Raw genomic sequence first — 976,981 nt, forward strand, 5'->3', positions numbered from 1 at the left:
AAAACATCAGAGCTATTTCATTGATCTACTTTGTAGACTTAACCTTGAGCAATGTGCAAAGTCACTATGTTGTATTTTGGTGTTAGCCATCTACAGATTACATGATCTGAATCAGGATTTGCACTGCTACTTTTCCCCTGTAGCAATGTTTTATTACCTTGAGATGTTTAACAGAATTCTGAAATCATTTGCTTTTTGGCATCCTACTTATATAAACCATTATAATAATTATTTACCAACACTAAATTTAAGACGATTAAAGCAATGATGATGTACTGCTATCCTTGTACTGTTATCCTTGTGATTGTCTCTGTTCCCAAAACTCTACAAACACTTTTAAAGTGGTGTGAAGGTGTGCACTGTTTCCTAAAACCTCTAGCTGGCAGGCAGCCAAAATGGGGTTGGAGAAGATTCCAGGCACAAAAGCAAATATCTTATAATACTGCTTTCTTTATTAGAAAAAAAAAATTCTTGTTCAGTGTTAGGTGTAAATGACAAGGCTTTGGCCACACCCCAAGCTGACTTGTCATGTCCTCTTGGAACTTTAGAGTGCTTAAGGCCCACTCCTGGCCGGCCAATGCTCAAGGAGGCAGTTTTCTGCCTATATGCTGCACTGGTGTCACACAAGTGGTGTGTAAGCAGGAAGGAAGAGACTCCCAGCACCCCAACTCCTCAAACACACTCATTGTGGGAAAAGCAGAATTTAAGTCCCAATTTAGGAAAAAGGGTGTACGTAGTTTTAAGCCGGTGAGTTGCCCCATTGAGTTCAGTGTGACTACTCAAGCATGCTTGAAGTTCAGGTACTTTACTGAATTAGAACCTTAGCCTCGAGAGCCTGCTCCTGCAAACACTTGTGTTGAGAGGAGTGTTTCTGCTGGGAGTAGTCCCACTGAAGTTGTGTACGTAAATATTTGCCAAACTCAGGACTTTAGTTAGCAACATTATCATTAATTAAAGTAACTAAAACTAACGCCTCATTCTTTACTAATGCAGCATGCTGGTCATGCCAGGCAAATGAACCATGACCAGAAGACAATAGAGATAGCTGAAAGAGAACTTATTTTTCCTGTGTATCATTCACATATTGAACAACAATACTGCTGCTGTTCCCATCATGCCCTTCATTTATCTCATCTCACCACAAAGTGCAATTAGAATATTCAGCCACTAGATAGCAGTATGGTAAATATAAACGCACTGCATTCCATGCACTATAAAGTTTAAATCACAGTAAAACTTCTTTTTCCTTGTTACCATATCTCTGGTAATGTGATCACTACCACACAACGCTGAGATGCGGAGGAGGAAGAATCCTATCTTCTAGGTACTATTAGCTTTAATTGTTTATTTTTAAATAGTAAATATAAGAATAATTGCTTTTGTACAGAGAACAAAATGTGAACACTTAATACATAGAAAGCTAACTTTAATGCCCTTTCATGCAGTTATTAAACAAGCCATGTCTTTAAATCACAGCAGGAATTACTGTAGAGTCATTTAGAATTGTTATAGACCTGGCTCTCTAAAGCAAAACTTATTAGCCTTTTTTATGTGATATTGAGAAATGTTCATGTGTTGATCAAAAGATTATAAACATTAGAGAAGTAAAATATAATGATGCCATTTAACAAGCCCTCTATCAATGCAGGATTGTTACCTGCAGGACCGTCTGCAGTGCTTTGTCCTACTCATGTAGTTTATATTAGCAAACTTACTTTTAACTGAGCATTGGTAGAGAAGTGTCCATTATAATAGTTCACCAGTAAAAGAACTAATGAAGAGATTAGTGTTCTGATTGTGTCTAGGAATTTTTTTGCTCTAAAGCCACGTAAAAGCCACATAAAATCCACAGAGCTGCAGAATATGATGTAATTATGATGTAATTCAGACTCTGAAAATATATAGGGGAGTAACCAATGGAGCTGGTTGGAACATTTTCTCCAAAATTTCACTTAGTCGAAGTATGCTGTTTCAGTGAAGCAGACATGTTTCATAGACATATCAGTTTTGACAAAGTTTTCATCAGAGGGGGAGAAAAGGGTGAGAGCTTCACAGTCCTTAGGCTGGTGTTTTGGGCAGTGGCCTGGCATATGGGAAACCCGGGTTCAAACCCCGGCTCTGTCTGAGTGATCTAGGATGAAAAACTCTGCTCTGAATCTGGCAGAGTAGCATCCTAAACCCACATCCCAGGCCAGTACCCTAACCTCTCACACATGTACATTTTGAGCTGAAACAGAAATTGAATTGTTCAAAAGCTTTTGGGTTAATTACAATGTAGAATAGAACCAAATTTTGAAACCTCAAAAGTTGCCACAAAAGGGAATTGTCGCACTCTGATCAATTCTAGAAACAAACCATTTTGTTTCTTTCTGCTTGAGATAAATGGTAGTGCTGAGGGAATTGACCTTGTTACAACAAAAGGAAAATGACGATGTCCTGTAGTTTTCCACAGAAACAGGAATAAAATGGAGAGTGATGGTGTAAGATGGGCCCACACTATCCTGCCAATATGCCTCAATCCTGAACTGGAGGGACTACATCTCGGAGTTCTTAACCTCCCCTGACATTGTCAACAGAGAGTCAATTTAAATTTGAAAGTTAACTACAGACACAGGAGCCTCTTAGAGGAACTGTGCAATTGTACTGGAACGTCTCAATTTTGGTTCTACAAATCTGTTTTCAGTTTTTCTTAGTCTAAACCACAGTCAGCATTACTCCTAAGGCTTTGTAATATTTCAGACCTGAACAAACATTTCTGAATGCACATGAAGTGTATGTATCACTCCATTTTTAAAGTTCAGCTCTGTTCTCACTTCCTGCCAATATCATGGCAGCCAGCCTGCTGGTTGAGTGGTTTTGTAATTCTCTCCAAGGATCAGCCATGGATTAGTGAGTTGCAGCTGGTATGTTCCACATGCCAAGAGGTTTTGGCACATTTTATTTAATTTTAATGCCCTTTTCTGAATAAATCCTTTATTCCCTCCCCCCTTTTTTTTCCCCTGGGAGGGGGTTGTGTACTATATTTTATCTTTCACTAATTGTGTGTTATGAGACTGTGTGTGTGTGGCCAGCAGTCAAGTGACTCTTGTATCAAAAGGAAAATTCAAGAACTAAAATGGTTCTGATTTAACAACAGGTTTAAACCTCTTCAGAACAGAGGTGTAAAATAGTTCATTAAAAAGTTTTTTTTAAAGATATCCATCATAAATGTAACTGTTCCTTACATGGAGATCATATACACCACTGGTCTCTTTTAATATATTTTGTATTTCAAGAAACCAAGAGCGTACATATTTAGCACTCCTCTATTCTCCTCTGGAAGGAAGATAAAAATTGTGTACTAGAAAGAATACATTTTGTCTCTGTTTTTTTTATAAAATGTAAGTACTTTTAGACCGATTCAAGTCATATTGTTCTATGTCCATCCACCATTAAATACATTTTTCAGATTAGAAAGCTCTCATGCTTTATGCAGGTGTCACTGTTACCACCTCTCTGAGGTGGATCGATCTGGTCCTATCACTCTTGGCTGCAGCAACCCCCACTTCCCATTTCTCAACTGTGTAATTGCACAAGCCCTTTTCCTCTGGAGATCTGTGACCAGTGAGCTGATTAAAGTGACTCAAAAACAGCTTCTTCAAAGCAATATTTGTTCTTTCCCCCTATGGTACAAAGCACACAGAGCTGAGGTATAAAACAAAAAGGGCCTGTGTGCATATTTCCCCTTACTTACACTTTAATCTTTCCTTGCAAGCTTTTGTAAGCTCCATTCGGCCCAGATACCTCCAACTCTGGGATCGGCAAAGCAGACAGTGCTGTTGCAGCATGTGTGCACATGCACCTTGCTCTCTCTGACAGAGAGACCTCTCCAGCTGCTGTTGTCATCCCACTTATACCCCCTCCCTCTTCCCACTGCTCCCCTAAGCTAGCCTCTTTACAGTATACCTGTTGATACTAGGTTTGACCTGGGAAGAGGATAGCACCTTATTTTTGCCGTTGTTACGTTTCCTGTTAGTTTTGCTCCCCTTACGATTTAACAGGACATAGTCAGGCAGGATAATCTCACACAGGTAAACTGAGGTGCACATGATGTGTATAAAAGTAACACATATACTTCCTTTAATTTTCACACCAGCTAATTATAATACTGAGCATATACATAATATTCTATCAGTAGTAGGCATCCTTCAGTCTCGAGAGACTAGGGGTATCTGCCCCTGAGAGGTAAAGAATTTACTCAGTTGGTTTTATGGCAGTCATGGCTGTGGCTGAAGAGACCCACTCAAGAGAGACAATCTCTGCCGCATCTGTCACATTTAAAGGTAATGTTTTGACCCTTTGGGCTCTGCCTTCTGTGAGCTCTTTTCTCCTTTGCTAAGCTGGAAAGCTTCCTCTCATAAGTCTGGAGACCTTAGTTAAGGTCTTGTTTCCAAAGGCTGAGGTCTTGAGTGTGATCTTCCCAGTTGTCCACATCCATGTCCATTCTTTGAAGTCTGACTTCCACAGATTCTTCAAATGCAATTTTGGGCATCCTTCGGGTCTTTGTCCAGATGCCAGTTTGCTGTAGAGGATGTCCTTTGAGCCCATCATTCATTCAGCACACATGCCTAGACCAGCGGAGGAGTGGTTTACATGCTGGGTATACTGGCCTGCTTGAGCACCTCAGTATTGTTGACTCTGTCCCTCTAGGAGATGCCAAAGATTCACCGAAGGCAACGCATATGAAAGCTATTGAGCCTCTTTTCCTGATGAGAGTATAAGGTCCATGTCTCACTCCCATATAAAAGTGTGCTGATAACACATGCACGCTACACACAGATCTTTGTGTGTTCTGTCAGTTTGTTGTTCTGCCATACCCTCTTGCTCAGTCTAGACGTTGTTGTGGCAGCTTTTCCAATGTGGATGTTGAGTTCCGTTTCAAGTGAAAGGTTGACTGCAATATTGGACCCCAGGTACATGAACTCATTCTCCATTCAAGTTCATAGTTGTTGATTGTGATGGAGGGTGCTTCCTCAACTCCTTGGCACATTATGTTAGTCTTTTTTAGGCTTATGGTAAGCCTGAAGTCTTGGCAGGCTTTGGAAAAACTGTCCATAAGGTTTTGGAGATGAGTTTCTGTGTGGGTTGTCATTGCTGTGTCATCAGCAAAAAGGAGGTGTTGGATAAGGGCCTCCCGAGTCTTAGTTTTATATCTGAGTCTTGCAAGATTGAATAGCTTTGCATCAGATCTTGTGTGCAAGTAGATTCCCTCAGTTGAGGAAACAAAAGTTTGTTTCAGTAGCAGGGAGAAGAAAAATCCCAGAGTTGGGGCAAGTACTCAGCCTTGGTTAACTCTGCTACGAATCTGAAAGCCTCAGAGACTGAGCCGTTGTATTGGACCGTGCTGTACATGTTTTCGTGGAAGGATTGAATCATGCTTAAGACCTTGGGGGGACATCCAGTCTTTTCTAGAAGCACAAATAATACGCTTCTACTGACAAGGTCAAAAGCCTGTGTGAGATCGACAAAGACTATGTAGAGGGGCTTTTTTTGTTCTCCACATTTCTCTTGTAGTTGCCTCAGCGAGAAGATAATGTCAATAGTAGGCTTTTCAGCTCTGAAGCCACATTGTGATTCAGAATAGATTCTGTCTGCAAGGGTCTGAAATCTGTTCTACTAGAATTCTTTAAAGGGGTCAACAAGGATGCAGACAAAGGAGATCCAGTGGATATAGTGGATTTAGATGTTCAGAAAGCCTTTGACAAGGTCCCTCACCAAAGGCTCTTAAGCAAAATAAGAAGTCATGGGATAAGAGGGAAGGTTCTCTCATGGATTGGTAACTGGTTAAAAGATAGGAAACAAAGGGTAGGAATAAATGGTCAGTTTCCAGAATGGAGAGAGGTAAATAGTGGTGTCCCCCAGGGATCTGTACTGGGCCCAGTCCTATTTAACATATTCATAAGCGATCTGGAAAAAGGAGTAAACAGTGAGGTGGCAAAATTTGCAGATGATACAAAACTACTCAAGATAGTTAAGTCCCAGGCAGACTGCGAAGAGTTACAAAAGGTTCTCACAAAGCTGGGTGACAGGGCAACAAAATGGCAGATGAAATTTAATGTTGATAAATGCAAAGTAATGCACATTGGAAAACATAACCCTAACTGTACATATACAATGATGGGGTCTAAATTAGCTGTTACCACTCAAGAAAGAGACCTTGGAGTCATTGTGGATAGTTCTCTGAAATCATCCACTCAATGTGCAGTGGCAGTCAAAAAAGTGAACAAAAAGTTGGGAATCATCAAGAAAGGGATAGATAATAAGACAGAAAATATCATATTGCCTCTATATAAATCCATGGTACTCCCACACCTTGAATACTGCATGCAGATATGGTTGCCCCATCTCAAAAAAGATATATTGGAATTGGAAAAGGTTCAGAAAAGGGCAACAAAAATTATCAGGGGTATGGAACGGCTTCCGTATGAGGAGAGATTAATAAGACTAGGACTTTTCAGCTTGGAAAAGAGGCGATGAAGGGGGGATATGATAGAGGTCTATAAAATCAGGAGTGGTATAGAGAAAGTAAATAAGGAAGTGTTATTTACTCCTTCTCATAATACAAGAACAAGGGGCCACCAAATTAAATTAATAGGTAGCAGGTTCAAAACAAACACAAGAAAGTATTTTTTCATGCAACACACGGTCAACCTCTGGAACTCCTTGCCAGGGGATGTTGTGAAGGCCAATACTATAACGGGGTTCAAAAGGGAGCTAGATAGATTCATGGAAGATAGGTCCATCAATGGCTATTAGCCAGGATGGGCGGGAATGGTGTCCCTAACCTCTGCTTGCGAGAAGCTGGGATTGGGTGACAAGGCATGGATCACCTGATGATAACCTGTCTGTTCATTCCCTTTGGGGCACCTGCCATTGGCCACTGTCTGAGGACAGGATACTGGGCTTGGTGGACCTTTGGTCTAACCCAGTATGGCTGTTCTTATGTTCTGTTCAGGACAACTCGCACAAAAGCTTTTCCCATAATGCTAAGAAGGGAAATGCCACAATAGTTGTTACTCGCTCCTGTCACCCTTGGTTTTGCTTACAGGATTGTTAACCTGACTGGCTTCAGTGGTGTTGCTTGTAAGCATGTAACTGGTCCTGTCAGGATAGGTTCCAGTCCTCTTCATCTTCACTGTGAGAAATAGGTGTGACGTTCTGTACCTCGAGGGAACACCCTGCACCCCCATGTTCATCCTTATAATATGATTGTGTGGTATCCAATGCAAAGTTTGTCATGTCAGGTGTCTTCAGAAGGCTCATGATGTACTGAGCATTGTTGTCATAGTGATGTTATAGTAATCATTGTTATAATAATGTTGTAGGTTGGAATTTCATATATATAGTTATGGGGTGAAAATGTGTCCTCATGGCTTAAAGCAAGCCCGGGCAAAAACTCCCCAAGAGCAAAGGGGCAGTTCACACCCCATCAGGGCATGGATGAGACCAACCCAGCCCAGCCTCAAGGGAACAAAGGACACCGGCCTAGGCAACAACAAAGGATCTGTTGGACTCTCGAGTGAGTCACTCCCCTTCCTTGTCAGTTTGGGACTGAAATGAGGTAATGCTCACATGACTCTGAAGGGGTGGTCAAAGCCAGGAGGGAACAAAGAACATGATGAAAAGGAGAGACATTTGCCATGCTCTTTCTCTCTCTTCTACCTCCATGTACCGACATCACCATCAAGCAACTGAAGCACTGATCAAAGGGGAGAGCCTGGCTGAAGGGCAACCACCCAGCCTGTGGTGAGAAGCATCTAAGTTTGTAAGGGCATTGAAAGTGTTAAGATCAGCTTCGAATGATCTTATATTTCATTTGACCAAATCTGATTTGTAATGTTTTGACTTATAATCACTCAACATCTATCTTTGTAGTTAATAAATCTGTTTGTTTGTTCTACCTGAAGCAGTCCATTTGGTTTGAAATGTGTCAGACACTCCCCTTGGGATACAAGGCCTGGTACATATCAATTTCTTTGTTACACTGACAAACTCATATAAGCTTGCAGTGTCCAGTGGGCATAACTGGACACTGCAAGATGGAGGTTCCTAAGGTTGTATCTGAGACCGGAGATATTGGCTAGTGTCATTTGGTTGCACAATCCAAGGAGCAGCTTACATGCCAGAGGCTGTGCATGAACAGCCCAGAAGTGAGGGTTCTCACAGCAAAGCAGGGTAAGGCTGGCTCCCAGAGTCAAGGATTGGAGTCACCTTGCAGATCACCGATCCGGGTAACACCAGGGGAATGTCACAATAGGTCCTTCATCTCTAAATATTTACATTCTGCCCTGGCAGCAGTTCCACTTCTGGAGTCCTAAAAAAAAAAAAAGTGCCCAAACACAGGGCAGTGGGAAGCCCCGGGAGGGAGCAGAGAGAACTGCAGGGAGTGTGGAGAGTGGAGGAGCTGAGAGAGGCCCAGGGGAACAGAAGGTGACTCCCCTCAGCACCTATCCCATCCTCTCTTCTCCCCTTACCTGTGCCCAACTTCTGGTCCCTGCAGCAGGCTCTGATGTCCAGGCAGCTCCTCTGCTCAGCTCCCAACACTGTCTGGCTCTGGCTCAGCCCTGGGATCCCAGTGGCTCCTGCCCAGTCTTGGCTGCAGTGTCCCCAGCTCCCTCAATGCTGACCCGCCACCTGCCTGGAACCAGTGTATTTAGAGCAAGCTTTGATTTCTCAGTACATCTTACCCGCAGTGTCTCACTCTCACTTCAGTCTTCTCTGTTAATTCCCCCTCCCCCAGTACTGCCACCTTATATCCAGACCGTCACAACTACAGACAATGATGCAAGCTTCTTCTTAAATGAGGATTATCCAGTTTATTCTGCAGAGAATACAGTTCATCTTTTAAAGCTACGTCCATGCCCCTAGGCAAGGGGCAGAGGGGACTCAGCTGAGGGAGGTGCATAATCAATCCAGTAATTTACTCTGCTGGCTTGCAGAGCGTAGCACAAAGAATCCATGTTTGTCTCCTTCCCATTTATTTTTAGGCATTACAACCACAATAATCTTATTAAGGGAAACATCAGAAACGGAAGGGAATAATTTACATCTCTAAGTAAACAAATAATTTTAAATTTCCTTGGCCAAAGGCTCCATTCAACCAGTGCTGGGGATATAAGAGTGCCTGACTCAGCTGCTAGGCTCCTTCGCCACTTCTGATGTCGGTTATTGACACTAATGGACCCTGACGTCATTTTTAATATAGCATCCTTATAATTGAAAATGGGACATCTTCTTTTTCACTTATCAAGATAACCGATGTCTTGATTTAAGCCTTGTCAAACCAACCGCTGCCACAGTAGTGAGCACGTTAGCAATGCTTGTAGTAATAATCATCACCAGCATTGTTCACTGTTACTCTGGAAGAAGAAAATAAGTGGCCATAGTGTATTCAGTGTTTATTTTTCCACTTAAAAATTGCTCAAGCAAAAAGTAGACTAGAAGAGTAATCAAAAGCTCCTTTTTTGTGCAATTACTAAAACCTGTCAGTTATGGAAAGTATACCTGGTTTTGCATTAGGGAAGATACGCTCTATATTAAATGTTAAGTGACTTTGTGTGATACATTTAGGAACATGATGCTTAAGTGCTTTGAATTGGGACCTCAGTATTCTTCATATATAATGTAAACAATATCAATTTTACTTCTAAAAAGTTCAGTTTTCCAAGAGTGATTTTTACTATTTCCAGTGCTATCTGGCTCTTTGTTGTTGGTCAGTCTCATCATCTTTGTCTCTGGATGCCATCTGATAGATAACAATGAGCTGTCTCTCTCTGTACCATCCTTGTCATTTGGACTTGCTTGAGTAAGGGCTTGTAGGCTCCTTTGTAGTTCATTAGTCAGAGTTTTTGACACATGTTGCTGCCAGTTTGATGGTTGCCTCTTGGGGGGCTGTCAAATGGTTCTTGAGGAACATGGAAATCTGGCAACCCACTTCTTTACATATATATTTAGATTATGCTAGACCTTGAGAACCTATTTTTCCTTTCAAACAACATAGACTGATAAAAATTACCAAATCCATGAGATTATTTCACCAGCGATAGGTATTTATCTTTTATTATTTATTATTATTTTATTTATTATATGCACTTGATAATAAATAGACTTATACATTGGACCAATAAGATCTTAACTTGAAATCCTAATCTGTTTCTGGCATCATTTTCTTTTCCAACTATGTCACAAATGGAGGGTTATAATTGAAGTCTCAGCCAGTGGATTTATGATTCTGATATCCTATAGATGCTCCTCGTGCTAAAAAGTGATCCATGATAAATAAATAAAATATATCAGGTTTTTCTGTTTAAATTCTAATGAGTCGTACGTTGTATTTCACAAGAGTATTTTAGATTGATTGGCTTCCTGATGTGCATACTCTCTGTTGTATTTACTTTTATTTCTGTCTGTATTTATATTTATTCCCTGTCACCAGAGTATAAATTGCATTTTATATGGTTTAGATTACAAGTGACATGTTCTTAGTGTGGGGAGCAAAACTCCTATGTCTGCTTCCTCCCCATTATACCACATTCTTACAGAACAATAGCAAGAAACCCTTGCTGGTAGGCTAGGTGCTAGTTAGTGATGTCAGCTGTTAATGAAAAGCCTGGATAAAGAGATGTTTCTTACAGCACTTCCCGAATGTGATCAAGTTCACATCTCTGATGATAGAGAATTGTAGAGGTGAGCTCGTCCTCCTAAGCTTGTTGTGCCCGGGTCCCTCAGATCTCATACTTGGGGCAGTAAATTGAGCCTTCTGCAAGAACACAGCTAAGATTATGGGTCAGAAAGGGCTAGGTGAACTCTGATGTATCTAGGTCCTATGCCATTCAGGGCTTTGTGAATGATATTAAACCACTTTCATTTTTACCTAGAAGGTGGCTGGCAGCTGTTGTAAAGCTTGAGGAGAGTGTAATACGCTCACACCCACCAGCCCACCTTTTCAGAAGCTGAGCTGCTGTTCAGCCTTCACTAAAGTTTCCTGGCAGCCTCCACTATTAACCTCAGGTAGAGCACATTTCAGTGGTCTAGTCTAGAGGTAACAAAGCCATGGATACTATTTCCTGGTTTAGAGTCCAACTGGTTAATGTCCAAAGAATTGAGCATCAGCTAACTCATTGATTTTTCCCAGGCAAAGCCAGTGGCAGATTGGTGAGGATATTAGTGTAAAGAGATGGCTGTTTTGAGGAAGAGGTGGACCATTATATGTTTAAAGGCTGTTGGCAACTTGAGCTACTGACAATCCCATCAATAATAGACTCAAGTATTCCCTACTGGCTTTTTCCAGCCATGAATAGTCTGGATCCAGTAATCAAGCAATTGAAGTGATCTCCTGCCGTGCATCTAGAACTTATGATAAGGATAATAGATAAAACTCAGCCAGAGGCTATGGCACATTAATTCTCGCCTGCATATTTAATTTGTCATCATCTACCGCATAGGGACTCAATCATGTAGCAGCAGATGGCTTTACTTACGGCTTGTGCTACTCAGTGATATCATGAAAGCCAATACAAATGTCAGTCTGTATTTCTAAAATTTTGAAGCGGGATCTGAGTGCTGATATCAGTGCTCCAAAGGGGAGAAATGCAGTCTAATATTTCTTTTTTCAGAATCCAGTAGTCCAGCAGCTTGCTCATTTCTATTTAAAAAATAAATCACTGCAGCATGGACTGCTTTTCTTAATTTAAAAATTAAAAGCCTTTGAATAGAATTTTGCCATCGACTAGTAGCAGGAATCTAGATAAACTCCACAATATTTTCTGTTAACTTACTTTTACAAAGCAGTATTTACCATCCTTTTTGAATGGATTTTCTTTTTTTTAAAGAAACATGAACAAAATGAGTTTGAATTATTAGTCTTTTTTTTTTTAAACTTTCTGATTTAACCCACAATTTTATACCTGAATACCTGATTATTTTTCTTTTATGAAAGGTTGTCTGTTCCTGTTTCAAAAAGCCACGTCATGTAAACCTGATATTTGGAGCCAGACGTGTATTTATCACCAGAGATCTTGGCGAACACATTTTCCCCTTTGTAAACGACTATCATTTTAATTGCATAGGGGACACTGAACACGTCGGACATGTGACAACAAAGTTCCAAATGGCAGCACAGCCATCCCCACCAGTAACACCAGGAAATAATCATGTGCAGACTAAGATGTGGGTAATTTTTAAAATTTTGGTCTTCCTGTTTGTACATGGGGAAAAAATGGTGCTTCCAGTGGCACAGGTATTCAGTTTTGTAGCAGGAAGTCTTAAATGAAGTATGGGAAACTACAGTGCAAATCCTCATCCTTCTATTCACTCAAAGGCAGTGTTGTGCCATTGGTGTATGCAAAGCATGCATTGCATGCCCCAGGACCAGCTGTGCCCGTGAGATGATTCCATTTGGCCTCTGAACAAAATAGCATCCTCTGTACAGTGTGACCTTGCATGTTCCGTACATGCAAGGTCATGCTGCATGCAGGCTGTCATTTTGTAGAACAAAATGGTGTCCTATGCACAGTGTGACCTCAAACACACTGTACATGCAAAGTTTCAGAGTAACAGCCGTGTTAGTCTGTATTCGCAAAAAGAAAAGGAGGACTTGTGGCACCTTAGAGACTAACCAATTTATTAGAGCAAAAGTCACACTACCTGGAGGATCCATTGTGCATGCAAATATACAGTTGCATGTCTGTCTAAAAATGTCATGGCACACCACTGCTTAAAGGTCAAGTCCTGCTTTTCTGTTCCTGTTTGACATTTTGGAAGAGCTGTCTTATAAAGGTATTATAAAGGTACACATGCAAAGTCACACTACCTGGAGGATCCATTGTGCATGCAAGTATACAGTTGCATGTCTGACTAAAAATGTCATGGCACACCACTGCTTAAAGGTCAAGTCCTGCTTTTCTGTTCCTGTTTGACATTTTGGAAGAGCTGTCTTATAAAGGTCCCACCTTTCTAGTAAATTGTGATGTGGAGGTAAGTTTGGCATAACTTCAAATTACCTGGTCAAGTCCCTTGTTTTTAACACTGGTATGCAATTGTCTAGTCTAGTCTAGGTTTTGAAATTCACAAGGAAGTGTGACTCTGAGTTTAAGCCATAGTTGTAGGTCTCATGGGCCTTGCTGGGTTGGCTTAGTAAGATTTCAATATACAATCAGTATGTCAACCAAGAGGCAGATCATTTAATTGCAATCTGTTACTCCTTTCAATTCTTTGGTTTTGTTCTGTCCTTTTCCCCTTAAAAAATGTACAATCCGCTGTGATTCTTTCACAGCATTGAGTTAATTCTCCTCTCTTTGATTAACTTGTACTTTTCTTGACATCCACACTGGGGAAAAACTACAGCTTTGATAGCCTTTTTAAAAAACAAACAAAAAAATGAAGTTGAAGGAAAAAATCTCATAGAAACACATTCAAAGGCATCAGAAATAAGATGATCTGCATAGAAATGTTACAAATCTCGCTTTTCCTTGTCAGAGTAGATAAGACTTATATAGTCTATGTAATTTAGCCATGCAGTAGAGCATGTTGAATTCAAGTATCCTTTTATCTGCCCCTTATAGTCACTCCGCATTCCATAGCTGTTGTCTCAGTTCAACATTCCAGCTCTTGAAGACTTTGATTTTTTTCTGAAGGGCTCACTCCCCCTGCAGCCTGTGACATGGAAATCAAATGTATTCTTTTTTGTTATTCTTCAAAAATAATGCAGAGCCCTGAATACTTTCCTTATTTTTCCTTGTTAAAACAAACATGATGTTGTGTTCACACATAGGGAGGAGGTGGTGCTTTGCTAAAATCAAATGTTGGTAATCAATAGCACTAAGGTTTTACATATACTATGTACCATATTTCCCACATCCATCTTGTTTTAAGGTACCTGCTTTCCCCTCACACTTTTCACAGCTAATTGCCAGAAAAAAAGGTTTACACTCTCTTGTTAGTGCTGTGTGCCAGAGTTGTAATACTGTAGTAATCAGAGGTTCATAGAACTATATGTTCAGCAAAATCAAACATTGTCAAGAACGTGTCCTGAGCATGTCCAGCTTAGCTTGGGTTTTTCAACTAAAAGGCAAATCAGGCTTATCTAATCTTTCCTGGGAAATTCAAAAGCAAAAACCCCACTTGCCAGTAAAATAAATACATTGTTCCTTTCTACCATTCTCTTAACAGGCATTTTTTGTCTTCCAGAAAGATTTGAATATTCTTCAGATGCTGCTGCAGTAAATATGAATACAATGCTACATTTGAATAATACACCTGCATTAGCAACCAGGGAAGCATATACAGTGTAAGTGGGAGAAGGTATATTCATCTGTATGAGAAAAGATGCTAGAATAGCCATGTTGCCAGCACCTGCAGGGCTGAAAGCAATATGCAAGGGCAGAGTGTGTACAATTCAGGTGAGAAGTGATTGGGGAGGAAAAGTAAACCCATAGTGCGGTGTATGACATTGTATTGTATTCTTTAAAATAATTAACAGCATCAGTTATATGGGAACAGGTGCCAGTTCAGGAAATGGGAGGATGTCATTACCCATGTCCTCACGTGGCACACCGCTCTCAAAATGTGCACAGCCACATTTAGGGATTGTTCAGTCTACAGAAGAGAAGAATGAGGGGGGATTTGATAGCTGCTTTCAACTACCTGAAAGGGGTTCCAAAGAGGATGTATCTAGACTATTCTCAGTGGTAGTGGATGACAGGACAAGGAGTAATGGTCTCAAGTTGCAGTGGGGGAGATTTAGGTTGGCTATTAGGAAAAGCTTTTTCACTAGGAGGGTGGTGAAACACTGGAATGCGTTACCTAGGGAGGTGGTGGAACCTCCTTCCTTAGAAGTTTTTAAGGTCAGGCTTGACAAAGCCCTGGCTGGGATGATTTAGTCTGGGATCGGTCCTGCTTTGAGCAGGGGGTTGGACTAGATGACCTCCTGAGGTCCCTTCCAACCCTGATATTCTATGATTCTATGATTCTGGGGAAGAAAGGGGCATTTCCCCCCATATGCAAGCAGTTTCTTTCAGTGCTAGAAGCAGCAGCAAAGTTGGGTAGGGGGATGTTGTCAAGCGATGGTAAGGAAAATGAATGTGGGGGGGATGATAATAGCACTGCGAGCTACTGTCCTAGTCCTATCATCAAAAGGGGTCTTCATTCTAGTCTGTTAGAAAATATGGAGAATAGTAAAAAGTTGATGTACAGTAATTTAATTTGGATATTGAGCAAATGAGCGAGGAAAAAAGAACCTGTGCTGCACCAGGGAAGAACGTGAGTGGTGGAGCATACTGAGAAGGCAGAGGAAGCAAAAGATGCTGCAAATGCAACAGAGAAACATTAAGGGATTTTAAAGTAGATGAAAGAACAACTAACAAGCAAGAAGTCACTGGGGCCACCACGACATCTGAGGCTCATTAGAACTACAGTACTAAGAACTGACAGGCACTAGGGCCAGACAAATTGCAACCAAGAGCTGTAAAAGAAAGCCAAGAGTAAACAGGAAAGCCTTTGACTGAGGTTTTCACCAGTTCCTGAAAAAGAGATGAGGTATCAGAAGAGAGAAGGCAGGTAGTCCAAATAATTTATTTAGGGGAGGATCCAAAGTGTAATCAGTATTATAGATCTGTGAATATAATTGTGGGTTAGGGACTGATTTGAGCATTCTGTGTGTAGTGTATAGATTTGGTAAAATATGAGAAGTAATCATTCGAAAACAACAGACTGGGATGCCTGATATACCGACTGGAACGTGCAGTATGTATTGCAGAGCAGGCCTTCTAAAGAAAGGAGGTAATTCAATAGAACTCAATAAACCCCATGAAAGCAGCATAGAGTTGGTTGTTGCAGGGGGATAATTGGAAGGATTGCTTTGTGTGTGTGTGCGTGTGCACGTGCTTTAATTTGTGTGTCTGTGTGTATACACATGATCTAAAGTGTCTTCAGAGCTTTAGAAACAAAAATACAAGGTGTCTGCCCCAAGGAGCTTACAGTCTCATCAGTAGCCAACAGGCAGATGAGCAATGGAGTATGAGAGGCTGGGATCAACAGCTTGCAATGGTGTTCAGCAGGTATCTTGGTGTTCCAGGTTTTTGTGTTTTCCATTCTCTTACCGTGACGTCAGGAAGCTAATAGGCCTTGGCGCTGAGGAATTTGAAGGAAGAGAGGGCAGAGGATCAACCATGTCAGGGAGGTTGTAAGGGCCTACATGGAAAAAGGCACAGAGATGATGGTTACATTTTATTGTGTGCATGTAATGTATGCTATGGAGCCATCAGTAGCAACTCCATGGTTAAGGTAGAGTCTAGACTTACATTCTAAGCCTTATTTTCAATTCCTTCTACTTTTTTAATTGAAGTACCTGATTTAATAATGGGACGGATACTCTGCTGTGCTCAGATTCTGCTTATGGTTTTCTGATCTCAGCCCCAGCTTTGGCCAGTACACACTGGGTCAGACCGGAGACTGCAGTAACTGGCAATGGTCCCGAAGGGAACACCTTCAGCTGAGTATCACCAGCGTGCCATTACACTCTGCACACCTCTGCTCTGGCCTTTCTCTGCTTAGGGTTGCCAACTTCCTAATCGCAGAAAACTGAACATACTTGTCCTGCCCTCTGCCCCATCCCTTCTCCGAGGCCCCACCCCCATTCACTCCATCTCGCCTCCCTGTGTTGCTTGCTCTCCTTACCTCACTCGCTCATTTTCACTGGGCTGGGCAGGGGGTTGGGGTGCGGGGTGCAGGTTCTGGGAGGGAGTTTGGGTGCAAGAGAGGGCTCAGGGCTCCGGCAGGGGGTTGGAATGTGAGAGGGGATGCAGGATCCAGGAGGGAGTTTGGATGCGAGAGGGGGTTCAGGGCTGGAGCGGGGGGGTTGGGGTACAGGAGAGGTTGTGGGGTGTGGGCTCCAGGAGGGAGTTTGGGTGTGGGAAGGGGTTCCAAACTGGAGCAAGGGGTTGAGGTGTGAGAGGGGGTGTAGGCTCCAGGAGGGAGTTGGGGTGCAGGAGGGGGCTCAGGGCTGGGGTAGGGGGTTGGGGTGTGGGAGGGGCTTGGAGGAGCAGATTCTGGGCAGCACTTACTTCAGAGGACTCCCCAGAAGCGGCAACATGTCTCTCGGCTCCTAGGCGTAGGGGCAGCCAGGTGGGTCTGCATGGTGCGTGCTGCCTCCACCCACAGGCACCGCCCCCACAGCTCTGATTGGCTATGGTTCCTGGCCAATGCGGAGCCATCACACAGGGCAGGGGCAGCACATGGAGCCCCCTGGCCCACCTCTACCTATGACCCAAGGGACGTGTCTCCGTTTTTGGGAGCCACGCAGAGCCAGGTAGGGAGCCTGCCAGCCTTGCCAACCAAACTTTTAATGGCCTGGTCAGCGGTGCTGATGGAGCCGTCACGGTCCCTTTTTGACTGGACGTTCTAGTCAAAAACCAGACACCTGGCAACCCTATTTCTGCTCCCAATATGTCCCTGATACATCCTTTGCACAAATGTCTGCAGGAAGGGAGGCAATAGGAGTCAGCTATACTGGTTCTGCGCATGCTGAGGACTCCTTCCCAGCAAGGGAGTTCGGGCCAGGTTCCTTTCCCTTTGAATCACAGAACTGTCACACAGGATGATGGTGCATGCCGGAGAATACTTCAGTATATTCATTTTTCTTCTTGTGGGCCATGTTTTCAAAGAACCCTTTAACCAAGCCTCTAAATCTGTACCTGCAGTGATTTCTGGCCAGGTTTTGTGCACTCAGTATTCGTTGCATTCCTAAAAATCATCATTTGCATATGCAGTTGCCAGATTTGTATGTGCAAATGTAGTTGATCTGAGGAAATCCCAGTATTTGTTTGTACAAAACTTGGCCATGAAAAATTATAAGAACAATTTTGACAGGCTGCCTTTGAAAAGATAGCTCTTTATTTGCATGACTTTTTGACCTCTACTGTTTTGGTGCAAATCTGTCTGTACATTTGGGTTAGGAAGTTCTGTTTCCAGATTGCCTGATCAGTGATTACCTCCTTGTGACTTGAGATTCCATGTACACTTCAGTACTGAGATAGTCATGTGAATACAGACTGTGCCCAGAAAATTGCTACCGAGCCACATCAATGGGTGAGGGAAATTGATGGGGCCAGCAGTAAAAGGGAAACACTCCCAACAGCAAGGGAGGGAGATGCTCACCAAAGAACAACAGATAACGCCTCCTCTGGGAGTCTCTGGCACCCATTGGCTATCTGGGGGAGAGGAGTGCTAGTGGCCAGCAATCCCCAGCTCCCAGGATTTAGCCCAGCACAGAGGCCTCGTTGAGCTGCTTTCAGCTCCATTCCAGCAGTTAACTTAAGGCTCAGAATCCAGAGGGAAGTTAGCTTAATCAGGCAATCATGGGATGAGATGAGACTAGTTTGGTCGGAAATGCTCACAAGGCAGGTCTGGGGGGGAGTTGCAGACCTAGCACGTGTTGACAAGGCTAGGAAGAAAGTGAATGGAGAGGTCACCCAGATATTCCTGGACACGGGGATACAGCAGAGGGTCATCCGTTACAATCAGCTGGACGTTTTTGGAGATGATGACATATGTTCCTCAGATGGAGGCGCTGCCACATGGCTGCAGGATGTCATGGAATGGATTGGGCAGGAATTGTGATACCAGACACTGTGGTTGGGAGGAGGTAGCAACCAAGCTAGTCACTGGCGCCCACTGTGGCCAGTTTCCAGTGCAGTTAAGAGAATAAAAATTAACAGTTCACAGAGGTAAAAGACCTGGGGTTTGGTGATGGGCCTTGGGCTCACGGGCCGAGGTCGGGCCTTGTGGCCTTCACGGGCTGAGGTCCCCATTCTGCTGCACTCTGTCCCCCTTGTAATGGGAAGGATGCTAGGGCTCCAAGAGAGCTGCATTCTGGGGCATGGGTGTAGGCTGAGGAGACCTTACCTCATGTTATGGGTTATATGGCAAGGAGCCCTGTAACCCCCTCACTGGAACCATTAAATGCCTGGTATAGGAGAGTATGGGTGATGGGTGAGTAGTGCCCCTACTTTGTGTTAAAGTTTAATAAAAGTTGAGGCCTGCTGCTTAATTTCATGCATGTGTCTGTTCTAATTTTGCCACTGTGTCCACATCAATAACTACACTGAATGCAAAACATACTGCAGTTCCAAGCCCACAATCTCTTTTATGGTTAGTAGATGGGAGTGTGGTTATTTCTAATTAATATATTGGCATTGCTAATGTTTCCCTATGATCTGCAATTAGCTGTTGTTAGATTTGACTGGCAAACAATCCTGATAGCTCAGCCTGTATTACTCAAATAAATGAATTTGCCATTACATTGTTTTTAAAGTTCTAATCCCAAATGATCCAGATAAAGTTCAAATTAATTTATTTTCTTTCAAATTAATATTAAACTTTAAAACTTTCTCTAAAACTCTGTAAGTGCTGTTTGAGGTTTTGGCTTAATTTGCTTATATTAGATATTTCTTTACGGTATTCCTCCTAAAAGACTTGGTCATCTAATAAGTGCATCAACATCACCACTCTCAGAATATACTAGAAAGTCTGTTCTTTGAAATCTTTTTAAATAGAAACATCTAAATTAATCATTTAGAAAGAGGTCTCCGCTGAAAATAATTAAATTTATTGCAAGCTATCCATTTGCCAATATGCACTGCAAACAGAAGTCTCTCATCCTTACAAAATAAGAATTATATTAGTACACTAATCTGTTTCATGCTGAATATCTGTTGTCTCTGAATACTTATGTGGCCCCGAAGTACTTAAACATAGAAATGAGAATATCTCTTTCTAGCTATTTAGCAGCCTTAGGAGAAACATCTTGATTGGTTTCTAGGGGGTTTTTGTGTATATTTATGTGTGAGAATGAACAGGTATGCTTTGTGTCTACCTAAAAAACTTATTGAAGGGAAGCTGAGGCCTGGTTTACACAAAAGTCATACTGATTTGATATAGACTTTGGTGTAATGAATGTGCAACCCTCTTATGTGAACACTCTTAAATTGGTTTGGGTCGTGTATATCAATTTAGCTTAATCCAGTAAGGAATCAGCTTAAGTTAAATCTGTAAAAGGCACTCTTCATTTGATTTTAAGAGTGCCTATGTAAGTTGCACCAATTTAACTAAATCTGTTTCTACAGCTTCTGTGTGTAGACAAGACCTAGGTCAAAGAAATAAATTTTGCATTTGGTTCTACAAATGGTGAAATCCATGGTCATTCTTATCTCATCAAGGGGTGAACTCCATAACCTAGATTCATGTCCTGTGAAAGTTCTGTATCCTATACTGACAAGTCTTCTCCCATTGGTCAATAGTTTTACTGGTCCTGTGGTCAGAAAGAGAGGCTAAGACCAATTCTATGGATGGCTGTGAAAATCAGGACAGAGGCCTTGAGCTAGAGTCTGTATTCAATGGGGAGACAGAGCACTGAATGGAGCAGTGATGAGATATATCCACCAGCTAAGCAAATGGGCTGGTACATTTTGTAGCATTTGGTGTTTATTCAAGGTGTTATATCTAGGAAGAAAACCACAAAATTTGCAGTAATCAAGCCTAGAAATGACACATGCTTGGATCAAGTGTGTTCTGGCTAGTGGTGGAAGGAATTGGGCATTGTTTGCCACCGTGGCTGTTTGGGCAGCCAGTAGAACTGAGGAGTCCAAAAGGGACCCCAAGACAGAGGACCAACTTAAACTGATGTCAGATGCCCTAAATTGTGTGGGATGTTGCAGAAGAGGCAAATTCTCCTCAGTGCTTCCTCTTACTGTCAGAATCACCTCAGTCTCACCTGGGTTCTACATTAGCCAGCTGCTCCTCATCCAGGCGTTAATTTTGGTTTGACATGGAGAGAACTAGGGGTGGGTGGTCTTTACAGTTGACACAAAGGAGATATAGAGCTTCTGGCTCTTTAGCCCACATTGTTTCGCCAGCCCTCCCAATGCCTTTACAAAGTTGTCTCATAATATGAGGGGAAAGGATTGAGCCTTGGTGGGGGATGATGGCTTTGAAGTATAGGAAGGATTGAGTCATTTAAGTTTTTCTCTTCATATCATGGTTCCTTGGAGGCAGGACAGGAGTAATTGATGATCAAATGCACCAAATACAGAAGAGACATCCAAAAAAGATAAGTACAGATGAATGTGAGGTGTCATCCATAATATTACTTTACAGTGAGTGCTACAAGAAAATAACTGCATTTGGTGTACTGCCATAGACACACAGAGCTGTGCAAATAACCAATTTTTCGGTTCAGTGGACACTTTACAAGCAGAGAACAGTGGTTTTCTCTTTTTGTGAGTGAATAAAGGTTGCTTTTTACTGTCTTTCCAGGGCAATCCTCCCTTTCATATGCTTGTTCTTTATTATATGAAATGCCACTTCTGAGGGATAAAATATTCTATAGTTTTTGCCATTTGAAGACATTGTGTGGCTCCTTGTCACCATTTCTCCTAGCCTCAGAACTCTGCATTGTGAGTCAGCCTGTGAAAATCTGTCAGAAATCTGCAAATTGCTGTTTTTGCAACCAGGAGGTTTTATTTTATTTTTTTATCCTAGCTATTTCAACTCTGGTATTAAAAGATCATCTCTGACAAACATAGAGATGCTTTACAAGATAATGTCCATTCCCTGTGTGGAAAGTAGCTCGGTTTCTATATTATTCTCAGCAATAGCTAAGCGCCAGTCTCAATTTTCAGATTTGTAACAGGTAAGGGAATTACCACTGTGCTGTGCCTTGCCAGACTGTAAATCTAGTTGTGAGTGTTCCAATGTCACGCAGCTATCAAATCAGAAATGTGAAAGTAATTGTACAGTTTCTACTTTGGAACACTACTGTGGCTTAGGATGTGTCTTCAAATAAACCTTTCAGTCAGCAGGACTTGATGCTCTATAAATGTACTGAATTTAGAGCTTTGTACTGTATTTCCTAAAGACCGAGAGGGGTCACATACAAGACCTTGCAGTTGTTCTCAAATGCTATTTAAAAAATAAAATAAGGTAAAACTCAGCAGGTACTAGGAATCTTCACCAAAAAAGAAGTGTTCAGAATCACAACCCCCTCATCCTATACGTGAGCTGGGAGAGGTGAGATGGTCAGCGTATTGCTGTCTGCTATCTGCCTGTTTCAGTTCTGCTGCAGTAACTGCTTTGTGTCAACTGCCTGTGTGGAGCCCCCTGTGTTTTGTTGCGTGTTATGCCATAATAGACATATTATGATAGTATTTCAATACAAAACCTGTTAGGGATGTTTTCTCACTGTGCTGATGTCATAATATTAGATAAACAGAAAGGGCCCCAAAGGCTTGTGCCTATCCAGTGGCTCAGTTAGCAGAACATTCCATGTCCTCTTGTGCAATGGGACTCCAGAGAGGGAAGGTTTTTATTGTATATATTTATACTTTATTTTTATATATTTAAATTTAAAACAACCTCTGTGCAAACTGACACATTCCTCTTTGCCATGCTCTGGGTTGGGGTCCCAAAGTGTGGGCTTCTCTTCTGTGCCTGCCTGTTCCTCTTCAGGGTGCTCTGGGTTGGGATCTTGGAGCACAGGCTCCTGCTCTATATCTGTTGGCAAGCCAGCCTGCTCCTCTTCACAGAGCTCTACATTGTGGCCTTAGAGGAGATCTTTTCTCACATGACCACTTAGTAGGCTGCCATCATCTTATTCATCAGAATCCTGGTTAGTGAAACAGAGCCCGGGTTCTTGTTCTGTGCCTATCTACGGGCAGTACACTCCTGGGTGCTGTCTGCTGTGCACATAGATCACTGGCTTCACTTCAATGCAAGCTGGCAAGCATACTCAAAGACCTTTCCACCTTCAAACTCGCCATGACTGAAATATAGACAACTTTTTGTGTGTGTGTTGTGCTTTCATTATAAAGGTTTTTTTAATTGTAAAACCTGTTAAGGATATTTTTTTCACTGTGTAAATTAAATAAACTTAAATTTAAAAAAAAAAAAACTCTGGAAAAACAAATTCCCTTATGTGACACTACAAGTGCTCTCCTGGGTCGTCAGCAACATTTGAACTCTAGACCTTCAGGTCCCCAGCCCAGACCTCTTGTACTCAATATAAAGGAATAACTGTTAGACTATATGTGGACCAGGAAAGTGTGAAAAACATTTTGCAAGAGGGTTACACAACTGTTTGCTGGACAGCAGCAGAATTTTGGCGATCTTGTGTCTGTTTCTGGATCTGGGAAGGAAGTATGGTGTAGTAGTTAGATCAGTTGTTATGTACTGGATAGAGAAACCCCTGAATTTAACACTTTCATTCTGAGAGGAAGTATGATTGAGTGGATAAGACATAGGTCTGCAATATTTGAGATATTGGTGGGTTCTATTCACAAGTCTGCCAGAGGAAACTTTATAATAATACCAGAAAGAGACAGGCAGGAGAACCCTTATGCATATGTATAAATTACTGTTATTTAATGATATTCAGATAGCTGTAGAGATTAGAGGATTTTTTTCAATATGAAATGTTAGTTGGAGTCATAACCACCATTCCTTCTATAAAACGTTAAGCTAAGCTGAACATAGGAAATTTAAAATATCTTCAGTGTATAGTGTTTTGCCATATGCCAAAACTGAGTTTGGTATGTTGTTCATAAACACTACTACACTGATTTGTGAGGGGAAAACATATTTGTATTAAAGTTAAAAACTTAAGTACAGTGGGAAGAAAATTCCTAGCTTGCAACTATGCAGACAAAGCTTTCTGAAACCAAATACGATTTAGAGATTTTTCCATTAATAATGATCAAATCTTTCTAACAAGAGTATTTACTGCTTGCTTGCATTTCTGTATTACTTGGGGGGGGGAGAATAATGAGTTTAACAAAGCTGAAAACAGCAGTACCTCATACTGTTTTATCAATTTGTGCTGGTTCTAATTATTTCTTCTAACAACTCACAAGTGTGTTATCCCATCAGCAGACCTGCATTTGTGGTAGCAAGTTTCTATTCAAGTTTTTTCCACCAGTTAGAGGCTGGTGTTGAGAGCTCTTTGGTTCTCGTCCTGACTCCGCTGTTTGGCCCTGGGATGAGGTTAACCTCACATAGTTAATTTGTCCATTTGTAAAATGGGTATAAGAATTATTTACTTTAGAGGCACTATGAAACTTAATTCATATTTGGAAAATACATCCATACAATACATAAAAGTCCCAACAGAAGTATGAAGTATTTTTGTTACTTAGGTTTACATGTAGAAGATACATTTTAAGGGAGATGAAGTACTCATTAAGGCCCTGATCCTGCAAACACTTATGCACATGTTTAGTTTTACTCTCATTCATTGTCCCATTGACTCCATTGGAACAACTTTATGTCCATGCATAAGCTCATGGAAGTCAATGGGACTATTCACGGGTGTAAAGTTAAGCATCTGAATAAGTGTTCACAGGACCAGGGACTAGGTAAATATTCATTTGTATTAAAGAGAGGCTGAACTAACTGCTTGCAATCCAGGTTTGATTAGGATTCATATACTTGCATTCTAATGGGAGGTACAATTTTCTAATTTGCTGCCCGTGATGGCTAGTGCTTTTTTCCAATTATTACATCTCATCTTGAATTTCTGTTTGTTACCATTAGTCTAAAGGTTTGTTTTCATGCAATTGCCTTCAGTAAAAAACTGAAAAAAAATAGGGAAGAGAGGGAAAAGGTGGGAGGGAGAGAGATACAGAACGTATGATACATAATCCTCATTGTTGCTCGTCAAGGTTTCAAAAAAAAAAAAAAAGAATTCCATGAGGGAGCAGTAACTCTGTAAGGCATCTGACTGAACTGCAAAATCATTTACCTGTGGAAGAAATCTCTCTGAAAACAAGTTATTTCATTCACCTTGCTGCTCTCATTGGACGGGACAGCCTTTCTTATGGTAGAGCCAAGTAGACCAAGGAGCAGTGTCACATTCTTCGTTCTGCATTAGAAATATTCATCAAAAGTTTAAACAGCTGATGGTTTCATGTGTCATCCCAAAGAAGACTGTAAATTAGTTCAGGGTAATAATCCTACCCAGAGGTAGGTGTGGACTATAAACAGAGCCATTACTCTAGTTTCAGACAAGCATTGCAGTTACAATGTTCTAATGGCAAAAGTAACCATCAAATCTATTTTACAGACCTGTCCACTCAAAAGCTCTCTTTCCTTGCAGGAAGGAGGAGTGTTATTTTTTTACAGGAACTCAGTGTTGTTCAATAGAACACACCCTGCAGGGCAGAAAATCCTATGCAGCAAAGAATGTTAAAACGACAGGATGTGGTTTATTGCTAATGCATTGTACAGTTGTCATCAGGTGCTGTTGAAGGTCATAATAAATGTGCTGTGGATAAGAGCCTTGTCCTTAGAGCTAGGTGGATTCCATTGTGGATGCAAACCCAGTTTTATATAGAGATTGTTTATTTTTATTCAGAAACTGCAGTTTGCTTTATATGAATCAAAATAGGAACTAAACCATTCTCCAACCCCCATGTTCTTGGTTATACTGTTACTTGGTCATTCTTTAAGGCTTGAGTTTGTTCTAATGTTAGCTAGCCATTCAGAAAGGAGGACCCTTCAGTAGCTTTTATTTAGTATTAATGGAATTTCTGTTTACTTTGCTTTCAAACATTTTTTCTTTTTTCTTTCTATGAGAGTTCAGGATTTGTGAAGTGTGCTAGATTGACAGCCATGGAGACTGCAGGTCTGCAGTCCTGAACCTTTCCACACAACATACTAGGCTACATAGTGGTTCCACCTTTCCTAAACCAAATTTTCCAATATACCTCAGCCCTGCAGTATGAGGAGCTCCTCTGCGGTGAATCCAGCTCCATGGCTAGTCCTTGGCCTTTCTGCTTAGGACCACACAATTAGGGCCACTTTCTATAGTATATTTTTATGAGGTTTACTAAGGGTAAAAGCGTGGCCCCACTGAAGTCAATTGGAGTTTTGCCATTGACTTCAATGGGGCCAAGATGTCACCCTAGGTTCTGAACTACGACTACCAACTCATTGCACATAGATAACTCAGTAGCTCTCAGATAATAACAAGTTACTTGGTACAAGAACAAACCACTGACTCTGTAGAGAAATGGAATTTACCCATCCCCTGAGAGAGTTTGGATTTAAATCACCCATTCACTGGCATTCATACTGGTTAGTAGTTTACAGTTCCAAAGTACTGTGAAATGGATCCTCTCTCAGCTTCTTCCATCCATCGCGATATTTTTAACAATCTTTCCTGTCTTTCTAGCCAGTCCATGTTGTGGATTTCTGGATGATGTCATGGTGATTTCCACGCTACACCTGAATTTGCTGGGATGTGCACATTTTTAGAATTCCATTTTATAAAACTGTAGCCCAGAGCTTAGTTTTATCTTTTCAGATATACTGTTGCTTCCTATGATGGATTCTGTGTGGCCTATCAAAGCATTGCTGTGGGTGTTCAGGAATTCTACTGTTGCAAAATATAACTGATTAATAGGATAGCCTGAATAAATACTCCATTCCTATTTCATGTCAACAAGTCTGCCATAAGCAATTTAGCTTTCATCTCCATCCATATCTGAGCTAGTTTGTTTTCCCTCACAGGCAGATTGCTAACTATCATGTGTCATTTGTCATCTGTTCTGATGTCCCTCTACATGATATCTGCATGAATGCTCATCACAAGTTTCACTACTTTAATATTATTACGTTCTGTGAAATTCTAGTTCTTGGTTCAGAATTTAGTTTGGCTATCAAAAACTACAGAACTCCCTTGGTTTACAGTTTGTCCAAAATAACATGTCCTCACTTTTAACTAATACCTGGTTCCATCCGTACACAAAAGCTCAGGCTCCTGGTTTGTGTGGCTTTTATCTGTACTATTTTAAAATTTTTCTTCTTAATTAACTAGGTCACAATCCCTACAGAGTTCTTAATTTCTGCTCACTGTTTCTTTAATATTAATATCACACTTCTGCAAAGCTCTCTCTTTTTTTTTTTTTTTTTTTTAAAACAACAGGTATTTGATCTGCTAATGTATGGTCTCTTTTTAAGAGAGGTTACTGTCTATTCCCTAGCCAGCTTACATTTTTGTCTTGTTCAGTTCCTTCTGCTGTGCAGTTGTACATATGCTTTTTCAGAGTAAATTTGTTCTCACATAATATTAATTGTGGTTCCTTATAATTTTTTCTGTTGTCTAATATCACCTCTTATAATAACTAGTTCTTCTATAAAGTTGCATTCTATAATGTCCATCCCCTCTGCCTCAGTGCAGGAGGCTGGATTAGATGACCTCTTGAGGTCCAGCCCTACATTTCTATGATTCTGTTATTCCATCTTCATTAACATGTGCATACTTGCGTAATTTTTGGTTCTGGGTTCATATTTCAAATGCTGCAAAGTTCTGGGGTTTTCTGTTCAGCCCTTTGAAGACAAGAGAGGCACCAGGGGCTCTGGCATGCTGATGGATACCATATAGAACCTACAGAGAAAAATAGTTGCAAAATTCAGATCCAGATCTAGATCTCAGCCTCCTCTTGCCCCCTAATTTGCATGGGAAGGAGTTCAGATCTATATATAATAGAGAATTTCCCACATTTACTCATGCATTTTATTTTTGAGGTATGTCTAAGCAAGCCACCATTAAGATGTGAAGTAGCCCCATAATGTCTGGGTCCATTATATAATACTGAAAGGATCTGCTGTTCCACTTTCTAGGTCAAGGGAATACCAGAGGAGTAAACAGAGAAAAGTTTGTTCTCTTCATAGATACATCAAACTACTTCTGCTGGGAAAGTATTTCCCTGAGTCTCTGGAAGGAATGTAATTGATTGTGCATAGTCTGCTGAATATTCACATCAGTATATTTCTTTCAATTATATGGGCACATTGGGTGGTGTAACACTATATATGTCAGATCCTTAGAAGTATATAATATATTTTATCCTTAATGGTAACTTCTTAACCAAGCTCTGTGCAGGATTCAGGCCTCCTCAAGCATGCCAGTCAAAAAATGGAAACTATTCTGCCATTGGCCTTAGGTAAAATTGGTTGATTGAATTATTGGGTTTTATATTCGCAAAAAGAAAAGGAGTACTTGTGGCACCTTAGAGACTAACCAATTTATTTGAGCATGAGCTTTCGTGAGCTACAGCTCACTTCATCGGATGCATACTGTGGAAAGTGTAGATCTTTTTATACACACAAAGCATGAAAAAATACCTCCCCCCACCCCACTCTCCTGCTGGTAATAGCTTATCACACTTGATCTTCTACACTTTCCACAGTATGCATCTGATGAAGTGAGCTGTAGCTCACGAAAGCTTATGCTCAAATAAATTGGTTAGTCTCTAAGGTGCCACAAGTACTCCTTTTCTTTTTGCGAATACAGACTAACACGGCTGTTACTCTGAAACCTGGGTTTTATATTGTTCTTTTATAAATACACAATGTCCTATTAGTATACATTTGTAAGTCTTTTTTTTAAAGTTTCAGATTCTGTAATTCAAAATTGATATAAAATTTTCACAACCATTTAAACCAGAGCATGGATTAGTTGTAATACAAATAGCAGATCAGGTATGTCCTTATCTTCTAAGATAACAGATTCTAAAGGGAGAGGTTATGTTATCAGTGAAGTCCGGAATAAATAACATGTTGGCAGTGAAGGGTGTTAGTAGTATAACTGTCTTTGGTGAGGGCTGTTGCTTCCCTCTTTGCACGAGAACATTTTGTTTAAATGGGAAAACAAATTAATTGATTTCCACAATCTCTCGTTCCTGTTCCCTACAAGCACCTCCATCCCTGGTACACAAGAAGTATCACAGACTAAGGGAGAGAATTTGGGGAGCCCCTCTGTGATAGTGGAGAGATGCATATCTTTATCCTTTTAGTACACAATGCATTTATAGCAAGCTATTTCACAAAACAAACTCCAAGATCCACAAGTCTTTACATAGTATGAGTGCAGGCATCCATAAACATTGTCTTTTATGACAGGTTTCAGAGTAGCAGCCGTGTTAGTCTGTATTCGCAAAAAGAAAAGGAGTACTAGTGGCACCTTAGAGACTAACCAATTTATTAGCGCATAAGCTTTCGTGGGCTACAGCTCACTTCATATAGCTGCATTTTCTCTGAGAATGACATTTTTTTCATGCATGTGTGTTATCCATTTGACGTCTGAATGTGCACTTTGAATGAAGTTGACAGAATCATACATTAGAAAGTCAACGCCAGTGGCTTCTTCCTGTTTCCATGTAGTACCTTATGGGACAGGTAAATCAAACAATAAGGTGTTTAGGCTTTACTATGGAAGCACATATTTTTTGTCAATTTGTTCTAACTATTATAGTAACATGCATGGTACATTCCATGGTTTATTTTGTTTTTTCATACATACATAATTGTTTCTTCCCTTACCTAAAGTTGCCAAGTTGCTTCAGAGCAGAGGGACCACCATCTTATCCACCAAAATATTCCCAAGGCATCTCCTGTAATTTTACATGGGGAATTGTGAAGTCCCAACATTAGAGGGACCAGGTAGGTGAGGTAATATCTTTTATTGGACCAACTTCTGTGAGAGAAACTTGTTTTTCTAATATTTGGGACTAACATGGCTGCAACAACAATGCATGTGACAACACTGGTGTTTAGAACTACTCATTTATCAACCATCAGGTATCTGCCACTGAGTTACAATACTGTGCATTGCCATTTTATCCACAGACCGTGAGTAATTGGAGATTGGATTTTTTGTTTTGTTTTGTTTTAAATTGAATAGCTAGTCATGTATGACTTAAGATAAATCAATTAACTTTTAACAGTTGTTATGACAAGGATGTAGAAAATGATTTTCCCCCTTTGGTGAAATAGTCTTCATTGATAATTCAGCCTAGACAATTTTATATTTGATTTCTGATGTCACTTATTCCATTCTAATTTGCATAATCTAGACTAATGGGTTTCTGTTATCACCTTAGATTGGGTCAATAGATTAATAGCTAGAGTGACTGTTTCCATCAGGAGGCCCAGTAGATGTTTATTTCTAGTCTCTGTTATGTCTACAGTGATTCTAGATATCTAAATCAAATATGTCTTCCCTTTACTCTGCATGTGTATGTGTACATCTAGTATATCTCATGCTTCAGAGTGTAAACAGATAACATGCAGGGGCCAGGCAGGGTTTTTGCCACCAAATACAATTCTACACTGCACAATCTGTTTAATGCATTATGGGTTTTTTTCATTCCTGTGAAGTATCAAGTACACAAGACTCTAGAGTAGATGGACCAGTAGCTTGGTCCAGTATGGCATATCCTATGAATTAACCTCTCCCTCCCCCATTTTAGTAAAATTCTACTTGAGAGATATAATCCGATACTGTATTTTCTGAACCCCCATAGGAAGGTGCTCATGAGAGGGTGGTGGTGTTTATCTGAAACCTTAAAGGCTTTCTCATAATTCATAATACCCAAATTATGATTCTTCTAGATATTGATAACATTTATGTTTCTTTTAAAATCCATGGACATTTTTCATAAGATTAGCTTTTATTCTAGATAATCTGAGGCAGCAAATGGTAGAGACATTCTCATTACTGTGTGCAGAAGCTGTCTGAAATCAGCACTGCATTTAACTAAATATGATAAACAGGGACAGTTTTCCTTGTGCTTGTCCTTTCATTGAAGATTGAAACTGCTTGTTTGCCTTTCATCAGTCTAGTTACTTAAAATGGAGCGTAAGTGCTCTTATGCTGTCTAGGGCAAGGTCCCCTGGCAGGGCTGTCAACTCTGTCGATTAAAAAAGTCACTGTAAAATTCACATTAAAAAAAGTAACAGTAAAAATCACAACTTAATTTAGGAAAATATTTTCTTTCCTCTGAGCCTGGTTTTGCTTCTACTCTGTGCACAGAACTTCCAGTGGCTTCACATGGGGCAGCTGTAAGTCCAGGTTTCTCTTGTTGTTCGTTGATTTAGGAAATGTGCCATGGGAAGGAGGGATACATGGACATAACTGGTAAAGCCACCAATAAAATAGACAAGTGTCAGCTAAATAGAATTCAACAAACCCCCAGAAAAGGAACATAATCCCACTTACCCTACTCTGTCAGTCAAAAACCTGGCTAAATAACTAGCCAGTTTTGAAAATTTACCCATAGTTGGCCCAAAAGGTCAACTTCTCTGAAAAAAAATGAGTTCCAGAGCTAAGCACTCTGCATCAAGGGCACCATGGGTGAAATTGTGTCCTCACTGAAGTCAATGGCAAAACTCCCACTGACTTCAATGGGACCAGGATTTCACCATATAGCTCCAACTTCCAGACGCATACCTTTTAAGAGCCATCATCAAGAGCTCTTCAGCAATTTGTCTTTCTTGTTTGGATACAAGGAGCAAGGTGGTTTCTAATACAACCAGGACTTAAACAATATGTGACTTCAAAACTCAGAACCAGTGACTTGAACTGCACCCAGAAACAAAGTAGAAGCTGATACTGCTTTTGAGTACAGTTGCAATATATGCTCTAAGAATCTGATCCAATGTCTACTGAATTTCAATCTATGAAAAGTCTTCCATTAACTTTAATGAACTTGGGATCAGGCCCTTAATGAGAAATGCCCCTGAGTAAGTGGGCAAAGGGAGGGTTCTCTCTGAACCTACATGGGTATTTATAACATGTGCTCTCAGTTTGTAACTGTTTTGAAATGGGGGTAGATTTAGTAGAAAGTGACAGACAAAAATTGAGTCCAAAATTGCTTTGGCATCATCGTTTCTCAGATGGTGGTCTAATCCTTCCTTCTCATTCAGCTAAAACTGACATTGAAGTCTATCACTGTGAAATCAGTGGAAGTTTTGCCTGAGTAAGAAGTGCATGGTCTAGCCCTAAGTGGATTTACTGGCCTTCAGGGAAGGGGATGCATTGAAAGTTTGTCTGTGAAAACGTTTCTTTGCCAATCCAAAACTGATGTGGTCTTAGAATGTTGAGGATGGGATTGAGTGCCTGGATAAAGGAACCTTGAAATAAAGCTAGAGTCTAACAGGCTGCCTGTTTTTACGATACAGTGCAAGAAAGGAGGTGAATTAGATCATATTTAAGTGTGTCAGAGATATGGCCTGTATTTATTGTCATTCACTATGTTGGTAGCTTAAAGAACAAGTAAGATCTATCATTTCACAGGAAGTTAGAGCAGCAAAAAGAAATGCTAACCACAGATTGTGTCATCTGCCATTAATAATGTACAAGTAATGGAAGATACAGAAGAAACTTTCATTGTAAATGAATTAATTCAAGTGGCAGCAGCAACGGGGGATGAAAATGTGTGTGATATGTAAAGTATAAAGTTCCATAATGGATGGCTTATTTACTACTTTGGCTATTTCAATACAGACATCTTGCCTAACTTCAAATTGTTCTAAAAAGGATTAGATATAATTAATGCTGTATGACCTCTTTTTCCCCCCATTTTCAAAGAATGTAGAGCTGTACGTCTAATGAGGACCCCTGAAAGGGCTATTATGTCCAATTGTCTCAATTATGCAAATAAAGTTGAAATTTTAGCAGAAGGGAGGGGACACTTCAAATTAAAAGTTTCAGCTCTGCATTTAGCCTTTCTGCAGTGCCGGCATTCTTATAGTGAGTAAAGCCACTGTTTGAGAGAGAAAAGAAGGTTTAACAAATTGGAGATTTGGGCACTATCAAAGTAGATTTGTTGTGCCTTGTTCCACCAAGAGATGAAAATACCCTGTGGGCAGAGAGATGGGTCATGAGACTTCTAAAGGATTACCTTCAAAGGAGTCGTGAGATTGGTTTGAACAAAGAAGTTGCTCACATGGTTATCATATGAGATTCTCTTCTTAAAGTGGTGGAAACCCATCTCATTGGGGATACTAAGGGACTTCAGAGAGGCTGGAAGTCCTAGCAGAAAGATGAGAGAAATCTAACAATAAAAGGAAAGGTGGAACAGAAACTCAGTTAAATTTAACTTATTTCTATTACACGTAAATCATATTTCCAAAATCGGAAACAAAACTTTCCAGCAACAAGCAGGTAGGACGTTTGACTTGTTTTAAAACTACTTTTCTGTGTATTTTTGACCATCTTCTATTTTGCGTTCTTTTTTAATGTGATCAAATATAATTGTGATTAAGGTTAAAAAGATCCATAAATAATTATGCTAAGTTGGATGCTACAATTAAGGTGCAATTACAGTGATACAATTAGGCTACTTCCTAAGCTTTTCATTGTTTATTGTGAAGGAAGTGTAACTTGAAATAGGAATTGCAAGAAGGAAAAGGGAGAACAGGGCAACTTCCAAAATTAATTTTGTAAATAGTTGGAAATCTGTCTTTAAACTATGTTTCAGAATAAGCAAGTAATGTCTGTCGGACAATAATAAGGAGAAATTCTGTAGCTGATAGACAAGTATATAAAACAAATTTTTCCCCACCTAAGTGTGTGAATGCTAAGCTGGCATTATATTTGCGACAAATACAAAAGGAATGCTAGTTTGGCTGGTGGTTTTCTTTTTTTCCCAAACTGAGTGAAAATCAATTAGTAGTCTTTCAGTTTTGGAACTCAGTGTTTGTTTCAATACTCACCCTCTGATAACCAGACTTTCTTCTCTTTAACTGGGATTTATCAGATTCTGATGATACTTGAGTATTATGGAAGTCTGATAAGAGTACAAAACATGATTCTGATTCAGGCCTGCATTGCTATCTGTTCTCCCTGACAAACAGATGAAGAACATTTACGTCACCAGTATCCTTTCTAGTTATGGTGTTTCTGTATCTCATGGAGCAGGTGGTGCCTTCTCATGATAAAATACATAGGAGGAGGCTCTGAGGGTCAGAAGTCTCAATGAGGATCAACTCACTGAGATCCTCCCTCACAACATCCCAGAAATGGCCATGGAGCTCAACCGCAAAACTTGCAAAACTGGTGGATCCATGGTAGGCCAGGTTCAGCTTTTGTTATCTGTCAGCTCTCTGGCAGCATGACTCCAATGCAGCCATGCTACTGAAACCTACCATGGTGGGTCCCAGGTGCCCAAGGAGGAGCTCCACAGAAAAGGTAATATCAACCATCAGTGCAATTATCTTTTTCTTGTATTCTCCCACGGGGCCATAGGCAGAGCCATACGTATCAGCACACCTGACTTTATCAAAGGGGCTTTCCTGAGAGGACAGTGAAGATTAATGTACCCCACTGTGTATCAAGTTTGCCTGGTAATTATTTTAATTTACACGTGTCTTCAATTAATTTTTTAGTGCAGAATATGTTGGTAAGTTGTCATTTTTAGACAGATGCAGTAGTAAATGCTTACAACATGTCAGCATCATTAGTAGTAAAGTATTTCATTTATTTATAACCCGTTTGTATTATCTTTTGTTGAAGTTAAGGGCTATATTTTTTCCTGCCTTCAGAAAATATCCATCTCATTGGACGCTATACAAAAGTGTGCCTTAACATACCAGAACATGCTATATTCTAGTCACAATGGGCCCAGCCTGCTGTGCGTAGTCATTCCTTACTCAAGCAAAACTCCTATTGACATCAACCTCCATTGACTGCTGTGGAATTTTTACTTCTGTAAGGACTGATAGAGGGTCGAGCGCATATGCTGAAAATTGCCTTTATTCAAACATTTTTTAAAAACCAATTTTGAAATTGTCTATTGCTTTCACTTTCTGGGACGATTTCGATCCTGGAATATTCAAATTTTTAGAAAGTTCTCAAATAGTGTTGGTATTTCCAAAAAATTCTTTCTTATATAATAGTGTTTTTATTTTAGTTATTTATTTTTAGTCTCTCCAGAATGGAGTTTTAACCATTGAGTTCCAGTCTTTTCAATATGGCCGCTAAAATAATGCGGGGAGTGTTGCTGTGCTACCACAGCAGCCTAAGGGTTAAACTATTTGGAAATTCTTTGTGTTTTCAAAATAACAGAAGGCAGCAGGGCACAAAGTGCGGCCAACTCTGCCATGACATATTCAATTATAGCTTACGTACCAACCAGTGTGTGTAAAGTAATTGCTTTACTGAGTGTAAAATTAGCCACAGCAAGTAGCAAATTCTTTACTGCCAGAACTATTTAGCAGACTTTTGCCTGCAGATTCTTGCTCCCAGGAAAAAAGTACAGCATGGGCTGCAAATTAAAGTTAATTTCTTAAGGGACCAAATTGGGTAAATAGTATATAGCCTGAATGTAAACATACTAGGGGGTGCGGGTTGAAATGTATGTTTGTGCAACTTGTTTCCAGAAGAAACATCAATTTGTGTGTCATACAGTCACTTGAGATTAAAGGTTATTGTATTTTAAGAGTCCTCCTTCCCAAAAAGTGTTTTTTTTTAAACATTTTATACATTTTAATTATAAATAGGAATTTTACTATGCAGTTATTAAATGGGTTCGTATTTTACAGCCTGCCTAGCATTAATTCATATACCAGTATTCCTTCCCCTTCCAGCCCACCCCATTTTAACATGTAATTATAAATCCTTTAAAAGAATGAATAATTCAAATATTGAATTTCGCCACTCATCATCATCCATGTATTGTTGGTGTTTGTGCATCCTGCGATCATAGCAAAGTGAGGATAGCTTAGGAGGAATGCATGTTCAAGGCACTATGCAACTCCCACTAGTACTAATTAGATCTGTGATTTAGGGCCCAGTCTTGCAAACACTTATATGAATAATCCTTACTCTCACAAATAGTCAATTGAAGTTAATGAGGCTACTTCCATGTGCATAAGGGTGTGTAGGATTGGGCCTGTTGTTCCCTGTTGAATAAAGCATCCTATTCTAATCACAGAGGTACAGCAACATGTATCATGAAATCTTGCACCAGTGTTTTAGTGTTAAAGTATGAAAATTAAAAGGTAATTAAAATAGAATGAGTATCTTCTAGTTCTGAAGTACATGCACGAGTATGTCCTGCATTTACCTCTTGCCATTTTTTTTAGTTATTACAAGCTAAGATAATACTTCAGATTTAGGATATAGCAGCACCTTTTCCAATTTATCAAACCCTTGCTGTGGTAGATTTACTTTCTAACACACCGTTGTTCATAGTGTCCTCTTTTAAAATACCTTTTCACATAAATGAAAGAATGTGATTAATTCATTCACTTCAACAAGGCTATCGTAGGAGCATATATTATTCCTATCAGAATAATTTCAGTTTGTTGATACCAGCGGTGTATCTTTTGTATGAATTCTTGACCAACTGTAAAAAAATTATATATATATATATAAAAAAAGATATAGGGCCAAATCCTCACTGGTATAAACTGGCGTAGCTCCATAAGCGTCAGTGGAAAATTGAGTAGCTTCATTGTTGTCAGTGGAGCTATGCCAGTTTACACAAGCTGAAGACCTGACTTATAAAGTTGCATGTTTAAAGTAATTTATAATGTAGTGGGTCAGCATAAAATAATAAACTGCCAGAAAGGCCATCCTTTCAGGAAATGTAGCCACTTCTTTGTAGCACAGAAAGACAGATTAAAATGCCCTTTAAAAAAGGAAATCTGAAATAATAAAAAGAACAGGAGTACTTGTGGCGCCTTAGAGACTAACAAATTTATTTGAGCATAAGCTTTCGTGGGCTACAGCCCACTTCATTGGATACATAGAATGGAACATATAGTAAGAAGATAGATAGATAGATAGATAGATAGATAGATAGATATACATACAGAGAACATGAAAAGGTGGAAGTAGCTATACCAGCTATCTTCTTAATAATTAATAATAATAAGGTCTTAAAGAATATTAACTATCAGATCCCGAATGCAAATCTGTATTTCCTGATTGTCTCATCAGAAGTCAAGTAGCTGTTCTTTCTGGGACCTGTAACTTCATCTCCTTTTTAGAATGTGACTTTTAATGGAGATTATTCCAAATATTTCTGATGTTGATTTTGCAGGGCCCAATTCTGCCTTGATACTGGAGGTAAAACTCCACTGCAAATCAGTTTTGTGTCTGTGTAGTTGAGGTCACTTTGGTTTTTATGACTGTGTGTGTAAATAACTGCCATTGATTTAGTTTTCAGGCCCCAATTCAGCAAGAAATGTAAGCATATGCAAAATGTTAAGTATATGAAATCCTATTAAAGTTACACACATACTTAAATATCTTGCTGAGTTGAGACCTCATACATATCAATAATTTATTATCATTTAAGGCACAATATTTTGGGGAGGGGCATAAGATAGATTTTTCCATTTAATACCTGCTATCCAGCTAATCTAGCCTCTAAATATTCCATTCAATATGAGCCTGTATTAAACACACATTTTTGAAAATAATCGTATATACATTTGGGACAGTTTTACCTCCTGTTACAGAATGTGTGTGTAGCAAAGACACTGTATGTTACTAGAGGAAAGGCTGCTAATTAATATGATATAGAACCCTTTGCTAAGCCTCTCCAGCTTCAGCTAATGTGGTCATCTTCTAGTCCCAATTGAGACTTAATGATTTTACAGCAGAATATAAATTACTGCTGTACCCTATGGAGTCGCATCCTGCAAGGGCCACACTCCCTATATTCCCATTGATTCCACCTTGCAGAACTGGACACTTTGTGACAACACTATTATAAGTGGGGCTGGTTGCTCTGCCTGTTATGAAGGTCGCTCAACACTTCCCATTATAAGACTCTGTTTTTAGGTTATTTAATTTTGCCAAACTTGAACCAGTCAGGCTAAATTTTTCCATGCTGTCTGCCTCGGGCTGATATTTTTTATTATTATTTTATTTTTTATTTCAGCCAATCCAGTTCAGTCTTTCTGAGAACAAGGCTAAGGGAAAATATTGTTTACCCCATTTCAAAAAAATTCTGGCAACCTTGTCTTTGAAACACACTAGTGCCCCCATGCTTTGCAATGGGGACTTAAATTTGATAGAGGGTGGTCTGTGTGTCAGGGATGTGCCTTTTGCTGTCCCCATGAAAATCTGCCACACCACAATTTCCACATACTTAGCTGAGACTTAGATTATAGCAGCTAAAATCTCTGAAGATTCCATCCTCACTTGTCATAGCTCCTTTATGGAGCTGTAACAGTTTACATTAGCTGAGGATCTGCACTGAAACCAAGAGAGGCATGGCCCAAGGAAACTCACACTATCTATAATGACCATTCAACTATGATTAATACAGCTGGTCACTAAATGTCACCATTGCTCAATGCAAATATACAGTAACTGAAAATTCACAGCACCTGACGACGAAATAGAGAGTAGGGGGGAAAAGGTGCAGTATGAAATTTCCAGATGGGTAGCTTGATTCTTACATCTCTTTCTCTGCAGGTTCAGCTAATGCATACACAACTCTGGTACCACAGCTGCTTGCTGTCTTTACACCAAACTTCAGTGAAAGCTTTGCCCAAGTAAGGACTGAGGATCAAGCCCTGTAATTGTTTAATCAGACTTTCCAAAACAGTCCAAATAATTTTTATTTCATTTTACCAGCCAGCTGGAGTGAAATGGGATTTCCCCCTCAGACCACGTATCAAACATGAAAAATACTTGTTTACTCATTCAGTAGTGCTGCACATCTCTGGTCCTGTACATGCCTTTCTCTGAGTATGAGCAACAGGCTGCTTTGTGGGCTCTCAGTGCACAGCAAAAAGGACAGTTGTCTTTTCTAACATTAATTATTGCTCAGATTTTTAACTATGGAGCATATTTTGAAAGCCTAGGTCTTATAACCTGCATGGTCAACATACTAAGCAACAGTGGTCTCCATTCTCACTGCAGGATACAAGCACCTCTCATTGGTGGCACTGGGAACTACTCAAGACCCTGTGGTAGGAGAGTAAAGCCGAATATTAATTAAAGTTCTTTCCAGACAGAGCAGTAGATTCAAGGCTGGAAGCCAAGAATTAGCAAAGGTTTTGTTTTGTTTTGTTTTACCTTAATTGAAGAGACCTTTGTCAGTTTTCACAAAGGAGAATAAATATGCCACTGAGCATTTGAAATGCGTCTTTCCAAGATTCGGTTTTGATTAGAGCATTTTGTGTTTGTAATAATAAGCAGTTTTGAACTTCAGTACACTCAATGAGTTTAGGTCTAGCACTTTTGTGTTTCGTACAGATCAATAGAAAACCTGCAGAGAGCTTTAGTGGCATGATCTTGCTGGCAATACCTATTTGTCTCTCAGCATAAATACACCTACTGGCACTTGGCCTGAAAACTGTAGTTAATCTGTCATAATCCTTTCAAAATTCTTCTGTTCAGAGGCTGTTAAAAAGTACTTAGTTTTTCCAAACTCACTAGGGACAGTATGCATGCTTATATTTTTCTCAAGAAACCAAATAAATTCCCATCCAGAGTGATCGTAGCAGCTTTTCAGAATTGTGCAAAATCCATATCAAGTAAGTGGATAAGGTGCCTATTTTCTGACAGTGGATGTGTCTGCTTAAGTATTTGCACTGGATAATCAAGCTCTGAGTAAGAAGATTAAACAGACAAGGGCAGTGAAACTTCAAAGGCTGACTGAACGTGCTTTGTGAGTTTTTATTCCACTGATCTATAATGCCTGCTTTCCCGTTCCTCTCATTAGCACTGAAAAATAAGTGTGTCATGTATTAGTTGTATGTGGTGCATTTGGGGTGTGGGTGTGCAATGCTTTTTTAAGTGCAGTGGCAGATAACAGACTTTATTAAAAATAACGATAATACAATGCATCTGATGAAGTGGGTTTTAGCCCATAAAAGCTTATGCCGAAATAAATTTGTTAGTCTCAAAGGTGTCACAAGGACTCCTCATTGTTTTTGCTGATACAGACTAACACGGCTACCACTCTGAAACCTATAATACAATGAATGCACAGCTGGGAATTCAGATATACTCTAGAGCTCACTTGAGAAACTTAACTGCAAAAGCTTTCCTTCCAAACATAAATGCAGAACAGAGAGCCTTAGACTTCAGGTTGTTGCTCCAAATTGTAACTAACTTTAATACTTCTCCATGAAGAAGATCAAGTAGCAATGAAAAATTGGCTGTCTTTGCAGAGTAAAAAGAATAGGGTGAAATAACAACCTGCATTGGCGGTGTACAATCCAGTTATTTTGATGATTGTCAGGTTGTCTTTTCAGTATTCTGTGTGGAGAAGTCACATGCACAGCATCGCTTATCAACCACATCCTGAACTTATCTCCCCTGAAATGCTTACAGTAGGGTTTCCAAAACTGGGGGTTACAGATCCCTTGAGGGGTTCCTGGAGAGGATGTATCTATCTATCCGGGCACTTACAGGGTCCCCATTTCTATAGTAGCTGAGCACTCGGAGAGGGGAGTTATGAAAGGCCACACACACAAAATTCAGTATATTTAAAATGGCAAAAAAATTGGATAAACACAAGCCTGGAATGCCATACCCCTTTAAAACCACTACATTGATATAAGTACCCCAATTAGGGGTTTGGTGTAGACTAGCACAGCATGCTGCTAGAGACTCGACGAGTGAAACATGATTAATCTCTTATGGGAGGATGGTGTTGTAGGTGTGCCTGGATTTACCTTATGCAAAATGGTACAAGTCCAATTTATTTAATGTGTACCACAAAGCACAACTACCCATGCACATGGACAATGGCAAAATGTGCTCCCGAACTGGAAAACTGGATGACAGCACTGCTGAGCCTTACACAACCACATTGCATCTATCTGTCTGTGGAGCTCACTTCTGGCCAAGGGTTGATTCTGAAAGATGGACGGTTTCAAAATGAAGGAAGCAGCAACAGGTTTCAGTGATAGCTCAGAAAAGTAAAAGTAAATGCAGCATACAATGACACATGGGTTTTACGTCAGTTGATTCGAAACCACCGGTTATAACGTGCTCTAAAATGCTGGCTGCTGCCAAGAGCACGATGTCTTCAAAGTTACCGCAATATTTAAAAAGGGAACACTGAATTGGATTGTGGATTTGGGGAAAAGAAAGCCTGAAGCCTGGAAAATGTAACAAGACTGGATTACTCAGACTGGCATTGTCAGTAGGTATCATCTTATTTGATATCTGTACGATCATGCAACTGCAAAAGCCATCTAACATTACAGGAAATCTTAGGCTTTCCTTCACGATATACATGGTTTCAAAAGTTACAGAGGCTGAAGCAGCTGTATTTTCTCAGATAGCACTGTTCTATGCCGTATTAGCCATGTGGCTCAAGAAATCAGGGAGTGAACGGATTTCAAAACTCAGGAAAAGTGATTATTCAGCAATTCAGCTTCATGAATATCCAATGTCTTTGATGCTACAAACCTTCCAGCATATTTGAGCTATATTTCTGCTGGTACTACTGCAAAAGACTTGCTATCTTCTAAAGCTGTGTCAAACACATACAAGGAGAATGTTCATTTATAATGTTCCATTTTCAGTGCGAGCAGCGAAAAGCAATTTACACGGATGGTGCCAAAGCAATGTCTGGAAAGAAATAAGTCCAGGCCATACTGATCCACAGCACTGCATCTAATCCCTGAAGGCCGCACTGTTTCAGATGTCATCAAATTCCTGATGCTAAGAAAATGCCTGAAAACCTGTTCTGTGTGGTTCATGAAGCCGTAGTGAATTTCATTAAGTGCTGTCTAATGAATTCTTGACTTTTGCAATGCTCTGTGATGGCATGGGTTCCATTCACCAGCAACTCCTATCAAAATGAAGGGAGGTAACTCTTACCTGGTACACTGATAACCTGACTGTTTGAAATAAGAGCAAGAGTGCAGGCTTTCCTAAATGACCAACTCTCTCTCCTTGCTGGTTATTTAAGTAATTATTCTTTGGTGGCATGCTTTTGCTTCTTTGGGGACTCTAGTGACGTGAACTCTTCTCTCCAGGGACAGAATATGAATTTCATCCAGAAGACAGGCTTATCCATATCCTTGAATTGTGACTGTGGTTAACATTTTGTACCTCTTTAAAATCAAAGTATCCTTTTCAAATCTTCATACTTAGTTGTTCGTTTTGGTGTTACAATGGTGACAAATTTTTGCCTGCTCAGGGTCAAGATTACAGGTTTTGAGAATGGGGATTGCAAGCCCAGAGTTTGGGAAACCTTGGTTTCTGAGCTGTATTCTCCATTCATTGTTTTCAAATCTAATTGAACTATGTTGTTGCAATGGACTTTCTAATTGTACTGCACAGACCTGTGGCATTGTTTTAGCTCATCTACAATTCCAGTTTCAAAAACATTGTGAGCTTGGTATGATAAATTTCTGGTTTGCATTTGCAGGGGAAATGGTCCCACACAATTCCCATTTATCTTCATAATTAGTGTCTTCCTTCCCTGCTCTCACTATGCCTTGGTGGAGGAGTTCATGCTTTCCTCAGTAGATGAGAGTACCATGCTAGAATTTAAGGAGTCTATCCTCCTGAAATGTGCATTGTAAATATCTCATTTGACAATCAAAGTTATATTTCAGGAAGGAAACTAAGAGGTAGACATTTTACTGTATTGGCCACTCAGCAAATATATCAATATTTGATTTCCCTTTTCCTATTTCAGGGTCAAAAGGCTTGGATAGAGAAGACCTTTTCAAAAAGAGAATGCATCTGCATAATTGCCAACAACAAAGATGTTAACAGGTGACCATTTTTAAGCATTTACATTAGTAAATAAAACAATTCTTATCACTGAAGTCAATGGAATTGTTCTGAATTTACATGATGTAGCTGGGAGCTGATTTTTATTCATTGTGCTTGAGGGAAAGAAGCCAAGGGAGCAAAAGTGAAAGTGGGGCAAAGGGCTTCTCTTCACAGAGCAGCAGTGTACGCTGGGCTGGGGGAGGAGGGATTTCTAAAACAAACTAATGCGTTGCTCATTAGTTAGTCCATGTAGAAACTGCTGGAGTGCACTAAAAGTACCATAATGTGCTTTAATATAGTACTGTTTGAGACCAGCAGGGTCTGCACAGTGCAACACATCAATGCGCTTTAGAAATCACACATCCTAAGCATTACTCCACTGTGTTGACAAGCTCATACACTTGCACATTCTGCATAGAACAGAAGAAAAGGAGCAGAGAGGAGACCCAGACTGGAGGAGTGGAATGAGTGTTAGGGGAAGAAGATGGCAATAAGGCCAGAGAAGCAGAATGTAGCAAATCCTTGGAGATTTCATAAAATCAAAACCCAACTTTACATTGGATTCTGAGATAGATGAGAAGCCAAGGGAATGGTATAATCCTGGTTCACGAAGCAAGATAGTAGCATGGCCTCATTGTTCTGGATGTAGTTGTACTGTAATACTTAGTATTACTGCTACTGTATTATCAATTGGCTAAATTGTGCCCTGCTTGAGTGGCCGCCCAGAGGTGGAAGGGGGTTCAAGGTGCCCCCTTCTGCTGTTGCACAGATTACCCACATAGTGGATAGCAGCAGAAAAAGGGAGACAGGCTCCACACAGCTGCTATTTTCCCCTGGCACAGGAACCAGACCCTCAGGGTCCAATCCTCTTACAGAAGTGAACTATTTAGTCCTTAAGCACTAAGCAACACATGTGAGCTGGCACCTCTGAAAAGTGGGTTTGGTATGGCTCATAGGAGGTGTTTCAGTGACTCTCAGAAAGTCCTATATGCCAGGTATAAAATAGGTAGGTCAGCCAGAATCTTTTGTGTCTGAAATCTAATTTTTTGTTTCTGGGGGAGTTTGTTTTATTTTTTAAAGGTGACACTATCAGATATTGGAGACAATATGTTCATCGTTGGTGCAAAATCTGACTTTGGTTTCAGGTGCTGCTGTGGCCAGCTTATTAGTCAACATATTCCAATTCCACCAAGTACAGCAGCTAACAAAAATGGAGAGGAAACAAAGCAATTGGAACCTCAGCCAGAAAAATGGTCCATCAGTAAACACACCCAAACATGTCCAACAGATGCCTATGGAAATCTTGAGTTCCAGGGAGGTGGACATTCAAATAAGGCCATGGTAAGGAACAGAACACATGCTATACAAACATCAGTCATCTAGATCCCCAGCTCACTGAGGGCCTGATCCAAGCTTGACAATGTTGGAAAGTAGAGTCCTGTGTCTTTCAGCAGAGCAGGTATAGTATACATAGCCGCAATCCAAGCTTCTCCACTCAAGCATTCCTCTGTGCCTGATCGCTGTTCTAGAAGGAGCCACTCCTGGAATTTGTCCCCTGGCCTCCCTGTAAGACTCCCAAATGAAATACGCTGGGGTGCAAAAGGGAACAACATACTGCAAAACCAATAAAAGTTACAGAAAACAAACACATATGGTTGTCCCATTCCCATTTAATAGAATGTCAGTAGTTTAAAAAGAAAATTGCCATAAAGTCATGATTTTAGAAGTAAATATAATATAAAAAGCCAATGCTCAAGAGGTAGAAAAACTAACAAAATAATGAAATAGGATAAAATGTTGCATAAGCCAACTTCTGCTATGTAGATAAGGACTCTAATTTGGTAGTCAAAACAGGATTCAATGAACCAAAGAAAACATCTTGATCTTTTTCAAGGAGGTAATTTCCCCTAGTTCAAATTCCTAATGAAAACTTAGTACTTCCCCTTTCCAACCCAAGCTGTTTTTTTTTAAATGGCAACCTCTTTTACTCATAGATTTCATGGAGTCCTAGACTCCAAGGCCAGAAGGGACCACTGTGATCATGTAGTGTGACCTCCCATATAATATTGGCCAAAGAAACCCCGCATCTCCCCCCCAAAAAAAATTCCAAGAGCATATCTTTTAGCAAAGCATCCAATCATGATTTAAAGATTGCCAGTGATGGAGAAACCAGCACAATCCTTCGTAAATTGTTCCAGTGGTTAATTACTCTCACTGTTAAAAATGTATGCCTTATTTCCAGTCTGAATTTTTCTAGCTTCAGCTTCCAGCCATTGGATCATGCATTAGATCTTTCTCTGCTAGATTGACTACTATCAAATATTTGTTCCCTGTGTAATGAATAGCACATTCTCCGCTCCTCAACAGTGGAGCAATGCGACTCAGGCTTACTAATTTTTCTCATTACAAGCAATATAGAAACTTTGTGGTACAATATTTAAAAAGCATTAAAATCCTTCCTTGCTCATGTTAGACTTGTTGGTTCCTCAATTCTCAGTCAATGGAAGGTATAACAAAGAAAATAGCACCATAATATTAAGGCACTGTTACAAACTATTTTGCAGTATATACGTGTGTCGTATGACACCAAACCAGATTCTCTGCTTCATCTCATGGTGAAAGACTGGCAACTGGAACTTCCCAAGCTTTTAATCTCTGTCCATGGGGGCCTCCAGAATTTTGAATTGCAACCTAAATTGAAACAAGTATTTGGGAAAGGCCTGATCAAGGCTGCCATGACAACAGGAGCCTGGATTTTCACTGGAGGAGTTAGTACTGGTAAGAAATTACCATCTTCTGAATTTGACTTATGGAGTAAATGTTTCTACATATGGTCTTTCTCAGTGGTAGATGATATGAAAGTGCGTAAGAGATTCATAGGTCATAAGGCCAGAAGGGATTGCTGCAACCATCTCATCTGACCTCTTGCATAACACAAGCCATAGGTCTTCCCTGAACTAATTTCTGTTTGAACTAGAGCATATCTTTTAGAAAAACATCTAATCTTGATTTAAATTTTTCCACTGATGGCGAATCCACAATGTTTAGTAATTTTGTCCTACAGATTTATTACCCTCCCTGTTAAAAATGTGCACCTTATTTCGAGTCTGAATTTATCTAGCTTCAATTCCTAGCCATTGGATCTAGTTATGTCTTTATCTGCTAGGTTGTAGAGCCCTCTATTATCAACTTTCTGTTCCCCATGTTGGTACTTACAGACTATGATCAAATCACCCTTTAACATTCTCTTTGTCAAAGTAAACAGATTGAGGTTTTTGAGTCTTTCACTATAAGGCATGATTTTCAATTCTTGAATCATTCTCCTGGCTCTTCTCTGAACCCTCTCCAATTTTTCAACATCCTTCTTGAATTGTGAACACTAGAACTAGTAGTAGTCGTGCAAGTGCCAAAACCAGAGATCATCTAACCTGTCCTATTTCTTCTTAAGATTCCCCTATTTATATATCCAAAGATCACATGAACATTTTTTGGCCATAGCGCTGGATTGGGAGCTCATGTTCAGCTGATTATCCACCATGATCCCCAGGTCTTTTTCAAAGTCATTGCTTCCCCATCCTGTAAACATGGCCTGTACTCTTTGTTCCTGGATGTTATGAGCTTATATTTGGCTGTATTGAAACACAAATGACTTGCACTCCGTTTACCAAGTGATCCAGTTTGCTCTGTATCGGTCACCTGTCCTCTTAAGGACATAAGAATGGCCATAGTGGGTCAGGCCCATGGTCCATCTAGCCCAGTATTCTGTCTTCTGACAGGAACTGGTGCCAGATGCTTCAGAGGGAGTGAACAGAACAGGGCAATTTATTGAATGACCGAAAATATCATAATGCCTGCATATAAATTCCTGGTATGCCCGCCCCCCAATTTGAATCTGCGTACATCTGCGTACAGCTCTGGTCGCCCCCTCTCAAAAAAGATATATTGGAGTTGGAAAAGGTACAGAGAAGGGCAACAAAAATGATTAACATTTTTAATTAACAGCTTCTGTATGAGGAGAGATTTAAAAGATTGGGAGTTTCCAGCTTGGAAAAGAGATGACGAAGGAGGATATGATAGAGGTCTATGAAATCTTGACTGGTGTGGAGAAAATGAATAAGGAAATGTTCTTTACTCCTTCAGATAACACACGAAGTAGGGGTCACCCAATGAAATTAATAGGCAACAGGTTTAAAATAAACAAAAGGAAGTACTTCTTCACACAACCTATGGAACTCTTTGCCAGGGGATGTTGTGAAGGCCAAAACTATAACAGGATTCAAAAAAGAACTAGATTAGTTCATTGAGGATAGGTACATCAATGGCTATTAGCCAGGATGAGCAGGGATGCAACACCATGCTCCGAGTGTCCCTCGCCTCTGTTTGCCAGAAACTGGGAGTGGACGATAGGGAATGGATCACTTGATGATTGCCTTGTTCTGTTCATTCCCTCTAAAGCACCTGGCATTGGCCACGGTCGGAAGACAGGATAGTGGGCTAGATGGACCATTGCTCTGACCCAGTATGGTCGTTCTTATGTTCGTCCATTGAACCCACTGATTTTTTGCCCCACTCTTCATTACTTCCCCAATCTGTGTGTCAGCTGCAAGATTTTGGTTTCTTCTGGGTCACTGATAAAAATGTTAGATAGCAGAGGGCCAAGAACCAGTCGCATACACTCAGATTGTAAAATGTAATGGTAAATGGGGAATCATCACTGTCAGTCAGTTTTTAATCTATTTGATGTGTGCTGTGTTGATACTGACTGAGCTTCAACATATTCAGATGTAATTTCTTTTGACCATATTTCTAGTATATGGTGGGGTTTTTTAATTACACTATCTCTTTGTAATTGGTTATTTCATAGAAAATGTATGCAAACAAAGGGCCTGATCCTGCATTATGAAGCATGCAGGCAGATCTCTGTGCCTGCATGGGATCCTCTTTGACAGATGTTTCATAGGTATATATTACATGTCCTCTTAAGACCCTCACAAATATAAGATGGTGATTGCTCTTGATGAGAACCATTTTTAAATAAAGAAATGTTTGATTTATTAGATATCTATCATTTAGCTTGCTGCTGTATCTCACACACAATAAGACCCCAGTCTTGCCAAGACTTATGCATGTGCTTAAGCTGACACACTATGAATAGTCTCACTGAAGCCAATGGTACTAAACACAGTGTGTCAGTTTAAGCTCCAAATGTGAGTCTCTGCAGGACTGGGGTTGAAGTGACTTCAGTGGGGCTTCATGAGGATGCAGGGTTCACCCACACACATTACAATATAAGATCAGTGCCTAAGAAGGCAACTGGAATGAGGATGGTTTCTCTCTTTGGGCTCTACGACTTCAAAGTGTAATCTAAGTGCAGATACTCATAGGAGCAGTTACCTGCCTCAGCTTCAGTTTTGACTGTTTCACTCCATTTCTAGTTTCCTGGACTTCCGAGCAATATCTGAATTATTGCATTTCCTCAAGCTAAAGTAAAGTTGACTGAGTTTTCTTGGTGTATAATAAATCATAGCTATTAGAAATGGTAAAGACTTATTTGGTCATTTAGACGCATCTCCTTTTCAGTGCAGGATTATTTTCCATTGTATATTATTCAGTACTTTGTCCACCTCAGTTATAAATTATTCAATGAATGGTTCTTTCATCAATACCCTTGGAAGGCTATTCTATTGTAAGTGTGGCAAAGAGTCCTCTGGCACCTTATAGACTAACAGACATGTTGGAGCATAAGCTTTCATGGGTGAATACCTACTTCATCGGATGCATGTAGTGGAAATTTCCAGAGGCAGGTATAAATACGCAAGCAAGAATCAGCCTAGGGATAACGAGGTTAGTTCAATCAGGGAGGATGAGGCCCTCTTCTAGTAGTTGAGGTATGAACACCAAGGGAGGAGAAATGTAAGTGTGTCAACAAAATGAAGAGACAATATAGAATGAGGGGCAGTGTTATAACAACATTTTTCACTCATACCTTATATTTTTTATACTTAAATGGACCCTATCAACTTGAAACTCACATTTCTCTGCAACAAAAATTCTCTCTCTTTTAGTTACAAGTAGCATTTAAGATTGCTAGAACTGCAAAAATTTACCAAAAACTACTTTTTGCTATTTTTGTTTGTTTCCTTTGAGTATTTTATAGTGCTTCCTCCCCATTGATGTGAAGACACTTGTACACAGAGCAAGGGAGCAGAAAACTGTTTAATATAAAAAAATTAAGGATTTTTTTTAAATTCCAAAGCATATTATTTAAAGGATGCTTTATCAGAAACTAGAGTTTTCTGAAAACAGTTTTAAAAAATGTGTGTGCCTTTCAAGTATATTACGCTGTAAAGTTTGAAAATAGTAGCTAAGTATGTATCAGCACTTCAGCATAAGCCTCTGAAGCGTCAAGAATAAATTTAAATGAATTGTACCTATAGGAGTAATTCGCCACGTGGGAGATGCCTTGAAAGATCATTCTTCCAAGTCCAGAGGACGAATCTGTGCCATAGGAATTGCACCATGGGGCATTGTGGAAAATAAGGAGGATCTGATTGGGAAAGATGTAAGTCTCTTCTATAAGAAAACTCTCATGTAGTGGGATATCAACTGTGTAACAAAATGCATGTTTCGTCTGTTTGCAGTTCTTGTGTATTTGTGTTTTTCCCTCTTTCCAAAATATTTCTAGAGCTAAAATTAGTGTACATTATTGTAACAAATTCTCCATCTGATTATGCTCAAAATGTTTTGCTGAGGAAAGGAGGAAGAAGGTAACAGTAGCTGGGCAGGTATGTTGCATCTGCTCCATGTACAAAGAGGAAAGGAAGAAGCTGAAGGTGATAACTTTCCTTTAGTCTCTCAATGGAAACATGAGAGAGGGTATATTTGTCATCAGTGTCCTACGGGTTAATAGATGTTGATTGATTTTAGTCTTGAATTCCAGCATATTGCATGTGGCTCTCTGATCTCCAGCAGCTACTGTTGATGACACAAAGGACAATTCATGCAAGCTATGAAGCGTGTTCTGTTTTCAGCCCAGCTACAGATATAATAGATGTATCATAGATAGACAATGCCTGTGTCCTTCTAGGAAGCTGATTACTCTTGAGAACGCTTTTTCAATAAAGATATACTTACGATGTATACATTTCACTTGCTGCCATATCAATACAAAATAAGTAGAGTGTGTGTTGCTAAAAAAGTACTACTTTAGTGCAAGTAGCAGGGGCCTGTTTTTTGCGTACTGGAAAGTGTTGGGTTCTAACCCAATGCCATATGCTGAGAGTTTTGTAGACAGCCAGGGTGCTCATACAGGTGCAACACATGGGATTCATTATAGATTGGCACTCAGTTGTTGAATATGAATTACTCGGGGCTCCAGGTTATTCAGAAGAAAATGTTGTAAAATTGGGTGAGGGAATTACACAATACAATTGTTATGGAGAAGGTTTTTAGCCTTTGTAAAGAAGCAAGGGAGAGACCCTTTAGTTACTGGCTGGACATCTAAAGACAGGCTCGTCTTTATTTCAGATTATAAAGGCCTCTATTACTAGATTCTCTTCCTGGTGCTGCATGTCGTTATGTTGAAAATTGTGGCTGTGGGTTTGTTACATGTGTATATAGTAGCAAGTAAAGCCTTTTTTTAATCTTTATGCACGTATCCTTTTGACAGGTGTCAAGAGTTTACCAAACAATGTCAAACCCTTTAAGTAAGCTCTGTGTGCTCAACAGTTCTCATACACACTTCATCTTAGCGGACAACGGCACACTTGGTAAATACGGAGCTGAAGTTAAGTTGCGACGTCAACTGGAAAAACACATCTCCCTTCAGAAAATTAACACACGTAAGTGCAGTGGGAGATTTTAGACAAACTGCGAACATTAATATCTTGAATAAGTGGATTTTTAAAAAAAAATATTTTTGTTGGACTGAACTTTAGGTTTTTTTGTGCCAGCTGTTGACCAGAGACTGAAATTTGATCAGATCAGTGTAACTGGGACAAAAACATGTGCTGCCTGATTACTAACACAGAAGGCTTGAATCTAACAGGAGGGAAACATAGAAGAGTAAGGGTCAGAAAAGGAGGAAGGGGAAGGTGAGGAACAGTAGGGAGAAGGGAATTCAATGACACAAGACTTTAAGTGAAAGAGAGTCATGAAGGAAAAGAAAGATAGATATTTGTGTACTTCTAGCCAATGTTCGGAGGCCTCACTGAATACACACCAGAGAATAATGCTTCATCTAATTCCTTTTAATCAGCATTCTGTGAATCTCTGTGGTTCCTGTCTCCAAGAGTGTGTGCTAACATTTTTTATTTCTCTCTATTTGGGTTTGTATCCCTTGAGTTTCGTTTTGAATTTCACAATCAAAATTCTGCAACTCTTCTAATGAATGTAACCAGAGATTTGGATTTTTAATGAATCTCTAACCTAGGCAATCTCACCTAGTTTAAGGGTTTCATATGTAAAGTTTCATACAGATCTGCTGCTTGCTTACTTCCCCATTATCCATTTCTAAATCATTTATCAGATGCATTTTATGTGATTTCTCTCAAGGCTTGATTGGTGATTTCTTTCTCCACTGAACCTTCTGTAACATCCTGATCTCGAAAAAATGTATAAAAAAGTAGATAGGTAAATGAGAGAGATGGCTGGGCTGATTTTCTTGTGGTTGCCCAGCAGTAATTATTTTTATTCTAAATAATGCATAGTTATTGAATAATGTCTCAAAACAGGAGGCCAATTTGGGAATCTGCAACTGAGACAAGGGCAAAACGAAAACTGCATTCATCGACATGTCAGCTTTAAAAATTTTCTGCTGCCTCTTCAGACGTATCATTGAAGTTTGAGTCTCTTGAGCTTATTATCAGAGAACTGGAAATGGGCACACTTTTAAAATAACAATTAAAAACGTTAATTAGATCTCCTGAGTTTGAGAATTTGGCATTCACCAGGTATGGATTCCTAAACTCTGGCAGGAATAACGAGACTTGGAAATACTCCATGTTATCTAATAAATATTAATAGTCAATGATTTTTTTTTCCCTCACCCAAAAATCAATGGGAGGAAAAACACTATCATTAATAATTGACTCTACTTTTTAAAGTCTGTGATCTTGCTTGGTGTGTGGGGTGGGGATATGAGGGAGGTGAGAGAAAGAAGTTAATATGAAATAATATTATTTTTTAGAACAATGCACGGATACAAAATTTTTATCTGCATCCAATCCATGGGTATAAAGCGGATATTCACAGATTTGCAGGACTCTAATTATTTTCTCTTTCTGACACCCCCAATTTCATGAAGGTCTTATGAAATATTTGAAATCTTTGTAAAACCAGGGTTTTGTAAAAATAAACTTTGGCTTTGATGTGAATTTCAGAGAACATGGAGATTTGGGGTCAGAAAATCTGGTTTTACATAAGTAATGTGATTTTTATTTTTGAACCTGTTAGGAATCTCAACTTCAGCCAGGTTTCAGAGTAACAGTCATGTTAGTCTGTATTCGCAAAAAGAAAAGGAGTACTTGTGGCACCTTAGAGACTAACCAATTTATTTGAGCATAAGCTTTCGTGAGCTACAGCTCACTTCATCAGATGCGTCAGCCAGTGGGCCAATCTGTTCTCTCAGTTCCAATGCAGTGCTTTTACAGTGGTGTAACTGAGAAGAGAATTTGGCCCATTACTTTTCAAATCAACAATAAGTAGTATATGTAAAGGGGGCTTTTTAATTTCAAGATTGAAAAAAAAGTGATGGTTTAAAAAAAAATCATTAAAAATAAAATCTTTCCAATAGTTGAAATAAATCTGAATACTTTAGTGCCTCAGGTAATGCTGATTATCCTAGGGAGCTTTCAGTGGCTGTTATTTATTAAATAAGAGGAAATCAATTCAAAATAGCAGTGGCATAGGGACTGATAGCAGCTACTAATTGGGGTTTTTAAACGGTCTTTAAAAAGCCAAAGAACATAATAGAGTGTCAGGTAAAGGCTAAAGCACATGTGTTGTGTGCACTTCTGGAGTTTGGTTTGCTTCCTTTCTTGTTTAATTGGTGTTTGGTCATTTCACCATCTATAAAACTGAAGTTGGGAATCTGACAAAGTACAGGAGATAAAAACATGCTCTGTGGGAAACCTCAGTCCAGTTACTAGTGGCCACATAATTTAAAAAATAAGGCACCCCAAGTGGCACTATTTGGCACCCTTGTTGGATGTCTGAGCAGAGATGTGAAAGGATTTAATGGGCATAAAGACTGAACCCAATCTCTGGGATCCCTCCAGATCAGATATAGGACGCATTGGTGGGACAGTGTCCTACCGCTGTCCATGCTGTGCCTGTTCTGCAGAGAGAGGAATTAAATCTACAGGGTTGCTGTTGTGGTACCTTCCACAGTCTCTCAGTTAACTTTTTAAAAAAAACAGACAACCTCTTTATGAAAAGTTGATCATTTTACAGAATTAAGCACTTGATCCAAATGCTCATGGGCAGTGAAATCAGTCAGCTTGCACCTAATGCTTTTTGCCTTGCATTTTCCTGAGGTGTAAGTGACCATGTGACCAAGATTCCAGTGATCATGTGACCTGTGGGCTTCCCTTTGTCATCCTATGCCTGGAGATCATAGTGAGGCAGGGACAGCAAAGGGATGCTCAGCTGTCATCTCTTACATCGGCCAGCCATTTCAACCTAATGATAAAAAGAGCAAATTAATGCTTTTATCTGAAGAGAAAGCATAGGTGGATATCATGTTGAGGATGACCAAACGAGTCAAAAGTAGCAAGGAGACAATAGCCTGGAGCCATCAGAATATTAATTGGGGTAATACGGTATTAGAGTTAGTATAGCTAATCTAGCTGCAGATGGATTCTAACAAGATTCCCACACGACTGAGACTGCAAAACGGATCACCTACTGCATGTGTGAATAAATAGACAGTAAGTAGCAGTACCGAAGAAAGTCAGCTGGGAGACATTTTGCTTGCTTTCTTTTGGGGCTGTGGAGAAATGTAGGCAATATCTTTCACACCATCACCCAATCATGCACACCCTCCATTTCTTTTCCTGACGCTTTCTCGTTGCTCTGGTTCACTGGGAAGCCATAACATAGAATTCATACACATTCACAGCGTTCCACCTCTTTGAAACAAACCCAGCACTGTTACTGGTGTTTAATGACACACCTGTTTCTTTTACAGGACTGGGACAAGGTGTTCCTGTGGTTGGGCTCATAGTTGAAGGGGGTCCCAATGTGATCTCTATAGTCCTAGAATGTCTGCGAGAAGAGCCACCTCTCCCTGTTGTGATCTGTGATGGCAGTGGACGAGCATCTGACATTCTGTCTTTTGCACACAAATATTCTGAAGAAGGGGGGTAAGATTTTTGGGACCATTACAAAGGCTGTGGACGGCGCAGAGCGTTGGTGGGGTGATACTACCCAGTTTGCCTCTATGTTGCCAGTAGAGGTGGTTGAAAATTTTGAAATTTTGACACAAGCTTTCATTCAAGTTAAAAAATTAAATTTTAAAAACAAAAGGATAAAATGCTCACAAAAATGTCCTGTTTTTCAACCAGCTCTCGGTGCCAGTTTGATCCCAGCCCAGGTGGCAATGACTAAAAGTTGTTACCACCTGATGGCTGTTTTGGGACCTACTGACCTAAGTTTGGCTGTCTCATCCCTATCGTAAATGTCACTGTCACACAATCCCTCACCACAAATGACACTATAATTTACAATTTATTGGGTGCCTTGGCAGTGAGGCTATGAACTAAGCATTGGTCTACATGACAGAATTACTTCAGTGTCAATAATCCACATTCCTGAGTGACGGAGTTATACCAACCTAAGTGCCAGTGTAGACAACACTATGTCGGGAGGATAGGTTCTCCTGCTGACATTGCTACTGCCTCTCATGGAGGTGGATTAACTCAGCTGATGGGAGAAGCTCTCTTCCGTCAGCTTAGAGCATCTTCATTAAAACACTACAGTAGCACAGCTGCATCAATGCAGCTGTGCCAATGCAGCATTTAAAGTGTAGACCTGCCATAAATGGGGCCAAAGAATGACCCTCCATATCAGGACTGAGGTAAATTGGCAGAGGGCCTTTATAAGAAGCTTGTGCTATTGTAGAATGTCACGCCTGTTCGATGGATAAACAGAGAATTTCATTCTCCAGGGGTGTCAAACAACACAAACGCCTTCACTGAAGAAAAATCTATCTGAGATAGCTATCTTGAAATTAAATCCGGGTGGAGACAAGTCACTGTTATTTTTACCTTGATGCAACTTCTTGAGGTAAAACCTGTACACCCTGCTCAACCTGAGGTTGAGCCTGACTTGTTAAACTGAGATAAAAACTAGCCTCATTTCTTCACTAAGATTTTACATCAAGATAGCGATCTCAATGTAAAAGATGCATTTTTTAAAATTATTTTGCAGTGAAGATTCAACTAGATACTTAATGCTTATGCATGTGCTTAACTTTAAGCACATGAGTAGTCCTGCTGAGGTCCCTTAAAGTTAAGGATTTGCATAAATATGTTGCTGGGCACCTAAGTTCACACACTTAAGTTGGGGTGTTTTTTACATGGTTAATAATAATAATAATAATTAATAATATTTTTAATTTACCAACACATTTCTCGGTTTTCCCTCCTTCAGCATCTTTCTAGTCTCCTCGAGTGTATTCAAATTTAATTGAAAGAACTTATCAGAAATCAGTCTGTTTGATCGCTCTCTGCTGCATGGCTGTCTCTTGCAGTATGCATGATGCTATGTCCAATTTTCCTATCAGATGATGATGAGATAACTGCATTCAGGCTATAGAAGTTGCTTGATAAGAAGAATCTTTGGAGTCCCTGCTTTCATATTAGAGAGAATAATTTTCTGATGAGCTCTGAATTTATCTACATTTTGTAGCTTCAGCAGTTTTGCCGCTCTGAATGCCTGCTGGTAATATTTGCCATCTTCTTGAAATAAATGTTTTATGAAGAAACCAGTTAAGATTGGAGGGCTTACATCTCATGTTACTTTCACAGACCAAATCAAATCATTTAAACATTGCTGAAACATTTTCAACTTTTTTATATATATTTTTCTTTAGACTTCATATTTTTAAATAGTCTGTATGAGCTTCCAGGCTCCCCTTGACAAGAACTCACTTACAAATACAGTACCACTCAGTAACATAACACAATACACCCATCCCACTCTCCCCAAAATCCCATTCCTTCAGCTTTACAGAAAAACATTTGCAGCATTTTAATGTAAAATGTCCTCTGGAGATTTCTGGATACTGAACTCCTTGGCTGATCCCCACATGGAGGTACAGAACGTGTAGCATCATTGGCTATCACCTCTGTGGATGAAAAGATGGTTCAGGCTCCTTGCCATTCAGTTTTTGGTTCCTGTGTTAAGATTTTTAGACATACGGGAACCAATTTTGGTATGGATCTCATGAGACTATTGCTAACTCTTTTCATTAGTCCCATAATCTTATATCATAAAATAGGAAGATCCTGGATAAATTATATGTTATCAAAACAAAGAAACTGGACTGATGTAAAAAGTTTTGTTGTTTGTTTTAATGATGGAGTATAATTTATATTATTTTTAGGTATTTTCTTTTATTTTTCTATTAGGATTATAAGTGAATCCCTCAGGGACCAGCTTCTAGTAACCATTCAAAAAACCTTCAACTACAACCGGAACCAAGCCCATCAGCTGTTTGTCATTCTCATGGAGTGTATGAAAAAGAAGGAACTTGTAAGTGCCATAACATTCATTCATGAATGCCTTAACCTCAGTACAACCCTACCCTTCCTTTCAAATGCCATTTACATATTATTACTATTTATCTTTCATTCACAGAGTGCCAGAAATGTATACAGTGATTCACAAATATAAACTAAGGCAAGATCATGCCCAAATTCCCATGTCAAACAAGTTACAGCTTAATGGCAGATTTGGGCCCTAAAATAGACATGATGGGAGGATCAGATGCAGAAGATAGTGAAAAGATAATTGGAGGAAGGATTCCCAGAAGAAGTGATTTTAATCTTTTTGTCTTGCAGTCTTTTACAATAGACTTGTCTTTTTTAAGTCCTGGGGGAAAAAATTGTTTTAAGTGTTCTTAAGCATCAATGTAATTCCTGATCCATGCTTGCCATGACAGTATTATCCACATCATTGAGTCACACTCCTTTAAGTCCCACCAGGGGAGAAACTCACTAGTAAGGAAAAGAAAATTGTCTTGGATTCATTATTGTATTTATCCATCATCCGTCAATAGTGCTTGTACTCATGGGGTTAGAGCCTGTTGTTTTTAGCATGCAAAATGAACCAATGAATGTTTCCACTTGGTTAATTGCAGCTGTGGAATTTTTTTCATATTTTCATCGTATGAATATATCCTCCCTTGTGTCAAGGGGTAGATTTCCAGTTAATTCTTTTTGGTTGCAAAGCTGAAGCAGCAACTTTCAAACAATGACATTTTAACAGCTTTGTTTTTAATAGCAGTTTCAACTGGCTAAGTCTAGCTTTTTCCATTTTCAGTGTTGTTTTTTCTTTTCTAAATGCTGGTTATTTTTAGAGGTGGGAGTGGGGCTGAAATACCAAACCCCTCTCTCCTAACTACCTGCAGTAACCAGGTGTGCCACGCTTTTAGTATGAAATTTAGGACAATTGCCTTATCTCTGCTATACCTGATTTTGTCCCTAGTGAAGCAATGCCACATCTCCATGAAGTAGACTGAGAGGAGGTAACTAGGCAGAGCATTAGTTGGAAAGAGGTGCAGCTCTACTCTTGAGGGAAGAGAACATCTCCTATCCCTTTATGACAGGTTTCAGAGTAGCAGCCGTGTTAGTCTGTATTCGCAAAAAGAAAAGGAGTACTTGTGGCACCTTAGAGACTAACCAATTTATTTGAGCATAAGCTTTCGTGAGCTTCAGCTCACTTCATCGGATGCATCTGATGAAGTGAGCTGTAGCTCACGAAAGCTTATGCTCAAATAAATTGGTTAGTCTCTAAGGTGCCACAAGTACTCCTTATCCCTTTATGATTAGAGTGTCTATATTTCTCTCCTCTATTTCTTCTTCCAAAATGCTTCCTGCTTCTTAGGACTAAGTCTGCCAATCCCTGTCTGCCAAGGGAATGTTGGACCTGATTCCCTATTACAGGATCCTCTGAACCCGGAGTAGGGAATATGGGGGAACAGAGGATGGTCTGAAGAGAGGCCCCAAAGAGCAGAAGATCCCTTTTTATTTGTTGGGACTTTTTAGTCAGGATTTCTTGGCTGTGATTCAGCCGGAGGGTTAAGAAACACCTCTGCAACTGACTAGAGTGTGAGCTGAGACCCACCTCGGAGAGGGAAAATGGGGCAACGAGCAGCTAGAAGTGGAATACTAGGCCAGCACAAGGCACTATAGGGATGCCATACACCACAACAGTCTGATCTTTGTGAACAAGTTGACCCAGATCCTCCAAGATATTTAGATGCCTAACTCCCATCGAAATAATTTAAATCCATGGGAATTAGGCACTTAAATACCTTTGAGAAGTGGGACCATAGTTCCCCCTCATAACATGGCACTGTCCACTGAGAAGTGTCAGGGGGGGAAACGGATATTCATGTTTGTTTTTTTTCCCCAGGTAGTTATGTGATATCTGCAGCAGTTTGCATTTCCAGAATGGGATCTGATTCTTGCAGATTAAATGAACAAATGTTTAACCCAAGTCTAAATACTAAAGCTTACACTTAAGGCTGAGTTCAGCCACATTTACACTGCAATAAAGGGAGTACTCATGGAGTGAGGTGCTACTCCTTGTGTGTAAGAGCAGCAGATTCCAGCTCCTGCTCCTTACTCATGCATACTCCACTGACTCTCAATGACAGTTTTGACTGAATAAGATCTAAGTTAAGGACTTCTGAATTTGGTCCAATGAATGTGTGAAGCCAGTAAAAGATTCCATTGGGTCAGTTCTTCCCTCAATTCTGCTAATGCTGGCCTCATTGTAATCAACAGGAGCCGCACCTGTGTAAATAAGCCATGTATTTCTGTCCATCTCAAACTGAAGTCTGTACTATGTTATATGGTTAGCATGATAAGGCCACAATTTCAGGCCTGATTGCAGGTAAAATGTACGGAACCCCACCCAACACCATTAATATGAACCAGCATCCGAAGACTCCATCAGGAAATGTTCTCAAAATCCTCAAGTCACATATTATGCTAGTCTGGAAGGCATCATCTTTTATTATAAAATCTGACTCCGGCAGTCAAAGCATCAATCAAAGGATGACTTTTCACAGCCTTTTGCTGCCAAAACAAAATTTAGTAAGTAACAGAATAAGTATTCAGCAATTAGGGTAAATAATGGGAGTTATGAGACCAATTTTATCAGCTTAAATATTAATCCTGATGTCCCACTTTGAGGATAAAGAGCAGCAAACAGAACATTCAGAAATCCAGTTAATCAAATTTTCTCCATCAAATCAACTCTGAGTCTCAGCAGCCCCCAACTCTTTCCCCTTCTTCTGTCATAGTCTTCTCTGTAAATGTATAAAAAAGAAGCTGATAAAGAGCTAGGAATCATAAAATAGAGATAGAATGAATTTTAGAGACTTTAGCTATTTTTCTAGTCCTGTGATGAGCTGGGTATTAGTATTTAAATATCTGATATTTTTCTCCAGATCCAAACTTTAGGTAAAAATCTTGGCTAATGTATGATGTTCACAACACCATTGAATATTGTATACACTCAGTAACAGTAGTGTTAATGTGAACCCATCTTCTGGCATCCCAGAGCACAAACAATCTCTTCAATGGGCTGAATTGATGGGGTCCTGGCTGGGTCAAAAAGCCAAGGTGTGCACAAAAAAACAACCAGTCCACACCCCTGATCTCCAAAGCCACTATTAGCTCCAGCTGAGACAGGGCAGGCTGGCTGTGGGTTTGGAGGGGAGACAGTATTAGGATGGACACCTCTGACCCACACTCACCATGTTGTGTGTGGGGGGCGCTTTTGGAGAGGTGCTTATCTGCTGACCTCTTGTGGAATTTGGCCATTTGTTATTAAACATCCATGGTTTTGGCACAAGGTGCAGGCTCTTCATTCTAATAGTTACCTCTGTTGGCCAGGAGGCACTAACATCAATTCCCACAAATTTCAAAATAAGAATTAAGTCCTTCAATGCCAGTCTGTAATTCCCTGCCTGTTTAGTGTCATAGTAGCCTCCTGTTTTTCCTGAATGTTCTTTTCCTTGACTTCCAATAATTTCCTTTTGGAGGTACATCATAAGGTGACATCATTCCTAGTGCTGAACTCCCATTGGTACTCTGGGGAGTTCAGCATTTGCACCAAGGAAAAATTATGCCATTTCAAATTTACCTCCATTCCTTAGATTTTTATGTTTCTTAGTTCTCAGACCGTAGTTTCCTAAATAAAGGCCCAGTCCTGTGATTCTTATGCAATTTTTACTCAATCTTACTCAAAGGACTGAACAGAAACTGAAGTAAGGTTCCAAGGATTGTGACATAATGGCCAATGTTGGTATGGTGGATCCCACACTTTTCTTGGTAGGGAGGCTAGGATGCCACCCCTTACCCCTGCTCTTGGGGCACCAAGGGACCCGCTAGTGGCCCAGGAAGGTGGTAGAGGAGGGACGCAGAGAAGGGGTCGGGGTTTGCTCCTCACTCTGAGCCCCAGCCCCACTCAACCCCTGCAGATTTCTTACCCTCTTCTTCCTTGGGTAGGGTTACCCTCAATCCTTGACACTGGGGGAGGGAGTCTCCCTGCTCTGCTGGGGCAGGATCTCCATTCCTCCGGTTCTCTGGTCTTTCAATTCTCAGCAACACACCTCCAAATTCCAGTCCTCTCTCCTTCCTCACTCCACCTTGTCTGCCTGGAGCAGGGGTTTTTTATTAGGCTCCTGGCAGGGCCTTAATTGGCTACAGGTGCTCCAATTAACCTGTAGTAACCATCCCTAGTCTACAGGACCAGGACCCTATTGTGCTTTGTACATACACATAAGAAGAAAGATGGCCCCTGCCCCAGGGAGCTTACAGTCTAGTAGATGCTCTGTTTGAGTTGGGCGAATTGCTTACTTTCTCTGTGCTTCAATCCCCATCTGTAAAATGGGAACAATAGTATTTCCTTTCCTCCCACCCTGCTGTCTGCCTTGTCTATTTAGATGCAATCTCCTTGGGACAGGGACTTTTTCTTATTACATTTGTGTACAGCACCTAGAACAATGGGACCCCGATCTTGTTTGAGTCCTCTAGGTGCTATTCTAATACTTATTCTAATAATTATTCTAATACTAATTCTAATAATGCATAACAATCACTAATGCCCAAAGTTATTTACCAGATTATTCTTCTAATCTAGTTATTTTTATTGGGCAATCATAAAGAAACATAAATAGCCTATCCTCCTCACAGCATATAGAAGTACTTTTCAGAAGGCCAATATGCATATATTAAAACTCACTCAAGTACTCAAAAGCGAAACATCTTTAGATATTCTGGGTTAACGTAAAAATGATAGAGTAAAGGACATTTACAGGTGTAAGATACTCTAGTCTCAGAATCAGTGACATACTGTAGGATACCTTCATTGAAAGCTAGATATTTAAGTCCATTTTACTCTCCAGTTCTCTGCCACAGAAGTTGTATTTTCTAACTGAGCAGGACATTTATTAATACTTGAAGCACTGACCATACAGGAAGTCAGTGTTCCTATGTTCCTTTGTCACACTTTTTTTTTTCAAATCCAGATCAAGTTTGCATAGAATGTAAGTATCCGATCTTTTTTATTTTTTTTTTTACTGTAACTGTGTTTAATAAAATATATTGTAAATCCCATTGTGCTTTCTAGGTTCAGCCCTGCAAGATGCTGTGCACTCTGGCCCTGATCCAGCAGAGCACTTAAGCACATGTTTAACTTCAAGCATCTAAATAGTCCCACTGACTTTAGTGGACTGCTCTTGGACTTAAGTGCCTGGCTGGATCAAGGCCAGAATGCTCAGTATCTGGCAGGTTTGAGCCCTCTGTTTCTAATGACACTAAGCTGATGGAGTCAAAAGAAATCTTACCTTTTTTATAGTGCTTTGGCACTTCTTTTCTAATGCCAATCAGAACTCAGAAGGACAGTCGCAAATATGAAAAATAATGCGGCAAAAAATTAAATAGGCTTTTTTCCCCAAACGTTTTCAATGAGGTTCTGGTTTAAGGTTCAGATTGGTTCTTGTTTTAGCCACCTGTCCCTTTGAAAAAGGGCTGTGAACAACTGCCTTGGCAGTGCTTGTGGGAACACGGCACGTGTTCTCTTTGTGAGCGTGCAAGGGCACAGTGCACACCAAAGAAGGTGAGGAGGGCCCGGGGAGCAGAGTGTGCTTGGTGTGTGAAGTGGGGTAGCAAACGGTACCATCCAAAGGGTGTACTCTCCACTCGTACGCTTTGGGCAGGAATTGTGCTGCCAGAGGCAAATGCTTCCTGCAGCTTTCCACCACCGCCAACATAGGTCACTGACTGTATGTGCAAGTCACACCCATACCTACCAGCTTGGTGAAAGAGGGGGGGCGAGGCACAGGAAAAGCAGGTTTGCAGAAAAATGTCTGAAGGAACTTGCTTTGTTAAGGCATTTGTCAAGGTTCCTCCCCCACTCTGAACTCTAGGGTACAGATGTGGGGACCTGCATGAAAAACCTCCTAAGCTTATCTTTACCAGCTTAGGTCAAAACTTCCCCAAGGTACAAAATATTACCCCCGTTATCCTTGGACTGGCCGCTACCACCACCAAACTAATACTGGTTACTGGGGAAGAGCTGTTTGGACGCATCCTTCCCCCCAAAATACTTCCCAAAACCTTGCACCCCACTTCCTGGACAAGGTTTGGTAAAAAGCCTCACCAATTTGCCTACGTGACTACAGACCCAGACCCTTGGATCTTAAGAACAATGAACAATCCTCCCAACACTTGCACTCCCCCTTTCCTGGGAAATGTTGGATAAAAAGCCTCACCAATTTGCATAGGTGACCACAGACCCAAACCCTTGGATCTGAAAACAATGAAAAAGCATTCAGTGTTTTACAAGAAGACTTTTAATAAAAAATAGAAGTAAATAGAAATAAAGAAATCCCCCCTGTAAAATCAGGATGGTAGATATCTTACAGGGTAATTAGATTCAAAAACATAGAGAACCCCTCTAGGCAAAACCTTAAGTTACAAAAAAGATACACAGACAGAAATAGTTATTCTATTCAGCACAATTCTTTTCTCAGCCATTTAAAGAAATCATAATCTAACACATACCTAGCTAGATTACTTACTAAAAGTTCTAAGACTCCATTCCTGTTCTGTCCCTGGCCAAGACGACTACAGACAGACACAGACCCTTTGTTTCTCTCCCTCCTCCCAGCTTTTGAAAGTATCTTGTCTCCTCATTGGTCATTTTGGTCAGGTGCCAGCGAGGTTACCTTTAGCTTCTTAACCCTTTACAGGTGAGAGGAGCTTTCCCCTGGCCAGGAGGAATTTCAAAGGGGTTTACCCTTCCCTTTATATTTATGACAGCATTATTTTTCAACTCAGTAGATTTGATTCAGTAGAGAGAGTTTAACAGGGCCTTGCCTTAATCAAGTTTTTGGAATTAAAAAATGCCAAATCACAGGAGGCTTTACCTGCTGAGTAAAAACTCAGACAGTAAACTCATTAAGCAGAGTGTGTCTCAAGGCTTCAGATAAGACTGTCCAGAGCAGCGTGGTGATTTGCTTGACTGAGCAAGGCTTCTACCTCGAATGATTCTTTGGTGACTTTGCTTATTTTCCTGTAATGGATGTAACTTTTCCTATGCCTCTTCCCCCTGCTAAATCAATGTCACTGTACCAAACACATTTTTTCATAGGTACAAAATTGATACAAGTTATTGAAAGTTGAAAAAAATTGCCATGCCAAAAGGTAGACACAAGTTTATACAGTAAAAGGATGCTTTTGGGTGGAGATGTGCTTGGCAACTCTTGGTCTGTTATATTTGGAATTACCATAATTTAAACATGTCGGATGCCGTTAGATTATCAGATTATCCTGTGTTTGAATCCCATATTACATTATTTTTCTTCCTGCCTTTTTTTTTAATGAAGAACTTTACTTCAATTATCGTTTATTAAAAGCAGACTATTTTTGTAGTTTTCTAGGCACTAATAAGCAACTGAACCAAATATCAATATAAATATTCAGTTTTGTGCACAAGAGAGTTGCCTCCAAGGTTTATCTAGGATTGTACTTTTTGCCAATGCATTACTTAACTTTCATCTCAAACTGCGTGAATGTTAAATTCAGTCAAAGAAATTCCATAATGGTTATTTCAGGTATTAGTGAGCAATTCATAATACTGTAAAATACTAGAGATGGTTGGAAAACTATATAAAATTGGCACAGCAATTTTGTCCCGTGTTTTATGTCAAAATCTGTTAGCGAAAAAATTTCATCAACATTTAAAATTTTGATTTTTGTTTTTACTAGTTGTATAGTCAGTCAAAGAACAGGACAAAGATATGAAAGTTTTCACCCCTTTTTATTTGTCAAAATTAGAAATTTCAATGAAGAATGTAATTGAAATAGCAAATTTTGAAAAAATTCAAACAATATAGAAACATATGCAATTTATCTCTCTTCTTTTCTCTCTCTCTTTCACTTAAGCTATGTCTACACTGGCAATTGAACGACAAAACTTTTGTCTTTCAGAGGTGTTAAACAACCCTTCCACCCCTGAAAGACAAAAGTTTTGCCACGACAAGTGCCAGTGTGAACAGTGCATTGTCAGCAGGAGTGCTGTCCTGCCAACAATGCAAACACTGCTCCTTGGGGGTGGAAGCTTTTTCTCTGCAGGAGAGCTGACAAACAGTGGCTATACTGCCCGACATTGAGCAGCACTGCTGTACCGACACAGCCTTGTCACTAAAAGCTGTGTAGTGCAGACATAGCCTTATTCTCTTTCTTTTGTTCTAAGTAACGTTCCTGAGTTAATTGTGTGTTTGGTTTTACTCTCTCCTATAGATAACTGTGTTCCGTATGGGTTCTGAGGGGCAACAGGACATTGAGATGTCCATTTTAACTGCTCTACTTAAAGGTGAGTTTTTACACAGGCAACAAATAAGGATGAACAAACCCACTTGAAGAAAAAAAACCCCAAAATAAACAATTGCTCTGTGTGGGTCATTCTAAATACCAAAACTTTTGACTGTTCTGTTCCTATCAGTTCAGATCAGTAATCTCAAAGCGTTTGGTGTTTTGGGTTCAGGTCTGATAAGATATGAGCCCAATATATAAGGTCTAGGTCTGAACTTTTCCATAGCATTACCCTGAAGTTTCCACAGTTTCCTTCTTCCACTTGGGCAGGAAATACCAGAAGAACAACCTTTCTCGTTTTTGTTTGCAGTGTTGTTGTAGCCGTGATGGTCCCAGTATATTAGAAAGACAAGGTGGGTGAGGTAATATCTTTTATTGAACCAACTTTTGCTGGTGAAAAAGACAAGCTTTCAAGCTACACAGAGCTCTTCTTCAAGTCTTGCAAAGGTACTCTGAGCGTCACAGCTAAATAAAAGGTGGAACAGATTGTTAAGTAGTTAACACATATTCTAAGGGACCATTCAAGGTGAAGTGGCCCATTAACACCACTGCAATCAGAGGACAAAAAAGGGGGTTAGTGGGTTACAGATTGTTGTAATAAACCATAAATCTGGTGTCTTTATTAAGACCACGATGTTTAGTGTCTAGCAAAGTTATGAATTTAAGCTCCCAGGCTCGTCTTTTGAAAGTGTTGTGCAGGTTTCCTTTGCGGATGAGGACTGAGAGGCCAGATACAGTGATCACTTTGTGAAAAGTGTTCATCCAAGCCTGCAGGTGGTATGGTGTTATCATTTCTTTGTGTGAGTTCATTCAAGAGCATAGCGATTGTCCTGTTTAATCCACATAGTTGTTATTGGGGGCATTTAGTGCACTGAATAAGGTACATCACCTGTTGCGACAGACATGTGTAGGACTTATGGATCTCGAAAGGTGTGTTGTGGGGTATGTTGATCATTGTAGCTGTGGAGATATGTCTGCAGGTTTTGCATCTGTTGTTGGGTATGTCTTCACTACCAAGGTTAAAGCGCTGCCGTGGCACCAGCACTGGGAAAGAGCTCCCCAGCGCTGTAAAAAAACCCCACCCCCATGAGGGGAGTAGCTACCAGTGCTGGGGGTGTGAAAAAACACCCCCCTGAGTAATGCAAGTTTCAAAAGCGCTGTAAAGTGGCAGTGTACACAGTGCACCAGCACTGGTAGCTACCCTTCTCATGGGGGTGAGTTTTTTACAGCGCTGGGAGAGCTTTAGGGGAGCCAGGGCAGCGCTTTAACGTTGGTAGTGAAGACGCACCCTCAGGCAGGGCTGGCTCCAGGCCCCAGCGTTCCAAGCAGGTGCTTGGGGCAGCAGTTAGAAAGGGGCGGCAGTTCCTCCGCCCGCGGCGGCAAATCGGCGGCAGCGTCTCCCTTTTGCCATCCAGGGCGGCAGTTTTTTGTCACTGCTTGGGGCGGCAGAACCTGTAGAGCCAGCCCTGCCCGTAGGCTATATCTACACTATGCGGCTTTTAGCGACACGGCTGTGCCGCTTGAAGGCACACAGTGTAGCTGCTGTTTGCTGGCAGGAGAGAGCTCTCCTGCTGACAGAAAACTTCCACCCCCAACGAGCTGGTGCTGCTCACACCAGCGCTTGTCGCTGACAAAACTTTTGTCTCTTGGGGGTGTGTGTGTGTGTTTTTAACACTTCTGAATGACAAAAGCTTTGTCTTTCACTTGTCTTTTTTGTCTTTCACCTGACCCGGCGGGGCCCGCTGGCAGCCTTAGTCTTTGTCTACACTGGCATTTTCATCATTAAAACTTTTGTCGCTCACGGGTGTGAAAAAACACACCCGTCCCCCAAACGACAAAAGTTTTAATGACGAAAAGCGCCAGTGTGCAGAGTGATTGGTTGGCGGGAGCTGCCCTCCCATTGACGAAGTTACCACTCCTCTTGGAGGCAGTTTTATTTTGTTGCTGGGAGAGAGCTGGGCGACAAAGAGCAGCTACACTGCTGACCTTACAACGGCACAGCCGCAGCGGCGCAGTGCAGACCTAGCCTCAAAAGCTTGTCTCTTTCACCAACAGACGTTGATCCAATAAAAGATATTACCTCTCCAACCTGTATCTCTGAGCTGTCTCACGGTGTTTCAATACATCCGGTTCCAGTCCTGGCCAGTGTATGCAAAATGATAAATACCATGGGGAGAGGGAAGAAGTTAACCAGATTTTTTAAACCTCAAAAAAAAATTTAGTTCAAGGATTGGGGTAAGGCTTTGTAGTCACTTCTAAATGCAATTGGTTTGTCTGTCCAATAAGCTCTCTACCCCCCACCCCCCAATCTAAACCCCCTTACCTTTGTGGCTGAGTCTGTCTTTGTTGGAACAACTGTTATTATCAAATTTTATGCACTTTGGAAGTTGATACCAGTTGATTACAAAAGAGACTTTAGGTGAAAGATATAGGGAAAAGAGAAGCATGGGGTTAAGGAATCACCAGACCTGTGTTTAGAGGATCTGCCAAACTGCTGATTATACTCTATGGAAGGGAGGGGAGCAGTATTAGGGATAAAGTCAGCAGGGTTTAGAGAAGGAAGAAGCCTTTCAGAGGAGCTGCTTAAGCTCTGATAAACGTCTAAACTGTTAACAAGGAGTGGGGATTTGTTATGGAGTGGCAGTAGCCCCTGAAACTTAGCTTAGCCACCCACACTTAGTTTAGCCCCCGAAACTTAGCTTAGCCACCCACACTTAGTTTAGCCCCACAAAACTTGTAAAAATATACCCAAAGTTCAACATAGCAAATGAATAAAATCCCATTTCCTATTCAAGCGATCCATTTCCCATCATCTCCCAGTAAATTATCTGTACCTTTACATAAATCCTAACAAAAGTGTTTGGTTTAGGGTGTGGGGTGTAAATCAGATGGGTGATAATGAGGACGGAGGATGATATGGCAATGCGGAATGAGCTGGATCACTCAACTGGCTGGATTAAGGGATCCAGCCAATTCCCCTCTGCTGAGTCATTTCCAGACATTCTAACACTTGAGTTTGGTTTTGTTTGTGGTTTTTAAAATAAATCTTTGTAAAGAAAGTAATGTTGGTTTGGACTGTTAGCTGGATTCCAAAGCACACTCTCAGCCATAATGCTCTTATCATGAAGATTTTTGTTTGTGAGCTAATCTGAAACTTTTGAGATTATTCTATCATTCTGACAATTATTCTTTAACATTCAAATTACATAAGGTTGTTTAAACAACATTTACAGAGAATGATATTGTGTCACTAATGTGGATAAATGAGACAAGACCAATACCCTTGCTAAAATAATTAAGGGACTAAAGTCCATTTCTGTGAACTGCAAGGAACAAGAGAGAACGTTACTACTCCCAATTTTGAAAAGATTATTGGGCTGAATCCTCAACTGGTGTAAAAAAATCATAGCGCCATTCATTTCAACATAACTGCTCACCTTTACACCAGCTGAAGATCTGATCTAATCCCCAGAGAATTAAATTACAGGGGTGTCCACTCATTTACATGAAGTGTGAAATGCCAAATACTTTTGTTTGCTTAGGAACCAACGCATCTGCACCAGATCAGCTGAGTTTGGCATTGGCCTGGAACCGTGTGGACATTGCACGCAGCCAAATCTTTGTCTTTGGACATCACTGGCCGGTAAAGCTGCTTTTCCTAGACCGATTATTTGGCAAATAATTTTAAATTAAGTGGCAAATATCCCTTCCCTGCCTTTGATTTTCTTGGCAATGACAAGTAATGTTGAATTCTTTTGGTATGCATGATGGCCTGATCTGGGATATTCCATATGGACAATTAATTATAAAATATCACTAGTCTACCTTTTCCAAAAAGCTAATAACGACAAAACTCGTGTGCTTTGGAAATGAAAAGTGGCAGCATAAAATTAGCAAATGAATGTATTCATGTTTCCTCTTGAGGCAAGAAATTCAAATAATGGGGCCTGATTTATGCTGAGTGCATATCTACACTAGAAATTTAAATCGACCTATGTTAGGGCATCACTCTAACTACACTGATATAAGTCCTAAACCTCTCGTGGTTCATGTACACACTGCCATCCTTCTGTTGGTGCTGTGTGTCCACACTAGGAGTGCTTCCATCAACTTAAGAGGGGCACTGTGGGGGTCTGAGAACGTGGGCACTCAGCTCCATGTGCAGCTCCCTGCAGGGGAGCCCGGCTGCCCCTCCCCCACTGCCCCCCCCCGCCCCAGCTCTTGGCTCCCTGCTCCCCACCACCAGGAGCCCAGTGCCCCAGCTCCCAGCAGGGAGCTCTGCATCTGAGGCCGGGTGGCTCCTGGCCTCTCAGCAGGAGCCAGGAACCTTAGTGCAACTGGGCTCCGCACAGGCAGCCAGGAGCCTCCAGATGGCAACTGGGCTCCCCATTGGGAGCTGGGAGCCTCCAGGCAGCAGCCAGGCTCCAAGCGGGGTGAGCGCAGCCTAGCTCGGAGCAAAGAGCCCAGAGGGGAAGCCAGAGACTCTAGCTGGAGCCCTCACCCACCCAGCGGTGACAGCTCAGCTTTCGGCATGGAGTTGTGAAATTGACAAGATGACAGCCAGCAGCCAATGGAAGTAACTCAGGGTCTACACAGATACTACATCATTACACCAGTGTAAGCCCTATGCCTCTCATGGAGGTGGAGTTATTACATCAGGGCTTGTCTACATTACCCGCTGGATCGACGGGCAGCGATCGATCCAGTGGGGGTCGATTTATCGCGTCTAGTCTAGATAAATCGACCACCGAGCACTCTCCCATCGACTCCGGTACTCCACCCGAGCGAGAAGTGGAAGCGGAGTCGATGGGGGAGCGTCAGCCATCGATTCACTACAGTGAAGACACCGCGTTAAGTAGATCTAAGTACGTCGACTTCAGGTACGTTATTCACGTAGCTGAAGTTGTGTAACTTAGAGCGTTTTCCTTCCCCCTTCCCCCTCCCCCATCAGCGGGAGCAAGGCTGTATTGTGTACACTGACATAATTAGATCGACGTAAGCTGCCTTCGATCAACCTAATGCTGTAGTGTACACCAAGCACCAGGCCTCGGCAGAATCAGTCATCACACCCATAGTGAATGTTCTAGTTATACTACTTAGACCTCAGGCTGCCTAATTGGTGAGTGTAAGCAGGTGGTTAGATGTCTAGCTCTACTAAATTACACAGTAGGGCTGGAAATTACAAAGGCACCCAGGAGACTCCTTTGAAAATCCCAGTTTGAATTAATGGGACAAAATCATTACCACAAAGAGACCAATGCCGAATATCAGGACCTTAGTGTGTGAGATGATGCCAAATGAATCTAGGGGTGAGATTTTCAGAAGTGCCTAAGGCATTGGAATGAGTCTTGTGCTCCTAAATCATTTTTAAAGTGTGATACTGGGCCCACTGAAGTTAATGGTAAAGCTCCCATTGATTTCAATGGGGAAGATCAGACACTTCAGTGCTTTTGAAAATTTCACCCTTAGAGTCATTCATATAACTAAATAAACCTTGTTTTAAGCCAGTTTGGTGACTCAATATGCTGGTGCATTTTGCTTTACTACATGAACCATCTGGTATCAAATTATTACAAAGTGTTCTGAGGAACCAGAATAAAATAGGCCATAAGAATTAAGTAAGGTTCTTTTTTTTTTTTAATTAGATGTCATCCTTGAAATGGCGTACAATAAAATGGTCAGTAAAATACTTTACATCCACACTATGTATTTCATTGAGGTTTATTTAATTTAGAAACCTCAGTCATTAAAAATTTAACCAACAATCCTCCCTGTACACGGTATTTTATTCCTTCCCTGAGAGCAATGTGATGTTTCCAATATTCACGGTCCATTAAAAACATTTTTATAAAGAGGATGTAGGGATCCTAAACAATATAAGTATTACTAGAAATCAGTTTATTTGGAGGAAATGTTCCAATCTCCACATTATTGTGTTTAGATTAAAAAATACCAACTGGCAAACAAAACCTACCTCTGTTTTGTTCAGTTTCATCTTTGTACTCTTCAACTCTTTATGGAAATTACATGAGCCAATTACAATTCATTGTCATTTCAAATTCATGAAGATTGCCCTTGATGTAGTGTTTGCTGTGAGTTTACAGATCCATTTCTGTCCTGACTTGTAAATGCTTTCATAGCAGGATAGTGTGAGAGGACTTTGTGCAAAAAAGAAAGCTTTGTTAAGCAAACGTTTATGGCCTTGATCCTGCAGTTCTCTGCACAATGAACCAATTTGTTGTGGTCTAGCATAAATGTTGTGTAACTTATGTATGAGGACAAGTTAAGTGCTAGGTGCAGCAGTCCAAACTGAGGGGAAGTAGTCTCAAAAACTGTCAGCCAAAACTTTTTTTTAATTGAAAAATGCACATTTGGTGACATTGAAGCATTTTGTGATTTCAAGTTGGTTTCACCAAATTGTTGGTTTAAGAAAAAAAAACGAACAATTTGAAAAAATGTATTTTTTGAGTTTGAAATTATCTTTGTTTCAAAATTTTCTTTAATATTTTTAAAAATTTAAAAACATTAATTGGTCGAAGCCTAAATGACATGTTTTGCTCCATCTGGTATGAATTTTTTTCAATGTTTTGAAATTGCTGATTCACTGAAAATTCGCTATTTGCCCAATTCTAGCCTCAAGCGTGCCTTCCTCCCTTCTCCCAAGAGCACAGGTTAAGATGGAGAAGGGTGTAGTGGAGAATAGGTACATTTGAGGAGACATGAACATAAGCACGATCTTAGCATGTGAATGCACCACTTAGGTGCAATCTTCCCTCTCTGGCCTTAGTCCATACGACTATATAGAGGTCAGCTGATAGCCATGTGGCATTCTTATTAACACTGGTTCCTTCTGTACCTTATCTGCTTGTTGCTTTTCCTTTGACATTCCACTATTTCCCTACATATGTTTAAAAGGTGAAAAGAAGGTAAAGTGCAAGGCGCATACTCAGCATCTTACCATACCTCTCAGTCTTACCTTACTTTGAGACATCCACTTGAGTCCCAGACTTAACTACTTACTACAAATATATGGTGTTGTCCCACTTTGAAATGTTGTTGCTCATATCAGGAATAAAGAATCATTCAAATGCTTATGGAATAGGTTATTTGCACTCAGGGAATGAATCCCTGCATGAATTTGTTGAGTGTGGTGTCCTTCATTTTGGATCTTTCTCACACATTATGTACCAATTTGGGCCTTGGTGTTTTGAGAGATTTGCCACTACAGATAAAGATTGTGTAATAGGCGTTGCCTTTTCAACTGGGAATTCTCTGCCTATTCTGTTTTCTTCTTTATATGTTACTTTCTGCTCCTGAGTAAGTCATAATCAGCTGGGATCAAATCTGGGATGTTTAGATCTTAAAGCATGAGCCTTTACGCTGCCTAAGGTGAAAGACCCAGCTCTGTTAGCTAAGGCTGTATGAGGCTTATCAATCTCTATATGTGGCCCAGCCACTGCTAGAGGGGGACAGCATGCCACACTGAGTGAGGGTAGGTTACACACAGCACCACTGTAAAAGAGAGTGGTAATATTAAGAAAAGGAGTACTTATGGCACCTTAGAGACTAACAAATTCTTTGAGCATAAATTTTCGTGAGCTTGCATCCGATGAAGTGAGCTGTAGCTCACAAAAGTTTATGCTCAAATAAATTGGTTAGTCTCTAAGGTGACACAAGTCCTCCTTTCCTTTTTGCAGATACAGACTAACACGGCTGCTACTCTGAAACCTGGTAGTATTAAGATTCAATAGAACATTCTATTGATGTACAATCCTCCAATTGCCAAAACAATTGACTGTATTATCTTAATATTTGTGCATTATTAAATGTAGCCTTTAGGAAGCCTTACAGTGACTGATGGCACAGCACCTGAGAAGGAAAAGAAATCCCCAGCAGCTCAAACTAAAGCAGCCAGAGGGAAAGGAAAAGGGAAAAAAAAGGGAGGGAAAATGAAAGAAGAGCCAGAAGAAGAAACAGATCCACGGAAGCTTGAACTACTAAACTGGGTAAGATGAAAGTGGCATCTTTCTTCCAGTTGCTGCTATGTTCTTTATCTCATTTGACTCCTCCCTCTAATCTGTTCTTCTCAGTTTACATGTGCACACACCCAGCCTACCCCAAAGATAAATCAAAGAATGAGTTACCTTCTACAAGGCCCTAGAAGTGATGCAAATAGACACATTAACCCAACATGAAATGAAAGGAATACACTTCTTGTGAGGGACATATTGATGCCTGGAATATTTTGAGGCATGGGAGACCTTTTATATAGGGCTGTCAAGCGATTAAAAAAATTAATCGTGATTAATCGCACGATTAAAGAAATTTACTGTGATTAATTGTGCAATTAATCGCGCTGTTAAACAAGAATAGAATACCATTTATTTAAATATTTTTGGATGTTTTCCACATTTTCAAATATATTGATTTAAATTACGACACAGAATACAAAGTGTTCAGTGCTCACTTTATATTTATTTTTTATTACAAATATTTGCACTATAAAAAAAAAAGGAAAAAGTATTTTTCAATTCACCTAATACAAGTACTGTAGTGCAATCTCTTTATCATGAAAGATGAACTTACAAATGTAAAATTATGTACAAAAAAACCCCTGCATTCAAAAATAAAACAATGTAAAACTTTAGAGCCTACAAGTCCACTTGGTCCTACTTCAGCCAGTTGCTCAGACAAACAAGTTTGTTTACAATTTGCAGGAGATAATGCTGCTCGCTTCTTGTTTACAATGTCATCTGAAATGAGAACAGGCATTTGCATGGCGCTGTTGTAGCCGGCATCACAAGACATTTACATGCCAGATGCGCTAAAGCTTCATATGTCCCTTTATGCTTCAATCACCATTCCAGAGGACATGCTTCCATGCTGATGACCGGTTCTGCTCAATAACGATCCAAAGCAAAGCGGACTGACTCATGTTAATTTTCATCATCTGAATCAGATGCCACCAGCAGAAGGTTGATTTTCTTTTTTGGTGGTTCGGGTTCTGTTGTTTCCACATCTGAGTGGTGCTTTATTAAGACTTCTGAAAGCATGGTCCACACTTCGTCTCTCTCAGATTTTGAATGGCACTTCAGATTCTTAAACCTTGGATCAAGTGCTGTAGCTATCTTTAAAAAAGAAAAGGAGTACTTGTGGCACCTTAGAGACTAACCAATTTATTTGAGCATAAGCTTTCGTGAGCTACAGCTCACTTCATCGGATGCATACTGTGGAAAGTGTAGAAGATCAAGTGTGATAAGCTATTACCAGCAGGAGAGTGGGGTGGGGGCAGGTATTTTTTCATGCTTTGTGTGTATAAAAAGATCTTCTACACTTTCCACAGTATGCATCCAATGAAATGAGCTGTAGCTCACGAAAGCTTATGCTCAAATAAATTGGTTAGTCTCTAAGGTGCCACAAGTACTCCTTTTCTTTTTGCAAATACAGACTAACATGGCTGTTACTCTGAAACCTGTAGCTATCTTTAGAAATCTCACAGTGGTACCTTCTTTGTGTTTTGTCAAATCTGCCGTGAAAGTGTTCTTAAATTGAACATGAGCTTGGGTCATCATCTGAGACTGCTAGAACATGAACTATATGGCTGAATGTGGGTAAAACAAAGCCGGAGGATGTTAGGAAAAAAAATGGAGCAGTTGACTCAGAGGCAGATACGAGTATAGGCTTCTTTTTTGCGATACTTGTTCCCCTTGACCCAATTGTCAAGTAAGCACTGGATTAATTACATCACACTCTTTTTATTTAAGTTAATATGTCAACGCCTGCATCCATTACAACACCCCAAGAACCCTTATTAGGTAAAGGAAACACCCATTCTGTTAGTATGCCCACCCCTCTCCATTGTGTGCAGCATTACATATGTCATACAAGCATTTTTACCTTGAAAATACATTTCTTTGCAACAATCTGTTGCCATAAATCTCCCTCAATTTGCAGTTTTCAGGGGAAGGAGGAAGGGGCCATGACCCAGGGCTCGCTTATGGAGCTGGGAAAGGAGGGGAGGAGGAGATAACACTTCTTTACCCAAAAGGTATCCTTTAGATCCCCACATTTTTTATGCAGCTGCAATACTTATCAATTCTTAACAAGGAGAATGGAGGGGAAAGGGCAGGACTTTATTTATTAAGGAAAGGAATAGTGCATGCCTGTGCCTACTGCCTGATACCATGCCAGCACACCAGCGGTTTTCAATGTCTTTATTTAACCCTTACATATCCCAACAGAGACATACAATTCTCCCCCAAGGAGTTCAGTCACAAATTGAATTAACACATTATTTTTTAGCAAGCATCATCAGCATGGAAGCATGTCCTCTGGAATGGTGGCCGAAGCATGAAGGGGCATACGAATGTTTAGCATATCTGGCACATAAATACCTTTCAATGCTGGCTATAAAAGTACCATGCAAACATCTGTTCTCACTTTCAGTTGACATTGTAAATAAGAATCAGGCAGCAGTATTTCCCGTAAATGTAAACAAACTTTTGTGTCTTAGCAATTGGCTGATCAAGAAGTAGGACTGAGTGGACTTGTAGGCTCTAAAGTTTTACATTGTTTTGTTTTTGAGCGCAGTTATGTAACAAAAAATTTACATTTGTAAGTTATGCTTTCACAATAAAGAGAGTGCACTACAATACTTGTATGAGGTGAATTGAAAAATACTATTTATTTTGTTTATCATTTTTATAGTGCAAATGTTTGTAATCAAAAATAATATAAAGTGAGCACTGTACACTTTGTATTCTGTGTTGTAATTGAAATAAAAATATTTGAAAAACATAGAAAAAATCCAAAAATATTTAATAAATTTCAATTGGTATTCTATTGTTTAACAGTGCAATTAATCATGATTAATTTTTTAAATCATGATTAACTCAAAAAAATTAATCACGTGAGTTAACTTTGATTAATCGACAGCCCTACTTTTATGTATTTTATAAGTGTCTTCATAATTATAGGTAGATTGCATAGAAATATGTATAATTAAGGTCACACAAGCATTTCCATTTTAAGTGGTAATTTTCTGTTGCTATTAATACTTCCACGTTTTCCAATCTTTTTCCTTCCTGACTGAAATTTGGCTGGCTTGTTTTCAGTTCAGGAGTGAATTGTTTTGGAAGGTTTCAACCAAAGTGAATAAACCATATTTGGGAACAGAAAGAGTGCAAAAATATATACTTTTTCCATTACAAAAAAGTATTCCTCTGAATGTTTCTAGCTCATCAGTGATTGGTGGGGGAGACTTTACATTTTATAGGAAGACAGTTCTTGTGTTTTGAATTTCCTATCAGTTTATTTTAATTTTTTTTAAGTTGAATAGTCTGTTGGGTTGTTCCCATGTTTGGCCATATTAAGAGAAGCTGACCAATATTTCCAGCAACAACTTGGGGATTTCTTTTCAGAAGATCGGAGAGAGTGCATATTGCCACTTCACTCTATTTGAGGCAACAGCTTGTCAATTGAATGGAAGCAGCCTATGTGGGTTGTTATGGTACAAAACACTCTTTATGTTTGTGCAGTTCATTCTTTTTAAATTTAACCTGCTCCCATCACACATAGCAAGCAAGCCCACCTCTTCGTATAATGTGTCATTTCACTTGGTTTAGCTGTAAGATACCAAACAAAAAGTACTGAAAGTTACAATCATTCTCCTAAAGGTTTCATTTACTGCTCTCATTACTTCAACATTAAGGACACATCCAAAAAACCCCCCAAAAAACAAAACCACAACATCTAAACTATACATGGAACACCTATCAGGGACATTTTCATTTTTCAAAATTACGTTTGATGTGTAGATGACTGAACATGGCTTGAAATTCACATGTGAATTCTTTTATTAAACAACCAAAAAACTTCAGTTTGCAGTTGCTAGCACAACATCTCTGACTTACTTGCCCAGGGTTTGCATTGTGTTCTCTCTCCTCAACTCTCAGGTGAATTCCCTGGAGCAGGCTATGCTGGACGCCCTGGTACTGGATCGAGTTGATTTTGTGAAACTCTTGATTGAAAATGGAGTGAACATGCAACGCTTCCTCACTATTCCTCGACTAGAAGAGCTTTATAATACTGTGAGTGAGCTGTGATGCTGATATAAACTGCAGTATCTCTCATGGTTGACACCTTTTCCTTTCTCTCTTTTCCCCCCCAATAACTGGCACAGAAACTGTCCAACTGGTGGTTTCATTTTATACTTCAACAATTGCAGGGGGAAAAAACTCGGTGCACTGACAGTCTACGAAAGGTGCATATCACTAGAGGGAGTCACTGTAATAACTCCTGGCTTCATAATACTTTTAAGATACACAGAGTATCTTGACTAAGCCTAGAGCAGCTTTTAGATGGTCTTATGGTTTATCATGTAAATATAGTGAAGTATTTTTAAAATGCATATTAAGAAATTTTCAATAACTAGTATTGCCATTAAAACAATAATATCAGCCAATAACTGTGGCTTTTTACTGGCATATTCTTAACTTCCTCACTGATGTGTGACACAATCTTGTTGACCCTCAGTTAGTTGTCATTTCTTTATTCTTTATTGTTGTAATAATAAAATGTTATATAGAAACTCTCATCCATAAATCCCAAAGCACTTTACACCTGGCACTGAGTATCATTATTCCCATTTACAGATGGGGAAACCAAGGCACAGGGGCAAAGTGACTTGCCCAAGGTCACCCAGCAGGGCAGTGGCAGAACCAGGAATAAAACCCAGTTCTCCTGAATCCCAGTCCAGTGCATTATCCACTAGGTCATGCTGCCTCTTTTATAACACATAGGCTGCTTGGGACTAGAGTCTCCTTTGCACAAACCCAGACAGAACACCCTAGTAGGTCCTTACTCCTGGGGGAATTCTGCACCGCTGTGCATGTGCAGAATTCATGTGCTGCACAGAATTTTCTTCCACAAAAAATACATTCTGCTGGAAAGGTGCTGCAGTTTCTCCTTTCACCCACGAGGAGCCACTGTGGCACCAGAACTCAGAGGAGGGGCTCCTGGGCAGGACCAGCCCCAGCTCCAGTTAGGAAAGAGAAAGAAGTTGCCTTCCTCATAGCACCCTGCTCATGGGGGCAGATCAGAAGGCACGGAATATGGGGACACAGACAGCATGGGGCACCTGGGGGGTCAGAGTGGGGTTCAGAAGGGCTAGTGGGGGTGACAGACTGGGGCAGGGGCTGAATGGGAGTGGGGGTGCAGAGACACATGGGGATAGGAGGTAGCTAAGTGGGGGTGCAGGGACACATGGCGATGGGGAAGGGGCTGAGGTGGGGTTCAGGGACACATGGGGACAGGGCAGATGTGCCTGACTAAATGAGAGAGACTATGGGTCAGCCAGGGTCTGCATGGTGGTGGCTCCCTAACAAACCCTTCCCCCTCCCAAAAACCTGTTACATTGTTCTCCCACCCACACCCAACAACCCTCCGAGTTCACACCCAGGCTCCTTCTCAGCAGTTATTTCCCTCTCCCTCAGCTCCTCCACTATCCCTGTCTTCCCCAAGCCATTGCACTGCTTCTGAGGGGTGCAGGAAATACGTTTCCATATTGTAGTTTAAATGAATTATTACTCAGAGTTCTCACTTGTCAAAAAACATTTCTTGACTCTTTTTTGTTGTCTGTATTATTGTAGACATAGTTGCTGATAGGTATTTGAAATAAATTACAAAATAATTGAAACTAGCATGATTATATTGTGTTATTTTTACAAATAAAATGTGCAGAATTTTGCAGAATCGTAAAATATTGGGTACAGAATATGTCATTTTTGATGCGGCATTCCCCCGGAGTAGATCCTGCAGAGGCACAGAGCTGCCATCAACTACTCCTACATCAACTCTCCCTGATGTTAGTGTGGGAGGTGTGGCCAAAGGTAAAGGGTCAGTGCCAAGGCATCCTGGCACATTGCGATTCCCAGGTGGGGATTACAGCCCCTTGTAGCTGTTGGCAGCCTGTGCAAGTTAAGGCAACCCGAAGGCTCCTATGATCTATATCTGAGGACTGGACCATTGCACAGGGTTCCTAGCAGCACAAAGTGGCTGTAAACTCTGTTAGTGACTTGTTACTTTTGGCCAGTTATGCCGCCAATCTTTTTATCCATGAAGAAAACAGTACATACTGATGTTCTGTTCTAATAATGAACAAATAATAGTGCAGGGAATTCACATCCAAATTTCTAATGCTTTGCAGAAACTATGCTTTTTTTTTTAATTAAAGGGAAGAATTAAAGACCTAACAAAATATGAATGGTCTCTCTTTCAGAGATTGGGTCCACCAAATACACTGCATTTGCTAGTCAGGGATGTGAAAAAGGTAAGTTTTTATATTATTTCCAGATATTGGGATTTATTTTCATGATTATTTTAATTGTACAAATCAATGGGGGAAGTGAACATAATGTAGATGGAAAATAAAACTTTGAAATGAAATTATAGTTTTTAAGGAGAGGGAAGTTAAATCACTAGTAGTGTAAGATATTCAGACCAGATTTAAATATGCTTAATTTCTTTTTATATCCAAAGAAGCTTACATACAACATTACAGTGGAAAAATATTTCCCTGCAAAATTACAGAATCAGAAGTTAGAGAGAGAAAATATCTACTCCATTATCCAGTCCATCCACCTGCCAATGCAGGATTGTTCCTTTTTGTGTATTTACTAGTGTGTTTTTCAGACTCCCAAGCAATGTTACTTCCATCACTTCCATTGGGAGAAAGTCACTTCCACTCTTCAGAGTTAGAAGTCATAAATCTGTTATTCATTACCATCCACTGCATATAAATGTACTGTAAGGCTTAGTCTTAAATTCACTATATTTGATGGGTTTTGCTTCTGTTTTGCTACACAGGGTATATCCTGCATTTCTGTTGCAGGGAACACCTCAACTGATTTCAGTGAGAGTTCCTCATGAAAGTTTTGCAGGATTGGGTCAATGTATAATCCATAATGATCCACCTCAGGGTTTAATTCTCATCTAATTTTTCATTATTCACATTTTCCAATGGTACTAATTCTCTTCTGTGTATTTTTTTTCTATCTGTCCATCTTTCTCCTTCTGGTCATCACATTTCCATGGCTCACTCTCATTCAGCGACAAGCTCGGGGATTTGGTTGGGTTAACCTTGAGGTGATTTGTTTCCCTAGAATGTAGCGCTTTCATCGTAGTTTATTGCTAAGTGGTGTTCTAGACTAAACCTTGCTGTGGTGTGCAAAAAAGGATACAGTTAGAACAGTGAAAGATAGTGTTCTGTCACAGTTCTGGGAGATTTAATGTAACTGTCCAATCTTTAACAATATGACAATACAGGTTATACAACCTGCTTGTTTACCTAGTTTAGACGGCAGATTAACCCAAATTTCCCTGTACATGATGGGCTGGGAATTGTAGATAATAATGAAGTGGGGAAAAATGTTATTCATACAGTAAAAGCTACAGTGTATACTGACACATTTCAGAAGCAGGAGGAAACTCTTGTATCAGCATACTACAGGTAATTGCTATCTTTTTTAAAAGCAAGGTATATAAACAAATCTGACTTATCCTGAAATAAATAGAATAATTAAAACAAATAATAATCCAAAAGTCTTGATCCAAAGACTTGATCCAAAGTCTACTGAAGTCAATAGGAGTCTTTCCATTGACTTCGTTTGGGGACTTATCTAAAGTCCATTGAACTATTATATTTATCTTAAGGACACATTATACTGTCCAATATGGATAATTTTCTCTTTGATTTCCGTGACGAATCTCACAATTTGCAATCCCCTTTTAATTTATAATTGTCACTTTTTATTTTAAAACACAAGAGACTCACATTTTGAGGATGAGTAAATTAAATATAGACGTTTTCTGTTTATATTCAGGTTTTTATACCATGCTCATCACTATGGTATCTGAGCATCTAGTATACTGTAGAGTTTGCAAGTACTATAATGTTCTCCATAACTGAATATACTTAGTAGCATAGTATATTTATAGTTTATCAAATGTATTAATATTGTTTATAATCTTGTACTGTATAAAATTATTCGTGATAATATGTATACATTTGGAGTATGAGCACTATAATGATATCTCATTAAATTATTGCACAGATCATAAGTATTCAAGTAGCGTATTAGTAGAAATGTTATAGTAATAAAATGCTTGTTTTGATTTTTATTAAGGGGTACAGGAAAAAAACCCACCCACTCCATTATACAAAAAGCCATCTTTAAACCATCTCAAAAGCAAAATTAATTCTTGCATGAATAAAACCTTAAAATAGACAAAGCTGTTCAGATTAGTTTGCAGAGCGAAATCCCATTCAAATATGGAATGGAATGTTATTAATTCAGTTCAAAGAACTCAAAGCCACTGGGGGCCATCCTGCAAGCCCTGTCTCCCATGAGCAGTCCCATTGACTTCAGAGCAACTACTCGTGCATGTGAAGAGTACTTTCATCAGTCAGGTTCTGCAGAACCAAGCCTCATGGCTATTAAACACTTCATTTTTATTTTTGAATTAAAAATGGTTTCAAATTAAATTCTCAGCACTGTGTACCTCTAGTAAGATTGGTCATCACTTTAATCTTTCAGCCATGAGATAGCCACACTAAAATTAAGCAAGTTATCTATAAAATGAAAACGTATGAAATTACATCAAATGTCCATGGAGCACATAACCAACAGAATGTTTATAAATCTTCAGCTGCATTTATTTATTAAAAATAATGTGATTGTATCCATTTTAACAGAAATATATTAAAAACTATAAAGCTCTTGTCTTCTTCCCTTGCCTCATACATTTATTGTTCCATTACATATTATATTTAACTGCTGCAAATAACTCTGTACTGATATATATGTTACCAACAACCACTGCTGAAATTCTACCCTTAGATAGACAGACATGGGAGAATTTGGCCCCAAGTAAAAAAATTTTCCTGAATGGATATGTTAATAATGAATAAAATATTAAAGTCTACCAAGTATGAACATAAATGTGTCATGTTGTATATAGCCAAGGCAACTCTCTGTATATGCTTTATTGTTGTTTTATATCCTAAAAATACACTTTGTATTTTGTAGGGAAATCTTCCACCTGATTATCATATCAGCCTGATAGATATTGGTCTTGTACTTGAATACCTCATGGGTGGAGCTTATCGCTGCAACTATACTCGAAAAAGTTTTCGGACCCTTTACAATAATTTATTTGGACCAAAGAGGGTAAGAATGTGTTAATGTTATATTTCCCCATAGTGCTGATAATCAAAATAACTAATTCTCCACTTCTTCAATCTTATGTGAACCACTGTGTGTCCATTTGATCTTCATTTAACAGCCTGTGGAGTTAATATGAGGATAATACAAAATATCTGAGCTGAAGAACAAAGACTCAGGGTCCCAATAGGTGCTAAATAAGATGTGCAAGTATGCACTTTCCACGCTTCTTGGTAATTAACAAATATTTCTAACTGTGGTGTTATGCATGTTTAGCCATTCCTAGTTTTAATTTGTGAGCATGACCTTCTAAAGTTATTGTAACTGCATAAAATAGTGATATAAAATAAACACAGGGATAAACTACAACTCAGTGAGCAAGTAATTGTAATAATCCATGGGCCCAATCCAAGTAAGCCAAAGGAACTGCCTCAGAAGAGGAACAATTTTGCAAATATCTTGTAAAAGATTGCTTCCAAGAGTAAGGGCTTATTACCCAAAATAAACTGTTCTCTTGCCAGAATATAGTATTGACCGTGAAGCTAATGGAATATAAAGAGGAGTCATTTTAAGAAAATGTAATAGAACAAAGATTCTAGTTTCTAAGGGGAAAAAAATAGGCAAACAGGTTTCACCACGGGCTTGTTTCTCATAGATGCCTCTGATTAAATGGGTTTGTTTTTTTGTTTTTAATTCGGAAGTGGTCTTTTTGTATCAGAGTCAAAGGATGATTTTGGGGGGGGGGGCAAGATAAGAAGCTTGTGGGGGGGTTTCCCTTCCAAAATAGAGTTACAGCTACTAGCCAGATAATGTTCCTATCTATGCAAATGAAAAAATTACTTTCTTTGGCACTCTTACACCTTTGCATTTTCCCCTCCATCTAACTAGATTTCTTTTCTTTTTCTTTTTTCTTTTAAATATGCAGCCAAAAGCTCTTAAACTTTTAGGAATGGAGGTAAGTTGGATTTTTTTTTTCATATAACTAGGAAAAACACCTTTCTGCATCATTCTGGGCTTTCTCAGTTTTATGCTGATTTAATATAAATTGTTTCTGGCTGGGATCTTCTATTTTACAGATTACTTTTGAAATACCAGCAACCTGCTTTATATTTAAGGTCTTGAGTTCTGCGTAGAGCTTTGCTCACATAATCCTCAAGCAGTTTTTTTAGTAGTATTACGTAATAACAGACTCCCATGTTGGAAAATATTGTAGATAAAACAATTTTAGATGTGAACACAGAGAACATAGTGATGAGAGAGAATACAGCAGCTGAGTAATTTATGGTCAAATCCTCTTTATATTTAAAGTGCAGTTTATGCATGGAAGATTTAGGCTGTCTATAGCAGCACGTAGAGTACAGGCACTACGTTTGTGTTACACACCGCTGTGAAAGGCAGGCTGTGTCCATACTTGTCACTTTGGTGTGTAGCTACGCACGGCAGCGAAAGGCTCTGGCAGTGGGAAGGAAAGGCTCTCACAGGGGAGAGGTAGCGAAACGCTACAGTGTTAAAGATAGCAGCATAGATGTGCGAGGGCATGGTTTGGGCATGTAGAGAGCCATGTAGGGATGTACCCTGGGGGTTAAGGCATGTAGGGCACTCTGCTTGTCTCACCTAAGCTATGTCTCCCATCTACACTACTATTTATAACTGTGCTAGCTGGACTGGCTGCATCTGTACTTACATCCTTACATGTAGATGTAGCGTAGACATAGCCTTCGATAGGTCAGAGAGGGAAATTGCTTTTTCAGTCAAGTTAACTAAGTGTTATGTTCGTTATTTTCTTCCGTTGTAAAACATAGCTAATTATTTCAGAGCATATCAGCACCGCTCTGATGTAAACAGCCCAAAGATGAGGGGGACCCGAACCTGCATCCCAGCCACAGGTCTGAGCCCTGCCCCAACCACCCCAGAACTTCAGGGAAGTTTAGATTTCGATCCAAATGTTGTACCTGGGGCCTGTCTCTCCCATGGGCCCAAACCAGAACCCTGGTTCAGATTCCAACAAACTTTGGGAAAGCTCAGTATCTGATCTGAAGGCAGAGCTAAACATTTCTAATAGATACCTTAGAACATAGCAGTTAGATACTTGGTATCTGAAAAGATTAGGGACTTTTGTATATGAAGCATATAAGTAAGCTTGTATTATCACTGTGTGAATAGTAAGGTTGCCAACCCTCCAGGATTTCCCTGGAGTCTCCAGGATTTAAAGATTAATCTTTTATTAAAGATTATGTCATGTGATGAAATCTCCAGGAATACATCCAACCAAAATTCGTAACCCTAGTGAATAGAGTTTTATGTTGAAGCTAAAGTCAGTTGTAAAATATATATGCACAAAGGCCTATGTTTTCCAAAGCAGATAAGCAGCGTTTCCTTGTATGAAGAAAGTGTAAATAAACTTAATTTTCCTCTCAGATCGACTTCATATTTTCTAACAGCTTTAGGGCAAAGTGCTCAGGTTACAGACAGCAGGAAACAAGACCTGAAGAGATGTGGTCTCATTTATATACCACAGAGTCGAGCTCTGAGATATGTGGCCTTATTCACATGCAGGTTACTCAGTATTTTCCAAGAACATATTTTGATGTTTTTATGCTTTTCTTCAGTGGCAAATGCTTTACACAGAACAAATTGAAGTGTTTTGAAGTTTAATTCTGTTTTCTTCATTGTGCAGTGGGTGCAGTTCTGTCTATCTAAAAGAAAAGAAATGGTGAAAAATAAAATTAACTTTTAAAAAATATTCCAAAGAAATCTTTTGTGATCATGTGGAAAGAAGAGGGAATATTAACTTTCTTCATTTCCAGTTTTTTATTTTCTTTACTATTAACTATAAATTATTTGGTATTTTGCAATCATCGCTTCTTCTGTTATACCAAAAAAATGCAGTTCTCGTCTTCGGATTTGAAATGGCACTTGGCTGTGTGTGCACAGCCTTTTCCTTGAAAGACAGATAACATTTTTTCTAAATGCATGTGAATAATGACCATTGCAATTTCTCTAAGGACCACTTCTCCCTTCCTGAAATTGTTGGAAAGTAGGAAGAAGTGAGATGAATTTAAGGAAAAAGTGAAGACTTCTGCTTGGAATCTCAGGCTCTAAAAGAGTGGTTCTCCAACTTTTGTACTGGTGACCCCTTTCACGTACCAAGCCTCTGAGTACGACCCCCCTTATCAATTAAAAACACTTTTAAATATATTTAATACCATTATAAATGCTGGAGGCAAAGCGGGATTTGGGATGGAGGATGACAGCTCACGACCCCCCATGTAATAACCTCATGACCCCCTGAGGGGTCCCGACCCCCCAGTTTGAGAACCCCTGCTCTAAAATTTAATTCTGAACTTGGATATATAGCTCATGCTGCTGCATACTTCCTTAAAAGAATCTAGTGCACTTTGTATGCACAAGGATTGATGTTATAAAGTGTTTATCACCACTACTTGCACTTCATCTCTGATAGTGGAATCGAGCCCTAAAAATTATCAATAGCTCTATCTATAGTGATATATGTAGTATTCTTCCTACATTGTTTAAACCTTAATTTTCCCAACATGGCTTTTCTCCCTTTAGGATCCTGCTCCATTGTCTGTATCTCCCTTCAGTTACTTCCATGTTGGTTCCTGTAGTAATGGCCTATCCTCCTTATCCTTTTAGGAAATGGGATAGTTATACCTTCAGTTTGTACTGCATACATACGAGGAGATTCCTTATTCAAAGGTGAACATTCCCTTTAGTATCTTAACTCTGTTCCTAAGGATTCTGTCTATCTGCCTTTTCCCTTTGCCTGTTTTCCCTTCTCTTCATCTGCATGTTGGTTTAAAAATTGCTTTGATGCCTGATATGAAGCATTATTCTGCAGGAATAGAGAGAGACCATATCAAATCAGAGACTACAGCGTAATCTACTTATAGTGAAGCTCCATTGACAATTCAATAGAATAAAAGTCCTAAGTTGTTTCAGTTTACCGCAAAGCAACCAGGGCAATTACACATGCAGTACAATTCCACTTATACTCTAGCTGGCTTGTGTAAAGTGATAACTTTAATATAATAGGGTTCTACTATATTCATAGAATGTTAGTGACTCATAATGAAGCATGCAAGTAATGGTTCTGTGGCCAAAATGTTAACCCAGGAGTGCTAGCCCAATTCATGATCTGTTGATAAGGTATTATTTCATTATTTTGTTTTTGGCATTCTTTATAGAAACAAATCAGAAATTAAATTACAGAACATGATGTAATTCAAGGAACATAGGCTTCTTGTTAATGGGAAGTTCACATTTTCTTTTGGAAATGCCAGTAGTCATCTCAACATGTTCTTTATGCATGGAATAGGGGTCAAAATAGCTTTCAGAATTCAGTGGCAAGAATTTTGTTTTGCTTTCCTTTAGGATGATGAGCCTCCAACCAAAGGGAAGAAGAAGAAGAAAAAGAAAAAGGAGGAAGAGATAGATATTGATGTGGATGACCCAGAAGTCAGCCGCTTTCAGTACCCATTTCATGAACTCATGGTATGGGCAGTGCTGATGAAACGGCAGAAGATGGCACTCTTTCTTTGGCAGCGAGGGGAGGAGACCATGGCCAAAGCACTTGTGGCATGTAAACTGTACAAATCCATGGCCCATGAGTCTTCAGAGAGTGAACTGGTGGATGACATCTCTCAGGATTTGGACAACAACTCAAAGTTAGTTAATTGGCACATAGTGCATAATTCATTTGTATATATGGGGCCATATGGACTGCTCAAAGTTATTTTTGAGCAATTGTAATTAATTTTTAAGATGGTGGGTCACGAGGGATGATTGTTTGGCCCATTTTTCTGACCAACCTTTTTCATCTATGAAGTTTGAGGATATAAGTACAAGACTGGGATGCAAGAACTTTTGAGTTATCATATCTTGGAGTCCCTCTGTGGCCTTAGGAAAATTGCTTAACCTCTCTGCCTGTTTCCTCCTTTATAAAATAAAATTAGTTTACCTCACTAGGTCAGGATTAACTGATGTATATGAATTCTCTGAAGCGGTAAATTTCGTCTACTAAGTTTTATCACAAACAGTCTCACAAGAGCTGTGACAGAAGTTGTCATGTTTGAAGGTGATTAAAAATAAAAATAAGTTTAAAGGGAATGAAAATTATGTGTTACTCTATGCACTCTACTTGGTTTTGTTAGTCTCTGTGCCTTATTGCTTTTTTAGTTTTAAACAAATTTCTTCAAAACTTTCAAATGTAATTGGCTTTATTATAATTGTCCTTAGAATGTTAGAAGTTTACAATATGACAATTACAACTTCTATAGTGCCTGTAATCAAAGGATCAAAAATATTTCACAAGCAATAATGACATTTCTAGTCAATAGCTTCTTAAGCACCAAAGTTAATTATCATTTATATTTTTTTGTGTGGAGCTTTTGCATGCTAGCACAAATCATGATTGAGGCCCAGTTGTGCTTGATGCTGTACAAACACATGGGAAAACACTGTACCAGCCCAAAAGAGTTTACAATCAAATTTAAGGGAACACTAAAATTTTTAAGCAAAGTTCATCAGATTCTTTTTGCATGTCTCCTTTTCTTCAGAGATTTTGGCCAGCTGGCTGTTGAGTTGTTAGATCAATCCTATAAACATGATGAACAGGTTGCCATGAAATTGCTGACCTATGAACTGAAAAACTGGAGTAACTCCACCTGCCTAAAACTTGCTGTGGCAGCTAAACACAGGGACTTCATAGCTCACACTTGCAGCCAGATGTTATTAACAGACATGTGGATGGGGCGGCTACGCATGCGGAAAAACCCAGGCCTTAAGGTATTTCTTCTACACAATTGCAGTAATTTCCTTGGCACTGATGTTGAAGATACAGCTATGGCATATAGTATTGTATCATATTTAGTATATTTATTCATATAACCATTCAGCCCCCTAATTATAGGGGTGCTTTAAAAGTATTTCTTTTGTGAAGCTAATTTTTCTGGCTCCTTACCTCAGAATATTTAAGTGACAACATCCCCATGGCAGAGGGGGGTAGTAGGCAATAAAAGGCTTAGTATGCTTTAAATCTGGAAGCAAAGCCAGATATATGACAAAAGCTGTTCATTTAAGTTTATACCCCAGCCATGAAAATTAGTTATATTACATGAGAAGCCAAAAGACATTCATCATGCTCAGCTACTACTGTGGTGAAGGCCACATAATAAAGCATGTGAGACAGAGAACAAACCACATGTGACAAATGCTAGTCACATCTCTTAATGCAATACTGGAAGGAGCTCAGATAGTACAGTGAAAAGGGTGGTATAAGAACCAATGTAGAATAGCAAAGAGTAGAACGATGGGAAAAAAACACATTTTTTAGGAAGAATCTTTTCTTATTTTGTGGGCTTGAACACTTGTTCTGCTGATTTCTCTGTCTTTCCATTGATGAGACTCAGGTGATTGTTCAAGAGTGGGTTCAAAGAATGAATAACTGCTAAACATGAATAATGTTAAGTTTGGCAAAGGGGAGACACATGATACACACAGTGTGAAGAATGTTTTGGTGTTGCTTGTGAGGAGGATAATATATGATTTTCTGGGCTATAATCAGGTGAAATCCTTCTCTTATCCTATATTGTTAAAACTGCCTTCCACATGTAGGCCTGTCACCTTGATGTCATCTCCAACCCATCTCTCATTTTCTCACTTCCAGGTCATCACCAGATCCAGCTGATTTTTCACACCATAACATCTACAATATCCATCTTTATGTTTCTTCTTCTCCTGCCAACATCCTGATCCATTCTCTGCTTTTCTCTCTTCTTGACCTGTCTCATCTTCAAGTCTCTCACTTTCCACTTCTCTCCAACTCTTGAGTCAAATCTCACGATCCTCTCCCTTCTTTCAGATCACATCTCTCCCTTGTTAAATCTATTCACTGACTCCCTTCCTCTTCCATGCAAAATTCAGCCTTCCCTAACCTTCCAGTTCTATCCTCCTCACCTGTATTTCCCCCAAACCTTCTATTCTCATTCCCTCCCCTAACTACTCCTTTTATCTCGTCCTCCAACTCTTTTTAAGTGCCTTCTTGTATGCTATCTCTCATGCTTAGAAAGCTTTCCCAGTTGTTGTTTGCTAAGCTTCCCCCTTTTATTCTTTCAAAACTCTTCTGAGAACCCCCTGTTTCACATCAGACTAATTTATAAGCTTTGGTAAGAACCTGCTCCCTTCACCATCCTGCTGTGTTTTGTTCCTCTGAATTTAGCTGATGAACTCTGTCCTGCAACACTTTTACCTTCTGATGTGTTTCATTGCAATGTATCTACAGATATAAGTCTTCCAGAGCAAGCTCCATGTTCTATCTTAAAACTCATTACAGTGCTATGTGTAATACTTGTGCTTTGTAAATACTAATTATTTCAGTAGCTTCCTGTATGTTGAATGTGATTCAGAGAAATGATGGCGACAAAAGAAATAATGTTGTTTTTAAAAAAAATCTAATGATGCATTGAAGTGATACCTCTTTTCTTGCCCAGGTTATAATGGGGATTCTCTTCCCGCCAACCATCCTGTTCCTAGAGTTTCGCACTTCTGATGATTTTTCCTATCAGACATCAAGAGAAAATGAAGATGGCAAAGAAAAAGAGGAGGAAAATGTGGTTGGTACTAAACCTTATCAGAATGTTCTTAACTTAGCCAGCATACTTAATATTCAGAATTGCCTACAGTTATGCCATTGGCCACTTCAGATTGAAATCTGCAAATTTTCCATGTCACCTGTCTGTGTAGAAACAAAAATCCTTGTATATTAGAGTATTGAGACTATATAGGCCACATTATCAGCCAGTGTGAATTTGATGTAGCTGTATTGAGATCAGTGGAGGTATGCCAATTTACAACAGCTAAGAACCTCGCCTTGTATTTTTCAAAGTGCAATGGAAATGGATGATTAGAGAATAGAGTCCTATTGTTCAGAAGGAAGCTTTCTGTAGCTGACAGATGATTGAGCATCATGACTGAAAGAACTTCTCATAGGTGATATTGTATTGGTGACAAGCTGCCAGTTTCTGTCTTCCAGGATGCAAATGCTGATACAGGCTCCCGAAAAGGAGATGAAGAGAATGGAAACAAAAAGCAACGGAGCCTTCCTATTGGAAAAAAAATCTATGAATTCTATAATGCACCTATTGTAAAGTTCTGGTTTTATACGGTGAGTAATTCATCTTGACTTTTGATTATTAACAATTTGTTACTTTATATTAATTTAAAACAAAATAATGGGAAAACATCTTGATATATAGTTTAAAGAACAGGTACAAACAAAATGCACTTTGGCCTTGGCATCTGTTTCTCTTATGAATTTATACCGCTTCTAGCATCGTCGTACATGAACACATAACAAAATTCACATCGCACATGGTCTAACTCCCATTAAAACGTAAGAAGACACAGTTAAAATCTTTTAAATTGTTTTTCCATCTTCTGTGTTGCTTTATTGTATCTAATTTTTTTAAATACCAAAAAGTTCAAAAGTCTCCACTCATTCTGGATTTCCAGCTTGTGACAACTGTGGCCATTATTTCCCCATTTGACTTTTATTAAGTTTGTAAGCATTCGGTATAGTTTGAAAATCAGCCCCTAGCATCAAGAAAAAGCCAAGGGATGATTTGATTGCAGTCTATAAGTACCTACATGGGGAACAAATATTTAATAATGGTCTCTTCAGTCTAGCAGACAAAGGTATAACATGATCCAATGACTGGAAGTTGAAGCTAGACAAATTTGGACTGGAAATAAGGTAATTTTTTAACAGTGAGTAATTAATCATTGGAACAATTTACCAAGGATTGTGGTGGACTCTCCATCACTGGCCGTTTTTAAATCAAGATTGGATGCTTTTCTAAAAGATCTGTTCTAGGAATTATTTTGGGAAGTTCTATGGCCCGTGTTATACAGGAGGTCAGTCTAGATGCTCCCAATGGTTCCTTCTGGCCTTGGTATCTATGAAACTTGAACATCCAAAATTAGTGGACAATTATGAATATGTTCCTGAATATTAGGTATGTTTCTGCTGATTTACACTTATGTTCTGTACTTTATACACTTAAACTTGCTGCAAATGACTCTGTGTACAAATTTTAGAAGGATCTCAAGTAACTAAATGCTGTCTATGCAGCCATGGACAAAGCAGTTACTGTGTAACAGCCCTGCACACTAATGCCTAGAGTCCATGGACATAAAGGATTCTTTTTTCCAGATATCATACCTGGGTTACTTAATGCTGTTCAATTATATAATCTTGGTGCGGATGGACCGCTGGCCCTCACTCCAGGAATGGATTGTCATATCCTATATTGTGACTCTGGCTTTAGAGAAAGTAAGAGAGGTAATGTGAATCACACCAATAACTGCTATTTTACATAATAATGGGGAAGAACTTGCCATTTATAAATAAATGGTGAATGGTGGCTGGAGGAGTAGTGTAGACAGGCAAGCCTTGCATGAGGCAGGAGATTCCCTTCCCTGCACCTCCTCCAAATCTATACCAGTGGCAGGGGACTTCAACTACTACCCACTCCAGGGCTCTCAGAACTGTCCTGCCTGAGCAAAAGATCAGTCAAAAATTCCATTAGGTAATTTTTGCAGTTTCCTGAATTCACTGCCCCTTTCTTACGTATATTTCCCTGGGGGGGGCCTGAGGATATAATCTCTAAATAGCCTCCTGTTATGCACAATTAATGTATGTTGCATTGATCAGTTATGGTGTATGATGAAGAGGTTGGGAGGGAGGAAAGTGTTTTGTATGTAAATTCGTAGTAGTATTTAATTCATTATAATCTCGGATCTTACAGATTGGTAGCACAGCACAAAAACCCACTGCCAAATCAATTCACCCCACTGTAGTTCCCTCCCAGTCTGTATCCCCTTTGACCCACCGTGTTCCTAAAATAAACATCTCATATAATTTTGATTTGGATATAAATATGGACAAAAAGTTAATGGACCACAGCCTGTGAATTAAGCGACTGTGATGAAATCCTACGGTTAAATGAAAGTTGGGTCAAAATAGAAAAATTAAATGGAGTCTGTAAGCAGTGATGTGCTCTGCTGCAGAGACAAATCCTGCTCACCACGTAAGTAGTCCTGATGAAACCCATTACACCCAGTCAGACTGCCCTCTGTCTCACCACCATTATTTTAAAAATGCACTCCACAGATTTTCTTCAGGATTTTTTCCCTTTGCTTTTAGATTCTGATGTCGGAGCCAGGCAAGCTGAGCCAGAAAGTAAAAGTCTGGCTGCAGGAATACTGGAATATCACTGATATGGTGGCTATTTCAGTATTTATAATTGGAGCAATTCTTCGCCTACAGAACCAGCCTTACATGGGTTATGGAAGAGTAATCTACTGTGTGGATATCATTTTCTGGTACATTCGAGTACTGGATATCTTTGGTGTGAACAAGTATTTGGGACCCTATGTCATGATGATTGGAAAAATGGTTAGTACCTCTGTAGCTAGAGGCTTGCTTTTAAGGATGCATCTTAAACTATGTAAGAAAGCAGATTTGGGAAAGTAAGATAATTTCCTCTTCTAGATACCAATCCTGCAACTGTTGCTCACCTATTTGATCTGTGAATAAGGGCTGCAGAATAGGGCTCTTAATCTTGACTCATGAATTGCATACTCCCACAGAGATTTTGGGTACACCAATAATAACCTTAATTCAAGAGATAATTTTTCTCAAATTGTTTCAATACCTTTTATCCTTAACACCCTGCTTTTCTGTCCTATTGCAGTCTCTTCAGAATAGTCTAGTTAATCTCAGTATAAGTCTCAGTGAACCATTTTAGGGTATTTCCCTTCATAAAAGTAGGATTTAAAATGTATAAGTTTAGAGTCGGATTCTCAGAGGCCCTTTTAGGATCTTCGACTCCCATTGACTTCAGTTAGAGTTGTGGTTGCCCAGAGCTTGTGGTTCTTAATATCTAAGCCAAACTGGCTTTCCTCCAAAGCATAGTATTAAACCGCTTCCAGTTAATGGAACTAATATATTTGGAGCTTTGTGCTGCCAATATTGTAAAAATAGGCTCCCATAAAATTATCCTCCTTAGCGTATAATAAACCCAGTATACCAAGGATACACATACTCATAAGGAGGAGGGGAGCAGCTCTAGGGAGTCCGCTTGATTTTCCATTTAATTGAATATAACTGTAACTAAGAAAGGAGGTGAAACAACACAGACTTCTGTTAAGATGAACTTTTCTGGAACATATGTATTTGGGGTTTCAGGCTCCTAGATCACTTTGGTGACTTTGAAAATTTTGCCCTCTGTTCCTAAAATATATATTGAGTATATATTTATGATACGAGGGAGTATTCAACTTGAGAGAGATGAAGAGATGAAGTTCTTTTAGCACTTAGAGATGAAAATACCTTTCACTTGGTGCATTCCAAAGTCAAAACGTTGCACAACAGCAGTGTTCGTATGTAAGCCTCTCGCGCAGGGGTAACTTAGCAGCAAACAGAGAGGGAAAGCACCACCAGCAGCAGAGAAGTCATTGTATACTTCCCTTCAAGTCAGTGGCAGAATTTTAACAAGAGCCACTGTCCAACATGTTGCTGCCTCTGTGTGTTCAGGGAAAGTATGGCTAGAAAGAGTTCAAATATATACTCTTGTCACTGGCCCAAGCACTTATATGAAGATGCTCACTCTGCTTTCTCTTTCCGAAAATAAGTACGTTATTTATTTGTTGCTATTGTCATTGCTGCTGTTATACAGTTTCATGGCACCATAAATGTACACCATACCATGCCAGGCATAGGAAAGTTCATAGGTCCAGAACCTCCACTGCAACTGAGGAGCACACGATCTTACTCAGGAGAGGTGCTGCAAAGGTGACTTTAAGCCACCTTTGTGCAACCCAGATCCTGGGACCCTGAAGGCTGCTCTGATTTGAACTGACTGACTTCAGCCCAAGGGCCATTACAGCAGCAAGAGATTGCCAGGACACAAGTATGCCTTCTAATCTAGCAGTTAACACTGTGGCAAATCATGCTGATTTGAGAGGTCTCTTGGCTTGGTAGGACAGGGTAAAGTGTCCCTAATGCAGGGGGAATCTGGTCTGTAAAGCCATATAGTCTGATAGTCCTTTTAGTTGAAAAGCATATTACCTGTTTAAATGGATCTTGGCAATTTTTTTACACTTTATATGTTTTCGGCTCATGAGCAGTATTTGTAAAAGCATAATAATATCTGGGAAACAACTAGTTTGGGGAAATTTTTTTTATTCTCGTGAATCTTTCTTGGTGGTTTTCCTGCACACACTCTCCTACACACGTTCTTTCGTGTACGTAACTTCTGATTATGACAAAAATATTTGTGTGGTCCCTCTGTCCAGATGATTGACATGCTGTACTTTGTGGTCATCATGCTTGTGGTTCTGATGAGTTTCGGAGTAGCCCGCCAAGCTATCCTGCACCCAGATGAGGAGCCCTCTTGGAGACTAGCCCGCAACATCTTCTATATGCCCTACTGGATGATCTATGGAGAGGTGTTTGCAGACCAGATAGACCGTAAGAGTAGAATTCATAGTAAGATTCTGTTTCCTGTTTCTGAGGCAGATGATCAGATCCAAATTAATGAAAATGACTGTTTTTAATTTGGAATTGGTGTTTGTCTTTGTTTGCTTTCGTGGCAGATTCCAGACTTCCAAACACCACTTTCTCCTCCCCACCACAGTACCATTGGGAATCCTCTGCCTTTCAGCATATGTTCTAATTCAATTACTTTTGACAGTGGTGCAGTCTGAAACACTTGCCAATCTTGGATGTTAAGAATATTACCTCTGAGGTGCTCCACTTCCTCAAGAAGTGGGTCAAGAGGGTCAAGAAGAGAGAATCCTTGAGTTACTGTTGAACCTGGACTCTGATTCATCACCGGACTCTGATTCAGGAAAGCACTTAAGTACAAGCTTAACTTCTAAATTCATGCTTAAACCCTATTGACTTCAGTGGGACTTAAACATGTGCTTTCCTGAAATGAGGCCTATAAGAATTAATTGTGGAGCCATAGGTCTCCACACATGCTTTAGAGCAAGGGTTCTCAGCCTTTTCAGTACAGAGCCCCCTCCCTTAGCAATATGTGAAGGTCAGGGTGGTCACAACCCCCTGACTTCTGGTTTAGAACATATGTTCCTAGGGTATTTTAGGTGATCAGTAACTTTTGATATGATCCTTTTGCCAGACAGTCTGGATATATATCACAAAGGTCCTGGCTCCCTTCATTTCTGGGGGGAAGGCCAGTATCTATCAAAACATGAGCCTTGCCAGCTGGAGGACAAGCTGTGATATCCTCAGCTGGGAATGTAGATGCTTGTTGTTAACAAAGAAATGAAATGGAGGGGCAAGAAACAGGGCTAATAATAAAAATTGGTAATGCTTTAAAATCCTATTTGGACTGTTTACAAAATGTAATATTACCAAAGTGGCCCTTTGCTCTGATTTTGTGACTCAGCAACACACTGAAGTTAAGAATGGTGCAATCTAGAGCAGTAATTCCAGTTAGTTTTGATCATGATGAAGAGTGTTAAGTAGGAGTGGGGAATAAAATCAAGGAGAAAAGAGAAAATTATTCCCAAATATATCATAGCTCCATCCTCAACCTTTATAGAACCATAGCCTTGCTTTGGCCACCTTGAACTCACTGGGAGCCCCTAGCACCTCTATCTGAGGACAAAACATGGCCTTTAGTAACATCAGCCACTCTTTGGAGGTATTAGCTAACCCTCAACATAACAACAGAGTTAACTTAATTTGCAATAGAGTTTCTGCCTTAACTCCAGATTCCTTTGATTATGTGTTTTAATCAGATCCTTACATTTTACAGTATTTTGTAATTGTTTAACTTCCATTTTCCCCCCTTATACTAAGGGTTATATGGTCTAATCATTAGTGGTCAGAACTCCCTTCCGCATAGGAGGGAGGAAATGGCTATATGGGCTGTGCCATTAATCTGGTCCTGCAGTTACACTGTTGTAGTGATGTTTTGTTTAGATAGGACACCGAAACACTCTTTTCTTCTTCCTTTCTCTCATAAATATTACTGTAACTTACAATATATAAAATTATTCTTGGAAATAATTGGATCAACCCAGTTACGTAATACATGCTGCCCCAGCTTCTAAGTGGTCTGGATAAGTCTCTGATGGGTTGATTCCATGCTGGGAGAAATGACTAAGGCAGAGATTGAGGCTATTGCTGCAGTCCACGTGGTTCACAGTATGTACACAAATTCCTGTTCACCTTGAACACAGATGGTAAAAGCAACAGCAAAGTCTCATGTAGACAGGTCTGTTTTTCTCATAAGTCAGCTAAAACATACACTGTTCTCAGCACCTATAGCTCTCCCTGTCTCTGTATCTTGCTTTACATGCACTGTCCCAGCTCTGATCTTTGTTTCAATCGTACCCCGACTATACACCATAAAGTCCGATTGTGGGAAAATGTGATTAGCCAAGGACTCAGAAAATCCTACCTCAGCAAGGTGAAAGACCACTTGGGGTCTAACAAAAGGTAGATTACACAGGGCTTATCTACACAAGAGATTTTTCCAGTTATACTAATATAGTTATATTGGTATAGTTAAACCAATGTAGTTATTCTTATATAACTCTCTATGTGAACACTCTTATTTCAGAATAAGAGTGGTTTTATTCAGCTTAGCTTAAACTGCTTCCAGAGTGACACAATCAAAACTGGAAAAAGGTACTCTTACACTGAAATAAGAATGTCCATATGGGAAGTTATATCTGTTAAATTATATTGGTTTAAAGTTCACAGTTACCTTAAACAGTTATAACTTTCCCGTGTAGACAGGCCCATAAGCACCTACTTTCTAAAGACCATTCTGCTTTCAAAGACAATAGGTTTCAATCTAATCTTTCTATGAGTGTAAGTTAGCTCCCCTTAACAATTTACCTGGATGTGACTACAGTAGGCAATCCAACCAATATGTCAGATATGGTGAGGTCTTTTTGCCACACATAAATGATTTATGGGAAAGTACCATATCATGTTCTCCTCTCAGTAGTTCAGTAAAATGCATTGCTTTGTTACTTTCCTTTGTCACAACTGTACACCAAAGATAAAACCCTGGCACCATTGCAGTCAAAGGGAGTTTTGCCATTGACTTCAGTGAAGCCAGGATTTTGCCCTAAGGATGAAATTTACTCCAGTGCGACAATGTAAAAGAGCCGCATGAGCATGAAATCCGAAGCATTTAGTACTTAGCAGGATCAAATTCATAAGCAGAAGTGGTGCTCCTGCTTAAGACTTTCTAAGGACGGGCACACCAGTACCCATAATGATAATCAAATTAGATTTTAATGATATTAGACATTATAACAATATATTTGTATCATAGCTATTGATCATTTTAATATAGAATGATAATAGGAAAGGAAGCAGCCAGCAAAGTCAATGCCAGGACTCTGCTTCCTGGAAACAGGAGGAAGTTTGTTTCTGTAATAGCTGAAAGATTAAGTTTGTGTGGTAACTTTGTGTTGTTTTATGTTTGTGGTGACTGTCAATTGTGTTTTACTGATAATATCTTTTATATTTAAATGATCATCTGCCAGCACCATTTGTGATTTATTTTTACAGTTATGAATTTGCTGCCATATGTAGCATTTGGGGAAGACAAAGTGAAAAGGAAATTGCAGAATTTACAGTAACTCTAACAAAGCCTTTGTTTCTAAGCATATGTCTCTACTGTACTAATATTAAGTTGCTTATCTTTTCTTGGCAGCAAAACAACTACTGTATTGTCAGTCATTTGTTTTCTTTTTCCCTCTATTATTCTGTTGTTTTCTTTCCTTTTTTTGCTTTCAAATTGCTGTGTAGTCTATGCCATGGAAATCAATCGTAAGTCTATGTGGGGAGCTGATTATCTCATTTAGTTAAATGCGTTCATTAGTCTTTTTCTTCCCTGGATACTGGTATTTTAATTATAGTGTTCTGACAAAATTCAGATGTCAGATTTTTGTTTTTCTACTGTATTGATTTCAAAGAAGCAGGGAATTTTTTTAATTATAAAAAGAACTGATTGGGTACTACTTTATTGATTTGCAATTAAGTGCCAACATTTTTGTTCATTCTATTGAGTTACCACCACAATTATCCTTTTTTAATTATATTATGTGAGCTGTTGCACACAGAGAATTTAATTTCTTTTGATTATCCAAAGTCTACATTAATATTTTAAAAAGCTAGTTGGGCAATCGTGTTTTTGAGATGTACTTGACTTTCTATGCCCAGTTTCCACATGATAACCAGAACGATAGGATTAGTGTATAACTTGGTGCCATGTTTGGAAACCAACTTTGAACTTTCCTTAAATATAGTTCTGGCTAAATCAGACGTAAATATGTGTTTTCAGGCGAGTGTAGACAGGATCAAGCTGATTTCAAATCACTTAAAAAGAGGTTGTGAATGTTAGTTTTTCACCTAATGTTAAGTGTTTGTAGATCCAGCCCCCAGGGTTTGAAACCAAATGAACTGGAACTATATTTAAAGTAAGAACAAACTTAAGGCTTGTCTAAATGGTGGGTGTAATGCACTCTACCGGGGTGTGATTTCGAAAGCACACTAACTTATTGCACTTTGGTGCATGTAGATCCTGCTGGCATACACTAGTGCTCTTTAATCTAGTACTGTTTCAAGCACTTAAAAGTGCACTAGGGGAAATCTTTAATGCACACTAGCTGGGTCTATACAGACCAATTAATGCACAGCATGTTACTGTGCTTTAGAAATCACACCCCTGTGTAGCACTTTCCCTACCATATACACAAGCCCTTACTTTTCAAACATGATTCATAGGCCAATATCTTCAAAAGTATCTAGTGACTTTGGGTGCCTGACCGGAGACATCTTAAACAGCCCTGGTTTTCAGAACTTAGTGCCCATCTACTGGCCCCTTTTAGGTGTCTTACCACTTGTTTGCCTCTCATATTAGGTTTTTCGTCTCTGTCCAGTTTTAAATCTCACTGATGAATGCTTCTGATCCTGTACCATTGAACGCAGTAGGAGTTTTGCCATTGACAAAGAACTTACAGTCTCACTGGGAGTTTTGGGAGGGAGGAAGCTCAACAATCTAGGCTGTGGCTACACTACGGAGCTTGCACCAACACAGTTGCACCACGGTAGCGCTGCTAGTGTAGATGCTCTAAGCCGACAGAAGAGAGCTCTCCCCATCGACTTAATTTCTCCAGCCCCTGTGGACGGCAGGTTGGTTGGAGAAGCTCTCCTGCTGACCTAGCACTGTCTGCACCACTGTAACTTACGTCGCTCAGGGGAATGATTTTTTTCACACCCCTGAGTGGCGTAACTTCTACCAACTTAAGTTGTAGTATGTAGATAGCCCTAGTTTCCCTACCTTGCAGCAACTTCAGATTTCCCCAGATGGGCTTCATTCTCCACTTTTAAATGGTTCTTTTTTTATCCTGGTATTAAAAGGTTTACATGTGCTTAGACTGATGAGATCTCTTCCTAGATCCAGTTTTGCTACTGGGGGGAAAAAATCCAAATGTCCTGTGGACTAAATTCTAATCTCGGTTACATCACCACAAATCTGGAATAACTATTCACTATGAGGGGAGGTTATTTTGCATTTACATGGTGTAACTGGCAGCTGAATGTGGCCCAAAAACTCCATTTGGTTCTATTGGAAATAAACTCTTAACATGGATATTTGTGCAAGCAAATTTTTTGCAGATCTAATCTTTACATAAATATGACCAGTGTTTTCAATATCAGGCAAGCACTGAAAAGTAAACCTTCAATTGTCTCTTCAGCTCCTTGTGGGGATAATCTTTATGATGAGGATGGTAAACGTCTCCCTCCATGCATACCTGGGGCCTGGCTCACTCCTGCTATCATGGCTTGTTACCTTCTGGTAGCAAACATTCTACTGGTAAATCTGCTGATTGCTGTCTTCAAGTAAGTGCTTAACTGTATGACTGTTAACTTATCTTTCTTATTTTCTTAATACTAAGATGAAATGCCGGTGAGAGTCTATCAGCAGGATCAAATTATACTATGGTTTTTCAAATAGATAGCAGTTTGTGAATTTGCACTACACCTAAAGTCCAATTGTTCTGTTAATGGGATTGACAAATATTTGAATTTTAATTGAAAAATCAGTTAACGAGTCAGGGATGTTGTGATAATTGGGCCGACAAATTTACCTAATTGTGAGCTCAAATGTAAAAGGGAGTGAAAGTTCATAAAATGTCACAGTAGCCTACAACAAATGGTAATAGGAAAAGGTATAAAAAAAGAGAGGCAGACTGTTCTTGTTTACCAGGCACAATCTTAACACAGTCCTTAAGTTACAGCAAGATCTTTTTGTTTGGACTAATTCAGTCTGCCTCTCTTTTTTTATACCTTTTCCTATTACCATTTGTTGTAGGCTATTGTGACATTTTATGAACTTTCACTCCCTTTTACCTTTGAGCTCACAATTAGGTAAATTTGTCAGCCCAATTATCACAACATCACAAGGATCAGAAGGTCGGGAGTATGGTGTACATCCACTATTCCCAGATACACGGGCCTGATCCTCTGCACTCGGGCTCTGTAGCTCCATGTTTTGTCTCTGAGTTAAGGAGGAGAGTTCGGGTCAAAACCGTGCATAATGTCCTTGTGCACCACCCATTTAATTGGGCTTGTGTAGGAACCAGACTTTGGCTCTCTGAAGCCGGGGAATACATCATGTCATACAATACAATGAATACAGCTTAATACAAAGCAAGAGGTGGAACTTGTTTCCAAAATGTGGGAAGCTCCAAATATTGGAATACATTTAGCTACCCGCTCCTCTGCCAAATATTGGGATGGCCGAAGCCCCACAAGTTCAGTCTGAGTCTAGCTACTCCTCTATCTACCAGACTAGAATGAAGAACATTAACTGAGCCACAGAGAAAGAAGAAAATATGAAAATAAAATCTTGTCTGGGGATTTGGGGACTTATGGTCTCACCTCCTCTGCCAACTTCTATGTAGACCTAAAGGACCTTCACTCTCTGGTGAGCTAATGGTGTTTTGAAGCAACTGAAGTGACTGCTAGGAATCACGGTGCCATGATGCCTAATACTGAGTGACACTAGTTCCTAGCCGCCACTTCAGCCTCTACCAACTATGTTTCAACAAGTGAATTGCACTGAGGTTGCAGTGGTTATTGTCACTCAGATGTAAAACAGAGGTTATTCAGAAGTAAGACAGCTCTATCCCAGGTATATCAATTGCTCTACTGACTTTGCAAAATATACTAGTAGTCCCCTGGATGGAATTCAGGGATCACTAGAAGAAAAAGGTGAGACCTGGTACAAGCAGAATGTATCCCAGAAAAGGGCTCTTCCCTGTTGAAACCAGATAAAAGATGCTTACAAACTACCTAAGCCTTGTGTAGTTTTACGGCTAGTCTGAGAGGTGTCCGGAGTGCAAAACTGATAATCACAATGATCAAACTGATCATTTATATTCCTGTCATTGATTTGCATTGACAAAGCAAAACCAGGGAATTTTTATCCACTTCTACCACTTTCTCTTTATGTTGGGTACTGTAACAGAGTGGCTCACCCTGGAAGGGTGGGGCTAGACAACCTTGATTACAGAGTGAGCCACACTGGAGAGCTCAGCAGCAAAAATGCTGAAAGGAAGGTGGGGAATGCCTAGGGATTAGAGACTGCTGGGAGTGAGCAGGCTCTAGTAGTGAGTCCTGGGAGTAAGGACTGAGATTCCAGCCAGGTAGCGTCTGGGAGTGGGCTGCCAAAGCAGGGAGGAGAAAGAGAAGCCTTTGTTTTGGGTAGACTTTGGATGGACTTGAAAACTTTTATTTTGAATGTTTGTTAATTTAATAGGACACAACCTAAGAAGGGATGAGAATGGGCAAAAGTGTTTTATTAGTTTCTTGAACAGTCCAAGAAGGGAAACTGAGGCAGGCTGCTTGTAGTGTGACCCTAGGCCATGGGCAGGGGATGCATGGGAGATGGCTGGCCCAGTCACAGGTACCCTGGATGTTTTCCCCATCATGACATATGGGAGGGAACACTAGAAATGACTGTTGCTAATAAGTCACGCTCAAAAGCGCCACCTAAGTGGAGATGCAAATGAAGTAGTGTTCCCCATGTATATACAGCTTTGCAGTGCTTGCAGGCATAGATTGATAGCATTTTGCTGGCCCTGATACCTAGTTTACATGTCATGCCCAGAAATTTACTTCACAAAGTGTATGTAGTTAGGAGGTTGGGTAGCTTAAAAGGTCATGAAATTTAAAGAACTAAAATGCCAGTCACGTAGCTGGAAAAAACCCCTTACATACAATGGCACTTATTATTGACTGAAAAGACCAAAGAATCAGCAGTTTAGGAAGTAGGTCATGCTGTTAACTCCTGTCAGCAGCATAATGGAAGATGATAATATTCAGCTCGAGAACTCTTGCAATGGAGAAGACAGTAGAATAAAGCCAAATTGGCCAGTATCACTGGTAATATAAATGGACCTATTCTGAGCCATAAGAAACAAAGACATTCATGTTTTATTGCAGTCATGTTTTAATTATTTTCATGAAACAGTATGTAAGAATTTTAAGACACAGCAAGTCAGAAAAGAAATAGAATATTTTTTTTTAAAAGGAGGAGTTTAGATAACCTTTGATGGTTTAGTATTTGGGGACACTAAACTAGCTTGAAAAGTTTCACATCACATTCAGAACTGCATGACTTGCTTTCAGTTGATAAAAGAGAGTCTGTTAGTCTTTGGGTCTAGCACTGTCCCTTTTCTACCCCCTCCAAATCTACTGAACTCCAAAATAAATTCTTTTACCAACACAGCTGGCTTTGATGGCAAAAATGAAAATCTTTGGCTTCTAAGAACAGCTCTTTGCAAGTATCTGTGTTGTGTTCTGAAGTGGAGAAGTTTGTATGAATTGAAGTTTGAACTGAGGACATTTTGTGATTGCTTTAGGAAAAAGTCTGCTATTTAGGTCAAGCTGATCAGGATAGGCCATGTGAAGCTTCTGAGTTTTATTATACAAAATATCTTTCATGTGTTTAATACTCTGTGTAACATCAAACACTGGGATGTGTTATTAACAGCACTTTGTTTATAACTATGCTCCGAAATAGGAGTTCGGTGATGCATATATTTTTTCAGAGCTTATTTTTCTCCATGACTGCTGAGAGGTTTTATATACTGGGGAAAATACTCTAAAATAGCAGTTCTCAAACTATGGGGTGGACTTCCCAATGGAAGTGCAGGAATGTGTCCTGGAAGGTGCGAGCTCTGTGCTTTTTTAAAGAGCTCTGGCTGTCAGTCCCGGGTAGCTGGGTCTTGTGTGGAAGGACAATGCACACGCGAGAGACGGGGATAAAGGGGACAGTTCTTCTCCCCGTCCCTCTTCCCCCTCCCCCAGGCACCCCAGGCTCAGGCTCTCCTTGCCTTCCTCCCCGCCCCAATCCCTCACCAGGAGGTGGGTCTCCAGCCCTCAGCCCCAGGGGCGCAGCAGCAGGACAGAAGTAAGAGTGGCAATGGGGCACTAAGTCTGCTGTAAAAAGTGATATTGACGAATATCAACTTTCATATTGCCATCCTTACTTCTGAGCTGCTGCTGGCATGGCACTGCATTCAGAGCTGAGTGTCCACCCAGCAGCCGCTGCTTTCTGCTCTGCCTTCAGAGCTGGGTGGTGGTATATGTATTTGTGTCGGGACGGGGAGCACATAAATGACTACAGACACAAAGAAGGGGGGCCCAGTCAAATACGTTTTTGAGAATCACTGTTCTAAAAGGATACCCTTCTGGGGAGGAGTGTGCTGCTGTTCTACCACAGTCAAAAGGATAGCTAAATTATCCGTTCAACTTAATCAGCAGTCTTAACAGTCTCTTCCAGCTAGAGTCTCTAGGCTTTATAATAACTGCTGAAATAATTGGCTACACAACTCAGCAATTCATGTCAAATTATTGTATCTGAACTCAGACTGCTATTTAATATCCTTTGTATTTTTAATTTTATGCTTGTTTATGGTAAAGGCTCATCGGAACCTAATGGAAAACAATACAATAACCTCTCTTGCAGCAATACCTTCTTTGAAGTGAAGTCCATATCCAACCAAGTTTGGAAATTCCAGCGATATCAGCTGATCATGACATTCCACGACAGACCTGTCCTACCTCCACCTATGATCATCTTCAGCCACCTCTACATAATCATCATCCGCCTCTGCTGTCGCTGTAGGAAGAAACAAGAAGGGGACCAGGATGAGCGTGACCGGGGACTGAGTATGTAAAGGATTCTGTGTTTTAAATAGAGCTCTTTATACCATTTCAAACACAAAGCAGCCATTTATCCAGTGCTAATTGCCATTCGTTTTCTTCACCTTGGCCATTGGCAGTATTAGTAAAAGTCAGTATGTGACAACACTTGCACCAAACTAATAAATTCATAGAGGTCTCCAGGGTCCTGGGCCCACAGAATATGATGTTGCACTGCTGCTGCCGATCTTCCTTAGCATTTTTTTTTAAATTGGCTGACCCTGTAGTCTTAGCATCTGTTTAGTCCAGATTTACCAAATTATAACGAAGGCCACGCAGTGGGAGGGAAAGAATAGGTAATGGAGGTCATTCACAAAGAAATTGAGGGAATACAGCGATTATGGGTTTTAGGCTCATCTGTCACATTGACTTCTCTCTTGCATTTAATAGTTCATGTAGAACAAAATTGTGCCTCAGTTTCCCCTCATGTAACAATACCTACCTATCTCACAGGAGCACTGTGAGGATTAATTATTATCTGTATAATGCTTTGAAGATGGAAGTGCCCTGAAATTGTTACTTTTAACATGATAATAATGATTAAGAAAAAAAACTGATTTAATCAAATAGATGTTAGCATTCGTGTAGTATTTTTACCTATCCTTGTTTCTGTTTTTCATGAGAAACATATTTTGTAGGTAATTATATTTTCATTACAGATGCCCAGCTACAAAAGAGTTGCATATATGGCACCTCTGAAAATAATATGGAGCATTCCCAAGGGGTTTTTTCCTCTCATTTGTTTTTCCTTTTTTTAAAAAATAGGAATTTTTTGAAAAGTCCTTACCCAAAGTCTGTCAGTGGAACAAACTGACCCATTAGATGTAATCTACTGAATGTGATAACATCCTTTTTAGAGATAGGGTAAAAAAGAAGACTCATCTAAACTAGTTTCAGAGTAACAGCCGTGTTAGTCTGTATTCGCAAAAAGAAAAGGAGTACTTGTGGCACCTTAGAGACTAACCAATTTATTTGAGCATGAACTTTCGTGAGCTACAGCTCACTTCATCGGATGCATACCGTGGAAACTGCAGCAGACTTTATATACATACAGAGATCATAAAACAATACCTCCTCCCACCCCACTATCCTGCTGGTAATAGCTTATCTAAATGATCTAAAGTGATCATCAAGTTGGGCCATTTCCAGCACAAATCCAGGTTTTCTCACCCTCCACCCCCCCACACACAAACTCACTATCCTGCTGGTAATAGCTCATCCAAAGTGACCGCTCTCCAAGTTTCACCAGAACGTCTGGGGGCGGGGGTGGGGGGGTAGGAAAAAACAAGGGGAAATAGGCTACCTTGCATAATGACTTAGCCACTCCCAGTCTCTATTTAAGCCTAAATTAATAGTATCCAATTTGCAAATGAATTCCAATTCAGCAGTTTCTCGCTGGAGTCTGGATTTGAAGTTTTTTTGTTTTAAGATAGCGACCTTCATGTCTGTGATTGCGTGACCAGAGAGATTGAAGTGTTCTCCGACTGGTTTATGAATGTTATAATTCTTGACATCTGATTTGTGTCCATTTATTCTTTTACGTAGAGACTGTCCAGTTTGACCAATGTAAATGGCAGAGGGGCATTGCTGGCACATGATGGCATATATCACATTGGTGGATGTGCAGGTGAACGAGCCTCCAATAGTGTGGCTGATGTTATTAGGCCCTGTGATGGTGTCCCCTGAATAGATATGTGGGCACAGTTGGCAATGGGCTTTGTTGCAAGGATAAGTTCCTGGGTTAGTGGTTCTGTTGTGTGGTATGTGGTTGTTGGTGAGTATTTGCTTCAGGTTGCGGGGCTGTCTGTAGGCAAGGACTGGCCTGTCTCCCAAGATTTGTGAGAGTGTTGGGGTCATCTTTTAGGATAGGTTGTAGATCCTTAATAATGCGTTGGAGGGGTTTTAGTTGGGGGCTGAAGGTGACGGCTAGTGGCGTTCTGTTATTTTCTTTGTTAGGCCTGTCCTGTAGTAGGTGACTTCTGGGAACTCTTCTGGCTCTATCAATCTGTTTCTTCACTTCCGCAGGTGGGTATTGTAGTTGTAAGAAAGCTTGACAGAGATCTTGTAGGTGTTTGTCTCTGTCTGAGGGTTTGGAGCAAATGCAGTTGTATCGCAAAGCTTGGCTGTAGACGATGGATCATGTGGTGTGGTCAGGGTGAAAGCTGGAGGCATGTAGGTAGGAATAGCGGTCAGTAGGTTTCCGGTATAGGGTGGTGTTTATGTGACCATTGTTTATTAGCACTGTAGTGTCCAGGAAGTGGATCTCTTGTGTGGACTGGACCAGGCTGAGGTTGATGGTGGGATGGAAGTTGTTGAAATCATGGTGGAATTCCTCAAGGGCTTCTTTTCCATGGGTCCAGATGATGAAGATTACTTGCGCTATATTGATGACATCTTCATCATCTGGACCCATGGAAAAGAAGCCCTTGAGGAATTCCACCATGATTTCAACAACTTCCATCCCACCATCAACCTCAGAACCACACAACAGAACCTCAGAACCACACAACAGAACCACTAACCCAGGAACCTATCCTTGCAACAAAGCCCATTGCCAACTGTGCCCACATATCTATTCAGGGGATACCATCACAGGGCCTAATAACATCAGTCACACTATCAGAGGCTCGTTCACCTGCACATCCACCAATGTGATATATGCCATCATGTGCCAGCAATGCCCCTCTGCCATTTACATTGGTCAAACTGGACAGTCTCTACATAAAAGCATACATGGACACAAATCAGATGTCAAGAATTATAACATTCATAAACCAGTCGGAGAACACTTCAATCTCTCTGGTCACACAATCACAGACATGAAGGTCGCTATCTTAAAACAAAAAAACTTCAAATCCAGACTCCAGCGAGAAACTGCTGAATTGGAATTCATTTGCAAATTGGATACTATTAATTTAGGCTTAAATAGAGACTGGGAGTGGCTAAGTCATTATGCAAGCAAGGTAGCCTATTTCCCCTTGTTTTTTCCTACCCCCCCCGCCCCCAGACGTTCTGGTTAAACTTGGATTTAAACTTGGAGAGTGGTCACTTTGGATGAGCTATTACCAGCAGGATAGTGAGTTTGTGTGTGTGTGTTTTTTGGAGGGGGGTGAGGGGGTGAGAGAACCTGGATTTGTGCAGGAAATGGCCCACCTTGATTATCATGCACATTGTGTAGAGAGTTGTCACTTTGGATGGGCTATTACCAGCAGGAGAGTGAGTTTGTGTGGGGGGGGGGGTGGAGGGTGAGAAAACCTGGATTTGTGCTGGAAATGGCCCAACTTGATGATCACTTTAGATAAGCTATTACCAGCAGGACAGTGGGGTGGGAGGAGGTATTGTTTTATGATCTCTGTATGTATATAAAGTCTGCTGCAATTTCCACGGTATGCATCCGATGAAGTGAGCTGTAGCTCACGAAAGCTCATGCTCAAATAAATTGGTTAGTCTCTAAGGTGCCACAAGTACTCCTTTTCTTTCATCTAAACTAGCAATCAGATTGACTGACTGAGTAAGAGAACATTGCACTCAGGACTTTGGCTAAGTGGTGGTTGCCTGTTTACAGACTAGCCTGTTTATTAAGTGCCCAAGCAAGGATTGCAGGAACAAAACCTTCAATCCCTTCCCCTGCCTCCTCCACTCCCGCCTCCCCAAAATCCAAAAAGCCCTACAAAAGAAAAACCCACCTGTTATATTGGATTTAAAATTATCTGAATCTTGGGCAATTCAACTAATACATTTTACAATTTTATGCAGAATTGTTTCTGAATGATGAAGAGCTGAAGAAATTGTATGAATTTGAAGAGCAATGTGTTGAGGAATATTTTCAGGAAAAGGAGGATGAACAACAATCATCTAATGATGAACGTATCAGAGTCACATCTGAAAGGTGACTAGTGAAAACAGAAACCACCCTAATTTTACTAGTCATGAGAACTTTTTTTTTCTGTTCATTAACACCTAGTATTGGTCAAGCTAAGTGATGTTTGTAGCCTCAAAAACATGCACCAAAAGTTTGTATTCTTATCTTAACCATACCTAACAATCTGTCTCAAACTGAATCTCTCACAAGAGCAGGTTTTCTCATGAGATCTCTAGCACTGTTTGCTTCTGTGTGGTCTGGGTATACTGCAAGAGCCTTGCCCACATTTTACTTCTACACTTCCTCTTCCCCCCCACTCAGCTGTGTAAAGTTCAGAGACATTTTCTCTACCTAGTTTAACAAATGATGACTTGCTTGATTTCCAACAGATTGTCCTATTGTATTAGAGCGGAATCAAATGACAAGAGCAGTGAGATAGGAAGGGAGAAGTATATTCTAGAGGTCTGCACGTCGGGTCTGGACACCCAGAACTCTTGAATTCTAATCTCAGGTTTGATGAGGATTCCCTCTGAGGTCTTGGGCAAATCATTTAACCTCTCTATCCCCATTTGTAAATAGCAATCATACCTATGTGTACCTCACTGGGGTGTTGTGAGGCTTAGGTAATATTTGTAAATATGAAGACCTCACCAGTGGTAGTATATGTCCCTATTACTAGGTCGTCTAATCAACAACCCTGCTCTGGCAGGGTTTTTCCCTACAGAATATTTTCACATACTCTACCTATTCCAGTGGCAGTTTTAAAATAACTCAAATGATGGGCCTTCTATCATTCCCTTGGGATGACTATTCCACAAAATAAGAAATCTCGCTATTAAGAAAATGATACCTGATATTCAGTCTATATATTTCCTTACCCTGTTGCATACTCACTAATCCCTAGTTATAGCCCCATGCTAAGGACCATCCTTGGTTTATTCCTGCTGTTTTTTACACCTTTAGAATAATAATAGCCAAATATAATAATCCTCTCAGTCATCATTTAGCCAAGTCATAACATTTACCATGTGCAAATAGTCAGTGTGACTGTGATAGTAAAGGGAATACCTGCTATGTCACAGTAATGCTAATTAACTCAGAACAGTAGATGTCAACACCTTAATGGTGACCACTCTATCCATATGTTTCTTTTAAGAAATCCTCACAAATCAGTGCCCTTGTTACCCAGAGTTTTCAGAACCCAAAACTGTGGTAACTTAACCTGTTTTCTGCAGGCGGTGTCAGGAATAACTCAATGGGGACACAACTCCTCTGTCTGATGAATGATTGGTACAAACAAGATGTTTTCACCCAAAGCTCCTTCTTTATTGAGTCTCAAGCAGATGCGCGCATGCCATGGCAATAGTTTTAGAGCACCCCAAACATAGTTACCCGAAGTCTGAGATGGTTTCAAATGATCAACAGCCAGGCTTCCGGGGGTCCTTCTTCCGTCCAGCTGCGGAGGAAAAGATGTCAGTCTCTGCTCGAAGAAAAGCTCCTTGTACTGCTCCAAAGTGTATTCTTTTACTTAATCTTTTATAGGTAACTTAAATAAAGCACATAACACTTAGTAACTCTTAGTGGGTCACCAATTCTCCTAGCTTCAGCAAATTGCTCATTATCCCTTATCAGCAAAGCATTTCTAGTCATAACAACAATAAAACTTCTATGTCAGGGGCACTCAAAACCAAGGTCAGCCATCCAAACGCTCTCTTCCATTCTTATGGTTCATTAACTCTGTCCCATCCTCTTATTCTGATTAGCAAAACTGCGATCATGCATCTATTTGGCCTTACCTTTCAGGCCTGGTCTACACTGGGGGTGGCGGGATATCAAACTAAGTTACGCAACTTCAGCTACATGAATAACATAGCTGAAGTTGACATACTTAGATTCGTTTACTGCGGTGTCTTCACTGTGGTATGTCGACAGCAGACACTCCTCCGTCAACTCCGCCTGCGCCTCTCGCTCCAGTGGAGTATCGGTGTCGACGGGAGAGCGCTTGGCGGTCGATTTATCGCATCTAGACTAGATGCGATAAATTGACCCCCACTGGATCGATCGCTGCCTGTTGATCCAGTGGGTAATGTAGACAAGCCCTCAACTCCAACAATTATTCTTAACTATGTGGTATTTGGTTTTTCAGCTAATAGTGGCTGGACACACATAATGGCTGCAGTTATGCCAAGTTTAATTCTCCCATAACACCACCACCACTTAAACGTCTTTCTCTGACTATTTAACATCTTTCTGATTGGGAGGTGTCTTGAACGTCAAATAGTGTCTATGTGCAGTCTGGGAGTCAGAAAGTAAATGAAATGTGCATGTGTGTGTAATTTCTACAGCATTGTTTATGCCATGGCAATTTGTCAAAATCAGGGCTATTGTGACAGCGAATAGAGTAGAAACAACATGCTTCTCTGATTCATTATGGTACATGGTCACAAAGTAGATCTGCATATTTCTCATGGCTTCTTGCTCCAGATGCTCCATCAGCTTTTGTATGTGGGAGCAAAAGAATGTTAATTTACTTCCACAGTTGATTTTCTAGTATGTGATCTCTAATCACATCCCAGGGTGTAGGTTTTATATCCAGTCTTCCTGCACTGTTACTTCCATTATGATATAAATTATACAAGAAAATGGAAAGAATTTTTAATAGATTTTTTAAATGATTCTATTGTTTGCAAATCTTGTACATAATTGGAAGGTAGAAATAAAAGGCTAAAGTAGTGCACAACTCCATAAACTCCAGAGTACATTCTTTCATGCAGCAACTGAATGTGTTTCTCACCATTATCTTGATCTTATATCAAGTCAACATTTGAATCTGTCATTAGAAAATACTTCCCATATAATTAATGGAGTTCCTTACAGAGAAGAATGACTATTATACATGAAGAGGTTGGCATGTGTGGAAAGAAATGTAAAAACATGCTTACCTCAAGGCTGACATGACTTGTACTTGCCTGGACACTTAATAACTAAGAGGAGAGAGAGCTTAAATTTCCATTTTATATAATGTAATGAGCATATCTCAATAGAAAGTGCAAAATCTTTCAATAACGTTTACAAGAATCAGATCAATGAACTGTTTTAGTGTACAAATGGAGCTGATAAAATTATTTTGGAAAGTTCTTTGTTCATATTGTTTTGGGAACTAGATCCGATTTCTGCAAATGTATTCATAAGTATTCACTGAATAACATATGCAAATAGACTTCAACCTATGGATAGTTTTGTATACTATTCACTTTCGCTGTTAATTGTGGTGTGTGATTGGTCAACTAGGTCACAGTGGGTACGGTTTCTGCTTCATGACTGGCTGTCTGAGAGTTTTTAAACAGAAGACTAAAGAATGGCAATAGTATATAATATGTTTCCATTATGAATTTTTGGATGAACAACAATTGGTGTTAGAATCTGTGAAACTTCTAGGGTTCTCAGATATTTTCATGAATGTCCCATGGCCATCCAAATACTCATGAACAGTAAATTATTGGAGTGGGATGGATCTGAGGTAAGGCAATAAGAAATGAAACGGGTTCACAGAAAAGGAATCTGATGTTAAACTCCTTTCTCAAATTAAGAGACGATCCAAAACTCTCTTCAGGATTTTGGCATTCATTTATGGCAGGATTCTGCATTCTTTGCACCCCAGAAAACCCTACTGACTTTGGTGCGAATAAAGATGCCAAAAAGTAAATGATTATGATTAGATTTATCAAGAGCTTCAGCATCTTGCATTGTTGATTTTTTTTTTTTTGAAGGTTTGGGGACCAAATAATTTGGTACAATGTAATTTTAGAAGAAAGGTGTTAATGTTCCACACTTGCAATATTAAATGCTGTGTAATTTCATATAATTTCCCTTTTTAAAATAAAAGATATCAACCTCCAGCTGTAAACTGAGAAATTTTCAGCTTTCTTTTCAAGAAGTTCTGAAAGTCTTTCCACAATAATTAAATGGCAGAATAGTTTAACAAGATGATTCATACTAAAAATCAAATATGGCACATCTTTTCTTAAACAAAAAGGGTATGAGGTAGAAAACAGAAGTGACTAGACAGTAAGATACCAAATATTGTGACACTGTAGTGTAGCTATAAGCAAGGTTTTTAACAGTTTACATTTATATTCAATACTTCCACTGTTGGAAAATCACAATATACACACAATATAGTAGTGTGTGTTACACAAACTTTTGTACAAAATGGGGAGCAGTTTGTGCGTTAGAAGAGTGAACTGTTCCTTAAAATAAATGGATAGTGTATATATTGTAAAATTCTCCATTATTCAGAGGGCCAACACAAGACTTATGCACGATTAAGTTCTGTTTTGAAAGGTTAAGTAGGACTTAGGGGCTGCAGAAATCTTGTTTCGGATCTCTGCTTAGGAGCAAGTTTCACCCCGTATGTGAAAACTGCACATTCAGCACTTATGACCTTTGACATAGTTATTAGTAAGGAACATGTATGGTGCAAAATTCAACTCTAACAACTCAGCAGAAATTAGTGGCATATTGTGTGTTACTTGAAAACATTCTATGGTATATTTAATGAATCTTATTTTTATACTCCACAGAGTAGAAAACATGTCTATGAGGTTAGAAGAAGTGAATGAAAGAGAACATTTTATGAAAGCTTCTCTTCAGACAGTTGACCTTCGACTTTCTCAACTGGAAGAGCTATCTGGTCGGATGGTGAATGCGCTCGAAAAGCTGGTGGGTATTGACAAATCTGAGTTGACGCATACACGCTCACGAGCTTCTTCTGAATGTGATGCCGCTTACCTCCTGAGGCAAAGCAGTGTCAACAGCTCTGATGGCTACAGCATGTACAGATATCACGTCAGTGGCGATGAGTTAACATTTGATGATAGCATCACCCCGACGTCACCAGCCATGGGATTGCGCAAAAAAGCCTATTATTTTGGAATGAAAGAAGAGAAAGATTGTGCAGACTCAAAGATGCAGCTGGTTCCAGAACGTCAGGGTAGTCTCCGCTATATCTCCAGTGCGGATACAGTTGCCACTACAGATTACAAGAAATCTACATTAGAAATTGCACAGAATGTCACTAGACCCCGATCTGATTCAGATATTTGTGTTTCATCTGATGACAAGCAAGGGATTTCCAAGAGTGATGAAACAATTCCCCAAAGCATAAACCAAACAGATATTGTTATGAATGGACAGTCAGTCACAAGACCAGATTTTCAGAACACTCATTTAACAGTAGAAAGGACCAAGTTAGAAGCTACCATCTCTTATCCCTTGGACAAGTCTAAGGCAATGCGCTATTACCCTGCTGAAGCATTCAATGCTTGTCAAACAACCATGCTAAAGTCAAGGAGCTTTATATTTGCACATGGAGGGAAGCTGGTTGGAGGGGTCAACAACTGGACCACAGACTATAACACCATAATGGATCAAGTGTGCCCTTCCACAGTTAAACAGTGGACTAGTGAGTGGAAATACCAGGTTGAACAGAAACTTTCTAATGAACCTAGTCCAGAATATCCTGGTGGGTCTGAAGCAGAAAGGCAAGCAGAGCAGAAACAGTTACTGACAGATACAGAAGATGACGGCGATGTTGGCGAAGCAGGTGTCAGTGCCTCTCATATTTCTACACCTGTCACTGACAGGACTGAGATAGAAAACTTACTGTCAGTGAAGCCAGACAGGACTGGTAGATTCCCATCTGTACGATCAAAGAGTTTACACAGCCATTCTCGGAAAGCCAAGTCTATTAAGGACAAATTAAATAGACCAGGACACGCCAGCAGTGTAACTAATCTAGTGGTGGCCTGTGGCAGTGCAACAGAAGAGAAAAAAGCTAAGCAAGAAATCACTTCCACAGAAACTGAGTGCTAAAATGGCTCACACTCCATGTGGCAGTGATGGTCAAAAATTTGTTTGGATTAGTTTAACAAATATACCACACTGAACAGAAATGTTTGAAAATTTAATTCCTAAAAAATCTTGCATTTACTGATTTTCTGTATTTTTTATTCTGTAGAAATGTTAGTCCCCTGTTCTCAAACAAACACTTTGGGATTTGGGTGAAAGGAAGACATGCGCTTTAGGGGTGGATGTAAGGCTAGGCATGATAAGAAAATGCCAAGTGGGCCAGATCTTTCTGGGGTCCGTTGGTTTCCACATTCATTTATTGACTGAGTCTTTATTAGAGCTGGTTGAAAACTGGAAAATATTTTCATAAAAAATTGAGAAAATTATCTCCCTTTTTCATTGGAAAACTGCTAAATTCAAACTTTTTGGACTAGCTTTATCTTCAGATGTGCACCTGATTTCCTTATGGATGTAGTCTTTAAAGAAAAAAGTACTGAATGCAAAGGAAAGTTTTGCAATCTCCTTGATTTCACGAATAGCTCTTCATTAAATTACCAAGGAATGCACATCAGAAGTGACTTTCAGTTAATAAAATAGACACAAACTGAGTTAAAACACACACAAAATGCAGGTTTCTCCGATAACAGGACTTGGAAGCCATCAGTTTGGTCTGGTACCAAAATATTTCACCTGTCTTTGAACATGGGTGATGGCATCTTGTTTTCTGTTACTCTGAGGAGTATCCTCCTTAGCATGCCAACTCTCTGCATGCACTCATGCAAACACCCCCCTCCCCTCCATTAGTCTGTCAAAACTAATTGCCTTAAGCTGAGCATCATACTGGAAATACTGCTTTCTGGAGGCTCGGTTTTGGGAACTACATATATTTTTAACTGGCAGTGATCATTGTTTCAAAACACTTAGTGGGGATTGAAGTGGGAAAATAAGAGTCCAAGACCTGCATCAGTGGCTTGCATCACCAGAGGTTACAGTGGAGCCTCATAGTAATTGGAATTTGTTTTATTTAAATAAATAAGTACAACTGTAAAATGAGTGACAGGTACTGATAAAGTACATACACACCTTTATTCCAGACAAATCGAATGCAACAAACCTTTCTTCCTTCAGGAATTTCATTTTGATGGACAATAGGGGCACAAGTGGCAGGCAATAAAACACTTGAAGCTTGTTTTTAGGTGCTTCAAAACCATGATCAATTTTTTGTTGGTCATATTTTCTATGTTTTCCTTCTCTTGTGAAAATACAGCCTGAACAGCCACTTCGGTTTTATTACTGTGAATCCCACCCGTGTCTTTATGTGAAGATTTATTGTATAGGAAGATCAGGTTGTTTTCCCTCAAAATCTATATAAATTTCTCTCTCCCCAAATGAGAGTAGAAATTGAATAGTTTTCTTTGAATTTACAAAACAATGTACATAGGGAAAACAAAATAAACTCCATAAAATAAGCTCTGCTCCTCCCTTTCATCTTCCATGAAGGGGGCCTAAATTTCACAATTTCTAGTCACTATTTTCCCAACTCACATCTTTCAAATGTGAGTCATCATTCAAAGGTATTGTGAAGTGCAGTACTAAAATGTACTTGTTTCTGGCAATTTTGTTGATGTTATATTTTAATTACATAGTTCTTATTTGTTACTTTCCAGAACTACTCTTCTAAAATATTCACGGCAGCCCCCATATTGTAGGGTAAATGCACCATTTAACAAGATAAGAAAGAAAACAAGCTAACTGACTTTCAAAGTTATTTTCCTTACAGACTGCTGTTCAAAGGTTTACATTCAAGTCCTGCTGTTAGTAATCAGGATTTTTGCATGCACTATTTTGAAATGGTAGAATTTAATATGTATTTTCTTCTATCATCAGATCCACTGTAGCATGGGGCCTGGTGTTTACAATTAAACTTCTACTACAATATTGGCAAAAGAAAGGAAGGTGGGGTGTGTGTGTCAAGATTCTAGTAAGATGTCAGCTGACTCATGTTTTTGTCATTAGGCTCAAATATCTCCATATAAAATGTGTTCCTATACTATACAGTGCCGCCAAACTTAAACGAAACGGACAGTTATAGAAGTTCATTCTTCACTAGGTACGGCCCTTCTCCCTGCTGTTGTTCTGCACATGGTTGTCACGGTTATGGGTACCTGAACACAGGATTTTTTTTTCATAAGGGCTTTTTTATTCAGTTTCTCAGAATTTGAGATTTGCTGTTGTAAAATGGAATGGCATTTGATATCGTTGCACCTCTACACTGCTGTATGACAGTTTGATGCAATTTCATGGTCATTTTATATATTAGATAAAATATTTGTTCTGATTTGCAGATGCCTTTTATTGTTTGCCTGTAAACTCTTGCCAGAAACTGATTCATCAGCAAACTCAAGTGACACAAAGGTTTTCAGCATTTTTGCTAAATGAGCAGTATCCATTTCAGTGTGTTGCATGCATCTTGTTGGAACATCTTTATAAATTGTGTTAAACCATGCTTTATTTGCCCAGAGTCACTTTCTAATGTTAAATCATTAATTTATCTCAAATTAACCATTAAATTAGACTAACATGGAACTCTTAAATGACTTTTTAAACTTTGTACTTATTGATTTTCTTTGTGTACAAATAACCAGTTATATTAGCTTCTCTAGGAACAATCCAAAAAGATATGAAATAATAAATACAATGTAACAAATTTGTCACTGTAAGGATACTGAAAACACTGCAGCCTGTCTGTTCTTTTTTACAGAATACATGAAGTAAATCTTTTCTAAAGCAAAAATTCAGTTAGTGGTTGCCAGTAATTTTGATTTAGATGGGATTCTGTGGAGTGATACCTTTATAAGGCCTTGATCCTGCAATTCTAGTGAATATATAAATAAATGTTGGCTTCTTTTTATTTGCCTTCTGGTTCATGTTTTCGAGCTTTTTTCCTCCACAACCATGAGGGCTAGAAACTTTTTAAAAAATGTGACTGAAAATTTCAGGTTTTGTGACTCCAGGAGCTTTAAGAGAAACACCAAATATCATGAGATTCATAATTAAATCAAGATAGTTGGCAATGCTGGTTCAGTCAGGCTGTATCTTGAGATGGTGAACAGGCACTAAGGAATCTAGCTTGACTGGCACTTAAGATCTAAATAGATCAAATCTGATCATGAATCAGTGAAACTCAAGAGCTACAGCTGGTTGGAAAATGGGAATTCCTTTTCACTAAATGTGGAAATTTTGGTTTTCATTTGAATCCAAAACAATGTTTCCACCAAAAGGAAATCTAAAAAAACCCTCCTGTTTCAGAACAATTAAAATGGATTATTTTTGAAAAATGCAGGGGGGCTGGCAAGGCCAGCAGGCAGCTTGAAAGTTGGGGAGCTTGCCAGCCAACCTGCTGTGGAGCAGAGGATCCAGAAGCAAATGGAGAGATAGGCGGGCTGTCTGGAAACTGGCCTGGTTTTGTCAAAAATATTGATGGAATTGACACAGTGAACATGTTGATTCCATCAAATCAGCATTTTCCAGTGGAGAACTTCTCCAGTGCAAACATTTTCCATTGCCTTTAAACCTCATGATCCTCAGCTGAACAGGTCATTTTTTAAAGAGTAGAACTGCACTATAAAATTGGTTTCAATCTATTCCTTAATGGATGTTTGTTCACATCATAGAACCATTATACATAAGAAATGAGATTGCACATTTGTAATTTTGTCTGTAGAGGGCTAATGCTGAAACAAAATGCTGTTGCAGATCTGGTGTGCTATAAATCAGGTGTAATTTTTAAAGATATGGAGGTACTGGTAAAGTTGATAAATGCAATTTCAGGCTTGGTTTCTGAGTGTGTGTTCTTTTGTTGTTTTGTTTTTTTGGCAAAGTCTGCAATGCTGTTGGAAGAAGGGGCTTTATGCTAAAGTTTTGTATTTTTCCCCTCGTTTTATACTTTTAAAAGATGCTAGTAGCCTAGCTCACCTAATGGACTCATGCAGTAACACATTATGTACAGTTTACATGCAATGGAGAAAAAAAAATCTTTATAAAGAAACCAAATTCAAGTGCAAGCTTCCAAGGGCTAGAACATGATACATTTACTTAGGCAGAGTTATACCTTAACTTCTCAAATAATCCAATTGATTTCAATGAGTCTGCTCAGTGTAGATAATCAAAGAAATATTCTCCCTGTACTCTTAAGGAAAAATACTTTAATGGTGTCTGTTAGAAAGAGAAGGCTATGACAATGTATCTTTCCTTAAGAGACAGCTTCAAATTAAACAAGACAAACAATAGTCATTGCAGACACACCATGATATAGATACACAGTGACAGGACACAAACAGGACTCGCATATATAAGGGCAAAACTGTCATGTTAGATTACAAAAGCATATTTTATCACCTGTAGAAGACAAACATTTGTAATTATGTACTCTGTCAAGTTCTGTTCATGTTATGTGACTTCATCATAACCAGTACCCTAATCGAACTGGGAATCAAGCCAAGAGTTTGTGTTGGGGATCTCTTGCTTTAAATAAATAAAAAATGAAAACAAATTGTGAACATCTTGAAGGATGAAGAAAAGATGGTAGCAACAAATTGTTGAAGTATTTTGTCCTTTTGGGTCAACTCATTCATGAGAGCAACTCTCAAAAATCTGTCTCGTCTTTGACTTTACCTTCAGTGACCTTTTTGAATGTTAAGGGTGCTTTCAGCGCAGAATACAGAAGATGAGACAAGCTGCACCATTTCTCACGTAACAAACCCACACGGGATTTTAGCTTATAAAACAGGACCTGTCTCCAATAGAAAAGCAGAAGAAGATTTGTAGAGGTGTTATCTGGAACTGCCATGAAAAGAGTATCACAACAGCAAGAGTTTTTGCAGAGAACTGTACTCTTAGAATAGAAAGTGGTTGATTCCAGAAAAGATGCAGGGTAGAAATACTGCAAGAGATGACTTAGCATTGTCTTTAAAATGTCAAATAAAAAAAAAAACTTAAATGAGCAAGTACAGAATGAAATGTGGGGAATTGCATGCCAAGATTTAATCTGCAGTGCCCTTTACAAGCCGCACCATATGATTTTAAAAATACAGGATTTTTTCTTTTTCCAACTCCACCACCAGAACATGATGATCAAGTAAAGTTCTCCATTGATGTCAGTTGGGTGTTTTGTCTGGATCAGGCAAGCCCTGAAATCTCAACCCTTTATTTAATACTCACAAAAACTTCTAGGACCATATTTTACACCCAGATATTCCCATGCAGCCCTATTAAGTTTAACAAGAACATAATTTGCTCATGGTACTAATGCTGGATGCTATGTGCATCATGTGTCTTAATCTGGGCTTTTCCCAACAAGTCAACAAAATACTTATGTAATTGTGATGACACAAGACTACCATGATTTTTTAAGAGCTTTTCCTGTTACTGATTCAAACGTGAGCTCTGACACAGAACAATGGCAGTATACAGGCCAAAATTGTTAACCTACTTTACATAAAGTAAGTAAACAGTTGCCAAATATTAGTGATTAGCTTGGCAGCTAATTACCTGTGGATCTGAATACTTTTAGGCACCCAATTTAGGTTTTCTTAGAAGTAAAACTAAAATTAGAACTATGATAATAAATTAAATGAATTTTTGTAATTGAATGTGTAGTTTGCAACCCAAACATTACACTATAATGCATAAGAATGAAAACATGAAAGCGACTGGTATGTTATCTCTGTTCCAGCTTGATTGGGGCGGGGGTTGGGGGGGAAGGGTGAGTAAACAAACAGCACAAACAATTAAAAATAAATGTAATAGTGTGATGAAATTAGTTTTATTTTAAATAGTTAATAATGACCCTTTACTAATACATCCAAATCCATAAAAACCAGTCAATCAGAATGACTGAATACACACCATTTATCATTGGCTGAGTTATGCAGATAAGTCATAGGTCTGCATCCTGAATACCTGGAAGTTTCATCTCTATCTGCTGTGTCTTTTCTGATGGTTGACTGGCTCTTACTATCATCAGAAACCCCAAACTGAGACACAGCCTTTCCAGTTTTTAAAGGATGACTTTCCACTGCAGATGCCAAGTTCATATACTGGATGATCACATGATTATTTCCATAACATCCACATGTTTGCCAGCTAAACAATCTGAATATTCAGCTTCTGGCTTTCCTGATAACCACCACAGGCACTATCAGAAGTGGGTTTTTTGTTTGTGTAAAAAACAAAAACAAAAAAACCACACTTCCAAAATCGAGTGTGACAAACCGTGAAACCTTTAAATACTTTGCATTTTCACTTAAAGGATGAAAGACAAAACATGAGTAGAAACTGTTTCTCATTTTTTCCCATTGCTCCTTATTTGTCCATTTGGCTAAGTCTGCTCTAACATCTGGCTGACAACTTATCAGTAGAGTTCTTCATCTGGTGGTTAGACTCAAGCTATTTGCATTATGTAGGTTACTGCAGCCTAACCTAGAACAAGGATCTTCATGACAGCTTGTACTGGGTGAGACAAAATGTAGTCCTCATGGCCAAACTCACTGAAGTTGTGCTGCCTTGGAAGTTATTCTTTGCATATCTTACAATTTGCACCATCCCCAGATATGAATCTCAGCAAAAGGTTCAAAGCAAAAAAGGAGGAGACAGACTTCACCAAAAGGGGAGTCTGCCAGTGCTTGCTAAAAAGCAGGAAAAGATGCATTTTCCCAAAAGACTCATGCATAATAGGAGCTGTATGAGAACAAATTAAATCAAACTCCAAACCAGAAACAGACACAAAACCATGATCTGCAGTTTGTAGCTTTTTACAATGTACAGAAATATACAATTGTCCATTAAATAGAAATATTTTCCAGAGCTGTAATTTTAGGTTTCTTCTTCGTAAGATTTTATTACTACATTCAGCACCCAAGTTCTGAAGGCACATATATTTTTATGCTGAGAGGTAGTGGTGAGTGCATGGATCATTAAGCCTCTTTAGCATCATTTAACATGACTATCAGGACAAGTTAATCAAAAACCCACCACCTAAGACAAAAGGGGTTGTGAACCTACCCAGGAGTTTTGCATTGAGAGGGCAGCAGGGTTTTGCTGAGTATTGTACTGTCTGGGTTGGGGGTCTTTGGGGGAAAAGGGGAAGGCAGAGCAGACAAAAATGAGACTCAGAGGAAGGAAGAGAGCCAAGCACAGTGTGACCGTGGCAAAGCCTTGAGGAAGGTTCTGGGTCTGGTGCTACCCAAGAGTCTTGAGACTGTAAGCAAATAAGCTAGCCCTCTGTTCGTTTTTCTTTGTCCTGTATTTCTTGTAAATAAACAAGACTGCATCAAAGAAAATAACAGACGCTGTCATCAATTTCTGCTTCCAACTGAAACATTTTCAGGGCCCAAAACTTTGACTAGGCAGTTGGGTCAAAAAAAAGGCAATACTATATTCTTATTGTATAGGTATACAGAGATTACGAGACAATTTAAAAATAAAAAGTTAACCTCGCTTTTCCACGTCACTTGACCTTTTGGATTTGTGGGTACACAAAGTACAAAGACGGCTCAGTAACGTAAATTGTTCCCACAGATAACTGCAAGCACAAAAAGTAAAGCCAGGTTGAGGCTGGGGTCAAAGATCCTGATTCTAACCCCATTAAGATCAATTCAGTTGACTTCAATGGACTTTGGATAAGGGCCAAGTCCAGTCAGGAGCAGGAACTCCTAGTCCTTAGCTTTAAGCACTAAGGAAGGTAAATTCCTCCATGAAAACAAAGAGCAACGGGTTAACTGTACAGTAAAGAAGGCAGGATCTCACTCCCCTCCTCCCCCCACAATGTGGGCTTTGTGTTTCCCCTTTGTGACTGTGGGGACTACGGCCAAATGACAACCAGTTACATTTTACTGCGTAACACCCAATTGCCATTCCAACCCAGTCCACAATCATTTTTACGGTTTGTCTACATGGAAAGTTACTGGCATAATTATACAAGTGTATTTATACTATACCAGTATAAATCCCCATGTAGACACACTGACTCTGGAATAAGAATGTCTTTCTGCTTTAGTGTGTTGCTTTGGCAGTAGCATAAGCTAAACTGGAAAAAGCGTGTCCATATGGGAAGTTATACCAATAGAATTATATCAGTAAATTTCCCTGTATAGACAAGTCCTTCATGTACTTGAGCCTGTAAGTTTCTCAGCACTCTAACCCTGAGCCTACAAAGCACATGCTTAGCTTTAAGCCTGTGAACAGGCCCATAATTTTAATGTTTAAGCACATGCTTGCTGGATCAGGGCCAGCATGTGCAGTACATTGCAGTACAGAGCTGTTTGAGCAAAATATATTTTGTGCTCCCACATGTTAATACATGAGTTCTATATTCATCTCCCTCTGTGCCCAAATTCTATATGTTATACAGTACTACTGCAAAACTATTTAAATACTCCACAGCATTGTGGAGGAAGGTCCTGTATATTAGAAATACAGCTCAACTATTCCATAAAATCTACCTCAGAAAATCACAGGCAGCCCATTTTTTTTCCTTTTGGCCTATGATTTTAGCTAAAGACAGAATGCTGCTTGCGGATTTAGTGATCTCAATCCCCTTTGGATTACAACTAACTAAAAAATTACCCATGACAACTAAATCCTATCACACTTCACAGGCCAATTTCAATGAAATTTCTCACAGGAGTAAAGTGGTGTTTTTTGTTTTTTTTTTAAAATGTGCATAAGTGTTTGCTTAATTTTCCATCATCAAACCTCTTGTGGAAAGTATAAGCTGTCAGGGTTCATTGAGGGATAACACTACCATTCAGTGGTTCACTTAAGTGTATGCGTATCTTTTTAAAATTAAGTACATGCCTAAAACCCATGTACTTTGCTTCACTTTTTTAAGCACCCTTCCTGCCTAAGTATATTTCTTGAATCAGGGCTACGGAATCTATGGATTTAATTCAACATGCCTAATGGGAATAGAATTAGAATATGGCCATAGAGTCTGATTCTTCTCCCACTAAGGGATAGACTAGCTAGCTATTACATTCTTGTTTCAGATTTCTCTTTGATCCTGGTAAGTAAGATTGCATGAGAAGGGGATGGGGGAGGGGAGGGGCATTAAAGTTTTTCCAAAAGTGATGTAAGTACACCCATAGCTGCCTATGACAGGGAATGGAAAAGCCTGAGGTTTTCTTCTGGAACGAACGCACGTACCACACACACGTTTTACCCAGTCAAACAAATATTACATATGGTGTTACATATATATTTTATTGTTTGTTTGAAATCTTGAACGTAAGCTATTCCTGACAAAGTAACTTTTGACAACAGTGGGATTCCAGGTGCCAAAAGCTGCCTTTGCTGTAGCCTATTGGATGCCACTATCACAGCTGCGGTGCTGCTGCCATGAGGTCCATAGCCACACCCAATGGCCTGAGATTTTGAAACCAGGCCTGAAACCCTCCAGAAGGCTGTCGTCTCAGGCCAGAAGCCAGCTCTGGGGACTCATGGGCCGGATATCTCAAAAGCAGCTTGTCTAGTTAACCTCAAAACGTGCGTGCATGAACAAAACCCCCACTCTAGGTGGTTGCTGAAGCAGAAAGGACCTTGTCCAGGGAGGTGGGGCAAAATCAGGCTTGTAAGTTGAAAGCCACAGCAGCAGCCACAGCCGTAGGGGCCCGCCGAGGGAGGGAGGCTGCTCCCCCCTCCCTGGGGCTGGCAAGGCTGAGGCTGTGCAGAGCCAAGCCCCGGGGAAAGCGGGGAGATCACCGAGATCCCGCTCGGGGCTGCTGCTTGGCACATGGCCCCGGAACGGCCCCGCCTGTCCTGCGGAGTGGGGGTGGGGACACACACGTAGCAGGGGAAGGGGCTTGGGAAAGCGGCTGGGGGAGGGGAACGCCTCTGGGGGCGGCCGCTTGGCCCCTCCGCGCTGCCGTACAGACTCAGCCTCGCCTCCAACATGGCCGCCCAGGCCCCAGCCTCCGGGGCCCAGCAAGGCCGCAGCAGCCGCCGCCTCCTGCTGCCGGGGGCAGGGAGCTGCTAGGGCTGGGAGGCTACCCTCACACGCCCCCGCCCCCACGCCGGCCCGCAGGGGCGGGAGCAGCGGGGTTGACGCGGGCTCCATGAGGGGCCGGGGCCGCCGCAGGCCGGACCTGCCCAGCCGGCTGACTCCTCCCTTGGGAACGGGGGCGCAGTGGTGCTGCCTTCTGCCGCCTCGTAACTCCAGAGCGCCGGGAACCTGCAGCTCTGGGCCGGGGGGGGCTCGAGGGCTCGGACCCCGCCTGGCTCGGGCAGGACTGGGGGCTCACCCCGCTGTTTGCCTCACCCGGGGAGCAGCCTCCTGCGGGGGCTGCCGGGGGCAGGCGCAATGTTTTCGCTCAAGCCAGCCAAACCCACCTTCAAGTCCTACCTTCTGCCGCAGGTAACTGGCCTTTCTGTCCATTTCCCCCCACGGCGTAGGGCGCTAGAGCTGCGGGCAGAGGACGGGTCTCCTCGGGGTGCCTTCCCCCGAGCTTCGCACAGGGCTTCCCTCCTTCTCCTCAGCAACACTGATCAGCCCGGTAATGGCTCTCGGCGGTGTTTAAAAAGCACCTGCGCGTGAGCCGGACCCCTCTTCGGCTGTGCGGGGAAAACTTTCCTTGGGTAGCGCCCCGCGAGCGAAGGTAGCAGCAACCCTGGACTTGGCCGGTTTTTGTCTAGGTCTGTCTTCCCAATCAGGCACAAACTCTATGTAGATTCATTTATGTTGCGACTACAGGCAAGCAACAACTTTTTAACGAAAACACAATCATGATCTAATTAAAGTTTGTCAACCTAAGAAAAGTTTGGATGGTTTGTACTAACTTTAGCTGTATGTGAACGACTTTCCTTTCCTTTCTACAGTGATTAGGTGCTAGAACCTTGTTTTGGCACTAGTCAAATGTTGGAACATAAGTGCTTGTTCCTTATATGCAAATATTTAAGCTGCTGCAGTACTCATTAAACTTATTGTCACTAACTTGAAATCAAAAACTGACAATAAAACAAGAAAATGCTATGTTTCAGTAAAACTAGTATGAAAAGGTTCTAAACTTCAGTGTGAGTTTCTGGAGTGCATTAAACAAGGAGTGACTTTTAAATCTAGATTTATGGGGTGTGGCTTACTAGTTAAAAAGTTGGATGCGCTGTCATATTAATACGCATGGCCAAATATAGAAAACTGGATATTTTTTCACATTTTTTCATAAAGTAGAAATGACAATGAAAAATGTTTTTTTTGTTTTGTTTTGTTTTTTTCTGGGAAGGGCATCCTTATCTCTATGGCAAATGTAAACAGTTACATTGTGTCAACTGAGGTTTTCTGTACCTGCTTAAACTAATGATAAGGGTTGGGTATTTTTTTTTTTAAGGTCTAGAATTTAAACATAAAATTGTTTATAAGATGCCTTTTAAAAATAATCAAATTTAGGCTTTGATCTTATAGATAGATGCTTACACTTGCGTAGAACCTCATTTAAATCACTGGGAGTCTGTGCAGGCACATGCATAGATCTTTTTGCAGGACCAGCAATTTAGGGCCTCTCCAGACAGGCTCTTACTGGAACCCCAAAGACTAGATTTAGTCATGTGCTCAAGTTTACACACGATGAGTAGTTCCATTAAAGTCTATGGAGTGTGTAGCATAAACATGTGTGTAAATCTCTGCAGAATTGGGACCTGAACCTTAGGACTCAAAAACTTTTAAACTAAAAAAGTGGTTCCAAGAAGATCAGAAAATCTATGTACATCTTTAATTTTATAAGTATTTTACTTTTTTGTGGTGTTGCTATTGTGTTTCAGGTTGAAGACAAAATAACCCCAGAGCCCAAGATTAAAAAACTGGAACCAGTACTTTTGCCAGGTAAATATTAATCAAGGATTTGTCAGAGGTCTACATCGGGCTGTTTTTTTAAGTGCCTTCTATTCACTCTGGTAGTATTTGTAGGATTAATAGCGTGCACGTAACTCTATTTTTCTCTACTGTTTGACCGGTAATTAATAACTTTTAATTTACCCTTGAAGTAGTAATTAAGGGAGTGCAGCTTGTAACTCAGTAAGAAAATCTACTGACTCTTGTCTGTGCGAGATTTTCTAATTTTGTTTCGATAACTCTTGAAACTAAACATAGGTAGGTGTTCATTTTGTTACAGTTTTGTAAATTTCATGCCTTGTTATTGCTTATCTGCAACAGGTAAGCACTGTAATTTGATAGCCTTTGTGACACAGTGTTTAGGGGTTTTTCTCTTTGGATCACCAGATTTAGGCTCTGATTTTGCAGTTGGATCCACATGGGCAGACCTTTGTGCCTCTGGTTAGCCCTGCCTGTGTGACCTGGGTTGGAGCTCTGTGTTAAAGCCTTCATTCTTTTTCTCTTACTGAATATCCAGTATCTGGTTCTAAGCTTTTTGAACCTGTAAAATAGTTGGAAATACTAATGCATAATACTGTTTCAAGAGAGTGTGATGGAAGGAAGGAGTAGCTTTTTATCATTCTTTATAATCAGTAGTTCATATCAGAATCCAAGATGTCCCACTGTTTGTACCACCTCTTTATTAAGAAAATAAAACCTCTGATTTAGCTATATTATCTCAGAGAAACATGAAAGTATAAAATCTTGCTCTGACATTAAAAATTCCATATACTAGAGATGTTATTTGAATCACAAACTGTTCCTTACTAATTAGAGCAATAAGTATGGTGGTCGATTGAAAACGTTGCTTGGATTTTGTGGAAGTATTTTTGCTAGAACAGATCTAAGCATATATATTTAAATACAGATAAGAAAAATAGATGACCTAAAGTATCACTTATTTTAGTGGGACATTGTTATCATGGTTAAAGAATAATTAGATAAATTAGATGTATTCAAGTCAGCAGGGCCTGATGAAATTCATCCTAGAGTACTTAAGGAACTAGCTGAAGCAATCTTGGAGCCATTAGTAATTATCTTTGAACTCCTGGAGGACAGTAGAGTTCCCTAAAGATGGCAGAAGGGCAAACATAGTACCTATCTTTAAAAAGGGGAGGGAGAAGGACCCAGAGAATTATAGACCTATCAGCCTGACTTCAATACCTGAAAGATACTGGAGCAAATTATTAAACAGTCAGTTTGTAAGGACTTGGAGGATAATGGGATTATAAGGAATAGTTAACATGGATTTGTAAAGAAAAAATCATGCCACACCAATTTAATTTCTTTCTTTGATAGGATTACCAACCTAGTGGATAGTGCGGAAGCAGTAGTCATGATATATCTTGATTTTAATAAGGCTTTTGATACAGTTCTGCATGACAGTCTCATAAGTAAACTAGGGAAATGTGGCCTAGATGAAATTATTATAAGGTGGGTGCACAACTGGTTGAAAGACCATACTCGGAGTAGTTAGGCATGGTTTGCTGGGAGGGCATATCTAGTGGGGTCCCGCAGAGGTCAGTGCTGGGATCAGTATTAGTCAATATTTCCATTAGTGAGTTGGATAATGGAGTAGAGAGTATTCTTATAAAATCTTCAGATGGGCTGGGAGGGTTTGCAAGCATTTTGGCAGCCAGTTTTAAAATTTAAAATAACTTTGACAAATTGGAGAATTGGTCTGAATTTAACAAGATGAAATTCAAAACAGAGAAGTGCAAAGTACTTCACTTAAGAAGGAAAAATCAAATGCACAACTACAAAATGAGGGATAATTGTCTAGGTGATAGTACTTCTGAAAAGGATGACTGAAGATGAGTCATCAGCATGATGCAGCTGCAAAGACAGCTGGGGTGTATTAACAGGAGTGTTGTATGTAAGACACAGGCAGTAATTGTCCCACCCAACTCGGGACTGATCAGGCCTCAGCTGGAGGACTGTGTCCAATTCTGGGCACCACATTTTAGGAAGGATGTGGATAAATTGGAAGGAATACAGAGGAGAGCAACAAAAATTATAAAAGGTTTAGAAAACCTGACCTATGAGGAAAAGTTACAAAAAGTTGCCATATTTAGTCTTGAGAAAAGAAGATTGAGGGGCGACCTGATAAGTCTTCCAATATGTTAAGGGCTGTTATAAAGAGGATGGTGGTCAATTGTTCTCTGTGTCCAGGGAAGGTAGGACAAGAAATGATGGGCTTAAGATGCAGTGAGGGAGATTTAGGTTAGATTATTACAAAAAACTTTCTAACTATAAGACTAGTTAAACTCTGGAATAGGCTTCCAAGATAGGTCGTGGAGTCCTCATCATTGGAAGCTTTTAAAAACAAGTTGGAGAAACACCTGTCAGGGATGTTCTAGATTTACTTGGTCCTGCCATAGCACAGGGGGTTGGATTAGATGACTTCTCAAGGTTTCATCCAGCCCTTCATTTCTGTGGTTCTATGTAATCAGCTGTTTAAGTTGACTTACACATTACAACCCTCAAAGTGAACAAGAGAATTAATAAGTAACTGTGTTTACGTTAATTATTTCAACTACTTACTACCTGGCATTTGACTGTTGTTAATCATCAAGCAGTATTAAATACAGCAATCCTGTTACGTATTGAGATAAAGTTTAGTGCGCAGAAAGTGTGAGGGGGGGGGAATCTTTTTGGTTAGAGTTCAGTATTTTATTTTCACCTGAATGAGTAATTATTGATTGACTGCATCATCTTATTAAAAAAAAAAAAAAGGATGGGATATTGTTCTGTGGCTTATAAAACTTAGGTACTTTGCAAACAGCGAAGACTGTTGTTTATCTGTAGAAAACAGTTAAACAGTCTTTATGCTGTTCAATATTTTACATGCTACATTACAGCAGCAAAGTGTAGGGTTAGTTTGTTTTTTAAGGACAAATTCAGGTTGTTCTTTTTCCCCAAGAGGGGATAGGTCTTTGCGTACTCTGAATTGTTGAGTATTTTGCCTGCTCATTCCCATTACCGCCATTCGTTCCTGAGGTCTCCATTCTTCTGCATTAGGAGCATTTGTTCAGGAAATCACTTATACCAGTTAGAGCTGTTCTGTAATTGGTCTGAGAGGTGAGTTAATTCAAATTAGTGCTCCAGCATGATGAGGGCAGAAGTGCAGTGTTGTGGTTAAGACACTAAGCTGGAACTTGGGAGATCTGAGTTCCATTCTTCCACAATTTTCCTGTGTAACCTTGGGCAAACTGCTTCATTTTGTATGCCTGGTTCCAGTCCATAAAGTGGGGTGGATAGTAATTCAGAATTTCACAGGATAAATTAAATGACTTCTATGGGACTACCTCCGTTAAGGCTAAGCATGTGCTTAAGTGCATGTCTGAAGATAGTTCATGCCATAGAAAAGTCTATAAACATACACACTGTGGTGCCATAGGTGTTGACTTCTCAATGAGACATAAAGCCAAGTTTCTGTCCAAATTCCAATTTATTTAATTACATTCTGCTTTACATGTCTTCCCCTTGCAATTAACTGAATATGGTATTCTTGATTCCCTGACAATAATTGTTGTATAATGTTGCCTATGCTGTTAAAAAAGCCACCATATATTACCCCAGTGGAGCTAAACTTTAGGGGCTGATATATAGTTACTAAATAGTTTTATAATCCTTTGAGATGAAACTCTGTAAATTAGGGTAATTATTAATTTTAGTAATTCTGACAACTGCAAATAGCTGGTGTCTCAAACTGTTAATTCCTAAAATATAGTACTTTTGAGAAAGCAATTGAGTTCGTAGAAACTAGAATCCAAAGCTAGAAGTTTGGTGAAATACTCATCATGCTGTCTTCTAAGTTTTGTTTTGTGTTTGAAAGGGGGTGGAGGCTGTAGGTGGAGTGCTGAGACTGGACTACAGTATTGCCAACCCCAAGCATTCAAAAATCCCGGGATGTTATTAAGAATAAATTGAGTCTTTAGGGTTCATGTTTTCAATCTTTTTCTCTGCCACCAGGAGGCTTACCTTTTTTGTTAAATGAAAACTCAGAATCTAGTGTAATCGCATGACTCCAGGGAGGTGGGGAGCTAAGAAAAGAAGAGCAAATATCACAAGTCTTGCATTTAAAATCAGAATTGCTGTCAGTACTGGGACTGTAATAGTAGACCGTGAAAAACTAATCATTTTATGGCCTCAGAGTATTTTCATTCTCAAATTAAGTTTGAAAGTTTCTTTATATGTAATTATATTCAGAATTAAAATCTGTTTTCTTTTACCTTCTTCTATGTTCTTCCAGTCCTGTTTCCTGATCAAGAATGCTTGCCACAGTTGTTTGGAACACTGGCCTCAGCAATAGTTTCTCCTCTGTTTTATTATAGTAGTTTAATGATCTGAACAGGTTACATTTTAAACATATTTCTAATAAGCAAAGTAGTCTGGCCTACACCCCCACCCCACCCCAGTGTGACATACCTAGTTAATAGAATACTAGCTGGCTTACTTTTGTGGAGTTGTAGTTATGATTAAAGATTCTACAAATTGTATATTAGAGTAAATCTTGTGTGTAAGTTTTCTGCTTACAAACAGTCTTCAGGGAATTGATTACACTAGTCGCTGTTCCACTAAAAAGTTCTATAGCATTTGAGACATTGTCCTAAGCATTTTCAAAATTGTATAGTATACAGAATGTGTCCTTAATTATATTCCAGCTGTCTTGTGTTTAGATGAATTGCTAACCACGCTGTGCAACAGAACATGCAACTTGACAATAGACCTCAGTGGAGTTTTTAAAAACAGTTTTGTTTCATGTTGTTCATACCCAGGACCTTTTGTTCTGCTCGCACGTACTCTGTTCTGAATTTTGTTTAAAGTCTAAATCGCGGTATAGTGTTTAGCCAGGATGTAGGAAAACTGATATATATCACTGTGCTATTTGTTCACCTTCCATTTGTGACTCCACTTCCTAGCAATAAAATTAAAAATACTGTATAGATGAAGATTTAAAATCCAGCTTTTGTAGACCGTATCATTCCCAATAACTTTTGAAATTATAGTATCCAATTTGTGCTTCCTGGAGGAGTACTTAATGAAAACCAAGGTCCTTTTTTGTTTTTACAAGTGGTAAAGTGACATCTTAAACCCAACACTATGGTCTATCCAAATGGTGAACATATGTACTTACCGCTTACATAGCTCTGTTATCTGCACATCTCATAATGCTTTATAAAAAGGGGGTAAGATTAGTTTTCCCAACTTTTCAGATGAGAAAATTGAAGTCTGGATAAGAAGTAGTGACTTGCACAAAGACGCACACCGCGTCAATGGGAGAAACAGGAATCTGAGAGTTCACAAAACATGTGTGGCTTTTTTCATGCCTCTGTCCAGTGGAAGTCTTAAATCTCCCATTTCAAGGGAATGACTTGTCTTTGTAGTTTCAATAAATTAAGGAACATTTATGAAGCCCAATCCTACTCCTTGGCGTGGAACCCTGAATACCTTCCTGATTCAGCCAAGCTCTCTTGCTGTGAAAAGGAGAGCAGATTACAAGTGTTCTGCCCAGCAGTTGCTATTTGTGTCTATACAGCTTCTGATCTCTATTCCTCTACTGGATGCTGAATCAAGGATCATGGCAGTGCTGGAACACTGGGGAGTCATGTGAACCAAAGCCTTCTGACTTCAGAGCTAGGGTGGGATTCCACCATCTAAGTAAAAACTGATGAAATTGAAGAAGTCCACAGCTCCCAGAACTAGCTGACATTTTGAAATTAAATTGCTGTATGGGGGAAGGCAGGCCGCTCAGGGCTAAAGATCTCCACCACCCAGGACAGTGCAGGTGTAGGGGTTGTGAGCAAACGTACAGTCCTCCAAGGATTACTCTAAGATTCCCATCCACAACAAACCATTTTCTGACTTGTGTTTTCCTGTCCCCACCCACATCTGCTTTGCAGAGCTTAGAAAAGTCTCAGAAGCATAGTAACTTCAATGGGAGTGAGCATAAGGCAGGACAAGTAAGGGACTGCATAGGGCAGCAGGAAGTTAATTCACATTAGCTTGGCACCACTTTCAGTAGCTCCACTGGTCAGGCTGGTCAGAGTACCTCCAGGAGAGCTTCATGGACATGTCACTGGAGGATTCCCACTCCACCCCCAGACACCTTAACAGACTTTTCCAGTAGCTGTACTGGCCGCGAATGCACCCCGATTCTTCAGGGCAAATCAAACGTTAAACACAATTGCTTTTAAACCCTGTAGTGTAGTTACAAATGTGCACTCATCAGAGGTGCCTTCTCTGGCTTCAGAGTCTGGGAATCTGCCTTGGGAGGGTATTGGCTCCAGGATGAAAAGGTCCTGGCTGCCAGGGAGAATGGATTCTTCGCTTGCCTGCTGCGCATTCTTCTTCTCGTCGTCCTCCTCCTCTTCCTCATCCACAAAATCCTCCTCCCTGTTGCGTGAGACTCCCCCCTTGCAGGTGTCCATGGACAGTGGTGGGGTAGTGGTAGGGTCCCCCCCAGAATGCCATGCAGCTGATCATAGAAGCAGCATGTCTGGGGCTCTGACCTGGAGTGACCGTTTGCCTCCTTTATCTTTTGGTAGGCTTGCCTGAGCTCCTTAACTTTTACACGGCACTGCTGTTTGTCCCTGTTGTAGCCTCTCTCCACCATGCCCTGTGAGATTTTGGCATATAAGCATTTCTTCTTTTTGATCAGAGTTCAACCTGCACAGATTCTTCTCCCCATACAGCAATCAGATCCAGTGTCTCCCGTTCAGTCTATGCTGGAGCTCATTTGTGGTTCTGGGACTGCATGGGCACCTGTGCTGCTGAGCTCGCTACGCTAACCAAACAGGAAATGAAATTCAACATTTCCCCAAGGCTTTTCCTGTGTACCTGGCTAGTGCATCGGAGTTGAAAGTGGTGTCCAGAGTGGTCAGATTGGAGCACTCTTAGAGAACTCCTGGAGGCCAATATCGTCGAATTGCATCTGCACTACCCCAAATTCAACCCAGCAAGGTTGATTTTAGCACTACTCCCCTTGCCGGGTAGGAGTACAGCAGTCGATTTTAAGAGCCCTTTAGGTTGACGGAACGGGGTTGGTGTGTAGACGCATCGCTTATAAAATCAACCTAACGCAGCTAAATTCGACCTAACCTCATAGTGTAGACCAGGGCTTAGATCTACTTACCACAGGGTCCACACTAGGCGATTTTGACGGGAGACACTCTCCCATCAACTCCCCCTCAGATTCACAGATATTAAGGTCCGAAGGGACCATTATGATCATCTAGTCTGATCTCCTGCACAACGCAGGCCACAGAATCTCTCACCCACCCACTCCTGCGAGAAACCTCTCACCTATGTCTGAGCTGTTAAAGTCCTCAAATAGTGGTTTAAAGACTTCAAGGAGCAGAGAATCCTCCAGCAAGTGACCCGTGCCCCATGCTACAGAGGAAGGCGAAAAACCTCCAGGGCCTCTTCCAATCTGCCCTGGAGGAAAATTCCTTCCCGACCCCAAATATGGCGATCAGCTGAACCCTGAGCATATGGGCAAGATTCACCAGCCAGATACCCAGGAAAGAATTCTCTGTAGTAACTCAGATCCCACCCCATTTAACATCCCATCACAGGCCATCGGGCCTATTTACCATAAATATTTAAAGATCAATTAATTGTCAAAATCATATTATCCCATGATACCATCTCCTCCATAAACTTATCGAGTTTAATCTTAAAGCCAGATAGGTCTTTTACCCCCACTACTTCCCTTGGAAGGCTATTCCAAATCCTCACTCCTCTGATGGTTAGAAACTTTTGTCTAATTTCAAGTCTAAACTTCCCAATGACCAGTTTATATCCATTTGTTCTTGTGTCCACATTGGTACTGAGCTTAAATAATTCCTCTCCCTCTCTGGTATTTATCCCTCTGATATATTTATCAGGGTGGATTTGATTCAGGAAGACTTGATTTAATCATGGGTTTCTACATAAAAGTGCATTCTTGTTGGTTGTTATAACCTTAATACATATTCTTCACAACTCAAGATATAGATGTAGGTTTCATTTTTAGAAGGTACACACTATACATTTTTAAAGTGATTTATTTTGCAAATTTTTCAGATTAGTTTTACAGCTATATCAGAAAATGAATGATTGTTTGGTTATTTCATTTACCAAAGGTAATTGAAATAGATATTCATGAAGTCATTTGGAGGTGAACTATCTCCAATTCAACAGGTTAATCATAAACATTTGGAGGATTTTCTTGCCATGCTATATTAGGAGGAGAACATTACCAGACAGACATTTAAATTGTTTTATTTAACTAAAACAACAACGTTATGTATTCTGGATTTTTTTCTTCAACAGCAAACATAGAATATTTTAACAAAACAAGCATATGAATTTTTGAATTTAGTTAAACAGTCAAGTTTTTTAAAATCAGGTTTGTTTTTGTTAAAATTGTTTAACTAAAATAGTTAAATGTTTTTTTTTAAAAATTAAATAGACGGTCAGCATGAGAAACTTAAAATATTGGCTTCTGCAGCCAGCTGAATCATCTTCACCTTCATTTTCCTGTTTTGTTCATAATTTGGAAAAGAAAAACAAGCTTTCCTGCTTTTTCTGGTCCCAAACGATTTCTCAATTTGGAATGGATTAGTCCAAAGGAAGAAAATATTCTTTCTACACCGGCAGAAGACGCTACTGCTGTTAAAAGAGAGATTATCACTTCAACAGTCTCTGAATCCAAGTACTTAAGTGATTTCCACCAGTTCACTGGTCTGACTTTCTTTAAAACATCATCAGCAAACATATATTTCTTGAATGGTTCACTGTTAGCTCTGAAGTTTATTCTAATTGTTATTATGGAGGGATGATTGCTGCATGTCCATGTTATAGCCAGCTCCTCTTCTTCAGCAGTTAAGGTTTGACCCTGGTACCGAGTATTGAGAATATCTGCAAGAAAATGAGATGGAGATAGTGCTTGTCGTTTTTTTTTAATGCTTGTAATTTAACACTGTCATTGCATATTTCTCTTTTTAAGATCTCACTCAGTTCCTTCCAAATTTCAACAGCGTCCACAATAAAATAGCTATTTCTCTGCATTTTGTTTAAGGCTACAGAAATAGGCGTCAGTGTACTCAGCATGTGTTCAACATTTCTCTTAAGACCAAACTTATCTATGGTTGTTTCTAGATGGAGATTTTTTTTTCTTTTTGCTACAGGTGATATACTGTGGCTATTTGACATACATGATATGACTGAAACACTATCATTGGCAGATAACTCTGAAACTATAGGAAAATGATTGATCTTGAAGGTGGATAGTCTTCAGAATCCTGTATGTTGAGGATGGATTCTTCTAAACAAAATAAGTCAGTGCAGTTATTTATTACTATTACTCTACTGCTCATTTAGTATTACTCATTGCATTCACTGACACTCAGCACTACTTTAAAGGTGAAATTGTAAAAGGAAGATCTGTCTCTTTCAAGTATTTATTTTTTTATCACTATTGTATCTAAAATGATAGTACCATAGACTAACAACTATATTTTTTTGCTGAAACATGAGAATTCAAGAGTAGACCAGAAGGAAAACAGGCAGTCCTTAAGAAAGAAGCATGAAATAAAAATGTTTACCAACCTGAAGATCCTACATGTTCAGACATGTTCCTTTCATCATCTTCAACGCAACTTCCTCCTGAGAAGGAACACTTCTCATGATGTTGTTTCATTCGGGAAACCAGGCCTTGCATTTCTTTGTTGCATTGTTTGCATTTTGCATGCATGCCTGTCTTACCCACAGGTAAGGGAACTTCATTAAAATATTCCCAAACTGGGTCTCTCTTACAGCCTGCTGCCATTTATAGGTTTTCCCTTCTAGTGAGAGAATGGTATGGTAGATCTCAAATCAATGAAGGCTACACTCAGAAAGACCTCAAGACTTCTGGAATATGCCGCTCAAACAGTTTCACTTTTCTTTCTGCTCCCTGTCCCTCCCTTCTCACATCTGTCTCCAGATTTCTTCTCCTTCTCCAGATCTACTCTGCCCCAGCAATCTTGTATTCATTGAACTTTTTGAAACTTTGCACTTTTAGAGAGAGGTAAGGGATTGACTCTGTGTACACAAATTTGCAGAGGGACAATAGGGTTGAGGTCTGTTATTTCTTACCTCTATATATTTATTTATTTAAAAACATTTTTGCTGTTAACAAGCATATTATCTTTGGAGACACAAATCCACAGTCCGAGAACTACAAAACTAAGCATCTCTGATGGTATCTTCCAGACTGAGCACTGAGTCTCATTGGGTAGATAGAAAGATTAACCTAAATAATCTATACAGAAGCCCCTAGATCCCTATAAGATTGGGTCCATAATCCATGAACTATTGAAACTCATTTAGAAAACTTTTCTTAAACTTTACATGAATATATTGTCTCATACTATAGACCAGGGGTGGCCAACCTGTGGCTTTAGAGCCCCATGCAACTCTTCAGAAGTTAATATGCGGCTCCTCGTACAGGCACCGACTCTGGGGCTGGAGCTACAGGTGTCAACTTTCCAATGTGCCGCAGGGTGCTCACTGCTCAATCCCCTAGCTCTGCCACAGGTCCTGTCTCCACTCCACCCCTTCACACCGCCTCTTCTGAGCCTGCCGTGCCCTCGCTCCTTCACCTTCCCTCCCAGAGCCTCCTGTACGCCACGAAACCATTGATTGAGAGGTGCGGGGAGGGAGGGAGAGGTGCTGATCGGTGGGGCTACCGGTAGGTGGGAGGCTTTGGGAGGTGGCAGGGGGAAGCTGATGGGGCTGCTGATGTATTACTGTGTCTCTTTGGCAATGTACATTTGTAAATTCTAGCTCCTTCTCAGGCTCAGGTTGGCTACCCCTGCTATAGATTTAGAATTTATAATCCCTATTCCATGATGAGATATCTTGGAGCTATAATGTATCTTAATTAAAACTGTCTTTAGATAGGCTTTTTCCTCAAAAAGCATTTTATAAAAAAAACCTGATTAAATAAAAAATCCTATTTATTTATTTATTAAATCATTGATTTTTATCCATCCTGCTCCCCCTACTCCACTCTCCCATCGACTCCTGTACTCCACCGGATCGAGAAATCTGCGGTCGATTTTAGCAGGTCTTCACTAGACCCACTAAATTGACTGCTGATGCATCAATGGCCGCTCGTTGATCCCCCAGTAAGTGTAGAGCAGCCCTAAGTGAGCTAACCAGTCCTACTTCCTATATCACTTATATGGGAGGATATCCTAAAGTTTAGTAACATGTGAAAGACACACAGAGTTATTTGTCCATATTTTCTTGAATGCACTTGTGAGTACACTGCACACATACAGAGAGTAGTACAAGGTAATGGTTCTGAATCATGTTTCCCACAATTTTGGGAAATGTGCTATTTTGTGGATGAGCTTAAACTATGCTGGCTGTATAACCATGTCAGCTGAGCATGCCAGAGCATTGTTACACATAATATAGTTTTATTCTTTGTCTAGAGAGAACCTTGTATGCTGTAGATCCTTCAGATATGGCCTTATGTGGTTTTCTTATTGTAAATGAAGAGCAAATAAAAATTTTGTAAGACTGAGGGCCTGCTTCTGCACTCACTTCATTGTTCAGGTAGTGTAAAGCTGGTGACAGCAGAAGCAGCTCCTAAGACTACAGATAACTCTTCTTAGCAAAGTAGAGAAGTTTTAGTGTAAGCTTAACTTTGTACCTAGATATGTTATCACTCAACTATTTGATAGCTTTTCTCAGTTCTCAATTGGAAAGCACTCTGTGGAAAAGTAGATATACACATGCACACTCAAACCTTTCAGCTAGTGCCTTTTATACCCCACCCTTTTGTTCATACAGTCTTTCCATACTCCCTCTTTTGTACATTATGATTGCACTGGTTGAAATGTACAGTACATCTTCAACTAGGGGCTGCCCTTTTGTCACTTGAAAGAGAGCAGATTTACATAGTATGGCTTATGCAGTGTGTGATAGGTGACTTCTTTAAATGTAGTACTCATTTGACAGCTGTGGAGATTTAATGACAACATCGAAAAGAAGACATGCAACATGAATATTTAAAAGTATGTGTGGATGGCCTTTTGCTTTGAGTTAGTATATTTAAATTCTCTTCAAACAATTTTTATTATAAAGGTGAAGGACACCCATAAATTCAAAATAATGGATTATTACTTGAAAATGTATGAAAAGGGGCAGCTTCTTATACCCAGATTCTCAGTAGTATCAGGCTGTGACAAGTTGGCCCCTCCTGGGGCAGTCTTCAGCATCAAGTCACAGCATGACAGGTGCACCTGCATCAGTTTCCCCTTCAGTGATTCTCAGAAGTAGTCCAACAAAGGCTTTCCAAACGTGTGAATATAGCCCTTGCTGAGCTAACTTGTTACAAAAGAAACTTGTTACATGCACATAAACAGTAACAGAAGTCCCACAGCCATAACCCAGAGTTCACCAGCATAGTCTAAACCAGTGATAGTCAGACCTCAGTGGTTCAGGAACCGAATTACTGATCAGCAGTACCCAAAAGAGCCACAGTTGTGTGAATTCATTGTCTCATTTACGATAATACTATATATTCATATTTAAAACAGTCTGATGGGAAATATTACACACACAAACCTAAATATTTCCCCTATCAGAATGTTTAAATATGAATATATAGTATTATCATAAATGAAACAATGAATTCACATATATTCACACATTCATATATATTCTCTCTGTCTCTCTCCTCTCTGTCACAGCAAAATGACTGAAAAAGTATTACTATTTTATCAACTACAATTGGTTAATAACAGTCAATGTCCTGATTTGTGAATAGCTTAGACTGGTTAATAATTAAATCAGTGTTTTAATGTATGCTGCTGTCAAGGTTCCTCCCCCACTCTGAACGCTAGGGTACAGATGTGGGGACCTGCATGAAAAACCTCCTAAGCTTCTCTTTACCAGCTTAGGTCAAAACTTCCCCAAGGTACAAAATATTCCACCCTTTGTCCTTGGATTGGCTGCTACCACCACCAAACAAATACTGGTTACTGGGGAAGAGCTGTTTGGACACGTCTTTCCCCCCAAAATACTTCCCAAAATCTTGCACCCCACTTTCTGGGCAAGGTTTGGTAAAAAGCCTCACCAATTTGCCTAGGTGACTACAGACCCAGACCCTTGGATCTTCAAGAACAATGAACAATCCTCCCAACACTTGCACCCCCCCCTTTCCTGGGAAATGGTGGATAAAAAGCCTCACCAATTTGCATAGGTGACCACAGACCCAAACCCTTGGATCTGAGAACAATGAAAAAGCATTCAGTTTTCTTACAAGAAGACTTTTAATAGAAATAGAAGTAAATAGAAATAAAGAAATCCCCCCTGTAAAATCAGGATGGTAGATACCTTACAGGATAATTAGATTCAAAACATAGAGAACCCCTCTAGGCAAAACCTTAAGTTACAAAAAAGATACACAGACAGAAATAGTTATTCTATTCAGCACAATTCTTTTCTCAGTCATTTAAAGAAATCATAATCTAACACATACCTAGCTAGATTACTTACTAAAAGTTCTAAGACTCCATTCCTGGTCCATCCCCGGCAGAAACCCGCATATAGCCAGACACACAGACCCTTTGTTTCTCCCCCTCCTCCCAGCATTTGAAAGTAACTTGTCTCCTCATTGTTCATTTTGGTCAGGTGCCAGCGAGGTTACCTTTAGCTTCTTAACCCTTTACAGGTGAGAGGAGCTTTCCCCTGGCCAGGAGGGGTTTCAAAGGGGTTTACCCTTCCCTTTATATTTATGACAGCTGCAAAGAGCATAAGGAGATATATTAAAGAGTCACTTGCAGCTCTCGAGCCTCAATCTGAGTATCACTGGTCTAAACTGTACATTCAGTCTTCAAGACCCAGCAGTTTATTACACATGAAGTACAGCCATGGCACCTCTCATCTTGTGCAAGGTCTCTGGTGTGACTCCCATGAGTTTTACCATTCTCAACTCTGGTGCAGCTCTGTTGTCTCTCACCATGCCTCGCCTTCTCTGGCCCTACAGCTTCAGTTCAGAGAGCCTCTGCAGCTCTCAGCCTCCAGCCTTCTCTAGCCAGGGCTCTGAGCCTCAGGAAGGTCCGCAGGCTAGCCTTTCAACTAGCTTCCTGATAATTCTTCCCCCTTTCCAGGGAGGGCCTGTGGAGAGCTTTCTGTGCTCAGCAGCTTTCCCCGAAGACCTCCAGTCTCCCGATCTCTGGCAGCAGTCATCTTCCAACGATCTGTGACTGATTGACTGAGTGTTCTTCATCTTATGCTTTATGGCAAAGCAGACTCAATCTATAACCACCACCTACTATATTCCTCTTACATTCATGCCACTGCACTCCTACCCTGCTCTATATCCTTAAAAAAGGTAATAGAACTTTAGTATCACCTCACTTTCCTGATACTCTCACTAAATCCCTCATAGTATATTCTGTCACCCTAAAGCATCTGAATTCTTCATAAGGAGCCTTTCTTTTCTGGGAACACTCATTGCTTTCCCATATCAAGTGATCAGCTGTTTGTTAAATCTTTCACATGTTACATGTCCTTGTGTCTATTCAATAAATATAAATTATTCTTTAAACCACAATGACCAGTTAACAGTCTAAATGAGAGTCCTTCACTAATCCTTTGATAACTTTGGAGTAGTGCATTATCCTCTATTTTGGGTCATACTTCATAGAATCTTATTCATCTTTTCTCCTTGGTCCACAATTCTTGACTTTTTAAACTAAACTTTTAAACTCCTGCTTACTCAGGATTTTTTTATATCAATTTCTCCATTTTTTTAAAAGCATTTTTCAGTTCCTTATCAACTATTTCATTGCCATGTGTCCCAGCATGTGCTGCAATCCAGCCTGGTACTGTGGTCATGCCTGAGCATATTAACTCAGTCAAACACAATATTTCATTTATTAGATCACTCCTGCTTTGTGAGGTACCCTTTTTAATTCCCAGAATACCTGATAATGAATCTGAAAATGTAACAGATCTGCAGTGAGCCTTATCAGTTTAATGCTAACATTATTCCTACCAATTCAGCTGTCATAGTGGCTACAAAATGAAGTATTCTTTTGATTTCTCAACTCCAGTCTCAGGGATGCAAAAGGCTGCTCCCATCTTCCTGTTTTTTCATCTTTAGATCCGTCAGTATATATTCAGCGGTAATGACTCTATTTATCATATATAAACTCCTAAACTTTTATCTGTCATATGGGACAACTTTCTCTTTTCTAGTCCTCTTTCACTTAACTCTTACGTGCATTTAAACCCTATGAGCACGAGGAAGTATATTGAGTCAGGCTGCATTTTGTCCATCTAATTCCCAACATTCCTTGTATATTTTTCCAGTATTCTTATCTTCGCTATTTCCCTTGACTTCAGACCAGACTGTCAGATCTAACACTTTCATTCTTAAATTGACAGACATTTCTCCAGTAACTACCTGGATTATTACACACAGTAGTGTCATTAGAAATGCACCACATGCAATTCATAGTTCTTACTCAGTCTGTTGGGCTCTCCCATTTGTATGGACAGGGTCTCCTCTCTTAAAACTCAGGAGTCAGCGAGGAGTCACAGGTGCACTAGATCCCATTCCTCTTAAAAGGGCCAGTTACAATTTTCCCCCCTAATTTTATTCTGACTGTGTTAGCAGCCTGAATTCAAACAAGTAAAAGAGGTAGTTCGATGTTGAACTTTGGTTGTGGGTACTGTGGTAGAGGCTGAATTTTGCCATGATACAGCCTTAAAAATAGCCACCCCAAAACTAAAACTCCTTTCTCTGTGTTAAATGTCCTCCCTCTCCTTCAATTTCTCCTGTAAAACCCATGACTCTTGTTTAATAAAATAGTATGATCTCCTTAGTTCTCTTCTACCACATCGCAACCACTTCTTTCATATGTTGTATTGTATTTTTGTCTGTTAGATTTCAGCACTTCAGAATAGGGGCTATTTGATCTTAAAAGTAACACTGTCTGAATATATTTGTCATGTTTAAGTAACAGCTAACATTACTATAACTGAAAGAAAAATGGCTTTAGATTTGCTTTGTGTATAGTCAATTTCACTGTTTCACAGACATAGTCTATTAAATAGGTTTATGTTTCACAATGCAGTTGACTAGCACAAAGCCCTGTGGCCAACTGGCATCTCATTAACTTTTTAGTTAGATATTAGATCACACTGCAGGATTAGAATCTTAGTCCTTCCACTCACCCCCCTTTTTTTTTTATTTAAAAAAAAGGGAAAATAACTTGAGATTGTAAAACTACCAAAGCTAGCAGGAGGCATTAGGCATTGATGTAGCACCTGAAACTGTTTTAACTTCATTTTTGAAGTCAGTGCCATCATGTGTGTGGTGCTCTGTTCACCATTGCAGAAATTACTGGAATTTTATTTGGAAAAAATGTGTGTGAAATAGTTCTCTGAAGTTTTTCTTTTTGCACTATATTTTGAGCTTCTGCAAATATTACCAATCTTTAGTTCCATAAATTGGAGACTTCTTTTTGATTAATTTCCAGATTTTTTTGGTGTATTACTTCTGCAAACTGATCTTTCATACCACAAAAAAGTTTAAAAATGAACCAAACATAAGCAGAGCAACAGTTTATAAACACTAGCTGCTATTATAGATCTGCATACACATCGTATCTTAAGATCCAGTGTAAACTTTGTGGTATGTTTCTGTGCATTGACTTATTTATTTGTTTTGGGAATTATAAAGGACTGATTTATGAGTTCTGTCCACTTCTATGAATTATCTGGAATTTAGATTTTGGATGCAAACTTACATTTGTGGACCATTTCATATTGATGTTCTTAATTTACAGTCAAGAATACTGAGATCTGTTTTTATCTTAAGTTTCTGACTTGTACAGATATGTTAAGTATTTTATGAACATCTGTCTGAATTATTTTTCTAGCTAGGAACGGTTTCATGTAGTTTAGTTATGGCTGTATAGAAACCAGACATAAAAATGGTTTTGCTTGAGTCTATTTTAAAATTAAATCTGTTAGTTTTTCCTTGTATATTCTGCAAAAAACGTGGGCACTATGCTGCCAGTTAATTTTTCCCTCCCACTGACTTCTGACCAGTGGCAAATGTTGTTCATACCATAAGTCACTAGAGAGCCTAGAAAGAGAACAAAATGTCATATGAGTTTTAACTGCCTACTAAACAAACTACTATACCACTTCTTTTGTTCCCCCCTCCTGGCAACTAAACAGCCTTACAGAGAAGTCCTTTAAAATATGCTTAGTTCTTGAGAACATCTAGTTTTGTGTTTGATGTAAAAGTTGACAAAACTTGCACTACTATAATTCAATATGTCCATTGCTGCTGTTATCAAACATGTCTGTTTTGTATCCATGACTTAAATTACAAAAGATTAAATTATTTTATAATTTAAAATAACTGGCTGAAAAACATAACCATCTTCTCCAATAGTTACTGATGATTATTCAGTTTATGCAGAATCATACTTTGGGAATCTTCATTGTGTAATATAAGTAAGCAGATTGATGTACTGTGCAACACCTCCAATATAATCAGTCAAATGTAATGAGATGTTTAATTTGGTTTTGGAAGTTAAGGTTGGGTCAGACCATCCACACCAGTACTTTGTTTGTTTGTTTTGTTCGTTCTCACTCAGCATATTTCTAAAATTTACCTGTAAACTCTTTCATCTCTTCTGTTTTAAAAACTGAGCACTCTTCAGGCACTATACTTTTATATAAAATTATTAAAACTGATATACAGACTACCATATGAAAATGAGAGAGTCTGTTTTATCTTTTTAAATGACATCCTATACTAACACATAAATCAACTCATTTTCCAATTACTAGTAGCCACAGTATCAGGCTATCCTATTGGAAAATATGGGTACTGGTCTAATTTTCACGTTTTAAAATCAACTCTTAAATGTAATACGCATATAATAGAGTATTAGTATTTTCAAACTGATCACTGTAATATGCTGAACATAGAATACGTATAAACTGAAATTCATTGGGAAATGATACTATATAAAATCTTAAGAACAGATGGTATCATCTAACAAGCATACCATTATTTCTTGAGCTTTTGTGGTGCTGCTAATACATTGTAAGAGCTCACAAAAATTCCCTAAAAAGAGCTTTAAAAAGTATTTCATGAGCTTATAAGTAGAATCTCATCAGAATTTTTTTCCTTTTGAACTTCAAAGTCTCAACTGAGCATGCTGAACAGAAGATTCATTTAGAAGTGGATGAGAGAAAATTTACATTTAAATGCTTAGCGCATGCTAATAAACCCACACTATTTTAGTATTCTACTCTCCAACAAGGACAACTAGCAAAAGCCAGTTAAATGATTGAAGATGCCTGAAGACTTCAATTTAACTTCACTTTTTTTAGTTAAGAAATTATTCAAGTTAATTGTTTGTGTTCAGATCCATGTATATTTTGCCCATTATGTTTGGAACAAATATAAACTGTTATGCTAGTTAAAAATCTTGTTAAACATGCCTCTCTAAATATGCTATTGAACTACCAGCATACAGATGCGTATATACTTTAATTGCTAAATAGTAACGCCAATTAGTCTTTGATTTATTTTGCAATATGAATTTTTCAAGTCCTTTCCTTGCTTCCATAGAAGTTATTTTGGCATTTTAATAGAAATGTAGGGCTTGAGAGGTCATCTAATCTAGCCTCCTGCATTTTGGCAGGACCAAGTATACCCAGACCACTGGTGGGCAGTCTGCGGCCCATCAGGGTAATCTGCGGCAGGCCACCAGACAGTTTGTTTACATTTTCACGGCCGCCTGCAGCTCCCAGTGGCTGCGGAACAGTAAACCTGCGGGCGGCCATGCAAATGTAAACAAACTGTCTTGCGGCCCACCAGCGGATTACCGTGATGGGCCGCAGGTTGCCCACCACTGACCTAGACTATCCTTGACAGGTGTTCGTCTAATCTGTTCTTAAAATGTCTAGTGACAAGGATTCCACAGCCTCCATTGGAAGCTTATTTCAGTGTTTAACTATCCTTAGCATCAGGGTTAGATTAATGCAGGGGCTAAAGGGGGCCTTGCAGGCTTGTGGGCCAGATGCGGCCTGCGGCTTCTTTTCATGCAGCCCGCTGCAGGCCGGAGACCGGTCCCCAAGCCTTGTCGCATGACACCCCTCCCTGGACCTGCAGCTGCAAGGGCTGGCTCGCTGATGTGCCCTTGCGGCCCCTAGGTTAGGGGCATTCAGGGAATCTCTGCGTGCTGTCCCCATTGGCCAGGTACCGCAGCCATTCGGAGCTGCGGTGGTGGTGCCTGCGGGCATGCACAGCGGACGGCATGCAGACATGCCAGCCACCTCGGGGAGCAGAGCAGCACAGCGCAGAGCCGTGGCAGGCAGAAATCCTGCCTTAGCCCTGCTGCACCGCCGCCCGAAGTAAGTGCCGCCTGGCTGGAGCCTGCACCCCACATCCCCCTCCCGCACTCCAATCCCCAGCCCTGAGCCCACTCTCCCAGTGCAAACCGCCAGGTGCCCCACAAAATCTAATAGCCCTGGGCCCACAGGAGAGTTAATCCTGCCCTGCTTAGCATTTCAAAGATTTTCATAATATCTACCCTAAACCTCCCTCTGTGCAGATTAAGCTGATTACATCTTGTTCTATCTTCAGTAGACATGGAGAACAATTGATCACTGTCTTCTTTATAACAGCCCTTAACCTATTGGAAGACTGTTATCAAATCCTCCCTTAGGCTTCTTTTTTCAAGTCTAAACATGCCCCATAGGTTCCTCATAGGCCAGGTTTTCTTGACATTTTATCATTTTTGTTGCTCTCCTCTAGACTTTCTCTAATTTAACTACCTCTTTCTTAAAGCATGGCACCCAGAACTGGAGACAGTACTCACGCTGAGGCCTCACCACTACCAAGTAAAGTTGGACTTGTTAAACTCTGGAGTTATATTAGCCATTTTCACAACTGTATCACATTATTGGCTCGTATTCAGTTTGTGATTTACTATAACCCTCAGATCCTTTTCTGCAGTACTACTGCCTAGCCAGTAATTCTCTGTTTTGTGCATTTGATTTTTCCAAATACTTTGCACTTGTCTCAATTGAATTTCATCTTGTTAACTTCAGATCCATTCTCCTATTTATCAAAAGTTACAAGATTACTCTCCCCTCCGTTATCCAAGTCATTAATGAGAATATTGAAAAGTACCAGACCCAGCACAGACCCCTGTGTGATCCCACTGGATATGGTCTCCCCCCCCCCCCAACCCTTTGACAGCAAACCAGTGATAACTATTCTTTGAATATATTCTTTCAAAGAGTTGTGTATACGCCCCTTATAGTAATTTCATCTAAGCCAGCCTTCTCAACTGGGAGTTCACGGCCTCCTGGGGGGTCCATGAGATGGTTTCAGGGGGTCCACGAGCCCTGGAGCCCTACAGAGCTGAAGTCCTGAGCCCATGGGCAGAGTTGGAAGGAGCACGGAGGATGTGCCCCCCCCCCCAACTGCACTGCCTTAACCAGAGTGGGACAGTCCCAGGGGCAGTTCCACCACCCCACTTCTGCCTCTTCCCTGCCCCCCCTGAACAGGTCGCATCCCCAGGCTAGAAGCCAGTGTGGGGCAGCTGGTGCCAGGGAGTGGTCTTGTCTGCTGCTGGTGCTTGGGACTGCAGCCAGCTCCCAGCCCCGTTTCACTGTTTGTGCCGCTGGTAAGAGCTGCCTGGGTGGGGGACCTAGATCTGGCTGGTAGAACCCTTGGGGAGCAGCAACTCCCTGCGCCCTGAGCTATGCCCCCTGATCTCACACACCCTCTAGCTCATGTAGACAGCCCCTACTACCCCTCTCCCTGCACCCTGAGTTATATCCCGGCTTGCACACCATCCCTAGCTACTTCCTGCCTGAACCCTGAGCGGTTTTTGAACTTTATGAGCTGAGCCACCTCTCCCTCCCCCTGCAACACACTGGGTGGTCTGCTGAGGTGAGTCGGGGGTGAGGTGACCGACCCTCCCTCCCTACCGTGCATAGCTGACTCCATGAAATAGAAGTCAAACTATGCCTATGGAGGCCCTGCCCAGTGCCCCACAGGGCAGAAGCCCTGAGCCCCAGCAACCTGCAAGTATAAAACCCTGAGGGACACCCCCCCCAACCTGGTGTCTGAAGCTCGGAGCCCCGAGGCTGCCCTCCACTTGACCCTGGAGTTTTTCTAGTGGGGGGGGGGGAGACTCAGAAAGAAAAAGGTCAAGAATCCCTGCTCTAGACCACATTTGACTATTTTGCTTATGAGAATGTCATGAGGGATTGTGTCAAAAGCCTTACTAGAATAAAGATCGATTCTGTCTACTACTTCCCCCCTTCTCCCCTCTCCACTAGGCCAGTAACACTTTCAAAGAAGGAAATTAGGTTGGTTTGACATGACCTGAACATTTTCAGGCCCTGTCAACTTGAATTAATCTAACTTATCTAAATAGTCTTTAAACCTGTCCTTTCCCTGTTCTGGCTTGTGTTTCTTTCCCCCCTCGTTGTTAAGCCTCTGGCCACAGTTAACCTTTTTATTGAAGATTGAAGGAAAACGGGCATTAAACACCTCAGTTTTCTTGATGTCCTCCATTATTAGTTCTCCTTCTCAGCTAGGTAGTAGACCAGGGGTCGGCAACCTATGGCACGTGTGCCAAAGACGGCACGCGAGCCGATTTTTTAATGGCATGCTGCTCTCTGCCGGGTCCCAGCCGCTGGCCCCGCTCAGCCCGCTGTTGAACCCAGGCCGGGACCCCGGTAGGCAGCAGTGTGCCATTAAAAATCCTGCCTGCCCCGACCCGCTCTTCTCCGCCTCCCCCCGCGGGGGCAGGGTGAAGAAGCTTGGTCCTGCCGGCTGCTGCTGCAGGGCAGGTGAGCTCCCCCCTCCGCCGCCTCTTCCCCTAGCGTGCGGGGTTCCTGACCTGCCTCCTTTCCCTCCCTGCCTCCCGTCAGCTGATGGCCCTGGCGGGGGAGGGGGAGAAGTGGAACTGCAGCGCACTTGCTGCTCTGGGGAGGAGGCGGAGAAGAGGTGGGGATGGGGTCTTGGGGAAGGGGGGTGGAATTGGCATATCCCCTCCAGCCCCCTGCCGTGAGCTGCTCTGTGCAGGGGCCTGGGAGCACCCCATGACCCTAGCTCCCTGCCCTGACCCCTGCAGCCCCCCACACACACCCCAGCCCCCTGACCCCTGCACCCCCCTCACACACTCCTAGCCCTCTGCCCTGACCCCTGCACCCCCCTCACACACTCCTAGCCCTCTGCCCTGACCCCTGCACTCCCCATGACCCCAGCCCTCTGCCCTGACCCCTGGAGCCCCCTCACACACTCTCAGACCTCTGCCCTGACCCATGCACCCTCACACACCCCAGCCTCTTGCCCTGACCCCTGCACTCCCCCATGACCCCAGCCCTGGCTCCAGAACCCCCCCCACATACCCAGCCCCCCCCACCCCATGCCCTGACTCTTGCACCCCACACATTTCCACCACCACCCTGAGCACCAAACAGGAGCTCCTGCACCCCACCCCTCCACATTCCCACCTGCACCCCTCGCACCAAATGGGAGCTGCCCTGGTAAGCACTCCACACCCAAACCTCCTGCCTCAATCCTGAGCCCCCTCCCTCATTCTAGCTCCTGGCCAGACCCTACACCCCAACCCCCAGCCTGATCCTTCACCCTGTGCTCAGTGCAGAGAGAGAGGAAGAGAATGGACTAGAACCAGTGAGAAGGTAGGTACCCACTCTATGTGGGCAGGACCAGGATCCCAGACTGGCAGCAGGCTGAGCCGCTCAGCCCACTGCTGGTCTGGGGTCCCAGCCGCCAGCCCCGCTCAGCCCGCTGCCGGTCTTGGGTTCTGGCTGCCGGCCACTTGCAGGCCCCACTCAGCCTGCTGCCGGCCTCGGTGAACCTTAACCATGGCGAACACGCCATTAAAAATCTTTGTAACCTTTTAATAAAGATACAGACAAGGAAAAATAGTTCAGGCATTTGAAATATAAAGTATTAAGTAAGGCTTTCATTTTAACGTCCCTTGTTCCCTTTTCCTTTTGCTGGAGAGTTTCTAGAAGGAAAAATCCCTGTGTGACAGTTGCTTAGATGGTAATAATTGTCCTTTTCGGGGGTGGGGAGTAGTTGAAATTTGAGCGGTTATTGCTATTGTTTTAAAGTCCAGTTCTGTTTCCTAAAAAACAAAATAAGACAAAAAAAAAAGGCGAGGGAAAACAAGATATAAAATGTGGCTTCTGTCTGGTGTTAACTCTCACGTGCCATCTTAAACTGCCGGAAAAATTCAGACATGACACAGTTTTATTAGCCACACTGAGACCAGGCAAACTTGTACCAACATTGGGCTTTTCAGGGCATTGCTATAATCTGTCTCTTTGGTCACAGGCTCACAGCAGTGTTGCAAAATATGCATTTTTGGCCAGCCTGACCAGACGCTCCTTTGGTAAAAGGCAAAAGGAGAGAGATAGAAAAGAAGAAATAATGTGAGGAAGGAGAACACATGAAGAGGGTGGGACAGGGTCACTGACAGTCTAATATCCCAGGTGGTATTTGGGATTTAGCTAGAGCCTGTGGCAGTATTATCTGGGTCCATCTCTCTGGCCTCTGGTCAAGATATTTCGCATGATCAGGACGGTGAAGGCCGAGTAGCGTCATGGTGGATTCTAGGTTCCCAGGAGATGGCTGGGATGGCAGCTATTATGAATAACTGCAATCTTCCTCTGTTTTCCATGTCAGAGATCATCTCCCCATCCAACCACTACGCTTAGGAGGCTCATCGATTTCCCCTTGAGAGGCAAAGCTGATTTCAGCATTACCGATAAGTGAGGATGTGATTAGGTCACGGATTCTGTGATTTTAACAGCCCTCCCTGACTTCTTCGGCTTCAGCCATGCAGCTGTCATCTCCAGTGGCGGCAGTCAGCCCCTCTCGCACCCCCACGCCTCCTCCCCAGACTGGATGCAGGCTTCCATGAATTTTTGTTTAGTGCCCGCAACATGTCCATAACTTTTACTAAAAATAACTGTGACAAAATCTTACCCTTACCTATAATCAACTATGGTCTCGCCGATAAGTGATCACCTTACAAGAAAAAATATGAAGGCAAGGTACATGCCATAAATCCTATCTCTGCACTGCTTAATATTTTTTTTTTGTATGAGGAGGGAAAAATGGAATAGAATATTTGTGACTTGTTGAGTACAGTATTGCTTTTTCATTTATCTAACAAGCTACATTTTGTTTATGTAGCTCTAATCAAGATATCTAACAGTTTTATGATAGGAAGACATAGCATGTCCATGTCTGCCAGCTATACAGTTAAGAGAACAATCTTTGGCTTTACCTAAAAAATTAAATATTATCGGCATGAAATGTATCGCTTGAATAAGATTTTATTTGTTGATTATTAGTCTCTGATTTTGACTGTTATGGGATGTAGGAGATGGTGATGTAATAACACAATGGGTCACTTAAATAAGTTCTCATGGGTCCCCTTAAGCAGTAGCTTTATGTTGCATCCAAGATGCTGTGAAGTCAAGTTCAATAACATATGCGCTTCTTTTTGAATGTTTACCAGAATCTTAGAAATCTGTAATTCTGTAAAATTGTATGTGTTCAAATGTAGAGATTAATAACTAATAAGCTTTGGGCTCTTGTAGTATCTTTGTGAATCATGAATTTGGGTAGATTTTTATTACTTGAATACACTTCATATATAATGGGTGGTAACCCTGTAATTTGTTCTAGTTTCCTGTCAGGGTTTATACAGACTGCTCTCTTGTTTCCTGGGATAACTTTTTGACTGTTCAAGTCACATGAAAGTGTTGACTGCTTTTCCGTGTCTGGAACAGCTTGTGACTGTTTACTGGAAAAAGAAGCAGCTACATTGTAAAAATGTGCAGCATAATAGCTCTGAATAGCTTAATCGTATACACTGACATAGAAAAAGCATCTCTTAAGATGTGGATTTGGCTAAAGCAAAATGTTTCCTGGTATTAGACAGATAAATTTTTTCCCTTTATTTAGCTAGTTTCCTCTATTTTATGGAGTTTTCGATGCTTTGCATCCTTCTTCATATTATTTAATATAGCCACTGAATAACAAGTGTTAAAGGTTAAGTGTCTTAATATGAAACTCCAGGGTAAAGGTTTAGGATCCCACTATTAAAAAATATAGACTTGCACTAAGGCCCTTGAAAACTCCATCTGTTAAAGGTTAACTGCACTGCAAGCTTTCACATTGATTTTAAAAAAAAAACGCACAACTTAAAAATACTTTTTAAAAAATGGTTGACAGCATACTGAGCCCTGAGCCTTTGCATACTGAGTATTTTGAATAGCTAGATAACCAAACTCCTAGGTCAAAACTCATTTGACTCGAAGTGGGTTTTAAATTGCGGGAGGGGGTATTTGAGGGTTTGGGGAGCTTTCACTGCTGTCAAAAGGTCTGACATGTACTTCCATCATAAAAAGTAAGGCAGAAGAAAGAATTTTCTGAAATAGATGAATATTAAAATGTCTCTGCACAAATGTGAGGAGGGAGGAAGCAACGAGGACTAGATATGATGAAGATTACCTAGTGGGCATATCCCAAATGTTGGTTGGTTCTCATTAGTAAAATGAGAGGTGTTTTACAAATGCATAGGGGCACTAATGACGATAAAAAGGTCCATTAATAAAAGAGCGAAACAATAAGCTGACTCTCAGCTTATTGAACTGCTTCATAAAAAGACACATTTACAAAGTCGTATAACAAGAAAATTATAAAACTGAAGCCTGAACAACTGTAAGGAATGAACACTGTTTAAAAAAATAAAATCCAGTTGACAGAACAGTAAAGGAATACCATACATGAAAATTTTTAGCATGTATTAATCAGCCATTCTGAATATGTTTCTTTGAGTATTAAGGGAAATAGTGTATTTGGTTCTGGGCACCACATTGTTCGGGAAATACTGGTACATTGGATAGCTTCAGAGAAGAGCAACTAAATTATAAAGGCCCTGGAAGGTTTCACTTATGAGGAAAGACCCAAAAATGTTTGGTTAAGAGACTAATACAGGCAGGGGGTTTGGCAGGGAACATCGCGTAAAGTATACGAAGGTTGTTAGCACTAACGGTGGAAAGGAATTTTAATGTGGTATTTGGTGGTACTTTACAAGAAAATATAAAGTATACAATTTGGGGATTATGTTGATGGTATATCAGGAAAAACATCTTGACAGTAAGATGTAGTAGCTTGTGGAATAGTTTATTGGAAGCACTGAAATGTTATAATGTTCCCAAGTGATAAGTACATTGGGAAGAATATTGGAAAATGTGCTGACCAGGGAGCTGGACTGTGGGTGACCCAATAAGGTTTCTTGGCATGTCTGAATCTGTAAATGATTTCTGCTGCCATTTAACTGTAATCTATTAAGTATATTATGGTAAAGTCTTTTGGGCACCCAGAGCCCAAGGTGCTGAGCACCATCAGGTCCCCGTCAGGTCTGGCAATTGGAGATAACCTTGCAGAATTAAGCCCTAGATGAGCAAGTTAGTCTTCATCACTAGTCAATCAGTCGTATGTACTATTTAATATTTTAATAACTGAAAATATTTAAACTGTTATAAACTTAAATTTCCATATGCATGCTCTTGTTACCTGTGGCAGCCGACAACAGAAGTGTTATAACAATACAAGTGGCTCCTTTGATATGGAAGAGAACTTTGTTTATATGTGGAGATTCAGAAAATAACAGATTGCACATCCTGAAGGAAAATGGGGGAAGCTGTACGTAGGCTAAAAGAAAAGGAGTACTTGTGGCACCTTAGAGACTAACAAATTTATTTGAGCATAAGCTTTCGTGAGCTACAGCTCACTTCATCGGATGTGTGTAGCCTGTAATTTAGCTTCCAGGAACTTCAATTCCAGATACTAATAGGTAGAATTCATAGAATCATAGAATATCAGGGTTGGAAGGGACCCCAGAAGGTCATCTAGTCCAACCCCCTGCTCAAAGCAGGACCAATTCCCAGTTAAATCATCCCAGCCAGGGCTTTGTCAAGCCTGACCTTAAAAACCTCTAAGGAAGGAGATTCTACCACCTCCCTAGGTAACGCATTCCAGTGTTTCACCACCCTCTTAGTGAAAAAGTTTTTCCTAATATCCATTCTAAACCTCCCCCCCTGCAACTTGCTATCTCCGAGCTCTCCCAAAGGTGCGCACTCCCCCAGCTACAGCTGAGCTAGTGACGTGTAAAGAACAACCATTCATTCTGCAAATTTCATCTGTGCAAATTTTCCAAGAGCAGATAAAAAAAATTCTTGCATGTATTTGTCATTTGGGGATTATTCACCCATGTCTTCAGCGAGCACTTTTTGCCTGCAAATTGTTGGGAGCCAGGGCATTGCCACCTTCGCAATCCAGGCCGGGCTGGCTAGACGGCCCTGCCTGGGGAGAGCTGGTTGCAAACATTTTTAGTTACTTTTAATCCAACTTTTTTTATCCAGGAGGCATTACGGAAAATGCCCAGCTGGAAGGATCCCACGGGAGGGTGGGGGCAGCATGGCCCCTGCCCAGGCTATGGGGCTGGGATGGGGGTATCTTGAGCTGAAGACTGGCCCTGAGCTTGTTCCCCGGCCGTGGGTCTCTGTGGGCCCCAGCACCGCAGGGTCTCGGCTTCGCAGACACCGACAGAGGCGCCCTCGCAGCCCCTGCGAGCTGGAGCAGGGCGAGGAAACTGAGGCACGGCAGCGACTGCCCCCGGTCCCGCGGGCCGGCCGTAGAACTCAGGCGCCCTGAGCGCCCCGGCTCGGGGGGTCCCGCGGGCAAGTGTCGCCCCGCTCCCGGCCCCGGCCCCCAGCGCCCCGCCCGGCGGAGCTTACCTGGCTGCGGGGAGGATGCGGGCGGCGCGGCTCTCGCGGCTGATGCGGCTTCGGAGGGGAGCTATGAAGGCTTTTTGAATATAGCTTTCAATATGATTGGCATCTGTGTGTTCCTCTTGTTTAAAGCATAGTTTCTCCTAGACTATTCTTTGTACTTGAGAGACTTCTATCTGGGAAGAATCCTGAATGAATTTAAATATATGCATTTTAAGTAGCCTCTTTTACCAAAGGAACATTTTAGTCTCATGAATCAGCCGGTCAGTAGAAGCTCTGAAAAGGAGAGTGATATTTTTGAGCGTATTTTTTACAACTTGTGTGTCATCTTTCATGGATTTACTCTGAATATTAGTCTAAATATCCAAGTACTAATCAGAGATAATTAGATGTGCAAATGAGGATTTGGTTGATAATCAAGTTGGCTTTCTGATGATTGATTCTGAAATTTGGGATCCTGCAGGTTCACAAAAGAACTGTAATATAATTTAAACAGTACAGGTTTTAGAAACATACTGACATATAATACATACCATACATTTTAGCTGAGGCTTTTTAAACAAATTATTCTTAATCATTTTCCATTTTAAGCTGTCATTGCTTTAAAACAAAAACACTTCAGTGGTGGCATATCACAATTTTCATGGACCTGTAGACTCATGACTCAGGAGTGTGGTTTTGTTTTGTTTTTTTAATTATTTCCTAATTCTCTTTCTTTCTGTACTATTATAAGTGGTGGTTCAATGAAAAGGTCACAGTTCTGGTTTCCACTGATCAGCTTTCATGTTAAAATCCAAGTTAGTATGCTTTCTGACCTACCATTTGAAAATAAAGGTTAAGGGGAACACCTTACTTGAAATCACCAACTTGCAATGTTTCTATCTTTAAAGAGATTTAAATAGCTTACTCTTTTTTTTTTTTTTGGTTTTGTTTTAGGTGAAATTGTGGTAAATGAAGTCAATTTTGTGAGAAAATGTATTGCAACAGATACAAGTCAGTATGATCTCTGGGGGAAATTGGTTTGCAGTAACTTCAAGATTTCATTTATTACGGATGATCCCATGCCACTTCAGGTTTGTTTCTCTCAATTGATACATCATGATTCATGATGAATAGGATTAATAAAATAGATTCGGTTAAACCACAATAAATTCCTCAAGTAATTGAGAGGTCTAGCCTCATTTTATAAAACAAAGGAAGTTCAAATATCCATCCTGAATTATTGGTATGCCAATCCTTAATTTGTCCTATTGTATCTACAGATCGTAAGTTTTTGACATCAGAGTATTATTTTCCATGTCATTTGAACTTATGGTATCAAAGCAGTTGATGGAAGTACAGCGAGCTACTGTTTGCAGGAGGGTGTTTTGGGAAGTGCTGTTAAAAAGCCAAACACTTTACTATTCGTTGGAAAATATAATGGAACACCTTACTGAATTCTGAGAATTCCAAGATTCCTTTATGTAGATATAAGCACCAATTCAGCAAAGTCTTTAATATGTGCCCAACTCCTATTGAAGTCAGTAAGGGAGAGGACAAGATACTAGTGAAATGATCATATTTAGTACAGAGGCAGCAATATATAACAATTAAGGCTGGTTGTTCATAACAACAGAAAAGGGAAAGGGCATGGCAAAACATGCAAAAGTCATAACCTTAGTTTAATTTGTAAATATCTTGGCAAAGAATATTTTTAATACAATAAAGGTTGTTGAAACTGAGTTATTTATACTTTTTTTTCAATAAAAATTTCGTAATCATTTACAACTTTTTTTAAAGTACTCAGTTGCCTGACTGGACGTGTATTTAACTACATTAGTGAAAATACATGAAGGAGTCTTGCTCAGTAGTGACTAGTGGGGTGACAAAGGCCATGGCTTTTATGACAAAGCAAATTTATTGTATTCATATTTTGTGGCATGGAAATCATAGCTGTAACAGCCTTAAAGTTTAATATAATTCTATTCCATGATATTCAGTGTCTTAGTTTTGGAGACGAGTAATATATAAGGCTCCAAAGGCATATTACTTTTAAATTAATTTGTTAAATTAGCATTATGTTTCCTTATCAAATGCATTTTTTGCCTCTCTCTTCTTCTGCGGTCATTTTTCTCATTCTTTCCTACAAAAACGCACAATACAGTATTTTAGATTGAAGTGATCTGATAATATTTCTCTGCTCTCTTCAAGTGGTCTGAGTTTAAACTAAATTTGTAAACTATAAAAATTACACTCCTTTGCATGCTTATACTCTTTGTAGCTCCTACCATTGTAAAATAGTATGTGACAATAGTAGCAGATGGCTAATTGCAGCATATATAATTATGTTTTGGGCTCAGTGTACTGTTTCTGAAGTTTTCAACCTGGGGTCTGTAGCTGCTCTGAGGAGCAATCCTCCACACTTAATCTATTTTGTTACATCTGGTGTTATAAAAAGGAAGCTTTGACTTTGCTCATGGAAGGTGACATGCATTTTTCTTTTCATAGTTGCAGTAATGGTTTTTCATCTTAAATTGCAGTCAGTTTGATGCTGAAATGATTCATGACTAGGCTAGAAAACTCCAAGTAAATATTGTCTGTTTAACTTTTTTTATATAGAATCCACATTGTTTTTATTTGAGAAATATCTGTCAGTGTTTTCTCTAAATTGTGTTGTAAAAACAATACTGCTGTAAAGCTCCTGTTATTTATCATGAGTTTGTCTCTGTTCCAGAAATTCCATTATAAAAACCTCCTCCTTGGTGAACATGATGTGCCACTAACATGCATTGAACAAGTTGTCACAGGTATGGAAAAGTCATTTAAGTATGGTGAAAAGCTTAAAAGATGAGTTGTATGTTACAGTTAAAATTATTAGCTGCTTTCTGTATTAAGGCACAATCGTGCACAGGTAAGGTTGAATTTCATTAGTCTTTCTATGAAGTTACAAATTAATTTAAATTTAGGTACAAGTCAGAAAAGCAATCTAAAGACTGGATAAAATTCAAATGAGAAATTTTGCAAGACTTGCATTAAATTTGGTTTCCATGTGCTTTTTAAAGTATGTGAGATTACAATTCTGAATTCATAATTGTTCAAGAAACAGTGCCTTTTTAATAACTGTTGGTTTTCCATTTAATTTATAACTGTTTTGCATATAATTGAACATCTCTTCTACCTTAAGATTTTAAATTGAAAAAAGATAACCAATGATTTTCAGAATTACAATTATTTATAGATGGTACTCCCACCACCAAGCCAATTGGGCCATACACAACAAAATACATTATATTGCAGTTCTGATTTTAAGGTGATCTTGTTTCTCTAACTTTATAGTGGCTTTTAAACAGGACATTAATCAGCATCCTGCAGGTGAATTTCTGTCTTCTGCCAGAAACTATGGCCCAAGTGTGTTTTATTCCTTATTTTGAAGATATAAATTTTTAAAGCAGATTAAGTGGAATCTATTAGTTAAGTTTAAAATTAGAGAGAAACTTTTATCCAGTTTTGGAGAACCAGCTTTTGGACCTGCATAAGCTCCCATAATAGTTATTAAGATTGTCAAAATTACAGGATGAGCAGCATTATACTGATACTCCTATCTCATTGGACCTTGCCTGATGTCTCTTTCTGTAATGGTCCCCTCTCTCCACTGGGTAAGATAGAATTTTGATAAACCAACACCTCCATAACAAAGCTCCTGATGAGGATATTCTCTCTGCAGATGTTTATAAAGACTGTATCGTTTGGTGGGCCTTGGTATTAGCAATTAATATAAATATTATATTTATAATATTAATTGGTATTATTCATATAAATAATAGAGGATATTTTCTTGCAGGTTGGTTCACTGGTGTTATTTTTTCACTATATAGAAAAGGTGACAAATTATCCTGGGAATTACTGAGCAATTAATCTCTCCGATGGTTTTAAAAATCTATCCCAGATATTGGAGATTAGTGGATTGCATGGAGAGTTTGCATGGGAGCAAGCCACTTTCAGGAATGGCTGCTCCATGATTGATTGTTTTGCCGTTACTCATTTGTCCCAAGGAAGTAAAATAATAGGTGGTCTCTGTCAATTTGAAATTGGCTTTTGATTCCATTAACAGAGGTCATCTCTGGGAGAAATTTGCAATGGTTGGCATAGATTCCTAATCCTCCGTAGCCTAACAGTGGATAGTATTAGGATGGAGTGAAGAGGTGAGCTACTTGACCCTATTTCTATCCCAAGGGGCATCCGCAGAGTTGTGTTGTCCACTTTCCTTTTTAACTGAATTAAGTTGTGGTGGGTTTAGAAGGGGTACAGTATTTCCCTTCCAAAATTTTGGACAGATTAGTATCAGTGTGTTTACACTGAAGTCAGGATTTTATTAGTGAAATGCCTTAAAAAGTGACATACTGAGCAAGCAGGTTTTAATAGGCAGAGATCAAATTGTATATCATCCTAGTAATGATGCTTCATTAGTCAATCATTAAGAAATGACCTTGTCAGGAGAGGACTCATGCTGAACAACATGGGAGGCAAGATGGGTTGCTAAGAGGTGCTGTATGTGAAATCCCTTGTTCGTGGAATATAATTATCCATCACCAATGGTCATTTGGTGATAGGGAAAATGAGGACAACAGCTATAAGTCAGTTTTGTTTGGAGAGCTAGACATTTGATCATAATTTGACTCACAAGGAGCTGCATCTGTTCTACTCAAACAATATTAGTTTTTACAGTCTTACTGGTGTCATCTGAATGTAACTAACAGTATTTTTCTTTAAGTGTATACTCTATTCTTGATCTTTAACAATGTTTGTTTTTTTGTTTTAGTTAATGACACAAAGAGGAAACAGAAGGTCCTTGGTCCCAACCAGAAACTTAAATTTAATCCAACAGAATTAATTATTTATTGCAAAGATTTCCGTATTGTCAGATTTCGCTTTGATGAAGCGGGTCCTGAAAGTGCAAAAAAGGTATTAAAAACATGCAGTTTTTCCTTAAAATTCCTTATTGTGTTGGAGTTCCTGCAGTGCCATCTCTGGTATTATGCAATTTCTCATGGTTTTTTAAGCTCTTGATAGAGATTAAAGAAGACTAATTCAGTCTCACCAATTAAAAACTACCTTTTAGTCTTTATAAAATGCAGGTTTATATCTATAATAGTGTTTTAAGATAATTTGGTTACAGAAAATCATCTCAGGATGAAATGTGAATCTTTTCTAGTACAGATGAGGTAAATATGCCTAAACATAGATGTAACAGAAGATGTTATATAGTGTATTTTCACTAATACATCAAGAAAATACATATGTAGATATTTGAATGGTTCTAGATTAAAGGAGCTAGTGTTTTGTGACAAAGCTCTGTCCTTGCCTCCATGAGTCCCACGTTTCCTGGTGGATTTCGCTAGCCTCAGAGGCTCACTGTGACCCTCCACATAACCCTTCTCTCTCTAGAGAGAAGGGCCACAGTCTGAGCCATTTTCATCATAAGCCAGCGAGGGAGGTGAGAAGTTATCCTTCCTTACACCGTCTCTATTGTCTTCCAGTCTCCGTGATTAATCAGGGGGCAAAGGGCGGGGGGAGCCCAGGCCCACCCTCTACTCCAGGCTCCAGCCCAGGGACCCTAATAGTATCAGCTATGTTAGCTGATCTTTTAGAAATATGACATGTGCAATTCCCTGGGCTACTTCCCCCACAGTAGCCCTCACTTCCTCAAGCTCCACTTCACCCTTACCTCAGGGCCTCCTTCCTTGTGCCTGATATGGTGTGTACTACTCAGTCTCTCCAACAGCGCAACTTCCTCCCACAGCTCCTGACATGCACCCCCACCTGACTAACTGGGAGGCTTTTAACTAGTTTCAGCCAGCCCCTGATTGGCTTCAGGTGTCCCAATCAACCTAGCCTTCTCCCTGCCTTCTGGAAAGTTCTTAATTGGCCCCAGGTGTCTTAATTGACCTGGTGCAGCTGCCATTTCACTTACCCTGATACCAGGGATTTGTTTAGCCTGGAGCTAATATATCTATCTCCCACTACTTTTGCATAGCCATCTGGCCTTGCCCCGTCACACGTCTGAAGTATGTTCACTTGAGGTGCAGTACAGGAAGTGTTTATTTTCCCAGTATACACCAACTTTGTTCTGGAAAACCCTCAGTGGAGGGTGAGTAGTTTAGTCTCCATTCCCATTCATTCTTTCTACTGAGGCTGTCATCAAGTGTGCTAATTATAATAGTGATGTGCTTTGATGTGGATACCTGTTCCCTAGAAAATGGAACTCCTTTAAATATGCAAACAACTTTTGGATATTAATTGTTTTTGCCATTGTGAGAGGTCAAATTCAGACCCGTGACCCAAAGGTGAAAGGCCAATTACCAGTCTCCTGCATCATCAAAACTTAAAGCCTAGTTTTTAGGCCTCACCTAGATGTGTATTTATACATCTGCTTTATATGTTCCTTTCCAGATGTGAACTCAAAAATCTCCTATTGTGCGTGCACATAGCTAAATGTGTATGTTGTTAGTCATGTGCATGCGCAAACTGGAAATTTGTGCAAATGTTTTCCAGTGTGCACTTGCATTGTGTGCTTACTGTTGTGTAATTTCTACCCCCCTTGTAATACTCTTTCAGTGCATTAGTGAAATCAAATCTGTTCTACTTTAAAAACTGACTGCAGACTTAGGGAGCCAGTATTTTAAAGGTTGGTTTAAAACTTCCAAGGCTGCAGTCAAATGATATATTTGAGCTACATATCCCGCTGTAGAGATTGTTTTACAGCTGAAAATGGAAAATGTTAGGTACTTCCAAGTATGTACTGGAAATTTGAAACCTAAAGTTACCGAAAGGTTAGAATGCTGAAATTTAAATATACCTCCTGGAATCTGGACAAGTATTTTCTGGCAAATGCTTGGTGTTCCAAATTTGTCAAAAATTCCAAGTGAATGTTTGGAGTTCAATAAAGCCTGAACAACAAGACCATTCATTGGCACTTCCTGATATATTGGTGCTGGGCTTTTTAAATTCTGGGAAGACTGATGTAGAAAAGGAGTCTGATTCCTTCAGGGGGGAATGTAAAAACTATAAAATCCTAGATCCAAAACAGATTAGATAGTTTATTAGCTGCATTCCTATTTTCAGTGTTTAAATAAAAGGGAATTTCCTGACCTGCAAACTGGTTTGTACTCATCAAACAAGCAACCTAGACTGTTGACATTTCCTTCCAATACTGATGATGTAGACTTTCCTTCCTTTCCCATTGAATTCTTTTCTGGCTCTCTGCACCTTTCTTTTTTAACCAGGAAAATAAATGTAACTTGTACAAGCAGGATATTCTATCTGGCATCACCACTTTTATATGCCTAGTTAGTTGGCACTAACAAAATAAACAGTTACTGAAAATCTTAACTTTTTAATTATGTGAATGCTGAGCTCCTACATAATTTTGAAGACCAAAATACATTTAGAAGCACCTTTGCCTCACTGGAGGGCAAAATGACAAAAAAATCAACTTTCTGGCTAATGCAGAATGATGAGAACACTTTACATATGTAACTGAAGTTTTGGTCCAGTCAGGATTTTGTTTAATTAGATTATTTTAGGATGTAGCATAATCAGAGAAGAAGGAACCTATGATATCTTGGATCAAATGCTTCTGTCTCCAGGTGTTCAGCTTACATCTTTCAGATCTGTGTTGTGGCATGCTTTTTTTCTGGCCTCTGCTTCTTTTTTTCAGCAGTGAGTAAGACATTATTTTGTCTATTGGTGAATCTTTGTGAGGGTGGCCTAGCCAGCCTTTTTACACCTACGATTTTGAGTACTCCTTTAATATTACTTGTGCACTGTCCATGCAACGTTAATTGTGGATACAAAATTCTGCCTACAATTTGTGGGTGCAAAGAGGGCCACATCTTTAAAAATCAGGGCCTTGTTGAATTCTATTGGGAAAAAGAATAGAATTTTCTTTGGCTCAAAGGTGGCATAGTGTATTTTACACTACATAAAGTTCTAGAGAAATCCCAACTTTTCCCCTGGGAAAAATCAAAATATGTATGTGTCTGCTATATCATTTTTTGCCTAATTAATTTGTGTGCCGCTTCTTGTGCTAGGTTATGAACTATTCATGAAAACTATGAGCTGCATGGAATTGTATATTTATAAATTCTTCCAAGGGCTTGTTGATTGGACAGCTTAATTTAAAGGATGCCTGTTTCCAATATTGGGTAATGAGACCGTAAAGTTCAGCAGTTGTGTCATGAACTGTGAATTGGCCAGACTAATTCAACTGAAGACAAATGTGAGAGATTTATAACAGAAAAAGGTCGTCCCAGATAACATTTTTTCCCCCCTCTTGACAGTTTAAAATAATTGGGAAAAAAAGTCAAATAGTAGAACTGACCCTGACCCATTGTTACAGATTCTGTTTCATTGTCTGAGGCAGCCTCCATTTAAAATCAGAAGCCTACCAATGAAGCAGTTGTAATGACTGAACTTTAATGATTTATAAATCAGATCCCCAACATGACATTTAATTTGGAAAATTTGCATAACTGAACTTGGCTGTGCAAGTCAGAGCAGAGGAATTCCCCTTGGGCTCCCAGAGTGAGCATGATCTGAGCATGATCCCCTTAGGACAGTGTTCCTCTGTGTTATGAATGAAGTCACTGTTGAAGCAAAACAAAGACACTTACCTTTTCACTGTGTCTGTAGAAGACTTTGAGATATCTAAACACAGTAAACATCAAAGAACGTATTCACTGCTGGAAACTAGGCCAACTTAAGTGTTGTACTCTGCAAACTGAGACTGTGACTTACTTTTAAAAGCAGGTATTTAGAAAAACTTGAATAAAATTATTTTAAAAACTAGCTTTGAATTCCTCTTAACCTTTTCACATATTTGGTGTCTGGAGGCCTGATACTGTAAAAACCTGTAAAAAAGAGTAATTTGAGTCATGTGAGTGGTCCCTTGAAATGAATTGGACTGTTTCTCTGAGTCAGGTTGTGTGTGTCAGTGTTTGAAGGCTTGGGCCCAAAGAATGTGGTCTGTCCCTAAGGAGAGTGAGCTTAGGGGATATTTGCGGGGGAGGAGGAGGAAGAATAGGCTCTAGTAGCAAAGCGATTTGTTAATATTCCAGCAGGTATGAGACATTCAGGAACTAATAGTACTGATCTGTGTCTACAATGGAAAAATAATAAGTTTGTAGCCAATATAGGGAACATATAGTTGATTATTTGACTGTGTCCATAAACAAATATGCTGTGTTAATGATAATGATACAACTTTAAAAGCTCATTTTTTCTGATTTTCGCCACAAACACCCCATACCTAAACTGCTCAGAAAACTTTTACCTGAGGATGCCAGAATGTTTGAAATTTCAGGAGGATTAATTTATTTTGGAGGACATTATTAGGAAGGGGTTTGAAAATCAGGATTATAATAAGAAGCTAGCTTCAGTCTTAACTATGAAACAGCAGCCAATGTATTTCTTAAATGCTCCCTTGCACTCTTAAGTTACATGTCCATTTGAAGGGGCATGATATCCAGAAGAATATAGATACAAGGTTGGGCTAGTGAATCCTGGGGGAAATCTCCAGACCCATCATTATTTTACAATTTGATTCAGCTGTTTTGCCCTCAAATTAAAGCTGAGAAGCCTCCAAAAGAAGAGAAACCAGATGGGTGTGGGAGGAAGGGGAAGTAGGAGTAAGAGGGTTGGGGGAAGGCTTAAGCCAGGAAACTTGAAAAGAGAAGTAATGGCTAGTTTCACAGTTTAATGAAAAGCAAGAATTTTAATTTAATTTCAGTTACGATTAAATGTGGTAATAATTAAAAAGGACTGCTATCTCGCCATTATAGCAGCTGGCTATATAAACTACAATTTAAAATGTTTGCTATTGTACCGATTGCACAGGTTTAACTATAATATATCACTTAATTTTAATTCGTAAGTATTTGGTGCAACAATATTGAACGGTTATTAAATGATACTATGGACCAATTTCAGAACTGTCAAATGAGACTGACCAGGGATGCGTCATTCTGGGATATTATCACTTTGGTGGCTGCAAGATTTTGCCTTTGGTATGTTGCCTGACAGTGCAACAGTGGGACTTGGCAGTACAAAAGAGTGGCACATGCCCTGTAGTGTCCTACTGCCTAAATATATCTGCAATTTCTTGGTCTTTCCAGTCTCCAACACCCACATCTCCATTCCTCTGAGAAGCTTTTTTAAAATGTGTGAGGTATATGAGATCTATACTATATACACAGGTTTCAGAGTAGCAACCGTGTTAGTCTGTATTCGCAGAAAGAAAAGGAGTACTAGTGGCACCTTAGAGACTAACCAGTTTATTTGAGCATAAGCTTTCGTGAGCTACGTACTCCTTTTCTTTCATTATATACACAGACACATAATTATACAGGGAAAAGGAGAAAAAGTAATCCAGGCCAAATCCTTATTCCTGTCCAATCAAAACCAGCTCTTCCCCCACAAGTCATAAATATTTTTAGGGGTAACAGGGGAGGGGAGATGAGACACTTCTTTTTTGTTTTTAGTTGTCACCTTTTGTACACAGTGACAGTATTGCAGAGACCCAACATTTCTTAACCTCTCAGGCCCCAGCATTATCCTGTCTTTCAGTTCTTTATTTTTCATTTGAAATGCCTTTAAACAGCTTTTTTATTTTACTGCCTCAGTTTTATCCTCTGCTGCTTGTTGTAGCTTCTCCTGATTATTCCTGGGAGCATTCTGTGCCAAAAAATAAAAATTCTGTGACAAAATAAAAATTCTACACATAATATACTAAAATACTGCAAATTTTATTTGTCAAAATAACACTAAATAATCACGCCAGTTTCAATTATTTTGGTAGTTTATTTCAAAATACCTATCAGCAAGTATGTCTGTAACAATATAGACACTCTCAAAAATTCCCCCAGGAGTAGAGTTAAAGAAACCCCTATGACAACCAACTTCCTGTTTCTCTGCCCCCTTCCCCTACCGGACCGCAGCTGGAAGCCAGGCACTCACAACCCCTCCCACCCAAAGCCCAGCTCTAGGCCTGCCTGGCCCAGATTCCCACACCCCCTCCCCTGCCAGAGCCCAGCCATGGGGCCCCTGCCCGCCCAGACACTCACGCCCTACAGCCCCAGGGATCCAGAAGGAGAAACAGCCTGATGCTCAGTCCCAGGCTTGCACAGAGTTTCCTGTGCACCGCCCTGTCCTTCCGTCAGGGCATGCTGGGAACGGCAGCTGTCAGAAACTATCTAGCTCCCTCCCACTCCCCCCAGCAGTGTCTTCTATGCGTGAGTTGGGCTCCGCCGGGTCCAGCAACCACTAGTGGTGGTCAGCAGCACCGCAGGCCATTTCTGTGGGGGAAAGGAAATTCTGCGTGCACAGCATTCATTTCTGCAAAATTTTGCATTGCGTGGTGGTGCAGAATTCCCCTAGGAGTACCTGATGTACATCAGACAATCCTAGTCAGTGGGCCTGTATCACTGGCTCACACAAAAGGTGACTGAGCACACTCTAATTGTTTGTTGCACAAATCACAAAATTAGTTATCTGTCAGGTTCAGGAATACAAAAGGTATGATCTTTGTTGGGATCTCCAAGGCATGTATGTCTTTAGAGTCTTTGGAGACATGGGCTCCTGGAGTGATTTCTCAAAATGAAACTCAGTTAAGTAAATTAAAAAAAAATAAAATCTCTATTTTAGTGTTTCTCTTAGGGCCTAGTAGAAAATACTGTGCAATTCAATAATGTAACATGCTTGCATAAACAAAGATTCTGAAATGAGAAAAAATCGCAACTTAATCTTCAGTGTGTAGAAATAGTTATACTCTTACCTATTATCTACACTATCTGTATTGTTACACACAAATCAAATAGCTGCTGCATTTAATTGGCTTTTATGGGTATATCTACACTGCAATAAAACAGATGTAACTGTGTCTGCTGACTGGGGCTCAAGCTGCAGGGCTATAAAATTGCGGTGTAGACATCTCCTCGTAGGGTCCAAGAGCCCACGTTCCAGCCCAAGCCCACTATTTGCACTGCAATTTTATAGCCCTGAGCCCCAGGAACCCATGTGGGTGTCTTATTGCAGTGTAGACATATCCTATGAATTACTACAAAGTGGTAGAAAACTTTCTTAGCATTTGAAATTGTACTGAGCATGGCATAAGAGCTGTGGACAGTTGCCTGAGGCTACAACACTAAGAGCTAGGGGTGTGATTCCCAGTCACGTAGACACACGTGTGTTAGCTCTCATCTGAACTAGCACACTAAAAATAGTAGCACAGCTGCAGTAGCATGGGCAGTGACAACACTGTGCTAGCCATCCTGAGTTCAAATCCGTCCCAACCCCTGGATGAGCTCATTGCTTCTAGAACTTGCTGTCATTGTCAGTGCTACCTCGGCTACCTTGTTATTGTTACCGTGCTAGCTCACATGAGAGCTAACACGAGTACATCTACGTGAGCTGGAATCACACCCCTAGCTGTTAGTGTAGATGTAGCCTGTGTGTTGGGTGGGGGTCAAGAGGGTTATTTTTTCATTGTGCCAAAAGAGGATTTGCAAATATGGAGTATGAATAAACTATATTATGGAACTTGATTCAGTCCTTGTTACATGTGGTGAGGAGGGTTGCAGTCAGGGGTGAAAGTAACTTAAAGGACTTACCATACTCCGGAGTCCTGAGCAGGGGGCGTGGCCTCAACTGGAAGAGGCGGGGCCAGGCCCTTTAAATCAAGATTTAAAGGCCCCAGGGCTGCGGCTGGGAGCCCTGGGGCCTTTTAAGCACCAGCCTGGGGAAGCCGGTCTGGTCCAGCACGGTGTACTGGCTCTTGCCAGTACGCCGGACTGGACCGGACCGGCTTACTTTCACCTGTGATTGCAGTGCAAACATCACCTGTGTTTCCAAGACGTGGAATTGCTCTTGGGGCACTGCTGGTACAGGGAGATGTAATTTGCAACAGTGAGCACTGATAGGGGTAATTAAGTCCATTATTTTTACTTTTTAATTAACAATATCTCCTGTAAGTGAAAACTGTTCTCCTGTTTTTTAAATGATGGTTCTGAATATCTTTGGTTTTGCACAATTGCAGTTGGGAAAAATGCTGAACGTTTATCAGTTTGGTACAAGAACACTTCCTGTAAAACATGTTTGTCTTCAGTTTGAGCTTTCAGCTTCTGACTGCATTCTGCTGAGGACTATGGAATTTGCTTGTCTTTAAAGTCCCAGGCAATAAAGCTACTATATGGATAGAACACAAATAGGGCTTTAGTTCTTGTTAGCAAATAAATTGTTGTTTGATAGGCTGTGTTAATTTCACTGGTCTAAAATTCCAAGTGAAGATTGTAGCAGAACAAAATGTTAGCATTCATCTGGAAGAAAGAGAGGCCATGACTCTATACTATGATCAGCACAGGTGGACTACTGCGTCTGGGAGATACTTTATTCACTTCATTGGAGGGACTCTATTGATGCAACAGTCGGCCTGTTCAGATCACAATGCAGAATCAGGGCCTGAATTGGCAGTTACTATTTTATGTGTTCCAGTTGTTTGCTTCATGGTATATGAAAACCTAATTAAATCTTATCCAATTTTAATAAATATTTCAGTTTTCTTAGGTTTTGTGTGTGTTCCAGAGGGAAATTAAAGGTGATTTTTAAAGATTGTTTACATATGTGTTCATAGTGATTTGGGATCTTAAATAATTGCTTTTGTTTTCAACTAAAAAATTACAAGAACATTTGTTCATATGTTAAAACCGAACTAGACAAAGCACTAGAAAAAATGCAGTACATAGCCTTACAGAGAGCTGCACCATGTATGTGACCTAAATCATTTCCTACTCTTTCTGTGATTCTATGTTGAAATGAAGATTTTGAAAAGGTGCCCCTCTTCCACTTATTTCTCAGGTTCAAAGTCTAGTATTTCCCTGTCGCAGTGAAGGTCACTGCCACCTAAAATAATGCTGGAAGGTGCTGTTTCAGGTAGTTGTGATATCACAAAATCCTGAACTCAAGACTTGTCAGGCAAATGGAGAAGGAGCCAGGTTTCAAATATTTGATTTTAAAATTAGCTCTTTTCAATTTTCTGATTTGAAATTATATCCTTTTCTTTGCTTGCAATTCAACTCTCCAATCTTGATCAAACTACTACACCTAGCGGGCTTTGACTCTCCTCCCAGAAATGTGTATTAGGAGTAACTCCACTGAGTTCAGTGGAGTTACACAAGTGTAAAACTGATTAATAAATTAGAGAATTAAGCCCAGCATCTGTACATTTGCAGACCTCTGTTCTTGTTTTAGTGCAATAGATTGATTAAAGTGATCCTTTTAATAGACAAAAGAAGGTGCTCATTATGTTACAGAAATTACATAGCTGGAAATAGCAACAGTATAAGAAGCTTTTTCTGAAGTATAGAAGTCTGATAGTAAAATGAATACTTACTTTGCCAGTCATGTTGATTTTCAGCTAAGATTTGTATGATAAAACATAAAGTATATCGAGATTTCACATGCATGACTTCTAGCAATTCAAATGGAGTTATCCATTTTTTGTGATGGCTAATGGCCCTTTCCTACCCTGGGAACCCTGTGAAATAGCTGAAATAGTTTTCTAAATGGAGTATACAATCAGTATTGTAATGAACCCAGTGTTTCACCTAGAGTTTAAGCACTTTTAAAGAAATGGACCAACCCTCCTCCTCCACCTGTAAAAAAACAAAGAAACAAACAAAAAACCCAAACAAGAATCTGCTTAATTAAGTAAACAGTTTCAAAGCCCCATGCTAAGTAATTTTCCAGTGACTACTTAAACTGGAATGACATCAGACCCAACCTGTTTTGTGCTGTAGTTTCATTGTTGAACTGAAAACAGTAGTATAGGAGAAGAGGTATAGGGAACTGTTCCTTTAAGACTGTATTTGGATTTTTGTGACATTTATAGTATGCAAAAAATAGTTTGCAGTTAGTATGCAGCCATTAAAAGTTGGTTCTACAAATAGAGAATGTTCTCATCAAAAGTCAAATCAAAATGAAAATATAGCCACTCTTAAGTTCCTTTTATACTTAGGACTAGAAATACTGTAGTAATCCCCATACGGAGTTAAGCCTGAATGTACTCTCTGACTTTTCTGAGGCATCGTGCCATCAGTTGTATTAATCCCTTAATGGCCTGTCCCGGCAATCTTGTTTTCATGTGTATAACTATAAGAAAATTCTCCCCATAACAAGTGAAACAAAACATGAGAGAACTTTCTCAATGCCTTGGAAGCAAAGAATGTTTGTTTGTTTGTTTGTTTTTAAATAGTGCCCTAAATGTACCTATCTATGCTGTATGGGGGTTAAAATGTAGCAAAATAAAGAGGAATAGGCAACAGTTAATGAAGTACAAAAGAGTACCCAATAGGGTGGGGTATGATTTTTCTAGTGTGATCCCTGCAGTTGTAATTCTGTGTATTTGGGTCACCATCCTGTAATGTAACCCAAACTGAGCAACATGAACTAATAGTCAGACTTATGATCTTCACCCTTAAAATTACATTAACTTGTTGATGTCTCTTTGCTACTGAATAGGACTGCTTAGTGTAAGTCTTAATATAGGTTTAAGACTTTACTCATTATAAAGCCTTTAACAAAATAATTTTTGACAAGTCCAAGTGGCGATACTGTATTTTATGGCATGTTTGGCATATAAAGAGGCACACTGTATATAGCTAGGTTCCATTTCTCATACGTGAGCTTTTGCTTACAATCTTCAAGGCTGAAAATCAGAAATGGTGAGCACCTATAACTTCAGTGTAGTAATATCAGTACAATATTCAGTAATATGAGTGCACCCAGTACCTGTGAAAATCTGGCCCATTGTATTACTTTTCATATGTAATTTGATACAACTTTGAATACACAAATAATTAAAAAGGTATCTCTTTATAAAAAGTACTTTTGCCTCTCAAAATCTAGCTCCCTATCTTAATGTTTAGATCAGGGATGGGGAACCTTTTTTCTATCAGGAACCATTAACCCACAGGAAAAATCAGTCTCACGCCACACAGAGCCGGGGGAGGGGGGGCGGTGCAGAGACTCGGGGTTTCCCCTAGGCTCTGGGGTGGGGCCAGAAATGAGGGGTTCATGGTGCGGGAGGGGGATTTAGGCTGGGGCAGGGGTTGGGGTGTGGGAGCGGGTGAGGGCTCCAGCTGGGGGTGCGGGCTCTGGGGTGGGACAGGGGATGAGGGGTTTGAGGTGAAGGAGGGGGCTCTGGGATGGGGCCAAGGGGTTTGGAGCACGGGAGGGGGCTCAGGGCAGGGGGCTGGGGTGCAGGCTCTGGGAGGGGGTGTGGGAAGGGGCTCAGGGCTGGGGCAGGTGGTTGGGGTGAGGGTGGAGGTGTGGGGTCTGGGAGGAAGTTGGGGTGTGGGAGGTGGTTCCGACCTGGGGCAGAAGGTTCGGAGTGTGGGCTCTAGCCGGGCAGCGCTTACGTCACGCGGCTTCTGGTCGGCAGCACAGTGGGGCTAAGGCAGGCTCCCTGCCTGTTGTGCCTCTGCGCTGCTCCCAGAAGTGGCTGCATGTCCAGCCCTAGGCGAAAGGGCCAGGCAGCTCTGTGCAGTGCATGCCGCCCATGCTTGCGGGGTGCTGCCCATGCCTGCCGGTGCTGCCCCCACAGCTCCCATTGGCCGTGGTTCCCAGCCAATGGGAGCTGCGGAGCTGGCGCCAGGGGAGGCAGTGGCCATGCATGGAGATTTTCTGATTGCACCTAGGGGCTGCAGGTACAGGCTCGGGGCTTCCAGCCCGTGGCATGGAGACTTCCCACGGGCTGGATGAAATGAAGCAGCAGGCCGGATGTGGCCCGGGGGCCATAGGTTCCCCACTTCTGGTTTAGTTAGTCCCATTGCATTTGGATGCAGTGCTATTTACTTATTAATAAATGTGCTTAAGAAAAGACAAATAAGATAAAATTTCTCAGTGTACATTCAGTACAAGTGCTGGGCATCCTGCATACACATGCAAAATCAAAGGCATCTTTAAGATGTTCAGTCCATTATCCTGTGGCCAGCAGTAGCAGAGATCCCAGGCAGGAAGATTCTTCAATGCTTTGAATGTCAAGAAGCTCTCTGTAACAGGTCTCAACAGCTCCTTGCACAGCAAAGTAGTTTTTAATAAATAAATCTCTAGTAAGATTTTTAATAACTCTGACAAGTGGAATTTCCTGTACCTAGACTTTTGGAGTAGATTTAATATAGTAAAATGACCTTCACTTTCCTCAGATACTTCCTTTGGAGGTGAAGGAGGCATATTTTAGTAAAACAGCACATTTTGAGCATTTATTTGGAGGGGAGGAAGAAGGCAAACATAAAGCCTTTAAAATGAGCCCCGCTTGGAGCATTGGGGTATGAAAAGAGCCTTGCTTGGAATTTTATGGGGGCTTTGCTCCATTTCTGAGATTTGGCCCTTACTGTTTCCTTCTGTCCATTCTGGTCAGAAGGGAAACAATTTGTTTTTCTATGGTGAGTACCCAATTTTGCAGATAAAGAATGACAGAGCTTAATTATAATTGAAATTTAGGGCCTGCTCCTGGAATACTTAGGACACTGTTAACTTCACTCATGTGAGAATTCCTCTTGGGTTCATTGGTGCTATTCATGTGCAAACACAAATAGTTGTGTTTGCAGGATCAAGCCCTAATTCTGACCTTGTCTTTTGCATAGTGTGCAGCTTTACTGAGTGAGCTTCTGTCTTCTATTGCATTAATTTCTGATCCTGTAGAAACAACTTTTTATGCTGCAGTGATGGGGACATAATTGTTCTATGGTTTTGATGCTCTGAAGCAGTGCCCGTCTTAGGATAGGGCAAGTGACGCAGCCTGGTATACTCTGATCACGGAATCATTCTTAGCAGAGATGTTGGGACTTGCTGAGTTCACAGGCATTCTTATATGGTAAGCAGGTGTTTCCTTGTCTGACTAAATACCAGTCAGATGCGGCATTTCTAAGGGCAAGACCCAAAGTTATCAGGCTGATGTCTGGCTCACATTGCATTTTCAAGACCATTCAGGGAATGGAGAAGACACGACTTACTGATATATCTAACTAATTGTAAATCCTCATGCCTGGTCAAAACAACACAATATTTTGTTTTTTCAGAGGGGTTGAAATTGTAAATTGATGGGAAGCTAGGGGTGCTAGACCCTTTGAAAAATAAGGCAGAAGTAACTATAGAGGGAGGAGAGCACCCGTATTATAATGGAAATTTGGCCATTCCTTATTCCTAGATAATCCCTTTACTTCTACTCCAAAAGTCTTGAAGCCATCTGTCGTCCCCTGCATCAGTGAATGGGATGTATTTTGCTGCAGGATTGACATAACTCCTGCAGGCCTTAGAGGTAAAAATGGGAGGCAGCTGTTTCAAGAAATAATGTGAGGGTTGGGCTCTAAAATGCAAGACTTCTTGATTTGATTTGATTGTTATAGTAGTGCCTAAGGACCAACCAAGAATGGAGCCCCATTGTGCTCTTTCCTCTGTCTACTCCCCTCCTGTTTGTACATAGACACCTACACGTCAGCTTAGTAGTTCACATCCCCTGCCTGTATGTTGCTGTCTATATACTGAGAATTTTGGCGGGGACTCCTGTAGCTGGCTGACCTTTCTGCTAAAAACGAAGTCCTATTAAAGCACTAAGAAATTATATTAGTAAAATCAGTCTATAACTTCAAGTCACTCTTTATGTAAGGTCAAAAGTTCACCTATCTTGACGGCTATGACTCTTCTCCAGCAAATATTAGCCAATTTAACCAAATATCAAAATATATCATAAGTCCTTCTCTCAAGTCAAATCTGGCAATATTACATCAGACCATTTTTTAATACAGTCTTTTGTTATACTCTTACAGTGCCATAATTCCTGGTAATAACTCCTTTTTTTATATACAGTTTTGATTCTTACACTAAAGTACTTTTATATTCAATAACGCTGAACACTAAAAACCAAATGATTTCCTAGGTGTGCCTTGCAGTAGCGCATTATTCCCAGCCGACAGATCTCCAGCTCCTCTTTGCATTTGAATATGTTGGGAAAAAATATCATAATCCAGGTAACCATTTAAATATTTTTTTCTATTCTGTAATATGTGCACGTGTTCTAATATTAGAAGGTCTGGCTACTTTTAGCCAAAAGCAATGGCAAGAGTGTTTTGAAGTTTGCTCTGGAATGTCACTTAAATTAGTTAACATTGCACCAGAGCCCCCTACTTTCTGTGTTTAAATTAATCAGTGTGATGGTAATGCATTATCAAAAACAAAACAATCTTATCTTTATCCAAAACAAAACTATCCATACCAGCATGAGTACCATTATTGCTCATTCCATCCTTAAATCCTTCTAGTGTGTGTCTGTATTGATACTCTGGACACCTAGATAATCCCCCTTCAGGCAGGTTTGTTTACCTGCCCTTCTCTTGGGAATAAGTGTCTCTTCTGGTGGTATTGCAGGAGGATTTGTGCAACTTGGGACTTCATACCTCCTTTCCTAGAGGCTTACTAGGTATAACCTCCCACTCAAATCTTCCACCACCCCTGCTGAGTTGGAGCACACCCTCTCTGCTCAAGGCCAGTCTCCAACTGAACCTTGTCAGTTAGGTAAGCTTGGAAAAGATGCCTTTGGAACTTGATTTTTTAGTGTAACACTGCAAGGTCACTGCTTAGTGTTCCCCAGCCAATACACAGCTAAAAGCTACAAATTCCATCACAGTAAGCCTGCAAATATGGAAAGTGCTGTAGATGTGGTTCAGTAGCACTGAACATTTTATTTACTCTGCCATTTGCATTAGAAATAAATGATCTACCTACTACAGAAACTGAATGAATGTCATGAAATTACGGATCCAAATTTTCAAACATGCTTAAAAGAAGAGTTTGCTCATTTCTGTATGTGCCTGCATAAGCCCAGTGTGCGTACACCAGGAGAGTTTCATATGTTACGGGTGCAAGTTGGAGATACTTGAAAATGGGCAGTTATATAAAAAGGGACTTAATTAAGGTCCACATCGTTCCTCCAGCTGCATAGTGCCGTAATTAGCAAATTTTTAGAGAAAATCACAGCTGGGAACTGGAGAGGGGGAGGCAGATAAACAAAATGCTGAGTCCACCACAATCTCCTTAGAGCCACCTTTACCTCCTCCAGGAAATATCCTTGTGCCACATGGGAAAGGAAAAGGCCAGTGGAAGAGCTGCACAAAGTGGGTGAAATAAGCAGTGTGCTAATGTTGCCCCTGTAGCATTACAGTGAACCAGTGACAGCAAAGATAGTGGTTTTGCTGCGTGGCAGTGGCTTGGAGTAGGGGGACTGAAGAGTACTTCAGAGGGGGAAATCCCACTATATAGTGAGGCGTGCTCTGTGGTGGTCATGCCTGGGATTCCCTAGTCCTCTTGTCCCTTTCCAGCACTGCACTCTACCCACTCTGCACCCCTACCAGTCCCCAGGGACAATGGAAGCTGCAGTCTTTGTCCATTATTTCTTCCCCTTCTCTTTGCTTTTGCACAGAAGAACATATGGGTCATATTGCATTATGTTTTCTCCTCAGTGCATTTTTACCACATGTATTAAAAATATTAGTATTTCCTACTGTGAAAAGACAGTACGAAAATCACACAGTTGAGTGTTTTTTCTTGCCTTCCCCGAAACTACTGGAGTTTTAATCATGAAAGGGGCGGGTGGGTGGGAATTATTGCATGTATATATATTTCCCTGTTCCGAATTCAAGTAAAAGTTGAAGTGCCCCCAATTCCCTCCCAATCCTTTTACACCCCTCCCAAAAAAAAATACTGGGAGCAAAGGGCCAGATTCCTAAATGTATTGGGAGTTGGGTACCTAACCTGCTCAGACGCTTTTGAAAATCCCACTAACTGCCTGTCTGCATCTCTAGGCACCTAATTATCTTTGAAAATCTGGTTCCAAATCTTTTGCAGGATTCTTAATGTTTTATGTTTTGTCTTTAGTGTGTGGGTGAATATGGAGCTTTTTAAAAAATGGGACTAATAGAACTGGCCTGACATTTTGGTAAGCTTCCTTGCAGGGTTTTGTCAGTGCACATCAGTGCCCAGCCTATAGCATCTCCTGCTGTTCCACTTTTGGGCCTACTCGATAGAGACTGTCACTACTGGTATCAAGCTGTGTGATGATTTTTGTGATAGATGATGATAGGATGAGGTTATCAAATAATCTTAATTTATGACCTAATCTCAAACTTTGACCAGATCTACAAGAACTTGTTCATGTCCTATTTATTTTATAAAACATTTAGGAAATAAAAAGAGAAAGCATAAACAAATTATCTGGGCATCAGCATTATTTTTATGGCAATGAGAGAAATTTAAAAGGACTGCTTTAGTATGAATTCTTGAACATAACTTTTTTCATGTTAAATTCTAATTTAAATATCTTTAAGCCATCTGGAAACCAACAAAAAAGAAACCATCAGATTAGCTTTTGAGGTGCCATTTGTTCAGGGGTTAAATCCCAATTTCCTCCTCCGCCAACCTATTTACTTTACATAAAAGATACCATGGTGACTGCCATACTAGAAATTTGTGTATACGTAGATAATAAGAGAATTGGTAGAGGATTAAAGCTTTGGCCTGTTTAAATAACTGTATACTGGGTGCTAATTGAATACCCGTTAGGAGCATTAATACCACTTCTATCTTGATTTTTGGCGTAGGCTTCTTCTGGAAAGCGTAAAAGGAGAGAGTGCTTCAGTACCACTAAAAAGATTAAATTGTTGGTGTATAAACAGCAGGCAAAGACTTACAGGGGCAATGATATGGCCATAATCCTGCAGTCTGATCTGCTTGGACAGATCCTTATGCCCTTGCAGACTCCCATTATAGGCAAAAGAGGCTGCACATATAGATCAGATTATATAACTGGGGCTAAATTTGTGTCATTCATTTACAACTAAAATCAAATTAACTCTCAGTTTCAAGAAACAAAATGTAATTCCACTGAGCATGGTTGACCACCTTCTTGTCATATAAGGAGAGAACAGCTGAGTTTGACTAAGTATCATGCCAAAACATTCTAGCCGTAGAACTAAGGCTGTTCTACATAATATCCCATCAGGATGAGTAATTTATTGTGATAGGTTAGTAAGACTTAAACAGTTTTTACTGTAGTCTTTGTGTTAACACCAAAAAATAATTAACAGCCTCTTCCACATCTTTCCTGTCTGAACGAAATAGCTGGCCTAGAAAGCAACCCCTAAAGAAAAACTGTTGAAACTGTGGAAAGGACAATAAGGCAGCCCTGACTTGGAAGGGTTAGGACTCAATAATAGCCAATCTGTGTTCAGAATCTTTACTTTTAGTGGCGGATGGTAACTGAGCTACAAGAATAACTAACTTCTAACTTTTAACATAGAATTCCCTCTTTTAAAAAAAGAGTAGTATATTGTAGCAGTTAAATATTGTAATATGGGTGTAGTTTTAACATATTTAAGGGGAGACCCCAGGAGTTAATGTGACACTTTTGTTTCCAATTTCCATTATCCCTTAGCCTCTGTTTTGCAGAAACTGACACAGTACAGGTTTTCACTGCTTGCTCTGTTGAAACAGGAGTAAAGATATACTTGTCACTCTTGCATATTACCAAACAGCACCACTGCTGGTTAATCTTGCAAGTGGCAACATCCCTTCTAATAGAGAGACTCACCTACTTTTGTGTGGGAAGAGATAGCACTATAGCAATTTGCATGACGAAGAGTTGAAAGGGATGTTTTTTAAAATCTTGCATTGATTATTTTCCTTTTCCTAGCAACAGTAAATGGAATAGACCCAGGAGGCAGGGGCAGGGGCAGCAGTCAACAGACTCCTTTATTTGAAACTTACTCTGATTGGGATAGAGAAATCAAAAGAACAGGCGCATCAGAATGGAGAGTTTGTTCAGTCAATGAAGGTTACATGATATCTACTTGGTAAGTTTGAACAAAGAATGAGAAAAACAAGCTAATTTGACTCTGGCATCACTTTGGTGTTCTGGTAGCCCTCGGAGAGATCAGATACTTTTAGGAAAAAAACAGCTGTATTCTGATGAGAGATGAGTGTTCATAAAGGTTCAAAATTTTCTGTAAAGGTGTCTGTAAGACAATCTCCTGGAAGAGATGCCACCAGAGTTAAAGCAACTTGACTATCTTGTGGATCCCAAGGCTAACTAATGTATTGATATCAAATTAAGTGACATGGAAAAAAAATCCAAGGTTTGTTTTTATTGTATTTATAGTTTTTATCCTTCTGGTACAAACTATTCTTATTGTTTAAATTAACACAAATGTGCATGCCTGTAGAAGAAATATTAGCAAGATTTGAAGTTTTATAACAGGAAACAAGTAAAATAATGAGATCAGTCTGACTAGCACTGACTGTTGCTGCTGAAGTGCTTCTGTACACCCATTTATCTCAGTGGCCTGCTTTTGGTCTCCATCCGGGGCTGGTGCACTGCAGCACTAAGACTGGTAAACCACCTGTGCAGCAAGTTGTACTGTGGATTTGACTTCCTGTTCAGGCCATATTTTTTTGGCATGCTTTTAGATGTTTTGGCTAGAGGTGGGGAGATTTATGTCCCTCTTTGCCCTTTCCCCCAGCACATACACTGCTGCAGCCAAGGACAGAGTGCAAAGGTTGTAGGTTTTATTTTTCCTCCTAGTATCCAAGCAGTTGCAGTGGTGGGACCTAAGAGTGAGTGGCCCATCCACGATAATACCAGAAGTGCTAGTATCATGAGTGACTTGCTAGGCACATGCAGTCAGCATTGTTATCGCTAAACTGTGATAAAATGTATCCTGTATAACTTGGATTGTCATTCTGTGACATGGGTTATTAGGCACTGACACTCCTTGTTATAGCTTCTAGATTGTATCCTTTTTATTTCCAGAAAAGTAGATAAAACACCTGAAAGAAAAATGACTTATCTGTGTTGTATTTTTCTCCCCCAGCCTTCCAGAATACTTTGTAGTCCCATCTTCCTTAGCAGATCAAGATCTAAAGCTCTATTCTTACTCGTTTATTGGAAGACGAATGCCCGTAAGTGTCAACTTTATTCTGTTGCTGATCACTGTCAATCTTCATGACAGTAATATGTGTATGAATGAATATGGTTTGTGTACTCTATGTAGAAATTCTCATGCTGTCAGGCAATACTAACAAATTATCTCTTTCTGTTAGCTTTGGTGCTGGAATCACCCTAATGGGAGTGCTCTTGTGAGAATGGCCAACATTAAAGATGTATTGCAACAAAGAAAAATAGATCAAAGGTAAACAATACCCTAGCATAATTTCTTAACCAGACATGTATAATATGAGGCAAAAAGTGCCTGTATGGGATACTATACTTCATACTTGCAATGAGGGAGCCCCAAATCAGAATATCCTGTAGCCCACTCACATAAGAGTTGCAGATTCCAGTCCTCCCTCTCAGGTATAGGGGGTACTTGAACCGAAGGTCTCCCACATCCCATGTGAGTACCCCAACCATTGAGCTAAAAGTTGAGGGAGCTCCTCCTCCTCTCCCCCACACCATTTTGAGTAAGCTCATCTATAGGCACCCAGTGTGGTAGGTTTGCTGTGAGCACCCTTGCCAGATCAGGCCACAGAGAGGAGTTAGGTGGAGGAATGCCTGTATTTCCCTAGTTTTTGCATCATGCTGGGCCTTAGATGTCCAGATATCAGGCATGGGGCTACAGTGCCACACTCGGAAGCAGAAACATAAGTGCTAAGATAGCTTTGACTGTAAAAATTTAGTGGCCAAGCGAGTGTAGTCAGCTGAGCAGGGTTTTTTGAATCCTAGTGGGACCTGACTCTGGGATTTAGGTGCCTGAAGTGATAGTCAGGCACCTAAGTCTTTCTGTGTACCTTAGTACCTTGGAGAAATTCACACCAGCTTGCAAGGTCATTTGTTTGGTATCTTTTTTATTCTGTGTTTTAATTTGTTGGAAGACTTTGTAGACCTTCTGTTGCAACTGTTAGCATATTTTTATTTCACTTGATTATAAAATTGTTCTCAATATATATATGAAAAAACAAAGCCATACATTTAAATAAAAAGCAGGTTGGGCTTCTAGTCAGCATCTCTATTGGCATACACTTTTATATGCTGCTTTTGTATCATAGCTATTTTGAGAGCTATAGAACGCTGAAAATTGAATATAGATCATCAGTTATTTAGCTTTTGTAACTGAGATACAATGTCCCTCAAACTTTTACTTCAACTGTTTGGGTTTTGGTGGTCAAGTGATAGTCATAATACTTGAATCATAGCTTTTCATCTGCAACATTACCTAATGTTTATGTTATTTGCTTCAGTTTCCCTGACTGTAAAATGAGGGTTATATATTATGTACCTTTCTCAAGGCTATAGAGCAGGGGTGGGCAAACTACAGCCCGCGGGCCGGATCTGGCCCATCAGGGCTTTGGATTCGGCCCGCGGGATTGCCACCCCTGAGGCGCTGCGGGCCCTATGCCGCTCCCGGAAGCGGCCGGCACCATGTCCCTGCGGCCCTTGGGGGAGGGGTGGGCAGAAGGCTCCACGCACTGCCCTCGCCCTGCGGGTACCTCCCTCCAAGCTCCCACTGGGGGTGGTTCCCTGTTCCTGGCCAATGGGAGCTGTGGGGGGTGGTGCCTGAAGGCAAGGGCAGCGCGCAAAGCCCCCTGACCCTGGTGCGCGCTGCTGCCACCCAGGAGCCACTCTAGATAAGCTGCACCGGGCCGGAGCCTGCACCCCAAACCCGTCCTGCACCCCACACACCAACTCCTTGCCCTGAGCCCCCTGCCTGCACCCTGCCCCCCTGCTGCACCCTGCACCCCTTCTACACCCCAACCCCCTGCCCAGAGCCCCCTGTCACACCCTGCACCCCTCCTCCGCTCAACCCCTTGCCCTGAGCCCTTTCCTGCACACCGCACCCCCTCCCACACCCCAAACTCCCCCCTGCACCCCAATCCCCTGCCCCAGACCTACATTCATGGCCCTGCATGCAATTTCCCCACCCAGGTGTGGCTCTCGGGCCAAAAAGTTTGCCTACCCCTGCTATAGAGAAAGCTGGTGTCAGAACCAGGATTAAACTGAGGAGTTTAGGCTTCCAGTCCTATTCGCATATCACTAGGCCAGGTCTCACCTCACATACACTGGACTATATTACAAGAAATTACCACCTAGTTGAATACCACCTAAAGCAGGGATCTCAAACTCAAATTACCATGAGGGCTGCATGAGGACTGGTACATTAGCCCGAGCTGCATCACTGACACCTTTTCATACAAAGATACAAAAGCCACGCCCTCTGCCCCCGGCCCTGTCCCCACTTCACCCCTTCCATGAGGCCCCGCTCCTGCCCCACCTCTTCCCACCCCTTCCCTGCCCCATTCCAACCCCTTCCCCAAAGTCTCCACCCCAACTCCACCCCCTCCCTGCCCCAATTCCAACACCTTCCCCAAATCCCCACCACAGCCCTGCTTCGTCTCCGCCTCCTCCCCTGAGCGCACCATGTCCCTGCTCCTCCCCCCTCCCTCCTGGAAAGTCCTAAGCGCCACCAAACAGCTGTTTGGCAGCGGGAAGCGCTGGGAACTAGGCGGAGGAGCGGGGATGCAATGCGCTTGTGGGGGGTGGAGGCACGGGGGTGAAGGGAGCTATGGCGGGCTGCAGGAAATAACTCCACAGGCCACGTGTTTGAGACCCCTGGCCTAAAGGCTTTGTTGCTTACCACTTCTGTACTGCTGTCTATGATAGCTGTTTCTTATAGATCTTTAACAAGATATTGTTTTCAATTTTTCAAATTAATTTAGCTCATGTCTCAACAATAATGGGAACTGAATGTTTCTGAAATGTGTGTTAACAATTCTGCCTCCACATAGCATTCCAAATGACCAAAAATGCATGATGTGCATTATAGCTGAATGCTAATCAGATGTTTGTGCTCTTCCATTTTGCTGTTTGAGCAAATAGCTTTGCTATGTAAGCTAGTTGCCTTTGTAACTACAAGGAAAACCTTTTTTTTAAAAAGAAGAAACTGTGCACCTATTTTTAAGTGCTTTCAGTTGCTTACGCTTATCTATATTCTAAAGAACTTAATTTGAAAAGCTTTCTGCCATGTCCAATAATACAGTTTGGGGGTTTTTTTTGTTAGGATTTGTAATGCAATAACTCGAAGTCATCCACAGAGAAGTGATGTTCACAAATCAGATTTGGACAAGTGCCTGCCCAATATCCAGGAAATCCAGGCTGCGTTTATCAAACTTAAACAGTTATGCGTTAATGGTAAGTCACAATATCATCATTCTTCTGGTGGTGTGGTTTTTTTGAGGCACTGGCGGATATGGTTTCAAGAAAGCAGTGTGTCAAACTTTGTTAGGAAGCAACTAACTTACCTGGAATTGAAAATCTATACAAAGTGTGTTCATGTGTGTATATTATAATATAGCTTCTTTAGATCTACATTCTCTTACTCCTCTTTGAGACGTGGGTATAATCAAGCATGAGGTAAGCACATCAAATTGTGTGCTTTTCTGAGGGATGGAGTACCAAGTGCCTTCAACTGCAGATTTAATGGAAAATTATGTGGAAAATTATGGGCAGCATAGCCTATTGATTTAACTTGCTAACAAAACTAGCTAAAGTAAATGGCTATTTAAAAATGTACCCAGACATTCCTACTCTTCTTGCTGCAGAACCTTTTGAAGAAACGGAAGAGAAATGGTTATCCTCGCTGGAAAATACTCGTTGGCTAGAGTATGTCAGGTACGTACAAATATTATGACTAGACAGTAATCATTAATAATGTGTCTTTAATTTTTCACCAGTGTAAATATGCAATAAAACAAATACAGATGGAATTTGTATATGGTACAATTAATGAGATAAATATACAGGGATTCTAAAGATTTACACACTTAAACATTCTGTGTCTGTGTGTGCAGCTGAATCCTGCAAAGACATAAGTGAATGCTTAACTTTAAATACTTCAGTGGAACTTGTATCCTAAAAACTAAGCACACACACAAATCTTCGCAGGATTAGGACGATAATGGGCACCATGACAAATGTACAATTCAGAGTGGTATTTCTGTGGTACTGCAATCTTATCGGAAACAGTTGAGGTTTTTATATTACTTGAGTATATATTAGACTTGGGTTGAGATTTTCAAAAGTGCCAACGTGACTTAGGAGCATAAATCTCAATGAAAGTCAATGACATCTGTGCTCCTAAATCCCTTAAGTATTTTTGAAACGCCTGTCCTAATTTCTTAGAAAATGTGCAATATCTGTAGTCTTAATTGTTAAATTAAACTACTTTTTCTTTTTGCCTAGATCATTCCTTAAGCATTCCGCTGAACTTGTATATATGATGGACAGTAAGCATGTCTCAGTAGTTCTGCAAGGTAATATAATTGTATAGCATGTTGTAATTGTCATAATTGGTAGGTTGGAATGTTAAAGCATGGTTTGGTAAACTACATTTGTGATCTGTATACTTTACTGATATGTTGAAAGGCACAGATTTAAAATATTTTAATTTAATAAAATTAAATTGACTGATCGTAGTTGACTGTACCTCGACTGGAACATAGCCAATAGTACCTGGTAATATTCCCCCCCCCCCTCTTTTTTCTCTGATAAAGCGCCTCTGATGTGATCAAATCAAAATTGTAGACCAGTGAGTTTGTAGATCAGAATGTTTATCAACTCTAGCTACATTATCTTGGCATGTGATGTTGTCTTGGTCATTCCTCAGATCATATGCTACTTCTAAGAATTATTTCAGTGTTGGGCAGTGTTGATTCGTTGACTCTGACTCTGATTCGTTGACCTCCTCCTGGAGGTAGTAATGCCAGAAATGGTATTTAAAATAGTACTCCATACCAGTTCAGAGTACCTCTAGGTCTAAAAGAGAGTTTGGAAGCTCTCCATTAATTTGGGCTCCCGCCATTTCAGCCCATCTCAAATGGTAGGCATCTGGTTTTTTGGACAAACACTTAGCAGGTTATTCACATATCAGTGGTGTATATAGTTGGGAATCTTAACTATAGTGTGAGGCTCACTGAGATAAAGTTTGACTATACTGAAACACAACAGTCTCGAGATAGTGTATTTTGAAATTCACTAGAAGTAGAACACTAAACTGAATTACCAGTTTCTGCACTCTGATCTCTTTAATTATACATACATATATATTCAAATGCTCTTAATGTTTTCCACAGAGGACGAAGGGCGGGACCTGAGCTGTTTCGTAGCCTCCCTCATTCAAGTAATGCTGGATCCCTATTTTCGGACAATTGTTGGATTTCAGAGCCTGATACAGAAGGAATGGGTCATGGCAGGGTATCAGTTTCTAGATAGGTGTAACCACTTAAAAAGAGCTGATAAAGAGGTAACTATGTTGTATTGATAGCAAGATCACATGCATGCAATGAAATGACTTGACCCCATAAGCTAATGTCCAAAATCTTAATGTGAATTTTTTCAGTACTTTCTAAAGACAGGAAACTAATGTATAAAAAAAGAATAATCATTAATCAGATGAATGTCCTTTTTATCCTCAACTGTTGTGTAAAAATCATTAACACACTGGGTGAAATCAAATGCCACTGTTGATATTGATGTTATAATCATGTTAGAGTAAGCCTTTTCAAGTCTATTTTATCTCATGCTTTACAATAATTAAACCATTGGGTTCCAAGACTTTGACCCAGCAAGGATCTCAGGAGCCTCTTTTCAAGAGCACCTGTTAATTTCCTCACGCCCTTTTTTACATACAAAGCCAGACCAGTGTGTGGTTATTGCTGCAATTATCACAATACCCTTCTGATAAAGAGGAATGTGAAGCAAAGTACATAGTCTGTTCCGCAATTTTCAAATTGCAATCTATGGCTCACTGGGTGGTGGTTCAAGAATTGGTGGATGGCGACATGGTACCTGGCTTTGGTGGTTTTCAGACACTTCGACAGTATTCCAGGCTCTACACTGCAAGGAAGAGACTGGAGGCCTGTAAAAGCAGCTGGAAACAAAGAGTAGCCAATCTAACAGAGTCTCTTGGGGTGGCACTTAAGGAGAATAAAAATAAAACACCCTCAGGGATTGGAGCCACCAGCAGGACTAGAGCTGCCATGCAGCAGCAGCAAAGAACATGTCTAGGAGCAAAGGAAATAATGCAGCTAGGCAAAAGAATAGAAAAAAGACAACCCAGCCTCAAGAAAATGTGGGAAATGGGAGAGAAGAGCAGATGAGATTGCGAAAGGTTGAAAAAACAAAGAGCAGAAAGAGACAGCCCAGTTAACTTCTTTCCAGACACTCATTGCACTATAGACAGAAAACATTCATTACTTTCCTAATACTTTGTCATGCATAGGATTGCTGTATTTGGAGCAAGCGTGTTTTGTAATTATGATCCACTGAGATGTTCTTTTGAGATGATTCTTGGTTCACTCTGCAAAAAAAAGTTAGGAAATATCTGAAAGGAAAAAGTTAATAAAAATATTGCTAGAGCTGAAAAAATATATATAAATGCCTATTGGAATTTCCTCTCCGCCTGTGAGTTTTTTTCTTTCTGTAGTATATTTTGACCTCATTAAAGTTTTTAATGGAAACTAACATTTTTTATGACTCACAGAATCAATGGTTTTAATGCCAGAAGGGGCCATTTATGATCATTTAATTCACTTCCTGAATAGCACAGGCCATGCAATTTTACCAGATGGTTCCTGCATTGAGCCCATAACCAAGGTAGAGTAGCAAAAAACCCAAATATTCAGTTAGATTTTTAGATAGTTTAAGCTACTCCAGATATCATTAAGCTCATCTTAATTTATCTGCAACCCCACAACCCATACAATTATTACAAAGATTTGGAGTGGCTGCTCTGAGTGTTAATTTATGGCTACAGAGCACATTCTAAAATTAAAAAGAAACCAACCATCTTTTCTTCCTTCATAGTTCAGCAAAGAAGGGTCATTTGTTTTGTAAGCTACATTTCAACTGAAATATGAAAATAGACACGATTCTAAATGTGGCTGGAAAGAGGCCTCCCCTTTCCAAGTACTATAATTTACAGGTCACAGTCTTCCTGTGGTTTTGTTACAGAGAGAGTTTCTGATTGTACAAGTAACAGTTTAAATCTGCGTCTAAATGAGAACACAGACAGAGAAAATGTAATCTTCAAAATATTTCCTCCCCCCCCCCACTCACAAAATTTGGTATTTATTTAAGTCTGGAGATGATGTTGACACTATAATTCCTTTGTACCACCTACACTCGTTGGGCAGCACATGAAATCAACCTGTCATTTCATTTTACATTACTACAGTTTTCTGAGTTATTTGATTTATGTAATCATCTATTCTCTTATTATGTGGGTGAAAATGCTAAACGTGGGTATTGGGTATTTGTATTATAGATTCTGTGATTTTTTTTTAGATACAAACGTCTCTTCCCTATGAGGAGCATACTAAATTAGCTACTCTGATGAGGATGTTGGGGGTAACAAGTTGGTAAGGTTTTGGCAAAGATTATGTTACTTCTAATTACTGTCCATTTCTTCTTAAGTCTCCCTTGTTCTTGATGTTTTTGGACTCGATTTGGCAACTGCTAGAACAATATCCATCAGCCTTTGAGTTTTCTGAAACATATTTGACCATATTGTATGATAGTACACGGATCTCATTGTTTGGCACCTTCCTTTTCAACTGTCCTCACCAGCGAGTAAAGCAGAGCACTGTGAGTATGCAGAAGTGTTACCCTTACGTTTAAAATAATTGATCTTAGGCCTGAGTCTGTCTTGGGGGAGGGGGAACCACAATCTAAACTAAATGGCATTCATTCATTTTTGCAAAATGATGTGACAATTGCAACATGAGCTTTTAAGAAAAACATTGAGCAAAAATATTTAACGCAAGATGAGTGCTCATCAGATTGTCCCTGCAATGCTCTTTGCGTATACTGAAAATGGAAATGGTCTATGGGGGAGGAAACCCACCTTATTTCTGTAAGAGCATTGTTATTAAGTGCTCCATCATTTCCTTCATTCATACTCCCATAAGAGTGCTGCATACTTGCAATGGGATTTGTGTGCAGCTTCCTTTCATCTGTATGATAGACAGTGACTTGGATGGTATTTAAAGCTACAGACAAACTTTAAAATCTCTTGTGACAGGGCCACATAATTATTTAAAAATACCCAATGACAGCTTTACAAAAAGAATGCTAAAAGTCTGAGTAATAGTGATCAAGTACTATTCATTCAGAAAGAGAGAACAGCGGTGCTTCAACCTAAAAAGGGCCTATGATGGATATCTAAAAAAATTCCAACCTTCAGAGGAAGCACACACAAAAATGGGTGACTTGTATACACTGCATGCAGGGTAAAGAACAGTTTGTCACATGCCTCTCCAAGGGTAGGACAAAAACCAGGAGACCTAAATGTTTCTCAGGCTTGGTCTACATTTGCGGGGGGATCGATCTAAGTTACGCAACTTCAGCTACATGAGTAACGTAGCTGAAGTCGACATACTTAGCTCTACTCACTGCGGTGTCTTCACTGCAGTGAGTTGACTGCTGATGCTCCCCTGTCGACTCTGCCTGCGCCTCTCGTGGTGGTGGAGTACCGGAGTCGACGGGAGACCTCTCGGGGGTAAATATATCACGTCTAGACTAGATGCGATAAATTGATCCCCCCCTGGATTGATCGCTGCCTGCCGATCCGGGTAGTATAGACATATCCTCGGACAACTCTTCTACAATTTCAGAGTAGCAGCTGTGTTAGTCTGTATTCGCAAAAAGAAAAGGAGTACTTGTGGCACCTTAGAGACTAACCAATTTATTTGAGCATAAGCTTTCGTGAGCTACAGCTCACACCCATTGTTTCATGTTCTCTATGTATATAAATCTCCACACTGTGTTTTCCACTGAATGCATCCAATGAAGTGAGCTTTAGCTCACGAAAGCTTATGCTCAAATAAATTGGTTAGTCTCTAAGGTGCCACAAGTACTCCTTTTCTTCTACAATTATGACTCTGCTTAAAAGAATCAAAGACTCTTAGAACAGTGCAAGTAAATTCTAATATACACCAACACAAAACCGAAATTCTTTTAACCTAGAATTAAGACTGTAAATACTTACCAGTGTTCTCTCGGTGCTTTCCCCCACCTCTCCTGTTGTTTTCTCAAACACATACATTCATAGAAATAAAGATTAGAAGTTTCATTTTTTAAAAGCAAGTAAACGTTAAAAATTATGGAAATGTGGTTATCATCAACTAAACATTAGCTCTGCCCGAGCATTGCCAGCCACTTAAAAACCAGGATTTGTTTCTGTCCTCCACAGTGGTCACCTTGGTTGCCCTATATACTTTGACATTTGGTCTACAGCCATGCACACTGTAAGCCATGCCCCCTGCTCTCTGAGCTGCATTCAATAATTAGATTTGTAAGTAATTAAATTAGTTTGTTTTTAACATGTCTGAATATTCCTTCTTGCAGGAATTCGCTATAAGCAAAAACATCCAGTTGGGTGATGAAAAAGGCCTAAAATTTCCTTCTGTTTGGGACTGGTCTCTTCAGTTTACAACAAGAGATTGCATGCTCTTTCACAACCCCTGGTATATTGGAAAGAGTGCACCATGTGTACAAAATGGGTCTGTGAAAAGTTTTAAACGAACAAAGGTAATAACAGAAATACATTGAAATCAAACGTCTGCCAGTGGACTTCTCCTTTTAGCAGCTTAGTTACAACGCCATTATTGCTTGATGTCCCAGCCTATAGATAAGGCATTAAAAATGAATTTCTCTCGAGTGTTGGGCCATATGGCTTCCAATGCAGTCTCTGGTATGCTTGGGCTTACTGCCGACACAAGGGAGACTTATGGCATGACTGCAGCTATTGTGTGATATAAAGGTGCTTTGGATTAACACCGTTATCCATATTGTTTCATAGATCCTCAGAGTTTTTTCATAGACTACTGATTTTTTTCCATTGTTTAATATTGTAGAATTCAGTCGAAATTTATTTACAACTATTTTATTAGGTCACGAACTGTCGAATTATATGCCATACAAGCCACCCCAGTGATTAGACTCGCAACTTTACTATGGTTGTGAAAGGATGCTTCACTTAGTCTCTTCTTAGTCCCCCAGTGGAGAATTGTAGGCATCCATGAACACTGCCAGCTGTAGCAGATTAAATCTGAGGAAAATTAACCATGTTTATTTCATATCTTTTTCTGCAGAAAAACTACAGCTCAACGCTGAGAGGAATCCCCCCATCGTTAAAGAATGGGATCATCAACGAGCAAGAGTTTCTTCCAAGAAGAAATTCACTGATACTAAAGCTGAAACCAGACTTTCTTCAGCAGATGGATAGCCAGACCAATAGCATGGAGCAGTATTTCAGAGAATGGTTCTCAAAGCCTGTTGATTTACATGGTGTAATTCTACCCCATCTCTCTGGAACACACATAAAACTGTGGAAACTTTGCTACTTCCGCTGGGTTCCTGAGGCCCAAATTAATAATGGTGGCTTTATTACTGCCTTCCATAAAATCTCTGTGCTGACAGACCAGGTAAACATGCTAAACCAGAGTCTTCGGCAGTACAAAAGCAGCTCTTCTTTGCAAGTGAACTGTTCAGAACTGGATCAAAGCAGGATGTACTTCAGAGCAAATGGTTTAAATGACACTGCTGGGACCCCAGATTTTCTCTCCTCCTCATTCCCATTTTCTCCAGTAGGGAACCTATGCAGACGGAGCATTCTGGGAACACCATTAAGTAAATTTTTAAGTGGTGCCAAAATCTGGCTGTCCACTGAGACACTTGCAAATGAGGACTAAGATATTGTGATGCTTAAACATTTGGGCGGAAATCGCAGACCACTGTGTCTTCTTTTAAGTTAACACTGCTAACTGCGGTATCTGAAGCTGTAATAATTTTATTTACAAATATTACATAAGTTTTGCACAAATATTTAAGAGCAAAGCAAATCATGCTTCAAATCGCACAATTTTATTTTCAGTAGGTGTCATGTAAACTTCTTGTCTGGTTTCTGACAATTTCTTCTGTGTTTTCTAGGTCTGGCTCATTATGTAAGATGCAGCGATTTCACTCACTAATGCAAAGGTTCCGTGTGGTCACTAATCAGGTTTTCTTTTTGTTTGCTATGTCTGTTTTCCCAACGGTTGACTGAAGCTAATCTTATGTCAACACAGATTAGCAAATCAGATTGGTGAAAACAAACATCAAAGACATTTAGCATTAATGTAGACATATTGACTGGCCGTTGTAGAAGTCTGGGAACAAACTACTTTGTCACAGTACAGGTTTAGTAAGGACACATTTATATGCTTCCATACTATCTTGCTGTGACTTGGTTTACTGAGTGAATGTTGCACTGGTGCAGTGTGTACTGGTTTGTGTTTTCAGTTACCTATTAGAGAGATTATTCAAATTGTTGTTTAATGTCATGAGCTTGCCTTTAGTTCACAGGAACTGACTTCAGGACAATATGCACTGTTAACCTTAACATGTTCACTGTAGAGAATGTTATTGTAGCCTTAGAAGTGCCTTTAATTGGAATGAAATATTAGTAAGATGTGTCTAATGCACCATGAAACATTTTTTTTCAATATGTTAATGACCTGCCCACTAATGTAAACATAATTTCCATATTCTGATTCATAAAACAAACTCTGGAAATCACCAAAAAGCCATTTTCATTTAGCCTTCTGAACAGTGGAAACCTTAAATGGCAATATGCAAATTAGCAGGGAAGTTCTCTCTAGCCTAAAACAAGACTGATTTCCTGTCAGTCCCAGAAAATAAAGAATCTTATTCTACCACTCCTAGAACTACTTTGTTTCTTATGTGTCCATTTACAGGAGTGGAAGTTGTGCTGGGAAAGTCCAGTTTTTTTCCCTTGACACAACTGACCTAACTACCGAAGAGTTAGGGGATGGATTCTTTTGGCTTCCTCACACAACCTCCCCCCCCCCCTTTTTTTTTTTTTAAGTATTGCTGTGAAGGTTTTTTCAGTTTTAAAGATAATGAGAAATCAAAGAGATTTTTCAAAATACCCTTGTTTTGCAGCAGGAAAGGGCTGGTTAGGAATTTTCCCATTTCTTTGGTTGAAGAAACATTACTTGAAGCTGAGCAGATCAATCAATGTGCCACAGTATTATAGTAGCCAATTTTTTTTTCCCCCCAAGAAGATCTGGTTCCTGCAAAGTCTTCCTCAAAATAGCTGAGAGGTACTAGAATAAGGAAAAATTACTCAGAAGTCTGTTGGAACAACAGGTTAGCTTTTCTGTTATCTTGGGCAAAGCTTTCCTGGGCCTGATACTTGGTATACAAGACCTCAACCTGTGTGCTGATTTTTGGTACCAAAAAGGAAAATAAATAAACCACTTGGACAGTTTTTATGGTATGAGCAGTAAAATAGATTTCCTAAAACAGTTAATGCTCATAAGAGTCCATTTTAGCATTACCAAAGTTTGGGGAGTAAATTACTTTAATAAGTACAAAGTGTTTGTTAATACATAGGATGTTAATCTTTGAAAAAAGAGTACAAGAACTACCTGTGTAAGGATTTCTAGCTTGTATTTTCAGTTCATACAATAATCTGTATTTTACATGCTACAGATATTCTTTTTGGTAAATATTATGCCTTTAAAAAAACTGCCTAAATATCTATTTACCAAACAGAACAGTTTTCAGAATTTGGGGGCTAAGCAAGCACAAGTGGTGTGTTACTGGTATCCAGGTTACTCTAAAAATCTGTTTTGTTGCATCCTTAGGGCCTGATTCTGAGTACTTAATCATTCCTATGTATTTGTTTTACCCTGTATATTTAATAGTTTAATGTACTGTTGAAAGGCAGTTCCTAATAATGTATAGTTCAGGACCTGCCCAGCTATGTAAACTGATTCATTTCCCGTGGTAAAAAGCTGCCTTACTGACAATACCGACTGCTCTGAACTTACCTAAGGGCCCTTACGTCTTGCAAGTAGCTCTGCGGACTGAGTACATATCTACAGCTATCTTCCCTACACACAAGCTCACATCTCTTTAAAGTCTTGTTGGCAATTTTAAAATTAGGTACTATTAATACCATTAGTGTTTCGTAAGAGTAGAAAAACTATAAACGAGCTTATTTTTATATCATTTGTTTTCTAACCACATGCAGTGCTTTGGTTGATAGTAGGCTGTTGTATCATGATTGTTTTGCTAGATTGTAAACAATATTAAGAACATAACCTAGTGAGATATGATATGCTGGTTGATGTGGTCAAAGAACAACTCTAATGCCTTTCGCTATTGCAGGTCATGGTGAGGTCAGAAGTCTCGGTAGTGCAATGTCATTAAGTGAATTACTGCCATCTACCAAAGAAATGCCTACAAATTTATTAACCTACTGAAGTGAGTGTGTGTATTTTTTTAAACATGCAGGTAAAATACCACTCGACTATTAAACCACCTTTGTGCTTTTAATGATGTGTGTGTAGTAGGATCAAAGGTTTTGGCTGTTAATCTCAGAGGGATAAATTAAAACCAAAACATTTCTAATCTTTTTATTTAAGAAAAAGGCTAAAACGTCAATCTGCATCTAACAAGAGACTGAACAACTGGTTTCCTAAATCCCATTGAGTGATAGATTGCTAATGGTGTTGCTGCAGCAGGTTACAGAGTTGACATTTTAATTGAAACTAAAACCTATGTGCCTAATGATGACTTACTGAATAAAAGTGTAGTTGCCAGGAGGAATACAAAACCCTGGCACTGAGGTTGTGAATGTGAAGTAAATTAGACTGTTAATAAAAGGTCATACCTTTCCACTGTCTTTCTCAGTTTATTTTACTGGTTTAATAAAAATGGTGCAGGAGTAGACGAGGAAGAGTCTGCAGAAAGATTACAAAGCAGCATTTGTTCTGTGTGGCCCATTTGATATTTTCTCAGTGACTGCGTCTTACTTTTTTTTTTGCTTGTCAAACACACCCATGTTGCCACTTGGTGTTTTTTTCCTTCATTTGAGACTGTTGTGTCATTATTTGAGTTTGAAAAGGTCACACAAATAACCTACTTTGGTTAGATGAAGAGACAGTGTCTGAAGTAACTTTGTTTTGTTGCCATCAATATTGAGGCGTTAGATCTTTCTTTGGTGTTACCATTTTGCCCCTATAATCTCTGGAGTTGTGGATTCCCTGTGATATCAGTACATACAGTAGGTATCTAACGAGCTGCAAATTTGGTTCAATATTGGGTATGCAGGCACCACAGCATTTGTCTCTTTAAGGGAATAATAATATAGCATAAGTAGAAATACTATCCTTAATCATAAAATAGCGAACACTCATTACATCTCCATTTTTTTACTCCTACACTTAATATAGAAAGTTTATACAGGGGGCTGTATATCTTCTGTTAAAAGCTTAATATTATTCTCTTATTGTATGTCTGTTCTGAGCCTCCACTTAACCTATCCCTTATTTACAGCATTAGGTACTTTAGGGGGAAATAATCACCTTTCAGGGAGTTAATTCTTAGTAAACTGAACATTTGCACTCCCTTGCCCTTCTCCCCATTAGCTAGTGACTCTCAAACTGTTCCATGCATGGAAGTAGGACAGTTGGTGTTGGTCTCATGGGCAAGAATACTTCATGGCACTTAACTCCAAAAGAGCAGACTTTGGTACTTAAAATGGTTCAATTGGCTGAGCAAAGTGAGACCCTACAGTCAATTTAATCTGTCTGTAAGGTGATAAGCAGTGAACAGTGCCTCTAATCACTTCCAAAAATATCAGGGATTGTTCTAGATCTCAGATAGGGGCTCACTGTATGCTCCTATCACCTGGTGACCAGGCTCATCAGCTTTAAGCAAGTCTGTAATTGTCTATAAATCAAAACTGGTTAATGCGAGCCATTACTACCTTGAAGCATCATCATCGTAACCCTAACTCAGCTCTGCTCATTGTCCCACTAATCTACTACTCAAAGATTTATCTCACATGGTACATCATCTAGTGGTGTGTAATTACTAGCTAGCTTTGATTTAGTAAACTAAAAATATCAGTACAGCCATGGAGGTGTAAGGTGGCTGTCTGAGTAATGGAGGTGTGACCTTGAGCTGATTTGCTCATGCACATCTGCCCAAGATGGAAATTGCACATCCATGTAGCATTGTAGATGTACCTCGAGCCAGACAGAAATAAGAAGGGGGGCGGCACAGGTTGGATTGCCGGGAGGTGAAGGATGGAAGGCTTCTCCTCCTGTTTTTCCTATAAAACATGCTTTTGAGTTATAGCAGTTTAGGGCACATTTGATGAAACTCAGACAGCTGAAATATAGGCACAGCTGCCAGATTACCTTTGTTAGTTAAGATCCCCTAAGTCACCTCTGTTCTACTTAGAAGAAAACCATGAATTCTTCTTCCACTTTGGAGACCTGATTTACAGTAAATAAAATCTGTTTGTTCTTTACCAAAACAAGCACATCTTAAGAACTCCATTATTTCCATTGGTCAGGACCTAATTAAAAACACTTATCTAATGTCCTTAGTGGCAGGTGCTTAAAATAGGAGGCAACCATTAGCACATATTCATACTATTTATTTATTTTTTTAAAATAACCACCCCTCCTCTTCCAACATGTTCTAGACAGTTTTATTCAACTGAGGCGTTTACTTTTAGCTCCAACTGCAGCCACGTGACAAACTTCTACAGCAGCTCCCAGCTTCTTCAGTTCACCCAGCCAAATCATCTGTTTGTAGGAGAGGCGATCATTGGGACCCTTAACTTCCACCAGCTGAAATGTTAATGTTAAAAAAAAGCATTAATCTTATGCTTAGGTTTAGTAACTGAAAGCATCAACTAGGCACATAGTACCAGCTGTTTGGATAAGAGCATTTGTACCTTTTACTGTAAGAATGGCTGTTAAGAGGAAGCTGTTGCAGTTTTTAAACAAAATTTGAATGTGTGTTAAAGGAAGGCCATTAATTACAAAAATTAACTTCCAGTGTTTAATCATCAACCTCTGTACATAAGTTGTCTGTTAAAGGACAGTTAGTAACTGGATAGCTAAAGGTAAAAGTGTTACACTAGAAAATCCTATTGGTCAAAGAAACAGACTCTGGGACCTGTGTGTCCTGAACAACCAAGTTAAAGTATTTTATATAATCCACAATTCCTAGGGAACCGCTTCCAGCAGAACAAACAAGGCCTGTCTAGCTGAAGACCAACTTAAAATAGACATATGTTCCTGCAAAGTCCCAGACAGCTGGTTTTTGGAGTGATTCCACACTTAAAAAAGACTCCCACAGCCAGGTTCTGGCCCGTGTCCACTTTTAGTACCTCTTCTCTTGCCCTTTACAAGAAAAGAAATCTTCCTGGTGAATCTGCGTGTTTAAAGTTACCATGCAACTTATCCCCTAGCAGCCCAACACATCATTTTCTGCTACAGCTATGCTACTCCAACCTCTGCCCACCCTACCTCAGGGGTGCTTCTCCTAGTTGCATTTTTAGGTTTATCTTCTATAGCAATGCTCTACTACTGGTGGGTAAATGCTATCCTCAGTAAACTGAATAGAACCTAAAACTATACCAAGTAACTTCTAGTTCAAGTAAAGCTTTCCTTACCACTTCTGGGAAGACCAGTTTGGTACAAAAGGAAAGTTTACAATCCACTCCAGTAAGCTCTCCCTCCCTCTCAATTTACTTTTCACAACTGTTAGCCAGCCACCAGGTTCCTTACAAGACAAAATTACATTTACCTTGCCTCTCTCTCTCTCTCTAGTCAAAATGGCTCTTATGTTATATCTGGACAAAACTAAGGCTTTTCAGTACACAGTTCTGGTGGAGGATCCCAGCAGGAAGAGTAAAGGCTTCTGCCACTCTGGCAATAAAGCTTATGGTCAGAAGTTCTTGTTAGGCAGAGGGGCCCTGTACTCATCTGCACAGAAAGATTCATTGGAAGTATTTCAAGACAGCTACTACCAGGCTAATGTGCTTCAGAGGACACAGGGTACTAAGAAGTGTTCACTTCCCTGCTGGTCACCTTTACTCAATCCAGGTGGTGTAGCAGAGCTACAGCACTTACATATAAATAATTGTTCATATGCCACCAGTCTGGAGCGCTGATGGAGTGGTTTTCCTTTAGTATATATACACCTGCAGTGCAGATTATTTGGGGGGAGAGTTTATTACCCACAGTACCTTTTCAGCTATCGTTAAAATTAACTCATAAATCCATACTAATCCATCTGTCTTTATAGCTTTTTTTTTTTTTTAAGCTCAGGGCTACAGAAATTCAATACAAAGGTGACCCAATAATTCCAGACTGGTGTATGCAGATATCTTTACAAGTAAAAATTCTAGATTAGCAGTGTTGGCAGAAAACAATTAGGTACCCACAGCATGGAGCAGTATGCTTGATAATGAGGTAGTATGAATTTCCACACAACAGGACTAATGCCTACTTCTCCTGCATGTGCACAAACCAGAGCAACAGCACCACGGTCCTGCACTGTAAAGTACGTTCCTTTAATACATGCCCTGCCAAACAGGGCAAGTTCAGCTACCCAGTGTCCCTGGGAAGAACTCTAGCAATGAACATTCTACCCACTCTCAGGTTTTTATTCCTCTGTCCGCCTGGGTGTTCACTGAAGACCTGCGTGTGGGATGGGAGTAAAGTAGCGTTTGATTACATACCACAGTCTGAGTAGAAGCTGCAGAACACGCAGAGCTATAGTCAGCAGTATGTGTAGCACGACCTGACCTCTCAACATTACTACATTGAAATTACTGCAAAGCAATCATGTGTGGCCTCTGAACCATTTGGCATTCATCCACAGAGACCTACTTGGTCATTTAGTGCTGGCTCTCTTCCAACTAATAAACTTCATTAAAAGGCACGCTAAGATGACATCAATATTTTCCATATAAGCAATTGCTACAGTGTTATGCCAAGCTAGTGCACAGGTCTATGAATAGCCTGTGGGCCACAATACACAAAAGGTTTGAAGACTCCTGCTATGACAGATGGAAGCTTTTCTTTTACTTCCATGCCATTTAGGATCAACTGAGTATTTCAGTTTAAGTTCAGGGGAATATCCCTAGTATGCTGCTTTCATGCCAAAGACAGGAACATACCTTGAAGCAGTGCTCTTGTGTACTCCACACGACTAGGTCAGGAAGACCCCCTCTGCAATGGCGCAGATCTTTGGAGAGCCTCCTACATACACCACTTAGAAAAGGTCCCCCAAAGCAAGACACTAGACTCTGCAAGTACATTAATAAAGAAGTGTCTTTATCTTGCCATTTCCAGTCTTGCAAAAGTAAGCCAACTTTATGCCATTTCTCTGATTTCTTCTTTGCCATTTGCTTAACACACCTCACATACTCCCTGCAACTAGCCTCCTCCGACATTCCCAGCTTTGGTACAGGAAAACTGGCAACAGGGTCAAAGAGTACTTCTATGGGCAGGGTTACACTACTGCGGTAAATCAATCTAAGTTACTCAACTGAAGTCGACATAGTTAGATCCACTTACTGCAGTGGCTACATTGCACTGTGTCGACAGGAGAGCACCTCCCATCGATGGAGTACACAAATCAATGGGAAAGTACTCTCCCATTGATTTAGTGTGTCTTCACCAGACTCGCTAAATCAACATTCGCTACATCAATTTCAACAGAGCCGATCTCATACATGTAGACATGCCCTAAGGACCAAAACAGAACACTGGTCTAAGCACTAGCTTAAGACTTGGGGGACCTAGATTGCCACAGAATTCCAGTGTGATTTTGAGCAAGTTGCTTAGTGCCTCGGATCCCCATTTGTCAGATGGAAATAACAGCACTTCCCTAACTTACTGGGGTGAACACTAAGTATTGAGGTGCTCAGATACTATTGCAATGGGAGCCATCCAAGTCCCTAGATGGCTAGACACAATTGTGACTTAACACTAAGGGCTGGATTCACAAATGGAATCTCTCTCTGGCCCAGTGTTGAAGCTGTTTCACTGTGGATAAATAATGAAAGAATCATTGGACCAGATTGAGAGAGAGCAAGCATGAGGATGACACTACAGGCTGATGGTTAGCACACTCAGCTGGGAGGTGGGAGACCCAGGATCCAGTGCCCTTCTCCAAGGACTTTTTAAAATTATTATTGCAAAGGGGAACAGCTTCAACAGGAGAGACTGAGGGGGCCCCTCATCAGAATATCCCATAGTTCAGTGGTTAGAGCACTCACTTGGAGGGTTTCTGAGTAGCAGCCGTGTTAGTCTATATTCGCAAAAAGAAAAGGAGTACTTGTGGCACCTTGGAGACTAACAAATTTATTTGAGCATAAGCTTTCATGAGCTACAGCTCACTTCATCGGATGCATGGAGGGGTGACATCACTTGGAGGGGTGACAGATACTTACTGAAATCCCTTCTTGTCCTCAGGTGGGAGGGAGACTTGACCCAGGTGAGTACCCTAACCAAAGTTATGGGGGAGGTGGATCTCCCCACTGCCCCGCTTTTTGCCAAAACAGCACAGGGTCTAAACGCCCTGAGAAGGTTCCACCGTGAGAATCCCAAGCTGAGGAAGGTGCCTCCCTGCAGCTCAAATTTAGGCACCTATCTCCAAGAGGAGTGGGGCTTAGCACACTTCTCTCCCCTTGACATCCCTCATTGGCTGGCTTATGCGAGAAGCCACCCAGTATGCTGACTTTTGCGAATCCTATTCTGAGATGCCTTCCTCCGCCCCCACTCATTGTATAAGAGCCTAGGCACTGAACTCAGGCTTTGTGAATCCCAGTGATGGTGTTTTCCACAGTATGCATCTGATGAAGTGAGCTGTAGCTCACGAAAGCTTATGCTCAAATAAATTGGTTAGTCTCTAAGGTGCCACAAGTACTCCTTTTCTTTTTGCAAATACAGACTAACACGGCTGTTACTCTGAAACCTAGGTATCTAAAAGTTAGGCATGGGCATACTCGGGGTCACCAGGCTTGGTTCCTTAATGAATCTAGGCCTAAGTGTGATAAGATGTTTGCTATTTTACCTGAGCCTGCTGGAGGGAAGTAAACCGGTCCCAACTAACTAGTGCTGCTGCTTTTCCCTCTTGAGCATTCCAGACATTGGCAATCATCTCTTTCAGGGTCTCTGAGGAAGCTGCGTACAGTAGCTGGAGTCTAGATTCAATGGCATCCCTCCTCTTCTCATAGAAGCTGTCAGTATACAAATCCAGGGGGAAGGCCTGTATGAAAATGGAAACACACTCCTCAGTAGCTGGAGTCTGACAATTCAAGGGCACTTGGAGAAATGGAGATTCTGAAATTGTAAATGCCCTGTTTTGAATATTGGGCTACAATTTAACTTGCAGGTTTAAGAGAAGTAATTTAAAAACACAGCAGTCATCGAAATCTTGATTTAATGGAATAGGTTACACTTGCACTTACACATTTAAGATTACTGCACCAAACACTAGCCACATTCAAGAGCCTACCTAACATACTGGCCTAATGAACCACAGCCTTTAATTAATAAAGAAGAGTTATTTCTAGGATCTTGCTAATTTAGCAATGTTTAACCTAAGAGGCTCCCCTTTTACCCATACATACCTCAAGGTCCCCAAGAGTAGCGAAGAACCTGGGGCCCCTATTGGTACTACTAAACCGTTCAGGGTAATAGTCTGCACCAAGAATGTAGACACAGAAGAAAATATTCCCCCTTGAAATGAGTGACAAAGAAAATGACAGTCTGGGGAACATGCATTTCCAGAAAGTGTATTGAAATGTCAAACATCACTACAGTCTGCATGGCACCGTGCCAGTCCATAAGATGGGGAGAGAGCAATGGTTCTATTTTTCTGTCTGCAGAGAGAACAAAGGCTCTACAGAATAGATGGTTTTTCAAGCAGAAAACTCCCAGCTCCCATATTCTCAGAGTTCCCTCCCCCTATCAGTTGCCCATCTAGTCTCTCATCCATGTGCTCGCTGCATAGTGATGATGACTGAAGTTTGGATTTCTGATTCACACTTTCAGAGCACTTCAGAGATCTGGATTTCAATCTTACTTCCTTTGCCGCTGCATGTGAGCTCAGAGCACAGTGTAGGAACCAGAAGCAGGGAAGGAAGAATAAAAGACGGGGGGAGAGGTGAGCGTTCAACCTCTTCTCTGCTGAGGCATGAGTCTCCTGCCACCTTTAAGCTGCATTAACAAATGAAACTTGCTACACAAAGGGCCAGGTACAAAAACGCTAAACAGACAGCGCTGTGTTTGGTTAAATCCTGAGACATCCTGGTTATAAGCAGGTTCTGAGAGTTTGTTTTTTTTTAATTGGGAATGATGTGTGTATAATAAGATTAATTTTATAAAAGGGAATGGATTTATGAAGGGATGAGCTTCAGTAGAGTCTAAGTATTGAGGAAAGGAACACTGGCAGAAATCATCGAAACTCACACAGACCACTCACTCACTCTATGTATGTTTGCACTAAGTTAGAATCGTGAAATTTGGAATATTCACATATCTGCCTCTGAACTCAAAGAAAAGCTGACTTCCCGTCAGAGGTCACCAAAAGATTAATTTCTAAGGTTTCAAGCATTCTATGGCCTTACATATGTATTAGAGGGCATGAGGCCTCCACTCTGGACAAATGATGAACATCAAAGGTCTTCAGTTCTAGTCAGATTTTAGTCAAGAACAATCACCAACGGTAAGTGAATGCTGCACACTAACTGTGCCTGCCAGGGCAAACTACTATCAACTAGCAATGAAGAACATTTCAGTAACAGGATACAACCTGCCATCAGATAAAACACTGTGAATCTAGAACAGACTTTAATAGATGTTTATCATAATTATCTCTTTTTAAACAAACCTTTGGATAGAGAAAAATACCCTTCACAAATACCTGATAAGAATTTCTGAAAACATCTGGTATGCCATCCATGAAAATAATGTCCCACATTAGAAGGCTATAGAGTGTACTAAACGTGGACCCTTCTCCATGAATCCCTGAAGGACAAAAATCACATTCAGATTTTCAGTCATGGAAACAAAGATATGCACATTTCAATCTCTGAGTAGTTAAAGCAACCTCACCTGAAATACAGAATAAAATGTTCAGCAAGAGCAAAGTATCATGTTCAGGATTACACATACACGCTATCAACAGACACTAACACTAAACAAAATGTAGTAAAATGCATTTTAATGGCATTGATATCACTTTCACAATTTCCTAAGGGTCTTTGTTTAATGCCAATATAATTGACTAAAAAAATTTAATCAAGGCAAGACCCTTTTGAAGGTTACCAAATAACTACATTTTGGACATTTCAAAGCCTTAAGAATCTTGTCTATTACCCAAAACAAGCTACACCGAAGGTTGGCTGCTCCACTCCATTTTAAAGGGGATTTCAAGGAAGTTTAGTTTCATGGCTGTCAGCACACACTATCTTCGTGTAGACAAGAGTAGGGAATCTGGCAACACCCACTAATACACCATGTAGCATGCATGATGTCACTTGCTGCTCCACCATTCTCTATAACTTCCTCACTGATTCACTGGTCCAACAAATGCTTCACTTGGTTCCCCACTCCATTGTTTGGATCTCTGGCTATGATGAGAGTTTTTACAAAGCCTGACTTCTTGGTTCTCCACTAAGACACAATATTTTTAATGGCTGCCTACTCTGTTATACTACACTCAGATTTTTAGTGCCAAGATACAGATAAAACAACAAAAAGATTACTAGTCCCCTAATCCTTCTGAAACTGTGGGGATTATGGTAAATTTCACAAAGTTATGAGCAACTGAAAACAGAATAAAGGAATCTGTTATGTGACATTAACTAAAGCAGTTGCTGATGCTCTTGCTATAACAGAAGTATGTATGTCTACTGTTAATTGCAGTGACCCTGAAATGCCAGAAGACTAGGAAGAGATGATCATCTAGTCTAGATAATCATAATGGGATGTCTATAAAATCCTTTTCTATACAATTTCCTCAGTGGCACTCTTGCTCCTGCTGGCACTCAGTCACTTACAGTTACAGCTTTTGGAATCCCAAACTCCTACACATGCGTGAATTACACTATTTTAAGTAAAAGCCTATTGATCTGAAAGACAAGATGAGAAACTTCCAATGCACTGGGAGATCTAGAAAGATAAAGGAATATTTTTTTTCCATTTCAAAACGGCAACTGGGATGTGGAGGAGAAAAGGAATCAAAGTCCAGGAGAAAGGCTCTAAAGTCCAATTTCCAGCTACTTTTAGGAAGGAAAAAAAATCAGCACCGTTTCACTGACTTTCAAACAATGGGAGCATTAACTGCTAAAACTGGGTTAAAAGACTCTTTGTTGCTGATACTCCATTCCTTAACATTATTGCATTGGCATAAGAGAATTGTTACTATTACCCTGATCAAAGCCATTCTGTCTGTAATGCGTTAATGCCAGCTCCTCAACTGAACACATGATTGTGGACAGAGTGAAGTCTTCTCCTTCCTCTTGATCATCATCGTCCTCTACTAGAAACACAGATTTTCCCACCCCTGTCTGGGGACACATTTTTCCTTTGATTGTAACCTGAATACATCAAAACAGCTAGTTAATATCCAATATTAAAGGTGAACAGCCTTATTTAAGTATCTTTACCTCTACTAAGGGATACACAGCTCCCTAGCACTGCTTTTACAAAGAGACACAAACTTCCAAAAAACAAGTGAAATATTGGTCAGCTAAAAATAAAGAATTCATAGTTTAAGCTGCCATTTTCTGGACAGCCATTTGCTAATGGAGTCAATTTTTGGATGACAAAATCAGACTGAAATGGCAAATGTTCATAAAGGAACCACACTAGCACAGCTTGTGAGTTGAAGGGAATGTCAGAAGTCAGGATACAGGGTAGACTCCTGTCCCAAGTGAAGTCAATGACAAACCTTCCACTAATTTCACCAGGGACAGGATTTCACCCATAATATCTAGCAGGTTGCACACACAAAAAGCATTTAACTATGAAGTTAATCAAGAAGTAAATTCCTGCTCATCTTCTTGGCAAAATTTCCCAAAATCAAATATTAACACACCATGGGACTGATCCTTGCCCACTGAATACTGACGTACACCTGTGTACAATAGGTGTGATGTCCTACCACTATGGTTTGGTGTGCTTTACACGCACTGTGAACAGGTGTAAATGACTACACAGGGCAGGGGAGAATGAAGCATAATAATATCCATTCTAATGTAGAAGTTCCTGCCTCCAGTGGATCACAAACCTGATTCTACCAGTCCTGCATTCTCACAAGCCCTTCAAAGAGGGCGAATAAACCCCCAATGAAGTTGGTAATATCTACCCGCATGTTACATATGGAAAACTGAGGCCCAGTGAGATTAAAAGTCATTCAGTAAGTCAGAAGCACAGTCTGGAAGGGAGCCCAGGAAACTTCTGGACACAGACAGCAACGTTTTATAGCTTTACTGGTAAGCTGGGTCAGATCTACAGTTAGTATAAATCAGCACAGCTTCACTGAAATCAGTGGAGCTCTGCTGATTTATACCAGTTGAGGGCTGGGCCCATTGTGTTACAGAGTATGTAATACAAATGCAGTGAAGTACACACACACACAGTTTCCAGCATTACCATCCCAGTCAGAAGGAAAAGACTGCTGGAATTGGTAGGTTCTCAGGAACCAGTTTAACTCACATGTGTAACATCTTCCACAGTTATGACAGGCAGCTCCTGAAAGAGGCTCCTGAACTTCTTGCAGCTTGGTGAGTCTCTCAATCGCAGTGCACGTTGGTAGAGAGAGAGTCGATGGCCTGTGCGCACAAATGGATCTGACAGCCCTTTTCTAATGCACTCAATAGCCTAGGAACGAAGAAGATTTCAGGTAATGACCTGGGAAGAATATATGAGTCTATTTCTACTGAGCCTTAGGGAACATCTTATTTAAAGAGCACAAAGAAGGAAAGCAACAGAGAATAAAGAATGGTGTTAAAGGGGAATCTATTTCCTTTCTTACTCTTATTATACTGAAGAAACTCCTTTTAAGTGATATTTTGCACCAGCAAAATAGCAGAAGACAGTTTTAGAGTTACTAGAGTTACTCCCCATTTACACAAGTGAAACACGAAACTAAAATCTTCCCAAAAGAGTACTTGGAAATGATAACTTCTATTCTGTAAATGGATGCAATTAGAATGAAATATTTTAAGTGTCTAATACTTAATTCAAAAACTAAACTAAAAATGCTCATGCCATATACTTTTGACCAAGAAAAAATGTGGCCAGGCTTTTCCCCCACCACCCTAAACCACTGCAACGCACTTAAATGTACCAGCTAAGCAAACAACGACCTGGAGAGGATCAAAGTAATCCATTCAGAGTAAGTGGCGGGCAGGAACGAAGAGGTGGGTGCCACTGAACATGCAGGATTTAATGCATATAAGTCTTGATTCCCAGCATTGCTATCTGGTAGTAGCAGCCAGTTAATCTGGGCCAATTTTTCAACAAGGTGACCCAGCTATTTTAACAGCAGTTTAATTCAAGAACAGGTATGCTAGCTCATGGTGCAAATATATGGAGGGTAAAACTGAGCCCAGCATAGGCCCTCTGCACTACTTCAGTCTTACGAATGGAAAGATGGTCTGAAGGTTGAGGCACTAAATTGAGACTTAGGAGAACAACTGATGCATCCGATGAAGTGAGCTGTAGCTCACGAAAGCTCATGCTCAAATAAATTGGTTAGTCTCTAAGGTGCTACAAGTACTCCTTTTCTTTTTAGCAGAACTTGGCTCTGCCACAGACTTTCTGTGTGACTGTGGGCAAGGTACTTCATACTTCTAAGGGCATGGCTACACTTGCAGATGTAGAGCGCTTTGAGTTAAACCAGCCTTCGCAGAGTGCAGTAAGGAAAGCGCTGCAATCTGTCCACAATGACAGCTACAAGCACACTGGCATGACCACATTAGCAGCTCTTGCAACAGCCACAGAGAGCAGTGCATTGTGATGGATATCCCAGCATGCAAGTGGCTGCAACATGCTTTTCAAATGATGGGGTGGGGGTGGAGTGTGACAGGGAGTGTGTTGTGTGTAGGGGGGGGAGAGAGAGTGGGTTTTTGGGGGGCTGAGAGAATGTCAGCATGCTGTCTTGTAAGTTCACATAGCAGCAGACCCCGCTCACTGCCTCCTTCCCTCACACACAGCATTCCACACTAATGATTGCTTTGTCTCGGAGCAGATAAGCAGCCGGCTGTCAGAAACAGAGCTTTCAAAGAGCACATCCGCATTCCTGCAGCGATTCCAAAACAACGACAAGAGTGGCCACTTGACTTAAGGGGATTATGGGATGTTTCCAGAAGCTGATCAGAGTGCAGTAATGCAACACCTCGTTCACACTGATGCCCAGGTGTTTCAGCCAAGGCGTACCAAGTGTTAATCTTCTTGCCGAGGTGGAGCACCAGGAGCGTGCTAGCCGTGGAGTCAGAGCACTTTACGTGCCTTGCCAGTGTGGACGGGTAGCGAACTAGGGTGCCCAGGGCTGCTTTAATGCGCTCTAACTTGCAAGCGTAGGCAAGCCCGCAAGCCTCACTCAGTTCTCATGTAAAATGGGAACACTAATGTTTCCTTTCTCACACCTTCTATTTGTCTTATATTATTTAAACTGTAAACTATTCAGGGCAGAGACTCTCTCTTACTATGTGTATATATAGTGCCTAGCAAAATTGGACACTGATGAAAGTCAGGATTTGTAGGAGCAACTATAACACAAACAACAACAGATCAGCTGCCAGGCAGCTACAGCCAGTCTCAGCTCCATCTGCAAACCAGGGAGAGAGATTTTGCACCAGCTCTGAGTGGGCTGATGCAGATGGGGTAGGAGAAGGGCAACTGGGTCACACTCAGACTTTGTCTACACTGTGGCAGCACGGAGGATATGTGTAGCTCCAAGCTGCAGTGAACAGCAGGCTGCATCCACGCTGCAATGTGTAGCTATACACATCAGCAAAAATCTCGGGGGGGGGGGGGGGGGGAAGGAGGGCAGCAGGGAAAGGCTCTCACAGCAGGGAGCTGCAAATCCTTTCTCCACTGCCTCCCCTTGTCAGAGCCTTTCCCACGCCTATCAGCGGGGAGGCAGCAGGACACTAAACTGCTAAAAACAGTGTAGGCGAGGCGGTGCTGCTGCTGCACACAGAGAGCCATGTAGTGTATATACCTCAAGGTTATGGTGTGTCTTCACTCACCAAAGCAGTGCCTCACCAGCTACACTGCTATGTATATCATTGCTGGGGGTGGGAGGGTGCCGTGCATGTATTCTTCACCCCACCGTAAATGTAGACGTAGCCTTAGGGTGCTGAGCCACAAAATTTGGAGCACACAGACTTCTGCTGCTGGCTGCTTTACCACAGTGATGTCTCATGCACCAATAGCAGCACCTGCTTACTGAAAGTAGGTGGAAGTCAAAGGAAGACCCAGACCTGCAAATTGGTGCCACTGGTTCCACCACAGTCTGCTGCAAATGTCTGCCGAAAAGTGCTGGAGAGTTCTGTAAGGTCTTATATAATCATTACATCCAAACATGCTATGCCATTCCCAAGCTGTTACATTTCTCTCCCTTGGCCACCTGCCAACTAATCACTTAGAAACCCAAGCACTAGTCTCCATGGACACGGTGTCTCTGAAAGCCTGAATTGTATCAGGCAGCTAGAAACTGGCAAGTTTACCCACTGCACAATTAATTTGCTTTTAGAAACTCACCCCATGGAGGGGCAAGGATGTCAGGCAAAAGCGGACCAAATCCCTCCCCAATGTACTTCCAATACAGGCTCCAGAGTTCCACACAGTAGGGATAAATATGGCCCACCACATGTCCTTTACAATGCCTTATTCCGGATCCTAACTTCTCACTCAATCTGAGACTGATGGGCTGTTTTTTCTCTGCGTGGATTTTGGGCGTAGTTCAGAGTTGTGGCATGGGAACTCTAGGGCTAAGGCACGGGCAATGTTGCCCCTGGAAGAGCTGTTTGTGGGGAGTGATTCTGGGACCCCTAGATCTAAAAGCAGGAATCTCTACTACTTGAGCTAATGGACCAGGTGACTTATGAGGAGAGGCTGAGGGAGCTGGGATTGTTTAGCCTGCAGAAGAGAAGAATGAGGGGGGATTTGATAGCTGCTTTCAACTACCTGAAAGGGGGTTCCAAAGAGGATGGCTCTAGACTGTTCTCAATGGTAGCAGACGACAGAACGAGGAGTAATGGTCTCAAGTTGCAGTGGGGGAGGTTTAGATTGGATATTAGGAAAAACTTTTTCACTAAGAGGGTGGTGAAACACTGGAATGCGTTACCTAGGGAGGTGGTAGAATCTCCTTCCTTAGAGGTTTTTAAGGTCAGGCTTGACAAAGCCCTGGCTGGGATGATTTAACTGGAAATTGGTCCTGCTTCGAGCAAGGGGGTTGGACTAGATGACCTTCTGGGGTCCCTTCCAACCCTGATATTCTATGATGATGATGATGATGATGAAAGTGGTAGCAAAGTCAAACCTCTGTTCGTAGTCTAGCCACTAAGAGGGCACAGAGTGTATGTCTACCCTGCAGCTGGGAGTGTGCCTTCCACCCTTGGGTAGACAGACTGGCACAAGCTCAGCTTTAGTAAGTACACTAAAAATAGCTGTGTGGAGGTTGTGGCATCAGCAGAGGCTCGTAGGCCAACCGTGCTCAGGCCCAAGGGATCAGGTCGGTCCAAGCTCAGGGAGCTAGCCTGAACCTCAGTCAGTGCCACAACAGCTACACTGATATTTTTAGTGCTCTAGCTCAAGCCAAGCTAGCAGGAGTCTGTCTCCCTGGGTTGGGAGACACATACCCAGCTGCTGTATAGTGTAGATATAGCTAAAGAGCCACACTGGCTTCCACTTGCCAAAAGTTCTGCCCCTCACGGAGCAGCAAGTAACAAGGCCAGTTCTCTCTGGGCTTTACTAAATTTAACCCTTTGGTGTGCCATTTTTCAGGTAATAGTAAGTTTACTATCTATTGGTAACACTCTTCTTATACCATTTCTACTAGACGTTCAGAGCACTGAGCCCACTATTCTCTGGGTTGTCTAGTGCAGGCCCTATTGTGGTGCAGCAGACTAGGCAACATACCAGGCCAAACAGTGTTAATTCAGTTTGTGAGATTGCTTCTTTTGGCACCTCAGGACTCTGCCATGCTTCTTCACAGCCCAGGCTCCGTCTACACGTCACTCTGGTATGACGGCACTTATCTCCCACAACCTCTCCAAAAAACCAGAAATCCTCTAGCGAGTGAAAGCACATGGATAAGCGGCCTGGCAGACTTACAGGGAAAGAAAATAAGGCATCCAAGCCTGCCCTGAGGTAAAAGTTACCCCTGCTCCCCATCAGGAACAGTCTATCTAACAGCTCCCACTATATATGCTAAAATAGCTCCTTGCCTGAGGAGGAGCTAAAGAGGCCTCCTTTCCAGCTGCCTCTCCTCAACATGGGGGCAGAGATTTTAACAGGAATACCCCCCTCCTCTGCAAAGGCTCTCCCTGCCTCTCTGTGGAGCAGCCTACCAACCTAGTGCTCCTCCACCCCCCAATGTCGCCAATATAGCCCAGTGATCAGAAGAGAATGGGTTAACACTGACCTGAGCTGCTATAGTTTGCCAAGGGGAGAGAGGGGTGCTTCCTTTTTCAATTGAGTGGATTGCGGATTGTTGTGATAGCGAGGATTAAGAAAGCTGTCCCCTGAAATTGTGGGATACTTCTGGCTGACTCCCAGGACCGGAGTCAAGCGGGGCTGCATCTACAGTGCAAAGCAACAGGATTCGGGCCCTGGGTCACAGCTTAACTCAAGCTCAGACCCACCAACCCTGCAAGGTTCTGAAACCATGGGTTAGCACAATTGCAGTGTAGATGCCAGGGGGATTAAACTTGAGCCCGGGCTTATGCTGTAGTGTAAACATACCCAAAAACAAGTCCTACTGCACAAGAGAAGCCTATCAACTACCCTTGGGAACAGATCCATACAAAGCACTGATGGCAGGTGTAGACTACAAATTTTACATCAGCTCAGCTCCACCAATGCAGCTGTGCCACTGTAATGAATCTGGTGAAGACATCTAAACCGATGGGAGAAAGCTCTCCCAACACCTTAATAACTTCACCTCTGCTCTCCTGCCGACGTGGCATGGTCTACATGGGAGGTTAAGGTATAACTACGCTGCTCAGGGATTTAGATTTTTCACACTGAGGAATGTAGTTATACAGAAGTATGCAGTGTAGACCAAGCCTTAGCCTCTTACAGTGCCTTCCCAGCACTCCTGCTCATATGAAATACAAGCACAGTGTTTTTTAACACCTAGCTAGTACTGTTCTCCAGTGGTAGAGCATGCAGTTAAGGGATACCTGCTCAGTGCGTTTCAAGTGCTGGTGTAAATTCAGAGCCAGTCGATCCCACCATCGTCCTCTGCTGTCTATACAATACACTTCCTGAGACAAAAGATTCTGCAGCTCTTCCACGGCCTCCTACAGCAATGCAAAACTCTTCTATTAGATGACACAGCAAAGCAAGCTGAAGCATCATTATACAATTAAGCCAGTTACATTGCCCATAGCGCTGTAGTAACACAGTACTATTATCCTTCCACGTGTTTTGCCTCCTCCTCACTGGCTAATTTAACTCTCAGCAATTCTCAGCTCGAGTCCTTTTTACCCTTAACATCCCTTTCTATAACAGCTCCTATGAACATAGAGAGAGTCATTTAGACTTACAGGTCAACTGCAAAGAGGAAAATGCTTTTTCCCTATTTTACTTCTTTACGATATACAAAGAAGGTCTGAAAATTGCTTGCTTGTTTTTTGGTTAAAGAGGTTTTCCTGGTGTTTTTCTTTCTATTATAAATTTATGTTCCATGGTAGGGAACTCTTAAGCTGGAGATTCTTAGTCCTCAACTGAAGAGGCAGAGCATTTCAGAGTCAGCTTTCCCTCTCACCCTCAAGAGTATGTCTTTACAAGGGGTTAACAAAATCCAGTGAAAAGGAGGTATCTTTAAACAGTCTAAATAACAACCCCTCAGTGTTAGACTCTTGCCATGTAATAATCCCCAATTGGATCGGCAGCCTTCCACAGAGTCTTCCAGCTATAACAGCGAAGTCAAAACCTAATGCTATGCAAGAAAAAAAAAAGTGGAAAAAAAATGTTGAAAAACCTCTTACAGGCCTTATAGCTCCTAATGCAGGAAGAAAAATGGTACACTGTTTTTTTCTTCATAGGTTACCTTTAGGCAAAGCTGCACAAGATCCTATCATCTCTAAAGCTACACAACAGATAAAAACATCATTGACTATTCAATGTCAAATCCTTCTACAATATTCCTGTGAACTGTATCATTAATGAGGTCTGACACTGTGCAGTTCTAATGTATTAAGACTGCCACCCACGGAAAATGTAGGGATTTTATATCTGAGAGCCAGCTATAGTAATTTCATTACAGAAAGATTAGCAATTAAAAATGAACCACAGTCTTGCACCACTGCTTTACCTCATACATATGAAGTCTCTGCAGTATTTCAACCCCTCGAGAGAGGATCCTTGTATACATCCACCCAACCGTAAAATGTCGCAGATACTCAGGTAAGTCTCTATGGCATCTTAAAAAAAAGAACACATCAGAGATCATTAAAATAGGAATGACTATCCAAATCATTCAGACTCTTTCTTACAAAGCACACAAATAGTCAAGTGCTTATAAAAACAAAACACATGAAATATATTTAAAAATGCAGTAAAAAGAATATTAAGGTTGCAAAGTCTACCACTCCAAAGTTAGCACGTGACAGAATTAAGGTGGCTGGTGCAATGGTTTAATATTAATATTTTGGCAGCCACGTCCTTTGGTTCAACCACCAGTGAAACTAAAGATTCACAGATCATAGGGTCAGTTAAAAGAAAATTTAGTTCCATCATCTTTTTTGTTTGTTTTCTTTTTTTGTTTTTTACTTACAGGTGTTCTCTACCAAGACAGAAGGTCAGCTAGCAGACAAACAGCTGGACAAAAGGTCACTGTCTGAAATAGCTTTTCCTGTCCTAACAAATGTATTTAACTTACAGATATTAGCCATCTTTTTTTGATGGCATATACTATTCAAGGGCATGATCTCACTGAAGGGAAATTTTGCCACTGTCTTCAACAGGAGAAAGATCAAGCCCCCAAATGACCCTCCATGAATATGAGGTTAAGTCAGTTGCCATGAGAGTGAATATGATGGCAACCACAGGGCTATGATTTTCAACGTATCATCAAGCTACCAGACAAATAATTAAAATGGAAACTAATGAAGGACACTTGAACAACAATACATGTATGTTCAGTTCTCAGATCTTTAGTAATGCTTCCTGAATAACACCCATTTGGAAGTTTCAGCAGATGAATACCGAGTATGTTTTCCCATAACCTCTGGAACATTACTTTGTTCTTTGTGAATTTTAAAAATCTACTGATTGCTGTTTGCCTAGCAGCCATAAAGAGAAACTAAGACAAGTGAAAAATAGATTCTTATTCTCCTTCATTTTGGCATGTAGAATATGGAGCTGTTTCAGTGCTTTATCTTTGTCTACCAATTCACTCTGCACTTTTACAAAAAAGTATCTCCAATTTAAACCATTTAAAAGCTAAACAAATAAACCAGGAAGTTCAAAGCTTTTAAGAATAGTGAAACTGCTGAATTCTACAGGCTTGGGTTAGAAGAATCCAAGCCTACTTCAGTAGGAGCTGCATCAAAAATGAGATCATGTATCTGCTAATTGCATGTGAATTTCAGCGTGCATTTCTGCTTTAGTACCTCAAAGAAGGATGATTTTTCAATTCATGCCAGGTTTCTTTTGCACACATATAGAGATATTTAGCTTCTGTCCAGTTCCCATTAGCCATTGCAATGGCTACATCATTTGACAAATGAGCAGCTGTAGCATATCTAACAAACAAAAAAACCCAAACCACAAATACAAAAATAAATATCAGGTACAGAGACAGTTTATAGTTAAAAATAACTCATTTCCTTTATACAATGTTATCTGATTTCCCTCCCACCCTCATCTCCCAAGGCATTAAAAAAAAAAACAACAACAACAAAACCAACCCCCAAGGCCAACTTTATTCCTGGAGTAATCTTCTGAAGTGAATGGACTATACATCAGGGTGCATTAAGTTTAAAATGTTTCTCCAGTATAAAACATTTATATACTGTTCTTCTCATTGTTCTATGAATTTATTCTAACAGCAGGCATTGCAATTTAATGAACAGCTTTCATCAGCAGATGACCATGAAGCAATGAGGTAAGCTACTTTGATTCAGAATGTAAGGCCACCAAAATTACAAATTTTGGGAGGCTTCTTAGCAGACTCTATATTAACCAACCACAAATATACTGTTGTGTGTTTTCCTCTGGTCTTCTATATGCCCTATAATTTATGGCAATAGCACCGATAAGTTGACAAGGTATAGCCAATAATAGTGCTTATCTAGAAATAAACACACGGGTGTCATTGCCGCATTTCACATGCTGTCTCCATGAATCAGTTTCCAGATAGCCAAAGTTCCTCCTACCTGATGAGATCTTCTCTGTCCTGGAAGATTGCTGTTTTCCTATTTACTGTGTAACTGGGAAACACCGTACGACCCATGTTTACCATAAGCACGGTGGAAAGCTGGCCTTGGCCACCACTAGCTGCTTCCTCATCCTCCATTGAATCAGTCAGTGAGAACAGCAGTAAAACTCGAGAAAATACTGCTCGGGGGCCTTTACAGACTCTGACAGACTTCCCAGAAAGGTCCTTAGCCCTAGAAGCCAAGCAAAATGTTTATCCAGATGTAATTTACTTCCAAACCAATTGTTATACAGCTTGATTTTCCCTACAGTATGAAGGAGCTTGAGAAACTACATAGCATACATGGTCTCTCATGAAAAGCCAGATATATGGACTTAATACATAGGAAATATAACATTTCAGTAAGTGAAGTGGAATAACCTGACAATATATATGCTCTACAAAAAGTAAGATTCTCTATCTGATAATGACTTGCTGTGTAACTTTGGACAAGTCAATAAAAATCTGGTCCTAAAGTGGAACACTCAAAATTGAAGGCACTGAAAATCAGAGGCCATTTTTGAAAATACATCCTTTCATTTCTCTGAGAATTTGCAAGACTTAATGTTAACCAAATGCTTTGAGATTTTCATATGGAAGATTCAGCAGAAGTGCAAAGCATTATTAATTATCATTATTGAACCTACATTCAAATTTATATTTAAACCCTTATTACAGGTTTTCAGTGAAGCTGACAGAAATCTGGACATTCAGCCTCAAATTTAAAATGCAGTCCCCACAATAATGTGCAATTTTTGCTGAAATACTGTAGTGGGGAACTTATGGCCCGCCGACCAAATCCAGCCTGCTGCTTCATTTCATCCGGCCGAAAGCGACCAGCATGTCCCTGCGGCTCCTAGGACCAGGGGCGATCAGGGAAGCTCCATGTGCTGCCCCTGCCCCAGCACCAGCTCTGCAGCTCCCATTGGCCAGGAACAGTGACTAATGGGAGCTGCAGGGGCAGCACCTGCGGGCAGTGCACAGAACCCCCCGGACCCTCCGCCTAGGGGTCAGACACACCAGCTGCTTCCGGGAGCAGTGTGGAGCCAGGGCAGGCAAGGAGTCTGTCTTAGCCCTGCTGCGCCACCAACCAGGAGCAACCTGAGGGTAAGCGCCGCCCAGCCGGAGCCCGCACCCCAAACCTCTTCTCCCAGGTTGGAACCCCCTCCCGCACCCAAACTCCCTCCCAGAGCCCGCACCCAAACCTCCTCCCACACTCCAACCCCCAACCCTTAGCCCCTTCCTGCACTCCAGGCCCCTTGGCCCCAGCCCAGAGCCCCCTCTCACACCCCAAACTCCTCATCTTCAGCCCCACCCCAGAGCCCTCACCCCTCCTGCATCCCAACCTCCCTCCCCAGCCCTGTGGGTCAATGGTCCCTGATAGAAAAAAGGTTCCCTATCCCTGCTGTAGTGGATAATTCTTCTATCATAGGACCTTGAACAGTATACAATCTTGTATATTCCACATATACAAAGGGCAGTCAAGGATAGAAGTCTGGCCATTATTGTGAATTTCACTGATATTTCTTTTCAGTAGAATGGTACTTCAAGAGTGTCTACAGCTACATTTCTTTTAATACAGTTTACAGATGAAAAATCCAAATAAAAAGAATTTAAACAATTGTCTAAATATATATCTATCTGCTAGACCATCACAGACTTCCCTGTATGTGAGAATGTAAACAATTATGGAAATGGTAATTACTCCATAATCCTAAAGATGCTATTATTTTAAATCCACATCCTGGTCCTGTGGAGAAGTAAAAATCTCATACTGAATAAATGGGTGGTGACAGTCCAATGTTGGGTGAGTAAATTTGTACAGAAATGTACATGCAAGAAAAAGTGCTTTAAGACAGATCAGTGGAACTTTAAGGTAGCAGTTTCATGTACAACTAAAGTAACGTTAGGAGTCTTTTGTAGTAAGCAACATTCTAGTACACATCTGTGCCACAGGCAAAATCCTGAAGCCTTTACATGAGACATGTGAATTTAACAGGACTACTCACCTCCAGGATCAAACCTATCTCATAAACCACCACTTACTTCAATAGTTTTATATCCAGCACCCAAAAAATATTTAGACAAGAAAAGCATACAAAGGACAAAGACACATTATATCACTTAACATGTTAAAGGGGGCATAGGGAGAGAGAGAGAGATGGGAAGAGAAGGAGGGAATTACAAGGGCTATTTTAGAAGTAAGGAAACTCAATGGGAACAACCATCCCCCAGCAATATAGAAGCTTTAGCCTTCTCTCTTAATAATATGAAAATCAAGAAAAAGGAAGGCAAAGACACATGTAAATAATAGTGGAACCTATAATGGAAACAGCAAGAAGATGACAAAAATCTAGGGCATTTCCTGTATTTATTTAAAGGTGTCTGTCTCTCAGGATTTAAGACTTCCAGAAAAAGATTCTACAGATTTTCCCAGTAATGAGAGCAAGTCCAGAAGGCACAAATAAACTCGTTGAAAATAAATGTATACACTGATTCTTTTAAAACAGATGCTAACAGATCCTACCCAGCTCACAAGTGTTACTGTAATTGAATTTCTTTTGCTATCAGCCACAATTACACAGTTACACGGGTTTCCACAATTCCTTACTCCTGAGGGTTTCCAAAAATGTAATGCAGTGCAACTCTCAAAAGAGTCTTTCAAGTTCTTATTTTAGTAATTTTATTGTTATATTTTTACTCTCCCCCGCCTTATTCGTAATTACTCTTGCAAGCTTCAAAATAACATTTCTGAACACAGGCTCAGTCCTGCCAATCACAGAAGCAGTTCTATGAAGTTCAATGGCACTGCTCACATACATAAACGTTTGCACTATCAGGGCCTATCTTTGCCCTTTTTTGTTTGGACAGTGTAGATTCCTCCCACCCCACCTCATGTTTTTTGAGACCAAGCTAACACTGAATCTTGTGATATAGTGGTAATACCCACTACAAAGTAGTAACCCCTTCCCAGGGTGCCTTCCTCGTCACTAAGGGCATGGCTATACTGGAAACTTCAGAGCGCTCCCGCGAGAACGCTCCCGCAGCAGAGTTTTGAAGTGCAAGTGTAGTCACATGCGAGCGCTGGGAGAGAGTTCTCCCAGTGCTCCTGGTAATCCACCTTCACGAGGGGATTGGCTCCCAGCACTTGGAGCCTGTCTACACTAGCGCTTGAAAGTGCTCAGACTTGCTGCGCTCAGGGGGGTGATTTTTCACACCCCTGAGCTAGCAAGTTAGAGCACTATAAAATGTAAGTGTAGACAAGCCCTAAGTAATTCTACCTTAGGCAAGGTTGCCTTACAGGATTTTTTTTCTTCCCCAGGTTAGCCCATTACATTTGGCAAAGTCAAGTTTACCAACCTGGCATTGCTAGCTTCATCTTTGTGTCTTCTAACTACATTGCCGAGGATTCACATTCTTACAGTTCTGCTTCATTGATTTTCTTAGGAACCATCAACCATATGTCTTGTCAGATGAGAAATCAGGGCTCTGAAGTAAAACAATTTTCCTCATCTCTGATATTAATTTAATGGCAGAGCTGAGAACAGATTCAAGGTCTCCCAATCACTAGTCCCCTGCTTTTAATCACTAGACCTCGTTAGAGTAAATTAATACATTTGTTAATAACTGTTGCTTAATTTGTGCTTCTCAATTCATTCTGTTCTGTTTCTGATATCATCCACTATTATAACCAAACCGCCTGCAGTAATGCATTAAGCAACATGACTAGCATCTATTACATGATATTCTGTCCTTCCCTCTCTCTTCCTCCTCTCCTAGGGGAAGACTGCATGTTCTAATACACTTTTAATAAAGCTGTGTGTTTTTATTAGTGAAGGTAGTCCAAAAAAGTGGAATGTGAAGACATTTGAGGTGGTTCTCACATCCTGCAGGTGTTCACTCCACAGTTTTGGACCAGGCCCCAAGAAAACTGTGCCTCCTCCAGAGACAAACGATGCCCTTGAGGCAGATAATTTCACTGTACCAGAATAGTGGGGTCGTTGACCCAAGTCCTTATACCAGAGCTTGAGGCAATCTTTGTGGTATCCTGAGCCCACATAATTAAGCACTTTGAAGAGAAGGACTAGGATCTTGAACTCAATGCAACATCACTTGGCCAGTCAATCAGTGTTCAGTGTAGAGAGCAGAAGACAGGTTGATGTACTCTGTTTGTTAGCTCTGGAGAATCACAGTAAAATTACTGGGATAGAACAAAGTACTGTCTATTTTGAGTGGTGTTTTTTTAAGTTCTCATCAACAGTGGTTAATTTAAAAAGATGAAAATGACAGGTAATCGGGATATAGTGAAAAATTCAAATAATATTTGGCAAATTTTAAGACAAAGTGTTGATCTTAAATTACTGTAAAGCTTTAAAAAATATTATTCTATAACTGATATCCACATTAGTTAGGTTAGAAACATTGCAAGATACAGCCTAACCAGACACAGCAGGAGAATGGCAAACTGTGTATTGAGGGCAATGTAATTCTTTATTACATTCCATTATATTGGAACTTAATATAAGGTGTAAAGACATTTCTTTAAAATAAAATAGGACCAGCATACCCAAACCACTGAGAAAAGTTCATTTGATAAAACAAATAATTTTTTTAGCCTCTCTTCGTATTTATTGGATTTCATATTCCTAAATCAAGTAAGCATGCAAATGTCAACCAAGATAAAAGTTCTCTCCTCAAAATGATAATGTAGTTCAAGTATCTAATATCAAAGACTGAAACTGAAATCTCATGGGAGGGAAATATTTTCAAACGGCAGTATTTTAAAACTGGGTTACACTTGACAAACAACTACATCTCCTGAAGACAAAGCTATTTTATTAGCAAAATCAGTCGCAGTTGCCAATGTTTTAACTGACATGAAATGCCATACCTCGGGTTGTAGCACTTTCATCTATTCTCCAGGCTAAATGAAGTGGAATGTTGCCTGAGTCAAAAGCTAGCTATTGTTTGCTACCATTAAAATATATTTAACAGGAGTGGGGACAGAAAATGTCATATTGTAAAGTGCTAACTATGATTGAATCTGCTTCTAAATAGCTAACACGTGCGCACCTGCTCCTCCCCCCCCCCCCCAAGTACCACAACACCACCACAAAACCTTCCTGGTTGTGAAACTTTGTATGATATTAGCTAACTTGAGTCAGCTTTGTGTTTCTTCTCCTCCCCACTCCAAAGAGGGGGCAAGAAAACATTTTGCTTCAGATAATAATCCTCTTTCCATAACTAGGCAATTCCAAATCTCCTCTTCAGCACTGTGACTGACTCTCAGTGCCAACTGGTAAGGGAATTACAAGAATATTCTTATCCCTCCATGTACCTTCTGGTTCACCAAAGATTATAATGTGAGGTCTTAAATGAAAGTCAGGGTCACGCTGGTCATTAATATTGCTGTGAAATATTTGTACAGATACTATGTAAGGACTTATATACATAAACACTGAAAACATGTTCCAAAGTCTGTATCAAGGCACAGTTGACAAACAGGTTTCTGTCAGACAAGAGATGTTGATTCACCCATCTCTCAGTTGGCATGTAAATTAAGGATTGTAAACCAGCACAATGGAAGCTTCATTTACATACAAAGTCAACAGGGAGCTGTGAAATTCTCAGGGAAGAAGCGGGACTCAGGAAAAAACAACTGACAGGGGGTAGGGTGGGGGTTACTGTGCCTGAAGACAGACAGTGAATTTGGGGGATATAAGTAGAAGGCAATGAGACACCTCAAAATCCTGCACTTAGGAAGTAAATGAACAGCATGTTTACATTCATGAAAACGGGATCTCAACTAGGCTTGGCTGAAACACTACAAAAGATAAGTAAGATAACTTCTTTAGACAGAAGATTATCCTGTTTAGTCTCTAGAAATTGTGCTATGATTTTCTTTTATATGTAACCAACCCTTTTGTTTCCATTATCTGTACTCACTTTCTTTTGAATCTCAAATCTTTGAGAAGCTTATCATTATTTTCACTATAAATATATTCCAGTGCTCTGGTATTAATCAAGCTGATCCTGAGTTGAATCATTCAACCTGGTGTGTATATTGTTTCTCTGGGGACAGCAGACTTTGCATTTCTGTGAATGTTCCGTGGTTAAGGGCAGGATACTACAGGAGAACTCTTCAAAGAGGTTTGGGGACTTGGATGCACCTATTGTTAACCTGCAAGGAAAAGTAAGGCCTGGCATAGCCCAGAGGAGATTAACAGGCTGATGGCATCAGGGAGCTGAAACCTAGTTAAACAGCATGAAGTCACCCTCTCACTGAAGGCAGGGCGTACCAAGGTGACTCACAGTCCTGGGCACCCCAAGAACCATCACAAATACCATGGGCTGTTTAGGTAACGTGAAAGGAACTTTATTGGTGGGATGGACAAAATTGCTCTATTTTGATGTGAACATCTGTCCAAAGCACAAAACTACACAAAATTTGAAACAGACTTCTGCCTCTGCCAGAAGAGCAAGGATTTCTGGGAACAGGACTGAAGAATGTCATTAGCATGGGAAATCTTACACAGTGACATTCCACAGTATACTCTCCTCCATGTCTCTACTGACCATCTGCACCTTGTGTAGTAGAAAAGGTAGAAATAGGACCAGACCAAAACCTTAAAACTGAACCTAACCCCTGAAAGGTTGGATAAAGGGAGCCAAATCAGAGCTGCTACTCCTATCCCAAAGATATTACTCCCAAAAATGATCCAAACTCAGGGAAAGGAGAGACCTGGAGGTGGGGACAAGGGGGAAGACAACAAAAGAAAGGGACACGATGATGGATGACTAGTGACAGAGGAGAACAGAGTTTCAGAGTAGGTGGACTGAGTAACAATCGGCGGGAGTACGCAGACGGTCTTCCGTCATCTTCTTTCTTAAGACTGCGAAAAAAGGTACTACTGCCCCAAGCCACAAGGCCCGTCATCTTAAGGAACGTGGTTACTACTCGCCACCCACCCACCCCCACTCTAGCCAGGCCAGCAAACGAAAACAGGTGACTCTGGTCTGATCATTTATAGGCAGGGACCAGGAAAAGATGCTCCCGCAGACTCAGGACTTGTTGATTTTGTGCATCTACCTGTATTCTGCAATATGTTTTGCTTCATGAGTCTAACCATATTTTAGACAACTTGAGGGGCTCTTTTGCTGCTTGCTCCAATACATATTTGGGGCAATGCTAGCAGATGGCTAACAACATACTCTTATAACCGACCAAACTGTATTTGCCTTACACAAGGAATCTCACAGATGCAGTTCCAGCAGTAAGAGGAGAAGGATTAGGCCCAGTAAACACATTCAGATTTGTAAAAAGAAAAGGAGTACTTGTGGCACCTTAGAGACTAACCAATTTATTTGAGCATGAGCTTTCGTGAGCTACAGCTCACTTCATCGGATGCATACTGTGGAAACTGCAGAAGACATTATATACACAGAGACCATGAAACAATACCTCCTCCCACCCCACTCTCCTGCTGGTAATAGCTTATCTAAAGTGATCATCAAGTTGGGCCATTTCCAGCACAAATCCAGGTTTTCTCACCCTCCGCCCCCCCGCGTCCCCCAAACTCACTCTCCTGCTGGTAATAGCCCATCCAAAGTAACCACTCTCTTTAAAATGTGTATGATAATCAAGGTGGGCCATTTCCAGCTAAAATCCAGGTTTTCTCACCCCCCCCCCTCCAAAAACCACACACACAAACTCACTCTCCTACTGGTAATAGCTCATCCAAAGCGACCACTCTCTCTACAATGCGCATGATAATCAAGGTGGGCCTTCTCACCCCCCCCCCCCGCCACACACAAACTCACTCTCCTGCTGGCAATAGCTCAGATTTATGCTGCTGAACCGTAGTTTGCAGAAGCTTTATTTTATTACTCTCAAGTAGTCCCACAACATAGCAAGAATTATTTACAAAGGGAAAACAAATTCAGCTAAAATAATGTCATAAGTGACCTGGGGAAACTTGGAAATACTCCATACTACTATAGACTATGGTTTTGTCCTTTGAAATGCAAAAATCAAGCGACTGAGGTTTTGCCAAAACTAAAGCACAGCCATCCAAGCCCAAGTCTAAAGAGAAGAAAAAGGTTGACGCACTAAAGACCCTTCTCTGTTTGCCCTTTTAATTTTGTATTTGACCCATGTTATAGCACTGTTACTAAAATTATGACTAAAACCTTAATGCTTTTCAGATGTTACCTACTACACTTCTTTATGCTTTAATTCACAATGCATATACAATGTTTTTCATTTCCAAAATGCATCTAAAACTCATGGTCTTCTCAATAATAATTTATATTCATCTGCAGAATTAACTATTGGATTTTACATAAAAAGCCCAAATGGTACCTTTTCAAAATCACTGCCCCAATACCAGCCTGATTCTTGCTGAAGATCGAACGTTGTTTTGCCAGTCTGAGAAAGTCCTCCACCAGTTGCTGTTTCTGACCATTTGGGTTTTTCAGGTGAAACGTCTTTGCTAATGTTTTTAGCTCAGGAGCAGAAAGCAAGTCCAGCCCCTCAGAAAGGTCTTGTAATTCAGATTCTGCAGATACACAGAAAAATACTTATTTAATATTTTGAATGCATATGATACTTTAAAGTACAGAGAGTTTCTGGATAGTAGAAAGTCCTACCTACATATGAAATAGCTATGGACTAGTAATTTAAACTGACTTTCCAAATATAGTTTGAAATTTCTTTAATTTATTATGAAGATTAATAATTAATAATTAACAAAAGTGTAATGATCAGGAAAATTCCATGGCAATTTCAAAACAAAACATGAGTGTACAGAAATCTGGTTCAGTTAAATCTGAATCAAACTGACGGTACAGGCAAATAAATTACTTTTTATCTTCTTGTCCTAACAACTGAAATCTAGCCTGCTCCGTCCAAAAAAACCCTCACCCTCTTCAACTGATTTGCACTACTAACTTCTATTATTAACTTAATGGAGCAGGCTGCCAATCTGCCTGAATTGCTCAACCAATAGTCCTCAACCTGACTCCCTTAATTGGCCACCCCAAGACACAGCCCTGGTCTACACTACAGGGCTAGGTCGAATTTAGCCGCGTTAGGTCGATTTTAAAATGAATATGTCTACACAATCAACCCCATTCCGTCGACCTAAAGGGCTCTTAAAATCTATTTCTGTACTCCTCCCCGACAAGGGGAGTAGCGCTAAAATCAACCTTGCTGGATCGAATTTGGAGTAGCGCAGATGTAATTTGACGGTATTCGCCTCCAGGAGCTATCTCAGAGTGCTCCAATGTGCTCTGGGCAGCACTTTGAACTCTGATGCACTAGGTACACAGGAAAAGCCCTGGGAAATTATGAATTTCATTTCCTGTTTGGTCAGTGTGGCGAGCTCAGCAGCATAGGTTACCAGGCAGTCCCCCCAGAATCGCAAACGAGCTCGGGCATGGACAGAAAGGGAGACACTGGATCTGACTGTTGTATGGGGAGAAGAATCTGTGCAGGCCAAACTCCAATCAAAAAGAAGAAATGCTAATATATTATGCCAAAAATCGCACAGGGCATGGTCGAGAGACGCTACAACAGAGCCAAACAGCAGTGCCGCATGAAAGTTAAGGAGCTCTGGCAAGCCTGCCAAAAGACAAAGGAGGCAAAAGGTCACTCCAGGTCAGAGCCCCTTACATGCCGCTTCTATGATCAGCTGCATGGCATTCTGGGGGGACCCTACCACTACCCCACCACTGTCCGTGGACACCTGAAAGTGGGGAGTCTCACGCAACAGGGAGAAAGATTTTGTGGAGGAGGAGGAGAATGTGCAGCAGGCAAGCAGTGAATCCATTCCCCCCGGCAGCCAGGACCTTTTCATCACCCTGGAGCCAATACCCTCCCAAGGTGGTATCCCTGACCCTGAAGCCGCAGAAGGCAGCTCTGGTAAGTGCACATTTTTAACTACAGTACAGAGTTTAAAAGCCATAGTGTTTAATGTTTGATTTGCTCTGAAGAATTGGGATGCATTCACGGCCAGTACAGCTACTGGAATAGTCTGTTAACATGTCTGGGGATGGAGCGGGAATCCTCCACAGACATCTCCATGAAGCTCTCCTGGAGGTACTCTGAAAGCCTTTGCAGAAGGTTTCTGGGGAGGGTTGTCTTATTTTGTCCTCCACGGTAGGACACTTTACCATACCAAGCCAATAGCAAGTAGTCTGGAATCATTGCAGCACAAAGCATGGCAGCGAATGGTCCTGGGTTTTGGTCGCATTCAAGCAACATTTGGTCTTTATCTTTCTGTGTTAGCCTCAGGAGAGTGATATCATTCATGGCCACCTGGTTGAAATAGGGGAATTTTTGTAAGGGAACAGTAAACGGACTCCGTTCATGTTGGGTCGTTTGCGCTTGGCTAAAAAGGATCATCCCAGAGAACAGCCAAGCAGTGGGGGGAGGGTTGAAGGGATCATCCCAGAGAATAGCCACGCGATGGGGTGGGGGGAGGTGTATCCTGCACATCCACCCGAAAACCGCAGCCCCTCCTTTTAAATGTGAAACCCATCCGGCATTGCTTGCTATGGGAAAGGATGGCGCTGCAGTTTGAAACCATTCCCACATTATGAAGGCGTAAGAAGCCAACCCCGTGTACCAAAAGGCTTACCATGGCTGCCTAGAAACCGAGTTCTGTTGCCCAGCCAATATAAAAGGCAAAATGTGACCCCGTACCTAAAGCACATGAGCTGTCTGCTGTGAATTGCTTGATTCACTGTGAAAGAGTCTTCCTTTTGTTCTTAGAAACGTATCTTAATTTTACTCTCCCTTTTTATCTCCCCCCAGGTGCAAATGTTTCTATGCTCCCCATATCATCTTCGTCCCTGAGGTTATCGCAGATTAGAAGGCCAAAAAGACTGCACTTGCAATGACATGTTTTCCAAGCTCATGCAGTCCTCCCACACTGATAGGGCACAGCTTAATGCATGGAGGCATTCAGTGGCAGAGGCCAGGAAAGCATCAAGTTAGCGCAAAGAGCAGGGGCAGAAGGCGATGCTGAGGCTAATGGGGGAGCAAACGGACATGATGAAGCGTCTGTTGGAGCTGCAGGAAAGCCAACAAAAGCACAGACCCCTGCTGCATCCATTGTATAACGACCTGCCCTCCTCCCCAAGTTCCATATCCTCCTCACCCAGACGCCCAAGAACATGGGGGGGTGGGGGGGGAAGGCTCCGGTAACCCAGCCTCTCCACTCCAGCAGATGGCCCAAGCAACAGAAGGCTGCCAAACAGTTTTGATTTGTAGTGTGGCTACAATAAGCAATGTGGCCTTGTCCTTCCCTCCTCCCACACCCTACCCCACCCAGGCTACCTTGTCAGTTATCTCACTTTTTTTTTTAATAAAGAAAGAATGCATGGTTTCAAAACAATAGTTACTTTATTTTCTTTGCCAGCTGTGATTGAAGGGGGGAGGGTGGCTGGCTTACAAGGAATTAAAATCAACAAAGGGGGTGGGTTTGGAGCAAGGAGAAACACACACAACTGTAGCACTGTAGCCTGGCCAGTCATGAAACTGGTTTTCAAAGCCTCTCTGATGCACACCGTGCCTACCTGTGCTCTTCTAATCGCCCTGCTGCCTGGCTGCTCAAAATTGGACGCCAGGCGATTTGCCTCAACCTCCCACCCCGCCATAAACGTCTCCCCCTTACTCTCTCAGATATTATGGAGCACACAGCAAGCAGCAATAACAATGGGAATGTTGGTTGAGCTGCGGTCTAACCTAGTCAGCAAACAGCACCAGCGAGCTTTTAAATGTCCAAAGGCACATTCTACCACCATTCTGCACTTGCTCAGCCTATAGTTGAACTGCTTCTTACTACTGTCCAGGCTGCTCGTGTATGGCTTCATGAGCCATGAGAGCAAGGGGTAGGTTGAGTCCCCAAGGATAACTACTGGCATTTCAACATCCCCAACGGTAATTTTCTGGTCTGGGAAGTAAGTCCCTTCTTGCAACTGCTCGAACAGCCCGGAGTTCCTAAAGATGCGAGCGTCATGAACCTTTCCCGGCCATCCCATGTTGATGTCTGTGAAATGTCCCTTGTGATCCACCAGTGCTTGCAGCACCATTGAGAAGTACTCCTTGCGGTTTACGTACTGGTTGGTAAGGTGGTCCGGTGCCAAGATATGGATATGTGTTCCGTCTATCGCTCCACTACAGTTAGGGAACCCCACTACGGCAAAACCATCCAGTATAACCTGCACATTTCCCAGAGTCACTACCCTTGATAGCAGAAAGTCAATGATTGCATCAGATACTTGGATCACAGCAGTCCCCACAGTAGACTTGCCCACTCCAAATTCATTCCCAACTGACCGGTCTGTCTGGCGTTGCAAGCTTCCACAGGGCTATCGCCACTAGCTTCTCAACTGGCAGGACAGCTCTCATCTTGGTGCGAAACGATTGTCTGCTGTTGCTTTCGGGGGGGGGGGGGGCAGGGGGGACACACGACTGACAACATGTACTCAAAACCACCCTCGACAATGTTTTTGCCCCATCAGGCATTGCGAGCTTAACCCAGAATTCCAATGGGCAGTGGAAACTGCAGGAACTGTGGGATAGCTACCCACAGTACACTGCTCCTTAAGTCGATGCTGGCCACGGTATTGAGGACACACTCCGCCAACTTAATGCACTTAGTGGGGACATACACAATCGACTGTATAAAATCAATTTCTAAAAATCAACTTCTATAAAATCAACCTAATTTCTTAGTGTAGACAAACCCACAGACTGGCGACAGCAGCAACAGAAGAGAATTTAATTCTAATAATATGCAGTCATTTCCCATACCTGTTTGCAGAAAGCCTGCTTCAACCAATTCTCCAATTACTGGCAACAAATCTGCACTAATCTCCGCATATTCTATTTTGTTAATTTTTATCCAATTCAGCTTGCGTTGAAAAAGTCTCACATATAACTTCTGTCCACGAGCTGTAGTTTGTATTTAAATGGGGAAAGAGAAAAAAAAATCATTAAAGCATAAAAAATTGCATTATATACATATACCTACGAAACTAACACTCTGATGCATCTTGTCTATTAAAAGAAGACAGGCAGCTTTAAGATATTTTACAAGTCGATTCAGTAAAGAACAGTATCAGATTTTAGCCTTTGAAATAACATGCCAAGCAGAGAGCTTTGTGTATGCTCTGATGATATGCATCCGATGAAGTGAGCTGTAGCTCACGAAAGCTTATGCTCAAATAAATTGGTTAGTCTCTAAGGTGCCACAAGTACTCCTTTTCTGTTAGCAACTCAATGACTCTAGGTCAAAGCTAATCTGATCTGATCAGGAAAAAGATATTTTTAACTGCTAACTCTGCTAAATTCTACCTGGAATCAGAAAGTCCAACTTGTTTCTTTCCTTCTCATGTATCAACACTAGCATTTTAGAGGCCAAATTATGCCAATTACACCTGTGCAGCTCTTCTGACAGCGAATTATGCCCTCAGTTAGACTCATGAAATCCCGTGGTTTCAACAGGATTATACAGATGAGACTCTCTTTGACTGTGTGGCACAAGGATAAACAGAATTACATTGATGCTGGAAATTAACCAAACCTTGCACATACTCAGATCCTGGGGCAACTAGCAAGAATAGAGTATTGTTTTAGAGCCAAGTTTTCCCCTCAGAGTTAATTCAGGGCATCATCTGCACCACCGCCACTAATTTAAACAGAGATGACTCCAAATATACCCAGGGACTAGGTCTTTTGAGTAAGAATGTGCCATTTTTACAGACACTTCAGAGTAGAACCACACTTCTGGCTACATTGTGCCTCATTCTGGCTGTCCAAGCCTGATCTAGTTTTCTAATCACTTTCTTAACCAAGATGAGGCTAGTGTATAGGATTAGTACTGTAGCCTTATCCAAAACCCACGGAAGTTAATGGAAACATCCCTATTGACTTCAATAGGTTTTTTGGATCAGACTTTACAGAAGGAATATCCTATTTTTGGCTTAATGTGCAAGTTCCATTCACACGTGAAAAATTTTGTAATGTATCTTCAAGTAGGTTTTACATTTATTCCTACTGAGAAATAATTCTTATGTTTCAAATTTTCAGATGGCTGGTCAAATAAAATAGGGTTTGCTTTTCTTTCAGCATGAAAAATATCAGAGCCAGATCTGTCACCAGTAAAAATACATCTTATTTGAATCCATTTACTCTAGCACAGAACAAAAGCCTTCCAAGAAGTGTCAAAAATCCATCTGACATCTTTAACTATGACATTTTGCATTTGGATCTTTGGTTTTCCTGAAAAATAGGAAAAAATCACATATTTATCCAAACAGCTCCTGACTCTACAGATATTGAAAAATGCAAGTTAAACCACATAATGCTGGCATTAACCTGCCCTTGAAAGATATAGTCAATTTGAAATCTACACATTAAAAAAAAACAGAAGTCGCTTCAGGTATAGCACCTGCTGCCTGAAAATTTTATTGTAAAGCCAGAAAAAATGTCACAGCATTTCAAATTTTCCTATTTAACAAAAGTTCTTTCCTCTGTTGCTGTGTGAAAGACCCAAACAAACAAAAGGAAATACAATCAGTGACTATCCATTTATATGCCATAGGTGTACAAGGTGTTTTGCAAATATAAGACCAGGTCCCTGCTGCAAGGATCTTATATTTTAACAACTTGATGCTAACACACACTTACTAAAAGGGTAAGTAACTCTACATACAAGCAGTCCCACTTTCGAACTACTCACACATGTAAAGTATCAGAGAGGTAGCTGTGTTAATCTGGATCTGTAAAAGCATCAGACGAAGTGGGTATTCACCCACAAAAGCTTATGCTCCAATACGTCTGCTAGTCTATAAGGTGCCACAGGACTCTCTGCCACTTTCACACTGTAAAGTTACTCATATGTGTTGGCAGAATCTAACAGTGCAGCAGTGTGATTATATAGGCACACCAAAACAGGAAATTAATTTATTTTTCACTAAGATGAAAGATATGCAAAAATTAAACAAAAACATTGCCCATAATTTAATGTGGATATTAAAAAAAACTCATTAATAGAAGGTTGTCTGGTTGGTGGATTTAAAATGTGTTTACTTTCAGCATCTTTCTGCATGCACATAGTGCTCTGACTCCTGATGAGCTTCTAACTTGTTTACCACTGGCTGTTCCTGCTCAACTATAACCGATCAATAATAAAAGCAGACATATTAATTTAAACACCATCAGTTCTGATGTAATTAGAAAATGGCAGCTGACTTATTCATGCTTATTAAACTTTTCTTTTGGCTGTAAACTTACTTCTCTCCTCCAGACTTTTTTTTGTCTGATGTGTCTTTCAATAAATTAGATGGATCATTCCACTGGGAGAATTATATTCAAAGGCCCAAGTTGTAACTTCCCCAGTGGTATTACAGTTTCTTTGAAGTGTCTTTGATTCTTTGCAAATCAGAGACAGAGAGAGAGAATGAGGACTCACACACCAATATCCTACCCACTCTTACCCCCCATAGAAAATGAAAAAACTAAACCTGAAATTCAGTAACTGTAATGGAAATATGGCTTTATCTCAAAGGTCCTGTGCTAATACTTCTACTCAAGCCTCATATTCTGTAGCACGTAACCTTGGGGGTAGGTTTTTTCTGTTGTTATTGATATCGTTAATACAATGGCTTCACTCACATGAAAAGCAGTTTCAGATTTCAGCTGAAACTAACAACCTTGCTTTAAGTGAAAATATGATTGGGAAAAGATGCAAAAAGCCTGAGGAAAGTGATTACATGGTGATTATTTCCACTGCATTTTTAATGAAGCAAAAATGGCAATCATATTTGCTTTGTTTAGTTCTCTGACTGTGCATTAGTACCCAGTGACGTCTGTAGGAACAAGTGTTACTCCAGGACTGGCACATGTCATTTGGCTGCAGACTAGAATGAGGAGCTCATATAGTGCATTAAGGAGTGTTACCAAAATGGTATTTAATTTTTCCAATAGAGATACAGATTTTTTAAAAATGTTATGTAAAATATAGAAAACATTCCTTGCCAAGATTCTCCAAACAAAGTAAGACATGTTTTAAGCCTACAGAGTTTAACAACGCACCTTTACATTAACTGCTACTACATTATTTTAGAACTCAAGAACAACTCACAGCTGCTCAACATTTAGCAAAGCTAACAACGCTACAGAAAACTGCTTAATGATGAGCATTTAGAACCAGGAAGTACCTAACCAATATATGAGCTTTTCTTTAGAACATTTGAGTTTCTGCATCCTTTGCATAAACAAATGGATAGTTAACAACCTATTTCCAACATAAAACACTTCTTTTTTGTAAAGGCTGGGACAGAAGAGGGGGGAATGAAAAGTTGCTTTAAAAGGAATTTTACCTTTAAAAACATATTAATTCTCCTGCATAATAATCACTGCAGCTAAAAAAGCTCACTGCAGAACAGATAGCAACCATACCCTGTAAAAATAAATTATTACTGAGATGGAGCAATACTGTCCTAACTCGTTCTATCAACTTGTACTAATAAACTTCCATATATCAAAAACCATCAACTGAAGAAATCAGATATGCATTTTAGCAAAAACTAATGAATTAGTGAAGTATACATACTATGCAAATAGCTTAACTAATGCATTACATGTGTATATATCAACAAAAAAACTGTCTTTTCCGATATAAAGTTCTACTGAAGCAGCATGATTTTACACCAGAGTGGACTGATTTAAATGAAAGCAATGTAAATTACCAATTGTAATTATCATTTAAAATCAGCAAGCAGGAAACTTTCATCTAAATAATAAATTCAGTCTTGTTTTCCATTTGTACTTTTAAGTTATTTTCCTAAAAACCATGGTGATTTGCTACAAAATATAGTCTTTACACTAAATTTAGTAGTACTTTTTGCTAAGAGGATATGTATATCTATACACCTTTATTTATTATATAAATAATATAAGCAATTATATAATATTAACATACATTTATTCAGATTCCTAATTTTTAAATTTTTATTACATCAGAAAATGGTGAATGAGGCATTTCTTATTTACTAGATTATTATTTTTTTAAATTGTGATTTGTGGCAAAATGCAATTAAAAAGGCACAAAACCAGCTTTTAAAAAATTATTATTATTTAAATAAAAATACCTTAAATGTGCTGGATATACCAGAAAAAAAAAGTTATAAAAACATGTTTTGAATTTAAAACTAACTGATTTAATACACAAAAGTAGTATTATCCCTAGTTAGCGAATTGAATGTATTGTTTCTGGCTGCCATGTCCTTCAAGGTTTAGAACTAGTAAGTCTTATCCTCTCATACCTAGTTGGATTGGAAGAGAAAAGCAAGCTTTCCTGTATTTTCAACTCACAATCAGTTTCTCAATTTTGCATTAACATTGAACAGAACTAATTGGATAAACTGAAATGAAGAAAATATTCTCTCTGCACCTACAAAAAGATTACTGCTGGTTTAGCACTTCAACAAACTGGTTTTGGATGCATAACCAGTGACTTCCAGCAGTTCAGTGGTTTAACTTTCTTTAAAACTTCACCAGTAAAGGATACTACTTATTTTTTTTTATTTAATTTAAATTATTTTAATAGATTATAGTAAGGCTGAAACATAGGTTTATTTTTTAAGAAAAATATATTTAATATAAAGTAAAAAAATCCAATTAAAAAAAAAAGCATTGATTTTTATCCACCCTGTATTTGTTTGAATGATAACACAGGCTTTTGCAGCAAGATCTAATAACAGGGAACAGGCAATGAGTTTGTCTGAACTTTTAACAAATATGGGACAAAATATATTAAACTGAAGACTCGCTAATTTTATAGTAGCTTCTGTACAATCTGTTGCTTTAATGCTATCCAGTCACTTCCTCACAGCAACACTTCTCAGTGAGTCATCATACTCCATCTCCTAGAGAAAAGGAGATCACATTTTACTATGATGCTGAGGCACAACAGATAATTTATCAGCATTGCTTTGCGGTAACACTTATTCTATGTTCCCTGAGCTATTGGGGAAAAACTGTTTAGATCACACACTGCAAAAGACAAGAAGGTTACCTCTACATAAAAGATCAAGTGGAACTGCTATGACCTATTCTGGGGGTTGATTCCAGAGTTTCTACAGTAACTAATTTGATTTTCACCCTACAACTTTATTTATACAACTTGTAACATCAGATAGGAACATCAATCCCATTTTTTGTGTGTGTGTTTATATTGTACTTATTTACCATATCTTCAAGCTGTCACCACATACACATGTTTAAATGAGACAGGAGAGAGTTCTCAAACAGCAAATTGTCTAAAGCAGGGATCAGCAACCTTTGGCACGCAGCCCGCCAGGGAAAGCCCCTGGAAGGCTAGGCCTGTTTGTTTACCTGCCGCGTCTATAGGTTCGGCTGATCACGGTTCCCAGTGACCACGGTTCGCCATCCCAGGCCAATGGGGACTGCGAGAAGCGGTGCGGGCCAAGGGATGTGCCAGTGGGAGCTGCGATCAGCCAAAATTGTGGATGCGGCAGGTAAACAAACCAGCCCGGCCCGCCAGGGGCTTTCCCTGGTGACCACGTACCAAAGGTTGCCGATCCGTGGTCTAAAGTATCTCCATATCTGTTGTTCACTTCTTACATTCCCATTATGTGTCTTCTCCATTCATTTATCGATTCTTTAAAATTTTACATATTAATTATAAAAATGTTGCCCTCTTCCTCTCATGGCAAAAAGAACTGTACTGAATTACTGCATTGTCTATAGCAGTATGTATAGATTCAGATCTTTAAGTAACAAACAAACCTTATAAACTAGGTATGTATATGAACTGCAGCCACAAGACTACTCATCCTAACAAGCACGAACCAACATTGTCATATTCTGTCATCCAACTCCAGTTTGGTATTAAGCACTTCGTGATGTCAAACAAGTGAAACAAAAACTGTGTAATATTAACCTTCAGTCCAAGATATGAGCATTAATAAATTATTCAATGAAAGCTTCCTACTTTCTGTGATGACACGTCAGAGGATACCTATCCAAAAATTCTGGATCTGCATAGATTTCTTTTTATTACTATTGTGTCATGCACCAGAGTTTAAAATCATTTGGGACTTTTAGAAAAATATTAAAATGGACAAGGAAGTCACAGCTTTGGAGTCATGATCCATTAACAACATTTATTCAGCCAGCTTTCTTCCATTTTAATTTGAAAAGTGAAACAAAAAAAATCACGAGAGATTTTTAAACTAGCACAAAAAGAAAATGAATGTGAATAATTAACTGTAGATCTCAATGCAAAAGAACTGAACATACAAAGGTTCCATTAGGGGAAATATTCCCCTTCTGAATTATAATGAAGCATTTTGCCCATTAGTTAATCCAAAATGAGTTAACAAAATTAATTAATTAGTGCAGCCAGTTCAATGCTTTCAGGCCCAGATTTTCAACAAAGTCTATATGTAACTAAGTGCCTGGCACTTGTGTGCACTCAGCTCAAGCACACACTATGTTGCATGAGCACATACCTATTATGCACACAAACCTAATGTGCATGGTGAGGGAGCCAAACATTACACTGGGATCTCGCAAAAATACAACAAAACTTAAGCACTTTGAAAATTTGGTATTCCTCAATAGCTATCCGTAGACATGACCAGGTGCCAGCTTCACTTTCAGCAGTGTCCTCAGAAGAGAACTGCAACAGTAAAAAACAGATGGGAAGCAATGGGAACTCCCATAAATTCCAGTCTGAAGTTTCTGGAGGAAAAGGGGTGCTACTGATGTCAATAATCACCACTACTCACATCTTTGTTACTGTTAGTTGTTACTCTCATCTAAACAGGCACCAGAATGCTAATTACCTCTACTTGCAAGGAGGTTAAGAGTTGCTAGGATGTCTTCCTCCAGTCTGTAAGCCAGTAGTTTACGAATTATATGGAACCGTTGCAGATTGCCCTCACTGCAGACTGCCACCATTCTGATAGATTTCTTGGACCTAAACACAAGTGCAACTAAGAGTGGGAGGACACTGAGATTATGACCACTGCAGGTGGACAGAAAATGGAGCATCCCATAAGACCAGAGAATTCCATGTAGACCTCAGCTGCCCTCATACTGTCCAGCCACTCAGACTAAAGAAAGTTCTATATTATATATACAGTATAATTCAGGAGTGCAGGATTGAAGGTTGATAGCCTTGATCTGGGTGATGCTCTCCTTTTATCCCAGTGCTTGTGATATTCACCAACCCCATATGCTGATTAGAGAGGAGACTATGCTGCAGTATGGGTCATATCCAAACTTCCAAAATGTGGAGGGTTTTACACTCCAGAATTCAAAATATTTCTACAGGGTTTACAAAATATCATAACAACATGTTCTTATCAGTTACTAGCAAAACTTTTATATATTTTACAGAAACCAGAGTAAGATTGCTTTTCACTTCAAAACAATGTTTTAAACACGATGCTACGGAATTCTGAAAGAATACATTATTAAATCTATCTTTATTTCATACAAATTTCACTGGGTCAAAATGAAAATTACTTTCCCATATAAATTGTTTGTAATGTTGTTATAGCCATGCTGGTCCTATGATATGAAAAAGGCAAAGTGGGTGAGGTAATATCTTTTATTGGACCAACTTCTGTTGTTGGAAGAGACAAGCTTTTGAGCTTCACACAGTTCTTCCTCATGTCTGGGAAAGGTAACCAGAGTGTTACAACTAAATAAAAGGTCATACAGATGGTTAAGCATAAGAAGTTAACAGAAGTTGCAAGAAACCACTTAAAATGAAGTGGGCAATTAACATCTCTGCAGTCATAGGACAAAGGAGAGTTAGTAGGTTAAAATTGTTGTAATGAGCCACAAAATCAGCATCTCATGATTTTTAGTATCTAGCAGAGTTATGAATTTAAGTTCCCAGGCTCATCTTTTGAAGGTGTTGTACAGGTTTCCCTTGGGGACAAAGGCTGATAGGTCAGATATGCAGTAATTGCTTTATGAGAAGTATCTGCCCACAGATGATGTGGTGTTTTTGTCTTTTATCATTTTTCTGCGAGAGCTCATTTGAGAGCATACTGACTGTCCAGTTTCACCCATACAGAAACCACAAAGAAGTTGGTTCAATAAGACCTTTTACCTCACCCACCTTGTCTCTTCCATATAAGGATTATTAATCAAGGTTTAATCACTGTTATTGCTATTTCTCTTTTTTATTTGGATTTTTGGGAGGGGGGGAAGGAGAGGATTCCCCCTCACACTATCTACCTTAGGGTTTTATACTGTTGCCTATCACCATGGCAACGGAGCGTCTTCCATGTAAAATCAGTAGCAATAGCAAAGTCCCTCGTGGACACTCAACACAACAATAAATCAACGAAAGTAAAATATACCTGACAATTGGTAGAACTTTGCAATAGTGCTGGTGTCTTGCTCATCAAAGAGTCTCCGATCATCATGATTCTCCAAGACCATTTGCAGGACCATCAGGAAATTCTGAAGATAATATGGGTGACCAAAAGAGTCAGTCGCAGAACCAAGTGCACCACTTATTTTGTCTAAAATATCACTGGCAGGACTCTGAAAATCCACCTCTTGCATAGGTTCTGAGAAAGTATGATAAATCATCTCATTCCTTAAGTCTTCATGAACTTCCACAGGAAGTGTTCCTGTATTATCTGTCACTAGACAGTTTTCTGTATGGCTCTCACACATCACTTGTGTCCTTGAAGGAGGAATATCCTTAACACAGAACTGAGTTTTGGCTTCTGAACCATCGGATCTCTCTACTTTATTATAACTTGCTGGATGTGTTGTATGTTTGCCAAGATTAGGCACCATGCCTTCAGAACAACTGTGTTTCTCAGTGTTCCCTGCAGCAGACACTAGATCCCTGGCAACAATGCTAACGGAGGATACAAATCCATGAGCAGAACCCACAAGAGTCTCTTTATCACTTTCTCGTGTTTCTCCCTGACTTTCAAGTTCTTTTGTTAAACTGTCTTTTGGGACATGTTGCTTTTGTAATCCTACCAGAACAAAGTGATTCTCTTTCTGAGAGCCATCCACAGCACAAGTCTCTCCATCACCCCATTCTGCAGCATTGTCACATACACTGTGAACAGCTGGAGATGAAGAATTCCTCTTGTTTTCTTCTATTAGTTGTCTACTCTGGATACGGTGCCTTCTGGACAGTTTAGATGACAAGTTTCCCAAAGAGATACTTTTAATCATTTGCACCCTTGGCTCATTCTGAACATTGTACACAGGAGCATTATTCTTCTTAAAGTAAGGACTAGTCTGCTGTCCTGCACCTCCTCTCATTTTCAACAAGTTGCTTTCAAAGATACTCTCATTTTTCTCTGGAGTCGAAGCTTCCTTTGCAAAGTATGGGCTGGAACTAATGTTCAAAGGTATACCTGATGGGCCCCGATTCAAAAAACAGTCAAGTCCTCTATCAGCCAGAATCATTTCACCATCCCCATGGTTCTTCTGACACATTTCATCTATGTGCTTGTTGATCCCATACCTTGGCACCATCTGCCCGCACATAGGGCAGGTGACTTTGGCTGGGGGAGTGTTGTTAAAAAATGAAAGGATAGAGGAAGAAGTTGAAGGTATGGGTGGTGCTCCTTTAACTTCTGCTTCATTCTTTTTTTTGTTTTCATTCTTTTCCTTGTTTTTACTGAGGGACAGGCTTCTCCGGGGTCTTTTATTTTCTGGAGATGTGGCTTCTGACATCATGGGATTAAAAAGCACATCCACTGCACGGGCTGCTTCATTTCAGTGATATTTTCTTATTCTGAAATCATTAAAAAGAGGAGTTTTCTTGGCTTCGTGTTATTTACCTGTCCCTTCTGCCCTACCTGCAAGAAAATATATGAAGCTTAAGAACAATTCTGAATCTACTGAACAGAAAATCTATTAACCGCCAAACATCACCAATGTGAATAGTGCAGATAAGAAAAAGACTGTACAGGTCTGGAACAATTTACTCCTCAGCCTGCTGTGCTATTACTGAAACCTGTCCCATTAATGTTTCACTGTGCACCATCAGTGGACATAACCTAGCATGTTGAGCAATGCAGTTCTGTCTAACTAAACATTTTTATAATACTCAGGAGCAGTCAAGTAGTTAGACAGAACTCTTCCCTCAATTAACATTTCAAGATCTGCTTTGAACAGGAGTGTTTGAACTCTGACCCAGACACATCAAGAGCTTTAGGCTGCACCTATGCCCAAATCATGAGGCAATAAGCACCTGATGAGCATCTTTAACTCCCACTCACTTCAGCTGCAAATGCTCAGCAACTCTGAGGATTTGGCCCTTAATTTACATATATATTTGGGGATTAGTGCTCACCAATATCCTAAAAAACTGTCAGAGGATGAGTATAGCTGCACCCTACGGACTCCACCAACAGCTATATTTTGCTCTTGGAGTGCACCTTGTCAACCTGGCTTCCAAGCACAACTACACCAAACTTTTCCATTTTGGGAAGCCACAAAGTTGCAACAATGTGTTTGAGAAATCTTCACACAGCTGAGAAGAGACAAACAACAGGGGAGTGAAAAATAAGGCTGACATAGAGAAGCTGGCTCCCTCCCATCCTCTCATGCAGAACCAGCCTGGCTCTAAATTCTGAAGACGTGCACTCAAATCTGAACATTTCAGTTCCTTCACCCCTAAGCTGTGTGCAGTTGTGACCGACATTCTAAATATAACTTTAGCATCAGTAAGGCATTACAAAATGCTTTTGTAAGATGGGTGTCATCTCTGCTCGACAAATGAAGAAAATGAGGCATAAAGCAGTGGAAGGGCCACTGTCAACATTAAAAAAATCCTATGTTGTAAGCAAACAAGATTCTTTACCTGTTATTAACAGCACTACAGGTTATTACAAATGAAAGAACTTTAAAAACCCATTATTCAGGCTTAGGCACCAATCCTGAAAAGACTTATCCACACGCTTAACTTTATTACCCTGTGTAGCTCCACTGATTTCAATGCATGTGTGTTTGCAGAATCAGGACCTTGATTCTTGTGTGCACATCAGCTTGTGCAACAAATATCAATACGATCAGTTTCACTTTATTTATAGTCACACATTGTAGGGGAGTGCTTGTTAAAAAACGTTTGCATTTGACTGTTTTAATTATGGAAGCAGTGTTAATGATGTAGCCTATTAGCTGTACATCAGCTTCTTTATACAAAGAAAATATGGGACATTTAATTTCAGCATTCATTTAAATAACATGCCTACTCACACAGAGTCAGGGGCAAAGGGTTCAACCCAGGCCTCCTGATTCCTTCTGTTGTGTCTTTTGCTCTTTACGCAAACATACTACGAAGGAATTACAGTGGGGCCCAAATAAGGTTTCCTAAATCTACACAACATGCAAGCCCTAGCTACACATATACACACGGCTGCTCCGGCAGAGTCTCAAATACAGCCTGCAGTGAGCACCACAAGGCTCCGCTGTCCTACACGCTACCCCCTTCCTGAGCCTGCTCTCAGCCCCAAGCACGCCTCTTCCTTTCGTGCAAGAACGTGCAACTGATCTTTTCTGGTGGTTCTTGCTCGCTTTTTGGTACAATCATCACCTAAAGGCAGCGCCTTCCATTTAAAAACCAAACCCCTTTTTTAAAAACGGGTTAAAACAGATTCCGAGGCTACCCCGGGCCGTTTTCCGTCCCGCTCCCCGGCCCTTGCTGGTTCCGCAAAGCCCACAACAACGGGGGCAAAGGGCTGACGGGGGGGTGGGGATTAAACGGTGCCCAAAGCGCTAACCACGCTCTCACAGCGAGAGGGCGGGACAGACTCGAGCCCCGGGCCTTACTAGACCAGCAGGGCGGCGAGACCCTCCAGGCCTCAGCGCCTCCGTCCCATTCCCGGGGCCAGGCCACGGCGGGTTTCCAGAAAATCTTTGCTCCCTCCTGGCCCCTGCGCCCGGGCAGGGCCGCGGAGGCGACTCGCCGGTGCCCCCTAGGGGCGAGCGCAGAAGGGGCAGTGAAACCCCCGGGCAGCGAACGGGGCAGCGAGGGCGCATCAGCCCCTGCGAAAGCCCGCCCCGCCCCCAGGAACGGCGTCTGCCCCGCCCCCAGGAACGGCGTCTGCCCGCGAGTGACACAAGGCCCTCGTGCCGTGACGTCACCGCGCAGGGCTCTGGGTGCGGCGTTGGCAGGCCGGAGACCCTGTGCCAACCCCGCTGCCCAGCGCAGCTGGGCGGGCACAAGCACAACGCTGGCAGGAACCGACCCGGGGAGCCGGAGCCGGAGCGGCGCCCCGTTGCGGCCCCCCGCTCCCTCACTCACCTCCGCTCAGGGCCAGGCACTCTCCATCCCTCACCGCTCTCCAGCCAGCCAGCCAGCCAGCCCGCCCTCCGCCACAGGCACGATGAGCCGAGCGCGGAGTGATCGATTCGCCCGGCTCTGCTGGCCGCGGGCGCCGAGGGCGGTGAGGGCTGCCGGGGCCAGCCGGAGCGCGCTAGCGAGCGGAGCACGCGGGAGATGGACCGTGCATGAGAGCGGCTGCCCAGAGCAACGCACCTGGCTGTCCCCGCTGCCTGAGCTCCAGCCCCGAGGAGGGAAACAGCAGCGAAAATGAGCCCCCCGTTCGGGCAGGCCACGTCCCACTAACAACACCCTCCCACGTACCCGGCCGGGAGCGGACATGCCGCAGGCCGAGCATCGAGAAACGGGATTATTGTTGCCGCACCAACGTGGACCCAGTGCTGTACATTGTGCCTTGTACATGCAAGGGCGGGTGACGGCCTGGGGGGGCCGCCGTCGCCTGTCAGCTCCTTGATAAAGCAATGGGGGAAAGCTGCTTTTTCCAAAGATGGTACCACTGCCATTTTGTAGATCGTTCCGCACATAATCTGCAATGCATGATGCAGCCTAGCAGCTGTAGAGGAGCGCTCCTGGCCAGGCTGAAATCTGGTTTAAAACACTGCAATTTTTGAAAAGTGGTTTAAGGGCAAATGTTAGTGTTCTGGCCAAATTACATTCTGCTTACCTTAAAGTCTCCCGTGTGACTTCAAATTACTAAAGCATTCTTCTACTCCTGTCTTAAGCAGTTGTGTGTTAGGTAGGCATGTAGGTGTTGGATTAACTATTTTTATACAAAAAGAAAAGGAGTACTTGTGCTCATGCTCAAATAAACTGGTTAGTCTCTAAGGTGCCACAAGTACTCCTTTTCTTTTTGCGAATACAGACTAACACGGCTGTCACTCTGAAACCTATTTTTATACAGAGGCCAGCCTTATTGTTAATTGTCTGAGAAGTATATTAGAGATTTAAAATGTCACATGAAAGAATGTTTTTTTACTTAATGGGAGCAGTCTAAAGTTAAAGATAGGCAATACATACGGATATAATAATGGATACCATATTCTCTTGCCTATGCAGAGACTATGCAAAGTCAGTGAGGTTCTGCCCATTAATATCCAGTTGCATTCTCTGGGCCTGTATTGAGTACCTCTGTCCATGCACTCATTGCAGGATCAGGGCCTAAATCAGTTTGTAAAATATCTTGATATCTTTAGGGATTAAAGAGAATACATTTTTAAAAGCTACAAAATGCTTAATCATATGCAGGTGTAATTCTCTAATCATTACATATTTGGATTTCAGAAAATCTTATTTACCTCTTGTAACAAACAAATATAGCACATGATTAGCATTGAGAAATTCAGTAAAGATATTCAACATTAAACCAGAGTCATAATACAAAGGCCAAGCTGAGATCACAAACTATTCTAATAGATATTAGGTATGGGATGGAATATGGATAAAAGGAAGAAAAGTAATAGAAAAGAAAAAAATAAAACCTAAAGCTACATCCCTTAGAAAATGCTTTTGTGAGTTGAAAGGATAAAAAATGCTTACAACAGTATCTCCAAAGAGACTGAAAAAAGGCTCCAAATGCTAAAAGATGAACAGCTGGTCTTGAAGCTCCAGGGGGAGGCTGAATCTGGCAAGTGTAAGATAAATACCAAGTTGGATGCTTTATCATTCAACCAAAAAGAGAAGCCGAGAGATCTCCAGAACTCCCAATTTTAAAATCTCTCTATTGAGAAAGTCTTTGAAGCCAGAAAAATGTTTATCCTTAATAACTAGAAGCTTATAAGTACCTTCACTTCAGCTGTTTCACAATACTGGGTTCCTAAATCACATACATTATAAGGGAAAGGAAGAGCTGTTCATTAATTTGAAAGGGATTTCAAGTGCACTATGACTTCATAAAAGGCATTGTTATAACAAGAAAGGTAATTTTTTTTTTAAAAATAGACCACATGTGAACTAATTGGCTTGTAGCACAGGCACCCTCTCTCTAAAGAGATGTTTAAGAGGAGCGTGACCCTTGCAGTACTGACCAATTTAAAGTAAAGCAAATCAACAAAACTGATGAGGAAAAATATCTTGACCAGAAAACCTTTCCAACTTCAAAGCAGTGGAAGATTCATGGCTATGGAGTGAAGAATCTGCAGAAATGTCTTAATGTAAGAAGCCACATAGATTTACATTAGGAGATACAGAACTATTCCTGAAGCTGCTGAAAGATACGCAGGGTACAATTGTAAATAAACCAGAAATTAAAAACTCTTCAACAAATGAAGAAAGTTCTGAAAGGGAATGTGAATGCTAGCTACAATTTTAATTTTGATTCTCTCAGGAGACTTCTTCACACTGTCCCAGTAACAATTTCCTACTGAGTTTACTGCATTATGAACTATTATCTTTAGAGCATGTTCCATTTACAGGTCTAATATCTAATATGCAACAAATACTCGACTTGATCAAGTGCCAATACTGAAATAGTGGGATGTTTCAGGGTAAACCATATAAGCACTAATGATGGCTTTTACCCAGAACTACCTATCACTCTGTTATATAGTGTGTCCTTTTAATTTTTTTTTTAAGATGCAGACATAAGTCCTTTATCTAGCCTATTAACAATAATAGCACTATCTTGGTTTTGCCTGACTTGGAATTAATGCAATGCTAGCTTCTATGACTTGAACTGTGACAAATTTTCCAAACGTCCCTTTGCAGATACACATGATTTATCTGAAGTCTGTTAAGGAAAAGTTAGCACATGTGACTCCATTTTGGTCTGGGGCCCACCATTGTTTAAATGCCAGCACATCATACACCAGGAGGAGTGATCCTTAGATACTGAATCCCTGTGAAAATCCTCCTCGTCTCCAGCCTGCCTTGACTCCCAGTATCTGGTTTTTGTCAGTCTCTAACTCCCTGTCTCTTGGCCTTGATGTGAGGCCTCCCATTCTGATAATAAAAGTTACTGATGCATGGCTTTAGGACCATGCTGTGTAATTAACATACTGGTATAGCACAAGAATGCACCAAGCAGGGATAGGTGGTAGATAAGGGTTTGTTTATTGGCTAAGGTTTCCGATGCACGAGAGCAACATGCTTTGCTAAAAAGTATATAACCTTTGTATAATCTGTATTCAGGGTCCCCCCCGGCTAGCAGGGGGGCACCACGCTTGAGTGTAATAAACTTAGTGTCTTTTGGGAACTCTGCAGTTGTGGACTTTGTTTCTGTGCCTCAGCCTAGATTCGAACTGTGTGTGACCTATCAGGTATAATTGGCAGCATTGGTGTGCGTGTCCTACAAGGTATAATTCGCAGCAGTTGTATGCGTGTCCTACCAGGTGTAATTCGTAACAAGTCACTGAAAAAAATATTTAATCCCCAACAACCAATTAATCTTTTTACTTCAGGTACTTAAAAATGGTATATTGTGATTGGTAAAATCAATTTGTTAACATGTGTCTCAAGCTGATGAAATGTATTCAGGCTAAGTCAGAATTTCTTTAGGAAGTCAAAGGATAATTAGGGCATTATGCAACAGGAGAATGAAAGTTCAGGATTGTCATTGCCTATCATTTAACCTGCTTTAGGGCTTGTATATACTTGAAAATTGCACGTTTAAATTTAAGTCAGTTTAGAAATCAACATTGATGAACTCAAACTGGTTTAACCCTGGCTTATCAATTTTACAAGCTAAATCAATTAAGCAAGGGTTAAACCAGTTTCAGTGCATTTATATTAGGGGTTTACACCAGTTTAACCAGATTGATTTCTAAATCAATTTAAACTGGTGAACCTTCTAGTGTTGAAAAGCCACTCAATTTAGCAAACATCAAAAAGAAGACATTAAAATGGGACAGGCAGGCACTGAATCTGATGCAGGGTTGGAGGTCCTTTGTATGCTTTCAAGATATTTCCCCAAAAGGATGTAGTTAGTCCATTTGCTAGCAGTCAGATGATATGGAAGTGTATGCTCATTGCCATACAAGACAAAAATTGAAAGCCTCTGCCCCAACGTTCCCGGTCATCAGAACACTTTCATTTGTTTTGTTCAGATTCTATTACCTGGGTAATCTTGCTCTGAGTATCAACAAGATTATTTAAACTGTTGAACTGTCAGAAATCCTAACAATGGGCAGAGGTTGTTAAGGAGCACAATCTTAGAACCATCTTTTTTTCCCCCAACAGTAGGAGTCTATATTAAGCTACCTTTAGATTTCTGCTGATCAGCAGAACAGGACAATACTGTTCAATTCTAAAAGAGATAGTCTGGCTACCTACTAGACTCTAAAGAACAAAAATGAAAATTTCATATTCATGGAGTAAAGAAGACTTAGGTTAGATGTATTAGGAAAAGATTTCTGAGGATAGTTAAGCACTGGAATAGGCTTCCAAGAGTGTGGAATCCCCCGCATTGGAGGTTGTTAAGAGCAAGTTAGACAAACATCTGTCAAGGATAGTCTAGGTCAGTGGTTCTCAAACTTATTTTTTCACAGACCACTTGAAAATTGATGAGGGTCTCGTGGACCACTTAATGATCTTTCCAAATGTTGTTTGTACCGTTAGCTAACTATTGTAAAGCAATTTGGATAAAAGCGCTATATATAAAAAAAAGTAACAATGTTTTTTTGGTTCTACAAATAAAAGCACGCAAGTCATATTTTAATATCAGCAATATTTTCTAATGCGATGGATTGCCCTCTCTCCCCCACCACAGCAGCCCCCGAGCTGGGGCTGGGAAGGAAGGGGGTCTCTCCCCCACCACAGCAGCCACAGAGCTGAGGCTGGGAAGGAAGGGGGTCTCTCCCTGGCAGCCACAGCCTTGGTGCTGGGGAAAGTTGCCTCATTCTCTGGCCACTGCAGCCCCGCACATCCCAAATTTGCCCCACCCCCTCTTCTCACCCCACTGCCTCCTCCCACCTACCCCCTCATTCCCCCAAAGCCACCTCAGCTTACATGTGCGTCTTCTCCAGGGTCCAGGAACCTAATTAGTGGAGCCATGCCTGTGCAGCTCCACTAATTAGGTGGGTGGCCCTTCATTCTCTCATGCACCCACCCAGGCGCGCACCTTTGAAGGAACTATCTGCAGACCACCTGAATGGAGCTCTGGTTCACGGACCACAGTTTGAGAACCTCTGGTCTAGGTTTACTTGGGCCTCCCTCAGCACAGGGAGGCCCCTCTCAAGGTCCCTTCCAGCCCTACATCTGATTTTATGTAATAAGTACAAGGCAGCAAGAGGTACTTTTGGGCCTTTCCTTTGAGAGTGCCTCATGAATTCATGCTTTAAGATCAAGTGATATGATTTTGAGTCACACATACACTGATCTAGAACTAAGTTTTGATCATCTTTCCTCTGAATACCAGCAAATTAAATACTGTAACACTTCAGAAGCTAAGGTTATAAGAACTGTGACTGCAGCTAAAAGGTTAAATTTGATGGGGCAGAAATAACCTAAGACATCAAGTATAGGGACACTTAAATGGTTCATTTTTCAGAGTAGCACTCGTGTTAGTCTGTATCCACACAAAGAAAAGGAGGCCTTGTGGCACCTTCGAGACTAACCAATTTATTTGAGCATAAGCTTTCGTGAGCTACAGCTCACTTCATCGCATGATCCGATGAAGTGAGCTGTAGCTCACGAAAGCTTATGCTCAAATAAATTGGTTAGTCTCGAAGGTGCCACAAGGCCTCCTTTTTTAAATGGTTCAGTAAGTTACTATTCATCCTTTATTTCCTGAAGAGCATCTTTAGACAGGGCTACAACAGACAAGTGCTGAATAGTAAAATCCATCCACTACTAAGGTTCTCAGATATACTAAAACATTGGATTTAGGCAATTATTAAATCTCCCTTTCCCCACTCTTTTCTGCGTACATGGGGAGAGGTAAGAAGGGAATAATTTTGAGACAAATACACTAGAACCTCAGAGTAACGAACACCAGAGTTACAAACTGGCCAGTCAACCCCACACCTCATTTGGAACCATAAGTATGCAATTAGGTAGCAGCACAGATCCTCCCGCCCGCCCAAAAAAAGTAAACACAGTATAGTACTGTGTTAATGTAAACTACTAAAAAAAGGAAAGTTAAAAAAAAATATTTGACAAGGTAAAGAAACTGTTTCTGTGCTTGTTTCATTTAAGGCGATTAAAAGCAGCAATTTTCTTCTGCATAGTAAAGTTTCAAAGCTGTATTAAGTCAATATTCAGTTGTAAACTTTTGAAAGAACCATAACCTTTTGTTCATAGTTACAAACAACCTCCATTCCTGAAGTGTTCGTAACTCTGAGGTTCTACTGTATATAAAAATACTGATTTTTCACAGATACGTTGTGATTAATTAACTGCCTATTATTTGAGGCTTTTCTTTTAGAGGAAGACGAAGGAGACTGAATTCCCAGCAGAAAAAAGTAAGTAGAAGGCTGAAAGAAAGAGCATGAAAGGTCTAGCACATTTTCATCACTTGCAGCAGGACACTCAACTGAACTTCAACTTACAGAAGATTTTCTAGCATTATATAAAATAAAAATCTATTATTCGAAGTGCGATGTTAACAAATTAGAAACATTTACTTTAATATATACAAGGTATAGCATGTATAAAATGTATTATAATTTAAGTTTTTGAGCAGAAATTTCTTGCTGTGTCTTCTGTATTTTCTTTGCACCTTTGATTTGCATTTTTACTTGATCTTGTAATTGAGAAAAGAATGCACGAGATGATTTCAAAGCCCTGTCTTTACCTTCATCCTGTCAATAGACAAAGTGTTTATTATAATAAAGAACAAGCTAGCAAATGTTCCAACAGACTGGACTGATGTAACTACACAATTACAAGTTAAACAACCTTTTTTATTTTAAATATACCATACTTATAATCTAATTGATAACTGATTTGCAGACAGCTGTTATGCCATCCTGGGTTTTTGTCATACCGTAATTTCAAAAGTTAAGGGATGTGTTCCCTCTTCATGCACATGCTTAACACCTATTAATGTTGAGAGGTATATATGCAAATCCAGGAGTGAATCCTTGGATATTATCAGTCCCCTCTAGAGAAATACAGATATATTGCTTTTACAAAAATAAAGTGCAAAAGTACAAATGTTTTAGATGTATTAAGGATAACTACTTTCCATATTCTTTTCACTGTTTTAAAAACCTCTAATATTAGGAATTAATGGTCTCTTTTACATGGTAAACCCCTCAGGAACTATATAGATTTAATATTTTGCTCCATTCAAGTTACAAGATCAATATTTGGTATTACAGAAGTCCCATACAAGTATTTGTTCTTGTAACATTTAAATTCAAACAAAAAACAACATAAAAGTAGTATTCTGAATTATCTCTCTAAAGCTCAGGAGGAACTAGCTAGGGTCCTGATCATCCAAATACTTAAGCATGCAAGTAATTCCATTGAGTTTGATGGGACTACTCATATGCATAAAAATAAGCACTTGTGCAATTTTTTTCCAAGACTGCAGCTCAGGTTGTGAACTTTGAAATAAAGCAGCACAGAATATAAAGAGTGCGGGTCACGTATACTTTAAAGATTAATTCCAAAATAACTGTTTTACGGTTCATATTTTCTTTGCTGGATCCACAGATTAAGTTATTTGCACATACTAAAGGAATGGGCAAGATGCCTTTAATTATTATGATATCCTCATGTGAATATAGTAATTGCAGAAGAAAGGAATATTTACACAGATGCTATCATTTAAAAATCACCATATTCAAGGTAAAAAAACAAATCTATAGAACAGATAACACAAATATAACATAAACACTGCAAATATCAACAAACATAACTGGTCAGACTTCTCTTGGTTTTGAAATTAAATATTGATACGTTGGGCCACATTCTCTGTCAAAGAAGTGCTCAGCCCAGGTATGAATAAAAAGGCATCCATTGCCTTCTACCAATACCAGTAGTTGATTTGGACAGGGCTAGTCCCTGGCACAGGTTAAAATAGCCTTAACATCCTAAGGAATAAGCTGGAGCTGGAAGTTTACCAGGGTGCAGGAATGCCCCCAACCACAACCCAGGAGCTGGTTGCAGAGGAAAGATGATGGCATAGGAGCTCCTCTGACAGTGCATGCTATTTGGGTGCAGGGTTGCTTTACACCAGAGGTGGGGGCAGGGAACAGGATGGGACAAAGCAGCTGGTGTGCAGCCCAGCACTGAGAGTTACATTTCCAAAAAAAATAAAAAAAACACATCTAAAACATTTGTCAATTGCACTTTCCAATTAAATTACTACATAGACATTTGAAATTTACTACTAGACTATGTAAGACAGTCTTACCTTGAGCAAAGTTGTTTTGCCTTCTTTGGTGAGCTTTTTTAATTTTGCCGCCAGAGCTTGTTTGCTGAGTTGTGCACCTTGTTCTGGTTTTGTTTTTTCCAGGAGTTTTTGGCGCTGCTTCTTCTCCCTTAGCTTCATACGTCTGTGAAGCTTCTTCTTTCTTCGTTCTCGTTTTTTGTCTGTGGCAGTCTTTTCTGCATCTGTTTTCACATCTCCAGCTTTACTCTTTTCCTAGAGAGACATAACAGCACTTTTGGATCCAAAATTATGCCACCTAGGCTAGTGACGAGTACAAACAGAATGGCTACCATTGCTATACATCTCATTGACTAGCCAGCAGAAGTAGCACTATTCATCTCCCACGCAAAGCAGTCTGTGTGTTTATTTCCTCTCTCCTGTACCCAGCTTCCTGCGGCTGAGAATGTGCCTGAGTTTTATATATACATACATTAATATATATATATATATATATATATATATATATATATATATATATATACATACACACACACCCATATACATATGGGAAAACAAAGACAGATGAGTAACTGTCTAAAGCTAAAGACAGGGTAATACAGATTAAACAATACATTTCTTAACTATAAAAAGAGTATTAGGCAGTCAAACAGTCTACATAGTAGGATAGTTTTCAAAAACAGAATAACCTGTGCAGAAAAGGAAGCTCAGCAGGTGGTGAGGAAAGCAGTCAAATCTAGTTAAGCCAAGCTAGCTCCTTTGACTTCACTGTGCTGGAAATCCTTAAATCTCTATGAAGGGGGTTCCAAGAGAAGAATGTCACAGAAAATGAGTTCTCTGTTCTGAGGGTGCAGGATACCCTCAGTGTGCAGACACAAAAGGAACCCTGTCTGTAGCTCTTGATTAAATTTCTTACCTTAACCTCCTCTGGAGCCAGGAGAGCTGCATCACTAACACTAACTGGTGCTACTTCCTCCATAATTATAGCTGGAAGATTTGAGATGATTTTAACCTCTGGCACAGGCTAGAAAGAAGAAAATGTCATTTATGTACATGAATATCATGTCACAGCAATATATTACTAACTGAATTAAGTCACATTAAATACATTTCCATTTATATTAAGGCTGATTATAATATGTTTCTGAAATACTCAACAAGCAATTGCATTGAAAGTATCCCTCACTTTACTGCCTATTTCCCAAACATATTTTATTGTATGAAGTGTGAAAACTAATGGACTCACTGGTTTAGGTGTGAAGTTGAAGTTGGAAAGAGCATCCAATTTTAGGAAGAGCGAGTCCATCATTTTCTGAATTTCTACGTGTTCAGGATTTTCTTCCTCTTCAGTTTTTTGCTGTTAATAAAAATAATATGTTAATAGCAAAATCAGTTATAGAGAAACTTGCATATAAAGATATTGGAGCACTTTACATTAAAGCTGCAATACACAGTTTATATCCATTTTACAGATGGGTAAAGCCCTGCACGGATACAAAATTTGTATCTGCATCTGATCCCCAAACATGGGCCATGGATATAAAGCGGATATCCACAGATTTGTACTATAGATGGGTACACTGAGCCACAGAGGCTTCAAATGATCTTCAATATGTGAACAGCTGAGGGGAAGATTTCCAAAGAGAAGTGAGAGTCAGGCACCCAACTTCCACCGAAAATCAAGGGGAGGTAGGTACCTAACTCTTACTTGTGCGTTTGGAAAAAAAACCTCTGAGGGGCGTTCTGAGTCTCTGAGGAGCCCACAGTTTCAGACTCAATGGATTAAATTCTGGGATGATGTTTTACATTGGTAAGTGGTTGTGCAGCTCAAATATCATGTGAAGTTGGCTACAGAAGGGGACACTAGGGAAGCTTAGGCTCCTATTCATTCAATTTAAACCAAATTCACATGTGAATTTCTGTGTTGCTTCACACTCCCATTAGATGTAGTAAAGAAGATTAAAACAAAGGCCTTATAAGATCAAGTCTAAGATTTAACGAACTCTTAATATTTTTGATTTAAAGGATTTGCATTATCTGTGAACTCAAAGGGTTCAGCAAAATAATTATTCTGATGGTACAAACTGGAGTGGCTTAAGCAAAATAGGAGAACAATTGTATCAAATATGATTTACGCAAAAGATGGTCCAATATTAATCTCCCGATGGACATTTTTTAAAGCAATCACTGTTCCAGAATGTTACTTCTTTCTATAATTTTTATGCCACATTTTAAGACAATGAGTCAGTCTCGTCAATATTTGTGCAAATTTAACAGTATATGTTGAATTTTTGGTATCAGTTCAGCTGCCCTGATTGTACTGATTGAACATATCAGGATTTCCCAATACTCATGGCAGTTCAGTGTTTAAAAATAAAAAATATAACTTTCAAGCAGTCACTATTGGATTTTTCCAACCAACAGCAATGGCAATGTGTGTGTGTCTCCATTATCATAACTTACTTGGTAGAGTGTCAAATACTCCTGCTCATAGATTCAGAGAGAGAGAGAGAGAGAGAGACACACAGACAGACAGACACTGTGTCTGTGTCCATTATCATAACTTACTTGGTTGAGTGTCAAATACTCCTGCTCATAGATTTCAGCAAGACTCAATTTGCTCTTTTCATGATCCAGAGTTATACGCTTCTTGTATTCAAAGGCATCTTCTTTTGGTTTTTCTTTACGTATTACATCATCCCAAGCCTAAGACAAAACCATAAAATAGTTAAGATGCAATTGCATCAAATAAGCTTTAATAGATCATTTTTATACATCATGTTCTATCAGACATCTCATTTGTTGTTTCAGCTAGCACATTAACTTGATTTTCCAACATCGCATTGAACCTAACAGCAAAGGGCAATTTTTCTTATACAATGGAAGCTACCTTTTATTTTGCCACAACTTTGGCAATTACTAAATGTGTTAACACCACACTATAATTAAGATAGTATCTTTTAAAGGAATTGTATTTAGTCCAAAAAAGCTCACACCCTGTCAAACAAGATTGAAGCATAGACACCGTCACCTACTTGCCAGTCTTGTTTTGTATTGATACAACTGAAGATGGTACACTAATTAACAACCAAGGATAAAATTTTGAAAGTACTTTTATATGAATTATAAATAGCAATATGATTTCTGTGCAATTAAAATTAAAAAATTCTATTATACTATACTTATTTACCTACAGGATATGTTTAATATATTCTGAAAAATATTATTCTTGGTCAATATTCCGAGTAGAGATTATTAAATAGAGAATTGCATATCCATTATATAAATTCCGTGTACACAACTCCAAAGTAGTCCTTTTATAGTTGAATCTGTAAACTGTGAGGGTAATTTTAATTATCTATCTAATTGACATACGTTATAGCTATGACTATGTTTTAGTCACGGGTATTTTTTAGTAAAAAAAAGTCATGGACAAGTCACAGGTAGTAAACAAAAATTCATAGCCCATGAGCTGTCCATGACTTTTACTATATAATTAATTAAATTAAAACTTGAGCTGGGGGTGTTCTGCGAGTGGTGGCCCCGGGGCGCCGCTGGTGCTGGGGTGTGTGTGTGTGTGGGGGGGGTGCTAGGAGGTGCAGGAACGTGCTGGCCGCTTCCGGGGAGTCCCCCCCCCAAGATAAGCACCGCCCTGCACCCCAACCCCCTGCCCTGAGCCCCCATCCAAACTGCTGCAGGGTGGGGGTGGGGTGCTGCACACACGCACGGTGGCCCGAGACTGCTCCAGCAGCAGCCAGTGCAGCTGTCTCCAGAGCTGCCTGATCTGCTCTGGCCGCTCCAGAAGTCACGGAATCCATGACAGACATGCAGCCTTAGTTATAGCACCCAAAAGGATACAGAATGGAATCATTAAGAATACACTATCAGCATTAAGCAAAAGCAATATTCAGATATTTCGTTTCTTCTGGAAATGCTCAGGAGACAAACTGATATCTAAAAAACTAAGGACCTTAAACTCATGCTTGGAATTCATTCCTGTGCCCCCCAAAACTCCAAGTCAATACAAGTACATTTGAATGTATTAGACAGTGTTTAGGGTTTGTTTTTGTTGAAATATTTAAGTTTCCAAATAAAATAAAAAGGAAGTCAAATCTTATTAACCTGATCTTTTATCCTCTGTTTGATAATATCCTCAAGCTGAAAGGTGGTTTCCTCTGTGATCACAGGAGCTAAGAGGGCAAAAAAACCAGCAAGTTTAAAGTATTTAGAAACTAAATCATTCATTAAATGAAAAGGAGATTAACAGTCTGGAGATGATATTTTTGCATTGATTTTAACTGGTACCTCTTGTTCTATAAATAAAAACAAAAAAGACTGACAAAAATGCTAGAAAATATATACAGTACTTTAGAGAGGCATGTTGGCCTGGAATGAACATTGACTAGGTAAGCTAGTAGGTTTATTTCCTCAGGAAAAATTGCATAGCATGAAAGTTTGAGAAGGATAACCAAGTTGTGTTTGCCCTATAAATAAGTGGACACAAACAATGGGTCACTCTCATATGATAAAGTTTAGTTTACATCTGAAAGTTCAACAAACAGGTGAGGCAATAACATTTCTATGGGGGAAAATATGGCCTTATAAATATTCAAGTTTAGTCATTGTTTGGCAAGTTTAAAAGGATGGTGGAGGGAGGATGCGGGGGGGGGGAACAGACAGCAGTTGTGCACCACTCTAACCAGTAAAACAAACAAATAACCTAGCATAATGTCTGAAATTTAGCATAACTGTATTTACCCATTCTGACCGCATGGTCAAAGAGCAAAGATTCCTCCAAAAGGCTGTTTTCAGGTCGTTTTTGTCCAGTCACTTCTCCTGTAAGCTGCCAAGGTTTTTCCTCCAACAACTGCTTTTCGAGAGATTTAATTTTTTCATGCATCTGAAAGATAAAATTTCCTGAAAGTTAAAAATTTTTTTAAAAAGTTAAATGCACGTGTTTAGCAACAACCAAAGGGAAATCAAGTTAGAGTAAAGAATATGAATAATTACTCCAGTATTTCTAGATTCTTTACACACCTTTTGCCTTATCTTTCTGTAAATACGCCACTATTTGATCATTTCATCTAAAAATTTTCTGAGGCTTTCAGACAACTTAACGATATTTACAAATACAATCAACTTATTAACATATATGGCTTTGGCTCAAGTTTTAGTGGAAAACTTCAAATCAATTGCTCATGAAGGGGTACTAGAACATCTTAATTACCTTTTCCTGCCTTTTCTCAAAAGAAGATTTTATTCCAATGGGATCAGTTCTCTTCTCATCTGGTATATCTGTATCATCTTCTTTTTCACTGTCTTCTGGTAAGTTAAAAGTAACTTTTTTAGAGACTTCTTTAGTTTTCACATTCTGTTCCATTACATCCATTTCATTATTTTCCTCAATCCTATAAACATTAAAATGCCATTATATAAATGGAAATAGTACATGCTTGTGACATTTATTGTTTAATATATTATAGAAGCCACAGGTAAAAAAACTCCCCCTTTTTAATAATGATGTTTCCCACCTACTATTGCAACTAATATAATACATTTTCAGAGATTCCCAAAAACTTTTACTGCACTTTCCTTAAGACCTAACATAACCCTAAAAGTAGGCTTTTGCGTGACCTGCTACATATCTAGTGGAGATATGCCTCCCCAGTTGAAGCAATACATAATTCATTTAAAGTCATTTACTCAAATCCCACAGTGCAACAATAGAACAGTCTAATGACTCTTCTTTTCTCAGTCAAAAAGTAGTTAATTAGTGAACACGTTACACTGACATTACAGAAAGACAAAAACAAGTACATTAACAGATAATGAAATACTTGCTACAACTTTTAAAAGGCTACTCCTTCCTTAATATAATAGTATTATCTCTGCCAAATAAATTCCTAAATTTCCATTTTATTTTCTGTTTAAGAGATGGTGTCACATCGTCAGTGACAATTCAAATAACTGGCAGATCCCATAGAACAGTTACAAATCGTTCAAGTGTACATACTCATCAAAAATGCCTTCTTCATCCTCCTCCTCTTCAGTGTCACCTTCATCATTCTGATCATTTGCACTATCATTAGCTAGGTCACCATTGTCATCAATAGGGTCAAAGAAATCTTTATATTTCAAATTTCTAGAACTTTTAATGGGCTGGGGAGAACAGAAAATAAGAGGTTACCCAGTGAAAGTGACAAGTCTAAGTGAATAAGAATCTTCCGTTACCATGAGGACCATGTTATATATACCTACAGTGTAAGATCTACAATGGGAATTCAATGGATTTCAGCATTAACCATTGGTCTGGTAGACAGGGGCCTTAGTCCAAGTGAGACATTTTAAATGTCATCAACTAATAGTCAATTCTATTTTAATTTGCTCAGAGACCAAGGAGTGGAAAAGCAGTGGATTTTAACAACTGACATATTTGTTGAGCTGTGTGGGATAACTCGTAAGTCCCTGACAGCATAACACATGGCTCCAACATGCATTGGTTTATCAATTCCAGAAGCACCTTGTTTTTCTCTCTTATTACATCACAAATAAGATACCGAAAGAACAGAATTGTCACAAGCAACGTTAGTTAAGAAAGTCTGAAAGTAATTTTCAAGCCAGAATACAGCAGCTCAAGTTTATTCACAGCCTTACCCTTATGACATGCATACTACTCACCCAAGTGACCATGGGACCCTGTCCTTTCCTCTCTCTACCTATCAGAGTTTATCAGCTTCACCTGTTTTGTCTTAAGTTGGGCCCTACTTCTGCTATTTGATCCACATGGGCAGACTCCTATGCTCATGAAGAGTCCCAGTGACTTCAGAAAGATGCTGCACAGGCATGAAGAGCCATCCAAATGTAGGTTGTAAACACTTCAGGGTAGGGACTTGTTTATTTGATCCCAGATATTTATGATAATATATGTTAATAGATCCACAGATTTTTAAGTCCAGAAGGGACCATTCTGGTCATCTAGTCCAATCTCCTGCATAATAGAGGCTATAGAAATTCATCTAGTAATTCCTGCTTTCAGCCCATTAATTTGTGGTTGAACTACAGTATCTCTTTTGGCATCTGATCTTGATCTTAAGATTTCAAGTAATGAGAACCCACCAAAACCTTGTTAAATTGTTCCAATGGTTAATTACACTTTTTTTTAAAAGTCTGCATTTTGTTTCCAATTTGAACTACAATTTCCATTTCCTGTCAGTTTTTTAAGCTAATTTAAATTCTAATGGCTTGTGACAAAAGTGTTTCTAATTCTGGATGCATATATCCTTACCTTAATTTTATCTTTTTCAGATTCTTCTTCATCCTCATCAGAAACAATATCTTCAAAATAATCAATCTCCTCCTCATCCTCATCCTTCTTCATGCTTTCTTCTTTCTCTACATCTTCCAAAAAGGCTTCCATCTCAGCCAAGCTGAAAAATTTATCATCCACCACGGACTTTTCTCTTGATTTTTTCCAGGTACTCTTCTTCAACTTTTGAACCTGTTGCTCTAGCTCGTCAACATCTGAATCCTCATCACTACATATCTGCCTTTTCCTTACTTTGGATTTACTTTGCTTTTCTTTACCCACACTTTCATCTTCAATACGGGCAGGTTCTGCTTCCGTGCTATCTTCTTGTTCCATTTGCTTATCACTGCTAGTGTCTGCCTCAAAGTCATCCTCTTCTTGGGCTGGGAAAAGGTAGAGATCTTTGTCTTTAACATCTCTAACAACAGCTTTCTTGAAGTAGTCTAGAACTGCATTATTCTGTAGCTCTATTTGTTGCCAGATCTGTTCTTCATCAAAGTTTTCTATTACCAGTTCTTTTAAAGGACTCCCACGCACTAGTTTTGTCCCTAGTGCTTTATGCAAATCATAAAGAGTCTTTGTCAATGAACTGAAGTCTGCAGCCAGTCCATCTTGTACACTGATAAAAACAAAATTAAAAACATCATTGCACATAACGATAGCAAACTGAAAAAATGTTAAAATTCAAAAGTCAATTAGAAAGCGATCTGAGTTATGACAAATGCATTTTTACAAAGGAAACCTTGTATAGTCTTAAGATTGTTTCTTTTTTAGATACTTGTGGAGTTTAGTTATTGGGTTTACCAAATGGTTCCTCTGATGCTCCCTTTACATCTGTTCAGTGTTTTTGCAGCAAACGCCTGGTTGCCCTTCAACAATTGCAGGTTTTACTTTGTTTATTACAGGGCATTTGCAGTCCTATTAGTAAAATTCCTTGAAATTAAAGTATATAGTTAAGGTCAAGCTTTAAAACATGTAACACATACTTAGAGATACTGAAATAAAATGGACCATAGTTAAGGCTGCAGGTTTGTCATGGATTCGGTGACTTTCCATGACTTCTGCATTGACTAGTGCACCTGGCTCAGAGGCAGCTAAAGCAGCCACTGCGCCAGTTGCACCGGCCGCTGCTGGGGCAATCTTGGGCCACCGCCCCTCGCCCTCAGCAGTATCGGTTTGAGTGTGGGAGGGGTTTAGGGCATGGGATGGGCGAGGCAGGCACTGGGCAACACTTATCTGGGGGGCTCCCCAGAAGTGGCAACATCCCCGTCGCTCAGCTGCTAGGCCAGAGGTGGGCAAACTAAGGCTCGTGGGACCACCCTGCTCCTGAGCTCCCAGCCAGGGAGGCTAGCCCCCGGCTCCTCCCCTGCTGTCCCCCTTCCCCCACAGCCTCAGCTTGCCGCACCGCCAGCACTCTTGGCAACATGGATGGCTCCTGCCATGCAGCACAGCGTCGCATCTACTAGTCCTGCTGCTCTGAGCAGCATGGTAAGGGGGTGGGGAGGAGGGGGTTGGATAAGGAGCAGGGGGTCCCAGGGGGTGATCAGGGGACAGGGAGTGGTTGGATGGGGCGGAGGTTCGGGGGGTGGTCAGGGACAGGGGGGTTGGATAGGCTTGGCAGTCCTGGGAGGGGGTGGGGGGGAGGAGGAGGCCTGTCAGGGGACAGGGAGTGTGGACAGGGGTTGGGGCCGTCAGGGGACAGGGAGCACTGGATAGAGAGTGGGGTCCTAAGGGGTGAGGGGGGGGGTCCCGGGAGGGGGCGGTTAGGGAACAAGTAGGTGGAGGGTTGGGTGGGTCGGTGGTTCTGAAGGGGGCAGTCAGGGGGCGGATAAAGGGCGGGGGCCAGACTGTTTGGGGAGGCACAGCCTTCCCTACCCAGCCCTCCATACAGTTTCGCAACCCCGATGTGGCCCTTGAGCCAAAAAGTTTCCCCCTCTGTGCTAGGCAGAGGCATGGCCAGGCAGTTCTTCACACTGCCTCCACTCAGCGCACTGGCTTTGCAACTCCCATTGGTCAGGAACTGTGGCCAATGGGAGCTGCGCGGGCGGTGCCTTCACACCTCCACCTAGCATCTGAGCAAGGGGGATATCGCCTTAACTATACTATAGTTTCCCCTACCAAAAATTTGCTTAGGGATTAACTAGTTTTTCATCTTTTTCTCCAAATATATTTGTTTGTAAATTTTCTTCAAATTCTAAATATATTCTTGGTAATCTATTCAAAATAGCACATAAAAAACCCAAAGGGATCATAATGGAAATTCTCACAGGATAAAACCTAAGGTCCCCAATCCTGCAACCAGATCCATGCAGAGTGCCATCCAATTGTGGAATCAGGGCCTAAGTTGCAGTTGCTGTGTAGAATTCAGACATGCCCCAAGTCTTACTCACATGTAAATGAGGAAATCCTTGTATAAGTAGTTTTTAAAATATCTCCCTGTTGCTAAAAAGGATTTTTCTCTGTGTTTCAATGAGATTTAAAGTCCCTTTTTTAAGCTTAATTCAATCATCACATCAACAGAAGACCATAGAATTGTCTGAGCTTTAACATATACCTAAATTAAATCTTTCCTTAACTGACAAAAAACAGATTTAGGCCCATTTAAAGTTTGTTTAATTATAGAAATAAAACTGTTCGTTTTAATCATGCAAGTGAAACTTATAGACACGTTCTCTCTAACACAGAAAACAAGGTTGGGTGGGCTAATTAACAAAGAACTGCCAGTCCTGAGTCTTGAAAAATTACAAATCAAGTCCTCAAAATCATGAAATTGTCTTAATAATGAGATTTTAAAAAGTCTTTCTTGTTTCCAAACTTTTACATTATATTTAGACCACATTTGCAAGATTTCCCTTTCAACCATGAGTGCTAGAGACTTGCTTTTATTTTTTTAATGAAGGTATTTGTACAGCACCGAGCACAATAGGGTCCTGATCTATGACTGTGGCCCCAAAGTGCTTTAGAAATACAATAAAATTATAATCATCAAGAAAATAACTGGGTCACTCCAAATAGCAGAACAGGAGGCCTGGTGCTCGCCTGGCAAAAACCCCAGGGAGCTAGGACCACCCCCCTCCCTCCCCACGAGTAGGGCTGGCAATGGGGCTGCAGTACGTCGTTACCCAGGGAAGGCACAGAGGGGGCAAAGCAGGGGGTGTGCCCGGGGTCTGAAGCTCTCCGCTGGGATGAGGGGAGGGAGCAGGACGGGTTATCAGAAGGAGCGCCCACAGCGCAGGCCAGGCCAGGCCAGGGGATGAGCGGGCCAGGGGAGCCGCGGCGGCGGCCTGCCCCCGAGCTGGGGCTTCCTGAAGGGGGGGGGGGGGGCGCCGTAGGGAGCTTCACCTGAGGAAGCGCTCCGGCTGCGCCGCGGCAGCACCTAGCAGCTTCAGACACGTCTCCAGCCGCTGCCTGGGCGCCGCCATCTTCAGCCTCTACTCGGAGTCTCAGACCCACATGGGAAGAGGTCGGGAGGCGGGGCCTCAGGCACACCGGAGCTCCGGCGAACAAGTCCGCCGACCCGCTCCGGACCCCAACGCGGGCACTGGCAGAAAGGTTCCGCCTCGCAAGGGTTCCGCCTCGGGATCCTCCTTCGTCCCCGGCCGGGCGGCCGCGTGTGCCGCAGGGTGGGACACCCTCCCGGAAGGGGAAGGGATTGCAAGGCCGGGGACTCGTTCACGCCAGCAAATTCCTGCCCCCACGGGAGTAGCTTCCAAAACAGCTTTCAAATGTATCACAGAGGAGAGGCTCTGGGTGCCACGGAAACCGCACTGCCCCCTGCACCACATGGGTTACGCGGCCGGGCCCAGCTCCTGCCCACACGCCCTTCTCCACCCCAGGAGGCTGCTCTGCCCCCCGCGCTGTCTAGGCCCTTCACTGCGCTGCCAGTGTCACACCTGCCCAGCTCCCGCCCCCAGGGGCTACCTCCAAGCTCCCGGCATGCGTGATGCTGTCGCAGCGGTAGAGGCCATGTTATGGAAGGGGAGAGTTCGAGAAAGGCCCCCAAAGGAGCCTGTTCAGACTTCGAGACATGGTGTTATTGGGCAGTCTCTATTGGTTTTATTAAAAACCTAGCATGGAGGCTACAAGGTTTTTCTCATTTAATTTTGAAAATGGTAGTGGGTTCTTCTTCTCTATAGGCAAAGATAGCTTGTGCGCCCAAATAAGTCCTGTGTCTGTAGGTGAGTAAGACCCACCATTTTGTGCCACCTCCTTTCCTCTCTGGTCTACTCTCTCTCCCTTCATAGTTATCCCTTTGAGGAAGGATAGCTTGGTGGTTTGAGCATTGACCTGCTAAACCCAGCGTTGAGAGTTCAATCCTTGAGGGGCCCATTTAGGGATCTGGCCCAAAAATTGGGGATCCCTCCTGCTTTGAGCAGGGGGTTGGACTTGATGACCTCCTGTGGTCCCTACCAACTCTGATATTCTATGACTTGCTTTTGAGAGTGAAACTGGACACCCAGCAGAGAGAGTTAGAGTGGGAGGATTTGATGAAAGATTGGCAGTGTTTTGACAGCTCTCTCAATCACATCCTCTATCTCTCATGCATTAACTCAGTCTCTTATACATCCACTATATCCCTTAATCCTTCAAGCTCCCTTCCCCTATGTCTTGCACTGTCACTCATCTCTGATCTTCCTCCTTTCGATAGATACCCATTAGATACCCATTCCCATTATTGCAACCCCCTGCTTACAATTACCCCCAGACACTCCCTTTTGGTATTTTCAATTACCCCCTCTTTAAATTCCCCAACTCCCTCCCCAAACTCTTCTCCCCAGGAATCCTACTCCTCCACTTCCACATACAAGTATGCTTATCCAGAATTCTTCACCCAAAACCCACCTTTGCATGGAATTCTCTCCCCATTCCTCCACAAGCCCCTGACCCCCCACTCACTATATACAGATTCAGAAATCCTTTTTGCTTCACTTGGAGGTAGAAAATAATTGTTCTTCCTAAGACTACAATGATCTCTTTTCCTCCCACACCCTAGGAACCTGCAAGACAATCTCAGATATTCCCAAAGGACAAATCACAAGGTCTGTTAGCAATTAACAAATTCTCAGTAAGCAATATGCCAGCTATAGTTACTTTTGGAAGAGGCATTATCACTTGCTTGCAGTCTAGAAAACCATATGGTTTTATCCAATTATTTTGACAATTTTATTAATTCTATTCAGACAGACCTTTTATTTTTTACTAGTTTCATTTAATAAGCTGAGTGTACATGGTGGGGACAGAAATCTTGAGTGTGGATTTTAGAGTAATGGCACTAATGTACTTGTATATATTTATGTAATATATAGTAAATAAAGTATGGGACATTGTTACTATTATAACAATTTTAATACTATACCTTGTTTATTTCCTTGCCTGCTCCCTGCACTAAAGTAAAACTCGCCTCCTCTCTGTCCTTTCCCATAGTCTCACCACTAGTTGTGTAAGAGCCTTCTCCTCTGCAGCTCCTACCTTCTGGAGCAGTTGTCCAAGTATACCTCTCTGTCATTGAATCTTTACCTCTTTTTAAACCTTCTTTTAAACAAAATATTTCCCCCCTCTCAGTCTACACTTCTTGAATGGAATATTTTTATTTACCATATAATATCTTTCTACCAACATTCCCTGGATTTTACACTGTATACTGCCTGCACATGGGTAGATCCAGTGAGCATTTGCACAGACCCAAGGGTTTGCCATAAAAAGGGAATTGCAGGATTGAGACAAATTGCAGGATTTTGCAAAGTGCTTTAGGGATACACCTTGTTTGGAAGACACTATATAAAAATATATTCTGATCCTCAATTGTTTGCTCGAATGAATAATCCCATTAATTTAAGTGGGAGTACTTGTGAGAATAAAGATTTACAACAGCAGACCCTAAAATGGTATGTTGTATAATTGTTGTTTTCTCCCCTTGGGTGACTTTAATACTACCCTAGATTTGGATGGTTATTAGCACTGAACACATTTGCTAAATATAGTAACTGTACAGTTATTTTACTATGCAGTTTTGTCTCTGTGACCTAGATTCAACTATTTTTTTAACATACATTTTCAGCAGACATTGAGAACAAAATGTCTGATGGTATTTTGCATCACTAAACTCAAAATTCACCCAGGCACATATTCACAGAACTGGTGTATTAGCATGGATTAATGTTTTTCTTTCTAACACATTACATGATAATTTCCTTCAAGATTATTACTGAAGGTCAAACTATGCACTAGGCCAGGAGCTTCTGCAGCAGTTGGGGAAGTGTTGTGGGAAGGGAGGAATCCACCTACCTCCCAGGCTGCAATTTGCAAAGCCACTCTCCAACTGTTATTCTCTGGGGTTACAGTAACCTTGTCTCCTGTGTGGTTCTTCCCATTCTGCAGAGTTTTGATAGATCCACATAGTAATGGATCTTATTGGTCTCATCCCAGCTATTGTCACAGTCCACCTCTTAAAACCTCCCCTGGGCGTTGGGATGAAGGGAGCTCCCCCCCAATCGTGAGGCTGAGCTTTACAGTGCACTGAATGTTCGTATATGGTGTGTACTTTCCACATACACTCCTTCAACTCCACTCAGAGCCTTCCACACTCTCATAGAGGGAGAGGGGAGACAGATCCCTATTTGATTAAAGCAGTTACCCAGTTTTGGGAGTCTTGAAGGTTGTTTCAGCGAGGAGAAGAAATGGGTGGTGGAGTCAGGTATGGTATCTTTTTGATACAATCTTGTTTATCTAAAATAAATTATAAAATCCGGTTTCCATGAACACAATAGGACTCAAACAACAGAAGGTTATTTGGTCACAGTTCCCAGGCTCTTTCTGACAGCACTTTACCCAAAAGCTCTCTCTCATTTTTTTCTGAGGGTCATACTACTGGGGCTTCTCTTGCTGTGCCTGGGCTTCTTTAATCTTTCTTTGTCTCAGCTGCTTCTCTCACATAGAGACACATAATTCCTGACTCTAGGGGCTGGGCCTTTAAGGAAAAACCATTAATGCAAAACTCACAATAAAATCACAAGAGTTGGTAACACTAATTTTCATTAGCGCCAACGCTGTTGCCAGGAGAAAGTTTCTGCACAAAATGAAAAATCAGCATGTTTCAAGCTATTAAACATTTTATTTTGGAGCAAATAACGGAATCGCTTCTTCACCCAGTCGCTGGTGGTGCTGCTCACAGCCAGAGGCTGATGATTTCCTTTTGCAGAACTGGGCTTTGCCGCAGCTCTGTGCCCCCGCCTTGGAGGGCAGCTCCCTGCAGTGGCCAAAGCAGGGGCTGCCCCGCTGAGAGCACAGCCTGGCTCTGCGCCGGCCGGCCAGCCCGGCCCCTCCTGCCTTTGCCGCTGTGCTCGCGGGAAGAGGCTCTCGATAAAGTTAGATTTGAAGAGCCAGGAGACAAGATGGCAGCCTGCATGGGGAAAGTAGCAGCAGGTAGATACTGAGCGGTGCAGCGGGAGCCTGAACGCGCTGAATAAGGGGGGCAGGTGGGGAAGCGAGGACGGCCAGAGACACGTGTTAAATAGGTCGTGGGGTGGGGGAGTTCATGGCAGGGGAATTGCACATGCTAAGTATAGGGGTAAAAACAGGATATACAAAGTACCCCTGTTAGAGGAACAGTGTGTACAGACAACGGTGGAGGCCATGGAAGGAGAATTGCACCTGGTAAAGATATTTAGGGGGAAGGTGCAGATCACCCATGCTGAGTAGGTGAGTGCAAATGGGTGGTTGTTCACGCTGAGGAGTGGCTCCTGGGTAGTGACTCAGTGAATGGGACATGGGACTTAGTCAAGAATCTTGGCTTGTATTTTTTTGACTCTGCCATAGACTTGTCTGACCTTTGGTAAGTCACTTAGCTTCTGTGACTCAGTTTCCCTTTCTGTAAAATAGTTTTTGCCTTGTGAAAGCTATTGATATCGACAGATGAGAATTTATTATTTTAATTAATTGTGAGAAGTCATGAAATTGTGCGTGATGAGTATTTCTGTACAGTTTAAATGCTCTATTTTGTATTTATTTATTTATTTGTGATCCTAATAATTCAGACTGCTGGGTTGTGGAGTATTGCAGTTTTAGATTCTGATCCTTAAGTTGCTCTGTATGGTCAGATCTCTGCATAGAGGTCTCTTGTCTTTAATAGGTGCAGGATGCTATCCACATGGAGCTTCTTGAAGGATTACTTCAGGACGTCATTTTTTTAGATATGTAGAATTAATGCATCTTATAAGCAAACTTCCCGATTTCCCACAGACGAAATGTGCTACATACCCACATTTTTTCTTATTTTCATACATAGTTTCAACATTGCTAAACGTTTGCAGTGTTTTTTGTTAGATATATTGTTAAATGTAGATGACTTTCTGTTTGTAAATAAAATAAAGAACTCACCCAAGTTTTCAGTGCAAGAGTGTTAGACCAGTTTGGTTGTTTTTAATACTAAGCACAATAAGAAAAAAAATGTGGATGTATTTACTCTATGAATAGAATTTTTTGGAATGTACAGATGATTGTTAGAATAACTCTTAAAATTGGATTTTGTCTTGGTTAGAATCTTCTGTTTTCTTGTGAAAAATAAAGGGTGTTAAGCCTTGTGGGGCAAACCTGAAGCATAATGCCTACTTTTTTAATATTTATCTTGGATGTTACATGCAAACTTCTCTTCCTTCCCTTATGTGGAGACATGATTCTTTTCTCTCTAAAGAGTTAAAGATTGTTTGATCTCAGTTACAGTACCAAAACTAAATTATTGTGCAATTTAGCCATGGACTCGATCTCAAACGGGGACTATCAAAGAAGAAGCAGAGTGCTGTCTAGTCATTAGTATGAGACAGGCAGCTAAAATACCTAAGAACACTCAGTCCATTTTATGGGATAGTACAAACTTTCTGATTCCCTGGATTCTGGGGTCATCTGGAGCAATCCCCAATATAAATTACAGAAGCCCAAAGGCTGTGTAAATTGTGCTGGCTTGTTAATGGCACTTGGAGATTGCTGGTGTTTAGGAATAACTAACCCATGCCCTATGCTCATTGTGCTCAGGGACTGGGAGGTGGTGTTGGATATACTAGTGGCTCTATGCCACATGAGGACCCTTCCTGCTCTGGAATTTTAGGGTAGCTTTCCTTCAGCATACTTGAGAATTGTTCCGAAGGGCATTATCCTGTAATGGTGACTCTCATGTATAACCTCTCTCACATGTATTATTATTGAGTTCAGTGGGACTCCGCATGTGTTTGATGTAACCATTACATTGGTTGTGCAGCTCCCATTGATTAAAAAATAAAATATCTGATCCTGCACCATTGAAATGTGTTGTAATTAAGTATGTGCTGACTTAATTTTATAATGGATGCTGCATCAGCCCCCCAGCTTTTAAAATTGTTTTGTCTGTATTAGAGTGCAAGCTCCTTGGGACGGGAGCTATTTTGTGTGTGTCTGAATTCTGCTGAACACTCTGCTGGTGATCAGTGAACACCAATATAATGAATTGAATAGGTAGTCCAAATAGATACTGCTTAGAATCATTAAGAATGATTTTTTTAAAAGTACTATAGTTGAAGAAAGTGACATAACATGCATTCTATAATCTCAGTGAAATGGGGAAGATGACTAAGAAATTTATGTGGATCCTGTTTTCATATATTTCTTTAAAGGGCAATGTCTCTGAACCATCCCTAGAAACATGAGATGTGTACATTTAAAAAGTAGGTCTTCAAAATACCCCGTGGACATTGATGTTGACTGCATTAGAAGAAGAAAGAAAAAAGAAATTGCACGTAAGAATTTATCTACACATGGTCAGCATCTGCAAATTTCAACCAGGAAAAATGCTTCAGTCAAAGTAGTCTGGGCTACACAATGAGCAGAGAGCCTGGTTCTTCTCTTGTATACAGTGGAGTAAATCATGAATAATTCAGTTAAAGTCAATGGAGAGACATTTGTCTGACTAAAAAATCTATCCCAGAGACAACAAAACCAGTCACCAGAAGAAAGCAAACTTACTTGCTTTACACTACAGAGGCCATGTTTACGCGGTGGGTGTTGCAGCAGCATAGCTATTGCACCATAGCTATGCCACTGTAACCCAGTAGTGTAGACGCAGGCTACAGCAATGGAAGAGGTTTTTCTGTTGCTGTGGGAACTTCACCTCCCTGTGAGACAGTAGCTAGGTTGGCAGAAGCATTCTTCCATCATAGCTGTATCAAAACCGGGGTTTAGGTTGGCCAAGCTATGGTGGTCAGGGCATGAATTTTTCACGCCCTTGAGCATCGTAAGTATGTCAACCTGAGTTGTTTAAGTGTAGACCAAGCCAAAGAATACAGAAACTGGAAAATACGTAAACCAACCTATTCTGTATGTTCTACAAAACATCCAAAGCCTCAATGCATCCTTGGCACAATTTCATAGCAGAATTGTGCATTTGAGGTTGTAAAGAAGTTGAGAATACATAAAAGGCTTCTGATACTCAAGCTTGGCCTTGAGGCATTGGGAGCTTTGACATGGTCTAAAGCAAAAACTGGCATAAAATGTAACCACTGGTTTCATGTATACATACTTGTATCTCATTCTGGCAGCAGTAGTCTAGTGATGGGAGATCTGCCCTGTCCTGCCCTCCTTCCCCTGTCTTCACCGTACCTTCCTCCCCCTCCCCACCCCCAGAAAATTCCAGCACCCACTGTCAACAGATTAACTTTTTAGCAAGCCATTTTATATATCAGAATATGCAATTTCCTGCAATACCATGGACCAAATTTACTGAATTAAGTTTAAGTATTTTAGGAGTTAATTGTAATTAAAAGGCAAATGTTTATACATTATTGTGGGATTGTATGGGACTTCTTTAGGAAACATGACTATGGAAACCCTGGGAAGTGTTGTGAACTTTAGAAGATTCTTCTAAACAATGGGGCAGATAGGAATGAACTTTTAGGGCAGGTCTACATTACTGCTTAAGTTGATCTAACTTATGTTGCTCAGGGTTGTGGAAAAGATGCCCCCCACCCCCCTCTGAGTGACACAAGTTACAGTGACCTAAGCACTGTTCATACTGGCGCTATGTTGATGGGAGACTATCTCCCGCTGACATAACTTTTGCCTCTTGCAGAGGTGGAGTAATTATGCCAACGAGAGAGCGCTCTCCCTTCGGCACAGAGCGTCTTCACCAGACATGCTACAGCAGTGCAGCTGTGCCAATGTAGTGCTTCTAGAGTAGACTTGCCTTGAAAGTTAAGTGTGTTTCTCAGGAAATCTCTAGGGGGTTATGTATGCAAATGTAAGAAGGAGAGGACCTTTTGTCTGTTGAGTGCTTGTTATATGAGGACAGATCAGAAAGACCCAAACTGGATAAAAGAGCGACTCACCGATTAATGGGGGTGGCTGTTTTGAGTCAAGGCAGTTACGAACTTGTGACCACAGAAAAACCCTTGGAGGGGTTTGAAGGAGTGTTCACCTGCCAGAGCTTTTGTTGGAGTTGGGGTGATCTCTGGTAAGCTTATTAGCATATGTGTATGTTTTTACTGTTTTTAATGTCTTATTTGTAAGAATAAATACCATACTGCTCTTTCTGAGCAAGCATAACCGTGGGCAATTGCCCTGTTGTTAGCCTCTGAGGATAAAATCAAAGCAGGCCTGCCTAGGCACTCTGCCTTGCTGGGGACGTCATAGTTTAGTCAGGGAACTGTGCAGCCTGGAAAACCCATCAGAAGGGAAAGAGACACAGGGCTCTGCCCAAGAGTGGTAAAGGCTGATGAGCCGGAAGCCTGAAGGTGGGTGCCCTTGCTGGAGTTTGTAATCCTAATTTAAACCCTCTTTCTCATGCTGTAGTTTCCTCTGATTATCTCTGCAGTCAGCTGAGGAGGCCCTAGACATTCACATAGACAGACCATATGTTTGTGTTGTTTCCTGTTCATAAGTCTTATGGCCTGTTTCTGTTTTAATTAAAATATTTATTTTATAATGAAAACTGTTCAAAATTATTTAAGTAATGGCTTCAACCATTTACAACCCCTCTCCCAGGGCCTGCCAGTTCAATTCTACTGCAATATTCTTAAAAATCAAGCATTTTTAGCAAGCTAAGCAGAAATGGGAATGGCCAGTATTTGGAAGAGAAAACTAACCTAATTGTTATAGGTGACTCAGTAGGTGGTATTCGTCCTCAGAGATCTGAATTTGTATCTACTGAAGTCAATGTCAAAGCTCCTATAGACTTCAATAGTGTAGAATCGAGACCTAGATCAGTACTGAATCACTTCCTCTGCACAGTTCTTCAGTGTTCTTCTCTAACCTGGAGCCTTAGTATGGATTGGAGATTAATCAATTTCAATCAATAAATAATCATTCAATCTCTTAGACTGCAGTGGTCAATAAATATTCTGTCTCCTGAGCGCTACAGTATCAGGAATATTGATCAGGATCATTGAATTAGAGACCTTAGAAGCACATGAGAAAGAATTGCAATTTATCACAAGTCCCTTTATTGATAAATCCACTAAGCAGATAAACAATCCCACCAATGCTGAAATACAAGAGCAGATAGAGAGACAGTGTTAAGCCCTAGGACTGGCATCACTCACATCTCCTGCTAGGGGACCTTGGAGTGTCAGTCATTATCTTCATTGTCCTCATCAACCATTTGTCATCCTGGTGTCTTCCCCCTGTGTTTTCCCACACCCACCCCAGCACTCAGGCTGGACAACAACTTTTTATTCTGAGGTATGCTTATGCCTACTGCTGCTCATAAATATGCATAAGGGTTCCAATCTCTTTTTCCTTATCCATATGCCATTAATTTAGGGATGCCCCATCTCTTACTGGGTGTCTCCTTACTACCCCTTATTCTCATTAATATCTATGTACTATAGCAACTTGAGGTTATTATAGAATTCCCCAAAATGTTGTTATCGGGCATCTTGTGGCATTAACTGGTACATTGTGCCATAGTTTCCAGTCTATTAAATGCTGATGTTCTGGAAACTATGCAGTAACATGTATTTTACTGCAATTTTACACTTCACTGGTACAGGATTATCTTTCAGTCAACTAGTCATGCACATCAGTTTCAGGCCTAAGGCCTTGTGTGGCTAAGCTGAATATCTCACAGATCTGAGGACCTATGTTACAACATTAATTAATACTTATAGTTCACCTCTATATTCTAAATATACTTAATATCTCTTATTCTTTGCTACAGACTTCATCCTCTGCAAAGGCAGCAGGAGCAGCATTGCTGTACAGATGCCTCTTAAACAAGCTGTGCAAACTCATGGCACTTCTCTATCCCCACTCCCAAAAAAAACCCACAACCAAGAGAAATGGCAAAATCCATGAACCACTATAGCAAACCACTATTCCTAATTATGAGATCCTTCCTTCTCTAAGCCTGTCGTGCATCCCAGGTTTTAACTCCAAGCTCTCAAATTTCTCAGTTTGGTTCATAGCCAGTCACAAGAAAAAATCATAATGCTAAGTATTGGACTGACGTATGTGTGTGTGTATATAAAATGAAAATCACTTATTCTACTGACAAATATACAGCCCTGACAATAGTCCAATATGAGTAGACAGGAGTCCACAGAAGCAGGTTAAAGTTCAACAAGGGCCTCCTCAGAGACATCCACAAAGAGCTCAGCTGCCATAATTGTTGGTCCATGTTGTTTCTCATGCCAGTGAGCCTTTCCATGACTAAATTGTCTCAGATCTTATTCACCCATTTCTGCCTGGATGTAGACCCCTGCCTTTATGCCATCAGGTGACCATATTGTTAATGACCTTATGCGTACATTCTGAACCAAACTCTGCTCCGTTTCTCATGCAAGTAGTCACATTGAAGTCAGAGAAACTGTTTGCATTAATAGAGCAAACAACATTTGGCCCTAGCAAATGCTTTGAGATGGAATACCCTTAAAATGGCTAAGAAGGGGATAGGGTGGCCAGGTGTCAGGTTTTCGACCAGAACATCCAGTCAGAGCTACTGACCAGACACCCAAAGTCTGGTTACTGTGGGTGAGGGAGGCACCAGGTCATCACCCACACCAGCTTGTACTCAGTCACGGCCGCCTCCTACCTGCATCGGGCGGCTGCAGCTCCAAGCCCTGGCCTCCGCAGGCAAGACCCTACTGACCCAGGCAGAGGGGAGTAGAGGCGGGAGAGGGGAAAAGCAATGAGCAACAGGGGAGAGAGAAGGAAGAGGAGCAAATGGAGGGGTGAGGCCTTCGGGAAAGAGGCAGGGCATGATGGGGCCTCGGGGAGAGCTGGGGCAGGGGAGGTTCCGGCAATTCTGCTGGAGTATCTGGTATGTAAATATTACAAAGTTGGTAACTGTAGAAGGATGCTGTATGTTAAACAGAATAATCCTTAGAATTCTTTCCAGCTGTAGAGCATTTCACTAACTTTTTATCCTCAAACAGTCCTGTGATATAGGAAGTATTAGTCCATTATACAAATGTGAAAACTAAGAAAGGAAGAGAGGCAAAATGATCTACCCAACATCACAGAGGGATGGAATGGCAGAGATGGAATAAAACTTGGGAGTTATTGGCTACCACTCTTGTGACTTAACATTTGATCACATCTCCCTCCACTGGGAAGCAACTAAGATTGTTCACCTTTCTATAGGTATTTGGGCTTTAGGAATAAATATATTAGTTCTTCATTATGTTTAGACAGGTTTTTTTTACATCCTTATTTCTATTTTATTAAATGTGAAGCTCTGAATAATACAAAAACAATGTACAGGTTAGTGGTGTGTAACTGGCCCTTAAATTCTATAAACTTGTGCATATAATTATGAAAATCTTTATTTTCATACCAAGCTCAACTGAAGCTTAAAATTAACTTTTTAAAAAAATCCCTATTGTTGTTTGTAATGGACACATCTGAGCATTCATGCTATAAATTCTTCATTTACCTCCTCTGAATTAATTTGTTTCAGAACAAAAAAAGCCATTGAACTGATAGCAGAAGAAGAGAAAATGCTTCCCTGCTATCTTCCTATCTCTGTCTTTAGCATACCATAAATGTAAGGACATAGGAGTTATTTGGGCTTCATTAAAAGGGGAAAGGACGTGCATTAATTTTTTTTCAAAAGGATTATGACGATGTCATTCAATTTTACAGGGCTTCTTACCAGATTGCAAACTACAGCACACACGGTACGGACTTTATCAGTGTCACGCTCCTTAACTCAAAAAGTTCCATGCTCTTTGTGGAAATTGGGGCGACTCAATCATGTAGCAATTGCGGTACCTGATTTGGAAAAGGCCCAGTCTTTTTACAAGAGTGTTTTAGGAGCCCAGGTGAGTGAGACAGTTCCTCTTCCTGAACATGGCGTCTACACTGTTTTTGTGGAGCTGGGAAACACAAAGCTGGAACTGCTGAACCCTCTGGGAGAAAAAAGTCCAATTTCAGGCTTTCTGCAAAAAAACAAGGCTGGAGGAATGCATCATATCTGCATTGAGGTATTATACATGCATACTTTCTATTATATTAAAAAAAATCTTTATCTTGTTAAACAGCTTCATACTTTCTAATAGATTCAACCTGAATAAAAACCCACATTGGTTATGCCGAGTCATTATCATTTGGGTAATTCTACTGAAGACCAGCAAATAAAAAGTGAAGTTGCAGTGATGAAATTCAGGCCAATTTCATATTGTCATTATACAAGCAGTTTTATTTTCTTTTTAATCTGCCCAAACTGAATTCAATAATTGTAATGTCCTGCCTGAAAGAAATGGGGACAAACTCATAGAATGTAGCAATGTCCAGCAAAGGTGGCAATTTCGGGATGTTCAAAATATATGCACTGGAAAAACCTGTGTGTGTCAGTTTTTATATATCACTTATAATGGGGTGCACAAGTGTAAATTAGAGCATAATTTGAAGACAGTGGGGTTTTACCAGAGTTCCTGTGTTTTATATTTTGTTGAAAATTCAATATGCAAGTCAGAAAAGAATCCTGGGAAAACGCTCACTGCTGTGTTGGTTCTCAGAGATGAGAGTAGTAAAATTAGGTAATCAGAGATGAATCTGCATATTCACAGGGAGTAGAACTACTGAGCAAGGTCGTGTGTGTTTGTTTTTTTACAATCACTTTTCAGAATAGAATCAAAATTTAAAGGTTATCACAATATACACTTAATTGTGTTGCATATTGTATATGGTCCTCATATACAATATAGGGACCCGTCTCAAACACACATGCGTATCTTTAATCATGTGAGTAGTCCTGTTGAACTTAGTAGGACTACTCACATGAATAAAGTTAAATTGATTGCCAGATTGTGTCCATAAACTATAAGTATCGTAAATTACATACTTACAAGAAAAATAGAAAATTCTTCACATGTATAACATATCCAGGTTTTCCCCCTAAATTATTAAGCCTCCATATTTTCAAAGTAGAGCCTGTCAGTATAGACCGGCCAATCACCGTATAACACTGCTCAGATGACATGCAGAGCAGTTGATATCATAAACCGAGCTGCTCGCATTATTCTTAAAGAAAATGTATAAAAATTCAAACGTGTAATACAAAATTATAAAAATTGGATAGGACAACTCTCAAGCTGTTTGATTTATGCTTTACGCTTTTCGAACCTTTTGTCTGTGTTAGTCTGTAAATTGATACTTTGTGTATTAATTTTCTATTTTCTTTATCGCAACTGAAATATTATAACTGCCCTGAATATTTATTATTTAATATTAAAACTTTAGGATATATTCTCCACTGAACAAGAAAATAATCTTTAAGGTAGTGGATTGGTATTAACAAGTTACATTCAAAAATAGTATTGAGTGCTTAGATGGAAACTCCCCAATTTCAGTTGCTATGGAAATTTGTCATTGACTGTGGAACAGATGTAAGTGAAGATTAAAACAAAAAGCCTTAATTCAGATATTCTTACAGATGAATTAGAAGCTTGTCATATATAGAAAAAAGGCTACAATTGGCTGTTTATGAGACAGGGAAAACAAACTCCCACATTTGACTCTCTGTTGGAATAGTAGAAGGACTGTAGGTCAGCATTGAGTTGACAGGCTAGAGGAAAATCTTGCTCATTAATAGTTGCACTTCTATCTGTCTTTCACAGAGGGAACTCAAAACATTTCACAAACATAAAAAATCCTGAGGTATTCCCATTTATAAAGAGATTAAATGAACCATAGTGAATTAGTTGTTCTAGGCTAGATAGTAAGTCAGTGGTAAAGGAGGGAATGGAACACAAGAGTCTTGGCTACCAGTCCCCTGCTTTAACTTCTTCCGAGGCTGGATGTTTTATATTGGCAATTATAGATTCTGTTTTGTGATTCATGCTAGCACAGAGTTCCTGGACTGCATTTGTTCTATTTGCATGGCTCAATAGTTTAGAGCTTGGTAAAGTATTAAATCATATTAGTCTACTTCTGCAGTAATAAATTACTTTAAATAAATCTTTTTAATTAATGACTTCCACAGGGAAAAAAATAGAACCAACAAGACAAAAAGTGGAGGTGGGGGGAGGAGGGTGATTTGCCCATGTATGGCAGTGTATGATTATGCAGAATGCTGTTTAAGCATATTGAATTTTAATACAAGCGATGATATAGTGTATCATTCATGGGGGGGGAGGAATGGGACAAAAAGCATGCTTTTATTAGTTCTCTTTTCCAGTTCTTTCTTTGAGCGTCCTTTTGAATAAGATGTATTTTTCAGGAAATGGTAGATCATAATTTAATGCAGCAAAAATGGAATTCCTTTTCAAGAAGTGTAGACTTCCCCCCACAGGAGTAAATTTCTGCCTATGGCTGTATGTCAGGGAGGGATGACTATTCCCTGCTTCCATTTCCCAAACAATGAGGAGGAGGGAGGGGAACAGTTAAGCCCTTATCCTGTAAACCCTAAGGCTTGACTTACACTAGAAAATTTGGTCAGTATAACTACATCACTCAAGGGTGTGAATTCTCCTGTCGAACTGGCTACTGCCTCTCAGGGAGGTGGAGTACCTATGCTGACAGGAGAAGTCTCCCATGGACATGAGTAGTGTCTTCACAGTAGCGCTACAGTGGCACAACTGTGTTGCTGCAATGTTTTACATGTAGGCAAGCCCTTAAGTGTGCCTAAGTTTACTACCGTGACTAGTCCCCTTGAAATTAAATTTAAGTACACCTATATAGTGGATAATAAATCGGAGATGGCTACTGTTCACTTTATAAATTCTGTTTTAGTGACTCAGCAATTGCATTCAAATTCAGTAGATCAGAATGTTTTATATTTCTTGTAAGTATAGTATCTATTTGCAGTTGTTCAAGAAATTAAAATAAAATACTAATTCAATCTGCTCAAATTGCTGTTAAGCAGAATTGTTTTGCAGTGCTGTTAGGAGAATGTAAAAGACTACAGCAGAACTCAAGAAGTGGAGATGGGGAAGACAGGAATAATAAGTGGTAAGGGCTGTTTTTAAAAAAAACTCCAAACTGCTAAGTAGTAGAAATAGCAACACTACTTAATTACAGCTACAAAGAGAGGAACACACTAGGAATATTTAAAATGACTATATCTACTTAAATCTTTTAGGAGCTGGAGTGTGTGTTTGTTTGTTTCAAAGATACTTCAAGAAGCATAAAGAAAAGGAGTACTTTATGAGCTACTTCGTGAGCTACAGCTCACTTCATCGGATGCATACTGTGGAAAGTGTAGAAGATCTTTTTATACACACAAAGCATGAAAAAATACCTCCCCCCACCCCACTCTCCTGATGGTAATAGCTTATCTAAAATGACCACTCTCCTTACAATGTGTATGATAATCAAGGTGGGCCATTTCCAGCACAAATCCAGGGTTTAACAAGAACGTCGGGGGGGGGGGGGGGGTAGGAAAAAACAAGGGGAAATAGGTTACCTTGCATAATGACTTAGCCACTCCCAGTCTCTATTCAAGCCTAAGTTAATTGTATCCAATTTCCAAATGAATTACAATTCAGCAGTCTCTCGCTGGAGTCTGGATTTGAAGGTTTTTTTGTTGTAATATCGCAACTTTCATGTCTGTAATCGCGTGACCAGAGAGATTGAAGTGTCCTCCGACTGGTTTATGAATGTTATAATTCTTGACATCTGATTTGTGTCCATTTATTCTTTTACGTAGAGACTCGCCAATGTACATGGCAGAAGGGCATTGCTGGCACATGATGGCATATATCACATTGGTGGATGTGCAGGTGAACGAGCCTCTAATAACATCAGCCACACTATCAGGCCCTGTGATGGTGTCCCCTGAATAGATATGTGGGCACAGTTGGCAACGGGCTTTGTTGCAAGGATAGGTTCCTGGGTTAGTGGTTCTGTTGTGTGGTATGTGGTTGTTGATGAGTATTTGCTTCAGGTTGGGGGGGCTGTCTGTAGGCAAGGACTGGCCTGTCTCCCAAGATTTGTGAGAGTGTTGGGTCATCCTTCAGGATAGGTTGTAGATCCTTAATAATGTGTTGGAGGGGTTTTAGTTGGGGGCTGAAGGTGAAGGCTAGTGGCGTTCTGTTATTTTCTTTGTTAGGCCTGTCCTGTAGTAGGTGACTTCTGGGAACTCTTCTGGCTCTATCAATCTGTTTCTTCACTTCCGCAGGTGGGTATTGTAGTTGTAAGAATGCTTGATAGAGATCTTGTCAGTGTTTGTCTCTGTCTGAGGAGTTGGAGCAAATGCAGTTATATCGCAGAACTTGGCTGTAGACAATGGATCGTGTGGTGTGGTCAGGGTGAAAGCTGGAGGCATGTACGTAGGAATAGCGGTCAGTAGGTTTCCGGTATAGGGTGGTGTTTATGTGACCATCGTTTATTAGCACCGTAGTGTCCAGGAAGTGGATCTCTTGCGTGGACTGGACCAGGCTGAGGTTGATGGGGGGATGGAAATTGTTGAAATCATGGTGGAATTCCTCAAGGGCTTCTTTTCCATGGGTCCAGATGATGAAGATGTCATCAATATAGCGCAAGTAGAGTAGGGGCGTTAAGGGACGAGAGCTGAGGAAGCGTTGTTCTAATTCAGCCATAAAAATGTTGGCATACTGTGGGGCCATGCGGGTACCCATAGCAGTGCCGCTGATTTGAAGGTATACATTGTCCCCAAATGTAAAATAGTTATGGGTAAGGACAAAGTCACAAAGTTCAGCCACCAGATTAGCCGTGACATTACCGGGGGCTAGTGTTCTTGACGGCTTGTAGTCCATCTTTGTGTGGAATGCTGGTGTAGAGGGCTTCTACATCCATAGTGGCCAGGATGGTGTTATCAGGACGATCACGATGGATTGTAGTTTCCTCAGGAAGTCAGTGGTGTCTCAAAGGTAGCTGGGAGTGCTGGTAGCGTAGGGCCTGAGGAGGGAGTCTACATAGCCAGACAATCCTGCTGTCAGGGTGCCAATGCCTGAGATGATGGGGCGCCCAGGATTTCCAGTTTTATGGATCTTGGGTAGTAGATAGAATATCCCAGGTCAGGGTTCCAGGGGTGTGTCTGTGCGGATTTGTTCTTGTGCTTTTTCAGGGAGTTTCTTGAGCAAATGCTGTAGTTTCTTTTGGTAACCCTCAGTGGGATCAGAGGGCAATGGCTTGTAGAAAGTGGTGTTGGAGAGCTGCCGAGCAGCCTCTTCTTCATATTCCGTCCTATTCATGATGACAACAGCACCTCCTTTGTCAGCCTTTTTGATTGATGTCAGATTTGTTTCTGAGGCTGTGGATGGCATTGTGTTCCGCATGGCTGAGGTTATGGGGCAAGCGATGCTGCTTTTCCACAATTTCAGCCCGTGAACATCGGCGGAAGCACTCTATGTAGAAGTCCGTCTGCTGTTTCGACCTTCAGGAGGAGTCCACCTAGAATCCTTCTTTTTGTAGTGTTGATAGGGAGGTCTCTGTGGCCCAACTTGATTATCATACCCATTGTAAGGAGAGTGATCACTTTAGATAAGCTATTACCAGCAGGAGAGTGGGGTGGGGGGAGGTATTTTTTCATGCTTTGTGTGTATAAAAAGATCTTCTACACTTTCCACAGTATGCATCCGATGAAGTGAGCTGTAGCTCATGAAAGCTTATGCTCAAATAAATTGGTTAGTCTCTAAGGTGCCACAAGTATTCCTTTTCTTTTTGCGAATACAGACTAACACGGCTGTTACTCTGAAACCTTTCAAGAAGCATGATGTTGTTCCATGTAGAGCTCTGTTCAGCAAGAGATCTGTGACCTTTCATGGTGCAGAAGTTACCAAAGATGACTGTCAAAGGATGGCATACTGTTAAGTCTGAAAAATTATAAGAAATGTGGCACTCAGTCATTCCTTGCTGTGAAATGTAAAAATACTATGTTGAAAAGATATATATTTTCAGATGTAACAGGTCAAGTGAGCCAAGATCCACAAAATCCAACAGTCAGAGTTTAAATTAAATGGATGAGTGTGGGCTTGTGGCAGCTAGAATTTTGCAAGAGATTTAGTGCTAAAATTTCTCTAAACAAATTCAAAAGAGTTCAGATAAAAGCATCAATAAAGGCTTCCTGTAGCTCTAGGGCTTCCATTAGGATGGCCTGATATTCCTATGTAAGGCCAAATTACAATGAGGAGCCCTAGTCTATCCTAGAAAAATGACCCATTGTAGTGTGGTTGAAAATAATTTGCTACTGGCAAAGAATAGTTGGAACACTTTAACACCTGTTACAGAAAGCATATTGGACACCTGGTGGAAGGGGAGAGGAACCGGTTCTTGATACACACAGTCACCAAGCAGATATTTTCCTAATGGAGATGCACCCAGAGACTCTCACAGCTCACTCTCATTATTGTCCCTTGGGATGCAGTAATTCACTCCAGCTGAGCCCAGCCATGTTTCTCCTTCCGGCTGGTTTTGCTAGCTATCTCTGCAGGAAGTGCAGGCAGCTGTGCTGATTTCTCTACTCAGGGGATGAACCTCAAGGGGTTACTACCCATCACAGAATGTATTACACTTGTAATTAAGGGTTCTCTAATATTAGCATTTTCTAAAAAGCAAACTGGTAACAGTATGGGGGTATGACTGCAGCAACTTCAGGATTTTTAAAAAATCTCAGTTGAAAAGGATTAGGACTTAATTGAATTCTACTTCCTCTGCATTTGCATTATGTAAAGTTTATGTTTTCACAATTACATCTTTTAAGCTTATCCATTTAGCTATGTCCAGGCACCTGTCTTGAAAAACAGCACTCCTGTTGTTCTAGTGCCGGGACTTTATTAACTGGTAGTTGTGCTAAACTGAATGTTAATTTTGTTCTTCCAACAAGCTTGCATTCGAGATCTGGGTGAATCAAAGTCTCACTTTATATCAGCACATCCAAAGTAACAACCATTTGGCACAACTTAAGGACAAGTCCATGTTAAATACTCTTTTTAGGTTGCCCTGAAATTATATATGTGATGATACTTTTACTATGAAGTACAGTTGCCCAAGAGGAAAATGGATCACAGTCCGGTGTGTATTATCCTCTAGTATTCTTGGTAGTTCGAGGTGTCTCTGAGGAGATCCATTTATACCAAACCTAACTGGTAAGATCAAGATGAACCTAAGTGAATGGTACATAACCCCAGCATTTAATGAGTCAGGATTCTGTCTTCAGTTAGATGGGAAAGCATTCCTTGGTTAATGATCTTGTAAAGCTATACAATCTACTATTTAGGAACAATGTGGAGCTTACAGCTATTGATTTTGATTATTTATTAATTTTGCATTATAAAGTAACTAAAAGGTTGATGTATTACAGAATCTCTTAACAAACAGAACTATTAAATATAGTACAATCTTCTTGACATTTCTTGATTAAAATCTCCAGGTAACTGCATGTTTCTGTAGCATTTTTGGTTTTTAGAATTATGTAGTGCTTTATTTTTATTATGGCACTACACTATTGTTCCTAATGTAAAATCTGTGAATCATACACTTTAATGTTCCACATTGTATACATGTTTGTTTTTATAAGGTTGATGATATAAAAGCGGCTATGGCAGAACTGAAGGAAAAGAAGATCCGAATATTGAGCGAAGAGCCCAAAATAGGGGCGCACGGCAAACCAGTGATTTTTCTCCACCCTAAAGATTGTGATGGAGTCCTTGTAGAACTTGAGCAAGCCTGAGCTGTAATCCTAAAAAATGAAATTATGAACTAATTGCAAACCCAATGAGACGGTGTTGGAATTTGTATTATGCCTTGCACTGTGTAAAAGTCATTGTACTTAATTCTTTCTTGTTGATTAAACGCATTACAGCTCTTAAGTTGTGAAATGTGGAGAAATAACAATACATACAGGAGGAAGCTAAAGCACTGTTAACCCTCCTAGTCATCTGGGGCTATGACTTTTGTTTTGTTCAGACCTTCAAAAATAATACATTTAAATGTATTTGGATTCCATTAGACTTTGAATTTAAATAGTAACATGAGCTGAGGTACATATACAATATAAAGTCTTTTTTTTTTTTTTGTTATATCAGTTTGTGGCATAATTTTAATATATAGATTTCTAGGTTACCCTATATCATTTTGCTCTGTATTACCCACTTCTAGATAACAAGAAGATGGCTCAGATATTGCTGTAAGAAAGAAGTCTACAAGAGAACATTGTATTTTCTGTCTCCATCATTATAAGCATTATCTGAGCTCCATATTGATTGGTTCATTCAGTTATAGGATCCTTGTGTTATTGTTTGGTTGTCTGCAATTGCTAAGCAACTGTTCTCTACCATAACAATTGCTGCCAAGAAAACTGTTGTCTAAATCACCATTTTGTAGCTTTATGTATTACATATATATGAAAAAAAATCAAGATTTATAGGGGCATAATTGGTTTATTTTAAATATACTGTGATTACCAAATACTTATTTTGTTTTAGTTTTGTCAGCAGATATATCTTTGATTTTTAAATTTTAGCTCATACTGATTTATTCTGTTTTCTTCCTGATTGATCTTGAGTGCCTGAACTGAAACCTGACTATTAGGAAAATATCTGGGACATACCAAAAAAAGGCTAATGACTAATATTTTAATTTATATTTTGTTTTCCTTTACAAAAACATTTTCAGGTGATATCTTATTAAAATGTGTATGAATTTTTATTTTACCAAGAGATAAATAAAGCCATCTAGGTCCTGGTGCTGCAAATACTAACTTTACATCTCGGAGTAGTTCTGCTGAAGTCAGTGAGACTACTCATGTTTGAGTGTTTGCTAGATTGGGACCATAGTTTATAAGGGGCCAAATCCTGTTCACTTTATTCATGAGAAGTCTCTTCATCACTTTAATAAAGCTAATCACATGAGTAACGTGAACACCATTTGGCCCAATCTCTTTTTTTACATTGTGGGGGGGGGCATCTACAGCAGAAATAGAAATTGCATATTTTGAAGGCCACATCCTTAAATGTTAAATAAATAATAAGCTCTTTAAAGGATTTATAAATAATTAGATTATTCTATATTTTATATGATAAAGCATATTTCTGAATTTCACTCTTAGAGTTTTGGATGCAATTAGAGGAAGTGTTTCCTCCTTTTAGGAACAGGTTACTTTTTTTATCCAGTTTTAATCCATAATAATTGGGCACTAGTGTAGAAGTTAAATAATTTGTGCTTTATTTCCTGTTTGCTACAATAAAAACAGATATATGATGGTCACCTAAGTCAGATTTAATCACGACTTTGAAGATCCTGAAAGCTTGTGTGGTGGTCTTCTGACGCAAGAACCTTAATAATGCAAGAAATCTTGTTATACATTAAAGATGTTAACTTTGGACTCACCGTTCTATTCCTACCTGAAGTAAAAATTGGTTCTCAAGGAAAATGCACTGAGCCTTGTGCAGGGCTATTACATCTGTTCAGTGAACTGTTTATAGAATAGTGAGATTCTGCAAGTTTAAATTTTGTAGATAATTAAGCCAGCGAAAGGTAGGTAAGTACTTAATTTCCCCCCTTAATTTTATTCTGCTACTCTAGAAATCCTGGTTATTATTTTACATATTATTTTATTTTCAGATCATTTGAGGAACAAGAGGCTTTTTTTTTCCCCTTTCAGAATGGATCAAGAATTAAAATGTCAAGATTACAGGGGGGTTTTTGTTGGCTAAAATTATTGGTTACTTGTCTTTGAACCTGAGACTGTTGGGTTGGGCTACTATCACAATAACTGGAGTAGAAGGACTACCAGGTTAAAATTCCTTTCTTTCCCCTTTGTCCTATCTAAAGTTATATGCCCTATGTTGATTGAGGACTAGCTTGACTTGGTCCAGGAACTCCCCACTTAACGTCCTCTCGCTTAACGTTGTTTCGATCTTACATCCCTGCTCAATTACAGAACATGCTCCATTTAAAGTTGTGCAATACTTCGCTGTAATGTCATTTGGCTCCCTATCAGCTCCCCTATGCTCCCCGCCCAGCACCTCTTGCCTGCAGATCAGCGCCTTCCCCCTCCTCCTCCTGCACGTGGCAATCAGCTGGCTTGAGGCGTTCAGGAAGGAGCGGGAGGGGTGAGGACTTGGCACGCAGGCTCCCCTCTCTCCCCTGAACGCTGCAAACCAGCTGATTGCCATGGGCAGGAGAGGGAGGGGGGGAAAGAAGAGGTGGGTTAAGGGTGGGGCTTGGAGAAAGGGGTGGAGTGGGCAGGCTGAGGGTTAAGCCCCCACCCCTCGTGCTTGCAGAGTAGGGGAAGCTGCTGCTGCTGCACAATGTGCTTCTCCTAGCCTACAGCACCTTCAGCCTCCTTGCTGCCTCATTGTCTCCAGTGCCGGTGGGCTGTGCCTGTGTGGGATAGGGCGCGGGTACCTCCCAACTACAGTACTGTACTGTACGGCAAAAAAAAAATTCCCTAGAACCTAACCCTCCCGCCCCCCATTTACCTTCATTCTTTTTGGCAAACTGAATTCGCTTAACATCGTTTCACTTAAAGTCGCATTTTTCAGGAACATAACTACACCATTAAGTGAGGAATTACTGTAATAGGTAAGGCTGACCAAGAGTGGATGAGGGTCTTGAGTGAACAGGACTTTTTTTTTTTTTATATCTGAGATGTTTTTCTTCAGACAGTGTCTCCTACAGCACCCATACGGCTCTTTATCAGTTTCCTAGGTACTCACTAGAAAATTCTGTCACACAGTATTTGCAGCAACAATTACCAGCGAGTTCTCAACTAATTGACTTCAGAGAGGGTTCCATGGGGTGTAGGCAACTGCTGCCTTTGCTCACTGTAACAATCTCATTTTGGGTTGGGAGTAAAAACTTAAATCACTAAACACTTGGTAGAAAATAGGGCTCTCACCTTACTCTGAAGAGAGCACACACTATATACATCAAAACTTATTCTCTCTTTAGAGTAACCAGACATTCAAAAATAAGCTTAAACTCCCTCCCCAACTTTAGACACTCTCATGACCTTCAGGAGAGACGCTCCAAGCCCTCTTTTGCTACTAGATTGGAGCTAATTGGACAGGCCTGCTCTCACTTTCAGCACTTCTCAAGGGCTGCTCAGCACCTTACAGTATCAGCTTGTTTGTGCTCTTGCCTAGTCATGCCCCACAGTAACTTTTTCTTTCTTTCAGTGAGACTTTCAAAGGTCCCCACAGCCAAAAGCCAAACTAGAAATATTGTTCTTTAAATCTGACCTTTGGTCTTTACGGCAATATATAACTTCTTAAATAGCCAGACCTTAACTAAAGAAGGGGCCTGAAGTACAAATCCAAAGTTTGCGGATATTCAGATGCGACATTTGGCTCACACCTATCTCTACCTATAAATACCAAAAGAAAACCAGATCCTTCATTTCTCCCCAAAGGGATACTACTCCCAAATACAACAGGATATGCTAGCTCCTTAAATCAGGTTTTGGATCAACTTCTAACCTGTTCCTGGTGCCAGTTCAGAGGAATACTGGGATTTGTAGTTCCAAAGGCTGATAAGAGTTGCAGGCTCTGAGGCAAAGCATGCTGGGAAGGGGGCGGATTGTGTTTAGGGAGTTCCCTTTCTTCAGATTAGTGATAGGCTGGGAGTAATAAAGCTGGGGATAACCATACAAATTGGATTACCTTGGAAAGAAACTCAATGAGAACTGGATGGCTGGAGAAACTATCCTAGGGAGGGGAAAGTTTGTTTATTTTGGGGTGGGAGTATAATCTTGGAAAGGATGAAGAGTCCTAGGAAGTAGAACAGGAAGTGGCCTAGGGCAGTGAAGCATAGAGGGCATGAGGTCTGGCTAAATGCTTCTTTTTGGGGTGGCCTTAAGGCTGAAGTTCCTGGTGCTGGTAGATAGTCACTCCTCACTGCACTTCATCAAAGGACACCCGCTTGTGCAGACTCTTGGTGAAGAGCCTGTGGCACAGAAACAGAGCAGGAGGGGGGAACAGGGTGAAGAATTCAATTTGGGCTTTTGTTAGCCTGAGGAGAAGCTAGCTGTAGCAATAAATGTAACACAAATATAAAGACTATCTCTTCCTCTGGATGAAGAAAGAACTGAGGAGGAAAGTTGCCTGCTGTCTTACTCAATGACAAGGTAAGAGATTGTGGTGCATACAAAAGTAGAATATATTAAAGACCACCCAACCTATTGCAATTTATTAAGTAACTGGTGAAAGAATCCTCTTTGTGATGAATTTCAAATGCTTTCTAATGGCAAATATTTTTCTACAGCAGCCCTCACCTGGAGGAGTTTGAAGCATGCTCTATTGACCAAAGCTTCCCTGTCTCTAAACTTTACCATGGGTGACAGAATAAATTTCTATATAATCTTAAAACACTCGTCTTTCTAAATTCCTCTTTCAAAGTCAGTGGGAGTCACAGGTGGCTTCCACCTTGCAGGACTGACTTTCCATCATGTGTACACACAAAATACTGTTGCGCTCGCCTCTAAGCACTTGGGTCACCTAATGGAAAATCTGTTCTGTCCTGATGTTTGATTTCCCCCCACCCTCTAATATTTGAAGCAGGATGTAACAGATGTACACAAATGCCTGTAAGCTTTTTTAAATATAAAAATCACCTTGTGTTTGAAGAATTGCAATCACCCAGTGTACTTCTGGTAGACTCAGAATTGACTAGCTTTCCTTGTGATGCTTTTTGGCTGGATGTGATGTTTTGATAACTGGTCAAACCTACTTTAGTGCTGTTACCTGACTTGGCTGAGTGCACTGTCAGGCTGTGGTAACTTTTGATTTCAGTTATAAAATTAGCTTTAGTCAAAATGGAATAATTTATCATACATCTAATATAATGTGTGTGAAACATGGGAATATTACATGCTGTAGGATGCATAATTTAAGTCTGATTTTCTGAACTGCTAACTTGCAGTAGCAGTTCTACTTTGAAGTACAATATCTTTTTTATATTTATGAAATAAAAAAAGCTTCATAACAAAGGTAAAACATTGCGAGATTTAGTACTGTATCAGAGTTAATAAAAAAAAATTCTAGAAACACCTTTGGTATTTTACAATTTGTATTAAAATTTGAACAAAGGTGGCAAATATTCCAATGTGCAAATGACGTTTAGAATATTGACTTTGTTTTTGAGGTGAAAGGCTATAGCTGCACTGTGACTCTTTCAAAGGTCCCTTTTCTTTCATTAGAAAGCACAGCAGAGCATAATTTGATAGTACTCTGATATCTACAAAACAATGGAAAGTGACAATTATTATAAAACAAATAAGAAAAAATAGTGATGCTGTGTATTATTGTAAGAGATGAAGATTTTAATCTTCTGTTGCTTTGTTCATTCATTTTCAAGCAGAATACAGAGCGTGAACCTGTTCCCGTGACAAAACTCTTGTGGACTTCATTGGGAGCAGGAGCAGAGCTCTAGTCTTATGGTAACCGTTCTAGTCCCCTTAAATTAAATGGCTGTCACAAAGGTCATAGGACCTTCTAATTGTATCTGGGACCTTTTTTTTGTTCTTATTGGGCCTGATTCTGTTCTCACTTACCATAATGTAAATGAGGAGTAATGTTAATGGAATAAATGGAATGACAGTGGTGTAAAATAGGTGAGAGAGAGAAGAATCAGGTCATCCACTTCTCATTTGCAGCCTTCAGTGTTTTGCTTTTGGTACTCTTTTCTGATGCTCCCCCATGTGTCTAGATGATCTCATAATTGTGGGATGTTGTTCATACCAGAGGAGTATGAGACTTCTGCTATCAATGATGGCATTCTGGAATGTTGCATTATGGTTTATTTGTAGTTAACATGGAAGTGCATTTTATACATGCATAATACTGCGTGTGTGTGTATCCTTTTCAAACGGGTACATTAAAACTTTTCTCTCTGCTGATGTTCCCTCCCCTGCAACAGTCCGGTTAGCTGAGGCATTCAGCAACTTTGTGATCTTAGCTTAATTTTTATTTCACCTTTGCAGATCATCTTTGAAAAAGAAAATGCAGCCAAAGCACTGTATGCACATAAGTATAAAATTTAGTTATATTTGTTCCAACATTCGTAAATAGTTTCTGGAACAAGAGATTTTGGGTGTGTTGGGTTATTTGGCAAGTAAAATCAAGTTCTCTTCTTCCCCCACTTCCAGTTTTCCAGGATGTTTTTTCCCTTCTCAGAGCCTAGGGATGTTCCCATTTTACGCTGGCTAAGGAAGCTGACACAAATTCCTTCGCATCCCATCAATGTTACTCTATCAACCAAAGGGTTCAATGTCAATTGATGCAAAAGATCTTCTCCCTGTTTTCTTCTGCACAACTCCAGTCCCTGTCCACCTGGAGAATCATCAGATAGAAGGCCACATAACTGAATCCAGTTCCATAGGTGGTTATTTAATCAAAAATAATTTCTTGCTGCACTTATTTTTAAAGAGAGAGAGTTGTAAAGCTCTGGAATCACTGCACCTCTTCAGCAGACAGCACAGAAATTGTAGGATTAGACTCATGCTATTGGGGGCAGGGAATAAGATGTTATAAAATTTGCTATTGAAAACTTTATCTTTCTCTAATTATACCTAGTCCTAAACTAAAGGAAAACATTAAAACTTCTTATACATTTGCTGTTAAAACTCAACCTTACAGTTTTGCAGATATGCTAAAACACTGTATAGGGAATGTCCTTCCGTGTTTGTACTCCCAAGTTCAGATGAAGTCATTCCAGTCCTGAGGAGAAGCGCTTCCTGCTCAAGCTTTCACTCTCTGAATTCAATTGCTTTTATTAGTGAATTATATATAATGCTTCATCATATGTGTTGGTAGGTTATTTAAGTAGAAATTATTCTGTAATGCTACCTTCAGATCCAGTGCTAACTATATATTTCCTAGTAGTGCAAGAGCAGGCTTGGAAAACTACAAACTAGGGTATAGTTACAGTGCTTTGGAGGAATTCCTCTTGCTTGTTCGGCACCCATTCTTGGGCGGATACACAGAGAAGCATTAGTGCTGAATGAGGCCTGGAGTGTCCTCTCCTGATCTGTGTACAGAAGGTTCATTCTCTGGAACATAGAGGGTGTTCCATATGTGTGGATTCCATGGAAGAAGGTGAATGAGTGGCCTGGGGCCCTTGTAGGTGGGCCAGGGAACACATCCCATACTTCCTCTGCCCCCCTGAAGCAGAGAATATGGCTTTGGAGCTATGCATTGTCTTCAACAAAACCCCCTTGACAGGGAGTCTGGGGAAGCTACAAGGCCTAAAGCTGGTGCAGAGGGACTGGGCCACTCTGACATACCAGGGTACAATCCAAACCAATGAGTAGCTGTGTCACTCCTGCCCTGCAACCTAGGATGCCCTTTACAATGCCTTGCTGCGGTAGTCTCCAACATGGACTGTTCTCAAACAACCTCCAGCATGTGGGACACTCCCAACTACGTAGAGAGGTGCTGTAGCCAGACAGCCACGCCTTGGCTCTTACCAGCCTTAACATTTACCACAGGTGACTCCAACATACCCCCAGTCTCAGATTTTTCCCCAGCAACGTATGTCCTGTACTGCCCAGCGCTCTCCTGGACAGTACAAGTGTACTGAGTCTTATTGTTTTAAGGGAATAATATGCACACCTTTTGTTGCCCTAAATGGAGTTACCCAGACACTTCAACTTGAACACACTGGATTAAATAAAACAGTAAAACAAATACAGAGAGATTTTAAGTGACTACCAGTAATGAGGCATAAAAGTCAGAAATGGTTACAAGGAAAAGAAAGATAAAACACTTACTGGTGCCTAACTTAACAAACTATATTAGATTCAAAGCAAAGTTTTCTCACCACATGTTTTCAGCAGTCTTACTGACCAAACTCTTTAGGTCAGGGCCCCTCCCCCAGAGTCCAACAGCTGCTTTTGACTCTTCAGATGCAGTGAATGTGATGGGCAGGAAGAAAGAGGGGGGTGTCTTTCCCTTCTTTTTATGGTCCTGTCTCTCATTTCCAGCTGGGAGCCAGGTGACAGGCAGTGTGTGTGGAAGGGAACTCCATGCTGTTTCTCTGCTGGGGTGTAGATTTTAGCCCCTTCCCCCTTTCTTGCCAAAGAATGTCCACTTAGCAGGCAATGGTCCATCAGCTTTGTTTATACCTGGCTGAGGCATGAGCTTGCCTTTTGTTGCTCAGGAACTGGTTTGGCAGCTCCCAAGACTTATCTGGAAAACATACTTCTAGTTGTGATTTCAGCTTATAACTTCACATATAATGCTGCTATGTGCCTTTTGCCATGATATTGATCAGTCAATTGAGTTTGTAAAATGCTACCTCACAAGACACGCCTTGTACAAAAATTATTACAATGGCGTGTAGGGTGTGAACTCGGGTATATTGTCAGAGCCACTACACAGATGGCCCTGTCCTCACAGGGTTTCTGTAGGTTTGGGAGTAGACTCTCAGGGCATGGCTACACTTGCAGATGTAGAGGGCTTTGAGTTAAACCTGCCTTCAGAGAGCACAGTAGGGAAAGCGCTGCAGTCTGTCCACACTGACAGGAACAAGCGCACTGGCGTAGCCATATTTGCGGCACTTGCAGTGGCATTGGGAGTAGTGCATTATGGGCAGCTATCCCACAGAGCACCTCTTCCCATTCTGGTACTGTGGCTTGTGGGAAGGGGGCAGGGGGTGTGGGGCATTCTGGGTCCTGTCCCAAAGCCCTGTGATGCGTTGGTTCACATCCCAGCAATCACTGTACTTCCATCCACATTTGGTGCCATCTTTCAACGTTTTTTGTACTGCACGCTCTGTCTTCCCTTTTGGTCTGCGGGAATGGAGCCTGAACTGCTGAGGCGTATGCTGACGAGTCTAGCCAGCACGTCACGTTTGGCAGTCAAGTTATTCCTTATGATCCAAAGTGACAGTGATATCGACTCGAGTAACGCATATGACATGATTTTGCTTGTGACATTCACGGACATGCTTACTACCAGGGGCATGCTTTTGGGCTCGGGAAACAAGCACTGAGTGGTGGGATCACATCGTCATGCAAGTCTGGGATGACGAGCAATGGCTGCAAAACTTTCAGATGAGAAAAGCCACATTCATGGAACTGTGTGAGGAGCTCACCCCCACCCTGCAGCACAAGGACACGAGATTGAGAGCTGCCCTGACAGTGGAGAAGTGGGTGGCTATTGCAATCTGGAAGCTGGCAACTCCAGACAGCTACCGATCAGTCACTAACCAGTTTGAAGTGGGGAAGTCGACCGCTGGAATCGTGTTGATGCAAGTTTGCAGGGCCATTAATCTCATCCTGGTCAGAAGAACCATGACTCCAGGTGACGTGGATGACTTTTGCATAAATGGGTTTCCCTAACTGCGGAGAGGCGATAGATGGCACACATATTCCAATTCTGGCACCAGCCCACCTAGCCTCTGAGTACATTAATTGGAAGGGGTATTTCTCTATGGTTCTCCAGGCGCTTGTGGATCACCATGGGCGTTTCATTGACATTAACACAGGTGGCCTGGAGATGTGCATGACGCACGTATCTTTCGGAACACTGGCCTGTTCAGGAAGCTGCAATCAGGACTTTTTTTCCCAGACCGGAAGATCTCCATAGTGGAGGTCAAAATGCCCATTGTGATCCTTGGAGACCCCACTTACCCTTTAATGCCATGGCTCATGAAACCCTGAACAGGGCAGGGCAGTAGGCTGACAGCAGCAAGGAGCGGTTCAACAACAGGCTGAGCCAGTGCAGAATGATTGTGGAGCGTGCTTTTGGCTGTTTAAAGGGCCTCTGGCGCTCTCTGTATGGGAAGCTGGACCTGGCCGATGACCGCATCCCCGTGGTTATATCCGCATGCTGTACCCCCCCCTAACATTTGTGAAGGGAAGGGTGAACAATTCACTCAGGCATAAAACTTGGAGGTTCAAGACCTGGAGGCTGAATTTGAACAGCGAGAGAGCAGGGCTATTAGAGGGGCCCAGCATGGGGCTGCAAGGATTAGGGATGCCTTGAGGGAGCAATTTGAGGCTGAAAGCCACCAGTAATGTCTGGTGCCCTGCACGGGAGTGAAGTGCAGTGGTACCAATGGTAGTAGGAATCTCTGTTTGCTACACTGACTTGCAGAGCCTGTTTCTTTCCTGGGCTAAGGTATCTTTTTCTTTATGCAATAATAAAGAATGTTTTCAAAGCCAAAAAATCCATTTATTGAAAAGAAACCCAACTGCTTGGGAAACAGGGCAAAGGGGTGGGGTGGGGAACGGTACAATCATAGATTTGCATATGTCCTGTTATCATACTCAGCCTTCCTGTCTGGAGTGCTGTGCAATGAGTGCTGCACTTCAGGATGGCTATACTGCATGGTGATGGGGGTTGAGTGCAGTGGGTAAGGGTCGTAGTTTTTAGGGCTGGGTGGTGAAGCTACAGGTGTTGGAGGCAGCCGGTAGCGGTAAGAACCCGGATGTTGGGGAGAGTGGGTTGGAGGTGACATGGGGGCACAAGGGTAAGAGTTTTGGGACAAGGGCGGCAGGGGGAGGTTGGGCTCCGCCTGCATGGCTATGAGCTCCTGGATCAAGTCCGCCTGGCACTCCATTATGCTTATCAGCTGATCCATGCTTTGCTGCTGGAGCAACGCGCTTTTGTGTCGGCGCTCCCCATTCTGCTGGCGGATCCTCCTTTCACTGTCCTGCTACTTCTGCACTTTTCCATTTTCAGTATTTGAATGCTGCATTACTTCATGCAACATGTCTTCCTTGCTTCTACATGGCCCCTTTCTGATTCTTTGGAGTCTTTCGGCCAGTGATAACACGGACGGCTGAGATCTCAAAGTTGCATCTGTAAAGGCAAAACGCAACACTTAACAGAGGCAGCATTGTTCACACCAGACAGAGCAATGATTCCCCCATACTCAAGGGCAAGCACAGCCTACATAATAGCATAATTTGCCCATCCCAAAGTGAGCGTGCACAACCCATGGGAGCCCCAAAATGGTGAGTAAGCACAGGGTCAAGCGTGACTGATTTTCATGGCTGTACTGTCCTCCGGGTTTCTGTGCCTGGGGGAGAGCCAACAGCGGCAGGGGGCCCCTATACTGAACACTGTCCCCACATTTTCCGCAGGAGTTCATCCTGGAAGATATCTCACTGCTGGGAAGCAAGGGAGGGTCTTCTACTGCAATGTGGCTTCTGCCCTGGCCCATATGCAGCTTGTCTGTGTGCAGCAATGGTCCCCCCACCCTTCACGGCAGTGGTGCGGACAAGTTATCCTTACTGGGACAAGGAACATAGTGGCTTTCCCAAGAAACCTGTGCAAGTGCATTGCCCAAGTTCTGGATGAGACCTTTGAAGAGATCACAGAGGCCAATTACCATGATGTGAGAGAGCGCATCAACGCCCTATTCTGCATCTAGGCAGGCATTCAGCCCTAACCCTCCTCACCCCAAGAGCCTGCACCGAATAACTTCCTTCCCAAAATAAAACCGCTTACCGGGAACCTCCTCTGGTGTTTGTCCTTCCCCAAGCACCGCCTGCCGTGACTGGCTACCTTCCTCCTGGCTTGAGAACAGCTGCTGGCTGCATGCATCTAGGGATTCCAGGGTGTCTTCCTCCGCCTCAGCACCCTCACTCCTGCTTTGCTCCTCCTCCTCCTCCCATCTTGTTGAAAGGGGCTCTGAAATGTCCATGGTGGTACTCGGAGTGGAGGTGGGGTTGGCCCCAAGTATCACGTCCAGCTCTTTGTAGAAACGGCAGGTCTCAGGGGCAGCAGCGGAGTGGCTGTTTGCCTCACAGGCTTTGTGATAGGCATTCCGCAGCTCCTTTACTTTAATCCTGCACTGCAATGCGTCCTGGTCATGGCCCCTTTCCATCATGTCCCTTGATATCTGCTCGAAGGTATCGTAATTCCTACATCTGGAGTGCAGCTGGGATTGGACAGCTTCCTCCCCGCAAACACTGATGAGGTCCAGCGCCTCGCCATTGTTCCATAGTGGATCGCCTGGCGGGTGGAGGCATGGTCACCTGGAAAGATTCACTGAGAGCACTCCATGCGTGGCTGAGCAAACAGGAGGGGATTTTCAAAATTCCCAGAGAATTTGAGCGCGGTTCTGACGGTTGGTCACCTGAGGGCAGGGCAGTAGAGTTCAAAGTGATAATCAGAGTGGCTACAACAGGCATCGTGGGACACTTCTGGAGGCCAATCAGAGCACACTGACAGACCAGGGCGTCCACACTGGTGCTACGGCACTCCAGCGGGGGCGCACAAAACATTATTCCACTTGCTGAGATGGAGTAGCAGGAGTGGACCAGCTGCGGAGTCTGTGCACTGTACGTGCCTTGCCATTGTGGATGGGTACTGAGCTAGTGTGCCCAGGGCTCTTTTAATGCACTATAACTTGCAAGTGTAGCCAAGCCCTCAGTTATTCTTTAGGGGGGAAGGGAGTTGAATTTTGCCCCACAAAGAACAATGGTGAGGAACTCTGAGGGGATCCTTGCTGAGACTTCCTCCTGTAGTGGTCTGGCCCTTGATTTGCCAGAGAGAAGAACATCACTCATTCAATGAACAGTAAAATAGAAAGAATTAATTTAAAATTAACCAACACTCACTCTGCACACATTTGATAGTTTTGCTAATATGATATTCATGTTAACCAAGTGATAAAAATTGTTTACTGCACAGATGAAATATCCTAAAATGGTAATGTAGACACTGCTTAGCATGATATATAGTAGGCTCTAACTAACCTTTGTTTAAGGTTTCAAACAGAGTCATGTGGGTGATAAGATTCTGTTAGTTCCCGTTCATTTTCATATAAAGATGACATATATCTATATGAATTGACCTAACATTCATATTTTATTTTAAACCAAAGGTCTTCAGCCTTCTAGGATTTGAAAATACCTTTAAGAGGTGATTTGCAACAGGCTTAAATATTTATGAGACTAGAATTTATCCTACTCTGGAGGGGAAAGATATTGCCTCCTGGGATGAAATGCTCCTGTAATAGCTGCAGAATGATACTGGTACCTGTAGTCTAGAATTATTAATATGCAAAGCATTGCAGACACTTTAACACAAATATTGGAAAGAATGTAGGGCAGTTTGTGCGTGGTTGAGTGGGAGTAATTTCGTATGCATTAGAATGTACACACTTGTTTATGTATATTTTTAGGGGATAAAATTACTTATTGGATTTCTAGCGGTAACACTACTTTTTAAAGTAACCTTTTAACTGTTATGCTTTGTAAATAATATTTAAGGAATAGCTAAACTCCATTTGCACAGAATGGGTTAAGAACATAAGAACCACCCTACTGGGTCAGATCAAAGGTCCATCTAGCCCAGTATCCTGTCTTCCAACAGTGGCCAATGCAGTCATGAACAGGCAATCATCAGGTGATCCATCCCCTCTCGCCCATTCTCAGCTTCTGGCAAACAGAGGCTAGGGACACCATCCCTGCCCATCCAGGCTAATAGCCATGGATGGACCTATCCTCCATGAATTTACCTAGTTCTTTTTTGAACCCTATTATAGTCTTGGCTTTCACAACATCTTCTGGCAAGGAGTTCCACAGGTTAACTGTGCGTTGTGTGAAAAAAATGCTTTCTTTTGTTTGTTTTAAACCTGCTGCATATTAATTTCATTTGGTGACCCCTAGTTCTTGTGTTATGAGAAGGAGTAAATAACACTTTTTCTTATTTATTCTCCACACCAGTTATGATTTTATAGAACTCTATCATATCCCCTCTTAGTCATCTTTTTACCAAGCCGAAAAATCCCAGTCTTATTAATCTCTCCTCATTATGGCAGACGCTCCAGACCTCTAATCATTTTTGTTGCTCTTTTCTGAACCTTTTCCAATTCCCATATGTCTTTTTTGAGATGGGGGCGACCACATCTGCACGCACTATTCAAGATGTGGGCATACCATGGATTTATATAGAGGCAATATGATATCTTATGTCTTTCATAATGAGTTGTGCGTTTTGATTTGTATCTACTTCAGATTTGCAATAAATTACAAAAATGCATAAACAGCCTTAATTGTTTGCTTACCATAAAATAATTTTTCAGTAACCAGGATCCAGATTGTCTGATGGGATCCATAAGTGGGGAGAGGAGAGCTGTTTTTGTGTGAGAGGAGAGCTGTTTTTGTGTGTATCTTTCCTCACCTGCACCAAAGGGGGAATGCTGCTTTTGTCTCCACAGGGGACTTACGTGGAAAGGGTTCTGCAGAGTTTGCAGAAGAGCATGGAACTAGCTTATTAGGATATGAATATACAAGTTAATATGCACCCTTTTTTCCTTTCACTTTTGTATGTAATTTTAATGAGAAACTATAATAAGTATCTGGATAAGTCACTAATTGCAATATGAGGCTGAGGAAGAACACTTAATGGGAACTTCAATAGGGCACCACTTTTGGAGCAACACAGTCCTAAAGGGAGAAGTCACTTGAAGGAGAGACCACTCGTGCTCCCTCCCCATCAAGCCCTGATTTCTACTTTTGGTGAACTGCTTTAGCGAAGTTTGCCCTTTCCATGTAAATGGGGTTATTTCTATAGAATTAATCAGTTTTCAAGACTCGGTTCATTCAGTTTATGACACACAACACGTTATTCCCCCATAAACCACAGAGCTGCAAATAAATTTTAAGTTATGTATGTGTACACCAGTGTGGACAATTTTATACATAAAATGTTATATATGAAAGAGAGAACCAAAATATAATGAAGTAACAGCATAAAGATGTTTGGCAGATCAGATACAAGTAGACCACAATGCACAAGTATAAACCACATGCCTAACTGGGTTGGATACATAATGACTACACTGCATAACATCTAGCTGATGGGAATGCAAGTCAACTAAATTAAAATTCCTTTTCACTTTTGGTGTCATGAGATATTTGTGCTCACCCTTACACTCAAATCTGAGGAGTTGCTAGAAATCTGCAATTTGTATGTACACTAGCTTACCTTCTGTCACAATTGCCTCCCAGATGTGCCTTTATATTCAAAATACTTCCAAAGGCACCCACTGTGTTTAATGATTATCTAATCGTTTCTAAGAAAAGGCCTGAGCGATCAAGTATGTTTATCATTCACCATAAAAAAAAATTATGTTCCCAGGGCACTGTACACCATGATGAGCCTTCAAATATTAAATGAATCATCTTATGATTCCTATATCTTGTATGGGGGTCTATATCCATTCCTCCCAGGGAGATGTTTCTTCCATCTTGTACTAATACTATCAGTCTATGACCCTACTGTAGATTATGCTTAGCTGTGTCCATGTCTCCAGCTCTAATGTTCAATCTCTTTTACTCCCTTTTTCTTAGGGCTAGTCTTAGGGCATGTCTACACTGGCAGAGTTACAGCGCCGGGAGTTACAGCACCGCTCAGAGAAGGGAAATCGCTGTTGTGTGTTCACACTGTCAGCTGCCTGCGCAATAGCATGTTCACACTTGCGGTGGTATTCGGAGTGGTGCATTCTGGGCAGCTATCCCACAAAGCACCTCTTTCTCTTCTGCCGCTAAGAGCTGTGGGAAGGCGGAGGGGGTCATGGGGCATTCTGGGTCCTGTCCCAGTGCCCCGTGATGCATTGCTTCACATCCCAGCAATCCATGTACTTCCGTCTACATTTGGTGCCATCCTTCAATGGTTTGTGTATTGCACTCCCTGCCTCTTTGGGCTGCAGGAGTGGGTCCCAAACTGTTGACCAGTATGCTGCATGCTCTGACCACGAGTGGCAGTGGAGTTATTCCTTAAACTACAAAGGCAAGAGGAGTACGACATTGATCTCGCCATGCATAGTAGCTATGACATGAGCTTGCTTGTGGCATCACGGAGGTGCTGACCACAGTGTAATGCCACTTTTGGGCTCGGGAAACAAGCACTGAGTGGTGGGATCACATCATGATGCACATCTGGGATGACAAGCAGTGGCTGCAGAACTTTCGGATGAGGAAAGCCAAATTCATGGGACTGTGTGATGAGCTCACCCCAGCCCTGCGGCACAAGGACACGAGAATGAGAGCTGCCCTGCCATTGGAGAAGTGTGTGGCGATTGCACTGTGGAAGCTGGCTACTCCAGACTGCTACCGATCGGTCGCTAACCAGTTCAGAGTGGGAAAGTCGACCGTTGGACTCGTGTTGATGGAAGTGTGCAGGGCCATTAATTGCGTCCTGCTCCAAAAGACCATGACTCTGGGCAGTGTGTGTGACATTGTGGATGGCTTTGCACAAATGGGCTTCCCTAACTGCAGAGAGACGATAGATGGCATGCATATTCCAATTCTGGCACCAGACCACTTAGCCACTGAGTATATTAATTGCAAGGGGTATTTCTCAGTGGTTCTCCAGGCACTTGTGGATCACCATGGGCGTTTCACAGCATTAATGCAGGCTGGTCTGAAAAGGTGCATGATGCACACATCTTTCGGAACACTGGCCTGTTCAGGAAACTGCAAGCAGGGACTTTCTTCCCAGACCAGATCACTGTAGGGGAAGTAGTAATGTCCATTGTGATCCTGGGAGACCCCACCTACCCCATTTTACAGAATTGTTTGCAACACACAGAACACTGATTCAGTGATTTAAAACACAGCGAGTACTCCCACGCCTGTCACTAACTAGCTGACCCCAGGCAAGCACATATGAGCCACAAGACCCCCAAAATGGCGAGTAGCCACAGGGGCAGGGTAAATTGCTTTTCCTGGGCCCTGCTATACACTGGGCACATGGCTCTTGGGGAGAGCCAGCGCTGTGGGAGGAGCTTGATAATCATTCCCGTCCCCACATTTTCCACAGAATGTGATCATTATGGAAGATATCTTGCTGCTGAGGGTCAGTAGAGAATCAAGGGAGGGTCTTCTCCAAGACTGCAGCTTCTGCCCTGGCCCTTATGTGGCTTGCCTGTGTGCAGCAGTTGTGGATTTAGAGTTAGTGGGGCCCTGTGCTCAGCTTCATTTTTGTAACGTTAGCTAACTATTGTGAAGTGCTTGGGATAAGAACGCTTTATAAAAAAAATGTAAAAAAGCATTTGGGTGTGGGGTCTGGCCAGGACTTATGGTGCAGGAGGGGGCTCAGGGCTGGGGGTGCAGGGTCTGGGAGGGAGTTAAGGTGCAGGAGCAGGTGGGGGGTTGGGGTGCAGGGTCTGGCCAAGAGTTAGGGTGCGGGAGGGGGCTCAGGGCTGGGACAGGGGGTTGGGGTGTGGAGCACTTACCTGGGGCAGCTCCCATTTGGTGTGAGGGGTCCAGGTGGGGATGTGGTGGGGTGGTGCAGGAGTCAGGGTAGGCAGGGGACTGGGGCGGGGGGGCAGGAGTCAGGAAGGGCAGGGTGTGTGTGAGAGGGGTGCAGGAGTCAGGGCTGGGGGTGCAGGGTCTGGGAGGGAGTTAGGGTGCAGGAGTGGGTTGGAGTGCAGGGTCTAGCCAGGAGTTAGGATGCAGGAGGGGGCTCAGGGTTGGGGCAGGAGGTTGGGGTGTGAGGTGCTTACCTTGGGCAGCTTCCATTTGGTGCGAGGGGTGCAGGTGGGAATGTGGGGTGTATGTGTGCAGGAGTTCCCATTTGGTGCGAGGGGTGGGGGGAGGATGTGGGGGGGGGTGCAGGGGGCAGGGACTGTGTGAGGGAGGTGCAGGAGTCAGGACTGGGGTCTGGGGGTGTGGGCTGGGGTTGTGGGGGTGCTCCTAGCCCCCTGCCCTGAGCGGCTCACTGCAGGGGCTGTGGGGGGTGGGGTATGTGTAGGGGGAGTGTGGGGGCCCCGCCTTTGCTCCGCCCTACCCCGATTCCACCTCCTTCCCAAAGGCCCAACCCTTACCTTTTCTCTGCCTCATTCCCTGAGCATGCTGCGGCCCCTCTCCTTCCCCTCCTGGAGCGACCTGAGCGCCCCTCCTGGAGGGACCTGAGCGCCGGCAAACAGCTGTTTGGCGGCGGGGGAAGCACTGGGAGGGACTGGGAAGGGTGGGAACACAGCACACTCAGGGGAGGAGGCAGCAAAGAGTCAGAGGAGGGGGAGTTTGGTTGCTGGTGGGTGCAGAGCCTGCAGCAGGAGCCGGCAAGACCAAGCTTCTGCCCCCACAGCTGCCTGGCCCTGGAGCCCGCATGCCAGGGCACCCTGTGTTTTACTGTAAATCCACCTTTGTGCGGAGCTATGTCCCGCCCGCCTGGTGCTCCTGCCAGGGAGCAGGGTTAGGCACAGGGGCTTCCCCTGCTCCCTGGCTGGAGCGCTGGGTGGACAGAGTGGGTCAGGGCGTGGGGGTACCCCATTTGTCCAGAGCCCCTGGGCATGGGCCACATTGGCCCAGGGGTGAATCTGCCACTGGAACCCAGGAGTCCTGACTCCCAGTCCCCCCTGCTCTAACCAGAAAACACCATTCTCCTCTCTGAGCTAGGGATAGAGCTCAGGAGCCATGAGTCCCAGCCCCCCTTGCTCAAAGCACTAGTCTCCACTCCCCTCCCAGAGCTGGGGAGAGAACCTAGGAGTCCTGACTCCAGCTCCCCTGGGCCTCCAACACTGAGGCAAGGGATGGTCCCAAACATACCCAGGCATTCCCTGCCCATCCAGGTCTGTGGAACTGGGGGCAGGGACTGAAAACTGGACCATCTGGGGAACTTGCCCCATTGTTTGTAGCCGCCCTTCCTCGGCAGCCACAACCTGCTTACCCTGGCTGGCTCCAGAAAACTTACATGGAAATATTATTTCTGGGGTCTCCCTACTTCTTCTGAGGGGTTTAATGAGCCTCCACTCCTCGTTCCTCTGCACATGACAGTGAGAGGCTCTGGGGGCCCTGGATCCTGGCTACCTTGGCTACAGCTGGGGTGGGCTGTTTGCAAAGCACCAGAGCCTGCCAGCTTCTGCTACCCGGAGTGAGCAGACGCCCGAGTTGCCAGGGAGGACTGCCAGGGGAGTGGCCGGGCTCCTACCTGGATGGTGATCATGTCATGCATGGAGCTGGGACTGGCAGCCCAGGCTGGCCCTTCAGGGGAAGTGGGCATGTGCGGTGCGCCAAGCCCAGGCCCCTCTGCTACCCGGACGGGGTGAGCAGAGCAGGGCCAGGGGCTGCTTTCCAAATGGGTCCTCTCCCGACATCTGCACCCCACAGATAGTGGGCTGCCTCCTTCCTTCCCGTGGCCTCTCCAGCATGCTCAGGAAGCTTGCCCTCCCCTCGCCTGTCACTGTGAACCTGCAGGCATTCCCTTCCCCAACCCTGGGCTAACCCCCTCCTCAACCAGAGCCATCTCCTCGGGCTATGAAAGGCCCCCTGTAGATGCTGCTGAGGCTCTCTGTTATCTTCCTGCCGTCTCGGCGGGGAGGCTGATGGCGGTTACTCTGGTAACCGAACTTTTAGTGTCCAGTCAGCAGTGCCGACCAGATACTGCCAGGTCCCCTTTTTGACCGGACTTGATCGTTGAAAACCAGACACCTTGCAACCCCAAAGTCGTACCATTGTAAAGGAGCTACAGCAGAAACTAGAACTGGACTCAAAAAGCCAAACATGGCCCAAAGGACAGCACTTGACTCCCAGCCTTAGAGTACCCCTTCTGTTGCCAGTTGGTGGTCTTCTGAATTTTTTTAATATAAAAATGTATTGTATGTCTGATTTGTTTTGAAACAGTGCAGAGAAAACTTATTGGCAGCTGAGGTGAAGCTCTCAGACTTTACCATTTGTAGGCAGGTATGAACCTCCTAATCTGAGGAGGGGAGTGTGTGATTAGAGCTATTCCAAAATTCGTTGAATAATGTATCTGACTAACTTCCCAATATTTTAAAGCAAATTATCCAATTGATTCTTTTCACCCATTTTCTAGCTATTTGTCCACCATACAGAGCAAATACTTCATCACCATATCCATTGGCAATGGAGCGTACCTGTACATAATATTAAATATTAATATGAATAGGAGCCATCCTATTTAATTTATTCATAAATGATCTGGAGAAAGGGGTAAACAGTGAGATGGCAAAGTTTGCAGATGATACTAAATTGCTCAAGATAGTTAAGACCAAAGCAGACTGTGAAGAACTTCAAAAAGATCTGACAAAACTAAGTGATTGGGCAACAAAATGGCAAATAAAATTTAATGTGGATAAATGTAAAGTAATGCACACTGGAAAAAATAACCCCAACTATACATACAATATGATGGGGGCTAATGTAGCTACAACTAATTGGGAGAAAGATCTTGGAGTCATCGTGGATAGTTCTCTGAAGACGTCCACGCAGTGTGCAGCGGCAGTCAAAAAAGCAAACAGGATGTTAGGAATCATTAAAAAAGGGATAGAGAATAAGACAAAGAATATCTTATTGCCCTTATATAAATCCATGGTACACCCACATCTTGAATACTGCGGACAGATGTGGTCCCCTCATCTCAAAAAAGATATACTGGCATTAGAAAAAGTTCAGAAAAGGACAACTAAAATGATTAGGGGTTTAGAATGGATCCCATATGAGGAGAGATTAAAGAGGCTAAGACTTCTCAGCTTGGAAAAGAGGAGACTGAGGGGGGATATGATAGAGGTATATAAAATCATGAGTGGTGTGGAGAAAGTGAATAAGGAAAATTTATTTATTTGTTCCCATAATATAAGAACTAGGGGTCACCAATGGAAATTAATGGATAGCAGGTTTAAAACAAATAAAACGAAGTTCTTCACACAGCGCACAGTCAACCTGTGGAACTCCTTGCTCGAGCAGGTTGTGAAGGCTAAGACTATAACAGGGTTTAAAAGAGAACTGGATAAATTCATGGAGGTTAAGTCCATTAATGGCTATTAGTCAGGATGGGTAAGGAATGGTGTCCCTAGCCTCTGTTTGTCAGAAGGTGGAGATGGATGGCAGGAGAGAGATCACTTGATCATTACCTGTTAGGTTCACTCCCTCTGGGGCACCTGCCGTTGGCCACTGTCTGTAGACAGGATACTGGGCTGGATGGACTTTTGGTCTGACCCAGTATGGCCATTCTTATGTTCTTATTAAAAAAAAGGTAGTTTGTTTTTCCCAGCTAGATATGGGATATCTTTATAGTAGAGGTGCATCTGTACCAAAACCGCAGGATCAAACGCTCCCAAACTTTATGAGGAAAGGGGACAGAAAGGTAATAATCTGAACTCTGATTTTTGGGGCTTGGGGCCATCTCCAGTTAATATCATAGAGAACCTGGGGAAGATTATATTAGGAAAGTCCTGTTTGCCCTGATTCTTTCTCTGCTGCTGACTGTGGGAGGGCCAGGGAATAGGGTAAAATGTTAATGAGTGGGGACCCGGGGGGCAGCTTGCTGAGGCCTCTCAGACCCCAAAGGCGGACTGGGCTTCCCTTCCTCAAAGCTTCCAGGCCTTTGGTTATGCGTCATGCAGAGCCCGGGGCTGCTGGGGAGGAGGCTGTATCTGCTGCTACTCAGCTTCCCGGGTTCATTAGTAGTCTCCGTGTGTGGCTCTGCTCTGAAGCAGTCACACAATAGAGCTGGTGCGGCTGGTCCCGCTCGGTCTGTGAGGAGCAGGAGTGGAGGCGAGGGGGCGGCAGAGTCCCAGCCCAGGTAAGGGGGGAGGAGGTAAAGCCCCGGCAGCCAGCCCGGCACTGGCGCTTGCTAGGGCTTTGCTCCCAGAGCGGGGTCAGCAGAGGAAGGGGCCGAGTCGGAGCCTTTGTGCCCCCGGCAGGGGGGGAGGAGGGAACCGCTGTAGACACCACCGCCGCTGAGAGCTCCCTCCGGAGCGGGGAGTTGGATGCTGCAGTGCTGGCGGGGGAATAGTGTGTGGAAGCCCCTTGAGTGCCTTGCAGTGTGTTTGTGTGGGGGGAGGGGGTTAGATGCTGCATTCAAGTCCCGCTCCCCGACCCCAAGCTCCGTGCAGTGTGCATGTTTGTGTGGGGGGAGGGGACCAGACGCTGCATGCAAGTCCCATTCTGTTTGTGTGGCAGATACTGCATTCAAGTCCCCCCTCCTCTACCCTGACTGAGCTCCTTGCAGAGTGTATGTGGGAAGGGGCCAGATGCTGGATGGAACTCACACTCCCCTACCCTAAGCTCCTTGCGGGGGGAGGGGGGGCAGATATGTCATTGAAGTCCCATTCCCCTACCCTGAGCTCCTTGTAGGGGTGTGTGTCGGGGGAGGGGGCAGATGCTGCTCCTGGCAGTGTGTTGGGAGGGGGGGGGGGAGATGCCGCATGCAAGTCTTCTACCCCAAGCTCCTTGTCCTGGTGGGATGCTCCTAACAGGATATTGCATGTATTCTCTCCTTCCCCCCTAAACCAATCGACCAACCACATTTTAGCTCTAGCTAGTGGGGGGAAATTAAGCTCCTTGAAAGGGGTCTGTGGGGTGGAGAACTGTCTGCAGTGCAACCCTTGCAGAGCGAGAATTTTGCTGCCACCAAATCTCATCCCCATTCTCTCGCTATTGCGGGGGAGGAAACCAACCCTGCCAGCAGTGCAAAGGGAAGCCAGATTGGAAAGAGACTCCAGCAGGAAGAGTGTAATTTTACTAATATGATAGTTTATTTAATGTGTAGCAGCTGATGAGAGAGGGCATTGCTTGGTCGATCTGTTGCTGTGGTCTGGAAAGGTGATGGTAATGATGGTATTTATATATTAGTGTCTGGTGCAGGGATGGATTCAGAAGATGTTCTCTGCCTGGTACAGAAGAGCTTTTCTTTCTTTCTATTGTGGTAACATAGTGGTGGCAGGGAAGCTTTAATGCAGCTGCCTCATTTCAATCAGATGAGAACTGGAAATGGGAAGTATTTCTGTCCAGAAAGTTGCTGCTGGGATCACCTTTTTCTCTGACTGCAGTCTATGCTGTATTCTGTTCTTTTATTTTGTGCTTCTGTCCCTCTCCTGATAATTTATATATGCAATATTTTAGAGTGTAACTTTTACAGATTTTGATAGTACCTCATTATCTAATATCTTGTCTGGAATGTGTGTATTTGTATGTGTGGATGTTTATATAGTGTGTGTATGTATATTTCATTGTCAGTACCAGCTCTGAAGTGTGTGTGTGTGTATGTATCTCCACACACTACAGTGCTGGAGAATTCAGAGTTAATTTGTTTTAAGATTGAAAAACACAGAAGAGAAGGCTTCATGTCATGCACACATCTTAGCATTTATATTTGTTTCTGGTTTATCCTGCCTCCAGTGTAGCAACTGAATTAGAGCTTTTGATCGACTTTCCTCCCTTCCCCCCCCCCCACCTTCATAATGAGGTCTGGAGGGAAAAGCTACTCATTTAAAAATTCTCCACTTCATTTTTCTTAGAGTAAACAGTGTGACAAATTATAACATGATTTCTCCGCCCTCCCCCTTTTGCCAGCTTTACGATGACCAGATGATGGGGGTTTTGGTATTGCCGGAGGGGTATACCAGAGGGGGTCCAGTGTGTATGAGGCTGAATGTTCAGCAGGGAAGAATTGACATGCTTTGCCTTAACAACTGGCAGTCTGTACTTTTTGATTTACAAAGTTAGTTTTCTCAGTACCCTTGTGCTGGTGGTTATATATGAGCAAGGATATAAAAGGAGACTAAGAAAAAGGAAACCTTACTGAATTCTATGTAATATATTCTTTATATAGGTATTCTTTATAGTTGCTTTTTACTCTGCCTTGAGATGGTTTAAAAAGACCAACCATCTTAGCTTTGCAAACAGGCCGTAGTAATTTAAGTAATTAGATGATTTTCAATCATCCTAGCCTGTCAAGAGAGCCACAGCATATCACAGGAAATGGTGGTGTTTTTGCAGGAGGGGTATTTTAGGCATTTACTGACTCTGTTGCTGAACAAATCTTATTAGTTCTGCAAGCCAGTGGAACTATAGATAAAAAAAGATAACAGCTAAAAAGCATCTTAATTTAACTTGGATAGCTGTAGTGTGCAGTATATTATGGCATATAGTGATAAAGTAGTAAAGGATTTTTGCAAATATTTTGGTATTCTTGTAGTTTCCCATGCGAGACTGTAAGCCATCCAGGAGTTATGGCTATGATATGTGCAGATACTCCTCAACATCTTGATTTTTCTGATATTACTCAACTGTACTGAGAAACTATATTTTGGAAATGAGTTGTCTTATTTGCTGGGGTTAACGTGGAAAACTGACACGTCTCAATATGTCTGAGTTGCACAGACCTTTCTTAGGAAGGTGCAGAGAATTACATATGTTCTCCTATTCCTTCTTCTATGTTTAACTTCATCTTATTACTATGGATAAGTGGGGAAAAACAGCTGTCTTGACACGCTTTGTGTTAGTACATCTGCTGGTCTCTATGGATATCTTTCTCTTTTGCAGACCTGCTCTTCATAGTCTCTGGCTCCTGAGACTTCTTTAACTTGCATTTTCTAGTATATCAACCCCTCTTCTTTCTGCTTTTAAACTAATGTTGCTGACTAGAAGCAACCTCATTCATGTCAAAAAGAGGCAAACCAAATTAATCATAACTTTTTCCCCTTCCCCACTTGTTTCCCCATACCTTTTAAAGTCGTTTAAAAATGTTTAGAAAACACCAGTGCCACCTGAGTCTTCTGGTCATATGTCCATTGACATTTCAAATTGGTCCCTCCAGAAGCAGCACTGGTGTAGGATCGGTGCTCTAGATGAGAGGAGTTAAATGAGATCTGTGATGGGAACTCTTCAAAATTGAGCTCAATTTTGAGGCAACAAACTTTTTTGAGCTGGAAAACAGAATAAAAATATGCCAGGATTTGTCTTCCTGTGTCATTCTGCCTCTGAGGTGGAGCTCAGATATCATAGACTTTCACCCCCTATGCTGGATGAGGGGCCGGGCCTTTAACTTTTCATTGCAGGGAATAGAGCTTTGGTTAAACCTCCCCGAATAGCATATCCTAGAATGTTTCTCACTGCCGCTGATTTCCCCACCCATCTTCCCATCAGCAAAGGCAACTTCGCCAACCTAATGAAAGGATAGATTGGTCCTGCATGATATGTATTTGCTTATGTGGAGAAACATGCAACATTAAGCTTTGCTTCTCTCCCTAAAGAAACCTAGTGGGAAGGTCTCAAAGTTCATGCCCAAGCTGTGGTTGATCAAAAGTTAGTTCTAATACGCTTCACGCACCTAACTTTCAACTAGCAGTTTATGCTACTATGCAAGAGACACCAACATCACAAAGTTTCTTAATTTTTGCAACACTTATTTTTCCCCATAATCCTTTCATATATATGGGGACTTGCTTAAGATACATTAAAAATTATTCTGGGATCAAGAGAGACAAATGACATAGTAGACAGATAAATTGCCTGACTTTTGGAGGCATTTATAGCTCAAAGTAGGAAAGTTTTCCTTCTTCCTCTTCCATCTTTAGCTGAAGACAACTGAAATATATAATTAACATATAAATGCATTAACTGGGGGGACACTCTGGTCCTCATCATGATATCTGATCTATGTTGGACTTCACCTTCACCAGATTGTAGGATTGAGACTTTTGTTTGAAATGTGTAGCTCTTGCATTAATAATATTCTTGTGCTTCTCAGTGATACTTCAGCAAAAATCTTATTGTAGATACAATTGGACTTATATTTCAGGTACAGTGTTCAAATCCTGTTTAGGTTATGTTTTCATTTAAAAAAATCATATTACTCTACTCTCTCTGTCAAGTTGCAACAATTATCTTTATTATTCAAAAATATTTGTTGACCAAAAATACTTTTCTTTTGGTTGAAGAACCAAAATAGAACGTATGCGGCAATCTTACAAATTCTTCATGCCTTGGGGACAGCGTACCCTCTAGTATTCAGCTTCTTCTCACAGCCCCTGAGGACTTTTCCCTAAGGACAAATGTGAAGATGGAGAGGGGAGTTTGAAAATAGGGTTCAGGTAGCCTTGTCTGTGTGTCTCAGTATATCCAGATAAACTTCTTCTGAATGTTTATCTAGTTAAATTTCTGGATGGTTAGCCAAACACCAACACTTCTGAAAATACTCTGACATCCACCAGAATGCACCCCAGCCTGTCATTTTATCTGGAGAATTGTCCCTCAGGTACTCATCTTCGAGCTGTTGGCAACTATTTGAGGGTAATTTGTGTCTAGAAGGTTATTACTAAAAACTTGGATAGTTAAGTGATTGTGAGCCATACAGGTACCTAGATAAGGTTTTATCACCTGTACATTTAACAGCTTGTCTCAAATCTAGCAAAAGTCATTGCTCATTGGTGTGTTTTTTCCCCATTGTATTTATTTAACTTAATGGGCTCTCTCTGGTGTCTGATATTGTACTGTGGGACATGCTCAAAGGCACAGGGCATTCATTGTGCATCTGCCACTGACTTTCAGTGAGAGTTAGGTGCCTAACTGCACATCATGCCTTTGAAAATCTCCCCCTTATCTTTACAGTTTCCCATAATCGATTTTGGATGTTGTGTATTAAAGTTTTGATTGAGACTTTTTCTACCTGAGCAATTGTGTCTAATAAAATGCTACTTTGTTCTTTTAAAACGCCTTTTTGCCCAAGGATCTTGCAGTCACTACAGACTAGGAGTCTGACCCTGTAAACCTTTCTCTCATGGAATACCACACACAGGAAGATGGGCCTTGCCAGATCCAGTCCTATGGTATTTTTTCAGTAATGAGGCAAGAGTCTTGCCTCATTATAGAGCAGAGGTTCCCCAAACCGTGGGGTGCACCCCTTGGGGGGGGCACAGAGGAACATTCGGGGAGGGGTGCAGCTCGGGTTGCCAATTTTGGTTGGACGGATTCCTGGAGGTTTCATCACATGACATAATATTTAATTAAAGATTAATCTTTTTAATTCCTGGAGACTCCAGGACAATCCTAGAGGGTTAGGTACAGCTAGGGCCTGGGCCATCCCCCACAGGGGGTGGGGAGGGAATGCCCCCTAGCTCCGCTCCTGACTCCACACCCCCAGCTTTAGCCCTCTTACTCCTGTCCACATCTCCCCTGGTCCCAGCTCCGGTTTGGGGTGGGGAGGCATGGACATGGGTAAGGAGAGGGCATGAGGTAAAAAGTTTGGGGATGACTGTTACAGAGGTTGGGTTGGCCCCACTAAGTGTGTCCCGCAGCACACTTGTAAGGTGGCCAAAGGAAATGTAGTGCTCACTGACTAACACTGAAATGCAGTCACCTCTGCTGTGAAACAAAGCAGCTGCTGCTCACAGCAGCCTTCTAGAACAGGTTTTAGGGCATGAAGTGAGGAAGAATAATAACACTGTGTCCAGTTGAAATGGCAAACGGGTATTTAGGGAAGCAGAGAGTTATTGGCTAAAATGGAATTGGTTCAGGCAGGGAGGGAGAGAAATGCTGATCCCTTGCTCAGTGGCGTTTAAGACTTCAAATTAGGTTGTCTGAAAAGAAAACACATTTTTTTAGGGTGGGTGGCAGAGGTGGTTTGGTCCCATTCTCTCAAGTAAATTAAAATGAGATATTATTGCTGCTGTGATTGTATAAAAAGCATTTCTGTGCTCTCTGCTGCTTCTGCTTTGGTTTGTTGTAGGTGACAGCTAAGTAATGATCTTGATCACTGACTTTGGAGCACTGGCCTGACTTGCCTTTCAGTGTACACGGTAGATACCCTGCAAATAAACCTCTTGCCTCAAAGGTGTCATCAAGAACTCAAAGTTGCCTTTGGGGGACCTGAATAGTAACATTCAGAAATGTCTTTCAAAATACATTTTGTTTAATCCTTTCTTATTTGAAATCCAAACTCCAGCTCAAGGTTGTGCCTAACACAGTGCCCAACAATGTGGAGTGTCGTGTGTGTGTGTGTGTAAATATATATATAAACATAAAAAATATAGTTGAACATAATTCATATATATATAAAGTTCCTCCTCTACCTTGGTGGGTCTTGCGCTTATTGGTGGATATGCTTGCCTTGGAGCTTCATGGCAGCCCTCAGCTTGGCTGTTTTTCTGAATTCACAGTCCAGGTTGACTCCTCCTGTGTCTGACCAGGAGTTGGGAGGATTTGGGGGGAACCTGGGCCCGCCCTCTACCCCGGGTTACAGCCCAGGGCCCTGTGGAGTTGTCTAGAGTGTTTCCTGGAACAGCTGTGCAACAGCTACAACTCCCTGGGCTACTTCCCCATGGCTTCCTCCCAAAACACCTTCTTTATCCTCACCATAGGACCTTCCTCTTGGTGTCCAACAATGCTTGTACACCTCAGTCCTCCAACAGTCCACGTTCTCACTCTTGGCTCCTAGTGCCTCTTGTTCCCAGCTCCTCACATGCACACCACAAACTGAAGTGAGCTCCTTTTTAAAACCCAGGTGCCCAGATTAGCCTTCCTTAATTGATTCTAGCAGCTTCTTGATTGGCTGCAGGTGTTCTAATCAGCCTGTCTTAATTGTCTCCAGAAGGTTCCTGATTGTTCTACAACCTTTCCTGTTACCTTACCCCAGGAAAAGGGACCTACTTAGCCTGGGGCTAATATATCTGCCTTCTGTTACTCTCCTATAGCCATCTGGCCTGACCCTGTCACAATATATATAGTTGAACATAATTTGACAACCTGTATAATGTCTTTTTGCCCAAGGATCTTACAATCAGGCCAAATTCCTGCCATTCAGTTCTAATCTGACTCTTCAGCCTTGGTCTCAAAAACTCCTAAAACTGTTTTTCATCCCTGCATAATGCTAACAGTTGTCCCAGATTCTAAGACTGCTATGTCCGTAAAGAGTACAAGGTTTCTTGTCCTGCATAAATGTGCTGTACATTGATTGGTACTCAGCTACAGACGTGTCAGTGCATATACCATAATAAACTTAGCCTTTGGAGAGAAGCAAGGTGTGTGAGGTAATACCTTATATTGGACCAACTTCTTTGAGAGAGAGAGAAGCTTTCGAGCCACACAGACCTGATCTCTTTCTCTCCAACAGAAGTTGGTCCAATACAAGATATTACCTCACCCACCTTGTCTCTCTAATATCCTAGGACCAACATGGCTACCCGTACACTGCAGTAGCCTTCTGTATGCATTTCTGAGATACTGCACTAGCCCCTCTAAAGTCCGTCTTTCATCCTAATGTAATATGTCAAGATTAAAGCTATTTTTAGCCTGCAAGTTTAAGTGTGTATGATTTTTAAAAAAATACAACCCTCTAAATCTAGACGCAAATGCTTAGGAACTGTAAGCAGTATATAATGAGGTAGCAAACTTTGGATCTCCTTGTTACATTTTAAGGAGCAGTTGTAATAGCAACATCTTGTGGACATATGATACCATAGGGAAATTCTGCAGATCCATTACAATGGTTCTTATTCCTTGCAGCTCTTTAACAGGTCTGGTATCTGCCGCCAGTCAAGGCAGGCTGGGAGTGATCACATCCCTGAAATCCAGCTAGTGTAGATTGACCCCAGTTACTGCAGGAAGGCTTTACCAGATGCTGTTCTCAGAGCAATAAGAGAACAAAACAACCAGAATGGATCCTCTTTAGTTTGTTTGTTAAATTCTAAGCATTACTGGGTTGCTACTTAGCCTTTGGGCTCTGCAGCAAACACCTCCTTCTTGAGACAGCAGGTTCCAGCACAACATGTTTGGGCCGGCCTCTCTGGCAGGAGCACTTCATGGACAACCGGAGGGATAGAAAATTTGGCAGAAATGCCTGGGCTAATTGGATTCTTTTAAACATCACGGGTTGGCTGTTGCCACACCTGCTGGACTAAAGGGACCCTGCTTATGCTGCAGGTTGGCCATTGTCACGCTATTTTCTCTACCCCTTCCATACAGCTAGCTCTGGAGGGATGAGAGGAAAATGTCCCAGACATGGAGGAATGAGCAGATGATAAGGAGCCTCTTGGCTCACCGTTTATTTCTGACTATTTCCCCAGACCCTTTAAAAAGGTGTGCATCAACCTTTGTGTAACTCTGCTTGACTCATGGTGGGATTCAGTGAGTCGAAATAGCTGCCACATGTGAAGACTTCCCTGCACCCCTCCCTCAAACACACTTAGGGATCACCTATAAAGCTTAAGGAGCCCACCTAGAGATCATCTCAAGGGTGAACATTTCTAGTGTTCCACTTATTTCAGACCTGGGGTTAGAACTCACCAAGAAGAATCTCAGAATCAGTGTTCTGAGGAAGAATAATTTGAAAGTATTCTCAGGAGTTTTATGTGGACTCTGTATTCCTTCATCTAGGCCTTCTGTAAAAGGAAGCATCAGAGAGAAGGGGAATTAATCCATTTGCAAGAAACCTGTTCTGATTGGCATCAACTGTGGGAGTATCAATCTAATGTCTGGTTAAAGACATGGTAAGTCGTTAGTCAAAAGAATAATGTAGTAATAGAAACAAGGTCACTTCAGCAGCGCTTCCTACCTCTGCTGTCTCCATGTTTTGTGCTAGAGCCAGGCCTGCATGGTCCGATTTCTGTTGTGAAATTGCGTCCCCACCTCCTGTACTCCTACCTGAGATTTACAGTAAGAGCAAAGAGCTGTAACGATCTCTCAACAACAATACCAGCTCTGCCTGATGCCATGGAAAGCCAAACCCCAGGCAGCTGGTAACTTAAGTGTCCCAGTGGGTAGGTGTTGTGGTGACTATAAATAGATGTGTCATGGGAACCTCATTTAAAAAAAATAAAAATCTGAGGCCTTGCAGCTCAAAAAGAAATTTTAGAGTTTATGGGTATTGACAATCCTTTGATCCAGCCTAAAATTAGCGGAGGTATGTCCAGCTTCCTGATTAAATACACCAAGTAGCATGAGAGGCATCTGGGTATTTCCTTCTTTCAAAGAAGCATGACTACAGCCTAACTCTGTGTGAGGTGATCCCCCAAACAGAGGGCAATTAGCAGGAAATTTCAAAGTGTTGTTTCTTTGAAAGTACGTAGTACTACAGCAAGAGAGTGACTCTTAGGCAGAGACATATAGCCTGGCTTACACCTTAGAAGTAAATGCAATTCCAAAACCAATTTTATTGACCTCTTCCTCTTCATCCAACTGATTTGAAATATCAGAATATGAAGACTGCAGAATGCCAATCAATCTCCCAGGGAACAAGAAGGCTTAGCTCTCTACTCCATCCTAGTGCCGAAGCGTTCCAAAGACAGAAGTGCACTCAACCACAAGCTCTTGAACAGATTCCTTCTGAAGCCATAGTTCAGGGATGGAGACCCTAAATTCCTCCATAGCAGTAATTTACAAAGGACTTTTTTTCTATCAGTAGATGTAAAGAACACTTGTCTACATATTATTAAATGCACCTCCCAGAGGATAGATCTCTGCTTCACATGCAGCAGACAATGTTACTGGTATGCTCCTTCACCTTTTGGCCTACCTGCCTTTCTAAGGGTGTTTTTCCAAACTGCTAGTTAATATTGTAATTTCCTTGGGAAGAAAACAATTAATGTTTACCATGCTATGATGATGGTCAGAGGTGCCCTCTTCTTGGAAAAGGCTCACTTGAATCAGATGAAGTACACATTTAAAGTGTGGGCTACTCTAGCACTTTCCTTGAAGTATTTCCCATGCACAGAAAAGAAAATCCATGATTATGATCATAGTCAAATATGATTATTTGTAAAGAATTCTGTCTACACTGGAACACTTTATTGTTCTATAGTAGTTACAATCATATTAGCTGAAACTGGGGTTGCTATTACCCTCTAACAGGTGTCAAGCACAGTTTCTAATTGCTGCCTTGAGTGGGGATGCAAAACCGTCTTCCATCTATTTCGGTGCAAACTGTTTCAAATGCTGTTACAAGTACTGATGTATGGTAGGTTCTAAAGGACAGTTCAGCCAAGGGTACAATTATTTCCATTATAAACTGATCCAGGATGGGGAAGAACTAAAAGCATTATTTGTTTCCAGACTTTTACTATGCAGCATGATGTGTTTGTTGCTATTCCACCAGAAGTGCTTGCCTACATATTTAAATTTACCCTTAAGATATTTGCAGGCTTTCTAAAATGTAATTGTTATAAGAATACCTGACAAACTATAAATTTTGCCATTATTCTATTCATGTGGTGTTGTCCTCTGTGATTCAGCAGATTCATTTGTTTGTTCTTTTAAATATGGAGTGAATAAAACAAGGGAAATATGGAAACCTAGCTTCTATTTGCCCATGTAGTTAAAAATGTGTATTAAAAGGACCATAGGAGAGGAATACAAATTACAGCTTCTATCGTTGATGGAAAATGCATAGCTTTCTTACTATGTACCTGGTCCTCTCCTTATCCTTCAGAGTCAGTGAACACATTTTGATACAGCATTACAAAGGAGATTCAGAGCACAACAGTGTTTTTCTTCTTGTAAAACCTAGGTTGTGGAAGGGAGGAGAAGCTCTGGTGGTTCTGCCTTTTAAAAAGAAAATGTATTCTCTTGGTTCAAAACACTGTTAACTGTACTGTAGATAACTCTGGATTACAGATAAAATTATTTTTAAACCTGCCTTATCTCTGTGATACTCTGTGACAGTTAGTCTATCAGTGTAGATTTAATTATGCACAACTACTTGTCGTATTATGGCCTGAGAGATCAGAGTTTTGGCATACTGGATGATAAATAGGGAAAGAATTCTGTTGATGACTGGAGATTTTACAGCCCATTCTACTGCAGTGGCCCAAACAATAGAGATGGGGGACGTTTTTTAGTACATATTGTAAAGAAGAACATGAGAATGGCCATATTGGGTCAGACCAATGGTCCATCTAGTTCAGCGTCCTGTCTTCTGACAATGGCCATGTGCTTCAGAGGGAATGAACAGACTAGAGCAATTATCTAGTGATCCATCGCCTGTCATCCACTCCCAGCTTCTGGCAGTCAGAGGCTAGGGACACCCAGAGCATGGGGTTCCACCCTTGACCATCTTGGCTAGTAGCCATTGATGGACCTATCCTCCATGAACTTACCTAATTCTTTATTGAACCCAGTTGTAGTTGTGACCTCACAAAAGTGCATTTGGTCTCTTGTCTGACTCAAATGCCATGAGGGTTGTCAGGAATCTTTCAGTTCCTTGATACTATTGATTACTTGGTTCCTTCACAGAAAACTTGCCCTGAACATACAGGAAAATATGTCACCTATCTGCAATATACATCTAAATCAATTGTTTTATAATGAAGAGGTATTCTTTTGTACTTGAGGTGATAGGAGAAAATCTTACTCTAATCTCCTCTGAGATAGCAAGAACAATGTGTGGGTGTTGTGATGTTCTCTTCCCATTATCTGTGTAAAGAGGCGCACCTTAGGGTGTGTGTTTTGTTTATAGGTTGTGTGGGGTTTTTTTTGGCTCTTTTTTTTTTTAAACCAATTCTGTTCCTGTAAATAGATATGATCTCTAAAGCATGTATTTTGATTGATTTGTTCCCCGTTTTATTATGCTGCACATCATAATTGGAGCCATCAACTAACAGCTGATCTAATTAGAAATAATGATTTGAACCAAAAAAGCTATTAAGATTATTTTACTCTGACGAAGAATAGCATAGCATCAGTTTTACTTCAGCATGAAATATATATGTTGGTGCATTAACTCTTTTTTACTGATGTGCCAGAGCAGGGATCTCAAACACGTGGGCTGCATGCAACCCACAGGGTTATTTTCTGTGGCCCACGAGCTCCCTGCACCCCCCGCCCCCTGGGAGTTATTTCCTGCAGTCGCCAAGCTCCACTCCCCCCAGCACGCTGCGTTCCTGCTCCTCTGCCTACCTTGAGGCGCTTCCCGCAGCCAAACAGCTGTTTGGTGGCACTTAGCGCTTTCCAGGTGGGAGGGGGGAGGAGCGGGGAGCCACGCTCTCAGAAGAGGAGGCGGAGAAGAGGCAGGGCAGGGGCGGGGATTTGGGGAAGGGGTTGGAATAGGGGCAGGGACGGGGTGGAGTTGGGGTGGGGACTTTGGGAAAGGGGTTGGAATGGGGGTGGGGAAAGGGTGGGAAGAGGCGGGGTAGGGTGGGGCCTCATGGAAGGGGCGGAGTGGGTAGGGGCGGTGGGGGGGGGCGGGCTTTTGTACCTTTTATGTGAGAAGGTGTCAGTGATGCAGCCCTTGGGTCAATGTACTAGTCCTCATGTGGCCCTCGTGGTGATGCGAGTTTGAGATCCATGTGCTAGATAATTTAAAAAGGTACGCTCACCAGAGATCCCTTCTCTGCCTGGCAGGTCCGGGAGGCAGCCTTGGGTGGGTTTGGGGGGTACTGGCTCCAGGTCAAGGGTGAGAAACAGTTCCTGGCTGTCGGGAAAACCTGTTTCTCTATTTGCTTGCTGTGAGCTATCTTCAACCTCCTTCTCATCATCTTCCTCGTCCCCAAAACCTGCTTCCATGTTGCCTCCCACTCCATTGACGGAGTCAAAGCACAGGGCTGGGGTAGTGGTGATTGAACCCCCTAAAATGGCATGCAGCTCATCACAGAAGCGGCATGTTTGGGGCTCTGACCCGGAGCGGCCATTTGCCTCTCTGGTTTTCTGGTAGGCTTGCCTTAGCTCCTTAAGTTTCACGCGGCACTGCTTCGGGTCCTTGTTATGGCCTCTGTCCTTCATGCCCTGAGAGATTTTTACAAATGTTTTGGCAGTTTGAAAACTGGAACGGAGTTCTGATAGCATGGATTCCTCTCCCCATACAGCGATCAGATCCCGTACCTCCCATTCGGTCCATGCTGGAGTTCTTTTGCGATTCTGGGACTCCATTGCTTGGTGCAGCCGTTCACCACCACCCTCCCCCCCCCCCCCCACTGTTCCTCAGACGTTCGCTGGAAATGGCCCACCTTGATTATCACTACAAAAGGTTCCCTCCCCACCCCCCGCTCTCCTGCTGGTAATAGCTCACCTTAAGTGATCACTCTCCTTACAGTGTGTAACACGCATTGTTTCATGTTCTCTATGTATATAAATCTCCCCACTGTATTTTCCACTGAATGCATCCGATGAAGTGACCTGTAGCTCATGAAAGCTTATGCTCAAATAAATCTGTTAGTCTCTAAGGTGCCACAAGTACTCCTTTTCTTTTTGCGAATACAGACTAACACGGCTGCTACTCTGAAACCTACCATTTATTTAAATATTTTTTGATGTAATTGAAATCAATATTTGAAAATTTAGAAAACAACACAGAACACAAAAGTGTACAGTGTTAACTTTATATTTATTTTTGATTACAAATATTTGCATTGTAAAAAACAAAGAAATAGTATTTTTCAATTCACCTAATAAAAGTACTGAATCTCTTTATCATGAAAGTTGAACTTACAAATGTAGAATTATGTACAAAAAACTGCATTCAAAAATAAAACAATGTAAAACTTTAGAGCCCAGAAAGTCCACGTAGTCCTATTTCTTGTACAGCCAATCGCTCAGAGAAAGAAGTTTGTTTACATTTTCAGGAGACAATGCTGTCCGCTTCTTGTTTATAATGTCATCTGAAAGTGAGAACAGGCATTCACATATCACTGTTCTAGCTGGTGTCGGAAGATATTTACCTCCCAGATATTCTAAAGATTCATATGTCCCTTCATGCTTCAACCAACATTCCAGAGGATGTGTCCATGCTGATGGTGGGTTTTGCTAGATAACAGTCCAAAGCAGTGTGGACCGACACATGTTCATTTTCATCATCTGACTCAGATGCCACCAGCAGAATGTTAATTTTCCTTTTTTGGTTGTTCGGGTTCTGTAGTTTCTACATCAGAGTTGTGCTTTTAAGACTTATGAAAGCTTTCTCCCTCTCAGATTTTGGAAGGCACTTCAGATTCTTAAACCTTGGGTCGAGTGCTGTAGCTATCTTTAGAAATTTCACATTGGTACCTTCTTTGCATTTTGTCAGATCTTCACTGAAAGTGTTCTTAAAATGAACAAGATGTGCTGGATCATCATCTGAGACTGCTATAACATGAAATATATGGCAGAATGCAGGTAAAACAGCAGGAAACATACAATTCTCCCCAAAGGAGTTCAGTCATAAATTTAATTAATGCATTATTTTTTTAACAAGCATCAGCATGGAAGCATGTCCTCTGGAATGATGATGGAAGCATGAAGAGGCATACAAATGTATAGCATATCTGGCATGTGAATACCTTGCAACGCCAGCTACAAAAGTGCCATGCGAATACCTGTTCTCGCTTTCAGGTGACATTGTAAATAAAAAGTGGACAGCATTACCTCCTGTAAATGTAAACAAACTTATTTCTCTTAGCGATTGGCTGAACAAGAAGTAGGACTGAGTGGACTTGTAGGCTCTGAAGTTTTAAGTTGTTTTGTTTTTGAGTACAGTTATGTAACAAAAAAATCCACATTTGTAATTTGCACTTTCACGATAAAGAGATTGCACTAGAGTACTTGTATGAGGTGAACTGAAAAATACTCTTTCTTTGTCATTTTTACAGTGCAAATATTTGTAATAAAATTATAATATAAAGTGAGCACTGTTCACTTTGTGTTCTGCATTGTAATTGAAATAAATATATTTGAAAATGTAAAAAAAAATCCAAAAATATTTAATACATTTCAATTGTAGTCTATTATTTAGCAGTGCAATTAAAAGTGCAATTAATTGTGATTAATTTTTTTAATCACAATTAATTTTTTTGAGTTAACTGCGATTAATCGAGAGCCCTACTTACAATCTAAGTATGCCTCTTTCCCCGAGCATTTGTCTGTCTTGTCTATCGTAATCTGTTTGTCTGTAAATGATTGTCACAGATTGTCCAATTTTAATATAATCTACCATTGTCATAGCAGATGTGGCATTACAATTTGCCCCTAATTTTTTTCTGAGAGACACAATATCCACTATTTCTTTTAATTTTGCTTTTTGATCTACACAGAACTGTGGTTTTTAACCTGTGGTCTGCAGACCCCTAGGATGGAAACCTATTGGCCACCCTGTTCCGCACCCTTTGTTGTTTTATTTTTTTTTAGTTAAATGATTTTGTATTGAACATGAGGGATGGATAAATTTGTAAATTCACTGTTCGGCTTCACTGGTACAGGTTTAAGGGGATTATGTATGCAGTAGGATTTAATATCTGTCAACATGCTGCTCATTTGCTTGATATAACTAGGGACGGGTTCTTTTATTTGCAATTTATAAATCCTCATCTTCAGACACTCAGCTTTTCACAGAGAGCTGAATGTTTGAAACATCCTGCAATTATCATATTCTTAATGCCATGAATTTTATCTCAGATGGACTGTGACAGTGTTTGTATAACCAACATTATATGCATTTTATATATTATAGGCCCAATTTTTTTTCAATTTTCTATTTAAATAGAATAGCTAAAGTTACCCCAGTGGCTTGGCAAGGAGTGACCTTGGGCCTCTCCCTGAGTTTGGATGTAGTTATTGAAGAGTGCTGTCTTCTTTCATTCCCCTTGTTGACCAGTTTGTGGATTTGGATTTTCAGTGTGCCTGGAGTTTAGGTACTGTAATAGTGAGTGTAGAATTAAGGGTGAATGAGAGACAAATGCTTGGTCTTCATAGAATTCTAACAGTTAAAAATGAAAAAAGTACTGTTTATATTTTCTAGTTAGTCTTTTTGTATAATGAGCCCTCAAACCCTAACATGTTGTCAGCAAGGATAGGACTAGGACCTTCATCATAAAAGCCCTCAGCTACTTTGAAATATGCAGTTAGAAGCAGTAATGGGGTCTTATTCTCTGTACAAACAAGCTGCTAGAGGAGGATGCAACATACTTAGCTAGTATGTTTGTAGGTGTAACGCCGTATAGGGTACTCTGATATATTGGTGGTTTATTCATTGTAGTCTAGTTTTAACTGTCAAATGATGAGACTTCTTTCACTTCTCTTAGGAGAATATTTCTCAGTGTCATAGATGCAAGAGCTGGCGTTTACACCTTTTTTCTTTGCCAGGGGTCTCGTCTGCTCAGCTGCTTCCTATCAGATTATACTGGAGCTGGAATTGCTGGTTCCAGAGAGGAGCTCTCCAAGACTTCCCATGCGGTAAGTGAGAACCTTGTAATACAGGATGCTTAAATCGTTAATGCAAGAGTAGAAGGTGAAATCAAAACTTGAGTCTCTTGTGTGAAATGTAAATCTTTATGCTGTTTTTAAAAGGACACCACCAATTCCTTTGTAGTTAAAGCTTTACATTTATTTTATTTACACTCCATTGCAGTGCTCAGATTCCAGGGTGATGGGAAATATAGAAATGCCTAAGACAGAGATCTTGTTAATAGTGATATCTTCTTAGAAATTTGAAAATATCATTTTTTTCCCTTGTGTTTTTGTCCTATTCTGTTTGGCAAGTACTGTAGTATGCTGTGTTTCAAGTGCTGCATGAGCTACTCTAGATTGTTGTGAGGCTCAGAATTCAGTTAGTTTGTAATCAAATGACCAAATGTCTTCGGTTGCTCACTCTGTGCTCAGATGCTGTGGTCTACCAAAAAGCAACCCAGGAATGTCACACAATTCTGATTTTTATAAGACCGCAGTGCCCTGTGGTTTTAGTCAGGGCACATGCTGTGCTTAGTTTTCTTCAGGTTGGGAAGAGCTAATGAAAGCTGCAGTTTCCCTTTTCAAGCTTAATGTCACTTCCTTTGCTATTAAACCAGGACTGTAGAGTATGTTATAACTTGCAACATATTGCAGTTTCAAAGCATGTAGACATTATATATTTGCAATGCCCCTAGAATATAAATATTTTATGGTACTGCCCCCTATGTCCCATTGCCACGCTGTCTCTATCTTGCATGATCTGGAAGGCCATGAACATAGAGGAACCAGAAGAGTGCCACAACGCATGGGCGTTCCAGGAAGAGGAGAGCAGGTGTGCAGGTGATCTTCACTCCTGGAATGTTAAGGAGCTGTCCTTTTGCTCTCCACAAGTTCCCAGTATGAAAGGAGGCAGGGAGGTCTGGAGGCAGGGCCAGCAAATTACATGGTTCCGGTCACTAATCTCTGTTTGTTTGTGTCTGGGTGTAGAGCAGTCTGGGGTAAAGATTACGTACATCTTAATGGTGTCTACCAAATGTGGTATCTGGAAATATGTTCAGATTTAGTGTAGGGTGTCTCACTGAATTCACCCTTTCTGGAATTGCTCAGTTTTGGTTCACAATCTCAAAGCTTGGAACTAGAACTTTTTCATAAGGTGTCATGTACTACATAGAGGGGTATCCTCAGGGCATTGTATACATTAATATTCCATCCATGGTTGTAGCTGGTAGTTAATTTATCTCATTTTGCAGTGAGAAGCAAGAGGCTAGATGACTGATTTGATTATAATCAAGCTTACATCATGTTCATAGATATAATGAAGTGGCGGCATTAATGCACTGCTGACCGCATTTTGCTGTTTCACCTAGAAGGTGTTTTGGTGCTGGTAAAATTCACTCATGTATGGGCAAAAAAATTAACACCACTGAACAGTAGCAATACTTTAATTTAGTTAATTAAACTTTTATGGGTGCCACAGATAATATTTACTTTATGTACCTTTCAAAGTTTGGCAAAGGGAAATAAAAACTCTCAAGGGTTGGTTTTGCTGCAATCTGTCATATTTTAGAATACCGTATTTCCAATTCCTACTGATTTAAAACAACACAAGCCAAACTTTCCTTTGTTTTTCTAAATAAAGGACAGGAAAGAGTGTACAGTAACCACAGCCAATGAGTAAATACTATAATTGAACTAAACTCTGTTCTCTGGGTTATGTAGAAACTGTATCAAATAAGTATCTCTACCAATAATTAGTTCCTGCCTCTTGGGAAAAGCCTTCAGGACAATACTGGGGGAAATGCTCAGAAATTTTAATAACCATCCTGATATCAGATGAAATAGAAATAAACACAAGAGTGTGGCTTCCTAAGGCCGGGCCATGCACTAGTCAAAAATATAGGAGGGGGTGTGTGTGCGTGCATGCATGTGCGTGTGCAAGGCAAAGAGCTCACCTAAGCAAATGGCTACTCTGCTCCTCATGCTGCTCACCACCAGCTGCTTCAGGTACGTCTCTCCAGGTACTCCTATAATTGGACTGGAATTAAATACTTTCCAACAGAATAGCTGCTGTGCACCAAAGGACGGGCTTCAGTGTTGCCGATCTAAAACATTAAAAAATGATGAGATTTCTAAAAATAATTTTGGGTTCCCTCCATTTGTTTTCTAGTTTATGACCCGTTAGGGTTCCTCTGTTTTAAAGCTTTTCTCTGCACCGTGAGAGCTAACAAGTTCCCTTTTTAATGAAAGGTGAGATTCTCATGTAATCATGTCACTCCAGGAGCTGTAGATTTTTAAAACCAACCCACCAACTAGACTTTTTGATAATATCATAAGACTTGCCAAAACTGCTTAGGGAAGCCTGCTGTTGGCTACACCCAGTTTCTACCCACATTGCCTGTTTGCCCTCTTTTTGCCTGATGCTATCTTATTGGCTCAAATTTAATTCTCAGGGACAGTGGTGTAATTCTTGAGGGAGACAGTTCCTGTGGTTCTCTTGGATCACAGGTCAGAGCAGCTGTTGCTACAAGCTTTGACATTGTGCAGCATGAGGCAAGGAACATGGTTCTTCCCTGACCCACTTACTCATCTGATACCACTTTCAGCCCCACCCTCAAGCCATCCTTGTATTCCCTGAAGAAAAGGGCTGAGAGTGTTCCTCTTAGCTGTCAGACTCCTTGTTCTCTCCAATGTACTCCTACAGACCAGCACAAGGCCAGGTGCAGCCTGACTCAAAACATGTCATAATTCTCTGGCACAGGATAGAGAGGAGTCCCTTTCGTAAAATAAGTGCTACCATTGTTGCAAAACAGTTGTGTTAAGGACATGGCTGGATGAGGCTGGCTTTGAGCTTGGTGGAGAGGTGTGTGGTGATGTGGGGGAAACTAATTAATAAACAATACCTACCTGTCAGACATGGCTGCTGTAATAGAGACTGCTATGGAAAAATCTGACTGCTTCTCACCGAGTCCTGTGCTCCATAGTTCCCCCACCAGCTTCCTTATTCAAAACTAGTCCTCAAAGGCCTGGATGCACAAAGGAGTGAGGTGCTTGTGTGCCAGTTCCAGAACTACTGCAAGGCACAAAATCCTTCTGAACCCTGCATGTGCCTAAACTCACTCAGTTCCTGAGTTTTTGCAGGTATCTCTCCTAGTACTTGTTTCTGTCTCTGGGCATGTGCAGTACTGCCTCCTTCCAGGTATCTGGACACCTATCTCCTGCCCAAGCTCCAGAGAGAATAGTGATTCACAAACCAGGGCAAGATAGGCATTCGGCCACCTCCGTCACATGTGGGTCTGATCTTGTAGACACCCTCAGAGCACACCTGCTCCCGCGGATCCTTCAAGCAAGTTCACACAAAACAGCCTTGCGGGGGCAGGGGGGGAGGAGGAGGACCTCCCTCATAACTCTTAGCCTAATGGTTAGGGACTCATCTGGAGTTGTCCAAGATCTTGGCTCAAGTACCTGCTCTGCCTGAGTGTGAGAAGGGATTTGAACTGGGATCTGCCACCTCTCAGGTGAGTGCTCCAACCATTGGGCTTTGCTGAATTTGGGCTCCCTCAGTCTCTCCTGTTGAAGCTGATGCACTCTGCATAAATAATTTTAAAAAAAATCATTGGAGCAGGGGGCCTGGATCCTGGGGGGGGTCTCATATCCTAATCACTGGACCACAGAGTCATTCTCATGTTTGCGTGTGCTCTCTTTCTCCCCCCTCCTGTACAAATGACTCTTCAAGTATGTAATCCAAGAGAGACTGAGGGACCCCCACATCAGCATATCCCATAGCCCAGTGGTTAAGGTACTCACCTGAGAGGTGGCAGATGCTAGTTCAAATCCTCCTTCTGTGGCGTGGACTTGACTACGGATCTCCCCAAGGTGAATACTTTAAGCATGTGCTAAAAGTTATGAGGGTGGTGGTCCTCCTTCTATCCCTCTTGCCAAAATGGTGTAGGGCCTGACTCCAAAGAGTTCCCAGCTGTGAATCACTAGCAGATTGAGGCACCTCCTTGCAGCTTGGATTTAGGAGCCTGTTTCTGAGCAAGGGGCAGTGCTTAGCGCACAACATCAGCTTTTCCTGCTGGCTAGCTTAGGAAGCTCCCAGTCTATCATGCTGAACAAAGGGTACGTCTATGCAGCAAAAATCAACAATGCAGCAGTGAATGAGACTGGATCAACTGATTGGCATTCACAGGGGGCTATGGGGCTAAAAACAGCAGTGTAGACGCTTGGCCTGGAGTCTGGGTTCTCTGATCCAGCATGGGGGGAAAGTGATTTTTCTAGGTGTGTGATGCTAAGTGTCAAAATGTCTAACTACTTTTATGCATCTAGGCTAACGTGCCCCCTCATCCAGTGGAGACATGCTATCAAACACATTAGTAGTCTCTTGCCTGCATCATTTGTTTGCAGGATATCCACCCCAGATGCTGCATGGGTGTATAGGGAAGGGCAGAGGCTCCCTGGCAGCCATCAGCATACCCTCCGAAAGGACAAGATTTAGCCCCGAGTACTGATTTGAAGAGCAGATTACTTGATAATGCTGTATGATTCTTCTCTCTCTTACCTATGTAAATTGGGATTCATAATCACTGAAGTCAATTGCGCTTCACCAGTGTAAGAGTGAAATCTGAATTGGGACCAATATTGTTAATACCGAGTCATCTCCTCACTTCTAAATGGAACAAGCCATGCAAAATAAAAGCAGGTTTACGGAAACCTGCCATGTTAGTCTCCCCCCCCCCCTTCTCGCTTTTATCCTAAGAACATGAGACTTGTTTTTATTGCCTCTGAATAGAAACATCTTAAATATCTTTCATGTGGAAAATGGATAGAGCTACAGGCTTTTTAAAATCTGTTGCCTTCTGTTCTTCTGAGTGGTTTGTGTAAAGAGGACTTGGTTAAGGAAAGACTTCCTTTTTTTACTGAACTGCCTTTCATAGAATCATAGCTTCTAAGACAAGAAGGGACCATTATGATAATCTAGTCTCAATAAAGTACTGAAAATATTATTACTTTTTTGCCTTGATGTGTGTCCATATTCTCTGTTAGTGTAGGAGTTATTTAGGTGCCTACACCACTTGTACACCACTACGTAAAAGAATAAATGGACACAAATCCGATGTCAAGAATTATAACATTCATAAACCAGTCGGAGAACACTTCAATCTCTCTGGTCACGCGATTACAGACATGAAAGTTGTGGTATTACAACAGAAAAACTTCAAAACCAGACTCCAGCGAGAGACTGCTGAATTGCAATTCATTTGCAAATTGGATACAATTAACTTAGGCTTGAATAGAGACTGGGAGTGGCAAAGTCATTATGCAAGGTAACCTATTTCCCCTTGTTTTTTCCTACCTCTCCCCCCCCCCCCACTGTTTCTCAGACGTTCTTGTTAAACCCTGGATTTGTGCTAGAAATGGCTCACCTTGATTATCATACACATTGTAAGGAGAGTGATCACTTTAGAAAAGCTATTACCAGCTTGAGAGTGGGGTGGGGGAGAGAAAACCTTTTGAAGTGATAAACACCCATTTTTTCATGGTCTGTGTGTATAAAACATCCTCACTGTATTTTCCACTTTATGCATCCGATGAAGTGAGCTGTAGCTCACTAAAGCTTATGCTCAAATAAATTGGTTAGTCGCTAAGGTACCACAAGTACTCCTTTTCTTTTTGTGAATACAGACTAACATGGCTGCTACTCTGAAACTTGTTGGTGTTTGTGTTTCTTCTCTTTTGACTGTTTATTTTACAGAACACTAATTCTATAGATTGATACTTTGGATTACCTTTCTGCTTTTAAAAATATTACTTACAAGTTTAGTTTTGCTTACATTTCCCCCCCATGTATTCACATGAGACTGTTAAGATTTTTGCATATCCTTTGTCATACCCTTGTTGCTTTTGCTAAAACACTCATTATTTTGTTCTAATACCTGAAATTGCCTTTCTTGGGTTGATGTGTTGCAGATATCTTCACTGTCATAGCTAACGCTGATTCTCTGTTTCTGTGGGTAGACTTTCAATTTATTTAATTCCTGCCACTTTTTAATGGTTGCCTTATGCTTATTGTCTTAGTTTCTGGCTTGTGTTGCATTTCTCAGAATTGTAAAATTATTGGTGCTGGATAGTATCTTTTTGGGTCATTTAACCCATTGCCCTGGATGATGGCAGGATTTCCAGGACACTGAATTTCGAGAAAAGACCTAAGTTTAGCTAAATTTGAATGAAAGAAGAAAAATAACTTTTGTGTTTTACTATGTTTGTCCTGAACAAACCAGATAACTTCTAGGAAATTACAGTTTTGGAAGGATACAGGTACAGGTTATGCTGTATGCACATTGCTATATTCTTTCAGGCTGCCGGGCAGCCTGAGATAGCTTTCTCATTTGTCATGCAATACAATCAAATCTGATGCAGATTTGCAGACCTGCACAATAGTGATAAGACAGCCAAGCCTATTTCAGCACTGCACAGGATTTACTAGGGGGTATAATTTAGTAAATTGTTGCCAGAGTTTTATTTGCAGGTCTGTTGCTATTGATAGTCAGTCATTCTGTGGGCAAAGCAGTAGCTGTTCTATTTTCTTGTAAAAACCTGTAAAACCTGTGTCTGGATGGAGGGGAAATCTTTCTCAAGATGTGAACAAACGTTTTAGGATTAAAAATCTTTGGGCCTGATACTGGCTCAGTGGCTAATCCATATTCCTTTGAGCAGTTCTGTTGCCTTCAAATGGATTGTTCATATGGGTAAAGTGGAACTACCGATGAGAGTAAGGAAGGATTTTTAGGATTAGGCCCTTCATTAATGAAGTAAGAACATTTTATTTTTATAGGCTACTCATGCTTTAACCTTCCTGTGCTGATCTGTAAAATGTTTGGTCCCTAGACTGGAAATGGAGTTCCTTCTCCAGAGGTTAGTGATGCTTTTAGGCTGTGGTTGGAAGAGAATAGAGAGGGGAGAAAAAAACAAGAATAGATAGCTTCTGTCGTTATGGTTCCAAGTCGAAATGATGAAACTGAAACATCTGTGGTTAGCTGCTTAAAATCTGCAGTGACCTAAAGTAATTTGGATTAGAAACAAATTGGAATATTTTTTGAAGGGATTTCAATTGTTAGCTATAAAACAATTGATTATGCATTCAGATCTACTTAAAACTGATAGAGAATTACATGCATTTGAATTTTTACAATTTAATTTCTCACACACAACATGCAGAGTCTGGATATGTTTACTTACTGTTTGGTAATATGTGTGTGGGTGTTTCTTGTTTAGTTTTTATTTTTTTAGCTCACTTGACAGCTATTATCTGTCATTTCTCACCCACTCTTTCACCCCCAATTATTATATCCAATTTGAGTTCTATAGCATCATCCATACAGTAGCTGGGTGCTGAGAAGTGCTAAGCAGTCTTTGTCAGTTTTTTAAAATTACATTTTCAGTTCAACTACGTATTCGTATGAAGGGCCATTTTTAGTACATTACTGTTTGTATTTCAGAGGCCACTGGGGAGCTGTACCCTGAATATTCAGCCTACCATGCAGCTGGTGTGGCAGGGGAGAGAGGGTGACACAAATTTCCCCAAAAGAGGCAGGGAAGAGGTAGGCCAACCTTTTTCTCTACCAGCCTGGTGGGTGCACCAGGGAGTAAGCTGCTTCGTCTCAAGGGCCCTGTGTACTAAGGAGCTTGGGGGAGTGATGGTTTTTTGAGGGCCAGCATTGGGGCAGCTCTTGCTGTAAACTTTAGCTGAAGGCCACACTCTACACCAAAGTAAGTGTAATGTGAATGCCTAAGAGTTTAAAAAAACCCTTAACTTTTATAAATTAACAGTAGAATTGGGCTGCTTTGAATTTCTGTCTATTTCCAGAAAGCTGAGACCACATGCAAGTGGGGAAAATTGGATTATTGCAATATCTTAGGTGCATATTGCTGCTCTTATGTCACCAGTATCTTTAGAACCTTCATGTATTTTGTAAGGGGAAAAAAACCCGAAAAAACATAATTTTTGTGGTTGGGAGAAAGTAAAGGTGTAAAGTGCTATGATGAAGTCATGACAGTCTGATAACTCACAGGACATTATCAAAATAGCTTGTTTTTCAGGGAGTGAGGGGGCTGGAAGGGAGCTGAGCATTCTGATTAGCATGCCCACCTGTATTGTAATTTTAAATAGCCAAGTGTCATAATCTGAATTTAACTTAAGCATTTGATCAGCGTTTCACTACTGTTAAAGTTACGCTAATTTACAATTCGGAATGAGTGTCAAGTCAAATGGTATAGTAGGTATCTTAACTGTGGATTACATATAACTTACCACATTGCCAGCATGCAACGTAATGGACAAAATAAGTATCAGAATATTTTAAATTGCCTTTTGTTTCTCCTGTTCATTATTATTGCGTATCACTATATTGAAAACTCGACTTTCCTATGCACTGCATGCCTTTCTTAGATTATTACATATAGTATATATTACCATAACTGTGTTTAAAATGCCCCTTATAGAAATATAAAGGGATAAAGGAAACAACTATGTTGAGACCTTAATGAAATCATGCACCTTTTTGACTACTGGTGAGCCTGTTTCTGATTTCACATTAGTGTAAATCTAAAGTAACTATTAATTTCACTAGTTACTCTGGACTTACTTTGGTGTAACTAAAATAAGAGTCTGGCTTTATTCCTTTAAGAGCAAAGGAATGAAGCAGATTATTTGTCTGAATTTGCTTATATTTATAAATATAATTTGGCAGTTAAAATTAATTACAATCATGTCACTTTGCATCTCTTTAGATCAGAATGATTGTTTTCCTGAGGAAGAGCTCTAGTGGCTCAATAGCTTGTCTTTTTCACCAACTGAAGTTGGTCCAATACAAGATATTACCTCACCCACCTTGTCTCTCTCTCTGTTTTCCAAACCACACACTACACTTTAGGACCGTATGCTGCTTTGCCAGGGATAACCACATGTGAAGCAAGTGCTTATGTGGTAAAAGTGCGTACTAGGAGAAGCTCAGAAGCTGAGTTGCCCCATTCTGTGTTGTCATTGGGCTAGGCCAGTTGCTGCCAAATGATGGATATGGTCTGAAAAAATGATGGGTATGGTCTGAAAAATCACAGAAGGGCTCCTTTGTTGAAGACCTAAAGTGATAGGGAATTCCATGTATAATAGGCCTAATGTGCTTCTGCTCAGGAGCACATACCAACCCTTCCTCCCCCTCAGTATCTGTATTACCAACTTGTCATTGGCTTTCCACCATCAGCTGTGTGAACAGAACTCCTCAAAGAGGTTTGCATGCAGTAACTCACTGTTGCCTTTTGCAACAGAAGTAGTGATTAATTCTCTCCTTTACTTATTGCTGTCAGTTTTTTGTGAGGGACGGACGAGGGGGAGAGCAGAGATCATAACTTTTGGGGGTTTACTCTTCCCATGGTGCTTCTGGGTAAGTGCGTCTATTTTTGATAAGTTGCAAATGTTTTGTGTAAATATACTGTGCCATTGAGCATTTACTTACTATAGGTTTCTTCCCCCTTTGCTGCATTATGGATGGAAGCATCTGACCCTTGATAAGTGATGATGATAAAGTAGTAATAGAGGTTCTTAATAACACTATACAGACATTAGTGAATTAATCATTCCAGCACAGTTGCGAAATGGGAAACCAATGCCCTTCTTTTCACATATCTAACATGTTTGCAGTTAACTGACGTGTTTTTGTTGTTTTGAAGAAAATGAAGAATACATGCTAATTTTGAACAATGAAAGTTTTGATGCTTTGTTTTATTTAGCACCTGGGATCTCTAGGCACAGTACTTTAAATGAAATCATCATATATTAGCATACAAATTAAGCAACTCTGTTATCCTGAGTTCCTCCAAACCCTTCTTTCAGAAAGCAAAGGAATGAATTGATGTTGAATTGCTTGCACAAGCAGGAAGAAAGCTGTTCATGTCCTGAATACAAGTAACTGAACAAGAGGTTTTACGTACAGGGACTGAATAGCACAAAGTTTTAAGATCGTAATTACAAATCTTGAGCTCTTTCCTTAAGAAAAAATTGCTTTGGATTTAAGCTGCCATAAAATATTTCCCCCTTTGTCCGGTAAAACTCATACAAGTTGGTGCTATTAAACTAATTGTCATCCTCTTTATAGCTGTAGTTTTAATGAAGATTTAATGCAGGTCTTTTCACATACATGCCAGTTATTACACAGAGGATGAAGTAACATATCTTAATGGTTCATGCAAAATTTCTAGAGTAGGAGGAAGTGAGTGCCAAAAATGTTGTGTATTCCACATGGAAAACATTTTTGGTGTACAGCTGAAATCCAGTTTTGGAATGAAGATAGGCTGACCAGATAGCAAGTGTGAAAAATCGGGATGGGAGTAATAGGCACCTATACAAGACAAAGCCCCAAATATTGGAACTGTCCCTATAAAGTCGGGACATCTGGTCACCCACAGTGAAGATGAAGCATCTCATGATGTTGAATAACTGGGGGGAAAAAAAGGGGTGCCTGCACACGGCACTTCATCACGCTTACCTTACGCTTCTGTTTACAAAATTTAATGCATGTTGTTATGCATAAAAGCGAATTTATTTGGCAAGGTGCTGAGCATCTTCCCCTCAGGATAATGAGAGATGAGGGTACTGAAGGCACTTAGCATTGCATGGCCAGTGGAACTTGTGTGTCACCAAGCAGAGCTACTTTGAGAAATGTTGTTAATTCTCAGCTGGTAATTCTTTTGAATAAAATTCATATGCTGCCTTAGAATGGCCAAAATCTCATGAGAAATGTTGCTGCTGTTGGTTTTTGTGAGATTTAAGCTGAATCTAGAAAGGAGTCTTTTCCTGACCTGGAAGAAAATTGGAGGGGTGGGGAAAAAATTGGTCTGCCCCAGAAATGTCTCCAAACTCAGAGCCTCCTGGAATTCAGAGGAGTTTAGAACAAGGTTTTGGTTCCGACTCCTCTAGCTTTAACAAAGCAGTTGGTAGATTTTCCCTTCCCCTGCCCCTCCCCACCGAATCTCTTCCATTCTGTAACTCATTAGTCAGTCCTAAAAACAGAAAGAAGAGCTGTAAAAAAATCAGTATTCACAGTAGAGTCTAGCTATTTATCTACGTATTGTCTGGCTCTAGAACCATGATTGAGAGAGTGGTTTATGATCAAACATTTCTTAACATTGCCATTTTGCAGAATATACTCTAGGCTTTGTGTTTCTGAGTTTCTTTGTAGAGTTATACCCCTCTGGTCCAGTTTTTGACATAGTTGCTTTCTTTTCTTTCTATGTAACCATACCTTTAGTCCATTATTTAGGTTCTTCCCTCCTACTCCACCCCTGTGTCACTGATTCAGAGCGATTTGGCTTGCTTTATAAACTGGGCGCAAGCAAACAACGTGCGTTTTAATATGCCTAAATGTATCCATCTAGGAACAAAGAATATAGGCCATACTTACAGGATGGGAGACTCTAGCCCAGGAAGCAATGACTCTGACAAAGATTTGGCGGTCAAGGTGGATAATCGGCTGAACATGAGCTCAGTGTAATGCTGTGGCCAAAAGAACTAATGTGATCCTAGGTTGCATAAACAGGAGTATCTTGAGTAGGAGTAGAGAGGTTATTTTACCTCTGTATTTGACATTGGTGTGAAAGTTGCTGGAATAGGACATCCACAGTTCAAGAAGGATGTTGATAAATTGGAGAAGGTTCAGAGAAGAGCCCCAAGAATGTTTATTTTGGGGATGTTCTAAGGCCTGTGCTGTACAGGAGGTCAGACTAGGTGATCGTATTGGTCCCTTCTGCCTAAGAATCTATAAGATGAGCAGCTTTCTTTGGAGAGAAAGCACACTTTAGCATCATTGGAGATTTTTAAGAGCAGGTTAGATAAACACCTGTCAAGAATGGTCTAGATAATACTTAGTCCTGCCATGAGTGCAGGGGACTGGACTAGATGACCTCTCGAGGTTCCTTCCAGTCCTATGATTCTATCAACCCTTTTAATTTTGTGCCCAAAAAGTTAAGGGAGTATTGCTTCCTCCTTGACCTTAACAACCACACTTTCTTGAGGTTGGTTTGGCTGGGATCTGTAAAGTTATCCATCAGGTCAGTTTTGCCAGGGAACCTGCCAGCACTTGAGCATATGCTTACCTAGGAGTGCTGTTTATTCATTCAGAGTGCATACATAGTTCTGTGACTTAGACTTCAGAAATTGCTGCAGTATGGTGCAGTGGTACATCAGCTAACTGTGCCCCCTTTGACACTGAGCCCCAGGATTGTTTCTCACCGCAACTAGGTTTGTTAGTACTCCTCAGTCCCACTGTGTAAAGGACCTGTGATGTCAGTATAATTAAAGATGAGTTAATTTCTTCAAGCAGATTGCAATAAAATAATGTAATGTTGTTATACAATATAGTATAGTATGAATCACCTAGTTTGGAATCTTATTGTACAACAAATGCATCTTGATAAGTGAAGAGAATGTGTTTTAGTATTCCGTGGAACCAGATTATCAAAGCAAGCTCAATTAAGTCTGACCTTAGGGATCTGTCAAATCACTTCAATAGAAAGCATCAGTATGCAGGGTATTGTCCATCAGAGCTGTACCATATTCATTCCATGTCTTTTCACAGCCTTTTCAATAAGTGGGCAAATAATTCTGGTACATTTATTATGAAAAGATGGACATCTTAAAAGAAAACAGTGAATTAGAATGTTAACCTAAAAAAATTCTAGTTTTGGACAGGGCACTCTTTAGAATGTCCTGAATCTAAAAAAGAAATGGACAAAACCCCTTCTGTTATCCGGCTTGTTTATTAAAGTCCCATCTGTGAGAAAGAAATGGACTGTAAAAAGTGTTGGCAAATGCACAAATTAAACAAATTGAAACATGATGGAAAATGTCTTTTTGCTGACTTCTTGGATTTATGGTAACCGTAGATGATGTAACTATAGATGGTAAAGAATTTTCAGACAGGTATAACTTTATTTTCCCAAATTGGTAGTATTCTTAATACAAGGTGAAGCTGTTGAACATCTTTTTGTGTATATAGACGCTCTGGATTTACCATTAACTACATGCTTCTCCAGTCCTATTCATTTAGTTTATAGAATGGTGGTTCTTCTGTCCATTTGGAGGTTGAGCTAAAATATTGCTACTTTGAATACAGAATTGAAGTCAAGAAGAGCAACAAAATTGCTGTAGAGCTCATTGCCCTTGGTAAGAATTTTCATCACAGCCAAATTATCTTGGGACTCTTGCTTTGCAGGTCAAGTCTTATAGATCAGATGGTACTAACTGCAGCTGGTTCACCTCAGTGCTTAATCCTGTTCTACCTAACAACTAACACACAGCTGTGATCTAAGACTGATTCAGCAAACCACTTAATATGCTTAGCCTTAAGCATGTGAATAGTCCCATCCTTAACTAAGCGCATAAGCATCTGTTTGAATCCCATTGACGTCAGTAGGGTGTGCTTAAGTATCTTGCAAAATTTGTGCACCTATGGGCCAATCCTGTCAACGTTTACTACTAGGTGTAGTGCTTAATACTGTGAGTAGTCCTGTTGACTTCATTGGAACTAGTTAAAGTATTAAGCAGTGCACCCAGTAGTGTTTTGCGTGATTGTGCCCTATACCACTTCTGATGTGCCTTCAATGTGAGACCCATCATAATTTGGAAAAACTTTGGCTCTTAATGATACTAGTTATAGGGGTGATGCCCCTTACTTAAAAAGAAAAGGAGTACTTGTGGCACCTTAGAGACTAACCAATTTATTTGTTAACAGCTACAGCTCACGAAAGCTTATGCTCAAATAAATTGGTTAGTCTCTAAGGTGCCACAAGTACTCCTTTTCTTTTTGCGGATACAAACTAACACGGTTGCTACTCTGAAGCCCCTTACTTAATATTCTTGTTTAACTTCTTCTGCAGAAATTCCAGATACCATCTCAGCGGTTTTGTCTTCTGTTTTTCTACAGAAATTGAATGCCAAAGTGTTGTGTGCTGGCTGGCTGTTAATGTAGAAAATGCTGTTCAAACAAAATTTATTAAAAATGGAATTTAACCTAAAATTGGAGTTAAGAGTTAAAATCTCTCTCTACTCCAGGAAAACAAAGTTCATCCAAACCCTAGCACTTAATCCAAGTCTAAAAATGAAACAAATAAACATTAACTGAATATGGAGTTGTGCATGGAGAGTTCAAAGGCACAAACTTTATTTTAGTGCCAAGTAAGAGAACCTAATTTCATCCCTGAATTCTCCTTATTGGCTAACTTATTTTTAGTAGCCTGAGTGCATTACTCCTGGGGGCACTCTGCGTCAAAATATTAAAAATTCTGCACACAATATTTTAAAATTCTGCAAATTTTATTTGTCAAAATAACACTACATAATCACGCCAGTTTCCATTATTTTGGTAATTTATTTCAAAATACCTGTCAGCAAGTATGTCTGTAACAATACAGACACCCACAAAAATTCCCACAGGAGTGCCTACCTATCTAATACACCCAAACCCCCTTCCTCCCAGAGCCCAGTCATGGTCCCCCCACTCCTCCAGTCCAAATACCTGCACCCCCTTGCCCAGATACCTGCACTCCCTCCCTTCAGAGCCCAGATACCCCCCCATCTTCCCTCCAGAGTCCAAATGTGACCTCTCCCTCACCCCGAGCCCAGGGATCTAGAAGGAGAAACAGCCTGATGTTGGGTACTGGGCTTGCGTGGAGTTTTCTGTGCACCACTGTTTCCTTCCCTCAGGGTGTGTGGGGAAGTGATGCTGCTGGGAACCCTCTAGCTTCCTCCCCTTCCCCCTGGCAGGGTCTTTTATATATGAGCTGGGCTCTGCCAGGTCCAGTGGCCCCTAGTGGTGACCAGCAGCACTGCAGCCCATTTCTGTAGGGGAAAGAAAATTCTGTGCTCACAACATTAATTTCTGCAAAATTCTGCATTGCGCAGTGGTGCAGAATTCCCCCAGGAGTAGTATATTCCAGCTAGTGTGAAGAAGCCTCCACTGGTATGTGTAGTATATCCTACTTTTACTTTTGACAGTTTATTAGAAGGATGGAAATGAACTCTCTAGAAAAGTCAAGTCGTGAGAGAATCCACAATGCTCGGTGTGAGAGGCATGTTGCATATTCCCCATCTTAACATCAGTCCTTCAAGAGTACAGATGAGATACTTAGAGGTGCCTAGAGTAAGGTTCTTCCCTTCCACATTGTTTTTCATTCACATTGTGGGATCATAGAATCATAGAATATCAGGGTTGGAAGGGACCTCAGGAGGTCATCTAGTCCAACCCCCTGCTCAAAGCAGGACCAATCCCCAATTAAATCATCCCAGCCAGGGCTTTATCAAGCCTGACCTTAAAAACTTCTAAGGAAGGAGATTCTACCACCTCCCTAGGTAACACATTCCAGTGTTTCACCACCCTCCTAGTGAAAAAGTTTTTCCTAATATCCAACCTAAACCTCCCCCACTGCAACTTGAGACCATTACTCCTTGTCCTGTCCTCTTCTACCACTGAGAATAGTCTAGAACCATCCTCTGTGGAACCACCTCTCAGGTAGTTGAAAGCAGCTATCAAATTTCCCCTCATTCTTCTCTTCTGCAGATTAAACAATCCCAGTTCCCTCAGCCTCTCCTCATAAGTCATGTGTTCCAGACCCCTAATCATTTTTGTTGTCCTTCGCTGGACTCTCTCCAATTTATCCACATCCTTCTTGTAGTGTAGGGCCCAAAACTGGACACAGTACTCCAGATGAGGCCTCACCAATGTCGAATAGAGGGGAACGATCACGTCCCTCGATCTGCTCGCTATGCCCCTACTTATACATCCCAAAATGCCATTGGCCTTCTTGGCAACAAGGACACACTGCTGACTCATATCCAGCTTCTCGTCCACTGTCACCCCTAGGTTCTTTTTCGCAGAACTGCTGCCTAGCCATTCGGTCCCTAGTCTGTAGCTGTGCATTGGGTTCTTCCGTCCTGAGTGCAGGACCCTGCACTTATCCTTATTGAACCTCATCAGATTTCTTTTGGCCTAATCCTCCAATTTGTCTAGGTCCCTCTGTATCCTATCCCTGCCCTCCAGCGTATCTACCAGTCCTCCTAGTTTAGTATCATCCACAAATTTGCTGAGAGTGCAATCCACACCATCCTCCAGATCATTTATGAAGATATTGAACAAAACCGGCTCCAGGACCGACCCCTGGGGCACTCCACTTGACGCCGGCTGCCAACTAGACATGGAGCCATTGATCACTACCCGTTGAGCCCGACAATCTAGCCAATGTTCTACCCACCTTATAGAGCATGCATCCAGCCCATACTTCTTTAACTTGCTGACAAGAATACTGTGGGAGACCGTGTCAAAAGCTTTGCTAAAGTCAAGAAACAATACATCCACTGCTTTCCCTTCATCCACAGAACCAGTAATCTCATCATAGAAGGCGATTAGATTAGTCAGGCATGACCTTCCCTTGGTGAATCCATGCTGACTGTTCCTGATCACTTTCCTCTCATGTAAGTGCTTCAGGATTGATTCTTTGAGGACCTGCTCCATGATTTTTCCGGGGACTGAGGTGAGGCGAGGCTGACTGGCCTGTAGTTCCCAGGATCCTCCTTCTTCCCTTTTTTAAAGATTGGCACTACATTAGCCTTTTTCCAGTCATCTGGGACTTCCCCCGTTCGCCACGAGTTTTCAAAGATAATGGCCAATGGCTCTGCAATCACAGCCGCCAGTTCCTTTAGCACTCTCGGATGCAACTCGTCCGGCCCCATGGACTTGTGCACGTCCAGCTTTTCTAAATAGTCCCTAACCACCTCTTTCTCCACAGGGGGCTGGCCATCTACTCCCCATGTTGTGATGCCCAGTGCAGCAGTCTGGGAGCTGACCTTGTTAGTGAAGACAGAGGCGAAAAAAGCATTGAGTACATTAGCTTTTTCCACATCCTCTGTCACTAGGTTGCCTCCCTCATTCATTAAGGGGCCCACACTTTCCTTGGCTTTCTTCTTGCTGCCAATATAGCTGAAGAAACCCTTCTTGTTACTCTTGACATCTTTTGCTAGCTGCAGCTCCAGGTGCAACTTGGCCCTCCTGATTTCATTCCTACATGCCCGAGCAATATTTTAATACTCTTCCCTGGTCATATGTCCAACCTTCCACTTCTTGTAAGCTTCTTTTTTATGTTTTAGATCTGCTAGGATTTCACCATTAAGCCAAGCTGGTCGCCTGCCATATTTACTATTCTTTCGACTCATCGGGATGGTTTGTCCCTGTAACCTCAACAGGGATTCCTTGAAATACAGCCAGCTCTCCAGGACTCCTTTCCCCTTCATGTTAGTCCCCCAGGGGATCCTACCCATCCATTCCCTGAGGGAGTCGAAGTCTGCTTTCCTGAAGTCCAGGGTCCGTATCCTGCTGCTTACCTTTCTTCCCTGTGTCAGGATCCTGAACTCAACCAACTCATGGTCACTGCCTCCCAGATTCTCATCCACTTTTGCTTCCCCCACTAATTCTTCCCGGTTTGTGAGCAGCAGGTCAAGAAAAGCTCCCCCCCCCCCCCCCAGTTGGCTCCTCTAGCACTTGCACCAGGAAATTGTCCCCTACGCTTTCCAAAAACTTCCTGGATTGTCTATGCACCGCTGTATTGCTATCCCAGCGGATATCAGGAAAATTAAAGTCACCCATGAGAACCAGGGCATGCGATCTAGTAGCTTCTGCGAGTTGCCGGAAGAAAGCCTCATCCACCTCATCCTCCTGCTCCGGTGGTCTATAGCAGACTCCCACCACTACATCACTCATGTTGCTCACACTTCTAAACTTAATCCAGAGACACTCAGGTTTTTCTGCAGTTTCGTACCGGAGCTCTGAGCAGTCATACTGCTCCCTTACATACAGTGCTACTCCCCCACCTTTTCTGCCCTGCCTGTCCTTCCTGAACAGTTTATAACCATCCATGACAGTACTCCAGTCATGTGAGTTATCCCACCAAGTCTCTGTTATTCCAATCACGTCATAATTCCTTGACATCACCAGGACCTCCAGTTCTCCCTGCTTGTTTCCAAGGCTTTGTGCATTCGTATATAAGCACTTGAGATAAACTGCTGATCGCCCCTCATTCTCAGTATGAGGCAGGAGCCCTTCCCTCACAGACGTTCCTGCCTGTGCTTCCTCCCGGTATCCTGCTTTCCCACTTACCTCAGGGCTTTGGTCTCCTTCCCCCAGTGAACCTAGTTTAAAGCCCTCCTCACTAGGTTAGCCAGCCTGCTCGCAGATGCTCTTCTCTCTCTTCATAAGATGCAGCCTGTCTCTGCCCAGCACTCCTTCCTCATGGAACACCATCCCATGGTCAAAGAATCCAAAGCCTTCTCTCCGACACCACCTGTGTAGCCATTCGTTGACTTCTACGATTCGACGGTCCCTACTCAGGCCTTTTCCTTCCACGGGGAGGATGGACGAGAACACCACTTGCGCCTCAAACTCCTTTATCCTTCTTCCCAGAGCCACATAGTCCGCAGTGATCCGCTCAAGGTCATTTTTGGCAGTGGTGCCCACATGGAGAAGCAGGAAGGGGTAGTGATCCGAGGGCTTGATGAGTCTCGGCAGTCTCTCCGTCACATTGCGAATCTTAGCCCCTGGCAAGCAGCAGACTTCTCGGTTTTCCCGGTCAGGGCGGCAGATAGATGACTCAGTCCCCCGGAGGAGAGAGTCCCCGACCACCACCACCCGCCTCCTTCTCTTGGGTGTGGTGGTCGTGGAACGCACAATCTCAGGACAGTGCATCTCATACCTTCCAACCAGCAGAGTCTCCTTCTGCTTTCTCCCCCCAGACATATCATCTGGTCCACTCTCCGCAATGGTACCTGTGGAGAGAACATGAAAGCGGTTAGTTACCTGTGTCTGTGTTGCTGGAACCCGGACATTCCCCCTTCTTCTTCTGGAGGTCACATGTTGCCAAGCTTCTTCACTGGCCTCTTGGCTCCGCTGTGCAACCTGCTCTAAATCTTTAGAGCTTCGTGCCCTTAGAAGCATATCCTGACTTTTGTCCAGAAAACCCTCAGTTTCTCGTATGCAACGCAGCATACAGAGCAACGCAGGGTCGTTATCTGTTGCTCCAGACCTTCAATTTTTTCTTCCAATATGGAGACCAGCTTGTACTTTGTACAGACAAAGTCGCTTCTGTCCTGTGGAAGAAAGACAAACATGGCACATCCAGTGCAGGTCACAACAGCTGACCTCCCCCCCCTTCCATATCACCCTCCTACTATGAGCTTCCTCAGAGAAGTTGGCAAGATGTAAGCCTCACTGGGCTCACTCCAGGCGAACTCCCAGGCAAACTCCTGCTGTGTGCTGCTCTGCTGTTCCCCACCGCTCAGCTGGTTCGTGAAGCTCTGGCTATTTTTAAACAGCCAGGCTTCCCTGAAACAAACAAACAGACAGCCCCAATGCTCGCCCCCTGCAGGCTACCAGCCAATCAGGCACTCGCTCAGGCTCTCACACTGCCCTCCCAGCAAACACACACTCGGATACTTACTCAGCAAACACGCACTCGGATACTCACCAATCCCAGGCAAACTCCTGCTGTGTGCTGCTCTGCTGTTCCCCGCTGCTCAGCTGGTTCCCGCCACTCTCCCCCCCGGGATCACATTGAAGACTGGAACATGTTACATCTTTTGAGGGCCTGACAGCAGCCTCCTCACTTAAAACATGGCGTATGCTTCACTTGCTGCTCTTCAGAAGGGGTAGACCTCCAGATCCACATGGTTTGAGTATCTGTAATGGTAGGTCCCCAAGAAAGAACGTGGCTTGCTCCAAAGTAGCTAGATGCTTTAACACCAAATCCTCAGACTCTTGTATCCTATCTTATCACACCAACTGTTCAAGATCTCATTTTATGAGACTAAATTACTACCAACCTTAGCTACGCTTCTGAGCAAAGCATAAATTATTCTAATATCTTACTATAGCTACCTGAGCTTTTAATATTGTTCAGCTCAACCAGTGATCCAAAAGCTTGCTCTTGGGAACACCCTGTTCCTGATGCTACTGGGAGGACTTTGGGCCCCTAAACAAATGAAGTTATATGCAGTTCTTTCATCTGTGACAGTAATTCTATGGGGGATCAATCTAATGTAATAAAAAAATCCAAGCACGATTCAGTAAACATTACTAGCATATATTAAAATGAAAACATGTTTGAGAGGAAACAATGCAATGGAAATTGCTTGTACAAAAATTCCTTGCATGTTGCTTCAAGTAAATTATATTTGATTTATTTTTCTGTGATTGTAACATTTATGAAAAAGATAGGAGACTTTTGGATAAAATTGTATGTTGTTTCTTTTTGTGCATATGTATTGTGCCCAGCTATTTGGACCTTCAGTTTCAACCAAAGATGGATTGTTTTTCACTTCTTTATGAGAGATCAATATTAAAGAATGATCATGGTAGATTAAAAAATCTTTATAGATCACATATGAGCATAGATATAGATTTAGTACAAACGATGTTTGACAAGCATGGATTGGCAGACCAGCCCTCAGTCAAATCTACAAACACAGATCCACAAAATCATAGTGCACGCATTCCACAAACCTTGTAGCCAAAAGAAATTCGGTAAGCTTTCCACTTGTTTCTTTTAATGAACAGAATTTCATCCTTAGTTTGGCAGTGTATATGAGTGCCATTTCCACTATTTTTGCCTCTTTAGGAGACCATCTCTTGTTCCTTAGCGTCACAGTCATCATGTATTTTAAATGGCACTGGTTGAGTTGAAGAATTTTTTTTCCCACCTCATCCACAGCATCTCCAAATCTTTACTGATGGAACTCTCCTGAGTTGTGGGTAATCTTGCCTTGGCTCCATAACCATTGCATGTTGGCTCCATAGCAGATTTGCATTGCCCTTGGCACCATAGGAGTAATGTATGTTTATTGCTTGTGAGGAGCCGTTGCCTTATTTCGGGGATAGGATCAATCAGATCAGAAGTGGTCTGTTTGAGACTGTGAAAACAGTAGAACCCTGAGAGATGAAAAATGTACCCTTGATCCTTCAACTAGCTACTTGGGAGAGGGACCCTTGTCCTTTGTGGTTGATGTAAGGCCAGTGGGAGACTCTGGGCGCTCTGTTGATTATTATTTCTATCTGTTAACACTTTTCTTGTAGAGAGCAAAATGCCAGATGGTCTTTATTAATCATTAATTAGCTCTGCTATCTTTCAACATTCATGTAGTATATATTTTTATTGACAGCTTGAAATTTTAGTCCCAGTTGCCATTCTCTCTTTAACAGAACATTACCAAGAAAGTGATGCTGCAAACAGACTTTTTTGGAACTCTCTTCTTTTCAGATCTTTTCAGTGTGTAAGTGAAATTCTGGGATCTCGATGGAGATTCTGTTACTGGCAGCAGACAAAAATAAAGAGGGTCATGCTGATTTCTTTAGTCTTTGATACTAGGAAACTGTTGACCATGGAGTACTGCTTACTTGCTTGCAGCAGTGTGCAGCCTGGCATTTCTCTGAAAATTCAGGCCCACTGAATAGTCAAATTGGGCAGTTTCTAGTCCTCTTGGGAAGGTCTTTTCAACTGGATCTCATGGATGTATTAGTGTTAGTGCTATGGTAGGGGTGATATGTTTTGAGCTACAGTAACATAGATGTGCTGCTGATACAGAAACTGAAAAGAAAACTTATCTGCTACTGTAAGTTTCCTTTTAATCAAATCCAGAGCTTCAAAAAGTTTTACAACTTCACCTGTTTCTAGATGAAGTACAAACCTGTATGTAAGTGATCTGTCTGCCTCAACCATGGCAAAAAAGGAAGAGATGTTTGGCAGGAGGAAGCATTTGGAGGATTGGGCTGGCGTGACATTTGCACAATTTAGGAAAAGTTTATACTTTTTTGTTTCTAACCCAAATGATTCAGTCATCCAGGAAAAGTTGAGGCCTGATCAGTATTATGAGTTGTTTTGATGGCTTATAGAATTCTGATATGTGATTAGTATGGTACATGATCACTGATGTTCCCTTGACAAGTTGGTAGTGCTGTTAGTGTGGGTGGATATCCATTTTATATTTTTTATTATTGGTTCTTACTTCAAGACCTATGTAGTTTAATCAGCTTAGATGGGCTCAGGTTCTTAAACATATCACATATCATTACAGGTTTCAGTGATTTAGGTTTACTTTTGATGGAAAAGGTGGACTCTTTCAGATTTGGGGGGGGATTTTTGAAAATGACAGTAAATAAATGTTTGATCTTTCTAGGTGTTTCTCATTCATTTTTTATTGTGTTTTTAAAATGTTTTAAAATAGACTATATGTTTTTAGCGTAGTCTGTAGGGGTGAGTGTAGGGCTAGTACCCACTAATAATAGATGCCTCAATTTTTGAGTGTCCAGTCTGACATACCTTGGGGCTGAATAGCCACAATTTTGATTGAAAGCAGTAGTGGAGATGTAGGTACTCAACATCTCTGAAAATCAGGCTGAAGTTGAGAAGCAAAAAAACAGGCATCCAAAATCACTGACAGCTTCTGAAGATATAGGCTTCTCTGACTCAGTTTCTCCAAATGCAAAATAAAAATTATACATCCCTACTTTTCCTGTTACGAAGATTAACAAATTAACATACTTTGATGTAGTGAACAATGGGACTTGTGTCTTTGCATCAAGGGGAGAGCAGTCTCTCTTTCAGTGAGTCATCAGTGTACAGTTTCTTCAGGACTAGTGTGGAATAGGGAACCCACGACCATCTTTGGTCCAGTCTTGGTGTCAAATCCTGCAGATCTGCCTTAATCAGAACGCCTATGAACTGGGAGTTTTACTTGAGTTTGGACTGCAGGATTTGGCTATCAAAACAAAATTAAGCACAAATTTCCACCTTTCTTGACTGTTCCCAAGTAATACGCAGATATAGAGTGGCAGCCACTGGCTATGTCTACACTGCAGTAAAGCATCCTTGGATGTCCTGTGTCAGCTGACTTGGGCTCATGGAGCTATAAAATTGCAGTGTAGACTTTAAGACTTGGACTGGAGCCCAGGCTCCAGGACCCCATGGGAAGGAGGGTCCCAGAACCCAAGCTCCAGCTTGGCTCTGAAAGTCTGCATTGCAGTTTTATAGTCCCACAGCCCAAGCCCTGCAAGTCCAAGTCAGTTGACTGGGGACAGCTATAGGTGTTTTATTGCAGTGTAGACATACCCTGAATCTCCCTCATACAGCAGGAACAATGGCCACACCTGGAACGATACTGTCAAGCTGCTTTGAATGTGGATGTGAAAGAGAGCTTTGTAATTCTCCCAGCTTAATAGAAAACAGTTTTTTAATCAAGCTGGGGCAGATAGCAAAGTAACCTACTGTGAGTGAAAACAAGGCTTATGTAGTGAGTGAGCAGTAGACGGAGAGCTCTCTTTTATTATGCTTAATGGTAATAGATTCCAGAAGAGCTTATAATGCAAATTAGTAATATTGCAGTCTTAAGTTGTGTGGGATAAAAATACTCTGTGCCGGAATCCTAATTTTTCTTATGTCATTAGACGTGTTTGTTCATGAGACTTGTGTAATCTTCCTGTTTGCACACTGTGCTTTGCTGCCAATTAATCTGGGAGATATCCGTTAAGAATCACTGATCCAGAGATGAGAAAACATGCCCCTTCTACACAGTATTGCCATCAAATCAATGCAGTACATCCTCAATACTGGAGTGTGGTGTCATCATAAAGCATGAACTCAGCTGCTGGTATTAGACCCCAAAGCTTCTGAGTCAGAGATGGGAGCATGGAATATTCTAGCTTATATCTAGGGGTCAATGTCATTTGTGCATGGTGGACTGGACTGAATGTCATTCATTCCAGTTCTATGTTGCTTTAATTTATGTCTGAGGGTCTTTTGCCGTAATTTTGCATATCAGAGTAGTAGCGGACAGGGATTTGGAGCAATCAGATTTTTGAATTGCTCTGCTCCAGCTCCGCTCTGGCACCAATAGTGACTGCTCCAGTTCCGCTCCGATTCCGCTTCGCTTTTCGACTCAAATTAATTTTTAACTAAATAAAAAAGTGCATACTGTAATTTTGAAAAAAAAACATTATTTTTATTCAGACCTTTAAAACAATTTAAATGTCATCAAAATGATACAAACTAGAATCATTCATAATTCATTCTGTAAAAAATTATTGCAGCAATCAAGGCGTCTTTCATAGCCTGCAGCAAATCATTTACAATTAACTTCAAAGCCGAAAACAGTCACTCTACACTAGCTTGAGTTGTTGGCATGCTCGAAACAATGCGGTGTGGGTAGCTGTGAATAGCCTCAAAAATAGACTTAACTTTTAGCCTACCAATAGACTCCATCGCCTCACAATCTTCCAGAAAGTTTCTCTTGAATAATATACTTCATTACAATTATGAATCGCAGAAACTTGCCGGTGTCTTTCTTGTTTATCCAGTTCCCTTTCAAAGGTGTCAACTTCTGAAGAATTGATGCTTGAATTATCTCCATTTCCCTGTGATGGTTGAAGACGTCTCAGGGATGGACGCTTGAACAAGTTCAGAGTGGAGACAGAAGTTTGAGAACAGCCTGCTATTTCTGAAGGATGTGAACTTTCCGCAATGGCAAATTCGATTGTTGATGACTCCTTTTGTTGTGTTTCGTTTTCTTCAGCCTCTTTGGCTGAGTTCAAATGTAGCAATAGATTTTGTTTTTCGAGTCTTTGAGCAATATCAAGGAGCCTTTCCTTTGGTATTTCCCTTGAGGTAAGAAGAATCCGATACCGTGGGTCAACATAAACTCCAGCAAGGAAATGAATATTGTCAAAAAGCTTCCCTTCGCGTTTCTGCAAGTAGGACAGAATTTCTTCTGCAATTTGTCCACCATTTTCTTGCCAAAATTTTGATAGTTTTCGCCATTCCTTCATTAAAACTCCCGGGGATACATCGACAGCTTGAAGATTCACGGTTGTTTGGTTTGGCTTTGCCAAGAGGTCTCGCAGGTTCTTCACTTCGTCCCATTCAGCTTTTGTTAACTTGAGTTCTCTTGTTCCAGCAGCAGCCACTTGTTCACAGTAAGATTGAAAACTGAGAAACTGATCAATCATCGCAACTGTTGAACCCCAGCAAGTCACAGTATCCAATGATTGTTAACCCATGTAGATCAAGCAGAACACTTTTTGAATACTTGGGGTTCGTAGTTTGACAACGACTCGTTGAATTTTTGCCAGAAATTTCTTCGCATGTTCTTTGTTCAGTCCATCCCAGATTGCCAGCTGGAGAGTGTGAATACCACACCTCATCAGTTGGACTTTTGAGTCATCCTCATGAAGCCATGTTGGAAGTATGAGGCTAGGGTCATTAACCCATTGCGCAGCAGCCTCCATGTTGAGTTCGATTTCATCCATTCCTTTAGTTCCTTCATCAGGCAAAATAGCTTCAGTTCTGTCCACATCCCTGTTCTCAGAGGTAGAAATGGTTTCATTGTCCTTGCTCACATTTTTGACGGCACCCGTCATGTTTGCTGCATTGTCAACGCAGATGCTCAGCACTTGCATTTCACGGATCCCAAATTTTTCTAAAATAGCTTTTACTTGACTTTTCACATATGAAGAATTGTGACGCCCTTCAGCGTCAATTATGTCCAAGGTTTCACAGAAAATATTGGCATCCATGGTGACTGTAACCTTTGAGGACTTAAATATCAGTCAAGTTTTGTTTGCTGAATTTTGGGTTTCTTTTCAGATGAAGCTTCACAAAAAATCTTTTCTCCAGGAGTTTTCAAAGAGCAAGATTAACGTCGTTTAGCCGCGTCAGCTTTCTGTTTTGCCTTATCTTCTTGGTCCTTTTTTGTAACCAGAGCCGCATAGTTTTCAGGATGGTTACATTTTACATGCCGTCAAAGGTTGAAACTTTTCATGGCACTTGCTTCACTTGTCTTGAAGCTACATGGTTTGAGCTCGCCATTCACTTCCTTTTCCACCTTGCACGTTGCCAATTTCTCTGCTTTTTCCAAAAGCCCAAATTTGGGCTTTTCAAATTCAAAAGTAAAGACGTCGTTGAGATCCTTTTCCGTAAATCGGCTATCAATCATGGGGGGCAGATTTGATTTTTTTTTGTTGAAGCCATGGCCAAATCTTCTTGTGCTGCTACTACATCCAAATGTTTCTTGTTATGATCTTTGAAAAGCAATGAACAAAAGGATTACATTTTTTTTATAATGTACCTGCTTGTGATATCTTAACTAGTTAAGGTACTTCGAATTTATTTTGGATTTTCTGGACAAAAATGATCACATTTTCTTTTTACACAAAATTATTATTAAAGCATATTTTACTATTTTAACATGTTTCTTGCAGTTTTAATGAAGTAAGAAGTATTTTAATATACATAATTTCATATAAATTTGTATTTATAAATTTCAAGTTAGTTTTTCTAATGAAATTTTGTGGTAAAAATATTTGAAATATTTTCCAAGTTTTTAATTAATATCTCAAAACCACTTCAATATAGATATATCAGTGAAATGTGGTATGTGCCATAGCGTTCGTATGTGCTATCACTGTTCTACAACAAAAAGAAAAGGAGTACTTGTGGCACCTTAGAGACTAACCAATTTATTTGAGCATAAGCTTTCGTGAGCTACAGCTCACTTCATCGGATGCATACTGTGGAAACTGCAGAAGACATTATATACACAGAGACCATGAAACAATACCTCCTCCCACCCCACTCTCCTGCTGGTAATAGCTTATCTAAAGTGATCACTCTCCTTACAATGTGTATGATAATTAAGTTGGGCCATTTCCAGCACAAATCCAGGTTTTCTCACCCTCCGCCTCCCCACACACAAACTCACTCTCCTGCTGGTAATAGCCCATCCAAAGTGACCACTCTCTTTACAATGTGTATGATAATCAAGGTGGGCCATTTCCAGCACAAATCCAGGTTTTCTCACCCCCCCCCTTTTTTCCAAAAACCACACACACACAAACTCACTCTCCTGCTGGTAATAGCTTATCCAAAGTGACCACTCTCCTTACAATGTGTATGATAATCAAGGTGGGCCATTTCCAGCATAAATCCAAGTTTAACCAGAACGTCTGGGGGGGGGTGTAGGAAAAAACAAGGGGAAATAGGCTACCTTGCATAATGACTTAGCCACTCCCAGTCTCTATTTAAGCCTAAATTAATAGTATCCAATTTGCAAATGAACCAACACTACAAAAAGAAGGATTCTAGGTGGACTCCTCCTGAAGGTCGAAACAGCAGACTGGACTTCTACATAGAGTGCTTCCGCCGACGTGCACGGGCTGAAATTGTGGAAAAGCAGCATCACTTGCCCCATAACCTCAGCCGTGCAGAACACAATGCCATCCACAGCCTCAGAAACAACTCTGATATCATAATCAAAAAGTCTGGCAAAGGAGGTGCTGTTGTCATCATGAATAGGTCGGAATATGAACAAGAGGCTGCTCAGCAGCTCTCCAACACCACTTTCTACAAGCCATTACCCTATGATCCCACTGAGAGTTACCAAAAGCAACTACAGCATTTGCTCAAGAAACTTCCTGAAAAAGCACAAGATCAAATCCGCACAGACACACCCCTGGAACTCTGACCTGGGATATTCTATCTACTACCTAAGATCCATAAACCTGGAAATCCTGGGCACCCCATCATCTCAGGCATTGGCACCCTGACAGCAGGATTGTCTGGCTATGTAGACTCCCTCCTCAGGCCCTACGCTACCAGCACTCCCAGCTACCTTTGAGACACCACTGACTTCCTGAGGAAACTACAATCCATTGGTGATCTTCCTGATAACACCATCCTGGCCACTATGGATGTAGAAGCCCTCTACACCAGCATTCCACACAAAGATGGACTACAAGCCTAAAAGCCGACTACTATCCCCGATAATGTCACGGCTAACCTGGTGGCTGAACTTTGTGACTTTGTCCTTACCCATAACTATTTTACATTTGGGGACAATGTATACCTTCAAATCAGCGGCACTGCTATGGGTACCCGCATGGCCCCACAGTATGCCAACATTTTTATGGCTGAATTAGAACAACGCTTCCTCAGCTCTCGTCCCCTAACGCCCCTACTCTACTTGCGCTATATTGATGACATCTTCATCATCTGGACCCATGGAAAAGAAGCCCTTGAGGAATTCCACCATGATTTCAACAATTTCCATCCCCCCATCAACCTCAGCCTGGTCCAGTCCACACAAGAGATCCACTTCCTGGACACTACAGTGCTAATAAACAATGGTCACATAAACACCACCCTATACCGGAAACCTTCTGACTGCTATTCCTACCTACATGCCTCCAGCTTTCACCCTGACCACACTACACGATCCATCGTCTACAGCCAAGCTCTGCGATACAACTGCATTTGCTCCAACTCCTCAGACAGAGACAAACACTGACAAGATCTCTATCAAGCATTCTTACAACTACAATACCCACCTGCGGAAGTGAAGAAACAGATTGATAGAGCCAGAAGAGTTCCCAGAAGTCACCTACTACAGGACAGGCCTAACAAAGAAAATAACAGAACGCCACTAGCCTTCACCTTCAGCCCCCAACTAAAACCCCTCCAACGCATTATTAAGGATCTACAACCTATCCTGAAGGATGACCCAACACTCTCACAAATCTTGGGAGACAGGCCAGTCCTTGCCTACAGACAGCCCCCCAACCTGAAGCAAATACTTACCAACAACCACATACCACACAACAGAACCACTAACCCAGGAACCTATCCTTGCAACAAAGCCCATTGCCAACTGTGCCCACATATCTATTCAGGGGACACCATCACAGGGCCTAATAACATCAGCCACACTATCAGAGGCTCGTTCACCTGCACATCCACCAATGTGATATATGCCATCATGTGCTAGCAATGCCCCTCTGCCATGTACATTGGTCAAACTGGACAGTCTCTATGTAAAAGAATAAATGGACACAAATCAGATGTCAAGAATTATAACATTCATAAACCAGTCGGAGAACACTTCAATCTCTCTGGTCACGCAATTACAGACATGAAGGTTGCTATCTTAAAACAAAAAAACTTCAAATCCAGACTCCAGCGAGAAACTGCTGAATTGGAATTCATTTGCAAATTGGATACTATTAATTTAGGCTTAAATAGAGACTGGGAGTGGCTAAGTCATTATGCAAGGTAGCCTATTTCCCCTTGTTCCCCCCCCCCCGCGATGTTCTGGTTAAACTTGGATTTATGCTCGAAATGGCCCACTTTGATTATCATGCACATTGTAGGGAGAGTTGTCACTTTGGATAAGCTATTACCAGCAGGAGAGTGAGTTTGTGTGTGTGTGTTTTTGGAAAAAAAGGGGGGGGGTGAGAAAACCTGGATTTGTGCTGGAAATGGCCCACCTTGATTATCATACACATTGTAAGGAGAGTGATCACTTTAGATAAGCTATTACCAGCAGGAGAGTGGGGTGGGAGGAGGTATTTTTTCATGGTCTCTGTGTATATAATGTCTTCTGCAGTTTCCACAGTATGCATCCGATGAAGTGAGCTGTAGCTCACGAAAGCTTATGCTCAAATAAATTGGTTAGTCTCTAAGGTGCCACAAGTACTCCTTTTCTTTTTGCGAATACAGACTAACATGGCTGTTACTCTGAAACCTGTTCTACAACATTAATTGTTGGGAAGTAATAAGGCTACACGTTACAAGGTTGAAAATAAACTTTAACAGGAAAGCGGATTCAAATTGCAAGCACAGTCCTTTTAGTAAAGAGAGCAAATTTTCAGAACTATGTTTTTCCTTTATCAGGCTGGAAACATTATACAAGATAGAGCAAACAACAGGTACTATCTTGTATAATGTTTCCAGCCTGATGAAGGAAAAACATATTTCTGAAAATTTGCTCTTTACTAAAAGGATTGTGCTTGCCATTTGAATCCGCTTTCCCGTTTAAGTTTATTTCCAATGTTCTATCATTCAAATACAATTATTTAAACTACAGGTGTCGTGAACTGGGGGGACTGAGCCAATTTTATTTAATATTTTTTAAATCTTTGACTATTTAACAGATACGACCCTGGAATATGATTTAATGCTAAAACATGCATTAAAATGGTACTCTTAATTTATTTTGTATAATTAACCGTTTCTGAAAAAACTGTTTAAAAATTTTAATCTGCTTAGATGCTTAGAATGATACAAACAATTTTACTTATTATTTATTTTTCAACTTTAGAACCATAAATTTTAAACGTAATAATAAATAACCAAACTTATTAACTTATTATGAAACATAATATTACCACTCGTAGCCAGGGGCAGTTGACGACAAGCCTTTCTTGAAATATGAAATAAAAATGACCAACCGCTAGTTTGGGATGCCTGTGGTTTAAACAATTCTGGATAATGTAATATGGTAGCGCATACTAACGCTAAGACACAGACATAATTTCATTACTTTATTTTAAAGTGTTTTTGAGATATTAATCAGAAATTAACTTTTCATCACCTCCTTCAAGGGACTATAGCTCCCTTAGGAAGAATTTTAGGACACGTGTTCACAGAAACATTTTTTCTTAAAATGACCTAAGGATTCACCCCCAAAGTTGTGTTGAACAGTTTCCAATCACTCTGGATATATCACAAAAATCACTCCTAATTTATGCAAAAATGTTTACTGTATATTTATATGCCTGCTGCATGCAACTTTTTCAGTAAATTTAAAATTACAAACAACTCTACCAAAAGACCGTTGAACAGATGACATATAAAATAAGTCCGCCAGAGTGATACGGGAGCGTGTACAAATGAACAAATGTACCGGTAACGGAAGCCTGTGTGAGAAATGAGTTTAAGTGGTTAATATCTCTTGTGATATCTTAATATATCAATAAACAAAAACAGTATTTTTTTGCAATATACTTGTTTATGATATCTTAAATGTTGCGTCTTGCGTCACACTTTTCCGTAATCGCAGCACTCGGCACGTCTTGTTTTGATCAACCCTTACAAAAGAAGTATCAACACATACTAATCTAACTAATCTACGCGAGTATGTACTCGCCTAACCTTGGCAGAAGGGTGGGAGCAGTCTGTAGTGTTGCCGGACGTCTGATAATTATCTGATTCTTTAATGAAACATATCTCCAAAAAACTTTGTAATTTTGTATTTGTATATTAAATCTTGATTTTCAGCCAAAGTGAGAATAACTGTGACATATTACGTAAAGTGGTAAAGTAGATGTTAATATCAATTGTTATACAATCTGAAACTTTTTGGCACCTTTAGGACTTTCTTGCTAAATATAATTCATATTGGATTGGATTGAAAATGGAAAAAAAAAACCTGGAGCAGTCAAGATTTTCTGTGCTCCGGCTGTGCTCCGGCTCTGCTCCTGCTCCAGCTCCAGGCAAAAACCTGCAGCTCCACTGCTCCGCGCTCCAGCGCTGGGCTCCGCTCCAAAGCCTTGGTAGCAGATACTGTACATTTGTGGCTCTTAAAATTATAACACCTTGGGCCTGCCAGCCACAAAACATGGCGCTGGCATCCAAGAGTGAGATTAGTCAAGAACTGGGTACCTGTATGTATTTTAAGCCTTGGAAATCTTCAGTATGTCACTGCTTGAATTTAATGAGCAGCCAACAGGTTTTGTAAAGATATAAAAAGAATACAATAATAACTGCAATTTAGAATATTTTACATGTGGGGGCCGAAATGCTGGCCATGGTGAGTTTTGCTGGTATGAGTGTTAGTAAGAGAATGCAGGGAGTAGGGGGGTGTTGCTACTAAAACTTTCTGAAATGTTGGACTGACATTTTCATGGAAGTGTACAAGGATCAATGTTCCTGGCTCCCCATGCACAGCATCGACAGCTTATCCCTAGATGGTGAAATTCATGTCTCATGTTCTGCACTGGGTGGGTCGTCTTTCTTTCTCACTTTACCTCTTTTCTCCTCATATATTAGAGGATTTGCCTTTCCTCTCCTCCCCCCCCCCCCCACTTGGTTTGTCTTTTTATATCTCCCTCCCTGTTTGTCATTATTCCATTGTTTTGCTCCGTACTCTCCTTTGCTTCCTCTGTTTTCTCCTCCCTTTCCCATCGACCTTCTTTTCTCATCTGCTCAGTGCCTCTTTGGGGAGTTCCTCTGCTACATGATAACATTAATGAAACCAGGTGAGACTTTCAAAGGATTCTATGCTCTGCAGGGAGAAGAATTCCTGGAAGCCGGTTAAACTGGCTTTATGGTCCTTTCTGTTGTTGAAGCACCACAAAGGAGTCAAGGATTTCGCATGATTTAGTTGCGGATTGGTCCTGCTTTGAGCAGGGGGTTGGACTAGATGACCTCCTGAGGTCTCTTCCAACCCTAATATTCTATGATTCTCTGTTCTGACACGTGTAAGTTGGTAATTGAAGACTTACATTATGTTGTTCTATCTAGCTAAATCGGAGTGAACTCTGATGTAAATATTTTGCACCAATAATAAGGGAGGCTTTCACTGTGTGACTTGACGTTTGTCTATATGGGGACACTCAGAAAATGAAATTCATAACGTTAATTAGATTTAAAGTGATGTAGTTAAACCACATTAAATCCCTCTGTTGACACTAATTCTGACTGAGAATGTCCACACAGGGATTTAATATGGTTTAACTAAACCCACTTAAAAAAGTACTTTGGATTAACTTTTCTGAATGTCCCTATGTAGACAAGCCCTTGTTCCTCGTAAGTAAGGGCATGTCTGTACCATGGGTGCCACAGCAGCATAGCTGCAGTGCAGTAGTTATGCTGCTGTACCAGAAATGCTTCCTACATCTAAGGAAGGGTGTTTTCTGTCAATTGTAGGTAGTCTACCTCCTTGAGCTGCAGTAGCTAGATTGCCGGAAGAATTCTTTTAAGTTTAGACCGTGCCTGAGTTGTGCTGCTGTAAGCTGTGCTTTATATCCGTGTAGTATGTCTACACTAGGGGTTTGCGCTAGTGCAGCTACAACAATGTAGTCGGACTGGGCTAATGTAGACCGGGCCATTGTCTGACTTCCCTTTGAGGAAAAGCTGCTGATCTGACTTTCACTTAAAAATACTAAGTGCAGTGACTGACCCACATGCCCAACCTGAAACTGAAAATTGGTTATTTGTCTAAGTGGCCTAGTAAACTTAATTAAATGTCAGTTTTGCCCAGTTTAGTACTTCATGTTAGGAACTGCACCTGAACAGATATGTGCTATCTCTAGCTGATTAGGGCTAAGCAAAGTAGCAGAACATAAGGGCACATTATTCATTGCTCTGCCTCTTTCATGGTCATAAAAGGGAGGGGAGGGGAGGGGACAGTTCTTGTTCATGGATTCAGGTTGGAGATGCCAGGATTCCCAAGTGCAGGTTAGCAACTTATGTAGAGAGCGGCAAGTAATGAAATTTCATTTGTCCAGTTATAGTTCTGGCTATTCCAGGCTGCTAGGCAATAGACTTTTCCGAGCCTGAATTGATTGGAATTGAATGGTTAATTTTCAGTGTGACATATAGGTATGTATATAGATGTAATATAGGCTAATGTACATCACGAGGATAGAGCCATACTAGATGGCTGCAAATATAAAACCTAGAATCATGCAATCAGTTGGTTTTCTGCAGGGGGATTTTTTTGTTTTGTTTTTGGACCATGCCTTTTTCAATATGCAGCTGATCCCTTTTTAGTATGTGAAATACTGCAGTGTCAAATAAGTGGTTTGTTGCAAATAATTTACTATTTGTATTGTGGTTATTCCTGGCAAAATGCCATTCACAATGCAGTCTTACTTTGGGGAGGCACTACAAGATTTTTCAGTCATCAGGCATTTAGAAGTAGGTCCTACTAGACATATCTGAGTAACTTCAGGTTTTTATTCTAGTGTCTCGAGCAATTCACTATGCAATACCTCTAAAAATCTACTCTTTGCACTACTGGCAGAAGAAAACTAGGTTTAAAAAAAACATAACACTTATTAAATTGCCCAATGTTTTCCTCTACAAGTGTCAAAATATTTGAAAAATATTACATTACATTATTTCAGAAGTTGAATCAGTCCAGAATATTCTCTGATGCTAACCTGCTATGTGACTTTATGTTAAGAAATGGTGGAAAGGAATAAATACCTCCTGAAAATATTTGGAGGCTAATTACAAAAAATCTATTAAACTTCATGGTTTCCAGAATTCTTTCAGTGGTTGTGGTTTTAAAACTGCATTCTCTTGAAGTGATTAAATCCATTTTGAATGGTTATGCTAATCATTAATACACAGTGTGCCTTTAGCTAACTCCTTCTACTTAATCTAAGATTAGTCATTCCAAATAATGTTGTAATTATAATATATTTTTAAATTAACATTTTTACATTCTCAGATCACTTTATTTTTAGCACTCTTTTGTTCTGTATTTTTATCATATATCTCGAATATATAAACATTAATCAACAGCCCTAATCACCGTTAACTCACGCGATTAATTCAAAAAAATTAATCACGATTAATCGCAGTTTTAATTGCATTGTTTAATAGAATACCAATTGAAACTTATTAAATATTTTTGGATGTTTTTCTACATTTTAAAATATATTTCTATTACAACATGGAATACAAAGTGTACACTGCTCACTTTATATTATCTTTGATTACTGATATTTGCACAGTAAAAATGACAAACGAAAGAAGCAGTATTTTTCAATTCACCTCATACAAGTATTGCAGTACAATCTCTTTTTCATGAGAGTGAAACTTACAAATGTAGATTTTTGTTTGTTACATAACTGCACTCAAAAACAAAAGAATGCAAAACTTTAGAGCAGGGACCGTCCTGCCCGGCCCTTGGGCTCCTGGCCGGGAAGGCTAGCTCCCGGCCCTCCCCCTGCTGTGCCTCCGCCCCCACAGCCTCAGCTCTCCGTGCTGCCAGCGCTCTGGGCAGTGGGGCTGTGAGCTCCTGCCAGGCAGTGCGGCGGTGTGGCTGGCTCTGGCTAGGCGGTGCGGCTGCCAGACATGCTGCTCTGAGTAGCACGGTAAGGGGGGAAAGGAGTGTGTGGGGGGTTGTTGGATAAGGGGCAGGAGGTCAGGCGGCAGGGGGTGGTTGGATGGGGCGGAGGTTCTGGGGGAGGAGGGATCAGGGGATGGGGAACGGGGAGGGTTGGATAGGCGTGGGAGTCCCAGGGGTCAGGGCAGTCAGGGGACAGGGAGCAGGGAGGGTTGGATAGGGGGTGGGGTCCCGGGGGGCCGATTGGGGCAGAGAGTCCCAGGAGGGGGCAGTGAGGGGACAAGGAGCGGGGGGGGTTGGATAGTTTGGGGGTTCTGAGGGGGGCAGTCAGGGGATGGGAAGTGAGAGGGGGCGGATAGAGGGCAGGGGCCAGGCTGTTTGAGATCATGCTGCCCACTTCTTATTTACAATGTCACCAGAAAGTGAGAACAGGGGTTCACATGGGACTTTTGTAGTCAGCATTGCAAGGTATTTACGTGCCAGATATGCTAAACATTCGTATGCCCCTTCATGCTTCGGCCACCATTCCAGAGGACATGCTTCTATGCTGATGATGCTTGTTTTTTTTTTTTTTAAAAAAGCGTTAATTAAATTTGTGACTGAACTCCTTCGGGGAGAACTGTGTGTCTCCAGCTCTATTTTACCTGCATTCTGCCATATATTTCATGTTATAGTTGTCTCAGATGTTGACTCAGCACATGTTTATTTTAAGAACATTTTCGCTATAGATTTGACAAAATGCAAAGAAGATAGAAATCTCACATTGGTAAAGATAGCTACAGCACTTGATCCAAGGTTTAAGAATCTGAAATGCCTTCCAAAATCTGAGAGGGATGAGGTGTGGAGCATGCTTTCGGAAGTCTTCAAAGAGCAACACTCTGATGCACAAACTACAGAACCCGAACAACCAAAAAAGAAAATCAACCTTCTGCTGGTGGCATCTGATTCAGATGATGAAAATGAACATGCATCGGTCCGCATTGCTTTGGATTGTTATTGAGTAGAACCTGTCATCAGCATGGATGCATGTCCTCTGGGATGGTGGTTGAAGCATTAAGGAAAGGACATATGAATCTTTAGTGCATCTGGTAAGCAAGGAGAGCAGTAGTTCTCAGGGCAGTGGGAGAAGGGGGTACAGAATATGAATCAAGGAAGATTTTCGAAGGAAAAATGACAGCTAGGTCCATTTACTCCCATTTATGTCTTTTTGAAAAGGTACCCCTCAATTTCAGACACTCCTTATACAAGAAGCGGATTAAAAAAGTTAATTTAAAACAAAACTAAAATTCTGAATTTTTTTTAAAGTTACATAGTACAAATCTAAGTAGAAGCAGTGGCCTCGCTTCTCTGATTTGACTGCTATGCTTTGCTTGGGCCTGTGAGTAGGGGTTGAAGAGTCAAAGATGGTTTTACACCCCCTTTGTGCTCTCTCAATTCCAGGGCCTGCCAGGGAACTCGTCCTACAGGCTGCCCTAATTATGCCTGGCTGCGCGTGGTCTCACCCCAAGGGGTTCTTATGGTAGCCAGCGATGGGCCCCACACAGTGGTTCTTCTGCCACAGTTCTTTCCCCTAGCTATGCCTCCTACATGGATGACTGGAGGGAAGAGCCACTACAGCGCTCTAGCCACCTGAAGATTCCACTGCACAGGAGAATCCTGGGATATAGGCATTTAAGATGGCTTCCTAGCTGCTTGGAGTCAGGCAACAAACTGTATCAGTCTTCACTGCTGTGTTTATTACCTATTAATTTCTCTCTGTCCTAAGATGGGTGGGAGAGTGCTGTTTGGGGTACAGGGCTGGGATTGGTAGGTGTGGGGTGCAGAATGGGATGGGACAGGGGAAGGATGCAGGGATGGGGGTGCAGAGGGTTTGGGATGGGGAGGGATATGCAGCCCCATTCCCAGCACTCGGAGATGGAGATACACGTACCTTCAACTCCTGGATGCCGGTGATGGGGCGACAGACCACGGTTTGCAGCAGGTTGAGCCGCAGCTTGAGCCCAGCCACACGAGGAGTGCAAGGAAAAGAGGGCCTGGCAGCAGTGGGAGTAGCACGTGCCACGCAACCCTTCAACAGCTGCCTGCTGAGTGCTCACAAGTGGCACTAGTTCCTGCCCTGAGCTGACCCACCCAATGGGAGCTGCGCTTGTGGGTGAGGCAGCACGCGAACCCCCCCCCACCCCCCCAGCAGCCCCTAAGGCTAGGAACCAGACATGCCGATTGCTTCCGAACACGAGAGCCTGCCAGAGACGCTGCAAACCGGATGTTCAGCGTCCCGATCAGTGGTGCTGATCAGAGCTGTCAGGATTCCTTTTTGACTGGGTGTTCCAGTCCCAAACTGGACACCTGGTCACCCTACTGGGCAGCAGACTTGTGGTTGCAAGACTCTCAACAATGTGGCTTAGTTGTGACGATTAGCTGAACATATGGAATACTTTGGAAGTTAAGACTATTGTGGGGAGAGGAAGCTATTGTGAAGCTTTGAGTGGATTCCCATGTCATAACTGGTTTCAGAGCAGGACTGTGGGGTGGGAGGAGGTATTGTTTCATATTCTCTGTGTGTATATAAAGTCTGCTGCAGTTTCCACGGTATGCATCCGATGAAGTGAGCTGTAGCTCACGAAAGCTCATGCTCAAATAAATTGGTTAGTCTCTAAGGTGCCACAAGTACTCCTTTTCTTTTTGCATGTCATAACTGGTCTTTCACAAACTGTTACTTTGGCATAGCATAGTCTCTTCTAGAAAACTAGTTCTCTCGGTGGGAAAAGTAATGGTTAAGTGGTAGCAATTCTGGCCATCATATCCTATAAACAGTCAGTGTTTCTAGCACAACCTTATACTCCAGTCAGCGTGTATTGAGCACAGGTTTTAGATTACTTCTTCATCATCACTACTCTTAGATCATATTCATAGCAGTGTAATCTCTGTCCTAGATTGGACATGAAGTTTCTCCTGAGTTGACTGTTAATACTGCATTACCCTTTGAGATAATTGCCACTACTAAGAGAAATGCTACTATCCTCATACAGATGGGGAACAAAGGCATGGAGAGATTAAGTGATTTCTTCAAGGTCACACAAGAAGTCTGTGGTGGAGCAGAGAATTAAATCTAGCACTCTACCCACTTGACCATCCTTTGCATATTTATCCCAAGAAAATGTTTGATCTCTGAATGTGTCCTGAGATGAAACTTAAATCTCAGTGTTCTACATAAGATGATATGATACTGCCATCTATTCAGCCAGCTAAGTGTTTGTGATTTATAGGAGTATTTGGTTATGGTGGGCACAATATAATTAAATGTCCTTATTGTCAACTGTTTTCTTGTGATAAAATGAACTATAAAACAGCCATTTCTATAAAACAAATTTTAGTAATGCGTGCATGCACACAAACCCCCACGTGCTACATTTCCGAGATGTTTGTTGGCACATATGTAAGAGACGTATTTTTTCCAGTGTGAATCATTTAAAGAAGGAAACAGGAACAAACACCCACTTTCATACATTCATGTATGTGAAGCTTTTGAAGGAACTATTGAAAGTTAATTTAAAAATCAGATATACTACGGATCTTTCAGTGGTCTGGCTGAGCGTATTGAAGGGCAGGGTTTAAGAAAAAATAAGACAATTTAACAAAAAACAATAGAATTTTTTTCTTAAAACATTTTTTGTTTTCAACAGAATGTTGCCTTCGCACTGTGGCTAACCTTCACATTCTTTATTATTATTAATTTTTTTGCTGCAGTTGCAATAAACAATGCCTTCCAGCATGTGTACAGGAACAACTACTTAAAAGCAGAGCCTAATAATAATACCCCTCCCCACTGAAATAATCAACCCAATTTTTATAGACTAACGAAATTGTCAGTGGAATTTATTTTAATTAACATATTATTAAGCTTTTACCCATCTGTTCTGCCCCTAATTACAAATGCCAACAGAACATATTTCACAGTTACATCAGTAAAAATATATTATTAAAGTACTTTCATGTTTCTTCTACATTGAAGCTTCTGCAATGTTCTCATGCTGCCTACGCAATTCAGAGAGCAAGCTGCTCACAACTGAAATTGAAGTTCTTGATATAATGCATGTTTTCAATAATAAACAGCTTTTCAGTGGAAGAGGATTGCATTTTATCATAATACATGTTTTTAAAGAAAAATAAAATGCAGATTTTAAAGCCTTTTCTTTTAGTTATATTTCTGTAACTTGGAAGGAAATTATTTTTATTTTGTTCATCTTTAATAGATTTGTTGTAGTTAAACTGTATTTTAAAACAGGTTACTCTTTTTGGACAAACTATGAATATTCCATTTGAATAATTTTACATACTTTTAGGTAAAATATCAGATTTTTGTTTACTACTGATGTGTATGGGGGAAAAGCTTCAATATTTATTTAAAATTGAATACAGTTTTATATAAATTTATATAAATTTATATAAAATTGAAAACAGTTTTAGGCCCTGATCCTGCAAACACTTGTATGTGTATTGGGGTCTCACTGATAAATTTAGAGTAGAAATTTGGATATTTATATTAAATTTCAAGATCTTAGGGAAAAAATTTAAAAATAAATGGAGAAAGTCTTGGGAGTGTGTGTGTGTGTGTGTGTGTGTGTGTGTAAGAGACTCTTAAGTGTACTCCTGAACCAAGGCCCTAATAATGGAAGTACTCCTTTAAGTACGTTGGTAGCTTGAGATAGTGTGGTCAAACTGGGTAGGACACTGGACTGAGATAGAGAGCTGGGTTCTATTCTTGGCTTTAACATTGAGGCAAGAGAGGAGAAATAGAGGTACAAAAAGGTGTGAAGTGACGTGCCCAAACTCACACAAACTTTGGGCACTTCTGAATCCCCTCTCTCTTGTCTGTTTAGATCATAAATCTCTTACTATGTGTTTATACAGCGTCATGCACAACAGAGCCTCAAGGCCCTACCATAATACCAACAATAAATAATGGTGTCTAAGTACGTATAATAGGAGTTGTTACATCAGATCAGTCGTATAGGCCACCTGGTCCTGTAACTGATCTCTGGCAATGGCCAATATCTCATGCTTCAGAAGGGGGTACTCAAACTCTACTTAAATGAAGGCTACCTCATGACAACCTCCTAGGAGTATCAGAGGGTGTGCTTAGTTTGCCCACAAAGAGAGTGCTTTGTAATAGCTCTTATGTTTAATATCAAGATGAATGGGGCCAAATTCATCTAGGTAAAGTGAGTGGACTTCCACTGAAATCAGTGAAGTTATGCTAGTTTGGAATTTTATCCTTTAAGTCTATAGAATACTTGCTCCAAATAAGAACATTGTATGCTGGGAGTGTACTCTATTAGGCTACTCTGTTTCTAGATACTATGCTCATAAGCACTTAGTAAATACCTTAGATAAAGACAAGAGTTGGATGTGTACCATATTGTATGACACCACAAATCACATTTGGCCACTCATCTTTCAGAGAAGAAATTGAAGAATGAGAATAGAAAGAAACAATTCAGGGCACTGAATTCTCAGGAAAAAGAATTTGAACTTTTTTTTTTTCTTCTAATACAAAATTTATCTTTGAGATCATAGAATCGTAGGACTGGAAGGGACCTTGAGAGATCATCTAGTATAGTTCCCTGTACTGATGGCAGGACTAAATATTATATAGACCATCCTTAACAGGTATTTGTCTAACTTGCTCTTAAAAATCTCCAATGACAGAGATTCCAAAATCACCAGATGCAATTTCTTCCAGTGCTTAACTACCCTGACAGGAAGTTTTTTCTAATGTCCAACCTAAACTGCCTTTGTTGCAATTTAAGCCCATTGCTTTATTTTTGTTTAAAAACAAATAAAACTCAATACCCCACAACTGTGAAAGTAGTAGAACCTGGCTTTATAGACAATGGCATGTCAGCCTCTTAGTATTGTGGAACCAACACTGTAGTTAGGGTTGAGAATGAGCTTTTATTCTAAGCCTTTATTTTTCAGGCACGTAACACTTTTTGTGTGTGGAAAATTAGCCTTCTGGCTAAAAGTTTTTGTGCTTATTCTTAGCCAAAAGGCCAATTTCTTTGGCAAGGTAGAAGAAAATCCTTTCAGCTATTTTTAATTTTTGTTTTTTGGTTATCTGAGCATGAAAATAAGTTTTTTGAAGTCCTTTTTAAAAAAAACTGCTCAGTCCAATTGTTGCTCTTATAACTCAATCATGAATATGTTTTAAAAGTTGAAACTTGACATATATGCAGCTCTTAATAATGAATATATACTCTCCAATGGTTGAACAAAGTTTGTTAAAGTATTATACATTAATTTCCTCACTGATTTAAGCATACATTGAATATAGTCACACACACACACACACACAGGTGATTATACCTCTATCTGAATTATTAACACATTGGAATATTTATCTGAAGTGATCTTTCATACACTTAAGAACATCTAAATGTGTTAAATGCCCACTGAAGTCAATGGAAGGATTTTTATCAACTTCATTGTGCATTGGTTTAGGCGCTAAGTGAATTTATTAGACTGTCATCAATGTTTCTCCCCCTATTTTCTAAATAAAAACCCAGGAAAACTAAAATGAAATGAACGCAGTGTCAGGCCTATGTTTTCAATAAACAGCCTTCAGTAGTGCCCACTTGGCTGCCAGATTGAAAGCATGATTGTTTTGTGTTTGCATTGCAGCCATTAGCTGCCTAATGACTTGAAGGTACTTGCAAATGAAGCAGTTTAAAGAGTAGGCATTTAAGAGCAGAGAATTAAACCGGGTGAGTAGCTACATACTTTATACGAAATTAAAAGGTGAATATGCATTGGGGAGTGATAGCAGTGGGTGACTGATTTTAAAGCAGTGGTTTTCAAACTGCGGAATATAAGGCAGTGGATTGCGGCAGCTCTGGTCAGCACCATTGACCGGGCCATTAAAAGTCCCTTCGACGGTGCTGCCCGGATAAGGCAGGCTAGTGCCTATGTGTTCTGACACTGTGGTGCGCCCTGGAAGTAGTCAGCAGCAGGTCCAGCTCCAAGGCGGGGCGGGGCACTGGGCTCCTTGCACTGCCCCCATCTCAGCACTAGCTCCGCCTTCCCATTGGCTGATTCCTGGCCAATGGGACTTAGGGGGTGGTGCCCGCGGGTGAGAGCCATGCAAAAACGCTTGCGCACGCCTCTGCCTAGGTGCCGGACCTACCGCTGGCTGCTTCTGGGGTGCCAGGACCGGCAGGAAGCCTGCCTTAGCACCCCTGCTGCACTGCTGACCGGGAGCCGCCTGCAGTAAGCCAGTGCCCCAACCCTGTGCCCCAATCCCCTGCCCAAACCCAGAGCCCCTTCCTGCACCCCAAATCCCTCATCTCCGGCCTAACCCTAGAGCCTGCACCCCCAGCACAGAGCCCTGACCCCCTCCTGCACCCCAAGTCCCTGCCCAAACCCAGAGCCCCCTCTTACACCCTGAACCCCTCATTCCCGGCCCCACCCCACAGCCCTCACGCCCGCACCCCAACCCTCTTTCCCAGTTCTGAGCCCCTCCCAAACCCCTCATCCCCAGCTCCATTGGGTCGCAGGCATAAACAGTTTTCTTTAACTGGGTCGCCAGAAAAAATGTTTGAAAACCATTGTTTTCAAGTCTACTCAGAAAGTCTCATATAGCTTCCCATGGCTCATTTCCTGCTGCTAACTAGTGTATGGTATGAAGATGTCTGCATTATTGAAACATGAGGAGTAGTATGATTTCTTACCAGCAAGTCTTGTTTCTTTCTGAGAGTTTGTGTCCACTAATCTGAAGGCTCACCATCTTTATCTTGTTACAGAAATTTAGGCACAGGCAGAGGTTTTAAACACAAGCTTCAAAATGTTGAGATAAACTGAGTGAAAAAAATATCAAAGCTGTCATACAAATTGGAGAAGGACAAGGCCTGTTGTTAAAGCTGTGCTTGTATTTGCAACAAAATTCCAAGCTGTACAAAAACTCACATAGTTTCAGGTTTTGTTTGATTCAAAATTCAACCCCTGTTCAGAAAATAAAAGGAGTACTTGTGGCACTTTAGAGACTAACAAATTTATCTGAGCATAAGCTTTCGTGAGCTACAGCTCACTTCATTGGATGCATGGAGTGGAAAATACAGTGGGGAGATTTATATACACAGAGAACATGAAACAATGGGTGTTACCACACACACTGTAAGGAGAGTGATCAGGTAAGGGATCAGAGTGGGGGGAGGGATAGCTCAGTGGTTTGAGCATTGGCTTGCTAACCCCAGGGTTGTGAGTTCAGTCCTTGAGGGGGCCATTTAGGGATCTGAGGAAAAAAATTAGGGATTGGTCCTGCTTTGAGTGGTGGGTTGGACTAGATGACCTCCTGAGGGCCCTTCCAAACCTGATATTCTATGATTCTAAGGTGAGCTATTACCAAGCTGGGGGAGAAAACCTTTTGTAGCCATAAATATGGTATATATCACATTGGTAACTGGCTTTTTGCAAGGATAGGACCTATCCTGAAGGATGACCCATCACTCTCACAGATCTTGGGAGACAGGCCAGGCCTTGCTTACAGACAGCCCCCCCACCTTAAGCAAATACTCACCAGCAACCACACACCACACAACAAAACCACTAACCCAGGAACCTATTCTTGCAACAAAGCCTGTTGCCAACTGTGTCCACATATCTATTCAGGGGACACCATCATAAGGCCTAATCACATCAGCCACGCTATCAGAGGCTCGTTCATGTGCACATCTACCAATGTGATATATGCCATCATGTGCCAGTAATGCCCCTCTGCCATGTACATTGGGCAAACCGGACAGTCTCTACATAAAAGAATAAATGGATACAAATCAGACGTCAAGAATTATAACATTCAAAAACCAGTCGGAGAACACTTCAATCTCTTTGGTCACTCGATTACAGACCTAAAAGTGGCAATTCTTCAACAACAAAAACTTCAAAAACAGACTCCAAAGAGAGACTGCTGAATTGGAATTAATTTGCAAACTGGATACAATTAACTTAGGCTTGAATAAAGACAGGCAAATATGTTTAATATATGACCTTATGAATGAGAGAAAACCCCATCTGTCCTGGATTTTAGGGGCAGGATTTTGAAAGGTAGTGATCGCTCTGTTGCTAAACCAGCAAAGCGTCTAAGCTTGTCATAACTTAGATCCGTTAAGTTGAGGTGTACTCACATGTTTAATGTTAAGCATGTGCTTAAATGCTTTGCTGGATTGGGGCCAGAGTTCTCAGCCACTTGCAGGATTGAGGCCTAGTTGGTCCGATTGACCCTCCATCCAGTGTAGCCCAAGGTGGACATAATCCTGCAATTCTTCCTCATGTGAGCAGCTACTTGTAATTGAAATCAAGGAAGGCCTATTCTCACAAATAGGGGTTGCGGGTGTTGGTTCTGTATCTGCAGACTTTTGATCCATGCAAGGCCAAGAATCTAGTGTCAGTGGGCTAGCATCCAGGAGGTACATTATAACCAAATAAGGTCCAAATAATTCTATCAGTATATACTTTTGAGTAAAGAATCTACCGTACTAAATGTCAGAGAGTGTTCTGTCTCTTGCCTGATTTTATAGCAACAAGACTCAATTAAATTCCTTACCAGTTATCAGTAATGAAGCTTTTTAAATAGTTTATTATGCATATGTTCTGCATAAACTTGAAGAAATGGCTAATGCGTCTACTCTTGATATCTGTGAAATAATTAGATGAAAAAGTTATGAAAGCTTTTTTTTTTTAATCTATTAGGGCTGAGGGAAAATTCAATTTCATTTATTTGTAGATAGCATTCAAATTAAAAGCACTTCTATTTGCATGTTCACATCAGTAAATTGAATTATTAAGGACATTAAAACTGAACTAATGCAGAGATGTAGTACATCACTCAAGATATTGGATTCCTGGGGGTACTCGGAGGTCTTCCAGGGGTGTCAGAAATATAAAGGGAAGGGTAACCACCTTTCTGTATACTGTGCTATAAAATCCCTCCTGGCCAGAGGCAACATCCTGTTACCTGTGAAGGGTTAAGAAGTTCAGCTAACCTGGCTGGCACCTGACCCAAAGGACCAATAAGGGGACAAGATACTTTCAAATCTGGGGGAAGGAAGGCTTTTGTTTTGTGCTCTCTCTTGGAACTGAGAGAGGCCAGACAGAAATCCATCTTCTATAACCCATCCTAATCCAAGTCTCCAATATTGCAACAAGTATAGGTAAGCCAGGCAAGGTGGATTTAGTTTATCTTTTGTTTTATGTGAATTTTGTTAAGAGAGAGGTTTATTCCTGTTTTCTGTAACTTTAAGGTTTTGCCCAGAGGAGGATCCTCTGTGTTTTGAACCTGAATTCCCTGTAAAGTATTTTCCGTCCTGATTTTACACCGATGATTTTTACCTTTCTTTTTTTAAAATAAAATCCTTCTTTTAAGAACCTGACTGATTTTTCCATTGTTCCAAGATCCAGGGGTTTGGGTCTTCGATTTTGTAACCAATTGATTAGGATATTATTCTCAAGCCTCCCCAGGAAAGGGGGTGTGTAGGGCTTGGGGGATATTTTGGGGGAAGACGTCTCGAAGTGGTCTCTTTCCCTGTTCTTTGTTTAAAACGCTTGGTGGTGGCAGCATACTGTTCAAAGACAAGGCAAAGTTTGTACCTTGGGGAAGTTTTTAACCTAAGCTGGTCAGAATAAGCTTAGGGGGTCTTTCATGCAGGTCCCCACATTTGTACTCTAGAGTTCAGAGTAGGGAAGGAACCCTGACAAGGGGGTACATCAACTCATCTAGATATTTGCCTAGTTTTACAACAGGCTACATAAAAAGCACTAGCAAAGTCAGTACAAACTAAAATTTCATGTGACTTATTTATACTGCTCTATATACTACACGCCGAAATGTACAATATTTATATTAATTTGATTTATTTTATGATTATATGGTAAAAATGAGGAAGTAAGCAATTGGTCAGTAATAGTATGCTGTGACACTTTTGTATTTTTATGTCTGATTTTGTAAGCATGTAGTTTTAAGTGAGGTGAAACTTGGGGGTTCACAAGACAAATCAGACTCCTGAAAAAGGTGCAGAAGTCTGGAAAGGTTGAGAGCCCCTGTTGTGATGGATCCACCAGCTCTTCTCCATACCTCCACCTATGAGCTTCTCCTCCTACCTTTTTTCACCTGCCACACACGTATCCTCCACAGAGCTGGGGGGCCACAGAAGTTAGGTGTACCTGCTGAATAGTCAGTTGAACAACTGGATGGGACCATAGTTAGCAAAATGGAACAAATGGGTTTTCCTACGTACAAACCGAAGATAGCAAATGAAGTTGGTAATGTATTTCTAGCACAAGTCCTTTTTTAAGGACAACCCAGAGAGGGGTGCGGTTGCGGGACAGAGGAGGAGGATGGAGACTTGGCTTCTATGTCTTTCTGAGATATTAGTTTTGTTGGGGACACTGGGCATGGCCACTAGGTAACTCGAGGGGATGAAAGACCAGGAGTGTCGATGAAGCCCCCTTGCACTAGGCCCAGGTGTCCTTGCCCCCCCCCCACCTGGAGGCACTCGCAGCAGCTATGCGTACTAGGCCCGAGTGTCCTTGGCCCACCCGCCTGGAGGCACTCACAGCAGTTATGCTGAGGATCTGCAACAATATGTTGCAGAGTCAGACTGCCTAAAACTAAACAAGGCCAAACAGGGCAAATATGAAAGAACAATGCTAAATAAAGCAGCTTTATATATAGTTTAATAAATAATATAAAAAACAAGGGAACTAGCTGGTAACTGGATTGGCTGGCTATATGGATACTTAAGGCAGCTTGCTATTAAATAGGTATACTAAAAATATATATATATAAAAGCCTGTGTAACTTCCTGCTCTGTGTGCAGGATTTGAGATTCTATTCTCCCTGTACCTTTTTGCAGCTGCAAATAAACTTTTCTGCTTCTCCACCCCGTTATAATTATTAGGTAATGCATACCGGGTAACGGACTCCTCCCCTCTGCTGTTGTTTTGCCTCTCGGCACTGGGTGCCGGCAACAGCTTGGAAACTAAGCGTGGGGTGAATAAATATTTGTTTTTCCACATGCAGAGGTGCACTCTTCTATTTTTATTCATTTTTAATTTTTTTATCCATACTAATGACATACCAGTCTGAGACAATACTATGCCTGGAGTTGCTACTAAAACCATTCAGTACTTAGACACGTGACTTGGGAGGACACAACCTTTTCTATGGCTGATAGGGAGACTTGGGTGGTTGTCCTACATCTAGCATAGATACGGAAAACTCATTTGAGACAGATACCAGCTACTTTTTAATCTCCCCTCCGTTTCTTCAGCGGTCGTTGATGTTGGGCACTGCCTAACTATTGTAAAGGGACACTAAAATACTTCACATATGTAGCAGCAAAGATTTATTTTCCAAGCATGTGAATTTCATCTTCCTCCTTGTTTTTCCAAGTGCCGGCTCTTCTCTGCTTGATGCCTATATTGAACAGGATGTAGAGATCAGCCATACTAAAAACACTGAAATGTTCCTGAATTCTGAGGCACCAAGATGACTTCAGAGGCTTGGAGCAACTTTTCAGTGCAGAAAAGGAAGCTGAAGCAAGTGCAGTAAGAATAGAGAGAGCTGGTATTTGGTGGAGTAAGATACCAAAGTCTGGCATCTAAAGGGAAACATAGCAGACAAGGATCCATAACTCAGGTTAGCAGTTTAGGATTTTCAAGGAAGAAAAATTGTTGTCTAGTTTCTCTATAGCTCACATACCTACATATTGATTTTCTGTTGAATGAGGTTATTAATCAGGGGTGAAAGTAAGTCTAGGGACTTACTGTTACGGGGCTGGGCTGAGGTCAGCTCTGGCCCCCGGAAGGGGTGGGGCCTCAGATGGAAGGGGCGGGGCTGGGTGAGGTCAAAGACAGAGCCGGCCCACCCTGTACCGGCAAATGCCTCCTTCTCCTTCCCCGGGGTAACAGCGGCAGCCAGGGCCTCTGGCAGCGGTTTAAAGGGCCCTGGGCAGTAGCGGCGGCTGGAGCCCTGGGTCTTTTAAGTCGTCCCTGGAGCCCCGCCGACGCTTCCCCAGGGCTCCGCCAGCAGGGCTCCGGGGATGGGGCTCCGGCCGCCACTACCACGCCGGGCCCTTTAAATCATCCCTAGAGCCTGCCGGAGTCCTGGGGAAGTGGTGGCGGGGCTTCGGGGAGGATTTAAAGGGCTCAGGGCTTGGCCGCCGCTATCGCCCCGAGCCCTTTAAATCACTGCCCCAGCCCCGGGGCCGCTACCCCAGGGCTCCAGCAGTGGGGCTCAGGCAGCAATTTAAAGGGCCAGGGGCTCCAGCTGCTGCTGGGAGCCACAGGCCCTTTAAATTGCGCCTGGAGAAGCCGATCCACCCTGGTATGGAGCACCGGCTCTTGCCGGTACACTGTACCGGGGCATGCCGGCTTACTTTCACCACTGTTATTAATATACATGCACTGTGAATCTGTTCACAGCCTTTTGATGGCTTGAAAGCTAAGGTAAATGAAAGGGGAGGTGGACATTTAAAAAGATGGGAATTGAAAGAATAAAATAGATGTAACAAAACATTCTACGCTGTTATTTTATCTTCCCATTTTGGGAAAGAACATGTGCTCCCTCCTCCTCTCTCAAAATCAAAGGCGTTTAAAAAAGGAAACTGGTATGTGAGAGAACTAGTGCTGGGATAACACAACAATAGACATGTTAGATTAACCTAAAACAGAATTACAGTATTTAGTGATTGTGAATGGTGCTGGATTGGCTCCCCTGAATACTGAGGTCCTCTAACTATTCACAAAATAGTTATAGTGCAGGCACCTGAAATCCAAGCTTTTCCTTGCCAGTGTACCTTAAAATTGATTCTAAGAATTCACCTTTAGGTGGCTATGGACATTCAGTCTTTGGCATTTCTGCACAGACTGACAAAGATCAGTTGACTAGAATAGCCGGATTTAGGGGCAGGTTGACCCAGGTGACTGCCTGGGGTGCCAGGCTTGGGAGTGACAAAAAGGAAAATAGTGTTTTGAAGAAACATGTTTCAGGTATTCCATATGTGGATTCATTTTTCACTAACCTCTTAGAATGTTCTGGAATGTTGTAGAATTTCGTAAGGTATTCAAAAGTTTAAATAACGGAGGGGGTTGCCGAAGACACTCCTCCCTTGTGGCGCCATTTGGTCTAGGGCTGGCCCTGGTTACTAGTGCCATCTGTCGTGATGGCTTCTGTGATGCTGGATATTTCCATGCTGGGGAGATTGACAGACACCACAAAGTTGACTTCAGATAGGCCACCAAATAGTCCTCAGATGATAAATCTTGAGAAGGATCTTTTAAAAAATATATTAAGCCAGCCTACATAACTTCTTAGTAGTATGCAGTCAATCAGAAACGGGAATTTGCTTTTCTTAAGAAAAACGTAGTCAAGAAAGAGATGACAATGTGCCCCGAACTATGGAAGTACAGCTAAAGGAGTGTCATTTTACTGTGATTGAATTAAATGCTTCTTGCAGCGAAGGCATGCTAAAGGAACACTCTTTTTACTAAGGGAGTCTTACATAATCCTAAACTGTGAGGCCAGCCATATTTTTTCTTGTCTTCAGCTCTGCTGAACAATACTGGAGAACAGCTATAGCTGTCAACTAATACTTGGTGACCAACTTCATACCTTCCACACTGTTCTTCCACTGAAGTATAATGATGCATAAAATAACTGTTTGTTGTTAGGTGTCACTGTAATAGGAGAAATGACAGTCCACAGTTGCTCTGAAAGTAAGGAAATTTGAATGTCAGCGCATTTCCTTTCAGAAGGTTGAATCTGGAAGCAAATATTGCTCACCTCTTTTAGAAAAATCATTTTGCAGAATGCATGCATGCTCTTCATTTCAGAAGAGCTTTGGGTTACTAGTTCTCTCTCTAATTTCCAATTTCTTCCCAAACAATTTGACCTCCTGGATTATCAGGTGCCAGAGGTAGAATGACTTTGTCTGATGTACTAATGATTATAGAGATGGTGTTCATATTTGGCGTTTCATTTATTGAATGTTAATGAATATTTCTAGTGATAATTATTAAAGCTCTGTGGGCAAAATCCTCTCTAATCTAAGTTATGCATCTCTACAGATAAAAGATCAGATTCTGTGCAGTGCAGATGAGGGGAGAGATTTGGACCTAAATATTAAAAAACTGACACGTGTCTACATAAGAACTTTAATTTGATCTTCAGCATAATTCAAATCTATATGACTAACATATCTTTATTAACAGTTCTAGTAGAGGTTGCTGAATTTGTGTAAAAAGAAATGAATACATAGACTAAATTATGTGCTCAGATACATCCACACAACTCTCGTGAAAGTCAGTGGGACTTATCCAAGGACAGAATTCGACTCAGAGAATTTAATCATTGTTCTTTGTACAGCATCTCAGCATCTTTTATACCCCACTATTTCTCTGCCTGTTATGTTTCCAGAAAAGGGTTTCTGCTTTCTTCTGCCAATCGCTAAATGGTGTTGCATCCTCTTTGTATAATCTCTTCATGCTGTCTATTTATTGTATTTCATCTTTTCAAAAGGTTTTAAATCTAGGTTTCCTCTTGCCATTTCTAGTCTATTAGCAGTGGACTAAGGTATGGAACTGCTGAAAATTAAAAAGAAAGGGATCATCTTGGAGAGGTAGGCCAAAGGCTGCTTGGGTCTAGCTATTTAAACTAGCTCACTGAAGTCCAGGAAATTCCAGAAGTTATGATTGCACTTGCAGTGTGTTGTGGGCCATGATGACATCTCAACTTCTTAAATAGTATACATAGCTAATTTAACAAGAATACATTAAAGCTCACGCTTAATGAGGAAAAGAGGAATAGAATGTGCTGCATACCACATGTACAACATGGGTGAGTTAATTTTGGGCACCACTTAGTTACATTTTATTCATATTTTGAGGAAGCATATAATTTTTTAAAAAAGAAACCATGGGAAGAAAAGTATTTTAAAAATAAAATCAGAAGGTAATTAGTTTGGGGGTAGTTTCTGGTTTCTTAATCCAGATAGTAGTGGAGCCTACAGGTACTTTGAGACTTGTGGAGGGAGCAGTCCTTGGGTCAGTAACACCCCTTTCCAGGTTTGCCTATGGTTTATCCCATGGTCTGGGGATGCTTTCACTGAGGCTGAAGAAATAGTCTTGAGGAAGCATTCTTGGGTTTATAAACAAATTTAATTCTGCTGACTCTAGCTTTGGGGCATGGAGCAAGAATTCAAAGAGTGGTGATGGTAGTGGGGGCTAGAATTTCCCTCTTTCCCTTTATGGTTAGGGATCAGGGAGACCTTGCTGACTCTAGCCAGTCTCTCAAGGAGAATAAGGAAAACAAAGCAAGTTATGATCCCCTGCATGTCAGCCATATTTGTAGTCCAAACTTCTGGTAAGACCTGATGAGAAATGTGTATCAAGTTAGGATCGGTTTTCCGTGAATCCATGTTGATTGGCATTAATGTAAGGCCCCCAGACCCTCCTCACTCCAGTGATTTACCTCTCCCCCAGCTGCCTGAACAGACACATCTGAGCCACCAGGGAGGGTGAGTGAGCACTGGTGCAGCTTCTCTTTGCTTCCCCACAGAAACCATTTTCTGTGGAAAGTGAAGGGAATCTGCCGGGCGGCAATTTTTCTGCTGTGCTGCAGTGGTGCAGAATTCCCCCAGGAGTAGTGGGCAAGAGACCCCACTCTTAAATTTTGTTTTGTAATGACCTTCGTGCAGTTTCCTTTTGAATGGTGTCTGGAACAATACCTGAACTTACACAGTTTTGTTCCCTTCTGCAGCTGTGCAAAATAAAATTACCTTGACACAGGGAATCAGCTATCAACATGTTCCAAGGACTGATATTGAACTATGTCAAATATTACTTCTAAAAACTCCCACCCACATTAAAAGAACATTTTCCATTGCCTGACATCACAACCTTAACAGTTAGGAAATGCCAGAATTGATTTCTTATGCAACCTCAATTGAGTCCCCTTGTGTCTATGCATTATGATACAGTCTTTAGTTGTATGACTACGTACTACTTTTTCAAAAACAAATTGCCTGGGTTTTTAAAAAGGCAAATTGACAAAATAGATATCTATCACATAGAACCATGTAGTTTCTGACTAAGACTGCACGACAGGGGATGGATCACTGCTAATTGCTCTGTTCTGTTCATTGCATTTGAAGCATCTGGCATTGGCCACTATCGGAAGACAGAGTGCTGGGCTAGGTGGAACATTGCTCTGACCCAGTATGGCCATTCTTATGTTCTAACCATATTGATTTCCACATAGTGGTGCAGCAGGGCTTGTTTAGATCAGTGGTCCCTAAACATTTTTGTCAGTGCCCCTCCACCTGTTCCATGCCCGTCCCCTGCCTTGGGAGCCTTGGTCGGGGGTTGGGAGCAGGGCTGTCGTTGGGAGTGGGGCCAGGGCTGTGGTTGGGACAATGGCCCAGACCTGCAGCTGGGGATGGGGCGGGGCCAGAGTGGGGCTGCATGGTGCTCCCTCCCAACAGTTTGGGGACCACTCGTTTAGATACACAGCACAGACATCTGTCATTTGAGTTAATTAATGATAGCACTCGTAAATTGTCATTCTTTTTGTGGGCCAGCCAGGAGAGTGAGATGAGGCACACATCTTGCCTGTGGATTTCACAGCTATTTGCTGACAAGGGAGAATTGAGACTCAGGAATCCAGGGGTGTAGGGAGGCGTTCTCAGTGGTTAAATACTTCTGCCTCTGTCAGGTCATTGTTGTCTGCCCTACTTCCATCCTGACTTCTTCTGCCCTTAGCCCTTCCAGCCTGTCATTGTCCAAGTCTACCGCCTCCAGGACCTTTCACCCCTCTGCATTGCAATAACGCTGTTTCTTTGTTCTCCTCACTCTCTGGGAACCAGCAGCCAATGAGAGAGTCAATCTCTTTGCTCAGAGTTCTGGGACCTGGCACCACAGTGGTCCAAGCCTGCCAAGAGAAACTACTGCAGGGAAAGTCCTGCTCAGGCATCCCCTGCAAACCTGGCATGGAGCATGCCTAGTACAAATGAAATCTTGGGAGAATTTACCTGCCAAACTGTGTGAACTGAGATTATTAGAGGCTCAGAATTTGGCCAGATTTGGTCAGATTTTTACATAGACAGCAAAAGGCACATCTTGACCCCAGGGGGACCTCTCCTGCCAAATTTCAAGTGTCTGCTCCAAAACATAGAGGCTCTAGAGCATTTTAATGAAAAGTTTATGAATTTTTTAACAGCCGCCAAACAAATATCCTTCTAACCTCTTTCTGAGATTATATTTTGCTGAAATTATTTAAAACACACACACACACAACACCACACAGAGTTGTGAGACAGACACACCTCATGAAAAAATTCAGCTCAAACAGTTAGTTTGGCAAAGTTATAATCGATTGAAAACACAAGGTCTTTATAATGGAAATTGTTAGGCAACCTTAACTATAGGCATCACTACTTGCACCCCCTCCCATAATGCTCCTTCCCAGGGGTTCTCAAACTTTTGTGCTGGTGACCCCTTTCACACAGAAAGCCTCTGAGTGCGACCCCCCCCTTATAAATTTAAAAACACGTTTTTATATATTTAACACCATTATAAATGCTGGAGGTGAAGTGGGGTTTGGGGTGGAGGCTGACAGCTTGTGACCCCCCATGTAATAACCTTGCAACCCCCTGAGGGGTCACGACCCCCAGTTTGAGAACCCCTGCTCTATGCAATACATTTTGTGTTGTTTCTCCTTTAATTAAGTCTTCCTTGTAAATTCCTTGCTTTGGAACTTTTGAACCTCTGAAGTTTATAGGCTTTTCTGGCTTAACCAGTAGTATATGTAAATTCCTGGAGGAGGTGGTAATCAAAGTTTGATAAGGTTGTCTCACTAATATCTATAAAACAAACCAGATTTGAAGTTCCTAGCCTCAGCTGTTTGAGTTATCTGAGTATATAATTGTGGAAGTATGTGTGAAAACAGCAGAATAACTCAAATGGGTGAAATTATTTCATGCTCTCTATAAAAAACATTCCCCTTTTGAATGACACACCAAGCAAGGGAAGCTCTGCCCCCAAAGCAATGTATCTGTGTTATAAACAACTGAAAAGTGGAGAACTGTTAGAATGGAAGTTGCATTTCAGATTTGACTACATTCGGTGGTTGTGGTAATGGGGCTGCTTTTGCAAATAGGAAAAAAAATGTGTAGAGATTGAGACCTGCTAATTGCTTCTGTCATCACAATAAGCCTTCAGATATGACTTGACATTTTTCAGGAAATGAATCCAAAAGTAACGCACAAACTCAGAAATCTATAGGTAGAAACAATTGCTTCCTCCATTACCTGCTATTCTGAATGGAATTAAATTGAGCAACACTTTACAAATAGAACCTTACATTGTTTGCTGACTTCTGAATACCTTCAGCCTCTTCAAAGGTGCCCATTGTCTCCATTAATTTTTGATTTGGCTCTTGAGCCCTTGGCAGTAGCTATGTGGGCTCATACAGATATCTGAGGCACACAATTCAGTTTCATGGAGTATAAATTGATGTTACATGCACAGGATGCATGTTTGTATATATCCAAGCCTGAAACCACAGTTCCAGCCCTCTTATAATTAATTAAAAAATTTGGATTAATATATAGTTACAAAATAAATGGGGAAAAATCAGAGCTATTGGAAATCTCCCTGTTGTCATGTAGTGGAATTTTCTCCGTGGAATTTCCATAGGCAAACGAGTACATTTTAAGTACCTACATATAAAAGTACCAAGAAATATTAAACCAGTAAGATGCATTTAGATCCTGTACTCTTGCAAATAGTGATACAGACATGACATCCTCCCTCCCTGAGCCTGTGGGAAAGAGTTAACACAATAAAAATGAGTGTTCTACCAAGGCTCCTCTATGTTCTAAATGGCCTGCCTGTGTATATGCCTCTTTCCTACCTGTATATGTCCCTGCATCTTATTTTAGAAAAATTAACAGCATTATTAGAGCCTTCCTGTGGGACCCTGATCAGTGTCCACTATCATTTAAAATGGTTTCTCAACTGGGTGGGATGCAGCGAGCCTTCCCACTTACTCACAGGGTCTCAATGCCACTCACTCAAATTTGGCCCGGCTGCTGCTACGTCATGCCGAAGATGTAGCTGGGCCAAATTTGAGTGAGTGGCATTGCAAGCTGGCATGGGAGGTTGCAACTCTACTAGTACTCTTCCATGCTGGAACTGAGAAATACTGCACTGAAAACTTTGTGGATATAAAGGTAAATGGTTATGAAAGGTTTCCTAGACCATATGCAGTTAGTAGAATCAAGGGGGACTGATTTATTTAAAGTAGGATCCCCTTTATTGGAATCAGTGTATTAATGCCACCAGTTCCATGTAGAATAGATTACATTGGAAAGCCCCATTTTGTTTGTTTAGGAAGTTTTAACAAGTTTCCATATTTACATGGCAAGGAATTATAAAGTCCCATTTTGTAACAGTTTTTTTCCAAATATTTAAAAAAAAAAAATTGAGAACCCCTGATTTAAAAAAATTCCAACTCCCTCTAAGCAGGGGAGGTATTTGGGCTCCCAGAACCACAAAATTACTATTATGCTTTTATCATATTACAGATTTCAAAGTGGCCCCAGCGTGCTTGTATACCCTTATACTCATGTGGGTGGAAATTGAACGTATATTAATGCATCCAGTTCCCCCTGCTGCAGGTCTTCTCAATTCCTCTTTTTGTCTCATGCCTGCAGTGGTGGCTATATGAAGGGTCCAGGCGAGCCTAGCTAAGAGATGATAATTATATCCTCACCATTGTGCAAATTGGGAACAAATCTATAATCTGGAATAACTGGCTAAGCAGGGGCACTATATGGATTTCCCAGTTAGTCTACGATGAGGGCTTTGTCCTTTAACACTAAATCAATGTTATGATCTGCCACTTTTCAGCGGTACGGCAGTACTTGCACGAAGACACTTGTTAACTTATCCGTTTGGTCCAGATGCCCTGGAACTCCCAGAAGCCACAGAACTACTAGAAGTCTTAGAAGTGCTTCATAAATGCCCCAGGTCCATTATGTATACTCTGTTAATGAAGAGGAACTCCATTAGTGGGGAGTTCTGTGTGAAAGCGTGGGAAGGGGATTTATTACTGGTCTGGAAAAAAAAAACAGGGGGCAGAGCATATTGTTAAACATAATGTTAAAAATGCCACTGTGGATCTCAGGCTATGCTTGATACAACAAAAGATTTTATTTAAAATATATTGGACACCACAGCAGTTGCACAAGATCAAGTCCTTATTCTCTGGTGTTTGTTGGAGCTGTAACAAAGGAAAAGGAACTCTGACATCTATGCTGTGGGACTGCCCTTGAGTCAAGACAGCTGTGGAAAGAGGTGGACACAAGAATTTAAATACTCAGCTTCAGCCTAACATCTGCTGAAAATTATATCCTATGTTATTTACCTGCTAAAATGGGCTTAACTCTACCACCAATATGTTGGTGTTTGAGGGCTACAATGATCACCATGTACATGTGGCATAAATATAAAGGGAAGGGTAACAACCTTTATGTATGCAGTAATATAAAATCCCTCTTGGCCAGAGGTACAGAATCCCCTTACCTGTAAGGGGTTAATCAGTTCAATTAACCTAATTGGCACCTGACCAGAAGGACCAATGGGGAAAGAAGATAGTTTCAAATCGGGGCGGGGGGGGGAGAAGGCTTTTTTATGTGTGCTGCTTGTGTGTTCTCTCCGAGACAAAGAGACCAAGCAAGTAATCCAGCTCCTACTGAATGATACATCTAAAATTACAGGAATAGTAAGTAATAGCAAGGAAATGCGTTAGAGTATCTTTTGTTTTAGCTTAGGAATTTTCCCTATTCTTAGAGGAAGGTTTATGCCTGTTTTTTGTAACTTTAAAGTTTTGCCTAGAGGGGAATCCTCTGTTTTGAATCTGATTACCCTGTATAATTTCCTTCCACCCTGATTTTACAGAGATGATGCTTTTAGTTTTTTTCTTTATAATAAAGTTCTGGTTTTTTTAAAGAATCTGATTGGTTTTAGAGTAGCAGCCGTATTAGTCTGTATTCGCAAAAAGAAAAGGAGTACTTGTGGCACCTTAGAGACTAACCAATTTATTTGAGCATAAGCTTTCATGAGCTACAGCTCACTTCATCAGATGAATTCAGAGGGTGAGCTGTAGCTCACGAAAGCTTATGCTCAAATAAATTTGTTTGTCTCTAAGGTGCCACAAGTACTCCTTTTCTGATTGGTTTTAGTGTCCTAAAAACCCAGGGATTTGGTCTGTGCTCACCTGTACCAATTGGTGAGGATATTATTCTCAAGCCTCCCCAGAAAAGGGGGTGAAGGGGCTTGGGGGGAATATTTTGGGGAACAGGAACTCCACATGGTTCTTGTCCTTGAATCTCTGTCTAACTCACTTGGTGGTGGCAGCAAATACCGTCCAAAGACAAGGAGGGATTTGTGCCTTGGGAAAGTTTTAACCTAAGCTGGTAGAAATAAGCTTAGAGGGTCTTTCATGCGGGTCCCCACATCTGTGTCCCAGAGTTCAGAGTGGGGAGGGAACCCTGACAGCATGATTTTACAAAAATGGAAGAGTAGGCATGTGTCCAGAATAGAGCAGTGGTATTTGGACCTGTTTGAGTTAGCAGCCAAAGAAAGAATAGTTTATTGCCATAGAGAGCAATTACATGAATTTGAAGAAAGTTGGACCCTGTTCCTAGATGCATTTGGATACAGAAGTGTGGAGAAGGCTCAAAGAATGCTAGACCTCCATTCCGCCTAACCCCTCCGCCCCCCACAGTCCCCTCCTTCCTTCCGTTCCCTATTCATGTATGTCCTTATCCTATTTTATTACTGTAACCCCCATCCTGACAGGGCCAGCCCACAATATTTTGGCACCTGAGGTGGAGAGCTCAAATGACGCCCCCATGCCCCCTCACTTGGGCCAAAACTTTGAAAAGTCTCAATTCTGCCTTCTTCCTGTTCTCCTCCTCTCATGGTACTGCTCTGCTACCTACCCCAATAAAGGAGAACAAACAACTTAAAATGCCTTATTCAAAAATTTTAAGTAACATTTAACTTTCAAACGCCTGAACAGCAAATGTAAATTCTCTTCTCTGCATAGTAAACACTGGCATTTTTCTCTGTTTGAATAATCAAAGTGGTGCTTTCTGTGCCTTCTTGGTTGCAAAGATTTGAACTGCTTCCTGAAGGTCCACAGTCTGGGCCAGCTCATGCTCTACTGAGACGGTTGCAAGGCCGACCAGCCGCTCCTGTGTCATTGTGGAGTATAACTGTGTTTTTATTAAGTTCAGCTTGGAGAAGCTGCATTCTCTATTGGCAACTGTTACAGGAAGTGTCAGAAGTATGCGCAGAGCAACAAAAGCATTTGTAAAGAGGGTGGTCATATATTCCAGAACAACTTTTGGAGTTGATCCTGCTGAAATGTATCTTGAAAAGGCTTTCAATTAATCACCTAAATTACTCGCATCAATATCGCGCATGTCATCATGTGTCAACATTGTCTCTAGTGCCCTGCATTGCTGGTGTAGGTCTTCTTCAGGTATAGTGAGGAGTTTTGGAATATCATACAACATCCCAAATATACTGCTGTGTTCCTTGAGCTGCATGAAACGTTCTTCAACTGACTGTATTGCACAATCTAGCACCTGGTTAAAGAATTCAACTTTGAATTGTTGTTTGGGGTCTCTTATGGGATTATCCCGTGCCTCGTAATCAAAATGTCTTCTTCGGTGACTCTTGTATTCTTGAATGGGTGGGAATATAGCTTCAGTGTGAAGTTCCTCTGCCAACTTCTGTGCACTCTTCAGAACGTTTTGAAATCCCTCATCTGACCGGTAAGACTGTAGGTATGACTTTGTTTTGTCCAGTTGTTCCATTGCTCCAGATATATCAAGATCAACATCTTGGAGTCTCTTGCTTACAACATTTATTTCAAACGGTATGTCATGCCACAACACTAAGCCACACAGAAATTTGAAGTTATGTATATTCCTGGTGGTTCCATTGCCCTCTGCCACTGTTCTCCCACGAACAGTTCCTGTCCTAGCATTATCCTCCATAATGGCAATTATGGCATCATCTATCTTCCCAATTTGGTGTTTGATAGGCTTTATCGCCTCCACTCGACTTTTCCATTGTGTGGCACTCAGTGGTTTCAGTGTCAGAGAGGATGTTCCCAGATGTTGCTTCAAAATTTGCCATCGATGAGCTGATGCAGAGAAAAATACATAGATGCTTTGAATTACATTTAAAAATTCAGAAGCCTCACTAGAAGTGGATGCTGTGTCACTGACTACCAAGTTCAATGAATTAGAACTGCATGGGACAAAAAAAGCTCGAGGGTTTAACTCTCAGATCCGTGTCTGCACTCCTCTGTTCTTTCCTCTCATGTTGGCACCATTATCGTAGCCCTGACCTCTCATGTCAGCTATCTCAATTCCCGTATCTTCCAGCTTTTTAGGAAGCACATTTGTCATACCAGCTCCTGTAGTATCATCAATGTCAATAAATTCTAGAAAATGCTCTCTGACAGTCACCATTGCAGGGACATTTTCACTAGGTTCTGTTGTTGTTACAAAACACACCATTAAAGTCATTTGTCCCATATGGCTGATGTCAGGTGTGCAGTCCAGAATAACAGAGTAATATCTTGCTGACTTCAGATCTGCCACAATCTTCTGTTTGACTTTTGTTGCCAGTAACTGTATCATCTTATTTTGAATTGTTTTTCCAAGGTAGTGGTGTGTGGACATTTCTTGGGTGGTGACTCTTCTTAGATGCTCCTGGAGTACAGCATCAAACTCAGCCATCAGCTCCACAATTTTAAGGTGTTTCCATTCCATACAGCTGATCTGAAGTGCCACGCAGTGCTAGGTTTTGGGTAGCAAGCATTCTCACAATGACAATGAGCCTTTTCAGAACATTTTGCCAGTAAAGAGACTCTGACGCAATCTTCTCTTGATGCTGATCATCCATGGTGGCCTGTAACCTTAGTCTCATCTCAAGCTCTTTCCACCTATGGAATGCTCTCTGGTGATTTGCTGCCTTCTCATGGGATGCCAGATTTCTAGCCAGATTTTTCCAGTCCTTTGTTCCTGTAGAACACAATGTGACTGGAAGAGTTTGCAACAAAAACAGTGTGCAATATTCTGGGTTTTCGAGTACATAAGCCATGGCTTCTCCACTTTGTCACCATTGCAGATTTCAGGCCAGTAATGTGTTGGATGGAAACTTCTATTTTAATTTTCTTTGGGGAACATGAAGTTTTTCACTTGCTGTGGCCCATGCAGTACAAGGAAGTCCCTCAGGCTACTGCTCAAGTGGGTCCACAGTCTTGGACCATCTAGACTTAAGAAACTAAACTCAGCAGCAGCTTTTTCTTGCGCCTCCACCACACTCTTGTCTGATCTACACTTTTCTTCAGGAATGTGCATGGTTATATCCATTTGAGATGGTGATATGGATGCTGCAGTAGCTGCCAGGTCACCTGCACTCTGACTAACTGGAAGATCAGGCATCTCCTCACCATTCACATCCTCACTGGGGCTGGAAGGCCCACCGTGAACATTTGTGTCTATGTATCTCAGGAGAGCTCCTTCCTGCTTAGATAGAAAAGCTTCCTTTGCTTGCTTTCTTTTTCTGAATGCTGCCCCAGAAGAGCATTTTCTTCTTTCACTCATGACTGCTGTTCTGTGCCAGCTATAGTGGCTCTCAAGACTTAATTGAAGGGACAAATAAACAGACTGGTAGCAGGGCCTGAGTGAGGGAAGATATCAGCGTCTTAAGGGCCTAACTGGCTCCTACTACTTCAGTTGACTGCCTGTTCTCCTCAAGTGGGTTCAGGGAAGCAGCAGGAAACAGGAAGCTCCCTGAGAAGCTGGTGTTAATCAGGCTCCCGGGGATGCTAGAGAGGTACATAAGAGGCTCCTCCTCCTCTCTCTCCCTGCAGCTCCTGCTGCTTTCTGTTATTCCCTCTCACCTTTTCTCCTGCCCGCCTATTTATGTCTCTTGTGCCCTCCGTCCTCCAGTACAGCACTCCACCATCTCTGTGTATCTAGAGCAGAGAGAATACAGCAGCAGACACAATTTTCTACACTCTTGGTCCTAGTGGCGCCCCCCACCCCAGTCTGACACCTGAGGTGGCCACCTCAGTTCGCCTCATGGTAAGGCCAGCCCTGCATCCTGACATGTTATGTCTATGTGGTATTGTCTGTTTTTTGTATTATCTGGTCTTGCAGCTTTGTCCAGTTGCGAAATTGTATAATTGCATAATTCTATTGGAGATGCTGTGAAGCGTGCAATATTTGGAGACACATACATGCTGTAAGTCATTTGCCTTTTTGTACTTTTCATTGTCTGTCTTTATAAAAATAACTAAAATATTAATTTAAACTCCCAACCCCAACTTTACATGGGGAAGGTAAGGGTTAAACCAGACCCTTTAGTCCTGATCCTGATCTTACATATACTGATGTAAATCAGCAGTTACTCCACTGGGCTCAATGGAGTTAAACCAGTGCAAGACTGATGCAAGTGAAGCCAGAATCAGCCACATTGACTACGGTTGGAGTTGAGAGTACTCTGCACCTTGAGACAGATGAGCAGCAATTTTTCAACCTTTCTATCTTTTTCTCTGTGCATATTTGCTTTTGAAATGGAAGTGCCAATCACAGTGGGATTTTTAAAGTTGGAAGCCATCAGTAGGAAATGAAAAGAAACCCACTGTCTGCCTGAATTACTGGCAGCCATTTTTTTTTGTTTTTATACATAAATTCTTCTCTAGTTTCTGAGCTCCATTAGCCGTCAATATGCTTATAGCTGTAGCCTGTACTTAAAATATAGGGAGCTGTCACAGTGTGAAAGTCATGAATAATGCAGAGGTCTCTTTTGTGACTGGCCCTGGCTGTCAAGAAGTGAAAGTGTGTGGTATGTATTAAATACATTCTGCAATATCTAGCACCTCTCATGCAACAATTATAACTTCTTGAATCTATATGGAAGCTATTCTGAAGTGTCAGGGTGGATAAAAATAAATGATTTTTTTTAAATCGTTTATTTAAATCGGATTTTTTTAATAAAATGCTTTTTGAGGAAAAAACTGATCTTAATCTTTCTGTCTACCCAATGGGACTCAGTGCACAGTCTAGAAGATACCATCAGAGATACTTAGTTTTCTAGTTCTCAAATTGTGGATTTGTGTCTCCAGAGATAACATGCTTGTTAACAGCGAAAATGTTTTTAAATAAATAATATATAGAGGTAGGAAATAACAGACCTCAACCCTATTGTCCCTCTGCAAATTTGTGTACACAGAGTCAATCCCTTACCTCTCTCTAAAAGTGCAAAGTTTCAAAAAGTTCAATGAATACAAGATTGTTGGGGGTGGAATAGATCTGGACAAGGAGAAGAAGTCAGGTGATAAATGTGAGACGGGAGGGACAGGCCGTAGAAAGAAAAGTGAAACTGTTTGAGCAGCATATTCCAGATGTCTTGAGGTCTTTCTGAGTGTAGCCTTCATTGATTTGAAATCTACCATACCATTCTCTCACTAGAAGGGAAAACCTATAATAGCAGCAGGCTGTAAAAGAGACTCAGTTTGGGAATATTTTAATGAAGTTCCCCTACCTGTGGGTAAGACAGGCATGCGTGCAAAATGCAAACAATGCAACAAAGAAATGCAAGGCCTGGTTTCCTGAATGAAACAACATCATGAGAAGTGTTCCTTCTCAGGAGGAAGCTGCGTTGAAGATGATGAAAGGAACGTGTCTGAACATGCAGGATCTTCAGGCTGGTAAACTTTTTTATTTCATACTTCTTTCTTAAGGACTGCCTGTCTTCCTTCTGGACTATTCTTGAATTCTCATGTTTCAGCAAAAAAATATAGTTGTTAGTCTATGGTACTATCATTTTAGATGTTGTAATAAAAAATAAAGAGCTGAAATAGGCAGATCTTCCTTTTACAATTTTACCTTTAAAGTAGTGCTGAGTGTCAAGGAATGCAATGAGTAATACTAAATGAGCAGTAGAACAATAATAATTAAATAACTGCATTGACTTATTTTGTTTAGGGGAATCCATCCTCAACATACAGGATTCTGAAGACCATCCACCTTCAAGATCACCATCATTTTCTATAGTTTCAGAGTTATTTGCCAAGAGTTTTAGTCACATCATGTATGTAACATAGCCACAGTATTTTGCCTGTAGCAAAAAGAAAAAAAAATCTATATCATCCAGAAACAACCATAGATATCTTTGTGATAAGAACCAGCAGATTACAAAAAGAGGTAATTGATGAGAAAGATTGCCCAGATTGTTTATGCAACAAACTCTCCTTTCCGAACAATTGAGACCCCACACTTCATTAACATGGTTCAGTCATTAAGACCAGGAAACAGTCCCAACAGAACAGATGTCATAGGCAAAATACTGGATAAAGCGTATGAAAGAGAAATTGAGCAGTGTGCAAAAGGTCTAGAGGGTGAAATGGTTAACTTGACTCTTGATGGGTGAAGCAATGTCCACAATGATCCTGTTGTATGTGCTTGTGTGACAACAGAAGAAGGGAATGTCTTCCTTACAGGAACAATTGATACATGAGGCACACACAGCCAAATGCTTACAAGAAATAGCAGTAAAAGCTATAACAAACTGTGAAAAAAGTTTCAAATGTCTAGTACGCAGCTTGGTCACAGACAATGCTGCAAATGTATCCTTGATGAGAAGAAATTATTTAGAAGATAGTGAAGAGAGTCCTAAGCTAATAACATACAGTTGCAGTGCTATAGAACCTCCTAGCCAAAGACTTCAGTGTTCCAGAAATAAAGGCTAATGTTGTTGAAATTGCAAAATAGTTCTGTAACAACCACTTTGCAGCAACTGCTCTGAAAAAAGCGGGAGAAACCAAGCTAACTCTCCCACAAGACGTGTGACGGAACTCAGGAGTGGACTGTTTTGAGCACTGTATCAAGAACTGACCTAATCTGATGACAGTTTGTGAACAAAATCATGAAAAAATAGATGGCACTGTCACAGCCAAAGGTCTCAACACTGAGTGTAAGAGACATGTCAAACACATGCTGAGTACCCTGATGCCTATTTCTGTAGCCTTGAACAAAATGCAGGGAAACAGCTGTTTTATTGATGACGCTGTTGAAATTTGTAAGGAACTGAGTGAGACCTTAAAAAGAGAAATATGCAATGACAGAGTTAAATTACAAGCGTTAAAGAAACGAATGGGACAAGCACCATCTCCAGCTCATTTTATTGCAGATATTCTCAATACTTGGTACCAGGGTCAAACCTTAACTGCTGAAGAAGAGGAGTTGGCTATGACATGGACATCCAAGAATGCCAACTATGATAAACTTCAGAGCTAAGGGTGAACCAATTCAAGAAATACATGTTTGCTGATGATGTTTTAAAGAAAGTCACACCAGTGAACTGGTGGAAGTCTTCCTGACTAGTGATTTAAATCATTATTTAAATCAAATCCACCCTGTGAAGTGTAAAACAAAAGAAAAACCTCCATTGTTTTCTGTCTTCTATGCTTAGAATGCATGAATAGGTTGCACTACTTTAATGCTAATATGATGGTCTAGAAATTGATCATTGTAATCTGTCTATATTGCACTGCTCAAGCTATCTAGGCACAGAAACTTTTACCTTTAGCACAGTACAAGTTAATTCTGAAGCTTTAAAAAAAAATACTGGTGGAGCAGTACTTGGTAGCAGTATTCTCTCTTTCTGGGGTTCGCTGTCCACTGTGTTCTGCCTCTGTTGAGGGAAGTCTAGGACAAACAAATGAGCCCTGTATTGTGCTCTAAAGGAGACAAGGCATGAGTATATCCTGATGTGCTGCAGATATTTCTACATCCAGGGCCCCTTCAGTGGAGAGTGTCTTGTCTCCAGGAAGTTTTATTCTGACTACATCATACTTGTTCCGAGATGATAGACAGGAAGAGGCAGTTCTTCAGATCAGTGGTTCTCTGGCAGGGGTATGTATATCCCTGCGGGTATTCGTAGGTCTTCCAGGGGGTACATCAACTCATCTAGATATTTGCCTAGTTTTACAACAAGCTACATAAAAAGCACTAGTGAAGTCAAGTACAAACTAAAATTTCATACAGACAATAACTTTTTTATACCATTTTATATACTATACAGTGAAGTGTAAGTACACTATTTATTTATTTATTTATTATTCCAATTGATTTATAATTATATGGTAAATAAGCAATTTATCAGTAATAGTGTGCTGTGATACTTCTGTATTTTTATGTCTGATTTTTGTGAGCAAGTAGATTTTAAGTGAGGTGAAACTTGGGGGTACAAAAGACAAATCAGACTCTTGAAAGGGATACAGTAGTATGGAAAGGTTTAGAGCCTTAGATCTTTGCTCATTGAGGACTTTGGTGCTCACCTGATACCGAATGGGGAGCCAGTGCAATGATGTGGTGTGGCAGTGTGATGTGTTCTTGTCTACTTTCTCTGCTTAGCAGGTGGACTTTGTATTTTGAGCTAGCTGTGTTTGTGTGGTTTCCATTGACAGCTCCAGGTGGTCACTGCTATGATAAGCCAAAAGATTACAAGGGAATGGATCACTGAGGCCATGTCTTAAATTGTGAGGAGCAATTGCAGCCCTCTTAGAGATCAGAAGAGAAGCTTCGAGCCACTACTGCAACCAGGACAGTCACATATTGGATAGAGTTGAGTTTCACTCTAGGCCAATGGTTTTCAAACTTTTTTTCTGGGGACCCAGTGGAAGAAAATTGTTGATGCCCACGACCTAAGGGAGCTGGGGATGAGGGGTTTGAGGTGTGGGAGGGGAGTCAGGACTCTGGGGTGGGGTGCAGGCTCTGAGGTGGGGCTGGGGATGAGGGGTTTGGGGTGCAGGAAGGAGTTCTGGATTGGGGGGGTGGGGGGATTGTGGCGCGGACTTACCTCTGGCGGCTCCTGGTCAGCGGTGCAACTGGCATGCAGAGGAGGGCTTCCTGCGTGTCCTGGCACCACAGACTGCGCTGTGCCCCAGAAGCAGCCAGCAGCGCGGTCTGGCTCCTAGGCGGAGGCGTGCAAGCACTGCCTCCTCCCTCCCAGCTCTCATTGGCCGGGAACTGGGCAATGGGAGTGCGGAGCTGGTGCTCGGGGCGGGCACAGCACATGGAGTCCTGTGGCCCCCTGCCTAGAAGCTGGGCCCGCTGCTGGCTGTTTCGGGGCGCAGCGCGGTGTTGGAACAGGTAGGCACTAGCCTGCCTTGGCAGGGTAGCACCGTTGATGGGACTTTAACATCCTGGGAGCAGTGCTGACCAGAGCCGCTAGGGTCCTTGGGTGCTGAGCAAGGCGACCCAGTGCCTTACATGCCGTGACCCAGTACCAGGTCATGACCTGAACTTTGAAAAACACTGCTCTAGGCTGTGTACCTCCCTGACAATCAATGGGCAGTATCTTTAACGGAGGAAATGGTCAGGAATTCTGTTCTGTTCTTCCCTCTACTCCTGCCACCAACATGACCTAGTCTTACTTAAGTTAAGTAGAGCAAAGCTCTGTTTATCTAGTTTAGGGATTCCCAAACTGGGGGTTGGGATCCCTTAGGCGGTAGTGAAGTTATTACATGGGGGGTCGGGAGCTGTCAGCCTACACCCCAAACCCTGCTTTGCTTCCACCATTTATAATAGTGTTAAATATATAAAAAAGTGTTTTTAATTTATAAGGATGGTCACACTCAAAGGCTTGCTATGTGAAAGGGGTCACCAGTGCAAAAGTTGGAGAACCACTGATCTAGTTGCTCACTCTCCCACCCCACCCCACCTCACCCCACAGAAGGTGTTGGCTGGTGTTTTTTAGTTAAGGTAGGAATTAAATGCATTAAACATTACTGATTCACTGTCAGCAAGTGGCAAGGTTAAAGTGTTAATCCTTACATAAAGTGCAGATTTATTAAGAATGGTAAATAATAACTGGAGTGTATGTATCGGCACATTGTTGATGTGCCTCATTTGCACATGGAAATATCCCATTTAGGTGTGCAATCATAGCAGTGCTATGCAAATGGCCATTTAGATAGCTTATTGTTCATTTGCACTTGCGGAGGTGAATCGATCATATTGTTAGTGGAATCAGTTTATTTTAACTGGCAATTATGTGACTATGTCCAATAACACTGGAGTACTTGGAGAAAGCAGTAAATTGACTTTAGATGCAATACTGTGCCTTTCTTTATCCCATAAGTTTTACACAACCTGTGTTGCCTTATATTTCATGTACTCTTTGCATCATTCTCTCCATGTAATTAATGTTTTATTGGCTGAAGCATATCTATTTTTAATTAAATGCTTTTTAAAAAAACATCTAGAACCAAAAGGACCAAATCCTGCTTACCTTACCTATGCCATTTAGCAAACATTATTTGACCTATGTTGGTGTTGCTATGTTTCTTAAATAATAAAATCTGCATGAGCCATGTTGAGGCATATAAAGCTCAGCATGCAGCGGAGCAGCTGTACAATGTGGTACTGTTGTGTCTGTGTTTAGTCATCTGCAGAGAAATTGCTTTTTGCCTTTTCACACCTGCAACTGAGAGTGCTAAGAAATTAGGTAGCAGGTAAAAACGGTCTGGCTTGTTTGAGTCCTTACTCAGATGCTCAGGAGGTTTAGAGGTAGCGAGGCTCTACTGCTGTTTCCTCTTTTCCCCTATTGAGTGCAGGTGGGCAGGGAGGAGGGGACACGGAGCAGTGGAGAGAGAGAGAAACCTTGGCTCCACCTCTTCTCTCTAGCTGAGTGGCTTTACTCTGAGTCCTCCTCCTAGATTAAGGGGAGAGGCAAGAAAACATAAATGGGGATTCTCAGTCTGTTTCCCAGAGCTACTTCTGGGGTTCAGTTTGCATACCACCCTCTGCTCAAGACCGTGCCTAATGGCACAAGTTAGCTCAGTGTGGTCATATTGAACCGAGACAGATCCATTTTTGACTCTTGTTTTTTAAAATTTTTTCGAAACTAGAAGAATTCTGGCGAAGTGGCTTTTTAGTTTTATTTAGTTGTATATTTTCATTCTGGTTGACTAAAAGAAGGAAGGGATGGGATTGAGAAACAGAAGACGTTGGATCAGTTTCATATACACCTTTACCCTGATATAATGCGGTCCTCGGGAGCCAAAAAAATCGTACTGAGTTTTATAGGTGAAGCGCGTGATATCGAACTTGCTTTGGCCTCAAGAATTTCTGTTATTGACAGTCACTTCCTGCCCCCTGACTGACCCCTCAGAACCCCTGACCCATCCAAGCCCCCCAGCTCCTTGTCCCCTGACTACCCCCTCCCGAGACCCCACCTCCTATCTAAGCCCTCCTGCTCCTTGTCCCCTGACTGCCCCCTCCAGAGACACTGCCCCCTGGTCCCTAATCACTGCCAGGACCCCACCCTCTACCCAACCCCCTTGTCTCCTGACTGCCCTGACCCCTATCCACACCCCCAGCCCCTGATAAGCCCCCTGGGACTCCCACACTCTATCCAACGCCCCCGTCCCCTGACTGCCCCACCCCCAGAACCTCTGAACCTTCCAACCCCCCCTGCTCCCTGTCCCCTGACTGCCCCCCTGAGACCCTCTTCCCCTTATCCAACCCCTCAGCCCCGGCCCAGGACCCTTAACACGCCGCTCAGAGCGGTGTGTCGGAGCCAGACACGCTGATGTGCTGACCCTCCGGAGTGCGCAGCCCCACCCCCCCAAGCGCTGTTTTACCGCGTTATATCCAAATTCGTGTTATATCGGGTCGTGTTATGTTGGGGTAGAGGTGTACTTGTTACATGACCCATAATCACTTCACATCCTTAAAGTTAGAGGTATGCTTAAATACACTGCTGAATTGAGGCCTAAATTGCTCTGCCCAGATTCCTTCGTCTGCAGAATAAGTGGGGATAAAAATACTTAATCTGCCTGTAATATCTATTTAGATTGTGAACTCTTTAGGGTAGGGACTGTTTCTTATGTGTTTATATAAACACCAGCAAAATGGGGGACCCCAATCTTGCATCAGGCCCTCTTTTTTGTACATTTGTAATACAAAAAAACAGCTAATAGTTTAGAGTACATCATTGTAATGAACGCTTTGGTGGTTCCTCCTAATTTCAGGTATTTGTAAATCTACTGTGTTTTAACAGTGTTAGATAAAATGTAGACTGATCAATTAATGTTTCATTGTTGTATTATTGAAAACTCATATTTAGGAGGAGGGGGGTCTTATTTCTATAGCATTTGTATAAAAATTGGCTGCTGACATTTGATGGGAACATTGAGGTGGAGGTGTTCAAGCCATCTTGAATATCTGCTAAAATGACAGTAACATTTATCTTCTAACCAGCTATAAATTAGAGAGAATTCTGTTGGTGCGTAATACGGGTTTTACAGAGAGACAGTGGGAAAAATCTGTTTAGGTTTGTTTTTTTGTGTGGAAAAAATTACGCACCAAGGAATGATGCACCAAATAGACAACCAACTGAACGCAACAAATTTTTTTACTGAAGCTCCTAAATTCAAAATAGCAAGATAAAACTCATTGCTAACTAAACCTCTGATTATCTTCGTTATTTACTAGTCTTAGTCAATCTGTACTTTATGAAATATCTAATACGTAATTTTGCCATTTGCTGATCCTGCTTAACAAAGCAAATAAAAAAAACACAAGGAAAACTATGGCTCAAAAAGAATTAATATATTTTTCTAGCCTAGTTTTAACTGAACCTTTTATTTAAGACTGATGTATAATAATCCACCAGCAGCTTAAGAGTTTTTGTTTGTTTAGGGAAGACAATGTGCTAACAGCAGAAAAATATTTTATAATCCTTTTATGCTAATCAGATGGATTTTTGATGGGCTCCAGTATTTTCTGTAAGATTTTGGAAGGTCTGGCACTTAAAAGAACTTCATGTAAGTTCCAGGCCTGTTGATCACTCTTCTAAATTTACATTGCAAATGATAGTAGAAGTGTATATATTCTCAATTGTATTTTAGTCAGGGTTTTAAAACAGGAAAATGTTGTGAGGGAACTGATACTTGCTTGAGTAAAATCACTTTTTAAAATAATTCCAGTACCTCCGTTTCATTTTCCAGATAGGACAGCATGTTCTTAGGGTTTGCCTACGTGGGGAAGCTATTGCAAAATATGCTAGGATGTGAATTTAAAGTGTAATGGGTATTCCACAATAACTCTCCATGTGGACACTTTTATTCTGCATTAAATGAATGTGGCTTAGCTTAATGCACTTCGGAAGTGGAAGGGAGTAACTGTTCTGGGCTATTTCCCCATGCATACTAACCCCTGTACGCCATATGTACTGAATAATTAGTTTTCATATTAAACATTTTACTCTCTTAAGATCAAGGCAACAATAAAGTTTTGACTACAACAAATTCTTTTGGTAGCAGAAAATGGTGTAACTATTCCAACTAATTTTTTATATAATTTTTAAAGTTACTTGTGGTACCTTACTGTAGATTGAGCAATACATAATTGTTACTGTTTGGTATACACTGCTTGTAGGGAATTTATTTTGATCATAAATTCTTAGCAATCTAATTTCTTCAGCGTAAAGCATTTGACTGGTGTAATCAATCCTTTTGCCTTAACTATGGTAGGCAAAAGTTTGCTTTCTCTATAATAAGGTTAAGTGAATGCCCATGCAACTGTGCAGGGTTTCAAGGTCAATGCTGATTAAAATACAGTATTTGTGATGTTATCTCATAACTTTGGAATTCTGTGTGTGCAATTTTGTGTGTGAATGGTCAGATGCAAACTCCATTCTGGTTAAACTGCAGATTACAAAAAAGGTAACTTCCTCTTGATTTGTGCTAATAATAATTATGAAATGACCTATGACCATAGCTATGATAAATTTGTCACTTTTAATACTATATACATGTTCCTTAAATGCGTACTGGTGCTGTGAGATGCAGAATGCTCTTGTATAGCATTGCTGGTAAATAAGCACAGTCTGAGATGTTTTGGCAGCCCTCTATTCTTCAGAAACATTTAAATGCTTTTCTTTTTTTGTTTTCTCATATCATCCTGTCCCATTATACATTATGATTCAAATCTATTTTATTTATACAACATTTCAAAGATGCCTTTTACCAACCTTGGGATATGAACTGAAGATTTTTGAAGAAACATTCCTTTTTTTTGTACATGAAGTTGGGGAAAACCTGGATTCTAAATTTTATTAAAATGATTAATTGATTGTTTTTGTAACCATTTCAGTGTTTTATCTAGCCTTGATTCTGATAAATGTGAAATAGATGCATCATACAGACAAAATTCAAGGACTCTTCTTTTAGTGAACTGTAAGCTGCTGCACAAAATACTAAGCAAGTATGTGAGGGAAAATGAACTGTGATACTATACCAGGTTCCTGATAATTACCTTACTTTAGGAATTCAGTTTCCTTTTTTCTTTGCAAAATACACACTGATATCAAATTATATAACATGTTAATAATGCCCTGGGCTAATTTGTCTTCCTATCCTCATTTATTATATTTAGCTATAATAAGCTACTGTACCTTTCTATATAGACTGAGGTATGATTTGCACTAAAACATGGAAACTGGTAACCACTTTTGTGACACAAGGAAGAAAATTGATAGAGGAAAACAAAGGTCATTACTTGAAAAATAATTTTATAACAGTCAAATAGGAACTGATGAGCCTCCCTGAAAATAAAATCTAGCCAGGAAGAGAATTAGAAGTAATTGTCTAATGAAACCACAGCCATTTTCCCAAAGATTAGGAGGAATGAAACTGTGATTGTATTTGAAAGTGTGCTATATTTTATTAATTTGAAAATGTCAGACCTTCGGTTATATGCGTGAAATCTTTGATGTCGCATTCTGTCTACACAAAAATAAATGTCTGGTTGCTAATGGCTTTTAAAAGCCAAGTGTTTATTGTAAATATACTGTAGCAGTATTTTATATTTACAAGCTTTCCATTGTCTCTGAAAAAGTAATTTTAAAAATGTATATATTTTTCTGAAAGTGGTTAGAAAAGCAGCTGTTTTAATATTCTCGTTAGAGAGACCTCAGAAATAAACATGGTCTTTGTGTTTCATTTGGAACTGGATGCATATTAAAGTGCTGCAGATACAGAAATTTATATGTTCCATATTTCTTTAAAGAAATTAGGTTTATTAGCTAATGTTCTATTGTTATGATCTGTCATTTATCTGTCATTTTGGAAAGAAAACAGATTGTGTAGTGTAAGGGGTTTGCAGCCTTTGGGACTTAATAGTTAAAAAGAAATATTTTTTCAAAGAAAAACGTACTGAGCAAAAAATATAAAAGCATGAGAATTTACATCATGTTGTAATCTTCCCAACATCCTGTGAAGTTAGACCTTCTAATACAACCTCTTTCTATAGACCTACAGTATGTGTCTTAACATGAGGAGGGGAAGGTGAGATGATGATGCAAAGATATGAAAATATCTATTAGACACATTTTAGTTTAGGTAGATGGCAAATTTTTTATGAGCCACTGTGATGTACACTAGATACCCACTGAATATACGGGTAGACTTAAAGGGGTGGGCTTCTCAGGTGCAGAGCAGCCACCTGAAGTCATTGGGAACCATGGGGTAGCACTCAGCATGTTGGAAAATCAGGTCCCAACATAACCAATAATTTTAAGTCACGATGGGCCAAATTCTGCTGTTTGCATCAAAATAAATCTGGTGTTACTCACTGAAACCAGTGGAGTTCCTCTAGATTTACACTGGAACAACAAAGTTTCGAGTTTTGTCTGATAGCTTTAAAATACCGACTTTCTTTCCTTGCTTCCTAGTGGAACCTGTTTCCACTGCAATTGCTGATAATATCACAAACACCAAAAATTGTTGTGTCATGGAATGCCTCTATGTGGATGTGGAATCTACCACAGCAGCAACGGAAGCTCTCGAAGAATGGGGGGGCCACTGGTGCCTGAACTATGTCCCTGTCCCCCACGCCTGCCCTTCCCCTGAGGCCCAGCTCTCGCACCGCCTCTTCCCCCCAAGACCCCACTTGTTCCTCTCTGCCCTCTTCCCCCCTCACCTGCCCTTATGGCAGGTAAAAAGTGATGGGCCCCTGATCCAGCATTTTCTGGCAAGTCTTTCCCAGATTAAATGGTGGATTGTTATATCTCTTATTCAGGTGGAAATGCCTTGAGACAATGGGTTGGTTGAAGCCTAAGGAACCCAGTTCAACCAAGTTTCTCTGCAGTGAAAAAGGGGAGAGTGGAAAATTCCCAGCAGCAGAACAAAGGAACCAGGTGTTGTTGATGGGGACATGTAAACTTGAGGGGCTTACTGAGGTAGGGATAAAAAGAAAAGGAGTACTTGTGGCACCTTAGAGACTTAGGCATCCGATGAAGTGAGCTGTAGCTCATGAAAGCTTATGCTCAAATTGGTTTGTCTCTAAGGTGCCACAAGTACTCCTTTGCTTTTTGCGGATACAGACTAACACGACTGCTACTCTGAAACCTGAGGTAGGGATATGAAGCTTTGGTTAGGAGAGAAGAAGAGAGACGAGCATGCTTTCACTAGGGATGGCAGTCCAGTTTAACTGCAGGACATGCCACAGTCAGAGGAAGTTAGCTGACCTAGAAAGGCTCCATAATTCTGAAGAAAAAACATGAGTGGTAGGGGAAGGAAGAGACGCTGCAGAAGGCTGTGTCATAGCCCAAAGAACTCTCCAGAGTGGTGAGGGACTGAGTGAGGCAGGGAAACGTGTATAGGTGTTATTTCTCAGGCCACTAAGTAAAGAGTTATAGCGTTTTAGAATTGTGTGTGTGTGCGTACAAGTGTGCGCTTTCACGGTCATGTGCCTTTGAAGTGTTAAACTGTATAAACCGGAAATCTTTCCTCTTTGGTGGGATTTTGGGGAAAGTACAAGAGTAGCTGGGGAGGGTTGGGTGAACTGGCACATGTTTTAGGGCCTAGGCAATTGGATCAAGGGTGGGGAGGTTCCCACTGCCAGGAGAGCTGTCAGACATGAGCGGTACATGTGGAGTGTGTGCTCAGAAGCCCAAAACCAGGACCAGGGCCTAAATTCTGTTCACCCCAGAAAGCCAGGGGTGCTTGGGAGTCCGTGTTTGGATCCTCCTCAGAGCAGTCTGGCGAGTGACCAGCAGAGGGAGCTTGTTCAGATCTGGAAAATGTGAATTTTTTTTTGTAACATATGGCATCAGCTCTTGAATGCCACTTGGACTATGTGTTATCCGGAAAGATCCTTACATTAGTGCTTCTTAACCTTTTCTCAGCCAAGTATCCCCAAAAGCAAAATCTCTCTTGGCTTGAAGCGTCACCATAATTGTGGGTGTTATATATATGATGTGTACGCACACACTAACTCTTCAGTAGCCTTTTCCCCTTTCTTCATTTTACCTGTACTTGCTTCATTCATTTCCTTTATCTTTATAGCTCTTGACTTTTTTCCATGCCACCACTTATTCTTTTCTGACTTTCACCAGAGGCTAGCATCCCTAGTTAGATGTGTGTATAATTTATATGCACATGTCTGACTCAGTTGAGAGTGATCAGCTACTGTGACCACACTGAATCGATTAATGTATCATAGGTTCCCTCTGTTACTCAGTCTTCTGAGTTTTTGTTGTTCCTAGGATTTTCTCTAGTCTAGAAACAAAAGGAATGGGGAACAAAGTTCCTCTTACCTGTAGGGCACAGAGTGGTGCAAATACAGGTAAAAATAGATGGAAGGCTGAGTGGAGCATATGCTACATGTTGCCTCCTACTTGGGAATTCAGAGGCCCCTCAGAGCCAGTTCCATGTGGTCAGGGCTCCTGGACTCATTGTGGGAGATCCATGTCAGGCTGGCCAGGTTTTGGAGAGTAGTTAGTTATGCTACATGGCATGCATTCTTTCTAAACCAAAGGAATTTCTACTGAAAATTAGTGATGCTAGGAGCAGCCTTACTGTCTGTTCTGTTGTGACAGATTTATGTTACCAATCTACCTGGGGCATCAGGTGATAAAGCTGAGGCCGCAGGATCTTTAGGGAGGAGATGACGGAGCACACCACGTAACTGAGTTTTAAAGCTTTCTTGATAAAATAATAAACAGCGGAGAGTGATACGTGCTCTCCACATCACTCAGAGGAAGGAAGAAAGCGTTAGTGCCCCAAGCCCTAACCCACTTTCATACTCACACACTCACTACCTGAGGCTGGCCAGGCCTGGGTGTAATGTAAGAAGAAGAGTGGGAGTGGTGGACAGGAGTTCTGTCCTGTGCACACAGGTCGTCCAGGGTCCGCTGTCAATCTCCGAATTGCCCCAGGTCTCAGGAGGGTTTTATGTCCTGGGCTTCTTTGGGGGTTTTCCATTCCACGACCTCTGTTCCTGGTGCTCTTTGTGCCAGTCCAAACTGGCTTTCTGTGGTCTTCTCTGCTTTCCCAAAACACAACGGCTCCAGGGATGCGAAACTCTGCTCCCCCGCATCATCATCTCATCGGTGTTTTCCATCTCTGCAGCCCTGGTTCAGTGTCCGTTTTCTTTTCTCATGGCTGGCTGTGGCTGGATGAGATAATTTTTCGTCTAGCATTGTGACCTTGGACTGGTGCCAGCGTCTTATCGTCAGACTGAGCTTGCTAGTTGCAGTGTTGAGTTAACCCATTCTCTACTCTCTTTCTCCTTCCCCCTTTGGCCTTTTGCAGCCTGCAAAAGAATCTTCCATGCACACCTTTGACCATTCCCAAATTGCCCTGCAATGCTTGCAACGGCGTTCGCAATATACAATGCATATACAATGCTGATCTGCCTCCCCCCAGGGGACCCCCTGGGGGGGGCCCTGGGGTGTGACACTGTGCTATCCTCTACCAGCAGAAAGAGAATAGAGTGCAAGCTCCTTGTGTCTTTCACATGAGACCCTGTTTTGTGTGCCCCAAATGCTTCATTTTTCCTGTTAATTAGTTCCCATCAGTGCTGGGGGTCCTGCAACTTGGTTTATAGTCAAGGCCATAAGTCCTTCAATCTTGAAGCGTTTCCTGAGTCATGTTTCACCTTCCTGTATGTCTTCAGGTCAATAGTGTCTGTTTAGCTCTGATGGCATTTGGTCAGAATAACAATTGTCTTTTATATTCTAGCCAGAATAAGCTTCATCTCATTGTTGTGTACTTTTGGCTCTACACCTCCCACCCCCCGATGTGTAAATAATACACATGAAACCCCATAAACAATCAGTTTAGAGCAGAGGTGGGCAAACTACGGCCCACGGGCTGCTTCCGGCTGGTCAGACGTTTTTATCCTGCCCCCGAGCTCCCGCCAGGGAGGAGGGTCTGGGCTTGGCCTACTCCACCCGCCTGGCATTCCCAATGGGGAGTGGGGTCGGGGGGCTTGCCCAGCTTCAGGCGGCGCTCCCCAGCCCCTGACTCACAATTCCCTTAATGAGCACCATCTTCCAGCATGCAGAGCCACATTGCACAAGTGTGACTTCACCATGCTGTTTCCGGGATTGGAACCCCATCCCTATGCGGCAGCACCCCCCCACATGTCAGTGCACCCAATTCCCTCCCGGTCTCCTACGTCCCCACCCTTAAGAGCCTCGAAACTGCCCAGGGGCTGCACCCATCCCAGTTAGGGTGCCTCCGCCCATGGCAGTGCCTCGAATGGCCGCCTTGGTGTCACTGCTGGCAAGGCCCCGAGGATCCCCAGTACCGCACTTGAAGAGCCCCACCTCTGTGCCACACCCCTGAGTTCCCCCTCTCCCCACCTTGGTAACATCCCTTATAGAGCCCCCCCATGCTACACCCCATAGAGTCCCCCTCCCCCACCAGGCATTCGTGGCCCGCCATACAATTTCCATACCCAGATGTGGCCCTCAGGCCAAAAAAATTGCCCACCCCTGGTTTAGCGGAAGAAAAAGTAAATATTATTTTGTTTCTAAAATAAAAAGCTAAGAATCTGAATATATATGGGACCAAATCCAGAGATCCTTACTTAAGTTTTAATTCAGTCTTTACTCAAGACCCATATATGCCATTTGGGGATTTTCCCGAGTAAGGAATAAAAAGGTATTTCAGGATAAGCCAAAGGGAGATAGATCTTTTGTGTAAGAAGGTACCATTTTCACAAAGCTGGTTCTTGTTTCATTCATTGCTTCCTTTATGGGGGCAAGACTAATGAAGAGGATACCTCCTGTATTATCAAACTGCTGCCATTCAATCTTTGATTTGTGTTACCAGGGAATAATAAAATATAAAAATTCATCAGAAAGTGAAGTTTTAAACCATTGGGAGAAGGAAATTTCATGCTTTTGAGTGTGTATTTGGTTCTTATTTCCCATTTTAAAGAATTGGCAAATACTATCAGAATATTTTAAAATAAAGAGAATATTCTCAATGGATATGCAATCTTTTGTCTTGTCTTGATGGCATAAGGCTAATTCCTGTTGACACTGTACACACGTTCCCACTAACCTCAGTATGTCTCCTTGGGCAACTATGTCAGTCAGGATTTGGATAATATCTTTCCCAATTAAATTCTACAGTAATCGTGTCTTGCTTAAATTTCAACCATTTTTCAACCAGTGTGGCTTTCTATAGCTCTAAATGTTATCACTGGATTGTTGGGTGTGGAGGTATACGCCTCTGGTGGGAGCTTCAGAGACATTGTGCCTAAATCAGACATAATGCCTCAAGATGCACCGGGTTGCTTGGCAGCCTCTCTGCCAATTTAATGGGTGCAGTTTACACCCATGGGGCTAGCTCTTCTGGTTAGTGTGGATGGGGACAGTGCCAAGGTTGTGACCTGGCTTTTCCTGCTTTCTCTCAGAAGACTAGTGTTGATATTGGCAGCACTGAATTTAGGTAATCTTGAGAACCCTCAAGCAAAATATTGAGTGAGGCTCCTATTCTTCCCCCCAACCTCCCATCTCTCGTTATGAACTCACTTAAGACAGACAGTCTGTCCCTTAAGATTCAGTGCTCCGTCATAAAAGTTTCTAATTTAAAAAGAACAACTCCCTGTGGTGTACATAACAGAAAATTAATTTTGAGGAGGTATGTGCACAGTTGAGAAACACAAGGATAATTTTGTGCTGAGTCAGTGCAGAAGGTGACCTTGCTATTGAGATAAAATATTGCTCAGGAAATTGGAAAAGATAAACATGGAAAGCATGATAATTAGCAGGAGGTGGAGGGTAACCCAGAAAAGTCTGGGAAATCTCTATAACCGATAGGGAGAGGCACTGTGAAGTATTGGACACAATTGTACAATCAGTTCTAAAAAGTCTTAAAATTCTATCAGAGATTTGAATGATTGCAACATGCAATTTTGTAGTGCATTGGCTATCTTAAATGATTTTGGTTTAGGTTGGAACTTGGAACATGTGTTTTACTATCATCGAGTAACAATGTAAAAGGGAGAGTACACCGTTTTCCCTAATAGCCAGTGAACCAAAGGTATTTCTGAAAGTCTCCCTTTGAGTGACTTAAAAGAAACAAAATCTTTAATATGAAATAAATTAAAATAGTTAAATCTCCTTTGTGCAATTCTTCTTATCATTATGTTTTTTAAAAAAATGAGGGTACTTTTGGGTGAGGGTGAGGGCAGAATGTGAGGAATTCTGCTGGACTATTTGGAAGTGAATTCTCTTAGGTTAGATCTAACTATCTCAGCTCCGAAGCCAGTCCATAGGATCTCTTTGCCTTAATTTTGGGGATGTATTCCCTTGTGCTGTTCTCCAACATGTGTTCAGACAGAGGGTTGTCTTTCTATTGGTGGGGAGGCGCTCAAAGATGCAAGCTGACTGACCCTGCTCAGTTGTTTTCCTGTACTTGCAGGTAGTGGCAGCTTTTCTGGCTGTCTAGGATGATTTTATTTGTTTCCAGTTGGTGAATTTCTTCCCCTCCATTCTTTCCTTAACTGCAAGATTGAAGTTACTGTTTTAGGCATCAGTCCTGCAATTAGAACAGTGCATGGTAGCCCGTCATTGGTGCAGAGCCCCACTAAAGTCAGTAGACTTCCATATAGGTGAAAGAGCCCCCTGCACAGTCCAAGTTGCAGAATTGGGACCTTAGTGGCAAAACCTTCTTCTGTTTCCTCCTCATCTGGCTCTGGAAAGGTGGCTGACCTGTTCCAGTGTATTGTTTTGGGGTTCTTCCAAGCAGTTAGACTCTTCCCTTTGGCCTGTCCATGGTGCTGTGAAACAGGCATACGTTTTGTCCACTACTGTACCCAAACATTTTAGTCTGGGTCCCACAATGTTTACTTGAGCAATTGTAGGATTGGGCCCTGTAGATTTATTATTCCTCTTTGGGGAATTGCAGGATTAGACCCTAAAGAATTTATGATATCTAGCTTTAGTTTTGTGCCTGTTCTATTTTTTTTTTTTTATTTCTGTTGGCAGATTCCAATTACAGGGCATTTTTAGAACATTATTTAAAAGGTAATTATCTAATTTTAAATGCTCATTAGATTAAACCAAAGATGACAAATATTGATTGTCGTTCAACCAAAAACATGCGGTTCAGAATGCACCTGCATCTTGTAATATGAAAAAGAAACTTACATTTCTTGGGTTTTATTGTGGGAGGACTTTAAGTCTTTGTAGGCTATCACTTATACCTTTGAGTAAATGGTAAAAAAGAACAAATCTCTGTTTTGCTGGAGTGTCTTCTAGGGTTGCCAACTTTCTAACCACACAAAACCGAATGCCCTAGTCCCGCCCCTTCCCTGAGGCTCCACCCCCCACTCACTACATTTCCCCTCCCTCGGTGGCTCGCTGTCCCCCACCCTCACTCACTTTCACTGGGCTGGGGGAGGAGGTTGGGGTGCGGGAGGGGGTGAGGGCTCTAACTGGGGGTGCGGGCTCCGGGATTGGGGCCAGAAATGAGGGGTTCAGGGTGTGGGAGGGGGCTCTGGGCTGGGGCAGGGGGTTGGAGTGCAGGGGGGTGAGGGCTCTGGGCTGGGGGTACAGGCTCGGGGGGGCTGGGGATGAGGGGTTTGGGGATGCAGGAGGGGGCTGGGGCAGGAGGTTGGGACTCGGGATTGGGGTGCGGGCTTACCTTGGGCGGCTCCCGGTGAGTGGCGCAACGGGGGGGCTAAGGCAGGCTCCCTGCCTGTCCAGGCACTGTGCTGTGCCCTGAAAGCAGGTCCAGCTCATAGGCTGGGGAGTCAGGAAGCTCTGCGTGCTGTTCTTACTTGCAGACACCACCTCCCCCAGCTCCCATTGGCTTGTTCTCGGCCAGTGGGAGTATAGAACTGGTGCTCGCGGCGGGAACAGTGCTTGGTGCCCCATGCTTCCCCCGGTCCCCAGGAGCCAGACCTGCTGGCCGTTTCCGGGCCGCAGCACGGAGCCAGAACAGGTAGGGACTAGCCTGCCTTAGCCTGGCAGCACCGCCGACCGGATTTTTAAGGGCCTGGTCAATTGTGCTGACCAGCGTTGCTAGGGTCCCTTTTCAACCCGGTGTTCTGGTTGCAAACCTGATCACCCTAGTGCAGGGGTTCCCAGCTTGGTTCACGGCTTGTTCAGGGTAAGCCCCTGACGAGACGCTTTGTTTACCTGAGAATCCGCAGGTATGGCTGCTCGCAGCTCTCAGTGGCTGTGGATTCGCCGTTCCGGAACCCCTGCCCTAGTGTCTCCCTCAAGCAAATGTGGTTTTATAATGCTAAAGATGAGGTATTTTCTGCTGGGGTCATGCAAAACATTCATTATATTTCTTTTTAAATGTGGCTTAATAGGAACGTGAGGAATTCCCCTGCAAATTACCTATTACTTTCTTTTGTGTATTTGGGGACCTGTATTAGGTATGTGACTAGTCAATATGAGTTAGTCATTTTTTTAATTTGCTGCGTAGGCCCTCCCCTGTCACAAGGTTGGAAAACAGGCCACCAAGGTCTGGCATCAAAATTGTGTCTCCTTTATGATAGTGTAAAGTACTCACGCTAGTCAAGTGGGCTTCCCCTTTCCTGGTAGTTTTATTTTTAATCATATTTAGCTTAAAAGGAATATCCTTTACTTTAATCAACCTTTTCTTTAATTAAACTTCCTTCTTTGTTAGAGGACTGTTAGGCAGTGCTGTCTACTGATTGCAGCAAGACACTAGGAGTCAGGTTTCCTGTTTCTGTTACTTAGCCAGGGCACGTCTTTGGGCAGGTTATTTAAACTCTCTGTGCCTCATGTAGCTGGTCTGTAAAATGGATAATTATAATGCAGTCGCTCATGTAGCTCTCAGAGGTGGTGTTAGGCTTATTTAATAGTTGGAAGCACTTCCAGACCCTAGATAAAAGGTGCTGTTCATAGCCAACATAGAAGTACAAGATGAGAGAGACATTTTTTGGAAAATGTTGTTGCTGTTGTATGTGCAGTCAGGATCAGGATCTTGTGCAGACACAGAGGTGAATACACTCTTTCCTGAAGAGCTTCATTTTGTTATAGCCAAAAGTTCAGTGAACAAAGTATATGCATTGTGAGCAGTGCTTTTAACCTTCAGGCAAATAAAAAGCATACCACATGGGTAGAGTGGCTGGTGCTTTAGAAATCTCAAACAACTTGTGGTGGTAGTTCTATAGCTCTGGCCAGAATCTATTCAGTGCCTAGCACAATGTGTTCCTAGCATATACAAAAACACAAGCCCTGCCTCAAAGACCTTTTAATGAAACAGACAAAAATAGAGTAGGAGAATGAATATAACAAATAAGTACAGTGGTGGGTGATGACAGCACGTGTCATTTTAGGAGTTTTTTTCTGTATAACTTCATATGATCACTTCCTGACTCCATTGTTTTCCTAAACTATATTTTTGTGCATAGTTCTTTTAATCTTGCCTGTTTACTTTGCTGGTCACTTTAGCTCTTGTTCATTTTCTCCCCTTCTATTGTTTTATTTTAATTTAATTTGCTCCTCTTCCCTCTGCAAATATTGACCTTTGGTACTTTATTGTTCTAGTAATTGTCAGAGGCTAGCCTGCCCTTTCGGTTGATCCTGATGTGGGTTCAATTACAATTTGTGATCCCAGCTGTGGAAGGGTCTGGAAGAAGGACATAGAGAGGGAAGAGAACTCAGTGAAGGGGGAGACCCCCCTTTCTGTGTAGGCAGGCTGGAGAGAACCATGGGGAGCAGATTACGCTACCGTGGAAGGGTCTGAGATAGGGCTGTAAGAAGCCAGGAGTTCCTGGGAGAGGCTTCCAGAGTCCCTGGGGCGAGGAGCTTGTGGGGAAGTCTTCTAGGAAGAAGGGCCTCCAGTGAAAAAGTCCTGGGAGTCTATGCTGAGTGTCAGGCACTAAGAAGAGCTCTGCAATGCTCAGGAATAGGAATAAAGAGCTTCAGCACTGCCTGAGAGGGGCAGAAGGCTCTTCTGTTTAGATGTTGATGTGGTGGATTCTTTGGTTGCACTTATCATAGAATCTCAGGGTTGGAAGGGACCTCAGGAGGTCATCTAGTCCAACCCCCTGCTCAAAGCAGGACCAATCCCCCATAGTTGCCCCAGATCCCTAAATGGCCCCCTCAAGGATTGAACTCACAAGCCTGGGTTTAGCAGGCTAATGCTTAAACCACTGAACTATCCCTCCCACTTGCATGATAACTGTGGGAATGAAATTATGTTCCACATAAATTCAGAGAGTTGGTGCAGTTTTCTTTCTCTGGCTGATTTTTTGTATGATTTTTTTACTGATGCTGTGCCCATATCTTCCCTTATATACTACACTCTTGAGGGTGAGCCAGTGTTGCCAACCCAAAATCTGCAAAAATCACGTGAGTGGTTTTTTTCTTTGCCTTTTGGTATTTTGAAGCTTTAGGGTACACTCAAGGCATATTTTCTGCCACCACTGGGACTAGAAACAGCTTTCCTTAATTTTTTTTTAAAGTAAGATTCTTGCCAAATACAGGATTCCAGAAGATATTGCTTTAAGAAAAGGACACCAAATATTGTGAGACTTGTCATAACCATGAATTAGCAATATTCAAGCTATAGTATGTTCAGTAGAAAGTGGTTTGCCTTCTACTGTAGGTGGGAATAAGTGTTGATCACCCTCCTTCTCCCAGGCTCTCCTTTGGCATCTGATCCAATTCCAGGCCTGTTTCTAGTTCTTTTCTTATAAACAAAGTGATTTAGAACCATGCTGTTTTTGAGATTGTATCTCATTGTTCATTGCAAGTTACACAATTGATAGGCACAAGACATTTGATCTAGTCTGTTTTTATCTCAAAACAACAGGAAAGAACTTCTGTCAATTTTTAGAGGTTTTTTCCCTACCCATGTATTTTTCAGCTGAAAAAATCAGCTTTGAATATTGGACCTGCAACTAATGTTAGACTCTGTGCGGAACACTAAGCAGTTACTGACAATCTAGTTATGTCCATTATCTGTTAAATGTTAATGCTACTTCTGCAGTTTATAATGCATAGCATGCCCACTTTCTTGGAAAATTTTCTTACACTTTGATTTAACACAGTTATAAGGAATGCAGAAAACCTGCAATTGTTCCCACTAACTCAGCTTTGTGAAATAGCTTGCCAGCTATATTCTTTGTAGTATCCAGTATCCGCTGGGTGCAATGGAGTGGGACAGGGGAACAGCTTGTGGCTTTCTGGTTCTGGGGCTGGTGGAACACTAGCCCTAGCATGCTTTAGAGCAGCCTAAGGGCTGCTTGCCAGCAGAATATATCTGCAGTGCAGTAGTACTCCTGCCTGCTGCTCTGCTGGGGCTGCCCGGGATGGTGGTATATGAGCTGGTTGTATCAGCTGGGGCTTTCCCCAGGGGAGCTGGGGAGAAACGGCAGCCCTGTGCCATTAGAGCAGTGCAAAGGGGCCAGATTGAACAAGAGAATTTGGCTCTATATTTGACAGAGGGTACCTACCCCTAAACCTTGAACATTAGAATGAAACATAGTTGAAAGTGAAACTTTTTTAGCCTTGTCTATATTTTGTTTTAAATTCTTCTCCAAATTTAGATCAAAATCTGGTAATAATGAATACAAAGTAAAGTTTATTCTGACTGGGTGAAGTTGAAAAACTCTACTTCCAACACTGATAAGAAAACATAAATTCCAAAGTAAGAAAAACTACTCATCTGATATACAGTGCCATCACACTGTTTAAGAATACAGAAATAATGTGAGAAAATGCTTTGAATTGAATACTATGAGACTTTTATGTCAAAATTGACTCTAATCCCTTTGAGTTTTAGAGATCTCTGAGTGCCCTAATAAATTGCATGCTTGGAATCTAGACTTGGTGGAGATTCAACACTTCATAGAAACAAAAATCACTATGGAAACATGAAATGTTTCTTAACAAGTTCACTCTCTTTGGAAGCAGGAGGAGAGATAAGTGCCTTGTTTCATCAGCCCCTTTTGACCAATTAAAAACAGCGTTTGTGGGTTTTTTGATGAAAACCTCATACACTTCATGACCAGATGGATTATACCCTTGATGTGGGAAAAACATTGGAGGAGGAAACAGAGGAATCCTCAGATTGCCAGCAAAATATAGAAGGACCCTATAGTAATAAAAGGAGGACAAAAATTACATGTGTCAGCTGAGAAAAGATAATTTAAAAGAGCTTTAGGGGGGCATTATCTATGATAGTGACTAGCAGCATAATTTTAATTCGAGTATTACCCATTAGAAGCAGTTACCATCTTTTCCATTTTAATCATGTTTATTGTAATAAATCAATATTACAGCATAAACTGATGCTGTAGTTACTTAATTTAATTGTAATGTTCAGTAATAATTTAAGTATTACCAAGATTGGTGTCTGATTGCTTTTCTGATCAATAGTGTTTTGAAGCTGTTGTTACCTTCTATGTTCTTTTTACCAAGATGAGCAAGTTCACTTCTTGTGCTAGTAGCATCTGTATTTCAGTCTTTCATTCATTCATAGGATTTCATTCTTTCATTTTAGTAATTAACATTACATTTATAAAGATGTTTCCACTTACATCTTCTAGTAAAGACACGCATAGTGTAGGCAGCATGGGGAGGCAGTTAGTGGACAGGAAACTAAGCTGGAAGTCAAACATCAGTTCTCTTCCCAGGTCTGCTGCGACTGACCTTGCCTTGCTGTGTTTCCCCTCTCTCCATTTGTCTGTCTAGACCTGTAAACTCTTTCAGGCTGGGACTATATTTCAGTTTGCCACTTTCATTTCACAGGAGAGTTGGTAACTTTGTGTATGTTACAATTCATATGAATTTTCACCACCCAAGTTTTGGGAGGGCATAATGAACCCCAAAACTAAGTGACTCATAGTGACTTTAACCGAAATCCAGACAAAAGCTGGTGAATTGACCTGGGTGATGAAGTATTTCAAATGAAAATAACTCTACCTAAAACTATCTGTCAAGGAAAGGGTTCCCTCAAAATTAATCCCAAATTCACTATAAGCTTGGTTTAAGTTGGCTTTCAAAGGGTTATGAGCCAAGCAAATGAGGGTTTCACTAAAAAGTTTTTCTTGACAACAGAACTTCTAGAGAATACAGCTACAGAACAAGATGGAATTTATTGGAAGTCCATCCCCCTGATTTAAAAAAGTCTGTGTTTTTAGAGCCCTGCGTGAATACAAAATTTGTATCCACGGATATAAAGCAGATATCCGTGGAGCTGCAGGGCTTTACAAGGAACCGCAGCGGTGAAAGCAGCAGCATGTTGGTCTGCCACTTGCGCAGACAGCTCTTCAGGCATGGCTGTGCCGCCCCTATCCCTGCCCACTGTGGCAGGCACTAGGCTTACCAGCAGCTGTCCCTGGTTGTACTAGTGTGTGCAAGTGGCTCGCACGCTCCCAGACAGGAGTCCCTTCCATGCAGCGGTCTGCGTCTCCTTTTGCCGCTGCGGTTCCTGGTAGAGCCTTGCTGCTCTGTGGATATCCACTTTATATCCATGGACATCTGCATCCATGGATATAAATTTTGTATGTATGCAGGGCTCTACACATGAGATCATTTTTTGGCTTTAAGATATATATATATTTAGCTTCTAGCATTTGTTAAACAATAAAAACTCGATGGGGAAAAATTATCAGAAAACTGAATAAAAGCTAAAGGAAGCCTAGTAAATATGTATATTGCAATTGGATTTGCTGTTCAAAAAATTTGAACTTCATTTGATACAGGTAAAAACCAAAATATCCTCTCAAATAGTTGAAATCTTACAAATATAATGGTAGTCATGAAAATATTTACAAGAAATTAATGTAGTTTATTATTTATATTTCTTTATTGCCTAGAGCAGGGGTTGTCAATTGTGTGTTTTGTCAAGGTCCAGATTTTTTGCTCAAGGTATAGTCAAGGTTCAGTCTCTAGAGAAAATAATAATAATATTATTATTATTTATTACTATTTTATTAAGTAAATAAAAAGATTTTGGGGTCCATTCAAAAGCGTCTGGCAGTCCGATTTGGCCCACCGTCTGCCTGTTGACTACCCTGATCTAGAGGCTCTAACAAAGATCTGGGCCCAATTGTGCTAGGCACTGTACTGTACAAGCACATCATAGGACTGTCTTTCTTGCATACTTAGATAGAAGAGCTCTTTAGGGCAGAGAGAAAGGATGGAAGGGCAAACTGAGTCACAAAGATGTGGAGTGACTTGGCCAACAGCTCAGTGTAATAGAACCTAGGTCATCTGCCTCCCAGGCCAGTATCCATCTGCATTTTGCAATATTTGTGGAGTTTCTTTGCTGCAGAGATCTGCTGTCCAGCAGAACTGATGTAGTTTCACTGTGTGAGGGGAAGGCTGGACATCAGTAGTTGTGCAGGGTGTGAGCACCTTCTGCATGGTTCAGAACCTCTTGCATATAGGAAGCAGGGCATCCACTGCTCTGAATTCTCTCATTCTCCCTCATCCTGCAGAGAGCCACTTAAATGCATTGGCTACTTCAGCCAGTGAACAAAAGTGACCTCAATGGATTACTCCTCATATGTGGCATGTCCAGTTGGGCCTAGCACTCAGCCTGTTACTTCCAATGGGCTCTAGGATCTGGATATTGGCTTGTATGAACTGTGGGGGCAGAAAATGTAAAGATTTCAATAGAAGCCCCTGTATGTGAGTGCAGTCATCACTGTTCTTTACTGCAAGGGGGAAAGGCACAATTTTCCCATTAAAATTAAAGCAATGAAGATGATGGATATTGTAATACTCAGATTTTAAACTATGGGGCAAGAATGGCAGACCAGAAACACTGTTCTGATATTCCTGTATAAAACAAGGCACAGATTAAATGAGGTTGTATTTACAGAATAGAATATCACTATAAGGCAGATTGTTCTACTCTTACTCAAGTTTAGTACATTACTTCTCAAATAGTCCCATGGGTTTCAATATGACGGAGTAGGGTACCACTCAAAATGAAGAGTTGCACAGTCTGACCCTAATGTAACAATTTAAATCTTGGGGATTCCCTTTAATTTCCAGGTCACTTTTTAAAAAAAAAATTTTAATATGCTGCTTGCTTGGAGGATTAGAGTTAAACAGACATACTACATCTGTTTGGGACAGGTAGCTATCTTGTCAGTTACTATATTTTCCCTCTATTCCTCTATCTGCTGACTGTATCCCCTTTTTAGGCCAGTGTCAACACACTTATTCTTTTGTAAACTTGGCATGTGGTTGAGAGGGTTCTTGTGGGAAAAATGAGCCCATTACCTTCTGATCCTAGCAGACTAAGCAGAATAACCTCTGTGCTCAATTCTCAGTTAATCCTAGTTCTGTAGGTACTCTGCATGAAGATCTCTCATGACCTGTAGAATCAGGCCCACTGGATAATGTGCACGAAGGTAATGCTGCTTGGTGTTTGGGGAATCAAATGACTGCAGAATCCAGCAGTGGAAGGTTTGGCGAACTGGTTATTACATTATGCTACTGTTAGCATCCCAGCAGGGACTAGCCCCTTGCTGTGTGATTTAATGAAAGCAGGTAATGAGACTATAATGTAGAAAAACCTGGGAGAAAATAGGCTCAGAGATTTTAGATTTCTACATTGATGCCTACTGTTAGACCTAAATGCATCTATGAGAAACCTTCAAGATATTTTGAAGGAATAATGGGAGGAAACCAGACTATTTTTTATGTTCTAATCACAGGGCTGCAATAGTACAGGTGTGCCATTAGCTTAAATAGGTGTAATTATTCTAATAGGAGTTCACATATAGTCTTGTACACATTCACACTTACTCATATACATATACTCTTTCTTGAAAATCATACATCGGTGTGTCTCTTGAACCCAAATATCTCTGTTGCTGAGCACAGTAGTGGTTTGATATGGCAAAGGACTAGTCTAACTTTTTTTGGAAGTGGATACTTTCAAATAATTGTAGAAATGACATTGTGAGGTTTTGTATTTATTCTCTCTCAGACATGCAGATCAAAGTGAGCTAATGTGATTTTTTTTTTTTCCTAACTGCTGCCACTCCAAATTCAGCCTGGAACTCTAAAGTCAAGTTGTGTATATTCTGCTGCTACATCATCACCTGTACTTAAGATCCTGCATACAGTGCTTAGCTGAAAACTTGGCTTATGTGTAGCAGATTAGACTCTAGACCTCTCTGCTTGAGCTGTTTTGGTTCTGCAGTTCTAACAGCAATAAAACTTGTTTGTCAGTGAAGGCAATGTATGAATCTTATACATGCAGGGAACAATTCTAGACAGATACGATACTTTTACCTACTGTACCTACACTTACCAAAGATTCAAATAGTAGAATTGAACTGTAACTTGATTTGTCTCTGTCTCCAGTGTAAGACCTCTTGTATTTCCCTTTTCTACCACCCTAATCACTCTCTTTCCATTGAAGCAGTAGAAGGAACATGGTTGGGATACCTAACTTTATCTGCCCTGTGGTTTCCTAAAATAAAGGACATACTGATATTACCTTCAGTATGTATGATGATCTTGCTGTTCACTGCTGTTGCCCCTCCTCTATCCTACCTGACCTACTATTTCAGAAATGACTAGATTGATTAAGTCAATTAATCAATTGAGTGGCATCTTTTCCTCTGAAGCATTTGCTCCCAAAGAAACCAAAGAAATTTTGCCACTAATTTGAGTGGTTCAGGATTTGAACCTTTAGTAAAAGCCAGAGACCACTACTGAAAGCAAGACAGTCTGTGGATCAGAAATCTGACCTACTTATGGCAGTTCCTGTCTCTTTTTAGTCTCTCTCAATTTAAAAAAAATCACCTCCCTGAAAAATAAAATACATGGGTCAGACTGTTTTTAAATCTTAAGAAAATAGAACAGAAGTAGTAAATTGAATGGATTTTCAAGGACTTGTTTTTATAATATGTAATTGCTTAAATAACTCTTTGTGTGTCCCTTGCTGTAATATAAAGTTCAGCGTTTTTAAAAAAATCATTGAGGTGAAAGTCTAATGGGAAAGAGGTGGCTGTGTGGCTATTAATCGTCTCAGAACTGTTTTTTTTCTCAAGTTTGGAGTTGGCTTGGGATTATTAATTGTTCTATACAATTTAAAAAACTCTTAAAATCAGAGTTCAGGAAACTGAAGCTGATTTTAATTGCACTTCATGCATTTTTAATTTAGCTTGGCGTAAGCTAAAAGGTGGCATAAGATGGCTGTTGTACTAACACTACGTGTGCCACTAATTCTAGCTAGAAGAATATAGTATAGCCATTGAGACGTATATCCTGCACTGAAATATATGCAGTAGGACGAGCCACACTGGTATCATTTGTAATTGGAATCTGCTTGTTTGAGTGGTATTAACTTCCAATCCTTTCAAAAATAATTACAAAAATACACACAAGATGGGTAGAAAGATATCTGACAATCTAGAAATCAAATAATTAGTTGCCAGCTGCATTGCTTCCTTAAGTCCATTCAAAATGCTGCTACCAGGTTTATCTTCCTGGCTCATTGCTCTGACTGGTTCACTCCCTGTCCATTCCACATCAGACACAACGGTATTTATTTGCCAAAAGCTACAGCTAAGTATCTGGTGCAATTTTTGAAAGGGCCTAAGCAGGTTAGATGCCTAGCCCAGTTGAAGTCAATGGAAGTTAGGTGCTTAACCTGCTTAGGTACTTTTGAAAACCCCACTAGGCTCCTTTCTGTGTCTTTACGTCCCTAAATGCCTTTGAAAAAATGGCCTCTTGCCTTTGAGACCCTTCGCCATTTAGCCTTGCCTTATCTATCAGATTTACCAGCTCACTGAGATGTTGACTCATTCCTTTGCTCTGCCAATGATGGTGCCCTTGATTGTGGTCTCGTTGCCTTCTCTGTGGAGCACCTGTGTGCTTTTTCCCCTGCCATCTTCTGTGTTTGGGGATCCATAAAGCTGTCGCTTATCCTCCTTAAAGTCCCTCCTCAAAACTCATAATTTATACAGTAAACCTCAATTTGGTAATGGCTAGGCAGTTGGAGAGCTGCAATCACTGCTACTGATCGGCTAAGACTTTTGCACATCCTGTTTTTTGTTATGCTGTTTCCAAAACCCCAACCTGCTTTTTTGTGTTATCTCTCTGTTACAGCTTCCCTTTAACATGGTAAGTTCTTTAGGGCAGTGTATGCTGTTTTTCTATACTTTTATACAGTGCGTAGCACAACGGGGCTGTTTGGCGTTACCACAATAAGTGCTACTTACTATTTTCTAGGTCAGTGACTTAGGATTTAGTCAAAAATGGGGAGTGGGAACGCAGGTTCTTGTCCCCAGGCCACTGACTCTCTGTGGCTTTTGCTGCAGCCTTAGAGATACTTCATCCATTCTAGTGGCAGGTGGGTTTGGCCTGAAGATCTGTTTGTTAATGGGCTTTCCACATGTGTCCCATCTCTAAAATATACTGCACGTTAGGATGCAAGGAATATTCTGCCATGCAGAGGGTGAACCTTTTGCATAGGCTCCCCTAATTCTGTCCCTTCCTGCCTGGTCCATGTACCAGTTCAGCTGCATTCATGGTATTCCATGGCACTTGTTTGATCTGCAGGATTTGCTTTGAAACGAGATGAGCCACATCCAGTTGATCTAGCTGTCCATCCCAAACAAAATAACTTAATGCTCCCAGACTGAGAAGGAAATAGACAAGAAAATCCGAGCTAAAATGTGGGCATGATCAGCTGTAATCTAAAAGGTAATGGAAAAACCATTGTTGGCCATAGAACTTGCCACAATTGATAATAGTAACTTGTACCCAGGGCATCTTAGAGTCTCTGCTATCTCCTAATGAGTGAAATAATATTAAATCAAGGCTCCTTGTTTTAGCTCTAAAAATTCATTTGATCCCACTGAACTGAGAAGGTTGTAAACAGAAATGAGCCACAGCATGGAAGTTATATCTCCTTCCCTAAACAAGCGATACAAATCACAAGCAGCATAATATTAAAAAAATTCTGAGGAAATCTGTACATTAATACAAGGATTTGATGGCAACGCCTAGTTAATAATAGCATGGAGTACAAATAAACAGTGGGAGGCATGATGTGAATGGCTAGACAGAAGTAGTGGCAGATTGACTAGAGAAAGTCTTCCTCAGAAGCATTTGAGTCATTCCTTGTAGAGGACTAGATAGAATTATGATGCCAATTAAATCAGATGATAATGAGATTAAACTAGCTAGAGACATAAAGGGTAACAAGAAAACATTCTACAAATACATTAGAAGAGGAAGATCAAGGACAGGGTAGGCCCATTACTCGATGATGGAGGAGAAAAACAATAATAGAAAATGTGGGAATGGCATGAGTGCAAAATGACTTTTTTGTTTCAGTTTTCATCAAAAAGTTTAGCAGCGATTGGATGTCTAATATAGCGAATACCAGTGAAAATGAGGTAGGATTTGAGGCTTAATGGGGCAGAACAAGTTAAAAATTACTTAGATAAGTAAGATGTCTTCAAGTCAGCAGGGACTGATGAAGTACATCCTAGAATATTCAAGGAACTAACTAAGGAGATATCTGAGTCATTAGTGATTATCTTCAAAAACTCAAGGAAGACGGGAGAGATTCCAGAGGACAGAAAAGGGACAAATATCGTGCCCATCTATTAAAAGGGAAATAAGGACAACCTGGGGAATTAAAGACCAGTCAGCTTAACTTGAGTACCTGGAAAGATAATAGGGCAAATAATTAAGCAATTAATTTGCAAACACCTAGAAGATAATAAGGTGATAAGTAACACCGTGGATTTGTCAAGAATAAATTGTGTCAAACCAACCTAATAGCTTTCTTTGACACGTTAACAAGCCTTGTGAGTTGGGGGTGGAGGAGCAGTAGATGTGTTTTATCTTCAGTTTAGAAAGGGCGCGTCTACACTGGCAAAGTTACAGCACCGGCAGTTACAGCACCACTCAGAAAGCGCTGAAGGGAAACCGTTATTGTGTGTTCACACTGACAGCTGCCTGCGCAATAGAGTGTTCACACTTGCAGCGCTATTTGGAGTGGTGCACTCTGAGCAGCTATCCCACAAAATATCTTTCTCTTTTGCCGCTAAGACTTGTGGGAAGGCGGAGGGGGTCATGGGGCATCTTGGGTCTAGTCCCAATACCCCATGATGCATTGCTTTGCATTCACCAATCCCTGTGCTTCTGTCTGCATTTGGCTCCATCTTTCAACAGTTTGTATACTGCGCACCCTGCCTCTTTCAGACTGCAGGAACGGATCCCGAACTGCTGACCAGTATGCTTCTTGCTCTGACCAACACATCACGAGTGGCAGTGGAGTTATTCCTTTAACTACAAAGGCAACAGGATTGCAGCATTGATCTTACCATGCAAAGTAGCTACGACACGAGATCGCTTGTGGCATTCATGGAGGTGCTGACCACAGTGGAACGCTGCTTTTGGGCACAGGAAACAAGCACTGATTGGTGGGATCACATCACAATGCACGTCTGGGATGACAAGTAGTGGCTGCAGAACTTTTGTATAAGGAAAGCCACATTCATGGGACTGTGTGATGAGCTCGCTCCAGCCCTGAGGCACAAGGACACGAGAATGAGAGCTGCCCCGTCACTGGAGAAGTGCGTGGCAATTGCACTGTGGAAGCTGGCTACTCCAGACTGCTACCGATCGGTCGCTAACCAGTTTGAAGTGGGAAAGTTAACTGTTGGAGTTGTGTTGATGGAAGTGTGCAGGGCCATTAATCGCATCCTGCTCTGAAAGACCATGACTCTGGGCAACATGCATGACATTGTGGATGGCTTTGCACAAATGGGCTTCCTTAACTGCAGACGGGTGATAGATGGCACGCACATTCCAATTCTGGCACCAGACCACCTAGCCACTGAGTATATTAATCTCAAGGGGTATTTCTCAATGGTTCTCCAGGCGCTTGTGGACCGTGGGCGTTTCACGGACATTAACACAGGCTGGTCTGGAAAGGTGCATGATACACGCATCTTTCGGAACACTGGCCTGTTAAAGAAGCTGCAAGCAGGGACTTTCTTCCTGGAGCAGAAGATCACTGTAGGAGAAGTCGAAATGCCCATTGTGATCCTGGGAGACCCTGCCTACCCCTTCATGCCATGGCTTATGAAGCCATACATGGGGCAACTTGACAGCAGCAAGGAGCAGTTCAACAACAGGCTGAGCAAGTGCAGAATGCCTGTTGAGTGTGCATTTGGCTGTTTAAAAGCCTGCTAGCAATGCCTGTATGGGAAGCTGGACATAGCCGATTACAATACTCCTATGCTTATAGCCGCGTGCTGTACACTCCATAATATTTGCGAAAGGAAGGGTGAAAGCTTCACTCAGGGCTGGACCGCAGAGGCTCAGCACCTGGAGCCTGAGTTTGAACAGCCAGAGACCAGGGCTATTAGGAGGGCATAGCGCAGGGCCATAAGGATCAGGGATGCCTTGAGGCAGCAATTTGAACCCGAAAGCCACTAATGTTTGCTGCTATGCTCGGGATTGCAGTGCTTGTAATGCTAGGAGGTTACTGGTGCATATGATGCAATAAGGGGGTTTAACATAATTACATGTTGCTTTGCAGTGCTCTTTTTGCTTTCACTTAATATAATAAAGATTGCTTTCTAACCAACACAATTATTTTATTAAAAGCTAACAACTGGAGGAGAGAGTCAAACAACAAAAATACATCAGCAGGGATGGGGATGGGGAAAGGGAAGGAGGAGGAGGGGTCTGGGGACGGCTACAGAATTGTGTATGTCCAGGGATCATACCCAACCTTCTCCTCTGGCGTACAATTCAGTGGGTGCTGTACTTCAGCAGGGCCAAACTGCAGAGGGATGGGTGTTGAGTGCAGTGGGTAGTGGGAGGCCATGCTGCTGGACCGTGAAGAGGGAGGAGTGGAATGCTGTGGGTAGAGAGTTGAGCCAGGAGGTTGAGAACAGTGTGTGGGCGGTGTGTGTGTGTGTGGGGGGGGCACATGGGATAAAGTTTTGTGACAGCGGCTGCAGGGGCGGGTGGGCAAGGAGCTGCTCGGTTTGAAGAGCTAGTATCTCCTAGGGTGTGTCCACTTGACGCTCCATAATGTTTAAGAGCCGCTTTGTGGCTTCTTTCTGGTGTGCCACATTCTCTCTATCCCGCCACTCCTTCAGTTCCTGTTTCTCAGCAGCAGGGTGCATCATAACCTCATGGAGAAAGTCCTCCTTAAATCTTCGTTGCCGCTTTCTAATTCTGTGCAGCCATTCTGCCACCGATAAGGGAGGCTGGGCTCCCAAGGTCATCTCTGTGAAGTTTAAAAACAACATTTTACGGAAGCAGTATTGTTTGCGACACAGACAGCACTGATTCAGTGCTTTGCTGGCTGTGTTTTACTCACGTACCTGTCACTAACTGGCTGACCCCAGGCAAGCACACATGAGCCACAAGACCCTCAAAATGGTGAGTAGCCACAGGGGCAGGGTAAATCAGTCTTCCCGAACCCTGATGTACACTGGGCATGTGGCTCTTGGGGAGAGCCAGCACTTTAGGGGGGCTTGATAATCTTTCCTGTCCCCACACTTTCCACAGGATGTGATCATTATGGAATATATCTCGCTGCTGAGGGAGAAGAAGGAATCAAGGGAGGGTCTTCTCCAAGCCTGCGGCTTCCTCTCTGGCTCCTATGCAGCTCGCTTGTGTGCAGGAATGGTGTGTTGTGTCTCCCCCTGCCCATGACGGCACAATGGTATGGGAATGTTACCATTAATGGGGCAAGAAACAAAGCAGCTCTGCCAAGGAACCTGCAGCAGCGGATTGCCCAGTATCTCCATGAGAGTTTCCTGGAGATCTCTGAGGGAGATTCCTGTGAAGTGAGGGAGTCAATCAACAGCCTGTTCCGCTGCTCAGAATAGGCATGCAGTGGGAGACAAGCCTGCTTTCTGCACCCCTCCTGCCCCCAACAAATTGCTTCATCAATTCCCAAAATCAGATCCACTTACCAGGGGCCTCCTCTCCTGTTTGCGCTTTACCAAGATACGACCGTTGTGACTGGCTAGGCTCCTCTGGGGTAGAAAAGAGCTCCTGTTTGCCTGCATCTCTGATCTCTGAGCCATTCTCTGCCTCTGGGTCCCTCCCCCGCCCCGTCTTTGTCTAAGATTTCCTCCTCCAGGCTCGGTCCATTCTTGGCTGGCACGTGAGCCAATGAAGTATCCACAGGGGCCTTTGCAGTGGAAGTGGGGTCGCCGCCAACTATCGCGTTCAGCTCTTTGTAGAACCGGCAGCGCATGGGCACAGCACCGGAGCAGCGGTTTGCCTCCTGCGCCTTGTAGGCATTCCGCAGTTCCTTCACTTTTACCCTACACTGCAATGTCTTCTGGTCATGTCCCCTTTCTATCATGTGTCGTGAAATCTATCCATAGGTATCATAATTCCTATGGCTGGAGCGCAGCTGGGACTGCACAGCCTCCTCTTCCCAAATGCTGATGAGGTCCAGCAGCTTGGCAGTGCTCCAAGCTGGGGATCACCTGGTGCGTGGAGCAGGCCTGGCCACCTGGAAAGATGCGCTGAGACCACTGCACGCATCACTGCGCAAACAGGAAGGGGACTTTCAAATTTGCAAAGGAATGTATGGGGTGGGGCTGACGGTTGGTCACCTGAGGGCAGGGCAGTAGAGTTCAAACCGATGACCAGAGAGGTGAGAACAGGCATTGTGGGACACCTCCCGGAGGCCAATTGCAGCCCTGTCATCGCCACGGTGTCTACTGGCACCACAGCCCTGTAGCCCCGGCACAGAAAGCTGTACACCTCTCGTTGGGGTGGTTTGTTTGGAGCACTACAACTGTGCAGTTTCTGTGCACTAAGGGGCTTGACAGCGTGCACACCTCGGGAATTACAGCATAGAAAGCTGCTTTACTGCGCAAAAACTTGCCAGTGTAGATGGGGCCTTTTTTGATACTGTCTCAAATAGCCTTCTCATGAACAAACTAGGGAAATACGACCTAGATGGAGCTACTATAATGTGGATCACAAGCTAAATATGAGTCAACAGAGTAACACTGTTACCAAAAAAAAAAAAGCAAACATCATTCTGGGATGCATTAGCACAGGGGTCCTGTGCAAAGTCCTGGCCTGCGGGCTATCATCAGCCTGAGAACCTCCCCACTGCGGCCCACGGAGGAGAGATATATGCAGCCACGCTGTAGGCTCTGTCTGCTGCAGGTGCTGCCCCGCCCGCAGTTCCCATTGGCTGGGGGAGAGGGACAGAGATACCATCACTTGTCGCCGGGCAGAGTCAGCCATGGAGGCAGCATCACTTTTTCCACAATGAATATAAACAAGTCAGAATACCGAACACAACTATCTGATGCCCACCTTGCTGCAATCCTGAAGGTTTCAACTGCTCAGTCACTGAGGCCAGCATAAACAAACTGACAGAACTGAAGCGTTGCCAGGTGTCTGGCAAACACTAAAAACTCTCTGGCAAGTGAAGAATTGTATAAAGTTGTATGACAGTTTTATTATTTCTAAGAAATTAGAAATAAAATATACAGTATAAACATTTTCTTTTCTGAACACCATTTTCAGTAACATTATTGGCCTGCTGGGAGGATTTGAGGACTGGCACTGGCCCTAAGGTAATTTGTGTTTGAGACCCCTGCATTAGCAGGAGTGTTGTAAGCAAGACACAAGAATTCTTCCACTATACCCAGGCCTCAACTGGAGTATTGTATCCTGTTCTGGGAAAAACATTTCAGGAAAGATGTGGACAAATTGGAGAAAGTCCAGAGAAGAGCAACAAAAATGATTAAAGGTGATTAAACATGATCTCTGAGGGAAGATTTAAAAATTGGGTTTGTTTAGTTTGGAGAAGAGAAGACTGAGGGGGGACATGATAGCAGTTTTCAAGTACATAAAAGGTTGTTACAAGGAGGAAGGAGAAAAGTTGTTCTCCTTAATCTCTGAGATTAGGACAAGAAGCGTTGGGCTTAAATTGCAACAAGGGCAGTTTAGGTTGGACATTAGGAAAAACTATCAGGATAGTTAAGCACTGGAATAAATTGCGTAAGGATGTTCACTCCTGATTCTCAGCTGTCTTTTAAAACTATCAGTGATGATATTGCCGTTTGGGCTAATATTGTTTATTTAATCTCCTTGGGTGTTAGGCAGCAAGCACTTTGGGAAATACGGCACATGTCTGGGGCTTCTTAAAATCTTTTCCCATCACTGGTGTCTCTAATCTTCCCCAGTCCTAGAGCTGGACCATCCTTGCCCCAAGGAGAATTTGGCTGGCTATATAGTACCACTGGCCTCCAACCTGTGGATGTGCCAGGGCTCTGGATTTGGTACCTATAATATAAAATATGCTATGATTTGGGAATTTTTATGACCCGTTTGATAACTCAGTTGAGGAATAGCCGGGAATGAGTTATCCTGCCTGCTCGCTTGCAGATGTAAATGCTATACATGACCTAAACAATCAGTTTTTAGATATATAGTGCCAGCTGGCTTCAGTATTTTTTTTCTCTGACACTTCTTATGTTTTGTAAGAATTTTCCATTTATGCAGCTGCTGTTTCTGTGCAGTTGTCTTGTTGCTATGTGCATGCACATAGGTGATTATATGATTACTTAACTAGACATGATCATGATCATGTTGGTGGCTGAAATATCTCTGTGGTAAAAGGCATAATTTCAGAAGTAGGTGTGATGATCTAAATTAAATTAACTCTAAACAGGTGAAGATCAGCAAGGTTCACTTCACCTGTTTTAATCAACTGCATCAGCTTGAGACAACAATGACGTGTGTAGTGGGAGTGAGGTAGGCAACAACAGAGAAATGCTTATGCTGAAAGAAGTCAGAGATGAGAATGATGTAACGTAGCCAGAAACTTCAAGTCTAATAGTTTAACACTGGTGCCACACACCTCTAGTGTTATCCACTTTCCTCTTGCCCTTACCAGATATATCAAAATGATATGCAGCTTATATAAACAAATTCTATAGTATGTTGTTGAAATCAGTATTTAGACAAGTAAAATATTCAGTTAAATGTGAATAGGCACTAGTGGAAGTAATTAATGTGTCTGTGATTTTTTCCCATGTGTATAGGTTTAATTGTTTGAAAACAAATTGTCTTTCAACACTACTTGGATCCTGTTTGATACAAATTCAGGTGGTGGGTCTCAGAAAACACCAAATTATTGATATTGCTCTGGTTTTATGAAGATGCTTTAGTTTTTTCTGTGGAAAAAAAGAAGCAGTGAGTAATGTTTAATTAATGCCTAATCCCACTCCCAAATTAATGGAGTCTTCCCACCCAGCTTCAATGGGAGCTCGGTCTGATCTTAAGTAAATACGGAATGCATTGAAGGAATGCCTGATTTGTCTGTTGAGAAGGTAATGTTAATTGCTTTATTGCTGAGGGTCATTCTATGACTCATTGCTGGGAAAAGGATTTGAGGGGGGAACCCCCATGTTTGAAGCTTGGGATTAATTTCTAAGATTGATTTAAACATTCCTGTAGCATATTCATCAGTATTGAAATATATTTAACACATAATTGTAGGGCTTTCTGTTTGTCTCTTCCTTTCAGTATCCAAGAGATTATTTTTAAAATGTTGGTTGCCTAATATTAACAATATTTTAAAAATACAAATGTGTATATGAATATAGCTTAAAAACCCTATAAACCTGTGTGTTCCTCTTGCAAATACAATAGAATTCAATAAATATACAAGTCAGTTTTCTATATTACTCCTGCGGGAATTCCTCGCCAAAAAATTAAAAATTCTGTGCACAATATTTTAAAATTCTGCAAAACTCTGCATATTTTATTTATCAAAATAACACAATATAATCATGCTAGTTTGAATTATTTTGGTAATTTATTTCAAAATACCTGTCAGCATGTAACAATACAGACAACAAAAGATTCAGGAAATGTTTTTTGACAAATAGATTCCTTAGTAGGCATATTAATACAGACCTTGGAGTAATCATTTAAACTACAATACAGAAACTTATTTCCTGTATCCCTCAGAAGCAGTGCAAAGGCTTGTGGCAGTTAGGGGTAAAGGAGGAGCTGAGGGAGAGGGAAGGAGCCTGGGAGTGAACCTGGAGGATTGTTGGATGTGGGTGGGAGTTTTTTGCAGGAGGAGGGATTGTTAGAGAGTTGGGGAGCCTCCCCCATGCAGACCCTGACTGGCCCCCTAGCCTCTCTCACTTAGTCAGGCACATCTGTCCCTATGTTTCCCTGCAGCCCTCTTCCTCCTGTCCCCATGTGGCCTGGCAGCCCCACTCTCATTCAGCCCTTGGCTCAATGTCAACCCACTAGCTCCTGTGTCCATGCCCCACTCTGTTCCTCCCACTAACCCTTCTGAAACCCAGTTTGTGTAACCGCCCCAGCAGCCCTGTATCCCCCCCCCCATATTCTGTGCCTCCACACCTAGCCCTTTGAGGAAGGCAGCCTCTGACCCCTCCCTGCTCCTGCTTGTGAGCCAACTGCTCTCTCTTCTGGTGCCACAGCAGTCCCCAGTTGACGAAAGGTATAATTGCAGCATCTCTCCAGCAGAATGTACGTTCTGCGGGAGACATGAATTCTGTACGTGTGCAGTGCTACAGAATTCCCCCAAGAGTACCACATATAAATACTCTCACAGAACTCTCCCCCACCCAGAAAAAAAATGGTGTTGAAATTACTCATTATCTTCCACATAGAAAAGATTCTGTACAGGAAAAGTCTAATAGAGAGTTGCAGAATTACCTGTCTAGGTGAAGGTGTTACCTCCTTTTGAGTTTTGTGACTTCTATAACTATTTTCATCACTGGTTTTCTCTTATTTTATGTTGTTACTGTTTATGCATATACTAATGGGCCAGATTCTGATCACTGTTACACCTGGGTTCATCCAGCACAACTCCATTAACTTTCCTTTTGACTACATTGAGTGTAGTTTTGATGGTATAGTTTATGAGAGTGTTTTTGTAAGTAGTTGTTTTATACCAAATTAAATGTACCAGTTTCATTGTTTCCCATTAGCATCACTCTGATCCCTGCTGATGACCTTTTTCTGAATGTGTTTTTTTCCCTCTTCCTTACAGTAATTGCTCAGAAATGATTGTCACCTAAGAAGTCGGCTATGGCAAACAGGAAACGTCAAAGCACTACAACCAACATGCTGGATCACAGGGTGATACCTTGCCCTACTTTATCTCACCATAGGGAGCCTGAAAGTGAGGAAAATGACCTGCCTAGTGAAGATTACATAGCAAAGGAGGCAGAGCTAACAGCTATCAGAGAAGGTAGCCCTACCCCTGTGGAACACGAGTGCAATGATAATAGTGGAGATGGCGATTCCAGCTCTGATTATGTGAATAATACCTCTGAAGAGGAGGACTATGATGAAGGCCTGCCAGAGGAAGAGGAAGGGATCACATACTATATTAGGTACTGTCCAGAGGATGACAGTTATCTGGAAGGAATGGACTGCAATGGGGAAGAGTATGTACCTCATGAAGAACACCAAATTGAAACTGATGAATGTCAAGAAGCTGTGGAAGAAGAATGGACAGAAGCTAACATCCAACACCATGATGAAAGTGAAGTGACAGAAGGGCAAGACTACCAAGATAACTGTGTTCAGATTTTGGAGGATGAAGTATCTTCTCTGGAAATTCAAGACCAAGAAGAAAACATACAATACTGTCAAAATGAAGAAAGCTATCAGGATTATTATCCACCAGAAGCTAATGGAAACACTCATGGGATGTCGCCCTACCATTCAAGGAAAGAAGATGCTGAGTTGGAGGAGCAGGAAGAAGACATTGACCAGATTGTAGCTGAGATTAAAATGAGCATGAGTATGAGCAGCATTAACAGTACAACAGAAATGAGCCCTGATCATGGCGGGACTGAAAATGTGCAAAATGACTATAAAGAGACTTGTCCAAAAGGTGATGCTGGTCATAGTACCAACAGACATGAAGGGAGGCCAAAATCATTGAATATTCCACCTTCTTCAAAGCATGTTGGAGATATGCCTAGAGGTTTTAAAACAAAGTCAAGAACTCCAGAAGACAGACAGAAATGGCCACAAGAACAGGTATGAGGCTCTATTTTTTAATAAGAAAACTATTAATCATGTAGATCAGAGGTTCTCAAACTGTGGTCCTCAGACAGATCCATTCAGGTGGTCTGCAGCTAGTTCCCTCTAAGTTTTTTGTCTGCAGGAGATCCAACAAACAGCAGCTACACTGCACGATTTTTAGCGGCACGGCCGTGGTGACACAGTCCTGTCGCTAAAAGCTGAGTAGTGTAGACATAGCCTAATACTTGAACGGAAAGGTACAGCATCAATTAAATACTGTGAGTGTTAGTGCCCTGTGCCTGTCTGAAATCATTCTCTTGATGCGACTTTGGTCTGAGAAGTGACTTGGAAAAGCACTCCACAATGTATTACTGCTACATGACACATGGCATCAATAACTGCAGTGCAATCTCCATTACTACACGGGAAGGTTTCAGTGCATAGATCCCAATTGTGAATAGAAATAGCACTAAATTAAAGCTCAGACAGGCAGCCCGTCTCTATGTATTTTCACAGCAGAAGCAGTTATCATATCAATTTTTTGGCATTCCAAAGCTCCCACTTGTTAATAATCTGACATGATTAATGGGTGTACAATGGGGCTCACAATCTCATATTCAAACCAGGAATTCAGTACAGTTTTCTTATTCATGAGCTCTTCTTGACAACATGCTTTGAAACACTATAGGGCCCAATCATGCAGTCCTTACTCAGGCAAAATTCTCAATACCAGCAATGGAAGAATTGCCTAAGTAAGAAGTGGGCCCTGTGAAATGAATTTTGTGTCATTTGATTGCAAAATAATCTAATCAGACATTTTTAATCTTGTCCAGTAATTATTCTCCCCCTCATAAATGGCCAGATTGTGCAACTCTTAGTCATATTGGTTAGCAGCACTTATGTGCAGCCATATTCTGAACATGAATATGGCTGCACAATTGGACCCTGCTATCTTTTTGAAAAAATATCAGCCATAAAGAAGGGTTTTAAAACTGTTGTAGACATCTCAAACCATTATACATCTCCCCTTTTAAAAGCTCCTTTTGCTCATGAGAAAACAATGTGTTTTTTATTAAAAGCCGTTCTGCTTCATTGGCATATATTTAAACCTAAAGATTCTCTCTTTTTTTCCCCAGAAGAACCACAGGTTCACAGTGTTTAATGGAATCATTTATGTTAGTTTATTTTCAGTTAAATAATTAACCATAAAACACTTACAAATTACAAATGCTTGCAAAGATAGGTTGTAGGTTAGGGGAAGTGTACAAAAAAGGCATCTTACCTTTGTACCATTGGGTGAATGAATAATGTTTTATTTTGAAGAAGCTGTTTTTGTGTCACTTTAATCAGCCAATGTCACAGGTTCTCGGAGGAAAAGGGTGCCAAACACAGCTGTTGTGTTAACACAATTGGGAAATGGGATCTGTTGCCTAGAGATCCAGTCCCAGAGTGGTTGAACTGCATCATTCACCTCTGTGGGAAAGACCTAGCTCCCTGCACCTATCACAACAGCTCAATCCCCTCAGACTTTTTAAAGCTGTTTAGGGTAAAATCCTGTTTTTCCACACTTGTCCACTAACTGCTTTTTAGGGAGCTGTTTGTGACTCATTTTCCTTACCTGTACTTTTCTTCTCCCCAAAAAAGTTATAAACCACTTTCCCTCTTGCTTTATCTTTAGTAATATTTTTTATTCCTCTTCTTTGTTAATTGGACATCTTGTACCTTAATTTCTTAATGTCCCATTAAGCAGGAAAGGAACATGGAATGCCAATTCCACAAGGGGCATAGATGCTAAATTGTTGCCCTGATTTCAAGAGAGAGGGGCTATAGTGATCCTGATCTCACTTCCTTTGAGAAGGCTTGTGATTTGAGCCAGTTCTGCTCCTTAAATTGGACCTGAGGCCAATAGGAAAGGTTTTTTTTGGGGTGCCAAAGCACAAAGGTGTAACTTATATGGAGGCAGCAAACCAGATGAAGGACTGATTACCTCTGCAAATAGGGCAGTGTGCATGGCAGTCACTGCCACAGATGCAATGTATGACCTTGTCAGGTTAGAACAGATGGAGAGACATGAGGGTGCTCACCGGGGTGAGAAGTGAGCAAAATCAAGCCATGGGGAGTTAGAGCTCCAAGCTGACCCTCAAGGAAAGGTCTCAAGCAACTGAGATGTTATACCTGTCAGGGGATGGGGCACAAGTGGATAAGCTGTCAAGTGACCATAAATCAAGGACCTGGCACTTCACCATGGCAGATTAACTTTCTGGAAGCTCAGCCAGAAGGAGGCTATGACACTATCCCGTCAGTGCATCAGGCTAACCGTGAGTGCAGATACAGAGGGAATGTACAGTACATGTGTCTTGTACCCTGGAGAGCACCATACAGTCAGATCCCGAATAGAATTGGGAGGTGAGAATAAATGGGGAGACATTGAGCTGACAGGACATTAGCACATTTAACAGTTTATTCAAACTCCATTCAGACTCAGCAAGTGCTGACAAATGTGTGGGTGAAAGGTGGGATTCCCTGTGGTGAACCCTACTGGCATGCTAGTGGCCTGAGTTCTGATGCACACCAAAGAAGGTCCTGGCATCTTGACAGTGGGGTTTTTGGAGGATATTCCTTTTGATGTGGTGTTGGCAAATAATATAATGGGTTTGAGCCAAACAAGCTCAGAAGCAAACCCATTCAATCCAGATCCCATGACCAAGGGGGCTAACTGCCTGCCTCTCTAGGGAAGAGGCAGAGCTGAGCATGGTTGTGGCCACAATTCTGTCTGGAAGTGGGGAAATTGAGGCACAGCTGAAAAGCTCTGTAAGCCAAAACCTCCCTGGGAGAAGGGGCATCAAGTAAAGAATACTGCCAAATTATGGTACCTGCTCAAAGGTTGGAAAAGCTCCAGATAAGTGTAAAGCAACTGTTTGTAGGGAAAGCAGTGTCTGAGAGGGTAGGGGAACTCTCAGACTACTGTCAAAATGTACATGACTCTGAGAGGGCTAAGGGAGGAAATGCTACTTGCCTACTCGCAGCAGGTAGGAAGAAGGGAACTTGGCTTTGGGGAAGATGGGGAGATTCTCTTATCCCAAGGTATAGGATCCCTCATCTATCCACTCTGAAACCTGTTATCTATCAGAGGCACTGTGGAGCTAAGGCCCACTCTACAGCCCGGAGATCCAACTGAAGAGTTGTGGGATCACTTGGTTCCACCCAGAGTAAGGTGCAGGAAGTCAGGCCTGTCACCTGAGGGGTGCACTTGGGAGGGACTGAAAGGGGTCAGAAGTGCATCTGGTAAGTTACAGATCTTGGACTTCTCATCCCCACTGTTGTGCCTGGAAAGCCGAGGGCCTGAAGGTAACAGTTGGAGTGCCAGACAGGGCTGTATGTTCTGTAATTCTCTCTGCCGCACCTCTTTCCATTGTTATTTGTAAACTGCAGATTAAATTTACTCTCTCTCCCGATATCTAGAAATGAAAATATAACTGCTCTATTCACTCCAGTCATTGGTTCAGTAGCCCTCATGATTAAAAGGCAAAACTTCTTCTAGTGTACTATATCCCCATCCCTCGCCCCATGTTCTTTTGTAAAAACAATGCTATGCCCAGGCTTCCGTTGTCAAAACCAACCCTCAGTGGGGTGAAATTCCTTCTCATTTCCATCTCAGCAAATCTTCTCACAGCTTTGTGCTTATACCAGGAGTACGCTGCTGTGCTGCACATATTATTGGAAGTCTTTATTAGTCTGTATAAAATATTTGCTGTTGCTTATTCACTTTGCTTGGCTTTAGTAAATTCCACACTGCTTCACTACAGCAGACAATATGGCCAGTGGTGTCACCCAGAATTGGAAGTCTGAAAGTTTCTTTTTCAATTGTGAACTCTCTCCAGCCTTCCTGGGTGTGCAAGTCATTATTTTTCACCTCTGCTTACCTCCCATCAGATGTTAGTTGGATATTTTAGAAGCCAACCATGCCAATAATCTGATTTGCCATCAATTCAGAGTCTCAACACAGAACCATTAGATGAGAACACAATCAAAAACACACTGGGGCAAGAGTAAACGGAGGATATTTTAAAAAATGAACCAAAATGCTTGTCCAGGTTCTGATTTCTGTCCGGATTGGGTAAGTTCTACAATTTACTTTGGCCAGACATGTAGGATAAAATTAAAAAAAAAAAAAAAAAAAAGGGAGCATTCTTTCAATTCTTGTGAAGATCATGAATGACTGGGTATTCCCATTTCCAAGGTAATAGTTTACTTCTATGAAATAATACCTATTCTTTGACATTTCCATCATTTTCATCCTACTCTAGCCTATAAACAGCACTTCTGGGTATGTTGCCTGAGTCATGGCTTTTCAGTAAGAGTTGCCTGACAACAGCAAATAGAAAAATCAATGTCTTATCCAGCTTAATAAAATACCTATGAAAACTGAGGTCATAAATAGCTGTTGACACAACATCAAAACCTGCCTATTTAATCCACACTATTAATGGTGGTAGTTAGTTTTCTTTTTTAAGTAAGATGACATTTGCTTAGAGAAGGACTATTTGACAGAGGTGTGGAACTACTCAAAATTAATGAGGAAGCAAAAAGAGAGAGAAAGGAAAGAGCTATTTCAGTGAAATCAGTACTCTTAAAGATGGGTTTTTGCAATCACGTTCATCACTAGATTAACAGAAATGTAAACAAATTATACTTCAGGGAGTGTGTACGTACCTGTCTCTAACTGAGGGCTAATAAGAATGGTAGCTACTCAAATTGTACAAAAATTTCCATGGTCCACATGGGTGGAATGACGGGAGAGGTTTGTACTGCTGCTACCTGTGTCATATTTCTCTTGCAAATAAAGAGGACTTTACCAATCCCAGTAACTTTCATAAATATTAGAAATAGTGTTTCTAACATCTAAATTTTAAAATAGAGACTATTTGCATACACATAACAGTTGCTCAATTAACCATTAGTCAGTGGAGTAGAAAAGTCCATATTTTTTCCTAAAACCCAGAAGCCTTTTGTTACTTTAATTCTAGTTTCCCTTAACTTTATATTCTCAGATTTTTCCCATTTGGTAACTCTCTTCTGCTTGAGAGCTTGAAAATTATACTTGACAGGTGTCTGAGTGATGATACAGTAAGTCCTGAGCATGACCCTGTTATCACCGACCCTTCTCTTTCAAATGTGAAAGGTAGGGTTGCCAACCCTCCAGGGTTGTCCTGGAGTCTATGGGAATTAAAGTCTTTAATTAAAAGTTATGTCATGTGATGAAACCTCCAGGAATACATCCAACAAAAATTGGCAACACTAAGGTGAGATTCTATGCTGTGTAATACAGAACTCATAGTCAGGAGTAGTGGGGGCTAAGGTGGGATCTTTGCACCATCCCAATCTTGGGCTGCTCTGGAGGCAGGAGAATCCCCTGGTGGAACTTAGATGGCCATGAGGGCTGCCTGAAATCTCCACAGCACTGTGTACTGTGGTGCGGTCTCTGACAGAGCAGGGCATAGATGATGCGGGGGATGGGTGGTCTGTGGGGTCATGCCGTTTGGGGAGGGGAGGGGCTTCTTTCTTCTGCTGTGCTTACCCCTGGCATGTTCAGCCTCTGTCCCTGGCATCCAGGCCCAGGGAGGGAGTGGAAGGGGTGGGACCAGCCACTTTTCATGCCAGCTGTTTTGGTCACTGTTCTGTGCAGCGCAGTAGCTGCCTGAGAGAGAGCCTGGCTGGGGCGGCAGGCCACCCTGTCCCCTCTGCTCCCTGCCCAGGCCTGTCTGCTGGGGGTCAGGGGCTGAGCAAGCCAGAAATGTGCCAGAGGGGAGGCGCAGCAGGAGAAGGACAGGGCCCCTCCCCCCACGTAACTCTGGTGGGGCAGGGAGAGTGCGGCAGCCCCTGGCTGAGCGCAGGGCAGGGAGATTGCTGGGCAGAGGAGGAATGTAGGGTGGTCACATGTTCTCTAGTTTAGATTGTGCCCCCCGCCCACCCCCCATGAAGAGGCACGAGTCGTCTATGGAGCAGGGATTATAATAGCTGTCTTCCACCGTTTATGCATGGGGGGAATCATTATCTTTACAGATACAGAGCTTCTAAGGCCATTTATGTCACTCCAGCCCTTCTGGGTGGCATTAAGGGCCCAGAATGGGGAGGTGAGGATCTCAGCTGGCAGGTCTCGTCTGTCAAAGTCAAAATGGAGTAACAAATCATAAAACATTAGGAAACTTAGTGTGACCCTTTAATACTCTACTAAAGAAGAAATGTTCAGTGCTCAAAATTCATCCATCCCACTGTTTTTATTGTGGAAGTGCCTTTTGATGAGTCATCCAGAGTTGAACACATAAAGAGATAAACAGTACCTTCTACAAGAGGCTACAGTACCCCATATTAACACTTTGATTTCCTCATCGGTGTAGTAGTGGTTACCGTAGCTTGATGAATCCTTCCTCCCCACCCCCATCTAGATCGTAACTCTGTCTCCTGGATTTTAGCTCATACCAGTTAAAACAAAAATAAAAATGTACAGTGAGGGCTAGACAAAGTTTAGAAGGCGTAAATATATCGTTTTGATTAGGTATTGATCTTATAATGTAATCTTAGATGCTAAATCAGCCCTATGGCTTTGTTTGATATTTATTATGCCATTTATGACTGCCAGACATATTGTCAGGATAATCTTTAGTGTCTCTCAGAAGTTTATTTAGATTATTTCCTGGGATGATGCTATTGTTTTCAAATTCTCCTTAGTCAAAGTATTCTTTCTTTCCATCCAGGTTTATATTTTGGCATAACTCTAGGGTGATAACTTTTAAAGGTAGATTTGACCTTCTCATTTAAAAATCATTCTGACAAGTGAAATCCCTATCAGCTTTAGCCCTTTGGACTTTAAAGACAGTCAGCAATTTTTAATTTCTTCTAAAACAAACCAAACACATTAGGTCTTAGAGGAAGATCTACCTGCCATGTAAAATATTTAGTCATCCCATTGTACTTTTTGTCTCTGTGAGCTTTGATTTCTCATTTACCTTTCCTCCTGAATGAGTGGATTTTTAAAAGGGTCCTTTTCAAGAGTGGATTTTCCCTCTCCTCCTTTACATACACTGTGCCCCACTGGAGATGGATGTAACCTATGCCGGCTTGCTGTGGCACTCTGTCCCCCTCTAGTGGCAGCTAGACCAGCTAAAGCAGTGGTCTCCAACCCTTTTACACCCAAGATCACTTTTTGAATTTAAGGGCAATCCAGGATCTACCACTTCCCTTCCCTGAGGCCCTGCCCCTTCCCCAAAGCCCCACCCCACTCTCTCCGTCACTCACTCTCCCCCACCCTCTCTTTCACTGGGCTGGGAAAGTGGTTTGGGAGGGGGTGCAGGCTCTGGGCTGGGGCTGAGGGGTTTGCAGTGTGGGAGGGGAATCTGGGCTAAGCCTGGGACAGGGGTTTGGGGTGCAGGAGGGAGTGAGGGGTACAAGCTCTGGGAGGGAGTTTGGGTTCAGGAGGGAGCTCTGGACTGGGGAAGGGGGTTATGGTGCAGGAGGGGGTATGGGGTGCTGGCTCTGGAAGTGGGGTCAGGGCTGGGGCTTGGGGTGTAGGAGGGGGTTTGGGGTGCAGGAGGGGGTATGGGGTGCTGGCTCCAGGAGGGGGCTCAGAGCTAGTTTGGGGTGCTGGCTCTGGGAGGGGGTTGGGGTGCGGCCTCCCGCTGGGCAGCACTAACCTTCAGGAGCTCCCAGTCGGCAGTGCAGCGTGGCTGCCACTAAGGCAGGCTCCCTGCCTACCTCAACCTCACGCCACTCCTGGAAACCGCCAATGCGCCCCTGGGGGATAGGCGGCACATGGCTCCACACGCTGCCCCTCTCTGCAAGCAGTGCCCCCGCAGCTCCCCATTCCCAGCTAATGGGAGCTGCGGGGGTGGTGCTTACAGGCAGGAGCAGCATGCGGAGGGAGACCCCTACCCCCCCGCCCATGGGGCTGCACTGGCCGCTTCCGGGAGCGGTGTGGGGCCGGGGCAGGCAGGGAGCCTGCCTTAGCGGCAGCCCCGCACCACAACAAGAGATTGTGATCAACTGGGAGATCCTCCAGGATCAACAAGATGATCGTGATCAACCAGTTGGTGACCACTGAGTAGAGATTGATGAGTCTGTAATAACCATAGATTAATTGCAGGTTTAAAATCCAATTTCTTCAGAGACTCTTCTGTACTTCACTGAAGAACTAGAAGAGCCACCCCATACCCGTGCAGGTTTTGAGAAGCTTGTCCCCCACAGTGATTTTTCATGTTTCCTTAAAAGAAAAGTTCAACAGGGAGACCATCCTCAAATTTTTCAGTCTTTCATAGGGTAGGGCATAATTTAGATCTGAAAAGCATGCAGGTTTTTTGTCTCTTGGTGTGCTTAATCATAGATATCTGAACATAGTCTCACTTGGTAACCATTTTTGTACCCAGGGATCTCAGGAGAAATAATTCTATTTTACCCTTGTAATCTAACAGAAATCCTTGAGATTTTTTTTCACTTTCAGTATGGGCTCTTATTTGGCCTATCTTTGGTATATTGAAAATTTATAAAGCTGGTACTTTGTTGTAATTAACCTAAAATGTTTATAAACACATAGCACATTCTCACTAATTTTAGGATTTGAAGGTATACTCCAAACTGCACCTTGTGCCTCAACAAGTTTGAAACACACATGGAAGAAAGCAATACAATATACAAATGTCTTGCATTCACATCCTTAATTAGGAAATGGGAATAAGTTTGAAGAGAGAGGATTAAATCTTTACGGCCAAATTCCAAAAGACGCCAGTAAGGAATAAATATAAAGACAGCTGGATCTGGCTTGCAATGTTTCTTCTTTCCATAAAGTGTGGAGCAAAGATGTGCTTGATTATCTCACTCTAACCATATAGTTACCCTACTGTGAAACTTCTTGGATCATCTGTGGAATGGGGCTTGATTTAACCAACGTTAAAATTGGTTAAATTATTTTTAAACAACTGCCCGGTCCAGATGTTGGAACCACAGAGTTATCAGAAGGCCACAAGCTTTCTGCCTTCCAAGAGAGGAGCCAGATATACAGTCTTCAGTGAAGCACATTGGAGTGCTAATGAGCCTTGTTTGACTGACAATCCTTTTCTTCTCAGAAAAAAGGAGGCTCTTTAATCTGTGAAGATTCCCTGACTTGCAGAGATGGAGGCTTCAAACCAAGTGTGCTTTGGGAATGGAGTTTTTTCTTTAAACAGTCAGCAGCAATATACTGTAGAAGATTATTTGGTGTGGGCAGATTTTTCAAGGTTTTAGTTTTCAGATCCAATCTAAAACAGCTGCTTAGATGCATTGCTGGGGGAGAAAATCTTTCAGTTTTACTAGATATCAGGAGGGAATTGTGTGTGTTTTTAACAGAGATTTACCACATTTTAAAATCCTGACTTGACCTAAATGAGAACAGTCCCTGACATCTTTTGTGAAACTACATGAATTCTCGGTTAACAAGCTTTGTTATGCATGGGTTTCAAGACCACCTGAGGTAAAATTTCCGTACATGCCACCCCCCAGGCCACAGAACCTGTATTGTGGAGTGGAGGGGTGGCAGATGTAGCACTGACCAGCAGAGCTGGAGGATCCCCTTCTCCTGGGACTTGTGGTGGGAGATGCTGGCAAGGGGCTGTGGGAAGGGGGCTCTGGTTCAGGAGTCGGGGCAGTGGGGGACTTGGGGTCCTCCTGCAGAGGGGGGATGGAGTTGAGGAAGAGGAGATTGTAGGGTGAGGTGGGTTTCACGCTGTCTGGAGTGGTTCATGACCGTGAGTGCCAGTTGGTTGTATGTTCTGTAATTAGATTTCACCAACCCAGTAACAAATGGGAACTCCTGAAGCACTATAATAGTCTTACCATGGAGTTACAGACAGTCCCCTTGTGCACTCCAGTCTATTTTGCCACCCAGGCAACCTGGACTGAGTTGTAGCTGGTTGCCACATATACCAAAGATCACAGAAGCTTCCAGTCCCAAGAGACCAGACACTTATATCAGGCGAGTTTCTACCTCAGATTTCACACTAAAGACAATGCTTGTAGCCAATTCTATAGTAAATTAAGGACTTATTAACTAGGAAAAAGAAACGAGCTATTTACAGGTTAAAGCAGGCAATATATACACACAAATGACTTAGTCTGTTATTCCAAAAGGTGACAGAGTTGTAGTAATCGGTCAGCATTAAATGTCTTTTAGGGCTAACCCAGGTTGACCCTGTGGATCTCTGCTTCTCTTTCCTAGCTCCAGCCCTGAGATAGCCCAAAGAAATGAATAATTTTCATGTCAGCTACCTGTATTTCCTTCTTCCAGAATTCATGCTGATGGGATGAGCTTCCTTGCATGTAGCACCTTCACGGATATGAGGGGGCTATTTAACCCAGTCTTTGCATCATGATGTTTCACAATGGCCCACTTAGTTTTGATAATCCTTTGTGATGGGCTGGGGAACACTCCTGCCTGGGGTCACAAGTTCAGAGCGGGCATTTTTACAGTTATGAAGCAGAACTTACACATTATGTTATAGCATGGGATACAGACATTACAAATAAGACTAATGCATGCAGCAACTTACAAGCATGTTATAGAGTCTAAATTCATATTTACAATTTTAACACCTATTGTGAACAATACTAACATACGGGTGAGCTGGTTTGGTTTCCAGCTATGAATTTGTCAGTGCTTTGCTGAAGCCATAGCCTTGGCAAGAGCTGGCATCTGGTCTACCGTGTCACAGTGGAGCTGCTGTCTGTTTTGTGGCAGAGGTTGCCACTGGGCTTGTGGGGGCTCCCCTGAGCCACTGAGGTCCAGAGACTGTGAAAGGGAGGGGACCTCTCGGTCTCTCTCAAACATACTCGTGCACGCACAGTCCATACACACGCCCACCCCCAACATAGGAGAGGGATCATAGAATATCAGGATTGGAAGGGACCTCAGGAGGTCATGTAGTCCAACCCCCTGCTCAAAATAGGACCAATCCCCAATTTTTGCCCCATACCCCTAAATGGCCCCCTCAAGGATTGAACTCACAACCCTGGGTTTAGCAGGCCAAAGCTCAAACCACTGAGCTATCCCTCCCCCCTTTAGCCCAGCTAGCTAAATTTAGAGATGTTGGGGAGAGCAATGGCAGTGGGTAGCTGGGAGGGTGCAGGAGGTTTGGGGACAGTGAGTGTCTGCAAGGGGTTTGTGTGAGAGGTGTGGGGGGATGCTTGGTACTTGTAGGGGGCAGGGGCACCCCAGTTCTCTTCCCCCCATCCCCACACTTCTCTCACCCTGCCCAGCCCCCCTACCTCTTGCTGGCCAAGTCCAATGAAATGGGAGACCCCACTGTACTGAAGAGGAAGAATTGAGAAGGAATATATCAAGACAGGCCAACATTTTCCAATTAGGGCGTCTAGATAAAAATGGTTTGATTTTTAGAGATGTCGGTCCCTATCTTGCAATGGGAGGCACAGATGAAAATTGGACCGCTCTTGGGGTTGTCTACACATGCAGTAGCGCAGCTGAACCAATGTAGCTGTGCTGCTGTAGCGCTTAGTGAAGACACTACCTAAGTTGACCGGAGAGCTTCTCTTGGGCTAGGGTGATTTAGGGAGTTGAGACAAGGTATTCTGGAGGGAAAAGCTAGGATCAGCCCAGTTCTGTCAGAAAGTGAAGGCTGAAGTTTACATTGTGGTGGTGTTTCTATAGCCAAAGCCCAGAAATGGAGGAGATTTGGACTGACTAGTCCGTGTGTTATGTTGAGGACAAGGTAGAGACTCCATTCATGGGATATTCAGTTTAGGCACCTGTCAAGGTTCCTCCCCCACTCTGAACTCTAGGGTACAGATGTGGGGACCTGCTTGAAAACCACCTAAGCTTACTTTTACCAGCTTAGGTTAAAACTTCCCCAAGGTACAAATTAATTTTATCTTTTGTCCTTGGAATAACCACTGCCACCACCAAACTCTAACTGGGTTTACTGGGAAACGTAGTTTGGACACGTATTTCCCCCCAAAATCCTCCCAACCCTTGCACCCCACTTCCTAGGAAAGGTTTGGTAAAAATCCTCACCAATTTGCATAGGTGACCACAGACCCAAACCCTTGGATCTGAGAACAATGAAAAAGCATTCAGTTTTCTTACAAGAAGACTTTTAATAGAAATAGAAGTAAATAGGAGTAAAGGAATCACCCCTGTAAAATCAGGATGGTAGGTACCTTACAGGGTAATTAGATTCAAAACATAGAGAATCCCTCTAGGCAAAACCTTAAGTTACAAAAAAGACACACAGACCGAAATAGTCATTCTATTCAGCACAATTCTTTTCTCAGCCATTTAAAGAAATCATAATCTAACGCATACCTAGCTAGATTACTTACTAAAAGTTCTAAAACTCCATTCCTGTTCTGTCCCCAGCAAAGCAGCATACCAACAGACACAGACCCTTTGTTTCTCTCCCTCCTCCCAGCTTTTGAAAGTATCTTGTCTCCTCATTGGTCATTTTGGTCAGGTGCCAGCGAGGTTATCCTAGCTTCTTAACCCTTTACAGGTGAGAGGATTTTTCCTCTGGCCAGGAGGGATTTTAAAGGGGTTTACCTTTCCCTTTACATTTATGACAGCACCGGAGTTAGACTGTTGTGGGCACTGTCTTCAAATTAAAATTTTTAAATGAATGGCCGGCATTTTCAAAAGGCAGTTACTAGAATGAGGTATAGCGTATAAACAGTCGTGCCACTTCCCCACAGTGTTCTGCCAGTATATTACAGATCCACACTGTGTCACACTCCTGCTTTCATGTCCTGGATCTCTGCTGCCCAAAACCATCTAGTTTTGTGGAGGCTTTGTGGTATCAACAAATATGCACAAGGGAAGATGAAAAGACTACAGACTTGCTTCCACATCTGACCATATCAAAATTTGAACCTATGTTTCCAGAATGCAGGGAAACAACTCTGTCATTTGCCTCATGAATAAATTTAATTTTGTGGTTTGCTGAAGAGTGCACATTCAGTACTGGCATCAAACAGAATAAGCTGCTTTTGTATAATCATTTGTGTTTGTTTCCCCTCTGTTGTAGACATGCTCAGTATAATTAGAATTGATTAATACTATCATTGCACTCCCATAGCATTTCAGAAACTAAATCAGCTCTGGGTATTTGTATTTCATAAAGGAAACCATCAGTGAGTATACTTTGGAATAGTCTCAAGCTTTGTTCTGGTAGCTCGTTTATTCAAGCAAGTTCTAATAAAAACATGCACGACTGACTGAAGTGAGCTATGCCTGATCATTCATTCAAAGGATCTCTTCCAAGAAGTCTAAAGTAGGAGGCAGTAAATGCACTGCAGTGTGTCTGCATTTGACATGGTTTTTTTTAGCACAGAGTTGCTACCCATAATGCCTATTTGTATCCAGCCTGACAGTTACTTTGACAGCTCCAAAGAAGCTCATTTAACTTCTACCAGGACCAGTCGTTTCAGATTTGAGTACAGGAGGACAAAAATTCAGTCTTTAGGATAATTGGATTTCTCAGGTGGTTACTGCTTTCCTATTAAGCAGAGCTGGGTGAAGAATGGTAAATCTGTTTTCTGCAGAGGATTTCAAGATTTTTGAAATTTGCTTTCATTCTGATTCAGAATGAAAACAAAACATTTTGAAATTCTCTGTGAAACAACTGCACAAAGCCAAGCAGGGCACCAGTCGGAGAGCTCGAGAACCTGAGTTCCGGCATACTGCCAAGGAACTGCAAGCCTGGGAGCTTTAACTTCCTGGCTCCCGGTTGGCCCAGCAATCAGGCTACTGAGAAGCTGGAAGCCCTGGGTCCCTGGGAGTCCAGCAAGCTCACAGGAAATCAGGAGAACCTTGCCTAGTGTTTTGGCAGCATTGTGTTGAAATTGACATGGTCCTTTGGAATGTTTCTATTTTGGTATATCTGGTGGAAAAAATGCTAAATGTAAATTTTTTTGACCAGCTCCACTCTTAAGTGCATGTAACATCAGGTAATACCATTACTCCAAACCATAATTCCTCCTTTTAGTTGCTGCTCTTTGGAACTACAGAAATATTTCTTTCCACTCCTTTCTGTCACTTCTGAAGTGTGCTGTTACTTGTTAGAAATTGCTATATCACTAATGGAAACAGTGACAGCAGTTGAAGTTGCTTGATGGCTGGCCATTATTGCATGATAAAAAAAACTTCAGCAGTCAGAAACAGTCTTCTTCAAAAGTCTGTGTTTAAATGCATCTTGGTAGATCAGATTACATTTGTCTGATTGACTGAGTTGCATAACATGGCTGAAATGGTCACTTAGTGTAGTCTAAATGCAGCATCTCACTAATGGTGTATTGAGCAGTTCTCATTCAACATCACCAGCATCCATTAGAGGAAATGATTTCATTTACATCAGTCACTTGGTTTAATAGAAATAATATCGCTGGCATGAAATGTTACACTATCAATGTCGCTCGCAGTGGCAATAAAATATTTTAGTTGCACCTTGACATTTCTTTGTCTATAAATGCATTAACATTTAAATGGTGGCAGCAGCAAGAGGCCATAGTCCTAGGATAACATTGTTTTCTTAAGTCATTTTTAGGGCTTATGGAAGGTGCCAGATTGACAGAACTGCAAGCTGAAATCCTATGTCTGTGAGGCAGATGCCATAGTGCCTACACTTTCCTTGCCTATCAGTTTCACACCTGTCCTGGAAAGACCACACATGTGGGTGAAAGGTTAATTAGATCCATGAGCTCACTCATGTCTTACTGTGTTTGCTGGGGCTTCCAGCAAGGGTGCTAGCTGGAACCAACTAGAGCCTATTTCTGTCCTATTGTGTCATTTAGATAAGAGGCTGGGTATTTTCTAAACTTAGGTTTCAAAATTTTAAGTATATAATTTTTTAAAAATTCTTTGATCTAATATTTAAACAGCACTGCATGAAGAGATTGTCAGGTGTGTATTATAAACCAAATTGTTTAGATGTGTGTCTTAAAACCTGACTATGGCTTTTGAACCTGGTGTGTATGATCTGTATGTTTGTGCACAATCCGTGTCAGGCCGTTACCACAATTAGTGATAATGGAAGGCTAATCATATTTTACTTGCCTATCAAAACAAATTCCTCTCCCAAATAAATTCTGAAAGGCAGCCAGACCTGCTGGTTTCACTAGAACTAATTCTTCAATAGGAGGAGCATCGCAGAGTTCAGCAGGGCAAGGATGGTATTCAGGATAGTGAAGTTGCAACTGAGATCCTGTGGGAGGGTTGTATGGTAAAGTTGAGCTTTGTGAATGGTCCATGCTAACAACTTTATACTGTGTTAGGTAACCATAGGGAAAGCTGTATGAACAAAGTTCTATATGGGCTAAGATAACGCTCTCTTGCAAGAAGTGCCATGGGAACGTTAGTGACCACAAGTGGGTAGGACTTTCATTTTACTTCTTATCCCCAAAACAGCACTTCAGCTGTCTAGCGTGTGTTCTAACACGGTGCTGGACACTGGTTTGTTACTAGCTCAGAGGCGTAACCATGAACACCACCTCCTTTGGTACTCTGGAAATTCCTCAGATGCCTCCTGTGAAGTTAGGCACAATCCTGCATAGACCGGGAGAGCTGGAAAAGAGTAAGGCCTACTCGGGTATGGCTGCAGGCCATCATGAACAAGATTAGCCAGATCTCACTTAACTGGCAAGTATCATGGCATATTTTGAATGTTTAGGATAAAGATAACTATAGGCATTTCCACATGCAGAGGAACTAGAGGCAGGGAGAGGAGAGAAAAATTGCAGGTAGGAATTGGAATACTTAAGACAAAATTTTCAGAGCCCTTCAACCTGGCCAATGACATTTCCCACAGAGGTTTTTTGCACTATTTGCCCTGCTATGCAATTGTGCATGCAAAATATTCATTTATATACACAAATGCAGGTGGCAGTGCTTGCAATTCTGGCGTCCATGACTAAAAAGATGACCTGAAAACAGGCCCAGCTTTCAGCAGAAATTGCATACCTCATGTGCACGTGTTGGTGCACAAATCTGGGGTTCTTATGCAAACTATCTAGGTGGTAAAATGAGAGGGCCACGTGGTCAATCTCAGAGAAGATGCTTGGAAACAAATCTTCTACTGGAGAAGGCCCTACTGTCCAGCTTGTAAATTGTGTGCATTTTTACAATACAGTATTTTCCCTTTCCACATAATATGTTAATGGAGAGGAAGTGGAGAGCATGAAATTGCCCAGCCCTTCATCACAAAAGTATTTGGATCACAAGAAATGATGATTGGTTACTTAAAAATCCTCCCAAATTAACGTGACAGTATGGTTAATAGGAAATTCTCTAAAAATAATGCTCTGCCTATGTCAGCTGCTGAATAAGAAAGAGTTGATTAAGGGGTAAAAAAGCTTTTTTTAGCCTGTGTGTACAAACAGCATCAGTTTGTAGCAAAAGACATTGATTAAATATTAAGGACTCTATCCAGTGGAAAATATCTGTCACTTTCCAGGCTACATCAGGCTGCAAATGTTCCAAATGTTGGCTTCACAGCATGATTGGTAGTGCTGGAGACTGGTCAGCTGCTCTGTAAAGTTTGCAGGTTTGTTGTGAAGAAGGGGTATTGCTGAACTGCTAGGGTTGGAAGATAGTTAATGTGATAAATTCCCTATTCTCAGTAGGTCTACCACACCTTTCATGAATTATTACCCTAAAGATGGACACAGCTCTGTCGCCTCATCATGGGGGGAGGAAGAAGAATATTTAAGCTATCAGAACTGCCTTCCTTGAAGTTGGGAGTTTCTTCAGTTCTGCAAACCCTAACCGACTGCTGGTTTTGTTTTGTTTTTTGTTTGGCGTGAGGAATCTTAATTCTAATGAACTCCCTTCTGCTCTTTGGTTGACAGTGCAGCCTGCAGGGGATCTAGCTATGTGGCCCCTTTGGTATTATCCCATTTACCTACAGATAAAACCCTGCTTCCATCATTTAACTACTTGCAGTTAGTGTTTTGATATTTGGTCTGCCTGAGGTTCATTAAAGAGTGGGAGAAACTCAGTTTACCTGATAGAGGAGACTTGCTCATCATAACTATACAAACCCTGTATTTTATACCTTTTATTTAATCACACCAATCATGTTGCACAGCATAGCACTACGCTATTATGATGCTGTCATTTTAAAAATGTTTTGAATAGACTTTCAGATGTAGCAAGTTCAGCAGAGGAGGGCTAAAAATAGTCAGTCTGGTGGTAAGAGAGTATATTGGTGTCTTCTGTTTTGAGGAGGAGAAAAAGGGTATTCTTGCTGTCTTTCTGGTAAGTGCTTTTCAGGTATGCCTTTGAGGTTGGGGAACAGGAAGGGGGGAAAAAAGCTTAAGACAGGTCTATATAAACAAGCTCATAATTCATTTATACTTTAAATCACTTTTAAATATAAATATTTATAGTCATATTCTTATAGTCACCTTCTTCTGGATTGTTGTATGTTGACCAATTCTTAAATGAGGATATCTGAACTGGCTATCCAAATCCTGCTTTTGCCTGTACATATTGCCACTTTGGTACAAGAATGGGCATCTTACATGCCTAAATCCTGATTTGAGTGTCTGGATGGGGGATTGAGATATCTTAAGACACCTATGCAAGAAGAGTAAGTCCCCAATCTTTACTTGGTAGAACTTGTTCTCTTTACATCAGACTATCTCTGACAAGTCTGTAGCATTGTAATCCAGTTATTAAATGAGTTATGATCATTGTAGATCCCAGATTTCCAGTTTGGCTGTTGGTCCTGTCATGTTGCATTAATGGTGGATAATGCTTTATAATAATCTTCAGTTGTAGATAGTTTCCTCAAATTTCATTTTCTAAGTATTATAGCTTTAGCTGTCTGTCACTTACTTCCAGTATCAATGCAAACTGGAAATTCTGTAAATTAACAATAAGAAAACAGGTGTATCCAGTAATGTCTGTGTTAGTAGTGGAATTGAAGGCCTTTTAGACTCTTCTATGGAGTCCTCCTGGAAAATCTAAATTCTAATATTATTTTAACATCTGGCTTGCGTTGGCTCAAAGTCTCAACCTGCTTTGCATTGGTCAACTGCCTTATCTTCTTCCATATAAATAAGACTACTTGCTTCCTAGCTCTAGCTGTGTATGAAATATGTGGGCAACTGAGCCTAGTTTGCACTTTCTACACAGTCTTGTCCTGTGACATCTAAATCAAAGGCTAAGTGTTTTTCCTCTTTGAGGAGGAGGTGGTCCTGGAGTTGTGGCAGCTCTTCTTCCCCACTCCTCCTGGAGAGGAGTACCTTTAGAATAGAGATCACCCCTTAGTGTTAATACTCTAGTTGCTGCCTCTCACCCTACTTGCAGGAAGAGCGTGAGGCCTAGAAACTCCTCAAACTCCTCCTCCTCTTTTCACTTCAGATTCCTCTGCCTGGTGAGTCCTCATTTCATCAATGAAGAGGCATGGGAGAGCACTGCTCCCCTAGGCCAAGAGGTAAGGAGAGGATAGAGTGGTCTCCTGTTTTTTAGCTGGATTGCTTCCCCCTGTTCTCACTGTCCCCCTTGCACCTGTATGTAAGACCAAACTCTGAAGATTGATCAGATATGGAACACAGCAGTTAATCAAACTGATAAACAAACAATGCAGGTAGAAGAATCATTTGCACCCAACATCCTGTGTAAATAAAACTGTGGAGTGGGACTCATAATTATTTAAAGGAGTCACTGGATAAACTGTAGTCTTCATGCATTGAGGCTAAGTAAAGTAATGGGATCCGAACCCCTGAATCTTAAGAGAAACAATTATTAGAGCTGGCCTAATAGTTTTAGTAATTTTAAAATAAAATTACTTGGCACCCCTTTTTACCCACACGAGGGTCCGTGATTTGCAGTGAAATCTTTGAGGACTGGGACCACTAAGGGACGTGCGAATGGGCAAAGGTAACACAGTGGGCTTGCATCCAAATGAGCATGGGGGAAAAATAATAGGCAAGCAGAGTTCAGTGGCGGTGCAGGAGGAAAAGCAGAGAAAACGTTAATGGGAGAGCAGAATGGGAGATATGGGCCATGGGGTCGTGGCGAAAGTGTTAATGGGGAAGGAAAGTATAGCGAATGCAGGAGAGGACAGGTAGAGAAAGGATTAATGGGTGAAGACAACAAAACAGGTGTTGGGGAGAACTGGCAGAGAAGGAGTTAACATTGCCTCTTTTGCAACAATTTGGCAAGTTTCCTCCTTTCGCTGTGTCAAGGGCTTTGGGCTTTGCTTCCCTGTTTGTGTCAATGACTCACAATGAAATCACCTCTGAGAACCTCAGGTTTCCTCTCTGGGATGCTGTTGCTCTTCTCTCACCTTCCTGAACGGATCCACTCAGGTGTGTTCCCCATCTCCTGAGTGAATCACACAGCCAGTGCTGGGGGGCAAGACATGTTAGAGCTGTGCTGTTCAACCCTCTCGCCTGGGGCCAAACATGTTATTTGAGAAAGGTCAAGGGTCCAGACAGTCTGCCCTGTTACCCTTCCTTTTTGCTGAGCAGGCAGTGCAAAGGGAGCAGAAACCATTAATCCCATTACTCAGTCATGCCCAAGTCCCCATCCTTGCTGCCAAGGCTCTGTGGGCCTAGAGTCACCATAGAGAGTTCCTACACCTCGTGAGGCTAACTAAAGTAAAGTAAGAAGTAAATAAAGACACATTTATGAGTGCAGGTAATATATTGAATAGAGAGGTGGTTAAAGGATCTCTACAGGTTATGGATTCTGCATAATGGGATTCTGATCTCAGTCATAGCTTCTACAAACTAACATATAACATACATAGTAAATATGTGACCGCAAACATTAAAGGAATGAAGTGAACCCAAGGTCCTTTCTGAAAACAGCAATTTCAGGAAATGTCTACTATAAATAATTTAAAAATTAAAGAGTCTCATCTAAATGATGAAATAGTTAGATCTAACATTAGGATAGTATGGAATTGCATATGAAATTGAGCATAACTACCATCAAAGGGGATTTTTGTATCAGAACTGCATCTGACTGACTAATGTCCAGCTGTATCTTTTTATATTAGGCTTTATTTCTTGGAGTATATAGCCATCTCAAATCTAATTTACTACACTGAGTATATGCTCACCAAACCAATTCAGTGTTGTTCTAACCCAGTTCATTTGTTACATGCTGATGCATTTTTCAGTTCAGCCAGGTATGCAGTAATCAGAACTGACAGTCTTTTTAAAATAAATAAATTAAAAATTTTAAATGCTCTTACACATATTTGAGCCAACATATTTACTGTCATTTTTTTTTTTTTTTTACAAATTGATCTATTTTTAGTACGGTCATATCATTACCCCTGCTTAAAGCATTTCTGATCTAATCCCAGTATTTTAAAAATGATTTGGCTATGATAATTGTGGTGTTCTGAGACTGTGGATATTTGTTCACCCATATTAACGTATTTCACTGCACATCAGCACCTATTGTACCGTATTTGTTTAACCATCCAACATCATAAGATTTGTCTCAAACAGAAGAGCTGTTGTAGACATTAAGAGAATGTAGTCAGCTTCTTGACTATCATAGTTATGTACAGTATCTAGTTCAAAGTTGCTATAGAGCTTTATAAAGCTCCCCCCAGAACTCTTGATAGTGTGGGCAGTAGACATTTGTTTCCTGAGACTATCGTGTTTTCTTGGAAGGAGCCTTGGACTATGCCCTACCAAGTTGCCATATCTGAAAATCAAGCTAATGAGAGTGAGTTTAGAGGAATTTATGTCCCCTACAGTAGTACTACAGAGTCAAGTTTTTGCCCTGCTGACTGACTGTTATCCCTTTAGGGAAAAATTTGTCTCTGATTCAAATATACAAATTCCTTCTAGCCTACAGCTACATTTTGGCATGGAGGCGGTCAGAAAGCGAGAGGGGCTAAGCAGTTCAGAAATCACCTTTCACACTGCCACCTGGAAATAATAACAAACTGGCAATATTTTACATTAACATATAGCACTCTAAATCCAAAGATCTCAAAAAAGTTTACAAACCTTAATATAAAGCCGCACAACACCACTCTGAGGCATGCAAGTATACGTAGGGAAAATCGAGACACCGAAGTTAAGTGACTTGCCAAAAATTATACAGAGGATCTGTGGCAAAGTTAGAAATACTCAGTTTTCTAGGTTTCTAAGAATTGAACTTGAATCTGAGTTGTGTTGCGTAGCCCTACAACAATCCTTTCCTGGCAACTGAGGAAGAGGGTTGTCCCTTGTACCAGCAGACTGTCAGGGCTCCACAGCCTCTATCAGAAGTGGGGAAAGGGTTCTGCTCCTGAGAAAAATAGGATTACCAAGGGAATGATCTGAAATGCTTTGCACTTCCCTGGTGTGGAGCTTGAAGATTTTCTTTTTGAGTTGCCATGGCAGGCTGGAAGCCCTGCTGCCACTATGCCAGCATTCTCCTTAGGACTTGTGTGGCCTAAAAGGTTGTAGATATGATGAGGGGTGGGAATCTGTCAGAGTTATGGTTCCCTTTCTCAGATCTGAAACATCCATTTCGGTGAGGCCCCTCACCTCTCTCTTGATTTTTGCATGCCATTGAGTGCCCCCCACTCCCACTGTGGTCAAAGGGTGTTGAGGCCACTCAGCAACTTGTAGGAGACAATCTTCATGTTCAAGGGTCAGGCTGATGAGGGCCCTACAAAATCAGAATAAGGTGATAGGAAAAATAGAATCAAGCCCTCTTTCTTATTACTATAACACTCAAATTAAACTGCTTTTGTGACCTGGCGCTGGGATTTTAGCTTTCGTTTATGCATATTGTGTGAAATTCACCACTGTGCATAGGGCCATCATGAGTAGAGCCCTGCAAATCTGCAGGTATCCGCTTCATAGCTGATGCGGCTATCGACCGACCATTTTTGTGGATAGTGGATTGGATGCAGATACAATCACGCAGGGCTCTACTCACCCGCTCGCTGCCCCGCTTCCTGTCCAGCAGCTTGGGCCCCTCGGGCAGCACCAGCGTCCCCACCCTTGCCTGGCTCAGCAGCACTAGCTGCACTCCTAGTCCCGGCCCCGGGCCGCTGGTTCCTGGGCAGCAGGGCCCACTCCTGGCCATGGGTATTGGGGAGGGCGGGGCCCCGGCGCCCCACCCCTCCACCCCACTGTGATGCAACATGCACTGCTGCTTCCATGTGGCGTCGCTCACGAGCCCCCAGGAACAGCACATGATGCGATGCCCTTTCCCCCCAGTCCTCCCGCTCCGCACTGCTCCTTCTCCTCAAGACCCCACCCCTGTGCTGCCCCTTACCTCCAGTCTCCACCCTCGCGCTGCCTCTTCCCTGCAAGACCCCACCCTCCGCTTTCTTCCCCTCCCTCCCCTGTCGTTAGCGCTTGTGAGACGCCTTGCTTCTGCAGGTGCGGATGTGGATACAGGTAAAAGACGGCTAGCGGATCACTGGTTGGTTCACGGATTGATCCTGGCGGATGCGGATCAGATGTGGATCCACATTTTTGTATCCGCGCAGGGCTCTAATAATGAGGCCTATGCATCCCTTAAGTCCCCTTAAGACCTATTTTGAAGACTTGAGAAGAACGATATAGACTTGGTTTATCTGAACAACTTTTGTTTCAAACACATGGTGGCGGCACTACGGATTGGGTGTCTTCCTTGAATGCAGATGACATTTTGGGGCACTTTTTTGCTGTCATTCTCTTACCATATCTTCAATCAATAACATTCAAGGAAACATCTAGCGTGATGATTATTTTCTTTGTGATTTATTTTGGAGTGGGTTGAAAAAGGAATGAAAGTGTTTCTCTGATTCCTTACAGGTGTGCAATGGTTTAGAACAGCCAAGGAAACAACAACGTTCTGACCTAAATGGACCAATTGACAACAATAATGCACCAGAGGTAAGCACCTTAGGCTCCTATTCTCCTTTCTCCCCCAAAATTTCTCCCCATCATGAGCAGCAAATATTTCATTAAATGGGGAGGATGACCTAATCTCTCGCTCGCTCGCAAGAGCAGCTTCCATGACTGCATGTTTCTTGCAGCTCACAAAGCTTCCATGAACCAGTAGCAGCAGCAGTCACTTTTTATAACTGCCCATTTTATAAACACAGCCCTAAAATGTTCAGGTGATATAAGTATCAGCGGGTAGCCGTGTTAGTCTGTATCCACAAAAACAACAAGGAGTCCAGTGGCACCTTAAAGACTAACCGATTTATTTGGGCATAAGCTTTCATGGGTAAAAAAACCCCCGTCTTCAGATTACTTGTTGTTCAGGTGATATAAGGAGACTTCAGAAATTCTTGTTTCTGAGGCCACTGGAAAGTAAGGCAACATCAGAATGTGCCTGGTTTCCTCTCCACCTCTTTCTTATGTGAAATTGTTGCATTTGGAGTCAAAGGATTGCTAAAATTCCTGAATAATATCTCTGTGAATAATCCCTACCAACTGATCCACACATCACATCGTTCACAGCTGAAGGCCCAACTGATTCACAGCCTTACAAGTGGCCTCTGTGGTGAGCTGTGCACCTGCTCAGTCAGATGTGAAAAAGATGCTGTGATAGACACCAGAGATGGGCTAGTGGCACTGAATAATGGAGCAAAGAAGGAGTCTAAGAATGCAGAGTGAGGATGTGCTTGGGGCCAGACATGATGCTTAAAATCTGAGGGGTCTGTTATCTAAAAAGCGCACAAGGGAGTTATGGTAGTAGTAGCCTGTAATGTATATGAAGACTTGCACACACAAAAAGCCCTCTTCCATTATTGGGGAAATTAACCCCTGTATTGGAGACATTAATGCTCAAACTGGCATAACATTGTTAGTAAGGGAGTCTATGAACTGACCTTCCATTGATTAGTATTAAAGTAGCACCTAGGGCCCCCAACTAAGATAAGGGATTATGCTAGGCACTGTACCAACACAGAGGGGGTTCCAATATAGACCAAGACTCTAGTTTTGCAGGGTATTTTTAGTATTTTATTTTTTTAATTACAGACCCATAAAATTAATGGTATTTAAAAACATTATACTGTTTAAATAGCCGCCATGTAAAACTATAAGAGAAAATTAAATAATTTTAAAGAATTCAGTGTAAAAATGGATCTTTCATTATATTAAATATAATAGAAGTTATCCTTTGTAATCTGAACTTGATTTTGCTGTTTTGATAGTTATACAGTGCATTATTTTTACTTCCCAACAGACAAAGAAAGTGTCTTCATTTCCAAGTTTTGTTGATGGTAAGTAAATTTGACTGTATTCTAAGGTTACAGAAGTATAAAACAATATACTAAAAAACCCCACCAAAAATCCAAGATTTTGCAATTGTAAAGTTTGAGTAAGAAACAGGCATAATATATTTATGCACAACATATACCTTATGTATAAGCTGGAAAGCTTCTCACCCTGCTCTCAACAGAGCATATATACAGTGAATAATGTTCAAACCTATCCCTTCTTTAGGTTCAGCTTAACCGAGTTATCAGTAAAAAAACATAATGTAAATTTCAGCCTAAACTTTGTTCCCAAACTTGGCTGGTCCTTGAATTTTCTCTGCAGAACAAGTCAGTCCCAGACTGTAATTCACTCTGCTCCTAACAAAGAGTCTATCCGCTGTCATAGCTTGGTTGGAGCTAATTGAATCCATGTGAGAGTTTGAATTGGAAGTAATGACACTGCTTCCATGCACGTTCAGACAGCTGATAGAGGAAGGCTCAACAGAGGAGCCCTGCATCCCTGTGCAGGCTCTTAGGCGGCCATCTTTAAATATGCTGGTCAATTTAGCTTCGTTATTCACATTGTTCCTATTAAATTAGAGAAAATGTCTAGCCTGATTCAGTAAAATATTTGTATATATGCCTAACTTTAAGCACATAACTTCAGTGTGACTACTCAAAGTTAGGCCTAAAGTTAGGCATATTAGGCTTAACCACTTTGCTGAATGAAGGCTTTTGGGTATCACTTTAATAACTAGCTTAAACACTGGCAAATTACATTAATAGACTTTAAAATCAAAAGGGACCTAGTGATGGTCTAGTCTGACCTCATGTGTAACACAGAAGGTCAGATGATTCCTGCATCCAACCCATGACGTCTGGTTGAGCTAGAACATCTCCCTTAGAATGAATGTCATCTACACAATCACTTTCTTGCATAACAATCATATTTTGATCACAGTGGATACAAGGTTCACTTAGTTGCATCCTTTCTGTTTATCCTGATCTTTTCCAGACCAACAACCTTGATTTCTTTATTAAAAGATTATCTTTTACTGGAAAGAAAAAAAACAACAACTAACACTCATCCTCTCGTGAGTTTTGAGTTACAGAAGTAATAAATATATGATACTCACCTTTGCAGAAGACAAAAGGGAATTACAGTTTTCAACTGAAAAAACACCCACTTGTCAGAACAAACATGCATATTAAGGCCTGATCCTAAAAGGTTGGGTATCCAGTTTAAATGCTGAAAGATGAGCTCTTCAGGTTTGTATGTTGGTTTGATGAATTTCCCTGCAGATAGCTGAAATATCGTCTCAAACATGATTTGTGAGGATTTTACTTGTTAATTCTATTATGCTGACACATACAGTTCTCTCCCCCATAGATCTTAAAGAATTCAATTTTTAAGACCAGTCCTTCCTCAAGATCAATGTATTTTCATTTAGAAATATATACTTCTTGGGCAGACTTTTCCCAGATTCCTGATCTCACTGGCTTGAGCAGCAGCTTCTGTTTTCAGGAGCTTCCTTGAGAGACAGTGCAAATGGTAAGTTTAAAGGCTACCTGTGATGGTTCCCAGGATTATCCAGGGCTGTGAGGCACCTCTCTAGCACCTGCTGTTCCTATGAGGAAGCCTTGTCTGTGCCTGCTAGAGGTCAGCTCCCTGACACCCCCAGCAATAGGCAGCACAAGTGATCCCTTCAGCCCATGCAAGCTCTGCTGTTCCTCTGCAAGTCAGTGATAGGCACACTGTAACTCCTGAGCGTCCTTCTGTAATGTCCAGCCCCTGATCCTCTGGACACTCACAGAAGTATTAGACCCACTGTTGCAAAGGAACAGTATGTTGCAGCTTACCAGTTACACCTTGGACCACTGTGCCACTTAAGACGCAGCACTTAGATTTGTTGATAGAGAATGCACCTATGCATTTATTTAACAAAGAACAAATTCAAAAATGATAGCAAGCAGAAATATTGGAAACAAAGTGTTACCTGTAAAATAAAATCCTACTAGAGCCGAAGCTTCCATTGTGAAGTAAACAATACTAAATTTGCATATAACCCAACAGACATATCACCTTCTCTTGCCAATATGAAAGGAACATGTTTGTCACCTTCTGGTGACCTGCTTCAACTTACAGACCTTAAAAACATAATTTCCAGTAAAGGTACATAACTCCTTTAAATATGAGCCTTACATGCATTTCATAATGGTTTTGATGACCGATGTGTTACTGGCTCTCAGGAGACCCCCTCACATGCCACCCGTTAGTGAATTATTGTGCATATAACATATTGTGCATATTATTGTGATATAGGGGTTCTCAGTAAAACTCTGTGCATCCCTTGTGCCCTCTGCCAGTTGGCATCAAGAGGTTCCTGAGTCATGCTAATGCCTCTTTACACAGATTGACTGCTGAAGGAACTTACATTTAAACTCTTGGCATTTACTGGCTAACAAGCCCTAAATTGAAGTAAATTAAACGCATTCCCTGCAGGCTGAAGAATCAAGAAGGAATGCTGGCACTTGGAAATAAACACTAACAGAATTCAGAGTAGCAGCCGTGTTAGTCTGTATCCGCAAAAAGAAAAGGAATACTTGTGGCACCTTAGAGACTAACAAATTTATTTGAGCATAAGCTTTCGTGAGCTACAGCTCACTTCATTGGATGCATGAAAGCTCACGAAAGCTTATGCTCAAATAAATTTCTTAGCCTCTAAGGTGCCACAAGTACTCCTTTTCTTTTTACGAACAGAATTGTGCAGTGGACCAGGGTAAAGGAGGGGAGGGCAGAGAGACTGTAGAAATTAGATGCTAGAAAACTAAACACTTTACAGTACTTCCATAAGTAATTAAAAACAATTTTTTTTTTTGGTATTGTGAATGTTTTGTTTTTTCTTTCTGTTTTAAAAGTTCACTGCTCTCATGTTGAAAATAGGATCCATATAGCTTTTAGGATAGCATGAAACACATATTTTAAGTTTTAGTAAAATTTGTTTCCTCTGATTCTTTTCTTTAATAGCATAGCAAGAGAGGATGAACTGTCTATTGGCTTTTCATTGTCATGTAGGTATGGTACAATCACAAAAGTACATGGTACAGAAGGAGTTCATGTTGGCTAATCAGATTTCTCCCTGAATCCAAAGCCAAAATGCCCTGTGTTTTATTACTGCTATTCATTTGTATTGCACTGGGGCCCCCAGACATCGCACAGGACCCCATTGTGCTGGGCATAGTACCCACACATAATGAAAAGACAGTCCCTGCCATTAACCACTGAACATTTTCCTATTTCTGCAGTGAACTCTGACAGAGGTACCACATTAGTGCACTAGCCTGCATCCAATTAACTATTTAGGGACACATTTTCAGCAGCACTCCTTAACCAGGGTAGCAGTATTTGTAGTTGTATGCATTTGCATATGCAAAGTGTCTGCACATGCAGTTACCTGTCCTGCGGGTGCAAACAGACTTTTTTGCAAGCACAATTAAGGGACCCTGTTGAATATTTGGCCTGCTGTTATTAGATTTGCATTGGTAACAGATTCCTTCTCTTGAATTCAGTTGATTTTTCTTGGAATATCTCATGCCCCCAAGTGCAGTATTGTTGTGTTTTGAGGTTTGTTTTTTTTATATGTTTATGCTTACTGCTAGAAGAGCCTCATTCTATAGGACACTTACATCCTACAGCAAAGAAATGGTATTGCTAAATGTTATACTACCAAAATAAAAACCCAGGACATCAAATGCCTTTTTAAAGAGATACTGTCTAAACTTAAAATCATATATATTTTTAAAGAAATAATTGTTTTATCAGTAACATCAAGAGGCAGCATAAAATTCAAACCTATTTTCAAACTAAATTTGTCTTTCTCCAGCTTTGCAGTGTATTTTTTTCCCATTCCTTGCCTTCGCTGTCAGTAGGGGTATGTCTATGTCTGGCAAGTTTCTGCGCAACAAGTTATACCACTTTTATTAAAGCGCTGGAATTAAACCGCTGTTGCATGTCCACACTGTGCTCCTTGTGATGCTGGAGCACATCCACATTAGCAGCTCTTGCAACAGCAAAGAGAGCAGTGCATTGTGGTAGCTATCCCAGTGTGCAACTCGCCACAGGATGCTTTGGGAAGGGTTTGCAATGCCTTATGGGGAAGGCACAGCATCACATGATGCAGGTTTCCCAATCCCATTGTTCCATGGGCATCCTACTACATTGCCAGCTGCTTTTCAGCTGAAGGGAGGGCGGGGGCAGAGTGTGTGACAGGGAGTATGTGTGTGTATGGATTGGGGGAGGAGAGACAATGTGTTTTGCGGGACAGTGCGTGTGTCAGCACGCTGTCTTGTAAGTTCAGACAGCAGCAGGAAGCAACCAGTCCTGGGGGAGGGGGAAACCCTGACATCAGCCCCTGCCTACACACACACACACACACACACACACCAGCCTCTGTCTTCAACAGCACGAGCATTCCACATTAATGGTTTGCTTTGTGTCCCGGAGCAGATCAGCACAGCATGCAAGGGCTGTAAGAAATGGAGCTTTGAAAGGGGAGGGGCATGTCTCCAGGACAGCCGAGCTCAAAACAATGAGCAGAGCAACCACTTAAGGGCTAATGGGACACTTCCGGAGGCCAATCAATTGTTTTCTGCTCTGTAATGTGTTTACACTGCCAATACAGCGCTGGACCCTCTGTGCTGTAAGGCTTACAACCCTCATCAAGGTGGTTGTTTTGCAACACTGCAACTGAAGAATTTCTATGTACTAAGTGGCTTGGCAGTGTGTACACCTTGGGAGTTACTTCACAGTCTATCGGTGTAGAGAAGGCCTAAGGCTTACATACTTGCTTAGTGTCAAGGACACGCTTAAGTGCCTTGCTGAACTGGGACCGTAGCCAAGTATGTATGTGAACTGTTACATTTTCCAAAGCTATAATTGATCTAGAAAGGACCACTCAGGTTAACCAGTTTGACCCCTTGCAATTTGCAGTAATGCCCTCTACATCACTTGCACAGATGTGTTCTCTCATCTGAAGGATATCTCCATTTCCTTCTTGATGGAAAACTGTTGGAAGATTTATCCACATAGCATGCTTCCCCTTACCCACTGCCTCTTTGTATAAGCTCTTGGTATATAAGATGTAAAAAATGTTGCTGAGGTTGTGATAACAATATAGTCAACTGCCATCTGTTGATAGCATAATGATCTTGCCAATATCATCCACTAAAGTTTCTCTTTGAAAAGATGAAGGAGATACATTAAGGTGAATCAAAATCCTTGAAATAAAACCTTATAAATAAAGCTATTTTAAGACATGCTTTGCTGCCCCTACTGAAGCATTAATAAAATTATTTGAGACTTTTTTAGGTAATAATTTACTTCTACAGTAAATCTGTTTTTAAAACAAACAAGCTGAAAGTCATGTTCACTGTCCCTAAACTGTTGGGAACACTTGACATGAATTCATGGCCCTTTTTTCTTTTGCAACAGTCAGTAATACATAGACACCTAAAGTAGGGCAGGGATTATAGCTCCATGCTCCACTCGAGGTGTTAGTGATGTCGTTAAATATAGCAGAGGAAACACAGAACTGAATGCTGATGTCTGTGAAGATAAAGTGCCTTTCAAGTAGTCTCCCAGTACTTTGGAACAGAAATGGAGACAAAAATCTATTTCTATAGAGACTTACAAAAGATGGGATATTGCCAAGGATAAACCAAACCCTGCATTTCATGAGCACCTTATACACCTTTGAATTCAGTAGATGGCGTGTGTGAAGAAAACAGGGTAGGGGGCCTATATTTGTAGATAAGTGTCACTTTTCTGAAGTATTTTGTTGCAAATCCTGCAGTGTTATGGATCAGACTTCTGGTCATTGCTTGACTTGCCAATGATTGTATAGGAAAGGATTTGTAAGTATTATGCCCATATGTTTAGTTGTGTGCTGTAGAAGAGAAAAAGATACATGAGATGAAAAGCTAGGCCTGAAAAGGCATTATATGCATTTCAGCAAATAGATGCATCAGTTCTTTGTAAAGTATATATCCTTTTTGGTGAAGCATGGTAGAGGGGAGCAGAATACCTTAAAGAGAAACTGTGCTGAAATTAGCTCATTAGATGGGATCACAAATCTAAAATCTGGTGTCTTTGTGGAATTTTTGCTCTGATTGTTCTTACTCATTCAGTAGTTTAGAACTGCACCCACTGTAATTGATTCTTGAGATACTAGGCAAATGACTTGACCCACTGTGGAACTGGTCATGCAGTTTCTTTGATGAGTAGACTCCTACAGAGTTGGTTGAGGTTCCTTCTAATTTTTTAGAGGGTACTGTGAAAGTATGTTCAATTGTTTAAAACAAAAATTCTCTCCCCAGCACACTGGGCTAAATTCTGCTTTGAGTCACATTGATCAAGATCCAGAGTAACTCAATTGAGGTTAGTGGATTAGCAATAGATTTACACTAGTTTAGATTATAGTAAAATCTGGCCTATTGTTGTAAATAATTATCCTTCGGAAGTTTGAAACTGCAGTGTTCCCTAACTGAACAAATTGCTCCACTTTGTGTTAATGTTGGTTAGTTAATGTTAGGCCTCTGGAGACCGTGGGGCTGTTAGTATTGATTTTTTTAAAATGTACTGTGATTACCGAATTACCAAGACTGTTTTGTTTCTGCAGCAGGCTGACATTATAGCAGTCAGACGTTTGGTCTGTATGGAAGTGTAAGAGGCAGCAGCATTTTCTGATGAAGAAATTTAAGGGTTTAATCACACTTAATTTGTGTTTGATGATTTTTTTAAAATTAGAATTTAGGACAACGAGGAATTAGAAGTATCCACGAATTAAAGTAGATGCGAGTAGCTACCTCTATACATTGTAGCATGGTATTTATTTTTCCTGTTCAAGGGATTACCCATGCATGCACCAGACAAGTTCAGTTGGTTTTATACGTAAGAAAGTTCACTTTACCAGAAAATTGTTGTTGGGTTTGGGGTTTTTTTTTTAATTAAATTAGCATCTCCATTCAATGTCCCCTTTTCCCCCTCACACAATTAATTTGTTTACTTGGGAGAGATGGTTTAGCAGCTTGGCATGTTGATATGGCTCATAGCAAGTTCCTGTTGTAGAGCTGTTGGGGAACACAGAGTATTTACAGTCAAGGGATTGGTGCCAAAATTGTGGAGTGACTGCCTCTTTAGTGTTGATGTAATCAAGCTGAAAATAAGGCTTAACCATTAAATAAAGGAGATGAGCATAACACAAGTACAGTATAAATACCATCCTTTATTTCTCTCTCCATCCCGCCACCTCTCCTTTTTCCATCCCTGGAAAATTATCCTGGCAGTTGCTAAAGCAGTTTGTAAAATGGTAATTAATTTGAAAATCTCGCTGAAGTCAGTGAGTCTATCTGTTACGCTAAACATGTGTATATGTGCTTTTCTGGATTGGAGCTTAAATTTGAGTAATATTCATAAAAAAATAAGTTCCACATATCCTTATTTTCTCTTCATTTTTGACTACAGGTTTTTTTTTTTTTAATCTGTCCACTTTTTCCTCTTCTTCAGCTGCCATCTGGCATCTTCCCTTCTTTCAGATGGATGGGGTGATTGATGTGCTGTGCAGCTCTACCCTTAGTGTTAATCCTTGGCAGGCTATTTGGACTTCTTTATTCCCCAGTTATTAGTTTATACCATCTGTACAAGTCTGGAAGGTGTCTGTCTCAATCTGTTCCTGAACTCAGGTACATCATGTGGCCAGAGAGTACAAAGACAGCTTCTTTTCTGTTGTGGGTAGCATTGTCCTCAGGCCTTGAAGTTCAGTGGTGGTCCTCTCTTGAAGCAAAGTACACAAATGTCCTCCAAATCTTCTGTTTCTGACCAATGTTTTTGCCTAACTGACAGCCCTACAAAGGGTTGTTGATCTCTTTACTGTTTCTTTGCCCAATGAAGACAGCCTTCTCTGTGAAACACGATCTTTTCTGCTAAATGTGTGCTTAGACTATCTGTTGAGTCGTTCCTACCTCTGCCAAATGCCTGTAGCAGGACATGCTTGTTGGTGTGCCGCAGTGTTACTTAGTGTTTAAATGTTTTTCTTTCCATATGTTAGGCAGTTTACTAAATTCAATAAGAAGAGTGTAAGAGCTTTCGGGGGGGGGGTGTTAACATAGATGATGATTGGTAAAATAGATGTTAAGTGCTCATTTGTATCACCATCCTCCTAATTTCTTTGTGTATTTTTGCATACAGAATTACTTCTGTAACTTTAGAGAGTGATGGCATGCATAAGAAATGTATTATTTTAAAATGGAAAAATCAGTGGCACAGACACAAAGAGTCTCCTCGCAGCTTTTGTTCCTTTTTAAAGTTCTTGGGTGTAGGAAATGAAGAGCTGTTTTGATTGTGCATTTTTGCATTAACATCATCCACCACAGCAAAGAAATAACTCTGTCTCAGATCTACCGGTTGTTGTACATTGGATGTGATGCTCTAACATTTGACCCCCTACATCACACCTACCTGTATCAACCCTAGAATTTGATACATGAAGTGTTCTTGTGTTTCCTTACTTGCTGATTCACAACATGCAGTTGTTGCCCATGGTGTCTCAGTCATTAGTGTGAGCTAACAAGGTTCTGTATTTTGGCAAAGATTTTGGCGATCTGTGCACTTTTTTCATTCCCATTGACAAATATGGGTACCAAGAAACCCAAATAGAAGAACAGAATTTGGCCCACAGATAAGAACATCTCAATACGTGTAACATATTATGAATGTTACATTAATATCAATTGGAAGAAAGCTTGTGCATGAATTTGAGAGCAGTATTTGGCCTAGTATAGTGAAGAACTCTGTTGTATTTTTCCCACAGCAGCATGCTACAATGAACTACTCTCCAATTCCAAGATCAAAACATTATGCAGATTCGTAAATACTACACTTTTGCTTTTTAGGTGTTTGAGTCATAATTATGGGAAATAAGTGTACTGTTTAATGTGTGCTGGACTCTGCAATGCTTCTCTTAATTAGGCTGTTGTAAGTATAGAAATGTATTAGGAAAGGTCATGCAAGTATCAATACCCTTGATTAAGTTTTTTGTCACCTTACTCCCTTTTGGAAGGTAATAATTGTATACCTGTCTGTAGTTCCAGGACCCTGTGAACCTGAAGATCTCATTGATGGAATCATCTTTGCAGCCAATTACTTGGGTTCTACACAGCTGCTCTCAGAACGTAACCCATCCAAAAATATAAGAATGATGCAAGCTCAAGAGGCAGTGAGCCGTGTCAAGGTAGGTGATTTTTATGGTCTGTAGAATAGACTCCCTTGATAACTGAACTCTGAATAGTCTGAAATGTCTGAAGCTTCAAACCTACTTAGAGGTGCACTCAAGTGAATACATATCTGCTGATGTGAAAATCCTCGCTGTTTCCAGTATCTAGCTTTGTAGAACATACAAATCCTCTGAAGAACAAAATATAAATTATTACAGAAGCTATTCCAAATTGCACAGTAAAGTACTAAAGGTAAAATCCAGACTATAATAAAAAACAATTCCAACTGTAAAGCATAGAAGACTGGTTTATGACTGATTTCTTCCTGTTGCCATGTTAGATCCTGTAATTGGTTATGTAAGCAGTTGAAAGCATTTCAAAAACATCAAAATATTATTTTCTTAAGGCAAGAAGGTTCATTACCAGATCTGTGTTTGTGTCACTTAAAACCATGGACTTGCATGGAAATATTTTATGCTTTCTGTGGTCAATAAAATAAATGCATTTTATTTGAATATATAATCCAGGCAGGAGAATTTTTTTAGCTATGCTTTGTAGAATTGTTTTATTTAGATTTCTACCATTATATCCAATCTACATGTAGTTAAGGACATGATATGAAATGTGTAGATTAAAGTGTTAATCAGAAAAAAATACATATTTCATTTAAAATAATTTAATCAGTAGAAGCGGCATATGTTTGGAGATACCCAGTTTGGGTCTAATAATCTGCTCAGCAAGACACACATCTTTACTGATTCTTGATTTGGACTTTAGAAAGGCTTGGAAGGCGTTGAAGGTGATTATTCTGCTGCTACAGATTCTTGAGCATTCCAAACCTTGGAATTCCTGCTCATGAGATTCTTGAGAAGTCACAAGCACCACATGAGCATTGACTGTGATTTAACACCAAGGAACATAATTAATTCTGCTGCTAAACTGTCAGGTGTAAGGCAGTCCTGGTAGAAGCTTTCAGCTTCGTATTTTGTATAGCAGTCTGATGTATGCACATGATTGATGTGGCTATAATTTTCATAGAAAACCCAGAGAAGAAAAGAGAAGTGAGGACTTGGTGACAGATGAAGCGCTACAGCAGCACAACTGCAGCAGCCCATCAGTGTAGCCACTCACTACAGAAACGGGAGGGATTCTCCCATCAGCCTTGTTAATCCACCTCACCAAGAGGCAGTAGCTAAGTCAACAGAAATGTTTTTTCTGTCAACCTAGCACTGTCTATACCAGAGGTTAGGTCTGCTTAACTACATTGTGGAGGGATGTGGGTTTTTCACACCCCTGAGCATAGGTTGGTTTAATTTTTGAGTGTAGACCTGGCCTAACTTACAAGAGTGGCTGGCTTTATTATTCATAAAATTGTAACCTTTTTGTGCCTTTTGTAAATATACTTTGTAAAAACATTAGTGACATTTGAAGTGCACTTGAAGTGAAGTGCAAAGCAGCCCCAATGTAGCTGAAGTAAGAGATGTCATTATCATGTATTGTCTCCACATGCTAGAAATAGGAGGCATAAGTAACTTGGCATGTTACAAAAAGGATGCATAGAAGTCCAGTGTGGATGAACTTGGAGGTACTTCAGCCTAATGTATTTGGTAGATGTACTTGAAAAATGATGTCCCTGCGGTATCTGAAGTTTGAGGCAGAGCTGAAAGTAACACTACAGTTATAAGAAAAAAGTGGTTTTCAGTGTTAATAAAGATTTAAAGATCTGCGGAAGTGAATTCTTATCTATAATTTCTCTGTAGCACATTTTAATGGCTTGAGTCACAAAATCTTTGGCAGTACATACGAAGCTTATAAACTAATCAGTTTTATTTGAATGTTTGGTACTTGTAGATAGTGCAACTACTGTACTGCAAGCAGGTCTCAAAGATGTTTCTCAGATCATTGTTTTACTTTTGGAGGGCAGGGCTATTTAGGCACTGCAAACTTTTTGAAATAACCTCACTTCAAAATCTGCCTTTCACCAGGAGAGTCATTTTGGAATAGACTTCTTGTACAATGAGCAAAAAACTAGACACATAGCGCTTTTCAGCATTGCTTTTCCAAGCTCACTTTGTCTCATGGGGCATGGAAGTGGTGGCTCTCTCTGGCAGAGCAGTACTGGTTCAGAATTAATTTACTGGAAATTCCTCTTTAATGGGTGCTTTTAGCTCACTAAATAGTGATATGCTAAGTAGCTGCAGTTGCTTCTTCATCATGTAAATAAAGAAATCCAAAAATATGGTGGAGAGGTTGGTGGGGAGAGGAAAAATCTGTAGAAGGGATCCCTGGTGGGAGGATAATTTTGAGTTCCTGTTCTGGTGTTTCCTCTAAATTCTGCCTTTTTTGGTTTGCATTCCCACAGAGAAAGAAAGGGGTCTGGACTCAGTTGTGACTGCAGTGTCAATATTTGCCAGTCCACACGGCTGTGTGTGGGGAGGACCTGTGCATCCTCAAGTCTCCCGGGACCCTGACTCCTCCCCAACTTTCAAATAACACTGCTTCAGTTCAGCTTTTTAAGGGAGGGGAATTCCTCAGCATGGAGGTTCCCTGTGCCAAAGCTAATACATCTTCTGCGTGGATTCCCTGAATAGTTTGTATGGTTTCTCACACCCTTCCATACGGGCCAGGGAAATCTCTGTACACAGATGACAGTTCCCTCACCATTCTTCACAGGGCAATGATAAGGCTCATTCTTTAAGAAGACTGGGGGCCACAATAAATGAGTATTCCTATAGGTGTCATTAACTGAGAGCGAATTTGAACACAGATAATGTTAAAGCTATTAGAGATGGACTTGGATAACTGCCAAGGCTGTATCAAATATTCTCATTAGAGGCCAGGTCCAACTCCCATTAAAGTTGATGGGCATCTTTCCATTAACTTCACTTGGAGTTTGATTGCCCCCCCCCCTAAAAAGTGTGCAGCATTAGAGAGGTGTGATATCACTGGTGGCAAAAGCTGTGTACTAGGTTACTGAATTGGAATCCATTGGCTTTTACCTAATGGACAGAGTAAGTGCATGGATTCTTTGTAGGGTCTAGAAGAGAATACACACAGTGTCATACCTAAGTGTAATGTGCATTGTTGAGTCACATACATTCCTGCCCTTTGTGTTAACTATCACACTGTAGATCCTACTTCTTCCCTAACTCTCATAAGGGAATGCTAAGTTACCATGGACATCCATGCTCTGCAAACAGATTAAAACTGCATATATTTCTTTCATATGTTTGATTCCCCACAAATATTAACACACTCATACAGAAATTAGTTGGACCTTTCATTCACGTGCACGTCTATACAGTGAACATAACTGAGTGGTATTTTGCAGCTTGTTAGGGCAACGACCACACAGGTAAAATAAGTAGTCTTTTGGAGTTTGACTCTCCTTCAACACATTTTTCAATCTCTCTTCTGAAGAGTTGTCCAGGCTCTATCCACAGATTGTTCTGTTCTGTATCTGATCTCTGCACATGTCCATTTCAAAAGCTTCCAATGAAACTTGATCCTGATCCAGTGCTTATTTTGTGCCAGGGCTGAGCCCTGGCACCTCTAAGCTTGGCAATTCATAGTCCTGGTGTCTCTGGGTTTGCCGCATCATCTATGAAAGTTACAAAAATTGCTTGAGCCCCAGCACCTCTTTCATTACAAATTAAGCACTGTCCTGATCTAAAAGGTATGAGAGACAAAGTGTTCCTTAAATCCTTTTGTTCAGGAAACTGTATCCTTAAATTTAAGGGGAATTCCCCGCCTTTCCTATTTTGGTGCATGAAACTCTTCATTTAAAATAGTTTGTAGGAGCTGCCATATGATAGACATAGCCTGATGTTGAAGTGTTAGTGCCTTAATAGTACTTCTGGGACTAATACGACTTTTGTATGTACAACTGTATCTCTTTGAATGAATGAATAAATATGGGCTTTGGACATCCTGTAAGTGCACGTGTAAGTGCCTGGAATGCAATTTTAGGTAGTGGTGTATCCAGCAGGAAAAAATGTAATGAGCAATTGTTAACAGACAACACTCTACAGTATTTCTGTAATCAGTTGACAGTATGCATAACTCCATTTGACAATGTACATTATTCCATTAGAGCCAATATGCTTCAAACCTGTATAGCTTGTAAACCAATCACTCCTCCTTTTTTTGTTTGTTTGTTTGTTGCAAATAAGAGTTTTAAGAGGCTGGAATCATAACCAAAAGGTTTCCCTGACTTCACGCACTGTCTTTTCTCTTTCTTTGTGTGCAACTGTCTGCTTTCTTTTTATGCTGCTCCTCAGAGGATGCAAAAGGCGGCTAAAATCAAGAAAAAAGCGGTGTGTAAACTGTTTTTCTTGAATGCTAATATTTGTTTACACTTTTGTTGTCCTTGCTCCCTGTGGAGTGTTGTGTTTTTCATTACAAATCCTCATAAAGTTGTAATTTTGGTTTTACTAGTTTAATACTCGGCCACTGGATGGAACAGGAAACACTTGTTTATTTCTTTCATCTTCCACTTGCTGGAGTGCCTGTCTGTTGCTGCTCTTCTTCTGTTTAATATCACAATGTCCTGTGGTTTGTTCAGTCCCAGTAAACAGCCAATTTGATGAGAGAGAATTTTTAAAAATCTAATGCTTATGCTTGTTTTAACAGGAGAAGCAATTAACGCTGATGATGTTATTTGATATGACTGTGACTTATTGTGTTTGTATTAATTAAATTATTCTGGATATTTAAGCACACGCACAGTTTAATTTTCCAACTCAAGATGGTAACTACCACAATTTGCTGATGAGATATTTCACCCAATTACACAAAATATACATCAGTAGGGTCAGACTGAATGTAATTGTCAAAACTGTCATAAGAGTGAATCTCACTATTTGTGATAGTCTTGACTGTAAGTGATGCAGTTAGTTCTTTGTCAAAGTGTAATGTGGCTTTCACTCTTTGCATGTTGTCTGACCCACCTGGAATATAATTTTAAAATAATGCATTTTTTTGTTTTGTAATTTTTTTGACTGAATTCAGCGCTGGTGAGTGTTCCTGGATTGATACCCTTTGGAGAACAAAGTCCTCTCTTTATCCACAAATATAGGCAGAGTGCAGGCAGCAATAGAGCATGCTTCCATGTGTTGCTTCATCAGTGAGCCAAGCCTCACCTGGAAGGGAACACCTCTTCTGATGGAAGTGTAGTTCAGGCTCCATTCAGTGTTTGGTTTCTGCTGAGACTGCCAACAAGGGTGCTACTCTGTGTCCATTGTGATGGTAGACATTGTGATGTGGGCCCTTCTGCACTGAGAACTAGATTAGTAATGGGATGTAGAGTCTTTCACCTCTAGCTCTCTGATCCTAATTCAACAGAACTCAGAAGTGACCAGACGTTCTCCTTCGACTGCTTATCGATATGCACATTGCACTGATGGCGTGCATGCACCCCATGTGCGTGCTAGAGATCAAAATCTTTGTGGCCAGCAGTACCCATAGCGTGTACATACTGTCTTCAATCCTCATGCTCCGCTGTGAGGGCATATAAGGGTGAGGCACAAAGACTGCCATTCAGTTCCTCTCAACGTCTCACAGCTTAGGGTGGGAACCTAATTGTCCAAGAGACTGCCAACCTTTCCCTTAGACTTCTTAGCAGTAGTTTTTACAGTTTAGTTTATAATGTTGGCTTTTATGGTTTTTAATTATAATCATTTGGTTGCTTGTTGCAACTGTTAGTTGTCAGAATTGCTTTTTGTCACTGGTATGGCGTTGTCCAGTTCTCCTGTATTCAAATGCAGGCCTTCATGTGAGGGAGCTATCCCAGCTTCAGATGGAAGCTCAAAGTGCTGCTATTGTGTGCTATTGTGGGAGAATCACACATCACTGTAAATGTATGATTTGCAAGTCTTTCAGCTCCTGAGAGAAGGACAGAGGCCCACCTTCAGGTTTCCCTAATAATTAGATCTGCTTCTGAACCACCCTCTCCTGTAATCGTTCTTTCCCTATTTTAGCCTCTGATCCTATCTCATTTTCACTGGCATTCACTATGTTAGATGTCCAATCTCTATTACACCTTTTGGTGAAAACTGAAAAAAAAAGTCATTTAGCACTTCTGCCATTTCCACCTCTCACAAGGCAGTTAAAAATATCAGGCGCCTCTAAAAGGTGTGGAATTCTTTTATACCACCCCCCGACTGCATTCTCCCTTGTGGTCACTATGACAAATAAAAAAGCAAAACAATTCAGGTTCACACCAAAGGATCGGGAGCCAAAGAGACTAGATTTATTTGACCAGAAAGCCTATTCCTCAACAAGCTTACAGTTTTGCCTGGCCAATTATCAGGCCATAATGGCCAGGTATGACTTGTATACACAAGAGACTGCTTGTCTTTGTGGATAGCCTGCCCAATGAGGTCTGCATGGACTGCATGCTGCTAGTTAAAGATGGCCAACTTGTAGCCAGGACAAGTCTCCAAGCAGTGCTCAACATGGTGGATACAACTGCAAGATAAGTGGCAATGGTGGTCGTTATGTGATGGACAATGTGACTTGTGAGATTGGGGTTCCCTAGAGAAGTCCAAACAACAGTGGAAGATCTGCCTTTTGAGGGAGCTGAATTGTTCATCTCTTAGACAAACAAGGCCCTCCACTTGCTGAAGGACTCATAAGCCACCCTGTGTTCCCTTGTAGTCTACATGCCAGTTCTCCAGAGGAAACACATAAAACAATCATATTCTTCACAGAGACCAATCCCCCAGCCCCTCTACCACCAAAGATCATCAGAACTACCTAGGGAATGACGGCTTTTCTACAGGAGGGCACAACCCACTGCTCTGTCACAAATCAACTAACCTTCCCAATCCCAGAAACACTCATTTTGGTGGTATGGTTGAGAGATGTGCTCTACTTCCAATGATTCTAGAAATCCACTAGCTTGCTTCAGGCATGCTTGATCCTTCATCACCACTGACCAATGGGCCCTGGACACAATAACACATGGCTACTCCATCCAGTTTTCTGTACATCACCAGTAGAATGTGCATATGGAGAACATATCTTGAAGAACTCCAGTTACTGTACACAGTAAGAAACTTCCCATTATCATCTGAAAGCCATTTGGCCTTATGTGAAATAATTTGGGTCTCAGTTCAGTTCTCAACTAATGGTGTCCACAAAAAACTAAGTCACCACAACAATTAGCTCTGGTTTGCATCCTTTTTAGTAATTCCAGTACCAATTGCAAGGATTGAATAGGTATGGAGAATAGACTATTCTCTGATGTCTGTTGGTGGTGCCTCAAGAACAGGGATGAGAAATGCAGGTGAGACAGCGTGGGAAAGCATCCATGCCATTTCTCCAGTTATGTCAATAAATAGAGGACTTTGGTCCCCAGGCTGTCAATCCAGCACCATCCATGAGCTCTGAAAGTTCATATTCACCCACAAAATATAAATATCTCTTCCTCTGTGGTAAATGTCCTCTAATACTAAATTTGCATGTGTATGGAAACACCTTTGAATAGATGCCTTTGTAGTAGCTCAGCAATGTAATTATTCAACATTACATTTTGCTTGAAGTGATCAGTGGAGATGTCCCTTTAAATGGAAAATTAAAATTCCCTTTGCTACAATGCAACTATCTTTTAGACTTCTGAGGGAGATTCCCAGGCTTTGACTGAAGTGGATCTGTTCATCTCCACACAGAGGATTAAAGTTCTGAATGCAGATACACAGGTAAGTGTTTAATCATAATGCTTAAAAACATACTGCTGATTTTACACACTGGCTCTCACTTTAGAGTAACATTTTCTCACATGTTTAGAAAAAAATGTGTCTTTACTGAATATGTGGTTAAACACACCACTGAAATGGATACCAGCATCTGGAAAAGATACACCATATTGGCATTTGTCAATATTTGTCAAAGTTGCCGTTTGTCAGTATTTTATTTTTATGCTGAGGCCTTGGGGATTTTTCGTTATTATTATTATTATTACTGTTATTTTATTTTGCTGTATTTTCTGTGTTAGGAAGAAGTCTGCATATTATCAAGGTGTAAAAGCAGTTAAAATCCTGAAGCCTTTCAAGATTCATGTGTGGTTGTCCACCTACTCCATTTCAGCTTTGTTATGTCTTAAGAGCTATCCTGAGTTTCAGGTCTGGTTCTTTGTTCCACTTTCTTTTTTCTAAAAAAGGTCATTTGCCACTTTGACCAAGCCCTTCATTTCTCTCCATATAACTTCTTGATTTTAAAGAAACTGTATCTGAACTGTCATCCTTCCTCCCCAAGGTCTATTTATTACAATATTACAGTAGTATCTAGAGGCTATGACTGAGATTGGGGCCTTGTTGTGCTAGATGTGCTTATTGTGCTTATTTTTACAGCCAGCGTTACGATTATCATAAAACCTGGTTTTGAAGCCACCTGCACTGGAATGTTCTGTACCTGATACATTAGCAAGACTACTGCAGAAGTGGCGACTGCTGAATTAACAGCTAGAGCTATGTTACAGGCCACCTCATAAGGTTTTCAGTGATGACAGACTTAATGCCTTCAATTATTCTCTAATGAATATATAGAGTGGCTGTCTTATCTTGACTGACTGTAATCATACATCCTGAGAATAACTTCCTCATACTTGAGAACATATCTGGAGTAGATGAATAGCTAGAGCTCTTAGAGGCTGGAGATTTACCAGGTGGTTTGGAAGTATTTTTTCCCCCTAATTGTATTGATTTGTTCTTATTCTATATGTACAATCTGAGAGAGGATTTTTCATCTCTTACATTTTGGGTAGTTCTAGTATTTGTTAAAGTAAGGAATGAACACTACTGGCTGAAGCCAGTGCACTTTTCTTTTAATGTGGACATACTATAAACTTTCCATATTTGCACAACTGAAGAGTAGAATATACCGTGTAACGTGGCAGCCATACTGCAATCTACCCAGCTCTGCCAATGCACTTCAGCACTGACCAGCAGTAGCCATACTGATTCAGTCCTATATTTTTTTCCCACCTGGAGGTAAAAATGCTTTGTCTTGTACAGTGCAGAGCATGTTATCAGTGCTTATTCTGGATAGCAAAATCTGTCTTCATTGTCATTTAACATGTCTGCTGTATGCAGATAATCAAGTCAGGTCAAGGGTAAAAGAACCAATTATTGGGAATGAGCAGCCACATTGAGTAGCTAGATGTATGGGATGAAGGTGATACATGGATTGGTTTGTTATTCCAGTTGGTTTAATGAGGGCTGCCCTCAATGCACTTTGCTCCCTCCTTTCCTTAAATATTTCAATATGAGCAGTTACGCTGAAGGGGCTTTTCACACAAGGAAAAGCAAAAGCACCCTGAGGCAGAGAACCTTACTCAAGGTGAGTATTACCTTATTCCACAAGAGCTATTCACTGTGAGTGAGGGTACCAGAGTCTGGCCCTGTATATTGAACAGAAATAAAAATCTGATATTGGAATTGATTATGTTAAAGGGTTTTACTAAAGCTTATTTCGAATGTGGCTGATTTTTCTGTGTACAGCAGGTCTCAGAGTAGCTGGAGGCTTTGCTTCCCCTGTCTTTTAGTACTCACTGTCGATGAGTGTTTGCATTTTTAGCTTGACTGTGTTTTTACCAGTGCTAGAGAGATTTATTGACTAACTTCATTACTGTGGCTCTATATCTACTGGTGTAGCAGCTGGCACAGGCAGTCTGCAGTTTTATATCTGTCAATTATATAAAACCACTTCTGCTATCATTAATTCAGTGTTCTAACCCTTATGTAACTTTATTGTATGTCATGCATGGAAGCATCTGGTGGTACTAACTGGTTTAAAAGAATTCTAATTTCACTAAAAAAAGTAGATATCTAACTTGATTTATGTTGGGGTTTGAACTGGGTCAGTAGTGGCAGTAAGGCATATTATCACCTTGGACCCATAGCTCTAGTGGTTTTGTTGCCGTAGGCCAAACTAGCAAATGGTTGCCACTACCAGGCTGGAGTCACTCACGTGATATTTTCAGCCCTGTGTGACCACCTGTTCAGCTCACATGTTAGAAATAACCCTGCTTTTGACAGCATGCCATACTTCCGATCTGAGCAGAGCTTCCCCTAGCTGCTCTGCTCTGTGCGCTGGGCTTGCAATCAGGGAGTGAAATTGGCACAAGTGCCACAGCAACTGTCTCCTGCTTCTCACACTCACACTGTGGAAAAGCTGGGATAGTGAAGCTTTTCCACAGTGTAGGAGAGGCAAGGTTGACAAGTCTACATTCCCTGACTCCACAACCCAGTCACTGGTAAAGCTGATGTTCAATGGGTTACCATTTTGCAGAGTGCTCTGCTCTGCCCCCACTGACATGACCTCACACACACCGTGCACATGGGGTCACGCAGACGGGGGCTGGTCCACGCAGTTCCAGAAGTACCGAAGTGTCTGGTATTCTGAATCAGTGACCACCCTAGGAACTGGTCCTATGAGGGCCTCTGAGTTGTCTGACTCATGCTCCCACAGTGCAGCCACAGGAGCTGTACGGGTAAAGGCAGCCATCAGCCACCAGGAGAGCTGTGGGAGAACATGCAGCCCATCTGCCCCTGCCCCCGCCCCTGCCTCCGCCCCCACCCCTTCTTTGAGATCTTCTTCAGATTTCATCCACTGACCCTCAGAGTAGCCACAGCCCTTTTTCCCTGGTAAAAAGGGGAGAGGAGGGAGCCACCAAAGGAGAAGGAAAAAGGGAGCATATGAAAGGGAAAATGAAGAAATCAGGGAACCAGGATATGGGAAACAAAACCATGAGGGGTAACAACAGGGACTTCTAGGAGAGCAATACATATAGAGGCAAGGAGATTTGGATGAAGGGGAACCTGGATGGCTATTTTGGAGAAGGAGAAACAAGTCTGGGGAGGGGCGGAAATATTTGGTTTTCCAAGGACAGAGATATGGGTGAGAGGTTTGGGATAGGGAGACCTTGGATAGGGAAGAGGGAAAGATTAAGGAGCCAGATAGGAAGAGATGGAGGGATTAGGGGAGAGAAGACAAATGGGGGATTTAAGGATAGGGAGGTGGGGAGAAAAACGAGAGAAGGGGAAAAGTAATGCAAAGGGGGAGGATACTGAGAGCAGAGAAAAGAGCAATGATGTAGAGAGAAAAAAAGAGAGAGAATGTGGAGGAAGAGAAAGAAAGGTGGACAAGTGCGGTTAATACATTTTATTTGGCATATTCTTAGTCCCACATTTAATTGTATTAAACAATGGAAAGGTGTGGGGGGAAGCAGGAGAGAATCTACTTTTAGGATTGGCAGGACAAAAATCTTTGAGCTGCTCGTGAGTGGTGGACATGGGGGACAGAAACTCTAAATGCATAGATGTATTTATTTCTCCACCTCAGTTCTTTCTTGTGAACCTTGTGTTTATTATTCGGATACTTGGAACAGTCTCCTGAAAAACAACTCTCCCTACAGAGTTCCCGTCGTCTGCTGGGAGATGTCCATTATAATACATTTTCCCCTCCACTTATAGATGCTGCAGGACCCTGCAAATTCTCACAGAAATCCCCTAGCCCTTCTATGGCCATCATCACATTTCATCTATCACAATTTAGGGATAAACACACAATGTTTTATTTCAGACTGAAAAGAATTGTTAAAAGCATTTTAAGAATAGTGTGTGGAAAAAAGAGATTTTTCTAATCAATAGACCAAGTTGTTCCAATAAGCTGTCAGTGTTGGTATTTTTTTAGCTCTGTCAAGTTATATTGTATTATGGTTCTTAAAACAATTATTCTTCCTGACCTGAAAAACTCTTCTATTCTCTGGCCTGGGAGAGAAGCATTGTAATTTGATAGATGAATACCCAGATATGTGGCTCCTTACCTCTGTGAGGAGAAGAATTAGCTAATGAATAGTTAGAGAAGGGGTGGAAGGGTCAAATCATTCTCTGAAGTGGATCAAATTGCATTTCTTAAGTTATGGGCTGTGGTCCAGGACATACATTTCCCACTATATATGACCTTCAATCCATAGCAGAGTTCCCACTGCTGTCACTGGGACAATTACACAAAGGTCAGGGGCAGAATATGGCTTTTATGTAGTCACTAAACTTTTTTAGTTATTTGTCACATTCAGCATCACGTAGTGGAAAACAATCTCACTTGTAGGACCACTGCTATTTCCACCCTTTCATTTCTTCCCCACTTATCCACCTTTCTCTGTTTCACCTGTTTTTGTATGTCTCTTCCTTTTTTCCCTCTGCATTTCCTTCCCTGCAGTATCTCCCAATTTGACCCCCTGGACTTCACTCCCACCCCATTTGAAAAAATGGTCAGCAATGGTATAATAGATGACATACAAAGTATCATAATTGGCCTTGAGTTTACATCCCACTGAGAGTCATGGAGACTAGGTGTGTTCACACCTCACAGGGACAAGCTACCTGCAGACTCAAAAAGAGAATACTGAGTTTCACGTCTCAGAATTCTCTCCATAACCATGAAGACTGGAAACATATTTTTAACAGAAACTGAGATTTTTGCAGTGTCTTACTATGGGCATCAACATTGTTGACTGGGCCAGTTGTTGCTCCCAGCTCTGATTTAGGTGAATCCAACATCCATCAATCTAAGTTCTAATATGGCCCCTGACATGCTGGGTGGTAAAAACCTTGCAGAATTCTGAAGTGTATGCAAGAACATCTCTTTCTGCTTCCTGCAGCCAGAAGGGACTGGTGCTATTATTGTGGTGCTGTTTGGGGAAAGCAAGGACAAAAGCAGGCTTTACATTTTGCACTGGAGTTCCTGATGTCTGGGTCCACTCTGAAATATCTCCTTTGATTATAACAGTTTTCCATGCGCTTCTGAGTCACACAGGTCCCAGAAAGCCATATGTAGTGGCTCTGCAGAAGGTCAGGATGCAGGTCAACCTGCTGAACAAGGCCAAGGCAGGGCCCCAATGTGTTGTGTGCATTAGGTTGCTGAGGAGGGGCCAGGAAGGAAAGCTAAATCACAGGAGCCCCCTCAAGATGGTCGACTCCATAGCCTCACTCAGTCAGCACTGACCCATTGGGTATTTGTTTGTTAATGTTTTTACGTGACAAGTCAGAGTGCAGTAGGGTGGAAAAAGTTATTTGGCTGTTTCCGTTCACAACAATCTGCTCTGTTCCATCACTTCGCTCTCATTAGCCCAATTGCTACATATCTCAATTGGGCTGGATGAAATCTGACATCACATATGTAATGTCACACTGCATGACCACAGCCAATGGAAAAGTACCCTCTTGGGAACAGGAAGCAGCACCCCACAGCTGCAGAGCCAGGAATGATAGCTGCAGACCTTACATGGGCCACAAGCTGCAGAGGCCCCCTCTCTCCTGGACAAGGGCCCAAAATGTTTAAAAGGGAAACAATAAAACAATATATTGATTTCAGACTAAATACATGCAGCACGGGGAAGATCCAGAAAGCACTGATTCAAGAACAAGTGTTTGTATTCCAGTTCAAGCAGAAGATTTGATGGATTTTTACCTCTTCAGGCCAAATAACAATCAAATATTTCAAGAGTGCTGCTTAAAACCTGTATAAATTTACAATTACCTCGAATATCAACACAAAAAACTATTTGGCTTTACAATTCTAAATGTTTAAAGTTCTTTCAGAACTGTAATAGCATTGTTTAGCTGCAGCACACCTCATAAATGAGGAGTCTTACAAAGTAGCTGGTGGGCCACATTCATTTATTCTTATTCAGTGCAAGTTCACGAATAATAAAACTTCAAGTTTATACCCAGTGGAGCAAAGAAGCCATGATTAAAAATGACCTTGAAGGCTCTTCCTCTATGAGATCAATGCTTTTTGATTGAACAAACAAATGACAGAAGTATGAACTAGAAATCAATAATACAAAGTTTTAGATCATTGCAAAAGACAAATACATAGTAATATCCGGGATAAAGCAAGCTCGGTGACAAAAAGAATTCTTCCCTGACTGCAAACATTCGCTGACTTCACGTTTGCCCAAGGATAACTTATTAGTTCCATAATGATACATTCCTGGGAGAAAGCATCTGGAGATGGTAAGCTGAGATTTCCTTGTCCACAAAGTTTGAAAAGAGAAATAAATTAAAAGGCAGAAGTAATCCATCAAGAGGATGCAGTACTGAAAGATGTGAGATAGAGGTAGAAATTTTTGAAAAGTGTTTAAAAACTGCTCCAAAGTTATTTTTTCACGTTTTGGAGCAATAGCATGCTCTTACATAAGATACCTTTCTCAGGCCATCATTTGGGCAGGTTTCCATTGTTTCCTAAAATCAAGGAGCAAAAGGCTTTTCTCAGCTAAATCCAGGGGTCAAAGCTTGTCTAGTGTAACTGAGTTGGCAGCCTGACAACCCTAATTTGACTTGGCTGAGGAAGATTTTGACTAGTTATGCTGGTGAAGGCTTATTAGCTTTGATTATGCTGGTGTTGCTGAGAGGAGAATTTGCCCAGAGCTTTCCTGTCTCCCCTATTTTGCAACATACTGTGTACCAGTTATCCACCTGCCTACCCCCTACATCTTACAGGTGGCTGAACTTCAGTACTCCTGTATAGATACTGCAAATGGAAACCAACATTTGTCAACAGACATCCATAATGGGTCAAATTAAGACGTGATATGAGCTCAGACTAGGACCCAATTTACCAAAGGTACTAAAGCATGTGCCTCACTTTAAGCACGCAAATAGTGCCATTGACTTCAGTGGACTACAGGTGCATTGAGTACCTTTCTGAATCCAGACTCTAGGCTGGCCTCCCTTTCAGATATCTATGTCCTCGCTGGTGTGACTTACATGGTGAGGAGGAAGGAGGAAGAATATCTATGTTAAAATTTGCCCCTCATAATGAGGAGAAGGCAACACAACATTTACAATCCATTGTGAGGAAAGAAAATGATCACTTAGTATTTTGGAAAATGTTACATGATGGTTTATTGAACGCTTCTTTATCTTGTCCTGGCATAGCAGTAATGTTCATGATCTTGTTATAAACAGCTTCTGTCACTGCTTTATTTTGGAGTTTAATTGTTTGCAAAAGCCATGTCTTTTCAAACATGATGAAATTGTTTCTAAAATATTGGAACATATTTTCCTGTTACTTGAGGCCTGATGCTTTTAAAGTTTTTGTAATAGGCCTGTGTGCCAAATATCTGCAGTTGTTATTCAGACAAAATTTCCATTGAAGCCCAGGGGTTTTCAGTAACTCGGGCTATGACTTCAGTAACAGTTTTGTTTGAGAAATTGGCTGAATAAAGGCTGCAGGATCTGGCCCCACATTAACTGCACAAAGAGATGCAAGCTTAGCTGCCTGTTGTCACACTCAGGAAATTAGACAATACGGGAGAGGGGAAAAGTTCTATTTCTGGAGTAACACTGCATGTGGAACATTTTTGTTTATCTTTTGCTTTGTGAAGGAAACGATGATGGATCATGCACTGCGCACAATCTCATACATTGCTGATATTGGTAACATCGTTGTTTTAATGGCCAGACGCCGGATGCCAAGGTCTGCTTCTCAAGACTGTATAGAGACGACACCTGGTGCCCAAGAAGGAAAGAAGCAGTACAAAATGATATGTCATGTCTTTGAATCTGAGGATGTAAGTAAACTTAAATTATTTTTTTAATACAGTGTGTCATTTAGGGGACCTCAGAAATCTAATGGTATCTATCGCATGAATGCATTTTTGTTGCCAGGAATTTCTTTTCTGATTGGCTGATCCTTTCAAAGGTTTACAGGCTAACTTTTATAATAGTTGTTACTGTTCTGTCCCAAATTGCAATATTGGTATAGGCTACAGCTTTGTTCAGGAAGGACAGGCAGGGCAAAAGAAATGATCAAGAATATATACCCTTGCTCTGAAGTCCAGAAGGAGGTGGGAGTCACTGGTTAATGATAAAAGGGGTATCCTGGTAGTAGTCTACTATAGATCAACAAATCAGGAAGAGGAGGCGAATGAGGCATTTCTAGAACAACAAAAATACCCAAAACGCAAGACCAGTACAACAGGGGACTTTTACTACCCAGACATCTGTTGGAAAAGTAGTACAGAAAAACACAAAATTTCCAGTAAGTTCTTGGAATGTATTTGGGACAACTTTTTGTGCAGAAAGTAGCCAAGATGGCAGCCATTTTAAACTTGATTCTGGTCAACAGGGAGGAATTGGTAGTGAATCTGAAGGTGGAAGACAATTTGGGTGAAAGTGATCATGAAATGATAGATTTCATGATTCAAAGGAAATTTTGTAAGCATCTGGAGGATGATAGGGTTATAAGGAATAGCCAGCATGGATTTGTCAAACAAAAATCATGGTAAACCAATTTAATTGCCTTCTTTGACAGGGTTACTGGCCTAGTGAATGGGGGAAGCAGTAGATGTTATATATCTTGATTTAGTAAGACTTTTGATACAGTCCCACATGCTATTCTCATAAGCATACTAGGGAAATTGGTCTTGGTGGATGCACAATTAATTGAAAGACCATGCTCAGAGTAGTTATCAATGGTTCACTGTCAAACTGGGAGTGTGTATCTAGTGGGGTCCCATAGGTCAGCCCTGGATCCAATAGTATTCAATATTTTCATTAATGATTTGGATAATGGAGAGTATGCATATAAAATTTGCAGATGACACCAAGCTGGGAGGGGTTGCAAGAACTTTGGAGTACAGAATTAGAATTTAAAACAACTGTGACAAATTGGGGAATTGGTCTGAAATCAGCAAAATGAAATTCAGTAAAGATAAGGGCAACACACTTCATTTGGGAAAGAAAAATCAAATGCACAACTACAAAATGAGGAATAACTGTCTAGGTGGTAGTATTGCTAAAAGGATCTGTGGGTTATAGTGGATCACAAATTGAATGAGTCAACAATGTGATGCAGCTGTGAAAAAGGCTAATATTCCAGAGTATATTAATAGGAGTAAGTCACAGGAGGTAATTGTCCCACTCTGCTTGGCCCTGGTGAGGCTTCTGTTGGAGTAGTGTGTCCAATTCTGGACACAATTGGAGAGAGTCCAGAGGAGAGCAACAAAAATCATAAAAGGTTTAGAAAATTTGACCTATTAGGAAAGGTTTAAAAAAAACTGGGCATGTTTAGTCTTGAGAAAAGGAGACCAAGGGGAAACCTGTTAAGTCTTCAAATATATTAAGTGCTGTTATAAAGAGGACAGGAATCAATAGATCTCCATGTCCACTGAAGGTAGGACAAGAATTAAGTGGCTTAATTTGCAGCAAAGGAGATTTAGATTAGATATTAAGAAAACTAACTATAAGGGTAGTTAAGCTCTGGAATAGGCTTCCAAGGGGTGTGTGGAATCCTCATCATTGGAGGTTTGTAAGAACAAGTTGGTCAAACACTATCAGGGATGGTTTTGGTTTAATTGATCCTGTCACAGTGTAGGGGGATGGACTGGATGGCTTTTCAAGATCCTTTCCAGCCCTACATGATTCCATAGGAATGCTCTGCATTTTACTATTTAAAAGGAAAGGGAGTGACCACATCACAATTCTGGCCATTTGCACTCATCGTAGAAAGGCTAAAGAATGAATGGGCTTGGGGAGACACTCTCACCTCTGGGGAAGTGTGGTTTTTTTGTTTTTTTGTTTTTTTTAAAGAAAAGTTAAAGGAAAAAGTGTCAAGTTAGTAAAAATTAAAAGCGGGAAAAGTATTAATTTTTGTTTCTAACTTATAAAGATATTTTGAAGTACTAATGCCACTAGGGAAGTGTTCATTTAAATCCACCAGTTTAATGGGCAGTTTTAAAATCTGTTTCTTAACATGTTGTTTTCAAAATAAAACTAGCCCATTGTCTGATACAATTTTAGCTCCAGATCACATATTTTGCAAGGCAGAAAATCTTTCAGTTTAATATTTGAATTGGGAGGCAGTGTTGCCTGGTAGATAGAATAGCTGACTGGGCCTCATGAGATCTGTAGTCTGTTCCCAGCTCTGCCACTGCCTGCTGGGTGACCTTGGCAAAGTCGCTTTGCCTTCTTGTGCCTCCATTTCCCCATCTGTAAAATAGGAATAATGATACTTACCTCCTTTGTAAAGCTCTTTGAGATGTACTGATGTAAAGCACTAAATGAGAACAAGGTATCATTAAAAACAATAATTGATTCTAAGCCTGCATCTGGCTTGCATCTCTTTCCGATCTGTTGGTGAACTTGAAAAGCAGAGGGGAGAGAAGTGGACTGAACACCAAAAACTGATACCAATGGAGACAGATTAAGTAGCGGGAAGGGGACACAGATGACAAACCATGATAAGATGGGTTATAAAAATCTTTATTGATTACTTCTCAATGGTTGACATTCACATGTCTTGGGCATATTTATTTGTATTGTTGTTCATAGTGTGACGGGTCACCTCGTTGAAAAGAAATTCCAGAATATACAGTAATGTCACATGACTAGTTTAGCTGATCATTTCTCAGGATTTTCTAAATCTGTTTTCAAATGGTAGAATATTGACCTCTGTCTGTCTTTAAACAATGGAGTTTATTGCAACATGTTATTGTAAAGCACAAATTAAACAAGAATGTTACCTCTGTTGAATACTTGAAATAAACCATTTAACATCCTATTTTGGGAATAAAGAGTTATAGATGTTATAACATTGCCTACCATGTATAGAGATAGTGTGGGTATCCCTGACTGTATTTAGGTTGTGCCAGTTCTCTGACAAAGACCACTGCATTTTCAGAACAAAAACACCTTCAAAACTCAGGTGGTTGGACTGAATACACTGCTTCCTCACATATGATATGTGATTTGTAGCTGATTGCTAGTATTTTGAGGGACTCTACACTGCAGGATACAAGCAACTCCTATTTAAGTCAGTAGGAGTTGTTCAGATCCTGTGGTGGAAGAAGAATAGGGCTCCTGAAAACCATGTTGACCTACCAAATCTAACCTATCATTCTCTTGTGATCTGCAGTGGATCAATATGGGAGAAATAAAAATTTCAGTTAAGAAAACTAATTTTGCACATAAATACCTCCTGCTTTTTCCTACCTCTGTCTCTCACTGCTGCAGTGACATCTAGTGGAACTAAAAAGCAAAGTCTGCTACAAAGGTCTATGATTCTGTCTCAGTTAATTATTTAACATTTGTACCGTGCCTTGAATGTGTAAAGTGCTAAGTATTATTAATTATCATCTGTCTTTTCATTTCTAATGTGTCTATTGCCCTAGGCTTCCAGACATTAGTCAGTGCAATTCAACTCTCTTACAGTTAACTTTGATGGGTAGTCATCTCATATTGCAGAGACTCCATAGTCAGAGGAGGTCTCCAGAAACACACCAGAGACTTGGAGAATGACTTAACAATCAGAGTCCAGCAGATTTTCCTAAATGTGGCTAGGATATGCCCAGCAGTGTTTGGCCAGTGTGCACCATGATCATAAAAGGATTCACTGTCACAAAACCATACAATGCAAGAAGGCACAGACACATTATTAAACATTGCTGATGCGGGCAGGCAGTTCAGGCACTGCTCTGGGTTAAATAAGGCAATCAGCAAGTGGGTAGGGGACGAGGAGACAGGATTTGCTGAAGCTATGGGACAGGTACAATGGCTGCAAAGTGAGAGCTGATGGATTTGCAGAAGTGGCACATGCAGTGGTATAATATCCAGGAGTATTGAAGATTCTGATGATGGAGCAGGCCAAACTAATCATGCATCCATTTGTGAGGGTGGGCTTAATAATCACAAACAGGGAAACTCTATTCTGGTCACACATGCAAGCACAGACCCTCCTCTCTGCTGCACAGAGGACTGCACTTGTGGTCAGAAAGTACTGAGTGTCCAGACCAGGTGACAATCTCTCTCCTAAGGTATAGTCCACGCTGTGAAAAAGTCTGAGAACTCCTGATCTAGAATATATTTCTTCAGTGCTTATAGAAACAGATGCATAAGCAGCATATTACTAGCCACTGCAGCTTCTTGGTGAAAGGAGGTCATAAGAATGGCCATAGTGAGTCAGACCAATGGTCCATCTAGGCCAGTATCCTGTCTTCTGACAGTGGCCAATGCCAGATACTTCAGAGGTAATGAACAGAGGAGGCAATCATCATGTGATCCAATCCCTGTCATCCACTCCCAGCTTCTGGCAGTCAGAGGCTAGGAACAGCCAGAACCGGGAGTTGCATCCCTGACCATCTTAGGTAATAGCTATTGATGGATCTATTCTCCATTAATATAATTCTTTTTTGAACTTTGTTATATTTTTGGCATTCACAGCATCCACTGGCAATGAATTCTACAGGTTGACTGTACCTTGTGTGAAGAAGTACTTTCTTTTGTTTGTTTTAAACCTGCTGCCTATTAATTTCATTGGGTGAGCCCTAGTTCTTGTGTTATCTGAAGGAGTAAAAAGCACTTGCTTATTCATTTTCTCCACACGAGTCATGATTTTTTACCTCCATCATATTCCCTTAGTCATCTCTTTTCCAAGCTGAAAAGTCCCAGTTTTCTTAATCTGTCGTCATACGGAAGCTCTTCCATACCCTTAATCGTTTTTGTTGCCCTTCTCTGACCTTTTCCAGTTCTAAGATGCCTTTTTTTAGATGGGGTGACCAGAAGTATCAAGAGGTGAAGAGTTTGCCCGATTGAGTTTCCCAAAGAGAGATTTATGTTATCGTTGCATTCTGTATTATTTTGGGTGAATCTTATAAGCGAGCTAGCTCTATTCATTGCTACTGAGTGGTGTTCCTCCTTTTCAGCTGTATCTTATTTTATTCTACAGGCACAGCTGATAGCTCAGTCAATTGGTCAGGCTTTCAGCGTGGCCTACCAGGAGTTTCTGAGAGCCAATGGAATTAATCCAGAGGATCTCAGTCAGAAAGAATATAGTGACATAATCAATACCCAGGAAATGTATAATGATGATCTTATACACTTCTCCAATTCAGAGAACTGCAAGGAGGTAAATTCTTTTTTTTAATTTTTATTTCATGTTGTTAATCCTGTTTTCTTATTTTTAATATTGATGTACACTCTGAGCACTCAATTGGCATTTTAAGAGTATATTTGCATGGGAAATAAATGATTTTATTAGTATTCAACCTTAGTAGCTTTATATTTTTCCTACCCATTTTACTTTCAAGGCCCTTCTGCTTCTATCATAATAATAATAATTACATTTACATTTCATATAAATGGGAAACAGTAATACCTTTACACCATGCTTCAGGTGTCAGTTACTTGCGTGTTATAATGAGGTGTTGATATAATAGGGGAGTTGGTAGTCAGGTTTTAATGACCTTGAAAATTCACATTTTAATAGATTTTATATCTGCGGTTTGGCACTAAGCGTCTCTGTAAATGAGCTGACGTTTCTGATCTCAGTAAGATATCTTTGGTGTATTTTCTGTATTAAGACTGTGTGTTTTAATTCCCATTCTAGAATAAAATCATATCTGGTTAATTTAAATGTTGGAGGTGCATATAGAAGAGAGGCCTGCTTCCAAAATATTACCTGCAAAGCTATGGGTGGAGGAGCATTCATCTGACATAGAAATAATGGTTTTTAATCAAGTTAGATAAAAATCACGGGACAGGATCCAAACGTAGATAATATGACCTTAAAGGCCAGATTGTTCTTAGGTTTTGTGGGTGTTTGAGGGCAATGGGTGGAACAGTGAGCTGTCTGCCATCTCACTGCTCCCCATGCAGGGATAGGGACCATTACAGTCTGTGTGCTTGGGGATAATAGGTACTGCTCTTTGGCACCCCCACGATACTATCTCCCCGAGGAGCAAGTGGGATCATGGCAAAGGGTAGGTGCAATGTGTGCACTCCCACTGCACATGGGGAAGTTGCTAGGGGAGAGAAGGGATTTTGTCTCCTGAAGAGATTGCAAAACTCTTCCAGGGCTTAGGAGGCTTCTGTCCATCACCAGTACTGCTTGGTGGTTGAATACCATAGACTGTCCCTAATATAGCATTGTTTTTAGTCCATGAAAGAAGGGTTCTATGGAGTTCTGGCTCTGCATGGGACAAGCATGGCTGGCTCTTATGCTTCTGTTATTATCATAGCTCTTTCAAATCCCATTCATCTTATACTCAACACACTCCTGACTATCAGACTTCAGAGGGGTAGCCGTGTTAGTCTGGATCTGTAAAAGCAGCGAAGATTCCTGTGGCACCTTATAGACTAACAGATGTATTAGAGCATGAACTTTCGTGGGTGAATACCCACTTCATCGGATGCATGTAGTGGAAATTTTCAGAGGCAGGTATAAATATGCAAGCAAGAATCAGGCTAGGGATAACGAGGTTAGTTCAATCAGGGAGGATGAGGCCCTCTTCTAGCCACCCTGGACACATCACATGATCCATTGTCTACAGCCAAACGCTGAGGTACAACCGCATTTGCTCCAATCCCTCAGACAGAGACCAGCACCTACAAGATCTTCACCAAGCATTCTCAAAACTATGATACCCACATGAGGAAATAAGGAAACAGATCACCAGAGCCAGATGTGTACCCAGAAGCCTCCTGCTGCAAGACAAGCCCAAGAAAGAAACCAGCAGAACTCCACTGGCCATCACATACTGTCCTCAGCTAAAACCTCTCCAACGCATCATCACTGATCTACAACCCATCCTGGACAACGATCCCTCACTTTCACAGGACTTGGGAGGCAGGCCAGTCCTCGCCCACAGACAACCCGCCAACCGGAAGCATATTCTCACCAGCAACTACACACCCCACCATAGTAACTCTAACTCAGGAACCAATCCATGCAACAAACCTCGATGCCAACTCTGCCCACATATCTACACCAGTGACACCATCACAGGACCTAACCAGATCAGCCACACCATCACTGGTTCATTCACCTGCACGTCCACCAATGTAATACGCCATTATGTGCCGGCAATGCCCCTCTGCTATGTACATCGGTCAAACTGGACAGTCCCTACGTAAAAGGATAAATGGACACAAATCAGATATTAGGAATGGCAATATACAAAAACCTGTAGGGAACACTTCAACCTCCCTGGACACAAAAAAGCAGATTTAAAGGTAGCCATCCTGCAGCAAAAAAACTTCAGGACCAGACTTCAAAGAGAAACTGCAGCGCTTCAGTTCATTTGCAAATTTGACACCATCAGCTCAGGATTAAACAAAGACTGTGACTGGCTTGCCAGCTACAAAAGCAGTTTCTCCTCCCTTGGTGTTCACATCTCAACTGCTAGAAGCGGGCCTCATCCTCCCTGATTGAACTAATCTCGTTATCCCTAGCCTGATTCTTGCTTGCATATTTATATCTGCCTCTGGAAATTTCCACTACATGCATCCGACGAAGCGGGTATTCACCCACGAAAGTTCATGCTCTAATACATCTGTTAGTCTATAAGGTGCCACAGGACTCTTTGCTGCTTTTACTGACTGTCAAAGGTAAAGGGGACTTCTGCTCGGAAAGGTGACTACGTAAAATAAAAATAGCACTTTTAAAGATGCATCTTCTCCCTCTCTGTCTGACAAGTTGTACTACTACCAATGAAGTGGGTCCAGTAGAGCTGTGGCATTGATCAGCCTGGTTTCTTTCCCCCCGCCTCCTCCCCACCCTACACAAATAACAGCAGCAAAAGTAACATCTGAAACCTCATTGCAGAATCTTCATTGTTGGTAATATATGAAGTGGAGACAACTTCCCTTAAGTCAATACCAGGTTTAGCATGGCATGTCAGCGTGACTTACACTGATAATAATGGTGTATATTTCATATTTTACCTTTGAAATATGACCTTTCATCCAGGAAGGTCTCTAAGCACCTCAAAAACAGAATGAGGCACATGGGGCCAAATCCTGTGCCCACTGAAGTAATGACAAAACTCTCCTTGGTTTCAGTGTGATGAATATTTGGCCTGTGTTCTAATGGTCTGAGTGCAAAAAGCACAACTTCTGCATTGTAAAATGGTCTCATTTTGTGACCCTGGGCAAATCACTTAATCTTTCTGTCACAGTTTCCTCATCTGTGAAATAATAGGTGTAGTAGCACTTCCCTGCCTCACAGGGGTATTGGGAGGATTCATTAATTGAGGTTTAGAAAGCACTTTGAAGATGGAAAGCGCTACATGCTAAATGTTATTTCCAAGAGACAGGTCACATGATTTCACTGGGGGTTTTGCCTAAATAAGGGATGCAGATTTTGGACCTATACATAGGAAATGCAATCATTTCTGGGTGAATCATGGTGACTGGAAGTGAAGGTGAAAATCCATATTCAACTGAAAACCAGTCCAGGTATACGTAAATTGTAATTTATAGCATTACAAATAGAAACGGTAAAGAAATGGATGTGTGGTTTATATGGGTACAGTTGTTGGACTTGACAAGGTATTGTTTATGTACATGTAACATCTGGAAAATATTTCAAATTGGTCACACAAGGGAAAACAAACTTAATTAGAAAATCTTGTTTTTACTTGTAATCGTAACTGATTAGATAAAAAATATGTGTAACTCCAAGATGCCAGTTTTATAATCACTTCTCTGAGCTTAAGCTTGCTTCAGAGTAATGAATAGTGGCCTCCCTTCCTGCTGCCCATTGCTCCTTGGTTCCCAGTTCTCCTAACTGAGCATGTTTACGAGTAATGATGGATTGTCTGATCATGCTGAAGCTGTTGCACTCTGGCTGGATTTCAATCAATCCAGGGATAACCTCTGCAGTACCCAGCGAGCCTTCCTGGTTTTTACACACAAGAAATCCCCTTCTGTGTCTCTTCTTAATTTAGAAGACTGATCTGACTGTAGTGATGTAACTGAGCCTTCAGTGCTAAATAGGCTTTGCATAGTACATGTAGCGCAGTCACCGCATTATTTGTTTGGGGAAATGTTCTTATCCAGTATTTTATTAAAGAAGACTTTCAACTTAAAAATCACACTTCTGGTTAGAAACATTATACATCCTGTAATCACAGGTAACCCCCAAGATTACTATATCTGAGAAAAAATAATGACATTTGTATTACAGTAGAACCTTGAGGGGCTAACAGAGATTAGGGCCTATTGTGCTAGGTGCTGTACAAACAGGTAAGATGCACAGAGAAATTAAGTGAATTGGAGAAGGTCACACTTGAAGTCTGTGACAGAGCTGGAAATTGAACCTAGAACTCTTAAATTCCAGTGCCTTAGCAGCAATTCTTAAGATCTCCCCTGAAAGCTGTATTCCAGTGAGGAAAATTATTTCTATTTATTTAATGAAGCACATTATGTATAGTCAGTTTCACTGTTTCCCCTGTAGAGTCAGTAGGTTTTTAGTTTCTCCCTTGTTATAAAGGCCTGTCTGAATTACAACAGGTGAGCAGAAGATCCTCTATAAAAATTATTTTAAAGGAATTAGAAAAGAATCAGAGCATCCTATTTAACTGGTGCTAGAAACTGGAATATGTGACAGGTACTCACTTGAAAAAAAAATTAAATTGACTCTCTCTCTTTTGAAGTAACTTCTCGTGGTTAATAGGAAAGTGATTGATTTAGTTTTCTTTGTAAATGGTTAATTTTAATTAATTAACCACTGAAATAGTAGTGTTTGAAATTCAGAGGAAATGTAATTAACACAAAAACAGTGATTTGTATATATTTTCATTGCAGTTGCAGCTAGAAAAGCAGAAGGGAGAAATTCTCGGGGTTGTGATTGTGGAATCAGGATGGGGATCCATCCTACCCACAGTTATCCTGGCTAACATGATGAATGGAGGCCCTGCAGCTCGTTCAGGGAAACTAAGCATTGGAGACCAGATTATGTCTATTAATGGAACCAGTTTAGTTGGTCTTCCTCTTGCAACATGCCAAGGGATTATAAAGGTACCCAACACTTATATCTGTATACATGCATGTTTGTAGAGTATGAGCCTGCAGAGCTGAGATTGTGTCTTTGTAAAGTGCCCTGCAAATGTCTGACACTTATATGTGTAATAACAATCATTCATGTTGTACTGGTGCAAGATAGACGCAGACATTCCAGGCCTTTCCTTTGAGCAGATTTTAGTAGGGACAAGTGAGTTAAGATTATGTAAGGAAGAAGAGCTGCAAGACTATTTCACAAAGACTAAATAGAGCCAGACCATGCTGCACATATCTCCTAGAGAGGACCACATGTGGACCTCTACACTTACCAATGTGAGGGAAACTCCGCTGTATCCATAACACTATCCATCCTACAAACTATGCAGAAGACTTTCATTTGGAGTCCAGTGTCCATGCAAGTGGAAGGAGTGGTGGACTGGAGGGAGGAGTTGGCAGGTCGTGAGATGAATCAAGTGGATGCACTCTGTCTTCCCCGTAACCGCAGGAAGGTTCCCCAGAGAAGATGCAATCCAAGGTCGTATTATTTTTGGCCACTGTTGCTAGTACAGATTCATATCCACCAGGGTTCATAGCAGCTGCCAGCTATTGATGACAGCTTGCATTGTGCCATGTAATTCTGATCAGAGCAAGTCGAATTGACCTGGTGCTTAAAGCTCTCATAGACTTTAAGGTCAGAAGGGGCCACCATGACCATCTAGTCTGACCTCCTTCACCCTGCAGGCCACAGAACTTCACCCGCCCACTCCTGTAATTTGCCCATAATCTGGCTGAATTACTGAAATCCTCAAATCTTGATTTTAATAATCCACCATTTATTCTACTTCAGATCAGCAAGTGACCCATGTCCCAATGCTGAAGAGGAAGGCAAAAAAAACTGCAGGGCCTCTGCCAGTGTGACCTGGGGAAAAATTCCTTCTTGACCCCAAATAGGGCAGGGGTTAGACCCTGAGCAAGTGGCGAGACCCACCAGCCAGACACCTGGGAAAGAATACTCTGTAGTAACTCAGAGCCTTCCCCATCTAGTGTCCCATCATTGGCCATTGGAGATATTTGCTAATAGCAGTTATGGATGAGCTATGTTCCATAGTTTCAAAACTGAGCTTGCTAAATTTATGGAGTAGGCAATCTCATCGTAGAGTCCCCAGGCTCCTCATTACTCTTATTAAAAACTGAGGCAAAGTATTTATTTATATATTCATTTAATCCCCATCATCAGTTCTTAGAGGTCCCACTTCTTTCCTTGTTTTCTTTTTATTTATATGGCTAAAGAACTTTTTAACATTGGCTTTAATTTCCTTTGCAAGGTCCAACTCTGCCTGGCTTTTAGCAGTTCTAACTTTTCTTCTATACTTTCTGATCTATGTGAGTTAGTTTTCCTCACTGACCCCTCCCATCTTCCATTCCTTGTAGACTTTCTGCTTTCTCTTAATAACCTATTTGAGGTGCTTGTTCATCCAGTTTGGTCTGCAACCTTCCATATGAATTTTTCTTCTTGCTCAGGATGCAGGCTTCAGATAGTTTATGCAACTTTGACTTAAAGTAATTCCAAGCCTCCTCCACATTCAGATCCTTGAGTTCTTCAATTGACTTCCCTAACTGATTTTCTCAATTTTTTTCAAGTTTGCCCTTTTGAAATGGGGGGCCCTAGTTGCAGACCTAATTTTGTTTATCCTTGCATTTAGTTTAAACTGAATTAACTCCTGATCACTCAAACCAAGGCTGTCCTCTACAGCCAGTTCTTCTATGAGGTCCTTTCTACTTATCAACACTAAATCTAAAATGGCATCACTTCTTGTTGGTTCGGTGACTGTTTAGTGAAGAAATCTGTCCGATGTCACATCCAGGAATATCTGGGTCCTACCATTATTAGTAGCACTTCTCCTCCAATGTATAACCGGGAAATTTAACATAAGAATGCCCAGTCAGATCAGTTGTCCATATAGCCTAGTGTCCTGTCTTCCGACAAGGGCCAGTGCCAGATGTTTTGAACAGAATAGGGAAATTTATCAAGTGATCTACTACCTGTCATCCAGTCCCAGATTCTGGCAGTTAAAGGTTTAAGGACACCCAGAGCATGGGGTTGAATCCCTGTACGCTTGGCTACTTGACATTGATAGACTTATCCTCCATGAACTTATCTAATTCAGTTATATCCAGTTATACTTTTGGCCTTCACAGCATTTCCAGCAACGAATTCCACAGGTTGGCTGTGCACTGTGTGAAGAAGTACTTCTTTATGTTTGTTATTGGGTGACCCCTGGTTCTTGTGTTAAGTGAAAGGATAAATAACACTTCCTGTTCACTTTCTCCACACCATTCATGATTTGAGAGACCTATATCAAATCGACCCTTAGTCATCTCTTTTCTAAGATGAACAGTCCCAGTTTTTTAAATCTCTCCTCATATGAAAGCTGTTCTGTACCCTTATAATTTTTGTTGCCCTTCTCTGTACTTTTTCCAATTCTAATATATCTATTTTGAAATGGGGCTACCAGAACTGCATGTAGTATTCAAGGTATGGGCATACCAGGGATTTATATCATAGCATTATGATATTTACTGTCTTATTGTCTATCACTGTCCTAGCTTTTTTGACTGCTGCTGCACATTGAGCAGATGTTTTCAGAGAACTATCCACAATGACTCCAAGATCTCTTTCTTGAGTGGTAACAGCTAATTTAGACCCCATCATTTTGTATATATAGTTGGGATTATGTTTTCCGATGTGCTTTATTTTGCATTTATCAGCACTGCATTTCATCTGCCATTTTGTTCCCAGTCACCCAGTTTTGTGAGATCCCTTTGTAACTCTTCACAGTCAGCTTTGGACTTAACTATCTTAAGTCATTTTTTATTGTCTGCAAACTTTGCCACCTCACTGTTTACCCCTTTTTCCAGATCTTTTATGAATATGTTGAACAGCACTAGTCTCGGTACAGATCCCTGGGGGACACCGTTCTTCATCTCTCTCCACTGTGAAAACTGACAGTTTATTCCTACCCTTTCTTTCCTATCTTTTAACCAGTTACTGATCCATGAGAGGACCTTCCCTCTTATCCCATGACTGCTTACTTTGCCTAGGAGCCTTTGGGTTGGGACCTTGTCAGAGGCTTTTTGAAAGTCCCAGTACACTGTACCCACCGGATCACCCTTGTCCACATGCTTGTTGACGCCCTCAGAGAATTCTGATAGATTGGTGAGGCATGATTTCCCTTTACAAACGCCATGTTAAGTCTTCCCCAACATATTGTTAATCTGTGTGTCTGATAATTCTGTTCTTTACTTATAATTTCAACCAATTTGCCCGGTACCTAAGTTAGGCTTACTGGCCTGTAATTGTCAGGATCACCTCTGGAGACTTTTTTTAAAAAAAACAGTGGTTTTGTTGTTGTGTGCTTCCTTGCTTGCTGTGTGCCTGCTTTATTGAAGTTTATAGTGTGGTCTATTTTGGGGGATGTGTGCTGAGCCTAGTAGCCTGCAAGGCTGAGAGCTTCCACATGAGGTTCTAGCCTGCCATTCTTTGATCCCTGATCCTTTTCGGATCCCTTTGTCATAAGCAACCAGAGGAGCTAGCGAACAAGAGCAGGAAACAGGAGTTTTCAGAGGGGCTTTAGAGACTGAGCATGACAGCCAGTTACACCTAATAAACATTCTCTAAATTTAGGCCAACACCCCCTTCCCTTCCCCCCTCCCCCACAAAAAGGAAAAGAAAACACACACACAACCCTGCAAGAGTAAAAATCATGCCGGCAGAAGTCCAGCCCCAGAGTGGGAGCTAGCCAGTTTGTTGCACTGAATGCAGCATGTATAATTACCTGCTTTATGGTCAGGTGGCGTATGTGTGCATTTGGTGCAAGCAGCTCATGGCCCCCAGAGATTGAGTACGGGCTCTTGAGAACAGAGTGGCTGAACTGGAGGAGCGAAGGGAGACAGAGAGATACATAGAAGAGACTTTCTGGGATACAATAGAGCGGTCCCATCCCCCATCTGACAGCCTCTGTGCTGTTGAGGAGGATGAAAGTCTGGGAAAAAGAACATCAAGCTGAAGTGGAGGGAAACAATCCCATAGTTGGGACCCTCCTTCCGGATGATGCCATGGTACCTACCCTCTCACACTGAGTATACCTCTTTGGGGGAGGGGACCCCTGTTACTATGAAGAGAGAGGTAATACAAATGGGGGAATTAATTATTAGAAACATAGTTGGTTAGTAAATGACTGGGAGAACAGCATGGTGAATTGCCTGCCGGGTGCAAAGGTTGTGGTCCTCTCAAGGTATCAAGACAGATTTATGTGCAGTGCTTGGCAGGAGCCAGTGGTCATGGTACACATAGGTATGCATGACATAGGGAAATGTAGGAGAGAAAGATCCTGGAAGCCAAATTTAGGCTGCTACATAAGAGATTAAAGTCTAGGAGCTCCACGGTAGCATTCTCTGAAATGCTTCCAGCTATGCGCAGGGCCAGTTAGACGGGTAGAACTGCAGGGTCTCAATGTGTGGATGAGATGTTCGGGGGAGGGATTTAGGTTTGTTAGGAACTGGGGTACCTTTTGGGAAAGGAGGTGCCTATAGAGGGAGGATGGGCTCCACCTAAACCAAAATGGAACCAGGTTACTGGCATGTATACTTAAAAGCTCATAGAGGAGTTTTTAAATTAAGGGCTGGGGAAAAGCCAACAGGGGTAGGAGAATCCGTGGTTCGCAAAGACACGTCTCTTAGGGGGAGGATTTATTAAAGGGGATACTCTATGTCCTAGTAAAGAGGAGAAGAGAGAAGTTAATAAAGTACAGGTGGGAAATTAATAGAAAAAGTCCAACAAAAGAGAGTCCCATTCAATTACACCACATGAAGGTAAACAACTAAATATTGACAAATTGTATAAGTGCTTGTTTTCTAGATTGCTAGAATGCTAGAATTATTGCTAGAATAAATGCTAGAATTCTTAAGTACTGAGATGGGTGAAGTTGAGTGCCTGGTATTACATGATGATGTTGGTAATTAGTCTGCCATGATCACAAAATTCCCAGTAGTGGTATTTAATTAAAAATACTGAAAAGATCTCTATCCATATCCACATCAGATCCAGGGGATTTGTAGCAGATTCTAAGCACTATCCCAGTGCAACCTCTGTTATGTTTCTTCCCTAAAGTGATTTTGACCCACACGTATGCCATTTTATCCATTCCATCACTTCTAATTTCTTTACAGTCTACCTTGTCATTAATGCACAGTGCTGTTCCACCACCTTTTTCTTTACTTCTGTCTTTCCTGAATAGGACATACCTTCAATACCTGTGTTCCGGCCATGACTACTATTCTACCGTATTTTTGTTATCCCTATATCCTGCACCAGTAGTTCTAGTTCCTTCATTTTGTTACCCAGGCTCCTTGCACTGCTGTACAGACATCTTAGTTGTTTTTGCTTAGCTTCACCCAGATTCTTCGCCTGATTAGGTATAGTCGTTTTACTGCCAGTTAAGCCTACCTAACTTACTGTCAGTGATGTTGGCACTGCCTTTCCTCTTGTTGTCCATTCTCCTACACTCTGTTGTTCCTTTATCCACTGCTGTATCCTCTTTTATTTGATTTTCCTCCCGATTAATGTTAAAATCAGGTGTGAAGATTACATGAGCATCTCCCAACGATCTCCCCCGAATTCCTAGTTTAAAGTTCTTTTAATCAGTCAACCTCCATCCCAGAAGTCTCCAAACTTCGGATCTTCTCTTCCATCGGCCCTACCAGTCGGCATGTCATGAAAATGAAACATCTTTTAGGTACCCTCTCCATAACATCCTGTAGCTTCCACTCATCTTTATTGGGAGTCAATCAGAACTACAGCCCACAGTATTGCTAATGCTGTTGGATGTGGTTTGGCGTTAATGATGGTTGGAAAATTTGCAATAATTCATTAGAGCAGAGAAGGCCTTGGCCTCACTACCCCATTTGTAAAATGGAGATTACAGTATCTTAGACACATTGAAGCTGCATCCTTTAACGATTATGAAGGGCTGTGAGATCATTGGATTGAAGGAGCTATCTATATGAGAGTGCACTGTTATTGTTGGTAAGGTTTTAGGATGGTCAGCTGGACTAAGAGTTCAGAAAGAGTCCCTGACTTCTTTCCTCAGGATCAATAGGATAATTTTAATTTAGAGTGGCAGAATGTTCCTTCATATGGGCAGTCCTATGTTAGTTGCAGCTGCAAGCGGGGAGGGGTACAGGGTTTCAAGCTCAGCTACTTCATATACTTCCAGTGAGCACCACTTTAGAACCACTTCAGAAAATGCTAACATTTGGGATTTTTTCAGGGTCTTAAGAACCAGACGCAGGTGAAACTGAACATTGTCAGCTGTCCTCCTGTTACAACCGTCCTCATAAAACGACCAGACCTGAAATACCAGCTGGGCTTCAGTGTACAGAATGGAATTGTAAGTTTGTACTTTAATTGTTATGGCTTTTATGTGGAAACATGTTAAAAAGCTAAATAACTGGAGTATTTAAAAAAAAAACAAATTGTGTGCTTTGTGTGCACTTTGAACCTTTTGAGCTTCCTGGTTTATAAAGTAGCCTTGCAAAGCAGTATATGCAGAGGCAGAATGTTACATCTGTATGTTGTGGAGATAAGTGTGTGTGTGTATGTAATGTTGTTCGTTGTAGGACGTACTCAAATGCAAGTAAATGTTTGATTTTTAGGAGATTGGATGTCCTAGCATCTGTCTAGCAGAAGGAACAGATGGGAGGGTGAGAGAAGTAAAGCAGCAGTCAAGGACGTGACAGGCTGTTGATGTGGGGCATGCAGTGCAGTTAGGCTGTGCCAGTTGTTGAGGTCAGTGAGACCTGAATTCACAAGCATAAGTCCCATCCCTGAAGTATTCATTGCTGCTGATGAGCTTGAAGAGAAGGGGCTGTTCATAGCCAGTGAAAATTTGTGTAGAGCCTGTAGGTGTGCTTGAGTCATAATCACTCATTAACTAAGACCATCATGCCATCAGGATCTCTCTTTTCTGAGAAAATTCAGTTTGTCTGATCTGTACCCATATTTCACAAACACAGGGCCTCTATTTTTGCATTTTGATCCCTTGATTTACCAAATCTTCTTATTAAATCTACTGTTCATCGACATCCTTAAATCTACCACCCCTTTGTGCTTCCTCTGATGGACTATATGCCATATCCTTCACTTAGCTCTATGTACGATGTGGTGCTATGCCCGGTAAAACCTTTTCATTAGCAATATAACTTTAAATGTTGTTTGCAACGTCTGGGGTGCTTCCTCATTCTAGGAATAAGGAATATTCTAATTACATTGTAAATAAAAGGAGAAGCATTGAATGGCAAGTTTTAGAGATTGTGCCCAATGTGCATGCAGTGGAACTTGCTTACATTGGAGCCTTTGGAGAAAAGGGTTAATTTTCAGAGGAGTTTCACAATAAATAGAGCATCCATTATTTAAAAGAGGGAGCTGGGAATATGCCTGCTTCTCATCTTCCATCCACCCTGCCAGGATGATAGCTTTTTGCCTACAACTGCCACTTTTACTCTGTGGTTTAGCCATGGTGGTGGGCTTTTTGATCCTCTTAACGGCTTGTTTTATTTAAGGTGTACATTTAATTTGAGCCTCTGTTATGGTGTTTTTAAATAGTTTCCATGCAGCTTGCAGGCATTTGACTCTTGTGACTGTTCTTTTTAATTTCTGTTTAACTAGCCTCCTCATTTTTGTGTAGTTCCCCCTTTTGAAGTTAAATGCTACTTGTGGTAGGCTTCTTTGGTATTTTCTCCCCTACAGGGATGTTACATTTAAATTACATTATGGTCACTAGTACTAGGTGGTTCAGCTGTCTTCACCTCTTGGAGCAGATCATATGATCTATTTAGGATCAAGTCAGGAAATACCTCTCCCCTTGTGGGTCCAGGACTAGCTGCTTCAAGAAGCACACATTAATGTACCCAGTCTATCTGGAAATAGTTGAAATCCCCCATTATTATCTTTTTTTTTGTTTGTTTTTGTAGCCTTTCTAATCTCTCTGAGTATTTCACAGTCACTGTCACCATCCTGGCCAGGCGGTCAGTAGTATATTCCTGTTGCTATGCTCTGACTAGTCAAGCATGGGATTTCTGCCTATAAAGATTCTTTGTTACTGTTCGATTCATTTAAGATTTTTTTATTAAATTTGACTCTATGCTTTTTTCACATATAGGGCCACTCCCACACCAGTGTGACCTCTTGTATGTTTTGTACCCTGTTATTACTGTGTCCCATTGATAATCATTGTGCTACCAAGTTTCTGTAATGCCTATTATATCAATGTCCTCATTTAATACCAGGAACTCAAGTTCACCCATCTTAGTATTTAGCCTTCTAGAACTGTATACAAACACTTGTCAATATTTAGTCAGTCTGCTTTCATGTGATGTAATTGAATGAGAATCTCTTTCGTTGGACTATTTCTCTTCAATTGCTACCTGTACTTCAGCAACTTGTATCCTCTCCTCTTTACTAGGATATAGAGAATCCTGTTTAATAAATCTTCCCTTAAGGGATGTGTCTGTCTGAACTGTTTGCTCCTCCACACCTGTCGGCTTTCATAGTTCCCCTCTGAATCCCTCCGAAGCAGTTCTGGAGTGAGCTTGGGTAGAAGTGGGGAGGAATGGGCACAGGTGGGAGCATGTGAATTATTTCTCCCAACTCAAGTGAGAAAAGATAATACAGACTGAGGCACAGTCTGTATTTCTCTTCCCCTTGCCACTTCCTAACCTTCTTCACCTCCACACACTTACCACCTTAACTGAACTTTTAGTGTCACAGCTGTTTCAGTTCATGGTGGTTTGGCTCCACCTAGTGGACATTTACCATGTTCACCGTTTGGTATATGGTCACAATTCAGTTTGAGTTCGTCTCAACATTTACGTTAGTGCTCAAAATGAAGTATACCAAATTCACCAAACAAGTCTCAGAATTTATAGTAAGCGGTGAAGAATAAGAAGGCCCTGCAACACAATTCAGTTATGAGAAGTCACAGTTTGGATTTGCAGGCCAATAACTGGCACACATGTACTCTGTTTGATTTATATTTTAAAATATATTACTGTAATAATGCAACTCTCTTATCATTTACTCTTCACATTTTAGAAAGCAGAATTTTCTAATTACCAGATATGTAATTATAACGGATCACTGGGCTGGAAAAAAAATACTCAGGCACTTTTTCCTCTTGATTCAGCATTAGCTTAGAGAAGGGATAACTTGCTTGAATGGCTATAAATTAAATGTCCTCCACTTCTGTGCCATTATCTTTTTATGCATGCATCTGCTAGTTATTTACATGCCTCATCAGAACACAGGCTTGCTGTATTTGCCTTCATTCTGCATATCTCCTTTGTGCAGGATGTAAAGCCATTAAATTCCTGAATGGTCTGTAAACAACCTGAATGTATTAAGGCAAAAAGGCTTTTTAGGCTGGATTTTGTTCCCATAGCACATTAGGCAGACATGTACAGGTGGGAAAGATGAAAAATAGGCAACTGCAACACTTCCCTATCTCTGTAGGATTTCATTTCCTTGCTCAATGCAGAGATGTGCTCTGCGAGACACTTTCTGGCGCTCTGAGAACAGTTGGCTGGTCAGATTGTGCTAGCTTCCCTGGTTTCCAGCTGAGAGAACCAGAGCAAACGGAAGGAGATGAAAGGAGCAGAAGTAGAAAGTGTAGAACAAAAGCAAACCGTTCTTGCTCCAAAGTCAGCTAAAAATGCATACATGATGGAAGCAGTGGCTGTAGTTGCCACAGGGATGTTGTGCCATCATGAATGGGGAGGGAGGTGAACATGAGACAGTCTCTCAAGATGTGGTTAACCTTTTGTGCAAAAGCTTCGGAGCCACTTGCTTAGAAATGATGGTGGCATTTAAATGTAATAATTCCCCTCTAATTTCATTATGTTTGTGGTTCATGGGTTATATCAGGTTGGTTTGTGTCCAATCCTATCTTTACTATTGATATTTATCACTTTTCATCTGTAATCTCAAAGATCTTTTCAAAAGAGGGGTTCTGTTTTAAAAGTGCAGTAAAATGGCTGTAACTTAGCAAGTGATTAATATTTTATTTTTTCCTTCATCTTACGCTTATATATAGGGAATTCCCCCCTTTCATTTATATTTAAGATATATACTTAACAAAATGTGTGCTGCAGGATTTAAATACATACAGTACCTAACATTCAAAATGATTTCAGTGAAAAAATAAACTATGTATCAGGGTTTAGCCATTTGCTCTGAATAAATGGTTGAAGAGCAAAGAATTTAACTGGAAGAGTTTTACTCTTAATATATTACAGTCTGTTCAGTACACAGTGGGCAAACTGGAATAAAACTCGTTATTTATGTAAGTGCTAAGGTTTTCCCTATTACAGCTTGTCACTTAACACAGTGGAAAATCTGTAACAGATGAAAAAACCATACAGATTTAGTTCTATCTTTGTTCTGCTACCCCCGCCCCCCCGAAAATAGGATATAGGCTCTTGCTCACGAGAATTAGATCCAGATGAATCATGCTTTATTTAATCATCTCCAGGGCTGTCACCATGTTCAACAATACAGCAAACTATAGACATCCTGGCTCAGTACACCTTTGCCTGAACTTCGTTAATGGTAGTATACCCTTTCTGAACTTGCCAATTGAATCTGGTACTGTGGCCACATGGACTACAAGGGGTATGCTGCCATGTATCTTGAGTTCTGATGGAAGCTTAACAAGCTAAGAATGATAAATTTTCTGGTTTTGGTTGTATTCATTCTGGAGATAGCTAATAAAGTCATATTGATCTGAATCTATTTTTGGGGAAGGGAGGGGTGATTTTGGGGTAGCATATTTTAGCCCAGGATGCTTAATGAAGACTAGCTGTTTAAAATAGAAGGTTAATTTTAGATTTCAGTTCTGTCTGGTGTGCGTGTAGGCCCTAAATGGTACATAGGCTTTGTGCTGGCCTTATGCACAGGGGTGAATTGCACCTGTTGCTATCAAAGTCCATTGTGATAGTCAGTGCTGGATTTTCCTGGGCTGTCTGGGAAGAAGCATGTCATTCTCCACCCTTCTCCCTTCCTACATATAGATAGGTCACCCCTCACCTCCATGTGCCCATGGCGCGCCACTTGCCCAAAACCCTCACCCACTCACCTGTTTGTGAGGCTGCATGGCCTCAGCTAGACCAAAGCCTGGCCTGGATCAGGAAGCCAGGAGGTAGGGCCAAAGCACAACTTTCTAAGCAGTGTGCGGTGTAAGGCAGTTAGGCCATTCATTCTCTCCCCACTGGTGCTGGATTTAGATGCAATGAAGAATTTAAGTGATCCTCTGACCAGCAGCTGTCTGCGTGGTGTGGGGGCCCTATTACACACATGCCTAATGCTGCCACTGTCTTTAATGCATGAGACACAGGTTCACACTCTCCGTATTTTCCTGAAGTTCTACAATCAGGCTCACCCCATTGTCACCGTATGGCCTCCTTTGAGGAACTAATGTCTCTTAACTTCCTAGTTACCAGAGAGTGTTCATTACAGTGGTGCATTCAGCATTTTCCCCCACCGAGACTCAGTGCTTCTTCTCTGCAATGGGCCCTGCCTCCGATGGCCAGCAACTGAGAAGTCCAAAAGGCTGCCTTGCATCACAGTCACTTGCAAATATAGGAGCAGCAGCATAGGTCAATGCTTAAAGCACAGAACTTGAGATAGAAAGATCTGTGCCTATTGTTATGGTTCTATTGACACCCACCAAGTGCAAGATCCTGGTTAGATCCTTGCCCTGGTTAGATGAGATTCTAAAATGAGGGTAAAATATTACTGTTTTCCCTCACTGCTTTCCTATTGTGAAGGTTTTTAATTGTCTGATGTTTGTAAAGCGCTATCAGAGCATCAGATGGAATATGCCACAGAAATACCACTGCCTTTGTGCTACAGTGCTGACAGTTCACCTTTCCGTTTGCTTCTCAAAGCATGTACTGGAAGTGGACCTGTTGTCTGCAGTTTTTTGTAGTGAAGAAAGTGTATTTACAGGGTTTTTTGGGGCACATGATGGCTTTTTCCTGTGTGATTATTATGTACAAATTCCCTGTGGCAGGTAATAAACTTCTAATTTTATGGAAAAATATTGTTTTGATAGAGAGCTGTACTAAATGGATGTACTGCAGTCTGGAAGATTTTGTCATCTGTGTGATGAGAAGGTAAAAACTGTCTGCAAATTATATGTTCCATGGGAGTGAAATCAAGGTTGCAATTCTGTGGATGGCTCTGCTGGCTCCTTTAACCATGAAAGGATTGCTGAAGTGGTTTATGAACCACAGTAGAACCCTGAAATCTAATTACAGCCCATGCGTTCGATGGCACAGCTCATACTGTTATTTACAGTACAGACGAAAATATCTTTCAAAGGCTGAAGGAGGCTGTTTTCACAAACAAGGAGCAATGACTACAGAGGCATTTTCTCTCCCTTACATTGTGTGAGCTTTGACAGAATAGGAAAGGATTCCATTGTTTGTGGCATTGTATTTAGAGAGAGAGGGTTCTAAGGAAATTGCCAATATTGTGAGGATATTTTTCATCCACACAAAGCCTTTCAACTCAGGCACTTCCACTGCTTCCAGCTTGCCCCATTGCCAGTGTATTGTGTCTGTATCTGAATTAGACTGTAAAGTCCTTGGGGCACATGCCATGTTTTATGATGCTTCTATTTAGCACTGAACAAAATGCCCAGAGCTCAACAAATAAATAATAATAATGCTTGCCATGTGGTTATAATAAGGATAGTGACTGCAAAAATTGTCATCATGGGGTTCCATACAGTATTGGGGGGGAGGGATAGCTCAGTGGTTTGAGCATTGGCCTGCTAAACCCAGGGTTGTGAGTTCAGTCCTTGAGGGGGCCATTTAGGAATCTGGGGCAAAAATTGGGGATTGGTCCTGCTTTGAGCAGAGGGTTGGACTAGATGACCTCCTGACGTCCCTTCCGACCCAGATAGTCTATGATTCTTTCTCAGCTAAGATCACCTTTCTTCTCAATTTACAAATCAAAAGACAATTTTACTATTGTTCTCAGTTTGCAAAAGGTAAACCGTTCAGTTTTTAAAATCTCAGCTCTGCTAACTGCACCTCTGATCTACAAAATCAAGCTGTGGCTTTCCTGCCTCTTACCAGGAGACAGAATAGACCCCAGCACTGTCTTCTGCATAGTGTTGACTATGAAAAAAGACAAAATTTACTACACTCCCTACTCGACTGTAGCTGATATACTGCTGTTACTTGTCTGTTAGAAATAGAGGGGGGTGAGTGTGGTATCTCAGATACTCCTGTTTGGGAACTGCTGGTAAACCTTTTTGTAGTGGTGATCACGGATACTGTCTTTGCTCTGCACTGCTTTGTTTAGAGCAGTGGAGTAAGGAGATATGTCAGACACATGAAAGGAAAACTATTGACTTGGTGCCATTGTCATGTGTATATTTTTCTGTCCATCTCTAAGAATTTCTGTCTTAATGTAAAATCTGCGTCTTTGTTCCTGTTCCAAATATGCATTGTATTTTTTTCTTTGACTCTGAAGGGCCAAATTTTTAGCCTTCCTTCACATGCATGCAACGTAAGTATACCTGATTAAATAAAATAGTTATGCAGTATAGAAAATTGCACTCCATTTCAAGCAGGGCATACGGATTTTGCATGTCTTTGGAATTTATGAATCTGAAAAAGGGCATATTAGAAGCAAGATTAATCTTGTTTTATCTGAGTGAACTGAATATTCTTGGTATGCAGCTAGACTTTGGGGTTAGGATCACAATTCTCCAGCTCTGGGCAGGCCTGCCTTGAGAGCAAAGTGTTAGCTAACTGAGTCTCCAGTGGTGTGGGGCGGATGAAACGCACGTGGGGTAATTAATTAATAGCTCCAGGGTAGTGTAAGTATAGTAGCTATTACTAGAGAACTGTTGGTACAGAAGCAGAGTTACTGCTTTGAAGGGCAGCCTCCACTCTGTTCTTATTCCCTGCGTGATCTGTGAAGTAGAACTGCCAGCTGGATTTGTGGTGTGGAGCATGTGGGAGTGAAGGTTTGGTAGGGGGCTGATGTGACTCACACGGAACAGGACACAAAACACAAGGGATACTTATTTTACAGGTAAAAGGCAATGATTGGGGTAGAGAGGTGTCCTTCCTGGAGGTGCACAGGCAATTAGGGTTGGGGCAGGTCCATATGCACAAAAGCCAAGAACAAGATTGATTGATTTTGTGCTCAAAGCAGATTTGTTTTTAAATAGGGGAATTCTATATTTAGACCATAGCCCATTCTGGAAAACTGTCAGTATTCTCTTTTGGGGGGCATGTGCATGACATAATCCCTTCCATGTTCTATTAATTGTAATTTAGCTGAGTTATTGTGTGTGCGTGAATAAGAGCACGCTAGTGGCATACGTGCAGTTCTCTCCATCTCCCTGAAAAGTGGGCTGATGTCAGTTAGTTTCATGTTCATGACTCTTAGAAGGTGTAGCTAAAGCCATTTAAAAACCAATTTCCCTTTCCCATCCCCAACATCTTTTAAGATTTTTTTCCCCCTGAAGTAATATGTGCAAATCAAAATTCTTCCTGGAAAAATACGATGTGCTATAAAGGACAAATGACCTGTTAGTGTGTGTTATATAATCAGATTTTTATTCATTTTAGAGCAAATCAGGCAAACATTAATGGGTTGCACAAATGAGAGTACTGGAGGTCTAAGCTTTGCAGGATGCAGCAGAGATAATTGGAGCACCTGGACTTCGGAGGATAGGCCTAGTCTAGACTAGGGTTCCTAATCCTGTGCTGAGTGCCTCCAGTGCCTCCTTCAGTGTCAATCTAGGCACTCCACAAAAGTCTATTCCACGATACAGATGACTGTAGTTTCCCCTATGCTGAGTCCTTTTCAGGAAACTATATTGAGAACTAAGCTGAGTCCAAGGTAAACTACAAACCTGTGACGATCTTGTCTGACCTCCCCAGTGACCTTTTCCTCCCTGCCAGACTGCCAGCTGCTCCTTTTGAAACAGACACATAGGGGATGTTAAAATGCCTTTTCTTCTTGACTTTAATGAAACTTGAAACTTCAGTGCTGGTGTAACGTCCGTACAGGGTTGCTTTTAAATTCCTTTGCTGCAGGGGCGTCTTGATGAGTGACCATTCTAATCTAAACTAAAAATAAAAATGGGAGAGAGATGAAGTAGGAAGCTGTTCTTTTAAGTATATTTCAGAACAAATATTTTCTGACAGCTGACAGATGTGCCGTTTTTCTCTCTCTCATGTTTTGTATTGCATTTTTCACAAGATTGTTAACAAAGACAAACAGCTGGAAAAAAAAGCAAAGTTAAACAAAGTTCCTCTGAATGTAAATCTGTTGAAGGACTGCACCTATCATACAATTTCCAATCTCTTTTACTAATCCCTATTGTATCATACCCCCTTCCCACTCCCAGTCCGGAACAAACTGTGAAAGGGATTTTGTTACATATGTTTACAATCACAAAATACTTCATAAGGGATCTCTACTCTGAATTAATGATCCATTTTATAGCCTGGTTCAGTCCTCTTCTTGTTGTAACTGGACCCAAAGGCTGGGTCCCACAGGCTTCTAAGTCAAGTGCATCAGAATGAGTCTACTCACTAATCATAGCTCTGTGTCTCCTAGGTACACGCCCTAGCTCAGATCTCTTGTGTGAGCCATTCCTAAATTGAGACATGGAACTCCAGTCTGTCTCACTCAGCTCCTGGAACTACTGCCTCAAACCTCCTGAACACTTCCGTTGTTTATACATGCTTCTCCAGAATCTCACCAGTTTAAACCCATGACAGGAAAGCAAGGGACACAGCCTTAGCAAAGTAATTTCTTAACCGCAGTCACATCATTGTTTAAAAAAAACCAAAACACTACAGATTTACAGACCTTTGTACAATAATAGAAGTCCCAAAACGCAGCCTCCCACCACCTTTAATCTTACCCCTTCTGTGAATCAGGTCTTGCAAACATTTCAGGCTAAGCAGAGTCCCTCCTGCCTTCTCCCTCTCCAACTTGGTCTTCATTGTGGCAATGGATGGTCCCCCCTCAGAGAAGCACCCCTCCTTAAATTCAGTCTCTGTCCCTTTTTGCCAGTTGCTCCATAGGCATGCTTGTATCCTGTCCCACTCCAGGCTCCTGTGTAGAGTCCATTGTTCCATGGGGATGGTCTGGCAGTTGAGAGAGAATCTGACTCAAATGGCCCTAGTGTATTGCCTTGATGGCCTCTTAGAGATTGTCTTTCACCAAGGCATCGAGCACCTTTCCTGGTCATAGTAGCTGACTGCAATATATCATAGTAACCTTGCTTTGGGCAAGGTCAGACAGGATTTTAGCACATAACACAAAATGGATGTGCTAATCCAAAATGGAAGATACAATACAAATAGAGTCACAGTTGGACCCAGACCTGAACAGCCCACTCTGCCACAATCACCATTTCACCACTAAAACAATGGGCCTCTAGAATCTCATACTGGCAAAAATCTCCTCCATTCAAATGGTTGCTATGGGTGCTTTTTAGCAGATTCACTGCATTCAGCACTGAGTGACTTTCTATCTTTTTGTGGCAATGGAAATGTTGTCTGATTAAGGACTGCAGCATTTAAATTATTATACCCTTGTGCTCTGTTTATTTCTTTTTTGTGACCTTTTAAACCTGTTCTGTGTTTTTCAGTTCAAGATTTCATTTTAGACTTAAAGGGATACTGGCAGGTTAAATACATATTAAAAGCAAAAACTTCTTCACATACATTGCTAATAACACATTGATTTTTGAAACAGCATTTAAATTGTAATATCTATTAGCTGATTACTTTTTTGCATTTCTCTGATTTTTTTGGAACAGGACATTGGTCAGTTTCATCTTTGTTTACAGAAAGTTTCTAATTCATTTATCTTTTGGGTTCTTCTAATTCACATGATGGTTCTTGCATGCTAACCATAGCTTTTTATCCTGTTCTCATACTGGTATAAATTCACAGTAACTCTGTTGAAGGTAACAGAATAAAAGAGTAAAATTCAGAGGAGAATTGAGTAAAAAGTCTTGTAAATGTGGGGTAATGTTAGTTTCCAGTTGGGGAAAAACAGTCACTGTAATTTTTCTGTTGCTATTGCTATAAAAGCTTTTTACCTAATCCTAAATTTTGGATCTAATGTGAACAAAGTGTCCCTTTAAGAGGAGAGCACTGTGCCAAGGTCCTGCAGGTAGTAATGGCACCATTATTAAAAAAAAACAAAACACTACAACCTTCTGCAAGGAAAGGCTGTAGACAACTGCAATCAAAAAGTATATCAAATGGTCACCAAAATAAGAGATGCAGTGGACAGAAATAACACTTGGTCACTAGCTCTTGTACTTCTAACAAAGTAATTTCCAATGAAGGTTTCTTGCAGGTTACTTAGGACAGATTTTTTAAAAGTTGCCTCTCTTTGTTCTGAAGCAGGAAGAAAGATAACTGAATACAGCCATGTTGTAGCTCAATCTAAAAATAGTAAAGTTTGAGAAGAGAGATTTTTTGGTATTTTTTTAAATCTACCTTTTTTCAAATTTTGAAACTTGAAAAGCTTTGACCAACTCCATAAAATAGTCAGCATTTCTTTTTCCATCAGAGGCCTGTGTAAATGAGAACATAGTCCTAAGTGGCATAAGTGGCAAGGTATATACATCACCCAAAAAATTCCTGCTGTACTTGCCAACCTTTGGGAGTCCAATGATGGAATCTGTCAGGATGCCAAGCTATCCTCTTGCCATTAGTGGTGATCTAGGACATGGGTTCTCAACCTTTCCAGACTACTGTACCCCTTTCAGGAGTCTGATTTGTCTTGTGTACCCCCAAGTTTCACCTCACTTAAAAAGTACTTGCTTACAAAATCAGACATAAAAATACAAAAGTGTCCCAGCACACTAGTACTGAAAAATTGCTTACATTTCTCATTTTTACCATATAATTCTAAAATAAATCAAACAAGTCATTGTCTGTATAAAATTTTAGTTTTTTCTGACTTCACTAGTGCTTTTCAGGTAGCCTGTTGTAAACTAGGGAAATATCTAGATGAGTTGCTGTACCTCCTGGAAGACCTCTGCATACCCCCCTGGGTGAGAACCACTAAGGTAGAAAGCACAGTCCTAAAGTATGTTTTTTTCTGGACTATGCCCTGGCTGTACCTGTTCTGTTGTGGAAGATGCCAGGTGGCCTCCCTGGAGCCTTCTATTTAAGTTGAATCACTCTCCATGATCTTGGACTACATGGAGAAAAACACATTTTAAATATAATGCAGTCTGATTTGTGATAAAGTCACATACTGTTGATTGAGGGAGTTTTCCTACTGGAGATGGAGCTGATGTGGTGCAAGGATTATTTTTATATCCCTGTGGTAGTTTTAAAGAAATTCCCACGGCAACACTTGAATTAATTATATGCTACAACTGGCACCTCAGCAATAGTTGGGGCTCTCACAGGAAACACACTCAACAAAATGTCATTTCAGCTTATCATACTGCTTGGATGTTGTAGCAGTTAGCAGTTTCTCATTCATTACTTAGTTGCTGCTATAGACACATTTAAATACCATGTACTTTTGGAAGGATTAATTTGTGGTATAAACAAAAATCTGGGTTAAGGTTTAATTTGGAGTGTACATATGTGTGGATGAAAGGAACATATTATTTTGTTTTTCCCCCCTCCCTGTTTGGTCTGCTTTGAGATACCAGCTATTGAACTATTGTTCATAAGGTTCCATTCCTCCCCTGCCTTTTTTATTTATGTATTTATTTATTTATTTTTTGCACAGGCCTGAAACTTCATTTCCATGGTGATAGTGCAGCTATTTTAAGCCCAGGTAGATGGACATGAGCTAACATGTTGAAAATAGTGTGGCTATAGTGGCACGTCCTTAGAAGGCTAGCCAGATCCACCACAGCCACCCGGCTCTCTTTAGTGCAGAGCGAACCTGTCCGCCTACCCGGTTGCGAGTGACCTGCTACAGCTTCACAACTGTTAACTTAATTCAACTCTGACTTTGCCTGCCAGATTTGCAGCTTGATGCGAGGTGGAATAGCTGAACGGGGAGGGGTCCGAGTAGGACATCGCATTATTGAGATCAACGGGCAAAGTGTTGTGGCCACTGCTCACGAGAAGATAGTACAAGCCTTGTCTAACTCAGTGGGAGAGGTAAGAATTGTCTGAATTTAAAATATTTTATCAAAGTATTGAAACACGTGAGTGAGAATCTCTCTCTACATACTTTGGCTCCTGCTGTTGAAAACAATCTGGTGCTAACACTGTATTAACACCCCTCCTCCCCACAATGAAACCATAAAAGTAAAGCACTTGTGGCTACATTATCTGGATTTTACCATTAGTTTTCTAGAAAGATTTTCCTGACTGGTTCTGACATTTGAAGCTGCTGTCAGTCATCAACCATTCAGGTAGGTGAAGAAATATCAGTCAAGCATTTTATAGCCAAGAGCTATGAAAAAATCTCTGTTTTAGATTTTCCAGTCATAAAATGAATTGATTGCCAGAGAGGCGAGAGATTAAGACTGACTAATATTTTAATCCTTTCATTTTAGCTGAGATTCTCTGACTCTGATTAGGGAATGGGGTAGGAGAGGAAAACATGTCTCTGTTCCTCACCATGTTTAGCAAAACTAGTGACTGATAAATGAGATGTGTGTTGGTGACATGCCTTCTAGTCCCTTTTGAATTTCAGGTAGCATCACTATGCTTATGCCATGGAAATACTGACCAGCAAGTTAGCCCAACTCTCCCTTCACAAAGCCGTAGTTAACTGGATTTGTGCAGGGAACACCACAAGGATGGTGAGATGGAATTCATACACCACACAGCCCTGTGGACTGCCATAGCTGCATCCACATTACTACAGAGCCAGTAGCCAGTGCTCCTTCCACGCTCTGGTTAGGGTGAGCTAGTACAGAGAACTCCCTCTACTCCCCACCAAGGCCCACCCCCTAAAGGAGTGTTTAAGCACTGGATGGTGAGGGCTGTATGTGGCAGAAGTTCACCCCTTATGAATTGGCATAGCTCCTACTTCTAGTGGTGAAATGATTATCACTAACTCAGAGTAGTGGGCCTTTATTATTTATTTTCTTATTTTTCATTGTGTAGTTTTAATGCGAAAAAAATCTGTGTATATAAAAATCGTTAAATGGAAGGCTATAGAAGTTAAAAACATAGCCCAGGTAATTTATGATTTTTGGACTACTGCAGCTAGAGTTTAAGCTGTCCTAAGTAATTGTACATTTATAAAAGGCTATGGCCTGACTGTGCAGTATCTGATTTTTTTAAAATAGTCTGACAAGTGCAGATTATCATTATTTTAAATGTTCACTGCTGTCTAAAATCACGCTTGGTTCCTTGCAGCTTGTATTGCAGCAATACGCCTCCTGGTGTAAAATCCAAAGTGGCAGGTCCATCTGTGCTTATTTTGCTACAGTTGATAGGTTTGTTGTTTCTTATACCTGCAAAAAAGTTTGTTATAATTTGTTCATGCAATGCCATGTCTTTTAACAATGTTTAATGAAATCTCTGCTTACCTCCCACTCTTCCTACTGAGTATTTACCAGTGTAATTGCCAGATGCTTCCTTTGATTATTTGACACCTTTACTCCTATCAGAGCCCAATCACCCTTGCTAACAGGATTGAAAATGATACTTCTTGTAAATTGCTGATTTAGTGGGAATGGGGGTGAGGGAACTTGCTTTACCTACATTTGAATGCACTAGAACATAGTGGGTGGTGAAGTTTAAACTGCATGTTCAAAGGTTCACTTTCCACGTTAGAGATACTGTTTGTGTAAAGGGATGGGTAGACAGAGGAAAATCCAGTGCCAGTCAATATTTGAGTAGGAAGGGTGAATTTTCATGTACATGAGACTTTCTTCCTGGCTAATTTCCTTAGCTTGGGCAGTGGTGGTTGGATGAAATCTGTAATGGCAGCTGGTTTTCAATTGCTTTTGCTATTTTGATATCATGTCATTTAAAAACAGACCCTCCCCCCACCCCCAGCTCTAGATAGAAACCAGGAATACCTCCCCTGAAGTCAATGAATGCAGTTAGTGATATATGCATCAGGCCCCTAGTGATTCTCAACTGATAATTCTGTTACTATATTTTATGTAAATCAATTGACAGATTCATATGAAGACTATGCCCGCTGCAATGTTCAGGCTTCTGACTGGCCAAGAGACACCCCTGTACATCTAGCACATGAGGCTGTCTCTCTCAACAAAAGAACTAAATGATTCCATCAAAGTTGAAGTCTACACAGAAGCAGCAAGAATTTTGTATTTTGTGTGAATGAAAGGCTTTGAAACAGGACCTGAAGATTCCACAAACTGAATGGCCAAGCGTCTCTCCCTTGCCAAAAAGTGATAACCATCTTTATCACGGACAGTAATCACTGACACAAAACCTTTGTAAGACATAGTATTTTGCAACATCTTCTAAACTCTTTAACCATATTTATTTGTAATCTTCATGTGGCATGGTGTACATCTGTCTGTCATGTTTGATAATGAGTCGGCAGAACATTTACTGCAAAGATAAGCAACTGAACAGCAGCCTCAAGAAAAAAAAAAAATCCAAGTCCCATGTAATGGTCCCTCCACAGCGAACTGCGTAATTTGAAAGCTGATCCAGGGCAGATGGCATTTTAAAATTTCAGTGATTAGGAATGTGTGCTATTAGATTCTAATGTAAAGTAAAACCGTGGTAGTATTTGGTGTAGTTACATTTGTCATAATGGTAAGTATGGCAAGGTGTGAATGTAAGTGTATAACAAAAGAACAGGAAAGTGTTTCTGATGCTAAATAAAGAATAAATGCCACAAAATTAAAATATTTATTTACATTTATTTTTAATTTTCATGGTTTAACAGAACTACTTTTCTGATACTTAAATGTGTTCCATGGTTTGTGTACTATTTTTATTACCCTTTTATTTACATTTGCTCAAAATGGGAGAGCCGTCCTTAGTCTTCTATAAAAACATTCTTATTTCTGAGGCATTGTTCTGAATGTTTGTTTCCGGCGAGTGAGGAGGAACTAGCACCATCCGCACTATTAGACTGTGTATAGATAAAAGAAGTAGTAGTAAAGTTGTATTCATTATGAGAAATTGTTCATTAATGTAACTTTGTCTTGATTTTAGGGTCGGGGGGAGGGAGAGACAGGATGACAAGGCCTTGAAGAAAATACACTGTGACTTTAGAAGCTTTACCCTGCAGTAACTGAAGCTTTAGAATTACTGTATTTCAAGGAGTAACATAGATGTTGCATGCAACTGACCTTAGGAAAGAATTAACCCTAGTCTCACTAATAAATCTGGAGTAATAAAGACAACTTGCTTATCTTGTTTATTCTGTTAGTAAGTTTACAGAATTCAAAAATCTTACTGGAAATTTAATTCTTCATCTAAGTGCAGTTGCAAAGAATCAGGTAGTTGGAATCCATCTGCTGCCTTGAAGTCAGAACAATAGTAGGTGGTATTTCTGCAGAATGTATAGTGAATGGATGCTTGCAATTACCCTACCTTTTTGCCACTGGATGTCACTGTAGCTTCATATGAATGTAGTTGAAGCAGCATCAACTTAAAATACAGCAGTATTGATGATTGACAAACACACATTCTGAACTAAAGCTACCCATCTCCAGTTACACACCCTTGTGACCTTTCCACAGATTGTCTGCCAAGTTCAGAGTGACACAGATGAAAACAGCCAAGCAATTAAACCCCAGAGATATGTTTATAATTTTGCACATTAGATTGGATTCCTTATGAGAACACTGTTCATGCCCTTTGCTGAGTTGTAGCTTGCATTGCTTTGTTCTCAAAGACTTGGCAGGCACCATTTGGCATTAGCTGGGATTTTTACACCAATTTTTAATGTAGAACAACTACTAGAAGAAAATTGTAGTAATAAAATGTTTCATGCTAACAAATGGACTAAACCAAATCAGAGCAAGATGAGGGCCCAATGGGATGACAACGATATATCTAGATTAAGGGTTTTAAAGAGGTTTTTCAGGGCCCAGGGCAAAATCTGAAACTCAGCCCCCCTCCCTTCCAAAATTACCATGAAGTCTAAAGAGTTTAAGATGGGAGGGAATGGGGGTCAGCAAGGGTCCAGGCCAGTGGGGTGGCTGCCCTCCTCACAGGGAAAGGGGAGCTCTGGCCCCTCTACTGGTGGGAATGGTATCCACAACCCTACTCCTAGCTCTGGGTGGCTTCAGACCCACCAGATGATGATGACAGGGTGGCAATGATAGGGTCTGAGCCTGGCCAGGATGGGGGAGTCACTTCCCATGATGCAATGCCACTCACTCAAACTTGGCTCAGCAGCCCCCCTCCCCCATCCCTGCCCCCAGGTAGCTCTGTCTGGATTCAGCTCAGTGGTTCTCCACGAAAGGTTATGGAAGTCAGCTTTTAGGCAATTCTAACAGTGCAATGGCTTCATCCATAGTGCACCTGCTGGACATAATTTGCAGCGAATTTAGACCTCAATTTATAACGGCATCTCCCAAACAATCAAAGTCATGAGCATTCAGAAGAAAACAAAAAATAAATCACTGTGCAGCCTTTACTAGAATTAAAAGGGCCAGGGGCATTTGAGAAACAAAACAGCTCTAGCAGAAGATAACAATGAGCTTACCATCATGAAATCTATGTACACTTAGATATGGAAAGAAAGGGACCAGCGAAAGCAGGTATGCTCCTATAATAAGAGCGACTCTTTATATTTCTAACCAAATCAGTTTGTGCAGAAGAAAGTCCAGAAATACTTTTTATTAAAACACTGATGATAGTTAAAACCCGTTGAGTACATTAAATAAATGCAACTCGTAAGTTGTACAAAAGGTCTCTTGGTGATGGTTTTCAACAAATGCTGCAGGGCAGCAGCATCTCTATCAATACTTCCAAATCAATGCGTGTCTGTTTGGGAAAACATTTGTTACCAGTTTAATAATAACCCTTTACATTTTGCAAACTGCAGGGCTCAAAAATTTACATTCAGAAAAAGAGTGGTGTTCTTCTACTGTTAAATAGAAAGTGGAATTCCAAAAGGAAGACACTTTTTTTCCTTTCTAAGCCATCCATTATTTGCATTTCTCTGTGTGCTGGACTCTTCTCGTTGCTGGAATCAGCTTTTCTGCATACCTGTAAGCTGTTATCAAAGGATGGTCTCCCGGCAAACTCCAATCAAACTGTGTGGCCTGTCCCGCTCTAAACTGCGAGTTATGTGGGACCTGCGTAAGAAGGCAACTGGAGAACTTAGAGCACCACAGCTCTGAAGGTGAAGATCTTCTTGAAGTCGTTTTCTAGAGGTATTCACATTCTGCTGGGAACTTGTAATTACCTGATAAAGGGGGAACATGGAGGGAGGATGAAGAAAGGAGACAGGATAAGAACTGTTTGTTTCACTGCAAAGGTTCAGTCACTTCTGTTACAGTAACAGTTTTCTGCTCACTCTGTTTTATTGAATTTTACTTAATACTGGGTAGGCCACAGAAGGTAAAATCCTAATATGGCCAATGGCCTTTATTTCAAGTGGGAGGGGCTGTGCTTTTGCTGCTGGAAATCTCAGCTTCATTCCTCACTGACAACCCATGAAGCAGCAGCATCATGTAACTGCTGCCAGGACAAAGAAAGCAGAACCCACTATCTTTCAAAAAAAAAATCTTGGTTTAAATTAAAGAAAATATGTTCCCCCTTCTCACATGGGAACAAACTGGTAACTGGGGGCCTTCCAAATGGTCTGACCTGGGTGCAGCTAGACAGGAAACCTGAGTTAAGCTGGAGTGACCTCAGGCTCTTGATCTTTATGCTGCTTCAGACCGCTTTTCAGAGATAAAGGGGAGATAGAGTACTGCTGTGGTTGGCCTCTGCTGATCAGAGAGTAAGTGATGGAATTGTGACCCCTGCTGAGGCATGAAGGAGGGGAATTAGATAGAGAGGAAGATGTTTTCTTAGAACACAGCTTTACCTTTTAGTCCTCAGGTGTAAGTTTGGGAGGATGAAACTCCATCCATTTGCTTTGAGGGGAGATGGTCATGAGTGTTTTGGGGAGGGGAAGAGAGATTGATTTTTCTCGTCCATTAACTAAAATTTGTGTTCTTTCTTACCATCACTTAAAGAGCAACTCTTTTGTGAAGTAGCTTGTCACTTCCATTTACACCTCTAACTCTGAATTACATAATGGTTATTCAAAAGGCTCTGAGCTTCAAGAGCAGATTGATGGAGCTGCTTGGACTTTGAGTGACTGTTAATGTTTGCTGACTGGAAAAATAACTTTGCTAGGATTACTCCCTTTGTCTGAGGCAGCCATGTGTCTTCTTGGCTCTTAAAAGCCTACACCTGATAAAAATTGCACTAGTGGTTTCCATTTTTACTATCTGTCTAAAACACTCAGTCTATGGTCTTTTTCTTTTTGAGACGTTATGGCTTTCCATTATAGCCCTAATATACTGTTTTCAGATTTCTAACCGTTGGGAGCTTAATGACTGCAAAGCAATAAAAATGTTAACGACATACAGTCACTGTGGAATTCTTAAGTATCTCAGGATATTACTGCTTTTCCACTGCTGTAACTAGATATCGTAAGGTTAGTATTTCACTTTGTTCTACTTGCCAGCTAGCAAAAGGCTCATGCAAATTATCTTAGGATCAGGCCTTGGTCAATAGTGGACACTTTGTACAGCACTTAGGTTTCTCTGACAATGCTGTTTAAAGACAGAGGAAGTTTTCATACTGCTAAGGAAAAGAGTGGACAAGCAGGCAAATGCAATACAGACAATGATTTCCAGGTTATGGGGTTGCTCCCATTTATATATCCTCAATTTTCCACCCAGAATCTTATGGTAGTGGGCTAGCATCAGTGTTCCCTCTAATTTCCCCCACACATGTGCGGAATGGGCTGGGGGGGAGAGGCGCAGCAGCGCTGGGGTTGTGGGATAGGCTCCCCAACCCCGACTGCAGTAGATCCTGGGCACAGGCCGCCCCTCCCCCAGCCATGACTGATTGGGCGCTGGGCTAGGTTGGGGGGGCGGCGCCTCTCCCCCAGCCGCAGCAGGTTCCCTGAGCGCCTGCACAGCTTACAGGTAACTTGGGCAAGTGTGTTTCTCAGACAGCCTCCCGAACCACTGGGAGAAGGGAACTCCATTTCTACAGCTGATATTTTCATTACAAAATGAATAAGAGATCAATCCTGCAGTCGTATTCAAGTAAAACTCCCACTGAAATCAAGGACTTCAAAATTTGGCCAACAGGCATTAGCAAATTAGATGGCCAAAAAGGGTTTATTTTGAATCATGCTTTAGAGTACAAAACATCTTAAGCTTCATGCATTGTTCAGTGCTTTGTGTTTTCATGGTCTCTTCCAAGCACTTGAACCCAACTTTCTCCTCAGTCAAAGGTGTGGGGGATCCTCTGTTCCTTAATTCAGAGAATTGGAATTTGCCAACTTCCTAAAAAATAACCAAACCCAGCATTCATCTTCTAGCCAGAAGCATGAGTGAGCACTGTCCTCCTTCAGAACAGATGCCAATACCACTTGTCTATCTACCCAAATGTATCTGCTCCAAAATGCATCTGAGCTTCACTAGTTCAAGAAGCAAAAGCTACAAGTCAGTTTCCAAACCTCTGTATCCTATATCCTCAAATACATTTTCCACCCCACCTTACAGTTGGGGAGAAGAGAGTAAGCTTAAAAATAAGGTGAGAGTTCCCTATAAATCTTCAAGGACAGCATCAGTATAAATTCCTGCTCTGTGGAGTTTAAAGACCATCTTTAAAATCATGTCATGTTCAGTTCAAAATATGTCATTGCTTGACAAAATTAATACTCAAAAGCCAACCCAGGACACAAGCATGTTAGCACCAGGTTCCTGCTTATTATAAATACCATAGTGATCCTACCTGGTCTATAATGTTGGCACTGAAGATGGCTTCTTCCATGTGTCTTTCATCAGATTTGATTACAGATCTTATGCTGTTCACAACGTGACGCACTTCTGGAGGGAGATTACAGTTCGAATGTTCCAAAAATTTAGCCACCAAAATTTTTGTGTCTTTATAGGCCTTAAGGTCTACTAAAGAGTGCGGTCGCTCTTTGGAGATTGTGTTGAAGGCCTTTGGCTTTAACTGTAGGTCAAGTTTCCTTGTGTCTCTTTGTTTTCCAGTTGATGGGAAACGGCTTACAGAGTCCTGGCAAGCAGAGGCAGCTACATGAGAACTAGAAACGGGAACTAAAAATAAAGGGGGGAAAATGAATTTTTTTAAAAAAGTCTAGAATAAGAAAGGTGTCAAATCAAACATCCTCACAGGGGAGTATTATAACATTCAGCCTACAGCCTATAACTCCTAGTAGGTTCACAGTGCAACACCAGTATAAAACAAAGGAAACATTAAAAAAAAAAGGAGTACGTGTGGCACCTTAGAGACTAACAAATTTATTTGAGCATAAGCTTTCGTGAGCTACAGCTCACTTCATCGGATGCACTCAGTGGAAAATACAGTGGGGATAACATTCAAAAACCATTGGAGAACACTTCAATCTCTTTGGTCACTCGATTACAGACCTAAAAGTTGCAATTCTTCAACAAAAAAACTTCAAAAACAGACTCCACCAAGAGTCTGCTGAATTGGAATTAATTTACAAACTGGATACAATTAACTTACGCTTGAATAGAGACTGGGAGTGGATGGGTCATTACACAAAGTAAAACTATTTCCCCTTGTTTATTCCCCCTCCCGCACCGTTCCTCAGATGTTCTTGTCAACTGCTGGAAATGGCCCACCTTGATTATAACTATTATCTCCCTCCTCCCCAGCTCTCCTCCTGGTAATAGCTCACCTTAAGTGATCACACTCCTTACAGTGTGTATGGTAACACTCATTGTTTCATGTTCTCTGTGTATATATATCTCCCCACTGTATTTTCCACTGAATGCATCCGATGAAGTGAGCTGTAGCTCGCAAAAGCTTATGCTCAAATAAATTGGTTAGTCTTTAAGGTGCCACAAATACTCCTTTTCTTTTTGCGAATACAGACTAACACGGCTGTTACTCTGAAACCTGTCATTTAAAAATATCGATTTTAAAGACTTCTAATAAGGGAATTGAAAGCTGGTGAAACACTTCACACTGGCATTCCTGGAAAAGTTCTCCATTTACAGCACTGAGAGTGGCAGGGCAACATTCCTCCCCAGGACCAGGAGGGACCACATGGAAGAGTGGATAGGTAAAAATAGTCATGTTCATTGACCCTTCTGCTAATCTGCTATCATGAATGCCAGTGATACTATTTGAGTTAGGGGAAATTTTTCCACTACAGGCTGGGCTGAGACAAACATTCATTATATACAAGCCACTGCCCCTATGCTATAAACACAGCTGTAGACTAAAGTTCCCAGGAGAACTAGTCAGACTAAGAAAAGTTTAAGATGGTCCGGTGGCTTCAGTCATTTTATTCCAAAGTGAATAATGCATCAAAACATTGTGAAAAATAGAGCAAAAGTCCATGATGAAATAAGAGATCCAGGTCTCCCCTGATTTTCTCCTGAAGGCTGCTTCCCAAAATATGTGGATGTGCTGCATTATAATTTGTCACAAATCTTTGCCCCCACACCTACCTCAGTGGTTCCAATACGTTTTACTAAGGCAACCTACCAACTGCACTGAGTCTTTTTTTGCGAACCACCATTAAATATATGTATCCTGTGCCCTGGCATTGCAACCCTAACTGGCTTGGTGGATAGGTGATGGAGGGGCAGCAGGGTCAAACTTAAGTGGTGGTGCAACCCCAGGTGCAGGACAGGAGCCACTGCTGCAGGGTGATCATAGGGTGGACTCACTCTCCACCCACCCCTGCCCCTCTGCACCAAGCCAGGAGAAATGTGTATGTGCCTAAGCCCCGTGACTCAAATGGGATGGTTTGGGAACCATCTCTTTTAACTGGGAAACTGTAATGAAGCACTAGAATAAAAGAAAAGAGAGATAACATCTGGATCTAGGCATCATGTGCATGGAAAATGGCATTATCCGATACGGAGCATAATTTATTATTACTATTATTATTAACAGAGTTTGGGGGAAAAGATTCCCAATTACTTGATTTTATTTTTCAGTCTGTAGCTTGGTATAATTATTGATAGGGAAAAAAACCCCTATAATCCAATTTTAGGAAATCAACTCCTCTCCTATTTCCTAATGTTGGCTACATGTAGGAGCTCAGGCAAATGATCACTTGTTAAGAAATGTTTCCAGGGTTACGATGCATTTTCCTCTTTGTTGTATCTTTATCAAAGGTGCTCATATTTAATATTATAAGCCTAATCTTGACAACCAGTTGACATCAATGATGCACAGTGCGGACTCAGCTCCTTTTGCGAGCAGGCCCTATTGTAATTCCTGAAGAGACCCAATTAATCATAGAGGTATCTAGGATGTACTAGAAACAAGCAGGATGAATTCCTCTTGCCTCTATGTCTAAAGGAGCAGGAGTTCTGTTTAATAATACCATCCCCCATTACAGATTCATTCTGTTGCAGAGCAAGTGTCATGCACCACTAATTTTAGTTAATATACGCATTCTGGATAATATTGTGCCAACTTTTCCTGAGCTCCATCCTATCATTCAGTTGCCAAAGCATCAATGAACTGCAGAGGGGCTATCAAAGCATCTGCAAACAGCTCCAGAGGTATTTTGCTCTCTGCTGAAAGGGTACCTGTGAGGCCAGCACAATGATCATGTGATGATGCCACATAGTAATTACCACCACAGTCTTTTTGTCCGCAGGCTTCTGACAGTCAGAAAGGATTACATCCACCTATTTTTGGTAAGCCTGTTTATTACTCTTTCCAACAGTGAAAACTATTTTGAACTTCTAGGTACATTACAGAGTGTTTTTCTTCTGTATCTTCAGGGCAAAACATATAATGAAAAACAGGTCTAATCCTTCCTGGCAAAGTGTATAATTAAACCAGGGAAAAACAATATTAAAAGAACACTGAGTCTCACAAACTCAAAGTCATAATGAAATTAAGAAGGCTGGCTGCTTCTGTCCTTAACTTGCCTTGATGTAGCTAGGTACTGCAATACATGATGGTGTATGGCTCTCCAGTTAAGAGGTAACATTTCAATGGGTTTAAGTGGAGTTTGTCTTGGCAGCCTTTACCACACTCATGACACTGGGCATAGAGCAAAATGAAATACTAGACATTGTTATCTGCCACACTAGTCACTATAGAGAATGCCAACAATGGATGGGTTTACTCTGGACTAGAGTGCACAGCTATATTGGTAAACCCTCCCAGCATAGATGCAGTTTATACTAGTATCACTAATTGTTTTAGTCCTCCTTTGTTATGGTAATAGCTTAATGAAAAAAATATAAACAATTCATTTATAAATAATTTTAAAATTGAGAACCCATTTCTTACTGAGATTGTATGTGAATTTACCACAGTCACAATGTGCAGGGATTACTGACCGTCTATTACATCAAAGGTATTTTTGATGTTCTTGTATCTGAAACAGCAGATATCCTGCTTTAAACAAACAAACAAGAAATCTGACTCCCAATATCAAGAGGTAAGTGGATGGACTATTAACCAAAGAGACCAGAATGGGTCTATCATGTCAAGTCTTACTTGGGGGCACATTAATCTGAGGATTATTGACACAAAACTCCATAAAGTCTTAAACCTGCTTGGAAACAAACACTTTAACTCCTGGATTATTAATACGTTAAGCGTAATGGCTGTTGTGTTACTGTAGGTAATGCGCAAGTGCAATAATTATGCTCAAATATTTTATGCTGGAAGCTAGTTGTGCAATGGCTGTAGCATGCATGATCCAATCTGGCAGAGACCCTCCACATCAATATGTAGCATTACATTTATAAATGCCTGAAAATCAGTACTTATATAGTGGAAATATGGCAGGCACCTGAGAGAAGATAATTGGTGGCGCCTGGGAGCGGAAACTGAGTTCTCAATTAACATTTTCCTACAACTTCTCCATCATGAGACACATACCTGGTCTTCCCCCATGAAAGATCGCCCCCACACAAATCTACCAATGTAAGCACTTTATTTTCTGTGCGTAAATTCCCCATCTATACAATGGGGATAGCAAAGAATTTCTCCCCCACACTTTCTCTTTTGTCTTTTTAGACTAATCTTTTTGGGGTAGGGACTCTCTTTTCACTATATATTTGTACAGCACTAGCAGGATTAGTCTCATTTGGGGCCTCTACATGCTACTGTAACACAAATGATAATCAAAGGACAGAAAGCTAAACTGTAAATTACTGGCAACGACTAGCTTTTCCTCTGCGTTTTGGGTGGAGCCCAGCTGGTTCCCAGCATCCCACCTCTTGTCCTCAACTCTGTTGATCCCCAGTTCCATTTCTGCAAGGTCACACCTCCCCCCAGTGCAAGCCCTCAGGCACAACTCCCTCCCTGCGAGGAAGTAGAAACAAGCACAAAGGAGAGTGGGTGTGTCAATTTTCTGTAGGTTTGTATTCCTCTGGAGAACATTTGTTTGGCCTGGCTCGTGATCAGGATGCTGATGTTTCCTTTCCCTTACCTTGCTTTTCTCCTCTATGGAAAGCAGGGACCTGTGTGTGCTTTAACATCAAAAAGCTTTCTTCCTACTTCTGCCAACAAATTCTAACACAAATACAGAGCCATTGGGGCCCTTCGTACTGGGCTGAATCCACCTCACTGCAACACGCCCACCTAGGTGGACTTGGCACAAAGGAGTTGCATGGGTAGAAGGGAAACAGAATCCTCCTTCCCAGGCATGGAACATCAGTAGAGTTCTGTGCCAGATACTGCAGCAACTATGCTGAATGCTGTTCCCCCATTCTGCAAGGAACATCCCCACTCCTTACCTGGCCACTCTCACTTTGTTCCCACATCCCAGCATGGTGGTGTGCCAAAGAATGTGGACCCCCTTGAATGGGCTGCAGATCTTCTGCCTCTCCTCCGCTGAAACTACCCCAATTCCACTGTGCCTTAGGCCTTCACTGCTGCATAGAAGTTTTTCCACTGAATGAACAATGTACAGCCTAAAGCAATTACCAGATTGCAATTTGCAGCATCTAAACATTCCATGTTACACTCTACAGCTTCATAGCCCACCCCTGAAGTATCCAGATCAAATGCTTAGGCAGAGAAAGCCAAAGATAAGCAACTCCAGCTGTGTGTCACAAGAGAAAGGACCTTAGGAAAGATTAAGCTGAAGGGGCTGATACAAATAGCTGCTACATGTCTTTGGAAATATGCTTCTTGTAATATTTATGTAATTTCCAAATAATGTTCAACAAACTCTTCACCCGAGCAGGGAGGAAAGCAGGCAGATGTTATGACTAGGGTTGAGGAACTTCATGGAGCTGGAGATTTTATGAATTTGTCAAACTGTTGCTGAAGATTACAAAATGGTTTGAATTTGCAAAGTTCTCTTTCCCTTCACTTAAACTCATCCATTTCTTCAAAGGGATTTAATTTTAAAGAACAAAGAATCTCCCACAAGCTAGATCAGCACAAGTAAGCTTCCTATATGTTACATACACACAGGGGCATACTGGTGTTGTCTTTAGATCGTTCTCTGCCACTTTATTTACAGTCTCTCTTAAGCAAAACAAACAACCTAATGTTTGAGTCCAACTTTTCAATGCATGAAGTGGGTGGTAAATTAAACAAAATGAGTTCCCATATCCCTAGTTTTAACCCACACAGCTTCTTCTTACCAGATATGCAGCATTATAATAACATTCACACATAAGAAATCCAACATATACTATTTTTAGATTAAGGACACACTTTTATTGGGTTGCAATTTGAAGCCAGGTTTCCAGATTTAAAATGCCAGTGCATTAACTCATTGTCCCAGGGAGCTCACAGAACTACGTGTTAACGTCTCTGAAATTCACAGAATCACAGAAATTAAAGATCCAAAAATCCTAGTAGATCGTCTAGCCCATCATCCTGCTGGTGCTGGGTTATTCTACATACTATTTTCTTTTCATGTTTTGTCTGCTTCTGCTTTAAATTAGCCAAGCAATGACTCTTCCACCAGTTCCCTTGGAAAACTATTCAACAGGCCAACTGCTATCACTGGTAGGGGAACTTTTCTTCCTTTTACTTTCAATCTATTTCTCCACTTTACTCCTTTGAAAATCCCTGAACAATTTACTTCCTTTTGTGATGTCGATCCCTTTTCAATAGTTATAGACTGTTGTATCATCTCTGCTATCATTTGGCCAAATTATTCTACTGTAACAAATACTTTCTCTTTCACAGTAATAAACTGATTTTTCATGAAGAGTTGGCAGCTGCTAAGCAAGACCTCTCCCTTTCTCTCCCTCTGTGGCTGAGGGGGTTTTATAGCAGAAGAGACTGCTGCAGGAGAGCCAGACACTACCACCTTCTTGTTCTCATCACCATCCTTCTGAAACTGACCCGCTGTCTTGTCATACTTGTCATACACAGTCATACTGCAGCTGCTGCCTCTAGAGACAATGCTGTGAGTGTATCGCTTGCTGATCCTATCAGACAGTGCCACTTCAGGGAGGCAAACCAGAAGCCAGGCCTGCTGCACTACAAGTATATCTGCTTGGCCACTCCCCTTTCCTGAGTGGTACCCCAGCTTCCACTCAACTCTTTAGTCTTGGTGTTCAGTGTGACAGTGGCATACTAGGAGAAGCACCTGTTCTTTATACGTTGCCCAAGGTGTAGTTTTTTGACTCAGTGCAGAAAGGTCAATACAATTAAGAACAAAAAGAAAAGGAGTACTTGTGGCACCTTAGAGACTAACCAATTTATTTGAGCATGAGCTTTCGTGAGCTACAGCTCACTTCATCGGATGCATACCGTGGAAACTGCAGCAGACTTTATATACACACAGAGAATATGAAACAATACCTCCTCCCACCCCACTGTCCTGCTGGTAATAGCTTATCTAAAGTGATCATCAGGTTAAGAACAGCAATTATTAATTTCACACGTGTACACTTTTCCCCACATTCGTTCTGCCTATAACTTTTAAACATGGGAAATGTACAAGGAGCTAAATTCTACATATGTAAATCACACTGCAAAACTTGATATAACTTCCAACAATACTAGCTGCAAGATAAATCACCTGTGCTTGATTTGTTCCATACTACATTGCCTTAGTGGCCCACACTTACCTTCTGTGCTGGATGAACATGATACAGGGTCACTAGTGGACCGGACTATGTTTGGAATGCCGTATTTTCTAATGTAGTGCTGCTGGGCAGTTCTCTCGGGGCAGCCATAGTGTGATGAAGTACTTGCAGGCACAGAACAGGGAGAGGGCTGAGAGTGTACAGCAGCAGGCTGGTTAAAGACCCCACAACAGATTTTCATTTGTTTCAAGGGTGGCGTGGCTTTGTTTTCTCTAACAGAGCTCTGGGATTCTCTTTCTGATGGGCTGAAATTCTCTGAAGAGCAGTCTGAGGCTCTGCCATGAACATTGTTCTCATATTCCTGGCCTTGAGATCTGTCCATAGAAGCTCTGCTGTGGGAACTCCCATCCTCATCAGGGGAACATTGGGAGTTAGTCCTGTGAAACCCAGAGCGAATGCTGTGATCCAAACTGGTGCAGCTTCTGTTTGTGGCCCCTTTGTGGGTTGTACTGTATGGAGAAAAGTGTGTGGAATGAAGAGACCCCTGAACTTCCAGAGAATAAAGATCCTCTGAAGAGTAGCTATGATCTGGGATGTCAGCAACCTCAGAGACCATAAGAGAGGTACTGTCAACAGACACTGCAAAACAAGGCATTTGGAGTATTAGCATATTGCAGTCGTGTATATCATCATTATTAGTATTCATTCATTGATCAAAGTTTTATACCTACCAGTATTATCAATGCTAGTTTTGTGTCTAACACCTTGTAACTAGGCATCACATGTGTCTCAAATACACTTCAAGGACCTTTTCGAAAAAGAGTCCACCCTTGTACCATCTCTCTAGCATACAAAATGTACAGTGTATCAGAGATTTCTTTCTCTCTCCGTGGTAGATAAAAGCTCAACATTCTCTGCAGATATACATCACTGTGGAAGCCTTTTGTATTAGAAGCTGAGATTTTTATCTCTTCTTCCAAGATGCTCAAACATTTATATTATAAACGAAAACGTCTGTGTGTTACGTAAAGTTGTATTTTTCTCCTCTTTTTGTCAGAAATGGTTTTCAAAGAGAACAAAGAACCATACCTACATCCTGGCCTATACGTTCTTTTTTGCCTAACTTCAGAATACAACCAATTACTTTTCTATAGTGGACTAGAATTGATGAGGAGTTACCAGGTGTCATCCCCTAGTATATACAGAATATACATCACTTAAAATAAATTGTTCCATTCAGCTCAGCAATCTCAGATGCCAATGAAAGCTTATGCTCAAATAAATTTGTTAGTCTCTAAGGTGCCACAAGTACTCCTGTTCCTTTTCATGTAATAGCTGTTGATAGCAATGTTGGTAAGGTAAGGTCTAGCTGCACAATGACTGCTTTACTGTGGCACTCACAACAGTGACAAGGTTATTTTGGGGTATTTTTGTGAGGGTGGGCGTTGGGGGAACCTAGCATAGACACAGACATAGCATGTTAATGTATAATATACTTAAGCAAAATGTTTGCAGTGTTGTTGTGGCCATGTTGGTCCCAGGATATTAGAGAGACAAGGTGGCTAAGGTAATATCTTTTATTGGACCAACTTATCTTGGTGAGAGAGAAAAGCTTTCAACCTGACACAGAGTTCCTAAAGAAAAGCCTGTGTAGCTCAAAAGCTTGTCTTTCTCACCAACAGAAGCTGGTCCAATAAAAGATATTACCTCACTCACCTTGTCTCTTTCTCAGTATGTAAAGGAATACATTCTTGTGGTTGGAGGCAGAACCTCTTTAGAAATGAGAATATACATGAAAATGTTGGATTTATATTCACTGTATGTATTCTATCATGTTAGTAATACCAACATTTAATAAAAATGTAATGAAGAGTTACATTTTTAAAAGATGCATATATACTTTTACACCCCCCATTATGTGTCAAAGAAAGAGTATGCATTTTAAAAATGTCTACATAATAAATACATTTGCACAGAGTTACAAAATGTTTGACTGAATCACTGATTCTTAACTCAACTACAGCATCACATATTATTTCAATACAAAGCAGAAAGGGGAGACATTCTGCTCACCATAGTGACCCAATAAATTCAGTTTTGATAAAACAAATTAAATATCTGCTAGGAGTATATAAGAAAACTCTTTGAAAACAGCACCTCCTTAATAATAAAAACTGGTCACCTTGAATCGTCAACATCACACTTCACTGCACAAAGATGTCAAATGTTTTTTTTTAAAGAATATTTAGTGCTCGTGAAAAGTGAGGGATTGACGACTTTGAAGACCGAAGACTTCTAGTTATCCACAAAACAGACACATCATGGGAAGTATCCGATTTCCAACACTGATTTGTCAGCATACTCTGACACTGTTTTGGAAGATATTAGAGGATAGTTCAGTCCTCAGACCTGTTAAAACTTTAACTTCTCTTCTGAGATTGTCAGCAAGGGCGCCAAGAGGTAATACCTACCGGATGTTCATGTTGGCTATAATGTGGACACCTATCTGCTGGGGATTGGACTGAGACCATCACCGCATTTCATACATACCACTGAACAGCCATCAGGTAGTAACACATTCTGGTCATTGAGCTGAATTTAAAACAGTGACCTAGAGGTGAATACCTCTCAATGTTAATCAGACTTGTTGCAGAAAGGCTGTCCTGACAAATGTGGTGAAAAGAATGAGCTGGCTCTGTGCTGCTGCTGATCAGCATCCCTATTCAAGAGATCTGCCTTCAGAAAAAAGAGCTCAGGTTCATTCCTGGTCTTCTGGAGAATTCACAGCTAACATACTGCAGAGCAGCAGTAAGGAAGAGTGATGTGAGTGTACCACTCCAAAGGCAGCCACAGTTGCTTATTAATATTATTTATAGAGTGCCACAGGAATGCATGGTGCTTTAAAGACAACTAAAAGCCTCAAGAAAGCTTCCAAAGTAAGCTTTCCACAGAGCTTTGGAGACACCTTTGGAGAAGAAAACTGGCTTTTTTCTATGCCTACTTAGCCATTCTAGCAACATCAGTTTGTGAAGAAGGAAAGTAGTGAATGACTGGGACAAAAGTTATTATGACCAAGATGGGACCAAATCCCTCCTCTTCAAGAGGAAACAGCCCACTATAACACCTGGTCTACACTTAAAAGTTAGGTTGACATAGCTACGTGCTCAAGGGTGTGAAAAACTCACACTCCTGAATGACATAGTTAAGCCAACTTAACCCACAGTGTAGACACAGCTAGACTGAGGGAAGAATTCCGTCAACCTAGCTACCGCTGCTCAGGGAGATGGATTACACACATGGATGGATAAACTCCTTCTCTCGCTCTAAGCCCTATGTCTAGGCTGCAGTCTATGGCACTACAGCAGAATAGCTGCAGCAATGTCGCTGTGCCACTGTAGCACCCATAGGATAGACATGGCCTTAGTGACAACTGCATGCTCCCAAAATAAACAGACAGTAAAATCACCTTGTGTACTTAAGCCAGCCGTTGTGTTTCTCTCACCCAAACTGGATTCAGTCACTTCCTGAGCTGTACCGGTGATCTGTACAGAAAGCGTATAATAAATAGTGTGTTAGCCTACAGATAGCATTACCCACAAATACAGGGCTGAAACATACTGTCATGGATCTAAAGGATATGACTGGTAATGTGAAAAAGCTATCCTACAAGTTGCTATTCAAATCAAAAGGTATTCATAGACATAGCAATTTACTATGTTTTTGGATCAGCAGCAGATGCAGAGTAAATGAATATGCCTAAAGCAATTGCTAGATTTTCCAGAATCTATAAAATAAATTATCTTGGGTTCAGAGGCATTTAGGGCTTCAGGCTAACATTACAAAGCATAATGACTGTGGTGCTTAAAATTAATGCTCCTATCTTCTTAGCATATGTGCAACATGCCTCAGATGGCACATGACCAGGATTCATCACTGAATTTGATCCGCTGGTTGGATCATTAGCTTCCCTGGCCAGTACTGACGGGGAGTGCAATGTGAACTGATCCATGCCCCACAATGCTCCTATTACCTACAGTCTTTCTGCAGTGGGGAAAAGTGCAGGGGGAACCAGCAGAGACTACAGCTAGTAGAAGCAGGTTCAGAAACAGCCAACGTGCACACAGAGAACTTTCTGTAGTTTTGACTGGACTTTCTCTGCCCTCTGCTGATTGGCTGCTTGCTCCAACCCTCTTCTACAACACCCTCACAGTCTCTTCACCTCAGCTTCCCGTCACACCCTCTTCACATATTCTCTTTTCCCCTGCCCTGTCATCCTCACCCTTCTTCCCTTCAGTATGCACTCCTTTCACTTTTCTTTCCATGTACCTTATCCCCGCCTAACTAATCATGGAACTATCATGCTATCTGCTGTCCTCACATTGTTCATGCTGCTTTTCCCCAACCTCTATCTGTCTTTTTAGACTGTGAGCTCTTTGAGGCAGTCACTGCCTGATACTCTGAGTTTGTACAGAACCTAGCACAATGGGGCCCCATTCTTGGTTGGTCCCTAGTTTCTACCATAATAAACATTAATAATATTCTTTACTTTCGGTCCTTGAAAAACTAGAGCAGAACAGCTTTTGGGTTTACTTTGCAGAAGTACCTACATTTAAGTATTGAATGTAGTAATCTCTAAAATGCTACAGGGTTCTTCTAGATGGATGGTGCTATATAAGAGTAGGGCATTATTATTATTTATAGAAGTGGACTTATTACAGTTGCCAACAATTTGCAAGGGTGGATTATTATTAGCAAATGGTTCCTTCTGCCAAAAGGAAATTCAAGGATGATTTACCCCCCACCCCCAATTATTCACTGATGCAGCACAGTTTGTGGTTTTGAAAAGTTCTTCAAAGTCTTTTCCCCATCATTTTAAAAAATCTTAATGTATTTTTCTCATTGAAATGCAGTTACAAAATTCACTTTAAATATAGATGATAAAAGTCAGCTGATGGGTTTCTGTAAATCACAAAGTCTCATAAGGAATGATAAAATAGTTTTTTCTGAAAAAAACAGAGATGGGTGTATGAGCGAGGAGAGTTTGCAAAACAAAATACAGATAAATGCCTGATTTATTACTCATTAAGGGAAAACAGTTAGCATTAAAAAGCTATCAACTTGATTAAAATTAGATACAACATTCATAACTCCGTATTCATGTGAATTCCTGTTGGAGATTTCTCCGCAAAATCACTAAGAGGGAGCAGTGCTCAAAGAGAGCATGCTAAAGGGGAAGAATTTTTAAAATCTTTAAGAACTTGATTCAAACACTACTGAAGCAAATGGGCTTTAGACCAGGCCCCTAACCTTGTTTTTAACCCCTCCATCAGATTTTTAGCAGTTCTTTGGGAACCTGCTATTGGAAAAGAATAAATGGTAATTATAAATAAAACATGAGTACCAAACTATACCCTAAGACAAGGTCAGTATAGCATGAGATGTTATGTCATCTTTAGCAGAACACATCACATCTGCTCCTGTACGGCCACATTTAACTTTGCAATGTTAGCTGCACACCTGTGCCACTGTAGCTCTTCAGTGTAGACACCATCTCTGCTGACAGGAGGGTTCATCAGCGTAGTTAATCCACCTTGCCAAGAGGTGGTATCTAGCTCAACGGAAGAATTCTTCCAGTAATCTAGCACTGTCTACATCAGAGGTTAGGTTTGCTTATCTACACCACTCAGGGGTGAAGACTTTTCACACCCCTGAGTGATGTAGTTAAGCCAACTTAATTTTCCAGTGTAGATCAGGCTAACTAACTTCTTGCCTGCTGAATCAGACGTAAGATATTTCCTACCAATGCTCACCTCCAGTAATGCCAGGCGAATCTTGTACATTGTGGCATTTAGTCTGTATGGAACATACCGAGAACACTTGAATTTTTCAGTAATGGCAAGAAGGTGAAATGTTAGCTCAGTTGCTAACACCGAGACACTACTGCCTCCTCCAGGGAGTGGATTATGCAGGGAGAATTTGGAGGTAACACTCTTTCTCCAGGGTAAGGGTGAAGATTACATCATTCTTTCTCAACCCTTTAGAGTTTATTCTGGTGTACAAGATCAACTTCAAAGTGAGTCACTTGCTTTCTCAGCCTTAGAAGCACCACATGGACCAAGAGCTCCTTTAGCACATTCCTGAGAAATGGGGCTGAGTGAATAAGATTGTATGCTTGGAAACGTAGGGCTCTTCCACTGAAAATTGGTAAGAAAAGTTTCCTGTTATAAATGAAAAGACAAGACCTCTCAGCTTAACCTCTGGGCTTCTGGCTGTAATGTGCAGACTCTTTACATTGGCATATAGCTTTCTTTAAATGTAATATTTGGCCTTCCTAGTGGCGGTACTTTGCTGGCAGACTGGAAATCATATGGAGGAATAGACAGGGCATTTTTCCACTTTACAACATCCCTTCTCTTAATACCACCAGAGTACCATGAGCATCTTCTTTGTATAGAGAAAGGATGGCAATATCTTTAATCTCTACATAAAAATATCGACTGCCTGAGGCTTCAGCTGCTCAGTGGCATCCAAAGAAGTGGAAGATGCATGGAAAGTTTTTAATCACTTGAGGAAGCCTAGCTATAGAGAGAGAGAGTTAAAAATCACTTACAGTTCTCAGATTTTCTCTCTCTCATTGAGCATTTTTTTCAACATTCAGACTCCATTTTACTTGGAAATACTATATGAGAATTTAAGCCCTAAGCTAAACCATGCTTTCTGCAACCCTGCACAGCCTACTAATTAGTAAAGCTTATAAGACATTCACTGGAATAATTCATCCAGAGACTGGGTCTTTCTATTCTTGTCTTTCGCCAAACCCTAGCAGATATCACCCCTGGAAAAGCATCGTGAAAAGCAACAAGTTGCAGAATGGATGACAGCTGCAAATTGTATTTAGAAGCAACCACTGCTACTAGCACTGACGTTTTCTGTACCTATCCAGGAAATAGCCGCGTCTAATTTAATAACATGCTGAAGACCTTAAGCTCCATAAAAACAAACAAAAAACAATATGCCTGAAGCTCAGTAAGAGGCTTAAGAACTATTATTGCTTAATGGCTCCCAGCAGCACTTCTGTAGCTAAAGCTCTGCCATTATTTCCATTGGAAAGTCTGCCTTTGAGGAGTTTATAAATCCAGTCAATTCAATTCAGACCGTGCTGCAACCTGATGCATATTATATGAGAGTGTGTAGCATGTATGTAAGAATTTGAGGCTCCATTCTATATTCCTTGCAGATCTAAATTTGTCACTGATTTTAAGGCTGTGTTCTTCAGTTTTTAAATTCCTTGGGACTTCTGGTCCACAGTGAATGTAGGTTTGGGCCTTTGATGTTAATGAAAGTGTCAAGAACACAAGTTGTTCTGCAAACTCTACCACTGCCAATGCACTTCACTCCTCACCTTCCACGCCTCTTGCCAATCTACTCTTAGAGCTTTCCTGCCAGACATACAGTGGGGTGATGTGGATTAACACCCAATAAGAGCTTTATAATCATTATCACATAATAATTAAAAATCCACCACCCATTTTCACTTGAGATCGGAACCAACACTGGTACCCAGAAGCCCAGAGATAAATGGGTGGTGCATTGACACTGACTCAACTGTCAGAGATTTATGGACAATGCATCTGCTTAGGGGGTTCTTTTGGGGAGGCCTGACATAATGGGGTAGAGGATGATTTTGCTGCTCTATGTTACTAGCTTGTTAAGTTAATTATTTTTGTTGTCTGTGAGTGCCACGTGCTGCTGGGGTGGCTGTTTCTGTGTAAATTGTGATCCTGACTAATAGTCAGAGCATGCAGAACGGTGGACAGACATATTTTTGTATTTAAATATAAATAAATAAATAGCCATTTATATAACCTTCTCGCATACAAATTCTCATTTGAAATTTTTTTTAAACCAGATATGATTTTAATTGCTTTTGCCTTTTTTTTAAAGGTAGAGATAAGACAAATATAAAAACATTGCAAAAAACCCTAAGGCTTTCAGATTCCTTTACAATTAATGCTGTAAAGAAAACGGCAGAATTTCAGTAAATAACATTTGAGAAACAAGCTAACTGGGATTCTCAAATTTTGCTGTTCAGAAGCAATTTTCATTGACTCATTTCTATGACTGAAGAATAAATCAAAGAGACAAGGGGGTAAGTAATACCTTTGATTGGACCAACTTCTGTTGGCTAGAGAGACAAGTTTCGAGTTTACACAGATCAGAGGCAAACAATATTTGGCCTGTTGCTACCTTCTACCAGGTATAAGTAGACTAAGCGAGAAAAACAAAGACTTAGCAGAAGCTGCTTTGTGAGTTAAGAAGGTTGGAATGTCTGATGTGTCTCATTTAAGCCTATCTGCACATCCCTTGAGCATCCACCATTGCTGCTTTCTTTGGACACTTTTTAAATTGTCAGCAATTTTCCCTCTGTGGAGGTGAGTCATGTATTTATATTTTAATCTAATGTTTCTTAATATGTTGCTTTCCCTGGGGCAGAGCAACCACAAGTTATTTCTTGTATAGTCTGAGTGAATGTGCAGCACTCTAGTAACACATAGTATAGATAGATGCAATGTTAACCAGCTATATGCACATAACTCTGCAAATGTTCACCTCAACCCTGACAAGCAGCAGTTGGATGTTAAATTCCTCAGACTTCCTTGAGTTTCTACTGAAATTTGAAGAAAATCAAAGATCCCAGAAGCAAGTAAAAACAGAAATTGAGACTGTTATATAGGGTGGCAGTTAATCAGCGTGATCACCAAGCACCCCTCACATATCACTGCTTAATTTGGCATTAACTGTGTCCCCCATGTGCACCATAATTCTGTAACTGATTGTCTAAATGGATTTTGAGTCGTATGGTATGGAATAAAGGCAGAAAATACAACTGAAAAATATAAATGAGATATACTGGACCTTTTGTTGAAGCTCATAATGGAGTTAAGGGGCTTACAGAACATTGTTATTGATACAATATATCAGCCATTACTGCAAGTAACAGCATCAAAAAGTATGAGCAACAGCAAAATTACAAACAAATGTAGATTCTGCTCATTGCTTTATTACAGAAACATGTCCCTATTTCTTATAGTTCACTATATAGCTGTGTGTAGTTCCTCATCACTTAATGTAATCACTAGATGCAGGTCAGTTCCTAGTATTTTGGGGCCAGCTTGGTTTCTGTTCCTGGAAGGCTATATGTTAGAACTGGCAGAGAGTAAATTTTGACACTGGGTGTAAGCCTTTCTGTCAAGACTTGGGCAAGTCATTATAAGAAAATCTATGCCAGCTCATTTCCAGAAGATAATTTGAGATCCAATTCCAACTGCAAAGCACTTTTTTTAAATTGATCTAAGTTAATATATAGTCTTTTGCAGGAATTTCTCCTAACTCAAATATGGTACTTAATGGAATTTTATATAGAAATTTGTATTAATCTAAGCTCAGACCACAGGACATGTTAAAATTATATGTCACATGAGCTGTATTTCTAAGACACACACAGATGGAATCATCACATTTTGTACCAAACAAAATTACCTTCTTGGTTAGCAAATCTAATCTCCTACCTATGCACAGTACATTAAAGAAAAGTAAGGCAATCTCCCTGTTGTAGGCAGTAGACTACTTTGAATAAATGAAAACTGCTTCCTACTTGAGGATTCTTCTTACCAAAAGGGCCCAAGCAGCCCAGTCTCACTTCAGAATGTCATTCTCCATCGACACCTAAAAAAAAGGTTCCTTGCTTCAATGGCTCAAATCTCTCCTAGGATTTCTTCAGTGATGTTCCAATGTTCTGTGGTTATTTTTGTGATATTTTAAAATGAATGACCTCAACTGAAATGCCATGTCTTATATAAACATTTATCCAAGCATGCACCCAGAATTTAGGAGGAAGCAGACTTATAGGTGAAGGTCACAAGCTATGACTGGGAAAGGAAAACACCCATTTAATTTAAAGACACTGGACCAGAAATTATCAGTTTAAAGAATGCAAAAGTGCTCACAATTCAAACACGTTTATCACTGTGTCCTTCAGGTACTTTTACCTCCTAAATTCTTTAGTAAGTAAGAGAATGGCCAAAGAAAATTCATCCCTATTTCCTTTGATCTTTCCTTACCTGACTAGCAGGGGTCTGTCCAATCACTGCTTCATAAGGAGGGGGTAGCTCCGTTGGATATAGCATTCCTGGGCTGTTAATGGTGACTTCATATAAAGCACTGAAGGAGGAACGAGGAAAGTCCAAATGGAGACCTCTGTTAAAGAAAATAAATGTTGACTTATCATTTCACTGAACTGGATTTACCTGGAAAACTGTCATCTTCCACACTGATGTAGTTAGCAGATGCATGTTTCTGAATTTGTGACTGAACCCATCACAAAGCAGTCCATTGAAGAGATTCATCAGACAAGTGAAATGAAGCCTAAATTCAAAGGATAGTTTAAAAATTGTATTTCATTTTTGGATACTGGCCATTTTTACCAATGTATTCTATAGGCATTAATGTCTTGCACATACAGTACTCTATAGCAATGTACATTAACTTAAAGGCAATTTCCTCAAAGATTAACTTTCACTTTTAACTTCTGTGTATAATGCTAACAATTATGGTAAAATTAATAGTAAATCTGAATCCTTGTTTTATGTTCAAATATTGTTATCCCTGTCTTGTCTGAATTCATCCACTTCTCCATCGTGGTCTTTTTTTATACACTAGCACTATTATAAACAAATCAATGTTTTAAACAGGGCTGTCAAGCGATTAAAAAATTTATCACAATATCGCAAGATATTTACATGCCAGATGCGCTAAAGATTCATATGTCCCTTCATGCTTCCACCACCATTCCAAAGACAGGCGTCCATGCTGATGACGGTTTCTGGTTAATAATGATCCAAAGCAAAGTGGACCGATTCATGTTCATTTTCATCATCTGAGTCAGATGCCACGAGCAGAAGGTTGATTTTTCTTTTTTGGTTTGGGTTCTGTAGTTTCCACATAGGAGTGTTGCTCTTTTAAGACTGCTGAAAGCATGCTAAACACCTCATCCCTCGCAGATTCTTAAACCTTAGGTCGAGTGCTGTAGCTATTTTTAGAAATCTCACATTGGTACCTTCTTTGTGTTTTGTTAAATCTGCTGTGAAAGTGTTCTTACAACAAACATGTGCTGGGTCATCATCCGAGATTGCTATAACATGAAATGCAGGTAAAACAGAACAGGAGACATACAATTCTCCTGCAAGCAGATAAGTCACAGATTTAATTAACGCATTATTTTTTTCACAAACATCATTAGCAGGAAAGCATGTCATCTGGAATGGTGGCCAAAGCATAAAGGGGCATATGAACGATTAGCATCTCTGGCACATAAATACCTTGCAACGCTGACTACAAAAGTGCCATGTGAATGCCTGTTCTCACTTTCAGGTGACATTTTAAATAAGAAGCAGGCAACAGCATCTTCTATAAATGTAAATAAACTTGTTTGTCTTAGCAATTGGCTGAACAAGAAGTAGGACTGAGTGCACTTGTAGGGTCTAAAGTTTTACACTGTTTTGCTTTGAGTGCAGTTATGTAACAAAAAAATCTACGTTTGTAAGTTACACTTTCACAATAAAGAGATTGCACTACAGTACTTGTGTGAGGTGAACTGAAAAATACTATTTCTTTTAAAAGTGGCAAAGAGTCCTGTGGCACCTCATAGACTAACAGAAATATTGGAGCATAAGCTTTTGTGGGTGAATACCCACTTCGTCGGACGCATGTAGTGGAAATTTCCAGAGGCAGGTATAAATATGCAAGCAAGAATCAGGCTAGGGATAACGAGGTTAGTTCAATCAGGGAGGATGAGGCCCTCTCCTAGCAGCTGAGGTGTGAACACCAAGGGAGGAGAAACTGCTTTTGTAGCTGGCGAGCCATTCACAGTCTTTGTTTAATTCTCAGCTGATGGTGTCAAATTTGCAAATGAAATGAAGCTCAGCAGTTTCTCTTTGAAGTCTGGTCCTGAAATTTTTTTGCTGCAGGATGGCTACCTTTAAATCTGCTTTTTTGTGTCCAGGGAGGTTGAAGTGTTCCCTACAGGTTTTTGTATATTGCCATTCCTAATATCTGATTTGTGTCCATTTATCCTTTTACGTAGGGACTGTCCAGTTTGGCCGATGGACATAGGAGAGGGGCATTGCCGGCACATGATGGCGTATTACATTGGTGGACGTGCAAGTGAATGAACTGGTGATGGTGTGGCTGATCTGGTTAGGTCTTGTGATGGTGTTGCTGGTGTAGATATGTGGGCAGAGTTGGCATCGAGGTTTGTTGCATGGATTGGTTCCTGAGTTAGAGTTACTATGGTGGGGTGTGTAGTTGCTGGTGAGAATATGCTTCTGATTGGCGGATTGTCTGTGGGCGAGGACTGGCCTGCCTCCCAAGTCCTGTGAAAGTGAGGGATCGTTGTCTAGGATGGGTTGTAGATCAGTGATGATGCGTTGGAGAGGTTTTAGCTGAAGACTGTATGTGATGGCCAGTAGAGTTCTGTTGGTTTCCTTCTGAGGCTTGTCTTGCAGCAGGAGGCTTCTGGATACACATCTGGCTGTGCTGCTCTGTTTCCTTATTTCCTCGTGTGGGTATCGTAGTTTTGAGAATGCTTGGTGAAGATCTTGTAGGTGTTGGTCTCTGTCTGAGGGGTTGGAACAAATGTGGTTGTACCTCAGCGCTTGGTTGTAGACAATGGATCGTGTGGTGTGTACAGGATGGAAGCTGGAGACATGAAAGTAGGCATAGTGGTCGGTGGGTTTTCGGTATAGAGTGGTGTTAACATGACCATCACTTGTCTAGGAAGTGGACCTCCCATGTAGATTGGTCCAGGCTGAGGTTGACGCTGGGGTGGAAGCTACTGAAATTGTGGTGGAATTCTTCCAGGGTTTCCTTCCCATGGGTCCCAGATGATGAAGATGTTATCAATGTAGCATAGGTAGAGAAGGGGCGTGAGTGGACGAGAGCTGAGGAAGCGTTGTTCCAGGTCAGCCATAAAAATGTTGGCATATTGTGGGGCCATGCAGGTGCCCACAGTGGTGCCACTGGTCTGGAGGTATATATTGTCACCAAATTTGAAATAACTGTGCGTGAGGACAAAGTCACAGAGTTCAGCAACCAGTTGTGCTGTGGCATCATCAGGGATACTGTTCCTGACAGCTTGTATTCCATTTGTGTGTGGGATGTTTGTGTAGAGAGCCTCTACATCCATGGTGGCTAGGATGGTGTTTTCTGGAAGATCATGAATGCATTGCAGTTTTCTCAGGAAATGAGTGGTGTCACAGAGATAGCTGGGAGTGCTGGTGGTGTAGGGTCTGAGTAGAGAGTCCACATATCGGACAGTCCTTCAGTGACAGTGCCAATGCCCGAGATGATGGGGCGTCCAGGATTTCTGGGTTTGTGGATCTTGGGTAGTAGATAGAATAGCTCTAAGGGTATGTTGATTTGTTCCTGTGTTAGTACAGGGAGTGTCCTGAGTAGATGATGCAGTTTCTTAGTGTATTCCTCAGTGGTATCTGAGGAAAGTGGCCTGTAGAATTTGGTATTGGAGAGTTGTCTGGCAGCCTCCTTTTGGTAGTCAGACCTGTTCATGATGACAACAGCACCTCCTTTATCAGCCTCTTTGATTATAATGTCAGGGTTGTTTCTGAGGCTGGGGATGGCATTGCATTCTGCACGACTTAGGTTATGAAGCAAGCAATGTTGTTCTTCCACAATTTCTGCCTGCGCACATCAGCGGAAGCCTCCTATGTATAGGTCCAGACTGTCATTTTGACCCTCAAGAGGAGTCCATGTGGAGTTCTTCTTCTTGTGCTGTTGGTGAGAGGGTATCTGTGTATCAGTGTGCTGTTCAGTGTTATCTTAAAAGTATTCTTGGGGTCGGAGACGGCAAAAGTAGGCTTCCAGATCACCGCAGAACTGTATCATGTTTGTGGGAGTGGCGGGGCAGAAAGAGAGTCCCTGAGATAGGACAGACTCTTCTGCCAGGCTGAGTATGTAGCTGGACAGATTGACGATACTGCTGGGTGAATATTTAATAAATTTCAATTGGTATTCTGTTGTTTAACAGTGCAATTAATTTTTTTAATTGCAACTAATTTTTTTGAGTTAATCACATGAGTTAACTGCGATTAATTGACAGCACTAGTTTTAAAATGTTGTTCTAAGAGACTTTGTGAAACATGCATGAAACTACAGTTCATATTTTTGGAAAAGACATCCACTATAAAGGATTGACACTATGGGGCTGTCTGTATTGTTTAATTCATTTTTCCCTGAAGTAGTGTCAATTTGTGGCCCAAAGCTATGAAGGAATGATATTAATGTTCAGGGACAAAGAATTACCTCTGTGCTTCCATTACAGGTGCGCAGGTATATTCAGGTGGGTAGTAGGGTGGTGGTGGTATTGGAGGTATGAATTCATCGAAGTCCAGGGTCTGATGCAGAATAGTTCCATGGGGAGTCATACAGTCCGGGTTGGTGGAATGTGACCTCTGTGGCAGAAACTGAAAATAAATAAAAAAGGTAAGGTTTCTTCAGATGGTAATGGTGGAAATAACAAAAATAAGAAGACAGATTCTGCCATCCTTATTCTCATTGGGTTGTACCTTATTTCACAAGTAGCATTACTGCAATCAATTGGTCTGCTTCAGGGAATAGAGTACTACTAGAGTACTACGCAGTATGAGTGAGGGCGGTAGAACCTGGCCCAAAAGGAGGATGAGGAAATTGGTAGAAGTAAAACAAGATTTCATTAAACTCTTAGAGGACACCAAAAATCTTCATAAAGTTTGGGGGAAATACAATATTCTACCACCAGGATGGAGAACACAGACATTTCAGATTGAATAGTGTGGCAGAAAACAGGAGTTTATCTTATAAAGTAATTTGTTAAAGCATTAAATGGTATAACCTGTTAAGAAATAATGAACACTTGGTTATACCTATTAAAATAACTATTTGCACATTCTCACTGCCAATTTGGAATGCATCATATTAAAAGTCAGGTGCTACATGCTAAATATGTATTTTTAAAAAAGAAATAAGAAATGACAAGTATCCCACAAACCCATGTTTCATTACATGAGAATTCAACCTAATTTGTATTTGTTTTTATAAAATAAATGATCTCAATATTAATATATTTTTATAGTTGGTGTGGTATAGAAATTGTTATGTTTTAATATGGTATACAGTTTTAAAATACTGTAATCCTGTGAATAAAAAGAAAAGAAAAAGGACGCTCCCCTATGCCCACACATTCCCACACCTAAAAACTAGGGCTGTCAAGCAATTAAAAATATTAATCATGATTAATCACACTGGTAATAATAGAATACCATTTATTGAAATATTTTTGGATGCGTTCTACATTTTCCAATATATTGATTTCAATTACAACACAGAATACAAAGTGTACAGTGCTCACTTTATATTTATTTTTATTATAAGTATTTGCACTGTAAAAAATAAAAGAAATAGTATTTTTCAATTCACCTAATACAAGTCATAGAATCATAGAATATTAGGGTTGGAAGGGACCTCAGGAGATCATCTAGTCCAACCCCCTGCTCAAAGCAGGACCAATCCCCAATTTTTGCCCCAGATCCCTAAATGGCCTCCTCAAGGATTGAACTCACAACCCTGGGTTTAGCAGGCCAATGCTCAAACCACTGATCTATCCCTCCTCCCAGATAGGAGTTGCCTTACCAAGTGGGAGGGCCTCGTTAGCACTGACCCCCCCACTTGGTAAGGGGACTCCCATATTTTCATGTGCTGTGATATATATACAGTTTACTGTATGTTTCACTCCATGCATCCGATGAAGTGGGTTTTAGCCCACGAAAACTTATGCCCCCAAAAATGTGTCAGTCTCTAAGGTGCCACAAGGACTCCTCGTTGTTTATGAAAATACCTGTTCTCACTTTCTGGTGACATTGTAAATAAGAAGAGGGCAGCATTGTCTCCTGTAAATGTAAACAAAACTTGTTTGTCTACGCAATTGGCTGAACAAAAAATAGGACTGAATGGACCTGTAGGCTATGAGGTTTTAAGTGGTTTTGTTTTTGAGAGCAGTTATTTAACAAAAAAAATTGACATTTGTAAGTTGCACTTTCACGACAAAAAGATTGCACTACAGTACTTGTATGAGATTAATTGAAAAATGCTATTTCTTTTATCATTTTTACAGTGCAAATATTTGTAATAAAAATAATATACACTGATTTCAATTACAACACAGAATACAATATATATGAAAATGTAGAAAAACATCGAAAATATTTAATAAATTTTAACTAGCATTCTATTTTAACAGTGCGATTAAAACTGTGATTAATCGCAATTAATTTTTTTAAATCGCAATTAATTTTTTTAATTAATCACATGAATTAACTGCGATTAATCGACAGCCCTACTAAAAACAAAAAATACAACTGTACCAAACTCTAAACAGTAACAATGACTGAGAAGTACAAATCAAGGGCCTGAAGCTGATCAGGCTCTAACACAGCAATAGGATCAAAAAGCACACTCAGTGATATAGAAAAACAATAGCCTAATGAGCCTGTTAGCAGGTTTAAATGACTGTTCTGAAGATCAAATGAAACTTGGCCTTTGTGACCCTGTTTTATATGCTCTGCATGGGGAGAAGCACACCAATAGCCAATCACAACACAAAGAGGCATTCTTTCACCTTCCGTTGAGTCTCTGCTGTCATATTATTTTTGTAGGACTGGTGGATGATTGGGTCTTTAGCTCACCTTTTGAAACAACTGAGCTAAGAAAATTTTCTGAAGGCACACTTCTGCTTTTTTACTGAAACAAGTGAATATATCTATTTGTACTGTTGTCTCATTGCATTGTTATGATTTTTACAAAAGTTCCACTGACACAGATTAAAGAAGCAGCCATATAACAGGAAAACAAAAATGTTTATGTTTAGAAGACCTAGCAAATGGGTTTCATTTTTAGCTTGGCAGGGGTTGTACCTTTCTGGGAAGAACTCATCTCAGACGTAAATCTGATTTTACATTACACCAGCAATTAATCTGGCTCCTTGTGTTTAGAAGCTTAAAGTAATCATTGTTCCATGAAACACTCTATGTATAAGATGACTTAAAGGTCACAGTCTCAATGATGTAATACAGTGGAGGGTCAGGGAGCCAGGTTTCCTTTGTTTGTGGGAAATTAACAATTAGATGCTTACTAATTAGCTGTCAAGTTATACTTTCCAGGATATCTACTAAGTAATTAGCCTCCCATGCTCCAGATTCTGCTACCAGCAGTCAATCTACTTCTTTCAGTCAGTGTGTTCTACTGATGCTACTAGAACAGTAGGAGCAAACTCATAGCTACGTACTACCTCTGGCCCGACGCACACTAGGCTGGCAAAGCTCTTCCCAGGTTGAACCTAGGAACAAAAGGTATATTAAAATCTTAAAGATGCTAGCCTAGGCAGGAAGTGGGGGGTTGAGTGGGGTGTCAGTAGTCGCCTAGGTGGAGTCTCTGACAGATGTACAGGGAGACTGTGTCACAGGGAGCACATTGCAGCAGGACAATCTGTCTCTCTCATACAGACATGCGGTGAACTGGGCTGAGAGGAGCTTGCAAGAAAAGATTAAGATGTAGGTAAGGGGAAATATACGTCTAGCCCTGTTGTTTTATATGTTTGCTCTTATTCATAGATTTATAGATTCCAAGACCAAAAGGACCATTGTGATCATCTAGTCTGACCTCCTGTATAACACAGACCACAGAACTCCACCAAAATAATTCCCTTTCAACTAGAGAATATCTTTAAACCAAAATCCAATCTTGATTTTAAAACTACCAGTGACTGAAAGTCCACCATAACCCTTGGTAAGTTGTTCCAATGGTTAATTACCCTGACTTGAAAACTTACTCCTTATTTCCAGTCTGAATTTGTCTAGTTTTAACCTGCAGCCATTGGATCTTGTTTGTACTTTTTTCTGCTCGTTATCAAATATTTGTTTATCAAATCTTATTATCCCATTATCAAATATTTGTTTCTCATTTAGATACTTATAGACTGATCAATTCACCCCTTAACCTTCTCTTTGTTAAACTAAATAGATTGAGCTCCTCGAGTTTACCACTATAAGGCATAATTTCCAATTCTTCAATCATTCTCATGGCTCTTCTATGAAACAGCTACAATTTATCAACATCCTTCTTTAATTACAAACGCCTTACAGAAATTTAAGCAAATTACATCAACCTTATTTCCTTTAGCAATCAATCTCATCAAAAGAAGATATCAAGTTAGTTTGACCGGATCTATGAATCTATTTTCCATAAACCCATTTTATTGTCATATTATTATTTAATGTATTATTATTTATATTTATTATTTAATGATTGTCATTAATTCTTTATTAATCATGTCCGTATCAGCTGCTCATTTATCTTGCCCTGGATTGATGTCAGCCTGACAGGCCTATAAATTAGCTGGGTCATCCCATCTACCGTTTTTAAACATTGGCACAACCTTAGCTTTCTTCCAGTCTTCTGGAACTTTCCCAGCATTCCAGACTTATTGAAGACAAACATTAATGGTCTAGCGAGCTCTTAAGTTAGCTCTTTTAAAACTCTTGGATACAAGTTCTCTGGAACTGCTGATTTTACTATGTCTAACCGTAGTAGCTGCTATTTAACATCCTCATGAGTTACTAATGGAATGGAAAGCATGTCATCATTTTTAATCTGAAATGACTACATGAGATGGCTTTTTTCCAAATAGGGAACAAAAAATATTTACTGAAAACATCTGTCTTGTCTGCATTATTATTGATAATTCTACCATTTCCATCTAGTAATGGACCAAAACAATTGTTAGGATTATCTTTGTTACTTATGCAATTTTAAAAGCCGCCTTCTTGTTGTCCTTAAGGAAACTCTTTATGGCAGGGATGGGCAAACTTTTTGGCCTGAGGGTTTCCGAAATTGTATGGACGGCCGGTTAGGGGAGGGTGTGCCTCTCCAAACAGCCAGGCATGGCCCGGCCCCTGCCCCCTATCTGACCCCCCCCCGCCACTTCTCACCCCCTGACAGCCCCCAGGACTCCTGCCCCATTGAATCCCCCCGTTCCCTATCCCCTGATAGCCCCCCCCAGGACCACTGCCCCATCCAACCCCACCTTCTCCCTGACTGCCCTTGGAACCCCAGCCCCCCGCTGCCGCATCCAACCCCCCCCCTCCTTCCTGACTTCCTCCCCGGAACCCCTGCCCCCATTCAACCCCCCTGTTCCCTGCCCTCTGACTGCCCCGACCCCTATCCACACCTCCACCCCCTGACCACCACCCCAACCTCCCCTGCCCTCTATCCAACCGCTGCTCCCTGCCCTCTTACCGCACTGCCTGGAGCACTACAGCCATGCCGCCCAGAGCACCAGGACAGGCAGCCGCGCCACCTGGCTGGAGCCACCCACGCCACCACACAGCACAGAGCATTGGGTCAGGCCATGGCTCTGCAGCTGCGCTGCCCGGCAAGAGATCACAGCCCTGCCACCCAGAGCATTGAGCTGAGGCTAACGGGAAGGGGGAACAGTAGGGGAGGGGCTGGGGGCTAGCCTCCCGGGCCAGGAGCTCAGGGGCCATGCAGGAGGGTCCCGCGGGCCATAGTTTGCCCACCTCTGCTTTATGGTCAGCAAAAGTGTGTCCCTTTGCTTCTCTTATCAATTTTGTACAATTCATCACTATTCCCCTTCTTCTATTACTTATAATATATTTTTAATTATATGTAATTATAAATAAAAATTATTCCAAATAACATATAAATAAATATTGGAATATATTATTAAAATAATTATAAATAATAAATAATTATTTGGAATTCCTCCTGGTCTTCTTCTCTCTGTTGGCCACAGCCTACCTATTGTAGTCTCTCTCCAGCCATGCAGAAAGCCTCTTCTCTCTGTGTTCCTCTCTCTCCAGTTCCTTGGTGGCCAGTTTCATTCTTCCATAAACCTAAGGTACGAATGTTTCCTGAACCTGGCTGTCTAGGTATGCCTCAGGTTCTCTAATTCTCAATAACATCTCTACTTCCTCTTCCAATCCAATAATCTTTTCTTCCAGCACAGCTACCAACTTGTACTTCATACATAAGAAGTCCCTTCTGGCTTCAGGCGGGGGTCAGAACCACTGTTCCATTGCTGTCCATCTGGAATCAAACATAGAGCTGAACCTGGAAGGAAAGCCTCTCACACTTCCTCTCTAAATTCCCTCCAGAATTCTCCTGCTAGCTGCCTCTCTTCATGACTCTGAGTGCATAAGGCTTTTGGGTGAATGAATAAATAATACTTTGTTTTCAAGAAGCCTTGTTTGAGTCACTTTAATCAGCCAACATCACATGCTCCCAGAGTAAAAGAGCTCACTGGCATCAAATGCAGTTAACACAGCTGGTAACAATGGGGGCTACACTCCAGAGATCCCGTCTATGAATGTTTGGACTGCATGGTTCCACCCAGAAAGAGGTACAGGAAGCCAGGCCTCTGAGAGGTGCACTCGAGAGGGACTAACAGGGGTCCAAAGCACAGATTGCCTGGTTATTGTGACAGACAGTAGCTGAACCAGTACTCAGCAGTTTAGTGGCAAGTGCAGACAGGGCAAGCTGCATTCAGTACCATTTCAGAAACCCTGAAGCAGCTTCCTAAGAAACCCTTTTGAGGTTTGAACCAATGCTGAGAGCAGGTATCAGCCATGGATAAAGATGAACAGTTGTAGACAAAGACAAACTGCAATCAGCTCCATTTTCAGCAAGCATGGTTAAAATCTTACACAATCTTATCGCTGAAGTCAATGTTAATGGCACATACTCTGAATTTATTGGTCTCGAGAGAAACATGATATGGCTGCTTCTGTCACTGCTCTTATTTGTAATAGTGATCAAAACTTTTACACAATAAAAGAGAAGAAAATACAATACCTTAGTAATAAATGCAGGCAGCCCAGAGAACCAAGATGTTTCGCATGTGGGCAATCCCTTGGTGATGTTTGTTTATCCCCTTTACCCGTGTGCTTCATATTATGAAAGACATGAAACTCACAGAAGTTTCAATGTCCACAGGAATTGTGCTTCTAACTCAATTAGATGTTTTTGAAAATCTCACCCAATTTATGCCTAATCCAAAGTATTAGATTTCATTGGACAGAAAACTCCCCAAGACAGCTTGAGGCCAATATTACCTCTCATCTGGGAAAAATATATAATACACATTATGCATCTCTGTTGAAAAGATTTGAAAAAGATACATAAAATTGGATAAGCCTTCTCTCCAAGATTATCTTCTTTTTTTAAACACTTGGAATAGAAATCCCTACAAAATTATTAGAAGAGAATCTTCCCCATTTTACATTTTATTTGGAGTAACAAGAGCACTCATTTAAAAAATATATAGGTCAGTATTTCAAAGAGGGCTAGTGATACAAACCTAAGGAGGTATTATTGGGCACCAGAACGCTGGGCCTTGATAGCATGGTATGATGGGTATAGCAATAAATATTGGAGAACACAGAGCAGAAAATACTTGCTATCACATTTGGGTCAACATTTTCATTTCCAAAACACCCAAAACCTCCCATTTAGTGATTTCCCTGAAAACTGCGGGGCAAAGCAGAAGTGAAAAACAGCCCAGCCTCTTCCCCTCTAACAACAAAATAGATACAATCTGAACTTCCCTCCAGGAGACATTGATTCCACTTCTTAAAAAATGGGAAAAAGTGAGCCTGCAAAGAGTAGGGTAGCTAATTAAAGGGGAAAAATGATAGACCCAGAGACATTACAAGGAACTTTTACTATAACTAAGATACCAATACTTAATTAAATACAGTTAAGATATATGTCAAACCTCCCAAGAAATGGCAGGTTCTAGAAATGACAATGAACTCTAGCAGATCCAAAATCAATTTCAAAACTACATAGTGAACTTATTATACTTGAAATGGATGGCAAATGTAATTACAGGAAGAAATGGGAAAAGGTTCTAGATAAAGAAATTCTCTGAGATCATTGGTCCTTTATTTGGGGTAAAATAGCTCCCTTTTCCAGCTATCTAACAGTAAAAGAAAATCAGTATATTTTGCTAGTTCAATGGTATCTCACACCCTCTCATTTAAAGAGAATCTAAACAGTAGGAGTGTGTGCGGAATGAAAGGTACCTTTATGACTATTTGATGGAATGTCTCAAAGCACAGGAATATTTGTCAAGTATTTGCAACCTCATAATGGATCTCAGAGTTCACAGAAAAAAAGACGTGTCCTATCACATAATTGTGCTCACACCATCTAACAGCATGGTGTACTAATGCAGAATTTTGGAAGAGGAGTGAGACAGCATATCCTAATAAACTGGCTGGGTACAGTATAGTCTGATAATGGAAATGTTTACAGATGATGTGAGACATGTTTCTTTCATGCCTGGCTACCATTTCTAGACTATGTAGACATGGTATAGACATAGAATATGTGGATGTGATATATCTTGACTTTAGCAAAGCTTTTGATATGGTCTCCCACAGTATTCTTGCCAGCAAGTTAAAAAAGTATGGATTGGATGAATGGACTACAAGGTGGATAGAAAGCTGGCGAGATTGTCAGGCTCAACGGGTAACGATCAACGGCTCGATATCTAGTTGGCAGCCGGTATCAAGCGGAGTCCCCAAGTGGTCGGTCCTTTGGCCGGTTTTGTTCAACATCTTTATCAGTGATCTGGATGATGGGATTAATTTCACCCTCAGCAAGTTCTCAGATGACACTAAACTGGGGGGAGAGGTGATACGATGGAGGGTAGGTCTAGAGTGACCTAGACAAATTGGAGGATTGGGCCAAAAGAAATCTGATGAGGTTCAATAAGGACAAGTGCAGAGTCCTGCATTTTGGAAGGAGGAATCCCATGCACTGCTACAGGCTGGGGACCAACTGGCTAAGCAGCAGTTCTGCAGAAAAGGACCTGGGGATTACAGTGGACGAGAAGCTGGATATGAGTCAGCAGTGTGCCTTCGTGGCATATTGGGCTGCATTAGTAGAAGCATTGCCAGCAGATCTAGGGAAGTGATTATTCCCCTCTATTCGACACTGGTGAGGCCAAGCCTGGAGTATTGTGTCCAGTTTTGGTCCCCCCCACTACAGAAGGGGTGTGGACAAATTGGAGAGAGTTCAGTGGAGGGCAACAAAAATGATTAGGGGGTTGGGGCACATGACTTTGAGGGAACTGGGCTTGTTTAGTCTGCAGAAGAGAAGAGTGAGGGGGGATTTGATAGCAGCCTTCAACTACCTGAAGGGGGGTTCCAAAGAGGATCGAGCTAGGCTGTTCTCAGTGGTGGCATATGACAGAACAAGGAGTAATGGTCTCAAGTTGCAGTGGGGGAGGTTTAGGTTGGATATTAGGAAACACTATTTCACTAGGAGGTGAAGCACTGGAATGGGTTACCTAGAGAGATGGTGGAATTTCCATCCTTAGAGATTTTTAAGGCCTGGCTTGACAAAGCCTTGGCTGGGATGATTTAGTTGGTGCTGGTCCTGCTTTGAGCAGGGGATTAGACTAGATGACCTCCTGAGGTCTCTTCCAACCCTAATATTCTATGATTCTATGTAAAAGATAAAACAAAAGAAATCAAAACACCTGAGGAACAGAGAAATGTTTGTTTTAACAGTAAAACATTCACAGCTTTAGCCTCTGTTCTGGTAATTTATTGAATTGATGAATATGAAACTTCTGCTCCTGTGTCAGCTTTTACTCCAAAAATTGTCATTGTTGTAATGTAATTTGAAGCCGAACTGTTTTTCTTTGAATCCACTCAAAGTCCGCCAAATGTAAGTACCACCTTCCCCCACACTACCACTGCAATGACCAATTTTGGAAAGAAACTGATGGAAGAATAAGGAGATTAGGATTGACAATAAGAAATAAACTTGAAAGGAAAATGAGTTTTGCAGCCTCATTGTTATTCTCTGAACATTGTCCCTGTAGTCCTAGAGGACTGAATATTAAATGTAAAAAGTATCCATTAATTCCACAAAGAGTCATGCTCTGCACTGGAAAATGACAACATAATGCCTATTGCCGCGGGTTGTAAATTTGCAAAGGTCTTCGCTGGTTTCTAATGCTTGGACATTGGCAGTGTAGATTTCTCATCCTTCATGGCAAACAGACTTTGAACACATCTGCACTTTTAGAAAATCTTAACATCTTCTGTCCTGCTGGTGAAAGGGAGCACTTACAATGTTAGTTTATCTAATTCCCCAACTGGTGACATCTGCTAATGATGCCATAGCTAATCACAATGAATTTCTGTCCTCATTTTGGCCACGAGCCATGCACTCATAACTACAACAGATGTTTCTGCATTTTGGGCAGAAGCAGCATACTGTCATACTTAATTCTTTCCTCTTGAGTGGAATAATGACAAGCCAATAATAAGAAAAGTGATCATCCACATCAGAAGTAAAGCTGAATCTACCAAAATTATAGGCCCTCACTTTGAAAATTAGGGCTGAACAATACTGTGGCACAAAAATGTGCATTATTAACTAGCACGTGAAATTATTATTATTTCTTGTTAATTTATGGGAGTGCTCACTATGTGTTAGGCACTTTCCAAACCCTCAAGGACGGCCCATACTATAAGGAGTTTATAAACTAAGTAACTATGTGTGTGCAAAATAGTCAATGAATGTGAATTGCCAGATGTGTAATCTGACATCTGGCCCCAAATTTCCTAAAATAGGACCATCAAATCCTAAATCCTGGACCCTAAATCCATATTCAGGCACCACTCCCACTGGTCAATAGGTACTGCTGAGTGCTCAGCATTTTCTGAAGTCAGAAGGTACATAAAGATTATTACTATTTATATTATTGTAGCACGGAGGTCACAAGTGGGATCAGGGTCCATTGCGCTATACACAAAACACACAGTAAGAGACAGACCAAAATTTTCAAGAATGGGACTCTAATGTTACACTCTTAAATCCATGTTTAAATACCCAAAGGTGGTATTTTCAAAAGCTCCCAATTCATTTTTGCACTCTTGAAAACCCACACTTAAGTGACTAAATATGATCTTGAAAAATTCGGTCATAGTCCCTGGCCCAAAAAACTTGCAATCTAAACAGACAAGGCAAAGGGTTAGGGTTGCAGGTGTCCGGTTTTTGACCAGAACGCCTGCTTGCAAAGGGACCCTGGTGGCTCCAGTCAGCACTGCTGACTGGGCCATTAAAAGTCTGGTTGGTAGCGCAGCAGGGTTAAGGCAGGCTCCCTGCCTGCCATGGCTCCTGGAAGCAGCGGCATGTCCCACCTTCAGCTTCTACGTGTAGGGGCAGCCAGGGGGCTCTGCATGCTGCCCCCTCCCCAAGCACTGGCTCTGCAGCTCCCATTGGCTGGGAACTACAGACAACAGGAGCTGCAGAGGCGGCGACTGCAGATGGGGCGGTACGCAGAGCTGCCTGGACAAGCCTCCATGTGGGAGAGGGAGACATGTGTGGAGAGACATGTCTCTGCTTCTGCGAGCTGCCTGAGGTAAGCGTCACCTGGAGCCTGAACCTCCTCCCGCACCCCGAACCCAGCCCTGATCTCCCTTCCACCCTCCAAACCCCTTGGTCCCAGCCAGAAGCACCCTCCTGCAACCCAAGCCCCCCATCGCCAGCCAAGAGCCCAAACCCCCAGCCAGAGGCCTCATCTCCCACTGTGCCCCAACCCCCACCCCAGCTCTGATCCCCCTCCTGCCATCCGAACCCCTCAGCCACAGAGCACCCTCCTTCACCGAAACCCCTCAGCCCCAGCCCCACCCCAGAATCTGCACCCTAAGCCAGAGCCCTCACACCCCCTGCACCCCAGTCCAGAGCCCCCTCCTGCACTCTGACCCCCTCATTCCTGACCCCACCCCGGAACCTGCACCCCCACCCCGACCCACTCCCACACCCTAACTCCCTGCCTCAGTCCAGAGCCCCCTCCTGCACCCCAAACCCCTCATCTCTGGTTTCTAGTCTAGTACCCTATCCATTACACCACAGTGCCTCCCAATGGATCGGCACAAATTTATGGATATGGATTTAGGACCCTAATTTTCAGCACTTATTTTTGAAAAGCAGGACTTTGATCAATTACACATGCGCCAGGCCACAGTGGTTCTCAACCTATTTACCATTATGGCCAGCATATACAGCTCTCTATGTGTTGTATGGGCTGCATCCATACTGTATATAATACCTGTACAACACTTAACATCACTGAAAGTCATTTAAAAACTAGCCCAAGCCATTTATTGAAATAAAGGGTTTTTTCTGTTAACACATTGGACTATACAGATGTGGCTGAGTGGGTGTGCATGTGTATGAGAATGAGCGAGTGTATATAGGTGAAAGTTGTGTGAAATGGACAGGAAGTGTGTGTGTGTGTGTGAGTGAGAGAGAGAGAGAGAGAGCGCACCAGTGTGTGAGAGTTATGGGAGACAGACAGTACCCATGATATATAATACTTGGGGGGGGGGGGGGGTTGAATAAACCGGTTTCTGTACAATAGCTGGGATTGTCCTGGGCTGTTGATCCCTGCAAGATAATTGTGAATCCCTGAGCTCAGTGCTTAAAGTAGACTGGAAAAAGCATGTGTGTATGTTGGGGGAGAGGTCTATGATAATCCCAGATGAAATAAATGTTCATGCACTTGGAGGGCAGCACTCTCAGGGCACCCCTCAGTGACCCGACTCCATTTTTAATTCTTTTTTGCCAGGACTGTGACCCCTTGTGACTCTGCACACTTTAAGCCTTGCCTGAGCTGGGCCCACAAACAGCTGCAGCGTCAGCAGTGTGTCTTCATCTGAGCTGCTGTTCTGTAATGCAGGGGGCAGTGTACATGGCGTGTGGCACACAGCAGCTCTGTGCCCTGGGTGCCTCTCACCTCGTCTGAGGCGAGGACAGAGCCCTGTAATGGATAGGGTACTAGACTAGAAACTGGAGGCTGCCCAGTTGCTGTCTCTGTGTGTGAGTGAGTGGACACTGACCTCTGTCTGGTGGTAGTGACTATAGAGGTGATGCAGCTGGGCTCGAGGGGGCTGCTCAGGGCCCCACTCAGTGCAGGGGGTACCAGGAGCATGCACTCAGCCCTACGTGGGGCTCAACACTGGGGCACTGTCCCGGCCAGAGAGGGTCACTGCTGAGGATGGCATTAGGGCCCTGCAGCAGAGATTGCATGGGGTGTGTGTGTGAGGACTCCCCCCCACCCTGCCTGCTGTAGCTGCCCAGTTGGGCACATGTCCCTCCATGCCTGCTCCCAGACAGTCAGGGGCCAGGTTGATCCCTGGGGTGGGGGACAGTAGTTGGGAAGCCACCTATAGGATAAGTTTCCACCCTGCACCAGCTCTCCCCACAGAGATGGGACTTACAGGGCAGCCTCGGAGCTTGCAAAAACCAGGAGAGGGATGGCGTGGGGGACGCAATGTCCCCCACAGTATGCCCACGCCTTGTGTAGTTGATGACCCTGCGCATCCCCCTGCCTGTGGCAACTAAACTTTTGGCATCCGGTCAGTAGATCTGATGGACGCTGTCAGGTTGCCTTTTCGACCAGGCTTTCCAGTCGAAAACCAGACTTCTGGCAACTCTATGTGTCCGTGCAGCACGGAGAGGGAGGAAGCAGCTAACGGCTAGCTGAGCTCCTCCCCTGCCCTGCTGGCAAGGGGCGCTCCAGCAGGGCTCCATGACACTTCTCCTCAGCCGGCCTTGTTCCTGCTGGGACCAGGAATGAGATGCGGCAAACTTTTTGTAGCACACAGCTGGGAGGCAGCTGTGTGCTAATTGGGCCCCAAGTGGCCTGCAGGTTGAGAACCACTGAGCCAGGATAATTGCGACAGCAGCTGTGATGGGGATATATGAGATGTTAGTTATACTGAATAAGATTTAATATTTATTTGTATTAAGTCTTTGAAAAAAATTACAAATAAGCATTTCTTCCCAAGACATATTACAGGAGTCAAATACTACTTTCGGTACAAGAGTCTATATACAAGGGACAGACTCAATCCCTGCTAAAGAAACTCCACAGAAGAGAACAAGAGATACTCATAATAAAAACAAAAAAAAAACAAACCCGCAAGCCCCATTATGCACAGGTATTTCTGTGCAGTTTACATATTTACAAATTTTTACAAATATTAAGGGCCTTGTTCCTGCAAACACTTATGCATGTACAAGTAAATTATTTAAGTGAAGTTAATGGGGCTGCTCAAGTGAGTATAGTTCTGCATGAATTAGGTGTTTGCAAGATCTGGGCTTAAATGTATAAACCTTTCTATTTTGAAGTAACCAAAACTATTTTCAAATCTGCAAAGGGACTAATTTTTAACTAACTTCAAATTCATAACTATTTAATGGAATTACCTGACATCGATGGAGGACACTCTAATCCTAAAGGTAACGGCTTCAGTTTTCAGCTGGCAATTTTACTCTGCCCTAATTGAGGGAAGGGTTTGAAATTGATCTTATAACCAACCCTAACTGGTGACATTAAGACACCTTAATGAACAGATAACTGTCTTTCCATAACAATAATGGAAAACTGCTAATCAGTCAAATCAACACACTGGTTCAGTCATAATGAAACATTGCTTTCCTGTGGTGCTTTAGAGATATAATAATAGGTATTGTGGAGCAGGACTCAGAAATATTTAAAGAGTTGCATTATTACAAGACTATCACGTTGAAGATACTTTCACGCAATACAACAGACCAAAGAACTACAAAAAATACTATAGTATATAGCCTTCTGATGCACAAAGTAACAATGCCCTCTTTGCTTAGACACCTCTTTCTTCCTATATCAGAATGCAAAATTTTGACATTTAAAAACTCTATTGGCTTAGTATTTACAATTTATGGTTACAGTGTGGAAACCCAGCATTGTAAATACTTGTCCATACAGTAGTTAACCTTTCCTTTATCATACACGCTTAAGAAATTGACTAGCATTAGGCCTCAATGCACAAAGTCACAAGTTCATTGCTGTTCCATAAATGTTTAATTAGATACCTTTCTGAAAGCTGTAACCTCTACAAAAGGTTAGTAACTGCCGTGACAGCTTTAGTGGATTTATACTACGAGAGAAGGTTTGTGCAGTACATACAATTAAAGTGGAATATTTTCTTAATCTTCGTAATGTAATATAATGTAATGTGGCACTAAAATACACTATAGGACCACAGCAGGTGCTTAAATGAAATAATAGCAGCACTAGCTAAAGAAAGAGATGACACTAAAATAGAATAGTATTTTTACAGTGGCAAAATTATTCTTTTTATATAGTGAAATGAAAATTGAGTTTATTTTGGGCTTTAAAAGTAAAAGACTACAAAAAGAAAATTCTAATTTCTTTCTGACCTGTTTTTCTTCTTCCCAAAAGAGAACTCTGATTTTCCTTGTGTTTCTAAGAGTAAACAACAGGGATCATTCATCCAACAGATGCCAAACTACTTTACAAAAGTCTCTAAATAATTATGCAACCTATATGTGCTGTATAGAGGAATTACTTTGCCCACTGCCTCAGCACTGCCACCTATGAGGCAAAATACAGTAACGTTTAACAACCTCTAGCAACACTACACAGCAGTCCAGTGAGAAAGAACACTTCATTCAATAAAAGGAGACTGGAAATTTAGGTAAGTATAATGTAGTTACTGAAATTAGAATTTGGCCAGGACAGTGGGGTTAAAAGCCTAGGCATTGAACTGACTAACAGCATTAAGGGCATACTGTACAGTTTCTAATAATCAAGACGACAGATTTGGTGTGGACAAAAGGAACGTGACTTTCATCCCACCACACTATCAATGAACTTTATTTCTATGTGGACTGATTTCTCGGTGTTAGATCTCTTCAGAAGAGGTCACTAGTTATCCCACTTTTAACAGCCAACACTTACAGCTTTCTATGCACCATATGCCTAGAAATCTTGCACCATAGAAAACTTTATACATCCAATTAATAAAATTTTCCATGAACACGAATAGGAAACACATGCCATTGAAAATACAAATTAGTAAAGAGGTCTCAGAATAGAAAGCTTTCTTTGTTTGGTACTTTAAATTGTCTATTCCAAACCAATTTCAGTTCTAGTTTCTCCTTAGGGAGGAAAATTCTGCTTTCTTTTACAGTGGTGTAAATCCAAAGAAGCCCACTGAAGGAACTAATCTGGATTTTTCACTACTGTAATTGAAATCAGAAAGTGGCCCTATATATTTCTCAAACACACACACACACACACAAAATTAGTTTACTGTAAAGCTCATATTAAACAATAGAACCCTCATATAAAACAGACAAGTACATTACAATTAAAAAAACAGTTAAAACTATGACATTTTGAACTGAGGTAATTTATATATTCTGTGACCCTAATTGTTCATGAAGTTTTCCAACAAGGGAGAGAAGAAAATGCATGTTTTCATTTCAACAACCTTAACTGACTCACAAGACACACAAACTCTGTCAACATATACAAAATTAATTACATGCTTTACATTATACAATAGATACATATATTAGGGTTGTAAAATATATGGATCAAAGCACTCCTAAAACAATGCTGGGTCATTGGCTCAGTTACTAACCCAAAGGAAAGCGTTTCAATAACAATGGTTCCTGAAGAATACTGTTTTCCTTACAGATCTCCTATTTATGCACTAACCAAGCACTGTATCTTGCACCAACTGAAATTAAAGCGTTCTATGCTATTGACTGCAGCAGCACGTTCAAGATCACAGCCTAGGGTGGTATGACTGTACTACATAAAAGTTGAATGCAAGTGCATGATAAAATTTGTTATGCAATTTGCTATATTCAATTAGGTAATGCAAAGAGTTTGTTCAGTTAACCTCACAAGACACACACACTGAATTATAATGGCTGATGACAACAGTAATTAAATGCTACAGTTTGTGAATCATCATTAACTTATTTCCCTTACACAATAAGGGATTGTTTCAGATACCATATGAGTTACACGATGAACTGTTAATAACGGTGATGGTGATAAAGGGTGAATACACAATTATGATAACATTGGTTTTATGAGTGATAATATATCAATGTTCTAGGAGTTGAAGAAAGTCTGGAGTAGATGCAATTAACACTTTAGCATGGTTACAATCAATTTCCAATGTTATTTTTGCCTATAATGCAGTAGCCATTCATTAATCAAGATGTAAATTTAAAGCTGCCTTAAGACACAAATAAAATCTCTTTCGTACTGACAGCCTGGTCATTAATGGACATTTCTTCAAATTACAGAATTTTCATATCATTTGACTTGATTAGCATTTCTGTGCAAAAGGTGCTTTTACATAGGAAAGCATTAGCTACTGTGATGACCCCTAGCCCAGGATACAGTCTTAAATTGGCCACAGTGGTGAAAGTGGTGGAAAAATGTAATTTTAACCTATAACCATGTTACGTAAAATTGCTGTTGAAAGGACACACAGAATCTAAGGAATACTTTCAAATGAGTTTGTCTTGAACCCAAAGAACTGTTGAGTAGGGTTTTTTTTACAATTTCTAGTGAGGTGACAAGTGTTTTAACAACAGACTCAAATGTTTTCAAGACAAAAACAATGAGGAGTCCTGTGGCACCTTAAAGACTAACAAGTTTATTTGGGCATAAGCTTTCATGTGTAAAAATCCCACTGTGGGGAGTGCACAGACACATGGGGACAGGGCAGATATGCCTGACTAAATGAGAGAGGCAAGCGGTCAGCCGGAGTCTGCATGAAGGAGGTTCCCCAACTCCCTAACAATCCCTCCTCCCACAAAAAACCCTATTCCATACTTCTTCCACCCACACCCAACAACCCTCCAGGTTCACTCCCGGGCTTCTTCCCAGCAATTACTTCCCTCTCCCTCAGTTCCTCCATTACCTCTCACGCCCACAAGCCTTTGCACTGCTTCTATAGGGTGTGGGAAATATGTCTCTGTATTGTAGTTTAAATGAATTATTACTCAAAGTTTTGCATTCATATGCCTAGTAAGCAATCTATTTCCTGAATCTTTTTTGTTGTCTGTATTGTTACAAACATATTTACTGACAGGTATTTTGAAATAAATTACCAAAATAATTGAAACTGGATTATATTTGGTTATTTTGAGAAATAAAATATGAAACATTTTAAAATATTGTGCACAGAATGTTTAATGTTTTGGTGCAGAATTCCCCCAGGAATAGAAAGAGGAGAGAGGGGGGAATGTGCCAGTATCCAAACTGACTACACTGAAACAGGAGCAACCTAGAAAAATATTCTTCCAAGCCCAGAGAGTAAAACTGGAGCTCCAGAGTGGCTAATTTGATCATGTGCCATATGCTGCGCCTGTTCCTGAACTGCAAACATCAGAAACAAAAGCTGCACTTTCTTATTTTTTGCTATTCTTGGCTCTCTCCTTTTGCGAGCATTTCTCTTGTTAAACAGAATTGAATTTTAACAGCACAATCCAAGAACCACCACCTAAAATTGGCTCACTATTTTTTCCCTCCAAAAGTGCCTGTTGAGACACTCTCCACAAGGCCTTATCCCTTTAAAAGACTATATAAATATACTAGAGAACAGAAAATCAGGGCAATTATTAAACAAAAAGTTAGAGAGACAAGGTGGGTAAGGTAATATCCTTATTGGACCAACGACTGTTGGTGAGAGATCCAAGCTTTCAAGCTTACACAGAGCTTTTCTTCAGGTCTGGGAAACAGAGCGTCACAGCTACAGAGAAAGTTAACATATTTTCTTTTAATTTAGTTTGCAATTAGTAAATGCTTTTTTTTGTTTGTTTGATGGTATACAGTAAGCAACACCTGGTCCTTGGCAACAAAATCCAAAACCCAAGATTACTGTTATGCCAGTACAAAAGTAAAGAAAAGGGGAATATAAAATTACAACATACTAAAAATACTAGCCAATCTTCCCAACAAATCTGCGGGTGAGAAATTAATACCATTAGCAGAGTTGTGTGTGGCACTCTCACCAAAGGTCTGTTTGTTCTATTGCTGGTTCTTAATAGTGCTATTATTCCTTTATTAGTTACACAAACATCAATTATTTTTACAAAATCATAGCTAATAAGTGATAAGAGACTGATGGGTGCAAGTTCTGAGTGGAACACCTGCCAGGCAATGACGCTGAGAGAGATTTGGGAGGTTTTAAAAAACTTCTACAATGTTAACTTATTAATGTGGAGTGTGACAATCATGACAACAGCAAATAATGTATACAATTCAATCTTGAATATTTAAACTTCATTTATCTTGAGTTCTCTGGTGTACAATAGGGTCATGTCCTCTGATGTCTATTTATTATATTGAAAATTCCCTAGATTACCAAATGTCCATCATGAGATTTGATTAATCAAAGTTGTTCTTTAATATTATCCCAACAGAAAGATACGTTAGTGAATCTTTGAAGACACTCATACAAGAATATATGGCAACATTTTAAGGGGTAATTTTTCAGAAGTGTGTTAGAATTTAGCCAAGTAACAAGTGAATAAATACCCTGTAAACTCTATCCTGAAATGCCTTAATTAAACTCTTGATTAAATATAAAATTTACATTTAAATAAGCATAAAATCATAACCTATTACATCCAATTGGCTGAGCTTGTGAGGCCTTACACAGAACTCAATGGTATTAATCTATTTGTCTGTATTCATGTAATGCAATAATGACGGAATGTCACATCTGATCAATTTCAAAATTTAAGGGAATGTTCTAGAAATGAATGGACTATTGATTTTGGGGGAAAATCAGGGCATTGCAAGTAGGGAAATGAGGGACAAACAAAGTCATTTTCATTTGTCGATAGCACCCATTTTCAGCTATCAGAAGAACGATAACCCTGCTCATCCTCCTAATAGAGTTTAATATGTTGACCCCCTAAATGCCTTATCTCTCCAAAACACAGAGTAGAAATAATTGCACTCCCTCTGGGAGCCATGGGGTGGATGCTCATCCAGAAGGGGAGAAAAGCAGGCTTCCTTTCTCCCTCCTAATGTCCTGCCTCCTCAAAGCCTGTTTCATGGTGGGAGAGAGAGGAAACCAGCTGTTCATTCCTCCCATCCAATCCAGGGGGAAGAAAGGTACATTTGGGGAAAGGAGACATAGAACCCTTGGCATGGGGGAGGAGAATGCAATCAGGAGAACAGAGCCCCTGGTCTGGTGGGGAGGTTATGGCGAACAGGAATGGGGAGAAACAGAATCCTGGCCTAATAGGGAGCATGGGTGGCCCTGCTGTGAAGATGTGACACCAAGCACACCTGGATAACATGATAATAAGATGTGGCATACTCAGATAATGGGGAGTTGTCACCCTGCCTTGTTTAGCAGGTGATGGAAGGTCCAATTGTTTAGCCTCGTGCAATACCAAGACTTTGAATGGGAAACCACCAAAAGCAACTGCAAACAATCAAAACCACAAGGAGGTTAAAAAAAGGAAACAAAACACTGTTTTCAGTATAAGACAGAGGAGAGAGATGTATTCTGGATCCATTCATTGGGGAAAACCTTTGTGGAGCGAGGATGTTTTCATGAATGTTTGGACCTCATTCTTGGGAAACCAGCCAACTCTGCAACAGGCCGAACTTTGTGAGGAAACCCTACTCCATTTAATAAGTATGATAACTATTAAAAACAGTTGACCCAGGTTCACATTTTGTGATTTTGTTTTGTATTACAGACATTTGTTCCCACCATTCTCTCTCGTTTCTAGTTAAATCTTTATTTTTTCTTAAATAAATGTATTTTGAAGTGCACACAAGTGCTGTGTGGTTTAAGGTAAAGGTAGTAAACTGGGGTACACTGCCCCTTCGGGAGCAGAGGATCTGGGATTTCTGTGAGTAGCCAGTTTCTGGGGCTGGATATCACAGAGGAATGATTCAAAGGGACTCAGGGATTGGGGTGCCTCTATTGTTAACCTGCAAGGAGAAGTTAGGGTTGGCATAGCCTTGAGCGGCTGAAAGGCTGGTGGTGTCAGGGAGTTGATAATCTGCCAGGCAAATGCAAGAATCCCTCACTCTGAAAGCAGGTAGTAACAAGGCAACTCACTGTCCCGGGTCCCCTGAGAACTGTCACGGGGGAGAAGGGAATGGGGGAACAGATAGCCTCTGGCTTAAGGGAGAATGGGGGACTCTAGTATGAGGGGAAGAGGGGGACACACAAAGAATCCCTATTGGGGCCAAATTGGGGAACCCTGGGTTGGGAGGAATGGGCGTGAACAGAGAGCTCCTCCCATGGAGGGGGGGAAGGTGGGAAAGTGGGGAATGGGGGCAGACAGAGCCCCTGGCAATGAGGGTAGAATGGGGAACATGAGTAATGGGAGGCATACAGAACCCCTAGTGGCAGGAGATTGAGGACGCTGGTGTGGGGGAAAAGGGCAAGAGGGTACACAAAGCCCTGTCATGTGGGCAGACTGGGGGAATGGCGGCGTAGATGAAAATCGGGGAATGGGGACACACAAACTCTGCCATGGTGGGGGAGAAAGGGGACTCTGGACTGGGAGACTCTCAGAATACTTGGCAGGGGGAGTTGCAGGGAGTTGTTGAAACAGACAGGATGCATCCGATGAAGTGAGCTGTAGCTCACGAAAGCTTATGCTCAAATAAACTGGTTAGTCTCTAAGGTGCCACAAGTACTCCTTTTCTTTTTGCGAATACAGACTAACAAGACAGGAATGGGAGCTAGTGGGGATGATGAAGGAATGCAAGGAGCCACTGGTGTAACAAACCTGGCCTACAGAAACTGTGAAGCGTGAGACACCCCCCCTCCATGTGTATATTTGAGATATAAAGCATTACAGAACATATGCTGTACATACATACATACTGTTGTGGAGGATGTTAACTACATGTGTCTACGGACTTTAACAGGAGCTGTGGAGGTAAATCCTTGTAAACTGCTTTGAAAATGTAAGGGGTAGGTATTGTTCTAGTGCATTTATTTTAATTAAGCTGATAATAAATCAAGCAACACAATATACTATAATTAGGCAAACTTATTTTTAGGTTTTATTAGGTTCAAAAAATCAAGTGAAATAACAGAAATATACAGGATTTCTTGGGTTAAAAATACTGGGCCTATTGACGCAGTTGAAAGCCTTTTTGTTTGGAATCCAACACATAGCATTGAAAACTGAGTCAGTGATACAGCATCAAACAGACAAGGTCATGCTGAAGGTAGCCATGTGCAGAATTTTAGAATTGTTTTAAAAAAGGGGTTAATCCTAATCAAAGGCCAAGGTTCTGGTACATTTATTCCTTGATTATTATTATTTACTATATGAATTTTGCTAGCATCAAGAGGCCCCAATCAGGAACTGGGCCTCATGCTGTTAGCCTCTGTATCACAAGTAATGGAAGGATGATCTCTGCCCTAAAGGTTTACATGCAGCTTCCTGCAGAGCAAGGTACTACTTTAGATGACAAAGAGAATCAAAATCTGTCCCTAAGAAATTTGAATTTGGAGAGAGGATTATTTTAAAATAGTTGGGGGATAATGCAAAAAACAGAGCTCTAAATGTAATTTAAAATATACAGTTTAAACATTGCTTACAAGTAAGTAACAGCACTGAACAGACAGGTGGTGTTTGAACATCACCCAAAATCAATTATGAGACTATCATAAGCAAATGTAAAATTAAATGAAAAAAGTGACATTTGAAAAGAGCACATATAAAAAGCAAGGAGACCCTAGTTTGCGATAAGCAATACCAGATTAGAAAAAAAATATCAAGAAGGTGGTACTGTTAGATTCCAAGCAATGAATAATAGAGGCAAGTATTTCGTCATGCATTTCGTCAAGGTCTTTGACTTCACATGCTTATTCTTGCTATACATATGGGAACAAATGAAAAGCTTAAACTTTATGGTCAAAGAAGTTAATTGAGTTTAGGATTATTTGTGATCAGTTTCCTTGCCTAGACAGTTAAAACAAAAAAAAAGAAGTCTCTCTGAGGACAACTGGAAACATTTATTTATGCTCATATTGATGAACTCCTGTGGAGCTGCCAGTTCAGTTTTATACCTTTAGGTATAGATGGCAGAATTGTTTATTGTGATTCAAAAATCTATGGGTTTTAAACTTGTGATTCCAAGGAGGGAGCTGTTAGCAGAAAACTAGAACTAATAGATTTTCCTTAAGGCTTGAAAGTACAGGTTTGGTTTTTTTAACAACTAAGGATCTTCAAATTCACAGGCAAATTTACCCTAAAAGTTGGTACAAATATGTAGCATTTCTGGACAACTCATCCAAGATCAGTTCATCAAATGTACATAATATAAATGTCTAAATGCAATAAAATACAGTGAGTTTCAACATGTGCATCTGGATAACTATTGTATGCACAAGCCATAAAGAAAGAAGAAGATTCATGAAGCATAGCTGCAGATTTGTTAAGCTCTGTGTTGCTAAGCAAGAAACACCTATAGCATATGGGAATTACATCATCCACAGGGAAAATTGGATACTACAACAGAATTATATAATGTGATTTAAAAATCTACCATCGTTATCAACAGCTATTATCCAAAGCCCACTATGGAGTCCTGATAACAAATAAGAAGTTCTTTCCATCTGGCTAACTTTTGGGGCAAGGAACACACTAATGCAGAATAGAAAATCACAGAAGAGACAGATTGGACCATATAGTTTATTATGTATAGTTTATATCAGTGCAGGATTGTTCCCTGCAGCCTCATTATGGATGGTAATGAAGTAGTATATTTTATTGGCACAGGAGGAGGATCTATCTATTCTACTGAGTAATAACAGAGCACTGAGTGAAATATGTTATAATATTTAAATCATTTTAATCTACAACTGCAAGCATTTCCCCATGTTACTATCTTAACACTGCCAAGGTGAAACCCTCCTGTCACAAGATGGCAACAGAGATGTGTTGTGCTTTAGTGAGGAGGAAGAAGCAGCAGAAACAGGGAACATTAACTTGTAAGCAAGGAAGTGAATCAGACTGGGGAGCCTACCGAGGAAAGAAGAGAAACAAACTTGGTTAAAAGTTTTTGTGTGAATAAGACCCAGTTTTTGTGGGGTTAGGACAGTGAAAAGCAAAGAAAACCTCTGGGCCAGATGTGCAGCTAATGTAAGAAAGTGTAACTTCAGCGTAACTAGGCTGGTTTACATTAGCTGAGGATCTGGCCCCAGAAAGCTGAAGGAAAGGAAGAGAGGGAAAAATATCAGGATTAAATAGGAAAAAATATGGATACCTTGAGGAGAGGAAAGATAGGCTCTTCAGGACTTCTTGTCTCTGAAAGCAAGAAAAATAGAAGAAGGATGTCTAAGGCCACGAGAAGGAAGAAATATGGGACAGCTAGAAAGCATGTAAAATTGGAAGATAAATATAAGGAAAGAGACAAAACAGAAAAAAGGTGCAGAACAGAAGATGAGTAAAAGAGACTCAAAATGGAGAATCAGAGAGAGAACAAAGAAAAAGAGAAAAGGAAAGTGGGAAAAGGGAGAGAAAAATATATACATTTCCAAGGCTAACTCATTTTATTTCCTACTCAGGTTCCTATCTTTTTTGTACATGCGTTTCAGAAAAGGGGATCAGAAAGAAAAAGTATTGATTGTGGTTCAGAGACTAGGGAAATGAATAATCTTCAGGCTCATCATGGCCATCGGGAAAAGAAGAGCAATCAAGCACTTTAATATTCCAGTGGGAACATTGTCATCTGTATGTGTTTGTTCCAGAGAAATGTGCTGCTAAATGACATAAAACAATCATGAGTTAAACTTCTCTGAATATTCATGACTACATTCCTGGGTGCATGACATTATTGTTATGCTAGACAGACTGATCTTATCAGGTCTGAGCATCAGTTATTCTCCCGTTCATTATTGAAAGGTGAGAAAACTCCTTTGTGATCAGGACCTTTAGTTATCAGGCATCTTGCAGCTGAGATCAGTGAAGGAAAAAAACAGACCGATGGTTCTGTACAAAATACACCATATAATAAAAGTCTTCTCATGATTAATATTTTACACACACTGTCTCATGTGCTGAAATGAGAGAACTCTTTCTCAATGCTGTTTATGACATGAAAGAAGGATTATGGAACAAGCACTGCATGTCCATTTATAAACACACACATACATATATGCACAACTTATGTTATGCACCAATGAAAAACTGCATTTATTGTGCACGTTTGGAGCCATGACTGCACTGCACCTACTAATAAATATATCCCACCACCACCACTTCACTCTCCCCCACCATTTACCTATGGCTCCACACACACAAAAACTTTTGATCAAGTTTGTAACCAGTTGCTGGCACATTTGACTGTAAAGGTGTTTTGTATCCATATATCACATGATTAAAATGCAGTAAAAATGGCAGCTAACAGTATTTTGCACCAGCCAGTGGCCTACACTGGCACATGGTTGTCTTTCTGTAACCAGTTCAAACTCAGTTATTTTTTCCAGCTTATACGGGACTTTTAAACTATGCCTGTGTAACTAGCTGTGCCAGTCCTTCCTTCTAACTCTGTGCAGCATACCACAGTGTATGACTGCTGTCATAAATATAAAGGGAAGGGTAAACTCCTTTAAAATCCCTCCTGGCCAGAGGAAAAATCCTCTCACCTGTAAAGGGTTAAGAAGCTAAAGGTAACCTCGCTGGCACCTGACCAAAATGACCAGTGAGGAGACAAGATACTTTCAAAAGCTGGGAGGAGGGAGAGAAACAAAGGGTCTGTGTCTGTCCGTACGCTGCTTTTGCCAGGGATAGAACAGGAATGGAGTCTTAGAACTTTTAGTAAGTAATCTAGCTCGGTATGCGTTAGATTATGATTTCTTTAAATGGCTGAGAAAAGAATTGTGCTGAATAGAATGACTATTTCTGTCTGTGTGTCTTTTTTGTAACTTAAGGTTTTGCCTAGAGGGATTCTCTATGTTTTGAATCTAATTACCCTGTAAGGCATCCTGATTTTACAGAGGTGATTCCTTTACTTCTATTTACTTGTATTTCTATTAAAAGTCTTCTTGTAAGAAAACTGAATGCTTTTTCATTGTTCTCAGATCCAAGGGTTTGGGTCTGTGGTCACCTATGCAAATTGGTGAGGATTTTTACCAAACCTTTCCCGGAAAGTGGGGTGCAAGGGTTGGGAGGATTTTGGGGGGAAAGACGTGTCCAAACTACATTTCCCAGTAAACCCAGTTAGAGTTTGGTGGTGGCAAGTGGATATTCCAAGGACAAAAGATAAAATTAATTTGTACCTTGGGGAAGTTTTAACCTAAGCTGGTAAAAGTAAGTTTAGGAGGTTTTCATGCAGGTCCCCACATCTGTACCCTAGAGTTCAGAGTGGGTGAGGAACCTTGACATGGTGGCAGAGTGGTGGGATTAACCTGAAATCATTTTGAGATCAATTTGAGATTTTTTGAACTAGAAATACAGATTTTAAAAAGGAAATTTTTTTTTCTTTGGAGCTGCTGGAAAGCAGCTTGTTTTTTCTCTGCTTTGGGGCCAGAGCAGAGACAAAAGGGGATTATCTTTGTGAATTGCAGGTTTTCTTTGCCTGGAGGCAGGGTACTTAACCTCCTGCAGGGAAATTCACAGTCTTGGTAAACCAGAAGTTTTTTTTTTCCTAAAAGTAAATAGGGGGGGGGGTGGTTCTACCCATTTGCCTGGAGACAAAAGTGGCAGGGGCTTTTTTTTAGGATTTTGATTTTTTTTACAAGGAGCACTGGTTTGAAAAGGAAGTTTTTTTTCCTTTAGGCTGCTGGTAAGCAGGTTTCCAAGTAGTTGGAGTTTTTTTGCTTTGATTTGGGGCCAGAGCAGAGACAAAGGGAATTGTCTTTTTCTGTAGGCTGACAATCACTATCAGAGAATAGGTATTCTATTCGAGCACAGCAAAATTTTACAGCCAAGTTTTGTTTGTTTTCGGGTGTAAAGTTAGTTAAAAACAGAGAGGTTAGGATGACAAAATCCACGGCTCAACAAAAACTGGAATTAGCCAGATTTCAGGCTGAGGAAAAACAAAGGAAACATGAAAGACAGATAGAACTCCTGCGGCTGAAGAAGGAGGAGAAGGAAAAAGAGAGGGAGCATGTGGAGGAGGAGAGGGAAAAAGAGAGGAAGCATGCACTGGAGATGGAGAAGGTAAATGCTCAGCAGAATATACCAACAAACCCTAGCAATCCTTCTCCAGGTACCACTACCTATCCCAGGAAGTTCCCCACCTACAAGGCAGGCGATGATACTGAGGCCTTCTTAGAAAACTTCAAAAGGGCCTGCCTTGGGTACAACATCTCTACTGACCAATACATGGTAGAGCTGAGGCCGCAGCTCAGTGGACCCTTAGCTGAGGTGGCAGCTGAAATGCCTAAAGAACACACAAACAAGTATGAACTGTTTAAATCCAAGGCGAGAGTCAGAATGGGGATAACACCCGAGCAGTCTCGTCGGAGGTTCCGAGCCCTAAGGTGGAAACCAGACATGTCATTTACCCGACATGCCTACCACATTGTGAAACATTGGGATGCCTGGATATCAGGAGCAAGTATTGAATCTCCAGTAAATTTTCCCTTCCTAGTACAAATGGAACAATTCTTAGAGGGGGTTCCTGAGGAAATAGAAAGATACATCCTAGATGGGAAGCCCAAAACTGTAATCGAGGCAGGAGAGATTGGAACCAGATGGGTGGAGGTGGCAGAGAAGAAGAAAACTGGTCGCAGTTGGAGCGGAGACCAGAAGGGACAACCCCAGACCACACCCTATTACCGGGGGCTGTCCAAAGCCCCACCTACCTCCCAAAGAACCCTCCAGACCCCTTATCGTCCCACCACCCCGTTCTCCAGCAACCCACCTCGCCCCAGTGACCCGTCAGCTGGACGATGTTTTAAATGTAATGAGCTGGGGCATGTAAAGGCAAACTGCCCCAAGAACCCCAACAGATTACAGTTCATTGCACCGGAATCACACCAGAGGTCCGCAGGCCCAGATACCTCCCAGATACCCTTGGAGCGGAGGGAAACTGTGAGTGTGGGCGGGAAGAAGGTCACCGCATGGAGGGACACCGGAGCACAAGTGTCAGCTATCCATGCTTCCTTAGTGGACCCCAATTTAATCAACCCAGAGATCCAAGTGACGATTCAACCCTTCAAGTCCAACTCTTTCAATTTGCCTACAGCCAAGTTGCCTGTCCAGTACCAAGGCTGGTCAGGAACGTGGACTTTTGCAGTCTATGATGATTATCCCATCCCCATGCTGTTGGGGGAAGACTTGGCCAATCATGTGAAGCGGGCCACGAGGGTGAGAATGGTCACCCGTAGCCAGGCTAAACAAGCCGTGAGGCCTAGCTCTGTTCCGGAAACTTCTATCAGGACCCAGTCAGAGGTGATGGACCCGGACACCAGGCCAATGTCTGCAACAGCAGTAGCGGATCCAGTCCCAGAGACCCAGACGGAACCAGTCCCAGAACCAGAACCAGCAGAACAACCAACACCAGACCCATTGCCAGCACTGAATCCAGTACTTGCAACCTCAACACCAGAGGGCCCCACCGAACCTGAACCGGCAGCAGCCGATATCCCTATACAAGAGGCTTAGCCGGAGCCTGAATCCCAACATAGTGCACCAGCGGAGAGCAACCCCAGTTTCCAGTCAACGGAAACAACCCCATCCCCTCCATCGCTTCCAGAGGGACCAAGCATAGGTCCACAATCCAATGAGGAACTGATGTCTTCAGCATCAAGGGAACAGTTCCAGTCCGAACAGGAAGCAGATGAAAGCCTCCAGAGAGCTTGGACGGCGGCACGGAGCAACCCACCGCCTCTCAGCTCTTCTAATCGATCCAGGTTTGTTGTAGAAAAAGGACTTTTATACAAGGAAACTCTTTCTGGTGGACACCAGGAAGACTGGCATCCTCAGAGACAGTTGGTAGTTCTAACTAAATACCAGGCCAAGCTCTTGAGCTTAGTCCATGATCACCCTAGTGGCCATGCTGGGGTGAACAGGACAAAAGACCGTTTGGGGGGGGTCATTCCACTGGGAGGGAATGGGCAAGGATGTTTCTACCTATGTCCGGTCTTGTGAAGTATGCCAAAGAGTGGGAAAACCCCAAGACCAGGTCAAAGCCCCTCTCCAGCCACTCCCCATCATTGAAGTTCCATTTCAGCGAGTAGCTGTGGATATTCTGGGTCCTTTTCCGAAAAAGACACCCAGAGGAAAGCAGTACTTTCTGACTTTCATGGAGTTTGCCACCCGATGGCTGGAAGCAGTAGCCCTAAGCAACACCAGGGCTAAAAGTGTGTGCCAGGCACTAGCAGACATTTTTGCCAGGGTAGGTTGGCCCTCCAACATCCTCACAGATGCAGGGACTAATTTCCTGGCAGGAACTATGGAAAACCTTTGGGAAGCTCATGAGGTAAATCACTTGGTTGCCACTCCTTACCACCATCAAACAAATGGCATGGTGGAGAAGTTTAATGGAACTTTGGGGGCCATGATACGTAAATTCGTAAATGAGCACGCCAATGATTGGGACCTAGTGTTGCAGCAGTTGCTCTTTGCCTACAGAGCTGTACCACACCCCAGTTTAGGGTTTTCCCCATTTGAACTTGTATATGGCCGTGAGGTTAAGGGGCCATTACAGTTGGTGAAGCAGCAATGGGAGGGATTTACACCTTCTCCAGGAACTAACATTCTGGACTTTGTAACCAACCTATAAAACGTCCCCTGAACCTCTTTAGCCCTTGCTAAAGAAAACTTACAGGATGCTCAAAAAGAGCAAAAGGCTTGGTATGATAAACATGCCAGAGAGCGTTCCTTCAAAGTAGGAGACCAGGTCATGGTCTTAAAGGTGCTCCAGGCCCATAAAATGGAAGCATCGTGGGAAGGGCCATTCACGGTCCAGGAGCACCTGGGAGCTGTTAATTATCTCATAGCATTCCCCACCTCCAACCAAAAGCCTAAGGTGTACCATATTAATTCTCTAAAGCCCTTTTATTCCAGAGAATTAAAAGTTTGTCAGTTTACAGCCCAGGGAGGAGACGACGCTGAGTGGCCTGAAGGTGTCTACTGTGAAGGGAAAAGTGCTGGTGGTGTGGAAGAGGTAAACCTCTCTATGACCCTTGGGCGTATGCAGTGACAGCAGATCCAGGAGCTGTGCACTAGGTACGCACCAACGTTCTCAGCCACCCCAGGACTGACTGAACGGGCATACCACTCCATTGACACAGGTAATGCTCGCCCAATTAAAGTCCAACCTTACCGGGTGTCTCCTCAAGCTAAAACTGCTATAGAACGGGAGATCCAGGATATGTTACAGATGGGTGTAATCCGCCCCCCTGGAAGTGCATGGGCATCTCCAGTGGTTCTAGTTCCCAAACTAGAAGGGGAAATACGTTTTTGCGTGGACTACCGTAAGCTAGATGCTGTAACTCGCCCAGACAACTATCCAATGCCACGCACAGATGAACTAGTAGAGAAACTGGGACGGGCCCAGTTCATCTCTACCTTGGACTTAACCAAGGGGTACTGGCAGGTACCGCTAGATGAATCTGCCAAGGAAAGGTCAGCCTTCACCACACATCTCGGGCGGTATGAATTTAATGTACTCCCTTTCGGGCTGCGAAATGCACCCGCCACCTTCCAAAGACTTGTAGATGGTCTCCTAGCGGGATTAGGAGAATATGCAGTCACCTACCTTGATGATGTGGCCATATTTTCGGATTCCTGGGCAGACCACCTGGAACATCTATAAAAAGTCCTTGAGTGCATAAGGGAGACAGGACTAACTGTTAAGGCTAAGAAGTGTCAAATAGCCTAAACAGAGTGACTTACCTTGGACACCAGGTGGGTCAAGGAACTATCAGCCCCCTACAGGCCAAAGTGGATGTTATCCAAAAGTGGAAAGTCAAAGAAACAGGTTCAATCCTTCTTAGCCTTGGCTGGTTATTACAGACGATTTGTACCACAATACAGCCAAATCGCTGCCCCACTGACAGACCTAACCAAAAAGAAACAGCCAAATGCCGTTCAGTGGACCGAAAAGTGTCAGAAGGCCTTTAACAAGCTTAAAGCGACACTCATGTCTGACCCTGTACTAAGGGCCCCAGACTTTGACAAACCGTTCCTAGTAACCACAGATGCGTCCGAGCGTGGTGTGGGAGCAGTTTTAATGCAGAAAGGACCTGATCAAGAATTCCACCCTGTAGTGTTTCTCAGCAAAAAACTGTCTGAGAGGGAAAGCAACTCGTCAGTCAGCGAAAAAGAATGTTACACCATTGTCTATGCTCTGGAAAAGCTACGCCCATATGTTTGGGGATGGCATTTCCACTTGCAAACTGACCATGCTGCACTGAAGTGGCTTCACACCGTCAAAGAAAATAACAAAAAACTTCTTCGGTGGAGTTTAGCTCTCCAAGATTTTGATTTCGACTTCCAACACATCTCAGGAGCTTCTAACAAAGTGGCTGATGCACTCTCCCGTGAAAGTTTCCCAGAATCAACTGGTTAAAATCATCCTTGAGATGTGGAAAATATTGTTAGTCTTTATGTACTTGGTAGTATATTTAGAGATGCATGTGTCTTATTAACTCTGTTTTTCCTAGAGCTCCAGGAAGATATCCCAGCCAGTGTTTCACCCTAGCTGAGATTTGGGGACATGTCATAAATATAAAGGGAAGGATAAACCCCTTTAAAATCCCTCCTGGCCAGAGGAAAAATCCTCTCACCTGTAAAGGGTTAAGAAGCTAAAGGTAACCTCACTGGCACCTGACCAAAATGACCAATGAGGAGACAAGATACTTTCAAAAGCTGGGAGGAGGGAGAGAAACAAAGGGTCTGTGTCTGTCCGTACGCTGCTTTTGCCAGGGATAGAACAGGAATGGAGTCTTAGAACTTTTAGTAAGTAATCTAGCTCGGTATGCGTTAGATTATGATTTCTTTAAATGGCTGAGAAAAGAACTGTGCTGAATAGAATGATTATTTCTGTCTGTGTGTCTTTTTGTAACTTAAGGTTTTGCCTAGAGGGATTCTCTATGTTTTGAATCTAATTACCCTGTAAGGTATCTACCATCCTGATTTTACAGGGGTGATTCCTTTACTCCTATTTACTTCTATTTCTATTAAAAGTCTTCTTGTAAGAAAACTGAATGCTTTTTCATTGTTCTCAGATCCAAGGGTTTGGGTCTGTGGTCACCTATGCAAATTGATGAGGATTTTTACCAAACCTTTCCCAGGAAGTGGGGTGCAAGGGTTGGGAGGATTTTGGGGGGAAAGACGTGTCCAAACTACGTTTCCCAGTAAACCCAGTTAGAGTTTGGTGGTGGCAGTGGATATTCCAAGGACAAAGGATAAAATTAATTTGTACCTTGGGGAAGTTTTAACCTAAGCTGGTAAAAGTAAGTTTAGGAGGTTTTCATGCAGGTCCCCACATCTGTACCCTAGAGTTCAGAGTGGGGGAGGAACCTTGACAACTGCACATATAGCTGTTGCTGCTTTGTGTGTATGCCCTCTACTACAGCTGAGACACTAATGGACAGCTGCCTAGATTTGCCAGAATTTACTTATACAGACAGTGTGATAGCTGAAAATTGAACCTTGTTACTTGCAAAGCTAATGGTCACCTCTTAGTTTCAAAATCTCTCTTCAAGACAAAACTTTTATACCACCATCAACCATCATTGACTTTACATTTGTATAAATTACAAATACATACATGACAGGTTTCAGAGTAGCAGCCGTGTTAGTCTGTATTCGCAAAAAGAAAAGGAGTACTCGTGGCACCTTAGAGACTAACAAATTTATTTGAGCATAAGCTTTCGTGAGCTACAGCTCACTTCATCGGATGCATTCAGTGGAAAATACAGTGGGGAGATTTATACATACATGTAAATATATCTGCATATAACATACAGATAAATTCACAGAGAGAATATAACTATCATTAAAATGCACTCACCATTTGCAAAACATCAGAAGAAACCATCTGCATGCAGCACATTGCAGTTGCCAAAGCACAGACAATTGTGGAGATGATATTGAGAGCACACACGCTGAACAATAGATCCTGTGAAAAGACAAACAGCACAATGTCACTTCTTATCTTGGTGATACACATGACAGGATTGCAAATATTTTTAGCAGATTTGAAAATAAATGCTGTCAATTGTTATCTATTTGATATAATCTTAATTAGCTTTGTACAATTCGCTCAGCATGTAAACTTTCTCTTATCCCAAACACACACACTAAAAACAAAAAAGAAAACTATTATCCAGAGAAGTAGCTGAGCACTAAAAATGTTTTTTAAAATGTTTTTGGATCCACACTCCACTGATGTTACACAAACTACTACAGCTTTTCTTGGGTACAAAATCCAACACACTGTTGCCAGAAAGAGAATATGAGTCTGACTTCTAATTTTTAGAAATACAATGGCCAATTTAATTGCTTTCAGTATTTTAAACATACAAGTTAGAATTTTATTTGCTTTTAAAAATGTCAATAGAAAAAATGGTGAGAAATAAAGAGTGGTACACTCTTATTCCAGATAGTCTGCACCTCTGGAATAGCATGATGGAAACCCAGAAAGATGGCAAAGGACAAAAGGAATCCATCTAGGTCTGTTACGTTGTGTCGAGTTAGTAACTGCACAATGATATCTTTTCAAGAACAATAACAACAGGAACTTAAAAGAAAAAAACAGAACTAAATAATATATTGCCCAGATTTAAAAATACTTGAAATTAAAATAGCAGCATTTTCCCCAATACATTTGTAATTTTTAAAATGTATCCAGTTCTTAGAGCCACCTGATTTGCATGTAGTGTGTCTAACACTGGAGGAAGATAACTGTGATTTACAATATCAACACAAACTTAATAAGCTAATATACTTTCTCCATATTTAGAAATTGTGCAGCTGCGGCACAGCTGATATACCTATTGGGTTATATTGCTGCAAGCACAGTGATGCTTGTAAAGAACTGAATGGCCAGGAGGTGAAAGTGGTTCATGGCAGATATTTGGAAAAAAACCCTGTTAAACAGGGGACAATAGAACTCAATGGATAAAGAACATTCTGGAGAATCTAAGTCTTAATCTTAAAAACTATGCCATTTCTGTCCCTTCCAATAGCTAAATAACTTACATGCTGTAAACCAATGTATTGTTATCTTGTTGGCTGAAGCAAGTCTGAAACAAAAGTACCAACAGATGCAAATTTATCATTGCCATCTTAATTACATACTCCCCAAGTGACCAGCATTTGAAAATGGAAATCTGCCAACCCCTGGGAGGCACAGGAAATCCAGCAAATAGGTCAGTAAGTTCCAGTCACTTAACAGGATACACTGAGCCGGATCTGTTCTTGCTGCTCTGCTCAGCTGTTTGCTGGCTTCTCAGGCAGCTGGCTGGCACATGGGAATAATGGATCAGTTGGGTCCACAACAGAAAGGCAGGAAGAGAGCCAGTCTCCCTCCCCCTCCCCACAATATGGAAGTGAAGGAGGACTAGTTCAAGCAAAAGGATGCACTGACAAACACCAAGAGTGTCAGGATACTTTCATGGGGTAAACTGGGGAGGCACTGCAGATATTCAGCTGGTAAGCAAGTGGCACAAAAAGAGGAGAAGGAAAGATTGTGAAAGTTCTGGGCTCCAGAGGTGAGCCCAGGTGATGAGCAGGAGAGAGACAGACACATGATTGAAAGGGAGAGGAGTGCCAATGACCAGGAATAAGAAACTTGGTGCCATTAGAGGAACATATTCAAGTGAAAATCCCCTAAACAACAACATTCTAGAGCAGGTTCACCAAAGTAGTATACATTACAATAATTATAATATGCTGTTTGTATCCCCAGACAGAAATATAAACTGTACAGTTCATGGATTCAGAAATCCACACATCCCTCACTAAAAACTCAGAATGTGAGGAAGAACACGCAGCAGACTCCAAAGAATACACAGATATTCATGGAATACTACATTTGACATCATCATCTCTAAAAACTTACTATTGCTGACTTTCAGTTTAATAATTTCTATCTCTTTCATTACCCACACAGCAATCTGCTCTCCAACAAAGAAGAGACCCACCATCAACCAATGGAATGACTTCAGATTTACACAGGTGAAAATGAGAGCAAAATTTGACCATCTGTGTGCAACAGACTTTCATAATGTACCTGCAGTAATTTGCAGGTGCAACTGATGTCTTGTAGACCTCCTCGCAACCAAGTGACACCATAAATCAAAGTACTTAGTAAATGCCATCATTTGCACATATAAAAGATTGCAAGTGCAAAACTGCCCATACTGGAGCCAAAAGTAGCTCCAGACTTTGGAAATATGGGCTTGTAAGTCTCTACATGTAATAATAAAAACTGATGTGATAGAATCAAGATAGCCTCCATGGTTATTATGTTCCGTAGTCCAGGTGGAACCCAAAAGTCTTATTAATTCACATGTGCAGATTAATATCTCCTATGCTCAAGTCACAAAGTCAGTAATGAGTAAAGCTAATATTAATTAGAGGTGTTCTAGGACAATTCTGTTTCATTGAAACTTTTGAGATTTCAAAATTTGATTTCATTCCACACTGAAAGAAAACCAAAACCTTTAGAATGTTTTTGCTAAAATGGAACGATGTGAAAATATCAATTTTCCAACTGAAACTCTAATTGAGCTTTTTGATTCAGAAAGAACGGATCTGTGGGTGAGTAGCTTGGTCACTAAGACACTGGCCTGGGATGTGGGAGATCCATAGTCAAGTCCCTAGTCTGCCTTATTGAGAGCAGAGTTCTTCATCCCAGATCACTCTAAATCAGGCAGAGAAGGGACTTGAACCTGTGTCTCTCCCACATTTCACACCAGTGGCTAAGATCCTAACTACTCCCTACCCCTCCCAAAACTTAGTTGAAATTGATATATCTTTGTGAAACATTTCAGCTTTGATAAAATGAAATCTCTTTGAAAGAGTTCCAACCAGGTCTAACAACAACAACATTGTTCTTTGTCCAACTGCAGGTAAAAATGGAAAAGTCTGCTGTTTCAAAACTGCTTGCTTATTCTGATCCTTTAACACTATACAAATTTGCAACAGAGAGCAAAAAATATAACATGCATAGGGAGGGAAAATTTCAATCCCTGTCTGTCCCACTCCCAAAAGCAACATTTCAGAAAAAAAGGAGGCACAAGGAGCATCTATGAAGAATGTTAAATAATGACTTCTCAATCTGAAGTAGCTCCAAGTCTAAAAGATCAATGTAAAGATATGAATGACAGGTCAAGTCAAATATAGAAAAACACAAATAAGATTTGCAGAGCACACAGTATGACCTGGATCCTCACAAAGTTCCTACTATAGAATACAGGCACCTGTAAAGAAAGAAATCACCAAACAAGATTTGAACAGCTCACCCATAAACCCCCAAATCAAACCTGAGCTTTGTATTAAAGGATTTGGTGAAGCAGGAATATCAAAGCAGCAGAAGAAGCAGCCACAATAAATCCCGTACAGGACAATTCTCTTGCTGACTCCTCAAGGCCCTGATTCAGTAAATCACTTAAAACACATGCATAACTAAGTATGTGTTAAAAACTTACTGGGTGAAATCTGTGCTCTCTCTCTAACTGAGGTGTAGCACAGAACTTGCAGCCCAGGACAGGGGGTAGGGGCAGGGTAAGGTGGCTTTAATTTTAAGACATCTTTGCACCATCCTGATCTTGGGGTGTTTCAGAGGCTGGAAAAGCCTCCGGCAAAACTTAGACAGCCCTGTATGACTTACAGCAGATTCCTTGGGCTGCTCTAGGGGCCACAATACTGCTCAGAATCTCCATAGTGCTGTGCCCCTATCAGGCCATTCCAGCCCTTAACACAGCATAAAGGGACTGAAGTGGGGTAAGGATTTCACCCACTGAGCTCAGCACCTGCTTAAGTACTTTGCTCAACTGGGGTCTATGACTGCAAGAAACTGTCCTCTTCTCTGAAAAGGTCACCAGATTCATAGAGTCATAGATACTAAGGTCAGAAGGGACCATTATGATCATCTAGTCTGACCTCCTGCACAATGCAGGCCACAGAATCTCACCCACCCACTCCTGCGAAAAACCACTCACCTATGTCTGAGCTATTGAAGTCCTCAAATCATGGCTTAAAGACTTCACGGAGCAGAGACTCCACCAGCAAGTGACCCGTGCCCCATGCTACAGAGGAAGGCGAAAAACCTCCAGGGCCTCTTCCAATCTGCCCTGGAGGAAAATTCCTTCCCGACCCCAAATATGGCGATCAGCCAAACCCTGAGCATATGGGCAAGATTCACCAGCCAGATACCCAGGAAAGAATTCTCTGTAGTAACTCAGATCCCACCCCATCTAACATCCCATCACAGGCCATTGGGCCTATTTACCATGAATATTTAAAGATCAATTAATTACCAAAATCATGTTATCCCATCATACCATCTCCTCCATAAATTTATCGAGTTTAATCTTAAAGCCAGACAGGTCTTTTGCCCCCACTACTTCTCTTGGAAGGCTATTCCAAAAGTTCACTCCTCTGATGGTCAGAAACCTTCATCTAATTTCAAGTCTAAACAGATAAAGAAGTTACTCACCTGGTGCAGTAACGATGGTTCTTTGAGATGAGTGTCCATATGGGTGCTCCACAGTAGGTGTGCTTGTGTCCCTGTGCTGCTGATCGGAGAATTTTGGTAGCGGTGTCCATTAGGCCAGCACATGCGCTGTCTCTCCTCGTGCCCTACCATGAGCATGCATGGTCTAACCCCCCTCAGTTTCTTCTGTACTGCAGAGTCATTGATAAGAACTCCAAAGTAGAAGGGAGCACCCATACGGACACACAACTTGAAGAACCATCATTACTGCACAAGGTGAGTAACTTTTTCTTCTTTGAGGAGTGTCCCTATGCACTGCTCTATAAATCTCTGAGATTGGGACATTCTTGAAGAAGGCGATGGATGAGGAGATCGACCCTGTGGAGTGTGTACAAATAGTATTCAGAGGGGGTCATATTGCTAATTTGGTGACATTGTCTGATACAATTTGAGACCCACTTGAAAAGCCTTTGCGCCGATATTGCTGAGCCCTTGGATATTTCCCCAATGGAGAGGAAAAGTGGGGGACTTCCTTATGGACTTTGTTCTGTCCAGGTAGAAGGTTATGGCCCTTCTGGTATCTAGGGTATGTGATATAACCTCTCTGTTGTCTCGGTGAGGCTTAGGACAGAAAGTTGGAAGATGAATCAACTGGTTCATATGAAATGGGAAGGTTACTTTAGGAACAAATTTTGGATATGGTCTTAGCATAACCTTGTCCTGAAAGAATACTATATAGGGGGGATGTGCCCTCAGAGACACTATTTCTCCTATTCTCCTGGCCAAAGTAATCACTATCAGGAAGGCCGTTTTCACTGAGAGGTAAGTAAGCAAAGAGGTATTATTACACAGCAGAAAATCCTCAGCATGATGTACCTAACTGCAAAAATGGTCCAGATTTCGGATTTAGTGTATGTCGGGGAGATTTTTGGGATGTCTGTGACTCTTACACACAACTTAGACTGTACACTGGCCCTAAAAAGATCACGACTGTTTATAACATCTTTTAGAGTCCACCTAGAGGCTATAACAGCCTTCCACCATCCAGTAGACAGTCCACCATCTGTGACATCCAACTACCAGAAGGTTCCTTAAGGATATAGTAAAACTCTTGCCACAAACTTGGCTTTCCACTCCCACATGGGATTTAAACCTGGTAGTAAAAGGACTGACCAGGCCTTTTTTCGAACCTGTGGCCACCTGTTTGCACTGTGTCAGGGTTGGGTACAGCCTCACTGCTGAGTCCATGTCCCAGGGGGTTGGGGGGAAGCTGCACAGTGATCTCCCACCTCTGTGCAGCCAGTGGTCTGTGCTTCCCAAAGCCATGCTGCAGCCTCCACATTTATCTGACGAATAAAATTTGCAGAATTTTAAAATACTGTGTGCGGAATTTTTAATTTTTTTTGCACAGAATGCTCTCAGGAGTAATTACGAAAGCAGACAGCAGCTCACACACTGCGTTTTATTTATCTGCTAACAGATAAAGAGAAAGGCATACTATAAATCCCAAATTCCTATTAACAGGGGAAAAGAAAGCCCCCAAATAAATCTTGTTCTCACAAATACTTCACTGTGTTTATGAAGATTATTGATGGACGTGTTAACTTTTCGGCAAACTTCAGGTTAACTCATGTTAAGCAAAGTTCATTCCAGGTATGAAAAGAAATGAAACACAGAAAACATAACAGAACCTGTATAATTACTACTTCTAAAGAAAAACACAGATTGTGTTAAATAGAAAGGTGCCAGATGACAAAAATTATAAAAGCATGCAAGTTCAGAAGCACTAGGGATTCAGGCCGCTAGAATGTTTAATATACAATTACTTCAATGTTTTATTCAACCAATAGTTTTTTATTGTTATAGTTGTTGAGTTATGTAATAATCTAGAGTTCTAGACGATTCAACTGCCTGCTACTGGCATCTTATAGAGCATGGATTGAAATATCTAATGGATATTAGCTCAGTTATATCTGGATTTTAGGAATTCTTTCTATAGAAAAAGGTAATATATGGATGGCTAAAGCCCATAACAAAGTGCAGAGTCGTAAAATATTGTATTCTCTCCACTCCAAAGAGAGAATGATCATTATAAATACTATACATCTATTTTCAGTACAAAGCATTATTTTGTCATAGTTTATACTTTCAAAGCTAGATAGCAGAAGCTCCGGCTATAGAATAAAGAGATGCGTATAAAATATGGAACAACAGTGGCACTGGTGCCACTAAAAGTACAGGTAATACAGAAAGGTCAAGCACCAGTAGAACAAATCTTACATGAATCATAAGCATCTGATTTATAGTATTCTATAAGTCAGCTTCAACCATGACCCACCCCTTAGCACATGTAGAGAGGGAAGAAAAAGGTTAAAATTATTCCCTTTCTTCCTCCCTCCCACTCTGCAAACTCCAGGAACAGCACATAACCCAAGAGTTGCTGTCTACTCTGGATCTGTCAGTTTTCTAAGTCTTCTTTGGGAATTATTCTTGGACCTCACAGAAACCAGTGCTTCATTTTTATTCATATCTAACTCCTTTAGAACAATAGCCTCATTAATTTTTGGTGGCTCTCCAGATGCTGATCACTGGAGGAGTAGCTGATTCCAAGTAGCCAAGTGCTTCTACAACGAATCACATCCCTCTCAGTTTCTCCACTCCCATGATCTCTCTGGTTTGCCTCTTTTTTGCATTCGTTTAATGTGGCTCAGATTGCTTTTCAAGGTTAAATTAGATGTTTGGGGCAGAAATTATGGCACAGAGCAAGCATGCCCGTCTTGCCAAGAATTCCTTTTTCAGATGCAAAAGGCCCATAACTTAGGTGAAGGCCTTTTTGAGAATTGCTATTGCTGCAGTTTTGTTCCCAGCTGGGACACAGGATTAGATTTAAAAATGTGGTCATACATCTATGAACAAACAACATAGGCCGTACTACAGGATGGCAGACTATCCTGGGAAGTGGTGTCTGTGAAAAGGAGTGGAGGGTTATGGTGGCTAATCCATATGAGCTCCATGTGCTACAAAGTGGCCAAAAAGACTAATGTGATACTTGAATGAATAAACGGGAATATTAAGTAAGTAGGTTATATTATCTTTGTATTTGGCATTGTGTGACTGCTACTGGAATACTGCATCTAGTTCTGGTGTCCCCAATTCAATAACTTGGACAGGATTCAGAAACGAGCCCAAAGAATGATTAAAAGGATTGGAAAAAAATTCCTTATAGTCACAAACGCAAGGAGCTCAATCTATTTAGTTTATCAAAAAGAAGGTTAAGGAGTGATTTGATCACAATCTATAAGTACCTACAGGGGGAACAGAAATTTGATAGTAGAGGGCTCCTCACTTAGCAAAGAAAGGTATAAACAAGATTCAGTTATTAGAAGTTGAAGCTAGATAAATTTAGACTAGAAACAAGGTGAAAATTTTTAACAGTGAAGATAATTAACCATTGGAACAGCTTACTAAGGGTTACGGTAGATTCTTCACCAGTGGAAATTTTTCTAAAAGATGTGCTCTATATAAAACAGAAACTAATTCCAGGAAATCCTACAGCCAGTACTTTACTGGATGTCAGACCTGATAATCACAATGATCCTTTTCTGACCCGAGAATGCCTAAATCTATAAACTTATGGCCACTGCATGCTATGCAATCTTATTATAGCCACATTATAGCCCCCATTTGGTCTCAGTTATTTTTAGTAAAAGTCAGGGACAGATTGTGGGCTTCTGTGAATTTTTGTTTATTGCCCTGTCTTAAAAATAACCATGATAAAATCTTAACTTTACTGATTATTACTAAACACATAACTGTGGTGAGATCTCTCATTGTCAGTAAGGGTTTGCAATCAGGCAGTTTGAATTAATGACCTCTGAAAAGGCAATAGACAATACCAGGAGCAGGGAGTCCAAACTGCCTAGTGTTTCTTGCATTCAGGAGGTAAGATTCCTAGAACAGAGGCTGCGGCCAGATATGCTTTGGGGCATGCCCAGTCCCTAGAGTGCCTAGAGTCCAGGTATCTTGGCTGTGTGTGGAGGATCTCTGCAAATGGTTGGGAATAAGGCTTAGGATCAGAAAGAGGCAGCTAAAGCAATGCTGTAAACAGCCTGATACTGGTACAAGTTTACCACTCTCAAACTGGCTGATAAGACCTTATGCTGTGCTTTTGTTTATCCGGCAGGAGTAGCCCCCAAGGCCTTTGGTATGCCCCCTCTGTGTGCATCACCGGCCCCCTTTGATGTGGTCACACATGGAGCCCATAGAACTGAATCTCACAGAACACAAGTGATGTGCACACCTTGTGCAGTCCTCCCAAATCCTACCACCTCCTTACATACTCACCCTCTTGCCTGAGAGCTAAATAGATCTACAGAGAAAGGAGCAGAATATTTATTTTTATGAATAATCCTTTAATTGGTTTCCCAAATTTAGACTGCTTCCTATAGTTCCTTTATACCATTAACAGCTAATGCCAAGGGATTTCTTTCTCACAGAAGCCTTCCTGTGCTCTCTCCTCCATTACAGTCCCAGGCACAATTAGGAGTTTGTAAATTGTTGAAATAAAGCTGCTGCTATATCCTTGAGAGTTCAGAACTGCTTCAAAAGAGTAAGAAATGTCAGTCTCACTGATTTGTGGTCCTATAAAATGTCACAGTTGGAGATATGCAGAGAGGCTGCATAGGAGAAGATCAAAAGTTAAATATAATTCTTCAAAGGAACAGAGACCCTCAGGCAAAGACATTCACAGGGCAACCAATTCCCATAATCCACCTAATTTTGAAAGTTATATTAGATGAGCTAGATGAAAATATTTTCTATGTGGAAAAAGGGGTGAGTTGGGGGAGGGGGGAAAAAGCTGGAGTTTAACCCATTGTTTTATATTCTTCAAGATTTACCCCAGAGTTTCAAAATAGCCAAATATTCCTTAGGTCCTTGTTTCATTTGAAATTCAGATATAAAAAAGATAAGTTTATTAAAATGACCTGAATTATATAGCACAGTTTCCATATATAGGCAACCTCTCCAAGATCCTAATCTCTCATCAATAAGAAGTGACAGCATCTGAAGCAAATACCAAATTCTAAGGAGAATAACCATTTTTATTGATCTGATTCTGCCAGACCATGTTGGGGGAGATACACCCGCCTTGTTAAGTATTGCCTTGATCTTACAAAAAAGAAAGGGATATTGCACATAAGAAGGTGCGGCAAATTGATGTGTGGAGATTGTGACCCTGAGATGACAGTGTGATTTTTGGCTAACTAAATGGTGCATTATTGTAAGTCTGTGCCATTGTGTCCCCAGTGGCTCTCTGTTGTCCCTACTAGTAGGTTTTCTATGAAGTGTGTTGTAAAGCCAGCAAACAAGCTGAATCATTCAATGATGGGGATCAAATTCAGGATATAGGTCTCGAGGGGAAATATAAAAAACTAGTCATTTGCTGTATCAAACAGATGGCAAAAATCTTGTTCAGTAATGCTGCCACGGTACGAATATGGGTTAGCTGTTGAGTGTATGAAGTGTTTCTAATAAAATACAAAACACTGAAAAAGAAAAAAAATCACTGTGTGACCTTCAAAACCTAAGAAAAAGTTTGCACAAACTTTCCATGGGGCTAAACTAGGGGTTGTCAACTAATCTGGTGGCTATTTTTACACAGACAGCAAAAAGTGTGTGTCTCTCTTTCCCTGAAACCCACTACCTAGTAAGACCCTTATTGTTGGTGAATATTATCATCCTTGTTTGTGTATAGAATAGACTGCTCTGGGGGAGCTGCATCATATACCCCAAGAAAAAAGAATAGAAAGATTTCAGTGTCTGAAAAAAATCAGCTATAGATGTTCATATGTTTATAGTCTAGAGTTGGTAGACGTTTTTTAAACAATTTTTGTCAATAAATGCAGATTTGTTGAAATAAAAGTTTCACAAATATTGATTAAAATTTTTAAAAATTCAAAATGAAACAAAAAATTCAGTTTGAAGTTAAACAAAATGTTCATTTTATTTGGCATTTATTCCACGAAAAATAAAATTTGCTGTGAAAATTGTTTGAAATATTTTGCAGAATTTGTGTGCGATTTTTTTTCACCAGGTCTAAATTGTAGTAATTATGCGATAGAACTATTAATGATGAGGTAGGTGAAAAACAGGAGTGGAAGTGTCATTCTTTTTCTTCTCCATCTCATTTACTCACCCTCCCAAATGTAAATTTTAAAGTTATAGTACAAGTCAGATTAAGTTGTAGTATGTATTACTTCCATTTCCAATAGATATCAGTAAGTGAAAGCCGTATGGAGTATTTTATTGATAGAATTCACAAGCTTTCTCTCTTGACTTCTTATTTCCTTGCTTTTATGGTTTTAGGTGGATTGGATGGGTTCATCCACAACCTTAACTGTCACTAAACATAGATTTTGTTTGTTCATTGTTGCATAGATGGTCACACACGGAGCCCTAGTCTCCCTACAGCTCACTTACAGGAGGAGGCTTTAGCTTACAAATATAAAAATCAGTCATAGATCAGGGTTTTGAAGCTGATCTGCAGTATATAAACAAGTACTGCTGGCTATGCAAGCAGAACAAACACATCTAAAAATGTACTACTATGTCTTTCATTTTTCCACACATTTTCCAGAGTTATGGAAACACAGCCTGGCAGAGACCCCAAGCTATGAAGTCGGCCTCTGCTGGAAGCAGTTCTTGCACACAGAATTCTGCACGGATGACATACAAGCATATACCTACAAAAGAAGCTAAAATTAGGCTGCTACTTGGAAAGGTTAAATGATTCATAGAAGAGGCTCTGCAAGCTATGATTTGAAAATCCTCAAGTCCTTTGTGGGATCCCTGACAATTTAAACAGACAGAAGTCACATTTTATGTTGCTGTGTTCTCTCAAGTGCTGCCATCAGTTATTCCAAATCCAATCACACAACAACAATTTCTCTCCAGTAAACTAACAGCTTAATGTTTTGCACTGCCAGTCTTTCAGAATTCTAAACCATGGCCCTGTAAAGAGACCTAAATGCCTCTTTTGGACATTCTACATGCTGGCTGATCATTCAAAACATGTTTACTACTTCTTTGAAGCAACTGCTTTTAGACTTTAGTTGATTAATGTAAATGGCGTAAACTATAATTTTTGAAAATAACTGTAATTTGCCACCACTTTATTCCTCTAACTACATTTCTCTAAGAAGTCATGGAAAAATAAAACTTATGCTATCTCACAAATTTTCAAAAAACTCTGCTAAGTTTATATAAAATACACCAAAACTCATCCTTTAAAGATAGGTTTTCTCCTTTTCTGTGCCCTAATCATCTTCAGCAGACTTATACATGTCTACAGGTGGATCTTGTGAATTGTCACACCTCCTAAATAAACACTGACCCCTATTCTCTGAAGGACTGGCAGTTCCTTTATCTCAAGTAAGGACTGACAGACATAATATGGACCAATTTTAAAAAATCTTATGCAATGCTGAGGATATAAATTGCTTAGCAGAATCTCTGGAGTATCATGTTCTGACTCAGGTGCAATCTGTAAACTATTTGAATGGCAAGTGTACTAAACTTGAACATAGAATCATAGAATATCAGAGTTGGAAGGGACCTCAGGAGGTCATCTAGTCCAACCCCCTGCTCAAAAGCAGGACCAATCCCCAATTAAATCATCCCAGCCAGGGCTTTGTCAAGCCTGACCTTAAAAACTTCTAAGGAAGGAGATTCCACCACCTCCTAGGCAACGCATTCCAGTGTTTCACCACCCTCCTAGTGAAAAAGTTTTTCTAATATCCAACCTAAACCTCCCCCACTGCAACTTGAGACCATTACTCCTTGTCCTGTCCTCTTCTACCACTGAGAATAGTCTAGAACCATCCTCTCTGGAACCACCTCTCAGGTAGTTGAAAGCAGCTATCAAATCCCCCCTCATTCTTCTCTTCTGCAGACTAAACAATCCCAGTTCCCTCAGCCTCTCCTCATAAGTCATGTGTTCCAGACCCCTAATCATTTTTGTTGCCCTTCGCTAGACTCTCTCCAATTTATCCACATCCTTCTTGTAGTGCGGGGCCCAAAACTGGACACAGTACTCCAGATGAGGCCTCACCAATGTCCAGATGAGGCCTCACCAATGTCCAGATGAGGCCTCACCAACATCATGCTTGCTGTGGCCACTCTGGAGCTGATACTGTTATTGTTGCCTGATGGTGACATATAGGTTTTGGTTTTTTTATTATAATCACTGACTATAGCAAAAGAATCAGGAAGAGCCCCTGACTTTCATTTTTGTGCCTACAAGGGTGGGCTCAAAATTGTACCAGCAGTGGTTTATGCCCACAATTACTTATACATGAGATATTTAAATAACTATTTTCAGACACCATAGGGTACTTAGACATTTAAGTTTCATAAATTATGCTGGAAAAACTGGGGGCACAAAATTAGAGGCTGGAAATGTGGCCTAGGGTCAGTTAGTCAGTCTGTCTCTCTATGGAATTAGCAGACACACGCACTCACGTTTAAGGTAACGAACAATCAAAATTGACAAAAATACATAAACCAAAATACTTAGTTGAAATCTATCTTTTCTAAATTACATACCGTTTATATAAAGTTCATACTTTGAGGGCACATTTTCAAAGGCAGGTTTCGTTTAACAATGCAAACAGGGAGTTCGAGGACCAAATACTCAGATTTCTAGCCATAATTCGTTTTGCAGGAGAGTCAGAGGTACACTCAGTGTTACGGAGCACTCCTCCTGGCAGCTCTTTGAATTAGCTCCTTCCAGGTCCAATGCTCCCTTCTATCACTCATTCAAGTGCCCCACAACCTCTCTCTCTCTGCACCTCAGGGAGCTCCATCTTTGTGACATGTCTACTCCCTCTTGGTGGCTTGGACCTCCAGCCTGGTGACTATGTGTTTTTCCCCTTCCAGGGTATCAAGCTCCCAAACTCCCCAGGCAGTCTTCAAATCCACTGCGCCGATGTGCCACTTCCCCAACAGCTGGTAGGGGAACCCAGGCCCACCCTCTACTCCAGGTTCTAGTTCAAGGTCCCTCTAATCAGTGGCCAAGGTCTCCAGCATCCCACCTTACTGCTGTTTCCTGGAGCCTTTTTCTACTCTGCCTCTCTCAGGTTTTTGCTCCACCACCCTTCTAGGTAAACCCTTCCTTTAGAGCCTGTATCTCCAGGGTTTCTAGTCTCCCCCTTGAGTTTCCTCATTTCCTTCTCTAACACCGAGACAGTAAAGCAGGCTTCCCACTGCAGCCTTTTCTGCTGCCAGCTTCCTGGCTTTATATTAGCCCCGTCTATTCCTTCTCAGCGGGGCGCCATTGCCATTCAGGGATTACCTAGGCCATCTAATTTCATTCAACAGTGCCTATCTGGTAAATTGGCTCTTTCTCAGCCTCATTAACTCCTTCTAGGCTAGTGTGGGGGTGAACACCCCATCACAAGGAGCAAAAATGCAAGTGTAAAGTTTGAGGGCACAATCTAGGAAGATGGGCCTCAGACCATCTGAAATCGCACTCAAGAATCCCAAAAAGAAATTTAGGAGAAAGAAAGATCATGGAGAAAAAACAAAGGAGTAAGATGGAAGAGGGAATATAAAGGTTATCTGGAATATATAGCATTACTTCTTAAATGATTAATGGCATTTTTATGTCTCCTAAAGCAAAGTTACTGAATTTCTAACAAACAAATTATCCTTTTCTATGCAAATGTCTGTGGTAAATAGTGAAGTAGGAAGAGACCTCCTTGCCCTTCAGTATACAGCAGATGGACAGAACTGTTTCTGTAGAGTGTCAACAACTATGTTAAATGTTATTGTAGTGGAAGACAGTGCTGTCATCTCTCTGCCACTAACATTCAGAGTAGAGTATTGCAGAGCAAAAAGAATCGGGAGAAAAGTAGAGAAGATAACAAAGGAGAGAAATAGAATCCAAGGAAAGTACTACAATATTTAAAGAAAAAGAAAAGAGAAGAGTTCATTAATCTCTTTCATTGAGCCAAATGTGAAAAGCCTCAAAACATCTTCAGATCAGAATCAACATAGTTCAGTTGCACAGCATGCACAGCCATTGAGAACCCAAACAGGATAATCTTCCCCTTTTTACGCACTTGGTAGCAATGCTCCATCATGTGTATGCGTGCAAGGGATTTGGGGAGTGGCCTGGGAAACTAGATCCGTGATTACATAGATTCAGTAGCCAAATTACTCACTTGCTTATGGAGGGGAAATGGGCTGGGGCTGAAGACAAAACTGTAGCCCAAAGTCTGCAGATAGTACCTATGGCCAGAGGAAGATTTTATCAAACCATGGCCCAAACACAACCCCAGCACAAAGTACTTGATTTGACCTAATATGAGAGTCATTTTATTTCCTTTGTACGTTTTTTGCCTCTAACTCTGCAAATACGTTAGGATGAGACAGTTAGTGGTATTTCAGTCCATGGAGAGCAAAAGCTGTTCCATTTAACATACTTAAAACAATTTTGCAATTAATCATATATCAGAACAAATTTTTATTGTATTATCATATTTCTTAGATTCAAATGATTAGCACAGGCACAAAATTGCACAATTAGAGAAACAGGTATCAATAGTATATTTTACATCTTTTCAAGGCTCCTGAGAGCTACAACAACTCAAATGTCAAATGTGCTGCTTTTTTTATTAGCAGCTAACTTGAAAGTACAATCCATAGTGGCATTTACGGTAGTAGAACTATTCAATTTTTTGTGCATCGTTAAGAAATAAAGATGCAATGCACATAGAAATATATCACCAGTCAAATACCAACCCAAAAACCCAATTATTCTGAACTAAACACTACTGCACTGTCAGAACTTACACACTGTATATCAAGAAACTGAAGGAAGTAAAATGCTCTTGTAAAATAAAGGCATCTTTGCACCACTGAACAGACTCACTCTGAAAAACTCATGACTAATATGAAACAAAGAGATGCCTATTAACTTTTCATTTCTTAATTTTGGTTTCTATAAAATTAAAGCTTCAATGAGGAAGGATTCCCCAAAAAGCACAAAGCCAGCAAGGCCACTAAACAGTTCAGTTCCCTTTCCAGGGGGCATCAAAGTCCGGGCCACTTCGCCAGTGGCTAATGGTGGGGACCCAGGCCTGCCCACTACTCTAGGTTCCAGCCCCGGGACCCTATAGATAACAGCTGTCCACAGCATCCCGTTAACTAAACTGTGTCGCTGCTACGTTTCCCTGGGCCACTAGCCCACGGCACCAGCACATTCTTACTCAGGGTCTTGTCCTGGTTGAATCCCAACAGCCAGCACAGCCCATCTCTGATTGGCTGCATCCCTCGCAGCCTCTCTAGGCCACTTGGAGGACTTTCTTCCACTGCTCCTTTCTGGGATGGGGTGAGCTGCAAGTGGTAGGAACCTGAGGCCTACAGCAGGGGGGCCTCAAAGGGCTTGGTACACCCTATCACAGGCTACATACACTATAGCCCAGTGCCCCATGGCAGCATCTCTAGTCTCCCCATGTCCCCCCTCAATATAATGCCCCTAGTTCCTCATTCCAAATGAACCTGCTTGCCTCATGCCTACCTATAGGCAGATCTTATCTCCAATTCTAACCCACATGTGAGGTGATGGGGACAAGTGGGGCTTGAGTTAGGAGGAGTCTGGGGGAGTTGTAGAGTGGAGAAAATCTCCTCTTTGACAAGCTTTGACAAAGGTGCACCAGTTTGACAAACCACAGAAGGTTTGTCTGAGAGGCGCTCCTTTCCCACAATTCAATCCTCACATCTCCCCCAATCTGACCCCAAAAACTGTGCACACCCTTCTTCACATCTCCATTTACCCTACTGCACATCTCCTGGCTCCCCCAGGTGCTCTGGGCTCAGTGTACAGAGATGGCAAGACATCAGTGTGAAGAACCCATGAAGCACCAATGTCTTGGGGAGCTGAGTTCATGCTCCAGCACAGGAACCTTGCACAGTCCTGCTCCCTCCCAAAATGACCCCTGCAAACACATTTCTTCATCCCCTGAAGCCCCCTCCCCACATCCTCACTTTCCTTCCATACCACACTATATGGCTGTCCACCACATGGCTGAGGGCAGCTATTAAGCCTGTGTCATTTAATTAACCATTCTTTTGCAGTGCATTGTGTTCCTGAAAATACCTATAACAGTCATTTAATAGCTATATTCTGGAGACTATGTTATATGATAAAAATATGCAGTACAATACATTAAAAATAATTTTGTCACAAAAATCCCATTGTGCCTGTTTTTATTAAGCTGATGAACAACACCCTCTGATTTCACTATTAAACTGGACTGGGAAAAAAACCTGAGTGATCAATTTATTACTCAGAGAATTCAACTGCAGAAAAAATAATTTGCCAAAGTAATTTACAGCAGCTGCTAACATATATGATTACATGGTGGGGACAAAAGAAAAATTATGATGTAATAATGAATCCAAACAAAATAAATGGCATAAGACCCAGTTCAGCATTAGAAATAATAGCAGAATCTGGTCCTATGTAATCAAAGAATACAGAAAGTTAAGTAAATTCACCTTTTCAAAGATTCACTCCTCAAAATGTAATTGGTACCTCTAATCATATCTAGACACTATTAATAGAATGGTAATTTGCTGTAAAATATTGTCTCATACCCAAAATCTTTCTTTCATCTTAGAGTAAATAGAAAATTATAATAAAGTTTATCTCTGCTAAATACTGAGTGCCTGCAAGAAACAGCTGTAGGGACATCTTATTAGCTAATCACATCTGGAGTTAAGGGTATAATATGAACATTCAACACTGACAGAAAAACAATACAATTTTAGGATCAAAATGGGAAAGATTATGTAATTTACAAACAACCTATACCAGAGGTGGGATCCTGAGTGATTGTGCCCCAGCAGGTTTAATCCCTCCTGAGTTCCCAGGCATAAAGTGTAAGATGCACCATCATTTAGCATGGTACAGCATGTCACCATCTCTTCAAACATCCCGTTCAACAAGTGCAGAGCCTGTGAATGTGTGGGGTCTTACTACAGAAAGACATTCTTTGAGCCTTTCCTCTCTGTGCACCTATGTGAGTGTGAGAAAGATGCAAGACTCAAAAGGGCTTTGGAACCAACCCTACAAAAGAACACATTTCAATGTAACTTTTATTTGGGAAAAGTATAGATTGGCTTTCTTAATTGTGTGTCTTATTACCAAAACAATTCTTAGTGCTCCACGATCCCTTGTATGCCACATGGGAGTACAGTGCCAAAAAGGTAAGGAAAATGCGGGAAAGGGACAACACAAAAAACAGATTTTTCGTAACATCTCTACAACACTCAAACAAATGTAGACTTTACTGTATCTACCTAATTACTCCTTAACCTCCTCATAAATTGTACCATCAATTAAACTATATGCCTGAATAGCAAATCAGTGAATTTAACATTCAAAACACAAACATGCGACTACAAATGAATCACTTTTATTCTAAAATACTTATTCTTTCTGTCAAACATTGTATGGAAAGCTGCCCAACCACACTGAATGCACAGAATTGAGAAATTATATCTCAATCTACCCAGGATTATTTTACTCCAGAAATAACAGAGGCCAATGTTGAGCCTCAGATTTTACTTTCTCAATTCTATACTCTTTTGATTTTAATAATTTTACTTTCTCAATTCTATACTCTTTTTCATTTTAATAATTTTTAGGGGGAAAAGTGCTTTATTTATGTTGTTAAAGTTAGTTAAAAAAAAGTTGAAGGGGGAAAAAAAGGTCCAGCTCAAGGGTCTTAGCCTAAACACACTATTACCAAATTGATAACTCTTTACTGAACCCTACAATAGGCTTCTAATTTGCTTTCACAACAGATTGGATTCCTGTGGAGAAATAAAAGATTAATCGCTTTCTAGAAGGCTCTTAATTCCCATGAACTTTTGGAAGTACAATCAACAAATGAAAGGGAGTAAAATAAGTTTGTAGACATGTAAACCGATGGCTGTAATCAATAACCTGAACACAATGGGATAAACATCAATACTGATCACGGTCTAAACCCCATTTTTGCAGTGCTGTAAAGATGATTTATTTTACCCTTGATTGACTTCAATTACAGTGTTTCATTTCTTATATCAGAATAACCTGAAAAGAGATAAGGAGCAGTAAAGCTTTTTCACCCATGAAATTACTCTCTATGTACCTCTTTTACTCATGAATTCAAGGGCAGCAGTGTTTTTAACTTAGATTATAAACTCAGTTGCTCCAACTGGAAGAGTCAGAGGAATTAGAGAAATTGGTTTCCATAAATCCTGGAATACTGTCTATACATACGAAAGATCAATGCTGAACTGAGACCCAGTTTATGACTCACACCTAACTCCAGAAGGAGGAATATAGGAGTCTGTGGAACTAGAAGTGCTGCCTTCTCCCAAAAATGCAATAGGACAACTGACCCTTTGTTCAAATGCCATTAAAGGGGAGAGGGATATAAGCAGAGTTTAGTAACAAATTCAGTTGCATACAAAAATCGCTCACACATGGGAAGGATAAATGTTTGAATAATATGTTTTATTTTTTGCTTAACACAACAGACCAGGTGACTATCTGGCCCATTGTGTCATTAACACAATGGGCCAACTTTTCTCTGTTTATGTCACTGTAAATCTGGAATAACGCAACTGACATCAATGGCATTTTAGAGCTATGTAAATGGGAGCAAAGTCAATGACATGGTAAATTATCACCTTGTCTTCTGAGTTAATTACTATAATTCAGTGGGTATTTGACGTGTAAGTAAAACAATAGCCAAAGCAAAAGTGATAACAACAGAGTGGTTGAAGAGTAAGAAGAGAAAGGCTGTTAGTTTAGCTGCACAGATTCTTGATGGAGTACATTAGGATATCTGTTCTGGAGTAATTTATTAGTGTAAATCAGAGATATACTTAATTTAATGTTTTTCATTAAACTGATTGTGACACAATACAAATGACTGGAAAGTAAGTATAAAAATGTGAAATCAGACTACAGCATTTTGCAAGAGTACTATTTTTGAATGATTAATTATTATTTGTAAAGGACTTATTATCTGTGAGCTACAAAAACACAAGTAAAGTCCATCCTTCCTTAGAGAACTTTGCAGTCTAAAAACACAAACAGAGGTGAGAAAAGATGGACAAGGAAACCCAGAGGAAGGTGAATGGATAATGTCTCTGAGGTATAAGATGGGGTGGGGGGGAGGGAGAGGACCAAGAACTATTCTCTGTGGATGTTCAAGATGAAGAAGTACAGAGCATGAGAAATAACCACCAAACAAAATGATGAACAAGCAAGTAGAGAGGTAGGAGGAGAGCAAGGTACAATGGGCCATGAAAGGCAAGTAAGGACAGAGTGATAAAAAAAGAGGTAGTGAACAACAGCACTAAAGGCTGAGGAAAAGATTATGGAAGACAAGGGGACAGGGCTAAAAAAGTCCAACTTCCTAAAAAAGTTGAAACCCCAAAATTGCAACAATTAATTTTTTTCCAGATTAACATGGAAGGGCACATTGATTTTCTTGGGACAAGAGGTGCATTTGTAATTTACAAAATGTTAGTGTATGGAATTAGTTCAGACTCGGACAATTTCCAAGCGTTTAACATTACAGACATGTTGTAAGACTAAATAAAATAATTTGGTTAACATCTGGAGTTTTGGAACCAATTTAGGAAATTATTTTGATTTAATGTTTGTTTTTTAGTTATGCCAGGGATGAAGAAATTGTGTTTCTTTAATCAAGCTTTTAGAATGGAGAAAAGTATTTTATTTCAGTGTTTAATGTTATAGGATATAACATATATGCAAACAGTTCCTACTCCATGGAAGACATCCACTTGTTTTATAGCATACCAACCCACAGAATAAATTATTATACCTGCACTTCATGATTTCTCTGGACAATCTAAGTTTAAAAAAAAACCCTATCCAAACTAGAGAATATATTTAAAGATTTTCATACAATTCATTTTCGGAAGCTTCAAACACACATAAATAAACATGGCAGTTTGAATATCCATTCTATAAGACTCTATTGATTTGCTTTTATCTTTGATATGCTCTAATATGGCAAGTTAATTCTGAAGGAAGACAACATATGTTGGTCAGATATTGAGGAAGATGAAGTAACACCTGCACCCCAAAGAATCATTGTGACCTTGTCTGCAAAGAAACAGTGAAGACAGAAAGTGGGATGGTTGAACGAATCATTACAAACTAATTTTGTAAAGTTAAAAGTTATATCTCAAATACCACAAAATTAAGTCTGCATTTTATGTGACAAAAAAATATCCGTAGGCACTGCTTCTTGCCTTGTATATCAGAGCACTACCTTAGGCTTTGCTGTGTCGTATTCCACTGTAGAGGCATGCACAAAAATGGGAACTAAATTCACAAGATATGACTTTCACCTGCCTATTAAAATGAAGGCTTAAGCACTTACTTTATGCACAGATAGTACTCTATCACAGCAAAGGCGTTAAAAATGCCTTTTAGAAGACACTACAATTATCTAGCATTGCAGATCTGGTAATTTAGTTTGTAAAGTAATCCAATGGAGTGTCACATTATAGACATGGTCTGTGTATCTTTAGCAGAAAAATAAAACAAATTCTAATGCACATTTCATAGCACAGCTAAGATTCTTGCATGCAGGACGAAAAAGAAAATATAGGTCTAGGGTGACCAGATGACAAGAACAAAATATCGGGACACATGGGGGGGCAGCCACAGGTTCCCCCTCCCCCCCCACCAGGGCTGGCTCTAGGTTTTTTGCCGCCCCAAGAAAGAAAGGGGGGGGGAAGCTGGAGTGCTGCCGAAGCAAAATATCCGGACAAATGGTGTCCCGATCATACATACTAAATATCGGGGACATCTGGTCACCCTATATAGGTCCTATTCATCAATGAGTTACAGTCTTAATTACAAAATATGCATTGAAGTCACAGAGAAAAAAACACATTGGTCATCACTCATATATAAAGTAAATAGCAGTCTTCAAAATCCATGGCTGCATGGTGTGAAATGAAAATTTGTCCAGTATACGACTGAAGCCATATGGTGATAGTGGGAAGAAATCAGAGAAGGAATAGATGTGACATTATCAAGCAAATAATGAGGATTCATGAATGAAGGATATTTTGGAAAAGAAAGGCAACATAACTTGAACAGCCATTAAACAGATCTAACATGTAATAGTATGCAGTCAAGACCTTAACTGGGGACAACTATAGCCACCATTATTGTTGAAACTTTTGCGTAAGTTTGGCCTCTTCTTGCAAAGATTATCCAAAATCATCTTGTGTATAGTCATATTTTCCTTAAAAGTCAGCGTTGGCTGTTTTCTTTTCCTTCTTTCTTTGTACAAACATATTTGGATTGAGCAATACAATGGAAATCCAGCTGCCACTCTTATTTCAGCTCCCCACATCTCTATTGCAGGGATTCACTTCTATCCTTACAGAATAGGCATGAAACCAGTAGGCTGCTATAGAAATTAATAGAGAATGATATCCTGTATAAAGGATTTTCAAACAATTCTGTAGAATTCTATAGCAGGGATGTAATTTAGTATGATCATTCAAAAGAACCTATATAAAGCTGTCATTTTCTATTAAACTCCACAGAACTTTTTGTTCTCAAATCCCTTTCACAAAGTGCAGACAAGTAATGCAGTCTCATTCCATATACCTATCTTTGAGACAACCTCGTCTATACTAGAAAGCAACTATTAGCATTCAGCAACTTTCTACTTTTGCTCTTACCTCACCAGCTAACCACTACTTGGCTATGGGCTTCTCTACAAGGTCTGGGATGGGAAATATTTTCAGAGTGATATATAGATATTTATCCCCGCTCCTCTCTTTAGAATCACTGGGAGCCATGAAGCAAAATCACTCCACACTATTTTGCAAATGTACTCCCGAGAAGGAACTCCTTGATCCATTGTTCAGGAGTGTGCTATTCTAAAAAAAAGTAATTTGTGGGACATCAGGAAATGCCCAGAAATAAACATAATAGCTGGAGTCATGTGAAACATTTATATTAAAGCCCAACACCACGTTATATACTTACAACTGAGCTTGTAAACCTTTCACACTGATATGGTCTCAGCTTTGAATGAACCTGTTCATATCACATGAAAATCATTCTTTCACATATTAATCCAGAGGTGACAAAGGCATGTAAGAAGAAATGATTTAGCTTCCTGCTTCTTTTCCAGACACAGATTAGGAAAAGCCAACTTGGTCACTGCTGCTATTTGATTCTTAAGAAACAGCTGAGAATGTAACACACTTGAGTGGCTGATATAACTTCAGCCAAATCCACTGGTTGCTTCCCCTAATCCATCATAATCACCCTCTTCTTGTCCAGAATGAGTTTCAGACAGTTTCCCAATCCAAGCCCCAGTCTTACCCAGCTCTGGGAAAATGCTCAACAGCACTCATGGAGCTAGATATGAGAGTGAGAGAGACAGATCTAATGCTAGGCATCATCTGCACACTGAACACACTCTATTCCATACCTCCTTACTATGTCCATGTTTATAAAACACAGAAATGCAAGTTCATTCCCTCATTCTCACAGGAGATGATAAATAACTTATTACACAAATGTTTTACATTAATCATACCGGTATTTGTTTTTGTATGTTATGGCCATGTACACTGACAGGATCTTTGTAAGGAAAAAATAATTGTTTGACTTGTGTGTGTGGTTGCTTATCAAAGTTTTGGTCTAACAACAATCGACAGAATCACGGATAGTACAGAGAGGAGCAGTAAACGTCCATCAATGGCTTTCACAGTGCACCTTACTCCTAATATACATCTGCCTCTTCCAACCCAGGAAATTCCTTAAGCAGAGGCAATCAATAGTGCTGAATTATGTAATGATTCTGTGATTTACACAAACATCCAATTTGTCCCAAGGTGAAAAGTTACAGGCACACAACACCACCCAGAATTTGACCCAACATTCTTAGGCATAGCATGATTCTGTCAAATATAACTTAATAGGCTGCTGCAATGGTAGAGAGAGCATAAATTTAATTTTCTTAATATGATTTTCTAACAGTAGCAAAGCCTGCTTTGTTATGTTGATTAATCTTGTTGTTTCTCTGTGACAAGATCAGGTTTTATGCATAAATGTTTTTATCCAGAATGCCTGCATTGCTTTTTCTGTAGCATGGTACAATACAAGCCTGATTATCACAAAGCTAGTAACACAAAAGGTCAAAATTAGGCTGCAGCATATTCTTTCCAGTTGCTGGAATTCAATATTGTTTGGTTTTCATCTTCTTTTTACTGCAATTTGTCTCCTCATGGTCCTTTCATACAATATTTTCCTTTATCCTATTCCTTTTAGGTTCTTATACTGTCCTTCACAATGGTATTTGAGTACTTTGAGTAGTACATTAAGTGATGTGATTTGTGTCTTTCTATCCCTTTGTTGTATCCCTTTCTCTCTCCCAAGGAGAAAAAAAAACTGCATGTGGATCAAAATGTATATTTATTTGTGTATTTTCATGAGCGAAGGCAAGGTCCCATGTATGCCATTCACTCAGCACAAAATACAGTGAGATTCACAGTGGTTCTCAGATCCTACAGGAGTTTGTTCCATAGTCCTGGATTAGTTCCTGAGACATTGCAGTGTTCTGAACAACCCACCTATTTTAGGTCCAGGACATTATTGCCTTGGAGAGACCTTACAGAGGTAAGGTGGGTGAGGTAGTATCTTTTATTGGACCCACTTCTATTGGTGAAAACTTTCACGCTGCATAAAGCTCTTCTCAAGGAGACACCTTGGATGATTTAATAGAATTTGGTTGGATCTATGAGCCTTCACAGAAGGAGCAGGATCAAAGACCTCTTGAGCTGCTTAAGATGTAGAAGAGCTCTGACCACTGCTTGTAGTCCTCTACATCTTGACTAGACCAGGTGCAATGTGTTACCAGGTGTATTGGTTGGTCTGGAAATGACCTGTGAAAGTCCTATGGAGTCAAGCGAGTACATGAGTTTGGGAGTTGTTGTATCTGAGGCCTTGTCAAAGGTAATGTTGCAGTTACCTAGGACAACTGGTGCAGGGTATTTTACTGCCTAATATATCAGGGTCTGAATCTTTTAGTCTTTGGAGGTCTATTAGTGACCACAACTTTCTCTTGTTAGATAAGTGAATTCATATTGTCTTATGTAAAGTACTTTTTTGATTTGAAGTTAGAGGAGAAGGCAAGTTCAGTGCCGCTTGCAGACTTGTGATGAGCCGAGTTGCCTGGGCAGGATAATTTGAAAGAATACAGAGCTCACAGTACCATCCAGCAAGGTCTTGATAATACAGGGGGGTTTCACCAGTGATGCAGTTGTGCACTCTTTTCTGTTTTTTATCACAAATCTTGTACTCATCAGAATCAGCCTGAGTCACTGTGGTTTTGTTGAACCTACTCTGGTTTGTAGACAGGTGGTGGTTTTGAGCAGTCACTAAGCCATAGATATCTTGAATCAAGCTAGGTCAGAGAGGTAGATTATACAGTTTGTCCAATGCCCTGGACGTGTTGGATCTTGTCAGCAGTCTGGCACTGGCCTGAGTTCTAAATTCCTCTCTGTTAAAGTAGCCATTTTTAAGGATATTGCCCTAACTAAGGGTTATCAGCCTCAAAGCTAACAGTTACCTTTACAACTACAAGCCAACCTTTCTCCTTCTCCAGTAAGCATGTGATGATCCTCAGAATAATGTGGGACTTTATTTTCCAAGGCTTGGAAGATTTACCTTCAAAACGGAATGGTCTTTTCCCTTTTCTGAATCTTTCTCAGATCAAAAAAATGGCAGCAGCATAATTTTGATAGAAAACACTTAAATTCAATCAACAACTCTTAGTCATGTGACCTTTTGTTCCAGACCCGTCTGAAGAGTCCACAGAGCTTTTTGTTTAACTAGAGCTAAATGGATTTAGTTGTACAATAACATTATAAGAGGGAAAGGATCTCCTCTGCCATCTTGCTATTCTTAGTGGCTGGCTATCTGATACTTACAATAAAAGATGGGCCAACTATACAAACTATACTTGTGACAGACTGTACCCATGTCCACACCATACCCACTATTGTAATAATCTTTGTACAAAGTATGCCTTGTGAGGTATCATTTGAAAACTCATAATTTGCTGGTCAGTATTGTCCTGATAAAATATGTGTGGCAACATTGTGAACATAATGTGAAGTTATAAAATTCCACTGTAGGGTGTTATTAACACATGTTCCAAACTGAGGTTGGCAAACAGGTCCATCGCAGAGAAAGGAATGTGTGCTCTGCTTAATTTGTATTTAAGCAGTAAACACAGTCATCAAGCAGGAAAGAAAACAAAGGAAGCTCAAACAGATGAAGAAAAAGCAGCAGGGAACATCGTTCTCCATAGAGTTTTTGTTTCCTGGAATCCAACTGGAAATGTATTTCAAGAGGGGGACTGAAACTATAAAAGGAGGGACAAACACCCCAAGGCACCCCCACCTCTTCTTTACCTGCCCATTGCATTCATGGATCCCAAAGCAACAAAAGAACCATTAATTGGATTCTGGGAGAAGGAGTCCTGACCTCCGAAGTTTGGTCAGTAAGACTGCTGAAAGCATGTAGTAGAGAAATCTTTGCTTTGAATTTAACATGGTTTGTAAGTTAGATAAAATTGCGTTTTATCTTGACTTTTCTTGTAACCACTTTTGACCTTTATTCCTCATTACTTGCACTCACTTAAAATCTCTCTCTTTGCAGTTAATAAACTTGTTTTATTGTATTTTCTAATTCAGTGTGTTTAAATTGAAGTGTTTGGGGAAACTCCATTTGGGGTGGCAAGTTGTGTGCATATTATTTCTATTAAAGAAACAACAGACTTTACATAAACTTGTATTGTCCCAGAGAGGGCTTGGCAGTATAAGACATTCATTTCTTGGGGGAAATCTAAGACTGGGTGTGTATTGTGGTCACCCTGAAGAATAACCAAGGCTGGTAAGAGCCAAGGTGTGGCTGGCTGGCTGCAACACACACACAGACACAGCTGGGAGTGACTTGCATTCTGGAGACTATTTGTGAGCAGTCCAGGCTGGAGGCTACAGTAGCAAAGGGCACCCTAGGTTAGAGGGCAAGGATGACACAGCTACTCATTAGGCTGGATTGTACCTTGGTAGTCACAAAACTCTCTGGTGTTCTTGACACTAGAATTTTTCTAGCATTGCACTACTGCTGATGCAACTCTGACAATGATAATAACGGTGGCAGCACTAGCATCAATAAAATGCTGCTGATGTTTTAATAATTGTGTTGCTAGACCTGCTCTCGTAATGGTAGTTAATATGAAGAAAATTGTTAGTGCAATTTGTAATGATTCTGCAATTTACTTTCCTTTAATATTGCCCTCAATATTGTTGCTCAGGCTCAGCATGAAAGAATGCTTGTTTTATTGGGTTAGTCATGATATGTGGTGGTATCATTAGACTCAATCCAGCTTACTGTTCCAACTTTGTTTTGTGGCTCCATGTCATCTCAAGACATACTGAGAACAAACTGCATTCTATTACTTCTTGAAGCAAGCCTGTTCTTCCCGCATGTCGGTATTTACCCTATTCACTTGACTCAAGACTCTCCATGATTACTGGGTTCCATCTATAGCACTATTTTCATACAAATGATTTGTATTTCTGTCAGCAGCTTAATGGAAGATGGGATTTAAGATAACACACCACTGTTTGCACCCTTACAGGGACATGGTTAGCTTGAAGTCTAGTTAATTACAGAAGTGATTATAATGTTGTTTCAGGTACTAGAGCTTACTCCGAGTCCACTTTCAACATTTTTGTGGTTTTATAATGACAATTCCTCATGCAAGCCCAGGGGAAACTAACTGGATACACTGGGGAAAGAGAGGCTGTAAAATGCACTAAGAAAGAAAACTGAGTGGGAAAAGAATAAAATATTATTTCTCCAATCTCTCTCAGCTAAAGTAATCTAAGGTGTCACTTGTAACAATCATAGATAACAATATTCAGGCAAAAGTACGACTGTTAGTTTGACAGAGTTGCTTTAACTATGGAGTTGTTACTGAGCCCCACTAAATTATTTTTATTATTATTACAATTACTACTAGGCTAAATTTGTCAGTCCACTCAAACACTGTCTTCTACTGGTTGGATTGTCATTGTTGGACTTGCCCAACGTGTGAAAGTGACAGATATGAGAGAGTGTGCAATTTCTTGCAATAACCTTAAAAAAACTTTTAAAATTAAGTGTAACTGTCTTTGGAGTTCACTGTGTTAAATCCAAAGGTTTTATTGTGGACTGAGGTCATATGTAACTTTTCTAGGAGGGAGATGGGTTGTAAACCCTTGGAAGTGTTATGAACCTCAAAGGATTATACTGAACAATGGTCCAGACAAGAAGGACTTTTGGGTCAAGTGGTTTTCTTGGGGATCTTTAGGGGGAGGTGAATGCAAGTTTCCCACCTCCACTTATGCAAAACCCCAGAGTTTTATAGCTACATCCTGAGAAGGGGACCATTTCTACTGATTACCTGTTCCTGGAATCTGAAGATCAAAGGCCCAAGCTGTATACAGGAGAGACCGAACTTTTCATGGGGGTGCTAGTTCTAAGCTGAGGCTGTGATGAACTTGCAACCACAGAAAAAACCGCTTGGTGGAGTTTGAAGGACTGACTCTCACCAGATCCCTTGTTGGGATTGGGGTGATCTCTGATAAGCTTATTAGCATGTGTGTAGGTTCTTCTATGGTTTTTAAAAATGTTTTCTCTTTAATGCTTTCAGCTTAAAAATAACTATGCTTGCTTAGAAAGAACTGTGTGGTAACTCATAACTGCTTGCAAATATGTTGTTCATAGCCTTTGAAGAGAAAGCAAACCATAGACCGTGGCTTATTTAGGCAGTCTGGCTTGCTGGGAATATCACAGTGTAGGCAGGAGATTGTGCAGCCTAAAAACAAACAAACAAACCCCTGGTCAGAAGGGAGATAGATGCAGGTCTCTACTCAAGAGAGGTGACAGCTGAGGAACCAGGAGATTAGAGTAAGGGCCCTTGGTGGATGATGAAGAAGGAAATACAAGTGTAGTTGCCCTGAACTGTGACAGTGAGCTTGGTGTCCTGCCGACTATAGAGGATATATAGAATGAGATGGAGAAGTGAAAAGGAGAAAAGGAGTAAGAAGAACAAAGAAGAACAAAAAAAGAAAGGGAGGAGAAATGAGAAAGCAGGAGAAGAGAGGAGGGATGAAAAAAGTTAGGAGGAGAGGGAAAGAGAAAGAGGGAGCTAATGTGGATCATCTCACTGGTGTGATAATTCTTTTTTAAACAAAAACAAGTTCGTGCTTTAATTCTTCTAGCATTTGGAGAGTTATTTACTTCAAAAACACTGTATTTCAGACATTTAAGTAATGGCCCTTTTTATGTTGTACATAAGGGACTTCTTGTGTTGGTTCCTTTCAATTTTTCTAATGTCAAGCTCCAGAAGAGTCAATTAATTGTAAGACGTGATGCTCCATAAATCAACAAAATAAATAAAAAGTATTCTGCAATATTTTAATGCTTTAGCTCATAGACTCCTCTTGCACATTTGTTGTCATATGTTTTGTGTAGGCTCCATCCTTTTCTCTCTCTCTCAACATGAGAATGGCCCTACTGGGTCAGACCAAAGGTCCATCTAGCCCAGTATCCTGTATTCTGACAGTGGCCAGTGCCAGGTGCCCCAGAGGGAATGAACAGAACAGGTAATCCTCAAGTGATCCATCCCCTGTCGCTCATTCCCAGCTTCTGGCAAACAGAGACTAGGGACACCATCTCTGCTCATCCTGGCTAATAGCCATGGATGGACCTATCCTCCATGAATTTATCTAGTTCTTTTTTGAACCCTGTTATGGTCTTGGCCTTCACAACATCCTCCGGCAAGGAGTTCCACAGGTTGACTGTGCGCTGTGTGAAGAAATACTTTCTTTTATTTTATTTCTGAAAATTTAAGTACACTATATTCACTGGATACCCTTGGTCCACATGCTTCTTGACCCTATAAAATAAAGTTGGTATATATTAAATCTGAGTAGAGGTGGGCAAAATACTTCTAAAACTATTTCCCATAAAAATATGCCTATTTTAAAAACCATTAAACATTAAAAAAATGAAAGGCAAATTTAGCCACTTTCTTAAAATTCTTGATGAAAATTAATGATTTTTAAAAATGTACTAAGGCTATTGTAAAAAATGTTGTGACAAAATTTTTCCTACCATTTAACCTTTCCTCCTCAGTGGTGTGCAGCTTGGGACAAAACACTGGGAGGAAGACAGCCTGGTTAACATGGAAGGAAGACACCACCTTTGGCAGAAAGGCCGATGGGGGTCACAGTTGAACTTTATCCTTGTAGAACACCGTATACGGCGGCTTAGATGTCAGGGCTTTAAGCTCCAACGCTCGTCTCGCAGATGTTATCACCACAAGGAACGCGACTTTCCATGACAAGTGGGAGAGGGAGCAGGAGTCCATAGGCTCAAAGGTGGACCCATGAGCCTGGAGAGAACCAAGTTAAGGTCCCACTGTGGGACAGGAGCCCAGGCCAGCAGGAAGAGTCTCTCGAGGCCTCTCAGGAATCGGACCGACATGTCATGCAAGTTACACACAGAATTGACCTTGGATCAGCAGGTGAAAAGCAGAGATAGCTGCAAGGTGCACTCTGATGGAAGAGAGGGCCAGCCCTTGCTTCTTAAGATGGAGCAGGTAATCTAAGTAAATTGTAAAGAGCACCACGCTGGAGAGATGCTATGCTGAGACTCCCAGTGGGAGAACCTCGTCCATTTGGCCAGGTAGGTTGCTCAGTGGAAGGCTTCCTGCTTTTCAGGAGGATTTGCTGGACCTCGTTAGAGCAGGCTTGCTCCTCCAAGTGCAACCACACAGCATCCAGGTGGAGAGGGGAGAGGTTGGGGTGTAGGAGACACCCACGATCCTGTGAAAGCAGATCCGGTTGGTCTGGAAGGGGCCAGGGAGTGGCCACTGCCAGGGCCATCAGCATACTGAACCAATATTGGCGCGGCCACACTGCGGCGACCATGATGACTCGGGCCTTGTCTTTCTTGACCTTTGAGAGGACTCTGCTGATGAGTGGGATTGGCAGGAACATGTACATCAGTCCCCACGACCATGACAGGAGGAAGGCATCAGACACGGAGTCTTTACCCAGACCCTGTAGGGAACAGAAGTGATGACATTTCCTGTTCTGTCTGATGGCGAACAGGTCCACTTGGGGAGTTCCCCACCTCTGGAAGAGCATCCGGGCTACCTCCAGATGGAGCAAGCACTCATGGTGCTAGAAAAAGGACCTGCTGAAGCAATCTGCCAGCGTATTCCTGACATCGGGGAGGTGACAGACCTTCAGGTGGATTGTGTGGTTGATGCAGAAATCCCACAACTGGAGAGGCTCTTAACAGAGGGCCAATGAGCATGCTCCCCCCATCTGTTGATGTAGAACATCGAGGCCATATTGTCCGTAAACATGCTCATCCACCTGCCCTCCAGGAGCGGCAGAAAGACCCTGCAGGCCAAACGTACTGCTCTGAGCTCTTTGATGTTTATGTGCAACGTCATCTTCTCCAGGGACCACGTGCCCTGGGTCTGGAGGCTGCCGTGGCACACTCCCCAGCCCAGGTCCATGGTGTCCAATATCAACTCGATTGAGTGACAAGGGCTGTCAAATGGAACTCATTCCAGGACAGCTGTGGGGTCAGTCCACCATTGCAACAAGGTAAGAATAATTGGTGGGATGGTAACAACCTTTTTCAGGTGATCTCTGGACTGGCAATAGACTGTCGCCAGCAACTTCTGTAAGGCCCGCATCCTGAGCCTGGCATGGCGGACAACATACGTACATGCTGCCATGTGGCCCAGCAGGTGCAGGCAAACCCTGGACGTGGTCACAGAGAACACGGAGACTCCCATGATGAGGTCCACCAATGCCTGGAACCTCTCCTGCGGCAGAAACACTCTGGCGTAGGTGGAGTCAAGCACCACCACGATGAACTCTGTCCTGTGCACTGGAACTAACATTGACTTTTTGTGGTTTACCAGCAGGCCAGGGATTGGCACACGGCCTGCGGCACCATGACATCCCTTTTGACTTGGGACCTAGAGCAGCCTTTGACGAGCCAGTCATTGAGGTACGGAAGAATCTGGATACTGCGACACCTGAGGTTGGTAAACACCCTTGGTGCTGTTGCAAGGTCAAATGGAAGGACCGCAAACTGATAGTGGTCGGTTCCCACCGTGAATCATAGGAAGTGTCTGTGACCTTGAAAGATCACTATGTATAAATCCTTCAAGTTGAAGACAGCATACTTCAAGTTGAAGACAACATACCAGTCTCCCGGATCCAGGGAGGGGATGATGGAGGCCAGGGAGACCATGCGGAACTTCAATTTCTTTAGGTATTTGTTGAGGTCTTGCAGGTCCAGGATGGGCTGAGGACTTCCCTTGGCCCTTGGGATTAAAAAGTACTGGGAATAGAAACCCTTGTTCCTGTACTCGTGTGGAACCTCTTCCACCACACCCAACTGCAGCAACCCTTCCACCTCCTACATGAGGAGACTCTTGTGAGGGGGGTCCCTGAAGAGGGATGGGGGCAGGGAAGAAACTGGAGTGTATAACCTGGAGCCACTGTATTGAGGACCCAACGGTCTGAAGTTATAGTGGTCCATGCCGGGAGGAAAAAAGAAAGGCAGTTGGAGAAAAGTGGGAGATGGATCCGGGGTATAGTCCAGTAGGTCGCCCTTCGGTGCATCCTCAAAACGCTCGCTTGGCTCGCTTAATGCGGGTTGAGCCCAATTGGGCAGAGGGTGAAGGTGCGTGGCTAGGGTGGCGCTTGTAGCCCCTACCCTTTTTGTGGGGTGGCTCCTGCTAGGGTTGGCTTCCTTGGCCCTGAGCTGGCTGTGGTTTGAACTGCTTACGGGCTGGACCAGGGACGTACAGCCTTAGAGTTTTCAGGGTAGTACAGGAGTCTTTTAGTCCATGAAGTCGACTGTCATCTGTTCTGCAAATGACCTGGTTGTTGAAAGGCAGATCTTGCATTGACTGCTGAGCCTCTGTCGACAAGCCAGAGAGGAGAAGCCAGGATGCCTGCTGCATAGAGATGGCCAAGGCCATGGTGGGAGCTGTGGAGTCCGTCTTGTCTGAAGCTGCCTGGCTGCAGCTGCACTCTCCTCGAGGATCGCCCGGAATTCCTTCCTAGACCCTTCAGGAAGCAAAACCTCGAACTTGACCATGCCCTGCCACATTATAGTTATAGTTGTAGTGGCCGAGGAGGGCTTGGTGATTGGCCACTTTCAACTGAAGGCTGGAAGACGAATACATTTTTTGCCCAAACAAATCCACTCTCTTTGAGTCTTTATTCTTGGGCATAGCCCTGGGTTGCCCATGCCTCTGCCCTTGATTAACAGCCTCAGCTACGAAGGAATTTGGCGCCGGGTGAGCGTAGAGGTACTCATGGTCTTTAGCTAGCACAAAGTATTTGTGTTCAGCCCTTTTCGAAATGGGATGCAAGGAAGAGGGGGTTTTATAAGGCATTAGTAATTTACAATATCCCTTCATGTAGGGGTGAAGCCACCCTAACAGATGCTGTGGACCAAAGGACGTCGAACAGGGAGTCCGATGGCTCCTCTAGCTCAGGGGTCTCAAACACGCAGCCCGTGGAGTTATTTGGTGCGGCCCACCAAGCTCCCCGTGCACCCTCCACCCCCACCAAGTTCTTTGCTGCGGCCCACCAAGCTCCCCGCATCCCCTCCGAGTTATTCCTGCAGCCGCCAAACCTCCTCACCCGCCGCCTGCCCCCCTGCCAGCTCGCCGTGTCCTGGCTCCTCTGCCTACCTTCAGGCGCTTTCCAGGTCGGAGGGGGGAGGAGCGGGGAGCCACACACTTGGGGACGAGGCAGAGAAGAGGCGGGGCAGGGGCGGAAATTTGAGGAAGGAGTTGGAATAGGGGCAGGGAGGGGGCGGAGTTGGGGTGGGGACTTTAGGGAAGGAGTTGGAAGAAGCGAGGCGGGGGGGCTTATGGAAGGGGTGGAGTGGGGGCAGGGGGCAGAGGCAGGGGGGTGTCAGTGATGCGGCCCTCGGGCCAATGTACTAGTACTCATGTGACCCTCATGGTAATTTGAGTTTGAGATCCCTGCTCTAGTTCCTCTGCCTGGAACCCCAGGTTGGAGGCAACCCCCTTCAATAGTTCCTGATCAGCTTCATGTCATCTTGTGGAACTGGGTAAGCGGGACCCATAATCACTTCATCCAGCGATGGTGAGGATGAAGCTGGTGCCGTGGAATCTGCCACGTCCCCTCAAGGTCCAGCCGGCTGGTCTCCTGGGTCCTCATGGGCCTGGGGGGTCTGCCCTTCTGGGGTCTCCACCTCTGGTGGAGGGTGCGATGAGAGGCCGAAGGTCTATCCAAGGCCCCTGCCACTGACCAGACTGTCTGCGAAGGCTGGGTAAACTCCCATGGATTCCGGGGTACCAGGCTGTTGGCCACTGGCCTTGGGCCATTGGATTGGTTGTGGTGCTGATGATGTAGACAATATTGCCGGTGCCAGGGCTTGTCCCACTGCCAAGGACTCCTGCTCAGTGCCCCAGCCTTAAGTGGAGTGGTCGCTGTCAGGCAACCATAATCGGGTGGACCAGCAGCCCTTCTCTCTGTGGCACCAACTGCTGCGCCTCGACCTGTCAGATTGAGATGAATCCCTTGCATGGGACTTCGGGGACCGTCAGCATTCGGCGGATCAGTGTCAGTAATCTGGAGATCTACACCTCATGCTACTCGACCAGTACCGGGACGTGAAGCAGGACCGGGAGCTGGAGCGATCCAGTCAGCAGGAGGATCTCTCCAATCGTGTCTTGGAGAGAGGTGCTGGCGGTTCGGTGACCAGTGGCTCCATTCATACGATTGGTCGCGTGACCAGTGCCGAGGCATTGGAGATAGAAAGGGCAGGTCTTGATGCTCTTGCCAAGGGGCGCATGCCTCCGTAGGTCTGCGCCAGGTTACTGCCAAGCCGCGCCTCAAATCCCGCTGTCGGTGCACAGGGTCCAGAGACTGACAAGGACTTTGCTAAGCCTGCCTCCTTGCTTCTGAGACATGACGGCTTCATGCAGGTGAGTGCTGGCGGGACCTCCCCCACGAGGGGGAGTGCTGCTGCTGAGGTGGGGACATACAGGAAGGTCCCAAGGTGGGTTTACCCCAGGACCCGGGTACCACCGGAGCCGGTGTGGGTGGCACTAGTAGTGTCAGGATCTCCTGCACTCCCTACAGTGCCTCGGGTATTGATGAGACCTCTAGATGATGAAGTCCCTCTTCACTGTCCAGTGTGGCAGGCATGGTACAGGATGGGCTAGACTGCTCGGCCTGAGCTGGGGCCTTAGTCCCTGACGGAGGTGTTGAGCTGTCAAGCACAGGTCTTGGCTCTCTCCAGCCCTCTCCTTTCCCTTACGGAAAGTGGGAGATCTTCCCCTCATGGTTCTCTTCAACTTCTTGGCCAGAGCTGGGGAGGGGGATAGGTGCCAGCTTGTAGACAGCACCGGCGGGGCGCTCCGCACCGATGCTGAGGTGCTTGGGGCCAAGTCGGACCTCTGCTCTGGTGCTGGGGTCAGCGCCGACTCCATCAGGAGTGCCCTGAGACGGACGTCTCTCTCCTTTTTTGTTTGCGGTTTAAAGAATTCACAGATGTGATGCTTGTTGCTTGTGTGTCCTTCTCCTAGACACCTTAAACAACTACCATGCGGGTCGCTGATCAGCATAGGTCGCTTACAACGATCGCAGGGCTTAAAGCCTGGGGACTGGAGCATGCCCCATCCTGTTCTGGGACCAATTATACTAGAACTAATTCTAAGGGAACTATTAACTATGTACAACTATTTTACAGGGAAATGTTCAAAAGAAACACTGAATGAAGCGCAATGCTAGCCGAAGCAGCAGACGTTCCAGCACCGTCCCTGGTGGCAATAAGACACGGAAGGTGTGGGGAGCCGGTGGTGCCCCTTATACTGCAGCATATGCACGCTGCTCCAGGGGGCGCAAGAGCCGGTCCCCTACGGATACCACCGAGGGGAAAACTTCCAGCACTGGTGTGTGTGGCGAGCACGTACACCTAATATGGAATGGACATGAGCAAGCACTCGAAGAAGAACTGTTTATTCCTCAAATACATATAATTGTAGATATGTTACTGCTTTGTGTTATATCCACAGCTGAAATGGCTGGGTAGTTTATTCTGGATTGACAATAAGAATGAGGCATATGGTTTGGAAAAAACACATAAAAGAGGCCCAAAGTAATCAACATATATAATAACTAAACACGGGCCATATTTATCAAAGGCACCATAAACAAAGACTGACTCAAAACCAAATTCACACATGTGTGAGCATGCGTACATACTCTCACACACACATTTTAATGTGGAAAATGTTTTTGGCAGTCACTGACATTTTTCCTACTATGCTCTCTAGACTTGTTGTGAACAAGATTAGTCAGCTTTGGTAAAATTTCCACTTTAGGGCTCCCACCTTTGCTACCACCAATGGGGCTGAAGTGGTGATAGTGGAAAGATAGATATTTTTTTTAAAAAAAGGCAGCGTAGAGAGAGCCTACATGCCGTTACAGATGTACTATTTCAAGTGGGGTGCTTATTTTCAAACAAAAGGCAGAATAAAGCCCTGAGTACATACAACAGCTGTTTTTTGTTGCAGCAATCCACAGTCATTACTAATCATAATTATAGAAGGTGTGTGTTATCACTGTCAGTTGTTTGCCTGATTAGCTGTAATTTCTTCATGTGCCTAGTGCGACATTTTTCTCTAATATAAACAGTCAGGGAATACAGAGCTCTCAAAGCCACACAGCAGAAATAATAAATATGGAATTCACACCGGAAGGATTTTTACAGAAACGTTTTGGATAATCTGTTTTTTCTAAATTATTCTCTTATATGGATTATTTTAAAAAAACATTTAATCAAAATGGCACCATCAAGATTACAATTATAAGCCCTCAACCTACAATAAGATTTTTGTAGGTGTACCCTGGGGCATATTCAACCTTTAACAAAATGGTTATGCTGTACAAATATAGGCAACAATCCTACAAACAAATGAGCATGTAACTTTACTCACATGAGTAGCTTTATTGATTTCATGTTTGCAGGATCAGGTTCTCATTTTCTGCTAAGTCTCTTTGTTATGAATAAGTAAGCAGCTGACAGTGCACAAACAACTTTCACTACATGCCTTTATCAAAATCCACTTGCTGTGTTATATTCTAATAAAGTGATAATCCTTTTTACTCCCCACCTTTAGAGTCAGCCTCACAACATTACACTCCTGCAGCGGGTTCAGTTTCAGCGTTTCTCCAAGGTTGCTGCAGCCTGATGTTTGATGCTGCATTTCACAGCAAACACAGACACCATCACTGTCAAATTTAATCTGAAAAAAAGTAAAAAATCAGAGAAATCAGAGAAAGCCAAACCTTTGTTCCAACCATCGTTACAACATTTATCTTCAACACAAGATGACACCAAGGAGTGACAACTATGTTCTTCTATTTGAAATATACAATTCATCATATAATCAGTGACACAGCTTGAAGCAGAATGACTTCTGTTGACCAGCAGAAGCTACAAAAATGAAAGTAGGTGAGAGAAAAATATTGTAGACAAGTAAGGTAGATAAAAGTAGCTGTATCTTTAAGGCCTTCTGTGGGCTGTTGAGAAAGGTTGTTTTTAGGAGGCAGAAAATTGTTTCTGTACTCTTCAGAGCCGGATCAAACCAGGAGAAATGATTTAAGTAAGTAAGTGTGAAAAACATGGGGGATAAAACAGGTGCCGGAAATATTGTGAGAAATCTTGATCAGAAATAAAATCACATTTAAATAACCAGGAAGATGACTGGAATAGAGAGAGGTACCATTATGAAAATAGAGACAGGAGAGAATGGAACATGAAGGGAAGGTGAAAGGCATACAATATTTGATATATATGTGTGTGAGGGAGAGTGTGTGCACACTGACCTCACTTTTAATTTATTTTTACTCTGAAAAAGTTTTACTTTCTCTTTTTTGTTTCAAGTTCTGTTTGTTTTGAAAACCCCTTTTTTTAAAAAAATACAGTAAACGTTCAGCATCCTCAAATTTTAATTTTCACAAAGTTCTTTTTGTCTTTCTTTAATTATGTCTCCCCTTTATCTTGAGGCTTTAGAAGGCACTAAGCATTTCTGGTATCTGTTCTTTTAAGATTTTTATTAAAATGTGTTTTATTGAATGTACTGAACCCCAGTCAACATTTTAATTTTACTATGACTTTCTTTAAAATATGATTTATGTGAGCTTAAAACTGCAATATTTCCATTCAGCTCAATGGGAGGTTTATCCATATAAAAAGTGCAGAATTGGATTAATTATCCTCATTTTGATGTCTTTGTTCAAAAAAATAAAAACAGGACTGTGTTTTTCTATTGCTTTGCTATCATGATTTTCAGCCAAGATTTAACTCTATATGAATTTTTCCTCCGCTTACTAATATAAGCCTGTAGCCACTTGTATTTTTCTTAATTACACTTAAACATTTAGATGCTTTCTCCTTTCCCATTTGAAGCCATTTTGTGCTGGTGCAGAGGATTCTAAGGATTGGTAGCAGGATATATTGCCATCTCCCTAGGTCACTGGCTCAAACCCAGCCTGGGTCACTATTGAGTAAGAGTTATTACCATCAGATGGCAGTTCAATGGCCTATGTGAAATGAGCTTAGTGGTCTCAATTCCCAGATTTTCATAGTGGAAAAAACTGTGCCAAAACTGGCAGTAATTAGAAGCTTTAATGGGAGTCTGAGCAGAGGTCAGGGATTTAATGGGCCATGTAGACTGAATTAGTCAGGATGAGGCACAATAGCTGGAATAGTGTGGAAGAGACCATATAGTGACCATCTGTGCTGTGTACCATGTACCATGGAGACAGCACTATGATCTTTACTGCCACCTAAATTGCATATTGTATTTGTGTCATGATTAATATTTTGCCTCTTCCCAAATCGTCTTCTGCTGCTTGAATGACTGGCTGAACAAACTGAGATGGGCTCTGGCACATATAGGAAATTGAAGTGTCCCATCTGAGGTCGGCAGTATAGCAGCATATTTAAACAGATTTCTTTCTTACTAGTTAGCTTTATTTTTTCTGCCTTCATACAAGGCTTGAATCATTCATCTCTTCTTAGTAGCTAGATGTTTTAAAATTTATATTTTACATCCAAGTTCAAGAAAGATACAGAGACAGAAAAAAGAGAAGAGAAAATGTGTGATCTCTCAGAGTAATTTGGTGTCTCTGCTTCAGTGATGCGGAACAGATAAGTAGTTGGGAGAGCAATACAAGACTATTATTTTGAAAAAAATAATGTTCAGTAAACAGGCTGATAAGTTAACATCATGCCATATATCAGAATAAAGGCATACTCCAGACAAATTGCTGTCTCAGTGGGTTTGAACTCTTGAACCTCTAGAATGCCCTCTAACCAGTGTAATTAGTCAGAATGCTTTTAAAAATGCAGAAAACATAAATTATACCATTTTCTAGCCACTCATGAGCAGAAGTGGATGCAGCTTTCTGCTGCACCCTATGTAGCCTGGTCATGCCCTGAGTCATAAATACTGTAAATGAAACAAAGAAATAGCCAACTAAAATGGTGAGCGTCTTTTGTACTGATCCCTTGATTTCTATGTAACTTTTTTTTTTTTATAATCAGATTAGAATTTTATATGTGTAGCTTTTCCTCATAACATTTTAAACATGTTAAGATAGGTATTTCAATTCCTGTGAGTTTCTAATACTTTTTTTTTTAAACAAATGAATGAGATCTGATCTGTGCGTGGCTTTGTGGTATATGATCAGACAACCTTCAACTCTTCAATCCCATGATAAATACAAAATGTTGTTAAATCTGAGGAGGTCTTGCCTTTGAACTCCTCTGGGAATGTTGGAAATGGTGCTAGCTGTTAGATAACTACTACAGAACAGGTTTGAAATTCACACTTTGAATTTAGAGTTGTGTCAAATTCAGCCGTCACAAAGCTACAGCACACCTGCTATATTATCAAAGAGCATCCAGCAAAATCAATATGCTCTTCAGCTGGTAAAAAGTTTCTATAACAAGGAAAATGCACTTTACACAAAGCTGTCCACACCAAGATAATTTATTCTCTGATACATGCTGCGTCTGTTCAATGAAAGGTAGTCACCCACACATCATGGTATGTATTTAACACTTCTAATGTGAAAAATAGATCCTAGGTCTACTTTTATCCCATGTAATGAACAGATATCACATAAACAAAGGCTGAAAAACAATATCTAAAGCTTCCTAACAAGAGTCCCACCTGTGACTGCTTCTCTGTTCACTCTAAAATGCATCTTATAACTGTTTTGTATTGCACAGTACCTGTCCTTGTATCTTGCTAAAAATATTTTTTAAAAGGTTTCTTAAATGCACAATGAAAACTGTTGAAATTAAGTTATCACCAACATATAGGGCTGCCCCCAAAAATACATCTGTAATTTTTACATGTGCAAATATATATATATATATATATATATATATATTTGTGCAGCAAACAGAGAGCAATTGGTGGCTTTGCTTGTACAAAAAAGGCACAAATATCAGAGGCACATTTCTAGAGAGCCTTTGATAATCTGGCCCATTGTGCACAGCTATTTACCTTTTCCTTTAAAAAGCGTTCATGAAGCAGTGATGCCAGAACTGGGGCCACCGCACTCCCACTTTTTGAAAATGGACGGGCCTGGCCCATCCACTTGTCATCACAGCAGACCCCACCCCCTTCCCCTCCTCTTCCCCGTGAGGCCCCACCCCCTGGCCAGGCCAGCAGCTGGTGGAGCCCCGGCAGCTGAGGGAGCCGTGCGGACCCTCCACCTGCCCGTGGTGCAGGGGTGCCGACAGGGCCGGTGTAACCACTAGGCAAACTAGGCGGCCGCCTAGGGCGCCAAGATTTGGGGGTGCCAAAAAGCGGTGCCCCAAATTGTTTTTTGCTTCATCCAAAATGGGAAGGGGCGCAGTTCGGTCTTTTCCCCAAGCTGCCTTCCCCCGTACCTGGGTCTTCCTCACTCTCTGTCTCTTCCACACACTGCATTGGGCAGCTCTGTCCCATTCTGTGCAGAGGTTGCCTCATGGCAACCCAGCCGTGCACACAAGGAGGGTTCATCTTTGTTCCGTTCTCCTGCCAGGGAAAACCTCTGCCTGGGGCAAATAAGTCAAGGAGCCGGAATCAGAGGGCTTGGGAATCACCCCCACGGGAAACTTCCAGCCTCTCTCTGCCGGGGAGAGGGCCACGGCAAGGCATGGCTGCTCGCACTTTATCACAAGCCCGTGCCCTGGACCCAAGGCAGGGCGCATCTTCTCACAGGCAAGCGGGGCTGGCTCTCCGGTAACCTGCCTCAGTTGCATTTCCCAGGCACTTCCCTTGTCCCTGGGGAGGGATCAAGGGAGGAAAACGCTGGAGAGGAGGAGAAGAGAAGTCGACACAGCGATGGAAGGAAGGGGGGAGAGGACGCAGGGGACAGGGAACGTGGGGTCAGAAGGGGAGAGGTGGAGCAAGCAAGGCTGACCCTCCAGGGTGCGCCTCTGTCCCCCGCCCTTTCCTCCCCCTGGTACGCTGCTTCTCTCCATTCCAGCAGCGCTTCTGTCCCACCCCCACTTCTGCCTGGAGCTCCCCAACATGCGGTGAAGAGGCTCTCCAAAGCGAGCAAGCTGCTGAGGTCCCTGTGCCTCACCGCAGGCTTCCCCTCTCTCCGCCAGGGTGCTGCACTCCATCCCGCTTCGTGTCCAGCCCAGCCTCGCTGCTGTTGTGGCTGCATTCTTCCTGGGAGGGGCGTATGTGTGTGTGTGTGTGATTGCCTGCCTGGGCTCCTCACCACGATGACACCTGAATTTGGTGATTTATGTGTAATCAACAGCACAAGTACTAACCACCACTGCCTCTCCTCACAATCCCTCTCCCCCTTCACCTCCCGGCTCCCTGGTGGAGCAAAGTTCTGCAGAGAGGCTGCGCTGCGTGGTTCTGAGCACTCCCTTTGCTACTGCAGCTCTCTGGGGTGCAAGGTGGAAGTTTCGCCTAGGGCGCAAAATATCCTTGCACCGACCCTGGGTGCCGAGAGCAGCCCCCAGCCCCTGTCCCCACCCAGCCCAGGGCAGGTGCAGAGTGCGTGACTTCGCGCCAGCTCCTCATAGCTGCCCATGTGGCTCTATGTGGGGGGCGGGGACACAGGCAGGGGGTTGCTTTTGGCCCCACCCTGGGCAGGAAGGGCAGGCTCCCAGGCTCCACTCTGGCTTGGCTGGGGGTGGGGCCTCCAGAGAAGAGGAGGAACATGGGCAGGCTTTGGGGGAGGAGGGGGAGAAGAGGAAGGGTGGGGGCCATTGCCTTCCCCCAACTTTTGGGAAGGCTCCAACACCCTTGTCATGAAGTGACCTTCTTAAGGCCAAAACAGCATTGCTAACTTCTATGTATTTTAGGATTTTATACTACTGCCAATCATCATAGTATCTGAGCACCTTCCTCATAAAATTGATAGCAGTAGTGAATTCCCAAGCGGACTTCATGGAGTCTCTGGCACTTCTAACCTTTTTGGGGTCAAAACTCTGCTTGGGAGAGGGTGAGGGCTTGGATGAGTTTTTTGGGGTGGATAGAAGGGTGTGTCTGTCTTAGGCTGAATAGCCTTTCAAAGAGGAAGGTTTTGAACGTTTTCCTAAAGACGGTTAGATTCTGGATTCATCTACTCTCCTCTGGAAGTTTGTTTCACAGACAAATCCCTTTGGCTGAGAACATTTTGTCTTCAGTGCTCTTGCACTACATCTTTGGCTTTGTGATCTGCATTGTTCATTTCCCATTTCAGCCCCTAACCTTCATTTTATTCCTCCCCTCTCATAGAGCACAACTGATTTTTTCTAATTACTCCCAGAATATATATGCTTTGGGCTCAACTGTGCAACCTCACCTTGAGGGGCAACTCTGTAGTGTGCGTTAGATAGGCTTTAGCTGTAGTTATAGCTCCTTAAATATATTGGATCTTTAAGGAAACTTGGTTGGCGTTACTGTCAGAACTGATCAAGACCGCTTAAACCAGCAGGTAACTTTTAGCTAGAAGAGGATGAAAAAGATGAAAGGCTTCTCTGAAAGGAAAGGACATTGGGAACTTCAAGCATATTAAATGTACAAAAAAAAAGAAAAATCTACGGTACAATTACATTATGACAAACTGACAAAGGCAAGGACATTCAAATTTTTTTGTCTGTCCTAATTTACTAAATTTTAGTATAGCCTCTACAAGAGTTTCAGAAAAGAGTTTGCTGTTACTGTATGTAGCATGTGTACTCCAACACCTTGCCACAACAGGGTGCATTGGGGACAAAGTAACAACCCCTGCTCCACTGTTTTTCTCTCCATGTCACAAATCTTAATGATAATGCTTTATAGATTTTCTTATAAATCAATAATACACTGAGGCTGCCAGTGTTGAGCACGGTCCCCAAATCCTGAAACTCATGAGTGTGATATCCCACCAACAATTTATGATATTTTCCCATCCCATAAGCAGTCTGTTTCCTATAGAACTGCTGGATGTGGGTTCCTGCAATACTCACCCACTGTGGCGACAGCTGTCAATATTTATATTGTCCTTCAGATGCTTAAATAGGGAGCATAAAAAAACTCCAGGACCAAATTGAAAGATGAAATACAAAAGTTCAAAAGTTGACAACACAACAGATAAACGCAGTGGGAGTCCTGCTTCTGATGTGTACTGTAGTATAACACATAAAGAAGGCAGGCCTGGGCAGCAGATTTAATACAAACAAGAGGAAGTACTTTTTCACACAACACACAGTTAACCTATAGAACTCATTACCATGGGATGTTGTGATGGCCAAAAGTATAACTGGGTTAAAAAATGAACTAGATAAGTTCACAGAGGATAGGTCCATCAATAACTATCAAGATGGTTCAGGGATGAAATCCCATCTTCGGGGCAACCTTAAGTCTCTGACTGCCCAGTTTTTTCCAACCTTTCCACATAGGTCAGGTTTTCTGAATCTTTTATCATTTTTGTTCCTGTCCTCTGGACTCTCCAATGTGTCCACCTCCTTATTAAAACGTGGCACCACAGTACTCCAGGTGATGCCTCACCAGTGCCAAGTAGAGTGGGACAATTACCTCCCATCTCTTACATGCAACACCCCTGTTAATACACCAGAATATGAGAAAAGGAGTACTTGTGGCACCTTAGAGACTAACCAATTTATTTGAGCATGAGCTTTCGTGAGCTACAGCTCACTTCATCGGATGCAGTGAGCTGTAGCTCACGAAAGCTCATGCTCAAATAAATTGGTTAGTCTCTAAGGTGCCACAAGTACTCCTTTTCTTTTTGCGAATACAGACTAACACGGCCGTTACTCTGAAACCTGTCAGAATATGAGACTTTCTCTCATCTGCATCATATTGTTGACTTATATTCAATTTGTGATCCACAGTACCAGCCAGATCCTTCTCAGCAATACTACTGGCTAGCCAATTATTTCACATTTTTTAGTTGTGTATTTGATTTTTCCTTCCTAAGTGAAGTACTTTAAACTTGTCTTTATTGAATTTCATCTTGTTGAATTCAGATCAATTCTCCAATTTGTCCAGATCGTTTTGAATTCTAATCATGTCCTCCAAAGTGCTTGCAACCCCTTCCTGCTTGGTGTCATCTGCAAATTTTATAAGCATACGCTCCACTCCATTATCCAAGTTATTAATTAAAATATTGAATAGTAACAGACTCACATTTGACCCCTGCGGGATTCCATTAGATACACCTTTCCAGGTTGACATTGAACTATTGATAACTACTCTTTCAATGTGGTCTTTCAACCAGTTGTGCACCCACTGGTAGTAATTTCATGCTGACCACATTTCCCTAGTTTGCTTATGAGAATGTTGTGTAAGACTGTCAAAAGCCTTATGAAAATCAAGATATATCACATCATCTGCTTCCCTTGATTCATTAGGCCAATAAGAAGGAAATCACATTTGTTTGGCATGATTTGTTCTTGACAAATCCATGCTGGTTATTCCTTATAATCCTATTCTCCTCCAGATGCTTACAAACTGATTGTTTAATAATTTGTTCCAGTATCTTTCCAGGTATCAACGTGAGTCTGACTGGTCTATAATTCCCTGGGTCCTCTTTGCTCCTCTTTTTAAAGACAGGTTCTGTTTGCCTTTCTCTAGTCATATAGGACCTCATCTGTCCTTTCAGAGTCCTCAAAGATAATTGCTAATGGTTCCGAGATTGTTCAGCTAGTTCCTTAAGTACCCTAGGATGAATTTCAACCTAACCTGCCAACTTGAATACAACTGACCTACCTAAATATTCTTCTAGCACAGTGGTTCTCAAACTGTGGGTCGGGACCCCAAAGTGGGTTGTGATCCTATTTTAATTAGGCTGGCATTAGACTTGCTGGGTGGCAAGGCTCAGGCTACAGGCCCCCGCCACCTGGGGCTGAAGCCCTTCGTCTTTGGTCCCCCCACCTGGGGTTGTGGGGCTCAGGTAGGCTCAGGCTTTGGTCACCCCTCCTGAGGTCATGTAGTAATTTTTGTTGTCAGAAGGGGGTCACAGTGCAATGAAGTTTGAGAACCCCTGTTCTAGCATGATAGGATGCCAGTTTCAGCTGGGGTCTCTGGGCACTACTAGAATACAAATAATAGGCAACCCACAATGGGAGATTGACAACACCAAGAGAATACCAGATTCTGGATGATAGTGAACGGCTATAAGTTTGATTGAGGACCTAGGGCAGTATGTTAAAAAAACCAATCAGTAAGTTAGTTATGCCCAACAACAACAAAAAGCTATACAGCATGTAGCAGTGGTGGAAAGTGGATTAAAATAATCAACTCTTGGGCCACAGCATCTATTGATGTAAAATTACTACCAGAGCTAACATTGTGCGTGTGAAAGAAAGTTTCTAAAAGCACTGGAATTACGTTTCTCAAACACATGTTAATGAAGGGATAGAGCATACAGCTGCTATGTGCACATGGAGCTCCCACTGACTTCAAGTGAGGTTCTAAAAACAGTGCAGCTGCAGGAAACTTTTCTCCCAATTAAGTTTTCGTAATCAACATTAAAATCTATGATGGTAGTTTTGTTAGCGCGTTGTGTTACTGACATGTAGTACAAACAACATAAAAAGTAGCCATAGATGCTAATGATCTCAAAATGCATACAAAATGCTAACATGTGTTGTACAGTAAAATTTCTCATATTTATGTGAAAATATATTATGTAGATTACAATTCTTACTGCATTGCCTTAAACACTGAGGAAGTCCCTCATTTGTCATTTCTCAGTTAAACGAAAGTTGTTGTTGTTTTAAAAACAATTCCCTTCTCTGAGAAGCTCTTTTATAGTTAAAATCCACCATAAAGAAACTTTACTATATTATTTTTAAACCACCCATATGTATTCAAGGCTTTGCAGCAATGATCCCTGTGGAAAAATTCAGCAACACCTCAGCTGTTCTGCGAGAACTCCTTTTGCTATAAAAATGAATAAGCCTGACAGAAATATGTCAAGTCAAGATGAGCATTTATTTGCCTTGTGCATTGAGGCTACTGTACTTGCCAGCACCCTGTGAACACCAGAGTGTGATTCAGAGCATTAGCTTATTATTTCCCTCATTGATTCTATTTTAAGAAACTGCATACATAAGTTATTCTGAACCTGACATTTGCACTAGACTACCACTTGAAAGTTCACTACCGTGTTTTAATCTTGTAGTTAGAGTATCATTTAAAAGGAATTAATGTTTGTTAATCAAACCTACAAAAAGTACAATTTAAAGACTGATCTTTGCTCCTCACAACTAGCCGATACCACTATTACAGTAAGTCTAGAGCTTACAAGTGCTGTCATCCTCCAAAGTGGCAGAGTTAAAGGACCTAAAGCACTATGTTAATTAATATGAGCACTCAAAGTGAGGAGATGCAGGTTTGCATTATATCTACACTATTAAACTATTACACAGAGTTGCACTTCACCAATTTGGAATGAAATCCTGCAGCTCTTAATTACATAAACAATCCTATTGATTTCAGTGGAACTGCTCCGATAAGTAAGGTTTGTATACACATACCCTGATTGAAATATGACTTTGCTGATTAAAGTAAAACTAAATAAGTAGGGTCTGTTACATGAACTATTATTATCATCATAATTATAATATGGCAAATAGAAAGTAACAGCAAAGATGATTTGTCCTACTTCTATAAAGCACAAATGGGGCAACTTCTATGACAAGCTACTGATTAGAACTTCATCTCAGACATGAAGACTGGCTACTGATAACCAGCAACTTTATTTCAGCCTCTTCCATCATCTTCACAGTTCCTCATGCTGGAGGGAAGCCTGAACAGGAGATGTAGGAGTGAAAAGTCGGTTGGCTTTTTAGATAAATTTCTCCTTCTTTCATACTTTGGTGTTAGTAGCTAAGTGCATCCTCTTGGCAATTTAAAGGTTTATTGGTTAAAGAGTGAGAAAAGGTGTTAGGATCCCCAGATTATATTCCTGGCTCTTACACTGATTTGCTATAGGAACCAAACTTCCCTTCAAATTCTTCCATATGGGCAGAGGGCTCTAACCTTCCTCCTAGGAAGAGGTCACATGAGCTGCACCTACTAAACCAGATAATCTCTGGGGATCTATTAGAGGCATGGAGCATTCATGTGTAGGACACTTGCCTCTATTCCTCTTCCTGCTCTCTGCAGCCCCTTTAGAACCACAGCTTCTTTAGCAGCCATGCTGTCAGGGAGTCCCTGACTGCTGGTTGCCCCTAGGGTGTCTTTGGAGAGTAACTCCACAATGGGGAGCAGGAAGCTACTCAAACTCTGCATGTAGGGTTGCCAGGTGTCCAATTTTCAACTGGAAAGCCCAGTCGAAAAGGGACTCCGGCAGCTTCAGTCAGTACCGCTGACCGGGCCGTTAAAAGTCCAGTTGGTGGTGCTGCAGGTCTAAGGTAGGATAGTCCCTACCTGTCCTAGCACTGCGCTGCCAACAGATCTGTCTCCTAGGAGGGGGAGGGGCACGGGGCTCTCCGTGCTGCCCCCACCCCAAGCACCGGCTCTGCACTTCCATTGGCCAGGAACCACAGCCAATGGGAGCTCGGGGGGCGGTGTCTGTGGGTAAGAGCAGCGTGCGAAGTCTCCTGGCCCCCCTGCCTAGGAGCCAGACCTGTTGGCCGCTTCTGGGGTGCAGCGCTGTGCCAGGAGAGGCAGGGAGTCTGCCTTAGCCCCGCTGAGCCGCTGACCAGCAGCCATCCAAGGTAAGCCTGTGCCCCAATCCCAAGCCCCTGCCCTGAGCCCCCCAAAACCTGGAGGCCCCTCCTGCACCCCAAACACCTCATCCCTAGCCCCACCCCAGAGCCTGCACCCCCAGCTGGAGACTCACCCCCCCACACCCCAACCCCCTGCCCGAGTCCAGAGCCCCCTCCTATACCCTGAACCCCTCATCCCTGGCCTCACCCCAGAGCCTGAACCCCCAACCCAGAACCCATACCCCCTCCTGCACTCCAACCCCCTGCCTCAACCTGCAGCCCCATCCTGCACTCCAAATCCCTCAGCCCCACCCCCCAGCCCCTCCCATAGCCCAAGCCCCTGCCTCAACCCACTGCCCCTCCCACATTCAGAATCCCCTGGTCCCATCCCTGAGCCTGGAGCCCCCTCTTGCACCCAAAACCCCTCATCCCCAGCCCCACCCCAGAGCCCACACCCCCAGCCGGAGCCCTCACCCCCTTCTGCACCCCAACTCCCAGTCCCAGCCCAGAGCCCCCTCTCACACCCATAACCCCTAATTTCTGGCCCCACCCTGGAGCCCGCATCCCTAGTTAGAGCCTTCACCCCCTCCCGCACCCCAAGCCCCTCCCCCAGCCCAGTGAACGTAAATGAGGGTTGGGGAGAGCGAGCCACCGAGGGAGGGGGAATGTAGTGAGCAGGGGACGGGACCTTAGGGAAAGGGTGGGGTAGGGTGTTCAGTTTTGTACTATTAGAAAGTTGACAACCCTATCTGCATGCAGTAACTTATGCTAGTTTTTCCTTCATTTTTTTTCTCCAGAGCAGTAGGGGGACATCTGACAGAACCCAGCTTTCCCCCAACCTATGCAGCCAGAACACACACAGAAACCCAAGGGAAGTGCTTCTACTTGGAAAATGGGGAACACTCTAGTTAAATGGCACTTCCCAGTTTTGTTAGATTCTGCAGCAGCGGAGTAGAGAATCTGGGAAATCCATGCTAAGAGGTTACATTTAAAATGATGTCTAAGGCACAACACAAAACAGTCTATTCGTTGATACTGCCATTAAGTAATTGTATTGGGGTGGTTTCATTTGTCTGGGATTGTGTTACTAAAAGGACAATGAAAATATCTTTGTAAATTTTTCTTTTGAGTTCCAACAATCAGGTCTAAGCAAGATTTAAATAGTCCAATGATACCCTTGTTTTATCTCACAGCTTGGAGTTTGCATTCTAGGGCCAAATTTTAAAAATTATTTAGATGCCTGAAGATGCAGATAGGTGCCTAGTGGGATTTGCAAAAGTGCCTACGTGCCTAACTCCCAGCAGTCACTTTTTGATGTCTAAAAGTTAAAGCTGTTAACACAGAAAAGAGTACCTTCCGTTGCAGAGTCGGTGTATCTGAACACCATAAAGTTTTCCCTATACTTCTCAAATTAACATCCTCAGGTTGGCTGCATACAATTATCACTCCCATCTGCATTCAAGTGTAGGTAAACACTAACTGTAGTTTTCGTCTTCCTAGAACTCAAGCTCTGGCTACGCAAGTTTTCAATTGCAGTGCATGGCATCAATATGGGTCCCCTAAAATTTAGCTTCAAGTTTCAGGTTAGAACCCAAAAAGTCAAAGTAAACTCAGATGGAAATCCAAGCTTCCCAATGAAACTTAAAAATAAAATTCAGATAGTTTTAAAACAAAATTATAAAGCCACCTCGGTTTGCTAGAAAGGTAAAATTTTGTTTTGCGCTCCGTAACAAAAGCCCAAACCTGGTGAACTGTGTGCTTTAAGGTTTTTGGCCCACATTTTGCACTGCTCTAGATGCAGTAACATCCTTATATCTCTACTGGCATAATGACCAAGAGATGGCGATCCCCAGACTGAGATATTTTACATGGCACTGTAGTGTCCTTTAGTTATTCTTTCTTTATATTTCAATTTAATTTAAAAGATTGCAGTTGCAAAAAACAGACCTCTCCTAAAAATATTAGTAAAAGCTCTTTCATGCTGCAATTCTTTGATGACAGCATGACATTCAACTCAGCAAAATGTACAAATATATAAAAAGTCAAATAAAAGAGATGGAGCCATAATAGAAGATTATTAAAACATTTCGGGGCTCAGACTAAATTAAAAAAGTGCTGTGAAATATCTCATTTTTCCTAAAATAAGATTAAATATAAGGCAATCAATATATGGCAACAGAGGGAAGTTTATTCGTTATTATTGCAATGATATTCTGGAAATTTAAGGTAAAACATTTTGTCCTAAGAAAAGCTGTAAATTTACTGTATCAAAAGAAGCAAGAAAGGTGAATGATAATATGAATACAGTAGAACCTCCGAGTTATGAATACCAGAGTTACAAAATAACCTGTCAACCACAGACCTTATTTAGAACTGGAGTTTTGCAATCAGGCAGCAGCAGAGACCAAAAAACAAAAAAAGAAAAGAAAAAAGCAAATACAGTACAGTACTGTTTTAAACGTAAACTACTAAAAAAATAAAGGGAAAGTTTAAAAAAAGATTTGACATGATAAGGAAACTGTTTCTGTGCTTGTTTCATTTACATTAAGGTGGTTAAAAGTAGCAATTTTCTTCTGCATAATAAAGTTCCAAAGCTGTATTAAGTCAATGTTCAGTTGTTAACTTTTGAAAGAAAAACCATAACATTTTGTTCAGAGTTATGAACAACCTCCATTCCTGAGGTTTGTGTGACATTGAGGTTCTAGTGTATTAATTTGCCTAGAATACACATCTTTATATGGAATAAAGGAAAAGATCAGTAGAAGATTAAACAGCCTAAGTCATAAAGTAAACTAGAACTCATTTAAAATGAAGTTGGAATAACTTTTTCCTCACTGTGTGTCTCATAAAACAAAGTGGGAGCGTACAGAACAGAGGACTGCTGATAGTTTCCATCTGAGATTATTCCTAAAATACACAAGAGAAGGTTCAACGCTATAACTACTCCTTTCTGCATTTGCCAGCAGTCTTGGTTTTGTATGTTGGGTTAGAGTGCCATCACACCATGTAAACAGATGCATGGCCTCTGATGATATAGACTTTACATTGGGAGCCTAATTCTCAAACACGGACACCTTATTAGGACATTCAAATTCCAGATTTGGTTGCCCAACTGTTTAGGCACCTTTATCCTCTTTATTACTGATTTCTATACAGAATATGGGATTTGAACTTCCTATAAGGACACCTACATTTGAAAATTGGAATCTGTACACCCCCACCTACAGGGGTGGATGTAAGATGAATGGTGCTCACTTAATGAGCAGATATTCAATGGTCTATTTTTTTGTCCTCATTGTTCAGTGTGGCCTTCTTCATTAATTACTGCAAATGCTGCTCTAAAGACAGAATTATTAATTTCTTCATGGGCTCATCTATAGCACTTATCACTACGGTGTCTGAGTACTTCACAAACATTAATGTATCTTTGCAAAACCTCTGTGAGCTGAGAGGGTGGTATTATCCCCATTTTACCAATAGGAAGCTGAAGCAGAGAGAGATTAAAGTCAAAAGTATCCACAAATCTTGGGAGCCCAATGAGAGACACCTAAGGCCTGATTTTTCAGAGTACTTAGCATTATATAGAGTTCATATGCTCAAAGCACAGTTCCCACTGACTGCAGTTGCAGTTATGAGTACTCAACACCTGTAGAATTCAGGCTGCAGAGCCCCAAGGTGGGCACTGAGGAAATACGGAACATGCAATTAGGGACCACCTGTGAAAAGTTTGGTTTATGTGACTTGCTTAGCATCACACAAAAAATCTGTGGCAAAGGCAGGAACAGAATCCAATTCTCCACGGCAGCATTCAATTGCCTTAACTATGAGACTCTCCTTTTTCTTCCTGCCTCAATCCAAGTTTTAGTCTGACTTCCCCTCTGCCCGGTGAGCACTTGACCCACCCCATCCCGCCTCTGCACCACCCTGGCCCCGTCTCCATTTCACTCCTTCCCCAAAGTCCCCGCCCCCTTCCCATCCCCATCCCCCAAGTCCCTACCCCTCTCTGCCTCCTCCCCTGAGCGTGCCATGTCCCCACTCGTTCCCACCCCTTCCCCTCCCTCCTGGAAAGTCTTAAGTGCCTCCAAACAGCTGTTAGGCAGTGGGGGCGGGTGGGAAGCACTGGGAGGGAGAGGGAGGAGTGGGGATGCGGCACGCTGGGGGGGGGCGGAAAGGGGTGAGTGGGGGGGGGAAGCTTGGCTGCCGGTGGTTGTGGAACACCTGCTAATTTTTCCCCGTGGGTGCTCCAGCCCTAGAGCACCCACAGAGTCAGTGCCTATGCCTCAATCCCCTCATAATTTGCTACAAAGTTTCCAACTTCTGCAACAAATGAGGCAGACAATAGTCTCCTTTATTCATCCTCATAGAGGGTCCATCTTGTGCACTCAATGAGGCAGGGGTCCTGTTAAAAACAACAGTATGTGAGCATGTAATTAAAGGGTGTACCATAATGCATAAACACAAGGAGGTCAAATTAAGATTACACTGTCAACCTTAATTCAGGCATCTCCTAACTTCTTAGTGGTTCACTTCACATGTGTAATAAGAGTCTTCTAATGTAATTTTTGTTTATAGGTGTACACACACACACACACACACACACACACACACACACACACACACACTCTAGATTCTGCTGAATAGCAACCCCATTAATTACACCTTTTTATTAATAGAAACATTCTGCCAGGAACAGATACTGTCCAACAGATGTGTTAATTGGTCTAGATGTCAACAGGCATGCTGGCTCTTGACAATATTTTTGGGGAAAGTCCTGGCCGCAGGCAGGTTTGCAAGGCTGCAGTCAGGAATGGAAGCTCTGGGATGTATGAAGCCTGGGGTCCAGGGATGCTACGGGCAGGCTAGCTGCTAATCGGATGACACAGCTTTCCGCAAGAAGCAGGCACAGTACCTCTCTGTGCACTCTCCATACTGGGTCCCATCCTGGTACCAGGGTTTGGCACATCTTTGGGTCCTTGCTCCCCATGGAAAGCCCCAGATGCAAGCAGGTTTATGGGGCTGCAGCCAGGAAAGCAAGCGCTGGGAATCCTGGGATGTGCCTAACCCAGGCCACTGGTGCCAGGACAGGACGCAGCCTGGAGAATGCAGAGAGGGGTACCATGCAGCCTCAGTGCTTCCTTCCCTGCAGCCTTGCAAACCTGCCTACAGCCAGAGCTTGGCATATCCCAGTATCTCCTTCTCTTGCTGCAACCCCAGAAGGCAGCTTTGTGGAACTGCAGCATCAGAAGGAAGTTCTGGGACATGCTAAGCTATAGCTGCAGACAGGTTTGTGAGGCTACAGCCAGGGAAGGATATTCTTGGGCTGCATGGTACCTCTCCATACGCATACTGTGTTGTATCCTGCTCTGGCACTAAGGGCCCAGGCTTTGCACGTCCCACTGAGGGATTGCTAATAAGTGGAAACTAACATATCACACACATGTGCATGTGTAATGTCGACAGACCCCCAGTCATCAGCGGGCAGGATTGAACTGTGGATCTCTGGAGCTTAGTGCATGAGCCTCTACCACATGAGCTAAAAGTCAACTGGCTGTTCGCTAAGACTGTAGAGCAGACTCATTTTCTCTCTCTAAGTGGTCTCGGTGCCACTAGATGGGACACAACATCACATCCAGAAGGTGTATGGGTTACACATGTGTCAGGGTTCCCTCCCCACACTGAACTCTAGGGTACAGACGTGGGGACCCACAAGGAAAGACCCCCTAAGTTTATTTTTACCAGCTTAGATTAAAAACTTCCCCAAGGTACAAACTTTGGCTTGTCCTTGAACAGTATGCTGCCACCACCAAGTGATTTAGACAAAGAACAGGGAAAGGATCATTTGGAGTCCTATTCCCCCAAGCCCTACACCCCCTTTCCTGGGAAGGCTTGATAATAATATCCTCACCAATTGGTACAGGTGAACACAGACCCAAACCCTTGGATCTTAAGAACAATGAAAATCAATCAGGTTCTTAAAGGAAGAATTTTATTTAAAGAAAAGGTAAAAGAATCACCTCTGTAAAATCAGGATGATAAATACTTTACGGGGTAGTCAGATTCAAAACAGAGAATCCCCCTAGGCAAAACCTTAAGTTACAAAAAGACACAAAAACAGGAATACACATTCCCTCCAGCACAGCAAATTTACAAGCCAAAATAAAGAAAACCTAATGCATTTTCTAACTAGATTATTTACTAGCTTTACAGGAGTTGAAGGGCTTGCATCCTTGATCTGTTCCCAGCAAAGGTATCACACAGACCAACAAAAGCATTTCCTCCCCCCGCCGTCCAGATTTGAAAGAATCTTGTCCCCTCATTGGTCATTTTGGGTCAGGTGCCAGCAAGGTTACCTTAGCTTCTTAACCATTTACAGGTGAAAGGATTTTGCCTCTGGCCACGAGGGATTTTATAGCACTGTATATAGAAAGGTGGTTACCCTTCCCTTTATATTTACGACAACATGCATGTTTGTTTACATCTTTTGGTATTGAAGAAACGATACAACTCCATTCTTGGTACGCTATTAACCCAAAAGGATACTTGGGAGAACTATTAAGCCCCCACCAATCTGTGACCCTCCAGAACAGTAAGACTCAATACTTTTCAAGATTATTCTTTTCAAGTTTTCTTCAGGCATGGCCTGAGAACCCTACTAAGACCCAGACAGAGTTTGTGATGCTGGCAGACCAGATGCCAACTCTTACCCAGGCTGCAGGCATTAGCTAAGAACTGGCAAACTCATAGCTGGAGACCAGACCCATTCACCTGTATAACAGTTTTGCTCTTATAAGAATGTATTTAGTGATTAGACCTTATGAAATGTTTGCAAATTGCTGCATGCATTAATCTCACTTGTAATGTTGGTGTTCCATGCTATAAGAAAATATTTAAGTTTTGCTTTATATCTTTGAAAATGTTTGCTCTGCACTTATGAATCCAGGCACCAGTACTCCCTGCCCTGCCACCCATCCAGAAGGGCCATCAAAATCAGATGGGCCATCAAGGAACATTGCAATACAGAGGATTAATTAATGGTCCTATCATGCCCTTGGAAATGTCACATGCAAGGAAGCTTGTTCTGTGGACTTGGAAGTTGAATGAAAGAAAAGAAGTCACAGGAAAATTTTCCATCTCTTTGCTGTTTGAACTCACTCAAGGCCAGAGCCACCAGTCTGAAGCCAGAGATCCCCAGGGGTTACTTCCTGGGTCCACCCTGAAAGACACTTTGACTTGACAGATCACTACAGTTCTGTCACTCTTAGGATTTAGACTGCAACTCATTTGTGCTTCTGTTTGCTTGCTGTAACCTGTAAAAAACTCACTATTCTTTTTCCTAGTTAATAAACCTTTAGATAGTTTATTACAGGATTGGTGTCAGATCTAGGGTACCCACTGATCTGGGGTAAGTGACTGGTCTCTTGGGACTGGAAGCAACCTGAATCTTGTGATTTTTGGTGTAAGTGACCATTTATCACTAAGATAGACTGGAGAATCTAAGGGGATTGTCTGTGGCTCGATGTTAAGATTGTTACAGTGATCCAGGAGTTCACATTTGTCACTGGTTTGGTGAAATCTAAATATAGATCACACCACCAGTTTGGGGTGTCTCCTTGAAGCCACTCCAGACAGCATGACAGCTGATCAGAGAAAGGTATTCCATTTCACAGAGGAGTTAGCTGTTTTGATATCTGGTTTAATTCTGATTTGAAACAAAAACACAAATTTCAAGATTCTCTGCAAAATGGAATGGGATGGGACACTGGCTCTGGAGCAGTCTGTGCCAAGAGCAAGACATCCTGGTAGTCCTGAACTCTCTAACCCAGAGGTAGGCTGCCCTGCAGCCACAGAATCCTGGAAGCCTTTGGGTCGCAGCCCCAGGCCAGTCCACTTGGCAGGCTGCCCCAGAGCTGCAGATCCTCAGCAGCCTGCCAGGAGGGCTGAAGGGAAGCCAGGCACATTTCCATCAGCATTTTGTCTGGCAGAGCCGGCTCCAGGCACCAGCTTTGCAAGCAGGTGCTTGGGGCAGCAGTCTGTGTCCCATGGCAGCAATTCGGCAGCAGCTCAGCCACTCTTCCTCCTGCCACGGTGGCTTTTGGCAGCAGCTCTGCTGCTGTTGCGGCGGCGGCAATTCAGCAGTGACTGCTGGGTCGGCAAAAGTGGTAGAGCCGCCCCTGTTGCCTGGTTTCGGCTGAACCATCAAAATTTCATAAAAATCAAACTGTCTTTGCAGAACATTTTGATTTTGACAAATCACCAAATTCCAATGGAAAACTGTTTTTTTCAAGAAGGTTTAGTCCCAGGCTTAGTGCAGTCTGTGCACCCAGAAATCAGCCTGCCCTAGTGATTAGGGAAAAGGCCTGGGAATCAAAACCTATGGGTTTCTAGTCCTAACTTTGACACCAGTCCACTGTGTGACCTTAGGCAAATTAGATGTTTTTGCTGTGACTGTACCTACCTCCAGCTATAAAATGGGGGTAATAATGTCTACTTTATAAGGGAACTGTGAGGTGATACTAATTAGGGTGTACAAAGACCTTGGAGATCCTCATGTGAAAAGTACCAATTATTGCCATTTTTATACAAAGGAATAAGAAAGTCAATTTTTCACAAGTGAAAAAGGCTATCATCATAACGAAAAGGTTTTTTGCGAAATCATCATTTAGAATGTTTGATTTACTGATAAAACATGATTTATTTATTTATAGGTCTGCTCTAGGCAACAGGTAAATGAATTACTGAGAAACAAACTTCTCATGTTCATGCAATTATTCATTGCACAAAATAATGACAGATAAAAATCATACAACATACACCAGAATTATTATTAAATTTTCTCTAAGGTATCAGCAGCTGTAAAAATTTAAGAGTAAAATCTTTCTTCACACGCTATAATCCTGAATCTCCTCTACTGTATCCTGTATTAAAACATTCCCAATATCATTCATTTCTATAAATACTCTATGTATTCTGGTCTTACTCACATCACGCAGCCTAACTGCGGAACAACCTTTCCCTTCAAAGCAGGAATATACAATATTCCATCTAGACTCTTTACACACAATACATTTTCACATTTGTGTGAATTATCACTGTAATAAAGTTAGTGAATTCTAATCCTCCCAAGTGCTGTCACAGCAAACAATCCTGTCACTCAGATCGGCTTAAAAAGGATAGTGGAGGTGAAGTGAAAATCCTGGTTTCCAAATATGAGCTATAAAGAAAAGATGAATAATAGTCATTCAACATAGACACAGACTAGTGTTTTTTTGTTTTTTACATAATAAGGAAACTCAATTGACTATCACAACTGTGGCAGAGCTCCAACCTTGTCCCTGTGGGTCCCACGCTTCCAGGCAGTTTATGCTAGCTTCAGAGGCTCACTGCAACCCTCCACATAGCCCTTCTCTCTCTAGGGCTAGGGATACAGTCAACTGAACCCTTTTCATCATAAGCCAGCAAGGAGGTTGGTGAGAAAACTCTCACAGTCTCTGTTGCTCCTATGCCCTCATACCAAAACAGTTTAGCCTCCCATCCTGACAGGGGCCTGTTTTCCCCTCCCAGGTGGTGTTTCTGTAGTGGTGAGTTGGGGGGAACCCGGGCCCACCCTCTACTCTGGGTTCCAGCCCAGGGACCCTAATGGTAGCAGCTATTGGCAGCCAACCTTTCACTGCCAGAGTTGCTACATTTCCCAGGGCCACTTCCCCTCAGCTCTCCTGCTTCTCCCTTCTTCACCCTTACCTTAGGGTTCCCTTACCAGTAACTTGAGGGTGTCTTCATTAACCAGCCCTTCATCCACACTTCCTCTTCTCTAGCTGACTTCTGCCTGACGGAGTGAGCCCTTTTATAGTATCAGAGGGGCCTTAATTAGAGTCAGGTGGTCACATTAGCTTAATGGCCACCCCTGACTCTTTGCAGGTTAATTGGAGTCAGGTGTTCTCATTAGCCTGGAGCAGCCCCTGCTCTAGTTAGTCAGGGAACAGAAAACCGTTAATCCAGTGGCCAGTATATCAGCCTTCTGCTACTCTGCTTGCTGTCCAGGGTCCTCTGCTCGGTGTCCCCGTCCGGTTCCCGTCGTTTGACCCTTTGACCGCACTCCCGTCCCTGTTGTTCATTAGTTGTCCCCCATAATTATTTGGTTTCCCAGGTCCTGTGGATCCCCCCCCTTAGGCTGGGGGGGGGATCCTTTAGCAGTGGGCGGCTTCGCCCGCCCACTTCCTGGATCCCAATAGGGCTACTCTGCTCACTGTCCAGGGTCCTCTGCTCGGTGTCCCTGTCTGGTTCCCGTTGTTTGATCCTCTGACCGCACTCCCGTTCCTGTTGTTCATTAGTTGTCCCCCATAATTATTTGGTTTCCCAGGTCCTGTGGATCCCCCGCTTAGGCTGGGGGGGGATCCTTTAGCAGTGGGCACTTCCTGGTTCCCAATAAGGCTACTCTGCTGTACCCAACTGGCCTGGGTCTATCACACAACCTTTTCTCTTCACCTCCCATAAGAGTAATCTGCTCTTGAAAATTTTAATGAGCGTATGATTCAAGGATAATTTAGATAGCAAATGGTGATAGCTTATCCTTATCTCTGAGCACCATACGTACCTCCCAATGTTCTGCTTTTGTTTTCAATGCCACAAGTACTCCTTTTCTTTTTGCGAATACAGACTAACACGGCTGTTACTCTGGAAAATGTACATGGAGTTTGCATTCATATTTGTGTAGTGACCTGATACATAAATAGCCAACCTGAAGAGAACAATCTCAATTCCCACTCTATACATTTTAATTAAAAGGGCCTTTATCTATGCTAATTTTCTGACTAAAAATATGGCCAAGCCCTATGAAAGGAAAAAATAGAAATGACTTGTTTGTGTGATCATTTTTAGTGCATATTTTTTGCTAACAGATTCACAGGAACATTATTCTCTTGTACTATCCTTCTTTAACTTTTTGAAAATTGTAGCTTGAGCATTTGAAAAGAAGCAGTGAGAGGCAAAAAGGCATCCTTTAAAAAGTGGGAGTTAAATCCTAGTGAGGAAAATAGAAAGGAGCATAAACACTGGCAAATGAAGTGTAAAAATACAATTAGGAAGGGCAAAAAAGAATTTGAGGTTAGCCAAAGACTCAAAAAGTAATAGCAATTTTTTTAAGTATATGAGAAGCAGGAAGCCTGCTAAACAACCAGTGGGGCACTGGAGATTGAGGTGCTAAAGGAGCACTCAAGGACAATAAGGCTACTGCGGAGAAACTGCCCCCACTGCAGTAGGCAGGGGTTAAAAGCAGCCCTGGAGAGGGCTGTGGCTGGGATGAGGAGTGAGAGCAGCTGAGGGGGTAACTGACTACAGTTGTGGCAAGCTCAATCAGGGCTCAGCTTGCCCTGACAAGAGGGCTGGGGGGCCAAGGGCTGGAGGAGTCTGACTCTAGCCCTGGAGTGGGAAGGCCTAGCTGTCTGGGAGCAAAGTACCTGAAGTGGAGCAGTTCTGGGGAAGGGCAAAGGGAACTGAAGAGCTACAGCCTACAAATCCCCAGGCTGCGGGCCTTGCTAAAGGCCGAAGAAGGTACTGGGGTTGCAGAGGTGCAGCCTGGGGCTAGGCAGGGGCAGCTGGTCCGACCCCCCTGCCAATGATGAGTGGCCATTACAGACTGCAGTTTGCCCCAGTGAGAGAGGGATAGGTGATGACTGGCCATAGCCACTGAGGCAAGGTGGGTATAGAGGGTTGGGGGTTCCCCTGGGAGGGGAGACCCAGAGCGTGGGGGCACTGCTGTGGGGCAGCACCCTAAAATAAGGGCACTGGGGTCCAGGAGGGACATGAGGGCCTGAGGCAGGTGAATCACTGGCCAGCAGAGGGTGCTTCAATTGCTGGAAAAGAGCTAATTCCCAGACAACCAGCAGGAGGTGCCATGCCGGTGAGGCTTCACTCTGCTACAAGGAGGTTTTAGAACAAATTGATAAATTAAACAGCAATAAGTCCCCAGGACCAGATGGTATTCACCCAAGAGTTCTGAAGGAACTAGCTTCTGTACCAGATGACTGAAAGATAGCTAATGTGATGCCAACTTTTAAAAAAGGCTCCAGAAGTGATCCTGGCAGTTACAGACCTGTAAGCCTGACTTTAGTACCGGGCAAACTGGTTGAAATTATAATAAAGAACAATATTGTCAGACATATAGATGTTTGTTGAGGAAGAGTCAACATGGTTTTAGTAAAGGGAAATCATGCCTCACCAGTCTACTAGGATTCTTTGAGGGAGTCAACAAGCACGTGGACCAAGGAGATCCAGTGGATATATTGTACTTAGATTTTGAGAAAGCCTTTGACAAGGTCCCTCACCAAAGGCTCTTACACAAAGTAAGCTGCCATGGGATAAGAGGGAAGGTGCTCTCGTGGATTGGTAACTGGTTAAAAGATAGGAAACAAAGGGTAGGTATAAATGGTCAGTTTTCAGAATGGAGAGAGGTAAATAGTGGTGTCCCCCAGGGGTCTGTTCTGGGACCAGTCCTATTTAATATATTCATAAATGATGTGGAAGGGGTAAACAGTGAGGTGGCAAAATTTGCAGATGACACAAAATTACTAAAGATAGTTAAGACCCAGGGAGACTGCAAAGAGCTACAAAAGGCTCTCTCAAAACGGGGTGACGAGGCAAAAAAATGGCAGATGAAACTTAACGTTGATAAATGCAAAGTAATGCACATTGGAAAGCATAATCCCAACAATACATATAAAATGATGGGGTCTAAATTAGCTGTTACCACTCAAGAAAGAGATCTTGGAGTCATTGTGGATAGTTCTCTGAAAACATCCAATCAATGTGCAGCGGCAGTCAAAAAGTGAACAGAATGCTGGGAATAATTAAGAAAGGGATAGATAATAGGACAGAAAATATCATGTTTCCTCTGTATAAATCCATGGTACACCCACATCTTGAATACTGTGTGCAGATGTGGTCATCCCATCTCAAAAAGGATATATTGGACTTGGAAAAGGTTCAGAAAAGGGCAACAAAAATGATTAGGGTTATGGAACGGTTTCTGTATGAGGAGAGATTAATAAGACTGGGACTTTTCAACTTGAAAAAGAGATGGCTAAAGGAAGATATCATTGAGGTCTATAAAATCATGACTGGCATAGAGAAAGTAGATAAGGAAGTGTTGTTTACTACTTCTCATAACACACGAACTAGCGGTCACCAAATGAAATTAATAGGCAGCAGGTTTAAAACAAATAAAAGGAAGTACTGTACCTCTTCACACAATGCACAGTCAATCTGGGGAACTCCTTGCCAGAGGAAGTTGTGAAGGCCAAGACCATAACAGCGTTCAAAAAGAACTAGATAAATTCATGGAGGATAGGTCCATCAATGGCTATTAGCCAGGATGGGCACGAATGGTGTCCCTAGCCTCTGTTTGCCAGAAGCTGGGAATGAGTGACAGGGGACAGATCACTTGATGGTTACCTGTTCTGTTCATTCCCTCTGGGGCACCTGGCACTGGCCACTATCAGAAGACAGGATACTGGGCTAGATGGACCTTTGGTCTGACCCAGTAGGGCTGTTCTTATGAATAGTCCATATTTTCTGTTTTATTATATATTTTACATCATATAACAAAAAGGGAGAATAATTTTTTTCTCTCGTGTTAGAACAGAAAGATTCTGAAATTCCAGGGGTTAAAAACATTAATTTGTGTGCTGACAAGCTTAAACCTGAGGGTTAATGCTTAGCAATGGACAGTTCACATATTTTGTAGGGTACAGACCCTTTTTTAAAGGATCAGGTTATATGGTATTAAACATTCTGTCTTATATGGCTGTCCAGGAAATATAGGATACATGTTGTTTAATCTCCAGGTCTGGAGTGTATATACACGCAATAGATGGGGAAAAGGGACTTGGAAATACTAAATATTTCTCCCTTTCTTCTCCCAGCTGTGTGGATTTTTTCTAACTAGGGACCAACTCTCATTTTTATATATATATATATATATATATATACACACACACACTTGATATGAATCTATATGAATGAGAAAAACAATGTTAATCTGTATCAAAATAAGATGTACACTAGCTGTAGCTTTGCTATCTCATGGATCTATTTGGTCTTTAAGTCCCCATTCCCTTTTTCTTGCTATTGATTTACAATCTTCCAGTTTCTGGACAACCTCTTCATCAGGAGCAGTTCTCGGTGTGGGAAGAACAGCCAATTGAGGGCACTCTATTTATAGAAGCCTCTCCTGCAGGAGAGGTTATGCTATTTAGGAGTGCATTGGGTTATAGCCTACTATACAGATCTGGCTCTGATCGCATCCAGGCAGGAACGGCATTGTACAAAGGAAAATTCAGATTTACAGACTTACTCTTGAGATTGAGCAACATCAGTTTTCTTTATTTACATTTACATTTCTTCAATATTTATAGAGTCTATGTGCTTATGGACTTGTTTGTTATTTTTATTCACATTCTCTTGAACAGAACAGGTAACCATCAAGTGATCTGTCCCCTGTCACACTGTAATAAATGTTTCCCATTAAAGAAAAAAAATTACAAGCACTGGATATTGCACAGAGATCTGAATACAGGACTATTATTTACCATCTTTTGCCCCCGAACAGTCAAGGCAGTGTGACATCAAGCGAAAAAAGCTTTTCACTTAGGGCCTGATCCTTCAGTCCATATTCAGGCAACACTAACAATCAAGGAATTAGAAATGTCCAAACTTACAATGAAACTTCCAAATGAAATGTCATGTAACTGCAAAACACAGCTAGTCCATGGAATTGAGATTTTATGTTTCAACAGGCCCCTGCAGACCAGACATGACCTAATCACAATGACAGAGACTCCATTCATAGTGGAGATGAACCCCAGGATCTAAACATCATTGCTCTGTAATGTGGCTAACAAAGACCCTGGATCCAAACATTCCTGAATATCGGAATATTTGAAGTATTTGGATTCAGCCGATCATAAAGAGAAATCTGCAGTGTAAATTGAAATCTTTCACTTAATGCCCGCCTTTCTCACCTATTATTTTTCCCCTTTAGGTGGGCAGGAGGTAGAGAGCTTAGTCAATTTAGTGCTTGTGAAGGCATCAAATTCACAACTTTGGACTCTGAGGTCCTCTGTTTATCCACAGAACAGGTACAACACAGTCAGGAGAGGTGCAAATTGCCCCATGGTACTCTATCAGTGTGCTTCAACTTTGACTTGGAGGGTAGAGAAATTATTTAAGTCTGTGTACACCAGGGGTAGGCAACCTGCAGCACGCAAGCTGATTTTCAGTGGCACTCTGCTGGGATTCCACCCGCCAGCCCCCTGCCAGCCAGGGTCCCGGCCGCTGGCCCCGCTCAGCCCACTGCTGGCCTAGGGACCTTGGAAAACTCAGCAAGGAAAAACGAGGGCAAGGATCACACTAAACTGATAAAATCTGCATTTTAATTTAATTTTAAATGAAGCTTAAACATTTTAAAAACCATATTTACTTTATATACAATAATAGTTTAGTTATATAATATAGACTTATAGAGAGAGACCTTCTAAAAGCATTAAAATGTATTACTGGCACACAAAACATTAAATTACTGTGAATAAATGAAGACTTGGCACACCACTTCTGAAAGGTTGCCGACCCCTGGCGTACACTTTCAATCTTGGGCCTCTGCAGAGATTCTGCTAACATGCCAATTAATTACAATCGTGATGGTGCTTTTTTGTGCTGTGGATTCACTGGGATTTATTCATTTCAAATAGGTCACCCAATGGCTGCCAGTTGACAATAACACTCATTCACTGCTAACATAGTCTGGATTTAGGGTGACCAGATGACCCGATTTTATAGGGACAGTCCCAATTTTTGGGTCTTTTTCTTATATAGGCTCCTATTACCCTCCACCCCCGTCCCGATTTTTCACATTTGCTGTCTGGTCACCTTATCTGAATTTGAACCTGTGGCCAAGACTCTGAATCCCATTTTCAATCCAGTGAGGGTCTGTCTACACAGGGACACCCAGAAAAGTTAAACTCAAAGAAGGATTAAACTTCAGTGAACTGAAGCCACTTTACTTCTGAATGAGAGTATCCACACACAATTTAATGCAGTTTAATTTATGCACATTAACTTCACAGCTTTAATCAATTCATCTTTTTAACTTTTTTCAGAATCCCCATGTAGACATGCCCAGAGTTATCCAGTCTACTGTGTGTATTTTTCTCATTTGGAAATAATAGTTTTTTGGCTGTATTTTTTTCTGGATTACAGATTTTTAACAGGAAATTGAAATTATAATGGTTTTAAATTACATACACCATCATAACTAATTTTATTATATTATCCTTCTCCCAGTCTACCTATTTTAGTTTGACCCTAAAAACAAAACATCCCCCAACTCTCCGCCACAACACAACACAACCCTCCTTCCCTCCCTCCCTCACCCCCCTTAGGTATTGTGCAGGGTTAGCTCATAGCCCTCGGGGCAGACATTAGAAAGGAGCTGTATTATTTCCCTGCTCTAGCTGAGGAGTTTTAAACTTTCAAGGGTGCTTAGCAGCTTGTATTTTAAAAATTGAAAAGACTGTTTTCTTCCCAGTTCAGCTGAACCTGAAACAAGATACATTCACTTCCATTTGTTTTTACTTGGGATGAAACCATGGAGAGAATATGCAGCCAAGTAAGGGCACTTTAAAATAAATTTAATCTCAGAATTTGAAAATAATTATTTTTAACAAAATATTTTGTTATACACAACATGAATTTTTTTTAAAAAAACTTCTTGGCCCTCATGATCTATGTGTAACTCATTTTCCAGTTTGTAAGATGTTCTTGATATTTTTTCAAAGCCGATATGTCCTCAGTCACAGAGCATTTAGCCCAAGCTAAGTTTCATATTAAAGACTGTGAGCTTCAAAAAGGCTCTGAATTTTAATAGCCATTCCAAGTAGTTGCAGAAAGACTAGCATTTAAAGAAATGCCTTTTCCATCAATTTCTGTTCTCTCAAATCATTTGGATTTTCCCTCCACATTAGTGGATTTTACGAAGTTCTTATAGTATCTCAAAAGATTCCTTTATTGCGCTTTATATTCTTTCCCCCATCAAAGATCTTGTGTCATACTAACAATCCTGCCAGCTAAGGAATGGTAGAAATACCTTCCTTTGGAACCTGCTAATAGTACTATTGACCTAGCCAGAATAATACATAGCATGTCTTTCCTTCCAGGCTCTTAAGCACCTGCCTGCTGGGCATGAAGTCCCAAGAGAGAGCCTCAAAATCGATAAAGTATGTCAGTACTGCTGGATTTTGCTGCCAATCTATCATACTGAATTCTTATTGATATATTCAGGCACAATCTTTCTAATGCTGTAACACTTTTAATTGTTTACTCAAATAATGCTATTAATTTTTTAGCCCTAATTCTGCAAAAGTACAAAAAGCACCAGTTTCTATAAACCAGGAATAACTGTTAGCAACATTAAAATGTAATTATTTTAATAGATAGAGCTATTCAAAGAAAAGATGCTAGAAGTTAAAAGTAAAAATCTGGGATGGGAAAGCAAGCTTCTACTTTGGAGCTACCTCCATTTCCTCCCTTTAAAATACTCATTAGGCTGAAAACTTGTATTTCTCATTTCTGCCAGGTTCAGTCGGAAATGAGAGGTATAATTTGAACCATTTCACAAGCATTAGTTACTGAATGACTGATATTTTTGTATTTCACTTACAAAACAAAATGATACCGCTTGCATAAGCCACTTATTATTTAAAATATAGGTAACATGGACAAAGGAAATCACTGTTGATGAAGGTAACAGATAAGAGATTCTTAATTTTATTGCTCTTGAAAAAGTTAAACACCAGAGGAACACTGACTCTAGATGCTACTTATTAATCTTTAATAAAAACTCATTTTAGATTAAAATAAAAAATAGCATTTCATCTCTAAATGTGAATAAAACCTAAGTTTTTTTTTTATAGAACTAGAAAATGGGGCTGATGTCAATTTACTTTACTAGATAAACTTATCTAGTAAGTCATCAGCCTCACTAATTCTGAATGTGTGTATTTCCAAGTTATGAAGCTACATCCTGTTGGATATTTTGCTCACCTCTATATGCCCTCCGGATCCAAAAGCCATTGTATAGGGTGATGTGATCCTTGCCTTCACAAAAGTCTAAGTTATATAGTTATGCAACTTCACACATTGTGTGCTAGTGACCTTAAGTGATAATGTAAACAGAAATCTTAGGGGCGATCATGGAAGGGACTCAATGCTCTCAAGTCCCACCAAATTCCATGGGAGTGGAGAATGCATACAGGCCCTCACAGGAGGTGCAGAGCAAGTCATAAAGGTATAATCAGGTTTCAAAAGTGGCCCTGGCAACACAAATTAAAACTCTTAGTATCATAAGTTATATCTCCAACAACAGTCACATTGGCAAGAAGGAACATCTCCCCTCAATGAAGGATAAATCAGGGATTCTCAATCTTTTTCTTTCTGATGCCCCCACAATATGCTGTAAAAATTCCCCAGCCCACCTGTGCCATAACAACTGTTTCTCTGCATATCCAGTAAATTAAAAGCCAGGGCCAGCATAAGAGGGTAGCAAGCAGGTCAACTGCCCAGGGCCCCACACCATAGGGGTCGTGCAAAGCTAACTTGCTTGGGCTTTGGCTTTCAGCCCTAGGCAGCAGGGCTTGGGCTTTCCGCCCTGGGTCCCAGAAAGTCTAACACTGGTCCTCCTCCGTGGTTTATTTTGGCGTATCTCCTGAAACCTGCAGGGGGCACCGGACTGCTGGTTGAGAACTGCCTCTCTCTTTGAGATTATATTTACAATTAAAAAACACAAACTTAGTTCTAAATTTATTATTAACAAAGTTCACTACCACCAAGCCTACCCCATTTTAATAATAATCATTGTTTGTTTAAAACAAATTTGCTTTAATTTCTTTTTAATGGTACATATGATCTAATTGATCGCTGACTGTCTAGTTTGCTGTTGGAGGCTCTCAGAGCTCAACACTCAGCTGTGCTTCAATTTAATTTTGCTCCCTGAATCATAATACAGAATGCCAATCATGGCACAAAGCACCCTAATTTACAATATGCCCTCCTAAAAAGCATAAACAATGTTGTTTCAAAATGAGTCCCTATGCCTGGGATATCAAATTCCTGAAACTTACCAAGCAAAGTTAAACCAGAGAAACAGATATGCAAGGTATGGAGGATTGGGTCTAATGATGCTTAGCTGCAAATTATTTGTTAAAATAAATGCAGTTCACATATTTGTCACATTCTGTGTCCACGTTTTTATTCTGACTCAGAGTACAGAACCTACATATAGTTATAAAATCACGAGTCAGCCACAGAATTAGATTAAAGCTATGTGAAGAGAATTGTGTTTTGTTTTGAGTGTATAAAGTACATACATAACATTCTCCAAATGCACTTGGTGCTAAAGAGAGAGAGACGAGTGGCAAATGATACCGAAGTCATAGCAAGAAAAATACACGACTGATATGGAATTATACATTCTTTGGCAACTGTATCATGAGTATGGCTATTCATCACCTGCAACAACTACTGAAAGACAGCACTGCATTTCTAAGTTGAAAGTGAAAGAACGTGTATGAAGTGTGAGCCATAATGCCAAATAACATCCAAGACTCAGTATGCACTGAAGGTGTATGATGATACCGTCATGTAATTTGCAGGCAAGGAAATGAGGTCACTGCAGAAAGAAAGATAGCTATAGGCAGGTACAGCACCAGAATGGATCACCAGAACAACAGCTGAGCTCTGTTTTATTAAAGGCCATCAAACAATCCTCAGAGTACTTAGGGGAAAGGAGAGTCTCTGCCAATTAGATTTTCTTCCTTTAAATGAGGCATGGCTTGATGCTAAGACTTGACAATTACAACTGATAAAAAAATGGATTTTTTCCCATTTTCCCCTTTTTGTCAAAAAATGTCCAAATATGAAAATTTTCAACCACATCTAGTTATCAAGAATCAGCACTAAGTTGTGTTTTAAATTGGTGGTTAAATAATTAGCATTGTCTTCTGTGTTATTATTCTGAATATTATGGTTAAGGGAGAAAAATTGCTCAATCACATAGTATGGTGGGAGGCGCCAAACGGAACTGGAGTGAGTCTGTTGAACGAATGGGGATTATAAATGCAACTACTGGGAAACTAGGAGGATGTGTTCCCCCTCCCTTAACTTCTTACTACTTTATGACCTGTCAGTGCAACTGTAGGAGTAATTGAATAGCTAATCTAATCTTTTTAAAGTCATAAAGTAAATATATAGTAGAAGCTTGTAAAAGGTAAGAAATATCTAAGTGCAATCAACTTTGTATTCAATCTGGTATACGGTACACAGAGATGTTAAGACTGTCTCCCTGATAACCCTCATCTATGCATGCAGTTTACACTGGAGTAGGGAGAGGAGATAAGACTCTGTAATTTTAAGATTATAATTCTCATTAAATGATTCAATAATGTAACAGGAAGGTCAGAATTAATATTGTATCTTGTAGTGTGATTTTCATTTCTTTGATTCATAAATTGATGATCATATTATTGAATGTGTGTGTGTATTAGGAAGGGCAACAGTGTCTCTGTGCAGTTGAGAAAGCTAACGCATATCCAAAACAATGGCCAACTTCCAGGCAAGATACCTTAATTGATCATTCGCTTGATTGCGAGTATTGGTGCTGTTGTGAAGAAATATATATATGTAAGCAATGTGAACTCTAAGTTAACTTGTTTTCTGTGGAAATTTTTATACACAATATATATATGTGTATATATAAATGTAAACAAACATATACCTGTATACCTATATGCTGAATCAACTGGGGGAGAGGGGTGGGGAAGAGGGTATTTTGACAGCTGCACAGCCTCATTCAGTCACCTTGGAAGTGCTTTGTGGGTGCTTGGGTCATGCTGTAAGCATGGGTAGAGACTGGACAGCAACCATGAGCAGGCTAGGACTAAGCAGATTCCCAGGAAAATAATATCTCCCCAGGAGATACTTAAGGAGAGACGTATCTCCTATGGTTCTACAGGCCGCTAGGCACAGAGAGAATCCAATGGAGCTATCGATAGTGACGCATCTGCAGGGCCCAGAGTTTGTGCTCCAAAGGGATTAAGTGCAAGGGGGAAGTCTCATGGGGATTTCCTCCCCTAAACCCCTGTGGTAGATTTTTCTTCTGCAGATGGGGTCAAACCAACTCTTTACAAGGATACTAATAATGTTTTTCTCTCAAGCTTTCATTTGTATCATATTTTTGTGCCTCTGAACTTTAGTTGATATTTCAGGTGAAGCAACCCTAGAGCTGTAAAACTATTAATATTTTCTGACAGTCGTCTTTTTTATTGATAATTCATTTAAAAAATATTTGCAAGTTCACAGCTGAAAACGGAACATTTTATTAAAATGCAAAAAGAGGCAAATAATTTAAGGTTTTGTCGTCTGGCTTAAATAGCTAGAACATAAAAAGATTCGCTCAGTCTTTTGGAAGGTGTTGAAGAAATGCACCTCTGATTGTAGTTAAGGCACTAGTGAACACTATTCATTTAAAACTAACTCTTTTACTTAGTTTGGGGATTTGGGGGTAAAAGTAATGGGAAATGAATTCATTAGTTAATAAAAGGAAAACAGATAAACGGAAAATAGAAAATGCAGAAATAGAAACAGCTTTAGATTAAAATGATTAATACAGAAAAACTGAAAAGCTAAACTCAAACAGACCTTACAGCACAAGAGAAATAATTTTTTCAGGGGAATAATATTCCTAAAATGTCAGCTAGAGACCTAAAATGCAATTCCTTATGTCAAGGGCTTCCAGGTTTAGGGTTAAGCGGGTAAAAGCAACACAAAGTTATTTTTTTCCACAGATAATTTTTTTTAAGTAAATACTGAAAATAGCTATGTTTATCTTTTTTTCCACCTCCCCCAGATAGTAAAATTTTCAAGTGCTTAAGCCACTTTTGAAAACAGGACTTCAAAGTTTTGATACACACATTCTTCATGGCATATGCAGAATGTTAGCTCCGTATCAAAGAACTTTTTTTTACGTGCAACATCTGCTCACAGTGTTGATGATAACCCATTACCTGTCTAAACTTTACCATAAGGGGAAAAAAGTTAATGATTAATTTTTCATTTTTTCAACCTACCATACTCGTTCCCGCTAAGTATTAACATTTAACATAGCATTGCATACAAGAATCCACCTTTTTTGGTAAGACAGCTGTTCAGTTTCCATTCCCATTCAATCCTCTTGGCAAAGACTGTGAACATTTTGTGCCAACTGCATTGTTTTCATAGTAAGACTCTCTCTCCACCAGAGAATGGACTTATACCATTAATTCTGTTCATATAGGTCACTGAACAGCTGTCAAATTATAAGAACAGTTTGTTACTACTGACAAAGTTTGAAGTCATACAAGTCATTCAGGTGTAAGCATTACCAAACCCCTCAGTTATTGTGTGTGTTCATGAATTTATTACTGTGGTCAATCGAAAAACATCAATAATTTAGCAGTTTTAAACACAATTTTATATTGTGTAGTATTTTATATATAGTAAACAGTACAACATTTCTAACTACTCCAGGGGCCCTTAAGAAAGTTTCACTGCAACCTCAAGAGGTGGTTAACCGGCAACAGATGAAGAGTAGCTTATCTGACCAAAAGAGGTATAAATTATTTATTTTTCCTTTCGTTGTCCACATTCTGTCCTTTTCTTAAATACTGTCCTACTCTAGCGATGTGCCAAGATTCTGTTACTTGAAAATATGGACTACCACATACTGGTCAATGCATAGCTGTCTACATAGAAGTCTCTCTAGACAGAAGATACTCTTTACAGTGAACTGTCATTTCCAAAATAATGACCTACAGGTCACCATTACAGTAGTTTAAAACCTTGCCAATTACCTTAGACAACGCTTTAGTCCCTGATCCTGAAGACTTACATGCTTAACCCTCTCATTCATCTGAATACTCCAAACACCAACACCTGTTGAACCAAGTCATATGCTTTCTCAGGATCAATAAATCCACAAAGCAATTACTCTTTCCGTGTATCAATCTTTCAGACTTCTGTCTCATTGCAAATACTGCATCCATAGTACTCCTTCCTTTCCTAAGTCCATGTTGCTCCTCTCCAATATTTTCCTCCACTTTGCACTTCACCCTTGCTTCCAAAAATAGTATATGTGCGTACAAGTCCGTATCAAATTATGACCTTCACCTGACATTGTAACCACCATTTTGAATAATGTGACTTACATTTTGGGTATGTAACTGTAACTACTTAGAGATGTCAAGGACACACCAAGGCAGCTTATTGGAATGTTTGACACCTCCCTGAGGTGACTAACACAGGAGTCATCAACATGATTGTCTTTAAAAGGATTTTGCTACAGGCTCACCGACAGCTATCCCTGGTCGTGCTCTAGTGTTCAAGCCCCCAGACAGGAGACGCAGATAGCCGCATGGAAAGGAGTGGGGCGGGACTGGGGGCGGTGCTAGGACGGTATAGCCATGCCGGAGGAGCTGCCAATGCGGGGTGCTGGCTCCTGGGAGTGGCGGCCCCACATTCTGTTCCTTTTGTAGCTGTGGTTCCCGGGAGAGCCCAGCAGTTCCACAGACACCAATTTATATATGCAGACACCTGCATCCGCGGGTATACATTTGTATCCACACAGGGCTCTAATAATGGCATAGAGAGTACACTTATAAGGTTTGTGGATGATACCAAGCTGGGAGGAGTTGCAAGTGCTTTGCAGGATAGGTTTAAAATTAAAAATGATCTGGACAAATTCGAGAAATAGTCTGAAGTAAATAGGATGGAATTCAACAAGGACAAATGCAAAGTACTCCACTTAGGAAGGAACAATCAGTTGCGCACATACAAAATGGGAAATGACTGCCTAGGAAGGAGTACTGCAGAAATGGATCTGGTGGTCACAGTGGATCACAAGCTAAATATGAGTGAACAGTGCAACAATGTTGCAAAAAAAGCAAACATCATTCTGGGATGTAATAGCAGGAGTGTTGTAAGCAAGACACGAGAAGTAATTCTCCCGTTCTACTCTGTGCTGATTAGGCCTCAACTGGAGTATTGTGTCCAGTTCTGGGCACCACATTTCAGGAAAGATGTGGACAAATTGGAGAAAGTCAAGAGAAGAGCAACAAAAAGGATTAAGTCTAGAAAACATGACCTGTGAGGAGCAGTGTTTTATGGTAAAACTGGTAAATTGAGGTACACTTCACTTTTGGATGCAAAGGATCTAGAACTTCTGTGAGTAGCCAGTGTCAGGGCAAACATAACGGGGGAACAATCCACAGGGACTCGGGGATTGGGGTGTACCTATTGTTAACCTGCAAGGTGAAGTTAGTGGTGGCACAGCCCAGAGGAGAGTGTTTGAGTGACTAAAATGCTGGTGGAATTAGGGAGCTGACACACAGCTACGACAAGGAAGACCCCTTCTCTCTAGAGACCGGGGTAATAATCTGACATAGTCCTGGATACACCAAGAACCATCACATTCATGACAAAAGTTGTGTTATTTCCCCCCATCTTTAAATTCTTAAAATTCTTTAAATCAGTGGGTTTACTTCTGGGATTAATTTAGCTCCATATATTTTTTAATACCTTATTAGTGTTGTCACAAATATTCTTACAGTTGATCTATACTTTTTTCCCCATTGAAGGGTTAGCATACAGTAATCTAATGTATACATGCACACCATATGAGTTTATTAAGTCACAGTATACAGCCTTGATATGTTAATATTTTTATGATTCTCTATGTTATCAGACTAGATCCATGGGTAATGTATTTACATTGGAAGCTTTTTTAAAATCAGACTGCAGTAGTAAAGTTGGTAATTAAAATATTATTGCACAGATACTGAAACATAATTAACAGCATTCCCATGAAACACCATTGGCTAGAGAAGGAGAGATTGGATGCAAGTTTGGTCCTGCTGAAGTCAACAGTTTTGACTATACTGAGACCAAGATTTCACCCATTGTGTATGGTGTCTCCCTTATATTACTGCAGTATAAGCACACATTTCTAATGTAACAACTTATGTTTTGAGGAAACAATATCTTATAAAGACTATAGCACTTTTACTCTAAAGTTTCTTCCAACAAAATAATCATGTTTTAATAATAATCTGGTCCTGCTTTGAGCAGGGGGTTGGACTAGATGACCTCCTGAGGTCCCTTCCAACCCTGATATTCTATGATTCTATGTTTTTAGACTTAAAGGCAGCATCAAATAACAGACACATGCAATGACAGGAATTAAACTGATAATTTTATGATTACCGAAAAAGAAAAGCCTTTGCCCTTATTAAAATATTTGTTTTTCATTACTCACCAACTGACAGCCTTCCAGGGAGTTTACCAGCTGAGCATTCTGACATGAGAGAATAGAACCAGCCAAGTTCAACATTACACACACTGCAGACAGTAGCATGAAAAAGGTTATCTGGAAAAAAAACCAACCAAACAGTCCATTGATTATTCACTGCAAAAGGCAAAGGGGAAAAATTAATTTAGCCTTTGAAGTGCTTCCATCTTGTCAAATAATCACATGGATGGCAACATTTTATATGTTTTAAAGACCAACATGAAACATTTTTCAGTCTTACAAGGTCCTGGGCTTCATACCATAAGAAAGGCAATGCCGACACTAGTCTTGACTGCCATTTATTTTCCTTTAAATTCTTTAAGTCCTTCCACTTGATCTTCCATTTGCTCACCCCAAAATTCCATTTGCAACCCAAATATTAAGAACTGAGACCCTGAAAATTAAACGGATGATAAACAAACAGCAATAATAGTGAAAAGCAAATCCATTTTAGTGTTAGTCATCTAAGTTGCTATTTCTAACATAAAGAAGCGTATTTGTTAATATGTGATTTTATGTTACATATTAATGTATAACATTAGATACCATTCTACCTTTTATGTAATCCCTGGCTCGTTATAAGCAAGATAAACAATAATCACCAAATTAAAATATTATAGTGTGTATAAAAATAAAAGTAATATATACCTACAGAAGAATGTGAAACACTAAGTGACACTGGTGAGAAAAATCTCTTTTGTTAATTGACACTGAAATGTGATTTTTCACTGAAGACCCTCACTGAAATTATCTGTCAGTAGACTTTTAGAAAGTGCTATCTTTAAAGTTACAAGCAAACTGGTGCCATGTTTTCATTCTTTGTTTCATTTTTATGATCTTACCCAGAGATGCTGCTGTCACTTTTCAGCTGGATGGTATGTTTTCACTCATCTAACTTTTAAAAAAAACCATTAAGGGCTTGTTCCCCTAATATGCAGCAACCATTGACATTCATCTCATATAATCTGCTGCTTTGCATCATGCACAAATGCAAGAAATGGTTACTGATTGTAACTGTGGTTCTTCAAGATGTTATGCAGACACGTATTCCACTTAGGTGTGTGTGTGCCCAGTGCACTGGAGCTGGAGATATTTGCTTAGCAGTACCTGTAGAGGGGCAACGCTCGTGCCTCATGGCCATAGCCCCTCCCCTGGCTAATGAGGCGGTGCCGCCCCGATCCTCCCTCAGTTCCTTCACACTGAATGCCTGGACATGAGACTCTGATACGGAGGGGATGGAGGGCGGGTTGCAGAATACACACCTGCATCACATTTCAAAGAACCACAGTTACAGTAAGTATCCATTTCTTCTTCTTTGAGTGGATGCAGCCATGTTTTTCACTTATGTGACTCACAAGCAATATCCCCCAGCCCAGGAGGTGAGGCTCAGAGTCTATGTAAACAGAGACTACAGGACTCCTCTACCAAAGCCTGCATCTGCCCTGGAAGATGTGGTTATGGTGTAATGGTTCATGAACATATATGTTGATGATCATGCAGCAGCCTTGCAAATGTTCAATATGGAAATGTCACTGAGGAATGTCCACCAATTTGTGGGTGTTCTCTTTCAAGAACTCTGCTTAGATACCAAGGGAAGCAGCTACATGCCGCAAAAGGTCTCTATATGCCTTAGCATCCTCCAGTACTGAAGGGGAGGATGAGCCAGGCAGCACAACATTGTCCAGAAATGAAGACGAGGCCCTCAACTGAGCCAAAGCCAGATCCTGTTCCAGGGCCGACAGACCTGGACAGGACAACTCTGGAGGCTCCATCGGAAGGAGGACTGCCAGTGCCTGGGTCTGCGATAGATTGACAGTCACCAATGCAGACCGGGCCAGTGATCTTGCCTTTGAGTGAGACAAAGAGCAGGACCTACACTATCGAGGAGCATCCCACAGATTCCATGGAGGCCACTGACATAGATAAAGCATTGGTGGCCATTAGGCGCCGAGCCAGGAACCTCCATCCCGACTATGAGACATGTGCCAATCCTGGTACCCCTAACAGTCCATCAGCAGCCCTCAATGCTGATCAGGTGACAGTGAGTGGGAGGATGATGACCCCAACTCAGAGGAGCCTCAGGATTGCAGAGATAACAGCGGAGCAAGACCAAAGAGAGCGAGTGGGTGGTCTGACTCATCCATCGCCCAGAATGAGGCAGAAAGTGGCACTACCAATGGAAGTAATACCATTAGGACTAAACATACTGGTGCCAGAAGCAGTATCAGTCCCGAAGTGAACAGTGGTATCTGGGTGTCTTACTGCACCGAGGTTGAGAGCAGTGAATGTTGCCACAGAAGCATCTGCGTGCTGACTGTAGTGGTGCTGAGCAGATTCCTTGAGGCCCCCCATAGCAATCCTGGTGCCAGGAACATAGGGGTTGTTGAGTTGCTGCTCTCATGATTGGAAGATCACTGAGCGATGTTCGGTCGCCGAGTTGACGGCATTCATTGTGAATCCTCACTGAACAGAGTGGACCCTGTGAAGGCTGCCATCTTCCACCCCAACATTGGGGTGCGATGCTGACATGACAGACCCAAGGGTTCAGCAGCTCATTCAAACAAAGGGGCTATAGTTGACACAGCACAGGCAAAGTCGTGAACCAAAGAAGAGGTCGGGACCAAAAGGCAGAAGAGGTCTGTAGCTGCGTGTTATGCTGCCACATGGAAACAGACGGTACCAGTATCTTCCTCGTCATCGCTGGACTCAACATATGCCCAGAGGCCGGAACCAGAGTCAACAGTATACAGTTTCCAACCTCCCTACTAGATACCAGGGAAGGGTTAGAAGTACCTGCGCCATCCCACGAGCACGCATCAGCTCCATGTCAGTCCACACTTCCACCTCTCTCAGGAACAATCACCCCAATATGTGGAGCAGTCTCAATTGGTCTTATGCAACCTTTTGCTCGGCGCAGTTGACGGGAAATAGCTCCTGTTTCTTTGGAGAGGTGCCTGCTCTGGAACGTAAAGTGGCAGTGCTCTCAGAGGATGATCTCTGACCCGATGAGGGCCTCGGTACTGAAGCAGGCCACATAGCCTGTTCGATCAGGTGCTGCTTCAGGCGACAGTCTCAAGCCACTTGAGTCTATTTCTTAAACCATCTACAGATCGTGCAATGCACGCTGACGTGGGCCTTGCTGAGACAGAGCAAGAACTATGTGTGAGGATCTCTGTTGGGGATCGCTCTCCCACACAAACAACATTTAAACTCCAATGAGGGCTTCACCGAGGGAAACAACAACTAACACTACCCTAACACAAAGTGTACCATTAACTATATACAACAAGAGAAAAAACCTAAACTAGTTGACAGGTTGTGAAGTTGAGATCTCAGAGCTCCGATTCCAGCCCTGGGTGGTAAGAAGGGAGGGAGAGTGGGGCCAGCACTGCTTCACATAGCCAGGGAGGGGCTATGGCCACACGGTCTGAGCACCGCCCCTCTGCAGGTACTGCTAGGCAAATCTCTCCAGCTCTGGTGTGCTAGGCACACATATACTTCAGTGGAATGTATGGCTACATCTACTCAAAGAAGAACAGCTGATGTCCCAAGATCAAAAGCGATGTGCATAGTGTGTAATGCATCCATCCCATTATTTACTGAAGAGATATGAAAACTAAGGATAGAGAAATTTAAAAAGGACGTTAAGGACAATATCTCAACAAGCAATAGGAACCATCACCATCACATCATTTTGTACTTCTAACAGATGACCACAAAAGTGTTCAACAAACAGTGAAGGAAGCTTCCCCACAATGCCATGAAGTAGGCAACTATCATTGTCCAGTCTTTAGATATGAGGAAACAGACAAAGATGCTTTAAGGCTAAACATTTTCATATGTTTGACGCCTAAATATAGTTTTATTCAGGTAACTCCTATAGGTCTATAGAAAAATGGCCCAAGAGTTTCTAAGGTTAAGTTCAACTTATATGTGTAGATATATGCAGACATAGAAAGGTAATTTCATAGTGGTGCAGTGCAGAGGGAGTTAGTTATACAGCATCTTTGTGAATAGGAGTGTGTCTAATTTCCCATGGACCACATTAAAATTTACCCCAGAAAATGAGTTCCTGGAGGTTGTTCAAGTAAGTATAAGCAAATGTGGTACAACACAAGGGCTATTAGGAGAGTGAATAAAGAGAAATCAGAATCATCTGGGCCCAGGCAGTGGAGTTCTCTGTACAGTAGTTAAAAAGAAATAATAAAAGGTAGGTTTAGTGCATTACACTAGAGGGCTATGACGGCTTAATACTGAGTAATAGCTGTAATATTACCCCTTTCACCTGAGTCAGTAACCTTTCCAACTGCTCAGCATGGGATACAATACTACTACAACATACTACAGAACTTAATGAAGTAACTATAATGTTTTGATATTACCAGTTCCAAAAGCCTTAAAACCAATCAGGAGTTAGTGGGAAGTACAACCAATTTATGGCTATTCCCACTTAGCTGGTTTAATAGCAATAGACCAAAATGATGCCCATTTTCTGTGTAGACAGAATGCTACTCCGGTACTGCCACTGTGTTCCTTCCCCATTGTGTCCCCTGAGCCCTGGGCTGGGCCTTTACACTGACACGGCTTTTTTGTTCTGCAACATCCAGGTGTTCGACCACACCAGTACAGGCTTAAGAGGCTCAGCCCTCTGGCCGAACCCAGGCAATACACTCCTTTTGGAGTTGTCAAAGAACACTCCCCACCAGGGTCTGATATCTCTCACAGATGTGCTGGAGCAGGACCAACTCAGCCCACATTAGCTCAGTAACCCAGTTTTACCCAGTGTGGGATTTGCATACCCTACTCAAAAGTTACTACAGCTCCAAAATTGTTCCACTAAAGCTAATTAACTTTGATGAGAAGCCTATATTTAACAATTATATTAACATGTCACAGTTCAAGATGTTATCCTGTACCAGGATTCTGCCTCTTGTATTCAAAGGGTTACATGATTTTGCGGTTGGGGTCATGTTGAACACATCTTCCAGTTTACCATGTCTCCTCATACCAGTTTGATGTTCTGTATTGTTGTCAACTTCTTGTCCTCAGATAACCACTCCATCTGCTACACTGCCATCATCAAGACCACTGAAGCATAAACCTTCCAGTGACAAAGGACAAACCAAACTAAAGGCCTTCCTTTAATGACTGTCCCCCGATATGATACAAAGTAAAGACATGAGCTCATAAAAATGTACACTGTATCTGAGTATTTGTAGAGTAGGTCTGCAAGTTAGTTTCCTTAAACCATTCTAACTAAAGAGCCAAGTATCTTTTCTCACCACCTTGCAGGGGCAGAAGTCAATCCACACTCTACTGGCACTCTCCCTCTAGCTGTTATTGGGTATATAAAGTTCCCCCTGGTGTCTCACCTGAACTACTCTTGCACCTGTAGAAACGCTCACTAGAGCTCGCAAAACAAGCTCCTTTCCAACAGTCAGTCTGATGTGACAAATTGCTTTTACTGCCTTTAATTGCTTAACTGAAAAACATTATTTTAACCTGTGATTTCCTCCGGGGTAATATTGACAACAAAGCCTTTGCATTTAGATAGATAGATAACTTTATTTTATTATGCAATTACTCTGACTGTTATTCAGAAAGGGGTAGGGTCATTCACAATTTACATAACTTCTGACTTGAAAGGATAACAAAATTAAAAGACTTTGGTACCTGCAACAATACTGGAAAACATGTACGCATTTATATTTTGGTTCTTAATTAATGTATCCCTAGAAATCTTCAAAACAACAGTAACAGCATGAAATCAAAGGGCAAAGGGAAAGCTATCCAGAATTTCACTGCCATATAGAGTTGTTTCTCATATACACGTAGACTTTAAGGTCAGAAGAGGCTATCATGATCATCTAGTCCAGTGGTTCTCAACCTATTTATCATTGTGGGCCGCAGGTTGAGAACCACAGTGCACTCCCCTCCCCTCTCTCCTATGCCCAGCAAGTCCTGCCCAGAGACCCCTCCACAGAGTGGAGCCCTGGGTAGGGAGGCCAAGTGGCAGGAACCCTGGACTGTGTGGCAGATCCGACCCTGGACCCTGCCGTGTGGCAGATCTGACCCTTGACCTGGCCACGCATACGCCCAACCCCGCGGGACCAGCTGGCAGCCCCAAACCTCCGCTGCGCTGGGCTGGGCAGCCGGGAACCCAGATCCTGCTGCATGGCCTGGGATCCTTTAGCACAAAGTTGGGTTGCAGCTGTGTGTTAATTGGACGTCATGTGGCCCACGGATTGAGAATCGCTGATCTAGTCTGACCTCCTGCACATTGCAGGCCACAGAACTTCATCCACTCCTGAAATAGACCCCTAACTTCTGACTCAGTTACTGAAGTCCTGAAATCATGGTTTAAAGACTTCAAGTTACAGAGAATTCAGAATTTACACTAGTTTAAACCTGCGAGTGACCCATATCCCATGCTATAGGGAACGCAAAAAAACCCCCAGGGTCTCTGCCAATCTGATGCGGGGGAAAATTCCTTCTTGACCCCAAATATGGCGATCAGTGAGACCCTGAGCATGTGGGCAAGACCCGCTAAGCAGATACCTGGGAAAGAATTCTCTGTAGTAGATCAGAGCCCTCCCCATCTAATGTCCTATCTACAGACATTGGGGATTTTTGCTAGAGGCAGTTGCCGATGGGCCACATGCCATTATAGGCAGTCCTGTCATACCATCCCCTCCACAAAGTTATCAAGCTCAGTCTTGAAGCCAGTTAGATTTTTTGCCCCCAATGCTCCCCTAGGAAGGCTGTTCCAGAACTTCACTCCTCTGATTATTAGAAACCTTTGCCTAATAATAATAATGCCTAAAACTTGTTGATGGGCACTTTATAGCCATTTATTCTTGTGTCCACATTGGTGCTTAACTTAAATAACTCCTCTCGCTCCCTTGTATTTATCCCTCTGATGTATTTATAGAGAGCAATGATATTTCCCCTCATCCTTACTTTGGCTAGGCTAAACAAGCCAAGCTCATTGAGTCTCCCTTAATAAGGTAGGTTTTCCATTCCTTGGATCATCCTAGTAGCCCTTCTCTGCTTCCTTTCTTAAACATGGGAGACTGGAATTGCACACGATATCCCAGATAATGTCACAACAATGCCTTGTATAATAGTACTAATAGTTTGCTGTCTCTATTGGAAATATCTAGCCTGATGCATCCTAGTATTGCATTAGCCTTTTTCACAGGCATATCACATTGATGGCTCATAGTCATCCTGTGATCAACCAATACATCCAGGTCTTTCTTCTCCTCTGTCACTCTCAACTGTTAAGTCCCCATCTTATAGCAAAAATTCTTGTTGTTAACCCCTAAATGCATGACCTTGCACTTTGCACTATTAAATTTCATCCCATTTCCATTACTCCAGTTCACAAGGTCATCCAGATCTTGTATGCTATTCCGGTCCTCCTCCAAATTGGCTATTCCTCCCAACTTTGCGTCATCCACAAATTTTATTAGCACACACTCATTTTTTGTGCCAAGGATAGTAATAAAAATGTTAAATAAGATTGGTTTCAAGACCGATCTGTGAGGAACTCCACAAGTAACCTCCCTCCAGTCTGACAGTTCACCTTTCAGTATGACCCATTTTAGTTGTCCCTTTAATCAATTCCTTATCCATCTTTCAATTCTCATACTAATCCCCATCTTCTCCAATTTAACTAAAAATTTCCGATGTGGAATTGTATCAAATGCTTTATTGTCTGTGAATCACTCAAACCTCTTTCAAAAAGTTTTGTAAGAGTATGCATACTGGATGCATGTATAAATTAGGAAAAAAATAAAAGCTTCATCTGAAACTGCATAGTTTGATAGTCCTTGCAATGTATTGGGCAGGCTATAGAAATATAGCACACTGGTTAGCAATAATGTTATTGATAGCATATGGCATAAGCTGATAGACTGGACTCCATCTTACAAGTACTCCTCTATACAAAGCAGAATGTAGGAAGGTTAACAAGAGGAGAGGGACAAAAGAATCAAGTTACTGTAATCCTCTACTGGACGACTGAATTTCTGGATTTAGGCAAGCAGATAACTTGGAAAAAAGTACTGTAATAAAAACATTTACAAGCCTGGAAAGAAACAAAGTCTGACACGGTTTCTAAACTGTGTCTGTGCAGAGATCAGGAAAGAAGGTGGTTTTGTACAGCTGGAGAATAATAAATATTCAGTAGAAACTGACAGAAACTGAATCCTGATAGAGAGCAACACAGGGGAGGCACTTCAGTGAAAAGGTGCAGAAACCAAAAATACTCATTATTATTCAGATTTATCTTATTTTAGCGAATCTTTGCAGGAACAGTTGTGAGCAATCAAACATGATGTTCTTTATTGTACTAATCTACAGTCACACACATACCTTCCAACTCTCCACACTCAAATTGTGAAACCAAGAACCTATCAATAATATAGGCAAATAAAGAGATCACACCACAGCAAGTTGTAAAAATGCTGTTTACAGTGTAATTTCTAAACTAAAGGAGAAAAAGAGAAGTAATTTAAGAGCAGGGATGGATAAAGGCTAACCAGAAGCAGGGTCCAGTAAAATGTATGAGCCTCCAAAACTCTTTAACACCTTTAGACACCCTTTTTTAGCAGATGACTTCACCTCATCCAAGACCTTCCTACATTTTTCCCTACTTTGTCTTCATTCTTGGCTCTCCATTTCCCTATATCTTGTTCCTCTGTACTAGCCACAATATCAAGCTCTTTCCCATCCTCTATCCTAACCCTAATATCTCCATTCCATCCCAACCAGTTTCCCACACTCTTTTCTCATTCCATTTCCCTTCCACTCAGTCTATGTAAAGAGGGTGCTGGAAAGGTTGAGTTGTTTTCTTCTCTCTTCTCTTAGAGATGGGGGAACTGAGGAAGTATTTCCGTCCTGCCCTTCTATTATGTAAACGGGGAGCAGAGAATCCTTCACCCGCTGGGCCAACTGAATCCACTTAAACAGCAGTGCATGCAGCAAACTGTCACTTTGCAAGTAGGACCGCTATTTCAGGGAAGCAGCTGCAATTTGCAGCCGTGTTGCCACATTTTGCTATTTATTGCAAGCCTTGTGATATTTGGTGTTTTTCTGAAAGATGCAGCTCCTGGAATCATGTGATTATGTGAGAATTCCATTTAAAATTAGACAATTACTAAGCTTCATGGTTACAGGAAAAAAGCTTGAAAGCATGATCTAAATGCACCCCCCACCAAAAAAGAAAAAAAAACCCAAATTTATTTTATTTTTTTTTAAAATCATGGTCTTTAGACAATCTCATGCCTTTTGAGGAGCTGAGTTATGATTTTTGAACACTTAGGGTTGCCCCTGTAATTTCCCACCAAACCCTAATGGTTGTAGTGGAAAGGTAGGCAGCAGTCCCGTCTCTCCCTTTAATCTGCATCTATACTATGAAACAACACTTAGAGCCCTAACCCAAATAGCAGCTTTTAAAATATTCACAGCAAAGCGGATGACTAAAGAACCGAAATATAAAGGATGTTCCTCTCCTAATAAAATGTTGCATTCTGGAATTCTACATAAGCGTATACACAGTACTGACATGTTGTGGTTCACAAATATTCTTCAGTTTGGATACTAAATGCAGATACTATTCAACCACAGAACAATAAAAATGCTTCCTCAAAACTTGTAAAAGTAATAAATTATTATACTGCAAGTTAAAATGTTGTCATAGAAAAATATCTGCTACTGGATGCAAGAGTCCTATAATAAGCCTGTTCCAGGAGGTTACCTTGTATTATCGGTACATTATGGCTGATGTCAGGTTTCACACCAATAATACACATTCATAGCTCCATCAAGATGGCTGACATTAGAGAGAGGCATTACACACTGCTTTATGGCAAGTCATCTTTACTACTTTCCCTCACACCTCCCCTTCTCTGACAGCATTAGTTTTTGTGGATTGTTAGCAGAAGATCTATTAACCATAAATATGTTGAAGACTCAAACCTAGGGAATAATCAGAGTTTTGTACTAAGACTGCTCACTTAAGTAACTCTGCATGCAATTTCACCAAACTCACATCTCTCAGAGATTTATAAACTGAAAAATAAACCTGACTTACATTAGGTAAATTTTGAGTCTATATAATAACTTATCTATAACGAGAAAAGCAATGGTAAGAAGAAATAAATTATGACAATCAAATCTGCAGTAGTCCTTTAGAGCATTACTTTACCTATAAGCAATAAAACAGGGTCAGACATGTGTGTCCTAATTAGAGCAAAGTAGCTGGATCATTTCAGGCCTCCAACAATAACTAAACAGTTGATCCAATGTATTGCAAATATGTGTAAAAGTCACAAACCCTGTGCTATCTATAATTTGCTAACATGTTGAATTAAATAAAGAAGTGTGTGCAGTTCTGACAAAGAGCCAGAATGGATCAGTGCAGGGAGATGAACTAGATGACCTCTCAAGATCTCTTTCAGACCAACATTTCTATGACTCTGTAGAGCACTATTTATGAAAAACATAGTTCAGTTCTGAGATACACTGAACAATTACAGAATGGAGGGACTGATCTGATGTATGATGCTGTGCCAATAAATGGTGATCTTGTGTCTCTTAATAAGTATCAGAGCTCTCTGGTCATAATTCTGAGTAATGTAAAGAGCCATTTGTACACTTCATTAAATTTTTGCAAGACATTCTGTCTAGTAACAATTTAATTATTCCACCATATATTCTGAGTTTTATTCCTTTTTTATTAAAGCTATAAATAACTCTTGTGTATTTCTTTTCAAATTTTTGGCTGGCTGATTTTTTCCCCTAAGAGAAGATTGCTAATTTCTTCCAGTTAAACAGCAGCACCTCTTGATAGGAATCAGTTAGGAACCATGTCTACAAATTACCTTGAATTAAAAGACAATGCAATAAATTCTTGTACAATGTATATTCTTCTGGATGCACATGGAAGTATTGTGTATACAAATGGCTAATGGTTCCTGAAAACCCTACATATGGAAGTAAACTAGAATTGTGTCAACTTCCCTGAAGTCATATTCATCTTCTACTAAGAATTATTTAAATTCTTCAAACTGGCTATATAAATGAGAGTTCAGCAAAAATACATCCTGCACTTTTCCAAATAGAGAAACAAAAAAGTGATTTAACTCCAGTTTATTAAATCCAGATAGTGTTCATAGAATCATAGAATATCAGGTTTGGAAGGGACCTCAGGAGGTCATCTAGTCCAACACCCTGCTCAAAGCAGGACCAGTCCCCAACTAAATCATCCCAGCCAGGGCTTTATCAAGCCTGACCTTAAAAACCTCTAAAGAAGGATATTCCACCACCTCCCTAATGTTAATATAAGGCAACGATTTGCTCTAAGTTGGATTTGCAGGTCTGGCTCTAAGTTTGATATTTATCTAAATTAATGAACAAAAAGCCTTAACTTAATGTTAGCTAAGGATGCTATAGAAATTAGGAAATGCAAAGTTAAGGATTAGAAAGGATTAAAAGGTTGCAAAGTCAACCACTCTCAAGAAAGGTAAAGTCAGAATGAATATTGCCTATGCAACCTTTAATTTGGTCTCCTTGTTCTTGAAGGAGTGGCCATCTATGAAAAGTTTGGTGTAAGTGACTTCCCTAACATCACATAGCAACTCATAGGCAGAGACAGAATCCAAGTGTCCGGGCTGACATTCAGATCCCTAACCACAAGACCATCCCTTCTCTTCTTGCAGTCCCACCTCATTCATTACTCACATTTCAACTTCGAAACTAACGAGGCAGGGGTCATACAGACAACAGACTCCTTCATTACACAACTCTGATTCATCCCAAGAGCAGATCTGTCCAGTGCACTGAATGGACCATGCAGCTTTACTTTGGGTGTCACATTCTGGGGGGCAATTCAGACCAGTGAGGAGCTGTGCTACCACGTGCCCTGTAACCCTGGACACACAGAGCCAGCAGACGAGCATGTAGTGTCTGTCTGTTAAGCAGCTCTGACTCAGCACTCTGATTCCAGCAGCCTGCTTTTTACACCCCAGCCGCACACTGGTATCTACCTGCCTTGGTTATTAACATCTATGTGATGTCAAAACACCCTCAACTCCCATATTTTCCCAAAACTGTGTGCTCTGCAAAGTCTAGCCCTCTCCCGGACCATTCAGAGGAATAAGAGGATTGTTTGCTCCAAGCCAATACCCAGCAGCTTGCCACATTAACTGGAGTTAACAATCACTTCAGTTCAAATACAGCACTAGATTGATTTAGATTAAAATAAAACAAGTTTATTAACAACAGGGCATGCGTTAAGTGATTCCAAATAAAAGAAAGAAGGGTTACAAGCAAATAACAGTGAAAGACACTTATCTAAAAGCCTAAAACTTAATCTAGCAAGGTACAGACTTTGTTTAATATGGTTTCTCTCACCAATTACTCTTTCTCCAGCATGGCTGACTGTATCTCAGTCAGGATCTTTCATGGAAGTACAGGGTAGCCCTTTTCTTCCTAGGTGAAAGATAACTTGTGGGTCTTTACCTCTCTCATAGTTTAGTTAACCTTTCAAATGGATTCTTCCGCAGGTTGCCCCTGCCCCCTACAAAATAAAGTTAATTCAAGATGTGAGGAATAAGACATGAGTCTGGTGATGAAGGAGGTTCCATGTTGGTTTCTTTCCCATATAATGTTTGTTAACATGCAAATTGATTTGTTCCTGCAATCTCTCCCCCCTGCCATTATTCTGAGTGGTTATCTCCTCCCCTTGTTAGCGTTATGGTTTTGTCTACCTTTTATGTAAATACACTCCCACTGTCTCAATGTATGTTGGTAGTACCTTCAAGGTGGTGGAATCACATTCCTTTGTGTGTAAGGTAGGATAACTTCAGCCTTGCCTGGCAGACATACTTTAAGAACATAATTACCAATATGTTGGTAATCTTGATTTGTGCTCCATACATACACCACACAATGATATAAATGATCAGTATGTGATCTGCCTTCTATTGATATCTCACTTGACACCTTTTAGACACAGGTTATGACATTAGTGAGTTGGGTTACACTGAACAAGTCGGGCCAGATGAAACTCCCACTGGTCGCTACCAGATACCAGTGAGCCCCTTGGTCTCTCTTGCATTGCGATGCTGTTAGGGTCACAGTGCACAGCACTGATTCTGGCATTTTCTAACTTGAGAGTGTCTGACTATGCAACCATTTGATACTTTTTAATTCTTAACTTTGCATTTCCTAGTTTTTATGGGTTAGTTTACTGATGAAAGATACTTTTTTGTTATACAAAGCTTTTTGTTTGGAAATTTCCTTAGGTTTTTTAAGTTAAAAAAATCTTTTATATATGTTCTTTTTAAATAATGAAGCACTTACACATTTATTGTCTTCAATGTACATTTTGTTGCCTTTGTTATCTCTGTAGAGCTCCATATTTCACTTCTCAGTGTCATGTTGACCAATATATTGAAACTAATTAAATTAAATTGTATTCATACAAAATATGGTTTTTATTAATGAAACTTCAGCTTTAGAGGAACTTCTAAATGACTTTTTAAAAGTTTACAACAGAATACCGAATAGGGTATATACTGTAGTTTCCTGCCTTTTAAAAACATAAATTTTCAAAAGCCATAGCTCCCAATTTGTAAAGAGAAGATAAACAATATACATGGAAAGGAGATCTGTAATTTTGTATCTTATTTTACTTTAACCCTGTGACGATGGCAAACTAGGTGCCAGTTTATGTCAAGGTCCCCATGCCTCCTATGAATACTGACAAACACATAGCTGGAAATGGACAGGTTCACCTGTATGTTAATATTGTTAAAAAACATGTTTAGACTTTATTGAATGCTTGTAAGTTGCTGCATATATTAATCTCACTTGTAAACACTGGTATCCCATATTGTAAAATAATATTTGAGCATTTGCATTGTAAGCCTCTGTGAAATGCTGGCCTCCAACAGCAAGTGTTATGTTCTGCCCCACAAGGAAGGCCCCCACACCAGATGAGCTATTTTAGAACATCAAAGAGGACAAAACACTGTTTATTGTTTGCTGCTCTCCCCTTAATGAAGAGGAAACATGCAAATGCATTCCTCCCACCAGCTAAGTGTGCAATTTGAAGCAGAAGGGAGGAAGGGATAAACCCCTAACAAGGAGGAAACTATATTTCTTTGCTGCTTGGACTTTTGACTCTTTTCTAGGCATAACCAAGAGATTCCCCAGTGTTTAGCTTGGGTTAAACAGAAGCTTATTACAGAAGCTTCTATTACTTTTTAAAACTTAAGATTGGAAATCATTTGTGTATATGTATATTTATGTGCTTTAACCTTGCAAATAACTCATTTCCTTTCTAATAAACTATCTAAAGATGTAAAATAAGATTGGCTACAGCATTGTCTTTAGCATGAAATTGAAGGTACAACTGGCCTGCGGTAACTGACTGGTCCTTTGGAGTTGGAGTAACCTGAATATTACTGTGTTTCATCTATCACAAAGGTAAGCTTGCCTAGGTGACAAGATAGACTGGAGTACCCAAGGGGACGCTCTGGGACTCCATGTTACAGTGTCTGAGGAGTTTACACTTAATACTTGGTTGATGAAATCTAAGTATAGAGCTCACAAGCAATCTGGGGTTTGTAACAATCTGCCCTTAGGTTGATACTCATGCTCTTGAATCACCTTAGGACAGCTTGACAGGCTCTTTTTGAGGAAAGTAACTATTACTCTTTGAAAAGAAACAGTGTAACTTACTATAGTACAAACCCAAACAAGCGGAACAGGAGTTTATCCAAACCCACTCTGCTTTCATTACAAGGTCCTCCTAGGACCTTTCTCTGTAATAACATAATGGTCATTTGAGATAAATTAGTTACCAAAGGCAGCTATTGCCATGATAACCATAGCAATAGTGACTCTCCCCAAGTTTACAAATGAACTGGAGGGATTGAGTGGTGAGTGGCTGATTGTCTCTGATGTCACTGCTCAGCCAGCAGCATACAAACACAAAATACACATAGGAGATCATTCCACACACATTATATATATGTTGGAGAGCATTCTACAGACATTAATTAGTAGTTGAAATTTCATTTAAAGTCCCCACGGCATGTTTATATAAAAGGGTTCCCAAAAAGAGTGAGAAACTGAAATAAAAATCCTGTAAAACAGAAAATTTTTATGCAAACTTAACTGTGAGGCCATAATAAATTCTATATTTTATGAGTTTATATTTTATTCTCACAAATCCTAACAAAAAAGTGAAGGGAAAAACAGGTGTATCAATTTTCTTCATAGATCAAAAACTTTTTTTTTGTAAATTACTGGAACACTTTTAAAAAGGGAGCAGTAACTGCATTAGCACTTTAATGATAGTGTTTTGTTTCAGGAATCTGTTTAAGTTCCTAATTTGCCAGAACAGCTTCATTAAATTCCTAAGTCTTGTATATGTCACACAACAAAAAGGAGTATTTATCTGGGATGAAAGCCTGCTTTCAAAGTCTTTCAAATTATTTCTAACACACGATAAATGATGTGAAACGGAAAACATTATTTTAAGGAAACTGAGCAAATACTTTATTTCAAAGTGTCTGTCATAAAACCAAAGGTGGTGCTATAAGAGGCACATAATAACGTACATGCACATTTGATATAATTAATTATCTTCCTAGATCTGCAGATCTGGACATAAATGGACATATGTGGCACATGAGAACTCAAGTAACTTTCTTTTAAACCTTAAAGTAATTCAGAATCAGGAGAGTTTCACTAAAATGAAAGGCTACATAAAGACATTCTGAAAAAATTTATACTTCATATTCATCCTGTTTATATGGAGACATGGGAGAGTCATCTTACTTATAATGAGAAATAAACATTATTAAAGTATTATCATCATCCTGTTTATTCTGTCTTTTAGTTTACTTCCTGTTGCCTATCTCAGGCTATGGCTACATGATGGAGCTGCACTGATGTAGCTGCACCTCTGTAGTCGACTTAATTACTCCAGCCCCCAAGAACAGCAGTAGCTATGTCGTCTGGAAAAGCTCTCCCGCCGACATAACACTGTACACACCGACTCTTAAGTCAGTGTACCTTACATTGCTCATGGGCGTGTTGGTTATTCACACCCTTGAGCAACATAACTTATACTGATTTAAGCTGCAATGTGTACATAGCCTTGTTTCAAAAGAGATGGCATTAATGAAGGAGAGAAATGCGTCTCACACTGTATTAGTACATCCATTTGAAATGCTGCTTGAGGATACACAGGTCAAAGAGAGCATCATTTTCACATTTGTAAAAGATATGGCAATTAATTGCCTAATAGTTACTTCTGATTCTATTTATATTTAATTGATCTGTATTTTGGAGGTGTTTTAGAGCCACTATTTCCTTTTAAAATTGTTATACAATACCTCAGCCTCTTTGGCAACCCCACAACTGCCCAACAATCAGTTCTGTGCTTGCATCCCCCTCAATTCTGTCCCAAGCCTCCATGTCTGTTCTGACACCCCCCACTCCAAACTGTGCCTCCAATCAATTCAGCCCCCCTCTTCTCCAGCCTCATATCTGCTCCTTCTGCAGCTCCAGGGGTTCTTAACTCCTCTCTAGCCCCACACCATCTATTAATTCCCCAGACCTAGGGGTGTATGGATGGAGAGGAGCAGAGAGGACCTGTCCAACTGCTCTTAGGAGGAGAGAGGGGAGGTGGCAGCTGAGCCAACCTGAACAGCAGGGCTCTTTCAGCTCTCTGCTCTCTCCTCACCTCTTGTGAGAATGGTGCCTGCTTCTGAGGAGGGGGAGAGAGAGCTCTGCCTGCTTCCTGAGGCAGCTCTGATTGGCTGCTCTTCTGCAGGAGCTGGGGCCATGGGAAAGACAGCCAATTAGAGGTTTTTCCCCCAAGGCACAGCTGAAATTCAAAAGAGGGGTGGAATTTCATGTCATCATGATACTGACTCCAGCCCTGGAGAAACTCCTATGACTGGCAAAAAAAATTGCAAGAGTTGTCAAGACTTAGAGATGGAAAAAGGCTACAGTGTATCAGCTGTTCTAACTTCTTGCAAGTGCAGATGGTTTCCTTCAGTACATTTCCAGTGCTCTGTCCAATCTAATTTGGAATGCCCAAACATAATGATTTCCACTGTATGTGAATAAAACATGAGCAAATTATTAAAAAACATTTAATGAAGAATCAGATCCCCAAACTGTACAAGACTCTGTGACGACTTGGCCTGGTGCCCAGGTTTAGTAACAGACATCTGAATAAAGATGTAAATTTTTTCAAATAATTACTGCTTACTAAAAGGGAAAAAAAGGCAAAATGAAAATCTGATAGACAGTAACCTTTGCCTTTACTCTGGCATGATCAGAAAAAGGTACCAGGTCTTCTGCATTTTCCTTGACATCTCCATCCACCAAGGCAGTTACCTTAGAATGGGAACCACCATGTCTCTGGAAAGCTAGGATTGTAGAGTCTGGTGTTATCCCTTTGAGTCATCATGCAAAAGGCATCACCTCTATTTAAGGAAAACTACTTTGAAGTAATTCCCCTGTAGGTTCAGGGACACAATAGGCCCACTGCTCCTCCTGCATGTCGTAAGAGGCAACTAAAATGGGGCTGCATGGAGAGGGATGGGCTCCGCCAGGTTAGAAATTTGCCCAAGTCACACCATACGATGAGTAAGTCAACCATGTCCATACTGGATTGGTTGTAGTGCAGGTTAATAATGACCGCACTATTCGTCTCCCAGGGCGGACGCAACAAGTATACTACTGGTGTAACCCCAACAAAGAGGATCTGTGGAAGAGATAACATCACCATAGGCACATGGAATGTAAAAACACTGAAACAAATAGGGTGGTTGAAAGAACTCACGTACGAAATGGAACAATACACCTGGCACCTCCTAGGCATCTCTGAGGTCAGATGGAAGAACTTTGGAGAGGCACTAATGGAAGAAGGCCATGTACTCTATTACAGTGGAGAGGACAAACATGTCAATGGCACAGGATTTCTTGTGCATAAAGATATCAAGAATTCAGTATTAGGATGCCGCCCAATATCCAGTAGGCTTATTTCCATCCGTCTAAAAGCAGGACCATTCAATATAACAGTGGTACAAGTCTACGCCCCTACAACAGACTATGACAATGAGCAAATTGAAGATTTTTACGATCAGCTCCAAGACATCAGTGATAAGGTCACAAGAAAGACATCCTGATTGTACAGGGAGATTGGAATGCTAAAGTGGGTACTGACACACAGGCATATTGGCAGGATTATTGTGGTCCTTTTTGTAATGTGGTAACCAATTAGAGAGGACTGAGACTTTTGGAGTTTGCTAGCTATAACAATCTGGTTCTTGAAAAAACATTAGGAGCACATAAATCATCCAGACGATCAATGCGGCATGCCCCTGATGGTCTATATCAGTCAGATCAACTACATCATGGTGCAAAACCGATTTAATTCTGGGATCAACAGAGCTAAAACAAGGAGCCTCCCTGCTGCTGATACTGAAAGTGATCACGACCCTGTGATGCTAAACTCTTGGCTGCAGCTAAGGAAAATTGTCAGGCCAAAGTTCACCAGAATCAAGTTTGACTTGGAAAGACTTAGAGACCGAAGCATTGCAGAGTCATTCCAAACAATGATTGGCAGAAAGTCTGCCCTGCTGCTTGCTCTAGGGGAAGACATAGAAACAATGACCAACTAGTTCAATGCTGTAATGAATAAGGCAGCAATGAACATTCTTGGGAAACACCATAAGATGACAAAACCTTGGGTCACAAATGAAATACCAGAAATTTGTGACATTAGAAGAGAATTCAAGAGAGACAAGAACAACATTGAGGGAGCTGATAAATACAGATTTCAGAGTAACAGCCGTGTTAGTCTGTATTCGCAAAAAGAAAAGGAGTACTTGTGGCACCTTAGAGACTAACCAATTTATTTGAGCATGAGCTTTCGTGAGCTACAGCTCACTTCATCGGATGCATACCGTGGAAACTGCAGCAGATATTATATACATACAGAGATCATGAAACAATACCTCCTCCCACCCCACTGTCCTGCTGGTAATAGCTTATCTAAAGTGATCATCAAGTTGGGCCATTTCCAGCACAAATCCAGGTTTTCTCACCCTCCGCCCCCCCCCCAAACTCACTCTCCTGCTGGTAATAGCCCATCCAAAGTGACAACTCTCTTCACAATGTGCATGATAATCAAGGTGGGCCATTTCCTGCACAAATCCAGGTTCTCTCACCCCCTCACCCCCCTCCAAAAACCACACACACAAACTCACTCTCCTGCTGGTAAAAGCTCATCCAAAGTGACCACTCTCCCTACAATGTGCATGGTAATCAAGGTGGGCCATGTCCAGCACAAATCCAGGCTCTCTCACCCTCCCTTTTTCCGCCAGCAGGAGAGTGAGTTTGTGTGTGTGTGTCCCCCGGGGGGGGGGTGAGAGAGCCTGGATTTGTGCTGGACATGGCCCACCTTGATTACCATGCATATTGTAGGGAGAGTGGTCACTTTGGATGAGCTATTATCAGCAGGAGAGTGAGTTTGTGTGTGTATGGGGGTGGGGGGGTGAGAAAACCTGGATTTGTGCTGGAAATGGCCCACCTTGATTATCATGCACATTGTAGGGAGAGTGGTCACTTTGGATGAGCTTTTACCAGCAGGAGAGTGAGTTTGTGTGTGTGGTTTTTGGAGGGGGGTGAGGGGGTGAGAGAACCTGGATTTGTGCAGGAAATGGCCCACCTTGATTATCATGCACATTGTGAAGAGAGTTGTCACTTTGGATGGGCTATTACCAGCAGGAGAGTGAGTTTGGGGGGGGGCGGAGGGTGAGAAAACCTGGATTTGTGCTGGAAATGGCCCAACTTGATGATCACTTTAGATAAGCTATTACCAGCAGGACAGTGGGGTGGGAGGAGGTATTGTTTCATGATCTCTGTGTGTATATAATATCTGCTGCAGTTTCCACGGTATGCATCCGATGAAGTGAGCTGTAGCTCACGAAAGCTCATGCTCAAATAAATTGGTTAGTCTCTAAGGTGCCACAAGTACTCCTTTTCTTTTTGATAAATACAGAGTGACTGGCAGAAAGATCAAGAAAGATCAATGAAGGTGGCCAAGGAGATATGGATCAAACAATAATGCTCTAAAATTGAAGAATGTATCAATAATAAAAATAGCAAACAAGCCTTCTAGATTGTAAAAGATCTGACAAAAGAAAGATCGACCAAATCTAATGCAATTCAAGACAAGGAAGGGAACAGTCTTACAGAAGAAAGGGACATCATCAATATGTGGACAAACTACTGCTCTGATCTATATAACCACCAGACAAATGGAGATCCTAATGTCCTAGACAGCCCAGATTCAACAGAGGAGGCTGACTTTCCAATACTGCATGAAGAAGTGGAGACAGCTGTGATATCACTCAAGAATGGAAAGGCTACAGGTATTGACAACATCCCAGCTGAACTGATGAAATTCGGAGGAGAAATGGTAATATATGTACGCACAAAGATCTGCAACCAGATCTGGCAGACATGTGAGTGGCCCTCCACTTGGACACAGTCACTAATCATCACTCTGCCAAAGAAAGCCAACCTGCAATTGTGTCAAAATTATCAGACCATAAGCTTAATTAGCCATCCCAGCAAAATGATGTTGACAGTCATAAGGAACAGATTGAAGCCATAAGTGGAGCACAGGCAGGCTTTTGTGCTAGAAGAACAACAACAGAACAGATTTTCAATCTTCATGTTATATGCAAGAAGTACTTACAAGATCAGCAAGACATCTACATGCCTTTGTTGACTTCAAGAAGGCGTTTGACAGAGTATGGCATGAAGCTCTTGGAGCAACCATGAAGAAGTACAATGTTGGTCGTAAGCTTATTATTATCATTAAAAAACTCTATGCCAAGGCCAGCAGTGCAGTTCTCGTCAATGGCACAACAGGAGAGTGGTTTCACACCACTATTGGAGTCCAGCTAGGCTACCTTCTTTTGCTCATACTCTTTTCGCTCAACATCTACTTGGAGCACATAATGACTGATGCCCTAGAAGATCACATATGCACAGTCATCATTGGTTTGCTGATGATCACATATGCACAGCAACAAATCTTTGGTTTGCTGATGACACTGATGGCCTGGCAGGTAGCAAAGATGAACTCGCCAACCCTGTGAAACAATTGGATGAAACCTCCACAAAATACGGCATGGAAATCAGTGTAGAGAAAACCAAGCTGATGACAAACAAATGTGATGGGATCAGCTCACATATCACTGTCAGTGGACAACAGCTGGAGACAGTGAAACAGTTCAAGTATTTGGGGGCAATCATCACTGATGAAGGATTAAAGGCAGAAATTCTGGCAAGAACTGCACAAACAACAGCAACAGGGGTAAAGCTAAAGCCAATTTGGAGGAACAAGAACATCTCCCTGGAATCCAGATTGAAACTGCCGCATGCAGTGGTCATCTACATTTTTGTGTATGTGTGCGAGACATGGACCCTTATGGCAGAACTTGAACAGAAAATGCAGTTAGCAGAGATGGGATACTTCTGTAAAATCCTAAGCATCTCCTACTTCGACCACATCACTAATGAAGTGGTCCACAACATCATCACCCAATGCTCTGGGTCATATGAAGACCTCCTGACGACCATGAAGAAGCGCAAGCTGAGGTGGTACAGCCATGTAACAAGATCATCTGGCCTATCCAAGATCATCCTCCAAGGGACAGTATAGGGGAAAAGAAGAAGAGGCCGATAGAAGAAGAGATGGACCGACAATATAAAAGAGTGGACAGGAATGGACTTTTCGGAGACTCAAGTACTGACACACAATCTTCGGGGTGGAGACAATTGGTTTATTGCTCATCAGTGATGGTGCCCCATGGACCAATGCTGTTATGGGAGTGATGATGATGATGATGACTTTGCAGTGGTGCTGGAATAATTTGTATAGTGGGGGAGCTGAAAGCCTTTGAACCAAATTGTAAACCCTGTATATGATGGAAATCACATTAAGTTGGGGGTGCTGTCTCACCCCCTGTACCCCTAGTTCCAGCACCTGTGCTACTTAGTGCATTTCTAGTGAATGCTTTCATTTCTTCACAGCTGCTCATGGAAAAGAAGGGCAAAACAGACACCGCATACTCCCTTAGACCCTTCTTCATTTTCATCTGTAAACAAAAACACAAGATGACTAACCAATGGCCCGGCTTCAGCTACACTATCATAGCTCAGTTCTTAATAGAGACGGACTTGAGTTTCAATTCAATTCTCAACTTTCACAAAATATGGCAGTGTTCAGATCCAGAGTTTTTGTTCAACCTATTGGAGAGACAGTGGCCTGGACTTTAGCTCTGGATCTAAACTTCCCCAAAATGTCAGGCTGTTCAGATCTATTTTTACTAAATACTTGTATTTCATAATCATTTAACATAATTGTTCCATTACCTGTATAGAATTTATAGTTCTAGGTTAACTGCATGCATCTATTTTTTCTATCATCGGTAGTATCTACTTTCAAGTTCATGTGCCTTGTGATTTCTCTCTTCTGTAAGACTTTCCAGATTTACAGCTTGTGAAACTTACATCTACTTTATACTTGTAACTTTGTATGTGCTTAGTTTTATTTACTAATGAAGGGTCTTGACCTCATCTTTGTCTTTTTAAACGTGAATTAGAAGCCATTTCCTTCCTCCTTTAATGAAACAACATGTTATACAACAACAACAAGAAATGTGAGCAAAATACTAACTACTGTATTGGGCTTTGTTTGTTACCCTTTTTTTTTTTTTCAAATGAGCCGGACAGCATGGTTCTGGGTGCACTACAATAAGGGGAAATATCAAGTATAATGTGTACAAGTATGTTTGTGGAGAACTGCAAAGTGGGAATTTGTATGTTGATATGAAACACAGGCATATAGTAATGTGCCTTCAGACACTGACCAGATAGTCAGACACTGAAATTTATGCAGATCCACTTTCAATTCAATGAAAGAAAACCACACTGGTTTTCAGCAGCAGCAATAAAGGAAGCTGGAGAGCTGCCAGATCACACACACATTTGCTGTTCACTCTGCCCACAGCACACTTCAGCTATATTAAATGAAGTTGTTTACTCTGCTCCAATATCTTGATTAACTTATAAAAAAGATGTGAAGTGAAAAAGATTATAGTGAAGCCTAAAAAGTTTATCAGAATTCTATTCATGTCTTTTTGAAAAATATCACAACATATAATGCACTCCTAGCTACACACACTTCTTCTCTATAGTAATGTAAAACATTGTAAAACCTGCAGTGGTTCCCCTACCAGCTACTGAGGACACGGCACCATGGAGCAATGAGTGTGAAGATTGAGGAAGTGGCAATGAGGCAGTCACTGGGAAGACTGTCCAAGATTACTAAAGAAAGACTTTGACACCACCGAAGGGGAAAACACATTTAGTGACCTGGCCAAAGGGCTGCATCACAAAGAGGCTGCAGCTCATGGAGTGAGAGAGGGGCTGCAGACCCGAAGAGAGAGGCAAAGAGATGGTGTGCAACCACAGAAGGAGGTGTTGACCTCGCAAGCTATACCACAGAGAGTACCAGGAGGAAGTGCCATCCTAGCGGTGAATGGAGCACACTGTCACAAAGTGGTGGAGAATGCGGGCATGCTGCTGACACAAAGGGAGTCTGAAAGATGGTGCAGGTGATTGTCCCTGATACAAGGAGCAGGGTGAGAGACTGTGTAAGAGCGCTCCCCCAAAACAAGTGGAGTAGGAAAGGCTGTAGAAGAGACACTTGAGGCAAAGAGACAATGGAACTGCCGTGTGCAGAGGCCCTCTTTGCACAAGGCAGGTGTACCCTCCCAGGCTGGACCACAGAGTTTCTGCTCCCAATGAATGGGGCTGACGAGCAACAAATGGGGATACAGACCCAAATGAGACAGATTCTAGAGAACCAGCAGCAACTATGGGAGGTGCAGAGATACTTGCAGAACTATGTGATGCAGTTAGTTGAAGAACAATGATATTTGCTCAAGATCCTTCAGGAGGTGAACAGGGGCCAGAGAGGCTGGGGCAAGAAAAGAGGCCAAAGGATCAGAAGCCCGAGCAAAGCAAGGTTACACCTGTGGGCAGAGGGGACACCTTAGGAGAGAGTGTTCCTATTGGGAAGAGAAGTCTAGCCCCAAGGGAAAGAAAGCAGGAAAGCCCCAAGGTGTCCAACCTGTGAAGAAAACCGGTAACGGGGAGCACTTGTTTTACCTGTGGGGAACCAGGACACATAAGGATATAGAGCCCTCACAGACAGGACAGTAGCCCAAGGAAGGACGGAGTCCTGATTGGGGACGACAAAAAAGAGACAATCCAGAAGAAGGGCAAGGGGTCAAGAAAGGGCCAAAAGGAAGTGCCAGATACCCTGAGGGGGTGCACTAAAGTGGTGGAGAAGGCTGAAGGGGCCAAAAATGTCAGAAAGCTACTAGGAAAATCACGTGTAGTTGAAAATGTTTGAAAGCTTTTGTTTATTTCTTAAATGACAAACACCTTTGTGAAATGCATGCCTGCAAATATGTTAGCTAAGTGCAAGACTCCTAATATCATTGCTAGATAAATGATAAAATATGGTATGTACCAGCATGTGCCAGAATCTAATGACCTTACTCAAATAATTACTAATTTAAGAAATAATTTAAATATAGTTTATATTAATGGAGAATTAATTAATAGTGGCAGTGCTCAAGCAAATCCCTTGCCCAACTCAGGAAGACAAGAATCATCTCTCCAAAAATTGTTATAAGAATCAATAATTTTTCAATTATTTCAGCTAAAGACTTTGAGGGTTATTTAATTTAAGAAGACTGTTTTGAGAACAAAAAACTTTACATAAAAATAGGAGTGTTTGGACTTTTTGAAAATAGAATTTCATTTCCTGTTGAACTCTATTAAACTGAAGGACTTTCTCAGAAAATGAACTAAATAAAAAGAAAAAGTTAAACTGTACCTTTAAAAAGTTATCTGGGATCTTCCCAATACCACTACAACAAAGACCATTAGAAATGCTGTATATTCATTAGCAGGCTGCGAATTCAGGAGCTGAAGGTGTCAGTTAAGTCAATCCTGAAGGCATGGAGCCAATGAAAGAGTGACAGCAACACTGATCATGAATACTGAAATTAATACTGTGGGACCACTTGAGAAGGGACTTACTGTTGAAGCAAGAATAAGGAGGATTTTGGCCGAGAAACTTACTGTTGACTGAGAAACTCCATGTTCCTGGAAAAAGGGAATCGTTTCCTGACGGGCCTGTACAGCTTCAAGAGTGCTCTGAAGAAGAGGTTACCAGGAAAGGACCTCTACCATAGGTAACTTCTATGAAAGGAAATATTACATTCTTTTATTCTGTTGAAAGTGTGTGGTGGAGAGGGGTTTGAAATGTGATGAGGCAGAAGAAACCTTGGAAAATTTACTAGAAAATGATTCTTAGTCCCAGTAGTGATTTAGACCTTTAGTTCTTCCTCCAGGTTTTCCAGGACATGTACAGGGTTAGTTGACTTAATGAAGGGGGAGAAATTACATGTTTCTATTGAACATAGGTAATTCATTTTCTTTTTTAATGCAATATAAACTTCTCTATACCACACACATTTAATGTGTAGAACCAGCAACTCATCTCTTAGGTCACATCTCCAGTGCTAAGAAAAGGTATGTTTTTACCTCAGGCTACCTAACATGCATGAGCTATCCCAAGGTAAAAACACAATGGAAAAAAGGCACTTTAGTTCTACCATGAGGCTAACTAGGTGTGGTCTATCAGAGACTGGCATTGTGCTGACCCCACTCACTTTACCTGACAAGTAAAACTAAAGTGCCTTGTCTCCACTATGTTTTACCTTGGGATAGTTCACAAGTATTAGTTACCCTTTTTAGCAGTGAAGTCAAGTCTTCACTCACAGTTCCCACCCTCTCTCAAATAAGAGTACAGATGGATCTTTACTGTACCTGAATGTGCACTATCAGTTTGATGGAATTTTATTATACGAAGGATTTAATCTATTCTTCCTCAATACATCACATTTTTCTGTTACTATTGCTGTGCTGATAATAAAATGAAGTGATACAGTTTCAGAGACAGGAGGTAATCAGATTAAAGCAGCATACACACTTTTAAAACAATTGTATTGCTTTAGTATTGTATCAAATAGCTTCCAAGAACATTCGAAGGAAAAGGCTGAGAATGCTAAATAGAGTAGGCTTAATCCTGCCTCCCCAGGAGAACGCAGTTTAATTTTGGGCACCATTGATTAGGGAATTGCAAAAACATTTGCTTAAGTTTCTATATTACTAATATAGCAGCATTGGGAATGGCTAAGAATGGAAAGAGAATCCTTCAACAACCACATCCTTTCACATTCACTTGCCTTTCCTTCACAAACCACTTGTTTCTGAAAGGATAACATTAAAGTTTCTATACGTCTATTTTGTAAATTGCGGATTTTTTTTTAAAAGTGTTTCATAATCTATTTTATGTAATATTTCTGCAGTAACATGGAAGAAGAAGATATTGTTTAAAGGGATAAACCATAACTGTACTCTTATGGAGCAAATAAACTCAAAGCAATTCAGTCTGTTCCAAAACCCAACAATTTTAAATCCAATAAAAGTTTGCTAGTGCAAAATGTGTGTACTTTTTAACATTATGAAGAATTAATTAGACTGATGAAGTGAAGCAAGCAAAAAAAAAAAATCACTTGCCTGATACATATAAAGCACTGTTATAGAGAACTTGCAAGTACAAAGATACATGTAGACTACAAGTTTACAGAAATCATTAGGTATGGGGAAGTCTACTACAGGTTCTATAAAATCAACATTAGTCAGAATCGAATTTCGTTTCAGAGGTTGTCACTATGATAGAAAATAAATAAGAAATAGATGAAAATAGAATAAAAAGTATGATCCTTAGGGAAGGAAACAGGTTTTTAGCTCCATGTAAATGGTTCAAATCCAGATTTACCAGTCAATGCCACTGCAAAAGATGGAACTCTCAAAGCTGGGAACAGAAGTGTCCTTTCCCCAACAGCCTGAACTGTGAAGGGGGAAGGCTGGAGTTATTATAGGAGATTCATCCATTTTAGATAGCAGTCTCTGGCTGGTATTTGTCTGGAAAGATTTTCAAGCTTTACCGAAAAAAAACTTTTTTTTTTCTGAAATATCCCTTGGAATTAGCCTATTTTAGAAGCTAACTGCACAGAATACTAATTTTTCAAAATTAGCTGCTTCTATGCTTCAAGCTGGCAAAAATATCAATGAAAACCTGATAATTTCTAAACAATAACAAAAGTAGCCCAAACAGCTGAATAAATGTATGTAATTTCTTTTGTCAAGTAATTCATAACCAGGGGGACAAAATCTCTTTGACAAGAAACCATATGAAAGTAACCATGAATCCAACAACATAAAGCTTTACATTATAGTTGATGCACCCTTTAATATGGTAGCACTACCAATCAGACACAGAGAATTATTCAAAACTAATAAGGTAACAACTCATCTCATTTAAGTAGGGATACGCAAACGTCCTAGGGTACCAGGTTTTGTAATCCTTAGAAACTAGACATTGAGTGTACTAACCTTTTTCCTGTCATTTAAACATGTTACTTTCTCTCACCTCGCTGCAAAGATTACTATATATTAGAGATAGAAGACTTCTTTATCCTCACCCCCAAAAAAGTTAAGGTGGGTGGCTTATGCCAAATTATTGCCCTCATTCAAGAAAGCACATAAGCATGTGCTTAGTCCTACTGACTTCAGTTAGAATTACATGTAACACCATTTTCATAACTTTCTGAAACTTCCACCTTTGGGGCTGAAATTTGCCAGGTTTATTTTCTGCTGGAGAGTGAATTGTTGAGGGGTTTTTTGTTTTGTTTTGTTTAAAGTTTGAACAAAAATGGTTGAGCTATTTTTGAGAGGACTGCAACAACAAAAAAAGGGGGCTTCTCTCAAGAAAGAATAAATTGAGTAGTTTGACAGGCTCTAACTAAAGATAGAAATTTGAAGTGGAATTAGCTCTTCTCATTAAGAAGTACCATCCCTAGAGTGTACCAGTGATGAGTAGATTTGATTTAAATGAGTTTCAATCCGTGGAATTAAGGAAGGATGTCCCACTGATTGAACATGAAACATATCATACTGTTACCATTGTATTTTCCCTCTGTTCTTTTTTTAAATAGTTTCTCTTTTTTATTCTTTCCTTCTGTGCTGCACTTCTCAGGATTTTTTAATAGTGGAACTCACACTTGATAAAGAGATCAAGCATAATTTTTAAATCAATGATTTTTGGAGTAGGCTCAAAATTAGGAAAAACAAATTCACCAATGCCTATTTTTAAGCATGTAAAAATAGAATTCTCATGAACATATCCAAGTTTTTTTTAAAACTCTGTATTTTGGAGAAAAATAAAATGTTCACATTTCATATGCATTACGGTGGCACCTTTCCCATCATTGTCAGGGTTTTGCAATTCATGTTTCAATCATTCTTTCTTGAAGAATACAGCAGAAAGAATTAATTTTAGGGTGGTCTCCAGCGGTTCACTGAAGGAGAGTTACATCATAAGAAGACTAACACATTTGTTTGATGTTAATATCCAGAATAAATCAATGTCAAAGTGGCTATCACTCAAATTATATTCTACAAGAAAAAGCATTGAGACTCTCTCCATATAGAACGTACTTTAAAGTATTTGATATTCTCATCTCTCCAGGAGTTTCTTGTGGAAAGAGTGACCTTTTCTGTTTCCATGGATTTCACATGAGAAACAGAGCAGTTCTGTTCATGTATTAGATCAATTCTAAAGGCCCAGACCTGCATCTAAGGGACCAAAGAGATGTCAATGGAAGTTATAGGTGATCAGAGCATCGTATAGTCAGGCCTTTAATGGCAGAGGTTAGTATACATTCTAACATAGTTACAATCTATGAATGAAAATACTGATGTCAAAATATGAAATTGCATATTGTACTAGATTTGTGAGAATGTATGGTGTCATGCAAAAATATATGCCTCTATTTCTAAGTGCATCTTGCTTAAAAAAGTCTAAGGAGTTTAAGCAATTTGTTTCAAATGATATGAAAATAGAAATCAATAAGTTAAAGCACTGAACTGTGAACTGTTTTCAAGACTTTATTTTAATAGTCAAGAAGTCAATTGTCCCTTAAGAATAATAGTTGAAAATTGCATACTGCAGTCTTTCCTCTCCCCTCCCCCATTTATATATAGGCACGTTTTCCACTGTACAGAGGTCTATTCATTGTGAAGTCACTCTGCACTATTTATCTCTGTTTAATATAATCTGTTTTATTAACAAATGGGTCCTAGAGAGATAGGGAGAGAGAGGTGAACTGTTCCACATCAAAGACTATGATAAAAGCGAATTATTCATTTCCTTTTTCAGGTCTCACACATTACAGATGATCTATAAATGTGATTAAAGTATTAAAACTGAATGAGTTTTGTATTCAGAAAAGACAGCACCAGACCTGAAAATATCTGTAGTGCATTTGAGTATGAACTGCACAAACAACATAATAGTCTTGGAGGTAATTTTTTTTAAAGAAAATATTTTCTACCAAATGTTTTTTAAACACAACTTAAAAAAAATAAAAATAAAAGCTTAAGTTGCACTTCCAAGAAAGAAGTAGTGTATTAAGGAGTCCAATAAAGTGTCCAAAAATACAGATTTCCCTCTTTTCAGAAAGAGATGGGTAAGTTCTCATATCTACAAATGAACTGGCTTTTTAAATTGATACATTTCAACTTCCCTGAGCTTGAATTTGATTGACTAAAATATAATTGCCCTAACTTGGAAAGAAATCGGTGAGGCAGCATCTACAGAGAGAGTGGAGCCACTATTGACAGTAGCAAGTAACTTAGAAGAACATTTGCTATATCTGTAAATCTCAATTTTCCGCCATGATTAGGAACACAGAAGCAGAGAGGGTAGCAAACATATGCCTGGAACCATTTATATGCTAATATCTAATAGCATCCTTTCTCTATGTAGAGAGCAACATAACTTTAGGATAGGAAGTGCAAGTAACTTTTAGCAGTAGAAATAATTTCAAAGACAATCTGCCACAACATTCTTTATTGGTGGCAAATGGAGGATTACACCTTCTCTGCAGTCTTGTTGAAGAGGATGTCTTGTTCTAGCTGGGGAAAGGATGGAACCCCTCCCTATGCACAATTTCCACATTATAAAGATTGGAGAGAAGTAAATTCTACCATGCTTTTTAATTTAAAATAAACAAATTGACAACTGTTCTGAGGAATGCTTGCATACATGAAACAGAGGTTGTCTCGTCCGCTTCCTAAATTCCTTTTGTTTCTCTTTCAGTACAATCAAATACAGCAAGGATCGATATGGACACAATGAAGCAAAATGAGGACAGACACTAGCATGGAATTAGCAGCAGGCCATCACTTTTATTAAACTATAACAAAGAGAAGGGCACTACCCACCCATCAGCCATACTCTTCCATACTAGGCATTTAATTGGTTCCAGTGTGGCGGTTACAGACCTCCTTACCATATAACTCTTAACAAGCACCAAGGCAACAGGGCTCCTTAACATACAAATCATAACGTGAGCTAGGCTCTCCTCAGCCTACTCCCCAGAACTCAGCTCTCTCTGAGGAGGATAGAAGTTGCAGCAGGGTGAGGATCTTGGCCTGTGAGGGCTGCAAGGTTTGACCTCACCCCATGAAAGCCACAAGGTCTCACCCTATCACATGAGCCCAAGACCCATCACAAAATCCCAGGTCTTTTACTTCTGGGAACCAGTCATTTTATTCTTAACTGCACTGGAAACTGGCCACAGTGATTGGTCTCTCCCCCACCCAGCCACACTACCTGGTATGACAAAACACCTGCCCAATCCATGCCATCATGTTCTCTAGCCATACGTTAACACCCCCATCTGACAAATGTATGCCTTCATCCCTGAAGACTTCCGTCCAATTGTAATGGATATCCCCATTCTGCATCACTGAACTCCCAGCTGAAACACAACTGAAAAACACTCCACATGGCTCCTGTGCTGGGTTAAATTCCTGGGAGCTGGGGAATGCTGGCCAATCAGCACCCCTTCCCTCCCAGGTGGCCAATCGGTGTCAAAGAGTCCCGGGGGAGGAAATACCTATTGTCCCTTGACGAGTGTCTCCCTCCCTTGGTGCTGGGACTGTCCCCCTTTCACCGCTGGACCCATTAAGTTCCCTCACCTGTTGATACAGGTGGATAGCATTTGGCCTTTGACTCAGGTAATCGAGTTTCAGTAACAGCCTTATGAATGCAGGTTATCCTGTACACTCTTGACATTTAAAAACCATGCATCTTCTAACCATTTCAACTGATACAATTATCTGAAATTATACTGCACTCATCCCCAGGGTAGAGGGTATAGGTAGAGAGAAGCAGAGTGGCCATAATGCTGCTGTGCTCTAGATATGTCCTACTGCCATGATGGCAGCCCTGTGTAAGTTACAGCAATCCTGAGAAATAAAAAGAACAGTTAAGACCCAATATGTACAGAAGCTTTTCCTGAATTTTTACTGGCATTTTCTCTAGATTAATTATTCCTCTGCAGAACTGCAAGCCCAGAACAGCAGTGTGCTAGTGCACAGGAACTGGCCTTACTGCCCACACAGAGTACAATATAAAAGAGTAAACAATCAAGAACTGTCTGAGAGATTAATTTTACTGAGAAAGAGTTGGGGGAAGTGTGTTCAGCACCAACCAAGTAGAGGCAGCCTTTGGAATCCCCATCAGTATCTTCACTGGAAAACCAATGAGCAATTCAATTGGGGAACTTCTTCCACAATTGTAATAGTCATTGACCTGCACCAGGTTATAGGGAGGGTTAGAAAAAGCTACAGAAAGAACTCTTCCCTATGGAGGTTGCCAATAGTCAGAAGAGGATCTCATGTTTGGTCAGATTCTAGACAGCAGTGATGTGCAGAACAGTAATGAGGAGCTGAATTGTATTTCACACCAGATCCTAGATGGCAGGGAGAAGTCTACCAATAGCAAGGGGCAGGATCTCATACTTGATCATATTCTAGAAAACAGTGAAGTGGAGAGCAGTAGTGAGGAACCAGACCCTGTTCCAGTCCACATTCTAGACAGCAGAGAAGTAGAGAAGAGTAGTAAGGAGCGACATCTTGTCAAGTGCATGCATGAATGACAGGGGTTCAAACACAAAGAGTAACAGATAGGATCCAGTGACAGGCCAACGTCAAGAGAGGAGTGTGACTATGATCAGTGACAGAGAGCCTGCAGTGCCAGCCCAATGCCAATAGGGTTATATATGGCAGTAATAGTGGAACTGGGCATAGATTAGTGCCTGAAAGATGAAGGGAGCTGCTGCAAGGAAGTGCAGAACCAAATGGGGAGGGAGTCATATTGCTTTTGATCTCTAAAGAAGACTGGCACTAGTGTGATAGAAAGACATCTCAGGACCTGCATACAGGTTGCAATGGTCATAATTGAGTCTGAAGGAGAACTGCTATTCCATCAGAGATTTGGACAGCTGTTTTTATGTGGTGATTCCCAGCCCGAGGCACTTAGTGTCGCTGCTCATCCCTCCCCCGCAAACATTCCTCTGTGCCCCCCTAGAGGGACAGTGCCCACCATTTGAAAACCTCTGCCTCAGCGAAGTGTCTCTCAACCTTTCCAGACTACTGTACCCCTTTCAGGAGTCTGATTTGTCTTGTGTATCCCCAAGTTTCACCTCAACTAAAAACTATTTGCTTATAAAATCAGACATAAAAATACAAAAGTGTCACAGCACACTATTACTGACAAATTGCTTACTCTCTCAGTTTTACCATATAATTATAAAATAAATAAATTGGAATATACCGGTAAATATTGTACTGACATTTCAGTGTATAGTATATAGAGCATTATAAACCAGTCATTGTCTCTATGAAATTTTAGTTTGTACTGATTTTGCTAGTGTTTGTTATGTAGCCTGTTGTAAAACTAGGCAAATATCTAGATGAGTTGACGTATCCCCGGCAGACCTCTGTATACCCAAAAGAGTACGTGTACCCCTGGTTGAGAACCACTCCCTTAGAGGACTCTGACCTATGCCCAAAGAACAACCAAGAGTGGTGAAGAAAGCAAGACTAAAAAGCCTATTACAAAAAATATATCTTCATGAAAATTATATAAGTGGTTGTAATTTAAAGCCCAATCTTGCAAGCACTTTGGACTACTGATATGCTTAAATTTAAACACATGTGTAAACATTTGCAGGGTTGGGGCCTTATGCTACAAATTAAATACCTAGTTCTTTGCTGAGGAAATATCTACAAAGTTTGCTCAGTTCCAAGTCAACCTTTTCAAAAGCACCCATTAATGTTAGGGGTCTCAATATTTGAGGGCCCAAGATACGCCATCAAATTCAATCAAACAGGCTTATGAAAATTCTAGCTATAATACCTATTGTAATTAAAGGATGAAACCTTGGCCTCACTGAAATCAAAACTTCCATTCACTACAGTGGGGCCAGGATTTCACGCAGAATCTTGGAATCTTTCTCTCTATATACACACACATTTAATAACATTGAACAACCTTGGGGCCACATTTACTGCTGGTACAAATGTCCTAAATAGGGACTAGGGACTGCCTCTCGCTGTGTGTTTGTACAATGCAGAGCACAAGGGGGCAGGTCTAGATACTGCTATAATACAAATAACAGATATGAAAATCCCAAACAAAAACTACATTCAGATGGAGTTATGGTTGACAGTACATATCAGTATTTTAGGGCAAAATTACAAGGATTATGTGATTATGTAATTATCCCTAAACTCAGCGTTATGAACCCAAAAAATTGACAGTTAAGATTAAATTTAAAAGATAGCAAAACACCCTAAGATATGGAAACATAGTGTTAGAGCACCCAAACAACCTTAATTCTGCCATTTAGTGAAAATATAAGCAGAATTTTTTTTTAAAGCTAATAGATTTTAAAAAATCACCTAAATCTAATCTGGGTTCTGCAACACTAAAATGCCTTAATCATGTGGCTATTGTACAGTGCAGAGTTAAAGTTTCTCCTTCAGCAGAAACCTTAATTATGAAGAACAGGCAATATGACCACTGGTCCTAAAAGTAAAAATATTCACACATAGCCTATGCATCATATTTCAGTGAATTCTAACTATCTGGGAAATTTTCAGAGTCTGGGATAAGGCAGAGTTCAGGACGTCTAAATGTCCTTGGTATTTATTTCCATACCTTACTATGTCTACATTTCTCTGAAGTTTTAATGTAACTATTAATTTTCTGGGTTCATAATGCTTGATTTGGGGGAAATTACAAGATACTTATAATGTGTTTTATCCCAGAATTAGTCAGGTGTACTCTTAACTATCAGTCCATCTTTCATCTAGGAATTACTTCTACAACTGCTTGGAATAATTATTCATTACTTGCTTTCGCTGGATGCATGGAGAATAATCAGCTTTTAGCATGCAGTTCTCTTTCTTAACTTTGCATACTCACACTGTGCGCACTCACTCACATAGATATCCCAATCTTCTCTGAAAACTTTGCCAGTCCAGTGCTCACATTTAATCAAATCATTTATTATATCTGCTGATTTTAGTGTCTTTGGGAAAATTACTAGTATTCTGAACAGGAGCATTTTTGTGGAGCATACAAATTAAGTTTTCCTTATTTTGTACATTTCATTCTTTAATTGTAGACAGAACCACACATCAGTCTTTTGATCTTCCCTAAGTAGAGCCCATTACTTTCATTGATGATTCCAAATTAACAAAAGGATTTACAAAACTTGGTATACCTTTTCCATCCATTTTTTCATTTCTTTCCTTCTTGGTCTCTTAATATTGCTTTTTTCCTGCAGTTTCCCACTAGCAAATTCTCATTTGTTTCTGCCCTCTTCTTTGGTTTTCCTTTCATCCCATTTCCCATAAGCTTAATTCAAGATATATTATCTGCAAAACTGAAAGCCGTAATCCATGAAACACTTGGCTCAGCCTATCTTTTTATCCTTACCCCATACATCATTCACTATTTGCTCTCTGAGTATATACAAAATGGGAAGATACCAATCAGCTCTAACATATGGTAACAGTTTCTGACCTCCAGTAACAGACATTAACATCTTATTTAGCCCCAATACAGCATTCTACAAAAAAGATTTAAAAAAAAAAAAAGCAATCCACTGAAATTGCACATCAGAGCAAAACCAAGATGGAAGAGACATTATGTAAGTGAAAATCTACAATAACTCAGTGTGACTTGATATGGCTCTAGTGACTTGTTCAGCAGACAGAAAAACAAAACACACCACATCACTACTACCACCAAACAAACCCTGATAATCAAGAGTGTTTCACACCCTCATTATACTAATGACTTGCAGTGTTATCAACACACTAAAACGAATTATTCAAATAAAAAACTACTTTAATGCACATTATGGTTAAAATTACATATGCACGGGACTCATGAAATTCAAAGCTCTGCTTCTCACAGTATCCACACTCACCTGCTCTATGAAACCCATAATTAGTTAAAGAAATGTTGCACATTCTAAAAATTTTCCATTTTGATTGAGCAGACATGCATTTAATGAAAAAAATATTTTTCTCTATAAGGGCTGAAGAAGAATAGTTGTTACTACATGTTTATGTCCTTAGCAACCTTTGAAAATATACACAATTGAATTACCATTTATTAGTATATCAAAACATTACATATTTGAATTGTGTTCCTGCTGAGCAAACTTCTAATTGCAAATGACTAGCATACTAGAAAGCTTGCAAACCCTCAATCTTCATAAATTAATATTCATAACTTATGTTTCTCCATTATTGGTTATACAGAAACAGCAGCAAAACAATAAAAGTTAAATGCAATTAATCTATAGAACTCTATGCCACAAGATATTATTTAGGCAAACTGTTTAGATATTTACATGTAAAGTAATAGCATCTTAGTGTCTCTGTTAACAGCCAGACAGTGTGATATTGATTTACTATGTAAGAAATATAATCTTCCTAAAAAAGAAGTTAGATTCAAGTGCAGGATGGATTGGGTATTCATTTAGTTCACATTTTATAAAAAAAACCCAATATATCACACACACGAGGGTTTCCATGTGAATAAGAAAATTTGTGAGACTGAAAGTGTATCTTGTAAAATTTAAGTTAAACATAAGGAGTCTGGTGATGAGAGACGTAAAAATCAACCTTATCAGGGAAAGAAATTAGAATAATAAATATTTACGTGCCAGATAACACCATACTAATCATTCATCATCAAGAATTGACTAAGATTAAATGGCTCTCTTTAAATGACAGGTTTCAGAGTAACAGCCGTGTTAGTCTGTATTCGCAAAAAGAAAAGGAGTACTTGTGGCACCTTAGAGACTAAGCAATTTATTTGAGCATGAGCTTTCATCACTTGATTGATCATCATTGAAGTGAGCTGTAGCTCACGAAAGCTCATGCTCAGATAAATTGGTTAGTCTCTAAGGTACCACAAGTACTCCTTTTCTTTTTTCTTTAAATGAATGTGTTTTAAAATCTGCCAAGTCTGACAGACTATTATTTGTAAAACTGAATAAGTGTTAAGGGTTTGAGCAAATTTGGATACATCTTGTAAAGCATGTATATTACATATTCTACCACTGCCCTCTAACAGGTGTGCAGGAACTGTGGGGCTCTGGCCATTCCCCCATTTAGCCCTTGGGTCTGAAACATTTATAGACCCTTCTTCTGGAACACAAAGTGCACATTGGTGCTGAACTGCCACATGGTGTGCAAAGGGTGAGAAGCATCTGCACAACAGTCAGTGGGTATTTAGCCCTTAATATTTACTTTATTTATGATTAGACTTCAATTAAAAAAATATAACTTTTAAAAATCCCCAAACCAATATCAGTTTCTTCTTCATCCAACTTTCTGCGGGTCCAAAGTTGTGAGCTTGGTAACACTTGAGGTTTCTAGCATGAACAATGCACCAAATAACACCATACTGATTCTTGCACATCTAATGCTAGGGAAGTGTCTGTTTACTCCGTTAAAATGCATTCTGTTGGTGTAAAGAAAGCCACTTAAAGTAGACAAGGTAAAGATTTCAAGCAAGAAGCTGTTTGTAGGATGAGCCATCCTCCCAGGAGGAATAGTTTACATTTTAATTTTGAGTGGAATGTCAAAATATGGCATTATTGTATGATATGCAGTGTTGTTGTAGCTGTGTTGGTCCCAGGATATTAGAGGGGCAAGGTGGGTGAGAAGATATCTTTTATTGGATCAATTTTTGATGGTGAGAGAGAAGCTTTTAAGCTTATAAAAGAGTACTCCTGAGGGAATTCTGCGTAAAAAAACAAACAAAAAAATTCTGCAAATTTTATTGGTCAATAAATAAATAAATACGGAAGCTCCAACATGGCAGTGGAGAGCACAGGCAACTGGTACAGATGTGGGAGATCACTCTGAAACCTCTCCACCCCCCAGGACATGGACTCGGTGGTGTGGCTGCACCTGACCCTGACACAACACAAGGGGTGGGCCTGCCCCAGAAGTCCGTGTGTCTGAGGAGGGCTGCATGGTGATCTCCCACCTCCATGCAGCCAGTGGCCTGTGCTCCCCACTGCCATGCTGGAGCCTCCGCATTTATTTACTGGTGCAGAATTTTTATTTTTGGTGCAGAATTCCTTCAAGAGTAGCAGGTGCAGCAACTCACCAGGGTTAGCAGCCCCGCATCAGGTGTGGGCAGGCATGCTTAGCCTAGCAGGATCCAAGTGTGGAGGGGCTTAGTGTGGAGAGATCCAGGTGTGAGGTGAGAGCATTCTGTGTAGGGCAATCTGGGTGTGGGTGGGGGAACAAGGATTCATGGGGGGGGATGATTCTGGTTGCCTACAGGAGGTCCAGGTGAAGATGGTTGAGGCTTAGCAAGAAGGGGTCTGGGTATGGGGGGATAGTGCTCGGAGGGGGTCGGGGTCTGGTTACAGCTGGTTGGGGCTCAGTGGGGTGGGGGTCCAGGTCTGAGGGATCGTGGGGTAGGGGGTCCAGGTGCCGGGGACCCATGGGGCTCATTAGGTTGGGGGTTCAAATGTGGGGGTGGTCTGAGTGCAGGCGTGGGGGTCCAGATGCAGGGGACGGGAGCTCAGGCAAGAGTCCGGGTCTGAGGGTGGTTGCAGGGGTAGGAGATGGCTTGGAGGGGGAGTCTAGGTATGGGAGGTTCAGAAGCACGGGGGTTGGGAGAATGGGGAAGCAGCTCATTGTACAGTGACCCCTCCTCCCATGGCTGAGGAGTGATGGGGGCAAGAAGTACGTGGGGGGGGGGTGCAAAACCAGGGGAGGTTTCTGTGGGTGGGTCTGACCTGGCCGTTGCTGCTACTTGCAGGGGAAGTGTGCTCCTCCCCCACCCCCAGCGCCACCAGCTGGGATGGGGCTGTAGAGGGGTTGGGGGAGGCTTGGCAAGGAGGCTCCAGATGCAGGGAGTGAGGCTCAGCAGAGTAGAGGTTCGAGTGCAGGAGGCTCGTTTGGGAGCTTCTGGGTGTGGGTGGTGAGGCTCAGTGGGGGAGGGGGGTCCAGATGCATGGGGGATTGTTGGAAGGGATATGGGTCTGACTCAGCAATGGCCAGGGTGTCCCCAGCCCCTCCATGGTGATGTACCTCTCCACAAGCTGCTCCAGGAGCCTGAAATGACGTGCCTGCACTGCTGAGGAGGAGCATGTGACTGCCCTTGTGGCTTCCCTTTACTTCCTCATCAGAAAGTCATTTTTCTGTGGGGAAGCAAAGAAATCTGTGCAGGACATGAATTCTGTATGTGCACAGAGGTGCAAACTTCCCCCAGGAGTAACAAAATTCTTCTTCAGGTCTGACCTGAAAAGCTTCTCTCTCTCTCTCTCATCAACAGAAGTTGACTCAATAAAACATGACATTAATTCATATCTAATGCAACTGCCTAAAAACTGACTAATTATGAATTATAGCCTAAAGTAATGATACCCACTATGTGACATTTCTACATTTGCAGCTCCTGCCATCAACACAAACTTTAATTTTATTTCTTTTTGGGGTTCACGGCTCTTTATGCAGCTTGTATATAAGACTGCAAGAGGAAGTATAAAAGACAAAGAGCAGGCCTTACAGAGCAAATACAAGGAGCATAGAGATAAGGAAGACCAAGTATCACCTACATTCCGGAGCTAGGGAGGGCAATTTATTACAATAAAAAGATAAAGGCCTCCATATGGTAAGTAATTAGGAACCTTCAAAACTGATGAATAAATTGGATCAGAGGCAACCATATGTCTGAATACTGCAAAACAAGCTTTTGCTCCCTGCTGTAACTATTAAATAGTGGAAATTCATACAAACTAAGACTATCAACATGAAAAGCAACAGTGAAGGCCATTCCTACAATTCCATAAGCCTCATAAATTCACCAAGAAGCCTGGATATAATGTATGTGGACACATTAATCCACACTCTAATGCACTGTGTTTTGGTCACAGGTCCAATTCTCTACATTTGTGTTACTGTATGTTGTTTTGTTCTGTTGGTTAAGGTATTATAGGGAAGCTGCAGTATAACCAACATCAAGGGGCAAGAAACTTTCACTCTATGCAGTTTGGTCTCATAGTTAGCTAGCAGTAAGTCATCTTGCCCACAGAGCTGAGGGATTTGGTAGCCTACACATAGAAAAACCCAATGTTGTTTATGTTTTTAATCACTTTTGTGGTGTGGAAGCTAAAAACCTTAACAGAATTAATGGCTTTGACAACAGATTAATCATGGTAGGGAGTCAGGTGGACACAACCAGAGCTGGAATTACAGGTGTGTGAGCAGGATGTGTCACAGACCAGTGAGACCAGCTACTGTATAATTAATAAATGGATGTGTGATAATTTCAGTGATTAAGATAAATGGCTTGAGGTTTCAGGACCTGGGTCATATCAAGTCACAATAAACATTCTGAGTGAAATGAAAAGGGTCTATCAGAATTCATTTGTAGCAATTTGGAGAAGCCTTCAGTAAATTAATTAGGTCACTTCTCATTACCCCAAGGAGTATCAAATATAATCACAATGTTGTTCCTACTTTTGTTATATAAATCATTGAGGTTGGATTTGACGCTTCTGTGCTATTAAACCTCTGATCTAATAGTTTTCCATATCTCTAACTCATTAGCTCAATTGAAAGAGACAAGAATAAATGTGCTCAAAATCTTCTCTAAATTTTGAAATGGAAAACTGAGATGGAAAAGACCTGTCATTTTAGAGCACAGAATTGCTAGCCCTGCCAATGCACGATCAGTTTAATATCTGACATGTCATCTAACAGATGACATGTCAGATATTAAACTGATTCTACAAGGCCCAAGAAACATCTCTCTCATCATCCCTCACAAAGTAATATCCACCAAGAGGATAATCTCGACTTGTTCAACACAGCCTCTTCTCCTCCCTCATTGACACCTACATCACTCCCTTGCAGCCTGTCCAAAACGACAGCCACCAAAATGATCTTCTGTGAGCAATCTAATCACATCATGCTCCTCTTTAAATCCCTGCACTATGTCCACCTTGAACACAGTAAGTTTAAACTTACAGTTTTTGCTTAAAGCCCTTTTCCAACTCTGTCCCTGTCTGCATCATACCACAATGCCTCTAGTCCAGGGGTTCAGACTCTAGCCTGAGACTTGGAATTTCCTGCTCTCTCACAAGCTTTCTCTGTGACCTTCAAGTCATATAGCCTCTCTGTGCCTTCGATCCCCATGGATAAAATGGGGATAATAGCATTTCCTATTTCAGAGATGTTGTGAAGATAAATACATTAAAGATGGTGAGGTGCTCAGAATCTATGGTGATGGGGGCCTGATGGGGGCCATATAAGTGCCAACAACAGACTGATGCCAGGAATGCTCCATCCCAATTCACCAAACCTCCACCTCATGTCTTCCTTAAAAAACACACTTCTTCCAGGTTTCAGACTCCCCACTTGGTAAGGCAATTTCCATCTTTTCATATGTTGTGTATTTATACCTCTCTACAGTATTTTCCACTCCATGCATCTGATGAAGAGGGTTTTAGCCCACGAAAGCTTATGCCCAAATAAATTTGTTAGTCTTTAAGGTGACACAAGGACTCCTTGTTGTTTTTACACTTCTTCCAAAACACCTACAAAAATGAACATATTTTATTTTATTTTTTAATTTATTTTTTTGTGGTTTAACTCCTCCATGCCTCTGGGTTTCCCTGTGCATGTGATCTGAAGTTATCTAAACAAACCTAGTTGATGAGTACATCAACTTTCTAGAAATTTGATTGCTAAACCTTTTAAGTAGGTTGTGACAGGCACCTAATCAGTTTTAAGCATTTTTGGGAGGCCAATTAGTTGCCAGAACTGTCTTTAAGAGCCAGAGAGTTAGGAAAGTGCTTGTTAAGACATTAACTTTTTACATTGAAGAATATAAAACACCCTTTCCTAGCAAAATAATATGCGTTCAGCTAAAATGAAATGCTGCCTTCACAAAAGAGAAAATTCAAAGGGACTGTTATAAAGAGTACGGTGATTGTTTTCCATGTCCACTGAAGACAGGAGAAGAATTAACGGGCTTAATCAGCAGCTAGAGAGATTTAGGATAGTTGTTATGAATATCTTTCTATCCATAACAGGAGTTAAGTACTGCGACAGGTTTCTAAGGGAGGTTCTGGAATCCCCACTATTGGAGATTTTAAATGGAACACCAACAGACCCCGGTCATCAGTGGGCAGGAGCAAACCTAGGATCTCTAGAGCTAAATGCACGAGCCTCTATTGCATGAGCGAAAAGCATGACTTTTTGCTAAGGCTGTAGCAGACTCATCAATCTCTACTTGGGGTATATGCCACTAGAAGGGGACAGAGTGCCACACCAAGCAGGCATGGGTTACCTAAAGAACAGATTAGATCAGAGGTTTCCAAACTGTGGGGCTTGCCCCCCGGGGGGGCTCAGGGGGGTAGTGCCAGCTCCACCCCGGCTCACCTCAGCGGGCCACCCAGCCTGTGGGTCAGTGTCAACTGCTGCTGCAGCCAAACCAATTTCCGCTCCCAGCAGCCTCTGTGCCCAGCACTGGCTCTGCCCCAAGACCACCGCATGTGCCTTCCCTCACCCTGAAAATCCAATGGCGGAGAGGCAGGTACTGTGTTTATTTTTGTCAGGATGAGGAGGGCATGACCAAAAATTGTAACTCAAAGGAGGGCCTGAGCTCAAAAAGTTTGAAAACAGCGAGGGTAGACAAACACCTGTCTGTGATGCTCCAGGTAAACTTGGTCCTGCTTCAGTGCAGGGGGCTGGAGTAGATGACTGCCGGAGGTCCCTTCAAGTTGTACATTTCTATCATCCAAACCCCTGTACCTTAATTTCTGCCCTGTCTGCACCAAAACCTTATGGGTCTTTCTGACATTCATGAACAGCTGGCCAAAGAACACACTACCCACATTCCTTCATCCCCCTTGTACGTATGGGCACCTTATAAGGATGGCACAGAATGTGCCCTTATGCTGGCTGGAAACTCCTATTCTGTTGTGTTGATTCTAACTTGCATCCTTATATACATACCTCTCAGAAGTATGTGTCAAAAGGAATTAACAGTAATTCAGGGATGTTCAGTTCCCTAAGCATTTTTCCAATGTGGGTAAACAAAAATTGTAATACAGCACATGGCAGCTCAGCCTGCAGTGTGCTAAGCAGCAGTTATAGGTTTAGCTATATCTAAGAATTCAAAAGTTAATTTTATAATAAGGCATTTTTAGATTTTTTAAAATTCTTTAAGTTGTACTGTGTCCCTACCATTGCCATAATGGACATCTAGCACCTGCAACAGTGACTGAAGGAATTCTGCCTGAGCAGGAAACAGATTTCCTCCAAGAGTGCAGGGAAGCACATGATACCCTTTAGAATGGTGAAGTGTATAACTTGCTATATGGTGCAGAATGGAAATTGGGCAACAGCCTTCACCCCCTAGGGTCTCTTGTAGCACTAAAACTCTTGCCGTTTGCACGCAGAGCCTGTTCCAAACCCCACTGAAGTCAGCAGAAGGATTCTCAATAGACTTTATATCTCATCCAAATAGCACATGCAATGGAATTATGGCTACACCTTACACAGATGTTCCTTTGCTCTTTCCCCATGTCCCACTTCTGCATCTACAAAATGGAGGACCAGAAATTATACTTAAGATCTTGCATTTCAAAATATGTTGACCATTACTAAAAATCATCAAAAATGAGTATGAAATAATACAGCTGAATAGATATTCAAAATATATATAGCAATGAAAGGGGGATTAGAGTATGAGATTCCACCTAAATTTGGCAAGGTGTGTACAAAGTCTAGATGAAATTTATAAAGGGAATCAGAAGGGAAAGGCCTTCTTTTGCACTAAGTTTAAGAACTACAGATGAAAAGTGCTATCCACATGCCGAGTATTGTAATTAAATATGAGCTTTTGATCCTGGAGCTCCAAAATCAATAAACAGTAAATGGGTGCTATCGAAGTCAGTGGAGTTACCCTTGGGACGAGTTTGGCTTAGATTGCCCAAACCTTCAAAAATAGAAAAACGAGCCTTACTTAACATCTTTCTTTCAGATTTGCTAATGTGAACAGGATGTTTTACACTGATCTTTAAACAACATAAGCAGATTCTACGTACTGTGTAAAACAGAAGAGGTTCACAGCCTTTGACAGAAAATTTACAGGAAGATGAAATCCAGGAAGATGAAACTACATTGTAAAAGTATGTAAGTAATCCATCATATTCAGAACATGCCATTTCAGACAGCAATTTTTTAACAAAACAAAGTTTGCTGCTATGTATTGTGACAAAGCTCTGTTCTTGCCTCCGTGGGTCCCACATTTCCTGGTGGATTTCGCTAGCCTCAGAGGATCACTATGACCCTGCACATAACCCTTCTCTCTCTAGAGACAAGGGTCACAGTCTACTGAGCCATTTTCATCATAAGCCAGCGAGGGAGGTGAGGAGAAGTTATCCTTCCTTGCACAGTCTCTGTCATCTCCCAGCCTCAGTGATTAATCAGGGAGGCAAAGGTGGTAGGGGGAGCCCGGGCCCACCCTCTACTCCAGGCTCCAGCCCAGGGACCCTAATAGTATCAGCTATGGTAGCTGACCTTTTAGAAACATGACATGTACAACTCCCTGGGCTACTTCCCCCACAGCAGCCCTCACTTCCTCAAGCTCCACTTCACCCTTACTCAGGGCCTCCTTCCTTGTGTCTGATATGGTGTGTACTAATCAGCCTCTCCAACAGCGCAACTTCCTCCCACAGCTCCTGACATGCACCCCCACCTGACTAACTGGGAGGCTTTTAACTAGTTTCAGCCAGCCCCTGATTGGCTTCAGGTGTCCCAATCAACCTAGCCTTCTTCCTGCCTTCTGGAAAGTTCTTAATTGGCCCCAGGTGTCTTAATTGACCTGGAGCAGCTGCCATTTCACTTATCCTGGTACCAGGGATTTGTTTAGCCTGGAGCTAATATATCTATCTCCCACTACTTTTCTATAGCCATCTGGCTTTGCCCCGTCACAGTATTTTGAAAACAGGGAATAAATCAAAATACTACCAAATAAAAATATATCTGTGAAAAGAAGGTAACAGCTAGGTACATGAGAGTACCTGAGGCACAGCTATTTCTGTGAAATCATGGAAGCACTGAATAGGCAATTTATTCTTTTTAGCAGGTTTCAGAGTGGTAGCCGTGTTAGTCCATATCAGTAAAAACACAGTTAGTTATATGGACAAATTAATCAGATAATAGTGATTACCCATATGTGTAATCACTGTCACCATTTTGATGAAAAAGGAATTCTGTTTGGTATAGTACCTTATGCATGTTACCTTCATCATTCTTATTTGAATTTATACACCAAAGCTTCCCCAAATGGAAAAATATATAGCATGGAAAGCAGAGTAGTTAATTTTCATAGAAAACAATGGACAGCAAGCAGTAACCAACTACTTTAATGCCATGCAAACTATATCAAGGTTGAAGGGAAATCCTTGAGAACTTTCTACCACTGTACTACATTCTGGTGGAAAAAGCAGCATGTATATCTTCTGTGACTGTAAACACTTCAATAGAATTGCTTTCTGAATGGAATTTTGACAACTTCATCCAGACTAAAAAGTTGCAAGTATGCCGCAAGTATACAATGGCTCAATCTCTCCTTTAATATATTTTCTGAAGCACAAGAATTAGACTCCTGAGGGCATTCTGCACCAAAAAATTAAAAATTCTGTGCCAAAAAAATAGAAATTATGTGCACAACATTTTAAAATTCTGCAAATTTTATTTGACAATTAAATGTGGAGACTCCAGCATGGCATTGGGGAGGACAGACCACTGGCTACACAGAGGTGGGAGATCACTGTGCAGCTCCCACCCCATCCCCAGGACATGGACTCAGCGGTGAGGCTGCACCCAACCCTGACAATGCAAGGACCCAGAAACACCCAAGGGCCCTGCCCCCCCATGCCAGGTGCACCAGGTGTGAGCAGGCAGGCTCAGTAAGGCAGGATCCAAGTGTAGAGGGGCTTAGTGTGGGGGGATCCAGGTATGGGTTGAGGGGGTTCTGTGTGGGGCAACCTGGGTGGAGGCAGCTCAGTGGGGGATCTGGGTGCAGAGGGGATCTGGATGTACAGGGACTTGGGGGGGTGTCTGGGTGCAATGGTAATGGGACTCTTCAGGGGGAGTCCAGGTGAAGGTGGTGGGAGCTCAGCGGGAGGGAGGGTCTGGGTGTGGGGGTACAGAGCTTGGCAGGGGGGTGTGGGTGTGGGGGGTCTAGATGCACAGGGATTGGGCATATGGGGGAGCAGCTCCCTGTACAGTGATCCCTCCCCCTGCAGCTGAGGAGCGATGGGTGCAGGAAGCGGAGAGGGGGGGAGTTTGCAGAGCTTCCTGCAGCTGGGGGAGAAATCTGGGGGTGGGTCTAACCTGACCCTGGATGTCGTGCAGGGGAAGAGGAAGTCCCATCCTCCCCAGCTCAGCCTAGCAACTGAGCCCAGGTGTTCTCCAGTCCCGCGTCCTGCCCCATAGTGATTTACCTCTCTACCGGCTGCCCTGGGCACCTGAAACATACAGCTGGGGAGGGTTGCATGACTGTTCTTGTGGCTTCCCTTTGCTTCCCCATCAGAAAGTCATTTTTCTGCGAGGAAGCAAAGACATCTGCGGGGAACAAATTCTGTGCATGTGCAGTGGTGCAGAATTCCCCCAGGAATAAAATTATTACAACTTTTTAATTACCAACTGAAAAGACTGTCTCAACAAGGCTCCATGACAATTGGAAAACATGTTTTTATATTGGCTTTGTACATAGGGAAACAATACACATTTCAGAGAAAACAACAGGCTAAATGCAGGCAACCAGAAACAAACAAATTAAAAGAAACATCTTGTTTATCATTTTAGAAGGCTTAATCACAGCAGAACACACACATATTTCCATGGTAGCTGGTTAACAGATTCATTTTTTTCTCTCACTCTCACTAATAGATGAGTGGCTGTTGGAGATATTTGCTGCTAGCAGTTGCAGATCAGCAACATGCCATTGGAGGCAGTCTCATAATACCATCCCTTCAATAAACTTATTAAGCTGAGTCTTGAAGTCAGTTAGGTTTTTTGACCCTGCTGCACCCCTTGGAAGGCTGTCCCAGAACTTCACTTCTTTGCTGGTTAGAAACCTTTGTCTAATTTCAAGCCTAAACTTCTTAATGGCCAATTTATACCCTTTCGTTCCAGTCACACACACACAATTTTTTGAAATATCACATTGCAGTAATGATTCTCCTCTAGCACAAATAGAGGCCTCAAGGAAGCTTCAACAACAGCTGTAGCAGAATAACTTGAGAAAATAAAGGTGCACACTGTTGTTCACACAGTCTCAGTTCCCCTTTAATGTAGCGTCTGACAAAGAAAGGAATCAAAAGATATAAATAGACCAGCACCACCACTCTCTCCTGAGAGGAGCCTAAGCAGAGAGAGGCAGGCTGGAAAGGTCAGATATGCAGACATTTTGCATCAGTCTTTCCCAGCATATTACTTCCTATTAATGAGTAATTACTTGATTTCTCAGAAGACTATAACATCAAAATACTGAAACCTTTGTCACTGTGAAAGAAAACATCTCTTAGGCAAGTAGCACTATTATTTCTAAAAGTAAATCTACATTACATAAGCCATTTCAAGACAAGAAGATTTGTGTGGGAAATACATGTCTCGTAGGCTGTAATATGGCAAGTTCCAAAATAATCATATTTCTGTGGAACTTTTGTTTCACACAGACAACTGTACTGAGGAAAAAGCTGTAGTAAAAAGGACTCACAGGGATAGTTTCTGTTGAGATACACACAGATGCAACACCCATTAAAATTAATGAAACTTACGCGCATGTATTTGAGAGCAGAATTGGACCCATAAAGTTATATGACAGCTTTTATATGTATTGTAGTAATGAAGCCCACTCACCTGCACACACATATTTTTGGTGCTTTTTTTGAAATAGTACTATGTTAAAGCACACTAGAGAACTTTTAGTGCACAGCAGCAGGGTCTACATGGACCAAACAATGTGCAACATGTTAGTGAACCTACGAAATCACACCACTCTAAAGCACATTATTGCACGACATAAACATGGCCACAGAGACAAGATACTAGACTAGATGGCTCTCTGGTCTGATCTGATATGGCAATTTCTTTATTTCTTTGCGGCTGGGAATGCTGTGCTTATAGTATCACAGGTCCAACTGAAGAAGGTCAATCACTAGGGCTTCAGCCTGGTGTCCGGGTCCTTTGAGTCTAGCTCCTTTCTCAGGCTTTTAGTAAAGTCCAGCTGGGACTGTCAGTCCATTCCCACAGTGGAATTAAGCCTTGTCTGTTGACTCTTTAAATCTAGCCCCTTTTCTTGGACTTTTTAAACTAGCCATTTCCCCTTTCCAGGGCTTAGGCCACTGCAGTATTGGGGAGACCCAGGCCTACCACTATTCTGTGTCCCAACCCACGGACTTTACACACAGCAGCCATATACCGGTGCCTCCAGTTTACTGCTGCTATTCCCTGGGCATTTTCCCACATAGTCCATTTGCTTTCTTGTTACTTTAGGATTACAATTCTTAGTCCTCTCATTCCCAGGGCCTGTACAGCTCCTCTAGCTAGAACAGGGCACCATTCTTTGCTCGTTGTTCTTCTTTGCCAAGAACTGATCTCTCTACAGCTCCTTTTATCTGAGCCTGCTATGCTCTGATTGACTGCTTCTATGCAACCTCTCTAGGCAGGCCTGGAGGACCCACCTCTGCTGCTCCTTACTGGGGTTGGGTGTGGTAGGTCCAGGGGCCTCCAGCAGGTGGCACGGAAGGGCCTGATATACCCCATCACAGCATAGTAATGAGAAGAGTTATATCTGAAGGCTCTGAATGTCAGCTATATACAGCTTTATTCCTCTGTAAGCTATGTTTACATCTAACCTATGCATTTTTACATCCTTAGGATGTCTGGATTTGACGAGAAAGGCAACAATATCACTTCCTGTTGTATCAGGAAAATTGTGGTGACCTTGGGGATAGAGGTATGGCTGGTTAACAGAACTACAGTGTTTCACAGAACATAACTGAGGTTTCACTGAGAACGCGCCAAGCTCTGAAACACCTTTGGATGGAGAGGTGGCAAGTAGGCAAGTTACCTTCAGAGAGAAATCTACCATCTGTGAAGCTGAAAGGTGGTTTTTATTAAGACTTGTAACCCACAGACCAAGATCATGACAGGAATCTACATTTTGCCAAAAAACTGATAAGAGTAATAATCCTCAAGAATCTATGATTTGTCCATAATGAGAGATTCTCATGAGTTTCTTATAGTACAACAGGCCTGAAGTTATCTTGTCATTCCAAAAAGTGTTAGCCTTCGACAATATAGAAGGAAATCTTGTTAAAAAATAAAACACCTCAGTGTCCTTTGCATCAGATGACTGCCTCGATGTATTTCTTGAAACACCAGCATCCAATACTCAAGAAATATATAGATAGCATTTGTGAATTTTCTCTGAGATACTGACAGGATGTTTATCACCTTCTTAAAATACATGAGTGTAGTGTTCCTTCCTCTCAGCTTCCCAGATGGCAGATTAAGCAGCACTGTATATTGGTTCAGGATACGCCTCTGTTACACTATGTTTTGTGTATGCGTGTCCATGTGGTGGGAGATTGAGAGGAGGTTCCATTATATCTAAACCAGATCTGAGAACAGACCTCTGAAGGTTAATGAGAAGGTGATTACAATCACTGTGGCCTAAGTCTTCACAATCTTCTTTATCATCTTTACCCTCAGGGGCTGATTGGAAAAAAGCCATAAGGAGGAGCCCACTTCTGAGATAAGAAGACCACATCCTCTTCTTTCAAGTTTCTCATGCTCATTTAGTTCCCTTTTGGTTTTCCAACTGGATTACTTTCTTGATGTAGGACTCTCAGGAATAGAGAGATTCTGCCTAGGACATGAACGAGGTTATTTCTCAAAGCAGTGCTGAAGGTTTTCTGCCTTCTTAGCAGTTATAGACACACCATGTTTCTGAACAATAATCTGTTGGAAATGAAGGACTGAGCCTAATAGTTCATAGCTTGAGACAGATTATACTTCATGTCTCCTCCTTGGGCCACAACCCTCAGTGATATGAAAGTTCAGACATGTCTCCCCTACAAGGTACTGATAACCAGCTTCTCTCATGGACCTGACCTCAGGTAGGTTAAATAATATTAAAAATGATTTCACCAACAGATGCTAGTACTGTATCTGGACCAAGATCTTTATATACTGATTTTTGCAATTGCTGACTGGAAGCAAAGCAAGATTTGTGCTGGATACCCACATGAGACCCAGGACTAACACAGTTATCCATGATTAATGCAGGAGCTGAGTTAGAGATTTTATCTTAAGAAAAGTGTGCTAATGTTTGGCAAATCATACACTATCTACATAATCTTGTTTATATACATATGTGTGTGTGTGTGTATATATATAATGGAAAAGAAATTTATAAATTTATAAGATTTTTTCATGGTTATTTCATGCTTATTTGTACATATGAATAAAATTTCATTGTTGCTTTTTTTTCTCTGTCTTCCACTGTGTGCTCATATTATTTATGTAGTTGTCCATATATTGACCAGACAATGTCAGGGAATATGGGAGTAAATACACAAGTACTATTTCCACAGCATACTTGCATTTATAAGTGCTTTTGTAATGATGTATTTGGCACTTATTCTTAAGTCCTTTTTTTTTAATCAGTACTTATGGCAACACTGCTTATGAAGTTAGACCCTCACTCAAGCTTAATGCTGGAAAGTTTAGTTGACAGTCTGAGGTATCTCATTCAAAGCCCCAGCTTTAGAGATTTCTCCTACCCTTCAGAAGAAACACACTCTCATGAGTGGTTTTGAGACTTTCTGCTGTCCCTTTGAGAGCTGTTGTGGGCAATAACTTTTACCAGTCCTTGGGCCTCAGAGAAACAGGGGAGCCTGTTACCAGGAAGATTGAAAGGACAGTTCACAGGCATGTACCTTGAATGTTTCCTTAGGAAAAGAATAGCCACTTTATAACTTTCTGAGGAACACTTGGAGGCTGGAAAGGGACAGGAGATAGCTTCAACTCCCATGGAAGGGTTCTGAATGACTTTACTCCATGCTCCCTGCTGTAAGTCCAGGCTGAGCAGGGACTGATTGCGCAGAGTGAGGAGTGAGCTGGAGTCAGAAATGGAGCTGGCACCTTTCATGGCAGCTGAGGCCTCGCAGGTAAAAGTGGAAAATGAGATATTTTGCAGTCTTCTAAACCATTTCAGCACAGACCTAGCTTATGTGCTGACTAGGAACAGCAATTCAGTTAAAATCTTTTTCAAAGCCTACCTTTGCTACAAAGGGTGAGGAGGAGTCTGCCATGTGTGCCACTCACAGACAGAATTCTGGAGAGTTCTTTCTGTGGGGTGGTCCTAAGCCCAGTCTGAGTAAAGATCTGTTGTGTTTCCAGTTGCTTTGGAGATGAGGAATACTTACTATGAAGACAAATGAGAATTGGATATTTTCACATGCATTTTTAATAAACACTGCAGGAGAAATCCTGGCTCACTGAAGTCAATGGGAGTTTATCCTAACTTTCAGGTTTGTCCATAGTGAATTTTAGTAGGATACATTTCTATACTATAAATCTTTTGTGATTAAAAATTTTAACCCTCCCCCTGCTACACCCATTCAGGGTCAAATCCTGACATCAACAGGCATTTGCAAGAGAATGATGACTAAGATTACTGCATCAGGTATTATATAAAATGTTATTCTGAGAAGGAGGACTGTTAGGAAAAGATGGGGTCCACATTACCAAGAAGGGGGAAAGCATCTTTTGACACTGACACACAATTTAGTGAGGAAAGCTTTAAACAAGGTTCAAAGGGACCTGGTGACAAAAGCCCACAGGTAAATATTTAAAAAGTGACCTGAACAGAGGAATAGAATTTGAGGGGTGGTGATGATGGAAAATTAAAATAGGGTCATAGGAGCAACGAGAGAGGAAACAGTGGGGCAATGTGTTCAATGCCATCATGTGCCAGCAATGCCCCTCTGCCATGTACATTGGTCAAACTGGACAGTCTCTACATAAAAGAATAAATGTACACAAATCAGATGCCAAGAATTATAACATTCATAAACCAGTCGGAGAACACTTCAATCTCTCTGGTCACGCGATTACAGACATGAAAGTTGCGGTATTACAACAGAAAAACTTCAAAACCAGACTCCAGCGAGAGACTGCTAAATTGGAATTCATTTGCAAATTGGATACAATTAACTTAGGCTTGAATAGAGACTGGGAGTGGCTAAGTCATTATGCAAGGTAACCTATTTCCCCTTGTTTTCCTAACCCTCCCCCCACCCCCCTTCCTCAGACGTTCTTGTTAAACCCTGGATTTGTGCTGGAAATGGCCCACCTTGATTATCATACACATTGTAAGGAGAAGAACTTGTGCTGGAAATCACTTTAGATAAGCTATTACCAGCAGGACAGTGGGGTGGGAATAGGTATTGTTTCATATTCTCTGTGTATATATAAAGCCTGCTGCAGTTTCCACGATATGCATCTGAGGAAGTGAGCTGTAGCTCACGAAAGCTTATGCTCTAATAAATTGGTTAGTCTCTAAGGTGCCACAAGTCCTCCTTTTCTTTTTGCGAATACAGACTAACACGGCTGTTACTCTGAAACCTGTCATTGTAAGGAGAGTGATCACTTTAGATAAGCTATTACCAACAGGAGAGTGGGTTTGTTTTGGGGGAGGTGTGTGTGTGGGGGAGAAAACCTGGATTTGTGCTGGAAATGGCCCACCTTGATTATCATACACATTGTAAGGAGAGTGATCACTTTACATAAGCTATTACCAGCAGGAGAGTGGGGTGGGGGGAGAGAAAACCTTTTGTAGTGATAAACACCCATTTTTTCATGATTTGTGTATATAAAAACAAACATCTTCTGTATTTTCCACAGTATGCATCCGATGAAGTGAGCTGTAGCTCACGAAAGCTTATGCTCAAATTGGTTAGTCTCTAAGGTGCCACAAGTACTCCTTTTCTTTTTGCGAATACAGACTAACATGGCTGTTACTCTGAAACCTTTAACTACCCAGACATCTGTTGACAAAATAATATGGCAAAAAATAAAATCTCCAATAAATTCTTGGAATGTATTGAGGATAACTTCTTGTTTCAGAAGGTGGAGGAAATAAGCAGGGAAAAAGCTATTTTTCTGATTAACAGGGAGGAATTGGTTGTGAATTTGAAGGCTGGATAAAAGTTATCATGAAATGACAGATTTTATGATTCTAAAGAAAGAAAGCCATGAGAGCAGCAGAATAAAGACAATGGACTTTAAAAAAGGAGACCTTGAATTCAGATAACTGGTAAGGTCCCATGGGAAGAAAATCTAAGGGAAAAGGGGCTTCAGGAGTGCTGGCAGTCTCTCAAAGTGACAATATTAAAGATGCAACAGCAAACTATCCCAATGTGAAGGAAAGATAGGACAAATAATAGTAAGAGGTCAATATGGCTCCATCATAAGCTCTTTAATGACTTGAACATCAAAAAGAAATCCTACCAAAAGTGTAAAGTGATAAACTGCTAATTATAGCATGAGCATATAGGGACAAAATCAGAAAGTCTAAAGTACAAAAAAGTCTAAGGTAGATTTAGCATGGGACATAAGAGACAATAAGAAGGGGTTCTATAAATACATTAGGAGCAAGAGAAAAACAAAGGAAAGTATAAGTTCACTACTTAATTGAGAAGGTTAATTGTGATCAAATGCTTAATACAATTAACATTAACAATAAAAGTGGGAAGGAACACAAGCCAGAATAGGGAAAGAACAGTTTAAACAATATTTAGGTAAATTAAATATATTCAACTCAGTAGGGCTTGATTAAATTAAACATAGCATACTTAAGTAACTAGCTGAAGTAATCTTGGAAACATTAGCAATTATCTTAGAAAAGCCATAGAAGTAATGAGGTATCAGACAAACAGAAAAGGGCAAAAGTAGTACACCTATCTTTAAAAGAAGGAACAAAAAAGGACCCAGTTATAGACCAGTTAGCCTAACTTGTATCCTGGAAACATATTGAACAGCTTATTAAACAATAAGTTTGTAAACACCCAGAGCATAACAGGGTGATAAGTAATAGCCAACATGAATTTGTCAAGAACAAATAATGCCAAACCAACCTACTTGCCTTCTTTGACAGGGTTACTCGCCTAGTGGAATGGGGGGCATCAAGGCTGAATCCCCACTCTGTCACTTCGAGTGCAGAAGGTGGGGGCCTGCCAGGATTCTAAAAATTAATAATTGCCACTCCAGGCTTGTATTAAACTCCCAAGGTTACAGCTTTTCTCTGACCTTGGCTTGGTAAACGCTGCCACTACCCAAATGCAAAAAACCCCTTGGACTCAGGAAGGAGCACTTGGGAATTCCTCCCTGTGGGGTACTCTCAAGCCCTTTCACGCCCCCCTCTGGGGAAGAGCTGAGAGAGAAAACAAAGGAAATTAGCTGTTGCCACCAGCTACTCAGAGGATATATCTCGTGTGGTCCTGCAGGGGTCAGTCCTGGGTCCAGTACTATTCAACATTTTCATTAATGGTTTGGATAATGGAGTGGAGAATATACTTATAAAAGCTGCAGATGACACCAAGCTGGGAGGGGTTGCAAGCACAACCCCTGGAGGACAGAATTAGAATTTAATACAACCTTAAAAAACTGGAAAATTAGTCTAAAATCAACATGATAAAATTCAGTAAAGATAAGTGCAAAGTACTACACTTAGGTAAAAAAACAAGTGCACACTACAAAATGGGGAATAAGTGGGTAGGCAGTAGTACGGCTGAAAAGGATCTGGGGTCATAGGGGATCACAAATTGAATAAGAGGCAACAATGCAATGCAGTTGCAAAAAATGTTAATATTCTGGGGTGCATTAACAGGAGTGTCAAATGTAAGACAAAAGAGGCAATTGCCTTGCTCTACTTGGCACTGGTGAGGACTCAGTTGGAGTACTGTGTCCAGTTTTGTGAACCACACTTTAAGAAAGACACGGACAAACTGAGAGAAATTGAAACAACAATAATAAAAGGTTCAGAAAGTCTATAAGGAAAAGTTAAAAAAACTGTGCATGTTTAGTCTTGAGAAAAGAAGACTGAGGATGGGACCAGCTAACAGTCTTCAAATATGTTACGGCATGTTATAAAGTTACCGGTGAGCAACTGTTCTCCATATCCACTGAAGGCAGGACAAGAAGTAATGGACTTAGTCTGTAGCTAGAGAGATTTAGGTTAGATGTTAGGAAAATCTTTTAACTATGAGAAATAGGTTTCTAAAGGAGGTTGTGGAATCCTCAGCATTGGAGATTTTAAAGAACAAGTTAGACAAACACCTGTCAGCGATGGTCTGTCTCAGTGCAGGGTGGTGGACTAGATGACCTACATTTATATGATTCCATTTAGCCCCAAAAATAATTATTGGTATTTAAGAACAGTCAAATGTAATTTTATAAAATGGGCTAGATTCTCTCCTGGGCTTTAGCCAACTCCCAGTAAAGTCAACAAAAGGGCTATTGACTTCAGTGGGAATTGGATCATCATCTAAATGTGCTTCTGAATTTTTGTATGATTTCATAGTGTGTGATTTTCATATTTCAAAGAGTAATTTTTAAAATCATTTTACTGTAATTTTATGACATAAAATTTTCCACTTTTGGGCAAAAAAAGCAGCTGAAATTTGGGCATTATATGCACTCCCCAATCATTTCATCTTCTTTTAGTAAATTAAAAGAATTTCTGATTTTTAAAGAAAATACTGAATTAGGACAAAAAATTCAGGAAATATCATATGAACCCACACCTGTTGATTAATTGTTTCCCAGGCCCGAAGCACATATTAAATGATATACTTCTCAAACTTCAGTGGACAGCTCAATTTAAATATGTATGATCACTCAAGCTGCTTTACAGCTTGTCTTCAACTTTGTCTTTTCAGTTTAAATTTGCCAGCAAGCAAATTACCTAATTCAATTATGTAATTCATCTTGCAATTACATAAATGTGTAGGAAATCAAAATTTTCTTTTCTTTTATGCAGTTGCAACTTTACAGATGGACTCTAGCTTTCATATATACATGAAATTATATTGAGAGAGAGAGTGTTTTCATTTCTGCTACTAGCATACTAAAAACATTTCTTTTGAGTTAGAAATGAAAAAAGGCAGGATATAGAGTACACTCTTCATTTTAATGAGTCATCTTGTTCATGAGTGGAAGAGAGTTTTATTCTATCTATAGTAACTGGAAATCTGACACTAGCGTGTAGTTCTTCAAAGACACTGTAGAAATATTAGTCATATAATATGAAAAATGGTCTACTTAAATTGAAAATTAGGTGCAAACACAGGGGAAAAAAGAGAACCTTTATAGGATTGCAGATCTGGTAAAAGTTACACAGGATTTTAAAATCATCACAATTTTATAAAAGTGGAGATACATTTGGATAGAAACCTATCTGGATTCCTGTTGAAACACAGCATGTCACTTGCCATAGACATCGCTTATGTCCTTTGTCCCCAGTAATAACCTCAACAGGAAATAGAGTGTAAATTCTTACAGATAGGTGTTCCAGAATCAAAAAAGATAAAAAGGCATGACACAAATGAGAAAGTTACTCAGTCACCTTGCAGTAACTGAAGTTCTTTGAGATGTGTGTCCCTGTGGGTGCTCCACTCTAGCACCATCACCTAGCATGGAGCACCCCCACTCTAGGTAACAGTGCTAGAGTGGAGCACCCACAGGGCCAGCACTCAAAGAAGAAGGTGTCCTTGTACACACTGACATACACAGTATATATGCGTGTATGATAAAAAGAACTAATTCTTTAGAAGCGGCAAAGAGTCCTGTGGCACCTTATAGACTAAGGTGCCACAGGACTCTGCCACTTTTACAGATCCAGACTAACATGGCTACCCCTCTGATACTTAATGCTTTAGAGACATTTGAAAGTATTTAATAAGCCAATGACTCAGTCTGAACTTGCACCTCTTATATACATACTCGTTTTAGAGGATTATACTTTTCAGTGGAGGCATCTTCAAAAACCTCTAATGATTTACCCTGTACCTGTGCTTAATTTTTTTTTTAGCTTTTGGAAGCTTTTTCTAGAAAATCTACCCTGAATAAATCTCATTTGCTTTTACTTAATTGGGACAAAAATTTCTAATCATATAATTTATAGATCTACAGTTAAACAAATACATCTTTTATGGGGGAAGACAAGATCTTGTTTTGAAAATTCTTTTGGTGTTCCAGAAGGAAGGAGATAGATGTGATATATTTTAAAGAACAGGTTTTTGGACAATAATACATGTTCAGTTTCTCCTATGCTGCTGTTTTATGTGACCCAGTGCGTATGTATGCTCCAAGGCACAGAGACGTTTGAGCAAGGGAAAACTGAAGAATATATGTGGCAAGAATTTCTAAATGCATGTACATACTAAGAATTTCAAATATGGACATTCAGAGTTCTTATTTCATGACCATATAAAGAATAGATATTTGAACGTCTATAGGTGATGTTTACATGATTCTTTGTATTATGTGTAAAATTAAACAAAACATGGACTGTAATCTCTCTTTTGTTGGCTAAATTGGTAAATTAAACTTTTATTTATTTAGATTTAAAACTACAAAAGCATAACACCTTCCATAATTATAGAGCATTGAAATAATAATTCCATCAGGAACTCAGACAGTCAGATAACTACAGAAATTTATTTTAATCCCTTTATCATCTTAAAATGCAAACCATTTAGTCCTCTCCAACAACCCTCTCAAAACAGTTTTTTTTTTCAGTAAAGGATATCAAAAGGATATCAAATTCCCGAAGGACATCAGGCTATTTTTGACCATGATGGGAGCAAGTTCCAGAGTGTCTGCTCTCACAGAGAGAATTTTCCACCAGAGGCCCCCTCCCCATTTCTAGTGAGGGCGTTCCAGCTTGGTTACCCTGCTGACCACAGCTGTTGCAGTATGACATGGGGGGAGAGGCAGATCCTCAGGTAAGCTGATTCCAGGTCATGTGGGGTGTCAAGGTTCCTCCCCCACTATGAACTCTAGGGTACAGATGTGGGGACCTGCATGAAAAACCTCCTAAGCTTATCTTTACCAGCTTAGGTCAAAACTTCCCCAAGGTACAAAATATTCCACCCGTTGTCCTTGGACTGGCCGCTACCACCACCAAACTAATACTGGTTACTGGGGAAGAGCTGTTTGGACGCGTCCTTCCCCCCAAAAATACTTCCCAAAACCTTGCACCCCACTTCCTGGACAAGGTTTGGTAAAAAGCCTCACCAATTTGCCTAGGTGACTACAGACCCAGACCCTTGGATCTTAAGAACAATGAACAATCCTCCCAACACTTGCACCCCCCCTTTCCTGGGAAATGTTGGATAAAAAGCCTCACCAATTTGCATAGGTGACCACAGACCCAAACCCTTGGATCTGAGAACAATGAAAAAGCATTCAGTTTCTTACAAGAAGACTTTTAATAAAAATAGAAGTAAATAGAAATGAAGAAATCCCCCCTGTAAAATCAGGAAGGTAGATATCTTACAGGGTAATTAGATTCAAAAACAGAGAACCCCTCTAGGCAAAACCTTAAGTTACAAAAAAGATACACAGACAGAAATAGGTTTCAGAGTAACAGCCGTGTTAGTCTGTATTCGCAAAAAGAAAAGGAGTACTTGTGGCACCTTAGAGACTAACCAATTTATTTGAGCATGAGCTTTCGTGAGCTACAGCTCACTTCATCGGATGCATGCCATCCAATGAAGTGAGCTGTAGCTCACGAAAGCTCATGCTCAAATAAATTGGTTAGTCTCTAAGGTGCTACAGACAGAAATAGTTATTCTATTCAGCACAATTCTTTTCTCAGCCATTTAAAGAAATCATAATCTAACACATACCTAGCTAGATTACTTACTAAAAGTTCTAAGACTCCATTCCTGGTCTATCCCCGGCAAAGACCAGCATATAGACAGACTATAGACAGCCACACAGACCCTTTGTTTCTCTCCCTCCTCCCAGCTTTTGAAAGTATCTTGTCTCCTCATTGGTCATTTTGGTCAGGTGACAGCGAGGTTACCTTTAGCTTCTTAACCCTTTACAGGTGAGAGGAGCTTTCCCCTGGCCAGGAGGGATTTCAAAGGGGTTTACCCTTCCCTTTATATTTATGACATGGGGCTTTATAGGTCATAACCTACACCTTGAACTCAACCCAGAGACAAACAGGTAGTGAATGAAGATCCCAGATCACTGGTATATGCTTTCAGCAAGATGCCCGGCTCAGTAAGTGTTATAATTGCTAGCTATTCAAAAGTAAACTAGTGGTAAATCCTATATTTATTCTGGTGAGTAAATCTCATTTCCGTATGTACATAGGTCTCTGTTTTCAGACATGAGCTTTTTGACCTCTGTCAAGGTTCCTCCCCCACGCTGAACTCTAGGGTACAGATGTGGGGACCTGCATGAAAACCTCCTAAGCTTACTTTTACCAGCTTAGGTTAAAACTTCCCCAAGGTACAAATTAATTTTACCCTTTGCCCTTGGAATTTCCACTGCCACCACCAAACTTTAACTGGGTTTACTGGGAAACGTAGTTTGGACACTTCTTTCCCCCCAAAATCCCAAACCTTGCACCCCACTTCCTGGGAAAGGTTTGGTAAAAATCCTCACCAATTTGCATAGGTGACCACAGACCCAAACCCTTGAATCTTAGAACAATGAAAAAAACATTCAGTTTTTTTACAAGAAGACTTTAATAGAAGTAAAGGAATCACCTCTATAAAATCAGGATGGTAGATACCTTACACGGTAATTAGATTCAAAACGTAGAGAATCCCTCTAGGCAAAACCTTAAGTTACAAAAAAGACACACAGACAAGAATAGTCATTCTATTCAGCACAGCTCTTTTCTCAGCCTTTTAAAGAAATCATAATCTAACACATACCTAGCTAGATTACTTACTAAAAGTTCTAAGACTCCATTCTTGTTCTGACCCCGGCAAAAGTAGCATACAGACAGACACAGACCCTTTGTTTTTCTCCCTCCTCCCAGCTTTTGAAAGTATCTTGTCTCCTCATTGGTCATTTTGGTCAGGTGCCAGCGAGGTTACCTTTAGCTTCTTAACCCTTTACAGGTGAGAGGATTTTTCCTCTGGCCAGGAGGGATTTTAAAGGGGTTTACCCTTCCCTTTATATTTATGACAACCTCTGTATGGTTTGGATTCACTAAATAAACGTGACACAACTGAGGAACTTGAAAACTGGAAAGCTGAGAAGTAGATCAGACAAATGCTTTAGCTCACGATAGCTTATGCTCAAATAAATTTGTTAGTCTCTAAGGTGCCACAAGTCCTCCTTCTCTTTTTGCGGATACAGACTAACATGGCTGCTACTCTGAAACCTGATTTACCTTTGACATTTTTATATTTATCCTTCTTTTCATTATTTTGTTTTAAAATGTAATTCTTTATATTTATTTAATTTTTATGTTTGCAAGACATACCACATTTCTCCCCCTACTTAGAAAAGGATCTACATCTATACAGGGACTAATCCTGAAATCTTTAATCAGAAAGATCTCCCATGAACACCCACAGGAGTTTTGCCTAACTAAGGGTTTTTGAATTTGGTCTATATAAATTTTGACAACTATGCAGATCTGTTTGGAAAGTTAAGCGTATTTCTGCATTCCACATATACTCTACTTAAAATATCATTTGTTTTGTTTTTAAGCAGGATGAAGTTTAGGCTATTAGGGATATAACCAGACTAGGTTCTATAGTACAAAGGTGCAATTCCCATGTCTGTATATATTTTGAAAATGTCTCTTTTTATATGTTTTTTTAATGCATACATTTTTCCATGGCTAAGGCTTTCCAAACCTTATTGAATGCTTGTTAATGGCTGAGACTGTAGAAGTAAGAAAGCCAAAAGGCTGTTATCGGGACCCTGTAAGTCTACATATATATTTTGTTCCAGGTTTGGGATCTTGAATTTTCACTGAAAGTTTTGCAGTTCACCATTAAGACGTGTTTTTATTGTAGACTTTTAATCTTCTAATTCCATTAATGTGTTTTTTTCTGAAATCCATTATTGTATCAGGCAATAATTACTGTAAAGTTCTCCCCTTTCTTCTTAATCTTTTATTTTGCTCAGTACCTCTCTCTTCTCTCCCCTTATAACTAGCGGTCTTTTAAACATCTCTATCACCTATATCCATCTTTTCCTTTTTTATGCAGTTTTCTTTCTGCGATGGAGCTTTCTTCTTGTAACACTATTCTTATTAGAGACTGGCCTCAATCAAGGCTCCAGAACTGGCTCCACAGTTGTGGCATGAATCTGAATATTCACAAAACTGGGGACGTATCAGTTGGAAGTGACAGAGGAGGAGAAAGACCACGGTGTGTTGGCTGATCACAGGATGACTATGAGCTGCCAATGTGATGAGGTCATGAAAAAGGTTATTGTAGTCCTAGGATGCATCAGGCGAGGTATTTCCAGTAGAGACAGGGAAGTGTGAGTACCATTACACGAGGCACTGGAGAGAACTCATCTGGAATACTGTGTTCAATTCTGGTCTCCCATGTTTAAAAAAGATGAATGCAAACTGGAACATGTCTAGAGGAGGACTACCAGGATGATCTGAGGAATGGAAAACCTACCTTATGAGAGGAGACTCAAAGAGCTTGGCTTGTTTAGTCTAACCAAAAGAAGGCTGAGGAGAGATATGATTGCTCTCTTTAAATACTGCACATCAGAGGGATAAATATCAGGGAGGGAGAAGAGTTATTTAAGTTAAGCACCAACGTGCACACAAGAACAAATGGATTTAAACTGGCCATCAACAAGTTTAGGCCCTGAAATTAGATGACGGTTTCTAACCATCAGAGAAGTGAAGCTCTGGAACAGCCTTCCAAGGGGAACAGTAGAAGCAAAAAATCTAGCTGGGTTCAAGACTAAGCTTGAGAAATTTATGAAGAGGATGGTATGATGAGAGTGCCTACAATGGCGTGGAATTGATCTGTGAGGGCTATCAGCAAATATCTCCAACAGCCGGTGATGGGACAACTAGATGGAGAGGGCTCTGAGTTACTATAGAGAATTCTTTCCTAGGTGTCTGGCCAGTGGGTCTTGCTCATATGCTCAGGGTCTAAATGATCACCATTTTAGGGGTTGGAAAGGAATTTTCTCCTGGGTCACATTAGCAGAGACCTGGAGTTTTTTTGCCTTCCTCTGCAACATGGGGCACAGGTCACTTGCAGAATTAAATTCTCTGCAACTTGAAGTCTATAAACCATGATTTGAGGACTTCAGTAACTCAGCCAGAGCTTAGGAGTCTATTACAGGAGTGGGTGGGTGAGGTTCTGTGGCCTGTGGATGTCAGACTAGATGATCATGATGGTTCCTTCTGATCTTAAAGTCTATATATCTATGAGATTTCAATCTGGATTTTGAATTTACAAATTTGGGATTGTGTGTATCCAGGATTTTGTTACAGATCCAGCTCTATCATTTATTTTAGTTTCTATACTGACAAATCTGAAATCTTCCTATTTTTATTTGTTCCCTCTTATGGATTCTTTCATGCTTCTCCAAAATAATAATTCCCCTACACATTTTTTTAAAATACAGAATTTTATATTTAATTACTCCTAAAAAAAACTTCTGAACTATAACCACAGGAAATTAAAGTCCATTAATTTACCTAATTGGTACAATAAGGATAGGGGGAATTAGATCTTCACAGCTAATGTTCCCTTAAAGGTTATCAGATTTAATAAAAACCTGTATTTTCACCTCAAGAATTGGTTTAATCTCAGTGCTCATCCAAGGTGAATTTTACCCCAGTGCAGAGGGCCTGCTTGGGTCCTTCCCACTTCTTAAAGTTCTATGCCAAGTCTGTGACCTGAATACTAACTATAAGATCATGAAACCTCACCTGGCCTTTCATAAAGACTCAATATGGCATGCAAAATTTGCTGCACCAGTAAAATTCTCTCTTCATGCACACTCCATTTCTTCCTTCAGACATTTAAATTCACCTCTATTATTCTATTCTTGGTCACTATATATGAGATGAATTTTCAGCTTTCTTTGGTAAGAAAATTGTTTAACATGTGCAATAGTACAACCACTACAAATTCAGCTCACATCTCTCCTCTCCTTTCACTTTCCTCCTGCTACCTTGTTTAATTCCTATTCATAATCTGACTAACATTGTTCTGCCTGTGAATAAATCATCCTTCCCTTGAGCCACTTCCAGCTCAGATTACATTGCCCTATCTTTTGTCTAGTGCTCATTATATTACAGCCATTATTATTAACTCTCTCTGAAGTAGTATTTATCCTAGATCATTTTAAATAGCAAACTTTTTCAGAAATGCACCCCTTCCCCATAGATCTTAATTTTCTTTCCAGTCTCTGTTGCCTCTATAAACTCCTTAAATAATGTTTCTTTCTGCAAAATTCTCTGTATCCCTCTGGTTTCTGATTTGGTCAAAGTACACTGAACATGAGGTAAAACACATGTTACAGTTCCCTGAGAAGGGGCAGCATCAGCCTGATTAAGAGTCTAACTCAAGAATGCTACAATTGGAAAGAAGTGATAGGCTACACCTCCCTTTTTGCTTGCCTGTAACATTTGGCACCTAAGAGTAATGAACCTGCAACTGTTGGCTACGTTCCAGATACCACAGGGCCAAATGCATAGAGACATTTACAGTCACCAGTGGGGATCAAACCTGGGCCCTTCCACATTAAAAACATAGTTCTCTAGCCAGGAAGGTAAAGTAGAATTTCTTTATCTGTTTGAAGGCAGTAGGCTTTTATAACCATTGGAGACAAGCACTGAAGGAAAACAAAGTCACAAGCACTAAGCTATTTTATTTTGAAAGGAGATCCCAGTTTCATAACGTATTTTAATAATTGTCTCTATAGCCATCAGTAAAAAATATCTACATATGAAATTTTCTGTAGTCAAGTAGAGATTTCTTATAAACAAAACCACCCATACTACAGGATCACCAATGGCTTCAGATTCATGTAAAATTCTGTTTTATATAAGCCTTCCTCCATCCTACAGGATCACCCTCCATCCTACAGGATCATCAATGGCTTCAGATTCATGTAAAATTCTGTTTTATATAAGCTTTCCTGTACACAGACTTAAAGTGCCTTATTTCCTGATATGATTGTTCCTTATTCTCCTTTTACTCTCCATTGTATACACTCCTGTGTATGCTGTACTTCCCTATTAAAACTCAAAAGCAATCATCTGCCAACTTCCAGAGCATTAGGCATCATCCAGCTCAAGCTGCAAATGACAATGAAATAAGAAATTTACATCTCTACTCCTAAGAGAGAAAAAATTATTTAACAAAAAAAACCCAAAAACACAAACCTTGGACAGACCATAATTTCTGACTCCAATCCTCCTTGAGAGTGAAATGAGGATTTTTTAAAAAAAAAATAAGATAACATGTTACTGTTTTGCAAATAAATAAGTAAGTAAGTTTCCCACTCCATTTACCAAAACCTTAATGACATTTTAACGGGTAAAAAAAGTGACTCTAGGTATGTGAGTGAGCCTAGCAAATATAGGCAAAGTGATACTATAGAGAAGGATTACAGCAACTACACATGACTAAACACAAAGAAGAGAAAGAATGGGTAAAAAATCTTTCTGCAGTTTAAACTTATAAAACTTTTTGTAGAAATTTCCACTTGTTACAAAATAGGCCGCCCCAATTCCTCCTTCATAAATGCAGTCTCTTAGATGAATGATCAACTGATTCAATTCTGTCAAGCCCCAAGAGACAGAAACAAAATTTTCTAGCATCAGCAAGGAAAAAAAAGAATTTAACTAAGGGATATGGATATTTGCAGACTATTCATGGCATTACCTGGACACCAGTCAATTTTTTAAATACTTTCAAATTAAAATAGCACATTTGACTGATCAAGAAGCAAGAGTCAGCAAATAGGATCTACAAACCTATTTTTATTCAGCTATTTTAAAATGTATTGTTTTATTAATAAAAGTATTTTATATATCTATAACATTTTGCACCACCTAACTATCCCAAAGCACATCACAAATCATGGGCCACATTTTCAGACAAGGCCTCTGAGTTTGTATGCCAACTTTTATACATGCAACTGCAGTATGCCTGGAAAAGTGGACATGTAATCATTTGTGCATAGAAATTAGGCAGTTTCAAGTCAAGCTATCTGATCTACACATGCAAACTATTTTCACAACCTCAAATTGGTGGCATACACAAAGGGTGATGAATACATACAGAAGACTTCTTAAGGCTCCCCTAAAGCAGCATTCCAGAGAGAAATCACAATAAAATCAAACCACCGCTAATCACTGATAAAATTCACTTTTTCAGTTTAAGGAAATCATACAGTGTTTTCTCCATCATCTCCAGCAGTCATGCAGTACACTCCTGGAACACTTTCCCTGCTATGTCTGTCTGATCCATTTTTGTATTTCATCTGCAAGCTCACTGAGACAGCACCCATGAGGCTAGTAAAACATTGGAAGTATTTATTCTAGTTTCATTTAAAAATAGGTGCAGATACAGGATGTAATCTTTTTTGCATACAAGACCTGAAATGTGCATGAATCCTTTCTTAGAGTATGTCTAATGGAAAGCAGTTCGGGCTAGCCATCCAAGTACAATCACACCTGGCCCCTGCCCTGAGTACGTACTTGGGTGGTTGGCCCAAGCCACTGTCTGTGCTGCCATGGCCACACTGCTATTTTTAGCATGCTAGAACATCTCTGTCTACCTGTGCTCGGAAGTACACTCCCAGTGGCAATGTAGACATATCCTTACTGCTTTCCAGGTATTTCACTACCTTCACCTTGCACTGAACTATTTTTTCCCTCGGATATTGAATTCCTCAAGCCCTTAATGATCATTGCTAAAGTTGGAAAAACCTGCTCAGATACACACAAACATCAAGATCTATACTAAGAATAAGGAACTGACAGGATGAAAAAAAAATCATTGGTTTGAATCCCTTGGAAACTGAAACAAACAATGGTATTTTGTTTATCAATTGATCTAATGATCCTAAAACAGTTTCCCATACAGCTGCTCTCTCTCTTCTCAAACCAATCATTATCCTTTATCTTTGATTTGGACCAATCTTGAGTTAACCTAGACTTTGTTTCTCAGCTCTGAACAATACTCATACACAAATCAACTCTATAGCCTGATTTCAACATCCCAGCTGTCCCTAACACACGTGCACAGTTGAAACTTTATACTTCATTAGTTCACGAGAACTTGAAGCATACATCAACTAGACCCTTAATGTACCTTTGGAAGGAGGATGGCAAAACAACTGAAGTGAAGAGAGGTGGTGATTTGGAACAGGAATGCTGCAGGGAGCAATAGGGAATTGTGTATCCTGCATACAAGGCTCAGTTACAGTTCAGCCAAGCATCCACACTTCTGAAGGTTATTCAAACCTACTTCCTATCTAAATGCTGTAAATTAAAGAATAAGAAATCATCTCAGCACAGGGGACTGGACTTCATGACCTCTCGAGGTCCCTTCCAGCAGAGGTGAAAGTAAGCCGGTACAACATACCAGTAAGAAAGCGGCCGCCGGTGCCAGTACACAGCCGACATTAAAGTGGTGCCATGGCAGAGCCTGAAGCACCGCACTGGCAGGGCCGCTGAAGTGTGTGTGTGTGGGGGGGGGGGGGGGGGAGAGTGTAAAGGGGCAGCTGCCCTGGGGCACAGCAATTTAAAAGGGCCCAGGGCTCCCGGCAGCAGCCAGAGCCCCAGGCGGCACAGACTGGGCAGTGCTGGCTGTGGGAATCTGGCCCGAGCCCCAGCCCCACCCCTTCCGCCCAAGGTCCCGCTCCTTCCGGGGGGCCCAGAGCCACCCCCTGCACCTTGCCCAGGAGCCCAGCTGCCCTGCGTACTGGTACGTCCTTCAAGTTACTTTCACCCCTGCCTTCCAGCCTTACGTTTCTATGATCATCCTTTAGCTAGGAGATCAGTGATGTGAGATATCCTGAAATTCAATGCAGGATCTTCCTACCTATTATGCTTAATTTCAGAATTCAGTTATATATTTAAAAGAAATGAGCAAACTACTGTTTGCTCTATTGCCTATGCATCACATTATGCTGACTTTCTTCAGTAACGGCAAACATTTCTCAGTAGCAGCATGCCTACAGACCCCTGAAGAATTTTGCTATATTTGGTCTCTGCTGTAAAAGCATCCTATGCATCTGTCTCAGATATGTAAACCATGAAAAATCTGTTTTTGATTTTTTTTTAAAAAAAACTTAATAAAGAAATCTGCTTTTGAGATCAACTTAAGCCATGGACCCAATTTTAAATTCAGCATTCTCTCAATAATGAATATGTATAGCACCAACATAAATGCACAAAAAATGATGATCAAAGAAAGCACTCTTGTTTTCTTGTAATACACTTGTCTCACTCTGTACACTGAAGGTCTAAAAAAAAAAAAAAGAAGAAGAAAGCTGAGAGTCTCATTTGATCTTCTGATTCCAGCAACAGGGAAGAATTCAGAGACAGAGAAGAAAAGGCAAGGAATCACAGAGAGGAACCCTCCACATTCCCCTTTTACTCCATGAGACCCCTGTGGAAGGAGCTCCAAGGAGAGAAGATTTCCTTCCCTGCTCTCCCCGCTACTGCTACCTGGGTCTCATGCAGGGAGTCATAAAAACACAAGACTCTCTCCTCTACTCCCCCCCCCACCCCACTCCTGCATTAGTATGCTCTTCAGTCCCCTGACAACTTCCTGATGGATTGCAGTAGGATTACTGCTCAGCTGAAGAGCCCAAAAGGGCTAACTGGGATGGAAGGAGGAGGGTGGCTAATGGCGAGTGAAGAACTGCTCCTCTCACTACATTCAGATATTACATTGACTCTAGGGAGAGAATCCCGGGGAGTTGGGTTGGGGTGGGGCCAGGGAGGGGGAAGTGAAAGAGAAGTGAACCCTTAACATGGTTCCTCATGCACAGGATCCAGTGAGCAAAAGCTTTTCCAACTTTTTTTTTTAAACTAAGAGGATTCACAGGCAAAAATTAATTAAAATGGAGTTGAAAGTAATATTGGAAACTTAATGAGGAAAACAACTTATAAGAATGTTGTAGTTATCAGAAATACCAAGCAACAAAACCCCAGGAGATTTCGAGTTAAAACTAAATGTAAAAGAAACCCAAACACTGAATATACACCAATAGCGATGCCCTGAAAAATCCTTATCCATTCATGACAGTTTCATCTCACCACTTATCACAACACTAGCTTAAAAGTTTTGGAGCTCCCTAACGCACCCTCAAAATGCGCTTCTGGCCCCTGTGATGTTTCGCCGGGCCAGGTTGCGCAGGTGAACGGTAGGCGGTGAGTGAACTCAGTCTCCCTTCTCCTCATAGATCCTTGCCAAGGCTGCCAAGGCCTTGGTGGTGGGGGCAGACAGAACTGCTTCCTCACTGACTGAGGCGTATACAACCCCAGGGAGTGGAGGGTGGCCCAAGTGTCCTTCAGACTGTGCAGCCTCACGTCCATCTGTTCTCAAAACAGCCTGACTCCATCTAATGGGAGATCTTATATGGAGGACTGCATTTCCTGGGATAGGCCGGCAGTCTGAAGCCAGGAGCTGTGCCTCATGACCACTGCCGAGATGACCACGCTGGCCACTGAATTGGCAGCATCCCAGACCATTTGGAGGGAGCACTGAGCCGCTGCAATACCCTCCTCCACAAAGGCCCTGCTTTCTACTTATTTACAATGTCACCTGAAAGTGAGAACAGCTGTTTGCATGGCATTTTTGTAGCCGGTGATGCAAGGTATTTACATGCTAGATATGCTAAACATTCGTATGCCCCTTCATGCTTCGGCCACCCTTCCAGAGCACATGCTTCCATGCTGATAATGCTCATTAAAAAAGAATGCATTAATTAAATTAGGTTTCAGAATAACAGCCGTGTTAGTCTGTATTCGCAAAAAGAAAAGGAGTACTTGTGGCACCTTAGAGACTAACCAATTTATTTGAGCATGAGCTTTTGTGAGCAGCTCATGCTCAAATAAATTGGTTAGTCTCTAAGGTGCCACAAGTACTCCTTTTCTTTTTAAATTAAATTAGTGACTGAACTCCTTGGGTGAGAACTGTATGTTTCCCATTCTGTTTTACCCATATTCTGCCATATATTTCGTTATAGCAGTCTCAGATGATGACCCAACACATGTTCATTTTAAGCACACTTTCACTGTGGATTTGACAAAAGGCAAAGATACCAACGTGAGATTTCTAAAAACAGCTACAGTACTCGACCCAAGGTTTTAGAATCTGAAGTGCCGTCCAAAATCTGAGAGGGATGAGTGGAGCATGCTTTCAGAAGTTTTAAAAGAGCAACACTTTGATACGAAAACTACAGAACCCGAACCACCAAAAGAGAAAATCAACCTTCTGCTGGTGGCATCTGACTCAGATGATGAAAAGGAACATGCATCGATCCACTTTGCTTTGGATGATTATCGAGCAGAACCCTTCATCAGCATGGACGCATGTCCTCTTGAATAGTGGTTGAAGCATGCAGGGGCACTGTACACTTTGCATTCTGTGTTGTAATTGAAATCAATATATTTGAAAATGCAAAAAACATCCAAAAATATTTAAATAAATGATACTTTATTTTTAACAGCACGATTAATCATGTGATTTTTTTAAATCACTTGACTTCCCTAATACACACAGCTATACACAAGTGGTACATAAGAGCTAGGTATTATTATTACATGCTATTCTCCTGGGCATTTCAGATACAAAATTATTCACATACATGCATGCCTTGCTGTTGTGACTTACGTTTAATGCAGTCTTACATATGTGTTTTAGGTTCCCTTCTTAATTTCTATTGTGGCATTTGCTTCTCTACTTCCATCAACATAAACAATTAGATACAGGGTCCTTCAGTGATGTTTTGTGTATCCCCCAACATTTCAAAGAATGAATAGTAAATGAGAATAGCAAATAGCAAATATATGACCAATTAAACGCAAGTGCTGTGCTCAGTTTGGTGTGCCAACAGATGTTTAAAAACATCAAAGTAACCACATGTATGTTTTTTGAAACTTTTTTCCTCTAAGCATTTCTCTCAGATAGGTAGCAAAGATATCTAATTTAAGATTGCTTAAATAAAGGTAATGAAACCCTTTTAGGCCCCAAATTTTGTCTTCATGTGCATGGGTGAAATCCCAGTGAGTGAGTTTTGTACCCATGTATCTAAACCCTTATATTCTAGCATGCCAAATAAAGTACATTAATGCTATATAGAGTATAATAAAGGAGGAAAATCCTGTATTGACTTATACCCCATGCAATCTCAGTGAAATTAGTGTAGAATTTGCTCCCTTTATTGCCATGCTTGTTCTTCATAGTTTAATTTGCACCACAATGCAGTAAAATGCAGGTGCCATTCTTGAAGTAAAACTGAATATTCAATTTTGTTTTTTAGTTCTACTTTGGGTGAGATGTCTGACGAAATAGAGGATATCTTCTTATCTTTGGTAAAGTTTTGTTACATTACAGTTTGAATTAGTTTCTCCTGCTTTTTATTATCATTGACTTGAATTTTATCACATCTTTCTGAGTTGGACAACACAGATATTACAAAATTGATGGATACTCCATTACGGAATACTGGAGTCTAAGGAATGTTGGCTTGATATACTTGACAACATGTAAGCACTAATGATTACCTTGTTACAAGACACAAAGATTCAGGTCTCTTTAAAACAATAATACCACTAAATCAACGTGACTGATTGTAGTCTCATTTAAAAAGGCCAAATAAAAACAAATCTGTCTTCCTAATGAGTTTGCAAGTGCTTGTTTTAAACAATGATGCTGGTAATATATACCATTACTCATTGTATTTCAAGAAACAAGTTCATAGGCCACTTCCATGTACTGTAAATATTCAAGTTGCAGTGAATCAAGTCTTCCCCAAAGGCTATTACAGTTGTAGTAACAGGAAAAGTCATGCCTAGATGCTTTTTTTTTCTTTAGGAAATTAAGAGAATTTAAAGTCAAAGCTTCACTTAACAGTTATGGATAAAACTAAAAGCTAATGCCCTGTCATAAACCTAACACCTAACAGTCCGTCACCTACAATAAGATTCAGAAGCATCGCTTGAAGTCATCAGTATGAATTTTAAATACTCCAAATTATAAATATTAAACAAATGCACTAATTTTATCACATGCATCTGAATTGAATGAGATTTGGAGGTTCAACTTTTGAAAACTAAGAGTATGTCTACACTGGCAAGTTTCTGCGCCACAAGTTAATCCATTTTTATTAAAACACTGGAATTAAACCGCTGTTGCGTGTCCACACTGTGCTCCTTGTGATGCTGGAGTGCATCCACATTAGCAGCTCTTGCAATGGCAAAGAGAGCAGTGCATTGTGGTAGCTATTCCACTGTGCAACAGTCCACAGGATGCTTTGGGAAGGGTTTGCAATGCCTCATGGGGCAGGCACAGCATCACATGATGCAGGTTTCTCAATCCCATTGCTCCATGGGCATCCTACTACATTGCCAGCTGCTTTTCAACTGAAGTGGTGGGGAGTGTGTGACAGGGAGTGTGTGTGTTTATGGAGGGGGGAGAGAGACTGTGTTTTGGGGGACAGAGAGTGTCAGCATGCTGTCTTGTACGTTCAGACAGAGGCAGGAAGCAACCAGTCCTGAGGCGGGATGGGGAGGGGGGAACCTCGACATCAGCCCCTGCCTCCCTGGGCGATCCACAGCACACACTCTCTCTCACACACATGCCTGCCTCTGTGTTCAACAGCACGAGCTTTGACATTAATGGTTTGCTTTGTGTCTCGGAGCAGATCAGCACAGCACGCAATGGCTGTCAGAAACGGTGCTTTGAAAGGGGAGGGGCGCATGTCTCCAGGGCAGCCAAGTTCAAAACAATGAGCAGACAGTCACTTGAGGCATTATGGGACAGCTCCGGAGGCCAATTACAGCCTAGAAATCAATCAAGTGTTCACACTGGCAATAGAGCGTTGGTGCCTCTGTGCGAACAGCCTTACAACTCTCGTCAAGGTGGGTTTTTTGCAGTGCTGCAACTGAGGAGTTTCTCCGCACAAAGTGGCTTGGCGGTGTGTACACGTCTGCCGCTTAGTGCAAAAAGCTGCTTTACTGCGCAGAAACTTGCCAGTGTAGACAAGCCCTAAGTGACATATTTGAAAATCTATCTAGAGAAGAAATTCTACATATAATGCATGAATTGTTTAAGAACTTTTTTCTTTATCTTCATGCAGAAATTGCTTTAAAACATTGAAGGTGAAGAAAGATTGTAAAATGTCACCAGTTACGGTAACAATAAACTATACACTAGCATTAAGATCTCCAGACACATGCCAACAAATATTAAATAATCTTTCCTAATTCTTAATGCACATTTTATGAAAGAAAAGACAGTTTAACTGCTATTTCTTCCGGTATCCAAAGGAAAATACAGTACTGTGTTACTGCCTTAATGGCTGTTATTACTTAATACCAAAAGATCAAAACTGGAAAATTAGTGGAATCAGGCATCAACATGTTATGAAGAGCCTCATTATATTAAAGATGCAATTCTGGTGTACAATTTGTTACTATCTATTTATCACATATGTGCAAACTTGACTTCAAATACTGTTTTAAGCTAGGGCATCCCCAAATCTATACGCAAGACCAAGAAAGGATCTCACATATAAGAAATCAAAGACCAAAAAAAGAATTATACTTAGCACAAGTAGCATCATATCTCTTTTCAGTTTGTTATACATACATTAGCTAATTAATAATATCCCTAGAAGTTAGGCAAGAACTCTCCTTCCAATTTTACATATGGGAAAATTAAGGAATACAAAGATGAAGAGACTCTCCCAAACGTGCACAGCAAGTTGAGGTACAGCCAGCAGAAGGATCCAGAAGTCTCTGGCTCCCAGGCCTGAGCTTCATCGACTCACTCACAAATTGTAAATAAAGTTATAACATTTTGAATTCTCACCCCCGCGGACTATTTTGTGATTAAACAAAAACAAATAAGATTTACTCCAAAAAGAAAGATATACCATATGCAGATATGGGCCTGTACATGGGGAAACTAAGAGCAAGAAAACACTGAAAAGTCCCACAAAATGGGAACTTTTCAAAACTGTTGCTGCTTTCTAAGTAACAACACATGTCAAATGTTGCCCTGGCTGGATCTGATGGGGGGATGAGCAAGAACTCCAGCATGCAACTTCTGTTATTAGACGTTGCAACCAAAGTAAGAGTAACAAAGAGGAACGTGCAGACAAGATCTAGCACAAAGCTTTAATTATGAAAAATAAAACGATAATCCTTTTTAAAAGTTTGTTCTCATCCTCCTCTGCAGGATGGACACTTTGTGAGCTCATTATTCAAATTGGATCTTTTATATCATATTACCTTAACTGGTAACTTAACTTAACTGAGGCTCTCACAACTCCCCCAGTATTTGAAAATATTAATTTTATTTCCTTATCTCTTTAAGACAATGAAATGGAGGATGCACATATAGTTCATTTTACTTAAATTGCTACTATAAGCTGCTGTAGGTATCACCCATCAAAGATTTGATGTATTTGGCCAACAGTGTTCAAACAACATCCCCAGAGGCAAAATGTCCAAACTGTATCCATATAGTACACAATCAACTGCCTTACTGATTTCATCCACAAATTCTCTTTCCAGCCAAGAATCATAGAATCATAAAATATCAGAGTTAGAAGGGACCTCTGGAGGTCATCTAGTCCAACCCCCTACCCAGAACAGGACCAATCCCCAACTAAATCATCCCAGCCAGGGCTTTGTCAAGCCTGACCTTAAAAACTTCTAAGGAAGGGGATTCCACCACCTCCCTAGGTAACACATTCCAGTGTTTCACCACCCTCCTAGTGAAAAAGTTTTTCCTAATATCCAACCTAAATCTCCCCCACCATTACTCCTTGTCCTGTCATCTGCTATCACTGAGAATAGTCTAGATCCATCCTCTTTGGAACCCCCTTTCAGGTAGTTAAAAGCAGCTATCAAATCCCCCCTCATTCTTCTCTTCCATAGACTAAACAATCCCAGTTCCCTCAGCCTCTCCTCATAACTCATGTGTTCCAGACCCCTAATCATTTTTGTTGCCCTTCACTGGACTCTCTCCAATTTATCCACATCCTTCTTGTAGTGTGGGGCCCAAAACTGGACACAGTACCCCAGATGAGGCCTCACCAATGTCGAATAGAGGGGAACGATCACGTTCCTCGATCTGCTGGCAATGCCCCTACTTATACATCCCAAAATGCCATTGGCCTTCTTGGCAACAAGGGCACACTATTGACTCATATCCAGCTTATTGTCCACTGTAACCCCTATGTTCTTCTCTGCAGAACTGCTGCCTAGCCATTCGGTCCCTAGTCTGTAGCTGTGCATTGGATTCTTCTGTCCTAAGTGCAGAACTCTGCACTTGTCCTTGTTGAACCTCATCAGATTTCTTTTGGCCCAATCCTCCAATTTGTCTAGGTCCCTCTGTATCCTATCCCTGCCCTCCAGCGTATCTACCACTCCTCCCAGTTTAGTGTCATCCGCAAACTTGCTGAGGGTGCAATCCACACCATCCTCCAGATAATTAAATGAAGATATTGAACAAAACCGGCCCCAGGACCGACCCTTGGGGCACTCCACTTGATACCGGCTGCCAACTAGACATGGAGCCATTGATCGCTACCCGTTGAGCCCGACAATCTAGCCAACTTTCTACCCACCTTATAGTGCATTCATCCAGCCCATACTACTTTAACTTGCTGACAAGAATACTGTGGGAGACCGTGTCAAAAGCTTTGCTAAAGTCAAGGAATAACATGTCCACTGCTTTCCCTTCATCCACAGAACCAGTTATCTCATCATAGAAGGCAATTAGATTAGTCAGGCATGACTTTCCCTTGGTGAATACATGCTGACTGTTCCTGATCACTTTCCTCTCCTCTAAGTGCTTCAGAATTGATTCCTTGAGGACCTGCTCCATGATTTTTCCGGGGACTGAGGTGAGGCTGACAGGCCTGTAGTTCCCAGGATCCTCCTTCTTCCCTTTTTTAAAGATTGGCACTACATTAGCCTTTTTCCAGTCTTCTGGGACTTCCCCTGATCGCCATGAGTTTTCAAAGATAATGGCCAATGGCTCTGCAATCACATCCGCCAATTCCTTTAACACTCTCGGATGCAACGCATCCGGCCCCATGGACTTGTGCACGTCCAGCTTTTCTAAATAGTCCCGAACCATTTCTTTCTTCACAGAGGGCTGGCCACCTCCTCCCCATGCTGTGCTGCCCAGTGCAGTAGTCTGGGAGCTGACCTTGTTTGTGAAGACAGAGGCGAAAAAAAGCATTGAGTACATTAGCTTTTTCCACATCCTCTGTCACTAGGTTGCCTCCCTCATTCAGTAAGGGGCCCACACTTTCCTTGGCTTTCTTCTTGTTGCCAGCATACCTGAAGAAACCCTTCTTGTTACTCTTAACATCTCTCGCTAGCTGCAACTCGAGGTGTGATTTAGCCTTCCTGATTTCACTCCTACAAGAAGCCACAGCCCCATAGGGAAACATCCCAAAATACAATGTACTCTGAAATAAGAAAAGGATGCATCCGATGAAGTGAGCTATAGCTCACGAAAGCTTATGCTCAAATAAATTGGTTAGTCTCTAAGGTGCCACAAGTACTCCTTTTCTTTTTGCGAATACAGACTAACACAGCTGCTACTCTGAAACCTACTTTGAAAAGGTGACTTTAAAAGTTTTAGCCTCCTTTTTGGCAGTCTCCCATAAAACAAATAAAAATGGCCAAAATTCTGAGTACTTTGTCAGATATAAATTTAGAACACCCACCAATATCCACCCAAATGCTGAAGGTGCCCATTCTCATTAGGGTATGAGCTAGAGAGCAGGACTTCCTGAAACAGGCTCGGAGACCATTTGATGTTCAGGAATACCCCTAAATTCCTGTTGAGGAGGACACCAAAATAAATTTTCCCTTTCTCCTAGTCTATATAGGTTCTTATATGCCCCTCCCCCCCTTGTTGTATGAGTGCCTTCCAGTCATCGGTGATCCCTCAAGGTCAATGATGATCTCTTTCCAAGGTTTTATTTTTTTATGGGTCCTTTGGTGACTGAGGAGTCAATCCTTGAGCCACAGGCTCATTGGCGAGACATTGCAGGTGGTGTTGGAAGTCAGAGTTGGGCTGCAATTGCTGTGTGACAGTTGTCTTTCCTTTCTTTTCTGGCCTTTTCCTGCAACTAGGGCAAGGTGATTTTCCTCAAAAGTGGACATGCCCTCTCTGACAAGTCTTTGCCAGTTATCTCTATCCTGTGCTACTGTCTCCCAATGTGTGGTGTTGATGCCCTATCTTTTGATGTTTATCTTGAGGATTCTCCTCTCACTTAAAGTTTATCTGTAACTTTAACAGGAGTAACTATATTGAAGTCAACTGAGTAAAAATGTGTGTAAAATTGATGAGAAGAGAAGCAGTAAGCGCAGTGAGTTGGAGCCCTCCATTTCAGTTTAGCAGCTTGGGGAACAGGTGACCCAGTAAGTTCTAAAACTTAAATGTGGCCTCTATAGAGGAAAAGTGTGAGATCTATACAAGAGGAATTTTTGTGAAAAACGCTTTATTTCTGATTCTGCATTTCCCTTCCTTGCTGTGCAGGAAAACTCGGGCTCCCCAACTGGGAGTGAGGTCAGACCTGGACACATATGCTAGCTGTCCCATATTGCTTTTTTTTGTTGGTTCTTTGATGAACACTGGTCACCAGGACCGAATTGCTCTCATAAAATAGAAGAGTATGAGTCTGCTTCATTGCTTATACTTTGCTGGCTGTCACAGTTTCAGTCACTGAAGTAGCCTTTGCATGCTTTGGGTGACAAGAGTGTACTAATTCAGTCCAATCTGGGGATCTGGTTCTGTAGTGCCCTTTCCAGACAGCTTTCTCCACTTGACATCTAGCATATGTGCCATACTTTCAAACAATAGCAATCTACAAAAATACACCAAACAGCCTGCTCTCTCTCCCTCCTGCTCAGAATTTGTAACGTCTTTCAAGTGTCCCTTCCTTTCATGATTTTATACAGCATTTAGAAATTTCTCAGTTGATTAACACACTTTCTCTTTCCTGTTTTCTAAGTCATTAGACACTGCTCCCCGCCATTATGCACCTTTTATTCCTGAGTCCATTTTTGAAAGACCCTGTTTTCCACTCGTGCTGGTATGGTTAATCCTATCCACACACACAAATAATCATATGTTTGCCTGAAAGACCTAGTCCCAATACTTCAATTAGGATTTTAAATTATTAAACTTTTTACTTAGTAGATGTACACTTTGTTGTACCCAGGCCCACAATCATAAGTACAGGAGGAAAATTTGAAAAAATCCAAATGTAATAAATAATCTTAAAACAACAGGAAGACTGCACAAGAGGTAAATATTATGAAATGCTTCTAGCATATAAAGAAAAAAAGTGAACAGTGAATGAGGCTGTAGGCCTCTGCGCGAGGAAAAAGGTATTTTACTGAAAGGGGAGAGAAAGAGAGATGCCGCTCAACAAAATTTATTTCCTTTACTGTTCACAAAGGATGGAAGACAGATGTCAGAAACAGACATTAATTTCCCAGGGAGGAAGAAGAAATACTGAAGGAAACCAGACTCATGCCAGGAAAGTGTTCAGGAAATTAGAAAGTGTAAAGGCTGCCAAAACTGTAGGACCAGATGGGATGCAGTCCCAATTTCTAAAAGGAGGAGTAAATGAGATGGAAGAATCATTTACAGATATATTTAGAAAGTATGTGAGAACAAGGGAATTACTGAAGTACTGGAGAGAGGCAAATGTAACACCATATCAGACCTTTAATTTAAACAGCAGCAAAGATATTGGAACTGTAATAGATTTCCATGTTGTGTGGTGCTGCACTGGTATTAGTGTTGCCATGGCAACATGTTGCAATGAGAGCAAAGGGGAAGTATCACAGTCAGTTTAAGGATAACTAAGGTGTACTTGTTTAGAAAGTGGACAATAAAATGCCCCAGCAGGTTCTGTCTGCTCTTCAGGAAAAAGCTGTTTTGGTCTTTTGAAGTCATGCCATCTGAGATAGCTAATTAGCATGTGGATGCTCCACTGCGGTGTCTGGATTCTGATGGGGTGACAATTGGTGGCAGTTGGGCTGAGGAGCAGATAGCCTTGGAAGAAAGGGTGAGACAAAAGAGAGAGAGAGCTAGCAGGAGACAAAAATCCTTAAGAAGGAAATATAAAAACAGAGAACAGAACAATAAAATACAGTGAACTGGAGAAGAGAAACAGGAACACGGAGGAAAAAGAAAAGGAGTACTTGTGGCACCTTAGAGACTAACAGATTTATTAGAGCATAAGGTTTCGTGAGCTACAGCTCACTTCATCGGATGCATACAGTGGAAATATAGTGGGGAGATTTTATATACACAGAGAACATGAGACAATGGGTGTTACCATACAGACTAACAAGAGGGATCAGGAAAGATGAGCTATTACCAGCAGGAGAGTGGGGGGAGGGGAGGGAACCGTTTCTAGTGATAATCAAGGTGGACCACTTCCAGCAGTTGACAAGAACGGGGGGTGAGGAGGGTGGAAATAAACAAGGGGAAATAGTTTTACTTTGTGTAATGACACATCCACTCCCAGTCTTTATTCAAGCCTAAGTTAATTGTATTCAGTTTGCAAATTAATTCCAATTCAGCAGTCTCTCCTTGGAGTCTGTTTTTGAAGTTTTTTTGTTGAATAATTGCCACTTTTAGGACTGTAATCGAGTTACCAAAGAGATTGAAGTGTTCTCCAACTGGTTTTTGAATGTTAAAATTCTTGATGTCTGATTTGTGTCCATTTATTCTTTTATGTAGAGACTTTCCCGTTTGGCCAATGTACATGGCAGAGGGGCATTGCTGGCACATGATGGCATCTATGACATTGGTAGATGTGCAGGTGAACGAGCCTCTGACAGTGTCGCTGATGTGATTAGGCCCTATGATGGTATCCCCTGAATAGATATGTGGACACAGTTGGCAACGGGCTTTGTTGCAAGGATAGGTTCCTGGGTTAGTGGTTCTGTTGTGTGGTATGTGGTTGCTAGTGAGTATTTGCTTCAGGTTGGGGGGCTGTCTGTAAGCAAGGACTGGCCTGTCTCCCAAGATCTGTGAGAGTGATGAGTCGTCCTTCAGGATAGGTTGTAGATCCTTGATGATGCGTTGGAGAGGTTTTAGTTGGGGGCTGAAGGTGATGGCTAGTGGCGTTCTGTTATTTTCTTTGTTGGGTCTGTCCTGTAGTAGGTAACTTCTGGGTACTCTTCTGGCTCTGTCAATCTGTTTCTTCACTTCAGCAGGTGGGTATTGTAGTTGTAAGAACACTTGATAGAGATCTTGTTGGTGTTTGTCTCTGTCTGAGGGGTTGAAGCAAATGTGGTTGTATCGTAGAGCTTGGCTGTAGACAATGGATTGTGTGGTGTGGTCTGGATGAAAGCTGGAGCCATGTAGGTAAGTATAGTGGTCAGTAGGTTTCCGGTATAGGGTGGTGTTTATGTGACCATTCCTTATTAGCACCGTAGTGTTCTTGAAGTGGATCTCTTGTGTGGACTGGTCCAGGCTGAGGTTGATGGTGGAATGGAAATTATTGAAATCATGGTGGAATTCCTCAAGGGCTTCTTTTCCATGCATCCAGACGATGAAGATATCATCAATGTAGCACAAATAGAGTAGGGGCATTAAGGGATGAGAGCTGAGGAAGCGTTGTTCTAAGTCAGCCATAAAAATGTTGGCATACTGTGGGGCCACGCGGGTACCCATAGCAGTGCCACTGATTTGAAGGTATATATTGTCCCCAAATGTGAAATAGTTATGGGTGAGGACAAAGTCACAAAGTTCAGCCACCAGGTTTGCCATGACATTATCGGGGATACTGTTCCTGATGGCTTGTAGTCCATCTTTGTGTAGAATGTTGGTGTAGAGGGCTTCTACATCCATAGTGGCTAGGATGGTGTATTCTGGAAGATCACCAATGGATTGTAGTTTCCTCAGGAAGTCAGTGGTATCTCGAAGATAGCTGGGAGTGCTGGTAGCATAGGGCCTGAGGAGGGAGTCTACATAGCCAGACAATCCTGCTGTCAGGGTGCCAATGCCTGAGATGATGGGACATCCAGGATTTCCAGTTTTATGGATCTTGGGTAGCAGATAGAATACCCCTGGTCGGGGTTCTAGGGGTGTGTCTGTGCGGATTTGTTCTTGTGCTTTTTCAGGGAGTTTCTTGAGCAGACGGTGTAGTTTCTTTTGGTAACCCTCAGTGGGGGTTCATGCCTCCAGCTTTCATCCAGACCACACCACATGATCCATTGTCTACAGACAAGCTCTACGATACAACTGCATTTGCTCCAACCCCTCAGACAGAGACAAACACCAACAAGATCTCTATCAAGTGTTCTTACAACTACAATACCCACCTGCTGAAGTGAAGAAACAGATTGACAGAGCCAGAAGAGTACCCAGAAGTTACCTACTACAGGACAGACCCAACAAAGAAAATAACAGAACGCCACTAGCCATCACCTTCAGCCCCCAACTAAAACCTCTCCAACGCATCATCAAGGATCTACAACCTATCCTGAAGGACGACTCATCACTCTCACAGATCTTGGGAGACAGGCCAGTCCTTGCATACAGACAGCCCCCCAACCTGCAGCAAATACTCACCAGCAACCACACACCATACAACAAAAACACTAACCCAGGAACCTATCCTTGCAACAAAGCCCGTTGCCAACTGTGTCCACATATCTATTCAGGGGACACCATCATAGGGCCTAATCACATCAGCCACACTATCAGAGGCTCGTTCACCTGCACATCTACCAATGTGATAGATGCCATCATGTGCCAGCAATGCCCCTCTGCCATGTACATTGGCCAAATGGCACAGTCTCTACATAAAAGAATAAATGGACACAAATCAGACATCAAGAATTATAACATTCAAAAACCAGTTGGAGAACACTTCAATCTCTTTGGACACTTCATTACAGACCTAAAAGTGGCAATTCTTCAACAAAAAAACTTCAAAAACAGACTCCAAGGAGAGACTGCTGAATTGGAATTAATTTGCAAACTGGATACAATTAACTTAGGCTTGAATAAAGACTGGGAGTGGATGTGTCATTATGTTATACCAATAAAATAAAAACCAGCAGGATCTTATTAAAGGGGAAAAGGCAAAATACCACATTTATTGTGTATACAGAAAGAATCATCAGTTAGCTATAACATTCCATTCAATCTCATATTTATTCACACATTCATTCATACAAACAAACACACACAGGTTCTACAAGGTTGTTATCATAGTTACCAGCCTTAGAGTTGCTCATGCCAAGCCACTGGCCAGGTGGCCTGGACATGAGGAGGGAGCAGGGCCTCGTCAGATGCACATCTGATGCTCCTGGAAGTTGGTTTGCAGAATCAGACCCCAAAGTTCTCACTTTCCAGAGTCCATTTTTATAGGAATTTCTTCCTATGTCAGTCTATGGGAATTGCTTCATAATGCTGTTCTTGAATCAATCAGCAGATGTCACATTCCTGATGGCTCCGTGCTGCCAGATGTTATCTTGTTCTTTGGTTCTCCCATCCTTGAGGCTGTTGGGTGGATTTCAGTCTGCCCTTCGGGGGTCCTCTGGTTATTTCCACTTGACGCCTTCTTCGGCCGATGGACACTGGATTCTTCGGCTGGCATCTCCCTGATCATTCAGTTATTATCCACACCAAGCATCCATCCACACAATCCTCTATCTCTATTTTAATCACAATTGTTAACAAAGCAAGATGAATACAACAAATGGGCGGGGAGTCTCTGGGTGCTGTTTCTGTTGTGACAGAGTATTGCTTTGAGTCTCTCTCTGTGTGAGTAGTTGTTGTTACAAAGAATTGCTTTGAGAGCAGACTCTGTCTTAGAATGTACTAACACAATTAGCAGCTTGCAAGTTTCACACATAGAGGGAGAGAAACAGTACCAAAAACCAAGAGACCTCTTAATTAGTAATACTCTGGAATTTAAACTATGGGGAATCAAACGCATTTGTGATTTTAATACAGAACTTCTTTAATATGATCCAACAATTACACAAAGTAGAATGACTAACACAAAAGTAATTACTGAGAATAAATCCACACCACAGTTGAACTGCATTCACTAACTCAATGACAAATTAAATTGGAAGCAAAAAACAGCAAAAACTGAGAGGACTCAAACATCATCAGATTCCGGGACAAATTCTGCCCTCAGATTCCCTTGTAGAGGTGATCAGAGTACAAGATACTGTTGTGGGGAGAGAAAGGGAAGATAATCCAGCCTCTGGAAGACAGAACTGCAGAAAATGTAAGAATGGTGACTGAAGGGGTAGTATCCAGGCAGCTGTCTGAATGAATGAGAGGAGTTCGCTGTGTGACCTGAGAGCAAGTGTGTAAATTTGGGGTAGTTGTGAATAATTTTCTTAAGCAAACAGCACATCCCATACTGAAAGGAACAGCCTGAAATCTTGCTACTTGACTAATCTGTCTACTCTCTCTGCATCAGATGATGGCTTATGGGGCTGCATCACCACAGCTATCTCAGTCACTTTCTTTGATAAAATACATATAAACATTACAAGCAAAAATACATTAGAGGATTAAGGTTGCAAAGTGAAGCACTCAGAAGTTTGGAAATGTCAGCACTAGAGTTGCATGAGTATAACTTAATTTGTCACCCTTGGAGCACCCTAGGACATTATGATACAGTCTTTAATCACATTATTGTGATCCAAGGACCTCTTGGTGCCAACTGACAGAGGTGCAAAAGGGTTACAGGCATCACATGGGTCTTGTATCTTCATACTATGTTCACCAAATGGTGTCATGTAAACTGTCTTCTGAAAGCCCTGTCACACTTTTCATCATAATCATTATAAAATGTATATATGGATAGTATGTGCGAAGTTGTGTTTATATACTGAATTATGTTCTTAAGATCTGTGAATTGGGGCTGGTCAGGGTGATAAACAAGTTTATTTCAGGTAAGAGATGTTTATCTGTCCATCTCGCTATATGTAAATTGAGTATTATGCAGTTTACAATTTACAGTCTCAGCCGAATGTTAACGAGAGGATTGTAAAATCTTCAAGAGAAGGAATTTACAGGAAGAAATAAATCAGGAGGGAGTCCTTCTTACAAGTGAAGACAATGGATTTTTGCACTATAACTGTAGGTACAGGGACTCACTCTAAATTCTTCACCTAAGTAGTAAGCTGACTGTCTTTGGTTCATCAAAAAAGGATCACAGCCAGGCGTGGCTGAAAAATGCTGGAAATACTTTGGAGTGAGCTAAATTTTTTTGGCACAATAGGGTGTCTAAGTACATCTAGATTCCACAATGCATGTTACAATTTTATATTATATGTAAGTCTTTGTTTACAATGACAGGTTTCAGAGTAACAGCCGTGTTAGTCTGTATTCGCAAAAAGAAAAGGAGGACTTGTGGCACCTTAGAGACTAACCAATTTATTAGAGCATAAGCTTTCGTGAGCTACAGCTCACTTCCTCAGATGCATATCGTGGAAACTGCAGCAGGCTTTATATATACACAGAGAATATGAAACAATACCTATTCCCACCCCACTGTCCTGCTGGTAATAGCTTATCTAAAGTGATTTCCAGCACAAATCCAGGTTTTCTCACCCTCCACCCCCCCACACAAATTCACTCTCCTGCTGGTGATAGCCCATCCAAAGTGACAACTCTTTACACAATGTGCATGACAATCAAGCTGGGCTATTTCCTGCATAAATCCAGGTTCTCACATCCCCCCCACCCCCATACACACACAAACTCACTCTCCTGCTGGTAATAGCTCATCCAAACTGACCACTCTTCAAGTTAAAATCCAAGTTAAACCAGAACATCTGGGGGGGGGGGGTAGGAAAAAACAAGAGGAAACAGGCTACCTTGCATAATGACTTAGCCACTCCAAGTCTCTATTTAAGCCTAAATTAATAGTATCCAATTTGCAAATGAATTCCAATTCAGCAGTTTCTCGCTGGAGTCTGGATTTGAAGTTTTTTTGTTTTAAGATAGCGACCTTCATGTCTGTGATCGCGTGACCAGAGAGATTGAAGTGTTCTCCGACTGGTTTATGAATGTTATAATTCTTGACATCTGATTTGTGTCCATTTATTCTTTTACGTAGAGACTGTCCAGTTTGACCAATGTACATGGCAGAGGGGCATTGCTGGCACATGATGGCATATATCACATTGGTGGATGTGCAGGTGAACGAGCCTCTGATAGTGTGGCTGATGTTATTAGGCCCTGTGATGGTGTCCCCTGAATAGATATGTGGGCACAGTTGGCAACGGGCTTTGTTGCAAGGATAAGTTCCTGGGTTAGTGGTTCTGTTGTGTGGTATGTGGTTGTTGGTGAGTATTTGCTTCAGGTTGCGGGGCTGTCTGTAGGCAAGGACTGGCCTGTCTCCCAAGATTTGTGAGAGTGTTGGGTCATCCTTTAGGATAGGTTGTAGATCCTTAATAATGCGTTGGAGGGGTTTTAGTTGGGGGCTGAAGGTGACGGCTAGTGGCGTTCTGTTATTTTCTTTGTTAGGCCTGTCCTGTAGTAGGTAACTTCTGGGAACTCTTCTGGCTCTATCAATCTGTTTCTTTACTTCTGCAGGTGGGTATTGTAGTTGTAAGAAAGCTTGACAGAGATCTTGTAGGTGTTTGTCTCTGTCTGAGGGGTTGGAGCAAATGCGGTTGTATCGCAGAGCTTGGCTGTAGACGATGGATCGTTGGTCAAACTGGACAGTCTCTACGTAAAAGAATAAATGGACACAAATCAGATGTCAAGAATTATAACATTCATAAACCAGTCGGAGAACACTTCAATCTCTCTGGTCACGCGATCACAGACATGAAGGTCGCTATCTTAAAACAAAAAAACTTCAAATCCAGACTCCAGCGAGAAACTGCTGAATTGGAATTCATTTGCAAATTGGATACTATTAATTTAGGCTTAAATAGAGACTTGGAGTGGCTAAGTCATTATGCAAGGTAGCCTGTTTCCTCTTGTTTTTTCCTACCCCCCCCCCCCCCAGATGTTCTGGTTTAACTTGGATTTTAACTTGAAGAGTGGTCAGTTTGGATGAGCTATTACCAGCAGGAGAGTGAGTTTGTGTGTGTATGGGGGTGGGGGGGATGTGAGAACCTGGATTTATGCAGGAAATAGCCCAGCTTGATTGTCATGCACATTGTGTAAAGAGTTGTCACTTTGGATGGGCTATCACCAGCAGGAGAGTGAATTTGTGTGGGGGGGTGGAGGGTGAGAAAACCTGGATTTGTGCTGGAAATCACTTTAGATAAGCTATTACCAGCAGGACAGTGGGGTGGGAATAGGTATTGTTTCATATTCTCTGTGTATATATAAAGCCTGCTGCAGTTTCCACGATATGCATCTGAGGAAGTGAGCTGTAGCTCACGAAAGCTTATGCTCTAATAAATTGGTTAGTCTCTAAGGTGCCACAAGTCCTCCTTTTCTTTTTGTTTACAATATTTCAATATTCCATCACTTGAATCTCTGTTCTTTGTTAAATAAATTACTTCTTGTTTTTACCATAAATATATCTAAGCTGTGATCTAAGGTGTATCTGGTAAGCTGGGCTGTACTGTTCTTTTTGGAGCAGAGGATTTTGGAATTTTATGCATGTCCAATGGACCAGGGGGTTGAGCCTCCTGGGATGTTCGGAGGACTTTAGGGTTGGAGTATTCCTATCATTAACCCGTAAAGAGACCGTGGGGTCTGCAGAGACCTGCAAGGCAGTGCCTGTGTTGCTTCCTCATGCTAAGGGCAGATGGAAGTGAGATGCCTCAGAACCCTGGGTGTGCCCGAGAAGTATCACAATATTCACATGCTATTTTTTCAATAGAACCTCTGCTTCATTCAGTGCACATGATGGATGGTGCACAATTAATGAGCAGCTGTTCAATATTTTGTTTTCTCCTCACTGTTCTATGTGTGGTCCTAGGCCAGATCATTCAAACCCTGCTCTAAAGACAGAATTATTAGTTTCCTTATGGGCTTCCATATGGTACTTATCACTATAGCATTTGAGTGCTTCACAAATATTACTTTATCTTCACAAACCTTTGCGAGGTGAGGAGGTAGCATTATCCCCTTTTTTACAGATGGGGAGCTGAGGCAGAAAGAAGGTAAAGAAAAAAAAATCCCCTAATTCTGGGTGCTCAATCCATTAATTCTGGGTATCTAGGACCTGATTTTTAAGAGTACTTTGCATTATATAGTATTTATATATTCATGCACAGTTCCCATTGACATCAGTTGCAATTGGGAGTACTCAAAATCTCTGCAAATCAGGCCCAGGTGTCAAATTCCCTAGAAAATAAGAACCACAAATTAGTAACCACCTGTGAAAAGTTTGATTTAAGTATCTCACTTAGCATCACACACAAACTCTGTTGCAGAGGCAGGGATAGAATCCCATTCTCCGAGCAGCAAACCAGGGAAATAGGGTCTAGATGAAATTACTGTAAGATGGGTGTACAAGTGGTTGACAGAACGTATACAAAAACTAGTTTTTCAATGGTTTGCTGTCCAACTGGGACGGTTGGGGTACTGGGATCTGGTACTATTCAATATTTTCGTTAATGACTTGGATAGGACTGGAGAATATGCTTACAAAATCTGCAGATGGGATTAGAATTCAACAAGACCCTGACAAATTGAAGAACTAGTCTGAAATCAACAAGATGAAATTCAATACAGATGAGTTAACTTAGGAAGGAAAAAATTAAATGCATATATACAAAATGGGGAATAACTGGTTAGGCAGTACTACTGCTGAAAAAGACCTAGGAGCTATAGTGGATCAAAAATTTTGGAGTGTATTTACAGGAGTAAGACAGAAGGTGTAAAACAGAAGGTGATTGTCCCACTCCAGTCAGCACTCATGAGATCTCAGCTGGAGTGCTGTATCCAATTTTGGGTGCCACAATTTAGGAAGGATATTACTTCTGAGAAAAGGTTAAATAAAAATAGGACACAGTTTAGTCTTAAGAAAAGATGACCAGGGGAGGGGATCTGAAAACAGTCTTGCAGTATGTTAACAGCTGTTATAAAGAGTATGGGGATCAAGTGTTCTCCATATTCACTGAAGGTAGGACAAGAAATAATGGGCTTAATCTGCAGTTTGGGAGATTTAGGTCACATATCAGAAAACACTTTCTAACTTTAAGGGTCGTTAAGCTCTGAACACCCTTCCAAGGGAAGTTGTGGAACTAAGTAACCAATAGCAATAGCAGGTTGTGTGCCTCTATGTAGACTAGCACTACAGCAGGAAGACACACACACTTTACCAGTGGGTTTCACGGACATTTTGCTGACAGTAAAGGAATGGCAAGACTCGTGACTCTTGGGGTAGGTCTACAATGCAGCTGAGAGCAAGCCTCCCAACTCAAGGAGACAAACTTGCGCTACCAGGGCTTGAGCTGGCATGCTGAAATAGTACGGACATTCCAGCTCTGACTCTGAAGCTTAGGGGCTTGGATGGGCTTGAGAGCCTGAGCTGAATGTCTGCATTGTCCGTCTTAGAGAGCTAGCTCAAGCCCCATGAATGAGAGTCTGTCTATGCAGGCTGGGAGACTCACTCCCAGCTGCAGTGTAGCCATACCCTTGGATTCCATTCTAGGCCCTGGAGCGGAATGTGCTCTATTGAGCACAGGCTCTTCTGCCTGTTTTCCCCAAGTCTGAACCCCTTCTCCCTCTTCTCCTCCAACCTGTCCCTATCCCAATCCTGTCTCTTCCCCACCCTGGGCTTCTTGTTCCAGTCCCATTCGTCATTCCTCAGGCTTCTCATTCTAGTCCACTCACCTTGCCCAAGCAGTCCTAGTCTCCCCCTCTGGGATCACTGTCTGAATTCCAGTCTCCCCACAACTCTCAGTCTCTTTGCCCAGCCATTCCCAGTTAGTCCTCTCAGTTCCTCATCCAATCTGTTTTCTCCCTGCCCCAACTGGCTCTCAGTCACAATTTTCCTCCCTAGATCCATACCAAGTTTCCCCCTGACACACCTCCTCCCTGGCTCCTTGTTTCAGTCTCTTTACCCAGCCAGACCTAGTTCTCCCTGCAGCACCTTTGCAGATATGTCTCTCCTCCCCTCTTCCCTAAGCCCTTCCAATGGTTTCCTGTCCAAGTCTCCAGTATGTCCCAGTCTCTCTCCCTCCACCAACCTACTTGTCCAATCTGAATGCTCCCCAATATGCAGCCAAATGATTCAAAGTCCCCCACATTTCTCTCATGGGTTTCTCAGTCCCAGTCTCATTGCCCAACCAGACCCAGCCACCTCTCCCCCCAGCCTCCCAGTCCCTTACTAATCCAGTCCGTCTCCCCCCTCAATCTCCAATTTCACCTCCCTCCAATCCCAGTCTCACCAGACTCCTTGTCCCAATCTACTCCTTTCCCTCCTCCCATGTCCAGATTTTGTCCAGAGAGAAAGGTTTCCACTGCTCAGCCCAGCCCAACCCTGGCCAGGAGTAACAACAACAGGGAAAGTCCTTCTGAGCCTCAATCTCTAGGCTGGAGGTAGCATGCTCAGTTGCTCTGTAGGGATGGTGCATACACAGTCCAGTCACTCACAGGAACTATGAGGAGATGAAGCATGCTCAATTACTCTGAGTGCATGTACACTCTGGTCAGCACAAGGATCATGCTCAGCTACGACAAAATCTTCACAGATTTTAGCTGTTAAGCTCCAGCAAGTCTCTCTTGAGCATATGCAAACTGAAATTTTGGGCCAAAATTTGGGGAGATTTTCAGGCTGATAGCAAAAGGCACAACCCTGATAATAGAGACCACCCCTTTGCAAAATTTTATACACCAGGTTCAAAGAATGGTGGTGCCAAAGCATTTCAAAAAAAGGTCAACAGACATTTTTGTTTGGGCAAACAACATATTTTTCCTAATTTCATTCTTAGAGATGGTGGAAGCATTTTGGCTGAAATTCTCCGATAAAATTCAGCCTGAGGCAGACATCCAGCATGGAAAATTTAAGCTCAAATGATTAACGTTTGGCAAAATCAAAATCAAATGAAAACATGGTCTTATAATGTGAAGTGTCAGAAAAACATAAAAATAGGCAGTGCTGCTAGCCCCCTCACCACTGTTTCCTCTAAGCTGTGCACGTGTGCGTGCGCACACAGATCCTAAACCCCGCGCACATGGCGAAACACCACAAGCACAAAAAATGAAATACGACATCGGAGCCAGGCCAAAATATCATTTACGGGCAACTTTTGATATTGTTCACCTGCCATCTATCAACACAGCCAGATTCTACTAGCTGGCAAGGGGGGGAAAGGGAAAAGAGGTTAAATTTCCTTTTTCTAAGTATTTAAAAATGACATTTATAAAATAACACGGTGTAAAACTATTATCACAAATTGCAAATTAAAACTTTTAAAATGTATAAGCATTTTATTTGCTTGGGCGCATTTGCCTCATGGCGCACAAATCTGAACTCTGCTTCAAAAATTTGCACAGAAGAAATTTTTTGCGCACACAGCCTGTCAAAAATTAGAGGGAACATTGCCCCTCACCCCCATTAAATAAAAAACCATACAAAATACTGGTTCCAGAAGAATGTCTGAGAACTAGAACAAAAACAAGCTAGTAAAAATGAGGTGGGACGGGAGTGGGTGAGAAGATGCAGAGGAAACAGCAGTAAGAGTGGATGAATATTCAGAATGGGGAGCCACTTTTCAAGTTTTGTTCTGGATCCTATAAACCTCAACTGGTATGTCGCATCAGAATAAAGTCCTTGATGTGATTTGGATGAAATTGCACTGGGTATTAATTTAGCTCCAAGATCCAAAATCAAGTCACCAGAGCACATGTTCACAGTTAAATTTCATGCAAAGTGATTCTGACAGCACTGAGACAATTGCAATGGGATGTACATAATTCTATAATAGGGACATTATATAACTCCCACACAACAAAAAGATTTAGCAGTTCTTTCCAAAGGAATCTGTACTAGCACATTATTTATAATAATAACAACTTGCATCTGCACGTAACCTAATAGTCTCAAGGATCCCAAAGCGCTTTATCAACTTAATGCTGGAATCACTTCATCTACCACTGAAACGCCTCTTTGGTGAAAAATCTAACAGCACACACCAACATGACACAGATGTTGAGGTTTGGGAGTGAAAAATACCACGTACAGGTGAAACTATATTCTGCCTATCTGAATTGTGCAGGTAGCTACTCAGTATATGCATGCATACATACTTATATGCAGTAAATCCCATATTAGGTATGTCAACAACTGTCTTGAAATTCTCCCCATCACCAGCACCATGAATTCCAGAATCTTATTCAGTCCCAGTTTTGAAAACAATCAAAATTAATCCTTATAATGAAACATTGTTAACCCATTCTCCATATGCATTAAAAAAAATCTGTATTCCAGATTTGTTATTTTCTATTCCCCGCAATTACAATGTCAATTTGAATTATATATAAAAACCAAAAACCTTGAAAAATACTCTTCAGTTAGAAATGCATATACCTTTCTAGTATGGGTTAAATAAATCATAAATGATAATAACTGCAGTACTAGATGAAATACTTATTAGTATCACAAACTGAGTGGAGTAAATATATGGACAGTTATTTGTTTAGGGAAAAGTAATTTAAAATCCACATTAAAGGTGGTAAACTTCCTTCCGGGATTTCCTTCTAAGTATTTTATGTTGTTTCAGGATCAGGATCTAATCATGTGATTAAAGAAGAATGATAATATGGAATGGAAAAGAATCTGTTACAATTATGAATAGAAAGGAAATAAGCCAAGTACTGGGCCATACTGAAGCAAGTGAGGACAAAGACCTTAAAAAAAAATTGAGCCAAATTCTCAGAGAGTAAACTGCCAGTTTGGTTGTCAGTTAACTTCAGACAGGTATTTAAAATTATAAGGAATTATGCAAACCGAGCCTTCTAAAGTTTGGATCTTCAACTCAAAGTTCCTACTAAATTTATATTAAATTATATTTGCACGTTATGGACCAAATTTTCAGCAGTATTCAAACACGCCTCCTTTTCTGCAGGCCCACTTTTGACAGTTCAACTAAATGTAACCAAAAAAGTGTACACTGACCCATTCATTCTTTGGATATAAATCACCATGAGTGGGCCATTTGCCTGGCATGCAAGTCAAAATGACTGCTTGCATGCACACCAGTTGGATGTATTCCCCTCTTTTACATATACAAACACTTGCAACCCTATATGAAGGGATATTCTGTCAGTTTGCCATTCTTTAATTAAAAGCTAATAAAACAGCATGACTGTCAATATTCTAACACAAAACAATATATTATTCCAGACCAACAATTTCAGATGATAATAATCATTATGTTTTCCCCATGAAAATAGTTTCAAACAAATAAATTGATGAGGTCAAAGCATCAATTAAATTAATGCAATAAAGCCTTACATTTATTGTATTGACACAAATACGTTTTCTGAATGAGAAATGTTCTTCGGTTTGAAGCTTTCCATACTTACAGTGTAACCATTTCTTTTTTTCCCCCCTTGCACTAAGTGTTTTCCAATAAAACTCTTCTTTGAGTCCTGAGGGACAGTTCCTTCTTAAAATCATTTCATACTAGATTGCTGCTTTCTAACGTTGAAATAATTTCCTGCTTCCACTCATGATTTCTGCTTTGTTCTGCTGCTTTGCCTGCCAATCTACAGATTACCCACTTAGTTCCAGTGTCTTTCATCAGAGAACACACACATCAGTGAAACACCTAGAAACAGACTAAAGAGACAAGGTGAGTGAGGTAATATCTTATTGGACTAACTTCTGTTTGTGAAAGAGAGAAGATTTTGAGCTACGCAGAGCTTGGGAAAAGAGACGGATGTGACTTGAGAGCATCAAGAATTTGTCCTGCTGTCAGAGAGACTGAACAAGGTCAGCATCTCTAAACTATTTTTAACTAATTTTAAAATTGATTAATAATAAATATATTTATGAAAAGAGAGCTTTGTATACTATATAGAAAAAAAATCAACATTTGCCAGTGGTTACCACATAGTTGATTTAGGTCTATCTCCTACTCGAAGTATAATTTCAGAAACCTCTGTATTGTAATTGTTGGCAAATGTTAACTTTTTAATAGTAACTATTATGGGTCCAAGTATGAGGTAATAACTCATGGTTTAAAGTACTATCCTACTTTGGGAACCATGGTTGGATTTATTTTGCAAGTAGCAGCAGCAGCCTTCTTGCTTGTTTTCTGCAGACTTAGACCGAATGTTATCAGGATTCAGAAATGAATCCTTCCCTTCTTTTTTATTAAAAAAAGAAAAGGAGTACTTGTGGCACCTTAGAGACTAACCAATTTATTTAAGCATAAACTTTCGTGAGCTACAGCTCACTGCCCTTTTGGTCACTGCATTTGTAATTTTGCAGATAAGGATGACTTAGGATGCATGGTTTCTTAATGTTTTGGTACTATGGTCTGTATAACTCCTGAAAATAGTTAGGAAATTATTACTTAAATGGGCTTTTGATCAGATCCATAGTGTATGTACTTGCCTTAATGTGAAATCTCAATAAAACAAAAACTCTATCATGGCAATTTAATGGAAATGACACATTTATCTAATTTCCAAAAACATGATCCTTGACCAGTGAGTAGACGTTGAAATAGCAGCTCATAAAATTTATAACTGAGCATGCACATTTATCTAGGAAACTAAGGATAGTATATCATTGTTGTACACATTAACTGGGGGCAAGTTTTGCTGAGAACTGCCTCTAAGATATTTTGCTTCTGATGATACTCACCAGTAGAACTCTTATCTTTTCAGATGCATTTCATGGAACTACAAGTAATTACAGCATATTTTCTTTTAAAACCTGGTCAAGCTGTTCCAGAGGCATGAATTTTATCTTATCCATACATTAGTTTTCTGTAGGCATGAATTGCAATGTGTATCAAATGATATTCAACAAGTACTAATTGCAACAAGGATCAAAAATCTCAGTGCTCTTAAATCTGCCAAAGCATCCAAGAGAAAAGATTATTTTCTACACACGACCTTCACAGGAAGAAGCTTCTAAAAAGATTTTGAGAGCCAATTTTTTGTGTCATTCTTACAGAGCTTTGTCAGCAGTTCACCAAAGACACAAAAGAAAATTAATTAAAATGAAGGGGATTTCTAATGAGCAAATATAAGAACCCAAGGACTAATTTTCCTCCATCTGGGTAAATTTCAAGCAGAGAGTAATTAAGAAGCAGAGAGGAAATTAAAAAAAAAGTAGTAGTGACATATGTGGACAGCAAGCAGAAGTTAATGTTTAGTCACATATAGATTTACTGTACAACTGTTCTTGAGGTTGTTTTTTTAACATTTTGCCTTTTTAATTATAGGAGGATATGAAATACATTCGCTCCTTTTTCAACTTAACAAAAACATGAAGTAATTGTTTCAGACTCCAGAAAGACTATTTACCCTAACGACAACATTTCCTGATAATGTCCACATCAATGAATTTACAAAATTACATTTGTTAAGATTATCCCCCAGAGAGTGAAGAGGGGTTGTGTTAAGCAGAGCAATATGCTTCATAAAATCTCAAAACCACAGAATGATTCAAATCAAAAAATGGCATATCAGGGAATTTTTGCCACCAGGGGCTCTACTGCCCACTCACTGCTCACCCACTCTAGTGGCTTCCTTTTCAGACTCCTGAGCCATTTGAGCTAAAGTTCTCTCTCCTCTGCTGACTCCAGTTTCCACTAAGGCCATATCTCTGCTGAGAAACTCATCTTTCACTCCAAATTCTCACTCTGATTCCAGCATAGCTATTTCTCCCTTCAGAACTCTTCCAAGTTATTACTGTCTCCCAATATATTCCCAAATAGATTCTGCACCCCTCCCTTTCTCTCTCAGTGTAATGAAGCCAATTTGTCTCCAGCATAGACTGCTTGGTCCTGTGCTGTTTCTTCCTCAAGCATTAAAGAGACTTTTAGACTTGTGTGGACTTGAACTAAAACTCATTAATAAAAATAATATTCTAAATTATTAATATGAAGACATGCTTCTATTTATAGATTCAGCTTTCTGTGTAGGCTAAATCCTGAAGTGTATACTCATCATTTATTTTGGGAAAGTGCTCAACAATGTTAATGGAAGTTTTACTGACTGGAGCAGGTCTAATTTTTCCAAAAAAGATTTCATAAAAATTGTGCAAATTTTCATTTATTTTAGAAAAACAAAAACAGGTTCATTTTCATTCCTGTAAAACAGATTTTTTGCATTTTTCATTATTTTTACTTTTTTTAAAATCAGTTCTATGCTGGCATAAGGATTGGGTAAAAACTGAATAAGGGACTCAGAATTTGACCCTGTTTGGATGGTGATTTGGGCTACATCATAAGTATGCAATCTAATCATAGCATCCGACAGCATTGTTGCTCTGCCATAACTGCAGCCCAGGAAGGAGATTATGACTTTGGGGAGTGAGTCTTCCTCCTGGTCTTTTCACTGCTCTATAGGAAGACAAACAGTGATAGGTCTATACCTGTCAGTGTACAATCCCCAGTGTGCAAGCATAGCTACAGTGCTGGGAAAGTTGGGAGAGCAGAGTCAAGGCACTCTTCCACCCACCTATAGAGAGAGCAATACAGTAGCTCTGAGAAGCTTGCTTCCCCTCAAGAGAAGGAAGTGGTGGTTCGTCACAAAAGTGCAAGGGAATAGGTGAGTATCTTACATTCCCCCAAATTTCTTGCACCCATGCACATAACAGACCATGATCTATTTGTTTATGCAGGAATGTAAGTTAGAGTGAGTGGAAAAACACTAATGCCATAACCCTGCAAATCCTGGTGTAGGATAAAAGACTAATGTATATTCATTCCGTTATTCATATGTCTGTAGGTTAAAAAAAATAATTAAGTAGGTGGGGACATGGGTTTAAACGTGAATACCATTGTACTAACGAGGAACTTGACTACCCTTTCTCTTCTACATTTTACTTCTGCTATCAGGCAGGAAAATTTGGCATCTTCATAGCAGTAGATCTCTCATATGTACTAGATTTAGAAAACGTTCCACATTTCAGGCCTGTTCCACTCAACTGCCACGTCAGGCAACGTTCCTTGAATATGAGAAAAAGTTTTATTTTCCATTTCCAATATCATGAAGCATGGGTATAGTACACTGAACTGGGAGCCAGGAGTTCCACTTTTACCTCTGCTGTTCACATTTCTGTGCACTTCACAGTCCTTACTATTGAACAAGGTCTCATATCCTACCCTAATACATACACAAAACCCCTTTCTTATTTTACTAATAAGTTAAGCGAGAGATTGCACAAGGTCAGTTTAGACAGAGATAAGAACAGAACCCAGGTCTCTCACACAGCAGAATCAGGAGTACCCATTCAGCCACACAGAGTCTGTATGAATATGCCAAATCTATGAGTGTTGATTATGATACAATGTGGAACAAAACATAACTGAAGAACATATTAGTTATTTATCACACAGCTTGATTGCTTGTATGATACATTGGCAGGTTTTTAAAAGTCAGAAGTATGCATACTAGCACTCATTGCAGTGAGATCAGATTTTCCTTGCTATTCAGTTTACAATTATATGTGCAACCTCTGTGGTTACACCTATACTGCAATTAGGCACCTGTGGCTTGCCTGTGCCAGCTAACTTGGCTCGTGGAGCTCGGGCTAAAGAGCTGTTTAACTGCAAGTGTAGATGTTGGGACTTGGGCTGTAGCCTGGGCTCTACGACTCTGCAAGTGGGAAGGTCCGAGAGCTCAGGCTCCTCAGCCCAAGCCCAAATGTTTACACCGCAGTTAAACAGCCCTTTAGTCTGAGCACTGCAAGCCTGAGTCAGGTGGCACAGGCCAGCCACAGGTATCTAATTGCAGTGTAGAGATACTCTGTATCTGCAATGTGTTGGATCAGTTTTCAAAAGAGTAGTAGTCATCACAATTAAAAAGTTGGAACTCAACAAGAGTTACCAGACAATAGAATCTAAAATACCACCACTTCTCCCTATATTTAGACTATAAAATAACAGTGGAAACTGTGTGGTACCTGCAGGCAAATGATTTCTGCTTCAAGGAAGTCAAAATATACTAGTTCTGCTGAGATTCACAGATTCATAGATATTAAGGTCAGAAGGGACCATTATGATCATCTAGTTTGACCTCCTGCACAATGCAGGCCACAGAATATCATCCACCCACTCCTGCGATAAACATCTCACCTATGTCTGAGCTATTGAAAAGTCCTCAAATCGTGGTTTAAAGACTTCAAGGTGCAGAGAATCCTCCAGCAAGTGACCTGTGCCCCATGCTACAGAGGAAGACAAAAAGCCTCAGGGCCTCTTCCAATCTGCCCTGCAGGAAAATTCCTTCCCGACCCCAAATATGGCAATCAGCTGAACCCTGAGCATATGGGCAAGATTCACCAGCCAGATACCCAGGAAAGAATTCTCTGTAGTAACTCAGATCGCACCCCATCTAACATCTCATCACAGGCCATTGGGCCTATTTACCATGAATATTTAAAGACCAATTAATTGCCAAAATCATGTTATCCCATCATACCATCTCCTCCATAAACTTATCGAGTTTAATCTTAAAGCCAGATAGGTCTTTTGCCCCCACTGCTTCCCTAGAAGGCTATTCTAAAACTTCACTCCTCTGATGGTTAGAAACCTTCGTCTAATTTCAAGTCTAAACTTCCTGGTGACCAGTTTATATCCATTTGTTCTTGTGTCCACATTGGTACTGAGCTTAAATAATTCCTCTCCCTCTCCGGTATTTATCCCTCTGATATATTTATAGAGAGCAATCATATCTCCCCTCAACCTTCTTTTGGTTAGGCTAAACAAGCCAAGCTCCTTGAGCCTCCTTTCATAAGACAGGTTTTCCATTCCTCAGATCATACTAGTAGCCCTTCTCTATACCTGTTCCAGTTTGAATTCATCCTTCTTAAACACGGGAGACCAGAACTGCACACAGTATTCCAGTGCCTTGTATAACGGTACTAAAACCTCCTTATCTCTTCTGGAAACACAAGCTCGAGTGGGTTACTGCTTAGCAGAGCCAAATGTCTGAGGTTATGTCTATACTTCAGAGACTACCGGCATAGCTATGGCAGCATAAACCTGAGGTGTTTGTTGGTCCCAAACGACGTTAGCTCTGTCGAAGGAAGCACCCTTCAATGAACGTAGCTGCATCTACACTGGTGGTTATGTTAGCATAGCTACCTTGATCAGGATGCGTTTTTTTTTCATATGAACCAACGCAGCTAGGCTGGTGGTGCTTTTCAGTATAATACGCGACTATGTAGACAGAAAAAGACTGATTAAGGCTGCCATTGCCACAGACTTACAATAACTCTGTTTTGCTTTCCTACATATCAGAACATGATACTTTATATTGACACTTCCAAGGCTTTGCAATACAGATACCCGCAGAAACTTGTATCGCCATCACTTTGTCCTTATATCCCATCAGTTTAACATCATTTTTATAATCTACATAGGCTTATGACATTGTTTTGATTTTACTCATATAATGTATAGACTCTGACTTTGCAATTATATGCCCTAACATTTCCTCATGTGAAAGCATCAGCCATGAACTGGAACGGACTTTCTTTGTCTTTTTTCATATCTGAACCTTATGTTCATAGACTTGAAATGACTCCAATTTGCCTTTTCTCATGTTGTACAATGGCATGTATAAACTTGTAGTGACATCATTTAGCATTTCCTCATATCATAACATCATCGTGGCTGTAATTGTAGATGGACATATTACACATAATGACTACAGAAACAGGTGTATTAATATGCATTTCCTCACCATATCATGACTGTGATCAAATTGCACTTATATCAACTGCTTACAAAATGTCACTCGTGTATATTAAATTAACTGGCATTATAATTCTTATGACAGACACATAAGTAATGCAAAGAAAATTAAAGACAAAAGAAAAAATAAAGAATAGATCTGCATTAAAATATGTAGAGAAATATACATAGGCTAGTATTCATTCAATGATAAAGAGATAGGCAGACACACCTATAACTTGGCTCAGTTGCACTTAAATCTTTGCCAGTGACTCTCCTGGGGGAGCAAATATCCTTCCCACATGCACACCCTTGCCTCTTATAGATGACCAGAGATGCTAAAATGTCTAGACAAAGAAGAGCCATGATACCGATACCGAAGTACCACAATTCAAAGAGTTTCTTTGCTTTTCAGGCTGGCGCTATTTTAACAAGCCAATTACTTTAACATTTTTTAATTGACTTTCACTTTTGAACCAGAAGTTTGGTTTCAGCAATGGAATCTCACACTGCAGTGACATCATCTTGTGTGTCCACAGATGTGTTCTGCAACTGTATATCCATTTTGATTACCATCAAGCGTACATTACACTTTAAATTGAAGTCTTGAAGTGAAACTATCCTGACAACTTTAACTACTAAAGAGCAAAACACAAAGGAGATGTACTTCTATTTTACTCTGGTATAGTGATATAGACATTTTTTCAGCAATATTTCTAGGGCTGGCTGGAACATTTTATGACACTACCTAGAAACAGGCAGTGATAAAATGTGCCGCATTTGCATTATTTCATACACGATAAGACCAAGTTATATTTCTTTTTCTTTCTTTCTTTTTGTGTGCAATGACTTATTACTGCCAGCAATGGATTTTACACTGGGAAAAAGCAAACTCCAAAAATGTCAACAAATGTAACAAAATTTCTAACTGATACAGTGTATACAGTGTTGACAAATGAAATGTGCTAGCCCAATGATAGACATCTGTTGATTTGAAAATATGTTCAGGCTTATTACCTAGCTACACTCATTTAAAATAACCTATCCCCCTTCTAAAATTGTTAAAACTCAAGCTATACCAAGAGTTCAAGCTTTCTTTTCAACTGTCATTCACACTGTTCTCTTCCCCTCTTGCAGTTGTAAAGTTCAAAATAACCAAACAAAAGCTTATTGAAAAGAAAATTGATAGGAATAATGCTTTTTACCTCCAGTTTTCACCCCAACCTCCTTGTATTGTGAAGGCCACTAACCACTAAGGTATTTCTTCTGTTCCTTCCACCAGCTTAGAAAGCAAAATAATTAATTCCTGAACATTTGTAAGCTATCTTGCAGAGAACCATTGTTAAAGTTATGAAAACTGTTAATGATCCCACCAGGGGAATATAATTTCAGCTGGCCTAAAGTTACTTGCAGACTAAAACTGGAGGCTATCAGTGTAAAGATGCACACACAAATGTTAGCACCAAAAATATTGCACAAGGACATGCATTTTTATGTGCAAATCAGACACGTGGATCAGTGCTCAGACTTCCCACTATGCATCGAAAACAAGTATCCACCAAATTTTGTGGGAATACAACCACAGGCAACTGGTAAAATCTACCCTCAATGGCTTTCAAATTGATTTCACAATTTATTATTTAGTGCAGAATTGATTGTGGAATAGTCTCTGAAAAACCAACGACAGCTCCCCTTTCAGTGTGGGAGCAAGGAATCCTGGCCCAAATCTTCAGTTGGTATAAACTGACATTGAAGTCAATGGGCTATGCCAATCTACACTATGTGAGGATCTGGTCTCCTATATACACAGCTCAGCTGCTGTACACCACCACCTATCAATCCAGATTAGCGGATCAAATGAGATTGAGAAATAAGATTGACAAACTCAGAATAAAACTTTCACTGACACACTTGTTCTACATCTACAATTCCTATACAATTTAACAGTCCTCTTTCTACATTTCTTTTCCTCCATTTTTTAAAACAATTCTCTTTCCTCTCCCTGCTTACACAGCCTTTCCTTCCCCTCATAGCTTACACCTCTCACTTTCTTATCTCTACTTCTGTCTCACAGCTCCTTGCACCTCCATCCTTCTCTTAAGGCATGCGGACCAGTGCTCTCCTGGCTAATAAAAGAGAAACTATACCAGTATGACTAGATTATTGCAAATAATGAGAAAAATTCACTTAATTAGCTTGTGTCTAAAAATGCCTTTCAACTACGTTCACCACCTCTTTTTACTCAATTTGCATAAATATTTGTGCAAATGAACTTTTGCTCATATGAACATTCACATGAATTCTGGGGTTTCAGCAGAGATTTATTTAATTAGAAATTAAATTTATTTCATGAAGAAGTAAAGCCTTAGAAACCTCTTTACAATATTAATTTATCAGGGAACAGAAATACCATTGTGATAGCATGTAGGTCCCACATGGACGAAGAATGGGTCAGAGAAGCCCTGGCACCAGAGCTAGCCCCAACCGTCCAGCCCTGTCAATCATGCATGATGGGGAGGCCTTTAAAAGGAGAGAAGCTGCAGCCAGCAAGTGAGGAAGGTGTAGAACTGCCCTAAGCAGCATACGGCAGGAGCAACTCCTGAAGCTGTGGAGGGAACTCTTAGGCAGGAAGCCTTCACCCCAACCCTGAAGAGAGTGCAACAGGCTCCCCGCGTAAAAGACAAGCTGAGCTGGTCTCAGAGACTCAGCCAGAACAATTTCCACAAATCCAGTGTCTGGGGCTGGGTTGTTGGCAGCACTACAGACTTGCCATTCACCCCACCACCGCTTTGCTGGGACTGCAGGGAAGGAATATCTCTGAATGCTTGGGAGGTTGTGGCTTTCATTTTTGACCTCCCAGCTGGAGAGACTTGAAGCTCAAGGGCAGAACACCCGCATGCCAATAGTGGGAAAGTGGGGCCCAGGTTGTGACCACCCAATATAGCTAACTGGGTGTGGGCAGGTTCCCCTGAGGGAGGAACCACCAAGGACTCTGTTACAACCATGATGTGATTTTAAGTGACCTATCATCATAGGAATATAGAATGGTAACTATCAAATTCATAAACATCTGCAGAGAAGTTTGTGAATCCTATTATTAGTGAGGCAGAAAATTTGTTCAGACTAAACATTTGAACTATGGCAAATTTGTATAAAAAATCCAGCCTATTCTGTGAACAAGAAATAAGGCTAAATTTGCATTGTAACTTGGTTGTGATGAATTGTTCACCCAGCTCCAGCAACAGAGATTCTACAGGAAGCATTTTCAGTCTTAGGGTATGTCTACACTACAAAATTAGGTCGAATTTATAGAAGTCGTTTTTTTAGAAATCGTTTTTATATATTCAAGTGTGTGTGTCCCCACAGAAAATGCTCTAAGTGCATTAAGTGCAGTAACTCGGCGGAGTGCTTCCACAAATGTCAACAACAAACTGAGGCAAGCGTCAACTTCCGGAGTGTTGCACTGTGGGTAGCTATCCCACAGTTCCCGCAGTCTCCGCTGCCCATTGGAATTCTGGGTTGAGATCCCAATGCCTGATGGGGCTAAAACATTGTTGTGGGTGGTTCTGGGTACATATCGTCAGGGCCCCGTTCCCTCCCTCCCTGCCTCCGTGAAAGCAGCAGCAGACAATCGTTTCGTGCCTTTTTCCTTGAGTTACCTGTGCAGACGCCATACCACGGCAAGCATGGAGCCCGCTCAGGTAACCATCACCGTATGTCTCCTGGGTGCTGGCAGACGTGGTACTGCATTGCTACACAGCAGTAGCAACCCCTTGCTTTGTGGCAGCAGATGGTACAATAGGACTGGTAGCCGTCATCGTCATGTCCGAGGTGCTCCTGGCCACATGTCCATGGCCATGTCAGTTGCACTATGTACTATGAAAAGGAGTACTTGTGGCACCTTAGAGACTAACCAATTTATTTGAGCATAAGCTTAGCTCACGAAAGCTTATGCTCAAATAAATTGGTTAGTCTCTAAGGTGCCACAAGTACTCCTTTTCTTTTTGCGAATACAGACTAACATGGCTGTTACTCTGAAGTTTGTACTATGAGGCAGTAGAGTTATCAGGCATTAATGTCAGCAATGAAAAAAATAATAATGAAGCAGATACACTATGCCTTAGAAAATAATCAATAAGCATTGGCTATTTCACAGCATAATCATTCAGTGGCAACATTTTTTTCAGTAACTGATTATTATACAGTAAGTGCAAACACAGAAATAAGGAACAGAACCAGTTTGATACATGAGCATCAACCTTGCATCTTGAAAACAAACCTTTCCACCTAGAATTTATTTTAAAAAGATGAGCTGTTTAAAAAAAACTAGTGATTCTACTTCTTAAATATTTCCTTCCTTTTGCAAGATCTTTAATTTCATAGGCAATACTGAACAATGGCCCAGAGACAACCTGTGCCAGCCGATAGTGAAGAGGGGAGGCTGAGTGAGGGCAGCCGGCTTCAGCAGTGTTACTGAGCATGCTCAGGCCATGTGAGCATACGCTGTACAAGCCAAGCAGCAAATCTAGGGGAGCAAGTGACCCCACTCCCCGCCGCGCCGTGTGTCACCTCTGCAACTGCCAAATCAGATTTCACTGGAATGGTTTTCCTGGACATTCTGAAGACTAATTTTTGGGTCATCCCACTATCTGGGGAATGAACAAGCCATGTCTCATAAAAATTGACTGATGTACCTAGCAAACTGTGCAAACTGTGAACACCACTGATAACCCTCTTAAGCTCAGTGAAAAGGATAACTTACAGCAGCTTAGAAGCTGACTGTTTTGGACTATTATACTGGTCTCAGGCTAAGTTGGTTATACATACAAATAGTCTACTCAGAGTTATTTTGTTTTTTATGACTTGTTAATATCTGTGATAAACACATGAGGAGTAAACTTTACACTGCTTTATAGTATGGTGTGATCTAGGTACCAGTCCCATGCTGCTGTATTTCCTTACTGAATGTAACACTGCTTGGAGAGGTTTCTTTTTCTTTCAAAGTAGCTGTGAGTAGGTAAGACTATTCCAATTCTATCTAGGATATATTTACATGCAATGACCTTAGTCCAAGGTTCAATGGATTCTCCATTCTATATAATATTCAGCAAAACACAGAAGGTAGGATGTTGTTATGATGGTGGGTAATTTTCTACTTGCTTTGTGTTAATACTGAACAAATCATAAGTCCAATATCCATATACTGTAGCTCTAGTGCTTCATTTTCACTTGTTAGAACTCAAGCTAGGCAAGAGATGTTTTCCCATCACTGGAATATTTGAGAGAACAACATTTTTTCCAGCCTCAAGGAGTGATGAAAAGTCAAAACATTTAAAATATTCAAAACTGAAAAATAAAAAAAATAGTTTGGGTCAAAACATTCATTTCCGTAATTTTTAAATATTTCATTTTGGTTGAGATCTTTTAAAACTTTTGTAGTTTAATTAGCTTAATATTTAAAATGAAAAGTTATTTTAAATTGTAAAACCAGAACTTTTCATTTTGAAAATGTCAAAGCTAACTGTTCTGAGTATTTTGTATTTCCCCTCCAATATTTTTTCCGATTTTGGTGAGTCAAACCTTTTTCATAAATAGTTTCCATTTTGACCAACAGGCATTTTTCAACTAAAAAGCTTTTTGCTGAAAAATTCCCAACCAGCTCTACTTACCACCTCACTAACCCACACTAATGGTGGGGAGCCACAGTGCAAACTGGTAAAATTACTGGATTACCACTTGCTCAGAATAGGGCCAGTGTGAACAACTGTACACTATCCCTGGCACAGGTGCTGACTTCTGCTCAGTGGGTGCTCGACCCCTCTCTGCCCCGGGCCCCGCCCCGATTCCACCCCTGCCCTGCCCCCCTCCCACCCCTTCCCCGAAGATCACGCCCCAACTCTGACCCGTCCCTGCTCCCATTCCAACTCCTTCTCCAAATCCCCCCCTGCCCCGTCCCCGCTTCCTCCCCTGAGTGCGCCATGTTCCCGCTCCTCCCGCCTTCCTCCCAGAGCTCGCTACGCCACCAAACAGCTGTTTGGTGGCAGCAACTGCTGGGAGGTTGGTGGAGGAGTGGGGAAGCGGCACACTCAGGGGAGGAGGTGGAGGAGGAAGAGGTGGGGCGCGGTTGGGGGGAGCTTGGCGGCTGGTGGATGCAGAGCACCCACTAATTTTTCCCCCTGGGTGCTCCAGCTCCGGAGCACCCATGGAGTTGGTGCCTATGATCCTTGGGCCAATGGCGAAGCAAAACTTCATCCCATTGCCACATGTCCCAACACTTGGCAAGAACTATGATTTTCTTGCTGATGCTGATACTTCTAGGGGGCAAAGATAGGTTTGCTGCTGCCAATGTCACAGGTGTGAAGAGGAAACAGCCACATCCTCACCAGAGAAAGGAAGCCTTTATCTTCCTTTGTGCTCTTGTCCTTCAATTGCTTCTGCAGTGCTCCCAGCAACTGCTACAGGAGTAGAGTAAGGATGGACATCTCTTCCCTTTTGTGTGGGGAATAGGCTGGTCCTCAGCTCTGTCCCCCTCCCGTTCCCTGTATCCTTCCAAAGGAAGAGTGCGGGAGATGCAGCTAGGAGCCACCTTATTTCATTGGTTGCTCTTCACTCCCACAATGGGAAACAGAGTTGCAGGGGAACAGTGGCCTGCTTACTGAAGTAGAAGTTACCTCAGTAGAAAAAGGGAAAAGCCTCTAAGAACAGAAGAGGCACCATAAGGCTCTAACCATGACTCAGGGCTTCACTGAATGCTGGGAACAGAGAGAGAGAGAGAGAGAGAGAGAGAGAGAGAGAGAATCCTCCTCCATTGACCTGTGGCAACATGACATAACCTGCATTGGCCTAGTACAGGAGTAGAATCTAATGCTCCGCTTGAAAACCTACTTTCCATTTGGATTTGAAGTTTGTAGTTTCTGGAGCAAGTTTCACTGAGGTCCCACTTGCAGACACAGTACATCATAAAAATTCATCATCAGTACATCATAAAAAGACATCATAAAAATTATATTCCCATATAGTGAGAGAAATGGTAAGAACTTACAAATGTGAAACTCTGTCACAAATCTACCCAAACGTCCCCTTCTTGGGCACTCACCAGACTGCTGTAAGAGGACCCAACTCACTGGACCCTGTGTGCTTTAAGCTGCTAGAGTCTGAACTGAGTCCAGGCACTGCCCGCTAGCTGAAGGTCCACAGACACAATCCCAGGGTGCAGATTCTCTACGCAGCAGCACCTTTCAACAGCTGTAATCTCACAGTGCAACTGCCTACCTCTGGGCCAATATTCACAGCTCAGATTCCCGACATAGCTTAAATACATCCTCTCCCAGAACTCCTTCTGTGTGGGTATTGTGGATCCACAGGCTAACTCCTCAAGGCATTTGATAGGTGTAACACAACAAACAGACAGACACCCTTTGCACAGGATTCTAAAACACCATTTTTCTTTCTTTAATAGCTTGAGAAATGAATAGATTAATCCAAGTGTAATAAACCCAGTACATCTGTCCCTGCTTCAGTTTTCTGAACGACGGAACCTCTCTCCCCAATTTAAGGTAGATTGTGTTCTTTGATCTTGGTTGGTCCCACAGCTAGCTCCTCTACACCCATCTGCTATGACAGCATACCCGGCTCTTCCCTTACTGCCCAAAGCTTCCTATATCTCTTTCTGAGCCCCTCAAGTTTATATGTCCCATTACCAGCACTTGGTTCTTTTTCTTGCTGCTGGTAATTTTGCATGCTCTAAACCCCTGGTCCCCTACAAACAAGCTAGGGAAAGTGACTTCTCCCAGTTCCACCCAACCTCCCTGGTGTATGTACTGACCAATTACAACAATTTTCAGAACAGTTTCACAATATCAACCAGATATAATAAGTTGTACTGATCATCACATACTTTCATGAGCATTGAGTTCTGTACTTTCATTCAAAAATTTGAGACAAGCCAAGGACATCTCTCACAGCATTATATCCAATGGGGCCTGGAGTATGCAAAATAACATGTATTACATGTTTAACCTTTATATGACAGTAGTGTCCAAGGGTTATGATCAGAGTCAGGGTCCACTTATGTGGACCATGTGTTGTACAAACACAAGAAGAAATTCACATTTTTGTCTTCAAAGAACAGTACAAATATTAACAAATCTTTACAAAATTTCTGTGATGTAGGTGAGCATAATCCTGTTTTAGAGATGGTGAACCTGCAACACAAAGGCTAAGCGATTTACCCCAGGGAACACAGAAAATCAGTGACAGATATTATTCTCATCTGTACTATGAATGTTAAATTACTGATGTCACAGTCTTATCACAATACGAGATCGTTATTCTGAAATCAAACTAAGTAAACTATTATTTTTATATCTATACCTATCTATCTATATATCTATAGATAGAGAGATAGATCACTTTATTCCATTTTCAGCACATTTTTCTATCAAAGTAGTTCATAAATAAATGCACATAGAGGAAGGACTTCATATATATATATATATATATATATAAAAAAAAGTTTGGTGGTATTTTAGGATTCTTTTCCTGTTTGTCCCTGTTTTACACATTTCCCGTATGAAACAACTCACATTGAAGTAAACAACATTTCAGAAATGGAAACGTTGCCTCCAAGGTCTTGTCTTCACTGCAAACTTAACTCGAATTGTAACTCAAGAGTTCACTCTAACTCAAGTCCCTTCCACATAATAAACACGCTTAACTTGAGAGAGGCAATGCTGTTACTTGAGTTAAAGGCTAGGATACAGACTAACACTTAAGTTAGCACAACTCATCAGCTGTTAACATGACCACTCTGCAGCCTGGAGCAGGCTAGCTCTATTTGAGTGCCACTAGTTCTCCAATTTCTTCCCACAATTCCCTCATATGCCCAGAAAGGACAGACTAATTCACCCCAAAATTAACTTGCACAGAATTCATAGAGCAGCTCAGCTCAGCTTAGTGAATTGAAAAGAACCATGGGATAAACTCTGGCCTTGTCTACATTAGAGGGTTAAGTCAATGTAAGTTATGCTAGTTAAATTACATAACTTACGTAACTTAAGTCAACGTAGTTTAAATCGACTTAATATGGTGTCTACACCACACTAGGTTAGTGGGAGACGCTCTCCTGCCAACATAGCTTCCTCCTCTTGTTGAGGTGGAGTACTCAGGTTGACACGAGAGCGCTCTCCCGCTGACTTACTGTGTCTTCACCAGACCGACTAAATCAGTGCTGCTGCATCAATTGCAGCAGCGCTGATTTAGCCTGTAGTGAAGACAAACTCTCAGAAAAGTCTTGAGTGAGTGCAGCACCAGTGTGGACATAGCAGATTGAATGTTATCTCACAATGTGGCTACTCTGACTCCAGAGAAATAACTCAAGATAACACAGCAGTGAAGGCATACCCCAAGACATGTCAATGTTGTCCTGAACATCAGCCTGAGGAAGTTGTTCCAAAAGTGACATGCAGCATTCCCTTCCCTCATGGGAACAAAACTACACATATTTCTGCACAGCAGCATATTCTACTGACAACAGACCTCAAAGATGGCCTTTAAGATGCAACTATAATAAAACTACATTTTGTCCTCACGCAGAGTATTGTGCTCTGTTTCAAAAACACATAGCATGTCAGAAAGTCTCTGAATAAAGCTATATGCATGCCAGGGTTCTGAAGACCTTATGAAACACTTCAGCTTCACTCTTATGGTTAACATTATCATCAGAACACGTTCATGTATCTATAACATTATTGCTCAGAGCTGTGTAATTCCTCAGAGCCCTCTTTCTGAGCAAACAAAGGGGTAGGCAAACTTTTTTACTCTAGTTTTGAATCCATTTTATCCTACATAGGCTCTTATACCATCCTCATCACCACAGTATGAGTGTCTTTAAGCACATTAAGCAATGTGACTAACTTCTACCATGTATGGTTCATTCTTTCCCCTGGGGAAAAATTGTGTGCACAATGTAGTGTTTTGTTTGGATAGCAATATCTACATATAATTTTAAAAAATCCTGTTTGCTTATAATTAGTTAAAGTAAAGCCAAAGAAGTATCTTGCCCTTGAAGCAGAAGATGGTTACGTTTGAGATGATTCTTAGTTTTGGGAGAACTTACTTCATTCCAGTCTTGCATCATCCCTGTACTATGCTTTGTTTCTTGCACAAATAAGCTATAACTGTGAAGTCGGCTGCTACATCATGCCCACTTAGCAGAGCTGTCGACCATGGTCCCAGTGAGCATCTCCGAGCTTTAAGTGACCTTTCTAATATCTTGTGGCCCAAGTGAAGATAAAGATCAAGACCTTGAATTTCACTCTATATTCTACAAAAAGCCAGTATAGAAAATGGAGGACAGGTATGATCTGTTCAAGTCAAGCATCAAAGGGTTCAGAACTTTCTTAGGAGACTGAAAAAGGAGCAAAAATTACTACAAAAATTGCAGTAAAAAATAGATACATGATATATCCTATATGCTGACCACCCACTTCCATTCCTTTACTGTTTCTCATTTTCGTTCATCATTTATCAGCTGCATTCTTTTTAATTTGGCATTTGTCAGCTTTTTCCATTATTGTCATTCACCAATTGTTCAGTTATCATTTGTCAGACTTTTCTAGGTATTCTGATGTGCCAGCACTGTTTGTTTATAATTTGTTAGCCATATTTGTCTTTTCCTGTACTCCATCCACTCATTTGTCAGCTCCCCCGCCCCCTTTTTTTTTTTTGGTATATTGACTGCCTCATAGATATTCATTAGCTTCACTAATTTGCTTCAGTTTGGCCTTATTTTGGCCTCATTTGTTTACTGTCATTCCCCTTTGATATGTGTCAGCTTTTGTGGTTCATTGCTGCCAGCTCCAAACCCATTTGTCTGTCTCCATTTGTTTACATGTACAAGACCATCTACAGTCTGTTTTACTTTCTTGTGCTATTCTGATGTATCAAGACTTTGTAAGGGATGCTACTGGCACCTCAGCAATGGCTATCATTCGTTCACCAGCCTAAATTGGAAGCACCTCCATTAAAATCAATGGAGTTGCTCCAATACACACTGCTGTACAAGAACTGGCCCATAATCTACGTATGCCTAGAAAATTATACAAATGATAAAGATGCATTTTTTACTTTAGCCAATATTTTCCTCCAGAAGATCCATTGTAGGACTGAAAGGCAGCAGAACTGTGGGCTCCACTGTCCATGCCACTGAATAGATTTTTTTGGTGCATGTCAAGGGAAAGGTGGGGAATATAGTTTGTAGATACACAAGGGTCAGGATTTGGTTAACAGTAAATTATAGCTGGCATTCATTAAAGTGGGGATGCCCATATTTTCAGAAACCCAGGGTTGTTCTGGCAGTTTACTAGGATGCGGAGAGCCACTCCTAAATTATCTTACAAACAATATTACAAAAATAAATTACAGTCATATATGTGGATGTAGATTTTCCTTGCTAGATGAGCAGATATTGCTTATTAGAGTACAACACCCAGAAAAAACATAGCTGATCAATTTTTTCCTCACTTTGCAGTTCGTGTGAGAGGGAAGTCATGGTCTATGTTATAAGACACTGTCCTGCACTTGGCCCAAAGCACTTTAAACCGTTCTGCATTATAAGTCATTGATCTATGATCCTAAATTAGTCAAAGATACAATGTGTCATCTATACCTTTAAAAAAAGAAATCTGAGTTATGAAAAGGAGAAGCACAATCCCAAAGCCTCCCATCCAAATATTTTTGTTGGTAACAGTTAAAAGACGTGTTCAAAAATTGTTTAGGAGGTTTATTCTCAATTAATATAACTCAGCATGTTGTGTATACTATTAATTTGTATTGCTGGTAATATATTTAATATTAATTGTGCTACGGACAGTTACACATATATCGTATACTTTTTCAGCAGTAATTTTTTCTAGAGCTGTGTCTTTATTATAGTAATTGCCCCCCTTTTTTTAATCTAATAGCTTCTGAATTTAATGAATCTTTGGGTTAAACTTTGTTTAGATTCCAGCTATCATGTATTTTTATATACACATACACACACTAACTTCCTTATTCTGTCCGCAGGTCTATATAGTGTGTTAGTAAGGAACATATGTATGAATGATTTTTCCTTACTAACATATATGCATGTATGTATTAATGATTTTTCCTAACTAACACACTACATAGACCTGAGGAAAGAACAAGGAAGTTAGTAAAGAAAGAAAAATATTTTGCAGGTAAGGAAAATAAACTTCTTCATTGCAATACAGTTTAAAAAAATCTTCCATATAACATGTCAGATTCATCCCTGGTGTAACTCTATTTAAGATGATGATGTTAAAACAGGGCTGAATTTGAACCAAAGTCTTTGGCTTATCTAGAATCATAGAAAAAAATGAAGAGAAGTAACTTAGTACGGTACAAGAATTACACCACTCTGGTAGTAATGTTGATTAACAACAATTCTTTTTAACATTACACAATTTATGTAATTAAAGAGTACCTATTGATCTGAATCCTGCAGTAGATATGTGTATCCAATAGACAATAATGGAGTTATAAATTCAGTATACTCACACTTGACAAGATTAAAATATGCTATACTTTAAATGAATATTTCCAACCATTCCCAGCCATGCAAAAGTTATCCACATTATTTGTTGTGAATATGGTATTTATCTTTAAAAATACACATCTGCCAAAATATTTTCATGCTGCATTAATTTTATAGTAAAAATATCAATCCATACACTTTATAAGAAAGAAGATACAATGATGGCAATGGCAGACAGACAGCCAGTATCAATGTCTACAACTACATTGTTTTACCCACAAAGAAGGCTGTAGTGTCTTACAAGTATAAAGAAGGGACATGTTATTATCAAAGACAGCTTATGAAATGTGATCTTGAAGTCCCAAAAGCTTTTGTACTCAGTGTTTAGTAATATTTATAAACATAATGCTACAAGATAGGCTGTCTCCAAAGGCTTTTTAGAATGTTGTAGAATTGATGCAAATACATCAGTAATTGCATTGATTAATTGAACTCCATTATTAAATGCACCTTATTCTAGTATAAATGTTGGGACTCACTTTTGGATGCATCATAAAATGCCAAACTATTGAATACAATCTGTAAAATGAATTAATCTACTGTGCCATGATTGTGGTGTTGACATTGTGGTGTGGCCAAAAAGCAGGTCTACTCTGCTGTTGCCAAAAATTTGGTACAACCGATTATATCCAAAATTAAAGGAGTACAAACTATTAGAAGCTGGGAGTGCTTTTAGGAACACTTACATTCACAATGGTTTCTACACTGTGAGGGACAAGACAATTCTACAAATCAACATTCTTATTTGCTTCTGGTTTTGACTGGGTCCTGACATTTTCTTTTTTATCTTTGAGTTTCTAGCTGTATATTTTAATAAGTGCTCTTTTATGTCAGTTTTCCATTTACACTCTTTTTCTTACTGACTGGTAACTTAGAGTAGAAATAGTACACTGAGTTAATAAACAGGGTTTTAGTTTTCACTTTTTTTAAAATACTCAAACTATTTTACTAGTACAAGAGAATCCTACCTTGAGTATTTTACATATTTCATACCGTGTCAGTTTTTAAAGAACGAAGAACCTAGTTTTAATATGATCAGCTAAGAGATGTATGTTCATTTAGATGAAGGTCATGATCTTGAGTATAATGAGCCCCAAAGTGGATCTATAATGAATTTTCTGAATAAATTTTAAGCACTAATACACTTACATTAAATTGTATTAACCTTTTACTTGCACAGATTTTTGATAACATCATAAAGTTACATGTGATTCTATTTCTGAGATTTGGAGAGAAAACCCTACAGATGTTTTAGAATTCATGTCAAAGGTTATTATAATTCATATAGTTTGCAACTACTGCCTGTAGAGAGAATGTACTATTGTACATGAAGTTAAAAGCTCTTACAGATGAACTATGAAAACAGCTGCTACATAGATGGGACTGGCATCTACAGTACTATTCCATGGGGAAGGGAGTAACAAGAATAAAATAGAACAGAACATATCTGAAACAATTCATAGTTAGATGATTATTGTAGACATTTCTCAGTGGCTTAGATAGTTTCCTCAGCTGTTCTAATGAAAATAAATTAATGTAGAGAAAATATGGTTTTTAAATTAGCTTCTTAGATTATACTCTGATCAACATGGCACCAATGAGAACAAAACAGGAAAATGCAGATGAAACTATGAAAAGGTCCTTGATATTCTTCTTTGACTGCACTATGCCCAGAATATTTGTACTCAACAGAGGAGCAGAGTGAAAAATAATGGAATCAGTGCTCAGTCTAAGGAAAACAAAAAGGAAAAAAAACCCAAAACCAAAACCAGCGAATCTAACTTTTCATTCTGTTGAATGGAAATCCATTTCAGTAACTGTAAGATACATGAAACACATACTGATATGTAGTATTTAGTGACAAATATAAAAGAACTTACTCACCTTGTGCAGTAATGATGGTTCTTCGAGATGTGTCCCCCTATGGGTGCGCCACTTTAGGTGTATCTGCGCCCGGTGCCTCTGATCAGAGATCTTTGGTAGCAGTGTCCATTTGGCCAACACATGCATTCTTTCTGCTCCAGGCAAATTAACACTGCATGGGTGAACCACCCTCAGTTCCTTCTCTATCGCAGAGTCACTAACAAGAACTCCGAAGTAGAGGGGAGGAGTGTGGGTTGTGGAGCACCAATACAGACACACATCTTGAAGAATCATCATTACTGCACAAGGTGAGTAACTTCTTCTTCTTCAAGTAATGTCCCTATGGATTCTCCTCTATGGTCACTCCGGAGCAGTATCTCCAATGGAGGGTTGGGGCTTCAGAGTCGAGTCTGTTAAGGACGACAATACAGTGGAGACAACAATGGCATCAGAAGAGGAGTCTCTTGTTCTGCATAGTGTTCTGCAAAAGTATGAGCAGATGCCCAGGTTGCTGCCCTGAAGATTTCTGGACTGGGAACATCTTTAATGAAGGTGACCGAGATGGAAACTGACTTTGTGGAACGTGTATGGATTCCAGGTGGAGGTACCAAATTACGAGCACAATAGCAGCAGTCTGATGGGGTCTCCACTCACCACCACCAGACGCCTCCTACTGGCTGCTCCGGAAATTAGCTCTCGTCAGCTGTGGAGCACCCTCTGCGCATGGTGACTCACCCGTCATCTGCTTGGGAACCGCCTTGCTCCCTGCTCGGTGGTGTCCGCTTCAGGACACTGCCCTCCGGCAGTGCCCACTACTCCAGTCTCACCCCGTTCTGGGGGGGGGAGGGGTAGTAACGACTGTCCTTCGGCTTGCACCTGCCTCTGTGGCCAACCACAATCCCAATGTCTAGCCTCTCGTCTCAGGGGCAAGTTGCAGTCTGTCTTGGCCACACTCCTCTGTGGCCACGTGCAGTGTAAGGGGGGACCAACCTGCTACTCTGGGTCCCGACCCTGGGACCCTCTAGCAGCAGCCTCTCTCTACCCTCCTACTTTCCCCTCTTGACCGCCTATCTTCCCTGGGCTACTTCCCCTTTGACCCAGTGCACCTTCTCGACCCTTTCTAGCAGAGGCCATAGCCTGGCAGGTAACTGGGCCGGAGCTCTCCTCTGCTTCCCCAAGCCTGCCCAGCACTGCTCTGTCTAAGGTGCTACCTCCCTCACCTCAGGAGCCAGTCCTCCTCCCTTGCTAGCCAGGGAGAGACTGTCCTCTCCTCTGCTAGGAAGTCTTTATATAGGACCCAGCCCGGCCCTGACTGGCTCTCTACAGGCCTTTGTCAGAAGCTGCACAGACCAGCAGCCAATCCTGGCCTGTTCCAGCCCTTTTTCTCATAGGGTAGGGCAGCCACCCCACCACAAGTGCTTAATACGATTCAAGACACATTTAGAGAGTCTCTGAGCAGATATTACTGTGCCTTTTGATCTTTCCACAATTGACAGGAAGCGCTTGGGAGATTTCCTAAAGGCCTTCTTCCTATCCAAATAGGAGGCCAAGGCTCTCCTAACATCAAGCATATGTATTATAGTTTCCCTGTTATCACAGTGAGGCTTTGGGTAAAATGTGGGAAGATGAATGAGTTGGTTCATGTGAAAAGATGAAGTCACCTAGGGAACGAATTTTGGGTGTGGTTTGAGAGTTATCTTGTCTTTAAAGAAAATTGTGAAAGGGTGCGTGTGCACCATTAATGCCGCTATTTCTCCTATCCTCCTAGCCAAGGTGATAGCTACTAAGATTCCTATCTTCACTAATATATGTGCAAGAGAACACGTGGCCATAGTTCAAAAGATGGTCTAGCTAGACTCCTTAGAACTAGATTCAGGTCCCACGTCAGCGTGGAGCGTCTGGATTGAGGGAAGAGGTACCCTATGCCCTTGAGGAATCTTTGTTGCTGAGTGAGTAAAGACTGAATAACCCTCAATGTGCTGGTGGAAGGCTGTTATGGTCACAAGATGTATTTTGAGTGAGCTGAGGGATAGCCCTGCCCTGTTGAGGCCCAGTATGTAGTCTAGCATGACAGGGTGGGAGGAGGATACTGAGGTAATTTGTATAGAAGTACATCAAGACTGTTTGATATGAAGGGACGACTACATGGGGGACCATTTGCCCTGAACCTTGTGGTTGTTCAGATAGGCTCCCGAGCCTATTAGGGATGCACCCAGGCTAGAAGCAATATTTGTGGGATTGTGTGAATGGGACCCCCCATGCATACATTCATAGGGCCTTTCCACCAATCCAGGTAGTCTTTGACCCTGAAGGGCATTGACAGAAGTTTGTCTAGTCTGTCTCTGTTTGGTACATAGACAGACCTGAGCCATGCCTGCAGGCACTGCATGTGTAGTCTGGCATGACATATCACAAACATGTATGCTGCCATGTGCCAGAGAAACTCGGGCAATGTCTGGATGGTGTATATAGGCTGGCCTGAACGGTCTCTATGAGACTGGATAGAGTGTGAAACCTGTATTGTGGAAGCAGTGCCCTCACTTGTAATGAGTCGATATAGGCACCTATGAACTCCAAGCACTGCACTGGAGTCAGGCTGATTTCAGGCACTGATTTGTGCACCCTAATGCATGAAGACATATATAGTCCTTTGCGTGTCTCAAAGAGGATCTTCGAAGGAGAGGGCTCTGAGAAGCCAGTCATCCAATTAAGGTAAATCATGATTCCCAGGTACATAGGTAAGCTGCTACTACAGAGAGGACCTTGGAGAATACTCTGCGTGTGGTGGAGAGGCCAAAGGGAAGTACTCTGTACTGATAATGGTCCTGACCGAAGGTAAACCTGAGGAATCACCTGTGGAATGGCTGGATCGATATATGAAAGAAGGCATCTGGAAGGTCAAGGGCCGAGAACCAATCTCCCTGTTCTAGAGATGGGATAATAGCTGCTAGTGTGACCATCTTGAACATTTGTGCCTTCACACATTTGTTCAGCGCTCTTACATCTAGTATGGGTCTCCACCCTCCTTTTTTCTTGGGGATCAGGAAATATCGAGAATAGAAGCCTTGCCTCTGAGGTGTACAGGAACGGGTTCTAAGGCTCCCAGGCACAGGAGGTGATCTGTTTCCTGTCTTAGTAGTTTCGTCCCTGAAGAGGGACAGGGAGAAGGGTGGGAGAGAAGGGAGGTGAAGTGGATAGAATACCCATTGGAGATAATCTCCAAGACCTATCTGTCAGAAACCACTTTCTTCAAATTCTGGAGGAAAAGAGCAAGGCAACATCCAAAGGAATGTGAAAGGTCTGTAGGTTGCAGCTGATGATGTGACAGGTGTCTTGGGCCCTTGACCAAAGCATCAAAACTGATCTTTCGAAATAGAGGGTTGGGATTCAGAGGCTGATGGTTTATGCCTCTGAATCTTAGGCATCTTTCACTTCAGTTCATAGTAGTGTTGCAGTGGTGGGTACTAAGCTAGTCAGAATCTATGGGATGATGGAGGACTGGATTTCCTTTTCTGTCCCAATGTGTAGATCCAGAGCGAGCGTAGTGTGGCCCTAGAGTCTTTGAGGGTATGGAGTGATGCACTGGTCTTATCTGCAAACAGTTTGGAGCTCTTGAAAGGGAGGGTCCTTGACCGTCATCTGCACCTCCTTTGGCAATCCCAAGAGGTGTAGCCATGATACCTGACAAATCACTAACATCACTGACACCGAATGGCCTGCAGTATCCAAAGCATCCAGTGAGGTCTGGAGCGCCGTTCTCACCACTAGCTGTCCCTAATGTATGTTAGTCTGAAACTGTTCCCATTGAGTTTCTGACAGAAGGTCAATAAATATATGGAGTTTGCCGTAGTTCATGTGATCTTATTTTGTCATTAAGGCCTGGTAATTTACAATTTGGAATTGTGAAGTTGCCGAGGAATATGACTTTTGGCCAAATAGATCTAACCTTTTCTGATCCCTATCACAAGGGATGACCTTAGCATGATGTTGTTGGCCACGTGAGTTCACCACATCCACAACAATAGAGTTCTGTGGGGGATGTGAGAAGAGGAATTCTGAATCCTTGGAGGGTACATAAATACTTTTTATTGTCCCTTTTGCATGTTGGTGTGATAGAGGCTGGAGTTTGCCAAATGACCTTAGCAGGATCCAGGAGCACCTTGTTAACTGGGAGGTCTATTATCAATAGGATGTGCACAATATATCCAGCAACTTGTGGATCTTAATCTCCTCAAGGTGAATTTGTAGTGTGCCTGCCACCCTTTTTGTGAGATCCTGGAACAACTTAAAAGAGGAAGTTATCCACCTTGTGCAGTAATGATGGTTCTTCGAGATGTCTCCCCCTATGGGTGCTGTAGGTATATATGTGTCCCTGGGCCTCTAATTGTTGTCCCCTATGGACGGTGGTGAAGGCATCTCCGCCTAATCTGAGGAAGAGTAGGAGATGCTGGTTGATGGGGTAGCCTCCTCTCCTAGGCTGGCCTCTTGTTCCTCAAATGTTTCCTCTCAAGGTTCTGGGGCTTGGACATAGAGGCTGTAGGAGACACTCACGGTAGGAGGCAATAGATGCCTGCAAAGTTAAGTGCCTGTATGCCACCCATAGATCCCAGTATGGCTACTGGGGTGGGAGGAAGGGCACAGGTGGCAGTATCCACAGGTGGTCATACCCACAGGGCTAAGGCTCAGACTGATGGTGAGATTGGGAAGGCCTTCATTGGTGCAAAGCTGGGCCATCGTGTAAAGGTTGTGAAAGGACATCATCTTGGTCACTACCCGTACATAAACTGGTATCCACAGAACCTCAGGGCTGTCCTGGGAACCACAGCGCTGAAATGAACAGAACTTGGGGCTGCCACCCCCCAAGAGTCAGCGCCCCAAGCTGGCAGTTCCTCCGGTGTGACTGTACTGTCCCCAGCCCTTCCCTCCCTCACTGGGGTGGGCACCAGGCTCACCAGCAGCTGTCTCTGGTCGTTCAAGCAGCGCACATACCCCCGGACAGGAGATGCAGACAGCTGTGTGGAAGGGACAGGGGCAGCGTTGGGAGCGGAGCTGCGGGTGGTACAGCCACAGCAGAGTAGCTGCTGGCGCGAGGCGCTAGCTCCCGGGAGTGGAGGCCCCATATTCTGCTCCTTTTACCACTGCGGTTCTGCAGATACTGATTTATATCCATAGATATCCGCGCAAGGTTCTAACTATCTGAGTCCTGGCTGGAATGTGGTGGAGCTGATAAGGAGACTGGAGGTGAATGCCCCTCTGCGATTCCAGGGATCAAGACATGTTGGGTACTGAGGCCCTGGTACCACACAACAGGGATTCTGGAGTCCTGGTGACCATAAGATTGCTGGAAAATCAGAACTTCTGCGGTACTGTGGTGATTGGTACCTTCAGGGTCTGTCGGTGTTGACTCGCTGGTACCAAGGAGAGCTAGACATGCCTGGGGGATTCGGCGGTGTGTGTGTTAAAGATGTGTGTTTGTTTCTATTTGTTTTAAACAGGGGGGAAACTAATGGAAACCTTATAAAACTGAAAAACATTGAACATTGAATGGAAACTGTAAGAGCAGCTAACAAAACTGAATGTTAAGGTAAGAGAAAGACTGCTATTAGCTGTATCTGGCCAAGGGCAGTTGAGAAGGAACTGAGTGAGGGTGGTTCATGCATGCAATGTTAATTAGCCTCAAGGCAGAAAAAGAGAGAGGGAGAGCATATGTGTGAGCCGAACACACACTGCTACCAAAGAACTTCAATCATAGGCGCAGGGCAGACACACCTACAGTGGAGCACGCATGGGGCACTACTCGAAGAAGCAGCTAAGTTAACAAAGTATATATCTGCACTGATTATGCACACAAAATATTAAATTAAGATTTAAAACATGTTCTACATCTACTAGCAGTGCTAATTACATAATAATAAGATAATAAATACCCAGTACAATAAAAACTATTGCAGTGGAGCCTACTTACATAAATGCTTGTTCAAGAGTAAACTTTTTTTAAAAAGCCCATGAGTTAAACCAAAACACAAAGAAAAATACAGTGTTAACCCTTAGCATTAAATAAATATTTTGGAGAGGAATAATACTCTTACAAGCTTCCAGAGCATCAAATGATAACAGAAAACAGAAGCTCACAGTTGCAGAATTGTGTTTGTACAACCCCTGTATGCCAAATGCATACTCAATAACTTGGCATACACAATTGCATTAATAACCATGGTAATTACACACAAATAATGTATGCACAATTTGGAAAATCTGATTTTGAAACGTTTAAAGAATTTAACTATATATTGAAAGAGCAACAAAGTAGCCAAAATAATAGAGAGTTATTTTGGTGCAACACAGATGTCTGGTTTCTACTGCTGCTCAAATTTAGAAAGAGTTAACACAAACAGCAAAATCATTCAATTCAGTAATATCAAAACCATCTCAATCCTTTGCAAGCATAAGGAAAAAGTAATAAAATAATCTGACTTATCAACAAATCACAAGTTTGTTAATGGCTATATTACTGTCAATAAAACGTGTTTTTTTCCCTTTGCTGTCACAAACAAACAGAACCCCCAACACAGCTCCTTTGTTTCAAGTGCTCGGATTTCAATACAATATTCACATTATATATGTTATGTTAGGAAATTTTAATGTACAACACAGGACTAGAAGCGCATTTGGTTTCTGTCTAAAGTGTTGTAGCCTAAAGTCAAAAGTGTTCAAGGTTTTGCTTTAATTTGCTCTTGGCAAATAAATCCTTTTTTCCTAAGTGAATGTCCCTAAGTATATCCAATTAATGGATAGGCTCCATAAAACATTTTGGTAGCTCTTTTTGTTGAGAGAATATCTATATTCTAGATATTCATTCATACTCAATCGTCTGCTTGACAAGTTGAAATATGATAAATTATTCAGCCGAGGCTACTAATCCAAAATGGATAAAGTGAGGACTACTAAATGTTTTTTAAACTCATCAGCAAACTCGGCTTGCTGAATTATTATCTAAAGGATAAAAAATGAATACTATTCAATATTGGTTGGATATATCCTGTTTGAACATGAGAAAGCTTCATTGGTTCCCTGTACCATGCTTTAACACGATAACAAATAATACCTAATGTTTATCAGTTAAATGGAAATAAATTTCCAAAAAGAATATGTTCAAAACACTTATTTTCTTTAGTTAATAACAGCAACTTTTATGATTAATGTAATTTTAGGTCATAACCAGGGAGAGGTATGCAACGTGGTCCTTTTTACTAAAGTCCATGATTCTATAGTAAATGTGTTAAAGATGAAAACAGTCCCACATCTCTTTATTGGTTCTTTAATGAATATATGTAATGAGAACCATTCAATTCATAATTAGCATGTGGTATAACAAAGCCTCTTTTAAAATAATACTAGCAAGACATTATTTTACTTATTGGGGACATTAACTAGACCAGACAAACCAATAAAATAGCTGAAAGGTATCTTTTTAGTCTTCTTTTAAGTCTTCTTCTACGAGAATATGTAATATTCTGGGGATATTGGTGGGGATATAGCTTGAAAGTTACAAGTTCATTAATGTTCTGATGTAAAAATTTCTCTGTGTGCCCCAAACGTTTATTATTCTACACAGAAATAACAATTTCTGAGGATACCACACGAGACCTGTGTGAATGTTCAAAACAAAATTGTAAAGTAGTTGACGCCTACTGGGCTCAAGATAAGTTGCAAATTAAATTTCACTAAAATTTTGAGCAAATCTAAATTGGGTTTTTGGTTTGCATTGAATGTGAAATGTGCAACTTGCCTGATGTAAAAAAAACCTGGTGGAGGTTTTGACTCAGTTTTACTTTGAGATTTGAGCAAAACTGGACCCCAAACTCAAAGTGAAAACTCAATGGGTTCAAACCCACAACACAAAGCTACTGAAACTAGTTACACAAATGCCTAAGGAGAAAAGCGATGAGATGTACACAGTTCTTAAGTATGTTAGTTTCAAATGTTTAACATCCATTGCAGGTCAAGGAACTGCCTGACTTGACTAAGAAAGCAATATCACTTACCACAAGTGAGAGAGGCCTTTTCCATGAGACAACGCCAATCAATCCTGACAACAGCACCTGAAATCACGTGAAAAGGGTCAGCAAAGAGACACAGATTTTATACTAACACCTAAAAAAAGTAACAGTATCTTTTAAGAAAAAGAACAATACACAAACAAACTGTAAGACAAGTGATTGGTTTCCAAAAGTGCTGGGACTAGAAAGTAAATAGTACAAGATAGGCCATTGAAACAAATAATGTAGGCCATACTTACAGGATGGGGACTCTACACTGGGAAGCAGTGACTCTGAAAAATATTTGGGGGTTGTCATAAATATAAAGGGAAGGGTAAACCCCTTTGAAATCCCTCCTGGCCAGGGGAAAGCTCCTCTCACCTGTAAAGGGTTAAGAAGCTAAAGGTAACCTCGCTGGCACCTGACCAAAATGACCAATGAGGAGACAAGATACTTTCAAAAGCTGGGAGGAGGGAGAGAAACAAAGGGTCTGTGTCTGTCTGTAGTCGTCTTGGCCAGGGACAGAACAGGAATGGAGCCTTAGAACTTTTAGTAAGTAATCTAGCTAGGTATGTGTTAGATTATGATTTCTTTAAATGGCTGAGAAAAGAATTGTGCTGAATAGAATAACTATTTCTGTCTGTGTATCTTTTTGTAACTTAAGGTTTTGCCTAGAGGGGTTCTCTATGTTTTGAATATAATTACCCTGTAAGATATCTACCATCCTGATTTTACAGGGGGGATTTCTTTATTTCTATTTACTTCTATTTTTTATTAAAAGTCTTCTTGTAAAACACTGAATGCTTTTTCATTGTTCTCAGATCCAAGGGTTTGGGTCTGTGGTCACCTATGCAAATTGGTGAGGCTTTTTATCCAACATTTCCCAGGAAAGGGGGGGGTGCAAGTGTTGGGAGGATTGTTCATTGTTCTTAAGATCCAAGGGTCTGGGTCTGTAGTCACCTAGGCAAATTGGTGAGGCTTTTTACCAAACCTTGTCCAGGAAGTGGGGTGCAAGGTTTTGGGGAAGTATTTTGGGGGGAAGGACGCGTCCAAACAGCTCTTCCCCAGTAACCAGTATTAGTTTGGTGGTGGTAGCGGCCAGTCCAAGGATAACGGGGGTAATATTTTGTACCTTGGGGAAGTTTTGACCTAAGCTGGTAAAGATAAGCTTAGGAGGTTTTTCATGCAGGTCCCCACATCTGTACCCTAGAGTTCAGAGTGGGGGAGGAACCTTGACATGGTGGCACAGTGGTGGGATTAACCTGAAATCATTTGAGATCCAGTTGAGATTTTTTGAACTAGAAATACAGATTTTAAAAAGGAAATTTTTTTTTCTTTGGAAAGAAAGTCCAGAAAGCAGCTTTGAAACTGAAAGCAGCTTGGTTTCTCTCTGCTTTGTGGCCAAGCAGAGACAAAAGGGGATTATCTTGTGAATTGCAGGTTTTCTTTGCCTGGAGGCAGGGTACTTAACTCCTGCAGGGAAATTCACAGTCTTCCAACCCAGAGGTTTTTTTTTCTTTTCTTCCTAAAAGTAAATAGGGGGGGTGTGCTCTACCCATTTGACTGGAGACAAAAGTGGCAGGGGTTTCTTTAGGATTTTGATTTTTTTTTGTTTTACAAGGAGCACAGGTTTGAAAAGAAATTTTTTTTTCTTTGGGCTGGGTAAGCAGGTTTCCAAGTAGTTGGAGGTTTTTTGCTTTAATTTGGGCCCAGAGCAGAGACAAGGGAATTGTCTTTTTCTGTAGGCTGACAATCACTATCAGAGAATAGGTATTCTATTCCAGCACAGCAAAATTTTACAGCCAAGTTTTGTTTGTTTATTTCTAAACCTCGGGTGTAAAGTTAGTTAAAAACAGAGAAGTTAGAATGGCCAAATCCTCAGCTCGACTACAGCTGGAATTAGCCAAATTTCAGGCTGAGGAAAAACAAAGGGAACATGAAAGACAGATAGAACTCATGCAGCTGAAGAAGGAACAAGAAAGGGAGGCAGAACAACACCAAGAGGCTGCCCACAAGAGGGAAATGGAGGCAAGGAAGCATGTGGAGGAGGAGAGGGAAAAAGAGAGGAAGCATGTGGAGGAGGAGAAGGAAAAAGAGAGGAAGCATGTGGAGGAGATGGAGAGGAGCTTTCCCCTGGCCAGGAGGGATTTCAAAGGGGTTTACCCTTCCCTTTATATTTATGACAGGGGTCATAGTGAATAATCAGCTGAAGGTGAGCTCCCAGGCGGATGCTATGGCCAAAGGAACTAATGTGATCTTAGGATGCATAGACAAGGGAATCTCGAGTAGGAGGTTATTTTATCTCTGTATTTGGCACTGGCGTGACTGCTGCTGGAATACTGTATCCAGTTTTGGGGCTAACAATTCAAGAATGATGTTGATAAATTGGAGAGGGTTCAGAGAAGAGCCATGAGAATGATTAAAGGATTAGAAAACATTTCTTACAGTGATAGTCTCAAAAAGTTCAATCTATTTAGCTTAGCAAAGAGAAGGTTAAGGGTTTATTTGATTACAGTCTCTAAGTAGCTATATGGGAACAGATATTTAATAATGAGCTCTTCAACTTAGCAGCAAATGGTTTAACACAATGCAGTGGCTGGAAGTTAAAGCTAGACAAATTCAGACTGGAAATAAGAGGTAATTTTTTTTATTGTTTTAAACCAGTGAGAGTAATTAACCTTTGGAACAATTTGTCAAGGGTAATGGTGGATTTGCCATCACTGACAATTTTGAAATCAATATTTAATGTTTTCTAAAAGATACGCTCTAAGAATTATTTTGGTTGAAGTTCTATGGCCTGTGCTGTACAGGAGGTCAGACTAGATGATCATAATAGTCCCTTTTGGCCTTGGAATCTATGAAATCTCTATTTTCTATTTTCAACATGGATAAAAACACATGGTACTGTAAATCTCTCAGCCTCTCCCCCTACCCCACCCAGGTTTCTATAGAGATTTCAATCTGATTTCCAGATCAAAATGGTTCTAAAAGTTCAGAATAAGTCTCAGACCCATTTTCACCATTCACTAGTAAGTCACACGACCTGATGTGCTGTATGGTTTATTTTAGTTAATATTTTCTGTAACAACATTAACTGAAAGAAAACTTTCAGAGAGATTTTTTGCACTACCAGAATGGTTATGCATGGTCCTCCATTGCAATTTAATAGATAAACAGTTGGTGAAAATTCGCACAAACATATTGTAAAAATAAAACCTAACTTTTCCTACCATTTATTTGCTATGTGCATTAGTGCCCGTCAAAAACCTCTGTCTCTGCAATCTAAAATGTCTAATAGCTCATAATGTGTAGCCAGCCATACCACTTCAAATACACACACACACACCCTCGTCTTAATGTGCAATATTATGCCATTACTTATTTGTAATTATGAAAGACTTTTGTTGCAACAGGAAAAAATGTGTTCTACAGGATATCTTCTAAATTATTCAGGCGATTGACAGATCTTAGGCAGTGATATGACAGATGAGTGACCATCTAAGGGTTATGCAGGGAGCCTTCATCACATAACTGAGCGACATGTTTTATAGAGCGTATCATCAGAATTTGGAAATACTCAGATGGGCCAAATTTTACAGCTCTTGCTCCAGCAAAACTGAATCATTGAGAGTTTTACTCAAATATGGACTGCTTAGTTTCCAAGTAGAAGTGTGGTACCCACACCAAGATTCATCCATGCAAACCAAACTGGGCTCTGAGAGTTAAGCATGTGCTTTCCTTCTCACACAAAATCTATAGTAATAAAAATGGTGAAGGCTCAATTATACTCTCATTTACAATGTTGTAATCCTTTTATAGCAGGGAAAAACGGGACACAGAAAGAAGTCACTATCCCGGTAGGAACAGCATAGCAGCAGCAGACACGGCGAGAGCAGGCACTGAATGCTCTATGCTCTGCCCTCTCACCTCTACTTAGGCCTGGTCTACACTAGGGGGTGGGGGCAAGCTAAGTCGGTCTAAGTTACGCAACTTCAACTACGAAAATAGCGTAGCTGAAGCTGACATACTTAGAGCTACTTACTGCAGTGTCTTCATTGCAGTAGGTCGACTGCTGACGCTCCCCTGGCGACTCCGCCTACCCTTCTCGCTCCAGTGAAGTACCAGAGTCAACAGGAGCGCGCTTGGCAGTTGATTTATCGCATCTTCACTAGACACAATAAATTGACCCTCGCTAGATCAATTGCTCCGGAGGTAAGTGTAGACATGCCCAAAGACCATCTAGCCAGGAGGGCTGATACAGTGCACAAAGGCCCAGTGACTTCTAGCTCCTCCACAGTACCCTTATGGCAGCTGCCTCAGGACCATTCTCCCATGGATGGCAAATCCCCCAGGAGCCTCAAAAGGGGACATCTTACATAGCTGGAGCACCCTGCTGATATAGAGCAATGACATCATGTAATATTCAGTAGTTCACTGACACTACCAGAATTAATATGCTTTGGACTCTTTAGGATTACTTGCGCTATGCTTTATAACTTCTGCCATGTAAAAGGAAGCTGAGGACTAAATAAAAAAATTGGCCAAGGGGAGAGGGAGAGATGAAAGAAGAGAGCGTGTATATGTATGTGTAAATGAGAGAGAGATATTTGGTTCAAATTAAAAACCAGTTAAAAACCAAACAGGAACAGGTAGAAAAAGACAAGGGAGTAATCAAAAAGTAATGCATGCTGATAGAGAAAGAATATGTGGTATAAGGATGATGATTTCACATGAGTTTGAGACAGCTGCATTAGTCACTCCTCACCATCATGCATATGTAAATACTACATATTACAAAAACAAAAAATAAAACCCAAAAACTTGTTTAAAATAGTTTTAAAGTATTTTATTGGGTCTAGCTCTCCATATCCCTCAGGCTTCAGACACAGGTGAGAATTACAATGAATTCAACTGGTTTCAGAGTAGCAGCCGTGTTAGTCTGTAATTGCAAAAAGAAAAGGAGTACTTGTGGCACCTTAGAGACTAACAAATTTATTTGAGCATATAAGCTTTCGTGAGCTACAGCTCACTTCATAGGATGCATTCAGTGGAAAATACAGTGGAGAGATTTATATACATAGAGAACATGAAACAATGGGTGTTACCATGCCCACTGTAACCAGAGTGATCACTTAAGGTGAGCTATTACCAGCAGGAGAGCAGGGGGCGGGGGAGGGAGCGGAACCTTTTGTAGTGATAATCAAGGTGCGCCATTTCCAGCATTTGACAAGAACGTCTGAGGAACCATGGGGGGGGGGGACATGAGGAAATAGTTTTACTTTGTGCAATGACCCATCCACACATCTTCAACAAAAAAACTTCAAAAACAGACTCCAACGAGAGACTGCTAAATTGGAATTAATTTGCAAACTGGACACAATTAACTTAGGCTTGAATAGAGACTGGGAGTGGATGGGTCATTACACAAAGTAAAACTGTTTCCCCATGTTTATTTTCCCACCCCATCCCCGCTGTTCCTCAGACGTTCTTGTCAACTGCTGGAAGTGGCCCACCTTGATTATCACTACAAAAGATTCCCCCTCTCCCCCGCTGGTAATAGCTCACCTTAAGTGATCACTCTCGTTACAGTGTGTATGGTAACACCCATTGTTTCATGTTCTCTATGTATATAAATCTCGCCACCGTATTTTCCAATGCATCCAATGAAGTGGGTTTTAGCCCACGAAAGCTTATGCTCAAATAAATTTGTTAGTCTCTAAGGTGCCACTAGTACTCCTGTTCTTTTCATGAATTCAACTGTATAAGATTAAGAGCTAGAAAACGATATAATTAAAGACTATCAGAATGCATACACACTAGGAGGCAGCCTGGGTAACCTACATTTGGCATTTCCTAACTTTTGACAGGTTGACCTTGCGAACTAAGTGTCCTTTTAAACTTTTTTAAAAATGTAATTATATATAATAATGGGTGAAATTCTGACCTCACTGAAGTCAACGGCAAAACTTCCATTGACTTCAACAGGGTTAGGATTTCATTCTATTCATTTCTCCAAACAAACAAAAAACCAACCAACTAACTAAAAACAGTTAAGATTGTTCAACTGAACACACACAACCAGGCGACCCACACCCCCCTACACACACACCCCTGAAATAAAAACTAAAACAAAGAAGCAAAACAACAACTCTAAGTTAAAGTTTCATCCAACCCTTGCAACATAAAACCGTGATTTCTTCCTCTCCGCATTACATCTCCTCATTTATATCCACTTCTCCCAACACATAAGCCTCCTCCCTGTTACTCCACATAGAACTTTGGGGGTAAAATCCTTGAGATCTGGACTGAATTGACTAATTCCAGTGGTGTCCTAAGGATACAGTATTCTCCCTGTCAGGCATTTGAGGAAGAAGTGGTTTGAGAGATATAAGTAGCCATACACAGAGTTATTAACATTGGTTAATTTTGTTATACTACATAGGCAATTCAATATGTATTAGTGGATAGTAATTTTGTATTGCATTTTTCAATTATCATAAAGCATATAGAGATAAAGATAGGCATATCAAGAAATCTAAATAAATTAAAGTTTATTTTAGTCCAAATTCAACCCTCAGACATGCAAATACAGCAACACTTAGTCAGTGGGAACTGAATGCTTATATATGAAAACAAAATTTGGTCCAGAAATTTAGGTTTAAAACTTATAATAAATACATTAAAATATAATACAACTTGCTCATCCTATCTGTGATTGAAACCCAATTTTTATATCAACAAGCACCAGATAAGCTCCTACTATAAATGTATGGCTGATGGACTTGCTACTTAACAAATAATGCTGCAGAATTATGACATGAAAAATATTTGTATCTGCTCTATGAGCTCACTGAAGTCAGGTGTTTTAGTGTGTTTTTTACACTACAAAACATTAATTTCATAGTCTGGAGCAATACATTTTAGCAATAACTAGATTTGATGGCATTTAAGTTTGCTGAAAATTGTATTCAAGAAAAGTGCACACTGGAAAAGACATCTTTTTTGTATTTCGATTAGAACCTGTAAATGCATAAATTTTAAGATATTTTTCATTGTGAGACTTCAGTGTTAGCATCAGAGGAAAATACATACACAGGGGAAAACCCATGAAAGCATACTAAAAAGTAAATTGAAATCAGCTTATGGATTCTGACACTAAAGCCAATATGCAGATAATATCAAGCATTGTTGTGTGTAGCTTGGATTCTACAATGTTTCCCATGTCATATATGCTAGACGTCTCTTATTACTGGAATTTTACTATAGTACTACATTTTTCTGAAAGTTGGCAAAGGCAGAGAAAAGGAATTTTTTTTTGCAGTTAATTAAATTTGTTCACATAGCTAGGATAGCCTATTATTACTATTATGATAAGTGTCCCTGGATTGATAATCCTGTAATGCAGAACTGCACTCAGGAAGGTAAAATGACAGGATTAGCAAATTCAATTTCAGGTTAGACAGCAACACGCTTTCAATAAAACAAATGGGCTGACTGAAACAGTAAGGTAATTAAAAAAAACCTTAGGAAAAATAACAAGGTAAGTATTGGTATAAAACACACACACAAAACCACTATTTCTCAAACCTAATACAAGTGAGTAATTTCAAAAGGTGATTTGTTATATTGTAATTCCTATGAGTAGAAATTCATTTGTACAATGTTTAATTGTCTTCAACAATTCTCTGCTTTATTTCTATTTACCATATACTTCCCACTCTGTAAGTCAGCACCTACCTGCCACATTTAGGGCATTGCAGAAAGAGGAAGGGAGCAGTTCCTCTGGTTTTCTGAACTGCAGTTGTGCCTGGCCTTTACATAGGCCTGCAAGGTATGTCTGAATGGGAATTTCCTTCCACCCTCCCTGCTTGTGCACGACGTAAGGGCCAAGCACAATCTGGCCTGTTATAAAAAGTCCCCTCCACCGATACTTTATGCTACAACAATGTCTTTAATGACAGGTTTCAGAGTAACAGCCGTGTTAGTCTGTCTTTGCAAAAAGAAAAGGAGTACTTGTGGCACCTTAGAGACTAACCAATTTATTTGAGCATGAGCTTTCGTGAGCTACAGCTCACTTCATCGGATGCATACCGTGGAAACTGCAGTAGACATTATATACACACAGAGACCATGAAACAATACCCCCTCCCACCCCACTGTCCTGCTGGTATCCAATTTATTTGAGCATGAGCTTTCGTGAGCTAAGTCTTTAATGTTACCATTGTACAGTTCACAAGCAGCAACTGTAATTCTGATAATTACAGATTATTTCTCATTTTTTTTACTCCACAAAACTCTAAATCTATTTAATCACTGACTTCACTGAAGTAACATCAAGGGTAAATTTGGGTCATTACTTATGTGCATTCTTTACTATGTAAACAGAGACTATGTGAAAAGTTACCTCCAATGGCAAGAGCCATCAGCACTTTAAGCCATAGTGATCATAACCATTTAGTTATAAAAGTAGACTCCAGAGAGCATATTATGGATAACTCACTGGATTTCATTAAGGAAGTAACAGACTTCAAATAGAAAGTAATTTTTCCCCCTCTCTTCCTTACACCCAGTTTTTCAGGAGCAAGCATTGTAAAATACTGCTGTTCAGCATCTTCTGTCTTTAGTATTTTCTTTCATTTTCATATTATATGAATACCAAATCCATTTTGGACAAAGTAAATAGAAATAAACAGGTTAAATATTATATATACAAAAACTCTAGCATTTGAAAGTGAGGAAATATGTGATTTTCAATTGCTCATGCAACCTTAATTCATCCTTCATGTGAGTTTAGCCTGAGCCCTGAATGAGACAAGGATCAAGTGGAAAAAATAGTTTGCGCTCATGTAATTAAGGTCATACGTCTGCAGAAAGGGGGAGAATTAAAGTTGTGTGGACAAACATAATTCCAGCATTTTGTTATTTTCTAGTGCTTGACTTTATAACCTAAATAACGTTCAATTTTATAGTTTGTACATGTTATTTCCTAGCTATTTTTAAAGGGACAAAACAAATTCTATTTTGTACAATTGTAACAAATTCCCTCATCATACAGCATCAACAGGGTTTGAACTCTGAACCTCAAGCACCACAGCACAGATTTCTAACACATGAGCTACAGAACTAACTATATTAACTAGCACAGGAGAAAATGGATCCCAGAGTTGGGAGAAGGACTGCAATGGCATCTGTTGCATACAAAGGGTGGTCATGGGGGAGCCCAATCCAGCTCATTCTCTTCCCTACCATGAGAGGTGGGAAGCTCCAGTACCTTGAGCTGAGTGCATTAGGTTTTAGTGGAAGCCTTAACTGGGCTCTCTCCCTGATTACCGTCATCTCCCAGAAGTTGGGGGGCCTCCTGGCCCATGTTATGCCAACAAGGACACTAAGGCTGTGTGTTGGGGAGAGGGGTTTTGGGGGAGCCTGGCTTGGTTCTTTCTCAGCCCTCTCAAGAGATGGGGGAGCTGATGTCCCCAGGCAGAAATGAGAAACTGGGATTTGAGGAGGGGGCAAGCACGTTGTCAAGAGACCTCTTCCCACTACAGCTACTCTGGCAGCTCCCAGGCATTCCCAACATAATGCCTCCTGAAATTACTGATACTTGATGGTAGTGCAGGCTGGGCTTTAAGAACAGTCAAAGTGAGGAGTCCAGTGGTACCTTAAAGACTATGGTACCTTAAAGGTACCTTAAGAAGTGGGGTTTTTACCCACGAAAGCTTATGCCCAAATATCTGTTAATTTTAAGGTGCCACCGGACTCCTCACTGTTTTTGTGGATACAGACTAACACGGCTACCCCCTGATACTAGAACAGTCAGTGACATTAGCAAGCTGCCAAAATTTTTCTCTCTTCAAAGTGTTAGGCAACTAAATATATGGGTTACTAGCAGTCCTCCTTTCGAGAGATATTAAAGAGAGATGTGGCTAAAACCAGGGGACACAGTTTATGGACAGGAAAACTCTTCCTCTCACACAGCTGGACAGGAGGTACTGATATGCTGCAATGCGAAACTAATGCTAGTCACAAGCCACTTTACTCCTGATCAGGAGTGCAACAAATCACACTTTAAAGTGCCCATAGCTAACCCTGCTCTGGCCTGCTTGACTCCCTTTGAAAAAAGATTTATTTCAGTTTATTCAACAGCTAATGACCACCATCCTATGCTATGGGTGCCATGCCATGATTCAGTCAACATTATTACAAAAACTCAGATTGACATCTCTTTCCATAAAAAACTTTAAAATTCACCCCCCCAAAAGAGGGAGGATAACCTCACATGACCATCCTTTCAACCGCTATGTCTACAATGGCACTTTTGTGGTTAAAACCTTTGTTGCTCATGGGTGTGTAAACCATCCTGAACGACAAAAGTTTTAGCGACGAAAAGTGCTGGTGTGGACAGCACTTCGTTGGTGGGAGCCATGCTCTGGTGATGAAGCTACCACCCGTCATTGGAGGTGGTTTTATTTTGTCGCCGGGAGAGAAAAAAGAGCAGCTACACAGCTTACAATGGCGCAGCTGCAGGAGCACAACCGCAGCGTTGTAAGGTGAGCAGTGTAGACATAGCAGTCTCCCATTTTCTTCAAATGCCCTAGAGAACAAACAGACTTGCATGTCCCAAAGGGTGCAAAGGACTGGAAAAAGGTAAATATAGTGCCAATTTATAGAAAGGAGAATACGGACAATCTGGGGAATTCCAGACCAGTCAGTGTAACTTCAGTACCTGAAAAGATAATTGAGCAAATAATTAAGCAATCAATTTGCAAACACTTAGAACATAGTAAGGAAATAAGTAATAAGAAATTATTTTGTCAAGAACAAATCATGTCAAACCAACAGCTTTCTTTGACAGGATAACAAGCCCTGTGAATAGGGAGGAAGTGGTAGATGTGATATATCTTGACTTTAATAAACCTGTCTTATTTAATAATACTGTCTTGCTTGACCTTCTCATAAATAAACTAAGGAAATACAACCTAGATTGAGCTTCTAGAAGGTTGGTGCATAACTGGCTGGAAAATCATTCCCAGAGAGTAGTTATCAATAGTTATCAGTTGTTCACAGTCCAACTGGAAGGGTACCACAGGGATCAATTCTGGGTCCATCTCTGTTCAATATCTTTATCAATGATTTAGATAATGGCGTAGAGAGTACACTTATAAAGTTTGTGGATAATACCAAGCTTGAGGGGTTGCACGTGCTTTAGAGCAGTGGTTCTCAAAGCCGGTCCGCCGCTTGTTCAGGGAAAGCCCCTGGCGGGCTGGACCGGTTTGTTTACCTGCTGCGTCCACATGTTCGGCCGATCGCAGCTCCCACAGGCCATGGTTCGCTGCTCCAGGCCAATGCGGGCTGCGGGAAGGGCAGCCAGCACGTCCCTTGGCCTGCACCACAGATAAACAAACCGGTCCAGCCTGCCAGGGGCTTTCCCTGAACAAACGGCAGACCAGCTTTGAGAACCACTGCTTTAGAGGGTAGGATTAAAATTCAAAATGATCTGAACAAACTGGAAAAATGGTCTGAAGTAAATAGGATGATATTCAATAAGGACAAATGCAAAGTACTCCACTTAAGAAGGAACAATCAGTTGCACACATAGAAAATGGGAAATGACTGCCTAGGAAGAAGTACTGCAGAAAAGGACCTGGGGATCATAGTGGACCACAAGCTAAATATGAGTCAACAGTGTAATACTGTTGCAAAAAACAAACATGATTCTGGGATGTATTAGCAGGAGTGTTGTAAACAAGACATGAGAATTAATTCTTCCCCTCTACTCCGCACTGATTAGGCCTCAACTGGAGTATTGTATTCAGTTCTGGGTGCCACATTTCAGGAAGGATGTGGACAAATTGGAGAGAATCCAGAGAAGAGCGACAAAAATGATGAAAGGTCTAGAAAACATGACCTATGAGGGAAGATTGAAAAAATTAGGTTTGTTTAGTCTGGAAAAGAGAAGACTGAGGGGGGACACGATAACAGTTTTCAAGTACATAAAAGGTTGTTACAAGGAAGAAGGAGAAAATGTGTTTTTCTCAACCTCTGAGGATAGGACAAGAAGCAACGGGCTTAAATTGCAGCAAGGGAGGTTTAGGTTGGACATTAGGAAAAACTTCCTGTCAGGGCAGCTAAACGCTAGAATAAATTGCCTAGGGAGATGGTGGTATCTCTGTCATTGGAGATTTTTAAGAGCAGGTTAGACAAACACCTGTCAGGGATGGTCTATCAGTGATGCTCAAGCAGGAGCACATGTCCCCCTGTGGGTATGCAGAGGTCTCCCAGGAGGGACATCTAGATATCTGCCCAGTTTTACAACAGGCTACATAAAAAGCACTAGTGTAGTCAGTACAAACTAAAATGTCATATAGACAATGACTTGTTTATACTACTCTATATACTATCCACTGAAATGTAAGTACAATATTTATATCCCAATTGATTTATTTTATAATTTTATGGTAAAAATGAGAAAGTAAGCAGTTTTTCAGTATTAGTGTGCTGTGACCCTTTTTTATTTTTACGTCTTATTTTGTAAGCAGGTTGTTTTTAAGTGAGGGGAAACTTGTGGTTATGCGAGACAAATCAGACTCCTGAAAGGGGTACAATAGTCTGTAAAGGTTGAGAGGCACTGCTCTAGATGATACTTAGTGCTGCCTTGAGTGCAGGGGACTCTCAAGGTCCCTTCCAGTCCTAAACTTCTATTATTCTATGATCACATGACCATCCCTTCAATGTCAACCATTTTCTTCAAAAGCCTTAGAGAACAAACAGGCTTTACAGCATGTCTCAAAGGCTAACGGTGCAAGAGAAAGCAAGGAAATATGCCAGAGTTAAGAGAATTCTAGTGTTATCACTTCTACGAATTGCAACTGTGGTAGTATGGCATAGGGACAGATGCAGTCTCTCAGAACCAGAACTAGATCAGGCTCCCATTCACTTCAATGTGAGTTGGCTCAGATCCTCATATAGGTGCTTTGGGGCCAGACTAGGGCTCAAAACCAACACCTTGAATTCCTCCTGGAAGGAAACCCACATCAGGGAACATATATTCAATCCCACTTAGAGCCCACTACAATAGTCTAATCTCCATGTGACAAAGGCATGGACAAATATAGTAAGATCCTTGTACCTATAAGGAACGAGTGTGTTTGCCTAACCAAACAAACTTTGGAAAGGGGCTTCTAGCCATGGATGCTATTTTGTCATCTAACACCAAGCCTCAATCCAACCAGACCACAAATTACAAGCCTCTTTTACAAATGGCAGCCATACTACTTCAAACAGAATTGCTAATTCTTCCTGCATATTTTCATCAAACTAGTAACTTTACTGCTGTGTCTTATCTGGATTGAGCTTCAGCCAGATAGCTGTCACCCAGCCTCCAATTACCAGTAGACCCCTAGTCATCCAACTCCTCACATCATAGAATATCAGGGTTGGAAGGGACCTCAGGAGATCATCTAGTCCAACCCCCTGCTCAAAGCAGGACCAATCCCCAATTTTTGCCCCAGATACCTAAATGGCCCCCTCAAGGATCGAACTCACAACCCTGGGTTTAGCAGGCCAATGCTCAAACCACTGAGCTATCCCTCCCCCCATCAGTGGGACTACTTAAGATTCAGACACAGTTATGTGTCCTCAGCATACTGAAGACAAAGTATCCCTTGGCTCTTCACAAACCTTCCCTGTAAATTCATATACATTTTGAACAAGAGGTTGGAAACTGAATCCTGATGTCAATGGGAGTTTGGCCTACATAAAGATATGGCACTATTTCATATTGCATGTTATAGAATATTTGAAAAGGCTCTGCTCATTATTGTCCAAGTCTGGTCTCCCCATCCAGAAGAATGAAAAGATGTAAATGCAGGAAAACCTCTGATGTTCTCATGTCTAGATCATGCAAACCATGGAAAGGGAGGGTGCTCCATAGCAGGTCTCTGCAGCAGCAGAAAGTAGAGTAGGTGAGGGATAAAACCTGCGGGACCCATAAGCTAAAGTGCTTATTATGCCATTATGTGGATATGTGGGCCAAAATCCTGGCAGACGGGAACATAGGGAGCCTATAACTTGTAGTACCGGCTTCATCTATGTTCTGTAAAATGGGTTGAGAGGATTTATTGTTTCCTGACTCTTACATAATTCCTCCTCCACCCCTCTCTCACACACACTCGACCCCTCTCCCACCCACCACAGGGTTCCAACATGGGACCATGATTTGGAGCTCTATGTAGTATAAAGACATTAACTATTAAGAATCAGCAATTTGTTAATGCACCTAATATACGCTGCAGTAATTTTCCATATTTGTTTCTCTCGTTGTATTTAACATGTAAAACCATGAATATTTACTAAAAAAGGGACACCAGCAACTCATTAGGCCTGCCTTCAAACCATAAGAATGTGAGGGAAATGCCCTCTATTTTCCACATTTTAAAAAATCAATTATTCCATCATTCAAAAAAATTTCAAGCTCTTATTTTGATATAAAATATCAACACAGAGTTTGAGAGTTTCCTTTAACAAAACACTCTTCCCCCAGCAGCATATTCTGCAGACTGAAATGATGGTCTGCAGTAATGGTGCTGATTCACAGACAGAAAACTAACAGACGACATCCATACTAGCTTCTTCTGCATTAGAAATACAGCAACGTACACTGACTACAAATGCCTCTCAGTGTGCATATGAAATACCCATCATCATTAGTGCAAGTTGTGCTCATGCATGGACAGGAGAAATTTACTTTAATGCTTGCATACTGAAGCAAGACAAAATCAGTAGAAGGTAAATTTATTTTCAAGTCAAGGAACTGCAGACAATGGGGAACAACCACAAGGAGAAATTATTTTTTAAAAAGGCCATTGACAGTATCCTTTTAAGATTTGCAGTTCTCTGCAGTCAATCAAATTAAGTGGTCTCTACAAATTCAAAATGTTACGTTTAGGATATGGAGCAGATCAGGTGATTTAGGGTTTCAAATTTGACAATAGACAGCTTTTTCCCCCCAAACTTTCTACATAATGCATTCTAAACAGAACACATTTTCTGATCCTTCTTTTTTTTTGTAAATTTCCTCTTTGAACAATAAAAATAATGTACTTGTTGATACAGAACATTAATTCAATTAAATGCAATGAAAAAGCTATCAAAATATAATTATGCAAACTAATTTACAGAACTGTATGGTCTTAAAATACTGGAATTATAATATGAGCTGAACTTGTGTGGTATACAAATTGAACATTTATATCGATACAAGTGTGGATAATTCCATGTATCTGATTGTTATAAACAGTATATTAGTGACAAGAAGCCCCATACACAAGAAAGCCCTTCACAGATTCCGCTACCTACTCATATCCCTAGTTTCCGACGTTATATACTGAGATGATCTGCTTCTTTTCTGCACATATGACAGTTCCCTAATTTCTCAGCTTCTAAAAGCCTGAGAGTAAACCTATATGTGACAGATTCAGTTAACGTTAAAATCATCAGTATACACTGTTTTAAAGTATAGTTAATTGCAGAAACTCACCCCATTCTAGGATTTTAAACATACTTAGTAAAGCATAAACATTTATAATTAGCATTACTATTTATCCTGCGATATAACCACCATCACTAGCATGACACATTGTATATTACTGCATTTATTTCCAACCAAAATATATAAGAGTATGCATATTTTCAAACTACATCGTTTTGAGAGAGAGACTGTCAATTTCTGAACTCATACTCAGAGGGCCAAATTCTTTTGCTGCAAGAATCCAACTAAGTCCTGCAGGGTCGAATCAAGCCCAAATGCACAATGATCATAGGGAAAACGTTTGCTCAGTATTAGCAATAAATAAAATAGAAAACCAAATGGCTTTAAATAAAGAGATTATATTTAAACTATTGTGCTATCCTCTCACTTTAGGTATTTAAAGTATGGCCAAGTAGACAAACATCGGCCTGTATAATTTATGAAGCAGCAACAATCAATCATTTAATTTTACAGTACAATAGGTACCCTTATGTCATTAGTGCATGCACCCAGAGCAATATTTCAAATATTTATATTTATAAATATTTCAATATTTATTTCAAAGCAATAAAAAACAACAGGTAGCAACATAGCCAACTAACTGAAAGCACAACTAAATATATAGAATCTTAATTGAGATTCAAAAACTACAAGGGGTTCTGCACTTTAAATCCATTAATAGATAGAGAATGCAACAGGCAAAAAGCCTAATGTACAAGGCCCAGCAACAAAACAGGAAGTCAAAGCAGAACAATTTTTCAGTAGTCTCCATTGAAATTGAGCATAAAGATTCCTCAAGAATATTTGGCACCAGCAAATCACTTCTGTTCAGTACTTTGCTTTATGCCTTACAGTAAGTCTATAAAAATTGTAAAATCTACCAAAGTGACAAACCAGCAATCAGCACTGTCTAGCCAGACTTTAAGCGATATGATGAACCATTTTGACCAGATTATAACTTCTGCTGCTAAGATTAATCAAATATGTAAACAACTATTGAAACAGGAACACCTCTTATTAAAGAGCAGTAGTTACAACTACCAACTCCAGCAGAAATCCAGAGTTTGGACCAAAGTCTCCTCATCCTGACTAAAAACAGAATGCCAGAAACATTACTAAAAATGGCAATAAAAATTTTTAATAAGATTGAAAATGCACTTCTGACAAGACAGCCTCAAATTAAAAACACCACCATGATTTTTATCTCAGGTGCCTGGGAGAGCATTTAAACCTTTATAAGCTTACATTAAGAAAAGCACCGTAAATGCTTATAGCTTGATTACAGGATATATAAAGATAAAAATGCCAGAGTACTGTCTAAATTATAATCTCCACTTTACTACGATCAGTTGTGAATTACAGGTCTTAATTTTGCTGTCTTAATTTTGGAGTCTTATTATACAGGTATAAATCTTTAAAATATATCATTTTCTTTGGTATGTTTTCTTCAGAAAGCAAGGTGGTTTTTTTTAGAGGCACTGTCAGGTTAAAAATATTATTTAACAACAAACAAAACAAATTTCTTCTCTTTTCTCACTAAGACCACTTTAGTTGCTTAAAACTGAAGGGATTATAAATGTTTAATTTATTTGTCACTGTGTTGTTTGTCACTTTGAGCATTTCTTTCACTGTCCACCAATGAAAATAGATTAATCAGCGTCTAGTCAATTTCACTATACTACAGGGTTTGCACTGCAAAATGCTACAGGAGTCTCTGGATAAAATATTGGACTCTGGAAAATAATTGGAAGCTCTCTTTTAAATTGGTCTTGAAACCTTAATTAGAAGCCAAGTTTGACCTGGCAGTATTCCTTCAAAATATTTTTCTGGCTTGAACTGGGTAAATAGCTGTTTGCCAATACAAAACTCATGGTTCTCTTGAGATAAAACAACATAGCCACCCTTTGTAAAATCTAAACAATTACGCTTTATCTGCACATCTTTGGGGGGGAAGGAACAAAATTAGGGGAGAACAATCTCTTGGATGAGATGGAAATCAGTAAATACATTTAGAAACAAATCAAGGGACTGTGATCTAAACTCTCTTATCTTTGTGAAATATTGTTTAAGAGGCTGATGGAACAGAATCAGCATTCACTGGTTCATCTTAGAGGAACAATGGTAACTGAAGAGAAACCTCCTGACAGGTTAGCATTTTAAGGGAAAGAGAACCCAAGGACACTGAAGGCAGCTTAAACAGAATTTAACCGCTCTGAGAGAAAGGTTCAAAACGCTGCCCTAGAAAATTATTATTTCCAAGAGGCAAGGGATAGTCCGATTTTGCAGATGGTTTTTAAGAACCAGAGCACAAAGTCTTCACATCCTTTTGAGTTGGGTGGGCCAAGAACATTTTACACCTATGCGCCTATCTCAGTGTAGCCCAAGGTCCAGTGTGCTTCAACAGCAGCCCTGTGAACTACAAGTTGTGGACTACAAACTGTGGCATGTTCGGACAACTTCCTGTTTCCTGCCAGTGTGTACCCTCTGCCCCTCCCCCAGCAGGAGGTCTCAGCACTGACTGAGCTGGGAGCACATAGCAGGCAGGCAGGCAGGCAGAGAGGAGACTGCTGGACTGTAATCCTCCTGTTCTACGTTCTATACAGAATAAAGCCTTGTTCCTGGTGGCTTGGCTGAGTGGGTCTGGTCTGAGGTGAACACATACTGATACACAATGCAGAGCACAGCACACAAAGGAGCCTCAGGCCCAGTTTCCCAAAGTTGGGTAAAAAGTCATAAGTCAGGCTTCCCCTATCTTGAACAACCTCATACGGGGCCAGTGAACAGGAGAGGGGGCTACATCATAGTATAGAGTACTATGTTGTTTGGTTGTTCTAATGTAAGTGTTGGTTGCTATCAATAAACCTGCAAACGGTCTTGTCTTTAGTTATCTCCCACCATATCACCACCTACTTTGGGCTGGAATGCCTCACCTATCTGTCCAAAATTTGAAACTTGTTGGGAACATGGTGTTTGTAGTAATAGGCTTTCACTTCTGCAACTCACTCCCCTCCAGAAATATACCTGAACCCAGCCTGGCACAATGCATCTTTTTGCCAAGCCTTCCACTAAATCCAAATTCTTGAACTTCTATATCATTAGCCCTCTGGTGGTTTGGTTCCCTTCCTCTTAAATTGATCTATGGTAGTTCAGTGCTCTGTGGGGAAGTAATGGAGTATATGTTCCCTTTTTCAGATGTCATTTCTAGCAACTCTAGATGCTATAAAGCATATCCTGGTAACAGAGATGCCAGCTCTACCACAGACTTCCTGTGTTATTTTGGGAAACTCATGAACCCCTCTGAGACCTGGTTTCTCTGTAGTGCAGTAGGATCTCCACATATGTCCTGGCAATGATGGAAGACACCTCAAAGAGTAACAAAGATGGGAATAAACATCTCTAACAGAGAAGGAAGAGAACACCAGTTGCACTGACCATTGCTACTGACAGCAACTAGTCTGGACTGGCCATTGCTACTGGCAGCCACTAGTCTCCTGAGCCACTGAGCAGCTTGAGATCTATAAACCTATTACTATAGATAATGATTTTGAGCCTTCACAGTGAAAGGCAGAGACATGACATTAGTAGATTGTACTGCTTTATCTAATTTTTTGGCCATAATCAAGATCTTTTGGACAAACAAAATGAACTGGTTGAGAATTATCCCGCTAAGTACAAAAAAAAATCCAGAGGGCAAGAAGCGAGAGAAGGCACTCCTGTTGTTTTCACCCTATGAGGCAGAACAAAAAATAGGTCACTCAAGAGAGATGCAGCAGTGCCTTGATACATGCCAAAACATTCTACAATTCCATTGGTGCTCTTTATTGTTTTGAGTGGAACCAGAATTATATGCCTTAAATCAGAGAAACAGGAGAGCACCAAGAATAAAGTCCCACAGGACTTCACAGTTTAAATAGTGTCAGAAATATAGCAATGGTATCCGTTCTTTTTACAAAATTGCTTAGGATGTTCATGTAAGATCAACCCAATCCCATGATCTAAAGAAAAAAGCAGACAACTAGCCTTCCATCAGGAGCAGGGGAAAGCTCCTTGTTCACAGTTATACAAAAGTAACCCAAAAAAAGTTGGTCTCTGTACTATGATGCAATGAACCCTATCCTAGAAATTATCCAATATATCACCATCATTTAAATGTACTTGCTATAGTCTTGCCACAACTCCTTCTAACTCTTGTGAAAAATGAAATTAGAGTTTTGTTCAATAGCATGCTACATTCTTATGAGAAATATCCTTCACTTTCCACTAGAGAACGGTCTAATTGGCCTAGCAGGTCTTGTCCATCTTGAACTATTCTGATACTTTCAAATAAATGTGGACTCTTGACTACAGGAGTCAAGCAACTTTGAAATGAAAGCTAAATCAAACATTCAAATTAGAAGTACAAACTATTGCAGTAATGAAAACATAGTTTGTAAGAAAGTTGTTAAGGCACATTAGCCCGGAGTTAAAATGAAGAGAAGCAAATGCCATTAATAGCATACTGAACTTTTTATATTTATTCAAGGAACCAGAATAAAATTCACAAAATCATGACTAGGGGACGAAGACTATCAATAACATGAACATCAACTATAGTAATATTTTCTCTATTTTTCAATAATCAACTATTTATTCTTTTTAAAAGGAGAATTGTAACAATTTGTAGAGCCCTCAAAATAAAGATGCTAGCTTAGTATATTTTTCCAAATAGATTGACTCCCTACAGTTTATTTTATTTTTTCAACCAATTGTTTTTATACTTCCTAGCAACTCAGTAAATCAAAAGGAAAAATGAGAGCATTAATATTGTAAAACTAGAGTAGGCAAGCCCAATCAATAATATTAACCACAGTATAAATATTCATTACATTATCCTCTAAAGGAGGATTTAATCAAAACTTCTTTATAAAAGGCTACAGCAAACTATTTTGAAAAAAGTGTATTTAAGTAACAGATGATCAGTGTGAAAGTACAAGCTTTTTGGCAAACGACATTACACACACACACACACACAGAAAAACAAAGGGCAAATTCAACGAACAAATGTGTGTCTACGATTCTCACAGAAGATAACTGGATTCATGACCATGTATCTGACGGCAGAATTTGGCTTCTATAGCTGTATAAGTTATTCAAGTCTTTGCGTTCGTGTCCATATATAAAATAACTGCAGCTGTGGTTGTTCATTACTTGTATGATTTTACTGTAATATCTAATCTAGAATCTAACAGCCTGCCCTCAACATTTGCAAGAAATTATATCACTTTAAAATTAGCTTTCACTTTTGCAGCCACATATCTGTTAGTACCAACTATCCAATAATATTTTTATCATAAAAGTACAGTCCATTCATGTTTAATAGAGAACACCCAAAACAAAAACAACATCTTAAAAATGGTGAAAATATCTTGCATTTCAGAAAGATTTAGGCTTTTCTAATATCTTAAATGAGTTATCAGCCAAATACAAAGAAAAGTGATTGCTTTTCACCTGTTGCCTTTTTTTTTTTGTACAGAAAGGGTTTTTTAAAATGTATTTAAAATGTTACTATTACATGCAGTTGGTTAATCAACCCTAAGCAAGCGCAGCCTAATGCCTAGCAACATTCCTTAGCAACATTCTATTACAAAGATCTCAATCTAGAGTGGGAACAGTTTATGGAGACCTGTTTATACATAATCTTTAGCAGGAAGACAGTATTACTTCTTTTATTACTCATTTGTAAATATCAGCATATTTTAGTCCAACTGTATGTCTTGATCCTGTAGACATCACTGATCCTAGCAACTACTAGTGTGACTAACAGTGGTAACTTACGCAAAACTGCTCTTGGTAGGAAGCACCGTACTAAACAAGTGTCTGCAGGATTAGCCATAGTTCATAAAAATTATACCTTAAACTATGCATTTACAAATAATCATTTTATTCATTCACTTCTCTGGATTTATCCTCCAGGATTATAACCTAAAAAAATACAAGAAAGCTCTGGTAAAATATATGGCTGCATTTCAGTTACACTAGCTTGCTTTTGCAATATTTGTTACCAAACATATATTGTCATTCTATCCTGGATTATATCATCACTCAATTTATTTTCTGCAACAATAATTCTGTTTTCCTATACAAAAAAAGTCAAAGTAGTATAATCGTTGCTATGCTCACCTCTCTAAAAATGATAGCAATTCAAACACTTTAAATGGGGAGAGAAAAACATTCTGAAACTAGAAAGTACTAATCAAAGTGTCCGCTAAACCTTGTGGCCAACTCATGCAGCTCAGGAATGCTAAGTGCCCGTGTACTTCTAAAGAAACTCTCCTGTCCCCCCCAATCCAACAGAGCTCCACACAGTGCTACCTCCCATACAAGACACCATGGGGATTCAACACTTTTATCTTGAGCATGCCATATGAAGGGTACACTTTTACTGACAAAGTAGTTCAAAAACGTAGGCTCAAATTTGATTAAGCTGAAATGCATGAGTCCCAAAAGTTGAATCTGTTAAAACTAAAAGAAACACAAGGAAGCATGAAAGTCAACAGCGTCTATCTAAAAGAGTACATAAATTCATAAATCTCTTGAGAACATAGTGTGGGCACATTTCATGGTTATATAAATTTATATTGTACATGCCAAGAAATGTATGTTCAAAATGCATTCCTTTCTAATATACATTACTATCCAGTAGCATTTACTATAATATGGAAACGAACATAATACCAACACATAATAGTGGCCTAACCTCCCAAGATGGAATTAATACACTGTAAATTCTATTAATTTTAGTACATTCCAAGAGCATGTATATTAGACATAAATCATGTGGTGATTTTGCATTTCCTTCCTTATTGTCTGTATATATCCTTAATTTACTTTATAATAAACATGATCAGTTAAATATTGACAGCTTAAAAAGTTTAATTTTTTTAAAGATGTTTCAATTCAGCTTCTCATTTTTAATCTTCTGGACCAACTCAAACAAAGCACTCTTTAGTGTAAAAATCAGATGCAAGAAAGTCTGTGAATACTAATGGGAGCCAAAAGGATGCAGACAATATTGCGAGCCAAATCCTGCAAGCCCTCCACACACACAATTGCCATTGACGTCAGCAGATATTCAAGCATGGAGGGCTTCCAGGATCAGTTTTTCCATTGTATGACCAGTGTATGAATCATCTGACCTTATCACTCAAAATCCTTGGTAGCAAATTAGGGAAAAAAGATCACCAGTGTACATGGAAAGCATTTTTTTCTTCTCTCTTTTTTAAGTATGGTTCAACTTAAAAAAGTAGCTACATAAAAAAAAGACACTGTGGGAGTCCGTGGTTGTTATCGCTCAATGATTGTTGCATCAAATGTGCCTATGTTTACAAGATGGTTTTTCTTCTGACTGATTGCTCTGCAACACAAGGACTCTGAGTCAAATTAGGTTCTTTCCATCTTGTGCATCACTAACAGCAATAATAGTTCTGAGAATTAGAACTTTAGTTAAACTTGTCCAGCCTCTTCGTTTTACAATTACTCCCCAAGTGAAACTGTTCCAAGCTCACAGTCTTCAAATCGGCTTGCACAGGGAGTAAACTGACTGGAATTTCTAAAACAATTCTGATGAGGATGCTAAAGACTGAAGAGAATCTCGCTCACTAAGGTTAAGATGTGTTTACTTGGCATAGTTAAAAGGAGTAAAAAAAACCTTATTTTTGTCAATTAAGTGAACAGATATGACTGAGTACATAAAAGAAACAAATCTGTTGAATCTCTACAGATTCACTATTCAGACTAAAACCACGTTTTAAATATATTTTATACAAATAGTGGCAAAATGCTTTTTAAAAATCTCTACTGCACCAAACATCAGATGCAGGAGCAAAGTATTATTATACACTATATTTTAAATCCTATCATAATCAATTTAGCTATGTCTGGGACAAGATACTCAGTTTCACTGTGTTTTATAAAGATTTACAGACTGCACACCTCAATCTTTTCCTCAAAAGCAATGAAATCTCTTGACTAATTAGCTTGTCTGTAGCTGTCCTCTTGCTTTTAAAAGAAGTCCTTATAAGTAAAATTTTTCTACACATGCATACAAAGGGTCTCAAAAGGAAGAACATTTATATGCTTTTGGTTGGAACTTTTATGCTGTAACATCTGTATGACAGTTATTTCTTTTGAATAATCAAAAGATTATGCAAGATTACCAAATCTCCACTGTTCATATCAATCTATCTTGAAAACAATAAACACTGCACAAATAGTATTTTACATGCTTTTTGGGAAGAGAAAGATTGTTTTAACAGATTTCCTAATTGTATATTTGTGATACTGTTATACAGAAGAACTAAGATAAAACAAGAATTAAATGTATGTCAAACAAAGGCAATATCTTTATAAACTAGAAATAAAGGAAATAAGGCTGTCAGTCATTAGTAATTATTCTCAGATAATATGAATTGACACACAGTTGAGCAAGTATAAATCGCTCCTATTCATCATTTCAGGAATGAGATGGGGAAAGTCAAGATTTCTTCAACACTCATCCTCTTCTTTATTTCAGGAAGGAGGCAGGCTCAGTGAAGGAGGAAAGATGCTAGTGCAAACACACTTCCGTGAGTCTAAGGGGATGTCTAAACTACAATTTGTCATCTGGTTCTAAGTAGAGTTAACTGCCAGTTTACTGACTTCAGCTCAGCTTAGGGTAAACCACAAATATGTGTGTCCTAAAATAGACTGCACATGATGGCATTTTTCTATTCTCTGCTTCATTTAATTGATACATGGAGAAAACATCCTCAGGAGGTTTAAAAGTTAAAATAACCCTAATAATCTGTAAATTATGACAAAAAAGAACAACTAAATAGGTGTTTCCCATTTTTGTCATATGTATCAATGGCTTGTGTTGCACATTGGAAGGTTTGAAGATAGAGAGATATGGGGAGGCAGGCTGGTGTCAGGTTCTAAAATTGTTTTGCGGAACCCCCTGCTCTTCTACTGTGCAGCAAAACACAGGCAGCTAAGCCCCTGGCTGCAGGAGAGAAGTCACTGACTACTGTTAATATGGGGTCAGGTCAGCAAGAACCTCTGATGGTAAGGGAATCTGTCACAAGTGCTACACTTCATTCCAGGGTGAAAATTCCTGGGAAAATGATAAAGAATCCCTTGTTTCCAAGGGTGAAAGAATCCTTTAATAAAGCCTCTCTTACAGAGAGAAGAGAAAATACACACACACAGTGGAGTGCACTTATCAGCCACCTCTTGGTTCCCAGCAAAAAGTTGCTATTACCCAAAAGTTGCCAATAAGTAAAAGGCAGGTTTGCGGGGCTGCAGGGTATGAAGCGCTCGGATGTGCCTTCCCTTGCTGCAACCCTGCCTGCCCCCAGAGCGTCTCTTTAAAAAAAGTTAATAAGTAGCCTACTACCTGTTGCAAGTATCAGAATCTCTTTAACATAATAGTCAATGGAACTGAATTGGTTCCCAGCAAAATGTTATTAATCAAAAGTTGTTATTATCAGGATGGCTACCAAGCAGCATACATATATACATGCATGTGCACAGAGAGAATATATATATGATGTTGAAGTACAAATGTCTTAGCATGACTTTGGGATTGTTTCATTATGTAGGTTATTCCTAGGGAAAGCCTATGCAGTGTGCTATACAACCCTTATAGCACTCTATGTTACCACGTGTTCAGGATACACAGAATCGGTGTTTTAGGACTCCTCTTAGGAGATTTACCAGTTACCAGAACAAATTTTATTAACATTTTAGGTACAAGAAATGGGGCTTCTATACTCAAGAATTAGGAGAGTACAGGCACAGTTGTGCTGGAACAATTTTTATAGTGCGGGTGCTGAAGGCGAAAACCAGGTACTTGGGTTGTTACTACTACTTTAAGCCAGTGGGTGCAACACCTCTCGTTCCAGCTCCTATGTACAGGCACTATTCCCTCATTTAAAGCACATACCAGACTTGTGAAATCCAAAAGACACTGACAACGCAACTTTGCCTACCCACTAGGGTAAACTATGCATAATGCAAGACAAAAACAATTCAAACAACGGCAAACAAGGAAGCAACAATTTAACCATCAATTCTGAGTTATTTTCTAGACATCAGGCTCAATATGTCCCAACCGAACAAACACCACATCATTGCTTGGTTTCCCTCATTCATCCACTGTGAATTTACAACTAATCTAATCCTAATTGCCATGGAAACAGGAACAGAGAAATGAAGTCCCTTGGTGCCTCTCATGAACAGGACATTCCAATTACCTGCGCATTCACACAGCTGCCAGAGTTTATTAACAGCATGCAGTTTTGATCTCATTTTAAGTCCATCTTTATATTTTCTTTTTTCTGTGTAACATGCTCAGTGCCCTTCAGGAAAATGCATGTTTCACATCTGTAGTTTATTTATGAAGTGACCAGCAACTATTGTAAAGTTAGAGTGTAGCATTAAATATTTTCCGTAACATGATGTGTTTATGGAAGATAACTGTCTCGGACACACAGTTTTGTGGCTGTGCAACAAGTATGCAGCTTCTTGTCTGAGGAACATGTTTCCCAGAAGTGGGAAAATACATAATATGTTTCTTATGAATATGCAGGGTCAGCCTCGTCTTATTTTGCATTCAGTAAATGTTACTCATGAGCCTTGAACTTGGATCATTCACTGGTAGGCTAAACAAAAAAAATTTACATGCAATAATACTTATCACCCAGTACAAATTAAGGGCCTGAATCCTACTGAGACAGAACAAGTCACCAGCTTGAAATGAGTTTTGACTGAGGAAGGCCTCTGGGCCTTAAACATTATAGAATTTGGGGTGTAGGAGGAATGAAATCAGGGAATCAGCCAGGCTAAATAGCACTGGTGCCCACGAGTCTTCTCAAAACCCTTTCTGGAGGGACAATTTGCAGAGAACTCATTGGACTAAACCTGGCAGTTTTCCTGCCTCTCTGGCCTACTTCACAATTGTTATTACTATTAAAATATGCTACACACTTTCCAGACATTCAAAAAACAAAAACAAAAAAAGACAGTTCTGAGGAGCTACAGCTTAAGAAGGAGGGAGATATCAGGAATGAGGGAATTCCCCACAGGAGGGGGAATCTGGCCCAGTATTTCCAACAAGAGAACTAAAAGTCACTGTCATTTAAGAAAAATTGCATTGATGTATAAAAAGGTAAAATATTTATTTGAAACATAACTACTGAAGATACAAAGGAAAGAAACCACAAGGGAATGAGACTGAGGAAAACAGCAACTGAGGGAAACCTGAACACAAAGCGAATGTCATTAATCTACTGCCACCAGAACATACTACCTGAAATCTAAAATTACAAAAGACATCAGGGCAACAAGTGCATGGAGGAAAGGAAAGAGCAAATATTTTTCTTTTCATTTTAGAACCTGAGATTCCTTTCCAACTAATAGCCCTCATATTAAGGAAAAACAATGAAGATGAATAAATGAAAATATTTTATTTGAAAGTATTTGTATTTTTCCATTGTGAATATGAAGAACAGTATAAGATTTTGTACTTCGATACTTCAAAGAGTGGCTCACTGTTAGTGTTAATTTTATTGCAATATGAAGATCATATTAAAAACTAGTGTGCAGGGATTTAGATAGGATGTCAAATATGGCATCATACATCACTGATTCATAATATGGTCGATCTTATTCCTAATCTAATTTTGATTAAACAAATACGCGAACACAGTCAACAGTATTTAAATAGTGCTAGTATGCAACTCCCAAGTATTAACAAAAGCAGAAAGTCATTAGCATGGTCATGAGCATGAGAGTATCTAAAACAAAACAAAAATTCAGCAGTTCAGAACCTATTTGCCTGTGTTTTCAATTTTACTTTATTAGCTCTTTTGTGGAGAACAGGAAATAATAAAATGATTGGTGTTTTTCAACTCTTTATTTTGAATTACCCACGCAACAGAATACAATAAGCGACCTTCCCCCCCCCCGCCCCCAGCATCCCTCCCTGTCTCTCACATGCAGCAGAGTTCACAATCAAATACACTTCAGTTACTCCATTAAAAGTATTTATTTAGGAAGGCAACATTTTACTATCTGTTCATAATTTTAAGATATTGACACTTTCTAAAATTAGCTTCAAATCAGAAATGCTAACTACAGCAGCACTCAGTGTGAATCTGTAAAAATATAACCGGTTATTGAAAGACACGGTTTTTGTTACACATTTGTATCCTACCATTTACCAACCAATTTTTACTCTGAGACAGCCAAAGTACCAATACAACCCACAGGCCTGGGTTTAAAATTATTAAAATGGGGACCCATTTCAATATATACCATTTTATAAACTGGGAGACTCAATACATGTTGGTGTATAGCAGGATACTGGCAAATATCATGTGAAGGGCTTTTGGGGGATTTCGGCAGCATTTCACAATTCTTTTCCAAAACCAAGATGTCAGTGCCCTCAGTGGTCCAATTTGTCCAATCCCCTTCATCCTGTAAAAAGTTTGAACGAATTGGATTACAAGTCACTGTAGTACAGGGGTGGGCAAACTTTTTGGCCTGAGGCCCACATCAGGGAATAGAAATCATATGGTGGGCCATGAGTACTCACAAAAGTGGGGTTGGGGTGAGGGCTGTGGTTGGGAGTGCGGGGTCTGGGGTTGGGCTCGGGATGAGAGGTTTGGGGTGCAGGAGGGTGCTCTGGGCTGGGATTGAGGGGTTTGGAGAGCAGGACTGGGGCAGGGGGTTGTGGCGTGGGGAAAAGCTCAGGGGTGTGGGCTCTGAGCTACGCTTACCTCAAGTGGCTCCCAGAAGCAGTGGCATGTCCCTTCTCCAGCTCCTACACATGAAGCGGCCCCTGACCCTTCTAGTACCGGAGCGGGCCCATGTAGCTGCTTCTGGAGTCACATGGTTCTGGTCCCCAACCTGGCTCCCCAGCTGGAGCACTGGAGTGGGGCTGAGCCGCGTGGTGTAAGCCCCAGACCCTGCTCCCCAGCGGGAGCTTGCAGGCCGTCTTAAAATGGCTCGTGGATCCAGGCCACAGGCCATAATTTGCCCACCTGTGCTGTAGTAGGATAAAAAATAATCCGCTTACTGGTAACCAGTTACTTTAGTATCACTGATAATAAACTTCTTCGTGATGTATTAATGTCCCTTGAGAAGGTTAAAGTACGTTGCTTTTTAAAAATAAATTACTGACAAAACTTAGTTCATTGCCAAAAATTGTTACCCAGTATCCCCAAAACAAGTTAAAATGGAGAGTAATGGAAGATATCACTAATTAATAGACTATCTTCTCAATATTACATACATTTTAAGACAATTTATCAGCCTTCCCGAAAACAGAAATTTATCACTCAAGTATTATTACAGACCCATGTGTCATTTTATACACGGTGGATCAAGATCATCTCTGGTGTAACTCCAATTAAATAAATGACCATGGAAACATTTGGTGCAGTACAATATGAATGTAAATATGTACTGCACCATCACTTTTGTATTTAATACATTAGCTTCTTATATTAGAAAAAGAGTCTTCAAAAGGGCAGATATTGAGTCCATTAGTAACATTATAAACAAAGTTCTTAAAGTAACAATAAAAAAGGGAAAACAAACCACATTACAAAAGTAGAAAATACACAATCTCCATTTCATTGCAAAGACATTACCCTTCTATGAGGATTTTACTTTCATATTAATTTTCATTTTACATTTCAGTTGCCAGAAAGAACTATGACATTCATCATGCTGTTGTGTCAAAGAAAAATGTTGCTGTGATAAATACCTTTAGACATTTTCTTAATCTGTTTTCACACCAATCTTGACTTGTATCATTGACTCAGTACACAAATTACACCAGTCTCTAAGGTGCCACAAGTACTCCTTTTCTTTTTACCAGGAATGCTGTTTCCCAATAGCGTTAGGAAATCTCTAATCAGATTTTTGCTGCTGGACTCTTCCAATAATTATAAGAATGAGGATTGAGATTCCATTAGATAACTGAAATGAGATGGCTCTTTCAATTAGTGACAAAAATTTTCAAAGGAAGAAACCTGCAGTGAATTGTAAAGTGATGTAAGCACCAAGAATGATAATGTTTGCTTTGGTCAATGCCTAGCAAAGAGTAAACATTTCATTTCAATATTTCTTGAAGCTTTGCAATAATTAGTGTTCAGAATAGCTAAAATAACCAGAAAAATCTTGGAGAGAGATAAGGTGAGTGAGGTAATATCTTTTATTGGACCAACTTCTGTTGATGAGAGAGACAAGCTTTTGAGCCACACAGAGCTCTTCTTCAGGTCTGAGAAAGGTACTCCCAGCATTATAGCAAAATGCAAAGTGGAACAGATTGTTTAGAGTAAGCAGTTAATATATGTTGGAAGTGAGTGGTAGAGTGGTGCATTAACACCTCTGAAATTAAAGAACAAAAAGAGGGGGTTAGTGAGTTACAGATTGTTGTAATAAACCATAAATCCACCCAACTAGCACCATGGCTGCATTGGACCTGTACTACCAGGGACTCCTCCGAGGCCCTCAGAGAAAAGTTATAAACCTGGGAGTATATTATTTAACTTAGGAATTCTCCTCACGGCTCAGGAAATGAGAGGAAGATGGGGAAAGGATGACGCTAAGGGTCTATGTTTAGGAAGGGACTGGAGACTGGATGCAAATCTGCACCCTTTAACTCCACGGCTGTGGTGAAGAGTCCCCAGAAAACATTCTACTGCCTGCACCTGTATTATTTTTACTACAGCATTCTCCCTCGAGCAGCCACAACCAGGGGAGTCTCAGGTAGCCCGATTCCAGTAGAGCCACGCTGGTAGGATGATGGGATGGTGGAGCCAGTGCCAGCACAGGGTCATTGCAAGTAATCTGCCATGCCTGGTGGCAGGCCTTGATCAGGATCTGCACTAGCATGTCCACGTGATGCTTGCCTCGTCGATTAAGTAACCCCCATCCAGCTCTGCAAGCAGCACAGATGAAGATATCCACTTTGGGTCACAAAGGTATGGGATGTCATCTTGCCCAATTGTATGAAGCATGTTCTGACAGAAGTCCTGGAATTTAATATGGCTCCAATTTGGCTCTGATTAATTCTATTTTCAGCATAGGAGTCAGCACTGGCTTTTCGTTATTAACAGAACCAGCCAAGAAAACAGAAGGTTCTGCTGTATGTTGTTCCCAAATATTTTTTCAATCTCCTAAAAACTAACCAATTGTCCCAGCATGAGAATACCTGGATGCTAATTTTTCTGAGGTAGGCTGCTGCAGCAACTAGGCACTTTGTGAATACCCTTGCTGTTGTTAATAGGCCAAATGATAAAACTTGGTATAGGTAGTGACAGTTCCCAACAATAAACCTCAGACACCATCTGCAGGCTGGGTGGATTGTAAAGTATGTGTTCTGAAGGTTGAGAGCAGTGTACCAGTCATTTGGATCTAGGTATGGTCTGATGGTTATCAACATTCTGAACTTGATCTTCCTGCTGTAACGGTTCAGCACTCTGAGGTCTAGGAGAGGCTGAAGTCCTCCTTTCTTATCGTGGATAAATTCCTCAAATAAGATTCCTTCCCTTTGAGATGCACCAGAACTACTTCTCTTGCACCAAAAACTAGAAGTGATTGGACTTCTTGGTCTAACATGCTCTCATGAGAGGGATCCCCGCACAGGGACTGGGAAGGTGGCTGAGAGCACGGGAGGGACCGAAATTGAATCACATACCTCATTTCTACAATTTCCAACAACATCCTATCTGTCGTAATAGCAATCTAAAAATGGTAGAAATTAGACAGGCAGTCAACAAAAAGGAAGAGACAGGGTAGGGAGATCTTTAGTAACTGTTAAGCGGCTTCTGAGCAAGCAGTCAAATTTGCTCCCTCAACAATGATGGAAGTGGATGAGATGAAGTAGTTGTTGATGATGAGGTTTGCCATTTCCTTGAAAGACCTGATGATTTGTTTTGAAAGTAAACAGGCTGTCTGCAGTAAGTGTGTAGCCTCCAAAGTGGTTTGGGAGTAGGAGTGTGGATGAAGGGAAGGCAGTGGACGTGTTGTTCCTTGACTTTAGCAAAGCTTTTGACACTGTCTCCCACAGTATTCTTGCCAGCAAGTTAAAGAAGTATGGGCTGGATGAATGGACTATAAGGTGGATAGAAAGGTGGCTAGATTGTCGGGCTCAATGGGTAGCGATCAGTGGCTCCATGTCTAGTTGGCAGCCGGTATCAAGTGGAGTGCCCCAAGGGTCGGTCCTGGGGCCAGTTTTGTTCAATATCTTCATTAATGATCTGGAGGATGGTGTGGATTGCACCCTCAGCAAGTTTTCAGATGACACTAAACTGGGAGGAGAGGTAGATATGCTGGAGGGTAGAGATAGGATATGGAGGGACCTAGACAAATTGGAGGATTGGGCCAAAAGAAATCTGATGAGGTTCAACAAGGACAAGTGCAGAGTCCTGCACTTAGGACGGAAGAATCCAATGCACCGCTACAGACTAGGGACCGAATGGCTAGGCAGCAGTTCTGCAGAAAAGGACCTAGGGGTTACAGTAGACGAGAAGCTGGATATGAGTCAACAGTGTGCCCTTGTTGCCAAGAAGGCCAATGGCATTTTGGGATGTATAAGTAGGGGCATTGCCAGCAGATCGAGGGACATGATCGTTCCCCTCTCTTCAACACTGGTGAGGCCTCATCTGTAGTACTGTGTCCAGTTTTGGGGCCCACACTACGAAGAGGATGTGGAAAAATTGGAAAGAGTCCAGCGGAGGGCAACAAAAATGATTGGGGGACTGGAACACATGAGTTATGAGGAGAGGCTGAGGGAACTGGGGATGTTTAGTCTGCGGAAGAGAAGAATGATGGGGGATTTGATAGCTGCTTTCAAGTTCCTGAAAGGGGGTTCCAAAGAGGATGGATCTAGACTGTTCTCAGTAGTAACAGATGACAGAACAAGGAGTAATGGTCTCAAGTTGCAGTGGCGGAGATTTAGGTTGGATATTAGGAAAAAAATTTTCACTAGGAGGGTGGTGAAACACTGGAATGCGTTACCTAGGCATGTGGTGGAATCTCCTTCCTTAGAAGTTTTTAAGGCCAGGCTTGACAAAGGCCTGGCTGGGATGATTTAATTGGGGATCAGTCCTGCTTTGAGCAGGGGGTTGGACTAGATGACCTCCTGAGGTCCCTTCCAACCCTGATATTCTATGATTCTCTGAGTGTATACCCCAGTGACCTAAAGGTAGCAGTTGTGTATTTGAGAGTGTGCAAAGTCTCACTGGTCTTCTCATCAGTCTTCCTGGAGTACTGGGAACTTAAAGAAAGTGAGCTCTTCCCAGTGCCACTGAGATAGACAGGGGTCAGTTCTCAAGGGGCTGCCAATGGCAGTAACTTCATGGAGGGTAGTAGTGGAGATCCAGAACCGATTCACTAGTCACGTCCCTGGCAGCAAGGCACTGTAAGTGCCGAAAAGGGGGACAATACATCGATAATGAAGTTGAAGGCAGGAGAGAAATTGGCACCAACAGCACTGGAGCCACAGATGCAATCGATGTTGGTACTGTCATTGTTGATTCTGGAATATTTGGTAACAATGCCATTTGTACCACGGTAAGTGGTGAGTGATCTGTCCATGTATCCTCATTACCAAGTTTCAACGATTGCTCACACTGTACTAGGGATATCTGAGGTAAGTGTGAGCCCAGAGTCAAGTCAGTCAAACCGACAATGGAACGGGCACTCAGGGAATCTGTTCTGAGTCTTGAGCTACCTTTACCTCAAGATTTTGTAAAGTCTCAAAGATGGGCCTGGAAAAGGAGATCTATGTTTTTTCTCCTTTTGAATCTTGTGTTAATTTCTACTCGGGTCTCCAAAGGGTTTCCTCAAATCAGAAGAATTACTGGCATTTCTCAACAATCTTAGAAAATGTAGCAGCAAGAGCCCTTTTAGAAGATCTCTTGCCCAAGTCTCTGCTGAGTCCTCCTTGTAAACAATTTTACTGCTAACCTATGTAATTACAAATTATTTACAAAAAATAGAAGGTCACACAGTGTGCTAAGAGGCTAAGTAGTGAAGCTCCAACTCAAAGCCACAGGTGGTGAGAAGGAACTGAGGCACAGTTGGGGCAGCCCTACTTAAGGCCCACATATCACTCAGCGGGTACTCCTGAACAAAACATCTCTGATTTTAGTGTGTGTTGCCAAATTGTGAGGATAACAGGTGGATCAGTTGCAATGTAATAAGCTTTAGAGACACAAAGCTAATGCTTTTCCAAGAGCCAGGTCAAATCTTTATTTTTTGGAATACTATCCGCTTCTGTGTCTTTTATATATCTGCATGTAGGTGGAGGATACAAGCCAAACAGCTAGGTCAAAACACTGGCAAATTCTCACTTTCAGGAGAGCGTTGTGCCATTTAGCAAATGCCAATGGCAACAATTTTACTTTATTTCGCTCTGGAGCCATACTAGCTGATGAATACTTTGGGATATCCAATCAAAATTCATGACCATTTTTGCAACTAATAGCAACATTTTAAAAAATAACTTCAGTGTTTATGTAAGTTGCCCAACTGACAGCTCTGGAGACCGAAGTCCACTCTAACCACAAAGAAGGTACAGCACAGTCTCTATATGCCTCTTTATAATACCCTCATCACATGCCTCGGTTCTCACCTGGAGAAGGTAGTTAAAATCACTATGCCAAACTAGTCCTTGGATTCTCTGCAGAGAATGCTAACAAGAGTTGCCAATTTGTCCCAACTGTGATGTTGGCTGTTGTAATGTGGACATTTGTCCTCCTGAAATTGCACTAAGTCCATTAATTCATTTCATATAAGCCAATGCAGTCGCCACTAACAGCTTCTGGTTACTACTGGAGCTGGTCAAGAATTTTTAAACAAAATGGTTTTTCCATGAACCAAGAAAACCTTTTCACAAACATGTATCAGTTTCATCTAAAAACTTTTATTGGGAAAGGTTTCTCCTGGGTGAGAAAGCGATCCACTTGAAAATAGCCAACAGGGACTTAAATGGGGGTCTCCAACATCCCACGTTAGTACCCTAACTACCAAGCTATTGCCAGCTCTGGGATGGGTCAGTCTCTCTCTGGTTTTTGCAAAACAATGCAAAAGGTATCAGAGTTTTGTCTCGATGTGGAATAGTAAAGTGTTTGAAATCCCGTTTACCACCTAGTTCTTGTTACTAACAGGAAGGACCAGATTCAAGCCAGCTATTTTAAACTTGAAAGCTCCATTATCCTATTTTATAGGCAACTACTGTCTTGAAAGTAATATGTTTATGGTAAGCTTTCTGTCCTTTTGAGGGTATAACTAGATTAATGTGTATTTAAAGGGTTTTATATGTCTTTTTTAGTTTCTTCATTAGTTTTAGGAAATGTAGTAAATTTACACTTGCCTCCAATTAATTGGCTCACGGTCAAAACCTAAATACTTTTTCATTTGATTCTCCCTCACAACATTCTGAAGGTTGCAAGCTGCCCATTTCCCCCTCTATTTAGCAGAATTTCTTTTTCAATTTTACAGAGATGTCTTCTAAAATCCATACTGACTCTGACCTTGTGTGATTTCATTTCATTTCATTTTTCAAAGTAGGAGTTTTTCAGTTTATTTTTCAACATTTCATACTTCATATTTTATTTATATAGAAAAGTATGAAATGTTGAAAAAATCTACTTAGGATGCTATTTCCTAACTGGAAAAGGCTTCATAAAGAGCTAAATTTTCTCTTTATGTGAGAGAATCACCCTTTACAAAGACTTTTCCAATTAGGAAATAGCATCCTAAGTGAATTCCCATATAGAATTGCTTTACCCAATTAGCTTGTTTCTCTTTAAGTTGATTAATGTTCCCAATAATGAAAGAGATAAATATAGCTATGTTGAACATAGCATGGACAGGCAATCTGCATGCTGCCACAAACAGCTCTCTCCCATTCACCTTAGTTCTGACCTTGCAACACTATTCTAATTCAGGGCCTTTCCTGAGGACACAATGGCCACCATGCTGAGTTCTGTGATGATTATGTGTTGCAAACTAATGTCACAACAGGAAATAGGTTAAGATCACCCGAAGTTTTTGAAGTATGGCAGATTTGAAATAAGCACTGCACAGGTGGCAGGCTAGTACATTGACCTACTGGGTCATTACACTACATTAAAGATGGTTTATGAAATTATGTGGATTATAAACTCTTCAGGGCAGGGACTGTATGGCATGTGCTTGTATAGTGTCTAATACAATTAAGCCTTGGGCACTATTGCAACACAAAAAATAAATACACTAATTCTGAGCTCTTTAACCACTTAACTCTAGTTTGCACAAGTTTCTGTAAATCATGTCCTACATACTAACAAATACCACAACAGGATAGCACAATGCACTGCTAAAGGAAAATTCTGGTGTGGCTCTTTTAGAAGCCTCTCCAAGTATTTGGAGGTAAAGGAGAAAGGGATTAAATCTCAGGTTGCCAGAATTCGATTTGGAATTGAGCATAAAAAGGTTCAGAACCAAATATACTGAAAAATAACTAAAATGTGTAAATTATGACCTTTATATGCTTATACATTGACTTTTTTGCATTAATAACAAATTCAGTTGAAGTAGTACATGAGACAGGTAGCCTTAATGTGGATTCATCAGTTTACTATTCTAAAAATTCCACATTAAAATAAGAGGAGATAATTTGTGACCTCAGTGCAGTTCCTACTTTTCAAGTGTCCACACATCCAAAAAACCCCTGAAAACAAATAAAAATGGAATAATATTTTTCTCTTCTCCTCTGCTTCAACGGGAGACACATTATTTTAGAGGACATATCTTTCACAAGAAGCCGAAAGTATTAACAAACCCAAACAAACATTGTCATATCACATACAGCTGAGTAATTGAACATGTATACAGTAACACGTCACTAGAGATGACTGGAAATCTGGGGAGGGGTTTGCAAAAAAAACCTCCCACAAATTCTGCTGCTTTGTTGAAATTTGAGGTTTTGAAGTTTAACATGTTTTATACCATAGTTCAAAAAATTCACAAGAATGTAATCCATACTCCTCTATTTGATATTAGAAAAAAATAACTAGATTTAAGCAACAGTAATCTGCACAGTACCTGTGTACAATCCTACAAAACCTATACCTGAATGTATGAGTTCCAAATTGTTGGAAGTACAGATTCTGCTGTTGTATCAAGAGTGGCTCACCTCAAATTTCCTGTGGGCCAACATGTTTTTACACTATTTCCGAAATCTACATATTAAGTCTTAAAAAAATCCAACAAAAACCTGCGTTCAATTACATTTCTGTTACAAATCCATAAAAAGCAAAGAAAATCTCGAAGGTGGCACTGTTGGGTGCCTCCTTAAAATTATTGTTGAATTCCCAATGATGAGGTACTGGAGATTGTTAGGATAAAGATATTCAGGTCTGTCTGTAAAGGCCTATACTCTAAGAATTTAGGTGTATTCTTATCACTTGGCTAATTATAGAGGTATAAGATGTTAGGGGGCTTATTCCTTCACCCACTTACTTCCCTGGTCCTTCTCGCATGAACAGAGAGCAACAATACCCGAAGTCCAAAGGTGCAAACAATTCGATGTTTATTGGGGTGAACTTCCAGCAAGCATGATTCCAGTTTCCTTCCTTAGTATCCTCCTTCCCAGTTCTGACACCACAGAGCCTTACACCTGTGTCCCTGTTCCCATTCCTGCCCTTAGCCAAACATGGTTCCAATTTCCTTACTCCCATTCCCTGTTCCCATTTCCCCCTTTAGCAAAACATGATTCCAATTTTCTTACCCCCATTCCCTGCTCCCATTTCCCCCATACACCCACCCCCTCCCACCCACTTCCTCATTGACTACAGATTATATAGTAAAACTTGAGTTCTGCTTAGCTATACCTTAACCAATCATTTTCCTGAAATTTAACTAACCAATCCTAACATATTGTAACATGATTATGTAACCAATTATATCCCACCACCTTAATTAGTTTACACCCAGCAAAATTAATTATACAGCAGACAGGAACAATCACAGAACCAGATAGAGATTATACAGACAAACAATAGCAAACTGGGAACTATAAAGCCAAAACAATACAGAAGTGAGGATTTCACATCCCAGCTATTGATAAGTGAGTTCTTGCCAGACAGGATGCTATCAAACTAAGTTTCCTTTTACATTTTCTAGGCACTTCCCTTTCTCTGGAGGTGATAGGAATACAATTCTGTCCTGATAGTGCCTAACAGCCCAATAGCACCTTATTTCAATGTGACTAGTTTGGAATGTGAGGATGTGACTGTTCGCTTCCCAGCTTATGGCTGCCTCTGCTTCTTAGCCAAAGGCCTTAGCCTAAGAACAGGGCCTCAGACTGTCACAGTAAGAGAAGGCCCTTACACCAGCAGACAGTGATTTTGATTCTTTCTTTTATACCTCTATAATTAGCCAAGTAATAAGAATACACCTAAATTCTTAGAGTATAGGCCTTTACAGACAGACCTGAATATCTTTATCCTAACAGAGATATTCCTTTACCTGTGAGTTTCCTTATTTTTCTGTCTCTCAGACCCAAACTCAAAAAAGTACACTGATGGATTTGTGGTGTCTTTTTTAGGTTCACCTATATAATTACAGTAGTGACTCAAGTTAGAGTCACAGAGGTTAAAGCTAGAAGGGACCACCAGATTTAGTCTGACCTCCTGCATTTCACAGGCCACCACCACCCAGCACTTGAACACGAAACCCAACAATTTAAATTAGAGCATCGTATTCTAGTCCACAGGTTACTACACTACTATGCGCCACAGGCAGAGTACAGGAGGGACTTAGGTGCCCCAGTGCTGGAGGCCCCTGCATTGGCAGAAAAATAAATAGGTGAGGTAAACTTGCCAGGATAATCCGGGTATATTTGCAACAACACACCGCAGAAGAAGTGGTTTGGGGTTTTTTTAGTGCCACATGACATACAATACTGATATTTTGATTTATACTCTGTTAGCCAGAAGATTTATTTTCATGGAATATGGAAATTAATTTCATATCAGTTCATGTTAACGAGATGGATATAATATTGGGCCCAACACATGTTCTCAGTGGTAACCATGCAGAAACATGTTGGTTTGCATCTTGTCTGTACTAAACTGTAAATTTAAAATCATGGTTGCATACAGTCAAAAAGAACTGTATTACAGAATTCAGTACAATTCACATGACTTTTAGAGCCAGTTTCATAACTAGCTTCAGTTGCAGCTAATTGCAATTAATTAGTAATGAAAACTTTCAGAACCACGATGCTTTTAAACAGACTGCATAAAAGCATAATAATATGCCCTTTTGTGTGACTGACCCCTGCCACTAATTTCTATTAAAATCTATTTCCAATCTATTTGGAAAGTAAAAGAAACAAAAGGAAAGGTCTTTAGAATGAAGGAAACACAATATCATTCCAACAACACAGTCTAATCATCCGTGCAAACCTACAGACAATGTTACCACAAGAAAATGAGTTTCCACTTGCATTTTGTCTTTGTAATGAAAGCCATCAAGCTCACACAAGAGACTGTGCTTTATTGGAGTGACCTAGCTGACAGAGTAGTTGCCTTTGCACCAAGTTATTTAATGACCTGCTCATATGGACTTAATGGCTTAGATTCTATAGCTATACTGTAACGTGGGTGTAGACAGGTATCTAAACAGAGTAATGGGCTTCTCCCAAAGGCATAAACAAGAAGCAGTTCAGGCCCAAATGTGGAAAAAGAAGGCAATCCTAGAAAAAGACATGGCAGGGAAATTCAGATAACAGACATACACGCATATCACAAAAAAATTCACATAATTCCTGATGCATAAGGGTGCTTGGGATACTGTTTAACCCATTTAGAATAGCAATAGGTCTACTTTATTTTAGAGAGGCCTGTTTTGCAAGCTTTTCCCCAAGGTGGACCATCGCAGCACAGGTATAAACCAGTTTTATATGGAACTAGCAATGAGCCCAAGTTGGATCCTCAAATCCAAACTTCTCCAATCCAGAATTTGGGAGGGAGATTTAAATCCAAATACTTAGATTTTATCCCACCCTTACACTTTGGTTTATTGCTGTTAGTAATTTACAAGATGGAAAGAACCTCATAATATTCAGATTTGCTGTCTCCAAAGAAACAGTACACCTTAACTTACCAGTTCCATCTTAGATCACTGCTGTGCTTAACACACAGCACTCAGATAAATTTATAGAGAAATCGAGCATACACTTATTTAACCAAGCATAGAGAGATTTAAGTAGTAGCAAGCAAAATGATTGTAAAGAAATGGTAGCCTATAAATTAAAACCATGACACGAATTCTAGAGCCTAGACATAGTTTACAAGATACCCTCATGTCTTGTAGAGCATTGCTCATCCAAAATCCTAGCAGCGCTTTACAGCCAGCTTGGCTGTGACCCTCTTTTCATGCAACAAGTGCAATGTTAATGGTCTCCTCTAGGTGAAGGAGCCAGTATGTCACTTTGCACTCCAAGAGATATGAAAACTATCCTCTGACCCTATTCATAACCCCCTCCTGCTGTTTGCTTATTTCTGTAGATTTTCTCTTGTGGATTTCACAATCTCTTCTTTTGCGTGTGCTTCAGTAGGCAAACATGTGTTAATTGTGAGGCATATGATACACAATACACAAATGACCAGACAGGAAAACAGTGTCTGTTACCTCTTGCATGAAAGGAACAATTACATTTTCAAGGTATGTCACTTCCTGGTGATGTACCTTAACTCCAAGACCTTCAGAACATATTTTTTAATATAAATACAACAATTAAATATTAATCCTTAAATATTATCCATACATACATGATTGTGATGACTGGTAAGTTGCTGGCTCTCAGTAGAGACTTCACTTGCCACCTTTCAGTGAACTATTATGCATATATCTGACACTGGGGGTTCACTGTAAAATCCTAAGCACCCCTGTGCCCTCTGCCAGTTGGCATCAAAGGGGCCCAAGGTCACAATTATCTGATCCCATGGAGACTTCTGCCATTTTGTGCTGAAATCTTGCAACAGCAGTTTAAGAGATTTGATACAATTGAATCCAGACCCTAGCAGTACCTTTAGCTTGGCCACAAAACTGAATCCAAACCTAAATTTCTTACTTGCATACCAGTACTGTCTCTCTGAACTCAGATACTTTCGACACTGGGACATTGGCAGTCTTGTCTAGTGGTTGGAGCATGAGTCAGGTCTAGTGGTCAGAGGAGGTGTCAGGAGCAGAGAAGTGGAACTGAGGGACAGAACCAGAGTTAAAAGCCGGACGCCAGAGCCCAGCGTCAAACCAGAGTCATAGCCAAAGGTCAGGAATAGAATCAGGGGTCAAATCCCAGAGCCGAGTCACAGCCAAGAATCTGCACGGAAGGTCAGAACCAGGTTATCTGGAGTCTGGGAAAGCAGGAGCAAGGCTGGGTCTGAGACAGTAGTGAGGGAAGGACAGGACTGGAACAAGGCAGGAATGGGACTGGAACAAGACAGGAGCAGAAGCTAACAGAGTCACACATGAATGCTTTGAGCTGCCAGCAATCTTGGCAATTAAGCAATGCATTTTTTAAATACCTCTCTAGAGTCTGGAGGATATTTCCAGAGAGATTCCAATAATTTTAAAAGATGTCAATTACAGTTTTAACCCAAATGTGACCATTTCTGTAACTTCATTGCATACTTTCAAAGTGTTCTTATCGTAACTAACTTTGCAGACTTATTTGGAAAAAATGTAAGTGAACATGCACTGTATCAAACAATTAAATTTCAGAGATCATCTGAGCCTTTTTTGGCCTGTTCTACTTGCTTATGATTGATTGCTGTTAAAAACTCAGAAGACAGCTTTGAAGTTACCATCCCAATGAGATTCTCACCGTTCTATTGCTTATATCGTTGCAGCCTGACTGGCCACAGACTCAACAAGAGAGAAATGCATACATTTTCATAACAGATGCTATGTCCCCAGCTCACAAGTGCAGAAACATTTGTTCTCTACTGCAGAATACATTCAGAAGAACAAAAGAGTAAAATTTTCAAAAGTGCACAAGCTATTTAGAAGCCTAATTCAATTTTCAAACATTGACTTTAGGCACTTAAGAGTTCACTATGAGCCTAACTATCATAGTCCAAAGTGGCTTAGCCACTTAGGTACTTTTGAAAATATTCCCCAACCTTTATTTTACAATGACTGTTTTGCATATATGTGGGATGGGGAGTCAGGGAGAGGAATGGTTGCATTTCTGTGGTGCTCTACATACCTAGTTTTAGTGCAGTTAAATCTTTGTGATGGAATGCTGGAGCGGGTTTACGTATAACACATTTATCACTCCTTAGAAGTGAGCATCTTCCATTAGACAAGAAGTCTAGTTCGCTGTCCAGAACTGCTATTTCACCAAGCAAATTATATTTTAGCTACAGGATGATGAGGAAGACAGCCCTTCCTCAATGCCAATGTCTGTGATAGAGCCGACTGCTTTCTTTTGTGTACTACACTTTCACCAAGTTGATGAAGATGACTGACAGCAATGACTGGCCTGACACACAACCTTAAATGCCAAAAGCACTAAATACAGAATGACTGGCTTCTTCAGCAATATCAAACAGATTCTTATACGACCAAACTTTAAAATGATCCCATTGTTTCACCGATGAGTGAACTTTTTGCCGTCAACTAAACTTTAACAACTAATTGGCAGCTAAAATCAAGACAATCACCCTCATCACTTCACTTTCATCCGGAAAGATTCTCCCAGCTCATATAGCTGATTAATTTAAGTTCATGAACAGAGAGATATTTCAGTAGCTTTCTTTGCTAGTTAGGTGGATATCAGAAGATGGTACCCTGCTAGCAAAAGATTTGGAAACAGCTGTAATACACATTTTAGCTACATTAGTAGTACAACAAACATAACCTGGCAGAGAACAAAAGGAATGGAGAACTGTGGCTCTATATGAAAGACAACAAATTAGAGGAAAGTTGGTGCTATTTCTCAAAGAAAGAAAAGTAGTAAGAATATTGAAGAAAACAAGCAGGAGAGAGGCAGAGACAATACACAAAGATGGACAAAATTAATAAGATGGATGAAGAGTACAGTACTCACTCTGTCACCATACATGTGGGAAAAACAATTTTTAAAATGAACACATGACATTTGTTTCTCTACCAGCTTCCACAGCTGTACCTTGAAAACACTTTCAAATGCTGGCCGCTACACAGTGACCCCAGCTTGAGGTATTATTTTATATTTAAAATATATTAGGGATAGACCAAAACAACAAAGTTTGGATCTGAACTTCTACAAAACTCAAAGAGGCTCTGGGGTGTTGGCCAGTCTCCAACACCTATGGAGATGTACACACTCACTCTCTCTTACACTCTCACTTTATATCTATCTAGATAATGTATGTGTGAAGGATGCCTGTATTATTTTATAATACTTGCTATGGAGTTACAATGGGTTAATTCAATGCTGTGTGGTTTTACACATCAGCAGGAAATCAGATAATGACTTTATATAACCTCAACACCAAAACTCAAAAAGTACAGGTGTCAAGACCTTTGAAGATTTACCCCTTCCCTGCTGGGATCAGCTTTCTGGCTTGGCACAAGGCAACAGTGGGAAGCTCCAGGCAGGAAAGTGTAGCAAAGATCTTAGAAATGGATAAGATGACCTTGAAGAACAGGAAGAAGGAATTGTCAAGGTAGTGTTCACGGACAGCAAACTAACAAAGACAGGCCCGCATGTCTACACTGCAATTAGACACCGGGGGCTGGCCTGTGCCAGCTGATTTGGGCTTTCAGGACATGGGCTAAGGGGCTGTTTAACTTCAGATTAGACTTTCAGGCTCAGACTGCAGCCAGAACTCTGGGACCCTCCCCCCTCGCAGGGTCCTAGACTCTGGGCTCCAGCCCAAGCCCAAATGTCTGTCCACATTGCAATTAAACTGCCCCTTAGCCCCCGCCCCATGAGCCCGAGTCAGTGGGCATGGGCCAGCCACAGGGTTTGAACTGCAATGTCGACGTACCCTAAGAGTAGGAGAAATTGTGAGATTCCACCCCAGGAGAGGTGAAAACAACAGGCCTGATGTCTGAAAAGGGTGCACGCAGGAGAGACTAGAGAGTGGTTGAAGGTGCAACTTTCCCTGTAACTGTGACAAGACAACACATATATATATATATATATATATATATACACACATACATATACACACACATGTAGATACACATATTCCATAACGTATAGGCGAGGCTGGTCGTGCCACCTATAATTAAGGTTGCCCAACACATCCCTGTTTTCAGTAGCTTATAATTTTGCCAAACTTTAATCACGTCAGCTGCAATTTTCCACCGTTTCTGACTCAGGCAGATTTTTTGGTGCGGGAGGGGGAAGCAGAGAGAAGGAATTTCCAACCAAAAATAGTTCTGATGTTTCAGAGAATGAGGCTAGGTAAAAATATGCTGCTTTGCCTTGTGAAAAATTTCTGGAGACCATTTCTTTTAAATGCTCTAGTATCCCCAGGTTTTGTAGCAGGGACTTGAAATTTGGCAGGAGTTGGCCTGTGTGTCAGGGATGTGTTTCCAGGAAAATCTGCCCACGTTTGGCCAGGTGATATGCCTTCAAAAAAAAAATCACAGTTCACACATGGTCAGTAGAGACTTACTAGAGCTTCACAGCTAAAAACTCCAAATATTCCATGTGTACCAAGCATGCTTAAGCATAGGGCTCAGCAGGACTTTCCCTGCAGCTCTGGGCTGCTGGAGGTAGTGCCAGGGGCAGAAACTGGAAGACTGTCTCCTGTACTCTCGAGGACATCCCGAGGCTCAGGCTGCGAGGGAAAAAAAAACTGGGACTGATTGGGCATAGAGACTAAGGGAGTGGAACTGGGTACGGCTGGACAAGGAGACTGGGATAGGGAGAGCAGGGCGGTGGGGACAGGTTGGAGAAGATAGGACAGAAGGTGTTAAGGGACAAAATACAACATGGTTTTACAAAAGGTAGATCGTGCCAAACCAACCTGATCTCCTTCTTTGAGACAGTAACGGATTTTTTAGACAAAGGAAACGCAGTGGATCTAATTTACCTAGATTTCAGTAAGGCGTTTGATACCGTGCCACATGGGGAATTATTAGTTAAATTGGAAAAGATGGGGATCAATATGAAAATTGAAAGGTGGATAAGGAATTGGTTAAAGGGGAGACTACAACAGGTCCTACTGAAAGGTGAACTGTCAGGCTCGAGGGAGGTTACAAGTGGAGTTCCTCAAGGATCGGTTTTGGGACCAATCTTTTTATTACTGACCTCAGCACAAGAAGTGGGAGTGTGCTAATAAAGTTTGCGGATGATACAAAGCTGGGAGGTATTGCCAATTTAGAGAAGGACAGGGATATCATACAGGAGGATCTGGATGACCTTGTAAACTGGAGTAATAGTAATAGGATGAAATTTAATAGTGAGAAGTATAAGGTCATGCATTTAGGGATTAATAACAAGAATTTTAGTTATAAACTGGGGACGCATCAATTAGAAGTAACAGAGGAGGAGAAGAACCTTGGAGTATTGGTTGATCATAGGATGACTATGAGCCGCCAATGTGATATGGCTGTGAAAAAAGCTAATGCGGTTTTGGGATGCATCAGGAGAGGTATTTCCAGTAGGGATAAGGAGGTTTTAGAACCGTTATACAAGGCACTGGTGAGACCTCACCTGGAATACTGTGTGCAGTTCTGGTCTCCCATGTTTAAGAAGGATGAATTCAAAATGGAACAGGTACAGAGAAGGGCTACTAGGATGATCTGAGGAATGGAAAACTTGTCTTATGAAAGGAGACTCAAGGAGCTTGGCTTGTTTAACCTAACTAAAAGAAGGTTGAGGGGAGCTATGATTGCTCTTTATAAATATATCAGAGGGATAAATACCAGAGAGGGAGAGGAATTATTTAAGCTCAGTACCAATGTGGACACAAGAACAAATGGATATAAACTGGTCACCAGGAAGTTTAGACTTGAAATTAGATGAAGGTTTCTAACCATCAGAGGAGTGAAGTTTTGGAATAGCCTTCCAAGGGAAGCAGTGGGGACAAAAGATCTATCTGGCTTTGAGATTAAACTCAATAAGTTTATGGAGGAGATGGTATGATGGGATAACATGGTTTTGGTAATTAAATATTCATGGTAAATAGGCCTAATGACCTGTGATGGGATGTTAGATGGGTTACCCAGGAAAGAATATTCTGTAGTATCTAGCTGGTGAATCATCCCCATATGCTCAGGGTTTAGCTGATTGCCATATTTAGGGTCAGGAAGGAATTTTTCTCCAGGGCAGATTGGAAGAGGCCCTGGAGGTTTTTTGCCTTCCTCTGTAGCATGGGGCATGGGTCACTTGCTGGAGAATTCTCTGCTCCTTGAAGTCTTTAAACCACGATTTGAGGACTTCAATAGCTCAGACATAGGTGAGGTTTTTCCGCAGGAGTGGGTGGGTGAAATTCTGTGGCCTGCGTTGTGCAGGAGGTCATACTAGATTATCATAATGGTCCCTTCTGACCTTAGTATCTAAATTTTGAGGGAAATGGAAAGAGTCCATGCCCACTAGAACACACTCCTTTCCAAGAGCTTGGAATAGAACTCAAGATTCATGAGTTTCACCATTCCCCTACTGTCCGCAAACATCTGTGGCACCCACTGACAAAGTATGTGTCTCATCCCCCTCTAGTTCTGAACAACACAGAGGCTGACCAGCCTACTAGTGCCATCAGTTACCTTGTTAGCTCAGGTGGCAGACATGTCTGAGATGGATCTAATGGTTCCAAGCTTGTTGAGAACCAATGTGATGCCATCTGATGACATTTGTTTTTTTCTGTTTGCTTTTGTAAAAAATCTAGAATAATCACACACAAAAAATACATCAAAAGAACATTATTAAAGTTGCAAACTCTAGCACTTAAAAGTAAGGAAATGCCAGAATAATTAAGTGCCCATTTGTGCACATGCATTATAATACAGTATTTTATTAAATTATCACATTTTTTCTGCAGGGCCACTGCCTCATTCAGTTAACAAAATGGATCACCTGTCCTCCATGATGACAGAATGTAGGACAAGAGGTAATTGACTTAATCTGCAGCAATGGAGATTTAGGTTACACACTAGGAAAAGCTTTCTAACTATAAGGATAGTTAAGTAGTGGAAGAGGTTATCAAGGGAGATTGTGGTATTCCATTCAATGGAGGCTTTTAAGAACAGATTAGACAAAAATCGCTCAGAGATGATTTAGATACACATGTGCCTGCCTCCGCCTTGGGGGTGGGAAGGAAGTAGCAGGGTGTAGATTAGATGACAGCTCAAGGTATTTTCCAGTCATACATTTCTACAATTCTGTGATATGCTCTGGCAATGAATCAGAAATTCACAGTAAAGACAACTTATGTGTAGCACCCTTGCAACATGTGTTGCAGAAATTGACAGATGTATAGAAAATGAGACAGGGGATTGCAGGAAGATTGACTGGAAAAAGGCTAATGTAGTGCCAATCTTTAAAAAAGGGAAGAAGGAGGATCCTGGGAACTACAGGCCAGTCAGCCTCACCTCAGTCCCTGGAAAAATCATGGAGCAGATCCTCAAAGAATCAATCCTGAAGCACTTGCATGAGAGGAAAGTGATCAGGAACAGCCAGCATGGATTCACCAAGGGAAGGTCATGCCTGACTAATCTAATCGCCTTTTATGATTAGGACGGAAGAACCCAATGCACAGCTACAGACTAGGGACCGAATGGCTAGGCAGCAGTTCTGCGGAAAAGGACCTAGGGGTGACAGTGGACGAGAAGCTGGATATGAGTCAGCAGTGTGCCCTTGTTGCCAAGAAGGCCAATGGCATTTTGGGATGTATAAGTAGGGGCATAGCGAGCAGATCGAGGGACGTGATCATTCCCCTCTATTCGACATTGGTGAGGCCTCATCTGGAGTACTGTGTCCAGTTTTGGGCCCCACACTACAAGAAGGATGTGGATAAATTGGAGAGAGTCCAGCGAAGGGCAACAAAAATGATTAGGGGTCTGGAACACATGAGTTATGAGGAGAGGCTGAGGGAGCTGGGATTGTTTAGCCTGCAGAAGAGAAGAATGAGGGGGGATTTGATAGCTGCTTTCAACTACCTGAAAGGGGGTTCCAAAGAGGATGGCTCTAGACTGTTCTCAATGGTAGCAGATGACAGAACGAGGAGTAATGATCTCAAGTTGCAGTGGGGGAGGTTTAGATTGGATATTAGGAAAAACTTTTTCACTAAGAGGGTGGTGAAACACTGGAATGCGTTACCTAGGGAGGTGGTAGAATCTCCTTCCTTAGAGGTTTTTAAGGTCAGGCTTGACAAAGCCCTGGCTGGGATGATTTAACTGGGAATTGGTCCTGCTTCAAGCAGGGGGTTGGACTAGATGACCTTCTGGGGTCCCTTCCAACCCTGATATTCTATGATTCTATGATTCTAAGATAAAGGAGGGTTGCATAGTTAAGCAATTAAATGCTTCCCTGGAGAACTGGATTCTATCCCTGCCTCTGCCATAAAGTTTTCCTGTGTGATGCTAGGAAAGTCACTGAAACCATGCTTTTCACAGGTGGTCACTAACTGTGTATCATCACTGGCTGGGTCCCAGACTTGATACCCTGGCCCTGATTTGCAGAAGTGCTGAGCATTCACATCTGTAACTGCAGACAATGGGAGTTGTGCTTTGACCATAGGAAATGCTACATAATGCTAAGTACTCTGAAAAATCAGGTCTTTGGGTGTCTCAAACAGGTCGCCCAAAAATAATGGAAACTTTCGACCTCACTCTTGCTGTATCCTATCTGTAAAATGTGGATGATAACCACCTCTCATCTCACTGATGTTTTCTGACACTAAATTAACTAATGTTTGTGATGCAGTCTATAGTGGTCAACACCATAGAAAAGCTCATGAGGGAATTAGTAAGTCTGTTTCCAGAGCAAGGTTTGATTAGTGTGCAGTAAATAACTGAATAGCTGCTCATTAAGTGAGGACCATATATCCTATGCCTGGAATGAGGCAGAGTCCTCTGATTAAAAAATGGTATGTGATCATGTAATTAAAGAATGTGTCATATTTAGAGCTGTGCCAAGAAAGGTAATTCTGGTTCATGGAGGATTTCAATATTTTGAAATTTTGTTTCATTCCAAATCGGAACCAACCCCAAATATTTTGAAATTCTCCACAAAAGGGGAATGAAGCCCCAGCTCATGGGCAGTCCATCTGGTAGGCTGCCCTGGAGGTCATAGTCACTGGGAATCTTGTCCGTCAAGGTGACAGAAGCCTGGAAGTCCGCACACAAGGCTTCTGGGCTACCCTTCATTCCACCTGGTGGGCTGAAGGGAAGCCACGAGCCTGGGAGCACTGGAGCTCGCATAGGTCCACCCATGCAAAGCTTATTACAGAATCAAGGTTTCAAACAACACAGTGTTAGTTCCCATCAGTTCACATTTGGGAGGTTCCCATTACAACCATTACAAAACTTTATATTTAAAATAAATAAAAGCTTATATTTTGATTAAAAACTGTAAGTGTCAGCCATTATAACTGTCTGTTACATATCTGTTTTGGTTTATTAGAGAAGGAAAAGCCAGACTGTAAAGAAAGAAAATACAGTTTTCATATACCTGTTTTAGTCTGTAAACATTTATATTTATTTCTGCATAACTGATTCAAGCTTCCTAACATTTCCTGGTCAAGAAGCTCCCAGGAAAAGGCACAGAGCTATAACCTGAATGTCTTCACATTTTGAACTTTAAACTCACTTATGGTTACTGTTCCTCAGAGCTCAAGGCAAAATGTCATTTCTCAAGAAACTTAAGAACTGACACTACAGCAACCATATTTAACCACTTTTTCTAAACCAAAACTGGGCAGCTCTTATCTTTTTTCTACAAGCATATATAAGAGTCAAGGCCTGGTTGCAGTCTGGTTGCATGGTGGTGCCCTGCTGTGGTTACAGAACAGATACCTAATGTCTGGAAATACATGGGCATTGTTATTCGAGGAGCTAGCAGAAATTAGGTGCATACAATGGTGATGAGCTTGGCCTCAGATGGCCACAGCTCTCCTCAACAATGCCTATTGAATGAACTAGGACAAGAAATAATGGTGATCAGCTGTACAGTAGGCGTATGAGATATTTAACAGTAGATTCAAAACAAAGGAAAGTAGGGAAAGATCGGAGCCAGCAGAAATCAATAAAACAATGGGGTGGGATAAACCCTGTGTTGAGACTCTGAACAGACTTCCATCCAGAGGCAATAGTGGTATATGTTTAAAAGCAGCAAACATATATTAAGATTTGTTGAGATATTTCATTCAATATCTGAAGAATTAATGATAGCTCTGCTTAAAGTTTAGCACTGGGAAAGAGCGTTAGACCAGAGTATCCTGAACGGTAATCCTTTTTAGCACTTCTGGATACTTTATAAGTATTGATGTTTCTGTTAACCCATTAAATGTGGTGAAACGCCTTCTACAGGGTTCGTTTTGTTGTGTTTGTTTAAAAACACACACTTCAATTAAAAATGCCAAAATTTAAAAGTAAAGATTAAGTCCAGGAGTTCCTCAAACAGCAGATGCCATACTGTATTCTTGCAGAGCTCTCTCTCCTACAGTTATGACAGTTATTTCAAGTATACACATTACTTTTTGTTTTTAAAACTAATGAATTAAAATACAGAGTGAATAGATTGCATTGAACTTTGCAGTGCCTAGCAGGACATACTATAAAACAATTTCACTTCCCATAATGGTAAATAAATAAATATAAATTATATATATATATAAAGGCTCTCCACAACCTTTACTAAAGAGTACAATAGAACTTAAGTATGTAACAAACAGAATATTTTAGAAATGTGATGGGATTCTATAGAATATACTTTCAAAAACAATTAAATTTAATAGAGATTGATACTTTCAATGAGTGCTCACAACCACTCTACAGAATTTTAAAACAAGGATATAATTTATTTCTATAGGGTGGTTTAAAAACACCTATACAATGGTTGTCATTTTATATTAAATTGTACAGAATGTTCCCATAAAAGTACACTGACTGCACTTCAGTGTAGGTTTAGAAACAACATAGAAATGAGAGCTATAAGCGATTCATTAGGTTATTTAGTCAGACAGATTGCCTCTGGGACTTAAAATGCTACATAGATGCTCTTCAGCTCCCAATGCTACCATAAAAGTTACATTAAAGCTCATTTTATATGAGGATATATGTTTAACAGCATATCAAATACTGTGTGTGTATGTGTATAAAATGGGTGAATCAGCATTACTAATGAAACCTTAACTTTCGTGTTTCTTGGTTTGTTACAATTTTTAAAATGCATATTATTGAAGATTTACCTCTCCCTCCCACCCCTTTCTATTTTTTAGAAGAAAAATGGAAAAATGTGAAATGGAATAAAGAAGATTAACACCTTAATATCTTCTTCATGGACTTCACATGAGCATGGTCACTTACCTTCATAACTGGAAGCTCTTTGAGATGTGCGTGTGGATGCGCTCCATGTGCCCTGAACCGGAGAACTTTGAAAGTAGTGTCGCTTGTGCTCTTCCCTCCATGAGAGGAAAGAAGATTAGAAAGCAGATAGCAGAACAAAAGAGAGCCAAAGACCCATGCTGAGATTCTTTGAGACAATACAGTTTGACCCCAAACTCTTTCTGCTCTGGCAACAGCACAGGGAGATGTTTCTGTTTATTTTTGGTTTAGTAGATAAAAAACTAAAGCTCATCATACATCAAGGAAACAAAGCCGCCTTTGTTCTAAGGATGCGTGTGGTTTTGGCAAGCACACAGGTAAGTAAATAGACTGGCTCAGGTGAAATTCAAAGCTATTCTGGGGTGAACTTAGGATGTAAACACAATGAAACCTTGTCTCTATGAAGGAGGATCTGCCATCAGTGCTCCAAGCTCACCCACATTCCTGGCTGAGGTGATGGCTACCAGGAATGCAGTTTGCTGAGAGGCCTTGTGAGCACAGAAAGAACAAGGTTCAGGTCCCTTTGAAGAGTACGCTTTTTTTTTTACTGGAAGAAAAAGTTCCGATTAGACCTTTCAAGAATCTGTTAGTCAGTAGATGAGCAAACATTGAGCAACCCTGTAAAGGTGGATAGTATACACTAATAGCTGTGAAGTGGACCCATAAAGAATTGATGGAAAGACCTGCAGTTTTTAGAGAAATAAGATTATCCAAAATAAGAGGAATACTCACAGCTTCCGGGGATATAAATCTTTGGCGGTGCCGAGTTTGAGAAATGTCCCCACTTAGTTGAAAGGATTCACCTGGAAAATGTTATTTAGCTATTGGTAAGAACACTTTGCATAGCTTCAGAACATGGCTGTTCTAAGGTCAACAACCATCCAAAAACCATGCCCTGCAATGGAGTAACTGGGGTTCCTATGTTTGACTCTGGCCTTCCCCTGGGTCAGAAGATCAGAAAAGGGCTGAATGTTGATTGGTGGTTAAGACGATAACGTGTGTAGGAGGCTCGGAGACCAAAACTGTCTGGGCTAGTTGGAGGACATGAGAATGATTCCCACCTTGTCCTGTCAAATCTTCCATAAGACCCCAGGCAGGAGTGGTAACACCGGGAAACCATAGTTTAGATAGTCTGTCCATGGAAGAAGTAGAGTGTCGCCCTGAGAATCATGTCCTAGGGCCCCTGTGGAGCCATATATGCTGCATTTTCTTTTCATCTGAGAGGCAAACAGGTCCCTTGTTCGGGTCCTCCATAAGCAAAATATTATTACAAAATCATTAACAAAGATACACAGAAAACTATTAAAAAGGCAAATGAGTCCAAAAAAGTGTCAATTTGAGTGGTTTCTACATCATCTACACATCTTTCATAGACTTTTAAAAAAATATTTTATCCCTATTCATTTCTGCCTGTTTTGTTCAAATTAGGCTATGTCTACACTATCCTGCAGTTTGACCTTCAGGGTGCGAATAGCAGCACCCACAGTGATGTGCCGTAACCCCTCCATGTGGATGCAAACTAAAAGGTTGCTAGTTCACGTAAATATAATTCTCTTCTAACATCACTACATTAACATGAACTAGGAACCTCTTAGTTCACACCCTCAGCATCCACATTGGGTAGTTACAGTGCAGCACTTTGCGTACCTGCGGGGCAACATATACAGACTCTCAGTCTAAGCAGAAACTCAGCACAACAGAGATACTATGTTTTTAAAAGACACTTCAGGTGGAGATGCCAAGTGATCTGCAGCTTGGATGGCCTCTCCTACAGTTCCTGGAGGAACTGAATAAAACAGGAGAACTTCTCCTGCTACTCTCCCCTGCAGTATTTCCAGAAAGTGCTGATAAAATATTTATCAACTCCTTTATGTTCTTCCTTCTTCAATCACTTCTTAGGAGACATTTCAAAGAAAGGTAAGAAACAATGGAATAATGCCTCCTTTAAACTAAATACAATATACTTCATCTGAAGTTGCAAAAAAACCCCTTCAAATAAGGGATTAAGAATAACAAATCCCTAAACCAAACCTCCGTAATAGTGATTCACAGATTTATCAACAGACAATGCCAACAATTGCCTGAAAACTAAGTGATGACGTACAACTCAAAAGATCATGAATGTTCTCCTCAGATTGGAGGAGGAACAATGGAATATGGGCGAAGCCATAAAGTTGTTCCCTCTTCTTGTTTTGGTTTGTAAATATAATTCAAAAAAGCACTGCTACATTGTCCATTAAACTTCATCCTTTATCTCAAGGCATTCAATATATCATATTGCATAGACAGTGTTTTAGACATGAATAGCTGTTCCAGGATTTAGAGAAGTAACACTCTGAAAAAAACAGGGATCATTTTTGCAGAATTGAAATTGAATATGTTAATCATTCAGGTGAAGTCCAAGAATCTCCAAAAACCACATACTACATTTAAGAGAGACAAGGTGGGTGAAGTAATATATTTTATTGGACCGATTTCCAACATGGCTACAACACTGCACACTACAGTTAACATGTTCACCTGACTTCAGTACACTGACAAGTCCCAAACCTCCAATTCTGATTTTCAAGTGATCAAAACCTATCAATCGCCACTTTATTTTGGTTTAGAAATTCTTCATGTATAACATAATATTCAGAAACAATATTTTCCAAACTGGCTACTCTGCCATCTACTTATTTTTTTTCTAAAATTTCTTTTTAAATTAACCCAAAATTTACATTTTCCGATTACAAATTACATTTTCTTGCAAAATGTCAATACATTGACATTCTAAGCTGTGTGTCACAGCTGCATAGAAATTTATATATGCATTGTCTGGGTATATGGAAAGAATGGCAGGAGACACATGATATGGATTTTAATCAGGTCACAACTTTATTATACAGATGTCTGGGACAACCCTGCAGATAAAGTGTACAGTGCAGGCAAATCCATGTTTATTCAGATCATACCCAGGGCTTCCACCCCTTCATTTTTCATCCAGGTCCCCCCAGCCAACCCAGGGCTTTGACCTTACCATCTATGCCCCTCGTAGGAGGGGTAAGGTGGCTATGAGAACGGGGGGTTGGTTCCCTGCTGTACCAATCATAGGAGTCCCCAACCCTCCTCTTCCGTTCTGTTCCTTTATCCAACACTTCCTTTAAAGTCCTTTACCAGGCCATTTATCTGGTTACTGGATGCCTTCCCTATGGAGTGCCTGCACTGGACATCCGCCCCACACTTACAAAATAAGTTGCGACATATAGCCTACCCCCTTTTCTTCTTACCAGAAAAGGTCATCCCTGACATCCGCTGTAGGGAAGGCAAAAAAACCTCACTCCACTGAAGCCAATCTGGTAGTACGGAAAAAATTCCTTCCCAGACCCCCTTAAAAAATGCCTACAGCTAGTCCTAACCTAACCTGATATTTGCCTCCACTAGGGTACTGAGGGTGGGGAGACTGCTTTCCTTATCTACAGACTTACTCAGAGAGAAGCCCTCCTTTGTTTAAGTATATGGACATAATCAGGCGGACACACAATATATTTGGGGGCATGTTGTACCTTTATGGCCTTCAGACCTCACATTCCTGGGGTGGGGAGGTGAGTCAACGCCACAAAGCTGACCACCGTTCACCTTTTGCAGCAGTCTCTGACCTCACTCCTCCACACACACACACGCCCGGCCCTAAAGCACAGCTGCCTTCCCTCAGCAAGCCCAGCCAACGTTTGCCCCGCTTTAAGTGCGGTGCAGTCATTGTTTGGTTCCAGGACATTAGAGAGACAACGTGGGTGACGTAATATCTGTTATTGCACGACCTTCTGTTGGTGAGAGAGACGATGACGCTGTGTAAGATTCAAAGCTTGTCTCTCTCACCAACAGAAAGTGGTCCAATAAAATATATCACCTCACACACCTGCTTTCTAGAAATTTATGGTCACTTCTGAAAGAAACTACTTCAGCTATTCTACAAAGAAGGAGGTGGCTTCATTTGCTGTTATACAAGGCTTAGAGATGGACGAGGAATCTCTCTCTAAACAGGATTCTAGGGCAATTTGGTATTCTGAGCAGACAAAGACAGGAGCTTTCATAAGTCTCTTCCCCTAAGCACCACCAGCTCCAGCAGTCGGTAACATAAATTCTTATCTACGTGCACTATTTTTTTTTTAAACAAAAAGAGGCCATTTTTAAGGCATGCAATGACCTGAATAATGCTTCTTGTGCTACATTTCCAGCTGTGCAAAACCCCTAAACAGATGGCACTCAAGAACCTTTGACTGGATCACCAAAATGCTTTCTAGCATCTGCAAAAATTCAGCCAAACTAGACTGACCGATGGAGTTTCAGAGTGACAAATACGGATTTTATGAGTTTGAGTGGAAACTAGGCAAAAATCTTCTTCCAAAGGTTTCACACAAAAACAAGAAAAACTTGTGAGTTTCTCTCAAATTTTGTTTTGAGATTTTTAGTTTGAACTTGAAACAAAGTAAAATTCATGATATACAAACCCATGAAAGAGTCAACATGAACACAAGTTCACACAGAACAGCTGTGAACATAATCCATGAAGTTTCATCCAGCTGTAGCTACAAAATCAAGTTCTAGCCATCTCTCCTAAAACTATTTTCATTCTAGTTATGCCACATTGTTTCTCACCATTCCTATAATCCCTTCTGCTTCCAAAAGGAAACCATGGAAGTCTTGAATCAATTAAAAAACACATTATGAATTCCATCACAACTGGAGTTGGTAACAACTCAGAACCTGAAGATCTGCAAAATCATCAGGCTATGGGATTTTTTTCTCTCATCACCTATGTCTATTTATGCAGTACATTGTTTAAACCCCAGAGAAAATAATCTTGATGCAGAGTGAATGAACAGTGACAACTCTCAATTTTTAGTGGAACCTCCAGCTTTTTCTTATCTTTAGAAGTTTGAGGTGTATACTCTACATCAGGAAACTCAAAAGATCCTCATTAAATCAATGTGATGCATTGTTCTAAATTTATAAGTTGATCTCCCTGTGTTTCAACTTTGCTAAAGTGCATTTTGTAGAACTGACAAATAATTCACATACGTGGACGCGGTACTATTTATCTTCATGATAAAACAAAGAATCCATATGGTAGATGGTTCATACCACTTTTAGTCAAAGCTTTCATTTCTTCTCCTCACATCTACCATTTCTTAATCAACTAGATAATTTCGGCTGTGTTTTATACAAAATTAGGTTTTCTGCATCATCTAACAGCAGGCTTACTGACAAAGAACAAACAAAACTTTTTATATACATTTGCAAAAATGCTGCTAATACAAAGCTTGCATACCAAGTTTTAAATCAGTGATTATTAGAAATGTTATGGTAAAAACAAATGAAAAACTGGGTTTATAATGGAAGTACAATTTGGTCCCTAACTAAAATGATAAAAGTAGCACCAATTAATTACAGCTTCTGGCTCACAAAATGAATGACAGTGCCCTAGACAGGCAGCAAGGGAGAAGCAGAAGAGTAAAGAATGGTGTGAGTGCTGAGCACAATAAATAATAATATACAATATTCAGCCTTTATTACTGTTGTTCAGCAAAAAAAAAAAATCCCACTGGCAATCTTTTCAGTTTTAGATAGTACCTCAACAAATCACTCCTGTACAGAATTTCAATTATTACTTTCAAATGAAAGAAAAGGAGTACTCGTGGCACCTTAGAGACTAACAAATTTATCTGAGCATAAGCTTTCGTGAGCTACAGCTTACTTCATCGGATGCATTCAGTGGAAAATACAGTGGGGAGATTTATATAAACAGAGAACATGAAACAATGGGTGTTACCATACACACTGTAACAAGAGAGTGATCACTTAAGGTGAGCTATTACCAGCAGGAGAGTGGGGGGGAGGGACCTTTTGTAGTGATATTCCTCAAGGTGGGCCATTTCCAGAAGTTGACAAGAATGTCTGAGGAACAGTGGAGGGTTGAGGGGGGAAATAAACATGGGGAAATAGTTTTACTTTGTGTAATGACCCATCCACTCCCAGTCTCTATTCAAGCCTAAGTTAATTGTACCCAGTTTGCAAATTAATTCCAATTCAGCAGTCTCTCATTGGAGTCTGTTTTTGAAGTTTTTTTATTGAAGAATTGCTACTTTTAGGTCTGTAATCGAGTGACCCAAGAGATTGAAGTGTTCTCCAACTGGTTTTTGAAAGCTATAATTCTTGACATCTGATTTGTGTCCATTTATTCTTTTACATAGAGACTCACCTTAAGCGATCACTCTCTTGTTACAGTGTGTATGGTAACACCCATTGTTTCATGTTCTCTATGTATATAAATCTCCCCACTGTATTTTCCACTGAATGCATCCGATGAAGTAAGCTGTAGCTCATGAAAGCTTATGCTCAAATAAATTTGTTAGTCTCTAAGGTGCCACAAGTACTCTTCTTTTTGCGAATACAGACTAACACGGCTGCTACTCTGAATATTTTCAAATGAAACTATTTTTGTCACCTGGGGTAAAAAAAATTAAAATTAAATTTTCTGCCATTTTTGCATTTCAGCATATAGGTAAGGGGTCTTTCATCTGCCTCGTCTTATTCCAGAGTGCATAATTTCTTCAAAACTTGCTTTTCACTGATTTTAAAGGTACTTCTGAACAGCAGAGATTCTGCATAAGGACACTAAGGAAGAAACCTTGCAGTGCCCTTCACTTACAAAAATGTCTAATACCATAATGCTATACATTCTTTCTAATAGGGTTATAGTAGCAGTGCACTGATTTATGACTGGAAAGATTATTCAAACCCCATCTAACGGAATGCAGATGGAAAAAACAAACAGAAGGAAGAAAATACTAGAAGGAAAAGCAGGAAGTATGGTCTTGTGGCTGAAACAAATGATCGGAAGGTCTCTTTTACTCCTGATTCTGTCATGGATTTCTTGTGTTACCTAGGGGAAGTTATATAACCTTCAAATGCCTCAGTTTCCCTACTGCTAAATGGGTCTACTTCTAAGTGGTGTTGTGAAGTTTAATAAGCTATTTGTAAAGTGCTTTGAGATCGTGGAATGGAAGGAACCATGTGTAAAAGTATTATAGATTACATTACAGATTGAGGGCATACAAGACCCTGACAAAGTAAGTGTTCAAAGTGCATCTATCATTACACAACGTAATGGTCAGAGAAAAATATGTCAGTATCATCATCCATTGTCCATATTCAAGTTTACCAAACACCAAGTTCTCTACATCAGTGGTGTCAAGGTTCCTCCCCCACTCTGAACTCTAGGGTACAGATGTGGGGACCTGCATGAAAAACCTCCTAAGCTTATCTTTACCAGCTTAGGTCAAAAACTTCCCCAAGGTACAAAATATTACACCCGTTATCCTTGGACTGGCCGCTACCACCACCAAACTAATACTGGTTACTGGGGAAGAGCTGTTTGGACGCGTCCTTCCCCCCAAAATACTTCCCAAAACCTTGCACCCCACTTCCTGAACAAGGTTTGGTAAAAAGCCTCACCAATTTGCCTAGGTGACTACAGACCCAGACCCTTGGATCTTAAGAACAATGAACAATCCTCCCAACACTTGCACCCCCCCTTTCCTGGGAAATGTTGGATAAAAAGCCTCACCAATTTGCATAGGTGACCACAGACCCAAACCCTTGGATCTGAGAACAATGAAAAAGCATTCAGTGTTTTACAAGAAGACTTTTAATAAAAAATAGAAGTAAATAGAAATAAAGAAATCCCCCCTGTAAAATCAGGATGGTAGATATCTTACAGGGTAATTAGATTCAAAAACATAGAGAACCCCTCTAGGCAAAACCTTAAGTTACAAAAAAGATACACAGACAGAAATAGTTATTCTATTCAGCACAATTCTTTTCTCAGCCATTTAAAGAAATCATAATCTAACACATACCTAGCTAGATTACTTACTAAAAGTTCTAAGGCTCCATTCCTGGTCTATCCCTGGCAGAAACCAGCATACAGACAGACACAGACCCTTTGTTTCTCTCCCTCCTCCCAGCTTTTGAAAGTATCTTGTCTCCTCATTGGTCATTTTGGTCAGGTGCCAGCGAGGTTACCTTTAGCTTCTTAACCCTTTACAGGTGAGAGGAGCTTTCCCCTGGCCAGGAGGGATTTTCAAGGGGTTTACCCTTCCCTTTATATTTATGACAAGTGGGTTTAAACCTATTTTCATTTGTGGACCCCTAAAACATTCAAATAGAGGTGCGGACCCCTTTGGAAGTCTTAGACAGTCTTTGGACCCCCAGGGGTCCATGGATCACAGGTTGAAATCCACTGCTCTACATGTCATTTAGCAATAAACATTTTACAAACTTTGTCTGAAAGTAATTTTTAAAAGAAGGAGCACCTTTTCAGAGTGAGAGTATCTCTTCATTTTAATTCAGGCTCCTACTTAGGTGTTCCCCTGAGCCCCTATCCCATCCCACACACAATCCTTTCGCCCAAGTTTCAGATTGCTTTCAACCCAGGCTAACTGGCCTGGCCGGGGCACTATGTTGTACTATTTGTATTACTATAGTGCCTAAAAGCCCCAGTCATGGACCAGGATCCCATTGTACTAGGCACTGTACCTACACAGTACAAAAAGACAGTCCCCTGTGTTAAGAGCTTACAATCTAAGGGTTGGAGTCAGACATACAGGAGAGTACAAGACAAAATTAATCAGCATGATAGGCAGCACATCAGCAATACAGTGGTATAGGCTAGAGCCCAGGTGAGGCTTTCACTCAGGCTGGTAATCCACCCACTTTGCAGTGAGGGTACAGATAAAATTGCTCAATGGTGTTAGTCCTCTAGCATTTTCCCACAATTCCCCATGTGCCCAGGAGGACATGTAAGTTCTCCTGAAATTCACTGGGAAAGAATCATAAAATAGCTCAGCTTACTCTGCAGAAAGAACCATGGGATATGTGTCCTAGAGAGACACATGGGTGAGTGCAACACCCAGTGAAGACACAGTAACTCAGGTAGGGCTTTGCTGTGTGGCTGCTCATTGAGAACCAGTAGACCCAGATTAGATTAACCCAGATGCTCAGATCCTAGGGCCAATCACCCAAGTTAACTCAGCAGTGAAGACATACCCTTGAAGAAGCTCCCCTTGAACAACACAAGCTATAGTTATCTGCAAGGCCATCAGCCCAACTAGCTTAAACACTTCAAATATTGAGGGCTACAGGCCAAACCAACATGTCAAAGGCCTGCACAACATGTGGTCCATACAAAAATGGCCATGGACCATACCAACCACAAACATCCCCTTTACAAGCACACATGGCAAGGCAATTGCTCATTCTCCAAACCACCATCCTTTACATAGGTCAAATAAACTCCACTTATATACACCAACAATCACAAGCACTCACAACTCTGAGGTTCTGTGTGCACAATGGGTGTATGTGCATTTTCTGGTTCTACTGACCTTTGAATATTTGGCCCTTAAAGTGAGAAATGAAACACAAATACAGAAGAAATATAAACAGTACAAATAAGTTGTTTGGAAATTTCTTTGAGCTCCTCAAAGGAGGTTCAAATGATCAGGTATGTTAACCAATAAAAACATCTGTGGTTCATTGAAAGTGCAGTCCAGATACATTCAATGCAGGCATGTCATGAGGTATAGACGCCTCATGCAGTCCAGATACATTCAATGCAGGCATGTCATGAGGTATAGAAGCCAAAAGTTTTGAGCATTAAAACATATTTGTTTCTTTTCATAAGCAATTCAAAGAGTCAGAAAGAATGATTACGATGTTCTCACCTTTTTATTTTATGCTGCAGAGTTCCACAGCCAAGATTTATAACACCCACTGCCCCCTTTTATGCCAAAACACAAACATTGAAATACACACTCCCAAACTATTCCAGAAAGCGAGAAAACAAGTTACATCTTATCCATCCACCAAAACCAGGTGAAATTGCAATGTGAGCCATAAGCTGTAGGAAACGTTTCAGGAAGCAGTGATGTTCCATATATTGAAAAGGCAATATTTCCCACCGTATTTTAAAAGCCCCTCCTTTCTAACACTTGGAAATCCAAAATACAGCAAATTCCCTGTAACTGGCTCCAATGTGAGACATCCGCATAATTCTGAGCAAAGCGAGTTATGGAAAACTTTAGTGGTTTTGCTATTATACAGACATGACAAGTGTCATGCACTTGCATGAAACTCACAAATGCAGGCCTCCCTCCCACATTCCCAGATGAATGTTAAGCATTCAACCCATCTGTAGGAATGACTTACAATTGTGGCTCACATGGTGGCACCTGCTGAGCAAGCAGCCAAGTGATCTCTGTTGTGATCACTGCTGGATCTGAGTAAGAAAAGAGCAACCAAGAGGAGAGGGCAAGCAGCAGCATATCACAGTCATAGCAGAGACCAAAGGCGTGGGAAGCCTAGCCCAAGGCTCCATCACCCAGCTATCAGCCAGTCCCCTTCTCCCCTCAATAGGTGTTCATCTTTCACACAGCCACCTACTCCTTTATCCCTGTCATGGGGTGCTCTACTCACCACTGGGTGGTGCTCTCTTTGGGCGATTCTGGGGATTAGCTTTGCCTGGTTCAGCACCCCCTTCGTGCTCTTCCACCATCTGCAGCTCTCCTCCCAGTCACAGAGTCTTTGCACAGCTGGTTCACAACTCAGCCCTCTGGCAGGTCAAACTGTGGTTCCCCTTCTGGGAGGAGGGGTGATGTAACTTCCAAGTCTCTCCAGACAAGCAGCATTCAACAGTCCTCATGCCTGCTGCCCCCACCTATCACTCCTTCCATGACTCAGGGAGCCTGCTAGTTAACTGCCCGCGGCAATACCACTTGGCAGTGGTTAGTAGGGAACTCAGGCCAAAGGCGCCAGAATCCATGTGGCCATGCCCCCCCGCCCACTTCTAAAAGTGGGAGGGCTATACTAGCCCATTTTTTAACACAGGCAGAGTTTGGGAGGCAGTGGGCATGTTGCCCCCGAAACTGCAAGCCTCAGGCACAGAGTTGTGCCATCATGAGCTGCCCTTCATGGCAGGGAGGTGATCAGCACCCAGCTGTGAAGCGCAACCCCTTCCTGCGGCGCCAGCCTCTTCACGTGGGGGGACTGAGGTGGGCCTTAGGCCCCCCCTCGCCATGAGACCTCACCCCCAGCTCCTCCTCTCCCCACCCCCGAAGCCCTCGTCCCCCTTGGCCAGGCCAGAAGCCAGAGTTGGACCATGGTAAGAGCCACCCAGGTAGCCCAAGCTGCTGTGGGGAGCCCCGGACCTTCCACATGCCCTGGGCAGGGAACCAGGGTGCCTAAGAGCAGCTTCTCACCTGTCTCGCTACCACCCATGGCAGATGGAGTGTCCAGGGCTCCCCACAGTGACCTGGGATTCTGAGTGGCTCTTACCATAACCTGGCCCCGGCTTCCGGCCTGGCCAGGGCGTGGGGCCACCAGGGGGGGAGGAAGAGTAAGAGCTAGGGCGGGGCCACAGAGAGGGTGCCCTCTACTCTGGGTTCTAGTCCAGGGTCCTTTACCAAGCCATCAAGGACGCCAGCTTCCCTAACATTACTGCTATTATCCCTGGACTACTTCATAGCTTGCTTCCACTCTTCCTAGTCATAACCCACTCTCCTAGGGTCTACTAGGTCTCAGGGATTCCTATCCCTTCTTAGAGTGACTGCCACTGTTCACCCTGCAGCCTTTTTCTGTTGCCAGCCTATTAGCTTCACCTGTCCCCTCACAAGTGAGCTTACTTCCTTTAGTGACCTCCTCCTAGCCTAAATCTCTCCCCATTTGTCATGTCATTGGTTGATTGGGCTTACTGGCCTAATTCAATCCTCTTAAGGCCAGTGTGGGGAGCCCTCCCCATCACAATCTCCCATACTCTCTCAGTTCTCACAGAGCCTACCCCCACCAGTGTCCCCTGGACATCCCCTAAAAAACCCCTCATCCACAGCTGTTCCCCCAGACTGTCAGGGTGGGGTATCTGGACTACTGCTATCCTCAGTCATCCAGCTGTTTTTATGGACACACCTGCAAACCCAGTTGCCCCCACTTTCCATCACTATGCTTGCTTCCCATCTTTCTCAACTTTGACACTGCCCCAAACACACATTTACCCCCCAGAGGTAGCTCCCTATCACCCAGCTACCTCCCTGGACAACCCCACAATCCTAGATTTCCACTCCTGACAGCTTCCACCCAGCATCCAACTACTCTCCAGACACCCTTCAGCACCTACCCAACCTAGAATAGAATATCAGGGTTGGAAGGGACCTCAGGAGGTCATCTAGTCCAACCCCCTGCTCAAAGCAGGACCAATCCACAACTAAACCATCCCAGCCAGGGCTTTGTCAAGCCTGACCTTAAAAACCTCTAAGGAAGGAGATTCCACCACCTCCCTAGGTAACCCATTCCAGTGCTTCACCACCCTCCTAATGAAAAAGCTTTTCCTAATATCCAACCTAAACCTCCCCCACTGCAACTTGAGACCATTACTCCTTGCTCTGTCATCTGCTACCACTGAGAACAGTCTAGATCCATCCTTTTTGGAACCCCCTTTCAGGTACTTGAAAGCATCTATCAAATCCCCCTCATTCTTCTCTTCTGCAGACTAAATAATCCCAGTCCCCTCAGCCTTTCCTCATAAATCATGTGCTCCACCCACCTGCCACACAGTTTTGTGCAGCTTGTTGTCCTCCCCCAACCACTGGTTGTGGTAGGATATGTTGACCATAAGGTGAAGTGTCTGGTCATAAACAACTTCTTTGCAAATATCCAAATTATTCAATGAACTAATGTGCATATGTGTAAATTTTTCACTGAATATACTTGGAAACTTGTATACTGGCTTCAGTGGTTACACTGTTAAATAAATATTACTAATTGTTCTGGAAGCTATGTCTATTATTTTTATTTGGAAATTTGTATACTGCATTTAATGGTTATAATAAAAAATATTATTCCTATTATAACCAGTATACTGTTTCTCCATGACACTAGCAAAACTGGTATACCAGTGTAATCAAACACAACATCTTACAGTAGCATACTGTTACAAAGTATTAATAGATACTTACAAAAAGCACAAGTATAAAACCAATTGTATTAAACCCCAGCAGAAAGAATAAAGTAAATGGGGGGAAAAATCACAATACAATATCTCCTGGTTTGGATATTCAGGTTTACAAAAATGCTACTCACTTTGGCTACTAATGATTTATATAACAAGTCCACTGTATCTGCAAATAGTTGTCAGGTCTGCACTGGTGTTCTTAACCATGTACATGTTAGAAACACAGTATAAGGGAATATTCAAACAATCCTGTCAGCTACACAGTAAAATAAAATATATTTGAGTAGACATCTAATGCACTTAGAGATGGATCTAGCAGGAACACCGTTCTCCAACTCTGGAAACCCCTACATCAAACAATATATATTCCAATGCTTATATCTACTTGTCGGCATAGTTCAGCGTGGTTGGCGCTGCTTTTATGCTTCTCTGACACAGACAATACCGATGGTTGCAGTTTGTCAGTTTTGCAGGGAGGGTTTACAGCAAGAGCCAAAGTGGCTCCCCACAATCTGGGATTGCCATGTTCTGTTATCTGAAGATGCCACAGAAGATGGTGTTCAGCATCCATGCTAGCCTAAAGGAAAAAAGAAATCTCATCTCCTATATCTTTGCCCATCTCAGCCTACAAAGCTGCAGTTTATAGCAAAGAATAACAAGTACAGCAGCATTAAAATCAGCCAGTAAAACCCATACATTTGATGAAAAAACAACATCACTTAAAGTCATTCTACTTTAACTAAAATTAACTTTAGTAAATTCAATAAGCAAAACATTATTTTAAAAAAATATATATGAGAAACTTTGGACGAGACTCTCTGTGCTATAGCCCCAAAGAGCCATTCCAGCTGTCTGAGAGCAGGCAGGTGCAATGGGATACTGATCATGCCCTCTTTGCCCTCTACCATTGGCCAAAAAGTGCCATTATACCACTACAGGACACCTCAATGCAGAGGTAGTAAGGTGGTGTTATGGCTATATCTGGCTCTTGTGGTGACGCAAAGCTCCCTGTTCGTGCCAGTGAATCAGGCCCACTATCTCCATTATTCAAAACACTGTACTTATACTCTCCTTATGCATGTTTCTGGTAGAACTGTAAGGATTCATCCCCCCTCCCTGACTTTAAACATTCACCTTCAGAGGGCCAACTCTGGACAAGATTCCCTTTGGAACTCAAAAGTTCTGTTCCTTAGCTCATAGTCCTTTGCTGCTGTTGAGCGAGGCATTCCCTTCCACTCAGGGGCCAGGGTTGCTGGAACAATTTTTATAGTGGGGGTGCTATAGGGTGACCAGATGTCCTGATTTGATAGGGACAGTCCTGATATTTGAGGCTTTTTCTTATATAGACTCCTATTACCCCCACCCTCTGTCCCAATTTTTCACACTTGCTGTCTGGTCAACCTAGGGTGCTGAGAGTCATTGAACCAAACTGTAAACCCTGTATATAATGGAAACCACTTCAAGCCAGGGGGGTACAGCAACACCGCTAGTTCCAGCACTTATGTCAGGGGCTGATCACACAGCCTCCGAATTATCTCTGTTCCTCCTGCTCTCTAGACCTAGTCATTGAACATGAGTTTCCAGCATGCTCAATCCATTGACCTGGCATAGTAGCCACTGGACTGATCATGTTTTGCAGCTAATTATATGTCATTGTCATTAGTAATACTCTTTTCTTTAATGCATGCTATAGTGTGTGTCTTCTGTAAATTATACTGCATTATGGTTCATTTTGAAATATATTCTGGATTTGACATCTGTTATGTATTTGGCTAGACACACTGTACTGAATGAGAATGAAGCAAAGAAGAAATTCTCAATATAGTTTATTGACAAGCTCACTTATTTTAGATTACTTGGTATAATTCTAAGCAAACAGAATTCTGATGTGTCTGTTTTAAAATTTTTATTAGTATAACCAAATAAAAGTACATATGACATATGAATATAAAATGAAAAAAAACTGGCAGCAAACATCCAATTCGTATTCACCACAGCAAACAGTTATATTACAGAGCCATGATAGAGAGTCCATAGTAAAGGTTGTAACTCTTTCCATTATAAATCCATTTTGACCTTCTACTTTATAATTCTTTTATACTCAATATTTTGTCTATGTGGTATCCTGCCAGAAGCGGGTTTTTTTCTTGCAAAGTTTGAGGTTAACTGAACAATACACTTGGGACAGTGCAGAAGAGGGTTTGAAAAACAAACTCACTTTTTTGAACAGTCTTCTCACTTTATTTTCTAATGGAATAGCTCAAAACCAGCTTGTTCTAGAAATTCCAAGATTATTTTACAAGGAATAATAGTTCTTGTGAGTATTTTTGATAAATTATGGGTTTAACTTTGGAGTCTTAACAAAGCCTAATAATCTATTCCTAGGCCTAACTCTGCAGGCACAGCCAGCACACTGCTTAAACTCTGGAACCTAAATAGCCAGATTCAAGGACTTTTTGTTTTGACTTTATGAATCTCTAAGATCAGCTCCTGCATGCAAAGCAGGTCTGCTTCTGCTGCTCTCCACGTCCCTGAAGATGTGAAAAACAGAGTACAGAAAGTCTTCCTCAACCCTCCCCACTTTTCTCAACCTCACTTCAGTAACCTGGGAGTCACGGAAATTAACAGCAGCAGCAGACAGGCAAGTGCAGAGGATCTCTACAGGAAGCAAAGAGGAAGAATGGGTGATATACACATTGAAAATGTATCACTGTAATTCAAAGATAGTAAAAATAAACTGAAAAAAATAAAGGATATCCCTAAATAAAAATGAGTTAAAGATAATTACTTAAAATAAACAAATTAGAATGTAACAGTTCTTAAGGTCAGGAAATTCAGAATTAACAGTCTGAAAACAACCTTATAGTAACTTAAGCCAAGAAAACACCCTCCACCCAATTCAACAGCCCCCTGGATTGTGAGAAATACGAGTTCCTGTCTCTTATTTTCACCTGAACATTCCATGAACACCAACGGAGAACACAATATCCCATCCACATTTCTACTAGGAGCTGGACAACCTAATAACATCAACCACCTTCCCAGCTACACAGTTATTGGAAAATCCAACTATTTCTCAAATGCTCTCCTTTTACTACTCCTCACATACTAAAGCACTATATAATTACTATATATTTGCATCTTCTGCTGACTCATATTATCGCCTGTAATAATATCAGTTTGCTTGTGATTACACAACATTTTAATCCAGGGGTGGGCAAACTTTTTGGCCCGAGGGCCACATCTGGGAATACAAATTGTATGGCAGGCCATGAATGCTCACAAAATTGGGATTGGGGTGCAGGAGTGGGTTAGGGCTCTGGTTGGGGATGTGGGATCTGGGGTGGGCCCACAAATGAGAAGTTCAGGGTGCGGGAGGGGGCTCCAGGCTGGGGGGGAAGGGCGGGAGGGGCTCCAGCTGGGGGTGGGAATGAGGAGTCTGGGGTGCAGGAGGGTGCTCTGGGCTGGAACCAAGGAGTTCGGAGGGTGGGAGGGGGATCAGGGCTGGGACAGGGGTGTGGGAAGGGGTGCAGGTTCCTGCTGGGGGTGCAGGCTCCGGGATGGGGATGGGGATGAGGGGTTTGGTGTGCAGAAGGGTGCTCCAGGCTGGAATTGAGGGGTTTGGAGGGCAGGAAGAGGATCAGGGCTGGGGAAGGGGGTTGGGGAGTGGGGAGAGGCTCAGGGGGTGCAGGCCCCGGGCAGCACTTACCTCAAGTAACTCCTGGAAGCAGCGGCATGACCCTTCTCCCGCTCCAACGTGGAGGTGTGGCCGGACAGCTCTGCATGCTGCCCCATCCGCAGGCTCCGCCCCTACAGCTCCCATTAGAGCGTCAGAGGGGGCCACTGGAGCACATAGGAGCCGGAGGGGGCCATGCCGCAGCTACTGGGAGCTGTGTGGAGCAGCCCCCGACCCTGCTCCATGGCTGGAGTGCCAAAGCAGGGCAAGCCCCAGACCCCACTCCTCAGCGGTAGCTTGAGGGCCGGCTTAAAACAACTGGTGGGCTGGATCTGGCCTGTAGGCCGTAGTCTGCCCACCCCTATATTAATCCTTTTAGTATATTAGGAGTGAATTTGATTTGTCTGTAACTGACTTTTTACTGCACCAGTACTCACCAGATCCTACAAATGGATCCACACAGGCAGACCCAGGCAACTAAGAGAAGCCACTGTGAAGTCAATGGGGACACAGATGGATCTGGCTACATGGAGCGGGGTGTAGGATATCATCATTTTTTAAATAAAAAAGTTTTTAAAAAGAATAAGACACTACATTTCAGTTACTGATAGGGAATGCAAAGGGCACTATAAGATACTAGTTACTAGAAAGGAATTGACATGGGCAGGGAAATTGATTAGCGTTTATTGAAACTTAAGTATAAATTTACTAGTTTGAATATTTTTCTTTAAATAATATTACTTTTAAGCTCAAATTTCCTAGCTTTTGAAGAACCATGTTCTGTTCTCTCCCTTTCCCCATGAAACACTAACTGAAAAAATCCCCAACATTTAAATCATTCTTATAATATAGATATATCTTTAGAATACTTTTAACATATCATGTATAGTCCCTAACAAACACACATTTAAGGAGTACATTAAGTAAAAATGCAATCATTATGCTCTTAAAAAATTGCTATGAACAATGCCAGTTGGCCATTCCTGATGGTGTTTTAACACCTTTATATATTTAGATATTTCTGATAACAGATTTAACAACTCAGAGGAGATGATGTCTTTCCAGTTGTTTATGATAAATTTTAACACAGCCCTGTATATTAGTTTGACACCATCTTTTGCTTTTAACATAGACATCAACTGACAATCTCCAGTGATAATCTGTGAAATCTTTGCTATCGACCAATATCATTTCACTCTAAATGTGACTAAACTGTTTACTACATAAACCCACAACATTTGAATGAATTAGCCACACTATGGTTATTTGGTTTAAATAGTCAAACTTCCAGCAATGATAGGAAGGCACTCCCATATCTATCACATCAAACAAAAAGCTGCTTGCATACACTTTCAAGGCCCTTCATAGTCAATTCCTACCCTACCTATCATCTCTCATTCACTACTGAACTTTTCATGTTCACCTATGATCAGCCCTCCACCATCTACATGTTGAATTTTCATACAAATACCTTTGTGCTTTTTCCCATGCTGCCCCACACGCTTAGGAGTTGTTCCCTGTAAACATCCATAATGCTACCTCATGGGGCAGCATGGGAAAAGGCACAAAGGTATTTGTTTGAAAATTCAACAAGCGGATGGTGGAGGGCTGATCACAGGTGAACATGAAAAGTTCAGTAGTGAATAAGAGATAATAGATAGGGTAGGAATTGCCATGATTCTTACAAAAAACTTCACAACTGTTAAGCTCCAGGAGTGCAGAGACCATTGCCTACCATGCTGAACAATATTATTTTGTTGTTTGCTTGTATTCCCATATCTAGCTATATCCAAAGCAACCTACATAGACTGCAAGGCCCTCATTACTGTTCTGTGACTCATGCAGTATGATTTACACTGATGCCTCTCCAGTTAACACTTTCTTTTACTATTCCAGGCAAAGATTTCCCCATCATCCCACAGAGAAGAAGTCATCCTCCTTTCTGTTATCTAAGGCAGCGGTTCTCAAACTGTGGGTCACGACCCCCTTTGAATGGGGTCGCTGGGGCTGGCTTAGACTTGCTGGGGCCTGGGGCTGAAGCCCAAGCCCCCTGCCCAGGACCGAAGCCAAAGCCTGAGGTCTTCAGCCCTGGGTGGCAGGGCCCAGGTTGCAGGCTCCCTGCCTGGGACTGAAGCCCTTGAGCTTCAGCTTTGTTCCCCCTGCCTGGAGCAGTGGAGCTCAGAATTTGGCTCCCCCACCCAGGACAGTGGGGCTCAGGTGGGCTCAGGCTTCAGTTCCCCCTTGGGGGGTCATAAAGTAATTTTTGTTGTCAGAAGGGGGTCGCGGTGCAATGACGTTTGAGAACCCCTGATCTAAGGTGAGCTTTTGATTGATGGCTGTATGATCCATTTTGGTCTACACAAGCATGTCATTTTGCCATGCACATAGATTCTTTTGAGTATTTTACCCAACATCTAGATTGCTCAAAGTTATGACAGTTCACCATTTGGGATTCAGAGTGTTCTTATGTTGCATCTGAGGTTTTGTACAAGTAGTGTCACCACTCACAAGTGGATAATGGCATAGGCAGAACGATACCCACCTTATCTGGTTTAGATATGTTTTGAGTGGTCATCAGTACAGGAGTGCCCCTGGAACAAACATGTACTTGAGGAGGCAGTATGGGGAAGCTTGTGCTGCTGCTGTCTGCACTGCACTTGTTTGCAGCTAGGAGACTTAGTCTTGCAGCACCATCAACTGAGCATATATAAAGAGCATTCATTAAAGTCACTTAAAATATTTCAGAAGCCAATTCATACCTTCTAATTTTGAATGCTTTGATGGATTCTTCTTTAAGTGTCTTGATACGGATTCTACTTAGAGAAGGGGGGTTGGATTCCTTTTCTTGGTCAGGAACTTGAAAGGCCATGTCACTTGTCAGAGACAGATGCCAGTATTTTATGTCTGTTTGGACAAGTTTACAGTAAAGGGGTTCCAACTCCAGGGAGGAAAGAAGGGCAGCAAAGAAAAGAACCCCACAGATTTATATAGTGAGAAACATTTTAATAATTTTATGCTGTAGAAGACACTGAACAGTGGGGGATGCAAAACAAAGTACTTTACTGTATTAACACATACTGATCTTTCTTCATTAGAGTCCTGAAAACAGCTTTGGAATGCACTGTAGCTTTATTGCATGGTCTTTTAAAGACCATACTATATATTTGGGTAGGAGAGGGGGAGCATACAGTTCCAACCTACAGTTATCAATGGAAAGTTATTTAGGTACATTGCTCTGTTTATTTTAATAAGTTTCAACATCTCCTACTGAACAAGAAACAGCTGCTCACAAATCTCAATAATTTATGTAAGGGGAATTTTCTCGTGCCTCTGGAAAAAAAAAGAAAAAAAACCTGGATGTGATGTGCCATTTAATACCAGCTTAATGACTACGAAGTTTCCTTCTCCACCACAGACACACAAATATTAATCAAATATTTATTCCCTTTCCTGCTCCCCTGAACTGCAACTGTAGTTTCCTTTGGAAGTGTTTAGTGATTAAGCTTGTCCCTTGTCAGATCTAGAAGGAAAGTTTCTGGAGAATAAAACTTATATCTGCGAATGTAAAAGCTGTATATGAGCTAGTATTAGCTCTAGAGACAGACAGCAAAAACAACAACTGAAAAGAAAGAATAATGTGTTTGTTTTTTAATACGGGCAAATATTTCTTATAACAGCTTGATGGAGGAAGGTACTTTACCCACAAACCGTGCAAACCACTCACACTTACTTTTTGTTTAATTAACGTCCTAGAATATCAATTCACATTTTTAATCGGTATTTCTCATTGTTTCACTTACAGAACCTTGACTTGAGACTGGAAAAGTCTTTATCATGTGAAGTGAAAGGTCATCTAATTTCATGTTGTCTTTTGTATAAATCAGATGAAATGGTGTATCATAAGTTTCTCAAGCAACTATCTTAATTTTGATCATATACCCAGTTATGCTTGCTTTGTCCAAAGCTAATTAATCTATAGAGTATCACTGGGCATTAATATAATAATGTCAGTTTTCTTATCAAAGAGACTAAAGACGAGGCAGTTGGTATTCTACTGGAAAAGTCTAAAATTGTATTAAGTTGGTGGAAACCATTTCTTATGTAACACTAGCACACACTGGAAAAAAAAGTTGAACAGCATCTCTCCATAGAGGGCCAAGGGCAGCAGGGGATTAAGGCCTGGACAGAAGACACTTGTAATTCCCTTCCTGAATGATGGTGTAGGCCTTGCTAACTCGGCAAGTTGAGGCTTAGGAAACACAACACTTAAAGGGATAGAAGACTGAATAAGAGAGTCATTTGCTGGTATAAGACCTAGAGAACCCAAAATGTCATATGACCCAGTGTCAACCTCTTTTACTCTGCTTATGCTGAGGAAGCCATAGCATAATTAGATCAGCCCTCCAAGAGCTCTGACTAGTAATTCTTAGAACTTCAAATCTACAAAGAATATTTGTATAAGTAGGTCTTTTCAGAGGCCACATACATCTTCTAATGTGAAGCCAAAAGGCAAATGCTGATGATGCAAATGTTTGAGGAGATATTGCCAACCTCTGAAGACCACAAGAAGTGTTTCTATTAAAGAGGTGAACTCCAGTCACTTAAAGTTTATGGGACAAATCCTGCCCTATCTCTGCAATCACAGAGGGACGGGGAGCGAGCAAGCAACAGGGACTGGGAGAAGAGGTGCAGAATAGGGCAGGGCATTGGGGAAGGGTAGTTCTGTTTTCAGGGATTAGAAAGTTGGCAACCCTATAATTTTCCTTGTCCTGCAAAGCATGTACAGTGAGCAAGTGAAAAATAGGGGATGTGATGCAACAACAAAGTAGTGAAAATGAGGAGGGTAGATAAGAACATTTCTTGTTTGTTCCACAATTCTTTATTTGAATGCTTGGGGGGAGGTTATTATTTTCTTATGTTTTGAGTTTATGATTTCCAGGCGTCTGAATAGGCATTCTCAGCAGGGAGAACTAGACCCTTTGGAAGAAGTCTCTTAAGGAGGAATTTAAAAGTTACTTCAAGTTAATGGTTTGAAGCCAAATGGTTTAATCAGAAATCAGACTATTTTTATGAAATGTTAATAAAAACAGTTAGTGCCAGGCATTACTGAGTGACGTGCTTTTAAAAATATTTTGCCTTATAGCACTATAGTACCAGAGGCAGGGCTAGTCCACAACATTTTGGCACCTGAGGCGGGGAGCTCAAATGACACCCTCATACCCTCTTGTTTGGGCCAAAACTTTGAGAGGTCTCAATTCTGCCTTCTTCTTGTTCTATTCCTCTCATGGTACTGCTCTGCTACCTACCCCAATAAAGGAGAACAAACAACTTAAAATGCCTTGTTCAAAAATTTTAAGTAACACTTAACTTTCAAAATGTCTGAACAGCAAATGTAACTTTTCTTGTCTGCATAGTAAACACTGGCATTTTTATCTGTTTGAATAATCAAAGTTGTGCTTTCCGTGCTTTTTTGGTTGCGAAGATTTGAACTGCTTCCTGCTGAAGGTCCACATTTTGGGCCAGCTCATGCTCTATTGAGATGGTTGCAAGGCCGACCAGCCTCTCCTGTGTCATTGTGGAGCATAAATGTGTTTTTATTAAGTTCAGTTTGGAGAAGATGCATACTCCACTGGCAACCATTACAAGAAGCGTTCGAAGTATGTGCAGAGCAACAAAAGCATTTGGAAAGAGGGTGGTCATCTTATTTGTGCACATGTATTCCAGAACAGCCTTTGCAGTTGATCCTGCTAACATGTATCTTGAAAGGGCTTTCAGTTCATCACCTAAATCACTCGCATCAATATCGTGCATGTCATCATGTGTCAACACTGTCTCTAGTGCCCTACATTGCTGGTGTAGGTCTTCTTCAGGTATAGTGAGGAGTTTTGGAATATCATACAACATCCCAAATATACTGCTGCGTTCCTTGAGCTGCATGAAACGTTCTTCAACTGATTGTATTGCACAATCTAGCACCCTGTTAAAAAATTCAACTTTGAATTGTTGTTTGGGGTCTCTTATGGGATTATCCCGTGCCTCCTAATCAAAATGTCTTCTTCTTCGGTGACTCTTGTATTCTTGAATGGGTGGGAAAATAGCTTCAGTGTGAAGTTCCTCTGCCAATTGCTGTGCACTCTTCAGAACGTTTTGAAATCCCTCATCTGACTGGTAAGACTGTAGGTATGAGTTTGCTTTGTCCAGTTGTTCCATTGCTCCAGATATATCAAGGTCAACACCCTGGAGTCTCTTGCTTACAACATTTATTTCAAACAGTATGTCATGCAACAACACTAAGCTCCACAGAGATTTGAAGTTATGTATGTTTCTGGTGATTCCATTTCCCTCTGCCACTGTTCCCCCATGAACAGTTCCTGTCATAGCATTATCCACCATAATGGCAACTATGGCATTATCTGTCTTCTCAATTTGATGTTTGATAAGCTTCCACTCGACTTTCCCATCATGTGGCACTCAGTGGTTTCAGTGTCAGAGAGGATGTTCCCAGATGTTGCTTCAAAATTTGCCATTGATGAGTTGATGCAGAGAAAAATAAATAGATGCTTTGAATTACATTAAAAAATTCAGCAGCCTCACTAGAAGCTGATGCTGCGTCACTGACCAGCAAGTTCAATGAATGAGAACTGCATGGGACAAAAAAAGCTTGAAGTTTAAACTCTCGGATCCAGGGCTGCACACTTCTATTCTTTCCTCTCATGTTGGCACCATTATCGTAACCCTGACCTCTCATGTCAGCTATCTCAATTCCCGTATCTTCCAGCTTTTTAAGAAACACATTTGTCATACCAGCTCCTGTAGTAATATCAATGTCAATAAATTCTAGAAAATGCTCTCTGACAGTCACCATTGCAGGGACATTTTCACTAGGTTCTCTTGTTGTTACAAAATGCACCATTAAAGTAATTTGTTCCATATGGCTGATGTCAGGTGTGCAGTCCAGAATAACAGAATAATATCTGCCACAATCTTCTGTTTGACTTTTGTTGCCAGTAACTATATGATCTCATTTTTAATGGTTTTTCCAAGGTAGTGGTGTGTGTACCACTACCTAAATCAGCATGTTTTAAAGTAAATCGAATGCAAAAATATTGCAAAATAATACAATTTGGTGATTTTGAAATTCAATTACTCTTTTGCATGAAAATATAGTTACATGCTCTTTATGGACTAGAGAAAGAGATACAGATATTCCTAACCTGTATAGTTTTACGCTTACAAGATGCTCAGATAGTAGGATGATGAGCAGGGTATAAATGCTTAGACATGTTTTAGGAGAAGAAAATGGTTTAAATTAGCTGCATCATTTTTCAGCCATGGTCTCAAATTTTACAGCCAAATTTTACAAATTAAATAGCAAGTGTTAATGACATGTACAAATGCAGTAATCTGCAGTTCAGCTAACCAACTGATGCACAAATAATTTGCAGGCTCCACATTTACACACGAGAGATCAAAAGCTGGTCTTAAATATAGTTGTTTATCTGGCACTCAGACTTCCTTTCAAAGCAAGAAAAACAGAAGAGTCTACACAATCATTATAACCAAATAATATAGGTACAGGATGCTGCAGTCTAACAATTCTTGTTGCTGGAGGTAGAAGGTTTGGGTACCAATATTATATAGATGTCCATCACTACCAGATGTGTAGCTAATTGCTCACACAGTAAATTCCTCCCTTCCCCAATACAAAGGTTTTATTATAGTTTGGATTTAACTTTACGTTTGGAACAATCTGTATAGTTTTATTTCAATGTATTAGCATACATTCCTACTAGTTTCTTTAGAAACAATTTCAATATTTAATTTTAGGGGTCACCAAATTAAATGAATAAGCAGTAGATTTAAAACAAACAAGGAAGTATTTCTTCACATAACGCACTGTCAACCTGTGGAGCTCTTTGCCAGAGGAAGTTGTGAAGGCCAAGACTATAATAGGGTTCAAAAAGAACTAGATAAATTCATGGAAGATAGGTCCATTAATGGTTATTAGCCAGGACGGGCGGAGATGGTGTCCCTAGCCTATGTTTGCCAGAAGCTGGGAATGGGTGATGGATCACTTGATTTTCTGTTCTGTTCCTTCCCTCTGGGGCACCTGAGCATTGGTCACTGTTGGAAGACAGGATACTGGACTAGATGAACCTTTGGTCTGATCCAGTATGGCCATTCTTAAGTTCTTATGTACCATTTAATTTCTAAAGGTGGGTTTCAATTTACAGTTGTCAATTATTTGTATATGTGCATGACTGCCCAACTCTCAAGTAAAAATGTATAACATATGTGTCTCAGTATATGAAGGAGTTACACTGATAACTCAGTGATTTCCACTACCATATTTGGGATAGATTTCTTCCATTAATACATAAGGTACATTTGAATCTGTAACAGCTTAGGGCCTGATCCTGCAAAAATGAGCATAAACAATTTAAATCACATGGTTCTCATTGAGATCAACAGAGGAACTCAAGTAAAAGTTACTCATATGCACAAAGGTCTGCAGAAATGGAATCAATTAATTACAGTATGATTTACAACAAAGAGTGATTTGATGTGTAGAAAAAGTTATAGATAAACTGAAAAAAGAGAGAGGAGTTGGATATAGACGATTGAGACTAACATCTGTAAGTGTGAAGAAAAGAACTTGTAACTGAAAAGAAAAAGGGCAACTTCTCTCTTTTTGAGCAAGATCCTTAGCTGGAGCAAATCAGCCTGCTTCCATTGACATAAGTAGAGTTAGGCTGACAAACTAGCAGAAGACCTGAAGCTCTATTTTAACAATGCTTTTGCTCTCTTCTCCTTTCTAATGTCTTGGACTTTTGGGCTGTGCAGCAGGTCTGCTAAATATTTTGACAATGATGCAACAGCCATCTTCATCTGCAGTGCTGCCTTTTTTTAAAAAAAAAATTCTTCTAATATTGTTGAATGTGATGTAGTAGTCAGATCACAGAACACAATTACTTTTTCTCCTGGAAATACATATGCAGTATTTCGTTCCACTCCATGTACTTAATGTGGTTCTGAGAATAAAGTCTTAATGTAATGCTCATGGACAAGTGACCAGAGTGAGGAGAAGAAAGTTATTTGAAACTGAAATTTTGAATTTTTGGCCTCTTGGGGAATGAAATCTCACCCTTCATTTTGTATTAGCAGAGCTGCATACAACAGAAACAGGATAAAGACAATATCAACAAAAATTGAGTAACTAAAAAAATGTTGATCAAACATTGAGAAAGAGTGTTATGATTTTCTCCTTGCCCTTCAGCTTTCATTCAGAACAGGAGTATGCAAAACTAATTTGCTGAGTTCCTTCTAAAACATATGTAGAAGATTATAGGAGAACGTTTAATTTAGTGATATAATCTTCTCCAGACCAATGTTACTAGCCCAGTCATGCATTCTTTCAATAGCACTCCGACGAGCCCAAAGAATGTAGGACAAGGCCCTAAATGTTTAAACACAACTAACTATTTCTTCTGTGCGTAGATCTTAAGAGCTGTAGCTGTGTTTTTATAATAAAAGTTTAATGCTTGCTGTATAAAGAATGACAATTTTATATTTTGTCATAAATTATATTAAGATTTTGTCATAGTTTTTAATTTGTAAAAATGTGTTTACATAACTGCAGAGGAGATTTTTAAATTGAAATGTGTTTACTTTCAGGTTTTTTCTCTGGGCACTGGATTATTATAACAATGCTGCTCATAAGTGTCTGGTTGTTGGCCTTTTAAAAAAAAAAACAACCACCACCACCAGCCTTTCCCCCCACCAAACAATTTTTTAAATTCATAAATATGAGAGATTGCAAACACATCTGGAATGTGGTGGGGCAGGGTACAGGGCAAAAGAGCAGATCAAGTGTCCTACCCATACTTAATATTGTCCCTTTTAAAAAATTTATGCTACAGCTGAAAATGTTGACATCTTCTACTTGAAAACAGAAAACTGGCTCCACATAGTGGTATGGGTTTTTTTTGTTTGTTTTTTTTTTTAAACAAGAAATGCAGAGACAAAGAAAAATGCACTCTTGAATCCTGGATACCCTACTAATTGGGAAGATGTCATCCTTTTAAGCTTTAGTGTAGAACATAAATGTCATCCAGCTTTTGACACAATACAATTTTTCACTACTGGTTTCTCTGTTGCCCATAGTCCCATAGGAATGCTTTATTGATCTATAAGCACCACACACAAAGCTGTGTAGTCTACTAATACAACTGTTGGCTTTCACTAATTTTATCATAAGTGATAAGCAACCAAGATAGACAAACACCATTCCTGGCATTTTTCCTTCCTAACAGGAATACAGGTGTTCAAAATACATTAAAGCAATCATACCTTCAGGATATACATTACTCTCTCTAAGCTCAAAATTTAACTACATTTTAAATTTCAGTTATTTTTCTTCATATACCTGTCAAGGTTCCTTCCCCACTCTGAACTCTGAGGTACAGATGTGGGGACCCGCATGAAAGGCCCCCTAAGTTTATTTCTACCAGCTTAGGTTAAAACTTTCCCAAGACACAAAATTCCCTGTATCTGGGATTCAGTATGCTGCCACCACCAAGTGATTTAGCAAAGAATTGGGGAAAGGACCACTTAGAGTTCCTATTCCCCCAAAATATCCACCCAAGCCTTACACCCCCTTTCCTGGGGAGGCTTGAGAATAATATCCTAACCAATTGGTTACAAAGTGATCACAGACCCAAACCTCTGGGTCTTAGGATCATAGAGAAATCAGTCAGGCTCTTAAAAGAAACAGAACTTTATTAGAAAGAAAAAAGGTAAAAGAAGCACCTTTGTGTAATTAGAATGGAAGATAATCTCACAGGCAGTCAATTCAAAACAGAGAATCCCTCTAGGCAAAACCTTAAATTACAAAAAGACACAAAAACAGTAATACACATTCCCTCTAGCACAGTGAATTTCACAAGCCAAAAAACAAAAGAAAATCTAACACATTTTCTAGCTAGATTACTTACTAACTTTTATAGGAGTTGAATTGCTTGCTTTCTTGATCTGTCCCCGGCAGAGGCATCACACAGACCGACAAAGCCTTCCCCCCAGATTTGAAAGTATCTTGTCCCCTTATTGGTCAGATTACTTGAGCTTCTTAACCCTTTACAGGTAAGAGGATTTTGCCTCTGGCCAGGAGGGATTTTATAGCATTGTATACAGAAAGATTGTTACCCTTCCCTTTATATTTATGACAATACCAAACCATGCTGAATATTAATTTACCCACAGTGAAAAAATGCATAAAAATCATTTGAAAAAAATAATGTAGATAAGATATCACTAATACATTTTAAAGCATAAATCCAGTGGAAAATGTAATCTAATACCTTACTGTATTCTGGAACTTCTTCCTGCTACCCCTAAATATAAATATAAAACACTGCCATAACACATACACAAGATTTAATTTCAGGGGTTCAACTTGTCTTCCATTCAATTAATCTATTAATCCATTCAACTTGTCTTCCATTCAAGAGGTTCTGAAAGCTTCACAATATTCACTACATAGAATCTACTACATAAGGCTGTGCATAAGTACATGAGTGAAGGAGAATCACAGACTTGAGTACAATTCTTTACATTAAAAGTAGTACTTTCTTTTATTCAAACACATTTGCAAATTATGTATGACTCTGTGTCTTAACATAGTTGTCCAGCAACCTACCGTCACCTCCAAAAATGAGGGCTGGCTACAAGCAGACCTCATAGTACATTGCAGAGGAACCCCAGCAAGCATTCTGCTTATTCTGATACGCCTAATGCTGTCACATTCTCAATTGCTAATGCTAATGCATCAGATCTGTACATGGCAAGATAAGGAAACTATTTCTTTCTCCAAAGAACCCAACTACTATGTAGACTCCATTGCTATATACCAAATAATTGCTCTTTGGCACTGAACATTAACAAGATGATCTTTCCAAAATATTCAATACATACGAATAGATATTTATTTACTTTACTGATTTATAGAGTACCTGTCACCATAACTACCAGATGCTCATTTGTGCTGTAAATTAAAAAGATGTACTCAATAAAATCATTACAAAAAACAAATTCATACAAAAGTTAAAATCAAATAGGGCCTAATCCAACTCCCATCGACTGCAATGGTTGGATCAGTCCCATAGATAATTCTTGTATTATCCCTAGAAGCTCCCTAGGATCCAATAAACTGCCAAGAAGAGCAAATGCCAAAAGACAGGGATCCCAGCAGTCCCTATATATCAGAAACTGTGATAACTTTTTCATCAAGCTGGAGACTCCTTAACATCTTTCTCCAATGCCTGACAACTTAGATGTCTGTGCCACATACACCTACCCCTCACCTGAGCTACTGGCCAAAAATTACACTGCAACAAAGACACCAATATTCATGGCACATTTAGATGTCTAGTTCAACTGAAGTTCACTTAAGTGTCCACATTTTAAAAAGTTTCATTAAGCTCCATTAAGACCATAACATTATCCTCTTGATAAGCAAAAGAAGTTACCCACGCATCTTCATTTTTTAAATGTAATATTTTTCTTGCAGAGTGGATTACAGGGATCTATGGATAGTCTGTGTTAGTCACCTCAACCCAACCAAAAGTGTGTAAAGTTAGTTTGAATGTGAGAGGTTCTTCAGCTTTGAAGCCAGCTGCTTCAAAACTTTTCAGCCATACAGTACCTAGGCTCACACTGCACAAATCTGCAGCAGCTGGAGTTCTTCCCATTACAGTACAACCTCTTCCTTCCACAGACTATCACCATTACTTCTAGTAACCTCAATGGCTCTATGAGATCAGAGGATACAAAAAAATGGAATTACAGAGAAAATTGGTTAAGGTAACAAACAAATTGAAACCTCAGAACCTACTCCTGCACCTATTCATACTGATGTAAATGGCAAAACTCCTATTGGACTTTAGCGGTGCTGGATTGGCCCCCATAATATATGCAAATTAATATATTCCCTTAATTCCATCTATCTGTAGAGGTTTTCACTTATAGGTTTTTAAAGAATGAATATTTTCCCAAACATAAGCCACTATCCTCAATTGAGAACAGCCTGATTTTTTCCACTGCTTCTAAAGAATTTATTCCTTCCCCTTTTAAAGACCAACATACATGAACAATCAAAATTAAAAGCTGAAACCACTGATTTTCCTCAAATAAGTAGCAGGAACTCAGTGCTATTTATGCACAAAACTGCTGTAAGCATCTTAAAATGGCTTTCTTCAAAACAACCAAGGAAACTCGTGAACAGACTAAACATTTATAATTAATTATAAATAAATACTAAATTGAGTAAATGTAATACAGATGAAGCAGATGCACAAATGGAAACTCCGGAATGAAAAACGCAATAGTTTCTAAACTGAAAATTAGGCTTTAGCACCTATTTTATTCATCAATACAAGTTTTCATTTACAGGAAATAATTTGCAAGCTTTACAAGCCTATGAACTGTGAAACTTCTTGAAGTATTTATAATTTTCATCCAGATTAGCTCATTTCTACAGTGGCTATGTAACACAACACTAGTCTTACAAAAGAGCCAGAGCTAATGAAGTCATCAATGAGATGCATACACTGGAACACTGAACGATTAATATTGACCTATATCTAATGAGCAAGGTAAAAAGCGTCTTTTATTTCATCTTTGGTGACAATGAGCTATAAATCCTAATTTTACTTCAGAAGCCTAAATGTTTCACTTCCTATACACTCTGGATTATAAACCTATAATTGAAAACCCTTTGACCGAATTTTACTCTCTCATTTTACAGTGGCGTGTATCTGAAGTACCTCCATTGCCTTCAACTGAGTTATTCCAGGTTTATATGGATGTAAATGAGAACAGAATTTGATACCTTAGGTTTAGTCATAATGATGTTTTAAATGTTGTGGGGCTGACAATTTTATACCATAGTGAAGATATACAAGTCTCGGGTGGGATTTGTTTTTTCGTAATCTTGCACCATTGCCATGAATCATTTATGCATCCATCAAGAGGGCTTCCCATTCAGCTTAATTGATCCTTGTAAATATTGCAAGATGATCTGTTTTTCTGCTTTCAATTGTGAATAAATTATGCGTTTGATTATTACACTTTTCCATAAGAAGTCAATTGATTACCTGCATACTGATTCAATAAAAATGAGATGCTGCCAGCTCTGCATGACATAGCCCTCAACTTGGCAAAACCTGTGCAGACTCTCAAGCATTTCAGAGCCATGAAACAAGATGAAGTTAGTATTGTATTTGGTCCTTAAGAGTCAAGATGGGGAAAACTCTCCACCAACGCAAGAGAAGAGAATTAAAAAACTTCCCTTTTAAAGTGTCATCTAAACCAGTATTTCATTGGCAAATTATACATACAGCATCCTCAGAACAAAGAGGTTCGAACTTCGCTCTAAATGAGTTACACCCCATGTAAATCTGGAATCATTCACAGATTTACACCAGGGTAACTGAGCAGAACTGAACCTGGAGTCTGCAAATTCACTGAAACCTGAATTGCACAATAACCTTTACTGAATTTTTAATGTTACGTACATCTCGTTCTCCAATTACCAAATGAAGGCATAAAAACAGTGGCTCTTTGGAATCTGATCAGATGAATGTCTGTTTTGACAGGACATCCTGAAACCCCAATTTTTTAAAAAAAAAAATCACCAATCATCTTACATCTTATACCCCGATTGTAGTGTTTATTCCTGTTCCTATTTAGAAGTTTAGGAGACAGAGGATTAAGCTTTGTGAGCACGGAGTCCTGCTCACTGCTGAATTGAAGCTGCAGAGATTTGTCTGATACAAAGCTTCCTCTGCTGGAAACAACCACCAGGGTGTGAGGTTTTACAATGTTTGCAACTCCTGAGTTGGTGCTGAATGATGATAAAATGCAGTTTATGAAATTTATTCAAGTGATTTACTGCTAAGGCTATATAATTAAATAGCATTCTCTTGCCTTGAAAGGAACCTAAAAGAGTTTTGTACTAATATACTCCTCTGTATGAATGTAATGCATGAACCATAACCAGAAGTGCTCTACGCATATTATCGAAGGGATGGGGGAGTGAATCCTTTAAGGCAAGAATGGTCAATAGGGGGACCACAGGTCTAATCGAGACCACCAGACATTTTTCAATGGACCGTGCGGGCGGAAGCCGAGCCAGAGCTGGAGCCATGGGGAGCTGTGCCTGCTCCCCAGAAGGGGCGACGGCAGGGATGGGCTGCAGCATGCAGTAATGTCACTGGGTAGATGCTTGTGCAGCCACAGCTGCACCATCAGCAGCGCAGGGAGGGTGGGGGGCGTGGGTGAGCAGCAACATTGGCGGGGGACGGGGACATCTTCACACACACCCCATGTGGTGCCTTATGGGTCTCCACTACACCCTGGCCCTTCCAATCAGGGAACAATCAGGTATCATGGGCTCACGCTGAAGCCCAGAGGGCAGCACAGTAGGGGCCCTAATTCAAATACTTTTCTGCTTGTCATGGAGACAATTGGTCTGGCTGGACCACAGAGTCATGATTCTTGGGCCCTACCGGGTAATCCAGCTGGTAAGTACCTGATAGGGTCCCACACCATCCACTTGTGCCGGAGCACCAAACATTACGCAGCATCACCCCCCTCCGAGAGCTCTCCAACCCTGCCTCGTGCCCCCAGCCCACGAGCAGTCCCTGGCCTCAGCTCTGCCTACTTCCTGGTAGGTAACCCTTGTAGTCCTCAACACACTACAGATTTACTTCAGAGGAGTATTATTTTAGAACTTTACATTTCTCTTTTTGTTACTCTTCATTTCTGTTGACCCATTAACAATACTTGTATTAATTGTGGGTATTAAGCCCTATGTTTCCTTTTTATCTGGCTAGCCGTAAGGGCTTTGATTACTATTCATCACGAATAGGGCTTATTCTTTAAGGCAGGGATGACTTCTGAAACTAATTGCTTTTGAGCACTCCTAAGAAAGGTTATGTCACTTTCTTATCTTTAGATAGCAGCTGATGCTACAACATGTTAGGTATCTCTCAGAGGTGCGGAGCTCCCTCAACAGCCAATTGGAGAAGATGCTCAGCACCATGCAAGATCAGGCCATAATAAAGGTGCACTACCAGTATTTAAAATGTAAGTGTTTCTATTATATATAAAATGACTGAAGGAGATTTAGTTGTTATCCAGAATCTTTAAGTATATGTATTCTGCATGTATTTGTCCCTTTTCCCTATTATCTGAAGATTTTTATTGTATTCTGGGTTACTTCTTGTTTAAAAAAAAAGTCAGCTAAATAATATGTCTATGCTAAGAGCAACTCCAGGCCAACACATGCAACTCAGATATAAGCCATTAACTTGTAAGGTAACTAGAGTATGTTTGAACACATTTCCCTTTGTAGACACTCTCAGCACACTACTGAGAAATGCTGATTCAGTGTGTCAGAAAAGAGTTATTGGCTTAACCTTATATTCCATTGATAATGAATTCTATAATTAGCCCACAGTCAGTCAGTAATCAAACTAACAACAGACTCCTTGTGAATGTTTAATCATAAGACTGAGGCATATGTAGGCAGACGAGTTCTTAAATCCTAGCATCCATCAGTAAGACATACTTATAGCAGCTCGATGCAATCTGTTTACCCTAATTAAAGATGCTGTTAAATGATGTATTGAGAGGGCAGCAACCAGAGCCACGTTTACAAAAACGCGCACACTAGCATTTCCATGTATTCAGAACAGAAACGGATTAGAAATCTTGTGAACTGACCTAATAATACCAATTATTTTAATAAGTGCCCCAAACAGTATATAGAGACATGTATAACTGGAATTTAGGCATATTTTATTGTTCACCTCATTTGTTTACTGAAGACCCAAAACAAAGTAAATTAAATACTACATTTATCAGGATAAAAATATATTTATAAAACCATAAATTACAGACGTTCTTACAGGAAATGTTAGTTGTAGTAACTGTATGAGTACTGATATCTCAGCAGTGCTCTAAGGAACTGTCATAAATATAAAGGGAAGGGTAAACCCCTTTAAAATCCCTCTTGGTCAGAGGAAAAATCCTCTCACCTGTAAAGGGTTAAGAAGCTAAAGGTAACCTCGCTGGCACCTGACCAAAATGACCAATGAGGAGACAAGATACTTTCAAAAGTTGGGAGGAGGGAGAAAAACAAAGGGTCTGTGTCTGTCTGTATGATGCTTTTGCCGGGGACAGAACAGGAATGGAGTCTTAGAACTTAGTAAGTAATCTAGCTAGGTATGTGTTAGATTATGATTCCTTTAAGTGGCTGAGAAAATGGCTGTGCTGAATAGAATGACTATTTCTGTCTGTGTGTCTTTTTTGTAACTTAAGGTTTTGCCTAGAGGGATTCTCTACGTTTTGAATCTAATTACTCTGTAAGGTATTCACCATCCTGATTTTACAGAGATGATTCTTTTCTTTTTACTTCTTTTTACTTTAAACAAAACCCTCCCTACGTTAAAAGAATGTTGAAGTTGCCAAAAATCAGAAAATGCCAGAATGGTTGCCTTCTTCCTCTTTCTTATATTACTAGAGTTGGACAAAAGTTCAGAGGGGAAAAAAAACTAAATTCAGCAAGTTAATTCTTCTACTCACAAACTTTTCTAACTACCCAAGTATTCATATATGCCGTCATATGATTTTCAGTGAGTCCATGAATTGAATACTGTGACGTTCCTCTCTGGTGTTATCTGGACTAGTGATCTATTAGGCCACTCCAATCCTTGACTCTGTGAGCCAGCCTTACCCTGCACTGCTGTGAGAACCCCCACTCCTGGGCTGTTCACACACAGCCTCTGGCATGTAAGCTGCTCCCAACTACCTGCAAGCGAATAACACTAGCCAATATCTCCAGTCCCAGACACAACCCTAGGAACCTCCATCTTGCAGCGTCCAGTTATGCCCGCTGGATGCTGCGACCTTATATAAATTCATCAATTTAACAAAGAAATTGATATGTACCAGGCTTGTTATCCCAAAGGGAGCCTCTGACACACTTCAAACCAAATGCACTGCTTCAGGTAGAACAAACAAACAGATTTATTAACTATAAAGATAGATTTTAAGTGATTACAAGTCTAAGCATAACAAGTCAGAGTGGTTACCAAAAGAAAAGAAAATATAAGCACGCAGTCTAAACTCTCAACCCTATTAGACTGGGCAGCAACTAGATTAAGCAGTTTTTCCTCACCCCACTGGATACTGCAGTCCTTAGTATACAGGTTTGTTCCTTAAACCTTGGCCAATCTCCTGTGCTCGAGTCTTGTCTTCTTCTCAGTGTCTTGGTTGCTTGCCGCATAGGTGGGGGCAGGAAAAGGGCCCAGTATGTATCCACTCTGCCTGCTTTATACTCTCAGTCCATGTGCTTGTAGAACACATGTCCAGATACGTCTGTGTGGCATTGCTGAGTCTCTTCAAGCAAGGTTGAGCAACTCCCCTGGTAGGGCCTCATGCCGGCAAGCCACTGCATTGTAGCTCCCTTGCTGGACAATGGCTGTTGATGGGCTATTTGACACCCTGACCTGAAGGTTACTTTCCTTGCTGTTGCCTCTGGGAAGCTAGTATCTGGCTGGTTCCCCAACTTACAGCATGCTTTAGTGACCATCATACAACACAATTCTCAACTTCATATGCAGTAATGATGCACATATATGGATAGAGAAATAACTTTCAGCAGATCATAACCTTTCCCCTGATACCTTCACCTTAGAGACCAACAAATTTATTTGAGCATAAGCTTTTGTAAGCTACAGCTCACTTCTGCGGATACAGACTAACACGGCTGCTACTCTAAAATATGTAAAGCCAGTTAACCCACAGATTAGTTTAACTATAACTTTTCAATAGTTAAAAACATTCACGTACAAATATTTTTTCTTCTCCAACTGAAAAAAAAATAAGAAGACCATCCATGGAAATGGTGAATAACAGACGTATTGATTTAAAGAACCCTCCTTGAGATGGACTGCATTATAATGTACTACATCAGTTACTATTTGGATTGTTTATTTCTTGTCACAGATTTGTGTCCTCTGGGATTCAGATTATCTGTTGAAGCACAATGTTCAGAATACCTGTTTTTGTATATAAATAGTGGGCCTAATTCTGCACTGATTTACTCTATGCAATCCCACTGAGAGTAGGGGGCTTGAAGATAGTGTAGATCAGGGCAGAATTATCGCCCAAATCTGTTTTATACATAATATACACACAAATGAATATTACACACATGCTGTAAGAGGTATATATCCATTAATACTTTGCAGCAAAATGTGAAAAAAGGTAACATTAAGACATTCTTTTAGCATACTTCAAAGTTTTAAAATAAGATTCTTTAATAAAGAATAAAGGCCATGTTCTGATTACAGGCTCCCTATCCATTGCAGACCCAGGATATAGCTAAGTGTATTTTCAGTGTGATGCAGTACAATCTTTTAGCAACATTTTTCCACGTAGTCTGATGCATTCCAGAAAGCATGGTTCTGAATTCCATATCCAGTTGAAAGAAAAGGAGTACTTGTGGCACCTTAGAGACTAACCAATTTATTTGAGCATAAGCTTTCATGAGCTACAGCTCACTTCATCGGATGCATACTGTGGAAAGTGTAGAAGATCTTTTATACACACAAAGCATGAAAAAATACCTCACCCCACCCCACTCTCCTGCTGGCAATAGCTTATCTAAAGTGATCACACTCCTTACAATGTGAATGATAATCAAGTTGGGCCATTTCCTCCTCAGACATTCTTGTTAAACCCTGGATTTGTGCTGGAAATGGCCCACCTTGATTATCATACACATTGTAAGGAGAGGGATCACTTTAGATAAGCTATTACCAGCAGGAGAGTGGGGTGGAGGGAGGTATTTTTTCATGCTTTGTGTGTATAAAAGATCTTCTACACTTTCCACAGTATGCATCCGATGAAGTGAGCTGTAGCTCACGAAAGCTTATACTCAAATAAATTGGTTAGTCTCTAAGGTGCCACAAGTACTCCTTTTCTTTTTGTGAATACAGACTAACACGGCTGTTACTTTGAAACATATCCAGCTGAGTTGTTCAATAGGAATGTTGACCAGGTAATAGGATCATTTTAGCTAAATACCACATGTCAAAATCTTCTCAAAAAGTAGAGACTTAATTACAGTATCACTTCTTCAGGAAATACAAATCCTGTTTCACTAGAGTCAAAAACTGGGCTCACATTACCCATACCAATCAATATGCTTGATAATATTTTGTCTATGATTTTTGGTTTTGTAGATGTTTTGGTGCAACTTTAGCTCCATCAATATATATGGGACATTACACTCCATATGTTTTATGGAAATGTGAAAAAAATTAAAATATATTTTATGTGAATATGATGTAACTGGAATATGCTTCATGCAAAAGTTCTCTTGCAAGGTAACATTACAAAGCTTATAATCTACTGATTGTGTTCATCCTATTTGTATGAATATCTCATTCTTGTATCTAAAACTAGAAATATGAAGTATTACTCTGAGGTCCTACTGTAATTATGCAAAGAGTGGACCACTAATGGTGGCTTAGGATCTTGATAGCTCCCATTAACTAAAACAATTGGTTGTAAATGGCTCTGTTTACTTGTAAGTCTTCCTGTGTTCCTGTGAGTCAGGCCAGAAAGAATGGAGGCTTGGTCTCACAGGGCATGTGACCATGTTACCTGTTACTGAAATCCATCTTAAACCTGGTGCTTTTCCATTTAGGAGTAGTAGTGGGGACTCAGAGACAAAAGATTCCCGCCTTGTGCCAAAGCTATAAAAAAGGAGTGGAACAGAACAAAAGGGGCTGCCAGTCATGAGAAATCCCCTAGTTACCACCTGAGTGGGAACTAACAAGGTCTGTACCAGGGGAAAGGATTGGGCCTAGACTAGGAAGGAGTCTAGTCTGTGAAAGAAGCTTATTGGAACATCTCTGAGGGTGAGAGTTACCTGTATTCAATTTAATGTATTATGCTTAGACTTGCGTGTTTTGTTTATTGTGCTTGATAACTTACCTTGTTCCATCTGTTATTATTTGAAACCATTTGAATCCTACTTTTTATACTTAATAAAAACACTTTTGTTTATTAACAAACCCACAGTGAATGATTAATACCTGGGGAGAGCAAACAGCTGTGCTTCTCTCTCTATCAGTGTTATAGAGTGCGGACAATTCATGAGTTTACCCTGTATAAGGTTTATACAGAGTAAAACGGATTTATTTGGGGTTTGGATCCCATTGGGAACTGGGCGTCTGGGTGCTGGAGATAGATAACCTGCTGAGTGGTTTTCAGTTAAAGCCTGCAGCTTTGGGAGCATGGTTCAGACTTGGGTCTGTGTTGCAGCAGACTAGTGTGTCTGGCTCAACAAGGCAGGATTCTGGGGTACCAAGCCAGCAGGGAAAACGGGCACAGAGGTAATTTCAGCACATCAGGTGACAGTCCCAATAGGGTCTCTGTGACCAAACACGTCACAATATACACAGTATGAACACTGTTTTTAAAAACTTTTATTTTGGGAATTATTCTCATGAAATTAAAGCATGTTAAAAGGAGATCTTGATTTCATGTTCCTCTCCATAATTTTACATGTAATAATCGGAATAAAAAATCACATGCCAACACATGGCTAAAATGATTTGGACAGGAGGTAAAGACAGACATTGCCTTCAAGGCCAAATGTTGCCTTTTAAAGCCTCTAAGTTATTTTTAGATTAATTTTTTTCATTGCTTGACAGCCCTAGTTTAAACATAAAATCAAAGCAGAATGACTTGCAACTGTGAAAGATTCCATAGCACATATAAGTAGTTTGGATGTTAGCCTCAGATTCCTTCCCAAATTCTTGTTTGGGTAATGGTACAAATCTCACCCTGTAGTTTACAAATGAATATATTATTCTCCTGCACTTCCTGACCTAAACCACTTAGTAGTATTCCTGTGAGCTACTATGTTCGTTCAGAGGTGGCTGTACTCCAGTGGAGAGTGAAGGGATTCATATATAAATATACACAGTCTGCAAAGCATTTTGAAATACTTCAGGATATGTTAATATATTATTACTCCAGTCATTTTGATAACATTGCTCCACAACCCAAAGAAATGAAGCTTTGGAGAGGCTTAAATTTCAGTGCTCTTGGATAGAATCAGGGCTCTAATACCCAAACTGGATTTCCACACTCTTCTCTGACACAGCTATACTCAGCCCCATCTGTCAAAACTGCACTGTGCCCACTCACAGGAGATATGCCAGTTTCAACCGGGCATAGATGCCAAATAAAGAGGGATTTAAAAGGATAGTGTGACATTTTCTGAAAGAAGAGCCTTCTGGTTGCAGGCAGTGCAAAATAATGCCCACATTTCAATATGAAGGATCACATCGGTCAATACATTTGAGAATTGTGCCCAGAAATTTAAATCTTCATCAACCCCTAGATCACAAACCTGTATAAATGTATTTAATTGAAAGTCTCCCATTGAAGCTCAAGTGAAAAAAGCTTTTAAGAAGCCCAGTATTTTTACATTGTAGAAGAAACCACATGTTATTCAAACTTAAAAATATACATCTATTCATGGAGAACATAACATCTGATTTATTAGGCTATGAAAATTAATTCACAACGATCATTCATGTGAATGGCTGCAGCCTAGACATAGGCTAATCAGCAGAAGCAGTGTTCTTGTTCTTCTCTCTGGTGTCCTTTTATTATCGGGTGAATTTGACAGAAAAAGCATAGCTTCTGATTTTAAGGAACTGAGAGAAAACCTAGAACACTTAGAGATTGATGAGACAGGTGACCCTAAAAGCCATGCCCTGCTCTGCCTCCAAGTGACCTTAACAAGAAAATAAATCAAGTGTTCTCACGATCATGGAAAAGTTTATCTGTGAGAAATTCTTATTTGTATCTCAAGTCATTTCCAAAATAAACCTATATTTTGCTTTTGTTATAGCTAACAAAATACAGTAAATGCCATTTGAAAAATTAACTGAGTTTCAACATACTAACTAATTCTTTGCAATAGAGGTATCAACAATTTAAGGGAAAGTCACTAAAAGTAAAGATTTAAGAATCAATAAATATTTCATAGTTATGCTGGACAGAGGAGAGTTTCAATAAAGGCTAGATATTCAGAATATACTGCATCTAGAAAGATTGCTAATAGAGAAAGCCATCCATCAAAACGATAGAGTATTGTTTGTAGCTGGTGTGTCTCGCTAGTCAAATTTTTCAGAGCCAACAAAGTAGATAAAACTGCAATACATGGTATCATAAGCAAGTGACACAGTAATGAGGATTGTTGTTGTGACCATGTTGATCCCAGGATATTAGAGAGACAAGGTGTGCGAGGTAATTTTTTTTTTTTACTGGACCAGCTTCAGTTGGTGAGAGAGACAAGCTTTGTGCTACTCGAAAACTTGTCTCTCTCACCAACGGAAGTTGATCCAATAAAAGATATTACTTCACCTACTTTGTCATACTGTAATGAGGAAACAGATTTAAAATTAAAACTAAAAATGACACTGAACATTTCTGAAGCATCATCAATCAGATAACTAAATGTAAAAGCCACCATCAGGAGAGCCAGAATGTATCCAGGCATTCTTTGAGAGTTGTATGTTGTTACTTGGACACTGCAGCTAGATCACCAGTAATGACTGAGGCCCTCCTTGTCTTTAGACTTCTGACCTCTCCCTGGAATGTCAAACTAAAGTTTCATTCCTACCTTTTAAACAATTAGGTCTCTTCCGCAGAAAGATGGGAAAGAATCTGTTAAGATTCGAAGTGACAGCTAGTTTTTTGGATTTTTCCAAGCCTTCTTTCAAGAAGAAAACTCCCTCTTTAGATACCAGATGCAGTGTCCACTAGCAGAGCAGCTTCAATATCAAAAGGTACCGAAGATGTCTTCTCAGGCGTTGCCAAGATGGAAAACACTACAGGACTCATCAGAAACAAAGAACCTCTCCTTCAGTGCCTTCAAGCAGGATTTGGAAGCAGACAGCAATGCAGGCAGGAGCTAGCCTGTCCCCCTAGGTGATGAGATGACCTCCATCTCAGTAGGGGAGCCTAAGTACCTCATTAAAGTTGTGCCAAAGTTCCACAAAACCAAAACCCTCCACTACTTATCTAACCAGAAGTTCACTTCCAGAATCTTCTGCCTTGTGTCTTCCTTCAGTTGCATGACAGGAAAGATCTCGGAGCTCATTTGGATCACATAAGCCTACTCACAAGGAGACCAAGTATGCCAGCAAGAGGCTGCATGCTCTTGCGGAGGTCTGTGCCAGTTCCATATAGACTAGCATGAAAGGAGGAGATAAGGAATAAGCCACAGGCTCCACTATTACATTACCTTTCACACAAAATGCATAAAGGGCTATCCAAGCTCATAGAATAGAGCTGGCATCTGCAGAGAATTGTGTTGCAGCCTCCTGCCCAAGTCCCAAATATGGGGTGAATTCTCAACATCACTTCACTTCCCCCAATTTGCCCAATTAGTCGAGCTTTGTATGTGTATAAAGTGAATTTCATCGCCAATCCCAACACCTCCTCACACACAGAGCATCAATATTAAATCTTCACCACTGAATACAAGAGTGGCACCCAAGTTTGGCTGTGTTCTTCAAGTGCCAGGTACTTTAAAAGACACTTAAGTATGCGAGACAGGATTCAACTGATTAAGAACATCAACAATCCTAAAGTGGGAAAGGGCCACTCATATTCATTTTCCATGCTCTTATTTTGCTACTCTCATTTTAAGGTAGTAATTTCTTTCCCATAAAAACTACTATTGACATCACTAGATGCCCCGGGCAGGTATCCTTTTGAAAAAACCCAGTATGTGATCATGTAATTAAATACTGTATCATAATGCACAAGCGGGTTAATTCCCAAACTCCTTTGTAAAAAAGCTACATTAATTCTCTTAAATTTTGAGTGCTTGACTTTGTAATCTTAACATTCTTTTAACATAACCTTTTGTGTGTAAATCACATTCCCAGTTGATGTAAAGTAGCATTGCTCCATTGAAGTTAACTTGAACCAGCTGTGGATCTAAGTCCAATTTCTGCTATGATCACAGACTAGCTCGAGTTAAACAGACCAGCTAAGTAAATGCAAAATATTTATTCACGTAGAGTTAAATATATGTATAATTTCTAGGGCTGTCAGGAGATTAAAAAAATTAATCTCGATTAATTGCCCAATTAAAAAAATAATCGTGATTAATCACACTGTTAAACAATAATCAAATACCATTTAAACATTTTGGATGTTTTCTACGTTTTCAGATATATTGGATTTCAATTACAACACAGAATACAAAGTGTACAGTGTTCATTTTATATTAATTTTTGATTACAAGTATTTACACTGTAAAAACAAGAAATAGTATTTTCCAACACCTAATAAAAGTACTGTAATGCAACCTCTTTATCATGAAAGTTGAACTTACAAATGTAGAATTATGTACAATAAAACCTGCATTAAAAAATAAAACAATGCAAAATTTTAGAGCCTGCAAATCCATTCAGTCCTACTTCTTGTTCAGTCAATCGCTCAGACAAACAAGCTTGTTTACATTTTCAGGAGAGAACGCTGCCCGCTTCTTGTTTACAATGTTACCTGAAAATGAGAACAGGCATTTCCATGGCATTTTGTAGCCGGCATTGCAAAGCATTTATGTGTCTGATGTGCTAAAGATTCATATGTCCCTTCATGCTTCAATCACCAATCCAGGGGACATGCATCCTTGCTTTTTCACAACAAAGAAATTGTACTACAGTACTTGTATGAGGCAAATTGAAAAATACTATTTCTTTTATCACTTTTACAGTGCAAATATTTGTAATAAAAATATACACTTTGATTTCAATTACAACGCAGAATACAATATATATGAAAATGTAGAAAAACATCCAAAATTTCATACATTTCAATTGGTATTCTATTGTTTAACAGTGCAATTAAAACTGCAACTAATTTATTTTACCACGATTAATTTTTTTGAATGAATCATGTGAGTTAACTGCGATTAATCAATTACCCTAATAATTACCAATATACTATGGCTAGTCTTCTGTGTATGGTGCCATCATTTCGGTTTGTGTGTGGGGGTAAACATTTGTTTCTCTTTTACCATAATTCTTTTAAAACTAGGTAGATTTACGGAGGTTATGTTCAACAATCAGTGACAAAAATTTTGAACACACTAATGTACTTAGCTATCAGTTTTATTGCACTCTGTTGTTTGAGCTTGAATTTTTACATGTTATTTTGCATACATGTGTGTGCTCTTGATATGCCGAGTTTAATCCAGATGAAAATAAATATGTTTGTAATATTATTTCTTTAACATTAATATAATTTATGAAATGTGTATGTATATCAGACATATTATTCACATACTTATTAAGGAGATGTTATATTTAATAAGAGCCAAATTAACCCTGGACCACAGGGGAAGAGGGAGCCAGGAGCCTTCCCATTCCTACAGGAGTGTGCAGTTTGGACCTTTCTTGAGTATGGCTTTGCAGCCCTGAATCTTCAGTGTAATAAGAGTGAATAAGGAGTAAGGAAGAGGCAGGGACACCTTGCAAACTCCTGCATATAGAGGAATTTACGGATGGATTGTTGTATCTGAGTTCCCACTGCGGCAGTGCAGCTCTGCATTACCTGCTTTCCAAAGAAGGGTCTACTTGACACATCTAGCCCCAAATGTGAAACATCAAACAGCTCAAGACAGATATGGTCAACGATGGCCTCCATTTATCTTCAGGATGCAGCTCAAACCTAATTCACATGGTCATGCCTGTCCAATACCTTGACAGATGGCTATAATTAATACCTTTGGACTTCCATAATTCTTTTGCCATGGACTTGGCATTAAAATTCAGCCCTGGCTCTGGAAGTTTAAAAAAAAAACAGAGGAATTTCTAAATATAGACAAATTGTTTAAAGGATCCAGTTGGCATTTAAAAATGACAAAAGCCAACTCTGTTCTCTGGCAGCTATATGAGCTGGTGTTGCTAAGTTCCTGCTGTTGCCCAATCATACACCATCAGGTAATTCATGCAGGCCAGTGGTGTCCAAAGAACAGAGTTATATTGGTTAAAAATGCATTTTTAACCAATATCTCTCAAACCTACTAATATAAACCTATTTAAAGTACTATTACTCTGCTTCCTGCTGACTAAATTATGTCAAAAATGGGAAAAACTAACTGAGCTTTGTTATTTTAGTTTAGGCTCCATGTTAGTTTTACTTTATGTGGTAATTTAGGGTTGCTTGGTTTTTTTGCTATGAATGTAACTATGTAGATTCCATTTTAATTCAGTCTGGTCCTTTTGTTTTAATTTTTTACACTTACCATACAGGCTCCTTTGTCAAATACATGCCTCAACAGGAGTCATAAGCCAGTTTTGAATTCTTTTATCAAAGACAGAGGCTAGAGAATTCTCATGATGTCTGCAAATTTGTAAAGAGAATGGATCATAGGGGATGGGATATTTTTTCTGGTATACATTGTCATCAGGGTTTTTTGGCTGTTTCTATTATATTACCAGTCATTTCCTATTCCTTTCATCACTATATACGCCTACTTTGTAGCTGCCTGTAGCAAAGACCTCTCTCTGAAACTCTGAGCCTACAGTTTGGTTCTGTAGTATAATCTAGTCCTGGTATAAGGCTTTAATGAAGAAAGTGCATCTTAAGTTTAGAGAGGAGACGACCTCTTGATTATTAATAGGTCCTGATCCTTTTCACTATTAGATTTTCTTTACAGTGCTCTCTCTCTCTGACCAGACCTGCCATCTCATGTGAAAACTGCAAATTGTCTTCTTACCACAAAGATGTTAGCCTATTTTAGTTACTTGAGTTAGTAAACTCAAGAAAACATTTCCCGCCCCCCAATTAAGATGTCTATGACACTCACCTACCTTTAATCCACTGCACCCGCAACCTAAAACAAAACAAACAGCAGATCACTGCACCAAGGCTGATGACTCTTGCAAGATTTTCCCATTCCAACATTTTATTAAAGTTATATTAAAAATCAGGGCTCTGGTCATCCTGTCAATTGAACACAAACAATTCCCACTGAAGTGTGTGCTGCTAAGGGGATATTAGGGCTATGAGTAAGGTTGCAAGTTTGTCGTGGAAGTCACGGATTCTGTGACTTTCCGTGACCTCTGACTTCTACAGTGGCCTGTGCAGCTGGCTCCGGGGCTGCCTGAGAAGCTCAGGCAGCCCCTGGGCCAGTCGCACCGGCTGCTGTTGGGGCAGTCTCATGCCACTGCCTCCACCCTCAGCAGCAGGCGTTTGGGGCATGGGAGGGGTGAGGGCTCTGGAGGGTGCTTACATTGCGGGTGCTCTCCAGAAGTGGCAACACGTCCCTCCCTCAGTTCCTACCACCATGTGCTGCCTCCACAGGCACCACTGCCGCAGCTCACATTGGCCATGGTTCCTGGCCACTGGGAGCTGCAGAGCTGGCAGGGCGCAGAGCTATGAGCTTAAGGAGGGACATGTCACCACTTCCAAAAAGCCAGGGAGGGAGCCTGTCAGCCCCGCCAACCTCCCTGCCAACCCCCAAGCACCTGTGGCACTCCCCAGGCCACCCCCTCCCCAAGCACCCATGGCTTCTCTTCCCCCCCTCTTCCCATGAGCATCCATGGCACTCCCAAGATTTAGTCAGGAGTATAGTACAAGCCATAGACAGGTCATGTGCTGTGAATTTTTGTTTACTGTCCGGGACCTGTCCATGACTTTTACTAAAAATACCTGAAACTAAAACATGGCCTTAGCTATGAGTGATAGCTTCTCTGTCCCCCCAAAACTCAAGTTATTTACATAAGTCTGTTTACTCTTCAGACTACATGTAAACTCTACAACTCATGTGAATTTTTCTCACATTATTTTCGTGCACTAAGTTTCAATGATTCAGGAATATTATTTCTCTGTGTTCTGTACTGACGGTAGCAAGATCCCCAAACACCGGAGTGTGGGCTTTTATTCACATTTCTTGTTCTCCTCAACTGATTTATTGCATCATTTTCTTATTTCTTTCTACCACTACTAATGGTCTATTTTTGCATTTTTCTCACACTAGGAAAGCCAGGCAGTTTCTTTGCTGCCAGCCACCTTAATGTACTGGCCACTATTTATAAACTGGTAAGGCCAGAATACGCAAACTGCAAAACAAAACCTATTAAAGGTTGAGGGCCTGGTCCTGCCAAGTGCTGAAACCCTTCTGTAGGAGGAGTTTAGCACCTTTCAGGTTCAAGCCCTATGTCACCCTATTAATGATTTCTAGTATTAACTGGTATGATTTTATTGATCACATACTGTCACAAGATGGGACTTCAACTACTGTGAAACACAGGAGTCACAGGATCATCTTCTGTCTGGAGCAAAGTACTGGGTACCCGAACTTCTTGGCTCTTGTCCACAATGACTTGCTAAGAGACCTTGGTCAAATCCCCTAACTTCCATGCCTTATGTCAGTAAATTCAGAAAAGACCAAGATTTTAACAACCTAATATTGAGGTGATTTAAAAAAAAAATGCACACTGCAACAAGTGGAGGGAAAATAAAAGAAAAAATACTGTTTGTTAACAGGTGTTTTAAAAAGAAAAGAAACACAACAAACCTTTTTGGCTTCTGTCTACAACATAAAAGCAGCAAAAAATTCAAACAATTAAAAAATCTTTTGCAGATCACCTTTAAATAATATGAACTGTATCTACAATAACTCATAGTAATACTTGAAAAATATTCCTAAAGTGTAATATACATTAAGTTGCAATACATACACAATGTTATATGTTAATATTCTATTATTAAAATATCCACTCTGCTACCATGCAAAGACTGCAGTAGCATTTACTGGTAGTATTTTCACACCTACAATCTGATTGTATTTCCTGCTCTGTTGTTCTTATATTCTGACAAGAGCTTATTCAATGCCTCTTGCAAATCAGCCTATTAATTTTGACAGTTGATGCAACAGGAGACAAGAAAAATGATTTTGACCTCTGAACAATCACATAATATCCATAAGCACATCTGTGGCAAATTGTAAGAAGCATTATTTGGAAGGGTTTCTTATTTCCTTTAACACGGTGATGTTTTCTGTTTGTTGTTTCATATTACTTGGACTGAATCACTAATGGGACAATTCCTAAGTGGGTAAGTGACAATGAAAGTGGCTAATAAAAAGAGTATCGGCATTTGCCACTGTTAAATGCCAGCTTGATTTAAGGACTGTCTGATAAATGGCTATGTTTATAATGTAAGGTTTATATTTTGTTTTTTAAATTCCACAGGCATTATAAACTGCAAAACCACAGACCGATTCTAACGCTATTACTAACTAATTCTGAACTACCACACAATCCCCAGAGCTTTGCTATGGGTCACTAGGAGCTAAACTGAAATAATCAAACTCATTGCAGATATGGTATTTTGTAGTTATGTTTTACAGCTATTTAAGAAAATAATTTTGGTAGAACTGGCTCATGAACCTTGGGACAGTAAAAGACAAAAATTAGTCACTAATACATTTACTCTGGTTCTCACCCATTTGTATAATGTTTGATATTATTTCATTTTATGATTTTCTAAAAATATCTATTGCTTCTCAGGTCTTGAAATAAAGAGGGGATAATCACTGTATCTCCCAAAGAAAGCAGGGACAGGAAGATGTGAAGTGTTACCTTTTAAGCATTTATCTGGAAATTTAATAGCTGCTTATTTTCATCTCCCTGCAATTGAGGTATTTCAAAAGGCCAATGAGGAGAGTCAATATTTCTCCACTTAGGTGATACGGTATGTGTTTTAACAGAAATGGAGCATCTTGGAAACATTAAAAATGTAAAGTTTAGCAACAGAACACTGCATTCCACTAACAATGTTACCAAAAAGTAAGTATCTGTGTGAGAAGCCAACTAAGAGGATTTCATACAATAGTTACAATTTTACTTTCTTAAATATCGCATTTTTGTGAGTGCTTCAGATATGAGAAAAGAGAGTCCCCAGATGACATATTTCATAAAAGTTCAATTGGGAGAAAAATATGGATAATGAGTTCATTTTAAAATCCTTGTTACAAGAAATTTTTTTTCAAATCATCTTCAACTGATTTCTACAAAAAATATTCTATTCTTCCTACTTCTCCAAAGCTTTATTATATTTTACACCAGAGAACCACTTACATCCAAAAGAACTTGCTGATTAATAATAATAATCATTGTGCATTATCGTTATTCTACTCCTTGTTTGTTGGGCATCTGATAGAAATAAAATTATAGTGATTGTTATACTTTAAGAGAGCAGAACACTTCACCAAGCACCATATTATTTTATATCCTCTTTACCTTTAGGGTTTACTATGTGCTATGCTAGTCAGAATTTGCATCAATTTCAACTTTGCTTCTTGCTGTAAAACTACATAAAGAAGTCAGCGCAAGTTCTAAAATTCAGAATCAGTCTCCTGTTGTGCTTGGATATGTGGTTGAACAACTACCTTAATAGCTGCCAATACTTCTGAGACTTCTTTTTTTAAGCGGATTCTGGACTTTGGACTTGATTCTGAGAGATGCTGAAGATCTGAAAGTCCCTTTGACTTCCATGGAAATTACAGGTACTCCAGATCTCTTACCTCAGCAGGCTGTTTGTTTGTTTTTGACAGATTGAATTCGGTGGGCTATTGATTAAGATGGATCATATGCATCTCCTGTGCAGTCCTCCTGACTGAAAGGTAGATCTCGGTCTTACTTGTTTGCCTAACTTATTCATCTGTAATGTCCTTAGAATTTTATGCATGGCACTTTAATATTTAAAGAATGTAAAGCTTATGAAATGTATGGTCATCCTGATGACTATTTATCCATTTAGAGCCCATCACAATACTATACTTCAGCCTTGTTCTGGAGAAACTCTCTCTCAGAGTAATGCAGCCAATCCAATTCTTAAGACCTCCAAGGCCATAAATAAGACAGTTACCTTTTTTCGTAACTGATGTTCTTCGAGATGTGTTGCTTCCGTGTTGAATCTTGTTCCCATTGAAGTTAATGGCAAAACTCTCACTGAAATCAATGAGACCAAAACCAGACCTCTGGCTGCTCTTTTAAGAGGGTGATTGTCATAAATATAAAAGGAAGGGTAAACCCCTTTGAAATCCCTCCTGGCCAGGGGAAAACTCCTCTCACCTGTAAAGGGTTAAGAAGCTAAAGGTAACCTCGCTGGCACCTGACCAAAATGACCAATGAGGAGACAAGATACTTTCAAAAGCTGGGAGGAGGGAGAGAAATAAAGGCTCTCTGTCTGTCTATATGCTGTTTCTGCTGGGGATAGAACAGGAATGGAGCCTTAGAACTTTTAGTAAGTAATCTAGCTAGGTATGCGTTAGATTATTCTATTCAGCACAATTCTTTTCTCAGCCATTTAAAGAAACCATAACTATTTCTGTCTGTGTATCTTTTTTGTAACTTAAGGTTTTGCCTAGAGGGGTTCTCTATGTTTTGAATCTAATTACCCTGTAAGGTATCTACCATCCTGATTTTACAGAGGTGATTTCTTTACTTCTATTTCTATTAAAAGTCTTCTTGTAAGAAAACTGAATGCTTTTTCATTGTTCTCAGATCCAAGGGTTAGGGTCTGTAGTCACCTATGCAAATTGGTGAGGCTTTTTATCCAACATTTCCCAGGAAAGGGGGGGGTGCAAGTGTTGGGAGGATTGTTCATTGTTCTCAGATCCAAGGGTCTGGGCGTGTAGTCACCTAGGCAAACTGGTGAGGCTTTTTACCAAACCTTGTCCAGGAAGTGGGGTGCAAGGTTTTGGGAAGTATTTTGGGGGGAAAGACGTTTCCAAACAGCTCTTCCCCAGTAACCAGTATTTGTTTGGTGGTGGTAGCGGCCAATTCAAGGACAAAGGGTGGAATATTTTGTACCTTGGGGAAGTTTTGACCTAAGCTGGTAAAGATAAGCTTAGGGGGTTTTTCATGCAGGTCCCCACATCTGTACCCTAGAGTTCAGAGTGGGGGAGGAACCTTGACAGTTATTAATGACAGCTTGGATGGTTTTGGTTTGACACATTTGTCATTTATAATTTAAAAAGCAGGGGGGGAAGCGTCACCTATTTTCTTTCACATTGTTTCACAGACTCTCTGTATGCTGGCGGTTACTATATTATATATGAAGCTACCATGCATAAAATCAGTACATATATCAGGGTCTGAATGAACTAAGGAACAAAACTATAATCTTTGGGGAACCGTGCTCAAGTTTTTGCTCAAGTCTCTAAGGAAAATTGGTTATGTGACCTCAGAGTATCATCTATTTTTGTACATGGCAACACAATGTGGTTTGCAACAGCCCAATTAGATTTTCATTCTGGAAGGAGAGGTGCAAAGTAAGGTTGATTACTAAAAACCGTGCCTGGAGAATATCACACAGTTCATAATATATCATATGCCTGAGTATACCCAAACCCCTGAGTTCCTTCTCACCTTCTAAATAAATAAGCCCTAAATTTACTCAGACATTTTAAAATGTGAGTATTTTTGCTCATTTTAGATTGAATTTTTCCATCTTGAGTGATGTATGCAACAGCAAAGATGAATCATAAAAGTCAGAAATTAATTCAAACTCTCATGTTAAAAACACTACGAAATTAACTAGAATACGTCTTGATTGATACCTTCAGTTTTCCAGTGCAGAATTCTACTTTCACAAGCATGTACATAATACTTCTACTTTAGTTTCAATTTCAATGTTAGAATGGTAACTGTTATTGTTTCCTTTTATCTTTGTTCCAATTACTTAACATTTATCTATCCATCCCATGGTGCCAACGACAATTATGACTGAATGCCTTAGGCAATCTTATTCTGCCACACCAAACATTATCCACTGGGAATTTTTTTCCTGATGGCTGTTCAGATATTTATGTTTTCAGTTGCTTCATTCACAGTAAATTAGGTTATGAGAGATGACCAGAAGGTCTGTAATGGACAACGAAAAATTTTTTATGATGGATTTAGTAATTCATTTATAGATCTCTTCACTGTTTGAACTGCCAACATTTCTTTCACAATGAAAACTCTTCACTCAAAGAACAAATACTAGAATGCCTAATGTACTTGCTGCAACAGGGATTACGGGACAGTCTCATCAGAGGTGTTGTTCTCGGTTTTGTTTTGTATCATAAAGGAAAAACTGCAGTGATTATTTATAATACTTTAGGCTTGGACGACACTTAAAACTTACATTGACCTAGCTACATTGCTCAGGGTTCTGAAAAATTTAATGCCCTGAGTGATGTCATTAGGTTGACCTAACCCCCAGTGTAGATGCAGCCAGGTTGATGGAAGAATTAATTATTCCATCTCTCAGGGGGGTGCATTTACTATAGTGACGGATAATTCCCATCTGTCACTGTTTTGTCTACACTACAGCTACAGAGGCATACCCTTAAACAGCTAAGAAAATATTTACTAAATAAATATATACATTTAAAATGCTTGAGGATTGTCGCTAGTTGCTATAAACAGTGCTGATATCTTAATAGGAACTCAAGTCCAGTCTGAGAGATGGAAAATTCAATTCAGCATTTGACTGGCATGAGAAACTTAACAGCTGCTGTAAGAAATTCTACTGGCCCAGACTATTCCCTATTGCGAAAAACTCAAGATGGGGTTTAAAAAGGAAGAAATCTCCCTGCAGAACTCCTTAGGGAAATTATTCCCTTCACAGTGTTGTCCCATTGAGGATCAGGGCTTGCTTTCCTGCTGGAAAGGCAGCAGGGCTTGCCCATAGGGAATGGATGAAAGCCCTATGCCTCTACATCAAATCTGCCCCACACATCATCAGAGCAGCATATGCCATTGGAACTGCAGTACCAGGGCCTTTCTTGGAACGCAGCTACCCATGGGACAAATTCACCCTCGCCCATACCCCAAAGAGGAAATCCAAAAAAATTAATATGGCCTGCAATTGTATGAATCATTTTGTCTAATTTATGTGGGACTGAAGGGCAGAGAAAACACAACTTCCGTTCCATCTGTCCCCTCCATGTACCCAGTCTTTGACACCTCTCCCAACATGGATTCCAGACTATGCAGGAGTGATATGGAAGAGTGACATCAATATGGCTGGATCTCGATCCTCATGCAGATGTAGGGGATAACTGCATATACAAAAGATCCCTTCTGCATGTGGATCTAAAGGGTATGATCAGGCCCACTATGTGTGTGTGTGTGGTTGTTTGCTTTAAGAAAACTGACCGTTTAAAAATAGCTAAATCAACTCAGATCAGTCAAATTTTAATTACATCCCCTCTCCCAGCCCTTACTTCCAAAAATCTAAAATGTCTATCACCATACTCTTGCGGCAGCAGTTTCTTAGTAAATAGTTGATCTTTTTCTTTTGCTCATAAAGATGTGTAATTAGAATTAGTATTTTATTCTAAATGTGACTCTTCCTATTAGAATCCATTTTAAAAAGTGACTATACAGTACTGCTTTAATATTTTCCTTTCAGAAATTTCCATATCGTTCCTGTCTCTCGATCTTCTATGTTTGATGCCATTTTATCTTTCATTTGAGGCAGCTACACAGTAAGAAAGTAGAGTACCATATATACTAGTTCATTAGCCCATTCATTTATAAGCTGACCCTCCAAGATGGATAGGTAAAAATAGCAAAAAAAACTGTATGACCCTTTCATAACCCGACTCCATATTACAGGGGTTGGCAACCTTTGGCTCCCAGCCCATCAGGTTAAGCCACTTGCGGGTTGGGACGTTTTGTTTACTTGCAGTGTCTGCAGGCACGGAGCCCCTCAGCTCCCAGTCGCTGCGGTTTGCCATTCCCAGCCAATGGGAACTGTGGGAAGTGGCGCCACTTCCTGCAGCTCCCATTGGCTGGGAATGGCAAACCGCAGCGACTGGGAGCTGAGGGGCTCCGTGCCTGCAGACACTGCAAGTAAACAAAACGTCCCAACCCGCAAGTGGCTTAACCTGATGGGCTGGGAGCCAAAGTTTTCTGACCCCAGCTATATTTTAAAAATTGGCATCACAAGAATCACTCAAAAGTTTTGCTAGCATTATTTTAATGTAATCTAACGAAAAACCTGTTATAACTGAACAAATATGTATTCACCTTCAAAATTACAGTCAATGTTTTAATATCCATTTAGTGATTTTAAAATCTCATACTGTTCTAACGTACTTATTTTAAAAAGTCTTAAAATCCTTCAAAGTCCGAATCAGTCTCTGATTCGCCAAACAGTTCATGAAACTCGGCTTCAGTCACAGTTGCCCCTACATTGTCATCGTAGATGTCAGTAGTGTTGTCTTCAGACTCAGATTCCTTCTCATCATCAGCCTCTGTTGTGTCATCAAATATGGCATCATCTTCTGACCCGTAGAATGCATTGCTGATACAGCATTTCAGAAATGCTGTTTCTATCATTTCTGAGGGAATGGACACCCACGTGTCCTTGACCCACTGGGCAACCAGATTGATTTCAGGCTTCATAAGATTCCCGCCTTTTGTCAACTTCGCCATGCCTGAGCGCATCCATTCAGACCACATTTTGCGTAGCCTGTCTTTAAAGGGTTTGTTCAGGCAGACATCAAGCAGTTGTAGAACTGAAGTTAAGCCTCCAGGTATTACAGCGAAAGTAGTTTTAATTTTTTTGGCTACATTTTTCACTTCATCTGTCTTGTGTGCCCTGAACACCTCCCAAACGAGTATAATAGGTTTCTTGAAAAGTGCTCCTGGTCTCTTACTCCACAGTTTTTCCAGCCATTCAATAGTCCCACTTTCATCCATCCATCCCTTTTCGTGTGCACGTACGATGACACCAGCAGGAAATTATATGTTTTTAGGCAAGGTTTTTCTTTTAAAAACAGGAGGGAGCTTTGATTCATTTGCCAAACACGATAAAACCACAGTAAAATGGATTTTTTCATGGCCAGTGGTTTTAATTAAAATTGTTTTTTCACCAACACTGGTTACCATTCAGTTGCTCGGGAATTCGAATGTCATTGGTGTTTCATCCATATTTCCTATTTGTGACAGCTCAAATGCATATTCCTTTCGATATTTTACAATAAACCTTTGCAAAGATTTGATTTTTCTTCCAGATCTCTGGGCAGCTTTTGTGCTATCTTTGTTCGCTGACAGAGACCATGACAGTTCATGAAGCAAGTACACCAACCCACTAATGCGTCAAAAATTGATAGCTTTACCGACTTGTATTTGTCATCTTTTGACATTTGCAGCACACGCAGACAAATTCCAGTTCTAGTGACAACGTACCCATTTTGTCGACATTCAACAACCCAATTATTGAGATCTTTCTCCAGCTCAGGAAATGAAGCACACCTTGTTGGACATTTTTTCTTGCTTTTTGGCATGTCTTATTTTTTCACCATTCTTACTTACTTCTCATTGATACAGAATTCACGAGCAGTGGCGCAATTATTGTTTGCTTCTGCATATTCAGCAACTTGAAGTTTGAACACTGTGTGATAAGCAGACTGTTTTCTTTTGGTTTCACTGTTCATTTTAAATAGTAGTATGAAAATATAATAATCTAGTTATAGATTTTGTAGGATTTTATATAGGAATGTCACCTACTTTATCACTGTCAAATTATTATTGTCCTTTGTTTATTTCAAAGCAGCCCTGTAGATTGGCATGTCTGTTGCCATAACAGGCTATTTAAATTTTATTAGAGATTCCATCAATTCTGCGAGTTATATTTTCCTATTGGCTCAAGACTTACGAGATCCATTGGTAGAAATGAATAAAGAGATCAAATTACACAGTAGCAAACTGACACCAGTGCTGTAGTACTATTGTTCATTGTATTTTTCTGATTGGCTTGAAATGAATGCTAAAAGAGCAGTGCTGCAGATCTGCATGACATTTGACCCATGCATTTCACAAAATGCTACACAGTACAAGCCAATCTAGCCCACCAAACAAAGCCTTTGCAACTTTAAAAGGCTGCAGAATTGACATCAATAAATGGGTCAGCAAACTTTTGCTCCCGGCCCGTCAGTTGTTTACTGGGAACGTCCACAGGCATGGAGTCCCTTAGCTCCCAATGGCCCCGGTTTGCCGTTCCCAGCCAATGGGAGCTGTGGGGAGTGGTACAGGCCGAGGGACGTGCAGGCCGCCACTGCCCGCGGCTCCCATTGGCTGGGAATGGCGAACCATTGCCATTGGGAGCTGAGGGGCTCCATCCCTACAGACGCTCCAGGTAAACAAAAACAACAATGTATTAGATATTCAATTCAATAATTCCATAGAGCTTAAAATCATCAAATTTTGGTCTAGATCCGTTGATTAGCCAACCCCGACTCTTTGATATTTCACTTTTTAACCAAAAATATTCAGCTTATGAACGAGTATATACAACTTATTTTAGTTGGTACACAATTTTCTTGCATTTGTCACTATTTTCCTTCCCTCCCCAAAACAGTAATTTACCCAGGGCTAAACCCTTGCCTTTCAGAAAACAACTGTAGAGGGGGAGGGGACCAGCAGCAGGTCAGAGGCCATCCAAGACACTGTACCTGATGTTTTGCAGAAAGTCAACATAACATGCAGTAGGTATTGTGGCCTTTTAGAAGTGGCAGTATGTGCTCACCAACTAGTGCCCTTTACCTGCAGATCATACACTCCTGAGGCCTGGAGAAAGGGCCAGTGCATTCGTCAGACATTTCTTCTAGTGCTTTCAGGAGTGCTATAGAAAGATCTTGCCTGCTCCATACACAGAGAAATAGACTTTCTGTGCCCCCCTAGCAGTTGCACTCCAGCAAAGTAGAAGGCGTGATTTAGCTTCCTCATTACAAAAAATTAACTAAAAAAAATTCTGTTCTGATACTTTATTTTCATACAATTGGTCAAACTTTTTCACTATTAAAAATTATAATGAAATAAACCTAATCAGTTTAACTTTACAGTAATCACAATTACAGTACTGCATTACAGTGAGATAATAATTTCCAAATTATTATTAAATTCCCATTTGCTTTTTCCCTGGCTTTATTTTACTAAACACTGAAACAGTATCTCATCAGCTTTTTGCAGCAGGCAAAAAATCCAAAATTAATCTTCATAAAAGAATAGCTTTATTTATAATTTTCATCTGGAAGAAAACATTAAAGTGAGGTTCTTCTCTGAAAAGTTATTATAAAAGTGACATTGTGCAGGTTACATGTTTATAACCTCCAATGGCTCCAGATCAAATATTGTCAGTTTAAAAAGCGATATTTTTATAACCACCCATTCTGCAGGCTCACCTAGGATCTGAAAGACAGCCAGGTTCTTTTCTCTTCCTGCACTTCCACAGCAATAACAATTTCCTGGGCAAATTATGCCCTCCCACCAATGCAACTTTACTGGATACTAAATAGTTACACCAGTGTTTTATCTGAGTACCTGGTTTGAAGGCCATGGAATTGCATAGGTATAAATGAGAGCAGAGTTTGTTCTGTAGAAGATTACTGGTAATGATGCCTTAAAAAACAGGAAAGAACACATCTTCTCCCTCAGAGCCCAGGATGAGTGTGAAAGGCTTTTTAAAATTATTAAATTAACAAATGTTACATTAGTTAGAATTAGTAAAAACTTACAATGCCATTTTTCTTATCACTTTTTACATCAGAACTTGAACGTTTAACTAAATTCAAAAATCCATATGCTTGTTTTGTTAAAACATTATATGTTTGCTGTTGAAGAAAAAACTCCAGAATACATAACATTGTTTTACTTAAATAAAACAATTTAAATGTCTGGTGATGTTCTCCTAATACAGCATGACAAGAAAATCCTCCAAATATTAATGATTAACCTGTTGAATTGGAGATAGTTCACCTCCCAATGACTTCATAAATATCTGCTTCAGTTACCTCTGGCAAATGAAATAACCAAACATTCATTCATTTTTCTGATATAGCTGTAAAACTACTCTGAAAAGTTTTCAGAATAAATCACTTAAAAAATGTGTAGTGTGTACCTCCTAAAAATGAAACCTACATCTATCTGAGTTGTGAAGAATATGTATTAAGGTTACATAAACCAACAAGAATGCACTTTTATGTAAAAATCCATGATTAAATCAAGTCTTCCTGACTAGTGATTTAAAAATCAATTTGATTTAAATCAAATCCACCCTGAATTAGAAAGCTGATCACTACACGTTACATGTGCATACTATTCATTTCACAAGGATTTTACTTTTGCAGAATCAGTCTAGATACACAGATCCACTATTCAAAGAATGAAATAAAAGGCAATAAATAATAATTACAGTTTAGAAAAGACAGAAGTTTTTCCAGACATGTTATATTTACTACATTTTTCATTGATTACAAAGGAAACAAATTCCAATTATGTGAGTACACAAGTCCATTAGCGGAGCTCCAGAGGAGAGCAAAGCTCATAAGGGCAAGTTGGCAGTGTAACAGCTGAACAAATCTACTTAAGTTAAATGCTTTTTAAGATGATAATGTCACACTTTTCAGTGCAACTGTCACAGGAACAACTGTGTGTATTAGTACTGACCAAGACCCTAAACAAGCTTACAAATAACGTTTTAGTTAAAGTCTCCCCATTACATACCACAGAGTACAGTCACAGTTAGGGGAAGCCTAATGTATTTCCTCAATACTGCTCCACACACTATCTTAGAGGATAGCAATGGGTTTGGCCAGGGGAAGAAACAGAATCCGATTCCAGCACTCCAGAAGCCCTAAACACAACAACGAATAATGGTCACCACTGCAGTTGTGTTACAGACCTACACTTTGACCCCTTGTTATGGGAGGTGGAATTTTTTTTTTAAACTTTGGTCTTGTCGACATACAAATGTTGTACTGCTTTAACTATACAAGTATAGTTAAAGCTGTACAAACCCCCTCATGTGGGTGCAGTTATACCAGCATAAATGTGTTCACTCACATGTACGAAGCTATAATTATAAGCTATACCAGTGTAAAGCACTTTTATACCAGAAAAACCACATTCACACTAGGGTTGTACCACTATCACTATTTTGGTTTAACCAAAATATTTATATATGAACTAGTTACAGATTGGGAGATTGCAACCCCATTTCTGCCTTAACTCCTGAATACAGTAGACAGGGAATAGGGAGAGAAAAACAAATTGTCCAATCTTTCACAACTTATCACAGTAATTCATAACTCATTCCTTCAAAAGACTGTAGTATACAACTAAAATAAAAGTGGGATTGGCGGGGGGTGGGGGATGACACACCTCTTCTGAGAGCCTCCTGTCAGTTGTGTGTGATTCTGCACTCTTTCTCTGCTTCAAGCACCCCCTGCTGGCTGTTGATCTTGCTGGGCAGGTCTTCAGGGGCTCAGCCCTCTTGCCAAGTCACACAGTCTAAAATGGACAAACCCCTTCCAGGGTACTCAAGTCCAAAACAGAAACAAACACAAGTCTTCCAATTCCCTGGCTCAAACTGGACTCAGTCCTACCTTCCTCAGGGTGCCTTCTCTCTTCAGCCCCTCTTTGGACCCTTTAAATCTAGCCACTTTTCTTGGCCTTTTAGCAGTGTCTTGTCCCCTATTTGAGACTTAGGCCACTTCCCCACTGGGGCGGGATCCAGGCACACCCACTAATCTGGGTCTCAACCCAGGGACCCTGTAAACATCAGCCATGTACTGCTTCCTTAATAGTTTCTGCTGAATTCCCTGTGCTGCTTCCCAGTTGGTCCAACTCCTTCACCCCTTACCTTAGGGTTATAGTCCCTGGGCTCTCTCCATGTGTTTCCTGCTTGAGCAGGGTCTCTCCAAAACATCCCTGCCTGGAAAGTTTCTTTGTCCTATCCCTCCCTCTCCTCCTCACCTGGAGAGTTTCACAGTCTTCCAGCCCCTCCTCAACCTTCTCATTCAAGCAAGGACTGACCTACTCAGGGCCCTGCAGCTCCTTTTATCTAAGCCTGCTGCACTCTGATTGGCTGCTTCCCTGCAGCCTTTCTAGACAGGCCTGGAGGACCCAACTTCACTGCTCCTTTCCCAGTTGGGGTGTGGTAGGACCTCAAGACCTCCAGCAGGGGGCCTCAGAGGGCCTGGTATATCTCATAACAAAAAGATATAACTAGTTAGAGAGCTGCTAATGACTCAGTAAATGAACTTGAAAATGCTGGTTTGAACTTGTCCATTCTCAAGTTTTTCAATATACCACGTTACATGTAGCTAGTTGTGGGTGTGAGGCCCAGTGCATTTCTGAGGTAAATATGCTCACACACATTTCCAGCACGCAATAAGGCAAAGGGAATTGAAATTCAGGCAGGTTGTTTCATTCTTAGTCAAAATGTCTGAGTCATTCACCCAACGTTCCATTGGCCATCAAAGTAAAAAAAATAAAACAAACAGCTTCATATGGCATGACATAGTTGTAATACTATTTCAAGTCTGGCTGCCCAGAAAAACAACGAAACTTGAAAACTAGATCATTTATTATACTGCTGAGATGCTAAAACAAGCAATTTTTATGCTCTCTTTTCCTATGACTGGGCTTTTCAGACACACTCCCCAAGCACCACAATGTGCAGTATTTTTCTTCCCATTCCTTATAGCAGGTTTTCAAATCAACCTGCATGACCCTGTGTTTCTGAGCCCCATGACAATTAGCCTGCAGGAGGTACTCCGGAGCAGTAAAAGCAGCTCCCTCACCTGCAACAAATTACACTGACTTCCATGAATCTTCGTCTTCTGTGGCCTGAAGAAAGGAAATCTCAAGGTTACACTTGCACCATGCTTCCCCATGCAGATACACAGAGCACTGCAATTGCCGATAGTTAATTGAATTTAAAAGAGACACTGTCAATTATCTTTTGCAGATGTTACATTTGCAACAGTGCTTTAGAAGTATGAAAGTGACATCTCTCAATCTGGAAAACTGCATAATTTGGAGGCTACAGTTATCCTTGCTCTCCTTCTGCTCTGTCTTCTGAGCAGTGACAGATTAACACACCTGTGCCCAGGAGCCTGGCCCATTTGGATGGGCCCCAGGGTGTGGGGAGACCACTTTGTACCCAGGGTTCCAATAAATCTTAATTTGCCTCTGCTTCTGAGTGCACTATTGCTTCCATGCTGCATGTGCCTTATACACCCGTCCAGACAGTCAGTTAAGAGAGAAAGGAGAAGCAGCTTTATAGTTCTCTTATTCCCCACTGGGAGTCTTGAACATGGAAATCCACTTCCTTCTCTGCATATTTGCACAGCACTTACCAAGGGATCCTTTCCTCCAGCACCCCCTACTACCTAGGACTATGAGGAAGGGAACAGAATATTCTTGATTTCCCATGGACATGAAACCAAGGATTCTGCTCTGGTCACCAAAATAGGTGAGCTTCTCTTTGCTCCACTGACTGACTTTAACTATTGACCCATTCCCTTCATTCCAGAACTCATCTTTTCTTAAGGTCATGGGCTCTCTTCCCTTCAATCTACATACAATGTATAAACTCTACATACAGGAGACCAGATAACAGAGAAGATGGTGTGTTGGGTTGTTGTTTTTTTAAAGACATCTGTTAAGGGTGCCACACAGAATTATATTCTGCACATGCACCTAAGGCCTTGTCTTGACAGACAAAAAACATGTTTTTGTCCCCCCATCACATTAGCAAAATTGAGTTAGCTTTATGTGATTAACAAGTTCCATTAAAATGCAGACTAATACATGTGAAGACGTGAGCAGATCTGCATCTCAAATGGGGCTCTTTAATCATACTAATCGAACCTGATTAAGATAGGATTTTTTTTCAGTCAAGTTAATAGCTTGTCTACATGAGAAGACTGCACTGTATTCAGTGTAATCCTGAATCTGATTTAGTTAAACCAAAACAAACCCATAGGAACATTATTATTTCAGTTTAAAAGTGGTTTTGTTTTTTTCATTCCCTGTTATCTTAAATTAATTGTGAACAGGTTTAAGCTTAACTAAAGTGAGCCACTCAAACTGAAATAGTGTCCACAAGGATTTGCACTGACTTAAGTCAAACTGGTGCAACTTTCCTATGTAGATAGTCAGATGTTCCAGATGTTCTGTCATCTGGACAGAGACTCTCCTGAGATCATTATCAAAGTAAAATTTCATAAATGGAGAGCAAAAAGTCAAATCATTAAGCCAGTTTGCTGATTCTTATCTTTCTTTCTCTCTTTTTTAAAAAGATGTAATACAGTAATGTCATGGTGCACAAATCCAAAGATGCCAAGACACATGAAGAACAGTTATCCATCCTAAAGTAACTGTTTTTTTATTGAGATTTGAAGTCTGTGTGGATCCCTCCCTTGGTGAGCATGTAGATTAGACTGGATTTATTTTTTAACTAGCAGTGTCTGACAGCAGTGTCTGCCACACATGCACCCTGTGCCTTCTCATGCCATGACCTTCCCTCAGATCCCTCACAATTCAAAGCTCAAGTTGCTGAGAGCTCTGAAAAGTGGGAACGGAGGATGTGTTTGTGGGATCCTCACTGACTACACCATCTTTAAAAAATGCCACAGTTATCTGTTCTTTCTTCTTTGAGTATCTGTCAGTGTGGATCCCACCATAGTGACTGGCAAGCACCACAGTCCGTAGACAATAGGAGTGAGGAGTTTCAGCTGTATCAGTCAGTCAAACAGAGACTGAAGTACTACTGTCCGGAACTTGGCAATTGATCTGGCTGCCCTGTCAAGTGCATAATGATTAATTAAAGTTAGTGGGTTGCTCCACATAACTGCCTTTCAGATCTCAGAGACTGGTACATTCCTGAAACAGGCAGACAGCATTGTTGAACCTGGTAGAATGTGCCTTGGTGTTCAGAGGTCTTCCTTAATTATATCCTTAACTCCTCTCTGCCACCATAAGGAAGCTTTTCCTACAAGGGCTTCACCCCATCGCCCATTAGAAAGTCATACTTGGCCAGCAGGACCTGGTAGTTAGCCATACACACTTGCAGCAAAGTGAGGAGTATGGCTTTATTCCAAACAAGTTAAGACATTTGGCATCTTTGTCCTCTGGTGTGCTTTTATTCATTTTCCATTCTTCCTCTACATCTGATAAAGTTAGGGTGCCTGGAGTGGTGTCAGGATATTGAGCTCCTTCTTAAGCTTTTATCTCATTGCTCAGAGCAGCTTCTTTTGGCTTAACTTTGACACTTGAGGTGATGTTGCTGGATTTCATGTAAAAGCAGAGGTCAGCTTCAATGCCAGGATCAGTGTTCTGATGGTGGTGCTGATGTCAGTGTCTTCTTTGCAATAGTTTTAGGCATCACCTGTCTATTTGGTGGGATTGTCCTTTAATAGGATTCTGGATTGTCCTTTAATAGGATTCTGGAGCTTGTCTAATGAGACATTCATATACTGTTCCAGAAGACTGAGTTTCAACCTTGTATCTTGTGATTGGAGGGTCCCTGCAGAGAAGGATAAGCATATTGAGCATCTACTTGGAATATGTGGTTCCCCCAGACAGAAGAGCCACTTACGGTGTCCATCTCTCAGGGATATTTAGTCCAATGAGGAATGGACAGGACTTGAAGCCCGCAGGTTTTGAATCTGCTGTTAGAGAAAACTCAGAGGTCTGATCAGAAAAGTTTGGTCCAGATGGTTCATGGAAGTTAAAAGAGACAATCAGATATGGTTGCAGAAGACTCTAATTCTTAGCTCAGGCTAATCTTCAGTGAGTCAGACATTTGCCATGTTCAGTCGCGCTGCCATGGGGGATAAGAGAAAACTGTCTTTATGCTCTTGTGTGGAGATCGAGGTGTCACAGGGTGCATGCCGTGGTAGACACTTCCAGTAAAAAAAATAAAGAAATAAAAAATCCAGTTTTGAACACAAGGTGCATGTTAACCCACTATAGGCTCCACAGTGATACATACTCACAGAAGAACATTCACCTGTAACAAAGTTAACATTTAAATTCAAGATATGAGATAACCAGGCGCAGGAGAAATAACACTTAAGTGACTGTTCACAGATTTGGCAAAAATTCCATGCTAAGTCCAGTAGATCAAAGTAAAATAAAAAATTGCTCAACAGTAGCAGTTAGTTGAATTTCTCTTCATTACTGCAACCTTCACCTACATAAGAACCAGCTCCCTGTTACAGGCAAGCTTTTCTCCAGCTCAAAACAGAAGAACCCCATCCCCTGAACTATTAATACCATCACCCTAGCAACTCCTTCACTTCAACTGACTACCCAACCAATAAGTGAAAGGCCCAAAGGAAAGGAAAAGGGTCACTGAAGGAAGGAAAAGTTCTGCTGCAATAATGGAGAGAAAATAAGTACAACTTATAATTATCATTGTCTTTTTATATTTATATTTCTTTTAATCCTTCATTCACTCTCCCATGATTACATATGAAGATGTGCTAAAGCAATTTACTGAATGTGAGGGACAAAAAGGTTTACTGACTGGGAATAGCATGGAGTAGACTATGCTTTTTTAAGTTAAACTACATACATAGAGATTCCTCCTCTCCAATAATGCATCAGCTGTTGGAATCAAATCTATTTTATAATAATGCCATTATAGAATATAGAGTGCTCCAGAAATCTACCCAACAAGTTTTTATCAATATATACTTGTCTCCTCAATACAAGAACATTTTCTGTGTGTTGTACGTCCTGCCTGACCTTCCATTGGAGGACTGTTTGCATGAGTCACCTTGACAACCTCCCTTACAAATTTATTACACCTTTTACCTATTTCTGAACAGTATAAAAACAGCTTTTAACTCTCTGAACATATAGTATCTTCAAAGTTCTCATGACATCAAGGTTGCATTTAAGCGAGTATATTATATCTACTTTCAAAATGGGATAAGGGCAAAAAATAGAGTTAAGGAAGGATTCAAACAGAAAGAAGAGACCACATTTTAGGAGAAATTCTGGAGCTATGCTGGCCCTCAATAACGTTATACTCAAATAAGTATACTGAAGTGAAAGAAACTACAGCTTGTAATTTGCTTACTTTTCTAACCAGAAATACTGAAACTACAAATATAACTTGAGCATCCTGAATAGGAAAAAAATAAAGACCACATCTCAATAATCTGATTAATTACTTGGCAGTTTCATTCATGCCCTGTCAGTAATAGAGAAGCCCCATCTTTGAGACTGGGGATTTTCTGGGGATGCTGGGATCTGAGAGGAAGGGAATATATCTGTAACTGCCCACTTCTAAACGATTTCAAGAAACAATTGTGAGAGCAGATACCACTCCTATAGTTCCATAAATGTCGTTATCATCATACTCAGGAATTAGGAATTAAATAATATACTAAATATGGTCAAATACATTCTATTGACACAAAGTGGCCATAAGCCTAGTTTAACCATCTAATTAGGCAGCGTTTACAGTTACTGTACATCATCAGAAATCCAGAGCTTAATAGCCAATCTGTTTTTTGTTGGACATATTCTATGAGTTACAAAGCACCATTTGTATTTATTGCATCATATATATAACCAGTCATCCAAAATATTTTGGATTTTGAAGGACAGAGAGTGAAGAATAAATATTTTCTCAAACATCAGCTACCCCAAAGCTTCTAGAGTCTCTTGTAGAACTTCAATGTTGACATTTTCTGACACGTTTCAGTATTTCAGTGGTTTACTGGGGTAGCCTAATTTTGACATTCACTTACCAGCCCCCTTGAGCATCATCCAACCAGTGATAGGTTCTTCCTGTTATCAGAAATACAAATAAGGACCTTATGTTCATATACTTTGTATTTTTTAAAAAGTGTTCACTTTTCCCTGCTGAGAGAATTAATGAGGCTCAGTCTTATAGTGCCTTTCTGACACAATTAATAAATGTGGAAACATATACAGTCACTTGTGATGTATATTTTTGCAATGCTGTGGACCCAGAGATGTTTTGAGAGCCTTGGAACAGTGATAGAAGTTACTGCTAGTTGTGCTATAATGCTAAAACAATTTACTGTTGTTAACAGTCATCTCACTATCAGATCAAAAATATGAAGATGAAGTTAATGAAACAGACTGCAGTTCAAACAAACCGCTTGAATTTTCATTACTTGCAGCTTGTGAAGATCCGTCAAGAATTTTCTTCTAAATAAAAATATTGTCATTACTTACCCATATAGTCCAGGTACACTTGTGCCCTCCCCTCCCTCTCACTCTATTTCTAAACTTATACTGCCTCGTCTTAACTATTTGGCATAATCTTGAAATAAGGTTTAAATTCCTCAAGAAAACTTGATAGAAAGTTTGAAAAAGAAAAAAGGCACTAGGAAGTGACAACACAACTGCAGAGCTGTTGCAAGCAGGTGAGGAACACATGGTAAAGCTGATTCACAAGCTATTCAACAAGGATTACAAACAAAAAGCAAGTGGTGAACAAATGGGGGAGAGCAATAATAGTGCCAATCTATAAAAAAAGGAGATAAGAGTGAGTGTCAGAACTACAGAGGAAAAGCATTCACTGAGCCATTGTGGAGGAAAATGAAAAGGTAAAGTGGAAGACTAGTGCTGAAGAACGGGATTTGTGAAAATGACATAAAAAGAAGAACCAGACTAGCCGCTACAGCATTCAGAAAACTCTGCAAGATCTGGAAGGCTAAAGACATTTTGATAAAAATGTAAATCAGTGTATATAAAACAACTGTCATGCCAATACTGTTATGCGAGTCAGAATACTGGAGTATGAGGAAAGCCAACGAACAAAAGATATTGACTGCAGAAATTAACTAGCTGAAGGGAATACTGAGAGTTTCAAGAAGGAAAAAAACGAAAAATGAAGTGATAAAAAAATGGCTAAGACAAAAAATAATGCTGTTGCAGTGGATTCAAGAAAGATGGCTGCGATTGTTGGGACACATGGCAAGAATGGACCTGAAAAGGATACCACACATGGCAATACATTCCAGAGTGCAAGGAAACAGGGAAAGACTGAGGATGTGTTGGATAGACATAGTGAAGAATGACAAAGAATAAAAAGGGTTTAAAGATGAATGAAGCCCTGAAGCTCATACACATCAGAAATTGATGGAAAGACTTCATTCGGACCCACTTCTCGCTGCTGAGCTGATGAACAGGAATCAAAAAAGAAAGTATATATTACAGCCTCTTACTCATTCTCAAACAAAACATTCCAAATGTCGGGAAGTGATTTGCCCCTGTCATAAATATAAAGGGAAGGGTAACCACCTTTCTGTATACAGAACTATAAAATCCCACCTGGCCAGAGGCAAAACCCTTTCACCTGTAATGGGTTAAGCTAAGATAACCTTACTGGCACCTGACCAAAATGACCAATGAGGAGACAAGTTACTTTCAAAGCTGGGAGGAGATGGGGGGAAACAAAGGCTCTGTCTGTCTGTGTGATGCTTTTGCCAGGAACAGATCAGGAATGCAGCTCAGAACTCCTGTAAATAGTAAGTAATCTAGCTAGAAATGTGTTAGATTTCTTTTGTTTAATGGCTGGTAAAATAGCTGTGCTGAATGGAATGTATATTCCTGTTTTGTGTCTTTTTGTAACTTAAGGTTTTGCCTAGAGGGATTCTCTATGTTTTGAATCTGATTACCCTGTAAGGTATTTACCATCCTGATTTTACAGAGGTGATTCTTTTACTTTTTTCTTTAATTAAAAGTCTTCTTTTAAGAATCTGATTGCTTTTTCATTGTTCTTAAGATGCAAGAGTTTGGATGCATCACCTGTACAAATTGGTGAGGATTTTTATCAAGCCTTCCCCAGGAAAGGGGATGTAGGGCTTGGGGGAATATTTTGGGGGGAAGATGTCTCCAAGTGGGCTGTTTCCCTGTTCTTTGTTTAATACGCTTGGTGGTGACAGCACAGGGTTCAAGGACAAGGCAAAGTTTGTACCTTGAGGAAGTTTTTAACCTAAGCTGGTAAGAATAAGCTTAGGGGGTCTTTCATGCAGGTCCCCACATCTGTACCCTAGAGTTCAGAGTGGGGAAGGAGCCTTGAGAGCCCCAATTAATTAAAGGCATGCTTTTCTAAAGCAATCAGAAGACACTTAGCAAGTTCTTGCATCCTACTTGTAGCTCTGGACTTCATTAACCAATATCACAAAGCACAGGACTATGGTAGTCATCTTCTGCACTTCTTGTGGCTAAAACTAACATGATTTCCCTATTATTCTTTGTAGTGTTGTTATAGCCGAGTTGGTCCCAGAATATTAAAGAGACAAGGTGGGTGAGGTAATATTTTTTATTGGACCAACTTCTGCTAGGAAAGAGAAAAGCTTTTGAGATACGCAGTGCTCTTCCTCAGGTCTGAGAAAGATATTCCCAGCTAAATACAACGTGGAACAGTTTGTTTAGCATAAGTAGCTAACACAAACTGTAAGACACTATTCAAGGTGAAGTGGCCAGTTAACTGAGACAGTCTGAATACCTTTCCCAGACCTGAAAAAGAGCTATGTATACCTCAAAAGTTTGTCTCTTCTACCAAATAATGCCTCACTCACCTTGTGTCTGTGATTTCCCTATGACAAATCGACAGTGCCGCTAAATCTTTGAACAGGAAAAGTTAGTGAAAAAAAAACCCTTTAAAATGTATTATTTTGCATTCCTCAGGGATTTAGTATACAACTTGGTATTCAACTACTCATTTCATTTGAAGTTTTGCTCTCCCAGAGAGTTCCTCCAAATCCAGCAAAGAGAAAATGAATTGTCTTGTTTTTCTAAGGAAAAAAGAAATATGGAAGCTACTTCCTCTTGCCCTGTAGCTATTTTAAAACTGACGACTCTGTATCTTTGTGTACAAAATACTAGACTGCTCCTATCTGAGTATCGGCTCCTACACTGAGTCTCCTCTGACTGAGTACATCAATCAGAGGAGACTCAGTGTACTATTCCCCAAGATTCAGGGAGACTGAATTCTAGGGAGTACTTTTTGTTGATACTTTCCATCAACACCCATATCTGATGTATTTTCCTTCCAAAAGAGCAAGTAAATTCAGAGTAGTCCAATAAGAATTCTAAAACAGGAGCTTGACCATCAAGGAAGGATTATTAAGGGCTAGAGAAATAACTACCTTGGTTTTAGTGCAGAGAACTTTTGTTTGCTGGTAGTTTATATTTGTGACTGATTTTGGTTGAAAATGAAGTTTTAAAGAATATTTAAGTTATTTCTCTCACACATCTTTACCCAGCTGCTTCTCTACTCATATTTTCAAGAGGCAAGCAGAAAAATTTCACTCTTTGGCAGGGTAGTTTTACAGTTGCAATGCTATGTCTGACTTCTGCTGAAAATACTATAAATATCTTGGAAGAATATTGGATGAGGCTGTACATGTGGCTATTTTTAAGTGCCCGGGACTCTTTGAAATTAACCACATAAGAAAACTGCTTGATTAACAGTTAACTATTTAACATCCAGGGATAAGCTTTTTCAAAAGGATGATTGAGTTTATTTTCAATCCCTTCCGGAGACTTGCTCAGTAAAGCAGAAGTGCAATAAATAAAAAATAAAAGCTTTATTGAAGAAACAAAACATACTTATCCCATTCTGTAGGAGCAGATGAATTTAAATTCAATACCCATGTTACCCATCTGTAATATCTATGACAGCCAATGTTTTCCTAACACTATCATAGCTGTGCAGTACATTACCTCATGTTTTGTGTCTTCTACTGGTTCATAAAAATCCATGCTCCCTTGTACATTATATATGGTGAGCAAGCATTAATCATGCTGGCCCCATACACAGTATGGTTTAACCAGACTAGCAGCAGACATGTTTCTTCCATGTGGTACATGGCATGGAGGGTAGCAAAGTAAAGGAAAAAGGGTAAATAGGCCCCAAAACCGAGGTGGGAGGAGGTGGCTTTGTAGCATGCTCCTGTTCCACAGGACCCCCCAAAAGCACCTCTGCACAAACTCCACAGACACTGTACATAAGAAGTTCTCCAAGTCTGATGCTTTCCAAGTAGTATTAACTCCCCTGCTAGTATTTGATAACCTTTCTTGGTAATGATCTTTGACTATTAGCGGTAGATATGCCCAATGGCCTGTGATGGGATGTTAGATGGGGGTGGGATCTGAGTTACTACAGAGAATTCTTTGCTGGGTGTCTGGCTGGTGAGTCTTGCCCACATGCTCAGGGTTTAGCTGATCGCCATATTTGGGGTCAGGAAGGAATTTTCCTCCAGGGCAGATTGGCAGAGGCCCTGGGGGGCTTTTGCCTTCCTCTGCAGCGTGGGGCACGGGTCACTTGCTGGAGGATTCGCTGCACCTTAAAGTCTTTAAACTAAGATTTGAGGACCTTCAATAGCTCAGACATAGGTTAGGGGTTTGTTACAGGAGGGGGTGGGTGAGATTCTGTGGCCTGCATTGTGCAGGAGGTCAGACTAGACTATCATAATGGTCCCTTCTGACCTTAAAGTCTATGATTCTATGACAATACAAAATTAAGTCAACTTTACCTAATTTGACCTCAAGCCTCCGAATTAATTAAGTCAATTGTGCGTGGCCACACCAGGCTCATTGTCTCGATGGAGTGTGTCCTCACTAGAAGCACAAAGCAGTGAATCGTAGGTAACTATCCCAAAGTACAGCTTGTTGCAGTGTGTTTTGGAAAGTTTGTGCAATACCTCATGGGCCCAAAACATTGTCACAGGGGAGAATGGGAACATTGCATTGGCATCCCATGATGCACTGTCCTCCCTCCCTCATATCAACGGCAAACAACCCAGTGGTTTTCGCGCCTTAAAACCACCACACATACGCCATAATCCCAGAAGCAGGGAGCCTGCTCAGTTATGCACTCTTGCTGTGAGCATCTCAAACACCTCATGCCTTCTGCTGCAGTATTTCCAGAGCCAAAGTAGGGTCCACCACGCAGAACATAGTGATGTCCTGCAAGCAGCCCTGCTGCAAGCTGTAGAAAAAAAAAATTCACAGTTGCTGCTGGCAGTCACAGAGCAGCTGCACTCTGTTGAGCGCCGTTTCTGGTCCCGTGAAACAAGCACTGACTGGTGGGACCACATCATTTTGCAGGTGCTGGATATCGAGCAGTGGCTGCAGAACTTTTGAATGCAGAAGACCACCTTCCAGGAACTTTGTGCAGAGCTTTCCCCTGCCGTGCAGTTCAGCACCATAAAAACAAAACTGCTCTGACAGTGGAGAAGCGAGTGCTGATCGCTATTTGGAAGCCTGCAACACCAGAGAGTTACCGGTCAGTGGGGAATCAATTTGGAGTAGGTAAATCAACCGTGGGAGCTGCTGTGCTCCAAGTGTGCAGGGCCATTGATCGACTTCTGCTATGAAGGGTAGTGAGCCTGGGAAACGTGCAGGACATAGGAATGGTTTTGCTGCGATGGGGCTCCCTCATTGCAGTGGGGCGATAGATGGCACACATATCCCCATCTTGGCACCAGACCACCTTGACAAAGAGTACATAAACTGAAAGGCATACTGTTCAATGGTGTTGCAAGTGCTGGTGGATCACAGGGAGCATTTTACCAACATCAATGTAGGATGGTCGGGAAAGGTTCATGATATGCGCATCTTTAGGAATTCAGATCTGCTCAAAAAGCTGCAATCTGGGACTTTCTTTCCAGACAACAAAATGAACATTGATGACGTTGAGATGACTATAGTTATCTAGGGGGAACCAGCCTACCCCTTGCTCCCATGGTTCATGAAGCCATACACTGGTCGTCTGGACAGCAGTAAGGAACGGTTCAACTATAGTTTCAGCAAGTGCAGAATGGTGGTTGAATGTGCCTTTGGTCATTTGCAAGAACATAACATAAGAACGGCCATACCAAAGGTCCATCCAGCCCAGTATCCTGCCTACTGACAGTGGCCAATGCCAAGTGCCCCAGAGGGAGTGAACCTAACAGGTAATGATCAAGTGATCTCTCTCCTGCCATCCATCTCCACATTCTGACAAACAGAGGCTAGGGACACCATTCCTTTCTTCGTTAATAGCCATTAATGGACTTAACCTCCATGAATTTATCCAGTTCTCTTTTAAACCCTGTTATAGTCCTAGCCTTCACAACCTCCTCAGGCAAGGAGTTCCACAGGTTGACTGTGTGCTGAGTGAAGAAGAACTTCTTTCTATTTGTTTTAAACCTGCTGCCCATTAATTTCATTTGGTGGCCCCTAGTTCTTATATTAAGGAAAAGTTTTTTACTTGTTCCCATATTCACTTTCTCCACACCACTCATGATTTTATATACCTCTATCATGTCTCCTCTTTTCCAAGCTGAAAAGTCCTAGCCTCTTTAATCTCTCCTCATAAGGGAGAGAGGCGCTGGAGAAGTCGACTAACAAGGTTGGACCTTAGTGAAGAGAACATCCCCATGGTTATAGCTGCCTGCTGTGTGCTCCATAACATCTGTGAAAAAAAGTGGGAAAATTTTCCGCAGGGGTGGGCAGTTGAGGCAGACCGCATGGCTGCCATTTTTGAGCAACCAGACACCAGGGAAATAAGAAGAGCACAGCAAGGGGCGCTGCCTATCCACGAGGCTTTGAAAAGCCGTTTCAATAATGAGTCACAGTAATGTGAGCTGCTTGTCCGCATTGTGCTTTCCCAAAGCTTCACCTGGCTTGTATCACTGTCCCTGTAAAGCCAACCCCCCACCAAAGCCCACTGCTTCTACTCAATAAAGAACATTTATCTGTCAAACGCATTTACTTTATTTAACAAACATAAGTAAAGAAGGAGAACAGAAAAAAAAAGTTAGCCTGGGGGAAAGGGGTTTGTAAAGTTGGAACGGGAGAAACATTTTCAGCTGTGTAACATAACACCACATTCTAGACCATCAAAGGTCTGTGAATGGGCACCTTCTGTTCCTTGTACATTCCCCCTGAGTTAAGTGAAAGGGTTAATGGACTTTTCTTCCAAGCCTCATGGAATGCTTCATGGAGGGTGATTCTGAGCCAGGCGATGCTGGCTGGCTGTCCACCAGGGTCTGCAGAGGGACCCTCCTGCTTCTGTTCCTGCAGCTCAACCAGATGCCTCAACGTGTCTGATTGGTCCCTCATAATCCGAAGCATCTCATCATGCACCGCACACTCATGCTCATGGGAAGCTTGTCTGCTCTCCATGTCCATGTTTAACTTCTCAGACAGTGAAATCCTCCATGCTCTCAGCTGTGTCAGCTATCCCAGAGGCGTTCATTATCTCTGTGAACATGTCCTCCTTCTAAGAAATGAAAGTCTGCATTCAGGTTTTGATGACATGCCGAAGGACACATTTCCAGCTGTTAGTCATGGGAAAAAAGAAAGGGACCACTGTACATGCATTAAATGTTTCCATAGCAAGGCTGTTTTCATAAAAAAGCAAAAACAAACAAAAACCCTTATTACACTAGGTGTAAGCCATAACAATCAGAATCCATAACCATTCACTGTGCCATTTTGCTGTTCCAGCCATGGTGAGTAGCACCTCACCCCCCCACCCCCGGCCCGAGTCATGGGTGATCACATTTTTAATGAAGTTTATAGCAGACTCATATTGGGAGCAGAGCTAGCTAGTTGAACAATCGCCCCTCCCCATAGCACCACAGGAAGCTGTTTATGAGTGGGGTGGGGGGGACATTTTCATTCCCAAATTGGGGGCCCACGTGTGAGATTTCCCAATCCCCTATCAGCCACTCAAACTACTTGCTGACTCATGTTGAGCACAGTAAAGGCACATTAGCGCCCACGTGATTTGGCAATCCAGAATATATGTGTGGGGGGGGGGCGAGGGGGTCGACATGCTTTCTTTTTTTTTTTCCTTCTTTTCTTGTAAGAGCACTTTTAATGAGAACTTCCCCCATTTCCCCAGGCAACCCTATGTGATATCAGTATCCTGAGGGTAACAGAAGTGGAAAGGAAGGAGATGCTGTAAGCATCTGGATATAGACCTGGTCCCTATGCTGCTATGCTGTGTACCACAATGACGACAGCAGAATTAATTCAGGAGTTGCGTGGGAGTGTCCTACCCTGGTGAAAGAAAAAAGACTGCCCTGCCCAGAAACCTTCTACAAAGGATTGCATAAACAGTCTTTTCCAGGGGCCACCGTCTGCGTAGCTGGAGCAGCCTCTTGTAAGCAGAGAGCCACAGCACCTCACTTTTTCTTCACAGTAAACATGCAATACAACCGAATGTGTGCGCCTGCTCAAGTTTAACTGGACTTTGATTGTAACTGTATACTTACCAGAAGTGCCTTCCCCAGCATCATGGTTGGCCACCGTGATGTCCTGCAACCCACAGGGCTCCAGGGTTAAAAATATTTCCTGGTTCTCAGGGAGAATGGATCCACCACTCGCCTGTCTCCCATTCTCCTCCTCCTCCTCATCCACCATATCATCCTCCCTGTTGTCCCTAGACTCACACACGTGTGAGGTGTCCATGTTGCTTGTGCGGGTACTGGTAGGGTCCCCCAAGAATCACATGCAGCTCGTTGTAGAACTGGCACGTGTCCGGTGCAGCACCAGAACGTCTGTTCACCTCCCTTGCCTTTTATTTTCAAATGGCACTGCTGCGTGTCCCTCATCTAGCCCTTCTCCCCCATTCCATGAGCAATCTTTGCACAAACGTCAGCATTACTTTTGCTGGATCAGAGCTCTGCCTGCACAGACTCTTCCCCACAAAGTGATGAGATCCACCATGTCCTCTGCAGACCAGGCTGGAGCGCGTTTGGGGTGTGTAATCTCCATGATCAGCTGTGCTCAAGCTGGCACGCTCCCAACGCTGATCAAACAGGAAATGGGAAATCAAAAATTTCCGGGGCTTTAGCAGGGGAGGGGCCGTTTCCTGTGTAGCTGCTGCAGTGCAGCAGAGATGAGAATGATCTCCAAAGTGGTCACAGATGAGAATTGTGGGACACCACCTGGAGGCCAAATAAGTCGAATTACACAAGTCTCCACTACCTCAGTCGACTCATGAAAATCAAATTAAGCGCTACACCTCTCGGAGAGATGGATTACAGAAGTCAACATTAGAGGCGATTTAGGTCGGCGTAAAGGACCGGGTAGTGTAGACGCATACATTAACAGGTCGACTTAAGAACCACACGCATGTACTTGACATTTCAAATACGTCAATACATATAATAACACTAGATTGTCATCCAACACTTGGCCTCTGCCCATAACTATTGTAACAGTAAGACATATCTTTTGTGTCCTGTAAAATAAGAGGAAGAGATCTGAAAAAAAAATTGTAAAAATAAAATAAATTCTGTTTATTTTTAAAAGTTATTTGTTTTGTACTGACTGACTAAACATCACATTAATCAACTCATTAAACCTAGATAAAAGGTTAGATGCACCAATTACATACTGGAATACACAGACAAGTTGCATACCCTCTAAACCTGACACAGCTGTCTTGTCTCAAGAGCACATTACTATTTAAGTGGTCAGAAGACATGAAATTAACACCTCATCATTATGAATTGTGACATCTCCATTGACTGCAATACTTCTGTTTGCCTAAGCTCAGTCTCAAAGACAGCAGTGTGATGACTATAAAATCCAAGTGACCATTGCAAAATGACATTTCTTTTCAAAACTACAGACTTAGCTACCAAATAATGCAGGGGAAAAAATCCAAGAAAAGGTTCTACAAAGCTGTAGAATCCAGAGCTTTTTTCTGTCCTGCAAGGAGATAGACTGAATCAGAAACCACTTTAAGTAAATAATTTGGTTTGAGCATGACCATTTTGAAAATGTGCCACTTCTGCCAGATATTTAGAGAAGTTGACTTGGGTTTGAACCAAATATCAGTTTGTTTTCTGGACAAATACTTTAAAGCTGCAAATACTCTGGTTTATTAAACATTATTTAAAAGTGTTAAAAACATCTTGGAATCAACAACCTATTAAATTAAATGAAGCAAGATTGAGAGTCTGTCTGCTCAGTGATATTAATGTCCTGGTAACACCACTGACTTGAGTTTCTTGTTTTGCTCCTAATGAAAGGAATTTTCATGGTCCAACTTTTAAATACTAGAAGTGCAGACACAAAGAACAGATTTAGGCCAGCTGCCCAGATCAAAAAAGTCCAGCAATTTTAATTTTTAAACATCCTAACATAACATGATGGAGACAAAACCAACAATAGGGAAAAGGAAATTTAGTCAGTAGAATCAGTTAAACCCCTACTTAAACAAAATATTCTAAATATGTAGGGCGAAGAACTACTTTGCCAGATCTGACCTTACCTAGAGAGCTATGTAGCCTTCTAGCTAGTCAGTAATGTGTTGTAGCGAACTTCTGTGAAACCTCCACATTCAGCCAAGCTAAAGCAACACAATAGCATATATTACATTCCCCAGTGGAGCAGTGCAGTTGCTTTCTGCAACTGTGAGGGTTTGTGTATTACATGTGTACATTAAAATCTGTTCCTGCTGTTCTAATTTCATTTTATTACCTCCAACACAACCTGTTTCTGGTAGTTACATTTTCATTCATGCATAAATCTGTGCCAAGAACTTGAGAGACATCAGCTCATAACTGTGGATCCAGTGTGCTCTATAAACAGAATTCTTCAGGTTAGAAGTCAAAATTATTCCAAATTATTCACATAAAAACTGAACCCAATAACAACAACACAGTGATAACTAGGAATCTGTGAGATACCGAAAACAAACAAAAAAAACCCCCTGTGTTTACAGGAAGGTTCAGAACAATTTATCAATTTTTCACACAGAACGTTAATAGAGCTCCCATCCTTTTCTTTTACTACTGACTTCAAGAGAAGCAAGATCAGACTTTTTTGATGGTCTCATTGATAAGTACTGCCACATCATGCCACATCTAACCCAATGAGTACAGCATAAGACAAGTGGGAAGGGGAAGTAAAGGGGAGAAGAGGAAATGTAATTATAACAGCAAATCAGAACAGAAAACCTAGCTTATAAAGTAAGTGCTGGCTCCATAAGAGGCTGCTTTTCCTTGACTAAGTTCTTGTCTGATCCCATGTCCCTTACAGCAACTCCTCAAACACAAAGGTGTAGATAGTTGGATTGAGATTTTATGTAAAAAGTAACACTTTTATCGTTTGAATATTTTATCTTTTTTATCTCTTTTTGACACTGAGTATTATAAAGTCAATCCATCCACTTTACCATTAAAGTGGCAAGATCCATTCTTTTCCAAGCACTTTTTTCAACCCCCCCCCCCCCAATATTTTAAAATAAAAAATAAACAATCCCCAAATACTTTATAAAATTAATTTCAGGCCAAATAATGCATTTTATAAGTGCAAAATATAAAACAGGTCTTCAGCATCACAATCACTTAATTTACCAATGGGTGGATGGACAGGGGTATCTTCCCTCATGACATTTTCTGCAAGTACTTGTCATTTGGTTCAATCTGGTGCATCCCAGAGGCAAATTAGCTTCTCGGCAATAGAATCTCCTGAAGCAGGTCTGAGGGTAATCATGAGCAAGCTGCAGTACCACAGGGCGGGAAATGGTGGGGTGCCCACTCACAGACCTGCACCATATTAATCCCCAAAGGAGACAAAAACACAGCTACACCACCCCACCAACACAAACACACACTCCCATTTAATTTGCAGGGCGTTTATACCTCACTGGTATACAAGAAACTTTGTACACTTCTCTCAATTACTAATGTCGGAAGGGAAAGGAAAATAACACCTCTTGCCCCTACCCTGTCCCTGGAGGGGGGCACATCCCTCTCTTCCGCTGCAGACGGGGAAGTAACTTTTCGAAAGACACACTAGGGAGGCCAAGCGGCTGCCCCAGCACATTCTGCCGGCTGCACTTACCGAGAAGCCGGCCCAGAAGGGACAAGAGTGCCGGACCCTGGCCGAGGTGGTGAGAGCCAGGGCAGCGAAGCTGACGGCCACGATGAGGCATCCAAGCACCATCTGGGTGACGCCCAAGGACAGCATGATCCGGGAGCGGGTCCGATACTCGCGCAGGCGGGACAAACTGCGGGACAGGGCGGCGGGGCTGAGGGAGCGAGCCCCTCCAGCGGGCTGCAGCGCGCTGCCCCCGGCAAGCGGCATCCTGCGCCGGGCACCAGAGGCCGCCGCTGGGGAAAGCAGGAGGCAGCAAAGGCGGAGGCAACGAGAGGGCAGCGGCCCCGTTCACAGGGTCTCCGACTCCAGGTGCTCGGGGGCTGCCCGTTGGCCAGCGGTGCTCTCCGCAGGACTCATCCCCAGCAGGGGCCGGAGGCAGCGGCCAGGCCGGTCTCTCTGCAGCGCTCCCAGGAGAGGATGCACTTTGCTAGGCAACTCAGTACCGAGTCCGGGCTAAGTTGCGCGCTCAGGCAAGCCCCTGCTCATGCCCCGCGGCGCAGCCGGCGCCGACTCCGCGCAAGGGCTGTGCGGCCCGCAGGAGACGCGAACCCCCAGCCGCAGGGCAGCAGCCCATACCTCGCAAAAGGCCCCGGCTCCCTCTCTTCCGCCGCTGCCGAGTCAGGGCGCAGCCGAGGCGATCAGCGCTCCCCGCCCCGGCCAGGCTGCACAGCCAGCCGGCGTAGCCAGCGCATGCGAGTCGGGCTAGGCAGGCAGCGCTCCCCAGCCGCTCGCAAGCTCAGTCTGCTGCCGCCGCCGCCGCCTTCTCTTCGGATCCTGCCACACACGCGCCCCCCGGCTGCGGAGCTGCCCGTGCGCGCGGCTGCGCCTGCGGCCGGCTCAGGTGCATGCAGGACCCGCGCTGATTCCGGTTCGGAGCCCCGCGGCTGCAAGTTGCTCAGGGGCGCACGCACAGGGGCAGCAGAGCCCTGCCTCCTCCCCGCTTGACAGCGACGGGGGGAGAAGATGGGGGACGGGGGGGGGTTGTTTACGGCCAATGGCGGGTGGAGGCAGCGGCAGGAGGAACGGCGGCAGCCGCCGGCTCCGGAGGGAGAGCGGATTGTGCGAGGCGAGCAAACAGGGGAGGCAGCAGCACCACGGGCGGAGGAGGCGGGGGAAAGCGACAGTGCGGCAGAGGAGCCACATGGGATGGAGCTGCTGCAGGCATCACCGACACAGGCCTGGAGGAGGGTGGGGGAATGACACCCATCCACCTTGCGGGAGGACAGAGCGCCCCCGGGGAGACGGCCGGGTGCAGAGGAAAAAAACTCTACTGGAAGTGGGGAGCGTAATGGAAGCCCTCGTTGGGGTTTCCCTTAGCAGGCCAGGGACGAGGTGGGAAAAGTCTCAGATTCAGGGGGGGACCTAGGACAGCTGCCAAGCAGTATCTTTAAATAGACTGTCCTCTTAAAAAAATTTCTCAGTTTAAAATATATATATATCTCCACTGTCTGCAGTTGTTAGATGTAACACCAAAAATTCTTTTAACTACAGTAAAACGGATTAGAGGACAATCTCTCTCCAGTTCGTTTACTTTGTGCATTTGGCAGCGCTATGTCCAGTCTGTTTAAGCGGTTGTCTGCGGTGGTTTTTCCTACAGTAACAGAGGAGAACACTTTAAAAAAAAGTTACACAAAACCCTACAAAACTAGCAGGCAGAGTGCCTGAAACTAATTGGGACTCATTGTCTTAACTGTCTACGATTTAAGTTGATGGCGCTAAGCTTCAGGTTGCAGTGGCTAAAAGCAATAGTGGTGTATGAATTGTTATCAAAGCTGCCACCTCCATGAACCCTATCTGCTAGGCATATTTGTAGGGGTGTGACAAAAATTTGTACAGTGGGGTGCTCAGAGCCATTGAACCAAACTGTAAACCTTGTATATTAGGGAAACCACTTCAAGACAGGGAGTGCAACAGCACCCCCAACACTTATGCATATATGTGAAAATGTTCCCATCGTTGATGAGACCAGTTAGACGAACTGTTGTTAACAACACTAGGAGCCCAGTGTAGACTGTCTGCCAATCTCATCTGAAGTATCTATTAGACCTGCTTTCTGCTGAGAAGTTGAGGATATGGTGCAGACACTGAAAAGCAGGAAAGCCCCTGGAGTGGAGAATCACCAAGCAGAACCGATTAAAGGTGGTGGAGCAGTACTTGCTGACATATAACATAAGCTTGTCACTGTGATTTGGAAGTCTGAAAGATAGCCCAAGACTTGAACACAATCCCTGATGGTTCCTATTCATAAAAAGCGGAGCAGAGCTATATGTGGAAATTACCACACAACCTCCTTATTGACACACACAACCAAAACACCATTGTGCATTATCCTGAAGAAGATTGTACCCAAGATAGAGAACTTTCTGGCTAAAGAACAAGCCCATTTTAGACCAAAAAGGGGTATAGTGGAGCAAATATTCAATCTGCATGTGCTATGCAAGAAAGTGCTGGAGAATGTCTTTGTGGATTTTGTTAAAACATTTGACAGCACATGGCACAATTCTCTTTAGGCGATCTTGTAGTTGGTCAGAGTTGTTGCAAATATAATGAGCTTTATGGAAGTCAAATGGCTTCAGTGTTTGTGGGGAGCAAGCAAGTATTTGGTTTGATTTGAGGATAAGTGAGGATAGACAGAACTATATGCTATCAGCGACTCTCTTCAACAGTTATCTTACAGAAATCTTCAGAAGGGCGTTCCCCTCTGTGGACAAAAAAATAGTCCTCTTTGCTTTGCTGATGATATTGACTTGATTGTAGCTTTCAAGAAGAGATGAAAAAACTGCTAGAAAAAGTGGCAGAACTAGGAAAGTTAGGTTTAAAGATATCATACAAAAAGACAAAGACAATGGTGACAAGTCTACTGAAAAGGTGAAGATATTCCTACTGAAATCAGAGGAGGTACTGGAGTGCATTGAACACTTCAAATACCTGAGTAGTATGATTATAAGGGATGCTAAACATCACTTAGAAACCCAACACAGAAGTGGAGGTGTGACTGCTGCTCTAGCAACACTCAACCTCATTTGGAGAAGCAAAGGAATTACCATGAAATGCAAAATGAAATTGCTGCCATCTCTTTTCTTCAGCATTTTGCTATAGGCATGTGTGACAGACACTGGAGAAACAAGACATTAAGAGGCTTTCTGCCTTTGAATTGAAATACTATAGGCAATTGCTGCATATTAGCTATACCTTGTATACCACTAATGAGCAGGTTATTGCCCCAGTTTACATCATAACTTGAGTGATATCTGATATCAGCAAGACAATCAGATGAAGAAAATTTGAGTTTGCAGGACATGGGGGTTGGATGAGTGGAGGAAGACTGCTGAAGCAAGTTTTGCAGGAACCGGTGCCAGGTTCCAGGGGGCACTGGTGGCAAGTGTGGTTTGACAATGTGGCTAACTAGAAGGGATTCAGTATGGTGCACTGTACAAAGCTGCATGAAGACCACAAGATGTGGAAGAAGGTTACTGGCCAATGACTCCTGTGTGTTGCATTTATTGTTCATTGAGATGTGACTACAGTTCTTTGCACTATGAGGATGATGACCGTTGTACCTGTTTTCAGCTGAGGTAGGTGACACTCAGTCGAAAGCAGTAGCGATAATCAGTGCCTCATTAACACCAGAGCACATACATCTGTGACCATACCTACACACAAAAGTTGTACCACTTCAACTATATCGGTATAGTTTATACTAGTATGGATGCAGTTATACTACAAGGGTTGTGCTGCTTATAGTTTAGAGGTACAACACCCATAGTGTGGATGCAGTTATACCCCTTTCTATACAAATATAAGTATAATGGTATAAGCACATTTATACTAGTATACATGCATCCACGTTAAGGGGATTGTAGCACTTTATTGATACAACTTCATAGCCCTGACACTTATACTGATACAAAATATGGGTGTAGAGGGTTATATCTTTTATCCTCTACTGTTCTCTTCTTCCCCAATTCTGTGTCCTACAGAATGTAGCTTTTCTTGCTCAAGGAAATGAGCTTCTCATAATGGGGTTCATGCCTCTTATACACATCATTTACGTATTTGTGTCAGCATGTTCTTCAAGTCCATGTCTCAGTGTGACCTTTCAAGGCCAAATACAAACCTGCTTATATACTTGTTGCAGACAGTATTGATGCAGAACAGAAAAGGGCTTTAGTCCTGTTTGTCTCAATGCCTATCTATGCCACAAAGCAATTAGGTCAGAGGAACCAGTTAAATTCATTTGTCCCTTTGACATAGTTAAAATTCAGCTCTGCAGTACATTGCATCTACACTGCAACAGTGTTTTAATCAGATCCTCAAACTGAGCTGAAGAACTGCCCTACACAAGACTGTAGCATGCTTCCAGCAACATTAGGTACCATCTATACTCTATGATAGAACAGCGTTTATCTGTATTGTAATTAGATCTTTTTATTCTAGAACAAACTGGCCCTAAGTTAAAATATTCAATTTTTAAAGTGATCCCAATAAGAAGTTGGTTTACAGCAACATTAGATTCTTCAGCACTCCCAATCAGGTCTTGAACTGAAGGTATGCTTGTTCAAAGAAATGTATCGCCCAAATTCTAACCTTTGCTGATATCCCTGTATTATGGTTCTCTAGGCATTGACAGAGGCCACAAGACTGGCTTAAACCAAAGGTAGCACAGTGCTGTTCTGCCAAATGTATATTCCCTCTCCCTCAAAAACCTCGGTGTATTGATGTGCCAGGGACAGGAGGCAGAGATAAACAGGGAGGGGAGAGTGGAAGGTAGCCAGATCATGCTGTACACTAGATATTCTAGCCTGCTGGATGGATCCATAGCAAGCTGTAACTGCACAGCAGAAGCTAGGGTGACTTGTGAGGCTGGTCTAGTTTATGCTGAATGCTGCTCTGGCCTCTGGCCAACACCAAAGTCAAGGAGGTGGAAAAGTTAACTTATTCCCTGGGATGTGCTGAATTCAGCTTGTTTGCTACTCAGAATTGGGCCATTATTTCAGAATATATAGGGAGAGGATAGAATCTGAGGAGGGAGTTTGCATTGCTGAATATTTATAATTCAAGGCCTATTTCCAACTCCTGTAAATCTCCAGAGTGAGAAACTAGGAAAAATCAAATGCATGTTTCCTGTGAGATTGTGCCTCTCATCTACCCAGCTAGCCAAGACAGCACAGGTTTGAAGACCATAGCTTCTATAGACTATTCAAGACCTGGACTTGAGCAACCTTTGACATTGCATTAGCTGTGAATTCAATATTTTCTTTTTTCCCTATACTTTTTCCTGTGAAAAGTTCTTAATTGCTGGTTTTTGCTTTGATGGATTGTCCAACAATTTTAAAATGATCAATAGTCCTGTATATTTATGAGGTGGTGTGAAATTCAAGAACTATTTATTTTTGCATGTTTCAGATGATAGTTTTCATGACCACTAAGTTGGTTATAATCAAAAGGGGGGAAATATGGTTACTACAGTTTTGAAAAAAAGTTTGCTATAGCCAAATTTAAATATAGCAACAAAACTAAACCTCATTCCCGCCCCCCTCACAACCAGATTATTTTCTGAAGGCAGTCAGAAGGGCACTGCCGATAGGACCTTGTTAGAAAATATCAAAACTTCGACTCCAGCATGGTAATGATCCCTCTTCTATGGAAATTGTCTCATTACTGTCACTCTTTGCTGGCTCCCAACCAGTTCAAGAAGCAACTTCATGAGTAGTTTACTAATAACTATACTGAAAAATGGAAGCTTTTCTTTCTGAATACTACACATTCTGTTTCAGAACAATTCTTTGAAATCCAATAACAACTTTGCAAGAGTGATGGAATTGTGATATTAATTAAAAAAAGGAAATAAATTCATTGCTGAGCTGAACCTCATACCTAATTTCATCGTGGCTAATAAGGAAGCTAGTAAAAAAGCACCCTGTAGGGCTTGGGCATTGGAAATCAGCCTGAGGGCCCTATTCTGCTGTCACTTATGCAGAGCAATAGCGTGTCTTCAAAACTGCATACTTTCCATGATTTAATTATATCAAGCAGCTTTTCATATATCTTAAAAGACATATTCTGCATTCAGGGGAAAAAAGCATTGGAGATCTGTTATACCAAAGAGGATGTGCATCCTAAAGATACGATAGAAACTGGTCAAAAATGAGGTATTACTGTTGACAAGAAGTAAATTAAACCTATTTTCTTTCCAAAAAGAAAAAAACCTTTTGTTTCTTGCAAACACCCTTATTAGCTAGAACTTCCCAGGTAAGTATAAAGCCATTCACAATACAGAACCTTATAGTGAGAGTAGTGGTACTATTTCTGGTGTCTGTGCCACAAGTATAATATCCAAGAGCTTTAAATATCAAGAAATAAGTAGTTAGGACGAGTTCTAATATGAGCTATATCATTTGTTGATATGTATCTTCAAAATCTATTATTACTTTTGCATATCTACATTTGATGAATTATCAGCATACCTCGTATTGCACCACTACTTACTCTCTCTCTCAGACTATAAGCAAGCCTTTTTTAACACTATGTTAAAAAAAATTATAAAGTTGGCTTTATAGACCCTTATCGTGAGAGCCCTACCAAATTCATGGCCATGAAAAACGCATCGCAGACCATTAAAGTGGGACTTCCTCAGTGAAATCTGGTCTTGTGTGCTTTTACCCTATTTCACAGATTTCACAGGGGAGACCGGCGTTTCTCAAATTGGGGGTCCTGATCCAAAAGGGAGTTGTGGGGGGGGAGGGGTGTCACCAGGTTATTTTAGGGGGGTACTGGTATTGCCATCCTTGCTTCTGCACTGCCTTCAGAGCTGGGCAGCTGGAGAGCAGCAGCTGTAGGCCGGACAGCGCCCCACCAGCAGCAGCTCAGAAGTAAGGCTGGCAATACCATACCATACATCCTTACTTCTGCACTGCTGCCTTCAGTGCTGGGTGGCCAGAGAGTGGCAGCTGCTGACTGAGGGTCCTGCTCTGCAGGCCGTTGCGCAGAAGTAAGGGTGGCAACACCATACCATGTCATCCCTACTTCTGCACTGCCGCTGGCGGTGGCTCTGCCTTCAGAGCTGGACTCCTGGACAGCAGCTGCCGCTCTTCACCTACTCAGCTCTGAAGGCAGCACCGCTGCCAGCAGCAGTGCAGAAGAAGAGGTACCAGTACCGCAACCCCCTCCCCACCCACCCCCACCCCCATCATAATCTTGTGACACCCATAACTCCTTTTTGAGTCAGGACCCCTGCAATTACAAAAACGTAATTTCAGACTTAAATGTCTAAAGTCATGAAATGTACAATTTTTAAAATCCTCTGACCATGAAATTGACCAAAATGGACTGTGCATTTGGTAGAGCCCTACTTATCACCTAACCAAAAAAGTTTACATCAGTAATAGAAATGAGCTGCAATATATTCCCACATAATAAACTTTAAGATTTGAGTACATGTTGTCGTTCAAGAACACTGGAAACCCAGGAAATGTAGACTTAAGATTGTACCTCTAAGACAAGGCATCCAAACTATCTTCACTCTGCCCCCACACAGCTGCTCTGAGGAAAAAGGGCTTATAGTGAAATTTAGTTGCAGTCTAAACTATAGAGAAACTACCATCACTATAATTTTACATAAAAATGCCTTGCTTTATCATATTTAGAATTTCAGGTTTTTCTGACTTTCAAAACACAATGATCTTTGCAGTAAACGAACTGAAGTGACTTTAGTAAAACCAAAATGACTACCTGCATGGGTAACTGCTCACCGAGATGAGTTAAGCCCCTTAGACCATATAGTTTATGTCCAACACAAGGTGACATTGTTTTTATGAACACTGTGCTTCCTAATGATTCAATACAATTTTTGAAAATAAGACAGGTATCCTGCCTTCAAAAGATTCGTATCGGAGCAATAAGACACTATAGAAAAACAGGTCAGCTGTAAATGTGCAGTCTTTCACCTACTTATTATAATAATAAATAACTGTTTGGTTTTACACATTGCAAACCATTGACATCAGAGGAATTAGATTTTGATTTGTGTTAGCAGATGACCAATTTGAGCATAAAGTACATATCAAGATGTAAGGTAATAGTTTATTGGTGGAGAATCATTGAACCAATCTTTCAAAGTTACAACAACAGATCTTTAATCATTCCCTTAATATTTTTTAACATATTAGAATAATAGCGTGCTAGATTCTGTCACCCTTACCCACCCTGATTAACACTTATTTCCATAGGTAATTCCACTGAGGCTTTGACCCTGAACTGAGCTCCAGACAGGTAGACCTGTACCCACACAGAACCCACTGACCTCAGAGTTTCTTATACCTTCACAAAGCATCTGGTACAACCCGCTGACAAAGACAGGATACTGTAATACTTGATCCACTGTGACACATCCTATGTTGAAGCGAGGCCTTTCCTGCTCTGTGGGCATTAAAGATCCCACTGTGCCTTTTGAAAGAGTGAAGATGTATCTAAGGGCTTGTCTACACTTCAAATGCTACAGCAGCACATCTGCAATGCTGCTGTTGCACCGCTGTAGTTCTTTGGCACTAACAGGAGGAGTTCCCCTAGGTAATCCACTTCCTTGTCACGTGGTAGCTAGGTCAACAAAAGAATTCTTCCATTTACCTAGAGCTGTCTACCAGGCCTGTCAAGTGATTAAAAAAATTAATCGCAATTAGTCGCACTGTTATACAATAATAGAATACCATTTATTTAAATATTTTTGGATGTTTTTTACATTTTCAAATAGATTGATTTCAATTACAACTCAGAATACAAAGTGTACAGTGTTCACTTTATATTTATTTTTTATTACAAGTATTTGCACTGTAAAAAAACAAAAGAAATAGTATTTTTCAATTCACCTAATACAAATACTGTCGTGCAATCTCTTTATCGTGAAAGTTGAACTTGCAAATGTAGAATTATGTACAAAAAAACCTGCATTCAAAAATAAAACAATGTAAAATTTTAGAGCCTGTAAGTCCACTCAGTCCTCCTTCTTGTTCAGCCAATCACTCAGACATACAAGTTTGTTTACATTTGCAGGAGTTAATGCTGCCTGCTTCTTGTTTACAATGTCACCTGAAAGTGAGAACAGGCGTTCTCATGGCACTGTTGTAGCCGGCGTCGCAAGATATTTACGTGCAGATGCGCTGAAGATTCATATGTCCCTTCGTGCTTCAACCACCATTCCTGGGAACATGCTGACAATGGGTTCTGCTCGATAACAATCCAAAGCAGTGTGGACTGACGCATGATCACTTTCATTATCTGAGTCAGATGACACCAGGAGAAGGTTGATTTTCTTTTTTGGTGGTTCGGGTTGTGTAGCTTCCGTATCGGAGTGTTGCTCTTTTAAGACTTCTGAAAGCAAAGTCCATACCTCATCCCTCTCAGATTTTGGAAGACGCTTTAGATTCTTAAACTTTGGGTCGAATGCTACAGCTATCTTTAGAAATCTCACAGTGGTATCTTCTTTGCATTTTGTCACATCTGCAGTGAAAGTGTTCTTAAAATGAACAACATGTGCGGGGTTATCATCTGAGACTGCTATAACATGAAATATATGGCAGAATGCAGGTAAAACAGCAGGGGACATACAGTTCCCTCCCTCCCCCCCAAGGAGTTCAGTCACAAATTTAGTTAATGCATTATTTTTTTAACAAGCATCATCAGCACGGAAGCCTGTCCTCCGGAATGGTGGCCAAAGCATGAAGGGGCATATGAATGTGTAGCATATCTGGCACATAAATACCTTGTAATGCCAGCTACAAAAGTGCCATGTGAACGTCTGTTCTTACTTTGAGGTGACATTGTAAATAAGAAGCTGGCAGCACTATCGTCTGTAAATGTAAACACACTTGTTTATCTTAGCGATTGGCTGAACAAGAAGTAGGACTGAGTGGCCTTGTAGGCTCTGAAGTTTTGCATTGTTTTGTTTTTGAGTGCAGTTATGTAACAAACAAACAAAATCTACATTTGTAAGTTGCATTTTCATGACAAAGAGATTGCACTAGGATACTTGTATGAAGTGAAATGAAAAATACTATTTCTTTTATCATTTTTGCAGTGCATATGTTCGTAATAAAAGTAATATACACGTTGATTTCAATTACAACACAGAATACAATATATATGAAAATGTAGAAAAATATCCAAAATATTTAATAAATTTCAATTGGTATTCTATTAACAGTGCAATTAAAACAGCAATTAATCACAATTACTTTTTTGCATTAATCGTGTGAGTTAATAGCGATTAATCAAGAGCTCTACTGTCTACCGGTAGTTAAGTTAACTTAAACTACATTGGTCAGGGGCTGTGGATTTTTCACACCCCTGAGTGATGTAGTTGGGTTGACCTAACTTTTAGTATAGACCCCCAGGTCTGAGTCTTAACCATGCATTTTATCCTGGCTAAATCCTCCCATAAATTAATGGTAGGCAGACCTCTAAAGGTAAAGAGTTCAAATACAGATAGCTACTAAACATTTTTGAGATGTATCTGAACCTTTTGAAAGGTTCTCGTAACTCTCCCTCCCTGCTCCAGCATCCCACTACCTGATGATGTCTTCTGCAGCAGGTAGCTATAGCAGACTGCTAATTCCCTATAGCATCTTCCATGGCAGCTTAGTGGACCTCTTTTTCCCTTTCTGGTATCTTCAGACGAAAGCTTTGTGGGCCTAATGCTGCACCTTCTTCCAAGCCAATCTGGGGACACCCAGAAATGCCACAATAACCACCTCTTTCACAGCACTTTGGTGGTTTCACTTTGGCTAGAAATTAAAAGTGGAAAAAAAATAAAGGTTATTCCAACATTACTTCCAGAAATGTTTGGTTTGAGTTTAGCTTTTAAAATGTGTGAGGAGTAGAATGGAGAGTTAGTCTGTCTATCTGTAGTTAAATTAGCTAAGAAAAATAATCACCATTGCATTTAAAGCGGTGATGTGTTCCACCTCTAAAAGGCTACACTTTGTTGTCCGTAAAGTGAATTTGCAAGCACTTTGTGATTCTGCATGCTTGAAAGGAGTTATATAAATACAAATTTCAACTGTTCACTTTAAAAAAGACAATATTGAGATTAGTAGATCCAAAGTTTGACATTTAAATTGTGTTGCATGCTTGAAAATGATGCATAAGTCACTGCACTTTTTAAAGTGTTTTAATGCTTTTAATAAATAAATCATTAATTCACAATCCTGTGATAACAAACCAGTGTGTTCATAGCAGAAGGAATACTTTTTAGAAGAATGACATTTTAAGTTTCTAAGGCTCATGTTCTTCCCTTCACTATACAGTGCTGTCACGGTTCCTCCCCCACTCTGAACTCTAGGGTACAGATGTGGGGACCTGCATGAAAAACCTCCTAAGCTTATCTTTACCAGCTTAGGTCAAAACTTCCCCAAGGTACAAAATATTACCCCCGTTATCCTTGGAATGGCCGCTACCACCACCAAACTAATACTGGTTACTGGGGAAGAGCTGTTTGGACGCGTCCTTCCCCCCAAAATACTTCCCAAAACCTTGCACCCCACTTCCTGGACAAGGTTTGGTAAAAAGCCTCACCAATTTGTCTAGGTGACTACAGACCCAGACCCTTGGATCTTAAGAACAATGAACAATCCTCCCAACACTTGCACCCCCCCTTTCCTGGGAAATGTTGGATAAAAAGCCTCACCAATTTGCATAGGTGACCACAAACCCAAACCCTTGGATCTGAGAACAATGAAAAAGCATTCAGTGTTTTACAAGAAGACTTTTAATAAAAAATAGAAGTAAATAGAAATAAAGAAATCCCCCCTGTAAAATCAGGATGGTATATATCTTACAGGGTAATTAGATTCAAAAACATAGAGAACCCCTCTAGGCAAAACCTTAAGTTACAAAAAAGATACACAGACAGAAATAGTTATTCTATTCAGCACAATTCTTTTCTCAGCCATTTAAAGAAATCATAATCTAACACATACCTAGCTAGATTACTTACTAAAAGTTCTAAGACTCCATTCCTGTTCTGTCCCCGGCCAAGACGACTACAGACAGACTACAAACCCTTTGTTTCTCTCCCTCCTCCCAGCTTTTGAAAGTATCTTGTCTCCTCATTGGTCATTTTGGTCAGGTGCCAGCGAGGTTACCTTTAGCTTCTTAACCCTTTACAGGTGAGAGGAGCTTTCCCCTGGCCAGGAGGGATTTCAAAGGGGTTTACCCTTCCCTTTATATTTATGACACGCCCCCCAAATCTCAGCTAGGGTGAAACACTGGCTGGGATTTCTTCCTGGAGCTCTAGGAAAACAGAGTTAATAAGACACATGCATCTCTAAATATACTACCAAGTACATAAAGACTAACAATATTTTCCACATCTCAAGGACGATTTTAACCAGTTGATTCTGGGAAACTTTCACGGGAGAGTGCATCAGCCACTTTGTTAGAAGCTCCTGAGATGTGTTGGATGTCGAAATCAAAATCTTGGAGAGCTAAACTCCACCGAAGAAGTTTTTTGTTAGTTTCTTTGACAGTGTGAAGCCACTTTAGTGCAGCATGGTCGGTTTGCAGGTGGAAACGCCGTCCCCAAACATATGGGCGTAGCTTTTCCAGAGCGTAGACAATGGCATAACATTCTTTTTCAGTGACTGACCAGTTGCTTTCCCTCTCAGACAGTTTTTTGCTGAGAAACACTACAGGGTGGAATTCTTGATCAGGTCCTTTCTGCATTAAAACTGCTCCCACACCACGCTCGGATGCATCTGTGGTTACTAGGAACGGTTTGTCAAAGTCTGGGGCCCTTAGTACAGGGTCAGACATGAGTGTCGCTTTAAGCTTGTTAAAGGCCTTCTGACACTTTCCGGTCCACTGAACAGCATTTGGCTGTTTCTTTTTGGTTAGGTCTGTCAGTGGGGCAGCGATTTGGCTGTAGTGCGGTACAAATCGTCTGTAATAACCGGCCAAGCCTAAGAAGGATTGAACCTGTTTCTTTGACTTTGGGACAGGCCACTTTTGGATAGCATCCACTTTGGCCTGTAGGGGGCTGATAGTTCCTTGACCCACCTGGTGTCCAAGGTAAGTCGCTCTGTTTAGGCCTATTTGACACTTCTTAGCCTTAACAGTTAGTCCTGCCTCCCTTATGCGCTCAAGGACTTTTTGTAGATGTTCCAGGTGGTCTGCCCAGGAATCCGAAAATATGGCCACATCGTCAAGGTAGGCGACTGCATATTCTCCTAATCCCGCTAGGAGACCATCTACAAGTCTTTGGAAAGTGGCGGGTGCATTTCGCAGCCCGAAAGGGAGTACATTAAATTCATACAGCCCGAGATGTGTGATGAAGGCTGACCTTTCCTTGGCAGATTCATCTAGCGGTACCTGCCAGTACCCCTTGGTTAAGTCCAAGGTAGAGATGAACTGGGCCCGTCCCAGTTTCTCTAATAGTTCATCTGTGCGTGGCATGGGATAGTTGTCTGGGCGAGTTACAGCATTTAGCTTACGGTAGTCCACGCAAAAACGTATTTCCCCATCTGGTTTGGGAACTAGAACCACTGGAGATGCCCATGCACTTTCAGAGGGGCGGATTACACCCATCTGTAACATATCCTGGATCTCCCGTTCTATAGCAGTTTTAGCTTGAGGAGACACCCGGTAAGGTTGGACCCTAATTGGGTGAGCATTACCTGTGTCAATGGAGTGGTATGCCCGTTCAGTCAGTCCTGGGGTGGCTGAGAACGTTGGCGCGTAGCTAGTGCACAGCTCCTGGATCTGCTGTCGCTGCATACGCCCAAGGGTCATGGAGAGGTTCACCTCTTCCACACCACCAGCACATTTCCCTTCGTAGTAGACACCTTCAGGCCACTCAGCGTCGTCTCCTCCCTGGGCTGTAAACTGACAAACCTTTAATTCTCTGGAATAAAAGGGCTTTAGAGAATTAATATGATACACCTTAGGCTTTCGGTTGGAGGTGGGGAATGCTATGAGATAATTAACAGCTCCCAGGCGCTCCTGGACCACGAATGGCCCTTCCCACGATGCTTCCATTTTATGGGCCTGGAGCGCCTTTAAGACCATGACCTGGTCTCCTACTTTGAAGGAACGCTCTCTGGCATGTTTATCATACCAGGCTTTTTGCTCTTTTTGAGCATCCTGTAAGTTTTCTCTAGCAAGGGCTAAAGAGGTTCGGAGGGTGTTTTGTAGGTTGGTTACAAAGTCCAGAATGTTAGTTCCTGGAGAAGGTGTAAATCCCTCCCATTGCTGCTTCACCAACTGCAATGGCCCCTTAACCTCACGGCCATATACAAGTTCAAATGGGGAAAACCCTAAACTGGGATGTGGTACAGCTCTGTAGGCAAAGAGCAACTGCTGCAATACTAGGTCCCAATCATTGGAGTGCTCATTTACGAATTTACGTATCATGGCCCCCAAAGTTCCATTAAACTTCTCCACCATGCCATTTGTTTGATGATGGTAAGGAGTGGCAACCAAGTGATTTACCCCATGAGCTTCCCAAAGGTTTTTCATAGTTCCTGCCAGGAAATTAGTCCCTGCATCTGTGAGGATGTCGGAGGGCCAACCTACCCTGGCAAAAATGTCTGCTAGTGCCTGGCACACACTTTTAGCCCTGGTGTTGCTTAGAGCTACTGCTTCCGGCCATCGGGTGGCAAAATCCATGAAAGTCAGTATGTACTGCTTTCCTCTGGGTGTCTTTTTCGGAAAAGGACCCAGAATATCCACAGCTACTCGCTGAAATGGAACTTCAATGATGGGGAGTGGCTGGAGAGGAGCTTTGACCTGGTCTTGGGGTTTTCCCACTCTTTGGCACACCTCACAAGACTGGACATAGGTAGAAACATCCTTGCCCATTCCCTCCCAGTGGAATGACCCCCCCAAACGGTCTTTGGTCCTGTTCACCCCAGCATGGCCACTAGGGTGATCATGGGCTAAGCTCAAGAGCTTGGCCCGGTATTTAGTTGGAACTACCAACTGTCTCTGAGGATGCCAGTCTTCCTGGTGTCCCCCAGAAAGAGTTTCCTTGTATAAAAGTCCTCTTTCTACAACAAACCTGGATCGATTAGAAGAGCTGAGGGGCGGTGGGTTGCTCCGTGCCGCCGTCCAAGCTCTCTGGAGGCTTTCATCTGCTTCCTGTTCGGTCTGGAACTGTTCCCTTGATGCTGGAGACATCAGTTCCTCATGGGATTGTGGACCTAGGCTTGGTCCCTCTGGAAGCGATATAGGGGATGGAGCTGGTTCTGTTGACTGTGAACCGCTCTCCGCTGGTGCACTATGTTGGGATTCAGGCTCCGGCTGAGCCTCTTGTGTAGGGTTATCGGCTGCTGCCAGTTCAGGTTCGGTGGGGCCCTCTGGTGTTGAGGTTGCAAGTACTGGATTCAGTGCTGACACGGGGTCTGGTGTTGGTTGTTCGGCTGGTTCCGGTTCTGGGACTGGTTCCGTCTGGGTCTCTGGGACTGGATCCACTACTGCTGTTGCAGACATTGGCCTGGGGTCCAGGTCCATCACCTCTGACTGGGTCCTGATAGAAGTTTCCGGAACAGAGCTAGGCCTCACGGCTTGTTTAGCCTGGTTGCGGGTGACCGTTCCCACCCTCTTGGCCTGCTTCACATGATTGGCCAAGTCTTCCCCCAACAGCATGGGGATGGGATAATCATCATAGACTGCAAAAGTCCACATTCCTGACCAGCCCTTGTACTGGACAGGCAACTTGGCTGTAGGCAAATTGAAAGAGTTGGACTTGAAGGGTTGAATCGTCACTTGGATCTCTGGGTTGATTAAATTGGGGTCCACTAAGGAAGCATGGATAGCTGACACTTGTGCTCCGGTGTCCCTCCACGCGGTGACCTTCTTCCCACCCACACTCACAGTTTCCCTCCGCTCCAAGGGTATCTGGGAGGTATCTGGGCCTGTGGACCTCTGGTGTGATTCCGGTGCAATGAACTGTAATCTGTTGGGGTTCTTGGGGCAGTTGGCCTTTACATGCCCCAGCTCGTTACACTTAAAACATCGTCCAGCTGACGGGTCACTGGGGCGAGGAGGGTTGCTGGAGAACGGGGTGGTGGGACGATAAGGGGTCTGGAGGGTTCTTTGGGAGGTAGGTGGGGCTTTGGGCGGCCCCCGGTAATAGGGTGTGGTCTGGGGTGGTCCCTTCTGGTCTCCGCTCCAACTGCGACCAGTTTTCTTCTTCTCTGCCACCTCCACCCATCTGGCTCCAATCTCTCCTGCCTCGATTACAGTTTTGGGTTTCCCATCTAGGATGTATCTTTCTATTTCCTCAGGAACACCCTCTAAGAATTGTTCCATTTGCATTAGGAAGGGCAAATTTACTGGAGATTCAACACTTGCTCCTGATATCCAGGCATCCCAATGTTTTACAGTGTGGTAGGCATGTCGGGTAAATGACATGTCTGGTTTCCACCTTAGGGCTCTGAACCTCCGACGAGACTGCTCGGGTGTTATCCCCATTCTGACTCTCGCCTTGGATTTAAACAGTTCATACTTGTTCATGTGTTCTTTAGGCATTTCAGCTGCCACCTCAGCTAAGGGTCCACTGAGCTGCGGCCTCAGCTCTACCATGTATTGGTCAGTAGAGATGTTGTACCCAAGGCAGGCCCTTTCGAAGTTTTCTAAGAAGGCCTCAGTATCATCACCTGCCTTGTAGGTGGGGAACTTTCTGGGATGGGAAGTGGTACCTGGAGAAGGATTGCTAGGGTTTGTTGGTATATTCTGCTGGGCCTTTATCCTCTCCATCTCCTCCACATGCTTCCTCTCTTTTTCCTTCTCCTCCTCCTTCAGCCGCATGAGTTCTATCTGTCTTTCATGTTCCCTTTGTTTTTCCTCAGCCTGAAATTTGGCTAATTCCAGCTGTAGTCGAGCTGAGGATTTGGCCATTCTAACCTCTCTGTTTTTAACTAACTTTACACCCGAGGTTTAGAAATAAACAAACAAAACTTGGCTGTAAAATTTTGCTGTGCTGGAATAGAATACCTATTCTCTGATAGTGATTGTCAGCCTACAGAAAAAGACAATTCCCTTGTCTCTGCTCTGGGCCCAAATTAAAGCAAAAAACCTCCAACTACTTGGAAACCTGCTTACCCAGCCCAAAGAAGAAAAAAAATTTCTTTTCAAACCTGTGCTCCTTGTAAAACAAAAAAAAAAATCAAAATCCTAAAAAAAACCCCTGCCACTTTTGTCTCCAGGCAAATGGGTAGAGCACACACCCCCTATTTACTTTTAGGAAGAAAAGAAAAAAAAAAAAACCTCTGGGTTGGAAGACTGTGAATTTCCCTGCAGGAGTTAAGTACCCTGCCTCCAGGCAAGAAAACCTGCAATTCACAAGATAATCCCCTTTTTTCTCTGCTTGGCCACAAAGCAGAGAGAAACCAAGCTGCTTTCAGTTTCAAAGCTGCCTTCTGGACTTCCTAAAAATTCCTTTTTAAAATCTGTATTTCTAGTTCAAAAAATCTCAACTGGATCTCAAAATGATTTCAGGTTAATCCCACCGCTGCCACCATGTCACGGTTCCTCCCCCACTCTGAACTCTAGGGTACAGATGTGGGGACCTGCATGAAAAACCTCCTAAGCTTATCTTTACCAGCTTAGGTCAAAACTTCCCCAAGGTACAAAATATTACCCCCGTTATCCTTGGAATGGCCGCTACCACCACCAAACTAATACTGGTTACTGGGGAAGAGCTGTTTGGACGCGTCCTTCCCCCCAAAATACTTCCCAAAACCTTGCACCCCACTTCCTGGACAAGGTTTGGTAAAAAGCCTCACCAATTTGTCTAGGTGACTACAGACCCAGACCCTTGGATCTTAAGAACAATGAACAATCCTCCCAACACTTGCACCCCCCCTTTCCTGGGAAATGTTGGATAAAAAGCCTCACCAATTTGCATAGGTGACCACAAACCCAAACCCTTGGATCTGAGAACAATGAAAAAGCATTCAGTGTTTTACAAGAAGACTTTTAATAAAAAATAGAAGTAAATAGAAATAAAGAAATCCCCCCTGTAAAATCAGGATGGTATATATCTTACAGGGTAATTAGATTCAAAAACATAGAGAACCCCTCTAGGCAAAACCTTAAGTTACAAAAAAGATACACAGACAGAAATAGTTATTCTATTCAGCACAATTCTTTTCTCAGCCATTTAAAGAAATCATAATCTAACACATACCTAGCTAGATTACTTACTAAAAGTTCTAAGACTCCATTCCTGTTCTGTCCCCGGCCAAGACGACTACAGACAGACTACAAACCCTTTGTTTCTCTCCCTCCTCCCAGCTTTTGAAAGTATCTTGTCTCCTCATTGGTCATTTTGGTCAGGTGCCAGCGAGGTTACCTTTAGCTTCTTAACCCTTTACAGGTGAGAGGAGCTTTCCCCTGGCCAGGAGGGATTTCAAAGGGGTTTACCCTTCCCTTTATATTTATGACAAGTGCAGAAGGGAAGAAAACAGAGAAAAGCAAGGTTAACTAGTCCCTTAGGTCTGTGAGTCCCATTAGATAAGCGTTGTGGTCATAGGGTGTAGAACCAGCCTTGTAGCCATTAGCAATGATGCATCTTAAGTTGTGCTGCCATTGTTGAAGGGGACTTAGTGTACAGAACAAAGATTCTCAATATAGGTATGTTTGGGGAATTGTCCAAGGTTGGGACTTATTTGGGTCTCTGACTCTGCACTTTTTTCCCCATAGTCCCATCTTGTGCTTCCCAGTGGACATGCTGCCCTGACCTGATTGTGAACACAAGAATGCAGCCAAATGGCTGTACATTTAATCTGACAATGTTGCATGGGTTTTTTGTTTGTTTGTTTTGTTTTTGTTTTTACAAGAGGCAATCAGAGGGAGTTCAGGGTTATATAAAATACTGTCTTGTAATAGTGTTCTTTTTTTAAAAAATCAGGTAAAAACACTTAAATGACTTCTATATATAAATCAAGAGGTATTTAAAAGGAAAACGTGGCAGGTAAAAGTCAAAGACTTCAGTTTCCATGGTCTGGGTCTCTTCTTCAGAAATATCTATACTGGAATTACTTCCTCCATGTGAATGGCTGTCCTGAGGGACATCCTGGAGTGCTAAAGACACTGCTGAAATCAACATAATTACCCCACATTTTGGGCCTCTTTATAATCAAATTGGATACATATTATGTATTTGAAAGGCAGGCTGAGCTGCGATTTTATGGAACAGAGCTAGAACTCTTAACTAACAGCCACTCCAAATCAGAATTTTCTCCCATTCCAGATGGAGAAAAAATGTATACACTGTACAGCAAGTGGGAGAAAGAAAAGAAAACTTAATATAACTCTGTGATGCCATATGGTATTGCCTATTCAAACAAATTAATCTGTAGATTCTTTATCTGTTGTAAGTATTGACTACCTATCTGGGCTAACAAAAGTATTGAGACTGTAGTAGAGACAGATACAGGAAATTATATCTAATGGTCCTTGACTGCAACATTAGTCTGTTCGTGGATGTTAATGTTTCTCAGGAACATGTTGTTTAAGATCAGTTCGCCATAGTGCAAAAAAAAAAAAAGGTCTTTCTAGATCTGAATTTGCTAATTCAGACTATGGATACTTCCTGCTCTGTCTTCAACTGCTCTGAATAGTACAGACAGAATATTAATTAGGGACCAGGCGGGGCTTAATGGAGGAACAAGCCATGAACAAGAACAAATGGTGACACTATACTGCTCCCCATGTTTGCAAAGATGCTTTGGGATGAAAGTTTGTGTGTGTGTGTGTGTGTGTGTGTGTGTGTGTGTGTGTGTGTGTGTGGTGGGGAAATATAGAACACTTTTCATCCATAGATCTCAAAGTATTTTGCAATGAAGGTTAAATATCATTATCCCCATTTTACAGACGAGAAAACAGAAGCACAGAGAGGTGAAGTATTGTTCCAATGTCATACAGGAAATTTGTGGCAGGCTCCAGCATAGAACCCTTCTCTCCTGACTTTGGTGCACTAGACTATGCTGCCTCTCCCTTAGAAGATTTAAAAAGTACAGTACTACTTTGTATATGACCAATTGGACTGCTGTTTTCTTAATTGATCAAATTCTTAACTATCCCAAAATACTGAAAATCCAAAATGTTACATTAATAAAGAATTAGATATATCTTGCACTGTCTGCTTTAAAATACTTGGATTCTTACATAACCAGGGTTTATACTGATTAGCCTTCACTATAAACTTGGGATACTTTTTCTTAGGACAGGATGATGAACAGCCAAAAATCCAGGATAAAAATTAGCATGCCCAATCTTAGATAAGTAGTGGTGCACTATAGTCAACATTTCATAAAGAAGCATATCTGGATTTTAATGGCTTAATTGAAGAATCTGCTATAAACATTAGAAAGGATTTTTTCCCTTACTGTAGGAAAAATGGAAGCTAGAATCATGCTTCTGATGTAACAGAATGTGAGACATTTATTAATTTTCTGTCTGCCAAACGGACGATAATTAATGTCTCAGTCTTCTTAGAGGAACTTTATCTCTTTGGTTCAAACAATAAAATTTCTTAGAAACTCCTTCATATGTGTTAGGGTGAATGGTTTGAGGAGTTTGTAGAGCAAATCAAAAGTCACTCGCTAAGTAACCTGCAGAGATCATGGATTTTCTGATAAAGAGCATGTGATCAGAACTGAATCTGTCAGTAGGGATCTCAGTGGGGATCTGTCTCTTCTCTTCTGCGGTATGCATGTTACTTGAGGTAGATTTTAAGTCAGTGGCTTGAAGACTATTGAAGTATTAAAAGAATGACTTTTTTGTCTATTCTTTCTATGTTTTTGCACTAATGGGCCTAGTGCTCATCTGACATCAATTTTATTGGCTTTAGTTGAGTTATTCCTGATTTACATCAACATAAGTGAGAGCAGAACTAGGCCTATAATTAGAAACAAAAAAATTCTGTTCCTTAATATCCTAATGAATAGGTAAATTATCTCACTGTATGGCATGTCACTGAAAATACAAAATGAAATTTCTGATTCCACCTGATTGCAAAAAATGCCTCTCTCATTGAATACCTGACTTGGACATGAACAGCAGACTGACAATTTTTCTGTAACAATAATTACTTCTTCTTTTTCTTTTTTTACCAGTGTGTCTACTAATATGCTCTCTCTTTATATGGGAAACTAACATGGGAAGTGAGAATAAGGCAAGGTTTATTTTGATTATTTCTGTCTTGTCAGTTTGAAAGCCATATATACACATACACACACCTCTCTGTACTACTCATACTGATCCATAATGAAAATACATCTGCTTTATAATCTGATTTACTAAACTATTTCTGGATTTTTTTTTGAATTGCAAGTGAAGACAACTATAATTAAATCACATATACATACACACACATACCAATGATGGATTTTCATTCTCCCTTTTTTACCCTATTCCTGAAAGAGATTCTCTTGGTTTGAATAGTAAAATTTAGGTTTTTAGGGCAACTTTAGTTCACTAACAGAGAAATATTTGAATTTTACTTACAGAATCATTCTTTTAAATGTCTGACTATAGAGTTGGACCTGGTAACCTTAACTTAGAAGACAAATGGATCTGAATCAGGAGCTTGTCTTCTCATGGATTTTTATTTACAAGATATAAATAAGTATAGAGCAAAAGTGAGTACTAGGCACAATTCTGCTTTGTATGCCATTAGTGATGTCAGTGGGAGCCACTTCTATGCATCCGGACCTGAATTTGGCTCTTAACACGCTTATTGAAGTTACATGATGGAAATATTTTCACTGTGATATGACACACATTTTGGAAATATTGCCAGTTGTGTAAGGGTTAACAAGCACATATGCCAAAACAAACAGGGCTGAGAAAGAAAAGTTAAAAAGAAATAACGCAAAGACCAAGTTACACAGATTCACCACATTTTTGGAAAACTTCCATTTGTAAGTCAAAACAGCCCTTGAGCAACTTTAAACTTCCACAGCCAGCAATTATACAGCAGATCAGTCACTGACCTTGGCAGTATTACAGGAGTCCCATTTTTACACATACTTTCTCCTGAATAATTTCTCTAACCTATAAGGCATAAACAGGCTTTCCTTACACATATAGGACATTGGATTCCACCCCAAAACCAGCTCAACTCTTACCATAATATCAGCTTCTCACCTGCAGCAGGTACACTTGCCCAAGAGAAGGGGGAATGAAACCCGGACAGGGTCAATCCTTGTCCATCTCTCTTAAAAGCCAAAAGTGGCCTCCTTTTGGCCCAAACAATTCTACCCCATACTCCAGTAGCCATGTCAGTTTAGGAAAGGGGAGGAGCCAGCCAGCCAGACTCAGCAGAAGCAGACTCTACAACAAGGAGATTCAGACAATGATGGTGTCATCAGACTAATTTTTCACTTTTTACTCTCAGCAGTCTCTCCCCTTTGCTGACTGGCTGTTTATGCTTGCACAGTCATTTCACATCAGTCTCAGCCCACCGGCCTCATCTCCAATTTTAATATCAGCTCTTCCTTTTTGCTTACCCAAATCACTCTCTACCACATACCACCACCACCCTAAAAACCCACACTACAAAATACTAAACAAAAAATTATGGAATGAATAGAATGTTTGTAAACCATCATATTGTTCACACTTCTTAGATATTATAACCTCCCCCGCATCCTTTATCTATCTAGATTGTAAGCTCTTAAGGGCAGAAACAGGCTACTGGTCTGTATTTGTACAGTGACTAGGACAGCAGGGACCTGTTTTCATTTGGTCTCTAGGCATTAGTATAATACAAACAATAAATAATATTTATTGTAGACAGTGATGGAATATAGAGGACCTTCAGGACTCAGTGTGGGGAAACTCCTTATCCTGGAAGCACTCTGTTAAAGTTTCTTTAATTTGGCAAACCTCCACCACCTGTTTCTTGGGAGAGGAAGGCCTGTTTCAGCCCCAGCTCCCCAACACCTACGGGGGTCATGGAGGCTGGCTGGCCATGTCCCTCCAGCACTACCCCTCTCCCTACACTCTAAACTGCCCTTTTGAAAGCCCCCTCCCTCCCAAATACAAAGAAGGGAGGGTGCCTCAGCATGCTCTCTCCAAGCCAAGGTCTAACAGGAAGTGGCAGGGAGACATTCTACTCACACGCTTCTAGTTTCCCTGGTCACAGCAAGGTTGCTCATGCCAGTGACCATAGAGCTGGAGCAATAGGGACCAGTAGTTTTTGTGGGTAGAAGGTCTTGTTTCTACTTCCTGACGTAAGTCTCCCTGGGGGACTCCAGTGCCCCCTGGGAGATGTGAGAGAAATTGCAAAATGGTAGTCCCCAGGGTGAAAGGAGAGGCTGAAGGGCTCTGCTGGGGCCTAGAGAGTCCCCTGCTGCTCTGGCAGGGCTTGTCAGGATGGGCTTGTGACAGCACTGAACGGAGTCTCGGGGTATATGCTCACACTGTGCCGCAGCCTCCCTGTGTGACATGGGGTAGGTCACTTGGCTTGGCTGCCTCAGTCCCTAAAATGGAGCTAATAATGATCATCCCTGTCCCCTCCCCTTTGCCGGTAAATTCTTCACAGCAGGGATGGTCTCTCCTTGGGTGTTAGTACATAGCCTAGCCCTGAGTGCCGCTGGGTGGGTGACACTCCTGTAGTAACTAATAACAATGAAGAGAAAGTGGCTCGGCGTTCCTCCTTCGCCTGCTTGCTTTTACCTCCTAGGTAGCTGGTAATGGCATGAAAATGTCCTGGCCTTGTTTGTGTGGAAACAATATGGTTCTTCTGGCCCTAGACATTTCTCTTGGGGTTTATCTGCACAAAATTTGGAACTAAAATAGCTAAATAGGTTGTAATTTGTACTTTGTTATTTTGGTGCGTGTCTCTCTGTGGAGTAAGAGTGCCCTGTTTCTTAATTCTTAAATAGTTTATTATTTTCTTAAGTCCTTTAAGTTATGTTGAAATAAGGGCATTCTTATTCAGAAACACCTGTTAAGATGAAGCTGGCAGCATCAGTCTGGGTCAAATTTTGTGCAGAAATTCTATCACGTGCCAGAAATCCCAATAGCACCAGACTTAAGGATACTGTAAACGAACTTATTCAGAGTGAATAGAAAGGAATTTCCTGGTGCATTGCATTTTTTATTAAGCTAATAGCAATTCTTCCATGTTGGGTCAGTAAGTACTACACTATGCATGATACATTTTAATGTAATCCTGTATCATATTGTAATTTGAGAATCTACCACTGACGATGACTCCACATCATTGTTATGCTGTATTTATTGATATCACAGGCCATGACTTTGTGCTGCTAATATACACTTCAAACACTGCTGCATCCGATGGGCAGTGTCTATGGATGAGGTATATTAATCTTCCTTTGAGTAGATATAGGAGAACTAGCTACTTCTCTCAGGAAGGCTGTCTGGTGTTCTGAAGCAAGAATAAATTTGGGAAAAACAGAAGTACAAAACTGTCACTAGTATCTAATAAAATTAAATGGTCTATTCGATTTCTGTTCTCCCCTTGATCTGTGCATGCAAGCATTAGTCATGTGTATCAAGGAAAGAACAGTCCTCTACCTGTGGAGTTTCACAATCATGTATTCACAACGTGCTTCATTTCTTGAATAATGCATTATCTTTCTTTTCATGGGCTCGCTACATCCATATCAGAATCCTTGTCATGCCCTCATTTGTATCCATTTTACACTTCTCCTCCATCTTTCCCCTGAGACTCCACCTTCTAGTCATTTTCAATCTAGCCAAGGAGAACAGTGAGAGGTCCCTTTGGAGCCTCTTTATGTCTTGATAATGTGAGGAGAACAAGGCTTTTACTGAATATGTTTCTGAGAACGTGTGTGCTCTTGTCAGAAAGAGGGAGGGGTACAATGACACAGGAGAAGAAAAAGGGTTAGCCAGCTCCCTGCAAAGCTAGGGAGAAAAAATTCAGCACACCCTGAGGGCTATATGCAAATTATCATTCATGGAGGGAAGAGTAGACAGCTGGATCTCATTAAGGAAATATGTTGTGGACTTTGATAGAGGCTTTTGCAGGTAAGGGGAATTTCTTGTGACCTGGCCTCTAGTTAGAGAGGAGCTGTTTCTGTGGCCCAGAAGACTACAGAACAGGACTGGTGAACTCTGCACCAAAAGGAAAATGACTGCTTATTGTAAAGGGAGAATTCTTAGTTCGGTGCTGTATCAGCAGAGAAAAACTGAGGCATGACTGTGCTCAAATGATGAATAAGTAAGTACTTGCAAGATTGATCTACTAAAGTCAATGGTAATGTTTAAGTACCTATGAATGGGATTAACGTCTTAGAGAATTGAGCTCTAATGTGCTTGACTCTGTACCCCATGTAGTGTATTCTTTACTTTATATTCTTTATAATATAGAATAGAATGTTTTCAACATGACTAAGAGCCATAACAAACTCTGGAGATACTAAATGAGTAATATGAGCAGGTCTTTATATGCTTTGTGATCACTTAAGTTTATATGCATCAAGTCCTTTTTAAATGTCTTCTGGTATTGTGTTTTGTTTCTTTGTATCAGAACTTTATGTTTCTCATTTGCAGTTAATACCAGGGTAGCAAAAAATAGTTTTGTTTTGTTGTTTTTGAAGAAGAGAGAAACCAGAAGACAACAGAACTAAGCACTAGCAAAAAGATACCAGGGAAACTCATTATTGCCCTTTGCTTTCAATAGCAGTTAGTAGATCCATTCTCAGAGGCTCAGATAACAGTTCTGCTTTTCAAAGGGCTTTAAACGTGAGGAAGAGCTAGAAAATAATTTGAGGTCTCCAACAGACTCCAATTCTTCTGGCTACCTCCTAACAGATCATCAAGGAGAACCGTCCATATTTGTGCCTTTTAGTGTGACTAAGAAATGCTGAATTCAGAGAAACAAAACAGTTGTTGGCAATACAAAAAAGAGTAGATCAAGAATAGACTTTACTTGGATCTGTAAAGTACTAGTGTTTACTGTTTTTATGTTTAATATTCAAGCTCTCTTTCTGGAGGATCCATCCTAAAGAATGTTTCCTCAAGAGTAGAACTTGCTGCTGTGTAAACTATTAGCTATTAATATTTTCTGCACATTAATGCAACTTCTTCTCAAAGCCCCAGATCTCATGAAAATTTATTATTGCCAAGCTCATTTCAGTCCAGATAAAACAAAAGTACCAAGCCCTTTGTTTGAGAACATGCTAACTTTTGGGATCTGGTCTTCTGTCCTGTGAAAAATCTTACTTTTGTAAGAGTTTAACTTGGTTAGCAGTACAGTTATACCAAAGATTTTTGGCAAGTCAATTCCTAATAAAACTTTATTTTCCTACAGTATGCTTGGGAAGACTCTCCTCTTCGTACACTGAAAGGCTCTCAATAGTCAATGTCTATTTTTCAAAAAATTCTTTTTTAAATTATAGTTCCTCAGTGACTGTGGCTCTACTGTTTTGGGATTGTGATTATATTTATATTATTGTAACCTTGATTAAAACTCTGATTATGATATTTATTTAGTGTTAAAGGGATTCCTTTCTAAATCATAGGGAAAATGGAAATTGGCAAGCCAGTGGCTATAGCCTTTTCTTGGGTTTTATGTATCATCTGTTTCAATGAGCACTCAGAGCATCCCTATATGCACAAGGAATATGATGTGTGCATAGGACCCATGCAACCCACAGTGAAGTACTATAGAGTACAAGATTTTTAAGGCCAGAAGAGACCATTATGATCATTTAGTCTGACCTCCAGAGTAATTTAGGCCATAGATGGTCCTGTAATTGTTGCATCATAGGCAATAGCTTATGGCTGAATTCTAACATAGTTTTTAAAGAAAGACACATGAATCAAAATGAGATTTGTGGTAACACTTCCTAGTTGAATGTTGTTGATGTATATTAGAGCTACTGGCGGTTTTCCTGTCAGTTATCAACAGTCATTAGGATGCTCAAAAAAATCCTAGTTAAGCCACAATTACTTCTGTTCCCACCTCACAGCCATGTAATATTGTTTTCAGGGCTCATTTCAGCCTGCCCTGTCAGACTGGGTATAACTTTAGCATTCTCTTGATAATCATTATAGACTTGTACTACTTTTGCTTTGATTCTAAATCCCATGCAGTCAAGTGAGTGGCCTAAAATATCCCTGTATAGGGTATGCACATACAGGAGCCCATACTATGGAATAGTGACTATGCTGGAATTTACCTGTAATGTGGACCCTGTTCCACGTACACAACACAGATTTGTGCTCACAGGACCACATTTCACCCATTGTATTTGAAAGTATTGATAGGTTGTAGTAAATGTATTTTAAACTAAACTGATTATTGTAACTGATGCCTATTGTAATGTCAGTAAAAGTGGGGCCTTTCTTTTAAAATCTCAGCTCTTATCCTCTGAGTTTAGGACAAGGCACTATAGGCTATTAATAGACTTTTTATCAGAGTAAGTAAAGAGTTATGGTCTCAGATTTCCTGAATGATGTTTTATTGCCCTTCTAACAAATGATCAACTTGGTTACTTGTACCCTGCTAACAGTTTCCCTTTTGAAATGGGAGTATTTACAGCAGTATTTGAACTAAACTGGACTTAGTGACTTTGCCTTTTGTTATCTTTTCAGAAAGGAACTAAACAGGGTCACCCAAGAAGGAAGAAAATCAACAGAGAAAGTACAACAGAGAAAACATGCATGGTCAGTTCTCTTTTATTAAAATTTCTTAGGATGCTCAAACAAAGAGTCTTTTAAAAATATTCTGAAGAGACCTGCAGTTACTGCTGTTCCCATCTCACAGTACAATTTTGTATTCTGTGGAATGTAGTATAATATTCAGGGCTCATTTCAGCCTGCCCTGTCAGACAAGGCTCAGAACTAGCTGCTGCATTACATTTAAGGGAGGGAAGAACTGAAAAACCTTAACAGAATCAGTTTAAATATTGTCACTCCAGGTTCTCATGTCACTGTATGGAATTTCAGGTAGGACTCACTTTCCTTGTAGCCCTGATGACTGAACCAGGCCAATGAAAAATATATATACTTCATTGTGATAACCACTATTCTGAAGAGCACAGAACCATATTGATAAACTGTGCATGTTTTGAATTGTTCCCTAGAGTTGAAATATATATTTAAGCACCGTTGCAATCTCTGGCTTTGATACAGCCATTTTTTGTTTAGCATTAAAAGTGACTTTCATTACATAATGTTTATTATTTTTATGTGGGGACTAGTAACTACTTGTTATATTAGAGCAGGGGTGGGAAAACTATGGCCCAGGGGCTGCATCCGGCCCTTCAGACATTTTAATACAGCCCTCAAACTCTCCCCGGGGAGTGGGGTTTGGAGCTTGCCCTACTCCCACACTCCAGCCTGGGAATGGGCTTGGGGCCTTTCCCCGCTCCACGCATGCCATGGCTCTGGCTTGGCTCCCAGAAGCAGCGGCATGTCCCCCCTCCGTCTCCTATGCGTAGGGGCAGCCAAGGGACTCCGCACAGTGTTCCTGCCCCAAGCGCCGCCCCCGCAGCTCCCATTGGCTGGGAACCATGGCCAATAGGAGCTGCAGGGGCAGTGCCTGCAGACGGTGCAGGGCACAGAGCCGCCCAACTGCATAGAAGCTGGAGGGGGTACATGCTGCTGCTTCCAGGAGCCGCTTGAGGTAAGTGCTGCCTGGAGCCTGCACCCCTGACTCCCTTCCGCACCCCAACCCTCTGCCCCAGCCCTTATCCCCCTCCCACCCTCTGAACCTCATGGTCCCAGCCTGGAGCACCCTCCTGCACCCCCAGCCGGAGCTCTCACCCCCTCCCGCACCCCAACCCCTAATTTTGTGAGCGTTCATGGCCCACCATACAATTTCCATACCCAGATATGGCTCTCGGGCCAAAAAGTGTGCCCACCCCTGTATTAGAGTAATACAAAAACAGTTTCAGTGTTAACAGTAAATTGAAATTTTGCTCCTTTCTTTGGTCCACTTGTAACACTTTCTTGTTTACTATTGTAATTTATTTTTGGCAGTTATACATTAGCTAGGGAACATTAAATCTCAAATCTTGTTCTGCTGGGTAGCTAGTCAGTCTGTCTGTCCCCGGTGGATTGTTTTCAATAAATCAGCTTGACCGATCATTTAATTTCCATCAGTACTGCATGTAGATGAATATAAGTTCCTGGGGAGAAATCTTCTAGAAACTTTCTCATACTTATGGGACCAAGTTCTGGCTTTGGGGTACACGTATCTAAAAGGACATGGGCTGAAAGGGAAAATATCACATGCAATTATCGGTCTTGTTCCTGGCTCCTTCAAAACTATGAGAGCTATAACTCTTCTGGCCCATTAAGATGCAGAGGGATGTGGCTGGACTTGGGGATCAGGGAGCATGGTCATAGGTTTCAGAGAAGACTCCCAATCCACTTGTCACTACAACTGCACAGCTCCCTCCATTTGGGTCCTACCATGGTTTTTGTCACTTGTAATCTATGTTGTTTCTGCACTTGTTTAGTAGAGAAACAGAACCTGGCCCATGTTGCCTATCTAATTAATTAGCTACTGTATAGCAATATATATTGTGATGACTATATGGTACAAAGATAGCAATCATTTTAGTTTTAAAACTGTGTAAAATCCTTCACGAAAGATCAGATGTAGGGCAGCATTTTTCACTACCATAGTTGAGAAGATGGAGATACTCACTAGGAATAAGGGTCTTATGCTGAGAAGTTCAGTCCTCAATAGAAATTCTGCGCTGATCACAAATCTCTGTGCAATTAGGATGTTCACATGTCTGAGAGAAGTGTTTCCTGATTTTTATTCCAGAACTTCTCAAACTTTTTTCATGATATCATCTACATTTTAATAGGCTTAGTGTCTCATAGACATACCGCCAACCCACTTGTGATTGCCTAGCCTGTCTCTCCTCCCATTTGCAATCTACAACATCCTGTGATTAAAATGAACAAAAGTATTGTCAAGATAAAAATGAACAAAGGTATTGTCAATGTTAGGCCTCAAACTTCCAATAGCTTCAGAAAGCAAGCTTTGCAGAATTAAACTGAAACTTGTGGTCGGGATGAGCTGGAGCCAGATAACACTTTGGGCTGCAGATGTATTGAGATAATCTATGTGCTCGTACATGGATTGTCGACACACATTGACCACATTTGAGATAATTGGTTACATGGAGATAAGTTATGCACCCGTGCATAATTTATAAAATCAAAGCAACCACTCTAAGAATTTGGCCCACCCTGATTGGTTGGTCCGTTTTAAAATACGGCTGACAGATAAGGATAAAAAGTACGAAGGCACAGGACTAAAGGTGTGTGTTTTGGTCATAAGGGGACCCCTCTTTGATTGGGAAACCTGACCCACACCCCCTGAACCGAAGGGACGTGCACTTCTCGACTGTCTGTACCTGGCCAGTGTGGAAAACAGCCGACTGAAGGGTAACGTATTTTCGGACGAATGCAGGGTAAGATATAGAGTAAGAGTAAAGATATAGAGTAAGAGTAAAGAAGTCTGGTTGCTCGAGCTGAATTGATCTCAAGTTTGTATCGATACTATAGTGTTAAGAATAGTAGTAAGTAGTTAATACATGTACTTGTGCGTGTCTTCAGTATAACTTGCCGTTTATATTAATCCTCATTCAGTACTGGTCTTTAATCTTTCTTTTCTTATTTTATCTGTATTGTCTTTATAGCCAGAAGTCATTAAAAATCTTTTTTGAGGAATAATTAGTAGTTTTAATTTCTCTTATACGGGCACTACTCAACCTCATTACATCTGTGTTGGGTGGTGGGAAGTAGCGATCACCCAGGGCACAATTAGGGCCCTGATGCATGTCTTCTTCTTCCTTCATCTCCGCACATCCCTGTGGCACCTAAAGCAATGGCTTACCGTTTAACAGAAAGAAAGTGTTTTTTAATAATCTTGTAAAGCAATTTAACAGCTGGATACAAGGAGTAAAGCTAGTACCATGTGATCAGACACCAGCTCACTGCAGACCTGGAACTGCTTTATTTTGTCAGATTATTGGGCTTTGGTCTAGATAGTCACTCAATTTTTAGGTCCAGTCACTGTTGGAGAAATCTCTACCTGCTAGTCTTTTGTGACACTACATTGTACTGAATTGCCTCTGAAAGGCTAAGAGTTGCTTTGGCATAATTCTAACATTGTCCTGATACTGTAATAATTATAGGTTTGTACTGGCTTTGCTTTGATTCTAAATCCCATCAGATAAGTGGGGCATTCACATAGTCATACTACACAATGAAAAATAACTACCGGTATGTCTCATGAACAACAACTGTTGCTACATAGTAACTCCTAGCCAAGTTAGAAGAACAGCATTTGTTTCCATTGCTACTGTCTCTATGGGATTGAAGATGCTGGGGAAGCTGGGCGTGTCGCTGTTAAAGTACAAGCACAAAAGTTTTAGTCATATGCAAAAGCACAGAAAGAATAACCACTAATAGCACACATGAAGAGTTGGTAATCTATTCACAGAGAAATATAGCACAAACATAAGCTAAGGCTCTAGCTTACCATATGAAGAAAAATCAGTAAATTAAGTAGACATGGACCTGAACTGGAACCACAAATCAACAAATTTTGGTGTATGCTTCTTTGAAATCTTAACTTCATACGAGTTTGGGGGACTGGACTAGATGACCTCTCGAGGTCCCTTCCAGTTCTATGATTCTATGAATTCGACCTATACCTTGCATAATAACAGTATATTAAAGTCAAACCACTCCAAAATTCAAGATGGGGAGGGCTGATAATCAAAAGGCATATGAGCTTTTCCTTAAATTCAGATTTTCTTCTTGGGACCATCTCTGTTAGCTGATTTGCATGACATTCTTGATGAACTAGGGAATGCTGTAGCCCCTTTTACTTAATTTTTTACATACATTTTCAGTTTGGTTTTAATATATTTTGGCTTTTAATGAGTCTAATGCACTGAGTTTACAGTAGGGGTTCCCTGTGTAAATAATTTTATATTCAGGATACTATGAATAAAAGGGATTGGGAGAAAGTTAAGCTTGGGAGGCCAAAATATATTCTGCAGTGAGCATAACAGATTTCCTTGCAGGATACAGAACAGACTGTTCTTGACAGTCTGTTCTGCTGTCACATGGTGGCACAGTCTCCCTACTGAAACTGTTGACTTGTCTGGAATGTCTCATCCTCTCTTGGTCTGTCTCTGGTCCCTCTGCTCTCCATAATCCCACAAATGCGCATTAAGTGAAAGATAAGGATGGGGCAAATTAGGAAAGCCCACTAGTCTCCTACAGAAGAGGAGCAGTTACTGCCTTCTACAGTTGTATAGTGGTGGAGTTACCATGATTCAACTGTATTATGTCTTAGACACGGTCTCAATTAAAATCTCTCTTCCCATGCCTCTTTAAAAAAAAAAACAACAACAACAAAAAAAAACCCCACCCTTCATTTCACATTTGGCACCTGTGCTATCATCCTATCTGTTCTCCAGCCATCCAAAATTTTCCAGGAAAACAGGGTGGACAAGTGTTTAATATCTAAGATGAATTTGTGAAGATATGTGAATTGGGGGAGAATTTTTTCAAAAATTATCTTATAGGCCCTTTTATTTGTCCTCTTTGCAGGTTACATTTAAAATGTAATAGTAAATGGAATAGGAAACAGACATGTACATCTACTCATGGGCCAATTTAAGCAGGGGACAAAACAAAATCTTGAACTACTTTAAAATTAAGGGACTGATTGTTAGTTGGGGAACACTCATGTACAGCTACTGGAGTGAGTAGAACTATACTAGCTGACTATGAGCATGTTTATTAAGAAGTTTATATTTATCTGTAATTGCCCATCTGAGGATAAGAGCTCTTGCCTATTTGTCATTGCTACTGTCAGGAACTAGATTATAGCTCTAATAACCGCATGCATAAATTAAAGTACAGTCTAACAGGTGTGACTGTGACCTATACATCTAAAAAATGGGTTTCCTTAAAGTGACATAGATGGTATGCAAGTGCTGCAACTACAATCTTTTTGGCTGTCAAAATGTTTTTGATATGATCACCAGACAGTTTTCTAGAGTGACATTTCTCCAGCTGGATTGCCGCTCAGAAGACCTAAGTACCACTCACTTGTTAGTCATAACTAGCTGTGTACTGCTCATGAAATGTTATTGCTGTGATATCAGCAACCAGTTATAAACACAAAATTTGTCACACACGCAAACTAATTCAAGAAGAATAAATAAATGACTACAATGTAAGAATATCTTAATTGCAATTACTTTTTAGAGTTGTGTGTGTTATTTTAACAAACATTAAAGAGCCAGTCCTCAGCGTTCCACCTTTTGGTACTGAAAATGAGTTGTTGCAATCAAAGTAGTACTGGTGTTTAAGTGTAAAGAAGTCCCTGTGGATCATCTTGCCACACGGTATTTCCATTCTTTCCGCAGATCAATAACCTGTATAACAACTTATTGTTGCAAAGCAGAGCTACAGTTGGGTCTAGGGCTATGTATTGTAATGATATGAGAGTGTGTGAGAATTACAAATTCTCAGCAATAAATCTTCAGACAAAGTTGAAGTAGTGAACTGATTATAATAATAAAAAATATTTGAAACACATGACACTTGTAGCTAAGGTTCCACAGCCAACTTTAATTATCCTGTGTGGTCTGAATGTTTGCACTTTTTCCAGAAAGTTTTTCTGATGAAAAATTTATCACAAGGATACATGTGAAGAGGTCCCAGTTGTGCTTAAGATTAGAAATTTGTTTATTATTTAACGGAAGCATTACTGTGGTTTCATAATGTACCTTTCCCGAATGTTAGATATTTCTAGCATCACGTTAGCTGTATATTCTCCCCTCAGGACTTTCATTTTGGAAACAAGGGACAAATAGACTAATCTTTTCACACTTTGTATCTGCACATTGGTGTATATATAAAACTAAATAACTGGGGCACTCAGCTCTGGAAAGCAACCCTAAACCAGCTCCTGCAGACCTAGAGCTAGTGTGGAAGCTCTATGTCGCATTTTCTGGTCCTGTGTGTGCATGGGCAGGGCATCACCAGGGTGCACCCTGTTCTCGAAAAACAGTGGAGTGTGATCCCTCGGTGACAAGAGGACTCTTGGAGCCAGCCAGGTATAAGGTAGGGCAATGCTAAGGTTGCTTTACCTTTATAGCAGGGACCTGACTAGCCCACAGAGTCTGGATTATAGACACTTGCCATCCCTTCCCCGTTGCACTGAGCGTATCTTGTCAGCAGCAAAGCAGCAAAGGCTCTACCCAATATTTTTATTCTTATAAGAAAAAGAGTGTTGCAATTAGAAGAAATCTCTCTCTAAAAATAGCCATTGCCTGTTTACAATCAGCAGGTACTCTGGTAAGCCATTATTATAGCCCAGGCAAAATGAGAACTTGCTTGAATCTGCCTTGTGTTTTCAAAATGTCTTCTTTGATATTCTTTTAAGAACTGGGATATGCCAGACATTACCTTAACTAGACCTGCCTTTGTAATTTGAAATCAGTTCAAATTCCTTCTTACCTTCACAAAAACCTTACGATAACAGAATATGGATGCTACAGAGGCTTAATATTAGATGAACGTGACGTGCTCATGCCTTGAATGGCTGCTTGTCCGAGCAGATGAGGAGTTTCCATGTTGCAAGTTAGGAAGAAAACCACAAATGTGAGAAGCCACCAAAGAAGCTTATCTATCTTTCCTTGCATGTTGTCAGCCAAGAAATAACCTTAACTGTAGCCTTAGCAAAACTTTGGCTAATAGCAATGAAGAGCTAGCTTCAGGGGCAGAAACCTTTATTTTTGTTTCAGCAGACATGCATTAGTATCAGATACAGTGCCACAAATTATTAATAAGAGAGGCTAATGCCACTTTACAATTTGTACTTACATAAGACAGTATAGGCTAACTGATGCAATCAGTGAGGATCCCTGCTTTGGACCATAGAATTTCATTATGCATAGTTCAGGTACTGCTCTAATCTTCTTTCCAGGTGACTTCCATTTTATTTATTTTATTTTATCACAGCATTGTGCCTGTTTTAATGGCAATTGGAAATGTCTAACTTCAAAAATATCTGGACTCAATATAAAATCATGTTTTACAGTATCTACTCCAGAAACTCACTCAAATAGAACAGCAAGAGTCGAAGGGAAGAAATGAGGTGCATTGAGGTGCTATGTGGAGCAAATGATAAAGACATCTTCCATAGTACCCTGTGCAGCACTCCTATCTGGTCTTGCAAAGTGAGCGTGGCTGAACCAAGTCACGACTTTCTTAACCATTACTTTTCCCATTTTTTTTCCCTCTCAAGTCAAGAAGTTATTTTTAGGCTCCAGCATCCATCTTTATTCAGTTCTTTTCCAGGTATTGCAAGAAAAAGTTTACTTCTCCCATATTGACTATAACGAAAGGGATCTCCTAAGTACAACAGAATCCTGTTGTTCAAAAGCAAACATGTCTGAATAGAAGTTCGCAAAAAGAAAAGGAGTACTTGTGGCACCTTAGAGACTAACCAATTTATTTGAGCATGAGCTTTCGTGCATTACCCTTATGAAAACCTCTTACTTGACTCAATTTAAATAAATTCTGTTTCTTTGAGATAAACAGGAGTCTAGTGGATTGTATAGACATCTTAAACAGCCTAGCAAAAGAAGATACAGTTTTGAGTTAAAGGCAGCCCCAATATGACTTAGCTCCCTTGGTATTATACAGAAATGCTCGTTGAGAGCCAAATTCTGCCTCTCACTATAGAAGTGAGCAAGAAGGGGCAGCATTATACCCTACATTTGTTTAAGTACTTTCAGAATGCCAATATTGTCTGTACACACTCGATCCAGGACAGTTGACTTATAGGAATCTTGAATGGTTATTCTCTCATACATGGTCTACATAGAGGGCAGGAGGATGAAGCACATGCCGCATGCCCCCATGCATGTTTTCCTGTTATGTCTGCTGTTAGAGATAATCTACTCAAGGATTACCCTACACTGCCTAGCAACAAAATATCTTGAACAATAAAAGCATTGATTTTGGGATTTTAAAGCCCATTTGTTTGGGTAAGATCAAACTACTTTTCAGGCGAGTCTTGGTTTTCTGGTAATTTTAGAACATAACTCTGTGGTTTCTCAGATTGAAGCTGGGACTTCCTTTTAAAATCGTCACATTTAACAAACAAAGATTTGGACTGGAAATCTCACTGCAGGGTGCAGGAAGGCTTAGGCTGCTTTTTCCAAAAGTGCAGGTTTTCTCCAGGGAGACGGCAAAATCTTCTGTAGACTCAGTTATGCATTTCAGTAGACTCAGTTATACATTTACAGAATTATTATGGACTAAGACAAAAAGTTCTCTGGACTCAATAGTTTCCTATACAATTTACGTACAGGCATCCCCTAAACATAAAGAGGTACTAAGTGAGGCCACCTACCTTTCCTGTACAGTAATATTTCTGGCAATGTTTTCAATTGTACTATTTTATATTTTTATACTTCCTTTCATCTTGAGGGATCTCAAAGTCCTTTACAAAATGAATTACAAACTGTGGGCCAGATCCTTCAATGAAAGTTACAGATGCTTGGTACATCTCAGAATAAGTTGTGTGTTGGACAGAATGTAATTGTCCAAGTTTGACTGTGGTAATGCTTTTAACTCTTGGAGGCTTGGAGGAAGGGGAGGGTGGAATGAAAGCTTTCACAAACAAAAGTGTCCCGACTCTGGAAAGATGTCACACACACACACACACACACACACTCACACAAACACACACACCCTAGAGAGCAACAACATGGCATGGTGAGACATTGCTGCCACATCATAGCCCATGGTGGCATGAAAGTGGCCATGTTAAGTGAATATTGTTGCCTGTGTATTATATGGCCCTTATTGATATAGTTTGAGCACCTCTGAAAAGCTAGGAACAAAATCTTATGACCTTCTTTCCCTGCCAGTAAGTGTGCCCATGAATATGAGACAAGTATTTTGAGGAAAGTTAGGTTAGGAAGAGGAGCCTTACAGGTAGTTCTGAACTTGGTCAGACCTGTGAACATTCTCATTTGATTCAGTTGTGAGTACCATAGTCTAGGACCAACTCTGAGAAAGTTCTATGCTTCTTGATCCAGAGTTTCATAATTCAGGGAACACACTGTCATGGGAGATCACAGCTGCAGAGGAGTCAGTTTCTCAGGAAACTGAAGTCAGTCTCATGCAGGGCTTTGAATATCAGGACAGAGACACTGAGTTGTGCTAATGAAGATGAAGGCCAGTCAATCTGTCTCCATAACTTTCCCATACTGCCCTGAAAAAGATGAAATTTCTTCTGGCTCCAGAATTAAAAGCGCTCAGTTTTATTCCTGTTGTCCTCCCCATCTCTTCCCTTCCACTGAAGATCTAGTTTGATATAAATGTTATAGCTTTACTAGAAAATTCTAGTGCAAAGATTCAGCATTTCTATCTCACCTGTTGCATCAAAGCTGTTTGTTTTTTATCCCTGAATGTCGAGATAGGACAATAGATGCACAAGGAACGTCAAACATATTTCTCCTAAAGTGGCAAATGTGAGATAACAGAAAATTTGAAAAACCTAAGTGTGTTTGGCATTTTAGCACAAAAGACACAGCCTGATTATATGAAATCAGTGTATAATTTTAATACTTAAATCTTTAAATCAAGTCCAATTTTTTAAAAAATGGTTAGCAGTATCTCTCTAGATTATCCCTTTTCTGGATTTAAAAACCAGCAGGAGGTGGTGGTGGGGAATGGAGCTCATAATGGAGACCTCCCACAGCCATTCACTAGAGTGAGAGAGGACTCTGCTTCCCATCTCACAGAATAGGGCCACAGACTCTGCCGCCAATCTGAAGCATCCCAGAGATCAGCATGGATCCTGACAGCAAAACTCAAGAAGCCAGGACAATCCATACAGAGGCTCCCATGCTTCTTTACTAGTTCTGGCCATCACAGCTCCAAGGCCACAGCAGGCTACTGCTATGTATGGATACTGTGGAGGGAGGGGGAAGCAGTGTAGAAAGTTTCAGATACTGCACCTGTCTATGTCCCCATGCCAACAGGGCAAACAAACCCCAAATGCTGGTGGATATTCTAGTACTTAGATTTACCAAGCCAGCACAAAACAACTTCGATAGTACCTCACTGGTTACTCAGAAGTCCAAATAATGCAATTCCCTTAAAGTACACAGCCTCAGGCCTCCATCCAGACATACATGTCAAACATATGATGATAAATTCTGAAAATCTTATTTCATCATATAAAAGAAAAGGTTCTACTGACCCCAAAGGACCAATCCCAGGTCAAATAATAACTTAGATCTTACCCCAAATACACGCTTATAGTCAATTCTTATTAACTAAACTAAAATTTATTTAAAAAAGGAGAGAGAGTGTGTTGGTTAAAAGATCAATATACATACAGACTTGAATTCAGTTCTTGAGGTTCAGATACGTAGCAGAGATGAGCTTGTAGTTGCCAAAAGTCCTTTTAGAAATAGTCCATAGGTTATAGTCCAATGTTCATATTCAGGGTGACTCCAGTCAGTGACTGGGGATCTCAATCCTTATGGCTTAAGGTTTCCCCCTCTTGAAACCCAAAGCAGATCTGAGATGGAGAAGGATCATGTCCCAAGGTTTTTATACATTTCCAGGAGCCTTTTGGCCTGAAAAACAATAGGCTTAATTTTCCTTCTCCTAAATGTCATGGCAATTAGTACAGAGTAATTTATCCATTAAACAGTTCAGCTACAGGTTACCACAACCTTCAAAGAGACATATAGACAATAATACTATTTCACTCAAGTGTCTTCCTAAATGTTAATATTTCTTTTTTGATCTTTGAATCAAAGCTATAGTAATAGACAAGACTTGTTTGCTTACATCATAAGACCTGAACAAACATCTACCCTTTTATCTCTAACAATGCAGGCTGCATTTCAAAGCTCTATTCATTTACATACTTTCCTAACCAGTCTTTAAAGTTCGGCCATGGGTCAGATCAGTCAGTGAGTTCATTAACTCTTTCTGGCCCTGTCATCTTTCAATGAGATATTACACTCATAACGTCACAACTGTCCTTTTTACAGAAATGTTACAGAAGCATGGATGAATGTGCTTAGTAAAAATTCTAATGACTAGTTTTTTCAGGAGCTAGTTTTCAAAGAAAATCTTGTATGAGCTGTTCTATATAACTGATCTTTACTCCTCACTCAGGGTCCTGAGATCCCCCTTCAACATTTCCCTGCTTTATACACTAGACTCTGTTGTCTGGCATAGGGTGCTGCTCTTCCAATAATGGAATGCTATCTGAATCTTCCTAAAAGAATCTCATTGTTGGGCTAGAGAAATTGCTGTGGAATTATGAGATACCTACCCCAAGGACATTGGTCCTGCAACACATGCAGCCATAGCAGCCCTGGGGAGTGAAAAAAGATGACAGGTGGAGTCAAACTCCTATTCTACATGGCAGTGCAGAGCTATATATTACTAAGAGAGCCTAAAACTCTGGACAAATAACTCACTAACTTCTTTTTAAAAGACAGCAGTGTCAAAATTGAGATATTTGGTAAGTGCCTTTATGCTTTTTTTTTTTTTAAGCATAGTTTTGTGTTAGCCACCGCACTTTAAAACAATTGGTACAAGAAAATCTATCAAGATGTATATAAACAAAATGCAAGGCAAGGGCTTAAAATTTAATGGCAGAGCTAGGAAAAACTCTTAACAGAGTTTGTAGTAGAAGCAATAGTAACAAAAAATTTACATACAGAGGAGTGTCAACAAAGCAATTCCTCTAACAGAGAATTCATTACTGTTGCAATTTTGTTAAAATAGGTTTGTCTTACATGCCAACAGTAATTGTTATGCAGATTGTTTTGCTGCCCCATTTAGAGAAATAGAGGAATTAGTGAGGCACTATATTTCTATATATATTCTATAACTATAAGGCACTATATTTCTTTCCCCAAGAAAGAGTAAAATTAACAAGGTCATCTTGGGTATAACTAGGATTACTTCTTTCCATTTAGCATTGCTGTGTAATTCTGAACATCAGATTTCTTAAATATAGATTTAAAAACAAAATACTTCTTCCTTAAACCCTTTTTACAGTTTGCCACATTATGCAATGGCCTCTGTCTGACCCTGCAGCAATAAGCACTTTGTCTGTTGGCACTGTCAAGGTTCCTCCCCCACTCTGAACTCTAGGGTACAGATGTGGGGACCTGCATGAAAAACCTCCTAAGCTTATCTTTACCAGCTTAGGTCAAAACTTCCCCAAGGTACAAAATATTACCCCCGTTATCCTTGGAATGGCCGCTACCACCACCAAACTAATACTGGTTACTGGGGAAGAGCTGTTTGGACGCGTCCTTCCCCCCAAAATACTTCCCAAAACCTTGCACCCCACTTCCTGGACAAGGTTTGGTAAAAAGCCTCACCAATTTGTCTAGGTGACTACAGACCCAGACCCTTGGATCTTAAGAACAATGAACAATCCTCCCAACACTTGCACCCCCCCTTTCCTGGGAAATGTTGGATAAAAAGCCTCACCAATTTGCATAGGTGACCACAAACCCAAACCCTTGGATCTGAGAACAATGAAAAAGCATTCAGTGTTTTACAAGAAGACTTTTAATAAAAAATAGAAGTAAATAGAAATAAAGAAATTCCCCCTGTAAAATCAGGATGGTATATATCTTACAGGGTAATTAGATTCAAAAACATAGAGAACCCCTCTAGGCAAAACCTTAAGTTACAAAAAAGATACACAGACAGAAATAGTTATTCTATTCAGCACAATTCTTTTCTCAGCCATTTAAAGAAATCATAATCTAACACATACCTAGCTAGATTACTTACTAAAAGTTCTAAGACTCCATTCCTGTTCTGTCCCCGGCCAAGACGACTACAGACAGACACACAAACCCTTTGTTTCTCTCCCTCCTCCCAGCTTTTGAAAGTATCTTGTCTCCTCATTGGTCATTTTGGTCAGGTGCCAGCGAGGTTACCTTTAGCTTCTTAACCCTTTACAGGTGAGAGGAGCTTTCCCCTGGCCAGGAGGGATTTCAAAGGGTTTTACCCTTCCCTTTATATTTATGACACGCCCCCCAAATCTCAGCTAGGGTGAAACACTGGCTGGGATTTCTTCCTGGAGCTCTAGGAAAACAGAGTTAATAAGACACATGCATCTCTAAATATACTACCAAGTACATAAAGACTAACAATATTTTCCACATCTCAAGGACGATTTTAACCAGTTGATTCTGGGAAACTTTCACGGGAGAGTGCATCAGCCACTTTGTTAGAAGCTCCTGAGATGTGTTGGATGTCGAAATCAAAATCTTGGAGAGCTAAACTCCACCGAAGAAGTTTTCTGTTAGTTTCTTTGACGGTGTGAAGCCACTTTAGTGCAGCATGGTCGGTTTGCAGGTGGAAACGCCGTCCCCAAACATATGGGCGTAGCTTTTCCAGAGCGTAGACAATGGCATAACATTCTTTTTCAGTGACTGACCAGTTGCTTTCCCTCTCAGACAGTTTTTTGCTGAGAAACACTACAGGGTGGAATTCTTGATCAGGTCCTTTCTGCATTAAAACTGCTCCCACACCACGCTCGGATGCATCTGTGGTTACTAGGAACGGTTTGTCAAAGTCTGGGGCCCTTAGTACAGGGTCAGACATGAGTGTCGCTTTAAGCTTGTTAAAGGCCTTCTGACACTTTCCGGTCCACTGAACAGCATTTGGCTGTTTCTTTTTGGTTAGGTCTGTCAGTGGGGCAGCGATTTGGCTGTAGTGCGGTACAAATCGTCTGTAATAACCGGCCAAGCCTAAGAAGGATTGAACCTGTTTCTTTGACTTTGGGACAGGCCACTTTTGGATAGCATCCACTTTGGCCTGTAGGGGGCTGATAGTTCCTTGACCCACCTGGTGTCCAAGGTAAGTCACTCTGTTTAGGCCTATTTGACACTTCTTAGCCTTAACAGTTAGTCCTGCCTCCCTTATGCGCTCAAGGACTTTTTGTAGATGTTCCAGGTGGTCTGCCCAGGAATCCGAAAATATGGCCACATCGTCAAGGTAGGCGACTGCATATTCTCCTAATCCCGCTAGGAGACCATCTACAAGTCTTTGGAAAGTGGCGGGTGCATTTCGCAGCCCGAAAGGGAGTACATTAAATTCATACAGCCCGAGATGTGTGATGAAGGCTGACCTTTCCTTGGCAGATTCATCTAGCGGTACCTGCCAGTACCCCTTGGTTAAGTCCAAGGTAGAGATGAACTGGGCCCTTCCCAGTTTCTCTAATAGTTCATCTGTGCGTGGCATGGGATAGTTGTCTGGGCGAGTTACAGCATTTAGCTTACGGTAGTCCACGCAAAAACGTATTTCCCCATCTGGTTTGGGAACTAGAACCACTGGAGATGCCCATGCACTTTCAGAGGGGCGGATTACACCCATCTGTAACATATCCTGGATCTCCCGTTCTATAGCAGTTTTAGCTTGAGGAGACACCCGGTAAGGTTGGACCCTAATTGGGTGAGCATTACCTGTGTCAATGGAGTGGTATGCCCGTTCAGTCAGTCCTGGGGTGACTGAGAACGTTGGCGCGTAGCTAGTGCACAGCTCCTGGATCTGCTGTCGCTGCATACGCCCAAGGGTCATGGAGAGGTTCACCTCTTCCACACCACCAGCACATTTCCCTTCGTAGTAGACACCTTCAGGCCACTCAGCGTCGTCTCCTCCCTGGGCTGTAAACTGACAAACCTTTAATTCTCTGGAATAAAAGGGCTTTAGAGAATTAATATGATACACCTTAGGCTTTCGGTTGGAGGTGGGGAATGCTATGAGATAATTAACAGCTCCCAGGCGCTCCTGGACCACGAATGGCCCTTCCCACGATGCTTCCATTTTATGGGCCTGGAGCGCCTTTAAGACCATGACCTGGTCTCCTACTTTGAAGGAACGCTCTCTGGCATGTTTATCATACCAGGCTTTTTGCTCTTTTTGAGCATCCTGTAAGTTTTCTCTAGCAAGGGCTAAAGAGGTTCGGAGGGTGTTTTGTAGGTTGGTTACAAAGTCCAGAATGTTAGTTCCTGGAGAAGGTGTAAATCCCTCCCATTGCTGCTTCACCAACTGCAATGGCCCCTTAACCTCACGGCCATATACAAGTTCAAATGGGGAAAACCCTAAACTGGGATGTGGTACAGCTCTGTAGGCAAAGAGCAACTGCTGCAAGACTAGGTCCCAATCATTGGAGTGCTCATTTACGAATTTACGTATCATGGCCCCCAAAGTTCCATTAAACTTCTCCACCATGCCATTTGTTTGATGATGGTAAGGAGTGGCAACCAAGTGATTTACCCCATGAGCTTCCCAAAGGTTTTTCATAGTTCCTGCCAGGAAATTAGTCCCTGCATCTGTGAGGATGTCGGAGGGCCAACCTACCCTGGCAAAAATGTCTGCTAGTGCCTGGCACACACTTTTAGCCCTGGTGTTGCTTAGAGCTACTGCTTCCGGCCATCGGGTGGCAAAATCCATGAAAGTCAGTATGTACTGCTTTCCTCTGGGTGTCTTTTTCGGAAAAGGACCCAGAATATCCACAGCTACTCGCTGAAATGGAACTTCAATGATGGGGAGTGGCTGGAGAGGAGCTTTGACCTGGTCTTGGGGTTTTCCCACTCTTTGGCACACCTCACAAGACTGGACATAGGTAGAAACATCCTTGCCCATTCCCTCCCAGTGGAATGACCCCCCCAAACGGTCTTTGGTCCTGTTCACCCCAGCATGGCCACTAGGGTGATCATGGGCTAAGCTCAAGAGCTTGGCCCGGTATTTAGTTGGAACTACCAACTGTCTCTGAGGATGCCAGTCTTCCTGGTGTCCCCCAGAAAGAGTTTCCTTGTATAAAAGTCCTCTTTCTACAACAAACCTGGATCTATTAGAAGAGCTGAGAGGCGGTGGGTTGCTCCGTGCCGCCGTCCAAGCTCTCTGGAGGCTTTCATCTGCTTCCTGTTCGGTCTGGAACTGTTCCCTTGATGCTGGAGACATCAGTTCCTCATGGGATTGTGGACCTAGGCTTGGTCCCTCTGGAAGCGATATAGGGGATGGAGCTGTTTCTGTTGACTGTGAACCGCTCTCCGCTGGTGCACTATGTTGGGATTCAGGCTCCGGCTGAGCCTCTTGTGTAGGGTTATCGGCTGCTGCCAGTTCAGGTTCGGTGGGGCCCTCTGGTGTTGAGGTTGCAAGTACTGGATTCAGTGCTGACACGGGGTCTGGTGTTGGTTGTTTGGCTGGTTCCGGTTCTGGGACTGGTTCCGTCTGGGTCTCTGGGACTGGATCCACTACTGCTGTTGCAGACATTGGCCTGGGGTCCAGGTCCATCACCTCTGACCGGGTCCTGATAGAAGTTTCCGGAACAGAGCTAGGCCTCACGGCTTGTTTAGCCTGGTTGCGGGTGACCATTCCCACCCTCTTGGCCTGCTTCACATGATTGGCCAAGTCTTCCCCCAACAGCATGGGGATGGGATAATCATCATAGACTGCAAAAGTCCACATTCCTGACCAGCCCTTGTACTGGACAGGCAACTTGGCTGTAGGCAAATTGAAAGAGTTGGACTTGAAGGGTTGAATCGTCACTTGGATCTCTGGGTTGATTAAATTGGGGTCCACTAAGGAAGCATGGATAGCTGACACTTGTGCTCCGGTGTCCCTCCACGCGGTGACCTTCTTCCCACCCACACTCACAGTTTCCCTCCGCTCCAAGGGTATCTGGGAGGTATCTGGGCCTGTGGACCTCTGGTGTGATTCCGGTGCAATGAACTGTAATCTGTTGGGGTTCTTGGGGCAGTTGGCCTTTACATGCCCCAGCTCGTTACACTTAAAACATCGTCCAGCTGACGGGTCACTGGGGCGAGGAGGGTTGCTGGAGAACGGGGTGGTGGGACGATAAGGGGTCTGGAGGGTTCTTTGGGAGGTAGGTGGGGCTTTGGGCGGCCCCCAGTAATAGGGTGTGGTCTGGGGTGGTCCCTTCTGGTCTCCGCTCCAACTGCGACCAGTTTTCTTCTTCTCTGCCACCTCCACCCATCTGGCTCCAATCTCTCCTGCCTCAATTACAGTTTTGGGTTTCCCATCTAGGATGTATCTTTCTATTTCCTCAGGAACACCCTCTAAGAATTGTTCCATTTGCATTAGGAAGGGCAAATTTACTGGAGATTCAACACTTGCTCCTGATATCCAGGCATCCCAATGTTTTACAATGTGGTAGGCATGTCGGGTAAATGACATGTCTGGTTTCCACCTTAGGGCTCTGAACCTCCGACGAGACTGCTCGGGTGTTATCCCCATTCTGACTCTCGCCTTGGATTTAAACAGTTCATACTTGTTCATGTGTTCTTTAGGCATTTCAGCTGCCACCTCAGCTAAGGGTCCACTGAGCTGCGGCCTCAGCTCTACCATGTATTGGTCAGTAGAGATGTTGTACCCAAGGCAGGCCCTTTCGAAGTTTTCTAAGAAGGCCTCAGTATCATCACCTGCCTTGTAGGTGGGGAACTTTCTGGGATGGGAAGTGGTACCTGGAGAAGGATTGCTAGGGTTTGTTGGTATATTCTGCTGGGCCTTTATCCTCTCCATCTCCTCCACATGCTTCCTCTCTTTTTCCTTCTCCTCCTCCACATGCTTCCTCTCTTTTTCCTTCTCCTCCTCCACATGCTTCCTCTCTTTTTCCCTCTCCTCCTCCACATGCTTCCTTGCCTCCATTTCCCTCTTGTGGGCAGCCTCTTGGTGTTGTTCTGCCTCCCTTTCTTGTTCCTTCTTCAGCTGCATGAGTTCTATCTGTCTTTCATGTTCCCTTTGTTTTTCCTCAGCCTGAAATTTGGCTAATTCCAGCTGTAGTCGAGCTGAGGATTTGGCCATTCTAACCTCTCTGTTTTTAACTAACTTTACACCCGAGGTTTAGAAATAAACAAACAAAACTTGGCTGTAAAATTTTGCTGTGCTGGAATAGAATACCTATTCTCTGATAGTGATTGTCAGCCTACAGAAAAAGACAATTCCCTTGTCTCTGCTCTGGGCCCAAATTAAAGCAAAAAACCTCCAACTACTTGGAAACCTGCTTACCCAGCCCAAAGAAGAAAAAAATTTCTTTTCAAACCTGTGCTCCTTGTAAAACAAAAAAAACAAAAAAAAAATCAAAATCCTAAAAAAAAACCCTGCCACTTTTGTCTCCAGGCAAATGGGTAGAGCACACACCCCCTATTTACTTTTAGGAAGAAAAGAAAAAAAAAAAAAAACCTCTGGGTTGGAAGACTGTGAATTTCCCTGCAGGAGTTAAGTACCCTGCCTCCAGGCAAAGAAAATCTGCAATTCACAAGATAATCCCCTTTTGTCTCTGCTTGGCCACAAAGCAGAGAGAAACCAAGCTGCTTTCAGTTTCAAAGCTGCCTTCTGGACTTCCTAAAAATTCCTTTTTAAAATCTGTATTTCTAGTTCAAAAAATCTCAACTGGATCTCAAAATGATTTCAGGTTAATCCCACCACTGTGCCACCATGTCAAGGTTCCTCCCCCACTCTGAACTCTAGGGTACAGATGTGGGGACCTGCATGAAAAACCTCCTAAGCTTATCTTTACCAGCTTAGGTCAAAACTTCCCCAAGGTACAAAATATTACCCCCGTTATCCTTGGAATGGCCGCTACCACCACCAAACTAATACTGGTTACTGGGGAAGAGCTGTTTGGACGCGTCCTTCCCCCCAAAATACTTCCCAAAACCTTGCACCCCACTTCCTGGACAAGGTTTGGTAAAAAGCCTCACCAATTTGTCTAGGTGACTACAGACCCAGACCCTTGGATCTTAAGAACAATGAACAATCCTCCCAACACTTGCACCCCCCCTTTCCTGGGAAATGTTGGATAAAAAGCCTCACCAATTTGCATAGGTGACCACAAACCCAAACCCTTGGATCTGAGAACAATGAAAAAGCATTCAGTGTTTTACAAGAAGACTTTTAATAAAAAATAGAAGTAAATAGAAATAAAGAAATTCCCCCTGTAAAATCAGGATGGTATATATCTTACAGGGTAATTAGATTCAAAAACATAGAGAACCCCTCTAGGCAAAACCTTAAGTTACAAAAAAGATACACAGACAGAAATAGTTATTCTATTCAGCACAATTCTTTTCTCAGCCATTTAAAGAAATCATAATCTAACACATACCTAGCTAGATTACTTACTAAAAGTTCTAAGACTCCATTCCTGTTCTGTCCCCGGCCAAGACGACTACAGACAGACACACAAACCCTTTGTTTCTCTCCCTCCTCCCAGCTTTTGAAAGTATCTTGTCTCCTCATTGGTCATTTTGGTCAGGTGCCAGCGAGGTTACCTTTAGCTTCTTAACCCTTTACAGGTGAGAGGAGCTTTCCCCTGGCCAGGAGGGATTTCAAAGGGTTTTACCCTTCCCTTTATATTTATGACAGGCACCAATAAAGAGAAAAGTGGCCAATTTTGCCTCTTGGTTACACTGGTGCACCTGCACATGTTTGGAGTTGTACTGTTGTAACTGAGAGTTTGGCCCAAGATGGAGGCAGAGTTCCTATTATAGAAAACAGAAGGCTAGGCTGGATTCTTATGTTAACTTGTTCAAAATGTTCTACCCTGGGAAGCAGGATTAGATGTTTCATCACAGAAATGAATACTTCAGAAGAGATTCTTTAGGGGAACAGTGGTGGAAAAACAGCATGCGTGAGGGGAAAGAAAAAGCTTTAGTTTCCTATTCTGAAAAATCAACCAACTAATCTCTGTATAGCATTCATGATTTTTATCTGCACTTCCAGGGAAAAGACTAAAAGCACCACTAAATAAACCATGGTGCCTTGTGAGAAGGGGGGGAAATAATTAACAAAGTACAGATGTGTATGTATCATCAGATGTATTCCGAACACTTCTTATATTCATTTAACCTTTTGAGATTCACCTCATTATTTTGGTGCAGCCTGTACTGTTACAGACATCACATGCATGTCAAAATAAATGCCTTTTCTACAGAACTCTGCTCACTCCCCAAAGAAATGGAGTAGGGAAAGTTCTTCCCCTTAATGTGAGAATCTTCTCCAGTCCAGATTTACAGGCAAAGCCAACAGTTACCTGCTTATTACTAGTTATTACTACTACTTATTACTTATTAAACCATTTTGGAATCACGTAAGTGGAAGTTCTGCTCACTTACAGCATCATATAGCACCACAGGGTGGAAGAAATGCAACACTGTAGTCTCCCCGGAGATACAGCTTGTGTTCTGTTCTGAGTTTTGCTTCTGCTTTCTTTTTATTTGTATTACATTAGCATTTAGATCCCAATCTACATTGGAGACCCAGTGTGGTAAGTACTGGTACAAATACATAATGAGATGATCCCTGTCCCCAGTCTAAATAGTCAAGGCAAAGAATGTGGGGGAGGGGGAGAGGGAGAGAAGAGAGACAGAAATTACACTGACTTGCCCACCGTCTGACTTTCATTTCAGTACTCTATCCATTAGACTAGACCAGTGGCTCTCAACCTTTCCAGATTATTGTACTCCTTTCAGGAGTCTGATTTGCCTTGTGTACCCCCAAGTTACACCTCACTTCACTGTTTGCCAGATGCTGGGAATGGGCGACAGGGGCTGGATCACTTTATGATTACCTGTTCTGTTTATTCCCTCTGAAACACCTGGCATTGGCCATGGTCAGAAGATAGGATACTGGGCTAGATCAACCAGTGGTCTGACCCGGTATGGCTGTTCTTATTGTCTTAAAAACTACTTGCTTACAAAATCAGACATAAAAATACAAAAGTGTCTCGGCTCACTATTACTGAAAAATTGCTTACCTTCTCATTTTTACCATATAATTATAAATCAATTGGAATATAAATATTGTACTTACATTTCAGTGTATAGTATACAGAGAAGTATAAACAGGTCATTGTCTGTATGAAATTTTAGTTTGTACTGACTTCACTAGTACTTTTTATGTATCCTGTTGTAAAACTAGGTAATCATCTAGATGAGTTGATGTACCTCCTGAAAGACCTCTGCATACCCCCAGGGATACACGTACCCCTGGTTAAGAACCACTGCACTAGATAACACTGTTCCATGTCTCTTCATAAGTGAATGTTGTTAGAATCTCCTTTGCATCCAGTTCTCCAGAGATTAAAAAAAAAAATTATTGTACTGATTCATAGAATCATAGAATATCAGGGTTGGAAGGGACCTCAGGAGGTCATCTAGTCCAACCCCCTGCTCAAAGCAGGACCAATCTCCAATTAAATCATCCCAGCCAGGACTTTGTCTAGTGAGGTGTAACTTGATCTGTTACACTCTGACTGGAATAAACTATATCAAATCACTTACCACACTAATTACTGCAGACAGTCAAAAAACACTACTTTTAAATTGATAGACACAAACAGGAACCCCTTCATGAACATTTTGAGAATGAACATTCTCAAGTATACTTTGTACCAACTCAGACTGTTGTTTGGAAGTTTACTCATGTAACTGAAATCTTTGAAAAATCCTGTGCATTATGAAAAACTAGTACACGGGCATTTGAAGAGGATTTGGGTAAGCTGTGCCAGCAACACCCTGGCTTCATTTTTCTTCAGGTTCCTCTGCTCCATTACACTGTTCTTACATTTACCCTCTTGTTTGCTAGCCTATGTGAAGGCAGCAAAGTGAAAATTACTAAGACTTTGCTCTGCTGAGCTGCCAGAGATTAAGTTCAAGATTTATATTAGAATTCTAATAAGTTCAAACTTGTGGCAACCAGTCTGTCATGTGACAGTGGTAAAAGGTCACAATTGCTTTCTTCTAACACTAAACAAGGGATTTTAATTGGAAAAAATAAAACTATTCTTCCTAAGCTACTGTCCTTTTGAGCAGAAGGTCTGCTGTGAACCTTTTTCAACTACAGATATGACATAGGCTGTATGAGGATGTGTACTATCAAATAGGCCTTATCAAGAAAAGATGCTCTTGAAAAGGGCAAGATCACGATAGAAACTCTTACGGCTTCTCTAACTATATCCACAGTTGCAGAAACTCAGCTTCCATTCTTGTTCTCCTTGGGGCTTCAGCAGTCACCCAGAGCTGTCTTCAACTCAGACCTCATGGCCCAGAACAATTCCTGTGTGCTTTTTCCATGGCAAATATCGTTTAGTTGGTCACAATCAAATCATCAGCGGCCTGCTACTTTCTGAGCAGGCATTGAATCCAGCAGCCTCAAGTAAATCCAACACACTAAAAAAAGTCAAGCACCACTTTCCATAAATCCTGTGCACTATTCCCTATGTGATAGGCATCACCCCTAGAACTTCCTGGTCTAGATGGACCACTGATCTGACCCACTATGGCGATTATGTCCCTACAGAGCACGTGAACCAGTAGTTAAATAGGGCACTGGGAATCGGGATACCTCTCTATGCTAATCCAGAGATCGGAAACCTTTGGCAGGCCGGGCCAGTTTGTTTATCTGCTGGGTCCGCAGGTTCAGCCAATTGCAGCTCCCACTGCCGCTCCAGGCCAATGGGGGCTGTGGAAAGCGGCTGATCCCTGTGCTAATCTGTTGCTGACAAAGTTTAATCCACGTGCTCTGCTGAATCTGGGCTTCACTGTATAACATTGAACAAGTCACTTTGCTTGTACCTCAATTTCTGATCTGAAAGTGTAGTTAACGATTCTTGCCCAGCCTTCATAAAGCACACTCAACAAGCTGCTCAACAAGTAGTAATAATAAAGCACTTTAATATCCTTAGGTTAAAAACACTGTAAGTGTTTTGTTAAAGGACAGAATATGGCCAAAGTCTTCTGTATATTTTAGTAAAACTATCCCACAATGTTTGAAAAAATCCAAATATTTATTTACTAGAAGCATGTAGATTTTGATACCGAAGCTTCCCACCCTAACTACACCAGGATTAATTTGATAAATTGCAGTGCTACTGCTGGCAGACAGTATGATTTTCTCAATAACGAGTTCAGTCACAACACAAATAAGGAAATCTGAATCACTTTAAAACCGTGCTAGCACGTTGTAGCAGTTATGCAACTGAATATGTTCATCTTGAGAAAAGACAAAACAATTCAGAGACTTATTACTCAGAAAATTACTGAAAAGCAATGCAGCATGACATTTATGGTCATCTCCTAACCTCTTGAACCATCATTCTGAAAGTCACTACTTAGTTTGTTGCGGGGGCAGGCTGGGGGCGGAAGCTTTCTGAGGGACACATAGACAGTGTCTGCTACTGACAATTTTCACACCGTATTCAGAGAATTCCATGTCAGGATGACTCATTCCTGTACATTGGCATATGCAGGTGCCTTTCTTTGTGCACTGTATGATTATCTGATGCTTGGTTTTTCTGTTTTAGAAATATTGTCCTCTCGTCTAAGCAGATTGGTGTTGCATCTGCTTCCTTATATCCTTCTACATTCTAGTTAAAAACTGTACCTGCATTCAGTCATTTCAAGCTTTGTACTGAGGCTTTAGCTCTCACCCTTTTCCTACACACATGGTTGAGACAGTGCTGTATGGCTGAACAGAAATTGTGAGTTTTAATCAGATAAGGACTGAGCATCTTGATAGTATTCAACTTAGATTTAAAAAAAAAAATGTTTGCCCTATCCTGAGCACTTCTAAAGTATCGCTGATGCTCCCTGCATAGTTCACACTAATGTTTCATTCTCAACATTTGATCTTGTCAGCACCATTTTGTGTTAAGCTTCGTCATATGGATTCACTAATTCGGTGCTTTTCTTTCAAACTGTTGCATGATGTGAAACTTTTAACAACAAAAAAAATCACAATTTATGCATCAAGTAAAACCTTTGCTCAATAGTCTAAGCTTCAGAGAGAAGGTACAGCTGCTTCAGTGCTGTCTTTCCTCACTCTGACCCAGATACTAATTTCACCTTTAGTCATTCATATATAGGTATATGTATGCTTATAATAATTAAATATTTTTATAGCTTTGCTCTACTATGAGTGAACTGATCCATTTGCATGAGCGTTTCAGAACTGGGACATTTTCAGTTATATCAACTTCTTAAAAAATCACTACTACCACTAAACAAACAGGAGAATTCTTGCTGTTGGCCTAATGCATATTGAAGTAATCTGTGGCCAATGGAGCCATTAGGTTTTGCATTTTACATCATGTGAGGAGAGGGGAAAGGCCCTCTGACCTAGTACTATATTGAAATGAGATATTTGGGCTATCACTGTGGCAGTTGTTTCTGCGGACATCATTAGCCAGAATCTGTGCTATTATTTTACCTCCTTAGAAAGCAGAGTGTAGGTCCCCAAATACCAAGTTGATAACAGCCAAGTGTTTTCTATTGCCAACCAAGTAGACGTCTGGTGTGGACCCACTTCAACCTGGAAAAAACTAAGAACCTGAGTAAAAGTGTTCGATATCTGCAAGATAACAGGAGAAGGCCATGAAAGAGCAAAGGAGATTTGTAATGCAAACCAAACCATTCTTCATGCATTGTCAATGTTTTGCTAGTTGGTAAATTGCAGTACTGTTCTTGGTTCAGAGATGTTTAATTACAAGCAGAATTATAATATCATAATTACAGATATTACAGAAAAGCAGTATTTTGCCTCTACCCATCATCTCTAGTGTGCCCTCTTTATGGCAATAAAGTACAACAGTTCTCTATTTTGCAGAGTTTACTACCCACCTTATTATGTTGAATTGGATCTTATGAACAAGTACTAGATGAAAGCTCCAATGGCATAATTTCAGTCCTGTTGATCTTGAGTCTCCTAGCTGTGTGACTTAAAAAAGAGAGTGGTAAAATGCCCCAACTACTGTGCATTTTTGTATACACATTGATCGTTTGCAAAACTAGCAGTGCAAGGTGTCCTTCTGAGTTGCCTTTTAACCTGTTAACTTTTTGGGTTGACTTCTAGTCTATATGGATATACCTGGGGCACTGGCAAAAAAAATCTAGCACAAGTTTGTTAATGTGGAAAGCTAAATCTAGAAAGAAGTCAGAGAGATTTTCCTGTGAGCCTCAGTTACAACGCATAAAGGGCCATCAGTCTCTCTCCTTGCGTTGTATAAATTGGTCGCAAATAATATAATTTAGTGAAACATTTACAAAATGAGTTAGATTAACAGTATTGGGATAAAATTACATTGGGGAAAAAAGGTGTTGCATATACAAATTATCTAAAAGCAGATCTATGGGCTGCTCCGGATTTGTCCAGAGTTGGAATATAATCACAAATCCTGTTGTTATAGCTATAATAAAAGAAAAATTAACTTGGAGTTGTTCTCAACTTGTAATAGTCCTCAGAGGGCCAGGTGGACTAGTGGTAGCACACCCAGTCTCCTGTCTCATGCCCCCCTCAGCAGGAAGGGCTTTCCATCCATTTCTAAACTCTTTTGTATGTGGCTGATCTTCGCATCAGGGTTTTCAACATCCTTACCATCTCCTCACTACAGCGGGGTGGGAGTGGGGGTGGTGGAAGAGATAAGAATTATGCCCCTCTTGCAACAAGGGAACGTTGGTAGGGGAGCCTGGGCCCTCCCATTGTACGAGGTTCAGACCCAGGCCCTATGAGAGCCAGCTTTGTCTAGCACTCTGAAATTCCCTCAGAACTTCCTCCCTGGGTCACTTCCTACCATCCATCTCCACCCCCCCACCCCCCGTCTCCAAAATCCAATAGAGGATAGCAAAAGAAAAGATGATACAACTAAACCTTCAGCCCCAACTGGGTTCAGCAGGTAGTCTTCTTCCTAATGGGGAGGCTTGTTCAGGAGACCTCAGGGTAGGTCTGTTTTCCTCCCCCTTCTGAGCTGAGTTGTTCCCTTTTATGCTTCCTCTCCAGTGGGAGAAGGCTCTGCTGGCACTTGACTACCTGGTCCCAGAATTGTCCTTTAACCTCTTCAGGCCCCGTGTGAAGTTTGTTCACCACATTATACAACTGAAGTAAACACAGGATTACTGCAATGCACCCTTCCCTAGAGTGGAGAACAGTGATGGAATGGTACACAGCGCAAAAGTGGAGAGGGGTGAATTTTTGCAAAACCAAAACCTATCAGTAAGTTTGGGGCACTGGAAATCCCACAGATAGGTTCATTAGAACTTCAGAGAGAGTGCTGCAAAAGCAAAACCTCCTCTGGCTTTGACCATTGGTTTATCTTATTTGTAAACTATATATTATTGCAAGATGGAACAATATGCAAATTGCATCTTGCTTTTTTGGTTGAGAATTAATTAGTTCCAAACGAGAAACAATAAAAATTACTATGTACACCAACAGGATAAAATGTGTCATTTCAAAACAAAAGCACCAATAATGCAGTACAAAGTTATCTTGTTGTAGCAGTGTCTTTGTTATGAGATCATACTTTAAATATTTGGTAGAAATCCAGCTTTCATATCCAAGTAAGGAGAATATAGTGTGTTAAATTCAGCTGTGTTTAATATGATGAAACCAATAAAAAATTTTCAAAGTGTCAGTGACTTTAGGAGCATAGATATAAAAGTCATTAGTATTTAAGGACAGACACCACTCCAGTAATAATGGTTATTATGGGCCAATGTATAAATTGTTCACATTATCCGGTGAAACAATTATTCTAATCCATTTGACTACAAATGTGCATTGTTAATGACTGGATCATTAACCTTAACAATGTCAAAGTGTTCTCACTATCCAATTCAACTAAATTACTGACTAAGATAATAGTTAGAAAAAGCTTTTATGCAAAATGTGTGCCTAATATATGATTAGGTCCTAACAAATGTAGCAACCCACTCCATCACTGTAAGCAATTTTGGAGGTGGATTTTCAGAGAGAGAATAGTGGAGTGTGTGTGTGGGCGGGGGGGGAATCTCTAACCATTAATTTTAAAATTATTGTAGTCTACTATGTTTTCTCTTTTTAAAGTGAGGTTAGTGCTTGCAAACAGGTGAGTATGGCTCAAGTGAGATTTTTTTGTTTGTTTGTTTGTTTGATGTTGACCTTAGTCTTCTATGGCTGAAGAGACTACCAAACTTGGGTCACTACAATTGAAGTGTAACAACTATCAATAACCGAGTCAGATTTGAGTCAGTGATTTAGACTTGCATGTGAACTTGTCCATGGGATTGAGGTTGTTAGTACCAGACACAGTGTTCCCTGAACGTACTAACAACCACTGATTCAAACACAGTGGAGAGACTACTCCTTGCCTTGACTCTCTATTGTAAGTCAGCACATGTAATACTTTTTTACTTAGGCCTTGATCCTGGAACTGGATCCATGCAGGCAGATGCCTCCAAGGAGTCCTGCTAAAGTCAATAGTGCTACATAAGAATTCTTTTATGCAGATCCTATAGGACAGGGGTGGGCAAACTATGGCCTGGGGGCCGCATCAAGCCCTTCAGATGTTTTAATCTGGCCCTCGAGCTCTCACCAGGGAGTGGGGTCCAGGGCTTGCCCCACTCCCGTGCTCCAGTCGGGGCGCAGGGTTGGGGGCTTGCCCTACTCCGCACGAGCCATGGCTCTGCTTGGCTCCTGGAAGCAGTGGCATGTCCCCGCTCCAGCTCCTACGCATAGGGGCAGCCAAGGGGCTCTGCACAGTGCCCACCCCCCCCCCCAAGTGCTGCCCCACAGCTCCCATTGGCCAGGAACCATGGGAGCTACAGGGACAGCGCCTGCAGAAGGGACAGGGCGCAGAGCTGCCTGGCCGCGCCTCCGCGTGCTAGCTGGAGAGGAGACATGCTGCTGCTTCCAGGAACTGCTTGAAGTAAGTGCTGCCCGGAGCCTGCACCCCTGACTCCCTTCCGCTCCCCAACCTCCTGCCCCAGCCCTGATCCCCCTCCTGTACCCCTCGGTCCCAGCCTGGAGCACCCTCCTGCACCCCCAACCCCTCATCCCCAGCCGCACACCAAAGCTCTCACCCCCTCCCACACCCGAACACCAAATTTTGTGAGCATTCATGGCCAGCTATACAATTTCCATATCCAGATGTGGCCCTCGGGCCAAAAAGTTTGCCCACCCCTGCTATAGGAGAATGAGCTTTAGACTGTTAGTTTTAGGGTAATGACCCATCTTCATCTGGTTTTGTGTAAGCAGTAGGCAAACTGTCAGTGTTTAAACAATATCAATGAGAAGTGTCGGAAGAGATTTATCTCTGGAGGTGGCTTCTACGTAGCTGTTGCCATTTTCTTAATTTTGAAAAAAAATTTCAGTCATGCATAATTTTCCAAGTATAATATCCGACACGTGACATGTGCCTTCAGGTATGTTGCATAGTACAAACTCTATACATAATGCAGAACTATACAATATGCATACAGGAACATTTCCACTGCATTAACAAATGTCCTGATAATGTCTTTGATGCCACAATAATGCACCTCCACCACACACACACAAAAAAAGTTGTCAGAAAACATCTTCTAGTTTAATACTCTACCTATTTTCTTAATCCAGGCTACCGCAGTATAAGACAGTTGCTGTGAATTCTCTGCATAGGAGCTCACTTGTGAACCAACCACAGTATTACCAACTCTATCTGATACAGACAATATAGAACTGGCTTATAAAAGTGCATGAAGAAAATAAAAGCATAAAACAGCACTGATAATATTAGACTAATGCTAGTCTTGTGAAAATCACCATATGCTGCTACAATGGAAGTCTGTTACAAGCAGGGCACACTTCAACTGTATAAATATACACATTATTTTAATGCCACAAATTTCACATCCTGCATCGTGGCCAAGTATTTGGGATCTAGCCAAAATACAAATCTGATCAAATATCCTCCTGTGTTTCAGAAAATTAATCATCACATTCCTGAAAGACAGATTGGGATCTTTATCAGCCTCCGATTTAGTGAGGTAATTTTCCAAAGACAGCACAAAAGATCAGTTTTACTTCTGTGTCTACTGATGGTAACAACAGCTGACCTTTGGGGGACATCTGCACCCTTCTTGACTCCTACTGTAGTATGAAAACTCTACTGCAATATAAAATTGGACAGAGAAAGAGAATATAGTCCCTTGGTCTTGTTAGAGCCAGTGAGCCTTTATTTAGGCCTTGTAAAAATAGTGAAATGAATGGTGTTCATTTTTCTAGATATTTATATGGCCCAAGAAAATGCTGTTGTATATAAATGTGCTTTGTGAATGAGAATACCATTGTTGGATATATAATGCTGGAAGTGGGTTTGACTGGAAAAGGTACTTTAAAAAAAAAATTGTCCTGGGAGGGATAGCTCAGTGGTTTGAGCATTGGCCTGCTAAACCCAGGGTTGTGAGGGGGGATTGAGGGGGCCATTTAGGGATCTGGGGCAAAAAATGGGGGATTGGTCCTGCTTTGAGCAGGGGGTTGGACTAGATGACCTCCTGAGGTCCCTTCCAACCCTGAGATTCTTTGACTGTATTGTGGAGTCAAGGACATTCTGAGGATCATTTTCAGAGTGTGATGGAAATGTTACTGTATGCAAATTGTACAAGTCTGAGGAAACATAGAGCAGTGCATGTTGCTTAGATGCTAGACACAGAGCTCTATTAAATGGGGATGCGGCTGTGCTAGTAGTACCAAAAATGCATTTCACCATTATGTGGGTGGAATTTTAAAGGAAAGAAATTTTGGAACCATCGGTCAATCACTAGCCAAAAATCAATCAATCAATCAGTCTGTTCTGTTGTTAATACTTAGTGCTTTCCACCCTCAGCATGCTCTAAACAACACTAACCATAAATCATTAATTTGTTAATATCGGAGATTATTTAATATTAATTTACATAGGAACTTTCACAAGTATATAGCACTACAAACTACAGAGATCCTATACGATGGAAATATACTGTGGAACTCAGCAGCTTTTATTTATGGTACCAGAAATGCTATACGACTGCTTTATGGCCATTCTGTGAAGAAAAATACTCAGGTAATTGGAAATTTCAAGAGAACTATAGTAAGCGGAATGCATTTGTGTATTTCATTTGTCCAGAAACGTTTGTCCAGTAGTCTTGCATAAGTTTTTTTTTCCAGAGTAGCAGCCGTGTTGGTCTGTATTCGCAAAAAGAAAAGGAGGACTTGTGGCACCTTAGAGACTAACCAATTTATTTGAGCATGAGCTTTCGTGAGCTACAGCTCACTTCATCAGATGCATGCCGTGGAAAGTGTAGAAGATCTTTTTATATACACACAAAGCATGAAAAAATACTTCCTCCCACCCCACTCTCCTGCTGGTAATAGCTTATCTAAAGTGATCACTCTCCTTACAATGTGTATGATAATCAAGTTGGGCCATTTCCAGCACAAATCCAGGTTTTGATCATGAATGGTCAGAACCTTGGCTTTGCATTGCCTCAGAAAGGTGACTCTTCTAGAATCATCATGCTCTTTAGCACTACTGGCTCAGACTCCTGTTCACGATAGTACTTAGGAAGGTGTTGACTTAATGAGGCTTAAGTATGTCCTTAAGTGATTTGCTGATTAGGGCTGGAGTTAAGCATATGCTTAAATACTTTTCTGAATTTGAACCTCAGTGGGAAAAGAGCCACCATCATCATCACTTCCTGCTGCACCTAGAATTTTCCCTGAAAGTCCCCCTCTAACTCTGCTTTGCATAATATCACAGCCCATAATGGTATATGACTGCAGTTTATCTAAGCAATTGAAATGACTGGTTTTGTGTTTAATTGGAACAAAGCTTGCAACCACTGTCTTCCATAAAAAGGTCTTTGTCATTTACACATAGTTGGATCTCTTGAGACAATGCATTAGACCAGGGGTTCTCAACCTTTTTCTTTTTGAGCCCCCCCAACCCCCACCCCAGCATGCTATAAAAACTCCACAGCTCACCTGTGCCACAACAACTGTTTTTCTGCACATAAAAGTCAGGGCCATGGTTAGGGGGCAGCAAGCAGGGCAATTGCTCGGGCCCCTACGCCACAGGGGGCCCTGCAAAGCTAAGTTGCTCAGGCTTTGGCTTTAGCCCCAGGTGGCAGAACTTGGAGCACTGAGATTGAGCCCCAGGTGGTGGGGCTTCGGTTTTCTGCCATGGACCCCAGCAAGTCTAATGCCAGCCCTGCTTGGTGGGCCCCCTGAAACCTGCTCATGGTCCCCCATGGGGGCCCCAGATCCTTGGTTAAGAACCACTTCATTAGACTAAACCAAAGCCATACTGAGGAATTTTTAATTGTTAATAACTAGCAACTTAGTCATTGTATCAAAATTGTAATAAATTCTCGTGATTATTTTTCTATTATTTAAGATCAGTATTTCATAAATAGTTTTGAATTGAATCAGACCTTTTAACATAATTAGGACTCTTATGCTGACCTAGCTGGTAAGTACAGGAGCCCCTTTAAATGTATGCATTGTTGAACATAAGTTCAGTTAAATAAAAGTTTCTCATTTTACCATTTTATCAACGCATCTCAAAATGCTTTACCAAGCTTGGGCAGATACTCTCCCCTTGTTAGAGATGAAGAAAATAAGATGGAGGGGTTGAGTAATTTACCCAGGCTACATACCAAGTCAGGATTTAGTACAACGTAGAACAAAAGGGTTATCTCTTACTACTAGCCCATAGCTCCAGACTGTGTTGATTCCTCACATGAAGTGCAAAAATTCCATACAACTCTGCAAATAGAATCATATATCTAATTTACAATTGTATTTTCAGAATGGCAACATGCAGTTTAAGCTTTAATACACATAGTGCCTAGAAGTTGGTGGTTTTGATATTGAACAAATTTTTTGCTCTTTATTTTGGAATGAAATACTGTATAGCAGATTAGAAAGAAGACACATTCAAAAGAAAACTAGTACTCCTCTCCCTGGCCTTACTGTGGATGCTCAATGCATAGTGCCTGACCTAAATAAATAAATCTTTTAGGACAACATGTTCTAAGTGGCCCATTTTTAAAATTTGCTGCAATTAAAGGACTACAAGCAAGTCCTTTTATCTCACCACCTTAACCGGCTGAGTGTGATGTTGACTAATAAATTGTATAAAGGGGCTGATGAAAGCTTGCAGGGAAGCCAGCAAGGCTTTTTGAAAGTTGTTCATAGGCATTTCAATCATAAATGTTTTCCATAGTGCTCCTACGTAGCCCTATACTTATGCACAGCAAATACTTCTCCACTTCAACTATCAGACAGCACTATGTCAAGGCTGCTTTCAATGTTGATCTAATGCTTAAGCAATAGCACTGGTAGTGTCCCTCAAAGCTGACAAAACTGAAATACTCTGGTAACTTTCTTAAGGCTCCTCCAGTACATGTCAGTGTTTAAGGAATAATTTCTCAGAAAAGTTGTGTACCAAATACAAATTTTCTGGGTGTCCTTGCAGTTCACAAGACTCTCAAATTTATTTAAAAGGCTCCCAGTGCATCTTTTATAACATTTAGGATACTTGTGAAAAGACTATTTATGTAAAATACCTAGTGAGCCAACTTGTATACTGATCATATTGCTGGGTTTCTGAATGACATTTGCACTGTTAGGGTATGATTCTACAGACTGCTGAGCACTCTGACCATATTGCTGCAAAGAATGTAAGCTCTTGCTTAACTTCTAAGCACTTTTTGCAGTATCAGTGCCAAAGTTCTTAGCAACTTCTAGGATCAAGCCTTTGTTTCTGGAAGGAGATCCAGCCACCAAGGTTATAAGCTTCCACCCTTTCGGAGATCAGGTGCAGAGGTGTGTGTTTGAGGGAGGAGGGAATCATCTTTAACAATAAGTGCTCTGTAGACATCTCCTCTTTCCCATCTGTGATCCTATTTCTACTTCACATTGTTCCAGATTAGTGCTCCTAATGGCATTTCACATGTCCCCTCTCTTCATCCAAAAGTGCATGCTCACATGCACTGAAAGACCATTCTGTATTGTTTTAAGCATCTCACCTGCTATGGCATTTGTACATCAGTCTTCTGCATACCCTATATCAAAAGCTTTCTGAAGCTAAGTAAAATTCATCCACTACTCCCTCTTCTTGACTCTTCTCAGTGTTCAGTTGGAATGGGTAGGCATGACCTTTCTTTTATAAATTCATGCTGCCTCTTTGAAACTATACATTTATATTGTGTGCACAATAGTTTTGTGCCACTTACATATTTTTCAAATGTTGCCACTGCCAATTGACCTTACAGTGCTTCCAGGGCCATTACTTCTTATCAGCTTCTTTCCACACTCTGCCCATCTTTATAACAAATTGATTGGCTGCTTATATAGGGACTAGGGAAGACTAGTAAATGAACCATCTCTTAAACTCGCTGAGCCTAATACCTTCAATCATCCTTGAAGCAACGTTGTTAAAATTAAGAACTAGCACAAGTTGATTTTGTGTGTCACATGTGGTACCTAGGAGTTTGGTTGGGATCAGCTTTAGCTTACAATAAATGTGAATTACACAGCATCACACACAGATCTTAAACTGGACGGCTTGTACAGGACCAAATATATGATTCCAAGACAAAAAAACAGTTGCCACAAATGTCACTGCCAAGTTTGGGGTAGAGGTATATAGAGGGATGTGACTGTATCAGGTCTATATTTAGAGAAGCTGTGTACAGTATAATCATAACTTTGCCCTGTTTTGCAATTAGTCATTACTATTGGCGTGGTCTTGCAAGGTGCTAAGCATACTGGCCTAGATGCAGAGCAGCACTGAAGCATGTGTGTAAACATAGGCTGTCAAGGTTCCTCCCCCACTCTGAACTCTAGGGTACAGATGTGGGGACCTGCATGAAAAACCTCCTAAGCTTATCTTTACCAGCTTAGGTCAAAACTTCCCCAAGGTACAAAATATTACACCCGTTATCCTTGGACTGGCCGCTACCACCACCAAACTAATACTGGTTACTGGGGAAGAGCTGTTTGGACGCGTCCTTCCCCCCAAAATACTTCCCAAAACCTTGCACCCCACTTCCTGGACAAGGTTTGGTAAAAAGCCTCACCAATTTGCCTAGGTGACTACAGACCCAGACCCTTGGATATTAAGAACAATGAACAATCCTCCCAACACTTGCACCCCCCCTTTCCTGGGAAATGTTTGATAAAAAGCCTCGCCAATTTGCATAGGTGACCACAGACCCAAACCCTTGGATCTGAGAACAATGAAAAAGCATTCAGTGTTTTACAAGAAGACTTTTAATAAAAAATAGAAGTAAATAGAAATAAAGAAATCCCCCCTGTAAAATCAGGATGGTAGATATCTTACAGGGTAATTAGATTCAAAAACATAGAGAACCCCTCTAGGCAAAACCTTAAGTTACAAAAAAAATACACAGACAGAAATAGTTATTCTATTCAGCACAATTCTTTTCTCAGCCATTTAAAGAAATCATAATCTAACACATACCTAGCTAGATTACTTACTAAAAGTTCTAAGGCTCCATTCCTGGTCTATCCCTGGCAGAAACCAGCATACAGACAGACACAGACCCTTTGTTTCTCTCCCTCCTCCCAGCTTTTGAAAGTATCTTGTCTCCTCATTGGTCATTTTGGTCAGGTGCCAGCGAGGTTACCTTTAGCTTCTTAACCCTTTACAGGTGAGAGGAGCTTTCCCCTGGCCAGGAGGGATTTCAAAGGGGTTTACCCTTCCCTTTATATTTATGACATAGGCACACAAGTGCTCTCATTAGGACTAATCACATACTTAAATATTCTGACATAAGGGCATTATAAAAATGATTTACCATGTCTAGATGAAAAAGAAAATTCGTAATCAGGTTCAACCAAACTCCTAGGTACCACATGTGACAAAAAAGTCAGTAATCTATAAGGTTCAAGAAAAGAGTTTTTCCTTTTGATGCAGAGGTTCTCTTTCAGTCTTTTCTGACATATAGTTTGAGGTCATTATCACAGTTTAGATATTCTCTCATTAGAATAAAGAAAAACTGGCAGATTAACATTTTGTTTGAGTCCCAGAAGATTGAAATAGATGTTCTTTTGAGCTCAAAAAGAAAAGGAGTACTTGTGGCACCTTAGAGACTAACCAATTTATTTGAGCATAAGCTTTCGTGAGCTACAGCTCACTTCATCGGATGCATACCGTGGAAACTGGAGCAAATGCGGTTGTATCGCAGAGCTTGGCTGTAGACGATGGATCGTGTGGTGTGGTCCACACAAGAGATCCACTTCCTGGACACTACAGTGCTAATAAACAATGGTCACATAAACACCACCCTATACCGGAAACCTTCTGACCGCTATTCCTACCTGCATGCCTCCAGCTTTCACCCTGACCACACCACACAATCCATCGTCTACAGCCAAGCTCTGCGATACAACCGCATTTGCTCCAACCCCTCAGACAGAGACAAACACCTACAAGATCTCTGTCAAGCTTTCTTACAACTACAATACCCACCTGCAGAAGTAAAGAAACAGATTGATAGAGCCAGAAGAGTTCCCAGAAGTCACCTACTACAGGACAGGCCTAACAAAGAAAATAACAGAACGCCACTAGCCGTCACCTTCAGCCCCCAACTAAAACCCCTCCAACGCATTATTAAGGATCTACAACCTATCCTAAAGGATGACCCAGCACTCTCACAAATCTTGGGAGACAGGCCAGTCCTTGCCTACAGACAGCCCCGCAACCTGAAGCAAATACTCACCAACAACCACATACCACACAACAGAACCACTAACCCAGGAACTTATCCTTGCAACAAAGCCCGTTGCCAACTGTGTCCACATATCTATTCAGGGGACACCATCACAGGGCCTAATAACATCAGCCACACTATCAGAGGCTCGTTCACCTGCACATCCACCAATGTGATATATGCCATCATGTGCCAGCAATGCCCCTCTGCCATGTACATTGGTCAAACTGGACAGTCTCTACGTAAAAGAATAAATGGACACACATCAGATGTCAAGAATTATAACATTCATAAACCAGTCGGAGAACACTTCAATCTCTCTGGTCACGCAATCACAGACATGAAGGTCGCTATCTTAAAACAAAAAAACTTCAAATCCAGACTCCAGCGAGAAACTGCTGAATTGGAATTCATTTGCAAATTGGATACTATTAATTTAGGCTTAAATAGAGACTGGGAGTGGCTAAGTCATTATGCAAGGTAGCCTGTGTCCTCTTGTTTTTTCCTACCCCCCCCCCCACCCCAGAATGTTCTGGTTTAACTTGGATTTAAACTTGGAGAGTGGTCAGTTTGGATGAGCTATTACCAGCAGGAGAGTGAGTTTGTGTGTGTATGGGGGTGGGGGGGATGTGAGAAAACCTGGATTTGTGCAGGAAATAGCCCAACTTGATTGTCATGCACATTGTGTAAAGAGTTGTCACTTTGGATGGGCTATCACCAGCAGGAGAGTGAATTTGTGTGGGGGGGTGGAGGGTGAGAAAACCTGGATTTGTGCTGGAAATGGCCCACCTGATGATCACTTTAGATAAGCTATTACCAGCAGGACAGTGGGGTGGGAGGAGGTATTGTTTCATATTCTCTGTGTATATATAAAGTCTGCTGCAGTTTCCACGGTATGCATCCGATGAAGTGAGCTGTAGCTCATGAAAGCTTATGCTCAAATAAATTGGTTAGTCTCTAAGGTGCCACAAGTACTCCTTTTCTTTTTGCGAATACAGACTAACACGGCTGTTACTCTGAAACCTTTTGAGCTCAGTTATCAAATAATATTATATACCCTTCCAGCATGATTTATGTAACTATTTAAAGGAGACTTAAATTCCTACCCCCACAGATAAGGCTATTGGAACAATGCATCATCCTTTTTATGAGATTTTATTACGTTATTTGTTTGCTTTGCTTATCTTAATGATATTACCAACTAAGTGTTCTATTTTATGTTTTTATAATGGTCTCTTATTGTCAGTCAAGGTTATGAATAACTCTGAAATTAGGGTGTACGCCCTCATCAAACAGTAATGCACACAGAACCATGGGTGATATCCTGGTAAATAAAAAAAAAAATTAGAGTCTCTGTTGAAGCTGCATTGCCTGGAAGCTTTACATACAACAATAGTTTAGTTATATAATATAGACGTATAGAAAGAGACCTTCTAAAAACATTAAAATGTATTACTGGCACGCAAAACCTTAAATTAGAGTGAATAAGTGAAGACTCGACACACCACTTCTGAAAGGTTGCTGACCCCTGGTCTATATCATGGAAATGCAAGCTACACCCATTCCCCCTTGTTAATGGTACATGATGGGAAAAATCTCTCAAGGGAACTCTTGCAATGACATCCTCACACGCACCACTTTCAATTCGAGCTAGTAAAAAATTAAATTTTTTTTTGTTGGGCACAATGGTGGGAAATATTTTTTAATTTTCCACAAGTTCTTTTCAAACAACAAACATTTTTACTGAAGTTTTTGGTTTACGTTTTTCATTTAAAAATATTGACCAAAACAAAATGTTTTCCATGAAAGTTTTCATTTTGGTTACAAACCTGCTTTTGTTTTTCCATACTCCATCCCTCTCTCCCAAAAATATTTTTTTTCTGCCAGCTCTGCTTTCGGTATAGCAGGGGGACACACACTGACAAAACAAAAAATCCAAATGAAAACTTGATAGCTGAGGCTTATCAATACCTTTTGTTCTTGGTAATCAGACTGAAACGCAGGTAGCTTATCCATCCCATCCAATGTTCAGATCAAGGTAGTTCAGCCAAATATGCAGTTGGTAGTAACGTCGTATAACAGAAGACAAGAAAACATAATATGCACTTTATATTGCAACTCAAGTTGCAGTGGGGGAGGTTTAGATTGGATATTAGGAAAAACTTTTTCACTAAGAGGGTGGTGAAACACTGGAATGCGTTACCTAGGGAGGTGGTAGAATCTCCTTCCTTAGAGGTTTTTAAGGTCAGGCTTGACAAAGCCCTGGCTGGGATGATTTAACTGGGAATTGGTCCTGCTTCGAGCAGGGGGTTGGACTAGATGACCTTCTGGGGTCCCTTCCAACCCTGATATTCTATGATTCTATGATTCTAGTTGGTCTCTTAACTCTTACAATACAAATTCTGCCAATGCTTAGAATACAACTCCTTATTTCCAAGATTTTATGTTGTGGAAATTCCAAAACAATATCCATATGGGACTTGTTCTACACTTGTGTAAATCCATAGATTTTTCATAGAATCATAGAATATTAGGGTTGGAAGGGACCTCAGGAGGTCATCTAGTCCAACTCCCTGCTCAAAGCAGGACCAATCCCCAACTAAATCATCCCAGCCAGGGCTTTGTCAAGCCTGACCATAAAAACTTCAAAGGAAGGAGATTCCACCACCTCCCTAGGTAATGCATTCCAGTGCTTCACCGTCCTCCTAGTGAAAAAGTTTTTCCTAATATCCAACCTGAACCACCCCCACTGCAACTTGAGACCATTACTCCTTGTTCTGTCATCTGGTACCACTGAGAACAGTCTAGATCCTTCCTCTTTGGAACCCCCTTTCAGGTAGTTGAAAGCCGCTATCAAATCCCCCATCATTCTTCTCTTCCGCAGACTAAACAATCCCAGTTCCCTCAGCCTCTCCTCATAAGTCATGTGTTCCAGTCCCCCAATCATTTTTGTTGCCCTCTGCTGGACATTTTCCAATTTTTTCACATTCTTCTTGTAGTGTGGGGCCCAAAACTGGACACAGTACTCCAGATGAGGCCTCACCAATGTCGACTAGAGGGGAACAATCACATCCCTCGGTCTGCTGGCAGTGCACTTACTTATACAGCCCAAAATGCCATTACCCTTCTTGGCAACAAGGGCACACTGTTGACTCATATCCAGCTTCTCGTCCACTGTAACACCTTGGTCCTTTTCTGCAGAACTGCTGCCTAGCCATTCGGTCCCTAGTCTGTAGCGGTGCATGGGATTCTTCCGTCCTAAGTGCAGGACTCTGCACTTGTCCTTGTTGAACCTCATCAGATTTCTTTTGGCCCAATCCTCTAATTTGTCTAGGTCCCTCTGTATCCTATCCCTACCCTCCAGCATATCTACCTCTCCTCCCAGTTTAGTATCATCTGCAAACTTGCTGAGGGTGCAATCCACACCATCCTCCAGATCATTAATGAAGATATTGAACAAAACCAGCCCCAGGACTGACCCTTGGGGCACTCCACTTGATACCGGCTGCCAACTAGACATGGAGCCATTGATCACTACCCGTTGAGCCTGACAATCTAGCCAGCTTTCTATCCACCTTATAGTCCATTCATCCAGCCCATACTTCTTTAACTTGCTGGCAAGAATACTGTGGGAGACCGTGTCAAAAGCTTTGCTAAAGTCAAGGAATAACATGTCCACTGCTTTCCCCTCATCCACAGAGCCAGTTATCTTGTCATAGAAGGCAATTAGATTAGTCAGGTAGGACTTGCCCTTGGTGAATCCATGCCGACTGTTCCTGATCACTTTCCTCTCATGTAAGTGTTTCAGAACTGATTCCTTGAGGACCTGCTCCATGATTTTTCCAGGGACTGAGGTGAGGCTGACTGGCCTGTAGTTTCCCGGATCCTCCTCCTTCCCTTTTTTAAAGATGGGCACTACATTAGCCTTTTTCCAGTTGTCCGGGACCTCCCCTGACTGCCATGAGTTTTCAAAAATAATGGCCAATGGCTCTGTAATCACATCTGCCAACTCCTTTAGCATCTCGGGTGCAGCGCATCCGGCCCCATGGACTTGTGCTCATCCAGCTTTTCTAAATTAGTCCCAAATCACTTCTTTCTCCACAGGGCTGATCACCTCCTCCCCATGCTGTGCTGCCCAGTGCAGTAGTCTGGGAGCTGACCTTGTTTGTGAAGACAGAGGCAAAAAAGCACTCAGTACATTAGCTTTTTCCACATCCTCTGTCACTAGGTTGCCTCCCTTATTCAGTAAGGGGCCCACACTTGCCTTGACTTTCTTCTTGTTGCTAACATACCTGAAGAAACCCTTCTTGTTACTCTTAACATCTCTTGCTAGCTGCAACTCCAAGTGTGATTTGGCCTTCCTGATTTCACTCCTGCATGCCTGAGCAATATTTTTATACTCCTCCCTGGTCATTTGTCCAATCTTCCACTTCTTGTAAGCTTCTTTTTTGTGTTTTAGATCAGCAAGGATTTCTCTGTTAAGCCAAGCTGGTCGCCTGCCATATTTACTATTCTTTCTACACATCGTGATGATTTGTCCCTGTAACCTCAATAAGGATTCTTTAAAATACAGCCAGCTCTCCTGGACTCCTTTCCCCCTCACGTTATTCTCTCAGGGGATCCTGCCCATCAGTTCCCTGAGGGAGTCAAAGTCTGCTTTTCTGAAGTTCAGGGTCCGTATTCTGCTGCTCTCCTTTCTTCCTTGTGTCAGGATCCTGAACTCTACCATCTCATGGTCACTGCCTCCAAGGTTCCCATCCACTTTTGCTTCCCCTACTAATTCTTCCCAATTTGTGAGCAGCAGATCAAGAAGAGCTCTGCCCCTAGTTGGTTCCTCCAGCACTTGCACCAGGAAATTGTCCCCTACACTTTCCAAAAACTTCCTGGATTGTCTGTGCACCGCTGTATTGCTCTCCCAGCAGATATCAGGGTGATTGAAGTCTCCCATGAGAACCAGGGCCTGCGATCTAGTAACTTCCGTTAGTTGCCGGAAGAAAGCCTTGTCCACCTCATCCCCCTGGTCTGGGGTCTATAGCAGACTCCCACCACAACATCACCCTTGTTGCTCACACTTCTAAACATAATCCAGAGACTCTCAGGTTTTTCTGCAGTTTCATACTGGAGCTCTGAGTAGTCATGCTGCTCTCTTACATACAATGTAACTCCCCCACCTTTTCTGCCCAGCCTGTCCTTCCTGAACATCCATTCATGACAGTATTCCAGTCATGTGAGTTATCCCACCAAGTCTCTGTTATTCCAATCACATCATAATTCCTTGACTGTGCCAGGACTTCCAGTTCTCCCTGTTTGTTTCCCAGGCTTCTTGCGTTTTTGTAGAGGCACTTGAAATTGTCCCTCTTTCTCAGTATGAGGCAGGAGCCTTCCCCTCTCGCGCTCTCCTACTAGTGCTTCCTCCCGGTATCCCACGTCCCCACTTACCTCAGGGCTTTGGTCTCCTTCCCCCGGTGAACCTAGTTTAAAGTCCTCCTCACTAGGTTAGCCAGCCTGCTTGTGAAGATGCTCTTCCCTCTCTTCATTAGGTGGAGTCTGTCTCTGCCTAGCACTCCTCCTTCTTGGAACACCATCCCATGGTCAAAGAATCCAAAGCCTTCTCTCCGACACCACCTGCATAGCCATTAGTTGACTTCCACGATTCGACGGTCTCTACCCAGGCCTTTTCCTTCCACAGGGAGGATGGATGAGAACACCTCTGACTTTTGGGGAGTTACCTCTGATTTACTCTGGTACAAGTGAGGATAATCAAGTCTATAAAGTTCAATGCTCCATATAAGTTATGAGATTGACTATTTTTGTTTCTATCAGCAATTGGATTGTTTGACTAGAAGGTTATTTTTCTCCATATGCTAATTCCTTTACTACCCTCCCGTTCTTTGCTGTTGTGATTGTTTTGGAGGTCATAGTTTAAGGACTGAAAGAATTATATTGGTTTTTCTTCCAAAACTAGAATGTTATCCCCCACTATTAATGGTACACAACTCCTCCACTCAGCAAAAGAAATGAACAGTACTCTTAATAAAAAGAGTTAAAAAAAAAATCAACCCTGCCATTTGTTTACCAATGGACAGATTTAAATTAGACTGAACAGTGTTCTCTGCAACAGCATTTCACTGCTGGGGCTCTAAGCCAGGGGAAAGCAGACTATTCACAAGAATAGCAAAAGAACCAGGAATGATAGACACCTAATTTTTTTATGATCATCAAATACACTGTGCATAATTCCATCCTTCAGAAGATATATTTTAAATCCTCTTGCACCCTGAGCTACTCAAACAGAGTTAGTTTCACTCGTTTTTGAGCCAGTTATGAAATCCTTACTAACATTGTGTAGTACTTTACTCCATGGGCTTGTACACAAACATTGGTTTGAGGCAAGCTGGAGTGTCAGTCTAGCCTGCTACATGCTAAGTGTCCAAGTGAGCACTGCTGGCATGCACTAAAAGTTCCCCAGTGTGCTTTGAACTACTCCTGTTTCTAAATGAAGTAGACAAACGTGCACTAGGAGCTTTTATTACTTGGCAGCAGGGTTCCCCGGACAGTGTGTGTGGGGCAGGCTAGCATGGGCTAGATTTACAGCCCAGCTTGCTGCAAACTAAAGGTATATCTGCATTTGAGCAGGGAGGTGCGATTCTCATCTTACATAGACATACTGGCTCTAGCTTCACTTAAGTTAGCACACTAAAAATAGCAGTGTAGCTGGGCAGCATGGATGGCAGCTTGGACTAGCTGCCCAAGTAGGTACTCAGAGGGTCTGTGCAGGTACATACTCAGGTGGCTAGCCTGAGCTGTCACCTATGCTACCCCAGTTATGCTGCTATTTTTAGCACACTAACTTAAGCAGAGCTAGCAGGGGTACATTTATGTGAGCTGGGAATCACACTTCTCAGCTCAAATGTACTCGGAGCATTTGTGTAGATAAGCCCCAAGTGAAGGTCCATTTAGGTCAATGGGACTATTTGCCAAGTAAGGCACTAGGAAATAAGACTGGGAATATTGCCAAATTTAGTGGGGTTTTTGTGTTGTTTTTTTTAAGACCCTAGGTCTAATGTCTTGCTGCTGTCTCTTGCAAGCATCTCACTATTTACTTTCTCTTATCTTTAAATATTGTCAACTTTTCTTTAAGTAGTTTTTTAGTCTTTGTTCTCTCCCATGTACATTCCTGAAATTCTAGTTAAAACAGACTCAGCTTTGAAAAAATCAGTTTTTCGCTAACAACTTTCTCTTGTTTCTTAACTCCCCACCATGCACCTTCCTTCCCCCTACATTAGTTTCATATTCCCCTTGAATTATTATTTTCTAAATATGCAAAGGATTGTAAGAAAGTATTAGTTTTCCTGATCCCTACGGCATAGTCAAGGACAGTTGAAGCAAACTTTCCTTTCAAAGCTTGATTTTACCCCATCTTCTTCTACCAAGATGAAAGTAATCTGTCTTTATTTTCAAAAGCATTAAATTATGCCAGGGCAGTTCTCTTACCCTCTCCCAATTGAGGCAAATCAGACAAGGAACTTTGGAGATCTGTGGAAGGGGTTCAAAAATAAAGTGGCTTCATGTATTGCAGTTAACTTTTTTGGGTCCATCACGTATCTGAAACATTTGGGCAGGCCCACCGTCAGAAATTCCAGACCCCAGGGCCAGGGCCAGGGCCGTCCCTAGAGGGGGAGGGGCCCAGGATGGAAGTGATGAATCTGTCACTTCCGGGACTGCCTGCACTAGCCAATAGCGCTGGCCTTTGGGGTCCCCCAAATGGCAGGGCCTGGAGTGGTTTCACATGCCTAGGAGCCCTGCAGCCTGCCTGGGCAATTTAAAAAGGCCCGGGGCTCCCGGTCACTGCCACCGCTACTGCGGCAACAGCCGGGCCCTTTTAAATCCCCTGTGCCCCTGGGCAGTTGTCCCCTTTGCCGCCCCCCATCGGCGGGCCTGCCTTTGGGCCTAGAAACTCCATATTTGGGTTAATCTGTTAGCCTTTGTGAGGATTGGTGCCTTTGATTGGGATGGGATTGGAGGTTAATTTTTTAGTGTTAAATTGTCATGCTGGCTTTTACCAGTCTTCGAAAGTCTATACTAGCTGCTCATAAGGTTCCCAAGCTGTGCATTCAGTACATGCCTTAGGAAACTTTCATCAAAGCCACTTAGCCATGCAGCTAATTCGTGTGGACTTCCTAAAGTCCATGAGCGGTTGTGGTATTCTAGACTAGAGGAATGAACACTGGGCTAAGAGTCAAAAATCCTAAATTCTAACTGCCTCTACCAATAGGCCAGAATAATAGTTTTGTGATGCTTATTTCTCTCTCATACAGAGTTTGTATGAGTAAATGACTAAATACTGCCAACATTTAACAATTGGGAAGCTAAGTGGAATGTGGTAGAACAAGTCCATGTCAGAGCCCAGATTCAAACTTGACTACCAATTCCATTCCTAATGCATTAGACTACAGAGCCTCCAGGCAAGTGATTTACTATTTCCCCATCTAGAAAATATTAATACTTGCCTATTTGATGGAGGGAGGGTGGTATAAGATTTTATTAGTATCTGTACTGTGCTGTTAAAGTATACAGCATTTAATATGTGAACTAGCAGTGATTCTTGCCATTTGTGTGTATCTAACAAATATGGAGAGTCCACATGATGGCAGGAAAATAAGTTTAGATCATTTGGGGGTAGCTTAATTTTGAATTTCCATATTTTTGCACTGTTTAAGTGTAACTCTGAATGATCCCAAATATCAGAAAGTCAGGAAATTCAAACTACAATATTCTATTAATGATTAGTCATTTCCCCCTCCAATTACTGACAGTTATTTACAACCTTAACTCTGGCTTAACTAAATTAATTTTCTTGGAATTTCAAAAGACACCAACTTTATATCTTTGCTACTAACAGTGTACTGCAGCATTGTATCTTTGCATCTTTTTCCACAGTCTTATATAATAACTGCATTGTTTGATCATCTTTAAGCTTCTTTATGTACCAAATGTTGAGCAATTCTAGTCCCTTTTGTTTAATCTAGAGATGGACACCAATTGAAATCCTGACTCCAAACAGTGAAAAAGTTTGGGTAATTTGAGGTCTGAACTTTTCATCTTTGGCCTTCCCTTGATTTACAGATTGAATAACTGAAATTATCAAATTGTCCCTGCAATTCCCATATCTGAATTGCATGGATTTTTAAAAAGTATTCTCATGGCTTTAACTGCTTCATTCTACAGTTTTCTTCCCATCCCCCATCTGGGTGGTGGTGGTTGTTTTTTGTGGGACTTACAAAAGATGGGGGATATTTTGACAAATCTGCAAACATGCTGCCATTTAAAAAAATATTGGCTTTTACAGATACCATCTCTTTTGATTGACCCAGAGATGTCTCATATTTATCTTTTCTATGAAATATGGAATCCGTTCCTTCTGCATTAAATATTTTGAAAAAAATCATACAATGGTCTTATGTCAATTAAAAGTAATTAAATGTTAGAGATGCTAAATCAATACACTTTTGTCTCAACCACAAGTAAATATTATTAAAGATCTGTGCATCAAATTAAATGGCTTTTTTTTAATAGAAAAAGAAAAAAATCACTAGTAGCTTTTGAGTAATTCGCTATGAAACAGGGGATGTAACACTATTTTCTTCTCTGAAAATTGCTGTAATCTCATTCCTCCTTCTCTGTTCTTTAGAAGCTGAATGATAAATAGGTTTAATAGGCCTTGCAGACTACAAACACACAGGCAACATAATGATGGGCTTTCCATTAGTTACATTAGTACAATGTGTTTTTGGAATTTCAGTAGGAAGCTACAGGAAGACTGAGCTATTATAGGGCATTTCAATAAATCACCTAGCATTTTGCTTAATTAAATCCCTTTTAATAGTAAGATTTGAGACATGGAGAGAAATTATGTTAGCGAGAAAAGGTTAGACATAGAATGCAGGCTTTAAGTCCTTCCACTCACCTGATAAAATAAAGGTTTGTGACCCAACAAAATATAGCTTATAGGGCCTGATCCCATTGATTTTAATATGAATATTCACAGCAGTAAGCACTATGCCCAGGGGCAAATGTTTTACATGATTGGGGCCTTATATCCTAAAAGCCTCCCACTCCCTTAGCCAGAACCTACTAGGGGACCTAGGAGCCTGTAGGAGTACATCTATACTGCAGTTCAAAACCCACAGCTGGCCTGTGCCAGCTGATTTGCATTCCTGGGGCTGGAAGCTCCCATTCCACTTCTTCCTGGCCCAGCCAACTAACAAAAACCTGATCTACGGTTGTCCCTTCAAGAGGGAGTTCTTCATAAATTCGGACTCAGCCGTTAGGGTGGTAATATATTCTTTCCTGGGCAGTGGGAAAGCTGTTTTGTTGTTGAAAGGGTGGGATAAAGCTGAGGGGGAAAGGAAGGTGGGCCCATGTGTTTGTGTGTGAGGCTTGTTATTGAGGATGTGACTATGATGAGCTAAAATAGCCTTGGAACTGATGGAGGGGAGGGGTATTTTTGGTGGTGGAGGGGGTTTAGTTTTTGTTGTTGGTTTTTTAAGATAAGTTACAACTTCTCTTTCCTGTAGGGGCAAGAGCTCTCAAGGGGTAGGGAATAATAATTTACAGGTGTTGCCTACTAATTGCCTAAATTCTATGGAGCAGGGGAACTGCTACGTAAACATTATCTCTGCATGTGAGGGCAAGAGCTTTGGGGAAGGTAAGCATTTGGCTATAGTCTGTGGAGATGGTAGGGTAGGACCAGGGTAGGATTGGGGGTATCAATATCTTTTTGTTTTGTGAAGCATGACGGGGTGCACCTGCTTACTCTGACAATTAGCTTTGCGCGGTCAACACCCTTTTCATCCAGTTGCATACCACCTCTCTGTCTGGGTCTACAACCCATCTGTCACTCATGAGCTGCAGCCTCCTCTTCATGACTCAGCCATACAGCCAGGGCACCCCACATGTTTTCCCCTTCTGAGATATCAAAGCCTTCCTTCAGCAATCCTGGGTAGTCTTCCTATTCACTACTGCATAGTACCATTCCCCTAGTGGCTGGCAGAGGAACCCAGGTCCACCCCTTCTCTGGGTTTCAGCTCAGGGACCCTCTAGCCAACAGTCAAGCTCTGTACCCTCCTTGAGCCCTTTCCTTACTATCTAGCACTTCCCCTTTCTCTGGGTTTGCCAGCTTCACCACTACCTCCTCCCAGGGAGTAATTGCAGGCGATATGTCTCTTCAGCCTCCAAACACTTCTCCCAGGCAATGACTGCAGCCTATTGCCCAGCAGTCCCTTCTGCTGCCAATTTCCTATCTTTATCATCTCAGCTCAGATCGTTCCTCCTTAATTGGGCTCCCTCACTCCATTAGGAAGCAACAAGCCACCTGATTGCCCTCAGCTGTGGCTTGCTGTATTAATTAGCCCATGGGTGCTCCAGGGCTGGAGAAGTCACAGGGAAAAAATGGTGGGTACTGAGCACCCATCGGCAGCCTCCCTCTCAGCTTCCTCTCTAATCCCTAGTGCCTCCTGCCAGCGGGCAGGCCCCACCGAACAGCACCTTCTCCTCCCTCCCCATGCCTCCCGTGATCAGCTGTTTTGCGGTGTGCAGGAGGCACTGGGGAGAGGGAGGGCGCAGCGCACTCAGGGGAGGGGGCAGAACAGGACAGTAAGGGGTAGGGTGGGGCTTTGGGGGTGTTTGGTTTTGTGTGATTAGAAAGTTAGCAACCTTACTTTAGAGCAGTGGCTCTCAACCTTTCTAGTCTACTGTACCCCTTTCAGGAGTCTGATTTGTCTTGCATACCTCAGATTTCACAGCCGTTAAAAACTGCTTGCTTACATAATCAGACATAAAAATACAAAAGTGTCACACCACATTATTATTGAAAAATTGCTTACTCTCTCATTTTTACCATGTAATTATAAAATAAATCCATTGGAATATAAATATTGTACTTACATGTCAGTGTATAGTATATAGAGCAGTATAAACATGTCATTGTCTGTATGAAATTTTAGTTTGTACTGACTTTGCTAGTGCTTTTTATGTAGCCTGTTATAAAACTAGGCAAATATCCTAGATGAGTTCATGTATCCCCGGAAGATCTCTGTGTACCCCTGGTTGAGAACCACTGCCTTAGAACAATACACAACAGGCATAACTTGTCTTTTAAACTTTTATTAAAACCATTGTAAGTAAGGGGAGAATCAGGATCAGAGAGACTTACTGTGGGGCAGCAAACAGTAAGTGTGTAGTGTGTGCACACAAATCGCTAGGTGTGCATTTGCTGTGTCTGAGTAACACCCCAAATTAATGTCTGAACAGTAAAATGAAGTGTAACCTATTACAAATTGAGAAAGATTTGCTATTTAAGTAAACAAATTATTCTGTAATGGCTGTACACAAAAGTGGCCATAGCTTATTAACTGTAGAAAGGTAGATAGTTACTGTTTTATGCTTGAAAAGCACCGTTAAAATGGAGATAGATTGTTTAACTGATTCAGGATGACATTTTCTAGATTAAATATATTCCTTAAAGGTCTGTCAATAAAGTTTACTATAAATTGTCACTTGAAATCAAGTATTTCTTTCAAAATTATGTCGACTCAACGTTAAGGTGGTATAATTAGTCACACACAAGTGAGAAAATATGGAGTTGGCATTAATCTAGTATCTCAACTACTGTTATATACTAGACAGATTTATAAAAATGCTGTCATATACATTCAAGTGGATAGAACTGTTATTTGTTAGGTGATTCTGGTAGATGTCCAGTTTTATCAAATTTGTAGACTGCAGATGCTGCACAGTGGGATTTGAATGCAATGCAATATTCATGAAATGTAGCCTAGTAGAGGCAATCTTTTGGCAGCCCAAAAGGCCAGTATTTGTGTCATGATCCATTTTTATTTTTATTGCTTAGAAGTTTTTCATTCTATTTTAATTCACTGCTCTGTTTTTGTTGTACTTTCTAGAGACAAATACTGACTAAGCTTTTTTTGAGACATAAGTTTAGTTTGAGATTCTAGCAAGAGTAGGAAAATGGATTTTTTTCCTCCCTCAATAACTGATCTAGTGAAAAACAATGCCAGTTTCCACTTCTAAAAGTGCCCTAAAATTCATAGTGTGGCGATGAGAATAGCAACTTTTCTTGTCAGAGGTGAAAAGTAATGCAAAGGAAAGTTCAGTGCCTGTAAGAAAGTGTTCAAGTGTGGAGAGAGACGGTAACACACTCACTGAAAATGTAACCATTACCTTGACCTTGAATTTACATAGACTAGAACAGCTGAAGACATGCACGATCCACAGTGTGTCATTTGTTTCTGCCCAATGAAAGCATGAATCTGTCAAAGCTCTCTTCCTGCTTGCAGACACTAAGCAAAGTGATTTGGGGAAAAAAATGCTATTGCTGGAGTTTCAGCACTATTCAAGTGAAGAAGCCTAATAGACTTCGGTGCCAAGTCTTACTGCTGCTACAAATATCAGAGCACTTCAAGTGTCATATTTTATTTAACACCTTTGAGATTGGGCACAGAAGAAACCTGGAGGGCTGAAATGTTGGCGGCTTACCTGGAAAGAAAGGAAGACATGAGTCATTAAAACAGGCTAAGTAGTAAAAAAACAAAAAAACAAAAAAACTTTACTACACTAATCTAGCGTGCAGCAGAGTGGAAATTTCCTGAGCATTATGAAAAAAGATTTTCCTGAAGGGGCCACCAGCAACATCCCTGCAAATCAGTTAAATACAGAAAGCCTTAGCACAGCTGGATTAAGGTGCAGGTAGGGCAGCAGTTGGGGATTATAGGCTAATACTGATTGCCTAACTAATCTCAAAAGCAACCCAAATGCTGCTATCAATTTACAGTCCAAATAATCCAGAGATTGAGCTAGAATTTTTTTTTAAACTAGTCTCCCTCAAAACACTATTTCCAAACAAGAAGCTCTGAAAGCAGAAACTAAAGCTTGCAATAGGGTAGGCTGGAATGATGGCAACAGCTATTTTATTAGCTGATTTTTAAACTCTCCTTGGTGATTTTTCAAAGCAAAGAGCCCCTGTGAAGTAGTACGTTTTTGTTGCTGTTCTGTCTTGGACAGAATAAAATCTAATATCCCCTGTGTTGTTGGACTCCAGGGTTCCACACAGTAAGAAACTCATGCAGGTTCTGCAAACAAGGCAACATCTTTACTGAGGCTAGCATAACGTTCAAGCTGTTTGACCGTAGGGATCAATGCTGCTCCCTGCCGAAGCCTGCAGCAGGTATCTTCATTATAACATACGGGATAGCAAGAGGGTTTTTCTTATATCACATCAGGCTACAGGGAATGTAACAATGCAAAGGCTTCCTTAAGGGCTGCTCAGCACTACAAGATTGTCTGGCTATGGTGAAAGAAGGACAGGAGACATTTGACATGGGTTTAATCAGGCCAAAACATTATTATTAAATGTCTCGGACTACCCAGCAGATAAGTGTACAGTGCAGGTAGCCTCATAATTTTATAAATGTATTCCATAATTACCTGGGCAGCTTTTAAAAGCTCCCCTCTTTTTTCCATCCAGATCCCTCCAGCAAATCCATTGTCAGGACCTTACCTTACCTGAGGTGAGGGACTTTCATCAGTTCCCCCTCTTTTTCCCTACTGGTCCCTCCAACAAATCCATTGCCGGGACCTTACTGTCCACCCTTCTTGTAGGACGGTTAAGGTGGGCTTTAAGAATGGGGGGTTGGCTCCCTGCTGTACCAATCATAGGAGTCCCCAACCGCCCCCCCCCCATTCGTTCCTTTAATGAACACCTCTTTTTAAGTCCTTTTCCAAACCATTTATCCAGTCACTGTATACCTTTCCTATGGAGTACCTGCACTGGACATTTGCCACAAGGAGGTGCTAGCAATTATCTTGACTGCCTCCTCCCCACACCCAGTTGGGTTCCCAGACATCTCCTAATGCCATCTTTTATATCAGTTAAAAACATGACAGCGCCTAAGTCAGACAGGTGAACCGCATCCTCCTGAAACAACCCTGCTACCCCATATACTATGCCAGGATGTGAAATTACGGTCCTTCCTATGGTCCCAAGGAATTTGGCCACCTCCCTGTTCACATACCTCCTTGCCTTGCTCACAGCTTCCCGCCAGATCCTGCGCTGAAGCATGTCTGACCAAATAATGTTAACTCCTGGGAAAAGTTCCAGGATCAGCCCAAAGTTCTTCCTTGCCCTGAGCATTAGTTCCACCCCTTTAAGCATTCCCAAATTATTTCCCCCAAGATGCATCACAATTATATCTGGGGGCCGCTGACAGGCCCACACAGCATATAGCTTCTGTATTAGCTGATCCCCTAACATGCCCCTCTTTGCATGCCAACTGAGTATCACTTCATCACCGAAACCCAGCTTGCGAACCCTCAAGCAACCTAGATGCATGCCTATGGGCCCAAAAGACAATACTGTGCCTGCAGATCCACACCACCGTCTGCATGGCTGGTCGTCCAACATCTGTAATGAGATTACAACAAATTAAAGCTGAATTATTACCTGAGGTCTTACATACCTTCAGTATGCATCCAAATGCCAATGCCCGATTGCCAGGATTGCCTCTGATCCCATACCTACCTGTGCTGCTGCTGTTGCCACCCCGATTCTGAACGAGTAGGAACCAAATTCATGGGCTGGCAGCCCCGACCTCATCTGCTCCCGTCTCAACATGTAACAAATTGATATGCTGTGAGGGGACTCCTATCACCATGCATAAAGGGGGGCCCTTTCCCCTTTGGCCATATAACCCTATAGGCCTTCAAAGCCTGAACTGGGCAGACCCCAGGCTCACCACCCTACCGGAGGATCACAGATTCACCCCAGCCGACCTGCTCCATCTTTGACCCTCTCAAGTGTAATATCACTAAATGATCAAGCCATTGTATATCCCACAGTTGCAAAGCCCTTCCTGTTGAATCCCTACTGGACCCAGGTACTAGCTCACTGATCCTGAAAGCACCAAAAGATGCTGTCAAGAATACAGCCCTGAACAAGGCCACCTCCTGTCCACTATGACATATGTCACCAAGGATCTGCACGAGATCCCTGAGTATGTAAACCGTGATGGGACAACGGGAATCCACCCTGGGGCCACCGGTACATGAACACCCACCCAAAAACCTTCAAACTAAAAAACCACAGCAAGGATCAGGATAACCATTTAGCCGGTTGATGAATGTAATGGCAGAAAAGCTATTTGAAACTGTGGAGGACGCCAGTTGACAGGTTGTCAACAACAGCATGTACCGCAGCACCTGTTCCTTTGTAATGGGCCATATTGTTGACCGGCCTTCCTGATCCTGAAATCACATGAAATCATTGAAACTTCTCTCATAGCTCTGCCACATGTGCGGAGCAACTGATCTCCACACCACACTGACAACCATTCTACTCCAAGGTTCCCTAGCGCTAGTGGCATCTGACTGTGTTCCCAGCTGGTTCCTGGTGCCAACTCCAGAAATCTGTGGACCTGGAAATGAGACAAGGTGTGTGCTTAGCCATTGTCAACCCTAGAGAGGTTATGAAGCAATGTAATTCCCTTCACTTTCCGGGGGCCAAGCCCCGAGGTGAAACACACAAGGTGTGCACAGGCAATTGGTTGGATGGCCCTGCCACTGTACCCCGAATTCATTCTTGTGGAATTATTGTCTTAACAACATGGCCAAACCCCACCGGTGACTTGAATTATTATTATTTTACATAAAGGGGATAAGAAACCCCATTAAAATCCTAGACCACAAATTTGACCCATTGGCTTTGCTGGAGTAGTCCCACAGGAGGCCTTAGCTCATTCCACAGCTTGAAGCTGGCCCCTTGCACCGGCCTTCATTCTCTCACCCATGCCTCGTTCAAACAGAGCCTACCTGCAGGTGGCATTTGTTCTACCCTGTGTCCTGTACCATTGTGGCAGGAATGTGCTGAGACACCCAAAATATGTCTTGCATGCATGCCTGAACGTACAAATGCTGCAAAACCCCTGCTATAATTAAATGTATGCCCTTGAATGTATTGCACGCCTGCCCGATTATATATATAAGAAGGCCAGGCTTCTCTCTGAGTAAGCTTCAGCTGTAACACAAGCATCGCTAAGGAATGCAGCCTTAGCCAGACACCTCTCCCGTGGCTGTCCCCAGACATTGGAAGAACTTAAAGTTAGCCTGTATCAGCCGTGCAATACCCTGCATCTGCTTACTGGGGTGAGCCCCCCGCAGACAAGCTGAGACAGTTTCTGGCTGGCCCATGTGATACCCCATAAAACCTCAGAGGAACCACTACTGCCCGCAGTCCCCACTTTTGTACATCATTTTGTATGGAACCCTGGACCACCTCCTGTACCTCTCCCCAAAGCAGATCCAAACACCCCTGCAATTAGGAACAGTTAGATTGTTGATTTAACTCACTCCTGCCCTCAGTGGCTGCAATCATCTGAGTGGAATGTCCTAGATCAGGGCAAACCTGTACGGCCTGTAAAGCTGTAGAAACAACCTTAGACGCAATAACCCTGATTACTTGTATCAAATCCTGGCTGACTATCCCACCATCAAATGCAGCCAGCTCACTTGCTTCACCTTGAGCCCACCCTTGCCCAAGCCTGATAGGCTGCCCTGGGTAATCAAAGGCACTATCCCAAGCTCTCCCAGCCCCTCGCCCCTGTTGCAAGGATCCTGCCCTTGGCTCGCCCCTGGCCCAAATAACTGCACTCCGTCTGCCCTATGCAGGGTTTGATTCTTCCCCAGTTCCCTGTCACAGCAACACTAACTGGGAGGGAGAAGCAAAATTCAACCCCTCTGCTGTCTCCTGCCCACAGCAGGAAAAACCAGAAACCCTGTTCCCTAAACCTCTATGCACCACACAGCTGCTATGATTCAGCCTTGGTCCGGGTGAAAAGGAAGGCGCCAGGCATGGCGCTGCCCTCAAACCCTGCATTCCCAGGGGATAAGTCGGCAACCACTCTGCCCCTTTTGCAGCAGCTTTCATCCTCTCCACCCCCTGCCATAAAGCACTGTTCCCTTCACTCGACCAGGCCAGCCAAACACCTCCCTGCTTAAAGGTGCAGGACGGTCAGTCACAATGCACCTTATGTGGTAGCGTGGCTTCTTTGTTTCCACTGTTGTGAGGCAGACAATCACCTATATATTAAAGTCAGTCAAAATGAGGCTGAATTGAGCAGATTAATATTTCCAAATGTTCTCTCAAAATGTGGACTCAATTATAATAAAGTTTGCCAGTGAGCCCCATTTCTGCTTCTAGCCCTGATAATCAGATATGCATATGGATATGTTACAATGGCATTATTTGAAGTTGCCAAAGTACAAAAGCCTTACTGTACAGGGAAAAGTCTTTCCTGTGAGCATAGAGAGGAAAATGTATGCTCACATTCTCTCTCTCTCTGATCTACTGTGACATACTTATCAACTTCTTTGCAGTATATTGTAATTTGTATTGAGGAAACCATATGGCTGAAATTTCAGTAACAGCAACACAGAATGGGCTAATTAGTACCACTCAGGTAGAATAACTGGGATTTGTTGTGCATACAGAATTTTTTTTAACCCTGTTTTATGTTTTCTAGTGGGGTCTGCCATATCTGCCCTTGTCATATCTGTTTGAAAAATTCAAACAGCAGCTTGCACTGGATGCAGTAACTTGCATGTGGCTTTTAAAAAAAAAAGTGGAAACTCCTAAGCAATTTTTTTTATTTATGCATTATGAAATACAAGCCAGTGCCCCATTGTGCCACATATGACTGTTCAGACATATAACAGAGACGGTCCTTGCCCATGCCCTCCCAAAGAGCTTGCAATCTAGGTTACTTGATCTAACTAGAGAAAAAGTCACCAGAACTGAGTTAACACTGAATTAAATATATTTTCTTACAAAACATAGTAGACATCTAAAAATCTTACTAATATGCACTGCAGACTCAACTGAGTTGCCATCAACAATTCAGAAATGTTGGAACAGCTTACAGTGAGACACAATCTAATGAGGGGGAACCAGTGTATTTCAGCCTGCTCCCCACCAACATACGGCAGTTAAAATGGAGTAGCAAAGCAGGTGAAGGCTGTCTGATTCAATTTTGTGCTCATTCATGGATGCTACTACCCGAGTTCAGCTACATCTTACAGTTTTGTTTGCTTTGTGAGTGAGGATATGGGGAGTGATTGGTTCTATATATTAGCTAGTCCTGTGAATTTATGGACTGTATTTAGTGTAAAGGCTGGGAAGTCCAAGAATTCTTCTTCTCACTTTAGCCCATAGGGATGGCTTGCCTGCATGCCGTTATTATATTCCTCTGAAATGCAAGGATCCTATAGGCCTGTATCTTTTAAAACATTAGCTTAAGCAAGTTAACATAAATATGATTAAGTATAGTAGGCCTGTAACCTCTGGCACAGTTAAATGGGCTGGCAGTTACCCTTAGATTTTTGGGGAACTAAGGATAGCTTGCTCAATGGTAGGAACTGGAACTTTGCCGCAGCCAGGCATACTATTTTGTTTTGTCTCTCTGCCCTGCTAGGACCTATCTGAAGCTGTCTCGTTTTCCAGCATTCTTTCATAATTGTGAGTTAATTTCATTATAGTGTGTGCACTCTGCACTTTTCCACGGAGCCAGAGCTGTAATGCAGCTTGCCACCAGGGATCAAGAGGGAGCCAAAAATATATAAATGTGTTGAGCCGGGTTGCTTGAAGAACAGCAGAGCAGCCAAGATGTGGGGAACCAGGGACATGAGCTGCTGAAACTGGCTGAAAGGCCTCTCCCTTCCTGACATGTATAGGGGAAGAGGTTCAGAGACAGGCCATCTGGACAAAAGACTGAAGTTCAGTCCCATGGAAAACATAGTTGAAGATTTGTCGATGCCTGTTTTGATGATGGCTGTTTTCCCCCCACTACAAGTAGTAGAGTTTGTTGGGCTTTTCTTCAGAAGTGGGAGGTAGAGAGTTATGGAAATAAAAGGGATTTATTTATTTTATTTAAATGACCATTGCTGGGAAATCCAGTCCCATTGGGTCTCAGAATACATGAATCCCTCGTTGTAAGGTGTAAATGTTTTTCTCTTGTCAATACTTCATTTATGGCCTCCCGAGAAATAGGAATTGGCAATGTAAATGGCAGCACATCCGTTAGAAAAGGACAAAGGTTTTAAAGGGTAAATGACAGGTTTCAGAGTAGCAGCCGTGTTAGTCTGTATCCACAAAAAGAAAAGGAGTACTTGTGGCACCTTAGAGACTAATAGATTTATTTGAGCATAAGCTTTCGTGAACTACAGCTCACATCAATGAATGCATCCGATGAAGTGAGCTGTAGCTCACGAAAGCTTATGCTCAAATAAATTTGTTAGTCTCTAAGGTGCCAGAAGTACTTCTTTTTTAAAAAGTAAATGTTTCTTAAAAATCTTTGGTCAACTTAATCTGCTAGCATTCTAAAGTGCATTTAATTGGATTCAGTTTTTCTACATTCTGGTCACATTAGGCCCAGTGATCATGAATAATGCAACATTCCATTATTTCATTTCACGTAGACAAAAATCTTGTTCCATTTTTTGTTTTGACGAAGTTGCTGAGAATATTAAAGACTTTAGACTATCTACACTGAGTATTGAATTTTTTGTTCACTGAGTATTGAATGTTTTACAAAACAGTAATTGGGATTATTTCTCAATGTACTTAGCTGAAATTTTTATATGTGTTTTGTTCTGTTTTGCTGTTCAAAACAAGAGTACATCTAAAATAACCTTCCTATCAAATGTAGTGATCTCTGACTGTAATATCTTATGTAATCAGTAACCGTGGTCTAAATCCCAGAGCCTGTTTAAGAAGCTGTAAGAAAAACAAAACCCAAGCAGTTATACGAGCTGGGTCCGCAACTGATCTAATGCACAATAGAGGTGTGGAGGGGATCAGTACCTTTTGCTGTAAGGTGGAGATTGCAGTAGATTCCCTCTAATGGAGCATACAAATCCACACAGGAAAAGGAGTTAATGGTTTGCTTTGCAGATGGAGACAGACATCAGCACTGCCCCCATAACCTCTATTTGAAGTATTAAGTCTGGAGAGATGGCCCCCAAGATACAGTGGATGATCCAGAGACAATAGGGAATAAAGGTATGGAGAAAGGACCAAAATTCTTCTCTGACATAACTCCTTTAGGGTCATACATTAGATGAATTTGGCTTAGAAGATGCATCTATTCCAAACTTTAAAAGTAGCTGGTTTTACAAAGCCTGAGGACTGCAGTGAGACAGAAGAGGCTGTGTCAACAGGCAAACGTTGGATGAGTGTGAAAGACTGGCTCAGTTTCTCTGAGGTAAAGGCAAAGCTCAGGCTGAACTACAGGCAGGCTTTTCCCCCTCTGCCTGGCAGCAGCTTGATGAGTAGGAGAGGTTCTCTATGCCTTTCTGAAAAAATGAAAAGCCTCACTCTGGACTAAATATAAAGGGGGTTGGCCCTATGGAGAAGACTCCAATCCATACTTGACTTGGCTAATGAGATTTGGACTGTTTTGAGTGAAGAAGGCTTTTCCTCCAATTGCCATGAGGTTTATTTTTTGCTTTGGCTCTAACTATAGCCAGTTGGCATTGTATTTATGTCCATTGCAAAACTTCACCTGGGCTCTATTAATTGTATTCCATCACTCTGATTTCTTCTTGAGAAATCAGCTAGTTCCAGGAGCCAATAGACTTACTGTTGTGTTCCATAGTCTAGTTTTACTGAGTATGGGATTCATACTTCTCAGATATTGTTTCACAGTAGCTTAAATAAAATCCAAATTACATGCATTTCTCAGGTGTCTGGCATTAGTTAATAATTAGTAAAATGGACACCTAAGCACTGCTAATATCATTTGTAGCATTGCTTTCTTAGCATTTTGAATTAGCCTTCTAAAGACTTAGACTTGCTTGTATTATAGTGGGCTTTTAAAACAATGAAACATTCATGCATAAAAAGTGTTTTTAAAAATTATTTACCCCATCATGGAAACGTTTTCACAGAACTATTGGAGTTTAATTTTGGTTCTTAAAAAAAACAAAAAAACCCCAATGATTGCACTACAGTTGGTGACTATCTACAATATATATGGCATCCACATGAATGGCACCTTCTTAACAATCAGTGATTTTACAAATGAAACTCAAGAGAATGATGGTCTGTCACTTAAAGTAATATGTTACCATCTATAATAAAGAAAGAAAAATGATAAACTGAGTAATTCTTCTAGTTAAAGGTATAGCTTGTAGGATGGTTTTTAGTAACCTGATGATGCAGCATTTCTACAGAAGTGGGAGGTAGTGGAAAACCATTATATTATACATTGTAATAATATTATTGTGATCCATTCTCTTACTGACTTATGTGACTAATACACAATTCTGTATAAAATCCACTATAATTAAAGATTAACAAATTAAACTATTTCAAAAATCTTACCAGCATTTCTGATTAACACACACACTTTCTTCAGAAGGGAAAAGGGTAATATATAATTCCTAATCTTAGGGTAAGTGCTATAGTCTTTTTATTTAGTGGTAGAATTCTGGTAAGTGCAGAATTTTGTTATGAAGAGGATTGTTACCTTGAACAAGTATGGTATATGAATTTGGATCTGTAAACCTTACTTAGGCAGGTACTCTGACTTCAGTGGGACTATTCATGTGATTTGCAGAATCAAACCTTATATTTTTAAGAGGGTTGGCTTCAGTTTAGTGTGTCATGTTGTTCAGAGTGCAGAAAATAGTTTAACAGAACAGACTTGTTATTTATTGTAATTAAATTTTTGGTGCCTTACTTTAATTTAAATTCATTCAGTCTGTCCTCATATTGCAGTGTGGGGGAGAAGCAGCAAAGGGATGGTGGTAGATGTGCAATTGATGCCGTTCCTTCGTGTTAACACAATACACATCCCAGATGAGGATATTTATAAAACATCTGAGACTAAACTTCTGTTGCTGATGGCAATATCATCATTTATAGTTCAAAGACAATAAAAATGAAAAGAAGATCAAAATGTATCTATTTAATTAACCATATAAGACCCAAGTTGGGAGTGGAGGTGAGGGAAATGCAAAACCCTTATATTAATTTTTATATCTCCATAATAATATACCATTGTCTAGTCTAGATTGAATAAGAGTCATTAACTGATGTTTTAGGTGGCTGTTTTGAGATTACTTGTCTATAAAGATCCAAACTGCTAAATATCTAAAAATGCTTTAACCTGAACCTAGTCAAAGAGCAAATATCTTTCACTTTAGCAGCAGTCCTGATTTTGCAAGTCAGAAAAATGAAGTTTATATATTTTGTTACGGGATCCCAGCTTTTAAAAGGTCAATCTTCTGTGTTCAGTTTTGGTCAGATCTGTAGCAAATACATTGTTCTGCCCCCCCGTGCCTATTTTAGAATTTGAGACAACCAGACTACAGTATTAAATAATAAATAAAATGTAAGAAAATCAATTTTTGCACCAGAGACCACATATCAGTTTATATAAATTAAACTTCCCTACACACAAGTAGAAAATGCGGATTTTATATTCTTTTAGCAGGCCTTAGCGGTTTCAAATTTTGAAGCAAATATTTAAAATACAGTCAGTGTAGCATACACTTCAGGAAATCATTCTTCTTGTGCCACATTGAATCCCTTTATAAGACTTTGTATCCAGTTTTCTTCAGAGGAGTTAACAGTTCCTACAAATCCAACATGAAAACAAATTAGGTGCAGATTACAAAAGTTGCAATAGCTCAATCTCCTTTTGGGTAGATTTCGTTGTGTCAGAGCACAAGTCGGATAGTTCACAGATCAGTTAATCAGTCCTGTGCACCTAACGAACCAGTAGTAGCCCAAAACAAATTCCAAAGGAAGAGAGAATTACATTGAGATGGAACAGTTTGAGAGACAGCACAATGCACTACCCTGTATAAAGGAACTCTTGCTTCCTATTTCATCCTCTCCCCAAGGCTTTGTAGCTGAACTAAAAGATCTTTCTAGTGGCAGCAGGAGCTTTCAACAGATTTTATGTTGTTTACTACTCTGATGTGTCAAATAGCAATCTTGTTTCACTCAAACCACGATATTCCTGTAACAGGAATGTAAATTGAACAAACCAAGCACAATAAAGAACCTTCCCATATATTTTTAATTAAATATCTGCCTAGAAAAGGGCAATAAAAGATGTGATGTCTTGGTAAAGAAAATTGACATCTTTGTAGGGAAGAATGTAATAAAGTTTCTCTTTGCTCCTGATTTCAGTTGAAAATGAAAGTGGGTATGGGTAACCTGTACCTCAGCTGTTCAAGTGATTGACATAATTAATGCTCTCTCATAATTTAAAAAAAAAAAAAAAAAAAGCTTTCACTTAAAGACTGTAGCTATTAATGGGTCAGAAGAAAAATGCTTGTAGTAATTATTTACAAAGGTGTGTCATCTTTTTGGCAATCGTGACGTCAGTTCTCAATAGAGCCACAGTCATTCACCTGAAGTTCTATTTATGGCATTACATTTTTGCAACATGAAAAGTGGCTGTTTAGATTTCAAGCTGTGGTTGGTGAGCTGTAGTCTTCTGCCATTTCTATCTATCTTTAAAAAAACAAAACAAAAAACCCCACACCTCTAAGCTGTAAAGATGGATGCAAGCCACAGAATTATTTGGTTTATAAAATCTTTAGGCAGAGACAGTGTGCGCGCACGTGCATGGTGCCTACTACAATGGGGTCGTGACCCCAGATTAGGGCCTCTGTGCACAACTGCAATGCAAAGAAGAATTCAGATCCCAATCTGGATTTTTAAAATGTCAAAGTTCATGGGTGTTTGAATGTTGACATTAAATTCAAGCCCTTGTCCAATATTTTGGTATATTTCCTGCTATTTTTCTTCATCCTTGGAGTTTACTTGCCTTCTCTGCAATTTATGGAGCACGGATACAGTGACCTGACATTCAACATTTACGTTTGAAAAGATCAGGCAGGCCGCACACTATATACTGCCAAAAATAGAAAGAAGTTCATTAAACTCTCCTAGAAACTTTGACATGAAAATCATATTAGAGATGTGAGGAAAAACACACAAGAAGCTTCTGTTTTCTCAACACCACTGAAACAACTGGAAGGAAAGAGCATGAAAATAAGCTAAGCTCCTTAGGAAATTATTATTATGCATTCATAGCTTTTCACAAGGTCTTCCCTGGACCAGTGTGGCATGGTTGATTATTTTAAGATCATACTCACCCCTAATGGCTATATGGTTATTCAAACTAAGACACCAAAAGACAGAAAACTAAGAGTGCTGGGCTACATAATTACTGGAGGATTCTGTAAAGAGACTAATCACTCACCATTGAAAGGAGTCTCTTCCGAATCGACACTTTCAAGGTTCGCTGGAGACTAAGTAGTACTGGCTAAAGCTGAACATAATCATTGTATTATCTGACTCCTTACCATCCCCTATGCACTACATAGAGGAATCTGCTGGAGTTGTGCAAATTTATTGCATGGGAATGGTCCTTGGTTTACAGGATGAAGCCCAAATATACATTTTAAAATGTGTCTGAATTATAGTGTACTAAATCATTACTAAAATTTTTACTTGAAATAGCTGACTGTTTCTTTTCTCATTCATTGGTGATAACAAAAGGGGGAGACTTCTTATTGGTTGGTTAATTAGAAACATGTATAGAATGTACTAGTTGTCTTGGGGCAAGTTGATTGCCTTCATTTTTCTTGTTTGCAAATGACAGTCCAATTAGAAACACATTATCATCAGTTGCTGTCCATCTGTTAAAGCTATTCCTAAGTGTAATGGAAATCCATTACAAGCTCTAAGACTAGCCAGCCTCTCCTTTTAATTTGTTTTTATTCTATATTAAAGAATACCTATAACAAAAAAAATACATACACTGTAAACACACCCTTATGAAGCTGTTAGGCATTCATATTTATCTCACACTCTATTAATACACAGTGTGGAAGATGAACTACTAGGCTTTTTTATACCAGTTTGACTCCACTGACTTCAATGGAGTTCTGATTTTAGAGTGGTGCATCTGAGAAGAGAGTCAAGCCTGTTTTTGTATATTTATATCTATATAATCTCCAGTGTGTATCATAGTTTGCTATACTTAAAATCAGAAGGGAGAGGGACATGTGTATTAATCCAATTTAAATCTCACCCACACTAATATTTAGAGTAATTTTCTCTTGCTTCTTGAGGGGTTTTACAATTGTCCTGCTGACAACTTTCCAGTAAGAGACTTCAACATCTTCTTTCATTATGTTTAAAAAGCATTTGCTCCTCTCATGAGATGATGGGCTGGGGGGATTGGATATTGCATAGGAGTAGAAGCCAGAACTCCTGTTTGTTTCTGCCATTGACTTGTGTGATACTACTTTCCTACGGTATTTACATGGTTCTTCATTAGGTGTGCTCAGTCTAGGTATATTCTGTCCTTCCTTGCTGTAATATCTGAGCAACTCTGTGCCTATATTAACCATCTGAAAAAAATATTATATTCCTCCCTACAAAGATCTCAATTTGCTTTATTTATTCAGCTGCATCACATCTTTTATTGCCCTTTTCTAGATAGCTCCTCAGTTTAAAAAATATATGGAAAGTTTTGGGGGTTTTTTGGCTTGGTTTGTTCAATTTAACCCTTACATACATAAGAGTGATGGGACGCTTAATGCTTTGAGATCCTCACACATAAATTGTTAATGATATCTGACCATCTCAAATGCCAAAAACTCTATTAGTATGTTCCCACTTGCCTGGCATGTTTCCCTCAAAGTTACACCCACTTGCTATTCATTAGTCAAATAAATGCCATTGCTTATGGACAAACATACTGGTTTGTCAAGTAACTTGTATGAAAAGTCACAACCTTGTCTTAGGAGGTGGGAAATGCAAGTTATGAGGTTACAGTAAATTTCAAAAGTAATTGGCTATGTCAGAATAGCACTTCAGTTTGTACAAAACCTGTTTAGAACTATTCAATAATATTTAAATAAGATCCCTTACACTTTTCAAGCCAGTATCTCAGTGCTTGCTGGTTCAGCCTCCCAGTGGCAACAGGAGATTGGAGAACCCCTGTTGCCTTTTCTGCAATGTTGCTTTTCTTTCTCAGCCTCTGTAGAGGCAACAAGAACAGCCACACTGCACAGAAGCTTCTCAAACCAGCCATGAAACCTAAACGACTTTTTTTTTATAAGACAAAACTGCAGCAACTGTAGCATTTATGGAATCTATGACAAACCACGAGCCTATATGAGAGATCCTGTTCATTTTCTCTCCCTCCCTCCACCACCAGCAAAGTTTTAAACTTGCAACCATCACTGTTCTTGGTGAAACTGGTTCAGCAACTGCTCTCACACACAGATAACTAAACATACCAATCCCCAAATGTCAAGTCATGGATGTTATTTTAAAACATGAAACCCATGACACTCTCGTCAGCAATGACAGAAACATGGCCTTACTTACAGGTAATCCATCATGTAAGGGATTAGGCATGGGTGTGGGAAAAGGCACAAAAAGAAACAGTGGAACAGAGACTGAATACATATTAATGCAATTTGCCAAAAGTGAGTGAAAGCCTTCTATTCTCCTGTCTGCCAATAAATTTAATTCCTAAAAATGGCCAATGTAAAATTAAATTTTCCATTAAGATACCTTGGAGAAGAACTGCAAGACAGAACCTATGTTTTAACCCTTCTCCTCCAATAATGATCCTCTTATCCATGAAGAGCAAATCACCTTTAAATAATTAATAAACTACCCATTAAGAATGCTTTAAGAATCAGGTTTAGTCCCTGTTCTTGTATTCTGAGTTTCAAACTGATCTTCAACATCCAGTTATACCATCCTTGCATCAGCATTATGCAGCTCCCTGATTCCAGTGCTGCATAGTGAAATTCTACATCATTAAATTTCACTCTATATCTGTTTAATTTCCACTCCCACTGTAACATAGATACATGCTAGATAGATACAATTTGTGTCTACTAGTTTGGGTGATTTTCTTTTCCAAGATCCTTGCAGCTGCTGCATTCTTCTATTCAGTCAATAGTCTTTCTTCCTCTAGAGGGTGACAGAGTAGACCAGATTTGCTCCTGCTTCAACTTTTCTCCCATAACTTGAGATTCTTTTTTTCACATTTGTAAACAAAGTGGCTGATATTTCATATTCTTCTCTCTTGCACTATGATTCTTCTTCCAAAGAAAAGTCCCTTAGATATTTCAGTTCCCTTTAAACAAGTCATCATTAGAGAGACACTACTTTGCATGGATGAAACTAAACCGTACCACAGTCTATTGGACTAGAACAGTCTGCAGGATTTAATGGGATTTATCTATTAGTTTGTTTAATCTTCTCAAAGCCAGCAAGTACCTAAATGCACAATATACAAAAGATCATTTTTATTTTCTGGGTCCCAAAATGATTGGACGCAGCAGCTCATTCTGTTCAAACTGTTTCCCACTTTTAAAATTAAACAGTAGTAAAGCAAGGAAACCCTGATGGTACTATTGAGAATTAGATTCTGCATCCCTCCTACCAGCTCCTTAATATGAATTGAGAAGAAGAAAGTCAGGAAAAGAAAACTTTCCATTTTAATTAATGCTGAGAAGGATTTAATCTTAGGAGAGTTCCCTCAGTGACACACCACTGATGGACATAGAAAGGCAGCTGAACCACTCCCTCTAGCAGAAGACACTACTGATCCAAAGGGAGTGGGTCAGCAATGCAACATTTACATAGTTATCTTGCTATGATTTGTACATTGTGCTTCTCCCTGCCTCTTAGCAAAGTTCTAATAGCACAGAGGACCATCATTTTTACAAAACACACTAAAGAACACTTACAGATACATCAACTCAGTGGAAAGAACTCAAAAGAAACAGTTCTCCTTACGCATTAGCCTGGCTTTCTTGGTGTTTACTCATTGAGATGCCCCTTCTGTAATTTCCAGTATGTAGGTCCTTCATTGACAGTTTAGTATCGTTCTCCTGCACTTGTGCACTTTCATTTCAGTGTTTCTAAGGTGGTGATCTTTGTACATTTGAAAGCTAACACTTTAAAAGACCACTAGTACATTGAGGCCTGGACGTATAATGGGGGTGAGAAGCCACTAAAGCAGACTTTACAACTGCATCCTCCCTTACAGTAAGTGCGCTAGTAAGATCTCTATTTGTTTTATTTCGTTAGCTAGCCAGTAGAGGTTTTTACTGTTTCCTGTATGCAAAAAGCAAAACAAAAATCAAAAAACCCCAAACCAAAACCCCCACCAAAAAAACATTTCCTTTTTACATAGTGGTCTTCTAGCAGAATTGCAGTAAGATCACCTTGTTGAAAGCATTTTTCAACCTTTGGAATTACTTGTTGGCTTCTAGACTAGAAACATAAATTGTATGTTAAAACATGTTAGCTCATTTTTTAAACACAACTTAGCACCTCAGTTAGACAGAGGCTGATATATTCAAAGCCACCTAAGGGATTTGGATGCCCAACTTTCATTAATTCTGTTTAGTGAAAATTGAGCATCTAAATCCCTTAGAGGCAGGCTTAAAAATCTCAGCTAAAACCCCATGATGTTTTAAGGATTTGCAAACTAGTCACTGTAAGGGACCAGGGCATAGGCAGTCAGGCTAATAGTTTATTCCTGGGCTGGTGCCATGGAGTCAAGGAGTAGCCATAAGGCAGTGGTCAGCAAGCATGAGTCAAAGGGCTTGTAAGAGCCAAAATCAGTAGGTAAGAGTCAGGCCAAGGTCAACGATTGAGGATCAGGAGTAGTTACCAGGCTAGAGTTACGAGGCAACAGAGTCAAAGTCAGGCTGAGAGTACAGATCAGAGTGAGGCTGGGTCTGGAGCCGCAGCAAGCCAGAAATCGCATGATTGCCCAGATAGCTTCCTGGTGCACCCTCCAGGGTTAAAGAGGGTGTCACTCTAGCCCTTCAGGTGGTACTTCCTATGGTGCTAAATCTCCACAGTGCCCCTGGAATGTAACTCTGCATGGCCTCCTTGTGGTGGTATGAAAAGATCAGCTGCTCTAGGCACTGCAGACCCCAGTTCCAGTCCCTTGGATCCTTACAGTCATGGTCTGCCTTTGGGGACTCAGGGTTTTTAAAAATCACTGTCTATGCCGAGACAAGTAGTATTTAAAATATGCTAATTAACAAATTAGCTAACATGTTTTAAACACCAACTCATCTTGAGAGTTCAGACTTTGAAAACTCTTTTATATAAAGAGCCTATTCACCTCAAGTGGCTATCTGAAGTCTGTTTGACTACAGACCTAGAAAAATAACCCTATTATAGTATATTGATGCCTGAAAATGCATGATAAGTGGTGTGCTGCAGGAGTACACTGTATATGAATAGAACACTACAAAAATTAGATTAACAAAAGGAAGTTCTCTGCGTAGATAGCGATTACTATTAGAGGCGTTAGAAACCGGTGCCTTTTTAAACTAGTGGTATTGTAATCATTAGGATGACAAGTAGGGAAGAATAAGGCTTGATAAGGGGAGGGATACGCTATAAAATGTGATGTAATAGAAAGATACTGTGCATGTAGAAGTAAATGATATTTAACTATGCTGGACAGAAGGTATTTTAGGGTCTTAAGTAATAGTTTATGAATCTGGGCTAGAACTTTACTTAAACATTTTATCGGTCTTACCAACCAGCTAAATTAAAACTATAGCTGAATTTCTCTTCTGAATCACTGCTAATTTGTAGGGTTTTTTTTGCTCAGGACATATACTTGCTGTAACCAAAAGATGGCACCAGTTTAAAAAAATTTTTTTCTCCTGCTGATAGCTCATCTTAATTAATTAGCCTCTTACAGTTTGAATGGCAACTTCCACCTTCTCTGTATGTATATATTCTTACGATATGTTCCATTCTATGCATCCAGTGAAGTGGGCTGTAGCCCATGAAAGCTTATGTTCTAATAAATTTTATAGTCTCTAAGGTGCCACAAGTACTCCTGTTCTTTTTGCGGATACAGACTAACATGGCTGCTACTCTGAAACCATTTCATCTGTCACTGAATCACAGTACTAGCATCAGAGTTACAATACTGCATGGCATATTTTTTCACATACAACGTAAGAAAGTACATTTAGAAGAATACATGGGAATAAGCAGCATTCCTAAAAGGCTTCTATATAGAACATGAACTCATCAGGTGTACTGGCTTTAGGCAGCTGGTGAGCAGATCACTGCACCAGTCCCAGCAATAAAACTTAAATGCTCCCAGCCTCTGGAGCAGGTGCATTGATCTTGCTGTAATGCATGGCTCTCATTGATTGGGCAGTATATTCCCTGGGCAACACTTGTTGCTCTTGAGTCTTTGTGATTCTTCCTCACCGTCCCCTATCCAGTGTTCATTGGTGCCCCCCTTATATTTGGTGAAGGGTGAACACAAAAGCCTTGCTGAGGGAGTGTCAATAGGAGATAGGCAATTGATAAGGTGCCAAGGCATAGAAAGATTTTAACAGCTGGAAGGAAAAAAGACTTGGTGTTATTACTTCTATCCAGGGGATTCTGAGCAGATTGATGGGGCATCATGTCAGAATTGTGATGAAGGGGGAGGAAGAAAGTACAGCACGCTTTGACTGAGGACCCTACAAATTGTGATCCCCACTTTACATAAGGTACCATAATTTGCCTTAATTCAATAATATTCACTTGAAATCTACTACATCCTCTCTAAACGGTACAAAGCACTTCTAGTATCTCCTTTCACTAGGCACCTCCTTATGCTGAATGCTGGGTGAGGGAGATGGGAGAGAATGTACTGAATGAACCTGCAGCATCTGATCAGGACCTCTTTGGATGATGGGGAAGGGTGAAGCCCAGTCTGAGTAATGAAAATTACCTGTTGTCAGCAACTGGTCACAGCAATGGGTATAGAGGAACCCGTGCTGAGAACCTGTTCTATTGCAGGTGTAAACAAGGGCAAGCCGCCTTGCGTACTACTTCAGAACACTGTTGGCTTTTTCGGAGGAGGCCAAGTAGAGCTACCGCATCTATTATCTATTGGAGTCTTCTCTCTTGTCTTAGACAGCTGAGGCCTGATCTAGTGACACATTCCTGAAGCAACTCATCTTCTACGCTCCTCCTCAGCTTTCCTTTTCGCTCTCATGAGTCTCCCTGGGGAGTCAAACTCTTTCCCTCTCCTGTTACCTTATGTCCTGTCAAACCCCTTTCCCTCCACAACTCATAACCTTCCACCTTTTCTCTTAAGAGCTCCCTTTCCCCCATTCTCTTCGGAGGTTCCTCCTTTTCTTCTCTACCATTGTCCCTGGCAGCTCCTAATATAATTTGGAGGCCTGCTAAGTCTGCTTTTCTTTCTCTCTCACTCCCACTCTGTACCCCTTATGGTTTTCATAGTATGATGAGTGGGACTGAAGAGGTGGTCAGTTTTGCTGGACAAGCACAGGCTCAGCATTTAGCACTGCCTTCTATGGATGCTTAGTAAAGAGGTCTCATACAACTCCCCCCTCCTGCAGCATCACTTATTGCTTATGAAATACAGTGCAGCAGTTTGTCTGTCAGAAGCTCTGAAGTGCAGCAACTAGTAGCGTAAACCATGGTATGTGGCCTGGCAGCTGCAGGAACTTTGGACTCTGAGTAACCTCTGCATATTCCCACTTGTGGGATCCAAGTTGTCTGTGCTGCAAGCTTCCGGAACCTTCTGGAAAGCAGTGTCACTCGTGCATCCATCCCCATTCCATCTTAAAGGGCGCTGCAGATATAAAAAGGGAGGAGAGTGACCCCACCAGCCCTCAGTTCCTTCTCACAACTGAAGGTAGCAGTTGGGTTTTTCCTTTCGAAGGAAAAGAGGAGATGGCCTGGGCTTTGTATGGCTCTGCAGAAGTTGAAGGGCCTCCTCATAAAGCCTTACTGACAGGGAAAGCTCCTTGGGCCCAGTCACCTAAGCTGGCACTGAATAAGCCCAACATCTCCTTCAAAAGTTGTCTTGCAGGAACGGGTTTGGCCACCTCACACATCCCTGTCAATGGGGAGGCTTCTCAAGCTGTTCACTGTCAAGGTCTCTGGATCTGTCCAGGCTGATGTAGGAGAGATGTAGCTATGTGCTTAAAGTGGCTCATTGGCCCTTGGCTCCAGTTTCCAAAGGATCTGGATCTGCAGATCTTGGATCTGACAGACAAGCATGGATTGTGGGAGCTGCAAACCCCAGATCTGGATCCAGCAGATCTGAATCCTTAAGCCTGAATGTGAGAGCCATACGACCTGAGGAGCTGTAAGACCCAGCTCGAGATGTGGCAGCCAAGCACAGATCCAAAGCTATTAAAAAAAAATTAAGAAAAAAAACAAGCCGAGTACAGATTTGTGGCTGACATGCATGGATCTGGTTCCAGAGTCAGAAACCAAGCCTGTATCTGGATCTAACTGCCAAACATGAATCCCAGGTCAGAGCCTAGGTCCAGATTACACAACCAAACATGAAGGATTACCAAGCATTATTGTCAAGAAGGGATCAAATTACCTGGGATCCAGCTAATATGAGGATCTGACACCTTTGACTGTTGAGTCATTTGTATCCTTGAGCTATCCAGATCAGTGGAGTCCACAACCGCAGTTCCAACACCATCGTCTTTACATAGCTGCTCACCTTGCAGATTTTGTGCTCAACATAGTAACACTAATAACCATAGCCAGCATGGAGGTCCTCACAACAGGAGAAAGGGGAAACAAATTACAAGTTTCTGTCAGATCCAGGATGGTGGATCTCTCACTTACAGGGTAGTGTTTTAATATTTTGGTTCTCATCTGGCCATTTTCAGAGGTGCACACTTGGGTGTCCTGCTTGGGTGGGAAAAGGTTTTTTCTCTTCTGATGCTTCATCTATCCAACTCTCGCCCTGTGGGCAAGAAGAGAGGGACAGATCCAATCTTACTCTTTCTACTATCAAAATCTTAGAAGTCAATTTACTTGGTTCCAGAACTGAGTTTCCTTGGTTCAGGATAGGACCATCTAAAATTCTCTTGGGTTACCTGCTCATCTCTAAGCATTAGAAGTATAACTAGGTTAAAAAGAAGAATTAAATAAGTTCATAGAGGCAAGGTCCATCAATGGCTCTTACCCAAGATGGTCAGGGATGCAACCACATGCTTTGGGCGTCCCTATGCCTCTTGACTGCCAAATACTGGGAGTGAACTACAGAGGATAATCACTAGATAATTGCCCTATTCTGTTCATTCCCTCTGAAGTGTCTGGCATTGGCCACTGGCAGAAGACAAGATACTGGGCTAGATGGACCATGGCCATGCTGGGTCAGACCATTCTTATGTAAATGGTCCATTAAAAATGTAGCTGCCCAGCGGTTGAAGATCTGACAGGCTAAGAACTGATGCTTGAGTCAGAAGTTTTTTCAGGATGGGACAGTACTATACCCACCTCAGTTTAATAAATACTGAGATCTCACAGATCCAAAGATTTCTTTGGAAGAAATAGGTTATGGTGTCACAGGATCAGGTTGATACCCCAGCAAGGACTGCCTATTAGCTTGAGAGCCTCTTTTTGCCCTTGAGATACATGGAATACTTTTTTTCCCCGCCAGGGAACTAAAAGCACATTGACAAAGTTCTGCAGAAGAGATAGTGCTGTAGGTCCTATTGAGATTTAGGGCTGTACATTGAACCACTCCGCTATTCCCTGGATCTGACAAATATACTGATGGATTTATGGGCATAACCTCTCATAGGAAGAAAAGTTTCTTAGAACATTATTGAGCTCTGGGCTACCTACCTCCATAAACCAGCTCCTGATTCTAAGCCAGGAAGGAGACTTTCTAGGTCTGGTTCCGGCCCAAACATGGAGTACATAGTGACTAGGATTGGGTAGTATGGGTAGTAGAAACACTTAGGGGCACCCATCCTTAGCTTTACCAAGCCTTCCTTGGATCCAGTGGTACACTATGGTCCACTGGAGCAGTCAGCCCAGCATTTCAGAAGGCCTCTGTAAACCTAACTTCCATTCCTTCCATCGTTGAAGGAGCAGTCATACCAAGGGACAAGACATCTATTACCTACACTTAATGGTGAATGAGGTTTTGTGTACTGGCCAAAATGCTGTTTGACTGTACCAACACCTTGAGATTAATTGTACCCACTTATTGGTTCCAGAGACAGAGATCATTCTAATTTCCAGAAGTGTTTCAGAGCTACTTCACCTTCAGTGCTATGGTCACATCTCTTTACACATACGAGTGACTGTCAGTAAAACTGTACCTTATTCTTTGGCCTTTCTGTGGAGAGCAACTATTGTATGAAATCTCTGGCTGTCATGACTGTCCTTCCTGAATGGCTGGATGTTTGACTGTGTATAGACTTGATCCTCAATACAGTGTCACAATGGTTCTTCCCGAATAGTTTTCATAAAAAAAAAGGGTACTCACTTAGAAAATGTTTGGTCACTGATGCTTTGATATACTCCTGACCTGCAAACTTTCCTGGACAGGTTGTTTACTGATGCAGTTACGTGATAGCTTTAACACCAGGCTATATCTTAGGCCTCACCAGGGCTTTTTGTGACTACCACCTTTACTTGAAACATGGAACACCTGAGCCACAATATCTCAGTACTTTCCAGGTGTCTTATTTTGTCAGTCCAGGAAAAAAACATGTCCTCCAGGTAGTTTTGTTATCCTTCTTCTTGGCCTCTACAGCAATACTTCTAGAAGGTAGAAAAGAATCTTCACCTTCATCTCCATCTACTCTCAGGTTTGTGATCTCAGTGGGAGATGTGGCTGTACATAAAGATTCTGGAGCTGTGAGCCATTTCTCTGACTTGGAAAGCTTTTTTCCTTTTAATGAAAGTTCTCTGAATTCTGACAGAATGCATTACACTGATCACCAAGAGGGGGTTGTTGTAGCCAGGTCTGACAGGGATATCTCCTGATAAAAAGTTCAGTGTCCTCACTGGATAGGTCCAATATCTCCTCTACCAGGGAAGGATGATTTATTAAAAGACTTTTTGAGAAGAGTTTTCATGCAATAGCACAAGTGTGTTATCTTGTTCTACAAATGGAGTAAACAGTTAATTCTTCTCCAACTGGGGAAACTTTTCTATAGTTCTTATCTAAAGAAGTCAGTCCTAACATCAGAGTTGCATTACTTTCCTTCACCAAAAGTAGGAGTTCTCTATATGTTGACTCTGATTCTACTGAATTAAAATTTTAAATGTTAATCCAGTTGGTATCAAGTTGGTGGCAATAGCCAGAAAGTGTTCACCCAGGTTCAGAGTTTCTCTGGTCAACCTCTTGACTCCAGATTGCTGGGACTGAGGTCTAAAAGACCATTGAAAAGCAGAAGTCTGATCAGTTAAGTCAATTTTATGAACTGAAAATTTCCCCATCTGA

At 41.1% G+C, this 976,981-nt stretch overlaps 7 protein-coding genes and 3 long non-coding RNA genes across 32 annotated transcripts; 5 read left to right on the plus strand and 5 right to left on the minus strand.

Moving 5' to 3' along the window:
* Positions 1 to 1,282: 1,282 nt before the first annotated feature.
* Positions 1,283 to 43,774, plus strand: LOC311527462. Its single transcript, XR_014713340.1, has 3 exons — positions 1,283 to 1,324; positions 42,498 to 42,577; positions 43,723 to 43,774. It is a non-coding gene; the product is annotated as an uncharacterized lncRNA (long non-coding RNA).
* A 38-nt stretch (positions 43,775 to 43,812) lies between these two features.
* TRPM1 (transient receptor potential cation channel subfamily M member 1) lies at positions 43,813 to 116,542 on the plus strand. The gene is made up of 24 exons (XM_084641462.1): positions 43,813 to 43,918; positions 45,142 to 45,355; positions 49,015 to 49,139; positions 50,247 to 50,418; positions 53,766 to 53,940; positions 56,209 to 56,332; positions 64,621 to 64,693; positions 68,235 to 68,335; positions 72,525 to 72,698; positions 76,647 to 76,781; positions 78,971 to 79,021; positions 81,780 to 81,920; positions 82,840 to 82,869; positions 86,310 to 86,602; positions 87,494 to 87,722; positions 89,426 to 89,548; positions 89,968 to 90,099; positions 91,147 to 91,275; positions 92,140 to 92,391; positions 94,293 to 94,467; positions 99,747 to 99,891; positions 104,027 to 104,229; positions 108,019 to 108,151; positions 112,708 to 116,542. Exons 1-24 carry the CDS (start codon positions 43,916 to 43,918, stop codon positions 113,996 to 113,998), a joined length of 4,623 nt encoding a protein of 1,540 aa, XP_084497588.1. The 5' UTR covers positions 43,813 to 43,915; the 3' UTR covers positions 113,999 to 116,542.
* LOC311527461 lies at positions 84,197 to 130,811 on the minus strand. Of its 2 annotated transcripts, none has more exons than XR_014713338.1 (4): positions 124,374 to 124,716; positions 109,517 to 109,580; positions 104,033 to 104,179; positions 84,197 to 84,610 (listed from the first exon to the last, which is right to left on the minus strand). It is a non-coding gene; the product is annotated as an uncharacterized lncRNA (long non-coding RNA). The 2 variants fall into 2 exon arrangements; XR_014713339.1 differs by lacking the exons at positions 84,197 to 84,610; positions 124,374 to 124,716 and adding exons at positions 129,876 to 129,937; positions 130,127 to 130,811 and having other exon boundaries at positions 104,054 to 104,179.
* MTMR10 (myotubularin related protein 10) lies at positions 123,888 to 191,594 on the plus strand. Its single transcript, XM_084641463.1, has 16 exons — positions 123,888 to 124,385; positions 125,783 to 125,843; positions 154,713 to 154,849; positions 156,490 to 156,562; positions 158,575 to 158,717; positions 172,744 to 172,834; positions 176,551 to 176,710; positions 177,728 to 177,815; positions 177,957 to 178,045; positions 180,911 to 181,041; positions 181,452 to 181,521; positions 182,092 to 182,162; positions 182,982 to 183,151; positions 185,323 to 185,493; positions 187,255 to 187,437; positions 188,001 to 191,594. The coding sequence occupies exons 1-16, from the start codon at positions 124,332 to 124,334 to the stop codon at positions 188,598 to 188,600; spliced, it is 2,292 nt and encodes a 763-aa protein (XP_084497589.1). The 5' UTR covers positions 123,888 to 124,331; the 3' UTR covers positions 188,601 to 191,594.
* Positions 191,595 to 193,345: 1,751 nt separating this feature from the next.
* Positions 193,346 to 237,416, minus strand: FAN1 (FANCD2 and FANCI associated nuclease 1). 7 transcript variants are annotated; one of them, XM_084641845.1, is made up of 15 exons: positions 236,264 to 236,419; positions 234,786 to 234,965; positions 232,816 to 234,288; positions 224,219 to 224,359; positions 219,761 to 219,956; positions 211,358 to 211,591; positions 210,593 to 210,724; positions 209,293 to 209,401; positions 208,157 to 208,276; positions 202,458 to 202,622; positions 201,169 to 201,337; positions 199,660 to 199,763; positions 197,806 to 198,000; positions 195,905 to 196,033; positions 193,346 to 193,562 (listed from the first exon to the last, which is right to left on the minus strand). In XM_084641845.1, exons 3-15 carry the CDS (start codon positions 234,164 to 234,166, stop codon positions 193,425 to 193,427), a joined length of 3,183 nt encoding a protein of 1,060 aa, XP_084497971.1. In that variant the 5' UTR covers positions 234,167 to 234,288; positions 234,786 to 234,965; positions 236,264 to 236,419; the 3' UTR covers positions 193,346 to 193,424. The 7 variants fall into 7 exon arrangements, with proteins under 7 accessions (XP_084497971.1, XP_084497974.1, XP_084497970.1 ...); XM_084641848.1 differs by lacking the exon at positions 236,264 to 236,419 and adding an exon at positions 235,691 to 236,201 and having other exon boundaries at positions 232,816 to 234,224; XM_084641844.1 differs by lacking the exon at positions 236,264 to 236,419 and adding an exon at positions 235,691 to 236,200.
* Positions 237,417 to 243,305: 5,889 nt separating this feature from the next.
* On the minus strand, positions 243,306 to 255,861 carry MPHOSPH10 (M-phase phosphoprotein 10). The gene is made up of 11 exons (XM_084640564.1): positions 255,698 to 255,861; positions 252,335 to 252,974; positions 251,063 to 251,208; positions 250,277 to 250,457; positions 249,808 to 249,949; positions 249,172 to 249,239; positions 247,618 to 247,755; positions 246,296 to 246,406; positions 245,966 to 246,073; positions 245,074 to 245,304; positions 243,306 to 243,511 (listed from the first exon to the last, which is right to left on the minus strand). Exons 1-11 carry the CDS (start codon positions 255,775 to 255,777, stop codon positions 243,371 to 243,373), a joined length of 1,986 nt encoding a protein of 661 aa, XP_084496690.1. The 5' UTR covers positions 255,778 to 255,861; the 3' UTR covers positions 243,306 to 243,370.
* A 3,690-nt stretch (positions 255,862 to 259,551) lies between these two features.
* MCEE (methylmalonyl-CoA epimerase) lies at positions 259,552 to 277,100 on the plus strand. Of its 4 annotated transcripts, XM_084641054.1 has the most exons (5): positions 259,552 to 259,777; positions 261,997 to 262,119; positions 267,458 to 267,798; positions 270,681 to 270,766; positions 275,295 to 275,432. In XM_084641054.1, the coding sequence occupies exons 2-5, from the start codon at positions 262,026 to 262,028 to the stop codon at positions 275,305 to 275,307; spliced, it is 534 nt and encodes a 177-aa protein (XP_084497180.1). In that variant the 5' UTR covers positions 259,552 to 259,777; positions 261,997 to 262,025; the 3' UTR covers positions 275,308 to 275,432. The 4 variants fall into 4 exon arrangements, with proteins under 4 accessions (XP_084497180.1, XP_084497178.1, XP_084497181.1 ...); XM_084641052.1 differs by lacking the exon at positions 270,681 to 270,766 and having other exon boundaries at positions 259,563 to 259,777; positions 275,295 to 277,100; XM_084641053.1 differs by lacking the exons at positions 259,552 to 259,777; positions 270,681 to 270,766 and adding an exon at positions 259,870 to 260,053 and having other exon boundaries at positions 275,295 to 277,100.
* Positions 277,101 to 297,079: 19,979 nt separating this feature from the next.
* Positions 297,080 to 496,177, plus strand: APBA2 (amyloid beta precursor protein binding family A member 2). Of its 10 annotated transcripts, none has more exons than XM_084642435.1 (15): positions 297,080 to 297,225; positions 313,467 to 313,556; positions 321,047 to 321,148; positions 414,011 to 415,011; positions 437,794 to 437,874; positions 439,178 to 439,214; positions 448,332 to 448,477; positions 452,741 to 452,776; positions 456,074 to 456,160; positions 463,855 to 464,040; positions 469,194 to 469,373; positions 474,053 to 474,265; positions 480,577 to 480,696; positions 493,349 to 493,489; positions 495,473 to 496,177. In XM_084642435.1, the coding sequence occupies exons 4-15, from the start codon at positions 414,049 to 414,051 to the stop codon at positions 495,542 to 495,544; spliced, it is 2,262 nt and encodes a 753-aa protein (XP_084498561.1). In that variant the 5' UTR covers positions 297,080 to 297,225; positions 313,467 to 313,556; positions 321,047 to 321,148; positions 414,011 to 414,048; the 3' UTR covers positions 495,545 to 496,177. The 10 variants fall into 10 exon arrangements, with proteins under 10 accessions (XP_084498561.1, XP_084498553.1, XP_084498554.1 ...); XM_084642429.1 differs by lacking the exon at positions 321,047 to 321,148 and adding an exon at positions 305,799 to 305,911 and having other exon boundaries at positions 297,102 to 297,225; XM_084642431.1 differs by lacking the exons at positions 297,080 to 297,225; positions 321,047 to 321,148 and adding exons at positions 298,016 to 298,157; positions 305,799 to 305,911.
* LOC311527949 lies at positions 488,950 to 495,465 on the minus strand. The gene is made up of 4 exons (XR_014713480.1): positions 494,875 to 495,465; positions 492,484 to 492,560; positions 490,261 to 490,486; positions 488,950 to 489,457 (listed from the first exon to the last, which is right to left on the minus strand). It is a non-coding gene; the product is annotated as an uncharacterized lncRNA (long non-coding RNA).
* Positions 496,178 to 496,827: 650 nt separating the features above from the next.
* ENTREP2 (endosomal transmembrane epsin interactor 2) lies at positions 496,828 to 878,042 on the minus strand. 4 transcript variants are annotated; one of them, XM_084642440.1, is made up of 11 exons: positions 877,564 to 878,038; positions 749,324 to 749,380; positions 628,960 to 629,070; positions 592,516 to 592,647; positions 555,485 to 555,592; positions 522,871 to 523,031; positions 518,616 to 518,751; positions 511,961 to 512,036; positions 508,537 to 509,133; positions 501,254 to 501,582; positions 496,828 to 498,695 (listed from the first exon to the last, which is right to left on the minus strand). In XM_084642440.1, exons 3-11 carry the CDS (start codon positions 629,056 to 629,058, stop codon positions 498,510 to 498,512), a joined length of 1,824 nt encoding a protein of 607 aa, XP_084498566.1. In that variant the 5' UTR covers positions 629,059 to 629,070; positions 749,324 to 749,380; positions 877,564 to 878,038; the 3' UTR covers positions 496,828 to 498,509. The 4 variants fall into 4 exon arrangements, with proteins under 4 accessions (XP_084498566.1, XP_084498564.1, XP_084498567.1 ...); XM_084642438.1 differs by having other exon boundaries at positions 876,952 to 878,038; XM_084642441.1 differs by lacking the exon at positions 508,537 to 509,133 and having other exon boundaries at positions 876,952 to 878,042.
* Positions 878,043 to 976,981: the final 98,939 nt, after the last annotated feature.

The sequence above is a fragment of the Lepidochelys olivacea genome, assembly GCF_965140295.1.
Source record: "Lepidochelys olivacea isolate rLepOli2 genome assembly, chromosome: 10".
In the NCBI taxonomy this organism is placed as follows: Eukaryota; Metazoa; Chordata; order Testudines; family Cheloniidae; genus Lepidochelys; species Lepidochelys olivacea.

Excerpts from the sequence above, each read along its gene's own strand:
- TRPM1 (XM_084641462.1), top strand. Across the intron at positions 86,603-87,493 it reads GATTTGGACAACAACTCAAA|AGATTTTGGCCAGCTGGCTG; the intron begins GTTAGTTAATTG and ends CCTTTTCTTCAG. Across the intron at positions 87,723-89,425 it reads GGAAAAACCCAGGCCTTAAG|GTTATAATGGGGATTCTCTT; the intron begins GTATTTCTTCTA and ends TTTCTTGCCCAG.
- MTMR10 (XM_084641463.1), top strand. The coding sequence starts at position 124,332 with ATGTTTTCGCTCAAGCCAGCCAAACCCACCTTCAAGTCCTACCTTCTG. Across the intron at positions 172,835-176,550 it reads GAAAAAATATCATAATCCAG|CAACAGTAAATGGAATAGAC; the intron begins GTAACCATTTAA and ends TCCTTTTCCTAG. Across the intron at positions 183,152-185,322 it reads TAAAAAGAGCTGATAAAGAG|TCTCCCTTGTTCTTGATGTT; the intron begins GTAACTATGTTG and ends TTTCTTCTTAAG.
- FAN1 (XM_084641846.1), bottom strand. The coding sequence starts at position 234,166 with ATGATGTCAGAAGCCACATCTCCAGAAAATAAAAGACCCCGGAGAAGC. Across the intron at positions 219,957-224,218 it reads AGCAGGCTTTCTGCAAACAG|AATCTGAATTACAAGACCTT; the intron begins GTATGGGAAATG and ends GTGTATCTGCAG. Across the intron at positions 202,623-208,156 it reads ACTTGAAACGCACTGAGCAG|GCTATTGAGTGCATTAGAAA; the intron begins GTATCCCTTAAC and ends CTTCGTTCCTAG.
- MPHOSPH10 (XM_084640564.1), bottom strand. The coding sequence starts at position 255,777 with ATGGCGGCGCCCAGGCAGCGGCTGGAGACGTGTCTGAAGCTGCTAGGT. Across the intron at positions 250,458-251,062 it reads GAAGAAGGCATTTTTGATGA|GATTGAGGAAAATAATGAAA; the intron begins GTATGTACACTT and ends TAATGTTTATAG. Across the intron at positions 249,240-249,807 it reads TGACCATGCGGTCAGAATGG|CTCCTGTGATCACAGAGGAA; the intron begins GTAAATACAGTT and ends TTGCCCTCTTAG.
- MCEE (XM_084641052.1), top strand. The coding sequence starts at position 262,026 with ATGAGATGTGTACATTTAAAAAGTAGGTCTTCAAAATACCCCGTGGAC. Across the intron at positions 262,120-267,457 it reads AAAGAAAAAAGAAATTGCAC|GGCTTCTTACCAGATTGCAA; the intron begins GTAAGAATTTAT and ends TCAATTTTACAG. Across the intron at positions 267,799-275,294 it reads TGCATCATATCTGCATTGAG|GTTGATGATATAAAAGCGGC; the intron begins GTATTATACATG and ends TGTTTTTATAAG.
- APBA2 (XM_084642435.1), top strand. The coding sequence starts at position 414,049 with ATGGCAAACAGGAAACGTCAAAGCACTACAACCAACATGCTGGATCAC. Across the intron at positions 452,777-456,073 it reads CTAAAATCAAGAAAAAAGCG|ACTTCTGAGGGAGATTCCCA; the intron begins GTGTGTAAACTG and ends ACTATCTTTTAG. Across the intron at positions 493,490-495,472 it reads TGTCTAACTCAGTGGGAGAG|ATTCATATGAAGACTATGCC; the intron begins GTAAGAATTGTC and ends ATCAATTGACAG.
- ENTREP2 (XM_084642438.1), bottom strand. The coding sequence starts at position 877,194 with ATGCCGCTTGCCGGGGGCAGCGCGCTGCAGCCCGCTGGAGGGGCTCGC. Across the intron at positions 749,381-876,951 it reads CCTTCTGGGCCGGCTTCTCG|GTGCTGTTGTCAGGATTGAT; the intron begins GTAAGTGCAGCC and ends ACGTGATTTCAG. Across the intron at positions 592,648-628,959 it reads CCCTGGAAGGCTGTCAGTTG|ATTAAATTTGACAGTGATGG; the intron begins GTGAGTAATGAA and ends ACTTTTTTTCAG.